General features: G+C 43.6%; 2 protein-coding genes and 1 long non-coding RNA gene across 4 annotated transcripts; 1 reads left to right on the forward strand and 2 right to left on the reverse strand.

Annotated features, from left to right (window-relative positions):
• Positions 1-239,295: 239,295 nt before the first annotated feature.
• Positions 239,296-643,897, reverse strand: PLXNA4 (plexin A4). Its single transcript, XM_088531807.1, has 32 exons — positions 643,606-643,897; positions 619,068-620,331; positions 601,331-601,513; positions 442,124-442,255; positions 377,847-377,947; positions 344,990-345,113; positions 341,537-341,690; positions 338,732-338,831; positions 336,879-336,993; positions 323,330-323,530; positions 315,913-316,009; positions 312,802-312,992; positions 308,696-308,847; positions 307,928-308,045; positions 300,271-300,407; positions 298,434-298,601; positions 291,618-291,711; positions 289,900-290,139; positions 288,896-289,042; positions 285,344-285,578; positions 284,624-284,766; positions 281,079-281,347; positions 278,274-278,340; positions 276,742-276,888; positions 268,450-268,609; positions 262,741-262,844; positions 259,404-259,503; positions 256,763-256,953; positions 253,206-253,375; positions 250,380-250,592; positions 240,821-240,971; positions 239,296-239,765 (listed from the first exon to the last, which is right to left on the reverse strand). Exons 2-32 carry the CDS (start codon positions 620,244-620,246, stop codon positions 239,670-239,672), a joined length of 5,679 nt encoding a protein of 1,892 aa, XP_088387933.1. The 5' UTR covers positions 620,247-620,331; positions 643,606-643,897; the 3' UTR covers positions 239,296-239,669.
• LOC148593183 (uncharacterized) lies at positions 447,196-713,237 on the forward strand. 2 transcript variants are annotated; one of them, XR_015913772.1, is made up of 2 exons: positions 447,196-447,214; positions 713,145-713,237. It is a non-coding gene; the product is annotated as an uncharacterized LOC148593183 (long non-coding RNA). The 2 variants fall into 2 exon arrangements; XR_015913771.1 differs by lacking the exon at positions 447,196-447,214 and adding an exon at positions 638,356-638,383.
• A 28,041-nt stretch (positions 713,238-741,278) lies between these two features.
• On the reverse strand, positions 741,279-876,551 carry CHCHD3 (coiled-coil-helix-coiled-coil-helix domain containing 3). Its single transcript, XM_088531810.1, has 8 exons — positions 876,377-876,551; positions 874,641-874,728; positions 852,500-852,584; positions 836,056-836,200; positions 793,783-793,866; positions 767,112-767,182; positions 747,334-747,469; positions 741,279-742,001 (listed from the first exon to the last, which is right to left on the reverse strand). The coding sequence occupies exons 1-8, from the start codon at positions 876,458-876,460 to the stop codon at positions 741,978-741,980; spliced, it is 717 nt and encodes a 238-aa protein (XP_088387936.1). The 5' UTR covers positions 876,461-876,551; the 3' UTR covers positions 741,279-741,977.
• Positions 876,552-924,171: the final 47,620 nt, after the last annotated feature.

Raw genomic sequence — 924,171 nt, forward strand, 5'->3', positions numbered from 1 at the left:
TCCTGCCTCATGCTCTGAATGTGGACCATGTTTTTGGATTTCCAGACTTTTTTTTTCCATGATCAGAAGAGCTAGAAATTTGACAAGAAATAAAGGGAAACTGAGAATCTGGTAAGAGTCAGATGACTCAAAGCCTACCAAAAAAACACAAAAGCCATCAGCCCTGTGGGCTGGTTGCACTGTCTTGAAGATCAAGTGCTCTAGGGAATTATGTTCTGGTAAGAACCAGGATTGGGTTTTGCCTGTAGCTATCCAGTAGAGGAATAGAGACCATTTAAGAAAGCGAGTGAAAGTAGTCCCTACTTTTGGAGCTCAGCCAGAAACCCCCGCTTCCTTGCAGAGTGCCACGGTGGTACCAGACTCACTTTGCCACCAGCACTGGCATCTGGTCTTGGGGAGAGGCTTTTGTTGAGCAGCTTTCTGCTAAACACATGATGTATGTCATTAGTATACCAGGGCTTTGCCAGGCTTATCTGTATTGAACCTCCCAAGGCTCCCTCACTAAAATCCTTCTGTCTAATGAAGTAATTGGATTAATAAGCAAACAGCAAATCAGTATGTTTAATTGGTATTCCCAGGTAAATCAGCACAGGTAGTGCTTATGTTTAAGGGCTGTTTCTAGAGGAGAGGTGGAACTGAAACTACTCCCTTTTGCAGCTTTCTCACAGTATTTGAGACTGATGTGAAAGGTTATGATTTTTCCCTATTTGTCTTTCGCTTCAAAATAATTTTGATTCCTTCTGCCTTGTTTGCATGTGTCTCATATTCCTGGATGATACCATGGGTGATCAGAAAGATGATGGAGCCATGACTTCAAATACCAAGAAATATGAAGTGACTAATACTGAGGGATGCAGATTATTTTTTCATCCTGGTTTAATTTGGAAAGAAAAGCACTATTGTTAGAAATCCAGCATACTGGCTCCTAGCATTAAGGGCTGCGCAAGCTTCAAGGCAAGATCATGGAACCTACCTGCTCTTCTGGAAGACGACAGAAAAAAAAAAGAAAAAAAAACCCTCAGATTTGGAAACAGTGAGATTTTTATGTTGTAGAAAGGGGAAACAAAGACTTCAGACCATTCTGCTTTCCTTTCCAGCTCACTCTTGCAGACAAGGCATCGCAGAAAGAATTCTTCTGAAACAGGCGACTTCATGGTAATGCTCTTTCAGATATGCAGAATTGGGCTTTACATGGCCTGGATCATCACACTGCATTCCAGACACAGTCCTCAGATGAAAGGCCTTTGGAGAAGAGAAACAAATATATGTGGATGGTCTGGAGGAATGGGTTTATGGATGAGATTAGAGAGAATGAAAGAGGACAGAGCAAGGGCACAGCATCCAGGTCTGTGAGGGCACCTCCTCATAAAGATTTCCCTCTTCCTAAGGAAAAGGCAGACTGTTTGGTGAGAAGCTGGGATACCCTGGACTGCCTACTTAGAGGATCCTATTGGTCTGAGGGGCAGTCCCTTTGCTTCTTGGGGTACTTTTAAACAAATCAGGGTGTATATGTGCCTGCATTAGAGGGACAGTCAGGCAAAGCTGATCTTCAGATCTTCCTCTGCACTGATTTATTTATGACAAAAAGGTTTGGTTCTTCTTCCATCCCTTCCTTCAGTGAGGCCCCATGAATGAAGTACTGACCACCACTTGCTCCAATAAATGACTTAACATCTCCGCACAGGTATTTTGGTGTATCTGTTCCCTGCACACAACCTCCCAACCTCCCACTCTGAGCTCATGATGGCAGCAGCGTGCCACAGCACAGCACATGAAATCACAGGGTGGTGGCTCCCCCAGCCCCCCTCCACCAAAAAAAAAAAAAAAAAAAAAAGAGAATTCAGAGAATTCATCCTCTTCCTCAAAGATCTTGGGCAAACCCTCTGGTGTACAATTATTGGCTGGAAATGCTCAGTAGGCAACTGAATATGTCCCAGGGACTGCACTACACAGCTGAGGCAGGGAGAAGGCAAGCAATGGCCAGCTTGAAGCACTTAGCTTCAAGCAAAGACTCCACCAAAAATAGACTTTTTTTTAGGAAATACACTGTCTCCTGGCCCCCAGTGTCTGTGCTTGACTGGTGCTAAGCATAAGGCCATGAGGAAGAAGCCACGGAGAAATGTCAGACTTGGAAACTCCTCATCTAAGGGAGGAGGATGCCTGGGGATTGACATCTCCACCTGCACTCTTGCTTTGGTGAGGAGAAAGGTGGGTGCCTCCTTTGAGCAGGAGAGGGCAGCAACACACTGTGTCTTTGGTCCAACCTTGGTACATCAAAGGTTTATACTTTCTGTGGTGTTCATTGATAGCCGCTTTCTTCTGGGAAGCAGTGTGGGCCGCACTCCACCATGTGTCACCTTCCCCTGGGCTCCTGCACCGTCTGATTGGCTAGCACAGCTATCAATAGTGGGTTCATGAAGGATGCCAGTGTCATGGTCAAGCGTTCCCTCTTCTTCATCTCCGTCTGCTAAGCAGAAAGTCTTTAACTTGTGTGTCTTTGAGGACCAGGACTAGGTATCTGTCCACATGTGAGGTAGCAGGGAGGAAGAGGATGCTGGCGACCCAGAAAACTTGTTCTGTGGTCCTGCCTCTGCCATCAGATTCCTGCTCTGCCATGCACAAGTTGCAAAGTCTTTCACAGTTTTATCTCCGAAGCCTGTGAACTCCCTTGGACACCTGAAGGAAGAAAGCAGGGGCCGGAATTTGGTAAAGGTTTGGATAACATTTAAAGCAGGAAGGACTGATCAGGGACTCTAAGCAGCACTAGGACAGAACTACATTCAACCCAAAATCCCTCAGGAAAATATGCACACAGATTTACTTCTCTCTCATCTGGTGTTGGTGCCAGCCCTGCCCAAGTTGGGACCTGAACCAGCCCAATTCATTAGCCAGGTGAGAATACAGTTCTCTTTTGGGCTGCATTTATTTTCTGACTGTTTAGAGAGTTGAACCAGTGCACTGAGGCATGTAGCAGTGAAGTAGTGCAAATGTGGAAGGGCCACGGTCAAAAATGTATTAAATTGGATCTGCTTGTGAAAAGTCACCTTAACAGAACCAACATGATGTTCCAGCTGCCTGGGGTTAAGCGCCAGGGTTTATTTTGCCTTACAAAGACAGTTCCATAACTATGTGGCACATGCACGAAGTTGGATATGCGAAAGCCATGCCTTCCCCTCCAAATAATGTTTCATTCCATTATTTTATTCTTTTATTCCATTATTTTATTTTAATCCAATTTTCCAAATAATGTTTTCCAAATAATTTCCACTCATAAGACTTCTCTCCCAAAAGACACACAGAGGTTTCCTGATTCCTTCTTGCTAAGAAGCCTTCAATCACAGCCAGCAGTTGTCACAAACTGTCCATTGATTTCTGCAGCTTGTAAATGTGGGAAGTGGCGCAGAGTTGATACTGCAGATCCATAATTAATGCTTTGTGATCCCAGATCTGAAGGCCCTTTTGCAGGCAGAGGGACTGCTACACTGTCCCTGAAGATGAGGCATATCGTTGTGAAAGGGATTAACAACCAAGCCAGAAATGAGCTCAGAATAAAAGAGTATGGAAGATTAAAAAAAAATATATAGTCTAGGCTTAGGCCGAAAGTGGAAAAAAAATCTATGAAGTGCTTTTTTTTTTTCCTGTAGGAGATGTGCAGTGGCTTCCCAAAAGCCACTCGAAGAGCTGACATTCCTGCTGTTGCTTGCCATTGAAAGCCTGAGGCCCAAGTCAGATAATTTGCAGCCTAGATTCCCCAAAATTTGGCTCAGCCAGATCAATCTGGACAAGGATTTGGCAGCTGACACCTTCTATCCAGGCAGCAAGGCAGTGACACTGGTCTCTGCATCACTGGGATGATGAAGACGATTTCTCTTGCTGAATAGTCATGAATTAAACAAGTTTTGTTCGCTTGAGAGTGATATTTTCTTACATGCACAGATGGAAGTGTGGGTGGCTTTGGCTGGACAGTGGGAGAACGGAGCAAAAAGAACTGGTATAAAGAGCTGCACAAGGGCCAAGCACATGCAGTTGTATGAAGACATCTTAACCCATCACTTTTTTTTTTTTTTCTGATAACTCCATGCCCAACACAAACTGGAATAAAAAATATCCTACTAGGAAGGTTTGGTGTCTTTCCTTAGCCAATTATGTAGGAGAAGTCACTCTCACCACTCTGGTCTCTATTTTGAATGTCTCAGCTGAAGCAGAATCTGGAAAGTCTTTATAAAGGTGCAAATAAGCTGATGTCTGGACGGTACTGGGCACCTGTCTGCAGAAGGACCCTGTGCTTCTCTGGGAGAGAGAAGAGCTGCTTCTTGGCATTTCCTAGACATTTTCTTCCTGCTTCTTTCCAAAATGCTCTGCTGTGAACCCAGCAGCCTGCTATAGTGGCAGACCAGTCATTTTAGGTTTCCATTCCTTGCCAGGGAGGAAAGAACTTGATAGTGTGAGGGCTATGCACGTCCAAGCTGTGATGGATACTCACTGGGGCTTGAAAATTAATTAATTAATTAAATATAGACATACACATCAATGTCCATATTCTCGTATGCACCTGGGTAAAAAAGTCCAGTGACAGCCAGAAAGGAGAAAATTCCAAGACTGATCTGGGATGTATCCGACTTAAGGATAATCTGTTTCTGCATCCTGAAAAAGAAGAATTTAAATCAGCTGGAACCTATAGGTGGTAGATGAAGAGCCCACTTCAACAAGAAAAAAAGTGCAGCACTACCCATAGCATATTTAGCTTATGAAAATGAATAAAGGAGCATTTGGAGAAAATATCTGCCCATTAAATGTGAAGTTAAGAGCTTGGCTTAGGTTTAGAAAGAAAAAATAGGCTTTTGATTAACCAATAAAGCCAATGGTGATGTTGAAATTACTCAGAGCTTATTGCTTTTGTGGAAAATGAAGAAAGTGAAAAAAAAAAGAAGAAAGAAAGGAAAAAACAGTCTGTTTTACATTTATTGGGTCTGCAGTAAATTGCTCTTGCTAGTTTAACAAACATTAGCTTGGCTACAACATGCAAGTCTGGATACAAAGATGATAACTTGCATCTCTTTGGTATATAAAATGGTTAGAGGCATTTTAAATGGGGGCAGAACCTTCTGATGGAAGGAGGGAAGGCTGACGAAAACAGTCTTATCTGGGACAACTTATCTCAATGAAATTCTTCTGCTCAATACAGCAATGGAAAAACCTCAGCTTAGTTATATTGTCCATATGGTCTTACGAGAAAGAGGGTGATCTGACGGCTCTCTATCTGAGACAATCTGGTAGGAGGTAAGATTGTTTTATCCATTTCAGAGCCATGACCCTACCTTTGAATGTGTAAAGCACAGTGAGGAAATAAATATGCTCTTTTTCAAGAGATAGAATTTGAAGTTCTATATTAAAATCAAAGAATGTTCGAATAACAAGCGAAGACGTTCCTGATGAAATCCTGGGCTAGTCTGGGTGGGAGGAACTGGAAGTCTCTCAGAGCAAGTTAGATGCATATCAATTTGGAGCAGCCCATGCAGGCTTGGGACTGGGTGGCCATTGGGTTGCACATCTCAAGGTCTCTTCTTACTATGTTTGTCATCACCAAAGCTGCAGATTGTGCAGAGTTTGGAGAATCATAAGTTTTGAATGGATAAAATGAAGGTGACACAGAGCAGACATGCTCTATGATGACACAGAGCAGCTCGTTCATACCCCTCTTCCATCTAATCATCGGAGCAAACTTTCTTCTTCATGAAAGGTGGAACTAGACAGATTCAACGTAGAAATAAGGGCACTCATTTTAAAGAATCTAACTACTGGTATCACTTGTGAAAGGAGATACTGGATTCTTCACCCCAAAGGGACAGTGACTTGTTCCCTAATAAAAATAAATCTTGAAGGAAGTTTTATATGCTTTATGTAAGAAGCACTGACCATGATTTCCTGCTGTAGGCAAAGAAGAAGCTCGAATTGTATTGGTCTGAAAGGTCCTGTCTAGCTTTGCATTATCCCCCTATTCCACTGAGTCTTTTATATCCTGTGTTTGAGTTTGCCTCTGCCAGGGTCTCTCTTCATTTTGAAGGCATCCATCGCAGAACTGGACTCTGGCCATGCTCTTGTTGCTGACGGGACTTGATGTTCTCTGGCAGACACCTATAATAATTAGAGTCTCTTCTGAGAAAGGATTCCCTTGTCTAGTCCTTTGATTGAAATCTGGTGGGATTTCAGGTCTGAGTTCCCTCAGCACTTATTTTGGCCGAAGCTGGAAATTCATTAGGTCTTTTCTGAGGTGACTTTCTGTGAGCATCCTCTGAGACCTCAGTATGGCCTTAATTAAAGCTTCAGGAACCAAGGTTGACTAAATGAGAAACAATCATTGCAGAGATCCAGGTTGCCTTTGCTGAGTAAGATCTTAGAGGGAAGAGCATAGCCCCATGTTACTTTTTCTTTTTTTTTCCCCTCTGTCTGTCAACTGATGAGGCTACATATTCCATGTGATCTATGTGCCCTTGGGTGTTTCGGAGGTCCTTGGTGAACCTGAAAACAGACACCTTAATGGCGTAGGACAGCTCATGGAGCAGACTGTCAAAAACTGGTGCTCCACTGCTTATCTTAGTTGCTCTGGCTCCTTTTATCCCAGCACTCAGCATGCAAGAGCCTCCATGTAGGAGCATGAGTGGTGGGATCCATAACTCCAGCAGAGAGGCTTCGCTGCCTGCCATCAATCACACAGTTGTATGCAGTGGATGAGTATCTGCCTTGTGACATGGGAAACTCAAAACCCCACAGTGAGCAATGAAGGCCTCCAGTTCTATCATGCAGGAAGACTGGGGTAAATTCAGGGTCGGTTTCTCCCACTTCCATCATAAAGTCCTCCCCCATCATAAAGTCCCTCACCCCTTCACCTGCCATAGTTGAGAGATTTTGGCTTGACCAGGTGAGCTGGATGCTGCCTCCCATTCCCAATGCCCATAGCCTTCCTCTAATCTCTGCCTGCCTTCCTAGTGGTTCCCTCCAGTCATCAGCAAAGGCAGGGACTGCGTGAGTTGCTAGGATAATTAAAGTGCTGCAGGGTGCTTAGTATGCAGGCAGTGGCTGTGCTATAGCTCAGGAAAAAAAAAGTTAAAAAAAAGCATCTGAAAAAAAAAACCATTTGCCTGAGGAAAAAAAAAAGAAGAAAAAAAGAAACACTTCTCTTTTCTTACTGCTGCATTTTCTGTTTAATCCAGAAAATCAGACCTCTGCACTGTACTGCATTGCCTTCCTCTGAAGGCTGCATGGACAGTGGCTCTGACCCTTGCCTTCTGCAGCAGTGGAGCCAGGACAGAACAAGGGGTGGCAGGATCCATGCTCTCTCCAAAGGCAAGGACAGTGCTGAGGTTGGAGGTGAGATATTCCAGGTTTGCATGTTTAGAGCCATGCAATGCAGTGCAATAATGAGTGCTTGGTGTCCTCCCTCCTTAGCTTGGTAGGAATTGGTTCTGGGAAGCAGGATCGAAGAACGGGATCTGGACAGTATCTGGGTTTTATAAAGAAGAATAATCATGAGTATGTCCGGGTGACAGCTGATTCTTGTGGCCTTATTCACAGAAGCACAGAATGCTTTAGGTCGGAAGGGACTTCTAGACATCATCTAGTCCAACACCCCTTCTCCAGCAGGGACACTCGGAGCACAGGGCACAGGGTCTCATCCAAGCGGGTTTTGAAGATCTCCAAAGAAGGAGCCTCCACAACCTCTCTGGGCAGCCTGTTCCAGGGCTCTGTTATCCTCACAAGAAAGTTGTTCTTCCTTATATGAAGATGAAACTTCCTGTATTTTAATTTATACCCATTATCCCTTGTCCTGTCACTGGCCACTACCTAGAAGAGTTTGGCCCCATCCTCTTTACATTCTCCCCTCAGGTATTTATACATATTGATAATTTCCCTCTCAGTCTTCTCTAGGCTAAACAGACCCTGCTCACTTAGTCTTTCCTCATAAGATAGATGCTCCAGTCCCCTGATCATCTTTTTTTGCTCTGTGCTGTCGTCTGCATGGAGCCATCGCCACGTGCCTACGTACCCACCATTGGTCTGCAATGGCCATGATCTTCTGTTCTCATCAGTCATTCCAACATAAATCCTCTCATGTTCCACTAAAGGTGGCAGTTTTTCAGAAGGAAATGAAAGGGTTAAACCCTTTCCTCCACCTAAACCATATGCACATGGTAATAACAATAACAATAAAGATTATAGCAGCACTTTAGGGCTTCAGGCAAGACTGAAATGAAGCACCTGGCATGCCAAAAGCAGCAGGAAGTGTTTCCCACCTGAAGAGTTCACAGGCTGTACAGGCAAAGAGAAGGAGAGGAGAAAAGAGTCATTTTCCTTTCTATAGCACAAGAAGGGAGCTGAGGCCCAGAGGGATGTAGTGACTTGGCCCTTGGGCCCCTATGAAGTCTGTGGCAAAGATGGTTTTATGTTAGGGCAAGGTAGGCACCTTTACTACAAAATGGTTGCCCAAGGCAGTCTGCTGCAGACATCACCCTGAGATTTTCCAGACATTGTCACCTCTTGTCACCATGGATGTGCAGTTCCTTGTCTGAGTGGATGTCACAGGGCTGAGCATGTGTTTGTCCCTGTCCGAAATCCCTCTGGTCCCATCTTTGCAACCAGTCAATTCATGAGGCTGCAGTGAGCTGGGTGATGTGTCCGTGAGGTCCAAAGTTTTACAGTAGGTCACATTTTTGCACACCATGATTTTCTCAGCCTCCAAGGGACGGCAGGAGTGGAACAGAAACAAGTCTGGGCACAGTAGTAAGAAGGTGCTGAGATTTTTAGTTCATATCCTGTGTAACTCAGATTCCTTGGAGTATCCTTAACGCACTTGGAGAATCTAGATAACACAGATCAGGAAAAGACCTTCTGTTTTAGCAGTTCATGTGCGCCAGAGAAATTCCCAACTGATCCATGGGCTCCACTAATATGGCAAACGATGCTGCTCTTTGGGATGCTTTGCTGTTGTGGGTAGCTTTTTAGCTTTCTGGTTATCCAGCAGTCCAAGAAAAGCAAAATATGGAAGATACCCAGAAAACCCGGATGGATGGCAGTGACTCCACGTGATTCACTGCATGTGTGAAGTAGGGCTCACTGCATTAATATTAATGGTTGAGCAGATGTTGGCAGATGTGCTGCCTAGGCTGGTACAAAAGTTCCTACTGTCTTCCCAAGAGCCTCTTCTGGTGTTTCATAGCCTGGCCGTGAGGACAGTTTTCCCAATGCTTTAACTACACAATCCATGCAGTAATTTAAACTCCGGAAAGCTGGCCTCTCAGAGACAACCAAACAAAATTGTTCTCCTTCTAATCGCCTTTCCTACATTAGAAAATATTCTCATGTCCTCCCTCTCTATTTTCTATTTTCTAGTTTGAACAATCCTTCTCTCACAGCCCATCTACCTTGTCTCTCTGCACTATCTGCTCTACAGTTGCACGTGCTGCATCTGAGATCAGACTCTTGCACCAATCACCCTTGCTATGAAATATTGTGGGCTAGTGGCTTCTCTGAGATGTTCATGTTTATACATCCCAAAGCAAATCTCTGCTTATGCTGCTGACGGAATTTCTCTGAGTGTTCAGGCTCAAAATTCTCTCTTCGATATTTCTGCCTATCCACGTTCTGGTGAAGGGTTAGACTAAGGACTTGCCAATAAAGACATGGAGCAGTACTACATTACCTAGTCTTCTCCATTATGAGTGAACTCCAGGTAAGGATTTAGGAAGAGTTTTATTCTGAAAGCTTGAAAGGACCTCAGGGCCTGTTCTTCTCTAGGACCTCAACACAGGACATTTGTGTGGTCCACTGTGTCTGGAGTAGTCTTGTTCTTCATGGTACAAGACACCTCCAAGTGAATAGTGAGTCATTTAGCAATTTAATTACCTACCATTTACCTACCACAGCTGGCTGTTGTATTTAAGTGCATTTTCCTTTAAATGCATTTCCAAGGAGAGTGGGCTTTCCTTGAGTTTGGTGCTTTACAGGATGTATGGCATGATGGATAAGGCTGGGAGCTGGGAATTAGGAGGCTTTGGGCTTCCCTTTCACATGCCCTATTTCTGCTTCAATTCATGATGAGCTATGACATCCTTTGATAAAGCATTTTGATATCTGTGGATGAAGGGTTCAGTATTCGCCACAATGACTGGGAAAAGGGCCTGGGTACTGTTTCTGCTTCATTCCCATTCTCTAAGTCTGTGTTTGGGCATGCGCCCACGTGAAGCAGAGAACGTGAGAAACAATTCTTGCTACGTGCATGTCTAGTGCCTCATGTGGCAGGGCTTTGGGTTCACTTGGAGTCTCTAGGTCCTTCTAGGAATCAAGTCATTCAAAATAATAAATCAGTAAGTAAATTGTGGAAAAAGACATCCTCAAGAAGACATGTGTGACCCTTCAAGTGATTTTAACAAGATGGAGAGGCTCTGTGCTGGCATGTTGATCACATAGGCAGGTAGTCTGGGTGGACTTTCCTTATTTTAGGGTTTTTTTTTGTTGTTTATTTTAATAAATGAAAGTCTCTGTCTCATGTTCAATGGGATGAGGTCATGTGGGAGGAACCTGTTGCTCTGAGTCTTGATGGAAAGGCTCTGAGACTGGTTGTTTTGGTGAAAGAAACTGTACTTCAGAGAGAAGGACTTGGACAACTCTTGTAGGGGAGGACATTCTCAGATGTCAAAAAGCAGAATGTCTATTTTAAGCTTATTTTCTAACCTCTTTGGGGATACCAGTGCATTTTCTGTCAAGAAATGTTCTTTCCTGGAAGATTTTATCCCACCTATTCCAAATAACCCCCTGGAGATGCCTGTGTCTATCCATCAACTATCCAGGGAGTCCAGAGGACTGTTTTGCCCTGGACTCTTGTTAAATCCTGGAACTAGATGAGATTAGTGGACCCTAAGAGATCATACTTTTATCCAGTCAGGATAGGAGTTAATTTAATGTTGGAGGCCTGTAAAATGATAAGGAAATCACTGGGGTGTTAACTCTGGAACCTACTGAAGTAGAAAGCCGTTTCATAATTGGGCATTGTGATTAGAATATGTGACTTTGGGCAAACTTCTTTGCTTGATTTATATTCTGATTTATATCCTGATATTACAACAGGACTCAAACTACCTAGTAGTCCTTCCTGAGAGTATATGCCATGAATGTAATGAGAACACATTTAACTTTAGGGTTTCATGTTCTTTTCTTTCCTTTTTGCTTTGCTCCTTGCAATTAGTCTTACTGCACAGAGATGTTTGAAATCTGTGCTGAAAAGCTCCTTTCTCTTCCAGTATCCTAACTCACTTCAGCAACTCTAACAGTCATACACACACACACGGAGGCCACAAAAAGCAGTGCAAAACCAATGATCTTTGTTGTTGTTGCTGTTATTTTGGTGGTGTACAAAAGCCTAGGTTCCTATCCCCTTTCTCTCTCTATCACCTTCAGGATTGTGTGTCAGGAATCAATGCTACAGTTGTTGACTTAGCCATGTTGCTAGCAGGAGACTTTTAATATGTTTCAGATACAGGGGCAAAGAGCAGATGCCAATTCATAGGGAGGAAAGAGAAATGTTTTGATTTGAGTTTTTGGAAATGAATTTTCATGCAGCCTTTATTTCCAATTTTATAGTTTTTTTTTTCCCCCTGGAATGCATATTAAATGCTGATAGCCTGTTATCCTTGACCTTTAGAGCCCGTGAATTTGAAAATCCAATTCCCTGTGAAAACCAATGCATACTATATGGTCTTTGAAGAAAATGCCAGTAAGTGTGTTATTTTCTTTTGGCCCTGCAAGGGGATACTACCAGCAGAGGAAAGGCATCAGCACAGCTTGGGTGGAATACAATCAGCATGAAGAGAGGTTTCTCTGACTCTGTGCTGGCTGTGGACTTTGTTCGCTCGACAGGGAGGAAAGAACATTAAGCAATGGTGAGAGCTAATTCGTTTCCCTATTTCTCAGCACTTGAGTTTTTTTGCTGTTTAACTCCTCCAGTACTGCCAGATGGGCTCAGAGCATCTTGGTAAAATGTCTTTCCAGACGTGCCATTGTGTCCTGGTGGAATTTTCCTTAAATGCTGACAGATAGTCTGGGAGCATGATGATGATCTTCTCTTCCCAAAGCACTGAAAGCATTTGGGTGATGTCCTGCTCCAGATGTGCTAGGGGCATTCCTTGGAAACTCCATTCCAGATGTGCTGGAGACCTTGCAGTGAACCTTTCTTCCTGCGGTACTTCCATGAGGAGTTTCCTTTCAGGTCTTAAGGAAGTGCTTCAGGAGACTGTTTCTCCAGCTGTGCCGGTGGACACCAACAACCTGTTCCTTCCATTGCACTGCCCAATTTTCAAGGCATTTCCTTTCCCTTGCCCTCAACAAGTCCCACCTGAGGACAATGCAGTCTTTTAAAATGATATATTTTTTTAATAGCCTTCCTGAAGAGTATAGATTATTTTTGATACACGCATCTGTCCACTAGAGACAGATGTGAGACCAGTTTCACTTGAATTATAAGGACAAAACTGTATGAAATCTGCACATGGGACCAGAGGAAGAAAAAAAAGAGGTGCTACAGAGTAAATTAAAAGAAGCAGAGTCACCACCTTCTTAAAACTGTTTTTACTGGCACTTACATAGCCAGCTTATAACAAGTGACAACAGAAAAGTGCCCTCAGACTGTAACTTCTGTCCAGGAGCGATGAAAAACTTACTTTGTTTTTAAGGTGTATTATAATTTTTTTCTGGACAAAGACTGGGGAATGCATGCAAGAAACATGTTAAAGACATGACGAGTGTGTTTCAGCAAAGGATTGTGGATGGCTATGAGGTTGGTAAAGTGGGAAGCTCAGTTGTTATTTATAATAATGAAAGAAGATACATTAGAGGTAAAGATGCCATTCTCCAATGCCAGTTTGCACAGACTAGCTCGATCTTCGGGATATCAGGAGCAATGCCAAGGAGCAAGAGTTGTTTTTTTTTTGTTGTTGATGAAGGATCTAGATATCTTCCTGCTGCTTTTCATGTTGTGCATCCTTTGCAGTTACACTGGACTGTTGGAGCCCACAGACCAGAAAAGCTGATTTCTTTTATCCCCCATGAACAGGCAGTATGGCCTGATGGATAGATTAGTCTGTCTCTTACTTATCACCATCGACTTGGGGCACAGCTGGGGTTGCAGATGCTTTCATGGTGAAAAACTGCAGCAGATATTACCCCTGTGTGTAGGTAGTGCAGCCAGGACCCCCATAAAAGATGCAATCATTTGGCAGTGGGTTTGCTGCTATTTTTGAATAGGAAGCCAACCTTCAGAAGAAACCCAGGGGCTGGGATGTCAGGTGGACCTAAACTCCCCTAAACCCTGTCCAAGGAGCTTTTTTTTTTTTTTTTTCCCACAGCTTTGCTGGTTGCTAAATCCTACCTCAAATAAGACCCAGTTCCTATGTCCCTTTGTGCATCTGGTTCTTGCTGACATGTTCAAGCTCAAGCAGGGACTCTGCGGTAGGGCAGGGAGGGAAATGAGGTTTGTCAACCTCCAGGATGGGGCTGTGATTCCTGGACATCTTGCCCCTGGCTGTGCTGCGTGTGAGTGACATGAAATGAATCTTCAAAGGCCTGTGTGAATCGCTGTCCCTTTCTGATCCCTGTGGTGGCCACACACTCGGTCCTTGCTCACAATGAAACTGCAGGGTGGATGGTGCGTACAGATACGCTGGGCCATGCTTAGCTTTTTTTTTTTCTTTTCTTTTTTTCTTCTTCTTCTTATTTTTTTTTCCACTCCTTTCCGTCTAATTTAGAGCTCTAAATTAAATTCAACTTAATTAGAAGGATTATACATCTTATAAATTTAATATTTAATATGCAAGCATAGGCTTTTATTAAAGGTGTCCTGGGAGGAATGGTAATGAGATATTGCACAATAAATAGTTGGATGGAAAAGAGTGTGATAAAGGCCTGGAACTTTTGGAGCAAGGGATGGGGAAAGGAGATGTGGATGCTTGGGGAACATCCTCAGTGACTGCTCAGAGCGCTGCTGTCATCTCACAGAGCTATGGATCCAAAATCAAGAGGAATTTTCTTCCAGCATAGCTGGAAAAAGAAATAATTTGAGGGGCTGGAGAGGCCAATGGGGAGGGGATGAGATGGAATAATGGAAGGGGAGGGAGATCCTTGCAAAGAGAGGAAGTGCCAGTGTTGAGTCATCTCCAAGGGCCACACACAAGTGATGGAAATGGCTCTCTGCCCGCACAGATAGCCCCTATGCAGTCAGAGGATTGTCACTGCAATATCCCTCCATGTCTCCTTCTCTCCTCGGGGTTAAAGTCCAGAGGCCAGTTGTGATGTGCCAGGAAGACCAGACTTTGCAGCGCCGCTTCGGCCCATGGTGGAATTTACCCCTTTGAGTATCGACAGTGTGTTTGTCCTGGAAGCGGGTGCCTGTGCTCCCACAGTAGATAGTGGAGATCTAATTAACGCTGCCAGCAGGATTTAGGGTGTGAGTCACTGGACGTAAGTGTTTGCTCTAGGATGAGACAACGCACACTGTAAATTCTGCACGCTGCCCAGGCAAACTATCCAATGATGGCAAGGGGATCAAGGGCTATGTTTGCACTGGTAGACAAAGCGGGCCAGAGACTGGCCTTCAGCGTGGACAGCAAATGATCAATCTGATTCATGCCTTGCATTTTTTTGTGAGAGTGCTGATGGTACATTTGCCTGTATAAGGAGCTCTTTCCTCTGTGCCAGAAAGCTTGTTAGCAATGGAATTGCATGGACATTGAGTACTATGGTAGGTACTGTGCTCAGGCCCAGTGTTGTTGTTGTCACAGACAAACCTTCACTCAGACACTGGTGTCTACACATATCTCATCACATGAATCTCATTCCTCCTGTTGGAGAATAATCTGTCACAGAAGGAGATCATTTTGCCACCTCTTTGCAGAGCAGAAACCTTGCCTGGCAAAGCGATGTGGCTCAGGTGGTCAGTGTTCCCACTGGTCAGTGGATGACCCAGTGGTCATCACCAATCTGCTGATGGAAGCTATGTAGATCTGGGCAGCAGTGCTTCCAGATGACCAGTCTGATAGACTCAGGACTTGCTGTAGGAACCACAGATATTGCTAGGACTTGTGCATCCTGGCCAGGGTGCCAGAACAGAGAGATGTCAAGGCATGGCTGAGAAAATGAGGCTGCTGAGATAGTGCCGTCCACTGGTGAACAGCCTTAGGGAATGTCCACTATCGGGGTGCAGAAAGAAGCAAACAGCACGCAATTGAGGTCCCAGTGTGAGGGAGTAGGGAGCACTGGAAACAGTCTGGAAATACGTATGGAGGTTGTGTGATAGAATCATAGAATCATAGAATCATAGAATCATAGAATGCTGAAGGTTGGAAGGGATCTCTAGAGATCATCTAGTCCAACCCCCCTGCACACGCAGGGTCACCTAAAGCACGTGGCACAGGACTGCATCCAAGCGGGTTTTGAAGATCTCCAGAGAAGGAGACTCCACAACCTGTCTGGGCAGCCTGTTCCAGTGCTCTGGCACCCTCACTGTTAGAGGAATTGATCCTGGTGTCTTTCCATGCAACCTGTCTGGAGAACTGTGTTCATCATGGTCCTTCGGGATACTGAGCTGGGCAACAATATGGTTGGTGGTTTTATAACTATCAGGCTCTTTGGGGTCAACATTTTGGAGTTGTCTTAGATAGTGGGAGGAGAAGGATCCTCCCCTGGAAGGAGACTCAACATTGAGCTTCAGAGAGTTAGAGCATCCTATTAGAATGTTTCTGGCAAACTTAAAATCTAAGTTTTCAGTGGTCAGCCACTTTCCACGCCAAATCCTTATTCTGGCCACACAGCCAAGATTTTTCCCATCTAGTTTTATTCAGCAAGACTTTTTCGACTCCAACACCGCCTGGGAGTACTTCTATATTAGAAATTGATCTCTGGAAGGCAATTCTACCTGTATTTAGTTCTCCTCGCCTCCCTCATGACTCATCTCAACTCCTGACCAATGCACACGTTTTCCCTTGCGTTCATCCAGAGAATCACCTCTGTGCTTGAGGCCAGTGCAAGGAGATCACTTTTTTGATAGGCTGGGAGCTAAAGGGTCATGCAAACATACTCCTTTGGGCCCCTCTGAGATGGCGAATTGCACCTGGCAAATAGTTGGAGTCGTTTCTGGTTGCTCTGGTCAGCAAGCAGGGTAGCTATCTCTGCAGATGGCCCCTGTGCTTCCCCCCTCCTCCAAGCTGGTATTTGTAATTACAAGTAGGGATTATGCTGGAAGTAGATGGAATCAGCTAGGAAAACCCAGCAGGCAGCAGGGGAGCTTAGGCACTGGCTGGTTCCTCACCGATGGAGACGGAGATAGCACCAGTATATGTGAGCAGGCCTGGGGTGCATATGTCAAACCTATGGGGATCCTGAGAGAGGGATTAAAATTGGCAGGAAGGAGTAGGGGGGAAACATCTGATTAACATTTATGATGCATGCCCAGGGCTAGTGCAGTGTGCTAGTAAATACTGGTTCAGTAGAAAAGCTGTCCAGTGCCCTCTACCCTGGACTGCGTGAGAATAAAGCTAGACATGGACCAGATTTGAATTACCCCTTAAGTACAGTTCGGATGGACCCTTTGGAGGGCAGGATGGAAGGAGGGGTGCTGTGCTGGGATAAGGGTGTTGCAGGAGGATGGGGGAAGGAAAGCACCCATTCTTGTGTCTTTTCTTTCATTCATTGTGGCGATAACGAGAACTTTGGGCCCAGTCTTTCGGGTATTTGGCCAAGGGGGATGTCTGGGTGCAGGTCTGCGTCTGGCAATGTCTGGAGAACTGAGGAAAGGTATTATTTGGGTCTGAACTATGTTTTGAGTTTTCTATGTTGGCTCCTTTTTGTGAATACATCTGAACAAGACAACAGGAGCTGATGATTCAATAATGTGCCGGACTGGGAGACAATGGAGGGAAGAAAAACAGCAAAGCCGAGAGAGTTTTAATAACCGTTTATTGAGGCTGTAATTAAATCTTGGTTTCTGTTCTGTAAACAAGAATCTCATTTGGTGTGGACACCCCGGCTCCCCACCACATCTGCACACGTGTTTCCTTGTGGGCAATTAACAAGCTTGCTGCAGGCTGATTAGCAAGCACAGGTTTAGCAGGAGCTCTCTCCTGCCCAGGAGAAGGGAGGAGAAGATGAGAAATTTGGGAGATCATGCATAGCCTCTAAAAACCCAAGTGACCTCCTTTTGCTGGCTTTGAGGAGAAGGATGTGAGAGGAGGAAGGAGCTCCAACTCTCCTTCCTTTCCTTGACTAAAATGACACACATCCTAGTCTTATTACTGCAGGGACACGTGTCCCAGGCTTGTTACTTCTGGCCACCTTGTGCACGTCTCCAGCCTCCTTTAGATGCCCTGCTGTGGGGCTCAGGGAGGAGCACAGACCAGAGGAGATTTTCCCTATAACTGAATTTCCTACTTTTCCTTTCCAGCCTTTGGTCCTCACTGACAGATCAGTAATGATGGGCCGCGTGTCACCTGTTAGTGTAGAAGCTTCCCTCAGTTGCTTAGAAAGACTGAGTGTTAATCACAGACTTTGGTCCCACTGTCCCAGGAGTGGCTCTGGGATCATCTCACGATGAAAGATCTCGTCACCCACTCTCAAACCTGGTAAGTGGGAGGGCAGAGCACCCCTCTCATCCTGAATAAGTCACATCATCTCTTTTCGTTTTGGCTATATGAAGGATAACAAGAGTTGTGAGGCCAACAAGTCTCAGTGCTGGGACATTTTGTGTCTGTATTACAATCCATATACTTTCATGTGACCTAGAGAAACTGTTCACTATATCTGTAGTAATACCTAAACCCAACAAAGGCACATGGTCTAGGAATGAGGGCAAGTAGTATAGTTATGTCTACACCATTGACGGTGCTGGTGGCCCCGGACAAAGCAGTGCCAGGGACTGTAGCAGACTCCCTGTCTTCTGTGGGTATAAACCACTCTGCAAGGCTCATTGTCCAATTTCTCCCTTCTCATTAGAAAGCACAACAGCGAATGCTGACGAGGTCACTGTCTCATAACCCAGCACCTCCTTGCTTTGTTTCTGCCTGCTAATTGCCAGGAGCTGAGCAGAGGTGCAGGTCTTGGCCTCTGCCAGAGTTTGATGGGCAAAAGGGCTGTATTTGATGTTCATTTAAATTCCTGAAACATCACTCACTCAGCGGTATCTCCTGCCATCAATAAACCAATGCAAACAGAGATAAGCCAGATAAAACGAAAGTAGGTCACTTCTGCAGCACGGTGACATCCAACTCAGTTATTTCTTATGCAACCCTAGAAGTTAACACTCTCTCCTACCAAAGCTTTTCTTTTCTCTTCATTTTTGTTTAAAGGAAGCTTGCTGGATGATTAGGCAGACCATTCTCCTTACAGCTCTGTGAAACACCTTGTATAGGACAGGCACAGATTGTTCTGCAGAATGGGTAGGTGGCTGGAGGCTTTGGTGACATTTAGATTGTCTAAACTTTGTGCTGCTTTCCTACCAATTAAGGTATTGGGAAAGGCTCCTCATGCTGAGGACTGGGGGTAACTTGCTTTGCTTCTCTCATGGACTCATATTCCTTATTCCTATGGCTAATATTTCCCAATGTATCACTGGAAAGAACATCACCATTTGAAGCTATTCCATTAGTATTGGTTCATTGTCAAGCCTTTATGTTGACATATGGCACAGTCTCCCTCTGGAAATGAGGTAAGATTTCATTCCCCGTTGCTACTACATCCTTAGCTTCTTTATCAGCCCAACGGCTGATTAGTATCCAATAAAATGTCAAAAGTATCATTCCTTATCATGAGATGTAAATGGCTTCCTGTTGATGTCATGCAACACCAAGTCTGGACTAGATGCATGTAAGTGAAAATCTTAAAGACCTAGAAAAAATCACCTGAGCTACTCAGGCACCTAGATTATATCTGATTTTATTAGTGATAGCTAACAGCATTTGCAGAGCAGCAAATGCAGGATTGCTGTTAAGAAAGTGGAAGAACCTCTAGAGATGCTTCTAAGACCTTCTAAGGCCGCAATGAAACATCTCTAGCATTAGAGCAATCTTGGATGATCTCCAGAGAATGAGACAAGTAGGAATGATACAGTGCTCTTTCTCAGAGATTTCTGTAAATGCACTGGCTTCATTAGCATAAACACTTGTAGGAAATACATTTTTTAAAAAAGCCCTCTTATTTAAGTGTTCATTCTGACAGAAAGAGGTCCTAAAAGTGACCCTCATCCATCCAAGAAAATAGAAATGACACCATGGGAGTTATGTCTTTGGTTTATAACCATCCTGAACTGCAAATAATCGTTCCTTTGTGCTACATCCAGAGCAGGAAAGAAATTCATTGCAAAATAAAATGATAGAATAAATAAATCTCAGAAAACAGCATCATCCTGCCAGATATTACACAAGAAGAAAATATGGCAAGAGCCAATAAATAAGTTGTTCTGGAGTGAACGATCCATCTAACTCCAAATGCTGCTGGTAAGAAAGCTGCTGTGTAAATCCCCAGATCCCAGCCAACTCCAGACTTGTAGTTTTCGGGAATCAGCATGTCTACTATCAGTATCAAATTTGCTTGTATTAAACAAACACCTTCCTTGACTTCCGAGCCTACCTGAAGATCCCAGCTTCTCCCAAAAGCCTTTCTTCTGCATCTCCCAAGCAGTCGCTCCTTTGGCACCTGCAGAAGCAGTAACCAAGATGGCCAGAGCACCTACTTGATGAGTAGGCTGGAAGTCGTTATCAAAGCTTTAAAACACTTCAGCAGATCCTAAGATGTCACTTCTGGCCAGATAATTTTGGACTATTGTCCTTTGAGACATTATTGTCCCTCATATGTCACTCTTGCTGCAATGCTGAAATCTCCCTTGCACTGCTGCCTCCTCTTCTTCATCCTTTAGATCCTTTAGATCTCTGTAGATCCCCTTCAGGGAAGATAAGCATGTTCATGGTGGCTGGTATTACCTCTATCAAGACATGTTACTGTTCAGCTAGACGGAGAGCTGCTGAGCATTTGCAGTCTCTCCTCACTCTGGATTGGATTGAGGGACTTGACTCTTTTCTCAGCACCTATGCAAAGGCCAGAGATACTATCTGTAATATCTTGCAGTATGGTGCCCTATATTCTAAGCTGTATCTTATTCATCATCTTGAATTATATTCCAGATGCTGCCACCAGTCTGCATATGTCTTATTTTGGGATGGGTTGTGGCTGATGAATGAAGCCTCCCAAGGCCTCGGAAAACATGTGTCCTCACTTCATCCTCCAGAAACAGTTTGACAAGCAATGAAACTACCAACATCATGTCCCCTGTCCAAGAGAGTAAAAGGCTGTATTTAGGATTTTAATGCTTCATCTCTCTTTGTATCTCCCCTACAGAAGATTTTCTTGACCCTCAGAAACATGTCTCTAGAGCTCCTTTTTTCCTCTTCCTGCTACGTCCTCTGGGCTGTGATGCTGCTGACTGGGTACTGCAGAGCAGACAATTTGTGCCGGCTGGTGGAGGACAAGAAAGCTGGAGAGAGGGCAAGAGGCTGGGAGCACCTCCCTGGCCCCTTTGCAGCATCTTCATTGCACTAGAGGCTTCCGCCACTTCCCTTGGGTAGCAAGAGCTGTATGGAGAGGCAATAGAGTTAAGGTATGTGGAGATGTCCTGGAGACAGACACCAGTCTTTGCTCCCTTTAATAGTCTGCCCCTTGCAGCCTCCTCCACCACTTCCTGGAGAGCAGATGATGGTGGTGGCATATATGCCTCTAAGGCCTTGTTTTTAACAATTTGTTTCAAGTAAAACTCTGCAATGCTGCTGTACCTGCTACCTTTGCCCATTTAGCTAGGACTTTGGTCTTAAGGAACTTGCAGGCCTTTACAAGTGACTTCCAGCAAACCAGTATAAAATTTTTGTTGTCAAACCTATAGGAAAGCTGTGGGATTTCCTACTTTTTTATTTTTTACTTTAATTTTATTGTTATATGCATGTGTGAAGGCCTTGAGGTAAGAAAGGGAGTAGAGGAGAGAGCTGACTTCTTAGCACATCCACGCAGCCCTCCTCACCTGCAGGAACTGCCTCCAGGGGTGTCCCAACAGGGCAGGGGGAAAGAAGCCAAGAAGTTCCTTTGGGATGGGGTGAAGCCAGTGTGGAAAGCCCTGAGGCTGCAAACTGCTACATCAGAGGATGTCTCATTCCCAGAGGGGCTGTCAGGCAGCAGCAATCTGATCCAGGAAGGGAGAGGGTGTTTTCCTCCCTCCTGCAGCTGCTGCAGCCCCTGCAAACAGATCCTGCTGCGCGCGAGCTGAATACCAAGGAAGGGATGAGGATGAGCGGGAAGAGGAGGAGATGCAGCCGTGACAGAAGTTTGCACGTAGCAGGAAAGAAGGCAAAATCAAGATAAATGGGCAGGCAGATGAGATCAGCTTGCGCAGAGAAGCGGGAGCACTAGGCTGCAGGAAAACCAGCCGAGCAAGCCCAAGGCTAGCTGCAAACGCTCATTTTGGGGCAGCTCTCTGCCTCCCTCTGCTCCTCACCACCTGCTTGCTGTCAAGGGTGGTGGAGCTTCCTATTCTTGCCTGTTGTCCCCTGTTATTCTGTCTCAATTGCGTTGTTTTCTACGACTGCGTATCCTCCACTTGCACTATCCTCCTAGCAGCCCGTCCAGCATGCACAATTTATGAAAACCAAGATGTTTCTCCCTTACAGTAAGAGCTAGAAGCAGAAATGTGATAAAGATGGTGGTTAGCTTCTTATCCAGTTCCCTACGCATCTTTAGCTGTGTCTAAATAGCCACATATATACCAGTTAATAAGGTGACATTCAGTTTGAAGTCTCTGTTCAAGCACTAAGCCTGTTTACTTGTGGAGTTCAAGTGACCTGTGTACGGAGCTGGTGTCTGGGCAGGTACACAAACCCTCCCTTGGCATTGCATGTCAATGTCCCATCCATTAGCTAAAATCTCTGTCATCAATTCTTCGTCCGGGCCTGCTGCTCCCGCTCTGTTGGCCATTTTTAAAAACCCCAGGAGGCAGCAGGGAACCTTGTCCTGTCACATCCTAAATTTGGTTCTATTTCATCTCTGTGCATAGTTCATCTGCTTCTATTCTTTCCAATACTGCTTGGAAATCAGGCTTTGCCAGCAGCACACAGCGCAGCGCGTGCCCAGCCTGGCAGTAATGTTTTCTCCGGAAGCTCTCCCATTTTCATTGTATATTAAGATGACCCTAATGGCCTCATTAGTTTTAATTTGTTTGGCCACCAGATTTAGATGAGACATATTCCAGCGATAACATGAGACATGGAGAGAGTAAACAGTGACTAATTAATGTAGTTAAAGTTATTGCCTAGGGTGGCTGTTCAGGAGGAAGCTGGTGTTGGAAGGCTCAGTTGCATGCACCTAGATGCTTCTGGCTGTAGCTGTTTTAGTTCATGGTTTTTGTCCTGCCAAGACTTAGAGATGGCAAAAAACAACTGAGATCTGACCTGGAGGGAGGTCAGGGAAAATTCCCAGAAATCCCTGGCACACAGGCAACATCTCCATGAGTGGGATAAGCACAGAAATGTAAGGGTGGATTCAAGGGCTACGTAGTGCATCAAAATGCTGCTGGATAGCATCCCCATGCCAACATGAGTGTGGGAGATTTTTACTCTTTGGATACAAATGTAGGGGAGGATGAAGGAATCCCAGGGTGACAGATGATGCATATGGGTATCAATAAGCAAAATACAGCACCGCATGCGGCACCACTGGTGGGGAATGAGCCTGGAAGGGCTGGCAAGAGACCCTCAAGGCTATGTAGTCAGCTACTGTTGGCTGATGTTGCTTTGTCGCTGGTGACGCACAGGAGCGGCTGATTTGGCCTTCTCTGCTCCTGAATCCATGACACTGACCTGGTGCCAAGAGTCCCCAGTGTTCCCAGACACTCCTAATCCGAAGCCTCCCTCTTTCCCATCATTTTTCACCGCTGTTTCACATTTGTGTACCTACTTCTGTGTGGAGCAAGAGATGCAAAATAAAACAGTGAGGGTTAGCTCATTTAGCTTGTTTTCTTATTGCACCTGAAGAAAAAAAAAAAAAAAAAGAACACAGCACCAAGGCTCCAGATTCAAACAGTCCCTGGCACTGATTTGACTTTACTGAGGGCTGTCTTGAAACTTCAGCCAAGATCTAGGGCAAAGAGACTTAAGCTGCTCTTTAGTTCATGCTGTGTGAACACAGTGGGTCTCATACTACTTTTTTGTTGTTGTTCAAATGGATGAGTGACTCCTACAGGAACAGTAATGCTGGAAAGAAAGAGGGATGGGGGGCATGTGAGACCACAAGCAATACATCCTCTTTCCTCATTCTATCTGTTTGTAAAACACTGCAATTACCTAGATTACCGGACATCATCTCACCCCTGGGGCCTTTCCTGTGAGCTCATTCACTGGTTTCTTCTGATGTTAAATGCTGGCTTATTTTTGTAGGCTGGGGACAGGCCTCTGTGAGGGACTTCAGGGAATTCCTTTCCTTTCCAGGAATAACAGCCATGAGTACCAAGGTGCAGAAGAAGAAGATGCAGGTGTGTGTGTACATGTGCACGTGTGCAGTTCACCGTTGTTTCTTGCATCATCTTGTGTGTGGTTGGTTGTAAGAGCAGTAAGATGTATATTTAGTATGTTCATCTGATGAGCACACTTTGAGAGACAGGAAGGGGTCAAACCTTACATTACATTACCGAGGAGAGCTTTCCCTCCCCATTGCTTTTAGGAAGGGAAAAATACACATCTTATATATCAGAAAAAGCCAATCCTGTTCTCCACTGATGGGATGGAGAAACCATCTTTGCGGTGGCAGCTCAAAGACATCTGGAAATCAGAAGTATGGGAGTGGGATTGATAGAGAGCAAAAGAGATGTGAATGACTGCAAGACTTTGGCTGTGAGAGCCACCAAGCACAAACTTGGCTGAGCAAAAACTCTCCCTGTGGTTTTAACCAGTGAAAGATGGGACAGTCTCTGCTCTGCTGCTGCCATGGTCTGTGTTGGATCAAAGCAGAGGTGGAGAGTCCAATGAGATAGTGAAAGCTGGAGTTGCTCCCAAAAACAAATTTCAGGATCCTGCTTTCAACAGTGTTCTTGCTGCAGTCCCCTGGCTATAGCTTCCTCTTTAAATGTACTTGAATCCAATCAGAGATGCCAAAGCAAGGGTGATCTTCCAGGATATGCCTTCCTCACCAGTTAAGTACTAGTCAGAGCCTTTTCACAAGCTCAGATGCAGTAATCTTACACACTTGCTTGCATTCAGGTTACATGTGACGGAGGAGTGTCTATATACACTTGGTGCATTCTTGATGCATTTCTGTGGTCCAAGCTCTTGTTGCATCCTGAATGTGTTAGATGTGGGTATGGTGGTCAGCCCTCAGCCCAGCCACACTGGATGTGGCTCTTGAAGTGTATGTCAAAATCCCTGTAGATGCATACTGTGGTGTCTCCTGAGATCCTCTTCCCTCCACCTTTCAGCCTGGGGATCTGATCAGAGCTTGTGGTAACACTGAAGTCCCCTCACACACTAGGAGCTCCTTCCAAAGGACATCTTTGGAGGTGTTTAGGACCAGTGCAATGCTGTGTGATCAGGACACTGCACACTGTAATATGGAATTAGGGTGAGAAGTTCCCATCACACACTTAGCTCTAAGAACCTGGCTTCTAATTTAGATACAGCCTTTAAGCCTTGACTACAACAAAGCTGACAGACAGCACTGTCAGGAAAAACAGGCAGAGAACAGGCGGGATCCTTGCCACCTGGCAGTACAAATATACGTCTAAAGTTACCCATTCCCTCTAACACTCCATTTACCTGTCTGGGCCCAGCACTCAAACCTAGAGCTCATGCCTGGCCTGATAACTTTAAGGCTCTGTCTCTCAACCTCCATGAAAGGCAAAAATAAGATCTGCTTTTGCAGGAGTCACCAGCAGCCCTTGTTCTCTTTAGGTCATAGTTATCATCATTAGCTGTCTGAAAACAGTGTGGACCAAGGTACAGATCAACTAAAGTAGATCTGAGAAAATTGCTGTAAGTTTCATTACAGCCAATGATACTGGGGAGATGAGCACCTAAAAGGACACTGAGGTTGAATTCATCTGAGCTGGTTGTCTAGACTCCTGCTTTAGCAAGAGAAAAGCAGGTGTTTCCAGAGCATGATTAATCTCATTTTAAAGTAGACATCTCAAATAGGTCAGATGACTCATGTTCTGGCAGTGCTTATTTCTCTCTGCAGACTATAAAGGGACCCGAAGGTGACTAGCTTAGCTGCAGATGATCAACGTGGTAGACATCTAACATTAGGTAAGATGAATCTCCTCCCACAGGACAAATCAAAGCACTGGAATTCACACACTACACAAAGCAGGTTAAGACTGTCTGGCCAGGCAAAGCTGAGCTAGAGAGCTATTGAAGGAGTAGAATTTAAAGAGTTGTGGTACCAGGCCAAATAACATTTTATTCTGTGTGTGTATGTACATGTTACCTGTCAGTTATTGTTCCAGGAATTATATTTTGGGGAAGAAGGAAGGAAAACACAGGAATAGGGTGAAGCAGAGTCAGCCATGCTGGAAATGGAGCAGGAGGGCTCTGAAGATGTCAGCCCTTTTCTGCCTCCACCATGGCCATCAAAAATGAACAGGGGGAGCAACTGCAAGGTGGGTGGCCCTTGAAGAAGTCAACAATAGACTGAAGACAGGACTGCAGCCTGGAAAAATCATATGATGTGTTTAGCCAGAGGATTAGCAGGTTAAAACTGTCTAGAGATTGCAAGCTCATTGCAAGCTCCCATGTACACCAGGCAGCAAGAAAGAAGGGACAACCACCTGTCATTCTCAGTCCTACTTAATGACTGCACTTAAGCTTGCTCCCAAGGAAGCAAGTTCAGGTCTTTGGTTCTGCAAGAGCCATAGATGCTTGCCATGCAATGAATGGAGCAAAACTGGCAACTTGTCCTTGACTCCCTTCTGCATCTTTTCTGGAGGAAAGGGGGGCACCAGACCTCGCAATGTCCCTACTCTCCCCATACCCTTGAAGCGCACATGAGGAATTCTCTCTGCTGGAGACCAGAACCGTTTTCAAACAAGTCAATTTGTGCCCTGCAGTGGTGGTTCACCTCAAAGGCTGCAGATGAGCTTTTCCAGAGCTCCCAGCTCACGTCCTGGCAGCTGCTCCTCCTGGGCCGCTTTGTGGCAGCATCACAGCTCAGCTGCGTTCAGCATGCATGAGGGCGGCAAGCCATGATGGGCCAGTTAGTTATGTTCCAACTGCCTACCACAGCTTGCCAAGAAATCAGCCCTAGCAGCTTATTCGACCATATGGGAACCTTCTGAAGTGTCTCTGGGGCATCCTTGGGTTCTTGGTTTCAGATGATTACAATTCTCTGGCCGTCAGTGAGAACTTGAAGGAGAGGGACTTTATGTATCTTAAGGGCCAGAGAAGTCATGTCATTAAAACTGAGACCAAAATAACCTGTACCTTCAAAATCAGAGGTTTCTGCCTATAATACTTTCTAAAACTTTCTCATCAGAATATCATTCAGCTCCCAATGAATTATACTGTTTGATTCTGCCGGTTTGGGGAAAGAAAATGGGAGCAAATCTTCCCTGTTAGCCTGTGGAGTTATTCAGTGGGATGGCTCTGGTCCAGCAATTTCTCTTAGTGCTTGGCAAAGGAAGAAGTAAAAATATACTCTCTGTTTAACACCTGAACATCCTTCCCCACAAAAGCCCAACCCTGCTGTTGTCTGGGCACGCATCCCTTTTGGAAGAAGGGCTATTAGCTTTGCAAAAGCTTCCTTCTCCCAGGAGAAGGTCCAGCCCTTTGAGCAGAATTGTCAAAGCTACTTCTTTTAAAAGTTCAGGTGCATTGTACCTGGATGGTAATTGCAATTCATACCAAGCAATTGCTGTGTCAGCTGTCACAATAACAAACTACCTAATAGATGTACGCTGATGTGTCTCTGCCACAGCTCTAGAGAGGGAAAGAGTTTGGCTCAAAGGGAGAATTCATTGCTTACTTGATGAGATCTATGGAGCCACAGAAGCTGGCTCGTCCTGATGCACAAGTATGTCCAGGGCTCCCCTCATGTCTTTGTCAAGAGAAGAAGCACTTTCTTGGCATACGATCCAAACTACATTTTTTTATGGTGTGCTCATCCCAAATCCTCTCTCATTTTCCTCCCTCCCACACTGCTGCCCATCCCATCCCTCTGAATGATGCTTTTTCTTATATATTCCTTCTATGTCCATATCCAAGGGGGAATTTGGATGCTGGGCACTGTGTGTATGCCTAAGGGGAGCTGCTTATGGAGAGCAGAGTGGCGCAGCGGAAGTGTGCTGGGCCCATAACCCAGAGGTCGATGGATCGAAACCATCCTCTGCTAACTCTTTTTTTAGGGATTGACTTGCTGGAAAGCAGCTCTGCAGAGAGGGATTTGGGAGTCCTGCTTGACAACAAGTTAAGCATGAGGCAGCGATGTGCCCTCGTGGCCAAGAAGGCCAATGGGCTCCGGGCTGCAGCAGGAGGAGCGGGGCCAGCAGGGCCAGGGAGGGATCCTGCCCCTCTGCTCAGCCCTGGGGAGGCACCTGGAGCATCGGGGGCAGCTCTGGGCTCCCCAGGACCAGAGGGACGTGGAGCTGCCAGAGAGGGGCCAGCAGAGCGCCGTGAAGATGATTAAGGGACCAGAGCATCTATCTTATGAGCAAAGACTAAGTGAGCTGGGCTTGTTTAGTCTGGAGAGGAGAAGGCTGAGACGACATTTTTTAACATGTTCAGGTACCAGGGGTGATTGCAGGGATGATGGGGCCAGGCTCTTCTCTGTGGTGGCTTTTGACAGGCCGAGGGGTAACGGGTGTAAGTTGGAACTTAGGAAGTTTAATCTCCACATGAGGAAGAACTTATTTGCTGTGAGGGTGCCAGAGCCCTGGCACAGGCTGCCCAGAGAGGCTGAGGAGTCTCCTTCTTTGAAGATCTTCCAACTCACCTGGATGCCACCCTGTGCCCCGTGCTCAGGGTGTCCCTGCTGGAGCAGGGGGTTGGACTAGATGATCTCTAGAGGTCCCTTCCAACCTCAACCATTCTGGGATTCTGTGATCCTTACACTGCTGTCCTGCCACAGCCACTGCAGCCACCAAGCTACTGCGGCAGGAGATGCAAGTCTGCTCAGCAGCTCCACTATTAAGATGTGGTCCTAGTGACTGAGAGCTTCTGACAGGCCCTTCCTCTCCAGTAATGTGTAGCAGCTGCCCTGTTCTGCCTGGATGCTCTCAGGAGTCGCATGGAGGAGAGCAGAGATGTTCTCTTTCACACTTGGAAGGACACACTGGGCGCTGCACATGTGTCCTGATACCCCCTTTCCCTGCTTCTTGCTCTCCTTTCTTTTCTCCATCACCCCCTCTCTTAATGTGAAAAAGCACTATGAGTTCTGGGACACAATGCTGTAGAAAATGGCATTTTCTGGCCTTAAACAGGTTGTCATGTCAACAGGGCACGCACATACACACAGACACACACACACAAAAAAAAAAAAATAAAATAAAAGGAAGCTACAGCTTTGAAGCAGTATTGCTTTCTGCAGCAGCTCACAAGACATCCTTTCTGGAAGATTTGTCCATGAAGGGCAACAGAAAGAGGGAGATTCTATTACAAGGCTTGCATGTGTGGCTTTGCCCAAATACTTTGGTTAATGAAGTTGTCTTGTTTCATTTGAAAATGAGTCTTGGAGGGTGTAAGAGGAAATTCAGAGGTGTCCCCTGAGCTGTCCCCATTTGAACAAAGAAGTGTGATGCACTGTTGAAATGTTACCATCTGCAAAGTCTACCTGTTCTTCAAAGGATGCTGGACCTGGGAATCACTGAGGTCAAGTGCCTCAGTCTAGGGCTGCCATTCAGGTTATAGAAGAGCTGATATCACCTTCCTTTTGCAGCTGGAAAGCCATGACATGCAACTTAAGTGACTTTACCAAGTTTCAGAGCGCAGTCAGAAATAGAAGCATTGTCCCCTGGCTCTTTATGGGATGAATCATCCTTGTAAATCCCCTTGCCTCAACTGATCTGGTAAATATAGGGTGTGAGAAAGGGTGATTAAGTGACTTATCTGAAGTCACATGTGGCATTTATGGGATTTGGACACAATCCTAAACCGGCTCCACCGCTTTAACCACTAGACATGCTTTCCCTGCTGTAGCTGTGACCCTGAAAAGCATGCAAACACCATCATGTATTACAGCAATGAAGAATAAATTCACAGCCAGCCTGGAAAATCATCTCCCTAAGGAAATACAAGATTAATCCCATTCGGGAGAAGATGCAATCTAAAGCAGGCTGTTAATTAATTATTATTATCTTAACCAACCCAAGTATGGAGTCCGGGAGACAAGTAAGGTTACAGTTTTTGACAGATGCATTGATTTCTCAAAGCATCCACACCAGGCGAGGCAGCTAATCCCTTTCATAAAGGTGCAAATTGTTAATCTGATTTGCATGCTTGGCTGGCTGCTTTTGTCCCGGCGATTAGTTTAGAATTCACTAGCCGGTGACGAATAAATGGAAAGTTCTGACTGGGCTCCCTCCTGAAATGAATTTCTGATTGACTTTGGAAGGCATCACCCTGGGGCTGGTTTCTGTCTTCTAAAACAACCCAAATTGAAAGGGGGGGAAGGAGGTGAGTGGGACTGGGGAGAGGAGGAACAAAATGAAACAAAGGGCAGCTATTAATTAAGGCCTAGGAGCACATCTGAAGACACTGCCAGGTGGTATCTGGCTTTGGTACCTTGCAAGTCAATTCATTAAACACCAGTTTCTGCCTGCATTTTTAATATCTGGGAAGAGGGCGGTTGCATCTTTTGTCCAAGTAAAACAGCTCTGTTCAGCAATATATTCTATTAAATGCCTATAGAAATGGTAGAATTGGGACTGAAGCCCCATTCCTCACCCAAAAGGAACAGTTTGGGCTGCTAACCATCTCTCTGTCTATGCCAAGTTGTTTTGGGACTCCTGCTGCTGAATCTGAGTATCTCCTAATGCATTTGCCATTTCACCTATGCTTTAAAACCTGCTGTCTGCATCACATATATGCAGTACCTATGCTAATTTGAGCAGTGCCCCACAGTGGATCTCAACACTGGGAAACTCAAACTTTTATTGTGAACTAAAGACCTAAAGATTGATTTGGATGAGGACACCCTCTTTTGGAAGCCAGGAAGGTTTAGCAATATGAATACAGCTATAGAACTGCTTAGTTAGCTGGACACTAAGGATTTGTCACCACTGCTGTCATAGAGGTTTTCAAAGAGTTTTGCACAGAGATTGCAAAGCCGAGTATTGAATCAAGTTCAAATCCCAATCCATGGACTATCCTTCCTCTGCTGTACAGAACCAAAGATGATGTCTTTGTGTGATACAGCAATTAATCCCATACGATGCCAGGCTTCTGCAGCGAGTTTGATGACTGCAGCCAGTGACACTTAGTCACCCAGAAGTGCTATCAGTGCTGTAACACAATTTGCAATAAGTCATCGTTAATTGATGCTAAGTTATGAAGCACTTTTAGGGAAAATGACATAGAAAATCGACATCAATTCAAAAAGAGTTCATTATTGCTAATGTTACAACAATAAAAGACAGAGGAATTAATGGGGAATTTCAGTATTATATATCACTATTTCTATGCCTTAATGCATCTTCTCAGAGAGGAGAGGGCACTTGGAGGGGGACTGGAAAGAGGCAGCCTAGTACCTCGCCAAAAAAAAACTTGCAAAAAAAAATCCCCTGGTCACCTTGTTTGCACCAAATGCTGGATCAGGTAGTTTATGGAACAGCCTGCAAAACGGGGTGCTGGTTGGCACAGTGAATCCCTAAAAGATGTGCAGGGAAGCCTTGATCCCTATCCAGAGCCCAAGCAAATCCTAGTCCTATGACCAGCAAAAAGGAGGAGCACGTCTTAGCCAGAAAGGCTAAATGAAGATGTATGATGAAAAACATGGCCTTATGCACCTGCGCTTGTGGAGAACTGTTATTTCCAAGTCAGATCCAGAGAGGAATTTCACTGTGTTTGGGGTGCAGAGAGGGAACAAGGACTGGGATTGCTCTCTGGTAGGGCTCAGCTATGCTGCGTTAACTTGTCCTTATCTCAGAGATGGCCTTGATGATTTCAAGCCTTCATTTGTGACACCGGGGCCCCACGTATTGCAGAAACAGATATTGCTCCTTCCAGTTCTTGTCCAATGTGACTTGCACAAGGACATATGGGAGATTGGGGGAGCTCAGAGATGCAGCTGAGATACTCCTGAGTCTTGGAGCATCCTTACTGCTCCTCAAAGACACAGTTGTAAGACACCAGACTTTTACTAAAGCTTCCATGACATGATACTGGCCTGATCAGCTAGTTTGGAAGAGATGATGAGCCTTTTACTAGAGTGAAGCTAACACTGAGTTTGTGTCTTCATATCACTTCTTTTAAAAAGAAAAAGGAATTCTTTTTAAGTGTTGCACATTTGCTAAGAAATTACTGCAAGAGATGCACAGAAAAATGACTGCACATAAAAAGTGCTGCAGATTTCTTATGCCATCATCATCAGAAGTCCAGAGAAATTTAATCCCAGGAATTAAAACACACCAAATTGTCCAATGATGTTTTAAGGAAAGAAGTTTGGGGGATTTTCCATTATAAATTCTGGCTGAACTGAGATTACCAACACCCATCTGAAAAATGTGCACACAGCTTCTGTGTAGAAACTCTTCCACAATGGGCTACGAAATCAAGCCAGAGCAATTCTCTCAGCTAATCAATATACAAAGTGTTACTGTGGTTCTGATCTCAGTCAAAGCAACACGCAGTTCCTTCGTCACAAAGGCCTGCAAGATCAAAACCAGAAATTCAACAAAAAAACACACTCCAGTCCTGTGTAGCTCCACTTCCAAGAAGAAGCAACATTGATACTAAAGTCCTTGATGCTGGAAGTCCCACTGAGCAACAAATATACGTGCATCCCTAGAGTAAGCCCTATATATATATATATGTATAATTATTTAAAGAATCTAGTATGCTGGGAGCTGGGAAGATCAGACACAAGAAGTTGGGTTGTAATAGAACACTACTCAGATATTTCACTTCATCAGGCTTCTTCTCAAAAGACAAAAAACATGACCTCCTCCCTCCCCTTTGCCTCAAGCACACACAAAACATGGTTGCAATGATCATGGGCCTGAATGAAAACTAGAAGCCCAAAGATGAATGACTATAGTGACCAACATCTCAGAAGGGTAACCTGAAAGAGGAAAATATTTTCCTCTGAATTGTTTCAAGTCCGAAGAGATACAAAGAAACCTTCTTTATAAAATTATCTGAAAGAATAAGAGAGAAGAAATAATCTCTAGACAAAAGAAGGAGGAAGAAAAAAAGTGTCTTTTGCAGAGCCAGTGGCAGAAATAGCTGAATTCAAGATTTGGATCTCTGTCACTGGGTTAGGGTGGAAGAATAAGATCAGATGGAAGCTCGGAGCAAAAAGGCCATTTCCTTGATAGAGGACTATATCCTTGTCAGGATTAAGTAACGTTTGGTTATATGATTTTGGAGGAATTTTTATTTATTTATGTATTTATTTATTTATTTTTCCTGAACACTGGATTTATCAAACTGTGATGTCTCTCTCCCTCGGAAGTGTTCTGGTATCACACAGACTAGCTTTACACCCCCATATATTCCTCCCAAAGTCTCAGAGTGGCTGTCCTCTCTCCCACTCACTTATATCAGAGCATCTTCCCATTCCTGTAGAATGACTCCAAGATGAATAGGTAAACCATCATCCTGTCTCCAGTGCTATTCCTGAAGGTGCTGGATTTTGCAGTAGATGACCATAGGAAGCCTAGCACAGGGATTTCATTCCTGATCCCCAACACTCAGAGGTTTGCTTAAGTTCTTGGACATGATGACTTTTACCCCTATTTTTATAATACTTTTAAACTCTGGGTAGTTTTGTTGTGTGTATCCATGTCTTAACATATTTAGATGTTTCCTGGGATTTCCTGAGATGGTTCCGTCTTTGCTTGGCAATGTTGAACAAGGTAATTATCTAGATGATTCATGTCTTAGCTGAAGCCATGCCTATTTTTTTTACTTTTGCAGTGGATCTTCTACCTACATGTTGCAGTCTCATGCGTACCTCCCTGTCCATGCAGACACCCACATCCACAATTTCACACTGCAACAGTGGAACTTAGCTGGGGATTAAAGACATTAATTGCACACAGCCAAGTGATTATGGGGACAATTGCAAGGCACGCCCCATCCCTGCAGTAATTCTTGATTCCCTGCATGAAGTAATGCTCTTTTGTTTCTATGGATAAGTTCCTAATGATGTTAGGGGGCATCCCAAGAACATGGTGGCACCAGGGTGAGCTCTTTAATGAGATTAGCCGGAGTTTTAATTTAGATGAAAAGCAAGCAAGGCAGGAACAAGGCCTACTATTATGTAGACTTACAAAAGCTGGGCTTGGAAAACAGAAAGGCATGGAAGCAGCAGGATGAGGGGTGGGCTGGGAACTCTGTGTGGGAAACCAAAGCAGATGTCACGCTGAGCCTTTCTCCTACTCTCCTGCCCCAGCCTTGTTGAGCACCATGTGCTCATTCATTCCTTCAGGGAGATGTGATAAGGAAGGAAATTTCTTCCTCTTTCTTTCCTTTGTGTAGAGCTGTTGCTTGGTTTGGTTTTCCCCAGTGCTAATTGCTGGTGTGATGGTGGTCCCTACCATGTGCGATGCACCACTGTCAGCCTGGACCTCAGGGAGTTACTAAAGGAGGTTTATCAGCTTGGGCTGGTCAGTGACCACTTACTGCCAACAGTCGTTTTGCTGCCAAGGCTCCCATGGCTCCCTTGCTGACTGTGGCGACTGTTTGCAAAACTCAGAGTTTGTTAAATCATGTTGTCCCCTCTGCTTTGCATCACTGAGAGCTTAGACACCACTGGAAGAGTCAATTCTCCGTTGAACTCCTCAGATCTGAGTGATTTCTGAGTAACTCATGGTATTTAGAGCAAAGTAAAAGAAATAAACACTTTGTAGGTGAAGAGTGGGACATTTGAGAGACCCACCAGAATCAAAACTCTTGAAAAATATGAACAAGAGAGCATGACATTTTAAGTATCATTTTGTTTGCACCTGCAAGTTGGGAATACCAGCAGAACATGGAAGGCAGTCAGGAGGTAGCTTTATTCCTGTCAATTGTTGGTTTTGAAGCACTTAATACTTTTAATGGTTTTCAGTGAGCTCAGACAGAAGAGGCTAACTACAAAACGCTGTGGTAGAAATCTGAAGAGCACTTCACTCTGTGCAAAGATGGGGGATTGCCTCTTTTTTGCTGCTATGAGAAGGGTCAAAGCTGTGCATGTAATTGGTGGACTGCTAGTGATTTGCTCTAACAGTGAATAGATGATTTTGCAGGGACACTAATAAGATCATATTGTGACAGGGATTTGGGACTAAGAAGGTCCCTAGGAAGAGCCTTCTGAAAGATCCAGAATGACAGCCTGACAAATCAAACAGGATTCATTGAAAACAGGGACTTTCATGCTCCAACAGGCAGATATTGTTGAATTAAGTGCTTCTTAGACCAAAGAGTATAAAGCAGAACATCAGACTCACCCCCAAATGATTCTAGAGTCAAAAAAAACACAGTTTTGTATGAACAGTAGTGTGAAAATAGGCAGTGGGGTGCCCAAGGAAGTTGTATGCATATATGGAAGGACGGTTTGGTGACCATTTCCAACCCGCTTTTGCTTATGAGGCGCGATGAGCCCAGAATTCCTTGCTTTGCTGTGAGTAGTGGGATGCCTCTGTCATGGGCATCAGTGGGATTATGTGTTTTACACCTGCTGAGTTCCTTGACCAAACAATGACATCACCAAGATATTCATTTTAGACACAATTCCCCCAAATCTATCATACCCTAGAGATCACCCAGGTCACAGAGGTACTTGCTGTGCTTGAGTGAATAGACCAGAAAGAGAAAACAGAAAGGAAACAGAAGGCAAATCGAAATCCTGTTGCAAGCCGTGTCTTATATATTCTCCACCTTTCATCTCAGCTGCAAATCTCATGCACCAAACTGCGGCAGCATGAGAGGTGGAGATCAGCTGGCAGCCTTGGTGCCCTTTGCAGTCAGATTAGCATCAGTAGCTGCTCTAATTACAAACCCAACACTCAGTCATGGGAAGACAATAAAGTCCTGCTAGTTGTTCTGTCCCCTTTGACTCCAAGAGGCTATAGGAAACACAGAATCACTGCAATAAATCTGAGCTACAGAGACAGGAGTACCATCCCCTGGGGCTGACGTTAATTTTAAATAAGCCTCTGTCTCTTTCTTTCTCATCTTACAGACATATTGGAGTTTACAAGCCTGCTTGCTTTTCTTCTGCAGCTCGATATTTTGCAGGAATAGGATCTGCTGAAAGGAGTACCCAGTTTGCTGGGCAGTGTCTGTCCCTACTTGCAGGGAGCAGAGTAGGCCACAAAAGGTGTGTCAGATAACGGGGGTCAATGTGGGCCTGCAGCTTAAAGGCATGAAGTGCTCTGCATTGATTTTTGTGTCTGTGCTTGTTAATGGCACCTGTATGAACATGATGACTTTGGCCTTTGCTCCCGCTGTCTCTCTGATGATATAATGCTGCTTCCCTGGAATAAGGAATGAAGCTCCTCCGTGAGGCAAATGGCACACATGAAGAAACGGCGTCCCAAGGAGGTTCAGCACTGAATATCATGCCCCTCGGAATCCTCACAAATCTCCATGTCAGGGAAAACTGAAATAAATAAATAAATAAGTAAGTAGATAATTTTCCTCCATCGATAGTAGAGATGGGAATAACACAGGACTTATGTCTTAACCACAGAATCATCCATCTGCAGGATGACAAGGGATAAACATATTTTTTAGCATGAATTTTATCTTATCTAGAAACAGACACCCCTTTTTCATACATAAGAGACTTTTCTCTAGCTCTTTAAATCTAAAATGAACCCTCATGGGAAAAAAAAAAATTGCTTGGTTTCCTGCTTCACTTTCTTTTGTTGTTCCTGAAAGCCCAAAATGAAATAAAACTCTTGGGGCTTCCTGAGGATATGTGGGCCCTGGCTGTTCACCTCTCTGACAAAATGATTTGGGAAGGAGGATAGGAAGTTGTTGAGACACATTTTTTGCAGGAATAAATGTAAATTGAGATGAACAGCCTAGAAAAAAAAAAAAAAAAAGCAAAACACAGGTGTCCTTGGATTTATGTCCTGAAGGTTAAGCTTGGTGACTATATTCCCAGGAGTAAGGATGGTTTCAGCTGCCACTCATTCCTGTATTGCTGTCCTTTGTGTCTGTGTGGTGGCTCAAGCAGAACAGCAAATTTTCAGCAACAGGGCAGATGATAATATTCTTGACCAAAACATTTAACTGGATCATAGACACCTATTAAGTGGTCTCAACTTTGTCGTTGTGAAGATACAACGAAACAAACTAAGCCAAAAAGCTTTTAAATGTATAATTTGCCCTGCTACAACTGATGGAGATTCTTCCTTCAACCTAAGATTTGGACCAGAATTTCGTGGAGGAATCCTTCCCTCATCAGTGTGCCCTCTCTTCCAGCAATGTCTACATCTCCTCCACAAAAGTCTCCACTTCTCTGCTCTGTTCAGTCTTCCACCTCCAAAATGCTCTTTCACCCTCTTCCCCTGAGTACAGAAATTCCCTTAGAGATGGTCATGGGAATAAAGACTGTTCCCTAGGGAAATTCTCCTCATTCATGAATTTCCCCAATGATATATTTTGAGGCTCCTCGAGGGTACAACCACATCTAGGAGACATGAATGGCTGCAGGATGGAGTAAATGTGAAACAGCTCCATGCTGCAGAGGTGTCAGCAGAGCTTCAAAGTTTTGGTATTGTCTGGAGACGACGGAGGAATCAGAGAACTGAGAGAAGAAAAAAAAAAAAAGTTTGAGCATTAAATGGATTACAAAGGCAGGCTGTGATGTGAGGCTAGATTTCTCCCTAAAGTGATTATTGTCACAGTAACTTGCAGCTCACAGTTTCTTCAAGAGCTCATTTAGACATCCTTTATTATGATTTAAACCTTCAGACTGTCACTGAGCTGTACAAACCCTCAGCAAAGGGAGGTAGTTACAAACAGTGCTTTTACAGACTGCTTCTGCCTTGGTGAAACAGGTACCACAGGCCCCAGCTGTAGCCTGAGTCAGACTGGGGAAATTAGGAGCTGCCCCTTGGACGGACTGGCACCAATTCCACCTGAGTGGACAGTCCTGAAATACACTTCTTCCAAATGATCTTTTGTGTTGTATGTGAGGGAAAAGAAGAGTAGGGACAACACTATGGCAGAAAGCCTTGGAGACATTCACAGGGCAGTGATACTGACCCTGAATTATCCTGTTCCCTGTAATTGGACGCTGCTCCTAGTAGAGCCACTCTTCTCCGCAGGGAGGTTGCGCAAAGGCCTCAGGGATGAGGTCAGGAGGACCAGTCTTCTTTTCCATTCCACACCAGAGATGCTGGTTTATTCCCTGATTCTTGCACAGAGCTGCCATACGCACGATGTGGGGAGAAACTCAGCTGCAAAACAGTTGGCAGCCCATATCTGTCTGTCTGTCTGTCTATCTGTCTATTTATCTATCTATCTATCTGTCTGTCTGTCTGTCTGTCTACCAGAATGGTGCTGGTGTACAAGAGGAAACTGAAGCTAGGAGAAGAGTTAGAACAACCTTGTAGTCTAATGAACACTCTGTCAACACCTGCTAGTTAGTTCCCAGTAACTATCCTGTGAATATAACAATATTTACTCCTTTCTGCTATTATTCTCTGTGGTTATAGGATAAACCTCCCATAAGAAGGAAAGAAAATAAATGACTGAGGCCTCAAAGTTGGTCCTGTCCTATTTCTAAATGGTCCAGAAAATACTTGTGCTCGTATTGCCTAACCAGAAAACTGAAAACCCAGAGGTCAATAAATACAGCCAATATTATTGCTATAAATCTTTATTTAGTTAATTTAAGTCAGTCTGACTCTTAACTTAGGGTGTTGGCCAGACTGCTACAGGTGGACCCATTTGCTCAGCTGACAGTGTACTGACCTGTCACACTAGGTCACCAGGAAAAGCAAAACGTGGCCAGGCTGTCTGGTGTGGATTGAGAAAATGCATTTTTTTTTTCCTCCTGGAAAATGGGATTTTAAGCAGCAGAGAAAAACGATAAAGACTGCAGGGAGGAGATTCTTCCAACAGAGATATCTGCATAACAACTCTGCTTTAATAGCAATAATTGATGTTTGACTTTAGTCAAACCAGAAATAAGGAGATAAATGAGCAAGCTCTAGAAAAGAATGGTCCACACTGGAGCTGCTCGATAAGAAAAGACAGGTTAAAAGTCTAATGATAAGCATCCTTAATGACTGTTCTTCCTATATTCCCTCTGGGTAGTATTTTATGACTCTAAATTGTCTTAAAAACACTCTCACATCTGAAACATTTCTAAATATAATTTAACTCAGGTGATGTTAAAGAAAGTAATGGCATTTCAGGAAAATACTCAAGTACAGTAAGTTTTTTTAACTGTTAGGTGTCATTGCAAGCTATGTAGCAGGCCAAAAGGTGCATAAATTCTGGTAAGCAATGGAGACAAAACTGGAATGTGAGCTGGAGTGGAAGCTTGCCCATCAGTAATTGCACATAGTTTCTCTGCTGACGCTCTCTCAAAATTAAAGTGAATCTCTGTACTGTAACAATAATAGAAACTCCACCCATGATCTCATGGAAGAAATAAGGCAATTTCCTGAAACAAAATTAAGAGTTGTCACAGAAGGTGATTTCTCAGGCCCAGGCTAATAGATCTCTCCTTTGGTAGTCGCAGGTGCACGTTGGAGGGTTGCATTGTCTCTTCTGCAGGAGGCTGAACTCTCTGGCTTCTCCAAAGTGACATAGAGCTTGGCTGCAGAAAATGGCTTAAAAGCACAATTAGCTTTCTGTAACAATAGCCTCTTTATTCTTCATTATGAAAAGGCCTGAAAGGGAATTTGTTTTCCAAGATAGATGTGAAATGAAGCTCTATCAGAACAAGTAACCTTGCAAACCAGACACAATAGCCGGTATCTACCCATCGCTTCCTCCCTTGCCCTCCCGAGGCAGTGCACGGCAGCTCATGAAAAGCCTGTTTTTGTCTGCTTCTCTGCTTATAAATTACACTCATTAATATTATTTTCATTTTTTTTTGGAAAAGCAATAAAATAATAAATGTGCCTCTGCAGTTCCTGCTGTGTTTGGGGCCAAGCTCTCTGCTTGCCTAGGGCAGGAAGGTCAGTGCTGTGGGCTGGATTCATGCCCATTGCTTAGAGGCTCTTTTAGCTGCTGCATTCAGATAATGCTACTCTCTCCCTTCATTGACCTTTCTCGGTCTGGCCCCGGAGCAAATCTGTAACTTTTTAAAGGGAGTCCCCCAAATAACACAGGCTCAGGCTCCAAGTACAAATCTGACACGATGAAGCTATTTATGCACTTGCATCATCTGGCATTTGAACAGTTAATGAAGCTAATAACCAGATTCACACTTGGCTCAATTTCCAAGCAGCAGATGTGAATGAAGACACCTGAGGCAGCCCCTCCTGCCCTTGAGGGACTCCAAACCCAGACCTGCATCTGAACACTATTGCTCAGGCCTGTTTACACTTTCCTATCAACAAATGTGAGGATGATATGTTCTCGGTACCATGCAAACACTTGCCTCCATTCAGTCCTCTTTACAAAGCCTATAAAACCAAATAAAACAGGAATGAGTGGTATACAAGTGCCAGGTGCTGGAGGATCAGGATTGGAAAAGCTATATGGCTTTTAAAACTAAGATATAAAATTCACATAAAAAGATATGCAAAATTCCCCAATCAAAACAAAAAAATCAAACATGTGAAAACACCACCACCAACAACAAAACTAGCTAAACAATTCCCAAATAACATCAGTCAGAAAAAGGTGATCTGCTCTAATGGCAAGATGGTAGAAGACCCTTCAGCATAAAATGTGTTGGGGAAGTATATAAGCATCAAAGGTGGATGCTAGGTGCTGGGTGCGGAGCAGCCAGACTGGGAAAATGTTGTCTTTGCAACAAATTCAGACCCTACAAATACCAAGTTAAATGAATTTCAAAGGAATGGATGCGGCTCCTTGCCCTTCGTAAAAGGATGGGCAAGTTCTTGCGTGAGGAAAGAAGCTGAGTGGCATGGAAGACAGATATGACCTGCCCCTGAGCCAGGCAATGGTCTTTGACCTGCTTTTTTCAGTAACGCAGGCATAATCTGATAAGATCCACTAGCCCTGGGAACTCAGGGCATACCATAATTAAGTCTGATGGAGCGACTGGTGGACTGACTGCTCAGAGCTTTTCAGACATTTCAGGGCATTTCAGGGAGCAAATGCCTATATCTGGGAGGTGTTTTTAAATCATAAACCCACCCACAGGTGCTCAGATCCATTGCTTTCCACAAGTGCAGAAATTAATCCCTATTCCCCTCTTCAGGTAACAACCTGTATGCACACATGTATGTGCATACGTGATCCATCCATTAGCTGTGAGATGTGAACTCCACCAGTTTTCTCTGTGCATATATACCTAAAACCAGAAGAGAAGCACTGACTGTGGTTGGCCCCAGGCCAGGGAGGCGAGAGGCAGGGAAAATTTCTCTGTCTCCACAGAAGAAGCACAGGGAACACGAAGCTTCATTTAGCAAAGGCTATGGCTGGGCGCATTCAGGAGTCCCATGTGCAGCCAGCTCTATTGCTTTGGTTAGTAGACATTTGTTCACTACTTTTTTTTTCATATTTAAGCTAGGCTAAATAGAAATCAATAAAGATGTGTGAATTTAGCCAGACTATATCCTGAGATGCTACCATAAACAAACAAACAAAAAATATATGACTCAATCTCCTTGCAAAGATTACTATACATCTTCAGATTGTATCTGTAATGATGAATACAAGCCCAGGACGTTCACTACAGACAGCTCTGCAGGAGTCCCTCCCTGCAAGACGTCCATGGGGAAGATGGACTAGTTTCTGGATTGGGCAGTACTTATCTGCTCAGGGCTAAAATGAAGCTGTGACCCCCAGTGGTGCTGGAAGCAGGACGGATCCGCCAGCACTTTTGCAAGCTGCTGCAAGGCAATGAAAATTGCTGTCCTATTCAAGCTGTCTTGGAAACAAACTGAGTGGGTTTATTATGAGACTCCTGAGTGACAGGAGAAGTATTACAGGCAATATGTGTCCTCCTAAAAAAAAAAAAAAAAAAAAAGGGAAAAGAGAAAATAATTTTATTATGTCAGTTCCTCTGGCTCAGGTCCTCAAATGTGTTCCAGGACTTCCCAGTGCTGTTGCAATAGCCTCATCCCAACCTGGTGGAAGATGCTCGTGGTCTTTACCCTTCCTGTCCTTTTTTTTTCTGGCTCCACAGTGAGATGAAGGTTTACCCATCTTTAGGACCAATCCCTCCAGGCTGTTTTTTTGGCCATTCTCTTGTCTCCCAGCTGCCAGTCCATGGGGAATTAATAAAAAAGCTTTTTGCTGCTGTCAGATAAGATCTGCCTGGGCATGGGGCAAAGAGTGGAGAGCCTGAAATTTGCTAAGAAAACCCTTCAAGACAAATGCAAGTTGCCTCAGCTGCTCCCACTACCACTGTGCAGAGCATCGGTGATGATGTCTCTAGTAAGGTCACCCAGCCTGCAGTTTAACAAGCACAGTGAACAGAATTGCTGGGCTTCCTCCTGCTATCACAGCATATGGTGGTGGGAGGGTGATTGACTGGTACAATGTGATTTTCAATAAAATGTCTTCAAGTCAGAGAAGTTCCAGGTGACTAGAAGTAAGCAATCATTGTGCCAATCTTACAGCAAAAGGAAAAAAAAAAAAAGGGGTCATGGGCTGACATGGGCTGAGCATGGCAACTTGAGGGAATAAGGTAGCTTTTTATAGCAAGTAATATCTCTTCTGACAGTGCTAGTGAACTGCTTCAAACCACACTTGCCTGGGAATGTGCTAAGATGAATAGCTTTGTCTTTCAGTAAGTATTACCGAGAGCACTAGGAAGAATGAGAAATGGGCTGTAAACTAAGCAATAGCTAAAAATCTTCTTCTGTCATGACCTTATTGTAAAGAAACCCCAGGGACATGAAAAAAATATATACATATATACGTAAGGGAGTGGCCCCAGGGGAGGAGGGCAAGTCCATTGCAAATGAAACCTTTAAGTATTTTATTTTATTTGTTGTTTCATTTTTTAGGGAGTGTTAATGATTAGGTAAGATGAGCTGGAACATCAAAATTGAGTCTGGTCCTTGCTTCATAATTCACCCCATCTGACTTAGTGCTATGGGGGTGGATTGAGACCTTGGCTGAGCCTGATAGATCTTGTCTGTCCCTGCCGGAAGAGACAGCCCTAGAGAACTGCCTACATAAATGAGACAGTCACAGGGTTACTTTTACCTGTTTTTCTCCAGCCTGACCAAGGTCACATTGAGAAACTGGGGATACACGAGGAAGTGACCATAGATGTCCTGCAGATTTAGAGGCTGAACTGTTGTTGGTTAGTGCCTCTTACGAGGGCTCATGATTGGCAGATGTGCGTGACCTTGCTGGGTGCTCCATAGCCTGTAGCTCAAATTTGGACTATCTCTTCAAGCCTTGGAAGGAACTATGGGCTCTTCACAGTGTCGGGGCACTAGAGCCAAAGGGATGTGAAAATTCCCACTTAACCTATGATGTTTTCTATTTGAGAAAGCTGCTGTAGCTCATGCTCCACCAGAATTGATCTTGTAAGAACTGGCTAGTACAAGAGGACCTACACATACCCTCCTTAAGGTTGAGTTCGGGAACCAGCGCTTCTTGTTGAATTAGGGATGGGAATAACTTCTTCCAGCCTTCTTAGCTCACCTTTATGTGTATTTGCCACACATCATTTGCTAATTATTATTTTAATGTAAACTAGCTGTCCCATCATGCTATTGCTTACCCTGCTGATAGGGAAAAATATTTGATGGTGCTATTTTCGAGCTTCAGCAAGAGAAAAAGAACAGGAGATGATATTCAGCAAGACTCCTAGATAACAGTTATGTCTCCTGCACTGGGAGCATATGGCTGTTTAAGGGATTCCAGGCTCCCTCAAAACTCACTAAGTGAAAACTGTTCAGTCTAGACTGAGAAATTTTGTGTATCTCTCATCATACTCTGACCAGATGCACAGAAGCATCTGGCAGGAATTACTCTATCTGGCAGGACTCTATCTTCCTGTATTAAATTTGAAGTTATTGGTTGTTTTGGTTTTGTTATTATTTCTTTTTCCCTTGGGGAAAGAAGAGGGGAGGGCAATGCCTAAAGTAGTGGTAACCAGATGTTTGGAATTTCCATTTTGGCTCATGATCTTCTCAGGCAGGGCTTCCCCACTGACATACTTGGTGAAATAGTCCCCTTCCCTCATCTCCAAATCCATTTTCACAAAACTTGCTTGCTTGCTTTTCTGCAGGTGCATCCCAGATGTGCTCCTTCTCAGCACAGCAGAGGCTCAAGATCCATTCTGCTTTGATTGAGGAGATCCAGATGTTGCTTCCACGTTATGGGTGCGGATTTCTTGCCACCTGCAAGAGACCAGGGACACCTTTGCGGATCTGAGGGAGGGTCCGAAGGACTCAAGGGAGCAGGAACCACTCACATTTTCCGTTTTACTAAATTCTGATCAATTTGGAGAACGGAAGTGGAATACAAGTTTGTACCAGCCATAAATGACAGGAGACATTCACTCTCTATCAGCATTTGGGTACCTATTTGAAGTTACTGCCAAGGACACTTGTCCTGGAAGAACCATTTTCAATTCAATTCCAACCAAAGCAGAAGTCCAGTTCTCTAAGAGAGTCAGCGCCCTGATATTGGAGCCTCTTCTCCCATGTGAGCCCAGCAGCCTCTAAATACCATCCACATGCTTCACCCTGACCCAGTAGATCTAACCCAGTCAAGCGGATGAGTTTTCCTTGAAGTCAAGCTGAGCGTAGGGTATGCTTTTCCTCTCCTGGCTTAGTGCTTATGATTATGATAAAAGTGGCTCTTTAATATCTAGAAATGAGTGTGTGATGGAGCTTCCAGGAGGGTATACAGAACTGCAGTGAGGTTTATTGGTGCAGAAAGCATCCCCCAGCATTCATATCTGTGCATTTGCTTCTACAAAACACCTCCCACAAAAATGTGGCCAAGCATTTTCAAATCACGTCATGATTTCGTGTGGGTTTATCTCAACGTAAGGCCTTAGGCAAAGTTTCAAATTGTCCTCTTCTTATCCTTGATTATCTGAATCACAAGCCAAAATTTTCTCTGCATGAGTGATTTCTGCACCATGTCTACAAAGTCTGCGTGAACATTTGAAGAGTTAATGGCAGGCTTTTTCTTTGCCATAATTGATGTTTACTCCCTTTCCATTTTTTTTTTTTTTTTTTTTTTTTTTTTGGTTTGAGATACAAGAAAGCCTAGCAGGCACAGGGGACTCGAAGATCTGCTTTATACCCTTAATTTCTAAAGATCATTACAATCAAGGAGATTTTAAATCCCCAGATAAGTCTCTGCAAAAGGATGATGAATAGATAAGACGCAGCAGCAATATGCTGCAATAATATTCATCCAGAGAACTACCATGACAGTTTTATTGAAGAAAAGAGCCTGCAAAACAAAAAGTGAAGTGGGAGGAGAGGCGAACACTTGGTTAGTATGAGATACCATGCAGAGAAATACAAATGCTAGATACTAATAAAAAAACAAATAGTTCCATGAACACAAGGGCTAAAGGAATTTGGTTTTCCAGAAGAACCGCAGGACTCTATTTGGGCTGAGTGCTTTTTTAATCAATCTCTCCTCTCCCCAGTCACTCCTTTTCCCTAAAACTTGACTTTGAGTTTTTTTTTTCAGTGATATTTGGTGTGAATTAGTACCAGCTCTAAAGGACTGTGTGGTGTTTATACTGTTTGATATTCTAAGATACTGCTGAATGGCATCTTGGTGAATATCTTCCTTCCTGCAGTCTCCTGGAACTCTCAAGACCAGAAGAACTGTGTCTGAAATAATGGGTGGGTTTATCAGTTATATCTTGCTTGGCTTTGTGAGGGTGGTCATTAGGAAGAGATGCTAAATCTCCTGGGGATCATGTAGCACTGGAAAGAGCAATATTTCAGCACATTTTTCTGTTACAATCTGGGCTTTCAGGCCCCAGAAACTTAGTGCTGACCTATTGTTTTGCCTGGTAAAATATTGGAGTCAAAAGGCAGCTAATTGCAAAATAAATCAGTACAGAAACCTAGCAGGAGAGTTTGGTTAATTGTTATTCCCTGCTTTTCCTTTTTCTCTCTAACAATGCAAAATCTGGTTCTCCTAGGAGCAGAGGATGCCTTTGTGCCTTGCAAAGGGGATTGTAAATGCCAAGGGTGAAGTTAAGGGAAAAATAGCTGCAGAGAAACGTGATAAAAAAAAGAAGGATGCTTTGTGACAGGGAACAGTGAACTGGAAAGTCTTCTTCACCATGAACAACCTCTCAACAGACCCTTGGACACAACAATCAAAGCTCGTTCCCCTGCTTCAGGTGCAGGATCTTGCCTGGCATTGTAGAGGAACTAACGATAGAGTATCATTTTTGAATGATTATTTTTTTCCTTGCCTAATGACTCTGGACTTTTGAAACTTGTTTGTTTGAGCAACCATCCTTCCTACTTAACCATCCTTCCTACTCGTCTTCCTTCCCATATAGACTCCCTGCCCTGTACCTACTGGCGTTCTGGGGATCTCACACTTGTGCTATCAGCTCTGGGACCTGAGCAAAGCACCTTGAAGCCTCCTCCTGTCTTCTGGATTCCTCTTCTCTGTTCCAGGGTGAAAAGTTTAAGAGATCTGCCATGGTATCAGCGAGCACTTTAGCCTATTTATGGATATAGAAAATGCAGCCCAGCACTGGGCAAAGAGCTGAGCGAGTGAGCACCAGGGCTGGGACTCCCCGCACGTGGGGGACACCACGTTTTCCAGTAATACAGGTGAGATGTCAAATGGACATACAAATACCATGACTTGGAGCCTAATTCCTGCTGCCTTTTTACCCTGGTTTAGAGGTGAACTGACTCAATTGGAAACAGCTCAGAGATCTCTGTCAGACACTGTGTTGGGTTCGGGAGATACCCCACATCCAATTTTTATACTTTTTGTGTATTAGAGTCTTTCTTTTTCCTCATATTTTTTTTCTCCCAAACTGTTTCCCATGTTGGAAATAGCCAATCAAAAAAAAAAAAAAAGTGGAATCTTAAGTCTTCTCATGTAGAAGAAGATGGTCATGTTAAAAGCATTGTAAGGTGTTACAGAGGATAAGAAAACTAAAGAAAAAAGGTAGGAGGATAAATTTTTTAAAAAAAATCCTATGATGCTTAAAATGTTTAAAGAACTAAAACTGTAAATTATTTCCCATCACCAACTCTGAAAATAATGGAAACACAACTCTGAAAAATAACGCAAAGTGAAAACTATTTTTTTTCCCCTGGAAATTAAATTCATATTTATAATTAGTTTGATTAGATCTAGACAGGTGCAGCTCTGTATTCAGTGTGGGGCACTGAATAACTGTATTACTGTATACTGAATACTTTAGCTACCTGCTTCATAGTGGGAAACAGGGTATTCAAACCAGTGGGCTGAATTCACCAAAACATTTTGGATACACAAATGGAAAGACTGTGACATTTAGCTACCTGTGCAATGTCTTTTCTCCATTCTTCTTTTTCACTAGCTTGGAGAGAGCAAAGGGAAAAGAATTTTTAAGCTGAGAAGGGAAATCTTGTGATCCAACTACTGCAAAGACTGCCTGTAAGCCTGGAAACAGCTCACATTGAGTGATGCTGATAAGAACACCCTTATACTTCCCAATCTTCCTCCAAACATGTCCACAAAGGTGGTATATAGTCTCTAAGAAAAGTTAAGAAGCTAAGAAAAGAAGGAGACCAATGATATTGTTGGGCTTATGAATAGTTAACACACTGTAATTTATAATGTATGGAATTTTGGGATTCTGACATGATTTTATAAATGTTGTTATAGGCTAGAAAGAAAGAAGTGGCTGAAAATGAAATAAAATGACTTATTTGCAGAAGACAGAAAATGAGTATACCAATTAGCCCTGGCGCAGACTGCCCAAGGCGGTCTCCTTCTCTGGAGATCTTCAAACCCACCTGGATGCCACCCTGTGCCACGTGCTCTAGGTGTCCCTGCTTGTGCAGGAGGGTTGGACTAGACGATCTTTAGCAGTCCCTTCCAACCTTAACCATTCTGAGATTCTGTCATTCTGCGATTCTGTAATTATTTGAAGATGGTATCGGAAGCCTGATCACCAGTGCTCTGACAGGAAAGGAATGAGCTGTTTTCCTCTCAGTATATGCCAGATTGGGTCTGAGAATATATTTTTCTTGGACTGTCTTCTTTTCCAAAAGGAAACAAAACTTGCAAATCTCGTACCTTCAAGCTTGAGATGAGAATTCATATTTTCTTCAGTAATGAAGCTATTTGTGTCAAGGAAGAAACTGGACCAGGGATGAACTGTCAGCAGTGGGGTGAACGGCATCTTCATCAAGAGTTGTATAGGAAACAGTCTGGAGTGCTTGGGAAACTCAGGACATAATATTCAATCTTTGATTCTCTTACTTTCCAGATGTAAGAGTACCTGTCTTAGTCTCCCTTGCTTTAAATCTACAGTCTTCAACCAATATGGGAAGCAAGCACAGATTTGCGACCAGGTCTCATTACCATCTACTCTCCATCCATCACATTTCCAGGCAATCGAGTTGCTTTAATGATACCTGGGGAACTACATAAAATGTAGCCATCTAAATTTATAGGATCGTTGAGTTTCTTACACTGAGATAAGAGATGCCATTCTGGCGAGTGATGAACTGGAAACCCAACACTGCCTGATGAGCTTTACATGTCTTGTCTGAGAGCACTATCCTTCATGCTTCTGTGGGAGGCACAAGAGATCTTCACATTACCTGACCTTAAAAGCAGATGGCTTTCTGAGGACCATGCAGCTTTAGTTAATCACTGGCAATAACATAAATATCATAGCATGGATTGATGTTTTCCAACAGTGATGATAAAAAGTATCTGTAGCTGACACTTTTCAATGGGATATGAGTATGCTGCAGATTCTGTCTGGTTACTTGTGTCTCAGCCACCTATCTTGGGTCTAGTTTCCGAAGGTTTTTTAGTTAAGGATTAATTTCTTTGTGCTCAAATGCATACTTAGGTTGTTCTTCTGCTAATAAATCTGGGAGATTTTTTGTCTCCCAGCTGTTAATTTCCTGGATGGAAAAGGTAACACTGACAAATAACACTGAAAGAAGAGGTGAAATATCTTCCTTCCAAGTCAGCAGGGGTTTTACCACTGGATTTGATAGGGCTGAAATATTTCACCCAAGAACTTAAGGGAACATAATTAACTTCACAGATACTGCATCCTTTCTCCTGATGTGACTCCTTCTTCAGAGAAAGAGAAGAATTTTACTTGTTATGGGTCATGACCTTTCCATTGAACCAGGTAAGGAGCTGCCTCTGCTGATACCTTTTATTCCTGCAAAATCCTACACATTAAAACTACAATTTCATTTATAATTTAGAGAACGACAGCAACAAAATGTCTTCCAGCCGTTATCAGGGTAAAATGCCACAAATTTAAAGGCAAGAGTGAAGGATCCTCATAGCCAAATTCACAAAACACTGATTTCCGCAAGAGCAATCAGCAAGGAATCCCAGTACTTAGCAAACAGATCAGGAGCTAATGAAAACAAAAAATCAATCACACTGTGAGTCAAAACATGGTACTTTCATTTTGCAGGTAACTGAAAACAAGCTTAACCTTCTAGCAGAACTTTCTTCTAGTCTGAGGAAAGCTTTTGCCCCAATTTTCTATTGACATCTTCCTTTTTGTTGGCAAAACAGAGGTTGTAATACTGGGAAGCCTGTGCAGTTAAAATAAATATAACAAATTACCTGTAAATCAAATAAAGTCTCTCAATGGATTTGGAGAGCAAACTCCTGTGTCTTGATCTTAAACCTCAATAATGTTTCCAAAACGAGTTTTCATCATGAAGTTCAATCGGTGGAACTGCAGTCACGGAGAGCTGGAGAATGACTAAATCATGCAGAAGAAATTCAAAAGTCCTGGGAGCAGGACAGGCGTGAGGATATTTGCCTCTTTGGTTGGTGTTGGCCAGTGTCACAGTGAGCACCTCTTAGTGACAAAGCAAGGCATTGTGTGATAAATACTTTGTGCCTTCCTGCTACTCCGTGAAACAATGCCAAGTATTTGTGGGTAACAGCATTTCTTTGCAAGAAGCCTTGTGCATGTGGAGAAAGAAATGAAAGGTTTCTCCCTCTCTTCTGAAGAAAGGAAGGTGAAATGACCTCTTTTTGTGCTTGGTTTGACATGAAGAAGTGGGCATCCTGCTGCGAAACCATGGGAGATGATAACTCAGGTGTTGCATGTGCAAAATACTCTGAGACATTCTCATGTAGTCTCATGTGCCACACTGGTGTGCACCAACCTACCATACCAAACCTGGTATGAGAAAATCACTGTCTGGCACTGTAAGACTGAGCAAAGATGAATAGAGTACCACTTTTGTCTTTTTATTGATGGATAAGGTCAATGTTTCTAAGTGTTAGGAGAAATTGGAGGCTGACTTCTGAAACAAGGTCAGTCCACAGCCCACCATGAGTGAAGCTTTCTCAGGCCAAACATTTAAAATGCAGAGTGTTTGTAAAATGTGTCTTGAGGTGGTTTATTCAAGGACAAAAGTATTTGTACAAAGACTCCACCGTATCATCAAATCTTTAGAATCTTTTTAGACCCCAGGAGCTTTGCTTCCTTTAGCTCTGTCCCTAAACCAAATGAGGATGCCAGAATCTATCCCTTTGCCATCAACATGTATTGTCAGAACTGTACACTGGGATCTGGGCTGCTAATTTAATGTCATTAAATCCATCAGCCTATTGCAAACCTATAAATTATAAGCGTCCCTTAGCATCTGGTCATTTTCCAGATGCACCAATCAGGCCAGATCTGGCTTGGAAACGGCATGTTCCATAATTAACAGCTTGATAAGACATTGAATCCACCCGGGGAACAACAGCTGCTCTTTCTGCACCGTGCATTAAACCAAACCCTAAAGACACACAGAGTATTAAAGCTCTATTGCCCACAAGGAGCAACACTCAGCTTTTACCCTTCAGCGAAGAAAAGACTTGTGCTAGAATGGAGTTATAGGAGGAGATCTGCATGGACATTGCCTGACAAAGCTGGACCTCAGCCCAAATTTGGCTTCCAGAGTTGATCCTTTTGGATCCTCTGTGCTGTGAGGCTTTAGCTGATTATCTGCTACTATTTCCACCAACTGCCTTACTCTAACAAATATCCATATCCTCCCCTGTTACCAATTTCATTGCTCAATGATATTTTATTATTTTCCTTTTTCCATACTTCCCCACCATGGAGATCTAAAGAGTCCCAGAGCATGAACCAATACATCCTTTTAGCATATGCACTAGAGAGGAATCTGAGGCATAAAAAGTTTGAGAACTATATTGTCTGCATACATTTTTTTCTGGCATTTGGTGCATCAAGGACGTTTGGGTGCATTTAACAAGCTAAACCATCTGAAATGCCTTCAGGTCTGGCCTTTACCTATTTCTCTGGAAGAGCATGAGTCTTGTTTAATTTCTGCCAGTCCCAGGTGAGTGTCTCAGATGTTCAAAGGCATTTCAGATAGCACTAGATGCATGTGTTTATCACTGCCTTGGTACCCTGAGGATGTACCAAAAAAAAAAAAAAAAAAAAAAAAGTTACCTATTTCTTTCCGCTCCCATAGGATTCTCCAGAGATCCCAACCTGCCAATGGGCAACTGACCCCCAAGCAGCAAACAGTCACCTGAATTTCATCTCCCACTGGAGCCTGGGCTGGAGAAAACAGGGATGGATAATCTCTCTCCTACTTCTAGTAAGGAAAAACTCAAAGTCTGACTCTAAAAAATTCACATGAAAGGCTACTAAATTTTGCATCTTCTGTTACATCTTGAAAAAACCCACAATCCCTCTCCTGTGCTTTTATTTCAGTTTTACATTCCACTATAAATACAGGCTGGAAAAAAAATGAAATGGCAGCCCCTGGAGTGGTTTAGAAACCTTTAACCAAGAGGAAAGGTTAATGGAGTAGAGTTAATGGAGCTGAGTTTATTTTTAATAGAAAAGAAGAGATATTGAAGTGACTTAGTAGAAATCTCCAGACTTAGGAAGGAAATGGATGATAATGATATTTTTCACTCTGATATCATGGTTCGAGAACTCAGGACATAATTTAAAACTCAAACTATTTGTGAGTTCTGCCACAGTAGGCAAAGTGAAGAATATACAAGCAATGAATTACTAGTCAATCCAAGAGCTTATACCTACTAATGATAATAATCCTCTGGATTTTCTTCTTTCTCTGTTATCCAACAAAATTCACTAACATTGATCTTGCCACTTCACATAGTTCACAAGTATATCAAAGAAAGGAAGCTGTGTGACTTATGCTAGGGGGCACATTTATGTGGGTAGGTGAGAACCAGAGAGAAGTTCTACTTAAGGCTTCAGGATAGACACATGTGGATTGACCCCCCTTCAGAAGCAATAACATGGCCTACTGGGAGATGAATCATTAATCAGGCAAAAGCAAAGTATGGGTATACGGTTTTTGGGATGGTGCTTTCCTGCATTAGGCAAAACATGATGGACTCACATCATGGACATGACCTGACAGAGCTGGAGTCCAGTCTGCTAGTTCTCACCAACCTTGTTCTGTACAACTGGTCAGTTTTAAAACAGATGGAAACTCCTTTACACCCTAAGGTGTCTCATTTTGCTACTTGAGTCAGACTAAGGTATTCAATATTTGTGTTTCTCTGGGAAGCATTATGTATTTACATTTTTCTCTGCCTTATTTCCTCTATCCCTGTGGCAAACTTGGGTAGTGTAGCATACCTTGATGTGTAAGCAGCATCAAGTATTGGTTTGTGAATATTCTGAGAGAACTTGGACAGGAGGGGCTGAAGAAGTATGAAGTATTTTCTCAACCCCACTAACGAATTTGTAACTTCTGGCTTTTTTTTTTTTTTTTTTTTTAATGTAACCCCATTCAATCAATTTGCAATTAACTCCATCCCTGACACTTGTGGCTTTTTGAGTAAGCAATACATCTGTGTGCTAGAAACCAGTTTGCTTGATAGGATCTGTGTGAAAAATTGCCACTTGTTGAAAGATAATATGGGAGAATGTCTGCACCTCTTAATGAATTGGAATGGGGCTTATTGTGTTAAAGGAAAATTGTGTTCGGTCTCAGAGATCTCATTACCACAACCTGAACCCTCACGATCCCTCTTGGCATTCTGTGGAGACAGCTCAGGCTTCCCAGTGAAATGCATTAACATGCTCTTCATTGCTTAATGTGAGCAGTGTGGGTCTACAGAAGGATCCGGTGGCACCGCTGTGCTTTAACATACACTACTCACTAGGTAGTCTGAACAAAGAATTCCAAGCTTTGAAAGGTAAATTAGCTCTTAATTAAGAGAACTTAAAGAAATGTAAGGACTCTTAGCTGCTCTTACCATTCAAGCCAGGATTAAAACCCTGAGTCTGAGACAGTAATCCTGTGCAATAATATTGGCTGGTGCCAACTGTGTAGGAGGCAGCTTTGCAGAAAAGGATCTGGGAGTTCTGTCTGATGACAGGTCACACACAAGTCAGCAGTGTGTATCCCTCTGGCAAATGACACACTGGGTAGTATTAGCCAGTAGGTCAAGGGAAGTGGTTCTTATTCTCTATTATTTGACACGTGTGAGACCACTTCTGGAGTGCTGTGTCCAGTTACTGGCTTCCAGCGACAAGGAAGACATGGATGCACTGGAGCAAGTCCGGTGGAGGGCAACCAAGATGTTTCAGGGCTGTAGCTCCTGACATACGAGGAGACACTGAGAGTCGTGGATCTGTTCAAGTGGGAGAAGGCTCAGGGGTGACCAGATTTCTGTCTGAAAATGCCTGTTGAGAGCCTGTAGAGAAGATAAAGCCACGCTCTTCTCAGAGGTGCAGAGCAAAGGACTAGAACACCATGTTCCCAGATGGGAACATGGGAAATCCTTATAAGACCGAAGGAAGAAAAAATCACCATGTGAATGTTTGAACGCTGGGATGAGTTGCCCAGAGAGGCTTTAGGATCTCCATCCTTGGAGATAATTGAAACATAGACAAGGCTATGAGCAAGCTGATATATTTGGCCCTGCTTTGAGCAACGGATTGCATGAGAGATTTCCAGGGGTCCTTTCCAGAATAAATTGCTTTATTATGTTATGAAATGGATTAGAGCCTCATACAGGTAACCATCTTTTCCAAACAGTGGATGGAACTCTCCTGTGAGGGCACCCTCATCGGTATCAGTGAAGTTGAATGGTCTTAGTTCATATGACTTAATCAGTATATCTTTACTAATACAGTGCACTTTAATTGCAGCAACCAGGAAACCATCATTCTTGAGAAGTGGTAACCTTCAGTGGAAGAGGAGTAAAAGGCATCTAGGGGTAGTGATGTCTGGATCTAAAATATTCCACAGCATCACTTATTTAATTTCTTCTCACACTCCTCACAATCCTAAATCAGACCAATTATTGCCTAAGGCCTTTTTTTTCCTGAATCAAAGCATGTATATTGCTTTGGGGTTAACCACATTGTATAATCTCTATCACACAAAGCACGCAGAATAGTAATAAAGGCTGTGACTGGAAGTGGGGAGATCTTCACTACACCTCCAGCATGGCTTTAACCTTAACAAAGTTTCTAGCAGTCAGACATTGCAGAACCAGCAGCCACCCATTTAGCTATCATATATAAAACTGTTACTTCTTGAATGATAGGAGCATCAGACGGTCTGTAGGGGGTCAGACAAAGCATTCTGTCTCCAAAAGTGGTGAACAGCAGATGCCTAGGGAATAGTGTAAGTGCATGGCAGTACACAGTGATACTTTTCCAATATGTTCTCTCAGCCTCCAGCGGGAGGAATAGGAGGTTTGAGCAATAGCTGTTATCTTCGAGTTTAAAAGCCCTCAATTGACTTTTCTTCTGTGAGTTTATCTCATTGCTTTTCTTTTTTTTTTCTTTTTTTTTTTTCTCTTTTTTTTTTTGTTTCAATAGAGGCACTTAGAAGTGGCTCGGTTTAGCTGTATGTTGTGTGGAGCACCTTCTCTTCTGCTCAGCCCACGACCCAATAATGTTGGTGGAAGTCGCTGGTCCTGGTACTAGGAGAGCTCATCAACCATTGCTTTCAGTCCACCTTCTTCACACCAGTCCAGCACTCATGACATGACTGGACTGTAAGCCCAGCACCAATATTAAAATGGAGAAATGCAACCAAGTGCTGGAAAAAAAGGTGTAGCTAAGTATTTTGGGGTTGATGGGTGAATGCATCACCCAAAGTGATCCCCTGATGTTGATCAAATCTGACACTGTGCTCCTGTAACAACTTCTTTGGAGTGATTTCATGTTACCTTTGCTGGAATAACTCTTTAAGGCACCTACTTCTCTGATGTTCAGGAACTGCTAATTTTAATCCTACATTTATTTTCCTTTTGTTTCTATAGAAGTGCAGCCCTTCTTTGGTGCTTCATACCGACCTCCCAGACCTCTACTTTCTTTCTTCCTTGGGTTATCCATGGCCACTGTCTCTGCCCTTGTTATTTCTCTCAGCCTCTTTGCTTATACTGGACTTCATATGGGTGGCAAGATCCTGTCCCCGGGTGCAAGCGAGATGCATCTGCCAACGGATTCCTGCGTGATGTGCATCCCATGTTTTTGAAGGGGAGTGCATAACACTGGGCTGGATTTCAGCTCACTGAGAGGTTGTTATATAGCTGGAGCCATTACCACAAAATTGCCAAATAAAACATACATTTTCATTCCCCATGGTAATAAAGATTATTGAAGTACCTCTCCCGGGACAATTATAATGAGATAATACAGAACTCCTGACTGATTCCAGCGACAGTAAAAAAAAAATCAAAGAGCATTCAACGAGACATTAGTATATGCCTTGGCTCCAATGATTTGCCTTTCTCATGGGATAATAAAGTTATCGAATTAGTTTTAAAAAGGTGAAAGATCCATTTTTCAATCCATCTGACAGGTTTTCCCTGAATAATGTCATTATGATGAGGTGCCCAGGACAGCATGGTTGTTTATTGCTTTTGGTCTAGACACCAAAGGACATTAAGAAATTTTCCCCTGTTGTCTCTGCAGTGTCATGTTTATACTCCAAGTGCCCAGGCCAATTGAATGATAAAGAACAGGTTTTTAGTTCCTTTCCTTTTTTTTTTTTCCTCTTCTGCACACCCAATACATAAATATAACCGTATGTTCAAGCCCACATCTGCAGAATTGTAGCCTAAATGGTCTATGGGTTAAATAGCTCGTCTGTTTCCCATTACCTCTCTGCAGCAAATTGCATTCTTTCCAAAGAACAATGCTGGCATGGACAGCCTAACAACCTTGCTTCCTGGGGATCAGGGATGGAGGTCACAAAACATACTATGAACTGCTCCAAGGTCCTGTTCCTCAGACCTACTTTATCAGAATTGCTGTCCTGGGATGCCTCCAGCGACACTGAAAGGAGCAAAGCCCTCTGAGAAGATATTTCAACCCAATTCCCCTCTCTCCATTGAACATTAAGGGAAACAGGACCCCATGACACCTAACTGAATCATTTAAAGCATATGTTAAAGGTAGGGTTTTGCCCAACAGCTGATGCTTCCCACAGGCTGAGTCACAGGGATATTTTTTGTTTTGCAAGCATTGTCGTACTTCCCCGTACTGGGAAGTGAACCCCAAACTTTCCGAAGTGAGAGCATTAGTGCCTGCAGTCCCAAACTAAACAGTTCAGCTCTCGACAGCAGTCACAAACCCTCATCCTGTGCAGGTCAGGCACCGCAGCATGTGATTAACGTATACATGAAATGGCAACCAGGGCCACTTGGTTGTCTCCTTGGCATGCTGCTTTAGGAAAAGGTATTGGCCAAAACTGATTGTGACAATTCAAGAAACACTCTTCTTTCTGAAAAAAAGAAAAAGGAAGTGGAGAAAAAAATAGAAGTCATAAATATCCTCTACGTCCTCCTAAAATACCTGTCAGTAAATCAGCCCAGGACACTTCTCTGATGTGATTGTGTTTTCAGCCACAGATCTGTTTAATTTCCTTTATATAAGAGTCCCACAGTGTCAGTCAACTCACTCACATGTGTGCACAGCAACTTCTATATTTACTTTAACGCTACATGAGACCTTGCCTGTTGTGGAGCACTTGCGTGGATTACCATCTAATGGGATCTTCATTACTTCTTTCTCCAGCTCTACCCCTGCACATCTGAGTTCACAGACTGCCTTGGGTCCCCTCCTGTGTCCCCATGCTTGCGTGCCTCCTCTGAAAGTCATTACCCAAAAAGCCTGGTTTTCTTGAAGTAGCACTGAACAAGCTGCTGTAAGATGTCTTTTTTACCCTCCAGGCCTTTTTTTTTTTTTTTTTTAACAGCAGTTCTTGCAGGAAGAAGTAATATATCCAGAATTAAAACATCTGGTTATTGTACTCCCTGGGTAAGTTAGCATTAAGAGGAAAACACACTGCCTTGCTGTCTCCATCAAATGAAAGCGTGAACATGCCCTCTGGCTCCACCCAGCAGCAAGGTGACAAATTTTCCCCAACAAAAGCTTTGGCGAGACATGCAGAATGGACGTGTTTTTGGCATAGAGCTTTCTTGGGCTACAGGTGGAAAAAGAAAGTATCAATTTCATCTTGCCTCTTGATTCTTGTTATCATTATGATAAAAAAAAAAAAAAGAGTGCCTCTGTTCAGGAAGACCAGTGTCTCATGAGCCCTCCAACTTACCTCTCTCCTAACCGGTGGCTTTATTTCTATAATTCAGCTGTATGTACAAATAATCTGAAAAAAGTGGCCTTGCATAATGCTAAGATGCTGACGGGTGCAGGGAGGATTGCGGTTAAGTCTCATTTCCAAGTCTCCCCAGATCCCATTTATCACCTCTTGTCAGAGGGCTGGGAACCGTGCTACAAACTTATTGTACTCTCACAGTTGCTGATCCTGCAGTAACTATAAATATACTTGAGGAATGGTTTTAGTTATAGATGGAACAGCCATTCCTGCCAGGGAGCCATGAGGAAAAGCAGGGATTCGGTCATGATGTGTATGGATAATGATCAGGTGGCATGGCTGAATGTTTGCCGTTGACCTCCATGGTAGTCCTGGATTTCATTGCTGCTGTTCTAGGAAGGCCCATAGGCAGAGGGGCTTGTGGGACCACTCTCAGCCATTTCCTAAGTTTTTCCTATGCTCTATCTGTCCTGACTTGATGACCTTGAAGGTCTTTTCCAACCATAATTACTCTGAGTCTATGATTCCTAGTACTTTCTACCTTTTCTTTCTGTCTTTCTCTTCTACCTTAAGAGCTCTCACAGTCTTCCAAAGGTTCTGGGAATCTCTTAGTTGATCACAAATCTTGTATTTCCTTCTGATCAATTCTTCAAGTTCAAACTTTGCTATTACTCTGTGTTGCAGAGCCATTACATCTGTCTCAAAACGGGTCAGGAAACTATCCTGAGCAAGACATGCTCTCTTGTAGATGATGCAGAAGAAGATGGAACTCAAGCTTTGTGGAAGGCCAAATGTTTGGCTCTAAAAATGGTAATGACCTCATTAACATCTGCCTGGCATGTAGATGGTTGGGACAAAGCTCTAGCTGCTCCCTCTGCTTGATTTGTGTGGTCTTTTCATCGGAGATGAAGCTGGATGATTGTGGTGGGTATAGCAGCGGTTCTATGCAATCAAAATAACCCACGAAGGAGAAGCAATGCAAACAATATCAAACGAGGGAATGAGTGGTGCACTGCATAAACAGAGCTCAAGACTTGCCCCTGTGATCCAAGAACAGGGCTGCCAGATTGGCTTTGGAGAGATCTGGGCTGTGTACTCACATCTGCTGTTGACCTGCTGAGTATCCTTGAGCAAATCAACCCACCCTTCTGCTGCTTCTTTCTCCTCCCTGCACTTACTTTGACTATTTAGGCAAGAAACTTTCCGTTCCAATATGTGCACACAGTGTTTATCATGTCGGTGCATCCTGAGGCTACTGGAATACAAATAATAAAGAGCAGTAATAACTGGTTGCCAATCAGCCGAGAATCAGGTTTTCTGTTTCTAAATCAGTTTGAAATTGTTTTTCTCTTGCTTTGAATAATGTGCTGGGAATATGTAAAATGAAGTCTTGATTTTTTTTTTTTTTGGTTAGAGGTAAAAATACCTTTTATCAGCATCCCAAAATGTGATTAATGCTAATCCTGACCTTTCAAAAGTTCCATGCCAGGCAGCTGATGATGCTTCTCTGTTGTAAAGAATCAAACAGAAAGGTGTTTCTATCTACAATGAAGTGTTCTTTATTAATGAATGATTTGCTTACCAGGAACTCCAAGAATTCCTTTGCACTCTCTTTTTACAAACCTGGGGGTGTTTAATCATGTGGAGTGGATTGAACACATGAATATATTTATGAATTTCTCAGCTTTTCCCACCCGTTCCTTCTCTAAAGTTGAAATACAAACTCTATTAGCTTATTACAGTAGGTCACAGATCATTTTTTTTGCCTTCCTACAACCAGCACCTGGGTTATCAAGTAAATTAATAACTTAGCTCAATCAAAATGCTGATGTGTATCTTCAGCTGCTTCTGAGATTCTCCACAACAGAAGAGAAATACATATTTGCAAAAACATGGTTCAGTAAAGACAATAGCTGTATTGCTCAGTTGTTGAAATAAGGTGTACAATAAAAGTGTCTGAAGGCATAGCTATGGGCTCAGGCAGGACTATGGATCTAAATCAGGACCCTCCAGGGTGGTGGCGAGCTTCTCATTCATTTCTTCTTTCTTATTCATTTCTTCTGTGCAAAAAGTGATATCCCGAAGACCACAGGTCCTTGCCATCATAAACGCTCATATACAAAAGAAATTGGAGACATACATAAATCTGGGGAGAGTGCATTTCATATGGGGGCACCCAGCCCAAGGGCAATGCTCTATCGGGATGTCAGCATCTCTTTACACTGCGACTAACTGCTTTGATGGGCTCAGGTAAACATAGTTTTATACCAAAGCACCATTAACAAAAAGAGATCAAAAAATTGAAGCTCCCTGCACATGCCATGTGGTTTTCTATACTAATTGTGTTTCTACGTGCTGGAAAAGTTAAAGCAGAAAGAGGAATAGTACCGGGAAAAGGACCTACATTTTGTTCCATCTTGAGCAGAGCAATACTTTCAGCAGCAAACCTAACTGATCAATACTGGGCTTATCTGGTGCCATGTGATAACTCTATATCCATGTGCAGGGTATCCAGCTTCCCTAAATGTGCAACAGCAGCCTCAGGACCTATTCCAAGCAGCACTCCCAGAGAATCAGCTGGCTGCATTGAGCAGAGACTCTTCTTTTTTCTCATTTTTTATTGGCAGCAAAGAGTAAATATTTAAAAGAAATAAAGTTTAATATCATGTAGACAATGGTGAATGTAGTTCCCACACTGTTAAGTGTCTTAAGTACTATTCACCATTCTTGGGAGAAGCTTGCTTCTCTCAGGTTCTTACTTACTAGCAAATGATTGGAAAGGAGAATTTGGCCTACTGTTTGGAGATCTGAAGGTCATTTAACTTCAACGCCTGCTGTAGGCTGTTTCACATGTTTTAAAATGAAGCAATTTTCCTTTGCAGGACCTATACAGGACTGAAGTGCAGTGCATGATCAGAGTGAAGAGGACAGGAGGTAAGTGATATAAATGAATGTAGAGATGGTGTTCTCAATGAGAACAGGAAGAGAGGCTCACAGTTAGGAAAGATCTTTGTATGCAAGAACGGAAGGGACGGAAGACATGGGTCAGATGATTGTTTAATTATGGTCAACACTACGAAGATGCTTGTACTACTGACCAGAGATCTCTTAAAACATAAAAATACTTTAGACCCTTCAAGGAGTTTCAAGTTCAAGAACAGATTGGAATTTTCCTCTGGAAATTATGGGGGGCAAGATTCTTTAAAGATAGAAAATGAGAGACCACCAGAAATCCTAACTCATTTACAAATGCAGCATTTTCAGGTTACCAAAATGTACTGCCAAAGGGTTATCCGGATTCATCAAGGTCTTTGAGGTTCACAGATTTGGGATATGAAAGAACAGTAAAATGTATTTTTTATTTAACATTATTCCTGCTTGTGAGTAATTCAGACCACTTATCCCCAATCACATTTCTACTGACTACTTGCATTATCTATGATGAGGATGTCTTACACCATTAGAAACAAACATTCTGAATAATTAGGCTGTGAAAATCTAACTGAAGCATTTATTATTATTGTTATTATTAGCAATCTTCCTTTCTGTTGTATAAACTCCATTCAGTATTGGTCTGTTTTCTTGGTGAACAATGATCATTCAAATAAAATCATTTCCGTGCAAAATGCTTTTCATCATGTGATTTAACAGACCATAAAATATCTTGAGTTGATTTTTTTAGATTTTCGGCTTAGTGTTGATGTTACAATGACATTAAGACCTTCCTTGCATCACTCCTGGAATATTTATCTGAAAGCACTTTCTTCTTCTTCTTCTTTTCCTTTCCAATCATTTTCAGTTGTCTCTTGCATCCTTTGCTCATTTTCCTCCTTTATTGTATAATGCTTCTTTGGCTATAGATTTGACTGATGGGCTTTTGCTACGTGAAGTGTCACTCTTTGAAACACATTCTTTGAGATCCCACCTCTAGGGGGAAAGCCCTACTGAGAAGGTCCTGGCTCCATCCTGCCCTGCTTAGGTGCTGGTTTCTTTCTATTCTCTGGCCACGGTGCTGAACATTGCTGGACAGCAAGCAGGACACTGTCCATAGCAGAGCCAGTCATGAGCAGAGCCAAGGCACAAGGCTAAGTGATTCCCAGTAATCATCTCTGCTGTTAAGATGTTGGCTTTGCTTCAGTCCAGTCAGTCCCACGTCAACATCTGGGCACAGTTCAGGGGCCAACGCAGACTGGGAATGATTCCCAGTAGGCATCATAGACAAAGCTATCACAAGTGCCCGTGAGGAGTCTAAAGCCTGTTTATTTACTAGTGTAGGCTGAGAGTATTTCCAGGAAAATATAATTTTAGCCTGTCATGTCTTGTCAGCTCATAAGGTCTAGTTCATACGGCTTTTCTGTAGGACATATGGAGGACATCTGTAGGATATGCGGGCTCCAATGTTTTTGAATAAAACAAATAATACCAAAGAAGTAGCATGAGTGCTATGCAACTGTCTTGATATATGACTGCCACATAGATGATGTCTTCGAACAAAAAAAGCAGGTAAGTCCTTTTCCAGTTCTGACTTAGAAAATATGCCGTAGGAGGAGGCAGTCAAGTGCTGTTCTGTCACCCCCTTTATAGGGCCCTGCTCAGAAAGCCCTTCCCTTCCCTTCATTAAGGCCTTCTGACTAATGGTAAAGGAAGTGAAGATCAGATTTGCTCTGTGACTCTCCAGCTTAATTTAAAAAATGGCCACTTGCATTTGCCATTCACCTCACAAATCATTGACTTTCCACTGCCTTCTGCATTCCCTGCACTCCAGTAAACTCTGCTCATTTATCTGCAACTTGCTAAAGAAACATTTTTTTCTCCCACAACAAAATGCTGCTGTCAAACACTTCAAACCATCTCATCCATCAAATGCTCTGTGTGTGTGCATGAGTATACCCACACGTGCAGCAGGTTAAGCATGTAGCATGTACAGCGGTAACTCCAAGTTTACTGGACTCTTCTAGGTTTCTCTGGCCCAATATTAATCAAACAGAAAAAAAAGGCATCTCCACCTTTTTTTTTTTTTTTTCAAGCTAAATTAGAGGAAACACAAAATATCAGAATGCCTTGGTAGCTGTGAAAAGTTCACATCATCAGTGCCCTTGCCTGAAGCATACTTGAAACCCTCTGCATAGGGTTTGCAAAGGACACAATTTCCTTCCAACAGTCCCATCCCTGCCCCATAGGACAAGCACTATGTCTTTATACTGCCCTGCATGACCTTTTGGAAATCGGCACAGCTGTTGCGTCCTTGTGGAATGACCTTTCCTCTAGGAGTACTGGCCAATCCAGTCCTATTTTCCTTGGAATAGTGTAATTATCCATTTAAGCTCTATCAAACTGCAGCTCTCCCCATCATAGTCCATTTGTTTAAATTATAATCATTCATTTGGAATAGGAAATGTAGTCTTTTATTTAATTTTATAATCGTATCGGTCTGAAAAATGAGTATGCTGGGTTTTTTTTTTTTTTGGTTCTCATTTCCTCAGGCTGTTTGAAGCTGGCCAGGTCTGGACAATTTCAGTCAAAAGGTGATGAAAAAGTGAAAACGGAAATGTAATACCAAAATATTTAATAATGTAAACTCTTGCTGTCACCAGAAGCCAGCCCTGTTCTTGCTTATGCTGGAGAAAATAAAATGAGGCCCCTATTAAAGGACCTGACTATATTTTTATGAGGTAATAGATGCATTTGTGACAACATCCGAGTATATGAATGTTTCATCAGTTAGTTTTGGGAGAACTAATAACTTGCTGTGCAATAATGAAATTCTGTGAAAAAGAAATATTTTGCCTAGGGAAGTGTGTTCATATTTCACCTGTTCCTCCTGTACATACATAAGTAAGTGGGAAAGAACCTACTTTTGGTGGTCCTATTCTTGGCTTTAATCCCATCAATTTCTGCTGCTTTTCTGCTGAAACTCTCCAACTCCACTGAAAATATTTCCCCGGGAAAACATCTGCAAACACAAGCAAGTTTTATCACAGGCTGTGGGGAAAAACAATAAGAAACTCTGCATACTTCATATTTCAAGAATGCTTAGTTTTATTGCCCAGATTTAATCCAGCTCTAGTAAGTGCAATTCTTCTGTTCACCCCTTCTCTCACCAACTGATGTCTGGTCCCTTCTGGAGCACCTGCTCTGCTAAGCTTCTTGCTGGGGTGAGTTGCCTTCCCTCCATAAAGTTCTTCCCTGGTGATCACTAATTTTAAGTCTTGATCTAAAACTTACTGAAAGTGATGGGAACATCTTCTAGGCTCTCAACTGACTCCTCAAAGTGCTTTAGGAAACAGTTTGCACGTTTTAGGGGGATGCACACCTCTGTCAAGCGCTGCCCACACTCATTTTGGACATATTCTGGGGTACTCTATTTGCTCCAGTCTCCCTCCTATCTGCTTTGTGATGTGAATTGCTGCTCTCCCTGATGATTTCATTTGCAAAAATGCTATGGGCTATGTCTGCTGCAAGTCACATGGGCAGGAGAGGGACTGTGGAGGGAGGCATTTTGTGTCATAAAAATAACAAAATCATCTCCGTAATGCTGCTGAGATTTATTGCTGCAGCTTGTGGCCTCAATAACTTTGGTATCTTTGCACAGCATCTGCTCCAGATGCTGGTCTTTACCCTGGTTCAAGCAGCTGTGGCAAGCCAGCACCCCTCAGCCTTCAGGAGAAGTCAAGGTTGGCCTCATGTTGGAGGTTTATTCCCCAGTCTTGGACCATCTGGAGTTATTTGCTGCTAATGCAGCATCCTAACAATGTGACAATGACAATATATATTTTATTTAGAAACAAAACTCTCTCTATGGTCTGATCTCAACCTCTGTGCCTGCAAATGCACAGCTAAGCATGGATTTGGAGACACAGTGCCAATGCGGTGAGGATAGCAGGTGACATCATGAAGCTGCTACCCTGTCCCAATACCCTTGGATGGGAGCACTCTTCTGCGCTCACAGGCTCATCAGTTTATTGTCATGGGAAGTACTGTCTCTTCCAAGTAGACATGGTCTCCTCATCCCCTTGTAGGAATTATCATCACCTGCAGCGTCATTCTCACCCATACATAAATCCCTCTGTTTTTCACTCTAGGCATCTCTTCCTTCTCTGCTGCCTACAGAGAGCAGGAGCTGCACAGGGTGGTCCATGGATTAGAAACACACGATTCCTCTCAATCCTTATTTGCAGGGAATCACAGAATCGTTATGGCTGGAAAAGACCTTCAAGATCATTAAGTCCAGCCAGAAACCCATCACCATCACCCTGCTAACAGGGAGTTCCTGCTGACAGAAAAGATATGCTTCCAACACTCCTGGAGAGTCAATGGCCTGGTAGACCTACTTGCCTGTGGTGAAGGTGGTTCAGGTCATGAATCAGTAGTTCTTTTTACTGATCCCTACAAAAGTGAATGGCTTCAGTTGAAGGGATCTATCCTAGGAAAAATCCTTATTCTGATTCAGGCACAGCAAGGGTATGAAATCTGGGATTCAGATGCAAATGCCAGGAGATCATCTGAGCTCCAAGGATGAGAAGAGAAAAAGCTTTTTCCCTGTCTCTTATCCAGACACATTGTACGGCCAAGCCTCAGTTTTTGAACTCATCCTTGTATAAAATAAAAGTGCTTTTGAATTCTTAGACGGTATAAAACAGTGTTTTTGCAACAGCACCTACAAAGACATTCCTGCCTGTGGAGAGAGCCAACAGTTTAGGTTTACTTCAATGAAATTTGTAGATAAAAAATGCCCATACCGTTTTCTCCCCCGTGGTTATTTTACACCAAAGAGAGATCAAGGTGCTCTTGTCCTTAGTTAGCTTTGTGCCAGGCTGTGGGTATGATTCCCTTCAGCACCTGATTCCAATGTCCAGGAGAACATGATGTTTTCCCCAGGGAAGGCAGCTCTGTTTGTAATGGGAATTACCAGCATTTTGGTGCCAAAGCCAGTGTTTTGAAAAACCACCATTTGTAGTGCTGCTGCAGTACTGCTATATCCCTAACTTCATCTGTGAATGCTCAGGGGAATAAAGGTGATGAGTCTGACTTTGTGAAACATCATCAAGCTCAGGCAGAAAAGGGAGTTCCAGGTCCAAAAGAAAATTAGGAATTCTGAAGCTGTCGCCACTGGAAATAGACTCACTAGTTCAATGAAAAAAGAGACAGTTGAAATCATGTGCTTAAAGATATGAGCAATAGAGCTACTGAAAGTCATCAAATGCCTTTCTTCCTTTACGTGTCTCCTGTAGACCTGTGCTCTCCTCTGCCTTAAAATGTTGGGAAAACATATGCTGTTTTCTTTGGTGTAATCTGTATCGGATTGACTGCAGCACAGTGCCATCAGCTCCAAAAACTTTTCCTTCAGGATTTGCCATGTGGAAAACAATTCAAATCATTTTAGCTAGGCTATTCTACTTTATCATACTTCTTCGTGTTAAAATGGGCCGACTGTATCCTGGGAACATTAAACTCTTCCATTTGAAATCCCTCTGAACTATTCCCATGTTGCCCTTAGCTTGTCTGCCTAAATCATCCGAGTGGCATCTATAAAATTCTCAGCCCCTCTACCTTTCTTCTACCTCCTCCCTGCAAAGTACATTAATTGCCTATTTTCCAAGTTGGGAAGGGTTGAATTATTCATTGTGAAGGGATGAATGTAGCCCTTCTTGTCTATCCCTGAATGGATTCAGTAGATCTCTGTGAATGCTTATTTTAATTCATAATTATCCTCTGGTTAGTTTGGATAAACGGCTTCCAACTAGTGGGCTATTCCCAAATCATTCCAGGTTGTTGGTGGTGAGAGAAAGGCTATGGGAGCCATGTGCTCTTGCTACCAAAGGGGTGTCTGAAGCTTCAGAAAAAGGGGGAAGATGAAAGGTGGGAAGAAAAGGAGATACAGAAACTCTTCCTTTTCTCCTGCAGATGCTCTTTCTCTCATGTATATGTGGATTTTTGTTGGAGGAGTAGATGAGATATGAATATTTGAGTGAACAATCATCCTTTTGTGGGAACGTTTCTGAGCAGCAACCAGCAAGGGATGTGGACACTGTCACCCAGAAAAGCTGCGTGGGATTCAGAGGAACACGTGTGTAAGTGGCTATGCTCATTGCAAATGTCTCTATTTTCCTGCTATTAATCTTCCGCTCCTCCTCTAAAAAACACCCTTCTGTGTTTCCTCTCATTGGGGAATTTGGAGTGGGATGTGGGGATCTTGTAACAAATCTCAGACTTGGGGGTGAGGATGAACATCTGGTGCCAAAGTTCAGCCCAAACACTGACTAGGCCATTGGGAAATTGGGGCTAATATCAGGATTTGCATCTTGTCCCATGAAATTGGGGGTTTGGATCTAAGCATTGGATGAGATGTAATTTTAAACACAAAGAGGCTTTGCTCCTAGCCCAGCTTTCCTAAATCTTATCTTTTGAGGAACCTTGAAGAAAACGGCACAGCCTCTGTGGACTGACCGAGTAACACTTCTGCAGGCTAAATCCAGGTTAAAGAGGAATATTTTGCCTTCCCAGCATCACCTCACTTAGTTTCTTCAAACTTGTTTCAAGGGACTTCAAAGTTTCCCACCAAGCCTCTCATGGCACACAACGAAATGACAACAAGTAATTACCTTGTGGAAATATGTCACTTTCCATATCCACAGGGAACAGGCAGATCTAAGCATAGTTGTTAGCTGTGTCTCTCTACCTCTTCCTGCATATCATCTGGTCTGATGCTTCAAGAAAAAAGACACTATTTAGTTGGTGACAGGGGAAATTCCATTCGCAAACAACCTACAAACCTTCATGGGCCTTGGAAATAGAAGGGGCTAAGTATTTTAGATTCCACAGTGCAGGAGAACATTTATCAGAGCACGCACAGACACAAAGAAATGAACTGGGAGTTTATAAAGAAGCTTCATTCAATCACTGAGAGAAGGAGAGAGATTGCCTTTCTATGCACGTGCCAAGCCATGGATCACGGGTATAGAGTGCAGTAAGCATTTCTGAGGCATAAACTGAGGAGAAAGATGGTGGAGTGATCCAAGAACACTCTAGAGGCAGGAAAACAGGTCTTTATCCTTCCTTCACCTTCTAAGCCTTCTTCAGCTATTCTCCCTGCAGCATGAGAAGGAAGGCACGAGAGAACCATAACTGCTATACAAATACATATTTTAATATATATGTACTCCATGGTAACTCCTATGTATACACATTATTCTCCATTATTCTCTAGCTGAAGTGCCTGCTGCAGAATCTTTATTCTTGGTACAAAGACTTTATTCTTGGTGGATGTTGCACGAGGGACAGATGGACTATTCAAATGCCAGGTGTCATTCCCAGCACTGAGGCAAAGAGAAAAAAAACTCCTTCTTTTGCCTTCCAAAAGGAACCGATCTGATCTGGAAGCCTTCAAGAGAGAAGGAATATGGAACATGGCAGTCTGTCATTTCCACATGCCCACTGTTGTGGGACTATTTCTGCTACCTAAAACACCCCCACAATTATTATCTCCCACCTGCATAAGTGGATAATGGACTCAGCACTGGCAAAGACCACATGCTCTGTGCTCACCTGATTACCAGTATAACCAGTGAAGAGGTCTGCTGCCCTTCACTTTTGGAACTCCATTCCTAGATTAAGCTAATAAAAACCTTGACATTGAGGAAGAGTGGCACAGTAAAACGGTGCTCGTGATAAGGAGGGAGTTGGGTATCAAAAAGGGACAATGCTTGCAGCATTCCCTTCTAAGGGACTCATCCAGCTACTGATCCCTGAGCCAGGCACTATACCACAGACACATTTAATTTTATTTTGTCCTCAGAGCAGGCTTTCAGCCTGACTCTCAGAAGCATCATGCTCATTCCTGAGTCAAATGAAGGCAAAAAGAGTATTTTTACTCTTTATAGAGAGAAATCTTCCTCAGAGCTAACTAGGGCTCTGCTTCGAGTGGGAGTCATGCATTTATGTCTACACAATGCCACCAAGAATGGCAGGTGGATTCCCATATCATTCTTTATTAACCACTCTGCCTTCTTTCTTTACTGAACTGTTCTTTGCTGCCTCGCGTGCTGCATTTTGGAGGAAGATGGGCCTGTGGACGTGATCTCAGGAACAGAAATCATTATCAATGTTAGATCCAATATGCGGTGAATAATCATGCGAGACTCAGAACTCAAAGCCTGTTTGTTTTGCCCCTGTCTCTAATACCTCCAACCCAAATGATTCTGATGCCTGAATTCTTGCTTCTCTCAACACGGGATTGCCTGAATCTCTCTCAAAGCCCTGCAGTAAATGTACAGACAATGCTCTGAGTGAGAATCTGCACAAATTCCCTTCCCTCATCCCTTTTGCTCAAGACATTTGAATTTTCACTTACCTAGAATATTAGCTTCACCTGTAGGATCTCTGGTAGAACCCCCTCTCAAAGAGCTGCACAAATAATTTAAATAGCTGGTTTATTGTTAAAGGCATGTACCTGGCACCAGGCAGAGTGAATCGTCCCAGCTCCATTGACTTCAAAATTAGAGTGTCAAGGATCCATCTCACACTTTATTGAAATCAATATCGGTGATCAGGACCACACCGAAACTGCTCATAAGCCGTTATCTTCATACCAAGTCAAGTTAACTGGCAGTGACAATAAGTTCCACTGAATCAGATGGGCCATTAAACTTAGACACTCAAATCCTGAGCTGAAATTCAAGCCAAGTGCTAGCTGGAGAAAGTCACCATTGCTTGTGGCTTCAGAGCAGGATGTGCCCCTTTTCATGTTGAAATAAGCATTTGTGGTTGTTGCAATTATGCGGGGTTTCCTTTTGTGCTGCATATTGGCCAATTTGCTATGCGAGTTTTCTAACTGAGAATAGCCGGAGGGCACCTAAAAAACACTATTCACCTGCCTCACCGGTGCCTTCATCTAAACTTCTGTTTCCCAAGGGCAGGCAGAATAACACTCCGCACCAATAAAATCATCATATACTCAGCTTGAAAGCGATAAGACAAAATCAAATTGCCTGCAATAACAAAGACTGAGTCTTTTGATGGCGAGGGAGGAGGGGGGTGTCATTATGCACGTTTTATTACTGCGGTTTTCAAACCTGGTAGGTGACAGGGATTGAATTCTCAGTTATTCTGGCCCTGTACCTGGAGCACAGAAGAAAGGAGGAATTTTTTAGGTACCCTTGATTCTGGGCATGCTGCTTAAGTTGGCAGATGGAGTCTCTTGGGTTTGGGAGGAAAAAGGGTGAAAGTGAATAGGAAGGCATGGTCTCCTGATGGCAAAAGTGCTGGGCAGGTTCAGAAGTTAACAGGGACCGCTGGGACTGCCCATCTGCAAGTGCTTGCCTTCCCTCAGCTGCAAAGCAAAACATGTTTGCGTAAAGAAAAGATTGTTTATTGATTAGTAATCCTTTCTAACTTCATTGCTCCAGATAGTTAAGAGCGGGAAGCAATTTAAGACAACATGTTCTGGGGCACATGAAGAAATGAAGCTTAGTTAGTGCGTTATGACGGAGCATTTGCAATGAGGGCGAGTTAAGGACATAGGCATGCCTCAGGGAAGAAGCTCACGCTGCAGAAGTGGGAAAGGGGAGGATTGCAGAGAGCGTTGCTTTTACTGCAGATTTGCTGACAAGCAGTAACGAGTGAATCCAGGGGTATTGAGCACTTGTGATTATGTCACTGTGCCTTTTATCTGAAAACACCTTCAGGTCACCAGGGGTTCTCGAGCACAAATATACAGGGCCATAGAATAATTTAGGTCACAAGTGACCTCTGAAGGTCACTAGGTTCAAACTCCCACACTCAAAGCAAAGCCAGCCTTGAAATTAGATCCAGCTTCAAAGTTAGCTCATGTTGATCAGGGTTATGAGATCATGTCCAAAGTGTTGTCCCTTAGAGAGATGCCCTCCTGAAGGGCACTCACTGTGCGTGGGGGATAGGTTTGCTATAGCTTTCCCATCATCTCTACAATTGTCAGTATAGCTTCCAAAGCAAAAAGGGACCTCCAAGAGATCTTATGAAATGCATTTTAAAGGCCTTTTAGACCCGAGCACCATAAAAGACTTAAGCCAACTGAGAGTGAGTCTTCCTCTTCCACACATTCACAGCTGAGGTGTATTTCTTACTGGAAGAGACAGGACGATATCTTTTATGGGAGAAAAGGGGAAAAAAATACATTTACTTTTGTCTACCATGTAACGTCAGGTAGCAATAAGGTGCAGCTAAAGTGTCAGGCTGAACCTTATGTGGATGAAGCATTATTCAGATAAGGTGGAGGCAAGAGATCTGAGCTGGGGTAAGGAAAAAAAAACACTGGTTTAAGGTTATTACGCAGGAAGCGCCCTGCTGCACGAAATCTATGGGAAATTGCATATTCTGTCACATTTACTTATTGAATCCCAATTTCATTGTAGCATGAGGAAAAAATACATCAACCTCCCTTGTAGCTCTTATTAGATTTCACAGCTTTTCAATATTAAAATGCCAGTGCTGGTAACAGTGTTTGTCTCTCTATTTTATTCTCCCCCCATGACCTCCCCTCCATCACACTGCAGTGTTGTAGGTGTGGTGGAGAAACCCCAGTGCGGAGACGCTCTGAACCCAGATGCCATTGGAAGATCTGGAAATACCAGCCTGATGCCCACAGACCCTTTCTAGATTTGCATCCCCTCCCTTCCTCCCTCCAGGGATTGCCAAAACTTGCGTATTCTGCAGAACATTTTGATTTATGTTGGGACTAATGAGAACCTCATAGCAGGCAATGCACCCTGCCCTCCCCTTCCCTTGGGAGTCTTGCTCCCAGCAGTGCCCCTAGGACACTGGGACCAGTTACCCAAATGACGTCCTACCACAAGACAAGGGGAGGATAAAATCATCTCTCAGCCTTCACCCCGTCCCCAACCTGCTCTTCCTGGAGGCTGAGCATGTTACAGTGAGGTAAACCTGGAGGAGCATCCTCAGTGCTGGGTAGGATCAATGCGCTTGAGCAAGACTTGAATTTTCCAGACTGTTTGCTATATGCATTAAGGAATACTAACTGAAGTCATCCTCAAGGTCACCAGAATCTCCCCAAATCTCTGCTTTTGTTGCCTTTCTAGGATTTCTCCAAGTCAGTCTCCATGATCCATCTCTTCCAGCACCCTAGAAGAATGGAAGAAGGCAAAGCCTGCACCAGAAGTTTTTCTCCGCTGCTCTGTTCTTTCTTCTAACCTTGTAAGTCTTCCCTTGTTAGGTAGGGAGCATGCAGAGGGACCAGCTCTGGAGTGAGCGGGTGGTGAGTGCTGCAGCGACAGGCTGGCAGGGCTGTGCTGTGAAGTTATCAGTCTCTCTCTAATGTGCATCACGTCGTAGCTGCTGCAGGGCAAAAATGTGCTGCTTCCTCTGGTCTTAAAAAAAAAAAAAAATCTCTTCTGTCTGTAAACAGATCAGGGGAAACAAATGGTTCCTCCCTGCTAAATGAGCAGGCCAGTGTTTTCAAGAGCAATCCAGGCCTTAGATTTCACAGGAGGTGGGGAGAAGAAGGCAGCTGCAAGCTGTCGGGGAGGATTTCTTTCCTCTGTGCAGAAAGGACCTTGCTAATTTAGCCCAAAACTACAATGCTTTCCTGATTCACATAGCTCTAAGGAGCAAGCAGAATCATGTTGAACTCTGGTCAGTTCAGGAAGAAGCCCAGCTATCTGATCTGAATTTATAACAGGCCACAGGAGAAATAAATCCTGAATCTCCATAGCAGGAGTCAGAAATGGGACGAATTTTGGTCTGCCAGAGGCTCAGTGCAGATGAAAGCTGCAGCTAATTATCTGGACAGAATACGCAAATCTCTGAGTCTGCAGAATTAGCGGGAAAACCTGAAGGGAGCAACATCTCATGTGATGTCTCCAACTCTCATCTTCAGGCCACGTCCCCCAGCAGAAAGCACAGAAATCTCCAAGTAGAAAGTGGCCCTGACTTAGGGAAGACCTTGCTGAGGGCCAGCTGAGGTTCTCAATTCTTTAAACATGTTTAAGGGATTCTGTGTGCCTTTAAAGACAGGAGCCGCTGCAGCATCCTACAAGGCTAAGTCAGGTCTGCTGGGGTTTTCCTAATTAATTACCTCACTTCTGAATCAGGTGGGTTCTTGCACAAATCAAAGGCAGTGTCAGGTGAGACGTTCAGGTATTGACATGACGTGCACTAATTTAGAGCCCAACAGCCCAGGAGGGACGGGAGCCGAATGCTCTTAGTTGGCCTTGGATGAACAGCCATTAAAAAAAAGGACTCAAAAACTAAAGAGCCTCCTTCTGAGGCACTCTCTCTGAATAAAAATAACAGTGTTGAAGCAGCACTTTCTATCCTTAAATCCCAGGATATTTTTCCAAAGGAAGGTTAATGCCATTGCTCCCTCCTCAGAGGTGTGGGAAAGGAGCTGCTGTTTTTTATAATGGTGTTGTTATCCCACACCATGGCCCTCTTTAAGAGGATTATTGCTTTCCAGGGGTTGAATTGTCCATTGTGGAGGTCCAGTTTGCACAACCTTGGCTAAGTTGTCTCTTGTTATTCATCCAGGTAAACTCCTTTTCCCAACCAGCAGTGCCTGGTCATGCATGGAATATTAAAAAGTCTTTTCCCCTTGTATATATATTCTATCAGATTCTAGTGATACAGACCAGCATTGACAGCTGTGGTAGGAAGGGAGGTAGAAAGTGTCTAGATGAGATGCGAGCTCAGTTCAGTTATACTAACAGTAAATAATTGGCTTTGCTTAGATATATGAAGTGTCCAATCTCTTTGCCCAAAACCAAAATTTTGAATGCAACGTGTGTTCTCTATAGATGGTTTGCACGTGAGCATGTCATCACAGGAAGGAGAATTGCTGTGAATATCAGAGGTTATTGCAAAGATGTGGAGAATGGCAGTGAGCTTAGGAGACATGTAATGAACAGCAAGATAAAGAGCTGGAGAGTGAAGTCAAGGAGCTTCTTGGCTGTGAATTTACCACAACTTTTATTTTATGGTAACATGTCCTGCCTGTTTGCTGAGTGTGTCTGACCAAAAAAGTCAATCGATAGATAATGAATTTCATATAGGACACTCATCATCCACCATGTGACAGCACATTTCTTTCACTGCCTGAAGCTGGATAGGAAAATAAAACTGTATTTCTTCTGTCCAGCCTGTGGATTACAATGATCGTTGTTGGTGTAATAAAAAGTCAAGACTGTCCATTCTTTCAGACACAGAAGAAAATCCTACAGTGAGCATCATTTCTCCTGATTTGGATTAATGCAAATAAAATCAAAACCGCACATGCCATTTTTAGAGGGTTAGAGCAAATCCTTTTAATATTGGAACCTGCTAATGTCTATAGGCTATATTTCACAGGTGGTATACTCAGTAATTTTGTGTAGCATTGAAGATTTTGCAAGCAGAAATATGACCAAAATAACACTTCAGCTTCACTAGGTCAATACTTTTGAAATATAAAGCCATTCAGTTGGTAAAGAGTTTTATTTAGTTTCTGTGTTTAACATTAACCTATGACATTTTCTTAATGGAAATCTTTTTGTACACAGGGACAGCCTAGCCCTGCATCTATCCCACAAGGCACTGGAAGGCTGATCTTAGGTAGATTTGTTGTGTTTATTTTTTTAGTCATATTAATACATTTCATGTTGAGGTCTCCTAACCTCAGGGAACAAAAATGCTGTTGTTAGCTGAAAAACTGAAAAAGGGCAGTTTTATATGTACTGAACATTCAAGAAATAAAAGTGTATAATGCTTAAATCTCTTAATTTTGTAGTACTTTTTTTCTTTCAGAAGGTGTTTATATCAAAGGCCCTGTGTGGGAACTGTCATACAGCAGAAAAATAGATGATCATCTTGTTAATGGTCTAGCAAATAAGGAGTGAAGGATGACTTTTTGGAAATGGTCAGACTAGGTTGATACAAAACCTTGTCTAGTTTGGAGAGAAAGCACAACATCCATCTGGAGGAATTCAAGAAAGAATAAAGTGTGCAAGTGCAGAACTACTACCTAGTTTATAGTGTAAAATAGAGTTTTAAATGAGTATTGCTCCTGTAATGAGATAAATACACCTTCGACTTTCTTGCCTCAGTCTACTTGCAAAAAAAATATGCTAGGAAAAAGAGGAATATCCGTTACCTCTATAAAAAATAGGTAATGGATATTTTAGGGAAAAAAAATCTCTGTGTCTGACAAAGCAGACAATTTGCACTGTATACGGTTAGTCAGAACAGAAATATGCATCAGTTTCTCACAACTCCTGTGGTCACATCAGCTTTCTCCATGATATTGTTGGATCTCTTTAACTAAAAGGGGTCAGGCAAGGATGAGAGCTTGACTGGGACCTCACAAGATCAAGTAGTTGATGATGATGACTTTGAAGATATCCCATTGACTAAGTCCTAAGTCCCATAACATCCTATTTTGAAAGAGCATTAGGGAGCAGTGAAGGCACTTTATATATATATATATATAAAAGTAAATATATATCTATATTTGTATATATATATGTATGCATGCATGCTGTGTTAAATTAACATCTAGTTAAGCAAGTATTGAGTTATCCCACAAGACTTCCAAATCCTGCAGTGCTTATCTTCTGACCACGCGTGCTTTCTTCTTGCAACTGTTGCCCATGCAAACCTACTTCTTTACGTTCTCCTGCATCATTTGTGGAAAGAGAAGAAGAAGAACACATTCTGGGCAATACCCAGGTGCTAAACTTCAGTCTGATGAAGTAAAACACATCCTCCTACAATTAACCTGTGGTCCTTGTTTCCAGGAGGTATCAGCATCAAGAGCTGAACCTCAGCAAGCTTCTCCAAAGACTTTTGCAGCCCATCCAGGAAAGAGATTAGAAATGAGTGCAGGGCTCTGGGCAGCTTCTGCAGTCTCCAGCTTTAGCATGCCAGCCAGTTTCCAGCTAAGGAGTATTATTTTTATTATACTAAGAACTTTGGGCCATCTCCTCTCAGAGGAAATCTTTCCCTGAATAGTTCCCTCCTGATCTGCTTTTATGCATGGAGCTGTATGTGCACCCTCAGCAATACTCTACGAAACGAAAAAGATCCCTTCTACTGATGACTGAGTAAAATATTATATGAAGTGTTTAGTATCACTGGCATTGATGGAAATTACAAAAAAAAATCCCTTTTGTATTGGAAATTGTCTAATAAATGTCTACAGCATGAGAAATAACAATAAACTAGTACAGTCTTCAGTTTGTTTGTAGGAGAGAAAATATGAAAGATCTGGGGAAAAAATCTTCTGTTGTATTTTTTAAAATTTGAAAATGTTGTCAACAACTTGTGAGTTTCCCACCTGTTCTGTTCATACATGAAAACAACCTTAGTTCTTTCTCCTGAGTGATTTTAATGTATAGCAAGAAAGCACAGTGTTGACAGCTCTCCAATTTTATCACAAATCTCATTATATTTATTTATTTTTTTAAGGTAAAACCACCTATTTTAAAACATGTGATGATTTTTGGGGGGTGAAAATATTTGTGAAAAAGTGTCAACTGCTTTTGCTTTTTGTTTTTGTCAAGAAATTTGAAGACCATTAAGCAGTTCTATTTAAAAATCTCATAGGGATCACTTGCAATTCCTATTTTTTGTTTGAAATAAAGGCTGGAAATATCATTCCAGCAGAGTATAATTTAGGAATTTCAGTTATGACTTAAATTTATGTTTTTGGAAGGGATCTGTGCCGTAACTTTGGCATATTTTGTAACTGTAGATAATCGACAAGAAAGAAGCAAAGCTGCTTCTAGGATAGTGAACACATAAGAAGGCTGCTGTAAACAGTAACTGAATCTAAACATATATGGGAATTCTGCCTCTTTGAGGCTGTGGTAGCAACAACAGCAACAAAAAATCAGTCCGCAAGACCTGTTATCCATGTCTATTTTGGATGGACATTTCCTTTGCTCTACTCCTAGCATATAAGTTTTTGTTCTTACCTGAAAGAACAAAATTAAGGTCTTCAGGCACTTAACAGATAAGGAAGTGGTAGATAGTGGGCTCATGGCCCAAAATTCAGCTGAAATCCCATCCTGAAATTCCTATCCTTTCAGTGCTGGAGGGTGAGGACTGCAGCGAGAACAGCATTATGCTGGAGCTTTCTTGGCCACCCCAGGAATAGAGGAATTAGATCCTTCTTCCTCAAAGTTGGGACTATCTTCATTATTGCATGGCTGAAAATTAAACTCATCACACTGCGTTCCTAGGTTCTTTTTGTCCTGGCTGGTGATTTGATCTTGTTTCTATGAGGGCAACTTGAATTTAGCCCCACTGGAAAAAGACCAAAGTGTAAAAAGAGGCAACATTTTACGGGATCTCTGTGGGATTGCCTAAGAAGTTTGGTATCATTAGAGAGACAATACTCCCCAAGTTGGTCACTTCACACAAAATTTATATTCTGCTTGGGTAGAAGCCAGGTGTTTCACGACTGGTTTCCTCAAAAGCTAGGGAATGGATAGATCTGGTGGTTTGGATTGGCCTGATATAAAGAGAGAAACTGTGAAATTTAGATCCAAAATCTGAACATGATTGAGTCTTGCTTTTATGATTCATGTCCTTGCTGTGCTAGTCTTGACAGATTAAGAGAATTACACACCCATGCTCCTCTTATTTACACGGACGAATTGGTTTGTGATTCCCTGTTGAGTTCATTTCCAAACCCCTTGTGCTCTGTGCAGGAAGAAACTTCAGTAACCATCAGCTGTGGCATTGATCCTTCAGAAAAATTAACCAAGTGAACTGAGACTCACTGTGAAATCAGTGATGCTCAGCAGCCGCTAACTTCATTTGCAACTCACCAGTGTTAATGCATTTAAAGTATTGATCCTGCCTGGTGTGTTTTGCAGCTCTGGCTCCCTTTTGGCATTGCTAACATAAAGGTAGCTCTCTCCAAAGTCAGAATGAGCAAGCCAAACCCTTCAATCTCACCCCCCAAAAAGCCAAACTCATTATTCAAAACACTTGTCAGCTTGCTGCTGCAAATGAATTGATTGGCAAAAAATAAGAAAAAATCAAATTATTTCAGAGCATGGGAAAAAAGCAGAGGAAACATCCTGCTGTCTGAGGGGAAAAAATCCCCTCTTCCTTCATCTCTCCCATTGCTTGCCTTATTATTACATTATTGTGTTATTGCTATTTTTATGCAGCTATATGACAGATGGGATTGAGAAGGAACACAGAGGGCTGTGGCTGTGCTGTGAAATCTATAACTTGGACTTTCATTGCCCTGCAAAACCAATGAGACCAAGAGATTTACCCAGTAACCCTTCTAGTACATATATTAGCAATTTTTGGAAAAGAATTATTATTTTCATCATTCTGATCATCCAGGATCCTGTATGCTCCTGAATAAATGTCTTAGTTTTAAATTAATTAACAAACCAAACTAGCTTGACTTTTTTATGTTTTTGTTTTGCTTTTGCAGCAATAATTTGCAAACCGTGCTTAAAAACAGTCTGTTCTCTATGTAGTTTTCTTTGTGCTTTCCATCGTTTTGTTCCCTGGGCTTTGCAGTGAGCTTGCTTACACAGTGCTTTTCCTTGCCCTATTTAAGTGCTTCTGCAGAGTGTTCATGGTAAATTAGGTTATTCTACAGAAAAGTATGAGAGCCTCCTGCAAGTGCCCTTCTCTTGCCTCAGCTGTTTCCCCTTTCTATAGCTTACAAGCTCAGAGCAGTCTGTTTTTCCCCAGTTCTTGGAAAACCTCAGCCACATCATGGGGGCTACTGCTTACCAGAATTGCCTTCTCCATAGACTACTCCTGGAACCCCTAGAGTTCCTGGCTCTCCAGAACTCCCAGACACCCCAAAATTTCTGTTTTTAATTATTTTATCTATGTATCCTGTGCACTACCAAGCTCCACTCCTCAGCAGTGATTGCATTCATGTTATGCTCCCTGCCTTTAAATGTCACATCTGGGCATTTTCTGATGCACACGTCTCATTCTTTACAATGTGCAGGTGTCTTGTCCTGACCTTCATTAGCACTGTGACACATTCCAGCCATCCTGCTTGTTAGCCTATTATTTAGCTACTTGTCAGGCACTCTCTGCAGCTGCAATAATTAGATGCCTTGTTTTTCAGACATTCTTAGCATCGCTTCAACCTACTAATTCAGTAATGCAGGTCCAACCAGGATGAAATGCTGTTTGTTCTCAAGCCATTTGCAGTGGCCCTTTTCATTTTTAGTGACATGGAACAGCTTGGGAGTTGTGGTGTGTTGAAGGGGTGGATCAGTGACTGGGCACCCTGATCTAAGACAGTCACAAAGAAGAAAGGACACTTGCCTTCAACATACAATGTCTGCTGATTTCCATGAAACTCATAGTAGAGCTGCAAACCTAACCTGGCAAGAGACAGATGGTTCCTGTTCCTTTCCCCAGGAGTGTGCTACCATGTGGCATCTCCAAGTTGTACCTCTTAAATGGAAAAACAAATCCCTCCCCTGTATGGTGGAAACATCTCCCCAGAATGAGACAGAAACATCTCCACAATATGGTCAAGCACTGAGTGCCTAATCCTCGTATATACTCTTCTGGTTATGTCTTTCAGCTTCTGTTCTTCTACCTAGATGCTCCATTGCCTGGATACACTGGGGATTTCATAGAATCACAAAATGGTTGGTACTGGAAGGATATATACGTCAGGTTTGTTGTTGTCTTTAGGCAGTTGCACTTCATTAAGGATATGTCAAGAACTGTAATGGGAGGCACCAACACGTCTCAGGATTGGACTCTAAGGCTGAAGAAACCTATGATGGAAAATCTAGTTGAGGGGGTAGAGTGTCCCACCAGGAACACAAGTGCTCCCAAGACCATGTGTTCCTGGTGGGTTAGCACAGCATCTGTCCTCTGGCTTCAAGCAAGCTGTCCGTAGAGCAGAAGACAAGCAAGGGTAAAGAAACTCTTTCCTCTTCTACTCTGGGATCACCAAAAATAGGAGATATCCCTGATGAAAACAATGGAGGAAGGCAAAGGAAGGATGTTTTTTCTTGTGCCTTCTCCCTCTTCCTCTGAGAAAGACACTGGCTGGTGTGAGAATGTCTAAGGCACTGACCTAATGGAATAATGAAGCCCTATTCCCACATGGTATATTTGCCCATTCTTGTCGCTTGTCCTTCTGCCTGGTGGGATCAGACACACTTCCTCGTGTGACCTTTAGTGGAAAGAGAGGTTGCTGTGGCTGTGACTATTCCTGAGCATCAGCAAAACAGGAAGAGAGGGCTCAGTTTGAAACGCGCTGTATAAGTGCTTGTGTGTTTTAGATACTGGGAGAACAAGCCTAATTTATTATGAAACAGAAGTTAGCTTTACATTTTCATAATTAGGGAGGATGCTAATGTTGCATGATTGGAAAATGTCACCCTGCACAACTAATTTGCCAGTAGGGCCTAATTGAAGTTCAGCATCATCTGCATCTCCTCTAGTGATAACTTTTTTGCAAGGTGCTGCAGAAACGCAGAGTTATTAAGAGACAGCAATTTATTACTTTGTTTCCTAGCACATAGCAGGGTCTGGCAGTGGCTGGCCAAAAATATGTAATACCAAAGCCCTGAGTACTCAGGCTGGTGTAAAGAAGCTCTCCATATAATCCCAAATGACAGCGTTAATTGTCCCATGGCTGTTTGAGAGAACAACAAATTTCTTGGGCTCTCTGTCCTGCAAAGCTGCTGAAGAAAGCTGGATTGGGCATGTCACTGTATGGAACACAAGGGTATGGATAGGCCTGCCCTTATCTAAAGCACACTTGGGATTGCTTTGTGTTCTGAATACAGAAGAGACCCAGCTCCTCCAGCTCAGCATCCTGTGTTCAGAAGTTTATATAGGTACATGCGTTGGCACACGGCAGGAGTATTTTCTTCCTGCCTCCAACCATCTGATATTCAGGAGCTTCCTGTACTAGTTGTTTTAGTTTGGCTGCTATGAATTTAATAACTCTCAGTGTATTTTTCTTCCATGGAAAGAAGAAGTTTCTGCTCTTCCCTCTGAACCTATGCAAACTTTGAGTATCATCTACATAACCTGTGGCAAGTAATTCCACAGCACCATTACCTCTTCTCTGAGATAGACAAGTTTTTGCTCTGGACAAGATCAAAAAAGAAATCATTCTCTATTAATCTTTCTGTGACACTCACAATATTATAGCTTGCATCACATATCCTCTCAGATGTCTCTGTAGCATCATAGATCATGATCTTGTTTCTTATAGACAGGTTATTCTGGCTCTTTGATCAACCTTGGCTTCATGGGACCCTGCATCCCCTGCCTCTCCCTGCTTCTCTTGGATATGCATACTTTCCTATTCGGGAATGGTCTGGGAACAACATGAGTAGGGAGCCTAATGCCTAATGCAGATAGGGGATTTTGCCTGTATCCTTGCATAAAAGACAGTTAGTGAGAGAGCTTAGATTATTCAATTGCACTGATCATCTCAAGGTGGACCTCCATTACCTGCTTGGGTAGGGTTTACAGGCTAATTCTCTGGTTTTGGGGTAGCTTGAGCTGAGAAGCCAGCAAGCAAGCAAATTCGGCAGGAGAGAGGTAGGGAAGCGGGAGCATGTCTCCTAGCTGCCAGCTGAGTGGGGCATCTTCTGGCTCTCAGGCTGCCCTAGGATCTGGGAGAGCTGGAGAAACCAAAGCCAAAAGGCTGGATGCATTTGGCTCTGGGACTGTCTGGTACGGCTCAGAAAGAAAAGCTGTAGGCTTCCATCCAAGCTCCTCTTCACCCAGCCAAACCCCTGCATGAGAGGGGAGGCTGTGACTAATTATGAGTTGGATTCTCCCAAGCCCTACCACATCTCCACCTCTGTTCAATTCATTCCATGAAGGACAAGAAAAGAGGCTGAAAGTTCCCAGGCTGTCCACCTGATTGCCATCTGCTTATTTGGTCCCCAGGACATCCCACCTGCTGGACCAGCAGACTTTTGAGTTCTTGGGAAAATCCAGCTGCACATGGCTGAGCCCCCTGCTCCCCACAAAGCCCCCCACTGGGGCAGGGGCTGCTCTGCACACAGTGATTTACTGCCTGACATGAACATGCAGTGAAATTTAATGTTGTACACACTCAAACACACATGCACGCACCCATTTAATTATGTCTCTCTCCCCAAACCCTGGGCATACTTTTTTGTCTCACTCTGCGTGGAGAGATACAGCACATGCCTCATGCACAGGCCGTTAATGAGAGATTTAACATAAACATATGCAGAGTTTTAATGAAATGTACACACACAGACACGCATGCACAGGCCTTGGTTTAATGTCCCAGTGCAGTGCTATGGGGAAATTGCAGCAGCTCTATAAAGTCTCCTGCACTGCATTACAGGAGAGTTAATTCACTAGAGGAAACTATAATCTGATTTCAGCTTTACAAGCCAGCATTATTATTCTTTTCCTTTCTATTCTTTCATGCTTAAACTGATCCGCTGTCATTCTTTGTCTCTCTCCATCTTCAGCTTGTATTGCTTTCAGTGCAGCCTGTCTCCATTTTATTTTCCACCTCCTAATATTTAATTTCATTTTAAAGCCTGTCCATCCTCTTTCCCTGCCTCCCACACTCCCTCCCGCAAATCCCCGTGATGACACATCTTTCCTCTTGATTTCCTTCATGTGATTTCTCCCCCCTTTCTTCATTATCAGTATGTCAGATTAGGATCTGACAAGAAAGTAGAATCAGCTGTTCAACCAGAGCATTAAAGCCTAAGAAGGATTAGTTACCCTGATGTAAAGGACATTTTCATTTTCTGTAACTGGAATGCATCTGAAGATTGTCCTCATCTAAACAAAACAGCAGGCGTTGGGCCTTCTCCACTGGGAAATGGGTAGCCCATTAAACATCACTCTTTGGTGAATCTCTTAGAGACCCTCTTTGCATGTGGAGAGGAGACAACGCTTGGAAAGCAGACCACCAAGAGAAAGCATAGGAGATGAAGTCTCAGGTCTTTGCAGTTACCTGGAGTTTCCTGGAGTGAGAGACTTCTGAGATGAGAGCAGTCTCATGAGCAAACTCCTTTGATCTCAGGAAATATTCTGCTATCCAAAATCATCCAAGGAATATTGGCTAGCAGCAAACCTCAGCCCATGACCTCTTCCCAGACTGTTCCTTTCTACTAAGGGAAGGGAGATCAAAAATTAATACACATTATTATTATCACTCATAGGACAAGACATAAGCAGAATAAGGGCAAAGACTTTTAATGTTGCCTTTTTCTTGGAAAGACTTAGGTAATGTAAGCTCCTGGACACTCAAGGCAGGAGGGATCATAAAGTCACCAAGGTGGAATGATGGGTCAATAGCAAGACATATAGATGCCTCCTTGCTGTCTTACCAAGTCCTAGAAGTTCATCACATGAGGAAATCAGACATGTAACTATCCCCAAGACAGGAAAACAAAATAAAAGAAATCATAATAGGATGGGACCTGAATATTTGACTTTTGTATGAAGGTCTCACTTCATGTTCTCCCCTTTTTCCCTCTTCCACATGTGAGTTATACCACAGGATGCACAACTGGGATGCTTAGGAACATCTTCTCCACCGTCACAGGAGGATTCTCCCAATATCCAGTGACCTCAGGACCTGTCTAAGACCCCACACCATGTCTGGCAGTGGACACTCGCAGAAGTTTTAAAAATAAGGTGTCAGAATGCTCCAGGAGAGAGAAGAAAATCAATTTGTCGCTCCATAATGAGGTATCCTCCTAATACCTACGAGATTAATTTAAAGTATGAAACTTAAGATGTTAGATCTCTCCTGAGATTTTTTTAGCATTAGCTGTTACAACTTCAGATGTTCTGGTTATCCTTATGAATGCCCAAGCTGTCTTTGGGTCTGGCTGAGTTCCTGGACTCATTGACATTATATGGAAATGAATTCTTCACTCTAATTACATTTTGGATAACAAGAAATTTCCTTTCCATTGAATGTCCCCTCGTTCTTGTTATACAAGACAGAAAGAACAGCAGCTCGTAGTCTACCTTCCTCTTACATATATCCTCTATTCGTGCCCTTTTCTCCCATTTCTAATGTGACAAGGCACAATTTTCTAGCCTGTATTTATAGGAGTTTTTCCCCAGACTGTTACTCCTTTTCCTTACTCTTCCCTGGAACCTCATCTGCCTCTCTCTGTAGGTATGATGGCATTCCAGGTAAGTCATGGATGCAGTGGTTTGTATGGCTGCATTGCATGATGCTTTCCAATGTTGACCTTCCAATATTGTTCCTTTTTTATGCCGTGCATTAGGAGATGAAGTCAGTGAGAAACTTATTTGTTTTTCTTCATCATTTCTCTGTTTGTGAAACTTCTGACTATGCAGATACCTGCAGTCTCTGAAGCAGCAATAATGCTGCTGAAATCACTGGGAAGTGCAGGGATTTCTTGAGGTGCGGAAGACGTACGTGAACTTCCACTGGAGGTATGCCTCAAACGGGGTCTCAGTGAAGGAGGATGAGTATGATCCTGATCGAAGGATCATATAGGCATGAGAAAGAAATGAGAATAAACTCTTCATGAAGAGCTGGCAATGAATGCTCTTTTGCCTCTTCTATGCACACTACAGGGGATGCTCTGGACTCTTTGGGATATGACACATGAATGGATGTGTGTATGTACAGAAAAAGGACTGACGAGGAAGACCAGCTCAGGAATGGTCTTAGCAGTTTGATCTCAATGAGAATGTCCCTTGTTACTTGCTCAAAGGCAATGATCCCTGATAGTCATGAGGCTCATCTGATGCTCAGTTTCAGACCTTCGGCAAACCCAGCCACATCAATTAGTTAGGGATGCTCTTCTGAATGGCAGTCTGATACAGAAGTTGTGCAGTATTTCCTCAAAAAGCTGGGGACAGACTGGACAGTGTCATCTCTCCATGTGGTGTATTTTCTTTTCTTCAAACAAGATTTTTTAATGGACCTAATTCGACCTAAGCCAGAAAGTGAGCTAAACAGCTACACAGCAGTCTGCAGAGAGATCAAAGGAAGTTAAATGTAAGTGAGAGAAAGCAGAGAAATGCATGCGGAAGAGGGCAATATGAAAGAAGGAACCAGAGTGAGAGTGTAAAACACATTGTTCATGTAGAAGGTGAAGTCTGAAGAAACTGTGGCATCTTTCATATGATTTTCTCCTAATCAGCATGTAGAAGCAATAAGAAGAGGAATTATTTTCCCTATGTTGCATTAAAATGCCCATCATTTCCTGTCTGAAGCTACTAATTTCAGAATCATTAGGGAAGAAATTGCCAAGGCACATTTGACTAGATTGCTTTTCTGAGGGCAGCTCTCACCAGCCTGCAGGTGAGGACAACTTTTGCATTCTCTCTCTGATGGTGGTGAGAGCACGGGCCTCTGCTCTCAGATGTTACATCCCATTGTAGAGAAAAAAAAGAACAAATCACAAACTTTTGGTTCACACCGTCTTGGATGAATTAAGGAGAGGTGGTTTTATGACTCCTATCTAGCACCTTGCATTTTTACTTCATTTTTGCTTCTTAACCCCTGGGTTCACATATAAGTCCCATCTCCCTCCAGTAGATATTACCATGGCTTTGTTGTCACTGTTGTTATGTCCAGCAAAGGAGATGGGGAACAGTCTACTCGGGGCCACATAGGCAACCCAGAGGCCTTTTGCATCAAGTAATACCTCCTCCAAAAAGGATTCATGCATCTCAGCGCATTGAAACAGGAGCTGCCTCCCGATACCGTATAGATCACTCTTGTGCCTCATCCTTCACCTTGCTTCACGATGGTGCATGGTATTCACCTTTGAAATCCCATGTAATCCCATCCTCACCAAGGCCCACATGACTTAATTTAGCCCCAGGAATCCCAGGGCAGATTCAAATTCCAGCATCCCATAATTCACCTCAAAATCGCAGTAGTAGCCAGTCTGCTGCTTAACCCAGCCTAAAAGACATCACTCGGGCAGGAGGATCTAGGAGCTTTACATCTGCATTTCCTTACAAAACTACCAACTCAGACAGGCCTGAAGAGTCAGGTGAGTTCTGACACTTGCACTTACGGGTAAGATGTTCCCAGAGCGACTCAAGAGGGGATGAGACAGTGCCAGGCCTATTTCAATCTGTGATTTTAAATTTAATTTCCTAGTTGGGGGAATTGGGGGAGGGACGGATGGCAACAGCTGTCTCATTATGCCATGGAGGGTTCCTTAAGCGAAAACTGAATAGATTAGTCATGGAGAAAATTAAGATGAGGTCTTTAAGCCATCAATAGCTCCCAATTTGAGTGCAGGAGGGAAGGGAGTTACTATTTTATTTCAGTCTCGCTGTCTGGGGGTTGACATTTTATTTTTAAATTTGTCTTGAAGCCAGATGTGTCTTTTTTATTTTTTTCCCCCGAATCCAGTAGTGATTTTTCTTCATCCATCCCAAGGTCGATGTGCAGTCTTGGAAGAAACTTGTGGAAGTCTGCATTGCATTTTTAGGCTGTGATACGAATCTTCCTCCTTTACCCATAGTAGAGTGATCCAGGATCAGTTCTGCCACTTTCCACCAAGGGACTGCAACCACCAGGCTGGAATTTCAGGCTCCTGAGTACTTCTCTTCCGCCCTTATCCTATCCAGTCTTTGCAGCTCAATCTGGTAGCTTCAACAAAAAGGCCTGTGAGGGTCTGAATAGGGGTTAGCCTGGATTTGGGAGCATTTTATTGGGAATAGATGTGACCGTGACCTATTTTAAGCCAAGTGGAATCCAGTTTTCATCTTTCTTGAGTAAGAGCTCTAACTGCCAGGTATGGAATAAAGCTTTGCCTACATCAGTCTCCTCTGGACGTGTTTCACAAGCTTTCATAGGAGATGTGTGCACATCTCCTGGTTGCAGTGATAGGAGGCTCTGGCTCCCCAAAGTAGAAAGCTCCCTTTCTGCTCCCCTTTGGCATCTCCCTGATATAACTGAGGAGCTGAAATGTGGCATAGAGGGACCCCAGAGGAGCCTTCACCAGCTGGACCCAATCATCCACCTGATCTTTGGTCAGATCAGTTGCCAGCTTAGGGTGATCACGCAGCTAAGGCATTTGTTGGTGGAGGGGATGTCACAGGAGCACAGCAGGAGCTTTACTAAAGCTAAGCTGTCTTACATCTGCCACTGCTCCCCTGACCCACAAGGACCATTACACTGTCACCGAAGGAAATTAGGTTGGTTGGAGGTGATTTGTTCCTGGGAAATTGAGGCCGGGTGCTACTTATCCCCTTGTTATTTTCTAGGTGCTAAGAGACGGATTGCTTGATTGTTCGTTCTGAGATTTTCCTGAGCATTGAAGTCAAGCTGATTCGCCCCTAATTCCCCAGACTCTTCTTTCTTTTTACTCTTTTTCAGGAGGATGATGCATTTGCTAGGTGATAATAGCTTTGCATTTCTACCACATCGTGTGATCCAAATGATGGAGGGTTGCTCCGAAGCACTGAAGGTCCCTCCTTCCCCATGGGATGGCAGAGTGGAAGGGTAGATCATCATATAAAACTATCGTGATTATGGTCCCCACATTGTAATGTTAACTGCAGCCAGTTTGCTATAAACTGAGGATATGCTTAGTATAGCTTCCTTGTGACTTTTGCAGATACACTGCTTAAAAAAAAAGAAAGAAAGAAAAGAAAAGAAAAAGCTCCTTTGTGTTTAAATCAAGCAAACCTGTTATTAGGAGAAGCTGCTACAGAAGGCTGGCTGGGAAATAAATAGAAGTGCAAACTTTTCACGTGGCTGTTTTTTTTTACAACGAAAGTATTATTTCTGTTGAGATTTTAATTATTTTTTCTTTAATAATGAGTCGTTGAATTGTTCTCGCCATGTGCTTGCATTGTTACGGCTCTGAAAACACAATTAGAGGACACAGCGCTAATTTCATCTTGAAGGGGGTATTGTGGGGAATTAAAAAATAAAGGCGGGGAGGGAAACCTTGTGTTCGCTGTTGTGGCTGCAAACAATAGCGAGCAGGGCTCAGACAATACACTGGCTGGGATGGCTCTTGTTTCCTGCCTAAGGAGAACGAAACAAGGCAGGGAACAAAGCCGGTGTTGAGCACTGCATGGAATACGCTCTGCTGACCAAAATGCAAGGGTCGCTGTGTGTGAATAGCTGAAAACAAAAGAGATTTTAATTGCAAACATTGATCATACCCTTCGGTCTCTGGCACAGGTTGCTATGGCTTCATCACTAAGAAGGTTTGCTAGCTGCAACTTTGTAAATATTTTTCAGGGGCCTTTTAGATTTTTGTTTTGTTTTTCCAAATTCTAACAAAACCAGCATTTTTTTTTTCTTCTTTTAAAGACTGTGAAGGCCCTGCTGTTTGTCAGGGCACAGTTTGACTCTTAAATGACCAAACCCCAGAAAATTCAGACTTCTGTATCCTTAGTTTAAGAAGTAAGGCTTCTTGGATTTTTGTCTACCCATGGACTCAGTTTGGGTGGAAAGGTCAAGTAAAAGGTCGATTTTGTGGCTTCACCATAAGTCTGCTGTCTGGGAACTCTCCTAAGGTGTTGGAATGGAAACATAACCAAAGCCATGGTAGGACCCATGCCAGCACAGAAGTTCAGTGGGGACCACTTATGGTCAGTGCTTAGCTGTGTGTCTTGGCCCTATTTCCTATTATAAACAACACCATTTTCATGCTAGCTGAACCTAACAGCTTTGGACTTAAAAGCAGGACCTTGTGCTGCCCCATCAAGGCACTCTCTCTCAACATGATCAGCAAAAACATGTAGGTGGGTTATGTAGGTGCCACAAATAAGCATTATAGCTTCCTGGCGCACAGTCGTAGCCATATAGTGATATTAGCCCCTTTTTTCAGGCATCTGGCTAGGATAGGTATTGTTTAACAGCAGTGCTTGTCTGATATGCTAGTTCTGTCCTCTTCTCATTGTAGGAAAATTATTAATGATGTGCATCATGTCTTATTTGCAGAATATAAGTCTTTTGCACTAACACACATATGTGATGCAACATAAAGCTTAATTGAAATTATGGATAGACAACTCCAGAACTTGCAGTTACTTAGCTGCAAGTATGGCTCAAGATTTCACAACCGCAGCTGAGCTAAGTTTAAAACGCTTCTCTTTTCATGATTTTTCTGTGCAGTGCCATCCTGCATATTTTCATCTCATCTCCCATGAAAAAAAACATGCTTATGTCCTTCCCAAACTTTTTCTGTCTGTCTGCCCTCTCCTTATTTGCCCTGCATAGTACACACATTTAGTCTTTGTGAATTTGTAATTCTGCTGAAGAAGAGGTATTATAAGGTTTGGGAGAGAAAAAGAGGCAAAAAATAAAACCAGAAAAGCTCGGCCTTTCTGTTTGTATTCATCTGCCCCAAGGGAGGCATTTACATGCACACACTGAAGCCTAGATGCCCTTTATAGTCAGTGCAGGGAAACAGGCACATCCAGGGTATCATTCACTTCAGGTTTACATTTGAAATGGTCAGATACACTGTATTAGCTGGGGTGAAACCTAGCCTGGAAAAAACAAAGAGTAGAATACACACGATCACCTCAGATTACAGAGGAGACAACACTGATGGAGCATCCAGGACTGTGTTTTCTACTTTTGTTCTTTGGGCTGTTTGCCTTGCAAATCATATCTGACAGGACAGATGGATATAAGTGTTCTGGAGAAGACAGCCTGGACAACTCTGTTTATGAATAATTGGTTTGTTTGTTTTTTGAAAGTTTCTGTGTTTCCTTAATATTTAAACATTGCTGGTTCCTCAGCAAAAAATCTTTCTTCCTCATATGGCTCCCCCGCCCAGATGCAGATCTACACTGTAGGCTTTATAAATGTCAAAGGCCATCCAAATTTGGCAACAAAAATAGGCCTGGTTTCTGTTAAAAGCCCCTTGCAGATCCATCTTTTTGCACAATACAGGCTTTCCACCACCTCCTGCCAGAGCTACAGATGAGGCTGAGCTGAGTTGGGGATTCCCAGGATCAGACGTGGTGAAGAATGAGGACATGCTACGTGCAGAGAAACTAAAGAGGAATCATAGAATCACAGAATCGTTATGACTGGAAAAGACCATCAAGATCATCGAGTCTAGATGGAAAGTAATGCTATGGCTTAGGCATTCAGTGCGGTGGCACCATGGCACAAAAGAATCTCAGGCCCGTGATGCTGCGTGTTGCAGAAGATAAAAGTAAAATTATGTAGTAAAAAAGTATTAAAAAAGTAAAAAAAAAAAGAGGTAAAACAACAAAAAAAAAGTGCACACACACAGATTTGCTCTATTTAGAAACCTTTTGTAAATCTGGGGTACAAAGAACTGTGAAAGATCTACTCGTGGCAACACAGCAAGACAGGGCTCTCGCACAGTGTTGATCACTCTCCACCTGCTGTGGAGGAAGCTGTGGTTGCACAACTTTATTTTTCACCCACACTATCACTTCCTTAAGCTCATTGACTCTAGCTAGAGACCACTGCACCTTGCAGCATGGTCTGAAAATAGACCAAGGTAAAGAGTTGGTCAGGTTTTGATGTCAGTATCTGCTTTGCATCAATGTGCTGCCTTGCAGGGACACGGCTAACTAGAGATGACGCAGGAGCTCCAGAGAAAGCAGCTGGACAGATGCTGGGGCAGCCCATCAGGAGAGCAGGGTGATGCAGAACCAGGCAGTCGTTGCTGCCAGATTAGGCAGGAAATGTATGTTCCCAGTCCTTCCTCCCTTTGCTAAATCCCTTGGCACGCAGGCTCGTTCCAAATATCAATACGAATAAAGATCCCAGCTTTGACAAAGCAAAGGCAGCCTTCCTGACATGAAGCAGACACAGGCAGGGTGTCTGGCTCCTATTAACCCCTGACACCTGCTTGTTTGGTGGCTCCAGTGGCAATGAGAGTGGCCTCCCACCCCAGACTGTCCTTGGCAACTTAGTGGTTCTCCAAGGTCTTCGATGCCACCCTTGGTGGGAAGCACCCAGGGTGGTCTCTGCTATGTTTTCTGCAGGATATCCTCAAAAAAGGAAAAAAAAGTATGAATATTACTGTGGGAAGTTTATTTCTAGGAAAATTTAAGGCGGATTTTGGAGTCGTTTGTGCTGAAAACTTTCAAATATCTGGAGTCTGTCTCTGGGTTTAATTTCAAATTTCTTGTGTGCTCTATTTATGTTCGTGTGTGCATGCATGAGTTTTGGCTGGGAGATGATGTTGCTTTAAAATCATAACAATGTTTTCAAGTTTCCAGCCCTTCAGGGACAATTTCACAGAATAACACTAGTTTCCTGTAAACATCTTAAGCCCTCATTTAGCCTGACTCATTTCCCAACAACTCCTTATGTCTGGCGTTTCTTACAAACTGGCTCTCAATAGCTCCCTCTGCAGTACTTTGCTTTGACTGGCCACACAGCTTAGTTTGCCATCACCTAGGCTCTAATGAACAGCAAATTTAGGCTGGAAATTTAGTTTGACTGAATACGGGCCACCCTTCTCTTGTGAGGAACCATGATCGTAGCAAAACAGAGAGGTGAACTCATCTTCCCAAACCAAATCAAGCTTTGTAAAGGGTCTTTTAGTACTGTAAAACCCTGAAGACAGCAGCACTTCACTCACCCATTCTGCTTCCAGTAAAACACTAAATGTATTTGCTTCGCTGCAATAAACCTGCTAACGGCTTTTTATTATGTGTGTCCTAATGCTGGCATAAATTCTCCCAAATTTATTTCAAGTTTGCTTGAAAACCTGATTTGCCTAATTGTAATAATAAAACAAGATCATATGCAGATGTCTCCCTTCTTTTTCAAACACGATTTTCTTTTAATTAACATTGATTCAGTGTTTGTGTTTAGGGGGGGAGTTGTGTAAGTGGGTGTTGGAGAAAAGGTATGTACTTTAGATGACATCCTGGAGCTGCTAGAGAACTGGGATGTTTGAGGACATGTGACAGACATAATCTATTACCCACTGGGCCTGGCTTTGCAAATCTGCAAGAGATCAAAACCAGAGCATGGAAGAGTGATGTGGGAGCCAGGGAGGAGCCACAAGGCACTCTATGGTCTGAAGGGCTGTGTTGCAGGCGGATGCTGCCTCGCAATCCTGTGGAGCTCTGGGGTTTGCAGACTGTGTGTGGTTCAGTGGTTCAGCCCTATGGGAGATGTTTCTATACAAAGCAGAACATTGCCTTTTTTTTTTTTTTTTTTTTTTTTTTTTTTCTGATGAGGGGAGAGAAAAGCCAGAGAGGATTAGGAGGAGGAAATGCTCCCTGGTTACCCTGCTACTGGCAAGACTGAGAGGACCGCTGGAGCAAAGGGCTGTTAACTCTGAAGCTGACATAGAGCTGAGTTAAACCCTGCAGACCTTGGTTTGAAGGGGAAAAAAATGATACCAGCCTTATTTAAAAGATGAGGACACTGAAGAATGGAGCAAATTAGAGACTCCTGAGTTGGACTCTCAGACTAACATTAATATACAGAGTTCATGAACAGGTTCTTTCTTTCCTGTTGCAGGATTTGGCTGTGGCATGACCTGAAATGACTGGAATCTGGGCTAAGAAGTGTCCCTTTTCTGGAGAATGTTGGTGGCTGGGCATTGTCTGCTCTCAGGCACATGCTTACAATAGACCTGGAAGAAGAACCATCTGTCTTGCTGATAGACACTGCCAGAATATTGTGATGCAGGGTGGCAGCACCAGAAACTGTTAGAGAAGCTATAGATGAGATGTGAGTCTGCTGCGGCTTTGAGTCTTCCCCCATCCTGGCCTCAGTGAGGCTGAGGTCTAGTCAAGTCATCAGCATTTTGCTGCTGTGCATTTGTACCAGTGAGGCAAGATGAGGCACTCAAAAAGTAGAGGACCATTGAGGTGAGGCCAAATTATTAGCAACCTTTCCAGGTGGTATTAAAGCATGTGTGTTGATCATGATGGTCTGGCATATTCAAGCTCTTCTGCAGTCTTTGGCAATTAGTTGAACTGAATGAGATATAAATGAATTGTGATGAGTATCTGGAATTTAGGGCAATTCCTGTGTAGAAGGCTCAGGATTGAAGTCTCCTTAGTGGAACTGCTTGGTTAAATCATTGAGGACTGGTGAAAGGGCTAGATGAGAGTTTCTGGAGGAGGCTCTTCTTAATACTTTGAAGTAACTATGGCATAAGCAGAGTGCTCAGAATTGCTTCCTCCTTCCACTTTGCCATTCAAAGACTTCAGCTCTTCAAGACTTCTTCAAGAAGTCTTCAAAGACTTCAACTCTCTGCAAGTGGAGAGCTCGTTGTCAGCTGCAGTTGCCATGGTATGATGTAGTCAGCAGGATATTGGAAACAAGCCTGAGGAAAAATGATCATTTGATAAGATGCTTAAGAGCCATTAACTCTTATTTGGCCATCCTACTAACTTTCTTGCTTCTAAGGATGTATTGTTACCCAAAACTTGTGAGTATCTTTTTGTCATTCTTGGTTTACGACTTTGTTTCCCTCTCTCATCTGGTGGAGAGAAAAGAAGCAGAATCCCCTGGTGTGGAGGACTCTTCTCCTAGCTTCAGGGGTTACATCCATGCCTGGTCTTTTTAATTGCTTGGAAGCATCTCAGGTAGGATTCATGAATATTTCCCTCCGTCCCTTTTTTTTCCCAGATGCATGAATTTGTACAATAGATGATTTCTCCCTTACTCTGTAGTGTGGACAAACTCGGTGAAGATATTCTTTCAGTCACTGCACAAGGTTAGAAAACACCTTGTACTCTGTCACTTGAAAGTTTTCAACTCAGTATCTAAGTAAAATGCAATTGTTTGCTGATGTGAGAGGAATCAGACTAGAAGTGAGAATTATTTCACTTTGTTTTTAGATTTAGGTTTATTTTTTAGAAGAGAAATACATTTCTCCCATCCCTCAGGAAACACCAATTGTTGGCTTGAAGATCCTGATTTCAACCACGGGACCAGGAGGTTTCAGTGCCATCTGCCAGAGAGCAAAGGCTGCTGGCTGGGTCACCGCTGTGCGACTGTGCATGCACAAAATACACAGGAAGCCTGGAGAGAAGCTCGCATGCAAATTAGCACAGGATTAGTGTTTTGAACATAAGCACGAGGCTTTTCCAGAGTTTGGCAGATTAAAATTCAGAGGCATTTTAATGTGCCTCATACTGTTGCTATGTTTGGACTGTAAACGCTGAAGAGAAAATTTAAAATCAGTTCCATGCCTTCTCCTTTAGACTCTCCCCCAAAAAGGTCATTCCTCAAGGAGACTTAAATACAATATTTAAGGCAACATATCAGGGCTTAGGGTAGTAATATCTTCTAAAATGCTTGGAGCAATCAGAAACCTCTATGTTTCTGTGTATGCTGTGGTGAAGCATATTAGCTAGTTCTTCACAACACCACTAGAAAAAAAAAGTTCAACTTTTGCAGCAATGTAGCAGTAGATAAATTAGTCCACATTAGTATGGGAGCTGAGATCTTGGCTTGCACTTGGGCTGCAAATCTGTTCTTCCAGAGCTGAAACCAAAAGTTCCTGTAGCTCAGCCTCATATATTTTATCTCTCTTTCCTTTAAGGACACAGAGGTTCAGAATATGGCCTGGAAGTAACATCCAAGCTTTGTAAGTGGTTTGTTTTACTAAACAGACTATGTTGTCCATGGCAGCTCCATCCTGGAGCTTCACATTTGCACAGATAAAGAAATAAAAGCTCATCCTCCAGTGGATCCTAGTGGTAGTCCGGCTTGTGAACACCTCAGTGAATAGCTCAGCTGTGTATATTAATACGGGTAAAAGCAAATGGAGCAGTCTTTTACCTGGGGAGGAATAACCTTGTGAACCAGTACAGACTGGGAGCTGGCTGTAAAGCAGCTCTGCAGAGAAGGACATGAGGTTGCTGGTGAACCTCAAGTTGACCATGAGTCAGCAACGTACCCTGGCAGAAAAAGTGGCCAATGGTGTCCTGGGCTGCATCAGGCAGAGCATTGCCAGCAGGGCAAGTCACCAAGAGGTGATCCTTGCCCTCTACTTAGCCCTGAGGAGACCACATCTGGAGTACTGGTTCCAGTGAAAGACACAGATCTGCTGGAGCAAGTCCAGTAGAAGGCCATGAAGGTGACTAAGGGACTGGAACATATCTCTTTCAAGGAGAAGCTGAGAGAGTTGAGGCTCTTCTGCCTGGAGAACAGAAGTCTGAGGGGGATCTTATCAATGTGTATAAAAAGCTGGTGGGCGCAAAGAAGATAAACTCAGACTCTTCTGTGGTGCCCAGTGACAAGACAAGAGGCACTGTCACAAACTTGTTTATCTTTGTTAGATATAGATGGGGATTAGTTTCCAAGGGTATATCAAAATAAAATGAGGATTAGCATCCAAGCTGTTAGAGGTTATTCTGCAGCAGTCAAAGGGAGGGGTGAAAGCTAAAACACACGAAGATGATGGAGGGAATAAGCTTGTAGATGCTACTTCTTCTTAAATCAGATCACTGATAGGATGATCAGAACTGGCACGATGCTCCTCTCCTTCCAACTAGACACTGAATGGGAAATTTGGCTAGTTTTAGCCATTTACATATGATTCCTGTTGGGATATGCAGCATCTTCCAGTGGATACAACAGCCCACAAGCCCTTTCCTCATGCAGCTCATCCTAACAGTTGCCAAGACCCAGTTATTGCAGATACGCATGGACTGCAAGCAGGTTCATGTTTCCATTAGCATTAATCCACCTTCTGAATCCATCTCCCTCACTGGGAGACTAAGACTTGTCAGCCAGCCAGGGTATCTAGCTGATCTTGGCTTGTCTTCATAGGTTACAGATTTCTTAACCAAGGAGAGAAGATGCATGTCCATTCAGCCTACAAGATCTCATCATATGTCTTAAAGAAAACAAAAACAAAACAAAACAAAAAAAAGAAAGAAAAAACAAACTGTTTTTCTCTGGTATAAGACCACCTCATTTCGTTGGGTGATCTAGGCTGAGAAAAATTGACTTTGTATTCTCCAGATAGATGAGAAGAAAAATCCTGATGAGGAAAAAAACCTCTGTAACCCTCCAAATCTGAATCGTATTTTTGTTTTGTTTTGTCTTTTTTGAAAGGTAGAGGTAGGAAACTGTGTGTCTAAATCCTGTGATCATTTTTGGCTTCAGTACCAAATCAACTTTTAAAAAATATTCAATTTCCGCAATCAGAAAATTATAGTCCAGACTGAATTTGACTTCAGCACTAAAATGACCATGCTTGATATCTTTCTAACGCTGTCTTTATCATCTTTTTTTTTCTTTGTGTTTCTATTCCAAGCCTCCTTTGTTCTATCTGATTCCTAATCTGCTTCCTTTCCTTCTTTTTCCAGGAATTTAGACTGCTGACTGCCCTGCTAAACAATTGAATTTATGAATCAATATATATTGTAATTACAACCCAAAGCTTATTTCCGGGATGTTATATTTGCTCTGAGACTGTGGTGCTCAAAAATAATGAGCAGGGAAGGAGATTTAGAGGAACTGGGAGGAATGGCAGAGGGAAGCAATATCTACCTGGCCTGCAGGAAAAGGGCTTAGGAAGATAAGGTGTGGAAGATGGTTTTCCTGGGTTGCATCATCTTCCTCTTCTTCTCTGAACACACGCCTGTCCAACTTGTGAAAAATGGTCACATTGCATCATTAGCACTGACTTTTCCAGCACCATCTACTTTCTAGACCTTTGCACACTCTTGTAACCCTATTCCAGACTCTCCAATTATCTCACATTTTTCCGGAGCAGCACAGTTCTAGCAGATGCCTTCCTTGTACTGACTAGAAAGGAAATATTTCCTTCCATGTCTTGCAAACATGGATCCTCTGATTTGCAACAGCATTCAAGCACCTTTCTGAAACCTTATTACTGCACCTTCCATGCATAGGGTATTGCTTTTGCCTAAGCAGCAACTTGCCTGCATCTTTACTGTCCCTATTAAATTTTTTCCTTTTTTATTTTTTCCAACCGTTTTCTTTACTCTCCTACCTTTCTCTTTGCTATGAAGCCCAGCACCAGGACAAAGTGATATTGACTTTTAAAGCTGGCTGTGGTTGTAGCTGCAGACAAGTGAATAATTGTGGCATAGAATAATAATTTATCTGTCAGTTGATTGCAACTACTTTGAATTTGATGCAATCCCTCCTGATGTTTCGCTCTCTGGATTGATCATAAGTGGTCTGCTGAAATATGCCTCACATCCAAGCTGAGCTATGCAGTCTGGTTATTTTGGAGTGGGGAAATCTTGTGTTCTTGTTCCCAGAATGGTCCCAGACCTTTTTTTAAAAAAAAAATCATTATTTTTTTCACTTGGCTTTTCCTAGTATTTCCTAGCATCTATTTCACCAGGACTTTGTAAGCATCCCTACAAACCTCTTGCATCCCTGTGGCTGTGATGAGGGAGTATCACTCCGTTCTTATGGCTTATTCCCTCTGCAATGTGTTTCATAACAGGGAGAACTCCAGCTCTTACTCTGAAGCATCTATGGCCTGACCCCACCTCTGTGGAGGAGAATCTTCAAATAATCATGATTTTAGCTGCTAAAGATATTTCTGGGGAGAGGCTGAGGAGCCATTGGTCCCCTGATTATAAAACAGGGGAAAACTCCTCAGGTAATTGCTCCATAAGTTAATTACTTTCACTTGTGAGGGGAAAAAAAAAAGAGAGAGAGAGAGAGGAAAAATGTAATTCATCTTCATGTTATGGCAAATCCAGATGCCTTCCTTCATGTGAGACTCCCACAACCTTCATTGCAGTCCAAATGGGGCTTCCCTTTTCTGGGAAGATGAAAGCTGAGAAGAGCTTGTGTTACACAGCATCCACGGGAAGCACATTCTGACCCCACAAGAGCTTTCGCACTCAGAAAACTCCCAATTTGTTCAAATTGCTTCCCCCTGAAATCGATGTGTACTTGAATATCGTGATCAACAGTCAGAAGTTGTCATAGAAGGAGTCTGCTTTGAAGAACTCAAGAGACAGCGTCATGCAACCAGATAGTGGCAGTTGTGCATTTAGGGAAACTGAGGCATCAGACATTTATGTCATTTGGTATAGTAGGGAAGGGAGCAATAGAGCAGAAACAGACTCCAGCTACCCCCTGTCTCTTGTATTGACTTGAGTTGTTTTAAAGAAACAGTGCAATCCTACACTATCTTCCAAAATAGCTTAAAATCATGTTCAGAATGAAACCATGATAATCGGTAAAAAACAAGACAAACAAATAGGCTTGATCAAAATTTTGCAGTTCCTTCCCTCAAGATTGATGCATGTTTTGTCAGCAGGAAAGTGATAGGAAATAAACATATAGGAGTGGGATGCCCAAGCTTGGAGGGAAAAAAATGAAGCTGCAGAAATGGAAACAGGAAAATTAATTCCGTTTTCTGATTAACAAACACAATTAAGGAAACAAAGCAAGAAAAAAACTCTGCCAGCTCTGGGGAAGGTTATTTTTATATTATGAGACGGTCAGTGCTGGGTGACAGCTTTATTCTGATAGCTATTAGAGGGACAGAAGCAGATAACACTACAAACTAATTATTACGGCAATCTTTAATTTCTCTGCAGGGAACTGGAACTGCTAGGGACCAGGGTGGGAGACAGAAATAACAAGTAACAATAACAACAAATGCGAAATTGCAGAGATGAAGGAGGAAAGTGGAACCAATGGGGAAATTATTTTCATAAACCAGAAGTGAAAGGACAGGAAAGTTGTTAAGCTGATTTCATGGACTAACACTGGCAGGTCTTTTAAGGTCAAAGTAAAGATTAAAAAGAGTCCTGTACAAGGGAGAACAAGCAAACTGTATTGACGTTTGGAGAAAATAATACGTGTCTGGGTTATCAGCAAACGCTAACAACTATTGCTAGTACTCTCTTAGATCTTTTAAACTGTGAATGAAGCAGAGCTGTACTGTCACTCCAGACAGGATTCAAACGATTAAGTGTAGGCAGAGATATCTGAGATGGTTGTCCTTGGATCCATTCATAGACAGTGGAAACTACTATAAATCCTCGTTCTTCTAGGCAAGTGTCTGATTTAGGATAACAGGAAAAAGACTGTCTCTCTGGTCACTAAGCAAGGGAGGTTACCTTTACCAGGGACATCTCAAGCCAAGGAAGATGACTCCTACCCTCACCAGGTGTGACAATATGACTATACAAGCGTTGCTCAAGGTTTGTTCTGATGCTGGTTTCGCTTCTTGTTGATACGATTTATTTTTTCGAATCACCCTAGGGTGACATGCTTGGGTGCTTCTGGCACTTAGGTAACCCACAATATTGTCTACCTGGCCTGGTAGGTGCCAGCAATCACATCTGCTCTTGTGGTGAGGGGTTTACAGGTGTATCTGCTTTCCTGTGAAGGGTTTCTGCCTTACCCTGCTGCAGGGGTTGACAGGGCTGGTGGGCAGGTGGAACTCTTTCTGCATTGACCGCTGTTGCATCAATGAAGTGGGTAGATTTTAATCCCCCAAATTGCTTGCTTTCATCCCCTAAATGGGGGTATGTCAGGGAGGTTACTCAGAGACCAGTTTGGGGTTCTTCCTGTTTAATAAAATTGTTCTGGAAATATTTAAGGGGAAAGGTATGGTAACTAGGTCCAGCTTGCCAGGTCACTTTAGAGTGCTGATTTATTTTTTATTTTCTTTTAAGGTCACAATGAAAGTTGTTCTGTGTCCATGCATGTTTGAAAGTACTGCTTGGCAAATTCATGATCTTCTGCTTTGGACTCGTGACAGGGAGAGAGAGGAAAAAAGGACCAGAAAAGACATCCTTGGTCTCAAATTCTTTGGGACTTCCTTAGTTCCAAAGCCAGTCCCCAAATTCTGCAGGAAGTCACATCATAAAACAGTTGTTACCCCTCTTTGAACTCTTTGCCATGAAAATAAATCAGATTTCCATGTAGCACCTACCTCCCAGGCCTTTTCAGGATGAGGACAAGCATTATGAAGTCACATCAACCACTGATGGAGGTTTCATAACTGCCCTAAGAGTTTTCTATAGTATCCCCATCATTAATGGAGAATAACCCAGAGTCCTTGATGGTAGTGGAAGACGGGGCACATTTGTCTCTGTGTTGGGATGCCTGTGTGATGATGATATTTTTTTCCTCCAGCCCTTGCCACATTTTACACCCAGATACTACCAGGAGCATCTGCTTGGCTTTGCAGTGCAGATGGACATAGCTGTAGGTGGACAGTTCACTGCATGGGTTCAGTTCACTGATACCTCAGCAAATGCCCTCTGTCATCTTAAAGAAAAAGACATCAAGTTGGACTTATATTACCTTTTTTATCAAAGTGCTATGAAGCAGATTGGGTAACATCAGTGGACTTTTTGTCACAGATCTGAACCGTTTGCTTGCAGATTCAGAGGATTTAAACAACTGTGGGGAATCACTTCAGAAGAGCATCTAGAAGCTTGAAGCTTTGCATGGTCCATACTCAAAGGTCACTGTTTTAGTATTGCATCTGAATAATACTCAACAGTGATTATCCTCAAGCCTTTTGCATTTTTGAGGGTTTTTTTTTGTTTCTTTTTTTTTTTTTTTTTCTTTCTCATTTTCTTTTTGTGTTATGGTCTTGCCTTGACTGTAATTTCTCTGTCTTTTCTTCCTCACTGTTCTGGTCTCCTTCTCTGCCCATGTTTGCACCAGCAGTTGTAGATGTTTATGCTGCACCAGTGATGGTAAGATTTATGCATATTTCTTATTGGTGATAGCCCAAAACTCAGATATCTCAAATTTTGCAGGGACTCTCCAAGGATGTTTTCCAAACTCCCTATGCAACTCATTCAAGAGCTTTACTATGCATCCTCATAATAAGGAAATTTTTCTGAATATTCAAACTAATTAGTCATTGCTACAAATTAAATCGTCATGTTTTACCCTTCCCTGACAAAGCGTGAGAGCAGTCAATCTTTATGCACTTTCCAGCTGTCCTTTACAAATTAGAGGACTTCTGTTGGGCTCCTAGCTTTTTTTTTTCTAGATTAAGCAAACTTAGTTTTTACTTGCTTTCCACTTAACTTATGTTTTTTGACCTGTGTAATATTTGTTGCTCTGCTCTGAGGTTTTGGCATCTTTGTTGAAGTCATCAGGAAATATCTGAGAGATGAGTCCCGCACAGGGACTGGCAAGATCTTACTCCTTCTTGGTTTACTTTCTAATATACAACAAACCACTGATGTTTACTCATTGGGCCTGTTTTTTGACCCTCCCTGTTGTACCATGATCACATCCCGACCTCATCTAGTACAAGAAAATCCCATAGGATGTGACTTATAGTCTTGCCTACCACAACCTCTATTTTTCCTGGTCCAGTAAGGACCTATCCTATGAAGTAGGAAAGTACATTGATTTGAAGTGATACCTTTACAGCAAATTCATGTGGTTGCCTGGTAAACATGGTTCATATCACAATAAAAGTCATATAGATGTGTAAAGGGATGCCTTCTGTGTAATCAATTAAAAAATGTTTAGTAAGTTTTTCCCAGCTCTTTCTCAAAATTGGAATTAATATGACAGGTCTTTTGTTTTCTGAACTGTATTTCTTCCTTCTTCCTAAAACAGATTTCATGCTCACTGCTCTCCTGTCCTCTTGAACCTCACCTGCCATCCATGAATTATTGAATAAAATGACTTAGTTGATCTGAACCACTTCCTGAAGCATCTGAGTTTATTCTGCCAGGTCCTGATGGGTCAGATATATCCATGTTACCTCAATATGCCTTAATCTGGAGTTCTAACTCATGACTCTCCTTTCCATATAATTTAATATAATTAATTGTATTAGCTCTCTGATCACGATTAACATTTTTTTTCCCACCCAAGAAGACTGAAATTTCCTTCTATCTTTCTGGAATATAGTCTACCCTTTGGCCCTGTCTTTGTCACTGGCTGTATGTTTTCCTTCTCATGGAAGGCCTGTTCTCCCCCTCATCTTCCTCTTTTTTTTTGAGTGATTTTCTTTTTGATTTTGTTTTTGTTTATTTCCTGCTAATTGTTAGCCATTCTGTATCTTTTGTTTGTTTGTTTCTTTGTTCATGTTAGTTATTAAACATGCAGGCTTCTTTCTACTTTATGTGTAATTCTTCTTTATTTATTTTTTCTTCCAGGATCTTAAAGTGTCCTGGTATCTTCCCTTGTGCGTTTTTTTTTCCCTTTGGTGCTGAGTTTTGCTGATGTGTATTCAATAGTCTTTCTCCACAAGAGCCAGCATTTATTTCATTGCCATTGAGCTATCTACAAGGGAAACTATTATTTTGCATTTATTGTCTACTTTGCCAAGTCTATTTTCATTTCACTGATCTTACTCCTTCCCTTTTCTAAAAAAGTGACAGTTATCATCGCTGAGATTGCTTACAATGAGCTACCTTTCAGCTTTAAATTTTCAGCAAATTCCTTTCATATATCTTTTCTCTTCCTTCTGAAATAAAAGATGCCCAAACATTTCAACCATCAGATACGTCATGTCCTGCTCCATCACTTTTCCAACAAGCCTTTCAAAACCCTGACATCATTTCTGGGCCTGTGCTCTAGATGCCTGACCAGAAGGAATTGCCCTTTGGTTCCTCAACTCCTATTTCCCATGCCCACCCTAGGGGGTATGTCTATGCTAGTGAATTAAGCAAAACCAAGGGTCATTTCTCTAGTCCTGAGCTAACTGGCACAGCACAGGTCGTGTCCCTACAGCTAGACTCTCTTCTGCTCCCAAACAGGCTTGTCATATCCATGCCATCTCCTGGGGACAGAACAAAGACTGGAAAGGTGTTAAGTGGGGACACCTACAGACAACATTTGGGCCACTGCCCACCCAGTTGTTTTTACTAATGCAGATGTAGCAGTAGGTTTTGAAGGCATTAGCACTTCAAACTCTTCTTCACACTGTTGGTTCCACATGCCCAGATGGTGAAGATCTTATATGGCCAACAGGCTCCCTGTCACATCTCTCTTATGACCCTGTGTCTCTTTTCCTCCTGCTGTCATTTTTACTTCAGAATTGCACCACATTTTGGTTCTTGTTCTTTTTTTAACTCACTTGCCACCCTGCTCCTTCACAACTCATTTGAAATGATCCTCGTGTCACACTTGGAATCTTGATAGGGCATTATGGGTGAAATAACTTATTCTAGGCCAAAGTACCTGCATCGCAATGGTAAAATAGCAAACACTCACAGTCCAATCTGATACAGAAAAGGCAATATTAATAACACAAAAATATTACTAATAATCATAACTCTTGAATAGTTATAGAACCCCTTCAATTGTTGTAGAAATGAACTTGCAAGTGTCTATCCCTTCGCTCTGAAGCGATGCTCACCCTGCCACTATGAGTATCCCCCTCCATCCCAGGGTTAATGGCTTCAATGACCTTAAACAGAATCAGCGGGAAGGTAAGAACTCGTCATCACCCACCAGGAGGAGGATGGGGTCCCTGGTGATGGTCCTTCCTTCTCAGCCATGGGATGAGCTGCATGCCAGTAGGACACATTTTTCCACAATGATTATAAAAGGGCTTAGATAGCAAGTTAAATCAAAATCTTGTTATAGGTCCAAGGGAAGACGCTATACACATGCAGCTAAGAATTTATTCTCAGACAGTTAATGTTTTAGCAGTTTAATTGTCCAAATTAGTCTTCTTCTACTGATGGCAAAAAACATATTTGCCATGCTACATTTATTCAAGTTTACAAGCCAGTATCTCAAAAAGGTGGTGTGCTGAGGGGAGCAGACGGATGAGAGATACTTTAAGCTAACAGCTTCAGCCACCAAAAGAGCCACCATCTCAGTGAACTTTCGTTTGCACTTATGGCCCTGGTGCTGACTCTTCCATCTGTGTGTTGCCATGCTCATTTGCCTCACTATAATGGCAAAAAATCCTTAACATCCACACATCTGTGAATGGCTCCCTTCTGCTTTAGTAGGTAAATCAGTGCAACACAGGGTCAGATGGGTGACAGTCACTTGAAGGAAGAGGTTGGGACTGCAAGCTCATCTGAGTGACAGCACAACTGCCTTAGCTACCTGCACCATCAGCATCTCAAGGCTGCTTCCCACCCCTGGGAAGCACCAGGACGTCCTCTTGCTCTTCTGACTTCTGCATTCATCAGTCAGCAATGCTAATCAGAGCAGTTCTGGGCTGAAGATTTGTATATTCCTGCTTGACTCTGTAATGTCACGTACCAAAATGTGTTTGCAAACAGAAGTACAGGTAACTCACATACTTCACTTAGTATAAAAGCTACAAGAGAAGCCATTGCTGGAGGGAGGTATTTTCAGAGGGTTTTCAAACTTTGATGCCCTGTGATTTACAACTCTCTGTAGTTGAAATTTATGGTTGTTCCTTTTACAGAAATATCCTTCTGGGGAAAGAAAACAGTGAAAAGGTTCTTGCTGATTTCAATGGGGTTTCCGAACAGGATCTTAGTGCTCTTTTAAATGACTTTAAGTGAACTAAAACTTCACACGTAGTTTACCCCACATAGTGACTGATTGCTTCAGAGTTTTATACTTTTCAGCCTGCTGAGGAATTGGAGAATCTATTTCACCTTGCCAGGCTGAACATTGTCCTTCCCTCATGCTTTTAGTTTCCTGACAGCTGCATCAAGAATTAGATGAATGTATTTGCTGTGTTAGTGAATACACCTCAGGGTCTGTATGGGCTTCGATAAGCCCCATGGTCCTCTGGTCCTCCACACAACCTTGGGCCCTACTGGAAGGCAGGTAATAACTAGTCACAGCACAATGTAGGGGACATGTCTGATTTTCCAGCTGTCAACTTCTCCCTTTCTGGTCACTTAAAGCTCTTTCCTATTTGTGAAGTATGCCTAGCTGTATAGGTTTGGTCAAGTTTTTGGCTTCCTTACTGAGGGTTCTTGTTTTGTTGTTGGTGGTGGGTTTGTTCTTTTTTTTTTTAATAGAAAAATGGTAAATCTCAATGAGGGAATGGACTGCATTCCAGGTGTGAACATTCAGCAAAAGTATCTCTCAGGATCCCCAGACATCCTCCCATTCCCTGTGATAAATCTGTCATCCACTATCAAGGGATAATTCAGCCACAGGAACAAAGTTGAGTTAACTTACTGTTTCTTTTCAAATTTGTTTTCTTTGTCCTGATTCTTGCTGATTATAATGCCATGCACAGGAGAGTTGCCACATGTGTATGGGTAATATAAAGCATTACACAGCTAATGGAAGGCGAAAAGAAAAGGTGTCAGTTCGAGATAAATCAGGATCTTGCTGTCAAGGTGACTCCATATATAGTTCAGATGCATTAATTAGTGAGAAAGCGGAAGCATGCAGTGAGGGTATTGCTATGGGAAGACTAGATATCAACGTGCTGAAAGGCAATTTTAGGTGAGAAGGGTGATCCCTTGACCATGGAGAAACAACACACAGAGAAACCTCAATAAAAAAATAAAAAAAACCCTCAGTCTGGTTGTGCTTCTAGGCGCAAACAGCTGGAGTCAACTACATTGCTGTCACTGCAAGAATCGGTGGCGGACACCAAGCAGGTCTGCAAGACACAGACATTTGCAGACACGTACACACAATGATCCTCACCCTAATTTCAGACAAAGTAGGAAGAGCAATTAAACCTTTTTATAGTGTAATAGTTGGAAGCAGCAGACTCTCAAAGCAACAGCCTCGTCAGCAGGTAGGCTGTGCGGACTGAGACCCAGATACAAAACACAGTCGGTCACCTTAATTTAGCCAGGAATAGGAATTAAATATCCTAATTCCTATTAAATAGGAATAGGAATAAGAACTAAATATCAAGTTGTTTCAGCTCCTTTTAAAGTTACTGGAGCTGCACGTGGCAGTTTACTCCCCCTTCTTTAAAGTGGCACAAATCTGGAAATGTTTTTCTCTATTAACTTTGCCCTAGATGGTCGGTTTATATCAAGTTTTGGACAGGTGATGGAAACTGATAGAAGCCCTGTCTTCAGAAGGCCCGAGCGGCACAAACAGAGAAGACCAGCATAAAACTAGCAGAAAGTACATGAAGCAAAAGGGAACTTTACCTGGGGGTAAAGAGGGGGACAGAGATCGCTAGCCATCAAACTTGTAGCAAGTCTAAGTTGGTGAATCATCTCATAAAGTGAAGTTATTGCTGTGTCTGCCTACGCTGTTCTCACCATGGTGTCCGGGGCCAGACATGCTGGCCCTTTCCAGACCTTGCTGGCAGTGGAATCCAGCAGCCAGATGAAACACTTAAATTCAGATGTTTGCATCATCATCTGTATCTGAGCCTGACCTTCCTGGCCCTTCTGTAGCCGAAGGACTTTGGGGGGAACGTTGCATCACATCTAATTTAGACAATTACCTTAGGTTAGACAAAATGCACTCTGGAAATGCCTGTTTTTTCTGTTTTTCTCCAAGACTGTGAAGTCATCTGAGGGCAAGGTCAGGGTCTGCCTAAAACCTCCATCCATCCCCTGGTGACTGTGGTCCAGATCTGCTCCCATCTGTGAACAACTTCAATGGAAACACTGTTACAATAATAATCTTGTTATGGAAGCAAATCATATATAGAGTTAGAAATTAAAATTGGTTGCTAATGTAGTTAAAATGTTTACAATTTAATCATCCAAATTATCTAACTTGTGCAAAAAAGCCTCGATAATAACAAAGAATTCCCAGTACCTCAATTTTCTCTGGAATGAGGCTGATGCCGCTGGTGTCCCTCCATGTTCCGGGGCTCAGAAATTCAACATGCCTTAGCAGAATCCTGGGGAAGGTAGGAATGAAACATCACCACGCTGAGGTTTTCCTCAGGAGGGGGCTGATGTCCATGGGTGAGTTTCCTCTTCCCTAGTCATGAGTCCCCCTGGGGACCCAGACATTGGTGACCACAATGACAACCACCTCTGATCACAGCCAGCCCAGAGCAGCCAAACCTCAAGGAGTTGGGTCAATACTACTTCTGCTACTGATGGCAAAAATCATATTCATCAGGCTTCAGAAGGACTTTGCTCTCTCTCCTTTAGGGTTTGGATAATTTTCCTGTGATGCACAACACCAAGCATCATGTTCTACTTTTTAATGAAGAGATTCATATCCACCTCTGCCATGTCCTAAAATAGCACCTTAACCCTCCAGCTTGAAGGTACCCAAAGTGATGGACAAGGCTGCTTCTCACTCCTGTAGCAAGTAATGCGGAAAAACCTTCAGCCCAGCAGACCATCTTCATTTATTCTTTCTCGTTGTGTGCCAGGAGACAAAAGCGTGATTGCTCTCAGGTGCAGATATGCAGTGGACTTTTGTCTCCTGAATTCCCTGAGCTTCTGTATAGGTAGGCGGAGAGAAGCAACACCTTTTTTTTTATTATTATTATTTTAATTGCTGCTGCTGTTGTTGAAAGAAAGAAAGAAAGAAAGCAGCAGCAAGCCCTGTGAATGCCAAGTTCTCAAGGTCTCTCAAGACTGCTGACAGATGGAGGAAAACTCAAGGTGGGAAACGTAAGGAGCATGGGGATGGCTGGGCAGGAGCTGCTCAGCTTTGCCATGAGCAAAGACTTTCTGTACATGTCCATAGGCAGAGCCTAAGGGGGAAATAAATGGGTAGGAGTATAGCTCAGGAGCCCCTGGGATTAGGTGATGACTGAGTGGGGATTTTCAGGATCGTTCTTTTAGAGTTAGGTGCCTGAATTCTCTATAAATCCCCCTTTAGATTTGTAAATCCTTTGTGAACACTCCCGGTAAATAGGATTGCAGCCAAGAAATACCAGACTGCTGTCAGCCATTTCTCTTCTCCAGAAATTAATCCTGCAAGGGCATGAATTTGGCTGGTTTGCAGGTGCCGATTTCCTGAAGAGCAGGGTAAAGGAGCAGAGGTTCTGGCTACTGCTGAGGTCTCACTGACCACTGCATCTTTGCTGCACTGAAAGCACAAAGTAGGAAAAAGAATAAAAATTTAAGCTTCTCAAGCTAAAAAGGGGGATGATTCATCCTGCTGTGGGTTGGGCAATGGAGAAGAAGCTTGACCTACAGTTTCCCATACCACGAGGTTCTGCTGATGGCATTTTGACTCCTGCTTTGCAGAGCCTGGGATGCTGCTCTGAGCTGTGACCTTTGCAAGGAGCCTCGAGGCAAGCAGTATTCATACCAGCATCTCAGAACATCATCCCAAATAGTCAGGGGAAGGCAAGGGTGAGGTCTGGGATACGATCCTCCCTTCCTGCCGAACCATGACTAGCAGAGATAAAGCAGAGTTATCCTCACACCGGGGTGGCTTTCCCCCATGTTCCCCAGCACACTTACTTTTCTTTCCTTTTTTTTCTTCTTTTTTTCTTGTAATTTACATTTTTCATTCATTTACACATGATGTTAATCTTTCCTTAATCTCCAGTTCCTTGGTGTGTGTGTGTGGGGATGAATTCCATTTGTTTTTGTTCCACTCTATCAGACACAGCAGCTATAAGATTAAATGATAACTGTGGACCTAATAATAAAAATACAATATAATGTAATGAAAGTAATGTAGATCTAATCCTCTATTTTATTGCATCCTGAGTGCCTTTGGTGCTATTATTTTTTTCCTGCGCCTCTGTCTTTGACTTAGCTGCATCTTTTCAAGGAAGCAAAGGGATTTGTAAAGATTATAGCCTTATTCTGTTGAGCACAGACTTGCTGTGGGGCACCTTTAATTACAAAATACTATCGCTGGTTATAGGGATGTGTGTTTATACGTGTGCGTGTCGGTGTGTAGCTTGTGTGAGGCAGATATTCCAAGCACCCCAAAGCACTAATGTTGGCTCAGACAGCAGTACCCAGCTAATGCCGCTGTGTCTGTTTCTTTACAGCATCTTCTTTTTTTTTTGCTGAGTTTCTTTCACCCCTAGTCTTTTCTTTCTTCATTTTAATAATAATAATAATAATAATAATAATAATAATTATTATTATTATTATTTTAATCCTTATTTTGGGACAAGCTTTAGTAGCATTTAAAGGAAGAACGCCTCCTTGTAAAACCTCCCTCTTTGATATCTTCTGCAGCTGCTGCTGGCCCCATTCTTCACTAGTGATGCTCAAGAAGTCCCCAAGGTGCAAGGTAGCATGCCCTTTCTGACCTATGCTGCCCTCGCTGTCTCTCCTGCTCTCTGGATCACACTGGGAATGCTGCTTTAGATGCTGGCAATGTCTCTTATCTCAAAGTGCAGAACAGTGTGGCCAGCCCTTAACAGCAAGGGCGCTTTGCAGGCAGTTCAGACAAGGTCTGGGAAAGGGGAAACAACTGACCTAAGATCTTTCATGGAGTCGATGGCAGAGACTTTCTGTAGCTACAAGTACCCACTGCCACTAGCCTCAGCAGAGGGGGAGAAGCAGTAGGTAAGGACCTGGTTTAAACTCCCCGTGCTCATTTACAGAGGTGCATTGGACAACACCAGTGGAGGTCAGTGCTACCCTGCTGCTGGGGACATAGTAGCAGTGAATGACCACTGTCATTCTGTGTGCAGCCCAGGGGATCTCAGAAAGATCCTCTCTCGAATCATGCCTCTCCAGCCTGGGGATCTTACCACTTTTGATAGGTAGGAAGTCTTCCTTTTTTTTTTTATTTTTTCCTCAGTTTCCCAGTGCTCTGGCATAGTTTGCGCTCCTCCTTTAGCTCTCCCAGCTCAGGAAGGATTAATCCTGTTGCTACAAACACAGGTGCTGGAAATGATCTTGAACATCAAGCAGTACAGGAAGCAAGAATTCTGTTGTCCTAGAAATGAGAAATATATATATATATATAAACACCAAAATATATTTTCTTGTGTATCAGGATGAAAGCAATGCTCCCAGAGATGTGTGTAGGAGAAAAGAAATGCTTTCTACCCTGGACATCAGAGAATTTACGTGGGATGTGGGAGAGTTGCAGCCAAGACTATCCTGAATCAAGAAGGACTCAAATGTGATTCCTTCACAGAATCAGAGCAACCCCGCTATCTCCAGATATCATCTCCTCCTGCCTGGCAGAGAAGCCTTTAGTGCAAGCTTGCACAAAAGCAAGCACACACTCGGGGGAAAGGGCCAGTCAGCATACCTGGAGCAGGAGGAGATGCACCACCAGGCCCCAGGTTTGAATCCAGACCTGTCGCAACCACGGGGGGTCCTGGGTAGATTCAGCTCCAGACTCACACAGGCTAGATACAACTCAGCTGACTAAGCGTAAATGTCCAACAACTTGGTGTTTCCCTAAGGCCTTCAACTGGTCTCTAAATGCTGGTCTAGAATGCATTGACATACTTGCCAGCTCTGTTTCAAATGTCCCATAACGTCTTACCATAAATATGTTTCAGCAGATGAATCATCCTCTATCACCTGTGGACATCAAGACCTAATGTAAATGTCTTAAACTGTGAATTAAAACTCACCTCTAGGGTCTCTTTTGACCCGTGGGGACACAAGGATATCTTTTAAGATCCTGTTCATTTGAGATGGACCCATGGATTCCTCCCCAGGAAAACATGGATTTCCAGTAGGACTAATATCATATGTCAGTTTAATCTATGGTGCTTCAGGGCAGTCAACTGGCATTAAATCCCATAATACTTCGTACTCTTGACCTTGGTCTCCTCTGGAACCCCAGTTTTCCCTCAGTGAACCTATGTCCTTACAGCTTGCCTCCTTTTTCTGCTCTGTGCTTCCCTCAGACATGGGTAGCTTCCGACAAATTGTTCAGAGAATCACAAAAAGAAGGAAATATAGTCCTGCTAGCAAGACTCAATCCCAGATATGTGTTAGCTTTAAATACATATATATACATATATAGATATATGTTTCTTAGTGAAAACAGTCTACCAAGGCTAGCCTAAATCAAACTAACCATGTGTTTCAGTGTCCTGCTTTCTCTCCTGACAGTGATTGCTCCCTGCTTCCTCTGGGAAGCTCCAAATTGCTGGTCTTCAGTCTGCCAGCAGGATGCACATGCTATTTCTACATTTGTGTTATGCCTCCAGCCGTGTCTTTTGCTTGCAGCTCAGGGGAGGTGTGTAGCTTGCAGGAAAGTGTTTGCAGGGACATGACCTCCAGTCTGCTGGATGCAAGACCAGTCTCTGCTCTTTGAACTAGTGAGGACACTAGGAGAACACAAATCCCAGCTACTGGAGGTGGTGGAGTCAGTCTCTAGAGGGAGACACAATCATACTGATTTCAGCAAGGTTTCAAAAACATACTGATTTCTGCCTTTCTGTAGAGTCCTGCCTGTTGGAGCTCTAGGGACTAACACCTGTAATTTCAGTTTTGCCATCTAACTCTCTCAAGCTGGTCTTCCATCAGCTGCAGTGGAGTCTGTCCTCTACTTATGGTGACTACATTTTTTTTCCAATATGCTTTTCTCTATCTGGTCTTTCTGGACCATATCTGGCACTGCACTTTGTATGTTCAGGCTGTTGAGCTGAAAGCTATAAGAGAAAGGAACCTGCTACCCCTGGTTCTTTGCCAAGACATCACCATATTTCTGCCAATACAAACCTCATCTCTCATTTCTCTTCTGCAGAAAGGAAACTGAGGCACCATGAGATCATGTGCTTTGCTTAAGGCACCACAGCAAGGCCCGGCCAGAGATAGGGTGAAAATACTGGTCTCCTCTTGTTTCACCCTCTGCCTTTGATCATGACAAAGGAAACTCTGCACTCCTCAGAGCAGAAGTTAGCAGAAATTCCTGTGCATTTGAGACTAAACTTGCAGCCTCCATGTGTGAAGTTTTGGGTAACTAACTGGAGGGTGGAAATTAGCACTTAGCAAGCAGTTTTAACTTTCTCCGTCCCCCCTTTCCCAGTGCAATACAACTCCATTCTGGCAAAGTGATTTTTAAATGTGCAGGTGATTTTTTCCTACGGCAACATACGGAGTGATTTACTTATCAGTTGAGCACTTGAATGCTGGTATCACTTGTCCTGATCTGCGTTGCTTTCTGCCTCCGGTCTCCTATCAGAGAATAGGGAGGCACTGAAGCAGAAGATGCAAGACTCTGGTTTGCTGTAATTGTTAGGTGAACAGAATCAGATTCCATGCAATCATAACCTTAATCTGTAGCCTTTCTTTGCTGCTATCTTCTTAAGCTGGGAAAAAAATATTACATGTTACCATGGCAGGTTCTCAAACTGTACTGTGGTAGATGAAATGTCTAGAGGTTTTGCAAGTATGTCTGTGTTCTTGATCCAGCTGGATGATACTGTGCACTGCCTCTTTCTAACGATAGTATCAGAGTTGCATCCCATAACTATAGAAATCCAATTAAGGTGTCTGTCTTTCTGCCAGGGATTCCAATTAAGGTGTCTGTCTTTCTGCCAGGGATTCCCAGTCATGCAGACCCCGCCTTTGAAATTCACTTGCTTCTAGGGAGGAAAGTTTTGTTCATCACTGTTTACAAGAGAAAAGTCTATGTTCTACCTGGCCATTGGAGTGGAGTCTTAGAAACTCTAGTGACAAGGATTAGTTGGACTGGTCAAGTTTCTGAGGCTTTATTTTGGAAACAGGCAGAAAATATAGTTGATATTGGTCAAAACAAATCTTTCCATCAGCTCCCATGAAAACCTTATTATTGGTGTAATTGCTGATGATGAATCTATTAATTTAGATTACACAGAGTATGGAGTGAGCTGGCTGAAATTTTGGGTGTTTTGGGAGAGTTGGAAAGTGGCAGCACACCTCTGTTCTTGAGGACATTCTGCACCCCAGATGCCTCTTCTTGCCAAATACTGCTTGTTAACGTGGACATGGCAGGCCACCATTTCATTTGTATTTTTTCCATTCAGAGCACCTGAAGCAATGAGGATGGCTCTGGGATTGGAGTCGTGGCATTAATGGGCACACATGCTTGGTTATCATTGGGTATTCCTGTCTGTCTTACAGAAGCACTAAAGAAAAGTATTATTTGATCCGAAAGTAGAGGGGAGGAAGGTATGATATAAATCTTCCCTAGGAAACAAGCTGACGCAAAATACCATATATACAGTGTGGATGATGTGAAAACCAGGAATGAAACATGGACTGAACCAAATGACATGTTAATCTCAGGGTAAAGTTCAGCCCAGGTTAGACAGCTGGACTTAGTCAGGTCTCAGGACCTTCAATTAGGTTATGCTGTTCTGTGCAAAAGCTGATTTCACAAACTCTGCAGTTCATAGAAAGAGCTGTCATCTGTATTTCCCACTCCATCCTAAGTCAAATGACAGCACTTGTGTTAAACACCGTAATGTGATTCTGTGAGATACTTCTGCCATGCCCTTTTAGTGTAATTATAATAAAATTACTCTGTGCACCTCCAGACAGATAAAAGCAGAAGGTAAAAGCTGTAACGAAAGTATATCTGCAGTAAAAAATAATCCAGCCCAGCCATGGGGTGTGATGTAATGAAAGATACTGGAAGTCTAGAGAAAACTCTCTTCCGTGCCCTCTGCTCTTGTGCAAAATGCAAGAGAATGCTTAATGCCCACAGCACAGGTCAGTACTCCATCTTACATCTCATTTGAAAGGCCATCTTGCCCAATTAGCCACCTATTAGTGGCTGTTAATTGACATGTAAAGGACACCAGGATTATGAAGCTAAAAGTCAGTGTGAGGCTCCTAGCATTGCTCCAGCTGGTGTTAATGGTGGGGAACAACCACCCTCCTGCTGATGGGCTGATTGGTCCCAGCCCTGCAAGCCATTAGTGAGCGCTCCATTCCCCTCTCCCCTGACAGCATCAATCACTATGATTGAAGATAACTGGCCTTAGAGGCCTGACTTTGGATCCCTGTTGTTGACAGTACTCCTTGATTTCCAGGGGATTTCTCCTAACAGAGGTATTTGGGCTGAGTGGCATGGGAATGGCCTGGGGAGGCATTTGGCTGCTCCAGGTTTGTCCCTCTGGCCAAGTCGATCAGCACAAAACAGCAAACGGAAAGCAGGTTATTTGGAGAGAAAAAAAAAAAAAGTGATGGTTTATGTGGCATTTGGCAGGAAATAGAGCCCCTCAAGCAGGGTCTGTAAGTCAGATCATTCTCCCTGTGCAGTGGCTGCCTACTGGTTTTTGCTCCTTTGTGGATTCTCAGGAGGCTTCTTAAGGGCAAACTCATCTTACATACCTTCCTTCATGAAGCACTGGTAGACTTGTTCCCCCTATTTAACAGTCATCCCTGAACTGACCAGAAAGCTGCCTCACCGATGCCATTAGTCCTTCATCAGACGTGACAGGAACTAGTCAGATTTAATTAGGAAACTATTAAGAGTTAGGAGAGGGCATGCAAATAGACACTCATATGGAGGGGGATTGCGCAAACCTTGTCACAAACACCCAGGTCCCATTTTCCCATTAGAATTTGAAGGAGGTAATTTGAAGGAGGAATGAAGGAGGTAATTTCCGTTCAACCATTTGGCTGAGAGTACAAGTGTGGAACCTCTAAAACAACGTATTGCAAATTGCTGCTCAGGTTTGAGCTGGATTTTCTATGTCACTAGGCCCTGAATTCAAGGTCTATATCATCTTGTGTTTCCTTCAGGAGACCATGACATAGAGGAGGAGTGGGGACCGACCCTGTGGAGAGCAGCTCTGCAGAGAAAGACCTGGGTGTCTTGGTGGATGATAAGTTGACCATGAGGCAGCAGTGTGCCCTCGTGGCCAAGAAGGCCAATGGAATCCTGGGCTGCATTAAGAAGAGCATCTCTAGCAGGTCGAGGGAGGTGATCCTGCCCCTCTACTCAGCCCTGGTGAGGCCGCATCTGGAGTATTGTGTCCAGTTCTGGGCTCCACAGTACAAGAGGGATGTGGAGCTGCTGGAGAGAGTCCAGCGCAGGGCTACAAGGATGATCAGGGGCCTGGAACATCTGCCCTATGAGGAGAGGCTGAGGGAGCTGGGCCTGTTCAGCCTGGAGAAGAGAAGGCTGAGAGGGGATCTAATCAGTGTATATAAATACCTCAAGGGAGGGAGTGCAGAGGACGGGGATGGTCTCTTTTCAGTGGTGGCCACTGATAGGACTAGAGGAAATGGCCGGAAACTGAAACATCAAAAATTCCATAGGAACTTAAGGAAAAATTTCTTAACAGTGAGGGTGACAGAGCACTGGAACAGGCTGCCCAGAGAGGTTGTGGAGTCTCCTTCTCTGGAGATCTTCAAAACCCGCTTGGATGCGGTCCTGCGCCACGTGCTTTAGGTGTCCCTGCGTATGCAGGGGGGTTGGACTAGATGATCTCTGGAGGTCCCTTCCAACCCTAAGCATTCTATGATTCTATGATTCTATGATTCTATGATTCTATGAGTGTGGGGATGAGAGTCATCATGACAGAAAAACAAAAACAAAAACAAAACCCTTCTGTCCCACTGCGGAAGGGGGAAATTTCTGGGGAGGAGACAGTTATAGGGGCTGATAACCTCTGTTACAGGTATGAACAATCATGGTGCATGTTTTGCATCACTTAGTGGGGCAGAAACTCTACTCCTGGAGCCAGGCAGGTGATATTTCTAACAAGGCCTATTTCTGGGGTCAGAAAAAAATGGTGAATCCCTAGTGCTGGCTGCTGTTGGAGCACTGTCTGCTTCAGCAAAGGGAGTTCCACAGACTAGGTGATCTTCTTGCCTAAACAAAGGTACTTAATGCTATTTCTGAGACTCCCCAAGGTACCCAGCTCATCCCCATGGGACTGGCAGATATAGCCAGGATTTATTGATAACCTGAGCCATTCAAGAACAGAAGATGAAGGCAAGGTTGGGCACCTTGAATGAGAAATGCAGTTCAAGATTATTAGTGCACTTGCCAGCAGACACCTAAATTCAGGTGTCCTAACCACTGAGGTCAGTCCTATCCCACATTCAGAGAATGAGGATATCATCCTCAGTCAGCAACCGTTATCAACTGAGATGATCCTCTCTCCTGAATAACATGAGTATCTCAAACTCACAATCATTTATCCCAGGATCCCTGCCCCGGTCTTAACCAGAAGAGAGAAATAAAAGAACAGGACAAGTTAGTGACCCTCCTCTTAGTTTAGCCCAGGATTTGAGCTGGTTTGTTAGCCAATATTTTTCTCTTTGGCACATAGGTAAACTTATTTTTCCTCTTTATTATCATGACTCTCGAGTTTTGCACTGAAGGCAAGTAACAACCTTTTCTTCCACAGCATCTTACAAGGCCTGTGTATCAAGTCTCTTAACCATTTTGACTGATCACACATATGGCAGAGTCAGAGTTACCCTGTAGGACTAGAGTGATGGTCAGACCTGTGAGCTTGCTTGTTCCACTCCTCTGTTAGTTTTACCACTGTGATGCATTCAGAGGACTTTGATGTGACTTATGATTTTACAGCTAAAGTGAAATAGTCACCTGGTGTTCAAAAAGTTACCCTCTAGTTTCTTCAAGATGTTTCTGTCCATCAGGATGCACATGTCTATAATCCCTGCTGCTTCTTTACTCCTGATCACAGGAAGGATACAAATTGTTCTTTTTTTTTCTATTTTTTTTTAATCTGCAAAAGTAAATGAAGATAAATAAATCAATAAACAGAGACAGCTGGTGAGCTGCCTTCACACGGAAGATGTAGTTGTTCTAAATGTCTGTATATTGTTCAAAAAAATCAGTGAAGAAACCTAATACAAACAAGCAAAAAAAAAAAGGAAAATCTTTGGTTTGAATCTTTTCCACAGAAGCAGTGATTCAAATTGGTACCACTTTAAATTGTATTCGTTATGGATGAGGAAGAACTTTAAATGGGATCAATTTGTAGTCTTAGTCTGAAAGACAGTATCTATTCCTAGAACAACTTCACTGATGCAGGAGAAAAATAAAGACATTGTGGGAGAGGTCTCCCTATGGATAAGACACCACAGAAGAGATGGACTTAGTAATTTGAGTTTGGGTGCATGATTTTGTATCTGTTATATTATCAGGTTTTGGGGATATGGAGCATCTTTTGCCTTACGACTGTATGAGCTGTTCTAGGATGATGGCAGGCCAAGAAATGACTCTAACTGCAAACCACAGAGAAAATATTGAGATTGCTTAATTATGACACATCTTTATAAAGTGAATCTCTTCTGTCTCACATCAGCTGTGTCTGATCATCACAATTTTAGATGCCTCTGACAAGACCTCATAGGGCTGAGAACAGAATCAGGCTCTGGCAGTAAGATAGATGCATTGCAGTGGGCTTGATATGTTGCTTTGCTTTTGAGTTAGAGAAAAATCAGACTGTGATATCCGTCATTAATAATTAGCAGTGTTATTAATCTAACTATTATCATCTTTCTTTCAGAAAGCTCCCCAAAACATTTGAAATGGCTGTCATCAAAGACATGCTCTGCTTTCCACTGGTGTGAATTTACAGATGACTGTTCTGTCATTTCTGGTTTTAGTTCCATCGTAAATGTTGGGAACTATCCTACTATAGTAGGAACATCACAGTACAGATTGTTCTTATCTTTCTAGCTAAAAACAAGGATTAAATTATTTCCTAAAACTGTGAGGTCAAAGGACACTTTTACTTGCCAATGCATTTATGAGTGTACTTACAAATAAATTTATCTAGTGCTGTAGGAGTTTAACAGGATTTAGGTTATAATCTCTTTATGTCCTGCTGAAGAAAGGGGAGTGACTCTAGACTTAGGTCAGTGGACCTATGAGCAGAACTTTCCAAATGGGGATTTGAACAGGGCAGATTTTCTTGGCTCACCTCCATGAAAGGAGTCCTGAAAGCAATGCATGGGAGAGGCTGGATGGCCATGTAGGTGTTGCATCAGACAGAGATTTAGATTTAGACACCTTTTCTACCATAGACTTTTTTTGGGCCTTGACTGTAGTTTGTTTTGGTCCCACTGGGATGGATTCTGTGCGAGGATGAATGCATTGCAGATGGGCTGTAGCATAACAGAAGGCTTGCAAGTACAGATGAACTGTCTGATGGAGGTAAATTCACTTTCTGTCTGAAACATTTTTTTTTGCAAAACTTGGAGCTCTTTCAGAAAGAAAGAAATAATTTCACTCCAAAGGATTATAGCCACCGTTTCTGACACTCTCAGCCCACACAGCAGAGATATTGGTGGGCTGTGACACAGCTGGGACTCCCCCTCCCCAGCCTTCCCTCATCAGCCAGGACACTCATTTAGATCTGACACGAGTCCTTAGTGAATTATCTCATAATTACCAATAATCTTATTTGCTAGATAGGTCTGCCTCAGGAATAGCAACCCCCTCCCATGGACAATTCCCTCATCTCTGTCTTTTCCATGTATCTTCTCCTAATGACAAGCATTCTGTTTACAGATAACTTTCACACCAGCCTGATGGATATCAGGTGCGAACTGATTGCCAGCTGGGGTCAAGTCAAACGAAAGGATGTCCCTGTTTTCCGGACCACTGGGTTGCTCTGCTTCCCCCTGGCACGTGACATTCAGACCATCCCACATTAGCAATAGACAGACCATCGCTCTGGACTGATGTGCTAAGTCTGGAAAGGTCCACACTTCTTTTTGGCTCATTTTGCACTTCTGCTTTATGCAGTTATTTTAATCACAGCAGCATGGGTTCAGCTACCTGTTTTGGAATTTATGCCAAGTTTTATGTGGTTGAAGATAGTTTTCCGCCTTTAAGGAACACAGATGAATCCTATTTCAGGCTCACAGGGTGGAAAATACCTGCATTCTTGCACTGGGATCTGTAGCAGCACAGAAGGGGGTGGAGGTGTGTACACATCATGTCTACAAGTGCAGGCCTCTCTAATTAATTCTTCTGAGGATCCCTGGGAGATTCAAAATCCCTCTACAATAATGAAACTTATTCAATATTTAATTGGACACTAATAATTAAAATATACCTTCTTTCAGCCTAAACCCACCCTGCTCATTTTAGCTGCCATCTTAATTACCAAACCACACTGATTGCTTAATTTCCATGGTCATCACTTCATGAAAGGCAGCAGTGCTGGTGCAGAACAAGGCAACATTTTGCAATACATGGGGAAAAAAAAAATAGATGTCTGTGCAGCTCATGGGAACCAGCATCCATCACTGTTTGAATTTTATCCCTGGCTTTTCTAGCCTTGGTCTCTACTATTTGCATCTGGAGACAATTGCTGTTGAGGGTCAGAAAGCCCTGTGCTGTGCCACAAATAGAAGGGCAGCCAGACCTTATACTGGCATAACCTCCATCTCAGGAGACCATTAGCCTGGACAGGGCACTTTTAAAAAAAATTTTTTTTGGTTTTAATTAGCAGCCTTGGACAGCCTCTTACATGACATTTTCAGAGCAACATTTGCAATAAGGCCATTTTCAGAGCTGAGATAGGAGACCAGTTTGCTGAAGGACCATTTCTAAGGTAAAAGGCATCCAAGGATATTTCCCCTTATGTCTTGCTATGAATATTCGGGAGTAGACTGAAACTTTCAGAGAAGTGGAACAAAAAGATTCAGTTATCAAAGCTCGGTGCCTAGGGACTCTTGCAAAAATAGTGAGAGCCAGGCTAGCCTTGTGGCAGCTTGTCTGAGAACAGAGTTGGAACTCTGTGTCATTTATTTATTATTATTATTAGTGAGAATGAACTTAGTGTCATTTTTAACTAGTGAACAAACAAGTGAATGTGCCAGTCTGTTAGCCTGCTATCTCAACTATGAACCCAGAGATCAGTGACAGGAGAATTCATTGCATCCTAGCAGACAGGGCTGTTCCATCTGACCAGTCCTTAGGGATTTTTTTTCCCCCCTTTCTATCAACGTTCTCTCAGTGCAAAGGTTATGAGAGCTTTATAACACTGCAGAATTATTGCCTGTAAAGCCCCAGACAAGTTTATAACCCAGCACAAGAAAAATAGGTGCCATGCACTAAACCCCTCATAGGCTCTGCCCAGCCTGCCTGTCTCTCCAGAAGCTGATTTCATAGACTTTACTGCAACTCTATGGGGAGTCTGATCCATCTGTGCTTCAACTTTGCTGCAATGTTTGCTGATAGGTTAAGCATCACCTCAGACTCAGGCTCAACTCTTTCCTCTCAGGAGAGCCCCAGAACTGTCCCACGAGCCCCCAGCCACCCTCTCATTCAGTCTCTTCAGTGCTGCATGACATAGTGTTATTTTCCATTTCAAAGCTAGGAGTGGTGCAAAGCACTCTCCAGATGCACATGGGGAATACGCGTGCCTAGAAGAGCCTCTAATCTAAACAGGTGTGGACTGGGAGCTGTCAATCCCTTTTATCTGGTTTGTCCTTGAAAATTTACATCCTTGATTCCTGAAACACCAAGGAATAATGCCCCTAGATGGCTGTTTGATTGGAGAGGAGTATCATCACAGACTGGGATATCTAGGTTGTGTTTCTCCTACTCTTTTTTTTTCCTACACAAAGACACCACTCATGATCACTAACTGGTGATCCTCACACACCTGCGGGTTCTTGTCCTTATTCAGACTCAGCTATGTGCTATCCAGTTCTACAGGTGGAGTTACCTGCATTGCATTTGCTGTGCTGTCACTCCATTGAGGAGTTGTTCCATCAGGTCAGATCAGATCAAATTGTCTCTACATCCAGAAAGAAATAGAGGATGGACAAGAGTCTAGACTGACATCCACACAAGATTTTCCCTCTGGTGCTGAACAGCTGAATGGAAGAAATAGTTCACTGAAAGAAGCATAAAGGTAAAGTATTTTTGTAAATCACAGGATTGTAACCCTCACCAGATGATTCCTTCCACTCTTTCCAAGGACTTTTGGCAGCTTGGCACCCTCCTCTAACCCTACCTACCCTGACTCTACCTACCCTAAGCCTTCTCTAAGCCTACCTGCCCTAAGCCTACCTGCCCTGCCCTAAGCCTACCCTTGGCCTATCCACCCAAATCCTACCTGCCCTAACCTCCTCCTAGCCTAAGACTACCCTAATCCTGGCCTAACCTTACCCTACCCACCCAAGCCCCTACCTTCACCCCTCTCTCTGCTCAACCCCACTCCCTGCCTTCTCCTCTAGCCCCTATCTTCCACCCCCTACTCTACCTGCCCTTCCCTGCACCCTCCCCTCTACCCTACACTGCCCTGCCCTCCTCAACCTTCTACCTGACCCTCTACCCTGCCCTCCCCTTCACCCTCGACTCTGCTCTACCCTCTATACTAGCCTACTAGCCTATGCTGACCTTCCCTCTGGCCTCCCCTCTGCTGGCCCTCCAGCCCCATTCCACTCCGACCCTCTAGCCTAGTCCTTATGACCATGCCATTACAACCACCCTATCATGTTATGCCCATTACAATCACCCCACCATGTCATTCCCATTACCATACCCACCTCCACATCATACCCATTATGTGTAATATTATATTATTATCCTTCTTTGGAGATATTCAAGATCCACCTGAATGCAACCCTATGCAATGTGCTCTAGGTGTCCCAGCAGAGGGGTTGGACTAAATGGTCTTCAGAGATACCTTTCAACCTCAACCATTCTGTGATTCTGTGATTCAGAAGGGGTTGGATGGATCAACTGAACATGGCTGCACATCTCTCTATTGAGCATCAGTGATGCAAAACATGACCATTGGGGTGTTGTCCAATGGGACTACTACAGATGGGACAGCTGGGACAGATACTGTCATGAGACTCTTCCTCAAGCATCTTCCAGCTTTGATGGACATCCCATTTCTACCCTGAAAGTATTGGAACACGTCTTGCTTTTCTTCATGACATGAACCCTTCATACTTTTTCCATGAGTGAAACTTTGTTCTTGTCTTGTTTTCTTGCAATTTCACCTTAACTCTCAGGAAAAAAAAACAGCTCAGGCTGACCATCTGTCCACCTCCCTGCATGCATCCTGCTTTGGGGTTATATTTCACACAGGGGTTGCTTTGAGAACGGGCTTTGGGAACCACCTGAGTTTATATGAGAAGAGAAAATCTTCTTGGCAATTTCACTTCCCTCCTTCATTTCATTCCCCACTTCATTTGCCCTTGACAAACTCAGCTCCTCTGTCACCAGTTTGCTGTCTGACCAGGGCATTCTGCCAGGAATCCCTTGCCAGCCTTGAATAATAAATACCAGCTAAGTGATGGACTAATGCCAGGTGAAATGCTCAGAAATATTCCCTCTAGATCTCAGATCAATAACACTTAGCTGTTGTTTTGCGAATGAAGAAATGCAAAAAAAAAGAAAAGAAAACCCTCCCCTGCAAAAACATAAAAACACATTATCTCCCCACGAGCATAAGAGAAGGCTGCAAAGAAACCCATTTACCCCCCATTTCACTCCCAGGCATTCATATGTGCTTTAAGGAACAGACCTCAGGCTAGTGCCTTTTGCCTAGAAATACTTGGCTGAGACCTGATGTTCTGGCTGGGTGCCCCAGGGCCTGGACTGTGAAGGGAGTGATGCTGAGAGGAAACTACTGATGCATCGAAGAGTGGGACTTAGCTCCATCAACGTGACCTGGACTGGGAGTGATGCGGGTGATGAGCATGGTGAATGTATCCAAGACTTCCTGAATTCAGTGTGCTGGGCCATAGCTAGAAGGTAACAGGGCTGTAGAGACTGTAATATCACTTTTGCTTAGCGGCTTGAGTCAAGAGATGGATTTCTCTGAATTTCCCTAAACTATGAATGGGGTGTGTTCCTCTTCACATTTTGCACCATTCAGTAATTGGCATGCACTTGACTCATCACTCATCAGCTGAAACTGGGATTCTGTCAGTGCTAGAATCAGTGTGGATTTATAAAGCTATAACAAAGCTCTCAAAAGCGGTCTTAGCAACTTGACCATGTGAGTTTTTCTCCCACTGTCTTATGGGTGCAGCATCTCCCTCCAAACTTGTGTTTCTCTGCTAGCGCTATGGCATTGCAAGCATCATGTACCTCTTTGACATCCACTTAGAGTTTAAAATACCAAGTAGGTCACTGAGACCTTAAGTAACTTAAGTGCCGTAAAATAATATATTGATCTTCCTGACAAGTTAATCTAAAAAGGCCATGGTCCTGAGTTAGTGTGAGAAGCATGGCTGCTTGAAGCATCTGGGGTGAGGGATGGATATGGGGTAGTATTGGAAGGAGTATGAAAGCCAAGCCTAAAACTGAGAGTTTTAGGTCTCAACTTTAGGGAGAACTGATTCTTCTTTTCAGAAGGAGAGTGAGGTTCATGCATTCCTCGTGAGGAACATGGCTTCTCAAAACTGCTTGCCCAGTTGTTTCACTAAGTCAGAAATTGAGACAGAATTCAGGACCCCATAATGAGGCATATATCTGAACAAGGGAATCCCTGTCACATGAAATTCATAGTCCAGAATCTAATGGAAGATCTAATCCTTTCTGTAGAGTCATTTTTGATTGCTTACAGATTTTTTTTTTCTGACACTTCTTGTTTTATTGGAAAAGCTTTTCAGTTGAGGCAGAGTATCATGCTATATTCTACTCATCTGGCACTTGGTCATGATCAGGTGATAAGGATGTATGTGCACGAGTACCAGTTTCTGGCTGGAAATGGATCCATACGCTTGCGCTTCCAGGCTGCAAGCATGAATGGAAATTTGAGTTGTGTGCCTCACATGGTAGAAATGTTCTGTGTTTAAGGTATCAGTGCTCAAACAGTAGCAGAAATTAGTTTCCTTTGGAGATTTTAATACTCTCTTCACCTAACTCTTTTCCATTCAGGTTTCTCCAAACCTCAGAGTGCTATGGAGCCTCAACAGGAAGAGGAAGCTTAGAGTACAACAAGAAAAACTGTCATTTGTTGTCATAACATAATCAGGGCTTTAAAGATCATGGAATTTGTTCCACTCATTTCAGACCCTACCAAATGTTTGTGTTTGTTTGTTTTCCCTTAAAAAACGCTGCTGCAGTTTTGTCCCACAAAAGACTCTCATGCCTCTTGTCTTCAGGCTGGTATGACCCTCCCACACACACATTACCTGTCCCAGTAATTTGCCTCTGTATGTCCTATTAGGGACATGTTACCTTAGGGCCTGCTCTTCACCAGATAGAGAGATCAGTGAAGAACAGAAGATGTGAGTTTCATTTAAAGTGCAGTGTCAAGGACAGGGATTATAAGGATTGAAGATGCAACAAAAGGTGAATGCTAAATTGACATGTTGTTTGACTTACAGGAGAACTTGTTCAAAGAAGATTAGCACTGCAAGGGCACAGGAAAGGAAACAGGATGCAAACAGGTGTTCAGCCATACTCAGAAATGGGTCTTTTCTAACATCTAGTGGAAAGAAGACAAGTCAGTGCCTGTATGGGGCAAGGCGGATCATGGGCATGTACCAGGGTGTGCATGTAGGGTAATCTACATGAGAAATAGGAGACAAGGGGTGTGTGTGAGATGCTTGATGGAAGTATGAGATACAGGAAAAGCATATGGTTTCTGTCTCTATCATGTCGTATAAATCAAGAAGCTGAAGGAGCTAGGGGAGCTCTCAGGTGGAGAGAAGCTACAGCCAGAGAGACCTGCTGAATACATGGCCATGGACTTCTTCCCTTCTGCTGAATTTCAGAAGAAAGAAAGAAAATCGGGCCTAAATCTTGCCGACACCAGGGTCAAAAAAGATATTACCTTAGCTTCTTGCAGAATGAAGAGGCTTCTCGGCTTTGTCTTGTCTTTTCCGGGATGCTCTGGTCAGCAGAGTTGTGTTTCACATGCCAAAGGACCACAGCTATGGGAAAAGCTTTATGCAGTATGTATCAAGAGAGATACATGGAGAGCCTGGATCCCACTGGCACAATAGAGATCCCGGCATTGCTCCCTACACTGAGACTTTCTATAGAAGAACAAAGCAACGCCAACAACAAAAAAGAATAAGCAGTACTATTATCCAGTAAAAGGTGAGCAAGCGTGTCCGTATTTCCTGGCCTGAATTATCTGGTCATGGGTGGTTTGTTGAGCATGAGCTAACTGCCTTTGTGTCGGAGAAAGTGTGCAAATATAACCCCATATGCTAGTGCTTAATGAGTTATTGCTTTCTGACATGCCATTTCTGAGCTGTCTACATTGTTATTTGCGTGTCAGTCTGTTGCCGTCCGGTTGTGACAGGGTGTTCAGTGGATACAACAACATTTAAATCAGTTTACTTCCATCTCCCTGTTTTGACAAAACATTAACAATACGCAATCGCAACTAAAGTTAATTTCACCCTGCCACCCCTCAGGTTTGCCACTCTGCCAGCAGAGCCGGTTGGATATACCTCCTCTGAGTGTTTTTTTTTTTACTTCCCCTCCCAGCGTGGCTCAGCAGGAGAAAAAAAAGCAGCCTCCAGTTACAGAGTGATTTGAAGGTTAACACAACGACCTTCATTGGGCTCCTAAGAGGGATAATGATCTCTTGCTCTAATCAACAATGCAGACTCCTTTTGATACCAAAATAGCAACTGTTAAGTAAAGCTTCTTTTCCTCCTCTTTTTTTTTTCATTCTTTCTTCTTCACATTCTTTCTTTCTTTCTTTCTTTATTATTCTTCTTTGCCTTTTTTTCCTAAATCTGTGAACAGAAGCTTGGAGAGCAAATTGGGGAATAATATGATCTTGAAATGGACACGAGACAGTCTTCAATTAGACTGTTGATCGTGCTCCAATTCAATTAGCTAGGAACTGATGCTAAGTTTGTTACGGGGTCCCAGGGAGGAAAGGTGCTGACCCTGTTAAGATGATCACTTGTTGGAGTGGCTCCTAAGTGGTGCTGGATATGGATACGCACATAGTGCAGGACAGTGATAATGGCAATGCTTTTCTTTGATGGGCATGTGCTTACAGCTGCTGCCAGATCATCAGCAACAGAACTGAGATATTGCTGCTTAATTGCCATTTTATCTGCACATATCATGGAGGGCCTGCAAATATCAATTGCCAATACAAAACAGAGATAAACTACCTATAAATGATACGAGTGCTTGCATTATGCAAATATATAAGATGTGATGTAGTTTGTCTGTATTTAGTATTGGTAGTGGATATGTAAGAGACATGAAAGTTATACAAATAGGCACCTATACAAACACACAGGGTTATTTTGTAATGCTGTGGCATACCTCTTTGGATATTTATTTTTTTCTTTCCATAATCAACATGGGACAGTTGTTTTATTTCTTAAAAGTGGGAGACCTTGTTTGCGAGGGCTCTACCTCACTGAGCATTATCCTCACCTACTGTAGCTGTCCCAGCTAGGTTCTGCTGCATCCTCATCCCCAATCACATCTGACTCAAAACTGAAAACATTTATACTGCATGGTGCCTTCTGATCCCAATGTGCTTCGCAGGTAATATTAACTGACACCTCATCACATGTCTATTAGAGATTCTTATTTATTTATTTATTTATTTATTTATTACCACTTGAGGCAGGTTGAATTTTGTAAGGAGTGCCTTGTTCATGTTTAGGAGCAGAATTAGCACGAATTTTTTTACCTACACCAGTCACCCAATGCTGAGAGTAAAGGAAGTGAAAGAGATGATCCAGGCCAAAATTTAGAAGCTGAATGCTCAATTCAAAGCAGGGAGATTCTTACTGGATTGCCTATGGAGTGAGAGAAATGGAGTAATTAAATATGTATTTTGTACCATACTTACATGACTAGAATTCACATATCTAGTGCAGGCCAGGCATGGACTTAACGTGTTGTCTGGTCTGGGCAAAATTCTGAGTTCTGTTTCCTGGGGAAATCATTCATGCTGACACAAATCACAAAGATATAGGGCCAGGGAAGTTGTTTCCCAAAGAGTCCTCACCACCACTTTTTCTACCTGTGCTTTAAGAACAGATGGTTCTGAGCACAAGCCATGACAGTCAACTTTTTGTGAAGGAAGAGTCTCAATCATTTTCCTATCTGGAAAAAGTCTATTTCACTGCAATTCTTACCTTGACATCAAAATACTCCCCATCACATACAAGGACTCAGTTTACCCTTGCTTGAGTGCTGGGTTTCCCACTATGTTGGGAAGTTCATGCTTTGTACATGTGTGGAAACAGTGGAGGTAAATTATCTGTAAATGATGTAGATTTGTGCCCTGTTTTCAGGCATGCAGGCTGGGGAGGGCACCACAAAGCATCCAAGAATGTAGAACATAGTCTGTACTGCCTATGGAGTTCCATGTCCTGCCTCCAAAATCAACTATGGGCAGTGGAAGAAAAGCAAGACTGGTGTATATCAGAGAGAGTGTTTTTGTGCTTAGTATCACCTCACAGATTTATTTCAAGGATTTCCCAGGCTCAATGTGAACCATATAGCTGTTTAGTAGCCACAATGTCCTGATGCAAGGAGTTTCGCAGCTGAAATCCGCTGTATGAAGACTTTATCCAGTTTTGCCAAATCTACTATCTGATATATTCAGCTGATGTTCTCCTAGTTCTTATTTGGAAGACAAGGTGAGCAATTGGTCCTTGTTTCCTTTCTTTGGTACTGCACCATCATGAGCAAGTGATGTTAAGATGAGCAGGTCTATACATCATATAATGTAACATATGAGTAAATGTGGTTGTGGCAATGGTGTGAACAAGCATGACTTTCACTAATGATGAGACTTATATGAGTAATGTGAGGGACAGCACTGTAGGTCTTCTGCCACGGTGAGTTTATGTTGCTCCAGTGAAGCTGAAAGCGTAGCTCTGATTTACATCACCAAGAGCTGTCCCTGAGAAAGGGAATATGTTCATATGTCTGATAAGGAGGATGGCTGCAGAGATTTGGTACATGCAGGAGGTGGGAGGATGCTGATCTGTCTGAAGTGGGAACAATGTGGGATGCAGGACAGAGCTACCTGTGTTATACCTGTGAAGATTTTATGGTCACTGTCAGATAATGGCTGAATGATAGATGGCAGTTTTAAATGCTTAGTATTCTTTCCCTGTTGAAGGGTGTTTTGCATTTGGATAAAAAGAGCCATAAATCTCTGCTGCCAAATGAGGCTCTACTCTACCACCCTCATCCCCTTCTTTTATTGAGATCTCACCTGGAAGAGAAAAAAAAATAGATGAAGAAATTATGATGAATCATAGCAGCCGTGGAACAGCCCAGATAAGGTATGATTTGCATTTTCATGTGATAATTCACCTCTCTTGATGCTTTCAAATTACCTTTAGAACCGCATTAATTCTATTGCCATGAACTCCTGCATGAAGGGAGAGTAACCACAAGAATGGCAATTCAAGTGGTAGCTCCTTTTTGGCTTTTTCTAGACTAGCATCTAGAGCGCAGCATCCTAGCCTGGAGAGGGAGCTTTGGCTGCTCTGCTGTGCAGCCTTTGCCCATTGCAGGACATACAACCCACAGTCTGCAATAGGCTGATTTGCTCAGCCTGGGCGTAGATCATGTTCCGGAGCGTCGTTTTTTCTTGTGATGTCTGAACTGCGATGTACGTGCTGGAATAGCACTGGTACTCCCACAAAAGTGGGGCCCTTACAGTCAGAAAATGCTAGAGGAAATCAGGATCCCTGCCTCTTTCCACAATTACTGGAATTATAATGTACTCTACATTTTATTTATTTATTTATTTTTATAAAACATCTATAAAGCCCAGCATGAGTTTGCAATAGAAGGGAGCTGGTTAAATAGATCTGCACTGCTTAACCCTCTCTGTACAGATCAAACATCCCGCTGAGTGGTCTGAAGAGAATATTGCCTCTGCTATATCCTCAGCTGGAGGCTGTCATCACCTCTTACATATGCTAGCTGCATATGCTGCATGGAGCTGCTTGTGGGATTGCTCCCTATAATGTGCTGCAGCCCAAGTGAGCCCAGCTACTTTTAACAGCCTCGAAAGCGCATTTCTGTTAATCCAGCACATCTCAAATGCAGTGTGCAAAGAAGCAGTTGCATGAGCGTGCCGGTTGACAGAAGGGAGGAGGAAGGACGAGGAAGGTGATGAACAGCTGCAGGTGCATTTGGGAGTTGTATCCACATCAAGAGGCACAGCTGGTGCTAGAAGTGGATCCTGAGCATTCATCTCCAGGCAGCATTACACAGCTGTAATAATAATGTTAAACTCAGGAAGGCTTAAACACGACGATGATCAGCTGGGTTTGCTGTGGGTGGCAGAAAAAGCAGAAGTCAGTTAAGATTGGATTCTGGCCACAGCTTTCAGCACCTTTGATCCAGGTTCTATGAGAAGATGGCTGTTTCAGTCCAAAAGTAGCTAGCATGGAGGAAAAAAAAGAAAAAAAAAGTTTTACTGCATTATTTTTAGACACTTTTGCATGTCCATGTGTTCTGGACAGGAAATTTTGGAGGCTTGAGTAGCCTGTTTCTGACCTCTTCATAACACAGCCAAAAAAATGTCAGCTGTGACACCTCATCCTAATAACTTATGGTGAATATTCCAGCTAAGAGGCTATGTGAAATAACTCGCTCTAAGGAGATGCTCCTTAAGTATTCTTGACCCTCATAAAATCCATTCTGACCATGGTCATCTTTCTTCCTGAATAATACATTACCCATATGGTCTTGCTAACGATTATACAAGCTGACCAATTTAATCTCTTTTCTGTGCTTATCATTCACATGGCTATTGATTAAGTGCCTGGTCCTCTTCCCTTCAAAGAAGAAGGCACATCTCTACATAGTCTGAAGCAAGGTAGGATCAAAATCTAACATAATATCTTGGGTATGAAATACAATTCCATGTCCTAGGGGGAATAAGAGGTTTCCCATTAACTTTTGTGGAAGATAAGTGAAGCTAACTTTGGATTCTGTCTCTTTTCCTAGGTGTGTGTCAGAAGAAAAATGTTTACTGCATCTGAATCTTCTGCTGTATAGGGGGTATATTAAGCCTAAATGTGTGAGAAAAAAGAAAGGAAATTGAGTTAATAAACCTCTTTTATTTCAGTATTAGTCTAAATCTAATATTTTTCAAGGAAAATGACTTACTTACTTTCTGAGCATCTCATCTAAGTTGGCCAATAGATCTAAGCTGACAACTGATCATGCTTTGTGCTGGTGGTTGTGGTGATGGTAAGGGAAGTCCAAAAACTGCATGAGGTCCCTTTTGATCTAAATTATACTCTGATTTTATGGAAAAAAAAAAAAACAGAGAAGAAATTGCTGGGACACCTTTCAGTCTGAAGATCAGAACTTGTATGGAGATATTGGGGTATCACCTACCCCTGAAGCAAGGAAGGAGAACAAGAAGAAGTCAGTGTGGTGACTTCTGGCAAGGACCTCAGGATGGTGATATTTCTTTTTTACCTTCCCCAGGATTCTCCAAAGCGGAGTTGAAGCTCTCAGCCCTGGGATACTGACAAGGTGAGCACCACAGCAGAGGAAGGTGGTAGATACTGTGAAGGAGGTAACTTCTCCTTGTAACAGTTCAGTGAGTATCATCAATGAAGCTTTTCTGTAATAAACGACTAATTTAGACTATTAAACTGTTAAAACATTAGCTGGTTGAGAATAAGTGCACAGCTGCATATGTACGGTGTCTTGGGCCCATAGCGAGATAGTATAGCAAGATTTTGACTTGTTTTGCTATCTAAACCCTTTTATAATCGTTGGGGAGAAATAAGTGCTACAGGTGTGCAGCTCATCCCATTCTAAGAGAGATGTCTAAAATGGGGCTGCCTTTTTCTCTCCCCTGCGTATAAAGAGGCATGGAGACAGCTGGCTCAGAGACTCAGGGAAGCAGGGTTAAATCTGGCACATTGAACGACAGCCAGTCTGCCCCACTCCCTGTTCTCTTGCCCTTAAATATCATATAAAATATCTAAGTAGTCCATTTTAGGAGCCAATGGTGGCGGCAAGAAAATAGCCATGTCTATCCTGAACAAGAAGAGATAAGTTGGAGAGAGATCTGGAGAGTGCATTTCTTGGAGGGAAATATTAAATCCTGATGAAAAAAATGGCATGTCCTTGATGGAGTAGTTTAATAAAACCATTTTCCTGCTTCTTTCCGTGCTATATCTGTGGTGCTTCTAAGTGAGGAAGATGTTAAAAAAAATGTTTTTCTTTTTCTTGGGAATTGTCATGGAATTTATGTATCATTTGTAAAAAAAATAAAATAAAAATTTAAAAAATGAACAAAAACAAAATGAGTAAACAAACAAGAATAAACAACCCTACCCTCTCCACCAGACACTGCAACTCATCATGAAGAACTGGTGGCAAACATAGTCTCTTCTCCCATCCTAGCAGAGGTGGCCAAGAGAAAGAGAGGAATAGTCCTTGGGGAAGGATTGCCTACCTTGCCTGCAATCAATGTTCTGATAACTTTCCTAAATATCTTATTTTTTTTATATGTAAATAAATTCCTCATCGTATTTCAGCACCAGAGCTCCAAAAAGGGTTTCCAGCAGTGTTGTACCACTTAATGCTGCTGTAGGGATGACTAATAAAATACTGAAGTAGTTGAGGCTTTGTAGTGAGAGACAATGCAGTGGTCTGTGTTGAGAAGAAAAAAAAATAGAAAAGCCCTGAAATCTAGTAAGGAAGGTCTCTTCAAAGAATAAAGGAAGGTATTTAAAATAACAAATGATAAAGAAAGAATATACTGGGTACACCTTTGATTATGCTTATTACAGAGGTGACGAAACTCCTAATAAGACCAGCAAAAATAATGCAGAAAACAACACTCATTCACTTGTGGAACTCACTGACCCAGTGTGTCAGTAAAATCATGAGTTTAGGTATAAAATAAGGTCTATACTGTGAAGGTGAAGAGGAGAGGAAGTTTCTTTAGTCTGAACAAACTTCAGGGGTAGAACAGCTCAGAGCATAATTTTAACTAGGGGCCTGGAAGGAGCCTCTTAGACTGGGAAGTTACTCTGCCTTAAGACTTCTTGTGTGGTCTTTGAAAGCATCTGTAGCTATCAGAAGTAGGTATTGATTGATTCAGTATCAGTAACTTGGAGAAGGAGCTAGTCTAGCAAATTTTACATTCCTGAAATATTCCTGATACCTGTTAGGTGTAAGGGTGAGCAAGAAGAAGAGGAAGAAGAGGAAGCACATCCACAAATCGATTTCGCAGAAAGAAATTCTGCAGAATTAGCAGAAGGGGAAAAGGGAGTTTCTATGGCAACCACCTTCACCACCACCACCATTACTACTGAAAACAGCATGTAGATATGCAGAGAAAAGAAGTAGCCTGGGGTACGTGACTGTGTGTATGCCTAGGGAAGGAGGATATTTGACCTGGGAAAAAGACCACAAAAGCTACCAAAACCCACTATTCTGTGTAGCTCTTACGAGGCAACATGAAGCAAAGGAGAAGGACTTTTGGCTGGTAGGTCAACAGGTATGTGATCATGGGCAGGGCAAGGATGTGATGATCTGTGCAAGTTAGAGGTGGTTGGCTGTGTCAAACCAGCCCAGTGAATATGGAAGTCTTACAGTTTATACTCCATCATGCAGCAGGCAGCTCTTTTCCCTTTTCATTTGATGGATTTTGCATCAGAAGCTGGTCCTGCATCCTCCATCACATAAAACTTTCTATTCACTCTAACTTTGAGCAAGAGAGAGGATGTTCATATTCTGACTGTGCTTTGGCTCAAAACCTGGTGGATCTAGCAATTCCTTACCTTCCTTCATCTCATCTCTTCTCCAGCCTGCACAGGTACTGCGGTCCTTCAATCCTGGTGACCTGGCACAACCAAAGAATCATAGTGCCATAGTGGGGAAACTAGGTTAGACATTCTGGATATGACCACTGGTGCTTACAACACTCGTAGTCCCACCCAGTCTCTGCCTTCCATCTCCAGTGCCTGCACGTTCATCCTCCAAGGGATTATATTTTTCTCAGTGTTCATCCTGTACCCAGCAGTTCAGTCCCATCAAGATGCATTTAATAATAAAAATGCCACTTCTACCAGCATGACCAAATGGCCTTTCACTGATCACGCCAAGAGAGTCTGATGCTAAACTATTGCCTTCTATTTGGATAGCTGCTAGTGAATATGTAGCCTCAGTCTCTTGATGAACATTATCCAAAGGGATTTCAATCAAAATAATTCCCAGGGATTAATAAATATACCGCAGTACCTGCGGGGTTGAACTAAATCATTTTCTGTGTATTGTCAAATGTCATTGTTTTACTGCCATATAAACACATATATTAAAGGAGGAGAAACGGCAGCTGTAAGTAATACATAAAGATTTGTATAAAAATGAATTATGCAAATATGATCTCTCTTTTCTTGTGAGTGTAATAATAAAAATGTAAAATAAATCTTAATAACGTGTCTCTGACTTAAAATGCTAAGGGGTAAAAGGGGAATGGGGGGAGGGTCAAGGCTGTTGTTTGTTATTGAATTCAGTGCTGAATACAACATGCCTAATGTTCTTGAAGAAATTGAAACATCTAATGTCAAATAAGATCTCCATGGTCTAATTCTTCATTCAGAGCCCTGGGGATAATGTATCCAACGTGACAATCCAATAAGCTTTCACATCTTCATCCATTTGTTATTGGGGAGCCCTCATACCTCTGCTTAAAAAATATCTTTAAAAAATCATTATTCCTTACGTTGTAATAAATTTCACTGGAGCAATAGGCATAATTTAAAAAGAGGAGGAATAAGAAAGCAGAGAGGGAATGGATGATGGATTGTCCACAGCTTTAATATACGGAATACTACCTATCTTCTATCTGTCTGTCTGTGTTTTTGTCTGTCTGTCCATCTGTCTATATCTACTTTTCATCCTTATTGTTGTAGTGACTTCTATCTGAAGTGAGCTGTGTAGAATTGCCTCTCTACTTATTAAATTTCTCTTGTATTTCATTGACTTTCTTAAACTCTGAAGTTTTGCAGTAAGGTCTCAGACCAAGCCAAACCATCCCTTTCTGCTATAACCCACCACGAGATTATAAAGGGATTGTCCCCTGTCCCTCTGTGACATTGCTCATCTGAACTGATGCACTTTGGATGCATTCCTTTGGAGGGAACAACCACAAGGAAGGCACGGAGCAATAACCTGTTCTGGGGCAAGAGGAAGGTTACAAGGGAACCAGACTGGTAAAATGTACCTGATGTCCCTGGTAGGATGAAGATGATCTAAGATGAATATCTACCAATGATGTTTGGTATTAAAGGGTATAGGGCATTGTTTGTATGAGGCAAGGCTCTTGTGGAGTGGGAAACAGGACAGTGGTGTAGGTAGATCCATTGGCTGGAATCAGCCTTATGCATTGGGCATCCTTGAGCTTGCCTTGTTCGAGGCAGGACTTGCAGGCAAGACTGGTATGGAGAGACTTATGCAAACTCTTTTATTCTGTGATGATGTATTGTATCACATTTGGTGACAAAAACATCAAAGACCACCGCCTGCAGTCTGGAACCCCAGATGGGCATGCATATTAATGACTAGCAAAAGCAGCAGAGACATGAACTGGACCTGAGTGTCCTCAGAGAGTGGCACTTTGTGTTGACCCATGCAGATGAGATCAACCCAGTTCATCTATTTTCCCACCTGTGAATTTTTATTGCTTTTGTTGCTGCTGTTTACATTGTTATTCACCAGGTAGGAGTCTGATGGCAGGGCTCTGCTGCTGGCTTTCTATGTTTTCCCTGCTAATGGAGAGGCTGTAAAATTAGAGGAGACCCTCTTGCCTGCTTCTCACTGTGCTTTAAGGCTGAGAATATTCTCTGCTATCAAAACTGCCCCACATTAGCATGCATCAAGGTAAACAGCAGTTGCTTGTTGCCTTTGGCCAACATGCAGATCAGTCTGTTCCTTGGCGCATTAACAAAGTGTTAATTGTTCTTTTCAGATGTACTTTTCCTGCCAAATAGAGAAGTAATCCTGACTCTGTCTTGCATCCTAGGCTTTGGGGCTTAGGTCAGACTTAATCTGACTTAGGTCAGATTTGGAAACCCAAAGCTGTGCAAAGCTCCAGGTGCAGGGATATTTTAGCAGGCTTTGACAGGGAGGTGAGACTTGCTAAGGAGTTTATCAGAAAATGAAGAAGTGGAGAATGAACCCATGTCCTGGTCTGGAGCAGATCTAGCCAAGCTTTTCAAGCAGAGGCTCTGGATAAATTAGATAGAAAAGCTAGTATGTGTAAACCTGGGTGGAATAAGACAATGTTTAGAATAGGACTTGTTTGGGTCAGGTGTGGTGCGAAATTTCCGACTAGCTGAGGAGAGTCAATGATTAGATTAGAAAAACTTTGTAGTCATTTTCCAGGATGCCACTATAGGTATTCAAATTGGCCAGAATTTCAGAAGAATTCAGAGCCTCACATGTTCCATGTAATGCACCGAGTGGTTATTCATGTTTAGAGATGGGCCTTATAGCTGATAAAAGAATAAGTAAGGGAATTAATATTGTGGAGCCTGATGGCTGTTGACCTTCTCTTCCCTCATGAAGTTGGCTGTCTGACACTGCTGTGGGATCTGGGAAATGAAGGGTTCTTAGAAAAGCATGTGGTCTGAAGGTGAATTTGGGTAGGAGACAGAATTTCTTCAATTCGAGGTGGTAAAATCAGGACAAATCTCCAATGCTGGACTGTGTTATTTTTCTGTGAGCAGCCAACATGAATCTCTTGGGTATTTCCACATCATCTGGCATCTACATACCCATGGAAACCATGGCAGAAAAGGTTACCAAAGACAACAAGCCAAAGTCAGAGCAGACAATGTGCCCTCATCAGTTCTGCCACAACAGGGAGGGTTTAGGTCTGTTTATCAGCTTGGCTGATTTATGATTTCTCTAAGACAGCTTTTGCCATAGATTCCCCCCTGAGAAAAGAGGTAACTGCAGCTTGGACTTTTCTTAAATATAAGGCATGTTGCATGTTTTTTTTTTGTATATATGTGTGTATATACATATATATATATATATATATGTTTCAGAAATCCAGCATATATTGGTGTTTTATGGAAACAAGCACAGACATGTCATCAAGGTGTCTGTCTCAGCAGACTTCTTTGGCTCAAGTGCTGTCAGCCCATTTTTCTGAAGTGGGAAGGGTGAGCACTAGAGCTTCACCTGCCCAGCATCATGGTATCTAGTCAGGTCCCCAGTGTGATGTGCACAGGCTGAGCTCATCCACAACAGAGAAATATCTCCCATTAGGTTTGCTTTTTCAAGAAAGTCCAAGCAACTTAAGAGTCTTCTATTTACACCTGTGTTATTCCTCGCCTCTCCACCTTCACATGAGTTATGTATTTTGTGGTTAATTTTGAACCTGGAGGAGCAGGAGAGGAAGACAGTAGGGAAATACCCATATGGTCGGAAAATAAAACACAGATTGCCCAGACTAGAATGACTGACTGAACACAGACTGCCAAAGCAGGCACAGCAGAGAACATGGGCAAAATTAGGCAGTTACCTTGTACAACCCCATTGATGGGAACAACAAATTTGATGGGGTTCAGATGAGTGGCAGAGTAGGTCCCCTGTGCACTGCTGTCCCTAAGCAGCCAGGACCAAGGGAGTTATTTGGCCTCAGTAACAGCATTTTTGGTTTGCATGCCCAGACAGAAATTTCTATTTTGTCTCTGAAGATAGTCCAGTGAGTCATGAAATGACTTCTCTGCCCCAGGCAACCACAGACTCCTTGGGAGAAAGGAGAATTTCCCCTCACCTGCATCCTGCAGAAAGAAAAGGAACAAGAGAAAGAAAAACAGATACAGATGCACTGAAATAGGAAATAATTTTCAGGCTAAGAAAACATTTCAACTCTGCAACACGCATTTATGTATATGTATGGGCTTCCATCATTTGCACATAATTTAGCAAAATGAGGAACGAAATCCCACAGAAAGATTCAAACATGTAACAGAGCCATAATTTTCCTCTGAATTGTGAGTGAATAGTTATTATTTGCTCAGGAAGACTATTTTTTCTTTCTTTCTTTCTTTCTTTTTCTTTCTCCTTTAACATCTCATTAATGTTAATGCAACCCCAGCTCGATAAAAATGGGAAGATAGGGCAATAGCAGTTTAGCAAATTTATTTTGTGAGAGTAATATCTTTGGTCTGTGTAAATGATGTTCATTCTGAGAGGACAGCTGTGCAAAATGAGCATCTCTAGGCTCCATTAAGCCAAAGTGAAAAGAGCCAGGCAGGGATGATCAATGGGAGATGAAGAAGACTGTCAACTTTGTTTTTTGCTTACATGGGGAGGGTAGACAAGCAAGTGTCAACCTGCTGAAACCATCAGAGAAGAAATGAAGCTGGAGAGGAAAATGGCAGCAATGCTGTTAGGGATACAGGGCAAGAAAAAATATAGGGCTCCAAGGGAGCGTGGTGTCAGGACAACTCTACATGTGCCTTGCTGGAAGTGCTATGGCTCGACATGAGTCTTGGTCCTCACTGGTTCCCAATGCAAAGAGCACCATGCTTCCTATTTGGGCTTCTTCTTCCTAATTCTTCTTTCTTTCCTTGGTCCTTGATGTGCTGCTAAATGGGACTCAGAAAATGCACTACAGAAACCTTTGGTTTTTTTTTTACTTTAACGGGCTGGAAATCTGCAATTAGCTGATTTTCAGCTGTCATCTGGCCTTCAACATTCTGGCAGGTACCTGCTTATCTGTTTGGCCTGAGGGAGGGTCAAATCTTAGAGTTCATCTTTTCATGGGTTAAAGTGGCTCAGAACAACTACTTGTTGTTTCAGGAAGGTCAGGAGAGAACTGGACATACAATTGAAGCAGGTTCAAGAATTCCTGTCTGTAGCCACCAGCTGAATCTCAGCTGCATTGCAACAAATTTAGAAGGATAGATATCCGTGGTTCAGATATCTTGATGTGTGCTGAGTGTCTAAGCTTTCCTCATAAACCAGTGGAGATGTATCCAACACAGTACAGGTTTACTGACCCATATAAGGATCTACTCCGGAGTAAGCTGGGTAGTTTTCCGAACATCTCTGACTCCACTGACTAGAACTACAGGATTGATAACATGAACCCAGTTACCCAGTTATCTAGATGTAAAATGGTTATCAGCTCTTTGTCTAGAGGTGCATCTCACTCCTTGGCCTGTTTCTGGCCTACCTGAATCCTACCATTCACCTACCTGAATGTAGGTGCCAAGATCTATTTGATCAGCTTCTAGACATTAGCGTGGAACTAGCAGATTTGAAATAGGGATTTAAGGTCCTTATCCCCCTGCAGTGGCAACTGGAGGCCACATACGATATGACTCAATATGTAAAATGGAAAGAAACTCCCTACATTTACACAGTTGAATCCCAACGCTTCTTACTAAGGCTCTTGGGATTGATACAGCTATCTGCACATAGGCAACAAGTGCCACGTGAGGTGATCTGGGGTGCTTAAGATATCCATGCAGGGCTGCCAGATAGGGGACAAAACATGCAGGAGATCCATATCTTTCTGAGGTTCAGACATGACTAAATAATTTCTTCTCTTTCTTATACCAATAATTGAAAGGACCCAGACGCATGCACATCAGGAGCCCTACTGATTCCAATCCTATTGATCCATGCAACACTGCCAGAAGGAGGGCATCATCATGCTTTTCCTGTACTTTCCACTCTTACATCTTCTTAGGACAACACCATCATCTTCCCCTAGCAGCGCCAAACTCAGCTCTTCCTTTCTGCTTTTTAGGGAAGTCAGTTACCCTTCTTTTTAACAAAGCAAAAAGGATTGAAAGGAGACAATTATCTTTTTGAATCAGCAACTGCATGAATGGTCTCTCATAATAATAGCACTTAACACTCCTCAGCTCCAAAGTGCTTTTCAGACATTAACTAATGAAACAGAGATGCAAGGAAGAAAAAGTTGAAGCTCATCTATCTTGGACTTCCCAGCTGTCAAAAAATTCTGACTAGGACTACTAAAACTACAGGGAAAGGAGAAGCCAGAGGCCTGTATTGTTTGATACACAGGAGATGCTTCTTTAGTGCTGAGCTCTTTCAATACTGGGTTCTGATACTGGTTTGGGATTTGAGAACTTTCCACTTTATTCTATAGAGGAAGAAGCACAAGCTCCACAAGGAACAACATTCATGTGAAAACATTCACATCAAAGGCCCAGTCTAATGCATGTCTGTACATATTGATCTGTCCCTCTCTTGAGTGTTTCTCACTGTCTGTAGCTGTGCCATCTGGACCATATCATAAGAGGAAAAAAATACTTTGCAGAACCTGCAGGAACTCAAGGAGTTGCATCATTTTTAAGCAGTTAGTCAAAAGTCACGGCCATCTTTTTGGGCCACTTGTTCAGACACAGGACAAACTGCTTTCCTCTGTCTGGGTCCCACCTCCCAAATGGTTTTGGCACAGTCCACAGCACAGGAGCTTGTGATGATTCTATCTATCACTGAGGGATGGAGACCTCAGAGCTGCTGCTGCCTTGGACACATCCAGCACTAGTGCTCTGCACAGCAGATGTCTCTTGATTCTCTATGGAGAAAAGAAGATAGGCATTTAAACTGATCTTGCACAACATATAAGACACTGTTATTCTTTACTTAAAATAAAAGAGTCAAAGCTTGTCAAAACGGTTGTCAATGCAACACCTACATGAATGTTGCAGCCTCTCCTCTGCCCAGGGGGATAGGTGACCATTTACATTTTTATAGTACTGGAAAGCAAATTTCAGCACAACAACATTGCAGACAACTGGATGGCATTCTGGCATTAATTTGCACTGCTGATCCAAGTTTCAACCATGCTGAAAGTAGTGCTGTTGATGAAGCCATGAAGAAAAAGAAGATAGATCAGTGAGAAAATATAAACTCAGCTGTTATGTATTTGGAAATGACATTATCTCCAGCCAGTATAAAGGACCTTACAGTGCCAGGAGAAACATACCGTGCATGGGGAGCATGCACTAGACCTATCTCAAAGAGTTTATAATCTGCATAGACAAGGCTAATACAGAGCAAGTTCACAGACTTCCTTAGTCTCTGAAAATTGGGGCAGCAAAGCGTTTGAGAGATACCAAGGCAGGGTTGTTTCCACCTAATTATTTTCCAACAGTTGCATGTCTTTAGCGCCCTGAGGGTCTTTCAAGGCTGGTGGTTTTACCCACTGACATCACCTATCAGAAAATCTCTGCAAACACACTGATTCCCCAAACGGTGTTTTTATTTTTTTATTCTGAACCATCCTTGCCATTATCTAAAACAATTGCTCTCTGTGTTATCCACTACTGACATGTGAGAGAGAATTTTCTTTCCTTCAATTTCTTTGTTGTCCCTAATTTAGGGACAATACTTTACACATTTCTTTGGAGTAATGGGACTTTTATCAAGCCCCATCCTCAATCCGTCTTCCTTCCTGTCAGTTTTAGGAAAACCTCTGCTCACTGACGTGTTTCCTGGATTTTTGCTCATGTGAAAAATTCATTGGAGCACTATGAAGAGACCATAGTTCTTTTCCCTCCAAGTCCTGAATTCTGATGAACCTGTAGCTTTCTCCTTTCACTTTAATGCCCAGGGTAGAGAGGAGTTTGAAGGACCGGGAGCACTCTTTCATTTTCTTTTCTCATACTTGGGTTGCTGTGCTTTTTATTGTTCTAGAGAGAAGGAAAAATAAAAGGGGAATGGGAAGGGGAAAGCATTTTACCCATGAATGGATACTTCACAAGGACTAGGCACAGTCAGGGATCTGTTTAAGAGGAAGAAACAATAAAAAAAAAGCAACAAAATAATCTGCTGCAAACCAGTGCTTTCATGGCCTTGTGTCTCACAGCCAATGGAAAATGTTAAAGTCAGGGCAGTGCTAACAACATTGTCTTGATTTATGTTAGGAAATACCAAAGGTGTAAGAGGAGAGCTAAGGTAAAGGCCTTCTAACCATGTTACAGAGAAAGGGAAATTTGGCACATGGGGAAGATGGAGAGGGGAGAAGGGACTAAACTCATTCAAAAGTGAAGGAAAAAGGGGAGAAAAACTGCCTTCACAACTGATGAGGATAAAGCTAAGAAATGATAAACCTTTTGAAACAGCCTTTAGTTCACAGCATAATTGGATTTCATGTTTGGCAGAAAGTAGTGATTATTCCGTCCTAAATAAAGCATTCTTCCTGTGAATGATGGCCGTGCAGAATTACCATGGCTAAGGAGTTTAGTGAGGAAGATGCTTTGTTTCTCCCCCATGTCTTTCACCCCAGGTTTTCAATGCACTTCGCTCATGGTGATTTGCAAAGTTCTCAATATTACTGATCAGTCTCTACTGCTGTTCTAGTTTGGCTGGCACAGAGAATGAGGAATGTGATTTACTGATAACCTCAAGTTTACATGGCAATTCAGAGGGCCCTGATTTTAACTGTTGTCCTGTCCTATTGACATGAGTGTGGTGTACATTGCAGAAATCCTCATCTTGCTACAATTAAAGCTCAAGTCACCACCACTGATAAGAGTATTATGACGAAGGGCACAAATGTGCTGGAATTTCACCACCAGTGTTCCTGTCCCCAAATGTAACCAATTGCCTACATTTATTGAGAAATCAAACTGAATTAGAAGAATTTGATTCATGGATGTTACATGTCTTTTACACAGCTCATTTTTAGTCTTCTGTACTTCTACAGGTTTTATGAAAAGGAACACAGTGGGGCAAATTGCTTTCTTAATACTGACCCCATGAATACAGGTCTTTTTTTTTTATGTCACCTATTAAATTTCTCTCTGAACTCCGCTATGTAGTACTTTCAATGCCTGGAAGTTATTGATCATTGTGCATTAGTGCTGAACACACTGTGGAAGAAAAAAAAACATATTATTGCCATAAACATCACCTTTTCCCTTTCTATTTTCTTTTGTTGTCCTGTCTATGGCAAATCACCCTGGTATTCTACTGGACTGACAAATAGTGGCAATCGTCACTGTGTGAAAAGATGAGGAAATGTGCAGCTTGCTGAATGCAGGCATAAACATTATCTTAGCCAACAATAAAACCAGGAAACAGTCCAAGTTGTGCAATGGTCAGTTATGCTCCAGCATGAAGAGATTGTAGATTGCTGACTACCAAAACAATAAGAGAGGACTGCTTTGCAAAATTGGTTATGACAGTGGAGAGCCCTGACTATGTAGTTCCTTGTCAAATGCTAAAGGAAGTAAAGTAAGCACCAAAATACCTGCTAGTTTGGACTTGGATGTGTCAGGCATATTAGATGTTCTTGATCTGCTTAGAGTTGTCCCATGCTGGGGACTAATGAGCTCACTCAGCAAAAAAGACTGGGGCAGATTGAGAAGCTGTTAAAAGTGTTGCCCTGGTTTCTATGGATTCTGTCGCAGTGAAGGTGCAGAGAAGAGTTCCCTTTGCAGGAAATTGTGTCTATCATCTCAGTCTCCTGCTCTGTCATTCCCCCAGATTAGCCTTCATGTCTTAGCAGAGGCTATTGCACCATTCTTCCTTGTCTATGTGATGCAAACCATCCTTAAATAACATGTCAGCATCCTCGCTGGAAACCTCCTCGTTTTCAGCTACTCTGGCCACCTCTCCCAGAGAGCATGTTGGTGGTTCAGGTCCAAGAGTGACACACCATGGAGGGCAAAACCTGCAACATTTCATAAAGCCAGCAGTCCTCTTTCTAAGACCAAAGTTGTTGCAGCAGCAACTTAATCAAGAGCAAGACATTATAAAATAGCTTAAAGCTATTAAAGAAAAAAAAATGAATGCAGAAAAAAACACACACATGCAGAATATAAAGAACTCGGATAAAATGAGGGCAGTGTGAAACCTTAAGATACATGGCGGAGAAAAAAAGAAAAAAAGAAGAAAAGAAAACTTGAACTGTTCTGTTCATTGTTTAAATGAGAGAAACCTATAGGAAAGCTAGGAATAAAAGAATAGCTCAGTAATTTAAATTTCAGGAGAACACAAAAAAGCAGAGTGTGATTTACTGTAGGTAAGCATCCTCTCTCCTCTTGCAAATCACCCCTGTGACACATACCTGGTAATCTTTACAGGCAGAAGCCTAGCAGCATGCTGGTGCAGGGGAGAGAGACACTTCAGCATTTGCTTTCCTTTGTTTTTCCCAATCCTAAATGATGTTGTAGAATGGATGAGGTGGTCCTTGGATTTCATATCCCCGAAGTTGAAGTGCTAAGCTGCAGAGGTGAGCACAGTGACTGCTGTGAGGGCCTGCAGGGGCCAGTGGCATGCATAGGAATGGGAGCTCTCCTGTGCTTTTGTGTCTCTAGTACACTACAAAAGATTTAGTCAGTCTTAGTGATGGTTAGCACAGTTGCCTGGAGAGTACCCAGCAAGGGATGGGGCGTTTGGAGAAAAGCTGAGTTCCTTTCCTCTTGAATCCTGTGGTCTGGAAAGGAAACTTCTGTGAAATAAGTTGTAGGAAGACTCTACTCGCAGCTTTGCAGCTGAGAGTCATCTCCTCTTGCTTCTGGTCTCAGTGCAATGACAACAAGGAATCCTCCTGTTTCCTGAAGGCATCTGGACTCAAATGGTCGGGTATGCATCTTTCTTGCAGAAATTTAAAGGCTGCCAGTGCCTTGTGTTTGTCCATGGGAAGCAAGTTGAATTGAGCAACTTCACCACAGGCTTTGATCCTGTCTGTTTTGAAGATCAGAACTGCCCCAAAGAAGGAATTTTGAGGGAAAGACGAAATGATCAGGTAAACTATTTTGACTATGGCCCACACTGTCCCTCAGTGCAATAAAAGCTTGCTGCAGGGAGATACAAGAGGTAAAGAAATATGTGTGCTCAGCAGCTGCATGCTTATGAGAGCCAGGACTGGGATGGGAAAACACATGAGCTGGCCAAACACCAAGCATAGAAGGCCAGTAAGTAAGTACTCAACGAAATGGAGAGCTGAAAGAACCAGGATGAACATGCAGGCGGATAGGAGAAAATGCAGAGGTTGGCCCGTTAGCTAGGAGTTGACCAGCAAAAAAAAAAAAAAAAAAAAAAAAAAAAAGTTTGAAAATGTTAAATCTGGTGAGCAAACCTCATTGCTCCCATTCATAGGTGGTGAGTGAAGAGGTGAAACATGCCCCATGTCTCAGACTAGCCTTTCACTAGCAATCTCACCTTCCTACCTTCCTATTCTTCTCCTCACTCCAATTTTTTTGTTTTGTTTTGTTTTTGTTTTTGGGTAGCCACTTCTTCCATGAAAATGCCATAATTCCTGAAAGCAATTGTGATCCTGCGGCTTCTGTGGAGAAAAAGCTGCAAGATTCAGGCAGTTCTCAAGGGTCAAGAGTGCGACAATTCCTAGCTCTTTTTTGGTCTTGGTGCCAGGATGCACATTGCTTCCCAGAGAACCCCCAGTCTCAGGTACCAACTTGCTTCTCCTCTTCTGATTGTCAAGGGATGCATGATACCAGGCTCAGAAATGCCCTCATTCTGCTGGTTGCTGCTGTTGATCAGCCACACCAAGTCTCTTCTGCTCCTAGGACACTTGGCTGGGCAGGGGTGCCTTCAAGCACTTCACTTCCATGCAGTGAAGAAGAGTCATTGCCTCTTCTTCCTCCTCTGTCCAGCAAGGTCACATACAGACATTCTACACATTTCCTACTCTACAGATTTCCCACATCCCCAGCTCTTTATCCTCTGCACTGAGAGGACAGATGATTTGATCAGGAAAGCTATTTTCCTGCAATGTAGATTATAATGGAAATCTGGAGAACAGCCCTGACTCTGAGTCTCGGCAGCTTTATCCTCTTAAAAGCACAAGCCAATTAACCTCAGCCTGCAGGGAAAGAGGCCCCCTGTTAGTGTCTGGGCTTTGGAAAATGAGACGTAGGGGATTTAAAATCACAGGGCTCTGAAACTCTAGCCCAAGTATATAGCACTGTCCATGGCTGCACAAATCTTTGCAGTGATGCTACAGCCATGGAGATGAGTTGTGGTGTCTGCTTTAAGCTCAAAATCTGTTTTTACTGCCAAAACCTCATCAGTGCTATGGTCCATGCCTGGGTTTCTGCAGTTCCTCCAGATGTTGTCCCACTGCCCTCAGGTTGCCCTCGGATGTGAAGGGCCAGGCTTATGCATCAGGTTTGCCAGGGATGGAGATTTCTTTTCTGTGGAGGCACTTTGTGGAGGGCTCTGTTGAGATCTCTCTACCCTGGAGTTTTTCATAAATGATAAAAGGTGGCCCGAACTCCAGGCTTAATAAACAAAGCACATGCATCTTACTCTCACACAAGGAGAAATGAGAAGCACAAAGACTAATTGTCCATAAAGGCTGTACCTCAAAGGAGCATCTTGCCCTCTCCTGGAGTAGCAGAAACGTTTGATTCTGGGAAACACCTGCTTCTCCCTCAGCTTAGGAGCTCACATTGGATATTTGAATGTGAGCAGGCAAGACAAATCTGACTATAGCTGATATGCCTTGTGCCAAAGGGGCATGCCTCTGTTGCCAGAACCAGGGCTTCCTCCGCATCTCTGCTGCCCTTGGATGTTCTCAGCTTATCCCACAAAACTCTCGGCCATCTGATGTGCAACACGCAGCACTGGCACCAGCTGCTTCCTTGTTAGCCAGGGGGAAATGCAGACACACAGAGAGTATCCTCCTGTCGAATGCATCTCTCAAAGTCACGCTAACTACCTGCCCTCCTGATATTCTGTATTTCTTTAATAAGGGAAGCGCTTCACGTGTCTTTATCTCTTGTTCGAGGTGTTAACATCACCAAATGTTTGACAAGTGGTTGAGCAGATGCCAACACCCTTCTAAGGGAAATGTGGGATTTGAGTGAATTGTGCACAGACTAGGAAAATGCAGCTGCTTCTGGAGGGGGACTCATTGCTAACAACTGACATTAATGCCAGCTTTTTAGGCCAAGCATCAAATAATATTGTGCCCATGGAGAACGAGGGGCGGACATATAAATATCACTACTGTATATGAATCACAGTCTGTGAGATATTTTAATGGCGGGAGAGATCATCTTGTGTCCAGCGCACTGTTCTGGGACACAGGAAAAGTGTATTTCATGCCCTGTCTCTGTTTCATGGCCCTGAAAGGCCATGGGTGGTGCGCTTAGTATCTGTTGGCCTTAGATTGCTGTCCAAAAATTCCTTGCAGAAATTTCCTTGGACACTTCTGCTCAGGAACGATTTACGCATGGAATTGTATTACGGTAAGTCCCCTGCATAGCACGTCAAATAATTCCCTCAATCAATCTCCTTTCTCACAGTTACGGGAAGAGAACAGACATTGCTGTGGAGAATTCATCTCCTCTGGAAATAGATATTTGAAATAGATGGGATGAATGCTTTTGGACAATGCCTGTTTCTCTCCTTTGGCAGAACCTGCGGGGAACTAGCTCTGATAAATCTCACCTGTGACACTTACCACCTACATGGGAAAGATGTACAGGCTCACAGGCCTTAAACTAGGCTTACTGAATCACAGAACTCTGTTTCTGCATGCTAGAGATGTCTAGTATGACACAAACTTGAGCAGCGTCTTTCACTTGTTAATCTTGGGGGCTGTAATCAGGGTGGGCACTCAAGGAGAAAGTTTGTTTCCCTCTTGGCCTTTTCGATTCTGCATCAGCGGCTGTTGTCATTTTTAATGCAGAGGACTAAAAACATGTGGAACTGTCTGCTTCAGGGTATTATAGTTTATTGTACCTCTAAATGACACTAACTTGGAAGGTTAGGGATATCAAGCAATAAGTACAAGCCAACTGTTAGTATTATGGTTTAAGTTTTGCTGAAGGTCATTCAGGTGAGACATCTGGAAATATTTTCTAACAGCAAAGATGGGAAGTGCTGAAACACTGTCTGAGGTGGGTATAGAATATCCCTCCCTGGAGGCCTGCAAGAAAAGGTGCAGTGAGCAGGTGCCAGCGCTTGTTCAGATATCTCTGCATCTGCATGGAGTGAGAGGGAGACCTAAGAGATCTCTCAGGATTCTTATCTGCTTTAATTTCTGGCAGCATTAATGTTTTAGCAAATTAAGCATTTTTTTAAAGAAGAAAAGAAAGGACTGATAGAATTATAGAATAACTTAGGTTGAAAAAGACCTCTAGAGTCTTCGGTTCCATCTCCATCTCAAGGCAGGACCAATATCAAAAGTTGTACCAGGTACCTCAAGTTGAAATTGTAAAATCTAGTGGGATGGAGATTCCCCCACCTCTCTGGGCTGCGGTCATAGTGCTTAATCATCCTCACTGCGAGGACTTTTTCCTTATGTGCAGTTGGAATTTCCCTTTTTATAGCCTCTGACCGTTGGCTGTTGCCACTTTGCTGTGCATCTCTGGGAAGTCTGGCTCTGGCTTTCCTAAAAATCCTTGGAGGTAAGGGAAGACAGCAAATAGGTAGCCCTGGGAGCAGACAGTCTTCTCCAGGCTGAGGAAACCCCAGTCCCTCAATGTCTCCTTGCATACCATGTCCTCTAAATCCCGTTCAGATTCCTTCATCTAGCATCCGTGGAGTGGCCAGCAAGTTTAACACAGCTCTCCCAGTACTCATCTTGACCTGGGTCATGCCAACACTCAGGTCCCCATGTGCCAAGGCTGCGATGGCTACCAGGCAAGAGCTAAAACTGCAAGAATTTCTCTTGCAAAGTGAGATGGTTTGCTGTAACTCCCTATCTTCATGCCTCACGGCGCTGAACTGTATCTGGGGTCAGGAGGGAAATATAATGTGCAGACAGGGCGTGTTGATACCTGCTCTTGCATCCTTTGACAGTGCCACGCAGGGGCAGGGGGTGTCCCAGAATCCGTGCTGGCTGCTGCCTCCCTCCTGTGCTCCAGTTGCTAAGCGATAGCTGCGCTCTCCAAAGTCACTGATACAGACCCTCGGCTGCTGCATTTCACTACTCGATTTGCAATTTAAATTCCCTGACAAGCAGAAGCAACCAAGCTGTTCACTTAAGATTGCAAGAAGTTATATTGAAATCCAGGAAATCGCCAATGCCTCGAGCTGTTCATAAATTTCGCTTTGATAGCAATAGAGACAGAGGTGGGAAGAGGGAAGGAGAGAGAGTAGGAAAGAGATAGGTATTCACAGAGGAAGGATGAAGCAGAGATAGTTGTGAACAAATACCAGGGAGGAGTTTCCACTTTATTCGTGTTGGTCACTGCATCCTCAGCCTGTTAATGTTTCTCCTTCTCCACCTGGTGTTTTAGCTTGGCCTGGTTAAATACCTCTTAGTAAAATTATGCTCCTGCTTTTATCCCTTTCTCCATCCTTCTCTTTAATTAGTCCTTCTTGGAGAGAGGGATGGGTTAGACAGATAGGATAGGGATAGGACATAGGATGGGTCTGCTACTGTCATATTGCTACTGTCTGCTACTGTCATATTGCCTTGGCAGGGACCTCTGCATGTGTGGCTGGAGGAGAGATGCATCCCAAACTACCTTACAAGTTACTGTGAACAGAGGAAGGGAAAGGGGAGATTCAGTGCTGGGGAATGGGATGGGAATGGAATGGGAATGGGATGCTACAAAGCCTGAGGGACCCGAGTATGAAAAGGGGTGCTGAGAGGTATCAGAAAGGCGTGATGACTTGAGGACGCTATGGGACACCTGACACAAACCCTGTAGCAGCGTTTGTATTATAGTTTTATAGGGATTACAGCATTGCATTATAACACTTTAGGGACAGCATTAGCTCCACACCACTGCCATTCCTGCCCCCTTTTCAGCCCTGACAAATTCTGCTTCCTGTGAGAACAAGACACTCCATGCCCACAGGAATCGAGGAGGGAGGTCCCTTCCAAGCCTCTGAGAAAGACTTTGCTTCATGTAAATAACCTCCATGGGCTTGGAGACATCGGTTTTCAAGCCAGTAGAGGGAACCCTCCACCGCGGTTATCACCACATCCACAGCAAATGCATCAGATGTTCCCTGGGCTGCAGAGGGGACTCAGGGGAGCCAGGTGCTCCGGAGGTGGCCTCTGCTCACAGGACCATAGTGCAAAACAGCCCAATCCTCGTCTCTCTCGTTGGGCTTGGGACAAAGTTACCTGGTAAAAGGGAGCAGGCTGCAGAGAGTAGACAGATTTGTTAAATGCTTTTGGATAGCACATCCCCTGTGATAAGTGTAGATAACAACTGTGCAGCAAGAATCCCTTACGGGAGAGGGGTATAGGTTTTCCAAAAGGCCACCAGCAACAAGACCTAGGCAGGCAAAGTCCTGTCCTTATCTGTGGCCCTCTGGGCAAGTATTTCTTAATGCAATGACTCTCACTGGAGGGAAACGATAGAGGACTGTGTGACCTATTGCTGTGTGTAGCAACAGCAATATGCCATGGGAGACATTCATGGTCAGGAATGACCATGTTAGGTATTTTTCAAGAGAATGATGTGGAGATTGCCCTTTCCCTGCTCTCAGCCCCCGTGTCCCTTGGTTATGAGGCATAGAACAGATCCTGGCCAGCCAGCATGACTGAAAGAAGTTCTCAGAAGTTTCCCATCAAGAATGTTACCTAGACAAAGTTACACCCAGAGGAAGGAGACATCTCCAAGGAAATTCTGAAGAACATCATTGTCTTGCACCTTAAAAGTCCCAAAGCCAGGAAACTCCTCCCCAAGAGCAACCTCCAGCCAAACTCCCAGAGGGTTTGACATTCATCTGTGACAGTATAGGACAAGGGGAGAACTGCGGGCTCCTTTGCTTCTGCTGTTCTGGGCCAGAAAGGTTTTGCTTGATGCCTCTGAGGAGACGCTTCTCCACTTTCACCCAGAACTAAGTGATACCATGCCACAAACTGAATCTGACGAGCAGGAAACACTGCTCACACTCTTGTATCCTTGGTTTCTAAGTGCTCCATAGGGTTTCCCTGCATTTATCCTTCTGTGAACAGTTTGTGTCTGTGAGTTGCTCCAGTACCTTGAGGGCTGTGTTAAATATAAGACAAGATTAAACTGAAAACAGCAGGGTAGTCAGCAGCATGCCCCAGCAAAGCAAAGGCTTCTCTTCCTAACTGCAATGCTGGAAATATAATAAAGGCTCCAAGAAAGAAATCTACACTTGGCCAAAGAAAGCATAATTCTGATTCTCTTAGCTCGCTTCTGGGGTAATGACCACCTTGTTTTCAGAAGCATGTTCTAAATGAAGAATTCATATCACAGATAGCACAGTGGGGTGCTAGGCCAAGACAAGGGCTCCTAAGGGTTGCTTCCACTCTCCCAGTTTAGAGATGGAACGAGATGGAACACAGGCATCTTTTGCCAGTGAATCCCCATATGGGGCAGCAGTACCCCTCTCTATCCCTGTGTCCTCACCCTCAGTGATGCTCCCTCTGCACAGCACCAGCAAAAATATCATTCCTCAGACTTGTGCAGGCTTTTCTCAGTTTGGTTCTTCTTGTGTCCCTCCTGACCCATCTCATCCCAGCACATCTCATCCCTTTCCTGGCCACAAGCCAGGGGATGCCCTGCTGAGGAGCACCAGACACTAGTTGGGTTCTCCTGTACCTGATAACTGCACTTGTTCCTGCTGGAAGTTATTGGCCAGGACCTCCATCTCATACAAGATGAGCCGATCACCCAATGAATGCCCGCCTGCCCCTTGAAGGACAGGGGCTGTGGACTGTTGATGCTCAGTGTTCACTTGAGGCTCTGAGGTGCAACCCATTCCTTTCTCCTCACTTGCTTTTTCATTTATATCTCTTCCTCTTTGTACTACAGTCTTTCTGGGTAATTTTTCAGCCCAGATTCTTCTTTTCTCAGCTTGGCCAAAGCAAATAGTCACTAGTCCTGATACCACATCAGCTGGGCTTAGCCACAAGCCATATGAGTTATCTTCCCCCTTCATCCAGGCCATCTCAAGGGCGGATTCAAGGGTTCAGGTTCGGGGTTGTAACACCAAGAATCACTTCCTAGCTTTATAGTTGACATAAAAATGACCAAATCAATGTTTTTTGTTTTGTTTTGTTGTGTTGTGCTTTGTTTTTATTTTTTTTCTAGTGCACTGAGCTGCCTGGCAGGGACTGGCTGGTGTGTTCACCTGGTCCCTAGCTCACTCACCTTCTTGCAGGATGCACCAAGTGTGGAGCATCCATGGAGCTGAACCAGCATCTGGGAAAGCACTTGCAGGGCAGTCTCCTTTCCCAGCCTGCTGCATTTGGGAGCCTTGTCTTGCAATCGCCGGTCTTCTTCCTGCGTTCCTGTGAAAACAAACGGGCCTCTGAGGTGCAGCAAATCGATTCGCTGTGCTGTAACTGAATTACAAGCCTGAAATGCTCCTTCTCTCTTCCCCTTTCATCTTCTCCCTTCTGTTCCCTGCCTTGCAGAGAGGAGGGAGTTTTCCTCTCAGCGAAGCCAGAGGTGATCAGGAGACCCAGGATAACTCAGCATCACTCCCTGGCCCTGAAGAGCAGTTTCATTCCTCTCCTCCGCAGTGCAATTGAAAGGAAATTAAACTCATGTTGATGGGGAAAGGTCAGGGGCAGAGTCAGGGCAAGGGCATGGCTATCTGGAAGGAGACAAGTATCTACCCAGATACAGTTTGTCTCAGAAGGACATTGCTAGATCCTGTGTTCTGGATCAGCAAACCATAGCAATGACCCCAGGGCTCCACGCAAAGGTACCTCTGGGGGAAATGGACCCTTAGAGGAGGAGATCAAACTTTTTCTGTCTTGAAGCAACGATGGAGAAGCTCTCCCAAAGCACCACAAAACAAAGCCTGCTATGGTGGACTGAATTAGGCAAGGGATAGCATCCTCCAAAGTGGAACGGATATTTTTGAGACCATTCTACTTCATGGGATAATTGTTTTTAGAAGAGCTCTGTATTCTATCCCTTTCAATTCAAAAGCTGTGAACACTACTCAGATAGAGAGGCAGGAAATGGTTTTGTCTATAAGATAGGAATGTGAACATGTCTCTCAGCAGAACTAGGACAGCTGTTTGGAAACACTCTCTGCACCCCCTTCACCAAGCTGCACTGCCCACAGTAGTAGGATACTCCTTTCCCTGCTGCACTATGCTCCTGTCCAAGGCCTGGCATGATGACTAACTCATGAGACCCACCAGTGCAAGGCTGCCCTTGCTGATTCTCTGATAGAAGAACCTTCTCTCCAGCCCAGAGATACCTTTACAGAGATGTTGTGGAAGCAACAGGTCCTATATTTTAAAGGAAAGGGTATAAAGAAAATCTGTATGCCCTACAGTAGAAAAATTGCTTATGTTCAAAGCAAGCTTGGCTTGCGCATGGAGTCACTGGGGAAGTGCAGCAAATTGGCAGGCAGACCTTCAGAAATTGTGGGTTTTTTTTTTTTTTTTTGGCTTTCAGAGAGGAGGAAGGTTGAATACTGAGTGTCCAGAGGAAGGGACAGAGAAATTGTCTCTGCAGCTGGGACTCATGGCTGTTTAGTAGTTAGCGTGTGGTCCCAGGCTGTCATCAAGTTCCCTCTGTAATCAGCAGAGAGAAATCAGAGCCGCTTTAAGGTGATTCAAGTTCACTTATCTCAGACACCACTCTCAGGAGGGCTGAAATGGCCCTATCTCTTTTCAGACACTGGAGATGGAGGTTAGGCCAACAATTTAGACAAGAAACTGAACTTGCTGGCAGAAGGAGTTAGCAGAAATACATCCTATCCTATCCATGATGTTAAAGATTTCTGCAGGCTTTGGGGCAGATTTTGTTGTTTGGTGACCACTGATTTCCGATCAGTTATGCAGATATAAACCTGGTCCTTCACATGCAACCATCCTCCCTCTTGTCACAGTCAATGTCCTCTTCCCCCTCCTCCTTTTCTGTAAAAATTCCAATCTTCTGTCCTACTCCCTAGCTATAGCAGGGATGCACCTTAAATTTGGAAGAAAGATGAGAGTGCTCAAAGTAAATCAGGAGCAGACCTGTCCTACTCTCCGTGCCCAAGAGGGCACCATGCTTAAGGCTCAGCTCCTGCATCCATGTGATAAACGGAAATCCACGCAAAATAAATAAATAAACCCAGAGAGAGACCAAAGGGGAGCAAACTCCCTAGGTTATTCCGGTATTACTCAGTCATCTCAAGGAGAGAGCAGCTATCTGCCGGCAGCTGGTTGAATCATCAGCTACCTAATGCTGCTTGGAATGAATACAGATGCTTTGGAATTGCCTTGCGTGAGCATCGCAATAAAGACAGCTAAAGCGGCTTTGCTATCTCCAGAATGGTGACTGACAAATTCAATCGACAAAGTGACTCTGAAAGCACTCCTGGCAAAGTATGAAAGGGGAATTAGAGCCGTCATGAGCCCCGCTGTCCATTGCCTTCATGCCTGTGCTGAGGAAAGAGACTGGCAGTGCCCTCACCAGCTTTCCTGCTTTGTTCATTTAGCACCTACTAATTCATCACAGCCACTTGTTCTTTTTTTTGTGTGTGATTTATTTCACCGCTTTACTCCCAGAGCTTGTGAGTGTGCATGTGTAAGGGCAGCAGCGCTCTTCATCATATCTAATGGCAAGAGTCTGTCACCAGGGGCCTAGAGGGATGAAAAGAGTTGAGAAGACGCGCTGGGATGGATTGGCCACCAAGAGCATTCATCTTGGCTGTATGCAGGAAACGATATGTCTGGCTGCTAGGATTGAGATTCGGGCAGGGGATTTCTAAGGAGCTCACACAACGTCGGTGGCCTGATCCCCCCCAGGGACCCCTGTCTCACAGGGAGCCAAGTAGGCTCTATATCAGGACTGGGAAGCAATGCAAGCATTAGACAGACCATCTCCTTGCTTTGCTCCATTCCCAGGGAACACAGTCAGTGCTCTGTCTGCTAAGGCTCATGGTTTGATTGATGGGTGGCCCTGGCTTGAGCTAGAGAGCAACAGAAACAGTCAACTCATGGTTTCCTCATGCTGAGAAAAAATTGTATTTAATAAGTTTCTAATCCAGATGAGTCAGTGTGTCACAGATATCAGCAAACAGCAAGAAAAATATTCATGTTTAACTTCTCTCTTTCCTTTCCCTCAATACTTTCTCCCTTTTATCCCCTTTCTTTCACATTCTCTCTTTTCATACCTGCCCCAGCTCAGTGACCATGTTGTAAAGATGCATTAATTATCCCTGTTCTAGTAAATGCAACCTGCTCATGCTTGGTTCCCATCTCTGAGATTGGCACTCATGGAGCAGCCTTGGACTCCAGAAAAGCTGAAAGAACAAGCTCCAAGTGGCAATGGCCAGGAGTAAAACACTTATTTGTCTTACTGGAACAGAGCATAAGTGTTACCCAGTGGGGTGCTGAGTAGGTGAAGGCTAAAATCACGGTGATTCGCCCTCCACTGCAGGACTCACTCACAGCACGGGTATTTACTGCAGGTGGAACCTCTTCTTGACTGCAAGTGTGATGTGGATGAGAGGCTTCAGCCCTATGGACTGCTGTAAAATGGCCTTGGCTGGTGGCCGGTGTCAGCAGGACAGATCTAGAGATGTCCTGACTGGCCATGACTTGTTATGAGCTGGAACAAGGGCATGTTTATCCCCAGCATGAGACCAAGCAGCACCTTGGCTCCATCACAGCAGATGCTCCAGGTGGGAGGGAACCCAAGACTTGGGCACAGAGCAGGAGGGTTTAGGACGCTCGTCCTCAGCTGTGGCAGAGGGGAAGGTTTGTCAGCAAATGGGAAAGGGGGATATTTCTCCCATGCAGGCTGGGAAAGAGGCCTTTAAGTACCGAGTTGCCTGGCAATGGGTTTCTAAGCATCAAACTGCTCTGATCTTCTCTAATAGAAAGCTGGCTCCGAGCAAAGCCCCGCTCTGGTCCTTTAAAAACAGGGAGGAGATGCAAGCTGGAAATGCAGAGCCTGGCAAGGAGAAGCTGCCCTTTTCCCTGCACCAAGTCGTGTTCAGGATTCTCCAGTGTGTGCCAGGATCAGCTGCACACTTGGACGACTGTATCTTTTGCCCCTTTCGCGGAATAGGGACTTGGATGGTCGTGGCAGTCTGCCCCACATTCCCCATTCCCCAGGCACAGAAACCTTCCAGGCATAAGGAGGCAAATCCTTCCTTTTCTCTTGCATACACACAAGGCAGAAGAAGGGACTCTGGTAAAGAGTGAAATTTTGAAATTTCTCTAAGGTCTTTCATGAGCTGAGCCCCTGGTAATGAACCCAGTTTTGCTCACTCTAATCCCCTCATGGTTCCCAGATGAAACATTAGTAAATCATTTGCATCCCACTCTGGATCTCGTACGCAGAAGTATTGCTCAGAGCCCTGCTGCTGCCTGCCTTTGGAAGGGCATTGGATGCAGCATGGGGTCCTTTTTGGGCCTTACTTTAAAGGTCCGTTTAAAGGAAGCACAACCACAGATTTGCATGGAGACAAGGAGAGAGCAGGTTCCAGTTGATTCAAAACACGACCCCCCCTTTTTTTTTTTTGGGGTGGATGAAGCAGAAACATCTCAGTCCCTATTAGCATTAGGCACCAATGTGTCACTAGGTTCAATCTCTCAGTTTTATCACCAGCTTTCGCATATGTCCCTAAATAATTCTGGGAATAATTCACTTTCCTACCTACAAAAGGGCTAGCCACAGTCTCCTCCCTAACAGAGCTTGGTGGCTTGTTAAGCACTGCAGAGGCATTCAGACACTCTGAAGTTTAGAGACATTCCCTTGCGGAGTTCATAATACTAGAATAATGACTAGAAATATGGTAAAAATCAAACAAATGAAACACTTCTTTACTGAGATTTTTCAGAACAGACGCAGCAATATCTACATATACGATCAATCTCATTGCATTTTATAATCCCACAGGTCTGGAAAAAAGACTTTTTTTCTTTTTCTGGGGGAGGCAGGGAAGGAATAAATCTGTCTGTCCATCATAAGGCTCCTAAATTTGAGTCTGTGGCATTTTTTTTTAAAGCCCTCCTATTGCTTTAAATGACTGGAGCAACCCTGGCAAAGCTGCACCGTGGAATGAGGAGCAGCGGGACGCCGGGAAGCTGAGGTGGGGAATCATCGCCCTCCAACATCATTAATGGGAGCGCTGGGGAGAGCTCGTTCACGTTTTGGGTAGGATGAGTTAGCAGCTCCATGGAGAGGAAAGGGGGCTGCAAAGGGGGCTGCAAAGGCCCTGATGACTTTGTCAAGGACTCAGCCCCGGGATGTTCGTCAGGCTTGGTGCATTGTCCTGTTTGCTCGCCCAGGGAAGCGACGCGCCAGCCTCGCTCTTGCTTCCAGCACAGAGGGCCTCCAGGGGCGTGAGGTAATGAATGCATCTTCTGCAGGCAACGGGAGCTAATTTCCAGTGGCAGTGAGTGCCTGTCAGCCTCGCAGAAATGCTCAGCCTGCTCGGAAATGGAGAGATAATCCTCACAGCATCCCAGTGCAGGGAGAAAGAAGGGTGGGATTAGACCTTCAGCTGTGCCAATGAGGCAGGATATACCTTCTGAGAAGCTTCCACCTCAGCCAGCTCATCCCCAGCTATGGTGCAGGATCCAACATCTCTGTTTTCTATCCTGTGCCCAACTCCAGTGAAGGGTATTGGGGGTCAAAGCCCCTCTGAGGGGCAGACTATAGTGCAGGTGTTGCACATTGCACATACATGGAGGAATGATATCAGCCTGCAAAGGATGTGCAGGAACTAATGGTTAGGAGGTGAAAGGGAGGAAAGGGGAGTGGGGCAAGAGGATGAGATACCAGATCTACCCCTGTCTGAGCCAGTCCCACCATACCTCCCCAGCCTCATGTAGGCCAAGTGTGGCTCAGAAAGCCCAACAGACAAACCAAGACATGGTGTCTGTGTGAGATGGGAGTGAAGTTGTGTCCTTAACCACTGCCAACTGACATAGGTGTGTCCCACAGCAGATGGGACCCAAAGGAGACAGCTCTCTTCTAGCAGCTGGACTCATCCTTCCCACAGGACAGATGTGAGAGCTCTCCAGCTTTCCCACACTCATGGACTAAGTGGAGAAGAGATGTAAAGAGCAGATTTTAGTTGTCTAAATCTCTGCATTTTCTGAGATGTTCCAGCAAGTTCTGCTTGGCCTCCAGCTGCTTCTCCAAGGCAATGAAGGCATCTGCTATCTTTCCCATCCCTTTCAGAATTTTCAGATAAGCGCAGACGACAGCAGTAGCAGTAGACATGAACATTTCTGCCACTGAATGGAAGCCAGAACATCTCACCTGAGTGCACTGAGCATTTCCTCAGGACAAGTCAAAGATCCAAGGTCTCCCAGATCCACATCTCTCTTTTCATTACAGGATTGCATGGCTGAATAACTGAGTAAATCTGTGAACAGAAAAATCCATCTTTAAATGCAAGAACTCCTTCTCAGGAAGAATTACAGATTACTAGGAGCTAAAATAATGTTTTGGAAAGAATCAAGCCACACTTTTTTTTTTTTTTTCTTATTCAGATCATCTCTTGCCACTTGCTAGTGGCCACTATTAGCAGCAGAAAACTAAGCCAGAGAGGCCTTCTGTTTGAATCAGTCCTTATCCTTTAACTCACATCATCTGATTTCTCCCTTATTACTATAAACAATGATTCTCCTAGCGATTTGCATCTGTCCACACTTTACATCTATATTGCAAACCGTAAGATCTGCAAGCTGCCCCATCTGCCTGGGAGCTTATTTGAGGGCCTATGTTCAACACCTATGTCTTCTGGAAAAGGGAAAGATAGGAGAAAGAGAGCTGTTGGATGGATGTTTATTTGTGAAGCTTGGATGGAGCAGTGTGTGCACTGCGAAGTGGATGAACACGCCTTAGCATACAAGACAGAAAAGGAGACCGTCATGGCAATGCTCAGCATTAGCAGGATATGAGATGCAACAAAATAACCCAGGACTCGATTTACCATTTTGGTGATTTGAAGGGATGGTGATTTGCTCTGCTCTGCTCCTTCAAGGTGAAAGGCTTGGATGGGGCACATAATCCTAGCAGGAGCACCCAGAAGACTTGGGAATGGGGGATACCAGGGAACTGAGCTGCTTATTCTCCATCTTGCAATGTGGGGGGCTGCAGTCCTCCAGGAATCCCACTGAGTTCCGATATATTCACAGTCATGCTACTGGCAGCCTGAGTTACAGGTTCATAATAGGCTGTTATGAGTTAGGACAGCCCGGGAACCAAAAAGCACTAGGAATACTGCACAGATACATAGCTAACCTGCATGGTTTTCTTCCTGTGGGGGGAACTGTGCTCTTCTGCTTTGAATAAAGGATTTCTCCAAGGAGAGAGAGAAAATCTTCTTCTTTTCGGGTTGCGGAAAGCTTCATTTTTAAAGAACACCTGCAAAATTTGATAGACCCTTCACGGGGGAAGTTCATGCAGGAACTGGCTGTGTTAATTAGCTTTTACCCCTGCACAGTGTGAGGCTGCAAAATGTACTTAGCTCTTTTAGAAATGGGGAAAAAGAAGCAGAGACGAATCAATGGTCCTGTGTGTTCATGCAGTAAGTGCGTGGTTGGGCTTGGTGCAGTATCCCATGCCTTGGTTTTGGCCTTTTCCAGCCATGGGAGAACTTTTCCTTCCACACCCAGTCAACAAGAAGAGAGTTATACCCAGCGCTCCAGGCGAGGCTGTGAATGCTTTCACACTCAGGTAAGTATTTCAGTGAAGCCACCACACCTTAATGTTTCGTCTGAATGTGGTGCTACTGGCTGAAATTAAACTAGAGCAAGATGATTATTTCAACTGGAATGGTCTGGGCAGTGTTCATACAAGCACTTCATGAGTAAGCATGAAGTTGATTAGAGTGACTTCCAGACTCATAAGTTGTTCAGCCAGCCTGGTCTCCGATGTAAAATGATTAACCTGATGGTATTCATGTTTTCACAACCCTCCATTGCAACACTTCCCCATCTAGCAGTTATGCCACATGGTTGCTTGAGTCCACACCAAGGCGGTCTAAGAACAGTGCGAGGTCTTATTTGGTCTCCTCCAAAGATCAGACATCATCAGTCAACAGTCTAAAGGACAGAGAGAGGGGGAGCAGGAATACCCATAACCAATGCTATTTTCAAAATCTTTGTACCACTGATGTCAGGCTGCCGTTCGCAATGTCCATCACTCCCTTGTCAGGCTGAACATCTTGGAAAGCCATGCCAGTGGTCTCAGAGCATGGGGCCATTGATTTCCCATCTTGTTGGCATAGTTGGCAGGCAGGTGCTGGGGCTTCTCGTTACTGGGAGTATTGATGGGAAGTGATGCGCAAAGGATGAGTTGATTTTCATGGTGTTCGGGCCCCCCGAGGGGGTGTTAATCTGCACCTGGGAAATGTCAGATCCATTCAGCGGAGCCCTAATGGATTGTTTGCTTTTCAGCAGCGGGGGAGTGGGAAGTGTGGAGCTTGCGTAGGCTTGGTTGAGTCAGAAAAGAAGCGGCTATTCCCCTGTGCCATCTGGGACATGCTGGATGTGGTGATTGCAGTGGGGACTGAGACACTTGTTATTCAGGCCGCTCTGCACGGTCTCTCTAGGGGGCCTGATTTTGGAAGCAACAGGCAATTGGATGCATGAAACACCTTCTCCTTTCCTGAGCTTGGGTGTCCAGCAGCTGCAAAGATATAAGTTATCATAAACCTACCCTAGCTCCCCCAGATAGAAAGCTCTTATACTTCAACCCTATGAATCCTTCTGCACAACTGGTAGTTTAATCACAATCCATGTATATATATATTTTTATACATGGAGTGTGATCACACACACACACACAAATGTATATAAATGTAGTAGAAAATATAAATGTAGTAGAAAATAAATGTAGTAGAAAAGGCTGAGGGTGGAAGTCTACAGTCACTCGCAAATTCACATAGAATATAATGAACAGTTCAGGCGAGAAAAGATGAGACAAAAGCAAAATTTCAGAAAAATAAAAAAGCTGCATTTGGGCAAGTTCAAAATAAATATACTAGATGTTCAAAATTTTTGATTCAAATAGCATTTTATTTCCAAACAAAACTCCTACAGTTTCCAAAGGACAAGGACTAAAAGTGAAAAACGGGAAAATGGAAGAAAATAGGTTGTTCTTTGTTGAATGCAAGGCTTTGCTCTGAAACTCAAAATGGAACAAAGCTGTTTAGTTTTAGGTCAGTGAGTTACAGATGTGAATGCTTAGTATTTTATATGTTTATTTCACTTTAAGAAGATTATTTGGGTCAGGAGGAACTGTCTTACCTTCTCATTTTTATTTTTTCAGTTTGACCTAAAGAAAATCTACTATTCACATACCTGCAGAGTCAGCAGAGATTTTTTATTTCCTTTTTTTTTTGTACTGCACATATTTCTCTCATCCTGTCCTGCATATCACCTTGCTTTTGAGGCCTGTCTACACTGTCAGATAAGCATGGCTCTAAGTCCCTTCTCAATTTTGTTTTACTCATCGCTTGTATTCTGCCCTGTAGCCCAGCAAATCTTTTCATCCTTGTAACTAGAGAGGAGGGAAGAAAGGAACTCTTTAGTTATCCTCCATGCAGTTTTAGACCGAATTAGCCCAGCAATATGTTGCCTGGTTAAGTATATGGGGTGAGGGATGTGTCCTGGAGCTTACAGGTGATTTTCAATCTGAAAATCAATCTGAATCAAGCCATAGGTCCCATGATGAGATGCAGAACAGCATTCCTCATTGGCACTTGACTTTCTTTTTTTACACAATCTCCTCAGAGGTACATGCTCAGTGTTGTGTAGCACTCCATCAGGACAGGCTCATGGTCAAAACATCTGGCTGATGGCATGTCACCAATGCCAAACCATCCTTTCAGATGATGCTGGCATGAGCCTTGGAGCATCTTGCTAACAACATACACTGTATGGATGGTCTCTGGTGCTGTCGATATGCTTTGGCTTTCCGATCTAACCCTGAATTAACGCTGCCAGGAAGAGAAAATGGCCCAGAGTCCTGGAAAGACTCTTGTGCTGCCTTCTGGATTTGCATCAGTCATGGCTCAAGGTGTGCAGTGGATGCCTATGACTAAAAAGATACAGGTCTGGGAATTCTGTGGCAAGTGGATCTTACTTTGAGAGAATAATGCATTTTGGGTGCCAATACTAGATCTGGGCTTTTGGTTATTCCTCCTAGGTGCAGATAGCTGTCAACCTGAGACAGCTGTGAACCTGGCTGTAACCTGGTATCAGATGGCTAAAAACTCACTAAATTCCTCACAGTCTGTGATTTGAACACCTGATGAGACCTTAAAGGGGAAGAGACCTACACAGCTGAGCACTGATCCCTTCCCTTTACTTCTGCACTTCTTGAATATGTAGGAACCTGATGCTATGGAGTCTACCTTCTATGCTTTCCAAAAGACTTTGTAAGGATGAACAAGGACAGAGGGCTAGAATAATGTATCTTTGGTATCTCTTAATAACTCAGCTAATACGGGTTCTTCTGGTTATTTTAGTCATAAAACTCTGTTTAGAGTTGCTTCACACAACCACTTTTTTAATCAGCTACTGGAAGGCTGCGGAGGCTCACTCAACCATACTGTCATGGCTGCCGACCCTCAAAATAGGACAAAGCCACACAAATAGCATCAGATTTGTCACCATATTCATTTTAGTCGAAGCCACAGCATAATCTCAATGGCAAGCCCTTCTCAAGACAGAAGCCTCCCCAAGGCAAAAGGAGGGAGATTTTTCATGTCTCCTCTGACCTACTCATCTTATTCACACATGTCCTAGGACATGACCTCTCCATGCATTTCTACAGGTGAGGTGTCTCTTAATCTTTGCATCATTACAGCACCTTGGCTTTGAGTTTTGGCCTCTCGGCTTTTACCTATGGGCTTGAATAGGCAAATAGAAGTTTCTTTTGGAAGTGAAGAAGCTCAGGCTATGCCGACATCAAACATTTCCTCCTCAATCTGCAGTAAAATCTGATTTCTTCTTCCATCTCTTTGCTGATGTCAACTAGTCATTCTTAGCAGAGATGTAGTTAACTGGTGCTTGAAGGCTTAAAGGCTTATAAAACGGCTTAAATAGGGGAATTTAAAGGAGAGCAATTTTGTTAATGAGAATGTTTTTACCATTTATTATTTTTTGTTATGTGACTTTTTTTTTATCACAGGACCATTGTTTAGGGGACTTACCAAAAAGCCAGTAAAGCAAGTTCAGCAAAGCAAGAATATCAGTTAAATCCCCAGCTTAGAAAAAAAAAAGCTCACCACAAATCCCTTCTGTTGTTGATGTCAAAAACTCTTGGCAAGAGAAATGATGTCAAAAAGTTCAGACAGGGGTATCCTTTTCCATGATTCACCCAGCCCCATCAGACTACCTGAGGACTTCATCCAGGCCCCATGGACGGCCGTGGTGGATGTTCAAGACACAACAGGGCCCTTTGGGAGGTCCTGCTCTGTGCAATGGCAAAAGGCACAGCTCTGAAGGTAGAAAGTGGAGGCCCAACAAACCCTCCACATCTCTAGGAGCTGGCTCTGGTGTCTCATCAGGCAGTGGACAACTTTGGCCATTGCTTTTCCCTTCTCTTCTGTAGTGCTAGCAGCCTTTCCCTGAACCAACATCCCATAGGACAGCTGAGGCTTTATCCCTCTCTGCTATTGAATTGACTTCTTATTTCAGAGTTTCTCTTATTATTTGCTGAAAATTTCTGGAAAGCTGGAACTGGCTTCGACAGCAGCTGTCAACGGCTCTTGTTTAATTACAGGAAAGGGGGAGAGGGGAGGTCCTGGGAGAGTCTGGGGTACATTGACTTACCCAAATCTGTATGACAGGAAAGAATAAGTGGAGCAGGATATATTAAACTTGGCATGAAGTTGGGCAGTACTTATCCTGGCACAGACTGTTCTTAAACATCATAAAGAAGCGGACTGTTAAACTGTCATACTGTATTTCTATGATCTGGGATGATATGAAACATTTCCTTGAAGCCTGGGATTTGAGAAAAAAATAAATAAATAAAAATGGAGACCTCAAGGTATCCATGTAAAAGACATGAGCATCACCTGCTCTGCCCATTTAGCCTGGAAGCTCTCCTGGCTTCACATCCTGCTTAGTTCTTGTTTAGCACCTCACACAACATAGCTATTCTTTCCGAAGGGATTGCTGCCCTGCTAATAATTAACAGTGTAGGACTAAGCATAGCGCCCTAGTAAAGCGTCGACTGCAAAGCCAGTCATGCAGCCAAGAAAGAAGATTAAAAGAAAGGGGGGAAGAAATCTGGCAGAGAATTACTTAATTTAGTACATTTGAAACCCAATAATTATTTCTTTAAAAATAGAATTTGCTGAAACAACTTTTAGCTTTTCATTCTTTTCCTCTTCTTAATTTTTTTCTTAATCACTGGATAATAAAGTAATTAGCAATTTGTGTCACTTCTGTAATTTTTTCTCCTTGGTATAATCACAAGAGGTGACACATTTCCATAGCATACTTAAAAAAATTATAATAAAGAGAGGCAAAAATCAGAGCTGGCATTTGAACCCTATCAAAGCAAGTAATACATGTTCTGGCTTCTCAAAATGATGATTACATCACTGCTGGCAATTTATTAATTACGGAAAACCCTACATGGTGGAGCAGGACTGTGGCAATTCTGGTCTTGTCTGAACACGAGGAAATCCAGCAGGATGCCCAGAATAAGGTAAGCAGACACATGGTTTTACACTATTTGCAGTTTCTTGTATGTATCTTATTTGGATGTGCAAAATCCATGAGAAAGTAGGTGTGCTAAGCGTATGTCTTTTGGGCAGGCTTCTGGATCTTTTGGGTTGTTAATCATGTTCCTTCTCTACTTTCTTTTCTACATGTAAAAATCTGACTTTCCACCTGGGTTGGCTGTGCATGCAGGGAAAGGCAACTAAATCCTCAGCCTGCTCATGAGGCACCAAGAAGACCCTAAATCCTCCAGGTTCTTCCCATAACTACGACCTATCTGTCCAAAGAGATCCGAGATCCATTTGGGGAAGAAAAGTGGAGCATCAGTGACTCCATGGTGAGACTGCACCCCAGAAGTCCTTGAACTTCCCTCCCAACCACACAGCATTGGGCAATGGGGTCTTCTGCTCCCAGAGAAATTGATAAAGATATTGACACTGTGACACTGGTATAACCAGTCTAGCTGGTTTTCTCTCTAGATTTTGCAAAAGTTTGGTCTTCTTCATAGAAAGGAAATCATGCAGCCTTCCCATGCCTTCTAGTGTCCTCTTAGTAGATCCTTCTGTGAAACTTTCTGTCCTTCCTGGGCTCCTTTGTGATTTAGAGCTTGCTGAGTACTCATCCCCTGCAATGGGGAAACCTGTGCTGCTGCCTCGTGCCCTGGGAGCCCTCAAAGGAATGAAAAATGATGAAACACAAGAACTAGAATCTGGCTAATTGTTGACCCAGAAATGCTTCTGTCAGCCCAGCGTTCATCTTAGCCAACCCTCTTTGCTGAGGAGGATTTGCAAAATATCTCAGTTTGAAGGAACTTTCCTGGACTGAAATGGAGATGGTTAGAAATATTGCTCTTTTTTATTTTTTATTTTTTCCCAGCATGGCATCAGATGAGTGTGGGACCATTTTCTGCTTGTGCTATTGAGCTGGTGACTGTTCAGTGAGGGATATGAAACTGGAAATCAGTTAGCGTCAAAGAGCTTTGTAACAGTAGTAGTGCAAGATTCAGTGCTGGCTCCTTTTCCAAACCATGATCCTATGACTCATTCATGCAAAATGCATAAGCAGTTGCTGGAACAAAGATGAGACCTCGGGACCTACCCTTTGCCCCCAGATATATGTGAGATAGATAGATTCCTGCCTACTTAGGAATCAAAACAATGCTGATGCTCCTCTCTCTTTGAGTCATGACTTGTATCCGGACCATGGATGGAGCCCTCCAAGGATGAATGAGTGAATCCAGAAAACAGCAGCTAAGCTCATTTGTCCCCTCTGCCTGCCCTTAAGAAATGCCCTGTCACATGCATACCTTCCTCTGTGAACTGCATCTGAATCCAACTTAGGTTTCACTTTTCCTCAGATAATGATTTAAATACTTGTGGCTTACGTTGTCACAATATAACATACACTGCTATGAAATGCCGTGGAGATGGGTAGGTATAGATGTAGGAATTGTGTGTATATTTATGTGTACAGACAGTTGTGTAAAAGCCAAAATAATATAGTCAAAACAGAATATTTCAGAATACCTCCTCTAAATATGAGGTCCTGAGAGTTTACCTGTTGGTTTCATTCTTGCTGTACTGAACTTGGCCATCCATGAACATTTCTAGAAGTCTCTGAAACTGAGCTGCACATTGTAGTCCATAAAGGAAGTGATGTGGAATCTCATGCAGTGTTCCACATAAAATATAAAACCTGAGAAAGATAAAATCTGTCCTGTTTTCCCTCTTTTTGGAGCATTTTACTAAGTTCAGAAGAGTATTTGTGAATTCCTCAAGGAAGTTCTGAGTGGTATCAGGGTAGTGGAAGTTGGTTAAAGTTTAGCTTGGTTTAAACCACCAGGATACCAACAGAAGTACATCTACATGGGGCTATGAACTGGTTTGAATGAAGTCTTTTGAAAACAGAACCAGTGAACATTTCCAAGGTGCATTGCACTTATTTCAGGGCAAAATCACAGTCTTTCCATGATGGTCACTGCCTGGCTTCCCTCTCTTGGTGGAGAGATTCCAGAGGTGAGGACAGTTATACCAACCAGCTGACAGAGCTTGAAAAGCAGCTTTTTCCCTCCCTGCAATTCTCCCAGTGCCAGCTTAGAGCCAGTAAATCATGGAGGAGCAGAGCTCCCGCTGCATACATATTAATGCTGCCTCTAATCCCCCTCAGTCATTTTGGAGGAACTAAGTGGAAACTCTGATATCCTGAGGCTGAAGAGTCGATCTTTCCTCCCCTCCTCCTTCATGGTGCACATCTGGCTGCTTTGCTGGGGACGAGGTGGGAGCAGCTCACACGCTGATGACAGCATCGTGGAGCAACCATGGAGCAAAACACAGTGGGTTTTAGGAGGAGGCATTGCCTGAGATGGCACCCCTATGTGTATAATAAAAAAAAATAAACTGTTGCCATGCAGATCTTACAAATGATGGCGTGGGAGAAATCAGTCCTCTGCTTTTGGTCAAAGAAAATAAGGCAGAGATCCTCCCTTAACCTGCACCACTTTGATCACAGGCACACATGGGCAGGAGAGGGACATCCCAGTCAAATCTAAATTAAACCAAATCCAATTTTCTAGGAGAGAAAGAGAGAAAAAATATATTGCTTCCTTTTTTTCTTTTTTTTTTCTCTCTTTTTTTTTTTTTTTTTGTATCAGGATCCTTTTTTTTTTCCCCAGTTGGTTTAATTAATATTCATTGGATTAGATGGGCTCTACACATACGTGCTCCTGTTATCCCTCCTTCTACAATGCTGCTTTGCATGTAGCTGCCACCAGAGGCTCATTTTGAAATCACTAGACCACAACCTCCCTCCTATAGAGCAAGAGACCACCCGAGAGCCTCCTCCATCAGATTTGGGATGCGCCACTGAGACCCGACAGGAGGGAGCTGAAACCTGTTGGTGAGGCCCTTGAGGACCTTATAAGTCTCTTTGAGTAGGGGGTTGGTGCCTCCTTACCTAGGGCTTCAGAGAGATGTGCAGGAATATAGGATGCATCTACCTTCCCTTCCATTTTATTTTTCTTTTTTTTTTTTTGCTACCCACCTCTCTGTCTGGACACATTTCTTTCCTCCTGAAGACAGAGAGTGTCTTTATTTTTTTTTTTTTTTTTTTTTTGTGGGAGTCTTGCATCTTTTTTTTTTTATACAAAGTGGGTATTTTCAGAGGACTTAGGCGTCAGCCTGCAGGTGTGCTGAGACACCAGCTGGCCCATCATCCAAGCCACTTCATCTCTTGCTGCCCTCACTGTCCCTTTGTTGCCTATTCCCCGGGACCACAAAATCTCTGGATTCAAGACAATCCTTTTCTTCACTGTTTGTAGAAGATCTAGTTAAGATTTCTCCACAGGCTACATTTATACAAATAAGCTAAAAAGCAAACAAACAGAAGAAACCCCTTTGGACCACTAGCTAAGATGCTACCTCAGGTGGCTGCACACCAGCTTCCTGTTGGGAATACCCATGGCTTACGCTAATTCCCAATTCATGACAGGGAATTGTGCAGAGGAGTACAAGCTGGCGTGGGCTAAAACCATTTCTAGAGTCTTTCTAACAACAAAATGCTGTAAGCAGCTAGTTTCCCATGCCTGGGAATGTTTCTGTACTGGGTAATTTTCCATACAGAGGTAGCTGCAGGGTAGCACGCAATAGTCAGGCTGGGTTGGTGCCAGCACTGTGGTGCTGCTGTAATGCAGGAGAAATGACTTTGTGGTTAGGGCAGAGGACTGGGGGGTGGATATAGGTTCAAACTGGGATACAGATTTCTATCTGGGATTAATCTAGCTTTAGTTATCTATCCCCAGAGCTTTGCAACTATTCCTCAGCAGAAAAAAAAAAAAGGGACATTTTTTTTTCCCCTCCCTTAAAGCAGCAAAAGCTATAATAGAGATGGCTGAAGTAGACTTGAAGTAAAACACATTTTCAAACCCAGATACCTTCATGCACAGAGGGACCTAGACACACTCCCAAGCCTTCTGCAAGATGTAATCCATCCCTGTCTGTCACATCCCATTTGACCAGGTCTGCTCTTCCTAACCACAGTGTGGATGCGCTGAACCTGAGCTACAGGTGAGCAGCCAAGAGGCAGATCACTGCTGGAGACCTGGTCCTTTCACTCGCAACTTCTCCACCCTGCATTGTCTCCATGGTCTCTCTCCACCCTGAATGCAGCTCATCTGCTCAGAATAACTTGTCACCTTCCCTTAGCTGAGCAATACCCAGCCCTGACTCCATGTTCATGGGAATGGGGTATGTTGCTGGTCCTCTGTTTTTATTCTTTCCAGTTAATTTAACCAGCTTGGTGTTGGCAGGGGAGCATTACAAAAAGTAGCATAAATAATGGCGCAACAGTGGCAGGTAGAAGGGATGATTTACTGGGATATAGAGGATACTATCTGTCTATTCTCCCTCTTTTGACCTTAGAAATGTGTGTCCTATACCTTGGGCTCTGAAGAGGGACTGTATACTTTCACAAAAGACAACTGACCCATTGCTTACAGCTGAGTCCTGCTGGGACAGGTGTTTCTTCTTTATTCAGGTGTTTGAGGTGGGCTCTAATTAGATGACTGATGCAGAGAAGAGTCCAAAAACCAGGGTGAAAATTCCCATGGAGAAGCAGGCACAGGAGAAAGTTGGATGCCATTGGCACTTTTGGTCTGATAAGGTGAATATGGAACATCTGGAAACCTGCGGGCTGCCTTTTCAGGTAGTAGAAAATGTCCAACACCAAGGCTGTCCTGCTTAGAGGTAACATCTAAATAAAAATGGGGGTAGTCAGAGCAATTACACGGGTCCCAGACCATGGGGAACAGCGATGTTGGATCTGCTGGTGATGTTACCCCATCTTGAGTATAGCTTCACCCACTCATACTGTCTGTGAGATTGGCTTGCCGTTAAAGTACGTAGAAAACAGGGAGACTGGGTCGATGATTAACATTTTATTTCGAGTCCTGCCCCAGTTTTCCTTCATTATCCTGTGCGTACCATGGGTTTGCTGGAGCCAGCTCCCCCTGAGATCGTTCTGCATCTCCTTCCCACTGAGACTGAGAGATAAGGGGTCCTACCTATTCTAACCTGCACTTCTTACTCATTTCTCTGCCTGGGATACAGGTGTCTTATTCCTACTGAACACTCAGGGAAAGACATGGAAGTTTTTAGTTGTGAGTGGCAAAACAGATCATATCTTAAGGAGGGAGGGTGTATTCACAGGATGGGCACTTTTCCCACCTTCCCTTCTGCCAGAGTCAAGCATATTAACATTTCACTTCAGCAGCTGTTTCTTGGGTTGCAGTGGGTGCTACCATTCATATGTAGATCATCTAATAATCCAGGGTCTGAAGGCTCACTCCGAGTGTCAAAGATTATTTCAAAACCAACCTAGTGGAAAATCATATCAAAAGCGGAGAGAGAGGGAGGTGGGTTGGGGAGGAAGAGAGACATTAGAAAAAACAACCATATAAAGATGGCTGTAATAATTTTTTCCTCAAAATTGCTGAAAGCAACTGGCTTTGTCTTACCCGCTCTCTGAGCTGCCACCAGCAGGACCACCTCCTTCCTTAGGTCAGAGAGGGACTCGGAGCAGGGAAGGATGAGAGATCTGTCACAGATAAATTGCCTTTGTCAAAGGCTTCTGCACATGCTGAAGAAGAGAGTGGTCCAAGAGACCTCACCGGACCATCGTGCAGCAGCCACATGAACTGAGGAAGGAACAGGAAGGTGGGCTGGGGGGAGCTTGGCATGTGACGGCTTTGGACTCCAAGGTCTTGGCTTTCTGCACGGCTCAGGTGCATCTGGACAGAGGCAGGCAGGTCAACAGATTGCAGTTTCTATCTGATTTTCTCTAGGGATAGGCAGTATTAGCTCTAATGGGAAGGTAATCCCACTGCATAGACCTTTTTGCGGTGTCCTTACAGCAGCTACCAAGTGTGCATGGCTGTGTATGGACAGTCTCATGAACCTTTGTATTGCATTGCTCTGGGTTTCTTTCATGCTTCTTTTTATCAGTGGACTATGAGCTCCTCCATTGGTTTTTTTTTTGGGAGGAATTGTATGAAAAGCCCAGGGTGAATATCCAGGCTGTGATACAAGGCCTGCATCCTTATTGCCATTAGGGGAATTACCATCTTAGACGTAAACTAACCCTCACCCACCTCACATATGGGACAAGGTTTTCCTGAAGACTCCACAGGTGGTTCAAATGCAACCCCCGGCAAGGACTTTGCTTAGCAACATAAGCAGATAGATCTCTTTGGGCTTCCCTATTGTTTCCTATTAAATGTAGTGTGCAGGGCATGCTTGGGTACCCTTCCCCTTTATATTCTTCAGTCATGCTCTGCAACATGGTATTTGAAGAGCCTCCTGGAGTAGTAGAGCTGGAGGAAAAGCAAATTTTAGCACTATGCATAGCTCATCTGTCCCCATCACTGGTTAAGACCAAACTGTGGTTAAGACTAAAACATTTCTGAAATCCAAATATTTGAGGCACTGGACTGCTTTCAGGCAAGGACTCCATAGGCAGAGACAGGGCAGGGATGACTAGGGTTATCTGTGACATATTCTAAGGGAAGCAGAAGCTTTCTTGAGATCAACTCTTGCTCAAACCACAGTTGGAAGTACAACTACAGTAGTCTACAGAATCACAGTGTCTACAGCTATGGAGGCTGCACAGAGGACAAAGTTAGTCATTTTAAATGAAAATATCCATCACCTGAGGCCCCCTTCATGACAATCTCTTGTGCAAAATTCCTACCTGAAAGGTAGATGCAAAGAAAAAATTGGATTATTTAGTTCTGGGGGGGATTAGAAAGCTGTTAATTTGTGTAGCTAATGAAAGAATCCTGTATGTTTTTTGTTCTGTATGAACTTTGTGGCAGAAATCTGAGCCATTTCAAACAGAATACTTTCTTTCTGCAAGCTTCGCTGCTGACAGTTGCCATGGAAACTCAGCCCACTCAACAGCCAATCACATGAATGGATTTGTTTTAGTAGTAGTTGTAATATTAGCATTATTTTTGGTATAAGAGCATGATCAGTGCTACCACTTATATTCAAATAACCCCCCAATGTAGTATCTTTGATACGACGCCTACCAGTGCCTGTTACCAGTGTCTGGATGGAGAACTGCTGGCAAATGTGTCCTGAGCAACTAAGAGAAAACCTTTTTTTTATATGATATGATCTATTTGCCTGTTGCTTTCAGGTCCTGAATCCCTGTGTTGAGAGGGAGGGGACAGAGCTATGAATTTCAAATTGGCATGTGAGCAAATCTGATGCTGAGCCACAGAAAAGGAAAAGAAAAAAAAAAAAGAGAGAGAGTGGTGGGGAGGTAAAAGTGGGAGTGAGCATTGTAACAGCAGCACAGATAATGGGGAGAGCCGGGGGACTTGATGAGGAGAAGATTAATACCGAAGGGAGAAGAGCCTGTGCTGAAGTGCCGTTTGTCATACTGTTTGCAGATCTGGTCATGCGACTTGCAGATGTGCTCGTTGGCCATAACAAATTGAGCGCGCTGTACATCATATCTGGAAGAGCAGATCCGTTTGCAAGTGACAACCACTAAGGCCCCTTGCTAGCAGAGGAGGACTTGAATGAAGAGGCAAGCTGAAGCAAAGGATGATAAAATGAAGTCTCTAAGCAGCAGAATAAAGGTTTATGCCATACTGGGCAGTATGTTTTCTGTAGAGAGAGAGAGGAAAAAAAAAAAAAAGAAACAGAAACAGAAAACAGGTATCTGAGCACTGGCTGTCTCCCTAGCCACTCTGACATTCCTGTTTTCATTCTTCTATTTGATAGACAAGTCTTCTATTTGATAACAATCAGGTTAAAACCATTTCTATTCAAAAACACATTGTCAAAGGGCACTGGTAAGCAGAGACCCACCTTTCTCAATGCAGAAATTCCTACCAGCACCATCATCTGCATCAAACAAGAGGCTGTTAGACAGAGCAATGGGGATCTAGGAACCCAAAGCATTTTATATGCTTTGTAGATCAACATCACCACATTGACCCTACTGAGATTTCTTTCTCATTTTAAAGGAGCCAGTACCTGAAGATTAATACCCATGATTATGACTTGGAGAAAATTGAACATTGAGTATAATTATGTATAAAAGCTCCCCTGATACAGAAAGAATGATTTGGCTTGTGGATTAAAAAAAAAAAAAAAAAGGAAAACAAAGACAATATCCTCTTAAGTCAGACATTGCAAATGTTTATTAGAATTGCTATTGATTAGTAACTATGGCGAAGCACTAAGAAGCTCTTCTATGACTTTGACATAAAGAGTAACTAAAAGAGCTCATCGTAGGATGTGTGATCTAGATTAATTCTAGCAGGATTCATGCTACTGTTGTTCAGGTGTTTGATCCCCTTTGATGTCCATACAAGTAGCTACTGGCAAAAACTCCTCCAGACACTCCACTGTAGCTGGTAACCTTGAAGTCACAGCAGCTGCCTTGGAGCAGTGCAGAGATGCACCTGGGCTTTCTGGAAGTGAGGTTTTTCTGGAGCATCCCGTGTTGTTCAGGATGGCAAAATATGTGAAACATTGCTGCAGCCTGAACTGGCAAATCTGACACTTGGCACTTAACCAAGCACCACAGTAATGAACACGACTTCCTAATGGCTACCAAACAGAGAAGAAATATCCAAAAGAGGTAAATCACCAGCATGCATATCCCATAACACAGATGTTTCCAGAATTCCAGAATTTTTGAAACAGCAGATCTCTATCACAGATCATTCAAAAAAAAAAAAAAAAGATATTCGGGATCAGCCTGTGGCTTTTTTTGTTAATGAATTTGTGAATGTTCCAAGAAATCATGTTAAATTATCACTACTGCAGAATGAGCTGCGGTGTCATTGATGACAGCTAAGGACAACTTACCTTTTCTAGTGATATCAGAAAAATGGCTCCATTTTGCTTCGAATTTTTGGACTGTTAATGCATCCCTTCTACTTTCCAGCATGGCAGAAGAGATGGAAAAGGCACTTACAATAACTCAGAGGCACTTACATTAACTTAGCGATGTTTCATCCCATGCACACAGATATGCACCAATCTGCATATGTAATAGAGAGATGTTTCTCACAGCTGAGGAAGATCTTTCAGTATGAAAGTGCATTGCAAGTACTCATTTCAAAGAAAAGATATCAACCTGGGAGGCACAGACTGGATAACAAGTTTGTCATCGCATCAGTTCATGCTGAACACAAAGTAGAGCAGCCCCATAAATCTGAGCCATCTCATTCTAGAACCTTTTCTCCTCCAGTGCTGATGCTAATCTCTGTAGGTTTTAGAGGTGGCACCGCTTGTCAAGGTGGAAGAATTCATTTTTTTTCTTGTTAGATGAAAGCCCTCATGAGTGCTGCTCTTTCTCTCATTTTCCTATAGCCATGGACATTACCCCCTACATCCTTCAGCCTGTATGAATGGGTAGGGTCCATCTCAGCTGGCTCCAGGACATCGCAATCTGAACTAGTCTTCTGAGCCTCATTCTCCCAGAGTGAAAAAGATACTTAAAGGTAATCATTCATCAGACTTATTTTAAGCTTTTGCTTAAAAAATAAGGCTTTTTGTTTCTTTCCATAGTCCGTAAAGCTATCTAGACCACATGGAAAAGTCTACTCTGCAGAAACCTGAGAGCAGATGGGGTGAATTATGAACTATTTCTAAGACCAGAAAATAATATTATGACTTATCTCACTTGAATCCCTGTAATAGTTTCATCCAGTTCATCCAGGTTTAAAGACTGCTGCTAATCACAACACTGATTAGATATTAGGTCCAATCACAAAGGTGCACTTTGACATAGTTTGATGATGTTTCTGAATCGAAGTTTAAAAATATTTATAAAAGGTATCTTTTTTTTTAATAAAACATATTATTTAACAATTACTGAAGGATATGTCTCTCTAATTTTCATCTAGGTAAGCAACACAGATAACTATTGGCATATGTTAACACATAAGTGATGAACAGCTTAAACTATTATCCACAGATATGGTCCTGACGAAGCCATATCTCTTAAGCAGGCTGGAAGACAAATAATGATCATCCAGTAAGCCTAAGTGAAGCTTCCTTAAGCCAAGGGGAGGGGCTATAGAAACCTGGTTAATTAATCAAGTGATCCACATTATAATTAAACCAAAAGGAGAAAAACAATTATCCTGGAAACTGCTACTTAGAGGACATTTTTCTAATGACTTTGTTCCATTCCATTTTTAGTTGTGAGACACGAGATGAGATGAGCTAGATATAAGGCTTTCCTCGTAATTCTAAGCTAAAGATTGCTGGATCGGCTCTACTTAATGATGAACATTACAGAGAGAGAGAGAGAAAGATCTGCGTGTATAAAGCTATATTCCCACATACGGAGTACTTTCTATTCTCTTTTCCCTGCACACTCCATTAAAACAAAGTGCTCTGAGTGTAAAACAGTGGAGCATTAAAGAACCATTAATCATTGCTTTGTATTCCTTGCTGCTAGATGTTAATTTCAATTTACGGTCACCAATTCAGTTCCCCTTCAGCAGTGTTGTTGGCTCTGTTCCTAAAAGCCAGGACAAGGAGGGAAGGGGAGAAAGTCACTTCAGACAGAGCCGAACAGCAGCAAGGTGGGGGTTGCTCTCTTGGGACACCCTTATTCTTTTCCCTCCTTTCTCTGTATTTATGTTGAGAATTAGATTGTCCAGATGGAGGATCTTTCCAGCCCTGCTGAAGGAGACAATGACATTTTCAAGCTGTTAAAAAAAAAAAAAAAAAAGTGCTGATTAATCATGTCTGGCCCACGGGGTAACAATTATCATCATGTTAATTGGTGAAGCTTCAATATGAGGAAATTAGAAGCTTATCTGGTCTCCTGCCAGCCAATTCCTACCTTCTATGGAGATAACTCTTGCTAGTTGCGTAAACAGACTCATGTCTCAGTTGTGGAGGGAGGGATGGGACTTGATTCGCTCCACCAGACTTGTTGGTGATGGAATGGAGAGCTTCAGTGGATTGTGCTGTACCCAGGGACACCCCTGCTCCCTCCTGGGAGGTGGAAGTTGCTATAGGTGACAATGAACTTTACTGCAATACCTCGCTGTGTTTCCCCCACTTCTTGAAGTTATAGTGTCTTCTGATGGTGTTTGGGGTTACCCCAGTCATTCAAAGTTACCATGACTATCTCTGCACTGCAAGATAAAGCCAAGGCATTTAGTAGGCAGGCACACATGAAGGCCCAAGCGTTTTCTTTCACTTTGTCAGTTTTGGCTCTGCCATCTTGTGGCCATATAGCATCCACTTTGTGTTAAGGAAGGAATGAGTATGATATTTGGAGTTATGATGCTGCCTTTCACCAAAGAAGTAGAGAAAACTCTTCTAGATCTTCTGGGATCCCAGCATAGGTCATCCTATTAAATGATAGGTCATCATATTAAATCTATCCAGCCTGAATGGGTGAGTTGGGTAGTACCTGAGTAAGATGCTGAGCATGCTCAGCATCATTCCTTGACTCAGATCTGGTCTTAAAAGTGACAATGTAATGATCAAGCAGATCAAGGATACCAAGATCTGTCTGCTCACAAGATGTGTTTATTCCCAGAGAGGGGCTCATGGAAAACACCAAAACAACCATGTTTCTGTAATGCCTCACTTGTCTTTCAAAGTCTACGAGATCTGACTTTGGTATAAACATATTTCATCCCTTGGCACATCTACACCCACAAGGCACCTACTCTGGATTTCTTGTACTACCAACCAGAGGGCATTCCTTTAGGAAGAAATCATTCTCCTTGCATTCCAGTATTGGCTCCTGGACTTCCCCTGAACCATAGCTGGGAGTAGAAAGTGCGTTGACAAAATATTTGGGTCCAGTAAAGCTATGCTGTCTGGCAGCAAGGTATGCCATGCTCCTCAATGTATTATTTTTCATATGGTGCAAAGGGTATGTACTGCATGACATGGAGCGTAGCAGGAATGTGCTTGAGTGAGCAAGGCCTGTTGGGATAGTGATGAAGCCACAGCTGGTGCAGCACAGGCATCGTGTGTCTCTGGGGAGGATCCTGGTGAAACTATAGTGTCTGAGTGCCTGGATTTCTGCCTGAAGTGAGCCACTGGTTCAGTCTGAAAGGAAGCCTGGAAGTGTGTGTGTGCAATGGGTGCTCAGGAGAGCAGGGACATAGCGGAAATGAGACAGAGTCCACACTTGATTCTGTGCATGCTCTGTTCAGGAAGAAAGAGCTGAAGCAGATTGCTTTGTATTAGTGAAGCTCTCTCCATTACATTTTCCTATAAATATCTCTTCAAACCAGAGATATGGGCCTAGTATGGTGCAACAAGACCAGAAATAACTCTGAAACAGCTCTCGCTGTTTTCAACCTGTGCCTTCTCCAGACATGTGGCCAAGCTGGAACAACTGTTGGAAGAAGTCAACTCTGAGTCCGCAGAGCCAGGAATTCATTAGGCATGGTGCAGAGGAGCATAGGGAAGAAATATCTGGCACCATGATTTCTGTTTAACACAAAGGCACAGATTCTGGTCTAGAGGCAGCGCAGTGTTTGCAAAGGATCCTCCTACCTGTCAGTCCATGTCACTGATAGAAGGTCTCATTAAAGTAATCATCTTTGGAGATTACATTACTTGTGCTCTCAGCTTAGGCTCTGAATTGGTATCAGGGTTTTGGAAATAGTCAGGTCAGTGAGGATGCTGAAGCGTGCATGAGCAATAAGAGGGGTCTCCTATTAACACTGACCTTTGGGGGAGTGAAAGAGAAGAGTGCGGAGAAAAAGGAAAAATGTATATATCAAGACCAAGCCAGTGGAATGTCTCTTGCTTTCCCTGGTTATTCATTGCTGCCTGCTTCCTTATTTACTGTTTGTTTATTTACTTGGAGGCGAGGTGACCTTCAAAGCTACTGCTTGTCACTAGCAGGCTCTTGGTTGCATGTTAATTTTGGCTCAGATACTGCAACCGAGTGTCCCAGGCATACTGCAGTGTAATCTGTGTCTCTCATTTTCTATGTTATTTAAAGGCAGGAATCTGTTTTGAGCAGTCAGACTTGATTTGCAGGCCTAGATAATAAAAGCTGTATGGAACAAGTGGGTCTGATGATGTAAACCCCCCTTGCTTTTATTCTGCTTCAGCCCACTCATATCAGGAACGATATGAATGTCTCTATGAAGGGATTATTTGCAGGTCCCACAGCAGATGTGGAAATGTTCTCTTCCTCCAGACTCTATCTTTGGAGAAAACTCCTATAGATTCAATGAAACAATTTATTCTCATTTTTGCTTTTCTGTGAGAACAAGCATCTTTTCTCCATCCTTTTCTGCCTAGCAAAGAAATGCCCATAGAGGTCTTCAAGGTGAGTTTATAGCCTCAGGAGCAGCAAGGTCACTGCAGCACCAACCACAAATGCATCCAAATTGTGTCTGTGGAGAATAATATACAGTGGGGCTTTACTCACAGTGGCACGATGAAGGAAGGAGGGATTTCCGGGGTAGAAGCCAAAGTAAAATTTCAGATGTCTGTGGAACTTGTGCCACTGCCAAGAAGGCAGCAATGATTTGCTGGCAGCCACATGCCTTTAAGCCAGGACCTTGCAAGCCAGGCAACTTGTGGCAGGGTCTACGCTGTGCCCTGGGCACATCCCTGCTGCGACACATCTCTCAGCCTCTTTATTATTCTAAATAAATAAAATGCTCTGCTTAATGTTCCAGATTAATACAGCCTGCTCTGGAGCAGGAATTGGTTCTGTGTTATTATAAACAAATCACAGCATTCCTCTGTGTTAGATGGATGCCACATTTCACCAAAAGATTGTTTTTTGTTTTTTTTTTTTGAGAGTGAAAACTTATCATCCTGGGTCCCCCTTGTACAATCAGAAAATTCTCTTTTTGTGAAAAAGCAGAGGAAATGAAGGCAGGAAGTGAAGGCAGACTAAAAAAACAAAGGCAAGAAACTCACTTCTCAAAGGGGAGGAGAATCACATGAGCTCTTTGTTTTTCAAAAAATCCTTGCAAACAAAAAGCCGTGGTGAAAATTGTCTGAAAATATTGAAATGTTCCTTACAGCTGTAGATGCCTCTATTGCAAACACGTGCCCCTAACTAGCAGAATCATATCCATAATTTAGGATGAGGAGGCCTCTAGGAGGAGCTATTTCATTCCCTTGGCAACAAGGTGTGCTTCAAAGATAAGAATAGACAGCAAAAATAAGGGGAAAGGAGTTTCACTGAACGTTAGAAAAAATGCTACTACAACAGATGAATGGCAACAAAAGACACAGGCACAGGCTGATCTCAGCTAAATTGTGATCGCTAACTAAGATCTCAATATCCTATTGCTGATACAGAGAGGGGAAAAAATGCAATAGAAAAATAATTTTTAAAAAGTCTTTTTTGGGTATCTCTGCTGAGTAGAGGACTGCAGTCCTTTCCAAGGTGCTTTGTTTCAAAGTCTTGAAGTAATAGTCCCAGGGCATAGAAATATCTCTCTGGAAAGACCAGCAGGAGAGCCTGTCCTGGAAAACACTAATTCTGAGAAGACCAGGCTGGTCCAACGACTTGGAGCAAGGTCCTAGAGCCATGCCCTAGATTAGCCAGAAGAGCTAATGCAACCCTTGGATACATGCAGAGGAACGTGCTGAATTATATAAAACAAGTCATTTTTTTTTTCTTTAGATGAAGGAAACTGAGAGACCTAGATCTGAGGTCTTTGTCTATAAAGAAACATCTGATGCTTGGAGAGACATCAGACGAGAGCAACAAAAATGACTCAAAGGACTGGAGGAAAATATATGACTGCAAGAGATTTCAAACACTTTACTCAATTCAGTTTATAAGAATGAAGCCTGAGAGGTTACCTTGTTATGGAGACAGGACATTGAGAGGGAGATAATAGCAGGGCCTTTTATGCAAATGTAGAAAAGCATATCTCAAGCTGAGCCAGAGGAAATAAAGAATAGACTGAAATAGGGAGGAAATTTAACATGCTGGAACAAGATCCCAAGAAAATCAGCAAATTTGCAGTCTTTACTGAACAAAGTCTGGAAGTTACGCTTTAACTCAACAGAAGGCATAAAAATGAATGGGCTACAATACAAACATTAGATCAAATGACCTGCAAATTCCTGCTTGGGCTAAAGAATATAAATTCGCTAGATGAAGCTAAAGTTCAGGCCAACAGAAAGCCAGTGGAGGTCTTTTCAGGCTTTGGAGCAAGATACGAGGCTCTGCAAGACTTAGTTTTGCAACCTCAGTCTGATAAAATAGAGGATAAAGCCCTCCAGGCATGCAAAGTGATGACCTGGAGCCTGCGGTGTGCTGTTACTGTTATCAGGAAAAAGGGGAAAACAGCTGTTTTGCTGCATGAATAATGGGGTTAAGGGAACCCAAATCTGAGCTAAGGAACCGGAGTGGCCTCCCAGATCATCGGTGTGATGTGTTATGCTGCACAACCACCTTTTCACTTCTTGTTAGTGATGGTCCTGAGAGCCAAGACTAGATTTTATCACTGAGCTTTGTTATATTTGAATCTGGAAATTTCAGCTGGGGTGTCTTTCTTACAAAATTTTTGTCAAATCACCTGCCCCTCCCTCTTCTTCACATACGCATATCCCCCACCTTCAACTTGCAAAGATCTTGTTGTTGAGTGTCCTACCTCCACAGCCCTGTTAGACTCACCTAAGGCCTCATGATCTGCTGTCAAAAATTATAAAGACGTTCCCAATTTCCAAGCTGAGCAGCCAGGATCACATTTGCAATCAGTTTTAATCATAAGTGTAACTGAGTGGATTGCAAGTGATAAGCCCCATCTGCAGGCAGCTGTGATGTAATGAATATGACAGTTCAGAATTCGGTCTGAAGGTTATTTTTGGGGAAGGCAGAGAACCACAAAATTAGCCTCAGTGCAATGGAAAGAGAGAAAGATAAAAAGAGGCAGTGCTTCAAACTCACGTAGTTAAGAGACTCCCTTCTTTCCAGACAAGACAAGCTTAAGTAATCAAAATTAATTCGTGGAGAATAGGAGCCACTGAAAGAGAAGTCAAACAGGTGACCACAGCTGGCATGAAATTTCTCAGGTTGAGAAGGCGAGAGGGCTGAAAGGAAATAGCTACCAGCTGTCCCTGCCTCCATGATCCTGGAGGAATATAGAGCTGTTCTCAAAATATTTGGATGCAGATTGCATAAGAACAAGCCCCTTGGAAGAACATCCAGGCAAAATCACCTGTGAGTAAACTGATGATTTGAAAAGCCTTCATACCTTTAGCTAAATGCAAATTGTAGGCTAGTGAAGTGGCACATGTTGCATGGCAGTTTCTGCAGTCTCCTGCCTCATAGACCTGCAGAGCAGAGTCTGTGTTACTGCTTCATTCCTGCTCTGAGAGGCTGCTAGATGCAGACTAACCTGCAGTCCATCAACCTCCTGCATCTTCAGAAAGAGGATTATGAAGCCATAGAGACTCTGCAGAGCAGTGTGGGACAGGCAGTACCTGATGGAGGTGTTTCCTTCCCACCACGTGGCTAGCACATCTGTAGATAATAGTAATCTCACTATTTTCCATTGCCCTGCACCAAGGACAATGCTATTTGCAAGATCTGGGGTCCTGTTCATGTTCCACTGAGCAGAGACTGAGGTATTTTGACCAGGATTTGCAGCAGAGGGAAAGAGAGATATTAGTTCGTTAGAGAAGTACTATCTTCTGGTCCCAGAATCCATGAACTTGGAAGAGAGAAGGATTTGGATCCTCCTCCCTTTAAGTGTCATGAGATCTGCAGTCTAAGGATGCAAACTCTCTGAATCAGTGATCAGGTCATGAGCTAAGGGGATTTCCTTAGTTTCTCCTAGTAGAATGGGAATGAACCCAGATCAAAGTTCCTGTTTGGATCAGCCTGCATGTCTATCCATCCTGCCCTTGCTGGTTCATTTCAGGCCATTTGCCCATCCATCCGATATTTTCCTCTTGTCACAATGGATCATGGCATCACCCATGCCTGCATCCTGTTGCCTGCCGTACCAGTGGTGTGCTACCTCCTGGACTGTCATATCAAATCACTGGCTTCTTCTGCCTCCAGCCACTGCTAATATTCAATGAGCCAGAAAGGAGATAAGATGAACTTGACCTTCATCAATAAGATGATGTCACTTACCGAGAGAGAAAGATATCTTCAGTGCCCATGTGATAAATGTACAAACAGGCAGTCTGATACCCCTTCTGATTTTTATAGCTAGAATTATAAACCACAACATGGAAGTTTCTATCCTATCTAAAATTCATCAGACTGCTGACGTCAGTCTGCATGGTGGGTGCTTGGAAGCAGGTATCATTCCAAAGGACAACCTTTCGCATATGCACTCCCTAGGTAAAATGGCTGGTAAAGCTCAATTGGCTCCAGGCCAAACTGAGTAGAAGAAAGAAGAAAGGTGGATGACAAATTTTGCCTAAATCAGCTTCTGTGAAAATGCACCTGGCACCTTTTTAATCCTAAAATCCTATGAGTTTGTACACTTGTTGTCACAAGGAAATAAATCTGACTGAACTGTTAAGGTGGATTAGCTGAACTGCAAGAAAGTACAGGCATTTATATTCAGTTACAGCACTGTTAATCTGACTCATCCTAATTCCTTTGGGCAGAGTTGGAGTTTCTGCACAGAGGTTAATGCTATTTGACCAGTCCACCTATCCACTAGGTTCACCTCAGGTTAAATCTCCTCAGTTGCTGTGTGTAGATCAGCCCCAGCTTGCCTGTTGCTTGTCCTACACTCCAACCAATGTTGAGGGTTGCTTTAATGGACAACGATGCAGGACACATGGCTTGAGCTTCCACCCAGGCCCTGGATGAGTGGGTGACCTTTAAGTTATTGATTCCCCCTGCACCTCAGTGTACTATGAGTCTAAGAAGAGTGTTGAGCCTTCAACACCTAAAACACGTGTTTCTAACAGGTTTTTACCGAAAGTGCCGACTCACAAGTCCCTTATCTTCACATGAGGACTGAAGAAGAAGGGTACTTACAGTGATATGTCAACAGCACCTTGGCGTGCAAATAGACATTATGAATCCACCATAAGGACCAACCTCTGTCCCAGGCAATCATCTGACCAAATGCAGATGTCTTCCCTTCAATAACACATGAAATGCAGTGCGAGATCAGGCTGATGATCCAGCCACCTGATATTCTGTCTCAGTGGCAATAAGAAATGCCAGTTAAGGAGAGCATGGGAGTCCAGCTACCGGCAGGGTTTCATTTCCCTCATAATCCCACAGCATCAACAACTGCTGTATTAATGCTCTTAAATGCTTTCTCTCTGTCTATTCTATTTATGAGTAGCCTTATAAATTGATCATTCTTCGCCTCTCCTAAAGCCAACAGGGAATTGTTAGTATTTTATGGACATTTATTTTATGTTCTTCCTCCTAAAACATATATCTCAAGACAAATGTACTAGGCCTTTTTTGCCCACTCTGACAATGAGTGGAGCAGAAGGTGGCTAGAGCACATGTTGACAGCTACCTTGTCATAGACCAACCTTTGGAAAATCCTATCTCTGCCCCAGTGGAGGTAGAGAGGTGCTTTGAGAGACTGTTTCCCCCTACTCAAGATGTGAGTCACTGTGTAGATGTGTCAGTTGCTGTTGGGGAGGGTGGTGTTCCTTAAGTACTTCAATCAAGTGAGAAATGTTATCATCTGGGATGAACTGAAGACTCAGGTTTTCCTTGACCAGTCCCATTCTGCCAAAAGTTCCTGCTTCTGAAGCCACTCTTTTTGTTGTGAATTTATTCTGGAGGAGCTACAGACCCTCACATGAATTTGGGCTCTCTACACGAACAGAATAATATACTGCCAGGTTTCAAGAGTGATCCTAATACCTTTATCACTTTCACACAAAATATTCTTCAGTTATCTCTTAGACACCTAGAACTTGAGGCCAGAGTCCTGCTGTGTCAACCCACAGCATGCATACTTCAAAAATAAAGCCTCAATGTGTAAGCAAGGTTATCTCCTGAGTGCTCACTTTCACATGAATGCCTGGCCCAGAAGCTGAAGATCCGTGACAAAATTCTCCCACCTGCTGTGTAGCCAGACTCAGCACATCTGTCCAGTGATATGTGCTGCCTCTTGTTTTCTCTTCCCGTAATCCAGACGACATCCTTTGTGACACTACCTCCAGAGACCAAGCAAATCCCTGTTTCAGACTGAACATCCACCAGATGCTGCTGCTGTGAATTTCCAAAAAAAGCTTTGATATTCCTGAGGTGCTTGTAGGGCCAAGCTCTTAGCTGTTGTTGAACTAGTCTGGGCTGAAACTGAAAGCCTGAAATGACTGTCCCTGTGGGTATTATTAATATTGTTCTTGATGTGTGTGGACTCTGTGAGCCACACTCAATGAAAAAAAGTGCCATTATCAATGTTGGCAGTTTTTCAACTCATTTCTCCTGAAAGAGGGACAGCTCTGCTATTAAACAAGGAAACTAAAGTACAGCTGGTCAAGGTCATACACAAAAGGGACCAGTTCAGATCTCATGTCCTTTCTAGTGTATATGACATAGAGAGATTGTTTGTTTCTCTTGTGGGATTATATTGTCCATTGTAGAGTTGAATTTTGGCATGGTCAATACACTTTTGCACAGTTAAAATACCTGACCATAATACTGAAAGATAATGTAAACTACATAGTGCAACTTGAGGAAAATTTCTGGGAGTTCAAATCCTGCATAGCATCACACAGCAAATCTGAACTACTAGTTTACAAAAACCTAGAGGATTCACCAGCAGGGCTGAAACTTATCCAGAAAAGATCTCAAGAGTCTGTCCTTTCCTTCCTTCCTTCCTTCCTTCCTTCCTTCCTTCCTTCCTTCCTTCCTTCCTTCCTTCCTTCCTTCCTTCCTTCCTTCCTTCCTTCCTTCCTTCCTTCCTTCCTTCCTTCCTTCCTTCCTTCCTTCCTTCCTTCCTTCCTTCCTTCCTTCCTTCCTTCCTTCCTTCCTTCCTTCCTTCCTTCCTTCCTTCCTTCCTTCCTTCCTTCCTTCCTTCCTTCCTTCCTTCCTTCCTTCCTTCCTTCCTTCCTTCCCTCCTTCCCTCCCTCCTTCCCTCCTTCCTTCCTTCCTTCCTTCCTTCCTTCCTTCCTTCCTTCCTTCCTTCCTTCCTTCCTTCCTTCCTTCCTTCCTTCCTTCCTTCCTTCCTTCCTTCCTTCCTTCCTTCCTTCCTTCCTTCCTTCCTTCCTTCCTTCCTTCCTTCCTTCCTTCCTTCCTTCCTTCCTTCCTTCCCTCCTTCCTTCCTTCCCTCCTTCCTTCCCTCCTTCCTTCCCTCCTTCCTTCCTTCCTTCCTTCCTTCCTTCCTTCCTTCCTTCCTTCCTTCCTTCCTTCCTTCCTTCCTTCCTTCCTTCCTTCCTTCCTTCCTTCCTTCCTTCCTTCCTTCCTTCCTTCCTTCCTTCCTTCCTCCTTCCTTCCTTCCTTCCTTCCTTCCCTCCTTCCCTCCTTCCTTCCTTCCTTCCTTCCTTCCTTCCTTCCTTCCTTCCTTCCTTCCTTCCTTCCTTCCTTCCTTCCTTCCTTCCTTCCTTCCTTCCTTCCTTCCTTCCCTCCTTCCTTCCCTCCTTCCTTCCCTCCTTCCTTCCTTCCCTCCTTCCTTCCTTCCTTCCTTCCCTCCTTCCTTCCCTCCTTCCTTCCTTCCTTCCTTCCTTCCTTCCTTCCTTCCTTCCTTCCTTCCTTCCTTCCTTCCTTCCTTCCTTCCTTCCTTCCTTCCTTCCTTCCTTCCTTCCTTCCTTCCTTCCTTCCTTCCTTCCTTCCTTCCTTCCTTCCTTCCTTCCCTCCTTCCTTCCCTCCTTCCTTCCCTCCCTCTTTCCCTCCTTCCCTCCTTCCCTCCTTCCCTCCTTGCTACTAAGAATTCCCAAGTCCTTAAACAGAAGCATTGACATGCCATCTAAGAGAGATGGGCAGATAATGAAAATAAATAAAAAAGGCACTAGGGAAACCTACTATACAACAGTGCAGGAGAGCAATGCTAAGGACTTTTTATACACAACGCTCACACATACACGTATATATGTCTATATGTGCATACACATATGTATATGTATGCATGTCAGAACATACATATGTGTACTGGAAATCCTTGAGGCCTCAGTCGATTTTCTAATTTCAGAACAGGTGCTGCTGACAGAGCTAATATACTCTGCAAGGCAAGGATCACAGAATCACAGAATCATGAAATAATTAAGGTTGGGAGGGACCTCTAGAGACCATCTAGTCCAACCCCCCTGCTCCAGCAGGGACACCCAGAGCACGGGGCACAGGGTGGCATCCAGGCGGGTTGGAGATCTCCAGAGAAGGAGCCTCCACAGCCTCTCTGGGCAGCCTGTGCCAGGGCTCTGGCACCCTCACACCAAGGAATTTCTTCCTCACGTGGACATGGAGCTGCCTGGGCTTCAACTTGCACCCATGAGCCCTTGCCCTGTCACTGGCCATCACCGAGAAGAATTTGGCCTCAACCTCCCTACACTCTCCTCTCAGGTACTTATACGTATTGATCAGATCTCCTCTCACTCTTCTCTTCTCTAGGCTAAACAGGTCCAGCTCTCTTAGTCTTTCCTCATAAGATAGATGTTTCAGTCCCTTAATCATCTTTGTCACTCTAAGGATATGAGCTACTGAATTACGCACAGGGTGTTCTTCTCTTGAAGGCCTGAGTTCCTATGGCATCTGTTCTTTCTGGCCTGCAAAGATCAAAGAGAGACACTGGGTGCTTGCCGAGCACAGAATGATGTTTCTATCCTCTAGGGAATCTGGGAAATTAACACAATGATCATCAACATTATTCAAGCATGGAAAATGTCCGTGATAGATCTCAATTCAGGTCTACTTAGCTGAGTATCCTGCCTGTGGTAGGGAAGAGTGCAAGAGTGCCACTCACAATTGGATGGCCCATTACCATATTCTGCTTCTGTCATGTCTTATGCAGATGAAATATTCCCAGAGTAATTTGTTCTTCCATACCTTTGATCAGTCTGTTGCCACTCTATGCTTCTTTTCCAGATCTGCTGTTTTCTTTCTGAGCTGAAGACACCAAAACTACTTAAAACATTCAAAAAGTAGACACACATTGAATTTACACAGTGACATAATAATGTGTTCTATTTTGATCTCTATTCCTTTTCTAATAATTCCTAACCATCTGTTTGCTTTTTGTCACTGCTATTGAACACGTGGGTGACATATTCATAGAACTACCTATTATAAACACCAGCTCATTCCTGAGTAGTAATAGTCCATTCAGAGTCCATCAATGTATGTAAAGTTAAGATTACTTTCTTTCCCGCGTGTATCACCCTATACTTATTTCCATCGAATTTCAGCTGCTATTTTGTTGTAAAATCACTCAGGAGTTTGATGTCCCTCTGCAATTCTTCCACATTGCCCATCACCATTGCTATCTTAAACAACACTGTCAGAGAACTTAAATCACCTCATTGCACTATTCTGTTTGCACCAACACACCTGAGTTATGTCTCTCTTCTGGGCTATGGGCAGGTAACACAGATGCAAGTAATGGTTCTGTCTGTATCTGTGAGTGCATGTAATGAATTTAGAGCAAACTGTTTTGAATATGCTATGAAATGTGAGACTGTGTGTGTGCGCTTGCTTGTGTATCTTTTGATCTTCTTCTCTTTACTTCTGTGCATGTGACTTTGTGTGGCCTTCTCTGAAGTTATTTTACTTGCTTTTTGATTGCAATAATAATAATACTGTTAAAAAGAAACCTTCTCCTTTAAATTCCCCAATGCCAAGAAATGAACTTTGAAATATGAAGGTTAGCAAAGACTTTGGGAACAACTTTGAAAGCAGCTAAGCTGCAAGCAATCGCCTTGTCCTTTAATCAGATGCTTGGCTTTGTGGCTCCAGCCATCTTCACGGATTAACTTCCATGAACTTTCTGAACTGCTTTTATGGAGAAACACATCAAACAGATGACTGTGCTAGTAAGGAATTAATCAATTAAGCAGAAGCAGTGAAGCCTATTCTCTGCTGAGAAACTGGTCTACTGCTACCTTCCCCCTCCTCACCTCCTCCCTTCCACCTTGCTCTGAAACTTGTTTTCTTTATAGTAGATAAAGGAGGTTGAAATTTAGATGTAGATGCTCCCCCACACAGCTTCCACTCCTGCCCTTTTCCTTTTACGATAAATATATTCTCTCTAGTCTGTAATTCTCAGCTCTCCAAGGACCAGCAATAGAGCCAGTATCACCAGCACTCTGGTTCTCAGCGAGCCAGGCTGAAGAGCTCGGATGATCTTGCAGTCCTTTGGGTGATATTTCTTGTATCATGGTGTAGAGGTATAGATTTTTTATCTCCAGCAGGAGTTGTGTGGGATCCGCTACATCAGCAGTGAGGGGATCTACATACAGCAATGAGAGGATGACACCAGCGTCACTGCTGCCCCTCCAGGCTGAGTGGAAAAAACTTGGATGGTTCAGGCAGAGTGGGGTCTCATAGCATAGCATAGCATACTACCAAACCCCATCCCTAGGGGAGAGGGAAATGAGCTCAGCAATACTGCTGCTGCCAGAAACAGGAGGAAACTATAGTGTAAGGGGAATCACACTGTGTTATATTTCTTTAGCACATCCCCACTAAGGACTGCTAAGTACTTCCTGATTTTTTCATAGTTTAGCCTCAAGAGGCAGATATGAGCTCATGTGTTCTCATCCATGGTGACTGACAAACTCTTGGAATCATCTATGAAGCCAAGTCCAGTGCTGGAGGTGTCTGAGGTGCAAGCAGACAGCTGGGATGCAGATCAGTGCTCTGCTTTTCCTGTGTGCTCTTGGGTCAGTTGCTTAGGCTTGCACTCAACATCTAGCTTTAGCCAAGTGCAAGTCTAGAGACTTGCAATGGTGACAGCAAGGAACTTCCAAGGAGAAAATCACCCCTTCCTGAATTATGTGGCCAAAATAGGTAGCATGAAGTGTCCATGGGAGGTGTTAACGGAAAGAATGCAAGTGATTGGTCATCCTATGATTTTAAATGCTGTCATAAGCACCTGTGCAAGTTTAGGGTGCCCATCGGTCTTCTGAAAATGGATTCATGCTCTTTAGTTCATATTTAAATGTGAGTATAAAGAACTTAGGGATGCAGGCTAAAATAATCTTTCATTAGAATTCTTTTGACTTGAAAAGGTATGATCTTTCATAACTGAAAGAATCATGAAATTATAGGGTTGCTGCATGCAGGCATTTTCAGGAGGTTTCTCCCATGAGTTTGTTTTGGGGAGTTTAAAATACCTAGCATTATAGATTTTTGTAAAAGGTGAAATATATCACGAAGTACATGAAGTCTGAACTATCATGTTAGCCTTCATGGCCACATGGATAAGAAGCAGGTGAGTAACCTGCAGAAGATAAACTATGACCTCTGAATGACCAATTCTGCCTTTCTTCCCCAAGATGAAGAGACTTGTGCCTTGGACAAATCTGTCTACTGCTTCATGACTACTTTAAGACTAAGTGACCACTGAACTATTTTGTTGACTGAGGAGCTGGAGTTTCTCTTGTAGAGCTGAGTTTACTGCTATATCTTTTCTCTAAACTGTTTCCAGCTTGCTCAGAATGTTGGAGTCTAGAGTAGGATAGACTGTGACATCTTCTCTGTTTCATTCACTTCATCACATCAAATGTTCAAGAGTAATCTTAATGCTTCTGTTACTTGTCTTTACTTCTCCTACAGGGAGCCTGATTTGCAGTAGGTGGTGAGAATTCTTCTAATTCCCATCCTAAATGAATTCCTGGCCTATTTATCCTAATTTTCAATTGTATTTGTACTGTCATTTTTCTTAAATGCCTCTTTACCTCCCAGGTGCTTACCCCAGTTGTATTTAGAAAAAAGCATTTATAAACTGAAAAGATCTGTTGGTTTTCAGGTTATTTCCAGCTGGTTTGATTTTTGAAGCATGTCTGTGCATGTCTCAGGTGGGTAGAAAGAAGAAAATATATCAAAGAAATAGTTAACATCAAAGCAACTGTCTCACAGAGAGATCTCTATTTCTTCCAAATACTACCTGATTATATCCTGTAGGATATCTCTTATTTCTGAATATTGCAAGAGCACCAGCTGTATAACAACTTCTGCTGACCACACATAGTTACTTTCCTGCTGTGGACTCTGCTCTGGAGATTCACACTCTTTTGGGTTTATTTTCACCAACACTATATCTGGAGGTGAAACTGTGATCTGGAAAGGAAGATGCGAATGGAGAGCATCTTGATACACAAGTACCAATGATGCTGAATCACATATTGGCTAAAACACCCAACATGTCCAGCTTTGGAGCTTTGAAGCTGAACTTCACTTTTTGACCAAGTGACTATGTCTTCTTTATATCTGCCTATCTTGACTCATAACTTTAGTAAGATGAAGCAAGCACAGTATGCTTCCTCCAGGTGATATTTTGACCCATTCTGTCTCTAAATCAGCTCACAGCTCTCCTACTCCTCAATTCATGCAGGATTATCTGAGTGGTGTTCACATTTCTAACATACCTTTGTCCCGCTGAGCAGCTTTTGAGGAAATCCAGAGAAATCTTCCAACTAATGCCTGAAATCATTACCCAGGGTAATGTGATCTGATTTATATTAGAAATGTGAATTCTAAGATATAGATCTAACACCTCTGAGTCTGATCTCTCCTTAGTGGGATTCAGATCTGGAGCAAGTTCTCTGAGAATACCACTGTGAGATCTTCCTCTTAGCCTGGTTCAGAGGCTCAGAAGACGAGCACTTTTAGGAAGAATTGACATATTTCCCATGTCTGTGGGAAGAAAGTGACCCTCAATGAGATTCCATCCAAGCGGTATTGGTGAGAAAGGCTCCCTTCAAACCAGAGCTGGACTGTCTGGTGAACCCTCCTCTTCAGCTCAGAAAACCCTTTGAGTCTGGGAGAGAACAAAGTACCTCCGATCATGAGGTTTCTGAGTATATCCAGGAGTCTTTGCTCAGGCATTTTGGGAACTTGGCATTTGTAGTTGAGGCATTGCTTGATTATAGGCAGTTGTTTAGGTTGGAAAATCACCACCTTTAAAGCAGATGGCTGCTAGAGAGACTAGGAAGGATTTCATCAGAAAAATATGGACAGGTTTAAAGAATAATCCCAGCTCAGAGTTCCTATGGCACTGCCTGATTCCTACAAAGACAACAGGACTGTCCTGGTAGGATGGAGGCTGAAAGTCCTTGTTATTGCCAATGAGATGATGGAAAGAGTCCCTTCACCCTTCGCTACTGCAGCAATTCAGCAAGTAAGAGCCGTGTTATCTCACTCCCAGACAGTCAAACATGTGCAGGTCACCTCATGAGCCATTACATTGGGTCATACATCAAGCCCTGCCATGTGGAGATTGATGGTTTGCCTAATGGCTTATGGAGGTTAGTGTTGCAATCAATGCCTTCCATTAGTTTTAACTGCAATGCAGAGAAGGTGTGGGGTCAGCAGAGAAATTTTATTGTACCTAGTGTAATTTATACAGTATGTTTATAGCAGCATATCATGTTCATAGAAGCAACTGTGTTACCATCCCCATTCTGGGCAGAATCCAAAGTCCTTTGTTCTTTGTCAGCTTCGACTTTGTTCTGAGGGGTAAAGGAGACTCGTTGGTGACAGACATACAAGTGTAGTAAAAGACTGTTGCTCCAAATAAAAGGTTAAAGTCTTCTCACTAACATTATGCTGCTAAAGTCAGTGAGGTGACCACCCACAAATTCAGTGATGCCAGAACTCCCTTTCAAGGCCAAAGATCAAACATGGGTGATTTCCATACTTATGTATAAACCCTGGCATGTATTACAAATGTGAGTTTGTGCCACTGTCTCCAAGGCTGCTGGGCATCGAGATGCACCCTGCTGAGTGGATTGTCTTGGTGGCCACGTGCAATGAATAAATTGGCAGTTGCAATCAAGCTATGCTGACTGCAATTGCGGGCTTACAGTTAGGCAGTGTGTCAGCACTACTCAGAGTCTGCATTGCCCTCAGTCTGCACAGAGCTACCCAAAAACAAGGAAGGATCACAGAGTATTTGAGTTTGGAAGGGACTTTTGGAGGTCATCTAATGCAACTCCTTGCTCAAAACATGTCAGATAGAGCATGTTGCACAGGACCATGTTCAGTTAGTTTTTGAATATCTCCAAGGAGAGAGATTCCCCACCTTTCATGGGCAGCCTGCTCTCATGTTCAAACACCTTCACAGTGAAGAAGCATTTTTTTTCATCTGCAGATGGATTTTTCTGTGCCCTTTGCATCTGGTCCTATCACTTCCATTGGGAAGAGACTGGCTCCGTCTTCCTTATAAACCCAGCATCATGTACTTACACACATGGGTAAGGTCCCTCTCAGCCTTCTCTTCTCCATGCTAAACAGTCCCAGCTCTCCCAGCCTTTCCTCATATGAGGGATGCTCCAGTCCCTTAATCATCTCTGTGGCCCTTCCCTGGATTCCCTCCTCTAGGCCCACATCTGTCTCGCACTGGGGAACACCGCATGGGACCCAGTGCTCCATGGATGGCTTCACCAGTCCTAGAAGAGGGATGGGATCACCTCCCTCAACCTGCTGGCTGTGCTCTATTTTATATAAAAACTTCCACTTTCAAAAGCCAAAACCTGCAAGGAAATCTGCGCTATCTGTGTGAGTGCTACAGTACATAGATGAGTGGTTTCAATGCCCAGCACACTTAATTCTCAGATAAGATATTTTTGCATCAGGGAATTCCTATAAAGTTAGGATATCTACAGCATTTTTAAGATTTGTCAAGCTCTTTCCTGCAGCAGTAAGCACTGATGTAATGGCTTGTGAAATAATAAAAAGTAGAGGAAAAGGTACGTTTTATTTTTGGATTGAGAGTTAAGACCTTTCAGCTGGTACGATTTCCTGGCTTTAATGACCAGGGTATCTTGATCCAATCTTTTTCATTGCACTTTTGTCCCCCAGTCATAGGATTTTTATTTTAAAGGACACAAACCTGCAAACATTGCATCAAGCTCTGCTTGAATCTGCTGGAAAAAAAATCTGCTACTTTTGAAGTGGATTGCAAAGAATAACTGCCAACAAGACTGGACTTGTCATTTGTATTACCATGTCATTTAAAGAAACAGAAAGGAACAGAGAGGATACTCAGCAGGTTCATTGCTGCTGCATTTTGTTACATGCACAATCCTGTTACCAATAAAAGGACATAGTGTATATATATATATATATATATGTATATGAAACAAAGAACTTACTGTTAAATAATTATAGTCTTAACAACCCCATCAAAATAGAACTTAGTTCAGTTACATTAAGACTCACAGTCTAAAGTAGTACAGAAAAAAAAAGCAATAAAAATAACTCTAAAATCCTTATGCAGATTAAACAACCTAGTATCTCCCTTGTTTCTGGTGTGAAGCTTCCCCTGCCCACATCTCTCCAGGCCCTACAGTTAAAGGTGCTGATTTTCCTCTCTCAGAAGGTGGGTTTGTAACCATGAGTTATCACCACTTTGAAGTCTTCACCAGGAGGTGTGTGATGTCTATGGTGGGATTTCCTCCTCCCCTGTTGGGGGTCCCCACAGGGACTGTTTTCACCCATGTATAGGGGTATGAATAGGGGAATATGTCATGATATGGTCTGGAGCTGGTATTTCCTGCAGGGGACAACAACAGATTCATGATCAAACACACACATGCATGGCTAGCAGGCCCTAAGCAGTGTGGATCTCCAGTTGGTCCTGTGTCAAATCAGTCTCGGGCACCCTAAGGCATCTCAGATGGCACTTAACGCTGTGTGTGAAAGAGCATCACGACTCCTCTGACTTCCAGATGGGGAGTTCTGGGATGTGGGATGCCTGGCATCCGTTGCTTTGCTAGGACACAGATTGCTTTCCTAAACACAGACAGCAATGCGAGAAGATGCCTCTGCTCTGTGGTGCTGGGGTGGTCCTCTCTAGACTATTCCAAAGTCAGAACTCAGATAACAAAGAATATTTCTCAATAATCACTTTGCTCTGAGATCCATTCATTCCCATCCATGGGAAAATAATTGAAAGTCTGAATGTCTGGCTGTTTTTCACTTCATTTTGTGTTTGTGCTCACCCCTGTGAGCTCACAGCTTCCCCTACCCCTTTTTAATGGGTGGTGGCATGATATACATGGGAATTACAAAGAATCGTTTCCAAAGAACACTCTTTTACCATGATTTTGGTCCTGTGATATCTTAAAGAACACATGAAGTGAAGTCAAATATAGTATGCCACAGGGTAATGCTCTCTTCCTGCTCCCTTACTTAGTATAACAGTTCTTTAAGCAATCCTTTCTCCCAGTCTGGACTTTCCTTCTTTTCTTCCTCCTTTTTTTTTTTTTTAAGCCATTCCTAAACGTTGAAATATGTCATGGAAGAAGAACCTTATGTATGACTGTCACTTGTTATGGTCTAAAGTGAGATATTTTGCACTCAGCAAGGTGCAGCACAGCCTGGCTGCCATGGGCAGCTAAGCTCATCCCTCCAACGCTCACCCCACAGTTATTCTTCAGTGAAGATACTTTTTCATGATGGTGTTAGACCTGTACCCTTGTTTCTGAGCTGATGGGTGGTGTTACGCCTTTCCTGATTTCAATTTCCTGCCTATCTGAGGGCTTAGTGACACTTTTACTTGGTAGCTTTAAGGAGTTTTGTCTTGTCTACTGATTGCAAAGCTGCTCCCATTTTCAGATATTTGAGGGGATTAAAAAAAAAAAAGCAGCTGAAACACTCGCCCATCCTCCCCACACCTACCCAAAATGAGAATCCTTCCTGTTGTTACAGAATTACGTTGAGTGGATTGAAAAGTTTTTACTGTGGCATGTTTTACACCTGCTGCTTAGTGCAATGACTGCAGAAACGCTGATACAATCTGTTGCATCACCTCACTGCTATGTAACCAACTTTGTTTTGTTTTCGACATTAAGCCTGATGATTTGCAATGGTCACAGTCATGCTCTCCTTATTGAAGCATGGTACTTGCCTCAAAAATTGCATGTAGAACCATCAAAGTCAAGGACTTGTTGCTTGTTGGCATCTTCTCAGGCTGCTCTGGGTGAAGGAAGTGACACGTCGTCATGGTTGAATCGTGTGTTTTACCTAACCATGCTGCATCATCCATCTGCTCTGAAAGGGAAAATCATCTGCACCTCTTGGGGAGTTCTGAAAGGTACCACATGTCACCTGGTGAGGGATTCATGCCGCCAGCCATGTCAGGACACATGGACACCTGGTGGCACCCCAGATGAGGGGAGGGAAAGACCTGGCAACTCGTGCTTGCACATGGGCCCTCTACATTGCTCTCTTCTTTAGCTGAGGTGTGGACAGATGAAGGTGTCTGTCTGAGCTGCGTGGAATGCACTTCCATCCTTTGGGATGGATGGTCTTGCTGGTATTTGCAGGAGGAAGGCTGATGCTGTGACAGATGTTGACTGAGCTGCGGACCCTGCATGGCACTGGCAGAAGTTGCTCCATGGAGGCAAGAGCAGGGTGGGATATTGTTGGTGATATTACTGGGAAATGGGAGGGCTTTAGCCAGAGGCAGGAGTGAAAACTTTCCAGTCTCAACCGTTCTGTGATTCTGTGAAAACCCTCTCACTGCAATTTACCAGAAAGGAGGGTGAAAGAGCATTAGTGCCATGGATGGAGAATTTAGAGGAGGGAAAGGAGAGCAGGGAAAAAGGCAAAGTTAAGCACTGCTATTCATATTGAATGACCTTGACCAGTTCTCTCAGCCCTGAGGAAATGTGGCATGACTGCAGTTTGGCAAGGCATAGATTTAGAAATCAAAACAACCTCTGTTTTATCCCAATTTTAAGTCTTTGAGTAAGCTTTTCTGTTTTTCCCTTGATGGGTCTTGGTTCTGGTTTGTTCTCATGCATCTCACCCCTACATTATCATCTTCTGATAGTACTGGCTACCCTGTTACGCCGACCGTCTTCTCACAAACTGCATCCAAGGTCATCTCCCAGAGCCATATATCTTCCTTGCACCAGTGGTCTCTGCAACCCAGATTGCACCTTGGATTTACTAGGAAATTTAATCTCAATGGATTAGGGACTACTAGGGTTTATTGCATGAAGAACTCCTCTCCACCCTTCAATAACAGAATAACTGTGACCCAAAGGCAGCCCTGGAGGAAAAACTGGCCAGGTTTGTGTTTATTTCCCTTTCTTCTTCTCCTTAAGAGAAAGGAGGTAACAGCAGAGGAGATGTTGGATTCCTCTTCTGATAATACCCCTGGAAGGTCACAGGAACACCAAATTCTGGTGAGACTGGCATCATGTTTAATTCTTTCTGATTATAGTCCCTGTTAAAGTGATGTTACAATAATTGCTTTACTTCTGCTATGGTACTTTCAGATCTCTTGATGCAACTGTCAGCTCAGTGTGGATAGAAATAATACCAGCTAAAAAAATAAAAGAAACAAACAAACAAAAACAAAAAAGGCAGGACAGTAAGATTTCAACTGAAAGGCTCCTAAAATAGCAGAGAATGCCCAAGATTGTGCCAAAGCTTGAGTGAAGCCCACTGTAGCCAAGGGTGTTGCTTGTATCCTGCTGTTGAGGGTTTGGATTCTTGAATCACACACCAGATTCCTTCAAACCCTTTGCTAGTGGAAGAAGTTGTAGGTTGCTCCTCCTACTATTTATTGTGCCTTCTCCATAAGGACTGGCACCATGAGGGGAGGATGCTGCAGGGGCATTTTGCTTTTGTGTGTGATGTTTTGAAGCACTGTTCCCGGACAAGTATACAGAGCTGTCTGAGCCACAAAGGGGTGCTCAGTTGCCCTTTCATTTGGGTACCAGTTTGGGATTGAGACATCTTTATGGGTTCAGTGATGGACAGCAGTTTACTCACAAGACACAAATACCAAATCCCAGCTGTAAGGAAAAGACAGGTTCAGCATCTGCTATGATGCTTGCTCAACTCAGAGACTCTGTGTTTGAGGTGACTGTGATCAGGTTTTCTCTGCGTGCTTCCCACTCCTCGGCCACCACTGTGCTCATCACACACATTCACATCTGCAGTAACACCCACACCCTGGACTATAGCCCATCTGCTCTTTGCACATGGTCTTCTTGGCATTACAGGAGAAACCTGTAAACATCTGTGCCCTCAAAAAACACTGCACACTTTGAAAAACCACTAATACAATATAGACACACTCCTCACCTCCCATACGATCATGCTTTAGCTGACCAGAGAGTCCTCTTCTCTTTCAAGTGCACACTCCTCACCATATGTGCTATGCATCCAGAAACACTCTCTACATGAAGACATGCTTTCGCACCCTCTCTATCACTACAACCATACCTCGTTCATTAAGGTCTCTATAGGAAATCTGAACTATGTGTGGAATTATTTGTAATTAGTTAAAAAAGAAAAAAAAAGAAAAAGGAGGAAAGTCTCTTAAGCTGTCAGCAATTCTCCAGAAAACCAACAACAGATCTGAGCACCATTTGGTCTAATTAGTCTTCATGTTTCACACAACATATTTCTCAATTTTCTGTGGAGAAAGGGATAAAAAAACCCTCTAAGGAGAACTTTTTTTTTTTTTTTTTTTTCCTGTAGTGGGATACTGTGGCAAAGCCAAAGGGAACTCTTAATAAACAAATGCACATTTATGCTCCTTTACTGAGTCTTTTGCAACAGTTGCTTCATCCTCTGCTTCTTATGGATATATGCAGGCTTGGGGGCTGAGAGGCAATCTGCGGCTGGCATGAATCAAAAGAGCTCTTCTCTCAGTATATTTTCTCTCCTGCAATAAGGTCTAAGGTCATTGGTAATTAGGTAATTAGCCTGTACTTCCCAGCCTGCAGGCTGATGTTTCTGTCGGTAGAAGGATGCTGAGTTAAACAGTGAAGGGTCTAGCTGTGCCGTGCCCATCTGTACACCTTTACTGACCTCCATGGAGCACAGAAACAGCTTGGCTCTAATGTGTCTAAACAAAATTATACAAAGCAAGTGAAATCTGCCTCCACAGACAGGCATTTTCCAGTCCTCATATGGTATCACCAGGGTTCCTCACAGACTTTCAGGAGACATTGGCAGAAGATCAGGCTTTGTGGGTGATCAGCTCTCTGACCATGTGGACATTGATGTCCCTTTGCTTCAAGCAGGCTGTCCATGTAAGATGAGCAAGAACATTTTGTCTACATGCCTGCAGCTGGTGGAAAGAAGGTGGGTTCCCTCATGGTGTGAAACATCTAAGATATATGCATGCACTCACCCTTTAGAGGAGTCACTCTCTTGACAGTGATTGTGGAAGCAGTCTAGAAAAGCTACCTAGGAATGGGATTCATGTGTTACAGTGCAGCATCTATCTCTGAACATGTCATGCTCAGCTCTCAGAGGAGACAGTCAATGTGGGCAATGAAGTTTATTTTGATTCATCTCTTTCAGGGATGGCACCTACACTTCAGTGGTTGAATGACAGCTTAAGCTCCACTGATGATATTGGCTCAACCTCCTTTGGCTGTGAAGGGAGCCAGGACACTTGGCTCCAGTGCAGACCCATACATTATGAACATGGAGTCGCGGAGAAGGTTTTGGCTGCATAAGCAAAGATGTTAAACTCCATTTGAGATGCTCCAGACCAGATGGATATTCAAACAGGCCCACATGGATGCATGTGAAACTCTCATCACTACAGCCAATGGAGTCTGAAGCTGACCAAATGACAGAGGTCTGCTTTAGGGAGAGGCAAAGATCTTTTTAGTGGTTTAACTAAACCCAGCTTTAAGTAAGGTGAATCATATCCATAGGAGATGCCTAACTTATACGTGGAAAAGTCAGATGAAATGAGCCCAGGACTCAATGTGCAATACCGAACTGTGGAGGGTTCATGTTCAGTGAACTGCAGACCTCGGATTATTTAAACACTGGCCAGAGGAATATGATAGATAGTTCAGGAAATTACCTCACAGAGACATAACGTGAGCATCCAAAGTGGCCTGGTGATAAACATCCCACCAATAACTAAGACGATAGTTGATAATTTTGATGAACTCTCAGCTAAGAAGCTGTGTAAGGTTCCTCCTTTCCCTTCCCCCTTCCCACTCACTAAAAAAAAAAAAAAAAGCTCAAGAAAGCTCTGTGCAAAGCTCAGATAAGATCTATGAACCTCACAGCTCTTATTCAGAGGCCTTCAGAAAGTTTTAATGGACACATACATTTTCACTAGTCTGATCATTGCCGTCCAAGGCTCTGAAGGGACTCTCTCAGCATCAAATCAGAATGGTCAATCCTCATGCAAGAGGGCAAGACTCACTTTCCCTCCTCCCTCAGTACGCACCTGGAGCCCCACAGCCACTCTCTACTTCCATGGTACTCTGTTTCAGGAACACTGTTGTTCTGATCTGATACGTGTGGACAGGGCAGCTGAGGAGCCACAACACCAGAAGGAAGCTAGAATCTGGCAATGAAAGGAAGTTGTGCTAGAAGTTACCCATCCTGAGCAAGACAACTTCTCTCCAGTTGATGGATTCCTGTCGCCCAAATATTCACTCCAGAAGTGCAAGCTGAGCATATTAGGTCTAAGACTTATGCCCCTGTTATGGTACATGCCATTATACACAAGAACATACTATGGCCTTAGGAATCCACGTCTCCTGGTAGGGTCTGTGATAATCATTAAATCTTCAAGAAGCAGAGTCACAGAGTGTGCGATGGCAAAAAGTCCAAAGAGTTTCCAGTCCAAAACTAAGCAGAGGAAAACAAGGTGGAAGAGCTAACAGTTGAAATAAAACCCTTCTGAGGGACACTTCATGGCAGGCAGTGGTGTTAGCAAGATCTAAAACCAGCCTGCTCTCACTGTCAATGATTTCTCAGGGAATTTTGCACCTTTGCTGAGAGGTTGATTTGGGCACTGACCATCCACCTGACTCAGCCACCTTGCTCTTTTGCAGCAGATAAGATAAACTTTTCTATTTGCTCTCCTCAAGCACAGTGTATCACAGCTAGGGACTGGTAATAGATTTCATCAAGAAACAGCTGTGTTCATCTGTTGATGTGTGGATGGAAAACACCACCTAAAATATATGGAAGAAACCAGCTCTCTCCTCACTTGAAATCACCTATGACCTCCTGTAATTTAGTTATTGAAATGTGGCTTTTCTGGCTTCAGTGGAGGAGACTCTGGTCCTGTAATAAGGGAGCTGGAACAGAAGAGATATCATACTAACCCCTGTGTATGGGCATCATCCAGAAATGCTTTCAAGATCTCACTCCTCACTCCATCCTCAGGTACAAAAGCCACAGGAAGTCACCAGGCATCATCTGAGTTGATGTCCCACACCTGAAATGATAAATGCTGTCTCTGAGAGATTTGCCAGTCCCCCAGGGTAGACACAGCATCAGTCACTGTGTCTACCCTCGTACCTGAGATGGCTAAGAAGTAGACATATGAGACTGGGCTATGCAGGGTAGCCTCATTTATTATCCACTGTCTAGCCCTGTGCTAGGAGGACCACATCCTTGTGCCTTCTCTGAGACTGGGGACTGTTGTCTACTGCTGACCAGGAGCTTATGGAAGGAACATGGTTTGGTCTAGTGTTTCATTCTGTATGTTTCATTTCAGGTTGAGGGAGGTGATCCTACCCCTCTACTCAGTCCTGGTGAGGCCGCGTCTGGAGTATTGTGTCCAGTTCTGGGCTCCACAGTACAAGAGGGATGTGGAACTGCTGGGGAGAGTCCAGTGCAGGGCTACAAGGATGATCAGGGGCCTGGAACATCTGCCCTATGAGGAGAGGCTGAGGGAGCTGGGCCTGTTCAGCCTGGAGAAGAGAAGACTGAGAGGGGACCTGAGCAGTGTCTAGAAGTACCTCAAGGGAGGCAGTGAGGAGGATGGGGCTGGCCTCTTTTCACTGGTGGTCACTGACAGAACTAGAGGAAACGGTCGGAAACTGAAGCATCAAAAGTTCCACAGGAACTTAAGGAAAAATTTCTTACCAGTGAGGGTGCCAGAACACTGGAACAGGCTGCCCAGAGAGGTTGTGGAGTCTCCTTCTCTGGAGATCTTCCAAACCCGCTTGGATGCAGTCCTGTGCCATGTGCTCTAGGTGACCCTGTGTGTGCAGGGCAGTTGGACTAGATGACCTCTGGAGGTCCCTTCCAACCTTAAGCATTCTATGATTCTATGACTCATTTAATCTGCAGCTGTCCCTTTCCCCTTTTCTACAAATTACGTAGAAATTACGTATTTCTACAAATTACATAGAAATACATGCCTGTTGTGCCTGCAGGTCTGTGTGTCCACAGCCAGCAGGGCATGGCATCACCAAAGGAATTACCTAAGTAATTTCTAAATACTGATTAATGCCCTGTTGCAGGGGCTTGATGGTGCCTGTCTCCAGCACGGCTTCCCCATCGCTGTTGCATCCTTTTCCAGGTGGAAGAGCAGGACTGAGTGCTTTATGGGGCCTTGTCACTGGTGGATTAATGAAAGCAGGGGGATGTCACAGCGTGCTGAACCTTGACCAGATCCCATCACCACCCACCCGCTGACTCAGGGATGATTTCTAGCCCAATCTCTCACTCTGCCAAGACACATAACGAATGTTGGGGGATAGGTGATAAAAACAACCCCGTGCCTGAAATGAAGGGTTATCATCATCTGTATCCATAAGATGGACTCCTCTCCTCTGGGTTTTTTTTCTCCGCAATGGGGTCATGGTGCTGAGGAGGCTGGGTACTATATAGGCTTTCCATATCCGACTGTTCAGGCCAGCACAGCCTAGCTTTATTTTTCATGGAAAAAGAGATGCATTAGATAGTTTAGAAAATGCATTTCACTTCTAATAAGATAGGTATTATACATACAATTCTCCCCTGTTTCAAGCAGCATCTAGTGCCATTTGAGATGCCCAAGGATATCCAAGCTAAATATACAGTACTAGCAGATGCGACACAAGTCCTATGATAATCACAAGCTGTTTAGGAACAGTATCCAGAGACCAGGTAAGACATAGGATATCTAAAACGGCACCCAACACCTCTTTGCGGGTAATCCTCACACTCACTGGGAGCTGTGCAAATTCTTCCCCACGATGGGGAAGTGAAACTTCCTGTTTCACTAGTACTAAAAGAGAAGTCAGCATAGTTTCAGGCTTCATACTGCCTTGGGAAAGGGAGATTTGAATTCATTCCCAAAAGTTACAACTTTTTTTTCAATTAAAGACTACTCTTTCTGTGGCTGTGGTGAAGACTTTCCGGCAATGAGTGAAGGCAAAAGTCAGGGAGCAAGAAATTATTCTAAGCAGTTATGGTCATCACTGACATGCAAATCGATATATAAATCATAGACAAGACTACAATACCTGTCAGTATCCCTAGCCTCTTTTCTATGGTATTGCATTTATCATTCACAACATTTTAATTTTCAAATAAAATTTACACAGAAAGAATCAATCCTCACTGTGCCTGGATGGAAAAGTTGAAGGAAAGGAGGGCAAGGCTCAAGATTTGAGGATTTGCTTGAGTAAGATTGCCACATGCCTTGGAATTTGCCCAGCTAGAGGCTGAAGACTTGATAAACTTATATGACATTTTCAAGCCTTGCTTTGCCCACTCAGAACAGGACCATCACAATTCATTATCTCTGTCCCAGCTGTTGCCTGTCTGGAAACCTGAGAAGAAATTTGGAAGTCTTGTGCCTGGGGAATAGGTGGATTTTGGAAAGGAAAATGAGGTGACAGAGGTACTCTCAAAACCCTGTGTGGTCTCCAAGGGATGGCTGATCACACAGTCTAAGACTGATATTTTCACTGGAGACAGAAACAACAAAGTAAAACCGGAAGAATGAGAAATGGCAAAAGAATTTAGATGAAGGAAAAAAAATCCCGAAGACATTTCCAATTTGCTCATCTATTGGCAGGGAATGCGGTGGAAACATAACAAATGGAGAGGATAGGATTTGTCATGAACAATTCCTTCATCCTCCAGGAAAGAGGGAGTTACCTAGAGCAGCAAAAAGCTGTGAATCTGTTGTTCACTTGGCTTTTTGTCAGATTGAGCTGGGCTGTGAGAGCAGAAACCAGCACTAAGCAACAGGTACCACTTGTCGCTGACAAGCAGAGGAGCAAACTAGGAAAGTGGCACTTGAAAGAGAGGGGCAAAAACAATTTGCCCAGCAGAGCATCAAAGGCAAATATCCTCTCACCTCTCTCACTGATTCTGCACCTTCTTGAGAAGTTACAGTCATTTAAATCACTTTATCCTACTCACCTACCAAAGGTAGGTGATATGAGAATGAGTTAACACAGAATTGCAAATGTATTGTTGGGATATTTTCAGTGAAGATAAATAGACCTTAGAGCTCTCTAATGTCTTTAACACCAGGATGCTGTGCTTAATTAAGCAGCTACAGGGGCCATTTACAAATGTGATTTCTGGATTGATTATCTATAACTCTCTCTGCAGCCTCTATTAGCAGCCTCCTACGAATAGGACTGTTTCCTATAAATGTCTCATCCACAAAGAGGAGGTGGCTGCATTTGCCATGCATCTTATTCCAAGGGATCAACATAAATATATCGACTAACTTGTGGCAAAGGTTGATAGTGGCAGAGAAAGAGTTATAAATCTCTTCAGAGGCATAGGAGAGAAATATAAGATCTACAGGTTAAAAGACTGTTGCATTACCTTTGAGAAAAGGTACAAAATGCATATGTGTGTATTAGTGTGTGCATGTGTATTAGGCTTGCATTAGGCTTTCCTGTGCATTTGTGGTTAGGGATTGATAAAACCTTGTCCAAAGTAACAGAGTAAAATTCGCTTGCTCTCTTGAAATGGGTTGAATTATTAAAGTGTACAAAGGAAAGGCAGAAACAGAGAAAACTGGCAGAGGGACGACAGGCTGATTATGAAACTTTTCCCTGGAGGATCTCAGAACAATATGCAAGATCTTCTAGTGTAACTTGCATTGATTTCCATGGAGATAATCTGGCATAAATCACACGTTTGCTGCTCTTAAATAAATCAAGGATTACAGTTTCCCCGTGAATAGAGATAGAGCTGGGGCTTGGTCTTTCCATCAGTACCTGCTAGGTACCTCCCCTAAGGGCATCTAGAGGAAGAAGAAATGTAGGCAGAAAACAGAAAATTGGGCAAATATTTGTTCCTGGAATGAAAGAGTATCCAATCAAAAGGAGACAGATGCCAAGTGTCCAGTACATAGGCCAGACAACTGGCCATGAAATGGTGGCAACAGAAATACTTTAACTACTGCAGAAAAAAGTCTCCAGACATTCAGAGAAGGTTTTCTGGGGGAAAAGGGATGCATTCTGCTCTAGAAGGAACAAGTTTGTGTCCGCTCAGGCCAATGCAGCAAAGTCACCCCCCTGCTCACACTGCAGGGAGGAGAGGACCTGCTTAGGGATGAAATCTGTTGCTTTCTGATTCCAAATTAACCTCAGAGAGGAAAGAGAGGTGGTAGCACAGACATCAGCACATGGAAAGAGAAGGACAAATAAAGATAATGTGAAAATATAATAGGAAAGTAAAAAAAAAGAAATTGAATGAAACAAAAAGAAAAAAATACAAAAGAAGAAAAAGAAAAAGGAAGAGAAGAAGGAAAAAGGAAAAGGAAAAAGAAAAGGAAAAGGGAAAAGAAAGAGAAAAGGAAAAGGAGGGAGATCAATAATTTCTGAGACAAAAATTCTGCTGCAAAATGCAATCTATTTTAGGTGCCTGCAGCAGGTCTTCGACACCTTGATTAATCATAACTTGCTACATATTATTTCCCTATAAGCAAACTACAATGTTACTCATATAAACAGCTTTATCTTGACAGCTGCAAAATGCCAGGATTTAGTGTCGAATGAACAGAGTTTCACCATATGGTACCACTCCAGGGCTGAGACGTTATAATCCGCAACATATTGCCTTCCGGAAACAGAGATTACAAAGAAGGCTTCTACCCCTCCTCTCCTTTTAATTGCATTTGTTGTCCCTAGTTCACATCGTGTCCTTTCTTTCCTGACAACTCAGAGTAAATCGGAGTCACTCAAGGGGCTTGGGCTGGTTGGGCTGTCCTTTTCTCTCAGTTTCTTCTTCTGTGACAGTTGAAGAAGAGAGGGAAGCTTGACAAGCGACCGGAGAGTTTGGATAGCTCTTCCTTGGACATGGTTGCAACATCTCTGCTAGCTGATCCGCTCTCCTAGCTCACTACCCCAAAGCCTGGTGGATCTGCAAGGGCTTTGTGATTATATCTGCATTAACTAGAGGTGCCAGATGGCCCGTACAGTGTAGTTTTCTTGCAAATCCCATCTCCTTTGTTCAAAGCACATGAAACATTTTAATTTCAGGTTTTCCTGCTTGCTATTGGAAGCGAAGCCAAGGTCCCCAATACTGGGGACCTGCTGAGGAACTATATCTGCTTTCTTTTCCTGGATGGAGGTATGAGGTTAGATGTGTGTCTAAACACACCTGTGGAGACTTGGAGGCCAAGCCTCAGTGCAGATGGAAGCAAGCTGTGATGCTCTAGGGAGAATTAAATTCTCCTTAGGTCTTAAGAGTAGAGAGGTTGGGTTTTACCTATGTTCCAGTTGTGGCAGAGCATGTCCCTTGGTTCTCCCAGGCCCAGACCCAGAACTTTCTCCCATGAACTTGTTTCATTCCTGGAGAATGTGGAAAAAGCAGCAGTGCTGCTCCATTCTTGGACAAGAATCAGATGATAAGGGTCACTGTTTGATATGCTGACCAGAAAGAGGCAAGGGAAATCAACTTTATAACCCAATATCAGAAACAACTTCATATTCTAACATCCTTCATGTCCAAGAAAGACAATGTTTTAATGTTTTGTTTGTAAGGACTGTGCTTTTTTGTTTTGGTTTGGTTTTGTTATTGTATTTGTTATTTTGTTTGTTATTTTGTTTGTTATTTTGTTTGTTTTTCTTTCTATGTTTGATTCCCTTTTCTTTGTGCTGGGAAGAAAAATCTGTTATAACTAAGGCCCTTCTCTAGGCTCTCTGAAGAGTTTTGCTTTAAGTTTCTGTCTCTGTTACTGAATCCCTATGTAACCCAACTAATGTACTTTATATATTCTTTTTTTCCATCAAAAAAAAAGGGAAGATAAACAAGGTACCTATTTTCTCTAGATTTCATTACTTTTTATGGCATACCTGTTACTGCGGCTAGCTATTGCACTAGCAGCTGCAATGTTACACCACTTGGTTGGATATACCCCCTATTTTATCTCCGTTTCACTAGCAATAACCTGCACTTCACAGAAGATGGGGAATCTGGATGGCCGTCAGAGATAGGATGAGAGAACCAATGGGTTAAACTGCAGCACAGGCAGGTGGGAAAATTCACTCTTCTCCCTTCAAGTCAGCAGGTGACACCAAGTTAGCAACAGTCTGCCTGAGTTTTATGAGGCAGTTCCTTGGGCATGAAACACTGGAAACATCCACAGAATTCAAGGAATCATTGAGAAAAGGTTTAGAAAATTGCTTACAAGGTCATCTATACTCTCTTTTTCCCCAAATCATGCTCTTAACCCTTCTACACTCTTTTCCTAGCTCTCTCTTGCTTGAGGAACCCTAGCTCCCTCCAGCACTCTGTTCCTCTTATCCTTAAGTAATCTTTCCTCATGTCCAGCCTAAATCTCCCCTCCTGCAATTTAACCTTGTGAGTTTTCCTCTCTCATCTCCGGTGGTGATGAAGGGAAAAGAGTCTGCCTAGCTTTCTTGAAAAGTGGTTGAGGGAAGACTTGTACATGACTTTTTTTCATAAATAGGGTAATCCATGCCATAAGTCAAATGGTGGAAAGGAAGAAGTAATACTTCTGAGCTAGATAGTTCATGTTAATTCATTTCTTTGTTATCTCTTTTACTGCATAAATCCGTACCCAGTTTTGAAAATGGGAAAAGGATGTGAATTACTCAATAAGGAATGGCATAATGATAGGATTTATCTTCCACAATTTTAGATGTCTAATGGATGTCGACAACTCACCCTTTATGCAATGCCATTCTGCACAGCTCATATTAGGAAAACGAACACAGGCACAAAGATCTAGAAAATCATCGACTCCGTTTCCCTGGCTTAGCAAATAGTAACATTTTGTCATTCCAAATCCTAGCCTCCTGCCTCAGGACATGGTGCAATGGCTTTGCCTGGACCTAGCATGCACATGGCTGGGATGTGAGTAGGGTGCAAGTTACAGCAGCTTATAATGAAGTCACTCGTCTGCACCAGCGATGGGGAGTACCAACATCAAGGTTAGAAAGATGCCCCCGTATACTGGCCGTGCAAGAACAGGCCTTACTGATTCCTCTTCTATCATGGGAGTGACAGAAAGTCTGGACCAGGTAAGCAACATTATGCGTCCACTGTCCAGAGAAACATGACATGGATGAAATAAATGTGAATAGAATGCAATCACCTTGAGATTCATCCAACTCTGAAAGCTGTGGCCGTAAAATTCATGCTGGGGTACAACCAAAACATCAGATTTATAGACAGCAGTTGTACTGACTTTAGAGTTCATCTACAGGATGATGCATTAGTGGCTAGGGTCTGCATTGCTGAATAGATGATGTTGCTTTTCTCCAGCACTACTACAAATACTGAACAAAACAATCTTGCTCTTCTAAGATCTGGCTACATCACTGCAGTTTTCCTTCCTTCCTCCTCTCTTTGATCTAACTTTTAATGGGAATTTAAAAATCCAGCAAAAATATGAAACTCTGGGGGCTGGATCACACTCTTCCCATTAGCAGCATGGGGTAAAAGTGAGAGTCTGACAGTGCAGATGGAGGACAGCAGCGAGTACCTAGCTCAGTCACATCTTAATGAACTGCAGCATGATGTCTCCAGACCATCTGGAGCCAGTCTCCTCCTGACATGCTGCAGGAGCCCAGGGCCAGAAGTTCATCTCTGGGAGGCAGTTAAATTGATCCAGAGTTGCATTAAGTGGTATGTGCAGACAGTGAGACCCAGACCAGCATTGAGAGTGAAAATTGCCCTCAGGATACATTGGGGAATAGGAGATAGTCATCCTTACCACAGTACAAAGAGGGTGCTCCATTTAGGGACAGACTGATTACAAAGCTAATCCTTACCAGGTCCTTGGACCACCCTGGTAATCAGTGGGAGAAAGGAGCACTTCCAAACACCATCCTACCTTCCACATCACCCAACAGCGACAGCCTCAAGGGCAGCGCATGATTTGTGCCTTACCTAACAAAAAGGCATCCAAGGGTGAGTGGTTCAGACCCGGCTCTAATTTGTGGCTAGATAATGTCTAAAGCTAAACAAAATGAATCCCAGCCATAACAACCACACTGGGCTACCCCTAGTCTCAGCCATCCACAGAGCAGAAGGTCTTGCCCAGCCTTGCTAGGCATGTTATGGATAGGTATGGATATGCTCTCCCCTGCTATGGATATGCTCTTCTAAACAGTCTTTGACATTCTTTTATTTATTCGTAGCAATAGATAAGGTTGTTATTTTAAGCATAGCACATTTACACAAAAATGGAGGTCCGTGTTATAAGCGGCAAATCACGTCTTGGCTTAACAAGAGTAAATATACACACACCTTGTAACTGCCATCCCTGGGGTAGCCACAAATCAACATCTGCCAGCTACGTAAAAGTGTCTGCACTTGTGCTCGCTCTGGAAAAAATACTGCCTGTGACACACATGTAGGTAATTCTTGTTCAGCACCATGACACAGCATTCGATAAAGTATAACCCCCTGCCCCCAAATTCAATTGCTTTCAAGCAATATGCTTTACCATTACTGTAAATATTAAGAAAGGAGCCACATACCAAACTCTTAATCCTTAATTAAGCTTGAAAAATATTTTTTCTTTAAAATGTATTACTCCAGAAGTGGAATCCATGAATACTATAAATCATATGAAATATTTTGCCTATATGTATTTATATTTAATGCAATTATTATACTTAATAACCTCACAAATCATTTAATATTTCATTAAACAGGTAAACTATTTATATATTTTACACATAATACAGAATTAATTTAGCATCAACACAATCTGCACACATGCCTTCAAATTTGCTGTCATTTGCATATCTTGAATTTACACAGTAAGTTTTGCTAATTAATTTTTATCAGGAATCCTATAAAGCTATGCCTTATTTTCACTCCTCCAAAGATGCTTTGTGCTGTCTTTCCCTCCCAGGGAATGATTTAATAAGGCAGAGAACTTTTCCTGGGGAAGTTAATGGCTTTCATAAATTCAAAGCAAAGAGTCTTTCATATGGCTTGGGCTGCTTAAACAATGGAAAAAATGTTCTCTGGACTTGGTTTAATACAAAGGGTGAATATCTATCCCTATAAAGAACTTCTTGTAAAGAATAAGATCCCATCTGATTTCAAAATCATCATCATAAAAACTGAATCACTGGTCTGGTTCTTGGCAAAGCATTACAAGGGCTATTAGTACAGGCAGAGAGGTCAAAACTCATCCAGGCTCTTTGAACCTTTTTACTGAATTTGGAAAACTTGTAATGTGATTACAGAGTTGAGGCTAAACAGCCAAAGAGAGTTTCTTGTGTGTTAGCTTGTAAAGGCCTATGCTGCTATTCTGTGGCATTCAGCTCAAAAGTCTTCATTAAATAAATATGAAAAAAATCTTTAGCCACCAGAAGAGTTCCCATTACTCTCTTCATAACCAATTATAAGACTATTATGCAATCACCTTATACTTTAATGTAAGCTTTTAATAGTAATTTCATCCTTAAAACTTCATCAGAATCAGCAGGAATCCTTATAGGTCAGAACTGTGCAGATTTTGGAGAAGTGCACTCCTACTCTTATGATTGCAGTTAATTAACATAATGCACTTTCTGTCTTCCAAAATGTTAATTTTATCCACCCCCCTGAATTTTGCAACTATTCACCAAAGGCTAATTGCTGAAAGTAGCTCTTCTATTTAAGACAAAATAAGAGCATGACATTGCAGCTTCCCAAACACTGCCATTAACATTCAGTACAACTTGGTGACTCTTGAGCTAAATCCCACTACCGGACTCGATTCACAGATGCCTACGTGCAGGTAAAGGAGCCAAATCCTTAATGTTGGTCAGTGCCTTCACCTGAACTAACCTCTCCTTTTACGTGTGTGGGAGTAAAACAGGCACTTTATTGAGACCTCTGCATCAAGGAGAGACAAATCATGCCCTGGAAGAGCCTGTATCTCTCCAAAGACTGTAATGGGAGCTTGGACAACTGACTGCCATGTGAACACCTGCACTGCCGATGTCTACATGCGGTCAAATAAATCCTGCCTTAAAGGCTCCATGTCTGCAGAGGGTTTGTCCTCATCTTCCTTTATCTGACACCACTGAAGTCCTATCACTCTTGTAAGATTTTGGCTGAAGGTGACAGACATCCTGGGAGATTATTTTCAAATACCATCTAGTAATGCTGTTTTAATGACAAATGGCCAACCCTCATGCTGTCTGTGCTGCATTGAAGACTTTGGAGTCAAAAGGGAAGCAAATGTCCCCATGATGCCTGTTCCTCCTTCTCAAACTCCTCTCTTTAAACTTTGTCCTTCTCCCTGTCCTTCATCTGAAGTTTCACTCAAATTACAAACTCCAGTTCAAAATTTCCTCAGTAATCAGCTAAGATCACTACAAAGCAGAGCTGTAGGAGAGCCCCTTTTCACTGTGGCAGCAGTATAAATAGAGGATATTAGCATAAAATGTGGACAAGGAAACAGGAAGTAAAGCGTGTAAGGAGAACAAAACAGTTGCAATTACTTAAAAAAACACCCGGAAAAAGATCAAGCATATGTAATTCAGGAAGCCAGGCCTAATTGTGGTGATTTTTTAGGAAGAGTTTCCTAAAACATGCCTGTCTCCATTGTAACTGAGCATATAGAGATGAACCTGATCTGGGTGATCACAGGATTCCTCAGCATGTGATTGCCTATCTTTTAAATAAGGGCCATTTAGTTGTTTCCAGGCTTTTGTCTTAGGCAGGCATCTGCTTCTCTTCTACAAATGTTACAAAAGAATGACTTACACAGAAATGCAAAAAGCCATGCTTTCCACAACACCTCCAGGCTGCTAAAAGAACGGCTAATCTTAGACACTCAATCCCTTGATTTCCAAGGTCAACTTTATCATCTCACATGCTTATCATGGACTAAATCTTGTCCAGACATAGTGTGTTTTCTGGAGATCGTGAGATCAAAACATGCAGGGAATGGGGCTGGGAAAGTAATCATAACCTTGCATTGAATCTTAGTATTTTATATATATATATGTTTGTACATTTTTATTAGTTAATTGAATTATAACCTTGCATGGTTTGTGGCCATGATTTCACTAGTCACCATCAATCAGCAAGTCAAAATACACTCAGCCAGTATCCTCCGCTCCTTCTAAATGAATGAAAATGGATCAACAGAGAAAGCAAAGACTGACTTCTGTTTATGTAGCTATTGCTTTTCAGCCAGTTGTTCTGGATTGCCAGAAATAGAAAAGAACAGAAATATAAAGCATAATGAAAATAAATTTAGTACATTTTTTAAGAACAAAACTCTTGAAACGTTTTTGTTGTGAGCAACAGAAGTTCATTACAGTATTATTCCTAGCACTTCATATAGATCATTTGATTATTTGACTTGATGATTTGTCAAGATTTTTCCATACTTAAAATCACATTGATTTAGAGGGCAATGCTTTGTGTATTGCCCAAAACATATTAGTTCCTCTTTCAATTGATAAAATAATTAAGGGCTTGCTTGAAAAGGGCATATTTCTTTCTGTGCCCACTGGTGCCTGAAAGCATGAAATTTCAAAATGTTTCCAATAGTTGTCCATTGAAAGGGGAATAATCCGTTTTCTGCATAATTATTTTCAAGAGAGCTATAAAAATTGCATTAGAAATATTTAAAAATGTAAAAACTGCGCAGCAACCAAATGATTTGAACTATAGCAATGTACCATCAATTTCAGAAGATAATGAAAATGTTATTCTTGGGATAAACCATTTTGTCTATAAATTAACGGCAAATAAGAACAATACTAGCTTCAGTGTACTTGCTAAGTTCATATACTGCCTTGTACTGCACAGCATGTGATATATGAGTTGTCATTTGATTTTGTAGGTTACATAACTAAATTTTAAATCACTTTTCCTCATGTGCCAAAAGATTGCAGAATGACAGAATATGCTTAATAATTTTCACCGTGCAATACAAGAAAACATTGAGGAATGTTGCCATTAAATGGACGGCTATATAGCCTGACTGGGTCTAAAGATGTTTTCCAGTTATTAGAAATTAACTGCTAGTAGGCGAAGGTTGTTCAGTCATAATTTTTAAATTCCTGAAGGATGTTGAAGATGGGAATGACAGAGAGCCACTTTCAGGGACTGGAAACTACCTCTTTTACTTCCTTTCACAGAATGTTAAAAGGGTTTTCTTTTTATGGTATAGTCATAAAGGTAAAACAATCTGATCTTGTACGAGAGGAAATTTATGATATAATGAGTTCAATGAAGAGAAAGTTAAAACCAAGAATGATAAATTCTTTGGTCACACTTGTACCTCCTATTAGAAAACAAACCATGATAAAGTAGAAAATATGGAAAAGGATTTTAGTTCACAAATTCCTGACTTCACAATTTGATTTCAACAGCTAACGACACATTAATCTGGAGTCTGTCTTCAATGAACATTAGTTTGGAGCTTCAATTTTAAGGGTATTACTAAGACTTTTCTATATCATTTTGTATTATTAGTGTCAGCATCATTGTAACTACTATCAATAAATGTTTGTTACATTTTGATTGGAGTGGAAAGACTCTAGCTAGGTTAACAAAAAGTTTTTGAGTCCGTTTGGGGACAGATTTGATATCTGGACATTTTTTGTTTATTATTATATATACAGAAGCTCTTTGGACAACTACGTGCGTATAATGAGGTCTGTATATTCTTGTCCGATTCTTCATTTCACTCTAATATTAATGTTAGTATAGATTCATGTCTCATAGCTGTTTATTTTTAATTGCCTTGTGAGTTGGTCCCCTTTTAGAATCATAGAATCATAGAACGCTTAAGGCTGGAAGGTACCTCTAGAGGTCATCTAGTCCAAACCGCCTGCACACGCAGGGTCACCTAGAGCACGTGGCACAGGACTGCGTCCAAGCGGGTTTGAAGATCTCCAGAGAAGGAGACTCCACAACCTCTCTGGGCAGCCTGTTCCAGTGCTCTGGCACCCTCACTGTTAAGAAATTTTTCCTTAAGTTCCTGTGGAACTTTTCGTGCTTCAGTTTGTGACCGTTTCCTCTAGTTCTGTCGGTGGCTACCAGTGAAAAGAGGCCAGCACCATCCTCCTCACTGCCTCCCTTGAGATCCTTCTAGACACTGCTCAGGTCCCCTTTCAGCCTTCTCTTCTCCAGGCTGAACAGGCCCAGCTCCCTCAGCCTCTCCTCATAGGGCAGATGTTCCAGGCCCCTGATCATCCTTGTGGCCCTGCGCTGGACTCTCTCCAGCAGCTCCACATCCCTCTTGTACTGTGGGGCCCAGAACTGGACACAATACTCCAGATGTGGCCTCACCAGGGCTGAGTAGAGGGGCAGGATCCCCTCCCTCGACCTGCTGGAGACGCTCTTCTTAATGCACCCCAGGATCCCATTGGCCTTCTTGGCCATGAGGGCACACTGCCGCCTCATCATCAACTTGTTGGCCACCATGACACCCAGGTCCCTCTCTGCAGAGCTGCTCTCCAGCCTGTACTGGTGTCTGGGTTTATTCCTCCCCAGATGCAGGACCTTGCACTTGGCCTTATTGAATTGCATGAGGTTTTTCACCGCCCAGTTGTCCAGTCTGTTCAGGTCCCTCTGGATGGCAGCGCAGCCCTCTGGGGTATTAGATATTAGGACATTTCTCAATGAGGGCTCCCTCTACCTCACTTCCCTTGCGCTCTTAGACTTAGCACTGGATTCTCTGGTGTTGAACCAGGTGCAAATTTGGACTAACATTTCTTCCAAGAGTAGGACATCAGTTTCTCTGACCTTTTTAGGGGTACTTGAGGATCTCGCAAGGATCAAGTTCATATTGCTGTAAGAGAGTCTCTCACATCTGTACAGCAATCTGTTTCCACAATATCACAGAATCACAGAATCACAGAATGCTGAAGATTGGATGGGACCTCCAGAGATCATCTAGTCCAACTCCCCTGCTCCAGCAGGGACACCCAGAGCACATGGCACAGGGTGGCATTCAGGAGAGTTTTGAAGATCTCCAAAGAAGGAGCCTCCACAGCCTCTCTGGGCAGCCTGTTCCAGGGCTCTGGCACCCTCACAGCAAAGAAATTCTTCCTCATATGGAGGTGGAACTTCCTGTGTTTCACCTTACACCCGTTACCCCTTGCTCTGTCACCGGCCACCACAGAGAAGAGCCTGGCCCCATCCTCCCTACAATCACCCCTCAGGTACTTGAACATGTTAATCAAATCTCCTCTCAGCCTTCTTTTCTCCAGACTAAACAAGCCCAGCTCTCTTAGTCTCCCTCACCTGCACCCTTCTATTTAGAATGATAGATAGGGCTTCTAGAGAGGATCCAGTGGAGAGCCACGAAGATGATTAAGGGACTGGAGCATTTGTTATATGAGGAAAGACTAAGACGAGGATGTTAGTATCCTCAAGTGAGAGGGAGATGACCAGATTCTTTGCTTCATCTGACAAATAAATGAGGTTTGAGACTGTAATAAATTCGAATCTGAATCTGAGTAGCTCTGAAGATAGATATGGTCTTGGACCTTCCTTTGCCAAGGCACTTTAAAGTAGTAGGGACTGCATGAATAACTAGAGGCCCCAGTCCTCTTTTTAACTTAACTATTCGGAGGAAAAAGAAAAAAGTATTTCTATATCATTTACATTCTAGGTAAAATTACTGCACCTTTTCAAGTTGCATTATTTACTTCTTGTCTCATGAAGAAATTAATGTGTTTATTTATCTTCATCATAGCCTGGAAGTGAGGGAAATGTTATGATAACACCCCCGTCTTCTTCCTCTTGCAGGTATTACAGTCCTGAGTTTGGATGCGCTGCATAAAGGACCTATGCCCTTAACTGACGCCCTGAGATACCAAAGATTTAATAGGGTATGCATCTACTTTCTCTACATGAATGATCTTGTACTGCAGAGGTTAGAAGAAGGAGAAATGTCTTCCAATATGCAGCAGTAAACAGGAAAGCTCTCTACTATGTTTCAAGGTAGACAGGAACATGCCTAACATGCCAGAGTGCTGAGAAGAGGCTTGACAAGCAGATATGAAAGCACATTTACTCTTCAAGCAGAAAAGGGCAGCAGAAATGGATCTGTGGACAGGACTGGACGATGAATTCAATGGCACAGCAAGAGCAGCTGACTCATAAAGTTAATTGATAGATGGTTGGTTTGTCACTTACATTTTTCAGTCAGACCCCCTCATGGCAAAAGAAGGAATCTCTCTCTCATAGACATTAAATGATTATGAGATTAGTGGCCTAGGAATTATGAAGTCCTCCCTTTGACTCCCTCTGCCTCTAAGCATTAATCAGATAATTGTCTGGGATGTGAGACACTTCTATTTGATTTTTCTCCTAAGCCACATTACTAAATCTTATCTCTATATTGCGCTGACTTTACCCTGGGTGTGTTTCTGCTGCTATAGACTTTCTACATCCTTTATTCTGCCTATATTCATAGGTTCATAAAAGAAGAGTAGAAAGGAGAGCAATAGTTTCAAGAACACAAAACAGGACAGAATGTCATGATTCACTGCTATTGTAGGAGCAACATTCTACAATCTCTTCTATGAAGGCATCAAGTTCCATCTAATAGCTGGTTTCTTGTCCTATCTCCTCCTTTGTTAGGATACCCCAGACCTCCTGGTTCTGATGGTTGGAATCTTTTCCCTAATTGTCAATCTAAATGTATTCATGGGTTCTCTGGCCTCTCTCATTATGTGTTCACAATCTCTGTTCTCCTGTCCTTTCTGTCAGCTAGCTGGAAAAGTTTTTCCACTTCATCTAGTTTTTACACAACCCAGTGAAATTTTTATGAGTGATAATTTGTTTCAGGAAATGAAATGTGGTGAGTCTTTTCTCATAAAATAGCCTTGCTGCTCCCTGATCATCTGACCAGCCCTTCGCTGTGCTTGTTCCAGGATGAGTTGATTTATAGAACACGGGTGTCCCAAATTGCATGTTGCATTTGCCTCCCTACCATCATAAGATGAGGTTGTGATGACCTACAAAGAAACTATTTCACATCAGTTACAAGGAAATAAGTAGTTATGAGGGTGTATATGGGAGTGGAAAACAGCTGGAAGAGGCTGGATATTATTCCCAAGATCCAGACATAAGACAGGATCCATCATTTCTGATTTCTAATGAAGCATTTCTAGCATAACTTTATCATAGAAATCCCTTGTATGCACTATTTAATCAGCGCTGAAACAACTGACAATCATGACATATAACATAGCTTAAGAGTTAACAGACCCTTGAGACGAGTGAAGACAGGTTCGCATCTCAGAGATATGTAATCATGCCCCTTGCAGATGCTGCTCTCTCATTTTGTATTTGCTTCAGAGTTGCAAGGTTCCTTTGCAACCCCAATACCTAGATGAAATTTATCTGACTAGATGTGGTTATCTATGGGATTGGTATCTCTCTTAACAATAGTCACCTCAGCTCTGTTTACAGACAGCACGGGAAAAAAAGGCATCTGCAGCACATGACACATCTTCTCTAAGTGCACATTTAAAGCAGAGCACCTGAGTTATGACTCCAAAGCACCTGCTGTGGGCTATAAGGAGAGCCAAGGGTAAGCAGCTGAGTTGCAATTATGTACCCCAGTGCTAGGTAAAAAGAGGTCTAGTGAGTCCTGCTTTTATTTACCTCTTTGAGTGAGAGCTAGGAGTGAAATGAAAGGTAGCAATATCCATAGAAAAGCACTGTCGTCCAGAATCCCAGTGAACAAAACCTGCAGGAGCCCCCACACTTCACAGCTGCCTTTCTCCATATCTATGTGTTGTCTGTAAAGCCTAGAAATAATCCACATGCACATGATGTTTCTCACATCTTTCAGTCTCTCATGCCCAGTACAGTGTAAGGCGCCATTTTTCTCATAATTGACACCAAACTTTCAGCTCTGACAGGGGAATATACCTTGTTGGATATAATAAAAGAATCAGGAAGAATTTTGAGTGGCTTTTCATCTGCTGAGCAGGGTTCACAGCTCTGGATTGCTACATAAATAACTCCATTGCTGATTTGTAAACCGAGCGCATTTGATGAGGAGGAATGGCAGGATATTCCATTGAAAGCTCTTGACAGCTGTGTCTGAATGAAATGGGCAGACAAAGGTGAAATGAGATCTGGCAGGAAGAAGGAGAACACGGAAGGGTTCAAACTAAAAATAGGAAATAAACTTGTGATGGGTGGGATGGGTTATCATCTCCATCTCCTTGGAGGAGATAGGTCTGCTGCCTCTCTCTGATCAGAATGGTTCTTCTGGTCTTGATGCCTAAGCATCAAGGGAAATCAGAAATAGCATCATCCACATGTATTAATGAAGAAAAAAGGCATGGAAGTGGTAATTAGAACTAACTCATTCTGCAACTCTAGCCATGGCCATTTTCTAGGGACTGGCTTCTCCTCCCACCCGTCTTGGTGTATGATGATTATCAACTTGCTGTGGGCACATAGTAATCCCATTGTAGATATTTATCAGCAAGGTCAATGAAAAGAAAGATCCTGACTAACTCGTTCATGACAGAATTTACTACGAGTTCACTGTTTTGTTGCAAAAGAAAGTTAAAATTGGGGTAGAACACAGGTCCTTCATTCTCTTCCTTTTTTTTTTTTTTTTTTTACATAGTAGGAAGCTTAGTTCACTTAACCTTCATTATAGGTTATAGAACAACCACAGATCCTATGACTCTTATATAAACTTTCTCCTACTCCTCTGATGAGAAGCTCCAAGTTGGGATCCTCGTGAAGGAGGCTGATTTTCCCAGCTTATATCTGATAAAGAAACTTTCCAGAAAAATATGCAGAACTTTTCAGTTCTTAAAAAAAAAGAAAGAAAAATCCAACTGATGGAGCCCTGGGAATTTGTGACTGTTGTCATTACTCTCCTGGTAAGGAGTCAGGACCATGCGGGGATCTGTCACTGCCAGAAGGCACTTGAACATCTGTTGCAACTGCAGAGGCATCAAAATGAGGAGAAGACAATTAATCATGCTCTGGACATCACTGGCTAATGCATCTCCCCTGCTAGCCTGCAGTCAGTGACAGGGATGTCTTGAACTATGTATTGCAGCAGGCTCAGCAGAGACGCCCAGACAGCTGGGAGGCTGTAGACCTAAGTGGCTTCATTTAAAAGTTACTCGCTGGTTAGATTGCTTTTAAATGTTGTTAAATTCTTGTTTTTCCTTCTCTGCACCTGAACTTCAAGAAGGAGGAGTGAGCCTGGAAGTAGAGGCAAGCAGTGCCTGGAGCTGGGAACAAGGTCGGCTTTGTCTAAACACAGCAGCTGGCACCACCTGTAGAGACCCAGTGACTTCAAGGAGCAGAAAAAGGGGAATGCAGGGATGGTCAGACACATATAAAATCCCGTTTAGAAAAAAGAGAAATAAAGGAAGCCACTAGAGCAGCTAAAAGCCTCTCCCATGTCCTGATGAGCCAACAAATTTGAAAGGAAACATATCCAACATGCTTTTTCCTTGACTCCAAATGTTACCACGTAGTGGCAAGATGTTGTCTGTGTGTTCAGTGATGCGAATAGGCCTTTAATGTCACTTCTATGCATTCTGGCACCTGGGAGTTAGACCAATGAAGTCTGACCTTGAGGAGAAGAAATATTTCCATATCTATGACAAGATCTATGTGGTTTTATTCCAATCCCTATATGCTATGTCTTCACCTTGCTGAGAGTCCCAGTAGATAACCCAGAGAATGGCAAATTCAGGAGACTTTAATAAACTTTGTGTCATTTAGAAACTCCCTCTTCAAAGTTCAAAGCCCGCCTTGTGAGCAGCGTGAGGGGATGACGTGGGTGCCTGCATTGCACCCAAGTGCCTGGTGAAGGGAAAAGTCCATGTATTTTTCAACAGCTTGTTCTCTGGAGATACCTCCTGATGTGATACCTGCACAGGAATAAAAGCCTTAAGGGATTCAGGCAGGTCTGACTTCCATATAACCCAGAAATATGGTGTATGACCACAGCTGACCACACAGACTTTGACTGACAACTGTCAATACTTCAGCACCCATTCTCCTCCTGCTGCAGATGCGCCAATGGAAAAGATGAGTTTTCAAATTTCTCTCAGATTGTCTCTCTCTGCCTTTTTTTTTTCCTTTTCCATATGTCAGGTTTCCTGTATCTCCTGCATCAACAGCTCTGATAAATCAATTATTTAAGGTCACCTCAAAGGTTCTAGGTGCACACACTTAAGCTACTGAATTGAGCCCTATATAGCCAAAACTACAAATCCAAACAATGCTTTTTTTTAGTGATATCTGAAGCCACCCATGTCTTCCTCCCTAAATTACCTTTTAACCCTCAGAAAAGTGGACAACCATTCCATGGGAGGGCAGCCATGATGCAGTGACAGCCCAAGGGCAACTGCATGCCATGCATATCACAGATTCCACACCATCATCTCCTCCAGAACTTACCTGGTGGAAGAAATATCCTACTGGTGGATGAGGACAAAGAAATACAATCAACTATAGAAGCAGGAGAGCACTGCTTTTAAATTAATCCTCAAAGGGTGATGTGGCTGCCCACAAGACCGAGGCTATGGAGGAAGAGTCTTTGCATGGCCCCCTAAGCACATTGTTGTTGGCCGAATGAAGGCATGTTGAAGTCAGCATGACTGCAACTGCTGGGCAGTGCTAAACAGTTTTATTAGCGCTGTTTTCAGGATCTTGTCTGAAACAAGTCAAGGGGGATAAAGGGATGGCCAGAAATTTCTGTCAGTTTTCTGGGAGAAAAATATTTTTCTAGTGTTACAGAAATTATTCACCTTCTATGCTAAAGGTCAGTGTTTTTGATAAAGAATTCTGAACAGAAAAAAAAATCCATGAGGTGCTTTGCTTCAGGTATGGTTCCTTGTGGGAAAAATACTTTGTATGCTTCATTGTCATCTGACGTTTTCCTTCAGCTTTAGCTGGGAAGTTTGTCCACACTCCTGTGATGGAACAGAGCAAAGAGAATTTTTTATAACTTAAACCAGGTGCTTGCCTGGAGAACAATGTGAGGGTGAAATGACATCCAGCAAAAGATCCTGGGCAAGATGGGAGCAATACAGCAAACCATGGTTCTCCTGGGTGTTTGAGAAGAAAACAGGACGCTTCTGTTGGCTGTCTGGCCTCGGGTTATCACAGAGATGCTGACCATGGTGTATTATATGAGAGTTCTAGCTCTCATATAGCAAGGGCTGAAAAGCGTATATTGTTGAGGTAAACAGGCTCACCACTGCACTTCAATGGGAAATGCTCCTTCTCCCTTCTCCTTCTTCCAGTTGTGTTTCCGACTCTGCCATTAAAATTCTTTCCGCTCCCTTGAACAACCTCCCTCCCTCCTTCACAGGGACCGGGAGAATCGCTATTAGCATCTGTGCCTGCTCTCTAAAGTGGCTTGGAGTGAGACAGCATCGTTTCAGGCCATTACCCCTGGCTCTGTGCCATGAAACCCTTCCGTAGAGCGTCTGACACAGTGATGGATGGTGGCAGGTTTCAGGGCTCGGTTTGTTCCTAGCTGGTGACTTACGGTAACTTTCTCCGGGGGGTTGAGGGTAGGGGAGGATGAAGGGAATAAATGGTGCATGAAGCATCAGTAGGGGAAGGAGGCAATTCTGTGAGGAAACTCCACCATGGCACAAATGTTGCCTGAAGCATTGGCTACCCATGGACACCAGGTACCTGTGGAGCCCGGAGGGCTGGTAACTGGGAGTCAAGGGAAGGGCACGGAGGCTGGAGATACAACTCCTACGTATGTGGGCGGCATGGGGAAGTCTGATGAAACATGATGAGGGGAAATGGAGATGAGCAGTAGGAAGAGCTGCAAACAGTTGGTGGATAAGACAAAGGAGGGAGAAGAGTGATATTGAGGTGAAGCTAAAATGACGAGTTTGTCTCATATGGGAATGAGACAGGCAGATGATTAACTCAGGCTCGTAAGAGCCAACTGCTATCAATTGCTTGATTAAGCCAGAATCCCAAATAATATGGGCTTCATTTGCAGTGTGGAAAGCATTTATCCTCGGGAGTGGTGGAGAAAGGGCATAGAAACATAGAATCATAATGGGTGGAAAAGACCTTCAAGATCAGAACTGTAAACTCATCACCACCATGCCTGCTAAACCATGTTCCTAAGTGCCTCATCTACACGTTTCTTGAACACTGCCAGGAATGGTGACTCCACCACTTCTCTGTGCAGCCTGTGCCAATGCTTGACTACTCTTTCTGTGTAGAATTTTTTCCTAATATCTAACCTGAACCTTTCCTGGTGCCATTTCCTGTTGTCCTATTGGTCATCACACAGCATTGCTCTTGTCTACGACACTCTGTGAGAACTTGTCTAATGAAAAAAATGAAGTAAACTAACATATATGCACTGGGAACAGTTTGGGGCCAGGATGTGGGAATCTTGATTTCTTCAAATATTGGTTAACAGAGAATAACAGTCTTCATAGTGAGCTGCATTTGCCTTGTTGTGTGAATCATTTTTTTCATTTTCCTACCTGTGTGGCACCCTACACAAGCAACTGCAGTACAGCAGCAATCTTGTCCACTTCCACTGATTCTGATTGTTATTAATTACAATAATAGCACTTATGCATCCCAGTCAGGACCAGGGTTAGATGCTACACATTACAATACACACCTCACACAAATTCCTCCTCTGGTGTGATATCATAAGGAAGGTGTAATTAAGCTGGTAGCAGTAAAAACAACAATAACAACAAAATGCTTCTTGCTCCTTTCCCAAATTGTTCCTTTTCTGAACAATACACAATATTTATCCTGAATTATCTTTGTGCTATGCACTTCTATGAGACTTGAAAGCTGTTACTCCCTTGAAATACTGCTAATGCTACACTGACACCAGGATTTTTTTTGCCAGCTTTTATAAATTACTACCCAGTATTTCGGCACTCGCTTGATTTGTGTAATTCTTTCTCTTTTTTTATTTTCATTTTAAGCCCTATGAGTTATAAAATGAAATGACTATGATATGCTGTAAATTTAAAAATACATGAAACATTTGTGCCCAGTTTAATAAGAGCAAGATAAAAAAAAACATAGCAGTTTGCTGCATTGGGATCTCTAATGGCAGCTGTGTGAATTGCAGTCAGTCAGTGAAGAAAACTGAGAGGAGAAAGTATTTACACATTAAAAGTCTGTATATACTTTGGGAGACATGTTTAAGAAAGAAAGGAGGTGCTTTGCAAAATTATCACTCACAGAGGAGGTGTGAGTTTGTCTTGTTGTGTAATTTGGCATTCTGAGTCTTCGTGACTACTGAAAATGCTGTGTAATTCAGCATCTCCAGGCATGAGATGTTACAGGAAAGGAGGCTGCTTGTTGTATCCAATAAATAAGTTACTGCCCATGAACTCAGTGGGGTCCTTTGCAGCTCCCCTACTGAGCTGACTAATGAAGAAGCCTAATGAAGTTATATAAAGGGGCTCTCACATGACCAGAAAAGGAAAATCCTCTGTTTGAATCTAAGACTAGGACTTCATTGGAGTATGGGTGAATGCATGTAATATTAGGCACTTTCCACTGAATTTGGAACTGATACAAACATTAAAAGGACTCAGCTTGTAACATCCTTGACACTCTCACCTGTCCAGCTAGGGACATCCATATACCAAACCACCACCCAAACTGTGATTTCAGTTTTCTGGTGGTTTTCTCTCATCAAATCCTGCTAGTCTATCTCTTCTAGGATGGAGTACTCAAAGTCCACCAGCTCTGCCTCTTTGTGCTGATGTTCCCAAGAGCTAGTGATCACATTCCAAGCAATTGGTCTTTATGAGCCTGTATGCTTCCACTTGTGCTACAGGTGTTGCTGGAGTCCTTGGGAAAACTGCCTCTCTTGATCATCACAGAGTGTACAGTAATTACGTGACCTTGCTAATACTGTGATTCTTGTGGAGGAAGCATATATAGTCATCCTGCGAGCAAACTTAATAGTCAGTTTTTCACCAAATGCTGAACGGTTTCTCTACTGGTGCAAATTCCTTCCTCCCCTTTTCCCATTTGGGAAATAAAACTGTTTTCAGAGTATGAGGGAAAAGCGCTCTTTTCTTCTGGAGGAGAAGGTGGGAATTCTCACATCCTCTGTAATCCTTTTTAGTATTACTACTTCATCGTCCGTGTCCCCAGTGTACTTCTCACTTCCATCTCCCATCTCTGGCAGTTTTCCTAAACTGTGAGGGTTGAGCCCTAGCTTCCTCAGTAAAAGTGTTTAAAGGGCCTCCCACCTCCAGGACATACTGCAGCGTGAGAAGTAAAAGCCCTGCTGCAGTGCAAATTCCCTGGACAGAGACCAAGGCTCTTCAAGAGGCAAAGAGGAGGACCAGACATATATTTATCTTCTTTCTTTGTTGTGTTTTCCTCTTAAAAGACATTCAAGGGAAAGAAAGCAAGGGACAGTAATAATCATTGGAATTTGCTAGGCTAAAACTTTCTAAACACCCTGGATTGCCTCCAGGTGTGACTGCAGAGGGTCACAAGTTTCCATTTCATACTGATCCCATGCTACATCTAACAGCTCCATGTGGGGCATTTGAAGGCATCAAGAATGCTGTTGCTTTTGGTGATGCAGCTGAAGAATCAGCCTCACAAATGAGGTGAACATCATTGCTTCTTGTGTCAGCTAATGAAACAGGAGTGGAAATGTGCAGAAGAGAGGTCCACACAAGACAGAACAGGAATCATTGCAAGAATACTTTCGCAGACGTGCAGAACACATCTCTGGGATAAGACAGTCAGTAAGGGAAAACCCCTTTCTTAATTCATATGAAAACATTTCTGATGTCCCCGAGAAAGGGAGCAGAATACACTCTATTGCCTGACTTTTCTGACTTCTGCATCTGAATTGCAGTGGCTTCAGGATAGGTTGGGTATTACAATGTGTGTTATATCCCTGTAATGCTGTCTTGAAGGCACTGAAATATGCCATGACCGATTGGAGTGTGGTGGGTTCAGGTAGGACCAGCTTGGCCACTTGAGTATCTCCTTCCCCATATCCCTGGAGGAATATTAAAAATGAACCTGTAGCCCCTTATCTATGTATATGGAGTGAAAATCAGGAATCACTTTCCAAGAGGGGAAAAAGGAGACACTGTGGGCTTTGAAAGGTGTATTCTAAGGAGGAGTTAGCCTCTGAGCATTAGCCTAGCATGTGCTATTCCCACTTCTCCCTTCTTTATTTTTTTTTCCCCTTTGATCTTGATTTCCTTCTTCTGAGGCTTGCATAATTTCAGCCTTGGGCAAGTGGAACAGATGGAAATCTTTTCCTTCCTCAAGACACAACCCATAGGCGCTTTCCTCTCTTCTGAGCTACCAAAGATGGCAACCTTCTACCCTTCCTAGGTACTCTTCCTGACCTGTCTCTATGACCATATTAGTGCCCTTTACTTTCCCACAGAAGGCCACATTGCTCTGTGGGCTATCCACTTTTGGGTGCTTATGAATCCTGCCCTTAAGTCACCTCTGAGGTGGGTCTCTTGTAGGGAGGAGTAAGGTAATATCCTGGCATCCCTTCCAGTGGAGTCTGACTCCACAAGAGTGTCCATGACAAGAATGGTATGTCCATGCTGTAAGCTGGCATGGCCCCAGGTGTCTGCTATAAAGTAGACACTCTAGTGTCTACTTTACTCTAGAGTAAACTTTAGTTTACTCTAAAAGCCACGTGGTGTTTGGCCTTCATAACGTTGATAGCTGCCAAGTTTAAGCTCAGTGACAAAGCTGAGCAATGTTGACAAAGTATCTAAGGTCTGAGACCCTCTTTCAGCTTCTTTCTCACATATCTACCAATCTTCCTGATGTCTTGGAGCAATGTACTCCTTCAAGGCAATTTGAGTTTAAAATGAATTGAGTTTGGAAGGTGTTCCCATATATTGCCTAGTTCACAGAACCAAGGGAAAAAGCAGAGCTGAGGCATTTCAGCTCTACAAGGCCTGTATTGCAGATGATAGCCCACAGCAATTATTAGAAAACTTCAGGAGTGGTCTACGGAAAGCACTAATCTGGATGGCAAATGCAGCCAGCAGGCATGCACTATGGTGTAAGTCAAAGAGGGAATATTGTTCAGCTAACACTTATTGTCTCCCTGTTTTAGAAAACATAACAGAATCTTTCACCTCCTCTCAGGTCACTGAGAAAGAGCAGAATTAAATTTGTTTCACAGTCACAAGGGGTCGACATCAGGAACAGGGAGCTATGATCACTGAGTTGGCCCCTCTTTGCTGCAACTTAGGGGTTAATGCCGGGCTTATCTAACCCACAGATCCCAATAACCTGCTCAGCATGCCAATGAGTAACTCTATATCTTCCTTGTCTTCAGTTTTTTCCTGCTGACAGCATCCCTCCAGATCTGTACATTCTCTGCGCATTAGAAGACAGAGGTTTCCTTCCCTCTGATGACATTATTTTTGGTTACAATTGTCCCCACATTTCCAAAATGAAGATAAAGAGGGTTTCCCACCAGATACCACCAGGAAATACCTGCTGTTTCTCAGAGTTCCCAAAAGCCAATCTTGACAGTTTCAGGAAAGAGTTTATCCTACTGAAACTGCCAGGCAGCCCCATGCAGGTTTGAATCGTGTGACTAGGCAGACTATTTCAAAAGTTTGATTCATCCCGCAGACTGAGTGTTTGTCATTCTTTCTGCGAATCATGTAATTCCTAACCAGCTATCTGTTAGTCACATGCTTTCCAGCACTGCTGTGAACAAGCTTTTTCATGCTCTGAATTGCTTGAAAAAATGGTGACTGTTCCGTATTTCTTTTTAATTATGACTATTATTTTTGCCTCTCAACTGGACAGAGGGTTTTTTTTTTCCATATTTGTCCTGATTAGGAATACTGAAAAATATAGGAGAAGTGGCCAAAACTGTGAATCGTTTTCTGTTTTCTATTACAGATATTTTTCCTGAATATATTTATCAAGTGAGATATTGGCAATTGTACAAACATTCATGTGGCTGTTAATTCAATCTTAGGTAGTTTCATTAAAAACGAAAAAAAAAAAAAAGAAAAAATAAGTTTTGAATACCAAAGCTTTATTTTTAGTGTGAGAATGTTCATTCAGTTGCAATAGTGATGTAGGAAATCTGATTTTAAATTCCAGCTCTATCATAATCTGGCTATGTCTTATGTTCAGCCCATGCCTCAAAAGGAGGCATGATTGTATTTTCTTTGCCATGTCTACTGAAATCTAGATTGGGAATGGCCACAGGGCAAGCCTTAGAGTCGAACAGAGTTTGCATAGTGTTCAGCACCGCTGGAGGCCAGTGTGAGCCCAGACCTCAAGTTCTATGGCCAGACAAATACTAAAAGTGTCTCACACAACAACTTCCCCCTATATATCTTTCTCTATTGCAGTCAAGGCCCATAGTGTCCTTAAGCAAGAGCAGTGACATCAGTGGTGTCATGCCTTTCCCCTGAAATGCTTGTTCCTTGCTGCCAGACTGTTTTGGCCAGGCAATGGCATCTTTCACATTGCATAGTTCATGATAATCTGGGATTTGAAGTCTTCACTGGGGAGTATCCACGGCTCCTCTGAGCCTCTGGAACAGATTAGTGGGGGCCTTCTCAGTGCTTTCCTCACCTCACCATGGTGGAGGCTACCGTGTAATTAAGCAGCAATCGCACTGCAGCAAATAGATTGCATTAAAGATAACCAGATGTGAGCAGATAAAGGAGCCAACGGAATTTGGGCCATGTGCATCTTATCTCTGGAAGTGTTCGATAGATTCTCCGGCCCCAAGTTCAAACAGCAGTCACGAGCCTGCAGTGTCTCATGCCAAGATGTTTATTAGGCACCATTTCTGGGGATCTAAACCCATTAAACCTGTCAGGTGAAAGGCCAGAAGTTCGGAGGTGAAGGCAGAGTTGTGTTCTGTCAAATTCTTCTGATCACAGGGTGCCTGCTCCTGCTCAGCTCCCCTGCGTATATCAAAGTATTCACTGCGCCCAGGATGCCATAGCCTGAGATGAGGATCACAGCAGTCATAATCTCAATGGCTGGGCCAAGTGCTCCCCACTCAGGTGGGTTGGGGCTAAACATGTTCTCCCTTCATCTGTCAATCTTTGGGAGAGAAAGGTAGCTCATGAGTAATAGTAGTTCCCTAAATTTTGCTTTCTTCCTGATGCCCTGTCACTGGGCAAGATTCACACTTATGGCCATAGCTACATCTCAAATACTTTTTGGGGAAATTATGGCATTTTCCCCAACCATCCATATAGCTGCCATCAGAAGTTATTCCAAAGGTGCCACACATCGATTAATTCACAAGACAAAGACTAGCCTTTCAACAGAAGGAAATTTCATTAAGGTTAGACTAAAATGAGGAACTTTCCAATGTATCAAAGGGTTTTGAAGCATGAAGATGTATCTGAAATCCCTTAAATACTTTGAAAATCAAAGAACAAGAGAAGCCAAATGAGCAGTTCCTCATGCCCATGATACAGCAACTCCAGAGCAGAGTTTGGCATCTTCTACTTGGTTCCTGTAGATTTCAGGAGTCTCTCCGAGCCCTTCTGAGAGGGTCTCTATTGAGTGAAGGCTCAACAGGAATCTCGTTCAGTTGTCTAATAAAAATGTCTACTGTGCTTAGAGGTACCTTCACAGTGAAGTTTATCTGGACATTTTCTCTCTTAGATCCAGCAGTTAGAATGCCCTTAATAAAATGCAAATAGATTGTAATAAAGTAAGTATACTTTTTATCATCATCTTTTGCCCCTAAACACAGCAATTCCATATAAAACCTCCTTCCTGCCCCTTTCATTCCTTCTCTAAAAGACCAACAGATTATTATTATTTTTAGGAATAATCTAATCTTAAAAGGATCTTCACTCTCAGGCTGTTTAAGAGATTCCACAAATGACTCCCAGCTAGATTTATCTCCAAGGATGTTCAGTGTCTCCCAAAAGCATTATCCATCCAAAGGAAGAAAAATGAAATATTTTCAAAGGTGGTAAGAAATAAGGAAGGAAAGGAAAGGAAAGGAAAGGAAAGGAAAGGAAAGGAAAGGAAAGGAAAGGAAAGGAAAGGAAAGGAAAGGAAAGGAAAGGAAAGGAAAGGAAAGGAAAGGAAAGGAAAGGAAAGGAAAGGAAAGGAAAGGAAAGGAAAGAAAAGAAAAGAAAAGAAAAGAAAAGAAAAGAAAAGAAAAGAAAAGAAAAGAAAAGAAAAGAAAAGAAAAGAAAAGAAAAGAAAAGAAAAGAAAAGAAAAGAAAAGAAAAGAAAAGAAAAGAAAAGAAAAGAAAAGAAAAGGATTTTTTTTAAAAAAACAGGCTTACGTCTGGAACGATGTCTCCTACCTTCCCCTTACAATCAACTTCTCAAAGGCTAAAAATTATAAAATACTACATGGGGCAATCTTACTAATTAAAGAATTTATACATATCTGAAAGAACACAGTGCTGATGATGAATAATCCAGTTTGCATTATGTTTCTTTCTGCTGGGATTCACTCAGACACTTTTTGTTTTGTTGTGAGTTGGCCTTTTCATAAAGATTGGCACACTTTTAATCTATTTCTTCCAAAAGTCCTGATTCATATCCTTGCTAATTTTACTATACAATGCTCTCATTTGCAAATTCAGTAGTCCATTGGATTTCTCTCTCTCTCTCTCTCTTTTTTAAATCTTCTTTCTCCCTAAATATTAGGATGTGATTTTTGGAGCATGCTTGCAGCATATCCCAGCCTAGCTGATCATTACTTCAGTAATCTCCATAGGAATACTTGGAAGAACTTTGCAAAAGGGAAAGGAACAGGAAGCAGTTACGGTTAGTCATCAAAGGCAGCTTTCAGAGATATGACAGGATAAAAAAACAAACATACAAATAAACCCACAACCAATTATTTCATTTGATTAATAAAGCAGAATTTTGATTGATAAACTTTGCCTCTCTAGTTGGCCAAATTGGGGGAAATATCTTGTAGGAAGGTAGTTAGTCAGAAACAATGAATCAGAACCTGACTATGTTGTTGATAATCTTCTTTCTTATGGAGTGCAATATGTGTGCCATTCCCTTATATAGTGATCAGTAAAGTGTGCTCCTCTGTGAAATCTCTAACACTGAGAACTAGACTATTGACTTAACTTAAAGTCCATGTATGACTACACATATTTCTGTAGTCAAAAACCTTTACCTCATAAAAAAACTTTCCCAGTGTGTTAGGATTGTGTTATCGGAGAGAATAGAATAAGATATCCTGAAATTTGTCACTACTCATCAGAAAAAAAAGCTTTTCCAAAAGTCCTGTAATCATTGCCTAAGACAGAACAGTATCTCTGAGGCAGTGAGAAACAGATCCTAGCCATTTTCTGCATGGAATTTTTCAGCATGTCCAGGACATGTTTCTTGGTTAAGGTGACTATCACACCAAATTTCTAAATTCAGGAAGTTTTGAAAGTTCTGACAAAAGAAGAAGAGGGGGTATTGATTTAATTTAAAGTGTGCAAGCACAGACTTGCCTGATCTATGCACATTCGCTGCTAGCCTATTAGAAGAGGTGCTGTCACCTAACTCATTGATTGGGCCTCAGGTCTCTGTCTCAGCTTTAGCAAATCTCTTCCTCCTTAGAGCATCCAACCTTGGGCTTATTCTGTTTCCTCCTTCTGAACTTGTGCTGATGATATTTTCAGATGCCTGACAGCTTTATTTTGCAATGGATTCTCAGCCTGGTTATTTATATTCCATTGAAGCCAGACCCTTGAGGGACCAACATAAGTTGCACAAGTTGCCCCACAATAAGACCCAAGTTGAAATCACTTGCAGACTTATCTAACTTGCAGTGTTGAAATCTTCCAGATATGCTTTCTGCTTTACAGACTGAATGTTTGGGTGCAAGTTCCAGAAAAAAAACAAATAAAATAAAAAGGAGGGAGCAGGGGATAGGATCTCCATGCATCTTAAACCATCAAAGAACACAATTAAATCTAAATTCCTTGTTTGGATCAACTTGAAAACTGCCAGCACATTCCTTTCATTCAAAAGTTTTAATGTGGGTTTCATGTTTGCAATATGGGTTATGTGAGGACCAGAGAGTGTGTTGTGGATAAAAAGTGAAAAGCTGATTGAATGTTGTTCTTACTGTTCAGGATGAAGGGGACTGCATGTGGGCTATTCCTAGCAGACTTATCTCTAAGATAGACTGTTCTTATGTTTATGTTAAGCTGGGATGGAAGGAAGAAGGAGGTGAGAGTAAGAAGATGGGTGGATAAAGACTTCATGTCAAGTCAGATGGCCTGGGCACAGCATGGAAACATCGTTTTGTGTAGGATGGGATGAAGGAATGGCAGGAAAAAGAACATATTTACAGCCAAACACCCCCACAGATGGCTCCATGCATTTGTCCTTGCAGACAAACAGACCCCTATTGAATTATGGGGCTATAATTCTATTTGTGGACGGTGGATGGGAAGAGGGGGGAGACTGCAAGAGCTGTTTGGTGGTTTATGATCTCCCTAGAAGCCCTTGATGGAATTCCAACCCCATAACTCACAGATGCCTCTTCTGGATCTAATTCACCGAGGGTCTCTGATGTGGTAGTTGAGCCTGACATCGGCGTTGTGTCTTGCCCCTACTGGGGAGTTAATCACATTGCCTGTGCTAATCCAAAGCAGGGCAGTTTTATGAGACAGTTGGCCTGGCAAGTGCACTCTGACTTGGCGTGGGCACTGGAGGCAGAAAGCAGAATTATTTACCATTAGCATAATTGGATCAGTGTTTGCAGCTTTACTTCTTTTGCCCTCATCCATCAGAAGGAAGGGAGAGCACAGGACCAGAATCATGGCCCTGCCATCTAGGTAGCCCTGGTGTCTTGAATGCTAGAGGCTTCCTATTCAGCACTCCTTGGTGAAAGCAAGGGGCTGCGTAATTTCCTATACACAGGTCTTCCCCATATCCGAGCTGATGGAAGAGATCTCACTTGGTGCAGGGTCACACAGCTTTCCAAATAACTTGTTTCTTGCCTACAGCAGAAGATATGTCCCATCTATCCAAATACTGTAGCCACCAACCTATCTCCTCTGCTGTTGTACCAGCTGTGGAGTAGCAAGAAAACCTACCCTACACTAACCTACTGGTAGTAAAATTCCCATGAATGCAGAAGGCTGCAGAGCACTTTTTCCCTCACTTTGGCGCTGCTCAAATCACATCCTCAAGCAAAGACTTCAATATAAACCCCCACATCCATATGGTTCCATAGACCCTAGGCCTGCTTATAGACCTGCCCTGTATCCTCACTGGGAAGGAGAGGTCCTGGAAGACCTTCAGACTGGTAACACTCTGGTACTCCTGCAGTAAAGAGGATAGTCTGCCCAAGGCACAAAGATAGGATACTCTTGGAACACATCATTTTGGCTAATTGTATTTTCTCTGCCATCATTCCTGCACCTTAAAGACCAGGTTTTAAATTTCAAAGCAAATTTCACAGCTGTCAATAAACATTTCTTAGGCCTCATTCTCATATCCCTGCACAGAAATACAGGCTGGGTATGCCTTGCACTGTCAGAGTCATGACAGAGTGAACTTTCTAAGCAGCTCCTTTTTCAACATTTTCTTACAAAAAATTCCTGGTGAAGTAGGCCATTTTCCATTGTGTCTCTCTGCAATCTAACTCTGTGTTTTTCTCAGTAGAGTAATTGTGCCTGAAAACACAAATGCCAGAGAGAGATACACTAGATGCCGTCTCATTCATGCAAGTGAAAATAAAATTCCTGGTACACACACATTTCCATAGCTGTGCCTGGACACTGCCTTTCAGAGAACTAGTTGGCTAGTTCTTAACCATAAGATGTTTGTGCCTCATGAACTGTGACTCGATGGTTCTCTGCTATGCTGTAGTGTTTGAACAAGGGCTGCATCCCATATGACATACTGAAAGAAAGTTGCCCTGTGATGTCTTGGCAAGATGTTGGGAACTAGGACTTATAAGGTCAGTGCGTACATTTCCTATTAGAATTTACGAGAAGACAGGAAATTTGAAGCAGCAAATAATAACAATATAATGTTATTCTCCTTTCATTTTTTTCCTTTGAACATTTTTTTTCTTTGCTAAAGGCAAAAGACCAAACTGATTCCCACTTCCCTCCCAGATGCTGGTTTGGTTATGGGATCATCCAGTACACCTCACAGGAGATCAGGGCTCCACTGCATTTATGTTAAGAGACATTCCCTTTCCTATATCGATGATAGCCATGAAGGTCCAAGTAGACTCACTAGTGAGATTCAGCACACCTGGCTTTAGAAAGGAATAGTATAGTCATCCATAGCTGGGCTAGCTCCCCTCTATTCTCCTTAGGGCCAATAAGAAGAAACAAATATTTTCCTTTGTGTTACCCTGATCTATTTAACCATCCAGGTTGCAACGAGATGAGTTGTATCCTGAAAGTACCTGTTTTTATCTCTTGCATGTGTACCAAGAGAAGTCAACTAGCACAGAAGAAACCATTTGCAACCAGTCAGATGACTTGCATCCCAGGCTTGAAGAGGAGTGGTTTTGCAGAGAGGAGGAGTATCCTGCCTGATATTATCCCTGAATAAAACCTTACGAATCCAACAATCTCTTCGCCCTGCCATGTGCTGGCACAGCTTAACCTCAAAGCAACCCAGCCTCTGCAGGACTCCTGATTTGCAGCTATGGTCTCCAGCACCCTCACCAGCCTGAGGGCAGTAATGAACACCGAACACAAGTGATGGAGAATCTTGCAGAGGTCTGTCAGTCCTCTCATGCATGTTATATCTGCTGGCACAGGACAAATGATGCTGGAGTTACACCCTGCTGAATGAGAAACCCCTTGGTGATGAGGCTGGAGGGGGTGGAACAGCTTAATATGATGCAGGTCGTCAAACCTGTGAAGTGTCAGAAAGCGGGTGAGGGAACCAGGAAATAATAAAGGCGAATTAATGCTCTCCAGGTTGCTGGAAACAGTCCTTTTCAGCTGACATCTGGGATTGTTTTGGAAAGCTGAGCTGCAGACATGCACCTAAATTTCCCCTGCCCCATCCCTCCCCACCCCCGCCGCTTTTTGTTGTTGTTGTTGTTCTGTTTTGCTTTGTTTTGTTTTGGTAAGAGGGTGCAGTTGGGTAATATCATTTGGAAAGGAGACCTCACAAAGATGAGGCAAACGGTCACCATTTGTTCAGTGGAGAAGCCTGAAGGAGGGATGTATTGAGATGTAGGAAGCTGTTACCATCTCTCTCCTGCACAGTAAAAGCATGAGAGTTTTGAAATGCCTCTTTTCTGCATCTCTGGGGAGGGACAATCCATCATGGGCAGAGCAGGGAAACACTAGCGGTCTTAGTGATGAAAAGATGGTAAATTTGCTCCTGTATGCTTTGAAGGGAAAGTAGTTATCCTTGAACATACAGCTTAGCCCATTTGGGAGATGAACAGACTTGTTCAGAGCTTCTGGAGGAGGCAATGTAAAGGTGTCTATGCCAATGATGACAAACCACAAACCCTGGGTGTTTGTTTAGCCATACCAAGCAATTGCTTCCATCCCTATTTAATCTTGGAAGAGTGTTTTTGTCTTGGAAGAGCTAGTTGGTGTGGTTTTCTGGTCTTGGCACAGAGGGCAGGAGGAAGCTGCAGTCCAGTTTCACATACAAGTTATACCCAGCTTGACGATGCCCTGGCTGGTGGCATTGATTCTTAAAAGCAGGCAAGACACTGAGCTGTCCAATGGCAAAAAAAAAATACGTGACTGGATTGATTGCAGCTGGGCAAGGTCTTAGCTCTGCTGTGTGCCTGTGGGTAACTCATTTCACCTTTTTGTGCCTTGTTTTCCTCCCCATGTCTTCTTTTCCCCTCTCTGCTTAGATCACATGGAAGGGCATTGCCCATACAAATAGCTTGTGTTCATGCAATGCATGGGAGAGACTTGTCCTAAGACTCCTCTTGAGCAAATCTTGAGTGTAACCAGTGTGACTGCAGGAAACTTTTGTGAGATATTTTGGTTTAGGTTTTTAAAAAACATTGTCTCATAAACAAATTATTTATAACTCTTTTCTTTAGAGTTGTCAAGGAATCACCTTTTCCTTTCCTTTCCTTTCCTTTCCTTTCCTTTCCTTTCCTTTCCTTTCCTTTCCTTTCCTTTCCTTTCCTTTCCTTTCCTTTCCTTTCCTTTCCTTTCCTTTCCTTTCCTTTCCTTTCCTTTCCTTTCCTTTCCTTTCCTTTCCTTTCCTTTCCTTTCCTTTCCTTTCCTTTCCTTTCCTTTCCTTTCCTTTCCTTTCCCTTCATTTTTTTTTGTTTTTGTTTTGTTTTTGTTTTTGTTTTCTTTAATACACCAAACATTTGATATAACTGAAGTCTGAAGCACTGTTTTGTACACGAGCGGTTTTAACATCAGCTCCCACCATTCACACTGCTGACCAAGGAGTCTGGCAGGTGGTACCCAACCAGGCAGCCTGCTGCCCAATTCGCTTATAAGATGCTGCATGAGATGGCAGATTGGCACAGCCCTTTCCAGGTGACACAGACTCCTCGTCTGCTGAATCCCAAGGAGCAGCTGGACAGATGTCCTATCAATTCTGCTTGCTCTCTTGTTCCTTGGCAGGTTCCTCAGCTTTAGTCCCTGAGAGGATGGCAGAAGTCACATCAGCACCAGGTGTGTAGTCTGAGCCTTATTTAATCTCTACTGAGTGAACGGGAAGGGGTGGCACGTGAATGGGTGATGAGGAGATGCCAAGCACAAGAGAACAGCAGAGAATGTATAGTTCTGCTTATATCACTTTGACTTTTGATGGGCAGGCACAGCGAATAGCACCTATGAATAGTTTATACTCTCGGTAGAGCTGTCAACTGGCAAATTTCGGGATATCTAGCAAGGCTGAAAAGTCGATCCTGATTTTAGAAGCTTCTCAAGTTCAACCTGATCAGAGCCTGATAGGCAAAGAGAGTGGAAAATCTGTGTGGACCCCATCTTTCCCCTCAAAAAACTTTTGAAATAACCCAATGAGTGAGTTTTCATGTGAGAAAGAGAAGGAGAGATGAGAGAGAGTTAGAGAGAAAAGGGAAGAAAGGAGGGAAGAAGGGAAGAGGGAAGGTGAGGAAGGCAGGAAGGCGAGGAAGGCAGGAAGGCAGGAAGGCAGGAAGGCAGGAAGGAAGGAAGGAAGGAAGGAAGAAAGGAAGAAAGGAAGAAAGGAAGGAAGGAAGGAAAATGTGCTAAGGAAGCTCTTGAGCATCTTTGTGGAGGCTGGGAAAGCCTGAACTAAGGAGAGAAGCAAAGAAAGAATTCTTGCTTTAAGCACCTGGCTGTTCTCCTGTCTCTGCATTCTGCTGTCTCAGCACTTTCCCCCTTGCTCCCTCTCTGTCACTCTGGCTCCATTCAGCCACAGGAAGCAGCAATCACAGCCTTTTTTCTTTATTTCTTTATTTTTTTAATAAACTTTATTCTATATTACAAATATTTTTTTTCTTTTTTTTTTGTTCTGGACTGCAAAATAGGAATGCCTTATATTTACATACACAGGTATACAATTAATTATAACAAAGGTACAGAAGCTTTGCCTTTACCAAGTAACAACGGGATTCCAATTTAAATAGTATAGATTTTATTTATTTATCTTTTAACTAGGATCAATTCAAAAGAAAGTCAAACCAACAACAACAACAACCTAAAAGAAAAGGATCCCAACTTCCTTTCTAATGCTGTCTTGACATCTCTTTGAGGCTGTTAGTAACACTGTAGTGAAAGATATGTCTTTACATTGATTTTGCATGTAAGGTGGAAGCTTTAGCAAAACAGAGAATGAGACTTCTGGGCTCATGTGTATGTCCAAGACACAGGGTCAGACACTAGGAAGGGCCCGTCTTGTGGCTTTAAATAATCCAGTTGCCTCTTGTGTTGATTTCTTAGGGAAAATACTGGGCCCATTTAGTTAGCACCTAATATCTGTTTCTGTAGACCACTCTGGGCTGGAAAGTGGGTTTGCTCCAGGGACTAGGAAAAGAGCAGCAAAGAAATTTTAAGTAATACCAAGTTTCTCTAAAGAAGAGAGAAAGTCCTTAATCCATTCGGACACGATCCCAACCATCTAGAAGCAGCCTGGGCAATGGTGTCTCACATGGCCTAATGTGGTGGAGACAGCTGGAAAAAAAGTAGCTTTCAGATAGGAAATGTGCTTTGATTTCTTCAGCTGGCTCTTGTGTCTCCGTCTATCTGAAAGTGAGGAGCAACCTCAGAGTCAAAAAGTCCCACCACACTACACTGGCAAGAGAAAGGAATGCTGAAAGAAGCAAAATCTCCTTCATTTCCCCCCTCTTTTCCACACCCAGGTTCCTTTTACTGAGCTTCCCTCTACACTGCTCTCTGCTGTGAAGGTCTTTGAGGTGATCTGTTTCCAAGCAGAAAAAAAAAAAAAAAATTGAGGTAAACTCTCTGTTTTTAGAACAGAAGTTTAAAAAAAAAAGAAAAAAAGAAGGGGAAAAAAATCACCAGTGAACAAACGACGACAACGACAACAACAGAAAACACACACATGACTAGTTGATTAGACTAAGCAGCTTTATATCCTTACAAAGTTTTTTTTCTTTTCTTTTTTTTTTTTTTTTTTCTTTTTTGACATCCTTCTGGAAATTAGTTCCTTGTAAGGCTGTGCCCCCTTGAGTACTTCTCTAGCAGTGCAGAGAACTGAGCTGTCCTATGGCTGGGCAGCTCCAGTCTGAGAGAGTCCTCTGCACAGTGGTTGTCCCCTGTTAGACAGAACACAACTTTGCAGGGGGAAGGGACATTGCACAATGGCAATGGTGGGGAAAAACTGCAAGGCTGCAAGGACCCAGTGACATTCAGCAATGAAGATGGCACTGGGAGCAAAGAGGAAAAACTCAGACTGAGAATGGTCAGGAGGCTGAGATTCGTACCGTGCTCACTCACTTCATCAGTTTTAGGAAAAGGCCTGCTCTCCAACAGACCAAGGTAGGTAGGACCACAGGAGCTAGGACAGTCCCAGACCTCGGAGGACAAAACTCCTATTACACATCAGAGGCATGGAGCAATTTGTACTGGCATCACCAAGTTCTTCTCTATCCAACAGCTGTCAAGGTGAGGTTCTGTCAACATCAGAAGTAATTTATAAATGATTGCAATTTTCTAACTTGGAGGTGGAGGAACATTTCCTGTCCCGCCCTGGTCATCCCAGGAAAAGATGCTGCCAAAGGCCCAGGGGAGTTCAGAGGATAGTACTTCTCTGAGAGCTGTTTTGCTCTTTCGTGTCCGGGAAGAATGCAGACTGGGGTCTCCTGAATGCAATTCTTGGTGAGAAAAAACAAAACCAACACAAACCTGGTGGGACCCATATGCACATTTCCATCCAGTGCCCTCTCTCCGACTTCTTCAGCCACATGCTAAACTGAGGAGAAGGACCAAAAATGCCTTGTTGGGACTGGCAGGATTACAGACAAGGGCTTTTGTGGATGTGGCATCTCCTACCACCATCAGTGGACCCTGAAAGCACCAGACTTCTGTGGAGGATATTATCTCTAGCACACTAGAAGCTGCCATAGGATTTTGGTAAACAAGGCAAGTTTTATTCTTCTCTCACTGCTTTTGCAGTACTGAGGAAGCTCTCCAGAATGTAAGAGGCAGCTGCTTTGAATAGTTATTCTACAGACTGCTGGGAAAGGTGAAGCGTGACTCATTCTAGGGATGCCTTGGCAATGTAGAAGAGGAGCCCAGGTCATCTCCACCACCCCAGACTCCTTTTGATGGCAGATGTCCCCTGGGCTTGAAGTGCTTCATGAAGCTTCCTATACCCCACTGAAAGGAGCCATGGGATTCAGTCTTTCCAGGCTTCCTTTGGAAGAGTCTGGCTGGAAAATGCCAGCCCTTCACTAAAGTCAAAGGGCAAATGTACCTTGTGCATTTTGGCTTACTCTTGAGCTATTTTCTTCATTGTAGTGGCTGTTCGTTGCTTGGGTTGCTGTGTAATGTTTGTGTTGACTAACTGCACAGTGAGAGTGGTTAATGAATTTTTAGAACACCATATATTAGTTGTCAGTAATACCACTGTTATATATAATAGCTATATATTTATAATAATAATATTAATGGCAGCAATACGATTTATTTGGTCACTTTCCCCTCATGGTAATAATTTCCTTGTGGGCTTGTACATAAGATCTGACAATTTTGATGCACAGATATAAGGTCTGCCAATTTTGGCAATGATCTTTCAATTTAAACATTCACCAAATATCTGCTAGTAAATTTTCATTAGATCTTAACATTTTTTGTGGTGCAGGATTGCCTGGTTCCAGTGAGGAAGTTATATAAGACAACTGCAGTGGTGAAGAGACAGCTGGTGAAAACTGGTATAGTCCTGTTACACCAACTGGGCTAGGCTGGTGTATGCTAGATTGGATCAAACCTTCAAATATCTTTGGGACAGGACTAGGAGGGGGAAGAGAAGGATTACATGAAGCATGTTGGGTGACAGCAATGCCCTTAGGTTGTGTATTTTTCCTTTTCCTATAACTCTAGTGAGCTGCCTGTTCAAGTATTATGAATTTATAGCACCTTCTCAAAATCCAGCTTTTCTCATAACTCCTTTTACTAGAAAGCTCAGTCTGTGACAGCAGGTGAGAGCATGGTCTTCAAGGGTTCCCTTTCCCCATTCCTGATGGTGCTGTGAGTGTCAGCTGTCCTTATCTTGACCACAGTTCTTAAGAAATACCAATAAAAATTAGCATATCATCTGGCATATTACGAGTGTTAGGAGTTTGTCCATTGACTTCTAGGAACTTTGGCTCCAGTTTTATCTTCATAGTTTGAGAAATGGTGTGAAATACCACTTACATCGGGCACTTCTGGTTAGGCATGGAAAATAGAGGACGGGGGGTAAACAAGGCAAAGGAAGGGAGAAAAGAATTCACCCATGTTATAGCAGGGTTTATCCTTCTCCTGCTTGTGTCTTTGTTTTTTAATTGTATTTTACATGCACTTACAAAAATAATTAGCTCCACAGGTGAGGCTGAGAAGAAAGATGCCAGGACGTCTCATAGACTAGGGGGGCTGGGACAACATCTGGAATGGGCAGGGCACTGAAGAAGTCAGGGCAGGAAGCCTACACATTTACATCACAATTCTGGCACATTTTCCAGTCAAAACAAAACAAAACAAAATCAGCTCAAACACCAAAAAAAAAAAAAAAAGAAAGAAAGAAAAAAAGAACAGAGGAAACAGAGGAGAAGAAAGAGAATCAAAGCTCAGATTTTCTTTCAAACCCAGGCGACAGGGGAGAGAAGAAGGTGGGGAGAAAAAGGAAATGCCTAAATGAGAACTTGGGAAGGGACAAGATACCCATCTCATGGTGCTTCCCATTTCCCGTAAGTTTTTCATTCTCAGTGTCTCTGAGGTGTTCAAGTTTTTCTTGAAATATATATATATATATTTTACAGTTGAAAAACTCCGTACCAGCAAGAAGAAATAAAATACTAACAATGGAAAACAATCATCATCATCATTAAAAAAAACAGCCCTGAAAACATTAAAAATAAGCAGGGTGAGTCTCAGGTTTCCCCTGTAGTGTTCCTCTGACATCTGTAACCATGCAGGATTATATCAGTTCACTTTGATACCTTCCTTTTTTTTTTTTTTTTTCTTTTTTTTTTTTTTTATTAACAGCTTCTTCCTCCTTTCACGTGCACATGTCCAGGCAGTGTAGCCCATCACTCATAACCACTTCCCCTCCAAGCCAGCTATTTGCCCTTAGACTCCTACCATCCAGCTGTGTGTACAAGGCATGACAATAGGGTCCATATTTATCATTTGTGGCACTTTGTTTGTCAAAACCTTTGGTTTCTTTCTTTTTTTTTTTTAATTTTCCTTTTATGTACTTATAAAAAATATTGTGTTTGCGTTGTTGTAATTTTCATTAGTCGCTGGCTCTGGTGGGATTTCCACCCCACTTTCACAGCCATAAGCAATGGATCTGGAACATGCGCCAACACCATTAAACGGATCAACAAAACTGTGGCAGAACCAACTGAACCCAAACCAGCCCCAGTGCGCAGGCCTCTCAAAGATGCTGAGATGTCCATAAGGTGCATGATAAGTCCATCAGCTCAGCAATCAAACAGAAAGCAAGCAAAATTAAAAAAGGAAATGACACACACACACACACAGATATGCACACGCACATACGCACACGCACACACAAAATAATAATAATTATAATCAAGAGAGAAATGTCTGGGGTTTTAAAACCAAGACGTGTCCCTAAGTTTACTGTTTCAATATGAATCTTGTGACATTCTCCCCCCACTGCCAACACCCAATTTTGGACTGTTGTTGTTTAAGTGGGTTTGGAAAGACCTTCTCTATATGTTTATGTGCTTGGCTGAATGAAATCCACTTCCTAACTGACTCCTGCTTGCACCACGTTCCTCAGCACATCCACTACTGATCCACTGTGCAGCTTGGTTTGTTAGCAAGATGCACGAGTGAAACTAAATGAACTCACTCCATAATCAATTTACATCCTCTGTTTGCACCTCACCACCCTCCAGCTGCAAAGAAGATCCCAGCTGTCTTCCTGAGCATGGCACAAGACAGATAAAGGCTGGTTCTTCACAGCACCAAACCATGCTTGCATCTGCTAGAGAGCAGTCTTCATTCTTGGTGAAACGGATGCATGTTCATGTACCAGGAATGAGGTTGTCCACATCCCTTGTGGCTCTGCAGGGTTTCCGCTCCCATGACACTGAGCCACACTGACAACTGTATGAAAAATAACCCACCCAAATGCAGAAGAGAGGCAACATAGCCAACTTGTGCTCTGATGGCTATGAAGTAGATTGAGATGGAGTTACTCTGGAGGAGCTGAGCAGAGGAAAGAAGGGGTAACCACCCATCCTTGTTCTGTGATGACAGTGATCTCTGAAGTGCAAAGAGGTGACAAATCTTTCCCAAGCACCAGCTGTGCCTTCAGCAAGACCGTTTGGTTCCAGAAATGGATAAAAGGAAGGTCCAGAAGTTGGCACCAAATGGCAGCTGAGGGGTATTTCATTTGTGTTTCCTCCCAGATTTCCTTCCAAAAATGCGTGGCATTTCCTCTTAATGGTGGTTTTGAAGGAAGCTTCTACAATTAGTTCTACACATCACTTTGCTTCATAGCAAGCCCTTCAGTATGCTTCCAATATTCCACCACGAAGAAAACACTAATAGTGTTTCCATTTGGGAAACAAAAGGGAAAGAACAGACAACTTTAAATAAAAATTACTCTGGTTGGTTTTTGAGGCCAAGCACCTCTTCTGGAACAATTTGAGACTTATGTCTTTTGCTTTCCAAGCTGAGGTGGGAGATGAGGGAGACGCTGCACTGTCCATTGCCAGAAGGAACAGAATCACCACCAACTGAATGCCACTGAGCAGAAAGAGCTTTTTTTTTTTTTTTTTTTTTTTTTTTTGTCGCAGTGCTACGACCAACAGGACACAATGGGAAAGATGGAGGGGGGACACAGGTTACCTTGAAAAATAAGAATAATCGTATGAAATGTGGGCAGGGGAGCATCGGTCTTCTCCTCCCCTCTTGACCCTTCCCCTGGCCTAAGAGAGCAGCTCCACACTGCTGTTTCCCCAGGCAGAAAAGAGCCACAATGGTCCCACTCTGAACTGAGCGGTGGCGTTTTTTTCCAGGGAGGTTTGAATTCCTCTCCCAGTGGGTTGCTACCAAGAGATAGAGTTTAAATGGCTCTGTTGGAGAGGATCTCCATTTGCTCCTGTCCTTCAGGATCCCTGCAGGCAGGCTGCGTTCCCCTCAGTGAGATTTTTTTTTGTAATACTGAGTTCATTTCCATGTCCACTCCAGAGGCTACAGCCCTAGGGGGACAGTTAAAGCAGCATGACAGAGGTGACCTCCCGATTTTCCATTTGCAGACTGATGAGACGCTGCTGGGGGAGGTTTTTGTTTGTTTAAGAGTTTTTCTTTAGATCAAGGGCAGAAGGGAAGCTGTAAAAAGAAGAGCTCCACCTGAATGTCTTCTTGTCCCCAGAGCCGAGATTCCTCTGCAGTCTTTTCCTTTTCACCCCTGGGGCTTTGTCACTTTGTCCATAGATTTTTTTTGAAAGAGAAATAAGTGAGAGAGAGAAAGAGAAGAGCGAGAGCTGTTCAGTGACTGCTTCCAGCCAATCAAAACTTGCACTTGGTAAAGATGATGATCTTGACTGAGGCACGACTTGGTTTATCCCTCCCAGGGTTTCCCTGGCAGGACAGTTCTCAGCTGTCTATGCTCATGAGGGTTATGACTTGTTCAAGTTTGTAGGCAAGTTTCTGTTTCCCAGCCTGGTCATCTTGATCAAGTGCGCTGAGAATCTGCAAAAAGAGAGAGTAAGAATTTATGTGACTTTTTTTTTTTTTTTTTCCCCAGAAGGAACAAACCCACTATCCTACAGCAATGGATCAGAGTCAGCTCTCCCTGAGGTGAGCTTGCATCATGCAAAGCAGGTTGGTCAGCAGAGAACTGAGAAGGCAGTTTGGGGTTGATTTGACTAAATGCAGATTTTTATACTGGAAATGATAGAATGGATACTCATCTTCAGCATCCAATCATTTGGTGGCTTCCTTGACTCATTGCCTATATCCAGATGACTATGACACTTGAGAGCCTAGGGTATCTCATCTGGTCTTCAGCATCCAGAACCGTGCAGGTGACCTTTAATTCCTGTATCATACTGGCTAGGGTCTTCTTAGATGCTTTAGAGCATCTAAAATGGTCCCAGAAACATATATTTAAATAATTGAATACTGTCCCAGGTCTACACTGTGCATAATGGGTACCTAGACTCAGGCTAAGATGCAACTATCTTCAATTTAAATATGTAAGTTAGAAGATGTAAATATACCTGTAGTCTACATAGAAACCTCCAGCTGAGGTTTCTAACCTTCCCTTTTAGGTCATAAAGAAAGAATAGCATCTCCACAGACCGCTTCAAACCATCTAAGAATTCCTTGTTTGTGGAGTCTATCAGTAGATAAAAGGCAGAATATCAGAGCCAGCCATGACTTCTCTTACCTAGCAAGTGTGATTTTTCTGACTGACTTTATGGATTCAAAAGACAAAGTTTCCTAAGCTTCTCCTCCCTGGACAACATCTCCCAGTGGTCACCTGGGCCCTCACAGAATTGCAACCAGCTTCTGTTCATCTCTATACGTTGCTTTTAAAGCAAAGCTGATGCTTATATTTGCTTTCCATCACATAAGATGTAAAAATCACAAAATCTCTGTGTGCCCACTTTCAGGTACCTACCCTTGCTTTCTATTCCTTAAATCCATCAGATCATTAGTCAGGATAAAGACAGAGAACTGTGACACATGCTGAAAATGCATGAGCTCTGCAGAACTACTTTGCCCTGCTTCAAGGCTCTTACCTCCTCGCTGTACTTGCCAACATAGGAATATATCTCTGAGAGTGCACTCATAGTGTTGAACTCATTCATGTGCATGCGAGACTGCTCAGCCAAATATGCATTCATGTCCTGGTCGCTGATCGCTGGCATTTTGGCGATGTCAGAGTAGTACCTGCAAGAGAGGATTGCAAGCGTTTCTTGGGTTGGAGAGAGTAGGTAGCCATGAGTTGAAAGCAAACACCACAAAGAGGAAAAACAAATTTCTCAGTGTCTTTCAGGCTTTTCCTGTGCATGAATAAAATAGCTGGTCATGCTCTTCTTTTATAGAAAAGAAGTGACTTAGCCAAAAGCAGAACTTAGAGATGAACTACTAGTTCCTGAATGCCAGATTTGTGTTGTAATCATTCAACCCTATTCTGAGCCTGAAACCCCAAAGAGCAGTGTAAACTTTCTACATGCCACCAAAGAAGTAGGCCATACCTGTCGCTGCTGGATTCCTTCATCAATGTTCAAGGTCTTTGACCATTGCCCTCAGTTCTGCAGAGAAGTCACATTGAGCTCCCTACCCACTGAGAGCTCCTGCACCAAAATCCCTTTGGTTGCCTGCCTATGCTACTCACACTTGTTCATCTGCATCCATGACTAACATTATCCACCTCATACTATCCAGTGTCTTCCAGGGACTTCTCTGCTTCTCTGCGCTTTGGTTTTACCTCAAAAGTTAAGCTCATCTGCTATCACAGTTCAAGGCAAGAAGTTTTAACGTCTTTAACTCCACTCTGTCCGGGGAACATTAGTCTCCCTTAGGAGTCAAAGTCTTTCTTTCTCCTTGAATTCAAGAACACTGGGATTTTATCCATAGGGCATGGAGATCCTATAGCCATTGCTCATGTATCAGGCTGCAGTAACAGAGCAATATTTCTTTAAGGAAGTTGCTATTTTCTCTGTCCTTCGTCCCATGGGTAAAGCAGGTCTTGGAGGACAAGGTTTGTGGAAGGTAATCAGTCACTGTCACTCGCAGCTGTGCTCTGCTGTCAACTGGTTAATTAGACACCATCATTTACATTTTTAATTTCTGCAATTTGACATTTTGTGCACAAGGAAGAAAAAAAAAAAGTCCATAGCTGCAGTGATCCACAATTTTATAATTAGGAGGCAGAGGGGACAGGGAGATGAAAGAGCTGACAGGTGTCCTGTAAACAGCATCAAGACACCTGCTGAGCAGGAGGCTGTCTTCCACAGCAGAGAAATTGGGCACTGGAGTGCTGTGCAATAAGGATCCTTCAGAGAGACAAGTGGGAAAATACTTTCTATGACAGAGTGGGACAAGCAGCTGCCTCAGCCTCCTTTGAAAGACTACGCAGTGAAAGACTACGCACACCAGAAAGCCCTAGTATTGCCTCAGTCTGGTTTTGTGGCTCCCCTATTTATTGTAATGAGTGGGTCTCACATACTGCCTTGTTTTTTCAGGGGAGAAATTGATATTCCCTGATATCTCTTGGGTAGAGAAATGGAGCCAGGAAGCATCTTGTCTTATGGGGACAGAAAGAGGCAATATTGCCAGTCTCTGTCCCATGGTCCATCTATTGCCCTATGCCAGTCCTCCATCAATGAGTGGTCTGGACTTGATTTCATCCTGATTTCTCTTTACATGCTGATCAGCAGGCTCTGAAGGAAGTCAGGGATGACCTATGAGGACGTGTCCTGCAGAGCTGCCTCCAGGAGAAATTAGTGATCAGCACACACACAAAAAGAGAAGACATTTCTAGAGCTTTTCCACTCCCAGCAAAATCCAGTGCCTCTTGCCACAGATGAAATAGGACATCTGCCACATCTGCATTATGACAAGAGATACTGTGAGGTGCTGGGAGCATCCCTGGAAGTGCTATTTCAGGCGCCTTTTTGCTGGAACACATTCCCAGGGCATGCTTTGACACCCAAGTGAAAGCGCATCTTTGCGCAGCCAGCACGGTTCATAGACTTGTAGGGAAAAAGAGCCTGCAGTGCCATGAAATACATTGATTTATGATGCCTAGGAAGAGCCCATGGAGGGGAGCCTGGCTCCTTATGAATATTGCATGGGCATCCTCCTGCTGGATGAAATGAAAAGTGAAGGGCATTACATCACAGCAAGAGTAAATGAGGCCGGCGGAGCAAAGCAGCAGCACTGCACTGTGCTCGACAGTTTGGCTCTGACAACTAGTTGAAATCCTCCTTTTTCTCTCTAGTTCAGCTTGTCATCCAAAGGTGGTGTGATACTGGGTGCTGGGATGAGGCCCTTCGGAAAAGTGGAGCACAGAGGCACACACCATCTGCTTCTCCAAGTTTCTCCTGTCTCCCTTAACACTCCCCTGAGTCTGCAACAAATAAGGGTCTGAAAGGCTTCCATTCTTTCTCCAGCCCTGCAGAGAGATGTTTTTCCCAGCATCACAAAACTGGCATGACTCAGCTAGACAGCAAAAGAATGAAAAGCAACACAAAATGCTCCCTAGAGGGGAAGAGAGGATGCAGTGATCTGAATTTCAGGGATTTTTCCCTCCAGATTGCTTTGTGCTGGGTCCATGAGCCACCCCATCATCACCCCAAAGGCCTCCAGTCTCCCCAAGATCAAGCCAGTCACATCACACAGCTGAGAAATTATTTCTCACTAAGTCTGCAAACCAAGATACTTTTGAGGTGTTTGTGAGAAAAAATAAAATAAAATAAAATAAAATAAAATAAAATAAAATAAAATAAAATAAAATAAAATAAAATAAAAACACAGAGCATTTACTTGGGTGGGGAGAATAGGAGGATAGGAGGCATAGTATGTGCCTAAAATCGAACAATCAAATCTTGTTCCTAGTAGAGGGAGAAGACTCATAATCTCTTTCCATCAGAATTCTGCCATGACCAAAAAACTTATTATTTATACATCATCACATCTAATAAACTATAAATGTGTATATTAAGGCATCTTAGTAGGAATCAATATCCCCGCTGAGTCTCTGTTTACCTTCCATTCAAGCCCAGATCCTCAGAGGTATTTAGAATCTGTCATTTATATACCTCTAATGTCTTCAAAACCACTGAGAAGCTGTCACTAAGCCCCAGAGGTCTTAGGATTTTCACTGCCTCCATGAATTCATGACTGAGGTCCAAAGCAGAAGAAAGTGACTGCTTGGTCAGGCATGCACCACACTGCCCCGATGAACAAGGTTTGCTCCTTCTTCTGTGCTTTGGTGTAAGTCATCTCCAGCGGGTCCCTGTCCAGCTATTTCCAGGAGATCCTTAGATGCATATCAAAAGATCCTACCTTAAGGGCTTGAGTTTCTCCTGAGTCGCAGGGGAAGACTGGATTTGTACCTCGAGGCTGCTCACTCTCTGATGTGGCAGGAAATTCATGCATTAGACATCAGAAGCAATGAAACCCTGGAGCACTTTGAGGGAATCCACATCGGCCCTCGCTCTGGCACATGGGCAACTCCAACGGAGAACGTGAAGAGGACTGCATCATAGGAGGTGACTTAACAGGTGTCATTAGGACTGAAGCTCACTCCAGGCTGCCTTGAAGAGCCCGTGAGACCCTCCACTGCCACGCTTGTATGCGGAGGGATTTTGTACACATCGAGACACAGTGATGATCTCTCTTAGCCTCGAGAAAAAACTGTTCTTGTTCCTTCCACATCCTCCTCTTTCCCTGTGAAGTCTTTTCCTCTAAGGAAAGCAGTGCAACAATGACCCAGGAATATTTCTTACCCTCTGTTTAGGCTAGGGGCAGGGTAAATGCTCTTGCTGTAGGTACCAGCCAGAGAAGGCTCTTCGCTGGAGCTGTTTCACAAGCATGACTGTGCTAGCTGCCACTCTGTAACTCATTAACTCATCAAAGGAAACGAGAAAAGCCCTGTTGCCAGTCACTTCCTCTCCAGTCTGAAATTTTCCAGCACTGCTGTGGTTTAGACAGCTTAGTGTGGAGCTAATTGGCTTCCAAAAGATTTTTTTTTGTCATGGATGTTGTTGTGCTGTCTCTGGGTTGGGACTACGCTCATTAATAATCATTTTAGCATATGAAAAGCTTGTAACAAATCCATGTGCTGCAGACGGCAGGCGCAATTACAGCAATAACGAAATTAGTGTTATGCAATAGCCGGCTGTATCCGCACCACTGGAGGAGGGAGGGATGTATGAAAGGGATATGGGGGGCAGCTAGATGGGAAAAGGCTGGAGAAGAGCTTGAGAGCATCCTAGAAGCCAGTTCTTTTATGGAAACAAGTGAAGCAGTTCAAGGACATGCTGCTGGTCCTTGTGTAGACAGCACATGGCATTTTGAGTTTGTAGGGAGGCGTGTGAGCTGCAGAAGTTTGTGTCTGTGCTGATTCAGCTGCAGGCAGCTGCGAGACTCTGCTACTCCCTATTGATCTGGTTTTAGAGAGAGGGTCAAGGCCAGGCTGTTGGACAGTAATTGAACTTTGGCACAGAGATATTGACAGCTAAACAAAAGGTTCCGCTTCCAAAGTTAGCTTGAGGCCTGTCAAATCTTCAGATGGAGAGACTCTCCATGAAACATCCCAGGGAAGGAATCTGTCTGTGTGTGTATCCTCTAGGGCACCAATTTTATTTTGCATGTGCATGGCATTTTTTTGGCTCCTTTCTGTCTCAGAATAAATGATGGAGAATGGGTGGGAGGCACTGAGTCAGTGGCTGGGGAATGAATACGAGTGCAGGTAGCTTCTCTAAGAGAAGAAACAAGCCAATATTGGCTCAGTGCAGAGTTCGCGTGGGTTTTACGTTTTATCTTCTGAGTAAAGACATTTTCTCCCTGCTGCCTGCTGAAAACTGAACTGTATACAAGTTATGTTTTACTGCTATGAGGAAACAACAGGAGCTTTTTAGAGATGAAGAGAGTGAGGAAACTCAAGCTATCAGTCTTCAGGCATGCCAAAAACATAAGCCAGAGAGGCAGGGAATGCCCCTGAGAATGCAGTGAGATGGCATGGGCTATAATTGCACCCAGTGTTGGCCATCAGGGAAAATGCTCCATTGGGATGGACAGGGAAGCACTGGATGGGATTGCCCGAGGTGAGTAGGAGGCCCAGGCATTGGGAGGCCTTTAAGAGCAGGGTAGACAAGCATCTGTCAGGAAGGCTTTAGACAAGGCTGATCCTGCCCTGAGGCAGGAGCTGGGTGTGTTGACCTCCAGAGGTCCCTTCCAGCACTGTTTTTTGTTATCTCTACTGACAGTATCCTCCACCCTTGACCTTCAGTATGTTATATTTTGAGCTGTCTTTCTGGCAGGGAAAGGAGATACAGAAGATTACATTTTTTAAAGTGTAGCCAAGATTTCTACCTGCTATTTGAGGCTTTCTTTTAAAGCACATGGAGCTGAAATGCCAGCCCAATGTTTTTGTTTAAAGACTCAGTAACTTACAACATTAAGGCATTTGAAATATATAATCTTTGTTGTATTAAATCAGTCTGTTTTTCAGAATTGTCAACAGATATCATGGGTGTGGGCTGGAAGAGACCAAACAAGCTATTGAACACAGAATCTGGAAATCAGAGGCTACTAAGTATGTACATTAGATCCAGAATGGGGATAGACTGTCCATTTTACATATCCTAGAAACACTGCCCTCACATTTTTTAACCAGTTTAAGACCTTTAGAAGAGTAATGCCAAGCAGATATAGTTTCAGGAAAGGGAGAAAGGTGAGATCAGAGACTCAAGACTCTGGGTCCCAACAGATAACTTAGGTAGTTTCTGTACTACCTCAGACTATTAGTCTCAGGTTAAAATCAAAAATCACAGTTGTTATAATTTTGAAACCCACAGATCAGGTCTTTTAAAATTTCTTTTAGTCTCAGGCCTGGGAAACCTATTTTGAAAGTTTTTTTTTTTCTGGTAGACTCTTAGAGGCCTAAAAATATTTCTGATATCACTGCTGTATTTCAGCTTTAATTTGAGGGGTTATGTGCTTTATGCACAGTAGGCAGCCAAAAGGACTCCAGGCTCCTTCTTCCTTTCACTTTACTGTAGGTATTCCAAGCACTGGTGTGCCACAGAAACACTCCTTGGTTTCTGCTTCCTGTGCTCTGTCCCTTTTCTATCTATCTCCCACATGCCCTCCTCCATGGCAGTGTTTGGTAGAGCAACATGGTATTGATTGCCATGCAAGCAATTAAGCGGTGTTAATGAAGTTCAAACAAGTGTTATCATAAGCTTGGCAGCATAGGGAGAAATGAAAGGTCAGCCACGACCCTTTGTCATCTTTTCAATGTGGTGTCGAATGCTAACGAGACAGCCTCAATTAGAACAGGCTCCCCTTTGTATTGTTTGGAGATTGCATCAAATGCTCCCAAGTTCTCCAGACTTCTAGGCTCAAAGGGGACATTTGAAATAAACTTGAAAAGATGCAGATCTGAAGCTGCTCTAATGTGAATTCAGCAAAGCCTATGGACTTTTATAACAGAATTCAAATGAGAATCCCATTCTTTTCCTCTCTTTATACAGGGAGAGAAATAAGATGATCTGACCAGATTTATGCTGTGATACACCTAAATACCGACTCCTGAAAAACCTACACCCTGTTTGAGAATCACAGACTGACTCATGATTGTTTCTACAATAGTCTACTAGTTTGTCCCCATTTCCCAGGCTAATTCCCATGTTGCAGTAAAACCTCATTTGCCTCAAGAAACTCAAATTGGGGGTGGATCTAGATAGTTTTTCAGTGTTTTCATGTGTTTTCAAAGAGAAAAAGCTCTGTTAGTTGAATTTGGGTACTGAACTTGGCTTTTCCAAACGTCAAGATTATTCAGATATGCAGAATCCAGGTCTGCTTCTAGAGGGACTGGAACAAATGACATTGAAATGAAACTCCCAGCTGAGTGGTACACAGAGGTAGAATATTGGTCAAGCAAGGCAAAACCCTGCATTTTTTCCCTTCCCATCATGCTCACACTCTAAAGAAATGGAAAACTAATTTTCTTGGATGGCAGGTGCATGCTTTCACTCACTGCTTCTACCTTCTCTAATACTTCTGGTGTCAAGAAAATTCCCTGCCTTGAGTTTGTGGGTCTTGAAGGCATATATCACAGTGAGAAATCAGCAATTGCAGAGAGGAGGCTTGGAGGGGACCAGTCCAGTTAACATTTCAACAGATTCACTGAAAGAGAGGAGCCTCCTCTTATTCCACAGTGCCTTTGAGTAGGGTAACAATCTACTATTGTCTAATCATCCTCTTTTATAGATTTTCTTCATCAAAGAAGTTCATTTTATTTCAGGTTCTTCTGATTTACTGAACCACTTCTTAAACTCTCTGACAGAAAATCTTTTTATCTTAGGATTTGCTCTTTGAAGAAATCCTGTGGTCTTGAGTGATGTTGTCTCCAACCGATGCTGGCTACAGGAATAGCTCCAAACAATACTTGAAGCCATTGGAGCTGAAGTAACCACCTCAATATGCATTTGTAGAATAGAGAAAATGAATTAATTAGTTCAGAGTAGAATTGAAATTACGTCCTATTCATCCTTGATATCTTTTCCTTTGATCTACCATAGCATCCAGGTGCTACTGCATTGAGTCAGGGGAATTGATAGGCATTCTCCTTTCAGGTAGACCACAAAGACCTGAAGTAAACCCTTGTCTTTCACAGAATTATTAACAGGTCAGAAACTCTAATTATATTCCAAAACCCACAGCCTCCCTTTGGGCTTCAGTTAAAGTTTTCATATATTAGTACAGATAGCAGCCCAGCACATGCTGGGCTCAGAAAATCAGTGCTGTTAACCAGAAGCTGAAGGTGTTATTCACCTCTTTTTCAAACCCACTTATTCAGGAAAACTCCAGGGAAATGCAGCCCCTATTACTGAGGGTTACTGGGCAACAGGGTTGAGCTCCAAAAGCGAAATCAATACTGGAAAAAATCTTGGGATTTCATCCCTCTGTTTACCCAGAGAAAAGGTGTTGCATGAGGATATCTCCTGCTTTCCACCCACGTAATTCAGTTCATCCCACAAATGTAACATCTAGATGGATAAAAATCAACCAGAGGCATACACAAAATAGGGTATTTATCTAAAGAAGCCAACCACACATAAGGTTACTGGAGTCACCAAAGTATGACACCTTTGGGTCACTGTAAACAGACACTTATGATTTATAAATAAATCTCTTACACCTTCCTCCCCCTTACTAGATTGATCCAGCGACCAATTTTAATACGTATTCAGGAACGTGGACACAGTGCCAGAAGTAGGTCATAATTAAGCAAGGTAGCTCATAAGAGCCTTACAGGTTGCCTAGAAACGACATTTGCAAAAGTGTTTAACTATATCCAAAAATAATGGTCCGGACAAGTCAGAGGCTAAGGGAAGCTTTATCGTAAAAAAACTATCACCTCATACAGACTAGCATACAGAACTCTTTCCTCATCTATGCTCTGTTTTCACAAAATGAGAGAGGACCATCCCCACCAAAAGCAATACTCTGGTTTACAGTGTGGTATGACTGAAGTAGCAGACATCCCATATAACTACCAGTGTGGCATCAGTTCTGGAGGGTGCTTATTGAACCATTCAATAAACCATTGTTTAAAACTGGATTATCATTTTACAGGAATGGTCTGTAGGATAACCCCATGACTGTATTTGCAGGGCAACTATTATTCTCCACCCACACTGTTTCCAAATAATTCTATCCAGATAATACTGTCAATAATACTAGATGAGTATGGCTGATTGGAAAACGAAGCACAGATGAAAATCTGCAAGTCTTGCTCCAGCAAGAAAGTTGCCACTGAAGGGAGTGCAAGGTGCACTATTGCTGATCCTGAAGAAAATCTTAGAGAAATTTAACACCTTACATCCTGCAGAAATAGTTGTTTTGGTTGTCTGTCCTTTAGGCATACATGGATAAACCTATTGGTTTGACAGCGCAACAAAATCAAACTGTCCAGTCCTTAAAGCTACATGTCTTGCAACTGGAAATGCAAATGCCTGGAAAACCCTCTGCCTTTTCAGAAAGTGTCTGGAGATCTTTCATCACCAAAATATCTCATCTGTGAAGTCTCACACAAGGAACAGAATAAACTCCATATCAAGCTATTGGATTCCGAATAAGGGACAATAACTGTGTGAATCCTGGGATCTAGGCAATGGTAGGGACTGCTATAGCGGTGCTGAGTGAACCACTTCCCATCTATGTGGAAAGACTCAGAAGCCCATGTACTTGACAGAGCTCAGACATGGTCACTTCCCTCTCTCTCTCTTCCTCCCTCTCTATCTTCTCAACACTTTCCCCTCAAGACAAACAACAACAACAAACACCTTCAGTTCACACCTCTAATTAAATTTTCATCTCTGCTTTAAGGCTTATGAGAATAAAAGGCTAACATGGAGCTTTCTAGTCAGGCGGTTGCCAGAGATAAGAAAAAAAAAAAAAGGCAAACAAAAACAAGGCAAAAACAAAGCAAAACAAAACAAAAAAGGAAGCAGCTACCAAAAACAATACTAAGGTTGCCTCCTACCTCAATCAGTGAAGGAGGACTTCAGTATATCACTTGCTTATGGTATTCCTTTTTTTCCAGAGCCAAAAACTCACCTTTCCACCCAGTTCTTGTAGCTGGGGATGTCCTTGGCATAGAGGAGCTTGTTGGAGGGTGAGTCTTTGCCCAGACGATGCTCTGAGGTTGAACAGGAGTCCATGAAGGTCTGAGCCACTACGGAGAGGCAGGCATCTGTGATGCTGTTCTTGTGGATGTCAAAGACGAACTGTGGGTTCTTGATCATGTTAACCCAGAACCTTAGTGGCAAGCTGCAAGAGGAATAGGAGGGTGGAAGAGGTGGATCAGTGCACAGTTTGCAGACTTTGCCTAACTGATGGACAGATATCAAAGATTATAGTGTAGAGATAGGACTTCTGGGACAAGTCTAAGCTCTGTCATTGACACACAACAAATTCCTCCCCAGCAGAGTTCTAGGAATGGCAGTCAAGTCACATCAGGAGTAGCTTTTGTCCCTGTGACCCTTATAAGACAGATTCTGTCACTCTTAATGCCATCTTATTCCTTCAGGAAGTGACACTTAAACTAATAACATTATAATTTTGGTGATTAAAACAGCTCCAACTTTTTTTTTTTTAGGTTGGACTGCAATGTAAAGTTAGCTACTACTGACTGGTTCATCGGGGAGGATGGGCATGGCATTTATGCAACTCATGATAAAACACTAGTTGGTGGTAGACTTGGCTTTTAAAAGTATCTCACAGCAACCTCATGGATAGAAAGGTATGTCCAGATCTAAGTTATCTAGGAATATTAGTGGCGCTGTGTACTGTGGGCATCATGTGCTGTTGTACTTGATGTGCTTGCCCCTCAAGTTGGAGCCAGTCTATGATCCCAGCACACTAGGCATGAAGCAGTCTTCGGAAAACAGAGATCTGGGGCACACTGAGGGCATATCCTATGAAAAATTCTCTTTCCCCAAGGGGAAAACAATGGAAGGGAAAAAAATAAAAAAGAGGAACAAGTGTTGCAACCTTTGAAATGAAAATTAATCTGACCTAGCCAAGAAAATACTACTGCACTTGTAATCCAAAGCCTTTTCTTTTTCTTTTTCTTTTTTTTTTTTCTCAAAAGAACCGTTCATTTGTGTGATGCCCCGAGGTATCCACCTCCAGCCTTTGCCTCAAGCTTTTTTTGTGTCAGAGCAAATGCATTCATATGGCCAAGGCCTGGGAGCTGAGATGTCACTGATCACAGCATCAAACTGTTGTCTTTCCATCTTCCTCTCAGGTAGATTTTTAAGGTCTACCTTCAGTACACCCTCCTGAGGGGAGGTTGATCTACAGCCTAACAAATCCACCTGTTTTTCAAGCTAATCTTCCCTGGTCCAAAGTCCTTCTTTTTTATCCTTGTTATCCTCATATATTCATTTTAAGTAATTAATATCCAAGTCTGTTGTCTTTCAGGTAACAGCAGGCTGTTTAGAAGGTCCCTACAGAGGGATGACACCATATTCACTCAAACCACCATGTCTTTTCCCAAGCCATAAAAATCATGGACCTAAAGCAAGGAAAGCCTCCCTAGGGTAATCCTATCAGCTGAATAAGCTCCCTCAGGAAGAGGGCAGAAGTTCAAGCATAGGAGATGCTGGCGATGAGACCTGATAGAGTTGTGGGAGATAAGCATTTTGTGCTGGGAATGGGAAATTCATCTACCACAGGCAAGAGCTGGATGAGTGAACCACGCAAAGCATCTTCCCTCTGCAGTTGTTCAGCAGATAAACAGCCACAGTGAGGAGCACAGAGTGCCTGCCTGTGTGCTGGGGAGACGGTGTCCCTAGCTGGGAATAATGAAGTCCATGATGTGACTTGGAGTTAATTCAATCTGATTGAACAAATTTCTTCATACTGCCCCTTTTCACACACACACACGCACACATACACATGCTGCCTTCTCTCTCCCCCCTTAAATAAACCTCCTGCTCATTTAGTCTGAGTGGCTGCAATCAGCCTTAGATTAGTGCCGCAGATAATGTTAATAATATGCTAATGTTTCATTAGTTGAAAGGCTCTTTGGTGCATGGGGTTTCTTTTTTTATGTCACCGCGCTGCGATGATCTGCCAACAGCATGGCTGGTAAAAGGAAAAAAAATGCATGAGCTGGGAGCCCCATGGCTCTCCTCCCTTGTTCCTTTTATAGTCCCAGTATTTACACAGGAAAAAAAGGCGAGGGAGTGATTCCCCAGGGGACTCTTTCCAACAGGGAGACTCAGCAGAGAGGAACTGCAGAGCTCTTTTCTCTCTGCTGATGGTGGCTTTCTGCCTCTGTCCCATGACATGTCAGCCTCTGCCACTCACTCCAAAGGGGACTGAGATCCAGCTGCAGGCTCTGTAAGTGCTTGGTACCACTTCAGATGCTCCAGGGGATTTCTCCTGGCCTCCAGCTGCTACCTGGTGAGGCTACAAGTGTCCTGTGGGTCCTGCACAGTGCCTGATGGGACACCATAAAACATCTCAAATGGCATCAGATGCCTACATGTGGGCAGTCAAATAGAGTCTCAGGCCCCCACTGATTATACAGGGAGCTCAAATACCCATTTCAGGGGAAGAGAGTGGCACTGAACTGCTCTCACACCTTCCCAGCTATTCCTATGCGCCTATAGCACTTAAATACTTCATAGCCTTTGCTTCTGCATTCTCATGAGATCTCCAAGAAATACCACCATTCCTATTTTACTCAGGGAAAACTGAGTCCTGGAGGCAAAGCACTCCACCCTTGAGAGCCTCCTCTATATTCCAGGTGTATCTGACTTCAGGATCAGGAAAACCAAGTGCATAACCCCACTCCTCACCTCCTGAATCCCATATTATGTATCCCTTTCCTGTCCTTCTGGCCCAGGACCTTGTTCTCTGTGTCTCACTCACCAATTGCTCTTCCAGGTGTGCCGCACGTGAGGGTCATGGATGTTGTGCTTGTCAGCCTGCTCATCCAGGAAATCAAACATGTATTTGATAGCCAGCGGGAGGGCACTGCCACGGTGAGCAGTGCTGAAGATGGTTTCAAAGAGGTCGTCTACAAATTTCTGGAGGGTGCCCTGTTGAGGGAAGAAGAGCATGAGATACAACAGGATGTCACATTTCCATGTTCTATGGCAAATGGAGTGTGTCTGAGACCTGGGCTCAGCAAACGTGTGATTGAAAAGCAAGAGTCATCTAACAGCTGCTAAGTGTGACATGAGCTGGAAATTTCAACCCAGAGGTTTTGAATAGACATACATGCTTTCATAATGTCTGTTATACTGGCTTAGCAGGCGAAACAGAGCAGGCCAAGGTTGCTAACTCTATTTCTCTCCATTTTAAGTACTCCCTGCCAGGATGGATGGTTGATCTGCATCATGAAAGCTTGTCCCATTGCAGGTATATAGTGACAGGAAGGGCTTGATCTGTTCACAGTGAGATTCCTCTACTCTGCAGCTTATCCACAACTGACCTGGTGGATATATGAGCACAAACCAGAAAATTTCCACACTGACTTTCATCCAGGGCCACTTCTTAAGCTCCTGTTAAAAACAGATGTCTGCAGAGCAGGGCAGCAGGTGTCACAGGAAGGAATGGGACACAAGTCCCTGGAGAGAGAAGTCTATTTTGTGTGAGTGAATAATTAAGCAAGCACCAAGAATTTAATTTTAATCTTAAAAATTAAGAGGTCTTCTATTTTTTTTATTATTATTATCCATTGCAATGGGTTTGGGTAGCCCTAGAAGCAATGCATGAAAGGGTCAGGACCCCTCTGCAGACCTCAGTCATGTCTCCTGCAGAAATTGCAGCGGTCTCCTCATGCACCTCTCAGAGGAAAATCCCAGACTTTGTGTTTGGAGAACCACTCTTGACCAGCTGGAGGACAGGGAGAAGGTTGAGAACTGGAAGAGCAGAGGGTGGCTAGATCGGGAGAAAGAGGGAGTCAAGCAACTGTGATATAAAGATGAGCTGCAGGTTGAGTTTTGGGGGTAACCAGGCAAGGACTTCACCTCCAAACTGGGAGTTCCAGCCCATATTAGTAACTCTGCTTTGCCACCAGAATTGCACACACATTTATATGTGAATAAACCTCAGGAATACTAAAAATATATAATTTTAAGAATCAAATATCCAACAAATGTTCCATTTCCTCAGATGAAAACACTAATCTTTCTCTGCGGATCCAGAAAAAAAAAATTCTTCTTACTAGAAACCAAAAGCCGGGTTCCACCACCAGAGTGGCTTGAGTTTACATAGGACTAACAAATGCTTAATTAGAAGGCTGGAATCTCTTGCTGATTCACCATTTGATTTATTCTTTGGAAGAAAACAGAGGTACCGTTTGCTTGTGTGAACTCCTGCTGGGTGAACAGAAACATGCAGCAAATATCTGACTTGGAAAGGGCCCTGGAGGGGAAGTCTTGTTGGTCTGATGTGGAAGAGCTGCCCTCGGCTTCAGTTTCTGGAAGGGATTAGTTCTCTACATGCTCACCCCACACACACCAAGGAAGCCTCCGAGGCTTTTAGATAGCAGATTTCAGGCCTCAGAGGTCAAAATAAAAATCATTGTCGCTTTAAGTATTCCCTAGGTTTATATGACCAGCAATTGGTATCTCTCCTCTTTCTCTCCTTCAAATGGGCATTATGGGGAAAGGAAATTTCTTAGCGAAACAGCAAACTCCCAGGTTTTATGCAATCTGTGCTGCTGTAAGCTTCACAGATGCTTTCCTACTGTGCTCACAAAAAGCAAGAGTTCAGTTCATGACCTGAACAGAAAGCAGAAGTGATTCAGTGGTGGGGTAAGGGAGGCATCCCTAGACAGTGCAAGTCGGCACTGGTCCAATGATCGCTGCTTTACACCAGCTGGAGTCCGGTCCCTGAGGAGCATCATTTTCTTTTGATGTTGCGTGATCCATTAAAGTATCTTGAGGTCATGGAGTTGAGCATATTCCAAAGCCTAAAGACAGAGTTGCTTCAAATCTGAATCCCGCTGCAGCAGGGACAGCCGGAGAGAGACAGCCCTTGTGTGCCGGGAGTCAGCGAAAAGAGTTGAGGAAAAAAATGTGCAGATAAAACTGCATGGTAGTACTTAAGCACATGATGGAGGCCTATCTGAAGGGTGAACTCAGAGGGTACTTGCACAAATGCACATAATTGTTTTGGTGTCTTTTGATGCCCTGACAGGAATTCATAATCATCAAAACTTCAGCTAGGGGAAGGAAGATTGGTCCTCTTGATCACTGCTTGGTTTAACCCTGCTCAGAAGAGGGTGAAATAATATCATGATTAGCCACACCTGAGCCACAGCTACCCAGCAATTCCCGCTTGGGGAATGCACCAAGATAATTTATGTGTTAGATGGATGCTGGGGCAGAGAAGCAAGAATTGCCAAGGGAGCCTGTCTCTGGTTTTGCAGCCTGCCTCTCTGCTTGCCTTGGTCTCTGTGGAGTGCAGAAAAAGAGAGCATTGCAGCCTCTTCATTAGTACATGGGCATCTATGCAAGGAGACCACCACCAAGATGGGGTTGACAGGGTGGAAAAGCAAACAAGTGTAAGCTCAGACAATCCTTTGCCCACATTGTGTAAAAGTTATGCGGAGGACAACGTTGGTCAGAGAAGTTGAAAGGCCTGAGGTCTTTTGCCAGTCCCTGAGCCAGCCAGCTGCCGAGAGTGCCAGCTACTCCCATCCCGGGTAAATAACAGAGTGAGGCTGAGGGACAGTGAGATGCAGCTTTGCAGAGAGTGGGAGAGTAAAGTCACTTCTCGTGCCTTTTGCAGGTCAGAAGTTGGCTGCACTAATTTACAGACCTGTGAGCCACAGTGCTTTCCTCCATATAGAAAGCTGGTTGCCAGCATTTATGGGGATATGAATTGACTAGATGGGAGCTTACCAACTTTCTAACACTCAGTAAATATTGCTTTGGAAGAGCATAACCAGCCAGAACATCCCAAACAGAAGAAACTGAATCTGCAGAGAAGATCAATGTTTGACCTCTATTTTCCCTTAGGAGTCTCTGAGCTCTCCATACTTGAACGTGGATGCATGTCTAACTCCACGTGCTCCCTCTGGAGCTGGTCATCTATTAACCTCACCATAGCTAACTAATCCCCCTGACAAATCATCAACATGAGACTCCATTATGAGAACTAGATCTTTATGGGCCCAGAGAAGAAGGACACATACTCACCCAGGATTTTGTGGGATGGGCTTCCATTTCAAAGGGCAAGGTGTTGTTTGATGTATTCTTGGAGACTGATAAGGGCATGTTCACTCCCTAGCTCTTTGTTTGCTCCTTTTGGGACAAACTACAATCCTACAAAATCCACAAACCCAGCACACACCTACTGCTGCACAGACTCTCTCCACCAGACTCATGGGCCTGGGTTCTTCACTCTTTGTTGCTCTCCAAATCCCCTCAGCCTTTAAAAGCACATTTCTGTCCCCCCACCCCAATGTCATGTACCTTGGTGGCAAGTAGCCTTGTCAGGTAGATCTCAGAAACCATCTTGCTGCCCCGGTCACCCTCCTTTTGGTCACCATGCTCATGGTTCTTCACTAAGTGCCACATCTTGACTCCACTCTCGAGGTCAGGGGTGATCATTGGTGTCCGAGAACGGAGGCTGTCTGGACTGCCTGTGTAACGGATCATGTTCTCTGCAAAACAGATGCATGTGTCTCAGCCTTATTAGCAATTGCATTGGGATCAGCAGGTTTCACCACAGAAATATACTAACGACATTTTTCCTAACTAATGTTTTTCATCAGACAGGCAAGAATTCAACCCCTTTCCTCTCTCTGAGCTCAGTGCTGGCTGCAGATCTCCCTCCCATTCAGTCTATGCACTGGATGCATGCACAGATTCTGGTGTATGGCTAAGACAACCAGAGCTAGACCTGAGGCCTTAGGCATGTCTTCGGCATGTCCATTGCATGACATAGATGCAGGTGTCATGGCCACACAGGATAACATTCTGGGGAGATTTTAGCTTGGGTCTCCAGAACAGGAGGACCACGGCAGTACTCCAGTATGCATCCTCTCATAAGTTCTGCATTTCCATATTAGCATTAAGTAAAACTTCATCATCTTGAGCAATGCAAGTACATCTCCATAGAAAAACTGTTGTGTGAGACAGAGAAGACATCAAAGCAGCTTTATGGACCAGGCCTTACTATCAAAGCACTACCTTCTGACTGAGCGTTTTGCTCAACAAACATAAGGGAGGCCAGCCAAGCAGGACGTGATGATTATGTCTAAACTAAAAAATTACACAAGACCAAACACTGACCTTCAATTGTCCATGATGTTTAACTGTTACCATGATCCCTGACAGAGCTTTGGCCTGGGACAACTAGCTCTATCACTGCCAGGCGGGGACAGTTCAGGGGACAGTATGAACAGTACATGGTAGCCATTATGGGCTAATTAGTCTTGTTAGTCTTAGCCATAGATATGTGACCCATATCAATCTTTTCTTCTCAGTCTCATGGTCAGAGAACAGACCATGGACCTGTCTGTGTAATAACTTATCCTGCTTAAATTTATTCAGTATCATCAAATTCAAGTTGGACTTTACTGCTTCCAGTCCTAGACCTAGGAGATGTCCCTCCTTCCTACTCTTGCCTCAGCGCAAATCTGTGCCTCTCACCAGCCATCCCTTTCGCTCCCTGCTCCAAAGCCTTGTTTTTGTTAAGCTCTTGACAAAAAAAAAAAAAAAAAAAAAAACCAGACCAGATCCCCAGTAGGACTGACATACATTTTGTCTTCAAGGACAGCTTTATACCCCAAATTTCATTTCCGTCTGCCTCAAACTGATGGCACGTGGCATTCCTCTCCCCCTGACCTTCCACTAATGCTGTAGATTGAGCCTTTTGCAACCACAAATAACACAAGTGTTGCACCTTTTTGTAGCAAGATCTGAATCAGCCTCATTGCTACATTAGCAATCTCTACATATTAATTATCAGTTGGAATATCCTTTTTCTCTGTGGATGCTGTTCCCTTAATTGCAATTAACAACCACTTCTGACCCACCACATCTTTTCCCCGCTCTGCATTCTTTCCCATACCCTCCTCCTGAAAAATGAAATGACAAAAAAAAAAAAAGAAATCCAGCAGAAATTAACCCCCCCTCCAAGTCTTCCTTTCCAAAGGTCACTGTGTCTTTCATTAATTGCAACGACATGGCAAAGAGGACGCATATGAATAAGATTTGGTGGATTGCTCATGTCCTTGGAGAAAGAGAAAGGCGACTCCTCCAGATATTGAGTAACTGTACTTTCCCTCAAGCTAAAAGAAAAAGGGAAGGATAAGAGATGCTGTCAGGCATTTAAAACAACCATAATAATATAATAGTAATAATAAGGAAATATGACAGCTGGGCCTGGAATGGGGGATGCTTTTGCAACAGTCTCTGGTTGCAGATTAGAGGGTTACTTTTTTATTTGCCCTCCCATATTGTCACAGTGAGACACGTCATGGCCTGTTGAGAAGGGTATGTGATGGTGCGAGTAAGACTCAGGAGATCTGTGTCTGGTTCTGCAGAAGAATTTCTGCCTGGTCTTTGCTTCACAGCTGTCTCAGTCTCAGTTGTCTCAGGGGTAAAATGTGAAAAACGGTGCACTGCTTTGAGATATGCTGATATAAGACCTCTATTTATTTATTTATTTATTTACTCCAGGTGCAAGTTCCCCGGAGATAGTATGATAACTGGGTGAGGCACATAGCATCCACATCATAAGGTATAGTTCCAGACCAGGCTCTGTCATCTAAGTTGTGCTGCCTTAGTCCAGCATCTTCTTATTTGCGCCACAGATTTGTCTTCATCACAGACCATGTTCCAAGGTCTTTGCCAACAAGAATGACTTCACCAAGAGGAAGGAGAGGTACTTCCAAAGAGCAACTCAGATACTGGATCAACAGCATAGATCAGATGCCAGAGTTGTATATGGCTAAATCCTCTCCTCCTCCAGTTCTCCAGGCTTTCATGCTAACTAGTCATCTACCTATCATTCTCTTTGCTGGTACTCAATGTTTTGTAACCAGCAGGATGTTTGGAATCTCTCCTCCATTGCTCTCTCAGCCTGTGTCAGCACATGGGTCCTTACCATATTTGCTGGCTGAAGTACGTGAGACTGTGGAGTTGTTGACTGCATTGTAGGCAGTGACTTGCTTGGAGACCAAAGCTACCACAGATCCATCTGGTACCTGCAGACAAAAATGGACTTTGTCAGTACATTTCTAAGAATTGACTGAGGAGCACACCAAGAGCAGCAGGAATTCAAGCAGCAAAACCTGAATCATAAATCAGTGTCACTGAAGTCTGAGCAGTAATTTTGGCTCAAAGCATAAGAATTGTTCTTCAGTGAGTCTATTGACCAAAAAAAAAAAAAAAAAAAAAAAGGAGAGAGAGACAAAAACCTCCAGTGATATCATTAGAAACCTGTACTAGGTCAATAGGTCAACTGATGACAAAGCATACTCTGGCCTACGAAACAAAGCCCAATGAAGATAAAGGAATCTTTCCATTGACCTCAGCAAGACTTAGATTAGTTTTTTCATGAAGTAACTCTAATGGTCTGTAGGATAGGGGTCAAAAATATCATAAAAAAAACTTATCTTCCATACTGTAAAGTGTCTAGGGTAACATGTAACCACAATATGAGTTTAAGACAGACTGGAAATGTCAATTTATCTGGGAGCTCAGCTGACGGAAGGCCAGGAATATCACTATAAATAAATAAATAAATAAATCCCAAATTCTGTAAGCCACAATGCAGAATTTCTAGATGAGATCTGAAAGTTGGCTAAAGTTTCTAGACCAAGAATCATCAGAGTGTGTGGGCTGTTTTCCTAGGTCCTCAGATCTCTCAAGTTTTTCTAATACAATTTCAGCCCTCAAATAAGAGGATTTTTTCCATGCAAGTTATTTTTGCATGATCTGGCTATAAGTAGAGCTTTCAGGCTTTCCCTAGAAGCATGTTTGATAATCAAGACATGAGAAGGGAGCCTTCCATAATAGCTCAAATTTCAGCTAAACAGGGGTTGTTTTCAAGGACAGAGGACTTTTTTTTTTTCTTTTCCCGAGCTGCTTAAGGAATTTGGATTTGGAATCTCATTTCATGGCAATAGAAATTAGTTCTGGGGTTCACCTCTTTTACCTTAAGATAGATGCAATGTATACACCTGTATATACAAGGTATAAACAACGCATATGCCTTGTGCTAGTCGGCTTAAGTAGAGAGAAATAAACATTTAGGGGGAGTAAGTCTTCTGAGCTACTTCAAACATCAAGGATGGGAAGTCCCATAAGGATGGGGAAAGCTGCTGTGACACTTTCTGTTGCCTCTAACCCAGTTGCAGGTAGTGTCTAGGTAGCCAGTTTGTGTGTTGGTATCTACATTTTTCAGTTTCACTGATCCTGCCAACCTTTCCATGTACAGTCATCTCTTTCCAGGTGACAAATATACTGCTTGGAGAGAGTTGACCACTGCAGCATCTTCCTCCTTGCTGCATCAGGGGGTCTCAGCTGGGGACAGGAGTAGGGCAGGCATGGCAGTGCTCCAGAGTGCCATGGGAGAGTATTTCAATAGATAATGGAACTTTCTGAAATGAGCTAGGCTTTTTTTTTCTACATCTAAGCGATTCACGTGAATCCCGTATTGCAAATGTTAACAAGTCAGTGGCTCAGAGGAGCCGTATCAGGAATATCTGTGATAAATAAGACATTATAAAAAGGAGATAGGTGAAAAGAGAACCTGTTAACAACTTCTATCTCTTGTCTGTGTAATAATAATTAGCACTTGTGCAGAGTTTTTGATCTTCAAAGCATTGAAGAGGCTAATTAAATAGCCTCTCAGCAATCACAGAAGGCAATTATTGACACTTTATAGTTTTATACCCACACTACAGATGGGGAAACTGAGGCATGGCCAATATCATTGACTGTCCTGGCATGTTTCCTTTCAGCCCTCACGACCACCAGGATAAGTAATGTAGAGTTCAGCAACCTGGCAGATGAGAATCTGTTCTGCCTCTGCTCATCAGCAGAGCTGGGAGCAACTTGCTGGAAGTAAACAACTGGAAAATGTCAAGAAGGAAGTGAAAAATATGCCCTTGTTTTGTTGAAATAAAACATAAGTGTGCTCCCCTCCCCTCCATGAATCTTCTGGAGTCAGCCAGCAATGTTTCAGTCAATCTCCAGTGAAAAATTTTGTTTCCTTTTCAAATTACCTCCTCTGCTTCCTCAGGTCAGTTATTAAATGGAAAAAAAACCCACCACCAACAACAAAAAAACTTGTTATGAAGTACAGATTTCTGAGGAAACAACAAAATTGTCAGCTTCAGATTAAATTGATGATGCTTTTTTGGCAAGTGGAGGAGCGGATGAATAGAGGGAGCTTTTCACCAAAATTCAAATTTTCAGGAAACTACCACTTACTTCTGTACGATATTTTTAAACATCTTTTGTTCTGTTTTATGGATCTCAGGGTAATGTAGAGATGAAGGAAAGTCCCACACAAGGCAGGTCACTCAGATCAGGGTATGGATTAAAACCAAGGGTTCCAGGTCAGTGACCACTCTGTTGCACCACGCTGCCTCCAGTGATGTTGCTTCCCTCCTCCTTCCAAATAATAAACCCCTTTCCTTACATTTTTCTTCCAACTACCCTTTTGCACTCCGATAACATTAAAAAAAAGGGGAAAAAAAGTAAAAAATAGAAACTTGGATGCACTGGAGAAAAGGAGAGGGAAGGGCTTGTTTTCTGTTTGTCAACAAGATAAATGTTGACTTATGTTGTCCTCATGTTGACCTCAACTCCCTTTCATATCCTTAACTCCCCAGGGCTGATATCTCCTTTGGAAGAGACAGAAGTTTTTTTTCTTCCTTTGGACTGATTTCTAGGATTTTTCTAGGACTTATTTTTGGGATGATTCCTATCAGGCCTGTGGGCAGGATGGATGCACTAAATACAAGGGCTCTGCTTAGTTATTACTCACTCATCTGTTGTTATTGTTGAATCTTAGAGAACAGCACTGTATCCATCTCCTTCTAGCTTCTTTGGCTGAGCTACCTTCTTCCCATCCTCTCCCACAGACCTGAGCGAGGAAAGGGGGAAGCATGATGGGACACTGTTTTAATTCAGTGTCTGAGATGAGTTTTGCTCTGGCTTATCATGATACAGCTTCTGTAGACTGTAGCCACATGCAAGATATTCTTGTGGTGCCATAAAGAAGTCACCAAGTGACAGAGCTGCACCAGGTAAGGGACAATGGTGGGAAATATATGTTGGGTAAAGCTGTGTCCCTGGGAAAGCAGTGTGGCCTTTGAGAAAGTACTGGATGAGCTGGCTGGAGATCAGTACCTCCCTGATGGAAGAACACACAACAACAGCGATGGGTAAGTCATCCTGGACCTCTGGCAGAGGGACTGTGGTCACATTACCTGATAGTGGGCCAGCGTGTTGAGTCTCTTCCAGTCATTCTCTATCTTGGTTGTGATGTCTTCATCCTGAAGGATCATCCTTGCCCCACTTGCCTGCCTCCACTCTGCAAGGAGAAATGACACATTTCACTCTGAGAGAAGGGTATGGAGGTCTGTGGCCATAACTCATGTGCCTCACACATGTGCAGGCTACATATGTGTGAAGCAGCATGTCTCAATCATTATCATTATGGTCTGACAGGTGCCTCCAACCACGTACACCATACAATGCACACATGTCTAAAGCCCATGACAGGGCAAAAAGGGAAAGATGAAGTAAGTAAGGTGGTTCAGGAAGGTATGCAAAAATCACAGCTCTGTGTCAAAGCCCTGAGTCAAGTCCTACATTATCCAAACTTGTTTGTTTGCACTGAATAAAATATTATTTTTACAAAAATGCTTTTTGCACTGGAAACACACACTCCTCTCAAGAATGACATTGAACCATGTTGAGATCAGAACATATGGCAGCTGTCTGCAGACATGATGAGTTTGGCATTAGATGCACAGTGGAAAGGTAACAGATAAATAAACAAATAAAACGAGGAGTGGATCACAGAGCTGAACAGAACAAGACCCCAAGACTTGAGCAATCTGGTTATTCACAGTGTTTAACTCTTAGTTCACCCTCTTGCTCTGTTATTGCAATGTGGAGGTTCCAAGACCAGCCTGCCCTAGGGATGCCATGGGGATGAAGCCCTTTGTTCCAGGAGGACTGGCATTGCTTTCCTCACAGAGGTCTCCTGGACTTGCCTGTAGGCAAGGAATGCATAAACATGGACAAAAGAGAGAAATGTAATATCACTGTGGCTTAGTCAGAGGCAATCTGACCCATCTAAAGCTTCTTATTGGTGGTCATGACTCTGTCACAATGACCCAGCCACAGTCCAAGCAGAAAGTCTATTCATTTGCTGGAGTTAATTAAAATGAACTCTTGGATATGGAGACATCACCTGCCACCCCTGCTTATTGCTCCTAATATAAAAATGCAAGGACCGTTGCAAATTTCTTTTGGTTTCAGCAGTTTTCTTATCACATAATTAAAATGTATTGGGAAAGTCGCCCTTGCCTTTATTATTCATTCAAATTAGCAGGAAGAGGTCAGCTGCTGTGTTTATTGCCGGGTGTTTCTTTGGCTGGAGATACTCAGAGTGTAAGTAAAGGTTACAGTGGTGAAGCACTGATCCTAAACTGCCCTTCATTTGCTCCAGTTCCTCGTCTATATTATCCCTGTGATATCTGTGTTTATCCTGCCTCAAATTGATTCTCAGAAGCTAACTGGACCCATATATTTCTTGGAAGAGCACAAAATGCTGAAGTATGGGCTTGATTAGGGAATGATACTCTTACAAAGTGCCCCACTGAGTATCTATAACAGTGGGGAACTGCAAGTCTGACTCCACACAAGACCCTCTCGTGGGCAAGCCAAGGGGCTTTACCCATGGTGCAGATGCATTTGCCTCCAATGCTATACCCTGTTTCCCTTGACCAAGTATAAATTATTTCATTGTACAACTGAGTGGTGACTGGGCAAGGTCCTCAGTGTGGTTAGTGATCTCCCCACGGGGCTCTTTCTGTCTGGTTTGCTTTATAGGAGTTCTGCATGCTCCCTTTCCATGTAAGTGTTCAGGTGGTCACGCTGGTCTCTCAAATAAACACGGAGGCTGTGGGAAGGAGGAGAAAAGAAGGGGCAAAGGACAGAAAGGTGACCCTGACATCTGTATTCATGGTGCAAAGGGAAAATCTGTTCACTTCATCCTCCCTGGCAGCACCCTGTACCCTCTCTCATCAGATCTGTGTGCTCCTCACCGTGCTGCCACAAAGGAGAGGCACACTCCAATCCAATTTGTTACACTTCCACCTTCCAGAGACAGGGGGGGAGGGAGGCAAAAAAAAAAAAATCCCATTATCTTTATCAAGCCTTCCAATCAGGAGCAGCGGTAAATGCAAACTCAGGAGACAGCTGCTGTGAAGCCTTTATATTTCATTCAGCTGATAGTGTATCTTTTTATTGCACGCAGGAATTACTTCTTTTTTCTTCCTTTTTTTTTTTTTCTTCTTTTAGAAGCAACCTTTCTGTTCAGCTTGACTGGGGAAAAGTAAATTCCAGGGGCCATTGACAAAGAGAGGCTTGTTTAAGCTGTGGCAATACCTGGCTAGGGGACAGCTCTACTGGTACAAAGGATATGCCATCCTGCAGCTTGAATCCTACTTAAAATCTTGCACCTCCTGCATGCCTTCTCTTTGGTCCAGGTGACCCTGAACATGCCCATTGAACAAGAGACAAAAATGCAGCAGAGAGATTTTTTTTTTCCCCAAGACAATTGGAACACCCAAGTGGATGGAAGTCCTTCCACCTCCCTCCAGATGCCTTCACCAGAGCTAGTAGCCATCAGTTAACCTATCATTAACAGGCACTTCCAGGTCATGATGCATATGACCCTTTTTAGTCATTCCTACATGCTGTGCTGTGTTTTCCAACCTTTTCCTACAGACCACCATAATAAGGTTGTCTGGTGCCTTAAAACCACCATAAAGGGCTGCAAAATGTTTCTGTGGCTGCTTATGTGCAGAAATGGCGTGTGAAACAAATGCATCTGGCTTACCCAGGCTCGACATTTATTTCATGATCACTTGAGCTTGTGAAGGATTAGTCTGAAGAGCCAGGTGGCCGCTCTTAGTCCTGCATTCCTAGAAGTGTTTTACCGTTTCCCAGTAACTTCCATGTAAGAGACTGACTGGCATAGGAAATAGGAAAAAATGCGAAAAAAAAAAGAAAAACAAAACAAACAAGCAAAAAAAACCACAGCCCTTTTGTCTGTATGCTTCGGGTTCCAGTATAACCAGATGGGTAGCAAAGAAAAACAGGTAAGTTGCCAGCAAATTATGACCTGTAGGAAATTAATGGAGAATCTCAGCTCTGCTCTGCTTCTAGGGTGAAGAAAGGACCATGGTGGTTTGGGAGGGAGAAAGAGAAGTCCCTATCAAAATGCATAGATGGAAGGTGCCTGGAAAAGATTTTATGATATATAGGTAAGTTATCTGCCTTATTGAATACATATTAGAATTTGATTCAATTTAAATAGTTTCCAAAGGTTGAATTGCCCTCCGCAGTGTGGCAGCTCCAGTGACTCCCCTCACTGGGAGCTGCATCCAAAGGGGATGCAGAATCAGTGCATGGCACTTGAACCAGCAGCCCCTTTCAGGAGGCAGTCGAAAGCAGGCAGAAATGAGGTCTCTGTGCGAAGCCAAATTTCTGTTTTCTGATCCTCCTGCCCTAATGTTTTTCCAAAGAGGGGGCATTTTGTTCATGATGAGGACTTTAAATGAAATAATAATAACACAAATGGCCACCGCAGAAATAAGCTTTTACTCAGAGTGCTGCAATCTGGATGTGGGGCTAAAATGTAACCTCAGGGTGTCCAATACAAGTGGTTTCAGCCAAAAACCCCCACCATGAGTCGTCTGAGTAACTGCAAAACATTATGACATTCGTGACACATACAAGTCACTCTGCCTGCAGCTATCCTGCATTTAACAACTCAAAATAACTCATTAGTTTCTTTGCTTTCTTCCATGAGAGCAATCTGGCCTTAGCATGTACAGAAAGCCTAGAAAGTGTAATAGTTGCTGTTGCTGTTTAGAAAACCATCAACTTCAAGGCCAGATTGCAATTGTGTGCTCTGTCCCTTGCTTAGCAAGGACTAGCTGAGCTGATCCAGCAGCTCTTGCTGCCCAGGGCAGGTTGACCCTGAGACCTTTGTGCTGCTTTCTGAGGGACAGCAGCTTCCTGCTCTCCTCACACTTCCTTCACCACCACCAAAGGATGCCATACACCAAAACACCTTTTCAGACAAAAAAGGATGGGCCGAGAGGTGGTGAGACATGCCCATCTACTCATTCCTTCTTCAGCCACCTCAGTCACACTCCTCCCACCTTGTTGGCAGCTCTGCTAAGGAAGCCTGCAATTTTCTTGCCTCTATCATAAATAAGATGCTTTATTTTTTCTTCCCAACTGCACCCTCATGGCTATTTTCTATAGAGCTGCTCATAAAATGGTCTCCTGTCAGTAAGGACAAAATCCATGCACATGTTTATGAATACTTTCTGGACCTCACTAGCACCACTTAGCAGGTCAAAACGGTTTGCAGCAGTAAAAGTCCTGGCTGCTTCATTGTCAGGCTCTTCTGTATCTGGGGATGTGGATCAGATCCAGAGTAGCCTAGCCCACCAGGCCTGTCCATAGGTTGGAAAAGTCATTGAACCTCTGAAAAATTCATAGGGAAGGGAGAAACAACCTGATGTAAATTATCAGAGCTACAATAACATCTGTGGGCTCCAGCTCATCCCTCGCATTTCTGACATAATGGCGAAATTCCTGCCAGGGCTTGTATACCATTCGGTCCCCATAGCCAGCAGACCACTTTCTACCCACACCCAGCCTCAGGTCCAAATGTGGCCCTAGGCCACCATCCAGCACTGCACATACCAATGGAACCAGCCATAAACTCTCTTCCCCCACTGCTTGTGCCCTGACCCTCTACTGTCTCTGGTCTCATGCTTGCACTCTCCAGTCTTCTGCTGACTCACGGCAGCTCCAGAAATGCTTTCGGTCCTTTCATAGTGATGTATACGATTTGTTCTTTATTACTCTGCTTTTGGCAGCTTGTTTCGTTGTTTTAACTGCCTTTCATGAGCAAAAATCTTGCAGCAATTTCTGTCAGGAGTCCCCTCCCCCCCTACATGAACACACGCACATATACACACTTAACTTTAATCCCTGACCTCTCATTTCTGCCTCCATTATTGCTGTGAATTGCTTCTTGGCATCTGTCCATTCCTTTTCCTTTTGGTTCCTCCTCTACTTCACAGGGTTTTATAGACCCCATCATTTTCCACTCAAGTCTCTTTCACTGAAGGTCATCAAAGGCAAATTCTGGCTAATCGCCTCGCACAGTACAGTCCCCCACTCCATACCAATCCAAGTAAATTTTTTTTATGCATCCTTTCATAGTAGCCTCCAGGTGTGGTATCAGATTTGCCTCTGCACCCAATTTCAGGCACCTCACTCTTCCCATTGTCCTTATTTCAGTTTTGGGGAAAAATAACACATTATTTTAGATTCAAAGGCACCCTTGTAATGGGTGGTACAATTCCTCATATGCCCCAGAGCTTGACAGCTTAACTGGCAAGAAATATGATGAAACAGATGCAGTAGCCTGCAACTTGAGTAATGCATGAAGGAGCAGACCACAGAGAAAAACATGAATTCATAAAGTTATCTCATAATGTTCTTGGGCAGGGCTAATGATAAACAGAAGGACTCATTTTTTCTCTTCCTTAAGACGTGAATGCAGCTCTCATAGCCCTCTGCAGAAAGGGAACCCCAGAGCAGCAGGCCTCAGAACTGCTGTTGCTTAAGCTGGTGGGTGGCTGATGGTTTTCCTAACATGCAGACCCCAAAGGCAGAGATGTAGAGCTATCGTTAGCCAGGACTGTATGCATCAGTCCAATCAATACATTACTGCAGCTCTGCTTTGCACAGGCACTGGAAGCAACCTCCATCTGGAAAAGTGGCACTTGCAATAGCTGGACAGTGTCTGGTGGACTTCCATTTCCACTCTCCCCCTCTTCCCAGAGGTGTTCAATGCCCACCACACACTCACATACCCAGATCCATATCAGCAGCTTTGGGCCGGTGGGAGCAGGGCACGTTCTTGAAGATGGCATCCAGGATCTTCTCCTTGACCTGAGTGATGGTGTCACAGTTCAGGATCTTCACCGGGATCTCAGGGCTGTTCACGTTGTCAGGATTGACGCAGCTCAGGACCTGAAAGAAGGGAAGGGAGGCGATGAGATCAGATGTACGTTTCAGAACAGCACAAGAACCCTGGGGTCTGCCCTCCTCAGCCGACTTCTTGTGTCCTGTAAGCTGGATGGAGCTGGGAGGGATCCGGGGTAAAATAAGGTGAAATATGTTCTGAAAAGACACGGGATTGCCGCATGCATCCATGCCTGCTTTGCCCTCAATCCCTTGCCCTGCAGACCTTTAGCATCATTTAGAGTCTGTGCCAGCTGAACTAAGGGTAACTCACCCATTGATTAAATGAAAGAGGGATTTGGCTTTTAGCTAGGAGTTCGGGGCTCTCAGATGTTATAGTCGTTGAGCTGGGGGCAATGTGTGAGTTTTTCTGATCTTCTCTCTCAATCACTTGTCTATGGGAGGCGAAGCTACTATAACTGTGGGAAAAGTCCCTCAGATTTGAGCCTTATCTCCTTGGCATTTTTGCAATACTTAGTACCAAAAAGTTTGTGAACACCACCTCAGGTTCTGGTGCCTTCAGCCAAAAATGAAATCAGACAACAGTGAGTCTTCATAGAAACCATCAAAAATGCTATCAATCAGCCCTGATTCTGGTTGGAGCTGAAGTGATAACCAAAGGAATCTCCAAAACTTTACTTGATCTCTGATTATTCCTTGCTCCACAAAGAGCAGATAAGGCAGTAAAATCCAGTAAGGTCCTTTCATTGTCACTCTGACTTTGAAAATTCAGGTAAAGAGTTATCATGCATCTCTCACCCTTAATTTTGAATATTTTATGCAGAGTCCTGGGACAGCCTGAGACTCTTCTGCCTGAGAAGAATGTTATTGATTTGAAATGAAGGATTTTTTTTTTTTTAAAAAAAGCCTCTTGCTTTGGCACATAGAACAAGAAAAGTGACCCAAGTCCAGAGGCCTCTGATTTCTCAGAAATAGAACAATATCTGTTCCAAACACTGTGTCCAACAGTAAAATGCAAAGCATATGGAGTAGAAAGGGAGAAGGGATTCCTTAAATACACATGCATATTTTAACGGCAGCCAACCCCCTAGTTCACAGCCCTCTGTACGTTGAGCATTTTGGTCTCTCCTGGATAGAGGAGTGTGAAATCTATAAACTTTTATAAACTTAGCACACCTTTACGCTTGGAAGGAGTGTTCAGTGAAGCTCCTGGATATGTGTCATTATTAAATGTTCCTGCGGCCTTTTTACAAGAGCAGGCATGTTATTTTTGGTGACTTAGGCAAATTTTGCCTTGACTATAAATTCCCTTCTGTAGTACGCAATAGATGATGGACTCTCCATCACTCCACACCTTAACCTACTAAGACGCAGTGAGGTCTCAAAGTGGCTGGAAGCTGGGTGGAATAATATCAGCATAATTATATATTGGCTCACCAGGCTCCCTTTGGTGCTGTTATGCTCAGCTAAGAGGGACTTGTGAAGATATTGCTTACAAAGAGTTCTGTGATCTTTTTGGATGAAAGGGGAGATATAAATGTGAGATATTGATTAGATCATAAATCTGTTATTTATATTTCACTTCCAGGAGTATTGAAGAGCATCAGTTCAGATAATAACAACAGCACTGATTTAGAGTTCTGTGGCATCTTTCATCTCAAAGGATCACAGAGCACCATTCAAATGCATCCATTGTTGAGGTTATTAGTGGACCCCTTCCTGTTACTCATCTGTAGGGAATGAGCTGGTGGTTACAATCATAGAATCATTAAGGTCAGAGGGAACCTTTAGAGATCACCTACTCCAACCACTCTGTACACGCGGGGTCACCGCGAGTTTTGAAGCAGGTTTTGATGATCTCCAGAGAAGGAGGCTCGACAACCTCTCTTGACAACCTGTTCCAGTGTTCTGTCACCCTCACTATCAAGAAAATTTTCCTCAAGTTCTTGTAGAACTTTCAGTGCTTCAATTTGTGGCCTCTTCCTCTTGTCCTATCGCTGGCCACCACAAAAAGAGGCTGGCCCCATCCTCCTTACTTTCTCCCTTAGGGTATTTATATACACTGATTAGATCCCCTCTCAGCCTTCTCTTCTCCAGGCTGAACAGGCCCAGCTCCCTCAGCCTCTCCTCATAGGGCAGATGTTCCAGGCCCCTGATCATCCTTGTGGCCCTGCGCTGGACTCTCTCCAGCAGCTCCACATCCCTCTTGTCCTGTGGAGCCCAGAACTGGACACAGTACTCCAGATGTGGCCTCACCAGGGCTGAGTAGAGGGGCAGGATCACCTCCCTCATCCTGCTGCAGATGCTCTTCTTAACGCACCCCAGGATCCCATTGGCTTTCTTGGCCACAAGGGTAGACTGCTGCCTCATGGTCAACTTGTCATTCACCATGATGCCCAGGTCCCTCTCTGCAGAGCTGCTCTCCAGAAGGTCGGTCCTCAGCCTGTACTGGTGTCTGAGTTTATTCCTCCCCAGGTGCAGGACCTTGCACTTGGCCTTGTTGAACTTCATGAGGTTTCTCACTGCCAAGTTGCCCAGCTGTCCAGTCTGTCCAGGTCCCTCTGGATGGCAGTGCAGCCCTCTGGGGTATCAGCTACTCCTTCAAGTTTGCTGTCAACAGCAAACTTGCTGAGGCAGCACTTTGTCCCTGCATTCAGGTCATTGATGAATAAATTGAACAGGACTGGACTGAGGACCAACCCCTGAGGGACCATCGCTAACTACAGGTCTCCACTGACTAGACTCTGCACTCCAAGTAGTCTCTGCATCACAACTCTCTCAGCTCTGCCATCCAGTCAGTACTCAATCTACCTCACCCACACTAACCCACACTTCCAGAGCTAAAGGTTGACAGGCTCGGCCAGGTATTGTGAGAGTGCCATGGGGGTCACGCATGGTGCCGGTGACCAAGTTACTTTGCAGGTCTCTCTTACATGTCATGATCTTTTCCAAAGATCTCTGCTCATCTCAGTTTAGCTAAAGTGGATGTAGTTGATGCCAGTCAGAGCAAGCCCTGCAGGTATAATGCAGCTCCAGTGCAGTCACCGAGGTCTCAGTTCACAGAGAGGCATCTCGTGCCATTCAGAACGACTCAGGCTACCCTGCCAGGCGTCCAGAAAGACCAAGGTCTCCCCCAGGTGCTGACTTGAATCTGACACACCAATGTTCATTTAATGGCAATGAAGATATCCTTTTCAGCACTTCCAGTAATGCAGTCATTGCTTATAGAAATCAAACCTCATCCTACAGTACAAGGGTTTTGGTAGGTAAGGCCCAGATTTCATGTCAGCTCTTAGATGGTGTTTTCCAAATGCAATCTATCTTGTGGAGCTCTGAACTTTTCTCACTATGAAGATCTTGGAATTTTGCAAGGAGCAGCACATGCACACACAAAAGTTTCTCTTCTAAATTTTTCATGGGGTCTATAGAGGTCATCCTTATCCTACAGATTGAAAATCTGTCACCACTTAGCAGACTGAAGTTTCTCATCAAATTGAGGTGCTTGCAAGGAGTGGATTCCTACTCCACTCCTGTGGGAAACCACTCAGGAGTTATATTGGTTCTCCTGGATTTCCACAGATTGTCCCTGATAGGAATTGACCAGGAGAAAATATCCTTTAAGCATTCCTCCCGGTCCCTCCCAGTAATTTAGTGGACTTCAGGAGCTCCATTCTCACTAGAATGCAAGATTCATCCTACATTTTTGCCCTTGCCTTGTCTTGTGAAAGACACAAACCTTATCCCATTGCTCCTGCTGTGCTGCACAACACAAGTTTTGGTGCCAGCTAGTGAGAAGAAGACCTGTGTGATGGCCAGTGAGCTGGAGGGAATCCATAAGATGCTGACCTCCTAAAGATGCTGACCTCCTAAATATATTCCCTCCTGGCCCTTAAGCCCCATTGGGAACTGCTACCAGGGTGGATGAAGGGGACAGGAGCCATCAGTGATCTTCAAGGACATGCTGAAAATGTGGTTCAGCCATTGACAGGAAACTAACACTTGGCTTTGAAGTCTCTGTCAACATGGTACAAAGAGGGTGTCATTCACAGGGTCAGCATGGAAAAGGGCAGGACTGGAAATGAGCAGACTGGAAATCTCTGAGCCCTGCTCTCCCACTGACTGTGTGTGATCTTGGGGCATGCCATCTCACTGGATCAGTGCTTATTGACCTTTTTCTACATCCTTGGGCTTTCTTCTCCTGCCAACCCTCCTAGGCAAGAACTGTCTCTGAGCATACAGACATGCAAAGCCTAGTGCAACTGAACTGATCGCTACTGTGCAATACTGACATTTAAATTACAGCGGCATGGTTTGGGGTTACTTGCTTGGGGGACCTGACTCTTGAGTTCTCTGAGCAGTTTGAGCTATCTGCCACCAGATCACTGCAGTGTCTGTCCTGGAAACAGGCATCATTTCCTTAGAAAAGGCTTCGCAGAGATCAAGCAGGAAAAGGACTGCCAAAGAGGCCAAGCATGGGAAACGCTTTGACATTTTCTTACTGGCTTCCTTCCTGCCACCAAAACTTCCCCCAAAAGCCTTAAACACAGAGAGTTCGAAGAGTCTTTACCCACCATGGAGTGTGATGTCAGGAGAGAGAAGCTTATTAGGCTTCTTGCACCTGAGCCACTGAGGTGTGCAGGGACCACACAGAGAATGCCAGAAGCTCCAAGACAAGATATATTGGGCAGCTCCTGCCTGTCACCCTTAAGCACTAATTATCCAATATTCTTGACAGTATTCGATAAACATCGAGGCCTTTGCTCAACTGCATTATTTGTGTCAACAGAAATGAAGCTGATGCAGGAGATGGATGGCCTTTCCTCATTAGGAAGTGAGGATTTTTTTTTTGCTTATAGATGGCAAATGACTAAAAAGTCATGGATTCTGCCAAAGGCAGGTGGTGACCAACAGGGATGAGAACTTCCTGTCTTTCAGAGATAGAATAATCTGGATGGGTTTTTAATAGCACTACAAGACCAAAGACAATGAGCACTGGCTGTTAGAGAAGACATTAGCACCACAGAGTGCTTCTCTGAGGTAAGTAGCTCAGAAGTTCCATCATTTGATTTGCAACACATTTATTGAGAAATCTCCCAAACTAAACAATTCCTTGCATGTACACAAATTATTATACAGTTATTATTATTATACAGACCCTAGCCCACTGAGAAATACTTCCAATGGAGAAACGTAGGACTAGGCAGACAACAAATCAGATCTATCTCATTTGAGAGAACTATCAGCCCAAAATAATGTAAGTTTCATGAGGTACACAGTCTAAAATCAGTAATTCCAGACATCTGAAACTATCCTGTCTCCTTTTTTCTTCTTGGACAGGTCACTTCATTTCTTTAATTTGCTTTTCACTTAAGTCACAGTGAAAAGCAACTTAAAATATTGGGTCAGAATAAAAGAAGAGTAAGGAATAACAGCTCCCCACCTCTGCCTCAAAACAAGCCCTGGCCTCGTCTGTATGGTCTAGTAACAATAAACAGCTACATTGCTGGAACTGAGATTTAATTCTGTCAAGCAACCAGCTGGCACCTAGCAGTCATGAAACATGAGCAACTCAATGAATTTTATCCACAAATATTGCAAATACATAGCGCTGACTGGATGAGTTTGGGAGGAACAGGAGACATGCAGGGAATTCTTACGCTACAAACAAATATTGAATCAGTTCTTGCTCTATTTCATTATAATATATTTTTTAACAAAAGATGACAGAATAATGTCTGTTTAAGTAAGGGAGGAGAGAGAGAAAATAAAACAGAAATAAAGAGAGGCAAAAAGGAAGAATAGCCCTATTCATATTCTGCTTCTTCTTAATCTCTTTCACCGAAGCTGATCTCTGTAAATCTGCTAAGATTCCTATCGGGATATATTTGTCTGCTCTTGAGATGTAAGAGGGAGAGCTGATTAACATCAAACAACACAGAGTGAATGGAGAAGAGCTTTGTTCAGGCTGATGTATAATTACTACCCTTCTTGCTGTCTGCTTTATATCAAGCCTAAAAGGATCGGAGGGATTTCCTTTGGTGAAAGTAATCGCTCTGTGTCCACATTTTTCTTTCTTTTGCTCAGTTTCTCCATGCAAGATCAGGCTTCCAAATTGCTAGACAACCATATGGAACAGAAAAGAGGACTACCCTGCTGATTTAAAAGGCAAGACCTACTTTTTAATATGAGAAATTAAATTCTGTTCGTATTTAGAAGTAAAGTATGCCCCCCATTAGACTTGGTTCTGATCAAAGCTCATGACTCTGGTTTGTAGCCAGTGAAGAAAAACATCTATTTCTAGATTGTGAATCAGCCCACCTGAGCTAGAATGTAGGACAGGTCAATGAATTAAAATTGCCTGGGCCCATAGCTTTTAAAGACATCTAAAGCTAAATCAGATTAAAGTTCTGCAACTGACGATGTGCATAAAAACAGAAGACAAGCCAGTAGCATGTTCTGAGAATCCTAAAACTAGGGGTTGAAAACATCCCTGGGGGACCCACAACTGTGGAGGAGGAAACCCCGCCATGGACATCACCCTTCTCCTAGTGAGGACCTCAGGGTGATGGCATACATCAGCAATCTCTACCTTTTTTCTTTCTGCAGGAATGGTGCCTTTGCTGCTAGGTCCTAGAGAGATAATGGAAGAGTGACCATCACATCAGGGCAAAGACGTAGATATTTAGAAGTGTTTTGTATATCAATTTTAAATTATTAATCCTTATTAGTGTTGTTATCAACTAAATGCTGTACTAATTTGGAAACGATTGCTAGTATTTTTGTAACTGCCCTTTGTAAAGGGCTGTTGAGGGATTTAGATCACAGAAATGAGTGTCATAAGCAGAATCACCCACTTCTCTTGTTTACAGTCTATACTCCTCCTATCTTCATGTTTATCCTGTTCCAGCTCTCTGTCCAGTCATCACTCTCTGATCTCCTTCTACCTCCCAACACAGCAGCTCCTTCAATGCTCTTTTTCCTCTCTGGAGCTTTTCCTCCTCCAAAAGATGCCCTGGACAGATTGCTCTTCACTCCATAAATTTCTCCAGAAAGCAGTTCCTGCTCTGCGTGGCGGGGGTGGGAAATGGAGAGGGAGGAGATTGCAATGCAATATCACCTTAAAAGTGATATTTGAAGAGAGTACTTCAAAGTGCCTCAGGAATGGTAGCAGTTTGGAACAGTCTGTGCAGCCTGCCAGCGAATAGGGCCCCTCTCTTCTCTCGCAATAAACCCACAACAAGCTGCATACTGCTGTGTGTGAACTGCTAGTACTGCCTAAGCTGCCAGCAGAAAGTGTACCCCTGTTAGGCTACACCGCAGCCCAGTTTTTTGCTGAGAAAGAAGTAAAAAGTCAAATTCCTTCACTTTTCACACTCTATTTGCTAAGGTACCCTCCAAACCATTGTGGGCTCCCCAAAACCGAAAACTGAGAGTCCCAAACTGAGTGTGTATCAGATATTAGACAATAACAACTGGTATTAGACTTTATTTTAACTGTCTCTGGCATATTGTGCTAGGCCCAGCTACCTCTATGTGTTCCAGGGTGTTGTTAAGCTATGCAATTCCACTCAACAAATTAGTGTCACTGATAAAATTTTACACAGGTCCAAAGAGCAATTAGGCAAAATCATAGCAGAAGTATCCATTAAGGGCTATTAAATACAAAGATAGCACATCTGGCCTGGGTAGAGTCTGATCTGCAGGTTGCAGAAGGCTAGGAAATACTCTCAGGGTATATCAATACATGCCTGCTTCTCTCATACTGTCATTTGTATACTAGACATTTCCCAATGGCCACTCAAGGACTAGGTCTTGCGTTTCCAGATGGAGATCATCTAATCTCTCTGTGAAGCAATGCCATAAATTCGTCACCAAGCACAAAAGATGGTCCTGCTGCTGCTTTTTGCAAGGATAGTGATACTCTGGACATGGCAACATAGAAATAATTTGGAAGCTGTCATCTTTTCAAAAACATTTCGCCAACATGCTTTGCAAGTTTCAGCCACAAATCTTGATACCTTATAGGATGCTACCAGTGGATTTTTAGCAGTTATGTTACTGGGCAGCAAGAAGGAAGTGCCCCAGAAGGACAGCATGGCCATCACTGTCTTATTTTCTGGAAATGTCCTCTTCTAAAAGATGCTGGAGAACTCATAGAAGAGTATGCTCATAGCACTTACCAGTGTCTTGTAATCAATCTGCTGTCGGATAAGCTTGTCTTCACTCAGAGAGTATCGGGCTTCTCCAGTGATAGAGTCGATGGGACCCTTTTCCATCTGCTGCTTGATGGCACAGAAGAGGGAAAACAGAGGTTCACCAGCACATTCCTGCAAGGGGTGGAACAGACAAGAGCCAGATGAAGTACGAGGAGCAGAGGTGAAAACCTGGAGTCCAAAATATGTAACATAGAATCATTATGGTTGGAAAAGGCTTTTAAGATCGAGTCCAACCATAAAGCATCTCAGTGATTGCCGGCTCCAAGCCACCCGAGGCAGGTAGGTCAATGGGAAATAGCTTATTCTTCACATGCAGTCAATGTTCAACTCCACCAAGTTCTCCTGAGTTCTTCTAACATACTAGTGGATTGACCTCAAAACAACACTTGTTGCCCCCAGGGTAACTCCCCCACTTCTTCAGAGTGAAACCAGCCCTTTGAGTGCCATTGCACAGGCTAAGGGTGTCTAGTAGTTCTGAGGCCAGCAGAGACCCACAGAAGCATCCCAAGTTGTTTCTGATGGGTCAGGGCAATGCAGCAAAGAGGGTAGGGAATGAGGCTCAAAGGACCCAGAGACAGTGCTGTTAGGTAGATGGACCACTGTTGCCCTATGCAGGGTGCCTGGGCACAAAGTCTCCCCAAGTTCTCCCATTCCGGAAGCAAGCAGGGATGCTCTGACAGGAGCAGCTCCATGACCCAGGGGAGAAATGCATCACTGTGTCCATGTGGTTGCATTGGTGATATCAGTTGTTTGTGTCCCAACTTGGGACAGCTGCAAAGAGACCACAGGCAGAACCCATGAAGCACCCCCTTCCCTAATTCTTCCTTGCCTTTATTTGTGATCTCCCCTCTCCTCCTTCCCACAGCTTTCTTGGGCTCTCCTCTCTTGCTGCACTGACCTATGCCATGAACCCCTCCTGTGGTCTCTCCTCTTGTTTCCCTTCTCTCTTATCTCTCTGTCCTTCCTTCTCTTCTTCCCACCTTACCCTCCGTTTTCCTGGTTTGTCCCACCTCAGTGAGTGAGGTCATTCACCTCTGGTGCAAATCTCAGCAAAAAAACAGTTAATAATCTGAAGTGAAGCAGCCCCTTTCTCAGTATGTACACCTGTCTCCCACTTAATTAGCTTATCTGCCAGGAGCATATTGCTTCTGTGTGCCTGTCTCTTGGCCTTATCAGGCCTCTGCTCAGGCTAAGGCAAGAAGACAAGTTACTGGGGGAAGCAGGGGAAGCCTATTATAAAAGCAGTGCTTTAGAGAGTGACCTCCTTATATCCTTTCCTTTCAGCTGAAAACAGGAATCTGATATTAAACTGACTGGAATTACCTTCTAGGGACCTTCAAAACTTTCCCACCTATTCATCTCAAACAATCCCTCTTGGTTCTTCCTGAGTCAGGAGAAAGGCCCTCACTCATTAGACTGGAAAGTTTTGGTCCCAGCTAAACCTCACCAAGAAAAGCAAGACACAGTTGTTCATCTGGGCACGTTGCTTCTCTTACCTTCAGAAACTTGTACAAAAGGAAGGTGAACCAGTTGGTGAGCATTTTCTCTGCCACGGACTCTGTCCTAAAACCAATCCAAGAGAAAAACAGGATAGGAAATGAATTAGTCATGTTGGTCATGCCAAAGGACTTGGTCAGACGATGAATTTTGTCCATTTTCCTGCCCAGATCACTGAGCAAATCGCAGACCTATGCAGATTAAAAGGTATCGGTATCTCTTTGCTTCCTGCAAAGACTTAGAAACTGAGTTGAATGATGAACTTTGCAAAATCTTAAGACAGATGGATGCAAGACATCTAAATTATTGAAAAAAATAGTAATCTGTCATCGATTATCTTCCCAGCATTTTTAACTGATTATATTCCCCAGTGTGTCAATCAGGGAAAGGGAGACCTGCACGTAGCTGCTCCTGTAATGCTCTCTCCTCAGCAGGTAAAAATCCATTTCCAATTCTCAGGGCTAGCTTTCCCTGCAGAAGGACCAACTCAGGTCCATAAGTTGCTCTGGACACCAGTAGGACAGTGTAATTCATGATGGCTTCAGTGCATGCTCTGGTCTTATTCCTCCAAGTGCCTGCAGTCAGTATCTTCAAGGTCAGAGCAAAAATCCTTCTTGGATGAATAAATTTGGTTTCTAGGTGCCCTAGTCCTCTATCATGAAGCTGGTCTTGCTTCCTTTGGCAAAGTGAAGGGTTTGCATTAAGTTGTATGCCCGCATGCACCCAAAGACCTCGCCTGAAAGCAGTGCCGTGTTACAGCGACATAGAACAAGTGACAGTCCTTTCCCTAGCTAAGTGTGGTTGATCTTTAGCCTTGTTTCCATAGGGATTTCTCTATTCTTGTGGGCACATCTCATTTAGATGGTAGGGATGGCAGGGAGGTGAATAATAGCAGTGCTAGTCGTCATTCTTCTTCTCTTGCCTACAGCCAAAGAGGTGACATGGCCCCAGTTCACTAGGGCATTAATGCTTTTCCTGTACTTCCTTTGCCTACAGTGATCATTGCCATGTCTCTATCTAGAGCCTGCCTCTTTCTGAAGAAGTGTTTTTGTTGTGTATTTTCCTCAGTTAGGGTCACCTCACCATTTTGCTCACTGTATGGTCTTTATGTCCAGCACTCCCTGTGTTGCTCATGGTCCGAGCTCCTCAAACAGTGATGCCACCCAGGCAGGTGTTCTCCTGCACTCCCTGGTGTGACACCCCAAGTTTGGGACCAAACACATGGTGCAAACCCAGTATCACAATGAGGAAAAGAGCTGAACGCCCTGCTGTGCTGTTGACCCTGCTCTGGCAACTTCGATCCTTTTGAGGTTGGATATAATATGGGGATGAATCCTGGACACAGATGAAGTGGGAAAACCTTAATAACCAGAAAACTCCCCCTGCCAACACCTCACAGACCAAAAGTGCAGAAGGATTTTGGAAGATTCCCCTCCATCACAAGGAACCATCAGGTTCAGGTTGAATCTATATCTGGTGCAAATAAATCATCTGGGAGACTAGGACCAAGACCTGAAACTCAAAGCATCAAGTTATTCCCACAGGGCTCTGTTTCAGTGCTGGTCAGGACAGTGACTCCATTTCAGAGAAATCAAAAGAAAACAAAACAAAACAAACTTCACCTTGTGCTTTTAAATCTTGCACAGTGGACGTGGCTTCTGTGTATATCTGTTTTTCTCCCAAAGACCACATGGCATTTCCAGTAAAGAGAATGGGTGAGGAAAGAACTGGATGAAGGGAAAATAGGGAAAATGGGGTGCTCAAGAGAAGACAGGCATAAAAGGCTTGGGAAGACAAAGAAATGGAGAAAGGGGGAAATGAAGAGAGGGGAGAGTTGGAAGGAGGCAATCTGAGATGTGCAGAGAGGAATTGCAAGGAATACAAATGGGAGGATGCCAGCCAGGCTGTAAGCCTGAAATTACATCAGGGAGTTAACTGACACCAAAGCAAAATCCATTTTCTGCCCCTGCTTTGCTGCCCTGTGTACCAAGAGATGCCTGCAGCTCCTCTTCTTGCTGGTGCTCCATGGTGGGTTGTGTGCCAGATAAAAACCCTCCCAGCAGGCACAGAAGACCTCTACCCTGCCTGAGACATCCACTGTAATCAGCACAGAACCCCTCAAAGACAGATCTGAGCAGTGCAAAGGCCATCCATTCCCTCTCGGTGATGCCAGGGGAAATCTGAAGCCAGTAGTTTTACTTAAGGTCTTGGGTTCAATCAGAAAGGCTGGTTCAGGCTGTGGGGAGGAAGAGCTGAGTGTAATCCTAAAGGGAGAAGATGCAGCATTTCCCTAGGCAGGGAAAGCATATTAGTTACAGAGCTGTAGATGTAGCCTTGTAATTTAAGGGTTTCCACAACCCTGGCATTGAGACCTTAGATGTGGCTAGAAAGCATTAAGCTAGGTTTGTGCTCTTTATGAAACAATTTCTACTGCCCGTATCAGCTTTGCCTCTTGATTGCAATCAGCTTCCAAATTCAGTGCTCAGGGAGTAGCAGGAGATCACATAGCTGAAGGAGACTCTCTGTTCATCTGTTGTTCTATCAGCAACAAGATACACGACAGGGCAGTCTATGACCCAGGCAGGAGAACGCAGGTGTTCCCCACACACACCAGACTATAATAACACCTCTCTTATATGGATATGAGTCCTATGTGATACAATTGGAGGCATTCAGGTCAAAAGGAAACACAGGTATAAATGAAGCATTAATGACTTATTGACCTATCCCAAAGGAGGACTTTGAGGCCCTGATTTCATGCAATCCAAAACCCAAGAGATTGGCAGGCCCCTGGAATTACTTACCTCCGGAGAAGAAGTTTAGGGTGGTTCTTGCTCTCCAGATTCTTGTCAATGAGGTCAGCCAAAAGTTGTTTGAGGACATCAGTAGCATACTCCAGCTTGCTCTGCAGCACAGTCATGATGAGCGAGGCCACATTGCCACGGTCCCGCATGGAGAAGCTGCGCTGGGACTCCAGTGTGCGGATGAAGGAGAGCAGGAAAACTTTGTTGTTGATGAGCTGGGCAAAAAGCTTCAGGCCTTTCTCTACCCTCTCCTGACGATAGCCAGGGACCTGCACAAGAATAGTAAGAGGTCAAATCATCCCCTCATTGACTGCTGTCATGCCACTGTCAAATAGATCATAATTCCCCTTTTCTGCCTCTCTGTTCTCAGCCTTCCAGTTCCTCCAAGTCAGCCCATGTAATCATAGACTTTAACATGGAGCAACAGTCGAGTCTGAGACAGGGAAAAGGCAAAGCTGCTACAAATAGTGAAGTTTTGCTTTGTTTTGTTTTTTGGTCTCGAATCTATAAGGAAGGTGAGTCCTTCCTCCTGCTTCACAGAACGATCCTGTAAGAAGGAAGGGGGTCCACACATCAAGCGAGAAGGTCATGTTATTTTCCAAATCTTCATTTACCTCCCTGAACAGTACATTCAGAAGAGACAGCTAGTAATCAATGTGGTATCATGCCATGTTGTAGTTTGATTGCATTCGATCAAAGTCTCACTCTATCTGTTCCAACATCCTTCTCTGCAAGGATCCTGCTTACATCAGTAAACAAGTCTGAGTCAATGCTGAAAGTATTGGGTTACTTGGGACTCTTGTCAGTCCAACCTATCCAGATCTCCTGTTCATCTTGTTCCAGCAAGTTCCCACACATCTGCTGTCCTTCAATACCTGTCATAATGCAGGGAAGGTGCAATGCAGGGACAGGTTTGGCGTTCTGCCTTAAGGAATTGGGAGAGGTAAAAAGACATTGCGTGGAGAAAGCGGACTTGAGAGTCAGGTCATGATTTGAGGAGGGAAAGAGGCTTGAGGTGATGGCTGAGGTGGTGAGCATGTAGTTGTGTATAAGTCTGAAGTGGAGAGAACAGGACACAGAGATTTGGACAGAAGGATGTGCTTGGGAAATCAGATGGTTTAGAGACAGAGAAGTTGACGAGTCTCTGGCACATTCCTGTGAAAGAATGATGAAGTATCTTCTATACTGGACTTCAGGACTGGACCTTGGATTCTATCTACAGAGGTGTCTACCATGCCTCAACTTTCTATCTCTGGACAAGAATGGAGCCATGGGTATACTCCATCCTTTGATCTGCTGCACCAATGCAGCCTTAATGGGAGAACCCCAGACTCATTCCTCTCTCCTGCTGGAGCTTTCTCAGACCCTCAAGAAGCTTCCCTGCAAGCTGGGGAGCCACACCACAGAGCACACATGGCATGGTTGTGCGTGTGTGTGTCATTACTCACACAGCTTTGACACCTCCATTCAAAACAAGTTTGTGTGCTTAAATATCCAAGTAATGTAAGGCTGCTTCGGGGGTCATTACTTCTTTATTCCAGAAATTAGAGATCTTAACTCTTTTTGCATACAGCAAATAGTTTTAAATAACTACAGACAGCCAATAAAAATATTACAACCCATCCCACTAATAATTATTTTTAGCTTACTTTCTTGAACATTTAATATTGTCTACCTCTAGGTTATTACAGAGAATTAAAAACAAGAAAAACATAACACAAGTATTTTGTACTGCATCTTGAAGCAGTTAATTAGCAAACGAAGTAGAAATAAATAAGACCTGCTCACTGAAACTCTGTGCTAGGGTCTTTTCCCAATAAATAGCATGAGTGGGTATTCCTAGGCAAGTAATTCTTAGCATTGTTTTGTTGTTGTTATTGTTGTTTGTTTGTTTGTCTTATCTCCTTCTAGGTGCTAGCAGGGAACAGAATGAAAGCTGCCTTTCCTGCTTTGTCAGCAGCCAAAAATGTGGGAACTGAAAGAACAATTAAAGCTTTACAAAATATTGGGAGGTAAGGGAGGGATGGAAGATGAAAAAAAAAAAGGAGAAGAAGAGATCAAAAGTGACAGATTGAAATATTAACTCATAAAAGTTTTTTATTTTTTTTCTTTAAAGTTTGGTGGCCTTGGTAAAACCTTTGTGTGTTATGCCTCTCCACTTGTATCTGCATATGGGCACAACCATGGTAAAAACTGCAGGGGCAAGACTCTACTCATCTGACTGTAGTTAGTGAATACAGGGGTTGAAATGGTCCCTGGGTGTGATGAAAAAGCTTGTGTGTGTGTGTGTATGCGCACATGTGTGTGCTAGAGAGGAATTGATCACCCCTCCTCTCTTCAACTCTGTGAAACTGCACACTTCTTGAGTGAAAGCAGCCCCATTTGCACCCCAAAATTCAACCCCTTCTATAACTCCTGTGTAACACAACCTCCTGTCCATCCCCACAAGACTTCACCATTTCTTTTTACTTGCTCATGAGTGGCTGGCCTCCTCAGTACTGCACTCAGGCAGTTTTTTTTAATGGTTCTCCCTATATAGTTTGATGTAGCTTGGCCCTCCTGAAGAAAAGGAGCAAAGAATAGCAGGCACCTCTAATTACACAGCCAGCTAAGCATGGTATTGCCTCTGCCAGCTCTTATTCTTCAGCTCTGCCAGCTACTGCAGTCCTGGCCTCAGGCAGTTCCTCAGTAGCCCATGCCAAAGCCTGTCTGAAGTGCAGAGTTTGCCAAAGGCTTTGCAGAGAGTTCAGCCAAGGACCTCCCTGGTCTTGGCCATGGTATACCCCAACCCAGGTATCCCTAGAACAGAACCTGTCCATCCTGCCAAGCCCTGAACCAGCTTTGTAGCAGAGAAGGCCTTCAGCGAAAACTCACCTGAGGCTTGTCAAACTCACTGTTGCCAGAAAACTAATGCAGACAATGTGCAGACCTCTACATTAATGGGCAACTTCTCCCCAAACTCCCATTGCTGCCTCTGGTGACTGGGGGTGCTGCAGGAACATGCAAGCATGTGTGGTCAGAGAGAGGAGGTGAGTTTCTGACCTCCTTGCAAGCCACAGAGACCTGCAGCTATGGAGCACAGCAAATGCAAACCTCTGGTGAGTGTCCATCATTTTTATAGGTGTTGTCCAGGTAAAGGATCTGATAATGTCATCAGCATCAGCAAAGCTCCACAGACAGCTCCAGAACTCTCTTTTGATCCCTTTTCCCAGGCCCTTGTTTAGCTGCAACTAATAAAACCAATTTCAAAAGCAAACCCCAAGAGGCTGGAGACACAGGAGGGACAGAATATGGTGGACCTAGTGTACACAAATCTATGGGGCTCTTCCAAATAGTTGAGTGATCAAGCAGCATGCCAGAACTTAACATCTAAGATAGCAGCAATCATCTCCCCCTTCTCAATCAGACTTTTTATGAGGTGCTGTTTTTTCTCTGGTAAGACAAAGCACTGTAAGCCACCTTGTCCATGACACAACATCTCTTGCATTTGGGGCAGAACAGAGAGCAACGAAATGACGCAGCAGCTGTAAATGTTGATTTTGTACCTCTAGATCCCTCAGGACTGGGTGGTCTTCAATGCCAGGGAAAAGCACTCTCATGGTGTAGGTTCGGTAATCGAGGAAAGGGATCCCGGCTCCATCTAGGTCACTTGTTAGTTCATGAATATCCGTCTGCAGCTCTGCAAAAGCTGGTACAGAAATGACCCATTCATGTAGCAATAACAGTACAGTTCTCACTCATCATGATCAGAAAGGCTCTCAGACCCGTATGTTTCCCCTGGGAAAACTGAGATTAGGGTATGAGTGGAGAAGCAACGTGTGGAAAAAGGTAGAAAAGTGCAGCCTTACCCCAAGGTCAAGGGCCAAGGCTACCCCTGGACTTAGGAAATGCAGTTAGGATGGCAAGGCTGGTTCTGGGCAAAGCCAGACCTAGATCTACGCTTGATTGAAAACCAAAGGGCTTGAGTGAACTCCTAAAGGGTTCAACACTAGTGTTCTTTGGTGATAATTCAGCTCCAAGTTTTGTGGCTGATTCTTCTCTGCAATGAATACTGATACATCTCGTATCTGAAATGAGCTAAGCTTTCATATTAATATAAATATTCATAATTCATATTTGGTGGGCTAAACTAACCATAAACCATTTATGTGATATTTCAGGGCAGAAGAACCTCTATTTGACCTCTCCCTATTAAGTTTATCCTTAGAAATAAAACAAACAATACAAATGAAAAGGTTCTCCTCAGCTTTCCTTCCCTGTCCTACCTTCTTTGCACTCCAGTGCAACCCTGGACTCCAGGTTGTCCATCTGCATCTGCAGACGTTTGAGGGTCAGGTCGCTCTCTCGGGACTTGCGCTTGTATGCAATCAGCACAGCCACGATGAAGATGATGAGCAGGCCACCAGCCACGGCAATGCTGACAATAGCTGGCAAGCTCAGCAGGCTGTCTGGAGAGATGTAGACCATCCCTGGGGAGAACTCCATTCCTCCTACTCGAGCCTGGAGGGAAGGCAGGGAACAGATTGCATTAAACTACTGCATTAAAACTCCCCAATGAGCAGAAACACAGAGGAACCTCCCAGCTACGACTGTTGTGCAAGACAAACTCATACAATATGATATGAGTATTAGCTTGTCTCATAAGCTAAACAGGGTAGGAATACCTGGATAAGGAATGGCTGAGAACACCTGACATGCCAGGTAAAATCAGCTCTGGTGGTAGAGAAAACAGGAAAGAGATCAGGATAACGCTTTCAGTGAGACAAATGTTACTAAGTCCAGTTACTTGGGATTTCCATCCCTTCCCCTGAATGGCTATCTTGTGCTGCACCACCCTGATCCCAACATAAACACAAGCCATGTAGCTCTTGAGCAAGATCTGATAGGTTGTAACTTTATTATGGGACAGGAGACATCAAAAGTGGGCAGTTGACACAGGAGCACTCAGGGCAGAGGGAGAGAGAAATCACAGAGTGACAATTTGCTTTTGAAAACTCTCTGGAAGCCCCTGGGACAGGAAAAACATATAACAAAACCTCTCAGAGCCTGGCCCATGCTCTTTGCAATTCCTCCCCTAACCACATGCTTGGGTTTGCCCCGTTGGTAAAGAGACTTCAGATGGTCCGCAGCTGGGTAGAGAGCAGAAGACAGCTATGTGCTCTCTGTGAACTCCCAGAGGTTCCCTGGTCTCTGTCTAGCGTCTCGGTCAACTTGGCTGTGCTCTCAAAAAACAGAAAGAAAACTGCAGACAGTGTTGCTGCACGCAGGATAAAAGGCTCTGTTGAGGCAAGTCTGCTGGGGACCTACTTTTCTAACATGAGCACTCCTCCAAACAGTAATCCTGATTGATAGCTGATGCTTGTTCGAGGCTACCACAGCTCTGGTTTTGCCCTGACCAAATGTAAGTGCTGGCCTTAAGATGAGATGAGTTGTGTCCTAAATGCCTATTGCTGTATTTGACCTCCTCTCCACTCACTATATCATACAAGTCCAGGATAACTTTTCCAGATATAGGTTCTGATACTAAATACCCACACTCAGCACCCCTCCTCCCCCCCTTTTTTTTTTTTTTCCAGACCTTCTCCACCTAGTTACTCATTGGTCTTCCTCATTCCTGGTTCTTCTTCACTTGTGTCTGGTTTTTAGTGGATGTCCTTTTTTTTTTTTTTTTTTTTTTTTTTTTTGTCTTACCTCTGTCATTGTAAAAAAGATAAACAAACTAGTGCAGTAATATGGTGACATCAAATACGTGTTTCTGTTATTAACTGTTCCTTCCCTTAAAACAAACTCAGCGTTGCAATGGTTAAGTCAGTCCCCCTCTCTCAGATCTAGGCCACATCACTTTCCAAGAAAGGGTTTGTTAAGCAATTTGCTCAAGGTCACACAGTGAATCACTGGCAGAAGCAGGCAGAGGACCTGGGAGAACTACCTGACATTTATTCTGACATCAGAGTGACATTCATGGGAAACACAGGGAGACGTTTTGTACCAACTCAAGCAACAGAAATGATTTGTCATCCTGGAGGAGGCATTCCCCAGGCCAGCTGTCCTCCTGGTGAATTCTAGATGCAAAGTCCGTCTTTGAACGTTGGCTTCCACTGCAAGTAACCTTCTGTGCTTGGTTCTCAGCCCAGACACTGTCAGAGAGTTGCCCCAGTGCTTGCTATTTAAAGAAAAATGTGTAACTTACTCCTAACACTAATGCTCATTAGCAGGCTTCAGCAAAATCATATAATCAAGTTTCTAACAATGGCTATTGTTTGAACAATCTCCACAAAAAAAAAAAAAATTTCTTTTTGCCTGTGACTTCACTTGACCTGTCCCAAGCTGCAGGAACAGGAGAGTCTTCACAAGTGATAAGGTCTGGTTCTGTGTTTACCCTTCCCTGATCCCCAGGGCCTGATTACTGCTCACCTAACTTTGGGTTTTCTCTCTCCAGTATTGGCTTTATCAATCTCTGGCTAACCATATGTTTAATTGCATTCAGGAAAATGATACACATGGACATATATTGCCATGTTCAAAAGATTTGGAATTCACAGAGAAAAAAACTCTCACTTCATTACTGCTGCTCTTGGAGTATCTTAATGTGTTTTACGATGAAACAAGAGCCACAGTATATTTGCATAGCTGAGAAGGATTATTATCTCTCTTTTCCAGATGACAGACTTTGGCACAGAGAAGTTGAGTAGCCAATATAAGGTCTCACAACACACCAGCAGTAGTCACAAAGGGGATGCAGGATGGTCACCATGAGCTCTCTATTTTCAAAAAGTTTCCAGAAAACTCTCTCTTTCAAAGAACCCATGCAGTGCATCTCCACCAACTGTAAGAGTCTCACTGCATTGAAATAAATAAATATATAACAGTTATAGTTTTGGAAGGGGAATAGAGAGGTGGGAAGAAGCTGATGACGGGCAGTGGGAAACATTGATCATCCATATGTGTGATGTCAGTTATTATCCTCTGCTTTGTTTCCACCCACAGCTCTGTACAACTCAGATGATTTTGCTGATGTGCTGTTTATCAAGCAACAGCACCGAGGCATGCAAATTACTGAGAAGAAAGTAAAGGAGGAGTGCATAAATCAAAGGAGAGAGGAGGAAAAGCTCCCTCCAGTGCAATCACTATGGTCATTTTTCATACAACCCAGGAAGATTGCATAGATTATATTAAGTTATACAGATGTCAAACCCTCAAACTTCAGTCACGCTAGAGTCCATATCTTGCTTGCTTTTTTTTCTTGCGTAAAAGTAAATTTTAACCACCTGCATCTTGTCAATCATTGAGGACAGTACTGACTTTAACGTAGTGCGTCATGTAGGGACTATGTTACATATATGAATTTGCATGAACATCTGGGCTTCACACAGTCTGTATGAAGAAAGAAGATAAGCAAGATTTCATAGAATCATAGAATCATAGAATGCTTAGGGTTGGAAGGGACCTCTAGAGATCATCTAGTCCAACCCCATGCACACGCAGGGACACCTAGAGCACGTGGCACAGGACTGCATCCAAGCGGGTTTTGAAGATCTCCAGAGAAGGAGACTCTACAACCTCTCTGGGCAGCCTGTTCCAGTGCTATTTCCTAAAGGACTTTGATTATGAGAGGTCTCTCACTGTCCATAGGGATCTCCAGGTGACTTTTCCGAGACTAATGGGAGTTTTATAGCAAGAAGGGGCCACAAAGTTTGTGGTATCTATGGAAGACAAATGGGGATTAAAACTCCCAGGAGATCTCTGACAGCTCCTCACATCAGCATGCCCTTCCTGTCCACCCGAGACCAAAGGGTTGAGGTTCAAGCACCACTTACCATCACCTTGTGCCTTCCAATGAGGTTTGGGGACTCACAGAGCAGCTGTACATCCGATACAGTTACCACACAGGGTTTCTCACCAATTAGAACGGTGTAGTTCAGCTTGGCATTCCCTCCTGCCACAGGTGGGATCAGGTTCTTGCCCTGAATAGAAAGGAATATCACACCCCCACCCCCCAAAAATGTTGTCAGAGTTTGCCTTCCACCTCTGGTTTGCTTCTGCAACACAAGTGTTAACATTACACATGGAATATCTGCTTCACCCTTCTCTAACTTAGCAAGAAATGGCCAACCTAGAAAAGTGATGCAGAAGACAATATGGATGGCTACAGATCATTATCAGTCAAAACAGTCTACCCCATTTGTCTCTCTCTGGCAGTAATGGGGAAATTTTGCAGATAAGTCCAGCATAGACAGACCATCTCAGGACATATTCAGACAAGTAAAATATACCCCCCTTTTCAAATGTGCCAAAAGGTGTTCTTGCATGCACAATCATCTCTTTGCATATTCACCACATACAAGTGCTGATAAGAAAATGTTCAGTCATAAAATTACTTCTTTCTCTTGCAGTCTGTTTTACGTAAATGACAAAGGGCTGGTGTGGGGTTTGCCAGGGTGAGAGAAAAGTTTCTAAATTCCCCAAGAGGAGATAGACATGGGCATGTTATCGTCAATCCTACTACAGGGGTGGAAAATGGTGACCAGCAGCAGATGCAAATTTAGTTTGCATAAAAGTAGTTACAGAAGGAGTTTACTTCTGATGCAATTATGTGTAAAGATTCACTTGGCTATTCCTAGGTTCTTGGAAGTGAATGGTGTGATGTTGTCAGATGGTGATTCTCATAAGACCCTGCTGGATTCAATGAGATGATGTGTGAAATCTTGTGAGTGAAAGAAATCTCTTGGACATGTTCATGAAGCCACAGTTGTTAGTGGGGTCCTGGTAGATATAGCAGAACAAAAGACATGTTTGACCTTATCTTTAGTTCCCATCTCACCTTCAGTATAATGGGACTTCCTGGCTTCAGCTCCAGGATTCCTGAGGGGTTGAAGACCTCAAAGACTGGGTTTGGATAATAGGTGAAGTTAGTTTTATTGAGGATCAGCAAGGACTGCACATTGTCCAGAATGAAGCCAAACTCCTCTGGACGCTCAGCTAGCTCAGACTGGTGATTGGGGTCAACTGCCAGTGCTGGAGCTTGGCAGGTCATCTCCGTGGAGTTCTGCACCTCGCAGTTCTGGAAAGAGAAACCCAATATAAAGAGTTGCCCCTAGCCCTATTGGTGTACATATACATCCCAAAGAAATATTAGTCTAGATACTACCACAGGACAGCGAGGAACAGACCCTCATAATTATCATGATACAATTTGATGCACTTCTACTTCAAAACATACCCCATCCTTGGAAAGAGATCATGGCTGGGAAGCGATTAGGAAAGTCTCCCTGGGACAGGAGTGTGGAGCAATTTTAACTGCAACTGGTCATGCTGTGCTTCCTCCCCAGGGAAAGTCAGCTTCTGGGATAAACAGCATCAGCATCTTCCCTTAATCTGTTTCCTTCAGGAAACAGAAAGTTCTTTGTTTTTGTGCAGCAGAGCATAGTCAAAGCTTCATGACCACTCCACAATTAGATCTTAGACTTTGGGGATCACTTCAAAACTGCAGAAAAAGCTCAGTTTTGGCGAAGATTCCCTTTTGGACATCAGGTTGCCTGAAAAGTGAAGCTGGGCTGGTGAAGAAACTGGAAAGTAGATACCAGGACATCTCGAAATTCAAAGTCAACCTTGCCATAGACCTGCTTTTTGTATAATTGAGACATAGATAATAGGTTGTGAAAGGTATTTTCTACTCTAACTGCCATTTAAAACAATTAGGAAATAGATAATTAGCATTCTTTAAAGATCTGAGCTTAATGATTCCTAACAAACCCAGGTCTATGGGGAAAAAACACCCTTGTACCAGCTGTACTTGATGTAAGACCCTCTCCAAATCTCACTGGTATTTCCAGTGTTGGCAGAACAGCTCAAGTGCTAACATTGCTTTAGATTAACTCAGCAGAAAGACAAGTAAATTGTACCAAGCCAGATTCATGTTGTAAATTAAGTCCAATGTTCTTTGCTGCAATAGCTTTTACCAAGTAAACACCACCAGTTCACTCAGTTGCCCAATTACTAGGTTAAAACAGGACTGGGCACAAAGACATTGAAGTTCCTGTATTCTCTTTTTGAGCCTGCCGCAGATTCACCATTATTCATGTGATAGTTGGCTATTTTAGGTAATATCTGTCTGTGAAGTGATTTGTGATTCTTTGGTGAACAGTGCTAGAGAAGAGCGGGTATTAATTTTACAACCTGAGTTGCAGAGGAGCTGGTGGTCTCTCATTAACAGGACTAAAAAAGACAGAGAAAAAAATCTGTCTTTCTTCTCACAGGTCCCTGCCAAGTGCCAGCAACAATGCTACAACAGAAATCTGCTTGCTTAAAAAAGGGTGATGCAGAAATTAGCCCATGTTTCCCGAGACCCCTTCCAATAATACACATCTGTAATCGATCAGGAACTAAGGGGCTTTCTTCAATCTGCCATCCCTCTCTGTACAACTCAGTTGACCATCATAATAACCTAGGCAGCCCTTCCTTCACCATCCTCAAAGCTTTTTTGTTGAGCTGAACTGGCGCTGTCCTGAACCTACTATTGGGTCCAGGATATATACTCACATTGATGTGTTCTTTCCCGCCGTGCTTTGCTCGGATCTGAGGGTTTTGGATCAGATCTAGGTGAGTTCCCCACACTGCAATGGGTGTGTTGCCACTGGAGAAGAAGAAAGGAAGAATATGAACCCAGCTAATAGATACCAAGGATTAGTGCACCAGCAATGGGTGATCTATGAACATTGCCATAGTCTGGCAGGCTTCTCAGTCACACAGACAGACACCCACACTTCTGTCCTTGTGATATACTTTTTATCATTTATCAATTACAGAAAAAAAAATCACTGAGGCATTTTTTAGTGAAAGCTTCTGTGCAGTTTGCTGTCATTTCTGCTGAATGCCTTGGTTATGAGTTATACTTCACCATGTGGATGGGATGGATACCTCTTTTGAATCTTCTGTCATTTCTAATTTGTTGGAAACAGCTGAAATTTCCCTGTCCTCCAGTCTTTCCTCCAACTTACATTTTTTTCCTCAAAGTTAATTACAGAGAGTCTGACTACATCTCACAGCTCCCTAGAAAGGAAAAGGAAATAAAAAAGAATCTTTCATGCATAAGAGGAGCATAAAACAAACCTGATTTCTTACTAAAAGTGTCACATCAAGCAGCATCTGGGTGTTCTTTGTCTGGACTCAAGAAATCATAGATGCTGGTAATGAGAAGAAGAGTGGGAAATCTAAGACGTCAGATTATTGACCATATCCCTTATATCACCTAAGTGAGTACCCAAAACCTTCAGAGACTCTCTCTTGAGGATACAGAATATCTCAGTTGGATTCTCTAGTCCCTTGTGGTGTATTAAACCTGTTTTTGAAATCATCATTCAGTGCTGTTGATTAGAGAGCTCTGGGGAAATAAGTCCTACAACACAGAAGACTCCTACAGAGTCTTCAGACTTGCTGGGTGGAATGCATTTCCTTGGTTTCCATTTGGTGACTCAGGCAGATAAGCTTTGCAACGTGTGTTAGTTCCAACATTCAACAGAATAGAGATTTCTAATCTTTATATTCTTTTGTTCAGACAAAATACTGACTTTGGGAAACCTTTTTGCTTTCATAAGGTCCACCTCTGCTTCATAAGAAGCAGAGACGCGGAGAGAGCCCTTCTCACTTCCTGCAATCAGTGTCACCCAAAGGAAATGGCTTTTGGAAACTCCCTTCTTTCCTTCCAATTGCCTCTTCTGGTGGCAATCAGGTGTCAGGGCTCATACTGCCAGGCCAGGGTGACAGCAAACTCCTCACTGGGCAGCGCTATCTCTGCTGCAGAGCTGAAGGTTACCCAGGGTGAGGAGTATGCTCACTGTTTTCAACATGTGCCTGTGTAACTCGCCTTGCAAGATATTCAGAACACAATTTATTTCTTGGAGCTCTTTGTAGAGGAAGGGAGGGGAGACCATGCAGAAATCATTTGATTTATGCGAGATTGGGAAAAGAAAGCCCAGCATCCCTTTCTTGCCTGCAGGTAAAAGTCCACATACATCCAAATGTAAAATATGTGCATTACTAATGAGACAAGAGAAAAACACTGAAGAATAATACACTGTAAAGAAGAAGCCTGTGCTGGTCCACAGCTCTACCCAGAACAAAGTTTTGACCTTTGTTTTCCATGTCTGTCATGTATCTTCCATTATTAATCATCTGGGACAGGTAGGATGTGAATGCAAAGACACATTTCCCAGCAGCACGGATATCAAGTTTTGGTGTGCATCAACTAATTGGGCCATGCATCAGTCCCTCTGACTACAACCATCCTGATGAACCAAAGACATCCATGCACCAGCTCAGACACTGGTTGATGGCCATCCGTACCACTGAAATTTTAACAGTATGCTGGCTTGGCTTCAACTACCTTAGTTAGCATCCTCCCATGCAATGCTTGGTCAAGGCTGGAGGAATGACATGGGCTGACGACTGCTCCCAGTAGCAGGATGGCTGTGGCTATGGTAATTCTGAAGCTCATTTGAAAGGATGAAAGCTTATTTGGTAGTATGAGAGCTATACATGCTAGCTGGCTTCAGGGCCAAAGAACAGCCCTAAACTGTTTATTTGTTAGTTCAGAGACAGCATCTATTGATGAAGAAGATGAGAGATTTGATGTTGTCTGAGGAGCAAAGTGTAGGTAGGAGTGTTCTGCTATTGCAATAAAAAGTTCTTGTCACCTTCTCAAGTCCAAGAGTTACTTCTTACAATATTATTCTTATGATAAATCCCAGCATTACCACAAGAAACTAATCATAGCCTGGCAAAAAGTAAAAATAAAAAAAAATATATCCATCCAAATCTTTCTCAGCAGCTAATAGCAGAACCAGGAGCTCTACCAGAAGCACAATCACACCACCTCCTTCTGAAGGTGCTCCTGAGACATTTTTCTAAGAAGTTCTTTATGGTCTTTCACTCAGTCAACACCTATGCAGCCTGATCCGTGGTTAAGACCACATTTGGCCGTGAGTTTTTAAGTAGTTTAAATTCTTGTTCTCCGCAATCACCAGCTGTGATGGAAACAATGCAGTGGGGAAATTTTATGGAGCAAAAGAATGTCTTATATTTCCATGGAAGGTCTGTTTGGGTGGCTGAGCTTTCTTGAACCCTTGGGGAATTTCTTCTGAGGTCGCATACTCACTTATAAGATGGTTCCCCACCCTTGCCTAACAGCAGAAACCCACTCTCCCAAAATTCTTCTTCAAATTAACTATTCCCAACATCACCCAGGGAGAGTTTGCTTTCCAGAAACCAGAAAAGTATATAAATTAAGCTTTTATTTTTCCATTATCCTCATTCATCTGGAGTTTTGGCTATAGTCATTAATTATTATGAATCTCTGCTGATTCAAGTTAGAACCTTGTATTTTTACTCAACTGAGAGTTTTAAATGTTCCAGACATACCAAATGTGTGTATATATATGGATATATGTGTGTGTGTGTGTGTGTATTTATATATGTGTATATAGATATATATATAGAAACCCTTTTAATTAATCACCACTGTGCAGACAGTTTTACACCATGTGTTAAAAATACTGTGTTTGGTTTGGAAATTGAGCTTGTAGTTTCAGACCGCAGCTTTTAAGTATGTCTACAGCGATGGATTAGAGAGGAGCCTTCTCTCTTTAAAAAAAAAAAAAAAATAGCCAAGATAGTTGCATTTGCTGAAGTCACCACGGAATCCACCCTGTCTTGCCAGCAGATCCAACTGACACTTGCCTTCCTCTGCAAGCTGATGGCCAACGGCTGTCACATCCTTGGCTGTGGATGGATGTCACTTCTTGGCCCCATCAAATCGGAGCAGACATGGCTACACAGTGAAATGCATCCTTGAGCATCAGCAGGAGGTCTCTGAGCCCAGGTCATGGCTCCCCTTCCCAGGTTATGTCTGCACGATAGCAACATCTCCCTTCCTTTCCTCTCACTCATGCCCTAGTGTTCATCATCATGTTGGCCTTGCCATATCCTGCTGCTGCCTCTTCCCAGCAAACTCAAATCCTGACACCATCTACTTGTTTCCAAACTTCAGCGCTTTTTGCTTTTGCTCTTTCTCTTTCTTCTTTTTCTTTCTCTTCTCCTTTTTTTCTTCTCTCTCCCCAGCCCTGCATTCCTGATCCTTTTCCTTGCCCATAAATCACAACATACTTTGCTCAGGGAAATTCCCCCGGCTTCAGGAGCAAGTGGCAGCCCCAGTGCTATGCAGAACTCTCCCAACAGCTCCCTCAGTCGATGGCTTGTGGCAAGACCTCGATACCTGGTAATGGGAAGCAGCATCAGGACCTTGCTACACTTATCTCTGTTCCTGAGAAACATCAGGACAGAGACAACGGGTGGCAGAGAGTGTGATAACACACAGACCTAACGATTGCTTCTGGTCCTTCTTACCTCTCACATCTCCGACCTGCCTGTCCTCACTCTCACTCACAGCTTAGCGAGTTACTGGAACAACTCACCTACAGGAAATAGGAATAATAAAGGTGCCAAGACTAGGAATGTTCTTAATTTAACTCTTCGCTGCCCAAAAAGGTCTGAGCATGCGTTTAGTTCAGCAGATCCAGATAATTGCTAGTTGTAACTCAAATCAAACCCAGGTTAAATGTATTAACAGAGCCTTATAAAATTGGAGTTACCTGCCAGCTCAATGTGACTCATTTTTTTTTTTGGCTATGTGAGTAAATTAACAGTAATCTTTCATTTATTGTCTTGGAAAATGATGTTTGAGGCGGTTTTAAGCCAGACTGGGTATATTCATCCACTAATTTTGCAAAGCTGGTTTAGTAGCAATCATTTGTCCCTCAAAACAGCTTAACCCCATAGCCAGGAGTGATGAATCAGAAAAGCACAGCGGATTTGCTGTAATGAATCATATTGCATAACAAACACACTGAGGAAGAGGCTGCTTAGTTTACTTCGTGATACATGAGCCTGAGTAAGTTATTTTTTTGTTTGACTCTTAGGATTTCACTTTACTGTACATTCACCCAGTTCTTTCTGAAGACCTTGCTCTTATGCTTCTCTCAATTATGATATCCAGCATGGAGATCCCTAGGTTAGCAGTTATACTGCACAAACAGTCCTAGAAACCTTGAATCACAGTGGTAATCCTGGTTGCAACATGTTACCTCTCTGGACCCTTCTTCAAGATTATGACCTGACCTCTTAGAGTGATCCAAAAGTGCAAAAGAAATGTCAAGAAAGAAGAGATGGGGTGAGTAGTTCTGGATAAAATTTGACACCCCTGTTGCTGCTCAAGCAGATGCCTCTGGATTGCAGGGACACCTAGGTGAGTAGGATTGGATATTGGATAGTACTGTATCCAATTCTGGGCTCCTCAGTACAAGAGGGATGTGGAGCTGCTGGAGAGAGTCCAGCGCAGGGCTACGAGGATGATCGGGGCCTGGAACATTTGCCCTATGAGGAGAGGCTGAGGGAGCTGGGCCTGTTCAGCTGGAGAAGAGAAGGCTGAGAGGAGACCTGAGCAGTGTCTAGAAGTACCTCAAGGGAGGCAGTGAGGAGGATGGTGCTGGCCTCTTTCACTGGTGGCCACCGACAGAACCAGACAAAATGGCCACAAACTGAAGCACCAAAAGTTCCACAGGAACTTAAGGAACAATTTCTTGACAGTGAGGGTGCCAGAGCACTGGAACAGGCTGCCCAGAGAGGTTGTGGAGTCTCCTTCTCTGGAGATCTTCCAAACCCGCTTGGACGCAGTCCTGTGCCACGTGCTCTAGGTGACCCTGTGTGCGCAGGGGTTGGACTGGATGATCTCCAAAGGTCCCTTCCAACCTTAAGGATTCTATGATCCTATGATTGCACCTGAATAATGAGACAGGTAGAATCCTCATCATCCATGCAAGCATCTCCACATCCTGCTTTGCAGGGTCAGGAGCTGGTGCTGTTCTGTAGCTGTTAATTAAACACTAAGGGAATCACAGCTTGCTCCCACTCATTCTTCCTCCCATCAGCTCCACCACCACTGCTAGTGTCTCCATGTCTCTGTCTGGCAGCTCCAGGAGAGATACCAAGGCTCTGAAGAACGTCTCCTCTTGCCTACTAGCCAGATAGATGTAACATGGAGGAAGGCTCTCGTGCTGCAATTTTCCTGTAGATAACAGGGGAATTCACTCTCCAGAGCTGTCAATCTCACACCTTTTAACTAGCACTAGACTCACGTTAATAAGGAAGGGAGCAAAGCGATTTCTTATTTCACTGATAACCTGAACTCTGACTGAAAATAAACCCCCCAATTGGAAAATCCGTGCACTAAAGCTTCAAGCCCAATGTGTAAAGATTCAATCCGGCTAAATCAGTAAAATCCCCCACAGTAATTAAGTCCACTAATTGATTTGTGAAAACACCTTCTGGAAGGGATCTGAACCAAAGGGATTTGTCAGCCCTGCTCCTAATCCCCAGATACTCCAATCAGTCCAGTTTGACAGGGGAGCAGAGGACTGTAATAGTTGAAAGAGGGGAGTCTAAGATTTCTTATTTGGTATCTTTTCAAGGAAATAGCATTGTATTTAATGACCAATTTCTCCCTTCACAAAGCCATTTCTTTAAGCTTTTGAGGGCATTAGGGTAATGCTTTGATGTCTTCCAGGCATCAGAGCAAATGCTCTTCTCAGACACCTTCTGGGAAACACTCACCAAAGCGGCATCAATGGAGCAAAGAGGAAAAGCCAGGACTAACATGGAGGAAGGCCCTTTGGTGGCGCAGGAACAGGGGTTCCTTTGGTGTTTGTATCTTGGAGGATGATCCTGGGGATTCTGGGCATTACTGCCAAATAAGTGATACCTAATGCTAAGCCATCAAGCACAGAAGGGCTGTGAGATGAGTTGGGATTGCTGTTTTAATTCCCTTAAGTGGGGTCATGATATTTATATCTGGCTCTAAGAGACCAATGAACATTTCACCTGTGGTGCTGTCACAGGAGGCCATGGGCACAGCCCAGTGGGGCCAGAAACACAGTCACAACCAGAAACACAGGAGATGCAGCTTCCAAGAGTACAACTACCTGATTTAACCATGCCAATGGGTGGCAATAGCATGCAACCAGGGAGCATCCTGGTGCTGAAGATAAACCTGACTGCAGTGAAGAGGGAAGAAGCTTCATCATCATGTTAGAGACTTGCTCCACCTGGCCTTGTAATTACTGCAGTCAGAATGTTGTGCCCGAGGCAGACTTCAAGTGAGCATTTGCAGCCGAATTTTACTGCTGTAAGTCAGGAAACTGCACACTGCTAGTGAAGCCACGATGCAGGATCATTTATCCTTGGATGAAACAGAGTTCCTTTGGAGAAAGGAAGGGAAGTTGCTGGAGATGTCCATAGGATGCTTACCTGAAGATGCTCCACTCGGGCTCGATCCTCAGTATGGTCGGATCCTCCACATATTCATAGTGCAACTCCTGATGGATCTTGGCCTTATCCACTCTCACAGACACCTTCACCTTCTCAAAGCCTTCGTCTGAAGCAGTGGTGTTGCAGACAATATGCTTGGCGGACCTCCTGTGAGCGGAAGCAAGTAAGAATAAATCAGGTTCTGCCCGCAGCAATGCAACGATGCCAGAACAAGTCCTACTGCCTACTGTTATGTCCTGTGACCTTAACCTATGCCTTCTTAAGTGGTGAAACTCAATGCTATGGGAATATGCTGAAAATAGTGCGACACATCCATCTGAGAAAGTGGCATGTGCCTTTGCACTAGTTTAAGTAACATGACAAGGGCTACCATTACTCAGGTCTCAGAATATAAACTGAACCCCAAGGGAAGTCCAAAACAGACTGCTCTCCAGAAATGTTTCTGCATGATTAAATGCATGATGGATGTTTCCTTCTTGCCTGCAGGCATATGTAGCAGCAGCTCATAAAAAGGAGTGTTTGTTCCTGAGCTTTCCCAGTCTGGGTTAATAAAGTCTACTTTGCAGGACTGTAAGCCTTGTTTAACTGCAGTTTGCAACATGTCTGGGATCTTTGCATGGGAAGTGCTAATATAGTGAGAAGTGTTGCACAATAATACTTAAGAAGGATTTTTCATGTAACTTTTTTTCTTTCAGGCAGGGCTCAAAACTAGTTGAATTTTGCAGTGAGCCTTGCCTTCTGTAAAGATGCAAAAACTGAGGCTTTGAACAACCTCAGTCTCCCCAAGCCTGTGATTTGTCGCATCATATATACCCAAAAAGGGTAAAACAGAGTAAACTCTTTCTTTTCAGCACCTCACTTCCAGTGTGGAACCCTCTAGAGTCTCGGCATATTCTCATGAAGAAGGGGCTCAGCCCCATGCCCAATCTGCTCTGTACAGAAGCTATCATCCCCACCTGCATTTTAAATCACAGGCTGTGGTTTCACCTTCTTGAATTATAGAAAATGAACGACACTACACGACAGACAGCTAAAAAGGATGTCTCACAGCCCGGAGTTTTAAGTACATTACCCCAAGACAGTGGTCCCAGCTCCCCTGTGAACAAGCTCTTCTTTTGCCAAGGGCAGGCTAAGAGGAGAATGCCAACTCCACCCCTATTCCTCACCAATACTGGCAGCAAAATGCATCGCACTGGGGCATTTCGAGCTGCAGGAGCCCCTGGGAACTGGACACAGGCTGATTCTCACAGGGATCAGGGAGCATTCAGCAGGTAACACTGACATTAGGCATCTCTGAACTGCCATTGAACAAGAGCCAACTCAGGGCTGGAATGCTGCAAGTCATCCATTTCTCAGCACTACAGGACTATTTTGGGATAAAAGGGAGGTGTTTTAATACTAAGAACCAATGTTGTCAGATTTTCTTTCTTCTCTCATCTAAAGCAGGGACACGAAAATGAATCTTTTTAACTACGCACTCCCAGAACAAGCTGCTAAGCATGGGACCGTGGAGAATTACAGTGAAATTTAACAAGGGACTATGGAAAAAGTACTTCAAATACTAATCAAAACAATGAAATAAATCCTATCCTCCCATCTGAAAGCATGCACAGTCAGATTGCTCTAATGGAAAATGGGGCAGAATGCAAAAGTCTTGCTACAGAACAGATGCGGCCATAGGCAACAGAAGTATTTGAGGGAAATAGTCCTGGCTGCAGAAGAGATCTCTTGACTATAATTGCGTGATTGCCAAGAGAAGTTCAGTTATTTCTTTAGGGTTTTTTTTCAGGCATATAGAGGAAGGACTTACGCGTACCTGTAGAAGAGGCAGGGTTGTCGCCCAAATGTCACGATGACATTGCTGCCTGCGTTGAGGTTGTTACCTGTAATAGTCACCTGAGTGCCCCCTGACACTGGGCCCCGCTTCGGCTTGAGATCTGAGAGCGTCAGAGTCTGTGAAGGCAAAGGGTCATGTTGAAAAGAGAGCAGAAGAGTTGAGTTAATTTGACCATCTCTTTAATACGGGAGAGATGTAGGCACCTGCAGACTGTTAATCAGGTTTTGGGAGATGCTCGTATCTTCCCACTAAAAGAAAAGCCTAGAATGACTCCAGCCCTATCACAGACACTCTACTGGAATATCAGATTGGATGGGATGAATCCACACATAAACACTAGTTTTGTCTTGTCTCCATGTAATATAAGAACTTTTCTTGTATCTGCTCAGAAATATTCCATGTTTTCAAAGTCACTTCCATGCCTGGAGAAGCTGCAGCTTCTCCAGGCGGACTTTCCCGTCTTCACCACCCATGTGAAACAGCTCAGCCATGTTCTTCTACAATGCAACACCACCTCTGTAAGATAGCCCTGAGCTTGAACTGGTGGGGGGCTTGAATTGGTCTTAAACTGGTGGACTGGACCTCAGTGGGGGCTCTCCTACTCCAGAGAAAAGTGCAGAACTTGAAAGAAGTGAAAAAAAACCCTGTTTCTTGGACAGATTGCTCTAAACTCTATTGATCTGGCAACGAGTAGAACCTGGTGTACCATCCTGGAGAGTAGTTTAAAAATACTTTCTGTGGCCTTGGGCTTTTTTCCCAGGAAAGAGAACTGTGGTGCAACATTGCTCTTCCAAATACATCAGTGATGGGTTAATATAACAAAAAGGAATACAGTTCCTTCCGGAGCTCAAAAATCCCAAGCCTCTGTCTCTTATCCCCTTCCCCTCCCTTTTTCCCCAAATCAAGAATAAAATACTCGCAGTCTGAAGACACAGATCACCCTCTTACCATAGTGCAGAGAGGAGACATCCATTTTCAGGGAGAAATTTGGAGTTACAGTTTGTTCTTTCATTTGCATTTTAATAGAAAAACTTTCCACTCAGTCCCAAGTGAAAAGCCACTATATGCATTTAAATGAAGATTTTTTTTCCTCCCTCTCTTTAAGAATGATGACACAAATGCTTGAAGCTCTCCTCTGCTCCTGTGAATGAGCAGGTACATCATGCAGTCGTCTTATTGAGCTTTGGAGACCATTAATCCACGTTTATAAAATCGCCTGACACATATCACGGCTCCCTCTTTCACACACACTCCATGTCCCCCTCTGGCTAATCATTTTGAAAAACAGCAGCAATATTTCTACTTCCATTTGAAATGAAGTTACTACTTGGAGAAAGGCCTGAACGTGAAAATCAGACTTATGGTCCAGTAGGAAAACCTGCTAACAGAGCTGGAACTTTTCTGTGCTTGACTCTTTCTGACATGTCAATTTGGATAGTTTTACCTCAAGAAGAAGTCCCTTGTCTATCAGTTTGTGAAGGTTGGGAGGGATAGAAGGGAAAGAACTGTGTCTCTACCACTTTTCTGGGAATATGCACGAACAGCCACTGTTGTGAAAAAAAAGATATTGGACTAGATGGGTCTTCCATATAGCATGATCGTGTTTTTATGGTACTATCTAAGGCTGCAATGGTAAATCATCACTAATCACTTATTTGAGTTAAAGACACCAAGTCTGAGTCCCAGTGCTCAGTGGTAGGTGACCCCCTCTCCCCAGATTCAGATGAAATGACCATTTGCGCCCTTTTGAGGACTCTCGCGGATCAGAATTACATTAGCAATGCTCCTATGCAAAGTATTGCAGCATCTCATGCTAGTCTCACAAAAGGGTTTGTGGCTAAGCTTTCGAAGTTGCAATAAGTCATTAATTATTCACAGTGGCTTTCATAAATATTGCACGGCATGTTTGCACTGAAACTCAGCCTCCAGACTGTTTACCATTTCCTTGCTGGCAAAAGGTGATGGAAAATGCAAAGAGGTCTGGTAGATCTGTAGGAGGCTGAAATGGATGGTGACAGAGGAGGCCAGAAAACCTTCCGCATCCCTCACGGGGCTGTTTACTTTTGCCTGCTTCCCAGGTCTTTCCTTTCTTCCATCCTATCCTTATTACAATCTGTCCTAGGAAATATCCTCGAAGGTGGAAGTTTTGGAGGTGTCAGGTGGATCTCTGCAACAGGTAGCGTCTTTTCTCATTTTTGTCTTTTCTTCTTGCTCTTGGCAGGAAGTATTGCACCCTTGCATGTAAAAATGTAGAATATAGGGTGGAGGGACTTAGCATCCATAAGGTTAGCAGTGAAACCTTGGCACACAGAGCTAGCTAAGTGTCGGTCTTTGAAATAGATTTCCTTCCTTCCTTCCTTCCTTCCTTCCTTCCTTCCTTCCTTCGGTCTTTGAAATAGATTTCCTTCCTTCCTTCCTTCCTTCCTTCCTTCCTTCCTTCCTTCCTTCCTTCCTTCCTTCCTTCCTTCCTTCCTTCCTTCCTTCCTTCCTTCCTTCCTTCCTTCCTTCCTTCCTTCCTTCCTTCCTTCCTTCCTCCCTCCCTCCCTCCCTCCCTCCCTTCCTTCCTTCGGTCTTTGAAATAGATTTCCTTCCTTCCTTCCTTCCTTCCTTCCTTCCTTCCTTCCTTCCTTCCTTCCTTCCTTCCTTCCTTCCTTCCTCCCTCCCTCCCTCCCTCCCTCCCTTCCTTCCTTCGGTCTTTGAAATAGATTTCCTTCCTTCCTTCCTTCCTTCCTTCCTTCCTTCCTTCCTTCCTTCCTTCCTTCCTTCCTTCCTTCCTTCCTCCCTCCCTCCCTCCCTCCCTTCCTTCCTTCGGTCTTTGAAATAGATTTCCTTCCTTCCTTCCTTCCTTCCTTCCTTCCTTCCTTCCTTCCTTCCTTCCTTCCTTCCTTCCTTCCTTCCTTCCTTCCTTCCTTCCTTCCTTCCTTCCTTCCTTCCTTCCTCCCTCCCTCCCTCCCTCCCTTCCTTCCTTCGGTCTTTGAAATAGATTTCCTTCCTTCCTTCCTTCCTTCCTTCCTTCCTTCCTTCCTTCCTTCCTTCCTTCCTTCCTTCCTTCCTTCCTTCCTTCCTTCCTTCCTTCCTTCCTTCCTTCCTTCCTTCCTTCCTTCCTTCCTTCCTTCCTTCCTCCCTCCCTCCCTCCCTCCCTCCCTCCCTCCCTCCCTCCCTCCCTCCCTCCCTCCCTCCCTTCCTTCCTTCCTTCCTTCCTTCCTTCCTTCCTTCCTTCCTTCCTTCCTTCCTTCCTTCCTTCCTTCCTTCCTTCCTTCCTTCCTTCCTTCCTTCCTTCCTTCCTTCCTTCCTTCCTTCCTTCCTTCCTTCTCCATATACATATGTTATGGTGGTTGCATTGTATCTTCAAAGTGCTGCACTAATTTTTCAAACTAAAACCAGAGACCTAAAAGGGTAAAGGATTGTCTAAAGCATCACTGTTTAAGTAAGTAACCAGGTACCCACAGGGAACATAAATGCCTAAATTCTTTTGAAAATTATAACATTCCTATGTCAAATTAATACTGAACATACTAACTGCCCATGCTAATATGACCCTCTGTCTTGGTGCTCTGACTTGGGCATGGTATGACCATGGTTGTATGAAGTCCTCAGCACCTCAAGTCATAAGCAATGGAAGATTTAAGTTAGAAGCCTGTTGGTCACAGCTTCATGATCACAAGATCATTGTTCCTACTTTAGTCATTCTGGAGCTCACAACCCTGGTTTCCTTGCTACCGGTTCGGTGGGGCGGGAGAGGCAGTGCGTGCCTCTCTCTTGTTCCCATTTGGAAAGGGGACCTGGTCAAAATGCTTTCCTGGCACTTTGGGGGTATTTAGGAGCTGTCCCAGAAGCAGTATAATCAGAGTGGCCTACAACACCTGCACTGAGCCATGATATTCTCATCCTGAGCCAGAATAAAGGATCACCTGGCTATCTGAACAGGCCAATGAAAGGGTTTTCTTTTTAGATTGAAAGACAGCAATAATTACAGCCACAAAAATACATAATTAAAAAAGGGAAAAAAAAGGAAAAGGAAGAGGAAGAGGAAGAGAAAGAGAGAAAGAGAAAAAGAGAAAGAAAAAGAGAAAAAGAAAAAAGAAAAAAGAAAAAAGAAATGGTTTTCACTTAGATCATCCTAAGTTTCATTTCAGACGGCAAACAAATGCTTTGTTTCCATTTGGCTTGTTGACTTCTTTAGTGCTATTTCCATGTTTGATCACAGATGACTGTTGAAAACAAATGTTTTTAATTTAGAAATTCTAGTTAAAAATGTTGGGAGGGTCTGTCCCAGAATTTCTAAACTAGGCCACGTCCTTTTGAAAACACTGAAATGAAATACTCTGTTGAGTTCAAAATATCATCCCCTCCTTTAGGCAGAGGCTAAGCCTATTGATCAGATTTGACCCTATTTTGCTTCAGATTTTTTGAAACACGATTTTCCAGAAGCCTTTGTAACTCTCCTGGGATGCCCTTCTCTGCATTTCAAGCCCCTTTCTTCCCTTAAAGCTGCCACCCAAGTTCTGAGATGCCAAGAGATGTTGTAACGTGAGCATAACATCTCTATGCCCCTGGCAGAAGCATCAAAGCAATTTAAGCAGGGCCAATGAACACAATTCCTGCTACCAAAGCGATGAGCACAGAAGAGGGCATATGGCAGGCGGTCTGGAAAGTGCCTGTTTTTCTTCTGACCAGCATACAGGTATTGAGGTGAAGAAAACCCTTCTGGCTTCACTCTCGAGCATGAATGGGATAATGGGCAGCCAGAAGGCCAGCAAGCAGAGGGAAAAACTGTCACAGAAGGACATGGATGATCAAAATCAGACAGTAATTCCAAGAGTAGCAGAGGTGATGTTCTGAAGTGCAATGTTCTGGAAAGAGCCCTTCTGTCTGCCTGATGGGAATTGTCTGTCTGGCTGTCCCCATGTCCCTATTACTGTATCTAAGTGACAATGGAAAACATAGAAAATAGGGAAATTAGAAAATAGCTCAAGAGAGGAAGCCAATATATTTGGCATTTGTTACCAGTACCCTTTCCATAAAGAAAATGCTTGCATGTACGAATGATATCAGAAAAGATGCATCCCCTTGCAGGAGTAGAGCTCTTCTGATGGAAACAATGGGACCATCTCATCTCCAGACTGAACAAATCTGCACAGATCAAGGCACAGACAATTTTTGCATGTCCTCGTGCAAACATTGAGTCTTTGAGGAATTAGATCTCATGGACAAGAAACACTGGCAGAAAGTGGGTGAGTGGAGCAAATAAATAAATAAATAAATAAAATTTGAGAGTGAAACTTCTGTGAGACTTTCACCATGGTAAAGCCAAACTTGCATCAGTGTTAAGTGCAAAGACCCTCTGGCTCTTTTCTACACTGATGTAAAGTGTGCAGCAAGTCCAGTTGCCATGACCTCCTTAAAACGAGGACTGTGATTGCTGTTGAATTGCTTTTAGCACAGAGATGAATGCCGAGAGCCTGCTAAGGTTGGCCACTCACAACGAGATTCTTTAACTGTGCTTATTGGGAGATTTCTAATGTCTGGGGCTGGAGACATGGGGAATTCCCTACTGCTGTGGGACTGTCTGCTGCAGGGAAACTTGCGGAAACATGGAAGCGATCACATCAGTAACAAGCTCTAGAGACTTTTTGACTTCACCTCCCAATTTCTCATATTAGTAAACATTCTCCTCAGTCCCTTCCTAGATGCCAGACACACAGTGATGTGCACGTGCAAGAGGGAGCTAAGTAAAACACACAAGAGTATTGGTATCTAGAGGATCTTGGTGCAATAAGAATCTTCTCCAGTGGAGCCTTAAGGTAATTTCTAGTTAGATTTGGGCCCCGTGGAGAATAGGGAAAGAAACTCTGGCTTTTCTGGTCCCAAGACAGAGCATGCAAAGAGTCAGCTTAAACACAGGTTGCAGCTTACCTAGTCCTTGTAATCAAATGCTTTGGATTGGCCACAGACCTCCAGAGAGGAAGTAGATATCATTAGAGAGTCAAAGGGCAGGGAATCCTCCAAGGAAAGGCTCATTTTTGGGGCAAGAACAAGCAGCTAACAGTAGCAGCCTGGTCAACCACTGTGAGCAAAGCACTGGCCTTCCCATGGCCCTTGCCATCCTCACAGGGAGACACTGCTCTGTCTCTCAAAGCCATTGCAGCTGAAAAGTGTCACTGATAGCACATGGACACGCTTGCACCTGCTGCTCTCTGAGGAGCCTAAAAGGATAATAAAGGCTTTTTTAACAGAACTACACTAAAAACAGTAGGCTGGAGCCAGGGGGTACCTGCAGTCCTTGCAAAACAGTACCATAACTGGTCTGGAGCATACAGCATTCCTGCTGCTCTGGATCTCTGCACGTCCCACCACTCTTGGCTGCAAGCCTGTGTGAAGGCTCTGAATCTGTGTGCTCAGAGGAATGTCCTGGACTTGTGTGTGAGGCTGTATCTGAGCTCAAGAGAGATCTGAGCAGAGCAGAGCGATATGAGCCAAAAGATGCTAGGCTGTGGCAGCCACAGCACTGGCAGACATCTGCTTTGCTGAGCTCACCCTTGCATGCATGAGCACCACGGTGAGATCCCATCTTCATCCATGTGTGCAAGCATCACCCTTTCGAGGCTGAAAGAAGTCCAGGCTTGGCTGGCGCTTGCTCTCTCACCACGGAACATCCAAACCAATGGCCTGTAGCTCTCTGCTACTGACCCATAGTCATGATCTACAGCTCACCCCCAGCCTGGATGATTAACTAGTCCCTCTTGCTCTAACTTGATGTGCATGATTAACTAGTCCCTCTTGCTCTAACTTGATGTGCAGCAGTGCTTCCCCTGGGCACCCACAAGACCACTTAGCACCAATGAAACACAAATGTGTTCCAGGAACAACTGCCACCACCATGGTTGCTATGTGTGGCTAAATATATATGATCTTCTGTCATCACTAGCAGAAGGTTAGGTTTTACCCTGACTTATCACCACCACAATGTCTCTGTCCGTTCTAACTGTTGTTACTTCTGTGGTTACCATGGTCTTCTGGCCAAGGACATCCTATCCCAATGGCCAGAGCTCAGCGCCGGAGTCCCCACAGGGCCAAGTGCTACCCCTGGGCATTCCCTGCCTGGAAAACAAGGACCTCGGGTAACTTGTGACTGGGGAGGAGGAAACCCCACCATGGGCATCGCCTTGAGCCCAGTGAGGGCCTCAGGATGGTGACAATTCACAGTGACAACCCCACCTTCTGCTGGAGGAAGATTAGTGCCTTCAACCATAGGGCCTGGAGAGATGCTGACAGGGAAAGCATCACACTAGCAAAAAGGTGAGATACTAGAAAGGTTTTCTTTATTTATTTTTTTCCTGTAGAAGAATTTTAACTAATGATGAGGAATTTCTCTACTAATTTGGACCAGGACTCTATGTAACAGGGCTAATAATCTGGACTATTATTAAACTGTTAAAACATTAATTAGGCAAGAATTTTTTTGCTCATAACATGATTTTTTAAAATTAAAATAGAAGGAAAAACTTCGTGTGCTCAGGATGACAGAGTTGTGCTTGGAGGCTGATCATGTTCAAGGATGATGGACAGACACAGTGACAGGTAACAAGGGTCCAAGTACCTCTTCAGTCCATGAGATGTTTTCGTAAGAACTTACCATGAAATAGTAGAACTGCGAAGACCGGGCCATGAATTCTGGCTTGCACTCGGTCACACAGATCTCCACAAAGCCAGCGTGCTGGCTGGGCTTGGCCTCCCCCATCTCACACACTATCCTGTGGAGAAAGCCCAAACAAGAGACATGGTTATAGGGATGGTTTGGCAATCTGGGCAAGATGACATTGAAGCAGACAACAGTTTACATTGCTGGAAATGGACTGAAGGCTTCAGCCATCATCTTCCGCCATCAAATCTGGGACCAAAGTTGTTCTTTGTAGTGCAGTGACCCGTGGCTGCTTGCATTCAGTGGTACAAATTCTTAGCTAGTGCAAATCAACATGTTTTCACTTAAATACACGGAATAATACTGCACTGAAGTCTGGCCACTGGCATCCTTCTGCCCACCAAATTTAAATCTTTTGTCTGAGCCTGCTATATCTCTATATCTTAAGGAATGCCTAGTGCTGGGTTTAGCTGCTTCTCAGGACTGCTAACCCATAGACAGGAATTTAAACCACCTGTGGTGGCTGCTATTTGAGAAACTCATAAAGGGGACCTGAAACTCTTCACAGGACACATGCTGTAAGGGTCAGCTAAATATGAAGTTCAAATACAGTAACAAAGAGATGATCAGTTCTTGCACTCTGAGTCAAGAATGTCTTTTTGCACCAGAGTAGGGGAAACCCACTCCTAAAAGAAGCTTACAGGTGGCAATAATTATTATTAGGTATTCTGTGGCCCATTATCCGCCACACAACCAACTCACTGCTCTGCTGGGATGTACCCCTCCACCAAGGGTCTGCACTCCACTCCAGCCACTCGGACATGAGATGCAATATCTCTGAACTCCAGCCCCAGATTCTCCCCACGGATGGTCACTTTGGTCCCTCCTTCCCGAGGGCCTGTCACTGGATTGATCTGGAAAAATAAAAAAAAAAAAAGCCAAGAAAAAGGAGAATCGTCAAAACACTTCTGTAAAGGTATCAGTGTCTTCTCAATGAAAGAAGAGGCAGTATCAGGAGAACTTTTCGACCATGAGAGACATCAGAATTGTGAACGTTGACCAAGCCTACTTCAGGCTCAAAATGTGGGGTCCAGCTCTCTCATAAATACATCAGTTATGCTTGATACATGGTCAAATCACACAGTATCTAAAATGCTGCCCCAGATTTAATCTCCTCTCCTTTAAATGTCTTCAAAATATCCAGAAATGAGTAGCAGATGTTTTCTGGGTGGCAGAAAAGTATCCTGGCAGTGTGCTTGAGCTCTCCAGTTTATAGGCATGAGCCACAGAAATGCAGCAGTGGGACACAGTGGGAAGGAATGGGAGCAAGAACACAAAAAGGACATAATTGCCTTCAGCCAATCTCTTGAAAATTCTAAATTCCCAGCCCAAAGCACAGGGAGCTTTTGATCTATTCTAGAGGGAGAGATTGGTCATGCATCACAAACTCATCTGAAAATGTTCATCTGAAAAAGTAGCTGAGACACAACAGAAATGAAGTGTCAGATTAGGTAGAGAATAGACACAAGGGAGTAAGTGTCTGAGACAGCAGGAGCAAATTGCTATGTGCTAACACTTATTTCCAAAAGAGCTTCAGCTGCCCTGAGTGGGGAGCTTGCGCCAGGGAAAAGGCAACATGGGAGAACAGAGGGAGTCATTTTTGGGGCTAGCAGCTGCTGAGCTGAATGTAGAAGTTGGATGTCTATCTCAGTAGTCCTGGCAGTTGATGTCTTGATGTTTGCACTCCAGTGTGGCCTTCACCCAATCTTAGCAAGGGTCAATCTCTGCGTCTCACTCAGCAGCCTCTCTGTTGGGTAGTTGAGCTAAATCACTACTCAGACATTGAAATTCACCCCTTGGCCCTTGGCTGTCTGATATGAAGGCCACACTCAACCCACATTACACACACAATAAATACTTCCACTACCTTGCCCTAGAGCTGTGCATCTCCATGTAATGCTTCTGGCATATGGAGAGGGGTGGTGTAAATGGGAAAGCCCTCTGCATGTCCCCTGTCACCCTTGCTTAGAGCTAGGTAGAAATTAGTCTTGGAGTTGTATCCTGGATATTAATACAACATGGGAATTATGGGGCAGGCCTGTAATTATCTCATTTCTGCCCTTCCAATTACTTACTCTGCTCAAATGCTTTGCCATATGACTGGCTAGTTGAAAGGGGCTTCGAATGTGGCTTTCAAAGGGAATTCCCTGCTGCCCGTTCGGAATGCCATGGCTGCCATCTGCCAGCATTGGCAAGGCTCAGTCCACAGAGAGAGGTGACAGAAAGGGGATATTCCCTGTCTGAGATCCAGACCCATCAGCCAAGAGTCTTGCCAGGCCAGTGTTGGCAGCTAGACCCTTGTATAGCCGCCTGGCTGGCAGGGAAAGTCCAGGCACTGGCGTGAGCACGGGCTGCTCTTGACCAAGTCCCAGTGCTGGGTCTGGCACCAGGTTGAGCCTAATGGCAGCTATTTGCAACCAAGAAAGGCCAGTTTTTAGAAGGTCCATCTTCAACAAATGGAGAGAGAACCTGGCACTTCTGGAGAATATTTTATTTTAGGAACCATAAGCCACTTCCTGAATGAGCTTGTCTTTGCTTTAATTGTAGAGTTAACAGTTAAAAAACACAGATGACCATAGATGGGTAGTTGGACCTGTCCTGGGTCCTGTAAAACCTGGACGTATACAAACAACCTCTGCAACACAATCCACTCCAACTGCCCAACTGGGGAACCCACATACTGAACTGGCCCTTGTAGTGATGGACCTTGGTTATACCTGAGGTCCCAAAGTCCACATGCCTTCAGAAGGCTCCAGGCCAATATATTTTTTCTATTTGAAATACTTGATTATGTCAACTAATTCTGCCCTGATAAAACTAAAGTATTTTATTTGAATGACATTAGAAGACTAGAATATATCACAGTATCCAATACAATGCAATATTTAATAAAAATAAAAAGAGAAAGATAAGAGAAATGACATGGTTCTGTTTGTGTGGTATAAAACCTGCCATCAAATGTTTGCAAGGTAACTTTCCAGTAAAACAGGCATCTGGTTAATTATGATTCATCTATCCTCGAAAGAGCTCGTTGCTGGTAAAGCTAATACTATTTCACTGAACAGAGAAAAAAAAAGTTGTAGAAAGTTTCTAGAAATTTTATTCATTAGCACTAGAAGTAAGCTTGAAATAAAAATTTCACATCAGAACTCAGAAAAACTCAGTTGTAAATTTTGCCAAACTGGTTCTCTCTCTGTCTCAGGCATAAGATTATCAAAAACTTTCGCTATGGCTCTAAAATTGTCATCAGGAGCTTCCCAGAGTGAAACTAGCAGAGAATCTCTGAAAATCCACCTTCCCTCACAACTTCGCAACTTTCAATTTTTAAAGGCTACCTTCAAAATCCACATATTTCCTTAAAATGGGAGACCCAGAGGTTCTCCAAGAGAGTGTACAGGAGATTTTTTTAACCTCAACTAATCATGGTCCCAAAGATGTGTACACAAAGAAGATATTGCTGAGCTGTTTTCATATCAAGAGATGGAATGAGACCTGCCAGCCCCAGAAAGGGAAGCACGGTCTGGGAAATGAACACCATCAGGAAGCCTGAACCTTCTCTTTTGGATACTATGACACCCCATAGCAATTCACACCCTCTCCTGATACCAGCCTAATGCTTCAAATTGTCATTCCTAAATAACATTTTGTAGCTGGGCAGGTCCCGAAATCCTAATTCCACTGAGTGGTGATATAAATTTGGGAGCTAGGAAATAACTACAGGTTATGGGAATATCTATGCTGGGTTGCATGTATGTGCCTGTGTAAGTGTGAAAACACGGGGTTTCTCCTCCTTCCTCTACAGATATTTCCCTGGATCCTTGCCAGAATATGCATGCTCTTAACGACCGCTCCAGACGTGCCATTAGCTGCAATATATATCCAGTCACTTGAGATTACTTCCATGCTAATGGCTCAGAAAAAGACTTCCAAAGAGCTACTTATGAGTGCACTAGGCAGTTGGAATATTTCATGAGTGAATATTGCAATGATCTGCTAGAGTTTTGGGAGCTGTTGGAGGAAATGCCAGCAGTTTTAGAAGTATGTCCCTTCTGGAGCAGAAGGAGAATTAGTGACTTTCTCTTCATAAAAAGTCTAGCCGCAGGGTTTGGATCAAAGCATGTCTCTGTGACTCTGGAAATGCTGTCGTCTTTATGATGAAGGCATCCCAAAACACCAGCAAACATCACTCTAGACCAGAAGCCTGATTTCCTTCCCTCACACTCTCCTTGCCTTTGTTCTTTCCGTCTAGTGCTTTTGACTGCTTTAAAAAATATCCATTTAATTATTTTCACTCAGTCCATTTGAGGGCTCCCAAAGCATCCTGTTTCCACTTCATCTCCTCCTTTTCATGCTCCTTTAGAAGATCCTGGTCTCCTGAAAGGCTTCTTGTCACATCTGCAAGCCCTATCTGGGCAGCATGGATGATCCAGGCTTTCTCAGATTATACTAGCAGACGGTTTGGACCATTGATTTGTGCCCTAGTGGAGTGTGGTGAAAACTCTCTGACATCACTCGCTGTAGATACCTCTGGTTGTTCCCCCGACTTTGAGGGCCACAATGAACTCCCATTCCCAAAGATGCTTAGGGCTATTCCTGATCAGCAGAGTCCGGTTTTCGTCTGCCCTCACCACACCAAACACAAAGTGGAAAGCTTAACCAAGAACAGGGTATAGAATTATACAATCAATATGGTTGGAAAAGACCTTCAAGATAATCAAGTCCAACTGTAAAACCATGACCACCACGCCTGCTAAACTATGTCCCTTATGAGAGGGAATACCAGAGCTCCTTGTAGATTGGTGACTTACGTGGGTGATCTTGGGGTTGGTACATTTGCCCTTGGTGCTGGACAGCTCCAACCACTGGCTGTCCTGGGCTGGGCAGTGCTGCTTCAGCGTGCACTGGCTCTGCCCCTCGCACCAGCCGCACTCGAAGTCCGGGTCAGCCTTCAGGCACAGGCCACAGCTGTCACGCATGGCCCCGCACTTGTACAGGTGCACTGCGGGGACAGGAAAACAGAGAGGACCTCAGAGAGGCACACAGGCAAGGGAACGGTGGGATGTCCAAGGGTGGAAATGAGGAGAAGGCGAAGGGAGGAACCTGTGCTGGGCTGCATGTCCCCAGGGCAGGACAGGACCAAATAGAAGGAGTTCAAGCCGTCCTGGTTCAGACCCCTGCCTGTGTGCAGGATATTTGGGAAAGCTGGCAGCAGAAGGAAGGCTGCTGCTCTTAGTGATGCTGTGATCAGGAGACTGGGGGGCAACATGCTTGGGTGATGACTCAGTCTTTTCCTTTTTTTCATAAACTGCCTGATCAAAGTCTACTGACACTTTAAGCAGTCTGAGCATCAAAACTCCATTTTAAAATGGTATTGATACACTTGGTCTACCCAGAGCTTAAACTTGAGGATAGGGAATTTTTCTGGTGCTCAGCAACCCAGAACTTGGTATTAAGGTAAGGTCTTTCAGGTTTCTCCCTTTCTGAACAGAAATCCTAAGAGATAATCATACATCCAGAATAGATCAGTATCAGGATGAAACTGGGGATTTGCAATCAGCCTTTCTCTCTTCTGCTCCACAAAATCAGTCTGGTTTACACTTTGAAGTACTAAGTTGATCCTCCTCTAATAGACACCAAAGATTAATGTTCAGCTCAGTCTCGGGCTGTTAATATGTGATTAGAAGAAGTCAAAGCCTTTTTCCAAATAAAGCTCAACTGTTTTGCAGTCTCTTTAGATCTCCTTATTTATCCTTATTTTATAGATGTGTAAACTTAGGCCCGGGTTGCACAGGGGACTAATAGTGAAATTCTCCTCCCTGAGGCTGAAAGTAGTGGAAGTCAGACTTTCATACTACACCTTTTTTTTTTTCATATTTTGTGTGGGTGTTAGTAGTTTTCTTTGTGAGATGGAGGATTTTTGCTTTGTGTTTCCATCTGCTGTGTCTGTAGGTGGCTGAAGTCTTATCTGCAACTATTAATACACACAATCCAAAATCTCACAGGCCTTGGACATTTGTGCTGAAAAGCCCCAGCTGTCTGTTAATATTTGTACCCCTCTTTCCCTCCCAGATTCAGAAAGTTTTGATCAATATCCAAAAAGGCTTGGAAACTATTTATATCTTAAAATTGGGAGCAAGAAAAGCTTGCAGAACAACTGTCAATCACAGTGGGCTGCAGGTCTCCTGTTTGCTGTTGCACAGAGCATTGCCCCAAATGTGCTGAGATGCTCTGCTTGTGGTGGTCTTGGTGACTATCTCTGCGAACACCTTGGTGGGTTTTGCTTAGTTTAGTCTTTCCTACTTGCCCAGGTTCTGTCTTAACAAGCAGTGACTTCCTTATTTCTTCAGGGTTTTTGGGGAGATTGACGGAAGATTTCACCTTTGAATGACTTGGTACAACTGCACTTTGAAGGACACTGTTTCTGCTACTGCTTCTGCTGTTCTCAGATAAAGCATCCTGCTTCCCATTCCCTATTTTCCAGAGAAGAAAATCTGTTTGTTTAAAAACACTGTCAAAAGCTCTCTCGGGGGTTTGCACTTACTTTTAAACACTATGTTTATGCTAGCAAATAAAGCAGCCCAGGAGCCATTCTCTGACCATAGGACCACATGGTGTGGTTCTATGCTGTGCTGCTACACACTGCTTTTCCTGCCCTACAACACAATGGTCTCATATAAGCTATTTATTTGGGACAGCCTGTGGTCATTCCTATTTATTTCTAATCAATGTCTTGGAGAGTGATAGTTTACACAATCCAAAAACATGTGAAGGGCAAGGGCTGTGCCATGCTGCTTGTCCTCAAGGCTGGAGAAGAGTCTCAAGACTGTCTTATTGACTTGGGCAAATTTAATCTTGAAGAGCCACAGTTTTGGGGAGGACCTCTCGGAGCTACTCTAACCTGAGCCAGGGTTGGGTAGCCAAATGTGGCCACACAATTGGTCACCTCTTGATCTATGTGCTGCATGTGTGAGGACCATTCTTTGTTCTTCAAGAAGAAGAGAACAGAGACAGGGTGAGTGAGTGGGAAGCTCCATCACTGTCCTGCCTCTGGGGACATGGGAAGTTACTCACATTGCTGTTCTGTAAATTATTCATGGAGTACCAGGAGTAGGGTGCAGGGGGAGGATGGAGGGGAAGGGGCTCATGCCATGGGCAGAGGAGCTGCCTCCTGTATTGCTCTCCGCCTTCAGCATGCCATGGTGGGAATCTTACTCAGGAATCATCAGATTGAGGGTGGGTGAGAAACTGCAAGGAGAGGTGAGAGGAGACTGAGAGCACAAGAAGGAGAGAGACAGGGAGAAAATGAGAAAATAAAGCAAGAGATGGAGAAACTTTGCCATCTCCAGAAAAAATGCTTGTCTCAGGGTCATGGCTGGACAAGCAATCACCACTCTGTGAGAGGCATATCAATCTTTTGCCATGCATGGTAATTAAGTGGAGTGTTGCTCTGGACAGGAGGTGGGTCTCAGTCATTTGACATGGTCATTTCATCCAGCCTTTTCCCACTGGCAAGCCACAGCCTTTCTCTATCCCCTCTGCCTTCCCCTGTTCATTATCACATTGCCTCTAAGCACACAGTGCCCAATCTCCTGGCATGTCAGCTCAAAGAGTATCACTGCAGGAGAACTAAAGAGAGGGGGAAAGCGGGAGAAGGTAGAGACAAGGAAACAAGACACAAAAAATATGCAGTGAAGCAAAGATCACGAGAAAAGCGGGAAGGAAATGCAAGCAAGAGGTGCTCATAGAGAAGAGAGGGGAAAAAGAAAAGCACAAAAAAAAATTATTAATTTGCAGAGTGCAGAGAACAAGTATGCACCAGACAGCACAGGGAGATGGTGGCTGCTTTGTTAAGTACAGGGAACGATGCAGCCCGTTGCTAAGGTTACCGCTTCCAAGGACAAGTTGAAATAATTCTTTACCTTTGTTCTGTGCTGGGTTGTCAATGTTGAAATTCCCGTTCCACACAACCGTCAGTTCCACCGGCAGGCTGTTAATCTCCATCCCTTCATATGAATACTAGAAGTGGGAGAGAAAAAAAAAATACACAAACTAACATTGTGCTCAGAGATGAGGAAGGGTCAAGGGGGGCAAAAGGTGATGCACAGGCTTTGAACAAGAAAAACGGAGCTGTCACCTGCCATTAGCTACAAGAAGCCAAGGGAAGCTCTCAGACAGGCTGTTCTCAATGGAGCAAGTCATATCCCTCTCTCAATAGCCTATGAGTGCTCTCTATTAGGTGAATATTCAGACATTAAAGCATATTTGCATGTGGTGGGGCTCACCTTCCAGCTGCTAAGTGAAGCTCTAAACTGTATAATGTCCACTCTTGATTGCATTTCTGAGGTGTATATGTTTCATTGTGGATGTGTCATCTAAATAAATACAACTGTGCTTAATACGTGTGTTCTGTAGATGCTGGGTGTGTATGTAAGATTATCAACACTAATGTGACTTTCCAAATTTCTTGGAAACTGAGTAAGATCTCACAAAACAAGAGTGGAACATATCATGGGAAAAGCCTTAGACAGAGGGGAAAATGGAGGTCCGCTATAATTATAGACATGTCAGTCCAACTTGGCTTCCCAGAAATAAAGTACATCAAATTATTAAACAATCAATTTATAAGCACGTGCAAGATGATAAGGTGATAAAAATCAGCCAGCATAGATTTGTCAAGAACAAATTGTGTCAACCCAATGTAATTTCCTTCTTTGACAGGCTTAATGGTTTCATGGATAAAGGAGAGGAGGTAGATGTGATTTATCTTGATTTCAGTAGAGTATTTGCTACTGTCCTACAGGAGATTCCCATAAACAAATTGGGGAAACACAATCCAAAAGAAGCCATATAGAACCATAAGGCATATGCATAAGCTGCCAAAAATAAATAAATAAATAAATAAATAAATGAGTAGCATAATTCTTTTTTTTTTTTTTTTTTTTGGATTGGCAATGTGTTTCAAAGGGAGTTGTATCCTAGGTCTGGTATTATTCTGTATTTTCATGACTGACTTTGATGACTACGCTTACAGCATTTGTGAATGGCACTGCTTTGAGAATGGCTGCAAGAATATCCAAAGACATGGTTAAGAATTCAAAGTAAACCAGAATGGGCCCAAACTGCAGAATGCGGCCAAAATCCGCAAGATTAAATGCTATATAGACAAGTACTAAGTATTCTTCAGCAGGAGTAATCAATGCAAACAACCTAAAGCTGGAGTGGCTGGCCAGTACTGCAGAAAAAGGATCTGGGCACTACTGAAGATCACAAACAGACTGTGAATCAACAGTGCCATATTGCAGCCAAAAAAACAAGCAAATCTTATTTGGAGATGCACTACCTCAAATTCGTTACATATGTAAGCCCCAGGAGGTAGTTATTTTTATCTAGTCAGAACCAGAGAGGCTTCAGCTGGAGTAGGTGATATCCAGTTTCCAACATTATATAGCAAGAAATCCATGGAAATCTTGTAAAGCGTTAGATACATTGTAATATATTTTTTCATGCACAGTACAAGTATCCTCTTTAATGAAGGAAATGGGAGCTGATCTCTGGAGGCCCTTCCTAGCTCTTCACCTCGAGAGTACTCCAACACACGACACTTAGTGCATATATTTTTTCAGACATATTTGGGGTTATCACAGTGTAGTTCACACAAGATTCATCTACTGGCCCATGAGATTCTGTTGCCTTCTTCCATCAATGGCTTTCACCCAGCTCTTCACCAAAAGTCGAAAAGTCCCATGACGGGAGAGGGGAAGAAGCATTTCAATGATGGTTGCTGAAGGCAGAAACCACTCTAAAGAAAAAGAGTTTTATTTATTTAATTATTTATTTTTCCTAGTAAGGGACTAAATTCAAATCAATAAGCCGTCTGGTCAGACTGGGCATGTCTTAGAGACCACAGAAGAGATCCCCCTCACTGAGACTCTCCGCAGAGATGTCTGGCTCCGAGCCATTAGAGGTAGGTTCTGCAACCACTAATTGCCACATAATTGCAGAGTAAGCCATCTATGATGATTTGTCTTTTACAGCAGAGTGAGTGCTGGTTGGATAGCAATTTCTCTTTGGACAAACTAAATACAATTAGCGAGTAATCTACAGGTTGTTGTGACTGCGATCTGGTTGTAAAGTATTTATGGGTATTTGCTTTGCGGTTGCCATGGCAGTAAAGAGCAGTCAGAGGTTAGCAGAGCCCCATGCGACAGGGCTGTACCCGCCAATCTCACTCAGTATTAACATTTTTATGACACTTCTTGGTGTCACTGCCAGCAAGAGGCAAGATGACGCAGAGCCGCCTGGATTCACAACATTGGCTTTTCACGACACAGCTTTGCAGAACTGGGATCAAGTCAGGGGAGGCTGGAGAGCACCTGAGAAGTAGAAGATAATTAATCTTCTGCCACTCAGGAGTTTTGTTAATGTCTGCCTTACACAGCATTTTGCAAAGGCTGACTGGAAATAGGAAAGAACAGATATCCCGAAGCCCGGGTCAACTTTAACTCAACGAGTTGAGTCATCAAGTGCTTGACAAACGTTACTTTCTGCCTCAGTAGATCCTCATGTGTGTATGTGCTGGGATTTAGCTGTCAGCAGAGCCTAGGCAGGCAGATGGAGTCCCCATGAGCCTCTAATCCCAACAAGGATCGAAGCGACAGCACCAGAAACCCAGCTGGGATTTCAGAACTTATCTGCCAGAGGCTAAGGGGGCAAACACATACTAGACTTGTTAGCTCAGCAAACTCCATCCAGAGCTGGAAATGGACGTGAGGGGATAAACAAGGATGATCCCCATGGAAGAGCTCCAGAATACGAGCAATTGTGTTTGCATTGCCATGCTTGTCCTGCTCAGATGGAGACTGGTCTAACTTGCAGGGGAACAGAGAGGTTTGCAAAATGGTAGCAGGTAAATGCTGCATGCCAGAGATGCATGCACAGAGGCCACCAGCCCATCATGGTCCCTGTTCAAAGCCCTCTGAGCTCAACAGGAGACTTTGAAAGGGATTTGTTCAGCTTTAAAAATAAGATATAAGTATGTTTCAGAGGAGGGAAAAAAAAAAAAAAGATATATTGATCTCCAGGATTAACAGCAGTGCTTTCTGGTAACTTCTGCAAGCAACATTCACACCATTAGGGATATGTCTATATATTTCTTCACACAGTTTTCTCCAGCACATGCGGGACTATTCATAAGATGTAAATCTGACCCCTAAGTCTGCAAAATTGTGGGTGAATTCCAACCTGTAAAAACCTGAAGCTGTAAACTTCTCCGGGCTCTTCTGGATATATTGTTACTTCAAGCATCCTTCATTAGCAAAACTCAGCTGCACAAGCATCCTTGTTGCATGCAGGCTCACAGTGGTGTATGCTCAGCACATGCTACCAGGAGTCTATATCGGTAGGTAAAGTCCCTTGGTAGTTTGGCTTGGGCACGATTAGAGCAATAAACCAAGAGCACTAAAATCATGTTTTTCCCCTTGTACCTCTAACATTTCAAATATCAGGAAAATAGCCGCAGTCCAGCAGTGCTTTAATATTATTTCGGTGTTAGTCTCTTTTCCCTGGCAGCACAAAGAACTGCTTTTACAATTACAATTTTACAATTAGGGTTTGGGCCTGGGGATAAACTCTGACTTTGTCACCAACCTACTGTACAAACTGTGTAAATGCTTTAATCCCCCTGTGGATCAACTCTCCGTCTATAAACAGGAGACAGAAACCTCACCCACAGTTATCTTGTCTCCTTGGTCTCTTTGCTTCCCTGATCTGGGACTGAATCTTTATGCCCTGGTATCACTTTGGGCAATGAAACTCAAACTGTGACTAGGGTTTCTCTATGCTCCTTTAATGCAGATTAATAATAATAATAATGAGACATAATAATTAAGAACTGTGTGTATGACCCTTATTCCTGGGTATCATCTTGACCACTCAAAAGTGTGCTTTCCCATCATCTGTGTGAATAGTAGTTCTTTTTTTTTTTCTGTGTTTTCTGCTTTTACACACTCCCTCCTCTCCATGAGCTACACTGCAGAGTGAGATACTCCTGGGAACTTTCAATCAAGTGCAATAATGTCAGTAAAATAACACATTTGCTTTGCCTGTCCCTAAGTCACACAGGACACAGCTGCGCCAGGTCTCACAACACACTGGGTCTCACAGCTATGAGGAACTTGAGCAAATTATCAGCAGAGTTCTCACTGCTAGAAATTTGTGTGTGCCACTTGTATGTGCCGAGGCCAGACACAGGCTCCCATCAGGAGGGCATGTATGTCTGGATTACCAAAGCTAGCAATGGCAATGACCATGGCAACGACCATGGCAATGCACACAGGGGCAACCTCTTAACTCCCTCCCTGTTCCTCATGCTCAAGCTTTGCTGGCTGCATTGGCTGCCCTGGCATTTAGCATTTGCAACTGTTGAGGCTCCCAGTGTTTTCCATGGGGTGTTCGTGTTTGATCTAATGGATTTAGCAGTAGTCCTAACCATTCTTGCGGAAGTTTTCCGTTATTAATTAATTTGTTTATTTATAGGCCTCCTCAACTCCTTCTCCTCCTCATTTCCTCCTATCACTCCATGTCCAGACTGTCAGCAGTGCTATCCTAAGTGCAATAAAGAATGGCAGGCAGGGTCTCTCTGAGTGATAATTGCGTGCCTTGGGTGGTGTGGTAGAGGAAGAAGCCCAGAGTTGAGAGGCTCAAACCACTTGACAAGGACAATAATTGTCCAGAAGCATGCTGCCTGCAGTGATTTATTGATGTTATCAAATGAAATATCTTCAGGAAAGCCAGGGAGACACACAGAACTGGCTATTGACTGGCTCAAGCACCTAAGCATCATCGGTGACGGATGTGACATGACTGACAGATAGCTGGATAGGCTGGTCCCGCCTGGGTGTCCTTAGAACATCTTATAGCGGAACTTGCAGACACGTAAAAAACTCCTGCTTAAGATAGGAGACTTAGTTCTGAACTCAGCTATGCCCATATAAAACGATGCAATCAAGAACAAGAGCTAAGGCCCTATTTTTCTGATCCCAGACTGTGTAAATGAAGAAAAATGCCTGCATTCTGCAAGAAGTTATTCTGCAAGACCCGAAGTTGAGCTCAGCTGTGCCACCTGTATGATGGGGAGATGGAGAAGGAGGGGGCTAGACCTTGAGGCTTATGGAGAAAAGCAAGCCAAGAATTATTGCTTAGTCTAGCATGCACCACCAACAGAAAGATCTGCTGGCAGAATAGCATCTCTTGGGGACATACCATCATAACACATCCTCCCACCCTCCTTTGGACCTTCTCCAAGCCTGCAATGCAGGTGCTACATTCAGTGTCTCATGCAGCAACTCTGCTGAGCAAAAAAAAAAAGCTCTGTTAAAGGAGGTTAATTCAATTTGCAAACAAGCTCACAGAGCTGTTTCTAATGCCAGGTGACCTCTTGCAGCAGACTCTGTGGCTCATTGTATCACACTGACTCCAGACTGAATGCTAATTTTGACAGAAGGAAATAATCGTGATGAATATATATATATACTAAACTCCTTCCTTATTGTCTGAGTCCTTTGTCACCTGCTACGAGTGAGGGCTTCTCTGTTTTTTTTTTCCCTTTTTGAACGCTTGTTTGTTTTGTCTGTCTCACTTCTCTTTTGGTATCTACTTGATACCATTTATTGGAAAAATAAGAAATAAAAACATAAACCAGGTAAAAACATCTGAGAAGAGATTAGGCTTGTTCCCCCCAAAAAACTCCTTCCAAGGAGACAAGACACCATGCAGCAGCGAGGCCATGACGTGCCTTGGCATTTGCTTGATATTCAGCTCTGTCACCCTGCACTGCAGGGATAGCCCTGAGTATTCTTGTATCAAAACAAATGTTAAGGCCAACCCAGTTTCATTTCAGTGCTCAGGCTCCCCATCAGCAAACTGGTGATGTATTCTTGGCTGCTGGAGAGGTATCTCTGGAGCAGGGCTGAGGCATAAAGTTAGTGCATGTCCAAAAGCACAGGTGACATGGGAACAGTCGTCACTGCATCCCCAAACCAGGCTCAATTATTGCATACCATAGACTGGGACACTGAGATCTATAGGACTATTAAGGAAGTCAGGCCACCTCCCAACCCAACAGTATTTAAAACAGTTCTGAGACACCTTGTGCTCATCCCTCCGTATCTCAGAGAATTTGTGACTCTAAAGGCTGGCTGCTCTCTTCACTGCTACAATTTTATGCACAGACACACTGCTCAGATTCATATAATACTGCTCAAGCTACAGACTTTCACCGTTGTAAGAGAAAATGGAAAAAAAAAAGTATTTAATGCCTTCTTAATTTCTCAAACCATCCATTTCTATGAAATCCTGAACTTGGACATTCACAGACCACTACCCAGTAATGAAAAATAGTAGGGGAGGGAAAGGGGCAAAGAAACATATATGAGAGGGTTGTCGGGAAGTTGTTTGAAACAGATTGTAAAATGTATAAACTGCCTATAATCTTCAACATAGTGCTTAATGCAGCAGAATATGTTGTGATGGATTTTAACAAGAGCTGCCCCGCATGGAGTGGTGGAGCAGCAGTGAAGTGGCTGAAGCCTGTAATTAGCTCTTTGACTAATAAATCATCTCATAACAGTAGCAATGTGGATGACTCAAATTAACATCTGGGAGATCTGAGTCTCATGGAAACCTCCTGAGAAGCAATGCTGGGACACCACCACCGCAAAATGCTCAGCTCCTGGCAGATACCAGTGTTTGCCCCGGATGCTGGCATTGCTATCATGACACCACTGTGATTCACATAAAATCTCTGAGAAAAGGATTACTGGTACTACACTTCCCAGATGGGAAGATGGAGGTGTGAGGGGGCAAAGGAACCTGCCAAAAGTTGTGCAGTGAGTCAGTAACTGGGGGAAGACTTGACTCAAGTCTTTAACATCTCATCCTCCTTTGGATCCATTGCATCTGTCATGATGTTTACGTGGGGTTATATGCCACATCGCTCACCAGAGGCTGCAGAAACATCGTGCTATAACCACAGCACAAGGATGTGGCTCTGCAAGGGAATAGAATAAGGTCTAGGGATCATGGCTCAGTTGCTCTAGTACATCCCAGTATGGGATCCATGCGTGGGAGCAACCACTGTACACTTCTACAAGCCAGATCCAAAGAGCAAAAGGACAGTTTGCAAGCTACTACCTCCTTTCCCTGACTATGGCTTGCATGAGACAAACATAATGTCAAAAGAGCAGCAACACAACCTCAAATCCCACCAAGACAGTGCTCTAGGTACCCCTTGGCCTTTGCATGTCTCCCCATATCCCCCAGGCAGTGGGACTTGCTCACCGATGTGTTCTGGCACTGCACGCTGGAGCTGTTGAACCTCAAGGCAGGCACCCGCTGCTCATTGCCCTGGATGTTGAGGATGCACTCATAGCCTCGCTGCCCCGACTGCGGCTGGGGCAGGTTCTTGGCCTTCAGCGTGATCGGCTTGATCACCTCTACCGGCACCAGGATCTTCTCGGCCTGCAGCAGCTGTGGACAGTCCTGGGAAGGGAGGAGACCATTGAAAGTCAGCAGAGAGGGCCACAATACAAGTGAATAAACCAAAACCAAAATCCAAGAATATCTTCTTGCCTCCTCAAAAACAAATGCACCCACTGTACAAAAGGCACAGCCCTAGCTGGCTTCAGCAAGGCACTCTGTAAGCCACAGAGTCTATGATGTTTAGAAGACTGTGATTTGGCTTAGGAAGGGACAGGAAAGTATAAATGGATTTAGCTCCCCCTTACAAGCTCCCTCTAGCAGATGGGAAATAAATTACAGTGAAATTTCTGGATAAGCCTGTTTCTATACTTGGAGCAATCTGTTCAAAAAGGATCAGTTCAGAATGATAACTGATACTTCTTTAATCACTTGTCCAAACCTGATGTTCCCCCTTTGAAGTGTCTTCAACTCCTACATGCCAAGGGCAGTCCTGACCCCACATTTTCTTCTCCATGCTGTATTTGGCACACTGCCTGCTTTCTGCAGAGCACCGTGATAGTATAGCTACCCTGTCTAGCCCAGACAGCAACACCATTCCAGCTTGTGATGCCCCATGTCAAAGGAAGCGTTTGATGAGGACCCCTGGCCAGGTCCATTCTGTACAAGCGAAGACAACAAATTGCTGAAACACGTGAAAGCTTAACCTGAAGGCATGGGCAAGGGATAGGAGGAAGAGAAACAACTGATCCAGACCTAGAGAGCATGGAAAGGAACTGAAAGGCTTGCAAGTGGAATTTATGGCTTATGAGAGCCTGGGAGCTTGTTAGAGCAGATGGTGGAAACATCTTACAGAAGCAAACAGCTTAGGAAGATAAAGAAATGGATTAGACGTGTAACATCTGCACTTGCAGCAACCAGAAATAGAATTACAAGAACCATCAATCATCACACGGAGGGTGTGAGCTGATCCATGGCCAGGGGCAGGAAGAAAATCCAGCAGCTATCCAGCGTATAGCTGCTGTGAAGTCTGGAAGTCTTTCTTGGTCCTCCTAAGAGGGTCCATCCGTCCAGGTGGGGATGCCAGACTGAACAACGCTCTGGGCAACCTGTTTTCTCATTTGCACTTACGTGGCGATGCTAACAGCATTAAGAGCTTGACAGCTGCTGGCACACTCAAATTGACCATTCCCAGGCTAAAATGGCAAAACAAGGATATCAGAGACAGTCACTGGAACTGGATGGAGGCAAAACAGCTTGAGTTCCACAGCAACTTACCTGCATTAATAAGACCTAGCTTAATATGCTCTATCAGGGGCTAAGGCTTCATGGGCCATCGTGTTCACCTCCTTGGACAGAATTTGGGTTAGAGATGGCAAATCTTTGTGGTATTGTCTTGCACGGGTTTGTTTAATGCATGTGATTGCTCTTTTTGGAACTTTGGTGCTATGCACCAAGTAGTCACAGATGAGTCCCCAGGAAACTGAATATCTGTGTATGGGCATTGCCATATGCCCCATCATGGACAAGGCACGACTGGTGTGGAAAGAGTCTATCTGACCCCAAGGAACACTTGAGGAGCTACACCCTGTGTCAACGCTCCCTGCTCTTGCTGTTATCCTGTCCCATGATGACTAGTCCCTAGGGTACTATTAATGCTGAAACACAATGGCTAAAGTGTCAGAGAAGCATTTTTCCTGACAAGAGAATGAGACTTGATGATGTAAGGAGTCTTTTCCAGTCCTGGCATAATCTAAACGAGGGATAATCTAAAAAAAAAGATGAAGAGTAAGAAAAGCAGAGGAAGAACGGGTATGGACTACATTAAATTGGGAGCAAGAGGGTTCATTTGCAATCACATCAGCCGACATTGTGCATAAATGTATCTTTGAAGCTACCTAGCTTTAACATTCCTCCAAATCTTGCCTTTTACCTGCCTCTTCCAACCACAGACAAATACTTCAGCAAACTATGCCAATGTATCAATGCAAAATGCACAACAGGCCATTGGTTTGTGCCAGTGAAGAAAAATGTGTGAGATGGGGCAGATGCCTTCTGCAGCAAGCCTGGGTAGAAATCAGGTGTTCCCTGTGCGTGGCTCTGGTTTACAGAAAGAAACTGTGATAACTTGGGATTGAGGTCCCCATCCAGCATGACCTGGACCTTCTCTCTTCTGGCATAAGTACTAACCTTGGCAACATTCTTTATTTTTTTTTCCATCAATGGGGTTGGGAGAAAGGATTCCTTGGCACAGTGGGGAACAGGAAGATGGGAAAGTCCTATCTGCAGCTGAGCAGCCGTTTCCCAAGAGTGGGCATTTTGCTTGATGTCTGTCAAACAAGAAAAGCTTCTGAAGCAGTCTGGAGGATGGGGCTTGAAGATAGTAAACTATGTTACCTGCAGGCCAATCCCAGCTCTGCAGGCTGGTCTTTCTAGTCTAGCCTTATCCCTGTTCCCCCCACCACTGGTGCTGTAACCTTTCCGATAACACTTGTTTCAAGTTCATTAGCAAGCAGTGATTGTGGCAGCCCCAAAACAGGATTCGTTTGCATATAAAAAGCTTTGCAATGCTGTGAGGAAGTTCATTATAGATAATTGAAGAGGCAAGCGCCATAAAGAGGAAATCCTCCCAATGTGGTTTTATCTGATTGACCTAATGTTCTTTCTAATTGAAACAGAAAAAAAAAAAAAAAAGACAATTTCTTTGGCTGACATACAGCATAAAGCCTCACTGCCTGGACAAGGCTCTGAGTTTGAATTCACATGTAATACTTATTTTGCAGTCCATTTCGAGTCATATTCAAAGACAGAAGTCAACATTAGGATGGTATTTTTAAGGACAAGACGTCAACCTGTTCAGAGCAGACTCGGCAGCAGGACCCAAAGGAAAGGTCCTTAATAAAGAGATAGCTTGGGCATTTTCCAGCATAGACAGTGTCTTTTCATTCAACACGTTAGAAAGTAGACTCGTGTGTGTGTGTAGGTTCCTTCTATTACTTAAATGTTTTCAAATGAGTAAGTCCCTTTAAAACAATATCCTCCATCCCTGCCTTTTATTCATATCAAGCAGTGATACACTCCTCAAATCCTCAGATTTTGTCAGTTATCAAGTCATGGAGCTTTTTCAGGGAAAATGTCGCATGAAGTGAGCTGCACTCGTTGGTTCGATGGTAGTTTAATTTTACTTATTTATAACTCCTTGTAGAATACCTGCAAATGTGTTTTGCTGTAGCTTGCAGAAATAATGAAGTCCCAGTAATATGAGAACTCCCTCTCTCCTCTTCTCTCACATACATGTTATTACCATCCTCACTGCTGTCCTTGAGTGAGTCCCCAATGAGATCCAGCATGAAGAGCGTGCTAAGATGGGAGATTGAAACCTCTCTGAGGTTATGTGGACTTAGCACTGACCTAATTAGTTTCATTCCTTTATGGTGCTCTGTACCTATATAGTTATGAAGTTTGGGGATTTCACCATGCTGTTTTCCAATCAAAGCTAGATTCTGACCAGAAGATCTGGGTATATCTGGGTTATCCTTTCCTAGGGGTGAAGCCTGCAGGAATCTTTGACAATCGTGTGATATTACACAGGGCAAGGAGAGAGTCTTTGGAGATTTTGACCAGACTTATTTCGTATGGTTCCACATTCTGTCACTATTTCACTCTTTATGGCCAGAACTGAGGGTGCAAGTCTCATCATAGATGTTTTCATTCTTCCAAATTCAAATGGGTTTGATCTAATCCTAATGGGAATAGGTGAAACATTCCTGAGGGTTTGGTACAATGACCTTATTCACTTATTAATAGTTCCTGAGGGATATTGTGTTCCCAGTTCAAGAATGGCAAAGTCATTTGATTATCTCTGTATCTAAATCTTGTCGTTTTTGAAGTCCTACCCTTATCAATGGATTTGCATTCTTCCATTCCCTTGTACAGCACTTGTCTCCAGTACAGATACAGCCACAGATACACACTCTTCTATTCTTCATCTGAATTCACCTAGATCCACTTTTCTACTGCATCAATTTCTTTCTTTATCCTCAACTTCAAGTTTTTTGTCTGATTGATTGTTTTTTTTAAGACTTTCCTGACTTTCTTTTTAAATATTCCTCCTTCATCACTTATCTTTGCACCTTGTCCTAGTCAACTTACCTGGAAGGAACATGCTTGCAAAGTGAATCTAAGTGAGGACCATATCTTCCTCACTCAAGTCCTTTGGGACCCCACATTACCCACAAGAATTAATCCTTAGATTGTTATTGACCCACATGTTTTTTTGAGGAAAACAGACTTTTTTTTTCTTGTCTATCCACTCTGGTAATGTGTAGTGCACCATTTCCCCTGCTTTTTAACCCTCCCACTTTGTGTTGTAATCAGATAAAAAGAATGAGATTTGAGAGACAGAGATGAGGCATTTATGAAGATATATATACCGCAGCATCTGTATGCTCTGTTAGTAAGATTAGATTAAGAATCTCTAAAAACAAACCAAAGCGAACAGTTTAGAGTGAGAAAGAAAAAGAAGGAGGAAAAAAAAAAGACAGAAAAAGTAAGAAGCAAATAAAAGAAAAGGATTTTTGGGGAGGGTGGCCAGGAATCAGGTTTCACCCCGAAAGAGGGAGGAAACAACAAGTTGGTCGATGAGAGACAGCGGAGACTGCATGGTCCATGTCACCTGAATATCTCTCTCACACCTCAGCCTGGTCACTCTGGGCCAGGGCTGTGACACCCACCTGGTCAGGATCAGATGCTTGTTTAGCAGTTGCCCTGCATAGCTGCAAGCAAAGGACTTGGGGCTCCAAGGCTGACAAGCTCGTTTCTTCCATGAATCACTTTTAAACTCCAGCACAACTTCCCAGCCCCGGGATAATTTGGAGAACAAAGCAGCAATCAGCTCAGCTTTCCAAACTCAGGAGTGGAAGGGGTGAGTTACAGTCCACATAGTGTTTACATTATTACACCACTAATTCTTAGCGTCATAAAATTGTATTTAAAATTTACATGAACAGTACCAGGGAATGTTATTAGGTTATAAAGTGGAATCAGGTCAATGCTTTGCAGGCAAGATTCCAAGCTTCATAAATTTCTAGATATACTTCCCCCAAATTTACATTATCACCAGCCACAATCAAACCAGCTACAAAAAGCTCACCTGGTCAAAGAATTTTTTAATGCACCATATATTTTATCTGCACTTCCTAAGTTTACAGTGCTGTTAGTCTGATTGATGATGTACTTCTTTATTGGCAGAGTAAAAGTAATAATATACGAATAAAATGCCCAGAACCTTAAAGGCATCTGATGAGGAGAAAGCAACAGGATTTATGGAAACTGTAAATATCTGCAGAGATAACAGAGGAATAATTGTGTCCTTGCACTGCTTTCACTTCTGGCAGCTTCATTCTAGTTAACAGTCTGCAATGCACTCAAGAGCAAATACCTGCTTTCTTTCATCAGATATTTACAAGTGATTCTAATGCCTGGAGAAAGGTGGTTGACCTAGAGCCTGGAGATCCACTCAGTGAAGATATTTGGCCTTGTTTTAAGTTTGTAGCTACATTCTTCCAGGGTGGCAGGCACAGATTAGTGTTTAGATCACTGTTGGAGGAAAGGAGATCAACAGATAGATGGAAGACAGTTAATTCACCTGTTATACTCTTGAGTCCCTGGCTTCTGTGCTGTGAAGGCTAGAAAGCCATGGGTGATGCTGGTCACTAGCGATACTCAAAAAGCAGAAGGAAGATAACTAACCTCCTCTCACACGGCTCTTTGATGTTGATCGAAAGCCAAGTGATTCCCCCAACACTGCACAGACTGTGCTGGGAAATGACACAAGGGTGCTGTGAGCTGGATACTGACCTAGGACTATTCCACCTCTGAAGCCAGTCTGCACATCTCTGCTAATCAGCATTAATGATTTTTCCCTCTTTTAATTCTTTATTAATGGAGCTCCTCTCAGATGGTCCATTATTTCACCAGGATCAAGGTCAGGCTGATATAATTACCCAAGCACCACATTTATCCTTTTTAAAGAGCGATGCAATGCTAGCTTTCCTCAGCCCTTTGCCACGTCGACACATGCTCAGAAAGAAAAGTAATGATCCAGAGAGCCGGAGCCTTCTGGTCATTGGATGAAGGTAGTGGACTAGTGAAAAAGGAATAGTATATGATGGTGTCACTAGGCACATCTGCTCAAAGAAGAAGGTCTTGCTTGGTATGTGCAAGCAGTCTCAGTTCTGGCATTTTCTAAGCGATAACTGTATGTTTTTGAAATCACAAGTATACCTGTGTCCATCAAGAAGGATGCTGCATGTGTAAGAGACAAGATAACTGTGTGTTTATTGGGACAAAGTCTGCCATTCTTTACAGGAAAACTCTGGTTAGGCAAGACAGGCCTTCTAGGACATGTCACGTAGTACAACTGTATCCTGCAGTCTCAGACAGCATGGAGCAGAGAATAGCTGAGCTCAAGCGGCTTGGCAGTGAAGAAGCAAATTTATTCTCTAATTAATATTCTATTAATCTGCATCCCTCTGCCCAGCCTGTCCTCTTCTGTCCTTCTGCAAGGACAGAACCTTCCATCCCAGGTTCTCAACACTCTTCATGCATATAAAACACTGTACATCACATCCTGGCAGCCCAATGATGCTGTAAAGTTTCAGCATTGGACTGTTACCCTCTAACTTCCTCAACAACCCCAAATTTTCTACACATCTGTGCCCCATAGTGGGTTTTTCAGGTGTAAGGGACATTCTCTGACCAGTAATTCCCATTGAGTGATGGGGTTTCATGACTCAATCACAGGTCTTTCTTCCAAAGGGGGAGACCAAAATACTGCATAGCTATAGAGCTGCCAATTTTTAAAAAGTCCATAGGACCTTCAAACCTTGGGGAACTCCATATTTTGCCTCAATGATTCTGAAAATAGGCAATAACTTCAGAAGTCAATGGAGGACACTGAATAACGGACAGACCACATATGCACATGTGAATCACATTGACACAAGCCCTGCTTCCTTCAGGAACCACAACAGAAATCCCAAAGAGTCATAAATCTTTGGCTTCCACAGTGGGAAGGTCAGGACAACAATATCATGGCTGTTCTCACTCTCCTCCTCACTGTGATTTGTGATTGCAGGAGATAACGCCCAAGCCAAAGCAAACGGGTTCATACACAAAGACAAGGCAGGAGAAGTAGAGTCTGAGTCAAGACTCCTGGAGATGCCCCAAACAGGATAGGAGACACATTCCAGCATCATCTCCTATCTGCGACTTCAACATCCTGTGAATGTTTCTCCCTGGACTGGGCCCAGATGCTCAAATGTCCCAAAGGAGGCTGTGCAGCTGATGCTACAATGGAGAGAGCAAAAAACTTCCTGCTTCAGAGCCAGCTTATCACCCCAAGCTAATTCTGAATAAGGGGTTGTCTCTGTACTTTGGCAGCCACTTTCCCTCAAATTTCAGGATGCTGCACAGATCCTAGAAGTTCTAACAAATAGCCAGAGAATGAGAAAGTCCTATAGGCCCTGAAAGCACTATAATATCACTGCACTGAGTTTGGCTACCAAGAGACCACTCTGTAGGATAAATCCCGCTTTACAGAGACAAACAGCCCAGATGGTACAAGTAACATATCACAGTGCCACGGCATTGCATGTCAGATGTGTCTTAAGTCTCCATTCAAACTAATCTCCCTGTTTGTAGAAATGACATGAACAGGTCTGTGGTTAGTTACCAGCACAGGGACTACAGAAGTTCAACCCTAAGGCCCAGGAGAAGAAGGTGTGTGTTAGGGGAAAAGAAAATGTGCCTGGAGAGGCCCTTTTGCAACACTTCTCAGTTCTGTTATGGTTTGGTAAGACATCTCAGCATGGAGAGACGCAGAGGAGCTTTTTTGTACCAGGATCAGTTTCCTCGAGATCCATCAGCATAGGTATGAGGAAGTCTGGTAAGAATTAATGCAGAAATAAAACAAGAGAAGAGTCTTTGCAAGGGGATGGCACTCTGCTAGCTGGAAGACTGTGGGGTAAAGGTGTCAGAAAAATCCCCCATTAAACAGAACAAGCCACTTCATGCACAAACCATCCATCTTCTTCACCTCAATGCAAGTCAGGAAAGCGATGCCGTGTATCAAAAGCAAATTAACTAATTTGTTTGTAAACACTCCAAGACTTTCTATTAAAAGTCCTTACAGAGGTGATGGCTCCAACCTCCATCAGTGCTGTACAGCAACTGTTAGCAGAAAGTGCTTATCAGGCAAAGGTGCAAGAGGAGCAGAGATACAGAAAGGCCAAGACAACTGAGGTCAGGTGCAAAACTCCCATCTGCAGAAATGCAACCTAGAGCCTCATGCACTAGGTGGAACTGTCCCTGAGCAGCTCCTGGCCCTCTTGTATTTCCATGCTCTAGCAGGATTCCACAAAGAAAGGCAACTACTACCTGCTCTGCAATTTGATTACTTAATTCCTTCCTATTACTATCTGAAGCATCCATGCCAGGAAACCTCACCACAGGCTACATATCTATTTCTGTGAAAATGGGCAAGGACTGAAATGCTAAACCATCAGGAGTCCAGCACCACAGCTGGTCCAAAGCATCTACTACTGCCTTCTCCTAAGCTCCCCATCCCTTCTTGGTCAGGATGGGCTCTACCACACATGCTGGTAAAACATCCTAAGAGGCACTAAACACCAACCCATCCTTCCTCAAGCTGCTTAAACGACTACCATGAAATGCATGGATGCAGATTGCATCCACACAGGGTGGCTGGCGCTCCTTAGGGCAGCTGCTGTGGGTTCCCCTTCCTGCTCCCCATGGCACTTGCATGCAGCAGGTTGTCTGAGGTTGCCATAGAAACAACGCTTAATGGCAGACGGGTGCCAGGATAAGGAAGCAGATAATCAGCAAGAGGGACAGAAGTAGGCCCGCTGATATTCACATCGCTGTATCTGTCATTAGAGTCCCTGAGAAATGATAGATATATTAATTTGAGCGTAGATGATCACTTTCTTCTCCCAGCTCCCACTCTCCACATCCCTGGCTCCCGCCAGGTTAAAGCAGGGCAGGTAAGAGGGCGCTTGGCTGTTGCTGTGACAACAGCTGAAGATGCTTCCCTGGGAGGCTGGACCACAAAGCAGGAGCTCGCGGTCCACAGAAACCCTGGGATGGAAAGGGGGAATAACAAACCCCGGAATCATCGCTTCCCTGAACCCTGCAAAGAGGGAGAAACATGGCAGCTGTTGATCCCGAAGAGCTGTGGATAAGAGGACCAGGATGGGATGCACCACCAGCATGGGATGCTGCTGCAGAAATGGGGTGCAGCTGGAGGATGCTTTTGCTTCTCTGGATTAAACCTATGGGGTGGTTTTGGGCAGGGGTGCCTGGCATTTCCAATCTGAGGCTGAGTGGTCCTATCACCCCCTGCCTCCTTTTCCTCCATCCTCCTCTCCATGTGCATCCCAAGAAGAGCAAGCGGCAGGTGAACAATAAGCCAGTCCTCTCCATGGCAGAGGCTGACGGAACGACTCCTCGTTGGCACAAGGCAGGATCGCGCGTGCGGCAGAGCCCCGCTCCCCTCCTCGGCAGCTGTTTGCTGGCTTGCACAGCCGCAGCTTTCCGTCGCTTCTGACAAATTAATATTTGAAGCGGTTGTTTCTTTTATGTGGGCTTTACTGTCATTAGCACGTACGGCTCGACATAAAACACTTTAGCGCAAGAGCTTTTCTTCCCTTCTCTTTTTAGGCAGCAGATGAAAATCCTTTTAATAAAAAGCTTGTTTAGGGGAGGAAGAAAAACACACGCATACACAGATCGGCTGAGCAGGGAAAGATGAAAACCTCCTTCAAGGTAATTAAATGATTATGTATCTTTTAAACCCAGCAGATAGCAGATTTGTTATCTAGGCTTGCTTTTTTTTGCTTTTGCTTTTCTTTTTCCTTTTTTTCTTTCCTCTTTTCTCCACATAAAGCTAAAATCCTTGCAAGGCCCAGAACAAGATAGTGTTCATCTTACAGAAGATGACGGCACAAAAGAAGACTTAATCCTTTATCCCATCAACTCAAGGAGGTTTCTCCAGCTTTACCCACTAGCCCAGTCTTGTACAGATGTCTGTGAAACACTGACATGGGAACCTCCGCTCCAGATCAGAGCAGATCTGCATGGAGACAGGGGCGGACAAGGTAATCCAGTTTATTGGGTAAGAGGAAGGATGGATCTATGTCGGCTGCTGCTCCAGAGCCCTCAGATCCATTGGCTTACTCCTCTGTGCCTCCGTTTCCCTCCACAACTTGTTGACTGTCTTTCCCATTTAAGTGGGAAAATGGGTGAGACTGTGTCAGGAGCAGTAGTAAGTGAGAGGCACTTTCACCAGGTGCTAGTTTTCAAGGCAATGCTTTGCAGTACAACACTGATCCTGCACCATGACTTTAACAGCATTAACACAGCACAAAATGTCAAATTGAGGAAAACAGAAGCATAACCCTTCCTTCTTCAAGACTGAAATTCCCTCCACTTTTGCGATGAGCTCTTTTTGGAGCAGGAATAAAGAAAAAAAAACCTTCCCCCAGAAACACATTTTAGTATTAAAATATCTTTTTTCTTTTTCCTTTCCAGCCTCAGCGGCAGTAATATCAGCTCCCCATTTATAAAGCAAAAAAAAAAAGTCACTCAGTGCATTTCAAGCTAGTAGACTTGGTTTTCAGAAAACTGATGTAAAGGGAAATTATACGTCAAAGTGAAGTATTTCTGCCGCAAATCATCCGACGATGTCGTCAACCTTATTTGATTGAGTTCAACGCTATAATCATAAATACTCTTGTTTCGTGACCATGCTGGAGTTCATAACTAGGAGAAAGCATGGGCTTTCCCTCTAGGCTCCAAAGCTAGTTATGGACAGGGCTGATTCACCAAGCACCTGACAAGCGACAAGCAACAAAGTCCTGGCTCCTTGTCAACTGTGAGTATTTATGTGTGTAATTCACATGGCCCATCACCAGTTTAACGAGAGATACTAGGGAGGGGGTCCACCAGGTCCTGAGTAAGCTCCAAGATTTAAATTTCACACTGCAGCCAAACAGCTTTCCCCCTTCCCCACAGCTACTGCCTGGAATAAATTTTCCACTGCCCTTCAGACTGGAAGGGATGGGACTTTTCTGTCCTTTCTTGATTTTCAGTTTAGATATACAGGATGGCATAAGGACATCTGCATCAGCACAGACCATCAGCACAGCATATCATTAGGCCATCAGCGCAGGGCTAGCTCATTGCAAGTATCCCCTATGTGAATCACTGTGCACTATATGGTAGATTACAAGCTATATATATACACACACATATATATATATACAAAGCCTTTTGAGCAGCGTGCTTCATCTCCAAGTCCTTCCACCTCTGCCGCTGGATTGCTCTTGAACTCTGCCCTGTGCCTGGCATTAATCACAAACTCATAACACAAGAGAACAAGTGAACAAACCCAAGTTGCTCTCAGACCACATGAAGAAGACAGAAAAGGGGCAGATGAGCCCAAAAGAATCCAGAAACTTGTGAGACGAACTAAGGAAACAAAAGAACCAGAAATACAAGTAAACACAAGCCTGCCTTCAGTGTGCCCCAGGCTGGTCCAGATGGGATGAGAAACAGTTCAGGCAACCTGGAGAGTTGGAAGCCTCTGCCCACATGAAGGCAAAATGTTCTACAGGCAGAGAAAAAAACACCTGGAAGTGAGTGGATCAGCAGAGATATGGTGAAGGCCAGTGTGTGCAGGAAGGGAAAACACCTGACATGTCAGCTATGATGATGAAAGAGGGAGGGAGTTTCTGGCACTGGTCCATATGACAGTATCACCAGTATTTGTTTGTTTGGCAAGGATTCTCTTGGTACAATCAGACCACAGGATCCTGGATGTTGTCCATGCTAATTTGTTCAGCAGTCTCACTAAAGGGCTACAAATAGGATGGTCCAACCATTCTATGCTGGTAGAACAGTTTCCCTCAGTAGCCCCTCAAGCCTTTGAGTAGCCTCAAGATTTAGCAGATACCTAGATACACAGGGAAGAAGGGATGGGAATTGTGGCAGTGCATGCTGTGGTTTCATGTGGCAGAAATGAGACCTGTCAGAGTAGAAACATCTAGTAGAGGAGATGAATGATGACAGCATCACATGGCAGAAGGCAAACTGCCCCACTGCCCACTGCACCCTTGTGCAGCATCCCAGCACCTGCGCTAGAGGTTGAGATCCCTCCTGTTCTCACCGTGCAAGACACACAGGCCTGTGACCATCATGGATGGCCAAAATCTTACTCCTGCTGCCCCTTACCCTGGTGGAAAAGGCTTATAAGAAGCACCGAGCCACAGACTGGGTGTTGCACCACTTTCTGGCTGAGCAGAAGGTATCAGACACATCCACTCTCCAAGTTCTCAGCCAACTTTCCAGCAGCCTAGCAGCAAATGTTGCATACTGGGAGACCAAGACCTGGCAGCTTCCATACCTATGAATATTTACGGTCTCTCCCATTTTCACTGCAGTTCCAAATGTCTGCGCCAGGACTTAAACTTTCAACTAGCAGATATGTTAAAGAAGAACTGAGAGGAAGAGTGGAGCCACTACAGATCTGCCATTCAGGCCAGCAAATTGGCTTGCCTGGGGCATAGGTAGGGGGAACAGCTCAGAGACACCAGATGCAGAAGGGAATGGAGGGTATTTCAGCCTCCAAACGAGGACAAAATGTAGCACACGTAGACTAAGATTTCAATAGCCGCCTCTGCGCCTGGTGGTTCAGGAGACATCAGATCTCTTAATGGGTACTGGTCCCTCGGGCCAGGCAAACAACAAGACATCTCAGGTCATTTAGGAGACAGGCCAGAATGCTTTCAGACCATTCCTGACCAGGAAGTAATTAAGTGGCTTCCTATTTGTATTCTCCTGAGCTCCACTTGTCTGCAAAAGCTCGTTAGTTACAAGTCAGACAGAGAGGTTGCAATGCAGCAGCCAGCTCCATATTAAGCCCCAAGGCCCAGTTCAGCCTTAGCTTAGAGACTGGCAACAAAGCATTTCTCAGACCTCAGCTGGAGGAATTTTGATGGACATTAGGCCCAAAACTCACAAAGTCACTCAGGTGCTTGAACCACTGTCAAAATACATTGTCACTGTGGACCTGGCCCCAGAACCTCCCCTGATTTTAGCAGCCTGTAGTATGTGCAAGATACACAAGAAGATCACAAGATGAAATCTCTTTTCATGCTCTCCCAGACGATACACACTCCCTACACTGTCTTATATTCAGATGAAAGCCACCAAGCCCTCTATTCCCAAGTCTGACAGCACATGATATATACTGGTGGCACCTGCTCTGCCATGCAGGACCTAAGCCATAGAGGCCCTCCAAAATGCTCTGAGATGCCAGCCATGTGCTTACCTCTGGCAGCTTGACTCGTCCTTCCTGGAAGGAGCAGGAGCTGGGGTCGTGAGTGCAGACGTGGCGGTATTTGCACCAGTGGCACCTGTAGGGGCTCTCTACACATGACAAGCACCTGGAGATGGAGAGAAAAGAGCAGGTCACTTGGGCAGCCTGGACACCTGAGCCAAAAGAACAGATCTTGCGGATGATGGAGGTTCTTACAGGGAAATGTAACCCAACAAATACTGGGCCATCACCAGCAGAAGACTGTGGGCTTTGCACTGATTCATCACCACAGGGTCTCCATCTGTTTGGCCTGTTGGCCTCCTGCCTACCCAATGGAGCTCAGCACTGAAGCATCCTCAGGGCCAAGGGCTATTGCCTTTTTTTTTTTTTTGCCTATAGCAAGCTTCTGAGTGAAACAAAAGGTCAGGGGATTGATGGAAACTCCTACAGCCTCACTGCCTCATGACTGAACTGTTCTTGTGCTCTGGCAGCTGCAAACACATCATGTAAAGATGGTCAAGGCAAAGGGTCACCAGGTGGAGCGGTGCCCATGGAGAGCAGGGCAGGAAGCCTGTGTACAACACATCCCATCTGGGCAGTGGAGAGTTGCAACCTCTGGAGAGCTGCAAACACCTCTCCTCGATAGGTTACAGCACTGACTTATACCTACATCACACATCTTTTATGTTATATGATGTCTGCTCACTGGGAACCAAACTGAGCCATTACAATCTCTTTGCACAAAACAAGTGTTGAATGGTAGTAACTCCTAATCGCTCACACTGCCTGGGAGCTCCATACTGCTGCACACTCAGTGGAGAGGATTTGGGGAGTGGATTTTATTTGGCCCTTATAGGATGCTATTTTTGTTGATTTGTTTTGTTTTTGAAACGGGCAGGAGTGAAGAAATTGCATCTGGTCTAGCTTGGCTGAGCCCAACAGACAGACACACACACCCTCTCCTGCGTCTCTCTGTGAAAACTCTCTCAGTTCCAATCCCCTTTCAGCTCTGGTATAGCGAGCTGTTCTTCAAATTGGTAACAAGTGCTTGCTCTGATACATCAAATTAAAAATGGATAGTGTATTATAGTTTGTCAAGTAAGAAACCAAAACATGCCATAAATATTTAACACCACCATCTCTCCCGCTCTCTCTCCATAACACTTGCTTTCTGACACTGTTTGTCAAAGCAGCATGAACACGGAAATAGGATTTGCTTTTCTTTGTGAATTGCTGAGCCACAGTAATTATCTCCTTTTGGCACTTCCGGAGGGCTGTGTGGGGAAGCTGACAGCTCTGTGGTGGGGACACAGATCCTCAGCCTTGCGCAGCGGTGGCTCAACGCGCTGGAAGAGCACCCACCTTCCTGCCTTGGCAGGCTCGCTCTGATGGGGAGGTTGGGGTGCAGTGCAGAAAAGGAGCTCCCAGGAGGAGGAGATGGTCACAAGCAAATCAGCTGGGTTTTCCCTGTTCAGAGATTACCTCACACAATAAACCCAACAATCCTGACTTTCCAGGCTTGAGGGCCCAGGCACATATTAAATACCTTGGGCAGTCTCCTACTAGTGGCAGTGACAGCATGGATTGGTGGTGCATTTGTGTGGTCAGAATCCAGTATTCTAAGAACTATTGCTTAATAGCAAGATGAAGAGGTCATTTGCTAAGGTCCTGATTCAAATGGGTGAAATATACTGCTCTTAGTCTTCCCAGGAGAGACCTGCAGTGCCCACTACCACCCAAGGGATCTTGACATGTGGCCTCCTCCACACCTAACTAGCTGCTTGGAAGACACCTGCTTTAGCAGCGGCTTCTGTGACAGATCAAGGGTTGGAATGGAAAGCAGGTATCAGAGGAAATGAACATACGAGTTGTGGACACTGCAGTTGTAGAAGACGAAGCTGGTGCTGGCAAAAGTCATACCCGTTTCCTTGGACTTAAGCTGGAGCTGGACAATGTGATGGTCTCCTGGAAAAAATAAATCAATAAAATAACATTACATGCATCAGAGTGGCTGCCTTGTTAGCCCAGTTAGGTGCCATGAGGCCATGACCTCAGTCTATATGGGGTGCTGACGCATGGTATCTTGCCTAGCCTGTCTTCTACAGCTGTAGGATACAAATAAGACTCTTAAGGACAATTTTCCAACATGAAGCATGTCTTTTTCAAGAACCTGGGGTGATGGAATAGGTCTTCACCATCGGAAATTCTCCTGTCTGGGATTCTGGTCTTGGTGATGCCAACAGGTCTTAAACATTCCTTAATAAGTTCAAAAGTATGTTAAATTAAGTTGGCAAGTAGGAGAACTGATCTCAAAGATAGGAGAAGACACCCGGATCAAGGAAGCCATTAAAATGGAGTACTTTCCCTGTAGATTTTCATTGCAGTGGATTCCTTTGTTGTCCCCAGAAGGAAGGGGAGACTTCTGGGCCTGAGCATTGATGTCCTATGCATACATGGCCTGCCAGAGAAATGTACACGCTTCCCTAAAGAGAGACAAGGGAGTACAGGAAGATTTACGCTCGTTACCCTCTTTACTATATCATCTTTAAATATAGACCAATAACCAGGACAAGCATGCGTGGAGAAACTCACTTCCGTACCTTGCCTCCGAAGAGAGGTGACCCCTTGAGAAAAGCAGGATGAAGAATGTTCAAGCAAGGAAGTTCCCTTGGATAAATACCATTACAAGGAGTATAGGGTAAGGCAAAATACTGATGAACAGGGAGATTCCCATGTGAACTGTTCCTCTTGGTAAGGGCATACTCACCTTGGCTTTCAGGTACAAACAATCCAGCTCAATATTAGATATTCACAAGTCATTTCCCAAACAGAGGGATGTTTCTATTTACCTAAAAGACCCATCCACAGCAAAACTTCTTCCTCAGCTCCTACACATTTTCTCTTTATTCTCCCAATGTCTCTATCCCACTCTGGGCAGTTAACAATCATCTCTTCCCTCAGTGCCAAAGGCCTTATTCAGACCCTCAAAGCCAACTGCCTGTGGGTAGTAACGGGGTGAATTAATTGCAGTAATTTGGTGAGGAAGGAATCCATGTTTAATTCAACGCTTTGGCCTGGTTGGCCCTTTCACCTCTATTATTTTCCTCCTCACCTGAAAGATTCATTAATCAATCAGGCCAAAGCAAACTTGACAACTCATCTCATCATGCACCCACGTGCACACCCACCTATCTACAAGCACACACATACACATGAACACATACTCATGCACCACCACATGCACTTGACTAAACACATTTTGCTGCCAGTGCTCGACTCTGCTGCCCATCTGCTGCCGCCGGCTTTGACAGCTCTGTTAACTGCTTCGTATTTCACAACTTTGCCAACATCTTGTGTATATTTTAAAACAGAATCTGAGGACTGGATGGTTCTGGGTATCAGACATGCTACAGAGCCACACATCCTTTGGCTCAGATCCAGCCTCTGGCACTTTGCATGGAGGACTTGGTCTTTGCAGAGGTGCAGAGCACCAGCTGCTGACGTTGAGACAGGCCACAGGTGCATCATTTCTTTGGAGACCTTGTTCCATATAAATCTCTCCCTTCCTTCCTTGTCCTTCCTTCAGCTTCCATCACTATTTTTATTCTCTGGCCATTTACATCGCTGCCCTGGATAGATGTCCACACCAAATAAATGATTCCTGGCTTCTAGCTTGGTAGGTAAGTGTTAACTTATGACTCAAGGAGCCCTGATGATGGTAGCAACCTTTTGAGTGCTTAGATGCATTTTCCTACTCTGGGACAGTAACAGAAAGCACTTGTGCTGTTGTGTGTGACTGGGGGAGAGCAGAGAGACAGTGCTGGCAATTTATGTCACTAGTGGCCTGAGAGGGTCATCAGTGCCAACCTTTATAGCAAAAATCCACAAGAAGACAAGGACAAAATGGCATCTTCTCTGTGCCTCTTGTAGCAATCAACAACGTTGATGTCTTTATAGCAAGTCCCTGCAGAGAGCCTCAAATGCAAAAGTACTTAGAAAAGGGAAGCAAAAAGGAGGGGACAATCAGCCCATTCCTGAGACATGGTATTTCTATCTTGAACCATGCCAGGAGGGAGCCCGTAGCAGCCTGGGGACAGCTGATGGGAGTAAAGATGTGGGACAGAGACAAGAAACTGAGCATGCAAATCTACAGCTGGGAGGAGCAGGATGAATTACAGGTGGGATCACTGAGACCTGCAGTACTCCTTGGCTTCTACAGGATGGGATATATGGGACATATCGAGAACATTTACAGTCTGATTCCTTGGCATAGCCACAGCTTGGGCCAAATACTTCTGAAGTCATTGCACTGGTCTCATGTCTTCACTAGGTATATGCAATTGTCACTCACTGGTAGTCTGAAAGCACATACCGCTACACACATACGCACCTTAAAGCAGGTACTGATGTCCCAGCTCACTGCGGGCACAAGTGTGAACACATTCATGCACAAACACACTCTCAGTATACACACGCTACGGTGCACCACTGTGTCACTCCACCAGCGAGCACCAACACAGCATTCCACCACCCTCTGAGCTTTATACCAAGGCTCCCAGAGTTGGTAAGCCCAACTCTGCTCCTAGAGCTAATGGCAGCTGACACACATGGAAGTGGGATGAGGAAGGGAGAAAAAAATGATGCAAATGGAGGAGCTATGAGATACCCACCATTTTCTGTGATGATCTGGGGCACCTCTTTGGCAGCTGGTGAGATGCACTGGATCTGACTGCCCACCACCAAACCATCCATCTCTGACAGGTCCTCGAAGGTGCAGTTAACTCCTGCTGACAGCTCAGGGACATTGTAGGTCTCCAAGACAAGCTGCAAACAAAGATGGAAGGAGGGAAGAAGAAAGAAAAAGAAAGAAAGAAAAAAAAAAGAATATGGAGCTGAACAACAGAGCTGAGCAAGCAGGAGAGAATTATACTGGAGAGGTTGGACAAAGAGCCTCTTGCTAGACAGAGCATCCTCCTTCAACAGAAAGCAGCGATTCAGGAGGGGGATGTATGCATGGAGTGGAAAGGAGATGAAATGCTGATGCCAACACAAGTGGTATGTGGCTATGCAGGAGCAACTGCACTGTGCCCCAGTGCTGGCTGGGTCAGTGGAGGGGAAGGAGTGCTCATTATCTGTCATGCAAGTGTAAGGTTAGACAGGAAGTCTTTGGCTGTGAAGACCAGGGCTTTGCTGGCCCCAGGGCACGCGGTTTCTGAGGAAGGTGACTGCTACTCACAAGAGGCACTCTGCAGACTACAGAGAAACTGTAGCGCTCCAGTCTAACTCTCTATGGCCTGCTCTCCTAGTATCAGCAGATGGGGGGGAGCACTCTGCCACCAAGTTCCTGCATAAGGAGAGTCTAGTTACAGCCTTGGGTCCACCACACAAAACCTCTCTCTCTAGAGGCACAGCAAAATCACTGCCCATCCCACCGAGGAAGTAGTTGGCCCTGGTGATGTGCTCTACTGGGGCATCACAAATTAAAACAAACAACAAATCTGTGAAAGAGGAATTCCTGGTGATTTCTGACAATTTCAGAGTTCACAACCCTCACCAGTTTGACCATGTCATTACCCATGGTCATTACAGAAATGAAAAACATGGCTGGTTTCTGTCATATACATGTTCTAGCCAAGGGCCTTCATGCTGCTGTCTTTTCAAAACAGCTGCTGATGACCTAGTAGTATAAAGTTAGCGTTATTGTAACCAAACACTAGAGCAAGTCACTGGAGGCAGGCACAAACATGGATGTTTTCCACATTTGCCTATTACATGAGCTAGTTGAGGCCCCATCTGAGGTGACAGCCACTGAAAGGAGACACAACGCATGCTGAAGTGTTGAGTCTATCAGCACAAAAACAGGGGAGGTCAGGCCAGGTGCTAAAGCAGGGGATAATGGGTAACATAGCTCTTGTTTATTGCTTCTCCAAGTGTTTTTTTCTCACTTGGAGAAGACTTGGGGGCTATATCTCAATGTCAGGAACTACAAGGGAGAAAGGCTCAGCAGATGGGTCTTCTCCCTGACTGACATAAAGCCCTTGCATGAGTACGTTCATTTCCTGGCAAGGAGGATAGCAATGGGAAAGAAACTGAACTGATTTTGCATTTAGGCAGTTCAAAAGTCTCCTTTCAAATGGTTGCCTCTGCTTTGCATCTCTATGCTTATGAATACATTGTCAGCAGTGGAGAAGTGGAAAGCATTCTCCTTGACAAATCTCTTTCTTTGAGCACAGCAAATGAAGAATATAGGTGTGCCATGCTGAGGATGAGGCCAACATATGGACTGGTAGAGCTTGGCAATGAACATCATGAGCCAATGCTCACCCTGAGCAGATATGAAGTCTTGTATTCCCCTTGCCTGCTCTGGAGCTGCTTCAGTGATGGAAGAGTTTTCCCCCACCAAACATCTCTTCTCAGAGATCTCAGAGTAGTAATCCTAGACTGAAACAGTCTCAGACACAGCTTTCCAAGTCTGTGTCAGTGTCCAAAGCTTAAAGGCCCAGGTGGCTACACAGATAACTTCTCTGCCTCTATAGGTAAGAATTTTGATATTGTTGTTCCTCAGCCAGAACCCATGTGAGAACCCATTAGGACACCACTAGCCATTCCATCACTGGTGCTCTCCTTTTGGTTTGCCAAGAATCTAGCTGCATGGTTGGGAAAGACACCAGTCCACCCAGAACAGGATTGAGATTCCCATGGCAATTTTCATGCAGACCAATGGGCCAAAATAAGACACTGGCAACTTCTGATCCCGGCAGCTCAGGGTTGGCTTGCCCTGCCAGAGTAACCTAGAGGTAAAGGTCTTTTATTCCGTTATCATTTCAATTGCCCTGAGCCAGCTAGTCCCCCAGGATTTATTCTTACATAAAAGAATTCAGAAACTACTGAGAGAATAAGAAAAAGAAACCTTGAACTCCCAGAAGAACAAAGGACTTAAGATGTCTCAGATCAGTTTTGTTTGAAGCCTAGGAAAGTTAAGTCACAGCAAAGTTAAGAGGCTGAAACAAAGCAGCAATGATTGGACATGCAGGCTTTGAAAGGCTGATTTCATTATCACTGACTAATACCCAGCACTCCAAAAACCATCACCTAGAAGATGTCTGACAGCTGCTCCTTGAGCAGCAATACCATTTATACCTTTCAGTATGTGAGGCTAGGGACCAGCTCACCCAGAAATGTTGCTTACAGGGCCTGAGTTATCATTTCAATTCCAGCCCAAACAAGTATGGACAGAAGGGTAGAGCTTTTGTAGTCTGGATAAAATGGGTCCCTACCTCATTCTCAAAGGGTATAGAGTTCTCACTACATTTGCAACTGCTGCCATGAGCTGAAAGAGAAATCAAAGGCTGCCTAGATCTTCCACAGTGATTTCTTGCCTTGGACCCAGAAAAAAAAAATCAGGATCATCTGATCTTCTTCACCATCACTCACTGTGTGGCTAGGTCAGATGTTGTCTTGAACAACGCTTGGCCTTATAGGGTAAATCTTGCTCTCAATAATGTCACATGACACAGCATGGACCTTGGCTGCCGTAGGTTCCTCTGTGTAGTGTCCTGCCTCTTTGTTCTCCATACTCAATGCGGGACCTACAGCAGAGTGAAGTTGTTGGCAGCTTATGAAGAAGAAACTTTTGTCCAAGGTGATGGGAAACTGGAGCTTACTAAAATAAGCCGTGGTATCCCTCAATTATTCTCCTTCTAGAGGGTCAGTTCTAACCTTGATGATGTCCCTTGCAGAAAGTCCTTGCCAGCCATTCAAAAATCCCTTCTCCCAAGGAAGTGAACATCTGTACTGTGTGCAGACAACACGTCCAGGATGTGGAGACCCTTCAGAGATTCCCTCAGATCCTCTCACAAAACAGGAAAATCTCTTTCCACACTCACTTCTAGCCAGGGGATAACCAAAGACCCAGTGCCCTCCCATGGAAAAATCCTTCCGCATGACAAGAAAGCTGTTGGGAAAGTCAATGGCTCCTGGAGAACTTCCTGACTTTGAACTTCCAATCCTTCCCACTCCTGCTGAATCCAAGTGACAGATGCCTGGTACCATCAGGTTGACCATATGGGAAGAATAAACCTGAGGGCAGGGAGGGATGGGGATGGGGCATCAACATTCCTTACCAGGACATTGTACTGGGAGACGGAGATGTTGTTGGGATGCACGGTAAGCCGGACACACTGCTTCATCTCCGAGGCAAATCTCCGAGGCTCGCTGGAGCGCTCGCACCGCTCCTTCCTCGTGCACCTGAGCAAAGGGGAACAGAGAAGGGCAGGGTTAACATGAAGCCTCATTGGGAGGATAAGGATGGTCCTGGGATGAGTAGCACTGAGGGTGGAAAGTCAGCCTTTGGCTCTGCATTGAGCCAAAGAACAACATGGAAGAGGCGGGTAGGGGTGTGCAGTGCAAGCCTCAGCCCTTGGGTAGGATGCACAGCTCTGGAGATGCTCCAGTGGAAGCAGTGCGTATGTGGCGTGTGGGCAGCACAAATGCACAAAGATTGAAACAATCACAAATTTTTATCAGGGCTTTCAGCAGCTTTCACTGCCTCTGCTCTTCTCTGAAGGATGTAAACATAGAAGAGCAATGTGAAATGGTAACAGCATGCTCTGTTTTAATCCAGATTTGAATTGGTTTAAAAGAAATACGTATTTTACTCCATACACGTTGCTGAGGCCACAGCTTCGGGGAAGATGTCTGCCTAGAAATCCAGGGGTTAATACAAAAGGACAGCTCCAACTGCATGCCAATTACCTTTTGCTATTAAGCTAATGTTATGGACTTGCACAGAGTGTCTTCAATGGATTTTGTTATTAGCAGTGCTATTACCCCCCATTAAAATCAGCTATAAAGACTAAGCGTGGATGTTAAATTATTCAGCCACTCCCAGACTTTGGATCCCTCAGTTCTGAGAGCGTGGGGGGGTGGTGAGGGATTAGCTCCAGGATCACCTTGCTCCCTGGAGCCGAGCTTGCAGCCCCATGCACAGGGATTTGCAAGGGGACATCTAAGGCAATACATTTCATTGGACCCTGGTCTAGGACTTGAGGGCTTGTCTTCTCTTTACTGACCAAAACTAGTCAAAATGAACATCCTAATCTTAAACTGCTGCATCTTCCTGGAACAGGAAATTTTTCAGTTTCCAGGAATTAGAAGGGAAATCTCAGCCATCCTCTGCAGACCCCCAGTTTGGTTTGCAGATGTGAGAGATCGAGAACAGCACTGCAGCTCCCTCTCCGCTCCCTGGGAGCCCTCCTCCCATTAGTCTCCTTTAGCGCTGCCACATATCGGATCAGGAATTTTCAATGTACAGTCTCCAGAGGGCTAGAAGCAGAGCCTATTAACTGCTCTCAGAACTGCAAGTCCCCTATCACAGAATGAAAGCCAAGGCAAAATGCTGACCTGAGATTTTTGCAAACACTTTTTGTAAAACAAATAGGTGCAGCAATACAGACAAAGCTCTGCAGGGTGTGGAAATTCCTCCCCAGAGAATAGCTGGGAAGCAAAACCTTTTGGGCTTGATGTCAAAAAGCAAGTGCTCAAATTCTTCAAAAAGCCCATCCGCCTCCCATTTATTTCCTCAGACTGCAGCGTGGCTGAAATGTCTGGATCTTCTGAAATTAAACGGGCAGCTACCCAGAGGCAGTTTCAGTGACGCAGCACAGGAGTTTGCAAGGTCTTTTAGTCTCTGATGCACAAGCACACCTGGCACTTGCACAGGAGGAACAACGCATGGGAGGATGGCAAGAATTAAGCAGCCTGGTTTATATTGCCTGCCCTACCACTGAGCTGGAATCTGTATGTTAACATCCTATCCTACTGTTTACTTACTTGCTGGTCTGTATGGATTTAAAGAACACAAACCTTCAGACCAAAGATTCACTCTGCATGTGACATGTTTTACAGCCCCGGTATCTACTGTAAGGCATATCATCATACAAATAATAAATTAATAATAAAACATTATTATTAATAATAATTAATTATTATTATTAATAATAATTATAATAAGCAAGAGGGTTGGACTAGATGATCTCTAGAGGCCTCTTCCAACCTCAGCCATTCTATGACTCTGTGATTCTATGAATAATAATAATTACTATAATAACTTATAATAATAACTTGGCTTTGCTTTAGTATAATATTAAAGAGTCAGACACTCAGAAAATAGGTACTGCCAGACTGAAAGTAGCTTTGGCATTCCTAAATCCTTCACTGGTGCATCTTGAGTCAGATTTTAACTACAAGATCACCTATTGTTGCTATTATGTTATTTTTTTCCATAGCTGATCTTAATTCTGTCACTTGCTATCTTTTGACTTTGCATTCATGCTCACTATCTGAATTCAATTTCTCAATTTAAACCTGAAAAACAAACAAGCAAAAAATACCAAATAAAAAAAAATGCAGCCTAAATATGATTAGAGGGAGTTTTCCCAAGCAGACCCAGGCTGAGCGCAGCTCTGGGTCACCGCAGAGGTTCAGGTCCTTAGATCAACATCAGAGACCTCTCCTCTCCAAAGAGCATGATTGATCCCAGGTAGTTGATCCTGGTCCCTGCTTAAATCCAGACCAAAGAGGCGGAACCAGCTGCCATTGGGTTTCTCAGCAGAGCAAGGTATTGCCCTCCCCAACCAGCCTCAGAAATGAGTGGGGTCTTCAACCAAAGCTAAAATGCAGAACAAAGCACAGCAAAACCCCAGCCAGCAAAGGCAGCCACCCCGAGGGGACTTTTAGGTGAATAAATGTCTCCAGACACAACCGCCCTTCCTAGCAAGGTTGTTCCCTGGCTGGTGGCATGTTGCAGCTGAAATATGGGAGGGAAAACCACACAGGCCAGCTGACAAAATCCATCTGTCCTAGTCATTTCTGTGCTCTCTTCTGAGAAACTGTGTGGGCTTTGGGCCCTGAGCAATCGCTGTGACTCTGCTATGCTCTCATCTGGTGCAGCTGATACCCTCTCTGCTATTGCCTGTGCAGACAAATGCCTCATGTTGCCAATAATTGTTTCCTTTTAATAAAATATCAGTAACTCTAACACACCAGCTCTGTCAATACACCGAGATCACTTTCCACTGTCATTGAACCTAATTTGGTGCTATTCATGCTATAATTAACTTCTGTGCAACTCCCACCTAGTGGCATCACATTACAGTTAAGACACCTAAAACAGCGGGTGCCAGCCCTGAACTTATTTGCATAAGATTAGGGTGCAGACATGGCATTTCTCTGTATGTCTTAATAACACCTGCTATTTCATTATCGGCTGCATCTTTAACAATTGCAAGTGTCCTGCCTCTGTCTAAACCATTAGTACTAATACTAAGAGACTGGTCCTACCACTGAACCATGAGGAATCCCATTTCCTGCTCATCTCACGTTAAAATAAATACCGCTAAAGCTAACCCTCTGTTCACTATCCACTAACCAATTATTTTGATAATGTTAAATTAATACTTTGCGCTTCTGTGGCATCTTTCATCCAAGGATCTCAAAGGGCTTTGCCTGGAGCTAATTAATCTTCACGGCACCTCTCTGTAGTTGATATACTCCCACTCAGAGAAGGGAAAGAGAGCATAGATGTCTACATGTTGGGGACCAGAGCAAAGGCCCGATCTCCTGAAAATGAGGTGAAGGCCCTCACCTTGTTGGATTTGGGATGCCAGAGAGATCAGAGTCAAATCCCAGATTTGCCATTGAGAGATGGAGCAACCAGCTGGGTCCATGTTCTACAAACATTGATGGTAAGGAGCTATTCTACCAGTGCAATGAGGCACTGAGGGCTCTTGCACCTTGCCAAGGCAGCACAGGCCCAGTTCAGACCCAGTCCATCACCTACAGGACTTGACTCTATGTGCCCAGTGTTAGGAGGGTTCATCTGAACCCCAGAAATCTCCAGAGGGGATGAGCCTTGGGGCACACTCAAGCTCTCAGTACAACCAGACAGTCCACATGCAAAAAGGGTCTAATGAGGATATTGCTCCAACTGCAGAAAGAAAAACACAGAAATGCAAACAAAGAAAACCAGGACCTAGTTTTGTAAGATATATGCATATCTTACAAATACATACATAAAAATTATTTGTTTTTTGTCCATATATTTCTTTCTTCAAAGCCTGGTATAGTGGGGTCCTGGTCGTTGCTTCCATACAGTCCTACAGACCCTCATTCCCATCTTACTGTCTGACCCATGGGAGATTCTCCTGCACGTTTTTGCTCTAACCTTTGTATCTCCCACCTCAGAACGGTGTCTTTGGCATCCAGACCTGATGAGGATCTGGGGTAACAGTTGCAACGTGACTGTAATCACAGCATCTGAAGGGAATGCGAGAGGGCAAAACCCATTCCCAAGCTGTGGGCTTTGCTCATGCCCCCGTATCCGACCACAAACTCCACTATTATATGAAACAGTGGCCCTTGCACCTGTCCTTTCTAGTGGAAAATATTCTCCAAAACATTCAAAACCCCGATGAGACCTCAGGGTAGTTTCTCTCCTTGCTCAGCTTGCTGGTTACATGATGCTCAGCCCGGGCTCTGCAGCCGCAGGGGTCCTGCGGGCGCTGGGGCTGTTCTCCTAATTCACACCATTAGCCAGATCTGGTGGGCCCTGCTGGAGACCAAACTAATTGACACCCCGAGCGGGCAAAGCAGACAGAGACAGATAGTCCTGTGAAGAGAGAGCCCCAGGTTCGACCAACCAAGGAGGCAGTTTCAGTAAGTCTGTATTTTGCTTTATTTTTTTCTTTTTTGGGAGGAAGGGATTGAGGGAGCATTGCAGACAAATAAAAACAAAACAAAAACAACAACAAAAGAAAGCCAAGAGTATATCCCTGACTGAGACTTTCTTGCTAATATCCAAAGATACTAAAACAGCAGCAGATTTGGATTCTTTCTTTTCTTTTTTTCTTTAATTTTACCAGAAGCATACAAAAATACCCTTTTTTTGAAGTGACATGAAAATAATAATAAAAAAAATCAATTACCAGTTTTCTGGCAAGAGAAGAGAAACATTCTGCTAATTGATTTTAATTAAAACAATTTTCCAAGAAGAAAGACTTTAGACTGGATCTGATCAGAAATTTCTGCTCAGAACGCAGTTTGTTTTTTTGTTTGTTTGTTTTTTGGCAAATTGAATATAGCACACTATACAATTTTTTGGTCAGAAAAAGACATACCTTACCATTAAAAAAAAAAAAAGAGAGAAAGTTCTCAGCAAGAAATTTCAAGCCGTCTTGTTTTTTTTTGAGAGGGAGAAGCCCTATCATTTGGTGTGCAGCAGTCATCTTTTTGCTGCTCCTGCATGGCAAGATTTGTAGTCTGGCCATGGAGGTGGGTTCATAGGGAATAAAAGGGAAATGAAGCATCTGACCTGAGTGCTAAGGAGGGGGAGCAGAGCGAGAGACAGCTGAATGGTGCAGGTCAGCTCAGCAAACCGAAATGAAACCCTTCTCCCATCTCCAAATGGGTAATTTACAGGCATTGCCGTTTTGCAAAAGGTTTTGACATTTCAGCTTTCTTTTCCGATTCCAAACAGTGACATTTCCTGCAGGAGACAAATTCATTCACCCTTTGACAGATTAATCACAGCCACCTTTTCATTACACCTTCCCTCCACAGCTGATAACCTTGAGGGGGCCAAGTGGGACCTGAGGGCCGTTGCACATCATAAGCACCCCAGCAAGGACATCGAGACCACTATGGCAGGGTGGCTGAGCGGCTCCCAACCCAGTTTGATGGGATCCCATAACCCATTTGTTATGGGGCCTTTTCTTATCAGTGGGTTGCTCACATTAAGCCTCATCCTCCAATTTGTGCCTACATTATGAATCTCATCCTTCCTTCTGCTGCAGGATGGTGATGGTGCCTTGGCAGATGCTGCTTTCCCCTTTCTCATCCCTTCCCAACTCTATGTTTTCAGTTTGGATGTTATGACACATGTTTTTCATCTCATGCCCTTAAATTTTCCCTATTTTTTTGGTCCTACCTACCGCTCAGGTTGTCTGTCGCTCTCCTAGACTCTCTTCACCAGTGATGTCCTCTGTCTTTATTCTCATCCTTTCATACATACCCCATGAGGGAATGTGTATTGCCCAGATATGTTGGGTAGATCCATCAGAGGAGAAAGCTCAGGAAAAATCCCAAGGAAACGATACAGGATGAAGGGAAACTTTAAGGGAAATCTTATTCAGGTCTCAAAGGGAAGTGCTCTTTGCATCCCTAGATTCAGAAACACAGATGGTCCCAGCAGTCCCAGAGTAAGGGAGCAGCAAGACACTGTGATTTTTCTTTTCTTTCCTCATTTCCTCTCTAAGAAGAAATCTGAGATTTCCCAGCACATGCAAAGCCCAGAGAGAGGCAAAGGCTGCATTTGCAGGTGGTTGGCAAAGGATTTAACTGGGGAGCCTCACAGATGTCCCAACTCAGCATGAACCAACGAGTTAGGAATCTGAAATCTAGCATGGGAACAGGCACAGCACAGTGAACAGCTGTCCTTGTCCTGCAGGAAAAGCAGCACTTCCTCCAGAAGGAAACAGCAGAAAGGACTGCTGTTCCTCAAAGTCCTTTCATCAAACCAACACTTTTGGCTTGAGGTGCATCCTGGATAAGGCTAGGGCAGGCTGTACGGTCTTGGAGATATGGAGCATTTTTGGCATTGCTCTCTCTTCTGTGTTTTCCACCTTCTCAACAAATCCAGGCAGCTTCTGTCAAAGGGTCACATTCCCCAAAAGAGGCCAAGGAGCTGGTGGATGAAGCTGGCTCCTTACTGCTGTAGCAGCAAAGATGCCTGAGGCTGAAGAAGAAGGTGGATTGCAAGATTCATCTAGAGTGGAACAACGGTGGAACAACACCGCAGAACAAGAGCAGTCTTCTGAGGTTCCCCAGGTCACTCTCTTTTGGGTTCTCTGTCCCAGTTCTGACAACTGTCCCTGCTCAAAGACTGGAGGAGTTGTCTAACTCCAAGGCTAACCAGGTAGGTCTGAGATGCCTTTTGCAACGTGGTCAGCAGAGGGAGCTCAGTGGAAGCCAAGTGCAGCCCTCCTCATGGCTTTTCCACCCAGAGCTGGGGACAGGAATTTAGAAACAGGACTACAAGGCACAGAGAGGGAGATGCAGCTCTGAACATCTCTGGAGTTCAAAGCTGCTTGAATGTGGCAACCCGAACCAGGCTTGTTAATGGGGTCCTTCTTTCAGGATGGGATATGATATGACTACTTCCTTTATTTTAAGGAAAAAGTTTGGATTCCCCAATTGGAAAGGAGAGGACAGGAACAGATCAATAACTGTAGATATAATGAGGGGTCTGTTTTAGCCAAAGTCTGACCAACATGTGAGCCAGCCTTTCCTCTCTAGAGATCGTTGTATCACAAGGAGAGAACAAGGCTGGGGAAGGAGGGAGCATCTGAAATTTGCCTTTCCCTCCAGTGGAACTAAAGCAATTTTCTGGCTGGAGTCAAGAAAAGCAAGGAGATTCAGTCCCACTTGCATGTAAAGTTTAAGGTCAGTTTTAGCAATGTTTTGACATTTCCAGATTCCCTCAGGGTCCTAAGAATAGGATTGCCATAAATGTCAAGAAACAGCCATCACTGACCTTAATCTTCGTATGGTAAAGTGGGGAATAGTCATCCCTCCTAGACTATTCTTTGTGGACTCCAGGTTGCCCACATGGCTAGAGGATAGCTGAATTCAGTTTCCATGGCAAGAATGAGTTAAATGTATTTTTTCCCTGGGATACTTAATTTACTATGGGAAGGCAAGTGATGCTGCAGGAACAAAGGGATAAATCTGAGGTGAGATCTTGAAACCTGCTCTGGCAATGAGAAAAGGGATGGCTTTTCTAGCAACTTCATCTGCATCTAGGGTCTTGATGAACACAACTCAGCTTGGACATGACCAGACAGTTACCTTGAAAAGGAGACATCACCACTCTGATTTCTTCCATGAGGAAGGGTTAAGTGATTTAAAAGACTGAAGAAGGACCCAGACTCTTGTTTCAGTCTGTGGCACTACCCACAAACAGGCTCTCTTAACCAAGAAACCTTCTCTTTGGTTATCAAAGACTTCTCAGTGTGACTTCTCAGCAGTGACTTCTCAGCTGGTGGTATCTTAGAACCAGGTGGTTATGGATTCTCTAAGAGACATGCAAAAGATGACTCAAGAAGTTGGTGTTGTCAGGAAGCTGAAATCCAACTCTACGAACCTCTTGTCTTCCCAGAGCAGCTCTTTGGGGACCATGAGGCACCAGGTTCCAAACCACTAACCGAAACTCACTCTCATCCCTTCTCCTCTTGGAATCTGGCTTGTAGCCCAGATGGGACAACCCTGTGTGAAAGACCAGAAGACCCAGCCGTCCTTGGGCAGAAGTTCAGGACAGGAAAGACTGTGCTGCCAAGCTCCCTCTTCCCCACATGCCTCCTGCCTGCCACCAACCCTGTCACTTCGCCAAATAGAGTAAGGATGCTAATTGCTCTGCCTGCTAATCTATTCTAATGCATGGTAATAGAAGCCGAGTTTCTGCCCTGATAACTCGCCCGGCTTATGCTGCAGAACTGCAATCCTGCTGCCTGCCCCTTATCTCTGTCCCCAGGTGGGCTCCTCCCTCCATCGCAGCAATTGAATAAGTCCTCCCCTGGAGCCTGGGGTGGGGGCGTGGATGCAAGGGATTTATTCCTCCATCTCCCGCCCTACAAAGCCAGACGCTCAATAAGCAACGTCCTCCCCCTCTCCTTTCCCTGCTTTGGAGGTTTTCATGCCCCTTTTCTGTCCCCTTCTTCCCCTCCCCAAGTTTTCAGATTGTCTGGCGGGCTAATCTTGCCTAAGGACCCTGGGGTTGGCCCATACAATGCAACCTGCTCCCCAGCCCCAGCCTGTGGATGAAGGTCACTGATTCAGAGGTGGCCCAGGGACCACACTGGCTCACGCACTGCTGGGATGCAGCCACAGAAAAGCAAATTGTGTGCGGGCATGGGGGTGTGTTTGTGTGTGTCTGTGCAGGAGAGATGGCTGATGAGCATGTTGATGGCTCATTCAAGCCTGAGACGAACAGGCACATTTCACATGCAAATCCCTGGAAACTCATGAGCTTTTCTCCAATGGAGAATTGGCAATTGTTTGCCAACACTGGGGGAGGCAAGCGTGGAAATGAAGGAGGAGGTCTGAGGAAGGTGTTTGGAAATACACCCCTCAGCTGGCCCTGCTCAGCATTACAGAAAGGCCCTGCTCCTCCCTTCCCAATGATGCTCAAATCTGCGATGCTCAGAGCAGCCTCTGGAATAAAAAGCAGCATCAGAGCATCCCTCAAAGGCCAGGGATGAATGATATGGGGCTGGGACAGGACTCCACTGCCTCCTAGTGAGTCCAGCCTCCAGTTTCAGCTCCAGTAAGGAATGATGTAGCCGAGTTTCATTCCTTTCAGGTTATCAGTTTCCAGTGAAACCCACAGTATAAAGCCAGACTGCCCTGGAGATTGTGGATTTCCACCCGGTGCTGCAAGCTCATTTGAAGCATCAATTAGCAGCCACCCTGTAAGAAACGCCTTCCCAACTGTACAAGTGGCACCGACAAAAAGCCAAAATGAATGTTTCATGCACAGAAGCACTGGAATTGCCTGCCTTCATCCACTGACCCCCTCTAACCTCCTGTAAGGGTCAAAAATACAAGGAAAGGACAAGAAGCTGCAGGGCTTCTGCTATATCATCCCTTGAATCTCAGCTGTGACTCCTTTGTTTCCGAGCTAACCAGGCATAGCAACAAGCCTGGGAGCTAAAGGCAAGAGAACCACAGTGCATGGGCTCGTGAGCAGCAGGCAGAGCTCGAGCCCAAGGCACACGTGCGAACTGCCATCAATGCTGAGCACCGAGGTGGTCTGCATGAAAGAAATCACAGGAATCAGCCTGGAACCTTTTTTTTTTTTTTTTTTTTTTTTTTTTTTTTTCCTTCTTTCCATCTGCCCGTAAAAGACTGGGCTTCAAAAAAGAATGGAAAAACCCCTGAAGACTCTGCTGAAGTCTACCTAAGTAATGCAAACTCTCCTTCTGTCTCTGAGGAAGCAGTAAAATAACTTTCCGAGCACTGAATTCACTTACAGTAATTGTAAAGAAAATTAAAAAGAAAAAAGAAAAAAAAGAAAGTGAGAGAAAGGGAACAAGGTTGCTAGATAAGGCAAGTAATTAATGAACAAAATTACTTTTCCCAGAGAGCATCCTATCATGGCACTTCCTAATCATGATAATAATATTTGTGAGTGTCTTCCTCAGAACCTGGGCAGATAACACCTACACTCCCTTGCGCTCCTCCTACATGCTGTCCTCAGCAAGGGCTGATGAAAATAATTTGTTCAAAGGGACTAAAGCTCTTTGTTCGTGGCCTCATTCAGATGCCTGGGAGCATCTTCCCCGAATTCTTCATGGGAGTTCCTTTTAAATAACTGGAGAAATTTGTTCAGTCTTTCCTCTGTGGTCTAAGAGCCCAGTATCTATTGGTGAAGATGATAGGAGGTGCTCAGTCCTGCAGAAGTGTAAGGTCTAGAGTGTATTGCTCTGGATATGAAAATATCAGAGTTAATTCAAATCAGTTGGTCTCAGGCTTTCCCATGAATCATTGCCAAAACCACAGTGAAACCCAGGACTCCTTAGAGAGGATGGGAAGGTTTGATACTTCTTTAGCTTCATCTCTTAAAGGTTCAAAAATGCAGAAAAATTAGAATCATGGAACACAGCGTCTGCATTCATGGAGGTTTTGGGAGCCATGGGAAGTATATTTATAAGAGTTCTCCCACTTCTACAGATACTGAATCACAGCATGTAGTTCAATTGCTCTTTCACTGCTCGCATCTGCTCCTAATCTGGAGGAGCGTAGTAAGAAAAGAGAAAGTGTTTCTGCAAATATATTGCTTGGTTTGAATACTGTTTACCACCTCTTAAAACCCCTCACTCCAAACAATCCTACCCCAAAAGTTGTAGGCGACATAGGGGACCACACAAACTCTCTCTATCCTCTTATCTCCCTTTCGCCTTCACCCCCATCTCTTCTTCCATGTTATTCCTAGGCTGCTTCCCTTTAGCCCATAAGAAACACTAGTATCATAACTTTACTGCTCTCCTCCATCAAATTATTGCTGCCTTATATCTATTGTTTCAGTAATTCAGCCACAAGGAGGTCCTCAGGCCTCATTTCCCAAAACATACAAGATGCCATTAGTTAGGTCTGATGATACACCCCTCTGAATTCCCCCAGCACAGCCTCAGGCAGAGGAAAGCACTGCCCCTGTCTGACCCGTAGCTTTCCTGGGACCTCCAGCTGCAAGCGAAAGACTGTCGGCACATGATGTATGAATTTCCTCTCAACCATGCATGGCTGAAAAGGATGGGTTAAATGCTGAAAAATTGCTGTGATGGCATGAATGACCTCCAGCAGGCTGGGCTGTCAGTTGCATGGCAGTAGAGCTATTTATTATACATTCCAGGTGTCCCTCTCCCACATATTTTCCTTCTTTCCTTCTCTTGTAAGCCCATATTTGGATCTTGTATGCTGTGGTGCTCTGGGCAACTCTGAGACCACTGGGTGCACAAGACTGTCAGGCTGAGCTGAATGATAGTCAACAGGGAAAGATACTATTTCTTCCAGGCAATGCAGAGCCATGGTGCTAGGGATCAAGTGTGGAGATGCAGGAGATGCTGAGAGGTGAAAATTCATGTGCAGCTCTGCAATGTTAGCCATGGTAAATGATCCACCTTTGTGAGACACATCTATCAATGTGATGATAATTTATGGTGAATAAGTGCCCAAATGAAGCAAGAGCAATCTCCTTCCAGGCTAGATCTATGAAGCTCAGTGCAGAATAGTGGATTCAAACCATCTACTTAATGTTAATAATCTACTAATCATTTCAGGACTCAGGGTTTGACTCGTACTAGAAGACAGAGCAGTAGTCAGGCACTGCACACTGAGGGAAAGATAAGGCACTGAAAACAAACCCTACGCTGTGTTTCTGCTCTTGGGTGGGTTATAAATATGGAGGAAGACACCAAAACAGCCAAGCTGAAACTAAAGTCAAGCCTATTTTCTGCTTATAGGGAGACAGTGGAATAAAAAAGATCTGAAGACACTGAAGTTAGTTAATCTCCATGACTTTAATGGTCCTTGCACACCTTGCTTAAGGAAAGGACTGGTGCAATAGGTGGTAGCATCACTGCTCATCCTTGACGATGGAGACAACACAACCGCACAGCTCTAAGGCATTGAATGGGCTTGGGCTCTCTTTGCACATGGAGCTGCCAAACTCAGGCGGAGTCTGTTCCTGAAGGCACCCTTGTGTGGATGTCTGCGCTTCAGAAGAGGTTGGACCGGTGTTTATCTCAGCCTGCAGATGTATCCCCAGGAGCATGGTGCTCCCAGCTCTTCCCCTATTGGAGCTGTCCCCACAGTCCAGGGTGTTAAGTGTCATTTAAATCTGGTGCAGTGCATAAGGTGAAGGTGTTATTATTCAAGCCACTGGTTCCAATGAGATTATCCAGTCTAATGGAGCAACTTGCATGGACCTCCTCTAAGCCTGAATTTTCACTGGCAGAGAATTCCCACTCAAGTGGAAAATTAGAAGGAAAACGGAAGAGGGGGTTGTGATGGAAGGGGATGATTAAGTTCTCTAGAAATTAATTCATAACAGGAGGAATGGAAATAATAACTCCCCAAGCCGATGGACAATCCGTAGCAAACACACTTCAATTTAGAAGCCAGCTTTGCTTCTGTCGCATTGTTCATTCTTTGGGTCACAGTGTTTCATTGATTTAATTTTCCACCCAAGGTGTTGACTTTGTCCTCAGACTGTGGCTCCTGCTTCCCCCCTGATAGAGCCAGAGCATCTCAGAGCCCTCTCGCCTCCCCTGTCTGCCCAGCCCTCAGTGCTCAGTGAAGGGCAGTTCTGGTGGTGCATGGGCTGGAAACACAACTAAACCTGGAGTGAAGCACGGGGAAGAAGCAGTGAGTGTTTCCAGCCCTTGGTGGGTCTAGAAGCTCTATGCAATGCACATGTATGCACTAGGTGTAGCTCACAGCCAGCCCCAGCCTGTTTAACCCTAGCATTTAAATTTGCATCTATCATCTACATTTCTGTCTATCTTTTGTATTGGAGATATTCGTGATCCCACAAATCGTTGAAGGGCCAGACACGGTCAATACCACTAGACTATAAAAGCTACAACAAAATGTCTGTTGGCTGAAACAGCTTCAAACATATTAAAAACACGGATATTAAACTCAGGCAGCAGGGCTCACCTCCAGGATCTCATACAACAGCAGTGCCACTAATAGTGCCAGAGAGCACTTGTCCACAGTGATGAGAAATAGCAGAGTACAGGCTCATGATTGGCATCCTTTGGCCTGACTCCCAAAGAACCATGGCCTCAGGTGGTAAAATCAAGATGTGTTGCCCAACCGCTGCACAGACAGCAGAAACACCAGTATCAGTGCAGATCTTTTGGCGCCAGGATATCAGGACAGGGTCCAACTGAATTCCAGGTACTGAACCAAGGATTAGGCACATAAAGACTGAAATGCAGCAGGGAATGGTGCATCCCAAGCAGCAAGGGGTGGCTGAGCACAGCTTTCTGCTCAGCTGCTTGGCAGGCTTTTGCACATTTTGCCTCCCCAAAATGGCATGGAGATGGGGTTGGAGAGAGTTAACATTGTTTACCTGATTCCCCAGTGCAGTTCAGCAAAATGTTACTGCTTCCCAGAGGCATGAAATATAATTTTGCCTTAAAGGTTAATAGTATTCTACCCACTGAGGAAAGAAATGAGTGCTTGAAAAGATCTTTCATTAGGATCCCAGCCCGCTGCACTTCAAATGGTACCTGAGGCTCTGACCACCAGGTGGGTTGGTCTCTCCCAGTCAAAGGATACTCTCCGACTCCCCTTGTCTGCACAGCTAGCATCAGGAGATCTTTTTTGAAAGTTCTTTTTCCAGAAAGTAAGAATTTTCTAGTTTTGAATTTAAACTAAAGGTGGTACTCAGGAACTTTGAGCATGATACCCTTACTCTTGAAATTATTTGTGATAATGATAAATGCAAGGAAACAGGAAGAGAAAGAAAAAAGAGAAAGAGAAAGAGAAAGAGAAAGAGAAAGAGAAAGAGAAAGAGAAAGAGAAAGAGAAAGAGAAAGAGAAAGAGAAAGAGAAAGAGAAAGAGAAAGAGAAGGAGAAGAAGAAAAAGAGAAGGAAAAGGGAAAGGGAAAGGGAAAGGGAAAGGGAAAAAAAAGAAAAAGCTCTTGTGTTAGAGCTCAGCAAATGTCGTTTGGGAAGTAGTCTGGGAAGAATTGCTCTGCGCTGACCCACTCCACACTGGAATGCTGTCCCTCCATGCTCTATGCATGCTTTCTACTATTAAAACTCCTCAAATACCCTCTTTAGAGGTGGGTGGCAATGTGTCCTCCTGCTGCCAACCGGAGGATGCACCTCTGTCTCCTAGACTGACAGGGGATGCAATGCCAGCACTGTGTCTCCTGAGCTCCCAGCGGATTCATCACTTCCCGCGGCGGCTCAGGAGAGGATATGAGCCACAAAAGGCAGCAGAAAGCTAATCTGTTTGCTATACAGAAAAGCCAATAATATGCGGGACGTTTCCTATTAACCACCACACATTCAGACAATTACTCTGATTGATTCCAATCAGGTTTTACACCTCACTTTATCCATCAGCACAAAGCTTCACTGCCTGGTAATATCATGGGACAAGCCATTCTTAATGTGGGCTGCCAAACAGCATAGTGTCAGCATTAACAGTCGCAAGAATTGAGAAGTAAATGCAGCATCAGGATGGTTGGGGTTTTGCAGTCTCTGTATGGAAAGCACAATAAAAAATCTATTAGAGCATCCACACAAGAGCAAGCTCACCAATAATTTTTCCTGTACACTGAATGAATTTCTAATCCTGTGGAAGGGTCTGAAGAGACTTCCTGAGATATGTTTTCTACAGATGCATGATGCTTATTTGGCAGATGGATGGAGAGAGAGACAGACAGAGAGATAATCTGGACAATTCATATACTGTCCCTTAGCTGGCACTAGGGGCTTTTTTCCTCTCTCAACTTACACAAAAAGACCATCAGCTTTGTCGTTTGCTCTTTTTAGCATATTTTGTAGTTGGCACAATGATCAAAACAAAAAAAGGAAGGCTGGCAATTATGAGAAATGTGGAGGTCTCCATGACATTTGGAAACATTAACTATTACTTTCTGCAGAAAGAGAGGAAAATTATACTTACCTCTGACCCCTGCTCTAATGCAGAAAACTGCCATGCAGCAGAAAACAAGGCTGTGAACCGGAATTAGCAAGAACGACTCAACTAGGAACTAATAACTGTAAAGAGGCTATGACCCCAGATACACAATGGGTGCATTAAGGAAAGGAAGATTTATATAGATATATAGAAACTGTCCACAGAGATCCTATTTATGTCAATGTATATAGCTATGTATTTGCATAGCACTTAAATGTATTAAGAGTGTGTATAAATGCACACACCACATATACACAGATATATATGTACTATCTAGAGAGGAGAATGAAACCTCCACCTTCAGCATAGAAACAAATCCCTGCTGAAGAGGGTGAGGAAGAAAATTTCCCCCTCAGCAAAATATTACAGAATGGCCAACTAGAATGTTTAATGCCTCTTTACCTGAAATGGTGAATATTGGACCACAGACTGGTGCTGTGATCCACCACAGCATCTGTGGAGTTCCCCTCCCTACCATGCACAGGGCGAAGTGAATCCATGGCAGAAGGAAGGGGAAAACCACAAGGAGAAGCATACTGAGAGCCACTGGGACCTTCCTGAGCAGAGAGGAGTTGTTGGAGCCATCCCTGCAACCACAGCTGAAGGCCCTAGAGCACTTCCTACCCCAGCCAACACAGTCATCATTTCTTCTCACGGAATCAGCAAATTAATGACACAACAGTCCTAGCCCAGCCTACAGTTCTAACTGTACATGACAGCCCTACGACTATGGGCACCTCATTACCCAGCCAGAACATCTGGAGATGAGACATTTCTAACATATTCCATATATGGGTCATTCCTCCCACCTTGTGCATGTCCCTCAAGCAGCTTCTCCACACATTTTCCCAGTCCTCTCTTAAATGCCTTATTGATGTGTTCATATCTAATGAGAAAAATGCTCCACATGCAATTTTTCTTCTTTGTACCATTATTGCCATTATTGCAGATGCACTGAGTGTTGCCTCTCAGGAAATAAGGACCAGAACAGCATTCCCATCACCTGACTTCAGGCACTTGTGTATAAAGTTGATAGTGATGAAACACCTGTTTGTAGGTTTTTATTCACCTCTTCCTCAAATTGCATCCTAGAAAGCACTGTTTTCTCTCTATTGCCCACAAAGGTATTCTACATTTATAGACTAATAGACACCTCCACCGGCAGAATGAATTCACTTTTAGTCCTAACACAGTGACGACATGTTCCTGTATGCACAGCCTATTATTAAACAGGTCTTTCTTTACTCAGAGCCTTTGGCAAATGGCTAGTATCTGAGGAGTTGCACTTGGTCAATGTGTTGTAGAACAGGTTAAAAACTTGCCAGCGTTAAATCTTTCTTGTAATTTGAGTTCACTGGAACTGCAAACCGACAGCCCTGCTGTAAACAAGATGACGTTCTCCAGTGTCTTCTTGTGATCGCCCTTAGACACCAGCTTCCCCAAACACCAAACTTCTGATTACTTTTTCCCCTGACTTCATCAGGTTTCCCCATCAGAAGATTTTTTTTTTCCCAATAGAAAAAGAAAACCTTCCAAAGCGCTATCTACAGTTTGCAGGCAAAATCCTTTTGACCAATGCCCTGGGTCATTTTATCAGATGTCGAAGAGATAGAGCAATGGCAAGCAGCCCAGAGCACTGATCAGAAAACCTGGTTCTGCTTATTAATTTGAACACCTGGCATTGGCTGCCTGGTACAGCAAGGTCCATAATATAGATTCCAAATAATTTAGAGGAAGGTCACAGGTAGCCACTGACCTTCTGCAGTCGCTGGAGCAGCCAGTTTAGGCCAATAGAGGAGGTGCTGAACTCGGATGTATGTGGAGGCTCCCAGACAGCGATTCAATAGGTAATTAAAATGCACATAGCTTATGATGTGTTGGTGTTACTCTACAGATTCATCTGCTGTTTGCAGCACAAGCAAGTCCCAGTCCCAACCTGGCAATCTTTTATATGCTGGTCAGTGAACAGCCCCTGTAATTACCCTGAATTTCACTTGTATTAGTTTAATAACCTTGAACTGTTCAATCCTTTCACAGATATGCTAATATTTATAGGGATTTCTGTACACGGACTTCCAAAGGAGCAAGTAGCTGGTGGAAACCAGTAGATTGGATCAGTGATGGTGCCAGGTTGTAACAGCACTTACACAGACTCACGGGAAGCAGGAGAGATGAACTCAGGAAGCTTCAAAGGCATTTAAGAACTTAACTCTTTTTTGAGAAATAATCGTGATACTGCAGATAGGGAATTTGTAATGCAGAATGGCAGCAGCTACACCATTGCTGATCATTGACAGAGAAGGAAGGAAGAAAACACCCCAAAGTCACTCCTAAGAATGGAGTTAAAGATAACAAGGAGAGGAAGGGTTAAAAAAGTAGACTTCCCCAAACACTCTTGGAAATCTGCTAGATTTGGCTATTTCCATTAGTGTCTAAGATCACTTATTTAAGAGCAGTTAGTTGGAGCATGTCTGCAGTTTGGAGACAGTACCTTGACCCCTCAGGATCTAGTGCTCAAGTCAGCAAGTCTGATCCCTCCTTGGCACGTAAAACAACTCTCACCTGCAAGGATGAGGCCTGTCAACCCATTCTGGCTATCCATCCTGTAGCTTTCAATGGACACCTCTCCCACTGACAGCTACTCCACATCAAGACGAGATGAGGTAACATCAATATTCAGTGCTGAATATCAGTTTTTCTAAAAACTAGAACTAAATGAGTCTTGGATCCAGAAGGATCCATTCACTAATTCCCAGCAGATTGCGTACAGCTCAGGGATTTCTCCACCTTCGTATCTCTGATGACCTTGTCACAGTGACTGGCAGGCTGGATTTTAGGCCAGCTTGTGTCTGTGACATTGACACACTGCACACCAGAATCATTTAGATGAGCGGATAAAGTTGCCATTCAAAATCCATTCTTAAAGCATCATCCATCACACACATCTAGATAAATTCGATAAACTCAGCACGAGTCCTCCTGGTATGCTTGAAGTAAGTGAGGCTTTTTAGTCCTCCTTTTTCAGAATGGAGAACCTGGTTGATGCAGAAGAAATCTCACTTGCCCCAAGGCCACATTATGCCTCAGTGGCACACTTTTTAAGTGGAACCAGGAATCCTGATGCCTGGTCCCCAGGGAAAAGACCACTTCTTAATCAATTCACCATGACAACACTGGTGCAAACTTCACCATCAGCAATCAAAGTCAAAAAAACAAAGAATGAGACAGGCGGAGACAGGAAAAGACTGACAAGAGATGGGATTAGCACACATTTTAATGGGTATCCAGGCTCCCCACTGTTGCAGCTGAAAGGCTTCTGCAAAGATCTTGGCTTCTCCTTCATGAAGCTAGTAAGCTAATCAAACGTGATTCAGCCCTGGTGTCGGTCTGCCCTCCAAAAAAAGCTGCATCCCATGAGTGGGAGATGGAGTTTCTTAGCAGGGTGGCTGAAGGGAAGAGAAAACCACCGCTCCAGACAGCATGGGGGAACTGCAGCCTTTGACCAACATCACACCAGAGCCAAATCTGTGTCCAAGTTGTGCTGCAAACTGAGCAGAAGCAGTTTAGCAATGGTTTGTCTGCAAAGGGCATCTAAGAAGAGCCTACCTGCTCCTGGGGGTGCAAGTAGGATACATTAGGATTACCCTGCATAAACTATGGGGTTTACTTCTTGGTGTCGCACAGGTCTGGGGTTACTTAACAGATACAGAAACACATAGTACTAGGCCTTTGGAAATGCAGGAACACAGAAATTCTGCCTCTGGCTGTGTTTGGCAGAAGATACTTGGGTGAAAAAAGAAGATAGAGATTATAGAGATTCCTGTTTCAATGTCCCAATGTCCAGAAAGCACTGCCCGACCTGGAGTCTGTAGTGATGTCTTTATGCTGAATAGCTCTCAACAGACCTTTCTTTTGTTAATTTGTCTAATTGCTTCCCAGACAGTTAAATTTCTGACATCCATAATGTGCTCCCCATTATGTGAAAATATCCTTTCTTCTGTTTGTTTTAATATTCCACTTGATAATCTCATATAGAATTCCCTAGATCCTCTGTTACGAGAAATGGTGAGCAATCATCCCCTATTCACTTTCTTCATTATGCTCATGATTGTCTGGATCTATTGTAGCCCCCTCAGTCATCTCTCTTTTAAGATGAAAATTGCCAAGTCATACAATCTTTCCCTGCATAAAGATTATTAGAAACCTATATTCCTGCTTCCCACACTTCCCACTGCTTTCCTAGCTTGGCTATACTCTTTTCAACTTGATATGACCAAAAATGCCCAGTGTATGCAGCATGGGGGAGCACCATGGAGTTGCCCACATAATGATACTCCCTGTTTTGTCCACTATTCATCTGCAAGTATTCCTTATGATAAACAAATTTTTCAGAGGTTTACAGTGAATTATCCAAGGTGGCTTCATGATCTCCTTTGCTAGTCAAAACGGCTAGAATTGATCACTGAGCATATAGAGCTAAAGCTGCTTCTTTTTTTAACTCACTTACCGTTTAACAGTTCAACTCCAAATTTCCCTTGTCATTTTATTATACTAATGCTCAGTTTTGTATCTTCCTTCTGCAATTCCTTGCAGAAATTTTTATTTTTTATAAGCCTGAAAAATCCCCTACCACTGTTTTCCTTTTCTGCTTCACTCTTCACCCATTTCTCATTCATTTATAAGTATTTGAAACACATTCAGCAGAGATTCCTGCGGGATGGTACTGGGCATTCCCTTCCCACATCATGACCCCTTTATTCCTGCTCTTTATTTCCCATCTTTGAGCTGGATACAGATCTATCAGAAGACTCTTCTTCCTGTCCCATAACAGCATAGTTTAAATTCTTCGCCTTGGGAAAAGTACTAATTCTTCAGTATTAAATAGATCATCTGTATCACATGCTCTTTGACTTATTTAAAGAACTCTAATAGGCTTGTGACATTGCCCTCACCCCTAGTAAATTGTACATACCCGTAAATTGTACATATCCATGTTCCTTTAGGAATATTATTAATCATGGTTCAACTAAAATGCCAGGTACAGAAGCCAGATTTCTGGACTGGAGTTCTCAGACATATCATGAGCTGAGCTTAAAAAACATATTTTTCACCTTTCATTTCTCCAGTATCAAGGTCAATGTAAGCAATGACTTAGTTGTACAATAGATTTAGTAATATAGCAATTCCATATCAGTGTTCTTCAAGCACATTTCAGTGAATATCACTTTTATGAATTTCCTCTAAAAACATATTTTTTACTAGGTTTAAGTCTCAGACAGTTCCTCCTATATGTACTCTTTAAAATAAGTAAACTTCAGGGGAAGCCTTGTTAAGTTTTTAGTATTAATTTTTATGAGGTTAGCAATGTGTTTCCTATTTAGGCTGCCATATGACTGTTTTGAAATTCACATGATCTTTTTTATTTTTTTTTTCCTTTGAATGCAACTTCCGTTTTGAATAGTCTCTCTTTACCTTGTTTTTAACCAGATTTTTTTTCTTTTTTCATTTGCTTTTGCAGTCTTTCAGATCTATTTTTTTTTCTTCTTTTTTTTTTCCTTTGGGCATAGGGCATATAGCTTTACAATAAGCCTCTTATATGATGTCTTATTATACAGTCTCCAGGATACCACAAAGTATTTTAGTCATGTGGTTACTTTTTTTAACAAGCTTCCTCATTTTTCTGTTGTTCTTGTTTTGAAGTTGAACTTCACTGATTTTTTTTTCTTGCTTTTTGATTCCATAGGGTGCTGAATTTGAATACATTGTGGTCATTGTTGTAGAGAAATGCTTTGATAGCTATACCTTGAAACAGATACTGTGAGGTCCTGGAAACTAAATCAAGGCTTGCTTCTCTTCTAGTGAGTTCACAGGATATGAGCACCAATAGTTGTGACATTTGCTCCATCTATATGAGAATACTTAAAGTCTCCCATCACCCCATTTTCTGCTCCTACAACCTTTCTGCTTTTGCTCAGCGTGTTGCAATCATTTTTACCTTCTTGATCAAGTGTTCAACAGAGGAGCCCTAATATACCCAGGGACGCCTTGTTACTTGAGTACAAATTCACTCTATTTTCTTTCTTTGACTCTAAATTTTCTGTAATATAAAACTTTTCTTCACTATTTTGGCCTTTCTTGTTGTTTCTGTGCAGTGTATGGCACAGATTGGCTTCCTTCTATCAGTTTTGGGGAATGAAGTCTCTTCATTTAAAATAGAGTACTTCTTTGCACATAGGAGCAAGCATGCATCTGATTTTGGTTTGGTTTGACCATTTTCATGCCCCCTGATGAAAAAGAACGTTTGTTGAGGCTGATTTTTGCTATTTCCTATCTTCGTTTTATCAAGTTCAAATCCAACCAGTTTTCAAGGATAAAGACTTATTATGATTTCACTTTTCGTGGATGAATCAAGTCAAACTGTCAGCTTTCATCCAGTTCCAACTTTCAAAACCTCCCCCAAGCCTATATTTTATTTAACTGGCAGCAGTCAGTTTTCATCCTTTTTTAGGCTCCCTCTCTTCCAAAAGGCTTCCTTGTTCCTCATAAACTCTCGCTACTCCATTTTCTAAAACTCTGCTAAAGACTTTGTCTCTGTGAGTGGTTTCAGAAAATGCTGCACTAGAAGTCCTGATTTTTAGCCTGTTATCTAACAGCTTAGGCCTTTCCTCCAGGATTTTCCTCTTACTCTCTCTTTGCAAATGGAAGTGCGGCTGCCCCCCATTGGTATATTAGACAATTCTAGGAAACATTCTCTGATTCTGAGCCAAATTATGTGGTCTGGTCACATTCACGCTGTGAATTGATATTAACTTCCAAAATATCTGATAGAAATCCCGCTCCCCTCCAGCCCATTTATTTCACTTAATTCCCAAAACATGTCCAGGAATTGTTTGAAGGAGTAATAGTTAGCCCAAGCCAAATTATATTGAAAAAAAAAAAAAAAAAACAGCATGGGTAATTGTGTTCCAACATTTAATAACATTTCCTGGAGTTGCTTAATTTACTACTACAGATACAGACTATATGGACCAGGACACAGGACTTCTCTTGATGGAGTCTGGTTGCCCTATGGGATCTGTCATGATCTGTCTGGTGACCTATCACAAAGACCCTCTGCCTTCTCTGGAGTCATGACAACATAACCCTGATCAGATTTTCTGCTTTGTTTGTGTTCAAACTGTTTGGAAAAGTGAGCTAGCCCTCATGCCAAGTACCCCAAGGGAGTAGCTCCAGGAAAGTGACATTTGGGCCAGTAAATTTCAGTCTACTTTCTGATAGATGTTTCATCTGCAAATAGCTCTAACATGAAAGAGACAAGTTGCTATTTCAGATATTTAAAGATATACTATAACACTGCTTGGCCTTAATTTTGGGCTTCAGCAAGCTATTGATTTTTTTGGTCCTTTATATCATGTTAATGATGTCATGATCATATCAGAGTAGCAGCATGGTCCCAGAAAGCTACAGAGTCTGATATGTTTAATAGATACTGTTAGTACTAACTGATTTTGCTATCATTCATTCTGTACGTGTTTTCATTTTGAAGGGTTATATATACGTATATATTTGTATATATATACACACACATAGTGGTAGTAAATTCTCTAAATATCCAGGCAAAGTAAAAAATCAAAACATTTACTTCTCCTCTTAATTTTTAATCAGGATTCGGAATTGGAGCAGTGGGGAATATTGTCCTCCCCAACTCATAGCAATCAATAGATTAATTATAACACTCAATAACTGGATTGATGTTCCTGAGCAGCTCAAAAGGCAATTGAATGATGTCTTGTCAGATGAGCTTACGCCATGGATCTGCATTCCTTCCTTTCCTACCAGCTCCTGTAGATCCTCAATCAATTAAAATGAGAAGGAAATCCTCAGGGCTAGTGTTATGATCATGGTCCTTAGAGCAGAAAGCAGAATAGAGAGCAGAGAATCACTAATTCTTGCTTTAGTACTAGTAAGACTTAAGTCCCTACTGCCTAGAAAACTGTGTTCACACCACACTCCAACAGAGGCTGCAGAATTCAGTTCCGTATCTGAAAAGAACTTACACAAAGCAATGGATTTAAGGTGAAAAAAAAAAGTCTTTCAACTTTCCAAGGTTGCCCATACAATCAGTTACTTGCAGGTTTGTTTTCAGGATTGGGGATGACAGGTGAAAATGAGGAAGCCATCAGGTTGGTTCACTGTCATCCACATTTACAATCTCCTTTCTCCCTGAGAACAGAGCAGAACTAAAAACCTTGGCAACCCTCCCAAAGGCATCCTCTTCACATTATTGCCTGTCTGACTCTTTAGAGGACCAGCATGGAAGTGGGACGAGGAAGGCTACAATGGATCAAGAAAAGATACTACTGGCTGAGCCATCTCTCTTGATGTCTCCAGCAGAGATGTTTGGTTCTGATAGGCAATGCTCACAAAGACCATGAGCAAACAAAATAGGAAAATGCTATCTGAAATAAAACCCATGCCCCTCACGCTGCACAAAAGAAGGCAGTGCTCATTCAGCAGGATTGACTGGCAAAAACGAGTCCGGCAGAATCTGCCAGGTGGGTGTCCCAATGCCAGTACGCAGCTCCCAGGGAAGGGAACGCTTGTGGGGACTTCGGTCTCTCTGCTTAGTAGGAAAGATCTGGGGTCTTCTCTGAGGTCTGAAGGACTCTGAAGAAAAATAGTGACCTTCAACAATTTCCTGGGCTGATGGTAAAACTATCAGTGAGTGAAATTCAGCTAATATGGAAAAGGCAGGATCTAGCAAAGCATCCTCTGAGCTGTGAGAGCACAGTTACCAGGACATTGCACAGAGGCAGGACACAAGAGGAAACTGCTTAAACCTCCTTCCAGCTCCACAACGAAGCACAAGGATCCTGCTTTTCCTTTGACCATTTCCACCCCTAGGCCCTAAGCCATAAGAGTAGGACTCTCTTGACCACCTGCAAGCAAGACTACTTTGCAAACATCTGATGCACCTCAGCCTCCTTCCCATTACTGCTGCTGAGGACTAGAGATCAGAGAGAGATTAGGATTTCTTAACAGTGAGGGTGACAGAGCACTGGAACAGGCTGCCCAGAGAGGTTGTGGAGTCTCCTTCTCTGGAGATCTTCAAAACCCGCTTGGATGCAGTCCTGTGCCACGTGCTTTAGGTGTCCCTGCGTATGCGGGGGGGTTGGACTAGATGATCTCTGGAGGTCCCTTCCAACCCTAAGCATTCTATGATTCTATGATTCTATGCTGCACTGCATGGAAAAAGGGGAAAAAGATCTTGTTCCCCAAGGAGTCCTTCTTCAAGGACCAATGCTATGGGAGCTGTGATACCACACTTGGCTTGGCACACACTATGGCTGGGTTTTGCATGCAACCATTGCTTGCAAGGAGGAAGAAGACCTCAGTGAGGTCTTGCCACTTTCTGCTCTACTTTATTCACACAGCTCCAGCCCACTACTTTCCTCCCCAGACCGAGGAACCAAACAGGGCTGGAAATCAGAGAGAAACAGCCACAGACATACACACACACCACCACCACCTCCAACCTGGGCTCAGCATCTGCAATAAGCTATGAAGGGAGAAGCCTTACAGGCATAGATGAGCTATACTGCGATTATTTTCTTAACATGTCTCAATTAAAATGTAGATCTCTTCTTCTGCCTGGGGCCAGAGGGACAGGAGGCATTGGGAATGAGGTATGGGAGGGGGAAGCGAGACACTGGGGGTAGTTGATCCATTCCTCTCTGTCCTGTCTGCCTTAACCCTTCCGGTACCACTGCTCCTTTAGCAGATATGTAAGGACAAAGAGTGGTTCAATCGGTTAAGCAAGGAATTATGCAAATGTTTCCATCATAAATGGAAACTTCTCTTGTCTGCTGAGGTGACCTGGATGGGAAACACAGCAGTAGATGAGACAAATCCCATCGCAAACACCTTTCCCAAGATCATGCAAGATATTTGCAGCAGAGCAGGTAAACTAATACTGATCAAACTTGCCTGAAGACAAAGCTTGGTTTCTCATGGTCAGAAATATCTTGCTGGCTTTATTAAAGCTGGCTCAATATTTTGCCTTTGCTCCTGTTTGTTTCACTAAAGCCAGGAGTATCTTGCACCACTACCTCAGACCTTCAGCCTACCTCAACTTCTGCTTTCTCATCATACCCACAACCACTAAGATCCCCTTAGCCAGGTTAGACAGACTCATCCTCCAATGGCTCCACTCTGTCCTCCCTGGGGAGAGGTTGGGAAGAATAAATGTTTTCTTTGCACCTGGGTCCTTGCAGCCAGTGCTGTTAGACACCTCAGCCTAGCTCTGTCTACAGGGACAGGGCTCTATTAAAAAGGTGCCTATTACCCCTGGCAAAAATTAATTTAGTCCAATCTATAAAGTACGGGAAGGGGAGACAAGGGACATTATTCCATTTCCAGATCTGCCAGTCATCTCTCGGATACCCACAGTCACATCCATGTACTTTTCCTCCTCTTTTCTCCTCTGTACATGCCTGGCTGCACTGAGGAAGGGAGTTCAGCAGAGAGCTGCAGTCTGCTGTCACCAAGGTCTCATTCTGCACTGCTAGAAGGACCTGGCAGGGCTCATTTCAGAGACTTTTTGTGTTACTGTTATGGTGAACACAAGGGAGGGACTTCTGTATCTCCCCTCTGGGCCACAGATCAGACATCTGTCTGGATACCATCATTCACAGCAAGTAGAAATTGAGTTAAAACATCTGTGCCTTTCTTGGTAGTTCCTGCTCTTGCTTCTGAGTCATTCAAAGCTACTGGAGCTCAGACTTGAAGTGGAAAACAATGGAGGATAAAAGGTTAAAGAGGGCAAAATGATTAGTTGCTGAGATCCCCAAATAAAAGAGGTCTGCATATTTTAGGGAGCGGAGGAAAGGACTGTGTTCCTAGCAGAGCAAAAGCATCCCCAACTAAAATGCCAACATCAGGACGAAATGATCAGCTTACCCAACTTGTTTTTATCTCCTGGACTAGACATTACAAGAAGGAATGATAAAATATCCCTGGTGTAGAAGCTGGCCAGGAAAGAACCAAAGCACTGTCTCCATACATCTCCTTCGGTGCAGACGGATGTGGGGCAGATAGGAAAACTAGGGGCTGGGAGCACGCATGCTGGTTGTAGACAGAGAAAGCATGTGGGAATTCTTTGTGGCAGGTCTAAAAATGTGACAGAAAACCACACAAATTGGGCGTGTTCAGCACAAAATGATGGACCATGCTTATGAGTAAGGGTACACGTATGTGCAAAAAAAGGACATGGCGAATATGAGTCCAGATATAAGGGATACTTTCAAGACTCCCTGTACTTCTTTCTTAGGAAGAAGAGCTTCCTGATCCTCTCAGTTCCTTTCTGAGACCTGTCATTAGTTCAACGTCATTGAGATGATGAAACACCACAGAGGCAGCACAGTCGAGGGCAGGCATGCATTAGCAGAGCTCGTCTGCTGTGCCATTTCCTCTCATTGGCAGATCATTGGCTGCAGAGACATCAAGGAATGTCTGATGGGAAGACAGAGAACAACTCCCTGCAAACAGCACAGCGAGTGAGATCGAGGTTCCCAAACCATCCATCCATCACCACACTTGCTAGCTTCACTCTGGGCATGCATAGTCTTGTCGGAAACAGCCTGGTCTTACTACAAATTAGGGATATGGAGGAATTTAACATTCTGGAGAGGAACAAGACTAGCTCAAGTTGCAACATCCAGACTTTGGTTAGCCTCTGAATTCATGGTGAGAGGACATCATGAGCAGGGCTTTGGGTCAGACAGGGCTCCATTTGACTGCCAACACATAGGTGTCCAATATCATTTGAAATGGCCTGGGGGTCCCAGCCAACCCCCATGTTACACTCCAGAGGAAATCTGTCTCTAGTAGGCTCTTTATCATATTTGCCAGCCCCGAATGAACTTCCTACGTATCTTAGAGCACACAGCAGCAGAGAAAGTCCTCTAGAAGGTCCTAGTTGCCACTGAATGACTTTCTCATCCCATGCCCATGTATGTGAGACATATTTCCTAGTTGAGAGTCAACAACCATGTTTCATATCAGAGAAGAAGAATGTCCAGTGAAATTTCCCTGCCAAGGCTGAATTTGCTGCAGTGTTAAACTTGACCCGCTAATGTCTCTGCTCTCAGTCCTTCCTGCAATGGCACATCTCTGCTATTTCAACTTTCGCAGCCCCTCATTTTGCTGTTACATCTCATCTCCATCTCTGTCGTCTTGCAAAGATGCTGTCTCAAAATCCTCTTTTTTCATAACACTTTTCACTCCTGCCAACGGGGCTGTGCCTGTGAAGGAGACAAATCCCAAGTAGGGCACCAAGCTCACATGGTTCCATGGACAAAAAGCTTCTGCTGGAACCCACTGCACAAACTAATTATCTTCCCACCCCCTCCTTACTGCCCTCTAGCAAAATAAGCTAATCAAGGAAAGAGGTTGTTATCAAAACACATTTACCGCACGCCTGCGTCTTACGGTTTGCGGTGCCCGGTGCTGTCCCTGCGTTGCCTCAGGCAGGAACAGCCACAAGATAATCAACCTGTGAAGGGCACTGCTCTGACCCGCACTGTTTGCTAGACCAGGGGTATGAAAATGCTCCTGAAAGGGACACGATAGCACTTGGGGAATGGGAGGGCAGTGATCCTGCCGGATGCAAGACGTGCAGGTACAGCAAGGGGGTGGTTCTCTGGAGCTGGTGATTGTCTGCTCTGTTAAAAGGCACGGGGCCCATTCAGAGCGGGTTGCTCAATGTCATCACCCATCCATAGTGAAATGGGATTCCCAAGAGCCTCAGTTACATGCAGAGCTTTATCCCCATCAATAGGCATGCTCCCTGTCCCAAGAATTTCCTCTTGAATTTTCTTCTTATTTTTCTTCTTCTTTTTTCTCTTGCTTTTTTTATCTCATTTCAAAAGGCCATGGGAAAGCTGTCATATCTGGGGCTCTTTCCTCTGCACCAAAGGAGAGCCAATGCCCAGGTGTGAAATGATGGATACTTTAGCTATACCTCAGTACACAGATTAAAGATGATTTAGGCTCAATGCAGAATGTGTAATGGGCCGATGTCACTCCACAGAGCCCTCCTGCTGTGCTCTTCCTTCTTTGCAAAGGCTAAAATGCCGTCTCCAGTTTCAGTAACTACCTGAGAAGGAGAGGGAATCACTCCGTGCCAAAGCCAATTGTGGGAAGATGACTCCACTTTCCTTTGCTATCAGATCACGAGCTTCACAGGCCACGTGTGCCGAGTATTCCAACCAAGTCCTGCTTAGAAATAAGGCACCTGGACAGCTGTTTCACTTCTGCCTTTGCTAGTACTAACTCTGCCAGTCTTATGACTTGAGGTCTCAGTGACAATTGCCCAGACTTACTCATCATGGCAATCAAATGCAAAATTTTATTCTTATTGCAAAATTATTATTTAATGTAGTTATTTATTTCAAAATTATTTCCTGCAAATTGCTACCACTCTGAGGCGATTCCAGCTTGCACTTTGAGACAAAACAACACCGAGGGCACAAAACAGGGGTAACTCAGGACCTCATTTCTTGCAGTGGAAGCTGAAGGTCCACAGGACTTCCCAGGCCTCTGCAGACATCAGTAAATCCCACTCTTCCCACTCTCTATCAGAGCTCAATGTGCCACAGTGTGATATTACATTCCCAAAAGAAGCCTAGCTGAGTCCTGAAGCTTGGTCCGCACTGCCCTTCCCTGTTCCAAATTCAGGATATCCTTCTTCCCTTAGAGACGTGGAGAAAAAGACTGGGAAGAGAGAGAGAGGAGGGGAAGGTGCAAATCAAGAGACAACCTCAGCCTGAAAGACAGTCTCAGTCTTTCATCAGACAAAAAGTCAAGCAAGCAAAAGACCCTTCAAAAAGGGTCTTATTTCAGAATCCGTAGGCAGCTTAGGTTACTCGAGACTCTCTAGTGGTTCAGAAGACTTTGACCAAGAAAGTTAAAGCCAGGGACGATCAATGAGACTCTGCAAGCACCATCGCATCAGGTTACCTGCTGAGACGAGACGGCAGGAGCTGCACTTTGTTGCCTTTTTTTTTTTTTTTTACTTTTTTTTTCTTTCCTGGTCTGGCAATCTGTCTGAGGAGGAATAATAAACCACCCCTCCTCCTTCATGCTAATCTCTCACTCCCTAGAAAACAATGTGTTTCAGCGCTGTTTCCCTTCATACTGTGTTAAAAATGAGGATTTTAACTTCTTGATGTGGAAGCACACTGCAGCCACAGGGCAGACGTGGAAGAGAGAGAAAGCAGAAGGTGGAGGACAACTGCCCAGATACCCCAGGGTACATAGCTTTTTTTTCCAGAAAAGCCTTCATGTGACTTTTCTGCTGTCTCATAAGTATCATCCCCTCTGCTACAAATTTACCAATAATCTGTGGCCAGCTCAGCTGGAGAAATCGCGCAAGCAAATCTTGACCATTCCTTGACCAAAGGTGTTCTGGAGGGTGGCTAGCAGTGCTGGAAGGACCTCCAAGGACATGTGCAGCCCCTTGCAGACAAGCAGAGCAGATCCAGTGCTCTGGTTCTGCTGTCTCCATGACAAGACTGGGCAGGAATGCTTCAACAAAACTCTCCTCACTCTGCTATGCAAATGTCAGTTCCTACAACCAGAAGTGTTTGCTTATCCACAGCTCTAGAGTGGGAGGTGGAGGGAGGGAGTGAGGGGAAAATGATGATGCCCAAATATTTCCTTTTAATGTGTCTAAGGAAAAAAAAAAAGGCAAGTAATGCTTCATGTTGGAATGACTTTTTGTTTTGAAATTTTAAGTAGTTTGCTAAAATCTAGAAGAAAATTCCCAAATAAAAGCTACTGAGGTCCAAGTGAATCATTCTGGAATTACTAAACTGGAGCAACTGTGTTAACCCCTTCTGAAATGTCTTTAAATGACATATTCTATTAAAAAAAAAAAAAAAAGTCCCACTTCAAGCTGGAGAACAAACAACAAAATATCATAAATCCTCCCTAAAATGGGGACTGTTTTCCTCTCTGACTGTAGCCAATGACCTTGTGGCCAATGAGTTGCCCTAAGAGCAGGGGCAGATCCCTGACTAGAAGGAAGCCAGTGGCTCCATCATCCGTTAAGGACAGCTTGTGCTTGTTCCTGAAGTTTTCATCCCAGAATTAAAGAGAGGACACGCATAGGAGAAATGAGACTGCACAAACACAATGTAGGAGTAGCAGCCAACACGATGGAGCCTGGGTCAGGTCTCTTCTGCATCCAGTGAGGGCACTACAGGTCCCCTTTATAAATCACGTCCCTTTGGAGTAATGATGCTATTCTGTCCCAAGTAGAATAGTGTCAAGCAGGACCTCAAGACTGTCTCCACCCCCAGCAGCCACTTGCTTCGAGCTGGTGACTTTGCCATGACCTTGCTGGTCTCTCAGCTCCTTCTCTTCCAGGCACCGTGCGTCTCTGTGCCAGATATTAGCTTTTCAGCCTGGTTCCTCCCCCTCCGGCTCCCGCTCCAGCTCCTGGCCCTCCCTGGAGACCCTTGCAGCAACCGAGCGCCACATTTTCAATTTGCACCAACTAAATGATTCATCGCTGCCTAAAGAGGCCTGAACACAGCCCAGGAGGGGAGGTAAGCTATAGCAGGGGGAAAAGAGGGGGGCGAAGATCGGGACTCGAGATACGCCGATGAAAAGCGCCAGTGACCTGCTCTGTATCGTCTCTCCTGGCAGGAGGCAATCAATGCCCCCCTCTCCCAGCCTCCTTTCTCCTGCAGCTGTCTGTGGGTCCGTCTGTCTCTTTCTCTCTCAGCGGAATCGGGTTTCTCCATGTAAGGTTAGGACATCGGAGCCAGGGAAATCAATTCCTGAATCCTGGCACGCCGCCCCAAGCCTGTGCAGAGAGTCCAGCTCAGCCGTGAGACGCTGGATGCAAAGCTGTCCCTAGACACCCTTGGGCTAGGTCCCAGCCCTCTCGGATAGCAGGAGACAGGGAGAAAGGCCAATGTCAGCCTTGGATCCATAAATCCTAATATAACGCTGGCCATCATGGAAGAGGCAAAAAGGTAAATGCTGCAGACATCAGGAAGATATCTGGAGTTTTCACTTGTTTTGCAGCCTACTGATGTCCCTTTTGCTGGTTTGTACTGTAGGGATGTGGGGTTTGAGATCTGGGTTTCATCTGCCCCCTCTGTCCCTTGCTTGTTGCCACTGACCTATACTTTCATATGGTGCGTGCTGCCCACTTATGCACAGCAAAACATACGGTGTTCTGTGGGATGGATCCAGGATAAGATGAGATTGAAGCATATCATCAGAGCTATTTTTCAAATGAAAATATACTCAGGTCAGCAAGGATGAGGATGAAAGTTGCACAGGTTCATACCTAAGAACACAGCTCAGGCTTGTTGTGCCAATTCCAGATTTTGAGTCAAGTTTTTGGACATATTAGGCTGAGTCATCTAGGTCTGATCTGAAATTAAGACTATTATGGTATCATTTGAGGTTCACACAGTGTCTGGAGCTTCCACAACTGCAAAAGGGGTTGGAATATAGAGTAGGTTTGTTCCCTGTTCTGTTAAAGAAAGGAGAGGTGCCAATGGGGATTACTGCAACTGGATCACTGTCTCTACAGGGACAGCTTATAACAAATTGGAAAGAATATGAGAGGTGGACTCAGCGGGAGAAGACAGACATGCTGCAAAAGTTGGGTCCACCAAAATAACCATCAATCGTTGTCAAGGACGCTGAGACTTAGAGTGACGGCCCCCTGCACAGCCACACTCAGTGGGAGATGGTTAGACATATCCAATGCCCCTTCCAGCCACTGTCTCTACTGAGAGCTTCTGGGCAAATGAGAACACCCTGCCATTCATAGCCAGGAGCTTGGCCAACCTGACACCTCCCTCTCCACAGCTTTGTCTGAAGTATCTCTGCAGGAGGAGATCTCCTGCATGGAGGAAACTTCAAATTCAAAGCCACCCTCAAAAAATGCTGCATAAGTATGATCAGTATGCTGCCAAATAAAGGTGGCATACTGATCTCCCAGCTCTGGGAACACCTCAGCTGATGTACCTGGGGAGTCATTGGATAAGGCAGTATTGTAGAGCAGGAGCCCCTCAGGAACATTGGCCATAGTGGGATAAAGTCCCTTTGGGGCCATTTCTACAGGAAGTCAATGGTGTGGATACAGTTAGCTTTGCTCAACATCAGAGAGAGCCAAATGAGTATGCCAGCACAGTTGATGACTAACACTCATCTTCAGGGTTATCATACCACACCACAGTGAGATAACAGGTCATTAGGTACCCTTGAAATACGGATTGGATGTTCTGGTGTTTACAGGGACCTCAAGAGAGATTCAGTGCTGTGGTAGAAAACTGTGGTTCTTGAGACTCTTCTCTGAGTCTGGCTTTTAGTTAGGGTTGAACTATCTTAACCAATGCAAACAAGGAGGTGTTTTGCCCCAGGTGTGGCAGCAGGGTTTGTTTAAAAGCACATCAGAGAGGACGCTTTCTTGGTGAAGTCAACAGAGTGTGGGTCAGGTACTTGAGGAGATCTGATAGGTCTCCACTACCTTCCCTTCCCTTGTTGTCCAAAAAACAAGGGAAGAGATGGCTGTTCTTGAGACGTCCATTTACAGCTCTACCACTTGTTATTGCAGCAGGTGAGGGGTGACGGAACCGGGTTGGGAGAAGCAGAGACAGTGACGAAGCCTGCCAGGTACTTACGTGTTGTGAAGCACACACCATCCACAGTGAGGATCCCCTGAGCCCAAGCACTCGCTGCAGGTCTCATACTGGCTACACGACTCCACAGGCACCCGGGTGAGCTGCAGGAGGAAAGGAGAGAAGCTGTCAGGCTTTTCACACAGCTCTGCAACCTTCCTAATGACTTGGTGCCACCCTTCCAACCTTCTTCCCCTGGTGCCGATTCCCCCACAGGGACATCCCTGAAGAGCAAAGAATCCTGCAAGCAATCCTGGAATCCTGCAAACAGGAATGTCTGTAACAAGCCATCTCCTTTATGTCATGCTAAGCATGCTTGAAGGCCTATAAGCAACCTGCTGCCCTGTGTGATCTTCTGTTGTAGGTGTGATTTGATGTTTCTCAGCATGCCCCTATGATCTGATTGCTGACTGCATTGCTTCCTGCACCCTCTGGAGCCAAAACCTCACAATGTCTTTGAATCTTGTTGCCTCCAGTCCCAAGAAAGCGGTGTCTCTACATCGTGTTGCCCACGTGCCTTTCAAGCTACAAGTGGTCTATCCATAGAGTAGGTACTCCAAGAACAAAAGGGATGGAGATGCCAGCCCAGGACTTGAATTAGCTTGCTGTCATCCTGACTTGGCAACATTACGGTGGGCAGAAATGCCCATCTACTGCTAAAAAAAAAAAGGCATTTTTACTATATTCCTTTATTCCTTTTTTTTTTTCTTTCTAATTAAAGCTTTCAGTCAGAGATTTCAAAAACAGAAGGGACTGCCTCGCCTGACCTCTCATCATGGACCACAGCCTTCGGAATCCTGTTAGATATTGTAAGCCCCTGACTTCTTTTGAAGCCAAACATACAATTTGGCTTCAACATATCCAATGACCTGGTAGTCTTTTCTCCATTGAATGAGCTCAGAGAGCTCCTATAATTTACTGCCAATTGACAGTGCCTTCAACTCAGCTCATGTCAGCCGGGAGAGTTTATTCCTTTAGATGATATAGTGTGGTATTATCTTGATGAAACACTACGGAGAACTGCCAGCTATAAACTGCAGAACAGTTACTAGTGACAGATGACAAGAGAATACACCTGGATCTTAGTGACAATTTTTTATTTGTTGCAACGTTCAAGAGAGTTTGAACTGCAAAGTAACAGATTAGAATCCATTCTGGTTGTGTCTGTAAATGAAACAAGAATGGTTCTTTTTTTTATATATATAAATATGTGCGTGCAGAGAAAGAGGCCTAGCAAAAGGAAGGGAGGAAAAGCACAAAGAATCACAAGCAAAATTCCAGAGTATTATCTTGTATCACAATTGACTTCCTAGCCCCTCTAGAGGCACCCCATAGTAGTAGATAATCTATGCAAAAACACTGAACATCTGTATTTTACATGCCACAGTTACCTCTAGCAAATTTCAGATACAATTATGATGGGATTTGTTTATCTACTGTACCATTGCCTGTATCAAGTCTACTAGAGAAACAAACGAAACAAACCATGGCTGCTCAATGCTTAAAAGGACAAAAGAAAAATGTAAAAAAAAAAAAAAAAAGAGAGAGAGAAAAGAAAAGAGCTGGAAACTTTTATTCAAAGAACTTTCTCAAATTAAACTGCAGACATGACCACATGACCATAGGAATTTATTCAGGGAAAACCACACAGCAGTGAAAATGGAAAGATCAAAATAAGGAGCAAATCGTGCAAAGTTCTGTAAATATCAAAAACTTCTAAAGTTAAGAAGTAGGCATAAATGCAACTGTTATACCATCCTGAGACATCAGAGCAAGAAGTTCATCAAATCTATAGTTCATCAAATCTAAACTTCAATATACTTCAGGATTTCACCCACTTGGACTTACATTGAGTCCAATAGTCAGTGTTGCATTACCATCCAATTTCCATAAACATAATGCACTTTTGACATAAAGATAACAAAGAATGAAGACCCTATCAATTCTTATGTTGGCCTTTTCTACCTGTTATTTCCACCTGGGAAAAAATATACATTATGAATTATTTCTCCTTGGTCACATCAGGCTTGACTATGGCTCCACTGTGAATATAACTTCCCTTGGGGTTAGGCCCTCATTTAAGGTTAGGATTAGGGTCAGGGTTATCTTAGGGTTACAGTTAGGTTTAGGGTTATGTACAAGGTTAGGGTTAGATATTTAGCACTAGGGTTGTATAGGGTTAGGGTTAGGTTTAGGGTTAGACATTCAGGGTTAGGGTTTAGGGTTAGCATTAGATATTTAAGGTTAGGGTTAAGTTGGGTTATACATTAATGTTAGGGTTTAGAGTCAGTGTTAGGAATAGACTTTTTGGTTAGAGTTAGGTTCAAATTTAGCAGTTAGTTGTAGGGTTACGGTGAGATTTGGCTTACGGTTAAGGGTTAAGGTTAGTGTTTGGGTTAGACAGTTAGGGGTCAGGTTTGGGTTAGGTTTACTTGTTAGCAGGGTTAGGTTTACTTGTTAGCATCAGGGTTAGGGTTAGAATTAGCTTCCGACATGCCATTTAAGTTTGGGTTACTTTCACTTTACAAGTAGAAATTTGTGAACACAGCTGGAATTGACTATGAAGTTCCTATCCCAGCTACCCTCAATTTAACATATGCTCCATTTATCCTCCTCATCTGGAGATCTACATTTTTCTGAATCTCGGGCTCTGAGCTATTTTTTATTGGCCTCACAGAAATGAACATTGGTCAATAATTTTAGATCAGAGCATGCACTATTCTGACATTTAAAGAGCTTTGGTTTTAATGGTCTAAGTCAAAATCCACATGTGGCTATTATGTATAGGTAAGAAAGACATCCTAGAGGACTGAAAACTACAATTTCTTTGCAAATTGCTATGAAAACAACAACAACTAAAAGACACAAAGAAAATTTAATTAGCCATCAAAGGATATCTTAACTTCTTTCAGAAGCAGGAGGAACCTGCTGGGAACCAGATCCTCCTCTTTACAGATATGCTTTCTTTCCAATGTATTTAGGGTGCTCTGTTCCTATAGTATATAGTTTGCATGTTGTTTAGAGACATACCCTGTTCATGCCACTGTCCCAAAGACACACGGCTACTCAACACGAACTTGCACCAAGCTCTGTCCCATATCCTGCCAAGCTCTTTGGAGTGGTTGGTCTCCTGCGTTACCATTCACCCTGGCATGTGCTATTCCCACTATAGGAGACCTTTCACACATTCACTTCAAGTAGTTTTATTGTGAGATTAATTAAAATTGTACCATGCTGACAAATGTCTGGGGCTGTAGTGTCAGACCTTCTAATTAATAAAGGAAGAAGCCACAGAAAACAAAGGAGCTATGACTGAAAAGAAAGCCACCTAGGGGTCGTCATCTGAAAGAAACGGAACATCAAGCAAATAAGGCACATCAGAGCTCTTATTTTCCTTTGGAAAGGGAATTAATTCAGCTCCACTTTGCAAGTTGAGAGTTTTGAGAACTGTCCATGCCCCCTGGGAGAAGTCAGCTTTTCATGCTGCCCCTAAAATATCTGAAAAAGAAAAGTCCATGCAACCTTGCAATTACAGTACCTTGCCATTACTCATAGGGATGAAGGGACTAGGCAGCACTGAAGGTTGAAATCTCAATTGTAAACTAGCATGTGATTGCTCCTTGCACCCATCTTCCATCCTCAAAAGTTTACCAAATTTTTCAAGATCATTACTCAGCCTCCATGAGGCTTTAGGCTTTCCATCACTGTTTTTTTTTTTTTTTTTTTAATCTCATAGAACACGGACACAGCATTTTGCAGCAAATCTGAACAAAAGCTCAGGAGACAGAGGGGAAGATGTTCTCCATGTCAGAGCACTACCAGATGGGTTAGCACCATTTCTTCCTGCACAGCTCAGAGTTTAGCTGGTACCTTATCTCACCATGCTAAAGCAGAATATTGATAGAAGAAGAGATTCTTGTTGTTTTAAAGGTTTATAGCAGGGAAAAGAAAAAAAAAAAAGAGAGATCCCCATTATACCAATGTGCTTTGAGACAGAAAACTCATCCAACACCTCATTCAACTCATCCAACTCCAAATGAGGCCTCAACCAAGTAACAACTGACACAGTTGTTACTTAGGCGCCTTTGAAAACATGGGCTTTAGATCTTTGAACAAGCTGATTTGGACAAGGCGTGCAGGAAAGAGCTGATGGTTGAACAATATCTTACTGAACACAACGTATTTAGACTCCAGGTACATGAACAGAAGGTTCCTGCATGTCCTTGTCCACATGCCTGGTGAATAACTAGATGCTGATGTGTTGTGTGTGCAGCTCACAGCTACCCAGAGATGCAACCCCAGAGCCAGGGTCAAACAAGTGGCAAGTGAAGTAAATGCCCTTGTCAAGGGCATCAAGTAACTGGAGAGCTCATCCAGCTACCTTAGCTACTGTAGAACTTGAAAAACTATTCCATTTCATCAACAGGAGTGTTTAGAGATCCCTAAAGAAACAGTTTGTAAGATTCTGGCTCACAAGAGCATCCTGAAAAGTCAGAAAAAATCTCCAAACTGCTGTACAAACTGCTCACCTGCTACTTATGACTTCAGGGTTTTTATGTCAACACCAACGGTCCTCACCTCTGATCTAAACTAAATTCCAAGCTGCAGCTTGTTCAGTAGTGCAACTCCCAGCCTCATGTCCATCCTCTATTTCCAGTGTGAATGAGTTATACAAAGTCATTTAGAACAAAATGATTGAAGTTTTGGATCTGATAGACGGTAACAGCTAATCATGTTAGAAATTTGGCTCCTGCTTCTGCTGTTATATATTCACAAAAGCTCCTGCTGTGTGCTCAGTCATAATTTTCTGGCTCCCATTTTTGACTTTTTTTTTTTTAATTTCAATATACATTACTTTTTTTTTTCTCTTAAACTGCCAACATTCTGGTAAAAACATGAATCATTGCTCAATCTCTGCTGTTATAATTGGATGTTAATACAGCAGCAGGATTTATTCAGTCTGATGGACTAAGTTAATTTAAATGTACAAAAAGGCATCTTAAGTAGCCAATTTCCTTCCCAACAGTCAAAAGATACATTTCCAAAACACTGAACAGCGACTCTGTCAAGCCATGTGGGTTCTGTGAATGCTGCTATCTTTCAAAGCTCAGCCAGCCCTGAAAAAAAAGCGCAAGAAGATTAAGAGGAACTTATTTGATTTCAAAGCCTTGAATAGAGTATTCATGATAATACAGTTTATTAAATAGAGCAGGACAAAAAACAGCGAAGAGACCACTGGTGGAACCAGATTCTGGGCCCTTAACAGAGCTAGTGAGGATGTTTAGTCCAGTGAAAGGTATAATAAAATACTAATTCTAATTTGGTCTGATTCATGGACAAAATGACCATAGATTGCTCAGTCTTCTTTGAGCTCCTGAGAACTCAGCCAAATTAAAGGGAGAACTCTGCAAATAAAAAGTCCAGGGAGAGGAATCACATCTTACTTATACCAGTAATAAACAGGTGTCACTTGCACATAGGTGGCTTTAAAGCCAGTCAGAGGGAGGATGTTTTTGCAGGGATGGAGGTGAGGATCTGAGTTTGATTACAATAAATAAGTCCTCAGTCCCGCTGAGACAAGGAATGCCATTTCTCATCACGACCCCCCAGTGTCTTCCACTTCATTGCGGTGCACTTCCTTCTACATCCATTCTTATACACTTGGAAAAAAATTGAGACTTTAATTAAGGAGAGTTAATTGGAAGCAACAGTAGCTGTCAAGGACAAATGACACGAGAATTAAAGTAGGGGTCAATATCCCACTGCATGGCAGGGTAAATTACCTATACAAACTCACTCGTTCACAAAGCACTTCCCACCTACGGCTGTGCCTGTGCTGCTTCTCCTCTCTTCTCCTCCATTGCTTCCATCTCTCCTGTCTGTTTTGGGGAAGAGAATTCCCTACAGCACTGCCAGAGCCATCCGCGAGCAGCATCCATGGGCTATGCACATGGACGGAGATAAGCACAAAAGCAAGATGAAATAAAGGAATCTTTGGTGTCGAGAGCCTTTGTGTCAACAGCCCAAGCAGCCTTTGAGGCTTCGCTGAGAGATGTCAGTTCCTATCAGAAGCTCTCGCAATGAACTCTTTGTTGGTGCTCTTACCACGCAACAAGTGCTATTTTCTTTAGAAGCCTTGAAGTGCAATTCTTCTCCCTATGCTTCCCTTGGCAGGCCCCTGGTTTAGCATAGGCCTAGAAGAAAACAGAATGGGAAACCTGTATGTGGAATATGTTGGGCTTCACTAAATCTTCTTTTCTGATCTGTCAAGTACACAGATTCTGCAGGCTGCAGGGAATTGCTCTGGCATTAAAGCTATGCAAAACAGGAGTCTGTCTCTCACCAAATCCATGTCTGCAACATCAGAGGAGAGAGTAGACTCCTCACATGTCAAGCTTTATCTGATTCATCCTAGAGGGTTCCCTGGGATGAGATAAACTGCACCCTGGCTGTGCCCATGCCTTTTCATTGGATATAAAGCCATCTAGAAAATCAAGAGAGAGAGAGATGTTTGAAAGATACACAGCTAACACGAGTCAAATCCCACATCGACAACCTGCTTAACTCTCTGCTATTCCTCTAACCTGCTTGACACTGCAAATAAACCCCAAGAGTGCTAAGTCCTCCCCTCTTCCTAACTATAGCATCAGAATAATCGATCATAGTGCAAACAACATTTTTTTTAATCACCAGAATATGATGAGAAAATCCATAGTGTTTCATATCTAGAAAAGTGTTCCTAGAACTCAGAAAACCTCATGTTATGACACTGGCTATGTTTGAATGAGTGCCTTTCACCATCTGCTCTGTAAAGAAAGTCCCCCTGCTTTGCCGAGCCCAACCTCTTTCGTTCTTGCTGTTCAGGATTTATTTACAAAGGAAGGGATGCTGAGATAACAAAGATAATTTCAGTCCTTCTATCAGAGACTTGGCAGCTTTCTGGATTCCCTCTTCACAACTGCTCAGCCCACATCATGGAGTGTCCCTTCTTGAAGGAAGTCTACTACGTCAGAATTACCCTTCTTTCAAAAGCATCAATGCCTGAGGACAAGTTACAGAAACGCCATCTTGTTGTGGTATGAGCAGCAACCTGGAAATTGAAGACCATGAGTCCAAACATTTCCACATCTCACCTCATTCAGCATTCCCCTGAATTCACTCCATTCTTTCTTTACCAAGGATGCCAAATACTTTTTCAGCTTGGATAGAAAGAGTCCATACAAACAGGGACAATGATGCATTCTGCGCCCAAGGCAGGTTTAGTAGGAAACCTTGTCCTTTGTGACAAACACAATTCATCTGTTTGGAGGTGTGCAGACAGTGCCAAGTGATTTAACCCAGTCTTGATGAAACTGGTCACCTCCTTATACAACCTGCAAGCCACCAGCTTGGGCCTAGTCACTGTCTCTGTATTGTTCAACCTGTGGTTCTCCTTGCAAGACAATGGTATCTTCACATTCCCCTGCCTTGTTTACTACTAAATCTTTCTCCCACAGTCAAGAGTTTAAGTCTGCAAATTGTAAAACAAATGAGGTTTGGCTAAATATTTGTGCTCAAAAGTCTTCAAAACAGAGCGCCTCATGCCACAATTAATGCAGAACTAGTCCAGTCTTAATGAGAGCTGGTTTCTGTGTGGTTACTGAAGCATGCCTGCTGAGCAAGGGACAGATCATTACCTAGGCTCTAGAAAGACTATATATAGATTTAATTGGGGCCTGTAACAGAATTCATGTCACGGCAATGGGCTTTTGCAAAGTCCAGCATCACTTGAAGGCCCCTGGTGGAGGTGTGAACAGCTAAAACTCACAGGGAAAGGTTAATAGTTATTGGTAATGATGATAACCCCTTTCCAGGTTACCTTGTTCCACCATATTTTGAGATATGTCGTTTTTTTATGTTCCAATTAACCTAATCCTATCACCACTCCAAATCCCATCGTTATATCCTCACCTATTCCTTGGGTTAAGATGTTTTCTTTGTCTTTGCTTCATCTCTCTCCCCAGCCACTGCAACTCTATCTTAGATTTCTAGCTCAACCACCTGATGATCCATGTGGTTCATGTATCATGTCAGTCTGATTACCTTGTGTGGGACTGTACTACCTCTACAGGTGCTATCAAGTAACAGAGATACTTTTAAAGTTCTCTGTTTCTTCAGTTGTGATCATACTTTAAGTAAGTCCCCTATAATAGCAAACAAAAGTAGTGGTACTGGTTCAGATCAAAGGTTCAATTATCCCAGTTCCTTCTCTTCAACTCTAGCCTTATGGCACCAAGCAATGTATAAGAGCAGTAGTACATATGTCCCCAGCAGTTTCCAAGCCTCTAGTTCTATTCATTCAGAGGAATTTTTGAGCCTTATGTGTTAGTCTATCTAATAATCTTCAAAAGATTTTTTTTCCAAAGTAACTTTCCACTCTCCCATTTAAATTTCATTCAGCTTTTGCATACACAGAGTGCTTTGGCATGGAGTTTCTCAGGTCCAGGACCCAGTGTTTGAACCACCTCTTTTGGTTTGTTCTGAATTTGTTTTCTTCCAGTTTGATTTCATGCTCTATAAGTCTTATATTTGAAGAGGTGGCAAAACATCCCTTCCTAGACATCCCTTCAAGCCATTCACAATTTCACAGTTCTCCAATGTATACTCCAAATCACTTCTTGTCAGGCTGAAGCATTCCTGCTTATTCAGTCATTTCCCACATGGAAATCATTCCTTACTTCTGATAATCCTTGTTGCCCTTCTCTTTTGACCACTTATTTACCCCGGCAAGCTAAGATATTGAACAAAAATAGCTCTGTAGTTGGCTAGGTGATCTCTTTACAGCCTCTTCTGCCTGATTCCTCTCTGGACTCTCAGGTAATGACCACATGATAAAAACTATTAAGTGACCGACTTTAACATGTTGCCAGCTCTCAGGTTGTGTACATGACCATCCACAACCTTCAAGCTCATCCCAACTGCAAATGAAAACAAATGTGCTTAAATGGTGATTAAGATGGCTTCAGCATGGATTTATCTGATGGCAGGTAGCTCATAAAGTTGCTTTAAATGGTGTGAGCATGCAGTGGTTCACTCAGCTTCCCAGAGGACATACTTCTTACCACAAAAGAAGGTGTTTGTATTACCGCCAGATACCCTCACACATAACCCCTTCCATTTCCCTCCTTTCATCACTGCCTGCTGTCCTTTTATGAGTCATTTCCATGCTGTACCATCCAATCTGAGCCAACACAAGCTCAGCAGCCTGCCACAGACAGCGTCAACTGAAGTGATAGCATCACTTGAAGAGCTGTGAGGTCACGGCGGTTAATCTGCAAACCAAAAGCCTTAAGATCTCAGACAAGGAGAGCCAGAAAATGATAAAATGTGCTTGCAAATCACCCTGGGCTGCAGCAAACACAGAGCAGCCAAACTTGAGAGACATAAATGTGGGACTCTGTCAGTACTGTTACAGTAACTCTGCCTCTGTGGAGTGCTTACCACTGACAGCTTTAACGGGTGGTTCAGACAAGGCTTAACCAAGACCCAGGGAGAAAATATGAATCAGGCTCTTCTCAAGCCCTCAAATGCATGTTTCAGTTTATTAAAAAGAGAAAAATAGACAGAAGTTTCCATGCTCAGCTTATGCCTATGAGAGCTCAGTGCACCCTCAAGGTTTGAGTGGTAGTTAGTGGTGCCCAAAAGACATGGGCAACTATTTTGGGGGACATCTAATTTACACTCATATCTCTCCTGTTGGATTTAGCAAGGAACAAATGAAGAAAAAAAAGATTTTCTAGCAAAACCTAGCTCCCTTTTTGCACCATTTTACTTAGAGGTGTACTTGAGATACAAATTTCCAATAGGGGTTGTTCCACCTCAGTCCCCCATGCCCATATTTCAACATACTGAATACATACCTTAGAGCTACAAGTGCTACAAATGTTTTCACAGCTTTCTAAGACATTCATCTTGCCAGAAAACAACATTCAACAACATTTGATTCAGGAATCAAGTAAATATATAGGTTTTAAGGTCAGAAGGGACCATCAGATCATTTGTTCTCAACTCTTGTACGTCACAGGCCACTACATTTCACCCACCTACCCTTGTATTGAACCAAATAATCTGCTTTTAGCTGATGCATGCCATCCAGAGGGACCTCCCATTTTGATCTGAAGATAGCAAAAAATGGAGAATTCTCCATTTCACAGGCAGTTTGTTCCAGTGGTTGATTACTCAAACTGTAAAAAGCTGGTTCCTGCCATACTTCCCCCTTGCATTTGTCAGGCTTTGGCTTCCAACCACTGATTCTTATTCTGTTTTTCTTCTTCAGGTTGCAGAGCACTTTAAGCCTGCTATTTTCACACTGTGAGGGTACCCAGATGCTCTAACCATGTCATTTCTTGAACTTCCTTCAGATAAATTAACAGATTGATCATCTTTTGGCTTCCCCAAGGAAATCAAACCTTCCTGCTCCCTACAAGTCATTCTTTGGTGGTTCCTCTGTGTTTTATTTCCCACTTTATGTGTTTTTTTTTTTTTTTTTTCAGAGCTGAATGCACAGTTTCAGCACTGCTGTCATCAGTCACAGGATCAGAAGAAGCCACTTGTCTGCTTCCTGCACTCCTCCAAGGAGCCAGGACTGTATCAGGCTATTTCTGCCACGGCCTGGAATAGGAGGAGATATCCTGTGCAAGGATATGAGCAACAGACCCGCTCACCCATTTCAGCCACTGCTTTCTAGGACACTCTCCAGCCTGACCTGCCTTCCTTCTTACTAGCGGAGAACTTGCATTTTTTCGTTTGAGGAAGCTAAAGTCTTCATCATCATTCATACTGAGCTAATCAACATACCGCCGAAAAATTTATCTGCAGGATCTAATATCACTTCCTCCTCATTCATGAAAATTTCCAACAGCTCGATATTGATCCCTGGAGAATTCCACCTGGGAAATCCTTAGGCTTTTTGAGAGCTGCCAGTATTAAAATAACCACGGAGGTCTTTCTTGCTATTTTTAGCCTTTTTTTTTTTTTAATTGGCATCAGGCTGTGGTGTTGTCCCAAATACCATGCAGTATCCACATACTAAAGTTTCAATATTTCCTTAAAGAATGAATCACTTTCATACTAAAATAATGAAAAAAGTCTTGTTTTCCATAAAAAAAAATATGCTACTCATTTTAAAGGTTAGCAGTTTATCCAGAGTCCCCGCTGCAGTACTCCTATCCATCACGAGTCATTAAAGCACAGGTCTTAATAATGCACCTAAATTATGACCATGGTCCCCAGAATATCCACTACAGGACAGTCTCAGGTGAGGCAAAGATCCTCTGGGTGGGTCCTGCTCTCACCAAAAAATGGTACTAAATTGCCTTGGTGAATAGTCTGAAGTTGGAGAGGATCAATTTGCACATTGCAAACCTATGAAGCTGTTAAAAGGCACATTTCCTGAGGTGCAGAAGACCCTGAGAATGGCAAATTGCCCTCTGGCTACAGGCACAAGAGCACTGATAGGGTTGGTGTTGGTGGTGTCTGCAAGCATGTGTGGATATCCATTCTCCTGACTCCTGGTCATAACTGAATTTAGTTTTTTTTCATTAATCCCTAAGCTGGTGAGACTGCTAAGGTCAGAAGGGACCATCAGGTCATTTGTTCTCAACTCTTCTACATCACAGGTCACTACATTTTGCCCACCTACTCTTGTATTGAACCCAATATTGAACCCAATAGTCTTTTAGCTGATGCATGTCATCCAGAGAGACCTCCCATGCAACTGAAAGGTGCTTCTTTTCTCCAATCAGTTTCTCATTCATTTCTCCTCCTGCAATTTCTTCACATTTTTCTCCTACTGTACCTTCCTTTTATGGAAAAACATATATGGTATCCCCAGAATTCTTGGGAGTTACAAATAAATAAAATAAAATAAAATAAAATAAAATAAAATAAAATAAAATAAAATAATCTGTTAGGAGGATCTGTAAACAGAACTTTGTCCCTGTAGATACTTGATTCAGATCTGATTGAAGGTCTTCGGCAGTTGTTGGCACCACTTGGGTAGCACATGAAATAGATCTCATTTCAGGTTTTCATTGCCAGGCATTCACCTTGCAAAAAGCAGCTACTGATCAGGGGAGGCCGAGGACTGGGTCTAGGGGAGTTGGATACCTCTCACATGAACACTGCCAGCTGGCCTGTGCATAAGTCACAGAGACCCAAGAGACCCCATAGAGTCCTTGCCAACTCTGTCCAGGTGGTTTCCAAAAGGGCATCTTGAAATAAAATGGGATTAACACGCCGGGGCATCTTAAAGGCGCCCTCCACATCGCAGATCAAAGCCGCACTAATACCACATCTCTTATTACACCTGCCTCCCTTACAAAAAAAAAAAAAAAAAAAGCCTTACAAAAGCCTCCAATCTGATTTGCACTCAGGAATTTGCTCGGGTGCATTTCACAGGCTTTCCCAGTACACACCAGCTTCTGCAAAAAAAACCAATATAATAAAATAAAATAAGACCCTTTTGTCCCCAGCCATAACTGAAGAAGAGAGGCCTGTTTGGCACACAATACAAGGGGGAAGCAATGACAGCAAGGATCAGGGCCAGGGGCACAGACAGCCCGTTTGAAACTTGAGCACTGCCATGCAGCTGGGTAGACCTGAGGCCCTCCCTGCCGCCTTGTGAAGATGCCGATCTTGTGCCCGTCCCCTCAAGTGCTGCCCTCTGTTCTTCCCTTTCTGGGGCTAATACAACCATGTGTCCCATCACAGCAGCGTCAGTTCTATTTCCCTGTGGACCTCGAAGCTCTTTGCCGTCGGGATGGGAAATAAAAAGCCTCAGGGTTTGGAAGAAACTCAGAGACAGGCCGGAAGTGACTGTCCCAAGGTCAAACACCCTTATGCGTAAGAAACTGCATGGGTTTTACTTAAGCAGCCTAGATGACACCTGTAAATACTGCCATGGCCACATTTATTTTAGCTTAAGAAAGGGGTAATCCTCTAGTGCCTAGATCAGCAGTGAGATGCCCATATACCCTCTCCTGAGGTCCATGCACTGCATCCTGCCTCCTCTTATCCAGGACAGGATGATTACACCAAGAAGAAAAGAAAAAAGATGCATGGATCAGGAATGAGATGTCATTCTGCTACCCCATGTGGGCATGCATGCATGCCCTGGCAGCCTGCTAGCTGTATTTGCAAATGCTGGCAGATTTCTGCTCTGGAAAAAAAAAAAAAAAAAGTGGCTGTGGGGAACGTTGTTATTTATCGGATTCCATTTCACGCCAGTGAACTGTAAAATTGTAACTAAAGCTTTCCTTCGTCCTTTGCAGATCTATGGTATCTGTCTGTCTGTCTCCGACTTATCCATGTGCATGCAGTGCAGCTGCAATAATGTGCATCCTGGAGGAACAATATCACCTCTGCTCCTCGAGGATTACGCTCTGTCTCTCCCAGAAACCACAATCCCTGCCCCAGGTTTATTAGCCAAACAGCAGGCATTGAGACAAACCCTCACCTGTGCAATCAGCAGAGTGATTTTCTCAGCATTTACAGAGAGCAGGAAATTAGAAACGTATAATAAAACTAGAAGACAGCTGAAGATCTGTTCCAAATCTCACCAAAATAATACATGAGGGGAAGACTTTTGTTTCAGTTCCCGTGGATTTTACCTGACGAGAGCTGTATGTTTCCTCCTTTAACTCCTTGAGCAATAACATCATGTTTTTGTCTTGTGTTTCAGAAAAGCACGGAAGCTCATATCTTTGTTCCTTTATCTTGTCCAAAGGAGACATGAATTTTATAGGTACCCATCCTGGGGGGAGTGAAGGAAAAGTGATGTTTTGTGCTTGTTGTGATTCCTAGATCTTGCCCAGCCAGTTCTCCTGGATCAGCATCTCCAAGCAGCCCTCCCCGTTCTCAGATCTTATTTATACTTTTGAAGACAGGAGTAATTTGCAAAGGAGGGGAGAAGAGCCAGCTAGGACCATAGGTCTAGTCCCTCCCTGGGCAGAGACTTGCCTGTGACCCTGGGGCAAGTTATTTAGTCTCCAATCTATTCTATCCAATGTCTCTAGAAGGGACATAACCATCATCCGTGATTTATTTCCCTTCATTGCTTCTAAAGGGAGACTTGTGTGACTATGGGCTGAATCTGGAGCACCCTTTTCTTATATTTTTGCACTCATAGCAAGGGTTATAGCATATCTGCAACTCGCAGGAATATTGCAAAGCTCTGGGACTAGGGGGACTGCCTAGTGTTAATGGTGGATATTTAGAAAGGCATGAACTGAATCCCTGGAAACATTTAGCTCAGACAGTTTGTTTTTCTTAAAAGATATGCAGTATTGCTGAGCTTGGGCTCAAAGCAGACATCTCCCTGAGGACTTCCGTGACCTGCGTTATGCAGATTGCATTAGACAATCATACCGGTCTCTTTTGGGCTTAAATTCTATGAATTTATAAGTAGTTGCCAAATAGTTTCAATGATAATTGTCAGCCTGTGCTGAAAAGAGCTTAGTTAAGCATACAGACCTTATGTGGAGTGCAAACTTTTTTTATTATTATTGTTATTATTGCAGATGAGGTTTCATCTTGCTCAGCTTTAAATGACATTTTATTCTATCAAGACTTAGATTTCAGAAGATAAGTTGCCTGACCCGGTGACCAGGCCCATCTCAGGGCCGCTACTGTAATTGCCAAATTTGCAAGACAAGTAAGAATTGCCATTTTTAGATTAGCCATAGAGAAAGTGGAGATAAAGTTTATCATCCCCCTAAAAGTATTTTGTATTCTGCTGATGCATGAATGTTCCAGCAATTACTTGTGCTAGGGTTTCCTTTTCCACATTACTTATTTTTCCTGAGGTCTTATATTGGAGCTTTGCAGACTCTTGACAGTGTAATTTTTTAAGACAATACGCAGAAAAATGACCGTTCCAGCACCCTCAAAAATTAGTGAGTCTGGATTTACTGCTGTTTTGCGGTGAGCTTCAGATCCAGAGCTTCTGTGATATTGATAGCATGTGGAAAGAGGAGGATGTTAATGAGTGGCTTATGAGGGATTTTAACACATTGACATTAACTATTTGAATTCCAGTCCATTTGGACTGGGTAGCATGGCTTTCAAGAGACCCTCTCCTATTAGTCTGGCCCAAGGGCTTGGAGAGACACCCTGGAAAACAATATTTGTATCATTGTACAGAAAAGAAGGAGAATGCAAAAAGGTCCATTTCAACAATAGAAGACCTTTCGGGTGTAAGAATTACAATCTTGCAAAACAGCAATCACTACACGCATTACCCTTGAGCTGCTGACAGCACCGTTTAAACAAGGCTCAAAGAAAAGAGTCCTAAATTTGTCAAAAAAGCAATTACGAAAAGGTGTTTCCTGTACTGGCAGCAAGACCATTGCTGGCAATTCTTAATACTTGACTTGTACTAAATTTCTAAATTTCATTTCAGAGTAACCCATTAAATTTAACCAAGTTTGTTATTTGAATAAGAAATTATTTTTTTCCCCCAGGGTCTGTTTTCTGTGGAAATCTTCATCTTGTCATAAAAGAATACAAAGAATTAATTTTTCTATTGAGACTAATATGTCTGATTTAGTGATCTGATCTTAGTAAAATTCTGATTCAACTGAGAATTTAGTCATATATAAGCTTTTTTTTTTAATATAAGCTTTTTTCTTTCCTTGATTTGCCTGTGCTTCTTATTTTTTGTACAATTTGTCAAGCAGAAATTGATGCATCGTGCTTCTGGAGAAGGATAGCATGGAGACAATTTAGTCCACCTAGAACTGGACAAAGTCCTTCTAATAAGATATCATTACTGACATGAAATGGCAACTAGATAGAGATCTATGTAGCTTTTAAAAATATTAACCTTTTGTTGACATTGCTATTTATCAGAGGTTCTGTTCTTTTAATGGTGAGATGGATACAGCAAAAAAAAACAGACCTAAGGCCATCATCTACTTCATCACCACACAGATGGGAAGCGAATGCCCAGGGGTGTTTTTAGACATAAGGACTCACTGAGAAACCACTTTGACAGATAATTGAAATTAAAGCATGATTTGGAAGTTTGGTATAGATGAACTTCCTTGATTGCTCAGTAATTGATGGACTTGATCAAATACCTAATGTCTAACCTTCTCTGTCTCCTGTTTCTGATGTCAAAAGAGCCAGATGTTTCACAAAAGGTGCAAGTATCCTTCAAAGGACAGAAATGGAATAAACTGCTCTTATATTAAGTGTCTGTTTGGTTTTTAATACCTAGGATTATGATCTTTTGAAATGCAGTTAAGACCTCTTCTAGACTTCTGGGTTACTTCTGTGTTAAACTTTGTTTTAAATTAAATATATACATATGTTTGGTGTCTTATGAAAAGCTCTGGAAAAAAAAAAGCCTTTTCTTGCAAATGCATCTGGAGATGTTGTTATGTTCCTAACAAAAACTTAAAGAGGGGTAGGAGGTGAATGTAAATCACCTTATTCATTATCCTGGTGAAACTGTCTCCTACAGTGAACCTGGAAGGTGACTGTCAGTGTCCATTCCACTTAGAAACTTAGAAGCACTGAGCTGATTTGGAGCAGCAATCATAATCTTTTCCGCAAAGACCTTTCCCTAGAAAAGAGCTAAAGGACTAGGTGTTATGCTCAAGATACCTGCAATGGCAGTTTAGCTGTGGCAGGTGTAGGGGTAGTATTTGTGCAAAAAACAAATCTAAAGCATTAAAGATGAGGGTCTGAGAGAGGCCAATCCTAAACAGTAGATCATCATTTGGATAGAAATCTACTTTTGGAAGCCCTTTGCAAGTCATTAATAAACAGAAGACTTGGAAGGCCAGTCTGCAGCCATGGAATAGCACTGGCTCTTTTATAATACACTGCTGAAAGCCAAGACAGCTTCATATTTCCAGCAGCAAAAAGGGTGGGGGCAATTAATTCTCTCCCTTCCTGAATTCAGGAAGCAAAGAGAAGAAAACATAAGATTGAGAGATGTTCCTCAAAATGTCCAGCAAAAAGGAGTAAATTAGAACAACATTCAGCGGTAGTTAAAGCACTCCCAGGCAAACAAAGCTTAATTCCCAGAGCATCCTTTAGCTCCTCGAGCTGCTGGCCATTGATAAGCTCAGGACAAAACCTACAAACAATCAGCCAGGAAAGGAGAGGGACCAGAGAGCAATTCTACTTTTAACAGGCTGCTTTTCATTTCTGTCTCATTTGCTTCGCTTTCCTGAGGTCCCAGCAATCACTGACTATTTGTCTGTCACGATGGGAAGCTCAAGTCTCTGCAGCAATGTTCAAGTTGCACCAGCTCACCTTGTGAAGCTAACCACTATCACATTGCTAACCAGTTTAGGTTGTAAAGTATCACACCAGCATCCAGTGTGGATAATACCCTATTCCAGGGGGCACAGTGAAACAGAGAGCACTAAGCTAATAAGGCTCTGTTGGGGCAACAAGTGAGCTATTCATGTCTATCATAAACGCCTGACTGTGCCAGGGGCAGGGTTTAATAGCTCATCCACAGGAAGAAGCTAGGAAGAAGAGCAGATCTGATCGTATGAAAGAGTTGGATCTCTCAAAAAGCACTCCAAACACTTTCTGCAGCCTAATAGCTCTAATTTTATCTATAGACAACTTTGAGAGGCAAAAGAAAATCTCTATGCTCTCCTCTCCTCTGTTTCCTGGCAGGGAGGGGGGTCTGTGTTTGTAACAAGCATTAAGAGGAAAAGGAAGCAATTTCTAAATATGTGGTTGTCCCCGGAAATAAACATCTTGGCAAGGAAAATGAAGAGAGCAGAGGTGTGTAGACTGTATTAAATGTAAAAAAATCCATCCCTGCCAACTGAAGTTCTGCGCAACAGCTTGTTGGAAATGGAGAGCACATCAATGTTTTCTGTCTCTCTTCTGAAGCTCTTTTCTAGACATTCATCACTATCCCTTGTTGGAGGAAAGTTTTGGATTGGAGGCATTTTTGGTCTGACCAGTCTGGCTGAGCTAGGCACTTTGTACTGAGTTTATTTCCATGCCAACAAAGGAGAGGCAAGGCCTCTATTACCAGCATTTGCTTTCCCCCCAGTAACACAGCAGATCTACTTTTTCTGTGTCATAGTCAGGGAATACTTTGTTTCTATCATAAACCTCTTTTCAGGAGGCCATAATTCATATATTTTTACACTGCATTTACCTAAGAAATTCACTGCAAAAAAGGTGCTGTTATGGCTCCAACTAACAAACTTGATTCTCCGACCTGATGACTGGGGAGATATTGTTTAATCCTTTATCCTAGAGGTTAAAAATCTAGATTGAGAGGGAAACTATTTGCAACAGGGGTAGAAATGTTCTTTTACTCTTCTTTTTTTTCCTTCTTTTTTGTTTTTTTCTTAAACTTTAAGGAAAGGCAGAAGATTGCAAATGTGGTATTTGTCTAGGAAGGGTTCCAGCATGAGGAATCACTGCCCTTCCTCTTAATTTTAAAAGATCAGTCTATTTAAGGCTCAGAAGCATATGTTGCTCCCCACTTAAATTTCATCCCTTTTGTTGCCTTTCTGCAAAAGAGAGGATGCCACTTTTCTTCATCTGGCTCCAAATCATCATGTTGCTAGAATGTACATCACGGGTTATTCACTAAATCTCCGCTATGTGATGATGTGACATTCCAACAGAACTCCCTGCCAGTACTGTGTGAAAATATTCCCAACTGACCCTACTTTCAGACACAGTCATTTACATTGAAATTGCTACTGTCTTTGAAAACAGAAAATATATCTCCACAATGCAAGTATATATTTGTATATATTCATATATACCAAATAAATTTCTAATTGCTCTTCTCCCTCCTCTGTCATTGTCTATTACCTCCTCTAAACATGTACACATCTTCTAGGTCAGCTAAATTATATGTTGGACCTTATTAACCTGAAAAAAAGGTGGGGGCTCTGAGAGACCCATTCTCTACTTTGTTCATTATACTTCCAAAATAACAATAAGGTTTTCTTTGTTCGTTATCCCTCTGTACTGACAAAAAGGTCCTCTGCACAAAGTCCTACTTCCTTTATTCAGGTCTCTCCCTGCTTTAAATAAGTCCTACCTCTCTCTGTGCTTGTACTAGTACTACAGGGAGTAGTACTGCTGGGATTAATACTTGTACTATTCCATCCATGTCTTCATTCCTTTGTAACTGGGAAGATAGTTTAGCTGACAAGTGGCCAATAAAAGCCTTAGACCAACACAGATCAGGTGCAGCTAATTGAACTCCACCAGCTTTGGAAGCAGCAAGCAGGCAACTGAGTGAAGTCTTAAGTAATAATACTTTAGCACTTCTCAGATGACACGGGAGTACTGCAAAAATGTCAAACCTAGCACTATTATTCAAAAATAGGAACATGTGATTAGACAAGCAATTATACACCGAGTAGCTTAACATAAATTGTGGGTAAAAATATCAGAAACAATTTTTCAGGATTTAGTGCGAGAGCACCTTGTAAAGCATAATTGGATTAGAGGAGACAGCCAGCATGGATTTACAAGCGGGAGGTCTTTTGCTTAACTAACTTGTTGGAGTTCTTTGAAGCTGCAGTATTACTGCCAAGGTAGGCAAAGGAAATGTAATAGATGTTATGCACTTAGATTTCCCAAAAGCAATTGGTGAGGTTGTACAGTGAGATTATCGGCTAATGGAAGAAGTTGTGCTGTAAAGGCGGGTTGTCTTAGAAAAGTGGCTCAGAAGCAGAAAGCAGCCAGTGTGTGGGCTGGCTTGTCATGTACGTTCTCAACCTTAAAAGTGAATTATTTAAGAGCTTGGCTTGAGGAAGAAGAAGATGGAGAAGCTCGGGCTTGAAGGTCTTCTCTGCTCCAATTGCAGACAGCTCTCAGCCTCTCTCAACATGTAAATCTCCCACAAGAGCTCGGCTTATTAGCCCAGAGCAGCAGAAGAGTCCAGGGGCTTAATTCCTTAATGAAGAATGAGTTCAACTCAAAGGCAGTTCTCCTGTACAGGCTGTGTCATTTACCTTCTTCCAGCTTGCTTAGAAAAGCAAAGCAAAGCATTGATCCTGTTGTATCGCTTCGGAAACTGAGGCACAGCCAGGAGGCTTATCTCACCCAAATCGGTGTCAAAATGAGCCCCAAAGCAAAAGACTATTTGTGGGAGTTCTGTGTGAACCCAGACAGCCTTGCATCCCAACATTTTATTCTGCCCCAAGGAGAGGTTGTCCTCAGAGGGTAGGTGGGGATGTTTTGGAGGAGCTGGTCTCTCTGAGGAGCAGATGAATGAGTAGAGCCCGGTTGTCTGAAGCAGACAGATAGGCAGATACCACACTTTTCCCCCCTTCCTCCCTATCGTTATCAGCAACTAGCTCAAATTTCTGCCGACTGCACACTCTGGAGAAGACCTCAGTGTCCAGATTCGTGTCACAGTCCCCAGAGCTCTCCCAAGAAGCCAGTTCCTCCTTCTGTTTCTTTTCCACATCACTTCTTAACAACATTTTGCTCCCGGCCACAGCTGCTTTTCTTGGCTGCCCTTGGAGCCGCCGGCGTCGATAACGCCAGAATTCGGCTTTAAGTCAATTCTGCTTTCATCCAACAACAACGTTGGCTCCCAGGCTCCACGTTGGGGAGCGGTGCTTTCCTGTTCTTGCACTGGGTCTGGGATTAGCATCATTTCCAGGCACCACACAAGGCTCTTGTGCTCTTATGCTCTTCCTCTTGGTCACCCTATTTCTCCTTCCTCCCACCCCTTTGGAAGATGACCCACACTTGTTATGGATCAGGGTATTTACAAAGCTTAAGCTGAAAATCAATTTTAATTACCAAAATCAGATTGCCCCATCAATAAATCACTGGGGACCTCTCTAAGACATGGACAGAAGGTTACACCTGGAAGTGGAGGGAGGGAGAGATAATGACTCATTTTCCCATCGGGCTCCTCCCTGCATTCATGGGGCAATATTCATCAACGTCATTATCTTTTGTATTATTGATGGCATAAAAGGGAGATAAATGGAACTGGAGCCAGTTTTAAACAAATAGCACAGTCTGAAACTTGATTTTCCAGTGACCTCTTGACAAAAGCTCTCATTTTTTATATTTTAGGATAGTGGGGAGGAGAGAGGCCTGAAAATCTTTCACGGTGTCCCCTTCATCAGCGTAAACGATTGATCAAACAGCATCCTGGAGAGCTAATTAATCCTTACCAACTGGACTGAAAGGCGACAACACAGAGTATCATTCTTCCTACTGCCACAACACAGTCTAAATATGCTATCATTCATCACCAGAGTTACTAGAGGCACTCTTGCTGGGATGTGTGCTCCTTCAGAGGGACCATTGTTCTGGCCTGGGAAGAGTCGCAGAAATAGCATGGTGCCCCCTTCGTTCTTTCTGTCCTTGGGTCACAAGCCTTACCATTGACTCCAAGATGTTTCAATACTTGCCCAAAGTCAGGAAGAGTAAGCGATTGCAACCCAAATGTGTGGGAACATGCAGGAAGAGGTTTAAGAGGGTCCAAGCTCTGCATGCTTGGAGTTAGGGTGATTAGAGGAGGCATCTCCAAGCTCTTGAAGGCAAAGAAAAGGCAGTAGCTAGCTCTCAGCCCAAGGGCAGGGTTTTCTTAGGCTTCAGACCACCAGAGCTACTGCTGGCTTGTGTGAGTCCTTCCATCCTCTACTTCCAGCAGCGCTGCCCCACTGGCCGGAGGGCCAAGCTCAAGACAAGGGAGAACACAGTTCCATATCTTTCCACTGCAAAATAGCCAAGCAGCTCCTCTGTGCCCAGGACAATTCATTGCAGAGTCATAACTCGCCCTGTTAAATGTCACAGATTCAGTCATTCTTACAGAGATCATTATAGTCACCTCAAACTAAATCTGAAATATATTTAGGAACCTTCATATCCAGATGCACAAATGGACATAGAGGGCCGCTGCTTCTTATGTATGAGGGAAGAAGAAACTTAAATGACTTGAGACCCAGCCCACAGTGAAAAATCATGGGTCACACAGATTATTTGAGACAGAAGAAAATATTATAACTTTCCATTCAGCCCTAGATCCAACCCCTGGGCACTGATTTTCACCACACGAGATATGGGGCTGAGCCCTTTGAGAAGCTACTTCCAAATTACTACTGAGCCAAACCCAGAGGATTTATGCAGATTTGTCCCTACTGGCGAAAGTCTCATTCCAATTAGGCTCTGATCTCTTCTTCTGATGTGCAATTGCTGAGTGCTCAAGACAGTCCATATTATGGGCTTTATGCATCTTCCTTCAGAAGCCTAGATCAAGCAGTTCTGAAAGCCCAATCACAAGATACAGATAAAACATCTATCTCTGTGAGCACCCAAAAAGCACCTAAGAACAGACTCTCCCTGTCATAAAAATTAAGATTCTCTCTTGCTCTTTTTACTGTCTGGTTGACTTTATGTCAAATTGTTTGCAAATAAGCAATCACAGCCCTTACAAGCAAGTAACCTCTTAAACTTGCCCATTGTGAGGAAGATCTGTAGAAACATGTGGAGCAGCCCTAAAAAAAGAAGGACATCACAGGCTGGTGACTTTGGGAAAACGATACAGCCTAGATAATTTCCTCATCTATCCCTCTCCATCCTGGACCAAGTAGCTGCATCCCAGATCTGAGCGAGCAGCCAAAATCAGACCCAGATGGAAAAAGAAAGCAGTGTCCATTGCCAGTGAAGAAAAAGATCTTCCTTGGCAGTCCGCAGAAATATGTATTGTAAAAGTGCTGCTTCTCTCTTCCTGATGCACTACAAGCACCCAAATGAATGCAGAGAGACACTGCCAGAGACACAGGGTCAGCAAGTGATGAGCCAAGCCTTCCCGCTGACGGCGATAACAGCTCCTTGCTGGAGCTCTGGCAGCTTCTCCTAGTGCTAAATCCTCAGGAGTTATTAGATGTGATAACTTCCCCCTCACAGCCCATCAATTCATGCTATGTCTCTCCCTATTTACTCTGCATCTACACATATCTGGTTCTTAGGTGTTCCCAGAGCCTGTAGATGTTTCGTGTTTCCTGTGATCTTAGAAGGCTGATTTAATTCTCTGCTGCTATAAGACACATGGTTTCTGACTAGCTTTATCTTCATTTGGGACAGGAACCTATAGATATCACTACTTGAGCATATCAGGATTTGGGAGGATAGACCTTGTCCCACTAAGACTCCAGTGAAGAAGAACCAAGCAGCAGGAGACAGACCAAGGCACCTTTTTGGTGTGATGAGACCTGTGGTAGCATAAGAGTTTCTTCAGTCACAAGTATTCTGCCCTTCTTGTGCCACGGGTGGGAAGTCTCCATGCTTTACTCCCACTCAAGAGCCTACCATGTCCCCTATGACGGTTTAACACGACACAAGGAGGATTTCTTTTTTTTTTTTTTTTGAAAGATATTGCAGTGACTCTAACACTTTTCTCCCACATAACATCCCTACTGCCATGGTCTGCTTTCCAGAGGAGCAGAAAGGATTTCTGAGTTCAACATCCTTCCAAGATGTTGACATTATCTGGACATGTCTTTCCCATGGCTGCTTGTTGTAGGGATCTGCAGGAAATAGATAAAGGATTTGCTAGATGGTGGAAAAAAAAAAAAAAGAAAAGTTAGGACTGGAAATATCTGAGCTCCTGAACACTCATCCAACACACTCAAACTCAGGCATGAGATCAGTTTTCTCCTTTCTTTCTCTAATATTCCTAATGTCTGTCAATGAGACAGCAAGCAGCGTAATGACCCTCTTCTGAGGAAATGGAGAGTGAGTGGGATGAGGGATCTGCTCCGGTAGTATCTTTGAATCTCCATCTCTCACCCCTCTTGAATGACAAGGAGAGAAAATAAAATTATTATGGTGCAAGAAGGCATATCTAATCAGTAATCATGCTATCACTGAACCTACAAAATATGTGTAGGACCTTCCACACATGTGCAGGGAAGGTGGCACCTGTATTAGCAATGTTGAGGGGTTAGGTGTAAGCAAGTCTTAGAATCATAGAATCATAGAATCCTTATGATTAGAAAAGATCTTCATGATGATTGCAACTGTCTTGTGGAAGAGCTTCCCTCCTCACAGACCCAGTACACAAGGATACTGTTGTGAGCATCTCCTTCACACTGTGGACACAATGTACCTCCCCAGGATGTGAGACATTCATGCACTCTTCCAATGATGACATCCACCAGGTAACAACACTTGGTTACTCCTCCCGGTTCCCAGGAACAAGCCTTTTGCTCCAGCAAGATGAAATTGCAATGCCAGAGACAAGTGGTGAGTTTTATTCCTTATATCGAAAGGGAAACTGAGATTTATAATACAGACTAGAAGTTTTTACATTTAAAAAAAAAGGCACCTTGGTTACAAAATTTGCTTGGCTTTTACAAAGAAAAACATTTTCATTTGTTCTGATATGCAAGAAAAATCTCATTTTCTTTTTCCTTACACAGAGACAAAAACTTTTTCCTATGGGAGAAATAGAGGAAGAAACTAAAATGAAGATAAATTGGATCTCCTTGTCTTCCCCAAACAGTGACAGTAAATTTGCATGTATAAGTAAAATACTAATAAGAGGATGAAAGTGCTCCTGGAAAAGTCTGAATGATGCAAAAACACTACAACTGTATCTGTTACAAAAAACACATGCCTTGTGAGTGTCTCATAAAAAACTACCTGCACAGTCTCCTATGGCATATGAATGTTGGCTTTTTCATGCATATCTTATCATTGAGCAACAGTCTTCTCAGCATATTTCTGCACCCAGGATTCATTACGGGGGCAAGTCTTTAGTTTTTGACCTTTCTGGGGCGAGATGTTGGGTTTTTATGATGATGGTGCAAAAATGAAAATTAACAACAAAAAAAAAAGACAAAATGTTGAACTAAAAGCCATTCCTTCCATCCTTCCAAGTGAGGTCCTTACTCATGGCAGTAGATGTCTGTGTAGTTGCCCTTGAAGGAAGGGAGATCAGTTAATGAGATGTCTTGTTTCTTTACCCATTGCTTTTGCCAAAAAGTCACCAGCTGGGCTGGAGCACATCGAGTGTATGTTTAATGGCGTGATGAAACATTTTCTTCTAGATGCCACTGTGCCAACAGTAGATGTTACATGTCACAAATCATGTCCCAGTTCTCATTACTGTTTTCCCTTCTAACCTGCTAAGCAAATTGCTTGTCAAAATCTCTTCAGTCAAACAGACTGGGTTACCTACTTTCAAACACCTGAAGGTAAACTATCTTGTTGCAAGCTAAAAACGAATGGGTTAGGATAGATTGCAAGAGCCACAGTGGCAACAGATTTGAATCTTTTTGCTACTAGAGCAAGACCTAGTGATGAGACACTAATGAGAGCTTACGGGCCATCACTGATTCAGCTGACACAGTCCCAATGTTGCAGATGACACAAGATCAACCTCTCAGTTGCACATCCTGTCTAAACAATCCTGAGGAACTATAAAACCCAGGAGATTACAGAGAGGCTAAACTGACATATTAAATATTTCAAATGCCCTACAATAAGATTCAAAGTAGATTTCCTTTAAGACTGGGCACTTAAAACCACTTCTGTGATCTGTGCCTCCCAATGGAGTTTTCTCCTGCCACCATCCCTCCCCAGACCTTCTAAAACTCCTTTATGATTCACTGATGCAAGATGTGACAGGATGCTTTTGGACTGAGCTTTTACAGTAAAAGATCAAGATATGAATTATCCTGGTCTTCAGTGCTCTGCTAGTTTTCTTCCATTCCAGGATGCTCAATGTGTCCCCTTGGTGAAGACACACTTTAGGATAGTTAAAAAGATTTGAGAGTCTTTTAGCCCTTTGCTCTAGTTCAAAGAGGAATTAATTCAAGGAAGTCCCTGATTTAATTTGCGCTTGTTTTGCAGATCAGACAAGATGAGTACAACAGCCTGCTCTCACTTGCAGTATTGAAATTCTATCATATACTGTGGATCTCTTTGGGAAACATGGATCATCAGGAGAAGCTATTTCAACTCGTGTCCAAAAAGAAGATCCTCTGAAACACCTTTCTCTGGTGTATTGCACGCTCAAATCTTGGCGGCATGCACCAGGAAATTAATTCTGCTAAAGCAGATATATGTAATTCTCACCCTGTCCTGCTTTTACTGACAAGCAGAGCCGAATAAGTGTTAACTGTATTGAGCAGGGGCACACAGAGGAGATCGACATGATGCAACACTGCAGTCCTAACCAGAAAGCCACATATAATGTCATACTATATGTATCTTCCTCTTGCTTGTGTGGCACTGCAGCCATCTGGTCCTTATTCTGCCTACATTTTGGAGACAAGTCAGTTAATTCTTATGCCTTGCCATGATCAGAAGGAACAAGGATAGCTGGACTACAGATCTGGTTTGTCAAAGCCATGTCTGCCTTCTTTAAAAATAATCCCTCAAGCATTCTGAGATCCTTGTGAATAAGCGAGCTGTCTAGCTGGCAGCTGATGCTATTTAAATGGTGAGCTATCCTTTCATTCACTAGGAAAGTATTACATTAAGATTTATTAAATTACATTTATTAAATTAAGAAATAAAGTTTAAGCAAGCTTCCTTCATTTGCATAATGAAAGGCTGCGCAGCAGATGGAGAATAGAGACTTGCAAGCAGGCAGCATTAATAGAGGAGTCCGCATGTTTTGTGCATGAATATTCTCCTGAGCACTCTTCCCATAGCCCATAAACAGAAAACAAATAAATAAAATTCTGTACACTAGGAGGTGACACTGGGGCCAGGGGCAAGAGTGATGCTGTGTGACACTGCTGGAGCCCAATGTCTGGTATAGCTATTCTGTATGTTTATCTGGACACAAGCCATAATACTTTGGAAGACTTCTGGAAAAACACAGTACACACAAAAATATATATTTTTCCATGGGAGTAAATGCTGTCCAGAATTTCCTACACCTTTGCATAAATAAGCTGTTCAAATTCACTTAAACAAAGGATAAACGTTTGCCAAAGAAAGCCTTAGGTGTTCTTTTAATTAACGGATCAAGAGATTCTCCATTTTGATATCTAAAACTTAGCCTACCATCCACCTGATGTCCGTTTTCTGGTGAAATAACAAAGCCTGAAAGACAAATATGGGCGCATCCATGAAGAGCTTCTAAAGCAGCAGGGAGAGTCACTGCAATGGGAAACACTTTTGGGTGGGAGAGATGAGCTTCACAGCCTCTGCTTCTGCCTGCCCACCAGTGTTTGGTCGCAAGAATTTGCCAAACTGACTAAAGGTGCCAAAGCTCAGTGGTTGAATGCTGCATTCATAGTTGATTACATCACATTATGCCCATTGCTAATGTTTGCCCTGATATGATTCTAAAATGATATAATGTGCATGATTATTGTATGGAATATCTGAGATAATCAAATTTGACTACACTGAAAGCCAATTGGAAGAGAAAAAGCTGGTATCTGCAAGTTTTTTGCTCTTATAATAGAACATGCAGTAAAAAAGCTGGCACATATTCTCAAATTTTGTATGCCATTAATTAATTTAGAGTCCCTAATCCTCTTGTTGTTGTTATACAGTTTTATGCCAGGTAGTGGTATGGATTGCTGTGTCTCAGTGAAGGCAATGTCAAAATCCGGAAGAACTCCAAGGGTCCTAAGCATTAGTCAGCTTATTACGTCAAAAGCTAATCGCCTCTTTGCTGCATATTAGCTACTCACCATTGATTATTTCTATGGTTTGCTCATACTGCAATGGGGAGCTGCCTAAGTTATAACAGAAGCTGTGCTGAATATCAAGCAAGAAGTGCTCTAGCAAAAATTCAGCCAGAAAATACTCTGACTGCTTCAAAAAGGGGGAAAAAAAAAAGAACTCCAAAGATCAGGAGGAATTAATCTGCCATCAGGCCAACAAGAAAGAGCTTAACTATGAGAAAAGAATGAATTAATGAAAGGAATTACTCAAAGCCAGTTGGAGGGACAAGGAATGGACCCTTACAACATGCTACTTTGCAAAGCCATCTGGGAAACAGCTGTTCCTAGGTCATTTTCTGTGCAGCTGATCCATCCCAGAACTGAAGAGGGCCAAGTTTAGTGGACTGCCCATGCTGTGAGCTGTATGTCAGATATACAGATATCTTTTAGGACCAAGGCCAGGGAGAGTAGCACCATGCAAAATGAACACAGGCCACCAAGGACAAAGAGAAGAAAGAGATAAAGGTGAGCTCATCTTGGGGTTAACAGGTCAAGATAGTAATAGCAAGGTCTGGAGATCAAGAGGTCCATGTGGAAGTTCAAAACATTGGGGTCCAAGCTTGCAAATACTGAGCTGATTTTCTGCAGTTTCACCAAGGTTGTTTGGTACTTTGGGAAAACAAGTCATGTGTGTTTCATCGACAGTAGATTTTTGGGGTGGTGGTGGGAGGATTTCTACTTTTTACCCCTGTGCTAAGTAAATCTGGAGGCTTCCTTTTCTCATGCACAAGAGCTGCTGACTTCCACCTGCTGATGACTTCCAGAACTCTTTGGTTCTTAAGCAGCCCTTCCCTCCACAAAACACCAGCTCTTAATGATCTCTCAGAGACTTTTTTTGTGGGAGCCACTTTCCAATAGAATCAATTTGACCTGACCCAGATCAGAGAACTTGAGCTGATCACAGAGCTAAATGGATATCAGACAAGGAGCAAGATCTCAGTTTGCCAATTACTAGTCAAGTGCAACCATATCCTGGACTGGGACAAGTGCAGAACCGCAGTGGTGGGAGGCTACTAAGAACTTCTTCCAACACTTTTGTGTCATTAAGGGCAATGCAGAGCCAATACTGAGTTAACTATAGAGTTAAACTTCCCCAGACTATATGTCTGAGCATCTGGTGTGCAGATCTCTCTGGTGCTAACTTCCTAGAGATCAACCTTCATTAGAGAAAATACCTGACAAGTTACAGCCCATGCATACCTTCTGTGATGTTATATATAGATCCCCGTTTTAGCTGTATCGCTGTGTTTATTCCCCACGGCACATGCTGCAGCCAACTCCGAAATGCTTATAATATATTCTAGGTGTTGGTGATAAGATACAAAGCATTAAGGACTGCTTTTGCAAATGCTCTTTGCAGAGGGGCTCCCACCCTCTTCTTTAGACAACATATCTCTGCAGCTCTTTCCTTTAGTTTTCATTTATTCACACTGTCTAGTAAAAATGAAATAAACTGTTAAAAAAAGAGATTCCTGTAGGCACTAAATCTAAAATCTCAACTTTAATTCTGATGCTGTTTGTCTTGGAACAAGGTGGCAAAAGTATGACCTCCGGTTCTACAGATTACACAAAGTGGAGCAAAACTTTATTGATATAAATCACTTTTTTTAGTTTAGTGATGTAACACTTACGTAAAAAAAATTTAAAAATATTAATAATAATAAAAAAATCCCTCTGATGATCCCATCTTTTGTGACTCCGGAAGCCAAACTGCGAAACTTTGGATTTGTCTACATGCAAAGCTTGCACCCATATGATAAAACTAATGTAGCAAAACCCGAGCATTTTTTTTCTTGACTGTTGACTCTTATTTCACTTTAAAGCCAATTTTGTTAGCTAAACAAATGCCTTGAAGTTTCTTACAGCAACTAAGCAGATGTATAAGCCTTGATCAAACGGATATAACAGCATCTGTATAAAATGCTGCACAGATCCTGATGCATCACTACAGAGGTGCACCCTGAAATATATCAATATATCTACCTGCCTGACCCTGCTTCCCTATGCAATTAGTGGAAAGGAGATGGGAGCCCATGTTAACCATGTCAACATGTATACACAGTATCTGATTAGATTATTCTTATATGGATATTGGGCACTAACAGAGGAAGTCAAAGTTCTAACACTTAAATGAAAGGACTGGAGAGCAGAAGAGAGGAGAAAAGCAACATGATTCCTTGGACAAGTTGGTTGTCTCTGGCCATACTGGAAGCGCTGGCATACTGCATGTTGTCCCAGACTATTAATATGAAAAGCCCAACTTCCAGCCTGCTTTAATGTATGATTCACCATTTGCCCTGTGATTTATTTTTATGTGTTCCCCTTCAGGCTTACAATCTCTGGTTCTGCATAAAAACACCTCCAAGACAAATGATTTTTTAGGGACGATTATTTAAGAAAAGGCAAGGAATATGCCATACAACATGAGCTGACATCTGTAATGCATGGCCTTTTCCAGAAAACTAATAAAAGAGAACAAAGCTGACTCCAAGAAGGAGCTTCCTCTGCAGATAGAGGAAAAGAGCCAGCATTTTCCTTATGCCCAGCGTAGTGTGCCCATTCTGTATGTGTGTTGTGCTTGTGATATATATCCATATGTACCAGGCATATGTTCCTGCGCCTGCTGTAAAAATGTTATGTATATAGCTTTATAAATGTACATGCTGCATGATTGCGTGAGACACGCATTATGTGCGTTTGATGTACACGTGTGATGTGTCTCTCCCATCAAGTAATGAAGCACATGGTACATTTATGAGTATACAAACAAATGTCATATTTATGGCAAGTCACTTTTCTGCTCAGTCACTTGCTCATGGATGTGTTTGAAGATGGGCGTTTGGTGTGCATCTGCTAGCCACATACCCATGAGCTCACATGATGATTGTGAGATGCAGATGTGAGCTGCACACTGCACATTTGATGCCTGGCCAGATGATGCTCTATCATCATGCTATCGTGGTATTATGTAGTCCTATATGTGCTATATGTCATGCACACATGGCACATTAGAATAATATGCATCTTGCAATCCATGCATGTGCTTTGGATCCCATGCAGTATCCAAAGTGGGAGGATGCACAGGAGAATGTGATGGGAGACAGAGCCCGCAGATGTTCTCTGGTTAGAGGCACCCGATGTAAATATGCCCATGTCATTGGCAGAGAGACAGTCCTACATTTCCATTGCCTGGAGGGAGAATAATTTATGTGGCTGCACATTAAGTTTGTCAAACAAGTCAGACTAAAGACGATTATCTCACATCTAATTTCCAGGATACGGATGGCAAAAGCAGCTGTTTGGAAAACTCTACATGCAGGAAACTCATGGAGCCCTCACTCTTTGGCTCATCCTTCCAAAAAACTTAAGGAGCAATGTGGAGAGAGGACAGGAAAAATGGAGAAGTGAGTAAAACAGGAAAATGGCAGTCCCAGTTTTAAAAATGATACAGCTGTGAACACGATGAGAGGAGCTGGAAGCTCACCCTATCCCAGGAAAATCAGGTGTGGCACTTTCATCTCCTCTTGCACCTCCAGAGCTCTGCCTTTCCTAGAGGGACTGAAGGATCACTGGTCTACTGACAGAAACAGGTATGAACTCATCCAGTACAAGCTGTGGTGTCCTGAGGGGCTCAAGGGAATTTACGCTATGTAGCTCCAACCCCTATCCCAACCATAAGCCCACCAGCCTGCTCCAACACACCTTTCTTGCTCTCTATAACTTTGTTGCCTTGTGAATAACATATTGATAGAAAGAGTAAAGAGCAAAACACACTTATTTTTTTCAGTTATTTCCAAAGCTGAAAACCAGACACAGTGTGGGGACATACTTGAATAGCCTTAGAGGGGGCCTCCACTTTTACATGCATGTCTATCTTTTCCAGCCATGTCAGCAGATCTACTATAGGGTGATATTTTCATTTAATTAGTTTTCTCTGAATACGTAAACTGACTCTTGGAAAAAAAAATGTTTTCTTGACCATTGTGATGTGTCAGGACATATCACCCCAATAACCATGGTGTGTAAGCCACACTTAGACACGTAACACCTAGTTTTATGAGACCTTCAGGCTATCTATGACTACTCATGAATGCCAGGTTTTGACTCTCTGTGCAGGTAATGAAGACAGTCATGAAATGTATATTCAGCACATATATGTGGTAAGTGGGTTTGAAGGCACTTCTTTTTTTTCTCTTCTGGCTGAAGAGGCAGCCAGGGTCTGGCAGCTCTGAAGAGCAGCAGGCTGGAGTGTTTACTGTCCCCTTGAAGTCATCACAGTTGGTGTGAAGAATATGGTTTGGGGCTATAGCAGGATTTGAGAAATTCCTGCAGGGTTTGTTCGAGAACCCCGTCTGCCAACCTGGACAGGACCGCCGTATCTGTCCAGCATGGAACAGACTGCTCTCTCTGGGACAGCTGTCCTGCAATGACTTATGGAAGGCAGAGTTTGTTGGAAAGTGAATCGAGACTGCTCAGCTCAGTGTGAAATCCCTGGCATTATATAACACATGCAACACACTCCCCACTTCTGAAACAGATGGAATTAATTCCGGGCCAGCGTCTGCTTTGCAAATATTCAGAGCAGCAGCCGCCCTGATCGGTAGCGCTGCTGCTACGCACTGACTTATCCAATTACCCTACAGCATCGCCAAGCATGATGCCCTTGGCCCTTGTCCCCACCGGCTCGAGGCTGCTTTCCCAAGGGTCAAAGAGCAGGGCTGCATGTTGTGTGAGCTCCTGCATTCCCAGGAATATGGTAGGGAAATGTTGGATTTGAAAGTTCCCAGATCTTTGTATCCCCTGGCTTTGCCTGGTCATCTCATGTGTTCCATGACTCCCTCTGATCTCTGAGACCTTCCTCCTTCTAGAAGGGAGGTTTCTATGTAGGCCTCTGACCCAGCCGCAGACAACTGCCTCTGGCATTTCCCTTCCAAATTTGTACCTCCTACTTTCACTATTCAAAGGCTTCCTGAACCGTGGCATGGACAACCCCACCAGGATAGACTAAGACAACTCGCCCTACTGAACTGGATATCCCCCCGTCCCTCTGAAGTTACCAGGTCTCAGTGTTGGAGCTCATTCCTATCTTTGCTGAGAGGAGATGGCCCATCTTTCTGAGGTGTTTTGCTCAGATAAAATATAAAGGTCTAGATAACTTGCCAGCTGCCACTTCTTCCTCAGAATAAAGCAATCTGCTCACTGGAGATTGAACATTCACTGTTTTGTCACCTCATGATGATGGCATAAGATATCTTAGAGGACTAGCATGAAATAGGCTCAGAGTTGGGTCCTATGTGTATTCAAAGCAACCAGAAAGTCTAAGCTTCACTCTCTGATCTAATCTGATGTGTGCTACTTAAATCATCTATCCATGCACACCATGAGCCATTCAAATTGATGGGTTGTCTATAAAGAATTTAGGGAGGGAGAACATTTCATTTTTGTGCTTTTATATTTCCTAAGTTATGCACATCCTTTCTGTCTCAATAGGAACTTTCAAATTTTTTCAAAAGGATTCAGATAAAAAATAGACCGTGAAGTTTGCAGGTGACCAAAGTGTCATTACTAAGAAATTCAAGACAGATCATCCTTTCCTTCTTTCCTTTAATTTGATTCAGGTATTCTGGGCATACAAAGATAGCCTAATAATCTGAAACCAGATAAAACCTCCAGTTAGAGCTTTAGTTGCAACAGATGCTTTTTACTTCGCAAAATAATATCCAATTGCACACTAAATTAAATTATCAAAACTATCTGTTGTCACAATCTGTTACTTAGCCCTACATACAATCAGGTGTCTGCACACACACATGCTACAGCCAAATATATACATACACTTAGACACAAAAAGCTCAACTCCCTCCAGGTCTTTTTCCAGCAGCGTTCCTGGGATCAAACTGGTCTCAGCCATCATCAGTTGATTCTTTCCTCCCTTACATCAACCATTTCTCCCGTGTCTGTAGTTGTTATTAAAACAGGCTTTGTGCTTTGTTTACTACTTCTAATGTCCTCTTCAAACTTAGTCCTTCCACTCTCACTCTCCTGTGAGAGAAATCTCCTTTTGGTGAATAAAGGGCTAAATTTCATTGTAATCTATCTCCCCTCTCTACAACACAACCTCCCTCTTTCTCCATATCCACAGATATAGACTGTGGCAGAGCTGGCAGGACCGGAGCAGTGTATGATGCTGCAGGTCAACATAGAGCAACACCTGCCTTTCATTTGCCCAAATATAGCATGAAATTATTACAGTTGTCATAGAAAGAAGTACCAAGCCACATTAAAGGAACATATTGTAAAAATCTGGTATTCAATTCTTGTTGGAAAATCTCCTTTCCTTCTTGGTGGGAAAATCAGTAGAATTTACAAATGATCCACCTAGACAGATATATTTGGAAACTACTTAATAGAATATTCACCCCCAAATAAGTCTCTTTGCTGTGCAAATAACCACCTGAGGATACATAGCATTTTGCAATAGCCTTATAAATATTAGTCGTCTTTGCTTCCTTATCATTATTCAGCTCCTGGTGCCATGAAAGCACATAATAAAAATAATCATAAAAAAGTCATAGTGAGGACTTTATTTGGGAGAATTTTAAAAGGATGATCTGCCAGCACAAGGCAGGAAGCAGTGAAAACTGGATCACAAACACAGAGCAACACTTTGCAGCAGGCACAGGAGAAAAAAAGGCAAAAATAAGACTGGTCAAATATGGGAGAAGGTTGCAGCTGTGTAGGAATAGAAGATGTTAGCTATATTCTGCATAGATCTATTTGCATATGGCCTTTATTAACCGTGGTTATGGATCAATGCCAAGCGGTTGACCACTGTTGTCAGCTAGTGAGGCTTTCCTATATGCTGAACAAACATGAGGCTGCAAGTATTCTGTATCGTAGACAGGTTTCCAGCATACATCTCTGGGGTAGATTTTCCAGATCTCCTCTAGGATGAGATTTTTAATGCTTTTCCCAAGTAGAGATCACTGTCCACCATCAGTCATCACAACACCCTTAACGGAGGTCTCTTTAACTACGTCTTATTTTGCTGAAATTAAGGAGCGAGTCCCATAATTACTGTGGGATTCAGTCTTGCAGAAACCTTGCTTTCTTTTTTCATTTCTCTGGGGTGAAAATGACAGGTCCAAGATGTTAGATTATAATAGATTAAAATAGATTATAGACCAGACACCAGGCAAGAGACAGCTGATGGAAGAAATGATGCTACATGAAACTCAAGGTAACCCTGAGGAGATAACTCTGAATGGAACCAGAACCAGGGCAAGACTCACAAGCTCTCAGCATTTGTCGATGCTCAAGTTTCTTTTGAAAATCCCATTTATTCCTGCTGAGGTTGTGAATTGTCAGTAGGTTTGGAAGTCCAAAATTCAATAAAGCACTTAATCTCCTCCCTATGTATTTTCCTGTTCAGGGAGGCACTTCAATACCCGCTTACTTTTAAGCAGGTGCTTAAGTGCTTTCCTCAACAGGAGCCTAATTGCATTGTGATTTATCACCCTGATGCTGCAGGTAGTCCTGTACTCCACAGGTGTGTTTTACTCAGGGATTTGAAGGACCATGACTGTTTTAACACTATTTCTATACTACCTATGGGGCCTGGGGATCCAGTTAAAGAAGGTGAAGCCATTAAAATTACAGGCATTTTAATTCTGTTCTAAGCAATTATATAAGCCCTATCTATCTGCTTTTAGAGGAAGCCTCCTTGTGTCAGAGCTAATATTAATTTTAAATCTCGAACCTTTTCAAATTAATGTGAAACTGTAAGTTTCCACATTCTTTGATTAAACATTCTGCTGTGTAATGACTACTTTATTATTTTCCCCCCTCCAAATTACTGATTGTTGTCTTACATTACAGCAGCATCGGTACTTATTAAATTAACAAGACTGTGAAACACTTAATGAATCAAAACTCATCAAGTGTTTCCAAAGTTAATAACTAATCTAAAGATTTTTTGTACTATATCTGCATGTGAAATTTATACATTCCCCACACAATCGCTCAAGTTCAGATGGCCCTAATCTCATGAAAGATTTATTACCACATAGCTCTGTGATTTATTCAAAGTTTGCTGAAGCAACACGTAGTGTGTGTGGAAGGGAGGAGAGCATTTATTTATTATTTTATTTCCAAGGCTTGTTCCAAGTTCATAGAACCCCTCCATGCGTTCGTCTTTGGATTTTCACCAAAAAACAAATCTGCCTCTGTAAACTGGTTGGAGTAATTGAGGTACGCAAAGAAAGGTCCAAATCCAGGGAAGAGCAATTGTGTAATGACAGGAATGAAAGAATGGGGAATTTATTGCTTCATCATCCAAACCTTAAGACTGAAAGGCAAAGAGTTTTCTCAAGATGATGGAGCAGCAGACAAGCTTTCCCATCAGACAGCAGGAAAAAAATTCCTAGACCTAGGGGAACTTGCTCTGTAGATTAAGGGGAAAGGTTGCAGTGGGACAGCTGTTTACCAGGATGCAACCTAGCACGAACCAGAGCAACAACAAGTAAATCCATTCTTAGACAGACAATATTGTGCTTTACAACAGTCCTCATCAAGGAAAGTAAGTCAAAACAACCCCAAAAACAACCCTTGCACCCACAAAAAAAAAAAAAAAAAAAAAAAAAAGCAGCAGCAATGATGATGGTGAGACACAGAGAGGGCAACCCTGATGACAAGCCCAGATGGAGTCTTGTGCAACTTGAACAGGATTTACGCTCTGTCCATATAAATTGCATCTCTCTGCCAGAACAGTGATAAATGTACCCTACCAAACTCCCTTAGGTTCAACTATACTTTCCCTCCTGCTCCACACCATCTCTGTTCTTGGCTACTTTGGGGCAGCTGGGTTTGTGATTACCCACTCCAACACCCCATCAATCTTGGGCTCCCTTTTACACATGTTGTGGGAGGACATAGCTGGCTGCCGTAAAACATGAAGCCTGCAGCAAGAGCAGGAGCTCACAGGGCTGCGACGAGAGACCAATGGCGAAGCAGAGAGAAGAAATGCAACCCAGCCATATGGGGCTGGAAGGCAAAACCCGTCAGGCGTATACAGAAGAGGAGAAATTTATCCACAATTTATGCTCCAGCAGCTGAGACCCGAGAGTGGCCTTTTAACTGGATTTTACACCAATTCTCTATGATGCATTGAGAGGAGAGAGACAGGCACAGAAGGGCCTTGGCTCAGCCCCGGGGCAATTGTGGAGGAAAATGCAATTATGTCTGGCTGCTGAACTTGCCCTTGCCTTCCCCTAGCTGAGGATGTTGTGCACTCGTCTGGGAAAACTCATATGCAAAAGAAAGAAATTGGAATAAATAGTCCTGCCTTGGCCATTAGTGACCCTGCGCCCCTGCTTCCCGTTCCCTGAAAAGAAGTTTGTGTGATCCCAAGCATGGGATGATTTCGATCAGGGGAGGTGGCCCCTAGGCCAACCCTCACGTCCCACTGCACCTTTCTTCATTTCACTGCTGCCTGCAGGTGACAAGATGTTTGTCCCTTCCTTCAGCAGTGCAGAGTCCCCAGACACATTTAGGACAGGTGTCTCCATTGACTACATTGGATTTCCAATCTTCCACTCCTCACTTCCCCTCCACACACCCAGCCATTTGTCAGGACATAAGACAAATTTCCTATTTCCAGGCCATGATGTCATGAGAGCCCCCACTGACACAGAGCAATGAGGAGAAAAATCCCTTATGAAAATTCATCTGGCAAGGTTTCTTCACATAGGAGACACCATTGACCTTAGCTGATGAGGGGGACTAAACTCATCTCCAGGAACTCTCCATTTTGGCAGCACACTTTCCCATTAGGTGACCAGGAAAACTTGCCCTGCTTCAGTTTCCCCTTCATCACATTCAGTGTCATGTGAATGACTTATCCCACAGCAGGGCTGAGTCAACTAATTCATGGATGCAGTGTGCTAAATATAATCATCTTCCCTAGTCCAGTTCTTGCAATTTTTTTCCCAGATTATCAACCTGTCTCGAAAAAGCAAGGCTTGGGTTGAAATGGGCACAAACTGGAGTTAAGCTAGTTAAGCTAGTTAAGCTACAGCTCAGTCTTTTTGTTGTTGTTGTTGTTGTTGTTGTTGTTGTTGTTGTTTCACCAAGATCAAGGTCCAGATGTTCAAAGAACTGCATATTTATGTAAAAGCTGACCAACCAAAGAGAAAGCCCAACCTAAAAACATGAGGTGGAATGCTTTTATGTTCATTTTTATGAATGACAGCTATGTCCAGAGAGATCTGGTGATTTTCTCAAGGTTATATACAAGTCTGTGGAACTTCTTTCTGATACAGTCTTGCTACTCTTGGTGGGAAAGTAAATCAGATATCCTGAACCCCAAGCCAGTGTCTTACCCAGGAGATCAGACCCTCTGAAACCTAGAGTTGTCATACCAAGGGATGAGGAGGAAATCTGGATGTGTAGCCCTCCTACGAGGCATTTTTTAGCCATAGACAACATGTAGCCCTTCAAAGTGGCCCAACCTGTCAGCAGTGTCAAGTAGTCCATAAATTATCCCTGAAGCCTTCTTGTTTTAATCAGTACCACTCCCAGATTACTCTTAGAACATGACTTCAGGCCCCAACACGAAGTATTTATCTTGCATTAATTAGATTAGAAAAGCAGGGGTATTCAATACAATGACTAATCAACTCAGGGGATCAATAAGGCATGTGGCAGAGCCTTATATTGCCCTCGCACTGCAAGATGACAAACAATGAACTAGTTCTGGAAGGTGCCCGAAATAAACTTTGTGCCTTAACACAGGGGAAACATGAACTTTCATCTGTTCGCCCACTGGAGAAGAGGCAATGCCATGCAAGTCAAAAGTGCTAAGGCTGGGTAGCTAAACACAACTCTGGTTTACATTCTGATATTAAAAGGTATATTATGTTTTAGAAGCATTAATTGTAGTGTATCAAGGTGGAATCCATTGTACACTCCTGAACTCCTTCTGCTTCAGATGAGCTCTGAAGGCACCAGATACTTGGATGTTTTATAAATGCTATCTGAGAGAGACCCAGTTACCTCAAGTGTCAATTCTAGATTTTATTCTCCTGGCCCTTGGTGTTTTGTGGTTTAGTTATTGGCCCTTGACTCTGCCCACTTATTCCTTGAATAATGCAGATTAAAAGATTTAACATCAACCATTTAATACCAGTGCTCAGCAGGTGACGATAGTCCAAACTGTTGTATTCCAGGCAATAATGAGTTAACCATGGGGGAATGGTCATTTCTAATCATTTCAAGTCTTATTATTTATTATTATTTATTTATTATTATTATGTTACAAGACTGAAGGTGAGGAAGAAGTCCTAGCCTGGAAGACAGAAACGTGGAGAAAGATGACCCTGAGTTTGCATATACATTAAACTAGAGTGAGATTATCTCTGGTGAAGCCCTGCGGGCTACTCAGACTCTGTAGGAGAAGGCTGAAGAGCTCTTCCCAATCACAATCTATTCTCTGATCAGGTGAGTCCCTGAGTTACAAATACAGCTTTACTGTCAAAAATTGTCAAAACAACTTTTTAACCTCCTTCTCTCTCTTCTCTTCCCCTGCGGAGTTTTCCTTGTTGCTAGAAAATTCATTTCCATAAGGCTACATTTTGTCTCTAAACCAGTAGCCCCTCTTCAGTTACAATGTAACTGAAAATCCATAGCGTATTACATTATCTTATTGGGTAGAGAGGTCCTTCTTTCTTCTTTTTGGCAATAACTAATGGAAAAAGACAGAGTGATTATCTGATACTGGCTTGTGTCCCTATTTATACACCCCATTCACAGGTTTTACCTCCTCTTACAGTTGGTCCGGCATGACCTCCTAGCCCAGACCATCTAGTTTTACCATCCAAGCCTATGCCTCTAAAGTAAGGCATAGAAAAACAGAAAATGGGAAGGAAAATGCATAAGAGGATGAAGACTCTACCATCTCTCTGGCTGCAGTGGGCAGCGTCTTACACACATCAAGAGTGTCGCACAATAAATCTGGAGAGATGTAGGACTTCTCGGTAAGGAGGGTCTTCGTAGAATAACGCTGTCTCTCCTCCTTTTCTGGGCCTTAGTCTTTCCTACATAAACCCTGACTCCATCAAAGAAGAAGGACGAGAAGTACTTTTGCATACATAGACATACATAGACACAAGAGCAAGATAACGGCTGCAAGAGCAGCCCTGCCCCTGGTTCGAGGTCCATCCTGAGATTCACAGTATGTTGCTCTGCAAAAAGGTCTCCTGCTGGCCTGTCACATGGAAAAGTTGCACAGCACTTCTGCACACTGGGTTCTTACTCTACTTAATTTCATCTCTCTGTCTGTTCAGCCTGAAGCAGTTGGAGCCTGCACTGAGATGTAATGATCCCCTGATTTTGTTCTTGTGAGTCAACCTCTGCTCAATACAAACCTCTGAGCTAATCCCAGCATGAACAGCTGTTTCTGGCAAAATAAGGGACAACAGGCAGACAAAGCTGCTCCGGGTGTTTGTTTCCTTCTTCCTTGGGAACTAAATCTTGCCAGTTAAAGTTCTTGAGGATGTCCATTAAGTTTATTGAGCTTGCAGGAGGTCTCAACTACAGCTCAGTGTTTCGTGTTCAGCTGTTTAGACCAGTGCAGCAAACATTTAACAATTTAACAACCTGGTGGGAAGGGGGAAGCGAGGAATGCGATTGCAATTAGACTTTTTTTTTTTCTTAAGCATTATCATTAAACAGCAAATGCTCTGCAACTAGAAACATGGTGAATGTGAGAAAAGAAATTGTGATAGTCACAGTCATTCCAGGATCAGTCACAGCCTGCCTTTGAACTGGAGGAGGTGATCCTCCTCCAGATATTGCAGACCCAGGGACTGGTTTGCATGTTGGAGGAGGTATGAAGTTCAGACCAACCAGCAGCATAGAAGAGACACACAAGCCTGAAGAGGTGGAGCGAAGGCACAAACATGGCCCTAGTCTCTAGGATCTCAGTCCCATCTCCTATCTACTCAGTTCGCTGAAAAGAAGAAGAAAGGTAGACATTGAGATGAAAAGGATGACTAGGACAATGCACTTGCCAGGGTCACTTCATGGTGTAGCCTTCTAACTCACTCTGTTGTCACTTCATCTTCCCTTCCTGGGAGCAGCTGATTTATCTTTATTATCCTCCTCTGTTGTCACTGTCATTAAATTTTGTTGAGCCAAGAGACTCCACTGTGTGCTTTAGTAATTCGATCAGAAGGGAGGGGAAGTGAAGCTGAGGTAATAGGCAGCGTGAAAGAGGTCAGGAGAAGCAGTCGTGCCACATTAAGGGAAATACAGATCCGGGCTCACTTGGAAACGGTAATCATATAGAACGTGTCCAAGCAACTGGCAGCAGCAATCTAGAGAAGCAGCAACTCAAAGTCCTGTTTATTGCCCTCTTTTTATTTTCCCTAGCTGTAATCTCATGTCCCTAAGACCTGATCTTGTAGGGATGTCACATCCCCAGCTTCTTTCTTGGGTTTTAATCCATCTTTACCGATGCAACCAGTTGCTGAAATTATCAAGGAAAGATTACTGGCATTGCTCTTCCATACTTGCTGATTCACTTGCACCTCTGCATGAATTTGTGGCTTGTTTCATTTAAGTATCAGAGATTGAACTATCTCTGCGGCAGAGTAATCATTTACCTGCACTATTTTATTTGTATTGCAAGAGTCCCCTGCTGAGAGGAGGGTCCTGCTATGCACAGTGCAGTACTGTGGACAAGTAATAAAAGATATTCTGTTCCGAGTCTGAACAGACAAAAGGGAGAGAAAGTAATTGGAGAAAGTAAGCTCCATGATGTTAGAGAGAAAATTCACTGAGCTCCTGAAAATCAGAATAATAAAAATAAGAAATAGAAATTAGTTTCATTGGTGGGTCAATGGCAAAAAATCCTTTTTCCTAAAGCCCAGGCCACCCGCCTCATTGCTGATGCATTTGCAGCTGTATTGCATCTCCAGCTCTTAGGTGTAAATCATGCACTTGCAAGACAGCCACTGAAGTCTGTGGGATCATTTCCATGATCCAAATCCCAACATAAAGCAGATACTTCAGCAGAATGGATGCAGACACTGGTATTCCAACAGCCTCGTGAGCACAGAAGTGGATGAAACTTGATGAAAAGAGCAGAAAGCTGCCTTTGGGCACGGTCTTGCGCATTGGATCCTTACAGCTAAACCATGTAACACAAAGCAATGTGCTAACATGCAGCTACCCTTAACTCCTGAACAGCTATGACAAGCTGAGATCTCTAATCCTTAACCTCACTCTTTGATATTTCTAATAGGATATACCCTCAAGAGAGATTCATCCTCTTTTCCTTCCTTTATATTTCTTCCTATCACCTCATATTTTGTAACACAACACCAGTATAGTTTTGTCATGTGTTTAAACACATACATATACAGCACCCACAGCTATATACTCACCTATATGTTGCCAGCAAAAGAAACTATCATGTGTACATTAAACAAACACATAAAATCATCTTATTATGAACAATAACCTAATTAGAATCGGATGTGCTTACACTGCGTGCACATACAAAACAGCACACACTTCATCTCACATATTTTAAACGCTCGTTTTAGGATAAAAGAAAAAATCCCTAGGAACTCTTTCATGACCACAAATGGACAGTCCTGTTCTAAAGTGAGGTGACATGAATCCCATATTTATGCTGGGTCATAAAGAGAGCATGCACACCTAAAATGGGTATGTCTGAACACACATCTAGAAAACATGTAGATATACAGAGAAACTGTGACTTTTTATCTTGCATCTCTTGCCCTCCCATGCACATGTTTTTATGTGCATGCATATGCACACACAGAGACTTTAGAGATTCCCCAAAATAAAACAGAAATAACCATGTACAGCAAAGAGGAGCTGTCCCAGCTCTCAAGCATTGGCCAGAGTAACGCCCAGCATGCAGCATAGCAAATAGTAATTTCACTGGAATAAATTATTTCTTAGTACTTTTTTTTTTTTCTTTGAAGCTCATAAAGGCAACAATGAAAAATTACTCAAGAGTTCATTCATTCTGCATGCTGGGAGAAACATTGTGTGTATGTGTATATATACAGTTATAAAGCAGGCCATGCTGTGATCTTATTCTTTTGCAGACAGATTGCAGGTTTACTGGCACCACAGAAATAAGCAGGCTGCCCTCAAAATTAAAGGTGCAGTGCAAAAATCCAGAGCCTCCATGAGCTCATCAAAAGATGGAGGGGGAGTGTAATGTAGGTGCTATAAGTGTTCTAGGTGCAGGTTCACTTTTGGCTTAAGTAGGCTGGAGCTGATTTTTGCAATATGATTATTTCTCTATCTTCAGGCACTGAGTTGTATACTAGACTTGGGCTATTGAAACAACACAGGAAATACATATTTGTTGTGATTATGACTGTCCTGTAATATCTCTATGCACTCAATTTCAATAAACATTCTTAGAGCCTGTTAATCTTTTACTGAAGTTTCTTGTCTTTATCCTTACAAGACTTGAGAGCACCTTTGAGGTTTCAGTTATGACAGTGTGTAGAAGAATATTCTGCATTTTGTTTTCCTCCAGACAATAATCAAGGTCCATCTCTCACTATTTCCAAACCCTTAGCACTTTGATCTTGGGATCTTTATTAAATTTATCTTCGCGTTATATAGTATCTGCAATCCAAAAGATCCAAAAGTATTTCCAGACTGTATTTTAAAACTTTTTTTTATACATTGAAAAGCAGTCCAAGGGTTCAACGGATGGCCACCTACAGCTAAGTAGATTGGAGTTTCTCTTGTAGCTTAATAATATTCACAACCCCTGTCTTGATATCAGACATTTTTCTGGCTGTCCTGGTGTTCAGCACTAAGACAGTCACTGGACTTTCAGGTGTATTACATCAAGTGATTCCTAGCATGAGAACCCAGCTGCTGAATTATGTGCAATCACACTGCCCAGAAGGTTAAAGGAGAGTTTAAATAGCCCAGGAGACAAATTAAGCTTTCTGAGGTGTGTCCTGATCTCTTCTGGAATCTGGCCATATGAACCAAACCAAGGAGCTTCCGAAGTTCATCAAGGGAGCTGTTTCCCACAGGTTCATTTCATTTCTAAGCACTTGGAAAGCCCCACAACTGCTCATGAAAGACTTTGCCGTGGATCACTGATTTTTCTAATTCCTCCAGAGTTTTCCATCAGCTCTATTTTCCTCTGGGGAACCCAGCCACACGCCCTATTGTAGTAATCTCTTTTTTTCTGCAGGAACATACTTTTTGGAGGTGGTGGTGGTAGGATTATTTTCCTTTTTTTTTTTTTTTTTTTTTTTTTTTTTTGTGTGTGTGTGTGTGTGATGGGGCCAGGCAGGGGGACTCACAAGAGAGGGTTAAAATGCTGTAGGTATCTTTAATTACCAGCGAATTAGCAGCACTCTTTGGTATCTCAGCCATGGTACTAACTTCAGGAGCGATATCTCTTACTCTGGGATCTGTGCCCCTGGAAGCTGCCTCGTCTCTCATACCAGTGCTTTACAGAACAGTCAAGAACTCTTCTCTCTACACAAGTATGAGGTGACAAGAAAATCCCAAAATTGAAAAATACAACATGAAACTTGCTAGATTTTTCAGTCCAAGCCCTAAAATTGAGGGCTGAGAAAGGGATATCTTTGTGTCACTTCATAGCAACCATTTCTGGTCATTCTTTGAGTAGCAGTCCCTGGAAGGGTGCCTGTTCAGCCCGCCTCACACGCACAGAGCAATGATCTAGACAAGAAGACCAGAGAGAGAGAGAAGCAACAGGCACTGGACACTTCTGTCCCTTCCCAAGGGGACCAGAAATCAAGGGGAAATGTGTTGGTTGCCCAGCTGAGACAAGCCACATGCTGCCACTGTGCCAGCATGACTGAAACAATTGACTACAACTAGTCCTCAGTTTTGGGTAGGGACCTTTGACAAATACCTACATAGAACACGTAAAGTAAGAATTAGCTTTCTTTGTGGACAGTAGAGATATATATATATAAATTAATTGCCTAGACTCCTTTTATAACCAGTGGAGAGATATTGCTCCTGCTAAGGCTTCTTCACGTCATCCTACGGTTGAATGTTCCAAGTAATGTACGTTATATACATGATGTATCCATAACATAATGTTCATTACATTATGAAAGGATCAATTTCTCCCTCCCACTTATAGCAGGAATCTGGACGCTCCATCCTGATGGAAACAAACACACTGCCGTTTTAGGTGAGATGAATGTCACTACATCTGCTTAGATACATTTGCTCTACCCACGTCTCAATAACACATGGTCACTTAATCAAGAAGAGTGGATGCATTACCACGGAGCCACTACATCCCAGCAACTTCTCTACAAGCCAAATGCCACCAGTGACAGCTGCATTGCTTTAAGCCTCATTCAAGCAAGGAGTGGCAAGGACAAAGAGAATATGGTCATGAAGTATGAGCCACTGTTGGTAGCCATCTGACTCTGCAGAAGCCGTTTCACCAAGGCTTTCCCTTGGACAGTATCTTCCACAAATGTGGCTTGAAGCTCTTTGAAAGCCCATGACTCCAGTTCTGAGCTCCCAGGAGTTGCAGGGGCACTTTATGTGAACTGCTCACTTACATAACTATACATGATATGCATAATATTCAGAGATTAATTTGGTGATGCTGACCCTGGCAGACTTTGCTCTGCTGAGTGAAGATGGGAACCATCATGATACCCCTTGCAGAAGGCTGTGCAAGAATCCTGCCATGGCCAAATTCCAGTGTTGGGAATCCCAGTACTGCGATCCGTTAACTAAGGGATGTTGTACACCAGTTTGCTATTCCAAGGTTATTCCAGCCTGCTTTTTTTCATAACCAAGAAACTGTAGCATGCAGGGGTTAACTGTTTTACCCATCCTTCCTTAGAAAATGAGTATATCAGCTGGGACTAGCCTCAGAAGTCTGGGCCTTTGGGATTGCTCCCTCTTGGGTGATTTGGATGGTGACAACTCTAGGCAGAGGTTGTGCTGTGTGTTTCCCTATAGACAGACTGTTGGTCTGTTGTGCTCTCCTCTCATTGATAAAAGGTCTCCTTTCTCAGAGCTAAATGCTTGAGAGATGTCCCCGGTGTGTTTGCAGCATTGCCCCAGCGGTTTTATGGCTATTGACTATTGCTCCAGCTTTTTCCAAGGAACCCAGCATTAAAATAGTTTTCTCTATTCCTTGAATAACTTCCATCATCCCCTGGCAGCAACTGTTCCTTCACATCCTCTCAATAATGCTACTGGCACCAAGCACAGGGCCGCACCAATCCCAGCTCTCTGAGGCACTTAATTAAAGCAGAATCACTCAATAATTCTGCTGTGCTTTCCCAGGCATCTGGTCATTCACCTCTCATGTGCACAGGCAATTAATTTTTAGGTTGTCAGTACAAAGGGACTGAAACAGGAATATATTAAATCCAATCCAGTGGGAGGAAAGAAGAAAGTTTCATTGGTGTGTGAGTCCACCTGCAGGACTCTGTCCCCAGATGCTAAGTGCCCACAATCCTTAAAGGCCTCCCAGAATGTTGCAAGTTAGAGGAAATGGAAAAGTTTTGAGATTAAATATATATATATATATGTAGCTCTTCGCCAATTCAATTAATATTATGGATAAATTAATAACCATGTTTCTGCTTGGAAACCTCATAGAGATCACCAGCCCTGGGTACTCCATTCAGGTAAATGTCAAACGCTTCGGAAAGAACCTGGTAGACAGGACTAGCCCAAGGGAAATATTATCTCATTTTTTCCTGGTGGGGAGCTGTGACAAAGAATTTTGAGGATAAATTCACAGCACCTACTCTAGCATCTATCCAGAGAGAAGTGAGTGATCCAGACTGGCTCTCCAGACAAGGAGTGAGAAGATGGACTGGGATGTATTTATCTTCCATACATTCTCTACCCACTGTGCAGGATCTACTGCCCTTAAGTGGTGGGAGAGCTAAGTGCTCCAGCTGCTTGCAAGTTAACTGCCCTAAGCACCTCACTTGCCAGAAAAACCTTAGTGGTCTGTGCAAAGTCACAGGGACCATGTAGAAAACTCGACCCTAACAATCCTGATTCATGGGACCAGGGTATTTCCCACTAGTTTATTGCCTTCCCCTCAACCTAGGGAAAAAAAAAAAAAAGAGAGAGAGAGAGAACAGAAAGAAGAGAATCATCATTTCCCCCTGGCATTTATTGAAATGTCATTTGCATGAGACTAAACAATGCTTTATATTCCTTTGGGTTACTGATATGGGCAAAAGTCCATAAGGACAGGAAAATTGCAACTCTGCTCTAGTTAATGGATATTAGAGGCACAAAATGCTTTCAAATGCACGCAGTTAGCTTCATCTGCTAATTAAGTGAGGGGGTGAAAGCTTCTTTCTAGGAAATATGGTAATATATATCGATCAGAAAAATGAAGCTTCTGTACCAAAGCCTGGGCATGATGCAAGGTTAAGGGACTTTAATTAATGAAAAAGCTTTTTTATGAAATGATGCCACCACTCACAGAGAATATAGACTATGACCTCCAGTTAAGTGGAGACACCTTTTAAATATGTCACTGCTCGTGCAAGCATCACTGTCTTTTTTCTTGGCCAAAGAAATATTGAGCAGATTTGCAGACAGACCAGGCTATCCTGGTCTGCCCTGCTTTGGTGGTGGACATCCAGGGATGAGGTGGCCACCACAAAAACCTCAGCCCAAAGTGTGTCACAGAGCAGCTAAAGCATTAGCCAGAAATTGGAGAACCCAGAAGATATGAAAAAAGAGCTCTGATGAATGAGGATTTTAGTCCTCGAAGCAATTCTTATGCATTTATTTTAAGCCCAGATTGCTACAGTTATTCAGACACCTATGTTGCCTTTGAAATAAAAGGCTTCTACCTCTTCTTGCACATCTGGGTTTAGTTTCTAACTCCTAGAGGCACAAACAGAAGTATAAATTAGCTCCTTCTATCACTCATTTTGATAGCTGCCCTGCTTACACTGCAAAATAAAATATAATGAACTTCAACTGCAATTGGAAATAAATGTTTTAATTGTTCAGTATATTAGTGCTACAGTGTTTATAGATTTATTCTTTTTAAGAGTCAACTTGAGTCCCAAATAGATAGTAAACTTACGGAATTTAAACTCCTGCTTTAGTTTTGCTACCTGAAAGGTAATATATTTACTTTTACCCCACTGGGATGCTTCTGCATCTCGAGCCTGTACAGGGCAGATGCTAAATTGCTCAGGATGGTGGAATTATCATTACTACGGGAATGGAAACAAACCTTTGCTGCAGGATTTAAATAATCAGATTGAGTGTAGGAAGGTATTTACTAGCGTGCCTTCCCTATCTAAAATCTAATTCTGGGCTTTTTTACCTAGTGGGCAGATGAGAACCACTCAGGTCAGCTCTTGATGGAGTAGCAGGATTGCTCTGCCATAATCTCCAGTAGGAAGAGGAACCATGCTGCTCATGCAAAAACGCTGGTAGTTTTGTAGTTAGTGTGGCTTTTCTACTGCATTCATTACTAGTGGTATCTGAACACTTAAGTCTTGACTTTACATATATTGTAGCAGAGTGCTGGAAAGCCAAATGGAAAAGGAAAGTGCCAAAGGTGAAGCAGCAGAAGGTGCAGAAGTGGTGTTGACCACCCTCCAGAGGGAAAACCTCCTTCTATCTGTGTTTTTATATTGCTCCAGATACTGCTGAGAAAATTTGGTAGAGGCCTGCAGAATCCAATGGAAATTCAGGGAAAAGCAACATTATCCACTGAAATATCAGGCAGATATTGACTTCTCCATAAAAGGCCTACTCAGATGGCCTCACATAGTCAATATTTGGTGGGGAGCATCAAATTTTCACAGGCCCTTGGGCCAAGGTGACTTTCGGCAAGTAAGAATGATCCCTTTAATAGCAAACCTTCCCACCAAGCCTGCCATGTGTAGACAGATACAGTTTGGCTTTCAGCAGTCCCTGCCCTTTGACTGACATCAAGGATGGTCCGTCTGTCTTTAGTTGCAGGGCACTTTGCAAATACAGCAAAGTGTATTTACTTGGGCTCTGCTTCAGCTAATAAACACGTTCTCCATGAAGCTCACATCCCGTTGCAGTAAAAGGGAGAATTCCCGCTCCGTGGGAATTGTCAATCCCCCCAAGCTTTTAGAAACTCCATGACTGAATTTCCTGTGCATTATACCCCATTACGCAGATGCCGGGAAGTAAATGTAAATCACATCAACACTAATTGTAAAGGGGCTTCTGGCTGTGAAAATCAAAATGCTTTGAGATGGCCTCTGATGGTCCAGTAGCCACATGTCTTCACTCCTGTCATGCTACATCCTCTCTCCACATTGCAATGTCCCAAGCTCCCCAAGACAGGGCTGGCAGGGCACTTTGGGTTAATTAAATCACAATTGTTTGCTGTCTGGAGCCTAAGTAACAAGATACGTTTCTGACCTTCTGAGGAAAGACTGGTTTGTGACGCATGAGTGCGGCTCCGTTCTCCTGGAGTCCCTGCTCCAAAGGCTCATCCAGACCAAGGCATCACCCACAGTGCTTTGGTCCCCCCCTTACTAGCTGGGACCAAAGCCACCAACATCAAGTCAACACAGGAGGCCTTTTATTCTCTCCTATTGCAGAGCTCCCCCTTCCCCCTCTTCCCTTCTTTGGCTGTCAAGAGGGAAATAAGATGTCAGGAGATGCTTAAGAAGACCGAAACGGACAGTTCCCCTCCTCCCCATTCAGGCGGGGAATGCAATCCTAATTCTATTAGCCCAGCCGCTCCATTAGCCAAACAGCCCTGCGTCAGCCTCCCAATGCATTTTGTGGACACATTAGTATAATGGTGGTGTGTGTTGCCAAACACATGCTGCCTTCTATCCCAGATGCAATCCCCAGGCAAATCCGGTGATTTCTATATATTTCCTTAAATATAGAAGTATACATTGGGTCACTCAAAGATGCCAGTAACTTTGGAAGATTTTGATCATCTGTGTAAGCCTCATATCTTATAATATCCTGTGGTGTTGTGCTTGGAGATATATATATATATATATATACAAAAAGCTGTGTGTTGGTTCATCATACAGCTATTAGGCTATATGTTTTATCACTTACAGATCTTTACATCTAGAAAAACTAGGTCTGATCCTTTGCTTTCTGTATTAAGTCCTTTGTGGCTTGTCAAAATATGTATAACCCCTTGCAGAAGGTGAGTTTCTTATGTTAGGTCAATGCTGTCTCCCTTTTTTTCAGACACAGGGGAGGAAAAGTGCCGGGTAATGCCTGTATGACTTGGCTTTTCCCTTTTCCCATGACCTGGCATGAGCAGCTCAACAGATCGACAAATATGCAGTAGGTTGAAGATTTATATGTTTCCTGCATGTCTCAAGTACTGCACATTCCTAGGAGATATTACAGCCAGAAGCTGTAATCACAAGAATTTGTGCTTTATCCCTCCAGTCACCCTTATCCTCTTGCAACAAACCTATTACATGATGAGTGAAAGATGCAGGCGAGTTGCTGCCACTAGAGCAAATTCATTCACCCACAGCCTGCTCCCAGTCCGACCCAAGAAATGGGGAATTTGGGAAAAGCGTGTAACCTGGATGAATTGTCCTGGTATGCCACAAATATTCCAAAAGCTGTATATTGGACTTCTGACTTTTCAGAAATCAATAAGGAGGCAACAAATAAGTACACTGGGTCTATGTTCCACTTGACTATCACAGCTATCAGTGAAAAGGGCAGTATCCCAGGATAACTACAAATCACAGAATCAGGCCAATGTATTTTTCTTCAAAAACTCAGCATCATTTTTCAGTTATGTAGGAGACAAAAAGATAATATTGTGGAGATGAAGGATAGCAGAGTGAAACAAATGGTAGCAAGAAAAACAAACACCATCCTATTGAAATACACAAGATATTTCCAGGGGTCTGACCCAGCAGAAGCAGAAAATTTAATGTGGTCAGTAAAGAAGCTGACCAGTTTCCCTCTGTTTTTGAAGAGGGAAACTAGCAAAGATACAGAGCTGCAATTCTTTATCGTGGGTGACTTCCTTCCCTTAAGCAGCTTGCACTAGGAGCAAAGACATATATAAGCACATACACATAAGTTAAATGAGAAGACGTCAATATTTAAAAGATCTTTCTGCACATATGCAAGTTATTGCTGTTCCTCTAAGTAGAAAGAATGACACCCTGAAGCTATCTAAATACAATTCTGCAGAAGATAGGGGCCAGGAGTCACTGAAAATAGTTGATTATACAAATTTCGTGCCACAATTAGTAGGAGGTGGATTGATTGGCAGTTTAAAAAGAGAGATCATCTGGTAGAGAAAAAGGGAGGTTATTTGGCTTGTGTGGGAGTGGGGAGAGCCTACGATATTTGCCACGAGCACTTCTATCTGTTTAGCTATGAAAATTAATGAAAATAAATGATCAGAAGGCAATAAACGGATCTGCATCTCCCCTCGTGAAGGAGCGCTGCTACACTGTTTACACATCTAATGTTTGTTTTGAGACTCTGCAATCTCCACAGGATGCTTCAGTACATATGGTGTTGTCACCATATTTCTTCTTCCTTTTTTAATTTACTGATGCAGGGTCTAAAAGCATCTCTGAAGCCCCACGTTTGTTTCCAGAGCCTCTCCTCTGGAATTGAGTGGAGTTCCCCTCTCATCTTTCCCTAAAAAAGGGGATTGCTGTGTCCTTATTGCCCCTGGACTGGTCTTGGTGCTCCCTATCCTTGCCTGGAAGAGTGCTGACTGGCACAAGGTAAAACAAAAGCAAAAATAATACTAATTACATGTTGATCATGGTCAATGCATGGAGCAAGTCCGCTCCGGGGGCTCTCCCCAAACATGTACCCACTCTTCTCTTCCGCCTCCCCTCCGCTTCCCCTGTTTATAGACGTCAGATTTTAATCAATATTTTAAAGGATGAGCTAAGAGTATGAGCTAAGAGCACTAAATGCACAGGCTAGCAATACCTCTCAGCTATTGGAGCAGTACACTTTGCCCAGCTACACAAATCATGCAACTCTGTGTTTATACTATTCTGTAAGGCTGTATATGCACTAGTAAATTTAATGCACTCAGCATTACTCTCTGGAACTAAGGCCAATGAGTATTGAATAGCACATGTACACATCATTAAATGTTTCTAGCCTGCGAACAGAGCAGCTGCAACCCAGCTAGCTCTTAGGAGAAGTCGCTGGCCATGCTCACCCCTGAACCGTGTCCAGGAACTGTCTGGGAGACAAGAAGTCTGCCCCATGGCGAGACTGTGCCAAGCACCATTATAATGATTTAGCAGACAAGAAAATCAATTCCCAGTGCCTGCCAATGTTCCCTCGCAGTTTCGTTTATGGGTACTGACCAAAACTAACACTCCAACAAGTTCCCGGCTTGCAGAAACAAAGGATGCCATGATTTACAAAAAATGCAGCAATTAAGGGGACCAGATTAAAGTAATCCCTCCTCTTTCCCCATCTCGTTCTTGGTCCCGTGTTGCAGCATAGCAGCCTCTAAAGTGTGCTCACAAGGCTGTGCTGTGTGAGCCAGGTCAAGGAACTGATCCATCTTTAAACACCCCCCCAAAAAGACACTTTTTTAAAACTGTCATCAGTGACAGGCATCAGAGGTACACCTGAGAGCCCAGGGAAGGGACATGGCAATTTGCATTGCCATGAGATAAACTATTGCCAAGCTGTGACCTGAGAGAAGATAAGGGATTGTAATACTTAAGTTCTGAGCAGCAGTTGTCCTAAACAAGGACAAATAAAAGGCTGAATTTAGGGAAAAGGTTATGGTGAGTTTGTCTTTGCAAGCACATAGCCAAGATGAACTGGGTTGATCTTAGCTTCATTGTCCTGAAGGTGTGAGCTCAACCTTAGGAAAGCGCTGAATAAAGGGACAAGCAATTAGTGATTAGCTTATTCGCCAAGGCCATTAACTGCAAAGAAAAGCAAACCTGCAGCATGCCCAGCTGAGAAGGAAAGCAAACCCACAGCATGCTTCACATTCCTCTGCTGCCTTTTCCTGCCTCGTGAAGGCATCTCTGCCACCCCCCCAGCACAGGGCGGCTTCGTGTCTCATTGGGGACCAGCATTTCCAATCAATTAGACATGTCACTGGTGAATTTCTCTGCTAATTATTGGACTTTGTTATGTCCAAAGCCAGGTTTGGAGGAGAATTTCCAAGGTTAAATGGGGTCATGCAGACAATCAGTTCCACATTTTCCATAGTGAAGAAGCCCCCCCATAATCTATCACTGCCAAGCAGGTTGCAAAGACCAGCTTGCCACTCAATGGCTTGTGAGAAGTCTTGAGGGTAAATATTGCTCTTAGAGAGAGACAGACAGAAAAAGCCTGAAACACCGAGCAAAATGTCCACTTTGGAGGTGATTATAGAAGAGACACAAGTAAGGGGCCGCTTTAAAACCCTTTCTTGGTGCTTTGGGATAGAAAGAGATGTGTTTCCTTTACACATGAAGCAGCAGAGAGCAAGAATAGCCTTTCTTTTGACCAGTTCCTGGGTCTGATCCATTTGCCATATCGAAGTGTTGGAACCCTAGCACTCCACAACCCACAGACTGCTCGGGCCTGGGCCATGGACCCTGCTGCCTGCCTCTTCACCCCTCTTTTCCTGACGACGAATGTGGTGGGGAGAGCCTGAGGACTGTTTATGAAAACCAGAGCATGCAGCTCCCTCCAGAAGGAAAGCAGCAATGTTCCCCCATCTGTTTGTGGAGACCTGAGGGTTTCCAAATCTCTCTTGGCTCATTGCAACACCACATCCTGTGGGTGAAAGATGTCCTGTCCCTTCCTAGCATTTTGCTCTGAGCTGCCTGTAGCAAAACATGAAACAATTCAGCCCAGCTAGAGCGCACAGGGAAGCTCAAAGCGCTCAATGTTTGCACTAGCAGCTGTCTGAAGAGCCTTGCCTAAATGTCAATATTGTTTTCAGAAACAATTACAGGGAATGCAAAAATAGCAATTAGGGAGTTACGTGCATATTCTCTATCCAACGGCTGGCAGATGAGTTTGTTCCATGAAGAAGCCAAAACAGGAACCCTCTAGCTGCTGGCCTTGCAAACTCTTCCTGAGATGTTTTCTCCACTAAGCGACTTCCAAGCCATTATCTCTGTCGCAGTTTGATACAGCTGGGTCGAAAGGACCAGACTATGCAGGTCTGATCAAGGTGTCCCTCCTCAGACTAACTCCTTACATGGATCAGGACATTCAGACAAAGCACACAGACGACATTCAGACTGGAAAATTCTCCAATCTTCCCTTTGAGATTTTCTTATGCTGGGAATGTCTCCACCCAAAAAAAATTGCACAGTAAAGCCCTTCAGATCCTGCTCCAACAAAACAGACATCAAGCCACTTTCCAATCTCGCTCCTCCTTTGCTTTGCTTTTCTCTCCTCTCTGCTCTGCAAGGAGGCATAGTTCAGAAATACCAGTCAAATGATGCTGCAGACTTGGCTTTCTCATCCAAGTCCTTCTTCTTTTTCTTACTGTCTGACAGCAAACCTACTCTACCTGCTAGGAAAACTGTCACACACTTGATGTTTCCAGAGTACTTCCTCATTAAAACAACTGTAGATGGGATTCAGAAAAAAGCCAAAGGAGAAAAAAAAATAGCACTGCTGCAGTGATATGGAGTCCCTTGGCTACATCTATACTACCATCAGAACAGTCAGTCCCTGATCTGCTTCTCCATGGTCTTTTGCATGCCTTTGACAACTCAAACAGCAGTCTCAGATAACTTTCGAGAATGGCTTGGGCTTTGTATGGGTCAAGGACTATTGCTGGTACCCAGTTTGGATGGGGCTACGGCTCTTTCAGGACAATAAGAGAACTGAGCTCTGCAGGTCTAGGCAATCTGTGCCATTTGCTCTCAGGGCCAAAGAACGGTTGCTGGCTCATTGCACTTACCAGTACTTACCTAGCACTTACCTAGGGCAAATGGATGCCTTGCTTTAATGGAGAGAGGGTTAGTGCCAGCTTCTGCCTACACTATCTGCTCTGTGAAACCAGGCACAGAAACCAAACATACATGAGTCACTCTTGACACTTCAGCAAAACATGTTTCTGACATGATGATTTGCGGAAACACATGGTTACATGTGTTCTTTGAGGCTGAAACGACTGATTGGTGGATTTCAAAAGAGCATAGGAGGTTCATTCAGGATTAAGCTGCCCAGATTACATCACAATAACAGTGATGTTATATTAACATATTATCCTCAACAAATCCAAATCACTTTATATGCTTACGAGTCCACCACTGAGGCACTAATGGATCCAGGCTATGACAGAACTGCACATAACAGCAGTTTCATACACAGGAGCTCAGGTCTAGAGGACAAGAAGAATCCCTTCATCAAGTGAATTCAAGGAAAGGATTTCTAGGGTGTCAAGAGAGGGAGTGAGTAGTGCTCGGACTGGGACGAGATAGCGGGACGAGGAGTTTAAGACTGTGTTCCAACAATTCCCAACTTCGCCTTGGCTCTTAGGTAGGCAATAGCATGTGGGGCGTTTGGCAGACAAATGGTCCTGTCCACACAGGACACCCCCTGGATGGACAGTCACCTACTAGCTTATCAGCACAGCCTTCTGCATTGATTAACTGCTCTCTCAAATCTTCCCTGCCACCAGAAAACCCTGGAATCAGTGTGTTTATCATATGGAAGCAATTACAGCTCTGTGTCAGGACTTGAGGGGATTGTTATTACAGCACTGGGTGCCTCCCTGGAGAGCTCTGTCCATCTACCCGTGCACATCTCCACGGGCTCTGCAGGCTAAGCCTGCAGTACAAACAGAAATACAAATAAAGCCTGTGCATCAGAGTCATGGCCAAGTGTTCAGCTCGCTGACTCAAACTATCTCCCTAAAGGGAGAAAAATAAAATAAAATAAAAAATAGAAAAATTCGAAGCAAGGCAAAAACAAGTTAGCTGTCAGGGAATCCCATTACCTATCGATGTGGCTAGAAGTCATTACAAGCAGATCCTTTTCAGGGTACTTGGGTACACTTGTCTCCAATCACAACAGGAAAACACATCATTAAGGTACCGTTTTAATAGAAATGGATGTATAAATCATTTCAAGGACAAGTTCTGAGCCAGATTTGATTTACCCTTGCACACAAGGAGTAAAGATTATGTCAGCTAGTATAAAGTGATCAGGTATACTTAGCAGGGACCTAAACCAAGAAGGAACTATAATAAAGTGTGTGAAACGTACAGCAAATTGCAGGATGCTTCTTTACAAAGTTATCCCTGAGTCTAACAACAGAATGTCTATTAATCTCCACTAACAAGGAACATACTTAGGAGTTCAAAGGTACCATGCATAAGATAGAAAACGCATTATAAATGATAACTCTGTGCACTAATGCTGTAAGAAAATGCCCTAAAAGACCTTTTTTTTTTTTTTTTCCAAAAAAACTAATAAGATACATGAGCCTGTGATGGAAGCAACTTTAGAAGCATATTTAAAATGCAATGATTAAGAGAGAGCCCCTGACAGCCGCGGGGCACTGGTTCGGGAAGGCACTCAAGCATTTGCTGGATTTAAAAGCTTACACCCAAGAGGTATGGAAATGCCTACACTTAAGGCTTTCCTGAGTCAGGGCCTCCGTTTGCCCTACCTGAATCCTCCCTCCCAGGAGCACTGGTGCCCAGGGTGAACTGAAGTGGAATACCAAAACAGAGGGATGATTAACAACTTGTGCTTTAAAGTGACCTGCAAATGTAGCGTCTGTGTGAGGCAGTCGAGAGGAGGAGACCTGGCTGTCACAGAGATTGGAGGAGACAGATGTTTAATGGAGTCCAGGATTACAGATCTGCCAGGCTTCACATGTAATCACCAGCTTCTTAGATTTCCTCTCTTTCTTCTCCCCTTCTTCTGGGTCTATTACAAGGTCAGGGGCCAGGGAAGGGGATGATGGAGATTTTCAGATTTGCAGCTAAATTCCTTGAGCTGCCCTTAATCCTCTGACCTATTCCCAGCTGCAAACACAACCTGCTACTTTGGTGGGGCTCAAAGAGAGACGGGAGTGGATTTTTTACCCCCCACTCCCCTCCCAAAAAAAAAAAAAAAAAAAAAAAAATTCAAGGATCTACGATCTGTCCCATTTTCCCTAGGCAAGGCACTACAGTAGCTCTGCTGGGCAGGCTGTTTTTGACCCACAGAGGCACAACACTGCAATCAATACTTCCAGATGATCCATGCAGCGCTGTGCCTCGGGGAAAACGTCTGCACAGTTTCCTACCAGTCATCAGCTCATGCAACTCAATAGTCCCTGCCATTTCTCACCCAGGGAAACAACCCTGCAAATGTCATTTGCATTTATGGGTTTTGCACCCTCCTTGTTTCAGCCTTATTTATTTTTGGCCTTTGTGCAGGTGTGATGGTCCTTTGCACTCATTATTGGAAGGCAGAGCAATTGTGTAGGACCCTGTGGCTTAGAGGGACCAATGTTCCCATCTACCAGCAAGAGGAAGGGGAAGCCATGGCTGCTGGCTAGACTGGGTGGCCAGTCTCATTCTTCATATAATGACTTACAGCTGTGTCCACCTCAGTGATATCGCGAGCCAAGGACTCCCAAAAGTGAGTTACACAGTTCTCTGCAGGAGCTTATTGCCTTTGAATGCCTCCATTCACCCTGCAGCCTCTAGGCCACTTCTTTCAGACTGCAGAGGAAGTAACCTGGCAAGAGGATGATTCTTTGGCAAGCAAAGGGATGCAACATTAGGCATTGCTGAATTTCAAGACAAATGCAGCTTGCAGATGGCAGTCAAACACCCATAACTCTATCCCAGCTAATGCAGGAACATAGAGGAGAGTCTAATTGTTGGGTCTGGGCATAAATATGCCACCATGATGACTGAACACAGGTCTTTTAATAATAATATAAGGTACTGAATCATTTTATATAACTGTATGAACATAAGAGAACTGTGAAGGCTGGTCCAAAATCCATCAGGGAAAGTGGTCTCTAGTGTACTGCTAGTACTGCAGTGTACTGCTCTGTCACAAAGCTTGCAAAATGAGCAAGGATGTTTCACTCAGCTTCCTCTGTTCCTCCGCTGCAAAATGTTGTCAGCAGTGTCCTAATACAGAGGACAGTTACGTGGATTCTTGTCCACAAGAAGGGCTTAGGCTCTGCACATGGCTAAGATGCATGTGCTCAAAGAGCAAAGTGTTTAAGTGGCCGTACTTATACGCTCCCTCCCAGCTGGATGCCAGCGATTAATGCAATGTACTTGCAGAGAAGTCATTACTCTGGGACATGGCACTCCTGGAAGAGACAGGGACCTGGCAAGGATAAGCAACTCCAAACATGAAGCAAGGGGATACAAATCTGCATGTTGTGTTGAAGCCTTCCTATGTGCGAAGGACCATCCCAATGCTCCCTGCTAGTCCTCTCCAAAACCTGAGCTCTGCCAAGTTCCCTAGGGATGGGACCAAGGGAAAATAAGGTTTTCAAAGAGGAATTCCCTACTCCCTTAATTATCGCATACTCCTAGGATATCCATGTGCTAGGACCAAATGAGTTAAAATCAACTACATTTTTTTTTTGCCATAATGTGCACTAGGCTGATAATTTTTTTTCAAGAAAGTCAGCAGCCCAATGTGCTACAGTTTTGCCAATGGGCCAATTGCTTTTATCATCCTTGGCTGAGAAATGAAGGCACTTGCACACATGAGTGCATGCTCACTCACATAGTGTCTTTTCCATCCTTAGCTGAGCATCCATGCAGCAAGGATGACTCTGTTATTTCTCCCAGGGCAGCTAACTTTATTTATTGGGCCCTTAATTAGGTGAGAGCAAATGGAAAAGAGAGCAGAGTTAAGTCTCTGATATTGCTGAGGGTGCTGAGTGGTATTTGAGGGTCAGGGAAGAAGTCAGAGAGAACAAAAGTTGCCTTTGCTGGCAGTTGGGGTTGAATTCACTGCTTGTTGGAGACCAACTAAACTCTAGCAGCTTTTCTTGTCTGTTTTGTGCAGGAATGCCCATTTTCTAATGCTTGGAATAGAAATGGATAGTGTGGCAGGTCCCCTTTTTGGAAGAGTTAATTCCTCCAAGAATACCAGCACTCTCTCAGCTTTCAGCAGCAGAACAGTGAAGTCCTGCAGAAGATCTGAGCATGTCCCAAGAGTGGATGTGCACAGAGCAAGAATTTGGATCATCTTCCACACTACACGCAATAGTATCTCCTGCAAGAACAAAAACCACTGTCCCAAGAGCCAACAAAACAGCATGGTCAAAGTGATAAGACATCTGCAACAGCACTGCCAAAACTGAAGATGGCTTTGCTTTTTTTAAATCTGCAGGTCATGGAGTCACAAAATCATTGGATGTGCTCAGCTTTCTGTTTTAAAACAGGATCATTTTTATCTCTTCTAGTCTTGGACAAATGACAAAAAAAACATGGCCTGCATGCAAGCTGAATGCTCACAAACCCCAAAAATGAAAACAAAACCAACCAAACAAACAAAACCCTTGAGTTATTTTTACAGTTTATGATCCTGAGCTGGAGGACAAGCTCAGACTAACAATCCCCTGGAAACAGACACTCCAAATCCAAGACTACATGTTAATTGAAATCTTGTGCAAAGACCGTATTTGAATAAATTAAGCTGCGATTAAGTAAAGTTATTAATGAATGCTTTAACTAATTGATATGATTGCATACGCAGTAGACAAGATTTTAATCAATGGTCATGAACTCAGAAGTAAACTAACTAGTCGAAACTTCTTCCTTTTCAGCTAATTTGCAGAAGATAATTCTGTTGCAGATAGTGACTGCGGCAAAAGGAAGAAGAATAAATCTCAGGAGACAAATAGGTATAAACCTTTCCCATTTTAATGAGAAACAGACTCAGAATGGCCAAAAAGACTCTGCCAACATGATTTGTGATGCTGTTACTTAATTTTTACCAAATGTAGTTTCTGACACGCTTTAGTTTAAGTGCATATTTATTTGATATTTCATTGGCAGAGTTTAAAAGAGCCCCCAAAACACCCATCTGCTTCTGCTACACATAACCCTACCAGGCTCACCTTTGAAATACTGCAAATAGTTTAGGTAGTGATAGCATTATTCAGATGTGAGTTATTCTCGGATCATGGATGTCATTCTGCAAGTTTACAGGGAAGAGGCACAATTTTCTGCAAGAGTGTGAAGCTGGCTAACTTGCACAATACAAACACGCTTGTGGAGCGGGGATGACAAATCTCCTTCCTTGAGTCAAACTTGGAGTCGTTCATAAAATATTTGCAGAACAGAGTCTTCCCTACCCACTAGTAAACCAAAACCAGGAGGCAGCTCAAAAGCCTTGGAATTTTAATAATAATAAATTGGGGGCTCTTGCTGTTTGCCTTCTGGTTTTTGAGCCTTCAAATTCACTTCTTCTAGCTCTTCCCTTTGATCCTGCTATATCAAAGGAGAGGTTCTCGTGTCTTGGAGTTGCTTCCAGGTGCTGTGTCAGCTTTGCAAAATACACACCCAGCACTGTGAGATGCCCAGGATTCTGACAGGCAATAGCAGAATTATTTAGGGGGAGATCTAGTTGGTTTTCCAAATACTAGTTCAAAGCTACGCCATACAAATGAGTATCACACACATCCTGACATCCATAGGTGGGCTATATGTGCCCTTTAACATCAAAGCCTCAAAGAGGCAAGGGGACATGGTCAGTCAACAGCATAGAGGCAGATAGAAGGAAGAGAGAGAAAAGGCAAGGGGATGCCAGAAGTAGAGGAAAACAAGCTGAAAAACTGCAAATGAAAGAACAGAGCAGCAAAGAGAGATGGGATTTGAGAGAGAGGCGGGAATAGTGAAAAGGGGTCGAAAAGAGGTGTTTCAGCTTAATCCCTTGAGAGACCTCTAGGGAACTTGTAGGCTTAGGGCTCTCATTTGGGAAGAGGAAGAGTCAAAAAGAGGGTCTGAGGAAGGGGAGGGTTGGCAGGAAGCACATGCACGTGTGCTGAGCAGCAGAGGAGATAAACTGCAAATATCCTTCCCCAGCTGAACTGGTCCTCCAGCAGGATCTCCCATCTGCTTCCCATTCCCTTGGATCTATGTGCAAAACAGAGGTCCTCCATGCACCAGAAAGGCCCAAAAGTACAAGCCTCCAAAGTGCCAATATCCCCATGATTTCAGGGAAAATATCTCACTGCACTGAAATTGCTGATTGAAAAAAAAAAAAAAAAAAAACTGCCAAACTGAGGGTGTCAAGGAGGAGGAGATGCAGGGACAGGTAAGTGTTGGAATGACAGCCTGGAGCAGCCAACACTGCATGAGACCTCCTGCTTGGAGGGAGGTGTCCGTCCTGCTTGTAACTCCCTTAATGCCCTTTGTGAAATTTGGGACTAAATAGCAGATTTCCTGATGAATCCTGACAGATCTACAACAAGCACCAATCCTTCCATGCTCTGTCAACAGGGACTTGAAACATGTGTTCTCGCTGCTTTATTATATGCCTGTACCTTGGTGAAATAATGGAGCCTTTGTGTACTGTGTCTCTGGGTCTCGGTGACAAATCTTTCCCTCTGCCTCTTTCAATCAATCTCCACATAAAATATATATTTATATATAATGGAGCCCTTCTGCTCATGAAAGGCTGCTGCATCCTGTTCCTAAGTAAGTGCACAGCATGTCAGATAGAGCTGACAAGTACTGCTTGTCATGTTTCAGTGTCCAGAGATGCCGCACAAAAGCACCTTTACCATCCCCTTTCCCCTTGGAGCCTCCATGGGGACGAGGATCATTGCAGAGCTCATGAAAAAAAGTCCCTGGTTTTATCTTGAAAACTTGAAGGAGGAGGAACCTCTTTCACCAACAACTAGGAGCAGCTCTAATTTTCCTGGATGCCTTTGGAAATGTCATGGGGATCCATCACCTCCATATCCTCCATCTCCCCTTGTGATGCTTGCAGGAGGCACCATTATTTTTATTTATTATGAAGGCAAATGCCTGTGCCTGCGCACAGCCACCCCTCCTCTACCCAATGAAGACCCAACGATGATGCTAATTCAACACGCGCTTGACGTGCGCTGTATCATGAGCACACAGATAGCGACCTTATTGCCACGAAAGCAGCGCTGTCCTTTGCACAGCTCGCTGCTCTGCAGATAAAATCAGGGACGGGCAAAGGCTCTTGTCAGGTTGTATGTTTCACAATATCAGATCAGATTTAAAATATGAACAACTCATGCCCTTTTTCACTAGCCTTGCTCAAACACCTTTGGGTTTCATGGATGGCGGGAGAGGCTCTAATACATCATAGGGGCCTCAGGAGTCTTGGGTTCCCTAACTAACACCTCCAACAATTCGTGGCCTTAAGAAAGCTACCTCACCTTGTACTTTAGAACAGCCAATTGCAAAATGAATCTGCTCACATAACCATCAGGAAAATGCAAGTAGTCAAAATATCAGGAAAAACATGTTCCTGGAAATTCCTGGGCAGAGGAAATAAATTGCTACTTTTATTCCAAGTTTAATATTTCAGAGACTGAGAGGCAAGAATTGAATGAGTAGTGTGACAGAGTAGGACACATTCTAAAACTAATGTTTTAGAGAGAATCAAGAGACCTCCTGTGTGTGTGTTCAAAGTCTAGCCAATCCAAAAGAGATAAATATCCTCCTATGAATAAGTATTCATCGATCAGGAAGAGGACAAGGAACACAGAAGACCACATAGAAACAGAAAACATTTTAAATAAATAAGATGATTTGAGAAAAAGGAATGACAGTCACAAATAGCCTGGAAACTATAACTCCCCCATCACTTTGCAGGAGGCAGAACATAAGTCAGTCAGTTGTATCTGAGCTCTTGTCCCTTGGGTAGGACTTGGGAAGACTGCAGCAACCCTAATAACCACCCAAAGAACATTCATATTCTTGTCTTTTGGACCTGGAGAAAGTCCTCCTAGCTAAAGTAAAGACTAACAATTTCAGCGTGAGTCACAGCCTAGAGAAGAGCCATCTGAAGAGGATGTGAGGGGGTAGTGAAGAAGCTCTTCATGGCAGGTGAAGAGGGAGTGATTATTCACCATTGTTTTGTATAAGACAAGAATTAGTGAGCATCATATGATACAGTCAGCCATCAGGCTTCAAAAAATGTAGTGCTTTTTCTCACAGTGCTTAGTTTAACTGTATAGGTCACTAAATGGTGGAAAAGTCCAAAATAAGCCAAAGGGGGGGAAAAAAAATTGGATACTTTTCTGGAACGGAAGGTCATTAGGTGCAATCTATGGCTCAGTAAATCCCTAAAGCGTGAGAGCAAAAAAAGAGTCTGGGACAGCAACATCCTACATTTTCTTAACTTCTGTCCCTAGACATCCTCTAATGGTCCCTAGGAGAGGCAGGGTGTTTAGGTCTTTCATGACCCAGGATGATAAAGCTGTCATCAAGATGGGAGAAGGGAGGGAACAGAGCAGGCCCTGTCCATACTGGAGACTGCTGTCAGCCACCACAGCACAAGGTTGGCAGATGGTGGGAGCAAAGCGATGAAGCGTAGGTGAGAGTTTGGTGCTAGGGCAATGCCGGGAGGATGTCCCTCTTTCCAGAAAGTGCTACTGAAATAAGTCTGCCCAAGCAAGGCAGATTCTCCAGGCAGGTCATCAAGGCAATGGGAAAACAAGTGGGTGTTTTATGTTTGGTGCTATTTACACGATCCAAGGGCTGGTAGGTGGTATTTTCTCAATGAGTCATTGAGCCTATACGTATGGGATGACTGTTTCAAGCCTGAACTGGCAGCTTCTAGCTGAACCTGCCAACACTCTACCACAGCCCTTCATTCATCCCTTTTATCTGAGGATCCTAAAGCTCTTCACAGCACATGTGAATCAATCAGTTTCAATGCTTCAAGTCCCTGTACGTCCACAAACTAATGGATTTCTTTATGCAAAGCTTCCACCTTCTCCTCCCACACAAAGCAGTAAAGTTTGTAAGCCCAAGAACTTGGCTGAATGTCAGCCAGACTTTCATGTGGAACACCCAGGTTGGTCCTCCCCTGAGATCTGGCTGCTAATATTTTCAACAATCAATAACACAACAGGAATTTCAGCCCATACGTAGCCTCTACCCTAGCAAGCAGTGTCCCACAGTCTAGATCACTGAGTCTGAGAGGTTTAAGCTTCTCCAAATACTCCAGTTGGAGTCAAATGATTCATCTTACCCACTCTATCCATATCTGTGGCAGATGCAGTCACAGTTTGGATGGGGGTGGAGAGCAATGTGGTTTGCAGCATATGCAGCAGCAGTTCCCTGTCACATAGCCAGCAGTACATGTACTGCATAAGGCAATACTGGAGGTGGTTTCTACCCTCTTAGTTCTCTGCTCTGGCTCCTCTGTAATCTGCATCGGAGTATAAACTTAATGGCATCTAAACACAAAAATCCATGAGATGGATCAGCCAAGCATAATCTTGTGGTAGTAGTTTGCTGCATTCTCTCTTGGAACATCAGATGCTATACTGATGCCCATATTACGATCAAGCTAAAAGTTCTCAAAGCATGACAGATTGGTGGAGTGTCTTACCTGCTTCTCAGACATGATGTACAGGTGTTCATGGTCCACTGAAAAGGCCATATCTCGTAATATGGGGCCAGAATCAACCACCTGCACAATTTCGTACTCCAGTGTGTTCTTAGTGGGGCCATCCACGCGAATCTGCAAAACAAAAGTAGGAAAAGATGGTGAGCATTTTTATTTTGTCCACAGAGAGTGTAGAATAATCACAGGAGAAATACATTGTGGTCCATGTCTTCTGGACATCGACCACTGTCATCATCAACTAAATTTGTTCCCTCCCTCTTTGCTTAAAGGCTAAAGCAGGTTAATGACTTCTGCTAGTGTCATCATCTCAAGGTAATCGTAGAAGAATGATCCAGAGTCTGCTCACTTTTCTTTAGCCCTACTGCAGTATTGCTAGTGTTGTCTGGACAAATCTACTGAGCTGAATGACTATGATGGCCCAAAGGGCAGAATTGAGACAATGATGAGCAAATGAGGAAAAAGGCACACAGGGGTTTGCAGGACTGACTCACTCAAATGCTGGTCACTATTATTATTTTTACTGCTAATATACCATGGGATAATGTGTTAGTGTAGAGGGTACTATACCACAAAACATATTTCTCCTGGTGATTACATATATCTGATATTGAAATCAGTCTTGAACAAATATGATACGATATAATTTCAGCCACTTCTCATAACAAGCTGTCACCCACGAGTGTCAGTAAAAGAACTATGTGAATGAACCAGCACTTAGTCCCAGTCACTTTCCTGACAGTGACACAGTGCTCAGAAGAAGACACATAAAACTCCACAGGTTTCTTTACTTGTCTAAACCCAATTTCTAGAAATTGGGGTAAAACTCAGAGGCAGGAGGTATAAAATCCCTTCCAGTAGTTTAATCACAATTCAGGATAATCTATGTTGGGAATAGATGGGAATGTTGGGTCCTTGTGTTGGTCCTACTGGGAGGGCTCTGTACTTCAGCAGACTACATGGCTATGTCTTCCACAGAGGTAAACACGATGCTTATCTCCCTTGAGAGAATCTTCTATCCTGCAGCAACTGAACACTTTAGTGCCCTTCCCTAGAAGAAGAAACTAAATTTTAGTGCTTGTGCTCCATATTCATGGTCTCCATATTTTCCCAAATGAAGTAGACCAAAGACTTCCAGTTCCTGCCTTGCACTCGCATAGTTTCATAGATGAGACAAAAGCATCCTTCCCACCCAAAGGAAACAACAAGACATGGAGAAATAATGGCACCAAGATTCATTCCCACTCTTTCCTGTCGTTTAGTCCATTAATTTATTCCTTCTGTATCAACCGCTCAGCCTAGAAACTCATATTGAATCAACCTCTCTTTTAGAATGTCAAAGGGAAAGCAAGAGATGCAAACAAGAGAGAATGACCACGGTCGTTAGTTTCTCATCTGCTGACGACAGCAGCATACTCAGAAATGTCCACCAGAGCTCCACTACTGCTCATTCCCTGCTAAATACATCCATTCCTCTTGTCCACTCTGACTGCCTAGGGGGAAAAGGCTCGACTGTGCAGATCCCTTTAGCTCATGGCAGTCTCTCTACTTAAAGTGGTAACTCACTCAGGAGGACAAGGACAGAGAGAGTGATGGGCTCAGAATGAGGCCTTTGCCTTAGGAGAATCAGGAGAAAGGAAGAAGATAAAAACATGACCCTGGCTGGGGCTTTGCCAGGACATCTCAAATTAGGTTGACAGGATATCGCAATTAGGCACCCAGGTTGGAACCTTCCATATTTCCCCATGGGGAATTTTCTGCACTGAATTCTTGCTGTTAGGGAACAATTGCTGATCCTGGTCTGCTGTTGGAGCTTTGTCTCCTTTGCCAGTCTCTTGCTTATCCCTGCTCTCTCTTTTGATCACTCTGCTAAACAAACCTTGTGTCTTAGTTGCTTTGACCTTGATTTTTCGACATCATCAGGGTCAGATCTACAGGCCTCTAGATAAGTAAGCAGCCAATTATCACCCCAGGCTCAGGCACTCTCCTCAGCTTTTGCCAGACCCCATTAGAGCAGGAGCTCAAAGATGGAAGAGGCAGGCTGCAGAAATAGCTGGCTGAGGTTAGCAAACCATGCAGGCAGGAGGCATAACCCCCAGGGATCTCCCCTATGTGTTTTGTGCAGGTAAAAGATTGCAGAGGTTTCACACTGGTAAAACAGAGATACTTGCAAGTGATTTAACAGCTATTGCTAACCTAATTGCCCGCAAAGTCATTATTTTGCAGAGAAGGAGGGAGGCAGGAGCAGTGCTTATTCCATTGCACATGTGTAAGTGCACACACATGCACTCCGGCACACACACACATACAACCGCAAGGGCAGAAACCTCTTTCTTGAAGGAGTTTAGAATAGAAAATTCAGAAAAAAAGACAGAAAGTCTGGCAGTTGTTCATCCACTGCGGCATGCACTGCATATACCATGCCAGGCCAGCATATGCAAAGAATTTGTCGCTTCTCACCATAACGTGCAGCCAGACACTTGGACCTCAACTGAGTCCATTCCATATCCTGCTTTAAACTCTGGCCTTCCTGTGTTTTGCTCCAGACAGGGAGCCCACAGGACCTCCACCTTTCCTGCACATCGGTCTCAGTTCTAAACACCAAGAAGCACAGCACTTTCTCTTAGAGCTAGTTTTATTCTGGCACCCAGGTGAACTTGATCATTTGGGTTTGCAAAAAATAAAAAAGTAAATAGATAAATAAATAAATAAAAACAGCTCATGAAGGGGAAATGAGAAGATTCAAGTGTGAAAGTGATCATCACTGAAATCCGAGACAAGATCAGAAAGCTCCCCAGGCTGTCGATTGCTGGCAACATGAAGCACACACCAGCAGTTTGAGCTGCATTTGCACTCCTTTAGCATCGGCTACCTGTGGGGCTAGGAGATAGTGAACTAAATGATGTTTTCCTCTGACCAAAACACAGTTATTCTTATATTTGGATGCTGTTGTTTGGCTGTGGGGTTAGAGCCAGACTGAAGGTCCAGCAGGGATTCCTCCTGGAATCTGCCACCCATGCAGTATGGGAGCAGGTAGAGAGGGCAGGAAGGGGCTGAGGTGCCTTCAGGATATCACACAGGTGTCCAAAATCCCAACCTATCACAGCCACCATTAATAGATGGGTGCAGTCATCCCCACAAAGACCCAAAGATCTACACATGACCACAGAGGTACCTATTCCAAGTGCCTAGACATCTTGTAGACCGATGAATGCTCTTGGGTCCATGGCAAACCCAGAATACTGCCCACCTCAGCTCATCCACCTTTCAACATGTTGTGTGACTCCCGTGGGGTCTGCTGTCATCACACACATGCCCAGGACCAGCACATGCTGCCTTTCTACCCAACACCCTGATAAACCTCGTGGTCCCACAGCCAGGACACATGTGCAAAGCATCCAGGAGCCCAGACCACCTCTCTCAGACCAGCATGGCCACTGCTGAAGACCTTTCCTTAATAACATGAATCCTGCTTCCCGGAGGGCTGTAGTCACTGGGCTTTGTTCTGCAAAGCTGGCTGCTATTAAAACATCAGCATGATGCTTCCCGAAGGTCAACTACCAAGGGACCTATTCTGGCAGCTGCTTGTTTGTTTGCCTGAACATTATCTAGGTCTGGCTGTTTATTTACATCCATTGAAGTATCAGACAATAAATATCCTTTCCCAGTAGCAAACAGATGCTTGCACTCAAATGTTCTGGCTAGTGCTTGCTTCAAAATGATCTCCTTAATGAGCAAACAACACTATTAATCTTTAAAGATACAGGCTGTGGCCTACTCTGAGCTCCCACCCTGGTCATGGTTAGCCTTACGGGCACCCTGGTGAGGAGCCCACAGATATGATAGATGAAAGAAGTTAAAAGATCCCTTCTATCATTTGACCAATGCTTGTCAGCATTATCTGGACCTCCCCAGCCGCCTTTGGGTCCACAGCAGGGTAATGATCAACTACAGTCAGCTGGGCAAACTGATGGCTGATGCCTCAGTGAGGCTTCTGAGCCTGAAAATGGGTTTAGAAGTTGATATCACATGTAGCGAGGCCACGATGAGCCCCTTCAAATCACATTTGTGACCTCAAAAGGGTCAGAAGGGTTAATCAAAAGCAGTGATGCTGGAGGAAGAAGTGGCACTAACAAGCACTTTGTCCATTTTTTATGAAGTGAAACTAGGGATGTGTCAAAAAAAAACAAACACATCCAAGCTCCCCAGAGCAACTCAGAGCCTTCCAGACTAGAGCACATGGTCCTGTCTGTGATCTGATAGCCTAATTCTGCTATTATGTTATTCTTCCACTAACCTGGAGAGGGATGGTGTCTTTTGGAAAGGCTCATTTCACAGAGGGGTAGGCTAGATGAGAAAGAGGTGATGTGACCTATGATGCCAATAGCAGAGCTGGAAAGTTCTCCCCACTCATAAGTCTACATCAGCAAGAAGCACGGTGCGATAGGGATTGGTTGTTAGGAGGGATACAGTTTGCGTTAAAAGCCAGCAACCACACTGCATGTGATTTGGGGGCTTTACTGCAGAACCCTCATGGCCTGTCCCATAAACTGAATCAGTGGTTGAAGCACATCAACATCTTCCAGCTTAGTTTTATCTTTCTAAAAATAAAGCTCAAAATTTTAGGACTATCCTCATGTGTAGATCACAGAAAATGATGCATGGACAACTATGACAGTCATTTCAAAAGCCAGATCCTTAGTCCAACACTGAGAACCTACCTAAACCACTAATGTAGACACACAAAGGATTCTTGCTACTACCTCATCATTTTTCTTTAGTCCCAACACCCTGGAGTGATCATTGGCAGCAAAACAACAAACCTTTTCGCTTTGCTAATTTGAACTTGACTGTTTCTTACTCTTCTAAAACCATCCCCACCTGCTCAAAATGTCATTGTAGGCCCCGTGGATTCAAAACTAAACCTGCCCACTAACTTCTCTGTATAAAGCATTTGAAATCCATCAGGCTTTCCTGACAGTGTCATCAGGAACCGAATCACAAGGGGGTGGCCAGATGGCCAGAAAGAGCCGGCACAAATCAGATGACAGTCATTACAAACAAATAAATGAATAAGTGAGCAGAAGAGTAGCTTAGTCAACCATGGCTCACTCAGAACACCCATCCTTCCTCATCGCTCTGCTTTGTGCAGCATCAGCAGGCCCATTAAACCCAATACAGTTTAAGGAAATTCATCATTCTTGGCCCAAGCGCTTCCAGGCCAGCGCTCCAGCAGGTCCCGCTCAGCTAGCATTAAAGGCTTATTTTGGCTATGAAATTGCCCCGTTTTCCCAGGGGAGATGATTAAAGGGCTGAAATCAAAATTGGAGGGGTGGATGTTAAAGGCAAGTCCCCTCAGGTCACAGAAGCAATCCTTCCAACTGGGTGCAAAGGAGGGGACACTGGCTGCAAAAGGAAGAGGAAAAGGTTGGATAGGGAAAAACAGACCTTGCAGGACATCTCTGTTCCTCCCTCATCCCAAGGCATCTCTCCTTTGTCTTTCCTGCCTCTCCTTCTCCCAGGTTTTCTCACTGAAATCGCCATCATTATTTCTCACTATTGGATTAAGGATCTGCAAACCTCATTTCCAGGAGATCCAAGCAGCCCCGGAGCCCAGCACATCAATCCAGACTGCACCGAGCAGTACCCAGCCACAGCCTTACGACTGCACAGGGGCCTCTAATACCTCATTGCTTTTCCAATATCAGTTCTTCCCCGTTTTATGAACCTAATGTTCCCCAACGGACACTAGGACTGCTGGCTGCTGGAGTGCCAAGGGAACAAAGACGTGCGGGAGACAGTGCATGATCTAGAGTCACGCTGTTACGATGATGATCTATTCCTGCTCTTCCTTTAATTTGGGTTACACAGCACAGCTCTATTGATCTTAGCAAAGAACTGGAAGGGACTACGGGTGACGCACTGTCTTCCTCCCACTTACCTCCACTTCAACAAGTGGTTTCCAGCCAAATAAACCATTCTAATTTATCTAACGCCTATTAACAGGAGATCAATTTCTAATAAGACATGGCATTTCAGTAGGCCCACCTACCTACCGATCCAGGAGACCTTTAGTACTAACTGAAAAAAAGCAAGTCGAGGGTGGAATGTCTCTTTCTTTGCCAGGGACTTGAGCAGATGGGCACTGGAGCAGAGATTTGCTGGACATGAATGATTTCCAGGACTGCAGTGAAGGATCAAGACTCCGTCTCATGCCTAATAGTTTGCCAGCAGCCAGCCACCTTCTCTCTACTCTTGCACAGCTCTTTTAAGATGCTGTTTGTGCAAATGATGTCATCCCATCCAAACACAGACCTCAGCATTTCCTCCAAGCACGTTCAGCCCTACTAACTAGCAGGATCCTGGCAAACTTGGTGTTTAGTCTTCTCAGTGCTCACCACCTCAGTGCTTTCCCAGGCCCAAATGCAATGGTGACAATCACTCTTACACCAGGGAAGAGGCAGATCTGCTCTGGAGAAGAGGGCTAATCCCAGTCTGTTGTTTCCAAGTCACCCTCAAAAGGTGCAGCTTTCACTGCAGGAAGACTCTGTTCTAAAACTCCCTCCCAAGCACACCGAGGTCTGTGTGACAGGTCACACAGTTAAATGCAGAGACGCAATGGTGAACCTGCAAAAATACCCCCGAGGGAAGCACCCACAGACACAGCACGATCTCTCTTCAGACCCTGCATGCATGCATACCCCTGAGAAGTATGGACATGTGCTCCACACAAGAGGAAGGACAGTAATGGGGGCTGGACCACGCACAAGAATCCTGGCTCACACCTCTTTTGCTCAGAGGATCCATATTTTATGTCAGTAAGCAAGACTCTTTTGCTACGGTTTTGCAACAGCAAAGGAGAATGGTTCCTGCTGCCCTTCTCCATGCACGCAATTGCCAGACCCTTTCTTTTCCAAGTAGCAAGCACTGGTTTTCAAGGAAACGGATTCCCTAGAATCCTGCTGGGTAATCCGTACCATCTGCAGGCCTTGCGCAGTAATCCTCCCTTGCATGCCCTCAGCCAGGCGCTGGCAGGGGACACGGGTGGCTGCACGGGCAGGACGGTGGGCTCTAATTCCCGCAAAGGAGTCACCCACTGACCTCGCGCGTAATTCATCCTGGCTGCAAAATTAGGTCAACCAGAGACTGACTGCTGGGTCTGAGATCTCTCTTGCGGCAGGAGCACAGTACATTAGAGCAAAGAAGGTTTCCTCCTGCTCCTGGAAAATCAGGGCATAGATGGGGCAGAATGTTTACAACCATCTGTTTTCATTTACAAAAGCAGAAAGCATACGATGATCTGTGACATGCTGGAATTAAACTTCTGCTTTGGGTCAGAGGGTCCTGGGAGGTAGGGGACAGAAAGAAGGTCTTAGTACAGATGTCCCCTTCATTTTTCAGTGCAGGCAACGTTACTGTGCCAAACCACTGTGGTTCCCCACTAGCTCTCTGTAGCAAAAAATACACCCAGTTACAGTGGATTTATGATCTAAATTGGGCATAAATAAAAGACCAGCCTTTCATTCTGGGCTTGGGCAGCACCTAACAAAGAAAGTTTATGACTGCTGCTCCTGAGTACTAGTTCCATAAAAATAATAATTACAGCATGAAGTGTGGCCATCTATGGCTGTACTTGGACTACAGCTATGGAACTGGGCATGGTGGGAAAGGGAAGGAGATGACCGGGTCCTTTCTTTCCCTGGTCGGGCAGAGCACATCAGGTGTCTGCAGCTTTCACGTGCACCAGCCCATTGACAGATGACATCATTTTTGAAAGTGTGGTTTACACACGTTCCCCTGGCGCTCCCTGATTGATAAATTAGACACTCAAGAACCACGTGCTAATCAATGCAAATCATTAGTTTGTAACAACACAAGGAAAGCTCGGCAGAGCTCATTTTTCAAGGTAATGGCCTGCCAAGTGATCAGTGTTCAGCAATAAGCCCTGCCAGGCAATCTATTAGCGGGATGTTGGCACTCACCTATGGCACGAGGCTTAGGCCTTTGCTCTCCAAGCCCATCCTGAGACAGGGCTTTTGCTGCTTGGCACTAAACGAAATAAAGTGGGAGACAGAGGCCTGAACCTGTCATTCCTCCTCCTTCCTCTGCACTGGGCCTCCCCTAACCCTGCAAACCTAAAATAAATGTAATTTTAGACAGGAATATCTTTTCACATATCTTTTCATAAGACTCCCAACTCTAACAGATCAAAGTGTAGATGAAAGTGATTTGGACTACGGACACTACAAGCAAGGCACAAATCTCTACTTGTTTTAGTATCAGAAATGCCCAGAAGGATGGAGAATGTCCAAATGAAACTCATTAGGTACAATATCAACCATCACTGGCCTTGAGCATGAGTCCTTACATGGGGCTGTCCGGAAGTTGAGACAGACGGAAATATAGGATGCTCGATCCGGAATACAAGTCCTTTACAAGAGTCTGTTCATGGGGCTGAGAGACCAGATTCCTCCCAGTGATGAGCTCATCCTGACATGCCAGGAATGCAGCCGGGAGCCCCACGGGGGAGTACAGAGCAGCCCCACAAAGGGGCCTTTGACAGCGGCCTGACCTCAGGGAAGGCAGACGGGTTGGGCTTTTGAAACACCCACGGTTCCTTCATGACATAGTGTTACTGGGGAGGAAGCCAGATGCCCTTTGGCAGCGGGAGGCATGCGGGGATGTGGGTACCCACAACGGCGAGAGCACACAGGGCGACATGCAGGCACAGTTCGGATGCCCGGATAGACATGGCATTTGTGGGAGCAACAAACACTCCCATTTGGAAATATCCAAGCAGACAAGGCATAGGAAAGGGGCATATACATGCACACCATGCACATGCACACTGATATGCGCAAGCTCTTCCCGCTCAGGCCCATCTACATGGACTGAGGATCTTGGATTCATAGGATGTTGGTCACTCACACACAAGCAACACAGGCATCCTGGCAAATGGACATCCTCCCTATGACAGGAAAAATGTTCTGAATACAGGTATTTATACAAGCCATGGTGGCACGGTGCCCTGTACGGCTCTAGGCATCAGTGAGGGCAATCATAGCCTGTCACATTCGAGCCTGGACAAACAGAAAGGATTTGCAATTTCACTTTACAGTACATCAGAGATGTGCCAAAGCTCCTGCTTTGCTGAGGATTTGGGCACTTTAACCGCTTTCTCTCCACCCACACACACAAATCATATCTCAGAGATTCTATCTGCAGTCAATAAAATCCCCTCCTCTTGCACTGGCATTTCTGTCTGGGGCTCATCCTAAAAAAGCACAGAGAGGATAGAGGGATGGGGTGATAGACCAGGACCAAGAGCATACAGAAACCTGGGGGCTGGAGGTCATTGCTCACTCCCTTGCTACAAAGAGGCCTTGAGCAGATGGATAGAGTGATCACTTGGGAACAAATCCTACCAGTGTTGTGGGGATTCCTTATCTCTGAGGCAAGGGGCAAAAAGGAACCTGAAAGACAAGCTCCCCAAGGAAATCAGCCAGCCCAGACTCTCTGTCCAGGTCTTTTTTGTTAGTTGACACCCCTGGAGCTAAGGTCAAGATAATGAGCTTCTACACATCGCTGGGTCCCAGCCCCACTGACAGGGCTATGCTCTGCAAAGGTTATAGTAATTCAGTTGCTGACTCTTTCAGCTCCTGGGCTCTTCAATGCCAAGGTGACCTATTAAGAACTTAATATCAGATAAAAAACATCCCTTCAAGCCTTTCAAACCTTCATAATCTATGTTTATCCACAGCCACACACACAAAAGAGAGAGAGGGGAAGAGCGAGAGCTTATCTTCCAATATTGCCTCAGATAAAAGGAAATACCATGTGGAAACAAAGCAACACATTTGCCCTTTCTCCCCTTTTTTTTTCATGCAAGTAGCCAGGAAACTGATCCTGAGCTGTAATAGCAGACCATGCCCGTTCTGCGCATCTCTCATTTGAACAATCCTTCATTAAAGGCTGGGTTCATCTACAAATCCACCAAAAGCTCCTCTACTATCATCTCTGATGTCTGACCTGGGGCGGTACCACTCCTCAGGTCAGCCCCAAAACAGACCCTGTTTCTCCCCAGCCAACCCAATGAGTAACATAGTTTCCCAAGGCCAGCCGTAGTTTTCCCAAAAAGCACAGCCCTCCATCTCAGTCTCAGGAAGGAACAGCCATTTCTCCTCAGCCTAGCTCAAGGACAGTTTCTCCTTCTCAGGACTTCCTTTCCTCTTCTGTTGAGTGATCCCTCCGTAGTGGCCAGAAGACATCTTCCATTTCTTTTTGCCACCCAAGACCAACCAACAAGCTTGTTGGTCCTCTCCAGTCAAAGCGACATATCACTTGGCTTGACTCAACTTCAGTGTACATCAACAAAGTACAAGTTGTGCCTATTCACTGCCTAAAAGGATGGAGCTTCTCAAACCTCCTGCAGAAAAGACCTCACCAAACACACTTCTTCCTCTTACCTCTTCCTCTTACTTAAGAGTCCTTACCTCTCCATCCCCTCAATCCTTCCTGAAAAGAGGACCATCAATCTTAGCATGAGGGAGCTTCCAAACAGTCTTAAACACACTACAGAGCAGCAACAATTGGCCTTATCAAGACTTCCCACTCTGGTATCCTCAAAACACTCAACCACCCATGGTGAGAGCTGCTGTTCTGCTCTCACAGACATGCAGCTAGTATGGGAGACTGAACTCTCATGCTGCCATCTCTTCATTCCTGTAGAGAAGAAAGAGATGGAAAAGAATAGCAGTAATCCAAGCTCTTCTCCATAGCGTGATTTCTAGATCATTCCCCAGGTCTGTGCACCTTCCCCTTCCCTTCCTGAGCCATGCAAGCCACGCAGGAACCATGTGAGTGCAAGGGGCTGCCTCCTAAGTAGGGAAAAACTTCAGCATCCCATGGGAATCTCTGGTGGCTCAAAGCAGGGAAGAGAGTAGCATGTGGGTTAAGAATTAAGCAGGTCTGTCTGTTTTGTAAATTAAATCTTACAGTTAGCAAATCTGCCACACATTTTGTCTGCTACTTTCTGCCTCTTTTCCCTCTTTGTTCGACTGCTTGCCCCGGGGCTTGCCAGCAGGAGCCAGACTCCTTGCTCCATACCTGGTAAACAGAAGAGGGCACAGGGGAGCTCAGCACTGGGGTGGGAGGATAAAGGACTCTAGGAGATGGGGACATGCAATGAAAGTGAGAAATGGTCCCAAGCCCGGACAGCAAAAACCTGCTCCAACGGTGTCTCAGCACCAGCCATACTGCACATGGGCTTCCCCTTCCCAAGGAATACATTTATTCCTGGCTGCTCTACAGGCCTGACTCATCTCTGTTTATAAGTCCATCTTCCAGCACATTAGGGAAGGATAAAACTATTAGCACCAGCAGACATCAGAGACTGCTCTAGACCATGAGCTTGCCCTTGGGGAAAGAAGGTTTCTGCTCTCCTGGCTTTAACTCCTATAAGTAGGGTACATACTATATGTGCTCTATGAGGCCAGAGGTTATGACAAGCAAACAAAAGCTCCAACACAGGATGTGGACATCCAGTCTGAGATGATTTAAGACCCGGTCATTTTAGGCAAAGGATATTCTTTACTACCTCACTATACACTTCACTACTTAAATGACTGTCCCTGGGGTGGGACTAAAGGGTACGCAGGAAAAGGACTTCACTGATACCACAGGCAGCAAAAGACACAGACACAGCAAGGGATCAAAACAAAGTCTGTATCGCTTGACAGCACCTCCATTATCTCCAGTAGCATGGGAGAATGTAGGTCGTAAGTATAACCGACATTTCAGAAGAGAGGCAGAACAGACTCCAGAGCAACTTCAGAAAAAGGCCTAGGGGCCAACTCCAAAGCAGTGAATTACATTTTAGAGCATTAAATATGGAGCAGTGGAGCAGTGAATGTCAACAGTCCTCCACGCCAAACAATGTCCTTGCACAGCCTCATACTCCAGTCTGCTGGCAATGCTGAATACACTCTGTTCTCCCACATCGTCTTGTTTGGCTGCAGGGTTAGAGCAAGAGACTTAGAAAAACCTCAGGTTTAAATTTTAGCTGAACTCTAGAATGATCATATGTCCTTAGAGATATCACCTACTCTCTCTATGGTTCAGTGTCCCCATTTTTCAGTGAGCTGTCGACGGAGTGGATGATTTTTAGTGTATGGTTTCTGGGGCTACAGGGGGGGAAACATGGAGGTTCCTGAGTTACAAAAGCAAAGACCCCCAAAACACCACCAAACAACAGTCATCATTTTACACCCTCAACTCGGAGAGGGGAAAAAGGCAGATTGTATGATCACACACCCATAGCTCTGTCAGCCCATTATCATGCCCCAAAATCATTGGTATTGCAGATCCTCATATGAAAAACCTGCTTAAGACAAGTATAGCAGACAAGTATAGCTCTGGTAGCATAAGAAAACACATTTCTCCAGACTCCTAATCTGAGGGATTCTTTTTACACCACTGAAAACTAGCCAAATGTGCATTGAAAGTCCAGGATTAAACCATCTAAAAATAATCCAATTTAATTTTAAAACAATTTCAGAGTAAGCACTTTTTTGAGGGAAGTAAATAGCTGCCAGCCAGGGTCACCAGTGGAAGGTCTCCGTGTACAAGCAGAGCCATAGTGGCGATGCAGATAAATGCAGTTCCTCCAATCCAAGCTCATCACAACTTCCGCAGAGCATTAGCCTAGGTCTATGGGAGCAAAGTCACCCACCTTGCAGATGAAATAGAGCCCTGTGTGTGCACTTAAAGGGATTAAGCTGCTGGGAACTGTCCTAAAGGAGATGTACAGCACAGAGGGCAAGGCATAGGACACAATCAGGAGAGAATTAAGAGAATCAGAAGGATTTACTTAGTGAGCACTGGCATGTTATTCCACTTGTACGGAGTCAAGGGGACTCGTGGGAGAGGAGAAATGCTGCTTGAACCATGCAGGTTGGTCCTGGCTGCTGAGCAGGGAATCAGATCCTGGACTGAGCTGCCAGGGAGTTTGGGTTTACTTCTCAAAGGAGACTGAATGGTTTCAAGAGTTAAAAAGTCTGTCCATGAAACAGTCAGATCCCATAGCACCAAACCTATCCAAATTCCTCCAGCCCAAAGGAACTGCAGGTAAAATGTGAAACTTTGAGAAACAGAGCAGAGTGCTTGCAAAGAGGGCCCAGAAGAACAATCTCTAGGGAAGGTGAGACTGACCCAGGGGTGATGAGGACCACAGCCCTCCAGAGATACCAGAGAAGAGCCAGTAACAGGTACTGCCTTTCCCACAGGACACAAGACTTTCACCAGCCTGCATATTATGCAAGTCACATCGGTGCCGCACATCTGCGTATCTACTTCTAAACCACCTATGGTGTGATGGACCAAGAAAATTTGTTCTGGTCTGAAGAGATCTCTCTTCCTGGCCTCTTTCATTTACTTTTGTGGTCAAACTAGTGCCAGAGCAATGCTCCCTGTGAGACAAAACAGTCAGTTTTCTTCTGACATAAGACTGAGAGGCTACTTACAGGTTTGAGACCGAAAAGTAGCCTCCCATAAGGAGGCACAGGAATCCTCCATTCTCTAAAGGCTTGGAGATCTGGGGCTTGCTTTTTATCTATGGAAGTTATTACATGTGTGCAAGTGACTCATACCTGGCCACATATCAGTGGATACTGAAATCGTCAGTGGAACAAGATGCATGTGTCGCTGAGGTGATCCCTAACAAAGTGGAGACAAAGCCAGCTGCTTAGTTAACAGAAATGAGGCAAGAGCATTGGACTGTTCATGGAGATGCTCACAGAACTGTCATCCCTGATGAGTCTGTGCCCCCTTGAGTGTGCAGGCAGGTTTCTTTCCCATTTCCTTCAACATGTCATATAAAGCAAGGAGTATGCAGCAAGCACAGTTGCCCCTTGGGAGATGAGAAGATCCCAGAGGAATAGTCTGGGCATCATCATCTTGTGCTTCACCTCTACCCCTCACCTACCTCCCATGGGCCTGGGAGAGACAGCAAAGAGTGTTGCTCAGAAGAACCAAGAGATCACTTTCCTCAGGGACCTCAAGGTAACCCGGGCAATGAAACTCTACCCAAAGCAGTTTTGACATCAGGTTGCGGCGCGAGACAAGACAAGGTCAGGAGTTCAGCATCAATACAACAAGTGCCAGTCATGACACAAAAGACTCACGGATCAGGTATACCAGCCGAGCGCTGCTTGGGAGGCAAGGAAGGGTATTGACATGCATAATTACTCCCACTTTCATCTGTGATTCTCTTCCCCTCGGTTCACACTGCTCCTCCAGCTCTGTCCTTGCATGGATTGCTTCCTAACCGGGTCCTAGCTAGGGCACCCCTTCATAGCCACAGTCTCAGGGATGGGGACAGCACAGACAAGCTCCCTTCATCGCTCTGCTCTGATGGATAGAAAGGCCTGAGTGCATCCAGGAGGTTTTCCAGCTTCAGGGTGCAAAATTTAGGCTGCCAAGTAACTTTCGTGATGTTGTTCCAGGTTTACATGGAACTAGCAACATTGGCTATAGAGAAACTAATCTAGTTTGGTAATTATAAGGAAAGAATCATGTTCTTGAACCTCCATAGATGGAGAAGCTGCTTTCTCTTTAAGTTCTGCCGGCAAGTTTTTGTGCTGACTCTTCATATGTCCAACGTTTGGGTTATATTTAGTGAAATTCCAAATGAAGAAGATAAAATATGTGAAATCCGTCACATTTTCAAGGCACACACCGATCTTCATCCAAACAACAGCTTGAAACATCTAAAACATTGCGGATTTGCTTGAAAACAGACCCCTTACTGGAGCTACCATTTGCTCACTCTTTCTCAAAGCCTCATCTCCTTTTGAGTGGAAATCTTCAATATTTCTGTTGTTGTGAAATTGGATCAACTTCATGAAACTGAAACAAAGCTCAGTAACCTTGGGTTTGGAGATCTTCACACTCCCTCAAGGATACTTCACAGAGCCCTAGGGAAAACAGATTTGCAAGTGCCTCAAGCTTTCTTGCTTTCTTTTCTCTCTACAGACATTCCTCATAAGACAGAGGAGGAAAAAAAAAAAAAAGAGGCTTTTTAATATTACTTAACTGGCTCTTATCAACTTGCATCCCAGGTTTTCCTGGTGTATGGGCGACTGCATAACAAGCAGAGGAGGTGAGCAGCAAAGTCTTCAGTTCAAATGCAGCAGATGGGAAAAGGAGAAGGAGTTTGGGGGCCGGCTGTCAATTATTTTTGGTCACTTCTAGCCCAAAACACTCCTTTCCGGCCGATGCTTCTCTCGGTGTGCAGCAGATGGCGCAGCTGCAGTAAATGTCCCACTGCCACCCGCTGTCCCCACTGCCACCCGCTCCAGCCCCTGGAAGGACACCTGGCCAGAAGGTGAAGTTCACACAGTGTATATCAGCGAAAGGGGGCATCGGGCTGTCCCAAAAAGTGAGGACAAAGGATGCGGGAGGCATCCTTTAGGCATTGATGTGCAGCAAAGGGGCACATTGGAGCCTCCTGGGATCATTCCCAGCACCAGCATCATTCAGGTCCCTGATCGCAGCCCTGCAGCTCTCCATGGGACATTTAAAATGAGATGAGACAAAGGATGGGAGAATAACAGGCCATAGGGAGCCATCCCGCATGGGTGGCAGGTGCCTCATCTCCATAGCGGGGGCGATAGGGATGATTTTGCCCATCTGGGTGAAGGACAGCAGACCCTAAACAGCTGCTCCGGGACACCCTTGGTGAGAAGCGGGTTCCATCCCACTCGCCTGCACCCTTTGGGGCTTGGGGCACAGCAGAGAGGGGCTGCATTCATCGGAGCAGATTGGCTCTTCTCATCAAGGCTATAATGGTTCCCGCTGGACTACTATTTCTGTCCGGGAGTGACAGAGGAAGGCAGTGTGAAGCTTTTATTTTCGGTATTCTGGGCTATCTTTGAAGGCTTTGTGGCTTAAAGGGACACGCTCGCCTTCTTTATGACAATTGACTGCTTCTTCTCTCCTCTTCAAAGGCTCAAGCTAAAACTTATTACTCTGCCAATTTTGTCCTGGGCCAATAACTCCCTCCCTCCTATCCCTTTGTGTCTCAGAGCAGAGCTGAGATGTGCATGCCTGTCCTTTTTATTTTCTTTCCTTTTTTTTTGTTTGTTTGTTTTTCTCTCTTTTTTGTTTTTATGTTGCTTTTGTTTTGCTCTCTTGGAGGACAAATAGACGGTTGATTATAAAAAAAGGGGGAAACTTGTGTTTGTACACAGATCTCTTGGCAGTTGGGAAAGGAAGTGCAAGAGGGAGAAAATATATTATTCCGTGCAGAAGCATCTTGGCAGCAGCCGCAGGAGAGAAGAGGGACCTGGGGGTGGAAGGCGGGAGAGCTGGAGAAGTTTTGCTGATGGGGATGGGGGGCACATTCCATATATTTGCCTCCAGCCACCTTCCCCCACCCGTGCCTGGACTGGGAGCCCTTCAAAGCCGCTCACCCTTGGCCCACGCTCCAGGGAGAGGAGTGGAGACGGCCGCAAGGAGGCTGCCAGCCAGCCAGCTGCTACCTTTGTCCCTGCCGTAGCACTAAAAAGCCCAGCTGGGAAACATTTGGAGGATTTTGTTTTCCTTTTTTTTTTTTTTTATCCAAGAACAGTAACTTTTTTCTTTTTTCCTGGAAGGGCATTGTGCAAAAACAATTTTTTTTTTTTGATTCTGATAACGTTGCTGCATTTCTTGATAGCAGCCACAGGGTGTCAGCAGCTTTATGGAGTGGATCCCTTGCAGGAGCATCAACTCACGGAGAGGGGTTAATGCAACACTGCTTGGGCAATGCTGGTGGACATCAAGGTCCTCCGAAATCTCTTCCCCAGATTTTGGAGAGAGCAAAGGAGGGCATTCGCCCAAAGGCTGCTGCCCAGGTTTTACCTCTAGACCCTCAGCACACCATTAAAATGATCAACAAAACTTCTGCAAGTGCTCATGTTTGCCAAGTCTGGCACACCTGGACTTCAGGAAGCAGCCGGATACCTGAAAGGAGTCTGGAAGTCACAGGCTTAATCCAGGCTTCTAAGACATGCTGGGAAAGAGCTACAGTAAGGATGCAGCCCCCTTGGAGAAGCCATTAACATCTAATTTCTCCCACAGCACTCTGTTCCCAACTATTTCTAGACCCAGCTCCAGGCATGATATTTGGGGATGCAATGGCTGGGGAGAGGCAAATGAAAGCAAATGGATGAAGACTGAGGATCCCCACTCTGCCCAGTTCTAGAGAAGTCTTCCTGCCACCACTGTTACCTGAGTGCCTTGCAGGTGTGCACTGAAAGTGACATTCATTTTATTTAACATGGTCTTTCCAAAAATTAGACATTTTGTCTAGTGAATCGGGAAGGCTTCCCCTCTAGTCAGTGGAATGAGATGAGTTTCACCACAGGGCTATTTATGCCATCCTAAATAAGTGTCTTGGGCAGATGGAGTGAGCTGCTTTCTGGAGATGCCAGTCTATAAGCAGCAATTCATTTAGATTCAGTACTCCAGACTGACATTAGGTGAGGCAAACTTCAGCCTGAGTGAGTGCCTGACATCTCTCACAGATGGGTTACTCACCCTTGCATTGCTGTCCGTATGGGAAAAAGTGTGTATATAGTGGGACTACTTATTGCAGAAATGTTTAGCTTTGAGGGCAGTGTTTGTCTGCTCCTTATGTCATATTACAAGGAGTAGGTTGGAGAATTGTACCTTGCTCTCAATTTATCTTTTGAGATTATGTTATTCCAGAGGAGCTATTTCACCCTTCCAAACCAACCCTCGCAGTCCAGACAGGAAGAGCTGCAGACCTAGAGCTTAACTTAGGAGAGCAGAAACCTGAACACTGGTAGTCTTGCAGATAAAGCTAATACAGCTTGCCATCTGCACAGAGCTAATACTAGGGTGAAAAAAAAAATGGCACAATGATAGATTTACAACCACCATCACTGTTATATACATTCATGTTTTGTTGCCCTAGCTGGAGCTTCAGATGAACTCATGGCTTCCCAGTTACATGACATTGCTGAAGACTAGCAAGGAGGCCAAGTCAGGATTTCAAAAGAAAAAAAAAAAGAGTGTCCTGATCAACTGAGAGAGAGACTGTTCATGAACTGCTCAGGCAAATGCAGACAAACTCAGACTGAGTGTGTGCCTTGGACCAAAGAAGGCTTCATCATGTTTTCTTTAATCACTAAAATCATCTCCACCTTGGTTAAGCTGCAACCATGGAACAGCTTTTAGCCAGTTCTAAGGCATCTGATTGCATATGATGAAGGAAGTAGTCAACTCCATAACGTGGGAATTTCCTCTGTGAAAGAGATTCATCTGTAGCTCAGGGGATGTGAATCAGGATGAGGTGAGTTCTACATACACTTTAACCCATTTGTAGACCACCTATAACCATAAAGGGCAGGATCTAAGTTTGGAAATGAGATGCCAAGGGCCATTTCAAGCAGAGCTTCAGGTGCAGGAGCAAATGAATCAGCCAGCAAGGCACCTCGAAGAGCCCAAGTATCGGTTCATCCTCAACCTGCACATCCATCTCTTCAGAGACAAGCGGATGAAGATCAGGATGTACAGAACCAATCATTTGTCCCTGAAAAGCAATGGGTTTAAGGGCTCTCGAATTCCCTTCCAAACATGCCAAGGGGAAGAAAAAATCCAGGACAGAAAGCTAGCTGGACTGACAGTCTCAGCCATCAGTGGGTCCTCATACTAACCCATATCGATAGATACGGTGCCACCTGGTTGAGCCTAGACAGCTGTGTTCCTCCGTCTCTCTGTAGCAGTCCCAAATACCCAGCAAAGGACCTTTTGCTTCACTGCTGTCCCATCAGGTTCCTCCTCCTGACGGGAATGAATTTGAGCACCACTGGCAAAAGCAGAGCGTACCATGCAGCAAGTCTTCTCCTGACATCTGCCATGCACATTTCCCATCCCCTGCAAGGATTTTCCAGAGCAACCCTCTGCTGGGATGTTTGTACAAACATGTGTATTTACTGTGTCAACACACATTAGAGAGCAAACACATTAAAAGGAAAAGGAAACAGAGTACGAGCTGAGGCCTCTCCTAACCTCACTCCAGCACAACTCCTCTCTGAGATCACAGGTTTATGGTGAAAGTCCTCATGCACAATATCTCCTCCTTCTTCTTCATTCCAGTCAGTTTCTGCCCAGACAGGCACAGGGATCAGGTCTCTGTGGCCCAGAGACATTTACAAGTGGGGCACATGCTTCAGCATGGAGAACTGAAATGAGTTTAGACTGGGAGATGGAGTTGTCAGGTCTGGAGTGGTGCAACATGGTGAGGATGGTGGCTGGGGACAGGTTCAGCCATGGAGGGAGATGCTAGTCAGACCTGAGCAGAGAAGGATGCTCGTCAGATCCAAGCAGAGAAGAATCCTTGCCAAATCTGAGAGGCATTGGCTGAGCCACAGAGAGAAGCATAGCGGCCAAGGTGCAGCTGAGGATGGGGAATATCTCGACCTTGGAGCAGGAGGACCACTGTCAGATGAGGACCACAGTCACAAGCACATTCCTTATTTAACTCCTCATCCCAAAGCTGTTTTTGCTTTCTTGACATAAGGTTTAACTTGAATGCATCCTCCCCATATGAGTCCCATCAGCCCAGCCCATGGGGAACCATGCCATGACACATGATCCCCAGGCAGAAGGCAAGTTTGCACAGTAAGAGTCAATATTTAGTAAACATAGTTTGGTCTTCCCCCTGCCCCTTCCAGATAGTCCAAGAATGTCTGAGGTTATTCATCCTTATGATGCTCCAGCCAGGAAGAGCAGCAGAGATGTGCATAGAAAGATTTTTAAAGAAAACAAGTCCTCCTGACTCGTCACATACTGGATCCAGCTGTTGCTTGCATTCACTGTTTCCTCTTCAGCTTGGCATACGACTTGCACGTGTGTCTGTGTGCAAGAGTATAAAGGCAAGACAGACAGAGGTAATTATAAAGCCGAAGTCACCTAGTACTTCCCAGCTGTCAGTTCAAAAAAAAAAAATGTGATTTAAATGCGGAGACATGTACCACTTGAGCAAAAGGAGAATCCCAGCTTGCAGATGTGATGAGAGCAGTTTAATTATATCTCAGAGAGGACAGTGATATAAAGAGATTGTTAAACTTCATCCACTGCCAAGAAATGCCCCCAGTAGCATGCAACTACGCCTGCACTGGTATGATGTGCAGTTAATACTAGTGCTGCAGCAGCGGCTGCTCTGAAACAGCAGTCAACACCTGGCAACATGCTTATTTAAGACAAAAAACAATGCCAAATTATGTGACTGACACTTCAAAGGGTGTTTGGCACACAGCCAAGCTCTGGTGGATGTACAGCAGGACCAAGTGTACAGGAGAGCTTCCTGACCCAGATCCACTTGCCTGCTTCAAAGCAATCTTGTCACATTCATCCATTACCAGCAACTGCTGTTCATGGGGGTTTCAATCTGCTGAGGACAGAGCCCATCCTTTTCCACACCTAGGTGGACAATCTCCAAGTGCTATCACCCGTCTGTCACCTTGGGGAATTCAGAGTTACTACAGAGCAACCCTAGGTTTTCATGGGGTTCTCTCAACCTTCTGGGGGGAAGATACATTCAAGATCATCTGGTCTTGGCATTAGTTGATATTTCCTCAAATGATCAGGTTAAAGGAATAGGTTCGCTAAATCGGGAGCTGCTGTGAGTGCACTGGAGTAAAGTGCTCAGAACACAGGGAGCTGGACGAACTGGAGGAAATGGTTTAGAAAAGAAACAGGATAGAGGCCCAGAACAGCAGATACACTGAGGAAGAACAACCATGGATTGATGTGCTCCATGTGACCCGCCTGAGGCAGCAGAGCTGGGCTGCCGCAGAAAACCCTCTTCTGCACATGCGAGCGCATGAACTTGTCCACCTGGGGACAAGACTCCTGGAGTACACAGAAGTGTGAAGTTATAATAAAAGAAAGAATTTGGGGGTGTTCAGCCTAGAGAGGAGAGGGTGGAGAGGAAGCAGGGTGATAGTCTTCAAATGGGGAGAAGAAAGGAAGGGAATCAACCTTTCTATAAGTCTGCTGCGGGTAGTGAATGAATTAACAGTGAGATTGACACTTTGGAGAAACTTTCTAGACCAAAGGGTAAAAAAAAAAAAAAAAAAAAAAAAGCCCTGGGAAGTTTACCTGGGGGAGCCTCTGATGTCTCCATCACCTGGAAGTTCAATGAAAAGTTGGAAGAGCCTTGGTTAGGGTAGAGCTGATCCAGCCTTAAGGAGGATGGGCTGGACTACCTGTTTACTCTAAATGCATTTCCCACTGTTTCTGAAATGTCCTGATTCATAAAAGGAGGAGGTTCTGGCTGGGGCTACCCCTGCAGCTGCTGCATTGGAAGAGAAGAGCTGCTCCCAGCCCTGCCGAGTTGGCAGGAACCCAACGCTGCCTCCCAGAAATGACAAACCCTTGTTCCTCACCCCTGCAGGCTTCATTCAGAGAGTGGATACTGTTCAAATTGCCATCCACCTGCACTGCGAGGGACACCCGCATTCATGACTGCATTTACCCATGTGCTTCTCTCCCTGCTACGTGGTGCTACATCCCATTGTTCCAGACTTACACCCTGTTCTTCTTAGCACTGCAGGAAAACAAAACACTTTTTAGATGCTTCTTCCCCAGGAGACTGTGGGAGATGATGTCTGTGCTTTCTTGTGCACATGGAGGCATATTTAGCAAGGTTTTGGTGTACCAGGCTCTATGTGGTGTCACATCATCACAAGTTCTAGAGGGATGCCACAAGTTTCTGCATCAGCCTTGTCTATTTGTGGCTTACATGATTAAAAATCACCAACTCACCCAAAGGAAAGGCCTTTGTGTATGTCATGGGATGTGAATGCACCAGAATATGGACTTGGTAGGTTTTGCTCTCCAAGATGGTCTGAAGTTTGTATTTCTCTAGTCTGGATGCTTTAGGGCCTGGGATGCAGAATGACTGCTGGAATCCATCCCCACCATGCACTGCCCACTCCTCCCTGATGATGGATTACAATCAGTTAGGCTCATTGTTAATAACTGTACAATTTACCTAACAAATTCAGAGCTTGAAGTACAGCTTCATTAATATGTTTAATTTATTGTTACATTTCCTTTAGGTTAATGGTTTAAGAGTCCGTCAGAGTTTAATCTCTGCAGTTATTATAAAGTGCTTGTTTCTTGTTAAAATGCAAAATGTAGATGACCAAGGAGATTTACTGGTTCTAAACCAGCCAGAATAAATCTTTCTCCCAAGTGAGTGTGCATGGAAAGGAGATGAACACTAGTCTTTGCAAGCGCTGCAGACATAGGTCATACATGTCAGAAACCAGCAGACCTCCTGGGCTGAACCTCTTTGGACAATAAGAAGCCAGAAACAAGGCTCGTTTACTCTGAACATCCATCCTAGATGGAGCATTCCCGAGCTCCAAGATATCAAACGGGAATGGGGCAGAAGAATTTAGCAAAACATGCCAAGGAGGTCACCTCACTATGTATTAGTCTCTTGTCAGAAGATATTCTACCCCTGCAGGCACTGGCCACAAGCTCTGCTTTTTTGCTTTGTTTTGTTTTGTTTGTTTTATATTTTCCATGTGATATAAGCCATGCTGAATAACTACTTGTCTCCACCCCTTCTGAGCAGACCCTGTAGTCCAGCATCCCTGGAGTCCTCCCCTTTGATATCTCTCCTTCCCCTCATGGACATTTACCCTCAGTCAGTGTACCAAGGACACTACAATGACCTCCACTGTGTAATTTGTCTCAGTGCATAAAAAACATGTTTAGATGAATGAGCCATGTACTCCAGTATGTACAAAATTAAGTCAGTGCATTATGTGTCTCAGCTAACATGCGTAACAAAGAAAAACAAAGAAGCAAGGAAAAACAAGGATGTCACATGCAAAATAAATGCTTTCAGTAAGTGTGAATAAATGTATCCAGGGCATTCTAGAGTTTCAGCTATTTCTATTGGGTCATGAAGCCTAAGCCACAACCTGCTGGAGGTGGATGAATGTTTTGAGTGAGGATCATTCTGTGCTTGTTGCATTCTCACACTCTTTTATCCACAAGAACTAAAAACCATCCTTGGAGACAGGATGCAGGGATATATAAAGGGACCTTCTGGTCAACAACTGTGGTCATTCTCAAGCTGTTAGCTGTGAGAAATGACAGAATTTCCCAGTTAAAACAGTGGGAAGGGGTTTGATTCTCCTATTTGTGGATAGGACGGCTGCTCCAAATGCTCCCAAACTAATGACACTGAGTAGACAAACAGCAATGAGAACACAATAGGGAATTAAGATCTATCTTAACTGGACACCAGCCCTCACTTGAGAAACAGAGATGATATTAATAACCTTGAATAGCAACAGCACAAAAGTGGACTCCAACTGATCCTGCCAGTATGAGCTGCAGATACATGCCACTTTGCGAGATATTTTGCAAGATGTTAAGTGATTTAGCGTTTAATAGGATCAGGGCCTGACTGAAGCATAGTAGACTGCAGCAGCATCCGGATCAAAACAGTACCTGAAGGCTGCCTTCAGCCCAATAAATCACTCACACCTGCTAGCTCTCACCAGTGATTTGCCTCTGCAGCAGCAGCAGCAGCTCAGTGCTCTTCAGTATCACATAGGCTCTGTGTAGCCAACTGTCCAGAGATCAGCCCCATCCATCGCTCCATCACAGAGCTGGAGGACATGCACCTTGTACACATGCAGTGAGTTACACCAAGTCTGCTCATCCCAGGGCCACTCAGAGAGGAAAAAAATGCTGTATTTCACCGCGCTGAGCATTTATCTGCAGATGCTGCATGATTTGCAGTTAAATTGAACCCCAGAGGCACAAGGCCAGGGCGTTCCACTGAAAGGCAAGTGGAGGGTGAAACGGACCAGAGGAGAAGGGTACTTAATTCATGATAAATTGGTAAGAGACTGTAGATACCCAGTGGCAGAACAAGAGCCAAGAGACAGCAATACCTGCAACCTTTCTAGGGGAAGAGGTGATCACACACACACAGAGAAACAGTCATTATAAAGACACTTTTTTTTCCAAGCTCTTTCACCCAATTGCATTGTTCTGGGAGAAACCTAAGGAAGGAGGTGAATGATGATTCAGGGAAGACAGTCACTTAGGACACTGGAGTTCAGGGAGTCTGAGAAGGCGGGACAAGGGAACATAAGAATCATGCTCTTCTCCTGTGTCTCATTCCCAGGGAGGGCTGTGGAGAGATCTCATTTAACCCTTAGTCAACTTAATGCAACACAGAAAGTTGACCACAACACAGTATAAGTTTTGGGCTGCAGGGTAATAACATATGCATGTGTAATCTCCAATAGGAGAAGCATATAGGCAAAGGACTGGAGCAGCATGTTTGAGTTAAGCATACACGTCCCATTGAAATGACTAACGTTTAATCATGTTTGAGTTAAGCATACACGTCCCATTGAAATGACTAACGTTTAATCATGTTTTTAAGTACTTTAACAGGAAGGAATGCCCAGCAGCAAGGCTGGGAGAGGTTAGCAGAGAGGGAAGAGGTTGGCATCCCTAGGAGTGCAGGAGACATGAGGCATCTGGTACAGAACTGAAGGCATGGTTGGGGCTGCTGCAGCTATAGGGTAGGGAAGGAAAAGGTGCCGTGATGGAGTCATCTGCAGGGTAGATGGAGAGTCCTAGAGCAGATAGGAGATAAGGTGTTTCATCATGTCCTCATGCCAGAAGCCATCCTGGTGTCTGCCCTCACTAAACAGCCAGCCATCACCATAGCTTATCTTCATCAAAGGTTCACCTGGCTGAAGTGTACGATTTAGAGGACACGAGGAGGCAGCACTGGAGGGAAAATCCCTCTGAGAGACGGGTCAAGAAAGTCACTATATTTCTCTGTGCACAGCAAAGTCAAGACTCTCACTGTGCGACATGCCTCAGTCCAAAGGCTGCTACTGCAGACACTGAATATTTATATGACAGGGATCAGGACACCTACAAGATGCAGGTAGCAACTTGGAGAGAAATAAATAAATAAATAAATAAGGTCTGTGGGGAATAGCACTCCTGGAGTTAGCCAACCTGAGTAAAGCAGGAGAGAATCACAGCCAGGGATCACAATTTAACTGTCCTCTGTTCTCAAGAAGACATGCAGACGGTCAGTGCTACACATATACACCATAAACTGCTCCTGCTACTGCAACTGTTTGCATTAGGAGCTGGCAATTCTCCAAAGGGTGCCTCCACGATGCAGACACACAAGGGAGTTTTGCTCAAATTTCTCTCTAGGCATCTCAAAACTAGCATTAACCAAGCACCTCCTCTAGGCTCATGTAACATGCAACTGAGATGGAGTTCTTGAAGGAAATTTGTCCCACCAACTCTATAAACCACCTCATGACTAGAACAGGGAGTCCAACCAACCAACTCAGCCTCAGCCCAGGGCTGGATCATCACTGGTGTTTGTTGTTTGAAGGAGGACATGGACTAGATTGGAAGCACCCTTGGTAGAGAAGTTTGGTCCTAAGAGTTCTGATGGGACCTCACAGAGTGCCTTGGAGAGATGGTAGAGGCATGCTGCATCCTGCTAGGAAAACATCCACGATCCACCCTGATAGGCAGATGATTAGGGACAACTCCTTCTTTAAAATTGATATGAAATCGGTCCCAGTGTGCCAATCCGCATGTGACAACAGCATGTCTAGGTGCATGGTGAAAGCAAGGTGAGTGGGGCTACATATGAATGGCAAGGAGGATCAATGGATTGACTTCATTTTCCTTAGACATCTGGACAGGCTAATAGCCAGGTCCGGGACAGAAAAATGCCTCGTACTCTATCTCCAGCTTGTTCACGATAGGTTATATCTTCTACAGCTGAGGGAGAGAGCTCTCCTTCACTCAGCCTCTCCCAGGAAAGCTGGTGTAGACACATCTCACGTAGCCTCCAGCTAATTTCTGATATATGGCCTTGCTAGGCCCCCCAGCCACACAGTCCTCAGTGGGGTGGCCACCTTCCCTGTGTTAACAACCATTTCACAGGTCCTCAAAGCCAGGACAACATCCGAATCTGCAGGAATGCAGCCAGGCAGGCCCACCAAACCAGTGCTTGTGCCATCCCGGACGATGCCACTGGATGGCTCAGGAACGTGGGAGAGGAGACTTGGTTCCAGCAGGAATCCAGCCCGAAGCCAGGGAAGGGCTGTCTGTGCTCTGGGATGTCCCCCTGCTTTTCCTTGGAGATGCTGTCTTTTTTTTTGCACCTCTGACCCAACTTACTGGAAATCCTCCCCTGAGCAGGAATGTCAAATGGGCAGTGGATCCCCATTCTCCCCTAGGGTTTTTGACTATGAAAGAGGCAGATTATTCAAATACAAGTGTTTAGACTCTGTCAGAAAGTTGCTAATGTGGCAGGCAGAGCTGTCCCTCCTGCTCCCCCACTCTTCTTGCATTGCACAAAGAGCTATTTTAAGTCCCACTTGTGGCTGCTTTTGTGATTTCCCTGGCAGGGCTGCCTCCATGACATCAACACAGAACAACAAGCTAGCAAAAACAGTAAAAACAGCTCCCCTCTGCACTACCCAACAGCACGGGATGGAGCACAGGAGTTGTCTTCCACCTGAGCAGCAGATGATCGCTGCTCCAGGAGGTGAAACCATCTCCAGAGACCCCTGTGAGTGTGTCATCAACAGCAGAATAGACTGGGTTGCTAGTCATGCCATTCTCCTAAAAATATTACATATCTGGAATGAGTTTCTATCCAATGCAAATGCCTAGTACATGGTCATCCTTGATATAAATCACCCAGCTCAAATCCATGTTTGATCCTGGGATAAAAAAAAAAAAAAATCCTGGGATGCTTTCAGCTCCCAAACAGCCTTGACCAAGGACAAAACTCTAAATGGAGGGTTACTGAGATGTATTGTGTTCATGTCCCCAGAGAAGAGCCTCTTCATTAGCTAGCTGTTAGGAAGTATGAGGCCTGAATTTTAAATTACAACAGCCCTGAGGAAGAACATTGCTGGAAGGCGCTCCCATCTACCACCAGCTGCTCTGTGTTTGGTGCTGGCTCCATCAGCGATGAAGAAGACAGGCCCACCCAGCAAAGCAGTGCCAGTAGAGCAGACACTTGGCTGCCGTGGTGCTGAAAATGCAGGCTCGCGCTGCGGGGCTTCGAGCACAGCGTGGTACCACTCATCACAGCCATCGTGCCCAGCGACCACCAACCGCTGCCTCTGGCTTGGCTCGTGAGAGCGCAAAGGAGACCCAAATCCCTTCCCCGAGGGTCGTCTTCCAGAGAAGCAGTATTGTTCACTGCCTGATGTCAGGAATGTCCTGAAAACATCTGTGGTGAAGTCCCCTTCCTAAGTGCCTCTTCTGACTCATAAAAAAACAGACTCACGAAGCAGAAGGTCTACTGGAAGGAGCATAAAAATCACTCCAGATGTGTCTATCAGTCAACAGATTCAATAGCCCAGGCTTTGGAAGAGCTCGCTTATCAAGAGCTGAACCAGCAGATCTCGAATACACCAGCAAAGAGTTTAAGAAAAGCTCTAAAACAAGGCTGGATGTTCAACAGAGAGCAGATGGATATGAGCTATCTTGGTAAGGAGGTGTGCTCAGCAAATCTTGGGTACCATGAACATAGGCACAGAAGGCTGGTTACTCTGGCATATCATGTACTATCAGAAACTTTCCATATTTCAGTTTGACTGTCTAGCACATTGCAGAAATAAACACATTGTTTCCCAACTCTTGCCAATGCTACCTAGCGCAGCATATTGCCAGCCTGTTCCCAGGTTAGTTATAATAAGTAATACTTTTTATTTAAAGTCTGAATGCTTACTGGAGCTAACAGAGACACCCTGGGGCTGTGAGATACAAGTGAGCCACAGTGCACCTGGGACATATTGCAGGGACTCTGTGTCCTCCTGGTCCATGTTCATGCCCATGTGGAAGAACCCAAGGTCTTCTAACAGAAGGGCCTGTCTTACAGCTGCAGTGCCACAGACTGATCCAACATCCTCCTGACAACCCACAGCAAAACAATAGCCTCAAATATCCCTTTTTCTCTGCCTTTTAGGACAACACCCTACACCGTATGAGAAACAGCACCTAGGAGAGAAGGGACTAAGTCAACATACCACACCTGATACTACTTTTTTTTTTTTCTGGAAAAGTTTTGGGTAAACTCTTTTCAGGGATGTCAAAGGTCAAAAGAGCATATCCATGCATGTTCTAGGGTGTTATACTTTTTGCTTATACATAATTGGTTTTGAAAAAGCAGCCTTTAATTTCTTGATGGAATTAATATAGGAGTCTTAGGTTCCTTATCTGAAGGGCATATATGAAATAGAAACACTCTTGTCTTCTTCTGGACCAGGTGTTAGTCACTGGTTTGTCAACCTGTTCTCCAATGCTGTTGCACTTAAGAGCAGCATGGAGTTAAAACGTTGTTGATCTGCTCAGCTCTGTGTACCTCTGCAAACAGAGGACCAACCTAGCAAGTTTCAGCAGCTCAGAGCCTGTTCCTGAGCTGGACATCACACCTTGCTCTCATCTGCTAGATATGGTTCCCTGACATCTAGGTGCTTTGCTCCAGATCAGCAGGATTTTCAGCTCGAGGCTTCCCTGCCCTCTCTCCACCACAGCCGGAACCTATGTGCAGGTCTTCCAGAATTCACATCCTGTTCCAACCCTGTGGATACAGTGCCTTTTGGCAGGGTCAGGAGAACTGAAGAAGATCCTCGCGGTCCTTTAGGGACAGGATGCCCAACAGACAGCACGTCCATCCTTGGGTACCAAGTGCCAATGCCTGTAGCTTGCCCGGCAGCTCCCCAGACATGGAGGGTGCCCAAAGCCTTGGGGCTTCCTTCCAGAGCTCGAACAAGCCCCATGGAGCCAGCTGGACACTGGCCTCACCGGACTGGCAGTGGGAGCACAGCCCATTCCTGCAGGCGTGACTAGGAGCTGCTCCTGCACGTGCTAATGAGCAGCTTTGTTCTGCATCACCTCCCTCTGTAACAGCAGCAGGAGCTCCTGCAATCGCCAATTAATAGTGAGGGAGAGCAGTCGGTGTGGAATGAGATACATCCTAATGAGCTTGCTGGAATAGAAAGGAAAAAAAAAATGAAGGGAAGGCAGATATGGGGGACACTCTGCCATGGCCCCTGAACCCTGCCAGTTGGTCCGTGCTGCCACCTTTAACAAGTTGCATCCCCTTGCCAAGGAAAACAGAGCTGCTGGCATCCTACCCCCATTTTAAGATATGCAGGGACTCTGTTCTTGGCTGCCTCAGGAACCCAAGTCAGGAAGGATGTTTCTGCACTTGTCATCTCTCAGGGAGGGAGGAACATCTCTCCCAGCTGCTTGGGCTGAAATCCAGTCTTTATGTAATCAAATGTGACCTCTAGCTGTCTGTGTTTAAGTCAGCCATCGCTGCAGTATCATTCATATGGTTAGGGCTAAGTCATCCATCTCTTCAACTATAAATACCATATAATCATCCCAAGGGGCCTGGAGTACTTCATAGATGAAAATGCCTAGAGAAAAGGCTAGCTGGGTTGTAAGTATCACTTCACTCCCAAAATGCAGCTGCTTTTTAGCACGGAACGTACGGCAGATATTTAGCAGTTTCTGGTAACTTTGTGCAGGAGAAATCACAGTGAGATTGCCAAAAGGGTGGAGAGCCACCCTTAGCCAGCGTTTGGCCAGGATTTTGTGCTGTGTTGATATAAGCCCTTTGGCAGAAACCAAGTCAGGACCAACACTGCACGTCCGACCTACATTCAACTCTGCCTTACAGACAGCAGTGCAAGAGACAAAGCAAATGAAAGGTCCCAGACTTTCCAATTCCAAGAATTATAGTCCAGGACTCCTTTCAATGTTATGTAAAGTGAGCCTGCTGAGCTTGCAAGAGAAGTCACACCATCTCATAGTGTCCTCCCAACCCATCAAGGGAAAAACCATTCAGTGCTAAGTTAGGTGATGCTAATCACACAGACCAGGCTCAGTAACAATGCGGTGGAAAAGACGTCAGGCACAAAACCCTTGAAATGAGAGAAATCTGAAAAAAAAAGTCACTCCCTTTTATCCACATTCCTCAGTGTGATGCTAATTTGACAATTAATGTTCAGGCTGATAACGGCTTGTCCCCCCTCCTCCAAACTGAGCACTGGCTCCTATTCCGAATCCTGCTGGAATTTGCAATGCAGTGCTGGATAGTAGAGGGAACAGGAGCAGGTTCACTTTTCACTTTTGCAGTCCTATGTTTTCCGGACAGAAATGCTCAAATTTGAAGGCACCAGGCATTAATACAAGTGCAACCACCTGCAGTGTGTAACAGCAGCTACATCACCGGGGCTGCTCATTCCTGGATGACACTGCCTGCTCTTAGGTGCCAGACACCTCTCCTAAGTAGGATCCACCAGCACATCTTGCCTTGGAAGCGCTCTTGTAATTGCTGCCTCCTCCTCTTCCTCCCACGGCTGCCCGGGGAGTTTTTGAGGATCCTGTGGGAGAGGAAGAGCATCTCAGAGCATCCCCCAACTGCACGGAGGGAGACACACAGCGCTCAAGTCATCTCCTTTGGTTGCCACTGCAAGGGGAGGCTGATTTATTTGTTGGTTGTTTGATGGTGATTTGTTTTTTTGTGGGTTTTTTTTTGTCCCCCCCTCCCCACATGCATTTTGCAAAGACACCAGAGGATTGCAAAGAGAAGGTGCTACCATGCAGGGCAAAGCTGCAGGAGTGGCTGAGCAATCACACTTGACAGAGATGCAGGGACCTTTTTCACAGATGCGTTGACAGAGGAAATGGACTGGGTCCCCCTGCAAGTGTGGCTTTTTCAGAGCCATACAGGTAGCATCAAACTATTTTCCAAGATCTTAAGTAGTAGTTTTACAAAGGAAAGGGGAAGAGGAAGCAATACTGCGTATTTGTCAATACTGCTTTTGGTTCACAGTGTGTCAGTCTGCAAAGATCTCTCTGCTTTTCCACTCCCTAAATACACCCTAAATAGCAGAATCTGGCACCGAACCATCTCCTTGCCATTCAGGCCCACATTAGATCATGGAGAGAGGTACTGGAGGGGTGGGAAGGAATCTTTGATCCATGCTACACTATGGCCACATGACTCCTGAAAACTCATGAGAGTCCAGGAAAACCAGGCAGACTCAGGTCAGAGCCAGGGACAGTGGGAATTGCAAACTGTGGTCCCTGCAGAAGAGCAGATATGATTTCCCATCCAGGAGGCTCAGGGAATCTTTCCTCCTTAAGTCCCTTTCCCACAGCTTATTTAAGGATCGAAGGTCATGGTTAATGAAGAAAATGAGGAAAACCAAATCACCCTGTGCTCCCCATGTCTTCCTACCAGATCAACCTGTTTCTTTGCATGCAACTTAATTAGCTTCATTAGCAGCACAAAAGGGAATGTGAATGGCTTTGTTTAGTTTTAAATTGTAGATATTTGCCTCCCTGGGTGTTTATAGATCAGGGTGTATCAGCTGGATCTGTCTCTGAAAGTGCCCTAAATTTGCAGAGATCAAATCAGCTCTGCCCAGTAGAACTCCACGGACTCCCCTGGGCAGCCTGATCCCAGGGCAAGGTGCAAAGGAAGCAGCTTTCCCAGTTCTAGGACAGTCAGGAAGCTGGAGAGTTAAAGAGCATCACCACTGTGAACAGCCACAGGTCAGGGCATATGAGAGCTCATCCATATACACATACGTGTATGCATATATTTGCATATGCCTGTTTGCAAATGCACAAGCTTAATGACAGCCCTCTGCAAACTCAAGGCTGCAGAATTGTACCTCATATTCACCATGCACATTCCCTTATAGATGGTAATAGCACTTACTTACTACATGTGCTGCTACCTCCTCTGAACTCCAGCATGCAATGGTAGATACAATATGTACTCCACATGCATATGCACAAAAATAAATGTATGTATGTGGAATACATACAAACACTAACATGCAGGATTCTTTCCTATATGAATTATAGACATGCAGATATCTAAAACCTCAAGTTTTATCCCCCTCCTGGCACTCCTGTCTACCACAGCATACAAGGCAAAGTGTATTGCTTGCCCAGGGAAGGCCTGGGAAGCACCACTCACACAAATAAAGCACAGATGGAGTGTGCTTCCATGTGTCCACAGTTGGAGTTGCAAATAGAAGCATCCCAACCCATCCAAAGGTGATTGCTTCAACATACAAGTCACTAGACCATTGCACTCATGGTAGTTTCTCGCCTGCGGTGTCTGTTATCTCTGATAAGTTGCACAGTAGAAGATCATTTTGGGCATACAATATGAAAACAGCTGCTTCTCTATGGGACTATGTCTTTTCCATCACTTTCTCCTGACAGCACTGTAACACATCGTCATGGCATCCTCTTTCTTGGGGGTGAGCCGCAGTGCAAAAAAAGACTTTAGCTCTTGGCTCAAGCTATCCTCATCTGAGCAGGTTCTGCAGGTGCTTGATCTTAATGGGGTTCAGCATATCACAGCACAAATAGAGCAAGTTAGTGGATATTGCCTGGCAGGCACTGCTTAGAGTCCGTATGCAGTAGTAGAGATCTCCTGAATCCCAGAATGGTTTGAGTTGGTAAAGATCTAAGGAGATCATCTGGCCCAACCTTCTTACTCAAGACAGTGTCACATAAAGCAGGCTGCCCCAGACCGTGTCCATCTAGATTCTGAATATCCCCAAGGTTGGAGACTCCACAGCCTCTCTGGAAAACCTGTTCCAGTGTTCAACCATCCTCACAATAAAAAGGTTATACAGCGTTGTTTTTTCACTATTAGTCAAACTTGGATCAGACAGAAACAGGGAAAGGTGATGGCAGAAGTATGTACAGGCCTAGCTAAGAGAAGTTAGACCAATTGACCAATGTAAAAGCACTATTAAGTTCCTGAATGCAGCAATAGTGATGGAACTCACAATTAAAGCAAAGAAAATGCAACTATATTGGGAAATTATGTTGCAAGTACATATATCATTTAAGTTTATGGTGAACATAGTTAAACTTTGCCAGTGTTTTCTAACACAGGACAGAGAAAAAAACTGTAGCAAAGATGATGGACAAGCCTCACAGAGCACATAGACCCTAGCAAGACAGAAAAAAATAAGTGCTTTTTGTTAGTATTATGTTTTTTTATTCTGTACAGTTAATATGATGAAACACATTTTAGCACCCAGTGCAGATGCAGTTTAACACCTCCAAGGTGGTATTAACGGGTCACAATATGCCCTAGGAGGGAGCAATGTGTGTGGGCACATAAGCATGTGCACATGTGCCTCTTTCCACAGAAATTGCTGTGAAAGGGCTCAGGAGGCAAATGAAATCTTCTTTTAAGAAGAAATACATGGCAGCTGTTTTACACTATTTTAATCCTGTTGTTTCTGTGCCATCCTGAGGAACCCAGTTATGAGCCTAAAGATGCATCTGCACCAACACTTAAGCGTGGATTGGGAATACTTTTCCGAGTTGACTGCCCCAACTGTCCCCACATCCTGCACTTTAGGTCACATCATGGTGCACATGAGCTGGATCCCTTCCAGACGAAGCCCAGAGAGAAGACAGAAAACTGATTCCCCAACACTTCATACATCCCTCCGTAAGTTTGCTCTTGCTGGACCACCTCACTAGGCCACCCAACTTGAAAGCAAAGGCAGCTTCCCTGTAACACAGACCCAGTTGCCCTCGCCATGCAGTTCAGCATGAGCGGGTAGACCTGAACTCAGCTGTGCAAATGAAATCCATCACGTCCCACACGCTGAGCACCAGCTCCAGCTTTCCTGCCTCCACCTGAAATGCTCCTGAGCTGAGAGCACAGTCCCGCTGCTCTTCTGCTGCTCTGGAGCACGCGGCTCATGCTCTGCTGATGCTGGAGAGTGAGAATGGAGCAAGGGGGAGAAATGCAGCAGGCTGGTACAGCTGCTTCTCTCCTGTCACCCTCCCCCTTGCCGAGGGGCACATCTGTCCCCTGACCCGGCATTTGTGCAAGCATCTGTTCAGTGATCCCCAGCCCCTCCTCGACATGTGGTCTAGGGCAAATATCTTGCGCACCGCATTGCCCCAGATCAGAGAAGCCCACCTTTGAAGTCTGGCATTTGTCATGAATAAGGGGGACCCTTCACTGTGCCAGAAACAAGGGTTAGGGCCGTGCTCATGTCTTGTGGGACTGAGTGTTGCATTGCAAGCTGGGTTGCCTCATAAATCTTTTCTGGGGTTTGCTAATTTGTTTGTTTGAGGGCGGATGCTTTGCGGCATCTGTGATGCCAGAGAATAAGGTTTGGGAGCTCTTCTACATTGCACAGCAAACTGGAGCCTCCATATCCTGGCTCCTCTGCTCTGTCTTGACTAGTCCCTAAAAAGAGCCAAGGAAATGTCTCTTGCTGACAAATGGCACAAGCCTTCATATCTGTTTTGTTTTGTTTTTATGCATATAGACTCTCTTACAACCAAATCAGGGTGACAGCATGAATTCTGCTTATTGAAGCTAGTTCTTGGCAGGCATTAACCCCTGAAACATGTCTGGGCTTTGTCTTGAGATAGCACTGCCTTGCAAAACTACACAAGTAAATATGCTGGAAATCAAAATGTGGTCACTCAGAGGCCAGAGCTTAAGTCAGACCCTGACAGCACTTAGCATCCTAGCATAGAAGCAGCCTGAAAACTGCCTACAACTGCACACGCCATCCTGGCTCCTGCACAGGGATGCAGGAGACACGACAGCCCGAGGCAATGCCAAAAAACACACTCCAACTTTCCAACTTTCTTGTATGGCTGACAGCCCAGGAGATGCGGCAGGCCCTCTCTGGAAGCTGGCTACAGAGCCAGCAGAGCCACGATGAAACTTTGACAGTCTGCCACCTCCCTTCATTATGCACAAAATGTTCTTGCAGGCTGCTGACAGGTCTGGTGACATGCAGCATAAACTCAGAGTAAAGCAAGCAGCTTGGGCCCTGTGTCAGCAACCTGTATAGGATCCTCTAGAGACCTTTTCTGAGGCTGTGGTGGGCCCATGGGACAAAAACCACCAGAGCTTGGACAAGAGATGATGTAGGACTGCACTCAGAGGATGCAGGCTACACCAGTGTATGAATAAATGCATGGCCACAGAAATATCTGAGCAGAACCCTGTGCCTGGTAAAGTCCATGAACCCAAGGCTGTTGATCAGATCTAGTTCCCTCCTTGCAATTACCATGCAATAGCCACATTACGCTGGCCCCTAAAAGCCGCAGTCACAGCTGGTCCCTGCCATGCTAGGTGCTGTCCAGACACTGAACCAGAACTAGAATGTCTCCCAGACAATACCCAGTTAAGCCCAGCTTTACTGCAACCACCACTTCCCACTCCTAACTCATCCTGGAACAAGATGAAACCCAATATGTGGTTTCTTATAGCATTTTTAGACCTCTTGAAGAGAAACATCGGCCCAATCTCTTTCATAGTTGATGTAGCCAGTGAAGAACACAGTTTTGAATTGTGTTAGCCCTCCCACAGCAGCGGAGCTAGTCCCATGGCACAGTACAGCTCTTTGTCAGCTTCCCTTCTCTATCACCTTCAGCTGAGCTGTGAACTACCTGCAAGACCCATCAGACCAAGTCTGCTCCTCAGTGAGTCTCTGCTTAGCGCCTTTGCTGTTTTGAGTGTGTTCTGTCCACTTTTAGTTTCCATATGTAAAGTCATTGCTTAAAAAATCTGTAAGCATTTAAAAGAGCGGTTCAGAACACTTGGCTTTCAGCTCTGAAACTGGCACTGATCATAAATGCAGGGCTGTCAACATGATGTGGGCAACATCTGCTAATAGAGCCCTTCGCCCAGGCATTCTCCAAAGCACTCTTCCAACTGTATAATAAAGTGTGTTGAAGGATGAACAGGATTTTTTACATTTTTTAGCCTGTCCGAGTGTACCAGTGCTTTGATCCCAGCTCCTGGGTAAAATTAAAAGAAAACGAGGAAGAGGCCATTGTAGGAGGTTAAGTTTTCATTTTAACTACTCACAGAACATATTGACATATGGTGAAGAACCAAAAAACATGTATATACTGGCATTTCCTGTTAGCATGTTTACAAACGTTTGGTAATGTTAAGGGCATGAGGTACATTAAATATGATTTGTTACCCTAATGTCCTGCAGTCATATAATGGTGCTACATTTGTTTTAAGTTTACCCAGAGGCCTTTGCAAGCAGTAGAGAGAACCAACTGTTGCTGCCTGAACTTTTGAACCACTGCGAAGAGCAAAATGTGTTAAATTGCTAGAAAAGGGGAAAACAAATGTATGATGTTTTGTGTCATCTGCAATCTGGGAAGCTTCACTTGTTTGGGCTACCCAAGAAGATGAAAAGGATAGCAGAAATGCTTTCTTTTTTAAACCCGATGAGCCCAACAATAGATTTTGAGGATATCTGAAAGCCATCAATGACTGGGTGCTCAAGAGGGGTGCAAAGCAAACTATTAGATACGACCAAGTGAAGAAACCATGCTAGTAATGCCCTTTCATAGCCAACAAGAGAAGATAGAGTAAGAGTAAGACCATAAAACCAGAAATGGCCCAACTCTTTCATGCCGTGTTGCTCATCTACATCTTGAGAAAGCTTGTGTCCGTCTCTGCCCGCTTGGCCAATTCCATCCTTTTCCTCACTCATCGGGGCAGAGGGAAATTCTTGGGGGGAAGCCCATGGGGCATCATTCCATGGAGGGTACAAGGCCATTCTGCCCCTTTTGAGGCAACTTCCCTTTTCGGCTACCCAACTGGCCACCTCTAACTTCCCTACAATTGCTCCCCATCTGTCTGCCTCCCACACAGCACCAGCTGCACCACCATCGGCATGTTCTCATCTCCCATCTGCCCCATTCCTAATATTGGCAAGAGTGTTACCTCCAGAAAAGGCACAGCAGGATGTTGCGGCACCGTCATTGGCACCACTAGGCATTGATTCCTCATCAGAATGCTCTCTGAGCTGAAGTTTCAGAAAATAATAATAAAAAAGAAAAAAAAAAAAAGAGAGGGAAATTGGATTCTTGGATTCCCTATTGATTTCTCCCCAGGAGCAAGCACGGTGCCTCTCATCCTGCTCATAAACTCATGCTTGATCCCACCAGGTGCTGATGACTTTCATCTCCCACCAAACTTGAGGCAGGCTTCCTGGCTCGTACGGAGAGGGGTCCCAGATGGGGAAACAACTTGACAGATGCTTGCAAAGGATTAAGAGTTTCCATTCACTCCAAGTGGTGCCTACACCGACAAATCCACAATCAGAGGGAGAAACCGCATTCAAACCAAAGCAAAAAAAGCTCTCTCCAGTAAGTGGATTATGTGAGTGTTATCACGCAGCACGAGCTTCCCCTTGCCATCTATCCTGGTGTGGGTGGTGGGCAATACCCTACTAATCCGTGCACCTGGTGCCGCAGCAGCTCCACAACAGGATTAAGGGACCTACTGACTGGCAAGGAAAACTTGGGGAAACAGTTTGCACTGCTGCTTCTTTCAATTCCCCCTGCTGCTGGGCAAAGAATAGGTCTTAATTCTGGAGGAATTTAGGGCCATGCATTGGCATTCCCCATGCAACGCAGGAGCAACTGGAAAGCCTGAGAATCTGCTCGCATATCTGTCATTCCTGTATTTAACTTTTCTCCCTTGATTTAGCGCAGTTTGAAGTCCGTCTGTGCACACGTACATGTGTGAGCGTTGTGTTTGTTCCCAGGCTCTGCAAGCCAAGCAAAACTTCTCTTGTTGCTCTTAATTTCACTTGGGGTTAATCTGCACACTTTTCCTTTACTTCTCCTTGTGAAATGAAAGATCTGTGAGGGGAAAATGGCCAGGTGAAATAAAACAATTTGTTCGACCCAAAACAAATGATTTCATTTCCCATTTGTATTTATCTGTTTTTATCATGCCACGAAGCAATGTCACCAATATGCCAATATTACCAATAATAATCGCAGCCAACTCCTCTAGTCCAGAGAATGAGAAGATAAGCTTGGTTTCAAAAGGAACAATGAAGAAATTTTGTTTCAAACCCCTCAAAGCTAAACCCTACCCTTGTCTCACTTGCAGAATTGTTTTTTTTTTTCCCATTGAAAACAAAACTCTGAGTGTGACATGAGTGGGTTTTTTTTAGTTAGCACAGTGCAGCATTTTTTTTGGCAAGTAAACTAATGAGGTGGGATATTTGGCCTTGTTCTTGCTCTACACCCTGCCCTGCAGCAGTGCTTCAGCACTGGCAACCTCTGACCTATCCTTCAGCCATGCAAGGTCCATGCAGAGCCTGGTGCTTGCAAGATGGGATCGATTTACGGTGTTTTGCTATACGGATGATCTGTTCAGGCACTTAGGAAATACCCAAGGTTTCTGGATGGATGGATGCCAGAGCAAAGATATCCTGCCATGGCTCTGCTAGGTCCCAAAGGATAAGGACTCACAGCAAATATCTAAGGGAAAAAGAACAACAGCAAAAGTACTTGCACATAGGGAAAGCCTCAAACCTTGAATTCCACCTAAGCAACACTTGGGAAAATATATGGAAACTCGAATAAACCCAAATGCATCAAAACCCTAATCTAAAGGCACGTCTCTTAATTTATGACATTAAATTCATACATTTAGCATTGTGACAGCCTGTGCTGTCTCCCACCTGCCGGTGCACGGTGGGAAGGGAGACTGGCATTTAGGAAGGTGACACTATTTTCACTGAGCCATCGCCATCTGGGCTGTTAGAAACACTCTTTTGTAGCTGGTGTGCTTTTCCCCATCATGTCTAAGTCTTGGTCAGGTAAATCAGATGCAAAGAGCAAGGTGGAATGCAACCCTTTCTTCTTCATGGGCTGAAGAAGCTCCAATTAAGGTATTGCTACCTGCTTTGGGTGGGATAAGCAGTGAATTGCATATTATGTTGGAGAATAAATGCCACCAGTGCACTGGTGTGGGGCAGATGCAAGTGAAAGCGATTAAACATCAGGTCATATATATTATCATCAGCGTTTCAATTATCATTATTTGAGTCCTAAAATGTAGTCATGACAAGTCTCTACCCTCATGAGAGGTGCTATCCAAAGGAGACACTCCCAAGAAAATCAATTCTTGCTCAAAACTGCTCCTGGATCTCGTAGCCTGTTTTGTGTCCCATAGTGCTGCCACGTGCTGCTACCCACATCCCATGCACTGCCCCAATGGGATGGGATAGATGGGCTTATCCCTGCAAGGTGTTAACAGAGCAGGGTCTGCTCCTCAGCTCAGCGATGGAGGGGCCACAAGCAGGTGGTGGTGCCATCAGGTGGAGATAAGCTGAGGAGCAGATGGGCACCGCCGCCACCAAGATCCCTTTCATGCAAATTGCCCCAGATTATGATTTTTTTTTTCAAAAAAATAATGCAGAGGAATAGAACTGGAGACAACATCTGATGTGTGAGCAGTGCAAGCTCTAAATAGAATATTTTCCAGTTTTCCCATGAAGCATCAGGAGATTTTTAAGCACCAAAGTAGTCAATTAACCCCTTTAGGCTCTTCTCTAGCATTTCTTTTGTTCCCTTCTTCCCTAATGCAAAACACTTCTGAAATTGCCATTGCTCTGGGTTTATTTCTAGAAAGCCAATAGTTTTGCATCTGTTTACAGCAAGTCAGACAGTAAAAGTTCAGCGGATACAGAGACAAGTTGCTCTTTCGTATCGGGTTTACTCCCAAGTCATTTCAGCATTAAGTGAGGGGAGAGCCAAGAGCATACTGGAGAATATAAAGATTTCTATAAATTATAAATTATGTGCAATTACTGAATCCACTGAAGAAATGCGCCTAATCCTGGGGCAAAGCGCAACAGCAACTGAAAGTTTATACAGCATCTCAAGTTCTCGACAGCATCCCCAGGGGGTCCAAATGAGCAGCGAATGCAGGGAAAGTAAGGATGCAAGCCAGCGTATGCCTTTACACTCAGCCTGCTGCAATCATGCAAACACCATCGAAGACATGTTTAGGTCAAGAAGAGCAGGTGTATGTAAACACGCTTTACGTAAATAACACGTGTTAAGCACACACATGGATGCCCAGTGAGGGAAGGATCTGGGTAATGGATACAAGATCCCTTTGTTTTGAGCAGTTCTCTTCTTCCAGGCTGAAGGTGCAAACCAGAAAGGCTCAGGAGGGGGGTGTTGTGGGGACCACAGGGACACACATGTGGCTGCCAGAACCAGGTAGCTGCTGTTTGGTAGAAGAGCAGAACCGCATCCCTCAAGGGGTCCAGCAGCCCTGCTCACCCGGGTAGCCATAATTGAAAAGCAGAGGTGGAACGCCCTCCCTCTCTCCAAAGAGCCTGGCTGGACAATAAATCGTCCTGACAGTGATAAATACAGGCATTTACTTTGGGCGAAGAACCTCGACGCTCACCAGCACGTTTCTTGCAGAAGCTGTAGCAAGAGACTCTCCCGCCGGCTTGTGCAGCCATGCGCATGCTCTGCGGCATGGGATGCACAGCCGGGGATGCTGCCATCCACCTTCTGCCCAGGGCATCGTGTCATCTGCCAGGCTCAACTGGCTTCCCCTGGGACGGGGGGACTACCATGCGAATGGGGTCTGGAGATAATGAACCTTCGTCAGTGAGTAAATAGACGGAGCCCTTCCCACATACCCAGCTGCAGCCAGGACCCCGATGACAGCTCGCTGACAAGGGCAACAATGTTTTTTTGATCCTTTGCCTGCAAGGTATGGTACCAACGGGCTCTGAACAGCAGGGAGCCAAGACTGCTAATGCCAGCGAGCATCCCGTTTCCACAGATTGCTTTAATTCCCCGGGATCTGAAATCCTTGTGATGTGGCAGCCTGCAAGTCCATTTCTGCCAGCATAGAGGAGGCCGAAAAGGCAGAAGATGTAGAAAGGGAAGTGGTTGTTCTGCTCACAGATAAAAAAGTCTCCATGGGGTGACCCTAAGGCTTTGGACATTTGCTAGCTGAAGTGGTTGACCTGCTGGATGGAGACATCTTGGTAAGATCAGCACTGGTTAAATCTGCTTTGACAAGGAGACTTGCCCATGCCAATTTTTTTCTGGCCCAAATCAACACTCATTACATCCCCTATTGGCCCTTTTGCTTCCTTTCATCCCTGCCGTTGCCTTGCCATCCCAGCCAAATTGACAGCACGTGAGGTGATGGCTAGGAGTAGTGCAGGTGCATTCTACCCAGATGTTATCTATGATAGCTGGTCAAGGGGTTAATTTAAGTTCAGTTGAGCTTGTCGTCCCAGATGGATTAACACACAGGCGCAAGAGGCACGCAGATTGAATTAGGATGTCACACCAGCCTCACTGGAGCAGAGGGTGAAACCTTCTCCCAGTCCCTGCCAAGCGCTCGGTCTTTGCAGCTGCCACCCATCCTCGTAGCTGACAAGCTCAGGCCCTCCTCCATTCCTGGCACACCTGCCAGCATGAGTCTTCAGGATCACAGCGGGCTCCATCCTTCCTTGCCCTAGAAAGGCCACAAGATGCTCCAGGCTATGTTTACGGTATGATCACATAGACTTTTGCAAACCCACCTAAGTTCATGCTCAAAGCAGGACAATCCAAGCGAGGTCTGGCACACCAGCCACTCAGCATGACACCGTGGCAAAGCTAATAAACTCAGCACGGTCCGCACAACCACAGCTCTGTGGCTTCTGATTTATAGCAGGTTCACATCCAGCTGGCCCAGAGCATGAGCAAAGTGAGGCCAAGCGTGTCTGCAAAAACACAGCAATGAAACACCCTTAATATTGCTGTCGTAGCTAAAGCGATGAAGACGTGTCAGCCTCCATTAGCACCCAGGGCATGAACACAGCAGGGTCCCTGCGTGCATACACTGACCACCAGTGCAGGCAAAGGTCTCTGTTGCTGTATCTCTACAACCATCCTCCTCCTCAGTGGATAAAATCATGCTTTTCATGGCAGCAATCACCCTGTCAGGTGTACGTACACCCAAAGCCACCTCAAGGACTCATTACTCATTTAAATAGACAAACAAACAAACAAACAAATAAATAAGGGCTGGCACCAAAATGTAAAAGTTCAAATCACAGATATCAGCAGACTGGTGACACTTCTGGTACTAGATCTCAGTGCAGACTTTTACCTCTGTACTGAACAGACAAATAGTCAAGTTCAAAGTTGAAGCCTTCTCAAAACTTGAAGGTAGGAGATTCCTGGACTCTTGTTTGAATCCATCACATTTAATATCATAACTAATGCAGATTATGCATTGAAATCAGACTGATTTTCATAGGATACTCAAAAAGACCGGATTACTTTTTATCACTTTTTACTTTACTACACTTTCTGTGGTACACTTTTCCCTCTTTCTGAGATTTATCTGCTCCTTAAATAAGCAAAGAGCATAATAAAGAAAAATGAATTTGCATTTTTATTCTGGGCAGGCGGGAGCAGAAGGGAAAGATTTGTCATTTGTTTTGCTTTCACCTTCCTTACTGAGGTGCTCAGTTGGGAGTTTAGTCATCTTAGGCTCCCCATCTAGTTAATAAGAGAAAGACCAGCACCTCCACAGAGCTCTTCAGGTTTGAACTACTTGCCAGAGCTTGCAACTATAGTTTAATTGGTGAATTGATTTGTATGTTGTTTTAAAAAGCTTTCCAGGAGTTAGGTGAAGATGAACAATTTCACCTTCATAGGATCCAATCCTACAGTTTCTTGTCCCCTCTGAAGTGAGAAAATAGGTGTAGGAAGCTGTTTAAGATGCTCTTTTTGCAGGGGTCACACTTTAAATGGAGGCTTAGAAAGGCCATTGATGCAGCCTCCCCAAGATCCCAGTATCACTAATTATACAGCAGCTGCCCTGTGCTTTGAAAGTGCTGTTGCTACATTTTACCTAGTGTATTAACAGTAGCATCACATTAAAAACAAAAATCCACAAAAATGCCCACTCAGCAGTCTCATGGCAAAGACTACATGGAGAGCGTGTCAAGGCAGGGATGATAACACCATATTTTTTCCCACCGCGCAAAGATTCAGTCTCTCTGAAGTTAACCCTAAATGTGTAGAGCTAAATGGAGCTACAAACTATGATTTTTTTTCCACTCCTCTCAAAATGACTTAACAGTCCTGATAGGTTTCTTTGGCTTTGTATTCACTCCTGTCCATCTTAAATCTGCTGTTAACTAGCATATTTTATCAGTGGCAATTTATTTCCATTTATTTTAAGAATGTATCAGAGATGATTCACACAAAGCAAACTTCACACACATGTCAGCAAAAAAAGCTACTCCATAGAAATTCAGTCCTAAGAGTTGCCTTTATCCTGTCACTAATGGATGTTTAGCATGTAAGAATCAGCACCTTTGAAATTTGGCACATAATGAGCTTTCTGTGAGCTTTTCACATAAGAGATATCCTCTGAAAATAATTCAGAGAAATTGTTCGACAATTGCTTGGAATGACAAAAGAATTTGAAAAAAAAAAAATCTGTTGTCCATTGAGAGCCTGCGTGCCACACAGGTGCAGCTCCCCATTTCAATAGGAAATCTCCCAATTTGCTTGTCAGAATGGGCCAATCTAAGCTGCCGAGATGCCTTGAGACATGTAAGATAATTACACTTGCAACAAAGCAAATGAGCTCAGCTGAATTTAAGGAAGAAAACTGTCACCTCTGGAACCAAGAGCCTGGTCTATCTATTCATGCATTTGTATGACCTGATGTCTTTGTGGGCTGCTGCCATTGGAAGGTGACATTCATACGCTGACAATAGTCTCAAAATCCAATGAAAGAAAGTCAGTGGTCCTCAAAAAGGGGCACACAATCGCAAGATAATTCATTTCTTCTCCCATCAGCTCTCATTGGGCTAGATAAATATTACCCCTCATGCTTATTCCCTGCATCGCTCAGTGCTCTTGTCACCGCAGTGCAAGATTTGGCTAATTTTCTGCCTTGCAAATAGTATCTTATTCCAGCATCTGATGCACTGACAGCTTTGAAGAGCTGCCCTGCCCCGACTATAGTGTTTCAGAGTAGTTTCACTATTGTTTTACAAGGATGCTCTTAGTGCCTTTTTGCTCTGTGACTTGATGCTTCAAACCTGAAGTGTTAGTGGTTTTTTTTTTTTTTTTTTTTTTTTTTTTTTTTTTGCCAGCATGTGGCTTTCAAGCTATATCCTAGCTTAATGTCCCTTGCTTTCCTGCCTCCTGCCAGCAAGTGCCATTTCTCTCTCCAAAGTCCCTACTGCGGCAGGGGAAAGAGGGTATAGACTCAGCAAAATATTCATGAAGAAAAAGGAGAAAAAAAAAAAAAAGTAATCAGCACCTACTTTTGTGAGAGCGTTAGAGATCAGAGAAAATAAATCCAGCAGAGTGGGTTCATTATCACAGGAGTAGAGGGGAAGGATGGGGAAGATGTGAGCTGGGAGACCCCCCTCCCTCACCTCCTGCAGGGCATCTCCTCACAGGCCCCTCATCTGATCTGGGGAAAAAAACTCCCGTTTTAGAGCAGAAGAAAAAGATTTTGTAATGATGGTGTGGCGGAGCAAAGGACCTATATCAAGTGAAGGAATGAAAAAAATAAAACAGCATCAAAGAAAGGACAGAAGAATAAAAGTGATCCTTTGCTGATCCACAGCTGAGCTGGGCAAAGCTCATACAAGATAAATAACGCTGACATTACAAAGCTATGGCTAATTCATTTTTCTACATGTCACCACTTCAGATAATTGGCCTACACAACAAGCACGGGGAAAGGACGTTGTCTTTCTTTTTCTTTCTTTTTTTTTTTTTTTTTGTCTTTTTTCTTTTTCTTCCTGAAAGGTACAACTAGGATTAGACAGTGTGCTACACCACTGATAAAAATAAGGAGAATGATCCCAAACCTTCAATCTTTAATCCGGGGATGTTGCCGGTGTGCAATGCAAGAGCTGGAGGATCAAGTGAGACCTAGTTGTCTCTATGGTAACTAAAACCAGAGCGAGAGCAAGGATTTACCTGGAGCCTTGGAGCATGCTTGGCTTTTCCAAGGCACTGCATGGTATGCAGTGTTATCAGTCCACTCTTCTGATTTTGTGCAGATTTTCATGGTAGCTTAGAGGTCTTCCATAAATCTGGAGCTTCTGGATTGAAGTGATTAACTCAGAAACCCTTCATTCATTGATTTTTGTAAAATGAAATTCTGACTTCTTGGGAGGTTGAGGAAAAGCCTGAAAATACAACTCCTCATGCTTCAAAGTGAGGAAGGCCAGCCTAGAACCAGTGACTTGTTTTGGGTTGCCACCGAACATGGAAAATTTTGTCTGAGGAAGTTCAGAACACAGGGAGAAACAGATATAAAGGAAAGATGAAGATGCCAAAGAAACAGTAATACAATTAACCCCTCCTTCCAATTTATATTTAAAATCTCCTGATTTCTAAGGCATGATTTGTGTTTTCTGAACTCATGTATTTCCACAACAGGGGACTTCAGATAGCTGTGGGCTTTCAGTGCTGCTTGATCTTTCAGTGCAAGGTTTGCAGAGGCAACCATCACTGCACATAGCTTTCCTCCTATCAACCAGAAAATAACCAAGACTTTAAAAAACAAACAAATGAACAAACAAAAATCCTTTAATTTCAATCTGATCATAACAAAAGCCTCTCTTCTTTAGAGGAAACCATCTACCTGTGAGAGAAAATGATCATCTACTTGTGAGACCAGTTACCAGCAAATGCTACCCATCATGTATCTATATCTCCTCATTTTATAAAATGCCATGAGTTCAATACACCTCCTATGGGAAAAGTCATATCTACCAGACAGAGCTTTACATTCTAAGTTTTATTGTGGGCTCAAGGGACATAAATTTAGAGACTGCTATTAATTTAATTGAGATCTTAACAATCTGACCCCAAATGCAATGAAAAGCCATCACTAGCCAAGCTGAGAGAGCAGCAACATTCATGGTCCAACCAAGTTTGGACACAACCTTCTCCTAAACTTGCTTGGGTCATGACTAAATATCCACGGTCCCAAATCCACAGAAGAAAACACAGTCCCAAATCCTCAAAACTACACAGAAGCAGGTGATCCTGGCAATGTTTGCAGGCTTCTAAGGTGATCAAATCCACACCAAGTTCCAGTCTTCATATCAGCTCTGCCTCTACAGCTATTTTCTGTGCAGGGCGATGCAGGACTGAGGAGACATCCAGCACCACATCTGGGGAAGGAACCCAAATCACTGTGCATGATCATTCTCCAGGAAAAAAAATAGCATAAAACTCACTTTTGGACCTTTGTAGCTTAACTAGAGGTATGTGCACACACACAAACACACACAGGAGCTGTGGTGCTGCATAAAGTTATTAAAATGAGGATGGACATGCGTTTGTTTTCAGTGCATCACTTTGGAAAGAAAAGCTCTTCACTGGAAAATTTTTCTCCTCTTTTCCTCTCCTTCTGATACCTTTATCTCACCCCTGTATGCCACAGTTATTTCAGAAACTTCAGAAACCTGTTAGGGAGTTTCTAAAACAATTTACTGGGACTAGTGTTCTTGTCCCTTATAAAAACAGATACCTGAGTCACTATGAGCTGAAATGAGCTGAGCACAGATGGAGCTATAAAAACCTTGAGAATAACCTGAAATAGCTTTACTATGCATAAAAAACTCACAATTTTATATCTAGTATTCAGGTGCTTCCAGGATTAGAAAGAAATTTTGCACTACCTACTGCAGACACCAACCCTTGGATCAGAGAACTTCCACTTACCCAGTGCCTCCTCTTCCTGGATCTAAGGACTACCTTTTTAGATCTAAGAAAGTTTGGAAACTGGCCTATCCTGTGCTTTGCAAAAAGGTGTTCTGAGAACTGAAGCCATAAACTTAGGGACAGAGAGGAGCAGCATTATATTTGGCAGACTGATTTCTCCTCTTGGGTTGGAGTTGTCCACTGAGGTCAGGCAAGAGACTGGGATGTTAGGGTATGTTCAGGCAAAGGGATGAATAAGAATGGGTCAGCTAAGTTTTCAAAATAACACGGATGGCTGTATGATTATATACGGTGTGCTCCTAGAGACCTAGCTTGAAATCATCCTCCAGAGGGAAGAGCTTTGGGTGAAGAGCACCCCATCTTGCAGGCCCTCCTGCACCATCCTCTTCTCCCCCTCATTGCACATGAGTTGTTTCAGGGATGCACCCCCATCCCTCCTGCCTGCCATCCCCAAAGGATGGATGAGCTCGCCGGAGCAATCTGGCCCTTGCCAAAGAAACGTCTCAAAGCCGGCAGACGGAGCGAGCAAGGCAATCGATTGGACACGGGACATTACTGGTGCACGAGCACGGCCGGGGAGAGAAAGTGGCCGCTTTGTGAGGCTGAGCCCACGTGAGGATTACGGCCTTAACAAAGCTCCCTTAATGGATCAGACCGCCGCTAGGTAGACGGGGGACGGGGCTGTGCTGGGGAGCGAAGAGGATATTGAAGCAGGAGCATCCACTCGCCTTCGCCCCTACAATGGAGCGGCACAAATGGGAAGTCCTGGAGACACAGCCTGCCGCCTGGTACCATGCAGCCATGCCATTGCTCTTTGGGGCACCCAGCCAAATGTCTTGCCAGCCCAAATCCATTCGATGCCAAAAGCGTAACCCGGGGATGCATATGACCCAGTGGGGAGGGTTTATTGACTTTCCACTCAGACGGCAGAGCGGAGCCGTGCCAGCTGGGGTGCCAGACCGCATGACTCAAAAGGACTTAGGCACCCAATTCCATTAGGTATTCCCTCCAAAGTGTGCCCACTCTGATTTGCGTGTACCACTTTTTTTTTTTTTTCCTCTAAAGGCCGCTTTAAGGACCTCTGCTTATTATTGTCATTAATCAAAAAAAAAAAAAAAGTAACAATTTCCAAGCACAAAGGGCCTTTTATGTTTCCACTGAGGCTTTTATCTCAAAGCATTTTAGTAAGTGCTATATCAAAATCACTCGGCCCGCCACCCAAATTCAGTCTGTCTGGACAGCAGAGCAGCAGCTGTTTAACAGTGTGCAATAAAGCTGAGCAGGAGTTCAGGACAGCAAGCAAAAGAGAACCGTGTGTTGAGTCAGAGCTGGCAGCCTCCCTCAGATCCGGACGCTGCAAAACAGCAAATGGGTCTGGCAAATAACTGAGCATCAAGAAACATGCCCAAGGGTTTGACACCTTAGAAAAACATTCTGCTCAGCCACATTCTCCTCCTACTTTGGGGAAATGTCCCTTTTCAGATGGTTTAGAATAGGCTGGATGCAACACGATTCTTGCTCATGAGCACATTAAATGTCACATCTGTCCTTGCTTGGCCAGGAGATGTTGTGGAGATGATCAGATTTCTGCCCAGACATACCACTCTCAAGTGTCTTTAGGGTGATCACTGGCTAAGTACTTCAATCTTTGTAACTGTGCAAGAAGACAAAGTAGTGATGATGGAGGTAAGAAAGATGGTGGTGTAGCAGACCTTGATGACTTGGAGCTGGGGCAAGAGTCAGAACCAAAACTAGAGTCTCCAACCCCATGCGAAAAGCAATGAATCTTCTCTTTTCTCCTTCTCTCCTCTCCTCTCCTCTCCTCTCCTCTCCTCTCCTCTCCTCTCCTCTCCTCTCCTCTCCTCCTCTCTTCTCTTCTCTTCTCTTCTCTTCCTAGCCTACCTGCATGGCTCAGGTTTTAAGGTTCAATTGTCATTTGCATCGATGTGAAAAAGATGTTTAGTGATATTCTACTCAGAGATGACGTTTTCAATGTGCAAGATGCTTTACACATACTGACTGGAGCAGCCTTGCCCTGGCCAACTCGGGACAAGTGAAACATAGATAAATAAGAGAGTAATGAGAAAGAAGTGCTAATGAACAGCCTGATAGGCATGGATTTTAAAGATTTATACAATTATCCCTTTAAAAGCGGTTCAGAGGACAATTTTGGGGACAATGATGTGCTTATATTAGTGACCTTTTTAGAAACTCAAATTTATGGAAAAATCACAAAGATTTACCAAGTGAGAATGGAAGAGGTCATCATAGTGACGTTTCAGCTCTGGAGTGGAGAGAGGCCACAATGAGGGTCGTTGGTGGTAGCCATGGAAGAGGACAGGCCAAGAGGAGGGCAGGGCTGGAGCAGAGGACAGAGAGATTGAGCAGAGTAATGGTGCTGTAGCCATAGGGCAGACTTGTCAGTCTGGGAAACCATGAAGATCTGGTGGAGAATTCAGACACGGAGCAGGAGATCCTGGAAAATCAGGTTAGAATCATAGAATCATAGAATGCTTAGGGTTGGAAGGGACCTCTAGAGATCATCTAGTCCAACCCCCCTGCATACACAGGGACACCTAGAGCACGTGGCACAGGACTGCATCCAAGCGGGTTTTGAAGATCTCCAGAGAAGGAGACTCCACAACCTCTCTGGGCAGCCTGTTCCAGTGCTCTGTCACCCTCACTGTTAAGAAATTTTTCCTTAAGTTCCTATGGAATTTTTGATGTTTTTTGATGTTTTTGATGAGGTTTTAGGTGTATGGATGAATGGGAAAGTCTCAGTCTCTGGAACTTCCAGCAGAAGTCTGGCAGACTTCTGTCTGCCTGCAGGAGACATCTGCAGATAGGTAGCCTGTGTCTGAGACCTTAGGGGAAGGTCATGTCCTGCACTGTGACTGTGTGATAGTGAAGGCAATGCTGTTGTCCAAAGTAAAAAGAGAGGAAAGGAGGAGAAAGGGAAAGGAAAGGAAAGGAAAGGAAAGGAAAGGAAAGGAAAGGAAAGGAAAGGAAAGGAAAGGAAAGGAAAGGAAAGGAAAGGAAAGGAAAGGAAAGGAAAGGAAAGGAAAGGAAAGGAAAGGAAAGGAAAGGAAAGGAAAGGAAAGGAAAGGAAAGGAAAGGAAAGGAAAGGAAAGGAAAGGAAAGGAAAGGAAAGGAAAGGAAAATTTGAAAGGAGAAGTGGACACTTTGCCAGGTGTGCCTGGTGTTCTCCTGTTTTGTAGTACAGATCCCAACCCAGGATGTCATTGCAGACTCCTCACACAGCCAGTCAAGGAAGCAACTAGAAAAGATGCAACCTGCTGAGGTGAGCAGTCTCCTGCCTCTGCTTTGGAAAACACTTTTTTTTTTTTCCTAAAAAGGAGAGCAAGCATGTGGAACCCCCCTTAGAAAATAAAAAGGGGCCAATTCCCTCATATTAAGCCTGTTATTAGGCTCAGAATCAAATTAAACCACAGGGTTTTTCACCAGCAAAGTGCTATTTTAAGGCTTATTAGGCTATATTAGGATTGGCATAAATTTCCACTGACATAATATAGGCCTTTAATTGGATTTAAGGGCGAGGAGGCTGCATTAAACTAAAATCAGTTCTCACAGGGAGAAATTGGGTATTCTCCTCACAACTCCTCTGCTCTCCTTTGGCATGAATCCCAAGCAGCCAAGCAGACTGGGTAACCCATTCAAACCCAGATGCAATTGCTTATAGTCTCCTATATCAATCTGATAAGCAATCTGGCTGCCAAAATGTAATACACACTCACCGCCGCTCGTTAGCCAGGGCCTTGCCACCGTGGCCAGAGCTCTGATTCCCTTGCAGCTCAGGCGAAATGGCATTTTCTTGGATGCAAGCAGCCTCCCAGCATTCTAATGAAGTATTTGCTCATGAAAAGGTTACAAAAACAGCCTCTCAAAGCCAAGACCTTGACTTAACCTCCGAAGAGCCAAGAGTATCAGCGCCACAGGCGATCATGAAAACATAACCCCACAGCTCCTCCTGTGCTGGAAATGTTGAGTTCGGAGGCATTCCTGTGACCTCGTGCTTTCACCCGTACCCTGATTAGATACAGGAGCATCTCTGGAGCTCGGAGGTGAGGAGCTCTCCCATTGCATGGCCACCGGAGAAGTCTCTGTGCAACCCCTTCCTTCCCGGGAGGGTAGCCCTGAGAAACACACAGACGTCTTGCATGCATCTAATGCAATCTTGTGAAACATAACTGTTGTCAGGCTTAACGCTCCCCCAAGTCACTCTTCCCTGAAGAAACAAAACTGTTACAAGAATCGTTAATTTTTCTTTTTTTCCTCACCTCTCTCCAATACAACCTGCCCCATCTGAGAAAAGAAGGGAAAAAATACACTTAAATAATTGAATTGGACACACCGCACCTCAGGTTTAATAAAGGCAGAGTCTGAGCAATCGTTCATCCTGTACCTTAAGAGATATCCCTTATTTGGCACCTACTGTTCCATGACTGCCTTCCAGTAATAAGGGTCTATTAAGGGACATCTGAGCTCTTTTGAAGCCTTGGACACACAGAAAAACCTTCCACCATGCGAAAGATTGGTTTGGACTTGGCACATAATGTTAGGAGCTTGTGCACTGCCTCCAATGTCCTGAAACAGTTTTCTCATACAAATTTAGCCCCTTTCTTAAACTACCAATCACTTCACATTTGACTATATCAAGGCCGGGGCCATAGTACACTAAGACCTGGAAGTGGAATGCATTTAAATCTCAAGAATTTGTCCCAGTTTTGTGGTTTTCCTGAAAAGCTGCTTGGAGGTCCATCCTCCTTGAAAGGGCACAGGGCTCCTGGACGAGGTTCAGGTCTTTGCTCTCTGGAGCTCCCTGGTTCAAACCTTCCCACCTGCACTCACCTTGTCACATACTGCTCAGGCACACATGACTATCCTTTCCAGAAAGCTAAGAAAAGTGAGGAATTTGCTGCTACATGCAGCAGAAACATCAAAGGGTGCTCCTAGCTGGGATTTAACATTTCTAAATAGTCGGGTTTTTAGCAGAAATATTGGTGTGGCACCTCTCATGGGCACGCACATGGATATGGGATGTATGCATGTATTTTGTGTGTATTATGTTTGTGTGTATATGGTGAGATCTGACATGTCGCAGCTCTGCAGCTGCTTCCCATTAGTGCAAACATTTAGCTGCCCAAGATGGTGATATTTTTCATTCGATGAAACAAACTTTATTCCTTTGGTGATATTTCTGGATTACTTCAAGATGTAAATACGAAGCTCAGGCAGGCCAAAGGGGGCTGATGGATTCAGGGTGGCAGTACACCCCAGCAATGCATGGTAATTTTCAAGCAGCCACAGACCTTGGGCTATAGCTCAAGCTCAAGTGAGTGCAATGGGCATAGGGTGTCTCATCCACATAGTCTCGGTGCTCCTAGACCCACTTGGCTTGAACAGAAATTTTGGGTACCTGCCTGTGACTCTACCCAGAGACAAACGGGAGGACAGTGACAGCTACAGGAGGAGCTGGGCAAATTAGATTATATTCAGATTTCAATGTTTATGAAAGACTTTTAGTGAATGTGTTCAAAAAGCTCATAATCATTCACCTCACCTGAGACTAGCATTACCATCTCTATAATGCAGATATCATGGAAAAAACAAAATAAACAATTTTTGTTTATTGCTCAGTGGTTGCAGGAATCTCCTTTTTTCTTCACTTCACATGGAGAGAAGTCTGCTTGGGAGGGTTAGGGATTTTCCATGACAGAGGAGCCATAGAGTAGCCACCAAATGCACCTGCAGTGCTTACTTTAAAGTCATTCCTGTGATAACAGGTAACTTCACTCCCACCTGGGTCCTTTCTATGAGTCCAAAGTGGCTGCTTTGCCTTCTGTCATAGACGCTTTGGCTCCAGATGAGGAAAAGATCAAAATAAGAACCAGCAGAAAATCTAAAGCAAATATTAGTAAGCTTCTCAAAACTTTCTTATTTTAAACTCTCTACATGATGATACACTTTCTGGCTCCACATGGGACCAAAATACCAAAGGAAGCGGGAAAGTGCTGTCCTTGTGATATTCCTGAAGTAGTTGAAGTCAGGGAAATTCTAGACAGAAGATGGATTTTCCAGCTGCAGAGAAACTAGGTCAAACATTTGAACTTTTGGATGCTTAGCTGAACTAAACTTCCTCAAGCGCTCTGCTGCTGCTTGCTGTTAGATATTGCCAGCTGTGCCAGGACCAGTCCAACCCTGCCAGGAAGCTAAAGTGAGAGCAGGGAGATGATTTTCCCATCCTGCAGCACAAACAGACAGCTTATAAATGGATTTCTCTCCTTTTCTGCCTTTGCACATACCTACAAGACCTTTCTCAAGATCTGAAGATTATTCTGCAGCCACTCAATGTTGCCTTAGCCCTGTTGTACAAAGGGAAATTTAGGTTTAATAGCAAGAAGCATTTTTATCAGTCTGTCTGTAGGTCTCTGGGGATGTAGATGTCCCATTGCTTCAGGCATTTAGAGTTAGACTGGCCAAAGCTCCTGGGAATCTCTATGGGGAGACGATTCTGCTCTGCCTCTGGAGAATGGGCAAGACCTAATAAGCCTCCTCTCTGTCTGATTTGTCTGATCCTCTGATTAAAGTATGTTCATATCATTTGCATTTGAATTTGCTTTTATCCCAGCCCTGATGCTGAAAAGTGTAGGCAGGCAATTCAGGGGATGATGTGTTTATGTAACTGTAAACTAGGTTTATAGCAGTTTAATTAGTAATATTAATAATGTCACCTAAGCCTAATGATACCAATTATAACACAGTAAATATTGCTTATTGGATTACAAGTAGCAATATTAAAAGATGAACTTTCATGCTCAGTCAAACTTTCAAAACATGTTATTTGAAAAGAGAGATAAGATAGTTTACTTTTCACATGCGGATAGCTCTTTTTAATCTCAAAAAGGGATAATTATTGCAAATAAATATTTGCAGACGAGAGACACTCTCCCATTGGATGTATCATCACCTCTCCTCTCACTAGTTTTGCTTCTACATGTTAAGATTGCATATTGGGTTGCCCATTTGCACCAAGCAGCAAATGCCTTCATAATGTCCCAAGAAGGTAATTTTGAGCTATATGTGATGCAGAGAATGGACATTGCAAGAGAGTAAGGCTAAGGTTACGTTAATCTATTTATGAAGTGCTCTACCCTTTGAGGAACCTCATATGCAGAGGACAGTTAAGAAAGAGTCTTTGGGTCATGCGGGCTAGGTCTTCAATAAGATTCCCACTTTGGCCCCAACACATCCTTTGAAGATGGAAAAAGGGAAGACGAATTAGTGCTGTTTAAAATCCTATCACTAACATAGCACCGTCCCTTCCTCTAGCATGCAGAGTCATCCTTAGCTGTGTCCTGTCTTCCAGGATTTCACAGGTCTTTATAGTTATATTCTAGGTCTGGTGAATTTGTTGCACCTCTCAGTACTATGCCAAGTTGACCATCATACTCTGGATGTGGATTTGCGATGAAAAATGCCTTCATTTGGGCACTGACAATGGTTTAAATTAAAATCTCTGAAACAAAGTCCTTACTTCCCCCCAAAATATAATGCAAACAGATTTGTTGCAAACTTACTACCCCTTATTAGCCTTTTGTCCCTAACTTGGATTCACTAGGACTGCCTATAAAGGTAAAAGACAAGTCAATTTTCCAGCATGGAGGAATACCTCAGACTGTACCGAAGAAGTTGTAATCCTTCTCACATCACTAGGTATTCTCCTATCACCTCCATTACCTAGAAGTTTTCACATCCATTCACCTTACCCAACCAGTCTTCACATACCACTCACTTACTTAGGTGAAAGGAGCAGTGCACGTATAATCCTGCAGCCCTAAATTCCACTTGTCCTATGAAAATTGGAAGTATTTCAATGGTAATTCATTGAAATTGTCCCCTAGGAGGAAGGAAGAGGTGTCCTACATAAGATCTGTGGCCAATATAGCTATTTGAGCACTGGAGAACTAGTAGTTTATGGGCCTGGTTATAAGTCATGTCTTCAGGTCACTGTTTAAGAGGAGATATTGTATGTCACCCTCTAGAAGTGCCTGTCTACTTCAACTGACAGAGAAAGACAACGCTATTTATGCGCAAAAGATGGTAATTTTTAGATGCCTAAAGTTAGATGGGGTGGGAATACCAGCCTTAATGCCACTGCTCGGAAAGCCAGCAGGTCCTGCAAAGAAGCTGAGGATGAGCAAGCCTTGTAAATAAGGCATCTCATGGCAATGTCTGCTCTATGCATCTGACATTTACCTCTCTCCAGTTACTGGATTTTTGATTTTTCCTACACAAAGGTAAACGGTGAGGGAAGAATGAGAGCAGTAAGAGGGTCTGAAGAGGAGGAGAAAGGAGTAGGGGAGGACAGGGAGTGCATATGTCTCTATCCACAGTTTCACCGCATAATTTACAAGAAGGGGCAACTCAGCATAAATAACCCAAAGCTCCTGGGAACAGTGACCTAATCAAGATGTATAATTGCATGCCTTATCTAAATGAAAGCATCATTTCAGAAATGATAATGTGCATCACCGTGGATTCAATTGCTATAGAGTTCAACACTGAAGGGTAATTATAATGTTTAACAAATATATTCCCTTTGGGGGCCTGCAGTTAAAGATACCATGTCCCGGTTTCCCCTCATGCTCCATGCCTTCTACCAAATTGCAAGAGTTTCCAAAACACCTCCCTGTTACACAGCTTCTCATTGATGCCCCAGAAGGGATAGTCTCTTGTCCTGACCGACCCGGCTTTTAGGAAAAAAACAGTCAGAGATTACAGAAAACAATTAAAACTAAACAAGAAATCAATCAAGTAAAAAAAAAAAGTAAGGCCAGAAAGAGAAAAAGGAAACCCACAGACCTCTCTGTTTGCTTGGCATCATTCTGTACAGTGAGCACTGCAGAGATCTGACAAATTAGGGCTAAAGACTGTGACTAGGCTCCTACCACTCTGCTAGGAATAACCTTCTCCTCTCTAGCAGATCCTGCTGCCTGGATGCTGGATATGATTTTTCAAAATCCTTTCTGTTAATTTTCTCCCCTTCCTTCCACTTATACCCCTCTGAATAATGGTCTGTCCCTTCTAGGGGAAAACATGCTTCATACGGCTCTGAGTTTCTACCACGTATAATCAATACGCTATGCCCACAGCACGGGGTAAGGTCCTACACAAACGAGTATGTATCCTATATATTTATGCAGAAGGACAGCAAAAGATAAGAAGAAGTATGAAATTGCTTCCCAGAGGAGATGCTAAGTGAACTTTCACCCGTCAGCCTAGAGAAGAGACAACAAATGAAGAGCCCATAAAATCAGAAATGACCCAGAGAAAGGGGAGAGGAGGCAGCTGGCCCCTTCCCAGCACATGGCAGTCGCGCGCAGACTTTAGCAGGCAGAAGGGCTGAAGACAAAAGAGGGGAAACACTTTTTCATGCAAAGTGTAATTAAATTAGAGAGCTTGCAGGGCAGGATGTCAGCCAGGCCAAAAAAAATATGAATGGATTAAAAAAATAATAATCAAAAGACTTGAAGGAGGATGGGTCTATTAAGGGTTATAAAACGCCATTCAGGATGTAACCTTCACCTCAGGAAGTCTCTACACCACTGTCTGCTGGCAGATCAGTAGATATTCAGGACAAGGATTACTCAGCATGTGCCCTATTTTCCATGCACATCTCCAGCTCCAGCCAGCGTGCTGCCCTGTGAACCTCCAAGACTGCTGATCCATCACGACTGGACAGTCACTGCACAGGTCCTAAGTGGCTGCATGATTCCTAAGTGGAATCTCCTGAGGTAAAAGCATAGGGCAGCTCTGGTCCTTTTGCGTGCTGGGAAAGGGGACAAAATGCAGTGCACAAGATCAAGTAATAAGCCATAAGGTTTTCATGCATAAGTTGCTCAATAACAACATCGTTTGGGCTCTGTAGAATAAGGTGCAATTGCAAAAAAAAAGGTCAGGAGAAAAGCATAGGTCTGCTGTCTGAGTTTATTCTATTTCTCCCTCAGAGGTATAAGCAAGATCAGCTTCTCCCTGGAAGCTTCTTAAAAAAGAACTTGTAAATTCTTGCAAAAACTTGCCCCACTGAGCCCTTGCCTGGTCCAGGATGCAGCTTGCAAGCACAAAAGCGACTGAGGTGTGTGCTATCTCAGCAGTGTCCTGGTCCTGCTCATCATGGCATGGGCTCATCACGGCATGGATGAGCTCAGGGCACCACTGTCCCAGGTGGCAGTGTGCTCACAGAAGGAATTTTTATTTTCATTTTTTTATTTTTTTTATTTTTATTGCCACGTATGATGGATGAATTCAGCAGAAAAGACAATACAGTTTAGAGGCAGATCTGTCAGCTGCAATATAGCTGATCCTGTTTTCAGTTATTAGCTGGAAAAACAGAACTGAGCCAGCCCTGTATTTTGAGAACACTTTTTTAAACTCACAGTAATAAAAAAAAAAAGAGAGAGAGAGAGAAAACAAGCAGGGAAGAGAGTGAGAGAGTGAGAGAGGAGATCAGTCAGATGAATAATTTCTGTGTCGTCTCCAACACCCTGATTAGAGCTGTGGTGCCTAAATCAAAGATACCAAAAAGAACCCAAAAAGAAGCCTGCAAACAATTTTGTGCGCTGCCATTTCTTTTCTTTCTTGACTGTGTTCCATTGTATATAAAGTTTTGTTTTGTCCTCTTTTGATCTCTGATAGAAAAGAAGCAAGGGGGAGGTAGGGAACAAAACCACAAGAAAAATAGACACCAATCTTGTTTGCTTCTCTCTCCTCACCTGCATCCATAACTCAATTGGATCAGAAGTAGAACGCAAGAAGAAATGAACAGAGCACAACCACCAAATGAAAACCAAATGCTGGATTGCAAAAGCAATATTTCCAATAACATGAAATTACTTGGCAGACTTCCCTCCCTTCCCCTGTGTCGCCGCCAGCCTGTTGTGACGACTGATGCAAACTTTAGCTGCTTATAGATGGTGCAGAAATGCTCTGTCTTTAAACAGCCCTGAAGCTGCATTTACTGGAGAGACAGGAGCATCTGTTCTGAGAGAATGAAGGAATTTATGCAGAATATAAACTTTTGATTGCAGGCTGCCTTATATTTATGGAAGAAGTAAGGTGCATGAGCCCACTTGTCTTGCCAGCTCCTGCTGTGATGCTGGATAAGTCACAGCCTCTGTTCCTGCTGTGATGCTGGACAAGTCACAACACCTTTCTCCATGTGTATTTCTACCTGCAAAGTAGGTGTTGAGATATTATGACTCCGTTAAGAAGCCTTTGGAGACCTATATGCACACTGCATGATAGTGAGAATTTTGCAGGTGTTTACCCTGTTGGTAAATATGGGAATATTCACTATGTCAGACAGGAGCAGAGTTCTGAATTCAGAGTCTCCCTCTGTGCTCTCTGCAGCACCCCATGATGGGCCACGGTAACTCCCTAGGTGAGACTGGTCCCAAGGTGTCCAAGCAGCTACACATGCAGCTCATCTGTCACTTGCATGAAGTTTCCTGGCTGGGAAACAAGACTGTGTTGGGATAAGAGTCATGGATGAGATACACAGAGGGACAAGTGTGGTCTCCTACCCTAACTCTGTCTTTGCATGCCGTCTTCTGTATCCTACCCTAGAGCTTCCTCTTCCACATGGTGTCTACTTTGTGGCTCCTAGCCATGCTGAAATTCGGATATTAGAGATATGTGACCCATAGATGCACCCACTGCTCTTCTAGCCTTTGGATAGCAACTTGAATCTTAAAATCCAAGGGGAAGGAACTCCTTACAAACCTGAGTATGTGCCTACCCTGGGGTCCGCATGAACATGCCCTGAAGGTAATGCCTTCCAGCATATGAGTTTTGAATTTTAAGATGAAGAGCAACCGTAAGTGTAAAACTAAACACCTCAGTAGAGGAAAGAGGAGCCTCCACACAGATCATCCTCCCCAAAACCTACCCCAGCAGAGCTCACAGCAGGTCCACATCTCCCACACGTCAAAGTTATGTGTGATGGGGGCCTGTGCACTTGTTAAGCTGGGAATTGGAAGCACCGGAGCAGTCAAAAGTTGGATTAGTGAGCAGTGCATTTCCTTCTTAGAAGATGCTCAGTTCAGATAACGCCCGGGCAGTGTGTCTGTGTGTGGGTTGTGAACTGTTTGCGCATGTATCTTTGGAAGGAGGGACAGCAGTGGGAGGAATTAATTAGCATTTTGGGTGTTGCATATTTATGTTCTGAAAGGAACACGTGGAACAAAGAGAAGACACATCAGGGTGTCCTGCTTTGCAAAATGCCCTCTGACATCTGTAGCTGCTCAGTACATGGGAGGCCAAAAGCAGTCCATCCCCGTCACTGCTCAGGAGGTCAGGCCAAATTATGAGCAGAGATGCTCTTTAGCTTCCACAACTTTTCTGTGGATCAATACCACTATGATGCTGCCACTAAAGGTGTTTTTCCTCCTGCCTGAATTATATCTTCTGAAATTCTCATCCCACCCATAGCAGGTGAAGGAAGCACGATTCCTTTCCTCCTTACAGTGCTCACTGATATGCTTAGAGATGTCTCCTGTCTCATGCCTAGATTACCCTAAACAGCCTTGATTCTTCCATCATTTCCTCGGAGGTCATATTTTTGAAGAAGACCCAGCCAAGCCCCAGAGGGAAAGAGATGGAAACAAGAAGTACCAGAAACAAATGTCACCTACATCTAACAATTGGTGCTCAGCACCATCCATCCATTTATGGAGGGACAAAAGGGTCATGAGAAAACAACCAAGGGTGCTCATTCTGGACCAAGATATGGGCGGTGTGCTCAGAAGATCCTCCAAAGGCCTTATCTCCTTCCCATGTCAGCCCACATCACTGCTCGTAGGCACGTGATAAACCTCACGATTTTGGTAATGATCAGCAAAAGCAAAAGGAGTGAGTCTGAGTTGACTTTGCAGCACCAGCATGATTAGAAACTCCTAGCTCCATTCCTCACCTCTAAGATGCAGTCCTGCTCACAGACTGATGCTCCACTCTCCCCCTCCTTAAGGCAATATATTCTCACCAGCTTTTCTCCTCTGATTTGTTAGGAAAATCATTAGAAAGGAAAGGGAAATGGCCCTACAAGCAAGTAAGGTCTTTTGGAGCGTGCAAGGGAACACTGAGGTCTCTCCAGGAGCTCTGACATACGAGAGGCAACTGTCTCATTACTTTCAGTTGGATGTTTGTTTTTCTGACCACTGCTGCTCCTTTCAACTCCCATCTTCCCCTCAGGCAAAAATCAGTTGCACAGGCTGTGTTAAGCTTTTCGCTAAGCCTCCTCTTTGATTACAATCCCCAGCAAACCACCAGGGTGCAAGAAACATAATTAAATACCTTCCTTACTCAGTAAACAGGCATTCTCCAGAGAAGGCAACCCATGACTTCCCAGATGGGCTACCCAGAAAAAGTCTCCCCAACTTCAAGGAGAGACTAGTGAAGCCAAAACAGTTGCATTTCTGTCCGCAAGACATTTTCTTGACAGGCAGCACAAAATGCTAGTAATAGAGTAACCCAGGGAAGGATACAAGAAGCAATTTAAGTGATAAGTGACTTGCACTGGAAAAAGTAATAACTGTGCAGACTGTATAGCCAATGCACTTTCTCTGCCATGAATACATTGCTTTGAACATAAAGCTCATCAAAGACATTTAGTTTTTATATAATGTCTTCAAAATGCCAAATCTGATATCTAATCTGTCCATTGCAAAGCCCTGGGAATGGTCTACAAAGTGGTATAAGTGCTGCCAAGTAACATTGCAAAAAGCTTAGGTTCATCTCTGGAAAAAAAAATAGTAAATTTGACATTTATTAGCAAATTCTCTTGCAGCCTTCACCTGTCTGGAATATTATCTGGGAATGCAAGAGATTTCCCTGTCTCCCGGGAGCCCTCTAACAGCTTCTCATAACCTGCAGTCCTCAGGAGTATAATTAAAGCAACACTCTCAGGGCATGGTGATGTAAAGATCAGAGTGCCTATGAGAAGTGCTGGAGGGATGTTCTTTGGGGAAAGCTGAGGAGGGTCTCCAAAGACTAAGGTGATCAACCCCATGCTCTTCAGTGACTTTTGGTGACTTCTCTAATCATACAGGTTAAGGAGATAAGAGTGGGAGAAAAAAAAAAGGGGGAAAAAGAAAACCCTTCAGGCTTCCAGAAGGAATTTCATGTGGGGATTTGTATTACACTGTTAGCAAGGTGAATTATGGAGGCTTTTCATTTCCACCTGCAACTTTCAGCAAGGTTTGTCCCAAACTGGCTGTGCTCTCCCTCGCTGGTCTGTGGTGAAAAAAATCTACTGGCTTCCCAAAGTAACAACTTTTGAAAAGAGCCACAGCCATCAGAAGCACTTTGATCCCCCTCTATTACTTCCTGCAAGAAATGTTGTCTTGTCACATGCACAGGAGGTTTGTCCTAGGCAGAACATGATGCTTCAGCTGCGAACATGAAGGTCTGACAGCGTGAAGTGATGAAAGAGAGAAAATCTACAGCTCTCACCATGAGCAGAGCATGTCCCCTTCAGCTCCAGCGGACTCGTATGGCAGGGTTTGTTTAGCCTACCAGCAAGGTACCTGCTGTGCTTTTAGAGTAAATAAGTTGAGATGCCGAGCCCCAGGACCCAATCACACCCTGTGCTGGGCAGAATTGGTGACCATGAAGCCCACGCTCCTACAGAAGCTGCAAAACTCTGGCTGGGCAATTCCTTCAAAGATGCACAAGCTGAGCAAATTCAGACACAAGATCACTCCTGCCATAGAAAACTACTTTGCTCTCCCACGTTGTATCTTCATCCCTCTTGGAAAGCGGATCACATTAGGCATCAGGCGCTCCAGACAGGGATGGGAACCTTTGATGTCATTGTGCTAACTTAAAAAGTCTACGGCGGGGGGGAGGGCTTCATTAAAAAATAAAAGATTTCGGATGGTTTTGTTATTAATTGCTCTGGCTTTTTAGCAGTTGCGTTAAATAGCTAGCCATTCATACAGAACTGGGGGAGGGAGAAGCCACAGTAGCATAAAGGAAAGGAAACCAGGGAAATGCGAAACTTTCATGTGAGATAAGAACCTCATAACACTGTTATTATATCCCTTTGCAGTCAGGCGGTCTCCTGGTTTTAATAAAATCTCATTTTCCTTAAATTTTCCCATGTGGCCAGAGTATTATGTGTGGAGTTTAATGTAGCAGGATATGATCTAAACTTAGACTCAGGTGGTCTGGGTCCCTTGGAACAGACGGTGCGGGTTGTCAAGCCCTGGATGAGGGGTTATAAACAGCACTGGGAAGGTTGGTGTATTGCTTTTGTTTTGTTTTGGTATTTTTTCTTTTTTTTTTCTTTTTTTTTTCTTCTTTTCCTGCCTCTAAAAAGACCTTATTACGTTCAATTAATTCTCTAACCCGCCAGCCCAAATCAAAGAGACATCCATGCAACTGGGAGGGATATTGGAGGGGAATATAATAAACACTTGTTTTTCTTTATTGGAAGTAACAAAGAAATTCAAATGAAAATTCAAGACACTGCAAATATTTATTTCGCAAAGGGTTGTTTTGCTTTGTTTTGTTTTACAAGGGTATCTGCTTTGAAAACCACCCCAGTCTTATTCTCTGCAGAACTCCTTAAGGTTTTCATTAGGATAGGGATATCACGTTCATTAGGATTGCTGATCCTGATGAATTCATTTCTGTTGTCACATGCAATTCCATAAGTGGACATCAGTTATAGTTCTATGGGTGATCCTCTGTCACGCAGCATCAGCCCCCAGATCTTTAAGAAAGAAAATTCCTTGAAATGGGTTGAAATTCAGTACAGAGACATACTCTGCAATAGCTCCACTTGAGAACTGAGGATTTTTTTCCTATTTTTAATTAAAAAGGTGGACCATTATATTACATGTTTCAAAGAGCAATCCATCAAGAAGCACTTTCAGAGTTCATGCAGCACTGAAGCAAACTTTTTGTTTTGACTGCAAAATTTAGTTCAACAAGTTCCTTATTTTATTTACAATGTTTTTACTGCCACTGTTATTTCTCCATGCATTTCCAGAAGGCACAGACATGTTGCTGTTGTAGAAAAGAGCTCATAGGGGGCAGTTACACAAGACATAATGGATCTGTGGTGCCCTGCTGAGCATCAATTTAACAATACCTGTTCATGGCTGTAGGCCTCTAAGTATAGGATCTCACAGTAAGAGATGACTAGGATTAACTGGCAGGATTTCCTGCATCAGTATTGACCAGTACTCCCCGCCAAAGTTAAAGGACCGCCCTATACTGGGGGTGTATGAAGGTGCATTTTCCCCAGCACTTAAAGCTGTTTTAAAAGGTCCCTGACTCCAGTTGTTTGCTCCTGACCTCATCCGGAGGACCTCACCAGCATGCAACTCCATCCAGCCACAAGAAGGAGAAAATACTCTGTGAGGACATACTCCTCAAAAATCTCCTAAAGGAGAGCCACAGCCTTTAATAATTGCTTAATAATCCTGTGTCGTGTTGGCCTTATGTTAAGGTACCAGGTGGTAAAGAGGCAAAGAAGGAAGGACCATCTCATGTCACAGAATGGGAACAAAGGTCTCATGAAAGCAAAAGACCAAATATATTCATCCTGCTCAAATATTTATTGCAAATAAGAAACATTCTGGTTAAGAATGGTGCTGGGGAGCAACGGATAAGACCTTTGGAGACATACCAGAAGCCACGGATAGTTTACACTAGAGCTGGGAATTGAACCTTGATCTGCTAAATTGCAGCCCAAAGCATTAACCATGGGCTCATCCTCTTTTATTAAAACAGTGGAAACATTACCTCCCTAAGGACTTGTCTTCTGGAAAAACTCACTCAAATTGACTCACTTTAAATTCACATTCTGTCTTACTCTGGAAGAACTTTCATATGTCAACAACCAAACTTGATTAAAGATAGGTTCTTTTCTATTTCTGTGATTTAAAGAAAGAAAAATCTTATCAGACAAAGACAACCTTAAAAATCCCTTTTCCCATTTCCTAGATCAATACACACAATGGGGCATCCCAAGCCCACTGCATCACTGATCAGTGTGCTGAAACAACTCATTCAGACTTTGCTCTGGTTTCAAAATACTTCTGGAGAGAGGAAAACCTTTTTGAATGGGCAGCTTTCAAGCCTTGTCAAGTGAAAACAGGCTTTGTAAGAAAGGGGTGTTAAGCAAGATGTGACTCATCAAGACTCCAAATTGCTCTGGCTAGATCTGAGGCTCACTAGGCAATTGCCTTCCAGGTACAATGTTCTATGGGTTTCGATCAATCTCAGATAACACTGGACCCCAAGAGGGAAAATTAGTAAAAACTGGTCAACTGATCTCCCAGTCTAGCAACGGCCTAAGAGCTAATCTCCCTTAATCTAATTCAATGGACTCTACTTAACATCCCCTGCCCTTTTATTCTTCATAAGGGAATAGCAAGGGATGAAATGAACTCTTTTCCGCTCTCTGATTCCGCAGCAGGTCGTGCAGATCTTACATTTCCCCCCTCCTTTCCCACCCACAGAGCAAAGTGCTACCCCAAGCAGCTCTTCTTTCACTGCCATCCAAGATTTCTCCCCAAAGCATAATACTGCCCACCTGGTAAATAATATTCTCCTCTATGGCACCCCTCTTATTGCACCCCATGCTTTGAAGTTTCCAGGAGCTAATTATATCACTTGATTTGAGCAGGAAGTGTGGAATACAGCCTAGAGCAGTGTTTGCTTTCGGAGTAACTCATCCTGCCTGCATGCTTGCTCTTCATCAAACATGAATGTCAACAAAACCTCGCTTTCCTCCTTCATGAATTTTGAAAGAGCTCTTTCTGCTGCCTTTTTTTTTTTCCCCATTTCTTCCTCCTCTCCCCCTCTGGGATTCCTAGAAGGGAAATGGTACAGTTTCATTACAGAGGTCACTACCCGAGGACTGTGATTTTGATGGTCCACAGCCTTCCTTGTTGCCATTTAACCCTGTAGAAAATGATTATAAAAGCATTCCATGTGAGACTGACCATATAAAAACACCCTACGAGAGAGCATACCCAGAACCTAAACACAAGTCTCCAAAGAAGCAGAGTAAAGGAGTGATTCCCATTCCTGGAAACAGGAATAGGGCATGTCTCACTTCCAGCTTGTGCTGAATCCAGGGATGAGGACAGCACCTGGACCAAGCACTCGCTGAAACACACTCTGATGCACCATAAATGAGGATAAAGTTTTGCATTTAAAGGATTGTAAACAATCAGACAGTGAAATGGCAAATTCTGCATCTGATTTTACCCAATTTACACTGCCGTAACAGTGTGAATTTCTGTACTTTGTTCCGCAGGGACAGTAAGACAGTAAGGCTAGCTCATTTCAGCTGATTGTGAGGTCTTGTTCTTATAGTTTTGAGCTGTACTGCTGTGATTGATTGATAGTTTTCCAGAGCTGAGGACAGTTTTAATTCAAACTAAAAACAAACAAATAAACAAAAAACCCGCAAAATTATGTCTTTTCTTTAAAACATGCCAAACTTACTAGTTTTACCTTAAAACTATCTCACAGCCCTGAGATAATATTTTTACTGCACACATATCCCTCATTAGTAGTACTTCAAAGCTTAAAAGTTGAGGCTCTCATGTGTTATTGCTTCTTAATGTCTCTTTTTAAAAACAATCTGTTCTTCACTTTTTTATAACCTTTTTATTTTATGACAAATATCTGTGGAGTGGTTCCTTCTCATATGCTTCTCCCATTACACCTATGTTTATTTTCCTCTTTATTCATTGATTACAGCAAGTCAGGCAATTTCTCTCTCTCTCTTTCTTTTTTTTTAATTATGGATATATATCATTGAGCCTTACATATAGGACAGAGCTTTTGAAACTGGCCTGAGCTCCACATGCTGAGTAGACCACAAGAATTTAAGGCCCTTATAATCAAAACTAGCCTACTAGAATTCAAAGGCCCTTATAATCAAAACTAGCCTTTGACTTGTCCTTATTTTATCCTTGTTGATAGTTGATGTCTGTTGTCAAAACTCCTGGAAGGCGTCTGCTGTGATTTGTTATATTGGCCTTAATGAGCAGAGTCGCTCTTACATTTGCGATCACCTTCAAAATCCATTACACTGTCTCGCTAGAGAAATTTTGGAAATCTTCCATGTAGAGAAATGGACAAATATCTACTGTTGTACTGTTTTCTGTTTCATTACTGGATTAATACTGGCCCAAATGGGGCAGCTCTGCAGCTCCCAGCTTATGTAACCAGTTTCACCAGTTCAGGCTTCACTCCCTACTCAACAACAACAATACACAGGAGTCGGGGACATCCATCATTCTGCAAGCCCCAGTTTCACAAGACATGCTGGTTGGCCATATCTGTTGTAGCACTTACTGTTCACCCAACAGTTCTCTCTGGAGGATTTCAAAAAGCATCATCGAAGAACAAGGAGGCATTATCCACATTGCTCTGCCCAGGGGAGGAATCAAAGCAGAGGAATCGCCCCAGGAAACACTCATCAGCACATCACATAAGCCACAAAACCCCCTGGTCCAGCAGCTCATGCAAAGCAAGAGGACATAGAGCATTCCTTAGAAAAGATCCCTCAAACCATTTCCAATTCTCCATTTATTTGCAGTGAGCTCCATTGCACATAAAAGCTGTTTCATGATGAGACGGGATCCTTATCATCATATTTTGGCCTATAGCTCTCAGCAAGCTAAAAATCACATGCTCAGTGGCATGAGTTACCCCGTTCCAGCTAAGCCATAGAAAGCTATCACGCCAACCCTGTCCACGAGCAGACTGCTTTGTTGAATGGATGGCATTTCATGTAATTTACCTTCTGCTTAATCGTTCTCAGGCACATGTTAATTGTCCTCCTGCATGAGCAGGGTACTAATCGGAGCTCAGATAACCTCTCTATCCTACTTTACATGCTGGTTCACGCTTTCCCTTATTTTAACTGGAGCCGTTTTTAATTCCAGTTAAGAAATTGATTATTCACACTTTTATTTGCCTTCTTTGAGAAGAAAGCACAAGCAGCATGCGAGAGGAATTGTAAATGGTTAGGCTAAGATCAGAAATGGAAATCTTGCATGTCAATGTGCGTGTGTGTATGCGTGCATGTAGACGGAGAAGAAGGAAAGTATCCTCATCGTGTGTCTGATCAATATTTGGGATGTTGTTTGTAGGAAAGGTGCTGAGGCCAGGTCACCGGGGCACAGGGGATATACATCTTTCTAGCCTGAAACTAGAGATCCAGTAATCTGAGAGAGAATAAAGTCTCAGAAAACAACCCCAGCACAAACGCCTTGACAGGGTCAGCATCTGCCTGCTTTTTTTTAATGTGTAAAGCTTGCGCATGTCCAAGTGGATCTAAAATTTAGAGTGGCATCTTGGCTGGTGACCGCAGACCCAGAAGAGGAAATGGAAGCAGAGTTGTGCTCCAAATTTGGTGATGGAAATGGTGATTTGTCTTGAATTACCAGCAGAAAAGTACGAGGCCCTTTAGTTTTCAAATCTATGTGGAAATTTGGTTATGAATGAGTAGACTTCAAGGTAGGTGTGATGGTCCCGTAGCCACCACCAGCCCCACCAAATCCCTTAGCTTTGTCTAGCAAATATTTTTATAGAAATATTAGCAATCTCTACACAATCTTTTTTTTTCTTTCAAAAAAGGTGCAATTAAACTGTTTGTTTGTTTGTTTTGTTTGTTTGTTATGTTAAAATAAATCATAGCAAGGAATGAACTATTTTGGACAGGAAATGCTTGACCGGCCCTTAGCAAAACCTAGAGGAAGGACCCAGAGTCCGATTCTGTGTTCAGATAAATGAACAGTATTGACTTTCTCTAGTGCATTTGATCATGCTAAGGTGAAGCCAAGTGATTGGAATGGTTATGTGATATGGCCAGATTTCATCCATATCCTTAAAAACACACACACACACACGATTTTTGGGCCACTTAAGACTCAGAAACAGACTAGCACGCCAAATACATGCAATATAAGTCCCCTTGCCTAACACAGCAAAGCAGCTCAACCAGGCTGGAAGAGACACTTAGAGTCTCTGTTTCCATCCCGTTCCTGCTTTTCCAGCTGAATGCGCAGGGAAGCTCCATTATCAATCACCAAAGGTTGGGTGCTGCTGAACTGGAACGGTGTTCCTAATATGATTGACCATTAGGAACCGGGCAGTGCTTATGATTTCCCAGGTCTCTATTAAGCAAGAGCAGGCTACAACTGGCAAAACTCCCTGAAAGATGTTGGGACTTAACTGCTACCAGCAGAGCTCCTGTGGTGCCGCACAGCCAAGCGAGTGCTCTCCTTGCCCGAGTATTTACAGCACACGCTAAGCTCCAATTCTAGTAACCTAATTTTTCAAGCAAACTAGACAGGGCTCTGACTAAACACTCTTTTCTCAAAGCTCTCAGCACGCAGCAGGGCAAGGGCTATTACCTGCTTTTCTCCCTCTTCCACTCCTGTTCTCCCTGGGCCATGCATTACCAAATCCTGGTGGTCGAGGACTTGCTAGGGCTGCAAATACTTGGATGTGATCTCAAACATCAAAAAGCCTATCTGTTTTTCTTTCTTCTTTTATTTTTTTCCTTTTCTGCAACAAACACCAACGCCAGCCCCCCAATGCAACCTGCAAATCTTCTGTCAGACACAAACAGTCATTCTGATATAATCAATGACAGCAGGATTGGGTCCTTGAAAGCAAAATATCTTCCTCCAAAATCACCCATAAAGTTTCTAAAGTTTTAGAAACTCACTGCATATAATGACAGTCTCTAAATAAAAACCTGCTCTCTCACCAAACTTAGCAGACTTGAGGGATGTTTTTTGCTCAGGACCATGGCACAAGGGGAAGAGAAACATCAGAGGACAACATGCAAAACTAAATTCCTGCTTGGAGTTGAGCAGCAATATGAGTCCCGTTCACTGAGCACCTGGATGCAAATGCAAGGGATTAGATGAAGCACTGGAGGCAAACATAAAGAAATTGGACAAAAGTCCTCACAGAGAGCTAGAATGGAGGAGTGGAAGTTTGAGGGGCTTTCTTTGTTTTATTTTTTTATTTATTTTAATTTCCCTGTTGTTTGATCATAATGTATTCAAGGAACAGAACTTTATGCATCCTTTATACAAGAGTAGAATTTTGTCAAAGGGATAACAACTGCATCATCAATTTCTCCCCTGAAATGAAATCCAAACACTGCCTGAATACAGAAGCCAAAAGCACTAGCAATAACATTGCTAGGGAGAGTTCAATAATTGCAACTCTGTAAACCATAATCTTTGTTTTAAAAACAACACCTACTCCACAAACAATTTGTTCACCACCGTACCACCTCATGAAACACCATGCAAGCCATGTCAGATAGCTTGGAACTTATATAAAACACTCAAGCATACCACATATTAACTAAATGGGACTGTAGGCTTCATTCCCCTTTACAAGAAGATATTCTCTCTTTCCAGCTTCATTCCTCTTCTTATAATTTCTTTTCTTTTTTTTTTTTTTGAGTGCTGATACTCAAATCCTTATGGAAAACAAACAAAAAAAGTCTTTCTGATTGCACTGGTCCAGAGATCATTGCAGAGCTACTTTACCCATACTTCATTCATCTACCTGCAGCCATCATGAGAATTGCTCTTTTTCAGTGGAGAAGATGATAAATCAAGGGCTTTGTGTGGATTCAGACTACAAAGTGGCACAACACCGTTCGCCCACCAATCTCTTTGCCTGGAAAAGTCTTCATTGCATGGGCTGAGTTTGATTCTAGCTGCTTTCCTCTGTCTGATGACGTATTTTTTATCAAATTTCTTAAATTTGTGCATGTGGAACTCCTTGCAGATACCACTGGGGGAAATGTGCGACTTTGATGGGACTCACATGGCTAATATTGAAAGAGGAAAAAAATGAAAAGCGCCATGGGATAAGTAGGGAGCAATAGGCAAATGCTGGCCTTCCCCAGAGGGGACTTTTTTCCAGGATCAAAATACAATTTTCCCAAAGCTGCTGCAATAAAATTACTCCTTCCCTTGCCTGGAGTCCCCCAAAGTAACCCGAATTTCCCACTGACTTCAAAGGGCTGTAGACCAAGTCCCCAAAGGCTTTTTTTTCACTTCTTCACAATAACAGACAACTGAAAATTACAGGGATTGAGACAAACATTTTCTCCTTTCCCACTGATATGCCAGGATTTCCCTCATGAGTCATTTTTGCATGATATGATTTAGGCGTGCAGTACAAAGGGGGGGCTTGAGGTTCGTCCACAGAACACATAAAGCAAAGTAGAGGTGAGGCTTTTCTGATCCAATTTAAGATTAAGATTTGGGACAGAACCCGCTGCCTTCCCTGTCTCACTCTGTGTTTGTCTTTGGGCAACATCAGCAAAGCAGGACGAGAAAGTCAAACTTAGCAGCCAGAACGGAGATCTAAAACAGACACAGGGAGCCTTTTCCCTCTGGAGGATGGAATAACAACTTTGGCAAACCTCTGTTTCACATACACCACCACTATTCGGTAACGCTGAGAGCTGATGCGAGCCGTGATAGGTCTCACAAAATGAAAACATTGCTCCAGCAGCTCCAAGGGCACAAGGTTTCCTCCCATAACCTAAAAGACCAAGTTCAACTTGGTGTAGCCTGAACCTCTTGATATCTACAGGATTGCTCCTGTAAACCCAAAGTCTGAACTCCAGCTTTCTCCCCCTCACTCCCCCTGGAGCCGATAAAGCAGTGAGATGGCCTTTTTTTTTCCTCCAGATCTTGTATTTGCTTTTTTTTTTTTTTCCCAGCTCTATTTGTGGGATGTTTGTTCTTTCCAAGGAAGGGAGAAGCTCTGTTCTGGAGCCAGGGAGCTCCATTGCCGCCTGAGTCCTGATGAAAGGAGCGACACTCGAAACCATCCCGGATGGCTTAGGCCCTGTTTCTAATTAGTACAGCATCTACTTGCTTCTAAAAACAGCCACCCGAGTGTGTGTGCTTGGAAAGAGAGTCGCTTACCACAGCACCTCACTCTCCAAGCCACCCAGAGCCAGAACATTGGGAGCACCTGGATGCTTGATGGGACATGCTCCATCTTCATTGCTAACAAGGAAGCTAGAGCCTTTGGCCAAGTGCTGTTTCCCAGTGGAGTGATTCCAACCACAGGGCAAGCAGGAAAGCAGAGCAGGGTATTTACCCCAAGGGCAAAACATACGGAAGGCAGTTAAACTCAAGACAGTGGCTCAGCTCCTTCCCACAATCTCACAGTCTCATGGTCCCCTCCAGCCTGGAGCCTATAAGTCTCATTGAGTTTCTCTGCATACTTCCAGCCACTCGTCTGAAGATCCTGAATTCACCTCTAAATCACTTGTTATGGAGGGCCTAGGCACAAATAAATGAACTGGAAAAGCTGGAATGAGTATTAGTGGTGAGGTTTCTAGCTGTAGGGAACAGTCTCAGTGCAGTTTCTCACCCCATTTTCACTCATTACTTCTTTGTGTAGTAATGTCCTGAATACCCCCTTTTTATTTTTGTTTTGTTTATTAGGTAATAAACAAGGAGGAATTCAACCAACAAGAAACTGAATTCCGTGTCAAACAAGCTACAAGCTCAGGGAACAGATATGCATGGGAAAGAGAGGTAATTACAGTTCTCTATATCTGTCTTTCTCCCTGAAATTAATCCTTTGAGAGGACTGAATTAACTTAAGACCAGAGAGATCCAAGGATTGTTTCTGACAGTTTGTCCCTGTGATGCTGGACTTGGTGCGGGTCTTTGGATAACAGCCAAAGTTTGTTGCGAGCCAAAGACAGGATTGCAGGCATGGCATGTCCTACAGGAACAGATAGCCAGCCTGCACTTGAGAGATGTCACACAAGAAGTGAGAGAAGATTCACTGTCCTCCTCACCCTCCCAAATTCCAAAGAAGAGACAAGATGTTTCTTCTTAATATCAATGCGAGAAAGCCACGAGTTAATGATGCTGCATGTCAAAGACTCATCCTTAAAACCAGCACAGACACAGAGAAAAGAGTAACTAGGAAAATGCCAGGAGGGAGGGAAGAGTCAGCTCTAAATTAGCAAGGAAGTGTTTAGGACCAAGAAAAGGGCAGTGTTGCCTCCAGCTTGGCTTTTTTTTTTTTTTTTTTTTTTTAACCTTTGTGATTTGAGCCCAGGTTTACCCAGCCTCTCTTTAGCTTTAGTTCTGCCACAGTAGCAAAGGGATAGGGAGAAAAGGCCATGATGATCAGAGAAAGGAGATAGGCTGAATACCGGAAGCCAGGATTCAGGGTCAAACTTTGAATGTTCCTTTCACTAAGAAATTAGTGTAAACACATTTAAAAGATGGGAAACATAAACCTCCATCTATACTGGGTCTATAGGTACAGTCTTGATTTGAGGTTTGGGTCAATCCTAGACTTTAGGGCTGTAAGGCAAATACTAGATCTACTCTGAGCTGGTTGTAAAATGAATGGCACTTAGGACTTTCTACAGAAAGAAAAGAAAATACAGGGTTTGAACTTAGGCAAGGCTCTACATTCATCTCATGACTTGCCCAAAGTTCAAATGAGTATGAACCTGGCTTTTTATTTGACTCACAACAGAAGAAACCCAATCCTGATCCTTTCCTGGACCCAAACTCCATGCTCCCACTCATCAGAATTCAGTTTTGTCTGGTCTATCCCCTTTTTAGATGTCCCTCCTCCTCTGCCAATGTGAGATGCTCCACATGCCCAGAGAGGTTTTTTGGGCACATTCAAGGCATACTAGACATGTCTGCCAGCTTGCCCACATGACAGGACTGTATCACTATCAAAAGGTACCAGCGTTTTGCAAGCTGTGGGATTTCCTTTCCGAGCAGCGCTTGTCAAAGGCAAAGATGAGATTTCTCTGAAGCTTTGCCCAACCAATCTCTAGCCTGCTCTGAACCCCTGGAGGTATTCTGCTAAACGCAGTCCAGATGGCACTGGAAGGCACAAGACTTCAACAAGTCACATCTTGGCTAAGACAGTGATGTCTTTACTGGGGCTGCCCAAGCCCAAATGATGACAAGGAAAATCAGACCTGACCTGAAAGCAAACTGAGCTTTCCCTCCCCATAATAGTTCCCCTTATTTGGGAGACTCTGTTTCCAAACTGATGTATTACCTCGCTTTTCCCTTCACAGTTTCTTCACAGCTCAGTCTCAGCCAGAAGTTGAGCCATCTGAGCGCACGATAAAGACTTTTCAGATGTGAAATCTGGCTCAGTGGGAGATCTAAAGATATCAGAGGAAATTGGGTGCATTCAGATTGCCAGTAAATATGCCAAAGGCTTGGGTGTCACCTAGACATACGCACCTCCAAGACATAGAGAAAAGCTATGACATTTAATGGACCTTCTGAGATTTGTCCATGTTCTCTGTTCCTCATGTTATAATACAACTGGTAGTGCCAACCTGGGGAGTAACAGAAGATACATTCCATAAAAGGATCTCTATTGTAAAAAGTCCTTTACAAGTGTTCATGAACTACCCTGAGATATGGGAGATGTGGTGAACAGAGCCCCATACACCTCTGGAGAATTAATGTGGATTAATTGACACCAACTCTCTGTCTCACGTAGCAAGGATCCACGGAAGCATCCAGCACATAGATGTCACCTCCCAGATTCCAATGTAGAGGCTAAACATGCCTGTCTCCATGTGACAGTACAGTAAGCACTGATTGAAAACTGGCTGGCATGAAATGCCCTCACATCACCTCCAAGCACTGCTGACATCCCTCTGTCTGCTTCATGTTGGAAAGAATCTGCTGTATCAGTTTGCAGCTATTAGTCATCGGGAGAGCTGGGAGTCACCTTTGAAATGCTTCATACCAAGCATCCTGGTCCCCTGCACCGAGTGTAAACACAGTGCATAACCACAGCATGGTTTCCATAACGGCATCTACCAGGTTATTTATATCCTCCGTCCACTCTGGATAAACAAAATCAGTAACGTATACTTTGCAGCTGCAACTGTGGCTGCAATCATTGATCGGAGAGCCCTAGGTTTGAGCTAAATAAATAAATAAAATACGATTAAGTATTAACATCTATGGCTTTCGGTGCCCTGCAAGGTCTGCATCGTGGTTCTGCATCCCCTAACAAGCAGGATCGCTCAGCACCCAGGGATTGCAGGCCAAGGGATTTGGGAAGGCTTATGGATGGAAGGGAGATTAATGCAGACTTGAGCCCTCTGGCTTAAAGATGGGGGAGACCTGATAACAGTATTCAAAGCAATGAACATCCCCTTTCGAACAGGGCAGCATCTGCCTTTCTTCCCACCTTCTAAACAGAGAGTTAAGCAGATTTCCTGCTTCCACCTCCCTTAAAATATAATCATTTGTTTAGTTTTTCTGTTCGTCCACAAAAGGAGGACCATTTCCCTGGAGCAGCCGGACATTCAGAAGGCTGTGAGGAGCATGGGTAGGCATCACTCACTGGCTGGAGTTACTCTGCTTTTTTTTTTGCTTGTTTGTTTGCTTTTTTTTTTTCAATTTCTGTTTCTTTTTTTCTTAAACCTATCAGATTCCTTTCAATGTCCCAGCCATAATCTCACAGGATTTCACCACCAGAAAGGAAACAATAATATTATCTTTCTTCCTACCTCGGTCTTGCCTGTTTGGGTTGTAAGACCAATAGTGCAGGGATTGCCTACTCTAAATGGCTCAGCACCTAGCAGACTAAGGAGCTGATCCTGCAGGTGCAATTGCTATACAGAGAGGAGAGCAATAATTAGGGAACTCTAGGCTCTTTTGACTTAGTGCATGGTCCATATCTTATACTCTCTTCCTTTGATTGCATTAACTGACATTTCAGAAGCCAGTCTAGGTGGTAAAGACCAATATGAAATGTATTACCTGAAAATATCCCCAATAAAAGTGCTCTTGATTCCAGCAGATAAAAACATTTTGCTCTAGTCTCCAAAAAGGGCAAATGTAAATGAGGTGTGAGCATCTAGGCTGCACATCCCTTCACATGAGTTCACACCAAGCACCCTGTTCTTCAGGACTTGACCTCATGTGAACCCCAAGTGGACGAGGGTTATCAGTTCTTCTGATCACTCCAGTGTGGCCAGAGCTAAACCAGCCACAAGATCACCTCACCTCTGGGGTCCTTAAAAAGGAGGAATGGGGTCCTTAAAAAGGAGGAATATGAGCCCAGAGACTAGTAAAAGCTATGCAATCTGATGACCAAGAGCTATATTTAATTCTCGTATCTTAATATTCATGTTTCTTCTGAACCCAAATTAAACTAAGGGATTTTGTGATACTTGGGTATGAATTCATAAGTGTTATCGAGATAAACTGAAATAGAGCTGTATGAGATCTCATGAGATAAAATCTTGTCTTGCTCCTAGTCACTCCAGCTCTGACATTTTTGCCTTCTGCTTGCAGGGAGTGGGTGATCACAAACCTTATTTCAGTACTGTAAGAATTAGGTTTGGATGCCCTATTGTGGATGGTTGTTTTGTTTCGATGTTACAGGAGTATTTCAGACAGACGCATCATCCATACTCTTGGAGAGAAAGGATGCCACCTTGCATGTGCCTAAGCTGCATGATCTCCCCAGGGACAGCTACATTCTCAAGTTCATACATTGCCCATACCCTATACCAGCAGTGGGAAACAATGCAGCTCATCTTGTGAGACTGGGTACAGGAGAAAAGCTCCCAGAAAAGCTATCCCTGAAGTCATAGCTTCAGGATCAAGAAAACAGGGAGAGGGATATGGTGCAAAGCCAAACAACCTCAAAGCTTCAATGGAGGAGGATAAAATTCACCTTTTTTCCCCCTAAACTTCTTTAAATTCAGGAATATAAAAGCCCGAGGACAGAGATGAACAAAGCAGGCTCTGAGAGGCAGTATTTAACACCAGGATGCCTCTGGTGCAAGTATTTTGGGTTTTGAGATAGTTTGTTGAATTATGCATCAACAGATTCTTCCACTGTAAAGAACTCTGCAGTTTAGAGGATCAAGTTAAGCCTGCAGAAATAGGAATCACAGTTTGAAAACTGAGTTTTGGCTTCAAAGACAAGCAGGGAAACAGGGACAAGAAGAACAGAAGCAATGAGCTACATTTGCACTGTGAGGTGAAAAGCGTACTTTGAAAATGGCATGAAGTAATGCAAGCCACTGGGAAAATTGGAAGAACATTCATCAATGCTTTTGATGGCACCCAGCATTTCCTTTATGCTGAATCCAGCACGCCATCCCTACCAACTTCATTAGTGGTTCCAAAGTTTGTCATCTCTGGGAGTTACGTGATCTGGAGTTAATACAATTAGCTGTGACTTTGAAGGCACACAGCAGCTTCTCATCATTTTCAGAAGAACCTAAGACAACTTGGGGATAGCAGCCAAGCTCAAAATCACTGCCAGGAGTGTCATGTGCTGTTCCAGAGCTGAGATAGTGTCTGTTACAGGAATGAGCCTGGTACGGATTCAGGGAAGGATGTGGGAGGGATGTGGAGGCAAGAATGAATGGAGACAAAGACAGATAAAGGTCAAGGAAGGGATGGCCACATGGTTACAGGATCTGAATGCAGAGAATAAAAGAAAGGGAAAGATTCTTGGATATGAGGGAAAATGGGATGCAGAAGGTAGGGGAGGAGAGGACCAGAAAAGAAAAAAAAAACTGGACCAAAGAGAGTAAGAGGGGTCTGGAGGAAGCAGACATTGAGGGAGGGAAAAGCAGCACATGGAGATCAGGAAGCTGAGTTCAGGTTTTAGCATTAATTAGGACTGTGCTCAGGGCTGCATCAATCTCATCCCTGCAGCATCTGCACCACCATCTAACTCCAGGTATTTCAAGAGATAGGACGTGCCCTCGATGCCCTTCACGTTCATGTCTGCCCATCACGTTTGGTTTAACCCTTGCTCAGTGGGTACAAGCCAGAACCATTTTCACCTTGCACATGAGTGTGCAAGGTATACATGTACCCAGGACCCATGGCTTGGCATTGAATCGCTAGCAGTGACAAAGAGAGGGCAAGAAATGTTGTTGCTGATGAGCTATGATTAAACGTACTCTGGCCAAAAAGGTGTGGTGATTAAGTGCCATTAAAGACAGAAAAGAGAAGTACGCTTGCAGAAGATCAAACAAATGAGAAATAAACTCTGCTGGCCCATAAAACTGTTCCTGTTCATGTGGTTGGGTCTGTTATTAATTCTGATGTATTATAAAGAGTCGCAGCAACACTCACAAAGACCAGATTTTGTTCTCCAGACTCTTAACTGACATGGCCCCTTTCCCTTCTTTCCTGGAAACACAATTCCATCTATCCGTAGAGGGACACAGTACTCAAGTGATACCTTTATCACGTGCTTCGTGTGTCTGCTAGTGCGTGTGTGAATACATGTGTGGTGTCATGTGTGAATGTCGAACAGTGGAGAGAGGGAATATTTATGCACAGCTACAGAGGTAGGAGATCTTCTCAAAGGCAGCGGTCAAAGAAAGCTGTGATATGGCAGCCAGTCATAGTAGCGATTAGGATTTCTAATCACATGCCAGAATTAAAAATATATATCAGGAACTGGTCTCACATCCCAAAAAAAAAAAAAAAAAAAGCTGGAAGAACGTGTATATCTCTAGGCCAACATGGATCACTGCTTCTCTTCCCGCACACTCAATATGTCCATGAGACTACGCGGTCAACCTGAGCACGTGAGCTTGGTCTGACTTCTGTGCCCATCAAGTTGTGCATACGCTGTGGACATCTGGGCTTCGTGGCCATGCAGTAGCCCTTGGGGCAAAGCCTGTACTTGCAGACAGTTCGTGTATGGAAGCTGCAAAGCACACACAGTTGGAGCCATTCAACAGGAGCCAGTCCACCAGCATTCCAGAAGCCACCAATAAATGCAGGACTGTCTCCAAGTCTATATAAGAGAGAATATGCCTGCATATGCCCCTTGCGTGTGAAAGTTATATGTAGGTGTTTTAAGAAATTTCTGCTGTGAGTGTATGATTTAAAGCTGGGCAACCCATTGAGCATTTCTGTTCTGCACAGAGAAGGTCGTATGTGTTATTCCGGGATCCACAAACAGGCGTGTTCTCATGCCATGTCCATACAAGGACAAATGCAGTCTGAAAACAGCCAGAAAAACAAGCCTGCACTCTGCAACTTAGAAAGGAAGAACATCTGAGCATAACCTGCCCGGGGCAGTGTCACGGCTGCATAACTTGGACTATATCCTGCCCTGAAGACTCCCCAGTTTTACAGAGCCGAACAAATCCCTGGCCCATATTGGCTCCATACAAGGAAAACGAATGCATTAACATGAGTAGCTCTTTCAAGACTGGAGGGCCTGGGGGAGGATACTTGGTGTAATTAGAAATCAATCTAGCAGCATATTTAGGTCTCATAAGCCTAAATTTCTCCAGCGGGCCAGTTTCTCCATCCTTGCCAGTCCATACACCTCAGTGCACGCCACAGATACCAGGAGCAGATGCCGAGCAGCAATTGCAAACAGATGCTGGTCTAATGAATGTGCAGAGGTGGGTGAAACTGGCCGTGAGAAAGATAAGCAGGTGTCAACAGCACATCACCTATGACACCATCCATCACACTGTCACGCTGAGGCGGGAGGATTCCAGATGGCATCTAATCCAGCCGCACGGGACGCGAGGTCAACAAAAGGGGTTGCGTCAACACGCACCACGCTGGTGCCAGCCACGGAAGGCTGGAAAGGACTGATAGAGATGGGAGAGAAAAGCATTTTTCCATGGTTTAGAAGAAGAGTCCATTTCACTTCCCATAGGTGCCCCAAGGAAGAAGCCTGAACCCAAGTGAAAGAAGAGGTAGGCAACTGCTTGAGATGTTCTGGAGAGAATTGTGGTCATGATGATGAAAAACATCCTTTCCCAGAGCAGCTTAGGTAACAAAAGCTGCCTAAGTAGAGTTTGCAGTGCAGGTGGACTGGAAGGCTTGCCGTTTGGGGGAAAACTCAGGGAGAAGAAGAAAACTTGGCAGCAAACATATTTTTCCCCCCAAGTGGCATTTGTGGCAAAAGATGACAGGTCCGACCCCAACCTTACCCTGCGTTAGGGAGAGACCTTACTTAGTGGCACCCACCCCTCGTACAGATTAAGGCAGGAAGGACATGACCCTATGTCACTTTTTCTGTGACTGATGAAGAAGTGAAGGGAGAGAGAAAAAATAAAATAAATCCCGCATTCCCAGCAGAGCCAGAACTTGGAGGTTTTCAAACCCCATTTTCTTGCTAAATTCTAACTTAGGCAAATGCTCTTCTTTCACCTAATGCAACTCAGAGAAAAAAGACACTTTTCCTCTCCGCAAAGCAAGAGATGCAGCATGAGACTAAGTGCTGCAGAATGCAATATGCCACAGGAAAAGAGAGATGGGCATTGCTGCCACCGGTTCCCTTACCAGACAGTTAATTCGTTAGGCAATAATTCATTAGATCTTAATACTTTCAGTGGTTTTAGAGCAATGACAACGTAGCAGCACTCAATGTAAATGTTCTGTGACGTGTTAGCAACATGGTACTCTCCAGACAGCCACAGATTTGTTATGTTAATACCCCAGTCTCCTCTTGAAATCATCAAAAGACAGGTGCTGTCACATAGCAAAAAAATTACTGCTGGGGACAGATGTGACTGGTGCTTATTGCTCATGCACTATTGGGAAAGCACTAAAAAGAACAGGGAGAAAAAAAGGGATTTTTACCATTTTCCTTCTGATCCGTTTATGAAAGCCCTCACGGCTGGGAGTTCCTGTCCTGGTTTATTCTCCTGAGGATACACCGGAGTAAGTGCAATGATTCCTATGGTGCATCTCCCTCCCAGGCTGGAGTAAAGGCGATGGGAATCCGACCTCCTCTCTTCAACACAGACTGGCCTCAAAAACTGCAAGCCCCAGGGAACGGGGGAGAGTGGGAGCATTTCAGAGCCCACAGGCAGAGCTCGCAGTCCTAGACAGACATGCGGGAATCCCTGCCTTAGTCCTCCATGCTCCTAACTGAACTAATTGAGCTTCTGTAATTTGCAAGAGTTAACCCTACGTTTGTTCACCGCAGGAGCCCCAAACCTCGATGCACATTTTCTTTTTTTTTGAGGGGGAGCAGAGCAGATCAGGTCCCCATGCCAGCGTTTTCCACAACAAAGGGGAGTTGGAAACTTGTCGCTCCCGGAGCTCTCAGGGTTTCCCTTTGATTGTTGCATTTCCTAACGGTGTCAGCACTTGCGTTATTAATGATCTAGACTATAGGTCATTAAAAACCATTCAGGGAGGGGGGTTGCAGTCGCATAAGGAGGGATTAGAGCCTTGTCACTATTAGAGAGTGAATATTCACTCCATCCAATTAAAAGGATTCCTGCCTAATAGAGGGACCACTGCTCCTCTAGCTCCCCTCTGGCAGGAAGATAGAGAAGCTGTAGAATAATTTCATCACCCCTGTATAAAGCAGAGGAGATATCTGACAAAGAAGTCTATTTATTTATTTATTTTCTGCATCTGAGGTACCCGCTCCAAAACATAAAAGTGATTCTGTGCTGGGAATCACGAGCTGAGGTTCACAGAGAAATTTCAGCCAAGGGGGACCCAAGGGGTGCAGCAAGGGGGCACCTCCAATTTCAATGTCTTTTCATTTTCTTTTAATGTTAATTGGATTAAAATTTCAATTCATTAGAGGTGTATTTTTGCATGCAAGAGATAAAGATGCAATAAATACCAGCTCCATTGATGGGAGAGTAAATGAGGAGGAAAAAAGAGAGGAGGACGAGGTGACCGAAAGAGTGTTCATTGGAAATCAAGCAGAGGTTGTGTCCTCAGCACCTTCTGTAGGTTTGGGTAAAGCGAGATATCTTTTATTCAGAGATGTGGACTTGTTCTTAACCCAGGGTCTTGTATTGGAGTGGGGGGATCCCTTCTATTTATCAAGAAGAGTTCTTACATTGAAGAAATAATGGCAATGAGTTATGAAGGAGACAAGGAGGAACTTGGCAAAATTAGCCCAGTGCAAAAACAGCTCCTTTTCTCATGCCCAAGAGAAACTATGGGGAAACTTATGAAGGAAGGAAAAGGGGCTATAACAATCTATAGTCCCCGATGCTCCCTTCAGCACAAGCTCCACCGGATCTGCTCCCAACCCACATTAGCTTCCGGTACTGTCCGTCCAAGAGTTCAATTACCTGCAGTGGCCCCGGGACACGGTGCACAATGAAAAGGGATTTTAAAAAAGCCAAATGCTGGCTTGTAATCACTGAACATCTTCTCTTTGTTCTTCTGTGAGTCTCCAAACTTCATGAATGCCTAAGGAGAGGTCTAAGGCTCTGCTCTTGTACTTCTTACATCACATTGGCCTGAAGCTAATACAGTTCTTTGACACCTCTTTTTTTCTCCTGTCCTCACCTGCTGCTTTCAGTAAAATGTCACCTTCCTTCCCAATGTGGGATATGCAGAATTCCCCACATGGTGCATAAAAGGGGATGGGAGATGGGAAGAAGGGGTTTCTGACTCCCTAACCAGGGCAGAAGATCCTGGTGCCATGGACTGACCACCCTCTCCTGGTTTGCAGGGGACCAGAAGGGAGGGAGATGGAGGCAGGGCTGAATTGCGCCAGAACACTGAATCTACACTCTTTATAGTTAAATTTGCCTTAATGTTGTGCCCCATGACGTTATGCTCCACCTAACAGGAGGAGATGGACTCCAAGCAAACAGAAGCACCAGAAAAAATTACAAAATAAAACTGTATTACTATGATAACTTTTACCAGAAAAAAATATTGCTATGGTAACTTTTACCAGCTGAGATGAAGACAAGGAAGGTAAGTAATTGACACTAAAAAACCTTTTGAAAAGAAGGCTCCATATCCATTTGTTTGTGGATTCCTAGTAAACTCATCAAAAGTCTGTCTGTAGTGAACTACATCACCACCACATGGAGAGAGATATTAAAAAAAAAGCTTCTACAAAAGCTTCTATTTATTATAAAACTTTAATTGACTTTAAAGAGTGACTGTCATGTTGTCTGACACTTTAAAGTGTTCTATACAGTAGGAGACATAAAACATAAATCATTGCACTTGTTTTTCTTCTTTTTTTATGCCACATTTGCTAATTATTTAATCTCCCATGTCAGAAGTGGGACTTTTTCTCCTTTTCTTGCTCATTTTTCTGTTCCTATTTTCTCCCACAACTAGAATATGGCAGAGCTAGTACCCTGCTGTGCCTTGGGCAAGGATGGCACACATTTGGATAAGGAGAGTGATGAATTGAAAAGGAAGTTAGACACATGCATGAGTGACAGATCCATCCATAGCAATTAAACATGATGATCCCCATGCAACTTCCAGCATGAGTTCCTCATTTTCTGCTTCCTGGAAACTGACGGTCTAGTACCAGCTTCACTCTATGATCTTAGCCTGTTCCCATAAGCATCTACTACTGACCATGTTGAGCATGGGATACGCGAGCTGCTAGAATTTCCTTTATTCCCTTCATCCATTAAAGTCTAGTCAATAATAGCATTAATAGAGAAGGTGAGACTGGTATCAAGGCCATTACTTGGATGTCTTGGGCTTTGAAGGCCAAACAGGAGCAACCTGATGTCCTCTCTACCATTGGTGACAGGCTCACAGCTGGTGGTGTCTTCATGTGCCCTGTCTGTGGGTGGCGCATGCATGTGGTGGTGCATGGATGTGGCGCATCCATGCAAGGGAGGAGAGAGGATCTCCCCAATGGGGAAGAAGCAAAAAAAAAAAAAAAAAAAAAAAAAAAAAACACCCAAGCAAAAACAACAGCATCTACCAGGAATCCCTAGGCAATTTTAGTGGGAAGAAATTATTTTTTTTCACATCTGTCCTTAAACCTGTCCTTAGCAAACAGCACTTAGGGAAGGACCACAGCACAGCATACATCCTCCTTCACCTTTCCTGTTAGCAGGGGAGGACTCGGCCCTACAGGGAAAGAGGGAGGATGATCCTCCATCCTCAGCCTCAGATGTTTGCACTGAGCAAATAACAGTACTAATAAAGGCTGCCTGATTTTATGGCACTGGCTTCTCAGCCTTCAAAGGGCATCCCACAGCTTTTGGCAAGTTCCTTCCCATGAAGCAGAAGCGAGTCACCGATCTTGTGCCAACTCAGGATTTAGCTTCAGCAGGATTTAAGGTGACTGTTGATATCATTAACGGGGACATGGGAACACAAATGCCAGCTGCCAGCAGGCAGGGAGAACATTGGTCCAACAACTGCTCACTTGAGACAGGAGCAGCCCAAATTATGAGTGTTTTGAGAGCAGAAAAAGGGACATTTTTACCCCAGGTTGGAGATGATTCAGGTGATGAAAGAAGCAGTTGCAGCAGAAGCCCTTTGCAGCAAGTGATGTACGGATGGGCAATGATGATGCTAGTGGGGACTTCCTTCGCTCCTTCCCTCTCCCTCCCTCCTGCATATGGATTTCCTTTTGCAATAGGATCTGCTGCTCATCCGTGGGACCTTTGCAAAATGGCCCTTTGCAATCACAGTCCTGAGGTGTGTTCAACATCTTGCATGTGAAGAAGGGATTTTGGCATGTGGCAAGTCCTTCCAGGTATTGCACACACGCAGTGCTATCAAAATAATCTGTGCAAAGTATTATAGGAAAAGAGCTTTGGGGCAACTTATTGACCCGCACAGGCAATCAGCTTACCTTATGAGGGCTGAAATCACATTTACTGAGCAGGCACAGATGCTAATGTTATTCTTGTTCATCAGAATACTTAATCTTTTTATTTCTTTTTTTTTTCTTTTTTTTTTAATAAAAATAAATCCTCGATGACTATTTGCCTGAGGCTTTAGGTAGAGCAGCTAATGGGACAGTCATGTGAAGCAAACCCTGAACACACATTAGTGAGCAGCATCGAAAGAGAGCAGGAAGCAGGTAGGGAGGGCAGCAGGAGCATGACCACAGATGAGAATGTGCCTGCAGAAAAGCTCTGCCTTGAAGCCCCTGGACACGTTATTCTGAGCAAGTCTAATCCATGTGCAATTGCTGCATCCGTTGGGGAAATCCCAGAGGAGCATCAGGGCCACCAGGGATGGAGAAGGGACACATTCGAGAGCATCTGACTGGTTCTTCCCTCAGATATACAAAGGTGCCAGATCCTGGCACGCCGGAACATGCTCCTGGCTCTGCCTCCTGCTCTTGCTCCGGCTTTGCACCAGCAGGGAGACTTGAGACCTTGAGCAATGTTGAGCAGAAGTGGTGGCCATGCAGCAGTCTTCTACCACCAGCAAGTTCTCAAGACATGCATCAAAAGCAAAGCAAAGAAAACGTAAAATTAAATTAAAATAAAATAAAATAAAATAAAATAAAATAAAATAAAATAAAATAAAATAAAATAAAATAAAATAAAATAAAATAAAATAAAGGGAATATTAGACTCTGAGCTCAAAGTAGTTGTTCAACAGCCATGCTTTCATATGGGAGCCACTAGCCGCTGCCATCGGGGCTGTGTTCCAAGAGGGTTCAGCTCAGAGCACAGTGGTGGTGCAACCTGCCAGCAAGATCAGCAAGATCTAATCCCCGACGCGCTACAGCCTTGAAATAATACCTTGCATTCAGGGCTATTATTCTGGGAACGGCGGAGGCTCATTCAGAGTAGATTAATTGACGGGAATAAAAAAAGATGTTGATAACTCCGGACATAAAGAATGTTGTTATTCGCGCTGGAAAGAAGCCCAGAAGTAATAGACTTACACAGACGCCCCCATCCCTCCTCCTCCTCCGTGCACTAGGCACTATCAGTAATTTCTTCCCTGATCCTTAATGAACTAAGAGCACGACAGGATCTGGGGCTCCCAATGAGATGGCCGCCTCAGCGAGATATAGATTACTAGTCTTTGCCTGGCTGCAAAAATTAACCATCTAACCAACATATGTGTCCCAGATAGTCTCCTGCAGAGCCCACTCCTCCCTCCACATACACCAGAAGGATAATCCCCTTATTGTGATTTGGAGATGCAGAGATGGGTCTGATCCACAACCCCGAAACCCCTGAGTTGGGCAACGGCTGAGGAGGAGAGGAGATTAGAGAGTCACCTCCTCCAAAGGGACTTGGACTGTGGAGTAGGATCCAGACAGCCTTGAAATACGCGAATGCCTGAAATTTGGATCCGGACCCAATTTTTTTCTGACGCAACCTGTCTCCGTAAGCATATTGTGTGCCATACTACAGCCTTGCTGCAGCCTAGCAACTAACATTTGACTGCACCGATGTGCCCAGAGCTTAAGGAAGAAAAAAGAGGATCAACCACAAAACAAGGCCAAGCACCGAAGAAGTGCTAAAGAGTTAATGCCAAAGAAAAGAAGCTGCACGGAATTTCCCTGCAGTTTCTCAGTCAGGGGAGCAGTGCCTGGAAAACTCCAGCAATTCCCTGCTCTCAGGCTTCTGTTTACAAAACTGTGTGATCCAAAGCTCCTTTTATAGTAAAATTTCCCACTCTTTGCTATGAATTGGAGTGCCTGGCTTTTTCTCAGTGTGCTCCAGCAACAAAATTAAATCACTGCAAGGGTGATCTATCCAGAGAAGCTTCCTAATGGGCAGTAGGGAGGTAACAATACAATTTTATGCATTCCACCAGAGGTGATGCTGCATGGAGGTCAGTAGTGACAAATGCAAGGACCAGTCATCTTACAGACAGCACTAAGCAGGACCACCATAATTAAGACAAGATTGTCAAACATACATATTATCTAAAAAAATAGGGTGCCCAGTCACTTTTCATGCTCTAGCTCAATTCATTGGCCAAACCTGAGCAGGACATTGCATGTCTGAGACTTTTACGTCTATTAGATTTCTGTAATTCACTGGCATTAGATGAGTTTCAGCTTTGTTCATCCATAAATTATGTTCCAGGATGCCAGCCAACCATGTCCTTTATTCCAAAGTACATATTTTCCTTCTTGGAATGAGATTCTCACCTTTTTCCAACACTCCTGGGACTCTATTGTTGAAACAAACAAAAAACTCTGCTGTTTTCCCAGGTTCCATGCTGTATCCCCAAAACCTTCCATGAGTCAGCAGGGAACCTTATTGATGTTCTTATTGTGGCAGCAAAATTAACTGCTGGGACGATTTTAACAGCAACACGTCAATCTCATTTTCTATTATTAGGCATCTGTGTGTTATGTTCATTGATCCTGGACACTAAATTTCCTCAGGGGTTAACAATACTTTCAACACGCGGACAAAAATCCATGGAAGCTTAAAGAATACTCAAGCGCAAGATTCCTGAAGGTCTCTAGGGCCTGTGTTTTCTTCAGTTTACACAGACATATCAATATATCTCCTTAATTTCATTTCATTATTCCTCTCGCATAGTATGTGTGTTCCCCCCTAGATTGACTTGAGGGAGTTTTTTCTTATTTATTTATCTATTTTTTACGACAGATATGAAGATACACTGTTCCACTCATTATCTCTACCTTGTGCTTTATGAGCTTGATGGTCAAACTTGAAGACCAGAGTGAAAAACATACCTAATTTTATTGTTTTTCTTAAAAAGTAAAATAACAGTATGAAGGCCTCTTGTGGATGCAACATGCAACGTGTAATTCCAAAGGGATCCTATTATAAAACTCTAATTAATGTCTTATTACAAAATGAGATCCAATAAATATCCCCATTAGCTAAGCAAAGATGGACAGAGATTTTAATATGCAAAACCAACAATGAATAGGTAAATGAATCTAAATGAACAGTCTGGGGTACATGAGAAGAGCAAAGAGATATCAGGTAGAGAGATGGGAGATCACTTGGAGATGAAGCTGGTGGAAAACGGTAGATGGAGATGTGAAAAAGATGAATGAAGGATGGGTAGAGGGTAATGAAGAAGCCTCCAAAATGGATATAAGGCTGTAGGTGCGTGGTACCCCAGACAGATGATAGATGGAGTGGGACATCACATGGAAGATGGTTATCTAAATCAATAGAGCCACAGAGCTGCTTCACTTAAAATCTGGGCAACCCCCTAAAAAAGTACTTGCATCCCAATTTAGACTCATGAAAGAAGGATGAGGAAGGAGGAAAGAAATGGCTAGAGGAATCAGGGAGCTTGCCCAAAAGCAGACACCCTTCTGGTCAGAATCCTGACATCTCAAAATCTAGCTCTGAAATGCCCCTTGTCTACAGATGTTCTAAACAGGTTGTCAATAATATGTCAGAGGTGTGGGCCCAGTTCTGCTGTCCACTCTGCTACTGTAAACCCAGAGGAATTTCCGTCACTTCCACAAAATTATCTGCAAAATCAAAATCTGGCCCATTAGAGCTCATATTTACATTCTGTGCAGAATGCAATTTTCTTACATCTGTTCTAGTTAACAAGCAGATAGAAAGGGTGAGACACTGAAAGCGGTAAAGACAGGAACCGTAGTTAAATGATGGCTAATGGGCAGCTGATCGAGGAGATGGACAGATGCAGAGGGAGATGAATAGAATAGATAAACAGGCATCAAACCCCAATCTCCGAACAATTACAGTCTGCTCTGGAAATTCTAATCTTCTGCAGTGTCGGTCTCCAATAATTCCAGTTAAATTAGTTATTATCCCCTATTTGTGTTTGTCCTTGGAATTATTTTGGTGGCATGGATCAAAGAAGTACTGTGGGCTTTAATGTGGCGTGTGGTTTTAAAAAGTCAAAGCATTAGAAAGTGTTTCCCACTCTAATGCATTCTCATCTCATGCTGGAAAGTGGATCTTTAACTTCTAATTAGCGCATCTCAGGAACTGTCCAAACAACCCTGCCATGTCTATCCTTGCAAACACAAACAGATGAGATTCCCCAGGGACTCTGAGCCAGCTCAGCACCTACGAAGGGTAAGAGTGCTATCACAATTAATAAAGCAGGCACTAAATTAAGCTCATTCTGGACGTGCAAGAGTAACCCAATCTTTTGTACTTTATTTTCTCTTTCCCACCTGATTCACTAAAATTCCTTCTGCAACTGTACTTAAAAAAAATAAAGAAAGGAGAAAAAGGCCTCATTACATATTTAATTTAAATCTCCATCAGTGATTAGAATATTTTATGGACTGATCATTTGCCAAATGTTCTGTTTCAAATCAAAGTTGCTCTAGATTCTGCATGTGCCATAGAAGAGATACAGAGTTTAGGGTTTTTTTCCTCCTTGGAAATAGTCACTGTCTCAGACATTACACTAAGAAGGGCCAGAAAAGCAGTCGGTAAGGAAATGACAGTGAGATGGATAAATGAGAGCCTGATGGAGTGTGAGGCTCAAAGCTTTGGCTAGGGAAAATTTTTCCCTTGGAAACTTGGAGACAGGCAAGGCAGTCGGCATTTATTTATGCATATCAGCCACGTGAAGCAAGCAGACATGAGCAGGGGCATTAACCAGTGTCCTGTTGTGCATGTGCAATTGGGATGAGTCCCTTCATTGCATTACACATCAACCAGGACAACAAGTGAAGCTCAGGAGAGAGATGCCAAGATGTCTTCTTGGCAGACAGGTTATAGGGCTAACATGTCCTGTGACAAAAAGATTTCCCCAAAAAAGGGAGTAGGAGGAACAGCAGCAGCCTTACAGACTCAAGGAAACACTATTTTGTCGGTGGGAATCACCATGCTTTCATGAGGACTGTGCAACACTACAGCTGCATCTGTCAATATGCAAAGAAACCACCCCAGAGACTCTTCCTAGCAAGAAGTTGCACCCAAACCATCATCTGGGGGCTGTCTCCAGATCAGGGTATCCTGGACTAGGCCTGGCATCACCTTCTAACCATCTTGCCCCAAAACTGTGATAACAGCAATAGGGGTTATGTCCATTGAGCCGAAATCTCAGAGAAAACTACAACTTTATGGATGCAGGTGGATCTGCAGCCAAGATGATGTTCTGGTGACAAAAGGCAGGTTTGTGTTCTGGGAGGATGCAGGTAAAACAATGGTGCTGCTCAGTCTGGAGAGGACCACACATGGCCATATGGCCCAAGAACTGCTCTCCTGTGTGACCTATTAGGGATGCTAAAGTTGGTTCCTCATTTCAAACTTAACTGGGAAAACCAAACTAGACTCAGACCCCCAGCTTTAGAGAGAGGACTTGTTTGGTAAGCTGAAGACAAACACACTACATTTGCCAATCTGTTGGTATTTGAACCTGGCGTGTCACCTCTGTCCAGGAGCTTTGGTGCTTCTACCTTCCATGTCTGGAGGTTCCTCATGTGCAGGCATATGGATTTATATTAGAGATATACAGGATCTATAATATAGATCCTGCATCCTGGATCTATATCACAGTTGTCATTTTACAAACACACACACAAAAATAAATAAGCGTGCATGGAACTCAATAGATCCAACAAATCTGAAGCCCCCAGTGAAAGTGGCCAGGCCCATCAGAAATGGCCCAGAGGAGAGACATAATCTTCTTTGTGATGTGTAGTAGGCCCATAAACAAATGATTACGCTTCTGTGCCTGAGTTTCTCTAATTTGCAAAATGTTGATAATGATCGAGGCTAATTGAAAATTTCCCATCAAGCGTTATTAGGAATGGGAACTGGGGTTTTGAATGAACCATTTGCAGAAAGCCCAGCTTCCCCCATGTTTTTTTTCTGGTAAAGCAAACAAGCAAAACGTATCTAAATCCTTTTAAATCTGTGGACAAAAAGGCAAAATTTTCAGTAGGAAACACCTACTATTTTCTATCTATCTGATTCAATGACCTCCAAGTCCTCAAAGGACTTCTGAGATTTCTTTTATTGCTCTTTTAAGTAATCACAGATACCCAAATAGAAAGTTCAGTAGAGCAAATTTTATTTTAAATGTTGACAAAAAAAATCTCCAGCCAAGCATGAGTTAAGTTTCAGCCAATGATGCAGGGAGAGAACTTTACAGTCACTAAAGAAAGATAGGGGCAGATTATGAAGAAACAGCACCAGAAGGGCCAAATCCTACCCTTTTTCCTCCAAATGACATATGATTTGTCCATGAGCATCTATTGGCAAAAAGAAGAGCACATGTGGACCCTGCCATGACCATGTTTTCATGAGGACTGTATGGTTATGTCTGAAAATACACTAACAAAACAGTTTGGAGGCTTCTCTCCAGACCCAAGGAAAGTTCATATCTACTTTGGAGGTTACATCTAAGCTGTCCAACTGGGACAGAGGTGACCAGAGGACCGGAGCCATGAACATCATTACCATTAAGTGGAAATCACTGTAAGCGCATCCCTTTATAACCTGCACTATGTCCTGAAGAGCACGCCAATAAGAAGCACCGGGGGCATAAGGACTCACCAATTGACTGCCAGCATCATTGGACTAACAAATACACAGATATAAAGATGTGCAGAGATGCTACTGAGCAGTTAATAACGTAGGATAATTAGCAGAGTCCTGATGAGATGCACAAGCAAATATCCACTGAAGGCACTGGGAAGACTTCCACTGACATCAGGAGAGGCTTTGGATCTGATCCAAAATTACATATTCAGGTATTAATGAGTTTTAGACACTTAAATCCCCCCTGAAATAGGTCTTCAATCTGAGCCTTTACTTTTGTTTCAGCCCCAGAATTGCTGAAAATCTGGGGAAGGAGAAAAAAAAAAAAAAAAAAAGACTGACGCAGTGTGAAATCCCAGTTCCTGCCTGTATAAGTCATTGGAAAATACAGGTCTGAAACCCCATCCAAACTCTCCTGGTGCCTGTAGTGTGGTCTGCAAGGAGATCACCTGGAGCTAAGTGCCAAGGCTGAGGGCATCTCTAATAGCTTAGGATGCAGACAAGACTTCATAAGGATTGTGGGCTCCTGAGGAGATGAGAATAAGAAGAAATACGTTGCAGGGCATCGGTTGTGCTCCATCGATTGGGACAGTGCAATGAGTGATGTGATGTGGTTTTGTAATAGAAGAGTCTGGAGGAAAGGACCTGGTCTCCTGCAGAGCTACACCTGCAACTCAACAGCCCATTGGCAGGGAACACGCAAGACCAGCACAGTGTTGTCCTCTGCACTGGGATTATGCCAGCTCACAGTGCTGCCTTGCTTCAAAAAGAGAGGGATGCTACATGCTCAGCAACACACAGAAGAGTTCCCCGCTTGAGAAGCTCCATAGAAAGCAAAAGAAACCCTGAAAGATCTTGATCATATCTTAAATGCTGCTTTTCTTTTCTTTTCTTTTTTCTTTTTTTTTTTTAATAAAAAGCACAACTCAGATCTCCAGTCGTTCTTTTGGAAATATTTAATGGCACAGCGGAGGGCATGGGAATTGCACACATGCTCCCTGACATCCGCACAAAGCGACAGGGACTCAGTCACTGCCTTAAGTGCAGAGGAGCCCTTGGAGTTAAAGAGGAGTAGTATGAGCTGCTGTGCTCTGCTCTTTGAAATCAGAACAGTGTGGGACCCAGCTCCTGATTTTTAGGGAAATCCCACAGCTTTGGGATGATCCTGCTCTTGTTTGCCAAACTGTCACATTTCAGAATTGTCCTGTAAGTGACAAAAGCTCATGGCATCCCTCTGCTCGCCAGATCCCTGCACACTGGCAGCGGGCTGCCCCGCTCCATACACACAGGCAAAAGCAATTTTCCGCCTTGCACCAGCCACTCCGGCATTGGGAGAATTAGGGATAGACTCGCCATGGCAAGGGAAATGATTGCACAAAATTGAAAGAAGATGTGAAATCTGCAGAGGGGAAAAGGAGAAAAAAAAAATAGAATTGATCACTGAGAAGAAAAGGGGGAAGGAGCGAGCAGAGGGGAACGGTGCAATGGAAAGAAAGGAGCTGCAGTGCACATGGAGCTCTCCAAGCCTGATCCGCCGCACTGGCAGCCTTTGCAAATCAGTTGGTCTTAGGGAGGTAATGATGGGCTTCCCCTGAGAATGCAAAGGTCTATTGGCTGCAAAAATGACTGCCAAATCCTGTTGGTCCTGGCCGTGCCTCCCCGGACCCAGCTCCATGGGCCCAGCACTCAGAACAGGACTCAGTTTGGGGGACCTTGTCTGTGAATCACACAGGGAAGTGCATAGAGAAACTGAGGCACGGCCCCTCCGTGCAACCCTGCACACAGCCTGTAAAACAGGCTTCCAGATCACGAGAGCTTGGAGGTATCCAGGTGGGAACCAGCTTTCTCCTCCCTGCCAGCCAAGGTAAAGGGAAAAGCAACGTCCCATGCTATTCCTTGGAGAGACATAAAACAACCGGTGATACCCATGTACTCCATATCAGAGGGGCTGTGGGAAGTTTCAACCCAACCATCTGTTCCCAGTCGCCCCTGCATCACACTCTGTCTTTCTGCAGGGCATTTTGCAGTCATGACACTGAATCTGCTTGGACTTTCATTTGTTAAAAAAAAAAAAAAAAAAAAAAAAAAAAAAAGAGTTATTTAATCTCTTCTTCCAAGTCCCCAGAGAAGGACTCATGAACTCTCAGTAATTTCAGGGCTTTGCAGATCTCGTCTCCTCCTGTTGCACACACAGGGGGAATTTCTCAGCCCCTGCCTTCTCAAAAGGGAACAGCTGGCCACACATATATTAAGCAAATACCTCAGTGCAGAGCTTTAGCTTATAACGGCAGCTTCCCTGTGCCTGCCATTCATGACACGTTTTGCTGCCAGCCCCGCGCTGTGTAGTGTCTTGGGTGTCCTGTAACATCGTTCCTCTCACAATGAGCTTTTCCCAACGTGGCAGCAATGATTTGCCTCCCTCTCCTGTGCTCAGCCACCTGTTTTCATAAAATTCATATGAAGTATGAAAATCATATGAAAATGTTGGAGACTGCTGCTCGTTTCCTCCTGTGTTTCAGATTAGCTAAAAGCCTCAAAACTTGTTGGGGAGGGAGATGGCGAGGATTGACAGTTAATGCAATGCCTAAACTACAGGGGAAAAAAAAAAAAGCGAGTTAAAAAAATAAACAGCACAAAACTGCAGTTGAACTGAAAGGGAGAGATGGAGAGGACATTGGTCACATCGGTCCTGGCGTTCCCAGAACTCCCTATGCTGCAGCAGGACATACGGGAAACTCACAGGGATGAAAACCTGGAAAGCACAGGATGCTTTCCTGCAGCTTTCCAGGAAAGCTGCAGGATGAGCCCAGCTTTTCCCTCGTGAAGGGCCCTTCTCCCATAGCTTCCCTCCCTGGATGGAGGGACTGCGCTGTCTCTCAGTGCAGACAGAAGGGATACGAAGTGTCTGCAATTACTGTATTAGCATCACTTAGTGCAGCCGGGGCAGAGCGTCCCTGCCCATGCTCTGCCTGTCACTTCATATTCCCCTCAGGAGCATCTCTCCAGCCCTCCCTTTTAATAGAGATGATTTCCTAGTGCCTCTTCATGCAAAGAGCAGCCACTGGTCCATTAACTGCAATCAATGTAAACTCTGCTGGCAGAGAACTGGGAGACGTCTGGAGCCGCAGCGGAGCAAGACTCCTTCCAGACAGATACCGCGGCTCTGGCAGGAGCCTCGTGCTTGTGCTCCAGGAGAAAACAAGTGCCAGCGTGACCACAACATGCTACACCTGCCCAATTGATCTGTACTGGGCAGGGAACTAGGAGAGGGAGGAATTTCAGCTGCTCTTCAGGTGATCAGATCCGGCTGGCAGGTCTATTCCAAGGAAAAGATGCAGCTTCCCCGTGGCTGAATCCCTTTTTCTGTTTCCTGGGATGATAGCCCTGCTGTGCATAGAGGACACAGGGTTGTGGCTAAATCTAATGGTGATTTAAATAGCTGAGAGCCGCTGGCCAGCCTGGCTCACCTTTACGGAGCTGGGAAAAGGGATACTTTTGGCACCAGTCATCTGTAAGGAACAAGCACTGAATGCATGCAAGCAGACCCCAAATTCAACAGGATCACATTCCCACTCTGGTATGAACACCCTGAGGCATAACACCAAGAAAGTCTCTTGTGTACCAAGAAAGTCAGGAGGAAAAGAGGAAGAGATGCAAAATCACCACCAAAACCATCACTATCAAAAATCATAATCAAAGTGTTCTTCCATTGGGCAATGCTGCCATTCCTAAGAAGGCGCTGAAACCTCTTCTTGAGTTCCCTGCCCTGAGGGCATGGAATGGACCTCTTAACTACATAGACCAGCTGGCATTTGCAAATTAAGTCTTGTACAGATATTGCAGACTTAGTCTGGGTACTCTTTTCTCATCATTAATCCATGAGCTTTGATAACGGTGCTGAGTGGAAAGGTCAGGACTTAAAACTAGTCTTAAACAGTGCAACACTAAATAGGATTTAAATCCCAGGTGGAAGTTTGCAAAACAAACATTACTGGTAATAACAAACATTATATTCTTTACAGAGAATGATTGGAGCTTTCTAGCCAAAAAGCTGCTTATGAAAATTCACTGGATGCTTTAACTCCAAGACACAAAATCTTGTATAAAGAGCACATTGTCATTCTTGCCGATAAAGTGTAGGTCAATTTCTTTTAACAGAATGAGATCTTCCTTGGAAGAGACTGTATGGTGCTGATAATTATCTGATGACACGTTGAGGTTTAGCAGATGGATTAATTTCTTCTTACATTATGTTGTTAATGCCACTGGGGGAGTGTGTGGTACATCCTTTTGGATTTTAAAGTAAAGAGCTTGAAGTGCAATTTACAGACACGGGCAACTGCTGGGCTCAAAGCAGGTCTCCCCTGACTTTCTGGGAGAAGATACCTGCAGGACACAGCAGATCATATGCTGCAGTGCCAGTCAAAGAGAAAGGCTGCGTTGACCTTTTAACTGAAGGTGAAGGATGCTCCAGGTACCAGCCTGGCTCTCAAGAGACCAAGGTTTTATACCTAGTCATGCAGCAAAGATAGATGCCCATGTGAGCCAGCCGAATGTTATGAGATGCAACGTCCTTGACAGTTTCCTCCTACCTGCAGCACTGGGAACAGGGCAACTTTGTGCACCATACTGCTCTCGCTGCCAAGCAACTCAGACCTCTTGATCCGCCAGAGCAATTTTCTGTGCACTCTGCTGCAGTCTGCACATACAGCAAATCAAATGACGCTATCCACCACGCAGAGTGCATACTTGTTTTAAAGATACTTCCTCATCTATCCATCGCTGCTTCCCAGAAGGGTTATTATACACAGCCACATGCAACTGGGGAAGCAAAAGGCTGCTGCTCTCAGAATATTAAGCAAATAAATTGGTTGCCCTCTAACATACCTTCTTCTCCCAAGATGACACAGACTACTGAAAAGATAATCCAGCTTTCTACAGGCTCATCTGGGGTTTAATGGGGCCCAGCTACCAGACAAGCAGCAAAGGTGGAAAACAGGAGAAGAAAAAAAAAAGACTCTAAAAGAAAAATATCGACTGATTCTCAGGTAGGATGTCTGGAAGAAATTTAGGTGGTATCCACAGAAAACCTATTGGGAATAGCATCTATTACACTGTGAAGTACTCTTCAATGAGAGGAAAAGGGGAGGACTCCATTACCCTCAGCAGGAACAGTCATGCTGGACAGAAGCTGCTGGGTTTGCAGCAGTGTTTCAAGCTCCAGAATGGCTCTAGCAGCAGCGAGCATCATTACATGGTGCAGCTTGTAGCTGGCACGTCCCTTCCCTGGGTCATTGCTCTCACACACAGCCATCCCTTCTGGGCAGCCCTGGTTAAAGATGCGTTTTTTGTTTCTATATCTCCAGCTGGTAACCTAGAGCCAGCTGAGGAAAGGCAGAATAACCCAGCCGGTTAGACAGTGGAGCAGAAATCGGAGGCAAGGGGAGGGTGATGGGGCCAGGCTTCTCCATGCCCCAAGAGGCAACATCTCCTTTCCTGCTCCATCTTCAAATTCCCAGGCACTTGGCTAGGCCTCGCTGGACTTGCTTCCAGAATCTCCAGGTACATGGCAGTCGAAAGGCTTTTAAGCCTTGCTCTTGAAAAAAAAAAAAATGACAGGCCCCGGGCCCCAAGCCCACAGTGAGAAATGGGTCTCATTTTTGTGAGTGCAGCAGGTTCATCCAAGGTCAATGGTAGCAGCACCGAGGGAGAAGCACTGGAAAATATAACTACGTTTCCCATCACTCATCCCTCTCCTCCCTCCTCTGCAGGTGTTGGGCTTGCTGGAGAAGGGCCCACTTACGTTTGCATGAGGTGCGGACTGCTCCCTTGAGTTTCTAGCCCTTATAAAAGGGTGTCTCTTTGAAGGAAGATGAGAAATCCCTGCGTAGAGTCCCCATCACCCTGTCTGATGACATATCTGAACATATCTGAACAACGTCCCTGTCTCCAGAGCTGCCAGTATGGACTTGGGCATCCAGCGCTAGCTCAGAGCAGGAGCAGCTTCCCTGCGGAAAACTTATTTTATGGAAACGCCAAAACACAAATCTGTTCTCCAGCCATTGCACATTGTTAACGTTAATAGCAAGGGGCCCTGACAAGCATGGTGAGTCAAAGGGAAGTTAATTGGATTAGCCAGAATTGCTCATTGTAGCTGCCACGTATCCCTGTGTTACGGCTGACACTTATTGCAGGGAGCTCATGCCCCAGATGGAGAGTCTTGGTTTCTTGGTCATCTGTAACTTCTTGTGATGCAGGCACAGGGTCTGGGGAAGGTGACCTGATAGCCTAGCCTGTCCCAAAATGTTATAGGAAGATGGGGAAAATGGGAATGGGGGATGGTCGCCAGAAGGTGCAGGAAAAAAAAATCCAGTCTCTGAAATCTGGTCTCATTTGAAGACTAACTTTATGTCTGTAAGTGACTCAATGTCCACATTTGATTTCTTTTTATCAACTGTTTGCTGCTGTAAGAGTTATTGCCAGTAACATCCTACATTTAAGTGTGTTTTTGATCACTATGGAACCCTGATTCAAGGCAAAGAATTCCCCTTTGCTTCAGCAATCTCTAGTCAAGCCTTAGGTCTACCTTTTCCTCCTTTGCTTGGCCCTGCTTCAAGAAGAGTATCCTGCTTTTGGGGGGTGTTGGGGTCACAACTTTAGCTTGCGTGATGTGTCTCCAGCGTTAAAGGTGATCTGCTACTCTAAGAAGTCAGTCATTACATCCATTCCCAGTAGCACTTCACAACATATATTGGGGTTGAGGCAGTTGCTGCAGAGGCAACATCTACTATATTTTCTAGGAGTTATATATTAAACTTCAATCTCTGATCTCATATAATTTTCTTAGCAGGCCACTACCCTGTATTTACATGACACTTAGAACTTCCGAAAGGAATATGATAGGTTTTGATAGGAAACCACAGCAGCACAGGAAAGAAGACAAACAGCCCACTCTTCACTTCCCCACAGAGATAATATCCCTCTATTAATACCAACATTTCGGTGACACTTTACCTGGCTGCATAAAGCTCCTGCCATGTTTTTGGCAGGCCCTTGTCACCCTTCCTCATCAGCTCCTCTCGATGATTTAATTCAGGAGAAGCAACGTTGGGTCCGGGCCAGAAGCAGTTGGCACCTTGGTGTAGATGCAGGATGAGGTGCCTACTGCTTTCCCAAGCTCCAGTCTCACAAAATAAAAGAAATAAATAGAAAATGATGCACTGTCTGCCTGCACCAAACACCCATCACAGTTGCATCCACGTAGCGTATTGTGATATGCGTGTTGTGTCACTGTTTAAACATTGACACGTTCACTCTCAGGAGGAGCTGCAATTAACTGCCAGGCTTCTTTCATCTCATTTCACTTAGCTGGATATCCAGCAGTTAAATCCTGATCCCATGGAAGTTAATGGTAAAACTCTGACCAGGTTTCAGGCAAAATCTCACCCAAGGCATCACAGAACAGAAAAAGAAGTGAGCAGACTCTGACTGCACTTTCTGCTTTAGCCATCCATCTAGCTAGATACTTTTTTGATCTTCTGTTTTTATAGCATCCATGTGTTTACAGTACATCACCATTCACAGCAGAGCTGAATGAAAACCCCTAATAGTCCCAATGTGCCATGATGCAGTTGTGATATTCCCAGGCACTTCTGACACTTCTGAATGAGAAAGAAGGTCTTGCTCTTCCCTTGCACTGACAATGTATATGGATAAGGAGATTTGCTGAAGGCTCTCTGGGCACGGATTCCTAATCTCCGGTGAATAATGTTTTAGTTTATTGGAAATTTCGCTTTTCATTTTACTTCAATTAAGTGACCAGCGAAATCAATCACATACCTTCTGCAAACACTAAATCTTCCAGACGGAAAATATTTATCAAGTCCCAAGCCACCAGCCACCACCTCATATCCCTCTAGCCCTCTGGAATTGCATCTCACTGAAGAGAGATGGAGAGAAGGAGAGAGAGAGGAGAAAAAATAAATAAATAAAAGAAGATCTGCTGAAACTTTGGGTGGTAAACAGCACGTTTTGGAACAGCAGTGAGAAGGTCCATTTTAGGTGGTAAAGAGCACATTTTGGAACAGCAATGAGACCATCCCTTATAGAAGCAATCTACGGACTTTAGCAGAGACAAAATCAAGATACAAGCAGGTATCCAGATGTCATTGAGATGACATAACTGAGAATGAACGCCTCTGCATAGAGTTGCTGTATTTATTTCTTTTCACATACTCTGAAACCTCTATCACAGGTATGAAACTCCCCTTCTAGGCCCAGGAGGTGGTTAAAATAAAAGAGACGGGGAAACAATTTGCTGTTTAGTTCTACAGGACTCATCCATAAGGCATCAACAGGAATCTGCCATCAGAAAGCTGAGGCAGAGATGTAAAAGCTTTGGAAAATTCGAAATAAACTGGTCCTGCCTCAGGCATCAGGTCATGGTGAAGTCTCATCTCATTATACCTCACTGAGCCTAGCTCCATGTGCAGTGGTCAGGCATGGACAGGTTGTCTTTTGGCAGCTCCCATACCAGTATTACTACAGATTTACATGTCTGGGCTGCATTTGCATCCAGAGCTACTGCTTTTACAAAACTCCAAGGAGCCGAATTCCCATTCTACCTGCAGGTTTTGTTATCTGAAGATGGAAACACAAGGACATCACCCACAACACAAACCGAGATAAACCAGAGAATCTGCAATTGGCTCATCCATACCCAGGCTTCCTTGAAGTGGGATGAACAGAGATCAGAGATTGCTTCTTCAAGTCCATGTCTATACTGGAGGTCTTTAGGCATCTAGCCCTGTTCATGTAGTCCATTGGATTTATAAGTTGGTTTTGTAAATACTATCCATGGAAGAGGTCCTCAGGAAAATATAGCAGATCCCTCAGCAGATCAGGAGTCCTTCTAAAGATCACTAGGACTAAGACACAACATGGAGCTCTTCAGGGTCAAACTCTCCAAAAACCTAACTCAGGACAACCATCCTGGGACATAATTTATCTATCCTGACACTTCCCACTGACCTGCTCTTGCAGTGGGAGGAGGAGGAGAAGAGATAAGAAATGGACCTTCAGGAAAGGTCAGAGCCCTGGGAAGGATCCAGCAGCCAACTCCAGACAACACGCAGACACCAAAGCTGTCTGGACGTGATGGGCTGAATAAATCAATCCAAAACTGATGAGGAGAAGCTTGAGGGTAAAAACATGAGTTCAAACTGTGAAACAGTGATCAGAAAGGGCTTGCAGACAGGCAGAATCCAGCACAAAGTATCATAGGTTAACTGAAATATTTCGGTAAAGATGGACAGGCGAGGGGGCCCAGTCATACCAGGGCTTCTGAGGCAAAAATGAAGCCTTCTGCAACCCTACACTCCCATGGCATCTAAGTGACTCTTCCTCTGCTTGCTCTGTCCTTGGATATTTCCATTTCCATCCCTCTGGCCTCTCAAATCACTCTCATATGGTTGTTCCTTGACCTCATTTTACATCTCCTAATGGGCCCAAGAATCTCAGCCTTGGATCACATGAGGATGAATCCAATTCCCGCCCCCTCCCCCTCTCCCCACTCACCAAATTTTCCACAGTCAGTGTTATAACCCTCCACCTCATCTACATGTGCTTCACTTAATACCTCTCTACACATAAGAGCTGAATCATTGGAGAATACTAAGGCTCCATGGTTTTCAGTCTGTGGCCTACAGGCTATCCCTATGGCATCTGAAAAAAAAAGCAAATTCATACACAGACACTGTAAGGAAACCTTTGTGCATGGCATTTCTAACAGGAAAAAATAATTAGACTCTATAAATCCAAAAAAAAAAAAAAGAAACCTTTGAACATGACTTCAGTACAGTTAATACCACTTAAGTTGTTTTGAAAGCCTAAGCCAGATTTGGCCAGGATGCTGAGGTTAATAATCTCAGTCTGCCAGTTTGGGCGGTGGGGAACTATTCATTTAAAACAGCCATAAGGAGGTCAGGACTAATATGTTTACCATTCTCCTTTAAGATCATGCCAAAACACTAGCACAGTGCAGACCACCTCACTGAGAAGCAAATGCCATCTACCAAATTCCTGCACAGCTCCATCTTCTTCACTTTGGGTTTTTTAAAGCTCCTATGAAAATAATAACCTAGTCCAGACACTTTTAGCTTAAAGCTTACAGAGAAATTAATACTCTGGTGTCTGTAACTTCAGCTAAGTACATTACTTCCAGCAAAACTTTCTCAGGACCAAATATATCCCTAGCACAACTCCAATAAAAAAGTTCCAATGGGCAGGAAGACTTTAGAGATTGATCTGGTTTCAGGACAAGGTCATCTTTTCATGCAAAAATCAGCAACTTTCTTGTGAATCTCATTTAAGTAAAAAGAGATTAACAGTACATTTCAATTCTCTATGGATCTTCATTTATCACTTCCCAAAGACAGAGGTTCTGCCAGGCATGTCCACTTATGTGTTTTTATCAATGGTTATTGACATTTTTCAATTATTTTTGTGACACTTTTAAAAATGCATTTTTATGTAGAAAGGACTCGATATAAGTCTGTTACTTTTTGCCGAGCTGGCATCCTCTTCCTGCTGAACTTGGCTTACATCTCTGAGGTTTGTGCAGCAGCTCTTCAACACATCCCTCAATGCTGTCCCATGTAGGTGGTCATTGCTGCAACATCTCCACATCCCTTAGCAGATGCAGCTAGCATGCATTGGGACTGGAGATTTCAAAAGCACCCATGTGCAGTGATGTCTTCTCTAAACTCATTTCAATTCACTATAGTCCTTTTAAATAGGATCCTTGGAGCAATACTCACAGATCTGCTTATTTTCATTAACCCCTTCTTGCGAGATTAACCATTTTCTTTCATCCCTCATTTCTTGTTCTTCTTATGAGATTCTGAGACTGCAATTATATTTCCTTTGAGCAAGCCACTCACAAGTTAGATACGACCATTCTATAGTTCTAAAATAAACTTCATAGTGTCCATACGCTTCTTGCTACCAAATATCATCTCATACTGGAATTTATGCAAAGGATATTAAATAAGTACAAGATATACTGAAGGTAGACCATGCTTTGAAAGCAATATTCCCATAATCCCTACCCCTAGCTTCCAGGCAGCCCAGCATTCTTTCCAAAGTAACCACATCTTCCATCAAGCTTTGCGTAGACCAAGAAACAACAAACGAAACCAGAACTTGGCAATTTCTAATTTGCCTTGTTTCTCTGGGAAGAAACTCAAAATCTATTGTAACATAACCATACAAACCCATGGATCCTGTGCTTGATAATTTCCAAACACAGAGCATTTTATGCAAAGCACCAAATGCCCTCATGGAAACTACATGGGTGAAAAAAACCACGGCTGTACCGCAAAATGAACTAAGGTCACAAGATGCGCTGACTGGAGGAGCATTTTTCACAAAAAACACTCCATTTTGTATCTTTCTTTCCTGACCCTTACTGTTAATTCATGAATTATCTTGAAAAACAATCTGGAGAAAACAATCCATAGTTCCACTGATATAAAAGACCATGAGCTCAACAGAGCCATTGCTTTTATGGTCCTCTGTTGCTATCATCTAGATGATAAGTCCCTCTTGCACTCTTTTCAAAAACAGTTTGTCTCTCTCTCACACAATGTCTAAGGACTTGCCTTCTCCACCATTTCTAACACTCTTCTCTGCTTTTCAGGTGCTAATTACTCTTCTTGCTAAATTGAAGGCTTAATTAGTTTAAACTAATAGCTGTAATTGTGTCTAACTAGCATTTAACCGTGATTTTGCTGTTTCTTTTGAGATTTCGTGAAGAATTTCTTGCAATAAAATAGATGCCCCTTTTTTTTTCCAGTTATATCAGTTTTTCCAATAAAACCCATTTTACCTCTTGTTGCAAACCCTGGCCCACTCACTTCCTTCCATCATCCTGGATACAGCTTCAGCACTGCTAAATCCACATTAGTCACTTATAGGAACATGAGTATATTCTTACTGTACACACCACTGTGTTTATATACATATATCCACCAACACGGACTCTCCAATAGGAATGGACACAACTAAATTTTTAATTATGGTTTTCTTTACTGCATGCCACATTTTGCAGCACTTTCCACCGATGGAAGAAGCATTCTTTAGCATCATCGGTGAATTAAGACTGCCTCCGAATAAGTTGACCCCGAACTCTTGTGTTGGAAGTGCAATAGCAATGAAAGTCAAGCCAAGACATCCATGTATCAGCATAGACCCTTTAGATCAGGTTCCTGCTTTACCTCCCTGCTCCATGTCTGTACTCAGCAAATATCTCGGATGTTCACACAGCTGAGATGCACACAGGCTGCCGCAGCTTTTCTGAGTAAGCCACAGCAACCCTGTCCTTGGCTGAGCCAGGCAGGAGCCATCAGAAGCTGGAAGCTACTTTTTGACTCAGACAGAAACAACCACATCCTCCTTTGATGTGGCTTCAGATCTTAATTGTTAATCAGGAAACCGACAGCTGGCTGATGCCCTTCCTGACTCTCTTTTCCCTTCCCAGTTTTGCATGTCTGGGGCTATACTGAAGCTGGCAGGAGCCCCTTAAGACCAAGAGCAGACAGATCCATAGGATTCTCCTTCAGCAACCTGTAGAATTTAAAGGCTGCACTCTGAATAATGCAGCATGTCAGAAGATGCTTTTGTTTCTCCCAACAACAAGAAAAGCCATAGAGGGCTTTACATTTCAGAAAAAAAGGAGTCCATTTCACCATGCTGCTGCAGTTTGTAACACTGTGCCTGCTGCTTCTTGCATATAGATCCAGAAATGGGGTATGATGAAGAAGGTGCTCTCTGCCAGGAGGGTTTGCTGGGGAATGTGAGGTGGGGGCAGATGGCAGTAATGTTCTTGCTAACTGAAATAGTAACTAAAGGGGTTAAAATCCTCTGAATAACCAAAAGTAGATTAAATGATTGCTGTAGGATCTGATTTAAAAAAATAAGAAATTGTAATTACAATGAAATGTTGTACAGTAAAAACATTTTCTTACAGGGTATCTTGTATCTTAAAAGATCCCCAAGTTCACCAATAGGATGTGGTTTTCTCTGGGATGGGACATAGCAGATGAATGATAAAACTTTTCGGAAAAGGTTGTTTTCTAGCTGAAGGAAGGGGAAGCAGGAAGCACTTGCAATTACAGTTTGGCTAGGACCCCAACTTACCCTTGCCTGCTCTAAGTGCTTAGAGATCAAATCACCAAGTTAGTTGAAATGAGACACTCAAAGACTAGAAGAATTTCATGAGCAAATCTCAACTTTTCTTTCTCTACTTTGAATTTTTGCTTGGTGTGCTGAACTGAAAGCAGGTCTTAGCAAAGCCATCTTAGGAGGCTTTTTCCACAGAGCAAACTAGACTTGCCACCGCTCCCTGGTTTGGACATCAGCCAGAGATCAATTACAAGGTTTCTGTAGCTTTTCCTAATTTAGAACGGGCTCTTTTGGTGAGCATCACCAGTTCCACTTGGCTGGGTTTGACGAGTGTTATATGACTGCTGAGGAGACTTGAAACAACCCTTGCAGAGCACTTGATTTCGCTCTGTCTTTCTCTCCCTGAAGGATCTTTGGGGTGGGAGGAGGACAGTGGAACAACTGCTGTCAGATCAAGCAACACAAAGTCATTTGCAAACTGGCCTAAAGAACGGGTCACTACCCAAGGCCTGAGTGACCGAGGCATTCAAGTCTCTGCCTGACAACAGATAGCTTAAAGAAAAGAGCATTTTCAAAAATGTTCAAAATCAGTGATATCTCCAAGTGAGATGCTTCCAGAGACAGCAAAACTCTGTCTCTGGCCCTGGATTTAAAATGTAGGTTTATCTTCCCTGTTTCATGAATGCTGGAATCAAAGCACAGAAAAGAAAGAAATTTTCCCCTAAACCGTAGACTTAGTAGCCAATATTCAAACAGAACCACAGTCGCCTGTTCTGACTTGGCCCTCATTGTTTCACATGCCTCTTTCTCTACTGTCTTTTTAGAGGCTCCATCACACTAAAGGTTTGACATAAACGTACTGTTTAAGTCAATGGATCCAACCCCCTTGTCTTGCATGTTCTTTACACTGTTCCCTAAAGAGGAGAGGAGAGAAAGGCAAGAGAAGTCTATTCTACAGCTATTATGTCTCCCATGTATCCTCCTGCACCACAGGAGATTTGATGGCTCAGATATACCCCCACCATATGAATATACTAAGTTTCATGCACTGAAAGAGAAGAAACTTCAGAATTTTGCAAGAGTGGAGAGCGGGAAACTGTGTGACATGAGCCCACTTAGGAAGCAGGTCTCCATGAGAACAGAGCTGGAAGCAGTGGTGTGGAAGGGAAGGACGCTGGCGAGAGATAGCATCAGCCCCCTAAAGAGTAAGGAGCACTAATGAAAAGAGGAAATATGTCAAGAGCCAAAGTAAAAAAGCATCAGAGCTTGCAGCTATAGGCTGGGGAGCGATTTTGTTTTGAAAAGCTGTCCCCCTCCGCTGGCTTGATTAGGGTGTATTAATTAGCCAAGCTGAGAGCATCAGCGAATAAACTGAGAAAGGTTTTCACTTTGTCCACAGAAGAACATAAACTGATATGAACTCTTTGTGGAAAAAGAGAAGAAGAAAAGTTACTGTAGGAAACCAGCGTCAGTCCTGCTCTGTGCTTCCTCTCTTTTTCTTCCCACCAAATATTTTAGCAAGGCTCAGAACAGCGACTGACTCTTTTTCTCCTATTTCTTCTTTACTCACATTTACTCACTATGAGTGTAAATGTATTAATTCCACAGTGGGAGATCAGAGAGTTGCAGATGATGGAGTGGAAAAGGCAATTGGCCAGGTAGATCATACTAACCTCTCTCCAATTCTTATGGGGTAGATGATAGAATTTCTCAAGAGAAGCAACCCCTAAACTACTCTACAAAGAAGCATCACTGGAGCTGCACCAACATCCTAATGGTCAAGAACACCTAGGGAGAGCATGGGATGGTCATCAGCTTTTCTACAGCAGATGACAGGGTTAAATGAACAGCTTGGTATGCAGAGGCTCTGGCTTAGCCAGGTTCTTCTGCCTGCGCCAGATATGAAACACTTGCTTTGATTGGCATCACAGTAAAGTCCATCATAGAACTGCACCAGATATGCAAAAAGAGGGAGTAGGACAGCATCTTTCAAGAAAACTGTTAAAAAGCCTCTTTCTGGGCAGGGCAGACAAGGGAGGGAGAGCATGCAGCCCTGAGCAGGAATGTCTGCCCCATCTCAGTGTGTTGCAGAGCATCAGCACTGCTTAAGGGAATGGTAAGTGACAGGAGAGGATGTCACCTTGCAAAACAAAAGCTGCCTTTGCCCTCTCTCTCTATCATTTTGCCCGTTTCTATTTGAGGCTTTGAAACCACTTTAGATTGCCACTGAGGGAGAAGGGAAGAGGAGTGAGCAGAGATACTGGCAAGGGAGAGCAGAAGCCTCTTGAAGAGGCAAGGAGCACTAATGGACAGAGTAGAACGTGCCAAAAGTCAAAATAAAAAGCATTGGAGACTATAGCCAGAAGGAGGGGAGCTATTTTGCACCAAAAAAACTGTCCACCTCGGCTGGCTGGAGCAGGGGTGGTCACCAGAGGCTCCAAAGTAAGGCAAGCAAAGAGGTGGGAGCAAAGGACGCGGGATAGGCACATGCTGAAAGCACAGACCTCATGCTGGTATATCCCCCAGTTCACCTTAATATCAATCACTGGCAAAAAGAGAATAATCCAAGAGTTTGCCACTAACCAAGTGACACCTATAAAAAAATGGCAATCATGGCAGCAAGGGCTCCTAGCTCCAAGGTGCCACCACAGTGTATTACTTGCATTATCCTCCATATCCGTTTGGCAGAGACTCAACTCATACAGTGACATAACCCTGCAACATGTGGGGTTCCCTGTGGCACCAGGAGATGGATTTCATCACAAATGGCTCAAAACTGCAACCGTCTGGGACTGCACTTAGCACTTGCACATGAGCAGAAAAAAATACCATTTTTCATCCTACACATTCCCAAACAAAGTTTTCCCCAGTGACTGCCAAACATTCACAATTAGCTTGCAAAGAAAAACATCTCAGAGATGTATCCAGTCAGAGCAATGACTGGCTATGTTGTGGCTTTCATTTAGGGACTGGGGTGGAGGGAGGTGTTTCCAATAGTTAATTAGGTAGCTTGCTAAGCAGTCATTAAAATCCCCTAATTATCCCATGGTCTGAGTGAGAAGAAAATCTCTCCCTTCTGGTTATTCCAGTGTTAGTGAAAAAAATCCTCTAGGCCAACAAGTTGCCTCTTTTAAACTTTCAAAATAAACCTCAAGAATTGACCTCTCCTGAGGATTCTCCCCTCGTTCCTTGCAGACTCTTCATGAGTGGTCAGCAATGAAAGGGGCTTCCCAGTGACCTACACTCAAAACAGACTCTCTTAAAACAAAGTGGTGAAGGTTATAAGGGCTACTGATTTCTCAATGTGGTTTTAATGCGGTTTTGGCTGAGCACATGAGAGACTACCCACCAAGAACAAGCACCCCAATGGACTAGGGCTCTCCTCAACAGCATCTGACACAAGCAGTGTCTGCTGCAGACGTGTCTACCAGCTCAGCCCATTTGACCTGTGTTTTTGGAAGAATAAAGATGCTCAACTGAGCAGTTCAGTTCAAGAGTCTATCTTATCCCATTAGGTACTAGATGTTTATTCTGCACCCCTGCTTCAGCAGGTGACACTCATCCACAGAAAGAGCTTGAAAATGGAATCACTTTGTGCTACTGTTTTGCATCTGAGAGCATGGATATTTCCCAGACATTCTTATATATCCTCGTGGTAGTATTGCACAATGCAGAATAGTTGAAGCTAGCAAAATTCAGGTTTCTGAGAGATACCGGCCCAGACCTCTTGGAAGGTAGTCCCAAGTCTTCATTTTGAGTCATACTGCTCTCTCATTGTGTCCTCACTAAAGCAAGGATTTAAGAAGACTGTGCTGTTTATACAAGCCCATATCTCATTTCTTAAAACATGACTGTGAGATAGCATTTTAGCATCAAGAAATTTAGGCCAGTGTTTGCACAAAAGCCTTTTTCACTGCTCTGGATTTTAGGGGGTCAATAGCAGGTTCTTGTGATGTCAGATGAAATCCTTGTTGTGTTGGTTCTGGAGAAAAGGAGCATCTCTGCTTGGGTATCCCTAGGGTTTGGAGTATTCCTCTGATGAAATCCTTCATATGCAGAGGATGTCAATGCTGAGCTAGAGTAGGGTTGACTTAAAGATTCTCATCAGCATAGTCAAAAATTAATTCTGCCCCTGTCAGAACGAGGGACAAGAGCGGGTGATGAACTCCTGTGAATGCTTTGCCTCCTTTCCTTACAGCAACAGGCAACTCGGAACATTCATTTTAAAGGTTGAAATTGATTTTCCAGCAGTTTCAATGACAGTGTAAGGAAAGACATTGAGGAAAGAAGAAGCTGCTGAAGAAGAAATCCTCATACATGCTTGTAGAAAGAAGCATGCAGCAACCTATGACGATAGCAGAACCATTAGTGATCAGACTAGGATAACAGAAGCAAAGCACAGAGCATTTGGCAGGTTGTTAAAATCTTTCATGAGTACAAACTGAGCCAGCAAAGCTTATTCATCACAAAATAAATAAATAAATAAAAAGCTTATTGACTTAAACTCCCTAAAGACAAAGGCATTAAAGCAAGCAAACAAATAAAAACATTGTTCCTGAAAAAAATTAGGATTTGTACTGTGTAAAATGAGTTGCAAATCCCCAAACAACTGGAGGATTCAGGTAAACAGAACAAAAGCTAGGTCCTACTTAGGAACCTGGTTAAAATAGAGAAGCTGGTATTTCCCAACTCTGAAGAAAATACTCTGGATTTTTTTATGAGCACAAGTTTACACTCTAAATTTTCTTGCAACCAAAGGCTGGTTGCCCACATGTCTTCCATATCCTCCATCTGTTGCACTGAAGCAGAGAAGGAAGAAGTACTGGCTCATCAACGACTTCTCCTTGTAACACTCGTGTTCCTGGGGATTTCCCACCCAAGTAGCTCCTCATGGCTCCACTCAGGAGACACAGGAAGATCATGACAGCAGATGGTATGGCCACAGGCCAGAGATCACTTCATCACCTGAGTAGCTTGGCAAGAGCAGTTCCTAATAAGCAATGAACGGAGGTGAAATGGAGAGTCAGACTGTCTCTGGGAACAGCAAGACAAAGATGGCAAAAGGGCTCCATTTGGTGCTTTCCATGCTTTGTCTGGCGTAAAGTCAACCCCAGACAAGACTTCCAAGGTCATGCCCAAAAAGGTTGTCAGCAGAGACCTTGGGAGGGCAAGGAGAACATGTCAACCCCTCTGTGGGACAACTGCAGCTGAACTAGCACCCTCTCCTTCAAGCCCTCCAGAAGAGTCCAGGGAGCCCTAGATGACCCCAGACAACCTGACCTACCAGCCTGACATCAGGTCCTAACAGGCATTCAGGGCCATCATTGAGAGCACTCAAACCCTGGACTTTAAATGGCCCATCTTTTGGTCTCCGGCTAGCATATGATGCTCCTTAAGAACAGACCAGCTGGAAAAAAAGAGAATCAGTGCCAGTGTCTTGTGTAGAGGGAAAAAAGGTCTGCAGGGACTGGAGGCTTGAGGGACTGGAGGTGTTTTAACTGTTAAAAAAAAAAAAAAAAAAAAGAAGAAGAAGAAGAAGAAGATCCCAGTCAAAAAGCAGGGAAGGGCTAGAGGGAGAGAAGAACAGCAGAGTGGTGGGAGGATGCATAACCATGGGTGCTGATGCAGGCAAGACAGTTTCTGTTTTAATCTTCTCATTATTAAAGGCTTAGCCTGGAGTGTAATTCAACCTCCTTCATTAGCGTCCGTGACCAATTTGGTGCAATTCCAAGAAGCAGATGACCCAGAAGAGTTCTTGTAAGCCCATGGACTTTTAAAAACAGGCCAGTAAGATGAGGAAGGGAGAGAGCTTGTTGAGATTTCTCTCTTTCTCTCTCTCTCTCTCTCTTTTTTTTTTTTTTCAAGAAAAAAATCAACCTGCAGGCTGAGAAAACAATAAAAAATATAGACTCCATTAAGCTACTTAGAAGAAAATTCACTGCTTCTGGATCATTGAAGCCTGCCAATTTTCTGCCAGTCGCACTGTATTTTTTTCTAGTCTAAGAAAGAAAGCAGGAGGAAAAAAAAAAAAAAGAAAAACGACTAATAAGAGAAGAAAAACAACTGTGTGAAACACTCTGAAATAACAAGAGCTGCTCTGATTGTATTTCCCGGCAGCTAGTCCTTGGCTTGTGTTCTGAGGGAGAGAGAAGAGCGTAATGCAAACATGTAATAAAAGAAAAGCAAATATGCACCTCACCAGAAAAAAAAAAAAGTTGAAAAAAAGTAACTGCTGGGAAATGGGGACAGAAGAATTCATCTCCGTATGAGACACTTGTGCTGGAAGGTAGCGTTTGCAGTTGGGAAGAAAATGACATGCTCTCCCAGTTCACCTTCAGCTTCTGTTGTGGCAGATAAGGATTCTGCCAATGTCTTCAAGTGAGACCAACCTATGTAACATGTGGATGAGGCACATGGTTTAGCAGACATGGTGGTGATGGGTTTACGGTTAGACTTGATGATCTTGAAGGTCCTTTCCAACCATAATGATTCCATGATTCTATGATTCTATCCATTGCCATGCATATTGCAAGTCCCTGAATGGCCTCTGAGTACACATCACATTTTCCAGTGGGGCATCCACGAGGAATTTTTTTTTCTCCCTCATATTGAATCATTAACCCATAAAACTTCTCATTGCAGGAATTTCTGGGGCCAAAAGCTTGCTGAGCTGAAGGAGATCTGCAGGTTGACCAGCTGATGTCAACACACAGTACTAGTGGAATAGCTCTACCTGGCAATATCTGCCAGACACCCAGTTATGTGCCTGGTAGTATTGAGCAAATCCAGGATATATTTGGGACATGGCAAAGGAAGCTCCTTCAACCTTTAACAGAGCCCAGCACTGCTCTTCAGGCTCATACAATACAAATCATTCCCGTGGGTCAGAGCAGCAGCTCATCACATCCAGTGTCTGGGCCCAAATGAGCACACTAAGAGGCATTTTTAGGAGCTGGGATTCATATGTTTGTGCTTTGCCATTTGCCTACCTCTTGTACCACCAAAGCTCATTGGAGAAAAGGCTACAGAGGACTATGCCAGGGCCAAATCCCTACAGGTCAATAGGATTACAACAGAGGCATAAGATCTGCAATCTGTGGTGGGTGGTGTGCACCCATGAGAAGGGTCAGCTGCCGTAAATATCCATCCTTTGGCTTATGGAATAACAGCTGCTTTCTTGCATTTTATTGTGCTTCCCTTAGTAATCCCAGATACACTGTCTTCTGCTAGGAAAGGACAGTGGCAGCTGGGAGAAGAGAACTGCGTCCTGCACAGCTGGGCTGCAAACTATCACCTGCAAATCAAGATGTTTCCTTCTGTCTCTGGCCAGCCGCTCAGTTTTGACATCTGGAAATAGGTCACCACACTCATTTCTCTCCCCCATGGTGTGTCCTCCTACCCCTCAGCCTGGCTTTACTTCCAGACCCAAGCTGGAGAAACCAGGAGGAACCAGGGGCGAAGGGAAGTCACCATCACTTTTGTCTTCCATCTCTGAATTTCCATCACTCCCCAGTTACTCTTTCTGGCCATTTCCTAGCAGCTCAGGCCAAGAGATGCTTAGAGACAGTCACAGCATAAACCCTTCAAATTCCATGCAAGACAGAGACAAATCATCCTGCCCGCAGTGTCCAGCTCTTGGCCCTTCCCCAGACCTGGTGCTACACAGACTACAATTACAATTGCCGTGCTCCTCTGCATTGCCCCAGGAAATTCGCTGGTGCAACAGGTCTGGAACAGTGTTGCACACACATGCACAACCCTGCGTGGTCTCTCCTGATTCCCGCTCCTCTTCCCTTTCCCATTCCCTTCTTTTTCTCCATTCACCCCTTTTTCCAGGCATTTTCCATCCTCTCCTCTCTGCCCTCCCGTTGTTTTGATTGATGCCTCTAACAGGACTTTACTTCCTGCTTTCTTAACCCCAAGCCTGTACTCCCTGCTCACTGGGGGCTCCAGATGGGCTTTGCTAACTTACTACCTAACCAGCAGGATGAGGAACGTGATGGGGGGGTCTGATAGCCCCACGCAGCCTGCAGCAACGAAGCAGCCTCCTACCCGACACTGAGAGCGAGCCTAAGGCAGCATTTCTCCTCTGCATCCCATAGAGCCGCGTGCTGAAGCCAGAGAAGGCGGCCTGCCGGGACGGCGCTGGCAGAGACAGCCTGGAGGCACGTAAGGAAGTCGGCAGGGATGGAAAAAAAAAGGGAAAAAAGTCACAGAACGGCACTGGGTTTCGAAGAAAACGGACAGCTCTGATAAACCCTTCCTTCTCCCTGACTGCCCCCTTCCATCAGTGTTTAAGCAAGCTCCCAGACAATGATGGAGATTAGGCACCTGGAGACTGGGATAATGAGGGCAAGTTGGCACCAGCATCCAGGGGTGACCCGGAGCTCCATCCAAGCCCTGGCCTTGCTCCCACCTGGAAGCACAGGCCCTACTTTTTTTAGTGAGCCTCCCATCCCATAAGCTCATCATGGGGGTCGTGATGCTGCCTTTTGGGAGCCCCATGTTATGGGATCTCACACCAGACATATGTCCACTCCTCTCCCAACCATGAGAAACCTAAGTTCAGTGTTTACACCTAGGAGATCTGAGCTTGTTTTGGCCCTCCCAAATGCTGTGTAGCTGAAAATAATAGCAGAGGTCCAACACTCCTTCTATCCATGCCAGCAAAATGAGGCATCAGAGAAATAAAGGCAGAGAGTTTATCAGGCTGGTCCCTGATGGATCCCCAACAGTCTCTGCAGTGCCCATCACTGCAACAAACCTTCAGCTGTGCAGGGAGATGGCGATGCAGGGGTGGCAGCAGATGTCCACAGAGCCAGTGATAGTCAATATAGACACTGGTTTCTTGATAGATGCACACTGGTGCTCCCCTGCAACCAGCCACAAAATAGGAAGAAATCTCATCCCAGTGTCCTTTCCTCCTTCCCTTTGCAGGTATGTCCATGCCACAAGCCCAGTGTTTTTCCTTCCCTCAATCCCGCCCCACAAGCAAACAAACAACCCAATTCCAGTGGGAGAGGAGCACAGCGTCTCCTAGCAAGGGGCAAAGCTCCCCCGTGGGAGTTCAATCCACGTCACTGTAGTAGCGGAAAGGAGGAAAACAGCAACCTCGTCGAGGTGTGCCTTAGGGGAGAGCGCTGAAATTTCTTGAATGATGAAGCACTGTAAATACAGATCACATATGCATGAGCCTGAATGAGGCATCCCCTGCCAGTGCCTCCTGGCCTGGCACCAATTCAGGTGTCCCCTCGATTCAGGCCCTGGCATCCAAGTCTCCACTGTGGATATACGTGGTTTTTTTTTTTTTTTTTTTCTCTTCCTTCCTTCCCTTCTCTCTCTCTCTTTCTGGAAAGCGTTGTACTACGCTGGCAGCCTGCCATGCTCACGTCTGCCTCCCACTTCATCCCCGTCTGCCATTGTTTCCAATCAGTTTAGGAAACAGCGCTGAGAACAATTAGAAAAGATAATGAGGAAGAATTACATAATTACAGGCCACCGAATCCAAAGCATTTTCGCAGGCTGAGCTCTGCCCGAGGGAGGGAGGAAGACTTAATCATACTCCGTCTTCGCCTTAACTTGTCTGCCTTACCGTCATCAGCACAAGATACCTAAAGAGGTGTCCCTGCTGCAAGCTGCCACAAAAAGGGTTTTCCCCCCCAAAATGAGTGCTCTCCTGGGCTTAGGAGGGAGGGATATTTCTCTCTCGTGCTTTATCTGTCTGGTAGAGGTTTCAGACTCAGCCGTGCCCAGCTGTCTCTCCAGATCACGTATGAGCAAGCAGACTTCACTGGCGGCAAGAAGGAAGATGCTCAAGGAATTAATCTGCCGCCAAGGTCCCCAGTGAAGCTTATGCAAGAGTCCCCAGCTAACCGAGGCTCCGGTGAGCCAGCAGTAAGATGTCACGAAGCAGCAAGTAAGTCAAGACTACACGAGCAGCTCCACGCACTGGAACAAATCTGTGCCCACAGCTGTCGCTTTCCAGAAAACTAGCCAAGAAAACCATGTCAAAGAGCAAGTACATGCGCACCCCTATCCAAATCCTGCAAGAACAACAAGGCTCCTTGATGCGCGGGGCTGCAGGGTTTGTGTATATGCACCTATCGCCAATGCTGACCATACACTGAGCCTTTCTGCACTTAATTCAGGAAAGGCAGGGCCCAAACCATCCCTTTTTTCATTGTTATTCTCCCCAAATTACCTGGGCAGCACTGCTATGACTTCTCTAGGTGGTTCAGAGGTGAAGCGAGGAAACCCAGCCGGTATAGATGCTGTTTGCCTTTGCCTCACTGAACACCTGCTTAATCTCACCTCTGAGATTCCCTCTCCCCACTGCACACAAGAGGTTTCCCACCTGCCGCCTCTTGCTTTTGCTACCAGAGAATATAATGCTGGGAAAGGAGATTTCTACCTTAGAGAGCACTGCCTTGAATGCCTTTTTTGAGGGGGGAAAGGATTTCAAAGCAACCTTTCTATCATCACCCTCATGTGGTTGGAGGCGAGCACCATGATGTGAACTGATATTTGATCTGGCTTCGGAGAAACCCGTAAGCTTACTGCATCTTTGCTGTTTTACAGGCTGAGGGTGATTTGTCACTCAGCCGTTATTTCTGGGAGCAGAGAAGCATCTTCAGATTTAAGAATCCGCTTATTTGGCTGTAAGCGACTTTTAACAAACATCAGAGTAATTAAAAATCTCCCAAAAGCATGAGATCTGGGAAATGCCTTTGATATTTGCTCTGACTATGAATGCACTCTCATTCTGACTCAGTGTGTCACAGATGTTAACTGTGAATTCCCTCTCATTCTTTAACCTCCTGAGCTCAGCAAATCCAGCACCACCCTGTCCTTCATGATCTGGGTGCAATTCAGAGCTTTTGAAATTAAGTCCCTTTCATGACACCTTTGATGATTGAGATGTTCCTGCAGAAGGACTCTAGGGCTTCTCTCTTCCCTTTTAAGATTTCAAAAGTGAGAAACTGCCCAAGCTTTGCAATAGGACTTGAAGATTTCAAAAGTGAGAAACTGTCCAAGCTTTGCAATAGGGCTTGAAATTTGAAAATCAGGCATGTGAAATAACCCATGTTACACAGGTGTTTTTTGATCTTGGAATAGGAGTAAAAGGGCTGGTGGAGCATGAGATGCCCAGCCCAGCTTCTGTGATGGCTTCCTGCGCTTCTTGCTTTCAGTTCTGGAAGGGCAGGTGAAGCATTTAAAGATCCTCGTAAAAAATACCCATAACACTATTCAAAATATTCAGTCAGTGTCAAACAAGCGAGGGGAGTTATACAGGTAGAAGCACAGACATTTCCAAATGAGGGATCCATCACAGTGAGTATTCACACCCAGAGTCATACCAGCTAAATTTAAAGTAACTTGGGAAGCCAGCCATCACATCAGACGATGCAATAAATAAGGCATCTCCAGAAAGCAAATCCAACCTTAATCACCTCTGAACATGCTAATGGCTCTGCACTGCCAGTGAAAGTCTGGAGAGCCTAAGGGTGGCTAGCCAAATAATTTAGATGGCTGAAATAGGTGGTACCACATTTCTTGAGGTTGTGGATCTCAACCATTGCAAAAAATTGATGTATTGGGAGTCAGTGTGCTTAAATGGAAGAGGAATTTTTCTGCAGAGAAGGTCTCAGGCAGGATACAAGATGCACTGCCGTGGATTCCTGGTATACAGTTAACAATGTGCCCCCTGATTAGGGGTGGGGGAAAAGGGGCAGTGGAAAAGAAGTGGAGCAGATGAACACCTTCAAAGAACCAGTCTCCCTGTATTTTAGATAATCCATTTAGGATTACCCTGGATTTCAGCGAGGGTCTAAACAACAACTCAGCCCAGACACTCAACTTTGAAATGGCTGCATTAGCCAAAGCAAATGTTGCCTGTTTTGCTTTGCTCCCATCCAGAAACAAAGCTCGATTAGTCACACGGGCGTGGAGATGCTGGTTGCAAGATCTTTAAAAAAAAAGAACTAAGGGGATACACGTTGTCTAGGGTTGCCTGGACCTATGCCAGGCTGGGTAACATAGTTAATGACTGGTAGGTAGGGTTTTTCACATAGAGCTTGAAGCATTTGTGATTGGTCTGGGAAAGAGCCAAGGGAACTACCCAGAGTGAGGAGAGGAAGCAAAAACAGATGAACCACTCAGATAAAGAGGAGCCTGTGTTTACGAATATGCCTCTGTGATTGAAAAGAAAACACTAAACAAACCAGGAGGATGGTAAAAAAAAAAAAAAACTCAAAAGCCAATGCATGAAACGTGGGCAGAATGCTGGGTAAGGAATACACTCCACGGAGCTGTGCACCAGGCGTCAATGGCTCTTAAAAAAGATCAAATGGGAACAAACTGTCACGCAGGGGGGGTTTTTGCACGTGCTTTAGCAGCAAGAATGTTTCTCTCCCCAGGTTTGGAGGGCTGGGAGAGTGAGGAGGGGGTCTGCTTTTTCTTACAGAAGCACTCTTTATGGCACTTGCTAGATTTCTCATGGTTCAGAAGATGGTCTCCCACCATTCCCATGCATAGGGAGGATGTCTTTAGATCAAGTGAATACTCCAAAGAGGGACGCCCCTGCGTCAGGCTAACCTGCTGGATCCCAAGGAGCAGAGGGAGCCCTGAAAATGCTCCATGCAAACAGCATCCGAGGCAGGTGCCTCGGGAAGGAAGATCCCTGGTACATCCTCCACCTCCTTTTACTAACCTGTCCCATGCCAACATGGGGCTCTGGAGAGACCCTCTAGAGTCCCTTCAGAGCCTGCTCTCCTCCAACCATCTCTGCCCTATACTGAGAGTCATCTGCAAGGTCTCACCTCAACTGCCCTCCTTGAGATGAGAAGCTCCTTTTGGTGCCTTCCCAGGCCCAACGTCCTGTGTGCAACACATCACTCGGGACAAGCACATCTTCAGCAAAACAATGGCAAAAAAGAAGGAAACATTGAAGGAGGGAGAGGAAGGGAAAAGCAGTTTCGAAACCTGGACACATCAAGAGACAGTTTCCATGGCAACTCCTCATTCGTACGGTAGCTCAAGCCTGTTTTCATCAGTGGCAGCATTTGCCAATAAAGTCCACCCAGGTCTGCACTTCCTCCTTGTGTATCAGCATCAGGATGGGCAGGGCGGTGTGTCCCCAGAGATGGGGGAGGCCTTCAGGGAAGGATCATAATTATTTCTGCCAGTGGTAAATAGCATCAAGCTGCATCAAAACCTGTCCGTGCCATGGGTGGTACCCCATGCAGAGTGGCAGGCATGCACATCTTTGCAATCTTCCTTGCCCTGGCTTCTCCTCTTAAAAAATCTCCATCCACACAGCTCCATCAGCTTGTGATTTTGCTTTAGCACATCCTCGACATGTATTTGGTGAGCTTAGAGTTTGCAGTGGCTCACAAAGTGACCTAACCCATGAGCAGAGCCCCCAGTGCTACCTGCAGACCACAGAAGGAGGTAGATGCTACAGGGAAGGTCGAGGGACCGATGCTATGGTCACAGCGATCACAAACGCATGGGGGTGCAGCCCTCAATAGTGCATGCAAGGGATTTTGTTTTTCTAAAAAATGGTCATTTCCACTGGTGCAGTTCAACGTAAAGCCTGCAAGGAACCAAACAGTAAGACTGTTAACTCACGGCACGTTTCCTGTTGTTTGCAAAGCTGTTACTTCTAAGGAGTCCAAAGAGGAAATGTTTTAATTCAGTTCTGCTTCAAGTTTAATTCCAGAATAGCAAGTCTGGATTTGGATGTTTTAAATCAGTTTTCAGTTCAAATTTACGTCAATCCCTCCAGAATTTTGCAATGCTAATTTGAATAGTGTAACCCAAGCAATCCAAACTGCCTGCTGTCCTTGGCTTCAGGTCTGAAACTGGTCCGCGAACAAGTTCCCTGGGCAGAAACTGTCACAAATCTTTTTTATTTTAAATCTTTATATTCAGTATTTGCGCAGCATCTATCACATAGGGATCTAGATTAAAGGTGAATAGAGATTTTGTGTTGTATGCAGTTGTCACCGATCAACACATACCAAACATTACCCACTGCAGAAAATTTCTAGACAGCTTTGAAAAAATGTGGAAAGTTTGAGAAGTTTTTTTTCTTGCTTGTTTTTTCAGATCTTCGAAATAAAAATTTTACTCTTTTATTTTGAAGGCATGTTCAGCTGGTTTTAAAATGACAACATTTTAAAAATATCAAGGTGAGGGTAGAGAAAGATTTCATTTGGCTTGAGATGTTTGATTACAGACAGTACTAAAGACATATGTTCTTTTGTTGTTTTTTAAATGTCTTTACTTCAACAGAAAAACTGGGGGAAAAAAAGATGTTTTAGGTCAAAGATTTTCCTATGTGTCTTTTCCTTCTGTCAGTAAGTTTAAAATCAATTATTTGTACAGGCTTAGCCCTGGTCTGTGACTAGGACTTCTCCAGTAATTCAAATAAACACAAATTGACAGTAATCTCACTTACTCTAAGTTTGCTCTCTGCAGACGTCCTAATGGATCAGTTTGGAATGAGGAAATTTTGCAAGCATCAACACGGAGTGATTTTCAGGAGCTGTCTCTGGAGAGGGAATGTTGAGCACTTCTGCCCATCCTGCTTTTAAAAAATGACCGTAAAATAGCACACAGGCAAATGGCCAGGGGCATCTGAAGACCACAACCTTAATGAGGACGCGTGAACATAACCACAGCGTAGTTGGTCATTGCTTCTTCTATCAGAAGAATCAGGGAGCATCAGACAGTGGTCCTTCTTGGCGCAACATGCTGTCAAGCAGGGAAACTGCCTGACACAGGGTGTCCTGCACGCTCAAGGTCTTCCTGGCTTCAAAAAGCTACCAGGGCAATTTGGGGAAGAAAAATCAATTTTCTTCAGGGGAATGAAATACAGCAGCAGCACATAAACCCTACCCATTGTTTCTCACCAAGGCCTCTTCCCCACCAGTAAACCACCCCTTGATGTCTCCATGCACCTTTCCTTCAGCTTCTGCTCACAGTAAGTATTTAACAAGGTTGACTTTCTCAGCAGACCCCCTCCTCATCACCTCTTCTGCTGAGCACCGCACATCTGAACGCCAGCCAAAGTTAACAAATCTGAGCGAAATGTCATGGCTTACCCCTTCCTTCCTTCACCGGCCCCCTCCGGAGCGTAGATTCATGCTCCATCAGCCACGGGGTGTTGCTGTATTTGTTTTTTCTTGCAGGATGCTATTCCCATTTAACGCTTTGCCTGACAGCTGCTGTGATTAATAGGTGATGTGCCAAAAGCCACATACTATTATTATTATTATGGCAACATTTAGAGGTCATAGCCAAGATCGGAGTCCCGCCGTGCCAGGCACTGTACACTGTTAGAAATGATCCCTGACTGAGAAAACCTCAACCTAAGTAGGCATTTCAGGGGAGGAAAAGAAAAAAAAAAAAGCTAAAATTGGAGAAGTTTTATGCTTTTTTTTTTTTCTACGCTATCATGCACAGGATAGGCAAAGGAAGGGAATAATTCTGTCTGCCAACCCCTTGAAGCCCAATGCACTACCCACTGGCCCATGCCGTCCACCAGCTGAGGCTTAACTTTTGTGCATCGCTGGCTACCATTGCACAGGCAACCTGCGTGGCCACCGGAGCTCAAGAGCCGTCGTGCTGCCTGGCAAGATATCACTGGCCAGGTGATTAGATTTTATCTGTAAGGTTAAAACATCATATTCATGAGTCAAAATGAAAGAAGAAATCTCGATAGTCAGTGTTGGGAAGTGATGCCTCCCGTTTATACTTCCTATCCCATCCCAGAGAGCTCAGTCTTTCCTCTTCGTTTGTGCTGTGCATGATAACATAAATCTCTCTCAAAAAAAGATGAACCTAAACATCAGGGCAAGTGATTTGCCCAAGGTCACAGGGCGATTTGGTGGTAGTGCTGTGAATAAGACCCTAAAGTGCTCACAGCTCCTCCAGTCCTGTCATCCAGGTCAGGGAGATACAAGATCCTTCCATCCCCTCCACCTGAGCTGGTCTCTGAGTTGGAGAGTCCAGCTCTTGCTTGTTATGTGTCCTACAGTCACTCAGATGAATTTCCCGTTCATCCAGTGGGACAGCAGGGCTGGCTAATACACTATTGCCAGCAGGACCAGGGAATTCCCTTTCCTTGGCATCCAGATATTATTCCATCCCCAGTAAGATGTAGCTGTTAAAGAGAGAGGGACTACAACTAAATGGATAAAAAATGCAAGCGTGGAAAGACAAATATTTCTGTTTTAATAGATGCAGGTCCCTGTACATAAATGCTCTCCGTCACTACAAAGTGTCTGACTTTGGAGGCTTTGCTCAGGTGCTCAGGGGCAGAAAAGCAGAAGCCTGCTAGCGAAACCTCTGCCCACATCTCCTTTTTCATTGCTGTTGCAGAACGGATAAACTTTTAAACCAACCAACCTCCTTCACTAACCTCCCTTGGCAGTGCTTGCCATCTCTAGTCCTGCCAGCTGTGGGAATGTAGAAATAAAACACAAAGAGCAAGGTACCTTTAGGCAGAGAAGTTTTCTCAGCCCATCTCGTAGAGGCAGTTCACACATGTGTGAAATTCCCAGAACCAGTGCAAATGCACAAGAAGACACGCTCCAAATTTCTCCATTAAATTTATCACTGAACGATCTGCCTCTTATAGACCAGTCCATGCAGAAGCTGTTCTGCTCCAAGTCCGAGCCCTGCTACACCACAATTCACTCATGACAAACATGAGTCCATTTCCACTCTCCTGGACTTGCATCTCTATTAGCAAAGGGTAAATAATTGCAACTTCCCACTTTATGATCACCAAGACCAGATCCTGAACCCCTTCACTTCACGTTATCAGACCTGAGGTCTGAGATCCTATGCAAATTTCATGTCATCTCGTCTACTTCCATAGAAAGCAGCTATTGTCCTCATGTGCAATGCAGGAGCACAGTCGAATGCAAAATAAGTGTACAATCTCTAACCAGGATTATTTCCAAACTCACACAAAGGAAAAATAACTGAAAAGCAGTGATTGGAGAAGGATTTCCAAAAATTTATATTGCAGGTCATGAATTACTATCATGTTGCTATTGACCAGTGCTCCTTTTCGTACCCAACAAGCATAAATCCTCCCTTTGATATCTGTGCTGTATCACACAACACTGATATCTCAATATGTTTTTTTGGTAAGTAAGAGCTGCCTTTAGTTCAAAATAGAATAAATAAATAAGACCTGAGTATTGCAATGGAAAAGCTGTCTGGAATCCTGGTGGAGTTTCACATTTATATGGGCACATCAAACTACACAAGCTTGGCCCAACATAGGATATTACAATGTGACACACAGCTGCCGACTCAAGGAAGGAAGGAAGGAAGGAAGCTGCCCGCTAAAAAAAATAAAAATAAAAAAAAGTTGGCTCTTTACTTGCAGTGATGACTCTAAACTAACCAGACTAAGTGCCTAAAAGAGTCTGTCAAGTAATTTATACTGTGGCAGCGGATGGTAATTTTACTTAAAGAGGTGAGATTGTCAACTGAATCAGCAAATGCTTACATCTATGGAGCACAAGTTTAATATGATAACAATTCTGGGAGAATGTGGTAAGTAATTCTCCCTTCTTCCACCTCATTCTCCCTCAGCAGCAGATAAAGGCTTATATTCTTTAGCTTCAAAAGAAAAAAAAAATCGCCCTTCAATGATACTCTGTGGAATCAATCAAATATCTCCCACATGGACAGTTATTAACTGCCTCCTGTTTGTGCAAAGGACTTTCAAATAAGAGTCAGGCCTTGAAAGTGCTTACAAGTTATTGGCTTTTCCATACTCATGAAAAAGTCATCATGTTTCTGTATGGAAGAAAAAAATATCTTCTAAAATAAATAAATAAATAAATAAACCAACAGCTTGGAGGCAAGGGCCAAGGTGACAAGCTATAGGAAGAGGGGAAATGACATGCGGAGCATAAAGCCATCCATAGCTGAACTCCAGCTAGACATGGAAATCCTCTGCCTTTATTACAGACACAGCTAAATAGTGTTGGAGGAAAATGAAACCCAATAAGAAGCAGGGACAATTTTATCAAACTTCCACAAAAGTCAAACTCTGCTTGGGAACAGTTTTTCTTCTTTTCTGAGCGATTCAGCAGCGACAAAAAGGACGATTTCTCTTGCTCATGCCACCCATAATTCCATCAACGGATTTGATGTTTCAAAAGGAAACTTCAATCTCTATGAATAAAAAAGACTGTTTGAAAGAGATTATTCACCTGCCATGTAACCTAGACAGGAGGAAGCTGGTGGCTCACAGCGGGTTTGTGATAGGCCAGTCTTTACCCTGCAAGTCTAGATTCTTTACCTAGAGTCTTTACCTAGAGTCTTTACCCTAGCAAGTCTAGTGACCCATCTTGTGGTCACTGGAGGCTTCGTAACTCTCCTGCCCTCTTAGAATTTGAGAAAAACTCAGAGCAGGCAGCAAATGGACTCAGTTCTATCTCCTTCTTGACTCTCCCCCAAGTACCTGTGTTGCCTTGAACCTTGGGTACCGCAGGCAGTGGTAATCTTGGAGATTATCCTAGTTTCTCCATCTACTGAGGTGAAAACAGCTTCAAGTAAAAATGGAAATTTAAAATAAAGAGAGGACAAGAAGTGATAACAACATCCGTGTCCAGCTGTCAAATACCCTAATGTAACATTTACACCAGTACAAAACTATGTAATCAACAAAGGCATGTGGAAAACACATGGATCGCATGGAGTGAAATTAATTCGTGTCCCAGGACTGAGAAGACACTTTCAAGACCAGATATGGAATCAAACTGTTGCACAATGAAGTGTTTCATCCCCATTTAGCTCAAATAATGACTGAAGAGAGAACCAGCCTGGACCAGCCCCATAATGTCCTATTCATGCAATCTTTATTTCAGAGGAGACCATTAGTGGAGGCCACATCAAAATTTCGCTGTAGAAATTAATGATTCAAGACTGATCGAAGACTGGTCTTCAAACCAAAGTGCAAAGCTTAAAATTCCCCCAGAACTTGTCCTTATGACATACTCTGCAGGAAGCTGAGGAAAATGGCCTGTCCGTTATTCACACTTTTCCCTGGACTTCTGCTGATTTCTACTGTTTCAGCCAGGAGTGTGGGTTAGACTGGTCCTCCAAATGACCCAGGTCAGCAGATTTTACAGCAGCTGTGGAAAGATGAGAAATAGCCCAAGCTGCTAGTGAATCTGTCTCAGTCCAGATGATGAGGATCACTAAGCACCTGCAATAGCACCATTTCCAGTGTAGACAAGCAAGCCACGCTTTACTGCAATCGCAGCTTGCTTTTGCCTGAAATCAGAGCTTTTTTTTTTTTCCACGGGCAGCATGAATCTCCAGGACGGCTTGTGCAGCTGAAGAGGAGATCAAGGTTGCCTTGATATGAAAGAGTTTTTCTTCCTGCTGAAGCAGAAGTCACCCAGCATACGCTTCTTACTGATTTTTTTCCGTATATACGTTCTTTACTATGGAGTCTGTCTCTATTGTCCTTTTGACTATAATATTTGGCACACTTAGCCTAGAAATATATGTTTCAGTTCGTGCATTTGGGGAAGTATCAGGGAAAGGAGAAAATGGAAAGTCTGAAAGATGTGGGAAAAGAAGACAAAGGGAAAAAAAAGAGAGAGAGAGAGAGAGAGAAGGGAAAAGAAAATAACCATAACTTGGCAGGGCTGGGGGGGGAGCTATATAACTAGTATAACCAGCAGAAACCTATTAAAATCAGCAAAAATTAGCAGAAACAAATTAATCCTGCTTTTCCAGGCAGCTTCCCAAGGAGAGAAGGGTCAGAGAACCCTGCCTCCTTCATTGGAGCTATCCAAAGGAGCAGTGCATAAGTTCAGGCTTGGGGAGGAATTCAACATCCATGAAACTTGCTTTGAGAGTAAATGTAGTTGACTTCCATTTTGGGAAGCAACAAAAGTCCAGAGAGCCACCTTCTTGTGATGCTGCACAAGAAATTATCCATGATTTTTTTTCTTCATACAGTCTAAGTTTAATGGCAAAATATGCATATTTTCATCCTGGAAGAAAGAGAAGGCTGCAGATGCTGTAGGCCAATTCCACAAGGGATGAAAGCAATGGACACTCATCTAGACATGGAGTCAAAATGGCTAGACTTATGTTGACACATCATTTTAGCACTTAAGATGTCCATTCAGCTACTTTTTACAAGAGATAAATAGACTACCCAGAAGGACTCTAGTACTTACGCTGGAAGTTAGGCTGTAACTTCCAGTCTAACCATTGCAGTAGATCTGATTAACTCTACATTCACAGGGAATCCTTCCTTGAATCCTTCCTGTGCAATTTCTACCATGGCTCAGCTGGATGGAAGCCAGGAGAGGCAGAAGCCAGGTCACCAACATCTCAGTGCTCAGAATCAGCTTGTTCCTCATTCATAATTCTCTTCCCAGTAAGAGCACAAATCACAGACAGTCTCTGGTTGATAAATTTTATTCTAATCCCCAGTGAGTCACTCTGCATCACAAGTTCTCTTAGGGCCCCTAATGGCTCTGTTCTGACTTGGGTTTGTATCCTCTTTGCATTGCTGGGAAATGAAGAGGCTGCAAATAAATTAATTCTGCCATTATGCCTTCTTCATCCAGAGGTAATGACCTGCCTCCTTCCTACCTAACATTCCTGAGGCTACATGCCTCCCCACTCACCATTTTGGGCTGAGAAACTGATTGAGCTCTGCCCAGTGTTTGCTGAAAGCTTTGGCTTTTAATCCAGCGATTTCTGTCAGCCTTGGCTCAGATCTCAACCTGATAGGAAAAGTGTTATTCACTTTGTAGGGCTGCAGCATCCTTTTTCTCATTGCTCCTGCAAAGTATGTTCAGATACATCTAGAATCTGAAAAGGACATCTTAAAGACATATAGCCTGGGGAGTACTATTGCATTTGAGCAGAAGTTGCAAGCTGTCGACTTATACAACTGTTATTGAGGAGTGAGAAGACACCCTGGAATTTAAGAGGATAATAGCAGCCTTACTGGGTCAAGCCAAAGATCGATCTAACAAATATCAGTTTCTGGCAAAGGCTGACAGCAGATGCCAAGGGAAGAACAGAGGAACAGGACAAGCATATAGAGATATGTACCCAGAATACTTTCCAAGAGTTTGAAGCTCAAGTATATCTTAAGCCAAATGTGGAAACTTTATATTTAATGGCCTTCCATTCATTATTTTGCCATAAATTTTTCTTGTGATGTTTTGAACACCGAATGTGTCTCACAGCAGGAAGTGCTATCCATCAATTCAGTTTTGTGAATAGAGAAAAGGGTTTTTTCCCTCCAGAACAAATTTCTGTTTGTTTTGAACCTGCCTTCTGCTAATTCTATGAGATGCACTTAGTTCTTGCATTGGAAAAAATACAGTAATTGATCCCTATCCACTTTTCATGGAAAGAAACCCTGAAAGAAAACCTCATTGCAGGAAGCTGGAATTATCACCAAGAAAAGAAAATACAAGAATGAAACTAGTGGTAATTATTAGGAGACCCTTCCCAGTTTTCAAATCACCTTTATTCCATTCAGGATATATCCTGAATGTATATCCTCAAATGTCTGCTATTTCTGCAAAACAGTTGACCCCTATATAACAGCAACTGTTTCTTTATTAAAACCTCTTCTCCCCCAGCTAAAACATATGTTTTTCACTGACAGACTCTTCCAGGATGTTATGGATGTCAGACCTATCCTGGCTATATCAGAATGCTTTTGAATTTCAGCAGCAAAACCTAAGACTCAGATTCCCTTTCTCCTGGCTAGTACATATACCTTGTTTCTCTCCCTCTTGGCTCCGCACATCTATTATGCGCATTTTCATTAGGAGCATTTTGCAAGCAATCTGTTGATTCATTGTATTAGAATTGCAAACAAATGGTATCATTTTCCCTGCACGCTCTTCTTTGAGGATTCTGCATTGATTTCCCAGCATTGTTGGGCTACTTGACTGACACTTCTGACTGATTTCAACCCTTTAAAATTCCTCTCTGAAACCACTCCTGCTCATCAGTTCTTCTGCTAGGACTCAAGAGCTTGTAGCAGCTCAGACACCTGTATTGGTTTATGCAGGCCCCACAGTTGCCTATTCCGGATATGCTTTACAATGCTCTGCCTTGAAATCATAATGTGACAGCAAAAGTGGGGAGCAAGGGGGCAAATTCAAATCTATCCCCAATGTAATTCCATTGACTTCAGTGCTTACTGTTTGATGCCTGTCAAACAGGCATGTGTGTTCTTATCACATCCAGGCCTTCAAAAGGCCCTTGATGCTTTAGGCAGCCAATGCACTATTTAATCCTTCAAGTGCTGGGATTCTTTCTTTTTCCTTCCCCTATGTTTTCTTTTTTAAGAGACAAATGTGAATTTGCCATGGTTGCTTTTGTATCTGAAGCCACAACAAAGCACTTTCAAATGCTATAACATTCTTTACTCGCAGAGAGAGACATATTAACGGGTCTAAAAGACCCTGACAAATATTGCTGAATCTTGACATATCTGACCTGTTTAGTGAGGAATAGCATCTTGGGGAGGCAAGCAGATAAGTAACTTGCCCACACTACTACATAGCAGAGTCTCCAGAACAGGGATCAATATGCAGAGAATGATGGACAAAGTAATACACATTAGCATAGCGCTTTCAAAACCCCATTTATCTTCTCATTAGAGAAGGAAACAGATAAAAGGCCAATCCAGGGATCTGTACAGCTCCCATGGAAATCAGCAGGACCCTTTGCACTGGCTTCAGTGTGAATTGTACCCTGCTGTCAGGTTTTCAGAACATTTCAACATATATTCTGCCTGAAATGAAGGAGATTTTGGCACCTTAAGTAGTTAAGTGCTTTCATACCCCCATGAACCTTTGCCATAGTGTCAGAGATCGACTCTGCTTGCATCTGATCAACCAGGGATGACAAGATTAAATCCAGTTACTAGCGAGAACATGGACGCATCGAGGCACGCACCACTCGTGCAGAGTCAGGACTGCTGATGGGGAAGGAGGCTTTCGGATGCCCAGGGTTTAGGATGTTAGGCAGAAAAATACAAGGAAAGATCTTTTAGCATAGGAAACAGGCTCTTCAAGAGAAGGGCAATGACAACAGACTTTTTAAACGAAGTTGTGCAAAGCCCTGGAGTACACTGTGGTTTGCTGTTTACTAGAGGGTTTAGCAGATGAGATGAGTCACTTGTTTTCAAAATTTCCTTCTTTTGCTGAATTGAGAACTGAGTTTCCACTCAGCTGACCTCCATGTGGTCTCCTGCAGAGACCTGAGGGCATCTCAGTGCAGGAATGCAAGCCCCTCTCTGCTCACAAGCTTTTCATGCAGGCTTCGAAAGCCTGGCCCAGTGCCATCGATACTGATAACTCCTGAATACATGTTTCTCTTCCAACCGGCTGATTGATTTTATTGCTGTGGCAGAGAATTGCAAATATGAAATGCTCAGTGTACCAAAATGACATTTGTGTAACTTATATTGTAAATACCTACTGACATGCTGACGTTGTTAGTGTAAGAATGTTAAGAGGCTATTAATTTCGTTATTGCTTAATCAACAACAAGCACTGCTGTCCTCCCCTACAGCCCAGCTCCTTGACTGGGGAGATGGCTTCCAAATAAGAGACCGTGGCTACAGGACAGCATTGATGGTGCCAAATGCTGATGGAGGCAGGGACAGAAACACGCACATCTGTGCACATCTGGAACCTAGCTGGAAACAGACATCTTTGAGTCTTGAACAGATGCAGTGTGCAGATTTCAGTGCTGCGCAGGCCTTGGGGTGACTCTCTCTGTAGAAAGGACCTTCGACCTTTTCTTGCTCACTCAACTACACATCAGAAATGTACCTTCTTGGGGTTTTTTGTTCTGTTTTGTTTTTATTTTTGTTTCAGTTTTTTCTTCCATCTCTTTCCTATCTTTTCTTATCCTTAGAAAATCCCACTGCAAATCTAAGAAATGGAGATTTCTCAACATCAGAATAACCCAGCCTTTCCTGATGACCCCAGAAGTCATGTGTATCCAGGACAAAAAAGACCTCTCACCCCTTCTCAGATACCATCTTCGAATTTATGAGAATGTATAAACCTGTGGGATTTATGAACACCGGCATCCTCATTGTTTATTCTATCAAATCTATTTCTTTCTCCGCTCTGCCAGAGGTCATAGTAGGTCAGATCTAGAATCTCTCAGGCTCCAAGAAGTTAGAGGAGCAGAGAAGAAAAAGACCTGTAAAGTCATGTAACCTGACTGCGTTTTAGTGTGAGAAGAAAGAGCTTCCCTTGGGAAGACTGGGGCGAAAGGACACAGAAAGACAGCTCTTGTAATGGGAAAACTATTAGCCCAATGAGTTGAAAAAGTGACAGACTGATAAGAACTGGCCTGAGTATAAGGAATAACTTCCTGACAGCAAGATCTATCAGACCGCAGGAGAGAGGCCCAGGGGAAATGTCAGGAGGACTAGCATTCAAGCCACTTACTCAGAGCAAAATGTATTTGGAAGCAAACCTGCAGTGACCAGGAGACTAAACTAGTCTGAGCAGTAAGCCTTTCTCATAGCTAATAATTCATGAAGGGATATCAGGAGGCACAAGAGTCCAAGGAGGAAGAGAGTTGACATAAGTGACTCCACAAAATGAGCATGCACTAGCTTCAGTTTAAATATCCCCTGGGCCACAGTGCAGCTTAACGAGGCTGATCAGAAAGATTTGCAGCAGGGCCAGAAGGTAAATCCCTAACCAGGATCTGCCCGGAACAGCAGCAATGCAAGATTCACTGTTACACAAGTTCCTACAGGTAGAAATGCTGCAGCCTTTGAGACCTCAGGATTTCTAATCTCCATATGATCCATCATGATCCCAGAGAGGCAAAAATTATCATCATTCAGTGGGTATTTAAATAAAAAAAAACAGCCATCTTTTTCAGCAGAAAATTATGTAGAAAAATCTCAACCTGACCCCTTCGCACAACTTTCTCCTAGGATGTGGAGTGACAACAGAACCAACTATAAACTGTTATCACCAGAACAGCCTCCTAGGCGTTGGCCCATCAAAGACAAAATGCTCTATGGCAGCTTCATGCAAGTCCTGTTACATGCAAGGATTAACCAGAGATGGTTGGGACAGTGCTACCCACTTTTCCAGAATGAGCTAGTTTGGGAAGTGTTGGGACATCAGCCAGAAAGGCTGGTTACCTCTGGCTTTGGAGGAAAAAGGAGTAGGGTCTTCTTGTGTAAGCCAAAGCCTATGAACCCAGGCGCTCATACTCATTTACTGGGTCTGCCTCTGACTCACTGCTTGACCTTGAGAAAGTCATTTAATCTCTCTGTGCCTCAGGATCTGCATAAAAATAATTATTATGGCTGATGTTTTGTGGGAAAAGGCTGCTTCTGTATAAAACATAATTCTAAAATGCCCTTTTCAAATCCTTCGATAGAAAAAAAAATCTCTATGGGGGGCAGAATTTCAGAACCTTATTAATGCCTTTCCCAGTGCCTCAGTGCATTTGATGAACTCTCAAGACGCACTAGGCTACGTTTAGATCAGAATTTGAGACTCAGAATTATTTATAAAAATCTCCAACTTATTCCAGTGACACATTCAAGTTTCTATGATGAATTGTGTCTAATCAGTTATTTTGTCATTTGCAAAGATAGCTGGATAATAAATCACTCTTACCAGATAAAAAAACTTTAGCATCTTCTCTCCTTCTTAATCATTTTTTTGCCATTCTTTAGGTTTTTCTCCCAGAAACCTTTCTAAAAACAATTGTCAAATAATGAATATTTTTCAGCTTGAATTGAAGCTGGAGATTGGGCAGTTAAATTCTTATTTAAGGAAAAAAGCTCAGTTATTGTCAGCCAAATATATATACATATATGCGTTCAGCTTATCTTCTGTAACATAAACATCTTTCTTTACAAATTTTCGTCCTGTTCCAAGTCCCATAGTCAGGGAGCAAAGGCTCCCGTTGTGTCAACAGCAGGGCTTGTGAGAATATCTTTCTACTCTCCATTCCAGGTCACCTCTGCATAAAACAGTAAAAAATGTTTTTTTTTTTTTCCTGAACTTTCTTCATACCAGCACCCTTCTCCAGATACCCATGTATGCCCCTTTCAGGAGGAGTGATATAGATTATATAGAGATCCCAGTATAGAGTGCAGGAAGTGACTGATGAAGGAGGTGACTGATCCATTTAGAGGGCTCCCAACCCTTTTTTTAGCACTCATGGCACAAATTATTGAAGAGATCTTTAGCTGCCACTCGTTCCCGCTGAAAAGACAAAAAAAAAAAACCCTGTTCTGTGTGATGTCACCACAGCTCAATCAGTGTCACACCGCCACCTGTCACTCAAGCTTGTACTGACTCCATTCATAATAAAAAACACTCGGATCAGCAGCTGAACAGCACCCTGACATCAGATACTTCTTGTGCAGAAATAACAAAAGAAAGAGAAGGTTGTGTTTCATTTGATTGCTTTTGAAGCAGCATCTGACAACAGTGGTAGCTGCTCATGTTTCGTGGATAAAAGTTTGTTACTGACATATGACCAAATAAACTGAGTATTTTTTCCTCAAGTTATACCTCCTGTTATTTAAAATCAAAACAGCGTGGCTTAACATCTATGAGCTCAATGACCACAGTTAAGATTTTTATCTCCCGATCTCACTGAGTTTCCAGAGGGATCTTGTCTCCTATGACACAGGAGCATTTGTGAAATTTTGCCCTTGTCTTCTCTCGAGTAGGACCACCAAAGCCCAGACTTGTACTTGGAACCATCTCTGTACCCTGTCCTGCAGAGAAAATCACGGCGATTGACCTTATTAGAAACTCAACCTCAGCGAGACCAAGAAAAGTCACTGCAGTGCCGGATGCAATGACCTTTGCAGTGAGCTCTGTCATCTGATGGCCAGAGGATATTCCACCTTCAACTCAACATCTGCCTAATAAGACCAGAGGGGATGTCAGAGGGAGTGCTAAGGAATCCAGCATCAGTGTCCCGAGAGCACTGAGTGTGCTGCAGCATCCTAATGCCCTTGTAGGGAGGGAAAGTCACAGCTGGGGTCATGCGCAGTAATTGCATGAGGTCCCGTGGCACCCGACAGGGAGGGAAGCCCCACGCTGAGGAGAGGCACGTTGATGAACTGTTGCACTCCATGTGCTTTGCTCTGCTCCCCAGTGCTTGTCCTGAATTTAACCCTGATGAAATAATTCAGGTGACAGTCCCGGGGCAACATGTGAACTACAGGAGCATCCTGCTGAATTCTCCCAATACCTGCTGCATGCACGTTAACTGCTGCATGCCAAGTTGTCATTAGGAAAAAGACTGGCCCTTTTCTCATTGCTCTGTTTGCAATTACCCCCTCAATACCTCAGTATCTTGGAAATGCTCACGGATAGCACCAGCGGCTTTCAAGGAGATTCATATTCTTCAGCAGGCGGAGGCAATGAGATCAGAGCAAGCCTGCCTTGTCTTTCAAAGTTCAAAATGAGCTCTGGGCTCATTCCTGCGTATATAAAAGAGGGAGACACCTGGAATCTTTAGCATGACTGAAGATTTTACCATCTTTGGGATTTCCACCCAATTTATAGCAGCAGTGGGAAAAGACCGAATGAGTCATGATCTGGAGCTCTATCCTCCCATCCCATTGAATCAGACACATATAACCTGATGAAAGCTTCAGAAGCTCAAGAAATCCTTAATTTGAAATCTACCTGACATCCAGTACTGACATTCTGACAGTCAAAACAATGGAAGATGATTGTGGATACATCTCAGGCATCAGTTTAGCCCTGTTTCTGCTCTCTAGTCATTGTGCCATGCTTGCCAAGATGACATGGTGGTTCCCTGGGAATGCAGCTAGCAGCAGATCCTCCTATTATCTAAATGAAGGGCTGAAGCATGGAGGAATGGAGGAACTCACGCAAAGGTAAAAAAAAAATCAGTCCTGGATGGCCCTGAATCATGTAGGAATATCCCATGGCTTTCCTCATTCACAGCCCATGTTGTATCTCACCCATCCTCCATAGCTTGAACTGTTAGGACATCAGCTAGAGAAAAGAAATACTCTAAGATTAATCTGGATATCTGTAAGGGATATACAGCTTCATGTTTTGATCCATAGACCAATCCTATACAGATGGGTCAAGAGGAAGCTTTCCCATAGGTCGGAATGTCTCCTAACTCCTTTCTGACAGCTCTCCTCCACCTTCTTCTGAAGCATCTAGTAATGGACAGAAAAAAAAAAAAAAGAGAGAAAACACCAGGTATGCCCTGATTCTCTGTTTTGCCAGCAATGATTTCCCTCCATGAAAGACTCAGGTGTCATCTTTATAATGGGAATTTTGGTCAGGGGAATGGGGAGCTAGGATAAAGCAAGAAGCTGACACTTCTACATGCACCACATTCTAATTGGGGTCAACGGATGCAACAGTTGGAGACCAGCAAGTTATTTTCTGCATCACTGGCTTGTCAAAATATGTTTCTGCCCAGATGTAAAGAAGGAAAAGGACAGGGCCCAGGAACAGCTCCCTGTCAAGCCAGTTCTAGGAAACATTGGATGCCAGCAGCTGGACTCAGCAAGGTGCTCCACACCCTGCACAAGAGTGTAGGGCTAGGAACATTGATGGAGAGTTTCAGACATCCACAACGGGAGGGTGAAGGGCATCTGAGACAGAATCATCCAAAAATGTTTTTATTGGGTAGTTTGGTCTGTGAGGTAATACAATCTATCTGTTGACATTCGACGGACTTTGATTTATCAGGTACGTTTACCTTGATCTCGAGGGCATCAGAGGTCAAGGCTCACCTTGCACAGCCAGACAAGCAGATGAGAACAATTTCCCATGGCCCAGATGATTCAATCTGACCTAGACACACACGCAAAAAAGAAAAACAGAACAGTTCCACTACCCCCCCACCACCTCGCACTCAGCTCATCCCAGAGAGAAATGAGCCAAAAAGAACTTTGTTGTGTGGCTGGAAACACACGTAAGATTGAAAGAACACAAGACTGATTTGAAGATGTGTAGACTGGCAATGGTTCCTGAAACAACTCTCAAAGTCTCAAATTTTGCATGATTACTCAAAGCAAGAGGGCAGCAAGACAAGAGCAGATCATAGGTTAAAAAGGCAAGTAATATCCACAGCCTTCATTTGAGGCTGTCACTCAAGTGTATGTGCAACTCAGAAGAGGAGCTGAACTGGGGAGTCCAGAGATGGACACGTCTGTGCATAACCATGAAGGTCCCCAGCACTGCGTGCATTTTATTTGATCCAAAAGCATCACATTTCCAGCTAAAATCACGGCTCTGTGTTTGTTCAGTCTCCTCTGCCAACACTCCAATAAGCAGGCACTGAAATCGAATGCCCTCCTCATGCCAGGAAATCCTCAGCTCCCCACCACTGTCTGGAAACAAGCTTCATCCCCAGCACAGAGCACACAGAGACCTTCCCTGCACTCGGCTCTTTATAAGGCTTCTTCTCTCATAAATGAATGATGAGGAGCCTTTAACTAAATTAATTCTAAATGCAGATCCCAGAATGAATTATCCTTTAAAAAGAGTAGCGCAAGCACAGGGTGCTTGCACAGCACTGACAGCCACGTTGACTTGCTCGCTGCTTGCAGGTGGGTTTCAAACATGGGTGTTTGCAGGGAAGGAAGAAAGGGTCAGGACTCAACCTATTGCCTGATGGGTCCTCAACAAGTCCTCCTATCCCATCTACTGCCTTGAGAATTGCAGAGTTCTCCAGCACCACCCAGGATGGATTCGGGAGAGAGTCTCTTAAGACTCTATCTTAAGGCACCACCTGTATGAGCTTGAGATAAGATGAGCCATACATGGGATGTCAGAGGGATACAGTCACTCTCCAAGGACAGCATGGGGCAATGGATAAAAAGAGTCCTTGGTCAGCACTCAGAGCACCCCCAAGCAGAGAAGGTGGTGGGCAGAGCTTCTCCATCTCATCCTACCTCCAACCTGCAGAAACAGCCACCTTCAAGGGACAGGGCTGCCTAAAACAGCAGCAAATTGAGCCAAGCAGCTCCTCAAAGGAGCCTCTCACTCTCCTGCCACCCTGTCTAGGCACAAAGGACCTTCTTTGTCGAGTTCCAATGTGCTGTCTCCAAGGACTCAAGTGGGCTTCTCCTTGAAGAGGTGCAGAAAGCAAAGCAGCGAGCGGATCCGTTGCCATCCCTGCTCTTCCCAGCGGGGAAGCGTGAGAAGCCCAGCCATGTAGGAGGAGACAGAAATGTGTCAGGCCACATTTTATTTCCTCAGGAGTAGGCACAGTTGGTGGGGAGGAGTTCAGAGGGGAGAAAAAAAAAAAAAGAGAGGAAAAAGTGTAGTGGAGATAACTGGGATGTGAGCAGTGGTCCAGAACACAAGACGGAAACAGGTGAAAATGCAAAGATTCATGGATTCATGGACCTCTGCCACAATCTGCAAACTACAGCTCCCCCAGCATTGGCGGAAATCTCCAGCGTTGTTTGCTTGGACACTGATTTAAGCAGAATCAGAATTTTACTCCTTTAAATAAAGCAAACTGTCGCTCCATGCAGGCTAGACGCACATAAAATAAACTGGCTCCCTGTGACGCATCTTGATGGTTAGAATCTCTCACTCGAGAAGAACTCTCCATCCTGCAACCTCAATGTGGATTCAGGCCGTCCTTCCTGTTGCCTGGGAATTACCTCTGTTTTATGTTAAACCTTGGCCTGGCCGGCAGCTCCCCCTGGCTCATTCCCCCCTCCTTAACACTCACACTCCTTCCCCAGGGTTTATTTGTCAAAAGACTTTTCCCAAATTTCCTTCCGCTGAGCGAGGCACCGGGGCTTTGCTGCACTGCTTCTCACAGCTGCCTCACTCGGGCCCTCCGTGGCATATCAAATTTACTGCAAACAAAAGCCTAAAGAAATAAAATCAAGGCAATGACTTGAGCTGCGAGCTTTGGGGCAAGACTTCAGGGTGATATGAAGTCAGTCCTGCCTCTGCAAGGAATCAGAGCTGGGTTTTCCTCTGCGGTGCAAGGAGCAGGGCAAGCGCAGGTTGATTTTTTTCCTCCAATACCTCCCTGATCCAGGCAATAAGCTCAAGGAAACCTCAGTAGTCATATAACACGGGCACACAACAATACCAAGGATAGGAACCAATGATAGGACCTTGCAAATCAAAGGTAAAGGCACTCAGAGAGCTGCTCCGAGTGACAACAGTGAATAAAAGGCTGGGACACACCTGATATAAAAGGGTCCTACAGCTACGCTGTGCTTACTTGGAATTTAACCCTACATCAAAGCCACTTCAGTGCAAGTGCTGTGGTCTGAGCTTTCCTTGTGTAACCCCCATTAATGCATCTAATCAGAACACCAAGGCAACTTCCCCCATTCCTGCATCCTCAGTACTGCTGCTACCACAGAGTGGATTTATCTACTGCAGCCAGTTTACGACATGTTTATTTACATCTGTGTCGTGACCTTTCCGGTTGGAAAATTAGCAGTTGTTACAGGGAGCGAAAATAAAATAAAGATAAAATAAAAACATCGCAGCATAATTACACTGTAATTGTTATTAAAGGGTGACCTAAAAGATTCCATCTGCGTAAAACAGATTATATAAATATTAATACATACACACACACACAAACGCATATTATATATACACACATATATATAGTGTATAAATATAATTTTGTATAAATATAATATGTATTTATACATATATGTATGTATAAATATTATATGCATTTGTATGTGTGTGTGTATATATATATAAAAATACAGACAGATCTCATCCTCTGTAGGTGTAATTATAGAGCTACATCATTTATATATACAGACACACTGTATGTGTACTCCACAATGCAGATACAGTGGGCGGTATATGCATGGGAAGAAAGTTATAAACTATATTTAAAACATGATCATTACTCAGAGCATTTGACACCTTGAGTATCAGGAGATGCATTTGCACTGGAATAATATTCTGTTTGCTAATCACTGAAAGGCAAGTTTCCTATGAGTTTTTCCTCCTAGACAGCAGAGTCCCAGCAACAAACCCAGACATCCAAAAAGGCCAAGAAACATTTCCTGCCTGTCAATTAATAGCTAAGAAAAACTGGCTGTGCTCAAAATAAACAAATACAGTCCAAATTCCTTCGAGTGGCGGCTGGGTGCTGAACTGCTGAATCAGCTTCCCCGTAACACGGAGCAAAATGTAAAGCAGCCTTCAGAAAAGTACTTTAAAAAAAGCAAACAAAAACAAAGAAAAAAGGGACTTCTTTAGTACAAAATCAGAGAAGGCTGCAGCAGGGGCACGTACTGTAGCATCTCTGCTAACAAATGCCTTCATCAAATTTGTCTGGTTTGTGCATGTGTGTGAGGTAAGCATATGTCTCTATCAAATATTTCTGGCAGAGACATTTATAGGCGAGATGTTCTAACTGCCCAGTTTTCTCTGCATTTGATGAAGCAGTTGCAAGGGAGGCAGTTTTTAAATGCCATTACTGGCATGCTGAGGCAAGCATCACTTTGCCAGCACCGGTTGTGGCTCGTCATTCTGAGGCAGGGGCCTGTAGGTTGTTGGAGATCTCTGTCCGTTCATCGAACACAAATGTGACTTTACCGCATTAATGTCTAGGCAAGATGTTGGCTGATCGTTTTCAGTGCCATCAAACCTATGGCGTTGTGTGATGCACCTATTTCTCTGACCTGCTCTGATTTGAAGCAAATCCAAGGAAGAAATGAGGAGTTTGTCCAGCAGCACTGGAAATGAAGTGGATAGGAAGCTTTGTTTTTCATTACCAAATCACAGCTGTGCAGAAATAACTGTGGCTAGGTAAGTGGCAGTGACCCTCCGGGGTCAGCATGAATTAAATCGTGATGACAAGGGACTCTCTGAAAGCCAAGGAGGGAGAGTGGGATGAGGAAAGTCACAGGGAGTGATAAACTGCCAAGAGGATGAATAAAACTATTCCGGAAAACTAGACTCTGCAGGAGGGAAGAGCACAGCCATCCATGAGATCAAGAAGGCTTGGTCGTCAAAAATGCAACCTCACAGTCCAACAAGTAGGAGAGTGTAGATGTTCCTAGAAGGAGAAAGGAAGATCTTCATCTCAGCTCTTATTTTCCAATGGCAACTTTAGGAAGACTGCAGAGGAAAAAAGACTTCTCTAAAGGAACAGAAATACCCATAGAACTTGTTTTGTCCTGGGGCCATGCAGGTTGGCTTGTTCGACCAGTGAGATGAGATGGGATGACCTGCCAGGCACTCTGACCTTTAAACATGTTTGTTGGAGTGGGAGAATGAGAGACTTCAGGAGGGTTTTCACATCAGGGGATGTGAAAGCAGAAGCATTCAAGAGATATAGAACTGCCTCACAGATTCTCAGGGGTGAGGATATTGTGTTTGAGACAAGACATCTCTTTGATGATGGACTACAGTATGGTCCACTAAAACACTCACTGGGTGACGATGGAGATATTGGCATGACACTCATCTGAACCCAGGAATGGCTGCAAAAGCACCAAGTCCGGAAAAGAGTCCTTTGATGAGAGGCCATTCAGAAAGTCCAAATCTCAACCAACATGACATGGGTATAAAAGGACACTACTAGAGTACTCAGATGTTCAAGCTCCAGGGCTGCTTTCATTCCCTATGTACGCTCTGAGCGCTGGAAGGAGTACAGCTTTCCTCCTAACTTATTCATGATGTTCTGGCGGTCTTGCCAAGTTCATCCCAACTCCACTCATGCAAAAAAACAAAAGCTTGGAGCATTGTAAAGGGTGTTTTCGCCAGTGCGGTGGGGAGGAGGGGTGGATCTTCGGGGTGGTAGCACCACTCTTACGGAGTACAATACAGCTCGAGGACATGAAAGGGTCAGCAAGGGAAGGGTATGAACTCAGGCCAGCTTGTAGCTGCCTCTTCCCGGATGTCAGGGCCTCCCACGGGGATGCAGAGTTAGCTGCAAGCTTAAGGGTTTGAAGCAGAGCCACTGCAGGGAGATGTTTCCGACTGATACTCAATAAGCACAGAAAGAGATCGTGAAATCAAGCTGCCGGCCCCACCAGCAACCCTTCTACCCCCTCCATCCCTGCACATCCCTACTTGCACGTGCGTTCAGCCTGCATGTAAACACAGACATTATAAGAGCCTCCCTTGCAAAAACACTCATCTGTTTGCCCATGCTAACGCAGCCTCTGGTCTCCAGCCGTGCTGTAGAAGACACAGCTGGAGTTTGCATCTTCCAGAGAGCAGATATTTATGTGCTGAGGGACTGATGCAGAACATGAGGAGAACACGGGGCAGGGCAGAGCTAACACGGAGGCAAAGAGCATGGTCACCTTCCTAGTCCTCACCGTTCTGGGACAGGCAGCAAGGCTGGTGTTCAGACTGGAAAGTCACAGGGACTCATGCATTGGGACTTTGATAATTTCTCACTTTTTGTCTTGTTGACAAGCATGGGAGATATCCCTTCATGCCAGCACTGGGAGGATGAGATATAACGAATGAGATAGTGGCAGATGCCACTGATAAGAGGCTGAAAAGGAAGAGGGAGGGCTGCTTGCTCCCCCAAAAGGAGAAGCCGCTGGGTAAATTTGCCTGATCCCCAGCCATGCACTATCTTAACCATGAGGACTCTGTTTCCATATGGCTGAGTTCCTCTCCATCTACTGTAAGGGGATGAGAAGAGCATTTATTTGCAGTACCCATAAAAGATCTGCTAGATTCCAAAGAAACCATGATCATGCCCAGACATGATGCATATTTTTAATATTATTAATCATAAAGATTTTTGGCTTAAGGCAGGAGAGAGTACCTCCTTCACCCCCTGCAGAAGCATCGCATGGAGAGCACTTCATGGCCTTGCTGCACTTTATCCCTCCCAGGCTCAGTCATAAGGGAAGATCGGGGATGGGATCTATATGTGCCTATTCCCATGACCAGAGCCAGCCACAGGTCAGAGTCATCACCCCATCCCTGCCTGAAATCCAGCCCTGCTGCACCCTTTGATGCAGTGAAAGGGAACTGGGAAGAGCAGGTGATGGTAACCAAACACTCTCTCCAGCTGCTCTGCCACAGGCAGGCAATGGACAGGCTGTTATAAATAACATAACTGGTAGTTCTTGCATAAAAGCAATGGAAGAAATACTTATGTTAGGAACCAGGGGTTGGATATATGGACTGAGGCAGAGTTCAGAGCAGAGCAAGTCAAAGACTCATCAGAATCTCACCAAAGATTTCCTAGCACTTGGTCACACTGCAGGAACTATAAGCCAAGTATCTCTTTTCTTCAGCAATTCCACCATGAGCCCATCCTGGCTTTTCCTATAGGTCTTTTAATTCTGTGATAACTTAAGGAAGAAAAACAGTTGCACAGTTTCCCAGCTTTGTTGAAGAGGTAGGAGATGCAATAATGAAAGTGCTCCCAAAACAGAGGGCAGGTGCCCCTACAAACACACATACCCTGTCGCCTGCCTGTGAATGAAGTCAGTAAGTACAGACTAACCTGAAAACTGGGAATGAAGGGTGTGAATTTTGCAGCTTCAAACATTTCACGAGTTCTGCCTGCTAATCCCACTCTGCTGGGACTGCTTCTAATACACCAGCAGGTTCAGCACAGCTGCCATTTAAAAGAAATCTCCTTACTCGATCTAAAAATATTGAAACTCATGCCAACAATAACTTTCTACCATACCACAATAGCTCTATGCTATAACTGTGTCCTTGTTCCATGCACTCACATATTGCCTGCTCTCAACAGAGCCAAGACTTTTCCTCTCAGCAAGAAGGAGTTTCATTATTTCAACCAGCTGTAGTAAAATCCGGACAACTCATCCTTTTCTAATTCAGGAGCTAGCTTCAGCAACACAACCACATATCCACGTCAGCATGGGCGATTCCTCCCTCCCTTATCGGAGATGACAGGACAAATTCTCTCGAGGGTTGACACAAAGCTACAACCACTTCCATTTGAACTGTAATTGAAAATCAATAAGATTGGTAGTTTGAATGCTCATGTGCTTAAAGAATGCTTTTAGGAGCAGGCAGCAGCAGAGATTTCTTCTCTTGGCCCTGATCTGAGAAAGACCTTTCAACTTCTCTTGATTTGTGATCCACCACCTATAAAATTGAGATAATCCAGTGTTCGGTAATTCACTCAGGCTTAAAAAGTACTGAAGAGCATAGGTGCATGAGATGCACTAGCAAAGAGCAACCTGTTATTAAATACATAAAAGTGGGAGGTGGTGAAGGATGCTGAGATTTTCTGGGATGGGTCCTGTTTGTTTTCTGTTTTGTTTGGGGTTTTTTATTTGTTTTTGCTTGTTTGTTTTCTGTTTTCTGTTTTGTTTTGTTGTTTTTAGAACATTGAGGAAAACTCAGCATTGGCAATTCTTTCTCCGTTTGACTAAAACTAGGAATAAAAAGTGCCAAGTAGCCAGGCAAACCGAGACGAGTGTCCGTGTGGGCAAGGTGCTGTGCAAGACACAGCCCAAGCAGCCTACAAAGACATTACCATTCCTACAGGGAATTAACGACACAGTAACATTACACAGCATGCCCAAAGAAACAACAGGAATCTACAGCAGAGCTAAGACTCAGCCACACAGTCTTTAAAATCTAGCTTCAGACTGTGCCTAGCTTTTTACACCGTTTCCATAGCTTACAAACTTTTATTTGGCAGAAGGCAATGGAGAACGAGATGGGAGACAACCCAGTTAGGATTTCATCTGTGGAAACAATTGGGGAAAAAAACCAAAAGGATGGAAGCATTTTTCTCGAGGGATGATATTTTCCACAAAACACATTTTGTGGAAAAGTTTTGGCTGTGGGCTCTTCCCTTTCCACATCCCAGCTTCTACAGCTCAGCCGAGTGGCATGGGTCTTCTTACCTGCTGGCAAACAAATCGCAGCTTCTTTGCTCACTCCCTCCAGCTGCTCCTATCCCAATGCTGCATAACCTTGAACATCCACCATGGGAGAAGCGGAGCAGACGGCTGGCAGAGACACGCGTCCCACTGCACTCAAAGCATTATGAATGTCCATTAGGAGGGAGCCCACCTCTGCTGTCAAAGTAATGGACCTTGCTACAGGACTTGACCTCTGCCCTGTGCCGCCGAGGCCCCCAGGAATGGCACTTTCTAATTACATATATTGCGGGCAGGCACTGGAAAGGAGAGATTCATTTCACTAAAGGGGCGAGAGGATGTAATGAAGGTGAGAAGGGCAGGAAGATGAAATTGTCCATGGAGACATGCCTGAGATATGGAGTTCAGGTGAGATCCCAGCTGCAACAGTGGGGATGGACTCATGGAGGGATAAGGAATAGTCTGCATCCTTGCCCAGGTGGTTCTGCTGAGTGTGAGCCTCAGCTCTCAAAATATAGAGGTGCTTCTGCCAAATGGAGCACATATGTAAGAAGAGATCAGGTAGGTTCCTTGAAAAACTCTGTTGCAGGGGAAAGGCTAAAGATGCCACCAACTGCCTCTCCCTTTTCCATTGCAGAGAAAAATGCTCTCCAGTGTCTGTCAGCTACATAGAAATAATCGAATGTTTGATCACAGAGGTAAACAAAATAGTACTGCCAGTATAGCTTCACGCTGAGCAGCCTTTACACCAGATTAGAAGAGCTTATTCCAATTGTCCTTCCATCATGGGAACTGCTGTGCTGGTAAAAGCACATTAATGCTGCCAGCAAGCACCAGGGACAATGTCTGATTTCTTTATTGCATGCCCAGGGTTCAAGCAATAACATCTGAGCTGGCTCACACCTGGCCTCCAGCTCTGGCTCAGACACATCATGTCCAATCCATGCTTCCCGCTTCAGATCTGATCCATGCTTCTGCAGGACAGGAGCAGGAACACGAGCATCAGCAGCCTGAGCCTCAGCTGAAAGCCTCTTTTTGTCCATTGCTGTTCTTGGAGGTGTCATTGAGCATCCAACTGATGTGACGTCACCGGTGTAATTGAATTATCCCTGTGTTCAGTAGACCCTTTCCACTTGCTTTCCCCATTGGTTAATGTTGAATTATGATGGATCATACACAGGAATATATGAAACATGCATGAATAACCCAAGCATGCATTTTTAATGATGCAGTCCTGATAACTTCCCCCCTCCTAACGAAATCAAAATGAATTAAACACAAGTAGCTGTCAGTGGCACAAAAAAAAAACGCTCATCATTTAAATGGCAACATGAAATGTTCGACTGAATTGCAGTGTGACTAGGAACGTTTGTTGTAATGATACCAATTAACATATCTATCCATTTAAAGTTTCCAGTGAAAGAAGGAGAAGTAGCTTGGATGATGTTAAAATGGATCACAAGGAATGAGCAGCACTGAACTGAATGGGGTAGTTACGATGAACTATGTGAAAATGGACAGTACTCCCATAAGAAAGTGTTCACAAATACCGAATAGAGCTTCTCTTCTTGGTATATTTGTTAGAGAAAACAAGAGGGGGGGAAAAAAAGCAAACCCAGAGAGTCAGAAATTATCTAAGCCAGGCACAGACCAATGGATTTCAAGGCTCTTCTCTGTGACATTATGACAGTGCAGTTAACCTAAGTTTCCCAGCTGAATAGTTCAGCTGCAGTGACTGTTTCTTGGGGCAAAGAGTACCAGAGGACTTCTTAAAGTCCTCTCCCTCTCTATATTCTCTGATTTTACCAACTATGAGCAGAGAAGGGCTTATTTGCATGGGTAGCATCTTGGATTTGCGCTCTGCATCACTACCAGACACATTCAAAGGTTACATTATCTCAGACACGTATTCGACATGGGCCCAGGTCTATGTGTTTCCATTTATCAGTGCCACCTGGATACCATGGCACTCTTTTGCCTTTTACCCTGTCAATATATCAATAGCAGTTATCTAACACACCCTTGTAAGCCTTCTGTCCAGGGTTATAGCTTCAACTGCCTGGGATAACAGTGTTTTGATTTGTAAATCCACTCAAAAAGAAAAGAGGCAGCAACCCCTTTAAAAAACAAACTCAAAAAGGAAGCCTTCAGGGACTTTTAAAGAATCCAAAGCGTAAAGAAGAAAAAAATTGTTTCTGCTCCGCAGATCACAAGTTTCTGCGATGTTCAATGAAAAATCAGACATTTTTGTCTCATTGCAGATTTCGTATAAAGCACAATGTCACTGACCTTGTTCCTAATTGCAGACAGACTGGACGCAGTGGCAGAGGATAGACTCACTAGAGATACCCGTATATGTCTCATAACAAGCTCATTAACTCTAACACCAAACCTCATATTCTTCAAACACTGTCCCAGGGCCCCTCTCTGGATTTATTCAGAACATGTTTAAGCAGCAACCCCTGCTCTTGGAAGACACATAGAGGGGAAGTCAATATGCTTCATAATAGAAGAGCAAAGGGTCACCCTTTGCAATTAATATCAAGAGAGTTAAATAAATAAATGAGAGGTCATTTATCTTCTCTGAGTGGGTGGCTAGCATGTCTTATTTGCTGCTGCATGTATTTGGCAAGTCCAACACTATCTGCAGATTTTGAAAAAGATTACATCTGTGCACAACAGTAAAGTACAATTCAGGATGGAAAAAGGACTAGAAAGAAGCCCTTCTTCACCAAGGGCAGCAGAACAACTTGCTAAGGGAATATCTCATTACCACCCTAGGGATCTTGAAGTTCACTCTTCTCATACACCACAACTCAAGTAGCTGTGCAAGTCGCTGCCGCATTCAGACAGCCACTGCAGCATTTTGCTTGGAGCTGGGTCCCCATGCAGTATATCTGCACTGAAATTGCTTTTCCTGACTCTTCCCTTCAGCACTCAAGTTTTCTATACAGAAATCCTGGTAAGTATCTCCAAGCAGAGCTAAAAGGAATTCCTTGATTCCCCTGTCTATGTGTGTCCGGACAACCTGGCTAGGAGGTGGTCTAAACAACTATTTTTTTAAAAAAACGTAAGTAACTACTTCTATTGCAGGTTAATACACTTTAGACACACAAGTAGAGAGTCTGAGCAGTTTTGCTCCCTCTGCAATGCAGAGACAGTGCCACTTCCAGATCTGTCAGGAGAGTTAGGAGGATAAATATGTTATGGATCCAATCTGATAGGCAGCCAAATACTACAGCTACAGGCAGCACAGGTCAGCAGTATCCATAACACCCACTAGACAGGACCATGATCTTGTCCGGAACCATGCTGCTCTCTAAAGAACAGTCAAGATTTGGGTCTTCATGGTAGAGAGGAGCCTGGTTTTCTAAGGATGCCCACCGCACACTTGCTAACATTCCAGCTTTGTTGGTGCATCCCAAGCTTAGTGCCACAAAATCACTGTCCTCTTTCCTGATCTTGTCTTCTCCCAATGGAGAGAAGCTTTGTGAGAGAGATGGAGCATCCTCTCTTTAAAGACTCATTGGTGACCAGAAATGTGAACTATTCTTTCATTCTTTCTTTTCCTTTCCTTTTTTGCTTTTCACCAAAATCTCTGTTGTATGTGAACCTCAAATGTGAGCATAAATTAGAGACTAGATTATTTATTTATTATTATATTAGAAGAGAGTATTATATTAGAAGAGATTCAGTTCATCTTCCCCATAAAAGATAAGTAAATAAAAGAGGAAAGAGACACTTCAGCTTTGTTAAATTTCAAAAATAAAACCACTTAATAAAAGCTGCTCAGAGAGGGCACATCACTGGGAGATGTTTAAAATGCAGACAGTGGGTTTTTAACTGTTCCCAAGAAACCCTCCTATCGAATGGAACAAGGGCCAGAAGGTTAAAGCACTGCCATCATAACCTTTATTGCTTCATTCTTGCAAAGCCATTAACCACACGACGACCACAGATGTGCCACAGCTCCTGCAGCTGGAGTGAAATTCAATACCCACATCAGAACCTAATTTACGATCTACCTGTTGGGAGGGGGTGGCCAGGCTAAAGCACCACATTCCTACCTATACTGCACTACAGGGGAAGTGAAGATGCACGAGGAAAGTTCAGGGTGAAAAGAGCTTGACCAAAGTGCTTGCAAGCTGATACACTCAAGTTGTGTAGCAGGAGCCAGTGCTCACATCAGAAATGAAATTTTGCAAAGGGAATTTTTTTGCACCTGAAAACAGCTGGACCCCAACAACATCCAGTTTTGAAATGATGTTGGAGCTGCATGTGAAGCCTTAAGATGAAATCAAAGTACTGCCAAGCTTGGTGCAGGACACACTCATGGGGAGCGACAGTCCATTCTCTAAAGAACATACAGGCTATGTAGACAAGCGTGTAGGAGGCATGTAGAGAGAAAAGTGTTTTGCCTGAGGTCATACTGCAATCAGCAACAGAGCCAGGAATAGATCAAGGGCTCCTGCTCTGCTATGATATGGAATTGAGCTTTTTTTCTGATTACCATTCATGCCCTTGTGTTCTCCACATCGCCACCAATCTGAGCTTATGTTATTTACCTCTTACCTGCTCTGCTCCTTCAGGCTGTTCCGAGAAACCTGCTCTTTAAAGCACTTTCTCCTTTTGGTGTCTGCCTGCTGCAGACGCTTGTGTCCTTCTGACTGTAGGTTCCTGGGCATAAGGACCTCTCTTGCAATTGGAGTTATACACCTAGCCACTTCTGAAAGTGCTTTGATTGCATCTTTACATGCCTAAGTGCTTCCCCTCTTCTTTAATCTTCCCAGATTGCAAACATTCAGGGCAGGGTGACCGCACACCCTGCCCATGTGCAGAGGCAGAATTCACCACAACAGCATCAGAGCTGCCCCAGAATCACCGTGACCGCCAGGCATGTGTGCCAGCAAGGGACCAACCTCTGCTTATCCACTCGTAACTCTGAATTTGTCAGTGGTGCCCTCGGTCACTGCAGATGACATAAATTCTGCAGGCTCTTTTTATTTTTTTTCTCCTTTTTAAATGAATCTTAAGTATTTTTCCTCAGCTTTTAGCAGTTTAGGGGGCATTTGTAACAACACCAAAGAGAATCAATCACTTAGAGATGCAGGCACGCTTGGTCTGTTGACAGCTTTCTTGGCCTCCTAAATCATGTGAGTTCATAAGGCAACGTTGCATCCCTACTCTCACATCATCTTCTGTATAATCCTTGCACCTTCAGGTGTATGACCCACTGCCCAGGTAAGAAAAAGCCTCTGGGCTTCTTCCAAAAGGTTGGATAAGTCATTGTACTGGAGTGAAGAAGAGACAGGATAGTGCGAAGGAGCAAAAGAAATGACCCTGCTTGAACAAGGTAATCAAATTCCAGATTAAGATGAGGAGACATATACCAGAAAAAAAATCAGGCTTAAGATAACCCTGCTCTGAACTTTGCTATATCTCCCATTATCATAATGTCAGAGCACCTCACAATCACTAATAGTTCACAAGACCCCTGATGAAGCCAGGAAATGCCATTACTGTCACTTTATAAGCAGGGAAATGAGATACAAGTGGTGTTTATATCCGAGTGAGTTGCCTGCCCTCAGCTTCCCTTGCAGTTCATAGAGAGAAAGAAGAATTCTTAGGACAAAATCCAACTGATCTATTTTAGGGTGATTTCAGCCTGCTGCAGGATGAGATCAGGTGTGTCCTCAAAAAGTCTGGTTTTGCTCCCTGGCCTGCACTGGAAAAGGAATTGGCAATGCATCCCATGGATGGGGATTTCTACACTTGGTGAGATGGATCCCCCAACATGCATCCAAAAAAAAAAGTTGGTAGTTGGTCTGTAAAAGTCAGCCCTAGAGCAGAAAACCGAGCTCAAGTTCTCTACATTTTAGTCTGATGCTCAGATCGAACCATAAATGGAAGGCTAAGAGAAATAAGACCGAAAGGCCATCCAGCAATAATAAAACTGTGGAAGACTGAAAGAAGCTGCTTATTCGTATAGGATAAAGGGAACCCTGAAATATCCTAATAGGAAAGGCCAAAGGAAAGTCTGGCAAGGACAACAATGAGAAGAAAGGGGCCGTTATAGGAAACAGGTCACATGCTACAAGATAATAGATGTATGGGAAAAATTCAAGAGCAAAATAAGACAACTATTCCAAGTGAATGAAGATGGGGTAAAAAACGGGAAGATTCCAGCCCTGACTGTGATCAAGGAGGAAGTCAGTCCTTTCCCAGATCTGCTCTTCCTACTCTCCTCCTCCTGTCTCTCTCTTTTTTTTAAATTAATAATTGCACAAGAAATAAGAAGATCTAATAGATGAATCCAAGATCACTCAGAGAGGCAATGGCACTGTGGAAAGCACAATCTGGAGCCTTCTGCTCCCACCATAGCACCCTACACCTTGACACAAGGGGCAGGGCAGAGCCCAGCTCCTGCAACTCAACTTTCTGGTCATTCAACTCCGATTTCATATCCAGCAGCTCCATCCCACCCAATTAAACAAACAAACAAAAAAAAAAAGCAGCAGTAGGTTTGGAAACAGGGCAACAACAGTGATCTGTGGACCTTGGAGGAGGGAATGGCAAGGAGGACGTCAGCATGGATATCCACCAGGAGAAAGGGAAAAAATAAAAAAAATAAATAGTAGCTAGGCGCTCTGCATGCAATTAAACAGAAGCCTCTGCATGCAATTAAACAGAAGTTAATGAAATCACCTGCTACCGAGCGAATTGACAAAACATAGAAAAGAAGTCACGTCAGAGTCTGCCAGAGCATCTCTGGCACGGACCGGGGGCCTGATGGCTGGTGTATATTTAGTGCCAATGATATCATCTTTCCTAGCAGGGAGGAAGGGCAGCACTTCCATGGCAATGTCAATACAGGAGCTTTAAGAGGAAAGCGCCTGAGATTTCCTTAACAGGGAAGAAAGCAGCACAGCGGTAGCCTGGACTAGATCACAGGATAGGAGACAGACAGGGACTGCAAAACATGAAAACCCTGAGAGTGGAATAAAAAAGTAAAATAAAATAAAATAGAATAATATATATAATAATATCCATCCCAGTATCATAAATGCCAGCGAATAAGAGTGCAATGAGTTTGCAGCTATTGGGGTCTTCATGACCATCCCTCAGCAAGATCCCGGGGCTGTGCAGGCGGAACAGGGCTTGAATCTGCCCTTGCAGCTGGTTCTTACCATCCCAGCTGGAGACGAGTCCTTGTTAGTAACACAGGGTAGAGGGCAAGCTGGTGCATGGCCCTGCATCTGCGTGTATGCATGTTATGCCAACAGTTCGTTAGAGGCAAAGCACTGAAATACTAATTGCAAGGGTCTTTTTTATCGCTTGCTTCCCTCTCCCCTATCACTGGTTCTCAGCACTGTCAGTCCTCAAAATGCGAAATTCAGAAGTCAGACACCCCCTAAAAATATGTGACGGGCTTAAAAAAAAGTCATGAATTATCAATGCTCAGTTTTCAGCTAGCTATTATAGTTACTAATAATTAGTGTCAGGATGCATTTGAGTCTTTCAGTATTTAGATGTCACATGTTTTCCTTCTTTCCCCAAGCCTAGACAGGAAGACTAAGCTGTTCCCCCCTTGAAATCAGAGCCTCTCAAACACATCTCCAGAAGTTTAAGACGTGCAACAGCTCTAAGCAAAGAGTTATAATCCACAAGGGCAGCCTTGCACTGCTCACCATTCTAAAATCTTCTCTTTTCCCCACTACATTATGGTAATTTATTTCACTACGGGAGCTCCCAGGTGAGTTCAATTCTCCAGCTTCCAAGAAGACAAAAATGCTAACCTGTCAGTACTTGCTTGAAGAAAATAAAAAGAGCTTAAATGCAGCAGTCTCACAAGACCTTGCACCTCTCCATATATTGGAAGGTAGACGTGCAAAGAAAAGAGATAACACAAATTTGGAAATGTTTTCTTTCTTCTCTGTGAACAGTGAGTTAGCTAAAAATTCAGAATTTAGGTGGGATTTGAGGAAGTAACTTACATCCACATAAGGACAGAAGGTGCTTGAAAGAATCAAAAGATTTTGACATTTCCAATTTGCCATGGAAATGTCTATAAAAAGAAAGGTAATTAAATTTTTTTAAAAAGGAGAGGAGGGAAGTGAGGAAGTAGAGATCAAATAACCACAAATGGTTGTTTCAGAGTCCATAAAATTTTCACATTTTTGGAGGTTTATTTTGTTGAAAAGAGAGGGGGAGAGAATCAGTTCTGATTTGGCATAAATTTAATCTTGATTAAAAAAAAATTCTCACTTCTGTGACCAAAATCTGTTATTCTCACTACAAGAGACAGAAAGACCAACAAATACAGAAACTTAACATGATGCCAAGGTCCCATCACTTACAAACACAGCAAAGCTGTCTGAAGGGCAAGGGAGATGCATTAGCATGCACAACATGTCTTTATCACTCAGGTTAGCTCTATCATCAATATGTTCCCTTAGACCCCGAGGAGATAAATCGATTGCATACAAAATCCAAGAGAAACCAACAGAAACTTGTAAGCAGTGGGGAAATGATCAAAGTACATGTAGTACGCCAAGTACACGTCCACCCCAGCAGATATCATAAGTAATAACTCCCCCTGATAACCCAGCCTTAATCAACCATATGACAAATGAGGCAAACACAGGGAGATTTGCACAGTGCTGGTCGCTATGTTTAATTAGATTTCATCAGAAAGGTTCTGAAAAAATAATATGATTAGGTTTCTGCCAGTGCCAGTGATAACCTTTTCCTGACATCACTGGAATTTATTGCCAGCCATCAGTTTGGGAAAAAAAAAGTTGCAAGAAGTGGTGTGGAAAGATGAATCCAGACCACAGCCAAGAGCATCCCAGTGGGGTGGGATACCAGTGTGGCTGGCATCAGAAACAGTGGTTTGCATTTTCAGAATGCCATAGTTAGAAGTGTGCTGGGATCCTTTGCCAACAGATCACATCAACTAGTAAAGCAAGCTGCAGGAAAGCCTCCAAAACCAGCTCAAGTCCCACAGGAGCTGGAACTTTGTTTTGCAAAGTGACCCAGCCCTGTGAATCATCAGCAGAACATGTCCAGCATGATGGAGGAAACTAGAGCTGAAACCTACAAGCCACCAGCTCGCAGCTTTCATCTCAAGACTTTGCTTCTCTTGACACTTCGAGGAGCCCAACCTCCTTCCACTAGATCCTATGAGCGTGTCGCTCATTTCCAACACCCTCCATGCTGCCGGCACCAAGTGGGATCCCGTCTTGGGAGCAATGACGCACACTTGATGCAATGCTACTACTATATAAGAACAATAACAACTCATACTGGGACTGGTTTTCTATGGGATGTCTGAAAGGGACATCTCTGTCAGCAGTGCTGGTGAGTCCAGTCAAGTCCAAACACCTGCACAGATAACACACCTGTTTCCCTTTGGGATCTTGCATCAAAATCCCAATCCAGCTAACCCCTTTTTGTTTAGGAGATTGTGCCCTTGGAGCACAGCTAGTGTAACACATGACAGGATACAGAAAGGCAAACAGTGACAGAAGAAACTTCAGGAAAAAGACATTATTGACAATGAGCTAGAATTGATGACTTCAGAATACAGCCAAGTCTATAGGGTAGCTGCTGCTGTTCCAGTTAGTGCAATAGTTTCTAGTCTCCCTGGAGATAGCATCTCAGTGGGACTTTGCCAGAGTCCCACCTTTAATTAAGAGCCTTTGTCTAATCTTCATGCCATACTTCTACCCTTCACCCAGTTACGATGATTTTATCTAATTTCAGAAAGGACAGAGATTTGCTGCTCTACCTTATAGTTTCATTTAGAAGAGGTGAAAGGCAGTAGCTTGCTAGGGGTTTTGGGGGAAAAAATGACAAGTGTCAGACCAAGCAAGAGCAGATTCCTGAATCCTGCACAGTGACACACATCTTCACTCATACAGACACCATATGGGTTGTGGTCTACCAACACCAGCACAGCTCTCTCATGCTTCCCCCAGCTGGGCACTTCACATGCATGAGCCCAGCAACCATCAATCAGTCAAAGCCTGGTTGCTTTCAAGCCAGACTGCCACTACAATGAAGAGAGAGAAATGATGCAGCATCGCAAGAACAACTCATTACCCATAAATAAAGGAAGTCCAAAAGGGAAAAGGAAAGTTGGAGGGACCATCCTCAGAGTAGACTTGCAGTTGGGACTAAAGCTCCCTCTCAGGTGCACATCTGCAAATACCACGCTGCACTGATCCTGATTTGCTAATCAGTGCCAGGGACTTTGGGTGCGTGCAGGGAAGAGGCAAACAGAGACTCTTCAAACTAGCGCAGACCCAAAGTCGCTCATTGTAGTGAGGGAAGATGCATTGCTTTCTGCCTTTTAATTGAAAGATGGTTCATAAATCAAACCCATCTTTCATGCTGTTTGGGTGTCAACCGGGGGAAAGGCTGTTTTTCAGTAGCCTAAGGCCTCTCATGCAAACTGTGGTCTCCTCTCTAACTCAGGTAGCATGGCCAATTACACTGGTTCTGTTTGCCATTACAGACCCGCACTGCCTTTGCTAGAAGCATCTCCAGGGATTTTCTGGATAAGCCATCCAGGACACCATCGAGAATCATTCATTTAAAAACAGGGACCACCAGGCATTTGCATAGTCACAGCAGGTACATCTACACTGTTAAACAGAGGGTGAACATGAGCATTAGAGCAGTGGGCATCCCTGCATGTCCACCACGCATAGCTCTTCACCAGGTTGAGCAAATTCTTCCCCAGTTTAAGTAGCAGCAGTGGGGAGGAGAATTATTCTTAAAGAGAGCATTTCCCCAGGTTCCCTCAGGGAGTTCCCTAACTTATTTCAAACAAAAGGGTTTCTAGAAATGGCTTAGGGAAACTCACTAGGGTAAATTATTTTCACTGAACAGCAGTTATTAAATAAAGCCTGAAAAGCATAGGTTTAAACATTTTAGAAACATTTTTGACATGTACATATAGTATATATACATATTTATTCTTAATATTTAAATATTTTCCAAAATTCAGGGGAAAAAGTAAGGAACTTTTATCCTGACTGCTCCGCATCCAGTCAGTCTCACTGTTCCCTGCTGTCTCTGCACACCAGCCATGCCTAGCATCTGGGAGATGATTCAGTGTCGGTATGGACTGCAGCAAACAGGTACATGATCCCAACACCACTGCAACAAGGAACATGGGCTGGAAGAGGCACTTCACCCCTAGTCCAGCTGAGGATCTCCACAAAGGTTTGGAAACCATGATGAATGAATAGTGGGAAGAAGCTCATTTTGTGCAGCCTGAACCTCACATGTGTCCCTAAGAATGGCTAGCAAACAGCGGCTTAGAGAGTTCAGGGCACTGAATCTGGGCCTTGTTACCATGGTTAGGATCTTTCACCAGCACCAAGCTCACATCCTCTGGATCCTTCCCCTTTCTTTGCTATTGACAGGACCTGTCAAATTTTGATGTCTACATCAACATCCATCTGCAGCTGAACTAGTTATCAGTCATCTGGCCAAAGAGAGAAGACAGAGAGAGATGAGACAGACTGTGGAGGTGATTTTTGGAACAGACACAGTAGCAGGAGGGTGAGGGATCTGGATAGAGTGCCGCATGGTGAAAGGAGGAGATGGATGCACACTGCCTTATCAGGGACTTGCTGATATTTCAACTGGCTCCCTGATAACATATGGAGCTTAATCAAATATGCAAATGATGTCCTATCTAGAGACAAGGGAAATAGAGAAATAAACCCAGAGACCATGCGTTAAAACAGACCAATGAAATAAGGGAGTGGGTGGAAGGTTTCCTCTTTTGATAAAATTATTTCAAAAGATTAAATTAAAGCAAAACTAATTAGGAGAAATGCACTTAAGCTGGCATCCCATAAGAAGGGTCAGCAGGCAAGAGACATTCCAATCAAAGGCAAATGCAAGAGGCACTTCAAGGGCTCCCTGAAAAGTCATTATCCCAGTCAAAAGAGATGGGGACAGAGAAAAGAGGAAGGAATGACAAGAGTCATTTTGGCTGGAGGTCTCTCCAGGCATTAGATGGAGCATGCAAGAGTTAAATAGTCTTTCTCTGTGTCTCTCCCAGAGAGCAGAACCAGCAGGTGAAGAATGAAACTGAACACGTAAAATTCCATCCATTGCTTTTCCTTATGTTCCACCTCTGCGCTGTCTCCATCAGCAGCACAACCACACCAGGTATTGCAGCCTAAGCACACCCTACCTCTTGCAGACACAGTGGCATAGTGCAGGAATTCATCTCTCCTGAAGACGTAGGTGACAACCAGCATCACTGCAAACTGTGATCCTGGAAAGGGGTTGCAAGGCCCAGAGATATCAGGAAAGTAATCTGCAGCAGGACATTGCAGGACATTGCAAACTGCCTTTTTGTCTGCGTGGTGTAGCAGCACCAATGCAGAACGGCAGCCAGCAAGCGCCTCCAGACTTCGAAGTACAGATTGCGTCTAGAGGGATTAGACAGTCATTTGCAAATCTCATTCCACGGTCACAAGATCCCATCTCTGACAAGACTCTGAGGTGCTGTGAAATCAGAGCCTCCCCAAAAGAGCAGCACTCAACGCATGTATGCAAAGCAGTTGGGAAAAGCACAGCTCAGCCAAACCCTGCACAGCAGCACAGAGGTAGCTGCATAGCTGAAAAGCAGAAAGGGGGATCTGAGGGAGAGACACAGAAAATTAATTGCTCTCCGGGAAAAAAAAAATAAAGGAGACTAATTCTTGCTGGGAGTTGCAGCCTTCGCAGCAGACAGAAAAGAGCTTCCCCGCTGCAGTTAAATACTCCAAGGAACAAGGAGCTCACTGCAGCATGCTACAACGGCAATTTGTAGCCAGAGGTCCCAAGGCAATGTAAATGAGGGGTGTAGGAAGCCAGGCATGAGCCTACAGTGACAGAGCAAATAATAGATATTTAAAAGGAGGGTTAGCTGCACACCAGTTCAGGGGGACGAATCCCTCTGATGTGGTTTAGAGCTTGGGGTTTTGCAGCAAAGGATAGATCCCATGATAATCTGGGACTGGCAGGTGTAAAGGAGAGTATAGTCCTCATCCAACCCCACATCATGAAAGACAAAATTTAGGAAAAGATGGGTCTCTGAAGGCTTCAGAGCAGAAGGGGAGGAGAAATGGCACAGCCCAAGAGCTTAGTACTGGGGTGTCCAAGACTTGCATCCTTTGACTTAGCCTGTGATGCTGATACCTAATCACTTGACCCTTTTAGGACATGCTGGCCTCAAGTATCACCATCTGATGGCTATTACATGTCACTAGCCAATGTTCATGTAGATTCACATCACCATCTCTCCGAGAGTTCCCTGCTGGAACATGCAACATGAATATCAAGGACATCGCATGCCACAGCAACCAAGTCAAAGCTTTCGTGATGGTATGGCCAGAGAAATCAACTGCTCCTTAGGCATCTACATTACCTCTCAAAAAGTAGCTGTATATCAGTGTATGATACAGACAACTGCAGCCTTTATAGACATCAGATACAGATAGGAGATGGGAAGCGACATCGCTCCATCACAATTGAGTGAAACACTTGGACTCCAGCTGATTTAGGAAGCTGTGAGGAGAGGCCAGGGCGAACGAGTCCCTCTTGCAGAAACCAGCTTCCCAGCGGGAGCCAGAGCCTCTACAGCATGTTTTCAGAGCAGTCAAGTCCACTTGCCAAACAGTTTAAAAGAAAAATAAAAAGACTCCTTCAAAGCGCGGGGAAGGAGAAGGAAGCCGAGTTTCCCTGCTGACATTCGCAGAGCTGTCAGCCGCAGAATATCCTCCAGGGAACATCAAAACCGGGCAGGGTTTCTCATCTCGTGCATATTCAGAAAGTCCCTCGCCTGGATAAGCATCGAGGATCAGTGTCTGTTCCTGCCGCTATCGGGAGCCCACAAGCCTACACGCGACAACCCACGGATCTCTCATTAGCTCCAGCACTTTGGATGGGAAGTGAGGTATCAGAGAGCCAAAGGAGATATTCCTTATCTCTCTATATGCAAGTACATCATGATGCCACCAGCTCACCTAGAGTTCCATCAGCCATGAGGATCTGCAGTCTCTTCGCACCTCCAGCATCCTCTTACCTTGCTAATTTTATTCTGTCATCCGCTGTCCTCAGCCTGGCTGGTGGGATGCAGTAGCCACCATTACATTGCCAAAAGCCAGGAGGGAGTCAGAGAGGCAGAGACATGCACCTATTTTCCAAACCAACTTGCTGCCCGGGAAAGCAAAGCTTCCTCCATGTAGCTGTGAGATGGGCCAAAATGAGAACTGCAAATCTGAGCTATTACATCCACAATATTTCCATGGTGTTTTTTTCCTCTGGATCTAGAGATATCAGGCTGTCACAGGCTCAGGAAAATATAGTGGGTCATTCACAAAACCAGCCGATTCTGAGAATTTTCTCTGCAAAATAGATGAGATAACTGGTGGGAATCACTGGCCACATTTCAGAGCTGCCTGATCTGAATGAACAAAACTCACTCCAAATGGCTGTCCAAATCTAAAAATCTCTTTAAAGACCTTAAATTAACTAGAATTTCACAAAAATCCAAATGCTGACCATAAAATGAAGGAACTGGTGTTTAAGCCCAATTTCTTTCTCTCCAAGAATCTTAACACAGAAAAAGCTTTGAATGAAGTATTTTGATCAAATAAAAATTATTTCTTACAGGAAAGTTTCAAACAAGTGTAAATTACCACCACTTTCACTTCAAATCATCATTTCAGAACGGACAAAGAGTTTTGTTTTGATCAGTCACGCAATTTCGAGGACTGTTTCCAGTCTGACATTTTCAAACGTAAACTGGCACTTACACCTAGCTCATACACAGAAAAATTATTGCAGATAAGTTGTATTTTGAGAATGGGAACTATCCAAAAAAAAAAAAAACAAAAATTAAGAAAAAAAAATTAAGGAAAGTCTACAAGGATTTCTGAATAGTGCTATTCTCCCCTTGCAATGACAGGTATCAACAACACATGATTTGGAAGGACATACTAGAAAAATTTGAAACAGCCACACAAAATTATGCAAAGGATCTCCATGGGTACTTCCCTGTTTTCTCCTGCCACTGGCGAGAAGAGTTAAACATGCAAAGAAGACAGACAGTGAATTTCATCATGTACACCCTTAAAAAAAGAAAAAAAGTATCTATGAAGCATCTACATAGGAACAACTCTCATACGTGATCCATCATAACCTGATGGGTTAAAACAAAGTGGGGCCCTGATATCTCATGGAAACAAAAACTTCCTGGAAATAGACACTACCAAATCACAGAAATTCTGACAATATTCAGTGAAGTTCCATGCAAAGTGCTTTCTTTGGAGGACACATGGGAGCTCACCTTGCCTACCAGACACCCTGCAGCATCCTAAAGCTGTGGTGATGCTTATCAATGTGGTAAGGAAGCGCAGGGAATGAGGCAGGCCATCCTACACAGCCGGAGGTAATTACAGGTATTAGGATCTGACCAAAGCACCGTGAGATGAAATAATACTCATGAAAATATACCGCAGGATCTTAAATGCCCACAAGTGGTCAGGAGCTTGGTTTCCCATCTCATCCTATTTGTCTAGTTTAGCTGTTTGATGTTTTCCCCACGGCTTAATATTGAAGCACCTCACCATCTTCAGTGTATTAATGTGCCCAACTCTTTGGGCAAGGAAAATATTTCCTTCACTTTACAGCAGAGATAAAGGGTGCAGAGGCACCAAGAGGCAGCAGAAGCTTCTGGTGGATCAAAGAACCAAACAGTGTCTCAACCCCCTAGTCACTGGGCAGCTTTCCCAATCTCAGGAATGAGACCAGCACCCATCAGGCGTTAAATCCAAAGGCTCTGAATTCTCACATGAAATCTGGGCAGGGGAAATTTTTCCTCCCCATAGCTTTGCATTTTTGTCCTATTTATATCTTCGTTCTGCAGGGCCAGGCTGTGCTATGGACGAGCCAGCAGAATTTGAAGGGCCTATTTCTACAGCAGATTATTCAGTGCCTCCCTGTTGGTCCGCACATGTAGCTCTGTGAATGAGCAAAGGTTGCAAAATGTATTTTGCCTGGGGCAGTGAAATAGCTCGAGCCAGCCTTGTCATTCTGTTTCACTCACTCTTTTCCTACCCTATCTCTATCTTAGTTTTTCTTTTTCTTTCTTTCTTTGTTGTCTTGGTTACACGGGCAGATTCCTGATATGCTGCTTGTTTTCATTTTAATGATATGTTCCTGTAAAGCACAATATTTTTCTTCAGTTCTGTGTGTGTCACTGGATAAATTCCTTTGACACATGTGACATTTGTATATCAACTAACAGATATTGCTTTATGGCTGTGGGTATTTTGCAGGGCTTTCACAGACTGCGCGCATCAAAACCTGATATATTGTCTGCATCTTTCATACAAAAATATAGACATAGAGGAAAAAGCTCAAATTGCAGGAAAAAATAAGGAAAGTTCCTCTGAAACCATCTTTTAATTAGCTGCAGCATGTCTTCCAACAACAGCTTAACAGATGCTACTATGCTGAAGATGATCAATAACTCCTCTCCGCGTGCCATGAGAAGCACTTCGCTGGCTTGGCCAAGGAGCCGCACTGCACCAGGAAGGCAGCAGGATGCACCATGCATGGCAGGACCTGCTGGGACACAGACATCAACAGCCCCTAGCCTTCGTTCGCAGGTACACGGAGTTTCATTTAATCCTACAAAGCTAACTCAAATTTATCCATAGGATATATTTAATATCTATATTTTAAAAAACATAAAACAAACTTCATGTTAATGCAACGGGTTGTTTTCGAACTGGGATATTAGTGAGGTATTTTCCTTACTCCCTATTCAAAAGCACACTTTGGATGCACCAAGACCAAAAGCACAGCCTTGGCAGGGACCAGGAAAAACCAGACGAGAATCTGCACACCTAGGGCAGAGAGAGCAGCACAGCAGTGCCATGACTCCAAGAGTGGAGAACACGTTGATATTACGCGTTCTGATACAACCAGGGAACCTTTTAGGAAGGCAGAAGGTCCAGGAGAGCCTAGGGAGAAATTATAGCAAGGATGAGGCAGAATCCACAGGAAATGACAGTTTCAGGGAGCTTGGATCATCAGTCCAAAGCAACCAACCATAGGTGTTCATGGGGAGCCTCACTTTGCACAGGCTGAAAGGCAAAGGCTGCCTCTCCCGTAAAGGCTTATCCAGCTGATGAAGATCTCAGGCGTCCGCTCCAGCTCTGCCCTGACACACGTACCCATTGCACTCACTCCCATAGGCAGAACATTCATCACATTAGGAAAAAAGGGAATAAAATGCAGCTTTCTCAAGTTACGTCAGGCAGCCCAGCTCCCCTCTTCTCATTCTTTACCCTATAAGGCTGTCCCTGCTCTCTGCCACACACTGTAAAAACGAAAAGCTTTTGCACTCCTATTTTCCCCATTAAAAGGAATCAGTTCTTAGATCCTGCAATGTGACCTGCAAAGGCAAAAACAGACTCACGTCTTGGTTTGCCTCTCCTGGAGCCTAAAGAAAAACCAAAAGCTCCTTAGTGCAGAGAAGTAACGGCCATCCTTAACTGTTTAGGTCTTTTGGATATTTACCGTTCAGAGCTCAGCTACCCTATTTTTTCCCCCGAGAGACTTGCTGCAGAGCTAAACAGTTTATTATGATATCACAGATGACAGGGAAGCAAAACCTAATTAGTCAGGGGAGGAGATTATTTTTATTACAACTGTTTAAAAAACAGTTTGGCTCCTTTTCCACATGCCTGAACGGACTGGTGAAAAATATATATATATATATGTACTCTAAAGCATTGGAAAGCCCTTTCTGGGTTGAGCAAGACCTGTCATGTTGCCAGTGGCCAGGATCAGGTTTCCCTTGCAGCCCTCCCTTAGGACAGGGGCAATGAGAGTTGACTTTACAACTGCTTTTTTTTTTTTTTTTTTTTTTTTTTTTGATGAAGAAGCAGGTACATAGACAAAACTAGCAATTTCAAGCCTTCCTTATGCATCTTCAAACCAGCAATCCCACACGCCCCTTCTGTGCTCTGTCCGCTCTATGTAAAAGCCATAGCAGGCTGCTTTTTAATGGCATTTTCCTCCTCGCAAATCAGAGTTATTATTTGCAAAAGGAATTTGAAGAGGGATCAACACCCAACCTAACCCCCAGGGATCCATCCAAAGGACATCTCTCTGTGTAACTTCCTCTCCCCACTTCTCTCCTATCTCCATTACTTTGACAAAGCCTCAGTTTTCATGCACACATAATAATACTTTGCAACATCTCCAGGCTAAAGGTTCAGAAAAAAGAACATTGGCAAATGGCACAGAAGGGTTGCAGTGCCTATTGTTATCACAAGAAGTTACCTATAATTCCTTTTTGCCTGCAGAAAAGCACCTGCCAAAACCACAGGTAGACAATTCCCAGCTCCCACCTCACAAAATCACTCCTGCCTTACATGGCAAACTACAGCAGCTGTTGAATGGTGGAGTTACAGCCATAAAACAGACATTTCTTTGCAAGAAAACAGTGAGGAACATAATCCAAAATACAATAGTGTATTTACTTATGTGGCATCAGCCGTGGTTACTCCATAAACATAATGCTCATTGCCATTCAAAACCAGGTTTCTTCTGATGAAAAATGCTTTTTCTTCAGTACAAGCACACAGTATGACCTAAATAGAGCAACCACTAATCCCATGTTGGGCTCGTGGTGAAATCACAGTCTAGTCACATTGGAAGAAATATCTCCAAAGCACGAATCTTTGTTTCTTAACAAACTTCAGCCCCCATCAATTCTTCTCCAGCATGCACAGACCCCCTGTGATCAACTATTTAGATGGGCTGAACATTTAAAAAGAAACAAACAAAAACAAAGATGTATCAAGCCCAGTTGTGGATTGTTCTGTGGTATGAACTGAAACACATTCATGTTCTTGTGAAAAACACTTTGGGAGAAGGGTTTTCTTCTTTCTCAAAACAGCTCAGGCCCTCAGGAATGGAACACATTCTTTTTGCCAATGAAAACAACACTGGCTTTTCAAAAAAACAAGAGAGGCAGCTCAGGATAAGGACTCACCCACTGCCAACTCAACATTGCTAGCCTTCATAGGAATAAACAAATCTGAGCTAGATGACCAGGTCTTACCTTCTTGAGCTTCCCACTCTTGGTTCCCACAAAGGCCAAGGAGTGATTCTTGTAGACATAGGCAATCACAGAGGTCATCCTGTCTCCATCTTCAGTGAAAATGGGGAGTCCCCGCACCATGGATGATACTCCCAAGGGTGCATTCATATCCAGGCCACAGAAATTGTCATCAATTGTTAACAGCTGGGAAAAAAAAAAAAAAAAGAGAAAAAAATAAAGTGAAAAGGGGAAGCCATTTATTCTTTGGACATCAGGGAGGTATGCACAACGTACCTATAATGTGAGTGGATTGACAAGACAAAAGAAAAGCAGGACTAGAGGAAGAGAGAAATGGGGAAAAAATCATGGAAAGTTGCTTGGTGAGCCAGAGGCAGAAAGAGAAATGGAAACTTGCTGCTCTTGAATGACAGCCCAGCAGGATACATTACTTTAAGCCTTTTTTCCTACTGCTTTACCAGTCAAGACCTAACAATCAGAGGCAAGATCTCCTAAAGAAAAGTCTTAAAATTTTCTAGTTATGTCAAAAAAAAAAGAAAGCATGTATTTCACAGTCAGTGGAATCAGGATGAGAACCATTGAGCTACATCTACAGCAGCAAATAAAATGGACCATGTCCTTTCCTCTGGCTCCAAGATCCACTGGTGAGGCTCATATCTGTACACCTAGATTATTGCTACCATCCCACCCTCTAATGCAATTTAGGGAATTAATGCTACCCAAATCATTCCCGAGCACTGCCTGGGAGAAGGGTGGTCAGCACAGTCCACATCGGCAGTAGGGACTGCAGATAAAGATGAAGCCTGCATACACCCCCTGGCCATGCCTTTAATTTGTTCATATAGTTCCGAGTCCTTCTCTTATGCTGAGCATTCAATCTGGGCACTTAAACCTCCTAGGTCCCCCTTTATTCCTTGTGAATGATCTCCATTTGATTTAACCACTGAGGAGGAGGGAAGGAAGGTTTTTCTACTACTATGGAAACATTGCAGTGTTTGGTAGAAATACCTATGATGTCCTAACTGCTAGGGAAAAGGCCCTTTACACTAATGCTGCTACACAAACTTCAACTTCTATTGCACTTGAACTTAACAAACAGGCTTATCAGAGGAGAGATGCTCCTCTGGGATCCTTGTCTATGAAGGCACGTATCATCCAGCTAACTGAGGGCTTCGGGGAGTTGCAGAAGTGCAATGGCACACAGTGACACCTCTTCGATCCTACCTCAAAGGCAGGATCTGGAGAGGAGGTCAGGATAAGACATGTTGCCTCTGTGAGTATCTCTGTGGAAGAAGGCAAATAAAGATGAAGCTCCCAATATCACAGCAGAGGTTGCCAAGGCAGTTAGAACTGTATTGATTTGAGTGGGACCACTCAGATTTGAAGTTAAGCACCTGCCTAAAATACTTTGCTGGAGTCAGGCCTAGAAGAGTAATTAAGTGCACAGTAAATTTGTCAAATTTTCTCATGCCAGAAATAAATAGCTGTGACCATTATCTTTGTCTGAGCTCATGTCTTCCAGAAAAACATGTCTAAAGAGCCAGGAAGCCAAATTGCTCTGTCCTCACCTGGCACTTACAGGGAATAATTAGAGATAGTTTTGCTGAATGGACTAATGTGTCCTAAATTTATTTACAAACATATAAAACCTATAGGGAATTCAAGCAGCCCTTAGTAAGGAACATCTAGACCTGAGCTCTGGCCTGAGAGAATCATTAGTGTTTGTGAATTGCCCTTTCAGAGCTAAAATACCAGCTCAAAGGGCAATTACAGATCAAACCAACAGCCTCTAGAAGCTGCACATGGGATGTTGCTAGTTTACATGTCAACACAATGTCTAGGATAAACATATATTCCAGACCCAAAGACCAAATTCCTCTCAGGTCTATCACCCTTGTGCTGATCACCAAGCTTGAGACGCAGGACACCACTGGTGACAGCACGACTTGCAGAAGTTGAGTGTTTCTGTGGACAATGAGGACTTGCAGAGCTTCCTTACATAGGTCAGGAAGAAAAACTGCAGCTTATTCAGCAAGCACCAATGATATTTGAAGCAATTATGCGACCCAGGTCTTTCTGCAAGACATGCAGCACCAACTGCCAGAGATGAGCTAACGGGAGAGGTGGTGTGTTAATCTGAAACATCCTCTTTCCCCAGTTCACTGACTGACATGTCATCTAGTGCAAGATCCCTGTCATCCCTCTCCAGCCACATAGAATCCTATAATGTAGCCTATGGTGGTCATCTTAGCCATCTCCATAGCCAATGGAGGAAAAATATATACATCAGAGAGCCACTCATCTAGTTCACCTTATAATGCACTCAATCACTTTCTGGCAGAGCCAGTTGGTTACAGAACTCCAAGATTTTGTTTAGCTTAAGCATCTAACATTAAAATACGTCATCCTGTGAGCAGGAGGTTGGATTAGGGGGCATCCTGTGTCCTTTCCAACTGAACTATCCTATGATCCTATGGATACAGTACTTGAAATTAACCCAGGTCTTGAAGCCAAGCCCAGCATGATCAGAAACTCCTAAGCTATCCGGTTAACACGATCAAAGTTTCGAGGCTAAAACTGAGTATACCTAAACTGATGTCCTGATAGGCAGAAAAGAATCATTTCACATTGAAAGGAAAAGATTTCCAAGCCTTCTACAAGAGGCAGAAAGAGGTAAAAGAAAGTCCTACCTTGTCATGGTTTTGAAGGAAAAGAAGAAACAAGAATAGCTTCCTCACCACAAAAGGAGTGAACACAGGACCTAGGGCACAGCGTTGAAGCTCCATGTCAAGCACCAGGGAATTACACCAAAAGGCAAATTGAACAACAGCGATCAGGCAGAGCTGGCACAGTTCCAGGTGTTCTCCATGGTGTTGTACAGCCCCCAACACACTACCCTCCTTGCAGCACAGCCAAAGCCAGATATTCTAGATGATGCACTTGGAGGCCAGAGAGACTCAAGCAATCATCAGGTCCACCTTTCTTCATGGTTTAGGTCCTTGGGTATCACCCAGGGGCTGCCTGTGCTGCTGTGCAGGTAGATACAAGCTGTTTCTGCTTCCTCCCCTGGACTGGTCTCAGTCAGTACGGCTGTAAGAAGACAGCCTGGCCCCGTTGTGACACACTCTGAAAACAGCCAAGTTATACTAACTATACTAACAAGAACATATGAGTGCCAAGACTGCATATCAGACCTTGCAAAAGCAGAATGAGCTCTTATATGCTTGCAAAGCACTAAGAGGATATAGACCAGTGATCACATCATCAGATACAACAACCTGTGTGTGAGCCACAGCACATCTCCAACCTGCTGAGGTTTAATTAATCCAATTGCCACAGCTGATTTCTTCCTCCATGATCCTCTGCCTGCCTCTAGGTGTACTCAGACCTACCCTGAATGACCCTGAATGGGGCCAAAATCATGTATTTTTTCCCTCTACAGACACAAAAGTAACTTTCAACCTGTTTGTCTGACTTCCTTGAGATTGTAATAAAAGAAAACACCCCTGTCTTAGAGTAGGGGCTGAAGAGTGAAATCAGTGCTTTCCCTGACATGACATGATGCACTTTAGATGAGATCTAGGACCCTCATACCACAACCAAGTCTCCAAGGCATGTAAACTGATGTGTGAGAATGCTTCAGGTCTCTCTATTTACTCATTTGCTCTCCCATGGGTGCCAGAGAGGGAAATGCAGAGTCACAGCCCTCAACATGAACAGCTTTGAGAATAGGAGCAAGGCCAACAAGTCACATACCACATAAAAATATTTTCATTTAATACATTTGGGTTATTTCCTTTGAGAGTCATCTGCAACACATGTCAACAAGCAAACCCTTGCAAATAAACATCACCCAGCTTCTGTACAGCTGTGGTTCTACGCTGCATGCGCAATGGTTTTGTTAAAACATCAATGCAGCCATCTTCTTTGGCAAAGAGAAACACGTAAGAAAGTTTGGATTTATGATGGAAGGGTCAAGAGTTGCAAGTGTGGGTTTATTTTCGATTCCAGACACTCCTAAAAGCAATATAAAGTAGCCATGTTAAACTCTCTGGAGCTTCTCTGTTCAGCAATTTCACATTAACAACTTTCCAGAGTGAAAACAGAGGCGAGGACATGAATTCGCTCAGCTTGTGACACCCCTAAGGCACCAGCCGGGGCATCAGGAAGGGGCAAAGGGAAGATACAGAGATGCAGGGATAGAATCTTTAATTTTTTTTTTCATCTTGATCACTGAAATCCAACCCAGAAAGGCACAGCAGAGCTTGGAGGTGACTCAGAAGGGAAGAGGGGCTTGTGTTCAAGATGCTGGACTGGAGACAAATGCATTAGCATCCCACACCAGCTTCCCACCTGCAAAAATGGGATTGCGCACCATTCCTCTGCCCCAGTGCTAAACACAGCTTTTGCAAGGTGCTCTGCACATCCGAAATATCTTCATGAAGAATGATTAGCAACTGCCAGGGTCTAAACGTCCTCCCAAGTCCCAGCAGCTGCCTCTCCATCCTGGGCTGATGTGTGGGAGAAGCCAGCTGGTGAAAGTCTGTAGTCCCCTGCTGCCACCAGCCTCTGCATCAGCACCCAGAGGGTTCATCTGCAGTGGTGACACCGCAGCCAAGTGTCACATTCACCAGTGCAATAGGAAGGATGTACAAAGAATGAGCCTGATTTACGGAAGGATCCTGGCAAGCAGCTGCCTTCCCCAGTATTAAGCCTATCAAGTAAATAATTAACCCATCACAGCCCTCCTGGAGAGGGCAGCTTTACAAGTCTGATGCTGGGTCCAAGGATTCGCAGAGCCCCCAAACCCCTCAAACCCAGGAGAAGGATCAGAGCTCTGATTGCAGCACCTCCTTCGCCATCCTCATCTGATTCCATGGCAGACAAGAGCACTTTGGCATCACACAGAGGGCTGAAGTGCCAGATATCAGGCACCCGCGCAAACAGCACTCATAATAAACTGCAATTGTCTCTTAAACATCTGCTTTAGCAATTTGTCTCTGAAACGGCCCCTGATAATCAAATACAGGCTAATCCATATTTTGGGAGAAGCATTGATAAAGGATTAGGCATCCCTCATTCCTCCTTGCTTCCAGCCTGGTGAAGTCTTCCTCCGCAATCAAAGCACAAGGGCCTTTTTCCAGATATCTCAGCAGGTTCCAAAGCAATTCCACAGGCTCCCTGGGGATACAGGCTATCCCAGTGGCCAGGTCTTGCCTTTGATTTACAGCTAATACCTAACAACCCTGTCTTCATATGGTGGCAGGTACTTGGCCTCTCGCTCTTGCTATCTCAAGCTTGGCTACTACAGGCCATGGCGAGACTGCATGCATTAGAGCTGGCCATGCTGCCAGCAGCACCCGCGAGCCAAGAGCCATAAGAAATCAGCAGAAATATTCATTGGAGTCTTTGCAAGGAGATAGCCAAGGTCTTTTCCATCACCCGAGTGCAAGATCTTCTCAACAGCAAGGACTGTGTTTTCTGGTGATAGGGGACACATACACCATTCAAAAGAGGGTTTTAAAGATCTAGAGAGACAGAAGGTCTAGGAAAAATTGTGACTAGGAACCTTCCAGTACCTGAAGAGACGTAAGCTAGGGAATTTAGGGTGTAGATCATCAGGAGCGCAGGGGTGAACCATAAATCCGTGGCCAGGGATGCAAACCACATCCCTGCAAAGCACAGGTCTTTTAACCCCAACTCTACTAGTAGAAGTTTTCTGTCCAAGGCATGTGTTTTTTTTGTTTGCTGTCCCCATGGTAGTGTTATGCTGGACTTTGCTGTTTGGTTTACCAATTTCAGGCAGTGTCTAACACCAGCCCGTTGGCTGTGTCTAGCCATGAGGTCCTGGTGCAGGACCTGAGCCCCCACCTCTGGCTTTCACCCACTGCCACATCATTCACATAACTGGGTACATGGTGCTTCCCTCACCATCACATGCATTCCTGACAGTGAGTCAGGACAAAAAAACTGCAGATTGTCTCAGTGACTACCAACAATTATAGACCATTGTCATCTGGAATTCAAAGTCATCGGGAAATCTAGTGGGCAAAAAAGTTGGAAACGGTGGGCCTCCAACCAAAGATAGCATAGATCTCTGACTGAACCACTCCTCAGTGGTTAGTTTAGTCTAACGAAATACAAAAATATCCAATGGCATTTCCCCAGGGTGCTCTGTGTTATAATGGAAGTTGGATAAAGATCCAGCGTTCAGAAATACATTATAATTGCACACTGTTTTTCGCTTGTGCAACCGCAGTGGTGGTTACCACGCAATTACATGTCACCGTATACAAATGACAGTGCAGTTACAGTAACTTTACCAATTACAGGGAATTTGTACCCACTATACTAAGAGGTTTTCACTCAAACATAATTCAGGAATGCAAGAACAGGGAGAAAGTTATTCAAAATGACTAGAACTTGTACAAGTGTTAGTTTTTTTAGGTCTGTAGCTTAAACATCGGTTCAAGGACCGGTGTCAAGTTTCCAGAGTGCACAGAATCTTAATGTGGTACAGACATTTTATGCCTGCCTTTATGTTCCTGTTGTATAGTGAGCGTTTGACTTCCCAAGTCTATACCATGCACCTCCACATCATAAAATTTGCAATTTCCTGAAGAGGAGGCTGCCTTTCTTAGAGAGACCAACAGGTTCCTTCAGCCTTCAGGCCTTTTGCTCTGCAGAACTGGCTGGTAATTAGCAGCTAGTAATTGTTACTATAAATTTAGTATCCTCTACATCCCGACTTTCTCAATGATTCGTGTGTCAATAGATACAATCAACATACTGTCTTCAACCTTCATTGATTGTTGAACTCCTAAACATTTTCTATACTCCAGTATTGCAAAATTGAAGCAATGCTGGCAGTGTGTCTGTTTTTCTTATATCCTGTTTCAGACCCTGGAGATGCAGACCGCAGCTTTCAAGGTCTTCTGACCCCTGTTTCATAGACACAGAGCTGGTGAGCAGCAAGTGCAAATGTTTCTCAGCCCATGACTTGTTTTCAAAGTTAATCCCATTTTTGCTATGCACAGTTCTTAGAGACTGGCATGGGGCTGGTCAGCAGCACCATTTCTACTCTGGGAACTGCACCAAAAAATCAGAGGAAAACACTTCTTACCCTCCTTGGGAGAAAGTCCAGCACACATATTAAGTCTACAGGCCTCTCATCCAATATTTGTCCTCAACAAAAAGACATGTTTGCATTTTGGGTTAGAAGAGGACACTCCAGGCACCATTACAAGCGAAGGTACAATTAGGGATCCAGTCTGAAATACCAACAGTTTATTGACTTCATGTTACTGGCAGATCCTGTATAGATACCAGTTTTACCATATCCTTCAGATCCTACCATCAACTTCACCTTCAAGTGGCTGCTGTAGAAAACCGCCATATCATGTCAAGATAAGCACGATAAGGTGCAGAACTCCCAAATATCTGGGTATATTTTGGAGTGGTATTTACATTCTGTATGTTTGCACATTGCAACTTAAGTGACATTTCAGGTACCTTGCTTAGAGCCTAAGCCTCTTAGGTCCAGCAGCAGCTCAGAGCATGAAACGCTCCCAGATAGAAAATGCCATCACTGTGTCAACCAAATCTCCCCTTTGCTAAAGTCATTTCCACTCCCTCAAAATAATTCAGACATAACTATGCCGAACATAAGCCATGCAAATGGAGTGAAAACTAGATCACTGAGGTTCATGTCCATCATTCCCTTAAAGGTGGGAATTGTACCTACAAACAGGAGATATGGATGGGACCTGGAGAACAGCATCTGTACTGTAAAAGAAAGCTGAGTTCTGCCATCCCAAAAACTTAATTCTGCTGGCTCAAAGGCTGGAGGATCATATGGATGAGGCATTGAAGGATAAACAGAGAAATATAATCTCTGCAGCTCTCAGCTTAGTGCTCTCCATGAGCTTTAAAAAATCACTTAAAAATTTTCACACACACACCCCAAAAAAGGGAGAGGGATTATTGAGTGTGGAGACTCTACCTTTGAAACTGCCATGGTTCATTGGGTAAATAAGCATTTAGGGATTTTTTTCAAAAGTGAAGTATTGATCAAATAAGCTGCTGGAGCTCTTTTGTAAGAACATATTCCAGCAGCAAAACTACGTGTTATGCACCTGAAACATGGTGGCACTTCACTTGCCCTGAGCTGAGGTGGGGAGAGCCCCAGAGAGAGAAAATCTGGAGTGAAAAGGATTCACTGTGCAGGCAGAAGGATAATTCTGGAAGAAGGAGAAGTGCTCTTTCAGCCAGCTGCTGCATTTCACCCTAAAGGACTTTCACGATGGGTCCCAGGTTGGTATAAAACAAATTCCTGCAAGACATCAACTGGAGAGGTGAAAGAAAACACCAGGTTTGTCCTCCCTGCCTGTGTCCCCATAATCCTGCACATCCTTGCTACAGCATGGCATTCCCTCAGTCTTATCTGTCCAACAGAGTTGCCAGTCAAAGAGACCTCCCTCCCCAAAACTGCCAAATCTCATGTCCATTTTTACCAGGATGTAACAGTCAATGTTGCACGACCCTTCAAAGGTCTCCATGGGAATATCATTGCCATTTAATCCACGCAATGCTATATAAGAGCCATCTTTTGCTGACCTGCCTGCCCTTTAGCAGGCAATATGCCCGGATGATTTTCCAGGCTGAAATCTGGCAACAAAAGGGTTAATCTTGGCATGAGAAGGAGCATTTCTGGCAGCTGAGAGACACCCCTCATTCCTATTCCAGCAGTGCGCACCGGCACCTCGCCGGAGCGAGTCCAGCTGCCTCCTCTCCGACGGCATCACCAGAGACTCGCTGCTGAATCACAACTACTATAATTATTATTTTGTTACACAGACAAAATTATCATTTGGGGCTGCAAAGTGCCTTGCACACCAATGGCACAATGTAAATTAAACAACAACGCTGCTTTGCATGCAGGCAGCACCTTTGCCCGGAGATCCCAGAGCTGCTTAAAAGGTAGCTGCCCTGCAAAGGTAAGCTAAGTGCTGTAAGGAGCGACTTGTATGTGCTGTTGTTTTTCAGCATGGGGAAATAGAACTGGGATGGGGCACGGGTTGCTCAGCAAAGAGCAGCGAGCTGGGCTGAGCCCAAGGGTTGTGCATCCGCATTGAGGAGAACCAACCAAGCCTATCCTATCATCTCAGGGGGAGAAAAAAACGGATACAAAGAAGAGTTTAAACAACAGAATAGAGCATTCGAGCAGCGGAGAGAAAAACCTCCCATTTGCTGCCTCTATCTGGGTACTCGAGGAATGCAGCGCGCTTGTGTCAGCAGAGCATCAATTCACTCTCCCTACACCCGAAAAGTGTCGGAAGGCTGCAGCCCGCCTGCTGGAGCGGGGACACCGTCACAGTTACATTCCTGTGTCCCTTGGCTCAGAATCCCACCCAATAGTCCTGATTTGATGGTGGTAAGTGCTGGATCATCCCCTCATTAGGAGGAGGAGTTTTTTATCGCTCCCTCCCGTGCTGCCTCTCCCACTGCCCCCGCCTACGTGCCTGGCTAATAGAGCCTGCTTGCAGGATAAAGCAGCTGAGCAAATCCTATTATATTTTGGAACGGTGACAACGGCGAGGTAATGGCATTGAAACGCGGAAAATACGATGTTGTTCCTACTGATCTAGTGTCACCCACGTGCTCCATTGGTGACGCCAGCTCCAATGTGGTGAGGGGGATACAGAGGTGTCTCTGTCTCACAGTGGGGTCACCATTTAGATGCACACATATCTGGGGTGTCTTGCCTTCATTGCCCTTCAAGTCCTTCTTCATCTACTTTAACCATTGCTTCAACAGAATCTGCACTCCAGAGCAGAAAATATTGGGGTTGCAACAGTTGGTAGTTACTAGATTTATGTGACCAGAGGTTGATGGCATGGGGACAACTGGGGGGCACTGGGAACTGCTCTGCAAAATCCTATCACAAATGAGAGGTTGGGCCTGTCCAGCATCTGACCTAGGGCAGAAGTGTGATCAGGTGGGACTTGGTCATTTTTCTGCAGGGACAGCAGCCCTTCCCGTCTCCATCTTGACTCTCAACATTGGTCATCCTTTAGGGATGCAGGTCCAGAGTCTGTACAAACCCCACCTGTTGCAGCGGACACCTCCAAGTGCAGCTTTATTAGGAAAATGTGTAACCTTGCTTATTTTGGGAGAAAAAGAATAAGAAAGAAAAAAAGCCCTATTTTATGCACGTGATGGAATATGAAATATAGACACCACATCGGACTACTCCCAGAGGGTAAACCACTTAGCTGATTCTCCAAGCAGTAATACAGGGTCTGTGCAGGATTTGTCCCATAAGGCAACAACATACTCTCAACCCCCTTCCTCAACAGAGCCGTTATTGTACAAGACCCAGCACTTGCCTGCCCCCAGCCTGGAGATGCTTTAAATAGCATTGGATTTGTGAAAGGAGCTGAACTTATTTTGCTCCTGGCTTCTTCCAGGATGACTGGGATCTGCTGGCTGCTTTTTCTTAAAAAATAAAATAAAATAAGATAAAATAAGATAAAATAACATAAAATAAAATAACATAAAATAACATAAAATAACATAAAATAACATAAAACTTAGAAAACCTGTTGCATAAGCATTCCCCCTCGGCTTGCTGAACGATCTCCTAACAAGGCCAGATGAGGTCAGTTTTGCAAAGGAGCTGATCATCCAGCACAGAAGGAAATGCAAGGAGATCCAGGGGAGATCTCCAAATCAGCTCCCATGGAGGCATTGTTGCATCCCTGGAGCAAAGAGCAATGGAGAAGCCGGCTCAGGGCTCACCTGCAGGAGCAGCCCTGGGTAGCTCCAGGAGACCTGGGATGCTCAGAGATGCTGAAGCAGAGCCCAGGCTCAGCAAGGGGAAGGCAGCTGAGGAGGAGGGAGCTGAGCCTGAAATATCGCAGATGTAACAGCCCATCAGCAGCCCGGGGCCCTGCGCCACCCTCAAAGGGCATTTTGTGCGAGCGGGGTCCGGCAGACACGAGGAGCAAGGGGGGACAGCACATGATGAGCGCTGGTCACTTAAAGCCATAGGGTTTCCTCTTTCCTTGTGTTTGGGGAGTAAATAAAAGGGCTCATGAAGGAGGCTGTTTCCAAATCTTGCCTTTTTTTTTTTTTTTCCCCCTCCCTGTTTTAAGTGAAAAAAATTGGGGATTCGGGAAGGAGGGGCTGCGGGGTCTTATCATAAGCATATCTTATTCCATATGATTAGAAGGGAATTAATTGCAGTCAGGATCATTTCTGCGTGCACACTGATCTGGAGGTATCCCTTCAAGGACAGGTGTTTAATACCAAGGAACGCACTTACTGCCTCAAACGCAATCATCCTCTCCATGCAATTAGGCCCTGATTTATAGCACTTAAGTACAAGCTCTGCTTTATTTAGGTGTTTTAGAGAGTGGATTTTTGTTGTTGTTGTTTTTCTCTTCCCCAGGGCCTCCAAAGCCACTTTTCCCGCCTGGAGTGCCAAGTACTTTCCGGAGGCTGAGAAGTGTCCTCATTCCTGCTGGCTCAAAGCAGAGATGTGGCACTTTGGAGGAAGGGCTGTCACCAAGGAAAATGTGAAGATGAACCCATGCACTGCCTGAGACATCGTGCAAACAAGTGCTCATCAGGTTGTTGGTTTTTTAAGGCCTTTTGAGGATGTCCAGAAGGATGGGCCATTGCCAGCAGCTCTGCCCAGGCTGAACTGAGAGCTCACACAATTACTGGAGAAGGCTTGTGCTCACCCAGCGCTGAGGCCTTGCAAGTCCACTAAACCTCAGCTGTCTTATTCCTGGCAGATCATGAACCCTGGGCTTGCTAATAAACAAATTAATGTTAATTAATGAGCCTAGTCACCTCCCAGAGTAAGAGGTGAGGGGTCTTGCTCACTCTGGTTGCAGAGGGGTCAAAATCTTACTCAGTGGTGGAGATGGGAATTTATCTGCTCTCCGCAGAGCACTGCACTAAGCATCCCTGTTCACATCCATGAAGATAACCACAGGAAATATCGACCAAATTGACAGAGAACCCTGCTCTGTTCTTGCCTGACCTGCCCCACATCACAAGGCAATGACATTTCTCACCAGTGAAGTGTCTTTCTTCCCAAAGCACAATCAGCTTTGCAGGGGAAGCAACATCTAGAGATGGAGATAGTGCAAGAAATCGCCCAAGCTCACCAGGACTGGCAAGTGGTCCTCTGAACTTCAAGGCTCCTGAAAGCAGATCTCCCAGGAAGGGGGAAACACCAGCTTTCAGTTTTGTATTAACTACGTCTTGTTTTGATCCGGACTAGGAGCATGCCATTAAGAGAACATAGTGAAGTAGCAAGGAGGAAACCCAGGAGGACCTTCAGGTCCCAATCTAAGCCTGCATGATTTGAACTAAAGGAGAAATCTCTCGTGCATGGTTTCTAGGAGAAGTGGACAAAAAGCCCTACCAGGCTTGGCACAAGCGGCCTTGACCCCGCAGAGATTTACTTAGGATAGCCCGGGGACACCAGGAGGTCTAATGAAACCGATAGCTCACTCCTGTGACCGTGAGTCATTCCCCAGGGAAGGAGGCCGGCTCACATACCCGCGATCCGGCCGGGAGGAGCAGGCAGGCGCTGCCGTGGAAAATGTCAGGGCAGCAGCACCACTTGGGCCTCCCTTTTCACCAGGGGCTAGGAAAAAATCGAGAGCAGTCTGCTTCACCCCAGACTTCCCCTTTTAAGGGAAAAGCATGGGGTAAATGGTAGGTAGAGGCAGCAACTCTTCAACTTTTTTTTTTTAATTATTATTTAATGATAACATGTTTTTTTCTCCTAGCCCCCTGCAGTGTCCCCTCCCCTTTTCCAGAAACTCCAGACTATGTTTCTCATTTTAAAGGACTCTGTTTTGCTATCTCCCTTGCTAGAGAGAGTCCCAAAAGCAAGGGTGCTATTCCCTCTTCTCCTGGAAGTTGGGACCTTCAGGAGCACCAGGATTCAGGATTTAAGCTGCAAAGCCACATTTCCCTGCGATTTAGCAAGCCCTCTCACTAAACAAGAATAACGTTGCTCCCCATCTTGGCATCTCAGAGGTGCCTGGTCAGTCTCGTGTGTTATTAACACTGGAGATGACAAAGCACATGCCAGTGCACCCCCGGGAGGAGGAAGATATGAAAAAATTGGACAACCTGTAGGAAAATAGCAGCCACCGGCATCAGGAGTCAAGTTGGCTTTATCTAAGACCATATTCACAGTCAGTGGAGCTAGGGATGTCCCATCCTGCCCTGATGGCATGATGCAGACTTGCACATCCCAGCAGTCAAGCAGCACCCCTACCCCTTGGAGCATCTGAGATGGACTGCAAGAAAAGCAAGAGGATGACTAAGGGGAGGAAGAGACACACACAGTCTGGGCAGCACTCGCTGCAGCAGCGCCTCGAAGCATCTTCTCAGATGCAGCCTTCGCAGCCAAGTCGCTGATCAGCCAGCAGCTCAGCTCCCAAATGCACCACCTCTCATGCCCTCCATTAGCAAAGTGTTGGAAAAATATTGCCCCGCTCTTTACACAAGGCCTTTTGTTGGCTGGTCAGCTTCAAAAACATTTCTTTTCTCCCTCAAGTGACAACGCTGCCATGAAAAACAGGAAGAGATTGAATACAGTAATTTGAACAGTCAAACTCCATTTCCTGCCAAAAGAAAAAGAAAATACCAGCATCAGACAGAAGCCAGGCAATAGCTGGGGACAGACACTTTGATTATCTTGGACAGATATTTGCACTGTGTATCCGGTAAAAGCTACAGCAACGGAGGTGACACCTTTTCATTTCGGGGACTGGAGTTTTCTAGTCTGCTGTGTGGCAGGTGATGCTGGGAGTTACATCAGGTTGATGAAGAGACTGGGATGTCCCAGGATAACAGCCCTGGGCTGGAACCAGTTCCTAAGCTGACATCTGGGATGACACATTGGCAAGATAAGATATTTGGAGCTTTACTGCAAGCCAAGGTTCCAGCAAGGATCTCTACCTCTCCAGCAGACACTGACACATTCAGTCTCTAACACCCTCTTCTTCTTCCTCCATTCTTGGATGTCCTATTCCATATACTATTCCTTTCCATTTCCATACCCATATGGAATTCTATTCCATACTGCTGAATCCTATTCCACACTAATGGAAATCAATTAGTGATCGAGTTCCGTACTGAAAAGCCCCATTGTCAATTCCATCTTCCTCCCAGACTGGCTTCATTTTTTTGAAGAAATCCACCAATGGTATCGAAAGTGCTTTTGGTTAATTACAAAGCCTGGGCAACCTGCTTGAACCACAGACAGTTTTTATATACAACATGAAGATTGTTTTCAGTTCTAAAACACCTTTTTTTTCTCCTTTCCTCCCTGAACAATGCTTCTTTCTGCAAACACCCTGCACTTGTACGCAGCCCGGCTTGCTGTGCTGCAGAGATTGATGCACCGTGCTGCACCGCAGGGAGCTGTCGCATTTCAGCGATGCGCAAAGCAGTTGCTAGATAGAGGAAGGGGATGAATGTGTTCTTCGTGGCTATGAAAGTAGTAATGACTTCAATATCAGGAAAGGAGATTTAGATTAGACATAAGGAAAAGCTTCCTAACAGCAAAGACAGATCACCTGGGGGAGAAAGGCATTTCTATCACAGGAGGTTAAGAACAGGTGAGACAAACATCTGTCAGGAATGCCATAAGTAAGGCAGAAGGGCAAACTGGATGACCTCAAAAGACTCTTTTTTCCCGGCCCCATTTTTCTCTGATTGCATGAATTTCTAAGCATTTAGGGTCAAGTATTACCATTTAAATATAAGTTATTATCAGGCATTTGCAAGGTACTGACAGAGAAGAAAACCAGAGAGGTATTACCTGGAACTATTCATCACCTGAACGAACATCACCAATTTGCAAATCAGTTGCCCAGTCATAAAAATTGATCGAGTTTCCCTGATTTATGCTGAAGATTAAGAGGAAGACAGCTATAACACAAGGATGAAAGTGGGAACGTGCATTGGAGATCCTCCTCCATTAATCTCTGGGCTTTTGCACTTTCCAGCCCAAAAGCTCTGCTGTTGCACTGCTAAAACCCGCAGCTCCTGGTTTACTTCCCACGTACATGCACTGTCAGCATGAGAAAAGCACAGACTCGCTATGCAGTTGTGCTTCAGCCCTGTGCCGTCACACTGGGCTTGCAAACCAGAACGGGGCATGTTTCAAGGACATCCAGTCCTGCAGAACAGCTGGAGACCCAGCGCCTCCCACTACAGGTTGACCGTGACATGGTGCTTTCAGGCCAGCTCACTGCCAGGTCCTACCTGACCTCAGCTGTCCCAGCTCCAGCTGCACCAGCAGAGCTACCTGTCCGGAGAAGCTGCAGACTCTGCACTTTCCTGGCCAGGCTCCGCCACCTCCCTGCATTGATTTGTGCACACATTGCAGCCTAGGGAAGCCGTGCCAAGAACGGTCCCCGGGAGACTTCAGCTGCCCTGAAGTGGCCTTGAACAAATATTACGCCAAGGCAGAAACAGAAGCAGATTCACACACAGACCCTCTCTGAGACAGCTATTGCCCTGCTAGAAAAATGCACCATGCCAAAAGCCAGACCTGAGTGTGCACCCAGATGCAGGGACAGTGTGGTGAGCCCTGCACCAGAACCTGCAGTTGGTATCACAAAGAAGTGCTGAAATAGGTCTTCCAACAGCGATTCTCTGTTAGATGCTCGATGGCGATTTCCCGCTGCTTCTCCCTACCCATCTGCTCACTGCCAAGAGAATCAGCTGTATCTGTTCATATGCAGAGTTTCAGTGGCTGGAGGCAGCAAAGCTGAAGTTCAGCCTCAGCCTTGAGCGCAGGCAGGTTAAACCTCTATCTGCACTAGCAGAGAAACATTTGACACCCACATAACCCAGCAAAATCACTCTGGTGGCCTTGTAATTGCTTTTAGATCTGCTACAAGTGCATGTGCTAAAAGAGAGAGCAGCAGTGCAATGCCAACCAGGACCTCAGCAGAGGAGACAAGGCCCTCACGAACAAGCATCCATCCTCTGAAATACTTCACCAGTCACCAAATGTTTTCCGAGCTTAGCAGCTGGACGCTGCAAAGCCTATAGCAGCCAAGTCAGTAATTCCTCATCCCTCGGGCGGCACAGCTGAGCTCGGACAGGGCTTGCCAGCGGCTGTAAGTAAACTCAGTTTAAGGAGAGTACAGCCCACATTTACACTTTTCAGACTTGCTTTTTTTTTTTTCAGGGCTCTCCAGGCCTGTGAAGAAATGCAGTCACAAAGATGATCTAGTGGTTTTCCCTGCCTGTGTCACTCAGTCCCCTGTTCCTTGTGCTCTTCGCAATCTCTGCAGACCTGTTCCTCCAATTCATATCATCCAGGATCCACCAAAAGCACCACAAGAGAGTTGCTGGCCTTTTTGTTCCTGTCTAAAGCCACAGGAACTAGGTCCCAAATCTCCTGATTCTAGAGGCCCAACATTAAAAGCATCTGAATGGAGCACAAGCAGAGCAGATCTGCAGATGCACAGTGAGAAAGTAACTCCAGCGGGAAACTCTCTGCTTAAATCTACAGGCAGCTCTTTGAATGCACAGAGACCTTGAGGCAAAACAACAACAACAAAAAAATCAAAGCCAGATTTGGGTACAGCCTGATTTGCTGGGCAATGCTCCACAGGGAGCTTTGCTACTGAGACAGGTCTAGAGAGAAGAAACCCCATGCAGGGCTGGGAGAGAGGCTTGAACTCACAGGGTGCTGCGGAGGGAACGGTGGTAGAGGGGAACTGGGACATAGTAGATGTGGATCAGTCTCTACGAGGTTGCGGGGCTGGAAAGCGCCCCAGTGTCTCCCTGTATTCCCTTTGCTCAGGCTTGAACTTGCCTCTCACTTGAAAGAGCTCATTAAGGGAGGAAATCAAAGCCCAGAGAGGCGACTATTACAGCAGCCGGCACGCAGCGCAGGCTGCATTGCTGATTTCTGTGCCTTATATCAAAGGCAGCCCTTCACCAGCTGGGCTGACGCGGGTTTCTGCAATGGCACTTTACTGAACTGTCAGAGTAAACTAAGACACTTCCTTAAAACCATTTGCAGGTCAGGTAGACCAATCTCTCCACCGAGTCTTACCCTTAAATCTTGAAGCGTCAAAACCTTGATTTGTAGCCAGGTCTTAATTTTTCAGCGCTTTGGCAATGCGGAGCTGACTAGAAACAGGAAGACAAGGGACTTCTTTGATGGTTAATGACCAGTGCTTCTTCTAGCCCTAGGAGGGATGAAGCCCTGACTTCACAAAGCTCCCTGAACAAATCCTACTCCAGCTCCAACTCAGGGAGATAAAATTCCACCAGCAGACACAGAAACCAGCACAAAGCACTGACATTATCTAAATCCTATTTTGGTGAAGCTATGAGCCAAGACTTCAGAAGGAAGTATGATTTCACCTCTAATGAATTGCATAGTGAAAAAGCAAAAGCGGGCCAATTCCTTCCAAAAACTGCAAGGCCCCTTGGCTTAATACATTAGCAATCATAACATTCCTGGGAAGGCAGAAAGTGATACCTTCTACCAGTTCTTCCTCAAGAAAACTAAGGCATGAACTGATTAAATCAGGTCATGCGATAGGCTGGAGGCAGAACCAGGATTTAAATGAAGTGGGCTCAGTTCCTCAGCCTAATCGCTGAGCCATGCTCCAAGCTCTCCCATTCTACAGGCACATGAAGAAGTTAAGCTTGGGTGGTCAGATGCTTGACTTACCGCACTGCTACAGGGAATGTCCTTGACTTTGAGCCATGCCAGATCTAACGTTCCCTCACCCCTGTAGCAGGACTGTAGTCTGTCTTTGATGCGGTCGTTGATCTTTTTCAGGACAAAGATGCAAAGAGCAGACTCATCCAAGGACTTCATCTTCCTTTTTTGGCCTTTGGAGAAGACTGTGAAGAGGATATCATCCTCAGGGCTGACATCCAAAGACTTTGCTAAGATAGCTCCAGCCTTGGACAAGTAGGCTGCCTGAAGCAACCGATACTCCACTCCATTCTTCTCACAGCCAATGGGCACCTCAACATAGGAGTTAAAAGCTGTGTCCTCCTTGCACAGTCGGACCAGCTTGGAGGTGTAAACCTGCTCTTTCGTGGTGGAACCAGGTGGTGAAATCATCTCAGGTTGCAAAGTTAGGAAATAGACGAAGTTACCACTGCTAAAGCCATAGATGTAGTAGATATCAAAGTCAGGGATGATGGTGAAGGTGTCTGAGGGGATCTTGATCATAGATGCCACAAACTCATCATGGAACACGTATGCAAACATCCCATCTGCCTCAGAATTTTTGGTGAGCTTTCTGCTGGAAATAGTGGGGAAATACTCAGGTTTGCCATCCACGGCAGTGGCGATGAATAACTTGTCATCCATGTTGCTGTAAGAAACAATGACTCCAAAAACAGAGCCACTGTCATTCACGCCAGAGAGGTAATGCTCCTTCTTGTGGAAGGGCTCTCCCAGCTTGAAGAGGTCATCCAGCCTCAAAAGCTTACAGATGCCCTGGTAAAGACTCCCACAGGCTATCAAACGATTTTCCTTGTAGTCTATAAGGAGCATTTTGTTGATGTTGTTAGTGGACGTCAAAGGTTCATTGCAGGTTTGAACTATCCTAGGAGGATAACACTTGGGATTATCTTCATCAGGACCAGTCTGATGGGTCACCAGGACCTTCAAGTCACTGGAGAGTTTATAGATCCTGTTGACAGCTCCCAGGTAAATGTGCCCGGTTCTCTCATCAACCACCAAGTGATTAAAGGTCCCCTCTGCTTGGTCTCCAGTGAAAGTGATGAAGGGCCTCTTTGGGTGGGGTGGCTGCTGTTTAGCAGGAGATGACACTGTAGCAGATAACAGGAGGTGAGAAACCAGACAAGTCCATTTCCACATGGCCGATGACATGATTGGAAAAGTTTGTATTCCCAAGGGAATGAGGATCAAAAGCTGCAAATGTCTTCAAAGCACCAATTCCCTGGCAGATTTTGTCCTACAAGAAAAGAGAAAACAAAAGTTCATTACCATGGAGTATTTTTTCCTCCTCCTTCCTTCATAACCATACCATCGTCTGAGCACATTTAATTGCTAATCCTCCCTTTCTCGTCTCTGAGCTCTCTACTTAAATCCAGCACAAAGGCAACTCTCCCAAAAGAAAAGATGCTTGTAAAAAGAGCAGAAATCACATAGTGGAAAAATAAATCTGCAGCCTCTTACCCTCCGTTACACAAACGTGTGCCCCACGGTGCAGCACACAAATCCACTGGATGCTACATCTGTGCAGAAAGGCTAACGGTAGAAACATCAAGTGATATTATCATTTGCACTACCAGCTTTGGCCCAATTGTTTATTTACTATCTAAGGAGACAGGACATGAGAAGGATTATTCTTCTGCTCTTCTGGATGCGGGACTGAAGCCTAAAGAAGGTCAGAGACCTGCCTCCAGGGAGAGGTCCAGATGGATACTGAGCTCTTTTGCAGCCCTCCAAGTGAGATAGGAAGAAGCCAGCTTTGGTCTGACATTAACATCCTTTCGAGGAGATGTTGGTCCAGAATAGGTCTGTTTGCACAGGCTCTCCATGGTTTCCAGATCAAAGTTGCCTCATGTCTATCCAGCTTGGAGCACAGTCTGGTCTGGCAGTGTGCAGAGCCACATCTACAGAGAGGACCTAGCCGAGGAAGGAGGGGACAGAGCACCAGGTCCTACCCTTCTTTGAGCTCTCACCACAAGACTACTCTATCTTGTGATTGGAGTTCCAAAGGGCTTCAAACCTCTTCTGTACCTTGGTGAGTACATCACCAAGCCCCATCTTTGCGATATGGAAGTGCATTTTCTCACCCAACACATCCCTCTGCCTCTTGGTCCTCCTCCTCCAGCCTTTTCATGACCACTTCAGTATAAAGAGCAGCCTTGGCCCTTTTTGACCTTACAGAGTGAGTGTCCTACTGCTAGTCCTGCTAGTCCTCCTGTAGTTAGTCCTACAGCAAATTCTTCTAACATCACAGCAACTGCAAAATCAATTTAAGGAAATATTAAGCGAATAAATCCTGTCTGCTTTTGGTCTGTGAACTGATTAGATCTGGTAGTATAAAGGGTAAATCTGGGCTTATGATCTTCACTGCCAAAATATTTCAAAACTCTCACAGTAGCCGGAATTTCAAGGCAGTTGTGTGATCGTCCTCACCTCCCACCACCCTCCCTACCCCAGCAGCCCTGAGCATTTGATAGACAACAGCCAAAGGTCACTTCACATTTACTTTAGGCATGTTTACCCTGTCCTGCTTCTCCTTTCTGGTCAAACAAATATTTAATAAAATTAAGCTTACGCTGCAGAGTTGTCAAGGCTCTGCCTTGCCAGCGAGAGAGGATTCTCTGCAGGGATGCGCAGGGCAGTCACGCAGGGCTTTTAATAACCTTTATTATGATGGATAGAGCAGCAATGGGATGAGCTCTCCCTGCACAACAATTCTTCTTTCAAAAGAGCCCATCCTTGAGAGAGTGTCAAAAGAGAGGAGCTGGCCCTGCTTGAGTCCTGCTTTCAGAAACATCACATGGTGACCCTGAATACTGGTTCCCATCACTTATATATTACAATCCACATTTCTAACAGAAACTGGCTTGATCGGGCACTAGACAGACCTAGGTAGAAATTATTCCTTTAAACTACTGAGATATGCATTTTACCTATATATTTTACTATGTTTTGTTCCTCTTAGTCCTGCAGATTCTGCACAGTTGCAGGACAAGGAAATGGGAACTATCATGACCCATAAATTGAAAAGTGAGCTAAAAGCCCCTGTTCTGCAACAGGAGCCATCTGCCCAGAGGTCATTTAAGAGCCTGGGACTTCAGTTGCTACAGCAAAAGAAAATCTGCCAGTTAAAATAAGCAACCAGCACAAAGTAAAAAGGAGATATGTTCCAGTTGTGATATCTTCGAGGCTGAAGCAGCTGAGAAACCCAATTGATGTTTGAGATACCGAGGTGAGTCTCACCCACGTTTAGGGGTGGGACAAGAGGAGGAGAACCTTTCTCCTTGCAAAGCCAGATCTGGACACTAAAGGGAATTCAGAGAGGCTAGGTAAGGAGTCACTTTTGCAGTGGACAAGGGACCTCTGGACATAGTGAACCTTGTGGAAGGAAGATCTGCAGAGGGAAGAGCCCCAACAGCCTACCAGTGCTAGCAGCCACCAGGCAAGCACGGGAGCAGACCCTCACCAGCCTTTTGGGGCAAAGCCAGGAAATTGGGAGCTTGGGGTTATCTTGCTGTCTTCTAGCAGGTGTCTGAACAACCCTGGGAGAAGAATTTTCTCTCTGTGAGCTGCTGGAACTCACGCCTTCCTTTTTGTGTGTCTGTTCATGTTGTTTGCACCCTCCATCCCAGAGCCCCAGTAACTGCTGGAGTCTGTAAGGGCTATAATTTGCAATTTGGGTTAATTGATAAATACTGCAGAAGACTGGTTGTTTAGCTTGTGGAACAGAGCAGGGTTTGTATCCTTTAGAGGATGCACCAGACAGAAGGACTTACGCATGTCTTTTCATTGTCCACATCTGGACAGTGGGCAAGTACAGCAGCTGTGAAGACAAATTACATGGTGCCACACATACCCTGTCTCTTGGACTTCTTGGCCTGCCAAAGACTAATTATATATAAAAAAAGGCACAAATAAACAAGAGGCCTCACTGAACAGACAGTGAGGTCTGGGGTCAGGCTTTGATCTGGGTATTTCTAAAATAAATCCAAACTGGCTTCCCACAATGACCAGGTTCACCTTCCATATCTCCCAAGACATAGTCAGCAGTGATACCAAGATCCAGCATACAGGACTCCCATGATAGACCAGATTGTCCCCTTGAAGGCTCTATGTGGCACCTGCCATCAACAGCCTCTTCACAAACATGCCCAAGATCCCTAGGAAGGTCATGCAGGTCCCACAGCTCCAGGGATCAGTAAGAGAATCATAAGGATGCTCTGAAGAGCAGCAATTCTGCTACCTCTTTCTCTGACCACAGCTCAAGCAGTGATGCTACACAACCTTCATGACATTCAGAGGTCACAAAAATAAATATCATTCTTCCTTCAACTGAACCTTCCTGATCTGAACCTTCACAGGGCATGAAAATGGAGCAGAAGAAGACCTCTCCCAAAACCATGTGGTTCGTACAAGGCTCCATCCGTGGGATAGCCCACCCATATCCACATGAACATGTCTGAGGAAGTCTCAGAGTCAGTTTCAACGTAAGGTCTTGCTCCACACTCTTGCCTTTATACCAAGGATCTCTGGTTTATGGCCTGAAAATAATGTTTTTCTCCTAAGAACCTTTGAATTTACACAGTTGAGGTTAAGGACTGTTTCCCACCTCATGGAAAGTAAGTTATGATGCTATTTTACAGTGCAGTTACTTGTTTACTGTTGTCAATCATTTCCAAAAAGTATTGAAGACCACCAAGGTAGAGGATGCAGCTTGGTCCTGCTCTCAGCTCTCCTGGAAACAGTCCAAGATGCAAAACATGCAATCCTAGGATCAGAAAAGTGTGAATGCAAGCAAATTTAAGAGAAAGAAATTTTCCAAACTGCTTTTAACTCATCTGGTGCTTGTGTTACTAGATGGAAAAGTCAGGGAGTGCTGAATCCATCCTCATAATCCAGCAAACTTCAAGGGAAGAAAATAAAGGTGGAGGCTTTACACCTGAGGAAGTACTTTGCAGTACTAGGGTGAGCTTGAGAGATGACACCATCTCCCTGTTTGGCCTCCTTACATAAACATAGCCCCCCTTCCACGAAAGATGGCAAACAGATCTGAATCAGCAGATCCCCTGTGATAGCCATGTTCAGCAACCGGGACATTGCAAAGTCAGCAGCAAGACTTCAGGGCCTCCCCAGAGCAGTCACGCATGCAAACCTGGCTGGAAAGAGCCAAGGAAGCAAAATCCAACGTGCACCCTGCTGCAGCCAGGAGATCAGAGCAAAACAGCGGTTAGAATCTACAGCAGCCTGAAATATACCCAAAGACAGCAGGAAGGTATGACACAAGAGATGCCAATGGAGAAGGTTGACCCACTCTTGCCTAGAGGGTCAACTACAACTTATTGGGTCCTTGAGATGGGCTCGGGTTGCACCCGGTGGCTCTCCACCTGAGCGGGAAGAAGCCTACTTATGCCCAGGGCTATGGGGACTTCTTGATGCCCAAGCTCAGCAGCTAATGGAGCCTAGCATTAATTTGGCAGCGTGCTCCTCTGTTTGCTTTTGCTCTGCGCCGGCACAGCTCTTCATTTCCCGGGACACGGGAGGCCGTGCACAGATGCTGACTAGGCAGACTCCCAGCAACGGAGCCGCGGCGCGGCAATTCAGCACCAAGTGCAGCTACACAATCCCTTTAATCTCAGCTAAAGATTTTTTTTCCTGGCTTCTTTTAATAAACCCTGATTACCATGGATAGAAGCTTTTCTTCGGGAGCCGACACAGAGAGAAAACTCATATGGAGATATTGTCGACGACTGCCTTAACAAAGAACAGCTTCCAACTCCAGCTAAAGCCTTTCTCCACGAACTTACAACCTGTCCAATGACTGACAGAAATTGGAGGCAAGCTCCTCTTTGAGGACATCCTGATTCAGAGCATCTTTTCTTTGGAACTCACCATAATGGACAGACTCCAGCAAAAGCTGCAGCTTGTCCTAAATAGAGAGATTAATTTCAGCAACGGGTTGTTTGCAAAACACTTAAGCTCCAGATAAACAGCACAACTTATGTCCCTCGCACAGATGATTTTATTCAAGTACTCAGATGGTGCCCATCACCTTGGTACCTGCACGTGCTCCTAAAAGCTCATCAAGTGGTGGGATTAACTTTTGGCATGTGTGGGAATGCTCGTCCTTCTTCCTTGATGCCCTATATGAGAAAACTGCACACGAGGATTTTTTCTCCCTGCTTTTCACACTGATCTATCAGGTTCTTCTAATAGCAAAAGCAGGTCAGAGCTCCTTTCTGCTTGAGAAGGGAGAGCAGAGAGGCTTACAATGTTTTCTGAGGCCCTCCAGGAATTTGCTCCACAGAGACTTGAGTGAAAAGCACAGATATTCAGTGTCACAAAAACAAGAATGGAATTTTGAACAGTCACGGAAATAACCTACAAATCCAGAGACCAAGGTTATTTTTTTTTTTTCTGGAGAAGACTCCATGTGTGTCTCCATGGGTGAGTTGGCTTATCCACAACACAGGTGACACTATTCGGCTGTCTTCTCAAAGAATTCTGAGGATAAATCTCTTAAAATATTCCTTATCCCAATAACTGGGGCACTTCCAGAAAACAGATTGTTACACAAAGTCATTAAGTTTTTTGCCAGGCATTACTGACTGAGTGGCACTGCTGGACTCCTACTTTGAGTGGGAAACTGTGCATTGAACTATATAGGACGAAAACAATGAGATGAGTGGAGAAGTGCCAAAATGCAGGTTGATAAGCTGACCTCTGCATTAAAGTCTTGTTCTTTTCCCTCAAGGGAACCACCATACACCCCTGGGACTCCCTCCTCCCACTATGAAGCAGTGCACAGATGTATTTAATTGAGAGAAAGCTCTCATGGGGAGGGCAGGGCAGGGAAATTAAAAGGCATTTTGGGGGGTTTGGGAGACCTCAATCAAATTGTGACTTGAGGCACCAGCAGGAATAAACACTCCTCCTTCCTGCAAAGGTATAAATATTGAAAAGAAAATGAACTGGGTTTAATCCCAGCAAGTGTTCCCAGCTTGTAGTCCAGTTATAGCATTTTAGAACAGCCTTGAGGACTTTTTTTTCTCTTTACTTGCAGAAGCCAAGGCTATCCTTGCATTTTCCCTTCCAGCCATCAGGGATGAGTACCTGAATTAAGCATTTACATTTTCTGGACCTGCCCTGTTACTGAAGCGAGCCCTAAGACACCACCCCAGTTCCCAAGCAGCAAGTAAGAGCCTCTGACCTCAGGATTCTCCATGAGTCAGCGGGCAGCTATTTTCATGCTGGCTCAGGCTATACAACATGGTTTATATTGCATTGAATGCCAAGGGGTGGATGCTTCCCCCTGCTTGGCAATCTTTGGAAGATCTGTGAGATAGAAGCCCTCTCCCCATGTGATTAGCATGATGTAAATCTACCAAAGGGCAAATCTGATAAGAGAGAGAGGTCATCTGCTTCCCAAAGGCCTGGTGCAGAGAGTAACTCCACATTCACAGCGAATTTACACACCCTGACCGTTTCTGTCAGGCACCGGCAAGCATAAAACACACTTAGAAACAAAACCTATAGACTTTGGTCTACTGATTGTTGGAGCACCAAGATCTATATTTGTCCTTGGAAATCTAGTTGCAAAGAAACTTCTGTCTTCAAGGTTACTAACTGAGGTTACGTACAAGCTGGGTACTAACAGAAATCAGGAATCTTGTAGGATAAAGATGGTCTTTCTCCACAGCATTCAAACTAAATCTTCCTTTCATTTTTAGGGCAAGTATCCAAGGGACTCGGAAGAACCAACCATTCGCCATGGATGGGGTCAATGTAAAGAGTAGATGCTGCAAATCTCTTGGCTTCATCTTCCCAGGAGAGCACATTAGTGAGTTCAGTCCCAAATTCAGAAGTATATCCCATGCAGGGACCCTCTCAAATCTACCTAGAAATCAAATCCAGCACACACACGATCACTAGCGGCAGGGGCTCATGCTGACTGCTACTTATTCTTCCAAACCTAAAGAAAAACTTTGATGTCAGAGAGCAGTTTGCTGCAACTGCTAGCAATATTTTTACAGTGACTAGTATATTGGAGATTGGAAAGAAAAGAAACAGGCATCTTTTTGTTTCATTTACTCTAGGCATGCTAATTTTGACCAAGGCAGGAATCTAGTGCACAAATGCTTGTGGGTAGGTCTTTCTGCATCCATGAACCTCCCTGGCCCTCACAGGCTATTTCTTTTATATCTGCTTTTTATATGCCAGCTCCTTCACTAACCAGGTGCTGTCTTTCAACCCTCAAGAAGTTCAGGTGTGGAACGGTCACTTCTTTGTACTACCCAGGACTATTGGGTCCTATTCCTGTTAGCATATAACTTGCAAGTGTTAAGTAAAAATAGTCCGTTCTGACTACTTCTATGACTCCACAATCTTGATAAAAAAGAAAGCTTTTTAAGGTCATAAAAAGGCTATCTGATCCATAGTTCTGCCTCAAAGGACACCAGATCCAAATTTCAGCATTTTCTACAGATACAAGATTGCTAAAAAGAGAGATTTTTTTTCTGCTCAAATGGAAAAAAAAAGTGTAGCTCAATATTTTGAACAATATTAATCTACTGCATGTTTTACTTGTCCACAGAGAACTTTCTGTTCAAAACTGCCATAAAACAGTGCATAAAATTCAACTAAACTAGCTTAAAAGTACTTTTTGTCAAGTCCTAAATAAAGCGGGGCTCTCTGCAGCTGCTGTGTTCAAGAGAGAATCCCTGAGAACAAGCCAAAATAGCCCAAATGAGAGTTGTCCTTTTCAGAGGGCTTCTCCATAGAGCTCCTTGGCTAAAATCCGTGCTTGACTTGGAGGTTTTGACAGTCAGGCTGAAGGAGGGCTCAGATGCTGCCCTATCCGACGCTGATGGAGAGCCCAACGTGGGCACTGGCCAAGGCATCCTGCTGAGAAACAATTTGGAGCCCAGCAGCAGCAAGGGGGATTGACACTCCTCATTCTGCTGATAGCCATAATGAAGCAGTGTGGACTCAATCCTGATAAGAAGGGGCTTTGCAAGCATTGCAAAAAAAAAGAAAAAAAGGAAAAAAAAAAAAAAAAAGCAGTCTGATGTCTATACCACAGTCCTGTGATTCCTCATTTTACAAGCTGTGATGAGGACATGGGAAGAGAGAAAAGAGCACTTTCAGCAGGGAGCTTAAACTCCGCCTGCCCTTTCCAAAAAAAAAAAAATCTATTTAATAATAGTTATAAAAAATAAATAAACTATTAAAAATTTACTGCTAATTTTCTCTCCCAGTGACTTTGCCACCCCAAAGCAAAGGACAAGCTGAGCTATCTGCCAATCCATACAAAGGCCAATGGGAAGTTATTCTTAGAGACCTGCCTGACTGTTGCTATAGCATAACTAGCTCCAAATCATGCTTGACAGTCTCAAGATACTGCTGAGCCAGAGAGGACAGATATGGCGAGAGTCAGATATAGATGAGAGAGAGCTGGTATAGACAAAAGATAACCACATGCTATACTTGTTAACGGATTTTTAAGAGAGCCAATATGTTGTATACACATATACAGGCTGCATTTGCAAGGAGATGCATAAACCTGTCCTGTACAGCCTACAGACAGCATTTATTTTTGCGTGGAATTGTGCAATTCCTTTAAAACTCGTTCAGGCCAGTGTGTGCATGCATAATTGCATAGGGCAGTAATAGCAACACATACAGCTCAAGTTGCCTGACATGTTCTATTCTAGGACCGGGTTTTAAGGTCCTCATTACTTTGACAAACCTTAACTACTCCAGGAGACAGTTTTCCCGAGTCTGTGTCTGCCTCAGGCTAAAATTTCTCTAAAAAAAAAAGTTGCATTCAGAATGGCTTGGACAATTTTGAGAACTAAATTAGGAGGGAAAAAAAAAAATTACTGTGTTTGACCTTGGCAATATTCTTTCCACCATCTCACTGGAAAGCTACTGTGTGTTGCAGCAGGCATGAAAAACTGTGAAGGTCCTTTCCTCCTGTCATGGGGATCTTCTGGTTTTCTTTGAAAGCCCACCCAAATTGGACCAAGTTAGAGCATCTCATAATCACATTCCATACATGGCATGGAAAGATTTTGACTTTTCCACTGCTGCCAGGATGGGATATGGGCAGTAAACACTGCAGGAGCAAAACATCCCCTCCTCTTAAGTGGGGGATCCCAGAGTTCCTGAGTCTTCCGATCCCCCTTGAATGGACCTCCCACAGCTGCTGACACATGTGGAGGACAAATCAGTCTCATGAAATAAAAACTCTGGAGTAAAGTTTCCCTTTTTTGTTGAGGGCTTGGAAATTGTTTATCAAAATAAAAGGTGAAATACAGAAAGAAAAAGGCCAAGAAAAAGAAAGAAAAAGGCCAAGAAAAAGAAAAACTAATTGATTAACTATCAAAAGGGACACAATACTCCATAACATCAAACTAAGGCTGCCTAGAAAATGGTATCCAGCACATATTTCCTAACCCTTCTAGGTACATTAAGAAGGTTGCAGAAGGTCTTCTTGATACTATGCCCTTGTTGAGGCCCTATGCCTCAATAATATTTAACACCAAGCCCAGAGTTAGTTGCCCACTTATAAGACAACCAAATCAGGGGCAGCAGCTCTCTTGCAGGGAGTAGATATTTATGTGCGTATATATTGAAATTGCGCAGTCGACTTGGGAGGCTCAGATGGCACGGAGCCTGGTGATGCGATGCCACCGTTATTTCACTGTCCTGTCGCGATTCACACCAGCACTTCACACCTCATCTTGAAGCATCTCGCTCCTCCCCAGTAAAATAGCACATCTGCTGCTTGCAAGGGCAACCAGAGGCTCTAGTCAAAACACTCCTGCTAAGAGCCAGTGCCCACCTCTGGAAAGTCTTGGGATAGAAATACTTGGAGGAGACAGAGGCTCGGAGAGGTGAAGAGACTTAGCCAAGGTCCTGTAGAGCCACAAGAACACGCTGGGTTCCCAGCGCAGTGCCACAGTGGCAATTCTGAAGAACCAAGCACACAACACTAGGAGAACTTCCTTCCTGATTTCCCTGGTTGGAGCCTCCGTCACTGTTTTAGGAGAACACAAACCTAATAGCTCCAGAGCTTTGAATTCCCTTCAGTCCTCACTCATCCCATGGGTCTTAACTCATCCACTCCACGAGCACTTGCCAGCATCAGCTGAGTAGGTGCATTATGCACTTGAGCTTCATTCTTGGAGTCGCTTTAAATAGTTCAGCAGTCACTGCATTCAGCTGTGCATCTGCACGGAAGCATCCGGGGCATCCCGAAATTATATGGAGCAGAGTCCTACTGCTGCTGGAAAGGGAGGAGCTGCCTCCTCCAACGCCTCTGTGGCTAAAGAGCTCTGCAATTTAAATATGCATTTCCCCATGCAAACAAACACTGAAAGGAGACATTTTCAGGCTGCCATCAACAGTGGCACTTTCTCGACAGCTTGCAAAGAACATCTGTAAAAGGCAAATTCTTCTCTTTCTCTTTTTATAAACATCGTTTCTCGGCCAGACACTCGAGTGTAAATGGAAGCTGCAGGTGCACTTCTACTTTGTAGCATCTGACCCTTTGCTTGCACAAACAAATGCCTGGTCCCATCAACAAATCATCTCAGAGCAGCAGTGGGGAGAGCAGTGCAATTGTTTTAGCTATTTGCACAGCCTCATAATTGCAGATTCATCACCAGACAGCATTCTCTGTGCTTGGATAGGTGTGAGAGAGAGAACCCAGCGCCGGGAACAGGCATCTGAGCCCTTTCCGCCTGCAAGAGAGTGGATAGTTGATGTGTTTGCCATAACCCGTGCTTTCAAAGCCATGCTAACCCAAAGAAAGTTGCTTATTTGCTCAGAGCCAGCTGCAAGCAAAATGTCACCCCAAACCCTAATTTAATCCAGACCCAAACACCATCTGCTTTGTTCGTCTCTTCTCACAGGCACCTGTGTCTGGGACGAGGGGCATTTCAAGCACAGGGGCGCGGGAAGGTCTCTGTGCATGAAGTCCTGCTCCTTGGACACAGGAGCCTTGGTAGCACAGGATGCAAGGCTGGAAGAAAGGCCACAGAACAGATGTACAGAGGCCGAAAGATCAGGATCTGTTCAGGGAGTGGGGTTTTTTTGTGCCTTTTTGCTCCCTTTGCACCCGTTTTCTCCCTGCTTCCCTCTCTCTGTTCATCCCACTCTCCAAAACAGGGTTTGTCACTCTTCTCCTGGGATAGATATTTGGAAAGCAATCCAGGGCACTGGAGGCTTCCTTAACACTATAAGAAACACGCAAATCCATGCCCGTATGCCACTGTTTTTTCAGGATACCATCAGAATCACCTTATCCAGAGTCAGGAGCTCATGGTGAGCATCATCTGTGCTCCAGCCCCAGGGAACTGGGATAAGGGGCTGCAGCACATGGTCAGGATGCACAGCCTGGAGGCTTGGGTGCCTTCAGATGGATTTTGATAACGTGATACAAGAGCTTGGGGTGAGATTTGCCTTTGCTTCAAGAGGAAGAACTTGCAGGTCTTCTGCTTCAGGGGTGAATTGCCAGGAAAAGGCAAGGGGCAGAGAAGGGTAATGCAGTCTTCATAGCTGGGGCCATTGATTTGAACCAGGCACCATTTTGTCATTTTGGGGCTTCTATATGTATTTTCAAGACAATAAAATAAAAGCGCAGCACTAAGTAGAGACTGTTCCAAAAAGCAACCTACCCATATTGCATCCCTCTTTGCCCGACTAGACCAGGAACTAAAGAGGATGCCACACAACAAATCCCCAGTCCAGCCAGGCCAATGCTGGCCATAGCTCAATGCTAGGGCCCCATCACACTCAGCCCTGTGTCACTTCAGTAAGCAGGAAGACCACATCCAAAAGGAGCCTGCAGCACACAGATGTGGCCCTGCCAAGCATCAAAGGTTTGGGAGCATCAAAGGAGTACACAGGTGTAAAAAATGCGGTCACAATCTGATGTGTTATTAAGAACGAGACATCTCTCTTCTGCAGCCATCTTCATCCCACACACCCCCACAAATCCAGCACTTTCCTATTTTGGTGACAGTACTCTCTTTCATTCGATGTAGAAAATCCCCTCTTTTCCTTCAAAAGACACTGCAAGGCAGTTCTCAACAGGCAGTTTCTCTGGTGCAACCCCTAACAACATTATGCCAAACACCATCACCTCAGAACAGAGATTTTTTTTCCTCTAAGGTACCAGATATAATACAAATAAACACTTCTTCTATACTTTCTGTCTCCAGTTCCCGCACATCAGTACCAGAGGGGCTTTAAAACTAAAACAGACGGGGCCTACGTGGCTTGAATTTATTCTGGAAATCTATCTCTTCTGTTGAAAGCTCTGTGTTTGCTTGATCTCCCTGCCTTCCAAGTCCTAAAAGTGCCACATGTTGCACAGCTGGATTCCTGACAGAGAAATAAAACAGGAGGAAAGAGAGAACAGATTTAAAAATATATATTTATACATATCTGAATGTAATGGCCGAGGTTTTCAGAAGTCGTGTATGTACTTCAGCAAAGTAGCTTGAAATAACTCCAAGGAACCTATGTTCAGGAAATGTAGAGCTCTAGAGCTTTCAAAAATCAACCCTCTGTGGGCAGAAGAAGGAGGGAAAAGGCAATGGATCCTGTGTAGGGCTCCAAAGGACTTACTACTTCCAAGATCCTCAAGAAGAAGCTCTTGCAGGAAAGGACATGCAGAAAATACTGCGGTAGTGAAGGCTGGAGAGGGAACAACGAGAAAATTAAAGGATAAATCTGTGCGGCAGCGCCCATTTCCAATGTGCCAACCAAACTGAAAAGCAAGAAGAGCTACAGGGAATAAATCCTGTTCCTCTGAACCGGCATTAAAACCCCAAATAAATAAATAAATAAATAGATAATCCTGCTGCCTGATGGCTTCCGCAACGTGTTTGGATGCTCAGCTGGCCATCCGGGCAATTGGCACCTCCATCCCTACCTCCAACTCCATGAATCTTCGCACATAGGCCCTTTCCCAGGGGTTCCCATGGGCAAAACTTCACCATATCACGACCATGACATACTCTTGGGCGATGAAAAAAATGAATTTGCCTCCTACCAAAGACCAAATCTGGCCAGATTCCTTCACTGCAGAGCTATTTGATGAAAATAATGAGGTCCCCATGACCCTGCTCTCCCTCCCCGTGAGGATCCTATGGATAACCGAGATCCCTGTTGCTGCTACAAAGTCTTATTCCCCAATGGAAGACCTTCTTTTGGTCTGCCTCTGTCTTCACATCATGAAGACACACATTTTTTTCCACGGTCGTGTTAAACAGGCTGCGCAAAGTCTGTATCAGCAAAATGTCTGCATGAAAAGGAATGTTTTCTCAAAACTCTGAGTCCCCAAAGAACTGCAACACAGGTAACTCCAGGGTCTGAATGTCCTGGAAAGACACCCCACAGAAATAAGGGACATGCCTGCATAAGCAAAATTAAAACCAGAGTTGTTGCTCAAACTGTGTGAGGAAGTGACCTTTGCGAAGAAAAAATTCTGGGCACATAGCAACAACACATTTCATTCTAAAATCTGCTCCCTCTTAACACTGAACTCAAAAAAGGATGGATTTTTTCCATGTTTGAGAATAGGCAGTTGTTGCAATAACCTTCTGCCTCAGCCTGGCAACAACAAGACCTTGGAAGAGGCTAATTACGGGTGGCAAAATAAGTCACCATCACTCAAGGAGCGACAGAGAGGAGTCAGATGAACACAAACCTGCACCTGGAGACCTTTTCGTTTGTTATAACATAAAACTGCTCCTGTCTGTGTCACTAGGGAAGAGGGAGCAAGATGCGAGAGAAGACGACCACCAAATAAAACTGCTGCTTGCAAACCAGCATTTCTTTTCCCTTCCAATTCTCTACTGTAAAGTTGAGGGGAACAGTCCTTAAGAATTGCACTGTAACTCTCCCCTACTCTTGCACAAGTAAAGAAAAAACTGGAAATCATCCAAATGTGCACTTCCCCACTCCCATGCCAATCCCACCAGTGCCTCATGGACAGCACAGCAAAGTGAGAGAGAAAACCCAAGTGGGCTTGCCCCGAATCCTTCCTTCTGTGTCCTCACCGTGGATGCCAAGTCAAGCTGTTCTTCCTCCTCTGGAGACCCCATCCTGGACCTGCAAGTTCTTTCTTGAATTGTGCTAGCAAAGCTGGCACAGATTTGCAGGAAGAAAAAAAAAATCCGGGGTGGACAGATTGGTAATTTCTAACCATGTATATTTTTATATTTAGTGTTTGTGCATACAAATATGTGTACAAATGTGTGTGTTTTATAAGTTATATATTTAGGTGTTCATATGCATTATTCATATTTAGGAAAAGGGAACCTCCAGTTTCAATGGCAAGTGAACGAGAGAGCCAGACATGTGCTAGCAATGAGGTGCAATGGAAAAAAAAAAAAATCCCCTTGCACAATAGGACAATCAAGACTCCTTCTCCAAAACAAATGTAAAAAAGGGCCCAAATAGCATCCGAGAAATTGCCTTTTCTCTGGCTCATGCATCTGGCTTTGACTCCAGATGAGTCAAAGTCTGAGGGCTGTCTTGTGTCAGCCGTTGACTGTGCCAATGACAGCAGCTTCTGACAGCCTTTAATAACAGCACTTAGAGCAGGGGGGCAGGCGAGGGGGGAGGCGAGCAGCTCTCCCGCAGCCTGGTGCATAATCTATCCCACACCCTTGCCAAAACGTGTCGCAGTCACCCACTGATGGCTCCATCCTTGCAGCCTGCTCCAGAAATGTGTTGTCCTAAGAAGCAAGAGAGGGCATGGCCAGGAGAGCAACCTGGAGCTACCTGGGGTGCCATCTGAAGGACAGGAGGGAGTTCTGTGGACAGGGATGCAGCCGGTGGCATCCGATTCCTAAGGCGCTTCCCAGCACAACACAGAGCATCCCCATGGGTTTGCAAAGAAAAAAGCAGTTTACACAGGGAAGCATCCAGGACACCAGGAGTTCTCTCTACTTGCATGCTAAATGCGAGAAATAAAGAGAAATATGTGCAGGTGAGCGAGACACACCGAGAATGTGCACCTGAGCAAGCCCTGCTGCCCACCTGTGCCTCAGTTTCCCCACTATGAACATGGGAAATAAATCCCTGCGAGGTCCCACAGAAGCTGGAGGATGCTAAAAAGCCTCAGCTTAGCCCAGATTCGGAAGGCTTTGGGAAGAGCTTTGGAGCACATCATGCTATGATTATCCACTTCTAGTTAAGAGCAGATGTACTCCCCATATTGCCTCCCAGAGAGGCAGAAAAAACAGACACATGAAATAAGAAGGAAATGGAGATCAATTTGATAACTGCTTCTCCTTCCTAATGGATAACAAGTAGTTAATTATGCCTGCTTGCCATTTCCTTTTCCTGCTTTCTTTGAGACCTTATGCAGAGGGAAATTAGTCCTAAAAGTTGTTATTTCCATTCAGAGACATCTCTTTGAGCTATTCACCTTGCAGAGGCAAGCAAGGAAAGCAACTCCACTATAAGGGAGGGGGAAAAAAGCCTTCGTGCATGTCTCTGACAGGCACAGTTTTCAGTGTCCAGCTCCTGTCGCATGCAGCTCATCTCCAGGCAGAGGGATGCAGCTGCGCCTCCTGCCCAGGCCCCTCGCTGGACCATGGCGAAGTGTTCCAGGCATCCAAGAGCCATCAAGAAAGGTAAATCAGACGTTGCAAAGTCCCTCCGAGTGCAGCAGCACAAGGGACTTGAATTGAGTTTTGGAAAGCAACGTGAGGTATGTGGTTGGATCAAAGGTGGCATCTTGCAATGGTAGCACCCCTGGAATGAGATCGCTCCAAATACACTAGCCCTACAGCCCACTGTTTGAGCATCCTGTAGAAGGTTAAGAGGGAGAAAAGGAAGAAACAACCCCAGGCTCACATCTGCATGCGAAATTCTGCCCGAAAGTGACAGATTTTAGTTTGTCACAAACAGCCAAGTGGCAAAAGGGTGCTCCCCTTCCTTTTGAGGGACTAAGTGCTGTGTGCAACTGCACCAAAGCCAAAATGCACCTTCATCCACTTGTATCTTGCTTGGAGATGCATCCAGCTCTGTCTCCTGCAGATGCAGGGAGACCGTGGGGCTGCGGGAGTTTTGGGGTGAGCATTAAATTCTTCTGCACCCCTATCACGGGCTCCCAGCTTCCCTTTCAGCCTCCAGATTGCACTTCCCAGGAGGGACCCCTGAACCTTACTCTTGTATCCCGGGGTAGTTCGACTCTTCTCTACAGGGCGCTCAGCTTCTGAGAAGGGAAATACAAAGCCCAAAGGGGTCGACTGAGCGATGAAACGTGTCCTGCAGAAGGAAGACGTTTTATTCCTGCTCAAGGCAGGGGGCTTTCAAGAACTTCCCTCTGTTTTCTCAAAGGCTGTGGAGGATGTTTCCCCATCCGAGCTCAGCGGGCCATGGAGAGCCGAAGACAGTGGGTGTTTCATGCAACAAGCCTGAGCTCTGCAAGCAAGCACGGCGATTTCTCCATGCCTGAGCCCCTCCGCATGCAGCACTCTGCCCTGGTCCAGCCATCCCTGCATCCCTCCATCCTCCCAGCGTCTAGTCCCCACCTGGTGGCTATTTCAGCATCCTCTGGCCCCAGCACTGCCTGGATGCCAAAGGAGGAGGCTTTGCATCCCTGTTCCCAGCTAGGCAGGAGCAGAGAGCGGGATTTGTCCCATGCAAGGCAACTGGAAGGTGAGGGAGGCGAAGGCAGTGCCATAGGCCGGGTGCTGCTGGCTCCATTTGGATTGCAGGAGCTGGAGATGGCCCTAGGAGGGACATGTCCCCGGATGGCCAGGGCTGAGCTGGAGCAGGATCCAGAGGAGCTTCCCACCTCCTGGTGCAGAGGGATGGGTTTGCAGAGCCAGGACGGTGCAGGGGGACTTGGGCCAACAGCACGAAGCAGCACGTGCAAAGAGATAAGAGAAGGTATTTACGAGGCAATCACTACAAGGTCCTGTGAATATAGTATTTGTGATGGATGAATAGACATATTATTACGGAACTTAATGCAAGCCCTTTTGCACCAAATGGCGACATGCGATTACCAGTTTGGAAATAACTAAGCTCATTATAATGAAATGCTCCGCTCAAATCCCCCTCCAAAGGATGGATCTGACGAAGGAAGGAACCTGTGACAGGAACATACTGGGGGGATTTGTTTAACCCGATCAGCCTGCTGGGCCGGCACTGTGGGGCTGCCTGTCTTGTCAAAGTCTGGCTCCAGGGAAAACCAAAGCCACGGATCGGGGTGTCCAGGGTGAGCAGCACCTCGCACCGAACCCTTGGGCTCTTCCCAGCACAACCCTGCATTTAAGAGATGAAAAGAAGCACCTTTCAATAATAAATAATATTGCTAACTATGTGTTTCTATAGCAACTCATCACCATAGCAGCTAAGCACAGGAGGGAAACTCAGGGCTGATCCTGGCTTCTTTGGGGTGAGGTGTCAATTGCCCCGCCGGAGCCACATCCATCGGGGGCAGAGCTGGCCCTTGAACCCACCATCACCCTCTAGGTTGTCCCCAGGGTGCTACCCACCCCAGGGAGCTGCAGGACAGCCAGGGAGGACCTTGTGGGGCAGAGCATGGGGTCCCAGCGTAGACAACAACATGCGACCTCCAACAGCATTGAGGACGGATGCAATGCAATGAAACATCCCACATTGCTCAGGGCAAGGGGCATGAAGGTTTTGCAACCCTCCAAGCTCTTTCCTCCAACCTAGCACAGGGTCCTGCCTCCGAAAGTCTAATTTTTCAGCCAGGAGAGGATGGGGGAACAGCCTGGGGACTGGCTGGCAGATATCTATGACTATTAGCCACGCACATGATGCTGTTACTCAGGTTGGCATCTGAGTTCCTGGCCCAAATCTCCCTGGCTATATCTATTATTTTGTGTAAGAAAAGTGACTGAGAGGTCAGTAGAGCAGAGTGACTATTAGATAATGGCTAAAGGGACAGTCACTTCCGATCCCCAAGTGCTCCACAAAGATGGGGCAGCACAGTCGCCCTCATTTTATGGGTATAGAAATGACAATTTAAGCCAATGGGCCTTGTTCAAGGCCTTGAGGCTTGAGCAGAATTCGCTACCAGAATCAAAGTTTTCCTCTGACATCCCAGTGTGATTTTCCCTAAAGGAAAATGGAGCAGTGTTGTACATTGACTGCTTGTTATTCCATCAACAGGCAGTTGTAACGGGATACACTTCTTTAGTCTCTAAATGCACTTTATTTCTGGCACTACATTAGGGACAAATCCTCAGTCACACAAACACGAATAAATAAATAAATAAATAAATCCCTTTGTGCAGACAAATATGCTCTAACCATGACAAATGGGGCCACGCACACATGTGCAGGGAACTCGCGAACCCTTCACCAGCTTCCCAGCACGATCATCTTCCCTACAGGAGGGGAAATAATGAATAAGTAAATAAAGAAAGAAATAAAAACACAGTTTATAGAAGAAATGAAGTGGCAATTTCCCAATTCAGCCTGGGATCAATACGTGGACTTTGCCATGGTTTCTGTTTCAAAGAGACCGAGCTCTCACTGCCAAAGCCCAGACTGACACAGCTCCAGCGCTTGACTTACGAGTGCTTCATCTCAGCAAGATATTTTTAATTTAAACCTTGCCACAGTTGGGTACGGAGCCATCCGAGATTTGATTTACTGTTAATTCATTGCTCCGATCCCTATAACTCTGCTCTCGGTCACCAAACAGTTTAATGCCGATAGAATTGCCAAAGGATGAGCATCAGGGGGCTGTTGCTCGTAAGAGCGTGCGACTTGCTTCAAAGGGAGTCACAGCAAATAAATAAATATTAGCCACCTTCCTTGTGGTTTTAAAGGGAAGCAAGGCGAGCATGGGAAAACACCTTTTCCCCTGCATATAGTGTTCTGTGCTTAAGGAGACTCCACAGCCAGCTCGCCAGAGCTCATTTTGCAAACATTTGCATGCATTTGGTGCAGCGTTGGCCAGGAGGGTCCACTGGGCATGGAGATTTATTCCTCTGGCCCTTGCACGAGCTCTGGGAAGGGGGAGAAGCATGAGTATATATCGTGCAAATGCCTCTCTCTTATTACCCGCATTAGAGCCACATATTCGCTCTGTCAGGAGGACAAGGCAAACTCCAGTGACAGACAGATCCTGAAAATTTATAGCTAATGGCTCGGTGGGGAAACCCAGGCTGATAACAGTTCTGGAGAAGAGCTTGGAGAGCAGATGGCTGCTGATGCTCTCGCCTGTGGGTCACCAGTTCAAACCCAAGTGGTGAAAAGTCTCCTCGGCAGTGAGATCTGGGGCAGCAGCAAGTCACGGGGATGGCAAAGGACCTTGGTCTTTCCCTAGGAAGTCCCCAAAGCCACCTGGGAATAGACAACATAGCACGGATGGGAGTTTTCAAGCTGATAGCTGCTCCTGTTATGGCCTTCAGGCTCTTCTCCCTCCTTGAGCACTAGATGTCTTCTACAAACATTAACATTTAAGGTGGAAAATGATGAGGAAAGTTACCCTTATGCAAAGAGTTGGGTTTCTCCATGGGGAGATTGCAGAAGAGCAAGCGTTGCCTGCAAGGCTGGTGCTGGAGCACCAAGGTATCTAACGTGAATCAACTGCAGGGTCTCCAAACCAAACCATGCCTGTGCAAAAGTTTCCAGAGCACCTCTAAGGGCTCCCAGAGCTGTTTTGGCAAAGAGAGGGGGGATCAGAGCAGGGAGTCTCAGGTAAGGGTATGGGGTACAGTGCAAAGACTCGGAACCTTTTGCCTCAGATGACTCTTTGCCACCTTTCAAGATGCAATGAAGCAAGGAACAAACAAACTTTGCTGAGCATACATGTCTGTTAGGAACAAAGAAAACCAGGCCATTCCAGGGAGATGAGTCAAAAACCAAGAGAGGAGTGTCAGTTTCAAAACTATTGCCACATAGTCTGCCGATATCCTAATACTTCTCATTTTTGCAATATTCTCTCCTTTCTTCAGGGTTATTAAAAGCATTTGTTACTCAGCTATAAAGACACAGGAACTGAGGTTCATGGGTGCATATAACTATCCCTGCCCTATGTGCTCATCCAAGCTTTTCTAATCTGAAAAAAAGAAACCACCTCTCAGCTGTGAAAATTTCAATTTTGTAAGTACCCTATCCTGAACAACTGTTGCATTTGACTGCTGAAGCATCAGGCTTCAGGGACTGCTCACTGCTCTCATTTCTAAGCACAATGCGGAGTTCAAGCTGGATTTCATTGTGGTGAATGAAGTCCCACCACTAATGTCAGGTCATATTGAAGCTTCCACTTTGTGCCTCAGTTTCCCTATCTGTACTAGTGGGAGGAGTTAGAAAGCACTCCACCATGCGAGTGAGAGCCTGGTATATTTATTGCTCTGTATTTCTGGTGCAGGCTCCTGGAGAGGTCAGACCTAGGCAATAAAAAGCACTTTTAACCCCAAGCCATGCTCACAGGTAAGGATATTCATGGCCCATATCCTGCCTTGAGGCATGCCAGGCTATGGGGGACAAGTGGACAGGACAAGGGCTGGGATTTGGAAGAACACCCAGTACCACAGACAAGGGGTGACCTTGCACCTCAGTTGCTCCCAGCAACATAAGACCTCCCTTTTGGGGGGTATCAAGACTAGCAAGAGGCCTGGGGTGGCCCCACAGGGCTCTGAGATCCCAAGGCAGAGAATCTCAAAACACCGTTTAGCTAAAAAAAAAAAAAAAAAAATCCATATGTCATACTGAGCTGCCAAGTTGGGCACCAAAACGCAAATGCCTTAACCTTCAACACCCTCCCGACACAGGAACACACTGGCAAGCTGCACGCAAGGCGCCCACCACGGCGTCATGCTCGGGTTTGGAGGAAGCTTTTCCGCGTTTCCTTCCAAACACAAAATTAATCCCAACGCGCTTTAACCCTCGGCACACCAGCCCAGTGTAAGACCTCCCGGTGCTTTTCATCCTGGGGAAGCGTGTGAGCGTATTAATCAAACCCCAAGCACGTCAAGAAGGCGGGAGCTTTTCCTAAATCCATTCAAAGTTAGGGAAACAGAGCTACAGACACGAAGTGATTCACTAGAAAGAGAAAAATGTGGCACAAAGAGGGACTCTGGGTCTCTTCTCCCCATCTCACCCAAAAGATTCGAAGACCTCAACATGTGATGTAACCCCCAAACCCACCCCACTCTGCGCCCTTTGGGGACCCGACTGCCCCAGGCCACTTCTGCCTCTTTGGTGGCAGCCGATGACCCTCAGTTTCACACCCAGACTGAGCCTAGCCACATCTCCAGCCTCCAAGGCACCACGGATACAGGGGAAGAGCATGAGGAAAGGCTGGAATATTCCCTTTCCCCTCAGAGAAGTTCAGTGTCTCTCTTAGGATTTTCCATAACACTCATCCCGCTGTTTCCCAGGTGCCGGGTTGCACGCCAAAGGCATTTCACAAGAGTCTCCGGCGCCTACAAGGCAGTTACGAGCATCGAGTGGAAGCTTCCAAGCAGCAGCGTGACTGATTACCGGCGTGTATTTTAAAACACCCATCTTGGACATAAACAACGCTTACATCATGCATCTGTCATTTATTTTGCATCTTACTGATTGCTCTGAGTGCCACGAATCAGAGACAAGACAGAAAAGCAAAGCCTTTGGAAGGGGTCCCCCCATGGAAGAGGATGAGTCTAGGCAGAAAAGGGCAGAAAACTCCCAGTTTTTGCACACAAAAAGCAGGCGCACATCTGTTGCACTGCTTGGAGCCCTGCTCCAACCAAAGGGTCCCAGATGGAAACGAACAGTCTAACACTTTTCCAACACAACCCAACCCGCAAACAAAATGCCACTCCGATCCCCAGGACCTTAAGACGGTGGCTAAGCCAGGGGAAGGAAACACCTCATCTCACCCTGGGAGGCACGCGCGGTAATTAAAATCACGGAGAAGGCAAACCCAACCCCGTGCTCCACTGCTCCTACCCGTTCACGGCACAAGCCAGCTGCCCCAAACAAGACCCAGGTGAACGTGAGGATGGATGAAGGAAATAAGTTAGCACATATTACACCTTGCAAAATATTTGTGCAGGTCTGGTGCACGCTCAAGATAAGTCCCTGGGAGCCTGCGAGGGATTGCGTTGGCTGCAAAATCCTAGGAAACCTTTATTGTTCCCTGGGAATAAGAACATCGCTGTGTTGTTCTTTTAAATAGCCCCTCTGTCCCCCGATGGGCTGGACAGCCTCGGTCCCCCCACGTCCTCCCTAGCGCATTGCATCCCACCGGCAGAAAGGGAAGCCATGAAAATCAGGTGCACTGAGCCCGAGCGCTTTTGCAACGCTGCTGACGGTTGCCTGGAGGCGGCAGGGCTGAAAAGGAAAGCGGAGCAGACTTTGGGGTGGAAGTTTTAGGAACGAGGAGCATGGCTACCCGCATCCTGCCCTGTCCCTCAGCTGCAGGTTTCGTGCCCCGCAACAGCACGGCAAAAGGCATTTCATCCCTGCGCGGAAAAGGGGAGCAGATGGAGCCCCAGGAGGAGGGTTTCCTCCGGGCTGGGTGTGTAGCAGCCACATGCAGCCGCTACAAACCCAAACAGCGCTTAGCCCTGCTGGGGCTGTGCAAGCGGGTTTGTTTATCAGCGAGGAACTCATCTGCCACCCGAGTATTATATTTCTACCAAAACCATGTGCAGCTTGCTGTTTAGATCACTTCTCCCCAGCTACACAATTTAGGGGCATATGTCTGATAAGCGGAGAGCATCAATACGCGGGTTTCGGTTGCAGCACACACGCGCGTGCAGAGGGAGGGAGGTTTCAGCAGCGCTGACTCCGCAGCCTGCGTTTGGGCAGCCAAACTCGCCAGCACCTTGCAGGGAGGCGAAAGACCGGGATATTCCCCTCCAAAACCCCGCCGTAGCTGGTGTCCTCGCCGGGGCGGCCCCTGTCCCCGGGAAGCGACGATGCCCTCCTGCTAAAGGGCTCTGCCCGCAGCCCCGCGCAAGCCGCAGACCTGGTCGGCAGCAGGAAAAGTTTGGAAATGCCTCCAGCCCCCTGGCCCTGCGGGCATCGAAAGGGGGGAAATCCCAGCAGAGGAGGCAGAGCCACCGCCGCCACTGAGGGTGGCAGGGGACGGGCTGCAACGCTGCTCACCGCGCGGAGAAAAGTTCAGCCTTGTGCATGGGGGAAAAAGGCACCGGGGACCGGCGGGAGGGACGCGCCAGCGGCGCTGGGGTGATGAAGGGGGAAGGACACCGGAGGAGGGGGCAGAGGAACCTCCCAAAACATCGTCCCAAAGCAGCCCGGTGGAGCCGGAGGGGCCGTGCCCGGCTCAGCCCCGCGGGGGTCCCCGGCAGCCGCGGAGCCGCGGCGGGAAAAGAGCCGCGGTGGGAAAAGAGCCGCGGTGGGAAAAGGGGATCGGGGCGGCGGGGGGACCGGGGCTGCCGCCCAGGGAGCCCCCGGCGCTGCCGCGGTGCGAGGCAGGCACCGCTGCAGCCCCCGGCCGCCTCCCGCAAACCCCCCCGCTGCCCCGGGCAGGCGGCCGGGCTCTTACCTGGGCAGGCTCCTCGCTGGCTCGTGTTGGGGTTTTATTTTTGAGGGTGTGGGGGGGAATCTCTCCTTTTTATTTTTATTTTTTAAATTCCTCTCCTTTTCCCCCTACTTCAGTCTTCAGAGCAGGCGCCGCATTGACACTGCAGATGGTCTGTGTGTGTGTGTGTGTGTGTGCGTGTGCGTGTGTGTGTCTCTCTCTCCAATCCCAAATACTCCACGGAGGCGGAACACGGAGCCCCTCTCCCTGCGCTGGGCAAAGCGCGTCTGGATCGCCCAGAAAAAGGGGAGGGGGGGAAAGAGATGGGGGGGGGAGAGAAAAAGGGGAAAAAAAAAAAAAAAAAAAAAAGCAAGCAGCTCCAGTTTTCACCCCCCCTTCTCTTCTCCAAATCACCCCCTCCCTCAACCCTCCCCCCCCCTCGCCTCCCCAGCAGCAAGGAAAGGGAGGGAGAAGGAGGATGCGCTACGGGGCCATGCCCGGCGCCGGCTCCGCGCTCCGCGCCCGGCGCTCGCACTGCGGCTCCCTCGCCAGCCCTTCCTCCCCGGCCCTCCTCTCGCTCCAATGGTGGCTGCGGAGAGCGGGCTTTGACACCCAGGCTCTTTTGCAAACGCGCACCCCTCTGCTTCCCCCCCGCCACCACCGCTTCCACCCCCGGTAAGGAAAATAAAAGCCGGAGAGATGCGCGGGGAAGTGCGGCGGCAACCCGCACCCAGCGCCGCCGAGGAGGGCTAGGATTATTAATAATAATAATAATTAAAAAAAAAAGATAAGAAAAATCCGGTTTTTGTTCTTTTTTTTTTTTCTCTGCAGATAGTGACCGGTTGCTCCTCCTTTCGCCTGCCCACCCACCTCCGGGAGCGGGTGCAGGCTGTCGCTGGAGCGGGCTGGGGGGAACACCCGGGGCTATATTTTTAATCCCTCGTCCCGAAGTTTGCCGGGGATGAGGATGGGGATGGGGATGGCAGCGGGGCCGCCGCCGCTCTCCCACGGCTGCAAGTCCGGCTCGGCTGCCTTGGTTTCTCCGGGCGGGCTCCTTCCTTCGCGCTACTCACTAGTGACACCTAGGATCCGCAGCCTGATTGGGCTAATTGGGAAATTTCTCTGCCCCAAAAAAAAAAAAAAAAAAATCTCAAGCGCATCTCTCCCGCCTCCCCCAGAAAACCCCTTCCCCGCAGCAGGGCTCTAGTCGGCCTTCACATCCTTCTTCCCCCTCCATGCCCTACCGCTCTCCTCCGTCTAGGACAAAGTGAGGTGGGGAGACGATGAGCCCAAGCGTAGGAGGAGGGCTGGGAGGCTCAGAGGAAGATCAATCTCTCAGCTTGGGTGAGCAGTAATCCTAGAGAGCTATTGCAAGCTGCTCTGCTTGCTGGGTCTTCATTTAATTCCTGGCAGCTGCAGGAATAATCATATTTAAAAAAAAAAAAAAAAAAAGGCTATTAGGGTTCATTGCCTGAGTTTTGCCTCCAGCAGGATCCTGGCCTGGCTGCCCTTGGCCATGGGAGCTGGGGGGAGATGAAGCAAGTTGGTTCGCTCGTGCACACGGACACCTGAACTCCTCCCTGCGGATCTTCTCTGAGCTCTCCTCGAGCCGGTGACGGAGCCGGGAGCAGAGCAGAGCAGGCAGCAGATGGTGGGAAGGCGAGCAGAGCTCTTGGGGTGTTGATAGCAGCACATAGCAACAGGGCTGCATCCCTGCGGAGCCGGCAGAGCCCTGACGCTGCGGTGATGGGCATTGTGAAACCGCCCAGCGAAGGAGTGGGGGAGTGAAGGGGGAATGATTGAGGAAACTTCCAGGGATGTTGACTGCATTTACACCAGGGCAAGGAGGGGAAAATCTTGGGGCTGGTCTTGCCCCCTCATTCCCCCCTCACAATAAACCCCCAGGCAAGAAGCTAGAGGGTGGGCAGTGAAGGAGGTCCCAGCACTCTGGGAGAGACCCAACCATGATGAGAGGTAGGGACTGCCCTTCAGGAGGCACCTTGTACAGCCCCGAGCACAGCAGGGCTTCCCACCCTTGCCGTGGCCTCCACCGCTCAGGATTAACCCCAGCTTTGTAGGTTTAATTATTTTAAATTTATGCAACCAAACACGGGGGCTGGAGGGCTGCCTATTTGCATCCTCTGAGATATTTATTTTAAAACAACATCATGTTTTCCTTGAAAACAAGTTTTCTCTCCCCAGCGCGTGTCTGTGTGTGCACGCGCGCGCGCGTGTGTGCTTTGCCTGAGCTTTGGTTTACATTTCCTGATGGATGGATGGGAATTTGGAGCCCTTTTTTTTTTTTTTTTAAGGTGGTGCATAAAATGTATTTATTATTCTTTATCTCCTGCCTCTTGCAAGAAGTCATTTGTTTTCATTCAGAGAAATGAATGCTATGTGAAGCCTGAAGAGTAATAACACAGCAAAATGACAACGGAAAAGCGAGACGGAAATCTGAATGATACAATGGCAGGTTAGCAACCTCTGAAGATCACTGCTGCTGTGAGCAGTACGGTGTTATTTAATGTCCATTCTGGCTTGCAGCTCCATTTAATAAAGCATATGAAAATCTCTGGAAAATTGGGTCCTGCATTTACGACCAGGCTATTTGGCGAAAAAAGGAGGACAAGCCGGATGCCCTGAGATTACTTTTCCCTATCTGCCAGGGAGGGGGAATTTAATACAAATTCTTTCTGCTTCTTAAAACAATGGCATGAGTCAACATACCCCTCCACTGTTTGGGTTCATAGAGGAGTGAGTGACAAATGAGACTTTATTTATAGGCCTTTTCATGAACTCAGTGGCGGGGGCGGAGAAGGGCTAAGGCTGCAAAACCCCAAATGACCTCCCCTGACCTGGGAATAGCTGTGGTAAAAGGGCCCAAGGATACGGAGGGCCCCAGTTCACCCGGTCGCGATCAATGCGACGTTTCGCCACTGATGTCACTGGCGCGAGAACCGGCCTCATCCTGTGCAACGGCCTCACCGATAACACCCCAAATTCACACAACACGGCCCGTTTCAGCCCACAGAGGCTGCATCCCTTGGCCAGCAAGCAGCATGCTCAGCCCTTCATTTCATGCCATGTTATCTACACCACCCACAGGGAACATTCATGACAGCACCCAAGACATCTGATTGCAGAAAACACATCTTTTTCCTAGAAGATGCACATCTGTACATTTTAAGACTCAGCTGCCCCTAATTACAGAGCCTGCAATCCAATTCAAAAATAAATAATAATAATAATAATAAAAAGAACAGTGAGAGAGCTAAGCAGGGACACACACGCAGCCGTTTTACAAGTTTGCTAAAGCAAGCTGGTATTTAAGTTGCTAAAAGGCAGAGACGCTTGTTAAAGCCGCCAGCCCGTCCTCGCCGGGGCCGGCGCCGCTAAAAAGCTACATTGCAGCGCCACCTGCAGCGACCGGGAGTTTTGGCAGCTCGGGAAATCCCCGAAAAGGCCATAAATCCTTTAAAAAATGCCTGGGGAGGAGGGGGCTTGGCTGGCAGGGGGAGCACGGTGCTTTACATTGAGTTGCATTGAGTTGCACTGAGTTGCACTGAGTTGCGTCATGTTGCATTGCATTGAGTTGCTGCATGGAAGTTTCTCTAAAGCCCCCGTTTTGCCCCGTGCTTCCCCCCCATCCCACACCAGTACGATCCCACCCTCCCACACTTCTTTTTGTGCTGGCAGAAGCCAATAACTGAATTTCCTGAAAGCTGAATGCCATGAGAAGATGAGAAACCCAGGGTGTTGAAGGAGCTTCGCTCAGCTTCTCCAAACGCCTCCTGGTTAAAGAGCTTCTTCCTCTTATCAGGCTTTCGCCCCCACCCCACTTTGGTCCCTTACATGTTGGAGGCTTCACCAGCAATGTTGACATCCAAAATGAAATTGGCCTCTTCCATCTAGCTGTCACCATTGCTGCCTCTGACAGCGGATGGCTTCATTGTGCTTTCAGAGCATTAAAAAAAAAAAAAAAAAAAAGCAATCTATGTGAAAGCTGGTCCAGTGCTTTGCAATGTCATTCTTTGCACCCCAGGGAGGGACAAAGTTCAGCTCTCCACATTGGCTCCAAGGAGAGTAGCCGGTCCCGCTGAGGATCTGCTCTGAGCAGGTGCTGGGGAACAGGGGTTCGAGGGGGACACAATGGAAGAACCACTGGGAAAATGTAAAGACAGGGATAATCCTGCATTAATTCCACTGAGGAGCAAGGCAAAGTACCCTGACATGGCTGTCCCAAAGACAGTTTTTTTTTTTTTTTTCCTCGGGGCAGATCTTGCTCCGGGTGGTGACGTGTTGGCATTTTCTCCATGTTTCTGCAGCTTTACCCACTTCAGGAAGCATCACATCAATGCTAGGTGGGATATAACCAGCACAAAGGGCACAGAGGAGAAGAAGAGTAGAACAGGGGAAGAACAAGATTCTGTCATTCAGTTAGCCACCGTGTTTCTACTCAGAGCTTCCTCAAAACTAGTTTCTAACACAGGATGGAAAAAAAAAAAAAAACCTGGAGAGGATACAGCCAAACCATCCTCCATTAGTGCTTTGTTCGGTCTCTTCCACCACTAGTTTGCTGCCAAACCTGTCGAGTCTCTTATCTTCCCCTCCAGTCCTTACAAATGCCTTTTTTTTCTTCCACAGGTTTTGTGGTAGGACATTTCTGAATGACATCTATGCCTGTTATCCAACATTTGCCTCTTCTCCTATCCCTCCTCTTATTGTGATTTTTCCTCTCGTCCTTACCCTCCCAGAGAGCTCATTCCTGCTACCCCATCTCTGTCCTGCTGCTCGATTGTCCCTCTCTATTTCTACCAGACTGGCAAAAAGCTGGTGGAAGGATGAGCCGGTCCTTCTTCCCAAGAAGACCAAGGGATGAGACTGAGCCTCATGTCCAATTCCTCACAGAGCCCCCGTGGCTTTTCTGGTTGTATTCAGGTTGACAGCAGCATCTTCCCAGCATATCCATCCTCCCATCCTTGTGGTAGGACTGTGACCTCTACCACAGCCTCCTTGCAAACGCAGGACCCATCCTACCACCCTCCTCTTACCTTCCTCCTGTAATTCCCCCAGGAGCAATTTTTCTCCCTCTCCCTTGAAATATTTGTGGATTATTATCACTGTCAGTCACACCCGGGCTGTTATTTGCCCCTGCAGAACAGAAGGGGGGTGGCCGCAGCAGACGGACAGATGGACGACCAAAGCATGAAATGAGAGCCAGGGGAGCAGTCAGGCCATAATGATAAGGAAGGCATAAAACACAAGCTGGGACTGTGGAGTTAAATGAGGGGATGCACAAGAAGGGATGCTTCAAATGCATGGGAGACAAGGGAAAGGGAATAATATGGAAGCGGGCAAGAGGAGTGATAAGATACAAGGAGGGGAAGTAGGACAGATTCATTGCATTCATTGAGGAGGACAATAAAGGTGGGGAGAGCAATCAAACCAGCCAGGGAGGACTGGAGATCATGGTGGGGAGATAAGGAGCTGGGAGTTTTGGAGGCAGAGGGATGAGCCCCAGAAGCTGGTAGAGATCCAGAGGAAGGATCCAGAGGTGATGGATGTGGGAAGGGGAGACTGTAGATCAGTATATTATAACTCTGTGTTGGAAGAGGCTGATGGGTTCAACCAAGGAGACACTGAGCCTGTACTCAAATCACAAGGGGCCTTTTTCTACTTCCAAGGGTTGATCCAAAGGAAAACAGGATAGAGTGATGAGGGGAAGGCCTAATCCAGAGGTTACAGCTTCAATTTAGGATTTGAGAGCCTCCTCTGACACAAAGTCCCATGTGATCCCAGGCTCCTGCTGCCTCCATTGCCTTCTCCATCCACCCTCTCACCAAGACATCTGCTTCAGAAAGATGCTCAGGTGATCGCCACAGAGAGGAGAAAAGGTAGAAGCTGCACTGAACCTTTTGGGATTTTCACATCTCAGGTTAAAAAAATAAAAAATCCAAAAACAACAAACAACATTTATTTTTTGCTTTTGAAACTGCTGATTTTTAAATAGATTACATTGAAATGAAACGGAAGGGCAGGGCAGGTGGGGAGGGAGGTTGTCAGCTCCTATTTTTTTAGCATGTGGGATTGGCAGCACACATAGAATTACCCACTTAGGAAACGTGGGAGACAGAGAGAGGGAGAAGCATAAACTCATTTAGGGAAGTTGTGGGAACTCCCGTGAAGAATAGCTATTCTTATATGTCATATCCATCACCATGGTATCAGAAAGGAGGAGCAGAAGGAGAAATGACAGAAAACGGAGGGGGAGAGTAGAGCAGGGCGGCTGAAGGAAGAGAAACAGGAAGGGGAAATGAAATTCATATTCATTATTTCTTACATTTATTCTAGGTTCTATAGTTAAAAACAGGACAGCTGCCTTCACTGCTGTTTTTGGGTAGGACCTATGCAAAAGTGATGCTGATGTGTTTTGCACCAGCCGGCTTCATATTCTGTGAAAACAGACCATTCTGCAAGGCAGCTTCCCTAAGTTGTGACCCATTCACCATGCCATGAATTGATGTCGTGACATTTCCAGAGTGCAACTAAATTTTTTGCCCTCTTTTCACCGCTGAGTGCATAGAAATTGCCAAGCAATCAGGTTAATGTCCTGTGAAGATGGACATTCAGTCTTCAACCGGAGCCACTGAGGGTGCATGAGAGCCACCTTACGCCTAGGGCATCTGCAGAACAACCTGGGACAAGATGTTTTCCTCCCCTCTCCAGCCCCTACAGATTAGCGCAGACCCTCTCGGTCTTTATTTACATTTAATGGCTATCGTCAAATGGTGTTGATGCTGGTGTCCCCACCATCAGTATTTATTTGCTTTCTAAATCGGGCTGAGGTTTCTACCTCTCTCCTCTCTCTGGCAGCAATTTCTAAAGGGGAAAAATGCTCGACGGAGATTAGCTAGAAGAAACATTTCTGGTTTGCTGCTTTCTGAATCCATGGGAAGATCTCCCACACTTGGGTGCAATGAAAATGGGCACAACTTGTCCTCCTCGGAGTCCGGGTTCATTTGATTACCTTCTCTCCCAGACCATCACGTGTCACTTTCTGGAGAATATTCATACCGAATTCCTCTCATGCCTCTGATCATCTGCAGCACCCACTTCTTTTCCATTTCTATTTCCATTCCCGTGCAAAGCTCTCTGGATGCCGGGGCTATCTCGCATTGTGAAGTTGCTCAACGCTCCTGTTGGGGCCTTTGAATGAAATGACCCAACATTATCTCTTTAAACCCAGGTCATTTTGTACAGCTCCTGGCACCGATGTCTCTGTTAGGGCCTTTGAATTAGAGAGCTCAGCTCGGGATCTTTGAAGCCGTCTGACTTCTCACCCATGCAACCCATCAACAGCATCCCTCCCCACACCCTCCCCACCTCCTAACACTTTTTTTTTTTTTTTGGTGCAAATCTCCACTGAAGAAATAAAAGCAGCGCAAGGTGTAAGCCAGCCCTGCATGTTGTAACCCTTTATTATCTGGGGAGCCTCACTCAAATGTACAGAGAGATAATGTTAATGGGATGATGCATTTTGTCTGATCAGGAGCTGTCTCTGAAAGATAAATGCCAAGGCAAAGCAGGAGCATTTAGTCAAAAATAAACCACCTCAACATGTCGTGTGTGTGCGCATTTTCTTCTTATTATTTTTTTCCTAAAGAGACAAACCTTGGTCTTGTCACGGCATATTATTTTGCTAGCATTATCTCTGTTATTTCTAAATAATTCCATTTAGTGCTGGTGATGGGTAGGAGGGCTGAGATACAAAATCAAATTAATTAGAGTGACCCAACAAACTTGTGTTTGCACTGCAAGATTCAACATGGCAGCAAATCTAGCGGAGAGCAAATTGCATTCAAATTAATTTAAGGGAAATAATTTGGGGCATATCAAGTTTATTTAGGATCAATTTTAATAAGCTAAAATAAAGTCAAGGCAGTGGGTGATACCATCAGCCAGTCAAAAGCCAGCTTTGATAGAGTTTTATACAGCTGAATGACAGTTACTTTGGGAGCCATTATTTGAGAAGCTGCTTTTTTGATTGGCTTGGACAATTAAAAGTGTACCTCAATTACCGCCGCTGGAAATATTAGTCATGAATAAATTATCCAGCCAGCTTGACCCTCCCTTCCTTCAGATCATTTCAAAATAATTAAATTCAGTGCTGCGTTTGGAGACATTGTATTAGATTCACCTGCTGCAGAGGCTCAGCAAAGGAGGGGCTGTTGGAGGAGCACGGCGAGCAGGATTGCATGCTCGGATAGCGTGGAGGTCGTGATGCTGACCAAATCTTAAGATGAGATGTGCGAATGGGAAAGAAGGGCTTGCCAAGGGTGCTGGAGAACTGGTGAGCACCAGCCACCCAAATTACTGCATCCATCCAATACCACGGTGACATTTCAGGAGGTTGGGTTTTGATTCTTCATCCATGGCAGGAAACCCTTGTCACCAGAATGCACATTGGTTTCTAAGCATGTTTAATAGTTTGTTCCTTCTTCACTTGCAGGATGAAGTTACACAGTGAAAATATGTTTTTATCTGCCTGTAGCTTCTCCCATGCTACTCTGGTGATACCAGGACAGTCAAAGAAATATGGTCTTTCCTTGGACACCAGCTCTTATCTCCAGAGGTTGTCATGCCAATACATTTTTATTAGCCTGATATAAGCCCTGGCTTCATCCTCTCTCTGTTCCCCTTTACCTTGCAGGAGATCAGCAGCTGATGGCAAATATTCGAAGGTACTTGTCCCTTACCACTTCAGCCAAATGAGGAGTTGGAGATGGTACATGCCCAGCCAAAAGAGCTTATAGAAATTTAGAGGCCTCTTGGCAATTTATGGTTCTTTAATCAAGGGCTTTTAACATTTAATTAAAAGGATACAGGAGTAGTCTTTATTTCTGAAATAGTTATCTATGGTTGGGGGAATTAGGCAACATGAAGCACAATATATTCTGCATGTCTTGGGATCACAGCCTTTTCTAGAGGAGAAAGAGAGGATGGGCAACAGGAGAAATAAAATATCACTTTTTCCTATGCCTTTAAGATCCTGCAGTAATTCCAAGTGATGAATTAACCAACTTTGCTTTCAAGGAGATTGAGAAAACATGAAATACTTCACAAAGGGTCCTAGCAGAGATACAACAGTCATTGTCTTGCAGATAAAATGTGCCAAGCAGCAGGAAAGCCAAGGGTCAAATGAAGAACATGGTGGCCAAGGCTGATTGTTCCTGCAGATGCCTCTGTCCCTGCCTTAAGGATGCTCCCTGGGTTTCAGAAAAGACTGGAATTGAGTTTGGTCTATTTACCTACAAGATGATCATGTTGCCTCCTAGTGCCCTGCTGTGCTATGACTTAGGAATTGTCATATTTTTGATAAGTTATCTCAAAATTCCACGAGCTTCCCAGAAATAAAAGCTGGCTCCTGGTTTAGTCTTATTCATATGTTGTGTGGTGGAAATGCATCAAGAGCTGAGCTTTGCACTGGCAGGCTGGTGACCTTGAGATGCAAGTGACTCTACTCCCATTTCTGGCCTTTTTGAGCCTGATCTTAGTTTGGGAGTTCTTTGCATCAAGGGCTGCCTCTCATTATGCTTGTGGGTACTGCCTAGAATAACAGTGCTGTGATCTTGCTTGTGGCCTCTGCAGCTCCTCTCATACAAATAATAATTTCCATTCCATCTACTCTTTTGTTTGCTACTGCTCTATATTAAACAGTTGGCGATTACTACATTTATGGGTGATTATTGCATTTATGCTGCGTTAAATCTAAATGTTTGTTTATCTTTATGTGGTCTCTGTGTATATGTTTGCATGGCTTTTAACTTTATGTGTTGCAGAGTTCCTTAATTATAAAACCAATAAATTTTTTAAACTTACGACTACTGCATATATAGAAACCCACACAACATTCATGCCTGTATGCAACAATGATTCTTATCTTATGCTTGTGGCAATACACAAATCTCAGCTATCTTGCAAGAGATCAACAGACTTTTTTTTTAATTATTCTTTTTTAGCACTAGTAGCAATTAATTCTTTGTTATCTTGGCTCATTTTCTGTTTCTCATCAAGGCCTCCCTCTTGCAAGCTGTTCCACCCAGGTAGACTCTCGTCTCTCTGGAGGCTTGTTGACTTCAGGGAAAGACATGGTCAATGAAATGAGGGCAATGCAGACAAATGGCAGCTTGGAGAAGTGGGGTCAGTCATCAGGTCTGCCACAAGCATCCTGCCTGATATTGGTCAAGTCCTTTAGGTTACACCAACACCTTGAGTTGGCACTGAACAGAGTAGCTACATTAGAAACATCAGAAATGCTGTTGACTGCCACGACCAGAGCAGAGCTTATCAATGATGTTCTGCAAGATGCTGGGAAAGCGGATATGATAGGAGACAGCTCTCATACACCCAAGATATTTGTTTTGCAGAGGAGGAGCACACAGTGTTAGAAGATGCTATTCCCCCATGTCCTATGTGGGGAAGCAGGCTGAGCTGAACATCAAAACCATCTCTCTGATATTCTGGGGACAATCAACAGTGTTAAAATGAGCCCCTTGCTGCTCTATGTCCTGCTCTTATTACCATGGTGCCCGTGCCTCAGTTTCCCCAGAGCGGCATGAGCGCAGACAGTGATGCTCATCAATATTTCTCCACCAAGAGCCCTGAAGTTCCTCCAGGCAATTAAAACCAATGAAATGATGAGTGCACAGCACTCATTCTAGCCTGTCAGCTTATGAAGAGCTGAAAACCTCCCGTGGAGGCAGGAGTGGTGGCCACTGATGTAAACACAAGCTAATCAACAACTGGCATTAAAGAAGTGTAGTCAGGTGATGACCCCAATTTCTTTTATTCCAGAGCATATTTCTCAAGCATGGGTTTGCATTGGCTCTCATGGTTTCTTTCTTTGCCACTTACATCTAATTAGGACACACGTTCGCAATAAGCAGGAGCATCTGTAATTAAACCCAACGGCGATGCAGGGAGTGAGCAGCAGCAAAGAGCTCGCTCACACTATGGTGCATGGCTCTTCCCAGCACGGCTGAAGGCTGGGAGTGCAGCGGGAAAGCACAGGAAAGGCTCCTAAAAAGCTGGTCAGACTTGTACACATGAACCCCCACCCTGGGTACCACTCTCCTTAGAGCATCTCTTGTCCTGCAATGCCATTGTCACAATCTGTTGAGGGAAACTGAGGCACGAGGGCAAAGCCTTGCTGGCCTGCAAGCTTAGCCTTCCCTAAAAAGGTGGTATTTAGCCCACAATAAACATAGTCTACAGCTTCGGCCACCACCAAAACTGCCTCTTTCACATCAAATTAGTGCCAGCAAGGGGTTATAATCACCATATTCGGCAAGATGGGAACCAGGGACAAAACTCCCAGATAAGATTGATGTTCTAAGGGAAATTCAGGAGCATAACTGATATCAAGGAACAGCCTGCAGATGCAAACGCTGCTTCAAGCCACTGCCAGCAAGTCAGGTGTCACAGGGCCTCGGCGGGCCCTCTGTGATCAGAAATGTAATATTACAAGTTCTTGGGAAACCTCAGCTGCCCATGATTTCATTAGAGCATTAGAACACCAGTGACTGAGGCATTCCAGGGACTGCATAATTCAGGAGAAAAGAAACAGATTCTAGGAATTTGGTTCTTTTTTCTTTTTTTCTTTTTTTCTTTTTTCTTTTTTCTTTTTCTTTTTTCTTTTTTCTTTTCTTCTGTTTCCCTGTGAGAAAAGCTAATTTTAATGGTTTCAATTATTTTTTTCATCTAGTTAATGCCCTCAGGATGATGCCGAGTTTTAAGTACCAGCAGGAAATGGTTTTGAAGGGGGAGGGTTAAATATATGTTTATGTAATGAAATACATACAAATCCAGACCACAAGAAGTGGGCTGCAAAGCGTGGTATGGAACTCATTCCATGGAGAGAAGGAAGGAGCCAACAAGTTCCCTCCTGCTGTTTATAAGGTCAGCACAATCCCGCACAGGGAAACATTTGCTTGTAAATAACTGCGGCCTGGTTGTTTTTTTTATGAATCAAATCCCCCATATTCCAGACCACTAAGGATATGAGGCTGAAAATTTTCCTGCAAGTAGCTCAGTTGCTCTATTCCAGCATCCTTATCTCAGGATGGGAACACCAGATCCTCAGATATTCCTGGTCCTTGAAGAAGCTAGAAGCTATCGTCTGGCTGAGTGATACTGGGACAAGCACTTCCAGCTCCGGCCTGCCTACTTCTGCTCTAGCTTCAAGGAAATGTTTTCCATAGCTCAGCCCACATTGTTTAAGAAGTCCATCCAGGAATATTCGAGGTTCTGATAGTTCTCCAAATGCAGAGCAGGATTTATTTATTTATTTTTCAACTAAATTTGGAAGAGTCTCTGGGGAAAGGAATGTGATTCCCAAGTTCATTTTTGAACTGATCCTGCTTTGCAGTGCTTTCAGGTGCTTTTCCTGCTAATCCTGCAGGTGTTTTGGAGTAAGGAGCTATATTGTTCGCAACTCAATGGGCTGCCCAAGCTCCTGCATCCCAACTTGGGAGCATCCCAACAGTTTAGCCATTCTAGACTCAACAACATCATGGATCTACATCATGGAAAAGGGTTTAACCAATCCATCCTTTGCCCATAATATTCTTCCATTGCTGCATAACAGTGAAGCAGCGAGAAGAAAGAAAGTGATGGGGCAGTGCAGGAAAGGCCCTTATCTCCTGCTGGGCAGCTTCATCTCTCCGACCTGGCAAGACCACCATCCCCATGGAGATTCTGCTGACAGATTTGTCAAATTACAGATTCTTGTGATAAGATTTCTCCCTTTCCTTGGAGACCTTGAGGGAAATGGTAGTTAGAACAACTTATCTCTCTGAAAGGCTCTACTGCAGCTCCTGCACAGAACTGCTTTCTTTTTCAGCAGCTGGAGGTCCAAATTGCTCCCTGTTGCACCATTGCCACCAAGAAACCTGTGGCAAGATCCAGAGATTTGCCCTGGAGATCCTGTTCCAGCTTTAGGCTGGAGAATTAGTATTTTTAAATCCCACTTTCTGGCCCTGCCTCAGTTTTTACCCTTGAATCCAATCCTGAACACCTTAGAGCTACCATTGTACCCCTGTACAGTCTCGGACTGGTGTGTTCCAATTCTGAAGTAGCTGTAGTTTTAATGGCAGAGAAGCAACATACACTGTAGATGCCACATGCCTAGATTGTCCCTTACGACACTTTGTGCCACTAGGTAAAGTCGAAGTTGTCCCAAAACAGAAATCCACGGTGCTTTCAAACAACAGACAGGTATCTGGGATGGTCACCCATCTCTGTGAAGACACATCTGATTCCAGTGTTATTCACCTGGGGATGTGGAGACCAGGACCAAGGTCCTGGAGGAACCCACACTGACACAAGCCTGCACTGATGCAACCCATCTTCAGCCCTTGCTGCATGGTACAGGCTTCTCAAGGCTGAAAACCATCACTGCCCAGACCCTTGCACTCAAAGCATTCAAAGATTATTAATTAAAGGATCCCTCTGTTATATCTAGTCTTGGGGAAGTCTCTGCTTCTGTCTGTTAAATGTCCATTTCTTTTCATGGCACAGAGCTTCTGGTATAATAAAGTGAATTGGTTGTCCACCATGCAGGAGGAAGTACCACCACTTCCAGCTCCCCTGCAATGTATTTGCACTTCTGCTCTCAGGACTGACCCTGGGAAGAAATGACCCTTTTTTTTTTTTTTTTTTTTTTTTTTTACTAAGTTTGGTGGCTGAAATAAATACAGCAAAAAGCAAAGAAATATTGGTTGGGCTGGAGTACACCAAAACGGAATCTACCCAAGAGCTACCACCAAGCAAAATCTGGTTGGCATGTGTTAACCACAACAAGCCCTCTCCTTTATTTCATGGATATCTTAAAAAAAAAGAAGATTGGCAAAGAAAGGAAATTATGGACTATCTCAATTAACTTCAAAGCAGGGATTTAAACCAGGCTGTCTTGCCTTTCAAGGCAGGCCTACTGAGAGAAACAGAGTAAGGCAGTGGGGGATGAAAATCCCTCCAGCTCAGAGAGAGTAGGTCTTGGCCAATGTGAAGACGGGCTCTAATGACCACACATTGCTTTGAGTCCATGTTCATTCCCCAAAAGGTTATGCCCCCATTCACCCATAGCTACCCTATGGTATACTAATAAAGAGTCTCATGCGAGTGTTTCTCAATCTTTTTTTTTTTTTTTTCATCAAGAACTATGAAAACATATTTATTAACACCCTTGGGACTTACTTGTGGTGTGATACTGTGATAGAATTTGAAAGTAAAGGTAAGCTTTGAAAATTCAAGTACTACTTTTTCTCCTGTTGTATTGGTTTGCATGTTTTCTGGTAGGCAATAGTTAAAAAAAAAAAGGAAAAAGAAAAAGAAAACAAAGGTTTTCAATGGTTTCATGGAGTTTCTCTGGACATCTGTGACAGCACTTACAGACCACGTTGAGCGTACTCACCTCTCCAATCCAAGGGCCTGCCATTTTCCCCTGCATTGCATCCCCATATCCCTGTTTTCTCCATCATATTCTGCCAAGAAGGAGTGGAAAAAGCTGCAACAGGATGAAAAAAAGCTTCCCGGTGTAAAAGGGAAAGAATGATGCTCAGCTGGGACTCATCTATCTAACTTTATGTGTCATTGGTTTGGACACGTAAATCTGAGCGCGTTGTCTAGACGCCATTTATAGCCGATGGAGAGGAAGAGGAACTTCCAGGGTGCAATTCCACACAGCTGGGAGAGATGAATTGTGCTCGAGCAGGAACCATCTCTCTTTCTCAACAGTAAAGCAAAGTCTCGGCAATAAAGCAGGCTCAGACATAACCACCTACTTCTCAGCAATCTGCAGTTAGCTGAGAAAAGTCCTACCCAAAATACCCACAAACAACTGCCAATTTCCCTAAACAGCTTCCATGGAGTAAGGGAGTAAGAGCTGCCAGTGACGGGGGAACCTCATGTCCGCAGCGGGCTTCCCACCAACCTCAGACCATCCAGGGTTCCTGACCACAGGTGATTTATCTGGACTAGGAAAAGACCTGCTCCAAAATCTGGCCACAGAGCACTGTGCCAGAAGAAGGGATTAGGATTTGGGACCATATGGCAGAAGAGTGGTTGGACTGGCTCTTGCTTGCGTTTGGGTTTTGCAGCAGCAGGGAAGTTAGATGGCATCAAAGAGGCTTAAAGTGTCTCCCATTGTGCTGTGAGCTGCATCCAGGAACTGTGCCTGACTCCTAGGGCAGCAAGGAAGGACTGCCAAATGGCAAGACGACTGGAATATTGTTGCAGAAAACAAGGCTGTGGTTTCCTTCCACCTTTCTCTCCTGCCCAAACACGGGGCAATCGGCATGGGAAAATGAATAAATAAATAAATATAAAAAGCAAGATGGGAAAGGGAAAAAGCAGAGGAAAGAAAATAAGAGAAAGGAAGGAATGCATGTCAGTCCGAACCCTGCTGCCATGCCAGCATGCACGCAGGCTGCCTTTTGCTGGGCTCACATCAATGCCTCTTATCCTCCGAAGCGATTTCCCCTGGAGTGAACCTATCAAAGATTTCCATCCTCTCTGGAGAGAGCAGTTCCAGATAACGCTGGATTCCCTTGTCAATTTTTGCCTACCAGGCTCTGGCAGCATTTTATACCTGACGCTCTGATCTTGACACACACGCACAGAAGCAGCATGTGCATAAGTGTGTGTGTGTATCTGGTGCAGTTTCCTTCTGTTTTGCAAGCAAAGCAGGCAGCTTTTGGCTTGCAGGGAGGAAGGGAAAAAACAGTAAGGTTTGGCATCCATAGAAGACCCTGACTCTTGCAGAGCATTGCCCTCCTCATAATTATTATAATTATGATTGTTATAATAATAATAATAATGATTATTTAGTGTGTGCCAAATCTTTCCCAACACAGCCCCTGCCCTGGAAAAGATGCAGCTATATTTTTTAAAAAGGAGTCACTGTAGGATTTCCAAATAAGTGTTCCGTATGAATACTTCACTGTTGCAATAGCTAGAAATTCAGAAATATTCAGCCCTTTCCTCCTTTTACTGTGACAACAGTACTGAAAGTCCGAGTCACTCCAAAAGGCAACTTGCCTTACACCCTGGGGTGGCTTTAGGACCTACCTCCAACATGGACCACAAAAAAAGAGCTCTTTTGCACCAAATATGAAAGCAGCAGGAAATGACTTGAGGTGCCACCAATCTGCTCCCTTCCTCCTGGTTCAATGATGTCTCTAGCACATGCAAGAATGCTAGAAAACACTGCTTGGTGATTTTCAGCCTTACCTATAACCTTTTCGCTGTATTTTATTTGCAATGCATGTTTACCTTCCAGCTTTCTGCATAAGAAATATCACTCAGGTCATGCCCTGGAAGTAGCATAGCCCTCCAAGGCAGCTGTCCTAAAGGTATGGGAGGAGGATTGGGGAATGCAATTTATGGAAAGTGTTACCAACATTAACTCATAACTCATTTCCATATTATGACAATAAAGTTCTGTAGAAGAAAGTGAAGCCCACTCTACACCACTGCCTCTTGGATAACTCAGCGAAACACCCAACTCAGGAACCCATCATCCACATCACATTAAGACTCCACCGCTTTGTGCCCTTCAGCATCTGCACTGATTTTGCCCCAAAGATGCCTGGTGGCCGGTGGTGGCTGGAGAAGCAGAAGGAAGGCAATGTGTTCTCATAAACACCACAACCCTGAAGAGTGCCATAAAGCCTGCACAGTCCCATGGGTGTATGGTCACCATCAGGCATGTCTGTAGATGCTGCGGGTGGGCAGACACCAAGGGGACCACGTAGGAAGAAGGGCTGAGGTGCATAGCATCCACAGCAGTTCTTTCAGCCATTGGGGACATATAAACAGCTAGTGATTCCTGGAGATTTTCACACTAAAATGCAGAGCTCCGTTAGAAGCTCAGTGGTATAGCCCTTTGACAGCAAACCGAGCTCTGGGAAGGAGAGTTTTAATTGCAAGCCCTGCTCAAGGCTCACCCGTGTTATTCCAGTGCTGTAAATAAAGGTTGGAGACCTTGGCTCATGGCTATTTCACACAGTTTCCCCGTTCTGGGAGTCCCAGCCTTTATCAATTCCAGGAAGATCCAATAACATTTTAAAGACAGGATGTGAAATTGGATTATGTGGGACTCAGCCTCTGAGCATAGAAGAGGTAGCTCTCCTTAAAGGTCCACAGTAATCTTTCCTCTTTCGCTGCCTGGGACCTTCACTGAACCTTGAATGGTGTAGCACGTGGTTATTCCATTTCACCTTGCAGCTGGCTTGCTGTAATTGATTATGTTTGTCGGCTCACTTTTTCCTTTTTTTTTTAATAAAAAAAAGCCATGAATGGATTCATGCTGCATGTGCGTGCAAACTAGAGTCACTGCCCTGCACAATTGTCTCCTGTTATTCTCTGTTCCGTGCTCACAATGAGAGAGTCTCATCCAAACAGCACAGAAAAATACAGCTTTAGAAACCTGAAGTAGGTGTTGCAGCATCTAATCCAACCATCCATCATCTCTCTCCTCTAATGTGCCCAGAGTCAATGGGGACAAGAGAGAGGAGAAGGAGGTGACAATAATAGTATCATGGTAACCATGAGAGGGATGCTGGAGTGGACCACGCGCGTGGGGACCGCTGCACAACCTCACGTGCCACTTCCCCAGGCTGCATTTACTGGGTAAGCATTAATCAGATGCAAAAGGGCACATGCCACACAGGAATAACTCCATTCTTACCATTATTTATTTAAAGGTCCAGCTTTCCAGCTGGGTCACAGCCTTGGTCTTTTCCTTCAAAGTCTGAAATAGTTGGAGGTCTGCTATGCTAAGATATCCCCTTGCATTTTGCAGACCAGTTTTCAGTGGGTTTGGCAAGTGCTGTGGGCAAACAGGAGGCTGTCGTGCTACTGGAGGTGCCACAGAAACGAGGGGTCCATCCCCTTCCCTCCTACAGAGCTCTTATCCTGGCAGTGCCTGATCCAAAGGGAAATATGGAGTTCTGCAAAAACAAAAATTAAATAAACAAACAGGCAAAACACAACTCAGAGCTTAATTTTTTGTTTTATTTTGTTTTGTTTTGTTTTGTTTTATTTTATTTTATTTTATTTTATTTTATTTTATTTTATTTTATTTTATTTTATTTTATTAAGACAGGTTAAAAGAGCAAAAAAAAAAGAATCCCTTCCACCTCCTTTACTTGTCCCATGTGGCAGCCAACATCTGCAGAAGAAAGAGGACAGGGCTGCTGTGCAGGACTCAGCTTCAAAAACCTGCTGCCTGGTGTGAGCTCCAAATTGACGCACCTGGGGGTGTTCTGCTCTGATGCAGTTTTAGATATGTGGAAATACATGGAAAAGCTTCTGTCTGGATGGCTGCCGGACTCCTGTCCTCCTCCCTGATGCCCTGAAAGGAACAAAGGGAATCCTCAATGGGAATGAACAAGGTGCGATGTAATTGCACAAAGAATAGACTATTTAGGAATGCTTTCAGTTAAAATAAAAATGCTCAGAAACACATAGGGGCTACATCCTTCACCTCTCTCTTCCAGTCTGTCACAGGATGTGACTGTCTTCTCGTGAGAGACTGCAAAGGTAAGAGGAGATGAAATGAGAGACAGCAGAGCAAAGGGACATGTCTAGGGGCCACATGCTCCTACTTTGCAGAACTTTACAATCTTTTCCTTTGGTTTTGCAGGAGGTGGAGGAACGTGACAGCATCATGCATCAGCTGGAGCTCCAGAGGTGCCAGCGTCATGTTGGGAGGGTGCAAATTCAGGATAAGCATGAAGCTGCCTATATGGGATTGATGCTGAACTTCAGTCCATTGAGTAAATCCTTGCCTGACACTGCATAAAACTCTGGATCTGAGAAATAAAGACAGCATTCGGTTTAAGTTTGTCAGGGTGCAATACTGACCAGTAAAGCTGTGCCACAGGGATGGAAGCGTGGTTCAGATTTGTGTTTGCAAGTGGAGAATGTGCAAGAGCAGAAAAGGAAAAGACAGGTCTATCCCCATCTCTGCTTCATGTAGGCATTTTAGGAGGTGCTCAGTCCACAGCTGGGGGCAGAGGTGGTTCCTGCACTACTCTCATTGCTTCATGACTGGTCTCTCCAGCTGTCACTTTTAAGTTTAATGGTTTAGATCACCAGCAGATCATCATGCTCAGTGGTTCATGGATGGGACTGAGCCCAAATTCATTCTCTGTGGTTTGCTACCCAGCTCTGCTCCTAAACCTAAACAATGAGTGGGTTTAGTAGCTGCAAAAGCTGCCCGACTGTTACAGCTTTATTTAGCTGTAGAACAGCTGCAGTTTGGGTAGTGGCCTTTGCAGTCTTCCCTCCACATGCATGTCCACAGCCTGCCAGTGAGGTTTAACCTAACCCAGCCCTGTGGATCTGCACAAGGGAGTCCTTGTGCTTGCAGTGTGCATCTCAGATATGTCTCCTGGCATCGTTTGAGTACATCACGGTGGCTCTGAGGATATGTCACCACAGGCATGAGACAACTTCTGAGGGCACCAGAAGTCCTGTCTGCATTAAGATATTGCACAGTATTTGTCACTGCCCCAAACCCCAGAACAGCCACGACAATGTCCTATATGGTAGAGTCCACAGCAGATGCCTGGGAAGAGGACCTCTAAATTCGGAAAGCATTCAGTATATATGTTTTTTTTCTTTCAGGAGTTAACCCAACATGTCTTTTTCAACCTAATGCTTGTGATATGCAGAGGCAGCCGACACAACAACTGCTTGCAGTCTGAAGGATGTCCTCGTGCATGCTTTCAGCTTGCTTGCTGCAAAGTGCTATCTGCCAGGGAGAGCTGATACCTCCTCGATATTGTATGAGAAAGATGGTGAGCTGGCTTTGCAAACTCTCCTTTCCTCAACGGCGCTCATGGCTCCATAGACATCTATCACCTCCACTCTGGGTTATCTCTTGTTTAAAATAGTTTAGTTGCATTGTCAGGATCTTGTCTCTGGCTCCAAGCCAGAAGCAAGACATGAGCACTTGTTGAATGCAGCAGTCTGATACCAGCCCATATTAATCCAAATTGCTCTGAAAATGACTCCTAAGGAGCAGTCCAGGGCCAGAAAGTGCAATATTTTTGAACTAACACTTGGCACATATGCAAGGTCCTGTACCAAAGCATGTCTGGAGCAAGGCTTGCAAGGAACTATCAAGGGACCTTTGCAATGCCTGTGCTCCTAGCATGCGACTGCCCACCCCTGCCTCTGACTGTGACTTGTTTGGAAAAGCACCGACAGCTTTTTCCATCTCGTGGCATTATTTAGAGGCTCAATTAGTTAATGGCTGCGAAGTGCTGGAAAGATGGATAGCACTATAGAAATGCCGTTCTAGAGAAGTACTTCCACTATTAACAAAAATACAGCGCTAAATGACAAATCTGTGGCTAGAAGGGCCAGCATGTCAAAAGAGATGGACAGTGAGTAATGGAGAAGGAGACAGGCATTATAATTAATCTTGAGGTGGGAATTTGCTTCATTTTTAACTCCCGTTCAACCTGAAGACCTAAGTACCAGCAGGGAGGAAGGAGTTGTGTTGAAGACTTCCAGACCTCTACGATCAAGAGGAAGAGACCCTCCAAGCACTACTGAGACCCTCCTTCCATTTTCCCATCACTGCTTCTTCCTCTTTTTACTATTTGTAAGGTTAAAAGCAAGCAGGAAAGAAAACCAAAGAACAGCTGACACAGACTCTCCCAGGCTATTTGTTTTTTTTTAATATCATAAAGAAGTGGCAAGGAACAGAAATCTTGCTAATGTCAAAACAAGTCCCCTCCAACACTTTCTTGCTTTTGCTGTGCTTTTGGCCCATTCCCTTGCTGCAAGCAAACCGGTGTCAATAACCGGAGCCGAATGTGCACTGTACTTAGAGCCTCTTTGAGCTTTTTTCTCTGAAGGCAGCTGTGTGCCATCATCGCTGCTGTTTGCACAGCTGAACGCCTGTAATACCTGAGTCAGGGCTGAGTGCGGTGCAAATCCCTGCAGCTATCAGGAAATCCAATTTTATGGACACGGCTAAATTTGTGTGATGTGTTGGTGGATTAATTCATGAAGATCATTGCCTTCTCAGTACCGTAATTCAAGCTCTTTTCATACAGAGCAGAGAGGCAGGCACACGGATATTTTCACATCATGGGGCCAGCCAACAAGTGCCACTGTGGGCTGCAGAGCCAGTGTGCAAGATTGTGCTTGGCCAAAGGTCAATAGGGCTATTACGATGCTGCATGGGATTGGCCAAGGGCTTCAAATAAGCTGCCTGGATGGGTTAATTCTGATTTCACAGATATTGGTAGGTCAAAAGGCTGCCAGCAATTCCAAGGACCAGATGTATAGGTACTGTGCACTCTGGGATTTATTTGCTGGTTCTATGAAGTTCTGCCTGTATCACTAAATCACACCTGCTTTGTGAGTCACGATAGAATGGAAAAACTTTTATTGGAGAGGCAACAGGGTCCTGCTCCGTGTCCTTCTGCTCCCTGCACTGGCACAAAGCTCTTTTCCCCTGTGCCATAGGAAAGTTACAAGTTGCAGAGGCTTCGTGTCCCCTCTGCCTTTCTGTGTCCCCAGACACCTTTGTCCAAGGCTCTTAGATGGATAGCACCAAAGTTACCCCCAGAAGGGCATTGCCAAGAAAGATAACACTAGCCTTGTGCCTGTGGGCTCCCTTTCATTAAAACGAAAATCAGGAAACTTCTTGTCCTCTGTGTCCAGAGGTCACAGGTTGAACAAACACCTCTTTCTGCACCCAGAGTGATTTGGGCTCGTTGAATCTCATCACCCTTACGAGTGCTAATAACCACACAGGGACCAAGAGACAAAAGCAGACTGCCCTGAAGGCCGGTTTGCTCTACTGCATGGGTTTCTTTCAGATCACGGAATAAACCTTCCTCCATCTACTTATTACTATCCTCAGCTAGGCTACATCTGCAGTTCCCTCCACTCAGAGCCACCCTGTGTGAACAAGTGAGAGAGAATAAATGGATCTTCGTGTATATTTATATGTTTTAGCCCTAGAGGGATCAGTCCTTATGGTTTGATCCTTGGTATCAATAAGCAAATGCCATCCTAGGATCACTGGTTAGGTCATCATGATCTGAAAATCAAGTAACCAGGGACAAAAAGAGTCTTCACAGTTATTTTCTTCAGTGAGTGATTAGAATTTGCTGGCAAGAAAACCAAAGATGCTGCTGGGAGCTCAGCTCAGTGAAAGCCACTGTCTGCTGCCTCTAGAGTTCACAAGAGTTGGGACTTCACTGAAAGCAGGACCAGCACCCTAGTGTCAGGGTGCAAAGCAAACCCTTTTCCACATGCAGATCTCCAAATACGCTAGGGAGGGTGGATGTAGATCATTCCTTCTTTTTCATGGTGAGGAAAACCAGAGCAGTAGATTCAGGAAAAGGTCATAGATTTGGGAACAGGTCCAGAAAAAAAGTTGGAGTGCATATAAGTGTGTGCGTGCACACAGGGCTAAGGGGGCTGGCCTCACTGAAATCACAGGTTCATGCACTAATTAAATGTCCCATGGAGTTTGCTGAAATTTTCTGATGTTTGGCAGGACCCTGGGAAATGACAGGGGTGGAAGCCCAAAGGAGGAAGTTGATCTGACCCCCTCTCTGATGGAGGCTCTACTTAGAATGAGGAAGAAATGTTCATCAGATGGCATGAGGAACGACTAGACACCCTGCACTTCTTACAGAAATATCCACCATCAGGGATCTGCTCCCCCAGATCCCAATTTATGCCTTTTCTCTTTCCACCTATGCCTCCTTCCCTTTAAGATCAAATTTCTCTAACCTTCTAGATGCAGCCAGACACTGTTCAAGAATGACCTTCCACCCCTTCCATTAAAGTCTGTCTGCCTTTCCTTCTCCTTATATCTGTCTATTATCGTGTTTGAATTATAGTTTCAAATGTTAGAGAAGCCTCAACAAAAGTGTTTTCCTGCAGTATTTTTTGCACAAATTGGACCATTAAACCTAGTGTGTGTTACTTTCAAAGTGCATCATATTAAACTGAGTAGTATTTAGTGCATAAAATGTATTTAGAATATTAGAGATGAATAGAGATCCTTTGCTCTGTACAATACTAAAACATGCTAGTAAGTGAGAGAGAAGTGCAATAGCAGAAGGATCAAGTTGTGATTCAAGGATGAAGAGTTAAAGCTCCCTGGACCATTGTAATTCTGACCCCTTCTCCAGATCATTATGCTAGGACATAGAGCCTTTCATTACTTGAGAATATAACACTGGGCTTTGGGAGTTTTAACTCCACATTTTCTGGCTCTTGTGGGTTTAAATCACAACTTAATGTTCCATTAAAATAGTTCCTTTTTTTTTTTTTCGCTCTCTCTTTCCAATGAATTAACTTGGAGAGGTTTTTAGAGTGAAAATGGGAAATTAAAAATGGGGGGGAAAATGGAGCGATCAACTATATTGTTACATGAAAGCCTTTTGGGGGGTATTTTAAATGAAGACAAACACACTGTAAAACTGCTTTGTTAGTGCTGAATTATGTTGGGAGACCTTTACACAAATGAGAATCAAAATCAGAATCACAGAATGATTAAGGTTGGAAGGGACCTTTGGAAATCATCTAATTCAAACCCTCAGCAGAAGCAGGGTCACCTAGAGCACATTGCACAGGATCATGTACAGATGGGGTTTGAATATCTTCAGAGAAGGAGACTCCACAACCCATCTGGGCAACCTGCTCCAGTGCTCTGTCACCCTCACAGTAAAGACGTTTTTCCTCAAAATCAGTCAGAACTTCCTGCGTTTCAGTTTATGGCCATTTCCTCTTGTCCATATTGCTGGTCACCACTAATGAGAGTCTGGTCCCATCCTCTTGCACCTATCCTTCAGGTATTTATTCATACTGATAATATTCCCTCTCAGCATTCTCTTCTTTAGGCTGAACAGCTCCAGCACTCTCAACCTCTCCTCATACAGGAGATGCTCCGGTCCCAGTAGCCTTCTACTAGACTCACCCCTGCAGTTCCATGTCCCTCTTGAACTGAGAGCCCAGGACTGGACACAGGACTCCAAATATGACCTTACCAGGGCTGAATAGAAAGGTAGAATCACCTCCCTCAATCTGCAGGCAACACTCTTCTTAATCCACCCCCAGAAGATCACTGGTCTTCTTAGACCTAAGGGTGCATTGCTGGCTCATGTCCACTTGTCCACCAGGACTCCCAGGTCCTTCTCTGCAGAGTTTCTCTCCAGCAGGTCAATACCCAGCCTGTACTAGTGCATGGGGTTGATCCTCCCCAGAGGCACGACCCTGCACTTCCTTTTCTTGAACTTCATGAGGTTCCTCTCTGTCTATCTCTCCAACCCGTCCAGGTCCCACTGAACGGCAGAACAGCCCTTGGGACATCAGCCACTCCTTCCAGTTTTGTAGTATCAGCAAACTTGCTGAGGGTGCACTCTGTACCTTCACCCCAGTCATTGACGAATAAATTGAAACAGATTAGCTCAATACTCTGGCATTCCCATGCATGTTACAATAATGCTTCTTTCTTGCAGTGTAGGATTATCCCAGAAAAGTATGACACACTGAGCAGGGAAACCAAATAAGCAGGTAGCAGGAGGAGAGAACAGGTGACAAGCATGTTACAGAGGTGGAAGGAGTATGCATAAGTTACCTAGAAGCGCATCTTGATATAGCAAAAAGCTGTAATCATACCCTGACATTTGCTGGTTATCATTATTTCTAATAAATATTAATTAAATATTAAGCACTGGCAGAAATCCCTTTCTTACCTGCTCTACATAGATCTGACTCAAAGTTTCCTGGAGGCCCCAAATCAGAAGTTTTTATTGTTTTCAACAGCCTTTTGATCAGACCATTTCATCAACAGGAAAAGCCTGTTGCATTTCAGAGATGGAACAAGAACGCCAGCAAAAAAAAAGAAAAAGAATACAGAAAAAAAGCAGAGAGACAGTTAATAGTGCAGTTTGCTGTGTGAGGTTGAAGAAAACAAATACCTCCATGAAATAAATGGGGACAAATGTTGCATCTGCGGATAGCATTTGCAAAACTGGCACCCATTGGCCAATGTTCCCTTTCTCATTACTCCTCATTTGCAGAACAAAATCAGGCATTATCTCCAGGGATGTTTCCAGATGTAAATAGATGACTAGACATGTTCTTATGATTTTTGCCATCCCTTGTGTTTATGTTTCATATCATTTCCTGGGCACACTTCAATCAGATTGCATCGAAACTCGTGGCCAGATCAGGGGTGTTTTCACTGAAATGAAGATTAAACATTACTCAAGATGATTTACAGCCGCCCAAAACTGGATCTAGAAGGAAGCTGAACCATTTGTCTGGTATTTTCAGAGCCTTGGGGTTAGGAAATTCTGTGTGGATTTATATTTTTTATTTCGATGGTCTTGCAGCAACTTATTAATGAGACCCATTTCCCATATTCTCTGCTTATGCAGGACACCAAAGTCACAGCCTTTCAATCACAGGGCTAGGTATGAGCTGAGTTACTTCAATGGGTACCCAGAGTAATTTTTGCAGTCATTCTTGACATAAACAGAGTCTGGATCAGACCCACAGCTTCAGATCTCCAGAGTGGCTTCCCAGCCCTGTTCCATTCTGCCTATGCTGCTTGTCATCCGGGTTGTTTGCATGAGATTCCAAACACAGCCTGAAAACACTTCATATCTGAGTTTCAGTTCGGAAGACTAGCTGTAGAGTTTCAGTATATTTTTCTTCCATCTCTTGAGTTACATCAGGCATCAAGACCTCTAGGTGGGACATACCATGTCAACAAGGCTTTCTGCTCCATAGTCTTACTTTGGGATCTGATGGACATCACCACAGCTACAGCATGTTCAGAAGTTTCCCAAATTATTCACTGTGTAGGACACGGTGCCAGGGACAGAATTCAGCTCCAGACTGAGACACAATATGTGCCGCGTATTTCAGATTAATAGCTGAAACACAAGGTCTGTGCCCTTTTCTTGGCCCCTTCATCTTCAGAGCAGATTTGCTTTCATTTACTTGAGAGGTCTAAGCAATTTTTTGGTGAAAATTCCTTTCCTTTGTTTTTCCAAAGGGCATAAGCTGGTAGCTAGATGAGGAGAAAAAGATATCATGAAATTCCTATAGAACGGATGTCTTAGGGCAAAATCATAAACTCTTTTACTTGCTGCTGAGTCTGGGGGCACAAGGAAGAGGCAATTTGAGGAGTCACGCTGTCAAATAAGAAGTATCTTGGTTTGCTGTGACTTTGCAGTCCCTGCACAATGCCATAGGGAAGCTCTGAGACTTTCACATCTCCACCACATGTGTCGAAACACTCCTTGCTTGATATCTGGGAAAACCAAATCCAGAGTGTACCTCGGTGCACGACTTGTCTTCACAATGACTAACTTTAATTAGATTTTTTTTTCTTTTTCTAATGTTGATTCACATCTCACAGCACTTCACTGTTCCTGACTCCCTGTCCTCAGCTGACGAGAACTGGGGTTGTGCATCTGTCTTTCACGGCTGTCGCATGAAGCGAGTCCTCTATGTTGCATACAGATGAGACTTGGCTCTCACTTGTGCGGCAGCCAGAAGGAAATCCACAGGAATCACAGCTCCCCAGGTGTAAAAGTATGAAAAAAAAAAAATACAGATTTGCAGCTTATGGAGAGCTGGTGGAGGATACTAAGGCCGCTCTGCCAACATTTGTGATTTTACTGCCAGCCTCACAATGTCTAGTAGTGGTTTCAACCAGTGCCTCAACTGGAAGGGTTTTCATTAAAAAGAGTAAACTCTGTGTGATCATCACGCTGGAGCAAAGCCAGCACATATGAGGATACAAAACCACTCTGCCATAGAAGAACCCCAAACAGCGCAGTTTTTCCTAAACTGTTCTTTTTTAACATTTGTGACTGACGTTGATAAGATTAATGGCAGGATTTTACTTATGTTCTCCACAGTTTCTCACAAAAATGACAGAGCTTTGAAAATAATCCCTATATCTTCTTCAGAATCATTCTATTTGAAAATTTCCTTTACAAAGTCAGCTTTCAGTCCAACATTTGAGAAAAATATTAAGTTGCGCTTTTTTCTTTTCTTCTTCTCTTTCTCTTTCTCTTTCTCTTCTCTTTCTCTTTCTCTTTCTTTCTCTTTCTTTCTCTTTCCTTTTCCCTTTCTCTTTCCCTTTCTCTTTCTCTCTTTCTCTTCCTCTTTCTCTTCCTCTTTCTTTTTGCCTTTTCCTTTTCCTTTTTTTCAGAGATATCAAAAAGAGGCTATTTCTGCAGCATGTATCTCAGCTATCTAATTGCCCCCCACCCCTGCCTTTTACTTATGTTACTTTTGAGCATCGGGATAGTTTGCTCTTATCTTTCCAATGAATTCTTCTAACAGTGATCATTTCTCCCAAAGGAAAGGTGTCTGAGGCCTTTCCACCACCACAGAAATACAGAAGACTCCAATTCCTTTTGTCAAGAAACCAGTGGCGAGAATTTCCTACTCTCTCACATGGGGGTCGCAACTGACCCATAAAGAACATCTCAGCTGAGCATTTTTTTTTCCCAAATGAAATATCACTTATCCTGTTCTCTTCAATGACACTAATGCAAACAGTCTCCAACTACTGTAATTGCTTTGTGGTATACTGGAAAAAAAAAAAAAAAAGAAAAGGCAGCTTTGCTGATATGTGGTTTAGGAGAATGTATAATATATGTGTCTCCAACTGATATTAAAGATGACAGATTGAAATCCAAACAGCTGAAGATGTGCACTGCAGATGATAAATTAGCCTCCAACTTTGAGAAGGGTTGGATCCTGGCTCAGAGTGCAAAGGAAAGGCATTAAAGGTAAGCCAAAAGACCAATGTGTAGCCTCCACAATTAGTGTAAGCATCCATCCTACATCTGTAGAGTGCTTTCTATTTCCATAAGGATGTAAGTGAATTAGAATGGTAGAGGTTGATAGCCCCATTAGATAGCCATCTTTCTTTTAATGGTTTGATAAAAGGAAGGTGACAAGAAGATAGATAGAGATAATACGCTAGGCTTCTTGCAGTAGAACCATTATCATTAACAGCATTAATTAGCCTATAATACACTGTACAAAAACATCAAATACAACCATTCTAAAGGGAAGAAACCTGACAATTGTCAGTAACATGATAGCTTAGTGTTAGCAGTAGTGATCGCTCAGTATCTTTATCCTCCTAAACTGGCCTTTCAAAAAGGGAAAAAATTCCCAGATTGACCTGCAGGCAGCATCTCTAGTCAAGTCATTAAGAAGACACATGATCCTGGAAGTGGGAGCCAAAAGGTTGGTAGCAAACTCAGGAACCTTTTGCTTTCAACTCAGTCCTCCTGGTACTAACCCAGTTTTACCCTTTGCAAGACTATTTGCACTTAAGGGGACATTCAGATGAACTAAATTGCTTCTAAATCTCAAAGCCTTCCCTACAGAGACTGGTAGTACCTTTGAAGAGCCAGTCACAGAGCTCTGGTACAGAGAATTACCTGAATTTTCTCATAGGAAGTAATATGCAGCAAGATGTAGGTGGAATTAAGTATAACCCTAGACTGGAGAACTTCAGGCTATAGTTGACCTATTTGAGATAGCTGTTCTGGCCTCTGTACCTTGTCATCCTGCAGTATAGATGTACTGAGCTGATGAAAGGATAACAGAGCATACAGCCAATATCCCTCTGAGAAGCTAGCCATAAATACCGAAGTTTTTGTAGATTACCTCCTACTGTGAAGATAAATTAACTGAGAATTTCTTTAAGGTAATCGTTTTGCTTTGAAAGAAAGGTGTCAATTCACAGAATCAAAGAAATACAGTCTCTTGCACAGGAGATGGACTAAGGACACATAGATCATGCTCAACATAAGCTTGTCTAAATTCCTTTGAAGATCTCCAATCAGGGAAATTTCATAGCCTCCCTTGTTAACCCATTTTAACATTTAGTTATGAAGACAACTTCTAATTTCCTCTACTCTCCAAACTAAATCTTCTTTGCTGAATATTAGGCTGATTTCTTCTTATTTTTCTCCCAGCCTAGAAGAATTGCTCTCATCACTTTTGCAAGTATCTTTTGTCTCCTGGAAGACTATTATTCTATCTCCACTTGCCTTCTCTTTTCTTGGCTAAAGAAATAAAATTCCTTCAGTCTATTTTGCTGATTACAAAAGCAACCAAACTACTAGATGGGATTTCCTTGCTCTGAGCACAAACACTCTCTCAGCAAGAAGCCCTGAGACCTTCTCTCATCAAGCTTTTCTGCATGCTGCTACTTAAGCCTGTGTGATGCTTTTTCCTGCTAGTACAACTGCACCGCACAGAAAGGAATATCTAGTTTTAATCTAACTGCTTTCAGTGTCTGAAAGTCCGAGGCAATATGGATTGGCACATGAGCTATGCAGGGTGGGTTCTGGCTAGATCCTCAGGGATTATACGGAAATCTAAGCACATTTTTTTTATTGCCTGCTTCTTGGGACTCTGAATCAACCATGTCTTTGAGGAGCCCTTTGCAGGGGGCTCGCAGATAAAGACTAAAGCGCTTTTGAACTCAGAATGCCTTCAGACTGCCACAGTTTTATTTGAATAAAAGGCTCTGATGATTGGTTTTCCAGCTAGGGAATAGAAAGAGATGATAGCCATTTCCAGAGGCTGCTTCATCCCAGTGGCTAACTTTAGGCTGGAAAAAAAACAACTCCTTGCTGGAAGAAGCCCCAAGGTTTGGTCAGCCTTGACAGGTAGCCTTTGCATGGCCTGCATGTGATGAGAGATGAGTTACACTTCTGTGCTTTGTTTTGCCTCTGCTCTCTCCCAGATAGCTTCCATCAAAAAGATTCAACAAAATCCCTCTACTGAGGCACCTCATCTGTCTGGGCAGATTCATAAGCATCCTTGTTTTGGATGCTGATGGCAGTGCCTTTTTTGCAGCCATCTTATCAGAAAGGCAACCATTACAAATGGTTATAGTGATAATTAATGAAAGCTAATGGTGGTTTTAATCCACACTCTGAATAGGAGGAACTGAGGTATTAAGTGACTCAAGATCAGGATTCATCACAGCTTGTCTCATCTAGTTAGATACATGGCCCAAGTTAAGCTCACCTCCAAGCCTGTCATACAACATCCCCAGCACGACCCATGCTGGCACTGGGCAACTCTCCTGCTGAAGCAGGGGCTGGGCAGAAGGGAGTCAGCAGTGGAGAGAGAGTGAAAACAACCCTGGGTGGACCCATGACTGGGGTGGACATCATCCTCCTCCTGGTGAGGACCTCAGAGTGGTGATGACTTACAGCGACAACCCCACCTTCTGCTGGAGGAAGACTTGTGCCTTCAACCATGGGGTCTAGAGGACTGCTCTCAGAGTGAACATTGCATCAGAGAAAAGAGAGATACTAGGAAGCTTTCACGGATAACTGTTTTTACCTCTTTTCTTTATTAATTTGTACTATGAAAATTAGTATTATTGCAGCTGTATTAAAACACAAATGAGACTAACACTGAATGTTTTGCTCCACACATGCAATGTTTCCCATTCGCCTGCAAGAAGAATTGAAGTGTAACAAGTAAAGTAGCTCAAGCTCAGGTATCATCCCCAGTGTGCTGATGTTTAACCATTTCCTTTGCTGCAGAGGGCAGACCTCTCACTCCAATGAACTGCAGCCAGTGTTGGAGCCAGTAAGGACATTTTTTGTTGTTGTTGTTCCCAAATGGGTGGTTTGATCACACAGATCCTTCCAAGTCTCTTCTTAGTCTGTGTCTGTTCTTGGGCAGACTCCATGTTCAGCTGTTCCAAACATCTACACACATCCCAGACTCCCAGATACTACAACCACATGACTACAAACAGGTACCCACTGTCAGGAGTCTGGAGAAAATTGTTCATGAAGGATCTCCAAGAAAGATGAGGAACAAGCAAGAATGATCTGTCCTGCAATGACCAGGCTCATATGCTTTACCTATGTCTTCCCAGCTCCAATTTATTCCTCTTCTGTTTTCATATTGATCTTCCAAGTGCACTGGAAGTCAAACAGGGAAGGAGAATAGAAAAAACAAGCTCAATGGGCTGGTGAGTGGTATCTCACTGTGGACTATGTCTTTTGTTATGGTGGGACATCAGAATTGGGGAACAGAGCATTCATACCCTAGAATAGTGTTTTGCTGCCAGGTTAGCAGCTGCTTCAATGAAATGCACACACACCTGAAAAAAAGAAAAAATTGCTGCCCCTTTTGTCTAGCCTGAAACTGGGGCTTGGGGGCTGTGGTGGGACAGGAGGAAAGCAATGTTCCTCAGGGGAATGGGAAGTACAGAAAATGAAATAGAGCAGACAGCAGAGAGACTGACAGCTGGTGCCTGCTGGATCTATTGCTATTGACCGTAAGCTTGGTTAAGGTGGCAGTTATCAGTTATAGTATCATCCCACCTAAAAGCAGAAAGGAAATATCAATACTGGAATGTTAAGGGCATAAAAAAGCAGAGCAGAGAGAAGATGTGAAATAATGGGACTGCAGCAATCAAGGCAGACAGACAGACAGTGATGCTGCTGCAATGGCTCTCAGCTGTGTGGGGAATAGAAGTCTACATTTCATTGTGAGAAATCGTAAAAGAAGATGAATTTGCTCTTGTGTTGCCTGCAGATCTGGCAAGGCTACAAAATCAAGTTCCTGGGTGCTCTCAAGAAATTGCTTAGAGGAGACATTGAAGACAGGAAGGTTATTCTCCTTTGCTCACAAATTATATTTTGACACTGTCCTTATACCCCTACCTATCCCTTTTGGGGGGTGAAGGGATGAATTCAGTCCTCTTCATGCTTATTATCAGGTCTGAAATAGCTTGAAGTCAGTTATTCCCCAAGACAAAAGGAAGTGTTTGGTTCTTGCCACTTTGAACTTGATATGAATTTCCCATGGCTTGAAGTGCAAATCTGCCCTGACATGATGTGCCAGCATCAGCATGTGCATGCATGTGCGAGCAGGGGTCAGGTGGGTACGTGGGGTTGTTATAAATAAAAGGAGGATGTCTGTCTTCTCGCATTGTGCTTGGAATTGGGGCTTATTTCCCCAGAGGACCACATGTCCTATTTTATTTATGATCTCTAACGACTCACTCTCAAACGATAGCTGCTCCACAGATGGGCTTAGTTTCACGAAGGGACTGTCCCATGAATCCAGCTTTCCAGTAGCACCTCTTCCTATAGCCATTTTTGGTACTTTATGCCCCAAAATAATGTGCCGTTTTCCATGGACACCCTAAAAGAGCATCTTCTCTTGCGATGAGGCCTATTTCTTTGCTCGTTTGAGGAAATATGGGGCATACACATGTTCCAAGGATGCTTTTGAAACACAAGGCAAAACTACATTTCATGCTGAGCATTGCCTTGCAATGAGGGGATTCAAGAGCACAGCTCCATGGGGACCACCAGCCCAGGACCCTGGATCTCCTCTCCTTCCCAATGTGTCAGCTCCAGGTTTGTGCCTCTCGGTCAGGGAGCAGTTTCACAGAACCTTGGTTCCAGCAGCGAAGTCCGCAGCTGTGGATCCCACCCCCACAATGTGGCCCCACAGAGCTGTTTTAGGGACCACACTCTAAACCACATCATTGAAACATGTTGGTTTAAAAAAAAAAAAAAACTATCTTTTGGACAGATTTGTCCAAACAACCCCCTAAATTGGTTTGGTTTGGTTTTAAGGTGTGTTAATCATTTCATAGATTTCCAAAAATTATCCCTATTTCCGAAACTCAGACTATGATGGAGCAGTATCTGACCTTTCCTCCTAAGCTGGAGGCAGCTGCTCCCTTTCATTCCTCTCTTCCCAGGTCAGAGTCTGCAGTCCCACAAGGACTATAAAAATTAATAGTGACAGCAAGAAAAAGGGATCTTCCTTGACGATCTAATGTGCCCCTCCAAAACCCGCTGGCAATCTCTGTGATTCTGCTGGTGAGGCCACTAGGAGCCCATGGGAGAGCTCCGCTGTCGTCCCAATCCCATCAAGAAAGAACCCACTGTCCTCTCAGCACCTCTGATCCAAGTCTGGCTTGCAAGGTGGTTTTCAAAGGATCAGGAGGGGGAATTAGGAAGAAAAAAAAATTGTTTTTACTGATGGTCCACCGTTTTTCTCATCCCTGCCTCCCCTTCTCGCAAGTCGAGCTCTGATATTTCTTCTTGCCCAGCTTCCAAGGCTATTTCTGTTCCTCAAGTCAATTCTTTCTACATCCTCCACTTCTTCTCCCTTTAACATTTGCAAAACTGACAGAACAACATGAAAGCCAGGTTTCCTTTTGTATAGCACGGCATGAGAGGAGCAGCGATCGCCACTGCAACTCCCACACTGGGGATGCGCACATCTTGACTCCAAGTCTAGGTAATTCCGTTCCCATTAGCAGTGTGGGAATATCCTACATTGTCCTTGTAGCTTGTGGATGTATTTTAACAGGTGAGTATTTCCTCAGCTGATATAAGCCAGCATATGTACTTCATGCCTTTCTGAAGGCCAGAAAAGATGACGATAGTCCCAGGATGATTTCCCGTAAAGCTTCACAGAATCTGAATGAAATGTACACAATTCGTAGATTATTGCAAGTCCTCAGTAAAGCAAGCATGCAGCTTGGCCCTTAAATTTCCCCACCATCACAACTCTTTTCATGTACAGCCAGCCAAAACTGTATTTATTTTCCCAGCATCTCTCTATTACCACCATGTTCTTCTTGCTTCATGGGAGCAGACCTTGACGTAGAGGATGTTGGTGCAAGCATCTTGCCTAGGGCTTCAGAAAAAGAGTCAGTAACAGAGCCGGCCATTGAGGCTCAACATCAGGAATCGCAGCCACATTCTCCTATAAATTCACCTGCCTCTGGCTGCAGTAGCCTCGCAATGGGAAGCTGCAGGCGCAGGACCCAAGGGCTGGTGATGAAGGAGGCAGAGCAGAATGATGCAGCATGATGAAGGAGATGGTGCGGGCAGCACTGCAGCACTTCAAGTTTCTTCCACTCTCCCAGCTGCTCTGAACTCCTCAAAATGAGGGGTGATCTTGAAGAAAGCTGTGCAACGGTGTCTTAGCTTAAATCATTAATGGTTTTGAGCTGACTTATAGTGCTGGGTGTTTTAGAGCACCAGCTTGACTTTAACATCCCACACTGGAACAAGGGCGTGAGAGACATCCTTGTCCTTGTATGTCCTGTCTAGGGGACCTGAACCACTGCAGCCTCTTTCACTTTCCAGCTCCTTAGCCCTGTCACCTGCCCCAACACACGGGGCAAGGGGCAGCTCTGGAAGTCACCTCTCCTGGTGGGGCTGGCAGGACCCCAGGGAGAGTAGGGCAGGAGCTCAGCTGGCTGCATCTCTGCTTAGTTACAGAATCGAGGGTGACCCGGTGGCCTTTCTGAAAAAGTGTGGTTAGCCCTCTAGCTGGAATGGCTGTACACCTCTGGTTGATTTATCCCGAGACACTTATGCGGGAAAGCAGGCTCCCAGGCCAGGGAAGTTTGTGGAAGATGGATAGCGCATCACAGATGTTAATGGGACATAAGGGAACAGAGCAGAAAACATGATGAAACTACTTGTGCCTTGACACTTATCTGGCTGACAGAAAAGCTTGAAACTGGATGTTCCAGCCTACAGGCACAAATCTTGGAGCTTTGCACAAAACAGCAAGGGCTCAGGATCACCTGCAACCTACCTAGTCTGAACAGCAGGTAAGGAAGCACGGCGAGGACAGCGAGAGGCCCAAGAGCAGAGCCCCACCAGCTGTCATCTGAATGAAGGGCTGCCTAGAGCACTGAGAACACCCATAAATGAGAGCTTAAACAGCTCTCACTATAGTCAAGGTGTCCTCCCTTAAAATACATCTATATCTCTTCTTTACTCTTTTTCCATTTTGGGGGGAAAACTCTTTGGTCTGAGGAAGAGAACATCGTAGGGCTGTGATTCCCTACAGTCAGAACCAACAACATGCACACACAAAAATATCTCCATATTACCTACTTATCATTGCTTCCCCTCTGACATGCTTAAAAACAAGCGGAAGCGTCCTCACACAGCATCCACATCCTCAAAAGCTGAGCAAGTTCATAGACATTACTGGACCAACCCTTTCTTTGCTTCTGCCCTTCAATACATCCATGCGATGCATGCATACATCCTTCAATACATCCATTAGACACATCCAAACTCATCACCTTGGAGAGCAGCAGCCACAAGCTGGCTGGGCTCCTCCAGCCTCCCTGAAGTCAATGGGCAACCATCAGATGTTGCCTTATCCTAGTGTTTTTACCACTCCTTAGTACCCTAATCACTAGGTTGTGTGGTTGTGTGGATGGAGTGCTGAGCTTTTTGAGCTAGGCTTGCTGGTCGCACATGTGCACTGCACCCCCTCAGAAGCTGATGTCATATAGAGTATCACAGTTTTGGTGATATCTGCTGGATCCCAGTCCTTGCTGCTTCCTGGGAAAATCCACTCACAGGCAGGTCCTGAACTCACCCTGCCCTTTTTCTTGCTGGTGTTGTGATTTCGCTTTCCTGAGACACCCAATTCCCGTGTTTTTTTTTTTTTTAGAAAAATTGTAATGAAGAAGATAAGAAAAGAATTCAGTTGATTTTCTCTGTTAACAAGATTGATTTGAGCACTCCTGCTCCCCTCCTCCCTCTTCCTCTGAGCTCTTTCACTGATTCAAGGATCTGCTATTGGTTGCTCATTGGAAACAGCTCCTCTGTGTTTACTGTCTCTGCAGGAGACATTGCCTCACAGCTTAAGTCCATGAACCTTTATTTCTGTTTGTTTGGTGGATTTTTTTTTTCAACTCCAACTTTCTTCTTTTTTTCCCTCAATTTACTACCTAGAAAATGCTACTGTATTCAAAATACTTTTGGAACCAACATTTCTTATTCTTGACATGCAGGGCTATTAAGAGAAGGGGTCCTATTCAGATTGCTTACTCTAGATGCCCTGTTTTGGTAACATGATGAGGTAGTGTCAGCAGCCAAGTGATATCTGGTGACCCCCCTCCCTGCCATTCCAGTCATTGTAACCCTTTGGATCAATAAGAGAAAAAGGTGCATCCCAGATTTAACCATGTACAGCTGGAGATGCAGGCTCTGAGATCAGGTCATCAGCCAGTTGGTGCATTTTAAAAGAGTAGGCCAAGGTATCGTTTGTTATAGACTATCAAGCTGGTAGTTTATCAGCTACCAAGATATCAGCTTGATCACTGATAATTCAAGAGAGCAATATTTGTTTCCATTCTCTCTCTTTTTTTTTTTTTTTTTTTTTTTGCTGCCTTGTGCTTGCAGCTAAACAACATTCCTTGTCTGCCTTTGCATGTTCCCTATGGTCAGACCTTGAGGCATGCTGGATTCATAGCCAAGGCCAATAGGTTGGGTCTACTGACCTCCTCTTCTGCCATCCAGTTGTCACTGTGTGAGAAGATCACCCTGACAGCAACCGAGCCAGTCTAAGGACCCTGGGGAAGGAGGATGCTGAGGGCAAAGCTGTTGGCCTGTAGCAGAAAGAACATTTTTTTCCCTCTATTGCTGGTGCCTGCCACCATCTCAGTGTCCCCTGCTTTGGGTTAGGAACCAAATGAGACTTGACTTTGCAGTGATGTATGGACTGACTGCCCAGCTCATTGCAGGATGTCAAAGACGGAGAGGAAAACAGTCCCATGGCCACAGAGAAACCAAACGGATGGAGATGGAAAGTTCAGCCGAGGAGCTGCTTCTGGAAAGTGGGCTGTCATTGTCCCCCAGTGATGACCCTTTCCCTCTGCAGAGCTGGTATCACCCTTTTCATTTCTAGGCAGTTCCCTGGAAATGTTTCCTCTCCTGTCTGCGGATGCTAAAGGTGTCTGAGCTGAGACAGAAGCTTTCAGGGTGGCTCATCACAAAACGCACCGTAATAAATGCTCTCAGGGACGGAGTCGTGCTTTCCTGAGCGCCGTGCATGCTTTCCTCCTTCCTCCATCCCGGCGCACAGCAGGCTGTCAGGAGCGGGACAGCCACGGCCTTTGCCTGTCAGACTGGGATTTCTCCCTCGCCCTCCCTGTCTCCGTGCCTTTGGTGCAATGCAGCATTTTCTGCTCTAGCTGCTTCACTCAGTTCAATCCTGCAAATGCTGAAGGAAACGAGGGACTTGCTTTTGCAAAGCCTCCCTTGCAGCACAACTATTGCTCCTGTCTTTAGTGGTCCCACGCTTAGCTCAGGGAGGTGGTGGGAGCCAGGGACAGGGTAGGAAAATGACTCTTTGTACTTAGTTTCTGCTGCAAAGTTAAGGCTGGGGATGGAAAAGTGGCAAAGATCGGTGGGAATGGTGTGTCCAAGCACCAGCCAGCATCCCAGAACGCATGTAGAAACTTGCAGACCTACTTGTCTCTTCTGTTGGCTGATCTAGACAGGGATTAGGGAAGATACAGGTAGTACATCAGTTGTCACATTTAGGGTGGGGAGAAGACAGGTGGGAAAAGTCAGAGTTTTCTTGGCCACCAGGAGAGAAAGGACCATGGCCACCAGCTTAGGGCTAGCCCTTTTACAGAGGACCACCACTGCAGATCTCTGGGCCCGACTTTTCTCTGGGCCCATGACTGGCCCATGGCACCAAGGCATAATAGGTGTATTTTGATGGATTTTTCTTTCCAAAATACCTGAAAAGTAAGGAAATGTCCCCAGAATAGAACTTGGGTGCTGTCTCAAGGGGACAGGCTGGTTTGTACCAACTAGGTATCTGTAGGTGAGCAAACAGACACGAACATGGACAACAAGGGGACAGGAATGTAAGAGCTACCCAAGGAGATAAGCTAAGCATGTGCGTGTCCCTCTCTGGCTTTCTAGGCAGAGCCTGAAACCCCAAAATGATCAGATAAGCTTGCAAAAAACATACAGGATACTTACTGCAGCCACTTTTGGCAGAAAACCAGCCCTTCAGTAAGTCATTTTTGTGTGAGCAGAAATCAGGAAAAAACGTAAGATATGCTGTATTTTCCTGCCTGTATGCAGGAAAGTGGCTTCATCTCTCATGTTGCAACCGTTTGCTCCTTCCTTAGGGGCTTTGCCACTAAGCAACAGTATCTTGCTCTCTTTTGTCTCTGTCCAACAACACAGAAAACTGGTTTACTTCTCCTGCAACACTTGGCTGTGCTCAGCATCATATTTAATGCATCATGCAAGATGCAGAGCACCAAACTGTGGGCTACCACCAGCTTTGGACGCTCAGTGGAAACATCCTCCTTCATCCTTGCTCTACACAGAGAAAGAAAGGAAGGAAAGAGCCAGACGGATGACACAGAGCTCCTATTTCCCTCCTCCCTGCTCTCTGTCCACTCTAATGAGAAACAGGCAGAGTTTCTCCTTCCCCAGCAGCCATGGAGTTTGTTTGAAGCAATTTGGAGTCAATTGAATGAAAAGGAATAAATGAGTGGATATTGCAGTTTATGGATGGCTGAGTCAAACCCAAAGGCAGTGATTATAGGCCCACAGTCCCTTTTATGCCCACAGTAAGAAAATGATTTAAATTTGTTCCATTTTAGCTCTAAACAGGAGGCGAGGTTGTAGTGGGCTGCATTGTCAGTTATGGCACCTTTTAATATTCAGCTGGAGGAAAAAAAAAACAAAACAGAACAGATTTTTTATTTTATTTTAAATAAAGTGTCAGTCAATTCAAAGCAAATTTCCCTGGCTTTCATCCTCTCCTTCAGGCTGAGATACAAAGAAATTTGTGCGGGGAAACAGGGAGTACACAGGCCCAAGTGCCCTGTCCCTTTCCCAGGCCCACTATTTGCCCTACAAATGGCCTTCAGTGCAGGTCTTTGTCCAAACTTCCCCAAACAAGTGCTGTCTATGCCAGGCACTTGGCCTGTCTGAGCAAGGTATGTTGAGCTCTGAACTATGGATGAGATGAGCATGGCATAAAAAAGCTTGTCTGAGCCTTAATTTCGTCCCTGACTCCACTACTTTTCTGGCTTTCTTCCTATGGGACACAAAGTGAGGAACTGGGAGGAGGAATGGGGGAAAAGCTGGGCTTTTGTCCAGCACGAGTCTAGGCTGAGGCCAGGGTGCTCCACACACCCTGACATGAGCCAGGCAGAAAACGTACCCCTCACTTTGAAGAACTGATAATCCAAAGAGAAAAGGGGAGAAAAGGGCAGACATCCACCTGAAGTCCAAAATGTCAATGGTTCAGGTACGCCTGAGATGTTCTTAGTCCTTACTCAGTGGCCATGTCTCAATCACACAAGAAAAGAACTTAAATCTTTGTATTCTTAAGCCAGTTAGTTTCATTGGGGTTAGTCTCAAGATTTTAGTTTGTTTATTTATTAATAGGGAAAAGATACAGTTAAATTTAAAATGTACTTGTCAACCTATGTTTCTCATCACGGTGTTTTTGAGTCTCGTGGGACAATGACTACCGTGACATCAGAATCTGAATCCGCCACATCAAGTCGCCTCCTTTGTAAACTGATGGAAACTTGACATTTTCAAGTCTTTCAGAGAAATCACAAAAGAAAAAAAAAAGACGGCAAAAAAAAAAAATCCCACACACTTGAAGCGTCAGCTACTGAATCAGTATCAAGCTTTCAATGAATAGAAGGAGGAAAAAAACAGCTCTTGGATGATCCATCAGACTAGAAAGGCTTCTTGCTGCTGATGATAACTCCCATTTTTTTCCTTCCTGCTCAATGTGCCACAGTATTTGTGACATTGCTTTGTCAATTTGACTGTGATGGAGTTATTACAGATTTTGCAAAGGCAGAAGTATAATAACAGTTTCAAAGGGTAGGAACTTTCATGCCAGTGGCAACCTGTGTATTTTACACAGATAAATGCAAAACGGCATTGCACAGTTTAAGGGGTATAGTAGGATCTCAGGTCACCTGGAGCTTTGCTCAGGTCTTCTGTAAAATCCCAAGCAACCCATTTTCCCCCTGTAGGATCTTCTAGTCTTTACATACTGCAATTCCTTCTGGAGAGAGATGCCTCTCCCTGGGGTTCCCAGCAATTCCCAGCTCAAGTGGCCTTTGATTTCAGCTGGGACCTCAAATCACTCTTACAAAGTAGAGAAGAGCAACAACATCTGCATACAGCAAAGGCACAGGAGTACTGCACAGGACAGAGGCAGTAATGAGACCAACAACAGAGCACAAACAATGGGAAAGGGTATGATTTTCTCCCATGCAAAGACCTGGAAAAATGAAGCAGCGCACAAAACCTACAAGTTTTGTAGACTTGCTCAAGCTATTTGTGCTATGTCTGGATGGAGGGAGGGAGAAAGCTGGCGTCGAGACTATTAGAAGAAGCACAGATGGGAGAAAAGACTTTAGGATTTGAGGAGAATGGAGAGAGCCCCTGAAAATATTCCAGTACAGAGATTTTTTTAAAACAGTTCAGTGAGGTTACTTGAATTTCTGCTGTTCAAAGAGCATGTGGAGCATGTCAGAAAGCTGGAAAACTGAGCAGAGAGACAACCTCATGCTTACAGCACTGGTCAGCAGCTCAGGGAGCATAGGTGTCACCTGTGTCCCCAGTGCAGTTTTTTTTTTCTGAACCTGGCCCTTGTTTACAGCTAGATTTCCCTCCAAAACCCAGCTCCTGAGCTAGCTGCAAAATGATTTTATTTGTTTATCTGTCGCTCCCATAAAACATGTTGAGGCTTTATTGAAAAGCCAGACACTTGGAAAATGAGTATTTCTCAGTTTCTAAGGACAACTCACACATTCTTTTTCTTGCAAATGATTTCTGATGGAAAAATATGCACATTCATACTCCCCTTCCCCTTTTTCCTTTTATTTCAAAAATATAACCAGCAGCAAAAATTGAGCAAACAAATGCAAGAACTTCTTGTGCAAGAAAGCTCAAACTATCTCTTGGCTATTATCGGATCTCCCAGAACTGCCGTTTGCACCAGGCAAACCACAACCATTGAAAACTATTCCTGTTTTTATTTTAAGGGGCTGGATCAAAAGCTGCTGGCATATTTATGCCTTGGGATCTCTTGACATGGAAGATGCCATGCTCTGACTTTGAGTGGTCAGTGGTGCCAGCATAGAAAGAAACTCCACATTTTTTATGAAGTAACCCCAGTCCTTGCAGCGTGGGCCAGGGAAGCTGAAAAGTGTCACCGTGTTGCTGTGAGCACCAGTACTGCCAACTACAGAGTCTTTTTTTCCACCTCCTTCCTCCTCTCAAATGGCTTGGAGCATGGCCACGGCCCTGGAACAGGGCCCAGATATTTACGTTCCTGGACCTTGGCTCATGGCAGCCAGTGTTTGGTTTTGAAAACAACTGCTGATTAAACAAAAATCCCCGGCCGAGCAAACAAAAAGTATCTTTTCTTCACTATTTTTTTCTGACCAGCCACTTACAAGGCTTGGCTGGAATAAGACTGTATTTTGCTGGATAAATCATTCCTTTGCAAACTCCAGCTTTCAAGCCCACCTGCACTGGTATTCCCAGGGACTCAGAGCTGGGAGACAGACTGGAAGATGAAGGAAAATGTCTTCTTCAAATGTCATCAAATGGACTCTTTGTAAAACTGACAGAGAAAGTTTCAAATAATCTTCATTGCTTTCTCACAACCCCTGTAGGGTTCAGTTTTGGCCCCTTATACCTCTGTTGGCAAAGCAGCCTTTGCTGGTGATAGATACTGAAGTCTATGCAGGCACCTTGCACAACCCTTCAAAATGCTCTGAGCCTCCTTGAGTCAGAGAGGTGATGTGACAACTCTGAAGCATTGTGATAAATTGCCCTTTTGCCTTCAAGACACCAATGGCTTGCAGAGCACCAAACTGCAGGAAATATGTTCCTTCCATCATCCCCCCTGTGCTTGAATTTGGATTAAATGGGTGCCACTACATTTCCAAGGTGACCTATTGACATAAGATCACATCACACATGACAGGAAGAGGCTCACTAGAATCTCCAAAGAGGCTCTGCAGACAAAGTCCTATTTTCAGAATGGTTCAGTAGGCTGGGTACTGAGCTGGTCTGCAAATCTGGGAGCTGGTAAGGGATGGGCACTTCTAAACAGCTGGAATTCTTTGAAAATTTTCTGTCATATAACCTAGCCAAAGTGCCACAAGGACCACACGGCAAATCCAGCCCTCCTGCCATCATTTTATGAGCCCTCCTAATGTCTTTGCACTGTCTTGTTTCGATAAAGATGTTGGGGGTGTAGTGGTTATACAGGGCACATTCCCTTTTCAGAAGAGCGTTTAGAGCTTAGTGACAATTTTCCATCACAAATTATTTCTCAAAGGAATCATGTTTTTTCCCAATCTATATTGTTTTTCCAATAATATCTACAGCATTTTCATTATAAAAAACAGCATCTCAGTGCCTCAAACTTGAGCTGTTTGAATGGGTTTCCCACTCAAATCCTTTTGGTCCCATTCTCCACTGATCACAAGGATGTCATTCCCTTCCTGGAATATTTCTCTAATAATGTACTATTGACTTTCTTCAGGAGGATTGTGAGACTATTGTGGTAGAGGAAGACCCACACCAACCAGTAAATCTAGGAAATTGGAGAAAATCTGATAGGGCACACTTGAATAACTTTTTTTTTTTAACTTTCCAGCATTTCTCAAATTTATATTTTCACTGAGCTCCCCCAAAGCTTTCTAACAAGCTGGTGAAATAACTTTTCTCAGACAGCCGTAACCGTAACCTTTTCTACAGAAACCATTTTTTCCTACTGTCTTTCACACTTCCTTTAAAGTTAGTTCTTATGAAGCCAACAAGCTTGGGATCCCTCTCTTGAGTGACAGAACAGATATTTGGTGAGCTCCAAGATGCAGTTGTCCCCTCTCTTTGTCCGTTCTTCTCTCTATTGAAACACTTGAAAAGTGTTCCAGGGCTGCTTGGACAAGTGACTATCTGATCTGGACCTTTCACATGAACCACCCAACAGCTGTCAGATAGCAACATCCTTTACTTGGCTGTTGGTCTATTGATTTGCAAGTCTGCGGCATGGAGGTGAAATTACCTTACTAATCATGGTCAAGCCAAAGGAACTTATACAACATGCTGACAGGATAATATTAGTGAACAGTAAAGCACATTCACAAGTATTTTGAGCCCTAAACTCCAAGAATGACCTAAGCCTATTGAGAACAGCTCTGAAGAACATGTTTTGGTGGAAGTAAATATAAGCTTTATATCTGACATATATTTCTAGGCAAATGCCATGGAGTTTTCTCCAAAGGATGGGTAAATACCCTCTTCAGCAGATCCATCTGAAACTGTATTTGCATCCGCACTTACTGAAACAAGCTTATACTGGCCATGACAGGGATGAGATGGCCTAATAGGTCTTTCCACTCCTCATTTGTAGCCCTTTGTCCCTTGGGCCATCCATTTCCTTCAGTGTGATTGTTTTACTTCCCAGTCTGCTGTTGCTACTCCTTTCCAATCAGCAAAAGAAAAGAAAAAAAAAAAAAAGGGAACAAAAAAGAGCAAAATAGGTGCTCTCATCAGTTTTTGTTCTTACCATGCAACTGTGTCTTTCATTATAGAACAGATGCTCTCTGCAGTCTCTGAGAAAAAGGAGAGCAATTTAGGAGCTTCATCTGCAGTCCACTGTACATGCAGCTAGTTGACCCATCACACCTTTAATAGGACCTGCGTGTTGCATTTGGCAGGAAATCACATAATGTACCACTATGCCATACCCCTAAGTGCAGCATAGCAAATTCCACTCTGGTCCCACTCAGGACTGCAGCATCAGCCTATGGCAGCAGAGAAGGAAGTGAGAAGTCCCAGCTTAGTCTTCCCCATCCACAAGTCCTCCTGTTATTCCTTATAATGACATAAAACGAATCTGGTTACATTACATCAGACCAGAGGTCCTCTAGCCAGCTAACCTACCCTCAACAGAAAGCAGCTGCAGCTACCTAGGGTGAAAATACATAGAACCGGGCAATTATAGAAAACTCCATTCCCTAATCTAACTATCCACAAATCCATTTTTAATTCCCATCAGATTTTGCACCTCTTCAGTGGAATGGCACACATAGTAGGTATGGATCTTCAAGGCAGACATCTTTAAATATCTTATTCCAACATCTGAGTCACATTGCCCTAGAAAACCTGGGAGACATGAATTCTGATGCCATTGGCTTAATGGCATGGAATGTCCTTCATGGAATAAGTGCAAATTATTTAGATGGAGTGAGAACTTTGGAGCAGGTTTGGGATTTTAGGTAGGAAGTTGAATCAACTGTAGATGTGGCTCCAGGACTAAGGTAACCTGGGAGAGGTTCTAGGGGTGGTCTGGGGAAATTCTGCTCTCAGACACGTGGCTAAGATAACAAAGGGGAAAACAATGGAAAAAATCACATCAGTTTTGTCCCCTGGATGGTGGGTGTAGGACAAGCCTTGCCTTATTGCAAATCTATACACTCAGCCCCTGAGATTCAGTAACAGCTCAGTCTCAACACAGGCACCAAGAAATAGGAAAAAAAAAATACATCAGTTGGAACCCGTCATTTTCCTTGGCCCCAAAACCATAGGAAGTTTCAGATTCCTTCACTTCTCTTAAAACAGAATGAAACCAAAAGCCGTACCCACACTCACACACCTCTCAGTGGTGGAGAACAGTCACCTTCAGTTTTGCCTCCAGAATTTCTCCGTCTGGGAGATTCCCAGGGTCCCCTTCTTCCCTGTATTGCCTGTCCTCCTACTTTTTCCCTGGAGATGTTTCAAAACCGGGCACAAATCCCTCCCAAGTCCATGTTTCAGCAGCTGCCTCTTGGTGCAAGCCCACGAGGTCGTCCCCAGTCAGATGAGTGCTGAGGTGCCACGCCAGCATTTTTTACGGCAGTTTAAAACGCTATCAAGGCGGCATCAAACTGCCTTTTACTTCCAAACCCAAATGGCTATGGAATGGAGCCCGGAGTGGAATGCTAAATTGGATCCCATCAAATCAGCATCAGATCACACAGGCTAAGCGGTAATGAATGGCTCCTAACGATGGAGTTCATCATTATAAAGTAATGACAAAAGATACATAAGCATCGAGGTCTCCAGCAGCGCAACCAGCCGCCACCCATCACCTTCCCCCTCCACTCTGTCTGCTGCCTGCTGATTTTTTCCTATTAGGGTGAAGCGCTTTCTGGGGAATGTTTTTCTGCCTTCAGCTGGCAAAGGGTTTCAGGGCTCATTCAGGATAAATTATTCAGTCTAAACAGCGATGCAATAAATCTTAAATTGGAAACAATAGATGATTCTCCCTTTAGACACACAGAGCCTACAAAACTAATCTCCTGCTAAGCAGTAGCTATGTCCCACCACAGCTGCTGATGGCAAAATTTACAAGGGTAGCATTTGTTTCCTTATGTACATCTATATTTAGAGTGCCGTAGGGCCTCCCCACAGCAACACAAGGCAACCCATCCCTGCACGTGTGAACTGGTCACCGTAGGAGAAAGGAAGGCAGAGAAATATCTTTCCATCCCTCTGTTTGGAAAATGACTCGATGTTCGTTTCTAAGTGATGCAAACTTTTAGCTATTTTGCTTATTAAAACAGAACAGTTAAAAAGGAAAGGAAGGATACAGCAGTCCACATCAGCGGTATGGGATTAGCAGGCCCATCTACTGTTTTGTCTAGATTTAAGGGTCTCATATTGCTGATCTTGCATTGTTCTTCTGAAACCATAGCCTAGGCAGAAAGGCAACACTGTTTTAAATGATTCTACTCACTTTGAACCCAGTGGAGCAACCTGGAAGTAGATGAAGCCTCGGACTTAGCTGCAGTGCTCAGATCTCTGCCCCATGTGCTGAGCCAATTCCTCCACTTTCCTCCACCAGAATGCAAAGCCCAGGCTAAGTCTGCAGCATCTGGATGATGCTGCCACCCCTGCAGGAGAAGCATCAGTTCAAAACACAGAAAATCCCCACCACAGACATAGTGCCAGGAACCAACTGAAATAACACTATGGCTAGCACAAGCTTCGGCTACCAAGTGGAAATAGCTGTTGACGTTGGGCAAGATCCTCAGCAAGCCACATTTCCACTGGCTGGGGACTTGGCCTTCTGTGTTTAAATCTCTCCTTGCATTGCACACCCACTCCTTCCTGCCATCTGCCAGGCGCGCCATGCCCTGGGCCAAGTCTGGAGCAGGCTGCTTCTCCCTGCACAAGTCTTCCCAGTCCAGATATGCCCAAGCGCTTCCGCACACTCCAACTGCTCTTCTCAGCCCAGGAAGGAGCCAAATCGGGAGCTCTGCTGTCATTTCCCCTACCCCCACATCATCTGCAACAGGAGCGAGCAACTGCTTTGGCTCCTCTTACCTTGCAGGTCCATCTGGACAACCTCAGGCCTTGTGCTAAGGGGGATGGAGGAGCGCCAGCAGCACCTTCATGACGTCGCCCAGGAAGGAATTTATAGCCTTGAAGCAGGAGGTTTATGTACATTCATGAAATACTCAGGGCTTCCTTGCTCTTCTTTATGGCTGCAGCATCCTGTGGGAATGGCACTGACTCCTAATGGATGCTGCATTAGCTAATCCAGTGATTCAATTAGTTCTAAATACTCTCTGGTGGCAGGGGCTAGTCTTCCTTCTCACTTACGGGAAATAGTGGCTTTTCCAGGGAGAGAGGGGAAGAGTTTCCACTATAAGAAGCACCCCTCTCCCTTTTCCTTGTGCTGTCTTTCCATAGGTAGTACTCAGTCTCCAAGTCCACAGATGGATGCACACAGAATGGAGATCCAGCAGCCCCTCCTTAGCTGGTGAGATAAAAATCCATTCCGGTTCCAATTTCCTAATAGCAGTATGAGGAAGGCGAGTCATGCCAGCTCAGCACAGGGATGCCCTGATGGCCAGTATCTTATAACCAGCTAGCCTGGGTTGAAGAGGTGCTTGGTCCTGCTGAGACCCAACCCGGTGGGCCAAGCTATCTGTATGATATCAGAGGATGCCCCAGAACTTTAGTACGTGGTTATCCTTCAGCTGGCCAGCAGTCACTCGTGACTGCTAAAGAGGGTGGTAGAAGTACAGGCACCACATCGGACAGATTCCTATCTGACTGATCGGTGGATATTCTGTTCTCTGAATTCATACTGCAGCTTTAATTAAACATATTGTGTTTCTTCATTTCCTGCCCTAAGCTCTGCTGCTGTGGATGGCTGCATTTCTTCCGTGCATTTTGGACAGTTGTTGTATCACTTAGGCACATACGAACCTATCACCTGTATGCAATACAACAAACCCATGTTCTTTTAGCTGGCGCTGTGCAGTACAGACAGGATTTCACAAGCCTACGAACAGCATTAGTCTTAGTTCTTGAAAGCACAGATGAGATGAAAGACAAGCTGAGTGTACTCAGAGGGATGAGAAACTCGTGCCAGAGAAGAGCAGGTTTGATCCTATAATGAAGAAGGGCAGTAGCCAGCTACATCTGGTGGGTATGCATGCATAAAATGCTGCTCCCCCTCCCAGGAAAGCAATCAGCCAGACCTTGGGTGAGTCTGGTGTTCCTCTTTAGCAGGTTTTGAATGATAATACACATATTTCTTAGAAACATACAGAAAAAATGGGGGATGATTTGCATAGAATGGGAGTGCCAGGCACACTTCCTTTTGATCTGTCAGAGATAAAGAAGCAAAGATGACCCGCTTTTGGCTTTACTTGTAAATCTGGGATTGCAACATTCACTTTTGACTGAGGAAATGCTAAAGGGTGTGCGAGACATATCGTGTGTGTGCGTAGAAAAGGGAAAAGTAAGATCTTACGAGCTTCTACTGCCTTTATATGGCCAAAAAAAAAAAAAAAGACCCACAAGGAACATATTCATACCTTAGTTCATAGCTGTAAGGAGCAGAAAGGATTAAATATATCCCTACAAAAATATATAAAGGATTATAAAATAAATAGTTCCTTAGCAATGAAAAAAAAAATGAGCATTTTCAACACATAATTGCAGAGCATGGATTGAACTGATGTGGAACTGCATCAATTACAATTTCTCTCATTGCTTGTCCCAGGCTTAGCTCTCAGAGAGGAACTGCTATTTGCAAGTGGCTTAATTCCCTGATGCTGCTGGTCCTGCGTTCCTAGCTCAGAGGGGCAGGAGAAGCTCTGTTTGCAAGCACTTCAACTCGCTGTTGCTCTAAAAAAGGGACAGCAGCACTTGTTTCACGTTCCCAGGAGCAAAGCATGGCCAGGGCAACTCAAATCCTGGCTAATCTTCCCTTCTAAACAGCACGAGGCAGAAATCCTGGCCTCTGCCCTTCAGCATTGGTCCAATATTTCTACAAATCTGTACCTTAAAGGCTGGGCCAAAGTTTTTAAGAGAGCAAAATGTTTCCTTTGTGTGAGGACAATATCCTAGATCGATTTGGAGGGTAATCCAGACCAGAGGCTGTTTCCGGCAGGCTTTTTGGTTGGATCCATCCTGGTTTGGTGGAGAAGAGAGTGCAGGCATGACGGTGCGAGCTGTGCAAAGCCATCTGGTCTCATGACCAAACACTATGCCTGGTCTGGTTTATTGACATGCATCCATTCCCTGGCACAGCTAGATCATTTCTGAGCAGACTTGATGGGATTTCCATGGACCCTGAGGCCAGCACAACCCTGCCAATCCCTGTCCACACTGATTTCTTTAGGAGCTCAGTGCAGCTTAAAGTAAACAAGCAAGGCACCCTGCTGCATAAACCCTCTTTAGTACTTGGAAAAGCAATTTAAAGAGTATGAGTCCATTACGTTCCTTTTAAAACTATAAATCCTTTAGTCTGAGGTGGGCCGCAAGTCTCTTATAGTGCACATGGTCAGATAATAGGTAACTCAGGGAGAGTGGAAGAGAAGGAATAGCAGGTGCTTGGAGAAAGCACTGCATGGATGACAACACAGGACAGATAGATAATATCATAAATCCAAGGAGAAAGAGTCAAACAAATATGGTCTGAAAATCAAAAGTAATAGCAAATTATTTTTCTTGTCTCTGTATAAAAACTAGACTGGAAATGAGGGGGGATATGGATATGGAGCTGCCCTGGAAGATAAAACAAGTGATGTATGGAATAAGCTCTGCTTCTGTTCTCTGATCCTGGAATTGCAGAGATCCTGCTATTTATTGCCAGTGAGACCTATCATGAGAAGCACAGACAGTCAGGTAATGGACATGCCCAACTGCATTTCAGTTTGATTTAGAGGTGTACCATGCTGTTTTATTTCAAGACAGGAGCAATTCTGACTTTCTGCTGTTCAAGACTCTCAGACACCCATCTCTAATACTGTAAATAGAGAGATGGACAGGATATCTGAGCAACTCTCTTATTGCACATACTCTGGAGGTTATGGACTACAAGAAATCAGGCTGCAGTGATCCTCGAATGATCTGAGCTGCTCATCACCATGGGGAAGCTGGCTGCATACCACAGTCAGTGCCTACATCCTTCATGGGAGTCACAGGATAAATACAGAATTCAGGATACTCTGGACAAACTCTTGCTCCCTACAGTCACAAACTCTCCACAAAAAAAAAAAAAAAAAAAATCAGGGTATTTAGAAGGAGCTATAGCTATAGTGTGGTAGTGTGACAGGAAGACCAAGGGCACTGCTCGTGCACCCTGTTGATGGCAATGATGGAGTTAATAAAGCTCCCATCATCTACATGTTGAGCAGGCAGCTTGCCAGAGGCTTGAAGTCTGGTAAATAAGCAGGCACATCTTGGCTCGCTGGGAACAGATTGTTAACTCGGTTCAGCTCCGGGTGAGACACACTGTCATTAGCACGGAGGATTCAGCGGTCATGACTGCGTGTCAATGTCACAGCCAGCACTGAACGGGACCGGAGACCTGGTAAGAGGAAATGACTTTGGCTCTCCACCAAGTCTTGCAGTCCTGACTTCGTCAGCGCTCCTGCTCCCCGTCTCAGCGTAACCTGCTGTTCAGTGGGTGTTGCACGTTCCTCTCCTGGCAACCAGCCTACAAGCGTGAAAGCCTATGACAGCTACAAACAGCTTTATGCCTGGAGGGCTGCAAGGTCCCTGAATCAGCCCCGAGCTCTTCATGCTGGTCATGGCTCAAGGACCATGGGGTTTTTCATGCTGCTGGTAGAGTTCCTCTCTGTCCAGCTTCCTTCCCTCAGATCCTGCAGAGTCCCAGTGATGAGCAGGGCAAAGAGACCCCAAGTGCCACCATAGTGGCTGACACACCATCACAGAGACAACACACTATAGCTTGAGCTACAGCAAGATGTTATGGGACACAAAATCTGTCAGGAGTCAAGGTCTTGGTAGGTCTCCGAGGAGCTACCTCTGCAAGATGGCCAAGGATCTTAGCAGTCATGGAACTGGGCATCTAAGGAACATCCCCCCAAGGCAATGGGGTAGGGCTCATCTGGAACCTTGCTTCTCCTTTCTGGGACTGAGCCATAGACTGGACTTCAGCTAGTGCAGCGACATCATCAAACCCCTTCTAAAACCTACAAAATCAGAAAACACTACTATCAGGAACCCTCTGCAGAACAAGGGCAAGTTTTGGAACATGATCATTTAGGGAAAAGACTAGCAAATCCACAGCTCACAGCGTTTTTCTCTAGAGCTTAAACTCAAGCACAAAATTACAGACCTATTATCTGACCTAAAGCAAAGATCCATCAAAAATCATCAGTATAGGGCATGCAGCACACACTGGAGCAGTTTCAATTCAGTCCAGCAGAAGCCAGTGGGGACTCCATCTGCTCCAGCCAGCTTGTCACAACATCGTGCTGCTTGCAATTTATTCGTGTGTCTTCAGTGCAATAATGAGGATCTGCATGGGAACCTTCTCTCCATCTCCTGTTAGCTCTCGGCATGCAATGAATTCAAAGCTACGTTTACAACATCACAGGGCGTTAGAACAGAATTGGTTGCAGTGTCACAAAATCAGCTGGAAAGTTTTCAGAGCCATAGCAAGCCAGGCAGGCTCATTTTTCTCAGTTGACAAAAAGCCTGAAGAGCACTTTTATTAAATCCATTGAGGGAAACCCCAGGATCAGCAGCAGAAGGGTATGAGGGATTGTTATGGAGAAAAATCTGCTCTTAAACCTCATGGATATCTTGGAGAGAGGCTCTATGGAGGCACAGTAAATTATGAAAAGTTACCAACAAATTCTTGAAAGGAAATGACCACAGCACAGTAACAAACTAGCTCTGAAAAACATGTACTAAGCCCTTGCTAGAGGATGGCATCCAAGCGTGTGACTCTATTACAGCCTACATAACTGTTATCAAACAGGTTCTCCTGTAGTTCAAACAGAGTTTGGAGGGCAAAAATGCTGGGAATTTAATTTCTGACAACACGTGAAGAGTTATGGTGCATAGGAGAGAAAGAACTGTGCTGAAAGCTTTTCTGGAGGTGGGATCTGTCCTATATCATGCTGGCTATGTCTTTGGTGCTTCTACAATGTAAAGAGGTACTACCTTATCAGGCCAAGTCCTTCTATCCTTGCCCTACTCCTCGACTTTGGTGCAAGCCATCTCCATGGCTTTGTCATCTTCCTTCCATCCCTAACCAGGGGCCTGCTGTCTCCTTGAGTAACAACATTCACAACTCGGAGGAGAGCTGGCATGGCTTCCAAAAGCCCACATAATAAAAGACTTCTGGTTTATATCGCAATACTTTGCACTGGTAACCTTGCTTCTACATGAAACAGATAATTTGGCAGCAACTTCGCAAGAGAAGGAATATTTAACAGCAGAGGAACTGCATGCAAGCAGGCCAAGTGATGCAGTATAGGGAGGCAAAATGAAGGAGAGAGGGTCTCCATGAAGGAATGCTGCAATCCTGTGTGTTCTTAGGGGACAGAAATTAGACAGAAATACTCTCTCACTCCCAAACCAGCCCTGATCCTCCCACTCAGTTCAGGTGGAGAAAGCTCCTTTTAAAGAGCTTCCTTCTCCATTCTACAAAGTGTTGTTCCCCTCTTGCAAGGTCAGTGCCAAGAAGGAACACACAGAACATCAGCCTTTCCATAGGAAGCAGACTCCCACAGGAACGAGTGACACAATTTTCTGCAAGTGAAGTTAAAAGGGAAGGAAACCTTTGTTTCTTAGATGCTTTAAGTGCTGATCAATGTTGAGGCTTCAAACCTCAGCAAATACAGCTCGCCCTGAAGTCAAACCAAGTCGCAGGCCTGGATTTTCTCCTTCTGATGATGGGCAGCCTTTTTTCCAGCCCTGTTTCACCACCCCTCCCAGAGGGGCTGCCAAGGTCTGCATGCTCAGTGCTCAGGCCAGCAAAGAGCGAGGTGGCACCTGCCAAACCAATTAGCAAGGAAGGAGGGCTGACCTGGGAGCCACGACCCACCAGGCTTCCAAGTGAAGGACGAGCAGGTAGAGTGACGTGTTGGTGACACGGGCAAACCCCTCTCACCCCCAGCCACATCTCCACCTCCTTCAGAATACAGCTGGTCTCTCCATTGCATTTCCCAATTGCTTTCAACACCAGATGAACAGGAAAATCACTGATCATTAGCAACAATGTACAGAGGCTCCCGAGGGCAACATTTATATTATTTTCACAGAATCATCTCTGCAATGATTCTGTCTCCCTGTAGTGGGTCTGTGCCATGTAGTATCTTTAAAAACACTCTTTTTTATTTCAGTGGTGCCAAAAATAAAGGCCTTGTTATGCTAGACACAGCATGGATTAAGTAGATCTTCTTTGCTCTTCAGAGCTTAAAATTTAAATAGTCAAGACAATATGTAAAGGGAACTAGAGACATAAGGAGGCAAGATGTATTTCTAAGATCTTACTGGAAATTAGATTCAGAGCTGAGACTACTACCATGTTCCCCAAAAAGAGTCCGAAACAGGATGCTTAGGGATAAGATTAAGTACCTAAAGTACTGAAGTGTCTAGCAGTTTTCTTGGACATTGTCCTGCACCCTGATGATCAGGATTTGGTACCCTTGTTACTTAGCCTGAGTTGTTATTTACTTCCTAGTCATAATCTGCTTTACTGCACAAGTTTTTCTCTCTTTAGCTTGTCAAAAGTGTACAGGTTTTGCCATACCAGATTACCAGCCTCAGTACTGCAGTCATTTGGAGGTATTTGCACAAGGGAGAACAATTCTTACCTGGCTGCTAAAATCATTGCAGCGAATATTGTCTTCTATTCAGAGGATATGTCACTGCCTCCCCAATTACTGACCTGCAATGAAGATATTTTGCCAATACATAGCAAAACAACAGTGTCGTGTCACACATTTAGCTTGAGAATTAACAAAATTGGGTCAGCTTAAGCTTCTTCTTATCAAATACAGTGGAACCAGTGTTGTCCTTCAGCAGCAAGGGGGAAAGCTCTTACATAGTGGTGTAAAACTATGTAGAGAGAAAATAATACAAACTGTCTTTGACTGGCTTTTTCTTCCTCCATATTTTGTATCTGGCCTTGTGAAAAAGTGGTTTTGAAGCACGTACATTTTGCAGAGCTCACAGAGAATTGAATCTCACAGGGAGCTTCATTTGGGCTGGTACCTTGTAATGTTTTTTATTAATGATTCAGACATGGTAGATCATTGAATTTGCTAAAGATAATGAAATAAGGGCAGCGGTTAAGACTCAGAAGGATGTAACCATTTTTGCAGGCTAGTCTTAATAGAGGAGGTGAGCAGCCACAGAGGTAGAATATGAAATTTAATGTGGCTAAGTGTGAAGCGATGCATTTGGGTAAGAATAATTTCCAAGCTAAGTGCGTTTTAAATGGTGCTGAATTAGTAATACAAAGGAATATGATCTAGTCATACTGTCAGAAGCAACATTTACTGTCTTTCTCCACTGCACAGTGATGTAAGGTAATGTCCAAGGGTCATGGCCTCTGTCAAGGATCAATAGGAGACACTATATACAGGTAAGGGCAATTGTAGGTTCAGCTAATGACTATTAAGATAACTAAAGGCAGTCTCATTTGCTTCAGCTTTTCCTGATGCCAAGCATCATTCTCAGCTGCTACTTAAAGCTGTCATGCGACCTGGGCTGCTCACACCCCATTTTCTGATCTTTATTACTTTGCCAAACTTTAATTGGCACAGCTGATGCTTCCCAAGCTCAGTGTCTGCTGCAGCCTTGTTAGTTAGTTATTTGTATTATTATTTGTCAGAGGAGGTGGGAGGAAACGGGTGTAAAGAAAACAGTGAAACTCTTCCTAAGGCAAAATGCACTGACCAAAATGTTAAAAATATTCTTACGACCCTTTGAGGGAGGTTAGAACGAAGGGAGTGACCTTGGAAAAGGGAGCCAGGGTCATCCTGATGTCTAGGGAATACCCTTTCCCATTCCCTCATGATTGTGTCTCCTCTTGCTAAGTTGAAAATCATCAAATCTTCATCTTTACACTTATTCATGAAAGCTTGTTAGTGGTTCAGAGCTAAATCCCCTGAATATCTTGTTTGCAATGAAAATTTTCCTTCCCGTCACAGATCGAGGAAACCAGCTGGGCTAACCAGGAGCATTTGCCTGATGCAAGAAAGCAACCTGGGACTCTCCTTGTAATGACTGCCTTTTATTTAGGGCTTGAACTTGGAACAGGGAGACTTTTTCCTTTTCCTATAACCTCAATGTCCCCTCATTTAGCAGCGAAGATAAAATAGTGTTACTGAGGAAGGAGTGTAAAGAGCAATGAAGGAATGAGGCAGGAAAACCTTGATAAAAGCAGAGATGTTTCGTGGAAAGATGTGGAGTGAGGAGAGTTCACAGATCTAAGCCAGAAAACATCAAAATTGCCCATGTACCTACCTTAATTTGTCTCCTTTCATATATACTCATTATGTCATAATCTTAATTACATGGTTGCATAGGTTTTGCTTCCAATACTTCGTTCACAGGATACAAAGTGCTTATTGACTCAGACACGAGGTTTCTCCCTGTCATTCAGTGGATCACCCCATCCCTGATTTTTCCGCACAATATTTCAGCCTTTCCCTGAAGACAATATTGTTAATTGCAGATCCTCTTCTTTGCTGCTCCCCCACACCATAAGCTTCACAAATATGCATGAATTTATTTTCAAAACAGGCCTGAGAGATGAAGCTCTACTGTAATCCTCATGGTAGAAACTTAGACACAGAAATATCAAAACATATACACGTTTGGTTTGTCCGACTTGAGCTTGCTATGACCCATTTTTCAGAGATTAGCATTTTACAGGGATTTATTTCTCTAAGGTGCCATTCATTTTAGCTGTGATTTATAACTATCAAACATTTCTACACAGTTCACTGTTGGTCTTAGTGAATGGTCAACAAGGAAGTTCAGTCTAAATTACCTACATCTAGAGTGCATGACCAAGGGACTTCTGTGGTGGAGTTTGAGTTCCCTGCTCTAATGCTGAAAGAGAGCTGGCCACAAAACAAGATTTCTCTTTTGGAGAAGAAAAGTATAATCAAGGTTTCCCTATAAAAAAAATAAAGTTATGAGCCTGAAATCTTCAGCAATGGATGAGAAGAGAGGCAAAAGGAAATACAGTGGTGGTTAGCACTGGAATGCATTTAGGCCAAGTTTTAGAGATGAAGCTGTGCTGTAATCCTCCTGGTAGAAGGAGAGGAAACCTTTGCTTTGTTTGAGGATTTAGCAAAAAAAAAAAAAAAAAAGAAATTATTCTTTCTGTCTCTGTTAGGCGAGAGAGAAACTGATAGGACAACCCCATGCATCCAAATGAGCAGCTATGTGTCCCTGAAAATCCTGTCCTAGTCTTGAAAAGCCTTCCTGCACAGTCATGCTTTTCTGCCAGGGAAACATTCTGTGAGAAATGTCCAAACCAGCTCTACATTTTCATGCCCAAACCTCAGCCCCAGCATTTCTCCCCTTCGACAGCTCACACATTTCATTGCTTCCACCTCGTGCCACTGCTGTGCAGCCCTGCTGCAGGCTACATCCTGTGTATCCCCTTCCTTGCAGCAAAACAGGTGGGACCCTTCTGAGAAAACAGGGTCATTTTTAGAGCTTTGCTTCCCCTTAATGAGTCCAAGAAACTGGAGAGTTGGTGTACCTCAAAATTTCAGCAGAAAATCCAACACAGTCAACAAAACAAAAATGTATAATGTCAGAGAGCAGGAGAGATTGGAAGGAATCTCTGGAGGTTTTTGGTCCAATCCACCACTCAAAGCAAAGCCAGCTTCAAGTTAGATCTGTCTTTGAAATTAGATGAGGTAGCTCAAGGTCATTTCCATGAGCTGTGGCTTTAGCAGAGAAGTAGTCCGATGTTTTCCCTGAAAAGGCTCTCCAGCCATGGAGACATTCCCTTCAGACATTCATCCCCAGGGATTCTCCTGTCTCTTCTCAGGAGGCTCTTCACTGCCTGCATGCCCTCTTGGCACAGAGAAATATTTTGGCTAACCCACACCTCATTTGTAAGACACACGTCTTCATTCATTACTCTGTTTTAAAACATCTGAACTTTATGAATGAACTGCAACCAAAGCTGCTTTACTTTGCAGACGGTGTAGCTGCAAGCCACACATTTCCTGCTCTCTCAAAAGAACTTTGCACACTCCCCTTCTGAAAGGCAAATATTAAATTGCATTCATTAGCATGTCTGTTGTAATGTGAGGGCAGAGAAACAAGTACCAAGAGTGTAACTGGCTGGATATACAGGAAAGGTGATTCACCAGACCTTGGGAGCACTTCATGAGATGTAGCCTCCACGACAGGCTCCTGTCCCCTACCATGGTGCAATTAGTGTCTTTACCATAAGGCACACATCCATGTGGACTGCAGCGACCAACATCCTGTCCCTTTTGAACTTCTGAGAGCTCGTCTTTGTAGCCTTAATGTCCTTTTAATGGCAAATTTTGACTGTAATTATTTATTTACATGACCGTGCAGCCTGGAGGGGCTCGCTTACAAGGATTGCGTGAGAAAACTACGATTACTCAGGCTTTGCAGAAAATGATTAAAGCAGCGTGACTAAAGCATTTAAAGCGCAGATCTGTCCTAAAAAAAGGGCAATGTGCAAAGTGCCCTCTTCCTGCATGCTGCAGCTGCCGTCTGTGTTCAGAGACAGATTTGTTAGCTGCAAAGACAAGAGGAAGCTCTTCTTTCTTTTCCTTCTCAGCTGCTTGGCAATAGTCAAATACAGCATGTACTGGATTTTACTCCTTCCAATGGCCCACTCAAATTGTTGACTCATTTGCAGGCAGCTACACCTTCCCCAGCCTCTTGACAGCAGTGAGGTGGGAGACAGGTCCCCAAAGGCGTAATTTGAAGACAGTATTTTTTACAGAGCTGTCAAGAAGTTCTTCATTTGGGTTGCTGAGCCTTTATTACTAGTGACGTGCTGTAAGACAGAGAGGACCCAGCGTGCATCTCAGATTTCAGGATGAGTTTGCAAGACTGATAGAAAGCAAAAAAAAGCAAAACAAAACAAAACAAAGCAAAAGGAGCCCTTCATTTCAGCGCAGAGCTTATCTAAGCTGGAATTTGCCAAGTGAGATAAACACAGGCCCTCACAATCTGATTGTCACAGTCATTTCTTAGGGGAGATAAAATCTTTCATCCATGGGTCACTATGAAATTAAACTGGCTGATCTGTTCAGGTAGAGGCAAAGGTTGAATAGCTGAAGGGAAGGGATGAGAAAGGGGAAAATGAAGACATTTCTTTTGATGAGCTGTTTCATACCAAATTGGCCTGAATATTCATTTGTGGGTGACAGCGTTAGGCAGGATGAAGAAAATAAAAGCAGCAGCAATGTCCAGAAGGTGGTGGCCAGAAAGGGGAGAGAAGGATGAAGTTGCTTGTGAAGACGTTCTGTGAGCTTTAAGCACTGCCACTTCATCAAGGGACCCCACAGAGGGACCAGCTTTCCAGAAAGCCAGAACTCTGCTTCTGAAATAAATCCCATCCCACTAGAGCCCCTTGGGCAAAACTGCCAAAAACTTTTGGCATATACCAGATTTTCTGAATAAATAAAAAAAATAAAGTCTCCTCTTAAACAGAGAATGAAAAAGGAAATATTTCCAATCCCTGTAGCCAAAAGTTTGATTTTTTTTCCAGAAGTGATGAACTCCACCAAGTTCAGTGGACTTAGTCATGCTTGCACTGATGTCAGTGGGATCAGAGTTCGGTCCCGGTGACATGGAGCTGGCAACGTAGTCCTCAAATTGTCCTTAACACCATGGGCATCCGGTTCACCTCTGGTTCCGTCTAACTTCCACCGTAGTAGTGCCAACTCTGTAAAAATAGAAGCAGCAGGAGACTGACGGAGAGGTACATTGGGCTCGAAAGACTTTCATGAAGGGAGATGGGTTTTTTTGTCATCCAGCCTTTGAAGAGACAGTGCAGCAGTTGGGTATTCAGGCTTGGCTTGTGCCGGCTTTCACAAATGGAAGGATGTGAGGAGTTATAAATGGAGGGAGCTTTTAATCTCTGAACAAGCTACAAATCGAAGGTGAACCTCATTAACTTGGACACTTTGTGTGTTAAAAATGAGAAGCATTTCACCTAATGAGAAGCTCTTAATAGGTGTTGTTTTTTGCTAAATTATCATATTAACCAGAAGATAATTAACAAGCATTTTCTTAATGTGGTGCTCTACTGATAAAATCTCATTGTCTATAAATCATCAAGCCACTATAGAAAAAAAAAAAAAAGTCTTTTTAATCATGCTGGGCATTATGGGAAAAAGAAAAGCTACAGAAAAAAATTAATTGTTTGGGAACTAGATGGGAAAGAAAAGAATCTCTCATCTGTTGGGGGGATATATGGGGAGCCTTAGGGTAAACCTGGCATTTAGGGCAGGTTCTTAAAACACTTCAGAGTACTTATGGGAACTGATCAGTCGTTATTGAGATGGCTTCCTTGGGAGTACAACGTGGTAGAAGTTTAAGAGTAAGTACCACCTCCAACTGACATTTCAGAGGAGAATGGGGCAGAGGAGGAAGGTCCTATAAGAAAAATTATTCTTGGTAAAGAAAGTCAACCAAAATTAAAGCTCAAAGTTCCCTTTCACAGAAGGTGCCATGGGGCTCTTTAATAAGCTTGCACAGCTGGGACCCTGGCATTTTGCAGTGCTGGAAAAACAATGGCACCAGCAGCACCATGAAGGGACATGGGCTCTGTAGTAATTCCACATTTCTGATCCCCAGACCCTGCCCTTTGCTGGGGCATCGCACTTCACAAATGCCACAGAAGCATAACTAAGTTGTGATTCATTTCCACCCAGTGCATCCTCCCCAAACTGCCCTGGCATTTCTGCTGTGCCTCTTCCCTGGGACAAATCCCGCCTGTTTCAGCATCTTTTTTACAGGCATTCATGGTCACAGCCCAGATCAGCTCAATATTTTGCATTCCCTGACAAACAGCAGTAATCTTTGAAATATCGTCATTGCTTCTTCATTGGCTGAATTCAGCAATTCCAGCAGCTTGTCCTCAAGATCTTTTAAATAATTCTTGCCCTCTCTGCCTCCAGGAGAGCTTGCGCCAGGTTTTGCAGGGAGGCAAGGTGGCAGAGGATGAGCTAAGCAGCATTTGTGGCTCCTCTCGGTGCTCCCTGCCAGAATTTGCCCCAAAACCTGTGGGCTGCATTCACACAGGCAGGAATAGCAGCACTTTCAGCTTGGCATCTGACCCCTCCACTCGCAGGGAAGGTGGGCACTGTGCCCATTGGCCTGGGTCAGAGAAAGTTTTGCATGGAGAGGAAAGTCATACCAGGAGCAGAGTTATCTGAATCAGCTCAGAAGCAAAGAGAGGAGGAGAAAAGCAAAACAGCAGGAAAACCTGCAAGCCCAAACTGTTCCAGGGGTCTGGGCATAGGATCCGAGGCCTTCATTTCTTGTTCATAATCCATAGCTGTCCGGAAGAGCCCAGCTGCCCTTATGAATACTCATGAGGCTGTGGGCATGGAAACAGATCTTGTGGAAAGTCATGGATTGCTTTAACAAAATGAATCTGCCTTCATGCAGCTCAGAGTGTCGAAACTATGGTGCACAAATCACACAGCAGCCCTCAGCCCACCCAGGGAACAGGTATGAGTCTGGGCCTCCAAGGACTCCAGAGCAAGAGCCAACAGCAAATGGGATCGTTCTTTGGTGGTCTGCATAAAATTTGGAGATTAAGGATGGAAGAAAGGCTGTGTCCTGAAATCCTCCCCTTTGCAGAGGTAGCAGAGCTGTAAGGAGACTCGAGGTAGGTATGTGCTATGCAGGGTCACAGGCTGAGGTGAAAGTGGTGAAATTGGTGAACTGGAAGTCCCACAGTGCAGAGTACCACGCCAGCTTCCCCCATCAGACCTCAAACAACTCTACCTTAGCCCAGAAGATCCCATTTCATTGTCCTGGCCTTGTGCAGCTCACCTGTGGCAGGAGACAGACTCTCACATTTTCCAGCACTTCCACTTTCACTCTCTACACATGGCTTTGATATCTGGTGCCCATCACACGGTCATGTCCTTAAGGGACTTGTTCCAGGCTATATAACCCAGCCCAACATGCTCTACAGGAGCGTGACAAATACCCTGATGTTCTAGCTACAGGCAGCTTCCATCCATCTACATTAGGTGCACAGATGGAAGAAGGAGCAGTCCAATCCTGGCAAAACCCAAAAGACCTTCATGGCTCATGGTGCTTCCCATGCTAACAGGAAAATGCTGGAGGACCCCCAGCTGCATAGGAAACCTGTATAGAGACTGCTGAAGCAGAGCTTGGTTCCTGTGGGCCAGAATCAGGAGACACAAGAAGCTGGTTTCACAGCAGGACACTATGCACAGGATGGTGTAATGGTGCTTCTCCAGCTTGTCTTCTACATGAGCTCAAGCCACCGTGGCCTGGTCCTACACTGAATGGGGCATGTATCCCATTCCACCCAACTTCCGTGGGAGAAAGGTGAAATAGAATTTAATTGGGGGAGTGACAGAGGAGGATGGAAGGAGACAAGTGAATGGATAAGAGTGAAAAGTAAGACGGAGGAGGAAGGAGGGAGAAGGACAGTTCAGAGTGCCTTAAGCATGTGAGGGGAGAAGGGCAGCAGGGCCTGAGCACAGGCCATGGATTTATAGCATTCACTTAGCACCCCCAACATGACCTCCTCCATGCCCAGGATAGATAAAAAACACCAGGAACCTTCATCCAGAACTCAAACACTGGAAACTCTTCCATTAACTCTCCCTCCCCACCAGCTCCTCTCCTGTCCTTTACCTCTAGGTTATGGTCAGCATCTTGACCAGATTTACCCCAGGCTGCTGCTGGACCTTGCTCTGCAAGTCTTGGTGGGTGGTAGAGTCCTGGCAGATCAGTGCAAACTGTTCCCCTGGTTTGCCTCTCCCTCCAGCCATCAGTGTGACTAGGAGGGGAGTGGGAAATTGTTTGGGCCTTTTATAGGAACCTCATTCCACAATTTATAGAAAGGGAAAATCCGTTTGGAATTTAAAGCTGCTTTTAGCTCCTTTTGCGTGCACGTATCTGCATGTATATTTTATATATATTTATATGAGTATAGGTCATACACACGCACACATACATACTTACATATAAAAAATATATAAAAACCCTCTATAAAAATCAAACATAATAAAAAGAGAGGGGAGGGGTGTTTTTGAGCCTTGTAGGCACAAAGAGTTGGAAATGCGCAGCAAGCTTTATAATTACCATAGCATTTCCAGTGCTTTTGGCCATAAAAGCTTGGAATTGAATTGCTTAGCATCCCTCTCTGTCTCGCTGTGACTCTTCCTTGCATCACAGAGCTCAGAAGCATCATTTGAAGTTTCAAAAGGAACATTTTGGTGAATGAGATAATCAGCATTGACTAATCGGCCCCCGTGTAATCCACACATCTCCAGCGGAGGGAACAAAGCCACGTCCAATTAATCCCCTTGGGGCATGCCTAAAAACACATCCTGTGGCCCCCGTCATAGAAGAGGAGGCGGAGAGGATTACGCTGTCAGGAGCATCATACCTCTGTACTCTTGCATCATCCAGGACCTTGTTGCATGTAATTCCAAGTAGCAAACACTTTAGGAGCAGCGCTGTGCAAGAACAGGTCATTTGGCCCACTTGGATCTCTATGCTCAAGGCACAGAGGAGACCACGTTTAACAGCACTAATGTGGGAAAGAACCCACTGCTACCTGGAAGAGATGGAAGGACATGGTCAGCACCTCGTGCCCAGGGGACTCTACCCTCCTCCCCTCTACTCGCCTGGTCAAGAGGGGAAATCACTTTCCACTCCTCCTTGGATACTGGAGCCCTATACCAAGAGTTGTGGGATCAGCAGGAAAGGGAAGACGAGGAGGCTGATGCTGCAGCTCGATGCTCAGAGTTTCTGTGGGGTGTGAGAGGAGCTGTGCAAGGTTCTGGACTGCTCATGCATTTCACATGAAGAGTCACTGGATCAAACAAACAGCAAAACCCAGGAGTAATCTCAGAAGCTCTTAAATCCCCTACTTTCTCATTGCTATGGAAGAAGCGTATATGATGCAGTGGAAGGTGAGCAAGGGCACGAGCGTGCACGCGTATGCATGCAGGAACACAGCCACACGCGTGCCTACACACAGCTGCATCTCCGCAGCTGGCAATGAACATGTTTCTGACCTGCCATCTGGCCCCAGGTGTATTACAGAGCAAATTCACAGACCCAAATCCCTAGCAGCCGCAAACACCCATTCCCAGGACTTAAACTTGCTCTGCTTTTAATACATTGCACCTCAATTAAAGAGCAAAGGGCCTTGTTAGAATCTCCCATGAATCCATCGCGGAGAAGCGGAGCTGCCCCTGTTGTGCTGCAATCAAACCAAAGCAGTTGATCATCTTTGGAGAGCCCCGTTCTCTCCAGACAGAGGCATCTTTCTCCCTTCACTGACACGCTCGCATACGTACACGCTGATTCCTGCGCCGTGGCTCTCCAAAGGGAGCTATCACTCTCTTCAAAACGCTCTCCTGTAGTCAGCAGTGATAGGCAATGTAATAATACCTTTTATTGGGTCAATATATCAGCTGGAAAACAGAAGCTATTCCTTTCTTCAGGTGATGGCCAAAGAGTGACCTACGTGAGCGCGCAGGCCTGTATATTATAGCTGTTAGGTTGGCCCAATAGGCGGCACAGTATATTTACCTCTCTTAGTTTGTCCCTTTGTGCTTTATTGCGTTTCCTGTTTTGTAAGCTGCCTTAATAAAACATCTTTCTGAAGGGCTCTCGCCCGTGTAGTAAATATCCTCTCTCATCCTCCAGCTTAGATAGGCATCAATCAATCAGAGGAGGCCCCTGGGGACACCAGCGTGCATCATTCAAGGTTAGGGACTGGACAGGCGGGTGACAGCAGAAGGATGGCAGTGCTTCTAGGAATTAACCCTCCCGCTGGTTGTGCAGCAAGGAGGATGGGCAGAGTCTGCTCTACACACACAAGGCTTCATCTCTTATCCACAGCAGGGGCAAGGATGGAGAAAAACAGGCGTCACTGAAATTGGCCATCTGGGGTAGCCAGTAGCAAATGCAGAATGTGTTGAAATGCCTTGGGCTCTCCTGCCAGTAGATATCAAGATTTCACCATGGTTTTCTGGAAACAGCACATGCAAGGCCTGAGGAGTCTTTGCCTTGTGAGGTGGGTCAGGATAGGGGGAAATAGCCTCCGTGGGGAAGACCAGACAACAGTCGGTTTGCTCCATGCCACTGAGGAACCGCAGCAAACGTCTCTGTTTGCTGCCAGTCCCAAGAGTGACACCCACCATGGCGACACTGGAGCTGCCTGGTGTGAACCCAGCAGAGCTTTGCTCAACCCTGAACCAGGTCAGGAGGTATCTCACAGCAAGGAAAGACTACGGTTATCGGGAAAATCTTCACAACGAGGTTTATTGCTGTCTGCGCTTCCAGACTTTGCAAGTTTCTCTCTCAGATTAACTCTTCTGTGCCTTCCATCAAGTGAAGGAATTCAAAAGATTAACTTAATACTGCACTATTAACACATCAAAATGCCAATATTTGCTTGCATTTGCCTTCAGTGGACTAGAGTGCCAGATGGGAGTGTGGAAGCTCTCATGTAAGGAAGCACCAACCATAAGTAACAGTGACCTTTTAATTGGTCCATTATAAGGTCAGTGCTTGGCTACCACATTGGGAGAGTTCACTAAGCAGTTAATCCATTTAGCAGAGCCCGGATCTTTGGAAAGGATGTAAGTGGTGTGTTTGTTGTGTATGAGGTGCATTTGAGAGTCATTAAAGGGCTGTTTTTTTCAGGAAGACGCTCATTTTAACAGCATTAGTTCCTAGCTCCACCAGGCAAGCCCTTGCTGAAGTGGCAGCTATAGATTTCATCTTATAGTTTCCTCCATACAGCAGAGGACGGCTCACAGACATCCTCGAGCAGAGCTACTAATGGCAACAGACATGCAGGAACGTGTAATATATCCAGGCTCGGGAGTGAATTAAACCTGAGCGCTCCGTACACAGATCCCCTCCGGTTGGATGGCAGACAAGAGGTGGTGTGCTGGATAATGTACTCGCAGGCTGTGTTTTGTAATTTGGCTCCTTTCATACTGACCGATAATAGGCACAGTTTGCAAGCATAAATCCAGCACGTGCTTCCACCTGTAGCTTTTCGTTGATGGTGCAGCTGGCTGCTTGGCCAACCGGTCCACGCTCCTCTGAAAACAAGCTCAACTGCTTCTACGCTGATGCCAAGGCCACAAAGGCTTGTCCTAAGGATGGGGGTCACTGTTTGGTTACACAAGCCCGTGATCAGGCAATAGCTGACATGACTTGGAGCTCCAGGTGGTTCTGCACAAGGGCCTCCAAGCGGAGCAGATGGCCATGCTGCTGTATGCAGCCCTTCAGCCCAGCTCTGTAAGGTTCGTCACGAAGCTCTTCATGGATGTGGCGTGCGAGGATGAAAAAAAAAAGCAGTATGACAGCCAGCTAGCAGCACTGCTCAAGTGCATGGAGCTAAGTGGAAAGACACTACAGAGGGAAGCTCCATGTTAAAGGATCTGCTGCTGTGTTCCAGTTCTATGTCCTTCCCCTGCCCTTCCTCCCTGCCTTTCCCTCTGGTGGATCTCCAACAGGCTGCCATCCCCTTCACCTTGGAATAAAGGATTTTACTAGTGACAGGGACTCTCTAAAAATCTCCTCTGGCCAGAATGACAAATGTATGCATCTCCTGGAAGACAAAAGACCTCGAGTGAGCTGGAGCTGATGGCAGCAATGACAATTAGACCCCTTGGTCTGCCCATGTGCCCACAACCTGGCCAAGTCCTTCAAACCCGCTGCTGAAAATGACAGGAATCAGAATGGAGCAGAGATGATGTTCTGCGTGTTTATGCCCAGAAACAGATTTAATAAAATCTCCATCGCTGCTGGGAGCATGTCTAGTGCTGGCAGGATGCTCCAGCCAGGGCTGCTGGAAGCTTTCCTCTCTTACTGCTTCCCTGCTCCTTTCTGTTTACACTTTGAGCAGGACCTATAGTGCCTATCCAGGCTGCAGACTTTTGTGCCAAGCTAACAGCAATGCACCCGTGCCTCGACAGACCCTATAGAAATGCCAAGGGAAATATCATCATTATCTCTGTCGAACAGAGAATGAATGTATAGAGATCTACATGGTGAAAGCTCAAGGTATGGAGGTACATGTATCCCCCAAGTGATGGCTAGCGTGATGCCATCAGATGATGCAAGGTTACACCAGGAGCCAGTACCAGAACAGAGGCGGCTTGAACCCACGTTTGACAGATCCCTGTCATTCTTGCCAGAAAATAAAACCATCTTTCACTCCTCTTGCAAATGAGGCATCAAAATCTGTGTACATTTGAATAACAGCAAACACAGTCCTGCTCCACTAGCTCCGCGCTAGCGGCAGTGCCCCTCTTGGCTCATGAACTCCACGATGCTCCCGCTCTCCATCCAGAAGGCAGGAAGCTCTGCACCGCAGAAACGCTGCTGGATCACCGCTTTTGGCGAGGCGCATGTTTCATTACACTTAGCAGGAGGGCTCTGACTGCTTTGATTCATTTACGCTTTACAGCTCTGCAAAACCATTTTGCTTTTCGGCAATGTGATTTCCATACCCAGCTCTCCACAAGTTAGGGCCAGGAATGCTGCACTTGGGCAGGGTGAGTTGCATGAGTCACGTTGCATGAGCCTGACCTGACTTAGCTCCTACTGCTACAGCACAGGATGTAGGATGCCCAGCAGCAAGAACACTGAGCCTGCACCCCCAGGGTGCTTTTTTTCTTCCATTTTTTGTTGTCTTGTCAACCTAGTTAGCAGACATGCCTATTTCTTTGCCATAACAGTGTGATATGCTGCCCCATCAATATAGCTTCAACTTGGCCAGTCTCCTCCCATTCCACAGCGAACACTCCTATCTCTCTAAGTTTCTTTTTCCCCCAGCAGCTAATTATTGCGCTGCCACGACCTCCCACCCAGACCCGTCTGTAGGGCAAAATCAACTTTCATGCTCAGCAGCAGCCCAGATTAGTGGCTTGTAAATAGAAGCATCTTTGTGCCCAAGGGCTGACCTTTGACTCAGCTCCTGATCTCAGTGGATTTGATGTGTTTGACTATTTGTCTTGCCGCTGTCCCAGAGGAAGAACAGGAGAGCGGAGAAGGCACGCGACCGGGAGCTCAGCGGATCTGGGCTCTATTCTTGGCTCCATCGCAGACTTCCTCTCTGACTCCCAGCAAAACAAGTGACTCTGTCTATTCCCAGGTTAGTGAGGGTTGTGTTTTGCTGTGATGGTCTCCATTAGATGTGTCCATAGTAGGAGAGTCAGAGTAGTCAATACAATACAGCTGGAGCCTGTATTGCTATATTGAGCCTAAAATCCTTCATTCTAGCAGCATTTCAGACCCAGTCCCTCATACTCTTCCCACATAGCCTCATCCCTACCAAACTCCCAGTCTTCCCTGCCTCCGCACCTTCCCTGCCTCCTTTCTTCTCTTCTCTTCTCATCTGTAGGTTTAGCAGTGGATGTAGTCCTAAAGAGTCACCAAATCCCACACCTTCCCCAGCTCTTGCCATTTCAATCTCTTGTCTGTCCTAGATGTTCAGGCTGCTCCTCTTGTCCCTGTCACTGTATCTTATATAAGGGCATTTCTTTTCCATTGCAGTCAATATTCCCAGTACTATTAACTGTGTCTCCTATAATAGTGACAAATTAAATAATCCATTAGAATTGGGTTAGATGGGAAATCAATAGGTTTAAGACAAAAAGCTGGCATAACTGTGTGATAGGAAACTCCTCCAACTGACCTGCACTGGGACAGGGCTGGTTGGGAATGCTCCTAGTCCTTAGTGCAACACTGATACTAAGCTCTCCAGATCATGAATCAGTGGAGGTGACCCCATCCTGGATGATGGCAAGCACCAGCTTGGCGTGAAACCTCCACACAATAGGTCTGCACAGACCTTCAGGCAGCACAAACATAATATCAGACACTAGATCCAAGCCCACTAGCTATAGAGATTTACTACTCCCTGCAATTATAGCTGTTGTTTTTCCTTACCACCCTTCCTTCACGGAAATGGAAAATGTCTTTTTTTTTTTTTTCAGAATGCTGTCAACTGTCTGAGTTTTCAAATCATTTTATAAATGGGTACAGCCCCATTCAAATGGCAAGAAAGTCAGTCCCAGCTGGAAGCTGACACTCATATGCTGGCATGAAGACTTCACAAGTTGCTCCTGGGGGCTCTGCCTTTGTAGCTTGCAGCAACAATCAGTTGGAGGCCGTTTATGAGAGAGGGAACACAAGTCCTGTCAACTGCACTAGGGTAAGGAAAGGCAAAAACAAGCAAAACGATATAGCACTTTAGCTAGAACTTTTCTAAAAAATAAAAAATAAAAAGACTATGTGAAGAAGTTGGCCCCAGCAAACCTGACATCTTCACACAAAGAAATTATGAACCAAATAGTCTTACAAGAAAGAAAAGCAGAATTTGCTAAATTCTATTTATTTTAAATTAAGTTATTGAGAGAAGTCACAGGACAGGACAGACAAGCTCCCAGCTATAGGCAGAAACGAGAATCCGACAAAGTACCCATCACAGATAGCATCAGTAGAAAAAAAATGAATGACACAAAAACACTGAGAATCTCTTCTGGTCTTTTTTATATTCTTTTTTTTTTCTTTTTTTCTTTTTTTTTTTTTTAAGATTATATAAAGCAGAGCCACAGTTACCAGGTTTGCTTTGAATGCTAGGTTACTTAGTTACAAGGTCTGCTTAAGAATAAGTATACCTTAGAGGCCTGAGAGAGAAGAAGCGCCGGGAAGTGAACCTCAGACTCAAAGACGCAGACATAACAAAGAACAAACTAAAACATATTAAACACACAGTTGGGAATGAATTTTGAGCTGAGATCAAGGAAGAAAGACAAGTAATCCTCAAACCTAAGGTTATAAAGAACAGCTCCCAGACTTCTGCAGCTCTCAAGCTTCAGACTGCTAAACTCAACTTAGATACACAAACTGCTAGTTGCACAAGTCACACAGCCCCCTTTCTTGATAGTTCTGGTGTTGCACTCAAAATCCTGTTATGGACAAAAAAATAAGACAACAAAATTTAGGAAGCCAATAATGTATTTTTAGTGCCTGTGTGATGCTCACCCTGACAGTGTCCCTCCAAGCTCTGCACTTAAAGGCATCAGTCTTCCTCCAGCAGAAGGTGAGGTTGTCACCGTGAACTGTCACCACCCTAAGGTACTCCCCAGGATGAGGGTGATGTCCACAGTGCCATTTCCTCCTCCCCAGTCGTGGGTCCCCCAGTGCCTTTTTCATGCTTCTTCTCCCTTTCTGGAGACCTTGCTTGCCCATTGCTTTGCCATCAGCTCTGCATGAACCCTTCCTTTGATATGATAGCCCATAATTGTGTTTCAGACCATTTTGTTAAACAAGAGGGAAAACAAAGCCATGGTGTACTACCAGCCAGGGTAGACCTGTTATCCCCCAGGCTGAATACAGCCAGTGGCCTGACTTCACTCTCAAGCCCACAAGGTCAATACCCAAATTATTAGAATTCATTGAAAGGTACAGATACAAGATTAATTTGACCGACAAAGCACTAATTGGTTTCAGGACTAATTAAGTATATATACCGAGCCTTGCTTAATCAGTAAAATATCCAGTGGCATTAAAATGTCTAAGAGTACGAATCCCCAGAGATTTAAAGTAAATAGTTAAAATCAACTTAGATCCAATTATCATATAAATCACTAATGACCTGGGTAGATTGGAAGCTCTTTGGCTCAGCCTCTAGGGAAGAATAAACCTGATAAAAATGAACATGCTACCTGGATTAACAAACATGCTCTGGGAACTTCACTGCAAATATTCCAATAGGAGTTACCAGGATGCTTCCAGTGACACCATCATTCACTGGAAAATACGAATATTTCAAAATAAATAATTTTCACAGAAGCGTCTCGATGCAACTTTGATGAGGAACTTTCATGTTCATGATACAGACCTTCATTCATGCAAGAACAGCCAATTATCTATGGCTGGGCACATCCCTGATGAATACTTAAACTGGAGGGCAATTAGCGATTTCCGGTCCCATCTTCCTGCTCTCTGCTTTTTCATCTCACTCATGTTAACACTCTGATATTTCATGTCTAGGAAGAAAGAGAGAAATAAAAAAATAAAGAAAGAGGAAAGAGAGAGAGAAAGAAATAAAGAAATAAAGAAAGAAAGAGAGAAAGAGAGAAAGAGAGAAAGAGAGAAAGAGAGAAAGAGAGAAAGAGAGAAAGAGAGAAAGAGAGAAGAGAAGAAAGAAAGAAAGAAAGAAAGAAAGAAAGAAAGAAAGAAAGAAAGAAAGAAAGAAAGAAAGAAAGAAAGAAAGAAAGAAAGAAAGAAAGAAAGAAAGAAAGAAAAGAGAGTTTAACTTTGACCTAAAAAAAAAAAAAGGAAAAAAGGAAAGGTCTTGCATGCCCCAAGATACTCAGGTCTAGAATTTTAAATTAATTAAGTGAAAATAGTGTTGGATGAGGAATTCCAGGTATCTTCTTTGAGAACAACAGCTGACAGCTGAATTACTGGAATTTAGATTTCCAAAATCTGAAGAAAGGGCACAAAAACATCACCATAACTGAAATCATGGGAGGGATATAAGACCTTATGTAGGAGACACATAAGAAATATCTAATAGCAATATTTTGCCAAGCAAACTCAACTTTTATGTGCAGAATACAGCTGGTTCCCAGAATACCGGATTTCTCCTATCTACCAGGATTGTCTCATATTGGCCCGTTTAATTTGTCAGCCCAGATTCCAACCTTCCTCTCCATTGATGTGAATCCCACTCCAAAACTTGGGAAAGGTGATATGTGAAAAAGAAATCTAGATGAAATATGATACAGTTTTTATATCTAGTGATTACAAAATCCTAGTGTTTATATCTGGTAAACTGCAGATTAGGAAAGGCTGCCAGTAAATGGTCATTCAAAACCTTCATCTCCTCACTCTAGAGTTTAGCGAGAAATCAGAATCCCTCTCATTTTGTATAGTGCTAAAATTTTCCCAGTTTGCCTGCTTTGTCATATGATTTCCTAATGATCTACCAAAGAGTTAATCTGAGTGTAATGAGGCACAAATGAGATAAGGAATTAACAGTAAATACTTTGCCCACAGTGGAATAAAGTGATTATAGAAATGCCCTTGGACCTTTCACTCTGTCTCATGCAGGAACAGAAAAAACAACTGTATGTTATATTGGTCACCTCAAAAATCTGTGTGAAAGCTGTGGTTCTCCCACCCCAAGCAATGCAAGCAGGAAGCGCTGGAGAACTGCACGTTTATGTAGGTTTTGGACATGGGCTTTCATTCCAAAGTTTCAAAACACAATCCCAAAGGTCTGTAGTGTCCTGGGTTAACATGTGTCCAGCAAACAGTGGTGGGAGGCACATTAAAGCAGATGGACAACTGGACCTTATGGGTTGCAATGCCTTCTGTGCCAGAAAACCGTTCCACATGGCACATCATCTTGACTATGGGACCTGTTTTTTTAAAGAAAAGGACAGGCCATGTGGGACATGCAGCCAAGCACATGCAGTCAAACCATGTCGGACAGTTTCTCCTTGACCAAAGAACCTTCGTGAGACCTAGGTGAAAGGCATGAAAGAAATCCATGCCCTTCTTCCCTGCCTTCTCTTCTCAATGCTTTTCCTGCTATTTCTTTGTGTTATTTGGCTTTGGTAAGTGCCTAGAAAATACCTGTGTGCTCAGAAAACCTTTATATCCAGGCAAGTAATTAATACCTTGGTTGTTCCCTAGCATAAAGCACTTCAGCAGTGCTTGAAATGTATGTTAGGACCTCTCATTTGCTTCTTTTCTTTCAATGAATAAAAATCAGATGGAAAAAAAAGTTTAATAATAATAACAAAAAAAGGAAACCCCCATCCTACCTTGTTCTCCAAGTATGGGCTAAGCCTCAGTGTCTTGTCATCCTTTCCTTTTCATCAATAGAACTTTTGGTGTCTTTCTTTGCTTTGCAGTCAGAACTTAGCCCTCACAAGGTCAAAATAGCTCACAGAAATGGAAGCCTGCGGCCAAATAAAGCTCTGATTTAGCCAATTGCTCAAACTCTTGTTGCTGAAAAAAGCCCAGCAGCACTGAAATATTATAGGCATGCGGATGCAGCAGAGCACGGGATGGACTCATGGAAGCGTGGGAGAGGATGAGGAGAGGTTGTGCTGCAAGGCAGTGCTAGATATGAGCTCTGGACTCTGTGTCGCTTTGCTGCTTTGCTCCTCCTACCTAGTTAAAGCAAATCCAGGAGCAATTTTAATGAAAATTCCCTGGACCTGAGCCATCCAAAGCTGGTGGGAAAGTTGATTCCCTTAGCGTAATGGGGAGGCAGCTGGAGCGTGGCTCCCCAGGCTGGTAATGCATTGGGTCCCTGCAATGCGAAAGGCAGCACTTTTTTGCAAGGCAAAAGCAAGTCCCTGGCGTGAGCACGAGCAGAGCTGTGAGAGACGATCGCAGCCACTGTCATGATGGTATGAATGCAATTTATAATGCGGCGTATTGACGTGGTAATGGGAAATACTGCATCAGTAGCAGTCGCTCATCCATCACCAAGCGGCACCACAGGCTGCTCGCGCACAGCCCACACTGGGGGAATAGAGAGGGACTCCTGCCTTGAAACACCCTCTTGACCTGGGGGAGGAAACTTTGCTAAAATGGGTCTAGGAAGACCGTGTTGCAAGACTTATCCAAATCGGTTCTCCTTCCAGCCATTGGGATGGAGCAAGGATGAGCCAACTTCCAAAATAAGAGAACTGCTCTGATCCTACAGCTGCCTGTCAGAAAATAAATTGAGCCCTCACCGATTGAGTCCTCACCAAGGACTCAGTGGAGATGCATCAAAACCAAGGAGCACGGCAGAGCTGAGCACCAACCTGCAGGCTGCAGAGCACTGCGGGAAGGGACAAGGTCTGATAGTGACCCAAAGGGCTGAGAAAAAATCAGCTGGAATTGCAATGTAGACTCTGAAAGCAAATTTTCCTCCTGGCTCCTGTGATTAGATGAGGCTCTGACACATGAAGCTCAATTACCCTGATGTTATTGCAGATTAACTACTACTACTGCAGATTTACTAGTCACGGTCTATCTTTTTTTTTTTTTTTTAAGACCATCGTGTTACCTAGCAGAAATATCCAGTCTCATTTTATACTCATTTATGGCCATCAGCTCACAACCCAACACAGTGTGTAGCACCATGCACAGAGCTTGCCAACCCAGATATTTGTCACATGAAGCAGCGCAGGCCAATTTAGAGCTGGGCTAAGCCAGTCCAAGTCTGCTTGGTTTGGCCTGGGGACCGAATTTCAAAGATAAATGCCTCTACATGTTTGCAAACACCAAGCCAGCTACACATCATCAGGGCAGGATTTACACATCGGTTTTACACCTCTGGGGTGGAAAACTGCATCCTTCCCCACATAACATGCCACATGTTGCCTAGGAAGTTGGATTTTTTTTTTTTCATAGAGAATCGAGTATTCATCTGTAGTCAGTTCCCTAGATAAAAATAGGTCAATTCTTGCTTTTGCCCCATGCCCTGGGCAAGGTTTTTTTTCATTCCTTATGCTGGAAAATACATAAATAAATGAATAAATAACCCATCATATCCCAGGATGCTGAGGCTGAACAAGGCTTTCCCTGGACATGCCATTGGTTGAGCATCTCCCTGCACATTTGCCTGTGGTTTCTGGTCAACCCTGGGCCAAATTTTGTCCCTGAATTTGCATTGTTGGAGAGGGGATTTACTGGAATTTGCACCATGGGTTGAAACCCAGCTAGCAAAATGCAAAATTTTAGAGGGTGGTTGCAGCAAGCCACAGTCAAGGGCAGCTCAGTGCCCACTTGCTCATTGGAGCTCCACAGGCATTGGAGGGATGCAGGGCCGTCCCCTGTCTCCTCCAAGTTGTGGAATTGTTGGAAAAAATGGGGATTTGCCTGTTGCTAAGCTACCCGAGGCCGAGCAGCGTGGTGGCAAACACAGGGCATCAGTCTCTGCTTTTGAGAGCTCAAATCCTTAATCTGTGGATGAAGGAAAGGGGGGGATGTTTGTGAGCTGGATGCTCCGGAACGGGGCATCATCAAGCAGGAAAGGCTCCTCGAGGATGTGCCTTTTAGGAGCAGAAAGCCTCGGAAGAGATTAGCCCCTGGATGCAAAAACAAAACCAAATGCCCTTACATAACGCCAAGCCCCTGTAATGCTCCACGCTCGTCCCTTATAATTAATTAAAGACAGAAGGAGATTTTTGATCTGGAAAGGAAAATTATTTCACTCTGAAATAAATAAACAAACAAGCCCCACAGAATTTAGAGCAGAGCAAACATAAAGCCGTGCTGCCCTGCTCCTGCTGCGCTGCGTGGTGCCCCGCTGGAGCCGCGGGTTCGAGCCCCGCTGGCTGCAGGTCAGACACCCCCGTGCTTGGCCTGCGGCTCCTTTGCAGCGGGGGCCGTTTCCTTGTGTTTGCTTTTCCCACCGCTGATACTTAACAAATGAAACCTAATCGATGCCCGTAATAAAGCTTCCTAGGCGGTAGGAGGGAAAGAGACAGCTCGACATTGTCATTATAATGGGAGGATTGATTCTCCCTGCAGTAACTCGGCTCTAAGAGGCTCCAGCTTCAGCTCACGGGTTTGACCTTTTGCTTAGCTCAGGCTGGTTACAGCCGTATAGACACGGCACGTGTCCCCTCAGCTCTCGTCACCCATCTCAGCGGATAACTTTCAGGTGTAAACGATGCACTAACATTGCCAGCAGCAGCCTGAGTAAATCCCTCATCACCCTGGTGCACCATGGAAGCCGTTCTCCTGAAAACTGGTGTTGTAAATGTTGTATAAAGCCATATAGTCTCTTAGCAGGTGCTTCTGATACCAGAGTTTGGCCTCGCTTGTGAGCAAGGAAGAGATGTCCTATCGGCCTGAGAAGGGGAGATGCATCACCAGAACGCACAAATGCATCCCAGTGCCCCAAACAGGGGCTCTTTGGGCACTTCTCACTGGAGATCCTTTTCATGCAGTGGAGATCCTTGTCTGCCTCCAGAACAACACTGCTACCTTAGTACAGATCGCATAACACCTCGGTGCATCACCTCAGAGCAAGGAGATCCTTGCCCTGCACAACTGGGTTCCTTCCCCTTCTGCCACGGCTGCCAACACAGGAGCAATTGCTACCACTTGATAGACCACTCTGCTAGATCCAAAGTGAGTAACACCAGCACATGGTCTGTAGGCTTTTGATCAGTGGATGCAGATGTAGCTATCTATCTCCTGAATCCATGTAAAGGCAGCAGTGAGTACTAATTTTATAACCACTAGTCACCTAAGCTGGGCATACAGTCTACATGGCTATAGTGGCACACGTGGTGAACCCGCCAAGGAAGAAGATATGACCAACACCTTCAGTTTCTGGAATAAAAGGAATTTTGGGGGGTCTTAAATACTCATATGACCTGGACAGTGACTGGGACACACAAGAAGAGCATCCAATAACCACCAGGCTCTCCTGGCTGTCCCTGTCTGGCTTCTTGTGACCAAAGAAATAGCAAAACCTCTCTCTTGGAAGAAGAGTGCTGCTTGCATCAAAGACTAGTTATCATCAAGGAAGGCAATATGTGTTATTTTTGCCCCAGAAAGTACTCACCCCAGTAGCTGGTCCTTCTAGACTGAGCACTAGAGCCACCTTTCCCAAAAGGACTGGTGCCAGCCCTGCTTTTGCGGAAGTGGAGATGGGAATGAACAGGGACCACAAGCTGCAGCAACTTTTCACCATCACGAACACATCAGAAGTTAGGAGGACAGAGCCAAAATTCCGTCTTCAGGCAAAAAGTATTATTCTGTGCACAGACGTCCGGGCTGTCCACACACCCCAGGGAACTCACTGCATGGGAGACAAGGAGTCCCAGCCTCCCAGACGATGGGCTGTGCTCAGCCAGCACAGTAGAGCAGAGGTTTTGTTTTAATGCCATGTATTTGTGCCTGTTTTATGAGGCTGTGGTGAAGTGTTCCCAGCAGCACATTTAGACCCCACCACCGTCTGGCAGAAGCCCGGCCACAAGCCTGTGAAGGAGCAGCCAAGTCGAAATGAAGACAGAGCACCGGGAGGTTTTGATGAATGACGGGCAGAGCTGCCTTCAGAATGAGCATCTCACACAATATACAAACGAAGACACAAATCAATGCAATGCGATGTTTAAATTCCAGAAAGAAAGTAAAAATCAACACATCTATCACACTCAGACACACGTTGGTATGAGTCTGAATGCTGGCAGCACTTTTTATGAATGGCAGGAGCCGGATTAATTCAATCTGGGATGTACACACAGCGGGATATGAGGTCCCTCTTCCCAGTCTCAGAGGCAAAAACTGCACTGTTGCCATTAGCATCCTTGTTGAACAGCTCTCCATCTGGGATGCATTAATTCCCCCAGTGCATCTCCAGGAAAGAATTAAATCCCATTTAGCAGGAGGCAAACTGAGGGGACAAGCACCACCACATGGCTGAGGTTTGAGGAGAAAGACTAAGTTCAGGCTGGACCACTGAAGCAAACAGTTGATTAAAAGGAAGCAAAATAGAAACAAAGCAGCAGAAAAGATAAAAGAGCAAAAGATTACGCCAAAATCTGCCTGACATGAGCTCAGCCCTGAGCTGCTATACGGGGTCTTCTTCTAGGGTAGTCAATTCTAGCAAAGCTGATCATTTTGGAGAAGAAAATAGGGTATTTCTGGGACTGTGATCATTCAGGCACCCCTAGCCTTGAAATATTCCCTTACACATAGATAGGGGATACCTACTCTGCCATCATATAACCATGCTAGTACTGATGGGTTGCAGACGAGACCTTCTGCTCATCTCTCTGTGTTACCCCTTTATTAAGGAAGTGGATTGTGCTGAAGTTCATATATTAGTATAAAGACAACAATCTTGGGTTTACTAGGTTCTGTTTAACATTGATTCTTTTTTCAGTCACTTTGTTCAGTGATTAACTTCATTTGTTTGCTTTTTCTTCTGGTAGCAAGCATACAAATTAAGCATTACCCAGATTTTACGGTGGTTGGTTGCTCAGTTTTACTTGACAACAAGCACCTCAGCAATGCTGAGAGGTGGTCGTCTTCTCCCCAGCCTAAGCATCCAACTCCCAGGGGTGTTTTACAGCCCTTCTAATTCATCCAAGTTTAGCCATATCCCTCTGGCTCCCTGCAAATCCACAAGTAATGCATCCTAAGAACAACTGGTGCACAAACATGTCATTTAGACCATGTCTACCAGACAGCTCCGAGCTTTCATGGACCCTAAGTACAAGGTGAAAATTTCCAGGTGAAAATTTCTAATAAATTTAAGGAGAAGGTACTTAACCCTGCAAAACCTTTCCCTATATACTCATGTACAAGTCTTGTAATGAGACTCTCCCACCTTGCCCAAGACAGCTGACCTCCCAAAGAGCTCGTGTTTCAGGCTGTCTGCAAACTTATCAGTCTTACTTACCCAAACACTCAACTTCTCTTCACCTCTGCAAGGTCTGGAATAATGCAAATGTGATATTTTTAAAGTTAGTTTGTCTTGGACAGTGAACTTTTAGCAACCTAAGTGATACACTTGAGACCTCAGCAGGCACCTCCTGCCTCCACTGCAGGAAGAGACAAAACAGAGTATGGGAAGTCCCATGGAAATGTTGGTGTTTCCTTGTCAGGACAAGCAGCAATGCAACAAGCACCTTCAGGCTGCCCTGTCTTCTTCTCTGCCACCTCCTCTCCTGTGCCTTTGGCCCCAAGGGGCAGACACGTCTTCCCCATCACATCAGGCATACCCAGCAGCCCTGCCCATGGAGCTGGTGGGTCTCACACAGTGGCTCCCATTGAACATAGATGCATTCAGAGATGAGTGATGCTGGAGAGAAGGAGCTCCAAGCCATCCACAAACACCCAAGTTAGCCATTCTGAAGCCTAGCTTGAGACACTAAGGCAGAGATGTCCTAAAATGGCTGAGAAAGAGGCTCCTGAGCATCCCATGGGCTCACCAAAGTCACACGAGGAGACCGGGAGGAGCTCAAAATTAAACTCAGATTAAAAACCATAAACTCATTCCTAATCCAGGAGCTCTTTAGGGTCATTCCTCAAGCTCATGAGGCACAGCAGGGATGGAGTAGGCGCCCTTATGCCTATGAGAGCCAGCAAGAAGATAAAACTGATGCTACCCTCATGCACTGGGTCCCAAAAAAAACCAGGACAGGGATTGTGGGGGGCACTGGCTCTCTGCTACCCTTTGTCTGTGCCTTGCATTGCTGAGAGCAGTTCAAAGACATAAGTCAGTCTGCAGCTGACAGCACATATCTCAGGCAGGATGGGCTTATTTTGAGCCATCCCCCTCCTGCTCCTCTGCTGCAGGGTGGAGAGCACATCATTGATTCACCTCCTGCTAGAAATGACTGTAAGATCCAGGAATGGCAGCATTTAACCAGCATCAAAGGCAGGATCAGTCTGCTCCTTTTAGTGTGATGTCAGGTGTCAGGGAGAGCATCTGCAAATAGAAATAGGAGGACAGGCTACCTCTCACTCACTCATCTAGCTATCCAGGATGACCTGGGACCCATTGATTAATACTTAGCACTTCTAGAGCAGGTTACAACTTCAAAACACGCTGCACAAATGTTAACTAATTAACCCCCTTGCCAGGTTGTGAGGGAGGGGAGAGCTGTGATCTCCGTGGTGCAGGTGGGCAGCAGAGGCACAGGGAGTTCAGGGGAGAGGAGGAGGCAAGCCAGCTTGGGAGGGAAGTGACAAGCTATGAAGTTATTCCTCCTGATGCTGGTGCTCCCATCTGTGACCAAGGAGCTGTTGCCATCATTGCCTACCACCTACAAGAGGGGAGGGTGATAAATCATATCCTTTTCCTAAGGAGGGGATGGGACAAGAAAAAGCCATTTGCTTGGGACCCTCATCCACCAGTGACTGAAGCCGTTGCCCTGGACTTAATCTTCAAGAGAAAGTCATGCCCTGATGGGAAGCCATCCATCTGCCACGAGACCTGTTCAAGCACTTGAAAGGGAAACACAACAAGCAGGCACCACTGTGTCCAATTTGCAGCTAAATCTGTCGGGTGTTGGTGCAGGATTTTGCAACTAATGCTCATATGGCAAGCAGGTTTGGAAGATGGACTCATCAAGGATGATGGTAGGACTGCAAACTCTCTGAGACAGGCGACGTACACATGGTGCTACCTGCAAAGGCATGGCTAGAGCTGCTTCAGTGATGACAAGCAATCCACCTCTAACAGGAAAAAATAGATTCTGGGCAGAAGAAGCCAAATATATATCAGAAAAAGGTGAGGTAGAGTTCATCTTGCCTCAGGGTGCTATCCCTTCTGGACCTGTATGGTGTTACACAGTGTCTTCATCCAAAAATGGTCCAAAGCCCTTTCTGGAATAACTCTCAAGGACTGTCTCTCGTCAGCCTCCCAGGTCAAGGGCACTCTGTCCAGACTGGACTGCCTGTACTGCTTCTCTACTGAAATTTCACATGTACCAGTAGCGTTGGAAGTTAATGCCCAAGAGTTCTGGTTACAAAGGGCTGTTTTAGTATTTTACAATAAATCTGAAATCACAGGAGGCATTTAAATATTTTAAATGGTGTTTCAAATTCATGTCAATCTCATAAAAATGTGCACCCAAAGCGGCATCTTTCCCCACAGTGCCTAGACTCACCTGGTAATAGTCCCTTTCCATCACCAGGACCACAAGGAAGGAGATGAAGAGCAGTGTACGGGCTATGTCTCATCCCAAAATTAATAAATCTGTTGATTAAGCAAACCCAGAGATATTTTGCATCTTCCTTTGATAGCTGGATGACAAAATACTGTTTGTCTAAACAAAAAACTGCCCAGCAGGCAGCAGGCTTTGGCAGAATGGGAATGCAGCTGTGCACCTCAAAACTCCCCCCAAAGCACCCCATGCTGTTCACCCTGCTCCCAAATTTCCTGATCACAGTGATCCTGGTCTTCCTTTGCTCTGCACGTTCATTGTAGGAGACCCTTATATCAGGTTTTACATATGCTTTCAAGTCTTAGGCCCTCTTTGTCCCTCTGAAATACTAGAGAAATGACTATTAAAAAAATATATCTGTCATCTTAATAAGAACACAACATGTGGATTCACCCAGGGACAGAACCCAGCAGCTGAGGCCAGATCTGTCATTAGGTCAATCCAAACACCACGGCCGTTCCCCACTATCCTGGCAGAAAAAGAGATAGGGAGTTACATTTATTATAGTAAACTAGACAAGGTCAGGGCACAGGCTCGAGCTCTAGCACATAATTACGCATAATTTCAAGCTACTGGCACACTATCTGTCACTGCTTCTGCCCATGACTAGTAGTCTCGCTCCCTTGAACATCGTCCTATTCAGCTGCCCAGAGGCTGACTAGCTGTTTTGCTGTCTTTACTGATGGCAAAGCCTTGCTCGGTCCCAGTATCACAAATTCCTCACCTCTGTCCCCCTGCACACCATGTGGGCACCTTTCCACCTTAGGCATATGATGCATTTCTGCATTCTCCTTGCAGCACTGGGAAGAAAGAGGAGGTGTCTTCGCGGATGGGAATAGCAGGAGCGTTGTTCATGTGGCAGGTTGGGGTGGGGTGAAAGGCAGAAGCAGGTGGGGAAGTGAGAGATGCTCAGCGTGACACTAGCGCTGTGCATGTCCACACCACTGCATGGTCTTCTGCAGCTCCTCTGGCAGTCATCTGTGTTGACTGTCGTGCTTAGGAAGCCTCCATGAGCTGCATTTGCACGGGCATCGCACAACAGCAGGAGAAGGAGCATGGCAGAGAGAGAACACAAGGGTTCCCACGTGCCCAGGACAATCAGGTGGAGACAGAGAGTTGTGACTGTAAGCAGGAAAGGGTAATTTGGGAGTAGGGCTGCATGGGGAGGGAGACCTACCTGGTGGCCCATGCAGCAAGACTGATGGGGCAACACAGCGCCGAGGTGGCCACGGAAGAGCGAGGGTACCTGCCTGGCTCTCGCGTCCCCTCCTGCCAACCAAGCTGTCCCCTCACAGGGAGGAGGAAGTGAGTGAGATCTCAGACGTGCCACCGTCGCCATGGAAACCCTGTCCCCAGCATCCCTGCGCATCAGCTGGGTGATGGCTCCCGTCGCCAGCCGGCTGCAAGCCCTGGGAGAGGAGCAGCCTCCAAGGAGGGGACAGGGAGGAATAGCAGATCTCTGGGGGCTCTTGCGCCCTGGTGTTACCTACAGGACTGGAGCAGGCTCTGCCCATCTCAACTACCTCTCCATGGTGGGGGATCACCAACCAGTCCTGCCTCTGAAGGGACACCAAGGGCCTCCAGAGAGACAGGAGGTGACCAGGACCACTGCTAACAGATAAAATGTCAGGCAAAGACCTCTCCATGGTCATCCGCTCTGCAGTTACCCATGGTGGCATGTCCGCTGCTGTAGGGGGGTGGCCAAGAGAGCTGCTGGCTCCTGGCAACCTGATCATGGGCCAGGCAAGGTGAGCGCAGGAGGGTTCAGACATTCTGATGGGGTTAAAACATGCTTAGTATCAGTGGATGCATTTCTGCACCAGCTGTCCACACACACATACCTATCACAGCACCCTTTAGAAGGCAGCTGATCTCGCATGATCGCCCCACACTCCAGCCACCACTGGACTGTGTGCAGAAACACCCCAAATGAAAAGGTTTTCAGTGCCAATCCACTTTCTCCTGTCTCCCAGGAAGGTGATGGAGATGGGCTTGGGGTCCAGACTCCCACAATCGCAGTCTGCTGCCACCTCAACCATAGTAAAATCCTTGCAGTGATCTCCAGGGAACAATGCCCAGGGCAATAACATTATCTCTTGGAGGCATCTGCAGAATGCTTGGATTGGTATAATTCTCTTTGAATCATACGCTTCCTTTTAGATTGACCCTCAGTGGGCATTTTCGAGGTGGCATTCACTGGTCCTCAAAGGAAATTGAATCGGCACTTGATGAGGATTCATATTTTGTAGGTGTTGGCCCAGCTCTTCAATGTGCTCCAGTTTTTGTTTGTTTTGTTCTGAGCAATATTTATTGTGGGTTTGCTGCTGTATTTTACCAAACTGCAAGAAATATGTAAACAGCAACTGATCAAAGCAATATATCTTTTATATCGAAAAGCAGGCTAGCCAGATGGAGTTAATTAATGAAGATGTTTAGCAAGACTAGAGTTTAGCTCATATGCAAACAGGTTGTTCCCAGACGCATCAATCCGATCCAATAAACAATTTGTGAGGGTGTAAGAAACTGTGCTTTGTTCCTTCCCTTATACTACAAAGAGCTTAGCAAAACCTGTGCTGTTGCTACTTAATCCTGATGAGAGGTTTTGAATTAGCAGCACTGAAAGGTAATTTTTGGCCTGCACTGGAAACTTCTTTTCTGCCTGCCTTGATCCTGTTGCTTTGGGGAAGAGTCGTGTTTCCAAAGCTAACGCAGTGCTCGGCCTCTTTACTGAGGCTTCCAAGAAGGGACCTAATTATGACATGGACATCAGTGCGTATCAGGCTGCATCCAGCCAGGATCTCTGTTCCGTATCATGATAATTCAGGATGTAATGTCAGATTTTATCTTTATTTTACAAGATATTACTAGGCATAAACTGTTATAATGCCTTAAGTGACAACCCCTTCTATCACGCTGTGCTGCGGTCCGCCCTGTGACAGACTTGCAGGCCAGGTTTATGCCACAGATTATCGATGAATTACCCAGCTCGGGTTGCAGCCGTCTGCGGTGCCGACCTCGTGCTCAGACAGTGGGAAAAGAGCTGTGGGAGCCACCTCCGGGGCACAGCAGGGCTATGTTATGCCAACCTGAAGGATACAGGTGGTTTTCCCATTATTGTCCTCCTCTGCCAGTTGAGGGATGAACTATCCAGAGCTATCCAGAGAGAAGGGAGCCAAGTGGAGTGTCAGGATGGATCCATCCCCATTTGCATTTCCCTCATCCAGGCCACAGGCCACGGTGGGCAAATTGGATGTCTTGTTCGATGGGTCAAAATTATCATTTCTGCAATGTGGCAAAGAGAGCAGGAGAACAGTTCTAGCTTTCTCTGGAGTAGGTTGCAAATGGGTTGCAGCAATCAGAGCCACAATGAGGAGCTCAATGTCCCATAAATGGCTCTGATCCTGCAAGAGCATCAAACCCCCGTGATGGCAGAGGACTCAGCTATACCTCAACTGCTGAATGTCCCTCTAGGAGTGACAGCACCTGGCTCAGTCTCACCTACCTGCAAGCACTCAGCACTGGTGCCCGAAGTCTGGTTGCCATAGCTCAATAACTTCACCTACATGCCTAAAATTCAGCTGGTGAAGTCAAGCCATGACCTCTGAGAGCGTTAGCCTGAGATATGACTTCCTTACCCTGGAGAAAGCCTTTTATCTGGTGTTTTTCTTTGCAATGGTTATTATAAGCCTGCTTGGTTTGAGGGAAGGTGCTGTCATCTGTCAGTAAGCGGACCACTGGGAAATGGTGAGTTGCAGATGCAAAGGAAAAGACTCTCCAAGAAAAGAAAGCATCAGAATAACTTTGTTTTGCAGATATTACATCCCCTCTTAGCACCTAAGGCTGGGAGCTCTTGAGTCAATTCTTCTCCCTCCAACTCCCCTTCTAACCCATCACACACACTTTGAAGAAGTTTGAATACTCCTTTCAGCCAACAAGTCATTTATCTCTGTGTCCTCTTAGACCCTGAGCTCAGAAAAAAAAAGAAAAAGAAAAACAAATAAGAATGCAAAGAAGCAGCTTTTGGACTTTTCTCCACAGAGAAATAAGAAAACATGCCTTTCCCGTTGGGATGTCTGTGTTTTTTCTTTTATTTTTTTCCTCATGGGAAGGAAATGGCAAACAAGGAAGAGGCAGAGTTTAAGGAGAGCCTGGTGCATGGGCAGAGAGGTGCACACGTGTGCCCATGCATGACCAGTCCTTTCCCGAAAGTCAACCCTGGTACCGAAGATGAACATGAAATTTCAGACCCCAAATTGCACAAAACACTCTGTGTGCATTTGCCCTTGTTATCTTCACACCTACTGTGGCTAGAAAAGGTCAAAAATGTTTTAGAAAACCACTTATGTCCTGTCTGTGCTGCAGAGCAGACATTTCCCCAGCTTCCTTGAGCTGCAGCAAGCTTTCAAACCAAATGGATCAATAATAGCCTTTAAAAATTATCATTAAAAAAAAAAAAGCTTGGCAGTGCACATCCACTTAGATAGCTGTAACTACAGCAAATTAACATGAAACTGAAGTCAGTCCCAAATGAAGGCACGTCTCTGAGATACTAGCATCTGAAATGGCCTTTATGATGTAAATTTATATTAAGTACCAGCATTCTTTTGTGTTTCCTTCTTCGGCATTTTCCTTGCAGTTGGCTTCTTTCCTAGTCTATTTTAACCAGAGATCTCCTAAACAGAGGGAGGACAAAGCTGCTGTCAGTCACATGTCAATTCTCAATTCCTAGGACATTGATGGTCATCTGGAACTACAGGATGGGGATACTGAGCAGAGATGAGCAGCCTGGGGCTTGGGGGGAAACCTCCCGGTTTTGGTTTTCCTCAGCTGGGGAATGCATGGCCCAGCTGCAAGCGGGTTGCACCACCTGGATTTGGCTCATTTTCCCATCTCACTGCTGGGCAGGGTGTCGCTCCTCAGTTTTGGTGGCTTTTTGAGCCCCTCAGAGCCACCAGGCTATGCAGGAGGCTGGTATTTACTCTACATGAAATTCTCTTTATCAACCAGCTTACGGAGGGCATTAAATTATTACAACGTACATTAAACTGTTGTCAGTCAGTTGCTTAAATTGGATTAAAAAGTCACCCGTAATCCTCTGATGGGCCTCTGGGTTCCTAAACAGCCACTTTTATTTTATGAACCTGATGAAACAGCACATCTAGCTCAAAGACAGCGTGAGGGCATAAAAATCACAAGGAATCCAGCTCCAGTTTCCCACCCTGGCTCCATCTCAAGTTGTCAGTCCCTTGTGGAGAGGAAAACCCTGATGGGCAGACACTAAGAGTTGGGTCAGACATCACATCCAGGCCTGGATTTCTCCTGGATCGAGGTGCATGCAGCAGTGACGATGGAGGCAACCCCTGACTCGGCAGAAGGAGCATGGACATCTCTCCACGGTTTGTTTTCCCAGCCTGTGGCCATCAGCAGGGTCTCAAGCCTCTGCCATGTCCTTGTGCAGCCTAATGCTCCTGTTTGGCCCATGCCTTTTGCCCGGCTTTTCTTCTCCATCCTCAGCCTTGCCCTGCCTTCTAGCAAAGCCCAGACCTGCCATGAGAGCAAACAGCAGCAATTGCATTTTAGCTATCTTTTATCAAAAACATTTAGTGATGCCACAGATCCATTCCCAAATATTGGGACCACAGACCCATTCCCAAATATTCACTTACAGCAGAATAATAAAGAGTTTTGTTTTAATTTCATCACCAGGAGGAAAAAAAACTCCTGCTGTCAATGCGGAGCTTGCTGACACTCCTTGATCTCAGTGGGACAGAGGTACCCAAAGTACTTCAGATGATAACCTGAGCCTGTGCTAGGATCGTTGTTCCTGTAAACTGGGGATGATGGGGATGCCTCTGGGATTTAGCATTTAGCTTCTGGGATGCAGGTGGGAAAAGCTCCAGGATGGAAAAGGACCTGCACTTTTATAACCCGTTACAGGGGCAGCCAAGAGAGAAGAGCTTGATGGGGAAGGTTTTAAAGGGCTGCTGGCACTCAGAGTCAGTGGGATGGTGAGATACCAGGTTTAAAAAGGAGAACAAGATGTGTCATTGCTCTGGTCACCATCCCTCCAAGATCTGCCCCAGGCATGGTGACACCGGGATGCTGAATCCCACCTGTGTCCAGAGACTTCCCTCCCTTATCACGGGATGAATTAGGACTGTTTTGACTGCAAAACACTCAGTTTTCTTACACTCAGGAGAAGTGAAAGAGCATTTCCATCTCCATGGGGATGAGCTTTAACACACTGGTAGCACTGCCCTGTTCCCCCAGGAATGAACAGCCAAATGTAACCTGCATCTCTGAAGAATCACTCTGACTTCCATTAGCGAAGCTTTCCCCCGGGCGCTGGCACCATCCTGGCTCCCCGTTCCCTTTGGAGTGTTCCTCTGGGCTTTCTGCACTGAAGAGTTCGCAGTGACATTTCAGTCTCAGGCGTTCGAGAGCAGCTGCTGCCGCCTTCCCTACTCCGCTGTGGGTGCAAATAGTTTTCAGAAGGACTTGGGGTGTGTTTTGATGGTTCTCCCCAGCGCAAAGCAAAGGAAATCTGGGTCTAACAATACTCGGCTGATGTGATAGAGGGAGATGACCGACTCTGTCTCCAGGGCCACCTTGTTGGCCAGGAAATCTTAGGATGGGGCAAAGCCTTGGGACAGAGGCACGAGCTGACCCATCTTCTTGCTTTAAGGGGTGAGTCTCTCCTGCATCTCAAGCACATCCTTTCTCCTCCCATCCTCTCCAGCCTGCTCAGTCCTGCCAAGCACAGTGCAGTCAGGAGACAGACTCACCACGCTGAAGCCCAGCATGGACAAACACCTCGTAAGGACCAAGGAAGCCTCAACCCCTTCACTTGCAAGGCAAACAGAAGGGACCAAAACCTGAGAGAGCCCCAAATGCAACGCTCAACACAACAGCATCATCTGCATGATACTGCTCCCTTCCTCTTAGCACAGTCCCTGCAGCAGAAGCTAAATGATGGGTGAGCTATGCAGGGGGACAACCCCTCATTGCACTTTCCCTAGAGGATCTTCCTACATCAGGGCATCGTGAGGTACCTCATGCTGCTGTCACACAAGATTTCCCTGGAGATAAGCAGCAATGATAAGTCTTCCAAGGAGCTCTGTTAACTAGCACAAAAGTATTTCCAAGAAAAGAAAGAGGTAGGCAGCGTAGTCATAGCTTCTGTTTGTGTTTTTGTTCTTGCTTGTTTGTGTGTCATACTGATTCTCACTATAAAGCTGTGTTATTTAATACTAAATACTGGCTATGGAACCAGGGATTGTGGTGCATCTAAGGTTTAACCTATCTCTGAAGAATAAAGCTTAGGAAGTGCTTTTTTGGGGACCAAGAGCACTGTACAGAGGGTCGCCTACTCCTAAATCTCCGCTGTCTGGGACAAGGAACCCATCTCTTCAAAGAATGGTTCGGTGCAGGAGATCTTACCTGGAAGACAGCTGAGGTCCTTCCTGGCTTTCCTGTGACTGCAGTGAGGGGCTTGTTCTGAAATAGCTTCTGCCATCTGTGGCTGGGTGGGATCCCCCCAGCTGCAGGTCCCTGCGTGACACAAGATCCTGCAGCCTCCCTGAAGGTCCATAGGAAGAGGGAGCACCTCCACAGACAGCTCATGTAAACCCAAAGTAGGTGCCCACGGCAGGTGGGCTGAAACGCTCTGGATATACTGCCTGCTCCCTACTCCTGTTGGGAATCACGACCCATCCATTGACTTCTTCCCAAGCCTGCATCCAAAGGGTCCTGGATAGCCAGTGTCCAGGACTGGGGGAGCTGTTGGACAGGTCGTCTGAGTAAAGTTTGTAATTACAAATGAGCTTCCATCTCCTGAGTGTGTCACAGGTGCTCTTTAGTGACGATCCCAAAGACAGTGCACAGGAATGGCATTTTTCCAGAAGTCTGGGAATTAAGAACTCTTCTTTTTTTTTCCTCTAAAATTGCTTTGTTAACATTCCCTCTGGGACATCAAGGCCATCTGGGGCTGCGATGTAGAAACACCAATAAATCATGTGTATCCCAAGCAGCCTACATAGACGTTGGGGCAGCCAAACAGCAAGTTCCCATGTCACTGCCTGTTCATAGTGCTTTTCACAGCACCGGGACATGAAAAAGGATTTTGATTTCTATCCTTTTTCCTCCACAGAGTCTATCAGCAAAGAGAAGGGCATGCAAGGCAAGCTGGTGAGAGAGAATTTTGCCAGCAATATTTCATGCTGCCCCTGGTCTGTTCTTTCCTACCAAGTATTCCCAGCTTGAATATTGAGTGAGCCCAGCTTCAAAACACGCATGGAGGTGATGGATTGCTGCTGAATGCAGGCTGAAGTTTTAAGCCAACAATTACTTTTCTCTGAAGACTTCTCTCTCTTTTTTTTTTTTTTTTCCAACCAGAAACTGGGGAACAAAATACCTCCAAATTGTTTTTACAAACAGCGCTGTCTCCTGCACAGTCCCCGGAATCTTTAAAGGAATCTGGGTTATGAATGGCTCTCATTACAGGGAGGAAAATGCCTGGTACCATGTTGGTGGGGTTTTTTTTTGTACATAGTGCATAGTGTATGTGCAAGGAATTAATCACCCCCTTTTAAGGGGGAACGGAGATAAAATTATTAACCTCTAAGCACAAACCCAATTTAAAAATGAAGGAACCCATTAAATCCTGCCTGGGAATCCAGACCCTTCTGCTTCACCCTCCTCTTCTGCAATGGGGAGGAAATGAGTCTCCGCAGAGACTGCCACGATGGCCCTCTGCAACACGAATGTCTCCCTAAACGTGTAAATCAAGTGGTGAGTAACCTCCACCCGTGGGAAGGGATCACTTAAGGAGGGAGGCAGATTCAAGGGGCAGATTTCAGGAGAAGAGCACAGCAAGGGCTGAAGATGCCTTCTTAAGGGGCAGAAAATGGGCATTTGGAGTTGCTACTGCTGTTTGCTTTTAAGTTGTCAGCCTTTAAAAGGCTGCAAATTTGCACCACAGCTCCGAAAAAAAAGAAAGGGGAAAAAAATGATGGGCAGGAAACATTCATTTAAAGGTTAAAGGCTGGTTCATGGGTGTTTTGTGGGGGTAGCCCATTACCTACCCACAGCAACTGGCAATCTCAGGGAGGTTTATTGCTCTATTGCAGGCTCCATTCCAGAGAACCAAGCAAATTCAATACGGTCCCATAGGATGTCGATGACAGCACTGGGAACTCAGCTCTTGCCTTTGGAATCCAAGAAAACGTCGCCACCGCTGCAACCTCCTACTCTTTCAGAGGGGTCACAGACTTATGGACATGTCAAAGAATAAGGGAGAGAACATTTTGTAGATGAGAACTTGGTTACAAAGGACCATCATGCATCTTCAGTAAGGGTAACCTGGCCCTTCTGAGATGGGATATCTTCAGGCTGGCATTCTTGGTTGGAAGGATCCAGATACAGACATTTCTAAACCAAGCTGCTGGTATTTGGGAGCTGCTGTTTCATATCTGTGAAGCTCTGGGACAGAGTCACTGATCATCTTACCTTCAGCTTTCCAACACACCAAGGGTCTCCTGTGGAGGAACTAGTGCCCTTTGGGCCTATAGGAGATATCAAACAATTCCTTAGCTCAACTTGCCCAAAGCAAAACAAGAAGGATTTTCTTTATAGCAAATAGACACATGAACTCCTTGAAGAAGAAGGGAGGAGTCCAGCAGCTGAAGAGAAAGGAGAAAAAGCATAGGCCATGTTTTAACTTTCATAGTAAGGTAGATGGTACTTTGCAGGGAAGCACCTACAGTAGCGAGAACTTGAACAAGCTCAGAGAGATAGATTTGACCAGCATTAGGAATTAACATGGATAATTGGGCTGAGGAACTGGAGGCAAGGAAAAGGTGACAGATGCACCCAGCAATACTCAAACAAGAAATCACAGAGTCACAGAATGGCTGAGGGTGGCAGGGACCTCTAGGGATCACCCAGTGCAGCCCGTGCTCCAGCAGGGACACCCAGAGCACGGGGCACAGGGTGGCATCCAGGCGGGTTGGAGATCTCCAGAGAAGGAGCCTCCACAGCCTCTCTGGGCAGCCTGTGCCAGGGCTCTGGCACCCTCACACCAAGGAAGTTCTTCCTCACATGGACATGGAGCTGCCTGGGCTTCAACTTGCACCCATGAGCCCTTGTCCTGTCCCTGGCCACCACCCACAAGAGTTTGGCCCCATCCTCCCTACACTCTCCCCTCAGGTGTTTGTCCATGTTGCTCAGATCCCTCTCAGCCTTCTCCTCTCCAGGCTGGACAGGCCCCGCTCGCTCACTCTTTCCTCACACCACAGATGCTCCAGTCCCTTCAGCATCTTGGTGGCTCTGCGCTGGCCCCTCTCTGGCAGCTCCACGTCCCTCTGGTCCTGGGGAGCCCAGAGCTGCCCCCGATGCTCCAGGTGCCTCCCCAGGGCTGAGCAGAGGGGCAGGATCCCTCCCTGGCCCTGCTGGCCCCGCTCCTCCTGCTGCAGCCAGGAGCCCTTTGGCCTTCTTGGCCACGAGGGCCCGTTGCTGCCTCCTGGGTAACCTGGTGTCACCCAGGACTCCCAAATCCCTCTCCATAGAGCTGCTTTCCAGCAGGGCAACCCCTAATCTGTACCGATGTCTGGGGTTATTCCTGCCCAGGTGCAGGACCCTGCACTTGGCCTTGTTGAACCTCATGAGGTTCTTCTCTGCCCAACTCTCCAACCTGCCTAGGTCCCTCTGAATGGCAGCACAGCCCTATGCAGTGTCAGCCACTGCACCCAGTAATCTGCAAAATGGCAAATGATGTCTTGGTGTCACTCTGAGCTTGTGGCATCCCATGCATGGACCAAGAATAAAGCTCTAGCTCATTCAACCCATGGCTTCCTGGAGGAGCAAAGGCAAGTGAGACCATTCCCTTGAGATTGATCTTCTCAAGCTTTTGCACAGGGCTCCCCATGCAAGGAAGACATCATACAGAAGATAGGAAAGCAGGAAAGCTAAGTCCAAACAACTGATCCCAGGTAGCACTAGAACAGGAGCTGCAATAAAGCGAAAAAGCACAAGGAAGGGAACCGAAGCCTTCCTGGAGAAGGAACCTTGAGTCACCAAGGTCTGATACACACGGGTTTATTATTATATTTGGTTTCTTGGTAACAGCAGATCAAGTAGCAGCAGCAGCAGCAGCAATCAGATTTGTTGTAAAACCCCCAAAGTGCCATGACATCGGATTGAAAAGCCTCCTTCTAAAGAAAAAAAAAAAAAATATATATATATATATATGGTGAGACTTAATAGTGACTCATAACGACGTGGTTTCACAGGCTCCCTAATGGGTGCACTCTCCATTCAAGGAAAACACACAGTGCTCGGAGTGAATGATTTTGGTAGGCTCAGCCCCGCGCAGCCGGCGCGCTCGGCTCCATAGGCAGCTCCCAGCACACACAGCTTACGGGAACACGAGCAGCCGCCGCACACGACGCATCCTGAGAGCCTGAAGTGGCTTCACCGTCATCTGCTGTTTTACTGGAGGCTATTTAATATTCTTTTGCTGTTGACACCCTGCCTCTCTCCCGCCTCCTCTGTTCTGCAGTTTTCCTCCAAACCTGCAAGAACAAATAACACGTGCGCGGTGGCTACAAGAGGATTCTCCCTCGCTGTTCCTCTGAGATGGCAAATCGGGACCAAAGCGGAGATGCTGCGCTCAGGTTTCCTTCCTTGCAGTGCTTGAGGATGAAGGGAATTGCCCCTTCCCTGGTGCGTCACCATCTGCTCCAGCCTCGCTCCCATGCCCAGCGCTTCTCCAGCCCTTTGCATCAGTCCTCAAGATGACTGCAGTGATCAGCTTCTAGGATGTGAAAACGCAGATACTGGCTCTGTTCCTTTTGCCTTTCTGTGCTCTCAGAGTCATCTTTAGTTATGGCCTTTTCTTGGTGAAGCTTTTTTTTTTTTTTTTTTTTTCCATGGAAAAGCAGATTTTCACTTTTACACCTGATTCCAGGAGCAGGAACCTTAAGAAAAAACCCCAACATAGAGAGATCTCAATACCTTTCCCTACCCCTAAGCATTCCACTCCTGGCAGTGGGACCCCTCTCCCTGGCTCGTCACTTCTGCAAAAACCTACTTTATAAAACTTATAAAACCTTCTATTTAAAGAAGGCTGTGGTGGAATATAGATTACTCGTTTGCTTGTTTTTAAGAAGAATCAGATTAGAAGACATTCAAGCTGACTTTGACCTTTCAAAACAGCCCAAGTGCTAATAATATTAAAACTAAGGAGGGGGAGAACACTTAATATTTGATGTGATAAACAGGGCAGATCCAGTAAATACCCCTGGGCAGTTCAGCAAAAAAAGATTCCTGTTCATTGACGGTTCTTCACTACCTCATCTCACTTTGACCATCACACTCCTCCCGTGAAGCCCTTTATTGAGTCACATTCCTCTCCTGCAGTCAAGCCAACCACACCAAGCTTGGCAAACCATGGCTCGATCCATATCCCAACTGCTGCCAGGGTGAGCAGACATCTATTGGGAATGATCCTTGCATGCTGCAATGGCTGGAAGGTCAACCCAGAAGAAAAACCCAATGGGGGGCCCTACCTTGTCTGGGTAGCAGAAGAGGCCAACACAAGATGGGATGGCCATAGCAAAGAGCTGCAATGAGTGGCTGAACTGGAAGTGCTCCTTGGAAATCCCTATGGAAAATCAGTCCTTCCTGTTGAAACAGTTCAGATCCAGCAGGTGCGCAGGGCTGTGTGTATTTAATCAAAGCATTGAACACATTCTGGGGGATGACTAGGCTTTTGAGCATGATAGGAGGAAGTTGTGGAACAACTTTCCAAAGGGAAGATGACTTAGTTTAAAGAATGTGAGACCCATTCCTCGATATCAGGTTTTATGGAACAGCAAAGTGAACACAAACATTTGCTAAATCTCCTTCCAGCCCTGCTATTTTTATTCAAGCAACAGATAACACAAAGCAGAGCCTGCTTAATTCACAGTTCACCAGGGAATCTGATCTAGCTCTTGCAGCCCCAACCCCGTCTTCCAAACGAGCACTTGCAGTTTGATCTGTGCAGTCACCAACGCTTTGGAATAACAGGGACAGCTGCTCTGCCCCCGTCCACCCTCAGGAGTTGCAAAGGAAGGAGGGATGATTTTCCTGTGTAGGGTGATCAGAAAATAACTGAGGTTTCATATGACAACTGAAGAGAAAATACTCATCTCTGACTGCTGACTTACATCCCAAACCGGGAGAAATGCCTCCGCTCAAGCAGCAAAGCAGCCCACAGGTGAAAGGATGTGCAGCATATGGTGAAGACCAAAGTTAACTAAAGGAAAATTGTGGTATTTCCCCTCTACTTAGCTTGAACCTGCTCGCAACCATACAACTAAAACTAAGGAGCAGCAATAAACGCAAACCTCCTTTGCCAAACTCATGTTTCCTTTAGAACAGCCAAAGAGCAGCAATACCATGGGGATCCATGCAAAACCTCTGTAATAAATATGATAACTTTTGGTAGTAAATATGATAACTTTTTGTAATAAACATGATGCCATTCCAGGGCCACCTTAGATCCTCTCCACAATGACCCATGTGGCCATTTGCCCAGGTAGCTCAACTACCTCCAAAGCAAGCTGAAGCCTAGGCCAGAAACTGGGTTTTTCTGAGTTGAGTGGGAAGTGGCTCAAAAGTTTTCAGGTGTGAGACCTCAGAAGAGCAGACCTTTGGGATTCCTTCTCCTCCAAACTATCCCTCAGGAACTTCAGACACAGAAGGGTTAAAGCAGCTCTGCAACTCAAGGTGCTCCCTCCAGCACAGGGGCTAAGTGTTCTCCTCTTCACAGCAGTTACTGGTTGGAGAGAGAATCAAACTAATTACCTTCGTAATTACCAAACTAATTACCTCTCTAATTACCAAGCATCTTTGTTCACTCTGAGCTGACATTCTTTCACAGGAGTTCTGGCTCAGTGCTCCATGCTCTCTGGGAACCTGCCTGGTTGTTTCACAAGGGCTTGAAGACCATGGTCCTCTTCATGCCACGCTGAGGAGGTCCAACTCTTCCTCAAGAGATGTAACAAAAGCTGAACAAGCTCCTGGGCTAATATAGCCTTGCTTTTGTAGCAGAGTGCCCGTTTTCCAGACAGGCGGCCTAAGAAAGGGTGCAATATGTTTGCTGCAATAGCTTTCTCTGGTGAGATTATCCTCAGCACAGTCCTGTGGGATCACCACCACAATGATGATCAAATTAGAGAGATGCCCCAGGCCCTTTTTGATACTGTTCTCCATGACAAGAGCAGCACCTGGGAACACACAGGAAGGTGACGTGAGATGACAAGATGTTCCTCCTTGATGCAGAGTTAAAAACAGCAGGGGGGTTGCCCAGCAAAATCCAGCAAGAACATCATGTCAACTTACCTCCGCAAGCTCACACTCTCTTCAGTGCCAGACCTGAAATTGAATCTTGCCTTGAGCCATCAAGAGCAAAAATCTGGTAGTCACTCACTGCTCGGCTGAACTGTGGCAGCGGGTTCTTGCCACCTATCAAGCTGTCTGAAAACAGCCCCCAGCTCTTTGAGGAAGACTCATGCACATTTCTTCAGTACGCTTCTTAACAACAAATGGTTTCTTAAATATTGATCATGACCTGTAGACACTTTCGTATGACAAGATGCTAAAGCCGGAGCGTGGAGAGGAGTCTCATGATTCAAGGATGAATGTGCATGGCCTTTCCTGATCTCTTCCTCCAGCATCCTCTTTTTAAAATGCAACATCCAAATAGAACCAAATAGAATTGGCCAAGGAGAATTTATCATGAGCAGGACACATGTGACAGATCACAGAGTACATGAGACTTTCTGTAGGTGAGTTCTAATGTGCACAGGACAAATGATCGGGGATTTCTCAGCCCTGCAAGTCAGATCCTGTTCGCCGGGCAGGTGACTTGGCCCCGCTCTGCTTCATCTTTATTTTTTCTTCTGTTTAGAAAGGCAGGCCGGCTTCACTCTGTATCTTGATGATATCTATCGTGATGAAAGGCTGATTCGGGTTAGGGATGCTAGGTGCTACCAGAACGGAACGACACATGTAAACAAAATACTAGAAATAACATCTTTGCACAGACCTGATGGGCATTCAGTCTCCTTCTCGGCTGGAGGGAAGAGCTTGCAACAGTCTGCTGAAAAGACTATGGGCTTGCATTTAGGTTATGAGGGAATGGGAAAGGTTCTCCATCCTACTGGAAGTCAAGGAATGTACAAAGCACTTATGTATCACATAGACTGAATCAAGAGACAGATAGAATAACCCCTGGAGTTGGTTTTGGGAATGATCACTAGCATCTGTGACCAAATGCCAGACTGAGACTTATTTTTTGCCAGCTAACAAATTTCATGGTGGTAAACAAATTCCTTGAGTGCCCCATACTGGCAGTGCTACAAACATACAAGGCTCCAGCTCTCAAACCAAAGAATTGTCTACTGTATACACCTGACAGAAAAGACACCAGTTAGATGGGGCAGATTTCCAAAACTAAGGCACAGGTGCAGTCTAGCAAGACAAGCCAGAAAGCTCAGTAAAAAAAGGCCCTTCCCAAAGGGCCTCTTCTCTGGTAGGTGACTTTGGTTGAGCTCCATCAGACAGAGGGATCTCCATTCCCCTCTTCAAACTCCTCCTCAAAGAGCCCAGGATATAGGAAAACTACAAAGTGGTGGCCATCTGAGCTGAGTAATTTCGCTCTTCAGCCACACAAAGAATCACAGAATGGTTGAGGCTGGAAGGGACCTCTAGAGATCATCTGGTCCAACCCCTCTGCTCTAGGAGGCACATGCAGAAGCAGAGGATGGCAAAGAGACAGAGGGATGAAAGTCTTTCCCTTAGCTACCATGGGTGTTTTTGGCTCCCGGAGCACTGTAACACCAGAAGGGCAAGACATGCTCATTTGCATTAAAGCTAATTCCAAGTATCTGCATAAAATTGTAAGGCAAGGGTATCTTAACAGGCTAAAAAACAACTCTGCAAGCTTACATGATCTGAGACACACAGAACCCCCGAGGAAAGAAAGTCCACTCACTATGAGAAAGTCTCATACTGCTAAATGATACGAGCAGGGTAGTCGTGCTCATTTTGATACATTAAGACTTGCAATTAGTTCCATAGAGACTGAGCAAAGAAAGACAGAGGAAAGAACAATCAGAAAGCTTTGATTTAGCTGTCTCAATACTGCTTTCCCATTTAAAAACTCATGTAAAAAAATGCTCTTTGGTTAGATCAGAGCTTGTGAATGGCCAACAAGAACATATAAAACCACTTGCTACCAAGGGTCCATTCTGAGATCAGGATCTACTGAGCTTGGCTTGAATACTGAGCTTGTCAGTGTGCAATGTCAGGGAAATCTCCTTATTTCTGGGAAGGGAAACCTCCCCACAGTTTTACTATTCTAAAAAAAAAAAAAAGAAGAAATTGGGAAACTTTCAAGATTTTTTAGTCTTCAAATACAGATACGAGTTGAGTCTTGGCTGCGTACTTCGCACTGTGATGGCATACAAACATCTGGCTTTGGTATATGATACAGTAGGGGTAAAAAAAACCCATTGACCTGAAAAGCAATTCCTTAGGCATCCAGCAAGTAGATTACTTTGGTGGAGAGAGAAGCCTTGGATCTTGTCTCACTACCGAAGCATTTTTCATAGGATAAAAGTAAGAATATTGGCCAGAAGACAGACAAGGTCCAGTCTTTCTGCTCCACCTCAGTGCTACAAACAACAAGCTACAGTCATGCTCATCCTCCTTGTGCTTCTTCGGATCCTATAAAACTTGCATTTTTGTGCATCGCTAGCCCAGTTTCAGAAGATGTGGTAGGAAGTGTCTTTACTCTGGACAGACATACTGCTACCTTGAGCAGAAACTTCTCAAAAGATAGAAACTTCTGCCGTCACCCCTCAAAAGATGTGTGCCCTGCTTGTCCCCTTTACCAGCAAGCAGGGAGAAGGGAGGAAGGAGAAGTCGAAGAAGGATGAAGAGATTAGGACACCGGCTTGCAGAAAGAAGGGTGGTATAAGCAGAAGAGGCGAAAACAGAAGCTCCAGAAACATTCAGAGCCGCTGTTCTACTTCAACAGGAAAACAGCCTGTACTCTACTTACTGCAATCTGCAGCCCTCCAAGCTCAAGCAACACACGCTAGAGATGTCGCTACTGATGATACAGAAGATGTTTAAAAGAATACAGCATCTCACACGAAGCCCTGAACACAGTTGGAACAATGCAAGCAAGACTGACTCCCATTGCTCAAGGCTGTCAGGATGGGAAAGCAATAAACATTTGGCAATAAAAGAGACCTTCCTTCCCGACATAACTCTTCTCCTGATTTTACAGAATCATCTGGCCTTAAAACCGTCTGCTTTTCCTCTACGCTGCATTTTGCTGCCAATTCTAAGTCTGGCAAGGATGGATCTGCCAACTTCTTGGCTCTCTGTTACAAAAGAGAATATTATAAAGGAGAATTTGTGAGTTAGCTGATTTGTAAACACTACCCCAAGTCACCATGTAAACATGTCACTTATGTTCCTATTATTTCTCTCAAGCAGTTACCTGGCATCTGACATGGGATGCTAGGATTTTCCTTTCCTAAAGATATTACAGCTCGTTCACATGTAAAATAGACCAGCTTCTTTTTGTAGCATAAACCCCCTCTTTAATTAAACAGTACTCACAAAGCATCTTGATAATTAGGATAGCAGAGTCGCGGGCAACATTTTGCATACAAATGAGATCCACAGGTGCACTTGCAATAGTACAGTAGGATACAGTTCAAACGTAGCCAATTAGAGAAACAGAACAGGTAAATAAATAGCAGAAGGCTCTAGGCACATTGCTCATTTGGCATTACTGCTACCGTGCAAGAAACTTTCCAGAGATTGCTGGATAAGATGAATGCCGCAGTCATTATCTGAGCAAAAACAATTAAATGAAACCAAGAAGCATATTAATGGCGTAGGGCTTTGGAGGTTTAAACCCAGATGTTTCTTGTAAAAAAAACCCCATTTTGATATTTTAGGCACTGTATGACCATTAACTCCCAAGCACTTCCTAAGAAAGGAAGCTGGTGGTGCATGAATCACAGCACGTTGTCAAGGACATCTCTTTTCTGGTGTCCACGATGGCAAATGAAATCCTCTTTCCTCTTGGAGATGGCAAACGATCGTCCTCCTCCCTGTGAACTAACACAGACCTGAACATTTTCCTTTAGCAAGGCACATTCTTAGTTTGGAGCTGCAGCATCTATAGCAAAACCCTATTCCTGGCTTATATACGGACTTGTTAGGTTACAGCAGGCAAGAAAATAAACCAGAGCTTCTCACCTGCAAGATGCAAACAACAAACATGACTCCCATTCGCTCTGATGTTCTGGAGAAGCAGTTACATGTAAATACTGCTCCAACTCTGGTTATGTATAAAGGTCTCCTCTTTAAAGTTTCAGCTATATCTCTGCCAGAAAAACAGCAGAGGGAACACTGCCTGCCTGGAAGTGGAAAGACAGACATCAGACTGGAGCATCAATCTTGTTCACAAAATATATTTATTGTTGGTACAGAGTGAGGCATATTTGTCAGTACTTGATAGGAGTAAGGAGCACAACCCAATTATTTCAAGTAAGTAAAGGCCATGTTACGTCTTAAGCGTCGGAGCACTAACACCATTCCAGCAGAAGGCTTAAAGAGAGACTTCATTAAGTTACATTATTTGTGAAATAAATTAAAGCAAAATGTACCTCATTATACATTGAACGGAAAGCTTTAATAAGAGCAATGAACACAGGCTGTACAGTGTGGGGCAGCAGTTGACTCGCTCACCAAGTATTGCCATGTCCTGGCACGCCAAGTGTTACACGTGCGTTTGACAGCGAGAAGTTGTTGAAGAGATTCTACAATGAAATAGCAGCATTTGGAGGATATTTCCCCTTTCTAAGGTCAGTGAAAGGTTCTTTTCTTTTTCTTCCTTCAATCACCAATAAGTGGATTTTCCTACGACTGAACGGTATCTTCGGATGTACGATTTCTGATGTAATAAGATACAGGTCTTGGCTTTTCAAATGGTCACACTGATTGAGCTGTGATGGCTGCTGCTCTTGAAATGGCTCTTCCAGTTCTTCTCTTTATTGGTCTGCCCTGTAAATGGGCTGTCATATCATTCTTGGGAAAAAATGCTCTTCTGCTGAAATTAGAGTTGATGGTCTTGTGCTTGATTTGGGCAATGGCTTTATCCTCCTCTCCCAAGCATGCTCTGCTAAAAGAAAAGGAGGGGAGGGAAGAGAGGCAAAACACTTATTTCAGTAGTTCAAAGTTATTCTAGACACTCCATGAAGTTTACTAACATTTCCATCCTAGTATTAGTAGCATAATATTAATAACAGATAAATTAAAACACAGTAAGAGAGACATTGCCAATACTCATGTCAGTACAGAGATAATTCACTAGGGCAAATGAGGATGTTTGAACACAGCACCTCAACAGGACAGACACTTGGAGGGCTGAAGAGCTGCAGAAACCATTTTTGCTTATCCTTTCTAATGGTATCATGGCTCATAGTCATGCTATGGCTAAAGGAAAATAAAGCATCTGACCTTATGATAAAGATAAATCTCATTGCCAGAATTTACACACCCTAGGGAATTTATCCTGAAGTCACAGCATGCTAAATACCTCCCCTACCTATCTTCTTCCTGTGTTTCGAGCCATAATCAAAATCTCAATGGTCTGGACATGTTGCACTGACCTCATGCTTCATTAATCACTTCCAGTGCACAGCCCGGTCACTAAGAGCTAAAAGTATGGATCTATCAAGTAATCCAAGAATGCTTCCTACTGCAACACTGAAAAAGTCCTGCCAAAAGGTCTTGACTCTATTCAGAGAAGTAGTGGCCTCTGCTATGAAAATTCAGACTTGGAAAGACAGTGTTAGGGGTCTACCAAGACCTTCCTGTTGTCATGTTTGAGAAACAAGAGATCTGTAGAAAGAAGCACGTGTATGGATTCTACATATCTAGATCAGAAAGGAGAAATGGGATCTATTATGACACTGGTAGGCTAGGCCGTAAAAACATGCCGAAGGCTATCTATGTTCATGGAAGGACTAGCAAATTAATCATGGAAACCCATTGATTCTTGACACCAAAATCCTCCCAAAAGGGGATGACAGTAAGAGCAGTTCTGAATTTTTCAGGAAAAAAGTGGTGGGAAGGGCTTTGACAAATTTCAGGGCCCATATCACAAGTAAGCCCAAATTTAAACTTTAAAATCTTGTAAGAAAACTACAGGCAGTTGGTACAAACACTTGAGCAGGACTGGACTGGATGATCTGTAGAGGTCCCTTCCAACCTCAACCATTCTGTGATTCTGTGCCTGTGACTCTGGGCTGTGCTGTCAAAGTCATGAAAATTAGGGCTCAGAAGAACGAAAAGGAATAGGAGGCCATGTACTTCTTTAACCACTTTCTCACAGTATTCTTAAAAATAATCTGAGGTACCGTGCAACTAGATCCAACAGTGTTTCTTCAGGAAAGATGAAGACAAGCACCACAGAATAGGAATCTGAAACGGGGGCAAACGTCCTTGCAACAGCAAACGCTGTTCGGAGGCCACACTAGGGATGTGCCCACTGACAAAATAAGGAGAGTCAGTTTTATGGTCCCCAGGTGCCATTATAAACAAAGGTAAGGGAAACTTTTATTAGTTAACAAAATCTCCAATCTCTGTTTTGACAGCAAGCCCGCAGAGACCTCTCTCAAACTGATGAAGGCCATTTTAACAAGGAGACTGCTTTGCTGCGGTATTATGGAAACTTGCTTGCAGCTATTGCTGGGCTGAATATTAACTTTACTTAAATTTAACACTGCATAAATTAACACAGGAAATTCCCCGAAGAGTTGAAGAAAAACCACCTCCACATTACTTTTCTTTCATTTAACACTGCAAAGGAAGAAACTGCAGGCATTTGCTGATCACGTGCAGACTTCTGACCGCAAGATTTCATCTTCGCACAGGTAGGTGTGTTTCAGGACTTTATTTCTGGGCACATTTTCATTTCTTCTATATTCTTTACCAACTTTTGCAATTTAACATCAACTGTATTTTCATTTCATGTTTTTCACTCATGTTTATTCATGACACCAAAGTAGACATGAAAGCAACATGGTCCGAGCCTTCCTTCAATAGTGATAGCTTAAAGGGTCTCCATAAAAGACAAGGTCTTTTTATTGCATTTCAGTTTCAGCATTACCACCTATGCTAATTTTCCCATTAGGTTGAGATATGATAACGAGTGCTTTACAAAAAAAAAAAAATCAAAACATAAGGAAAAAATACTGAAGGACAAGGCTAAATAAAAGCGTTTCATTCTGACTTGGACACATGATTAAAGACCACTCTCTCCTACAAATTAAAATTATATTATGGTGAGCCTGAAGAAGGTATTTTCAAGCCCAAGCTGCATGCAGAATCTTTCAACCTTAATAAATACAACAGTCTAACAGCAAACTGTACCACACTGCCTTTATTAAGATATACTGCAGTTGTTTTTCTGTATAGGAATTACGAGACTCTGGCAGCAGCATTGCTTCTGTATCCCAGAAAAGATGCGGGTATTTCTACACCGCATTTTCTATATTAGCTGACAGCAAAATAAGTGATAAAAATGCTGGTGGATGGTGTGTATTAGCACACAGTGACTTTTCTGGCTGGAATGGGATCCTTCAAACACTCGGAACAGAAAACTCTAGCATCTTGCCCTTAATGGCTCCATTAAGCAGTTTCTGTCTCCACTTCTATTGTAATACAGTGCAAACATTAATAATACATTTTAATTTATCTCGCTAGCTTCTTAGGACTTTGGGAAAAGATTCGAACTGAAGATACAACAACGTGTCAAACTCTTTGGAATTAACAGCTCTGTGGGCCTTTCTAACAAGGGGAGAAAAGGACAGATAGAGACATGAGATTACAGACAGGATGAGAAATAAGGAGCACACCGAAGAGAGGGTGAGATAATTATAAGCAAGATAGGAAAGAAAGAGGAGTCAATAAATTCAATTTATGAAAAGCACAGAGTGTGCTCAGCCTAAGCACAAGTGCCTAGACTCACCGCCAGGAAATCGGATTAGTTAACTTATTTGGTTTTCAATATCTTGGTCTATTCCCTCTAGCAAATTCTCCTCTCTGTTTGTTCCTCGCAGCCGGCGTCAGTTAACTTTTTCATTTCTGAGTTTGCTATTTACCCCGCTCCGCCGTCGTCCAACCAAGCACACGCACTGGGTAATTTTGCAGCATTTTGTAACAGCGCTGAACAATTATTTCCAAGTAACTGTTTGCCTGGACTTTAGGGCAATCAGCGAGTAAAAATAATTGCAACTACAGCTGCAACACATGAAGGATGAGCTCTAGAGGACTGATGTTCATTATGAAAAACGATCGTTCCCGCTTGCAAATATTTCCATCATAAAAGGCTTCTCCCTTCTCTGTTATCATAAGAGAAACCTCTCTGAATTCCCATCTTGAAACATGTGCAAAAGAGAAGCAGCAGCATTTAGGAAACACTTTTAACTGCCTGACAGGCTTAGTTGAAGATCTTCAACAAATAAGGTGTCTAAAAGGGTTCAAAAACCTTTTGCTCATATTTATGCAATTTTCCCTTCCTGTATCTTCTAAACATGAATTAATTCATCGTCATCTTCAGAAGAGATTCACAGTAGATACAAGGCTTAAGTTATATCTTAAACAGATATAATTAATGTAAACTTTGTAATTGCTTTTAAAATTAATATGGGGTTATAAATATAGTAAATAAATGCTGCAGGTGATGTAAGCCACAATGAAAATCTAATGTCCTTTTTTTAAAATGTCTCAAGAATTTCAATTTTGGAATCCAAAAACAAACAAACAAAAAAGAAAAACAAAACAAAGCCAAACTAAAGGAAGACTTAGAAAAAATAAATGCATACACAAATTTTTACGTATAGCACAGTAGAAAATGAACAAAATTAATTAAAAGGATTACAATTCTTTTGCAAATTCTTTGTTAAGAAAAAAACATAGACTTCATTTGTTTTGGGGAAGGTAAAAAGGGAGATGAGCAAAACTTGCTGGCTGGAGAACTGCTAACAGAACGGCAGCTGGGTGCCACCCTTGGGTGTCTGAGCAGGGCACCTTTCCAAAATTGTTAAAATATCAGTAGAGAAAGTCAGGCTGGGATATGAGGAAAGGTTTTCACGAGCAGGGAGGTCTGGTAGATGGTGGGATCTTTAAGGAAGTGGAGGAGCACAAGAGCTTATCGCCCTAACAAGCACCAAAGCATGGACCAAAGGATGCAATTTGGAAGCGTCAAAGGTGACCTCATTGGCCCTGACGTCTTGTGGCTCCTCTGCAGCACAAGTTTCCCCTCTCAATAACCACATTTAACACTAGAGTGATTTCAGAGCTGTCTTGACAGCCATACAAATTGTTCCCGTCCTGCACGGCTGCACGTTGAGCGAGCGCAGCACGGCCGAGCTGTTCAAAAACTACAAAATTAGTTAAGTAAAGAATTACAATAACATATTAAGTGCCGTAGATTGTGGGAAGAGCACTGGCACTGCCACACAACGTTGTCTCCTCCTACGGTTTGCACAGCAGTAGGTCACGAGCAGCGTTAATTCCAGTTACACCTCCAGGAATATCGGGGCACGGCTGATCCAGCACCACAGCAAAGAAGTCATAGGGAATGCCAAGCTCTTTCTGCCTTTCCTTACAGGCAGAATTAACTCCGTGAATATGATTATCATTACCAAATACTTAGAAGTGCTTGCCGAGCCTTTGCTAAACACATTACAGCATGTGTTTTTACATATTCAAATATTAGTTCATAGACTTTAACAGAAATAAAGCTCAACAGACTTATTTCAGCTCTTTTTATGTGCATTATGCAGATGGCCTATGAGCATGTTTCCCACCGGCTTTTTTAAGAGCACAACTGAGGCCAAATTATGCATCTTGTGTTTGAATCAACACAAGCAGGTAAAAAAAGATTCACGTTTAGTAATTTTAATTTCTTATAATGAAACATATACATATTGCTATCTTCTTTTCTTCTTCTTATGCTGCACTAATAAAGCATAGCAGTTTATAACCTAAAGTTAAAACACACACTGCAGCAAAGGTGACGACAGGAGGGCAAGACCAGGTAAAGAGCAGCATTACATTCTCAGTGTATACAACATTAAAGAAATCAAGACTTCCAACTGGTTGGCAATCTAGCTCGAGCCATCCGTGCATTTACTACTGGAAGTGGTCATATTTATGACGAATAGTATCACTTAGTTTAATCTCCTTGTCTTACTGCTAAAATTGCAGATAGCAGGAAACATCTGCCAACAGCCATAGCTCCTGCACTAAACAACACTTTCCCAAGGGAAGAGATGGAAAGCCTATCATTTAAGTAAATTGAAAGTGGACTCCACCGAGCTCCTGAGAACATACATCCTGGGATACTGTTCTAGCACGAAGAGGCACTAATTGGATAATCCTCTATTCTTCCTCCCTTTTTTACACTATTAATATTTCAGTAGCAATTTTGCTACACCCACCTGTTTGGCATGATTGACACAGTGCAGGTATTGGCTTGCCAGCGCAGAGCAGCGGAGGGTCTCCTGAGCATGCTGCTGATAACACTGCAGGATTTTACCCTGCAGGTCAGCGCAGACTGGATGAGATTCGTATCGCCTAAAGGAAAGAAAACAGAACATTTTAGTTCCCATCTCAAAAAGATTTCAGGAAAGACTTTTTTTCAGGAAGAAGAAAAACTAAATAACAAAAGTTAAAACACCCTAAAGTTACAAAGAAAAGTTGTTCTAAAGTTGTTTGTGTTGTAACCTGGATAACCTCAGCCACGAGCGCTGCAGAAGACTCCAGGTGTCATCCAGGAGCAACACTTGGTTCCAGCTGGAAGAGCAGCTTCCTGCGAGCAACCACCTCTTGCTCAAGTCTGACAACAACCAAGTGTCTGACCTCATTCACTTCCATTTAGACACCACAAGGACACATCAAGTTTCATCACTGCTAAGTCCTATCATACCACCTGGCTATTTACTAAATATTCACAGAATCACAGAAGGGTTGAGGTTGGAAGGGACCTCTGGAGATCATCTAGTCCAAATCCCTGCTAGGGTCACCTAGAGCACATTGCATAGGATCATCTCCAGGGGGGTTTTGAAGATCTCCAGAGGAGGAGACTCCACAGTCTCTCTGGGCAGCCTGGTCCAGTTACTGCTCACGTGTAAGAGCGTGCAGGAACGATCACGTGCTGGGTTCATCTGGAAAATATTAAAAACCTGCTACCATGAACAAATCATGCAATCTACTTCTACTGATCTTCTGATCAGCACTGGTTTTGGAGCATGCTCCTTCCCTCCTGCTGCCCCTCACTTCACTTCCAATCCTGATGCCAGATGTGCAGTTTACTTAGGAATTCCATCTATTTTCCTTACTACATGGATTAATTACTTTTTCCATCTTTTTGGCTGATGCAACATGCTTGTTGCTTTCAAAAGAAGCTATTGGAATGGCAACTTCTCTAGTCCACCCTATAAAAATCTACCCTCTTTTGGACAAAAATGTTGCCATCACACCTACCTATACAACGTTATGCACAGCGACAGCGCCACAGAATTAAAACGGGAATACAGCGCCTTCCTATTTCAAAAGCCAGGTGACTGGAAAAGGGTTTTAGAGATGAAATGTATAATGCACCAGGAAGCTATCTGGACATTGTAAATACCTTCTTAAGGTCTGCACTTCTAGAGGAGACAACTAGATGAGTTAAAACCCTTTATCACCAAAAATAAAATACCTTTTTTTTTTTTAGCAGCAAAAAAAACCAACCCACAAAACTCTACAGAAACAATTTACAGTTCATGTAATTTGAAAACCACCGTTTGCTTTAGGTACATGAAATGTATACTTAATGCCTCTTCCCATTTATCCTGCAAGGAAAGCAGGCAAATAGCTGTTTTAACCTACCTTCCAGCCTATATTATTTTTAGCTCGATAAGGCCATAAAAGGAACGAGACTCATCAGCCAGGGTATTCTCAGATGAATATTCTGCTCCTTCTTATTTTGCTGATGGGCCAAGTCAGATCTATATTTTACTAGAGTATGAAAGTGAACCGCGAAGCACAATACTGTTCCTTGGGGGAATTCACTTCTTGGCAAGCACACAAAATCTAGTACCAAAAAGAAGAGGAATATTAAGTCTTCTTGATTTTACAGTCGATACCTACATAAAACATTTCTCTTCCTCTTTTCATTCATTACCGTACAACTGTGAGTGGCCTAAACCAGAATTTAAATGCAGTCCCATGTGCTTAGGGAAGTTCAAGCTTCTGCAGGCTCTGACGGGCAAGGATTTTCCCTTAATCCCCCCTTTGCTGATATCAGCAAGGATTTCAAAAGGCTGTTTGTTAGGCATCAAAATGCCTGGCTGCCAAATGCCGCCAGCAGCCTGATTGCGTCGGGGTCCAGGACTCTATTAGGATGGAGTAGGAGACAAGATGAAGCTCTGCATATGCTCCTTGTAGACATACAGCTCACAGCTCTGATGGTTTGGGTCCAAGAGACCCAAACTCTGCCCTGGATTGATCATCCCATCCAAGAGAGCGCCCGTTAACAAAACCCGCGCACAATAAACCAAACTTTGCCTTTATTTGCAAGCAATTTTAAAGGCCTTCATAGAGGCAGGTCTTCTATAAACCGTGACGTGAGACGGATATGGACTTCTGTGCACGTACTGCATAAATCCTGCAAATGTGTTCAAAGCCATTTCCGAGGGGGAACCCACTCTAACCCACATTAAGGGGCTTTCTTGATTGCTTGCCCTCCCTGAGCCATGCCATTAGTGACCATTCCAAGTGCACATATTATCCCTTATTTGAATGTTTCAACGGATACTTTACACGGCTGTCAATACCCAAGCGCTGCAGGCCCGTTCATTTCCTGCCCCACAGGCACTTCTCTTCATACCACGATTTTTCACTGGCGATTTCTCAAAATACCCTCTCAGCCCAGGCCGGGAGCGACGGGAGGTCAACGTGAACGGAGCCAGTTCCTTGAAGCAGACAACGTCCATTTTCTTGGATTAATCTGCTCAAGGAGAGCACCGTCTCTGTATTGATCTGCTGTGCTTTTTATGCCAGCCTAATGCACTATTTGCACTTTTGGGAAAACGCTAAATGAGATTACTGTCTAACATTAGATGGCCATAAACCATACGCTGCAGAATCTCCCATTCAGGAAAGAAAGTTCCAATGTGCATTATGGAAAACCCACCAAAGAGTCTGCGATTGATTTCTGTTTGCTGATGTATGACAGGACTCTTAGATGGACAGGCAGGAAAACAGCCAAAGGCAAGAAAACTCCTTAAAACGGAAATGAAATATCTCCCTAAAGGAAAAATTCGTTAATGTTCCTTTAAATAAGGATCATTTTACAAAAGCATTTCATGGTCTGGAAGGTTTGACTGAAGAGAAAGCTTAAAAAAAATTAAACAGTGCAAAAACAGTAATTACATGGAACCACTAGTGGTCCTTTTTTAAAAAAAACACACAAGCAAAAAAAAAAAAAAAACAAAAAACACCTCTTGCTTTTCCAATTTTTTGCAGTCCCCAAAGTGTTTAAATAGCTGCCCTATGAAACCACCATCACTATCTTCCAACCCCACATCTTTAACTAGATTACTTCTTCCCATAACTTTCTCCCCTCCTGGAAGTGATCATTCAAATCACAATTGAGGAAAGCCCAAAGATGCAATAGAAAATGAGCAGTAGATTTAAGGTGACCAGAGAACAATATTCTTGTTAGGGCATTATGGTCTACATAGGTGAACTAAAAAAATGGTTGGGCTCAGCCTGGACAAGAGATGGCTCTGGGGGCACTGTGCTCTTCACAGCGCTGCATGACACCAGGACAAAAGGCAACGTGTAGATGGAAACCAGAAAGCTTCAAAGTGGATATGAGGAAAACCTTTTCACTATGAGGACAGTGAAGTGTTGGAACAGGTTGCCCAGATAGGCAACCTCCATCACTGAAGGCCCAAAGGATCCATCACAAGGCCCAAAAGGATAACGCAACCTGGCTTGATGTCAGACTGGACCCTGCTTTGAGCAGGAGGTTGGACTAGAGACCTCCTGAGGTCCCTTCACGTCTGAATTACTCTTTCAACATCCTGAAAGGGAGATCTATATTTTGAGCGGATATGTGGCAGAGGAGGTGCCTGACTTCACCTAACTTCACCACCTGAAAATTTCACAACTATACCTAAGAAAACAACAGAAAAAAACAGTGTTACAGTGAACAAGGAATGACAGGACACCCTGACAGATCTCAGTCTCTATTGAATGCGACTCAATTACTTTGCAGAATCAACACACGTGAAGTTTAAAATGCCTTTCCTTAGCAAAAGTCAATATGAACAGCACTCTGCTCTGCACTGTGCGCTACCCGGCACAACAGTAACGACTTGTTTTTATTAAGTTTACAATTACTTGATCTGCGCTCGCTTTCCCAGCTGCTCCTCGAGCACCTTTCTGTCAAAGAAATATTCCCGTGTACCGGAATAAGCCTCAGAGGAAACCACACACCCACCTTTTCAATCAAGCTGATGCAACAGAATCTCATAAAGGTAACAGGATGAAGACACAAAAGAAAGTAAGAGAAAGCTTTAAAAAGAATTATTGCATGCCAACACACGAAGGGAAAATTTAATGAAAGCAGCTTTGTACCCATGCAGCCTCTCTCAAAGAGTATAGCTTATTGTATTCCTGGGGGCTCCAAGAAAGGATCCCCTTCCTAACCTTCAAAAAAAAAATGTCTACTAAAGAGGAGATTTGAAATCACCATGGTAAGCTGTACAAGTTTGGGGATAAAACTGACACTCTGAGTGACAGGATCCGAATCGCTGATGAGTTTCCAACTGTGAAGGTATCCAGCCAAATCCCACCAGATGAGGACTTGAGGCAATTGTCATAAAACTGTAATAAAAGTAGCATTAATAATATAATAGTAAAAATAACCCTGACACCTTACAAGAGCTAGTGCCATTAACTGGCCAGAAGTACCCAAAGACTAATTTTATTCCTCATTAAAATCCTGGAGTCCATCAAAGCTTCTATTTTCTCAGCGAGCTTATAATGCACAGTGGAGATAAGAAACAACTGGCTGATGCAAACAGATGGTAACACAAAAGGAAACTGAGGCAATTTTTTTCCCCTGGTAGGCAGCCAGCTAAGCACAGCAACAGCCTAATTGCTTTCAATTTACTTATTATTTTCAATTACTTTAGGAGGATCCAACAGGATTTTTAGTGGGATTTGTGGCAAGCTGATCAATTGTCTCTGTCTATGTCTACCAGAAGTTCTTCCCAAGATCAAGAGGCAACCCAACCTGGTGCTTGATGGAAAACTGGAGAAGCAAGTGATGGAAGCGAGTGTCACGAGTAGATCAAAGAGAAAGAAAACGGGGGGTCAGAAACACACAGGGTGGGAAAAGAGCATTTCCCACACTAACTGATATTGTCAAAACATACTGTCAAAATGTCACCTGTCATGGCCAGGGGAAAAGTTTTTGCAGTAACTGGTATGCTCAGGTATCATCTTTGGGATGCATTTAGCTGAGGAGATGGATGAAAACGCCGTTTTTCAGATATTCTGCATGAAGAGTCAGCAGGAGCCAAACATCAGCCTAGTAGAGAAGACCTAGAGAAAAGGTCAACTTGAAGATAGATTATAAGCAGGAAGACAAAAGGAAAACAGAACAACAGTATTTTCCATTACAACATAAGGAAAGGGTGTTTGTGTCGAAGAGATGTTACTCTTTTTAAGAACATCTCATCCAAAAAGAGCCACTTCCTAGTGAATTGGCAGAACTTGTTTATAAAATAAGAAAACAGTTGGAAAACAAAGTACAGGGAACAAATAAGGGGGGAAAAAGACAAAAGGGCAAGTGGTTGTGAAGGTCCCTACTGTTGTGCCATTTTTTTTTGAATAATATAAGGAGCAAATGAATTTAAAAATCATTTTCACACATTAAGTAGGCGATGACTTGCACTATGAAACGCACAAAGCAACAACCAAAGGGTTATGTGCTGTTAAAAGTAGCATTATGGAAGCATCATAACTCTCTAACTCCTGAAAACCCACTACTGATATTACTAAGTAGTCCATAATAAAACCGTGCCCACACAGGGTCCTCAAAATTATAGTGTGGGAAGTGCTGCCAGCAGAAGACCAAGAACTATATGGCTGAGTCTTGCCTTTATTTACACTTGACTACATAGTATGACTTTACCAAAAGGTGTAAAAGGAGGACTACTTCTCAGAAAGACTTTTATGACATGCTGGAGGAGAAGCACATCCCTCAGTATATAGTAACACTGAGCAAGGGGCTTGTGCAGAAGCCTGAACACAACTTAGGCTGCCTCCTGACACATGAACCTTTTGTACAATGCGATCAGCTCCAGTGTTGATATCGCCCACGTTATTTTTACACCCTCTTCCCTAGAAACCCAGCACTGACAAGAACATAAGCAAATGTTTGTCATTCCCTCATTTATTTCATTTCCCATCCATCGTTCTCAAAAGCAAATATAAAAATCTGTTTCGAACATTCTGACCTTTGCAATTTAGGGATGGAGACAAGAAGAAGACAGACACATTCCAGCACATTCGCACACACTGCTTGAAGACAGACGTTTCATTACGTCTACAGAGCACAAAGTCAAGTCCAATATGTTGACAAAAACCTGGTTCAACGAGAAGACTGGCAGAAAGTACTATTGACTTTTCTCTTATTTTTCTTTGCCTAGAGAATGTTTCCTCCAGTAAAAAAGCCACTGTGTTGGTAGGGTTATCTAAAAACTGAGCTGTACCCCAGGTGGAAACGATTCTTCAACATATTTATTGCATACGGGGGAGGAAAGTGCATTTCTAGGATTTACAGAAAAGGAAAAAAAGAGATCTCAAAGCCAGCAAAGCACATAAACACAAGTATAGCTTCAAGATGCGATTTCCTTCTTGAAGCTGAACACATTCTAACAACCTCAGCTGGACTGTGACTTCGGAAAAAAATTAGAATGAGGAGCAGAAAAGATTTCCTTGTTTGTGAATTAGACGGATGACCAAGATCCTAAGGTTTAGGATCTTAAATTAACCAGACTACAACTCGTCACCCTGGGAAGAGCCAACTGCAAGTGAGCAAGAGGAAGATCCATGAAATCATCACTGGCAATTATTTACGGAGGCAGCCAACAGAATTATCTAGCAGTAGGTTTAAATCCCAAAATAAAGATGCTCTAGAAGGCGGTTTTATCTACACAATATATATTGCATCTATTAATTGTACCTACATAGTATAAATATTGTAGCAATGTCTTGGTTGTGCACTGGTCAAACCCATTGCCTCGCTTTAGCAATTTAAGAGAGGAAGAGTGATCTTGTCTCCTTCTGTAGGTCGAAGGAAAGGAAATCAGTGCTAATATAAGAGTCAAGTTTGCTCCCTCTGCATTGAGCAAACCCCACACTCACACGTGCACATGCCTGGCACAAACACACCTGGGTTCTGAGCACCCTCATGTATACTCCCATCACAAATTATTTTTAGAGTTTGCATGTGACAGCACTTGGGCTCTGTCTCATTACTCCTCCCCCAAAATTATTTAATGAAGACTGGCAAAACCCCCCATGCTCAGTGGTTTGCAAAGAGTGACGATGAAGATGATGGTGGAAGCAACACCAGGTGGTGCCATTTCTAACATGACAGGTCTGGGGGCTCCTTTTTTGTACATTGGCATTAGGCACTTTTAGGCAGTGTTCTCTTCCAGAAGGAGCTGTGGCTCCTAGGGAATCAACCTAGGGAATAAACCTAGGGAATTAATGCTCTCTTTAGGTCCAGACAGAGCTACAGCAAGGCAGACCTGTTCCTGGAGAACTTTAATTGATGCTTTGGCTGATGATCCTGAGAGAAGAACAAGCTGAGGCCAGTGGTTTGCATTAACTGCTGCTGCAGGACTACTTGAGCACATCAACTATGTCATACGATATAAAATACAACAGGTATCACTAACTTTTCATAACGGGAAAAAATAGCAATGTTTCTGACCAGGATGAAACCCCCTTCTGCATGAGAGTGGCAAAACATCACATTCTTCCAATATGATCAGTGCGCCATATGCAAGTGTATTATTTTGCCCTTAGGTTACATTTTCTCCATAACTTTATGCTGCTGAACTAGTGTAAAGCACAAGCGTGCTGAAGGGTTCGGGGGGACCCAAGCAAGGACCAAGACTCCCAAAAAGCATCATAAAACCAGATTCGTAACAGCATATCATGCTATACATTTGTTATTGGTGCTTGTGTCCAAGGAGCTAGATAACCCACTTCAGGCTTTGCAAACTCATGAGTGACGTGGGCTGGCCAAACTCATAGCAATAAAATCTTCATGGCAGTAATAAAATCTTCATATACTACTACCAAAACCAACTCTCCCTTTATCTGTGTACTATATAATGTGTTTGGAGGAGGAGACATATGTTTTCTGGTTGTATCAATGGTCAAGGCTTCACTCAATGCAAAGCAGCACAAAACACTAAGTTGTGGCACATTATTATCCAAATATGACTTTCTAGAGCAATGCATGTATAACCATTTTCTTTCCAATCCTGAGAGGTCTGAAAGCCTCTTACTGACCACGGAAATAAGAAATATTATGGAGCAGAACTAGTGAATAAGAAAAACAATCAACAGTTAAAGTCAGCCAAGCATCGTTGCCCCTATGGGTGATGATTACTTCAGTGAATTTGAGTTGCATTCTTAAGAAGTTACAGGATAGTTAGACTAAAGGCCAATTTTTCATTTGGGCATGAAGTTATTCAACAAAAACACTTGGATTCACTCTGATAAGCTACCAAGGCTACGTGCACTTCCTACAGGCTTGCACTGGGCAAGCCATCCATTCCTAAAACATAATCACCAGGCTGCAATAACCACAGCGTGTTAGCGAACATACCCAGAGAGGAAGAATCACGCTGCGAACACGGTCCTAATAATTGAGTCCTGGACCTTGCTCTCATATATCTCAGCTTTAATGCACTCTTACAAATTGCAGCATAACAAACATAACAGCCTCAGCTTCCTCTTTAGCATCTTAGGGGGGAAAATGCTCCACTTGTCACGAACAAACCATGAGATGAACTCAGAGAGCGGAGGGAGGTGCAAAGCACAATATTTTTGTCTAATTTCCTATTTTTTCTCTGCCTATCTGTGGCCATGCTGGCATCACTGTTCAGATACTGCGTTATCTAACAGCATATTGGTCTGATCCAGTGAAGCCATTCTGATGCTGTATGCCTTATATCCTTATTACACACGTTTTTTAACTGGTTATTTTTTTGCCAAAGCCTTAGCCAGTTTGGTAGCGGAATGCTTTTCGGCTCAAGTATCTCAAGTCTGAGATTTAAGATCTCAGATTTCAGAATTCTTTTCTTGTTAGGTCATGCCCCTCAATCTCCACTGGTTTCCACTCCAGCTTCACTGCTAATTACTGCTAAGACCAAGATGCTCCTCTCTTCAAAGCAGCACATCTCATTACTACAGATGCCACTAGCCTAAGAGGAGCAAAATAACACTTCTTGGCACCTCTGGATGGAAGCCAGTGTTCTTTGCCATTAGGCTGGGGTTTTGCTTTTAACGGGGTCTAAACATAATAGAGAGCCTAAATATAACGTAGACAGGAGCACAATAACAAGCTGAGGGCAAAATATCTCAATGACAATAATTGTAACAGAAGCAGCAATTTTCTGTAAGCATCTTCCCTCTTCCTCCTTGCGTCCCTTGGAGAATATGTAAGTAGGTAAAAGCCAAACGACCTCTTTCATCCCAGGGATTCAGCCAGCCCCAACAAGAAGGGTCACCTTAGGGTAGAGCCTATAGAAAATAGCAGGTTCTTCTCACACTTATCCCACTTAGTGGGAAAGGTGGGTCCACTTTAAAGCAAACACAGCCAAGAGGGAGAGCATCCTATCAACAGCACAGAGAGCTCGGAGAGACAATAATGAACATAATTACACTTAGTTGTGGTTTGGTCTACTCACAGCCCGATTTTATAATGCTGCTGCCAGCAGAGCTGTTTTCTGCGATGTCTTTTTCATGCAGCAACCTTTTCATAAATCAAAGCCAAACCGGCGCTAGGCAGTTTCTCCTGCAGCCCGTTTGACAATAAAAGTTAACACTGAACCCTGCTTGTTATCAATCTTCATAAATGTGTCCATGATACAGCAAGCCTGCTCCATAGTACATGGATTCCAGTACTAATGCATGCAGAAGAGCAACCCAGTGGCTCAATGGATCTCCTAAATGGCCTGAAACTGGGACCCATGCTAAGCGGTGAGGAAAGTTTTAAAGAAATAACTGGGTTCTCTCTTTTCATTAAATATATCATAGAAAAAATTACATCTTTCTGTAAAAACTAGCCTGAAAAACTTACATTGCACTAAAATATGAATTTTAATATGCACAATCGAAATCTCAGGAAAATGCATATCATATTTAAGAAAGTACAATATTGAGAATAAGTTACCACTACTTGAGCAGTTCCTTTTAGTAGAGCTCTGTGTGACTAAGGGTGTTTATATCCAACACTTAATTATAGGTATATCCAAAACGAGGGGTTGCTGGCGGTTTAACACATCTGTACTGTGCAGATGCAAAAAACAGCAGCTTTATCTGTGTATACATGATGTTTTACACGTTTGGAGCATCTTGAAGATTACCACTCTCCTATACAATGACATATTATGCAACTGGAGAAATGGAGTGAACAAGACTTCAGGTTGAAAAGAAAGAATTTGGGCTTTTAATAGATTGCCTTTATAATTAATCAATCCTCTTGAAGAACCACTACAACCCCATTTATAGCCTATCCAGAAGAGCACCCGGCAACACCTCTACCTAAAGGAGAGTGGACGGGAGCCAAAACCCGTCGTGTAGAACAGCTGGTGAACGGAGTTCATCTGGCGCTGAGCTTATCTCCAAAGAGCTTATTTTTAAATTGCATATTGACTAACACTGTGTTGACTGCAGCTCCCTACTGAGAAACTTGTAACAATTATTTTGCCAAACTACTGTGTCTAAACAAGGGAAAGAAATAAATATATAAGTGTGATAGAAGAAAAGGGAGTGCTTATCAATAGTCCATGCAAGAGCAAGATTTCCCCAACAGTAAAGCAGTGCAGACAGAGAGCTACTCTATTACATACAGATCTATAAAGCCTCTCTCGCAAAACCTTTCGATCCTGATCTTCTCCTGCTTCCAGTAATGCATACTACACAGGGCAGCATTTTCTGCACAATATAATCCATCTTAACACATCCCTGACAGGGAGTCCGTCTTTATAAACTTTACAGCCACGGTCAGGGCACTCAAGTGGTCTCCTTTAAAATATCTATATTAGCTTTATATGTGTTGTTCCCTTCCTTTTCCAAGGCTTAAAAGTCTGCTTTTAATATCTAGGGACTCTGCTTGGACTCTATATGGCAGGCAGATGAATAGAGAGGCAGAGGACAGTGAAGAGAGGGCATTTTTATGATTTATTTTTATTTTTTTAAACATCAGCAGGTTTGCCAATTTCCGTCAAAGATCCTCTATAGAAGCACGTGGCTCTTGAACTGACAAAACACACTAAAGTTTAACTGATCCATAAACAATAATGGGGAAAAATTTCCCCTTGGAACAGCTTTGAATGTTCTTTTAGCACTAGAAGGTGAACTGATGTTCCCAAATGCACACCCTTAAAAATAAATAACAGATCATCACTGAAAAAGACAAAATGTTTCCAAGTCTCTAAGTAAAATAAAACACTCAGGAAATGCCCCCTTCAAACACACCACCAAAGGAGGGCTGTCTTCCTTAAAATGATGTTTAGATTTAAGAAAAGGCAGAAATGTGCTAGACAGATGCAGTAAAACACTCAGAAAGTGGTTATGACATTTCATGCCCAACATCTGCATTTTCTCTTAAGGAGACCCCATGCTTTAAAGACACACTGTTAACCACTGAAGGAAGCAAAAAGGATGTTCAGACACTAATTTATCATTTTGCATGGGGAGAACAGAGACCAGCAGGGAAAAAGTTAAGGCAGAAAATCAGCAAAAGAAATCCCGTAAAGCAAATGCACTAAATAATAGTGTATTGTTTAATTGTAAGCAATTAAACAATAGTGTTTTGAGGGAAACAAATCAATGCTGAATTTTCTCTACTTCTCATTTGATGCGGAGCCCCATCAGCACCAGGTTTTGCATGTAGAGGCTCAGGGCTTTGCTCTGCTCACATGGGGCAGGTGCAACGTTCCCCACAAGGTCTCAGCAGCTGCTTGAAGAGTCACTGCAAAACTACTAACCTACTTGCCCAGCTGCATTTAGGGCGACGTCCATTTATAACAGCCTGCTGGAAAATTCCAGGCTACAAAGGAATTTTTTCAAGACGCGTCCCCTGGGAAATAAGTTTAAAATGTTAAAATTCACCAAAGGCCACCACTGCCTGGAATTAAGTTATGTGAATGTCAAGGTTTCTCTGATCAAAGGAGACTAATGTTTAAAGTATATAAGTTTAAGGGAGGGGGAAAAAAAGAGTACCAATGCTTATGGGAGCAGGAATTATGTTATGCTGCTCCCTTGTTCAAAGAGATATAAAAATATACATCCTGGTCAGCTCTTGGGGAATGGAAATATATAAAAAAAAAGAAAAAAGAAAAAAGAATAACAGTTATATTCAAAGCAGGAAACAGGACAACACTGTAAAACTCATTTGCATCACTGACATTTTCACACTCGAAGTCCCACGCGCTTTCTGATGACCAGAGGCAGATGCTTTATTAGAGAAGCTATAGGGAGCTCTACAACTGGTGATCAAGTTGCTTCTGCACCCACATTAAAGTCTGTTTTGGTTCCTCCAAAGTTGCATTTCTATCCAAATGCTCTGCCGTACAAGGGTTGACGCTGTCCACGTAATTCCGAATTTACGACTGCTCCAGACAGACTTTTTATCTATAGGAACAGCTCCTGGCTTTTTGCATCCTGATAAAATAAACCTCTCTGTCTGTCCTGGCAGTATGTTCCTGGCATGGGCACTGAATGAGCGGAGCAGCCGCTGCTCCTGCTAAATCATCAGCCTGTTTCTAACCAAAACTCCTGCCCTCCGACACGAAAATAAATGTGCAACCTGCAGTTCCCTGGTCCAACCAACCAGGTTGTGAGAGAGAAGCATTTCTACTTGTTTTGATGCTGTTTTCATCAAAATCCCTTCTTCCTCTTTTATGAGAAAAGAAGTTTCCTGTCTTGGTTCATTAAACCACTTGCTGCTATAAGCATTTATTTTAATTCACCTTTGTAGGTGATGGATCCCAAAGTGAACAACGCTGCAACTGCTATTGACAGCACCAGCAAAGAAAGCCAAAATATTGAAACTTGATGCTTGTGAAGACAGGAAAAAAAGTTCATGGATTAGTCTAACCACCTTCCTATGAATGAAATCCAAACCAACCAGGTCACTAATAAATATTATATATGATAATGGAAAGAAGAGCCTATGAAGTTTTTGGAAAGTGGCCACCACTGACCTCTTAAATCTAGTCCTGGACTCAGCACGTATTACTCCTCTGACCTCAGTCAAGATCCTTAACCTTAAGGGATAACTGAGTGCACTCAGGTCACAGGTATGCAGGCTCCCTCATTACTTTTAGTACAGTAACACCTAAGATGATGCCACGTCGTGTACACAACTTGCTCATCATTCTCATGCCCAAAAAGGTATAAATCCCATGTGGAATTACAAGAGCTTCTCCACGCTCCGGCGTGGGCGTGACCCACCTGCTGCCAGCTGCACAATTTTGTTCCATATGACAAAAAAATATTATGCTAACCAAGTGTGACCTGGCATGAGCCTTTCTTTAGCTGAGCCTGCAAGTAGCATCAAACGCTGGTCAAAGGAGGAACCCGAAACCCAAAACACGACCGCCCCTGCCCTCCAGATGTTGGGAGCTCCAGCGAGCCCTTCTCCAGATGTTTGCAGCTGCAGCCTGGCTCCGGGCAGGATCTGCGACGCACAGAGACACCAACATGTGAGGGGCAGCATGAAACGAATGGAATTGGCTCTCGACATTGGCGTTTTGGAAGGTTTATTTTAAAAATTGCAAATTAAACAATGTTTTTCCTGTCCACGTGATTCCCTGTCTACATGAGTAAACCTGAGTGACTGAGCTGAAGCCTTGACAGTATAATCAGTGTCCAGACCTGCATGGTATTCTCAATGCTTGGAAATTCAGCTTAATCGGGAAACCTCCTAAGCAAATAGAGAAATAAAATGCATTTTTGGAAGGTAAACTGCAATTAAAAGCGCTCTGCCCAGGAAAGCAGCTACTAAAACCCGTTTCATGCATGCCTAGCGCCTTGTCAACCTCCAAAAGTTGAAAAAAAATTATATGCTGCGCTCCCAAATGCAGCCAGGAGATTTGTGGGCTGGGAGTCTACAGATGGCTTGGACTCCAGGGGGAAAAGAAAGAATAAAAAAGGTATTTGCAAATCTCAGCAACACAAGATTACAAAAGGCAGAGCAAATCAAAAGAAGAGACGGTGGGTTTTAACCTTGCTCGGTTTAATTCTGTAATTGGGAAATCATTTACTCGTGTTCCTACAAAATCCCAACAAAGGCTGCTTAATGTATTAAAACAAGAGGCTTTAGTCCTTGAAAAGGAGCAGGCAGCCAGATGCATCGGTGCTGCGTGGCCACTGATGTGCAGGGGAAACAGCTTTCTGAAGGCAGGAAAAGTCCAAAATGTCCTGTCCACAAATAGAGCAAATCTGAAACAGGAGCTTCTATCCCGACACACACATGGAGGAAGAGACACCAACAAGATACACTGGGGAAAAAAATATACATATATATGTTTACTTATTTATGCACATTTGGCCACATCTGCCATAAAGGTTATCTTAGTATACCACCCTTCTAGGACATGTTTTGTTATTTTAAGTACTATTTCATATCAGATAATGAAGTTCCTCCTTAAAACTGAGTTTTAATGAAATTAAGCTTCACACTGCTTTCCCCATCCCACACTGCAAAGGAGCTAACTACGCGAAAAAGCGGCGATAGCCCCAGGGCAGCTTTAATTAATGTACCCAGGATTTCTAAAAAAGGCAAAAAATAATGGGGGGAGGAAAGGATTATGAGAAAGATGGAAAGAAGCGGCTTGGCTCGCTTAATTACTGTGTGATCTAAATTTTGAATAATGGATAAATAAGCTAATGCAACTCTCAGAAACGCGTTCAGCACTTTAAAAGGGAACAAATAGATGCTCATGTTTAACGCTTGAGTTCCAGTTCAGACAGTTGAGTGGGGACGTGTGTTTACTAGGCGACCGGCCACAAAATTTGGGCATAACGGGAAAACACATGGATACTATTCCAGAACAGGCAGCTTCATTCAGAATAAATCTGCAGCCAGCTAAAAAGCGCACAATTAATATTTCATAGAGCTCTGCGGAGCCCATTCCTAATGGACCATATTGATCAAAGGAAGAAAGCTAAATATCTGCGTTGCTGTAGGGAATACTAAAGTTGCTGCTTATGAACTGGTCATCATTTCGTAGGTAATTGCAGTGAATAAAGTATTTTTCCTAGATTTTTGGTATTCTGAACCCTTATATATGTTCATAGGTTAGAGAAAACTGAAGCAGGTTGAGGGTGACTATTGGCCACCAGCTGAAGTCCCTCCGTCCAAGATGCTGAAGCAAGAGGCAGCTCCATCTGGAAAAGTGGAAACAAATAAGCCCTGTTTGCTCGCTCCAAGGCAAAGGTGTGCACGGATGAAAGGGATTTCACTAGTTGACGGAACAGGCTGTCTTGTCCAGGAAGCAAAATCCCACATGCAAAGCCAAGCACGTTGCCTGGATGTGCTCTGCTACGGAAGCCCTGGGATATGTCCAGTGCAAAATGAGCAGAGAAATCCAATTCTGTTTTATTTCTGTGCATTCAAAAGGAAAAAAGACAACAAAAGTGGTTCAATTAACTCTACCATTTAGAAAAATATGTATTTTTTACTTCCTCTCCTGTTTCTTCAATGTGAAAAAGGGACATAGCTGTGTGGTGAGGGCTGTATAAAGTTCAGTTATGATCAGTTACATTATATACAGCAGGAGCTGTTTGCATACAAACCTTTCAAAGCCGTATTTGAAATTGTTGTTGGAACCTTTTTCGTGCAACAAGAAAAAAAAGGAATTTAAGAATAATATGCGGCAGAACTACGACAACTGTTTCATGACAAAGTGCTACAATGCACGTGGCCTGCACGGGAAGCAAGATTAATTTGTGATGTGTCTATCTGAGCCCGTTGTCCTTGGCTGAGCAAAACTTCGTGGGACTGGAAGGGAGCTGAGCTGGATGCAGCAAGGAGGCTCTCCGAGGATTCCTAAGCAGTCTTCTCTTTTCTTTTATGGGAAAGAAGCAGTGCAGGGTTTAACAGATAATTCATAATCTGTGCTTCAGTTTTTCATATTAATAGGAATTAAGGTAACAGAAAGAACAAGTAGAAAATTGAAAGCTTTTACAACAACAGCCTACTGTGCATCTAATATGGATTCCTGTGTTGTAGTAATATGTATCAAGTGCTACATAGCAAAAAGAGTCCCTGAGACGCTTCAATGTGCCCAGCAGCACACGCTTTATGAGATGACTCCATCCGAAGATCCAAGTTTCACTGCTGTTCAGTAATATGGCTTCATTACAGACTCTTTCAGCTACACTTTCCAGCTCAGAAAATATTAGTTAAAATACAACCTAAGGATATAACATTTCTATGCACTTAGAGAAGGCCATAAACCCTGGCTAAACTGTGCTTCAAACTTCATTTTCAATAACAAGCAATGGAAATTATTGAGGATCGCGGGAGATGTACTCATTCAGTTTGCAGAAATGCTTTTAATTCTCAAGTGCATCAATACTGTACCTGTGGGAAGCACCTAGAACACACCTCAACCCTCACTGCCACCATTTCTCCAGGACGTTACTCTGGGTTCAGGATCATAAGTCTCATGGTAAGAGAATGAATCCCTCAAAATCCGCAGTTCAGGATGAACCACCACGCTTCCAGAGCTCATGATGCAAAACCCCTTCCTGATGACAGCTCCTTGCCTTGGATAATCTCATCAAGGAGGCTAGATGTTCACATGTGCTAAGAGATGTGCTGTGAGGCACGAGATCCGGAATTTGGCTTCTCTGAAGGCAGTTCAGAAGCGTTAAAGTGACACATTGAGATAGAGGAGAGAAGTTACTGAATCACAGCATCCCCCTTGCTTTGCACAAGCACCACCTGGACAAGTGACTCCACGTTGTTTAACGGAGAGCACTGGAACAGGAGAGGACTGGCTAAATATTTTCGAAGAGTGGGAGTAGAGAGCTATGAAGTCTGTCATCTGCTTCAAGGAATCAAAAGAGAAACCACAGCAGATTAAGCAAAAACATTTATTTTGAGCAGAATTTGCCCTATCTACTACGCGTTCTGTTCCTAATGAATAATCAAGATGTTATTTGGCTCTGAACTCCGTGGGGGAATACAATGTCACCACTGCAGCTGCCAAATTTCCCACTCCCAGCCCTTCAAATTAAGGGAGGGAAAAAATATTACAAATGTAAAATACTATTAGTAAAAGCCTGAATCTTTGCCCAAAGCCCAGCTCCTCCTGTAACGTTGCATTCTTTTCTTCTTGTGTAAACGTCTCATTATAACAGAGACATCTTCATAATATAATAATTCTGCTTATAATGTAGCTGCGGGTAACATAACTCCTACATTAGGAAAGGCAGCATGCTCGAGTAATGTTGTTCTAATGTAATTTGTGTACTGCAGGAACTGACTGAACGTGGTCATTTAGAATTTGATCAATGTGAATTAGTGTCCTAAAGAGATGAACCATCTGATAATTTAGAATATGATCAATGCGAATCAGGATCTCGCGGAGATGAAACATTTATCACGAAACATTTGGAATATCCATCTCATGCAGGCAACCACCAGAGCAGGTAGGAAGAGGCATCAATAAGGACAGCAGACAAAACACAGAGGACCTGCCAGTTTCCTGGTACAAGCCCACATGGGGTATTCGGATTTTCCTTTTTAATGGGATGAATTATCTCTAAAGACCGGCAAAGTCGTAGTTGATATAATTTGAGGGAGTAAATAGAGGAAGGAAAGGAAAATCCAGGAAATATCTAAGTCATCATCCCCTCCTCTTCACTCTTGAAATGGATTTAGCTTAAAAAGTTGCAGAAGTGCAAGTTATCTGAAGAAAACTTAGTAAAATTCTAGACATGCTTAAAATTAAATCGAGACGGTTTCCTACCAACACCACAATTAGGCCTATTAATCTTTCACTTGGAACTTGAAATCACACTGACATGCAGTACATTGGTTTATGCATTAACAAAATTATAAATTTAGCAGTTCAACCTTATTTAATTCTTCTTTTACAGACAATTAAACAAGCTCTTTAAGCACCCTTGCTTGAAACTCTGTTCTCAACCCTCACATGGAATTAAACTGAACATGAGAAGTGCCTGGTGACACTAAAACAGCATCATCTGTAGGTTTTCACTAAATCATTCGTAATTTATCCATCAAGCCACGTACCAAAGACAATGATAAAATAACATCTGCTATGTTTAAACTCTCAATAACAAAAAAAAAAAAGAAAAATACATTTTAAAGGATGTATACAGGAAATTGTAAAAAGATATAGCAGTATTGATATTTGATTTATAAGGTAAATACCTTTCAGATATCATTTTCTTATATATTTTTTTCTATTTAAGGCAATGGATCCAAAACTGGATCAACTAATCAATCCTCTCCAAATGATTTTGGGAAAAATCTGGCACGACAAGGCAGCACAGCAATTTCACTAATGGCATTACAGTGAAGACTAGTCTAAGAGGTGATTTCTATATATACCTTTAGACTCTAGAAAATTAAGAAAAGACCAATCTAATCAGCCTTAGGATTTTCTGATTCCCTCTCCAAATCCCTCTTTATTAAATACTCTTTTGGTTTATGCAGACTGAAATGTCCTCCAAAATAGCATTCTTAATAATCTTAGATATTGCATGATATGACTGACTGATGCCTGTTGCACCTACCAACTCTGTGCAAAAGGAATCCAAAAGCATCAGATTTACTTGGGAAACTTTATATATTAGGGGGGAAACTAAATCCGGCTTCCCACCTCTGGCCACAACAAGCACCTAAGCTTCTTCACATGACAATAAAAGCTTGTTTTGAAAGAGCAGAAGTCAGATTAGGCACTGATTACATTTCAAAACCCACAAAACACCCAAGTGGAACATAGGAAGGAGAAATACTCCCTTGGTGGGACACAACCGACTTCTTGTCCATAAAGGGAGGTCCTCCAAATCACATCTAAATGAGCCTCAGAGTCAACAGCCATTCTAGTTTGAGGGATCCTTCTTGAGGGGCAGAAGATTTTAGCCCTCAGTGATACGAACTTTCCATCATCAATCACTACAAAGATTTATATAAATACCTATGAACAGCTAAAAACTTGTGACAATAACTAGAAGAACTTTGCAGTTTTACACCATTGTCAACAACTCTAAAAGTCTTTTAACTTCCCACCAAAAAGCCAGAAGAAAAACCCTTCGCAATCCTAAAAATGGTTGCAGGGTAGTACATTTATGGTTATTGGTTGAGATTAGAAGGTTGTAAAAAGTACTTTTTGTGTCCTAATTAAATGATGAATAGAACCTCCTGCCTAATGGATGGACTGGCAGAAAGGGAAGCGTCCAAGGCTAAGGGTCAGAGCCACTTTGATCCATCAGTTACTATATCTTCATTTAAACATCCTCAGGACTAATAAGAATTATTTAATTTGACCTTCTCAGTGGGGGGCAAAGTTAAGTTGCTAATTTAAATCCTTTCAAATAATGGATGAATACTATTGTAATGCAAAGTTACAACCACATTTTTGCTCTTAATGAAAGTATTCTAGGAATATATTCCTTAAGCAGATTTCATGCATCTTATCAAATACAAATTAATTAGTATATAACTACTGGTACATCCAATTTCTGTGCAATTTACAGTTCTATGTATTGGCTTCCAAATTCTTCCAAATTCTCTCATTTCAATAACCAGTACTTTTTTCCAGCACAGACTGATGTGATGGCAGAAAGGGGTCTTACTATGCACATTAATGTGGGTAAAAATGTGTCTTCTTCCCAGCCTCAAAAGCAATGATAAAAAAAGACTTACTTGAACCGAGCGGACACTTCATCGGCAGCCTTCTGGTATTGCTCTGTGGTAACTTTGTAGAACTGCGCGCTCTGGAAAGTTGAAAAAAATCAAAAACTTAATAATACAGATTTTATGTAATATCAATTACATATCAGTTACATATCAATTACATAGATACCCATGCTTTTCAACTTACATCAATATGGACCTTCTGGAGAGCAGCTCTGCAGAGAGTGACCTGGGTGTCCTGTTGGACAACAAGTTGACCATGAGGCAGCAGGGTGCCCTCGTGGCCAAGAAGGCCAATAGGATCCTGGGGAACATTAAGAAGAGCGTCTCCAGAAGGTCGAGGGAGGGGATCCTGCCCTCTGCTCAGCCCTGGTGAGGCCACATCTGGAATATTGTGTCCAGTTCTGGGCCCCACAGGACAAGAGGGATGTGGAGCTGCTGGAGAGAGTCCAGCGCAGGGCTACGAGGATGATCAGGGGCCTGGAACATCTGCCCTATGAGGAGAGGCTGAGGGAGCTGGGCCTGTTCAGCTGGAGAAGAGAAGGCTGAGAGGGGACCTGAGCAGTGTCTAGAAGTACCTCAAGGGAGGCAGTGAGGAGGATGGGGCGGCCTCTTTTCACTGGTGGCCACCGACAGAACTAGAGGAAACGGCCAGAAACTGAAACACCAAAAGTTCCACAGGAACTTAAGGAAACATTTTTTAACAGTGAGGGTGACAGAGCACTGGAACAGGCTGCCCAGAGAGGTTGTGGAGTCTCCTTCTCTGGAGATCTTCAAACCCGCTTGGACGCAGTCCTGTGCCACGTGCTCTAGGTGACCCTGCGTGTGTAGGGGGTTGGACTAGATGACCTCTGGAGGTCCCTTCCATCCTTAAGCATTCTATGACTCTATTCTATGATTCTATGATATTTTATGAATTTAAAATTCAAAAAAACATTCTACAGACAACAAAGTTTCACAGATGTTTTTGATAAGCGTGTCCTCTTTTTTCAGGAAGGTTATTCAAAGCATAAGATTCAAGTGCTCAGCATTAGGTGGTACTAGAACATTTGAGTTCTCTCCTTTGGGGGGAAAAATAAAATCCGAACACTGAATCTTTATTTTTTTGCATGTGCATATTTGCATTGCTTCCACATAGATCTCCATATAGCTTCCAGGTGATATTCACATCAAATCTCAAAGTCGCACAATAAATTAACTATGATTTGACTTTCTCTTCTCCTTTTGCCTTGATAACACATCTTGCAGAGAATTATTTTAACATGCCAAGCTTCCAGGTTGCTTCGATCGATTGCTAATTTTACTTTTTAAATAAGTCAGCTTCCAAACATATTTCTCTCTCCTCTAAACCAGGGAAAACCTTTCATTCAGTATCTCCAAGTCATTAATTTCCAAAATGCAGGCCAGACAAGACTGAGTCATCAAGCAATAAAACTTCTCAATACTTAAAAGTGTCACAGCTTCTCAGTGGGACATACAATATTCTAAGACAAATGACTATAATATCCTGACACTTCATGTCTACATAATATATGTTTGGTGTTTTTAAAGAGGTTTTTATAGCCCTAACACAGTTGGACTTAAGACAGAATAACTAAAGCACCTGGCTTCACAGTTGGAGGAGTAAAAAAGTTAAAGCAGTTCAAAAGTTTTCAAAAACTAATTCTTCTCTGACAACGAGGCATACAGAAAACACTACTTTGCAGAGATGTATAAAGGGTTTTTTGGCACTAGCTAGAATTCTGTCTTAATTTTGCACCTTGAGTCATCTGGCATGTTAACACGGTAACAAAAACTTGCACAAAAGAAATTTAAAATGTAAATACTAGCAATCTACCTATTAACACTTTGGTTTAAGGTTATCCACGTCATGACATGATTCGGCCTCTTCAAAACATTTAGCATATTGGATGGCACAAGGCAGTCCACAGAAACTGTCATTCCAAGTTTATTTTGGGTAAAGTAAGCACGGTTTCATCTTATTTTTCCTCATTTTATTTTTCCTCAAGGCGTTGCTGTATGAAAAGGGAATCTACCTCAAACACTATTGCCAAAATCTTAGCCTGTAACCGCAAAGATCACTCTCACAAAACCCAAAGACAACACAGGCTCTTTGATCAGTGTTTTAGTAAATACCTCCTGAAATACATTTATCTGTGACAAATAATGTTATGAGGAATCCAGTTAAGATAGTCCGCTGAGGCAAAACCACTCAATGAAAACTTCAGAACAGACAGCCTTAACTGGAAAAGCAAAAACATCTTTTACTTCTCATTTTGGGAGCTCATCTTCCAAAGCTCTTTCTTGTGAACTTGCCACGTACAGAAATTACTGGAAAGAACAGCAAGGGAGAACAGGAGTAAAATCGCACTTTGAATCTAATATTTTACCACAAATTAAAACAAATCGCGTAACATATACTGCAGTCAAAGGGCACAAACAGATCACAAAGAGCACGGTGGTCTACTGCACTCCTGCTTCTGTGATTCAGACCTCATAAGTCACCGTGCGCTGGAACCAAGGTTTCCACGCATGAGACTTGGGGTCATTTATTTTTTCATAAATCACTGTTGGCCTGTAAGAAAATGAAAATGAAATTCTCCTCACACCCGTGACCTCTTTGCGTTGAGCTGCCCAGTGCCCGTCGCGTCCAGGTTTCTTGGCCGTAGATGCAATCAATAGGTATGTGATTAGACAGCAGCCTGACGACGGGGCGAGTGTGGACAGGTCACCGTTTGAGATGATGATGAATAGCTCTCTATCATACTGCCCTCCCCTACGATGCTAACATTTACTATAATCTTATTTGGGCTGCAATTTATCTTTCTTTGGCTTGATCAATAAAGATGAACACAACAGTTGTAAGGATCGATTGCAATTTTTTATCATTTTCAAGCATAAAGGAGCATTTTTGACACAAAAACAATATTCTGAGTATACCTGTTCTGCTTTTTAATTGCAGTTCAAGTGATCAACTGAGCTCCTATATATGCCAAAAGCTTATAAACCTATAGCAGGCTCAAGCTATCACAAAATTGTTTGTCTTCTTGGATCAGGCTGTCCTTTGAAATTCATTTAAGTTCTCTTTCATATATAGCTACAGATGTACAACTCTCCATGTCTATATGTTTACAGTCTAAAGATGAAACTACTTTTGAGAAGTCCTTGCTTCTCCTCTGGACAAAGCAGCAATGGCCCTTTCTTTAAATACAGTAAAAAAAATCAGTGCTGTAACGTAGCACCATTTGGAATTACTGCACTATCCTTTAATAAACAACTAATCCTTTGATAAATAATTAGCAAGTTCTCTACTGCTAACGTCAATGCTTTTCTCAGTCAACAAATAGACACAAGCAAATATTGAATAGCTAGCCTGTATATTCAGGTAGTGTTCAACTCAAAGCACAAAAAAATGCCATGGCCATATTTTCAGACTGAGCCACATTTCTTAAAAGTTTATCAGTTTATCAGTTTATCCCACTCAGCAGCATTTTCTATTTGGGGACCCGTTACAGATTTCTTACATAATGAGGGGCACATTGCTTAAACTTACTATCAAAATGGAGTGGTACATTTGGGTCTTGGTGAGTGAACTTCAGCTGCTTAAAAGTGAAAATGTCTAGTCTAAACTAATGGCCAAGATTTGCTGCCTAAGCACAGACGTTTCTAGACAGCAGCTCATCCTACTCATCTTGCACAGTAATTAATTCAGTTCAAAAAACTCTCTTGCTGCTGACCCAGAAGGGCAGAGATAAGCAGCTCAGCAGAGATGCGTAACTTACGGTCTGCTAAAGTTGGAGGAAATTAAATCACTCGTGTCCATGTTCTTCATTTGCTCTTTACTTACTGAGGGAATACTGCCCACCCTCAAAATAAAAAGCAAAGCACTTGATCAGACTAAAAACCCACCCAGGACTTTGACAGGGATTAACTGCATATGTCGAGGAGAAGAGAACAGTCTTGCAGCAGCTTGTGACTCGGGGACATCCTAGATCACAGACATTATCTTCTTGGTCTCTCGAGCACTACGCAGCATGTGGAAGCACATGGATCCCACACTTTTCTTTCATGCTGACCATAACTTGGTTAAAATTGGTCTTCAATTCTCTACTCCACGCCCAGGCAGAGCATTGCAGATGTTCTGCAATCAGAGTATGTGTACATGCATAAAATGCTAGAAGATAAGGATTCCAAGACATCATATCATGTCCTACCTCTCTCCTACCGAGCACAAAAGATACTTGTGATAACTTCAGCTCTCATCACGGTGCATTTTCCATACGGAAAAGTTTGGATTTGCCTCACACGGGAATTAGGAAGTTTATTTTCCCATCTTTAACACTATGGGAACCGTAACACAGAAAGCCCTGCAAGAAACTAATAATTCTGCCAACTCTGGATGCTGAGAAGTAGTAGAATTACTATTGATGTAGTAGTGAATTACTGTTGATGTAGGAGTTTTGGTTGCTCTAGAAAAGCTGCAAGACAATGGACTGCATTCAGGAGAGCTTGAAGTCAAGTGCCCATCCCTGGTTAAGAAGTTAACGTGGTTGTTCCAACCTTTGCTAGGGCTTGGGCAAAAGCATCATGCAAATAAACACACCTGAGGAAACATTGGATTTTATACTCCTTATCCAGCGGCATCAGTAGAGCAGGAAACTCTCTGACAAGCGAAAGCTGGGTCAGAAGCAGGGGAGAACTGTTTTAATTTATATTTCTTCAGGAATATCAGCTGTCCTACTAAACTTCAGTAGGACCAGTACAGACACATGTTCCTAGGTATGGCAAAAACCAGAACCTGGAAAGCATCCAAACTCTGCCAAATTTTACCTTCCCAATACAAAATTCTTCACTTATAGTTAAAAAATAACCTAGCAAATTTCTTTCTTTCTTTTTTTTTTTTTTTAAATCCTGTAAGCTCATGTTAGGTAGTGAGCAGAGGTAAGCCATTCAAGGTGATCTCAGCTGAGAAACCTGCAAACACTTATACAAATAAATAATTTCACACATGACTGTAATCCCATTGACCTGAACAGGACGAGCACATAGAAAGTTACTCACATAAGTGTTTATGGCTCGAAGACTAAGTGGATAATACACAGTCTGCAAAACAAATCAAAATGAGTGAAAAGTAGTGTTTGCTATGCCTTTTATTTCGTAGCTTTCTTTGAAAAGAAAGATCTGAATTGGTTGTTTTTATGGAAGAAGAGCCTTTTTAAGAGCTATCTTCAAAGAAGAGATGAGAGAAGTGCAGATTGGCACTGAAGAAGAGAAGCAAAGAGGACTTGGATTTTAAATTCAAATCAATCAAATTTTCCCTGACAAATATGCCAAGTAGTAGCAAGTAACAATATAAATCAGTAGAGACAAATATGATCTGACCATGGAAAAAAAATACATATATATTGTCATCATGTCAGCCTCCAAAATAATTGTCCCTCAACAAAAGTAGGAGCAGATGCTTCTCAAAGAACATACTGTGGAAGAACAGGAAAATAATTATTTTTCCTAGATAGCCATGATTTTAAAGGTCTGCATTAGAAAATAAATTTCTACAAAAATCTTACAAGGTCAGCTGTTTTGTCTGCATGTGAAACCTCAAAGCAGAAGTGCGTGTTTTACCCTCGGCTGAAAATCTTCAGATTCGCAGCCAGAGAAAGTTCTCAAAGATCTGGTGTCATCCAAGCTGATAAAAGGTTATTGGAAGAACCAGGAACCTCATTTAATTTCACCAAAGAAACATCACCTAGGTGCACTATTTTATTACAGGCGTGCTGAAGCTGTTTTTACTGCACAGGCATACTATGACTTCTTTCTTTTGCCATTGAATTTTTTCTTTTAAGCACCTTGGCTCTTCAAGCCCTGAAAGATTCAATATGAACATAAGACTCAGGCAATCTATTTTAAGGGTTTTTTTTTTTTTAATTAAATAGTTAGCAGTTTATTTAACAAAGAAAAAGATGTATGACTTCCGCACAAAAGAGGCCAAATCTGCCCTTTTCTACAAGTTAATGCTGTGAAAGACAAAAATGGGCCCAGCTTGACATCAGAGCATCCCAGCACCCGCTCCACCCACTAAAGGAAGCAGGAGCCTGGGCTGTTTTGGCACGTTTGAGATTCAGGGGAGAAATTTTAATTTAAAGACTTCTTTTCCCTTGTCATCCTCCCTCACTGAAAGACTCAAAGCAGCAGCAGGCAAAGATTATCGCATTCACTGAATGGTGAATTGGAAAGAGCTCTTTTTTTTTGACTTTTTTTTCAAGCTATTTTTGATGAAGTTAAGCTTACTTTTATCCCTAAACTGAACTTCTGGCCATTTCATCTCAGCTTCTTCTAAGAACTGATTTGTACCTCACATGACATATTCTGTTTTATTCATTCTGCTGGCATCAAGCCCGAGACCCGTGCTGGAGGAAATCTCTTTCAAACCTATAGATTTGCTTCATAGACTTGAATCCAACCTCAAGACAGTCTCCACTCTGGTTGCTGCAAAATAAGGATGACAAGTCAGGCTGGATGGTACTTCTGTCTGCAGAGATCTGTTACAGCAGTAGCGCAGAGGAAACCCAGAAAGAGATGTGTTTCAGGTAGAAAGCAGGACCATATATATTTATATATATATATATATAAGTATAAGGTGCATGGTCACAAGTTCATGCCCCACTCTTCTGCAAATTGCTTCTAAAGTCAAACAGACTATGTGGACTAGAAAGGAAAAGGCAGGATAAACTGCTACAAGAAAAGCCTTAACACATCCAGTCATGCTTGAACCATAAGGCTGCCAATAAAACCAAAAATAACAACAAAAAATCCAGTACCCCCAGCACAAAAAAGGCAAAAAAAAAAAAAAGGAAACGGTATTGATATAGAGAGAATGAGCTTACCTACTGTAGGGCTCAACACTGTGCATACATCTAAGTTCCAAACTATATTAAATTACAGCTTTTTAAATATACGATCACTTTTATGACATCTTTATTGGAATTAAAAGCCTCTATTCGTCTCCGAATTGATTTCAATAAGCCATGGAATACCAAGCGTATAACATCATACAGGTTCCCAAGTAATACTGCATCTTCATTCTACCTCAAATGCTATTAAAATGATATATGAAGGAAGTAATTTCTTCTGAAATGTCATCAGATCAGGCCCTTGCTAGAATTTTTAGACAAGTTGTTTTTATACAAGTTATGACTTCTCTCATTTGGTCTAACTGTGCTGCTTAGCCAACTGCTGCACTTTATTCAGCTCCAAGGAAATGAAAATGTCCAACTCCCCGCTCTGAGTATATTCATGTAGCTTCTGATTTATGCTTCCTCTTGGGGTTTGCACATGCATCTGTTTCTATGAATTGTATTTGGAATGAGGGGTCTGCCTGCATTTGGTATTCTGTTATGCCTTCATCATAAGATGAGAACCTACTGGATAGGCCAGAAAGTTCCCTCGCCGTGCCTGTCACGGGGCTAAAATTAATGAGACATTTAATTTTTTTGAAAATCCGTTGAAATGCAACATCTTGTGACAAAAGACGGGTGCTGCCCAGAGCAGAGAGAGTTTTTGAAGGCTGAACTCCAGCACAGATGTTGCTTCCACGGCGTCAGATCTTCCAGGGAAGTATCCAGTAGATGGTGGGAGACTTTGACAACATGATAAGGATGCTCAGCACAAAGGACTTCACAGGGACTCACAGACAGCAGAGGCACAGACAGAGCAGGGGATGTGCTCTTATAGGGGAGAATTTTATTTTTTTTCTTTAAGCTGCAAGACTAGCAGGGGAAAAGTAGCTGCAAGGAAGTGGAGAACACATGAACTGGAAGAGAAGCTCCATGATTCACAAAAGTCAAATTAAGGATCTGGACCAAGACTAGAAAACAATCGTGGATTTAAGGCTAACACCTGTTTTCAGGGGCTTGGTGCAGCTTACCTAAAGCTACATATTTCCTACATTGGTTAAAATACAAATGCAATTTTCTCCCCTCCATCTATGAATCACAGTGCCCTCATGATGGAAAAAATGTCCAAACTACTAGAGATTGACTGTTGGGAGGACTCTGGACATACATGTCACCAAATGTGCATCTGCAGCACATGAAAAGGCAACCAGCTAACCAAAATAAGGCTGAGGTTACCGAGAATGAGACAGTAGTATAACCTATTCAGACAAATAAGAAAAATACACTGCATCTTGGCAAACATTCTGCCAAAAGACTCTTCAATTTACCACACGATTTATTTAGCTTCATGATATATGCATTTGTCAAAGAATTTGCATGCAATGTGCAGCAAGTGGGGCAAACTACTAAACTCAGTTATCAGCAGGAAATGGGGGAAATAGCTAATTCTTTGACCTTTTCCTTTGAATTTCCAATCCTGTTTTTTTCAGGCACCACTAACTAACACCTTTAACTGCTACTATGAATGTCTGTAAGGTTCCTCACAAGGTATGCTTCACTTCAGGTTTCTGCCCTAGAAGAACTCTGATCTCTAATTTGTTGACTCAGAGCTGCCAAGGAAATGAAAAGCTTTGTGAAAAGGACAAATCTACTCAGAATTCTTACAGCTATTCACCCAAGCATCTAATCTGCATGTTATTGTAATACAGTCTTTAATAGAAATTTCCTCAGTTTTTGAGATGCACGTGTAAATGGGACTATTCTTTCTCTCTCCTGTTGATCACAAGGCGCCCAACCTAAATCATTCCTATTTACAATTTTTCTTCTCAGTCTCCCTTCCCAATATTTCACATTACGAACTGCATTCTGCCCGATACACAGTATTTTTTATTTCTCAGTGTTCTAAAGCAGGCTAGTTTACCTGCTCAGCCTACAAGGAGCATCCCCTGTCTAGAGCAACATGAAGTCAAACTTCATAGCTATTGGAGTTATGCAGTGTTGTAGCTCATCCCTTGCATGGCCAATCCATGGAAAACCTGGTGGTAGCAGGAAAGGCTCTTTACTGAAGCCCACGAGGAGAACGAGCACTTTTCAGTTCATGTTTGTGAATTGAAACAAAGACGGTTCCTGATGGGCGTACAGCAGGAAAACATCCCTCTGAGGATAATTAAGGATTGTAATTTGGATGCAGGAAGCTTGTGGAAATTCCAGCATTGGAGATTTTCAAGATCCCGCTGGAGAAAGCCCTGTACAACCTGGTCCAACTTCAGTGTCTCTCCTTTAAGCAGGGTATCAGATATGCTGAGACCCCTTCTCATCCACATAGTTTCACGATTCTATGAATATTTGTATTCTTACAGCCAGCAATATGGCTGGGATCAGAAGGAAAACTCGATATTGGCTGGTGGATGTGCAATCTGCACTGAAGCCCCATGTGAAATTCATCTTGTGGCAGAAGCCCAACAGAACGAATCATCTTCATCTACATCTTCTTTCAAATAAACGGTCAGCCGGCAAGTTTAGTCTAATTTATTAGATCTACCTCTACCACTGCTCAGTAGATTGCTTGCCTAAAGGCAGAAGTGTGAGATTTCCATTCTCCGGAAAGCCCAACACTGCCACAAATAACGCTTAGGCGACAACCATCAGGAGATCAAGAATAAAGTTCTTGAAAGCAGTTCTAAAACACTCCATCTCTCACAACCCGAGAGCCTGAGCAACAAGGTCATCTCATATGCTCATTCCTGCCTCTGTATCAGAGCTGCAAAAAGTTTTGTCTTGGGTTGTGTGAAGTTTTGCCTTGGGTTTTGTGAACGAATGCCAGGTTGTGATGGCTTTCTCAGGGAACTGTCCTGGCACAGAAGCACCAGAACACTTCTGACTAAATTTACCTAAGATTTCACATTGAGGAATTACGAGTTTCCATATAAGAAGAGGTTATTCCTGAGGATGACTTCAGTATCTCCATCAGGCTGAAGCACGGTTTCAGTGTGCAAAGTCCAAGAGTCCACCCACAAGGTGACAAAACACGAAATCTTTCAGTCACAGGGTATCTACCAGCTGACAACTGATGCTGGCAAACAAGAGCTAATCACCACAGTAGAACACTAATTATTAATAACAGGTTTTTAGTGATAATGGAAATAACTGAAGGACTTCAAGCATAATCCCTTGCAGCTGCTTTGAACACCACACAGGAACAGTCTGTAAACATCAGGACTGGTACAATGAGAGTGTCGGTACAATAGGAAATTGGTAGAGTAAAAGAAGGTATGAAAAAAAAAAACGTAATTGGTACAACAGAAAATTGATATAATAAGAATGAGAAGACAAAAAAAATTCAATGAGAAATACCATATGTATTTGCCTTAGATGGCTGCTGAGTATCGGACTTCAGGCTAAAATGAGAACGAGGCTGTTATTCAGTGAAGCAAGAAAGGAAATGAACTATAAGCACGTTTCAATCAAACGATCATAAGAACTTTATGATGTTCTCACGGAGTATCCCAGTAGCTCCATCCCTTTGGAATTCCTTGGAAAGGAACCCCTTGGAAATTCCTAGGAATTTCCTAGGAATAAAACATTCAAAGAAAATTTATAGCTTTGTTTCATACTCTCTAAGGAGAAACCCCCCTGTTTACCGGGCTGCTTTTTTCGCATCTCTTGTGGGTTTGGTTAAGGCTCGCTATCCATTTCAATCCCTCCTCCTACCACGTTCAGTAAATCTTCCAAGCCTTTGCTGTTATTCTGCCTTTCAGCCTTCCTGCAAGTACTTAGCATCTGCACTATCTTACCTAAGCACCTTCTCCCATTGGTGTCTTTGTTTTCCCCTACCATTCGAGCACAATTTTGTACTACAGTATCTATACCTCTTTATTCATCCATAGCCTTTCACAGACACCTCTTCCTCATTAGTCTGCAAAGATTACTTCCAGAAAGTCATCTGCTTTAAATACATAATTCCACCCACAGCATCCATTTATTTTGGAAAATCCATTTATCCTTGAGAGAGAAACCAAAACAATGAATCTCAAATGACAGGACTCCCCCAAATTCGCCTCTGTATGTGCCAAAGGTCACAAAGATTTGGTCAATTACCTTTAACCTACTATAAGAAAACATTCATTTTGTGATTATGAGGTGGGGCAGTGCCTTGCAGGACCAAGGTCACTGTAAACTTGCTGAACACCACAGTAACTCTCTGCTATGGCACCCGTACTGCCATAATTATTTATTCAACTCTCAGAAGTTGAATAAATGGCAGCAAGATAAGTTCTCTGAATCAGCAATCTTCACTTTATAATGTCAGATCATACAATAATTTAGGAGACACCTTCAGAGCCATATATCCAACCCCATGCTGAAACCAAGTCCAATTAGATCAAATTGCTGAGGACCTTGTCCAGTTGGTTCTTGACCACCACAAAGGACCATACTGTGTTTCTATGAGAGCTACATCCTATGGATCACGTCACCAAGAACTGTACTGATTCTATGCAAACACCGAAGCTTTCCACTTTTTCTGTCCCTCTCTGGATGCTATTTATTAAAACCTGAACCAAAAGAAAAGTAAAACAATGTCAGTAAAATCAGAGACACTTGAAAATAGGTTTAGGTGCCTGAAAGCTCCTTATTTTATCTAGTTGAGGTAGTTGTCACCTGGCCCTATAAATACTGTCTATAAATACTTGTTCTGCTATCACTGGTAAAACCCTCCACTAAGGAAAAATGCACACATTGAGGTACAAACACATGTAGCATTTTACACTTGGATTTTCTAACAGAAAAGTCCTGTAAGGATTTTCCAGTTCTTAAAGAAGGTCTTTCAATTTTATAAACATCTGAAAGGAAAAAGAAGAAAAAAATCAGTGAAGTTCTCTGAATTAAGGGGTTTTTCTTTGCCTTTGAAGTTTTTTTTTAAAGTACTCTCCATATTTTCTAACAAAGGGAAGTCCAACCAGCACTGTTATCCAATAATTTATCTTGTGTCTACACAGTAATATTTTGATTTGTGCAGTCGAGAGCCTACTAAAACACTAGCACTTGCCCAGCAGCAAGATACTTGCGTTTCCAACATTCTGCACGTTTTAAACATATATAATTAAAGAAAGTTTCAAACAAATTAAATGACAGTAGCAGCAGTAATTTTTTAACAAGGGAGGAAGATCATGAAAGCTGTTTGAAATGTGTAATGAATACAGTATGGTCGGTGTTCAGTTCAGTGCGTGCACTACGTCTGTGCTGCATTATTTGGCAGGGTTAACTCCAAAAAAATCTCCACAAAATCCCCACTGGTACTCCTATTTGCTGGTATTAAAGGAGACGAGACAAGGAAGATACCAAGAGTCTTGCTTATAATCATGATGAAATGAGCGGGTTGACCTACAGGAAGAAGAAACCTTTGGTTTGGCATGTTGTGCTACCTGCAAAACACAAAACTTGCATAACTAAAACATGGGATGTGGTGTCGGAGAGAGGGAGACTGCAGACACCCGTTGGTCATCAGCAGAACTCGTTTATTGTCCCACAAGCAAGTATATTTATACAGTAGATAATTAGCCTCATACATATTGCAAAACTTGAGCTCATGATTGGTTGCTAACGGTATTTGATTGTTTATTCGACGGTATTTGGTTGTTTATTCGAAAGATAACTTCTGTCTGGCCAGCCCAGATTACGATCGATAAGCAAGCAGCTTCTTCATTCTTCCTGCCTTATCCCCTCAGGGTTGTTTACGAAACTCGCCAAGGACAGAGTGTCCTTGCCTTACCAGCACGTAGTCAGCACTTCTCTCCTGAGGCCTAATCTCCCAGAAGCCCCTGCTTGCTCAGTTGCAGGCCTGAACCAAAGTCAGTAGAACCATACTCATGTCCACACTCTCGTAGCCAATTCCCAACAATTCCCCCTTTTTCTTTTTGCGCGAGCAGGACATCCCCCATGCTCTTATTTATCATGCGTTTTACATAGGATAAGATACAGCTTAAACATAACAATACAATTATAGCTACTACTAAAAACATTAGCAAGCTCTGCAAAACATTGTGGGGCCCTCCAGTAACTCCCATTACAGCAAAGCAGGCCGTCAGGTGACAGATTACATGGACTGCCTTTTTTCCCGCCTGGGGAGTTGCCCATATGAAGTGGCTGAATGTGTCAATAGTGACATGAAGGTACTTCAAGCGGCCAAACTCTGGAACATGGGTAACATCCATTTGCCAGAGCCCACAAGGGCCTTGACCATGCGGATTTACCCCAATGCCCAACCCCGGTCCATGATGGCTACATTCGGGGCAGGCGCGCACGATTCCCCTGGCCTCTTTCATTGTTATATTAAACTGACTTTTAAGGCCTTTAGCATTCTGGTGGAACATGTGATGGGCTTCCCTAGCCTTAATGAAGTCATTGAGAGGTACAGCCGCGGCCACCAATTGATCAGCCCTGTGATTACCCTCGCCCAGACCCTGAGTCCACATGTGACTCCTGATGTGTATCACAGCATACGGGCACAACCGTTGTTGCAAAGCGGTTTGCAACCTGCGTAAGAGCTCATTCAACCGCGGATTTTTAACATCCCGGACCCTCGCCCCCTCTATGCGCGTAACAATTCCAGCAACATATAAGGAGTCCGTGACCAGATTGAGCCGCTCATTTTGCCATCTAAGTACCGCCCAAACCACCGCAGCCAGTTCCAGCGTTTGTAGTGAGTCCCCTGCTGCTGCTTCTAGCAGGTGGTGATGCCATTCCACTCCTTCCATCCAGGTGATAGCTGCTCGTTGTGATTTCTTCCCTGCATCCATGAAGGCGGTGACTGCGTCCGCTAACGGTACTTCACTCCTTTTATGTGGCATAATCCACTCATTTCGGCTCACCCATTGTAGTTCCGGTGACTTTATATAGAGTCTACTTTGATATCAGCAGCTGTTGATAATAGACTCGTTTGTAATTCTCCAGAATGCTGCAGGTACCATTCAAGCAGATCTCTTTTTATTGGAATTCTAATTACACCTGGTTCCATTCCCGTGATCTGCACCACTCGTGTTTTCCCTTTCATAATCAGTTCCGCCAAGTTTTCTACTTTCTGCTGAATAGTTGTGTGTGGTTGCAGTGATGTATACAACCATTTGAGAACACGGATCTTCTCCCCCTTTTTGTTTTTGTAGATGGCATTTCAGCGTTTGGTTCTTCATTCTTACTTCCTGTGCTGAAGTATTTCCCTAGTCTCTTTCCAGGGATACAAGTCAGAGTACAACTCCCAGTCCTCCACTGGTGGGGGTGGGGTGGAGTACACCGTAGTCTGAGTTACTCCTGGCTTTCCCGCTTTCAAATTCTGCACTTTCTTGTTGTACTTAGTCAGCCCTCTCTGCTGATATATATTATACAATAAAGATCTAAAGACTACACACACAAACAGCAAAAACATAGTTTCTATCTAGTGGCACGACCACGTAGCTGTGCACTTCACTAGTGAGTTCCACTGTCTCAATTGCCAAAGCCGATCCTTGTTGCCAATTAGGTGCGAATGGGCTTGGGATTTGGCAATAATCACCCAAAACAATGTGGCTACTGCGAGCCTCTATTCAGGTGAAAGCACCTTTAATAAGCAATGTATGAATAACTACTCTTGAGGTAATACTGTTGGCAGGATACTGAGACTGAACATCTTCTCGAGTTGGCAGATTAGAGGGTTGCTGACAGGCTCCTAACTCGGCGGGCGTCCCCGCAGAGACAACGTGGGTCTCAGTATTAGGAGTCTCACCCCCCCTCTCTCTGCACTGTCTGTTTAAACCCGGTGCATCCTGCCACGTAGGGCCAGTACGTGCCAGCAGGCAGTCCGGGGGGCGGACAAACTCCGCCTTCAGTCACATAACCTTCCATCCTGGGTGCGCAAGTGCGCATATCAGAAAGCGGTCCCAGCCGTCAGTCTGAGGCTCCTGCCTTTCTCATCTTCCTCTCGGGTGTTTGACCTTCAAACTAGTTTAGAGGATGTTTGCAGTTCCCGGGCAGGCAAACATCTTCTTTCTCAAGATCCCATTATGACTTTACAGATCATACAATTTTCCTCCTTTCAACCATACCTCGTGTCAGCATCATTATACAAAGGACACAACACATAATACAGACGAACATAGCAAACAGAAATAATAGCCCTAATAACAGTTTCTACCCTTACTTAAAGCATTACAATTCTTCAACCCCCACTTTAAAAGACAGATCAAATTCCCCTGCACCTCCCCCCTGTCTGTTGTCAAGCCCTCAGCAACGTCAGTCTCCTTGATCTCATTCGCCTTCTCTTCCCCGGCCCCCTTCTCTAATTTTTCAAGGCGATTCAACAAGTCCTGGACCCAGCCGGGCTGTTCCTCAGGCTCGACAGGGGGTCCGGAAGTGGGGGCGCAGATGGTGCAGGTGCTGCAGGTGCAGGTCGGGGGGTTTTGGCGATGGATCTCCAAACACCAGCCGTTGTTGGTGGCGTGGCGGTCCCGGTCCTGAAGTGCTCGCAAAGGCTGCCGTGACTCCGGCGGCCACTTTGCTTTTTGCTTTCACATCGGATTTGAATACTAGGTGGGGCTCGGCTTTGAACCCATTCTCTCTGCACCAGATCGAAAGCTTGCAGAGGGCCTGTTCATCAGTAGCTTGCTCCAGGGATTGCACAAGCCTATTCACCAAATTTCCGTAGGACTTCCACAATCCCTGCTTCACCATGGTCTTATCATCATCTAACATTGCATCCCATAGCTTATCACCCAGTTTTCGCCACTCCGATAATTCATGCACTGTATGTGGGACAATAAAGCAACTCTTCGCGTACCTCCATGCTAACAATCCCGGTAATTCTTTCTTTAAGTCAATTCCCTGTACGTTACATTGTTGTAAGGTACGGGTAAATAATTCATACGCCACTTGCCTATCCATTTTTTATCGCTAGCAGTTACTTTTTCTCCAGGCTTCGGTGGCGCGTACGGCCCCTTACTCACCGATGTGGTCAAGGGGGGTGTCGTTCCTCTCCGCTCCAATGGCGGCTTCGGCACCGTCCCGGCTGCGCTGCGGAACCCGACTCTCTAATACTTCTCTCCTTCGTGGTGCGTCCTCCCCCGTTTTCTTTTCAGTCCGAGAGAGGATTGCCCTTCGTTGCATCACGTCGGGGTCACCATTTGTCGGAGAGAGGGAGACTGCAGACACCCGTTGGTCATCAGCAGAACTCGTTTATTGTCCCACAAGCAAGTATATTTATACAGTAGATAATTAGCCTCATACATATTGCAAAACTTGAGCTCATGATTGGTTGCTAACGGTATTTGATTGTTTATTCGACGGTATTTGGTTGTTTATTCGAAAGATAACTTCTGTCTGGCCAGCCCAGATTACGATCGATAAGCAAGCAGCTTCTTCATTCTTCCTGCCTTATCCCCTCAGGGTTGTTTACGAAACTCGCCAAGGACAGAGTGTCCTTGCCTTACCAGCACGTAGTCAGCACTTCTCTCCTGAGGCCTAATCTCCCAGAAGCCCCTGCTTGCTCAGTTGCAGGCCTGAACCAAAGTCAGTAGAACCATACTCATGTCCACACTCTCGTAGCCAATTCCCAACAATGTGGGAAGAAGCCCGAGGAGAGCCAGGATAGTGCAGCCAGGCGAGGTGGCTAGAGATGGTGAGGACCACAGATTCCAGCTGGGGGATGGTGAAGATCCTTCCCTGTCAGTGAAGCCCTTAGAGTGATAGTCCCGGCTCAAGAAATTACAATATAAAGGAAAAGAAGCGTCCCCTCAAAAAAAAAAAAAAAAAAAAAAAAGACGTGGGGTGAAAATCTCTCACCACAGAAGGCACGAATGCATCTAACACAGAATGCTAAGGTAAATCTCCTGGACATAAGGCAGAACTCCCAGAAGTAGGGTTTGCTTAATGTCTTACCGCAGAATCCCAGAACAGCTGAGGTTGGCAGGGACCTCTAGGGATCACCCAGTGCAGCCCCTGCTCCAGCAGGGACACCCAGAGCACGGGGCACAGGGTGGCATCCAGGCGGGTTGGACATCTCCAGAGAAGGAGCCTCCACAGCCTCTCTGGGCAGCCTGTGCCAGGGCTCTGGCACCCTCACACCAAGGAAGTTCTTCCTCACATGGACATGGAGCTGCCTGGGCTTCAACTTGCACCCATGAGCCCTTGTCCTGTCCCTGGCCACCACCCACAAGAGTTTGGCCCCATCCTCCCTACACTCTCCCCTCAGCTGTTTGTCCATGTTGCTCAGATCCCTCTCAGCCTTCTCCTCTCCAGGCTGGACAGGCCCCGCTCGCTCACTCTTTCCTCACACCACAGATGTTCCAGTCCCTTCAGCATCTTGGTGGCTCTGCGCTGGCCCCTCTCTGGCAGCTCCACGTCCCTTATGACCCATCACCCCCACCCTCTAGAGCAGTCTGCAACCCTCCCTTCAGGAACTGCTCCTACGTCGTCTCTACACGATAAGCAGTAACGCACGTGCAATGCTTTATCCGACACGCAAAATTAGAATTTACTACCTTAACAACAAAATACGGTCAAAAACACAACTTGGAAGCTCATTTAAAAAGCCTACTGGACGAGTCAACCAAGAAAAACAACGAAAAATATACACGGGATCATGTATTCATACACCTATCATGTATTCAAATGTTTTGCTGATTAAAACACTGATTAGAAGACTGTATAAATTTAAGATGCTTAGTTTCCTAGACAAAAAAGGGCAATATCTGCTTTTACAGAATTTACCAGAGAATTCTGTCTTATATGGCATTTTGAAGAACTGCATCCCTTCTTCCCTGGCTTGGGGAAACTGCAGCAAACAAAAAGTGGAGAATATTCTGCAGTCAAAGTCTGAAACAGAAGTATATATATTTTTTGTGCAAATCTCAACTCCTTAGTCAAGGAAAACAATGGCATTTATTCAAATAGAAATGGTTTGTATAACAAAGGGTCAAAGTGCCCGTGTTGTTTGTAACCCACAGAAAATAGCGATTATAGCTTATCCCAAGCTAATGACTGCCAAACCCTATGTTTTACTCTTAAAACCTGCAGGCCAGTGAGCATTAAATAGTGAAATCAGTGGCAAGCTTGGCACTAGCAGACATTTGAGCTGGCATGGAGCAACAAGCATCTGCAGCTCTTTTTAAAATATATATGGTATCGAACAGCAGAAACACCCTGCATTATTGCCATGGCCTGGTAGGGACAACAAGTATCTCCTTTGTGCTCTACATTTGATAAATGTATAGAAAATAAGCAAAAAAAAAAGATCAATCTCAAACTGGGTTATATGAGCAGCAGAGATGGAAAACATCAAAATGTTAGCAAGGTATGACATTTTAAAAAATTCTAATTCTTGCCGGAGAATTAGACATATGTTTGAACTCCTCTGCTGCACTTTATTCGAATTTACTTTGTAATTACCACAGCTATGTTTTTGTGCTTTAGTGCACATAAATGCATATTCCTATGTGATTAGAGTCCATAGCAAGGCAAATGGTTAAACGCTGTGATAGGAGGAAAAACAAATAAATAAAATTTCAGAAGCTGCAGGAAGGTCTCTCCCCATTTGAAACCCAGCAGCCTGGGGAACGGAACAGGGCCCTTGCGCTCTGAAGGCCAAGTTATTAAGCAATTGCTTGTCAGCTCCGATTGGATTGATCATTTATTTCCCAAATTCTTTTTTCCCATCATTTGCTCATTACACGCCTCCTCCTGATGGAAGGGGACATTTATTAAGCTCCCACATTCATTTTCGTGCTGGCAAACAGGACCATTCTGCAGCATTTCCCAGGGATTTTCTCATTCGTCTATCAGTTACGGGACTTAAGTATTTCTAAAAGGGCAGAAAATTTGAAGAGCGCCGATTTTCACTGAGAGCAGCGAAAAGGCAAGTCCGGGTCTGCTTGGGAAGGCCAGTTCAGCCTTTAGGCTTACAAGGCTGTTGATAAAATAGCATCACAGCCTTTCATATAAACATTACTGCTTTATAACGAGAAGAATTACTAAACGCAGCTTATGCAGAAAAGCTTTTTAATAAGGAAGCGTCCTCTGAGCACACTTTAATGAACATAAAAGCATCACTGATCCTTTTTTAAATGCAAGGAATACTTACACTGGTCACTTCTTGTTTTTAAAAGCAAGGGTGCAAAGGACAGGCAGCAAAAAATAAGCAAAACAAGGACTGCTCCTTATCCTGATTTTTCATCTCCCTTGTTCAGCTTGCCCAAACAGAGCAACGTAAAATGACTGATCTATCAAAAGAAAGTATGTGGTATATCAAAAAGATAAAGCTGCTTTAGGGAAAGAGTCCCAAGAAAGTGAGAGAGATGAACACATTATTCCTGATGAGTTACTCCCATACTACATAACCCCGGATGTCTTCAGAAAACATCCCCGAATTCAGTGTGTTACCTGTCATGTCTCAAATTAAAATTGAAGTGTTTTCTTAGGCTGGTACCTTACAAAGAAATCCAAGCAAACTCTCACACGAAGAGCTGTTTTAAACTGTTAACTGGGCGCGGTTTTTGTACCAAAACTTCATTTTCTACACAGAAAAGAAGGTCGGAGGAGGAAAATGAAAGCTGTCTACTGATTAACCACACATATGTTACAACATTTTGCCACAGCCTACAAAATGCAGTAAACACCGTCTTTTAACATTCAATTCACAGATTTCTCAGTCTTATTCAATGCTATTATAAAAAAAAGAAAAAAAACAAAACCTTTGCATGATGCTTCCTCATAGATAACTTATGCAACAGCATAAGTAAAATATATTGAACCAGAAACTACTTATGAAAAAAGTTACTAAAAAATGATGGGTTAGAGAAATAAACTGATGGAGATAAAACAGCAGAAAAAAACAAAATCCAAAAACCCCCACTCCATGAGAAAATAAGTATTTGAAAAATCCTGAAGGACTGCATAAACCATACACACATCCCTGCTGCTGGGACTCTACGTTATTATTTTCTATCCACTCTATCATTATCCCTAGGTTTTATACAAATTTATACAGAAAGAAAACACTGAATTACCCATTTTTGCTCCGAACCGAAAGAATCAAAACAACAACAGCAAAAAATCCCAACACGTGATTGTGCACATACTGGAGAGCTCAAAAAAAGGATCGCAAGCAACCTAGAGGAAACAGTAGTGAAAACATTAAACATGAAATGTTAAGCATTATGTTAATGTTAAACATTAAATGTTAAAAACAAAGTGGCGTATTGCACAAGGAAAAGAGCCTGGGATACCAGTTATCATATTTTGTCTCCATTCATATCAAGACACCTACATAACACAAGAACGATCTATAAGCAAACCTTTAGAGGAATCAATACCTACTATTCAGTGCGGAGCAACTCGTTATTTTGTTATTAAACAGCATTTCAGCACGGCTATTGATTGCATTTGTAATCATGAAAGATGGGATCGAAAGAGGTATTTTTAATAGCAAAAATGCCTCAGAACAAGCAGCATGCATTTCTGGTGGGTTTAGAGAGAGAAAGAAATTATACAAGTCCCGGGTGCGTATGTGTTTTTAATAATTCATATGCATATTAGCTACTTAACCAGAAAATGGCAAATAAAAGATAATGAGAAGGAAGAAAAAGGCTCTAAATAAAAAAAAAAAAGAATGATGATTGTGGCTGAGGCAGATAGGGAGTTAGTGCGTGAAAGCAGCACCTCGGTTGAAGGCTGCAGCTCAGCCCATCTCCATCGACCCGGTGGAGGCTGCAGATACTGTCACTGGCACCAGGTTTCCTAATCTCAACCTGCCAGGCAAGGTGCACTCACCGAGAAGCTGCCTCCCCCAAAATACAAAGAAATCTGAGAATTTTTCTAATATTGGCAACGCAAAGCAAGATCACATGTTGGGGTGACAGCTTTATTATGCTGAACTGACAAAAACATCACGCGCGGGTCAATACTAGAAATGGGGGAGGTTTATGAGCCGTATGGAAATACAAAGTATTGGGAAACTAGGATGAACTTTTATCTTGTTGGCCTATGAGGTCAGATGTAGAAAAGCCCAAGCACTAAGTGAGAAATTAAAATATCTTGATTTTATACTCAGCTCTCCTGCTGCATTTAGGGAAGAGAATCCTGATTTAGGGAAACCTGCATGAACCCAGCGGCTCAGACACACACTTCACAGAAATAGTATAATCCATTAACATCTATATCACACAACATACATTTTGAGGAATAATAACATAAGTTAGAATATACTGTATTGCTTTTATCTGAAAAGTGTTTGAAAACAACTATTGTTTGGCTTTTTTTTTCCCCCTCCCTATTTTTACTGCAGTCAGTAGAGAATAAAACACCCAGCTGGTAAATAAGGCTGCAGTTTAGGTAGTTCTAATACATCCATGCACACACAGATCCATGCAGGTATTTTCCTTTGGAGGTAGCTCTGCAACAGAGCCCCAGCAAGTATGGTGTGTGCCTAAAAACAGAAAGGATGCCCTTAAATGAGCAAGTGCAACGTGGTGGGTCCATCAGCTCTGTGCTGGAGGTGTTGCCATCACCTCACAGGAATGAGATGATGTGTGCCAAGCCCTCCTAATGCCTTGTGTAGTGCCCACTAACTGCTATCATTGACCAAAACCATTTTCTACCTAACTGGATCCAGCCTGAAGCCTTGAAAGGCTGCTCTTACATTGCAGCTATTTGATTCTGAATGACATGATCGCCTGCAGTACGGATGTGCCAAGAGAAAACATGATAATTCTACTGAATACAAACTGCTAAACACGAGAGGTGGGAGCAGGATCGTCTTCTGGTTATGAAATTCTTGCTGGTACCTTCACGCAAGATCAAAGAGAATAAACAGACTGATAACCTAAAACAAATAAAAACAAATAAGAAAATATTGAAGCTGCTAAGATCCATTGTAGGAAATAAAACCGTTTGTAGCTCTTATATTGCTTTATAATAGTCCCCCTCCGTTATCTACATCTTGCAAACTCCACTTTACAAGAAAAGGCAGTAAACAGACTCTAATTATTTAGTTGCTGAGACTTTGAAAAGGTAAACAATAGTCTCAAAAAGCGTGGAACTCGCACTGTTTGCAGCATAGCCCTTATGTTCCTTATAAACACGTACAAAACACCAATACTTGGCTGCGAAGCTGAGCTGTATTTTATCTCCTTCTCAGAGCACTGGGGCTATCATTGCCAAGCACAGTGGTCCATTCTAAGCCCTGAATAAAGAAAAGGAAGAGATCATTAAATTATAATTTCCCTGCACAATTGGTATAAGCATTTCATACCAACAGGATTAGCATGAACGCGAGATCCCAGAATAAAGCTGCTCAGCAGTGAGGATGGGAGTTTAGTGTCTAGTAAATTTGATTTCTCTGAAAATCCTGACACATCATAATAGTGAAATCCTATTTACTGTAGCAAGCAGGATGGATAATACTATTTAACACCTGCTATAGTATATGCCATCAGCTCACAGCTTTGTGCTCTATATGCTCATCTTACCTTAAGGTTAATGCTCCTTGACAGCCTACATGGTAAGTAGAATTCACAAATTAAGCGTCGAACCTATGATTTGCAAATCCTGCCTCAAAATTTAAGTCATGAAAAAATGGATGCAGATAAGAGGATCATATTTTGAGAACTTATGTCTGTATTCTCCAGCTCTGATCTGGCAGCAAGCTCTGTGTGATGCAGGAGTTTCCCTGCATGGGTCTCACTGAACTCAGCGAGGGTCTGCCCAGAAATTGCAGAATCTGCATCTAAACTTTCCTAGTGACTTTGTTGACTTCTAAATCTTGAAAACACCTAACCTAACACACTGCCCATTCCTTACTTATAGCATTTCCAGCACTCGCAAGCATAGACAATTATCTTCCACGAGAACTACCCTGATTAACACTGGGATTCACATCTTGCCTGTTCACATAGATAAACCATATAGTCGTGTTATACAGTAGTCCACTAAAATTAAATCTCTTCTGCTTCTACAGCTCATAGCCTGATACTCAATGAGACGTAATAGTGCTATGAAGCAGCATAACATGAAAAGAGTTGGGATCACTGAAGAAAATTGGCATTAGAGAGAGCTGCATCACTCTATGGAAGCATGCAGAGACGTATGTCATCATTCGGTCCACATGCCACCAAAACCATAGGAAGAAGAGGGAAAGGATCTAGCAGCATTCCCCTGTGCATTAAAAATAGTTTAAAGCAAAAGCAGCAACAACTAAGTGAAGGAATGACAGCAGACAAGCTGCTCCGTAGCCAAAATTAATGCAACTGTGCAGGTGTGACTACAACCTGTGCATCAGTGTGATGCACGTTAGGGATGTGTCGAGGGATCTACAGCCCCTGTGGCTTGGAAGATGTTCTTCAAGTGGCATCATGGAAAGATGGAGATGCTGAATAGGACAGAGATGGATACAACGTGACAGAAGCACACGTGTGTGTACACACAAACACGAGACACGGGTCGGAAAGAGGCTGTAGCACCACTCGTCAAGGTAGGAAGTTTACAACTTGTCTGAGGTTTCAGGTTGCTTTACTTTTGCTTGCTTTACTATGTTAAAAAGAGAAATCAAACCATTAGAACATCACTAATGTCAATTACATATAGTAGGTAACTGGTATTACACAGGTAGGGTACACATGCATCGGTGATTCAAACACTACTATCTAACTTGTTGTTTTTGTTGTCAAGAAGCACCATTAACCTACTAGCAGACAAGAGAAAACATGGCGATACAGCAGCTGTTTTACCAGTTGCTTTAATTAAAAAAGTAATGACGGCTATGGTAATTAGGGAAAAAAAATCAATAAATCACCCCAAAACTTCTACCTCCATCTCCTATAGCTATGTATTACGCAGACCTAAACAGGTCTGTTCGCTCAGAACGAATGCAGGAAACATTCTTCATAAATCTTCTGGAACCCAAGAGCTGAAGATGCCCTTTTAACACTGAGGAATTCTCCCTCAAACTCTTAAATAACGACTCAATATCCGAGCCAGATCCGCTGCACGAGAAGGTTGTTCTTCAACTCCTTTACTAAACCACCTCACTTTGCCCGGCCGCTGCGGCGTGTGCAATAACTCGTAACCGGGCCGCTATCTTTGACCCAGAAACACTGGCAGCTGTTAGGGGAATCGCTGCTTTTTTGGAAAGTAACAAAAGGTTTTTAGCACGTAAACCAAATTTATGAACAGATATTGCCCTCGAGAATAGAACTGTTGATGTTTTAGTATCACAGCTGTCACCGATGCGCAGTTATTTTGTCCTGCATTAATCCCCTGAAAAGGTTGAGCATCTTCACTCAGGCGCTGCGATATGTTATAATTGACAGGCTTCATCTGGCAGGGAATATGTATAATAATTTTCTCCGTAAGCAGCACGCTGTGCTGACACTAATCTGCCGCGTTGTCGGCTCCCTTTATTATCAACGTCTGCATTGTTGTTTCAGCAGCACCGAGGAGCACAAATATGAGGCTTCTAATTGAAAAAAAGCGAAGTAATCAAAAAGCCAATTAATCACAGAGATGAGCCCTGACACTCGGTGATGCAACAGACAGAAATCCCACATAAGATGAAGCAAAGTATTTTTTAAGTCAGCCTATTTGATGTAAGAATGATCTAAGCAGATAATTAGCATTTTGTCACAGGTGACAGACTAATATTGCACATTTCTTCCTCCTGGCATTACTTTCCCCAAGCCTCACGTGCTCCTGCCTCACCTTCCATCCTCATCCTCTCTCTGCATTCGGTTCCTATCCGTACACTAGGTAGCTCTCTACAATCAGCACAACTCTAGGAATAAATAAGCAGTCTATTATCATGCTCTTTAATTTCCAAAGTGTTCCCAGTCCTTCCTTTTGCTCTTAAAAATTTGTTTCCAGCCCAATGCTCGAAAATCGCCAGTACTGAGACTTAAAGTTGACCTTAGAAGAATCTGCAGGTGTAAAAGCCCGGATTGCAGGAGACACAAGCTCTGGGCTTGTATTCTGTGATCTCCAAACCTCCAAACACGTCCAAACCCTGATCTGGAGGACAGGGTTCACCTCGTTTCGTAACTCGGCCACTCTTCTTTCTGTTGAACACATGGGAACGATCACCTCGAAAGCCAACGTGATGACATTTGCCAAAGCAAAGGTTCCTCAAAAACAGTAAGGGGTCAGACTGAAAAGACTGGTCTTGTTTTCAAGAGAAAACCTCAGTTCTGAAAGACAGGGTGAACGTTTTCCAGGGAATGAGGCAGTCGAGGAAGAACTCCCTGCTGCGGTCCTGCAGAATTCAGCCCCAAGAAGACAAGGCAAGAGATGATCCATCTCACACCCTTGGAGGGACAACAGCTTAGCAATACTCTTGTGCACAAAGGTAACACTAGAGCTTCTCACAACTCATGATTTTAGTTGTCCACACCAGTGATATATTCACAGGCACATTAAAACACGACTCCATATCGACTCCTTCATTCGAAGGCGCCTTTGCTTGCTACTGGTTCTTGCTATCCACTTTAAAAGCAAGCAGAGAAGGAAATCTACTTTGAGGTGCTACATAGCACCTGAAAAAGGTAAAACAAAAGCTTTCAAATGAAGACACGTGGTTTATCATACATTATCATGACACTGTTTGCACTATAATGCTAATGGAAGATCAACTAAGAGCACACATACAACCACGCATTAAGAATTAACCCAGACCAGCCTGGTAGATACACAGGCTTTGTCCTCCATCACCAGCCAGTTATTTGAAAACAAGGAAGGTATTCTATGTTTTTATTTTTTTTTTTTAGGAAGGGTCTTCGTTTTTAATTGTATAAATAACAAGGTTTTAGAATCATTAAACTAATTTAGGCGCATCCCTTCAAATTGCTGTTCATTGCCAAGAACATGACCTCGTTAATGCTATCCTCAAAACGATGGGTGAAAACACCAAGACAGTATCTCAAATGATCTGTATTTAAAATACTCATTAAGATCAATTATGTGCAAAATGCTCTCCTTCCTGATCCACAAAAACAAGGGTTTTGTTTCCTTCTATCCTGCTTGGCTGCAACAAGGAATTTGTATCGTATGAACACAGTTCCCAAAGCTAACAAAATCCAAAGCAGTCCAAATAGGTAGTATTTGATGTAGAAAACAATGACAACTATAATTTGTTCAAAAATTACACTGAATAACATCCTATAATGCACAAGAATAAAGACAATATTTTAAAATATTTCTTCATATACACACTGCACACAGCTTACCAAGCTGCATACTGTTTTGTTTCAAGTCTACTGTGAGACTAGACCCAAAGTGCTTTTTAAACATGCCATAAACGACCTACACTTAATATTAAACATTTCCGTGTACATGTGGATGGCTTTTGAAGGACTAATTCTGCTAAATGAATGTAACTGTGGACAGCAAGGGAAGCAGAAATTCAGTGTGTACCTACACACCTCAAATGCAATTTTAGGATTATTGGGTGATACTCATTCACTTGCACGGGTTCTTCTTTTGTACCGTTGTAAATAAACCCTTTTGTTGGAATTAACTCTCTGTATGAAATTGCCATAAAATCTCATTGCAAATATAAGAAACTAGTGGGCTAGTAAGAAAACAACATTTTCAACATTAAACTCTGCATCCTGTCAATCTGACAGACACAGTTGTAGTTAATACCAAAGAAAAGCCATATCCACAGCTTTGATTTTTTATTGTCCTTAGAGAAGTCATCTTGTTTAAAAATAAAGCATAACCAGAAAGTCAGGAGCAGAAATGCACAGAAAACCCATCATTAAAGCGGAGGGGAAGCTCACCCTTTCTTCCAGGCGAGCCAGCTGCTCTTTGTAGTAAGCATCGTGTTTCCTCAGCTCTCTGTCTTTCTCTTCCAGCTGCTTGGCCTAAAAAAGGAAACAGAGAGATAAAACTGGATCAAGAAAGAGCATCACTTGCAAGGCAAAACACCTACTATAAATTGTACCACTGAGTAGTACGCAGTGGTTGAGAATTGCAGTCTCTTAGCTTTTGCTGAACAGTACTTTAATAAAATGATGATTGAAAGTATGAGGAGAGTTTGTTGCACTTTTTTCACCCCGCTTGCTAACAGCTGTGCCATGTTTAGTCTAAATGTGAGTGGAAACATTAGAAACAGAACCAAACATTCCCCATAGAAATTAAGTCTTTTGATTAACTTTGCGGATCACTTCCGAACTTAGGACTCTTCCTCCAGGTACAAAAGGAAAAGTTTGCAGAGCCTAAATATTTATTAATTTTTCCTAGACGGTTACTAAGTGAATACTTTAAGATCAAAATAGTCAATTCTAAACACTTGAATATTTAGAAAGAGCCAAATGTTCAGCATATTTACAAAAGTAGACATAAACACTACTTTTAAAACTCTTCTGTCCTGTTTAATTAGCAGTTATTCTCCTGGAAACTCTTTGAATGGCTGAAGCATCAATCAAGTAAGCGGGAACACTTTTACTATAGCATCAATCATGTTGACCAAGCCACTTCCACATTATTTTAAGCTACTGGACATCCGACTTTTCAATACTGCATTACCAAAGCCCACGGGCCTGCAACTGCGCTTCCTCTGGAATATATACTAATATATAATATTAATGGCATTAACTATTATAAGTGTTAAAAGTGAACACTTATAAAAGTTAACATTAAAAGTGTTCGCATACACATAAAACACATATAGAGCTTTAAGTCCTTTAAAGGAAATACTTAACAATTCTTTTAAAAACGGATGGAGAATTTCACACCTAAAAGATCAGTGCAAATTCATTCCGGGCTCATAACGACTGTAAAATAAAATATTCTAGTAAACAATAATAAAATACCAGTGGTCATTACTACAATAGGCTACAAAGAATTAGTCATTTGACTCTAGCATGTTGTTTTCACTCAGTACTGAATACCACAAAGCCCACTGTAAAGTTTCCCATCTCACCTTGTACTGCTAAGAAGGGAATTTCAGTACCTTCTTGCATTAAAATTTTAAAATACACCAGAAATACACCAGAAAACTTCCTTCTACCACACACCGAACTACACTTATACAGATATAGGACTTGATTCGCTTCAGAAGACTTTTTTTTTTTTTTTGCAATAGTCTAAGAATAAAACAGAAGTTTTGCATTTTCAGCTGTTCCTTGCTTAACACCTACTTACCTTTTGCTCTATCTCCTGAAGCATGCAAAAATGGGAAAAAAAAAGTCAAGGCAAATTCATCATAAAATGGTGAATCTAAATAAAGAAATACATGATGTTGAGCACATCTGCGGTCTAGAACAACGCGGAAACCTACACAGAAGATTTTCTTTTCGTGCAACTTCACCAAAAATATCCTTCATCCAAAAAAAAAAAAAAAAATCCAAAATCCAAAAAAGTCAAATTTTAGGTCTACTTGGATGAACCAAACCTTGGCTCGCTCCAAACACCCTGTCTTCTAGGCAGGTCTGTAGAGCCCTTGCTACCAGCCCATCCACCATCACTTAAATCGGCCTTTATCCTCTTCAGAAAACCGATTAGAGACTTTTCCAAAGCTGATTACACTAAATATTCTACAACCTAATTACCATGCTTTTATTGACCCTGTTTTTGCCTTTTCTGCAGATAATCCGTGTGTCATCTCTCAGACCTGCCCCTTGCCCTGGGTACATAAACAACTGAAAAGTGACTGCACGTTGGGCCTCCCTTTCAAATATCTAATAAAACGCTATGATTTGTTAGTATCATAGTTCACCCTATGCAATCATCCTGTGTGTGACAAGTCTCATCATCCCAAAATATGTGCAAGCTCAAGAATGTCCCTTTTGTTCAAGTGAGTTAGTTCAGTTAAATAGATCAGTGACAAAAGCGGGTGTAAAATGAATGTTCCAGTGCATTCACAATAATTTTGTACATTTTCAGTTCTTAGAATTCAAGTATATATCGATGACTTGAAATCAAGCAACAAAATGGACTTTGGAAAGACAGGAAGATGCAGCAAAAGAGAGTGCTAAAAAAAATAGGATGCTAAAAAAAATAAAATAAAACCCTCATACGTTTACCATGATTCCTTCAGAGCACAGTTGAAGGCTGCACTATTCTACGGCTGTATTTCCAATTTGTGGGAAAGCTTGCAGCTCTTCTGCCTAATTTTTCTCTCATTTATAAACACAAATTATGGTTTATTCATGTTAGGCGGCTACTATTTTTAACTCAATTCCCAATATTGTGCTTGGTAGTCCTTACTGTGCTGAGCAATTTAAGACCCATTCATAATAAAATTTACTTCACACTGGCTCCATCGACATTAGCCCTGGAATAATTTTGCAATAGTGCTGTTGTTGTGATTGCTTTTTGTGTTTTTATATAGGCCAGACACCTACGCATCTGGTCTGCGTAAAAAGATTAACATGCAGACATGTGAACTTTGGAAGTACAACACAGAAGATGGGAAAATTGAAGAAAACTGTTGAATTTAAAAGTAAGAATGAAAGGCTTAAACATCACTCTAATGAAGAATATGAACTGAAAATACTACTTTAAAAAGTAACTTCAAAACCTCAAGATTTTGCGTTTTACAGAATTATCATCTGGCATTCTTGGCAGCAAAGGACACTTCAGCTCCTTCTTTTCTAAGGTGTGACTTAAAGCTAGTTCAGTTAAGAGGCTATATCTGCAAGTCATTCCCTCAGTATTATCCTACTACATGATCAACAGCAAAAATAAAGAGCCAGATAAAATTATGGAATGAACAGAAGTAGAATGCCATGAAACTGAGATTTATGGAAAAAAATCTGAACGCAGTTAGGTACAGAACTAAAATTTTGTGAGAAAACCAAGCAGCTTGTAAGATTTGCATCTACTAGCTTGTATTCATAAAGACAATTAATACTGAGGCTGTCCCTGTGAAGTGGCCCATAGAAAATGAATAAATATGTAAAAGATTATTGAGAATCTGCATGTGCCTCCATGCTGAAATTCTTTTTTTCGCTTCCAATTGAACACTGCACAAAACAGAGGTGGATGCGTTTAATGGTTTCCTATCACTAAATTTGTATGTACAGCAGACATAAGAGGGAGGAATGGAAACTCTATCTGTTCCAAGGATACTTATCTAAACCCAAGATTTGCCCTGTCAAGTTTGTTTTATTCTTTTTCCTCCTCCCAAGAGAATTAGCAACCGAAGAGCAGGATTTCACTGCACGTGGGGGTGAGTGATGTTCACACAGCTCATTGCTCTGAATCTATAGGGGTCTTCATTGCCCTAGTGAAGCAGAAATATTAAAATCATACGAATCCTGGACAAAACATTAAACCACAGGTTCGACTCCCTATGCTGTGGCAGCAACTGCACGATCTGGAAGGCCACTAAGTAATTCAGTAAAAGACACTTCACCCATATGGTTAATATAAGTGGCATTTGTGAAATAATGCACTCATGGCAAAATGTTTTTAAAGTATATACATACATATATATATATATATTATATATATATTGTATATATATTATATATATATTTTTATATATATATATATATATATATATATATAAACGTATCAGGAGAAAAGAATTCACTGCAGAAATATAAACTTGTAAGGTAATCTTCTATTTATGGGGCCGCAGCAACATGATCCCAGTGAATATCAATTAGCCGTAACAAAATAATTAAGAGTAGCCATGTATTCAATTAGCTGAAGACTGCACTTTCGTTGTAAATGAGACACTGCAGCAGGTTCACTGCTTCTTCGCAAGGTAGCTCTAATAAGCACAGCGCTCGCTGGGGTGGTATTTAGAAAGCAGCTTCAGAAGGTCACCTTTAAGAGTGGCAACCAAGAAAGCGACGCCAGACAGTAAAAATAATAAAAATTCCGAATCCCCAGCAAGTCGGAGCAAGATTTAAAGGCTGAGCTTGGCTTTGGTTTCAGGAGTGGCTGCTGGATTCCGCATAGCGCCAGCAGGAATTTCCATCCCGGGGAATGCCGACGGCTCGGGCGCTCCGGCCGCGGGGAAGGCTGCTCCAACCGCCACCGTTCAGTGGAAGGAGGGCAGGTTTGGAGGCAGAGTTCAGAATTAGCTCTTGGAACGCTCCAAAATCCCACGTTTCCAACTGCCCCTCGCTGAAGGCTCCGAGCTCCAATTTCATTAACACCCATTGAGTTTATGGAAGAACACCCCGGAGATCTATTTAGTTTGCGTTTTTCTCCTGCTTGAGACAAATCATCTGCTTCAAAATAAGAGTTCAGGCTTGCACTGCGTTTATAGAGTCACCGTCATAAATCAGAAAGGGACCAGGTGCTGTGTCTAGGTCTTTCCAAACCATGTCACCATGGACCAGGGAGACCACGAAGTCCAGGGGAAGGCAGAAGGAGGCTACCTAAGACCCAAGTCTACTGGGTGACTGTTCCAAGGTTGTGAGCAAGACAAACCAAAGGGGTTTGCAAGATGCAAGGGATATGCCAGATGAAAGGCTAAGCAAAGAGATGACTTCCTTGCCACCGAACGAAGGGAAAGGTCACATGAAATGTCTACAGGCGTTCAGGCAGGCCCCAGCACTTTGGAGAAAAGGTTAATCCATGAATAGGCAACAGGCTGGCCTTCAAGCGCTCCATATGAAGAAGAACAGTATGAAGATCTTAATGAAAATACTGCTGACAAGTTAGGCTGAACATGATACACTGGGACTACGAGAGAGCAAATTCCAAAGGCCATTCAGAAAATTAACACTCTTGTCAATAAGGATTTTCCATCTGTTTTATCACTTGAGGTTTGCTGGATGAGCATGTTGGCCCGTACAACCCGTTCACACGAACCCCACGTGCGGCACGGACTACGACCACCAAGAGGTTAAACCATCTACTCAAGATCGATGCCCACCCAGTGACCCGGAACGGAAATACTTCAACCATGACCTACATCCGTCCACCAACGCTAGCTCTATCCATATCCATTGCCATTCCCATGCTGGAAAAGTCTAGGCTGTAAAAGATCAGTTCTCACATATACATTATCGAGGCCAGAAATACGACTGTCTTCATTCACTGCAAAGCATCTCAATAAAGGCAATTCTCAATTTTCACACATGATATATGTAGGATTACAATGATTTTAAATTTTACGTTCTTCCACGTCGACACGCACCAGTGTTCAATGGACAATGCAAGTAACTGATGAATACAATTAGGAACACATGCCCCTATTCCTTCCCCAAGATCATTTATTTCTGAAGTTGCCACTACCATAAAAATACTCCTAACCACAAAAACTGATCCAAACACATCCTTTTCCAAAAAAAAAAAAAGATGTTAATTTTCACTTGTAGTTGTGAATTAGAAACAGCAGCAGTAATAATGTATCATAAAGCGTATTCTTTGACAACTGTAATTAAAACGAGATTTGGTAATTACCAGTAAATATGCTACAGTGCATTTTCTAAAAATAATGAAGTCCTAAAGGAATGAGTAGTGCAGATAGACAAGAATGCATTTAGAGGAGGCTAATGGGGAAAATTAAAAAATTGAATTTATGAAGTTCGAAATTTTTCTATGTGGAACACATGATGTTAGCCATCATTGTCTAAATCTAGCTACAGGCCAAAGGAGAAAATAAAATAGACCATGTCAAAAAGAAAAAAAAAATACAGACTCATTCTAACGTAAGCCACAAGACCATTTGACTGAAATTTGGAAGCACATTCCTATCCAACAAGGTTTTCCAGTGCTTTTATCCCAGTGAGAAGACCTTCTATCACTACATTAGCAGTAAAAGGTTGAAAAGGGACTCTATGGGACAAGGCTGAACGGGGTAATGATTTAGGGAGCTTAGAGAGATACAGCTGAGGTACCCGATGCAACCATAGAATATTTCAGGGTACCAGATTAGATTTCTCTATATAAGACTCGAGTAAGAGAACCACAGTCCTGTAAAATTCAGGGAGAACAACTGCAAAACTATCTTTAAGTCATCTCATTGTTGCAGTCAGGTGCAAAATTAGATCCTCAGTAGACTAGAAAACATATTTAGGACTATGTTCTACTCCCAGCTTTATTATCATACCAATATTCTCTTAAGTCATAAGATGTGTACCCTTTTTTACCATTCAAGATTGATCTAATAATGCTTTTACAAAAGCAGTTTGAAATCCTTGAAGGAATAAACTATGAAAAGACAAAGGAATAATAATATTGGAGTCAGTATTTGATATCCTGTGAAACAGTACATCCTGGATAAGAAAACACACCTGGTACCTTCCACAAGGTGTTCTCTCTCAGACCACCTGAAGGCCAAAGACAAGTTAGAAGAAACTTATGTCAGTTACCCAGTACTTGACTAGATATACTAGTCAAGACTAGATATACTTGACTAGATATAGTACTTCAGACTAGATATATTTTTAAAATCTTCTAAATTGTCTATGAAGAAACTTTTATTCTTGTTTCAGGAATTGGGCACTCTTCGCCAACACTATGAAGTCAAACATTATATTTTAAAAACACAGTTGATTTATTTTACTTTTCAAATTGAAGGTTCAGAAAAATGAAGGTAAACACTGAAACATTTCTCATGTAGACACTGCACTAATAGAAGCGATGAAAACTCGACACCTCGTTGCAGCACACTTCAAAGCCAATCTCATCTGAAATCCCACAGCAAAGTGACTCGAACCTCTATGAGAGGTCTGGAAGCATCAGTGACTGCACATTTGCCACTGGTATTTTCCATCTGCAAATATCTTACCTTTGGCATCAAATATTTAAACTCTATATGAATCCCTCTCATTTCTTTCAAAACTGAGGTTGCACCATTGGAGCTGGCACCTGAATCTGCTATCCTTGTAACCAATTTCCAGTAAAGACAAAAAAAATGATGATGCCCGAGCAGGTAAATGCTCTTTGGAAGACAAGATAAACACAGATTTATTTCCTCTCGGCTTTTTTAAGTTATTGATTCCTGCCTAAGGCAAAAAAAAAGTGAATCATTTGCAACTACGACAGCTGTTTCTTAATCTGCAAACTACAATTTAAGCAGGACCTTTAATTTTGGATATTCAAGATGACACTCCCTAAAATATCTTTTAGGTAATGTGTTAACTGCATTTTTTCCTCTTTTTTTATAGCTTAGATTTTATTGGATTTATTTCAATTTTATTGAAAATTGAATTTTTCTCTTTAGTAATAAAGAAATCTCTTTGATATGATTCAGCTATATTATTGCCTATTATCTCAAAACATACAGATTATCCTAATCGGTTTGATTTTAAAAAAATAAATAATAAAAAGTGCTGCAAATAGCAAACAATTTAAGGTAGACATTGTCAGCAGCAGACATTTCAGGTATAGAACGTGAATTAAATAATCCTTTCACTGTTGTAGATTAATTTGGTATTTAACCTCAGCATTACCAAGCGAGTATCATTTCAGCGAAGTTAAGAATGCTGCAATTTTCACAAAAGACCCTTTCCTATAAGGATACATAGAAGACTGACACTGAAAGGAAAATACCTATCATTAAGTGGCATGCCATACGTGTCAAAGCTGTACAGAAGTTACCCAGTTGAATGCTTCATTGCTTTTTTTGCTGTTCTGCTTTTTGCTTTGTAGCATATTGAAAACTAAATCTAAGCAAGTAATAGAACAGAGTTCTTTTCAACAGATCCCTAGGTGCTTAACTAAGAGTTAAAATAGTAAGTGTTAAGAAAAATTACTGCACCTGCTAAATTATTATATACTAACTGCTATCTAGCAAAGCTGGTGAGGAAAAGCCTCAGCAAGCACAAGGGCATAGCAGTAGGGAAGGGCGTAGTGGGAAATATAAGATTTCATAGTTCTTTTTATTCACAAATAGCAATCCCGGCCTTTCAAGATCTTCTTTAAAGTTTTAGCAATGCATTCTGAAATAAGTCGACAACAGAAAGTCATTGCCATGAGCAGAGCCCCTCTGAAATGAGTGGGGATTGATTTATCCATTGATTATGGCTGAGCATCTTCCTTTTGTATAATCCAAAACACGTGTCATTGAATTTGGGCACCCAACTTTCCACTCACCGAAAATTTATTTCTCCTGTCTTTTGATTGCAACCTCTAAGGCAGAGTCTGGAACTCACTGCTCAGCTGTGCAATGTTTAACATGATATTTCAAGCTCCGTCGGCATCGGCTTTAGTCTAACAGAAATAAATAACATTCTTAACACTGAAAATATACAGGAATACAAAAGATTGATGGAAAAGCAAAGAGCTAGGACAAGGCAGGAAGGAAGGCAAACACTCAATTTTTGCACAGGTGAAAAAAAAATGTTAAGACTTCATTTAGTCAAATTAAAAATGGGAAAATTTGTTAGTGAGTGACCAGCTGAAAGCAACAAAAAGGAACAAGTAAACAGAAGCTAAAAATAAATAGAGATATTGCAGCTAGTAATTTGGGACTGAGCTACTAGACACTTATCCATACCAAATATTAATTGAAGGCAGGAAATATCTTTAAAAGAGGGTCTAAGGTTAACATTCTTATTCTTTATTCTTCCTTCATTGCAAATTTGCTCACAAGACACTTGGGAGTTTAACATAACAGGGCACTGACTGGCTGCTATGAAAACCTGGTTCTTCATTTTACTGCAAATCATTCTCACAATGCAAATGAGCAAACAGGTAACTAAATGAGATTTTCCAAAATGATCTAGCAATCGCTTATGTATAAAGGAAAAAAAAAAAAAAAAGACCACTGAGGAATCAATAGCTTCAGTGAAAATTACTAGCTAGAAATGGCCAAAAAGACCAAACCCAGGAAGCCAATACGGCCGGTTTTCACACTATAGAACTTCACAGTCTGGATGACTTTCAGTAATCCAGAAAAGAAGATAACGCCAAGAAGATCCCAACTGGAGATCTTCTTAACTGATTTCATGTTATTAGAGATCAGAAGAGACTGGAGAAGGTCACAGAGCAATGCTAGGTGGAACAGGCAGTCTGAAGGCGAGCAGAATTCAACAAAGATTAATGACATGTTGGAAGCACAAGTTGGTACTACCCAAGTGAAGTGTTTTTATTGCAATCCCCCAAGATTATCCTATATCGTAATTCCCAAGAGAAAGACTACACTAATGCAGGCAAGACAATTAAAAATTGCCCTGGATGTTTCAATAGCCAAATAGGAACAGAAAAAAAAATATTTATAAAGAGGAAAGAGAACATAGCAGACAAGGGAGAATGTGTTAATGTAGATTAAAAATGTATCTTCCCATGATTCTGGCCACTGCACTCAAGAGCCTCCAAAAAGCAAGAAAAGATGGAGATATATAAAGACCAAAAAGCATACAAATGTTTTGTGTAAGTAGATGGGAACATGAGAGAGGTATACAAAAATAATTAAGTGTTCAGAGACAGTAAGTGAGGCACTTGTATTTACTCCTTCTTATAATACGAAGAACGAGGAGATAGTCAGTGAACAGTGAAATTGAAAAGCAACAAATTTGAAACCAATTAAATGCATAATTAACCTGCAGAACTCAGTGCCACAAGTTATCAGGAAAGCCAATCACTTGGCAAAATCCCCCCAAAAAGTTTAGATGTTTATATTAACTCTGAAAACATCTACGGTTACGTAAGGTTCTGCATCCATTTGATGCCTGCGAGTGCCAGGATTGTCAGAATTTCGAGAAGAATTAGAAATGCTGAATTCTGCCAAGTATGATTTATGTGAGTGGGATGAAACGCCGGGTCCTTTTAATACCCCCCGGCATGGCACAGTGTCCCCCCATACCACTACTACTCCTTTCCTTCAACCCTATGGCAAAAATCTATTAGCTGCCTCAAAAAGCTCAGCCGTTTCAGTCAGCTCCTGTGACGCTGTATTTACACAAGCAAAATCAAAATGTAGAAGACTGAGAGGGATCTGATCAACATGGACAAATAGCTGAGGAGAGAGTGTAGGGAGGATGGGGCCAAACTCTTGTGGGTGGTGGCCAGGGACAGGACAAGGGCTCATGGGTGCAAGTTGAAGCCCAGGCAGCTCCATGTCCATGTGAGGAAGAACTTCCTTGGTGTGGGGGTGCCAGAGCCCTGGCACAGGCTGCCCAGAGAGGCTGTGGAGGCTCCTTCTCTGGAGATGTCCAACCCGCCTGGATGCCACCCTGTGCCCCGTGCTCTGGGTGTCCCTGCTGGAGCAGGGGCTGCACTGGGTGATCCCTAGAGGTCCCTGCCACCCTCAGCCGTTCTGGGATTTTGGAATTCTGTAACGGTAAGTAAAACTCAAGGTACTAAGCAAAACAAAAGGTCTGATCAGCAGGAAAAACTATACATAATTTCTTATGTACATATATCATATACATATATATGATATGAGAGAGAAACCAGAATACCAAGCTAGTCAAACGATTTCTGCAGCAAGCAAGCCTGCAAGGACACTTGCTTTCTCATCCCAGAAAATTTCCTACCATTAGCCTCATTGTTCTTAAGATGGAGAAGTCCATGCAACAAAAACCACATTTTTTAATGACTAAAGAGTGATAATGCTAGGAAGGACATTAAAGGAGAACGGCCATTCTTAGCTCTGAGCTTACTGAAGCAAACACACACTGAGCAGCTCCTCCAGCCTCCTCAATTCCCGTTTCTGCTCTCCTTCTCCTCTTTACCTCCTTGTATACTTACAAAAAGACAAAACCATCATAGCTATAACTTATACTCTACTTTGACAGTCCATCAGCTTTATATAGGGGTAAAACTTGGGCAATTTCTATTCCAAGAGTGATGAGTGAATCACTCTAAAGTCAAATATTACCATTGTGAGGGCGGGATGCACACACACGAGAAAGTCCCGTTACGACCTACCCTTAGAGTAACCATTAATTACTATGTTGGTTTATTGTAGGTGCTTATTACCACATGATGAAGGGAGCAGCTCAGCCTTAGACATCGATTAGGATTCTGTGGTGTTAATCACTTCACAAGTGCTATATGGACAATTAGGAGAAGGAAGAACATCTGCGAGATGTAATATATATTCAAGAGCAGGTTAAGGAAAAAAAAGACCATAAATAATCCAGTAAGATGTCCCTTGGCATATTTTGGGAATACTTCTACTCCTGAGGGATGCCAATGCGAGAAAACACAGTGACAAATAAGCTTAAACTTGTGTAATCCTTTACTATAACCTTCAAAGATGCAAAATTTATTAGGTACCAAATTATCCTGGTATTTATGGGTTTTGTTTGGTTTCAAGCAGCAGAGAATGGGGATTGCAATGCAAAGAGCTTCTGGCTCAAGGGTATCTGATATTAAATTGAGGTCCAAAATAGCACTTTTACTATGTACAGGGCCCCAAGTTCCCCAATTCCCAATATTCATATTCTGAGCACGGATGGCACTGGGATGCAGCAGCTCTGCTGTCAGTTCACCGGCTGTGCAACCCCAGGCAAAGTTACCTTCCTCACGGGTGCCAATAACGTTTGCAAGCAGTTTTGTGCACTGCCATACCTTTTATAAGGAAACACTGCATTATTTTAACACAACTACATTATGCTGAGCGTGAACAAGTCTGCACGGAACAGCAAGCACTTAAAAGGGTTTCACACAAAAGTGGTTTCATCCCAGTCAACAGACTGCTGCGGGAAAATATAAAGTGTCAAGTACCTTCATAATAATGAAAAAAAAGGCCCTTACATTTGGGGAGTTGCTAAAACGCGCCAATTTTGCACAATCACTGTGGACTGCCCAATATTTAGACTGACTAAGCTCTTCTCTCAATTGATAAAGTGGTTTTTACTGCATGTTTAAGCCTTATTTGTCATGCAATACAGGCTGTTCTCGGCCACAGTTGAGAATTAGTGCTTAATTTTCTAAACGTGGAGTGACATACCAACTACTTGCAGATGCAATGTTTGGGGTATTCACACGAAACTGAGAAGAGCAAAGAATTGTCACAATTAGATTAATTCAGCAATAGAGTCACAACTTTCCTTTTTGCTCAAAAACGAGAAAAAAAAAAAGAGATTCAGCTGAACAAAACATGACTGAATATAAATAGGCAAAAGGACTAATAAAATATTTATTCATCTCAACGCACAGTACATGATATCCTGTATTTCTGGTTATTAAACAGGTTATGGGCCTGCAGTGAAATAAAACCTGGAGGAGGGACCGGAGGATTTCCTTTTGATCCCCATGTGCTTTGGTCTGGTGTCAGATAAATACAAATGTTATGGTGCCGTGATCAAGAAAGATCAACTGAAAACATCAGGAAAGGGCTGAATTCTTGTTTTATTCAAAGCACTTCCCTCCACCCCCTCACGTTGTCTTCTAAATTGTAAGGTAAGCTACATTTTGTGGACAAAAAAAATGGAAAAAGTAATATGTAACTGGCTTTCTATACACTTTCTTGCAATATTTTAGCATTCTTTTCCAATTCATGAAGTACAAGTACCTAAAGCACCACAGAAGAGATTCTTTTTTAGCTTTGGATCTAGAACTAGCCATAAAACAAATGTTAAATGGTTCTTATTTTCAGAAACAGATTTTATAAAAAGGAAACGAGCAAAAACCAGGAAACAGTCATTGTAACTGCTACTACCTGCAAGGTGTCAGATGGTAACGCGGCTCTTCAGGCCACACCTGATTTTCACCTCCATTAATTGGGATACTTGTGCAAGGGAGGGAGAAGCTGAAGCAGTGGGGTTCCTGCCACTTCTCTTTTTTATTGCTTAACAAACCTCATTGCCTAGCACCAAATATGCGATAGTCCCTCAAAAAGATATATATATATATAAAAAAATACTAATATAATGCTAATTGCTTTATATATATAACTAAATGCAATTTTCTATATGGGAAAATACATCCTGGGGCACATCGATTCCCACTTAGGATGATTTTGGTGAACTTCAGAAGCAGATCAAGTTCAATCAGCTATTCAATAAGATGACAAACACATCCGTGAGGACCACTGTGGCAACCAGGACTGCTTCATTTCTGCTTTTACTCAATCAGTGCTTCAGCCACGTGTTCAGAAAACACAAACTGGTGTCAAAGGGGACATAAAACCAGTGTCCAGGCTAGCTGCCAGGGAAGTGTCCAAAGGCCTCCCATGAAATTCCAGTTTTGCCGTAACCACAAGGCAGTTTTGTTAAGGGTAACCTGCCTTTCAAAACGCTCTACGCGGTTGCAGACAACTATTTTTCACCTCTTTCTTTATGCTGTTGAGCACTATTAGACGTCTGCCACGTTCGACTTGAAGAGCCTCAATTTATAGGGGGAGGAAGCAATATATCTACCTGCAGAAGTTCAAATGTATTCGGATGCTGAAATACTGTCAAGGTAACCACTGCAGAAACACAAATGTTACTGCCACGTGTGACATACGGTCCTAGCCCAGCTCAGAGGCTCTCGAAAGAAGAGATGGAGCAGAGGAGCATTAATCTACATTACACCAAATCCTAGCACAGATGCATGAATCCTGCTCCTATAGAGTGAGCCTTGTTTGCTTTTATAAAGCCTTAATCTGTAACACACAGCAAGGAATACATATATTTTTTAAATGATGGGGAAATGCTTCATATCTCCTCTTACTTAACTGAGTCCATAAAAAAGGCCTAAGTATTTTGCCCTGAAATTTAAAGTGTAAAGGTTTTATTACAGTGGGAAGAAAAAAAAAAAGGCACTTTTAAAGAAAACCTCCTTCTTTTTTCTTCAAATCTGTAACAAAAGACCACAGCACACATGAAGCACAGATTTAGCCTGAATGCAGGACAAAGAAGCATTTCTTCAATACTCGTTACTCACTCAAAACTCAGTGATTTCCAGTGCAAACAGACCCTTTAACACCTTTTGTATGTATACCCACCCACATATTTTGGGGTATAGATAGTATATATATTCAGTATATATATAAGACTATTTAGCATATTGGTTTTAAAAAACTTTTCCTCCACATCATGATCTCAAGAATTACACACAGTGGAGATGTGGCAGGTTTGTCTTCAAAGAGTAAAGAACTGAGATCAGGAAAAAAAAAGAATTTTACAAAATATTACATGAAAAAAATGTAATTGACATTTTAATTTTAATCCTTGAAAAGTTTTTTGTGGAAGCCTGAAACTTTTTCCACTCTTAAAACAAGCAAAAGGCTTCCCCTAAAGGGAATTATACCTGCCTCGAAACATAGAGAACGTGGTAGGGCTGGAATCTTGAGTCTATAAATTACAGGAGAAGAGATTTTCAAAACCAGTGAAGTATTTTTGTGCGAAAACTTAACTACAAAACAACAAGGAAATTCAATGGGACAAAGATTAAACCAAGACATTTCTGAAGAGGATTTTCCATTTCCTTCATATTAGAGGGGATCAGAGCCACTAAATATTTGACTGTTCTTCACTTTGTTCAACTGAAAAATGTTTCAGAGCCCTCAAACAGGCACTCACAACCTGCGTAACGCGTGCTAAGAAGCTGCGAGGATCCCTGTTTTAAAGGCACCTGCACAACAAAAACCAAGCCAAGGTATCACGCCGACAAAGAGCTGCCCTTATAGTTACAGGCAAAAAAAATGAAAATGAACAGATAAATATTACAAAGTAACAGGCCAGGAAGCCTAAGTAGAGGTACACTGAGGATCTTTTAACTAGAAGAGCCGTAGCTTCTGCCATCATATTCCCTGCACATAGCTTCACTTTTCTGTCTAAAAATTATGGGAGGAATAATTCTGGCAAATATTTTATACCTCTGCCTGCTGCTCGTAGATATTTGCAGGCAGAACAAGTAAAAAGCTGCCCCTCTAAGGCTGGGATCGGAGAAGAGTTTGGGTAACACTGCAGTCGCAGCTGATGTCCTGCTCCAGGCTACCTGAACCACACGTTACTCTGATGTTCGATGAAGATGGCACAGGAAGACCAGAAATTGAGGCCATTCCCCATTTCTGACTGGGGATCTCTTCAAAAGATACCAAGAGAAACACTCATCCTATGGAAAAGAAGATCCGTTTCCCCTTCCATTTCCATAGGCATGAAAGAGCCCTGGCACAGGCTGCCCAGAGAGGCTGTGGAGGCTCCTTCTCTGGAGATGTCCAACCCGCCTGGATGCCACCCTGTGCCCCGTGCTCTGGGTGTCCCTGCTGGAGCAGGGGCTGCACTGGGTGATCCCTAGAGGTCCCTGCCAACCTCAGCCATTCTGGGATTCTGTGGTTCTGTGAAAGCCAAGTCCTACCACGCCAGCAGACCAAGGCCTGAAGCACCCACAGCACAGAGCGTGGTGGGACACGCTGATGTGGAGGCTTCTCCCCTGTCTGAGCCAGGATGGCCAAGGACTCACCATTAAACATCAGCAGGACCAATGGGAAGAAGAATTAATTCCATTTATAAATCTAACCAAACCCCAAATGGTGAAGCCGGCGGAGAAATGGTCAAGGTAAGGAGGGCTGGAAATACAACTCTCCCAGTTTGCCAACAGTTGACCCCTACTCAAAGGCCTCGTGTGAGAGAGAAGCGAAACCCATCAGCCTGGCCAAGCTCCCGCGCTTCAAATAAAATTTATGAGGGCCCAACAGGGAAGTCAGTACCAAAAAAGAGCAAAACAAGTAGAGATGATGATGGTGCCAAGAGAAAAATCTCCAGCTAAGGGTCTGAGTGTGGCTGACAGCACTAGATGAGACTCAGCAATGTCAAAGACCTTGGTAACAAAAAACTGAACTATGGTTTGAGGAAGCGATTTGTCAAAGCTCACTTCTGGGCACCTCTTTTATGCCAGTTTTTTTATTATTTTTTCATTTTTTTTTTCTCCTTCCCCTAAGATCTTAACGGATTTCTTAATTTAAGATACATCCACAGCATGCAAATAGTGAAAGATGCAACCATGCTGCTATTTCCTCACAATATCTGAAGCAAATTACAAAATTATTTCTGATATTTTTCATAGTTAGAAAAAGGATACCAAGTGTTCAGAAATTCATAATTACTCTTGTAAGCAATTCAAAGATTGACTTGATATTAAAAAGCCCTCTGGAGAAAAAGGAATAAAAACATCTAAGAGACTAAGTTAAATGGAATTGGTTAATAATTTGTATTATCTTATTACTAAGGTTTATACAGTCCTAAAAGTAGAATGGCAAGGAAATTTAGATTGAAAATTGAAACTATATCCACAATCTTACTCACTGTTCTAAATATTAAATTTCAAAAATTTAATGATTGGCCTATTAATAGTAGCATTTTAGAAGCATGGTGGAGTATGCAGCTAGCTCCCTACTTACTTTTAAAATATCACCAATATTATTACTCACTGCTTAATGCAAGCACGCCCTCTAAGAAACATATGATGGCGGTGAATCAATAAAATTCATCATAAAAATCTTATTCTGCTTTGCCCTCTTGCTTTTTTCCCCAAATGCTAATCTATTTATAAACCCACAGGAAAAAATCTATTTGGCGCCATTTCTTATTTTTCATATAGGACACCCCAAAATTGCTTTAGGGCAGTGGTTTAAGAGACAAAGTTGTATCTTTCTTTCCAAAACCACGAGGGGCAAACCTCACACTCATTAAATGTTTTGTAAATAAAGAATATTATGTCAAGGAATTAAGTTACAAATATTCTTGATTTAATGGTTTTCAATGAATTTGTTACCATAATTTAAAAGAAAATTACAATTTTTTTTTACAACTATAGGATATGTTTCTAATATAAATAATAACGGAAAATGCCAAGCACTCAGCATGCAATAACAACCAGCCATCCAAGTGCCACATGGCTTGAAAGAGATCTAAGACAGGAACAAATTAAACTAATCCTATTACTTTAAGGTCCAGAACTGAAAAGAGCTGCTGAACACTTGTGGTGAACCTGTGTCACTTTGATCTTCATTGTAACAGAAAAAGCAAAATGACATGCTCAAATGAAAATCATTTATAATAGATGAAAGCAAGGCTGAACACTCCATGGATTAAATGTGTTTAGGAGAGGCAGAGGGTGAAAAAATAAATAAAAACTGCAATTTTCACCAGTGCTGTGCAGATCCTTAAATTCAAATCCGGCTCCTGCTTCCCAGAATTAGTTGTAATTACTACACACACGAAAGCCACAGTGAAAAGAAAAACGCACATTAAAATAACACTCATACCTAATACCTCATTCTGTAGCTGACTCAAAAGCAACTGTGACTAAACGGGGAAATCAAAGTCCTCTCAAAACAGAAAAGCCCGAACTTTTATGTAGTCAAACTAAAAATGTAAAGGATGCTACAAGTGCAAAGCAAGGCTCAAGACTATTGTACACAATAGTGGCATCTCCAAATGAGATCATAATAACAGTTACATTAAGAACTCCATCTAAGTCAGCAAAAACACCATGATTTAAAGTACTTTTTTCTCCATTGCTGATCTTTTGAGCATTTTATTCTTCTGCAAAATTCTGCTGAAAATAGATATGGAAAAATTAAAGCAACCTTCTATAGCTGAGCCTGCTTTCAGCCAGGGAGTTGGACTAGGTTATCTCCAGAGGTCCCTTCCAACCTCAGCTATGCTATAAAATACATGAAAATATTTTTGGCTGTCTTTGTGAATAAATATTGAATGCTATAAGCTGGCATCCTAACACTCACATTTTTATTCATTTCAAGCAGATCTGAAGCTGTCAGAGAAGTTGGTTTTATTTACTGTTTTTGTTCACTAGTAGACCTTTGGAAATACCAGTTCAGTCTTGGGTAAAGCAATTTTTACTTGCAAAACTACCTGCTGTCTGCCAAAGAGCGGCCTATCAGCTGTTTCTTCAACAGCAGAGCATTTCAAAACTTGGATGTGCTACCACTAAAATGCAGGTAACAATTTCCTTCTTAATATTTTTGTGTGTAAACTTGGTCATACAGTGTTGCAGATTATTTCTTCTTCATTTTGCTATGGGAGAAGGCACGAAGTTGTGCTAAACTCTCAAAATTCATGGCTCACTTCCTGGAAAACAAAGTAATTGGCAGTTTGGGGTTATCTGCTTGAATAGCCACCCCCTGAAAAGGATCTCTCTTTAAAAAACACATAATCTGAGCATCAGAAGCCGAGACACTTAAATCACGAGTTACCTCTCCATGCACACCAAAATGCAGAGCACTTGGGTTCAGTCGTAGCAGCATCAGCCAAGTTGCCTTATCACAACCCAAAATCCCGAGTCGAACCCAGGTACTACGAGAAATCACCTGTATTCAGGTCTGTAAAGATAAGCAGCTGCAAGAGGAGCTCAAGACTTTGGGGCTTTTATAGGTGAGTGAAGTTCTGGTTTTCAATATTTATGGCACCTCATGTCCTTGTTAGGTTGCCCCATTACTGCCCAACTGTGGGGCATCCTTTCTCCACAACACAAAGCATCACCTACCAGACTGCACTTGCAAGTGGAACAGTTTAATCAGAAAAAGCAGAAATTCCTTAGTCAAAGTGTGCCTGACCACCTGATTATTAGCATTTGGTCCAGAATCATCCATTTGGTGGCTTTCTAATATAGATTGTTTCTTTAGCCCCATTATCAAAACTCATTTATGTATCGACAGCACAATACAACAGAAGGATCAAATACCTATTACATACATACTGCATGCACAGTGTGTAAAACACAGCTCACAAACACCATTTTTCACCACATATATAATGCCAAAAAAATCTTATTGCACTTTGCAGGCAGGAGAGAGCAATTGAGTGGTTTCCCTGTATGACAGCACTTCACAAGGCATGAGTTATACATTATACAAGTTCTTTTTTTTGTGGGCCTAATTTTGCTACTCATAAAAGGTTCCAAAGAGGAAGAACATCTCTGCCCTCTGCTCTTGTTTGCCAACGTGAAGCGCTGATGGTTTGGAGGCATTGAGAGAAGTTTGAGGCACTGCCTGCACCAGGTACATGGCCCAACAACAAAATGCAATGTAGAGGTTTGATGGATGAAGAGGAAGATGCTGATGTTTGGGGAGGGCAAGACACCAGCTTCTCCTCTCATAGGAGTCTGGTGTTTGCCTAAGAAACCCTCTGAGCAACCCTAACTTCAGAAGTCACTAACGGTACCTCCACCTCCCCATCTCCTCTCTCATTTTCTCCTCTCATTTTTTTAAAACCCAGTTGGCGTTAAATGATTATCTACAACAGGGACGACGGCTATATAGATTACACTGAACCTTAATGGAAGATTATGTAAGCACAAATTAAGGAGATGCAATTATGGAAGGAAGGTTCAGTTTGCTGACCCTGAGGTCTCCTAAATTACTGAGCTGCTGTGTTTGTATCTGTGTTTGCCTGATAAAGGTTACAGTCTAGGTTCTCAAAGAAAGCGTTAACAAAGTGCGGCCCGCAATATTAATTTAGCTTGAGCTAATAAACTGTTATGAGTGCTGATCAAAGCAAAACTGGACTTTAAAATGATGTTGCCATGAAAACAGGGTAATATTGACAAATACAGAAAGGAAATGAGAGAACAAGTCCTACAGCATGATCATTTATATCATCGTCAGCCCAAGTGCAGAATCCTCGAGCCTGAAAATGAGCCGGTTACAGGCGATTCTCCTGGCACAGCCGCTATCCATGTCTGCAAAATACTGAAAGAAAAGCACCAAACGGAAAACCTCCAGACAAATGAACATATTACTCTTAGTGGGCACATTAAAAAACAAAAGCTCAGTAAAAAATAACATATTTGTGCTGGGGAAGTAAGTGATTCTACAGAGCTCTTGGTACAAGATTGAGATTGCTCAACTGAACGTCTTACATCCACCTTATTCCTCCATGGTGCAAGTTGAAATAACATTTTATTGTTAAAAACTACCCCTTTCTTTTGAAATACAAGCTATTATTAAAATCACTTTCACTCAATTTTATTGCACCTAACTTGAATTTCCAACTGAAATAAATCAACTTTAAACAATGAAGGATGCCTGAAATGCCCGTATTTATAGGTATTTATTATAGCTAAACATAAGTATTTTTAAAATTTTGCATATTATCACACCTTCCAGCTTTAAAACATCTCCCCTGCTGTATAAAAAGACACAGAAAAACAACCACCGAGAGGAAAAGACAAAAGGCTGCGATTAGTTTTCTGAAATATTTTTCTCCCGAAGTAAAAAATGCCTCAACCTCTCAATCACTTCCTATTGCTATTTTAGATAAAAGCTCTAAATGAGCATTTCTGAAAGCCGTAGCAAGGCTGCTGCACTGCAGTGCATTGCCACATGGGGGATTCCAAGCTGACGGGAATTGCTCTGGAAAAAGGAGAAAAAAAAAAAAAAGCCATGGAAAATGTAGAAAATACAGTGTTTACTGTTTAAAATGGCAGTTCATACTATGGACATCTGCATGGAAGCATTTTGCCTATGCATTTCTCACTAGGCTTCTCCTGTAAAAAATTACCATTTGTTTTCTTTGAAAAGTGGGCATAGATTCACATACCACTTCTGGCAATGTAAATAAAATCGCACATCTCGATATTATCCCTTTTTATCATTTGAATATCTTACAATTTAGAGAAAGATGGCAACGTTCCAAAAAAAAGAGAAAATATATACATATGTGATGTTCAAAAAAAATATACATATATATGCACATGTAAATAAAGCCAGCGCCGCATACACATGTGCACGTTAGCAGCTACTACAGGTTCTCGTCTTGCGCTTGGAATCTTTGACTTTATTCAACGATGACACATTAATTTACACCTAGCAGTAAATCCGACATCTTCCCTAAATTAAGAAATCTTATTCTTTAGGCAAATGAAATATTGTTTCGCTAACTACCGCTAAGGATTGCAAGGACCCATTTTCCCCGAGGGATTGTCACTGATTTTTTTCCATGGCTGCAATAGCACCAAGCATTTTCTCTCTGCACTCCCACCACCTTTAACGTCCATTACAACTTTGGAAGTGCCCTGAAAGGGGGAAAATAAAAAAGACCATGTAATAAATGGCATCACAACGGTCACAAATTGGTTATTGTTCAATATAAGTGATCGAAGACACTCAAAACCACCATTCATTCTGCAGCTTTATTCATCTATGGCCATTTATTTTAATATTCTACCAATGAGGAACTTGTTAAGTGGATGTTTTGAAAAGCCACTGTTTGATAAAATATACACTTTTACAAGTGATTTTTAATAGGATTTTAGATCCAAGCCGCAGCATAATACAATCAATTACCGGAGCTACAACCTAGCGCTTACACACATAGAACAGGAACCACCTCTTGTTTCCAGCAATTGATGTCACACAACGTGACATAACTCAGCTGGTGAAGGGAAGGCTCCTGTTTATCATCATTGTGCTGAGTGGGTCCTGTGTCGAGGATGACACAGGATGAGCAACGCACAAACCCTCCCCGTCGTGCACTAAGCAACCCCACTTGGGCCCCGTTCCTATGTCCTGGAGCAAGACCTCTACAGAGCAAGGAGATGAGAGGGAGCAAGGAGATGCGAGTCTATCTACAAGCCTCTTTTTCAAATCAGAAATACTGCTTCCAAGGAAATGGTTTCACTGCAGGATCCTACATGGGAGCTTCAACTTTCCTGAAAATCCCCCTACCCTTGGTGGTTTGTTGGGTTTCTTCTGCGGTACCTGCTGGGAACCCAGGAGGAAGCTCTGGCTGCCCTACCTGGGCTGTCCCCATGGTGCCATGTGACGGTGGCACACAAGGTGGCCAGGAGATGTGACACAACAGTGGCTCTGAGGTCACTGCTGTCACTGCAACCCCATTGGCCAATGGGCCAACAAGCTTTATGAGGTCATCGAGCACGTCACAGAGCCCAAGACTTCGTAAGTTAAAACCGAGAGGTCCTAGCAAGGCTCACAGAATCCCAGAACGGCTGAGGGTGGCAGGGACCTCTAGGGATCACCCAGTGCAGCCCCTGCTCCAGCAGGGACACCCAGAGCACGGGGCACAGGGTGGCATCCAGGCGGGTTGGACATCTCCAGAGAAGGAGCCTCCACAGCCTCTCTGGGCAGCCTGTGCCAGGGCTCTGGCACCCTCACACCAAGGAAGTTCTTCCTCACATGGACATGGAGCTGCCTGGGCTTCAACTTGCACCCATGAGCCCTTGTCCTGTCCCTGGCCACCACCCACAAGAGTTTGGCCCCATCCTCCCTGCACTCTCCCCTCAGGTGTTTGTCCATGTTGCTCAGATCCCTCTCAGCCTTCTCCTCTCCAGGCTGGACAGGCCCCGCTCGCTCACTCTTTCCTCACACCACAGATGCTCCAGTCCCTTCAGCATCTTGGTGGCTCTGCGCTGGCCCCTCTCTACAAGCTCCACGTCCCTCTTGTACTGAAGCTCAAAGGGGAGTTACTGTGACCATCACCTCTGCTGTGGTTCTCACCACTGAATCTTGTATCCCTGGCACAGGCCAAAGGGGGAAAGGCCAACGATGGAAGAGGACAGTGAGGAAATACAGAGAAAATAAAAACTAATAAATAAAATGAAATCCTAGCACTGGCATTAAAAACATGCATTTCTGATGGCTCCTGTACCACATCATTCATTTGTATAGCAGCAAAACAAAATAAGCAAATAAGCTTGCCAGTACTATTTTCTGGTACTGGATTAATTAATTACTGCTTAAATAAGTCAAAAAAATAATAATAAGAAGGAATAGGCTTGCAATTATTTCCTAGATAAAGTTAAAACTGTTTTTATAGGTCACAAGGCAATGCAATGTAGCAGGACGTCCTACAAGCTAAACCAAAGCCCAACACTTGCCTTGCCCAAATTCCAGGGTATTTTTAGCTCAGGATTTTAACGGTCTCCCTCATTGTGTCCCTTCAGCACTCGGTGATGTTAGTGCCTCGACTTTCAACAATCCTGGCACTATGTGATCCGCGTTTAACACGCCTTCAACACAGGGGCTCCACACACTGTAAATTGCTCCTGTGTTCTCTCCCAGAAATATTTCTGTGGTGACTAGCATGAGATAATAGAGTTAATTATATAACTTCTAAAAGCCCTTTGAGGGCCCTCGAGATAGAACGAAGCCTATGGACGCTCTCTTTATTAATAAACGTGCTTATAACAATTACTTTGAACTCGCACAGACAGCGCTTTATTCCAAACTGTTTTAATCAATTCTCGCAGAATCTCTTGGCAACAGCATAGAGGAGTCGGGGAGTTGTGGTTTCAGTCAAGTTACCAAGGCGTTATTTTTATTATTCCTCCTTAGCATGCTTTGATATAAAAAATAAAATAAAATAAAACAAGAGTTTGTTGGCCTCAAAGTTCTCATGCACTCAAAAAGTGACTGTATCTCGTAATCTGGAGCTAAGGATATTAGAGTCTGCCCTATCAACTAAGTAACTAATCCCTGAGATGGATTTTAATTTAGTCAAGCAAGACTCCGCATCATCTCCCAGGTGCAGCTGTTCCCACCAAAAAGGTTGCTGATCCCACTGGCGTGCCCACAAGCCACTCATGTGAATCTCCTGGTGGGAGGGAGTAAAACCAGTTTAGTTCAGGCCATTTGCTTAAATATTTCGGCCATCAGATTTTGCCCAAAGCGAGTTGGGGAGGACACGAACCAATTGCTGGGCCCCTCACCTCCAGCAAGGGCAAGGGAAAAGGAGCTGCTGAACCTGCGGCGTTCTGCACCAACACAGCCAGAAGGGGACACTTGCCAAGGACACTGAGCCGCCTAAGCTGCGATGAGGATGAGGAGCAGGTTGAGCTTCAGCCTCGGCACGTTGCAGCTGCCTACTGATATTACATACAGTGGTGTATGATTCATGTTCTACGGCATCGTTAATATCTCCGAAACAAGAAGAATCTGGAGATGTTCAAGAAACGTGTAGATGAGGCACTGAGGGACACGGTTTAGCAGGCAGGGGGTGGTGGGTTTATGGCTGGACTCGATGATCTTGAAAGTCTTTTCCCAACCATAATGATTCTACGTCTTAAAAGCACGAAGTTGCTGTTTTAAAAGAAATTTATCGCAAAGATGAGAGAAAAAAAAAAGCTTAATTTTACAAGCACTGATTTTATCATTCTTGCCACAGAACTACAGCTTAGTTAGAGCTGTGTGCTACTTCTCTGGACCAAAACGCCTGCTTAAAACTAATGCACACGATGGGTTTCTTTCAGACTGCCGGGCTGCGTTCAACGGAAGACGCTCTGGTAGCCATTGTCAAGAAAATTGGAGTTGCTCAGGCATAGCTGCAGCGACTGCTGTTATTTGTTTGGGAGCCTTGTGATTTAGCGAAATCACTAGCAATTGTTTAGCAGGTAATTAAACTATAAAGCCGAGACCTGTGATTTTCGGTCTTTTGAAAGCAATAATCAGAATTCCAAGCACCATTTAAATGATTCCCATCTACAATCCCTGGCAACGTTTGTGTTGTCACTCATTCCTTTCCTATGCCTCTATTACTGGCTTTACCAAATTACACGCTGCTGCCTGCTCCTGTTCTGAGCAGTCGCAGGTTCCTTCCTGCCCCGAGCTGGATCTCCATTTCCAGCCGTTGCCTGGAGGGGCAATTTCAGAATTTCAGTTCATTCATTCAGGGCCAGGCTCTCATTAGCATGCAAAAAAATATTTAAGGTCCAATAAAACTTGAAAGACTGGACTGTTGTTTTCTTCACATTTTTTAAACCAAAGACTGCATTATATAAATTCCACAATTCCCCTAAGTGCCTTTAAAATTACAAGCAATTTAGACCATGATTCACTTTCATGCAGACTCTGACTGCATGCAATTTTTTTTCCTCATCTCAATTATATCTTAATATTATGGGGGCTGAAATGCATTAAATAAATCATATTTCATAGTAAAGCAATAATACTTACATGCATTTTAGAAGAAATTGTCCTGCATTATAAATGTATTTATAATGTCATTACCTTATTTTCCACATTGACTGAAATATTAGGCAGCAGTGACTGCTCCAAGCTACGGATGGAAGCTTTTAGCAAACCTTATGTTTATTCTGCTGCCGGTAATTAGCTGTTTTAGTTAATATAATACAACGTTTACAAACAGCAATTTATCCAATATATAAACTCGCTCCTGTAATTAGTGAAACATTGTTATTGATTAAGATTTAATATGGCGGTTGCTGGTTCTGCAATGTACTACATAAAGAAAACAGTCACTAATTTGTCAGAGGACAGCTCCTAGTCAACATAACCTACTGGCAGAGCACCAGTGAATTTAATTCGCTGTAAACTATTTTCTACAGTAGTTTATCCAATCTGCAATATAAAAAATGCTTTAAAATAACAGGTAATCAGAAGAAAATAGAGAGACCACTGCATGGCCACTCTCTCCTAAAGGGAGTGAAAAAGGACTGGATTGTTCTTTTGCTGTCAAATAAGGTTAGGATGATATTTAAAAACAATAAGATCCACAAAATCCCATTCAAAATATTCTGAAAAACAACAAAAAAACCACCTTTGCCTCATTTTGAATTCAGTAAATACACTGAAACCATATTACAAAGAAGCATCGTTTGCTCTGATAGGAGTATCAGTGCATCAGTGGCTGTACTTTGCACAGAAGTCTAAACAACAACATAATTTGGAAAAAAATCCCCGTTCTGACAATCAAAGGGATTTCAGTCATCACCTGTACGAGTTCTGCAAAGCACATCTGAGCTGCTGCCCATTGCACAACAACAGGAAAACGGCTTACAGCCTTGCACTAAGAAGCTTAGGGATGAATTTGCAGTATTCACACTATCAAAACTTGATTCAGAAACTGTAATTTCTAGTAACAGCCTCCTTGGGGTTTATGCGTAAATTCAGCGGTGCTGCTGAAAGGGATGTTTGTGTCCTTGTCTCTTCCAGAGAAGCACTCATCTCACTTAGACTGTTACCTGTTAGCAGCATCGCATCTGAGACTATATCAAAAGCAAATGCTGTAACCTCAACAGCAAGAGAAGTGCAATTCCACTTATTTAGATTTTCAGAACAATCCAGCTCATTGCTCGAAAATGCACAAGGAACGTGCTCAGAAGCACCAAACACCATACGTAGGACGAGGCTGTATGCCCAACAGTCACTTACTATTCAGAAAACTTCATTCTAAACTGAGTTTAAAATTCCACATAAAAATGTTACAGTCTAAAAGCTTTTTATGTTATCTTACGGCAATGCAATTTGTACAATATTACTTTGGTATTAATTAATCAAAAATCACTGTCAGTGCAAAAGACATGTTTTAAAAAAATAATAAAACACTATAAGCTTGACTGAGAAAATATATATATTACACAGAAGTTCAGCAGAAACAAGAATAATTATCAATTTTCCAGTCAGGGGCTATGAACACGCTCACAAGGAGTTACAATAAGTAACATGACCAAACTAAACCTAATTTTGATCTATTCCTAGGTACTTGTCGCAGTCTTAGCTTAAGAATCGAGGATCATTTCTAGGCATATCATAGTTTAATTCAGTTCCATGTATATATAGTGACCAGGGACATGCAGGAAGCACCAAGTTCTTGACATAAAAGGCCAGGAAAACCCTTATATTCATTAAAATGCTCCTAAAATGACTAGTTTATCATCTTTGCTACAGAATAGAGCAAGCTGAGCATAAATTATTCATGACGTGTAACAGTTTAATGGAGTATAAAATAGGTTTTTTCTCCTCACCAGTAGCACAAGTTTTGATTTTTTCCTGTTGTCGGTTCCACGCTCAGTAATGTACTCTACCCATTTCGAATCACGACAGAGGCAACAATTTTTTAAAATTGTTCTATATAAACTGTAAGTTAGAGAAATTACTTATACCACCTATTTATTATTTGCTTTAAGTGCTGTCATAGTATCCTGCAGAGAATACGCTGTTGAACTGCACGAACTCCGGGCAAGTTGCAGGACTATTGCTAGTTCCTCCAGAAATCTGGGGAAACCCTCGTGTCAAAACGTTGTGCATGGCCCAAGACTGCAATAGCAAAAATCACCAGTGCAAACTGCTAATTCCCACCAATTCCTTCACAAATTATCATGCAGAAGCAGTGCTCCCTGACATTTGCATTAGGCTAAATCTTCCAGGAAGAATTTAAGGACACGCAAGAAAACAAAACAAAACACATGCCCTGGAAATAGTTTGTTTAGTTTTGACTCATTTTTAATGCATTATCAGTGGTTTTTATGTAATGTGGATGCAGGTACCACTACAATATTTATCTTTCAAGTGCAAATCACCTCGACTAAGATGTCTACACAATAAGATATCTATATTTAAGCTAGAGCCCGGCAAACCCAGATAAAGACTTACAGAGAAACACATCCTTCTGCAATGGAATCCATCCCATCCTAAAGCTGACACCTGGAACAGGCCAGAAACACATCCTCAAAGCACCTATTTCTCTTCAATTGCAAAGACATCCTGGGGTGAAAAGTTGTGGTACAGCTGATTAGATCACTAACTACCTGAAAACACAGGCAGAGAAAAAAAATAATCTTGCAAATGAGAGCAGACAGCGAGATACTCCAGAAAATCCAAATCCTAAGGTTTTAAGGAAGGAAGAATTTGAGACATCTGTATTTAGGTTTGTTTGTCCTCTGCACTGTGGTCCATTAAACATTCTGAAGTAAAGTTGAACCTGAAGTTTTTTTGTATAATATTCTTTTTGATCTTTCATAATGGTGAGCAAAGACAAATGCTTAGAATATTCCCCTGTTAGATTTGATAGTGAACACTAGAATCAAAATAAATATGAAAGACAGTAAACAATGTTTCCCTCATTTTTTTTCCAGCTCACTGATGAGGCTCGTACTGAAGGACACCAGGAAAAGAAGTGATTCCAATCAGGGATTGGAATCCTTCATCCTTCTCCTAGAGCAGTTTTACCACCAGCACCAAAGTCTTGTAGCATCCTCTCCACAAAACAGTTTCTGTTCATTTCCCGCTTCGCACAACCTCAAGTTGCAGACTGTGAAAAGCAACAAAAAGAGTCAAAGATCTTCTAAGTTACCTCAAACTTTTCTGAGGGCCTCAGCACAATTCTTTCAGATGCTTAAAAAAATAAAAATTTAAAAAATAAGTAAAAAAAAGATTTCTTTTGTTCTCCTTATATGTTCTGGTATCCATGGAGTTTCTAAGGATTCAGACATCTGATGGGAGAGTGGTTCCTACTGCAGGAGTTTCCAATAAACTGTTACCTCCAACAAAACCAAGCTGACCTCAGCCGTGACCACGCGGTCTGAAACCTTCAGTAAAGGTCCATCCGAACAGCTGTGCAGCTTGTCCTGCATTAATGCATCTGCAGAACAACCTCAGGAAGTAGCTCCTGCAGAAGGACACAGCTCCAAGGAGCTGCAACAATGCAATTCCATTACCCACATGGAGCACCATGGCACGGGAGCTCCACAGCGGGTACTGTAAGGTCAGTACTCCCTCAATAGATGATTTCATCATGCAGCTTTTCGCATTATCCTCCACGTGCCGTGGGTGCCACTCTAAAAAATATACCTGCTAAATGACACAATCAAATTAGAGCTTTCAAACTGGCTAGTGCTTCCTATCACCTCCCTGCAGATCGGACGTAGAGAAATGAAATCAAGACCAACACAATAAGCATTTTCAGAATGTTTATTCCTTTATAGGAAAAAAAAATGAGAGCCTGTGATTATGTCACCATATAAAAACTAGCAGAACACATGCAGGACAGCAAAACATTTCTTAATTTTTAAGGAACTCATCTTGCAATCTCAATACTCCCACCAGATCGACAATTTTTCTAGTTGGGATGGCAAGAAGTGCTGTCAGGCACATACAAAAATACTAGGTCTACAGTATATAAAACTAGCAGCCCTGGAGAACTACACAGGCTAGTAAAAAAGTCTGATGAAGGTAAAAGGAAACATTTCTTAACAGTGAGGGTGCCAGAGCACTGGAACAGGCTGCCCAGAGAGGTTGTGGAGTCTCCTTCTCTGGAGATCTTCAAACCCGCTTGGACACAGTCCTGTGCCACGTGCTCTAGGTGACCCTGTGTGTGCAGGGGTTGGACTAGATGACCTCTAGAGGTCCCTTCCAACCCTACGCATTCTATGATTCTATTCTATGATTCTAAAAGATTTGCCCTGTTATCTCCTTGTTCTCCTTCAGATCAAAATCAGTGCATATAAAAATTTTAAATGAATTGTAATGCAAACCAGACTGCAGGGGAAAGCAGCAGTAACCATGTTTTATGCTGTACAATAGCTCCCTTGCAGGTAGTGTGTTCAAAGAAAAATTCAAGTTCATTATCTTCTTCCAACATCGTTACTTCCATAAGCAGTAACTGAATTTTTTTTTCCGTGCTTCAAACAGACAGATAAAAGGGAGCAGGAAAATTAAAATATTAGATTAGTCATTACAGGATACAATAAAGGTCCAAGTGACCTACTTATTTAGGTACCTCTTAGAAGGTCTCCCATTACTAGGGCAGAAACAAGACTCACTCATTTTCATTCTTCCCAACAACCCTCTTTGCCTTTCAAAAGCCTCAAGAGAAAATCGGACTCACATCCTAGAGGAGCATTACACCAAAATACAGGCTTGGTGTGGGTGCGTGTCTACCATCACAACTTCATTTTGCAAATTTGGCTGCCCTTCAGCTTTGCCCTACGCAACAGAAGCACCTTGGCCCCTGTTGTGCTGCACACAACAATTCTCTTCCCTTTGACATGACGTTGGACCAGCCTTTGTGCTCTGTGTGCAGGAGGAGCCGTACAAAACCCTGCAGAAGGGCCCTTGTTGGGTATTCAAAGGCTTAGAAAAGGACGGTCACAAACTGGCTCTGGAAGCCAACTTGTATTTGCCTCCAAAACTACTTTAATAATTTCCAATTCCCTCTTACGCACTCTATGTACGCCCGTTCCAATGCTATGCTTGGCCAAAATCACTTACCTGCACCTCGAACTCCTTTCTCAAAGTCGTGTCTTTATTTTTTGCCATCCCTTTTTGTATTCTAAATGCCCTAGAAGAAATTATTTTGAAATGCAACCATTAAAGGTATGCTAATGACTATGAATTGTGACAGCTGCTGCGGAAACAAGCCTGTTGGCTCCGACACAGCACCATTAACTATCTATCATAAAGTACTCTTGGACTTGCTCATTTATTACTGCTGCATAGCCCAAGGGGGGGAACTGCAAGAGCTTCTCTCCCCAAGGCAAAAATCATAAGCCACTTACTTATCCTAGTGTCACGATCCCCACTGTTTATCTGCATGATAATTAGGAAAATGAGAAGGAACGCAAGTTTTTATTTAGTTATTTACAAACGTGATTTGAATTCAACGACAACGGAGAGTCTTCGCACACGAACAGGCTGCTGGATCTTCCAAGCGAGCTGCTGAGTTGTGTGCACCAGCCAGGCTAACCAAGAAGGAATGGGACCCACAAGCACCACCGACTTTTTGGGCGTGATTGCCCCAAAATGAATGGTAACACACTTCTCCCGTATCTTGGTAGGAAATTGTTTCACGAGCTGCCTTGACAGCAGAAAGCAGTTTTTACTTGGAATTAACTTTTTCTTTTTTGGAAGCCTCGTGTTGAAATTAGAGTATTTTTCAATTGAAAGGATGCCAGAAAAGAAAGGGCCTTGCCTTGCTTTACTACAAGGTTACTCACATGAGCTCCTTCTTCAAGGTCTGACTTTTATCAGGGGCTATCCACCTAAGCAAAAAGAAAAGTTAGCAATAAAGACCAGCTTAAGCACCTATCAAGGACCAGCATCCTATTAACCACGTGCCCCAATTCAAGAATATATCAGAATTCAGAGGGAATTTGAGTCAAAACACACCCACCAGATTCACACATCCTCCAAGGAGCAACACGTAGACAACTTCCAGAAAGAGACGAGCGCACACACGGATAATTTTAAGACCACATTTCCTGGAAGGAGACTGAATTTCTAGTTACCAAGTTTACTGTATTTTACAGGGCAGAGATGACATACTGTGCTACTGGGAGCAGTGAAATTAAGCAGTCCCCAGCCCTCAGAGGATTGCACTATCAAGAAACTAATTTTTATTACTGAAATAAAAAGGTATATTGCCATCCTCAAGTTATTAACCCCTACACTTTAAACTCTTCTTGCCTTTAAAGAAATTGGAGGCACACTATTTTTTTTTCTCCATATACAGAACATCTTCTGCAGAATATATAACACTACTGAGACCCCACGGGACAGAAAAAATGCAGAGATGCACTGGAATGCTGATAGGAAGACATAGGGAAACTTGGAATTGCATCCAAAAGTGGGACTATTTTTCATTTGCCTTTTCCCCAAAATACCATTCCTTATGAGTCTTGTTTTTCTAGAATCCAGACTATCCTGGGTAAGAACTAGCTCACTTTAATATCCTTTAAACCACAGCCATGTTTTATGACACCGTGTAGGTGAATCTGTGGCAATGATTATGGTAACGTTAACAGTAATTTTATCAGGTGGCACTTTTTAATCAACCCCATGTACATTTTGATAGGCACATTGGCAAGGGCCAGCTTTGGTTAAAATCTACCCTTTCTTGAAAAAGACCCTCATACTATTCCTCGTGGCACTATAAACACTTTGCTTACTAAAAAGGGGTAAGTAAGACCCAGAACTCATAGCCACGGAGAAGCCACAGAACTTTCCCTTTGATTCTTAAAACTTCATTTGAACACAAGCTAAGAAAATTGCATGCAGCAGGATTTCTATCTTAGTGAATATTTTTTTTTCTCCTACAGAGGCACTGAAGTTTCACTACCTCAATAACTCACGGAAGAAATACAAGTCATCCAATTTTACAGTAATAAATAAAGATCACGTCAAAGTGTGCAAAGAGCAAAAAAAGAAGTATTAAAAAAGCAAAACCAATAAAAATGTCTCAGGCATTGTGTTTGGTTAAAGCAGAATATGACCTCACTGCTGAAAACGCCGATAAGGCAGATAATTCTTCCATGCACTTTGGCCTCATCAACACTGAAGATGAAAGAGGGTTTTTGGTGTGTTGTTTTCTTTCTTGTTCTAAAATATTAAACAGAGCATTATAAAATATCTTTTCTCCCTCATAAAAAAAAGAGACTTAAATTTATTTGTCACCAGATTTCAGCTTTCAGAAATACGCAAGAGAAACACTGTCACTGCTGCTCCTGAATGCAAAAGGGCATCAAGCAGTGGCTCAAAGAGGAAAACTGACATCCCCCGCGATGCTTTTCCAAGGATGACACCAGTCCCCTCTTCCGAAAGAGGTGATATAACCAGGATTAACCATTTAGCTACCATATTTCACTGTTAATTATTCTCAGATTTGAATCCCAGTGTTGGGCATAGTTTTGAATATATAAGTTGCTGGGACGTGGTCTGACATCTTAATTTTCCTTACTCCTTAATCTTCCTCTTCCCCAAAGAAATACTAGGTCACCACAAAACTGCTTGTAAGAGCATGGATAAGTCCCAAAAGAAAGAAATTTTACATTACTCCAGGTCTGCTCTCACAGACATTAGAAGGCTATATCCCATTTCATTCCTGAATGTGTTCTATCTTATTATTCCATATTCAGATTCTCGACTGTTCTCAGTAAAATAGGGGAGAGAACAAAATATAACTACCACATTAAATCGAAAAGAAATATTGCATTGCTAGCTGGCTGTTTGCAGAAATTCCTCATTTTTCTTAGCTCGATGCTTCCAAAGGAAGGATCCTTGTCTCAGAACTCACTTGCAAGAGGACAGACACAGTCCTGATCAGAGCAGCATCACAACAGCACAGAGAGCACTGTAAATAAAGCAGCAACATCAAGATCACTCGCTGATCCCTCTGACCAACTTTTTAAGGTACACGGGGTCCTTTTCAAAGTGTCCTCTTTGAGTGGCTCGGTCCCCTTCTCACCCTTTAAGCAGTCATTAGTAACACAAATTGTGCTTAATTTTTCCCTCCTTATGAGCGATCTACCTTCTCATAAGTCTTCTGTTTCAACCCAAGGGAAGAAAGATAACTCTGACACTCTAAAAGAGAGACAAGGAAAATATTTGCCTAGTCAAAATTAACCTTTGCTAAGAGTAAATAAAGATTCTCATCCTGATATTAAGACCTCAGAACTGGTCACACTGAATCCAAAGAGACTTTCTGCATTATATTCTATAATTTTTTGTTGAAATAACACATTTTAATCCATTATATGCATTTATACCATGTCAACTCTAGGGACAAGTCTTGACAACCTTTTGATTTGACTTTTGTTGCTTTATACAATGGGCAACATGAACACACTCCAGAGGACCAAAAGTCATCAAAAGGCATATGGAATAGGAGAAATATTTATAACTTCTGTACTGAAAACTGGAAGAGAACATGATCTACTTTTTTCATGATAACTTGAAGGCAGAAATGGGTCTTCTCTCAAGAAGTAGGAGAGGTTTATGTAAAAAGGATTAATATGCTTACTTTTTGCCCAAGCATGACAAGGAATGATGATATTCATTTGAAAAGATAGCACAGCAATTTTGTTAGCCAGTCAATAGAAAGGGAGTAGCAAGAACAAATTGGTTAATGAATGAGGGAGGAGAGAGCAGAGTATTATGCAGGGAATCTATAAAAATGAACTCAATTTGAATTCAACCAGAAGAACAAATTGATGGAGCAGAAGGCTTTGTAAAGCACTAGATCTTCATCTGGATACTGGGATAACACCATGATTAATTCTGGTTCTGTCAATATCCTGAGATTTGCTATGTAAGAATAAAAATACATGAATATATACACAGACACACACATTGTTTTCACTAAGGAAACAGCATTCCTACCATTCAGGAATTATTTAAAGAGAATAAGTGCTCACTAAGTACTCTACATGCCCTCAAAATTTCCTATTTCACTGCTTTTTTTTTCTCCTTGTGTGTTAATCTTTAACATACAGAAAAAGAGCAAACGACAATTATATGTAAAAAGGAAAATTAAATTATCCATCTACAATATGTTGTCAAGTCAGAACCTGGAGGAAGGAGAAAATTATTTGTATTGTGCCACTGAAATGAATATTTTAAATAACTGAATGGATGTTTCTAGTTCAAAGACACTTAATAGCATTTCCAGAGACAAAATAAAACATTTTCTTAACTAGTATACAGTTCACAGGGCACAGATGGTACTGGGAGTACTACCTACAGCAAGAAGGGTGCTCTCACCCACAGGCTATTTTAAATTACTTTTACTGTTTAACTACATCAGAGGGAAAGAAAAAAAAAAGGAAAAAACATCATCACACACCACTGTTCACTACCATTAATAATGTAATTTTACACATGCAAGCGGGTTTTAAACATTTCTTCAAGGCACACACATGCATCCAGGTAAGAAAAGCTCTCATCCTTCACGAATATTTGGTAGGATCTTCCAATTCCTGCATTACTAAGACAAATATTAATGGTATCTTTTTGCATAGCAATGTCTTCTTTTCCTTTTGGTACAAAAAGGGTTTCAGATGATGCATTTACTATAGCAGGATAGCAAAAAATCCCTCCTATCCCGAGTACCTTCACCACTGCAATACAAATGACAGCAATAGAGAGTGAGCGCGCAAGAGAGCGGAAGCCACGAGAGAAATAAGCTGTATCCATAACATTATGTTTATTCGAATGAAGATGAGTGCACGCAGTGCAATTACTGTTTTCAAAATGCAAATGACTTTTTTCCTATTTTTTTTCCTCTTGTAGATGTCTCTGTAGAAGCTGCATTTCAGAAATGACTCAAAGATGGTAATAACATTAAGTATTAGCAGGAAGGACAGACAGGAAGGCAGAAATAAAGACTCAAAAACACATAGGCAAGAGGGAAATTACACTGGATCTACCGGGGCACAAGAACAGGAGATTAAAATAGGCATTAAAATAATAATAAACACACTTAGAAACACCTAAAAATTAAGGTGATGGTTATCTTGAACATTGCAAAGGAGAAGGAATAGTACAAGAATTTAAAGTCAGAATTACACAATCAAGAAAGCGAAGCACATGCTTTAAATGCTCTATTTTGCATAGATTAAGGCTGCATAAGGAAAGAGCTTATCAAGTGCTGGGGAAAGCCTCTAAGGCAGCAGCCACAATATCCAAATGCAACAGGAAACATCAGATACTCCGGAGCACCACAAGTCCGACGGTGCTGCAGATCTTCCAAAGGAGGTTAGCGAGGATAAAACAGCTGTTAAACCACATGCTGGCTACAAGCAAGATGTTTATGATTTAAGAGGAGGAAAATGTAATTTTGAATTCATTTCCACCACCCCTAAGTACCCCTCTTTTCAAGAGAATGCTAAGATGTGACTTCAGAGTAATTCAGTTCCTTCTTCTGGGCAGCCTTCTTTGAAAAGCTCTCCCTGCACATGGGATTCTTAAGGATTCAAGCTCACCACATCAGTCTGATAGGAACACTGCGTCTTTTGAAGGGACCAGCAAACTAAAAGCACTGGAAAAGCAGAAAGCCCTCAAGCGCCAAGAAAGTTGATTACATCCTTCGATACAGATACTTCTATCGATACAGATACGATACTTCCTTCTTTCCAGATTCTAGGCTGACTGGTTCTGTACATTCAGGTGGTGGTGACAATTTAGAACGGAAAATATTATTACTGTACAGAAATAACAAATATTGTACATAATATTGTACAGAAATAATCCCAGACATCAGTACAGATTAGGGGTTGCCCTGCTGGAAAACAGCTCCGTGGAGAAGGATTTGGGAGTCCTGGGTGACACCAAGTTACCCAGGAGGCAGCAATGGGTCCTCGTGGCCAAGAAGGCCAAAGGGCTCCTGGCTGCAGCAGGAGGAGTGGGGCCAGCAGGGCCAGGGAGGGATCCTGCCCCTCTGCTCAGCCCTGGGGAGGCACCTGGAGCATCGGGGGCAGCTCTGGGCTCCCCAGGACCAGAGGGACGTGGAGCTGCCAGAGAGGGGCCAGCGCAGAGCCACCAAGATGCTGAAGGGACTGGAGCATCTGTGGTGTGAGGAAAGAGTGAGCGAGCGGGGCCTGTCCAGCCTGGAGAGGAGAAGGCTGAGAGGGATCTGAGCAACATGGACAAACACCTGAGGGGAGAGTGTAGGGAGGATGGGGCCAAACTCTTGTGGGTGGTGGCCAGGGACAGGACAAGGGCTCATGGGTGCAAGTTGAAGCCCAGGCAGCTCCATGTCCATGTGAGGAAGAACTTCCTTGGTGTGAGGGTGCCAGAGCCCTGGCACAGGCTGCCCAGAGAGGCTGTGGAGGCTCCTTCTCTGGAGATGTCCAACCCGCCTGGATGCCACCCTGTGCCCCGTGCTCTGGGTGTCCCTGCTGGAGCAGGGGCTGCACTGGGTGATCCCTGGAGGTCCCTGCCACCCTCAGCCGTTCTGGGATTCTGGGAAATGGGTACAGGATGCTCAGGAACAAGGAAGTTGCTCTTCAAAGATGGGGAGAACGGTACCACAGCTTGATACCCGTCACCAACAACGGGAAAGCCACATGGCTGTGTATGCCAAGGGACATATCTGATGTCCCAGGCCAGTTGCATGCTAGTTCCTTCACCAAAATAAAAAAAAGAGAGAAGAAAAAAAAAATCAAGAGTCCTTATACAAAAAGATTATTTCTCCATTTTAAAAGGCATAGTACATGCCAGGAAAGGAATAGGCCTATACACCGAAAAGAATCTTATGATAAAATATCCAAAAAATCTCTACTTTTGAGAAGTACAGATATTTATTATAAAACTGAACAGGAGATAGAACTGCCACTAAATTTCATTTTGTACCATGTTGTTTCCAAACTTTAAGCCTCATTTTCAAATACAAGCACGGCTACAGAAAGCCCTTAATATTTTCACTATCATAAAAATCACAAATAGTCACCAATCATACTGCTTTTTTCAAAAACAGCTTGGCCTTCTCTACAGTAAGCAATCATATTTTGCCTTAGGCAATGTAGTTTACCTCAAATTATTACAGAATCATCTAAAAAGATTCGTTTTTCTATTAAAATGATGAATGAGCTAAATGAGGTATGTAATAAATACTGCAGATTTGTAAACAGACTTCTCTCTTGAGAACTAATGCCTTAACTCATTTAGTAATTTCTTCCCTCTGGTATCTTCTAGTGAAGTCATCCTTAAAATATGGTTAGCACAGGACTGTTTGGAAAGAGCAAGAAGGGTCAGGATATAATCTGCTTATGGAAAATAGGGGACCTCCTCTTGACAAAGATAATGAATTGAGGACAGGAAGAATAAATGAAATACTAAAGCATAGGTCATTGCTCGTACACGGGACTTGGACCAGCCATGCATGGACGATAGGAAAAACACCTAAACAGTTGAGACACAGAAGAGGGAAACACAATTTCAACTATATGTTTTCACTTATGACATTAGGCCAAATTTATTCCTAATGCAACTCAACGCACTTCAGCTCTAATATATCAAGGAATGTATTTTGTCTATTGATTTCACTGCTTAGAAAAGTAAAAGAAGAATTATCCATCTCAAATGTGATTCTGCTAGCAAAAATACCCAATTATTGGATTACCACATTCACCTAAGGTGCAAAAACTGCTTTTTAATATAAGGATACTTCTTCCCAATTGATTTTTTTTGAACACAGTATTTATTAATAGACATTCTTGTGTAGAAAATAATTTAAAACAACAGAAAAAATGCGGCAACAACAGATTTCATTCTCTAACAGGTACTTCAATGGAAGTCTGGACAATGCATACGAAAATATATATAATTGTATTAGCATGGATACAGATTTCTAATGATGGCAATAATCAAATTTTAATGTTATGGTTAGAGCAAATGAACAGAACAATATTTCTCTGCCTCTTCAAAGGGAAATGAGACTTTAATGTCATTGGCAGCTCAATAAAACCATTTTCTAACATACAGGGCCTTAATGACAGCTCATTTCAGTCCAGACAGTGAAGCAAATACGTTAACAGTAAACTCCAGGTCATTATGAGGAGATGAAAATACAACAGACCTTCTGCTTTGTGGATAAGACATCGATTTTTTACTCTACATTCTCTATGTCTCACCCCAACTCTCATAATGGCTCAACTGATGGAACGTCAATAAGCTGTTTATGGTAAAGTTACCCCATCTAAAGCCACTCAACAGGACTATATTCAACTGAACTACCTACGGTTTTCAGATGTGCAGCAAGATCACCCACAAGATACAGCAAAGGAGAACAGGTCTGATGTCTGCATGAAGAAGACATAGTACAAGTGTTCAGCATACAGAGACCTCAACTGCATCAGTCTTCACCAAAGATCACACCAATGCCACTGAAATATGGCCTGAAATAAAAGACTTAACTCCTTATGAAGCCCTTCTTCAAGAATGGGCAGAGTAAATAAAATACTACAGTGACAGAAACAGATGGAAAAGAGTTGAAAAAATTCCTTACCAGCAAAGCTGCCTGAGCTGCACCTTTTAAGTATGAGAAAGCTTTATTCAATACAAGTCACATCTGTCTTTTCCCTCACTGCTGCCAAAAGGATAGTCCCACTCCCTCTTTATCCCTTACTTGTCCCTTACACCTAACACGGATGTCTGTGTGACCCTTAAAATAGCTGTTTCACAGAACTAGCCAGATGGGGAAAAAATATATATAAATTTTCACAGGGATAGCAAGCCAAGTGAGGTCATTTCAGCATCAAATTGCTGCATCACTGCAGTGGGAGAGCAGGATCCCCCAGCCAGAGACCGGGCTGAGACACCGAAGAAGAGACAAGACCCCAAAGCTCTCAGGTGCCCTGGGTGTCCCCAGCATCGCATCTCCAGGGCCACAGCCACACGCTGCAGGAAGCAAAGTGAGGCCACGACTCAGTAGCTACTGCAAGCCAGTGACTTCTGAAGACTTGACTGAAGGAACCGAAAGCAGCTAGGTTTATTTCTGCTGAATATATATATATATATTTGGAAAATCAACAATTTATAACAAATCCTCATGCTTGCGGTGACAGCCGATTCCTACAGTTCTGATGAGACTCTAGAAATCTTACTCTCAGACCTAATTTCTACCTTGGTCCGGACTCCAGAATTACTGTTTTGCAGAGCTCTGCATCTCCCCTAAACTCATTTTAAGAAAAGTTGACATTACATTAGCCACGTTCCAGTCCACTTGCAGTGAGGGAGTTTTGCTAAGAGCTTACACAGCAGTAAGTAGTTCAGCTATCAGAAGCTCATCCATCATCTTTGAGTTTCTTTCAGACTTGGTGTGAATTTAATGTTGTTATTAGCAATACCATCAATTTCTTTCCTAATGTTCTTCTACCAATATCTGTCTGAAGAGACCTCTGCCAAGAAAAGTTCCACCAGAGAACTTCCATGAGTTCTTCCACCTTGAATAGATATACTAGGACAATTCATTTACAGTGTCCTTTCCTGCAGTGGCTTTTTAGGTCTTCTGTCCACTGCTGTTCCTCCCTAATCAAGCACAGGTCCAAACAGACTTTGGTAGGATTCCTGTCCCAGGGTTTGCATGCAGAGGTGCCCGTGTATGCACATCTGTATGTTAGTCTTTATATCTTTTCTTAATTGCACTTCCACCCCTTTTTTTTGTCAAACTGTGTTTCTGAGTTTTTCCTTTTCTTACACTTAGTCTACCAGGTGACATGATCTTCCCAAGTCTGACTGCTTGAAAATCAATTTTTTTTTTCTTCAAGGAATGCCTCCTTTGCCTTCCCTTGCTGTTCAAGCTCTGTTGACTTCTTTTAGGTTTCTTATTTTTTCTAGTAATGTTTCCTTAAATTGATAAAGTGATAAATGATGTCTTTCTGTAGCTCTTCTTGCCATCCGCAAAGCTGTTACTCTTTTGGCTGCCTGTTTCAGCCTCATTTTATCAAGGTGAAATTGTTTTTTAAAGAGTTAAAGCTCACTTTTGATATGTTAACACTCGGAAGCTTCTTCTCTCTGAAACTACAACAAGCAGCTGGTGTTAAAATGTTTTAAGAATGAGAAACATTTACTTAAATTTAACAGCTTCATGTCTGCTTATTTTAAAAATGAACTAGTAGTCTTATAAAAAAAAGTTTTTCTTCCTTCCTCACCATAATATTAACATTTACTGTGCACTGTTTAAAAAGTGAAGGAGCAGCAAAGAAGTTACCTCTGCAGATAACACTAGTGATGTTTCAGAAACAATATTAAAAAATGCTCCTCCACAAAGAAGCTCATAGGCCAGATAAATCTAGAGTATGTAAAATACCAACCTCCTGAAGCAATTACCTAACACATGAGATGTTGTCAAGTTTTATAGGCTCAGAAAGCACCAAAGTGAGGTGACGACGCCAAGTCACGTAAGCCACTGGTCGGGTGCGGATGCCTCCTCCTCCGAAGCGCAGGATGTGTGCCCTAGCTAAGGAGCTTGTGCTGCCCCAAAGATATGTTTTTAATAGTGAGCCTTCTGAGGGGACAGGCAACAGGGCTACACCCCTGGAGAATATCTCACTCGATCCACTCCCACATGCCAGGACGCCCTCGAAGGCTCAATGGCGCTCACTCCGTTTCACTTGCACCATTCGCGCGCTCGCTCCTCTTCCAACTCAACGGCGCCCGATCGAGACGACGCTCTCCAAGCTGAGGAGCGAGTGAACAGCAGCTCCCGATTGCTTCACTTGAGCTGTTCCACTGAAATATGCTAAAATAAGAGGAAACTAACAACCAAATTGACATAACGGCTAAGCCCATTTCGCATATATAGTAAGAAATATCTCAGTGGCATTGAGATATCATTGAGATATCTCAAATATCCCTCAAAAGCAGTAAAGTGAAAAATGCAACGCCCTGGCAGAGTCATGCAAATAACATTCCCCAAAATAAATCTTCATCTCTTTGTTAGGGTGGAGACACCACAAAACCCTTTTATACCTTTTATACCCTTTTATTAAATCGGAAGTTTACGTCATAAGACTAAGACTGTGTCTAGATCAAAACTCCACACCATTTTCGTTTAAAATAACAAAATATGAATCAATTGAACCACACTAAAATAAATTATTCTTTAATAATGGCATTACCACACAGATCTACAAAAACAAAAAAACAAAAAAAACGGGAAATGACTCCAAAAGACAGATACTAATGCTCAGGCACATGGGTAAACTTTTTAAATAATCCTCAGTGATTTGGAAAAACATCACAAGAAATAGTTATTAAAAACCAACAAACAAACAACCTATACAGCATAGATAAAGCTATTGCATACTTAAATGGCTTGCTTGCTATTTACTACCTTATAATTCTTCAAAGGCTTTGATTTTACTTTTACAAATGTTTATACAGACACTGGCATAAGCAATCCCATTTATTTTAAAAGCAATGCTCACATAAATGATTTTAAACTATTTTTCCCCCCTTGAAAACACCCATTTGTTTACCGTTTACACTCAAGCCCTTTGCCAAAAAAAAGCAAAACAAAAAAAAAAGGCACGTTCATACCTCAGAGAACAATTATTATTGTTAGATAGAAGACTCCATACAGACAGCCTCAAGCGACTGCCATAGGAAGCTATAAATCTGCCCGACATTTGAAAATGACTGAAATATATAGTGCCAGTTTTCAGGGGAAAACAGCCAGCTATATTTTACAACTTCCTTGTCAGGAAGGTTTTATACATCAGCTCTAATGAAATACGATTTGTTGATACAGAATTTTTCACTAAGCTGGTGCCAAAGTTTGAGACAATCATCAGAAGTCAGACTTTTATTCTGTTTTCTAGCATATACAAGACTCCCAAAATTCTGCTTTTTAAGTTTTTACTGTAGATTTGTTGCCCAGCAAGGTTTTTTAACTAAGTAGTAGATAATTAATTGCAAGAAGAGTGTCTTGTAGTTAGTAACTTCTTAATATGGTTAAACAAAATTTAGTAAATAGACTTAATTATCGCATTATTCTTCCTCCCTCTGAAGATATATACAAATAATACTTCCCACCCACTGAACATATTTGCAACCTTCTTAAAAATTAGGCTTTTTTTGGGAACGAGCTGTTAACACAAGGGTATTTCACAGAAAAAAAAAAAAAAAGAGCAGATGATAGTGAGCAATAGGAAAAAAATATGTATTGAAGGAAGAGATTTGCTTTCCTCTTCTACCAACAGTTGGGGGCGATTCTTAAAAATGTTTAAAACAAGGAAAAATCTGAGGTTTGTATAGAAGTTTGTGGACTTACAAAGCGCTGGGCCTTCTGGCGCTCCTCTTCGGTGGCCGCTCGCTCCCGGAGAACGGCCCGAGCCAGGTGCTCGTTGGAGGCCGCCCGCTCGCGCTCCAGGAGTTTGCCCAACTCGTCGCGCACGTACGTCTGCTCCTGCTTCAACCTAGGGGAGACGGAGGGAAGCTGAGGTGGAAAGTCTGTGCCAAATGCAGTCTGGAAGGACACAAGCATGATCCATTTGAAGATGGTCACTCTAAGCCATTCAGACCATTTGCTACAGAATGCCTGAGGTTTGTTTTCAGTTTTCAATTAAAGCATCAAAAGTCAGGATGCGAGTTCAACAAGGATTAACAACATTACACGCAAAATATCTTTAAAGAGCAAAAATATGCAGGGAGGCCAATCTGCTTGGAAAGGCTGGTTTTGTTTTGAGGAGCTCTTCTCGAAAAGATTTTCTGCCCCCTACCCAGGCAATAACTAGACATCTAATTCAAGCTCCAAATTTGCTCCCTTCTGCAATGGGATAACACTTCCTTACGTTTGGATATACCATAAACCCAAATAACACACCTAGTCACCAAGTAAAAACAACCAAACACCCATAAGAAACCTTTCCAGCGATTTGAGATCATCACACAGAGATATTGAACCTCTTGCGCAGAGTTTAACACACACAGCTCCAGCCCCAGGAAATTCACAACACAGATACAGCACCTTAAACCATACATTTCCTAGAAACTCTTAGAATAGATAGGGTGTTCTTATATAAAACACTAATTTTCTTGAAAATATACACAAACATGTTAGGTTGTTTAGCTAATAAAATGCATCTACTGCACGTGTGTTGTGACACTGAGCACAAAGTCAATACTGGAGAGCTCAGAATCATAATGGAAATATCAAACACAGGTTTTCAAATAGATATTTCAAAAAGCGAAGGAGGGGAAGCCTAAGTATTCTCAGTGCATTTGTATGCTGTCAAGGGAGCTTCAAGGAACAAATCATAATGAGGAGGGTCACTTTGTAAAAGGTACTTGCATTACAGTACATTAGATTCTCCTCCAGGGAAAATATTTAAGTGGGGAGGGGATGGAAGAGACAATTACAACATGTATTACTTTGCGCTCAGACACAACCCCTTGAAATGCAGCAACCAACTGGGAGTCTTTATAAAAAGTTTATTAAGCAGCATCTTCAATTACTCCAGGAAAAAAAAAAAAAGATTATGCAGACATGGACCAAATTCCATTAAGTGATTTCCCAAGGTCCCCCAAATTATTCCAGCAGCATCGATATATCAAAGCCTTCACGCAATCAATGGTGCAGTCAAAACACACTGGTTATCTCTGCAATTGGAGGAAAATTGTTTTGCCCAGAAAGTGTCAAAATAGGAGTCTCCGCAGCTCTTCCATGCGAGACGCAGCAGAAGCAGCATCCAGCACTTCCCGAGGCTGGAGCAGGCTCCTTCACCACCCTTTTTGGCTTATTCTCAAGGGTATTTTTCCCCTAAAAGTCTGCCTCTGCTTTATGCACATAGTAATTAAATCACACGAAATTGGGTACTGCCTGAAAAGGCTGCCAGTTTTTCCACATAATAAACTCTCCAAAATTAAAAAGGCTCCAGTACTTACCTCTAATTCTCAAACTATTCCCATGTTTGACATTAGCTCAGTTAACGTTTCGAGTCTGCTCTCCCTCTTGTCCCTAGAATTATGCACCTCAATGTGGTCTCCTCTCAACCCCTCTCCCAAAGAGAGATCAGCTCCTCTTAACACTTAAAAATAATGGGCTCTAACATCGGGATACACCATTTGACGGGTTTAAGAAACCTTTCCTCGGAAACCCTGACAGATCAGAGAGACTCTTGAGACTGTCATAGCTGCTCCAGGTTTGAACATAGGTCCTTAGAGCATCACATTCAAAATAAAACTTTAAGGTGAACATGGAACATCCACAGAATCAGAGAAAGTTCTGGTGGAAGAGACCCCTGGAAATGGCTTGGTTCAACCTCGTGCTCAAAGCAGGCCCAACTTCCAAAATCCCACCAGGTTACTCAGAGTGAAAACTGCTGGTTCAGGCAGCTCTCCCAGTAAAACTCACTCCTGTCCTAGGCCCAGGGTCCCGTCTCTAACCCACCTGAACAGAAGTCACCAGTTTCCAGGCTCTGCCGCCACAGGAGGCCCCGTCCTCCTGCTGCCTGCGCGCTGGCTGCGGCTGCCCCTCTAGAGCTTCGTTGTACAAACACACGTCAAAAAACAAAACACCTTCCACAACATATTATCAACGCATTTTCAAACGTAATGTTCCTCGATAGGAAAAATACTACCTTTTATCCCGTTCCTTTTATCCTTTAATAATATCCTTTTATACTTTAATAATACCCTTTATCAGTGTGATCCAAGCAGCAGGTTGCCAGCCCCATTCTCTCTACAGCTCTCCCTAAAAGAAATAGGGGAACGTCACAGCAAGCAGAAATATTGCCTAAAACCACCACGTTTCTCTCTGTGAGCACATCTGCTCCAAGAAGCTCATGTTGCTAAAGCCCATGACAGGCGAGGGAGCTGGAACCATAATCTTGCCCTTGGAGAGCTACATTTAGTGCTCCTGCCACAGCAGGAGATGAAAAGATGAGGAAAGGACATCAAAAACTGGCATGCTGACCCTACCTTTTATATATATATATATATATATATATATATATATATATATATATATATATATATATATATATATCTCCAGACCATATCCATATATATATACATACACACACAGACACAGAGGTCTATATGTCAATCTCCAGTTCATGTTCTTCAAAAACATCCATAACTGCTTGGCTTTTTACATGTGCCTTAAAAAAAAAAAAGTTATTTTTACTATCCACTCTGATGCAAATTCATGTGATGAGAAATGTATCTCTCACCATATCTACATAATAAAATGTACAGCAGCACTAAACTTCCTGAAGCACACGCTAGACATCTACATTTAAGGCAAGCTTTACTCATAAGAATAGCCTAAATGCCCACGTCAACTGATTAAAATTCACCAGAGTTTTATCAAAACTGCTAGGATTCTGAAGTAATTTTCACTTATTTGAGTTCCATAATTGGGTGGCTTGTAAGAGCTTAACGAAATAAACAGCAGGCAGCTACGCTTCAGTATCTCAAACATTGGCTTGCATCAACTTACAGTAGTTTTCTTCCTCAACATCACAAATTCACTTTACTGGGATTCGGCACATACTGCAGACGAAGGAAGGCAAACAGCAGCTAGATCTTCAATAATAAATTATATAATCACCCAACCAAAAGAAAAATCCAGATCTGCAATTTATTATCAGGTACAGAGTTATACAGCACAACTGGTCAGCTTAGTCCACTCCATATAACTCCATGGAAAAAAAGATATAAGTTCCATAAGAATTCCCATATAAATAAGCCGTTTACAATGGCAACTTGAATTACAGAAAAATTAAAGGTTCAGTATAATGGTCCCCCCTTTTAACCACAAAACCCTAGGTAATAGACAAGAGATATTACACATTACACTGAAATAAGCATTGTGCCTTATAAGAGGAGCAGAAACAGCAGACAGGGCTATACATTTTTCTATAAAGTTGACAGCCTGAACTAAAAATACACGGAATACTTAGGAATCATTATTTCAGAAACCATTCAGCTGCCCAGTTGCACTCTCCGGCTCGGGGCCGTAAAGCATGCAGGAGGATTACCTTTCCACAGTGCACACCTAACCTGCTAACACAAATCTCCACACACTGAGCTCAGAACAAACATGTCACAGTATTTTATGTTCTATACTGTTTTATAGCACACAAACACATTCACAAAAGCAACTACTGCCCTTCTACAGCACTGTTTTTAAGGGCTCCAAAGACCTTCAGTTGATGCTTTGAAGAAAGTTTATTCTTGTCCTCTCTTGCACTTTTTGCAGTTCAGCTAATAGATACCCTAAGTCCCTTAGCCTTTAATCACCCCTCAAGCTTCTGGCCCTTTGAAATTCTGTATTTTAACTTCTTTGACCCATACTTCACTTACTTGATATATGTTTCTGGTTTATTAAATGGAAAGCACAGTCCACAGCTCTAACTATGGCATCCCACGACTCACACAATATAGTGTTTTGCATAGTATTTATTTATTAATTTCTTATTTTAATACTATATTTTAGTAGTAATATCAAAATAAATACACATTTCCATTTAGCTACAGATCTATCTACCAAAGGAATTAAATAAAATCAGTAAATATTTTAAAAGCCGAGCAGCAACAAAAAAAGAAATTGTAAATGTGTTGTTAATGTGAACACAAGAGTGAAAAAGATGTGTTTCCCTTCCTGAATTTTTCCTTTGAACCATTTAAGTACCATTCACTGGAACATCAACACGTTCCAGCGTGGAAGCAGGAAACACTCTGGCAATGTCAATGACTGCTAGTTACTCCAGTTAATACATTTCTTTTAACTAGGAGATTTCCAAACAACAAATTCAAGGCAGTTCCCATCCGTGCCCCAGAAACCTGTCTTCAGCATGCACCAAATCTGTGCATATTAGTTCTGAAATAGAAAAATGCTTGGAAAACTCCATGTTTTTCTCTGTGTTAAGACGCAGGGATCCTTTCGTTAGGAACGTGTTAACAGGAGCCTGTTTTCCAAGGGAAAAGCTCAGTCATCTACTAGATAGGGTTGTCCTAGATAATATATCAAAGCTACGAGATGTAGAAATACTTCTGTCAGAAGCAAACAAGTTGTACTTGTTAAAATTAGCAGCTTTTTTAAAAATTACTATTATTATTTTAATGATAGTCCTGCAACCATCTCTGTTAAAACTGAGAAAATACAAAGAAATAAACAACAAAAAAATCTGTTTTCAGAAGTTAATCTGACCCATGTCAGACATATGGTCAGTTTTCCATATTTAAAGAAATCCAGTTGCCTCTCCAAAATAAATAAATTTTTTTTAAAAAAAAAACATTCTGAAGGAAAAAAAGACTTCCATCTTTTTCAGAACTGTATTTTTAATGAGTTGGAGAGAACAATTGTTACTTATTGCATGTAAGTTTATGATGCAGTGCAGGTATCCTGCATTGCATGAACCATATTAGTCACACTATGAAGGTGATTAGCTTTTAACTTTCAATTCAGATCTGAAACCTTTATTTAGCAACACACAGCAAAATGTTAAGAACAATCTACACTTTTGCATGTTGTGCTTTAGCTACTACATGCTTTATTCTAAATTAATTTATAGCTCACAGCAAACCCAAACCTGCTTAATTCTGCAATATTAAAAAGAGATACAGCGATATAGCATTTTTAGCCCTTATTTCTAGGCACTGAAAATTTATCATTCTAGCAAAGATTAAGCATATTTTGTTACTTTTCAGAGAAATACTTATTTGCTGCTCATTATATCTTTGCTACGGTCCCCAAGGTGCACAGGCTGAGGTACCTGTGGTGACCCAAGATGAAGTCATGGACGCACTAAACAGGAATCCTGTCACATCCAACCAGCCCAAACCAAAACATTTCCTGTTTCAAAGATCACTATCAGGAAAACCATCCTCTCCATAACAGATGGAAAAAAATCTGGAAAGTGTATTAGAAGTTGGAGGTGATCCTAAAGTAAAAACTCCAGGTGAAGAAGACATAAACCGAGAAGATTCCACTATTTAAGAAAGTAGTAGTTTATGGCTTTTTTTTTCCCCTCAAAGTGAAAAACGCCTCTGTTGAAAAGTAATGTACATTTTCCAACTTGCTTCACCTTTCACAGCCTCTTAGCACTTAGTTTTCTATGATGCCTTCTCAACTCGGAATGCTTACACCAACTTAACATTAGAATAAAACATATTTATAGTGCAAACTGTTCAAAAAAAAACTGGGGGGGCTCAGTTGGCACCACCAAGTGTCTTAATGCGTTCTGACAGACTTGCAAAACACTCAAAAATGTTTTGAGCAATGCAGTCTAGGCCCTGCTGCAATATTAATGAGTGCATAACGTTTCTGAATACCGAGTTTCAATATTTCATGAGCACCGACTGGGGAACCACAGCAAGACATGGTTGGAAGCCACTGTCCCTGACAGGGAGCTGAGTGCAGAGGTTCCAGGAAAACCTCTCACCTAAACTTCAGCTGGGGCCTGGGAAGTGGAAAATTGATGTTTCTCTTATGATTTTCTAATTGATCATTCACCTGACAGTTAAACTGTATAGTTTAACTAATCCCTCCTTAAAAACTGAATCGTCTGCCTCTGCAAAATGTATATGAAAAAGGAAATATAAAATCCTATTATTTGAAGAGTAATATATCAAAAACGTACATAAAAACCAATAAACTGAAGTCTTAAAATTATTTGCATGAGAAAGGAGAGGAATCTACATGTTCTCTTCTCCAAAGATTTTGCACACTACATGTGAAAGGGGCTATTCTTAACATTAATTACTAACAGCTTGCTTCAGAAATCCTTCCTAAGATTTAGTTTCCCAGATGCAGTATTTCAGATCATGCCAATTTTATCAGAAATTTTTCTGCACCATAGAAGACATGGTGGACAATGACAGATTTTGAAAAATTCTCATTTGTCCTCAACTTTTTAGCATTCCAACTGCTGCCATGTCACAAGTAACATGTTTTTCCTCCCTTTTGCTTTGTTCCCTTGGCAAAGTGTGACCTTACAGCAGCCACCAGCATTTCCATGGCAAGTGGTAGTACCCAGTGGGTCACTGTATCAAGTGTTTTGCTCAAATCTAGAAAAAACGCGTTGCTGCCCTTCTTTAGTGCACAAAGTCCATTCTCCAACCCAAGAAAATACCGAATTTATTCAGTATGATTTATCTCGAACAAGACTGCACCTTGCCCAATTTACTTTTCCGTTCTCTCAGTTACCCTTTACTTCAAATGCTCTTCTAAAGCCATACATAACCATTAGGTCAGAGTAATTGCATTTATTTGAACATACCATTTGTTTCCATCTTCAGCTGTTCTCCAGCCTCGGCAAGGCAGCTGTCAATTGACAATCTTCCCCAACAGCCATATGATATTACGAGCCAGTCCTTGATCAGAAGATCAAAGATACTCATTTCAAAACTCAGATAATTAATTACAGTTCTTTAATTTATCAACAAAAACTCTCATGGACAGACTGTTAGTACATGTTGCAATATGGACACTAACTGCTGTCAAGCTGAGTGCTGCTTATTCTTTATGGTAGCAAGTTAAATTCACTGTCTTTTTTGGTCTTTTTTGGGGGAGTAATAAGGAAGCAGGGAAGGTTGTTGGAGGGTTTTCTGTAATTGCACTTCATCAGGCCGCTGTTTTTAAAATCTGTGTATATAAATCAGTCTTATGTTAAGACAGATTAAATGATTCCTACCTTTATGCCAGAGGCAGGCAGAGAAGCTTAGACAGAAAAATAAGGCTGTTTTACATAATTTGTATACATATTTAGTTGAGACTTTTCTTGATATTTTTATAACTCAGGCTGAAATTACTTCTCAATTTAACATCATTCCTCTTGGGATCGACAAAGGCAGTCGTGAAATTATGACAACAACATTAATTCTCCATTAAAATGAATTGATAGTTAGAAAAAAAATATAAGTGTTTCTCTCTGTCTACTCATCTCCTATTTTTCAAAATGAAAGAGCTCCGCAGTTTGAAAGCAAAGATTTGTTTTAAATCGCCTGGAGGGATTGCTTTCCCTCCTCCCTACCTTAATCTAAAACTATGAAGCAGTATTATTTTTGGTTGATGCTCTCCCCCAATAAACTCCCTGGCTTCGAGTCATTTCCCGATCTCCCTGAAAAATAAACTTATCATGATGAAGCTCTGTACACAAGTTGTCAGTTCAGACGCCAAGTTTGAAAATCAAAGTGAAAAATAATCCCTTGAAAATTGGGGTTTATATAGGCAGTAGTGAATTATAGCAGTGCTTTCTACTATTTTTACTTCCTGACTCTGAGGTTCATCTTTGTATACACTTTGAACCAGACCTAATGGTATTAATGGAGAGTGAGACCGGTAACAGAAATCCTGGAGAGTAACTCTACCATTGCCAAACGCTGCTTTTTCTTCCCAAAAAGCAGTAAGAAAATGAAACGGGCTTCTCCGACAGTCTGGTTTTTCCAAACCCACTCAGCTTCATAAACGGCACAACTTGAAACATTTTTATGCTCCTCTAGTCCTAAACTATTAAGGTTATAAAAAGATACAGCGAGTTTCCATCCAAAAAAGCCACTTAAGCTTCCGTGATGAAGCTGCCTGTCCAAAGAGGGGTCTGTTGCCATATCTCACCTGACCATCCTACCTGCTCTGTAGTTACGTCTGCACTCAAATATGTGAAACAACCTCAAGTGTCTTCACGTTTTCTCTTGCTTTCTTCCCTTGACTGCAAAGGGATAGTCTTGACCCAAGCTGACTTTGATTATTCCCTCCTTTTCCCGTGGCAGGGAGGTATTATCCTGTAATTCCCCAGATTTCAGTAATATTGCAGCTGTCAGAGAGGAAGAAGTCGGTATCTGATTTTTTTTTGATTTTTTTTTTTTTTGCTGGCTGTGAGATAGGAGGAGGGAAATTGCTGCTGAGAGAGGAAAAAAAAGTGTTTACTTGAAAGGAAGGTATGACTAGGAAGACTGGGGTGGGATTAATGCAACCCGTGGGGGAAAAGATGCCAAAATTTGTTCACTTTTCCAGTCTTTTGTGCAGCTACCAAGCTGCCATTTTTAATTTTTTTTTTTAACTTTTTGCCTCTAAATTTCCTCTGAAAAGTATTTCTCTCAATTATATTTTTTAAAATATTTTGATTCTCTTTCTGAAATAGTCCATTTGTGAAATCCGTGTCCAAGCAAGGGAGCAGATGCATTTCTGGCGCAAGTCTGGGGTGACAGCCCTCACATGCATCAATGCAAGCACTGATCAGCTAATGCCTCTAGCTGCTTTTTAAGGACAGAAAGGTCCCTTGTGCCAGAAGATACTAAACTATTCTTGAGCTTTCAGGAAAAAAGAAATAATTGTATTCATTTTCACTGTTTCATGCAAGTATTTTCAGTTTTCCACCCCACAGTAAGCAATAGTGACCATGTATTCTTACCTGTTTTTACACTTAATCAAAGTGTCATCAAGGGGTCCCTGCCATAAAATACTAGACTGTAACTATTTTTCTGACTAACAAAAACAGCTTTTTTCGCCCATGAGAGGAATATGGCAAGAAAAAGCAGGTCTTTCAAATTAACATAGCTAATTACCTGGGAAAATATAATCATTTAACAAAAGGAGATCTACTTCCAATAAGTTTTCTCCACTTTAAATGCAGTACCCATGTGAACTGAAGATAGATTAATATAGTCTGTGTAAATTAAAATAATCTAGTAAAAGTAAAATGAATATTGTACATAAATCATTTCATTCTTTCCATTCTACAGACTGATGCCAGTAACTAAAATAAACATGTTATTAAAAGAGAAATCAATAGAAAGCTTTAAAATATACAGTGCCACAAAAGGGGTCAAGCCCAAATATTGATTTTAATATAACATTTTTTTGCTGTGCAGCTTCCCAAAGGGTTCTTTTCCAATACTGTTCTTCACTCTTCTTCCACATTATGTTTCACTGGTGAATTATCTGTACTCTCCTGCAAAGAGCTGTCCCCTCCGAGAAGTATTCTAAAGACTTTGCCGTACCTGCAATGTACTGCTGAGACAGGACAAAAGCAGGTCACAGGAAGGCACTCAGACACATCAGAGCATCAATTAAACCCAGGAGCTCACTGCAGTCACGCAGGGACCCTGCTCTAAGCATGGGATAAAAAAAAAGAGCAAGAAACTAATGGCTGCAATCTAATAACCTACCACCGAGAGCCACCTTCGCGCATCACTGTGTACATATTTTTAAAAGCTGATTTACAGTTTGGAAAGATCTTGCTCTAAATGGATGAGGATGTTTAGAAACACAGAGGCTGCAGTATGTTATGCAGCTAATGACAGGTAAAGCAGCTCACCGTATGGAGCCCGGCCCGCCGGGCAGAGCAGACCCCAGCAGTTCGTTACCGGGGAAGCCTTGGAAATCTGTCGTGTGTGTTATTCCAGAACAGCATTTTCCACATGGCTCTCAAAGCAAAAGAGTTTACCAAAGAAGTTGTGGGAGAGCGGAGCAGGAAAGGCTGGCAAAAACTGGGAATTATCAAAAGGCATCACCAACTCGCTGGTGTTTTTGGTGACTGGCTATACGGGAGGTATACGGGGTATGGGGATCCCAAGGGCTTCTCCCCAAGAAGTCCCAGAAAGCCAGGCAATGCTTTCAAGCAAAACACAGGCTTGTATCTGCAGGTGGTTAGAAGATACAAAAATATTCTCTAGGCAACAGTTCTCTCCTGCTCTGAGGGGATAAAACTTCATCTCCAGATACCCATCCCACATCCCAATCATGAAAAGTCACCTCTATTCAATCCCACAGAATCCCAGAACGGCTGAGGGTGGAAGGGACCTCCAGGGATCACCCAGTGCAGCCCCTGCTCCAGCAGGGACACCCAGAGCACGGGGCACAGGGTGGCATCCAGGCGGGTTGGACATCTCCAGAGAAGGAGCCTCCACAGCCTCTCTGGGCAGCCTGTGCCAGGGCTCTGGCACCCTCACACCAAGGAAGTTCTTCCTCACGTGGACATGGAGCTGCCTGGGCTTCAACTTGCACCCATGAGCCCTTGTCCTGTCCCTGGCCACCACCCACAAGAGTTTGGCCCCATCCTCCCTACACTCTCCCCTCAGGTGTTTGTCCATCTTGCTCAGATCCATCTCAGCCTTCTCCTCCCCAGGCTGGACAGGCCCCACTCGCTCACTCTTTCCTCACACCACAGATGCTCCAGTCCCTTCATCATTTTTGTGTCTCTATGCTGGACGATCCCCCTCCCAAGGAGGGGATCCAGATCTTTAAGTCCACCCTACTTGATCATGGCTGAAATGACCAGGAAGCTGCTTCCACCTCCTTACCTGAAGAGCAGGGAATTTAACAGCTGCCTTTGGTAAAGACCAAAACAGAAATGACTGAAGAGCACACATGTGTCCATGGCCTGAATTTAAAACAAAATCATCTTTCAGGGTAGAAACTGTCTAAAGAGGTTCTTCAGTTTTTTAGTTTAAGTTTGTTAAAAAGATAGAATTTCTGCATATTTCTGCAAGAACAACATTTCAACAACGCTCCTTGCTGCTCCCCATGAAAGCACATGTCTGCCTTTATCATGTCTGTGCAATTTTAAGGCAGACTAGAGACACAGAGACCAAAATACTACTGATTTTAAGCCTCTCCATGCCTTAAATTTCCTATTCACAGTAGCACTTCTCTAAGAAACAAGCTTTGATATATTAAATCTCCAGTGATTGCAAAGTACAACTGAGCACATGGGAAACCATCATTCCGGTCTCCTGGAACAGCCACACACCAGCAACGTGCACAGGAACATGCACTTGACATGTTCTTTGCACATGGAAGGCTTGAATTATGTGTATATTGAAGACTTACATAAACTTCCTGCAATATAGTTGGAATTGTCATGCACTAACATTTTGCAAAAACATCTCAATCCAATTATAACTAATATTTGCCATGTGCCAAATCGTAAGGGGGATGGAGGGAGGGAGGAGAACCAGAGAAACACATTAAAAAGTGAAGTTGGAAGAGAAGGAAAATTCCAAAATAATTAACTTAAGCTAAACGATTTCCAAAATAACCAAAAGTCTTAATCTTCATGTCTTCTTTCATGTTCACATCTTCCACTTGTCTGCCTTATTTAAGTATTTTGGGGAAATATTTAAGGGGAGGAACCTGGTATTCTGATGAGGTTGATAGGAGCTAAAATTCTATCCTTATGCTGGTGGTATCAGTTATTGCTCACTTTTGCTTCCTCAAAATATTTCTTCTGTGTTTGCCCTTCACAACAATGCTATTAAGCACCATCTCTATTGTACCATGCACTCAGATAAATTAACTGCTTCATTTTCAAGAACACAGTTAGTGGAACAGAAACAATAAAGCAGTTCCAGGTACCACGTTCTTGCAGCAAAAGGTAGATTAGATCAAGCCAGAGAGAGATGGAGACACAGCCCCAAAAACTGGAAAATCTGAAAATTTCATGATTGATAAAGTCTATCGCTTAGCAATAAACCGTGTCAGCTAAACACCATTTTTTCTGCATTTTAAATGTGCATTTTGTTACTTAGTGATGCCTAGTGCTAACTTACTGCTGCTCTACTGTCCCAGGACACACATGCTGGTCCACTGAGCTGTGCTGATTTCAATGGAGCAGATCCATCCTGCTGACTAGTAGGTTCTCGCCGCTGACACTCAGGAGCCCCGGCACCATGCGGCACGGTGCAGGCCACCTCTGTGCTAGCAAGACAAATGCTTCTAGTTACTTTAAAGATATTGCCTGGAAAATACTAGCAGTGATAACTTCAGACTGACTCTTACTGCTATAGCAAACGAAAGGATTAAAGTTCAACAGCTGTGACAAAAGCCAATGTAAGAATGGACATTTGCAGAACTACACCTCAGGAAGAAATGTGAACAGCTAAAAAGTCCAAGTTTTGACTTATTTTGTAAAAATCTCACATTATGGCAAGTAACTCACTTCACAACTTACTCTATTTTTATCCTACATAATAATAAAGAATTTTGTGGAAAAAAAAGGCTGTAACAAGAATTATCATTTCCTTACTTTCCATTACCTTTCCAACTCAAGCTCTTTATGCCTATTCCTTCATTTTTAAGGTTCCTTTTGTTGCAGAGTTGTATAGGATCCATTTGGGGATGTACTTCAGAGGAGGCAAAACCTTACCTTCTACAGGAGGTCTGAATGGACCATACACACCAGATGCAGCAACAAAAACACACCCAGAAAGCCCTGGAAAGACCCCCAAAGGAATCTCTCAATAAGCTGTACACTTCATTAACTGAACCCTCCGCTTCCAGTGAGGATGAAAGTTTCTCTGTTATATTAGAGGAATAAGAAATAATATTATTAAAGTTGGTAATATTAGAAAGCATCTTTACATTCTAAACAAATGTAACAGAAAGGAATTATGCATTTTTTTCCACCTTGAGGGAAAAATAGCCTTAATATTCCCATAACCTGCTTTGCACTTCATGCCAATATGATAGTAATATTCCTATAATACTGGTAGTATTACAAAGTGTAAATTTCCCAAAGTAATATCCCAAGACCATAGCTCCAAAATATTATCTGGTCATGCTGTCTTCTAATACACTCACTCCAAATTCTGTTGCAATCAAACAAACTGATTAACTTCCCTAAATGAAAAGTGTTTTTTTTTTTTTTTTTTTTTTTGAACCCTTTGAATGTCTCATCTTAAAAGTAAAGAACAACAAAAGACAGAAGCAAAGGTTGGGCTAAGTGAAAGAACAAGTAAGACTCAGAACAGCAGCTATTCACTCCCATATCAACTTCCCACATTTTGATAAACTCCACAGACGTTTTGGGGAAAGAAAATTCTGTAAAAAAGAACTTGTTACCATTTGTAGGAAAAGTTAAGCTCTCAAGGAGCCTCCTGCTTTTCAGCTGATTCTCAAAGAGCCCAGGGCACAAGAAAGCATCGTCTTCTTAGCAAAGAACCAACTATACATATGGGATTATTGTACAGGAAGAATCATACTGAAATAAACTTTAAAATCTGGGTATACATCATTATAGACTAAGGCTGGGTCTAAATCATTATTTTATGTGTAACTGTTGACAATTTTTTCAAACAAAAGCTGGATAATCCAAGCATTACGAGTGTCTTAATGGTATTAGAGCACAAGCTGAAGAGTCAGTGTGTAGCTGTAATCCCATTAATAAGCACAGATCACAACTTTATATAGGAAAAGTACTCCACCTGTACTGGGTATGTGTGAATAAATTATACACCACATTAAAACTAAAAAATCATTCCTACACAAGTCTGGAATGAGCAAAATACCTGCTGCAATCAGATGAGAACACGTGGTCATACAGAAACAGTACTGAAATCAGTTATTAGGCAGTTGAAATCAGACACAATTAAACTCTGCAAGTTTTACAGATTTATATGTTTAAAAGTCTTTTCTCTGCTAATTTAAGATTGGGAAAAAAAAACGTTTTCAAAGAAGGAATGAAATGTAGACAGGCAAAATACACGACCTTTGTAAAAGTGTCATTAAGCTAATGCAGAAACATGAGATCTTAAGAGTCTGGATGTCACATTAGTACGTGTCTTACCGAAGTCCCAGCAATGACAAGTAGGTTATCAAATTAAATTGTTAAAGAAAAATCCAAGCTCAAATAACTACAGTCAAGAGCACTTTTTTCCCTGGCCTGTTTATATTGCCGAAGGACTGGATAGACCCGCAGGAATATATAACCTAACATCATGCACATGGCACTTCAACAAGTGCTCCCTTCAAAACTGAAGTCTAGTCATGATCAGGTTATATTAACCCTGGAAATGCATGAGGGTCTGGAAGACTGATAGAGGAGGCTGCATGTCCAGATTGCATTCTCCTCCAGCTCAAAGGATGGATTCAGACTCACCAAGATGACATTGCAGGGACATTCCTCATGCCCCTGCACCGTGGGGAGATTATTTAGCTAGAATAAAAGCAAAGGGGTAGCTATGCTGAACCTGAGCAACATTAATCCGCTCCTGGAGCAGTGCTCACTTCATTCATGGAAGAAATGCACTAAAACTGCTGAAAACCCCATGCTTCATATTTGCTGCAGTGTTTCTGGAGTGCTTTTAAAATGCAGACCTCAACCGGAATGGAAACAACAAAAACTGAATTAAGAGCTTAGGAAACATTCGCATCTTTTAAAGTTGACTCCAATATTATGCTTAAAAAGATGTTTCTCTTTAACCATATATCCTGTGTGGAAAGTGTAATGAGAAATCTTTATGTTCACTGTTAAAAAAGAGAAAGGTTAAAAGTTGCTAATAAAATATCAAAATAAAAAGGAAAATATCAAATACAAACAAAATGCAAATATTAATTCTTAAGTTTCAAATGCACAGATTCTTCAAATTAAAGACAACAAAAAGACCCCATATAATCCATTTAATAAAGAAAATCTTCCTCACTGGTCCTCAGCCAAGTAACAGAAAGACTGCCAGAACAAGTCTTTGCAAAATATAAATTCCTCTATATGACAAAGCCAACCCGATCTCTGCCTTTTGCAGAGCAAGGCACAAACAGCGAAAGCTGAATTATGAAATGCTTAATGGTAATTACTGAAGAGTGTCAACTGAAAAAATAATGAAGTCACCAAGCGCATTTCCATGCCGTAAGCACCTCTGAATGAACTCACGAGCCGTCAAGGTTCAGCTGAAATATAATGCAAGGTTTCCTGTGAAAACCCAGTTCAAAGAAGGGATTTCACTATTCCGTATCGATTTCCATTACTGCTAATTCAAAGAACTCCTGATTCTTTGTTTCTGGGACGTTTAGACAGTACTATCTAATTATATAGTCCATCAACCTAATTCAATTAAATAATAATATAATGATGTGTAAGAAACAACTGAGATATATGCAGACAATTTTAGTAGTACTAATTACATCCTAATTTTTAAAATCCATCATAATGAGCCTTTTTTCCCATTCTCAGAAGGGAGGACAGTATGTGGGTTAATATTTATATTGTGTGTCATATTATCTTACAGAGAAAATCACTGAGTATGAATTAAAACCCAAGTAGGAAGCTCAGCATACAGCCAGGTTTGACTTTAAGTTTAAACTGGAGGGCTTTTTATTTGCTAATAATTCTACAATATTATCATTAAAATTCCAGAATATATTCCAGAAATGCTGCATCCAACTGCATTCCTTACTACTGCATTTTTACAGTAACTACAATCTCTTAAAAAATGCATATAAAAAAAAGGAATGTTTCATTACACAGACAGGATATCAAAAGGGATTTTTGCTAGTAAACTGTTTAATACAGTAGTTCATCTTCAAAGCACTTTGCCATACTAACTGCTAAAGCAGTTCAGGACATACTGCAGCACACAGAAAAACCCAGCATTTCTGTAACTGCTAAAATTTACCTTTTGATCAAACAGAGGGGTTATAAATAACCCACCTTCACTTTGCTCCCAAGCTATTTCTATCTCTAAACAGCATAGAGATTTTTTGGACTCAAGAGAAATCAACTAAGATACAGCTTAAAAGATTACAAAAAAGTCAAGCGCATAAGGTCAAAAGGGATTTAGACCAAAATTTTATGTCAGCTCGTACAAGGGAATTTCAGCTAATTTGTTTTTTTAACATGTATTCAACACCAGTATTTGCAATATAACAAAAAGGTCTTACTTCCCATTTCTTCCTGAGGCAGGTATTTCAACTGCTTATACTAAGTAGATAAAGAGTAATGAAAGTATCAGCTGCACTTGTGTTTTAAATATTATTAACAAATACAAACACAAACCTTCTCTTTTGGGCTTCAGAATCTCTCCTTGCTCGTTCTAGTGCCAATTCTTCAGCTATTCTCTTCTTAAGCTCTTCTTCATTAACTACAATTAAAATAAAATTATAGGAAAAGTTAAAAGAACACAACATGTTTCTAATTACAAAAAAAAATGCAAAATAGTGTTCTATTTCATTAATTTTCTTATTTCTATAAAACAGTTGAGTACCTTTTTGTGGTTTAAACACCTTTCAAACGTTGATATATAGCACTATAAAACTTTCAAAAATTACTCCTATTATGTTTTCAAAGTTTCTTTCAAAAATGAAAAAAAAAACAGAACATATATCAAATCAAACACATTCTCCATTTAATAAAGCTACCTTTATAAATGAAAATCTGGAAACCTGGAAACTCAATAACGAGGTCTCAAACTACTACTTTTTATTTATATGGAATTGATGGAGATGTGCTCTCATATATTGCTTCAAGTTTTTTCATATGCATGTTTTAGTCCTCACAACAGAGCATTTACAGCACTGTAGCTACGGATACTTTAAGTTTCTACCACTTAGAGAACGCTTTTCTTTGCCTTAATTTCTCCTAACTTCACTTGAGCAAGCAGACGTGCAGAGAGTCTTTCCTTCATTGAGGCCACTTCAGCTGCATCAGCCTGGTTAGGAGCTGAGAAAGGAGGAAAGCAAAGACATTCTCTTCCAAACTAGGAATAAAACTTCTCCACGCAAGCAGAGGAAAGCATGAGACCTGCTAGTTCTACAAGTTTGAAAGACATTAGTGCAACTGCCAAAAGCCATTTGATAAGATTCCCAAAGACACATAAAAGGTCCATCCCAACCCATTTTGGCATTCAAGCAGTTGGTCAGACAACCTACTAATCCACGGATCCTGCTCGACATTAAGTAATTTTCGGCATTTACAGGCAGTTGTTTTTGAAAAAAATACGACTCAAGGAGATGAGAAACACCTATATTGCTTCCTTTGAAGTATATTTCATTGCTGCAACTTCTATTAATGACTTTCCTGAGAAACCACACTGAGAGGTTCCTTCAGTCTGAAAAAAGAGACAGTTTTGCCTATTTCTACATCCATCCACCTGCAACTTGACATGTACACAACAGCAATTAAACAGGGGGAGAAATCCAGTATGCAAGAGCACTACTTTCCATTCTAGGAAAACATATTGGATTAGGAACTCAAATAATGCAACTTGGGTGGAACAGCTAGAGCTTTACATAAAGGGTTGATTTGTAGCAGTCAGAAAGGAGGGTTTGATTTAGGAGAAGCCTCCTAAACCTCCTGAAGTGCAAGGCTGTAGGATGAGATTAAAATCAAGTCATTCTAGCCAGGTTTCTTGCCAGGATAAATGTCCATTTAGCTCCAGCTCACACCAGCCAAGCTGGACCACACCAACTCCAGGGTATTCTGGTATTGCAGTGACAGAGGGATTCCTTCCTTGGATGCAGCAGTTGGCTTTAGCATCTCTCACAAATTCTACCGTATACTGCTATAAAGGCACCTAATCAAACTCCCAACTCATTAATGGGCATCACTTAAGCAGAAAACAGACATTAAATGCACACAGGTGAGGCAACCCCCTCCTTTGCACTCAGAAGCACAAGCAAAAACACTTGTTTTGGTAACTAAAAAAACCCCCAAAACTACCTTTTCAGGCAATTTAAGACAACAGGCAATTAAAAATAAGCAGTCACCCCAGTCCTCCCATTTGTGCTGGGTATTTATGCACAGAGAGAGCAATAAACAACCATCAGTAGCCAGATGCTTGTGGAGGCCCCGGCGCAGGACAGGGCTGTGAGCCTCTGTTCTCAGAGCAAATACACTTAAAGTGCCCCAAAAGTGGCACCTCTGGCATTTACATGTCCTTGCACAGAGGGCCTCGAGGATTTGAGTCCACGTAGCTCGTATTCCAGCGAAGATCACTCCAGCTTGGTCTCCAAAACAGGAACGTGTTTAGAAGTGCAGCTCTCATCCATCTCCCCCTACAGCTCAGCGCACGTCACGAGCCAAAACGGGAGCAGTTCTGCATTTGCACACTTAGAAATTATTAGGCTGTCACAAAGCCCCGGAATTTATTTCAGATGGCAGCTACTTTACAGAACAACCTGAACATCGCTGCAATTCCGTTCAAGCCAGATACTTCAATATTCCATATCCTTTCAATGCTGTGCCTGAGAATACACCAAATATTGCCTAAATACATTGTTTACCACCATTTATCTTGTGATGTTTATTGTTCTGCTGTGCAAAAATGAGTAAAAAATGTCTAGCGGACCATTGCGTGACCCTTTAAGATGTAATAAGATGTAAAATTCAGGCATCAGCCAATAAAGACACAGAACATTCGACCTTAACAATCAATTAGGTTACACATCGATCAGCCCAATACTAATAGGGAATAAAAGCAGAGCTATAGATCATCCAATAGAATTATTGTAAGATATAATTGGGTAGCTCCCAAATGAGAAATTTATGAGGTTTCAGTAAAAACTGCAATTCTACGAGCACGGGGGAATTGTTCTAGGAGAAGAAGCACATAAGAAAAGTTAATTTATTAGAAAAATCAGAATTGTTTCTAGGCAAAAGCAATAAAAATCTCCTGTGACAGCAATCTCAAGTCAGACTATATGACATTAAAAATAGACACCTAACAACAGCTATTAGAGAATGTTAGAAGAAGATAGGCACAGAATAAGCAGGATCTGGAGACAGTAAATATATAGTAGTAGCCAAAATTATTTACCCATCTCCATCCCTCTCACTATTTCAACTTCTTCGAGATCCTGAAATCAGTAGGAAACACATTTTAAGTGCGTGCCAGGGCACACAAACTTGGAAGATTTTCTGGTAACTTATTATTTAGGAAGGTCCCCCCTCGCATCCCAGGACTTCAATATGTTCCCTCTAAAAGGGCCTAAAGTGAAGGCCACGTTCCTGCTTCCCGAGTGTGAATGGCCTAATGTACAGTTCATATTGCAAGCCAATTTAGAGAGATGGGCAGTAATGGGAACTGTACTGAAAAAGCCCCTGTACAATAACCAGGAATCACTCTGCTCTCTTGGCATGTGAAGTGGGGATCCTGACGGGCGTCTGATGAGCGTTATTCTCCTCGGGATAATGGAGACGGAGCAGGAACAGCAGCACGGCCGGACCTAGCAGCAGGGGCGCAGGATTAAAGTGACCAGAGTGCTCCATGGAACAGCACTGCACACTCAATATATATTTTTGTGCATCTATTTTTATGCACAAATATATATTTTTGCCCACTTCTTTGGGAAAGTCTGAAAGATACGATCATTTATGTCCAGTATTACAGCGCAAATGCATCAGGCGTTTCCTGCACAAAAACCACTTTAAGAAAAATTCACCAAATCGTATTTAATCCAGACACTTTAGGAGACATTTACATGTCCTTGAAGGACAAGATAGTATGTATGCTCTGTCAGCTGGGGCAAGGGGCTTCTTTCACCTTTAAAGCAAAGCACTAGAGCACAGTCAGAACAGGACAAGAAGTGCGAAGATGAGGCAAGAAGAAACCCAAAGTTCTTTCCAACACACATCCATTGGCCAAAATACATCTACAGCCATTTCCACTGGAAGGATGACAGGCAACTTCCAAAATAATACCTAATAATAATAAAGCTGCAGAACATTTACTCAACTTATCAAATCATTTCAGGCACCCATACGCCTCTCAGGTGGGCGCAGAACAGGCAAAGGGAGACACTGGCTCTCAGGGTACCTTGCAATATAATTTATTTTAATTTTTTTTAAGAAAGCAAATCAAATTGCAGGTATAAGAGCATAACAGCATTCTCCCCTCTGCCACATTGCAACACTTTTTCATTGATCCTTTCTCCAAGATTTTTATTCATCCAATGCTCTTTTGGAAAACTGAATGGAGACTTAACTCTTCCACCATCCTAAAAAGAGTCCCTAGGAAGACGGTTTTGGGGACCATTCTCACAGAAAGAGCCTTCATCTGGACTACAGAAAACAGCGAGAAGCACTGGTCTCAGTAACAATAAAAAACACATTGTACAAAGTCATTTGTTTAACCCTTAGTATTGATTCTCCACTCGTGCTTCAAAATCAGATGATTAAGAAAACATACACTTGATGACTTTCCCAGGGCCCAAAAGGCTTTGAATAATTATGAGGGCAAATCGATGAGGACTGAGGCGAGAAGGGTCCCCAAGAGCTTACACATCCTCCTGACTGCTACGGAGGGGGCAGCCCTATAATCCGCATTTTCTCCTGCGATGGTGAACAGCCATCCACGAGCACGATGAGGGCCAAGATAATCGGTTCACGAGATGACAACAATTCTTGAGAAGTCGATAGCAATCTTATCTCCTAGGTGCACTCCGAGACATACGAAGGATTAGGAAAAAAAGCTTTTCGTAATTAGTAACAATAACAAAGAAAAACACAGAAAAAGTCAGTATTTAATTTTCCCATTCAAGTGGTTATGTGTATGCCATATTTATCAGTTTACATAATCCCTTGCTAAGGTACTTTCCCATAGAGATTTTATAAATAAAAATTCTGCATTGTATTCTTCACATTCCCTTGTCCACCCAAGGACAGCAAACATTTGCCCCACGTCCCCATAAAGCTGCTCATTCCTCTCCTCTCATCACAACTCTTATTGCAAGCAGCCAACCCTCTCGCTATAGCAGTGGATGAGTAAGGATAAATCCAGCTTGGTGACCTCCCATAGGACCTTCCTCCACTTTTTCCTGCCCTTGCTGTCCGCACTAGCCTCAGCATCTAAATGCACAACATTTTCTTCACTCTGAAGCTGCTGTTTTCTAGAAAAAAAAAAAGTGACACTAAAATTATAGCAAGAGGCAGCCCCCAAAGCTGCAAACACCACACATTAGGTAAAAATTAGTGAGATAACCTTTAGCCTGCACAGCTAGCAATCTGTCTATTAGTCTTGCAATTGCAAAAAATTCATTAATGGAAAGCACATTTATTACCAGATATCTTAACTAAAACCTCTTGAAAGGGCAGGTGCATTAAGTTATTAATGAAAAGGCACTTACGTTTGATACAATCAAACACGTTTCAGAAAATACTTAGCTGAACAACGTCCAGAGAACAGATTTACAAGGAAAATGAACCAGTCCCACTCTCTCTTTTTATTCCACTGTGCTAACAGCTATGAACTAGATGACCTTCAAAGAGCAAATTCTTGGAAGGCCAGAACAACACAGGCGTCCTCCAGGCACAAGGGGATGAGCATTTGCTGTTACAAAAAATACTTCCTAGCCCATAAAATCCCTCCAGAGAACCTGCTTCTCTACACATCAACTAATGAAGGAGCTTCCAAACAGTCTGACCAATGGTCCCACCACTCAAGGAGCTCAGTGACATATTTGAGGCTGTACTAGTTGCTTCTGCCCTGAAATAAATGGGAATAACGAAGACTCAAACCATTATAGTTAAGTAACTTGGATGCAAATAAGGGAGACTGAAGTGGAAGAAAGAAATACTTAAAACCAGAAACAAATCATTTAAACGGAGCTAGAAAAAACACCAGTGACAGTTTTCAAATTAGCACATTCCCAAGTGCATCGGCAAGATAGTGGGTGAAAAACATGGTGATTCAGTTCATCTTTCACACAGGAACTTGGAAGGCTGTTAAGGAAAGTACGTAGTTATAGAGCGAGTGGTAAATTACAGTCATGAATTAGAAACAGGCTAAGAATAAAGGGAGAAAAGAAAGCACAAGCAAAGGGAACGTGGAGACACTAAAATCTGCACGTGAACAATTGAAATAAAATTATGGAGACTGGGCAAGTCTGTGGAAAATGCTGAAAGGGAGAGATTAAGGCCAAACACTGAGCAGGACAGCTGTGTACAAATTCCGCTTTAAAGGTGAATAGTTGCACATATTGGAATGCATAATGCCATTTCATCATATGTTTTACTTGGCTTTTAAATCAACGATAACCATATTTCAGCCCTCAGTACCAAGGAAGCCTGTTTAGGGGCCAAACAGTAGTGGGTTGGAGAGACACAGCTGATGGGGCAGAAAACTAAGGATAAGGTCCAGGACGAGTCTAGAATACAGACAGAATGCAAAAGGAAGAACAGGAAAAAACAGATGGATGACAGCAAGAGCTGCACCCGTCTGAGCACAGTGTTGTAGCAGCCATCCCATTTGAGGAAGGCAGAGGAGTTCAAACCAAGGAACCTTCTTCTTGGGATCTACTTCAGCCCAGCCCAGAGTTATGGGCTTAACACAACTGAAAATTTCCAACCTGTTTCATGCAGCAGCTGGTATTAGTATTTTTCTTTTTGAGGTCAAAATGACACATCAGCATTTAATCCTTGAAGCAAAGCATAGAAAGCATGAGCTTTTTGATCAGAAGAACCCAACTCAACTGCATGCTGGTTTAAGGCACATAATAAGCAAATATCAGAAGACGCAAATACGTTGATTTATTCTTTGTCATTCAATAACATTCCAGTTTGACCACATCTAAATTCCATACATCACACCAAAAACAAACAACAATAACTATTTCAGTCAAACAGCAAAGACAGAAGTATTAACTCCACAGTTTCTACAGCCAGCTGTATAAATAGCACGAGCTCAAGTGGCATACTATTAATTTCATTCAACTAAATATATACGTGTGTATATATATATACACACACACACACACTCACGGTTTATTTCTTAGTCAATTACATGACAAGAAAATCTTTCCTACATTCTCAAAGTTGCCTCAAAAGCAACTAAACATGGAACAAGGTTTTTCCCACTCCAAAATAGGCTCCTTGAGGTCGAGGTTAAACTCGCTGGTAAACCAGTGCCAAAAAGCTCCATCTGCACCTACCCTGCTGCACGTTGACCGCGGAGAAGCAGAAGCCTCCGCGTGTCAGAGCTGTCAATCAGGTACCTCTCGCGAGCGTAAAATTTACTGGCAGAATTTGCTATGTTTGTTTTAGTTATCAGCAACACTGTCACTTCTTATCCTGGACTCCTAAAACCTGTTTTTTGAAAGAAAAAGGCATATAAGTAGTCATTGCACACTAACAAAAAGTAGTAAGACTGTTGGTTTAGAAAAACCAAGTCTCATGATTTCACTGTGTGTTATTGTCAAATATATTGAGCGTAAGTTTAGGGGTACCAGAAATATCACTGACATCACTACACATTTTTCCAATTTATTTTCCTCTCCTCAAGAGCTTGAATACGCCGGTAACAACATAAAAGAGAAAGCAAGGAAATGTGAACAAATATACTAGCAACTAGGGGCTAAGCAGTACCTTTCCTATACAATTATTTTTAAAGGGTTTAGTGGTTTTGGTTTTCAAACAATATCCTACCCAGTTTATAACACTGTATCTAACACTACAAAAATAGCCTTATATTCCATGGGGAAAATATATATATTATATATATATATATATATAAAAATATATACAGGTAGATATATAGGTATCTCAACCACCCCATCATGACACCAGAATTAGGGTACTGAAAAGAAGTTATTTGTCTCTCAGATCTTAACGTGTTTCTCCTTGAGAAAAATGAGGAAGCTCTTAGAAGCCTCAGACAGCCTCATGGTGCATGGAGAGGAGACCTTTCTTTCTGATATTTATAGGGAAAGTTAGCCAGAAGAGTCCCTTTCATGGGTGATCTTCTTAGACACTTCCCAATGCTATGTGTTATTAGCCATGGATTAAGGTATGGTACCGTTTAAATAAATAAATTACAGTTTACTCATGGACTTATGTAAGTTTAACTACCAATATATGTAGCAATTTTTCCCTTGAAATTCAGAATTACAGCCACTTTTACCAACCATAAATAGAATATAAAAGTTTGTCCACATACTCAGAATTTTGCATTAACTGTTAAATATTAGCAAGGTGTGGCGTTACTCCTGATAGCTGCTATCCTATCTCAGCAAGCTCCTAGGACAAACAAATACAAAAACAAGGCAATTAGGACTGTGCATAACTGAATATATGACATTATCTATTTTGCAGTGAAAATATGGGGACCAAACAAATTAAGTTAGAAAAAGACACATTTAAAACAGCAAGTTGGTGGTGCGTTTTATTTGAATATTCTCTTTTTAGTTTCCCATTATAATTGTGACTTTGGAAATAACCGCAACAGTGAATTAAGACAGATTTAGTGGGGAGGTTAGGGCAGCAGAGCACAGGAGAAATCTGGATTGCAGTTTTTTGCACTGCATTCCCTTGATACAGGTTTTATCTACAAAGTTAGAACTTTATCCTATATCTATATAGTACTGTATGGTTTGCATACAATATGCACCCTTGACACAGAAAACCAACAGCCTTAGCTTAAGCTACACATAAGACAGATGACAGACACAGGGAAGTAGCATAAAGAGAAAAAAAATATACATGCAAATTTATCTTATTACCCATCATGCTTCTAGATATGCCATCAATAACTGAACTGAGTTAAATGGGCCAGTTAAGATACAAACTCACCTATTTCTTTATTTTCTGTGTATCCTAGGAAACCATGCTTTGCCATGATAGCTTCACTATGTGAAGCTTTATCACACCTTTTAAAAATGTTCTCAGTTCCCTTACTAAGGTGTGAATCTTCTCATCCTTCTTAATAACCCATCCCTCCCATTCACCTTTGCAAAAAAAACACGTATTCTTTAAATATATAAATATATATAGTGCGTATATACTTTTTGTGTGTACATATATACTTTTTCTTCAGTAAATATTTATCCATAAGTCAGTTTGCTTTCATGGTCTTCTTAAAAAACAAAGTGTAAATGGGAAGAAACTTCTATCTTTACTTGACTATCAACATCCTCCTTGCATTTAAATCTACATATGAGAGACTGGACATTTAAGCTGCCTGTGCCAGTACTTCCTACTAAACACTGCAAAGCTTTTGTTCTTGAACACAAGAGATAAATGCATGAGGATCCCATAATTCAACATTTAAAAATAATCACATTGGAAAAGGTGATATGAAAGATATATTGCTCTGCTTTCAGCAGGATTAAGCACACAGTTTTCTTTCAAGACAATTTAAGCTTTCTACTTTCAGATTCTCTCGGTTCATAAATCTGTTGTAAAGTTATTTTATCTGACAGTACGGGGAACTTACAGGTATCCCTTTCATCTCCTTGGGCCTTTGCAAAATTATTTAAGTCTGCATACAAAGAACAACATAAAATCCAAAGAGATTTAGACCATTCTCAACACAACACTTCAATATTTTCTGACATGCGTAGAATATATTTTAATATAATTTTTATAACCCACAACTTTTGTTAACATGCAAATAATAAACTGGATGATAGAAGTTTAAGCGCTACTGAATCTACAGAATATGAAAGAAATTTTCACAAAATATCTTATTATGGGACATACCTCCTAAAAGTAATAAGATGCAATCAAGTGCATTATATGGAAGATGTGATATTCAACTTCATTTGAGTTTTCACTTGAGGCAGATGAGGCAATGAAAGACCTAAATCAAAAAATTCTTTTGCCAACAATATTTCAATAAGCCTCCACTACCACTTAGGGGACAGTGCAATAATCAAGTATTTCTACACATAACAGCTAGGCAAAAAGGTTTATAAACTGAAAGATCTCTTTAATTTTACATTTAGAAGTCATTACTAATTGCAAAGACTTACAAATTGTTATTGCACAGGCCAGCACTCCCAAATGAGACACTCTGCACTGTCAAGGCTACATAAATAGCAAAATTTCACGTTCAGTTCATCTGCTACCATTATCTTTAAAGAGGATTCTCCAGCTGCAAACGCACACTATTAATGGCACAGGAAAAGTCAATTTTATCCAATTACAGCTCTGAATTACAGTAGCTTTGGACAGAAATAAGATTTGCAAAGCTGCTCTTCATTTTGAGCTGAAAACCCCTCTGTTGAGGACAGTCGCAGATATCTCGCTATTGGTGAAAACATGAGCTCAAAGTATCTGGTGTCAAAGCAGACATTGAATTTTACCAACAAATATCCATATACCAACTGTTCCTGGGGGCAGGAGGTCCTGCTTTTATACAAGCATGGCTTAAAGCTCAGAGAACAACACTTCTATGAAAAATAAATAAATAGAGAGATAGATAAGTAAAGTCTCTTAGGTAGTAGCTGAATGGGATGAGTTAGCATTAATAGGTACTGGGATAAAGAAAGATTAATGGCATATTCTGTTGCTAATACATCTGGTGCAGATGATGGACTGAAAATCTTTTTTTTTTTTTTTTCCTTCAAATCAATGATCATAAGATATAAAATTGTATTCACTGATTTTTTTCAACCTAAAATTAGGGTTTTTGTTTGTTTGTTTTGTTTTCCATCCTAACTCACACATTAGTAACATTAAATGATCTTATCTGGGACCTGAATAGAGTCTGTCCTTTGCAGCAGGCATGAAAAGAATCCAAAGAAAAAGCAACCAGAATAATCCATTGGGGGATAGGAGGAGGGGCAAGGTAAACAAACACAATTAAAACATAATCTGAACCTGGTATTTGCTGGATCATCAAGCTTCATCAGCATCCTGACATTCACCCCCTTCTCCATTGCTTATGCTACTTCCAAAGCTGGCTATCAACTCAATGCTGAAGTAAATTCTCTCCAATTTCTAAAATTAAAACCCAGCATTTTCCTTTCAATGAGCAATTCAACCAATGATAAGCTCGCTTATGTGGATTTAGGTTCTGCTCCTCTTGCATATAGAATAACCCTATATTCTCCCATGCTTGCATAAATATTTGAATGGGGAAAGGGATTTTTTTGGCTAACTCAGGCTTATGCACGTAGTGGCTGCCCATCAGTACAACATCCTACAGGAAAGTTTTGCTTACCTGGGCAATAGCAGGGCATAATCCACAGATGTCCCAGCCTCCTGAGGGGTCACATACTAAGCAATGCTGTAAAATTCTGCTTCAATACAAGACACAAATCTAATATTGATATCCCACACTGATGCCAGCACTGTCTTGCAGCCACCACATTACTTAAGCTATGTTTAAGGCATCACATTTCAGAAAAAGTCAGCTTTGAATTTTGCTCAGGAGAGGAGCAACTGCTGATCTGTGCTCTGGCACTGACGCTCACAGGGCAAGGAGCCTTCCTGCACTCGCATCCTTCCCTGCAGCCGCCAGTCTCCAGCGCTTCCCGAAACCAAGAGCGGCCGACGTGAATTCCCCTCCTTAAAACAGCTTCATATTTACCCAAGCTCCCCCAAATCCCCTCGTTGTGCTACACACCCTTCCAGAGCCTTGGAGCCCTCCAGGATTCCCCTAACCCAACATCCCGTTTCACATCAGCTGGGGCTGCAGATGCTCCCACTGAAGATCTAATGGGTTGGTAGCTCTGGACTGGTGCCTCCTCTCTAAGGCCAACCCCATCATCAAACCCTCTTCCCTTTCTCTCCAGAAAGGCTCTAAAATCTTTCCAAGCAGGGTTTCACACAGGCAGAGAAATCAATAGTTACCACTACCCACGCAGCTGAGGAGACTGGACCTTTCTGAAGGGAAGGGACTTTGTGCACATAGTACAGGTAATGCTTGGGAAAAGACCTGCTCTGTAACTGTTCTGGAGCAGATCCACGTAGAGAAAGCATCACTTCAGAAAAAAAAAATGCCCCCATCCTTCCCAAACACATCCCCTTGAGGAAATTTCTAGGAGCGATACGATCTTAATGTTCAAAGCAAAGTTGCAACATGCCATGGCAGAATACAGCAGCGGTTATTTCACTTTGCTAATCAGCTCAACAAAATAATCTATTATATACAGTAAGTGTTGAGATTCATAGAAGGAAACACTCCAGTAGCACCATCTGTTACTAATACACCTGTAACTTCTCAGAAAATATACCAGATCAATTATCCCTGAGCAATCTGTTCGGCCAAGTTTGGATAAAACTGTTTCATAACTTGAAAATCGATTGTGAGAAAGAAGAGGGTAGAGAAATTATATAGGAGGGCATAATGCATTCATATTGGGAAAAAATGGGCAGTGAGAATGTGTCTTTAAGATAAAGATTAATGAAAGAAAGAAAGTGTTTTACATAAGGATACCACTCATCATTACATCTGTTCATGCCATTAATAAAATTTCCCAGTGTCTGGAGTTGCACAGAAAAGTAAATGAATACACCAAGCTTCCACTTGGTGCATTTAAAGCAACCCAACATCTTCCCCCGTAACTTTTTAGGGCATAGTTTTTTTTTTTTCCATTAGATTTTGATTATTCAGCAAAAAAAAGAAGCAGAACCATCTCTGCATCAAGTCATGGTTTTATTTGATGATGGGGGCACTGCAACTGAGCAGAGCCCAAAAGCAATCCCTTCCTTTAAAATTAGGTAAAGAGAGAAGCCTGCAATGATAAATGAGTGGATCCTTAACAGTTACTGCAGCTCTCAAATCTAAGCTCCAATTTTTTTTTTTAATCTCCAAGTTTATAGCAACAGATTGATATGTAGATGTTTTGTATTAGTGTAGAGAAAACACTAATTCCATGTTGTGTTTACCTGGCTCAGATGCAAGCTACAGCACATTCAGTCTCATCAGTGCTGACTAAATTAACATAACAAGAAAAAAAAATTAAACCCAAATCAAAAGTATAAGGGCCTTTAAATATATTTGTCCTATGCACCTGTCAATTAGAATTAATTATTTATAAAAGTAGGGAAAAATTTGCAAGTACTTTCCTCTGTTTAAAGCAGGGCAAGCTTTCCAGTTGCCTACATCCCTCACAGCAGCATATTTACTCTAAAGAATAATCTGAAAGATAAATTTTAGTAACGGAGTGAAAAAATACTTAATGCAATATCAATGGTAAGGCACAGGAATTCACACTGAAACATATACAAAAACTATTTCTCAACATATTTACCATTAAAGTATCATAGGAACTTAGTGTATGCACAGGAGGAAGGATTTCTTTCTGCTGAGGAAAGTGGAAGTGACATAGGAAGCATTCTAAATTCAGCTCAAGTGGCTTTATATTTAACTATGAGCAGATAATTACAGGATCGTCATCTCTGGAATGTGTTAACTGGAGTATTTTCAACCCAATATACAGCGCTGCATTACTGTTTGCAATAATAAATGAAAACTGATTTATAAACAACATGAAACTAAAAGCTATAACTGTTTTCCTCATTCAGAGGTGATAAAAAAGGACGGATGCTGAAAAGTAAATTAGATGCTTTAAATTATTGTAACTACAATAATCCACCACCTACATCTTTAATAACAGGTAATAAGATGTATTAAAAATTATTCAAATGACTGCTCTCTAAATAGATGCAATGCTTACTAAAGGTTATCAGTGGGGAAGGTGCTCTAAGTCTATAAATTGTTTGCAGTAAAAAAAGGAGAAAGCAGATACTGGAGAAGGATGCACTGAGTAGCACTACTGCAGAGAAAAGCAGGTCTAATTCCATTCCAGGAATAAATTGTTTCATGTAGTCAAAGTAGCGTGTTAATCCAGCAAGAGAGAGAAAATGCAAGAGCAAATAGCATCTCAAATACTAAAAATGAATGCAGGAATTTAATAAAAGGTGCAGAGAGGGGAAAAAAGGAAGGAAGTATTATAGGTCAGAGGTAAATAAATAAATTAAAAACCACACAGGCATCTTAGATGAACCATTTGTCTCCACTCTTTCCATATAAGGCTCCTTGTAACAGAGGACTAGATACCCGAGATGCCTTGCAGAGGATAGAAGAAATTATCCCGTATCAGGCCTGAGTATAAAGGAAGCCTGAATGACGTGCTAGGACCAGCTGCTTATTTTTGGACAACTAACAGTAGGTAAAGTGGAAAACAAATAATGCCACTAAAAAGGAAAAACAAAATCAGATAAACTGGTCTCATGAAGCATCCTCAAATGCACAAAACAAACCTTAAGGGGCAAAGAGAAGAAAGACTCTTCCTTCTCTAGTTTTTAAATTCAGATTTTACTTCAGTAATTTTTCTGATCATGAAATCATTTAAAATGAAAGAGTTTAGTATATATATAAGCCAGTCTTGGGGGAAAATATATATATATACACACACACACTCATATGGATATTTATATAATAACCATAGCTGAAACTGATCACTTTTCCTCTGAGGTGGGAAAAAAGAAGTCTCTAAGTGGTTACCTCATTGAACTAAAAAACAACTAGTAGGAAGCTTTCAAGAAGCAGCACTAGAAAATACATTTAATCTGTCTGATCTGACAGCTGAGGAAGAGTCTTAGCAACACCTGGTTGCAACCTGCAGATGAAAGAATACAGCAAAGCTTTTCTTTTCATCTTAATGCCACAAACCATACATCTAAAGTGTGCTTTAATATTGAAGATTTGTTAACCCATACATAAATCATGCCTGAAAGAAAAGCAGCATTTATTGTTAAAACTACAAGGTTTCATTGCTGCAGCAGAATAAGCAGACTTTTGAGTGATATTATACCAAAAAAGATGGCTTTAAATATTACGAAGACATAAATGCACTTAGAACAGCTCGTTGCAGACTTTAGAAGTATTTTGATGCATTTTGCCTTTAAAACAGTCCTCGGTTTATTTTCATTTTATCAACTGCTGTGGTCACTGGAGAAATAGTTGGATAAAACTACATTTTATTACACATCAGGAGAGTATGTTATGCATAAGAATAAAGTTTTCCAAGTATAGCATTATCAAGTGTAATACTGTCTAAATCAAACTGTTCAAATAACTTTATCATTTTGATAAAATGATAAACTTTTATCAAAAAAAATCATTCATTTCAATTACTTTATATATATATATATATATATATATATATATCTTTAAGATAGAAAATCCATTCAAGCTGCTTCAAGCGACTTTTATTCTAACAAACCTTTAAATTACTCATCATTTTATCTCAGCCAGCTATCTAGGCTTTTTGACCTACAATCCGGGCAGGTCTTGGAAGAGAGGAGAAATGGAGGGTTTTTGTTCTAGACGCAGCATGGACCAGAGAAGACCAAGACTGAACTTTCAGAGGAAATCTTAAATAGTTCTGAAACAAGTCGACTACTGACAGTCTCCAGCACATGAAACTCTCGAAACGAGCAGAGAGTTTGAGTAGGTGCGAACTACACCTTCCCCAAGATTTACAATTTGAACATGCTTGGGGAAATCTTTAACTATGATGGCAAAAATCTTTCTTCTAAAATAGCCCTTCCTCTGTCAAACACTGATTTTAAGTATAGACAAATGAGCAAAAAAAAACAGAGGGGAAGAAAACAAAGTTGCCAGATAGATATTTATTTAGTTCTAACATTAATATGTGTAAAACAAAGTTGCCAGATAGATATTTATTTAGTTCTAACATTAATATGTGTATATATACACACACACACACTGTTTTCCCAAGTCTGCTTCATAACCATCTCAAATTCTGGCCATATATTCCAAAAGTTCGGCCTCAGGCTAGGCTCAGATTGCGTATGCTTAAAAGTCTAAAATTTTGTCAGAATTTAACTAAACAGTCATCCATCAGAACTAGTAAGATACAGTGGCACCCATCCCCACACATAAATACATGACAATTTAGTCCTTAAAACTCACTTTTGCAGGGTATTTGCAGCAGGATTCATGACTGTGCACTATCTTGTTCTTCCCGCTTAATTTTTTTCCACATTTTTAGATACAGCTTTGCCAGCTTTCTGGCAGCATCCATGGGTTAAACTTTCAAGTCAAGAAAGAAAAGCAGACAAGAAACAAAAAAGGAAAACCTCAGTTCCATAAGCTCTCAAAAACTGAAATTCAGCCATTCCCTGGAAGCCTCAAGTCTTTACATCATGGAGTAACAGCAAAAAAAGAGGAGAACAGGAGGGAAGTGAATCAATTGCTTCAACTCCAGCCTTAACTTCTTCTTTTCCCCTCCAAGGAAACATAAACATGATCATCCCATTACAACATGGGACACAGACACAAAGAAACAGGGAGACAGAGCAGACAACATCTTTTGCATTTGGCTCATTGTCCCAAGTTCAGAATCAACCTTAAGCCAAATTTCCATCACACCAAATTTTGGGTTGACATTAATGCAAATATCATTTCTTAGAGCATATTTAAGCACTTTTTTTTTTAAGCAATCCACTATTATTCTGAGAAACAAATAATAGTTTCCAGACGGTTTTCTTTTTTAAAATGGATTAACCAGTATTTGTTTTTGTTCTTAAAATTGGAAGCAAATCTTTCCTTGAACAGTATGAAATAGTATTTCAATATAAGGGGAAAAAAAAAAAAAGCACTCTAACACTCTTTGAAAGCTTGAGGATTCTTTTCTATAGAATGAGAAACAATAAAACATTGCAGAGCACCCTCCTATCAAACCTGCAGTTCAGCCTGTTTGAGCCATTCCTGCATCCTTTAATTCCACCATCTGCATGTTCCTGTTTATTCCCTACTGGCACTTTGAATTCCACTGGTGAAATTACTTGGGCAGTTGATACAGGAAAAAAATTATATATATATATATATACACATATACAGAATGAAATGCTTGTTTTGGGGGATTTTTTTCTGCAGAAACATACAAGCAGAGTAGGGAGGACAACCCTAACTAACAACTGCAGTCAGCTGGAGAAACACACTCTAACAATACAGTTAGACACAATTTGCAAAGATGCTCCAAAAGTTGCCACCAGAAAGACCAGGGACTCTATTGCTCCTGCTTTCCTTGCACAGACACTACTTGAATCCACAAGGTCCAATTAAGGGACTAAAGTGGCACAAAAAAATCTTCTTATAGCGGTAGTCTCTGGACACCAGTTCATTATAGGATGAGATAAGCACCAGTGTCAGAGTCAGAAATATGTGGCCGGGACTAAATGAAACCTTTAGATGAGGTTGGTTGTAACATCAAACCACAGCCTTATATACATGACATTTGTGTGAGACACTCCAGCACCTCTGCCACGCACTCTTGTTCTCCCATTGGGATCTATCTAAAAATAAAATCTACTGCTCCACTGGATGTGTTGGCAGCTGAAATGCAATTAGAGTGGGCAGCCCAAAACTGCAGGCTTGGTGACACCTGGGAGACAGTATTTCAGGGAAGAATCAAGATACGACTTCTGTACTACACTGCATTCCCAACAGCTGCCCAATAAATGACTGTGGCTGTACCCAGGTCTTTGTATTCCCACCTTAAGTTTCCATTCATAAACCAAGACACATGCATACAGTTCCAGATACTCCTCTTAGGCACTTGTATGCCATTCCACAGTCAACAATCCAAGCCTTAAATTAAAATAATTAACACCTTAAGATAAATAGGGAGCTTTCCCTCATCCTCCAATAGACTCATTGTGTATACTCAACCCATCATTAGATATGCATCTTTTTTTAGGATGTGGAAGCCCTTTTACATCCATCACTAATCACTATGAGCCAAAACAAAAACAGAAGTGCAAGTTCCATTATTAGAAGCAAAGCTACCAAATTTTAGGACTATTTTATGAAGACATACTCAGCCATCTGAAAGCGTTCACAGAACGCCTCACATGTCACACAGAAAGTGAGAACTTTAATTTATGCAGCACTTATTTCATCTCCCGTGCATAATTTTTTCTTCCCTCGACTTGTGCAATCCAGTGACACGAATGTCAGGCTCAACTAAAGATTTGCTGTTACAATGACAGCATTAGAAGTTAGGCATCCTTAGCAGTCTACTGAGTTACAAGACGTTTCACCTTTTGATAATAAAATACTTCCATCAATATTGAACCTTTCACCCAAAGAACATCAATATACATCACTGAAAATAAAGCCATTTCCAAGAAACTCAGTGACAACTAAGCAGCAACACAGCAAGCCACATGAGAGCAGGAGCGAGCACTGCAGAGCCGCATGTGTAAGAAAACCCAAGATTTACTCAGATTTAGACCATGCATCAAAAAAAGGTTACTGCATGGGTACCATAACCAATAACGTTCTGATGACACCACCCATCCTCTACACAACACTGGATCCCCTAAGGAAACAGTTATAGGGTGTAAGGAAAGCAGGACCAACCTTACTCAGCTAAACAGCCAAATTCTTTGGAATATATTACTTGATAATGGTGAGACTAGAAACCTCCAGGAATCTCAGACCACAAGCCTATTAACTGGCCTTCAGCATTTCTCACAAATCTCTTCACACCTCTATGAAAAAAAAATTGCAGAGATCACAGGGAAATGAAATCAAAATCACACTATCACAAGTACTCCAATATTTTTCCATAGTCTGGTGAACCAATGATGCACAGACAGCTCAGCCTGCTTATTGGAAATCACTATTTGATTTATTTCACAGATGTTTTCAGCACCAGTTGTGTTTAAAACTTCTGAATTACAGAGGATCCAGAGGTGTACCTAGATAAACAAGCAAGATACACACTACCAAGGAGAAAAGACAAAGCTCTCCTGGCAGAGGCTAGGGGAAGAAAGGTTGCAAATCCCTCTTAGGGCGAAAAGGAGCTGCCTGAGATTTACAGATGCCTCACAGCAAGATAAACAGCAGACAGCCAATGCAGCCAGCAAAAGGTCTTGCTAAAGCTCCCTTTGTCCTTTCCGAGGATCAACAGGAATCTTGCTTGGATTCTCTTTATACACAGAAACATTATGAAAATGTCATTTTACTTCATGTTTCATTTTATACAGAGAAGGAGTCTTGATACTAGAAAAAGTTACAGGGAAGTAATTAATTTGTTAAAAGGCAAAAAAATAGAGTATTTGTAATGGATTTTTGCTTAACTAGAATAAATTTAGTGGAAAGAAAAACTGTTTTTATACTCCTAGATATGCATAGGAAGTTCGCCATAATATATTCTAGTTTTACTTGCGGAGAGTGAGATAACTTTGAGAAAAGTACCAGTATCATCAGTAGAAATGGTCAGAAATATGCATTTGTAACAAGAATCATAGAATGCGTAAGGTTGGAAGGGACCTCTCGAGGTCATCTAGTCCAACCCCTGCACACGCAGGGTCACCTAGAGCACGTGGCACAGGACTGCGTCCAAGCGGGTTTGGAGATCTCCAGAGAAGGAGACTCCACAACCTCCCTGGGCAGCCTGTGCCAGTGCTCTGGCACCCTCACTGGGAAGAAATTTTTCCTTAAGTTCCTGTGGAACTTTTGGTGCTTCAGTTTGTGGCCATTTCCTCCAGTTCTGTCAGTATGACAGACTATGACTATGACTGACTCCTTTCTTGACTCAAACTTCCCTCATGTCCTCAACATTTCAAAAATTATAGGGACCAGCCTTGCTATGACACTGGCCAGGTCTCTCAGCATCCTTGATCGGGTACCATAGACTTATCTGGGTCAAATTCTCCCAAGTAATTCCTGGCTCAATCCCTGCTCCTTCTTCGTAGTTTTTCTCCTCTGTGAAACATGCCTCTACATACAGAGCTGTGGGATATCTTCTTGATGAGGTGGAAAAAAAGACATTTTGATATCCCTTCCAAGAAGCAGCTCCAGGTGCAAAGCTGTCTTCCTTAATACCCATCATACTCCGGTAAGATTTCTAAATTCCTCCTTTAGAGCCTGTCGCTGCTTCCATCTCCCATGTACCATATTTTTCCACTGGAACTTGTCATGAGCTTCGTGTTCAGACCAGTTTCCCTGATACATCTGCTTGTTTTCATGATTATTGGAGTAGCCTGTTCTTGCATTTGGAAAAGGCTGTTCTTAAGGATAACCTTAAACCAGCTTCCCTGACCTCATCCCTCAGGCAGGGACACCAAAACAAAGCCCACAATCAAAGACATCGTTCCACACAAACAAACAAGGCTAAATTGTTCATTTCTCCAGTGAAAACATCCTGTATCTAACCCAATTTCTGAGCAGGCAGCAGCAACGCTCACCTTATTACACACTTTGAGCTCTGAGTCATTACCACTCTGAGTCCTTCTGAGTCCTTTTTTCAAGGATATACTGTAGTAAGAGTAACAGATAATGTCTAAAAAGGGAAAAATACCCTGGAAAAAAAATCAGGGCAATCTGCTGTCTGCAAAGGAAGAAAATGGCTGTTGGAGATGCAGAGACTCCTGATAATTTAAGCACTTGTTTTTTTTTTTTTTTTTTTTCTCTGTAATGGAATATTAGCTTTCCAGATATCCACTAGGCTAAAATGAATTAAACCATTCCCTTTGTCTGTTATGACTATCATGCACACTCACAAAAAGCACTCATAGTCTGGCCAAATTACTTTTCATCAATATTGCTTTAGGAATTATAGATATACTATAAAGATTTTACACTTGTTAAATATTTTAGTGCATTTAATATTACTGAAAAGTCAGAAAATGATTCAAGCAAGCAAGGATGTTTTAAGACATAGTATTTAGATGTCAGATTTCATTATAAGTGTATGTAATTTCATTTTCCCTCCCCAAACCAAAGTCAATAAATTCATCATATATTGGCAAGCAACTAGATACACGTTCTTTCAAGTAATGTAATACAATAGTCCTCAAGCAAAAGAAGAAAGGGTTATTTTGAGCAGCTTTAATGTTTTTCCCTCTGGATATTTTTTTTGTTTTAATTTCTGCAGAAAAGTGCCATTTACCTAGAATATATTAAGATATAATTGCAGGCTACCAAAAATGTCAGGTCTTAGCTGCGCAGCTGATAGTTCAAAGGCCAGAACCAGACTCCAGTACAGCAGCTTCCTTGGAAAACTCTCTTGCTAAGCAGTCAGCGATGTCGTTTGATAGAGTAACAAGTCACGGCCACTTAAATCATGAGCAGGAGGGCAGGGGCTCTCTAAAGTCATGTCTCTTGTTAGGGCCAGTGGCCTAATCAAAAAACCCAGACTCAGCTCTACTGCAGCACAACACCTTACATGGAAGGTCCCCAAATCTGGGATCCAGCCCCAGAGCCACCAACACAGTGTGAAGCCACCAGAGAACTAGCTGTGATGAGTGCTCTCCCTGTCACACCATCTTAGCAGACAGACAAGTTAAACTTATCTATAGGAAGAATAAAAGGGTTGACTGGTCTTAAAGCAGCAAAGAAATTCAATATTTCATAATTCTACCTCAAAAAACATACAATTAAAATGTATGGTGTGGAAGTATGCACTTAAGTATAATTTAGTGCTCTTAAATACAAATCACCTTAGCAATAAAACTGAGGAATAACCTTGACTGCACTTTCCTGGGAAATTACAAACACTTCACCTAAATTACTTGTTCTTAATGCAGAAATAAGCATAAGGTTTCCCAAAGCTTACGAAGGGCCGAGCAATTCATTAAACCTTTCAATAAAAGACAGGAAAAAACATACAGCTTTTTCCAATATGCAGAAACAAAACTAAATGACAAGATATATCCAAACTGTGAAGCAGTAAACTGCTGAAGTCTTTTAGCCTTCATCTCTAGCCACTGCATCCCAAAAATTACAGTCCCTTAATCACAAGGCTACTTCCATATCCCGTGTTCGAGAGGAAAAAACAAGGAGCATCCTAAGTGAAAACAGCTGGAATGTACACACATTGCTGCAGAGAAAAGATACACAACTTATTTCCTATATTTTGTTCATCACAACAAGATACACACGTACCAGGAGAAGGAATTAACTGGGAAAGAGAGGGACAGAGTCTCACAGTTCATGAATAAAACTACATCTCAACTCCATCCAAAAATATATGGAAGCAAACCTTGAGTTTCTAACCAGTTTTAAGGAGTATAAAGCTACATTTCCTAAAGTCAGGTGACAGTTTAAGTTGTTACTTGTCTTCACTATGCCAGAGTCCTCCCCTTTATAAAAAGGAATGAAATCCTCCTTAGAGATTCTAAATCTCTAGATTAGGGATGCCTGGGAGTCCCAGTATTTGTAAAACAAATTGGGCTGGATTCTGCCAACATCTTTAGAACCTTAGAGATGCCCTATGCACCCACATGTTCCTAGAGGGCAGTTCCTCTCATTGCAAATTAGAATTTGAAACTGAGACAGAGGCAATTCAACTCTCAACATGTCTTTGTAGTCTAGAAAAAAGACAAAATATTAACTTGGAAGATCTTCTCTATGAAATGACGATGAGTTCTCTACAACGATCTCAAAGACACACTCCATTTTCTTGCTCTGGTTGAAACATGGAGGAGATGGGCATACCTGCACCAGGGGCCGATCGCTGCTGAGGATGGGCTCTTCCACTGGGCGAAGAGGGTTCCTTCATACGATCGATGACATTGTCAGATAGCTGAAAAAAATAATCCCCCACCCCAAAAACAGTCAGACAGCATCTTCCTACTATCCCTCCTTTAGAGAAAAACTAATAAAACTTTAAAGGGAGAAAACCCACAGACTCAGATATGGTAGCAGCTTAAGATTTTATCAACAACGTAGATGTCCAGTTTCAAATGTGTTTCCCCTGTATGGTGATCAACTCCCACCCTCACCCCCCCCGAAAAAAGGCTGAAGGTGAGAGAAAACAAGAATTAATATAAAAAAGTAAACAAAGTAAGAGGGAGAATAAAGGAAACTTTACACGGCCCTTTGCCATGTTGCTTTTAACTCATCAGCCTTTTTGCCTTTCTCAGCTGTTACAGCTAAATACCACCGTGTACGTTGTACAGTATTAATCAGAGAGAAAACTTCATCTTTATGAAGTCCTTTAGACACATGTGTAACACAAGTGATAACAGCCAAGCCCAGCCAACCAGCAGGTTCAATCTAACACTGACTTATGCACATATAAAATACTGTATAAATCACCTGGAAGGTGAGAGAAAGTAAGGCCCAGTTACTGAGAAAAGTAGGGCCCAGTTTCTGACCTAACCCAAGCCTTATTTAACATAAGTTAAAGCAGTAATAACATAAAAGTTCCATTTTCTATTTTCAAACTATCGGTTTCCTCACACATCTACTCCTTAAAAAGACTGTTTTGACCATACAGGGAAAACTTGTTTCAGTTTGCAATTTATCTTAAAATATTACTAAACTTACAGCATAGTGCGTTTCAGTGGCAGAAACCCTTCTTAGAAAGCTCCTGCTGAAATTTATAACCCAGTTCTACAACTCTGAACATCACCCAGCTCTACATAGACCCATTCTAGATGCAGCATTTACCAATGCTTTTTAGCAAAACTTTATCTTCTTAGCGTCCATGATATTGTTTGTTTTTGATTCCCTGTTTTCCCAAATTCAGGATATTTTAGAGAAATTTCCACAATACTTTGCAGTACCGAAGCAGCTGGAGCAAGTACCAAACACCTTATTTTATTCTGCTCCTGAGCTTGGCGTGCTTTGAAGAGGATAGAGTCCCTTCCATGAAAAGTTACGTTATTGCAAGATATTTGTGTGAAACCATTAAGGGACCAGAAAAAAAAAAGAAGACTGCGATAGGCCACAATTATTATACTTGTTCCGGCTACAACAGTTTCCTCTGAGAGCAGCAATAAAGCTCAGCTCTTCTTGTTACTATCTACACAGCACATTTCACTGAGGAAAAAAATAGCTTTTATGCCAAAAGTCTTGTCAAATGTGCTGTGCCACAAGAAATCTGCCTTCTGGGCCAAAGATGCTCTAAGTAGAGGGGAAAAAGGGAATGTTCCTGTGGGTTCACAGAGGATCATATGCTAAATGTGGGACACATGGGAAGAAAGGGTCAGAGAAAGGCATCTCCTACAACTGTGCTGCCTCGCTGGGGGCCAAGGGCTTCCTGATCAGGGCTGCATGCCAAAAGCCGCCTTTCACTGCACCCAGGCCCCCCGGCCTTGGAATTAAAAATAATTTAAATTAGAAATAGTGAGAATAAAGGAAGGGCGAAGCAGGGGGAGGGAAGCGGGAGCATCGGGGAGGCCCGTGGCCCGCGGGGCAGGAGGCAGCAGAGAGGCCGCCGCTCTCACCCGCACGCCCTTCACCACCGTGATGTTCTCGTTCTCATCCGCCTCGAAGGTGACGCGCCGGGTGCTGCTCCCGCCGCCGCCCATGGCCGCCCGCCGCTGCCGCCACCGGGCCGCGGACGCCGCCAAGGAGACTCGCCGTGCCCGCTGCCAGCTCGCCCCGCAACAACGCCGCCCCTCATTGGCCTTCCCGCCGCACGGCACCGCCTCCCCGACCTACAACGCCGCTCCCCGTTGGCTGGGGGGAGGTAGCCATAGCAACCGCGCAGCCCCCGCCGGCAAGGTACTCTGGGTCCGCAAACTTTTTCGGTTTCAACTTCCCGAGGAGACATCGGGGGCGGGCGCGGCCTACAAGTCCCAGCGTGCTTCGCGCCGCGCCTCGGCGGCGGGAGGCGGTGCCCTCTCGCAGGGCACGCTGGGTAATGTAGTCCCAGAGCGGCCGGCGAGGCGGAGGCAGTCGCACAGGTAACTCCCCCGTGACCCCTACGCTGAGGCCTGCCCGACCCTGCAGGACGGCACAGGTAGGATCTGGGGGAAAAAAAAGTAAAATAAAAGTTGTATAGGGGACGAGATTAGAAATTTGTATCATATTTTGGATGCCAGTGGGCATCTGTGAATTTCTCTTGCCCAAGTAGGAGGTGAGAAACACTTCTGTGGTTCCGCTCGCCCTCTGGCCTCTTGTTTTATAATAAAATACTAAAAACCACAATATTGGGAATCTCTATCTTGTTTGTTTGTTTCCTCTGTTTCTTTTTTTTTTTTTTTTACCGTTAAAAGGCATTTCCCGCCTTGGCTCCACATGTTTTTACTGCAGTTAACACCAAACTTCTCCACTCCTTGATATTTTTTTCCATCCATTTTTGTCTGGATGCAAAGTGCCTATCAGCCAACATTTCATCTTCTGTTTTCTACAATGGGTTTCTATGATTATTCTGTATGACTTGGAGTTGCAGAATGTTGTGAGGCATGCATAGATTTTGGGGGGGGAAATAGGAAAAAAAAAAAAAAAAAAGCTATTCTTGAAGAACAAATGGGCAGAATTACATCCCAGAATTGCTCTGAGTCATTTTGCAATGTCCATAAGGTTCAGTAGCTGTGGAAAAAGCAGGACTGTGGTCCCGTGGAATTTATGGCTCCCCTATAATAGGCAGAAATGAAAGACTATTTGCTGCAGGCCAGAGTTATATATATATATTTATGGCAGAAGCTTTTCTCTGTGGACTGTCAGACATAGCTGGGGGACACTCTATTGTCTTTCAAGGACAATCCTGGATGAAAAAGAAAATTACAAATTAATGTAAAAAAAAAAATAAAAAAATAAACTACAGCAGATTTGCAGATGAAAACTATTCATTAGCGGCCAGCAAATAAACTTAGGTTTTTTTATACCACTCTCACAAGCAATTTGCAAATACAGAAATAAGTTATGTTCTGTGTATAGCATTTATACTTAAAATAGTTTAAATGTTCCATGAATAGCATGCTTCTTTTAAGAGTAGTGTGTATCAATATGGTACACAGATTTGACTGCTACAGTCTACAGGAGCTGTGTGCAGCCAAGCCAGGCTGCTTTTGATACATGAGTTACCTTAAATACCAGCATCTCCCTCTTCAGTCAAGGTAAAACCATCCTAAGATTCGTGTGATGAAGGGATGTGCCCCAAATCGTGCAGTACTGGGTACCGAAGAAGCACAACATTGGTCTTCTGTGTCAGTTCTCTTTGGTTATCAGACAAAACATCTTCCTACCAGGGGAAAAAAAAGATAATGCAAAAGCAGGATGTCAAATAAAGATGTAACAATCAATACAAATCCGTTCAGTTCTTCTGATTCTTGCTTGATCTCAGCTCATTTCTGCATTGCACAAACAGAAAATCCATCTCAAATTGGTAAACTTCAAATATTTCAGCGTAGCTGAAAAGCACAAGCAGAATCTTATTAGGTTAAAAACCTTTGCTTTTTGCAGTGCCCTATGCTTTTCCACATACCCAGCACATTTTTATGGGCAGATTTTAAACTCTTGACCCTTTTGTTAAAAAAAGCAATGTTGCTGTTTGCTGTCCTCTCTCAATTTGTCCTTGTTTGGGCATTTTCCTTTGTGGCAGAGATACTTCTTGTACCACTTACTACTCAAATTGTTACTTAAAAGGTGAGGCCAAAGAGTAGTGTAGGACAGTGCAGCCAGACACTCACCAACAAATAAATCCTATGGAGTCTGGGAACAAGTTATTGCTAAATTTCAGACTCTAGTCTCAAGACTTAAAAAAATATGCCATGAAAATCAACACTTGATAGGCAAGGAGACATATAAAGGCTCATTGCACACCTGCTGTGAGCTTTTATTTTTCTGCAGAGGGTCATCCTGCTCAGTCACTGCCATGGTGAGCGTGTCCTACCTTGTGCCTTTACACGGTTCTCCCTCGATGATGATCTATTCCGTAGAATCGTTCAGCATGGAGAGACTTTCAGAGTACCCAGGTTCATCCTTAGCAGCAATGACCATAATACTAAACCCTGCAAATTCTCTGAATTTGGAAATTATTCTTTCTTTCTAATGTGGACATGACTGTCCCTCCTGCCTTTTCCCATAAGATGAGGTGTCAAGAATAAGCAATGCATCTCCAGTACATTCCTCATGTGCCAAATCCTGCTGCTGTTGATGATGCTGGCATGATTTTCAGTATCCATAATGACCGCAGGGCAAATTAAGCAAAACCGTCAGCTTCTTTTCACGAGGTTTGCAAATACATTTAAATGGTATAAACACATTCCCCTTCAATTCCAGTTCAGCTGCTGCAGAAGCTGGAAGTTCACGGTTTATCTAAGTCTCAGTGCTTCACTCACTGTTTTGCTTTTCACATTCAGTATTTTATTCTCATTAGTGCTGGAATTGCTGCCCGCCAGCAACAGGTACCAGTTGGTATCACAGGGAAAGACACGTCTGCCTGGTTTGGTTTCCTGAGTCATCAAGGTTAACACTGATCAGTGATTAAAGATGAACGATTCTTCTCTCGCAGAGCAGAAGGGGCAAGTTCAATCCCTCGTACGCACTGCAGCTTGGAGGATGGATTTCTAGTTGGCGCCTGAGGCATCTCCAGGTGATGTGGGTTACTGCAGAAAACCTGCGCTTCTGGATACCCCTTTTCAAAGCCTGTAATGTTTTATTGCTAATTATTTCTTCATTGGCTGCTATGTGGTGTATATTATCCCATAAGAGACCTCTACACTTTCCATAGAGGGCAGCCTGGATCCCATGCTTTGCAGCATTATCTACCAAAAGCACTACAAATTTTATTTACTTATTGCATATCCTGTGGTTCAAGACCCTCAGATTTGACTACGGACCTCAAAGCCTAATATAGTCATATTATATCATATTAATATGTGATTATTTATGTTGATATACTTTTATCTGGCTGCTGTGGTTCACATCAATTGCAAGTTAGTGGCAGAATTTGTAGCCAGCCAGCCTGTCATTTCCAGACCAGACTTGATTCATGGTCTCATTTCCTGTTTTTCCTCCCGCTGCTCACAGCCCTTTTTTTCCTTCTCCATGGTCCATTTATTAAATGTAGAGTTAAAAACACAATTAGAATTTGCTCAAGTCTATAATGTCTGAATACGAAATCTTCGGAACAATAAAAATTCTCTCCTGATCCTGTCTTATTGGGGCTGCCTATTGAACTGATGAACTCCGCCTTCCTTCCTTACTGACTGCATTAAAAAAAAGAACATGATTTGTGCAATACTGAGCCATGACTATGTGAATAATTCCAACACTTGTAAGCACTGCAAAGAGACCTGGGAGCACAAAGGCAGAGCAAAAATAAGTATTTTCTTGGCATGCTGCATATGCTGATGTATAAAGCTGAAAACTCAAAGTGTCGTGGTGCAAAGCACTGGTAGAGCAGAAGAAATAGGTGCAATCCCAAACAAAATGGGGGAAACTATCCTGTGGACTCTGAAAAAAAAAGGTTTTTCATCTAACCTGGAGACATTTATGTGGGTAAAGCCCATGGCTGAACACTGACAAGAATTCAACCTTGGTTTTCAAAGGGACAAGATACAGACATATAGTGCTGGTAAACCAGAGCAAAACCAGCAGCCAAGGAACAAATGAAACTCTGCACATTCATTCTTTCCACTGTGATTATTAGATAAGGGACGTGAAAGGGTTTCTGTGCCAAGGTTACATTCCCAGGTTTACAGGCCAGGTAAATACCTTTTCCATTTGGAGACTGTCCAAGAACATTTGAAACTGTTTGGTGTATCTCATACAAACAGAATTCTCTAATTATTTTAAAAGAGGCAGATGGTACAAAGCTTCTCCTATGTGGTTCATCCCGTTGCAACAACCTACTCCTGCTTCTAGGCAGTGGAATTCCTCTTCTAGCTCAAGCGAGGGACGTTGCTGGTAAAGCCCAGCACAGTGTCAGTGTTCAAACTTTGCAGGACATCTGGGCATGAGAACATTACAAAAGTTGTACCGAAGCGGGCGGGAGGCTCCCGTGGTTTGAATATTGCTTCTGCTTTACAAGAAGCCTCTCTCGTGGTCCAAACAGAGCTCACATCTCCATCTAGAGGTTGGTCATCTGAGAGAGGCTCGGGGTTTTGTTATACCCAAACTCTACGTTGTTTCTATACGTTTGTTATACTCTACAGTATGGGTAGAGCTAAGAATTTTTTATTAGTTCAGATAATATCATTACAGTCTAATTCCCCTAATTAATTAATATATGTAAGGTCTCATGCCTAGCACAATTTAAACTGTTGTCCAGAAAAGGCCTTCCTGATCTCTACCCCTATTCTCTAGTGTGATGCTCACCCTGCCAATGTCCCTCTGCATCACAGGGCTGATACAATGAGTTGTCACTCTTCACTCATCAGGCTGGGTGGGCAGGAGACCCACCAGACCCTGGTGACCACAGTGACAACCAGCCCTGGCCACGGCCGGCCCAGAACAGCCAGAGACCCGGTTAGGTCAGCGCGAAGTCCATGGCCTTATACTGCTTGTATCACAAATCACATAAGCTGCAATATAAGCGTGACAAGCTCTGCACGGTGGGAAATTACAGCATCAAAAATACAAGGCTACAGAAAAAAATTTAAAAAGAGCCTGTAAAAATCAGTTGGAGGAAGTTTGTGACAGATTGGGCTGGAAGCCACTAGCGATCCGTGGATTCCGGCGATCCCTGAAGACAGGGATTGCCCACCCGAGGTGGCTCCTCTGCCCGCTCGTGGTCGTTGCCTTCCTCGACACCGCTCGGACCGCAGCGTCCAGCCGGGCTCCAGCTGCCTCGACACAAAAGCGGGAGAATTTGCTATTTAACATCAATGGCAGTGGCAGCGTTTCATGACCTTCAAGGGGCCCCTGCCCCCTGCCGAGTTATTCAGCAGAAAACTTGGGCTGTAGCCTCATCCTGGGCACATGGAAGTGCCTCCCGCCGAGAGCATCAAGGCCGCGGGGACTCGCATTGATAGTCTGGAGCTGCTCCGCGGGGCCGGAGTCGCGAGCGCTGGGAGCTGCTCCCTCTGAAGCCGTTTTGATCATTATCCAGCCTTTCTGCTCTGTCTGAAGAGAGGGATTTGAAGTAATCTCGGTTAATATTTGCCTCTCCTTCCACCACATCATTAGACACCCCCGTGTCCAAACTTTTGTGGCTGAATAATATAATTCCTCCCCGGGAAGCTTCACAGGAACTTGCAAAAGTTCCAGGCTAAGGGGATACACTATCCATCGTTTGGGGAGCTATAAGGTGATATCACAAGGGACGTTTAAACCCTTTATTGCTGAGAAAATCAGCCTGAGCCTAGAAATAGTCCAGACATTATGGAAAAGGCACAGGAAAGGAAAAACAGGGAAGATTAGAAAATAAATGACTCTTTTATCATGCAGTCAAAGAGCAGAGGGCTCCACATGGGAGCACATGGAGAGGAATTCAGAGGTCACATGAGAAGGAGTTTTTTCCGATCTCCCAGCAATCTAGGAAAGGAGGTTAGAAAAAATCAGGGCATCTAGATACAAATGCTAACAATTTATGTCCTTTTGCTCTAATGAAGGCTTCATGGTGCCTGTTGGAAGCTGTGGAGATCCTTCTACTCCGCTCCTCCTATCGCCTGTGTCCCGTCCCCAGACCTTCCTGCAGAAATATTAACAGAGCCTGGACTCATCACACCCGCTGCTACTGAAAGGGACTTCGTTTCTTACTTTTCAGTTTCTTTCCTTTTCAATCCTAACTGAGCGTTGTTCAATGTAACATTTTAATAAGGAGACTAGGAAACATAAAAACAGTGTAGGACACATGCAAAACTCTTCCGAGTTGGAAGGTCATTATTCCTGCTTTGTTGTTACAAAGAGAAGGAAATGGTAATCCTGGCCATTCACCAAAACCCAACCTACAGTCATTTCATCAAGGAGATTCATACCAAGTGAACTAGTCTCAATGTTATACTTAAATTGGGGAGAAAGGTAAACCTTTGCCTAAGTCTAATGGACTAAGCTTTATTGGAGAGAAAAGGATCAACATCGTTTTGTTACAGAATACCTGAAGCAAGAAATACTTCATTTTTCAAGAGATCTTAATTTCCTGTATCCAGGCAGAGCATGGAGCAGCAGTCACATTGTTTTTATATACCATTTTCTTGAAGAGTTTCCCCTGAAGATATCATAGTTTTTTAATTGAAATGTACCTGTATTTCTTCTATCTCATTAAAGTAGCTTTAGAAAAGACATGGTCGGTGGGAATCGATGCAGAAAAGTCTTCTATTTGCCATCTAGGGTATTTCATGTGCTGTTTACTTTTCCAATAGTAAATTTTCAAAGAGGCCGTCAGCTATCGAAGTTACTAATGTGCCATAGTAATTAAACAGGGATTAAACTATCCAGCAGAGCAGCAACTAATTTAAGGAGGTGAACTTGCCTCTGAATATAGCATAAGTGACACCAGTAATGGAATTCTGGCTTCCTTCCTTCCTTCCTTCCTTCCTTCCTTCCTTCCTTCCTTCCTTCCTTCCTTCCTTCCTTCCTTCCTTCCTCCCTTCCTCCCTTCCTCCCTTCCTCCCTTCCTCCCTTCCTCCCTTCCTCCCTTCCTCCCTTCCTCCCTTCTTACTTCCTTCCAACTGGGAGATGATTCAACAGCTAAAACAAAGCTTGACAGTGAGTCAGAGACTTCAGTGATTCTGTCTTGACAAAAAGAAGACACGTAAGTGATTTGATTATGGTTCTTAAGCACTTTCACAAGGAGAAGATATTGAAGCTTTTCAACCTAATAGAAGAAGACATAGCAGAGGATGGCTGTTAAAATGAGAGCAATTCTAGTTTAAAAAGCAGCAAGGCATTGGGAAATATCCAAAGAAACTGATAGGTCCTCTCTCTTCTGACTGGCTGCCTACTTTAGACAGACAAATTTTTTTGTCAGGCAAATGAAGCTCCATGGTGGGAGGTCAAACTAGATGAGCTAATGACTTCCTATGGTGGTAAACAAAAACTCCACCTGTACCTGCCTAGGACTTCAAACTCATCAGCTCGTCTGTATGTCGTGGGCCAAGCAAGACCAAGGCAGGGAACAGACTCTCACACTGCTTTGAGGAGTCAGAACATCTGTTCAGAGGTGACTGCAGGTTTTCTGTGAGCAGAAGTGTGCTAACTGTGTTATTACCTGTATTAAACATCTCAGACAGTCTGTGCTGAAATTGTGATTTCCAGAAATTCAAGCTGGCTGAGCCTCACATGCCTCAAAGCAACCTGTCACACCAATTTCTGTCAAACAGGCTTCCTTCCACCCGAGGCCAGGACACTCCGAATTAGCTCTTATCACTCCAGCATCTCCAGTCCATTACTGACATCGCTCAGTCTAGTAGGGGGAGAGTATTGGTCACACGCTGGCCCTTACATGATGATCTTAAAAATCAAGAGCTTAAGAAAAGAATGTGAGAATGACGGCCGAAGACAGCTTTGATAGTCCTTTTTTTGGCGCAATCTTGGAAAGGCCAATTTGCATTTGGTGGTCATACTATTTCCCACATCAATAGATCTATTCACATGCCTAGAATTAGGCACGTGCTTAAATGCTTCTTTGAATCAGATTCTTCTTAAGATACATTAAGCCAGCCTAAATGAACGTTCTGTACATGGGGGATGTCGTGGCCATGTGCTGGGGGATTCATGATTGTGTCACGTTTCTGCAGATGTTTGATCCCCTTCGGGGGAATCTTTTGTCTCCAATGTACCACTCCTGCATCCAGGGGTCCCAAGGTTGTGCACACAGCTTCTGCAGAGAGTAATTCGGTTGCATTTATCTGTTTTGTGTCTGGAGGAGAGTGTGTAGTTAACTGTTTACATGTGCAACAGAGACAACGATAGCAAAATAAAGAACACTGCATTATTTGCTGGGATGGACAAGAATCGTCGAATCCCCTGTGAAATCGCAGATTGATTAATTATACATGGCCCAAGCAGATTATTTGCTCAGTAAGACTAGTACAAGATCTTCTGTTTTATTCTGAGCCTTGTTTGTTAATCTGTTTGATTTGGCCATTTGTAAATAACAAGTTAATAAAATTTGGGAGTGTTACAGCTGACTGATGAATAAAGGGCAGAATATACATAAAGGATGGTAAAAGATAAAGATTTTTTTTCCCCTCAGTTGAAGTGGGGAGTAGTAGAGGTAAAAAAACAGGGAGAGGGAAACAAAGATAGTCATTAAAAATTGTGTCTTATAACCTGAAAAAGTCTTAGTTAGCTCATAAATATATACAGGTAAAATATATTGAACTTAAATATCCTTTTACTCATTGCTCCCAAAGAAGTGGGAAAAGTTTCACACCCTTACCTCTATTTTACAGGTAGAAAGACTGCGGGAAGCAGTGCGCTCAGGGCAGAGATGAGAAGACCTCAGCATCAACCCAGTGGGCAGATACTGTCTCTGCAGCATCCTGAGCATCTAGCCAGGCTCCCGCCCTCGTCCTGGTCCCACTCCATCCCCGGGTGCTCTCGGTTTGTTGTGTGCTCCACTCGGTCTCCGGCCCTAAACAAGAGCTCCACATCAGAGGTCACCTGCTCTTTTAGCTTAGACAAGGGCTGGCAAGGACCCAAACTGAGGTTGAAATAAAATAGTGCAAACTATATCTTCTATCAGCACACATTTTGTTTTTTCTAGGAGCTCCAAATACAAGTTTTCCACGCCAACACTGCATGAAGAGAACGACATGACATAGCCAAGCCCTCGAAAGTTAAGAAACGCGAGCGCAGCCCGTCCCGCCGCGCGTACGCATCATGGTAGAACATGAATTTCACACTCTCACACTCCTGCTTTCTGCAGGACACCTACGTCCGGGCTCCACGTAACGGGGCACGCTTAACGAGCAGCTACGCGGGGTTTCGTCTTCGCGCTGTGGTTGCCTGTGTGGCCACGTGCTCTATTTTCTGTGCTCTGTGCAAGCCCAGCTCTCAAGGCACTGATTAATGCTCTCAAGGACTTCTCCATGGCAACAATCAATCTGGCATTCCCTAATTTTCGAGTGCTTTACTTCGCAACATTAACGTTGTTTTCTTTTAAAGTGGTGTGTTGTGCCCTAGGTTTTTAATACTAGCTTTTTGCGCTGACTAGGAAACTGAAATGTATGTATTTTATATGATTTCAGAGATTGCTGAAGTCGTGGCAGTAGTGGGCTACTTTCCACACCGTGTGATGTGGTTGCCTGTGCTAACTGATGACCACATTCAGCGATGCAGAAGGACATTTCTGTCCACTAGTCCTATGTAGGTTGGTAGGCAAATGATCGCTCCTACGGTAGCAGACCAGAATAGTGGGTCCTTTTTTAACTGCTGCCAAAAAATGGCTTTTTTTGAGAGGCCCAAGCAGAAAGGAATGGGAACAGGAAGAAGCAATTGTCCCTTCAGCCATAAAATCCATGCCCAGGACTGTGCCCTCGGTCTGAGCCCTGGAGACACTCCACAGCCAACCAATATGTGAATCTGGATTCTGTTCTCACTGCTTAGAGGTAACCATCAACAGATGGTGTTTTGAAACACTCTTATTTTGGCTGATAGAGTTGCTGTTGACAACTCTCCTGTCCTCCAAGTAGCGATTAGTTTTATTATTTTTCATAAATAATATCTAATAATGATACAAACATTTCAAACCCCAATGTTCTTAGCCCTGAGCAACTCCCACATGCTTCAAGACTTTGTGCTCGTATCTTGGGATGAGTGTCTTACTGCAAAGAGCCAAGTCCTGTGAAATTTCTGACCTGCGTTACCAATCCTTTCTTTTTTAATACAGATCCTCATGACATCCTCCACATACGCTCTCACCAATGGAAATTCTCTATGGTGATTAGAAACAGAATTTGCTCATTCAGGACTCAGTCATAGAAACTGCAATCAAAACTTCTATTAAATTCCTAGAGGAGAGGAGCCAAAAACTCTTGCCTACGTCAGGCATTCATATCCAGATGGCCTCTTCCAATTCCACAGTATCCAAGTACTCCTTTGAAATTAAAAGTGAAATTCCGCCTTTTATGGTTATTGCAATAACCTTCTGCACATGGTTGGAAGGCAAGTCAATGGTTTCTACCTGAGCAAATGTGGGAGATGGAAGGCCAAGCCCTCCCAGCAGATGAACAGAGTACACTGAGAAAGTGGCAAAAGGTGGGAGAACATCCAATCTAAGACCAGTTTTCAAAGCAGGAGAGAAATTAACCCTAAAACTCACTGTTTTCTACAAGTGACTCCTATACACAGTGAAATAAAGGGGGAAAATGCTGCAAGAAAAGAGTACAACTGGCATCATCTTTGAGGACAAGGGAACAGCCAAGTGTGGTGGAAATACATGAGACTGGAGTGGTATGTGTGCAACATGAGCAAATATAATTAAGGAAATTGCATTTCAGGGAGTAGATGTAATATTATTGCAAGTGGAGAGACTGGGGTAAAGAAAGGCACAAATGATCTTTGCAAGGCTCTGAAGCTCATCACAGATCATGAGGCTCTCCAAAATCAGCCACGTGATATAAGGGATATACATTATCTTCTCCCCATCAAAGCAGCATAATTTAAACTCTATCATACCTTGCACATGCCACACAAATAACCACCTGCTATTTAATTCCTGGGTTAGTCTTAGTGACCAAGTGGGGTATATCGTCATTGCTTACAAAAGTACTTTGACTTGGATCCAGCCTTTGATCATGCAGACTGACTTCACTGGCATTTTTGCCTGAGTAAGGATTGATAATTTCAAAGCCTGGCCCAAAACTTCGGAGCAGAAGAGGCAGTAAACATTAGTCACAGCGGCAAACTAATTTGTTTTCCATATGGCATTTTCACTGGAGTGTGGAAGATACACCAGTGAAATAATAATTACAAATGAGGAATACTTCTTTAAAAATGTACTTTTCTCCCAATGCATCACTTAAGAGGATTTTTAATTAAGTCAATACTTGATTATGCTGGATATGACATTGGCAGCCAAATTACAGTTTGTGGAGGTTTGTCTCAGTGAAACTGTTCTCAGGGGCAGTAAAATCCCTGCATCTATTCAGCCCTAGGTGCTGCTGTTATGCGGAGAGGAAAAAGAGGTGCTATATTCCCTTTGAAAAGTCATATAGTAAATATATGCTTGATAATGTTTTTGTAGCAAAAAATTTTGCTCAGCAGGATGGAGTGCTGATATTATGGATTAACCCAGGTCAAACATCGGTGCTTTTAGGCAGTTTTGGATCTTCCCCGACTGACCTCAGAGCCAAGACAGAGGCTGAAATGATGCTCCAAGGCAAGACAGAAGTAGCTTCATGAGGCCCCAGCCCTACGGTAACCAAAGAAAAAAATCCCAAATGGCCTGTTCTCCTTCCAGCATCTTGCTATGGGCAAAAACAAATGGAAGATACCATAAAGAAGCAGCCAAGAATTTGGTAGTCCAATTAATATTTTGAAAGCCTAACAGTCCAAATTACCTCATTAGTATTTTAAAAGCCTCATCCAAGCACAATATAAATTCTTGTCCCAAGAACAACCCTGCTAGGCTCTACCCCTTTTCCCTGGTGTGATGCTTACCCTTCCAGCGTCCCTCTGCATCTCAAGGTTGATAATTTCACTCTTCCTCAGACAGAATCAGGGAGAGGGTTTTGAAGAGCTGTCGCCATCCTGAGGTCCTCGCTGGGGTGATGGTGATGTCCACAGTGGGGTTTCCTCCTCCCCGGTTTTCAATTTGTGTGCTGTAAATGGAAAGAAATGTGGGACCTGTGTCCACATTCACTTGTAACCAAAGTATTTGACTTCTTATAGTCAAACACCTATTCTGTATCTCACACAGCAGTTTAAGGACAGTCCTTGTCCCAGATTTTCACTACCAGTAAATCCAGGGGACTTGCAGAAATGGATGGCAGTGCACCAACAGTCTGAGAATAACAACTGGGAAGAGATCTTCCAAAAACTACCATTTTTTTTAGTGCAAACACTGATTTTCCTTCACTTTTCAAATGCAACTTAGGTCCTTTCTTCTCAGGTCTTGGTACAAATTTGGATCATACTTATCTATTAAAACTCCCTGGAATATACATAGAGTTGCCATGTCAGATGCTTGGTCTGAATGCAAAAAATGTTGCCAAGGTAATCTTGGCAAAAAATCTCGGCCCAGAATAGGCCACAAGCAACATTTTTTTTCTACATTTGAATGAGAGGAACATTTTCTTTTTGCAGATACATCCATCCCGTAGACAGATATCACTGAAATACATGATGTTATTTCCATGCTTTTGTTTGTTTGAATTTCTTGACATGGAGAGACCCAAGAAAGACACCAGAAAATACAAGGCTGCTTCACCCCTAAAATGTTCTCTCTCAATCAACAGCTGTTGGCTGCAAAGGGCTACTCGGTGCCAGCTTGGGATCTGAATAGGCACCAGGTTGGAGGTCATCGCGATTAATCATTCACATCAATGACTGGCCTTGAGGCCATCAATGGCCTCCCATCAGAAGTCAGGAGCACCTTAGCTCCACAACGGTCCCCATTTCAACAAAGTAGTAACATATCTCTCTGTCAACATATTTCATACCTTTTATATACTGGCCATGGTCACCCAGTTCTCATCAACAACTCAGTCTCCCACTGAGACAATTTTTACCACTATCACTCACAACCAGATGAAGCCCGTACGTTTTTATGGCATTCTGAACATAGACGTGAAAGTAGTTCCTGGTCTCACTAAGTGCTAGTTTGCTAAACAGCACCACAATGTGGTTCCTTTTCATGCTTTGTTGTCTGGATGGGCCCGTTTCTCTCCACTAGGAGAACCCCGGATGATGAGCTAAGATGTAGACATCTGACATGTGGACACCTAAATCAAGGCAGATAACTCCCACCACAGGCCACTCATTGTCCTTCACTCTCTGTATCGTGATTTAGTGCTGAAGCAGAATGCAGTAACAGGTAGGACACCAAATAAGATGTGAGAGGCTGGGGCTGTCCCTTTATCATCATGTGCCTTTTTGTTTTCAGAGAACCACAGAATCCCAGAATGGTTGAGGTTGGCAGGGACCTCTAGGGATCACCCAGTGCAGCCCCTGCTCCAGCAGGGACACCCAGAGCACGGGGCACAGGGTGGCATCCAGGCGGGTTGGACATCTCCAGAGAAGGAGCCTCCACAGCCTCTCTGGGCAGCCTGTGCCAGGGCTCTGGCACCCTCACACCAAGGAAGTTCTTCCTCACATGGACATGGAGCTGCCTGGGCTTCAACTTGCACCCATGAGCCCTTGTCCTGTCCCTGGCCACCACCCACAAGAGTTTGGCCCCATCCTCCCTACACTCTCCCCTCAGGTCCTTGTCCATGTTGCTCAGATCCCTCTCAGCCTTCTCCTCTCCAGGCTGGACAGGCCCCGCTCGCTCACTCTTTCCTCACACCACAGATGCTCCAGTCCCTTCAGCATCTTGGTGGCTCTGCGCTGGCCCCTCTCTGGCAGCTCCACGTCCCTCTGGTCCTGGGGAGCCCAGAGCTGCCCCCGATGCTCCAGGTGCCTCCCCAGGGCTGAGCAGAGGGGCAGGATCCCTCCCTGGCCCTGCTGGCCCCGCTCCTCCTGCTGCAGCCAGGAGCCCATTGGCCTTCTTGGCCACGAGGGCCCGTTGCTGCCTCCTGGGTAACTTGGTGTCACCCAGGACTCCCAAATCCCTCTCCACGGAGCTGCTTTCCAGCAGGGCAACCCCTAATCTGTACCGATGTCTGGGGTTATTCCTGCTCAGGTGCAATGTGCCATGTTTTCCATGCTATTCTATCAATTCCTTGTGTCTGCAGAGTGCCTGGCGCACTGAGGCCTTCATCTCTTACAACATTTTTAAATGCTTGCAGAATATAAATAGTAATAATGGGCTGAGATGGTATGAAATGGTAGCAGTTCACAGAGGGGTTGCTGAATGTGTTTTCCCTCTATAAGTATGCCCTTTAAAAGGCACTGGAGGCGTAAGCACACTGCGTCCTTCCTCAGCACATGTCTCTGATGAGCACACACCAATATTCCCCTCTCATCTGTGCAATTCAGTTCATGGCCCAAGTGTCGGAGCCAAAACAACTCAATATTAAAGTGATAAATTAGAAGTATTAAATATTTAATGGTGGGAGGAGATATAACTGCTAAAAACATAAAATATCTACAGGGTAATCTCAATTGTATCACAGACAAATGTTACATTAGCAAAGATGATTCTGAGCTTTAATATCTTATTTGAGGCTATTTCCTTTTTGAGAACATGCGGTGCAATTGCCATATAAATTTATGAACACACTCCTAGGGCCACATTTGTTTTCTCTCTATTGCTTTTAGTGGACTTTAATGGCACTTTAGCATTGTCAGTGCTGGAGGAGAAGAGATTTTGAATTTTAGCTGCTGGTGTTGCATCCTCACCACTTCGTACCTGATCTTTTGCTTGATGGAATTCTGGAACTTTATAAAACTAGTAGGATATCTCCACCATTGTAGAATGACAGCATGGTCCTCCAACATAACTGCCGGACATATTATCCATAGTGCATTTCAGTCTGCCCTCTGCCTGTTTCCTTTCACCAGGATTATGCTGCACATGAGAGATTTGGGATGTAAAATGCCTGCTCCAAGGCAGAGGAGCCCACATCAGAGGACATGCCTGTGAGCAGACAGAGAAAAAGCCTTGCCCTTAGGACCCCTGGAGAAATAAGCAGAATAAAATTATTTTACATGTCCAAATCCTTGCTTAAAATAGAAGAAGACTCTCATCAGATCCAAAAGATGCTGCAGGAGAATTCAGCTGTTGTGCATTTGAAGGCCTTGAAGAACTTTGCCAGTATTGCTCAGACTCACTACAACCCTTAATGTTAATTAAGGGAGATAAAGCTGACAGCCTTATGGCAGTGGTTAGGTTATATCATGATTTCTGCTTGAAATGCCTCCTTACAGCTGCCCGGCACTGCCAAAACGTTGCTTTTGGCATGACATTTTTCACAAAAGGGGAGTTTTCACACATCGGGGGCAGCAAGTTGTGGGAGGAAGGAATATGGCATCGTATTATTCCTGGGCTTGTGTGGAAGTATCCACGGATGAAGGGGTATCACCTAGGAGCCAACGGAGCGGCTGCCTAACCCTTTGCATCACCAGAGCTCCATGATGATGAAGAGGAGGAGCGATGACGCCGGGTGCCGAAGCGCAGCGGGAGGATTTCCCATGGAGATAACTCGAGCTGGAATTTGGCCAGGTCGTCGGGGTTAACCCCCTTGCCGTTGTGCAATGCAACAGGATCTTTAATGGGGCTAAGTGCCGAGGAACTCGTCTTTCACATCGCGTCTGATGGAAGAAGAGCGGGGAATTGGTTTGCTCTCTTGAACGCTGGGCTTCTGTACTGCAAGTGTCACAGAGGATATTTCTTTGCAGGCAGATGTCGGCTGCCAGTGGGAAGCTGAGAAATGCCAGTTTTAATTAAAAGCTTTATTTTCAAATACAATTCAGAGATTATAAGCGGTAAGAAGGACTTCTCCGCTGGGAGGCTTCAATGTGCGGCCCTGAGCAAAACAGCAGTAATTGAAAGACAAGGCCTAATTCCCCTTCTCCCAGCTGGGTCTAAGCACGAGGCAGGGACATCAATCCAGCCCTTGAAGGAGGGCTGGGAGCACCTCGGATTTGTCATTGCCTCTGTTGTTGGAGGGAAAGAAGCCAACGCCAGGCTCTAAGATCTTCCTATCCTTTTTCTCTAAAGTTGCCTTCAGAAGAAAAAACAAAACCAAGGGGCAAAGCTGTTAGAAAAGGGCAAAAGGCACCTGCCCGAAGGGCTAACAAACACTGGCTTGTCTTATATATCTTCAAGCCTTGGAGGATTCAACTTGCTATATCAGCGTCGCGCTTTTTCTGTAACAATAAAGACATTGCTGAAAACACGACAACACCAGATACGAGAGCTTTGTACTTAGATGGCGAGTCCTAAGGGCTTTTACTGGCCCCTTTTAAGGAATTCACAGGCTTTAAACAACAATGAAAAATCAACTCTTGTCAATGGTCCCATCTGTTCCACAAAACCAGCCTCCTCGGGTCCGCCCTCCGTCTTCGGGGATTTTTTTCCAGTGTCCGCACACTGACGTCTTGTCGTTTTGATGGGTCTGTTTCGTTACTGCTCATCCTTAATAAAAGCAAAACGGAGATCAGTGATCTCCTTTTCGATGGAAGGTCATTTCTGGTTGCAGATATCCCGCACGTGCACGGACACAGATTTACCATCAGCAAACGGCACTTTGGAGGCTTTTGCAAGATTGCTGTCTGCTTTGCACGATAGCGTTGCCCCATGCAGAGCCCACACGCACCTCAGTAACGTGGCTGCTGCCATGTGACTTCCCAAATTCATGTCCTCAAGTCAGAGCAGGAGGATGGTCGCATTTGACGAACCAATGAAGCCAGTTTGAGCTTTTTGCCATCTTCCAACGGCAACTGCTGTTCCTCAGCTGCTCCTACCCTCTCGTGGAGCTGTGGAATCGCGCGCAGGCTGCAGGAGACTCGGGAGGTCTGTAGTCCAAGCTCCTGCTCCAAGCAGGTCAGCGCTGAGATAGATTAGGTTGCTCTGGGCTTTGTCCAATCTGCTCTTGAAAGCCTCCTAGGAGGAGGCTACACAATCTCACTGGACAACACGTTCCAACGTTTCATTGTACTCATGGTGGACAATTTTTTCCATATATCCATGAGGTTCCTGTTCCTGTTGGCTCGTTTCTCCAGCCTGTCTATTACCTTTGAATAGCCGAAGTATTGACTGGGTCTCACCCCAACCATCCAACCGTTTTTTCCCCTGAGCTGTCCAGCCCTCCACACTGTAAGGCCCTAACTTGGATTCAAGAACTGGGAACCTGTTGAAAGACTTCCTAAAGCCAAGGTAAAGGACACCGCGTTGCCCCTCAGTTGATCACAGACAGTGGCCAGGTTGACCAGCCATGATTCATGCTTCCCAAATCCACAGTGACTGTTCCCAGTTCCTTTATTCTCCTTCCTGCACCTGCAAATATGTTCCAAGAAGAATCACTCCATGATTTTCCCAGGGAACATAATGAGTCCACGTGGTCTGTAGTTCTCCAGATAGTCCTTTGGCCCCTTCTTTCTCTTTTCTGCCAACCCAATCTCTGAGGGAAATCACTCCATGTAACCTCTCAAGTCCCATTTATATGTAAGAACAGACCCTGATGACAACAGTAGGGTAACCATGTGGTTTAGTATTGGACTAACAAGGAAACAGAGATCTGTTTTGAAGACATTGTATTTTGACCAATACCCCAAGGACTTCAAGAGTAAAGAGCTTCAAGGTCTTTCATAAGACTTAAGCATGCACAGTTGAGCTATACTAGGCTCATATGTGCCATGGAGTTCACACATGCCCCCATATGAGCCCGAGTTAGACTCGTATGCATGACGTGCACGTGGTCCTTTCTCCTTGGAGCATCAGATCCTGTTTGCAACTTATAATGCTAATGGAAAAATTCACTTACACTGGATCCGTGGGTCTCACCCTGCTGTATCTGAACAGCATGTGCATTCCCTCCTTGTTCTTCTGCCTTCTGCATGTTTTTCCTTGCGTCTTCAAGCCCCACCACTGTTGTACTATACCCAGTTCAGTACATATATTTAAACATAATAAGACAGATTACAAGAATTGATTTTCCCCAGGGTCAGGTCGATAAGACTGTATAAGCAGGGAATATACAACGGCTCCAAAAGAGCTGGATGCAGTAGATTAATTACCGATATGCAGGATGGAAACGTCCACGTCACCGCGGCGCGTCTCAGCTCACCCCGGCTATTAGTGCATCTCCCGCAAGACGGAACGTCTACGATCCACAAATTCCTCTTGGAGCAATCACAGCAGTGCCGGAGCTTTTGAAGATCCAAAGGTTACTTTGCCCTTGCTCTTTCAAGGAGAAATCACAGTGTGAAGTCAACTTTTGAACAGCACAGCACTGACCTACCTAATCTTTATGGAAATCTATCAGGGAAATAAAAAAAACGCCTGTAAATTCTTATTCCGTTTTTATTTTCCATAGATCCTCAGCTTTCAGAAACAGCAACAACAAAAAGAGAGCTCTGGCAGGCTGGAAATAAAAATATCTTGGATCATCTGTATGATCTAATACATTTTTATTAATCTGGCCCAGCCTTCACAAGTTTCTGCTCAAAGTGGAGCAGAAGAAGCTCCTTACCAAAAAAAAAAAAAAAAAAAGACATATATTTAGCAATCCTGAAATGATTTGTGAATTCATGTGAATTGCACTGAATTGTTTGCTTAAGCCCAACAACTCTTAGCAGATAATTCATTTCAATATTTTCCAAATAAAAGCTGCAATTTTCTTCAGTTTAGTTGAGTTTTTGGTTGGATATAGCTTTGTTTCAACATCTGTTGAGCATTCAGAAATGCCTAGGGTAGCCAGAGTCTGTCAGAAAATGTTTCAAATAACTTGATTTTTTTTAATTGTGTTTTGCTGAAAATAAAGTAAAATAAAATAAAAATTAAAAAAACCCTAATATTTCCCTTTTCAATTTTAACTCAGCATTTTTCCATCAGTTTTCATCTAATTTGAGGAGTGGAGGGGAACAGCTCTGTAATTAATCTGTACTGTAGTTTTTTCCTTTCTTCTCCACTGTTTTTCCCCCCAATCATGTATTTATTTTGGAAGTTTTGCAAAGTTTCACACAAAAGCACGGGTGTGCTTTATTAAAAAGCCAAGCATCCGCGCTGCAGGAGCATCTCGCATCCCCAATAAAAACGCTTGGGAAGTTTTGCCTAGCCCGGCTCTGACACCCTGTGCTTCGCCTTGGCTTCAAGATCATTTTTGATTGCAGGAAGCACCGTGTTTAGCAGCAGGAATTGGGGCAGCTTGGACATAAATGAAACACAAAGCTCTAATGCTGGGCTTTCATACTGGCTCTGATTCAGCAAGCTCATTCACTGAGCAGTAAGATTTTCCTAACAGGTTGCTTGACCTTTTCATTACTATTATTTATGGGCCAGCACTGTGCAGCATCTTTTAAACTCTTAAATGAGCACTGTTGGGTGAAAGGTTGATATTTTAAGGGAACTTTCTTCTGCTTCAAGTTTATTATATTGGAGCGTAATGCTGTCGACATCTGACATTTATAGAGTATGTTTAACCTCTAATAATCCCTGAACATTTGGCAAATGCACGAGCCGGATCCGCAGCTGCTATAAGTTTTCATACCTTTACCAGTATCACTGGAATCATCCCAGTTTACACCAAATGTCTAATGAAGCACTCTGGGAAGCAAGACGAGGTGGTATCCTCCATCAGAACAAGTGACAGAGTTGGAGAAAACAGATAAACTTTTGGTCACGTAGCTCTTTTTTATGACTTCACATGATCTCCACAGGAGATGGGAAATGCCAGAACTTGACTGTTTTTTGCAGCTTTCTTAGTTTGTCTAATGAAAGTTATGAGGGCTCCTTCTCCCCCTCACATCCTTCACATCATTAGACGGTCACAGCAGCTACACTGCACCTACCACCTGCATCTCTGAAGCTTCTGCAGCAGGTTTATGCTCTAGGAATGGAGGCTGCTGTAGGATCAAAACATTTCTTCATGTTTAGTGAGCGGCCCAACCCAAGAGGTAAATCTTCTCATGATCTGGGAACTGCTACATGTGAATCTGCAGTGGAACTTGCTGTCCCAGGACTATCTAATTCATAAAACATCAGAATCCTTTTCGCAAGACTGGTAGAAAAACACCTATGTAATTGTATGGAGCAGAATTTGGGGTAGGACATAAGCAGTCAGGGCAGCTTCTGCTTTGGGAAGACCAAGACTCTGAGGTAGGACCTGAAATTCCATTTCCCACTTAAGGAAAGCAACAGTAGCTCCATGCCTGGAAAGAAAGCAGAGAAGAAAAGGAGTAAAGCTCAATTCTGTTCAGCTCCTTCATAGGGATATGATAAAATAACTTCCGATATGTCCTTAGCCCCTGCTCTGGGGTCCTTTGAGCAAGGAACTATTCCGAATCAAAAGCCATTTTTGCAGAAATGGAGCCAAGCAGATTTGCTATCTTGGTTTTCTAGACGTGGATTATTGACAACACAGTAAAACACAACATCTTGGACATACATATGAGGTAGTGGTTGGCCTCTCAGATCAAACCTTTCCGAGCTGCCTTTCTCCCACCTATATCTACATTAAATCCTCCACTGGGAGCTGGTCACCGAGCCACGTGGCCTCACTGATTTTAAAACCTGAAGCTCCTCAAATCATTTCACGGCTCCTAATTTAAAGTTAATATTAACAAAACGGAACAAAGAAATGGGAAGGAGGGGGGAGATCGTGACTCCACTGGGTTCCCAGGTCCCATCTGAAGTCAAAATACAAGGCAACATTTACAAAACTAACAGGGAATTCATGGAAAGACACAGTTTGTTGAAGACCTTGAAGACAGGAATTAAAATGAGCTTTTAATATGTCTCACTGTAAGGCAGGGGTTTTTTGCATCATTCTTGTTCTTGCCTTGAACTTTATCACTTTTTAGCACCTTTTGCAAAGTGTGCACATCAGAACTGGGTGCAGAATTTCAGTAATGGCCTTGCCAGTGCTATGTGCAGAGGAGAAACTCCCTCTCCTTGGTTCCTGTTCCCTAATTTGTGCTCCTGGGATCACATTCTCTCTCCGAGCTACAAAATCACTCCATTAACTCACCTTCAGGTGGATCCCTGTCATTGTCCCCATGCCTGCTTCAGCCTCACAGCAATTTCAGATGACCTTGCCCATCTTGTCAGTGTGACCTACGCTCTCCAGACCTGGACGTATGACCTGGCACTCGCTCCATAAAAAACACTCTCAGGTATGGCCATCTCACCGGCTTTTTCCAGCTCTGTCATTATTTATTTCTCCGGTTTCTGACTTATCTGCAGCTCCGAGGAGGAATTATTCTACTTTTTCCACCTGAGCCCAAACTGTGATACATCCAGAAAGTCGTCTCTGTGACTCCAGTGGAAACCTCTCCCCAGAACAGCAATTCCTGGGGTACAAACCCTTCTTGTTTTTAACACTTTTAAGAAAGGCTGCAGTTATTTTCCACGCTGTCGTGTTCTTTCACTCTCTTTTCAACCAGGGCTGCATGCAGTTGAACGCACCCTTAACATGGGGCAACGGGTGGCAAAAATCTTGGTGCAGCAGCTTAAGTCAGCAGAGCCATGACCTTGAGTGCTGCCCTTCTACCAAGAACAAGTGGCCTCCCCTGGAAATGGGAGAACAAATCCGTGTCCCCCTTAGTCATTGCCCAGCAAAACCTTGGTGCCCAACTCATCCATACAGCCACCAGGATGGGGCAAAAGTGCAGCACGATGCTCCCACCCTGCCCTTGTCAGCTCTACTCCGAGGAGTAGAAACCTTTACAGAGAGCAGCTTATTTGATGAAATCTGCCTTCACCCAGGCCTACTGATTGCCCTAATTATCCTGCCCCCTTAAAAGCCTGTGCTGATTGCAATCCCTCCCAGCCTGTCTCTAATTTCATCCCTGGCTGAAGTCAGGCTGAGCAGAAGCTTTCTAGGCCACCCAAAACTATCTTGTAATATATTAGTGTCACGCTGATGTTTACCAGTTCCCCCAGAGCTTCCCCAGTGCTGTCAGTGTAGCTGTCAATGTACGTATGTTCGATTTTAATAGTTGCTGTTTAACATCCTTCCTAGTTACTCTTAAAATAGAAAGTATTTCCTCATTGCAGTAAGATATGAATACAAAATCAGGCTTCTTTCTCTTAAAAAAAAATCTATGAAACTCTTAATATTTTCTGCATTACAATCACTACCTTTTAGTCTCAATTAATATCATGAATATCCTAAAAAATATTTATTTCTCATATTTTACATTAGTTTTGCTATTAAGACTATGAGACTTTTCTCATAGGCCCTCCCAGCCATAGATTTGGTGATATCTTAAAATTCCCTTACCAAGTGCTTATATTTCCTAGCTGTTATTATGTGCTCTTTGCTATGACCTTAAGCTTTCCAAACGTGTTGCTAGTGCAAATCTCCCAATAAACAAGGCCCTTCCATAGCTTTAGCATGCAGGACTCTGTCTCCCCCAGCTCTCCCATCCTTGGGCAGGATAAAGGATCATAGAAGGATGAGGAGTAGCGGAATGGCTTGCACATCAGGAATGATTATATGGGGAAAAATAAAGATAGAGGGGAAGTGTAGTGGAAATCCCTGACAAGATGAAGGGCATAACGTGAAAAGGAAAGAGTCTTTCACTGGCTCTTAATTCAACAGGAGTTTTCAATGAAGTGAGAATTAAAGCCAAGGAAAGACTTCACACAGTGTCAAAATACAGAACTCGTTGCTGCAGCATGTGGGGGCTGAAGTTTTTCGGGGGATCAGGATTAGAGGAAGAGCCCATCAAAGATGTCAGTTATGGCTCATAGAGATCACTAGCTGGGAATTTCTAGAGGCTGGAGACCCCAGCAAGGACATCTGTAGTGGTGTTTGCTCTTGGCAGTGGGATATTGGACAAGGTTGGCCTCTAGCTTGAGTTTAATTATTTGTTCTTAGGGTCCTTGCAAAATTCAGACCCTTGCATGAGCATGAAGAGGTCAAACCAACCATGTTTTGCACAATCCAACTCTCCCAGTTCTTTTGTGTCTGATTTTTGACAGACCTCTGGCAACTGAGATGCATTTCATATTAGAAGACAGAGCCACAACTCACAGTGTGAACTGGGGTAGCAGGAGCTATCCGGACATCTGGTAGGGGCTCATCATGATGCATTTGGTGCAGATCTCAAGTTCTTGATGTAACGTGTTGCTCCTTCTATGGAATGTTCTGTTTGCGTTTTGCTCCCAGAATTGGTGTATTCATCCTGGGTTCTCAAAGCAAATGAAGTCATGCCATGAAATTTAGCAGCTGAGCATCCCTTCTGGAGATGGCCACTTTGTTCTGACTAAATGAATTATCTTCCAATCGCAAATGAAAATAGATGAATATAGTTGCTAAGAGCTAAGATAAGCCATTTTGTTATTTTCAGTTTTTAAATTTTCTTAAATTACTCTGACTTAGTGCACTGACATATTGTTTTGTGTTCCCAGCGTGCACATTAAAGCCACACAGTCTTTTAAACTGGATCACATCAGCTTGGGCCCTAATGGCATCTAACGTGACATGTTATGACACAGAGCACTTTGTTACACACTGGATAAAGTTTGGGTCCACATCCCCATTTAGAGCAGAGTAACCACTCTTAAGGCAGCTGTGTTAACAACAGATATGTCTTGTAAGGTGTTTGCACCTCCCTGCTGAACCACATGAGCTGAGAACTGGTCCTTGGCTTTGGCTGTGGAAGGGAGAAGTTTCTTCTCTGTAGGACTCCAACAGTTATAACCCTTGGAGAAGTCTCTTTCCAGCACCTATAAAAGCAAGTTGGGCAGGTCCGACAGCCAGTGTAAAAACCCACCCACTGGCCTGTGTGATATTGGGAAATAGGTGGCAAAATGAGATCTAAACCAGTATTATCCTGGCTCAGTAGCAATATCTGGGGTCTTCCCCATCCCTCTCCTCCTTTCCTCTAGGCTGTTGTTCTATCATTACTCTCGTATCTTGACTGCTTGGTTTCTACCCAAAGTCCAAGCTATGACCATGTGCAGAGCACCTGCTGCTTTGCTGAAGACATCAAGGATGTCTGCGTAGAGTACACAGCTGTGGGAATAATGTGGTGCAGCTGGAATTAAATATAAAACACCTAAAAGTGTATTATTTGGCAGGTCCTCATACTCTGAGATATGTTACTGCATCTGGACTGAGTGCATGTAAGAGCTACTGCTTTCTGCTAAGTTACATTCAAAATTATTACTATTATTTGGCACTCTTTTAGTCATAAAACAGGTTACTAGGTGTTTGCCAACAAGAGCTGTACGTCACCCAAAATAGATGCACTTGGGACACTTGCACTGGAAGCAGAAATCCATTACCCGATTGCTTTTCCCTGGCTAAGAATACCAAGCAAAACGTTTGTAATAAAACTAACAAAATTAATAACCTGCTCTGGAGCCATTGACCACCTCAGAAATCATGAAAAGCAAGCGAAGCTTTTCAGCATGTCTGGATGGTCTGGCAATAGGGACACAGATCAGGGAGGTTATGAGTGCTCCGTCGCTCCGCGTGGACCCCAACATCCTTCGTTCCAAGGGACGCTTGTGCCTTGTTATCGGTGCTACAACAGCAAATTTTTAAGGATTGATGAAGCAAAGCTAGAGGATGGCATGTGGATTTAGGAAAGGTGGGAAGGTAATTTAGCTGTCAGGGCAAATAAGGACGGGGTGGGTTTTTGCAGCATTATATGAAGTAGGGGAGAAAAGCGAAGTCAAACATGATCTTCAGTTTAATCAGCCAGAATGCAAGAACAAGAGCGGTGTTATTAAGTGTACTAGTTAAGAGGGGTAATAGAGAGAGTTTAGAGGAAAGGGAGTCCTTTGGGAAGCTTGATCTGAATTCTACTGTTTGCAAAGGGCCGCGGGAGAAATTCAAATGAACTTGTAAACAGCTGCCGGGGAGTGAAAGGGGAAAAATGAACAACAGAATAAACACAGCCCTGACTGACATGGGACCTGCCCAAGCAGGTGAATAAACCACCTAATGTGGGGCTCCCTAGATGCAGGGATATTCATTGGAGACCCCAGAAGATGGTTGGAGACAGAAGCTTTGGCCCTGGGAGCAGAATGAGGCCTGCAAGCCACCAACATCCAGGCCAGTTTTGATGCTGCCTTAGACTGAAACTATTGGTTAATAGGTGAAAAAAAAGGGAAAAGGATTCCCAAATGCAAGGAGGGGTGGAAGGAAGAAAGGGATAGCCAGATAAATACTCAGAGAGCACCCAGAGAGGTGACAGCAAGTCACAGAGGCCAAGAGAAAGCCAGGACTCAAAGAGAAAGCCCCTAATGGGGGATGAAAATGAAGCAAAGTTTTGGACACTCAGCCAGGTAGATATATTCCAGAGCAGTTTCCATGGAGACAGAGGATAAAGGATGGAAGTGGGTGAGTGGGAGGGACAAAACTGAATGCAGGAGATGTACTTAGACAAAAGGAAGCCAAGGAGAGGGAACAATAGCGGGAAGGACCCATGAAGTCTCCGAGGCGGTTCCTCATGGAGGCAAAAGTGTCCTTGAAAGTGGAATGGAAGTAGGAAAATGTTCATAGAGCAAGTGAAAAACAAGTAATTTGGAGCTAAATTAAAGATTTGAAAATGAGGAGCATGCACTGATAATTCAAACCAACATGGGAGCTACAGAGCTTCAGAAAGAGCACGTTGCATTTGTGCCCCTGTCCTATCCAAAACATCATGAAAGGCCCCATTTGCCCACAGAAGATGGGTTTTCAGACCAGACCATTTTTGGTTTTATTCCCACCTGATCTCATCACAGGAGTGGATTGATGAGCCCTGACTCTAGCGTCTTGATCATGGAAAGGGCTCTATTTTCCTCAGCCTGGATTTTCCTGCTTAGTTTCAGCAACTTAAACATCAGCCAGCACAAACACCATTCATTTTACCCTCCCCATCCCCAAAACTAACACACCAATAATAACTTAAAGGCAGAGTCCTCCTGCCTGGGGATTTCCAGCTGGAATGGTCTATGCTGGGGGACAGCCAGGCTGGAGGATGCCACCAATAAATCACATTACATGGTCTGTGATTAGGCCCAAGTGCCAGCAATCAGCACCGTGAATGCAGCCAGTGCAGCCACGACCAAAGCGAGGTGCTAAACAGCTCAGATTCAGCTGAAATCACCGGTAGAGCCGACTAAAAAATACATGATTATAACTGCTCCTTTGTGTGTCTTTGCATGTTCATTTGAAAGAAGTATAGCAGATCATAAAACACAGTAACATCCTCCAAACCCAGAGGGCTTAATGAAGAATTAAGGAGATTGTAACTGCATAGCTGAAATAATAGGGAGGAAATTGAATTATTCCACCCATATTAAATGCATACAGTCTTGAGTATTTCTGCCAAAATTACTTTGCTAACCCGTGGTGTGAAATACCGTCTGTTTTCACATGGGTGCATTAAACAAAGATGCCTGCTACAGTACAACAGCTTTGAAGAGAATGGAAAGGCATCAGGATGAAAAAGCGCTCCCGACGTATGGTTATATCAGCTCTAAATTGTCTCACAGCTGTTTCTAGCTCCATTAGATGGAAGACGGGATAATTTATAGGAGTCATTTTTAACAATTTGATTGTTGGTATATATCTGCTGGATTGATTGGCTGGGGAGACAGATCTTTATTTTTGTAATAGCAAAAACATCCTTTGCAGATTACTGCTCAATTTATCCCTGATGCTAACAGTGCTGGCCAGCAACTCTCCATTTATATTATGCTGTTATTTCTTAATTATCAGGCTAATTGTGGAGAAGAAGAAAGCCCAGGATGCATGAGACTGGCTGGGCTGGACAAGAACCCGTAGGAGCTACGGACCTGGCTCTTATCACTGCAGATGTGTTCACAGCTCTGGCTGAGATCAGTGGGAATCAAACACTCTCCCTTGTGCAGTTTGCTTGGAGTTTGGTAGTCCGGGGTGGAATACGGTGATATTTCCCACCAAACTCAACGGGAGTTTGGTTAGAGACAAGAATGACCCATAAAATGTAGCCAGTTTTGCATATACTAGAGCTGATCATCCTGAAAAGAGAATTACCTATACAGATCAGGGGTCTTGGTGAGGCACACGGGACCTTCATAGATGACCGGTCGTTCATGATGTCCTTGGGAGCAGCCAGTGCCAAGGGACTGGCACGGAGCTCAGCTGTGGCCTCGGATCCATCCCAGGGTTTGTTCCTGGCCTCCAAGAGCCGGGATGGGGCCTGTACTTTGAACGCACGGGCTCTTCTTTATGTTCTTTTGAAAATGTGTGTTTATTTTAACTGCGTTTTTAATCTGACACAAAAGTACCCCAACCATCGACACGAGCACTCACAGTTGTCTGGCCTTGCTACCGTCTTGTGAGCTTGAGATTCACTGTTTAGCTAAGAAAAAAATCTCTGGTAAAGGTTTTTCTTCAACTTTGAATTTATCCCCTCTCGATTTTGTCCCTCTGTTCTTGTGCCATGGGAAAGAACTGGATGTCTCACTCTGTCTTCCGTGGGCTTTTTGTTTGTTCACGTATTTCTGTCCTCATTAAATAGATTTACTCTGTAATTCCCGGCGCAGTCTTCTACCGAGCATTTTCCATCACTTAAGAAGAGATTTAACTCAATAGAACAGATTTAAAGCTCAGGACTTACCACATACAAAGCCAAGTTCTTATATTTTGCGCTATGTGAATTACAGCCCTCGCTAGCTGAAATTCTTCTTGCAGGTGTTAGTTTCTAAAGCCTAATCCCAGGAATGTTACTCATTTTTTTCCTTCAGTGAGAATCCTGTTTAAGTGAAAATTTGGTGAGTGATCTGAGGGTCAATCATTGTTCTGGTAACTGCAGGATCCTTTGAAATTTGGTGTTTTTATAGGAATGGAAGGACGGGAGGAGAGGGGAGGCAGAGGGTCAGAGCCGCAGGTAGACAGCAGATGCACGCAGCAAATTAATAGGAGGGGAACAACTCATTCATATTTTGAAAAATCTTCTCATGCATAATTTTGAAATGATAAGGAAAAGATTAGCCTGAAACAATGGCGAAATCTTCTTCAGGAGGAGGGAGTTAACGGCAGCATTATGGGAGCACTTAAGAATTTGGGAGTCATTTACCTTCCATGCTATTTCTGGCTGGATTTCATCCCTCTTGTCACACCCAAGTCTCTTGCAGCCAGACATTCAGCGACACAACTAATTTATGTCACAAGCTCCTCATTCTCCTTCATCTCTTCCTTTCAAGGAGCCAACTGGATGTGTTGGGAAGTATTTCTCTCTCCAAGGGTTTCTATTAACCCTTGGATTGTTTGGGGATTGTTGGGAGCGGGATCAGAGACCTATTTGCTTTAATAAACATGAATCCTGTGCCTATTAAAAAGGGTCTCGTCCCCATCAACCCAACAGGCCTGCGGTGACGTGGACGCTTTGGCTGTGCACGTTGGCAAGATCCCCCAGAGCTTATCAGCACAAATCAAAGCAGGCTCCACTCAGCTTGTAATCCATGCCTTGTAAGTGATACTCAAATCCAATTTATTAAAAACACATTTGTTTTTCAAGCACACCAGATTCCTGATTAATTTCCAGCACCACGGGTTATTTAATGCTGTAGGTTTCATTGTCATTTTTGATTTTCCAGCGAGTGCTTGATTGATAGAAGCTATTGTGAGCCCGTTCCTGGAGCACATTGTTCTTGTCAAATAACAATACAAATCTTATTGACAAAAAGTCAGCCTGTCTTTTCTATATGGCAAAATCATCACGCAAGCTCTGGGACCATGTGCTGAGCATATGCACAAATGGATGAAGGGGTTTTAAATTATGCCAAGAAAGTTTAATACTGTTGAGGAGTTACTGTGCCAGTTGAATAGCCAAATTGAGCAGGCGGGACGTACCCCAGCAATCTCTGACTCAGATGTTAATCAGTGTTAAATGCTCCTTTTATTTTTACACTAGCGCTGTACCAAGCCAAGTGCCTGGTACCAAGAGGGCAAGCCAGTTTTAAATTAAATTAGTCTTTTGTTTGGAGGGCCCTCGGGATTAATTTTGGTGTTGATAGCTGCTCCCAACATTGGCTTTGTAAAGAGGCAGGAAAGGAAACCTGCTCCACCTGGTCTGCTGGTCTCATCTCTCTTCCACCCATAGACTGAGCCTTGTAGGGAACAAGGGAACAGGTTGCGTCTTACAGGGGCAGGGAGATGTTCAGGCATGAAAACCAGGGCTCTCTGCTTCTGTCAACGTAGCCTCGCGTCCCTATGGGCTCTGACACTGATGTAACTCCTCACACTGCAGCTATAAAGCTCAGGCAGGTTTGGAGTGGAGTTTTAGTCTAGCAGAAGTTTCCTGTACAGAGCAGTGATGCTTTTAATAGGAGGGGAAGCAACCTGTGAGCATCAATAGGCCCCTTCTTCATAGTCTTGCAGCTAATGAGACTGTATGAACTACAGAAGGAAATATTTTTCTCCTCCTCTTAAGGGTAAATACAAATATATTCTTTAAATATGTTTTTAAACTTCCTGCCTGGGACAACCCGCATCCTTTGAAGGAAAATGGCTCAAACCTCATCAGCGACAACTCGGCAGTCTTGACTTGGGGCTCAGCTCCTGCACACGGATTTTAAACTTTCCCTTATGAATCACCCCCTTCCACAGCTGCTTTCAGCTCTGACATAGAGGGGTATAAATCTCCTGCTAAAGTCCGTGGTTTTCCCAGTGCTGGTAAAGGAAGAACATTAATTACCTGCAATTGTCTCTGCTCCACTGAGGCGCAGCATTTGCCTACAGCAGAGCTGTGTTGCCGGTAGGAAGCAGATTCCAGGAGATGCCCTCCTTCCTTTTTGCCATTACCTGAACCTTTTTAAAAACACCCCTCCACACAGACACACAGCATAAAATCCCAGAACGCTTTTTGATGAGTCAGTTTTTCCTGGGAGAGGAAAAATCTCTCCATGTCTGGAAAAACATCCGCTTGCTACCGTGCTACAGCCGAGCGCCTCGGCTTCCACGGGCATGCAGTGAACTGAGACCCACAGGTTTGCTCCTTTGAAAAGGTGACACAGTGACACATCACCCATGCAGATCTGCTCCCTGCTGCAGCTCGGGGCTGCAACATGCACCCAGGGGAGACCAGCGACCGCCTGCTAGAGCCTCTGATAGCTTTAGCAGAGCAAACCTATTATTCATGCACGCACACAGAGCCCAGGATTAGTTTAGCTTCGAGGATATTCCTGTATTATGCTGAAGAGCAGAGGAATCACCTGCTGAAGTAACAGAGGATGAGGAGGGTCGTCTTTCTGATGGAGGCAAAGGCCACAGCAACAGGGTGGGAGCGAGGACAGTCCCCTCCTTCCCACTCTCCAAGCGTATGTCTCCTTCCAAACAGAATCCCAGAATCCCAGAATTTGGGGAGGTTGGCAGGGACCTCTAGGGATCACCCAGTGCAGCCCCTGCTCCAGCAGGGACACCCAGAGCACGGGGCACAGGGTGGCATCCAGGCAGGTTGGACATCTCCAGAGAAGGAGCCTCCACAGCCTCTCTGGGCAGCCTGTGCCAGGGCTCTGGCACCCTCACACCAAGGAAGTTCTTCCTCACATGGACATGGAGCTGCCTGGGCTTCAACTTGCACCCATGAGCCCTTGTCCTGTCCCTGGCCACCACCCACAAGACTTTGGCCCCATCCTCCCTACACTCTCCCCTCAGGTGTTTGTCCATGTTGCTCAGATCCCTCTCAGCCTTCTCCTCTCCAGGCTGGACAGGCCCCGCTCGCTCACTCTTTCCTCACACCACAGATGCTCCAGTCCCTTCAGCATCTTGGTGGCTCTGCGCTGGCCCCTCTCTGGCAGCTCCACGTCCCTCTGGTCCTGGGGAGCCCAGAGCTGCCCCTGATGCTCCAAGTAACCAACCTTTTGCATTGGTTTCTCATCTGAGGGCCCCTCGAGAGCTCCTTAGTCCCATCTTCACACTAATGTAGATACAACTCCAGTGTGTCCATTCCAACCTGGATTCGGGCGCAGAGTTTCTATCCAGAGATAAGTAATTTTGCATGCTCCATGGCCTCGCTACATGTGCTTAGTCCCACCTGTGCCAGGGCATCAAAAATGATGTACAGCTCTGTTTTATACAAAGGACTTCCTCACTGAGAATTATGGCATCAAAATGAAGGTTGTTCCCCCATGCTGTCCCGATGGTCCCCAAGGAATGTCCCTGTGTTGTCAGAGCCCCCCAAATCTTGCTCTCCATCCTTCTCCCTCCACAATACCATTATTTACTTTGCCTCATAATACAGCTTCCCATATACTCCCCCTTCCAAATGGACAAAAAAAGGATAAAATTACAAACTTTGTTAGTGAAGTGAACGTGGCAGGTGTTTGGAGAAGCAGGTTTTAATGATGGGAAGCGTGGAGTACCTGACTATAGAGGTGGGAAAAATGTGAGCCGGGACTTGAGAAAGGGAGGCTGGCAAGGACATGCAGGGCTTTTCATGGAGCGGGGAAGGTGAAGATCCGCTCGCTCCTGGCAGGAATCCTGCTCATCTGAATGCTGCGAGTTGTTCTGCTGATAACGGCGGGGCGAAGCGGGACTGATGAGATCAAGCAGCGATGTCCGGTCGTGTTGATGTCCTGTCTCTCAAATAATCAATGTTCACAGCACGCTCCAGGCCTCCAGGAGTCACCTTGGGTATGTAGCGCCTCAGGACATCAGGAGAGGTCCCCAACACAAATGAAAATAGATCTTAGAAAGGGCAGTGTGGGGTCCTCTAGCCTCGAGTTCCTCCTGCAGCACAGGTGGGGTTGGTTTTTACCTGGAGAGGTTGTTTTGACATTCTGATGCACCCTTTTTAATTCATCGATAAATAAATAAATATGTGATCATCTGAATTTCCCTGAAATCCTGATTTCACCAGAGCATCTTGCTAAGAGCACAGAAATAAAGGACGTGGCAGGGGAAACAGAAGAAGCACCAGCTCTTTTCTCTTTAATGTGTTCATTTGCTGGTGTTCAACTCACAGATCTGCTATTAATGTTAAATTAGGTAGTTAAATTAGCTAATTATATAACATACATGGAATACTCTCCATTTGTGGCTGAAGGTATCAACAAGGAAGGGTGACACAGCTAAACTGGTCAGGAAAATTTCTGGGACAAATGAATTAATGCTGGAACATTGCTGGTACGGATCAGACACTGGTCTCTAATATCTTATTGAATGAAAAATCAATGCCATGTGGTTTTGAGGGAGATTAATTAATATCTTACATATTTTTGTGTTAGTAACACACATAGCTATAGACAGGATCATTAGAATCATTATGGCTGGAAAAGACCTTCAAGATCATCAAGTCCAACCATAAGCCCATGACCACCCTGCCTGCTAAACCATGTCCCTAGTGTGGTATATGCCGGGCACCCATGTTTGCCACTAACGTCTTGCAGATTTTAAGTGGTTCTCTACGCTCACAACTTCCAAAAACATAGACCTATGTGAGTATAAGGTACACAGGGGAAAGAGGTTCCCTGAAGGGAAAACATTTCCCTCTGAAATGGGCAAAAAAGTGTTGGTGAAGGGGCAGAATGAAGCTTTTAGCTTATGTACACGTGGCCAAACACAAGTGGATGCCACCCTTGGAGCTGCAGGCTGGTGGCAGTGACTCCCCACATCCCTCTGCATTTTTTTTTTTTTTGCATTCAGACACAATATAGAACTTTGTTTGCCTGCCATTTGTTGACATTTTAGCGTAATTTTACACTTTTTTCAAGCCTGCAAAAGCCAGCAAATCTCATTAAAAACCGATATTGATACACCCTTGTGCCACCTTGCTCGGGAAGCAAATTCAGTTTCTCCTTGTTGCCATACCCTGTTGAGCAAACATATGTCACGGCCTTTGTATACGAAGCTGGCAGATGTCTAATTGACCTGACTAAATTTCCAGCATATACTAGAATGGGTCAATAGAAGGTCTTTAGAATCCCCCACCAAATTTGAATCAAATTAATGAGACTAACAAGTGAACGAAGATGAGTTAGTTAACACAGAAATGATGGGAAGTGCTGCATCCAGAACTACACACAAGTTAATTCAAATGCAGTTTTCTCTTTTTGAAGGTCTGGAGAATTTTGCCTGCAAGGAAGAGGTTAAAGTGGAGCTATTTAAGAAGTGGTCCAGGTGGATCTCATCCCAGCCAAGGGCATAAAGGATCCCTCTCTCCAGAGGGAATGGCTCTGGTTAGGAAGATGATAGCACGAGATAAGCTTATCATGAAAAAAGGTTTTAACCCAAGATCTGAAAGGCACTAAACCCCGCAGGACAGAAGTCCTCTGCTGGTAATGAGCTGTCTGCTCTAGAGGACAAGACGTGATGCACACGCTGCTGCCAGACGCGGTTCCCCTTGCAGCCCTCCCGCTGATGGAGTGTGTCCTCCCAGCGCAGAAGAAGGTTGAATGCAGATGTACTTGGAGCACGCTGAAGCATCCTTAAAGCAGCGAGGTACTGTGGAGCCTCAAGAGCAGATACGAAAGGAAAACTGCTGCGGTCACGCTGAGGTGGAGGTTCATCCTTTGCATGAGCCAGCAATAGGCAAAGACAACAGGTATTTTCAGATGCATCCTGAGGAACCAGGCAAGGCAGCACTGCTCAGTGTCTGCCCCATGCATTTATTTCTTATGCCTTTATATCCACGTATCAGCAAGTCCCGCACAGACCTTGGAGACCCCTCAGCTTGTGGCAACTTGCGTTCGGTGCTAAGATCTTGGCAGTGCAACCGTCTGCTCCTGGCTCTCCTCGTGCCCCCATCTGCAGATTAGCTGGGCATCGTGACTGCCATTAGTGCAACCATCGGTGTTCATAGGGAAGACAGAGACAGAGCGGGATGTGTGGACCTGGGACACCATCTTGTCACCACCTTCCCCTACCTACACCCCTCAGGTCCAGAAAACCCAGCCAAGACAGTTGCATCTTCCTCCTGCAGCAGCACTTAGATGTGCCGGCACCAGCGTGCAAAGCACGGTACAAACTCAGAACACGTTTGTTACCGGCTTTGAAGCGCTTATGGTTATCCCAGAGACCTAAGTAATAATTTGGAAGAAAGTACAAGAAAACAGAGAGGCAAAGGCTGATTCTCCAGACCCCAGAAGGCACCAGAAGTCAAATGAGGAAGGGATGCGGGAGTCCTGCATTTGGGACAACGTGGAGTGGACCCTGAAGGTGCCCTTTGGAAGCAGGAGGTGACTGGAGAAGCATCTCAGCTGAAGCAGAGCTGATGCTCTGCATAGAGGGTGAAGCTCTTGCCAAGTCTCCCTGGCTTTTAGTGAAGCTAAATTTGGTATTTCAGCAGAGTTCTGCCTTCAGCTGCAGGATCCTGTGATTTGAGCAATGCCCTTGAAGCCCACTGGGAAAACTGGCATCACCTGTTGGCCCACAAAGCCCAGGTGTTGCCATGCCAGACGAATGCACCTCTGAGAGACTGGATCAGATCAGTTTTGTTAAGGCTTCCAAGGCAGAAAGCAAAAATGGCGACTGCTAGAAACCCGGGGGGCCTGCCCAGGCACGTGCGTGTTTCCCATTCCCTGCCTTACTGCTGCACTGTGTGGGTCAATCCACCACAGACGGCGTATTCAGATCTTGCAAAGCCCATTCCAGCTACAAAGGCTCAGGAGAAATGTCCCAGCAAGACAGTGATGTAATAACTACAAGAAAATGTATTTTCACAAAGATAGGCCCTTAGCTAAACTCTATGCACCAGGGGATCTCTCTGCAGAAAGCTTCAGTTATTACTTTCTTAAAATCCTTATTACATTTCCAGCTCTATAAAAACTGAGTAATTACTGTCTTCAATTACCTCTTGGCACCGACTCGATTAATGTCCTTTACGCCGATTGCTTTTTGAACTGTTGGAGAGAAAAGATGATCTAGGTCAACTCCATAAATAGGCTTTCCTGTGTCTGGTTAGCTGGAACGCAGGGACTCGGGTTTTCAGGGAAGTGTCATCACCTGGTTGCTCTGAGGAGGTGTGATGGATGGATGGACGGACGGACGGACGGGAGGGAGCTGGGCTTCGTGAAAAGCCTGCTTGGTGGCCAAGACAAGACCATGCTCTTCCAGGTGTCTTCCCTGGGACAGAGATGCTCTGGTGCCAGCTTTTCCCTCCAAATGCACCAAGACTTCTTTATTTTTTGTATGCAAAGCCCAGGAGATCCCAGTGGATTGGTCATTGGAAGAGGTTTATTCTTTTGCTTGCCCTGTGATGCTCTTGCTCTACACCCTTGGGGTCTGGGCCGGAGAGCTGGCACTAAGTGGGAGGATCAATGGTTGTCTACACTGGCTTTAATAATTAAAGCTATTGAGCCATTATGTCTTGGATCAACACACAGGGCGAACAGGTCAGTCATCCTGGCCTTGTAAATTGATTATTTTTCAACAGACAATATTAGGGTCAGAGGGATTGACTGACCTGCTCTCCCGGGTCTGGGTATAAACCACAGCTGATTGAGACCATCTGGCCATGATTTGGCTCCGGCAATTCATTTCTCCCAGCAGGATAATGCTCCTCTCCTCCCGCGGAAGAAAGCGGCGTGTTGGCACTGAGCCCTCAGCTCCCTTGAGGAAGATCCCTCCTTCCTGCACCGTGGCAGGGGGTCAGTGTGGGGGATTTGCTGAAGGCAGCACGGCCACAGGGCCCCAGTAGCTTTTATTCCCTCATCGTCTTATATTCGGTTCCAAGGACACACTTCATTTTGGAACTAACATGGTGGAAACAGCCAGGAAAATTCTCTGGAGACACTTGTGCTTCAGCATCCAATGTTGATACTATTTCAGTGAGGCACACACAGGAATTCTTTGAAACATCAGGGAATGGCCTGGAAAGGGCTGGAAGAGAGGTGGGAGAGGACCCTGCCCAGGCACCAGCGTCTGGGATGCTCCTAAATGACAAAGTCTATCCAAAATCTCACTGTGCAACTTGCATTCATGCTCCTGTGGAGCATGCCCTGGATGCTCCTGTGGAGCATGCCCTGTGGAGCATGCCCAGGAGCTCCTGCCCTGGTCCCATTGGCATTTGGCCAGTCACTGAGAGGAAACGTGGGCCAAACTCCTAAGCAAAGGAGTTAGGTGTCTTCGAGGGCTGCTGGCTCCTTCCTTCAGCACAGCAGAGTGAACCAAAACCACTTCCAGATATCGGCTCTCGCCCTCATGTTGCAATCTAAGGCAACTAAGCAGTTATCCTCCCTTCCTAGAATGGGTCCTGGTTTTTGGAAGGTTTCCACGCTGCTGGCCACTTGCTGCAGCTCCAAGGTGCCATTCGGGGCCCATCTGTCCTCGCAGAGCAGCCACACGCAGGGGCACCCAGCGAAGGACCCCACTGTTCCCTGTCTGCTGATTCCTGGAGTCACCTCGGCCAAGATCCAGGAAGAAACCAGCCTGCCAGGCTCCTGTTTTAGCCTAAATCGCCAAGCATCATTAGCACTAACTGAAGGGATGCTGCATGTGCTAAAAACGCCAGCAATTACGCGATTTTTCAGGCAGATTTTGCATCCAGGACTGGGCTCCACATTATGGATGCTGCCCTATCCCGTGTCCCCACACTAGCTAGTTTAAAGCTCTCAGGCATATCTACATGGGCTGTGTAAATGTATTCATTATATTACAAGCCTTGGAAACATATTTTAAACTCCTTTCTTGTCCTCCTGCCTGTTTCCACGTGGCAGGAGAAGGTTAGCCTAAAAAGAGCTTTGCAATCCTGGAGGATTAAAGTTGTTTTGTCATGCCAAATCCAGATCCGAGCTGTCAAAGGTCTTCTTTGTGCAAAGGATTTTCAAGCAGGAACAATCTGAAACACGCTCTTGCAATACAGTAAAACAATCCCCAGCAGAATATTGCTCCGTGCTTCGGTTTCATCATTTTATAATTTCACCTGCCTCTATTTTGATAGTCATTTCTTGCTGTTTAACTCAAAGCTCTCTCACGCATTTGCAATGTTCCCATTCCTTCTTTGGGCCCCCAGCGCATCTTTCCTAATCAAGGCTTTCCTCCTCCCTCCTTCTCACCCTAAATTTTTTCTTTTCTTCTTTGAAACTTGCTTGAGTTTGGAGTGTTGGAATTCTACACGCAACACCTTGATTTGTGTGTGTGTATTTGTTTTGCTTGTTTTGATGCAGAAGCCTGACGAAGGGATATGCTGCTTGCTTTCTACTTCCCCAAGCAACACAGATAATGTGGGATCTAAATTCCCAGGGATGTTGATACGGCACAATTCAGAGAAAAAAACCTGTTCTTGCTTGGAAATAGCTAAGTTAAATAGCAAAGGGACAATGTAAGAGAGGAGCTTGGTGGCAGAACAAGGGGTGCTGGTGTCCTCTGCCTGTGGTGCCTTGCTAACAGGCACGGCACGATGTGCAGCATCGCTCTGCAGGCTCCGCACCACGTCGCAGCATCCAGCTGGGATGGATCCACTCCTGGAGCCCAGGGTGAAACAGAGGAATGACACTGGAAACAGGATTTGGAGCTGAAGACACTGTCCCCTTTGACCAGGACCCTGGATGGGAGGTTACGGCGCTGATCCCCCTCTCGACTGTGGCTTGTCTTTTTTCCAGATAAACGAACCTTAAATTAATTTATGAAACACGGAAGAGCTTCAGCAGGGAGTGAAGGCAGCACCTTCAACTTCCCTCAGCCCCTGCAGGTTTGAAACTGGGGCTGGGTGTTTCCCAGGAGGCAAAATCTGGAACTGCTGCTCAGACAGGGCAGGGGTGAGGGCTCCAGCCCCACGAGCTCCCATCTCCCTTTGGCTTGGGGTCAAGCAGACCGTAGGCAGCACCCGTGGCCACCTCGATGTGCACTGGGCGCACACAGGATAACTCAGCGTCTGGTTTTGCGAGTGCGAGACGGAAAAATGTTTTGTCCTGGCTGAGGGCAAAGGCTGAGAAGGGCTGTGCTACGGCCGACAGGCTGCTGAACTACAAATTGGAAACCTTCCATGAACCTTCCATGCAGAGGGGCAGTGACTGGTGAAAACTTGGAACCCCCCAGGGCCTGCAGGGATTTGGGACTGCGGCAGGGAAGGGGGTTCCTCCCGCATCCCTGCAGACTGGCATCCTGCCCAAGGACCCACCGGGGGACCAGAGAGGAGAGAGACCCCTGAACCCAAATCACCAGGGGTCTCAGGTCAACCTGTCTCATTTTCCATGTTGTGAGTCCAGGCCACCTTCTGTATTCACTGATCTTGTCCAGTTCAGGAAGAGCTGAGCATCTGGGAATGTCATGGGAACATGGAGAAGCCTGTGAACCCAAACAAAGGAAAAATAACTGTGGATTTTTGTTTCCATGGCTGCAGAAGGTTGTTTTATATTTCAAGATGAAGTGAGTATAAAACGACTGTAGCTATTCCAGCCCTGTGCTACATCCTCATAGCTTTTCCCTGCCATCACATCCCAGGGACTGCTGCACCACTGATCCTAATACACTTCAGACAAATAATTTCTCATTGAAAATACAGCAGAAGTTTTCCAAAGGTTCAAAATTTACTGAGCCTGTAATGACCACAGCCAATTGCTGAGGCTGCAATAGAGTGATCAAGATGTTCGTAACCCAAGGCCATGCACTTATTGCTTTTTTTCTGTGGAAAAATTAAAGTCAATATGTGTTATATTATACTTTCTCTAGTTTCTTTCTACCGCAGTGATAAAAGTGCACCAATAAACCAATGTCTTTTCAACTGCTTTCTTACCGCATGTTTCTGGGTCTTCCTATCCACACATCAAAACAGAGAAGACACCTATGACTGACTTGGTGCAAAGGCCATTTCTGAAGCTCATGATGGCCATGCCAGGTACTTGGGAGCTCTTTAGAGGCTCAAGCAGGAATTGCTATAACATCACTCATACTGACTGAAGCTGGATCAGTTGGATATGGGAAGACATCTCCATCCAGACTGACAGCAGAGGAGCACAAACCCAACATGGGTGTATTTTTCTCATCACGGTTCTCAGCGCGACATGAAGGTTCTGGACATTTGGATAACGTTTGGAGAGATTCGTAGCCAGATTTGTCTAGTCACATATATCGGCTATGAGATTTACAGTTCGCCTCCTGATCCTGTTCGTCCAAAGTCAGGCTGTTGTAGCACAAGCCTGTACTTTCCCTTAACACCTGGGACACCAAAGAATCCAATGTACATCCTACAACTCACATTTCAATCTTCATGAAGTTGAATTCTATTACCTGACGTAATTATACGACATAAATCCCCACTAATCTAAGGTTAAAATGTGGCCTCTGCCCTGATGGCTTTAAAATCTGCAGAGATGAGACACACAAGTTTAAGAAGGGAAAGGCTCTAACACAGAAAGCAGCAGTGTGATGGTTTGCAAATTTAAGCTATGACACTATATTTTTAAACATATTGGTGGTGTTCAGTAGAAAGGATTAGTAAAATGTAAAGATGAAGGAACCAAGGCAAAGGCAGGAGATGAGTTGGGGAGGAGCAGACCTGTGGAGGGTAGTAGTGAGGAGATCAAGAAAGAGCAAAAGAAGCAGCTGTGTCTTCACCAAGTGTCTTCAACACTGTTGCAGCAGATACAGATTAGCTGAGCTACTCCTAGAAACATTTTCCTTCTTCAAACCCATAAGGAACATGGCAAAAATAATATCATAGGGATGGAAGAAGTTGTATTTCTTGAAGGGAAATTATTAAAAAAAACAATAGCATTCCCACCAGTGCCATCTTTTAGCTAGACAAGATAAGATTTTTCTAAAAAAAGCATTGCATTCCACTTCATTTCATAGAGGTACAATAGATTACACTTCATTTTCTTTTCCTGAGCATTTAATATTGCCTTACCAACCTTGACATGGGAACTGCAAACACTTCGTGGCAGTGTTTGGAAAGCACTTAGTTACACAAACATTTCTAAAAGCTTTGCTATTGCATGGATAACTCCAGTTCCTGCAATGTCATAGAGCAGGTCCCCAAGATATCGAGTGTCCTCGTGTTTCAAAGGCCATCTGGGCCAAGCTTCTGCAAGGGCTCTTAGAAGGGGCTAGTTATACCCAACTGGCATCTCTTTATCCACCGGGCTTTTGGTTACCGCAAGGACACCGATGAAACAGTACAAAATGCAGTGATCTCCCACCTAATATGGGATCCGAAGCTCTGCACTAGTGGCAATGGATGGTGGGGTTCATCTGCAAGGATCTGTCTTTCTGATTTGTCCTTCTTGCTGACAATAACAGCAAAAATTAAAGACATCCATCTTCAGACTTATTCAGAGCCCACATAGCGCTGCTCTGCAATAAAGCTGATTTAATTCTGGTACCGTAGATCTGGCGCTTAGGTTAGCTATTTATCACAATGTTTTCAGAGAGTAAAACTGACTGCTGTTCTCTGAGTATCCTCACTCATTTGTTACCCACCAGCACTCTGCAGGACACGAGGCATTTTGGAGTCACCACCAATGCCATCTTACAGATTGGTTGCAATTGAAGAGTTTCTTCTCTGAACTTGGAGGATGGTTGAAGGTTGTCCCCAGACATGTTTTGTGGGAACACCGAAAGTTCCTCCCAAAGCCCACTCTGCCCCACGCTTGCAAAGAGAGGCTGCTCCTGGAGCATCGGGGGCAGCTCTGGGCTCCCCAGGACCAGAGGGACGTGGAGCTGCCAGAGAGGGGCCAGCGCAGAGCCACCAAGATGCTGAAGGGACTGGAGCATCTGTGGTGTGAGGAAAGAGTGAGCGAGCGGGGCCTGTCCAGCCTGGAGAGGAGAAGGCTGAGAGGGATCTGAGCAACATGGACAAACACCTGAGGGGAGAGTGTAGGGAGGATGGGGCCAAACTCTTGTGAGTGGTGGCCAGGGACAGGACAAGGGCTCATGGGTGCAAGTTGAAGCCCAGGCAGCTCCATGTCCATGTGAGGAAGAACTTCCTTGGTGTGAGGGTGCCAGAGCCCTGGCACAGGCTGCCCAGAGAGGCTGTGGAGGCTCCTTCTCTGGAGATCTCCAACCCGCCTGGATGCCACCCTGTGCCTCGTGCTCTGGGTGTCCCTGCTGGAGCAGGGCTGCACTGGGTGATCCCTGGAGGTCCCTTCCAATCTCAGCCGTTCTGGGATTCTGTGATTCTGTGTGATGTGCAAATTGGCGCATGTTGTCCCCTGTCTGACAGAGCATCTTTGTTCATCTACTCCTTTCTTGGACCTTGCTGAGCCAAAAGGAACTGGTTGGTGCCGTTAACAGAGCGTGAAGCAGATGATGCCACAGAGTGACAACAGCCAGTGGAAACACCCAATCCATTTGGTACCAGCAGTATCATGCACATTTGGAACATGATGCTGGCCTGGGATTGCAATATTACACTGCAGAAGGTCTGCAGGTCTTATTAAAGAAACTCCCCGAGAGACCCTTTCTCTCCAATATTTTGCCTCAGTGAAAATGCAGAACGAGAAGGTGCCAGTCAGACTGTGGGGACACTCAGATTTCCAACACAGAGGACACTGAAAAGTGGTCTCAGAGGCAGCAGCAACTTTCTGAATGGTCTTTTAAAAGCCCCCCAAATCATAAATTAAATTTGAGACCAAAAGGACTGTTTAGCACTTAGGACTGCTGGTGTTTATGCTCCATTTTCTGCAAAGGAAGCCTTGAAATTGGGTGTCTGATGTTTCATTTCTGAAGGACTGACATCCTTGTTGCTTTTCTTGAAAATGCAAGAGCGGCTGCTGCTAGGACTGGGAGTTACACTTCCCTCGGTTCAAGTGTTTGTTATTTCTGCTATTTCACCCTGAAGCTGCAAGTTACACAAAACAGAAAATATCCAAAGTTGTATTCAGCAGGACAGAATATTTCTCCGAGCAGTGTAATTTATGAATTCTTATCTCCAATGGGTTTGTATGTCATGGTTGGCTGTCTAGTGTTTAATAAGGTGGAGGTCTGATCAGAGGGGTTTTACTGAGGTTGAGGTGTTTGTTGGATCTCCCTCCCCTGCGAATTCTCAGGAATAGAATCATAGAATCACAGAATGCTGAAGGTTGGAAGGGACCTCTAGAGATCATCCAGTCCAACCCCTGCACACGCAGGGTCACCTAGAGCACGTGGCACAGGACTGTGTCCAAGCAGGTTTGAAGATCTCCAGAGAAGGAGACTCCACAACCTCTCTGGGCAGCCTGTTCCAGTGCTCTGGCACCCTCACTGTCAAGAAATTTTTCCTTAAGTTCCTGTGGAACTTTTGATGCTTCAGTTTGTGGCCGTTTCCTCTAGTTGTGTCGGTGGTCACCAGTGAAAAGAGGTCAGCACCATCCTCCTCACTGCCTCCCTTGAGGTACTTCTAGACACTGCTCAGGTCCCCTCTCAGCCTTCTCTTCTCCAGCTGAACAGGCCCAGCTCCCTCAGCCTCTCCTCATAGGGCAGATGTTCCAGGCCCCTGATCATCCTTGTAGCCCTGCGCTGGCCTCTCTCCAGCAGCTCCACATCCCTCTTGTCCTGTGGGGCCCAGAACTGGACACAATACTCCAGATGTGGCCTCACCAGGGCTGAGCAGAGGGTCAGGATCCCTTCCCTTGACCTGCTGGAGACACTAATAGCTGAGCTCCCAGACCCCCTCTCCCTTGGGGCAGGCAGTAATTTGGATCTTTCTTTTCTATCCAGCCACCTGTTTTCCCCCAAACTGTGGGAGCTAAATAGCTCAGGTCCCACCTGAGCCCAGTGCTGTTGACATTGCCCAACAGGTTCACAAGTCATTACATGGAGACTGATGGTCAGCCAGGCACGGGGAAGGTAGGACTAGGTCAAAATACCGAGTTTGTGGCAGGATCTAAGGACTCCCTAAGGAAGAGCTGGAAATAAATGCAGTAAAGTGTGACAAAGTCAGAAAGAGAGTCTAGTTTGTGTTCCTGATGGAGCTCAGCTTCCCTAACACAGAGTAGACCTTCTTTTAAATGAAGAAAAGTCCTAAATATTTTAATTTCTGCTAGCCCTCATGCAGCCTACAGAAACTCAGCAAAGCAAGATGAGGCAAGATGGGCTGAGTAGTTTTAATCCCAAAGATTTCTGAGTTTAGGTGAATGCTGGACATCAAATGGGAGGTCTGTCCTTGCGGTAGGACGGAGAAGAGCTTTGGGGGGTCACATCTAGACTTCCGAAGCCCAAGATTTGGTGCACGTGTCTAAAATATGGATTATTTTCCCCCCTCCATTTAATGCTAATGCCAGAAAAATCTCAATTTGAGAAAAACTCCTCATGCAGAGCCCGTCCAGGCCGGCTTTGCTGAGAAGGCCACAGATTGCAGGCAATTTCTTGGAAGCAAATGCTGGAGGGCCTCAGGGTTCACTCTGTTCTCTGGCTGTATTAGGGCATAAGGAGATGGGAAGACGCCTCAGAGAGAAGGGGACAACAGCCTCCCGATTAATAAAACAATTCATGCTAAAACATTACTTCATGGAATCAATTAGGGGGTTTCTGTCCCTTTTCTGACACATATCATCCTCACCAGGCCCGAATCAGGCTACCAACTGCATGAACAAACTGTCTGATTCAGTGCGGCCTCTCTGGACTGCTACAGATTCCACAATCCCCCAAACAGAATTTCCTTAGTAAAGGATCAGATTAGTAAAATAGATTAGTAAAATAACAAAAAAACTTCTTTTGTTTTAACAGCTTATAGAAGGAGAATAGCTCGTCTTTTTTCACAGTATTTTATCAGCTTCTGTAGAGAAATACCTCACCCTTCCGATGTGATTTCCTTCAGGAATTGCATTACCATAGGTTCTGTTGCTTTGACATTGGGAAAGCAGCAGTATTTTTCCGCTTAGCTTAATCTCAACTACATTTTTTTTCTGCAGCAGGAGTACACAGTACAGCTTGGGAAATGTCAGGAGGCAAAAAAATAAAGGAAAAAGCAACAATAAGTGTGTTTGCATCCTATCTCTGCCTCGATTCCCAGCATTAAGCCTGGTGACTTCTTCTTCTCCTGCCCCGTGGGCTGCGGTTTCCTGTTCACAAACTGGAACGGAAGGAAGGGATGGCAGCTACGTGCTGGGAGGAGATACTGACTGTTGTCATGCAGGGAATCCAAAATAAAAACAACCCCAAAACACCCTTCGTTCAGATTTATATGATGGTAAATAGGAATAACAAGGTCATTCAGAGAAATGGCTTACACAGGGCCAAATTCTCATGTCTCTGCACATTTCTACTCAGTTCTTATTTGGGCAGATTTGCAAGGGCCTTTATAACTTTTTAAGAAAAAAAGAAATCAGTTTACTGCAAAAAGTGGGAGTTTGGGACCTCATTCTTTGACCATGGGCCAACGGCAGCAGAAAGTAGCTGATGTCAGGATGACAAGCTTCATAAGAAGAGGAAATATATTTTATTAAACCAACCCGCTATATGCCAAGTGAATTACACTTGCTTTCTACCAGTAAAATCGTTCCTACAGTCTTAAATGGAAACTCTGGCCTTCAGTCTGCTCCCGTTTACACTGACGCAAGGCAAAGGTAATTTCATTATAAATAATATAATGGCATTATGGACAAGGCAATTACACCTTTAAGATACCAGCGTGAGAGCAGAACCCTTCTCGGTGACATTTCTACTAATGCTGGAAATGAAATAACAATGTAAAATGTAATTTTTTAGAAATGTTAATCCTGTGTATAAAAGGCATGTGCACAGTTTGCTAAATCTGTTAAAAAGAATTAACAAATAGCTATTTGCTATTATTGCTACCCAGAAGAAACCTCAGCTGAACCCGTCTAGTTTTTACAGATACTTTCAGTCACTAATTAATTCATTATGAAGGAAATTTTGGGGTCGCTTTGTACTTTAGTTGATTTGAGTAGTAATGGAGCCAGCCAGATACACCCCATAGTACTAAAATGTTATGCAAATAGGGAAGAAAATGTACATTTCTGTCCCCTCATTCCAACTCATTGGATCTCAGGCTGAGATCATTTCTGGCAAACCGCATATAGAGAAAATGCTGCTTCTTGTAGCCTTTTGTCTCCATTGTATCATATATTATTAATGCAGAAAGACTTTGGTGTTCGTGTGCTGCATCAGCCTCCCACCACTTTGATTTTTCACATTTCACTTAAAGAAAACATAAATTCACACCTATAGCCCTGCTGCCTTTGGGAGTGAAGGGAAATAGCTTGTAAGTGGAAAAAGGCAGTGGTTTAGCAATTAGGTGCAGGCATTTTCAGTCAGGAAGGCTACAGTTCTGGGGGAGATTTGCTGTTGTTTGTCCTGATGAAGTTCCTCCTAAGTGGGGTGATTATTGTAGCTGCCAGGGATGAAAAGGTGGGACACATTGATTCCATTCCCACCGCAATCCCTTGCCTGTGCTCACACAGAGCAGTCAATAGGAATTGCTAATTAACCAAAAAGCAATATTGGCAAATCAGCACTTTGAACAGAAAAAAAACCTCCCTCCTGCCAGTGCATAAAACTCCTGCCATTTAAATCAACATTCTCCAGCAAAGGCATTAGAAAACCTGCCCAGAAAGTCAACGAAGATGCTATTTTGGAGCAGGTGAATAGCAAATTGCAGAGCTCAGAGCCTCTCCGCGTGGGGGAAATGGAGCAGAACGGCTGCGCAGGAGCACACTTCATGTGGACACCCTATCCCGAGGAAAACATCACTTCACTCTGGAATAATTATTCTACTGTGAAAACACAGAAGTTACTCAGAAAGAGAGAGTCTTTTATTTCAGAATAAAAGAGTCCATGCTTGAACTTTTTCTGCCATTCTGCTAATGATAATAGATACAGACTGATAAAATATACATTTTTTTTTCCACAATTGCTATTGTGGAATTCTCCTCCTTGTAAATAAGCCCTAGGAGTACTATGTTTGCAATTGCCTTATATTTCAAGTGCAGAAATGGGTTTAAATATACTGTTAACTTCCCTGAAGATTTCAGCAATTTTCCTGCAATTAAAATCATTCAAGTGCAGCTTTGGGCTGAAGAAACAGCTCCAAAATAGCAGCACGTAGTAGTGTCTGTGACATGACTGAGCGAACTTGGTTTAGAAAACACCTAGCAGCTATTAGTGTCTGAATATCTTATACTGCACCTGGTGAGGAATTCCTGCCTTCAGAATGATCAACCTAGGTCTTGCAGGGCGCTTGCAGCACAAGCTCTCAAACACTTTTCAAGGGAGGTTTCATTCCCCCTCGTTTACAAATGGGAAAGAAGGGAGGCAACAGCTGTAGCAAAACCTGTGAGCCAGTGAGCTAGTGAAAAACCCCCTAAGCCCTGGACACAGCCGTAAAAAAATGATGATCCCATAGCAAGATGTGGAGAACTCGGGTAATGCAGCAAGACAAACTTGACTACAGGCAAGTACAGTGACTTTTACTAAATATATTTGGAAGATCTGACGCTTCCCAGGCAGTTTGTGAACTGATGGTCTGACTTGTCACATAATTTGTCATGTCATTTGTCAGATTTGTCATGTCACCTCTCTGCACAGGGGGTGAATATGTTACTCAGAGTAGGTCCTAGTTTACTTTTAGAACCAACTTTTCATTGGTGTGAATAGGAAGGCAGTAAAACACCACCTGCAACGGTTCAGCTCACCTCCTGCCACAGCTTTCCTGGGGCAACGAGGGGAAATAAATCTTTAAAACACTCTCACTTAGGGAAATTAAGCTAACTTACCGTTTAGTAAGTGCTTGCAGACCTAACTGCTAATCGGAAGCTTTTCAAGGCTTTAATGCTGTTAGTACTGAGCTAGTATTAACCAGGTAATACTCTACTTGCACAGTATTTTTATACTGTAAGTTTTTATAGATGACAATTTTTTTTCATTTAATATTCTGAATACAATTGTAACTGCCACATCAAACTTGGAGAAGGCTTAGGACATGCTTAGCTGAGTCCATCTCATATCCACCCACTTCTGTAGGCGCTTGGGCTGATGTTGGCCCTGCCAAGTCTTTATGAGGGCACCAGAGGAGGAAGCCTGTCCCCATATTCCAACCACAGCTGTGTAGGACTTGGCCAGTCTTTCTGACAATTTATCGATCCATTAAATAACTTCAACTGCCCTTGTGAGGGCAATTGTATCATCAAAGATACGTCTCTGCAAGTGTCATGAAATGAAGTTGCTGGGTTGATGAGGAACATTTGGTGAATGATCGAAGTGGGAGAGAAGCAACTCAACGAGCTCAAGCCATGTTAGACACTGGAGAATCCACACAGGCGCTGAGGGGTTGTTCATGCCCTGTGGTGAGGTAAGAACGTCCCAGATTAGCAGCAGGAGAAAATACAGCTGCAACCGGCCACGGTGGAGAAGGGGGAAAATCAGTGTTGGGAGAGTCTATGACAGCGGCTGAACATCTCAGCACGCAGCGGCTGCTCGTTGCTGCTAACATGAGATGGTTTTAGCCTGCTATCTACCCCCTGAAGTGGGGATATATATACACACACGTAAGAATTTTTCTCAACATTCTTCTAAAATTGAGGGTCTTTTTTATCCCCCTAAAAATCGCCCAGTTCTGCATGTTTTGTGGGGGCCCTGCAGCACCACCGAGCTGTGCCAAACACAAGACACCCAAGCCCTGGGCTTGGGGAAGCAAGTGCAGTGATGGCTCCATTTTGGGGGCGTTTTTTGTTTTAATTCCAGGCGCTGATGGGAAGGGCGAGCTCTGGAGAGACGAGCAGGGTTGGCGCGGCACGAAAACACGAGGTTACGGGGGTAAAAAAACGAGTCTCTGGGCG

The sequence above is a fragment of the Tinamus guttatus genome, unplaced genomic scaffold (genome assembly GCF_059628265.1).
Source record: "Tinamus guttatus ecotype Peru unplaced genomic scaffold, ASM5962826v1 Tinamus_guttatus_pri_ptg000434l, whole genome shotgun sequence".
Classification (NCBI taxonomy): domain Eukaryota; kingdom Metazoa; phylum Chordata; class Aves; order Tinamiformes; family Tinamidae; genus Tinamus; species Tinamus guttatus.

Bases quoted from the DNA above. Each gene is read 5' to 3' on its own strand.
- PLXNA4 (XM_088531807.1), bottom strand. From the start codon at position 620,246: ATGTCATCGGCCATGTGGAAATGGACTTGTCTGGTTTCTCACCTCCTG. The intron at 316,010-323,329 runs GTGAGCAAGTCC...TCCCACTTCTAG, and splicing joins TGCAGTGCCAGAACACATCG to TATTCATATGAAGGGATGGA. The intron at 285,579-288,895 runs GTAAGTGGTGCT...CCTTCCCTCCAG, and splicing joins TTGGAAGGCACAAGGTGATG to GCTCGAGTAGGAGGAATGGA.
- CHCHD3 (XM_088531810.1), bottom strand. From the start codon at position 876,460: ATGGGCGGCGGCGGGAGCAGCACCCGGCGCGTCACCTTCGAGGCGGAT. The intron at 852,585-874,640 runs GTATGCCCATCT...TTTTAATTGTAG, and splicing joins GCGATCGGCCCCTGGTGCAG to TTAATGAAGAAGAGCTTAAG. The intron at 742,002-747,333 runs GTGGGTGTAGCA...TTCTTTTAGCAG, and splicing joins GTGTCAATCATGCCAAACAG to AGCATGCTTGGGAGAGGAGG.